Here is a 1,114,346-nt window from a genome sequence, read left to right on the forward strand (position 1 = left end):
TTATTTACCCCACTAAGTTTAGGATGGGTTGTTGTATGGGGATAGTTACTGAAACAGTGTTACTTTGTTACCCACTCTAGGAGATACCATGAGGGATACAAAGAAATGGGATTTTTTTAAAGGTTATAAATTAATTTTTGAAAGACACACATGAAAAGATGAAATAACTACATAGCAGAAAGTTAGTGCCGTTTAAGAGTTATAAAATAGGGGTTTTAAAAAGAAACTTATATTTTTAATTGCTGTATAAATATGTTAATATTGTATGTACTCTCAGGGAAAGGGGCAGAGAAGACTTCAAGAAGGAAGTGAAATTTGATCAATTGTATTAGATTTCTCTATTCCTTTCCTTCTCCAATTCTCACTATTGCTCATTCAAAACCATAAATGTTCTTCAATCCTGTCCCACCAACTCAGACTTTCCTGTCATCAGAAGATTTTGCTTTGTAATCTGAAATTTAAATTGGGGGAAGGTAACCAGTTCAACTTCCTTCTCTACCTCCTACAATTTTCCCTCTGCTTTCCCCCATCCCGTCCCTACTACCCCTTTGGTGAGAGATTGAGTTATTGGCCACATCCCTTCTTCTAGGATATTGCTTATTAATAAACTCATCTCTCTTCCCATCCTGCAATCTCCCTTTGCATAGGAAGTGCTTTTCCTTACATTTTACAAGATGTTCAAGCTTTCTCATCCTACAAACTCCTCTCAAAACACTATGTCCCTTTTTAAATGCTAATATAGAAATGCTATATAGAGCTCTTTTCTACTTCATTTCATTGCCTATTATTTCAAATGAATGGGTGGCATTCAGTGTCTTGGCTTCCCTGCCTTGTATTCATTTGTGAACCTTTTCATGAATGTAGCTTCTGCTCACACCACTCCCCTAAAACTATTTTCTTTACTAACATCTGTGATCTCCTAATTGCCAAATCCAATAGAATGTTTCTGCCAGTATCTTTTTTTTTCAATTATTTTATTGAGGTCATAATGGTTTATAACTGTGCAAATTTCAGGTGTACATTATTATATATCAGTTTCTCTATAGACTGTATCGTGCTCACCACCAATAGTCTAATTTTTATCCATCATCATACATATGTGCCCTTTTACCCCTTTCATCCACCCCTCACCCCTTTCCCCTCTGGTAACCACTAGTCTGTTCTCTTTATCTGTGTGTTTGTTTACCTTTGACATATGAATGAAGTCATATGGTGTTTGTCTTTCTCTGTCTGGCTTATTTTGCTTAACATCATACCCTCAAGGGCCATCTATGTTGTTGCAAATGGGACAATTTTGTCTTTTTTCATCACTGAGTAGTATTCCATTGTGTATATGTATACCACATCTTCTTTATCCATTCATCAGTCTGTGGGTACCTGGGTTTCTTCCATGTCTTGCCTGTTGTGAATAGTGCTGCAATGAACTTAGGAGTGCATAAATCTCTTTGAATTGTTGATTTCAAGTTCTTTGGATAAATACCCGGTAGTGGGATAGCTGGATTGTATCGTATTTCTATTTTTAATTTTTTTGAGAAATCTCTATACTGTTTTCCATAGTGGCTGCACCAGTTTGCATTCCCACCAGCAGTGTATGAGGGTTCCCTTTTCTCCGTATCCTCTCCAACATTTGTTATTTTTTGTCTTGGTAATTATAGCCATTCTAACAGGTGTAAGGTGATGTCTCATTGTAGTTTTGACTTGCATTTCCCTAATAATTAGTGATGTTGAGCATCTTTTCATGTGCCTGTTGCCCATCTGTATATCTTCTTTGGAAAGATGTCTATTCATATCCTTGGCCCATTTTTTGATCAGGTTGTTTGTTTTCTTGTTGTTGAGTTGTTGGAGTTCTTTATATATTTTGGAAATTAATCCCCTGTTGGATATATGATTTGCAAGTATTTTCTCCCAGTTGGTGTTTCTTTTTTTTAGTTTTGTTCATGGTTTCATTTGCCTTGCAGATGCTTTTTAGTCTGGTGTAGTCCCATGTGTTTATATTTTCTTTTGTTTCCCTTGCCTGAGTAGACATGGTATTCAAAAAGATGCTGCTAAGACCGATATCAAAGAGTGTACTGCCCATGTTTTCTTCTAGGAATTTTATGGTTTCAGGTCCTAGATTCAAGTCTTTAAACCATTTTGAATAAATTTTGTATGGCATAAGACAATGGTCTACTTTCATTCTTTTGCATGTGACTTTCTAGTTTTCCCAACACCATACATTGAAGAGACTTTCTTTTCTCCATTGTATGTTCTTGGCTCCTTTGTCGAAGATTAACTGTCCCTAGATGTGTGGTTTTATTTCTGGGCTCTCTGTTATATTCCATTGATCTGTGTGTTTGTTTTTGTACCAGTACCATGCTGTTTTGATTACTATAGCTTTGCAGTATATTTTGAAGTCAGGGATTGTGATGCCTCTAGCTTTGTTCTGTTTTCTCAGTTGCTTTGGCTATTCAGGATCTTTTGTTGTTCCATATAAATTTTAGGATTCTTTGTTCTATTTCCATGAAGAATGTCATTGGGATTCTGATTGGGATTGCATTGAATCTGTAGATTGCTTTAGGTAATCTGGACATCGTAACTATGTTTATTCTTCTAATCCATGAGCCATGGAATATCGTTCCATTTCTTTGTGTCCTCTTCAATTTATTTCAATAATGTCTTATAGTTTTCAGTGTATAGGTCTTTCATCTCCTTAGTTAAATTTATTCCAGATATTTTATTCTTTTTGTTGTGATTGTAAATGGGATTGTATTCTTGAGTTCTCTTTCTGCTAGCTCGTTATTAGTGTATAGAAATGCAACTGATTTTTGTAAGCTGATTTTGTACCCTGCAACTTTGCTGTAGTTGTTGAGTACTTCTGACAGTTTTCCAATGGATTCTTTAGGGTTTTCTATATATAGAATCATGTCATCTGCAAATAGTACGAGTTTCACTTCTTCCTTTCCAAGTTGGATTCCTTTTATTTCTTTTTCTTGCCTAATTGCCTTGGCCAAAACCTCCAGTACTATGTTGAATAGGAGTGGCAAGAGTGGGCACCCTTGTCTTGTTCCTGTTCTCAGAAGGATGGCTTTCAGTTTTTCACCGTTAGGTATGATGTTGGCTGTGGGCCTGTCATATATGGCCTTTATTATGTTGAAGTACTTTCCTTCTATATCCATTTTATCGAGAGAGTTTTTATCACAAATGGATGTTGGATCTTGTCAAATGCTGTCTCTGCATCTATTGAGATGATCATGTGATTTTTATTCCTCATTTTGTTAATGTGGTGTATCAGATTGATTGATTTGCGGATGTTGAACTATCCCTGCATCCCTGGTATATATCCCACTTGATCATGGTATATGATCCTTTTAATGTATTGCTATAATTTGGTTTGCCAATATCTGATTGAGGATTTTTGCATCTATGTTTATCAATGATATCAGCCTGTAATTTTCCTTCTTTGTGTTGTCCTTGTCTGCTTTGGTATCAGGGTAATGTTGGCCTCATAGAATGAGTTAGGAAGTGTTCCATCTTCTTCAATTTTTTCGAATAGTTTGAGGATAGGTATTAAATCTTCTTGAATATTAGGTAGAATTCTCCAGAGAAGCCATCTGGTCCTGGACTTTTGTTTTTTGGGAGGTTTTTGATTACCGTTTCAATGTCTCTACTTGTGATTGGTCTATTCAGATTCTCTATTTCTTCTTTATTTTTTTATTTATTTTATTTTTCCTTTTTCTCCCCAAAACCCCCTGGTACATAGTTGTATATTTTTAGTTGTGGGTCATTCTAGTTGTGGCATGTGGGATGCCGTCTCAGCATGGCTTGATGAGTGGTACCATGTCCCCTCCCAGGATCTGAACTGGCGAAACCCTGGGGAGCCAAAATGGAGCACGCGAACTTAACCACTCGGCCACAGGGCCCGCCCCTCTATTTCTTCTTGATTCAGTTTTGGGAGGTTGTATAAGTCTAAGAATTTATCCATTTCTTCTAGGTTATCCAATTTGTTGGCATATAGCTTTCCATAATATTCTCTTATAATCCTTTGTATTTCTGTGGTATCCATTGTAATTTCTCCTCTTTCATTTTTAATTTTATTTATTTGAGCCTTCTGAAATTGACCAACCCTTAGCCAGGTTTGGAAAGTACTCAGCTATTATTTCTTTGAACAAGCTCTCTGCTCCTTTATTCCTCTCTTCTCCCTCTGGAATACATATAATTCTTATGTTGCTTTTTCTAATTGAGTCAGATATTTCTTGAAGAATTTCTTCATTTTTTAAAATCTTAGTTCTCTCTCCTCTTCCACCTGAAGCATTTAGAGATTTCTGTCCTCTCATTTACTAATTCTGAAAAAAAAAATGGTTATGGTGGCAGGGATGGTGACTATGTATGGGATCCACAGATTAGATTTCTCCTTACCAAGGCCTCGCTGGCTAATGCTACTGCTGAGTGCCTGGTCCACCAACAGCAGAGACTGACCTGAAAACTCAGCCACTAACTGGGTCGGTGTCTGCATTCCCTTAGGGGGACAGTCAGCTGACTGGTAGTGGGTTGATTTTATTGACCATGATGGAGTGGGCAGAAATTCATCCCCACTGAAATAGACAGATATTTTGGTTATGGGTTTGTGTTCCCTGCTCTTAAAGCTTCTGCCAGCAACACCAACTATGAACTCACAGAAATCCTTATCCACCTTCATGCCATTCCACACAGCCTTGATCCTGATCAAGGAACTCATTTCACAGCAAAGGAAATGCACCAATGAATTTATGTCCATGGAATTAACTGAACTTGCCGTATACCTCACAACCTGGAAGTGGCTGGCCTAATAGAAAATAGAATTGCTTACTGAAGATGAAGTTATACCACCAGCTGGGAGACAACGCTCTGAAAGAAGGGAGTTCTATTTCACAGGGTGCCATATAGGCTTTGAAGCAGAGACTGGTATGGTATTATTTCCCCCATAGCCAGATGCATGGATCTGGGAACAGGGGTGGTTCCTCTTACTATTACACGTCACAATTCATTTGTAGAATCTTTGCTTCTTGTCCTGGCAACTTTGAGGTTTCCTGGGATGGAGGGCTTAGCCCTGATGAGAGGAATGCTTTCATCAGAGGACTTAGCAGTTGTTCCCTTGAATTTGAAGAGAAGATTGCCACCTGGCTATTTTGGGCTCTTTATATCGCTGAACCAACATGCCAAAAATAAGGAGTTGCTCTACTGGCTGGAGTGATTGATCCCAATTACCAAAAGGAAACTGAGTAGCTGCTACACATTGAAGGCAAGGAGGACTATGTGGCAAGGGAATTCTCTGTGGTGCCCTTTGCTAGTTTCATGACCAATGACAAAGGTTAATGGAAAACTCTAACAATTGAAAAAAGGCAGGATGATTGAAGACTCACTCTTTTGCAGGAAGGTTTGGGTCACTCTACCAGATAAAGAAGTCACCTGAGAGCAAGGGAATATGCAATAGGTCAAGGAAGGTGGGAGGCCATGGATATCAGCTATGGCCCGTGGCCAGCTACTGAAACAAGGACTGTAGCAGTTCCCCGTATTTTCTCTTTGCCACTTATATGTCTATGTGTGTGTGTTGTTTCTTTCTCTTTTTTCCCACTTTTATGTTATGTAAGTTGGTGGTGCTTAACCTTACAAGATAGTCTCTAGGTAAGAAAATATTCAGTGAGACTGTGGTGGAATGTGAGGAGTAATTAATATAGCCAGCAGTGCACAGAGTAACAGTTGGGACTGGCATCTCCTTATTTTGGTGAAGCCTGAGAATTTCTTCACTTGTAGGAAGAATAGCAATACCTTGTTAGATGGAAATATAGAGTTGTGTCATTGCTGTCCCGGGCTCAAAGGTGTGCAGAGGAGTGAATGCAGTAGCCAAAGGGGTGTACTGTTCCAATTGTCAATTCACTGTCTCTTAGCTCTAAATCCACTTATTACTCATCTGTGATAATGGAGCTGAGCCCGTTGAGAATTTCTCCTTTATAGTGAATATGATGTTCTGGAGGAGCACGGCAGGAAGAAGGGGCTGCTCTTCCTTTCTGGCGTGCTCCTCCCCTATGTCTCCTGCTGTGTGTGTGTGTGTGTGTGTGTGTGTATGCATGAGTGCTCACGTGTTTTCTGCAGTGCCCAGTGGCTGGCAGCACAGGGCACCTCCTTTTGGGTGGCTTCATAGCAGAGGGTCACCATGAATGGCTGCCCCAGGCAACCTGCCTCCAGCAGCTTTGCAGAGGAGTGCACATGGAGGGCACCTTCCCCAGCACACTCCTTGGGCGTCGCCATCATGGAGTGCTGCTGGCAGGGCACCTCCCTCTGGACCAATTTCCCCACATCCTCTCAGGTGGTTTTTCAGTGAGTTCTGAGGCGTGCCTCCTCTCTGAGGAGAGTTTTCCCCTGCACTCCAGAGAGCGGCTTTCCAGTAATTCCACTGAGACAATACGTCAATGAACTTCTCTCCCGTCCAGTGACCCCTGCTGCACCCTCCCCAACAATGTCTGGACCTCACTCAGCCTGGGGAGGGATGGCTTCTTCCTCCCAGGAGGTGGTGGCTGCTCCTGGTACCTGCTGTTCCTCTGTTCTTCAGAGTTCTCTTTCTCTCTCCCTAGCAAATTCCCACTTCACTCTAATTCCTTGTTCAAATTACTATGTGATTTCTGTCTCCTGACCGGCCTTTGACTGGTACCCTCTCCACAGAAACCAGATGGTATTAAATGGGGAGATTCTTGGTCACAGTCATTTAAATTGTTCAGATGATGCCTCTGGATTCCAGGGCAAGTCCTCTTCCCTCTCAGAGAGATGGACAAGGGCTTGGAGCCCCTTCTCACACCTCCCCTAATTCTGAGGGCTTCCGTGGGAGACTTCCACTGAGGGCTAGGAGATGGAAGGAGTACCTCCTTCTGACCCACCCTGGCAGCTGGGGCGGCCCGGGCAATGCGCAGACCCAGCATGCGTGTAGAAGCCGGACAGCAAGGGGCTCGTCATCTCTGTTTCGAAAACCCTGGATTCTTCTGGCTCTAGGCAGCTTCTCCTTGCTCCTTGTAATGAGTACAAGGAAACGGAAAGATTCAGGCAACAGGATTTCTTGTAACCCTGCCAAGAAAGGAGATGAATCAAAAGAGAAACAAGCATGTTAGAGGCAGGCTGCTGTGGAAATACTCTTGTTGGGTGAGTTACGAAAGCGCTTACAGATTAAGAAGCCTGAATAGCACAGTGGTTACCAGCCTGCGCTTTGCATTTCTGTTGCTTGTCAGCCTGATAAATGCATATTATACAAGGAACAGAATAATTAAAATTACAAATAAGAAAATACACTTATAAACCAATAAAATCAAAAATGAGGGAGAAAAATTGAGGCTAAAATAAGAGAAACCAAATACAAGGAATAAAAATAAAATAATGCATAAAACGGGTTAAAAAACAAGACCAGAAGCTCAGAAATTAAAAAGTCTAACTAGGGGGCCGGCTCGGTGGCCGAGTGGTTAAGTTCACGCGCTCTGCTGCGGCGGCCCAGGGTTTGGATCCTGGGCGCAGACATGGCACTGCTCGTCAGGCTACGTTAGGTGGCGTCGTCCCACATCCCACAACTAGAAGGACGTGCAACTAAGATATACAACTGTGTACGGGGTGGGGGGGGGGGGGGTATTGGGGAGATAAAGCAGAAAAAAAAAAGATTGGCAACAGTTGTTAGCCCAGGTGCCAATCTTTAAAAAAAAAAAGTCTAACTAGGGAAATGAGATAGGAGAATTAAAATTTTAGATGTTAAAATCAGAAGCTGAGAATTTCAAGGATATAGTTGTGAATAAAGCTAAAGTAGAGAAAGGAAACAAAAATGTTTTAAAGTGAAAACAATGGAGGGAAAAATTAAATGGAATATAAAGAGTAAGCCAGGTAGCTGAAACAGCTTATTTTAAAGGAAAATTAAAACAAAACTCAAAGGAATATAACTTCTCAAGGATGTTATAGGAATATAACATTCTCTAAGCATTAAACATTTAGAGAATGAAATAAACTATAAATATAGAAAATAAGTGATGAACAATTTAAAACATGAGAAGAGCAAACATTTTTTTAAAAAGCAAATTACTCGCTTTTTAAGAGACACCTGGCTTTGTTGTTATTTTCCAGATGCTCAAGCAGCCACAGATTCCAGGAGATTGCCTCTGTAGCTTTGATTCCCAAGGTCAGCTTCTTGGTAAAGCAGCCCTCCGGGTTCCTTTAGGCCAGAAGCTGAAGGTAACAAGCAGTTCAGAGTGTGGTGCCTCCTCCAATGAAGGCTCTTGGCTTCTGTGTCTGTGTGGCTTTTAATTCAATACCTCGAAGAGCTGGTCATGGCAACAGGCTGGAAAGATGCACATCCCGGCTTGGCCGGTCCTGTTGTCTGCCTCAGCTCTCTGAGCAGTCCTGTGGACGTGCCCTTCACCAATTGCCTGGAAGCCCAGCAGTCACTTTACAAACACAGTGCCTGCCTCCACAGCTCTCAGTGCTGAGTCATTATGGACCTGCCTTCTCTTCACCTTGCTGGCTGCAGCTCAGACAATCATACAGTTTCGTAATATTTCTGGCCTCCGGTAGAAAGCAAATCAGTGGTTTTCAAACTTTTTGGCCACCACCCACAGGAAGAAATACATTTCACAGTGTGACTCTGTACAGACATATGTGCATATACCTGTATGACTAAAAAAGAAGTGTTACAAAATAAGTACCCTCTGTAAGGTCATACACTGTTATTTTCTATTCTTTTATATGCTGTATTACAGAACCGTCTCAGGTGGAAGCCAGATCAATGGTTTTCAAAAACACTCTGCTTCCATTCGCACCAAGAAATACATTTTACATTTGACCTAACGCACATGTATATGTATGCATCTGTATAATTAAAAGAAAAGTTTTAGAAGACAATACTCTTTCTCCACATAATGCACCTTTAAACTTTCTATTCTATTGTATTATAGTTTGCTGATGGCTGCTGAGTAATATGTAGCTATATTTGCATCTCCAAGCTTCCTACCCAGCAGACTCAATGAGTATGGAGAACCACAGCAAGGACAGTGCCCACAGGATGGTAGATTCAACGAATGTCTTGTCGTGACAACGCCCTGTACTGCTCCCTGGTGCTGAGCTAATCTACATGCTGTGTCCTTATTCCTCCAATATTTGTCAGGTGTGAATACTTCTACGTGAATGACACACTCTCAGTCTCTAAGGTGTTTACAGTAGGGGATGGGGAGCCGAGATGCTGGTAAAGAGAGCTCCAGGAGAGTTTCTAGAAGGTGTTATTGAATTGAGAGTATCAGTTGGACATAAATTTTTTGAAAATGACAGAAAACTCAACACAAATATGCTTAAATAAAAAATTAAATTTATTTACATAATTGAATGTCCTGGAGAGATTTGTACAAGTTCAGGCTCAGCTCGATCCAGCACTCAATGACATTCTAAGATCTCTCTCTCATATCTGCTTCCCCGTGACAGCTCCACTTCCAGGGTGATTCTTCTTGTGGTAGCAAATATGGCGTTAGCAGCCTCAAACTCTAAAGTACCATGAGCTGGGGGGAAGAGTTTGTATCCCTGCATAGAGTCGTGTTCCCATCCTGGAACCAATTAATTCAGGGATGGGAACAGGATATGCTAGTAGGTTTAAGACAGTCAGGGCCTACCCCTGGAGCTGTGTATAGAGCTAATCCCCAATAAACCATATGGTTAAGAGTGGAGGGATTGATTTTTCAAAGAAAATATGGGGAACTGTGACCTGAAATGTGGGAAAATGGAAGCTGGGCTGCCAGTGGCAGGTATTTACTCCCCTGAGCTTCGAAGCCAGTGTGGAGACAGGGAAAGACTTGTGGTAGGAAGGCTCCTCAACAGAAGGGGCAGCACTCGACGTGCAAGGAGCGGCACGAGGGAACTGGAGCCACCTTACGTCACCTGATGTGGCCAGAGCTTCAGGACACACATGGAGGAGCTGTGAGAGGTGAGACTGAAGCCAACAGGGCAGACTGCCGGCTCTGAGTCCAGGCCCGGAATGAGGACTAAATCTCGCCGCAGGTCAGAGTTCAGAGAGAGGTTCTGAGTGAAACGAGTACTTTATGAGACTCATTTTGCGTCGAGGGCAGAATGATCAGAGAGAGGCAATCCTGCAAGACCATGCTCGCCCAGGCAGGAGTAATGAGAGCCCACCAGGGGAGCCGCGAGCGTGAGCGTGGAGAGAGGCGGGGAGTCGATCCAAAAGCTCTGCGCTCCTGTCTCTCAACACCCCGTGAGACGAACCTTCCATTCTGGTGACTTATGCAAAGGAGGAACAGAGCCTTCAATATTTAATTGGCTTCAAACAAAGATTAAATAATTCCTGAAAGCTTTACTTTTCAAAAGGGAAGAAACTACCTGTTGGGGGGAAAAAAATAAGCCAATTATTATGGAACTCTTTATACAAGTCTATCCCATCAAATGGTTAAATTACTGTGCGTTAAATGAGATGGAATGAAGACATTTCTTACTCGCCAGACAGCTCCGGAGGCCTCCCTGGGACCCCTGGTCAGAGCTTCTCTCCTCCTATCCCACAGAGCCTGGCCTCCAACTGTCTTGTGTTAGCGCGACATATGTGCGTCTTTCTCACCCACTGGATTATGAGCGGAGGACAGAAAACTCTTCACATAGACTGAAATAACTCCTCTTTCCCTCCCTTTCTCAAGCACCTATGTGGATCCAAGCACCATGACAGGTGCTGGAGATATGGTGATGAATCCCAGCTAGACCCGAACCCAATAAGGCTCCAGTCTAGTGTGGAAAGTGAGAGGTTGCACAAACACTGGGAGAGACACCTATACAGAATACAGTGGGAGGAGAGGTCAGCTCCACGTGGGGAGATCAGGAAACACTTCATCAGAGGCAACACGTAACACGAGTATTGAAAGACTGGGAGCCAGAAGGTGGGCAGGAGGAAGGAAAGGCATTGGGTGGGAAGCAATTCCCGGGCAGGAAGATGTTTTAATACGGGGCTGTAAGACCTTCGACCTCATGGGTGGCTACAGAAATACGTAGCCATTTCTTTAGAGCACTTTCAGAGCCCCTCCTTGCCCACCCTGGGACAGAGTCACCCCAGAGACGAGCCTTTCATATGTTCTTATGTAATTCTTGCTACAGTGCTGTACAATAAAAACCATAGGAGGAAACCCAGTTTTACAGAAAATGGAGGTTTAGCAAGGTGCTTGAGAAGCACACAGCTGGGAAGGGAGTAGAAGGTGGGCCTGTGAGATGTGCTGGCTTACAGGCCTTTTGGTCCACCAGAGCATACAGCTACTACCTGGTCTCTGCTTGCAACAACTCTGTTCTTTGGGAGTTGAATCAGATTGGAAAACTAGGTCTCCCTTTTCTGCCCTTTGCTTGAAGAATCAGCCCATTATAGATATAGACAGAATGAACTACACACACACACACTTGCAATAGGGATGGTTCATCTAAGGTGAAAGATATCTGGTGGTAAGGATATAGGTTTATTATTACTAAAACAAGTCAAAAAAGATTCATTTCTCTCTACATTAGAGCCACTTACAATTATATTGAGAACAAGGAGTAATCTTGTAGAAATTGAAAAACTGATACTTAATTTATTTTGATGTTTTTCTTTAAAAAATAATTCTTAGCAGAAGAAGTTTTTAATATTCTTAGAACCCCATAAAGCATTGCTTTATTCATATGACTTCCATGCTTAACAAATTTCAGTGACACACTGCAAACATCACCAAGTCCACACCTTCAACTTGCAATTCAAAGTCGGCAATGATTTCACCACCACCTATGTTTCTAGTTTTATTTCAAAGCTCTCTCATCCCCGCCTTGTAGCGCTCCTCCTTTTTGTCCAAGCTCACTTCTCTCTACTTACCTTTAGCTTTGGTCCTGCCTCCTCAGTGGAACCTGTTGCTATTGACAATACTGTTTATGCTGAAAGTACTTGACAGAAATCCAAAGACTTTTCTGAGGACTAAAGTCCTGATTTGGCACATTGTGGGAACCAATCTCTTACCAGTGAACTGTCTATGGTCTCTCACCCTGTGAGTGAGCCTGGCTAGAGTTGCCTCTCCTTCTAGATCTCTTATTTGATGCAGAATGGATAGCTCTAGTCTCACAGAGGGCTAAGCTGGATGAACCATGTGGCAACTGTCAAACCCACGTGTTGTTACTACCTCAAAGAAGGACAACAAGAAGTGATAGTGAAAATGTAGGGCCAAAAAAAAAAAAAAAAAAAAAAAATCAAGGTAACTCTGTCAACATCTTGTTTCATTGTCTCTTACTAAAAATGCCAGGTCAGATGCTCATATCTCTCTTGAAATCCAGGGCAGGAGAGAGGCAGACATGTGGGTCCAAGAGGTGGGAGGATGTAGTTGTGACACTAGGAAAAGAGGAAGCTGAAAACCAGAGCAGAACACTGTAAAGAAAGGGTCAGGCTGTGCATCAGCCAAAAATACAAAAGAGTGTTTGTATTTTAGCAACATTTTGCTAAAATTCCACTGCATCCCTGTAAAAAAGAGATGAAACAAGCACTGGGTCAAAGTCACAAATACCAGGGAGAACAGTGTTATCCAAATTATCAGCTTTCTCTTACCCTACAGGGAAGCCTTGGCTGGAGAACCATCGCCTGAATAATATACTTATCAACTTTTAATTGGCACAAACAATAAGGCTTGGCTCTGAACTCTGTACCATTTTTTACTCTTGCACTATTACCATTTTCTTAACTTTTATGACTTAATAAGTCCTGATATCTGGAAGTAGAAAGTATCCAGCTTACACATCTTCTTCAATATTGCTTTGACTATTCTTGGCATTTTGTATTTCCACATATAATTTTAGAATCACCACAAAAAATTAGTAAAGCCCTATATATTGGGAAATTTTAAAAATCTGAATAAATGAGGAAGAAAGGATGGCTCTTCCTTACAGTACAGTTCCTAATTCTAGAGAAAATAAATATAGAATAAATGATGAAAATAGAAAAAACCCCAGGCATTTGACAAATACCACAGTAACAATTGTTGTAGCAAGAATTATCAATGGAAGCTAAAATTAATGGCTATGATGAGAAACAGGATATTTGCCTATTAAAAAATATCTCCCCGCAACATTCTTAATAATTATAAAGGGGAAATAGCAACTTTACAATGGAGAAACCTGAGACATCATCTGCATTAGTCAGGGTTTTCCAGAGAAACAAAACCTATAGGATCTGTCTATCTATGTATCTGTCTATCTATCTCTCTCTCTCTCTCTCTGTGTATCATCTATCTATCTATAGAGAGATTAATTTTAAGGAATTGGCTCATGTGATTGTGGGGGCTAGCAAGGCTGAAATCTGTAGGGCAAGGTGGCAGGCTAGAAATTCAGATAAGAGGTGATGTTACAGTGTGAGTGTGAAATCTGCAGGGCAGACCAGCAGGCGGGAAAGTCAGACAGGGTTTCTATGTTGCAGTCTTCGGGAAGAGTTGCTATGCTGTTGTAGTCTTGAGGAAGGACTGCTTCTTTCTCAGGAAACCTCAGTCTTTGCTCTTAAGGCTTTCAACTGATTGGATGAGGCCCACCCACAATATGGAGGGTAGTCTGCTTTATTCAAAGTCTACTTTGATTGTCAACATTATCATATTTAAAAAATATATTCACAGCAATAGCTAGACTGGTGTTTGCCAAACAACTGGGCACCACCGTCTAGCCAACTTGATACATAAAATTAACTATGACACTACCTTAATATAGTCATCAAATTTAACATCACAGGTAGTGAAATATATGGACACCTTATACCCCCTGATATGATAATGCACTTAAAAGAGTACAACATCACTTTAATGCCCTAAATTTAAAGATTTTATTATTTTTTTTTCCTTTTTCTCCCCAAAGCCCGCCAGTACATAGTTGTATGTTCTTCGTTGTGGGTCCTTCTAGTTGTGGCATGTGGGACGCTGCCTCAGCGTGGTCTGATGAGCAGTGCCATGTCCGCACCCAGGATCCGAACCAACGAAACACTGGGCCGCCTGCAGCGGAGTGCGCGAACTTAACCACTCGGCCACGGGGCCAGCCCCATTAATGCCCTAAATTTAAACTTGACAATCACTGAGTTCATTCAGCTCTAATGCTGGATATAAGGTCAATATACAAAAATCAATTGTACTTCTATATACTTATACCAAAAAGGTAGAAAATTAAATTGAAAAAAAAATCATTTATAGTAGTTCCAAACAAACCCATCAAATACCTAGGAATAGATGTAAAAAAATATGTAGAAGACCTCTACATGGAAAACTTCAAATTGTATCCATGAGTTGAAAGACTTGATATTGTTAAGACGTCAGTTGTCCCCAAACCAATCCATAGAATCAATGCAATCTCAATAGAAATCCAAGAATGTTTTATTAAATAAGGAAAATGACACTCTGATTCTAAAATTATATGTGGAAATACAACATGCCAAGAATAGTCAAAGCAATATTGAAGAAGATGTGTAAGCTGGATACTTTCTACTTCCAGATATCAAGACTTATTAAGTCATAAAAGTTAAGAAAATGGTAATAGTGCAAGAGTAAAAAATGGTACAGAGTTCACAGTCAAGAAACAATTCACTATATATGGTACCCTGATCTACCACCAAAGTACTACTCTAATTCAGTGGAGAAAGGGTGGTATTTACAATAAAAGGTGCTGTGTCCACTGGATTTCCTTAAGGGGAAAAAAAAGAATCTAGACCCCTACCTCACATGATATTTCAAAACCATTTTGAGATGTTCCTATACCCAAACATGGAAAGGAGAAAAAAAAAATTAAGCTTCTAGAAGAAAACATAAGAGATGACTTTGGGTTAGGTAAGAGTTCTCAAATAGGACACAAATTATATGATGCATGAAATATTGATTAGTTGGAATTAAAATTACTAAAATTAAGAACTTTTAGTTATCAAAATATACCATTAAGACAGTGAAAAGGCAAACCACGCACTGCAAAATATATAGCAAAGAACTTGAATCTAGACTGTATAAGTACTTCCCATAAATAAGAAAAAACATGACAACCCAATGAAAAGAAATGGGCAAAATCTTTGAACAGGCATGTCACAAAAAAGGATACGCAAATGGTCATCAAACATGGAAAGGTGCTCAACATCATTATTCATCAAGGAAATAAATCTAAAACCATAATAATATGTCACTATATAGCTAGCAAAAGGGTTCAATTTATAAGGACTGACAATAGCAAGCATTGGTAAGTATGTAAAGCAACTGGAGTTCTCAGTTATTGCTGGTAGGAGTGTAAACTGGCGCAACTATCTTGAAAAACTGTTTGGCAATATTTAGTAAGGCCAAAGACCAGTGTGTCCTGTAACTCAGCAACTCTACTCCTTGCCGTATACTCAACAGAAAGGAGCACTATGTCCATCAAAATACATATATGCAAAAATGTTCCTAACAGCTGTATTCATAGTAGTCCTAAACTGGAAACAACCCAAAAGGCCAACATTGGAACTGGTAATTCTAAAGCAAAGTGATACTATTCAGCAATGAAAAAGGAACTACTGCCATCTGTGTCAACAAGGACGAATCTGACAAACATGATTTTGACCGAAAGAAAACAGACAAAAAAAGGACATACCATATAATTCTATTCATATGAAATTTTAAAAAGGCAAAACAAATCTACATTGACGATGTCAGAAAGTGGTTACCCCTGACAGGAAGATTGACTAAGAGAGCATAAGTGAGCCTTCGGGGGTGCTGGAAATGTACTCCGTTGTGATCTTGGCAGCAGTTACATGGGTGTACAGATATATATATATAATCTTATCAATCTATATACAAAGAATTTGTGTACTTTATTGAATAAAAATACCTCAGTAAAAATCAGTGACAAAAAAAAGACTACGTAAGACATTCTTTAGGAAGGAGAATGAGGTCGGGGGAAATTGCTCTACAGGTTATCAAGACTTATGATGATTAAGACTATGTGTTATCAGTGCAGGGACAGACAATTTGGTTAGAATGGAACAGAATACAGAGAAGAGAAATAAATCCTCACATATATGGAAATTTGCTTGCAGACCACTGGAGAAGAGTGAATTCTCCAGGAAATGATGCTGGGACTGTTGGTATCTGTACAAAACGAAAGTGATGTCCACCTCACTTTAAACAAAAATATAAACCCTTTACTTCCACATGAAAGGCAAAAACTTTGAAAATTTTAAGAATGAAATATAGGAAAGTCATTATTGATTAAAAGCAGTGGAAGATTTATTAAATAAGGTATAAGAAGCTCTAATCATATAAGAAAAGATAGAAAACATGACTACATTGAAATTAAAAACTTCTGTTCATTGAAAGACATCACAGAGAAAAAGAAGACAAGCCTCAAATCAGAAGAAGATATTTGCAACACATACAATCTACCAAACATGGTAGCTAGAATATATCAAGAATTCTTTAAAAGAAAAAAGAAAAGGTAAAGTCACCCAGCAGAAAAGTGGACAAAGATGCAGAGCCATTTCACAGACGAGGTAATACTAATGAAGAAGAGAAGAATGCTAAATCTCATAAGGAATCAGGGGAACGCAAGACAAGATCACAATGAGATACAATTTTCATGTGCCAGAGGGGCAAAACTTAGTCTGAAAATACCAAGTCAAGTGTTAACAAGGATGTGGACAACCACCATTAGAAATATAAAGGGTCCAACCACTTTGGAAAACAATCTGGAAATATCATACACGTGAATGATCTGATTCTATAGCCCAGCAATTTTATTCCTAGGTGTATACTCTGTATAAAAATTCTTGAACACATGTACTGAAAGAACGTTCCAAGAATGTTCATAAAAGTATTGTACATATTAGCAACAAACTGAAAACCTGAAAGAAGCATGGAAAAAAATAAATTATGGTATATTCACACAATGGCATTATACAATAATAAAAGTAAACTAGAGTTATATGCAATGAAAATGAGTAAAATCTTGGAGAAAAAGCAAGTTTCAGAAGACAATACACAATGTTATAATAATCTTATAATGCTTATTACTATGCAAAACTAAATTATGGATTATTTATCGATATATCTGTATGTAATAAAATTATTTAGAAAGCAAGAGAATGGCAAATAGAAAATGCAAGACAATAGAAGGGACACTCGGGTAGCTTGAAGGCTAGTGGTAATATTCTCCTTAGGTTTGCTTCATAATTTGCGTATTTGTCACCTATTATTTGGTATGTATCAAATGTTACATGTACTATAAATATGACATAATAGAATATGATGACTATTCTAATAGAAATTGCTACCAGAACAGTTAAATTTCTGCCAGGAAGTACATGGTGACTTAGGGCGGAGACTCGAAACAGACCCTGTGGCTTCTGATCTGACTTTCCCACTTACTAGCCGAATGATCTTGGGAAAGTTACTGAAGTGCACTGTGCCTCAGTTTGCACATCTGTAAAAGGGAGATGATGAAAGAACCTATGTATTTATTGGGGTTATTGTGAGGATTAAATGCATTTATATATGTAAAACACTTGAAGAGTGCCTGGTTTGTGGCAAGCCATGTGTCTACTCTTATCTTCATCTTATCTTCATCATCCTGAGGGCCAGATATACAACCTCACTTAGTCTCAGTTATTTGCACAGTGGAATAACAGGATTATTGTGAAATTAATATATACACAAGTGACATTGTTCAAAGCTCCCAGTGGATATTCAGTAGATAAAATATAATTGGAAAGATTGTGATTCAGTCTCATAGATTTCCTACATTTGGTTTTGAAATTAAAGAACTAGTCACAAGGTAAAGAACTAAAGATGCTAATTCTTGAGATGATTTATGCAGTGGGCAAAGAGATTCTTTTAGGTGTAATTAGACATGGCATATACTAGCTTTTTCCTAACATCCTTGTTGGGATTCTGTTTGAAATCCTGTTATAAAGCCTTTCTTGATATTTTATGAAATAATACTTTGTGATTATAACAAAAATTTTGAAAATGTGGGAAAATCTATAATCTATCCATTCAGAAATAAGCACTCTTCTCATTTTAACGTAGTGTCTTCTAGCCCTTTTCCTATGCTTTAAAAAATGGAATTGAGATGATACAATTAAATAGATATGTGGAACAGTAGACAATGAAAGAAAGGAACTCCATGTTCAAGAAAATAATGATTATGGTCCCTTGTAGAATCAACCATTGGCAGCTAACTCACCTTTACTCACTTTATGCCGTCTTGCCCTCTCTGTAACCAGGAGGTAATCGGACACCAGGCGCTGGCCAGGTGGCGTCTCAGGAATCTGGGGTGCTCCACCTGCGGACACCTTTTCCCAAGAGTTCTCCTTTCCCCTCACATTCTGGTAGAGATGAAACCATTTTGGATCTGCTTCATGGAAACAAAAGGAGGGTTGTTTTTTGGTTTATTTTGTTTTTAAGATAAATGTATGCTTAGTTTTTACAGACCCTCAGTAACCACCAGTTGGATTCCAGCAGCTTTAGGAAGCTGTCAAGTTTAAGGCAGGCCATAACACATCTCATTTTGGCCTCGCTTTTGTAGTTGAACCAAAGAAGTCAGAGCCCAAGCTGCCTTTCCGCCTTTATGCATATGGTATAGCATTTGTCAATATTAAATTTAATTTGTGCTAAGAGCAGCCACTAACAGCGAGAACACAAAGCTTGCTGAACTTCAGTTCATCTGTGTGTTCAGTACAGCCAGCATTAGCAAACCTAATGAATTCAGCAACATTATTCCTCCTAAATCTAGGTCAGCTTTGTTGATTAAAAACATTATAGGTTTAAGGACTGACCCTTGAAAAACCACTTAAAATTTAACTATTTCATCAACTATTCTGTCTCCTGTACTTCTTAAATGGAAGAATATACACCAATTACCAGCCAAATGGGTCAACATTAAGAGGTCGTCATCAACAACAGACATTTATTGAGTGCCTACTGTGTGCAAGGCACTGTACTGGGCATGGGGCTACAGAGACAAAGAATGGTCCCTGCTCTCCAAGAGCTTACACTCTAATTAGACTAACAGGACACGCACATGAAAAGACAAAGGACAGGTCAAGGTAGCATGTAAATAAGGGCACTGAGAAGAAACAAATAAGATTGTAGCCTATTTTTGCATTTCTTCAGTGGCTCAATACGTTGAGTACGTGGGGACGAGTGAGCTAGAACAGAGGGATTACTCCTATTCATTTTTAAGCCTTGTAGACACTCTCTCACGTCTGTTCATTCCAAATTACCTTCTGGCAAGTGCTAGAACCTAGGCAACTGGTTCACTTTCCCCCTAAGGTCTTAGTATTATAGCTGTCTTTGAGGTGGCCTTTTGATAGCATGACCCACTGTCCCAGTTCGCCCTGGACCATCCTGGTTTTAGTGCAGAAAGTCCATGGAACTCCTCCCCCGGCCCTGGGGAACCTGGATGGTGCTTCTGAAGGACTTTGTCCTGTAGCCGGATGAAGTCTTCCCACCTATTATGGTCATTGCTGTGGCAGGACCCACTCCAAATCAGTTCCCCAGGTAGGTCTTTAGCTTAAAAACCCACAAGGAAGACCTTAACAGCCCCAAAGACTGCTGGTTTCACAGCATACTGTGGACAAAAGAAGACAATCAGGAGAGAGTGACAGCAAAAGATGGAATGAGGTTCAAGAGAAAAGCAATGAGGATGGAAGAAATGAAGTAGCGTCAGGTGTGAAATCTGTAGGCATGTTAACATCACCCCCTAACACTGCAGGGGCAGAGAATAGGAACATAGAGCCTTCTCTCAGAGTAGGTCTTTTGAACAATCTCAATCTTCACCCCAGTGGAATCCAGGGTATACTTCTGAAGTGAAGTCATTCCTACATATGGAAAAATATTTGGGGAGGTCTCAAATAGGTACATACGTGCTTAAATAACAGTCTTAATCCTAAGAGAATTTCAGCGTTTTCCTTCCACCTTTACCTAGCATTCATTTAGCTTCCAAATCAATAATTGTAATCTTTGAAGGGGAGGGTTTTATTTCAAAACGAGGTTGTATCCTTCCATTTTCAGTAATGGAGAAAACTTCAGAAAACAAAGGGAATCTGTTCCGAGAGGTGTTGTTTGAATCTGATACGCATATCTGGTAGTATCCTAAAGATTCCACGAGACCACACACGAATTTCTCTTATAGGTACAGCACTTTGTTTTCTTTCATTTATTTTTTGAAGAAAAGCTCTAACTCTGACATCTTAGGAACTGGGAGGTTCCTGAATCGCTCTGGTTTTATGTCTAGCCCTTGGGAGCACATACCAGGGTTAGTGAAGCACACGGACTTAGTTACCAAACACCCATTAACCGTAATGGAAATCACACGGCGAAGTCCCCACACAGCACACTGAATATTTACCTCCTAATGTTCTTTTAATGTATGCTTTCTTGGGTGAATATTTACTGTAGAATATTAAATGTAAGATTCCTCTTTTTATGGGCCATTTGAAGTGATTGATTTTGTTTGTGAATTCCTGTATCTTTGCCCATAATGGCTATCTATTGTAATGGCCTCTGCCAAATGTTCTTGCATTGAAATAACAGACGCCATGGATCGGCCAGCTGTGGCTTTGTATTACTGTGGTCTTAAAACCTAGGAGGAAGCTGATGACACAGCTGGGGAGAGAAGAAAAAGGTATGTGACATAATGAGTATGACTTAGGCTTCAAATACGATCGGATATTGAAATCATTGAGGTCTGTAAACAGGGTTTTGTAGTCATCTTTTATATCAGAGTTGATGATTAATGGTGTTAAGACTGATAGTCATGAAATGATAGTGGCAAGATAAGAATTCAATTGCCCACAACCAGGTCTATCGGCACAATCTATCAGAATTCTAGGCATTTTCTTTAAATACTATAATAAAACCACTGCCTAAGTGATAATTTCTTACACTTATTTACACCATATTTTAAAAAATATAAACTCACATACTCACATATCCTAGCTACATGTAGATTTAAAGTATTTCCCAGTGAAGCCAGGAATTTCAGAATTCGGTTGCTTTTCACTCTTTTGAGTATTTGAGAGGGAGAAGTTACAAAAAAGATGGAGCTATCATATGGTCTTTTTTCTTTTTGTAAAAAAACCCCTAAAAAACAAAAACCGTAAACCCTGAAGATAACACAAACACTTGAGATATCATTAGATTAGGTAATAGAGTTACATCTTTGCATGTCCCAAGTATGCCTTTGCATATTTCCATAGAAATAAAACTTATTAAAGGAGCTACTTACATCAGAGCAACATGATCTCTTCAAGTGATGGTTAAGGTGGCCTATAAATCAATTCTATAAAATTCATACCTTTTCCGTACATTCATAAAGTAATGAGTGTTCAGAGTCCATGATGCAGAAGAGATTGTACTGGAATAAAATTCTATAGTCTTTTTAAAAACTATGAGAAAATTTAAATAACGCATTCTAGTATGTTTTGGACAGACATTTCACTTGTACTGGCATTTAACAGCTCAAGCCATACCATGATAATACCATCTTTGTTTTTGCTACATAAATATCTGGATTATGCTTGCATCTCAACAACAGTACTCCATATAATTTACAGTACCAGTTAGTGCAAGGGAATGGAATCTTAGCACTAATTAGGGAAAAGGAAAAGAAGTGGTCGTGTGAGAAACCTTCTCTAATTACAAACCAGGTCATGTTCTGTAAAACAGTGTCAGTCTCCATACGTAATATTTGCTGGTGCCTCCAAAGTTGACATTAGAAAAACTAATGCCTCCTAAGCCATGTGTAAGGAAAACACTGGTATATTTTTTAAAGACTATTTTTGAACATTACTTGCTTAAATGAAAATCTTTCATACTAACTGATCTTGGCTCTGAATAGAATAAGTCCTTCATAGTCCTCCAGACCAGAGAATGGCAGTGAATATAATGTTAGATTTGCAGTGAGTGAATCTGAACAGTTCATCGGATCAGTGAGTCACAGGATAGGAAATCTTCTTGTATTCTCACAGATTCACAGAAGGGCAGTTCCTTGCTCTTGTAGCCAGGAATACCATGGGAGTTCTCTCTCTCTTTTGCTTTTTTTTGGTGCAAGAAGGACCAGAGAAGCAGGTGTAGATTTTAGCCCCTGGAGACCAGGGAGGAAGTGTGTTTTTAACCCCAAGAGGGAGATAGGTAGTATGGGGAGTATAAAAGGCCCCCTAAAATAAGGCTCCTGCTGCTGTGGGAGCTGCGGTTCCAAGGGCAGAGCCTTAAATGGGTCCACAAGAGGCTGATAGGATTTTAGATTTGGAATAAAACTTAAGAGATTGTCTGGTACAGTGACACATTCTATGGAAGAGGAAGCAAGGGCTTACGTGAAATGCCCGACATCAATTATTACTAAAAAAAACTGCCTTTACATTTCTCTTGTTAGTCTCTTTTTGTTTTAATGACACAGGTTTTGGTTTTCAGTTTTGTCATTTGGAGCATTTCCGCACATTGGAAAATGTCATAGTTATTCCTGAAGCCTAAGGGTTCAAATAACGCAACACAACATTTCCAAGCCAAATACCAACTGCATGCTAACAATGAGCATTGTGAGCACAGGAACTCATCAACCCGGTTCTAGACCTTGTCCAACCATCACTCAGGATTAAAGAGGCAGGAAGAATAAATTACCACATAATCATAATCTATAAAAATACTGGCCTAGCGTACACTACAAAACTCTCAATAAATAAATATTGGGCATTTGCTTTATGAAAGTCAGTGGAGATGTGCTCTTCAGAAATCATGTCCATACTTTCAGGCTGCTTTTTACAAATCACACACACAGATTCCAACAGATGACAAAGTTTACAGAACAGGTTAGGATACAACTTGATAGAAAAAAGTCTGTTGATGTGTTATTTCTATAAAGGAATACAACTATTACATTGTTGAGTTGCTCATATTTCAGTCTTGAAGGCAATACTTAAAAAGATCCAAAATGTTTTTAGCCATGGCAGCATCACTGAAATGAGTGTTCTGTTCCTAAGATAAGCCCTTTTGAAAGGGACAGCACTCATTAGGATGTACTAATTCTAGAGTTTTCCCTTACAAACCAATTGCACTGCTTTGTCGTTACGTTTCGTAGGCATCTGTACACAGTACTTCTTGAGGAGTGAAGCTATTCTTGCTACCAGTTCTGTTCTTCTTTCGTGTCTGGTGGCTCAGGAAGTTCGGGCCCCTGGTGTCTGAAATGGCAGGTACATAGGATTTTGGTCTGGCACGCTCATTCCTCAGAACACAGGTTTATTCTCAGGATGATTTATAGGAAGCGATTCTGGTTTCCAGTCTGGTTGAAAAAAGTGAATATTGAATGTCCGTGCCCAGTTCTTAAAGACTCGCTTCTCTGTGATAAAGCGGTGATGACTACCCTTCCGTCCTCGCTCATGGGAGAGGTACATTGTACATTCATCAGGTCCAAAAGGCTCATAATAGTGATAAGGTACTGAAGGATGATTGCGATCCCTGTAGGGGGGAAAATGGGATAACTGATTAAAGCAAAAAAAAAAAATTCCTTTGATGGAGACAGGACGCTACCTTTAATAAGCTGACAAGCACCAATCATGTTTCAAGTTAAAAGAATTTCAACAAATGGTTTTTATGATGTATAAGCAAGTGGAGAGGTTTTGAGGTTGTGAAATGCATGCATCATTATCAAACAGAGAGATTAAAGTGTGCTGAAGGACATCCAGGCTTTGGGGATTTAGAAACGACATGTTACTAAGACCCAACTACAGTTCTGACTTTCAGTCTGGCCCCATACAATCTATGCAGCACAAGCAGCTACAAAGATATTTACAAAACAAAAAATATTTACAAAAACAAAAGATATGTAGCACAAGCAGCTATAAAGATATTTGTAAAACAGATCATTGTCCTTCCCCATCCCAACCCCCAAATCCTCCAGAGACTTCCAGTTACACTAAGAGCACGGCCTCCAGGCTGTTATGTGATCTGGCTCCTCTCCAGAGCCTTCTCATCACCCACTGGGCCTTGTCTGCTATGCTCCAGCTGTGCTGGCCTTTCTGGTCATAAGCCCCACCAAGCTTGTCCCTCCCTTGAGGCCTCTGCCCTTGAGAGCAGCTGCCTGGCTGGAACTCTCCCACCAGTTCACTCCTTCTTACTGCTGGGGATTGACCCAAAGGTGTCCTCCTGGGAGAGGCCTTACCCGACACCCCCTTGCACTCACATTTATCTTCTCTATAGCATTAATCCCTCAAATGCTGCTGTTGTTGACTTGCTCATGGTCTGTTTACGAGGACAGGCCTTTGTCTCGTTTCTAGGAGGTGCTAATAATTTTGAGTTTCTGTTGTTGAGAGAAATTTATACAGAGTTAGCAGCTAAACAGCAAGCCTCTAAAGAGAATTTCTCCTCCAAATATGCAAAGCTGACGATCCTGGTTTGACGCCATGGGAGAAAGACAGCAGGCACCATTTTTCTCTCGTTGCTCTAGATAGCAGATGTACTACCATCTAAATCCAGAAATTCCAAACCCTCCATCACTGCGGTGTAGCCTCACAGTCTCAACATTGTCCTGTCTCTGTATCTCTGTCTCAGATGAGAAACACTGGCTCATTTCTTCAGGTAGGGTACACAGGATTACCACATGAGGGTGGGTGGGTGCCCTTGCAGGGTTACTAAAATATTTAACCCCCAAAGAGCCCTGATCTCAGACTGGTTTCCACTCCAGGTCAGTCCACCCTACCTCTTGTGTCTTGAAGTCTAAATAAGATTAGTCAGGATATCCTAGAATAAACCCTCCTATCTTGAGCTACACTCACCAACCCACCTTGTTGCAGAGACTGTGCTCTTCTTAGCTCTTCTCTTAAAAGGCCCAGGTGTCCCAGCTCCTTGCGAACCCCCTTTCAGCGCCTGATGCCCTGGGGTCCCCCCTCTGGTCACTTGGGCTCTACTCTCAGTACAGTGACTTGGTTACGGATGCTCATCTTGCTAGACACCTATTCATTTTCCTCAGAGGAGATCAATAAACAAATGGCTTTTAGCGTAGCAACTTTACGGGGGTCAGGGATCAAAGTCTTTTATCAAGAGGGGTGTCTAGTTTGTGGCTCGGACAACAATAAACCTTTGAGCTGCCTCTCCTCTGAGGTTAAAGTTCTTCCAGGAAGAGAGATTTATTTTTGTCATGCGGCATTTAAACATTCCTCATCCTGGGTTGGATGCTGTGCTGAATTAATACTTTGCATCTCTATTCTGTCTGCCTCGGAAGTATCTCTATGTTCTATAGTGAAATGCCAGATCCTGTGCTGTCTAGTTATTACAGATTTCACTTATTTACTTACCCTAGAAGTTGGAATACCCTTAAAATTTTAATAGAAAGTGTTTTCAACACAGAAAATGCATGCTAAGAAAAATTCAAGTTGGAACTGACGACTATGAAAAAAAAAATAAACAAAAAGAAACAGAAAACTTGTGAGACAAATCTCCTCAGATTCATATGCCATAATTTGGGGAAATTGGCCACATTTATGCTGCTATGGTATACTTGGGGTTAAGCTTTTATTCCAGTTTCAATCAGGTTTTAAATCTGACTCATCTAGGTTTTAGACATATTATTGGCATGAATCTGACTAAAGAAACAATTAGGTTTCTAAAAATACCGTGAGATTGATTTGGCATCTAGGAATAGAGGGAAATTGGAAACCAGCTAAAGGATGCTATAGGATCAATTTCCTTATTGAGGAAGACCATCCCTTTGAATGAAAACTTATCTGGTTCCATATTGATCACCTAAAGGGAGAATTAAATTTACACATCTGGTTATTATGATTTCAAAGGTGTCCAAATAAGTGGAGGTTGTTTCCACGCTTTAAGACTCTGTCCAAATGGCAGAAAAGTGCTCTGCGGGACTTGAGAAGGCAGAGCCAAGCAGCTGCAGGAAGAGCCCTCCTGGCTGTAGGCCTGCCATCGGCCATGACCCATGGCTCCCTTCAGAAAGCCCTTCCCAGTTCAAGGGTGAGGTTCTGTTGGGCTTTTCTCAAACCTGATGTTCTAAAGGCTGCCGTAGCTTTTTCTTCCTCCACCTGATCCAAATGAAAACAACAATAAATATCAGCAGAATTTCTACATCAGAGACTACTATTGTAAAAGGGAGGATTCTGGCACCCAGGTTCCTGTGTGGGGCCAGGGGAAGCCGAGGGCGTGAAGGTGTGGGGGACGGGGGCATGATAATCATAGAACCAGTTCCCTAAGTGGCTACAGCCCGTCATCAGCACTTCAAGGGCCAGGACGGGAACAAATCCGGCAAAATAATGTGGAGAAGCATTTTTTTTCTTTAGAGGAAGCAGGTGGGGAGATTGGAAAAAAAGAACATTTAGCGCACACGGGGAGCTTTAAAGAAACATCATTGCCTGTGTTCCACCTCCACAGCTTCTGGTTTAATTGATTTGGAGAGGGTCCCAGGCATGGGTAGTTTAAAAAGTGCCTTAGGTTTGAGTATCAAAATAAATAATGGCAGTATTGGATTATAAAACCCATAAAATAAAATAAATATCCATGACTCCATGATGATTTCAATAAATAACCGAATAAATAAATAAATGAGGAGAAGAAACAGCATTTCCTTATAGAAGTTTCCAAATTATAAATCTAGAAAGAATGAGGGACTAGAAAATCAGCATTAGTGCAGCCCAGTAATTGTTGCAGGCAAGATGCACCAGTCAATGGAACATCGGTGGGGAAAAAGAGGGGGAGAAATTGGTTATCTGCATAAAGTATCTCCCCTAAGATATTTATTAATGACAAAGGGAAAAATAGTAACTTTACAATAAGTAAACCCAGCAGACCCCAGCTTAACCAGAGATCAAGGTTAATATCACCAGTAATAAGACATTGTGACAGCAGGTAGCCCTTGATGTGAGATGCTAGAAGAGCTTACGGCTTCTGTGGGCTCCTTCCCAGTCATGCATAACCTCAACCTAATCATGAGAAAATAGCTCTCCAATCCAAAGTGAGGGACATCCTACAATAATGACCAGAATTCTTGAGACGTGTCAAGGTCATGAAAGATACAGAAAGATGTGGAACTGTCACAGGGGGAGGAGACTAAGGAGACACGACAAGGAAATGCAAAGGGGACCTGGACTGGGTCCTGGAGGAGATAAAGGATATGAGCAGGACAACTGGTGAAATCTGAATAAGGGCTATAGTTTTGTTAAGACTTGTACGGTGTTAATTTCTTAGCTTTAATAACTGGACTCTAATCATGCAGAATGTTCACATAGGGGAAGCTGGGTGAAGGGTATGCAGGAGCTCTATACTATTTGTGCAATTTTTTCTGTAAGACTAAAATGATTTCAAAACAAAAAGTTAAAAAATATAATAATGTTTAAAAGCTCCTTAGGGGATTCTAATTTGCAGCCAGGTTTGAGTCAGCTGATTTAGTTAAGTACCCGCTGAGTCTAGGTGCTTAACTTCTATGATGTCCTCTCCATCTCCTTCAGGTGCTTAAGGTAAGTTCCTCGCTCCCAGTTGATAGGTGAGAATCCGGCGCCCAGGGGCAGAGTCCAGCTGGGCTTTAAGCACACAGCCTCTCTCATGGGGCACCTAAGCTGCTGGCTTGACCCTTTCAGCCCGAAGGACAGTGCCCAGCACTCCACACAGACTAATTTATTTAATCCTCCTAACACCCCTCTAAGGCAGGTACTATTACCCCCTTTTACAGATGAGAAAACTCATGCATAGAGAATGAATAAGTTTCAGGGCCCACATTTCAAACAAAGCTGTACTCCTAAGAGTGAGGCTCTGTGATTTGGAAAAACTCCTGTCCCACCAGGTGGGTTTCTGTACTAATGGCAGCCCAGGTTCCCACTGGGATTGGTGCACACAACTGGGAGCAACTTAGTCCTTGCTATGTTCCCCCAAGCACCTATCTACAGAGGTGCCCCGTGCATGGTGGCTGCTCTGAGCAGCTGGTCGGGGTGCTCAGCAGAGGCTTCCAGACCATTTACAGCTCTGCTCCCTAATATTAATGGCAGGAGGAGTTTGTGATGTTTCATTTTTGAATCATCTAAAGCTAAGCTGTACAATTAGAAAGAAATCTTATAACATTAACAAGCCAGGGAGGATATTTCCATTTCTTGGTATGATCCAGGTTGACTTGCTCACTGGGTTTGGGGCTGGACGATCTATAAGGCTGCAAATGGCCCAAGGAAAGAATGGACACTCTCTCTAGAGTGCTCAGACACTCTCTCCAAACACACTTCTATTCTTGTATGGTACCTGGCATCCAGTAGCTAGTCAGGAAATGTTTGAGGAGTCGAGTTGAATTAATAGCTCTTAAGTCTCTGGGCTGTTCTGAAATTGGCTTGTACCGGGGGCATCTGGGGACACTATGTAGCAATCAGAAGAAAATGTTCCTACACAGGCCTTCCTAAACATCTGCCTCAGGCCTAGGAGACCCACTGACCCACCTTCATTCTGCTACCTTGATTTCTTGTCCTTAGAGCCTCTTCTGGAAGGAAACTGCTGCACACCTTGGAAGCTGGTGGAATAATACTTGTATATCTGGGGCTCATGGAGCACAAGAACCTGCAGCTGTCCACCCTTCATGAGGCAAAGAGCCAAGTGAGTCACCTGGACCCCACCCCCACCCCTACAGCTCAGGCACCTCAGTCGGTGCCCTAACATCTCATAATACATTAATGGTACCCACAGGAGGGAGGAGGAAGGTAATAAAAACACCCGGTGACAGGTAAGAGTTGGTCAAATTATGGCAAAGATGGAAGAAACAATACGCATCTAGGAAGAAATACAACAATATATTTTAAGTCTACATCATAAAATGTGAAGCACATGGATGCATTACCATTCCTCACCCGTCCTCTGCAAGCGTCTGATTCTACACGGTGGCCTGTCGCCAAGTAGGAACATTCCCCGTTAACGCTGGCAGCTTTATTAATGTTCACCAGCTAATAATTCTAGCAGAATCAACTCTCCGATATTCACGATACCTTTGAGATGTCCTTCACATTATGGATGAGATATTAATTTAGTTCCATGACAGTGATCACTCTGCGTCATCACTCAGTTAATTAATACTCAAGAAATGATGGGTAACAGAGAGCTGTAAACTTAGTAAAGTGTTAAGTATGACCAGAAATAAGATTATTAGGTAGATTTTAAATGCTTGGCCCATTATTATCACAAATAATTTACAATGGAAAATGAGATTAAAAATACTCACCGTAACTTAGTTTGGAAAGCAATGATAACATATCTTTTCACTGCAATTTACAGTCCATCCAGAGAGAATAGGTTTGGCTTCCTACATGGATATGGCATGATTTAAGGGTTTACTGTCCCCATAATGATATATTTTGATGGTATCTCGGGTGCACCATGGCATTAATTTTCTCCAGCTTTCTGAACACTGATGAGCCTGGAGTCTGGTGATGGAAGCAGGATGGAGACTGACACCTGAGCACCTCTTTGAGGACCCGAAGCTGGCCCCAGGTGAGAATGAAACAGGTGGCCACTACCGACTTCTGAGGACCCTTGAAATCTGAATTTGCCATTTGCACTTAAACTTCTCATTCACCTGGCACCTTTAGTCTTAAGATGAGTTTAGAATCAGTCTCTTAAACACCACTAAGAAAGGATGGGTTTTTATTTATTCATTGAATCAATCAATATTGAATACATACCATGTGTCAGTCACAATGACAAGTGCTAAAGACACAAATTTGGGTTCAGCATGATCGCTCCTATTAAGGAGCCTAGAGGAAAATGAAGGATATGGACAGATCAGTCAGTGAGGTGGGGCAGGGGTGCAGGTGGCCGAGGGTCCAGTGGGGCACAGGTAGGGTATGACACAGACAGGGAGTCAGGGAAAGCTTGGAGGAGGACGGCCTGCTGCCATCTGCAACAGTGATTAGGACTGACTTATGAATTGCTTTTTCATCCTCTGGGGCGGACACTGTTTGTAAGAGTCAGCTGACTCTAAGAGGGTTTGCCATGTTCAGTCTATTTTGGTATGGGTGAGGCTTCTGTGAGCCTCTAGGAGGCAAGGGCTGTGTTCTATTCTTTGAACTCTTCCAAATTCTTGGTACCTTTCAAGGCAAATCTCAAGCACGTAGGATAATAACAATAATAATAATAATTTTATATATCTTACAGTATGATATGAATGTGTTAGTAATCTTAACAATAATCTTTCCGGAACACTAACTGTGTGCTGGGCACTGTGTCAGACACTTTACATCCATGATCTCATTTAATCCTCACCATGACCTGATGGTCTTATTATTATTTTCTTATCCTCATTTTGCAGAAGAAGAAAGCAAGGCTCAAGGTCATCCAGTTAGGAGCTGGGCCTGGGGTTCAGCCAACATGGAAATGAAGATTAAGGGAACTTGGGAATGAGTCTATGCTTCTCCTGGTCTTGCTCTTTTTACCCTTCTTAAATAGGCATTAGGGGTGAGCACGATGCTCTCTCCACCCTCACCCTCCCCACCGGACGACACCCAGCACACTTCTCCATTTGTTCGGACAGGACGCTGGGCACAGGGATGCTTTTGAAGAGTTCTTGTTGAAAGCATCTCATGAGAACAACTATCAAACCTTTGGGCTGGTGGCTGAGGAACAGAAACCCAGAGCCGGTGGCAACATTTGGTGCATTGACAATACCTTGACTTCCTTCTTAGTATCATCCCATAAATTGTTTCCAGCCTACGTACATGAAGTTGTGATGAACTAACTCTGAGTAAGAGAAGTGACAGGTTAACTTGCCTTTCATTTGTTTTCCATAATAAATGGAATATTTCCTTGAACACTCTAAGTCATTAACATTTCAATTTATTCATGCTTTTCTCTCTGGCGTCCTAATGGCAACGTTACATAATTGTATCTGCCGCGGAACCATCAACTTTGACAGCTCTTTGCACTCCTGTAAATGCTACTCCCTCTGCCTTTGTTAGCCTGTTGGTTTGAGGGGGCAGTTTGCGTTTTTACATCATCCTTCCTACTTTTTGCACATCATTTGTTATACAGGGAAACAAGGCCAGTGAATTAAGTGATGAGGAACTGGGTGAGGACCTAAGCTACCTCTTGCCACATATGAGGCGCTGTTCCGTGCACTTTACATGTATTAACTTATTTAATCCACCTACCACCCTATGAGGCAGTGTCTATTATTATCATCACAGCACTTCTCGTGACGAGGAAGCTGAGACAGAGAGACTGAGCAACTTGCTCAAGGTCACGCTGGGTTAGTAAGAGGCCAGGCCGGGCTTCGAACCTGGGCAGTCCGGCTCCAGACTCCACACCCTTCCTCACTACCTTATGTCACCACTGAAGTGAGTGAGTCCAGGCAGATGTGAAAGGCCTGCTCTGCCCACACCCTTCCTTCTCCTCTGTGACCTGACTCTTAGGTATAAACTAGCACTGCTGCTGCAGGGGGTCTTTGGGTTAAAAAGGTGGAAGGAAAGTGGCAGTGTGCTAGTGGCATGATTAAGTTCTCTTTATCGTCCTTGTATCAAACGTGCACATTGTAGATTTTGCCTAAAGGCCCATGGGCTTCGAGAAATTGTTAGGTTTAAAACACGTGAAGGTATAAGCAAGTATAAATTTTAATGAGCGAGTTTAAAATGCCCCCTACCCCAGGTTTTACCATTTTGAAGATGAGGATTGAGGCCGTGTGTGGGTCATCAGACATTCCTGAAAACTAGGGCACTTTCTAAATTTAGTGGCATTACTACTTTAAATTACAGGTGAATTTTCAATCGGACTACTACAAATCAGGCCCTAAACATTTCTCAGGGCATCTTTTGGTACACTCCAAACTCTGCCTGGGCACCTGGCAAGAGGAACTTAAGGTAGCCACAGATGTGTGTGTGTTCCCCTTAAAGTGATACATCAAAATAATTATGCCTATGCTTTCGGCCTCAGAAGCACAAACCAAGGCTACTGACATGGCGAGGGAAAGAGGCTCAGAGGAATATTTTAATTTTAGAAAACAGGCCTTCCTGTCAAAGGAATTGCCCTCTTTAATTCATTAAAAATTACCACATTCCTTTCAGATGAGAATAAAACTAGTATTTCTTAATGCTTGTTCATCATTAATATTATGCCAATTATTGCATTACTTTGGTTGATAAATATTCAGAGGATAAATGAAGCCCACAAGATGGATTAATTCTCCAGCAGTACAAACAAAAACTTTCAATATTTTATATCACATAATTAAATGCTGTTTGTTTTTTCTAGAACCAGAACTTGGGACATGTTAATTAATTGCTTCAAGAAGACAGTTAGACGTGTTGTGGGTGATATTTGGAATCAGATATTTATAAACCCTGCACAACACTGCTGATGAATTATACTTGCAGAATAAATCCTACCTGCAGAAGTCTGGGGGCACCATACCGTAAACGTTGATCCTGTCACAGAGCTCCAGCGCAATGGTCATTGTGAACCAGCCAGTGCTGAGCCAAGTGTTGGAGATCTTCCTGGAAGGAACCACAATTAAGTCTGCAAGCTGGACAAGTAATCATCATACCCACTACCATCTTAAATCCTTTCTGGAGCAAGGCTGACTAGGATCACTCTCTCTCTCTCTCCATTTGGTAAATGGCTAGAACTTTACCAGATAGAAATCTCTTACCAACAACGCCATATTCCAGGGTACAACGATAAATGACATTGATGCGCCACCATGCTGGAGTTGTGACACTAAAGGATGCTCAAGGGACTCCTACATCATTGAAGATGATGATCAGTGTTTCGATGTTTAAGTGGATATTACCACAACTCAACTCCTTGCAAGATGACAATCCCCGTGTGACAGCTCTTTACTGACTACAATACTTGACTAGGTAGAAATACTCCTTGTTCCCCAAGCAGGCTAGATAATGAAGAGCTTATTAAATATGATGTGTTTATCTATTGATCGACCCATCGATCAAACAATCCCAGGGTAAAAGCTTGCCTTCAGTTAGACTAAGTTACACAAACATCTCTCCTTAGAAGGAGTAGATTCATTTGGGAAGGAGCTAATGACCAGAGGAAAAGGGCCACAGGAATGCTTACATTTAACTGAGCATTTTCTTTATTTTACCTCAGAACAAAACCCTCTGAAAATTTTTATTAGAAGATCAAAAGCTGACAAAATTTAAGGAATGAATCTGTGCATTCTAATATTCAGTCATTTGCCCACTCAACACATCTGTCCTGAGCTCCACCCAGGTGCCAGGCCTCAGGATGACTGTGGGGACACAATATGAGGTCTAACTTGACCCTGTGAGAACGACTTGGTCTCCAGGCCATGCCTCTGTGGAAATTAATTTCAATTCTTCGGGGAGTTGCGCTCTTACGTTTTTTTTTTTTCCAGTGCTTATGGCATGCCTCATTAGCCAGTTTCAAACACCTTATCCCCAAGGTCAGACTGTCTGAATCTGCCCGGCCATAGCACCACGTGTGACATGAATAAGAGAGACGCAGAAAAGCTTCTCTGCTTGCACTGTGTTGCGCCCCTCTTTGAGAAGGAAGACTGTTTGTTCAGCAGTTTGCATAATTTCCATTTCACATAAAGGACAATAACAAAAAAAGGCATTTTAAGGAGTCCTTTGTTTTGTCAAGCACCTGACAAGAATGGGTGACTGAGTGATTCCTGAGTGATGGCTTCAACTTTCTATTTCTCAATGCCTTTACTCACTTTTGTTTTCCATTCCATTGTATCCTGACCCAGTAATATCCCAGGAAGTACATCTAAAAGCTCCTGAAGATGGGAATAACATGGGTTTGTATCTTACCTGTTTCTATCACTAACCAGCTGAGTGACCTGAGGCAGGTGACTGCTGGTCTCTGAGCCTTGATTTCCTCCCTAGAAAGCAGGCATGTGAAGCTCTGTCTTCCTGGGCTATTCTGAGGACTAAGTGAGAGAACACCGTAAAGAGTATCTAGTCTGGTGTGTTGCTACATGGAGGAGATCCCTTCCTCCTCTCTTGGTTGCTAGGCTGGAGCAAATGAAGTAAATAATTTGGCCATTCCTTTCAGTGCTTTTAGGCACCAGGCAGAAACTGATACCCTTCCAACACTGTGCTCCTGGACTCGGGTGTAGTAGCCATCTTTAGCAGTCAGGGCAGCAATTACAAAATTCTGCAGCCTCCAGCCTACATAAGTGTTAACAATCCCCCTTCTTTCTCACCAGGGCTATATAATCATTAGACCTATGAGACTGAAGGAGGTGGGTTGGAACAGAGCTGACTGGGTGGGGCAGGGGAAAGGGAGAGGGAGGAAGGGCCTTAGGTTAGAGCTTGCCTTCACCCATGGGGCTGTGACAACGAAATGGCGAGTTGTTCTAGACTTCACTGGGTGAGTGAATAACTGGGAGGATGTGGAGCCCAAGAAGAGAATGGCAACTCACTTCTATTCCAAGATTCCCGATCTGGGGCTCATGCTGGGTCCCTATGCTTTTAGAGTTGTTGGAAACACTAAGAGGGCTTTTCCCAGTGGCAGAAACTCCCCATAATTTTAGCTTTCTTCTGTGTGATGTACTGGAGATCACAAGCCACAGCCTGAAACACAGCAGGATGTGGCTCCACAGAAAAGAGTTTCATGGATAAAAACGGGGAGAATACAAAATGGAGGGCTAAAGAAACTAAAGTGAAGAGTTCTTTAAAGTGCCACTTAAAAGTCCCCAGACTTCTTAAATTATAGCCTTTTGGGATCACGTGCTATAGAAATGCAACTGCTTTGCGGTGTCTTTCTAGAAAGATTTGAACTCTTTTTCCAACAAAGGAATATCTAATGTTTTTACACTTAATCAGCTGTAATGAAGGAATATGAAGAGCTGTCATGTGCTTATTAGGGAAAATTATCAGATATTCTTTTATATGATGAAGTAACACACTGAGCTGGTAATTCTATAGTGCACACTAAATTACAATTAAGGGCCTTTCTGCTCCACCAGAATCTCATTTATAATCTCTATGGAAATAATCTTCTCGCAGTTATTTCATTTATGCTTCCTTTATCTAATTATTATAATATTGGTTCTGACTCATATTTTCCTAATGTACCCTTATTCAATTATAAAGTTATTTTCAAGTACAGTTACTTTCTAATATCAGAGAATACCACTTGGCCATCTATGTCATTTGTCATGGTTCTTACTTGCAGATTGTTCCTGAGCCATTTTTTCTCCACTTTCAAGTAGAGTGAAACTTCTATAAATCAAAATCTATTGAATTATCCTATTTCTTCGAAATCTTAGCCTGAAATGAATTTCCTGATCATGAGATGTGCAAAATTAGTTATTCCTTACTTTGTATGTCTTCAATATGTGCTACTGGTTGGGTTTCAAGAAAAACATGCATAGAAGAAATACTATTGGACCCTAAATGTTTTGCGTTTTAATTTACAGAAATACTTTTGTTCTGAAGGGCTGTTTATGACTTGGTTCTTTTAACTTGGGTAGGCTGCAGGTTAAGAATATGGACACATAGGAACATTGAGTCAATACAATATTAGCTTCTTTAAGATGGTTTCCTAAAGGTAAAAGACACAAAGATTCTAGAAGTGACAACATACTTTGGCAAGCTACAAAACCAGAAGTGTGGTTCCCCTGACTGGGGACTCTGTGGATCCTTGCAGATGGATGTCTACACATGAGAGGCCCAGTAACCGATCCACGAAGATTTCACTCCCTGCTTACCAGCTGGGCTCACCAGGGAGACGGACTTATTGAGCGGAAACTTTTCACTGGTCAGAACTTAATGAATTTAGTGAATGGGATATGTCTTGATGTGAGATTGTTTCCCAAAGATCTAAATGACCAAAGGGTGGAATGACTAGCCTCCAAGTGATCAACTTAAAGTAATCCCTAAACAAGATCCAGACCACTGCGTAATTATCCTAACTAGCGAACACTGTGGCCGTGTTTCAGGAATTCTTAAATTTAGCAAACAACCATTAAACCGAAAAGAGAGAAGTGTTTTCTGTTGGAGAGAGTGTTTCTACTTATTTTGAATTTTCCAACCAGGCAAAAATGAAACTGTAAATAACTCCCTTCATTCTGCTTCCCTTATAAAACGCTCTTTTGGTTAAATAATTCTCTCTCAATTGTGGTTTTTAAAGGGCAAAACATGACTGGATTTCATGGCAGCTTTGGGATGACAACCAGGATCTCCTGGCTGGGCTAACCATGTGGTCCCCTGGGCCTCTAGGGAATGAGGCCACAGTGCCAGCAGCCAGCTCCCCCTCTCCTCATGTCATCCACCAGATACCATGCCCACTCCTCCCTGAACCAGGCCTCAAATGGCCACAAGGTTTCCAGGATTTAAAAAGAAAGCTCTGCAGAGAATTTGGGAACACTGGGCTTTGGTCTTTAAGACTCTGTTTTCTAATAAGGAGCTGCCTTAGCTAGACAAACAATGGATTTAGTACTTTATATTATATTGTAAAATAATTATATATATTATATCATATTTAGGACAGGTCTCCTTGTCCCGCATGTCACAGCACCATTTTTCTTCCCCTCACATGACCTCAGCACATTGGCCACCACTTGGTGAACGTGTGCCTGCCCTGTAACACTTTATATTCTGGGAGGCAGGGTTTAGAGCTGCCTTATTTTGGCTGTATCCCCAGTGCCAGGTGCACCGAAGTAGCAGGCACTCATTAAATACCAGTTGACTAAGAATTTGCCTTTGAAAGGGAAAAATAAACCCATACACTTCTTCTTGGGTACTGTTCACAGGAGTGAAATGAAATGCACTACAGTTATCATCTTGCACTGATTACCAGTAAGCCAGCAGTTCCGTGGCCTCTTCCTCCTGGGTCGGGATTGAGCCCTGAATTATCCACATAATTGTCTCAGGGCTTCATTTCACTTTGCCATATAAATTCAGCTGGAGGAGCCCAGTCTCCAGCAGGATCCTACAGATGAGCTCCATCAGTGGCACAAGCAGAGGGGCCACAACAAAAACCCTTAGCAAAAGCTTTGCTTTTGGTGAATCAGCTAGCAACGACTTTTCCTCCCCCGCCACCCTCCCCCTGCCCTCTCCCCCTCCCCGCCCGGTCTCTGTACCTGTCTTTGCCAGTCTCCCGCTTGAAGAGCTCGTCGAACTGCAGCATCTTGTGGCGCGTGATCATGAAGGCCTTCAGGCGGGGCAGCACCTGGCTCAGGAGCTGCAGGTTGTTGTAGACCTGGCCCTTGCCGTCGCGCCGCATGTAGCTGCTGGGACCCCAGAAGATGAACACGGTACCCTGGCTCACGTTGAGCAGGTCGTGGCGGTTGCGGAGGATCCTCTGGATGCTGGAATGCGCGATGACTCTCAGGCTGGTGCGATTGCCCACATCGCGCCCGTAGCCGCGCGTGGGGGCGTCATTCATGCGGATGACGCACTCGGTCTGGTCAATCTGAGGGCCTTGCCCGCTGCGCAGCAGATGCCCCGAGCTTGTCACCAGGGCACAGTCCCTGCAGTGCATTTTCAGGGGCTGGAAGGCAGGCGGAGAAGGACACTGTGAGCAGGACCCCTCACTTGGCACCGGCAGGTTGCTTCCTTGCCTTAGATGGCTGCCCATCTCCCCTCTCCCTGTCGCATGCCAGAATATGTTCCTTCTGCTATTAGCTCATCAGCCCTTACATTCTCTTCCAAATTGATATAAGGGAGCCTTGGACAAGAAGGAACTGGAGCTAGCACTGACCTTCAAACACTGGGCTCAGGGCCTTACTGATGCTAAATAACTAAATCGTCATATGAACCCAGCAAGGTTGCTGTTACCTCATTTTACAGATGAGGATACTCAGGCTCAGAGACGTGAAGAAAGTTGCCCAAGGATGCATAACTAGCAAGGAGTGAAGTCATGCCTTCAAACCCACTTCTTTCTGAATCCAAAGTTATCCCCAGGTTGAAGAAAAGACTACACTACAATTTGCTGTGACACTAATTTTGATGTTTTTAACTCACCTTATTGAAAGTTAAGCATTTATCAATATTCTTGAATGCTGTACAAATACGTTTATTCTAAATAAACATTGTCTAAGAATCACAGGGGAAAGACGTGCAGATTATAACTCCGCAGGTGCCATAATTTGGAAATGACAATTAGGATAGTTTCTTCCATTTTAAGGGTAGAGGGAGAGAAATTGAGCTGGTTCATCTTCAAAAATGTGAAGAAAACCTCAAGCTCAGAGGCACAGACATGTGCCCTGTGGAAGCCTGGCCGCGTAGCGCCCACCAGGGACAACTCCAGTGACAATGCTCATTTCAGTGCCCTGAACCAATGATTGCTTTCTGAACACCTACATTCTAACAAATTAGACATTCTCCTGTTCATGTTTAATGAGAATCTCTCTCAGTTGCTGTTTGAAGATAATGTAATTAGGGCCTGAGGCCAAGGCCAGCAAGTGCACAAGAAAATGACAATCAAGAATGTTCTGGAGGGAAGCTGCACTGTTAGATTCCCCTGGTGCCTCTGCCCTTCTTCCCTATTAACTTTGAACAGGACACACTGGCTCCCTGTATGGTCGGTCACAGGAAATCGGATCCACTTTAGGGCTGCATATATTCAGTCTTGTGTTTATTCTGGGAGTTTCCTGAGCCATAGCTCTGTCTTCAGAAGCAGACAGAGAACACCTGAGGGCAACCACCTTCCCTCTTGCATGGTGGCCAAGGGTACCAGCTCCAGGGTGTGACAGGGTGGTCCAGCCTTGTGTCCACCGCCTTTTAGCTATGGGACCTGGGCAAGTCACCAACGTTCATGTCTGTTTTCTCATCTCTAACTGAGGATAATGACTGCCCCATTCTTTGGTAGAATGAAAATAATTAAGATACACTGAGTATTAGATTGAGCCATTTGAAACTGCCAATATTTGACCCACAAAAATAACAATTGCATGGGGTTGAACCAATCCTTAGCACAGGTCCTGGCACACGATCATTGAATGAATGATAGCTGCTATTGGGATTATCAGCCTGTGGAGGGCGCTTCAGGTACTCACTAAGGCAGCACTGATCCCTTTAGGTTGATAACTGACACACGGGCTTGTGAAATGGCCATTCTACCATTGGAAATTCTTGTGATTCATTCAACACCCAGTTACTCTTAGGTGAGAGCCACTGTGTTAGGCAGTAGGAATGCAAATGGAATGGAAAAACAGAACGCCTCAATGTTTATGCTTTAGTGAGGGACATGGGGTCAGTAAAGGAGTGCAAGAGAGTGTGACAGGATGAGGAGGCTGGCTGTGCTAAAGTGTTAGTAAAAGGGGCTGTTTAGAACACAGCAAGGCTGGGGCATAAGGAAAGAGTGGTCACTGAAGCTGATATTTATTGGATGCTCTCTATATGGCAGGCACTGTTCTGAGCTTTTTATATAATTGCACTAATTCTTCAAATAATCCCATCAAAAAGATACTCTGGGATCACCCCTATTTTACCAATGAGAATATTGAGGGATAGAAAAGTAATGAACTCACTCAAGACCATACAGTTAGGAAGTGGCAGAGTTGGAATTTGAACCCAAGAAATGTGACTGCAGAGCCCATGGGCTCAACCACTGTGGATTGCAGGGCAGTGGAAAAAATACAATAAATGCCATGGGATGTTTCCTTAACTCATTGCCTACCTCCTTTCCTCTCCCAGAAACTCAGTGATGCTATTTCTTAATCAGCAGTGTTGTTACTGCTCTCAGGACACTGGGCTTGGTGGATGCAGTAAAGTGGCAAAGGTCTTCTAGCCAATACCTCCATTCCTCAGGCCCATTCACAGTAGACTCACCTAATCAGAGCCTTAAGTTAATGGTGGTGCGGTGTGGTTAAGACCAAACCTTCCTTTTGAGGAAGAGCCACAGTATAGATGCCCAGAAAGTGGCCTCCATTCCTCTCAGAAAACTGCTGTATCCTGGAGTAGGGAGCCCTTCTGAATCCACTAGCTGAACTGCTGGGGATGAGGGCAATTTAATAGGCCAAAGGATGGAGGAAACACTTCATTTTCCTTCTCCTTTTTTATGTGCACATCCCATAAATAAAGGATGGAAAGGGAAAGTTCAACAATGCTCTATTCAATGACAGAATTCCTATTATGTGTCAGGCACTGGACTTGGTGCTGTAGATAAAACACAGATAAGACCCTGTCCTTCTCCTCAAGGGGCATGCAGTCTGGGGCAAGTGCGACCCCAGACAAACAACCACAGGGCCGTGCAGTAAGTACTATAATACAATGAGGCACAAGGGCCGTGGGACCAAAGAGAAGGGGACATTTGAGCCTGTCTAGAAGAGCTAGAGAGGTCCAAGGACAGCCAGCTAAGGATTATGCAATGGAAACCAACAGACGAGACAATTTTTAAAAAGGGAGTGGTCAACGGTGTCATAAGACAGAATAGGACAAGTGAAACCAGACTTGGAAAGTGTTCTTTGGATTAGGTGACCTCAGCCAAAATAGTCTCAGTTGAACAGAGGTGACAGAGTTTGATGGCTGTTGGACATGAAGAAGTGGAGGCCAAAGTTCGGCTGCTAAAGGCCGATGGAGGGTGGATGGTGGAGGAGGGCAGACCACAGGATGGACTCTGACACTTGGGGTGACTGACTGACCCTGTTTCTTAGGGATTGTTTGGGTTTTAGCATAGAAAGTCGTGAATCCTGGGAAACCTCTACTTGTGGAGAAGCCCATTAAAAAAATTCCTACAAAGGTGACAGGACCATCTGCACGTTACTCAGTGATGATTAGGGTTGAAGACCCAGAGTCTAAAGCAGACTTTATCACCAATCAGGTACTTGACTTTCTCACCAGGAAAAGAAAGAGGGATCAACTAGGTACTTGTAGCCAGATGACATTCATTCGTTGATTTGTTTAGAAGACATTTACCGAGCTCTTATTACACCCCTGAGGTACTCTGTAATTCAATACACTTGATTAATAAGGTCACTTTGTAAGATTTTGTTCCACTGGACCCGAAGGCCATCGGATCCTGCTTTTTCTCATCAGACTCACTTAGAATTATCATCCTGAGTTTTCTAGTGTGATTTATAATTTCAAGATATCGTGCTCATTTTTACTGGGGAAAACATTCTTAAGAAAGGTCCCAGCATCTCTTCCCACCATAATTAATTATCCTGCTGCAATTCCCAGAGCACAGGCTGGTTGACAGGTGAAACTCGTAGCATCTTATGGAGATTCCAAGGCCTTCTCTCTCTCTCTCTCTCTTTCTCCTGTGCCCATGTGAAGCCAGCTGAAGACCCTTTCAGGGAAGGCCAAGGTTCCTGACTGTGCCTCACTGACCCTCTGTGATTACTGGTCCCCACCAGAACACGCTGGGGTCCACCCAGTGCCCGAAACTCCCCCTCCTGATTCCTGCCCGCCTGCCTTAGCTCTGAGGTATTGATCACCTCGGGCACCAATACCCACTCTCTGAGTTGTGCAGATGCACCAAACAATGCAAAAAAGATTGAAGTCTGAATTATGCCTTAAGTGCCTTCTGGTAAGTGGTGCCAATAAAATGACAATAGCTGTTCTAAACATAATGTTACACTTCCCGCAGCTGAGAAGAGCATGTACCCAAGGCTGAATCACTTCCAAAGAAGGAAATGAAGTCTGTTTTCTGCATTTGGAGGGCCTAATGATGTCTTGGGAGCCAGAATGACTAAAAATTATACAAACTGTGTGACCCTGCTTCTCGGGATGTGTTCCAGTCCTCTGAGAGAGCCACGTTCCTCCACATCTCAGGACCATTATAATCCTTAGTGGCTTAATGATATGGGTGGAAATATTCATGCTTTGGCGAGTTCAGATTCCTGATGCAGTATTTACATCTTCTTCCCTTAAGCACTCAGATGCTGGGTCGATGAATCACTCAGTGGAGCTCCGGAAGGTGAACTTGTGGCTCTGCTAGCCAGCCTAGGAGATAAAACTCGGCCGAGGACACAGGAGGGGAGGCAGCTCCCAGCAAACTCACTGCCTAGTGAGCCCTTCTCTCTGACTTCGTCCTGACAGGATTCAGCCTCCCTGATTCTTGGGGATGTTTTCCTTAAATCCCATTTGGTGAGGTGTTCCATCCTTTGGCAGGAAACATGGATGCCCATATTAGGTCACTCCAATCTTGGCAATCTCTCTTGCTTCCTGACCCATAAAAAGCACTCAATTAATACTGAATAGATGGATGGATTGATCAATGAGTGAATGAAACTCAACTCCCTGCCTTCTCTGTCCTCTGAGAAAACCTGCCTCCTGGGACATGGAAAGAAGACATAGTGTGGTGCCCTAACCAACAATTTGCCTGCAGCTCTCAGCCCTTCTACTACCGCTGCCATAGAGGGAAGAAGGGGGAGGGCACTGTGGAAGCCTCCGTCTGCAGAGAAGGAGGCTGTGACCATTTGCCTCAGGGCAGCCACTCAGCCCAGGGAGCCATAATGGCCAGAGCTCAGGGCATGGCTTGGAATTAATGGCTGGCTGGGAAAATGGCCCAGGACACAGTAAGGACCATTAAGCCCAGCCAGTTATTAATCCCCAGTAAGAGCTTGATGCCAAGGTCATTAGAGCTGTTGTGAGGTGAAAAATGCCCAGGAAAATCTACAGTGCACAGAGGACTTACCCGTTCTCCAGGCCACTGATGCTCAGAGCTGCAGGCCAGGCCCCAAGAGCGTGATATACAGAAGCCTGGGGGAGGCAGGTGGGCTGGCTCTCTAGAGGGGGTGTGCGCACACACAGACATGTGCACACACGTGGAGCTCACCATTTTATTTTTGCTGTCACTTTTGCTTTTGGATAATGTATAAACATTTGTCATCATCCCAGGACCTAGGACAGTGTCTGCAACTTACTGGGAGCTCAAGAATGTTTTATAATATTTTGGAAGGTGTGAATGAGTCTCTCTTTCCACCACTACCCCCCCCCCCCCCAGGAAAAAAACCCAAAACCAGATAATAGGAAAGAATGACAACTTTCAGCACAACTTATTCCTTTGGGCTGCGGCGACAGGAGCAATCCCTGCTTGAGAAAGCAGACTCAGGAATGAAGGTCTGATTTCTGTCACAGCCCAAAGTGTAAGAGAAGAAGAAATTCTCCCTGTGACTCAGCGGATGCATCCTGAGCTTTTAAGAGAACAGACCAGGCCAAGTGAAATTAAACTTGACACCTAAAACACTCAGTGATGTCCTTGCAAATATTTGCAGCATGGCCATCTCAGGCTTCACTTTTAAAAAGTCTGATTTATTTGGCAGAAGGAAAGGTACCTCTGAGCATAATGTCCATTAAGCTCAGTAATGAGACCAGTCTTGCTCTGGGAGCTGCCTGTTGATCTGGAGCAAACATAAGAAATATTAAATGGTTTCAGGTGTTTCGAAAAATCTCTGCACTTTCCAATCTGATGTTTCCCTATAATTATGGGGCTTTTATTAGCTGTCAATCTCAGTTCAGCCTGACACTGGGTATAAGTCACTCTGACTATTTAATGTGATTCACTAGGAAAATGCTACTCTTCCAAGCTGCCCCTCTCACTCTTATTCAATGATAAGCTCACCCTCCAGCCTTCACTTCCAAGAAGTCCTTCTCTCTCCCAACGTCGCCTTCCATGAATTCCATCTACTGGCTGGCTAAGGATGAAAAAACTCCACAGGCAGGAGGCAGTACTGAGCAGTGTTTAAAATACAGCCTTTGGAGTCGTAGGCTTTGAATCTGCTTCTTTTACTCATCAGGTGGATAATTTTGGCCAAAGTGGTATAGATTTTCTGAGCCCCAATTCTTTCATCTGTAATCTGAATATCATAAAGCCAATCTCAAAGAGAAGTTTTGCCATCTCAATTAATGGTGCACCTTCCACCCAATTACTCAAGACAAAATTCAAGGATCATTCATGACACCTCTCTTTCTCTACCCCCTGCAACTCACGCAATCCCATTGGATCTATCCCCTTACATATATACCAGACCTACCACTTCTCACCATCCCTGCTGCTACCACCTTCGTCTAAGCCACTATCGTCTCTCTTTAGCTCCTGCTGCACACTCTTACCTCTTAACTTGACTTCCCTCATTCTCTCCCTCCTCTGCATTCCTATCTCCACGAAGCTGCTGGGGTGACCTTTAATATGTAAATCAGATCATGGCACTCATTTTCTAAATCCTCCAGTGGGTTCCTACTGCACCAGAAATGAGAACCCAGACTCTAAATCACACTCTTTGCCGTGGTCCTCAAGATCTGCAGTTTCTGTCCTTGTCTATCTCTCCAGAATCATCTTGGGCAGAACTCTCCGTGATTGCATTGCTATTTCTCCACTGCCTGCTGTCTAATGTGATTTCTGTTTGCTATCCCCACCCTGCCCCGCCAACCATTCTGCTCTTGATCTCTGCATTCGGCTCCTTCAGTCTTCAGGTGTTTCCTCAAACTGCCTCCCCAGGGAGGCCTTCCTTAACTACTCATCTCCACTGCCCTCCTTTCTCATCTCCTGTCATTCTCTCCATTATCCAGGTTTAATTTTTTGAACTCATGTATCACCACCTAAAATAATCTTAATTACTGCTTGTGTGTTCACATGTTTATTGTCTCTCTTCCTTACTAGAATGTAAGCTCCATTGTCTTGTTCACACTGTATCTTCAGCACCATGAACAGTTCCTAGCACGAAGAAGAAATGCAGCAAATATTTTTGAGTGAATTGTTGAATCATAAGTAGGTGGCACTTACCACAGTGCCTGGCACATCAAGAGTGTGAAATAGATGTGCTTCAGTCTTTAAGTATCACCATTCTGCTAGTAACCAGTTCCTGATCTTTTTTGTCTGCATAAAGCATGGTATTTGGAATCTCCTGCATATGTCATAACCCCCTTCAGCATAGGTGACCTTCAAAGTGAGGTCTAGGAAATCCCACTAGTTTTTATTTTTTTATTTAATTGCATTCCATTTTTTAAATGTCTTATTGATATATAATTTACATGCCATAAAATTCACCCATTTAAAACATAAATTCAATGATTCTTAGCATATGTACAGAATTGTGCAACTATCATTGTGAATCTAATTTGAGAACATTTCCATCTTCCTGAAAAGAAACCTCATGACCATATATATGTCCTTTCCCATACCCAGCCCTAGGCAACCTCTAATATATGTTTTTGTCTCTACAGATTCGTCTTTTCAGAACATTTCACATAAATGGAATCATATAATATATAGTCCTTTATGACTGGCTTTTTTTTTTGGTGGGGAAGACTGGCCCTCAGCTAACAACTGTTGCTGATCTTTCTCTTTTTGCTTGAGGAAGACTGTTGCTGAGCTAACATCCATGGCAGTCTTCCTCTGTTTGGTATGTAGGATGCCACCACAGCATAGCCTGATGAGTGGTGTGTAGGTCTGCACTCAGGATCCAAACCCCTGAATCCCAGGCCACTAAAGCAGAGCACACAAACTTAAGCACTATGCCCCCAGGCCAACCTATGTCTGTCTTTTTTCACTGAGAATAATAATTTAGAGGTTCACCTATGTTGGAGCATGAATCAGCACTGTCTTCCTTTCTATTGCTATAACATCCCCTTGTATGGATATATCAAATTTTCTTCATCCATTCACCAGTTTGGTTTCTATGAACAATATATTATGAACATTCTTATACAAATCTTTTTGTGGACATTTGTTTTAATTTCTCTTGGGTGGATACCTAGAAGTGGAATTGTTGGGTCATATGGCAATTTTATGTTTAACATTTTGAGAAATTTTCAAACTGCTTTCTAAAGTGGCTGCACCATTTTACACTCCCACCTGTAAAGTATAACAATTCCAGTTTCTCTATATCCTTGTCAGCACTGGTTATTGTCTCTCTGTTGGATTATAACCATTCAAATGCGTGAGAGGAAGTATCTCATTGTGCTTTTGTTTTTCACTTTCCTAAAGAATAATGATGTTGAGCATCTTTTCATGGGCTTATTTATGACATCAGTTTTTAGGTTTCTAATTCCATCTATTACATTCCACCTCCATCTCAAGTGAATCACACAAAAGGTAGGTGATTCTACTGAACTCCGCGTCAGCATTGTGTTGACTTCTGCTGGAGTCTTGTATGTGCAGGACCCACTAGCAGGAGGAGGGTGGATGGACTACATGCGTGGAGAATAGAGAGAAAGAGGGGCCATTTAATCAACACCCTTAAGTCAGGAGAGGTAAACGCAAAGTAAAATAAGGTGAGTGGTGGCTGAGACATATTTTTATATTTAAACCATATTTTGTAAAAATAGAACTACCATGTGACCAAGCAATCCAGTTCCTGAATATATATCCAAAGGAAATGAAATCAGTATTTTGGAAAGATACCAGCACTCCCACGTTCGGTGCAGCCTTATTCACAATAGCCAAGATATGGAAACAACCTAAGTGTCCACTGACAGATGAATGGATAAAGAAATTGTGCCATACGTACAATGGAATAGCATCCAGCCATAAAAAAGAAGGAAATTCTGACATTTATGACAACCCGGATGAACCTGGAGGGCATTATTCAAAGTGAAATAAGCCAGATAGAAAAAGACAAGTACTGTATGACCTCACTTATATGTAGAATCTAAGAAAAAAGAAGTCAAATTAATAGAAAGAGAGAGTAGAATGGTGGCTGCTGGGGGCCGAGAGTGGGGGAAATGGGCAGATGTTGGTCCAAGGGCACAAAGATGAATAAGTTCTGGGATCTAACGTACAGCACGTGACTTTAGTCTTGAAATTGTATACTTGAAATTCACTGAGAGAGTAGATCTTAAACATTCTCATCACACACACAAAAGGTAATATCGTGAGGTGATAGATGTGTTAATTAACCTGATTGTGGTAATCCCTTCACAGTGTATATGTATATCAAATCATCACATTAGACACTTTAAATATACACAATTTGGTTTGTTGCCTATATATCATTAAAGGTGGGAAAGAAAAAAAATCCCAGATTTTGATAATTAAAGGAAGAAAACTCACTTTACTGAGTCATATTATATTGAAATTAGTTTCATTGAACTATAGAATAGCATCGCTGGCAGGAATCTCAGACGTTATCTAGGCCAGGAATTCTGAGAGTATGGTTCCCAGACCAGTAGCAACAACAAAATCTAGGAACTTTCCAGAAGTTCAGATTCTCAGGCCCCACCCTGGACCTACTCAGTCAGATGCTCTGAGGTTGCGCCCAGCAATCTGTGTTTGAACAAGTTCTCCAGGTGATTCTGACCCATCCTCGAGGTTGAGAGCCCCCGGATCTGGCCGGCGCCCTCATTTTACAGAGGAAGCAGCTGAGATTCAGGAGGTTATGTGATTTACTCAAGATTAAATGCCCTTAGCATTTAATGCCTTAGCAGCACCTGAGATGAATCCTAGGTCTCCTCACTCCTAAAAATCTAAGAAAATCCACCTATGTCCATAGACTGTTCAAAGTCGCTGGGCACTCACCGAAAAGGAATCATGAATTAATAAGGCACCTAAGATGAAATGTAAAAATGGAAGTGGTGGTGGAGACAGATGAGTAAGAAAACACCTCCCTTATTTGATGTGCCGCCCTCGGCGGGGCTGCGTGCCTCTGCACCATCTGCCTGCTTGTTTGGAATAAGCGACGAGGAATAGCTAGGTAGTCTCTAAACCCCCAACTCCAGAGATGCCGAAGGTCTCTGGGCATGGCTGGGATTCCTCCTGCCCCAGAAGTTGGGGCTCTGGGACTTCTCTCCAGCCAGAAGAGCCCCTCAGAAGTGTGGCCAGTCAGGACTCTCCTGTCTGTTGTAGGTTAAATTGTGTCTCTTTCTTACCCCACGGCACCCCTCCCCCCGCTCCCTGGCCAAATATATGTTGAAATCCTAAACCCGAGGACCTGTAAATGTGACCTTATTTGGACAAAGGATTTTTGCAGATGTAATTAAGTTGTAAGTCAAGATGAAGTCATACTGGGTTAGAACAGGTCCTACATCCAATCACTGGTGTCCTTCTAAGAAGAGACACAGAGACACAGGGACACACAGGGAGAACACGATGGGATGATGGAGGCAGGGATTGGAGTGATGCATCCACTGGCCAAGGAGCACTGAGAGTTGTTGGAAACCATCAGAAGCTGGAAGATGCAAGGTAGGATTCATCCTTAGAGCTTTTGGAGGGAGCAGAGCCCTGCCAGAATCTTGATTTCAGACTTCTAGCCTCCAGAACTGTGAGAGAATAAATTTCTGTCGTTTTAAGACATCCAGTTTGGGGTAATTTGTTCTGGCAGCTCTGGGAAACAAACACGCTGCCACCTACAAGATCTTTATTCTCTGCCTCACATCCTCCCCCGGTCCCCCCCGACCCCGGCCCCCTCACCGCCCATGCTCCTTCCAGGCTTGGAACTTTCATCCTTACGCTTCATTCTCCGCACAGCTGCCAGGATGAGATTTTAAAGCATAAAGCACGCCGCTCCCCTAACCTGTTTGAAGAATAAGATCCAAATTCTTTAGCTAGGCAGAGTCTTGCCTGCCTTAGGGCCCTCAACTCATTTCACTCTCCATTCTCCAGCCCCTGCCCATCTCTTTCCTCCCTCTGGGAGACATCAGACATTCCTTCTCTGTCTCTGGCCTTTGCTTCCCCAGGTGTTCACATGCTTGGCTCCTTCTCGTGTCTCAGATGTCAGCTTAAAAGTCCCCTCGTCCAGGGGGCCCTCCCTGACTGCCCTAATCAGAAGAGGCTTCCTCTACTTATTATATGACAAAGATATTAACCACTAATAACCCTGACAAAATGTCCAACTAATGTGACAGGTGCTGTTCTAAGCACAATACCTACATCATGTAACTTAACCCTGAAAACAACCTTGAGAGGCTGGTTCTACCATAGTCCTTATTTTATCAGATGAGGAAGTTGCACAAATTAATCGCCTGTCAGGATCCTGTTTATTTCATCCGGTACTTACCACAATCTCTAATGATTTACATTTTTTATGTCTTTATTGTCAGCCCCCATCACTAAAATGTGAGTGCCGTGAGGGGAGCAATCAGGACCAGGACGTATGCATGGCATACAGCAGGAGCTCAAGAGGTGCTTGAAGAAGTCTCTCAATGCCTCTCGCCCTGACTTTCTTGGCAATAGTGGGTTATTTTTCTCTCTCTGAAAGGGGCGTGGATGAGTTGTCAGTGAGATGAGCCATTTCTAGAGTCGGTTTCTTCTCTGGAACCCTAGGATGACGGTTGATGTCAGGCACCGGCTCACCGCACAGCCTTCAAATGACCCGATGTGATTTCCTTCAAAGGTCACTCCTATACAATTACTTCTCAGAGGGCCTGCGCTGATGAAAACAATAGGAAGCTGTGTTTTCCTGAGGGTGAGGTGATCGTTCATGGTGCCGGGCAAAACCCGTTCCACAAAGCTGCCTTCTTTGGCTTCTGCTACTTTTGAAAGGGCCTTAAGATACACCCTGCGTGGCCCAGATCTGGGAGGTAACTGCTAACTGATGGTCAAAGGCGAGAGAATTAGAAGTTGGGAGTTCCACATCTAGCTGAACTGAATGGGGCAAAATGCTAAGATTTCAGCTGACCAAATGAGAAAAAAATCTAATTGAACAGAATATTAAATTTGTAGCAGGAAACTGGAAGGAGCGCTGGCGTGGGAGTCAGACTTGGGTTCAAATCTTGGTTCCGTCGTTTATTGGGAGGGACTTCCCTACTCTAAGCCTCAGTTTTCTCATCTGCAAAATGGCCACGTGATTCAGAGTCAGGTGTCGCTATTACTAGTATCATGGCTTAATTATTACTGACACAAAAATAAGGTTCCTGAATAACCTGCTACCCCCTCGGCTCATGTGTCCAGGCACTCACTGAGCCTGCTGACTCAGCCTCCCGTGTCTTCCGAATTTGATCGTTTCTCTCCACCTGTGCGTCGCTTCCTCCGACCCCACCCCTGGTTCAACTCTCCATCTTCACGGGACCACTGCTGAGCCTCATAGCCAGTCTTCCCACATCCACTTCTATTCTCCACCAGCCAGATGGCCTTTGTAAAATGCACATCTAATTAGGGCTTGCTTTTTCTTAGTATCTCTAAATATTAGGGATCCCAATCTTAAAATCCCCTAGTATCTTCCTGTTGCTTTGAGGATGAGGTATGTTCTTCCAGTGGCTTACCAGCTCTGATAGCTTGCCAAGTCCTTCTGTATCCCTCACCCTCTTGTGGCTCTCTATACTCCAGTCACACTGACTTTGACTTTGTAGCTCCTTGTGGCTCCAAGTGGGACTGTTCATAAGGCTTAGCCTCAGGGCCTTTGCACATGCTTTCCCTGGAACCCAAGTTTCCTCAATTATAAACCAGAACAATAATACCTAACATGCAGAGTTATCTTGTGGCTTAACTGAGATAATAACAACATTCAAAGTTTCCTTCCGCGGTCTTCTCTCTCCATTTTATGGCTTTTGTAACTCTTTTGCCACTCATTCAAAGCATCACTTCCTCAGAGAAACTTCCCTTAAATCCAAGACTAGCTTAGCTCTGTTTTTCCCTTTATAATTCTTATCATATCTGCAATCATTGATGCAGTGTCTGTCTTCCCCACAAAATGGCAAGGTTCTTAAGAATTGGGTTCATGTTTATATTGGGTTTAGGTTACCATAATTTCCCCAGGGCCTGATATATAGTTGGGGTGCTCACTAAATATTTGCTGCACAAGTAACTAAATTAGTTCATGCAGGTGAGAGGATCATTCTAGAACCACAGCCTCACCCAGACTTTCTCTTTGGATTTCATTTCCATTTGATATGCCTGAGCATAGACCAAGAGACAAACCGACCCAAATACTTTTTTTTTTTGAGGAAGATTAGCCCTGAGCTAACATCTGCTGCCAATCCTCCTCTTTTTGCTGAGGAAGATTGGCCCTGAGCTAACATCTGTGCCCATCTTCCTCTACTGTATATGTGCGACACCTGCCACAGCATGGCTTGACAAGTGGTGCACAGGTCTGCATCCGGGATCTGAACCAGTGAACCCCAAGCCGCCAAAGCGGAACATGTGAACTTAACCGCTGCACCACCAGGCCAGCCCCCAAAATACAATTTTTAATGTGGTGCAAATACTCACTCTTCTCATGAAGACTAGCAGTACAAACCAAACTGATTACACTGTAACCTGACTTCTATTCACTTTATATTCTAAGCATAGGGGAGTTTCTGGAATGAGTCATTATTTGAGGTTCTGGACACTGACTACTGCCAAGTTGCAAATAACCAGATTGTGTCAGTGTTGACACTCCGGTTCTCAAGCTGATGGTTTGTTTAGTGAACTGCCTACTTTAGGGGCTCAGAGGGGGAAAGAATGGTCATCAGCAGCGTGGATAACAACTCAGCACCCCGGCTGGAAATACATGAGTAAACAAAATCATAATTTTTCACTTTGCCAAGCTCAGTAAACACCATCATGATGAGCTACTAGCGAGGCAGCCATTAGTTAAAGAAATAAAGCACAAGGCTAGGAACAGGACTATTGATGCAGGCACAGTCTACCCATTTGCTGACCGTTGGTGGACATGCGCCATGATCAACACACTGGGGAGGTACTTTGCCACCTGCTTTAATTTGCTAATCATGATGCATCCTCTGGGCCACATGACGACTTACTTCGTAGTACTGAAAAATCACATTTTCTTCTTTTCCCTTTTCATTTGCTCAACACATAGTTATTAAGTACCTACTGTCTGTGTAATGGAACCTCTTGGGCAGGCTTCTCAGTACACAACTGCTCCTCTGGCTCTACCCAGACTCAGAGAGAGGTTGTAAAATCCAAGGAAGCAGATTCCTGGCAGGAGAGACAGAGGCATCCCAACTCCTTCGAGAAGCCTGGGAGTGGATGAGGCAGATAGGATTGACAGCTTGAGAGGGTTTCAGTTAGTTCTTTTTTTGAGAGGGGGGTCTTTTTTTTAAAGAAATGGGGACGATTTTTACCCAATCTTCTTCTTTCCTTAATACTCTGCTTTTGGCTTCCTCCATACACGTTAATCTTTCTTCAGATTATGCTTAGGTGTATGAGTAGATCATAGCTCCTCGGAGACTTTCCGGATCCCGAGGCATGGCTTCAGCCATCCACTCCACGGAGATGGCTCCCATATTTAAGCTCGTGCTCCATCTGTACCTGGATTCCAACTCCCCAGAGTCCTGTGGGTTGTTTTTATTTCCATCGATGGTGCCGACAAAAAAAATTAAAAACCAGGTCCCGTGGGTATCAAAATAATGACAATGATAGCTACCAATTTTTCCAGAGAAACTTTTTATACTATTATTATTGTCTCAGTTAATCTTGAAGTAAACCAGCAAGTTATGTATTACCACCCTGGTCTGTATTTGAGGAAACAGAGGTTCAAGGTTAAATTGCTCAAGGTCATATAGTTTCTAAGGCACAGGCTGCGTTGGGAGTGGGGTCAATCCCACTCCCAACTGTGTGCATGCTCTGTCCACCATAACAGGCAAAACAGAGTTGAGTAGAAGGATTGCAAAGAAAAGAAGATTTGAAGAGTCTTGAAAGACGAAAGAAAATCTACAGAAAGGAGGGACTAGTAGATAAAAAGAATGGCAGGAAAACATAGAAAGCATTGGAAAACACAGATATTTTGAGGCTTTGAGATGATACAGTGATTGTAAAAATTCTTAGGGGGCCAGAAAGATTAAAGAGGAAATTTAGCGGAACAGCCTAGAATTCTAGAGGCATTCATTCAGTGCAGGAACAGACATTTCCACACCACTCACAAGCCATCAGTAGACAAAACACTGGTTTATAATAAGTGACATCCATAATGGGGATCCCAAGTCATCAAGAAAAGCTTAAATTAAGTTAAGCTTTGTTCACTTAGGTAGGAAAGTATAAAATCAATTTGGAACCTTCAAAAATAATTTAGACAAATATGATTTGGTGCTAAAAGGGACTGTGCTTATATTATTTTAAGCCTCACTTGCTCTTAAAACTCATTCCTCAACCATGCTTCAAAATGAGGTGCTAGATTACTTGAAAAAGTTATTGCTGAAGGGTAAATAAGCTTTTATTTCCTCACTCAGGTGTGATAGATTTTCCACCAAAATTTATCCTTCCCTTCCATAGTGTGGTCAATAGACGCAAATGGCTGCTCAGTCAGAGCAACATTTCTTGTCTCCACGCCTCTAGAGGGAGCCATGTGTCGCCCAATGGAATTGGAGCAAAAGTCATTGGAGAATTTAAGAAGCAGGTGCCTTTTCCACTCTCTTTGCCCTTCTGATGGCACAGTGAACTTGGAAGCCACATGTCAAACATGGCAGAGCCAAAGAATGGAAGGAGACCAAGTCCCTGAATCCTTACTTGGCTGAGAGATATTAGGAACTCCCATTGGTTTGACTATGTGAGCAAGAAAAAACCTGTCATTCTTGAGCCATTATCCATTTTATGGATCTGCTTATGAAGCAGGCAGTGTAACTGCAATTCTCATATCGGCAGCCTGGAAAGCTTCTTTTTGTCCACTTGTTTTACTAAGTGGCTAGAGTGCAGGAACCATGTTTTCTGTCTAAAGTACAGTTCTGATCATATCACTTCAGTTCAAAGAGCTCCCATAACGTCCTGTTACTGGCAGAGGGAAGTCTACATTTCTAAACGTGACCCTTCATATCTTATTTTTTACTGATCCATTTCAAGAACCCTAAACTCTCCCCAACTGGACCACTGCTCATTTATCCAAATGTGCCATATTCTCATCTTTGCCCACACAGTAGCCTCTTTCTGGAATGCATTCCCAGGCTCCCTTGACTCCAGTCACTGAAAGTCAACCCATCATTCATGGTCCTGTTAAGACCATTTGACAAACGAAGTTGTCCTTGGTTCCGATTGCTTGGATTCACATCCCATCACTTTCCAACTCTTGACCATGGGCGAATTTCTCAACTTCCCTGTGCTTTAGTTTCCTCATGTATAAAACAATGGCAATGAGAGAACCTACCTCATAAGGCTGTGGGGGTTCAATGAGCTAATCCACAAGGAGCCTCAGCCTGCTCCTTTGCCACCAGCATATCCCATTTCACACTGCAAATCATTTGTTTACCAGTCTTGACCTCTCATGTGTCACCTCCTTTGGAGGCAGAGTCCCACACTGTTCCACAAAGTGGCTTCAATACAGACGATGCCTACTAAATGTTGGTTGAATGAAGAAATATATGAATTTCTAAAGCTATCGGAATTGGATTTCATCCTTCCATTCACTCATGATTTGCTCAGAGGACTGTGATGTTTTCCTTCAGCTTCAGTTATAATCAGAGAATGACAAGGCCTTTTTTAATGTCCTAAACTTCTGAAGAGGCTCTGATCACTTTTCTGACCTCGGATGAAATTGTCCACCCTTGATGTTGGGCACCTGATTTACCAGGAAGTTTTGTTTTGGGTTTGAAGGCTTGAGACTTAGTGAGCAGAGGCAGACACATCTGTCTTTTATGCTTGTTCCTGGACATGCCTGAGGTGTCCAAGTGCCCAGAGCTTGTCTTAACAGGCCACAGGAGGGTTAAATAATTTGAGACTGGAAGGACTAAATATCCTTCAGAGCTGACAGTGCAGGACGCCAAGGCAGGGGTCACTGAAGGAAGGCATTGGTAAATACACAGCCTGACAGGCCGTATTCCCTGCTGGTCTGGCCTGGCTCATTTGCAGCTGCACTCAGGGCTGGTGTGGTGTTTGTTTCAAAAATAAGACACTCTTAGGAGGGATGCCAGGACTATAAATCAGTCTTCAAATGCAGAAGGACATGTCTCTCTAGAACATTATTGGTGTTTAAAAATATCAAAACAGTGAAACTCCCCCACTCCTTAAATGATATTTGGTGTTGAATTATTCTACCTCCTAATGGACTTTTTCCATTAGATGGCACGTAGGAGCCTCACCCTCAGCACATCTAAAGCTGAACTCATCTTCGCTCTCCCCAGCCTGCCGCTCTTCCTCTCATGCAGGGAAGATGCTAGTCCCACACACATGCGCGAGCCCCAAACCTGGGAGTCATACCCAACCCCTCCCTTGCCTTCTCCACCTCAGCCAATCACTAAGTCTTGTTATCCTTCATCCTCAGTTTCTCTCAACTCTGTTCACTTCTCTCCATTCCTACTGTGCACACCTCAGCTCAGCCCTCCGCCATCTGTCACCTAAATTACTGCAACTCTATTACAACTGTGGTTTATTTGCCAGCATCCCTTGTTGGACTATAAATGCTTTGGGGATGCTGTCATATCCACAGAGCTTAGCCTAGTGTCTGACACACAGCAGATGCTCAATAAACGGTCACTCATCTCAAGCTCATGCTTCCAGTCATAGGGAGAGGCCAATGGGAAACCGAAGTAGACCTTGACCCCGCTCCCCAAGTGCAGGTCCTCTGAGACTGGGTCAGACGCCCCATGTATGAAGGAACCTGAGCACATTCCCATCTATCTTCAGTACAAAGGACAAGACTTACTTTTGTTGTAAGTGATTAGAGGTCAGCGACTATCTCTTTTGGGATTAATTACATTATAGAGCTGTGAAAGGACCCAGAAGCACTGTGCAGTGGGAGCTGGCACCGTTTTGCTCTCCTCGATGTCATTAGCACTTGTTACTGTCTGTCTTTGGAGTGGAGGTGAAGGAACTCCTTGTCAGCACCGCTCCTCCTAAACTCCTTCCATCACCTGAGGGAACATTCATACTGGAGCAATCGGTTCTTAGGCAGCTGATGACCCAAACCACTGTGCTCCTGCCAGCGACCTTTGCCTGCCTTGCTCTTGATCACTTAGGGGTGGCCTTAGAGCAAAGACCAGACTCCAAGAGTGTGTTCCACAGCACAGCACTTGGATCTAACACATTCCTGTTCATTCATTCATTCAAAATACATTTCTAGTCGTTTACTATGTTCCAGGTACCATTCTACATGCTAAAGATACAAGCGGAGCTAACCAGACATCATCTCTGCCATCATGGAGGCTACAGACAAACCGAGAAGACAGATAGTAAACCCACAAATGAGTAAAACATGTGCAATGGTTGACACCTGCGTCCCCTCTCTGCTGACTTTGGAGAGCCCTGGACATAATGCTGTTCCTTGCTGCATGGAGCCAGGGCTCTATTTCCTCCACCTGGAGAGTCACTAAGGTTACCCTCTGGACCCCTCTTAATGACACCTTCACAAGCCAGTACCAAGGTTGGAATGAGGCCTCTGAATCCACAGCTCCACACAAAGGCAGGCCAGCCAGGACGCATGCGTGGGCCCTTTAGAAAGCAATCTTAAATGCATTAGGCCATGCTGTGCCTTATATGGAGACAGCAGGATTGGTGAGAACGAGGAGGAAATCAACAGGAAAGGAGCTTTGGCTGATCCGGGGTGCTCACAGGGTCTGAGCAGGAAGGTGTCCTCCCCTGGCTGAGAGGTCAGGAGTCTCTCCGTCATATTTTCCAGGGCACTTCTTCCCACAAAAATGGTGGCAAATAAGTCAAAGGTGGCATGACATTTATAAGAAAGAAAGAGCAGTCTGGGAGGTGAAGGAAATCACCCAAGGTCACACAGTGTGTCAGTGCCAACGCCAGGACTAGCATTCAGATTAAAACTTCCAGCTCACTCCCCTTCCCATTATACAATGCTGCCTCTTAAGAGCAAATCTTGGGGGATAATATTCTTTCCTGAAAACAGTTTGACAAGTGCTGGCCTCCCTATGGAAACGAGCTCTGTGACAGAAGACTGAGCTGAGGCCAAGTGGTCTTGGCAGGTGGGGGCTCTGCAGTTGGAAAGGACGAGACTGCCTGTGGGGTGAAGGGCAGCAGGCAGGAGGGAGGCCTGGGGTGGGGCCGGTGATCTTGGCACAAAGGCAGACCTGTGAACTGGCTGACCTCAGCGTTCCTTTTGGCCCCTTCTCCCTCCTCTCTTCCTTGTATCCCTCTGTTTGATGGCCCCGCTCCTCGCCCGACCACATAATCAGCGCACTCATGCTGCCTGCCTCTTTCTTGACCACCCAAGGATCTCACTCTGGCTGCAGAAGCATCCCACTTCAGACCTTCCTTAACCACATTTCCTGATTGAAATCCATCTAGGCATGGCCCTTTTTTTCCAAAACTATTCAAAGTATCCAGAGAAAGCTGATTTTCATAAAGTAAATTGTGTTCAGGTATAAGAATGGTTTAATTGTAATCTCTTCATTTCCTTAAGCCAAAGGAGTGACTGTGGTGGAATATCACGCATTTTAGCATCCTTGGAGTGGATGTCTGTCTGTGTGTGTGTGTGTGTGTGTGTGTGTGAGAGAGAGAGAGAGAGAGAGAGAGAGAGACAGACAGACAGACAGAAACAGAGAGCTTTCAGAATTGATGGGGATTTTCCATCACTTTTCAATGCCTATGATGTTTACTTACACCTAGGACAAACGGGATCCACAGAAGGCAAGCTAGGGACCAGAGGGATACATAAGTTAGAAGGGGCAGAGGGCCTGGGAGATGACCTGACTAGTGTTCGGGTGACATGGACAGGCGGGTCACTGCAACAGAGTTGGGGGATAGGAAGCTTCTCTGAATCCCTGCCCTGGGCAGCTGGGGGGCTGTGCTCCATGGACTGTGATGCTCTTTGTGTGCTCCATGACAGCAGACAGGGCAGCTGCTGGAATAGCTGTCCATGTGGTGCCTCCTCCTGCCTGTGAGGGCCCTGGACTTCATAGACAAAGATCACATCCTGGCTCAGATTCCACAGGCAGGTCACTGCCCTCTTTTCTCTGCAGAGTTTCTGGGCCTCCTATGCCAGTCTTTTCTGAAATCAGCAGAATCAGACTCGGTCAGCGAGCTCTTCCTTGGCCTTTCAGAGGGGAGAAGCTCTCCCAATCAACATTGAGGCACCTACCATCTGAGGTCCTGAGGCTGGGGGAGTCACGGACTTCACAGCTCCCTCCTGGGAGAACGCTACTTCCTGTTCTTGACCTTCCATACATTCCACAGTGTTCCGCACCAGGAGTGAGGCTCTGACTGCTTGGGGGCATCAACATGAATCCATTCATTCACTCATTCGTTCATTCATCCCTCAGGCATTTCCTGAGTGTCGGCTCTTGCCAGGGACCAATGTGAGGTCCTGGGAAGTCAATGGAAAGTAAAACAGCTGCCATCTCTGCCTTCACGGAATGTACGGTTTAGTGGGGAAAACAGATGTTAATCAAATAATTGCACAAATACATAACTGCAAACTGTAATAAATGCCAGGAAAGAAAAGCACAGAGTGTTGTGAGAATATTTCTGGGAAAAGCTGCTCGTCCAGTCTGGTGTTGGGGTGTCAGACTCATGATGTGGTCCTGGCTTATGAGAAGCCCCCCAGCTCCCAAGCTGTCATGAACCAAGCAATCTTTTCTGTCACTGCCTCGGGCTGGGCTATAGCTTGTGCCTGGGCTCTCACAGAACCATCGCCTGACAGGGACCCCCTTTACCCATATGGGCTGTGTTTCACCAGCATTCACACAGGACACCTGCCTATGGCACCCACGTTACTTCCCTTTTAAAAGCCATTCCACTTGCTTCTTAGCTGATGCTCCTCCAGTTGTCTCTGCAACGGCACCATCCTGCTGGAGCCCGGTGCTTAGCCTCTCACTCCTCTGCTTTCACTGTGTGAACACAGCATACTAAAATGCAGCAGGTACGGAAAAAACGCCAACTGGTAATTCTAACTTTCAAGGCTCCTGCCTCCTTCCCTGCCGTGATTTCTAAGCCTGCCCCAGATTTCAGGTCCGCTTTTATGGAATTTCCTCCTAGACCTGTGCCATCCCACAATTCAGAATGGCTCTGGCTTCTGTTACTCAGTGCTGCTATGTCAGTGCAAACCTCTGGTTACTTCCGTGCCTCTCAGGGGGAGCCTGTGCTGGAAGGGCTTAACTGTCGTTTGTCAGCGCATCAGCTCTGCCTGGCTCTGGTGGCCCTTGACACAGATTCGCTCCTTGATCAAACTCTAGCAAGCTCCTCTGAGCCTTCTTCCCAACCAGGCCTGTCAATCTTGGCCTGTAAAGATTTGAACAAACCCTAACAATTTCTAACAGCTCAAGGCTGCATTCCTAGGATGACCTTAGCGCCCCTTAAAGTGCCTGCCTGGGAAAGCTCAGGGCTGCCAAAGAGTTTATGGTTTGTTCCAGCTGACACCTGAAGGGAGGGCCCATCCCTAGTCTCTGTGTGGGGCTAAGAGCCTGACTTCCCCGAGCCTATGGTTTCACGCGCCCCCACTCCCCTCTCTGCTTTTTGCTGGTTTCACTCCTCTGACTCGGTTGAGCTCAGCCCACTCCGCTCCCTCTGCCCTCCTTCTCCCTTTAAGAGGCCCAGTCACCTCTGTACAAATCAGAGTTGAGACCAATTCACATTAGACTCTTTTCCCTATTATTTCCCTGTTTAATCAGTATACTACTGACTCAAATCTATCCTCACCACTGGAACTAGCGTCGGGCTTTGTTGGTCTTTGACACCCTGAAGGTGAGACTGGCCCACTGTCACCTTGTGCAGAGCTGCACCTAGAAATGTCAAAGTACTTTTAGTTAGTTACCTGGAAAAATGAGTTTCTGTTTTATGGAGGAGAAACTCCCAGTGTATTCGTTTGCTGGGGCTGCTGTAACAAAATACCAGACCTAGTGGCCTAAACAACCGAAATTTATTTTCTCACAGTTCTGGAAGCTGGCAGTCCAAGATCAAGATGGCGGCAGGTTTGGTTTCTTCTGAGGTCTCTCTCCTTGGCTTGCAGATGGCCACTTTCTCACTGTGTCCTCACATGGTGATCCTTACATCTGTGTTGTCTGTGTCCTAAACTCCTCTTCTTATAAGGACACCAGATATACTGGATAGGACCCACCCTAAAGACCTAATTTTAACTTAATTACTTCTTTAAAGGCCCTCTCCTCTAACAAAGTCATATTCTGAGGGAACGGGGATTAGGACTCCAATATACAAATTTTGGGGGGACACAATTCAACTCTTAACACCCAATTTGCCCCGAAATCTTTATTCAAAGAGAACACAGATATTAGAGGAAGAAAAATGGAAAGGTCTGAGATGTCTTCTTTCCTCAAGGGCCGATCCAGAGGTAGGAGCCACTTTCAGACGTGAGGACAAGATGGGAAGTGAAATCTAACTACTGAAAAATCTAAGCTTTTGTATATTTATTTTCCCCAATGGACGTAACTGGGTCTGAATTTTTAAGGTAAAATATCAAACAAGCCCAATTTCATGACTATTGGTTTTCCGGGTCCACGGTGTGACCACGCTGGGGCAGAAGAGGCGAAAGCTCCTTCTCTGAGTTTCGTGTAAACTAATGACCGAATCATGAATCTAGCTTGGATTGCTTCAAGCCACAAGTCTGGTAAGTAGCCTGAATTTCTGGCATAAGCATTCATTTGAAGAACACGTGGAATCTAATCCTGTCGTGGGCAAATACTGCATCCCATTAGCTTCCTTGGCCTGTATATTTTAGGGGTACAAACTTTACATGAGGAATCAAAACTTTTCATGAAACATTTCTTGGTTCTGGAAAAATAAAATTTCAACCCAAGCCTGTGTCCAATGGAGAGGGGAACGCGCTGTCTGTACATCTCTCAGGAGCTCAGGGTTCCTAGGAGAGGCGCGGTTACATTACGAAGCAAGGCTTCTGCTTCAGTGAGCGTTTGCAACCAATTTAATTTTCTGTTTTTATGGAATTGATGGCAAGTGAAAGCTTTCATTAGAGTAATTAAAATACCACTCTCCTCAGAAGAGAGAAATGAGGCATGCTGGGCTTCGAGGAACTGGCCACGTCCCAAATGGCACTTACCTAAGTGTGCATTTAGTTGGCTGGAAAAAAAAATTCAAAAAAGACAAACAGGGGCGCAGCACAGACTACTGAATGGCATGACAGCGTCTGTGGATGAAAGGCATTTCTGTTCTTCTTAGGAGGTCTGATTACACGGTTCTCAAATTTCCCCTTAAGCCTCCTGAGATGAGTGTGAGGTGCAACCTTGTAAATTGTCAGCACATATAAAGTTAAGATTTAGAGAGTGGTTTCCACTGTGCATCCTATAAAACGTGTCCCATGAGGAAGATTAGTATCAATCACAGGCTTATTGGAGAGGGAGATGGGATCCAATGATAACCTGGCACTATCAACTAGAGTAATGGTCTAAGAAGAAAAAGCAATCAGAGAGGAGAAAGGAATATCCAGAGAGAAAGACAGAAGGAGAAAATCAGAGTGCAATGTATCATATTGATGAACACGAGCTGTTACCCAGGACAAAGCCTCATGTGAACAAGGCGAGTTCTCAAACAATGGATATTGCCTCCTGCTTAGCTTAAGGAGAATGTGAGGAGATTTACACGTCTCACCCAGCAGCCTGACTCTGGGCACAGCAGCACCCAGAGGGAATGAAGTCAATACCATCATTTGCTAATTTCAGAGGCTTCTAAAGGAGGAACTGGCATTCTGGTTCACAGATAATTTCGTCTTGGAAAAGATAAAAGCCACATACTCCAGCCCCAGACAGTTTGGTTTGTTGGATTATGGTAGACGTATTCAAGTTGTTGTTACTCCTCAGGACGTGAGTGGATGAGCAGGGAATACAGGAAAGGTTTGACTATGTTTTTATTATTTTATTTTATTTTATTTTGAGGAAGATTAGCCCTTAGCTAACATCTGCCACCAATCCTCCCCTTTTGCTGAGGAAGATTGACCCTAAGCTAACATCTGTGCCCATCTTCCTCTGCTTTATATGTGGGACGCCTGCCACAGCATGGCTTGATGAGCATTACGTAGGTCCACGCCCAGGATCCGAACTGGCAACCCCCGGGCTGCCTAAGCAGAGCATGAGAACTTAACTGCTGTGCCACCAGGCCAGCCTGGCTACATTTTTAAAAGGAGGCTGGTTTGACTACTTTTTAAAAAAGACTGACTTGAAGTTTTTCATGTCCTGGAATTCTTTGGCAGTCCTCTCATCAAGAGGTGCGGTCTAATTCTCCTTGCCTAGTGCCTTACCTCCCATGAACTGGATGCACTGGAAAGTGTCCTTGCGGGACTCCTCAGGCTAAATTAGCAACAGTGCCATGGCTTCTGCCTGGCTCGCTGTCTTGGGTGCTTGACCCTGGAACCTGTAGCCATGCTGTGAGGAAGCCCAGGCAACATGAAGAGGCCATTTATAGGTGTTCTAGCCAACAGCCAGCATCTTCCCCCAGAGACGTGAGGGAGACTTCGGTGATTCCAGCCCAGTCTCCGACGGCTGAGAGAAGTGCTAGGGGCAGAGTCCTGGCTGCATCTAGCCAACCCTCAGAACTGAGAGACAATAATAATAAGTGATTCTTGTGGTTTTATACCAAGTTTGGGGTGTTCATTACTGATCCTTTCAGGAAGAGGCATGGCTTAAACACCACCACCCACTCTTTCCCAAGCTATAGATTTGTGGTGAGAAGGAAGTTGAAAATACTTAGGAGCCACCTCATCAGTGCAAACCACAGCCTCAAATACCTCCTAGAACCACCTTCTAGGTGCTTTAAAAATACCAATGAGGGGCCAGCCCAGTGGCGCAGCGGTTAAGTGCTCATGTTCCACTTAGGTGGCCCAGGGTTCACCAGTTCGGATCCTGGGTGCAGACATGGCAGCGCTTGGCAAAGCCATGCTGTGGTAGGCGTCCCACATATAAAGTGGAGGAAGATGGGCATGGATGTTAGCTCAGGGCCAGTCTTCCTCAGCAAAAAGAGGAGGATTGGCAGCAGTTAGCTCAGGGCTAATCTCCCCCCCCCCCAAAAAAAACAACAAACCAATGGAACACGAGAATCCCTCCAAAGCACACCTGTCATCTTTGCACAACTCCCAAGGAGTCTCCTCAGCTGAAAATGCACCTCCAATTTTACAGTTCAAAGTTATTACTGAAGCCTTTGCTCAATGTGTTTAGCACAATTAAAGTTTTCTTCATGATCAAAATAACCTGGAGAATTGGCTCAATTCTCTGCAGTCTTTTGACAGACTAAAGGCAGTCTGAAGGGTTTTCCTGTCGAATAGGGTGTGGGTCTTTTTGCTAAACTCTTGTGTTGGCAACACAGCCTGATGTCTGTGGTCTGATTCCAAGACCTCTGAGTGTTCAGGGCAGTTTAAAGTATACGACAGGAATTTGGAGGAGGGAAGTGAAACATGAGGCACTCCTCCATTCCCGTAACTGTGAGCAAAACGGCAATTTTTAAATGTGACAAGCACATTCTTCTAAACATGTGCCAGGGCTGCAGACACATCCAAGGTGGATTTTCTAGCAAAAGGAGCTGACCTCCTTGCAACTGGGCAAGAACTTTCAAGAATCCTTCTGCTACTCAGATCGTTGTGAACAAAGGACTCAGGTGTGACTTTTCGATCGGGCCAGACTAGTTATAAAGTCTGTGCAGAAGTTCCTCCAGGGCAGGCTTCAGAACCAACATGGAGCAGAGAAGGAGACGGTGCTCCCGACAGTGTGCGGCACTTGCTGCCGGAATTGCCTGCATGAACCGATTTCGGTTCTCCGCGCACTTGTAGCTGTGAAGACGCCACCTCACTCGGTGAGCCCTCATGGGGTTGAGCATCCTGCACCGCAAAACGAGGAGAACACAGTGGAAAAGCAAACCTGGCTGGGCCGGTCCTCACACATGGAAGTGCTTTCTCCTGACCAACGTCACCTGTGCTCTGAGGCACTTCTTTGGTGACAACAAAAGACTTTGCCCCTAATGCTTCACTCACCTGGCAGGAAGGGGCCCTCCTTCTCCTATCTGGAGAAAGTATGTGGTTTTCACTGTTCCATGCCACCGAGCTGTGGGGGAGTATGAACACTTCTGCCTGTAACAAATTACATTTGGGAAGATTCAGGTGTATTCTCCCCTGCCCTGTCACCTAGAGGATGTGATTTCTTTACAATGGAGCAGTTTAGGCAGGGAGGGCACTTTTTCCTTTCCAGAAGCTCAAGAGAATTGATGTGGTCTCACTGCTTCCTGGGGGCTTCAAGGGATTAATGGGCCGAGGGGCTGGGTGGAGGCCCCCTGCTCCTTTGCAGCCCGTTTCTGGCTCCCTGGGGAAATGTCATGTTCTACCCTTATGTCATTTCCCTGCTGGATGGGATGGTTTGCGGCATTTTTCTTCTGGCAGGTCAATGAGAACAAAGACAGTAGAGCATCGTAATGGACTAATAACAATAATGGCAACATTTTTGAATGCTTCTGAGCCCCCTGATGTGCCTTATTGAGCTCACTTAATCCTCAAAACTTATGGCAGCTACTTTAGCTCTTCCCAGTTACAGATCCGAAAGCCGAAGCTTTAAAGAGGCAAAATTACTTTCCCAAAGATGCTAAGAGAGTGGCAGATGCGGGGTTTGAACTGAGGCCTGATTCCCAGAGCCCCAAAACACATGGTACATGCCTTGGCCTCTTGGGTGTGATTAAGGTCAAGGGCTTTGGAGCCAGAGTCCCGGCTGATCTGCCTCCTCCTCACTGTGTGTTGTGCACAAATGGCTTTTCCTCTCTGAGCCTCCATTCTCCCATCTGCAAACGTGCATGTAACAGCTCTCTGGAAACCTATCGCTTGGGTGTGTTGTGAGGAATATAAATGTTTGTGCCTGGCACAGTGCCTCGTGTGTGGCAAGCACTTCGTAGCTGGCTGCTGCTATTAGGATTCTGAATTCCTGAGTGTTGTTAGGATTCTTCACTGTTGATGGGAAGTTTAATTATGATCTACAATGTGACTAGACCTGGCAGGAGAGAACAGACAAATTCCTGATGGCAAGAGGAGGAGGGCACACCAGAGGTTTTACCAAGGGGTGGCTCTTTCTGGAACTCTCCTTGATCACTTCTTCTTTCTGTATTCTCTGCACCCCTGATAGAGTCTTCTTATTCTTATTCCCTTATTATGTGATGGAAGAGAACCTTGGAATTCAGAATGAAACAAAAACTGCTCAGTGCTGCCGGGGGATCCCTGGTGAGGTGTCACATGGATTTCAATGGACAAGGGGCACCGAGGTGACGGGTAGGAGAGAGCTCAGATAGAACTTGAATCAAGTCTTTGGCTTTACAGAAGAAGAAACCAAGGCAGGGACTGCCTGAGCCCTTGCCTGTGGCCACCCTGAGACTCAGGAAGAGCCAGGTCCAGAGTTCTTCCCACTCTGCCATATTATTTCTCCTTACAGCTAATCCCTGCCATGGGGCTGCCACATTTTGAAGAAGCCTTGTTTTTAATATTTAATACCAGATCCTTACCTCACACTTATTTCTTTCCCTACTATTGAGATTTATACAATCCCATGTAGGAACTTTCAAAAATATAGAGTAAATTATCTCTTTTCCTCCTGGTAAATAAGGATACAATCCAAGGGTTGCAGCATTTCAAAATCAGAAAGTTCCTAATTTAAAAATATAAAAGAAAGATACAAACCCCAGAATTTCAGCTTCCCTGAGTCCGTATTCCCTCCTGATCCAGTCATGTGGAGCTGAGCAGTAGCTCTGATGGGTAGAAACGGCATTTGGTCCTGTGACTTTGACCCTCCCCAGGCCAGCCTCACACATTTATAACTCCTTCCTGTCTCCTGGAGGCATCATCTGTATTTGCGCTTGCTAAAACCATACCAATTGGACAGCTACCAGCTCTGTCCTCCAGTGAACAGAGAATCAGACCCTGTCTTTTTACTATCTTATGGAAACATCCGCTGTTCTGCTTCATTGATATTCTGATGCTGAAGGAAACAGAAATGGACGTCACGTACTTAAAGAACAGCTCTCTCTACAAGTGCCGCCAGTGTTGCTGCTTGGGAAGGAGCGGGGAGCTTCTAGACCCCATTTTCTTTTTGCCTTTTCCTAGTTTTCGCGTCTGTAGCACACGGCTTGGACCAGGCTCGCTCCCTCACGCTCACCAACTCTGAGACTGTACCAGACGGCCCAGTCTCTTTTTTGTTTTTCGAATGATCATGCCCAGACTGTGTCACGTAATGTCTCACTCACACCAGTGCTAATTCTCCTTCCATTTGAATTGCTCACGCCAGTCAGAAAGAAGAGGTCTCAATAATGAGGCTTACCACATTGTTTCTGAAACAATTATGAGTAGATCACATCCATTCAATTCAAAACGAAACATTTAAGAAGTTGTTGATCGTAATTTCTGTGCAATGTCCCAGCCCCCTTTTGTAGATGTAGGACAGTTTAAAGGCTTGAGAACCGTGTTATTTTCTCCAATATGAAATAATTTGGAAAAGAAAATGATATAATTTAAAAGAGTGTCTGTCCCGATGAGTTTTTCTGAGTGAAAAGACTGACAGACAAAGAGGCCAAAGGCGGTGTTAAATACCAGGACGAAAGCAGCTGTGAAGCCTGGCCTCAAAGCCCTGCGCCTTCCTGACTGGCAGCAAATGACCCTGATCCAATCACTTAGCCTACAGAGCCTTTATTTGGGGGAAAAATGTTTGGGTGAAAAATCACCGTTGTGTACTTTGAGGCAGAGGCGTTTCCTCTGCTGTAGTCACTCCAAGAAGCACTTGATGGTGATCAAGGTCAATCTTCTTTCCTCTTGGAGAGGAGGAGGAGGAAAAGGAAGTAGAGGGATGGCAGAAGGAAGAGGAGGAACAGAAGGAGGAGGTGGGGAAGGAGGCTGAACTTGGCTGGAGCCGAAGCTGAGCCCCTGCCTTTCAGTGAAGCAGGGACTGGAGGCCCGGCTCTGTGGAGACAGTCTTACAGGCCTACAAGCTCCTCCGTAAATAGGCCCCCAGGCCTCTCCAGCCCACCTCTCCCTTTTTCCACCTTATATTCTAAGCTCCATCCATCTGCCTGTTAAGCTCTGTCTTGCCTCTGGGGCTTTGTATATGCTGGTCCCTCTGCCTTAAATTTACGTCCTTTCAACCTGGCTCACTCCTGCTTGTTCTTGAGGCTTTCCGCCATTTTCACTCACACTTCAATCACTTTAGTACTGTCCACATTGTATAATTTTGCTTGCTCGTTGGTCTGTCTCTCTCCCTAGGCTGTGAGCTCCTTGTGGGTACAAATAGTGAGCACACAGCACACAGTGAGTTTTCAATAAACTTTTGTGGAGTGAATAAGAGAATAAAGACTGTGCATATGCACGAGAAAATTGGTAAATGGAAATGTACTGATTGAGGAAATATGGGTTAGTGAAAGAATTATCTTGCCCTGGAGATCTGAAGTCTAAACCCAGCTTTGTCATTAAGGAGCAACGCAATATGAGGGAGGTCACTCAAATCTCTAAACCTTAGTTTCCTATGCTGTAAAATAAAGATTTAAAAATTCCACTTGTTTCACTTCACAAATCATTTTGAGGAAAATGTGATAATTTTTGCACAAGGCCGTGTTTCTCAGAAAATTCCATTCTGGTTATTTCCAGGTAGCTGACGTCCAGGTCCCAGAGGCCTTCTCTGCATAAAGATCCATCAGGTCCCACGGGCAAGGAAGGAGGTCAGCTGGTTCGGGGGCCCAGAGGGGATGAGGAAGCATGTATGTAAATTTGAGTCTGTGTCCCTGCTCTCTCCATGACCCATTGGCTCACCCAGTAAGGCTCTACCAACCTGGGCCAGCAGTGGGTTTCAGAAGCTTCCAGTCAACTTAGTCGAGCACACGTTCCATTTTACAACACCTTCTGAGAAAGCAGTGGTTAAAGTCACAAAATTCATTGTTTGGATCATTCCAAGGCTTTTTTGGGGGAAAAGTCTGCCTCCCTCCATCCTTTATTCATAACTTTCAGAAAATCTACACAAAATCTGCTATTGCCTTCTACTAATTGCCTGTAAGTCACCCATGTGTGAAGTTCCACATGCCTATCTGCAGGCATAAAGTTGAAGGGCCCCACATATTCAGAGGCCCTGATCTGATATTCAGAGGAATCCTGTCATTTGACCAATGGAACGGGAATAGATTGGAAGTAAGCGGTGCATAACAGATCATGGAATTTAAAACCCAGCCTCCATATCCAAGCTCCTGACAAGGTTAGGGGATTAGATGGCTGCAACCACGTCAAATATGAAGTAGAAAATACTCTCCCCTCCCCTTGAATCTCAGAAGGTGGTAAACATTTTATAATGGTTCCCTCTGTAAGAGCACAATACTTGCTTTCATTGATCAGCCTGGGGTCTAAGTAAGTGGAAGGGATAGTTAAACATGGTCCCAAGAACGATGGGCAATGATCCTTTACTTATGACTTTATCCACAATTTGGCTTGACAATTGATGGGAAATGAAGTGTGATCAATTTCAGCTGACTGTACATCGTTTCCCATTGACTGACCTGCCAAATCACTGATTGAATAATTAGTTAAAGTTCAGTTTGAGCAGCCATTTTGCACAGCCTTCTCCAAGACAAGTCCTAATGGCATCTCAGAAAGACCAGCCTGCTGCCACAAACTGGAACATTAATTGTGTCTCCTTTCACTTAAGGTATGTTGATGAAAATAAATGCTAATAGTCCCTAAAAGATGAGTGGCAGCTAGGAGTGGGGCTGTGAGGCAAGGCACTTAGTGAAATACGATGCAGATTAGGGAGTAGAGGTGGCCTCTCCTCACAGAGGAGGGAGATGTATCCAGATGCAAACAGAACCCCAGGAGAAAACAAGTCACAACTCCACTCTGGTTCAAAGAGGATGCTTCTGAGTGACTGATGAAGGCAAGCAGCTACAGTTTGGTGAGAAAGTTGCTGGTAAAGGCAATTACGTAAACAAGAAATAACAATGAACCTCCTCCCACCCCCAAAAACCAAAAACCACCTGGCCCTGTGCCTAGAACATAGTGACTGCTCAAGAAATATGAGCTCCTTTCTTCCTTGGCAATTCTAATTTCACAAAAGGGGCTGAATGGCTTTTAATATCACCCTTTGTCCAAGTGGTATTAATATGAAGTACACACAGAATCATAGAGGAGCCTCTGGAAACAAGGACTCTGACTTGATACTGACACGGATGCTGTCTTGGGGTTCTTGGAGCTGTAGATCTGGGTTTGAGTACTTCCTCAAAGAGTACATGAGTTGGGTGACCCGCCGGCTGGTTCCGCTTGCTTACAATGCACCTACAGGATTGTGGGGCCATCCTTGCCTTATGTTCTCCTGTGCACACACTGCTCTCTCTGCCTAGGATGCCCTCCACATCAGCCCAGACAACTGCAAATCTTTCGTGACATAATGCAAGATGCAAGGCCTCCTCTAGGGGGAGTTTCTTGAACTTGACTTTCCCACCCTTAAGAGGTTTTCATTGCCCTTGCCTCATAGATACCATAGTAACTCTCAAATATGTCTACGGGAACACCACATGGAGCTGATGCTGGTTTTATTATCTGTCTCCACCACCCAACTGTGAGATTTATGGGGAGAGGAGCAGTTTTTTCTTCATTTCTATATGCCCTTCCCTCATACCGCTTCTGGATCCCCTAGAGCATAGCCTGTTCATGAAAAGCACTCAATAAGTGCTTATGAATGAATGAATATATCCTAAGATGATAGAAAACTCTTCTAACTTGCCTATAATCTTCTGGAACTTTTGCTAAAAGCATCTAGACCAGCCTCTTATAAAAGCTCCACTGGCCCACAAGGGCCAGTGGCTCCCTGACCAAGAGGAGGTCAGTTCAATTAATTAGGACTTGCCCTTCCAGCCTTCCCCTCAGTACAGAAGGGTTTCCATAAAACAGAAAACGTAACAAAGCTTTTAATCAGAAATTTAAATTATTTCATCACATTGTGCACTCCTTCCTCTACCGTCCCTAGTTTTAACTGGCATTCAGAAGCAACACCTCCTCCCACACCCAGGTTGGGGGCAGCCCAACAGCTGGTTCATATTGGTGCTTTTCCTGTCTCCTTTCCAGAGCAAGTACTCATCTGGAGCTCCTGCGTCTTCCATACCCATCTTGACAACTGGTTGCTGAGGTTCTGCAAAGTCTATACTGCTATAGGATGGATATTAATCAACTGAGGATGCTTCTGGCCACAAAGAGATGGTTTAAGTTTATCTAAGGCTCAAAACACTCCTAAACATTACTTCTGCAGAGAGGGCATCTTGCTTTCCCTTCCTGCAGACTTCCATACCTCTCTACTGCCTAGTGATGCAATTCTCTCCAAAGTTCCAGAAGTTTCTGCTCACTTTGGTCTGCGCAGTGTGGTAGGTAAAGTCTCAGGCTCCAGCATTACCAGGTCTGGGGTAAATGGCAGCTCCACGCTTGCCAGCTCTGGGACCCTGGACAAATCACTTAGCTTCTTCGTGCCTCTCTTTTCTCATCTGTAAAACGGTGATAATAATATCACCTCTTTCAAAAAATAATGGTGACGATTAATGGTGATAACGTATATAAAGCACTTGGATCAATATCTTGTATATGATAAGCACTTCTCATATACACAGTTAACACATTATCATTTTCACTGTATTACAAAATGAAAAAAGATAATCTATACAAAATAATTGTTAGATACTACATATACAAAATATAAAAATAAAATTATTTTATATATGAAATGAAAATAAAATATTATTATTAAATATGAAATAAAAACAAAACAAGTTCATCTAGTCTAAGGTCCAGTTATGTGAGCTACAAATGGGGGTGTGCTCTCAGGGACAGTCATTCCCAAACAAAAATAACTGTGCTACGTCCCTGGAGAATATCTCTAGTGGTTTTCTGTGCCCTGACAGCGAATCTGTACTCTGTTACTCTAGGGGTTAACATGATGCCACCTCCACTTTTGCGTCCCTAAGTCTCCACTCCTGTCTGAATGTGTAGGTGACCTTGTACAGACTAGAGAGGCCAGGAGAAAGAAAATAAAAATATTTCTCCGTCTCTTAATTCTGCTGGGGGAGTCAGTGCTTCCCACGTGAAAGCTCTCATGAGCTCTAATTACTATTGTCCTACTGAGTGCCACGCATGAGTTACTGCTCCAGTCTTGGCAGACCTTGGAAAAAAGCCAAAGCTTTTCCCAGCAAGGAGTAACCTACCAGCCAGAAAGTGCTAGGGCATTCTGTCCCCTGCTTTAAAGACGTCAATAGCAGTAGCCTCAGACTTCAAGGAAAATTATCAAAGCTTCTTATCTATGCTGAAACATCAGGGGAGGAAGATATTTCTGCCTCTTGAGGGTCCTCAACATCTGAACGACATGCAGATTTCTTTGGAAAGATAGAGGCATCTCAACTTTCCTTTCAAACATCATTTTCAGAACTGGTGAATTGAATCAATTTGTCTCCAAGTTGCAGTTGCTTTTAGAAATAGTCTAAGAATTTCCACTTCCAAACTAATTAGAGCATGATCTTTGACATATTTAAGGAGAGGAGTGGCCGGGTGTTTAGTCCAGAATGCCCAGGTGTCCTGGAGCCACAGGTTCCGATGACTGTCACCCATGGGGCCTCCTCGATGGAAACGACCGGCCACACTTTTAGATGGACTGTGTCACAGGCTGAGAGAGAGTGCTCTAAGGAAGGAAGGAAACACTGCCCAGAGCACAGCTGCCAAGGACCACTTATTGGAGGTGTGAACCCCAATGGTCTCGATTGTATCTGGCCGGGTTCCTATTGTACATCGTAGACCACCTCTCCTGTCACCAAATACATTTTATCGAGCACTGATTGTGCGCCAGGCCCTGTGCATGTGCCTGGATAAGACACACACAGTGAAGCTCCCTGTCTACAGTGCTGTCACTTCACGGATGGTCACTGGTAAAAACACCCAAGGACTCTGTTTCAAGGACTCTCAGAGCAAACATTTTTTGTGCTCTCAGTGTGGCTCTTGCCACCAGGCAAACAACCCCTTCAATTCAATTTTTCTAGCTCCAGTCTAGGAATTAGAAAGAACAGCAAATGGGAAGGGATCAAGGTCATTCTATTAAAAAAAAATAAAGTATTTTACTATTTTCCATAAAAGAGGAAATTGGCAATTTATCGTAAGAAAATACTCTAAGACTAGTAAGAAACTTGAAGACACCTCAATTTTCACAGTGATAGAATTGTGATTTCCTCAGGGGGAAAAAGATCACCTACAACAGGGTAGGAGGTGAGACAAAGAGTGAGGAGAGAAATACAGCCCCTGAGGGAGATAAATCCAGGCAGGCAGATCAGCTTCCTGTCACATGGGGAGGACAGGAAGATGGTATTTTTCCACACTGTGTCACACTTAATGTCGCTCGTCTAACTCAGCCTTTGGCCCTCTTTCATGTCCTCGCTGGATCCCTCCCCTCCCCCTAATTTCTTTATTTCCCTGCTCTCCCAGCACCAAAGTCTTGCAATCCCTCTGGCAACCCAGAGGTACCTCTGACCCTCTCCCCAGTGTCTCATGTTTATGGTGAAATTGGATTGTTCCGGAAAATGCAGCTTGCAAGGTTCTTGAACCCACCATCCAAAATTCTCTTCCCTTCTCCTCTTACCTCATAAATTTCCATTCTCATTCATCAAACTCGACTTCCAACCAAACTCCCACTGGGTCCAGCTGCTACTTTCAGCTAAGTCCAAATGGGAAAACATGAGACTGAATAAATTCATTTTTTTGTAGTGGGCTTTTCCAGAAAGTCTGGTGGAAAACTACCCAGGAGATGTCTTGGGTTTTTTCTTTTTTTCTCCTCCCAGCAACTTTAAAATCATTCCAGGCAAGGTGCTGGTGTTTGAAGTGCTAGTTTTTGCTGTTGTTGGGGAAAGACTGATTTTTGGCTGCTTTTATGGCAACTCCAAGAAAAATTGCTCAAATAGTGGGTGCTAGCCCAAGTAGGAATCCCTGTGTGGCTACAGATAAATAGCAAAATTTAGTTTCATATGTGTCTTTGTCTCAGCTTGAAACAGTGCGAGAATGGCTCACAGTCTCTCTCCTGTAGCTTAGATTCTGGTGCTGACAGCCGGGTCAAAGACCTCTCTTTGTGGTGATGAAACTATAGATCATAACAGCATTTAGCAAGATAACAGCTGTTAGCTGATATCTTTTTTATCAAGTGCCTGGATTTGATAAAAATCCAGATACTATGCTGAGAGTTCTACCTGCATTCTCTTAATATTTCTAAATTTCATGAGGTAGCTGGCGTTATCCCATTTTATACATAAACCAAGACTCAAAGAAGTTAAGTCATTTGCCCAAGGTCAATGCTAATAGTTGACACATCTGTCTGACTCTGAAGTGCCTTCTTTGAATCTTCTCACGTGCATCTCCTAATTCTCTCCTCCCATGATGTCCCCTTACACAGAAACACGAAGCTTTGCTGCTACCCAAGGAAAGCTCTTCTGTGTGAAGTGAGTTTTAGCTGGCAAAGTTACTTAGTGTTGACTGTCCCAGCACCTGTGAACCACTGGCTGGGCATTAAGTTGATCTCATTTCCAGGTGCTGAGAGACATTTTTAGTGTATAAAAATCAACCTTTCCATCAAAGTAGTGCTACTTTAAAAATACAGAATTCCACTCGACTCCCATAAGACTAAACACACAATAATAAAAAAAGAAAGAAGTGTCCAAAGAAAATGTCTGTCCTAGACATCCATCACTAGTCAGCTATCTGTGAAGCTTGGGTGCCCTTTGAGCTGTAAAGATCAGCTGCCTTCCCTCAGGCGGCTGTGGGGCCAAAAGTCAGCCACAAAACCTTCCTGAAAGCCTGAAGGAGGTGAGGAATGAATCCATCTGTCTTATATAAAGATTACAAGTTAAAAGTCAATTCTCATGTCCTTACAGAGCTTACATCTACTTTCTGGCATTCACATATCTGGAACTTTTAATTAACCAAACTATTTTCCTATATTCAATTATTCATAAAAGCACAAAAGAGTGGAGAATCGGAAATGAAGAATATTCTCCAGGTTTTTTTTTTTTTTTAAAACAACTTCCTGGATATGTGTGGGGGATCCAAACACAGTTATTCTCACTCCCCAAACTTTTCCACCTATAGTAGAATGTAAGTCCTGAGAGAACAGGAACCTGGACGATCTTGTTGAAGGCTTTGTCCTCAAGGCCTAGAAGAGTTCCAGACACAAGTAGATGCACCATAAGTATTTATTAAATGAATGAATGCACACACAAATGGACAGCATCTTACAGCAGCTGGGGCTTGTAGCTCTGAGGCCTGCATGCAACTTCAGAGAGTGTTATGTTCCACTCGCTGATTTATGAAAGCAGGAGAAAGTTTTCAGATAAGCCAGAGTTCATCAGAAAGTTGAATTAAGCAGTTCAGTTGTGGCGGAGTGATAACTGTAATGGTCCCAGCTCTTTCTGCTTCTTGATATCACATCCTTCGGCAGTGCCCTCCACACTGACTTCAGGCTTGGTCAGCTGACCAATGGGATAAGCAAACATGTTGCACACAAAGACTTGAAAAGTGCTGTGCACTGGGTCTTGTCCTCTTGTTATTCTTGAGACCTGCCATTGAGTGAACAAGTCTGGTCTAGCCTGCTGGACAATGAGAGAGTCTAGGCCCAAGCTCTTTGGTGCCCAGATAACAGCTGAACAACCAGATACATGACTAAGGCTATCTGGGACCAGCTGGCACCCATCTGACCAGCCAGTGACCATAAAAGCATGAGCTAGATCAACAGAGATTAAGACGAGCCCATCCCAGCCCAGAAGAGCCACTCAATACAATTGTGAGATGAATAAATGAATATTGTTTTAAGCTATTAATTTTTGGGGTGGTTTGTTTTGCAGCAATATGTAACTGATAAATGTTTCCCAAATTAGCCGATCATAGGACTACTTGGAGCATTGGTTAAAAACTGTATATTCCTGGGGCCAGCCCAGTGGCCTAGTGGTTAAGTTTGTGTGCTTCACTTCAGGGACCCGGGGTTCGTGGGTTCAGATCCTGGGCATGGACCTATGCACTGCTCCTCAGGCCATGCTGTGGTGGCGTCCCATATACAAAATGGAGGAGGATGGGCATCAATGTTAGCTCAGGGCTAGTATTCCTCGGCAAAAAGAGGAAGATTGGCAACGGATGTTGGCTTAGGGCCAATCTTCCTCACACACAAAAAACAGAAAACAAACTACATATTCCTACATTATAGCAATTCCTCAAAAAATTAAACATAGAATTACCGTGCAATCCAGCAATTCCACTTCCAGATATATACCCAAAAGAACTGAAAATGGAGACTCGAACAGATATTTGCACCCCAGTGTCAATAGCAGCATTATTCTCAATAGGTAAAAGGTGAAATGATACCCAAAAAGACACCAAAATGTCTATTGATGGGTGAATGGACAAAATGTGATATATACATGCAATGGAATATATTCAGCGTTAAAAAAGAATGAAATTCTGATATGCTATGACATGTATGAGCCTTGAAAACATGCTAAGTGAAACAATCAAGATACAAAAGGACAAATATTGTATGACAATATGATTTCACTTATATGAGGTCCTTAGAATAAGCAAATTCCTCGAGACAGAGAGTAGGATGGTGGTTACCAGGAGCCGGGGAAAGTGAGAACGAGGAGTTATTGTCGAATGGGTACAGAGTTCAATTTGGGATGATGATAAAGTTCTTGATATGAATAGTCATGTTGGTTGTACAACAGTGTGAATGTACTTAATGACACTGAATTGTCCACTAAGAAATGGTTAAAATAGCAAATTTCATGATATGTAAATTTTACCACAATAAAGAAAAAACCCCTACAACATTCCTGAACCCCACCTCAGACCTACTCAGTCACCATCTCCAGGGCAGGAGCGGATTTGTGCTAGACCATCCCAATCCCAAACTGTTTTAATGTATAATTCAGAAGACCATAATTGCACACTAGATCGGAATTAAAGTAAGTCTCTTCCTCTTTGCGAACCAGGGCAATATCTGGAAAAGTCACAGGACATTGGCTTTGTTTGAAGGATCAAGTTCAATATCTAAATCACACATTATTATGGAAAAACACGAGATTTCAGATAAAACACTACAAGGGAGCGGCTGGCCCCGTGGCCGAGTGGTTAAGTTCGCGCGCTCCGCTGCAGGCGGCCCAGTGTTTCGTTGGTTCGAATCCTGGGTGCGGACATGGCACTGCTCGTCAGACCACGCTGAGGCAGCGTCCCACATGCCACAACTAGAAGAACCCACAACGAAGAATACACAACTATGTACCGGGGGGCTTTGGGGAGAAAAAGGAAAAAATAAAATCTTTAAAAAAAAAAAAAACAAAAAAAACACTACAAGGGAACTCTCTTACTATCCTAGAGTCCAAAGCTGGCAAAGCTGCCTGTCTTGCATTTGTTTAGGCATCAAGGGGAAATACTACATTGAATCCAAAACGTAATTCTAACCTTTTTATTTTCCTACAATATTGGAACAAGAGTAAATTCAATCACTCTGTCTGAAAAGAGCCAGCTGTGAGTTTACTTCCCTTTCATAGTCACAAGATCTAAGTAATAATGAAAAAACGTTGCATGGAAATGATTCTAAAATAATTTCCATTCCAGGTATGAAAACACTGCTTCTCTTCTGTAAGAGGCTGACTGTTATTTACGCAAGATAGAACCTTCAAATAGTATCCTCAGGTAGGTAATTCGCACGGCAGAATCTATTCCACATTCTGCAGTGTATAATTACAAAAGAGAGCTTCATCTTCAAACATTTCACACATGTTAGTCACAGAACTTTTAATGCCTCTGATTTTTGATGGATTGCTCAATGATGGCTCAAAGTCTCTGGGGAATTTTAAAACTCTAAACTTCAAAAATTTAAGTTTTCATAACGAGAAAAAAAAATCCCAATATGTAAGTCATATGTAAAGGAAACTAGATTTTCTTTTCCTGTGAATAATGCCCTTCCTTCTGCTCAGCACATAACGTAATTCATCTATTTGTGCATAGTCCTTGAAGAGTGTCATGGGATCTGGAATCAGAAAACTCTGTTCCGTTACACAATGTAAGTGTCCTAAACACTTTTTTTCCTTAAAAATATCATTTATAGAGTGTTCCTTTTCTAGATACAACCCAAAATCATTAGTTTCAGATGTAACTTGTATTATAAATAATCTAATTTTATTTCTTTTCTACAAAACGAAAGAAAAGATTGAATTGACCTATACTTACTATCACATTCAATGAGCGGTAATTTAACTGCCTGAATAGTCTTTAAGAGGGACCTACTAATAAAAGTTCTAGAAAAGCTTCACTCCACATGGCAGAGTCTTTTATAACATAGTACTGTTTGGTTGGAAACTTTCTGTAGAAGATTTTCAGGTCATTTTGAGCCAAAGCTACCTACTCTGTTGCTGCCACGCTCCATGTTTCATGCAAAACTACTGCCTCTGGACCCCTCACCATCTTGTCATGTTCCTTCATGCCTCTGTGCTGTGTTCACAATTGTCTCCTTCCTGAGTATTCCTTTATTCTTTCTCGAAACTAGGAGTTATTGCCTTTACGAAAACATACAAACTCTGTGAATCTCCTACATGTGAGAACTGATCCTTTATCACTTAGTTTGACTGCCCAAGTTGCTACTCACTTACAGGGTTATTTTTCTCTTTTGTTTCAAAGGCATTGATTGTGAAACAAACAAAAAATGGATTTGTTTTGTAATTTGCACTACGTGAGACCTCGAGTCTTCCCTTTGAGCTTTACCCAGCACACTGAACCATCTATTCTTCTACAGGGGCTCACGTGACGTTCCTGAAACTGACCCTTCTGGGAACTCTTCTTGTTAAAATATAACACATCTTGGTACAAATCCTGGAAGATTACTCTGATGCATTAAAGTGCCACTTTCTCCCCCTGTCATCTCTGATGATCTAATCTGCTCAAGTGTTGTAATTTGATTTCCACCTCACACCTTTACTCATTCTTTTCTCACTTGGAATTCTATGGAGACACTAACACTGGAATAGGGAAAAGACAAAATGTGCTGGCTGCCTATATTTTCCAGAGCACCTCCTGACAGTGCCATCCTCGTTCTAACTGTACATGCTGGAAGGAGTTGCACAGCCTTTTCATCAATTTAAGCCTTCTGGCCTCAGCTCTGCAAATATGCACATCAGGAGGATCCCTAACACTTGTGCAGAATGGTTAAAATCTTGTTTCACACCTGAAGCAACAGCCATTAATGTAGGTGCAAGCCACCTAGCCTGCCTTTGCCTCTCATTGATGCTGCAGGTTGTGGTAACTGGGCAGGGTAGGATGGCAACCACAAAACAACCCAACAATAGAAGTTGACAATGTGCATGTTCAAAACATTATGTAGGCATTAGATTGTGAGTGTTTCTGTGGGCAAGGAGCATGTCTCACACACATTTGTCACCTGAAAGCTATGTGCAATGTCTGGTGCAGAGAAGGCACTTACAGCTCCTCTGCTGAGCAGGGGATGAGATGTGACCACCGCCTCACATGTACACAGAGACTACACACTTTGATCGAAAGGAGTCCCCATAAATATAGGAGAGGCCGCCTGGTATGGGGTCCACCAGTTAGCTGTGCAACTTTGCACAAGTCGCTTAACCTCTGCAAGTGTCAGTCTCTTCTGTAAATGGGAGGGATGGGCAGTCATGCCCATCAGCTCTATAATAAGACCACACTTGTGGAAGATCTTTGTAAAGGATGAAGGTGCCCATGGAGCTGCCACGTGATCAAGTCACATTGAGCAAGAGCAGAACTTTCAAAGACAGTGATGTCTAGTGGTCTATCTCTTCTACTTATCCATTCAAAACACACTTATTCCGCTCCTCCTGGACTCTGCTAGTTGCTGAGAATGAAATGGTGAACCCAAAGAGACACGCTCCCTTCCTTCATAGAGCTGAGGAGGCTCATAGATGACAGAGACATAAATTTAATAAACACACAAATAAATGTCCAATAGCAATGGTGGTAAGTACCATACAAAGGAATTCAACTCTAGCACAGAGAGAAAGCAGAGAAAAGAGGGCGAGAAGAAGAGAGGGAGAAATAGCAATTTGAAGAGTGCAGGTAACCTGGCTGTCAGTGCGAATGTGGCCCATATAACTCTGACGTAGGGCCTATGGATCTGCTCTTTCCTCACCCTGTCCCAGTTCCCCCTGCCTCTCAAGGCCATGGTGAAGGGGACACCTAGTGTTTAAAGATGCCACATTTTGGGGGCTGGCCTGGTGGCATAGTGGTTAAGTTCACATGCTCCACTTAGGCAGCCTGGGGTTCGCAGGTTTGGATCCTGAGCGTGGTCCTACACATCACTCATCAAGCCATGCTGTGGTGGCATCCCACATACAAAATAGAGGAAGATCACCACAGATGTTAGCTCAGCAACAATCTTCCTCAAGCAAAAAGAGGAGGATTGGCAACAGATGTTAGCTTAGGGCCAATCTTTCTCACCAAAAAAAAAAAGAAAGAAAGAAAGAAAGAAAGAAAGAAAGAAAGAAAGAAAATGCCACGTTTTATGTAATACAGACCTAAGTGCAAGCTGACTACTTAATCTGGTGCTCAACCCAAGATCTGTACCAACGGCAGGTCGTTTACAAATTGGTGGATAGTTCTGACCATATGCAATTTTCCCTAAAGCTGACTTTAGAGCAAACTCCAGTCTTGAAGTGCACTAAAAAGTTTGGGGCTTGGCCTTGGGTGGACAGCCAAGCTTCTCTGGTCTCTAGTCTGAGCATAAGCCCACATGATCCAGGGGCCAAGACCTTTCTAATAATGTCTTCTGGAATTTGGGCCAAGAGTCTAGCAAAAAACAAAGTGAGACTTTGCTGCCTTTGGGTGATTATTGCCCTGTTCGTGTTTTTCTCTTAGCATTGCAAGAAATGACTGCTGTGGTCTGGGACAGTGTGAGGATATTCCTGAATCCCCTCCCATTGGTGGCCCATAAATAGCATCTCAAGGTCATTCAAATTATCTAAAATTTTATGCACAAGTTACCCAAAATGGAGGTGATAAGTGTGTGCTTATGGTTTGCAATACATGTCATTCACACGATGTGAATAGAGAAAGCTCTGAGAAATTTTGGGGAATCCGTTGCCTACCCCAGGTCATGTCTTTCTGAATATAGCTGTGAATGTTTTAGTCACAAAAAATTCTCACCTTAAACTGAGTAAAACAAAGCCATTTTGGAAAGAGAGCCAATGACCAAATTAATTATTTTATGGAGCTGTCTTGTTTGATTAAGTTGTTGTACCACATTTTAAAACTCATTAACAGGAGCTATCAAGCCATTTTGTAAGTGACTTTTTTCTAACATCTTTACATTTAGTGGCTTGGAAGGCTTTTGGTGTCAATCAAAATAGATGACAATGCTGAATCATTGGCTTCATGACATAATTCAACAGTGGGCGAAGTCAGCTGTCTCTGTGAAATATGACCTTGCCTCCTACTTTCTCCGATAAGAAAAAAAACATTTATAATGACATTGTGGTTGTGTGTATATTTCTATGTTATTTTATAATAAGTTTGTTTAATCTTAAAGAAATTCCCTCCAAAATTAGGTGAAAAGGGGGAACATTTAAAAACAAGTCCTTTACCTCCCCTTCTCCTTTTCAACCAAAGCTTCCTTAAATAGATTCTATGTTAGGAAGCTCCAGTGGAGAGAAATTCACAATTGAAAACAGAAGGAATATGGCTTTACTGGGGTAGCTTAATGAAAGGAAGAGGAGACAGTTGGATAAATCCGCACAAAAGAGGTGAACTGCGAGCATTTTCCAAAGCCGAAAGCTAAACATAACACAGTAGAGAATTCACTGCTTAGATACAAGGAGCAGAGCCTGGTGGAGAGAGGCTTTGCAAATTTCTCCAGTAATTACAATTTCCTTAAACAGAAATCTCAGAGATTTACCATTGTGGGTAAAGGCATTATTTCTAGTAATACAGGAAAATTATAAATAGAATTAAACTCCCATGTGACCAAAGGCTAGTGCAGCAATAATCTCTATTTCTCACCAAATGTGTTCAGAAAGCTACAGTGAAACCTAACACTGAAACATAAGAGAGGTGGTACTGTCGATGGGTACTAAGAATGCTCAATAAATTAGGTTAATAAAGTGTTCATTAATTTAATAAACATTGGTTGAGCCCTTGCTATTTTCCAAATTTTGCACTGAGGGGAGGGATGACAAAGAAAAACTACAATACAGTCCAGGCCTTTGAGGCTCATGAAGTGGCTGAGTAAACAGAAATGGAAAGATGTAATTACTGTGCATCCCAGAGATAGAGAAAATACTACAAAATTTGAGGATGGAGCAATTAATGCAAGAGAGCTCCCCAAAGCATCATGGTGGTGTGATGTTTGAGGTGTTTCTTAAAGTATGAGTAGGAACTCCCCAGCGAGAGAGAAGGGAGCACAGCACACAGAAACATTTTAAAGAACAGGGACAGGCTGAGGTATCCAGGTTCCAAGTGAGTGGATGGGTTAGGTGGGAGATGAGGCCAGAATGGCAAGTTAGTTTCCAGGCTAAGGAGTTGGGTCTTTATCCTATAGACAAGAGGCAGCAAATTGGAAGGTAGCTCAGGGGGACTAGAGAGGGCATCCTTGCCTAAAAGCATGCAAATTCAGATGTAAGGTTCACTCTTGGGCAAACACACAGGAACCATCCATAGGCCCAGCAAGCAAAGAAGAGCTAGTAGCAGTTTTATTTTATTATTTAAAATAGAGGGTGGTGGGACCAGGACTACACTTTAGAAAGGCAATTGGCTGCGGTGAAGAGAAAGAATTGGCGGGGGGAGTATTTGGAGGCAGGAAGGACCCTTAGAAGGCTCTCCAGCGCTTTAGGAAAAAGATGACGAGGATCTATGTCAGGCTGGTAGCAGCAGGGATGGAGATGGACAGAGTTAGAAGGTATAGTTGAAAGACACAGAGTCATTCATTCATTCAAGAAATATTCTTTTCAGTGCCAGGCACGAGGGTTACAGTACCAGGCAGGGAAGACTCGAGCTATGTGTCTTCACCACAGACTTACGTATGAGCACCTGGGTGTGGGAAACGAAGGAGAAGGTGCTAAGGATTACCTTTGGGATGTGCTTTTTGGAACTAGCCTCTTACATAGACTATAGAAATTTCTGATTTCCTCTTCATTATGGGAAACTGATGAAAAATTTGGAATATTTCCTTATTTTTCTGCCAAAAAAGAAATTCACTCTATATATTCATCTGTTTTTGTTAGAAAACAAAAATTAAGGAGGCCATAAAATGTTAAATAAGTTTGAGGGGCTGGCCCCGTGGCCGAGTGGTTAAGTTCGCACACTCCGCTTTGGCGGCCCAGGGTTTGGATCCTGGGCATGGACATGGTACCGCTCATCAGGCCACATTGAGGCGGTATCCCACATGCCACAACTAGAAGGACCCACAGCTAAAATATACAACTATGTACTGGTGGGATTGGGGGAGAAAAAAGCAGGGGAAAAAAAAAGATCGGCAACAGTTGCTAGGTCAGGTGCCAATCTTTAAAAAAAAAAATTAAATAAGTTTGAGACTTCAGGAACAGGCACAGGTGTGCGTGTTGGGGGAGGAGTGCTGGGAGGGCTTAAGGGGATGAGTTAGGTTTTCAGCGTGTCAATTTGAGATGCCTGTAAAGCATCCAGGTGAAAATATAGAGTAGACAGCTAGATCTATGGGCTGGGAGCTCATGAGATGGAGCTGAGCTGGAGAAACACTTTGGACACTCACCAGAGAAGGTATGGAAATTGACCTCAAAGAACTGAAAAACCTGCCCGGGAGAAAGAGTAGAAGTAGCAAAAGAGAAGCCTGGAGTAGGCAACTCAGGGATTAAGATAAAGATGGGAAGAGGACTGCTGATGGAAACTGAATCAAAAGTGACCTGGGGATTCAGGATAAAATGGCAATAAAAACTTGATTATTTTCAGATAATGCTCAGTGGGTGTGTGTTTAAACAATTCTATGCCTTAGCTTCCAAATGTAGGTATTTGTTCGTTTGCACATAATGATACATAACTGTGTTGAGCCCTAAAATTCACCCTTTAATTGACATATAGCTTCAAATTTACATTTTCTTTAGAATAATCTTATATTTGCCTCCTGCAAGCCAACAATCTTTGCAATATGTTTGCTACAGAATAAAGTTCCTTTCGTATTTTGTTTAGTCAATTGGTAGATCCATAGAGTGCTGTTTATCTTCCATCTGTCCCTTCAGATCCACTCTCCACTCTCCTCCTCTCTGCCCTGGGAGGCCGATTTTTGTGGATTGATCAACAGGCTCTATTTCATCTGGCTTTCAGCTGGGTTTAGCTAACGAGAGGCACCGCGGCAGCAGGGAGGGTGAGAGGAGAGAGGTTGGGGTTTCCACCCCCACTCCCCCCTCCCCTCTTCCCTCCTTGGGTGGTCTATATCCCTCTACTGAAGGCCACGGTTCCCTTCAGAGAGCCCTTGCTATACAATACCCTCTACGGGTTCCTGTACCACTCCCTCTCTTGGTCCCTTCAGGCCTAGAGACGGTAAGAGGCTCCCCGCCATTTACAAACCCCAAGACGTTGCAGTATCCCTTCAAGGCTTTCCCCAGACCCTGGCAGAGGCTTCACAGTCCCACGGAGTTAATTAGTAGTCCCTTTATTCAATTATCAAATGACCCAGTTTGAGTGTGCTATCTGGTTTCTACTGCCAGGAACAGGTTAGCTCATAAAACAATTTGGCAATTGTCAGTGATCTATTTTTCCATTGGTTCCTACATAAACGGGGAGTGCACGAGAAGATTAGGTGGGAGAGGAAGCAGGAATGAATCCTGGAAGGCATGAGCTGCCTCCTTTTAGAGTCTGGCTGTCTGCACAGAGCCTTGGAGCCGGCACCAACGTTATTCCTCTGGGGCATTTCTACTCAACCACTTTGAAATGAGCAACAGAGAGAGCAGAAGGCTGAGAAGATCCACATTTCACCCTGACGGAACTGACAGACGGGGTGATGAAACCTCACGTGCCTGGATTTTCAGGTAACTGCTGTTTGAGTTCATGGTCAGAACCATCAATTCTGTGGTAGAGAAGATCCATAAATCAGGTTGCCATACCATGAGCAATGCCTGCAGTTGCAAAGAAGATGTTCTTATAATATTTTGAGCCACTGTGCAAAGAAACTAAGGTTGCAGGGCAAAGAATCTTCAAAAGTATAAAAGAATATCCTTCTGGTGGAGGCTGGGGATGGGGTAGAGACTCTCAGCATACATGCACGGGTGTGTAATGCAGCCTGACACCTTCTCTATCTGGACACCACCCTACAGCAAACGAAGAGGGGAACAGTCAAAAGAAAACCTCAATTTTTAACAAAACTTCAAGAGAGATTCTAACGTATTTTTGATATTTCCTAAAAGCAATGAGTTCTCCCAGGAGGAGGTAGAGAGAGGCTGAGGGGAAATCTTAAGATCTCAGTGGTAGGAGCCCAGCCTGGAGAGATCTCAGGAAATGCCAAAAACATTCCTTTCCTGAAAGTGAGAGATGCGCCTTGAGGGGCAGAAGCTGGGCCCTCTGCTGGCCGGTGTGTGCAGAGACAGGTCACTTTCCACCCCAACAGAACCACAGTGAGCTCAATGAAAAGGAGGAAGCAAGGCCAAATGAAGATTCAGACAGACAAGGCACATTTTTTGAAGACATTCTATCTTTGTAGAAGCACTGAGAAGAAGAGAACCTTTGCATTGCGAAGCTGTGCTGGACAGGAATGCTAACCCCAAGAAAACTCAATAAAATACCTGGTCTAGGAAAATGGAAATCATTCAGTGAAGAATAATAAAAAAGAAGTGATCACATCATCTATACAAAGATACTCTAAGATAAAAGGCAAAATGGAACAACATTTTGGAGCTAAGTACATCCTTCCATAAAAAACTACCACAGGGCAGATCAAAGTTGTGAACAAATGTTTTGCTATGAATTTGGAGGGGGAAAAAACTCCAAAACGAAGCGATCACCTGGATCAAAGAACATAATAATGCAGAAATGCAAGAATTCAGGGAAAACACAGTAGAATAGTAGAAGCGGGTAAGATACGAACTGACAGAACTTAGGAAAGATGTACAAGAAAAAAAATGGAAGAGTTAAAGAAATGAAAGCAAGAAGGAGCACAAGAGTGAACAGGCACTAGGGAAAACACGGTGGATTCAGAAAGGGTAGGAATGAGAAAGTTAATACAAGGAAATAGAAATAAAGAAAGACCCAGAATGACCAATGAGACATGTCCCAGTAAAGTTACTGGGCTTAAAAAATAAAGAAAAAAATCTTTCGGGCAGACAGGTGAAAAGATCATGCCAATTTTATATGGAGAAAAAAGTCAAGCTAGCCTCATATTTTTATACAACAACACTGAATACAAGATATAATACATTCAAGATGCTCAACCAAAGAAGGTTTGAGATAAGGACTGTGTATACAGGCAAACTCGTCTTCAAGTACAAAGGCCACAAGCAGCAACTTGAAGATGCAAAAACTGGAGGAATATTATTTTGCTGATACCTTTTTGTGGAAACTAGTAAAGGACAAAATTTAGTCAATCAAGAAGTTTGGGGAAAAGATTGGAGAAGGCAATATATTTGACAATGCCACTAAAACTAGAAGAAATGTGGGTTGGAGTGGCAGATATAGTACAACTGAGAAATTGGGACGAAAGAGGGAGAGAGATCAGAAGGAAGAACAAACGTGGTTAATGTCTTATGCAAGAGCTGGAAGTCAAAGGATTTCATTTAAAGTTGACAAGTCAAGAAACAAAGACCTCAACATACTTACCTATATCAAGGTAAGTACCAAGAAGGATAATACTGACTAAAATTGATACGCTGGAGGAGAGATGAGAGAAGGGGAGAAAATATACTAAATGTTTAATGTTCAGTTATAGCTAATAAGAATAAACAATAACAGAGGACTGAAAGGAATTGACAATTAAAGATAACCATAGAAAAAAACCCACAAATCTTCCAGTAAGGCACATACACACACAAAACGTCACAAAGAAAACAAAGTGAAGAAAACTGATCATCGAGTGAACACTTTAATTTAAAAAAATTAGTGAGAGTACATAGTATAAGATAAAGTGACAGAACTAATACAAAGCTTATCTAACTGAGCCAAAATTACCTACTAAATGAAAATGAATTTCAGATGTGATATTTAGTATACAAGAGATACATCTAAAATAAAATGAAAAAGTAAAAAAAAAAAAAAAACGTAAAAAGTGAAAAAAAGTCAAAAATTGGCAGAATCCTATCAGGCAAGAGCAAACACAAACAAAGCGGCAGTCAGGACCTTAACAGAGCTCAATGGCAGACAGTACTGAACCTAACAGTAGATGGCAATTACTACATACCAGGTATTATTGTAAGCGCTTTGTCTGTGCTGACTTCTGTAATCCTCCTTCAAAAGCAATGAGATAGTTACCATTATGTCCATTTTTTTTAGATCAAGAAACTGGGGCACAAAGACACATAGCTAGTAAGTGTGACAGTCAGAATTTAAACCTAGTCAATCCAGAATTTGTGATCTTAGTGACAATATTTCCTGCTTATCCTGGCAAAAAAACATTAAATGAGACAAAAAGAACGTTAAAGGATACAATTCATGATGCAGAATATAACAGTTACAAACTGTATATGCATCAAAAAAAGTAGTATCAAGATTGACAGAGCAAACTTAAAAGGGACATTTACAAGGAGAAATAAGCAGAAAAACTGTAGGAGAGGGAACTTTAATTTTTTAACAGCTATATTGAGATATAATTCACATACCATACATTTCACCCGTTTAAAGTGTAAACTTGGTGGCTTTAGTATATTGACAGAGTTGTGCATCCATCACCACAATCAATTTTAGAATATTTTCATCACTCCAAAAATGAACTCTGCACCCATTAGCTATCATTGTGGAGACCTACATATAATTTTTTCTTTCTTTTAAAAATATTTTATTTATTTTTAATAAAAATTGTATGTATGTAAGGTCTACAAAATGATGATTTGATACACATATACATAGTGTAATAATTGCTACAGTCAAGCTAATTAACATATCATCTCACATAGTCACTATTTTTTATATGTGATGAGAACACCTGAAATATACTCTCAGCATATTTCCAGTATTCAACACAATATCATTAACTATAGTCACCATGCTGCACATTAGATCTATAGACTTATTTGTCCTGCAAAATGACAACTTTGTACCCATTGATCAACATCTCCCCATATTCCTCGCCTCTGCAGCCCCTGAACCACCATTTTACTCTGCTTCTATAAATTTGGATTTGCTTTTTTAAGATTCCATCATGCAGTATTTGTCTTTCTGTGCCTGGCTTATTTCACTTAGCATAATATCCTCCAGGTTCATTCATGCCTCTGTAAATCACAGGATTTCCTTCTTTTTTGAGGCCATATAATATTTCATTGTATATATATATCTCTCTCTATATATACACACACACCACATTTTCTTCAACCATTTGGTTGATTCCATGTTTTGGCTATTGCAAATAATGCTGCAATGAACATGGGAGTGCAGATACCTCTTTGAGATATTGATTTCATTCCCTTTGGATATATACCCAGAAGTGGGCTGGCTGGATCATGTGGTAGTTCTACTTTTAATTTTTTGAAGAACCTCCATACTGTTTTCCACAGTGGCTGCACCAATTTACATTCCCACCAACAGCATATAAGGTTTCCCTTTACTTCACATCCTTGCCAACACTTGTTATCTTTTGTCTTTTTGGTAACAGCCATTCTAACAGGTGTAGGGTGATGTCTTACTGAGGTTTGATTTGCATTTCTCTGATGATTAGTGAAGTTGAGCCTTTTTTCATATACTTGTTGGTCATTTGTATGTCTTCTTTGGGGAAATGTCTATTCAGGTCCTTTGCCCATTTTTTAATGGAGTTATTTGTTATCTTGCCATTGAGTTGTTTGAATTCCTTATATATTTTGGATATTAACCCCCTATCAGATGTATGGTTTGCAAATATTTTCTCCCATTCTGTAGGTTGTTTCTTCACGCTGTTGATTGTTTCCTTTGCTGTGCAGAAGCTTTTTAGTTGGATAGAATCCTATATCTATTTTTGCCTTTGTTGCCTGTGCTTTTGGGGTCATATCCAAAAAATCATTGCCCAGACCAATATCAAGAAGATTTTTCCCGGGTCTGGCCCTGTGGCTGAGCGGTTAACTTCATACACTCTGCTTCAGCAGCCCAGGGTTTTGCTGGTTCGGATCCTGGGTGGGGACATGGCATCACTCATCAAGCCATGCTGAGGTGGTATCCCACATGCCACAACTAGAAGGACCTACAACTAAAATAAACAACTATGTACTGAGGGACTTTGGGAGAAAAAGGAAAAATAAAAAAAAATCTTAAAAAAAAATGAAGGTTTTTCCCTATATGTTTTCTTCTAGCAGTTTTACAGTTTCAGGTCTTACACCTAAAGAACAGATAGCTGTATAATGATTTTAACACTTTCAAAGCCTTGACATAGAAGGAAAATCTCCAAGTTCTTCTGATGAAATCAGCATACCAAACCTCAAAAAAGAATAAAAGCAAGGGAAAACTATAGACATCTCACTTCTGAATAGTGATGCAAAAATCCTAAATAAATTATTAGCAAGTAATTTAAAAAACCGTTTCAGAACCCAATACACACATCTGGAAAAACTGCATTAAATATAAATATAAAGCTCCATAAACTATTATAAAGCCCATACCTATTTAAAAACTATCTGGGTCAAGAATTCAAATATCACCAGCACCCTGGAAGCCCTTCAGGTAACTTTGCTCAGTCATCCCTCTCTCTCTTTTAAAGGTAACTACTATCCCAAGTTTTATGATAATCATTTCCTTATTTTTTTATATGTTTATCAAGTAAGTATGCATCCTAAATACTGTAGTTTAGTTTTGCCCACTTTTGAACTTTCTAGAGACATACCTAATTTCATTGCACTTCACTTTATTGTGCTTCGCAAATATTACATTCTTTACAAGACCCTCCACTCGCTGAAGAATCAGATGATGGTTAGCATATTTTAGCAATCAAGAATTTTTTAATTAAGGTATGTATATTGTTTTTTAGACATAATGCTATTGCACACCATACTACAGTATAGTGTAGACATAACTTTTATATGCACTGAGAAACCACTTTATTGCAAAATACGCTATATTGTAGTGGTCTGGAATCGAACTTGCAATATCGCCAAGGTATGCTGTACAAATGAAATCATGCAGTATATATTCTTTTATGTCTGGATTTTTTTGGAGGTGAGGACTCAAAGTTGTGTTTGTGAGATTTATTCACTTTGCTGAATATGTTTGTAATATTAATATTCCATTAATATATTTAACATATGAAAGTACTCAATTTTTCTATTATTCTGTTAATGAACTTGTAGATGGTTTCCAATTGTTGAAAGTTATAGATAGTGTTTCTCTAAACATTCTTGCCCTGCAGAATTAAAAGTCATTATGACCAAGTGGAATTTATCGCAGGAAAGCAAAGATGGTTCAGTATTGGGAAATATATAGATACAATCATTCCAATGGGTCAAAAGGGAAAATAATATGAAAATCTCAATAGATACAGAAGAATATTTGAAAGATCCAAATGCACTCTTGATCAACACTCAATAAAACTGTAATCAAGGGTTAGTTGCTTAACACAAGATAATGTACCTACCTCTGTGCTAAAGCCAGTGTCACTCTTAATAGAGAAACACTAGAAGTATCCTCACAAGCAAAGGATAGCAAGTATTAACATTATTATTTAACAATATATCAGACTTATAATCTCATAAAAGTAGCATGAGAAAAAAATGAGAGGTATAAAAATTGCACAGGAGAAGGAATGATAAGATTAGATAACTAAAAACCTATGTTAGCAGTAAAGAAATGCAGTAATGTGTCAGCTTAAAAACTAACACACAGAAATCAATAGCCTTCATACAGGACTCCATTTACTATAGCAACAAAAATAATAAAATCCCTATGAATAAATTTATCAAGAAAGTTTTCAGGCTTCTATTAAGGGTAAAAAGCCTCTAAAACAATCATAAAGAATATAAAAGAAGACTTCAAAGAATGAAAAGGCATACTACATGTTTTGATATGAAGATTCAAAATCATAAAAATGTCAATATTCCATAATGTATAATTTTATAAATTCAAATCTTATAAAAACACCAACATGGTTTTCTCCTGTAACCAGATAAGCTGATTTTAAATTTTATAAACTAGAATTGTCAACAAATAGGAGGAGAGCTAGCTTCACTAGAAATTAAAATAGTCGATAAAGCTTTAGTAATTAAAGCAGTCGGGCTCTGGCGGGTAATAAGGCAAATGAATAAATCCAGTCAGCAAATAAAGCATCAGAGAAAATTACTAGACAATCTCACTCATGACCATAGTTGTAAAAATCCTGAATAAAATATTAGCAAACTGAATCTAGTAACACACACGCACACACACACACACATACATTCTCATAAACACACCTCATGATCAAATGGAGTTTATTTCAGGAATACAAAGTTGGTTTAATATTCAAATATTAATTAATATAATTTACCTTATTGACAATATAGAAGAGAAATATTATTGATATGATCATCTCAGTAGATCAACATTCATCCATGTCCAAAACGTTTAGCAAATTAGATATAGGAGAGAAGCTCTTTAATCTGATAAATGCTATCTACAAAAACAACAAAACAAAATAACTTTCAACAAACCTCATATCTAATAATGACTTGCTGACACCTTTCTGAACTTGAGAATGAGACAAGAATGACTGCTATTACCATTTTAATTCAACATCATTCTGGAAGTCCTAAACAGTGCAATAAAGAAAGAAGAAATAAGAGTAGTTTTGCAAGGAACTGAAATTTTCTTTGTTTACAGGTGATGTGATTGTTTATGTAGCAAATCCAAAAGAATTCAGAGATGAGTTATTAGAATGAAAATGAACAAACTCGCTATGTGCAACACATTATTCTCAAAGAGAGTGTTGAGTGAAAACCATTCTCAAAGGAATACTTACTGTATTATTCCATTTATATAACGTTCAAGAAACTGACAAAACTAATAGAATTTAGTGACACATACATGAGTGATTAAATTATGAATAAAAGCAAGGAAACAAATATTATAAAAGTCAGAAAAGTTACCTCTGAGGGGGAGCTTCTGGGTCCATGGGAGAGAGAGTAGTGTGATATAAGGTTGGATAGGGGTCATTAAAAATTCTGGGTTTTATCCTAAGGGCAATGGAGTCATTGAACAGTTTTGAGTAGAAAATACTATTGATCTGGCATTTTTCAAGAGGACAACTCTGAACAATTGTGGGTTGTGGAAGAACAGAATTGGAAACAGGGACACCAGATAGGAGGTCACTGTAGTGTTCAGCTGAGTAATGCAGGTGACTTGGATTAAGGGATTGTATGAATTTTCTATTGCTGCTGTAACAGATTACCACAAACATAGGGGCTCAGAACAACGCAATTTGTTATTTTACATTCTGTCAGTCAGAAGTCTGATGTAGGTCTCACTGGGGTAAAATCGAAGTGTCAGCAGGGCTGTGTTCTCTCCTTTATGCTGTAAAAAGAATCCATTTCCTTGCCTTTTCCAGCTTCTAAATGCTATATACATTCCTTGGCTGGGGCCCCTCACCTCCATCTTCAGAAACAGCCACATTGCATCTCTCTCACCATTCTTTTGTAGCCGCATCTCCCTTTGACTCTGACTTCAGCTGGGAAAGGTTTTGTCCTATTAAGGACTCATGATTAGGTTGGGTTTGCCTGGATAATACAGGATAATCTCCCTGTCTCGAGGTCCCTAACCTTAATCCTATCTGGAAAGTCCCTTTTCGTAAAGTAAGGTAACGAATTCTAAGGTAACATAGTCACAGGTTCCGGGGAGTAGGATATCTTTAGGACCTATTAAGACATCTTTGTGGGCTTTTATTTTGCCTATCACAGAGGTAGATGTGGAGATGGAGAGAAAAGGACACAATCAAAGTATTCATCTGCCTTTGATAAGCAGTTTGGATGCCTCTGAATTAGATCCCCAACCCATTTTCTATATGATGATCATCAAAATAGGCCATCCTCTAATTAAGATACCCCACTCTTTAATTCAGGCCTGTCTTGAATTTGTTTCTTAGTCCCCATCTTGCTCAGTCCTACTTATTATCTCTTCTCAAGGTCAAGGACATTCAGACTAACTCAAGTCTTTGGTTAGGCACAATTTTATGATGGTTTTGTAGGCAGAACTGTATCTGCTCTAATAAGAATGGTTGTAAATGAATAGCAATCTGATTAGCCAGAGCATTCACTGTGTGATCTTAGCCTATTATCAAAAAAGCATTGGCTGGTCATGTTAAATTTGACTTATTTTCTAGCTGGAAAAAAATGTATGGCTATTTGAGCCTTTAGCCAGATTCTATAAGATGATAAGTAATTAGACAAATTCTAGCTGATGGGCAAAATCTCTCTGTCCCAATCCCCCTTTAGTCCCTCCTTAACTCTGTCTGTTCCCAGTCATCCTACCAACTCCCTTCTTCTCTATTCTCATCAGATCTTCCAAAAATGTCCCTAATAATCCTTTGTACAAATTTCCCACAGGTTGGATGAGACATATTTCAAGAATTGTGCTTTGAGAAGACAATTCTATCTCTACACCCATATGAAGTATAATATAAACAACTCTACAAAAAAAAGTCAATGTTCATCTATTCTTTTCAAAGCCCTTGGTAAACAGTAAGGAATTATAAATCTCCCTCCACTTTTGGAGTCAATAGGATATACTAACGAGTGGAAAACAACAGCCATATTTCTCTTTCTTTCAGACTAGGAAAAAAGAGGCTGATTAAAATGCAAGATGGATATGCAGTATTTTGGTTTAAAAGATCAAATTAACACCATCTCTGTGTTATACTCTTTATTTTTTATACTTTTCTCAAAATAGGCATGCATGTGCGTGTGTGCGTTTGTGTGTGTGTATATGAGAGAGAGAGAGAGAGAGAGAGAGAGAGAACTCATTCACAGATACAAGAATGCTTTACCCCTAGATATCAATCAATTCCAGTACTCAACATTACCCTATGCCTTTAGGTCTTTCAGTTACTATTGATAATAAAAATACTTCACCAATTTGCTTTGAATTTTCCACTCTAAGACCCGCACTGCATAAACAGGTCTTTGTTAAAATGGAAGTAGGCGGCACTGTCACACACAGTGATGGAGCTTTGGATCTATAATTGCACCTCGTTCAAGTCCTCTTGACTTTCCACCGGAAGTCTCTAAACTTGCTGCGAGCTGCTTGACATCTGATCTGTGACCATCCGGGCTGCCTTTCCCAGGCTCTTCTCTTCACTGTGTCTTTACACTTCTGGGGGCAGCGATGTGACTAGAAATGAACACTGCTTTCAGACACAACCAGCAAGGAGCTCTGAATTTTTTTATCATGTTTTCTTCAACCTTCTTCCTCAACCTTCTCTCTTCGTTATCCCATCTGTCTCTGAGGCTATGTACACTTTCAGTTGTTTCAGCATCTTTTTCAGAGATTACCAAATAATGATTTTTTTTAAATCAGCCAGCTGTCTATCTGACTGATTGTTCAATATTTCTTTTATTTTGGACAGTTAGCCCTCACCAGTTACTTTTTACATTAATCAATTCATTCATGCGCCCAACAAAAACATTATTTAGCACTTCCTGTGAACCAGTCTTTGTTCTAGGAACATGAAATTCAATGATTGGTAAAAATAAGCTCCATTCCTACTATAGCTTATAGTCTGATAGAAGAGGAGAGTATTGTTGGTGAAATAACTCTGCAGAAAATGTAAAATTATACCTGCAAGAAACACCCTAGAAGTACAAGTTACTATGAGGCTGCGTGATGGGGCAGTCAAGGGACTTCTCTGAAGAAGTTACATTTGACCCGAGATTTGAAAGATACCCAAGTATTGACGAAGGGAAGAGAGGATTGGTACATTCAAGGGAGTAGGAACAGCCAGGGAGTGGGAGCAGCGTAGGCAAACATTCTCTGGTGGCAAGAAGAATGGAATGTTTGAGAAACTGATATGAGGCCAGAGTGGCTGATGCACAGAGAGCAAGAGAGGTGGGATGGCAGGTGATGCTGGAGAAGCAGGCAGGGGGTAGTCAATGGAGGTTTCTTATAGGCCCTATGAAGAATTTGTTCCTTATCCCCAAACAAGGAAAACTACTGCAGGGTTTATCCAGTGGAGGGTGACATCATTCAGTTTTCATGTCCCTCTATCTTATTTATTTCTATTCCAAGGACATGTGTGTGCTATGAATAAAATCTGCAAATAGGATAACTTACAGGTATTCAAAAAGATTTAATGAACTTTGAGTTTGAAATACAAATATTCTTAACAGAATTCACATTCTAGTCCCTCTGAAAGTGCTTTAGGGGCAACGCCCAGGCAGCTACTTGGGTGACTGCTGTTGGAAATACTCACATAATATGTATTTAAAAGAGTGACATTGGGGGCCAGCCCGGTGGCTTAGTGGTTAAGTTTGCACACTCCGCTTTGGTGGCCTGGTGTGTGCGGGTTCAGATCCCAGGTGTGGACCTACAACACAGCTCATCAAGCTGTTCTGTGGCAGTGACCCACATACAAAATAGAGGAAAATTGGCACAGATATTAGCTCAGTGACAATCTTCCTCAAGCAAAACGAGGAGGATTGGCAGTAGACGTCAGCTCAGGGGCAATCTTCTTCACCTAAATAAATAAATAAATAAATAAATAAATAAAAGCGGTGTATTGATGGCCTTGCCTTTTCACTACTTTTTGAGCAAATGAAGAGGGCTTAGTATGTATGCTTTGGTCTCAGAGAGGCTGCAGAGCACACAAGCGCTCCTGTACTCATTTCTGCTCAGGTGCCTTTCTCTTCTTATCAGTCTCTAAAGAAGAATAAACTGCTTCTGTTGTAACACTTCTTGTGATCTCACTGTAAAGGCTTTCAAAGAGGATGGAATAGTCCCTGAAAATGCCCCACTTTGGGCAGCGTTCCAGCTGGGTACCCTGGGAGAGAAGGGCAGTAGTTGCTCATGAGCAGATGAAATCTTAATGAAGAATGTGGAACATAGCAAGTGACTAAGAATGTGACAATCCATAAAGCTGTTCTGAGGAATCTGATGAGCAGCCAGCTTTGAAGGGCAGTTGATCCTCAAAAAACTCAGTAGAAATAAGAGCTTCAAGCGCCAGGAGGCTGGCCCTCAACTTCTGCAGGAAATTTACAATCCAGCCTTCCCCGGCGCTGTCCATTTTGCGCTTCAAAAAGCATCAGCCACATTTGGACAAGGCCCTAGCTTGCCCTTCATCTCCCTAAGCATCTGTCCATTTCTAAGCAAACTAGGCCATGATTCCTTATGTTCTACTGTGCCCACAGGCCAGAACAGAAGGTGCAGACAAGGAAGCCGAAAGCAAGGAACACTTCCAGAAGCATCAAAGGGTTAAATGCAAAAAGCAAACCATAAGAAAAGAGAGAAAAATATAGATAAAATTATGCTGCCATGATAGATTTAAAAAAGGCAAAATATATATTGTATTTACATTAAAACACCAAGAAAATAAGAATGAATATATACAGGCTTTGAGTCTCTATACATTAACTAAATATGGATCTCTCCACTCGTGTCCTCCAAGACATATGAAGATCAACCATGAGAGCAAATAAAGCCACCCATGCCCCTGTCTACAGCATAACTAGGAGACAGAGAATGCTACAAACCTCAATTTACCCAGAAGTAGGGAAAGAAAAACCTGGAATCTGCAGAGCCAGCGCTGAAGCCCTTGCTGAAGCTGAGAGCCAGCTGGAGAACGCTTGGGGAAGAGGAGAAGGCAGCAGGGCCTAGCAGTGGCAGAGCACAGATAAAATCATTCTCAGTAAGGAAATGTCACAATCCAAGAGGTCTATGACCTGGTGGATCAGAACACCATGACTGGGGACACGAGGGTCCATCAGAAAAGAAGGAGAAGGCACACTCCTCTGCCCCCTAACAAAAGGTGCCATCTATTGTAAAGAAAGTGCACTTCACTATGTCAACGAAGATGGCGCTCTTCAACCAAGAAACCTAGTGAGCTCCCCGAAACAGTACTGCTAGCTACACAGAATCACCCGTTATTGCTGGTCCAGGAAAATACAAGACAATTCAAACAGCAGATAACATCCCCACAAAGTCACTATAAGACCTTGGAAAATGAAAATCAATATTTCAGTAGATGAACATTCTTCCCTCCCAAAACCTACAAAGCAGAAGAAAACTAACACAAGCCCCCACCCCCGCAATTGAATTAAATGTCCGTAAAAAAGCAATTACATATATTTAAAAAAACGCTTCTAATCAGAAACTCAAAAGCAGAGAACAGAAATGGACAACTTTTAAAGAGACAACATGAAGCAAGAATTGAATGACGTAGGAAACACTGGGGACTCCATGACAAGGGTGAGAAGAGGTTCTCAGCACCTTAGCCAAGTGATCGTAGTTTAACACGCTCACCAATAATGGAGCAAAAGGATATTATGAGACTCCAGATATGACGTAATAGGAGTACACAATATCACCTATACAGAATTCTTTCCAAAAACATTTAACCTGAATCTAATCATGAAGAAATAATCAGACAAATCTAGAACATGGGAAATTCTCAAAGACAACTGGCTTGGACTCTTCAAAAATGTCAGCGACACGAGAAAAAGAAAAAGAGGAGGGTATTCTAGATAAAAGGATACTAGCGACATAAATAAACGCAATGTCTGATCTCTTGTAAATCCTGATTTGGAAAAAACTCATCAGCTATAAAGAATTTTTGGAATAAACGGGCAAATTTAAATATGATCTGTATATCAGAAGATATTATTGTATCGATGTAAAATTTATTATGCTGTGATAATTGTATTGTGATCTTGTAGGACAATATCATTTTTCTTAGTAGATATCAGCTGGCTGAAGCATTTAGGGATGAAGTATCATGTCTAGTATTAACTTTCAAATGGATCAGCAAAATCTGTGGATGGATGGATGGATGGATGGATGAATGCATGCATGCATGGATGGCTAGAGTTCAAGATACAACAAATAGGTCAAAATGTTAATAATTAATGAATATAGTTGTACTAGGTTAAATAGTTCCCCCAAATTCACGTCTACTGAGAACCTTAGAATGTGACCTTGTTTGGAAATGGGGTCGTTGTAGATATAATTAGTTAAATTAAGATGAGGTCAACCTGGATTAAGGTGGTCCTTAAAACTAATGTGATGGCTGTCCTTATAAGAAGAGAAGAGACACAGAGAGACACACGAGGAAGAAGCCCATGACAACAGAGGCAGAGATTAGAGTGACACAGGCCAAGGAATGGCAAGGACTGCTAGCAATCACCAGAAGTTAGGAAGAGGCAAAGAAGAATTCTTCCCCACAGACTTTGGAGGGAGCCTGGCCCCGGTGATACTTGATTTCAGAGTTCTAGCCTCCAGAACTGTGAGAGAATAAGTTTCTGTTGTGTAAGTCACCAAGCTTGTGCTAATTTCTTGAGGCAGCCCTGGGAAATTAATATGGTAGGCAGGGGTAGAAAATGGTTCAGTGAAAATACTTACAATTTTTCTGTAGATTTGAAATACGTTAAAATCGCGAGATGGGAAAAAATAAAAATAAATAAAATAAACATTAAAAAACTATACGCTTTGGGGCCGGCCCAGTGGCACAGCAGTTAAGTGTGCATGTTCCACTTCAGCGGCCCGGGGTTCGCCGGTTCAGATCCCGGGTGCGGACCTGGCACAGCTTGGCAAGCCATGCTGTGGCAGGCATCCCACATAGAAAGTAGAGGAAGATGGGCACGGATGTTAGTACAGGGCCAGTCTTCCTCAGCAAAAAGAGGAGGATTGGCAGCAGTTAGCTCAGGGCTAATCTTCCTCAAAAAAAAAAAAAAAACAACAAAAAAAACCTATATGCTTAGTAAAAAATGAAGGAAATGTACCAATCAACTGCAGTAATCTCCCCAATAGTAATAAGGAGTCCCTAGACCCCGGGTGACCTCGGAAAAGCTCCCACTTTAAAAAGTTCACTTAACCATCTCTCTCCCTCCTCCCCAAATCTTTGCTCAGGGTTGTTTATGACTTTGGTTATAGTGCAAAACTGCCAGATGTTCAGAACTGGGAAGACAGTTGGGAGTTATAGTCTATGTCATGGAAATGCAGTAGACTTTCAGTAGAAGTGAGTACAGGGAAGGTTCTGGAAAGAGAATAAAGGGATAAAACAGATCCTCTATTCACAGGAGTGATAGACAATATCATATAACAAGTCAAAATATGAACAAAGTCAATATTGGGCCTGGACTGAGACGAGACAAGGAAACAAAGAAGGCGCTGACTTCACACAGAAGGGGATGTTCCAAGGGAGGAGGAAGGAGGTTGGAAATGGTCACTCAGCTTTCTGGAGTCTAAGAAAGTAATTTAGCTTGTGAACTTGGAACTGGTCTTCCCGGGTCTGAATTCACATTACCTCTCATTGTCTCTGTGACTTTAGAAAGATGGGACTAATAATGGTACTCTTATAGGGTTGTTGTGAGAAATGAATCTGCAAAGTACTTAGAACAGTTCTTGCAACACACCACTATACACGTTTAAGCTGTACTTTTTTCTTGGATCTTGTGCCTAGGTTAGGTACGTGGCTTTCCCCACTGGTCTCGAACTGTGGTAGGCACAGAAGCAGTGACTTTAACAGAGTTTAACTCTGAAATTTTGGAATCATCATGCCCAGTGTTTCCCAGTGGGGAAGAATTCTACTAACAGTAGGACCACTGATAATTTTTATTTTCTCCTTTGTAGTTTTGGTTATTCTCCAAATTTTCTACAATAAGGCAGTGCTAATTTGATAATCAGAAAATATTAAAGAAGGGAAACAGAAAATAACTAGCCACGTCCCTCTTACTCTTCATCTTCCTGCTGGAAAATGAAGGTGGTGGAGATAGAGGTGGGGAGGAAAGATTATTCCTTTTGTTTTAAACAATAAGAACATCAGCCAAGCTATTATAAAAAAGATAGACAATAACAAGTGTTGACAAGGATGTGGAGAAAAGGGAACCCTTGTGCACTGTTAGTAGGACAGTAATTTGATGCAGCCACTGGAGAAAACGTATGGAGATTCCTCAAAAAATTAAAAATAGAACTACCATATCATCCAGCAATTTCACTACTGGGTATTTATCCAAAGAAAATGAAAACACCAACTTGAAAAGATATGTGCACCCCCATGTCCACTGCAGAATTATTTACTATAGCTAAGATATGGAAACAACCTAAGTGTCCATGAGTGGATGAATGGGTAAAGAAAACGTGGTGTATATATACAACAGAATATTATTCAGCCACAAAAAAGAAGGAAATCTTGCTATTTGTGACAACATGGATGGACCTTGAGGGCCTTATGCTAAGTGAGATAAGTCAGATGGAGAAAGGAAAATACCATGTGAATTCACTTATATGTGAAATCTTAAAAAACAAACAAACAAACAACAAAACCCAAGTTTATGGATACACAGAACAAACCAGGGGTTGCCAGAAGCAAGTGGGGAGTGAAGGGGGGGTGAAATGGATTAGGGGGTTAAAACTACAAGCTTCTAACTGTAAAATAAATGTCATAGGGATGTAATGTACAACATGGTGACTATAGTTAATAATACTGCATTGCATATTTTAAAGTTGTTAAGAGAATAGATCTTAAAACTTTTCATCACAAGAAAACAAAGTTTTGTAACTATGTATGATGACGGCTGTTAACTAGACTCATTGTGGTGATGATTTCACAATATATATAAATATCTAATCATTATGCTATACACTTGAAACAAATATAATGTTATATGTCAATTACACCTAAATAAAAAAATAATAAAGAACATCAGCCAAGAGGCAGAAGTGCTCAGCCCCTGCCCTGGCCTTGCCCCGCCCAGGCAGCCGACACCGGCTGGCTGCTCAGTAAGTTGGGGGAGACTTAGTGGAAAACGAGAGAAAAACCAAAAAAAAAAGAAAAAAGGGAGAAAGACTCAGATGCCTTCAGTGAATTATCCTGATGAAAATACAGAAATTCAAACAGGAAAGCAAAAGGACCTTAACAAGTTTGGATGTTTATTTAATGTACATTTATGGACTTCATTATAAAAAAGCATTGATTAGCAATAACTTACTTCCAAACAAAACCTGATGTGTACAACAGTTAAAAATAAAATTGGTAAACACTCAGCAGTCATCCCATTGTCCCAGGTTTCAGGATTCCAGCTTCCTAAGTACTTTTTCATAATTTACTCCATTTTGAAAAGGGCACAATGACTGCGGAGCATGGTAGAAAAATGTTACTAAAAAATATAAATATATACAGAATCTGACCTAACCGCTACCATATTGATTGCTGAATTTATCTGCATCTCTATGTAGACAAATCCCTGCTTGACACATGTGAGGGTCACAGATTCTTAGAGGAGGAGAGGGCCCAGAGAGTACATCTGATTCAGCCTTACGTGCAGAGTGGGCGTTACAATACGCAACATAAATAACAGGTAGACCTCAGACGAGGTTTCCAAACTTCCGCCTGTGCCGCCCTCATCTTACCCAAATCTGTGAGGATAAAAAGAGCTACCACTTAGCAACGTCTGTGTGCTAGGAACTGTGCTGGGTTTTTTTGTTTGTGTGTTTAAATCATAGCATCTGCTTTTTCCCCTTTGTGCCACTAACCATAACGGTAACACCATTTTGCTAATGTGCTCATTTGCTCGCTGTCCAGCTCTCCCCTGGACTGTAAGTTCTTTGAGGGCAGAAATCATGGCGACTTTGCTCACTGCTGTATCCCTGATCCCTTCTATGTAGCCTGGAACTCATCAAGTATTTGTTAAATTAATGAACACAGCTTTTGATTCTTCTCCCCATTTTAACACTGCAGGAAATTAAAGGTCAATGGGGTGTTTCCTCAAAGATGGTAAATGTCAGAAGCAAAATTCAGACCCAGGTTTATTTGGCCACAGACGCCATGATTGTCCTACCAAGCTTCCTGGTGACCCAATTAGTTGGAAGAAAACCTATTAATTAAGCAGTTTCAAATTAATAGCATGAGTTACCTTCAATTCCTGCTCCCTCTTCCCAAAGCTAATAAAGTGTGAGTTTCAAACCTGAGTTTTAATTTTCTACAAGATGGTGCTAATGCCACCTCTGGGCCTTGCTTTCATAACGTTTTACATTATACATTTCAGTGTTTAGATATGCTCACCATCCCTAATCATCCCTATGATGGCGTTTACCCCGATCACAACCATACAGCACAGTTTAAACCAATAGGGGGCTAGGGCCTGCCCATTCTGGCTCTCAGAACCAATTGTTAATTTTCAGGGAGTTGGCAAACCGGATGCTAAGCACAGTCATTATTAAAAATTAAACTTACAATGAAATAAATTATATGAAAAACAAAGGAAATTTCAGTGGAGAAAGGATAGTCTTTTCAACAAAGGGTGCTGGAACAATTGGACATCCATGTGTAAAAAAATGAACCTTGACTTAAAATCTCACACCACGTAAAACATTAATTCAAAATGGATCATGGATTTAGATGTATAATGTAAAACTTTAAAACTTTTATAAGAAAACATTAGAAAACCCTTCAGGATCTAAACCTATGTGACTAGTTCTTAGACATGACACTAAAGGCATAATTCATAAAAGAAAACATGATAAATTGGGTCTCAACAAAATTTAAAATTTTTGTGCTGCAAAAGACTCTTTTAAGAGGATGAGAAGACAAGTTACAGACTGGGAGAAAAAAAACTTGTAACACACATATCTGACAAAGTTCTTATTTCTAGAATATACAAAGAACTCTCAAAATTCAACAGTAAAGAAACAAACAATCCAATTAGAAAATGGGCAGATGATACAAAGAGACATTTCACCAAGAAGGTGATATGGGTGACAAATAAGCACATGAGAAGATGTCCAAGACCATTAGGCATTGAGTGATGCAAATTAAAATCACAGTGAGCTATCAGTACTCAATTATAAAAATAGCTAAAATGAAAAATAGTAACGAAACAAAATGCTGTCAAGTATGTAGAGAAGCTTGATCTCTCATACCTGCTGGTGGGAAAGTCAAATAATACAGCCACTTTAGAAAATAATTTTGAAGTTTCTTGCATTTATCTTATGACCAAGCAATCACACTCTTGGACTTATCCCAGAAAAATGAAAAATTACATTCACATAAAAACATGTACATAAATGTTTATGGCAGCTCTAGCCATAAGAGCAAAAACTGGAAAGATCCAGATATCCACCAGTGGGTGAATGGTTAAACAAACTCTGGTACAGCCACGCAATGGAATACTGCTCAGAGCTACAAAGGGATGATACAAGCAACACTGTAGAAAAACTCCAGGGAGTTATGATTAGTGTAAAACACTCCGTCTCAAAAGTTTATATGCTGTATGCTTCTATATTTATAACATGAAAATAATAAAACTACAGAGATGGAGAACAGATTAATGGTTGTCAGGAGACAAGGAAGGGGTGGTGACAATATAAAGAGAAAGTTCCTTTGTGGTGATGGGACATTTCTGTATCTTGAATGTGCTGGTGGTTACACAAATCTATACATGAGATAAAACTGCACATGTGATACATGTACACACACACACCCCCCACAAATGAATCCATATAAAAGTGGTGATAACTGATTAAGGTCTTTGGTCCGGTAGTATCATACCAGTTTCAACTTCCTGTCTGTGACGTTGTACTGCAGTTATATAAGATGTCAGCATGGGGGAAGCTGGGTGAAAGGGATGTGGGACTCTGTGTACTATTTTTGTAACTTCCTATGTATCCATAATTCGATCAAAACAAAAAGTAAACAAAACAAAACTAGAAAATGAATACTCAAAACATCACTTTCTGTTTTACTATGTTTTACTATTATCCATGCCATGAGGTTATTTACATTATCTATACGTTGGATATATTAGACTGCTCAGACTGCAATAACAAATCCCATAGACTTGAGTGACTTAAGCAGCATAAATTTATTTCACTCAGTTCTAGAGGCTGGGAAGTCCAAGATCACGGTGCTGGGCAGATTTGGCTCCTGATGAGAGCTTTTTCCTGGCTTATAGATGACAGCCTTCTAGCTGTAGCTGTGTTCTCACACGTTGAGGAGATAGCAAGCTCTGATTTCTCTTCCTCTTCTTATAAGAACACCAATCTCATCATGGGGGACCCACCCTCTTGACTTCATCTAAACCTAACTGCCTCCCCCAGGCCCCACTTTCAAATACTATCACATTAGAGGTGAGGGATTCAATATATGAATTTTAGGGGGGACACAAATTCAGTCCATAACAGTGGAAATGTTATATAAGGTCTGATACGGGGCCTCTCTTCCCTCCTCCTGGAAACCAGCCATATGGGAGTATTTATATCACGGAAATAAGCCTTCACTACAAACCAGAACCTGGTTTATTGAACTGTTGATAAGAAAGTAACAGAAAATTTTAATATGGCAGATTAAACTTAAAATTGTGTTGTGTGTGTAGCCATTACATTGTGAACAGCATAAAATGAGAAAAATAGTCTTCGATTACTTGAAAACTATTGTTTGGTTCAGCAAAGAAGTTGCTCGCGTTATTGAAGAGTGAGTAAAGTTCCAGCATAGGTCTTTTTTTGTTTCATTTTCATCTTACTCATTAAGTATCCAAAAATATCAACGACATTCATGTTGGAACTATACTCATTGATTAATCTCAACCACAGTTTGACTGAAAACACAAGAATTTTGCAAAAAGCAACAAAAGCATTCTGCAAGAACCAATTCTCTTATGGAATTTACAAAGAAGAGTATTGTATATTTTACCATTATCTGTAAATTATGTGCTGCCTTTATTTAATAAAATTCATAATAAACTTAAGCTTGTATGGTTTTGCATCACTTAACGATGAGGATACATTCTGAGCAATGCGTGTTTAGGCAATTTCATTGTCCTGCAAACATGCTAGAATGTACTTACAAAACCTAGATGGTGTAGTCTACTACACACCTAGGCTATACGCTCCTAATCTTATGGGACCATCATTGTACATGAAGCCTGTCATTGACGGAAGTGTCTTGTGTGACATGTGACCACATATATGCACATTTTTAAAGAGAGCTGATGTTTAAACATTCATCAGCAGAGCACTGGTTTAAACCCAGTCTTCTCTTTTTGTTCCTACTTCAGTGGGGGACAAATCACCACTCCTCTTTAAAGCGGTGATGTCGGTTAATTGTGTTGCCTCTGGCCTTTACCTTTTGCAGATGCCCTGTTTCAGGGAGACTGATTTGACTCTCTATATGTTCAGATTTGTGTATTCAGAGTCAATGACCTATTTCAACTGCAAACCCTTTTGACTTTACAGGAAAACGCTCTTGTTTCTCCCATGAAGAGAAGATAACAGTGGGCTGGGTCAGTTCCACTTCGCTTTTAGATTTGACTGCAAGTTTATAAGCTTTCTAATCGTTTTCCCATTGCTTTTGGTATAACAAAACCAGAAAGCAAGATTTCTTTATGGCAGGTGGTTCAGGAGACTGGTCAGATTGGGTCTTTGCTTACTAAGCGTTTTACACTCACTGTCCCTTTGCTGTGGCCATGTAGTGGTCAAAGGTCAAACTTCCCAACTGACTTGCTGTGTGGTTTCACGTGTGGTTACAGATTTTTGGGCTGAGTGCTTCTCTTTATTCTTTCACCCCAATTCCAGTGCTCAGCACCTCCCCTCCTTTTGAGGTTCAGTCAGTTATCTCCTTCCTTGTCTTTTCTTCCCTAATCCATTCACTACGGAAAAAATATATCCCTTTCTCTGAATTCCCCCTCAGTGCTGCCAAATCTTTCTTCTGACATCAGTCCTACCTCTCCCTAACATTGCTGTTACACATGTCTGTGGTTTATGCCAGGTGTTACTATTATCTCCTAGAGGGCAGAGCTGTTTCATAGCTTATCTCTAAATTCAACCACAGTGACTAGTTTAATGCCTGTCCATAGTAAGGGCTTAAAAAAACAGGTTCAGTGGAATGAGTGGGTTATATGTTACCAAATGAATAAGTTAATTTATCTCTCTCTGTCTCAGTTTTCTTACCTGTAAGTTGGGAATAATAATAAAGAGATTACGTCTTAGAGAGGTACTGTAAAAAATAGAGCTAAAGTATATAAAATGATTAGCACAGTGCCTGACTAATGGTGGCTGTTCAATAAATGGTGTGTGTGTACTTGTAATACATATAATATACACATAATATAAATGTGATATGTATAATTACCATTGTTAGCACTACCGTCATCATATTACTACTCATATTCACTATCATCATCATATTACTACATATTACATATAAAGTATGTTTATGAATTCTCTGGTGCAGTATAGTGTAAGACCATGGGCCTATGAGTCAGGAGTCCGAAGATGCAAGCTTTCATCTCAGTTCTGCCCACTGTTCATTGTCTTGGGCTAGTCAACCTCTCAGAGCTTCAGTTCCCTCATCTGCAAAACGTGTATGGACGGGGAGAAGACTGAGCTTCTTTGAAGCTCTAATGTCTATAACCCCCCGATGCCATTTGACAACCCCCTTGGGCTGAGCAGGGCTCCCAGTGACAGGCAGCACCCGGCCTTTGATAACTTCGTCTCTCTAAAACCATTGACTCTCCCTCAGCAATGGGCTAAGTACCCTTTGGCAAGGCTGTCTCAGTGATGTATTAGTGGGTGCAAAGATGCCCAGCCATTCCACTTGTTAACTTTACTGGCTGGAGAAAAATTATTTCCTTTTCCAGTCTGTGACCACAGTGAGCATTTGGAAGTTGTAGGGAAAAAAAATCAATGCCAAAGAGTTCCGGAGGTGATGTGTCTAATGGTTTTTCTCTTGGCAAGTCACCGTGGGAGGGATGCCTCTTCTCTTGGTGACACTGCTCCAAGACGTCCTCCCTGCAGACCTCATATTACACAGGGCTGATGACCTCAATTACAGAAGCAGGAACACCGAAGCCCAGAATAACAGAGTATCACAGCTGGGAGAGGCCTGTCTAGTCCAAGCTTTCGATTTTACACATGAGAAAACTGGAGCTTAGAGGGGCCAAAGCAGGTAGTTAACGGAAGAGCTGGGTCTAGGAAGCACACCTCCCGGAGTCCTGGCTTACAGCTTCTGCTTCCACTCTAGTCTCACACACTGTGGACCAGCATCACGGCCGGCAAGGAGCATCTCTGATGGCAAAAGTGAGCCCCAAACAGGCAATGTTCAGAATATTGTCCTCTCCCTTGCCCTTCAATTCTCAAATAAAGTCTGATAGACCATTGGAGAGAGCTGAAGTTGGCTTTGGAAAAAACTAATTCAAATTCTTAACTTCCATGAGAATAGCAAAGATTTTTGTCTTTAACGTATGTACCATCCCATCCTGGATGTGATTAATCAGAACGGTAAGCAACTGATGCCTCAGAGGCCCTTTTCTTTTTATAGCTTAGCTCAGACCTGGCAACACACCTGAGTGTGGGTTACAGGAAACAGTGGTTATGTTTCTGAAATGTGTCTGTCTGGACTCAGATGGCAGCTGCTAGACCATGAGCTCCTGGAGAGGAGTGCAGCCTCAGGACCAAGCTGGAACAGGCCTGGCACTTGGAAGAAATTCAAAATGTTGGTTGGATGAGTCCAGAAAGTGTCACTCATGCTGATGACCATAGTGTCACAGAATATTCAATAGAATGTGAAATGGCTCAGTAATAACCACCCTTTAAGAAATGAAGACAAGGTTCATATCAAGTGGCTTAAGCCTAAGGAAGCTTAAGGTTCTTGATATGCTTTTGGAGTACATATACTTTATCATATCCACTACAGTGGGAGGAGTTATGTGGGAGGAAGTAAAGTCACGTGAGAAGTATATTCTTGTTTATATTCTGACATTTCAATAGTGTAAGTGCATATTCTTATGTCAATAGTTCTCTCCCTCCCTTTTTCCTCTTTAAGAAGATGACGTGCAGGATGACCTGGAGTCTCTAACACTGAAATATGGTGCCATTCTGGAATTCTACAGCCTTGGGGCTTGGTGTGAGATGTAGTGGTCTCATTCAATCTCTCTCTCTCGGTAACTGGAAGGTTTTCTTTCTTTGGAGGGATGTTGGTTCTGAGGAGAGAAAACAAAGAGCTGACTGCCAAGGTGGGGTGAGCTTAAGAGAGTTAGAAAGTCTCCTGTGGCAGAAATGGTGTAAGTCCCACTTCGTGTCATCTTGCTGGCCTCACACCATCCAACTGCCATAGTATTAGGTTGGGATCATGTGACTGGGTTATGATCAACGAACTGCGGGAGGAAGTGTCACGAGGAGCTTCCAAACCTGGCCCTACAGACACTTGTAGCAAACTTTTAGCTCTCTGCTTCCTTGACACAGTAACTTTACAGGCTACAAGACAGAAGAGGGCCATCTGATTTATTTTGGACTTTGAGTGACTGCAGGATAAACCCTTAGTGTGTGGAACAATTTACTCTTTGGGGTTATCTGTTACTGAAGCATAGCCTACCCTATCCTGACTTTTCTTCTGATTTATCAAACCCATTTCACCTGAAGGGGACAAGGCAGGGAGGATGCAGAACAGGAGACTTCTGCAAGATTAAAAATTTTCCATTTGTCTAGAGATCCTCTCCTGCTATCCTTCTTGGGAATATGAATGTGTCCACACAGGATAGAGGGATATGAGGGGAATTTATACGCGTGCCCAAATTTTCTCTTCTGCTTTAACACTTTCCAAAGTCCTAGTTTTCCCTAATTCTTCCTTTTGTTGTGTCAGTGTGTACTAAAAAAACTCTTTTAAGATACAAGATAAAACTTTTAAGGTAAATTAAATACTTCAGATGAACTTTCAACATTTTTCTAACTTTTTAATAATCATGATTTAATTTAAACTTTAACAATTCATCATTTAAAGTTGCATACTTAGTTTAAAGGGCTTAATTTCTACTTGTTTCCTCCTATGTAACAGAGGAAAATTTTTTCAAAAGCTGTAAGATATCATTTTTAGGCCAGAATTATTTATATTATGATTGACTTTGATGCATAAAATATATTCATCCTAAACACTGGTCAATGTCTAGTGAAAAAAAAAAAGGTAATTCATGAATTCTGGACCTGGCAGCATTTTTGTTCTCAAAGTTAATCTGTTGCAAATAAATAAATTATTGTTATGAATTTGAATTGTTGCCCATGCAGTTTAGAATCATAGAAGACTGAGTAAATAAAAATGTGTTTGAGTTTAGATAGGTATCTTTTATAAGCCTAGTATTTCACAAGAGGAAATTGAACTTGGCTAATACTTCCATATACTAAAATTATATAATTCATATCTACTTAAATTAATTTTGTAATCTGGTTGGACGCCAACCTATCCATTCAGGTAGAGGCACATCCATTTGAAAATAGGTAAGTTGCATGTACAAAAAATGTATGTGTGTTTATCCTTATATACAGAGAATGCATCATTAAATTTAGACATACAAACATAAATCCAAAATCACTTAAATTCTTAGGTAAAGTCACTTAAAGTGCTAAACTAAACAACTCAAACTTTTTATCATCTACAGACCCTTATGGCATACTCTTGTGAAAAATTTCACAAGGCAGTTTAGGTTGGAGGCATTTTTCTTCTTTGACTCTTCCCAATACAGCTTTGTATCAGCATGTTCAATAAAGCAAGTAACACTTCCACTTGATTGCTTGAAACCATTCTTGACCCTCATTTCATTCTAGTTGGAGGTAATTACTTGCTGCTAATGCAAAGTGCTAAAGACAGTCCTAAATTGTGTTGAATTATTATGTAGATTGGGAATCAGACCTCACCAATTCTTCTCTTAAAACAGTACCATAACTTTAATCTCTTCTTTGTCAAATTCAAAAGTCAATCTATTTTTCTGAGTGAAAACTTCTAACTTAAAATAAGATATTGGTCCTGGACCTAGTGAAGAAAACGGGTGAGTTTGCGTTAGAATGAAGTCAGGAATGACTACATCGATAATGGTGGAGGTGAAGTATAAACTTTCAAGATCTATATACATCAGAATTGTGAAATGTAGCTTTGACTCTCTTTTTCCACATCTGGTGAACTGAAAACGCAAGCTTTCGTTTAGACAATCCAACTAGAACCCTAAAATTTAGCTGCAGTCACAGGATAATTTTGTTGTTTTATCTGAGTCTAGATGGAAACTCTGAATATTAACTCATTGAAATTCAGATCAATCATTTCTGTACACTAAGAACTCATTTCTGGATTAATAGTATTTACGGTAAAATGGAGTAGGGTTTCTTTTAGCCTCATTCCTGGAATCAATAAAAAACAACAGTAAAAGTAAATGATTTCACAACCATTTTTCCACTCAAAGGAAAAATTATGCTCATATCACAGTGAGGGGGAGAGAATGCATGGCTTCTATTAAGAATAATGCAGGTTGGGATGTGAGGTTCAGTTGCTGGGAAGGAAGTTAGTTGCCACAGGCCTGGAGAACTGGAGGGAAATTTACTAAGAAGTTCTTCCTAAATCAAGTGTTACCACGCAAAAATGGGGTTCTCCTACCTGATGCACATAAACAAGCCAATACATTACAGCATCAGTTTTTGGGAAAAGAATTCAGCTTTATTCTCCAAGACTGATCTGCAGAGAGACAGGGGTGTGTGCCCTCAGATCCGTCTTCCCATTTCAGGATTTGGGGTGAAATTTAAGAAGTTAAGGAGATCAGGCTGGCATGTGGAAACGCTGGTGGGACAGGTTTTGATTGGTGGGCTTCAAGCACTTATGGCAAGGTTCTAAACATTTATGCTGAGGTTCTAAACATTTATGGAGAGGTGGGGAAGGAATTTTAACACTGATCTGCCTGAATGACAGGCCCCTCGCTTCTGATAAGAGTCCGACTTTTAAGTCCCGGTTATGTCTTGGTTCTTTGTTTTCGTGGGGAGGAGAATCTCTGATTCTGCAGTCATTTCAGGTCAAGATTTCTTCTTCTGTGCGTGCTTTGGCTACATGACTTTGAAAATTTTCTGAAAGACAATTCTTTTCTCTTTTCTGAGGAAGATTGGCCCTGACCTACCATCTGTGCCAATCTTCCTCTATTTTGTGTGGGATGTGGCCACAGCATGGCGTGATGAGCAGTGCTAGGTCCATGCCCGGGATCTGAACCTGCGAACCCTGGGCCGCTGAAGTGGAGCACATGAACTTAACCACTATGCCACCCGGCCAGCACCCTGAAAGACAATCCTAAATCACTGTGTTGATCAGATGGGATCAGTTGAACTGGTCCGAGGGCCTGCAGTTACACAAGGAGTTTATTGTTTTACTCTCTCCTTCATGAGAAGGTAAAGCACAGGGTCACCATATATTTCTTAAAAGGGTCAATTAAACATCTTCCAAAAATTAAGAAGATGGCAAATATAATAATGTAAGCTTAAACATACAGGGCTGTGTATTAGTTATTTTTTCACAGGGTAGAAAATTTAAGTCTACAAAATGTAGAAAATATCACACTTGGAAACTTAGGAACAGAGGGGGTGATTAATGACCTTGGTTCATCCCAGGAGGGCTGGCCCCAAGCACATTTTTTACCACATTTCTACTTTCCATTTTCTAAAATTATGCTTCTGGTCTAATCAAAATACTATTTTGACACAGCCATTTTAATCTTCCTTTTTTTCTCCCACAAAATCACCTTAGGCATCACAAATCCATTTTATTGGAAATCATAATGTTGTACTTAAAGAACAACTCAGCATTAACCCCAGGCCCCCTGGACACCTTTTATCAGGTTTAGATGAGTCCTAGAATCTTAGAAAGCGAGAAGGGGCTCGGGGAGCGAGGAGGGTTATACAGCCACTCACCATGTATGGCCCACCCCAAAGCCATTTTACCCAGTGGCTCTGGCATTGCCCTGGCACTTCTGCTGAGTCAGGATAGAATACAGAGTCAGTCCCCATCTCCCAAGAGAACCCCTCCAGTCTGGACCCACGCTGGCAAGTGTCCCCAAGACAGCAGAGGCACCGTCCGCCTTGAGCTTCCAGGCCTCTTAAATTTCAACAGATGGTCAGATGTTCGCCTAAGTTGGTTTTACTCAATTTGCTCAGCTTCAAATGTAAAGAAGATACAGTTTTTCCTTAAGTGAGTTCTGGGGAGAAAAAGCTATTAACTGCAGATCCAAAACAAATGCTGGGGAAGAAAAACTGGTGGAGGGAAGCAGAGAGCAGTTTCCGCGGAAGAGTAATGTCATTAGGCTGGATGCTAAAATTGCAAACTCCCTCTCGTGTTAACCTTAAAGCCTGCCCTTCATCAAGGAAGCTGCTTTACAGGCAATAGGCTAGCTTATTTCAACAAATGAATTCTTTTGGAAGGATGGTTCTTCAGATTGCAATTCACTCATTCATTCATTTGCTTAGCAACGAATATATACCGAATACCAACTGTATGCCAGGCTCTGTTCAAGGCACTGGGGGTAGTACTAGGAGCAAATGGGCAAGAATCTCTGCCTTCCTGTGGCTCACATTCTTGGCGGTGGGGAGGGGGCGCAGAATAAATAATTAGGGGGATCAGGAAGGGAGATTGAGAGGGTGCAATCCAATTTATTCTCGGTACCCTAAATGCCTTTTTATACTCATCCTCCTTAGGCCTATGATAAAACAAAAGTTATTTACCAAACAAAACTTTCTCTTTTTCATGTTCTATCATCATAGATATTATACTTTTAGCTCCAGATCATCTTGACCTATAAACTATTAGCTGTGGAAGAGACACAATAGCCACGTATTTCTCTCTTTTGAAAAATGAAAGCAATTCCAAAGGAATTATTGCCAGTGTTCTCAGACAGAACCAGGACATGTCTACCTCTGGATTTCTGGCACCGACATCAGGGGATGCACTTCTGTGTCCTACTAGGATGAAAACTATTGCCTTGGGCAACCTCATGGTGAGAGAAGGAGCATGGGGGACACACAGCCTACTCTCTTTGATCCATCTACACTCAGACCCTTGTGCTCATCAGCACGTGGCCACTGAATAAATTACCTGCTGGGTCCCCACAACCCTCCTGCACCCTATGTTTGCAAACTCACACCGGACTTTTGTTAAAGAATGCAATATGCAGGTATTGTTGGACTCCAAAGAAATCCCACACCATCTGAAATGTGTACTAACCGAATCTTGGTTACTATCACGCCTTCATATTTTAGAAGTTTCCATGAATAGGATGTAACATCTTGTCACAATACTGAATTAAAAGCATGAATTAGGGGGCTGGCCCCATAGTTGAGTGGTTAAGTTCATGTGTTCTGCTTTGGCGACCCAGGGTTTTGCTGGTTCAGATCCTGGGCACAGACATGGCACTGCTCATCAAGCCATGCTGAGGCAGCGTCCCACATGCCACAACTAGAAGGACCTACAACTAGAATATACAACTATGTACTGGGGTGCTTTGGGGAGGAGAAGAAGAAAAGATGATTGGCAACAGATGTTAGCTCAAGATTGGCACTGGAGCTAAGATCTGTTGCTAATCTTTAAAAAAAATGTGAATTGTATATTGAGATATTGGGAAAAAGAAAGATTCCAGTTAAACTTTCATGTTATTTGTATCTCTGATTGTTCATAGATGGAATGTGACAGCTTCCTCCCCAACTGCTATGAAGAGTTGTGGTGTTGGGGGAAACTGGTTGCTCTTGGAAATGCTTCAGGACCGATGCTGTGTGGCAGAAGTCAGTGCAGCTGGGTCTCACCCTGCAGGGCGTGTAAAGGTGGTTTGGAGGATGCTGTCTGCTCAGGAACCCTTTTAACTCGGTGAAAAATGAGGTTTTAGTGCATTGTCTTGGCACCTTAATTTTCAACCTCCCTCTTTTATATAATTATTTTTTATGACCCAGAACAGAGAGATCAGTATCTGTAGTCAAGGTATCTGGGTTCTTTGCAGTTCAGCTACTGATTAGCTGACCAACCTTCAGCCACAAGGAGATTAACAATGCATGCTGCCTGGGCTCTGTGATGGCAGCCCCGTACAGTGCTTGACACTGTGGACCCTGGAACCAAACTATCAGGATTTGAATCCTCCGTTGACCCCTTTGAAAATCGGGCGAGTAAACTAACCAGTCTTTAACTTAGTTTCTTCATCTGTAAAATGGAAATAGTAGGACCTATCTCAGGTTGTAATAAGGAGCAAATGAATTAACATCTCTAATATGCTTAGGGTAGTATAGGGCAGATTAATATCTCAGTAGCGCAAAGTTGTGGCTAGAGGAAGGAGGCATTGTGAGAAATAAGTGGCACTGGCTGGTCAAGCTCTCTGTAGGTGACAATTTCCACTCTTACTGTTGTTACCACTTTTGGGTAGAAATAAAAGAGTTGTTCTTTATGGAATTTCTGATGGCTCAAATTAGCCCTTTAGAGGGCTAACTCTCCAGATTGTGTGTATCTGCGACAAATCCAGTGCAAACTGGCTGTTGTGGATTTTGAGTCAAGTTCTGTCTTGACTTAGGTTGGGGAGAGGTGCTCCAGATGTCCATGGAGGTGGAAGGTGAGAGGAGAGGAGGGGTCTGCCTCACTCATCATCCCACCTGCCCAGAAGCCTGTGGATGCCCTCACCAATTTCAGAACTCTTGTCTGGGAGTCCAGGTTGCTCTGATTCGGTCCGGGAGAGAGAAGGGTCCAAGAACAACCAGTGAAGTTAGATCCTGAAGGGATCTCAGACAATGCCGGGTCCAGAGTTGGCCAAGATCCAGACGTGCTGCTGCGCCGAGAGCTCCAGGAGGGCAGCACCACGTCTGTCCTGTGCACTTGAGCACTCTGTGCCCACACAGTGCCTGGCACACACAGGGCTAAATGAATGTCCCTACAGACCAAACGAAGACACCCAAAAACTTGTGACTGTTAGCAGGTGTTTCTCCAGACGCCCTTAGTCTCTGATGTCAGGACAATCACCTGCTCCAGTTATTCGGGAGAGTAATCCGATGGGTGCAGTTTGACTAGTTTAGCTACCATGAGTGCACTTCCCAATCCTAAGAGAACACTGGCCTGTCAGGTGACAGATGCATGAGAATGAATGGTAGAGAAAAAGTGAGTGCTAAGTCAAGTAAATAACAGAAATAGTCAAAAACAATTCAAGACATGTTTCTTGCTAAAGTGGCTGGCTCTTACGTCTAAATTGTTCTCATACTACAGGTTAGAAGAAAAAGGCCAATTTTGGACGTTCTTCCACATTCACTTGAGGAGGGGAAACCTAGAAGCACATGTGAGAAAACAAGCAAACAAGCAATCCTTTTAAGGAAAGCCCCCAAGGAGAAGGGTATGGAAATACTCCCTCTGGAATCTCCGTATGGGGCCTTTTGAGACTTCTGTCTCACTCACGTGGGTACAGCGGCTCCTACCTCATAGGCTCGTTCATCTCTTCACCCACATAACTAGTTTCTTCAGAACGGACTCTGAGCAGCCCTGCCCCTTCTAACACCGCTCATTTGGGGAGTCCTGGACTTGGAGTTGGCAAGTATGTTAGTTTCCTGGGTGTGCCATAACAAATCATCATCAACTTGGTAGCTTAAAACAAGCGAAATATATTCTTTCACAATTCTGCAGGTTAGAAGGCTGAAATCAAGTTGTCAGCAGGCTCCCTCCAAAGACCCTAGAGGGGGACTCATTCCTTGCTTCTTCCAGCTTCTGATGGCTCCAGGTGCTCTTGACTTGTGGCAGCATCACTCCAATCGCTGCCCCCATCTTCATTTGGCCTTCTCCTCTTTGTGTGTGTGTCTTCAACTCTTCTGTCTTCCATAAGGACACTTGTCACTGAATTCTGGGCTCACCTATGTCATACAGGATGATTTCATCTCAAGATCCTTACCATTTATATCTGCAATGACTCTCTCCAAAATAAAGTCACATTCACAGGTTCTAAGTATTAGGAAGTGGGTGTATCTTTTGGAGAGCCACCATTTAACCCACTGTAGCAAGTGAAGACAATAACCAGTTCTCTTAATTCAATTTGTGGGGTTCAAGCAGAACTCTGTGCACTACCTCACATGAAAAGTCCACGATGACACTGCCTATTATGTTGACAATAACATGAACTCCTCAGCATGGGAAGTTACATGATAATGCAAACAGCTGAGCACAACATTGGCTATTTCAGAATGCACAAAGGTAGTATTTAGGAGGCTGATGTGATAGCAAGAAATTACAAAACGTCTCACCCATTATCCAAGTCCACAGAGTTGTCAATCCTGACATCTGGTCACGGCAGCCACATCTTCTATATTTGGTCTCCAGCTGTTACTTACTAGAGCTGGGCCCAGTAATGACAATTTTTGTTTAATACCCACAATTAAAATGCTAATTTTGTGAGGCTCCAAACAAAAGTTTTCAGTGAATCTATACAAGCATAACTAAGCCACAGCCACCCAGTGAAGCCAGCTGTGATTGTCAGTCCTCTGATTTCTGTGTTTGGGTTTTATTTTCATTATGAACCCACGAAGACAGATGGCAGAAAGGTGAAGGGCCAGAGAAGGCAAACTGGTGCCCTCCACAGCTTGTCACTCAGCTTGGCATGAGAGGGAAAGGGGTTTGTAGACGGCCACAGGGTGTGGATGTTACTTATCGTTACTGTCATCAAAGATGAGATGAGGCAGAGAAGAGAGGCAGTGTCGGGCACAGCAGACCTTTTCCAACTGGACCAAAGACCAGATTTTAGTCCTCAGTCTACCACTCACTATGTGACCTGAGAAAGTTACTTTACTTCTCCAGGCCTCAAGGGTCATAGTCCTGAGGAAACCAGATTACATCATTCCTAAGGTCCCTTCCATTTAATAAATGCTTTAACTAGCCTGCCATGAAAATGCAGACTAAAGTGTGCGTGTGTGTGTGTGTGTGTGTGCGCATGTGTGTCAGCTAACATTAATTATTTGAAATGTACAAGCACCACACTAGCGCTCCATTATGTCAGCGTTACTTCTAACACCCTCAGGGCCAAATAGTTACAATAACACTAACAACAACTAGCATTTACTGAGCACTTATTTCATGCCAGGAACAGCAGACCCTTTATCCAAGGTTTCAGTTACCTGCAGTCAGCCTTGGTCCGGAAGCAGAAGATCCTTCTTATGTATCTGTGAAAAGGTCAATGGTAGCCTAACCCCATGTCCCAATGCCTATGTCATTCACTCGCTTCATCTCATCACGTGGATCTTTGATCATCTCACACCATCTCGAGAAGACAGGTGAGTACACTACAGTAAGATATTTTGAGAGAGACAACATTCACATAACTTTCATTACAGTAATTGTTATAATTGTTCTATTTTACTATTAGTTATTGTTGTTAACCTCTTACTGTGCCTAATTTATAAATTAAACTTTATCATAGGTGTGTATGTACAGGAAAAAACATAGTATATACAGGGTTCGGTACTATCCACAGTTTCAGGCATTCACCAGGGGTCTTGGAATAACCCCCATGGGTAAGGGTGGACTGCTATATTATACTAATGTATTTGACTCATTACCCGAATTCTGTCCTCTTCAACGTCTTGTCATCACAGCCACATCTATATGTTGTCTCCAACTGCTACTTAAACTAGAGCTGTGGCCAGTAATGATAATTTTAATTTAATACTCATAATTAAAATGCTAATTTTGTTAAATGTCTCAAATACAAGTTTTGTGTGAAACTATACATGCATAACTAAGCCACAACACAGTGAAGCCACCTGTAGCTGCCTATGATATTGTGATTTTAATAAGAAATCTCTATTTGGTCTTCTCTGGCACAGAGCTCCTAAATTCCTCAGAATTTCCTAAGTGATGGGAGTGAGCAAGATGTCTTTTGTTGTGTCAATCAAGTGACTTTTGGACCTAAAGGTGGGAGCTGGTTGCTTGTAGAGTCAACCATGTGATTAGGGAGTTGGGACTTTCAGTCCTACGTCCTGACCTACGGGGAGGAGAGAGGGCCTGGAGGTTGAGTTCAATCACCAGTGGCCGATGATTTAATCAATCACACCTCTGTACTGAGGCCTCCATAAAAACCCAAAAGGATGGAGTTCAGAATGCTTCTGGATTGAGCACATGCAGCTTTGGGGAGAGTGGCGCTCTCCGGGAAGGCATGGAAGCTCCGTGCCCTTTCACCACACCTTGCCCTATGCATCTCTTCCATCTGGTTGCTCCTGAGTTACATCCTTTTATAATAAACTGGTGATCTAGTAAGTAAAATGTTTCTCTGAGTTTTGTGAGCAACTCTAGCAAATTAATCAACCCAAGGCGAGGGTCATTGGAACCTCCAATCTATAGCCAGAGGGTCAGAAGCAGAGGTGACAACCTAAGTTTGTGACTGGTGCCTAAAGCAGGGGTTTAGGGGTATGGTCTTGTGGGACTGAGCCCTTAACCTGTGGGATCTGATGTTCTCTCCAGGTAGATAGTGTCAGAGTTGAGCTGAACTGTAGGACACACCGCTGGTGTTGGAGGATTGCTTGTTGCTGGATTTATGAGGCAACCCATCCCCCATCCCATGGATCAGAGTTGGTTCCAGAGCAACTTTTAGTGCCAGTCTGTCTTATGATTTCTGAGTTTTACATGCATTTGTATGTAAATAATTAAATAATCATCACAACTACCCCATGAGGGAGGTACTCTGATTATTCCCATTTTACAGATAAGGAAATTGAGGCCTGGAGAGGTTAGGAAACTTATCTAAAGCCATCAGCTGGTAGGTGGCAATCATGACTCAACCCCTGGAGTCTTACTTTCACTGGAATGTAAGTTCTAGGAAGGTTGCAGCCAGTCTGCTTGTTTGCTCCTGTCTCTCCAGTACCAAGTGCAGGGCCTGGCTCACAGCAGGTTATCAGTAAATACTTGTAGAATGAATGAAGGTCTAACTCATATTCCTCACTCTTCACCACTATGCTGTGTATATCACATCATCAACCCTCCCAGAGACCTTGTAATTGGTGACAAGGGAGACCCCACTAGTGAGCATAGGTAGATTAAAACAATTCCTTCTATTTCTGTTCCCAAAAAACTAACTGAAACCAATTCACTTTTGTTGACTATGGGCCCCCTCCTTCTGCACAAAGGATGATGGGTTCTAGGGTATTTGTGTCAGTGATGCCAGGTGGATAAGCCTGTTTCCCTTGGCCTTAGTTCTGGCAACCACATTCCCATTGACAGTGGATCCTGATTTTGCTCTGGACAAGCTTGCTGGCTGATGAATTGTGTGGGCGACCACTTCTTGTGGGAGCTATGATTAGTTTTCATCATGCCTCCACCTTTTGACCACAAATAGTGTTGTTTCACTTTCCTATCACCAGAACTGGCTCCTTGTTAATGCGTTTCCAGCTCTAACAGAAGAGAAATGAGAAGGGAGATGGCGTGAGTGTCCCAACGGCACTCAACCCGCTAATGCTAATGCTGAGTAGGGCAATCCATCCCATTCGAGTTGACAGAGCATTCCCGAGACAAAACAGAGGCTGTGGCTGAAGCCAGAAGGGCCCAAAGTGCAGCCACCTCAGGGACACCAGTGTGCGAAGGAGCCCTCCTAGAGAAAAGGTTTGTTGCAAACTGAAAACATTCAGCTCTGTGGAATCCAAGAGGGTTGATTGTTTAGTAAATATTTCATCGAGAACATTAGCTGTGGAATTTGGACGCTTAAGTAATGCAGATAATTAAATGTAAATAATTAAAAATTAATAATGTTTGAAATGTTAAGCGTAATGAGATGGGTGATATATCAGTAGTAAGGGGTTCACGCATCCTGAATATCTGCGAGCCACCTTCAGGGCTGAGTCACAGCAGAAACGGCCTGCGTCAATTCCTGGTTGTTCCGGGGAGTCAACCCTGCACTCCAGCCTGGTCAAAGGCATCATCCGCAGACATCTTCTGGTAGAATCTACCGTAGTGCAGATATATTTACAAAGGAACCACACAGAGCAGCTATGGGGGTGCGTGGAAAGGGGAGCGGGGGCGGTTCTGTAAGTATATTGCCAGTCAGGAGGAAGGAGCAACAAAACAAAGGTGAATCCACATTGGTTTAGGGAATTATGGAACGGAAATAAGCTCTCTAGAGAGTTGTTCCATTTAGTCTCTTCTCTTGCTCCTGCTTCCTCATCTTCAGTCATTTCCTTTTTCCTTCCCAGTAGCTACTTCTCTTCAGTCTAAAAATAATGTGTTCAAGTGTTTCTCGTTGTACAAAGAGAATTCTCTCAACATGTCTCCTTGTAAAAGCCACGCTCCTCTCTCCTTTCTTTCCTCATTAACCTGTGGAGCACACTGCCTCCCTCACTCTCTGCAACCCCCTTCCCTGTGTGGCAGCCTGGCTCTGCCCCCTCCACATCACACAAAAACTGTTCTTAGCAAAGTTGCCAGTGCTGTACTGTCGATAAATTCAATGACCTCTCAGGACCTCTCCACAGCATCTTATACTCGTGATTCTGAAATCCTCTCCTCCTTTGGTTTCAGCTCTAACATTTTCTCCTGATGCTTCATCTACTTCTCTGATGACCAATATTTAGTTGCCTGCCCTTAAATGTGAGCTTTTCCCCTAAGTTCTTTTCTTCTCTACACAAGGGCCTGCAAACAAAAATCCAACAGGAACATAAACGTGTGAAATGGATGGGAGATGAAGGGGCATGAGACAGCAGAGAGTGGTGGAGCCTGTGGCAAATGCATAATGAATACCTTAGTCCTAAACGCATTCAAACTGGAAAACAGTCAGTTTTGATCTCTTCAGAGGCCTTACTGAGAGCAATGAACCATAAGCATAAATATTCTTGGTCAGGTAGGTTAGAGGTAAAAAGAAGCATGGTTCTTTCATGTGCTCCTCTAGCAATGATGGGACTGACATCAGTATCGAGTAGAGGTTCATGCTGGTTTTACATTGGTTTTTCTCATCATCTTAATGTCTGGCGCCAACAAGTAACAGCAGCTGAGCACAAAGCGCACTAGCTAGCTGAATGCATTTATTTCTCGTTCTTGGAAGTTTGCATGGCCCTGTCTTGGAAGTGCCTTTTGGGTGTTCATCTTAATTAATGCATTTTGCTCCTTCCTCTACAACCAAGTAGACTCAATGCTTCCTTACACCACCTTCCATCAAGCTATCAATCATTTTCTTTAAAAAAAATTATTGGGAATCTAACGTGGTTTTCAACTATGTTGATAATTTAATAAGATTATTGTTATTTTTGTTAATGTTCTGGTTACAAACTTATGGGTTTTGAGTGATCTGCCTCATTTCTATTGCCCCCATAAGTCTTATAATTTTTAGAGTGTGATTTTGCAAAACTTAGATCTTTCATAAAAACCTGTATAGTCAAACATCAAAAACAACAATCAAAAAGAAACAACAAGCAAAAACAAAATCCACCTGCAGGGCCAGTTTAGGACCTCTGCTCTGCAGCCCGTCCTGGAGTGAGCCATGCTCCCTTTTGGCTTCTATCACCACTGCTATGTTGCTGATCCTCAGACCTGTATGCCCCAGCCCAGAGCACTCTCTGGAGAGGTAGATGATATTCAGTTATCTATAAAATATCTCAACATGCCATCTCCAAGGAACTGTCCAAAATGAGCCTTTTCAAGCTCCCCTTTCCATACCACCAACACACACACAAACACACACACGTGCATACACAGGCCCTGCTTCTCTTCTTGTCTCCTAATTCGAATTGTGACTTTAGAGTCAGTTTTGAGTCTCTACTCTCTCTTACCTTCCACCTTCAGTGGGTCACACAGTCCTATTGATTCTCACTGAAATAGCTTTTAAAGCTGACCGTTCTGCATCTAATTCTGTTGTCACTTCCCTCGTTGAAGATCTCATCTTTTGCCTGAATAAATCCCCAACCTTGAACTGTTTCTCCGACTCCACCCCTTCTTTGTGCCAATGTGTCCTGCACACTGAGGTTTCGGACAGACTCTGGGGGAGACAATAAGGTTAATTGATGAGAGATGAATTCGGCTGTTCTCAACCTTCCAGTCTGGTCAGAGCCAGCCTGAGCTCCTCAGGGACTTTACTGAGGGGAATGAGTTATGTAGATAAATGTTATTGGTCAGGTGGATCAGAGGAGAAAAAAGTCAGGCCATCCTGAGACTCATCTAGATTCATTCCATCTGATGACTATCAATAGTGAATGAGACTGAGTTTCTGAGCATCTGGCACTTAGAAGGTGGATGGTAGATATTTGCTGCATGAAAGATGGAACACGCTACACTGGTTCCCTAGGAGCCTGGAAACTCCCTGCCAATTTCCCTCACACTGGTCTGATCTCGGATTTTGTCTTAAAATCCTTCTATCAACAAAAAGAAAGGGGGAGCTATTGGTATTTAGTCAGAAGATGTTTATTCTCCTCCCTGCAATAATAAACACTAGATTGACTTTGGGAGATCTCCTGTTTCTTGGAGGTGCTGAGGAACTGATGATGGCATATGGGAATGACCTTGTAAACAAGGCGACACTTTCTTTTCTACTCTTTTGCCTTTTCTTCTAGTCATGTCTCAAAGGAAGCTCTTTGAGTCTGAACGTGTTCAAGCATTAGTCTTTTATGCTTAATAAATAAGTTAGAAATTATTCGCCTACTTCTATAATTTTTAAATCTCTAAATCTCTATTTTAAATGGTTATTTAGAGCAAATTTTTCTACTTCAAATTCATTCGGTAACTTCCATTTGCTTGGTTGTGCATAAGATCCTCATCTGGTATTTAAGGCTCTTCATATTAGGGCCCTACCTACCTATCCACCTTCAGCCCTCAAGTCACTACGTAAGGACTGGCTAGAGGCCACTTGGGCCTATGCAGCTTTCTGAACATATCCTGTTTATGTCTTTTTCCTGCTTTGGCTAAGTTTTTTTCCTCTTTCTGGAATGTCTTCACCTTTGGCTTCTTCCATCATCCTTTTAGGCCCAGATTAATTTTTTCCTCCTTCATGAAGACTTTCCTAATCCCCTTTCCCTTAAAAATTGGATATGAAGCCTCTTTCTTCTAAATCCTAAATTGCATAGGAATTCAAACAATAATTATATCAGTAGGGGATATTACTTAGCCCTTCTAATAACTTGATTATTGTGTCATTTTAGATTGTAGTTCTCTGTTTTTTGATTTATTATCTATGTTAATTTCTTGACGCTGACCATGATGTCTTAATCAATTCTGCATCTCATGGGACAACCAAATGGCATCTCCAATTCTTGGATATGGTTCCCTGTCTCCTTTGCCAGTTCCTCTTCTATAGAACCATTATTTTGGATCTCTTCAGGGTTCCATCCTGATTTCGTCTAATTTCATGTGTTTCTCACATTGTCTATTTCCATGGCTTTAAATAATATTTGCCTACTAACAACTTACAAATATGCATCTTCAGTTTCAATTTTTCATTTGGACTTCAAATCCATATATCTAAGACTCAAGATGTACAAGTGAATTCTTAAATTTCTCTAAATCTAGGAAGGAGGAGAAGGAAAGTGAGGAATCATAAAAAAAAAGGAGTTTAGTAGGGATTTTTTTAAGAAGGGGAAGACTTTTCCAGCATTTCCCAGAATTGCACACTCGTAAAAGGGCCTTGGAATCGTCCTGTCTGTGTCCTCCTTTGTAGGTGAGAACTCACATCGTCTGGTACAAAGTCCAGTGTTCTTTCCACTAGGTCATCACATAACCTCTGCTATGGACCTTAGAAAAATCTTTAGTATCTAAGATTCATTATCAATAGTTCAACGATTAATGCAATTTCAAAAAAATGATTATAAAACTGAACATAAATCTCCCAGATTTACTCCATTTGGGTAACCTCATAAATACTGTTACCTTATAATAATGTTCTTTAAATTAAGGGTTGTCCCCAAAAAGGGAACCACTCCATAGAAAGGATTCCCACTCCCTCAGACTCCAATAGCACATGCACATAATGTCTCAAAGAAAGAACATTCTTCAGTGAAACTTGCCTGTGAACTTTTCTCCAAGGAAAAGGCTCATTCACAAGGAGAAACGAGCCATTATTTTTGGTGTGTACCTTTTCCTTGCTACATTTTAGATTATGAACAATCAAACAAATTGCAAGTTTGGTTCTTACTTCAATCAGAAGATAGATCAGTTGCTTCTAATAAAAGACATTTACTTTAAAGAGCTGTGTACCAACAAAATAAAGAAAGTGATAGACGGGAATGCTATTTATAGTACATATGACAAAGGCCTAATATCTTAATCATATAATGAGCTTCAAGTGAATGTAATAATACCATGACCCCTGGAAAATAGTCAAAGAACAAGTTACAAAAGGAAATAATTCAATGAGCAAACAAATATGTGCAAAATTTTCAACCAAACTAGAGGTGTCTTTATTGCCTGTACTTTTTCTTCTGAAAAAATTAAGAATGTTTTATCCCTCTATAACCTTTCTGCTACACTAGAGAAAAGTTCTGAGTGCTTGGGAAGTCAGGCGGGAGCCAATTCCTGGTTCTTTCCCTTACTAACAAATGACTGCTCAGAGTCTCAGCTTCGTCTGGTGAGAAAATCGGTACAATACCTCAAAGAGCTATTGTCAATAATACCCGAGATGTTATACACAGGGTCTGGCACAGAATCCATGCTTAATAAGTGTTAGCTCATGTGAGTAGGACTTAATTTTGTTCACGCCTGTATTTCCAGGGGCTAGAAAGTGTCTGGACTTTTCAGGCCTTTAATAATAATAATTCTTGAATTAAATTGCATCAAAACGCTTTGAATTACCACCTTGCCATAGGTCATTTATACAAATCTCCAGGGTTTTGTTATAAAAGCTAGAGCCAAAAGTCTTTAGTTTTTGTGCTTTTACAATTCAATTGTTTGACATCTGGGCAATTTCCCTCTTACAAAAAAAAAAAAGAAAAGAAAAAAGAATTAACCAAGGAATTTGAATTATAATAACGAACTAATACAACACCAATTTCATTCCCAAATTATGAACATTACCTCTAGTTATTTAGCACTTCACAGCAGAATTGACTTGCCAAACTACACCTTTACATATACATATTTATTCAATTCAACAAGAGTACGCAATGCCACGTTCACTGAATATTGCCGCTAGTGATTTGTGCCTAAATAATAACTCCTGAATAGAGCTCACTGTTTTACAGGTCTTTGGTGGGATTTTTTAAAAATGAATTCTGCTCATGAGATGATATTAAAAAGGGAAAAACCCATAATCTGATTTTTCCCCTTCTCTGGACGTTGTACTAGTTTCCTTTTATTAATCTAAGCATAAAATTACTTTGACATACTGTTATTTATTATTTATTTCCCACATATTTCAAAAAAAGGATTTAGAGTAATCCATTTTAAGATGCTATTAGTGTCTTCAATATTTGGTTCCCTGGAAACAGCTGTAAAATTGAATATATTTAGCTAGCTCAGGAAAACGTACTATAGAACCAATTTTTCCTGCGACAAATAAATAAAACTGCTTATTACATGCCCACGTACTTATCATGTTAAACTAATTTCTATTAGATCAGCAATTAAGCAAAGTAAAACCTGACTTATGAAACAATCAATAGCAGAATGAAATGAAAGTAATTACAGTCTAACTTGTGAATACTGTATGTAGCCTTAAAATATTACCTACAGACTCATAATATAATTGATTAGCTCAAAATTTCAAAATCATGGCTGAAGACCCCACAGAGACTTTCTAAAGGGGGCTGTCTTTCTTCTTTTCTTTCTTTTCTTCAGGATTGTTTCAGAAAAACTGACTCTCGAAGGCTCCCCTCTTAGGCTGCTAATAGCTACCAAAACGGTCACGGTACCCCGGCTTCCACCACTTCTCACCTCGTCAGGTTTTAGCATGCAGGCCTTATTCTCAACCCAATTACCTGGGTGAAGCAGGAACTTCACAGCTGTCACAAAACACCTATACCATTTTAGACAGGCATTGCTATCAATAACAAAAAACGGGGATTTTATCGCAGACAATATGTAAAATTGCACCTCACTGACAAAACCACTGCGGAACCTGGGTGATAATATTATCATAGTAATTACCATATGTCTTACATCAAATGCAACTCCAGACTCCAGTTTTATTATCACTCGGGTTTTCTAGAAGAAGATAGGAAGGAGCTGTCATGGTTAGACAGATAGTTTGTCCTCTATTCAACTGCCAGCTCCACTCTGAAACACAGCCTTTCTATTCTACTGAAGGAAATACAATTATAACTCCATTTGCATCGAGAACAAGAGAAGCCCTGGGTTAATTACAGGTAAGGTTCTGTTTACATTCCCTGGGGCCAGTCACAGCAGATTCCATTTCTGAGGTGAAAAAAGCTGCTGGAGTTCGAACTAAATCCACACATTTTTATTCCACTCTTGAAATTCTATGTGGCCAAAGGGAGCCTGTCACTCAAAGATCTTTCAAACATAACCTCAGAAACCTCCATTTTCCAGAGTCTGAACGTAAAGTAAGTTCAGAACCCAAAGCCTAAATGAAAGAAAAGAAAGATGGAGGTTTGAGGCCACCCATGTGAAGATCAGGAAAAAGAGGGGGTAGAAATAGGTTTACTATTAGTGTTATTCAATCATTTGCTTAAAAATGAAAGATGAATGAGTACTAACAGGAGAGAGCCTGGATGCCAATAGACTAAGAGGACGATTTACTGACAAGAGACTGGATTTCTAAAAAACAACTTTCTTCATCTGTAAGGCTTCTTGACCTCTTCTTTTCTGGCTTTCGGACACTGTTTTGACTGAGGAAAGGCTGGCTGTACCACCTTAGCTGATGTCAACTATGTATCTCTGGGCTTCTGAGTTCACGGAAAAGAATTATTTCTCCTGATTTAGATTCAGCTTTCCAAAAATATGGACACAGCAGCTCTAATGCCATTTATGTTCTTGCCAAGGTAATCGCAGACTGTTAGCTGTTGGGTTGCAATTTGATAATGTTCTGAATTCTGTATATTCTAGACATCTAAAGCCAGCTTCTTCTCAGTCATTTATCCATCATCTCTTTCTATTTTATTTTGCTCATTCTTGTCACTATCTGATGTATTTTTTTTACGTATTTGTTTATTTTCAGCTTCACTCTCCCTCCCCTCCCCCACCACATGCACATAAGAATGCCAGCTCCCTGAAAGCAGGGCTCCTTATTGGGAGCCTAGAACAATACCAGACATGTAACAGGTACTTAGTCATTATGTTAAATGAAAGAATAAACTGCTATAATCATTTAAGAAGATCTGAATGTTGGCTCTGGAAGTTGCCATTGCCAGAGCTCCATCTATACATAAGTGATCTAGATATTAAAGGGGAGCAAAATTTGTCACTCCCAAATAGGCCACTTTGGAATGTTGATTGTTTTGTGCTGAAGGCAATCAAGACCCAGTGGACTCAAGAAAAGCTTCTACCTCTCCCTTAACTACCTAAAAGAATGTAGATAGAGGGCCTGGTCCAGGAAGAGGGCTATCGCCAGAGATAAGTACAAAGAGTATGGGCTAGATGTGGTACGCTGGGGGGAGCCCGGCAGGGCCTGTTTGTCCAAACTCCTCCCTGTGTCCTGTTGTCTCTGCACAGCATGACAAATATTTGTTTACCAAACATTTTTGAATTGTCTTCCTTACCTTTGAAGCTCCAGACCTCTACCCCCTTCCCCTTAGCTCAATTGCCTGACTGTTTTCGAACTCTCATGTCTATGTGAGGCTCTTGTACATATGAAATTAATTTTTTTCTCCTGTTAATCTGTCTTATGTCAATTTAATTACTAGACCAGCCAAAAGAACCTAGAAAAGTAGGGGAAAATTCTTCCCAATATGGGGGATGCTTTCTTTATAGATCATTTCTGTAGAAGTAAAATTTTAAGATTCCATTTAAGAAATGAAATGGAAAACAATTCTAGCTTGTCAGCCTTAGATTCTTCTGAAGAAAAAACAAGTTACCTCTAAAGAGTTGTAATGCATGCACAGTTTCCAGAAGAACAAATCACAGAGAAAAATGAGGGATGACTCTAATTTCGTTTCACGTAAATTAGGGGAAGAAAGAAGTGGGGACTGAAAATAGTTCCGATGGGAACGAGAAAGTAAAGAAGTATTACCCCTTCTAGTGAGGAAGGTGAGCATGCCACCCCTTTGCAAGGAGTATGTCTTACAAATGGAATTCCTTACTTCAACCTAAAGAAGTAATTTTTTTTCTTTTGTGACTATGCTAAATCGAAAAACAAAACAAAAGTCTAGTATGTCAGCCAAGAGGCATGAGAGTAGTTCATGAATGCAAGAGAGATTGCCGTGGAAACAGCCTTGCAAGCTGGGCTGCAAGGTATTTACTAGGTTCAGGTTTCTCACTCTAATGGGGACAAACCAAAATCCTTTCACATGCAACGACAAGGGAGATTTCATAATAGCACTGCTTTCAACTTTGGTGAGATTCTCAACTCCTCTTAGAACCTCAACAAGACTCTAATTTGGGTTTAGTGAACTTCCTCTCTAATTTCCATCAGCAGGTGAACCCACTTACCCACTTTCCTAAAGTCTCTCCTTAACTCTACCCCACTTACTCTTAGCAGATGGGAAAACTGAAGTCATGTAAATTCCCTGACTTCTCCTGCCACACCCATGAATATATCTACTTCCACGTGTAGGCTAATTTCCTTACCTCTAGTCTGATAGAAAAGTATTCTCCCCCATCAAAGGCTTCTTCATGCTGTCCACCCCACCCATGCCCTCTCACCAATCCTGGGCATCTCTTAACAACAATCCACTTCCTTTCCCATACCAACAAACTCTCTTCTAGTAACTACTCTTCACGGCCAACAAACATAAAAATCTCTCCCATCATTTGGGAAAAACTCTTTCCTTGACCTAATGTTAGCTATCACCTAAGTGACTATTTACCTAAGTGAATATTTACCTCTACTTCCTCATTCTTAAGTTATTCAGTGATTCATTGAAATCCAGCTTCTATCCCAACTCACTAAGGTCAACAGTCACTTCCTAATTCCTAGATCCAATTACTCAGGTTTCATTTTAAATTTTCTTTTTTTGGTACTCTCTTCATCTTGAGACTCTTGGCATCTCTGATGTCACTCTCTCCTAAATCTCTGCTTACTTTCCTAATGTGGTTTTCCTTTTACTTATTCTTCTTCTATATGCCCCTTAAATGTTATTTCTTTCTTGGGCCTTGTCCTTAGTCTTGTTTACCTTTTACAGATGACCAAGTGATTTAATCCATTTCAGTAGCTCCAATTGCCACCTGGAAGATGCTAATGACTTGAAAAAAGTCTTTCTCTAGTCAATATCTCTCTTTGGAACCCTCAATATATGTGTCTGATAGATTCCAAATGATAGAATAATGTCACACCAACATATGGGAAACTGAATCATCATCTACCAAGCAAAAGTCTACTACATGTAAACTTTAAAAGGCTATAAAATAATATAAATATAACTGATTTTATTATTAAATATCATATACCTAAATCCCTCTGCCAGGCTTGCTAAGATGGCAGAAGCTACTAAAATGAAGAAAAGGAACAATCAATTTCAATAATTTCAATGCATATATATTGCATTACTCACAAAATATGTTTAGAGGCTAAAATTTGGGTAAATCAAAGTATCAGTGTATTAGTTATCTATTGCTGAATAACAATATTACTACAAATTAATGGCTTAAGATAATACATATTTGTTTCCTCAGTTTCTGTAGATCAGGAGTCTGACATGACTTTGCTAAACTCTCTGCTTGGGGTCTCATAAGGCTGCAATCAAATGCTTTGCAGGGGTTGTGGTCTCATCAGAGGTTTGACTGGGGGAGATCCACTACTAAACCCACTCTGGTTGTTGGCAGAATTTAGTTCTTTGTAGTTTCTTGCTGGCTGTTAGCAGAAGCTGCCCTCAGCTTCTGGAAGCTTTTAGCAGTTTCTTTCTAATTGGGGACCCTCAACAGGACCACTAACTTCCTCAAAACCATCAAGGGCAGGAGAAACTCCAGTAAGATGAGAGCTACTATTTTGTGTTATCACATACATGTAATCATCAACATCCCATCACCTTTGTCGTATTGTATTGGTTAGAAGCAAGTCACAGTTCCCATCTACAGTGAAGAGGAGGAGTTGACAGAAAGATGTGGCCATAAAGAAGCAGGGATCATGGGGGCCACCTTAAGAGTCTCCTGCCATAATCAATATATATATATTTTTCCTTTATATAGGTATCATAAATACCTTAATTTTTGACTGACCTTAAAGTGTCTCCTCTCTAGTTAGTTAACAAATACACAGAGATTAAAGAGTGGGCTACTAACAATGCTTATTAATGGATCTGTTTTAAAGAATCTATTCTCTAACTTAGAAGCTTAGATTTTCAGATTTTAGGTTTTTTTCAAAGAATCCACACAAAGTAACGGGGAACTACAATAAATATGAAGAGAAAACTTTATAGATTTGCCATTCATTTCAGCATCCTTCTCGCAAATAGCCCGCTGGAGAATAAGGTAATAAATTCACTTGAGTTTTCCTCTTTCCCCTCCATCTGCTATGGGGAAGAAGAGGGTGGGGAAAACGGAACTGCACAAATAAACCATCAAAAGTTTTCACCACGTCAGTTTACAATCGTTAACATAGCCCCTAGAAAAATACAGGTTATTCACAAAACTGCTGTTTAAAAACCGTATTACCCCTTCGATAATTCTACCCACTGGGGTGGACGTGCTAGTGACCAGTGCTTCACTTCAAATCCTGATCTTGTCACCTACTGGCTTTGTGGACTTTAGCAACTTACTTAATCTGTCTTTAATTCTTTTGCCTTATCATCTTGTAAAATCAAGTTAGCAATAACGTCTAACTCACACTATCGTTATGAGGATAGTTTATATGCTTTAATCATTTAGAACAGTGTCTAGCATACAGTATACACTCTTTAGGTATTATTTAAATAAGTAAATTTACCACCTGGTGCTAGAGCCCACGATAGGCATCAGGCCCTGAGGATACACAGATGACAGGCCTGAATCTTGCCCTTAAGATGCACACAAGGGAGACAGATGCTTTAACAATATAGTGTGAGTATGGACAGGGAACAGAACCGAAAGAGCCTTGCGAGTGATTAATTGACTCTGGGCAGGGAGGGGTGGAAGGGGAGTGGAAATGGCAAGAGGCTGCATCCTGAGGAGCAAAGATGACAAATTCTGAGGCTAGGCAAGAGTAGTCATGCACTTTTCCAAAATAAGTCACCTTTCTCACTATAGCTATCCAGCTAAGTACCTGACCCTTACTAGTTGGGGTAGACTCACCTATCTGATTTAGGTGAAATGCCATGGAAACTACAAGCAAAACTGGTTCAAAACAACTCTAAAACCTAGGTAAGGCAATGGAACGAATGTGCTGTATTTATTGCTGTGAAATTGGAAAAAAAGTCCCTACTGAATTACAGTATATTAAGGACTTGATATGACACAGTTGATATGGCACAAATAATCACAGGCATTTCCTTTTATTAAAAGTCATACTTCCAAAAGCATAATTTTGGGATAGCATACTGCAATGAATATAGCCATAATACATCACATCACATTAAAAATCAATGAACGATGAAAATACAAGTACAGTATTCAAAACAATTCAGATTAGGATAAAGCTGTCGACCTTTATGTTCTATTCTTTGGTCTTAGTGAAGAAAAGAGAGAGAGAAACAACAGAGCTGGTAGTAAAATGTGAGACTGTATTTCACCCTAGTTGGTGCTGGACGTCCCACAATATAAATTACTGAATAACAGCAAAGTAATACGTGGGTGCTCCCTCCCAACTGTGTGCTCCCAGATAGTCCCCATTAAACTTCATTTTCCTCCAATAAATCACACATTGAAAAGATCACCACTTTCCACTTTGAACCCCAAATTAGGCCCTACAACATATGGTTAATCTTCTGGAAAGCAGCATTAATACTGGCATACACAATTATACTGGAATCACAAATAAATGACTTTAACAGATTTACCAATAACCTTTATGGATAAACTCATCAATCAAATTTAAATGCTCGAATAATGCAATAATGCCACTTAGCCAAGCATAAAGAGAATGGATACATTTCACTGTTGCCAAGAGTACTCAAATGCAATGGAGATCGTGAGGGATTCTACAGTTAAGGGAAAGAAGATCTCAAGTCCCATTAAAACAAATGGGACAAGTGCAAAGAAAAAATCTTGAAGGCTCAATTGAAATCCTAACTCTACTAAAACACAAATCGAATGTGCTATTGTCTCCTGTTTATTTACTTATTTCCCCCTAAGGCTATTTTTTCTTACCATGCATCTCATCTTTTTTGTAAGATATCACAATTGGGCCTTTATTAAATCCTTGTCCCTTTACCAGTAGTGATAAAGGAAAAATAATCCATACTTCACTTTCAATGTCTCCTGTTACTAAAATTGCGGAGATCACAGCTGCTTTACTTTTTCCATCTGCTTATCACCTCTCTGCCCTCCAATGCAGCAGTATTTACAGTGGTGAGAAACTGAAACAGACATAGCCAATACGTAAGGAAAGAGATAAACAACAGTACCTTCCTAAAATGTATTTTATACATTCATTAATATTTTACTAGTATTTCTAAAACTAAGGGAAAGTAAAAGCAATCCACTGTTAAAAATAAAAAAGCCAAATATAAAATTATGTATTCGGTGTTATTTGAAGGTATTAAAATTCAAATAATTTAAAAATATCAAAAAAAGACAAATGACAAATTGGGAAAATATTTGCAAGACACGATAGACATGAAATACGTGTTTATAATATAAAATAAATCTTTACAAAGCAATTTCAAACAAGACCAAAATCCCAATTTGAAAATGGACAGTTCACAAAAGAAATAAAGAGGTCAATAAATATAGGAGAAGATGTTGGACTGCACTATTAGTGAAAACCTCCTAGTAAAAATGACCTACCATTTTTACCCAATGACTGGGTAAATATTTCATTTCCTCCTAGTAAATTGGAGAAATATTAGTAATACTGATAAAGGTCTGAGGAATCCACCTTTCTTGTACATTCCTAGTTGAGATCATACATTCTCATTCTCACAACCTTTCTTTTGGTGGTCTGAAATAGATATCAAAAATGACCCAATAATTCTTGTTCTAGAAATTTATCTCAAAGAGCGATTAAGTTAAGCACAAGAATACATGTACCAAGAGCTTCACAGAAGCATTATTTCAGAGAGTAGAAAACTAGAAACCACCTACAGACCCTCAGACAGGGGGTTGGCTGCATAATTTCTACAACACCCATGCATCCATTGAAAAGAATTATCTGCATCCATTAAAAAGAATGTTTTTCTACATTTTTAGATATGGAAAGATCTGCCTGAAATTCAATTAAAAAAGCAGGGCATGATATAGAGAATGACCTCTTACATAAATTAGTGATAATTTCTGTGCAGCTATGAATAAAGAGATGACTGGGTAGTCACTGATAGATTAACAATGGTTGCCTCTGGGTGATAGGATATTTTTTTCTCTATTGCTTGAATTTTCTGAATAAGCATGCTACTTTAATTTTAGAAAAATACTTATATGCAAAGAGAAAAGTGATTATCACTTGATAGCAGGGTTACGTGATTTCTTTCTTCTTTAGAGTCTTTGATATTTTCTAAGTTTTCTACTATTACTTTGCTTTATTTCTATAAGGAAAAAAGTAAAATAGCAAGCAAGAAAGAAAAGAGCCATGGAATCGCTGGTGCCTGCTTCCCGGATCCTACCAGGCAGACCCATTTGTTCAGTTTTCTCACAAATGTGTTAACTGTAGTGGGAAGCACTGAGGTGTCAGTGTTCTGCTGACCTGGCCGGGTTTCAGTAACCAGGGAGCCCATAAAAGCTGCATGTGGGTTGGAAGTCCTCGTTTCAGTGTTGCTGGCTGATGGATTAAAATGTGTCAAAGTTCCAGCCATCTCTTCTAGAGAGTTTTGTCACTAGTTACCTTTTAAAATATTCTCTCTCTAAAGTTGACTAAAGCAAAATGTGCAGAGTCTTTGAAATGGCAATTTGTATCTCCCACAGGCTCAAGGAATGGAAGAAATGTTTCCATTTATTAGCGGAAATCTTGAAAAAAATTAGAACCTAGATTTTTAATGGTATATTTGTTTTCAAAACACATAACTGATGATGGAATGTATCATGTAGGACACACAGACCTCTTTATTGCCTTTCTTCTTTAGGCAGCAAATGTTTGGCTTGGGTGACTGTCCCTAATGATGGAGGCTTTAAACCTCCTGAATGCATTTCCATGAGATGCTCTGTCACTTGAAATTTTAAAGCAAAGGACAGATTGCTCTTATTCTGAACTAACTTGACTATAGTATTGACTGAAGGCAGAAAAATGGACTCTGCTCTGGTCTGTCCAGCCCTATGATCTTCAAGGATATGTTAGTCTGATGGCAAAGATAAATATGTCTTTGGCTTTGAATTGACAAATCTAAATAGATTGCTGGAATCTTTAAGGAAATCAGGCCAGCCAGAATTACTTAGTCTTTTTAGTTTAAAAAAAGTGAAAAAAATCTAATTACTGCTCATGGGACTGTACTGATCAGGAATGTTTGGACCCAAAAGACTGCACATCTCTTAACTCTTCGAGATCTCTTGGAGCTTCTTGGTTCTCTTAGCTGAAACTGCCCTTGGTTTGAAACCCTGGATGTTTAGGCTAATAGAACTGCTGATGCTTCAGTCATTGTTGAACACCAGGGGTCGAGTGGCGAAGAAGTTTGGCATGTATGTGACAGTATGTGAGGAAGCTAAAGAAACATGTTTGAACTAGTCCAACAGTAAAGCTGACATTCCAGAGAAACAGAGAAATGCAAAAATGCTGGTTATAAACATTTTACGAAAAGGACAGTGTATTAAATGCTTTGGTATTCTCCATCAAGTCTAACAAACTGGTGACACAAAGTTTGATCACAATGATATGTGTGGATACATGCAACCACTCAACAAATATTTGTGTGTCCCTACATAAAAGCAACTGTGGTTGGGATATCAAGATGCTTGAGATGGACCTGCTATCATGCAACATGATGTGAATGAACCTTCCCAAAGAGAAACATTACTTCTAGATACTTAGGTAGGGGAGCACCCCTTTGATGTTCTGCTGTTCACTTCTCACAGTTGGAATTGGAGCGGAAGGGCTTAGTGGAGAACAAAAGCAAGGCCACTGAACAGACCCTGGTTTGTGGGCTTTGAAGATATAAATAATAGTTCTTTTATCTGAAGAAAGTCTTTAATTCAGGCCCTAACTCGCCCACACTTATACGCTTATTTCAGATATTCATCTACACATACATACACACACACAAATAAGACAACACAGCAGAAACCTGTCTCTCCCACTCTTAGGTACCACAGCAGTGCTGAATTTCCCCTACCCTGCTCTAATGCTCATTTTAGTGCTATAATATTGTGTTTATTTGACCATGTTTTCAATAGGACTTTGATGGATTTGCAAAAGCCCAAGAAAACAACATGCAGAATCTTTTCACTGGAATGGCACACTAATTTTTGAGGTGTTGAGCTGATACATTCTAATTTCTGTGAACACCTGTATGGTATTTACTAGATGTAATATGGGGTGGTCATATCTTGGGATCATTCTTTTCCTAACAAACTTAATTATGTCAATTGTTCTGCTGCAAATCTACGAAATCTTCTTCAGTGGGGCTAGTGATGGAACTGGGTCATCCTTTTATTCATCTCTAGTTGACAAACAAGTATCTCCTACATGAGCTGTTTCAAATTCTGTCCTGTGGCTACAAGTCTCTGACTTCCATCCCTGATCCTCCACTCACTGTTTCTTTTTTTTTTAATAGGTAATATTATTTAATTTTTTAAAATAAACTTTTCGTCTTGAAATAATTGTAGATTCATAGGTAGTTATACGACATAATACAGAGAGATCTTGTATGCCTTTGTGAAATATCTTCCAAATTGTAACATCTTGAAAAACTATAGTACAATATCACAACCAGGGTAGTGACATTGATACAGTCAATGTGCAAAACATTTTCATCACCACAGGGAACCCTCATGTTGCGCTTTCGTAGCCACATTGACTTCCCTTTCCTTCCTCTCAATCCCTTTTCCCTAACCTCCTGGAAGCCGTTGGCCTGTTCTCCATTTCTTTAATTTTGTCATTTCAAGAATATTATATAAATAGAACCATTCAGTAGGTTACCTTTTAAGACTGACTTTTTTCAGTCAGCATAATTCCCTGTAGATTCACACAAGTTGTATCAATAGTTTGCTCCCTTTATTGCTGAGCAGTATCCCATGGATATGCCACATTTGTTTATCCACTCACCCACTGAAGGACATCTGACTCATTTCCAGTTTTTGGCTATTACGAATAAAGCTGCTATGAACATTTTTGTACAGGTTTTTGTGTGAACATAACTTTTCACTTCTCCTGGATAAATTACCAAGAGTGTTGCCAGATGATACAACAAGTTTTTTGAGAAACTACTGAACTTTTTGCTGTGGCAAGCACAACAAAGTGGCTGGACCATTTTATATCCCTACCAGCAATGTGTGACTGACTCAGTTACTCTGTATTTTTGCCAGCATTTGGTGCTGTCACTAATTTTTATTGAGCCATTCTGGTAGGTATGCTCATTGTGGTTTTAATTTGCATTCAAGTAATGACTAATGATGTTGACCATCTTTTCATGTACTTATTTGCCATATGTATATCTTCTTCAGTGAAATGTCTGCTCATATCTTTGCCCATTTCCTAACTGGATAGTTTGTTTTTGTTTTTTACTGCTGATTTTTGATGGTTCTTTATCTATCCTAGATACTTATCCTTTGTTGGATATGTGGTTTGCAAATATTTTCTCCCAAATTGTATCTTATTTTTTATTTCTCTTAACAGGGTCTTTGTCAAGGAGAAGTTTTTAATTTTGATGAGGTACAACTTATCAATTTTTTCTTTTATGGATCCTGCTTTTGGTGTCAAGTCTAGGAAACTCTGCCTAGTCGTAGATCCTGAAGATTTTCTCCCAATGTTCTTTTCTAGAAGTTTTCTATTTTTTTCTATTTCACTTTAAGTCTATGATGCGTTTTGAGTTACTGATTTATAAGGTGTGAGGTCTAAGTCAAAGTTCACACTGTTTTGCCTATGGATGTCCAATTCCTCCAGGACCATTTATTGAAAATGCCATCCTTCCTTCAATGAATAGCTTTTGCACCTTTGTTGAAAATCAGTTGGGGGTATTTGTGTGGGTCTATTTCTGGGCTCTCTGTTCTCTACCAGTGACCTATGTGACTGTCCCTCCAGCAATACCATACTATTGTGACTACTATAGCTACACAGTAGGCGTCACTCTGAAGTAGAGTGATTACTCTGTTTATTCCTCTTTTTCAAGGTTGTTTCAGCTATTCTAGGGTCTACGTCTTTCATACAAATTTTAGAATAAGCTTGTCTATGACTACAAAAAAATCTTGCTAGGGTTTTGGTGGGAATTGCATTAAATGTACAGATCAATCTGGGGAAAACTTTGTTGCATCTTTCAATCCACGAACAGAGTATGTCTTTCCATTTATTTAAATCTTCTTTGATTTCTTGCATCAATAGTTTGTACTCGTCAGCATATAGATTCTGCATATGTTTTTGTTAAGTCTATACTAAGTATTTCATGGACTTTTGAGTGACTGTACATGGTTTTGAGTTTCTAATTTGATTTCCACATGTTCATTGTGAGTATACAGAAATGCAATGGATTTTTGCATGTTGGTCTTTTATACTGTGACTATACTGGATTCACTTATTAGTTCTAACAGGGTTTTTTTTTTGGGTAGATTCTTTGGAACTATGGAATTATGTAGACAATCATGTCATTTGCAAATAGAGATAGTTTTATTTCTTCCTTTCTAATACATGTGCTTTTAGAATTTCTTTTTCTTGCCTAATTTTAATGGCTGGAACTTACGGTACTATACTTAATAACAGCGGTACTAAACAGCCTTTCCTTGTTCCTCATTCTATTAAGAATGATGTTAGCTGTAGATTTTTTTGTAGGTATTCTTTATTAAGTTGAGTAAATTTCCCTCTGCTCTTAGTTTGGTGAGAGTTTGATCATGAATGGCTGTAGGATTTTGCTACTTTCCTTTATCAATCAATATGATCATATTCTTTTTCATTTAAACTTTTGATTGATTTTCAAGTGGTGAATTAGTTTTATACAGCCAGAGATTTCCTTCTGTGGAACTTTTAAGTTATTAATTTAATTTCATTAATGGTTATGAAACTACTCAGGTTGAGGCTTGGCAGTATGTGGTTTTCATGTATCAGTCTATCCTAATGTGTCAAATTTATGAGTGTAAAGCAGCATAGCATTCATTATTACTATTTTAACGGAGGCAGAATTTGTGCTGATATCCCTGTTTTATTCCTGATCTTGGTGATTTGCATGTTCTCTTTTTATGCCTTTGCCAGCCTTGCTAGAGGTTTATCAATTTTATTGATTTTTCTGAAGAATCAGCTCTTTGTTTCATTGATTTTCTCTGTTGTTTTCTTGTTTTCAGTTTCTCACTCTTCCTAACACTGAAGATCAAGTCTCCAAGTCAGGAAAAGAGGAGCTCTTATTCTCTCTCATTTTTCTTTGGAGTTCTTGGCGTCCCCCCATCTTTTCTTCTTTCCTTCTGTGTCAGAGGAAGGCTCCTTCTTCCTCCTTTCAAAGGCTAAACTCTCTTCCCAGTTTGTTTCAGTTTTCTCCTCTGAGGTCATGCCACTTTCAGTAACTTTGCTTTCTCTCTCATCTTCAAGCTTTTCCTTAGCCCAGAAGTTTGTTCCCACCTCCATTCTGCCCTAAATAAAGTCCATCAGGCATAATTCCCCTTAAACTATTGCATCTCTTCACCATCAAATTTCTCAAGCAGGTAGTCCTACATTCTCTGCCACTAGCACTTTATTTCCCATTCCTTCTGGATGCTCCCTATTCTCATGACTTCACCCCAACCGTGTCTAGTTTATTTCTGATTCTGCTTATTGGCTTCTACTTCTACTTCTTTTTACTTCACTAAACTTTCACTAAACGATGGTTTCTACTGCCCTACCCAGCTCTCACTCTCTATTCCTCTTTCTATCTTATGTCTTCTGTTTTCCTGTGGCTTCTGCCTACTGCCTGCCTGCCACCTGGTGTCTGTGGGCTTTGGCATGACTTTATTATTTGTGTTCTGTAGTCAAACTCTTCAAGAGAGTATCTGATTGACTGGCCAGTCACTCTCCAGTACAAATTGCCTGATCGGCCACACCTATTTTGTAAGATTAGCCCACAGGCTGACATTGGGCTGGTGACTGTTTCCTGATCCAATCAGTTGTGGCCAACACAGCGAGGTAATGTGCATACAAAGCATGGTAACTATGCATAAGATACTTCTTAGAAGGGAGCTGGAGGCAGGGGTCCATGAAGCTCTCAGAGTAAAGCACAATTTAAAATTCCAGACTGAGTATACTTATGTTACCATAAGTAGGGTTAGTTTGGGGTTCTGGCCATTTTAGTAAAGGAGATAAGTAGACTATTCAATGGTTACATTACATCTGAACTGGTAGGTTTTTTAAAAAGCCTAAAAATCAATACTTTTAATTTAAATTTCTTCACAGTTTCTGTGGCACGTGAGTCTGAAACTCACCAAAGATTATCAATCTTACGGCTGTTTTCCCTTAAGATGTTAAAGAACAATGAGATTGATTCATAGAAAGTCACTGAATTGACAGCAGCTGAGATTTTTAAATTTCTAAGTTTTGTTATTCCTTTGTAGAAGGCAAGATTAAAAATTTAAGTAGTATTTCACAAGGCCAGAGATACAGAGCTGACTAGAGAAGGTATTCTAAGATACTTGAGTCTCCTTTCCTGGACATGACATACAGATACTTTCCTTTCCCCTTTTTCTCCTAATTTACATGTGAAATATAGTCATGACCAGAAAGATGAATGCAGCATGTCAGAACGTGATACAGGACATTATTTCTCACTGCCTATTTTTCTACAAATATTTCCATCTTCAAGCTTCAGCACAGCTTTCCACCTTATTTAATGCCATATTTATGGTGTTTTCTCTGATTTTTATTAGCAGTCCTCAGTGAAACTGGTTATGGCCCTTTCTCTTGGACTGTGCTAAAAATTTCATTCTTTAACACCACAGTTCTCATTTTCACTCTAGTTTCAACTCCCTAATTATGAAGTTATTTTAGGGTGAAAGTATTCTGAGTTTGCCAAGATAATAATGAAGAAAGGTCAGAAGTTTATTTTATAAAAACGTAACTAAGAGCTCTTGGTTTCATCTTTGGTCATTTAGCTCAGTTCAGCCCATGTTTCCTCAGTGCTTATACTCTGTTAGGCACTGGGGACGTTAAGATGAATTAATAGAGGTTCTAAAATCAAAGACCTTGCAGCCTAGCAGATGAGACAGTGGATATAACGTTCATTTATGCTCAATGCAACCACTGGTAAACTTTCTCTGGATGACAGAGGAAAGGTACCTTGTCCTTTCGGGGGAGAGAGAGAGGGAGTCAGAGACAAGTTTTCAGACAAGAAGATGACTGAGTCATGCCTTGAGAAATGAATAGAAACTCATTAAGAGAAGATGGTGGTGATTTGTAGGGTGTGAGGGGCAATCCAGCAGTGGGAATAAATAATGTAAACAATTGGTACCTGTGAAAAACTACAAGCTATTGAGTACCTCTGGAGATAACACGGCTGGTTGGGAGTAGAGGATCTGAGAGGCAAGCAGACGAGATGGGAGGGCCTGTCCAAGCTGTGCTTAGGGCTTCCACCCAATGCCCAGGGCACTGAGGAAGCTTGGAGGCCATTTAAGTTGAGAGAACCATGGCCACATTTGTTCTTTAGAAGGATTGCTTAGTCAGCTGCATGGAAGATGAATTTGAAGGGGTAAAACCAGAGGCAGGGAAACCAGTTCAGAAAGTTCGGTATCCATGACTCAAGAGAAAGATAATGAAGGCCTGAGAAACAAGGCAGTAAAAAGAGTAGAGATATTCACCTGAGGAAATCAAAAGGTAGGATTTTAATACTATTTTACAATACCTTAATGACGTTCCAGTAAACCTAACCTGTGAATACAAAGAAATGGAGAGGAAAACAAGAAGTGGGCAGGATAGACTCCTTATGATTCTTCAGTTATAGAGGCCACTTCAAGTCAAATTTCATTTTAAATTTATGTGTGTGTGTCTGTGTGTGTCATAGATACAGTCCACATAACATAGTTATGTGTGCTGCCGTCCAGCTAAAGAGAGTGCCCATGAAGGTCCCAAGTACCAAAATTTGGCAAACACCAAAGTAGCAAGAAGGATAAGGAGCGTCTAGCACTTGGTGCTGGCCTCATTCTTCTCACTCTCCTCTTTAATACTGAGTATGTGGCAAAAATGGCCTGCATATTTAGAAATGTCTTATTGAGCTCTCTTCTTTTCCTCATTTTCAAATTGCATTAGAAGCCAGAAAAGAGATTTCAGGCACTTCATCAATTTAACTCTTGTCTATGTCTCTAACTTTTAGAATGAAGATAATTTCTATCCAACGCATCAAATTTCTTTTTAAAAAAATAACTTTCTATATGCTATCTGGATAATAGCTTATCTATTAAAAAATAAGCCCCAAATTTAAATTATGTATAACCTCATTAACCAGAGGCAACTGGAATGTGTGTGTAGGATGGCAGTTTAATTTTTCCAAATAATTGACTCACACTGTACATATTTGTTAGTGATCCTGGTTCCATTATAGATCATAAACAAATACAGGATATTTGGACCCTGCTGTCAATATTTAGCCTAATTTTTCCTAGCTTGATTTTTAGCAACATTCAATGTTAGGAGCAAATCTGTTTTTGTCTATCATAAATTTTACTCTATGCTTTTTATCGTCCTTTTAGCTTTATTTTCTGTTGATTCTTTATACCAGTCAAGTTCACTATAAATTGAAGAAAAAAATCTTCTTTGTTTTTATGTATATGCAAAGTGCAATAGTAAAGCCCATGCATAAGGTCTTGGTTCTAGGCAGGGTCAAATAACGAAGTCAGAATTTCATTTTCCAAATCAAGACTTGTATAGTTGAAGGAAGTTGGACTCAGAGCCTTGTCCACTTGACTTTCCACCACCCTGAAGGAGTTCCTGGGGAGACTCCACACTTAATCTAGGAGGAATTAACTATGGAGAAGGATAGTGATTCTACTTAGGATTTGCAGGGTTTTTTTTGTTTGTTCATTATAATTAGTTATCAATGTACTTTGTTAAGGTCTATACTAAGTTTTTAGTGGCATTTAACACAACAAAGCTTAATTTACAGGGAAACTATGCTAACATTTTTGCTTACACAAACCTAAGAAAAAACTCATTGTTTGGACCATGGAGCTGTAGCTAAGGTAACAAACATTAAGATATATCCTAATCGCAAGAAGAATACCTAAAAGGAAAGAAAAAGCCTCAAATTTTATATTGACAAATATAACCCTATTTTTTACAAAGCCAGTGACACACCAGCTAGATTTTAACTGGAGCATTAAAAGAGAAACATGGAAAAGTTTACTCAAGCCCTGTGGTTTCGCCTTACTGAGCATTGAAGATTGCTTCAAAATTCCATCTTTAATAATTTCATCCATTTTCTAGTGAACACCAAAATCTTGATGTTTAAAGAAACTCTGATTTTTCCATTCACTGAAAAATAAAATTTAGAAGAAGATCACAAGTGGAAGAGAAAATTTCTGGATCGTGAAGTTTTCAGCTCCAGCCCTAAGACCAATGTATGACATTTGAATGGAGCATAAAGAGTTTGCGTGTGTTTTTTTTGAAGGAAGTATAGAGAAAACAAGAAGGTTGAGAGTCTCCTTGGCAATGCAGGATTGTTCTTAAGATGCTGAACAGAGATGGGTTGTTAGAGACAACGAAAAGCAGCTGAGTAAGGTGGCTGAGTCACTTCTCTCCTTGATGTGTCGTCTGTCCCAGCCTCCCATCTGCAACCTCTGTGTCTCAGGAGCACTTACTTAGAATACAGGTACAGGAAATTTTGTTTTAAATCGAAATTTGAATTCCCTTCTGGTTCAAAGGCAAAAAGATACTTTCCTCCTAAAAACTACGAATGCAGCCAAATCAATGGGAGATGTATTCTACGTGAATCCTTCAAGAATTTTTTTTTAATGCAGATCAATCTTGCCTTCATTTTGGTAGGAAACATGTTTTCTCTTTGCCTTCCAAATTCTCAAATACACAAAATGATTATTATTACCACCAAAGAATTTTTATAAACGTGTTAAAATCGTAGCAAATGTCTATACCAGCCTCAAGTCTTCCCTCAGTGAACATATGTGCTTGCTTGCTTGTCTCCCATCTTCTAACAGCAAGTGCAGTTTTTAATTAAAGATGAATGTAGCTCAGTAGTCTGTGCTCTCCTGGTGCACAGGGGATCTTACTACTAATGGGGTTAGCTTTATTAAAGCCTGGTTTTAATCATCTAGGATTCCAGTGGGCACTAAATTTGAATTATGCTATTCTTTTTCTTTTTGGCCTTGACTAATTATTTAAATATCCTATTTACCTAATGCGTAATCAGAGGAACACATTTTATAGTCACAAGGATTCCGAAAGATGTAAATCACCACTATCTGTATCTTTCTCTACATCAACATAAACATCTCTAATTTTATAGAGGTTGATGTTAATATTGATAATATGCATCCAGTTCAGGGTATTAGTGCACGTGTCTTCAAACTCACATTGATAGCAACCTAAGTAAAGATATCATTAAGAGCCTATGATCCTCAATGTACTATGTTTTAAAGTTGATATTAAAATTTTTAACTAGGTATCAAACTAATTCTTTAAAATTAAGATGTCCAGGTCTCAAAAGTACAGGCAAAAACAAAACCTCTGATCCACGTCTCAATAAAAACGTTTGGTTGACTTCTTTGGGCAATCAGTTTAGACAGCTAAAACACTCTCCTCTGAAATTACTGTATTTACTTAGCTTTTTTTTCCCCCAAAGATTAAAAAAATTATACATCTTTAACCATCGCAATTGTGACACTGCATATCACCACCCGCATGTTTTAATTCCATGATTGCATATATTTACACAAATTATATAATAAGATGCAATTACAATAATTACAGAGGAATAGGCAACAATTGAAAAAAATTACAAATTCCCACTAAAATAACACTACATGATATGAAAATCATCAGACAAACCAACAAAAGGAAAGAAACAGTTTTAAGATAAATAATACAGCAGTAAACAATCCAGCGAAACGCCTCGGTCTTGGTGAACAGAAGCATGGTACGCTGGGAAATGTGAGGCTTAAGCTTTAAGGGTAAATCTCTTTTTTCTCTGAGTTTGTTTCCCAGTCCTACAATGTGAATGTTTAACATCTTGACTTTCCTGAACACATTAAGACCAGAGAATCTTTTTCCTTGGTGATATCTTATTGTTGCTTCAAAGAAAAGAGGAAGAATAATTACTAAATTAATAAAACATGAGAACACTATAGACATTCTATGGAATTTTAATTAGGAAAGAGCAAGTCCGGCTGTGATTTTCTTGCCCTTTTCTCTATAAGTTGTTTCCAAGTGTACATCTCATTTTCAAGGATTTACAGTCTAAGAATATTGTTTGTCCAACTCATTTTCCTTTTCGAAAAGAATATTCATGAGACAAATTATGCAACTGATGCATTTGAGCTCTCTACAAATTGTCCTCTAGTGTATTTTCTTTGCATCCCCATTTCTCACTTTGTTTTCTATTTCAGACAAATATCCTTAATATAACTTGGCAAGGTTGCCTCTTTGGTTTCTTTTGCAGAGATTTTATTAGAGTTGAGACTGTGTCTTGCCAGCATACGACAGTGAAAAATTAACATTCTGATGTACCAGAATTCTTCACAAAGGAGCTTAGATTTGTCCTTCAATCTAGCTTATTCATAATTTCTATATGTCCTAGGCTTATTCACCTCACTATATTTTATGTAATATTTCAATAACAACCCTTCAAGATGATTTTTTATATCAATAAAATCCCCATTTTACATACAAAGAAACTGAGGCTGTGAGAACTTAAGTACAGAGATGAGTGTCAGAGATAGAAAGCAGTTAAGCCAGGACTTGAATTCTGGCCTATCTTTAGTGTTTACGTAAGCATTTGCTGACGGCTGACGCTATGCCAGATATGAGTTTATGAGGATACACAGATGAGCCCAGCATGGTGGCTGCCCTTGAAGCACTTAATGTCTTATCAGTTAGAGAGACACAAACATCAATAATTTCAATATAAAATGGAAAGTGCTGAGAGAGAGGCCTGGAGAGATTTTACTATGAAACAGTTTTCTTAAGGCAATCGATGCCTTACGTATTTTACTGTACAAAAGCATGATTTTCATAAACACGGTGGTGATGATTTAAAGTAGGGATAAATCAGATTCTTTAAAAAATGAAACATAGAATTTCAGAAAATAAAATTTCAGTTTCTTAGAGCATCAGAGACTTGCATAAAATTATAAATACATTGATTCACTGATTAATCATTACTGGAGTGATTCGTTTATTCATTCGTTAAGAAATGATCATTGAATACTTGCTCTGGGCCAGGTACTGCAACAGGCTTTGAGGATGCAAGTATGAACAAGAAAGACAAGAATCCTGCCATTCTGGAGCTTGCAAACTGTCAAAACGACCCGACAGAGCGTGTTAGGTGCTGTGTGGAGGGAAGCGGAAGCTGTGTGGGAGCACACAGGGAAAGCTCTAACCCCAGCGTTCTGGAGGAAGCGAGGTCTCAACTGAGATTACAAAGTAGCCAAGCGAAGAAGAGGGGTAAGACCCCAGTGGTCCAAGGCAATCTGTTGTGTAAAAGCCTCAAGAAAGGCAAAAATAAGACCTGAGAGAAATTTAGCCTGCTTGGAGCCAGCGGCAGGAAGGGAAAACAAGGAGAGGCGAGTGATAGGGAACAGCACCAGAAGGGAACTGTACTGGGTTTTAGGCTAATTGTGCATACAGGAAATGGACCCTTCCACAGGCTCTGCAGGTGGTCCTGCATGCTGGAAATACCTCGTGTGTCACCCTCACAGAACTATAATGCATTACATTAATGTATAGTGTTCCTAGTTAATAGGATATATGAAAATAACCACAAAAATATAAAGGAGGGGAACGGCATGGTCTTGGGACGAAAACTAAGGTGAGCTAAGGCCTGGATGTTCCTTAGCTGGAATCTACAAAGTGAAGTAGCATTAAAGTCTAAGTTGAAACATCTGTTCTGATGGACCAGATATGAGATCTCTCTCCTGATGCTTAAAAAGAACAAACTCTCATGTAAATGAAGCACAGAGTAACCAGGAATAGGATACATGGAGTGGACCCTTGGGCGGGGGTTGGAGGACTTTGAGCTCAGGACAAAGAGTGACATCATGTGGGGAAGCTGTTTGATGGTAAATGAAAGGGCAGCCCAGAGGCTGGCAATGTAAGAGATTGCAGAGAAGGGCTTTCTCTCACCAGTGTAGTTGCAGCCAGTGAAAATCAACTAAATGTCTTGTCATCATTGTCCCACAGAAAGGACGCTTGTCTTGAATGTGGTGGCTTTTATGAGTTGGTTTGGGCTATTAGCAAATCTGACAGTCTGCTGCCTCAATAGCTCTTTCTGTCCCTTGCTGCCACCAAAGATAGTTGGGCATGTTCAGAGACAATAGGAATGTGGAGTTCCCAGAGGATAGACTAGTATGCAGGGTCAAGAACTATAACTGAATCCTGTAATCCATGTTAAGGATTTTATCCTAAGAACAACAGAAACCAAACAAACGGGTAGAGAAGTGAATGAGAGTTGAGTTTTAGAAAGATCCTTCTGGTGGTAATGGATTAAAGGGGGCAAAAGAATGGAGGACCACAGGAAGACTAGTTAGAATCATGCTGAGGGAGTCAGTGGAGGAATGATAGTGGCCTCTTCTAGATGGGCAAGAGTGGGGATCAGAAAGTGGGTAGCTTCAGGAGATACAAGAGGTGATCAGTATGTGTAGCATTTGAGATGGAAGAATCCAAGGATGATACCTAGACATACAATTTTGCAAACTGGTTTAACATTGATTAATACAAAATAGAAATAAGAAACACTGGTACAGGCCCAGGTATGGGGTGCAGGAGAAGGCTGAGATGATGAGTTTTATTTTGAACATCTTGAATTAGGGTACCTGGGGGGCATTCAAGGTAATGCATCTAGAGAGGAGTTGGACATGCACATCTTCAGCTCAGGAGAGAGACCTGGGGTGGAGAGACAGACAGATGTCCTGCATTTATCATGCATACTTCTGAGCAAAAAGAGACAAGTTCAAGATCCAAATACATAACACCTTACTACTTCAGAGAACTTTCTGTTTTTGCTTCACTTTATCAATCAGAAGTGTCTTCATAAAATTCTTGTCAATCCTTTACTCAACAATCAAAAAACTATGGGAGACATACTATATTTAATGATAATATTCCTCTACAATTCAATACTTCAAATGGCATTAATTCTCTTTTCCCATCTTGTACAGACTTTCAAGAATAATTATCTGATCAGGAAGTTCAAAAGTTCACATTTTATTTTAACTGCCTTTCTCAGTTTAAAATCTTACTTCACCTTTTGCAACAGTCATGAACGACTCCGCCACTTTATTTCCCCCACGGAGGAAATGATTCCTGAGGAGTGCTGCCAACGAAAACCAGTGTGAGAAACCTTAATGAGAGTGGAGTGGTTTTATTCTAGAAGCTCTTGGAAAGCCCACTTTTTAGGGGGTGTGTCACTTTTCTTGTCATATTCTCCATCTCAAAAAGGCTTTTAACTTTGCTATGTTACTGCCCAGTGGAAAGGAATTTTGGCAGGCAATTTTTTCTACATTAGCTTAGAATTTTTTGTTGCTAGATAACAGCTTAAGTATCATTTGCTGCTGTTCGGTGAAGAAAAAGAGAAAGAAAGGACTCATTATGGCTTTTTCTCTCCCCAAATGATGAATACATTTAAGGAAAGAGCGTTTTGCTTCCTTTCAAAGAGTTGGGTCGAGGGAACTTTCTGAATACTTACGAGAACAGGTAGTTTGCAACGACACTACAGAAGGCAGCTTTCTGGATCTTACTACCAGCTAAATGTCACTCTGCTCTAAGGAGGATTGCAGCAAACGAGAAATGAATATGTCGGTCATTTTCCCCAAAGCTTCCCGCATACATCAAACAAACCGAAACATGCCGGAGCACATTTGTTGGGAAGATTTTCTTGATAATCTTGTTAATCCACACATGAACCCAATTTGCAAAACCGACTTCAGAAACTTAAAAAACTGACTTAAGAAACTAAGGTTCTATTCTAAGAAAATAACTTTTCAGTAAAGCATGGATGTTTTGTCTTTATAACTGGAAAAACTATTTTTATTCATTATCAAACCACACAACTTTTAGTTTTCCATAGAACTCAAAAAAAAGATCCCTTCCCCTAATCACAGTGTGAACAGCGCCCTGAGAGTTAACAAATACACTTGTTAATGAAAGAATGGGCATGGTTTCTGATTTGGACGTAGGCACGCTGTAGAGAAATTTACTCCATTTGTACTCCCGTCTACACCTTCCATCTCTATGTAAATCCGGTAGTGAGGATGTCAGAGCAGCCTGACCAACGTGGCAGGGGATGCCCACCGCCGTTAACCTGGCATTAGTTAGAACTGCTGCACAGTTTGGTTCCAAGACAATCAAAACGAAATGGCTAAGCTAAAAGGGGTCTATTCTTTCCAGGCTCAGGAAATGCCCCATAGCTCCGATTCCTCTAAGTGATTATTTCTCCACTTCAACCTGGGGGAAAATCTCTACCCCTATGTGAGAGAGAAACATGATTTGCTGCCTAAAAATAGACACAGAGCTTTACATTTTTTTTTCACTTTTGACAAAGTTTAACATATAGAGAAAGATGCATAAATAATAAGTGTATAGCTCCACGAATTTTCACAAAGTGAGCACACCCATGTCAACAGCGCCCAGATCAAGAATGAGAACACTATCGGCACCCAGAAGCCCTTCCTCTGCTTCCATTCACAGCTCCCCAAAAGGATAAACACTAACCTGTCTTCTTACAACATAGGTTCATTTAGCCTATTTCTGCACCTTATTTAAACGGAAGCTTATAGTTTATATCTTTGCGAATGGCTTTTTTCATCAACATTAGGTTTGAGGGATTCATCCATATTGTGTGGTTTTGTAGTTTATTCATTCTTGCTGCCATATGGTATTCCATTTTGGACATATCACAACTTATCTGTTCAAATACTGATGGATATTGGGATTATTAAAAACAGTGTTGCTATGAAATTCTTGTGCATGTCTTTTAATGGATCTATTGATGACTGCCACAGCACTCTATAACTGTGAATTTGAATCCCTTCCGTTTCTTCTTCCCAGCCAAGACTCCAATATAATCTTCTCTTTGTAGAGACCAGATCTCTTAATGACCTTAAGAACAGGTGTAGTAAACTTTTGCTCTTTTTACCATCTGGCATTTATTCATCCTTCTTCCAAGAAAATTACCCTCTGCTTATTCACAACCCGTGTATCCAGGTGGGACTCCTCCTCCTGTTTTATTCCCTTATTTTATTTTTTACTTGTGTGAAGAAAATTTGCCTTGAGCTAACATCCATTGCCAATCCTCCTTTTTTTTGCTTGAGGAAGATTAGTCCTGAGTTAACACATGCCAATCTTCCTCTACTTTGTATGTGGGATGCCTCCACAGCATGGCTGATGAGTAGAGTAGGTCCACACCTGGGATCTGAACCTGTGAACCCTGGGCCACTAAAGCAGAGCCCAGGGAAATTTAACCACTAGGGCATGCGGCTGGCCCCCTGTTTTGTTTTATTTTTGTAACAGATTTTTTGAGATGTAACTCATATACCATAGAATTCACCCACCTAAAGTGCACCATTCAATGGTTTTTAGTATATTCAGTTATGTGAAACCATCGCCACAATCAACTTTAGAACATTTTCATCACCTGAAAAAGAAATCCCATGCCCTTTAGCTATGACCCTCGTACCTACCAATTCCCTCCCCCTGGTCCCAGCCCTAAGAAATCACTTCCTGTTTCTTTGGTGTGCCTATTGTGGACATTACATAGAAATGGAATTATATAATAGGTGGTCTTTGGTGACTGGCTTCTGTAACTTAGCATGATGGTTTCATGGTTCATCCATATTGTAGTAGGTATCCGTATCCCATTCTTTTTACAGCTGAATAATTTTCAATTGTACGGATATGCCACATGTTGTTTATTCATTCATCAGTTGACAGACATTTAGGTTGTTTCAACCTTTTGGCTGTTATGAATAATATTGCTATAAACATTTGTGTATGAGTGTTTTTATAGCTAGATATTTTCATTATATCATTATATACCTAGGAATGGAACTACTGAGATATAGGGTAACTCTATGTGTAACCATTTGAGGAAGTGATAAGACTCTGTTCCAAAGTGGTAGCACCATTTGCATTCCTACCAGCAGTGTATAAAAGTTCCAATTTTTTCACATCCTTGTCAACACTTATTATCATCTGTCTTTTTGACTATAGCCATCCTAGGGTGTGTCTTGTGATTTTGATTTACATTTCTCTGATGGCTAACGATGTTGGGAATCTTTCCATGTGCTTATTGTCCATTTCTGTATCTTTGGAGATATGTCTATCCAGATCCTTTGCTCATTTTAAAACTGAGTTATTTGTCATTTTTATTATTCAGTCATAAGAGTTCTTTATATATTCTGGATATGTCTCATCAGATATATAAATTGCAAATCTTTTCTCTCATTCTGTGGGATATCTTTCCATTTTCTTTATAGTGTCCTTTGAAACACAGAAAATTTTAATTTCGATGAAGACCAATATATTTTTTCCTTCGTTGCTTATGCTTTTGGTGTCATACCTAAGAATTCATTGCCAAATCCAGGGTCATGCAGATTTACTCCTAAGTTTTCTTCTAAGAGTTTTATGGCTTTATATTTACTTACATCTTACATTTAGCTCTTTGATTCATTTTAATTTTTTAGCAAGTGTAAAGTAAGGGTCCAATTTAACTCTTTTAGAAATGCAATTATCCAGTTATGCCAGCATCATTTGTTGAAAAGATTATTCTTTCCCCATTGAATGGTCTTTGTACCCTTGTTAAAATCAGTTGACCAAAGATGCATCAGTTTAATTTTGGACTCTTAATTCTACTCCATTGATCCATATGGCCATCCCTATGCCAGTAACACACTGGCTTGATTACTCTCACTTTATAGTAAGTTTTGAACTGGGTAAGTTTTGAAATTTGAAAGGCTCCAACTTTGTTCTTCTTTTTTAGGATTGTTTTGGCTATTCTGAGTCTTTTGCAATTCCATATAAATTTTAGGATTAACTAGTCAATTTGTACAAAGAAGCGAGCTGGGATTCCAAAGGGATTGCATTGAATGTGAAGATCAATTTGGGGAGTGTTGCCAACTTAATATTAAGTCATCTGATCCATGAACATGGGATATTTTTCCATTTATTTAGATCTTTAAAAATTTTTTTCAATAATGTTTTTCAGTTTTCAGAGTATAAGTTTTACATTTCTTTTGTTAAATCTATTGCTAAATTATTCTTTTTGATGCAATTGTAAATGAAATTATTTTCTCCATTTCATTTTGGATTGTTTATTGCAATTGTATAGAAATACAATTGATTTTTGTATATTGATCTTTTAGTGTGCATCCTTGCTGAACTTGTTTATTACTTCTAACAGTTTTTAATGTATTCCTTAGGAGTTTCGTTGTAGATCACATGTCCTATCCTTTTTTTTTAAGAAACATAACCACAATTAAGAGGGAACCAGTTAATTTCAATGTATCATCTTCTAACAATTTTCTGGAGATGAGAAGGTAACATCCCCTGACCCTAAGAGACAATCTGCAAAGAAATTCAAGGAAGAGGGGATGCATTCCACTTTCTCAGTTGACTGTACAATTGGGCTGGAAAAAAAAATCGTGTGTAACATTTTGCAATTAGAAATAGGTTATTCCATTTCATATAGCCACCTAAAGAGCATACTGAAGAGACATTAACAATCAGCTTTATAATAAGGTGAGAAAGCAAAATTCAAATTGATAAAGATACTCTGGAAACTCTCTAAAAGAATAAATAGGACTTTATTTGCTACATTAGGCAAAAGATCAGGAAAGTGTTATCCAGTTCATAAGACCAATGCAATGGAGTTTCTCTGCAGGAGACAAATCCATTCAGAGCCAGCACAAATCATTTCTCATTCAATAGGTCTTATACTCCCAAAGTGCCCTGTTCACTTGTTTCTTGTTATTTCTCAGCAGTTTCTGAATGTACCATAATTTATCCTCATGTTTCCCGGATACAGTGTTTGACGACTCGTAATAAAAGCACTAAAATGATACCATAGTAGACTATGAGGACATATATCACCACAGCCTGGCCTGAATTCTTCCACATGAAAACCTAGGTTTTAACCACGCTCACAGTGAAGAGCCCTACCCTACTGTAAAAGGAATTAAACCCAGCCCTCTGCTGAGGTGATCTCAGTGCTGTCCCCTCGTGGCAGATGCTAAGAGAGGACATAGGTAGATATCAGCAGGAGCAACCAGGCTCCTTTCCGCCGTAGTTGGGAAAGATCCTTGAAGGCTGACCAGTGCGCTGTGATATACAGTAAGGCCTTTTATTCTACTCAAAGGACATTGAGGACTAAGGAAGTAAAATGATTCACATGAATACACAGTTCTTTATGTCCTGGAAGTACTTTGTGGCCCTCTTGTTGATGTATATAAATATATCAATTATTTATTTTCATCAGAAGATGTTGGAATTAATGAACCATGAACACTTACTGCAACTATTCCATTTCCTCAGCCTCTGTGTTCTAAAGCAAAACATTTTCCCATTCAAGGCTACCGAGGAATTTTATAAAATCTTTATTTCAGAACCACACTAACATCGAATGAGGCTAATAATGTGCTGACTGTACACATCATGATGTTTCCTAAAACACTGATGTGCTGAGCAAATACTAATCCGTAAGTCTGTTCACAATTCATTATCTGGATTAATTATATATTCAGATAATTCTCAACAAACCAGTGTTATTAAACTATGGAAAATATTCACTAGCAATAAATGAATGTAAATGTGATTTTTCAATTACCGAGAAATAAGAAACATATATTTAAGAAAAGTTATTCCTACTTGCAAAGAATAAAAATGAAATACAGGAAAAGATAATGATTTTTATCAGTTTGTTCACTTTTGAAATTAGATTGACCATATTCTTGCTTTCATTTTGTTCATCATTAGCACGTTCAACTGCTTTGACCAGGTATCAAGGGAATTTTTTTAAATCCTAGAAAAAACACAAATAATTGGCTCTTCTTTATAGGAGGTTTGATAAATTTTTTCTTTTGCAAAAGTATATTTTAATTCTGGGCTAATACCAAATGTTTCTTTGAGAAATGAATACTTCCACTATATTGCGACCTACACAATCTTTAAAAGTTGTAGTTAGGAATGAATATATGATGCTGGCTATTACTTACGATTGTGGTGGAAACACCAAACCATAATCGTATAATTTCACATCTCAAACAAGTTTGAATACATATCCCCTTCCAACCCACTTTTATCACATCTACCACTTGCAGAATACTTAGTGGCATTTTATTTATTTTTAATATTTTAGATGATTGAAGTTTTTAAAAAACTGAGACATAATTCACATTGTGTAAGAGTAAGGTGTACAACATGTTGATTTGATACATTTATATACTGCAATATGGTTACCACTGTAACGTTAGCTAACACATTCATCACATCATAGTTATTTCCTTTGTGGTGAGAATATATAAGATCCAGTCTCTTAGCAACTTGGAAGTATATAATACAGTATTGTTGATTATAATCATAATGCTGTGCATTAGAGCTCCAGAACTGATTCCCCTTCTAACTGTAAGCTTGTGCCCTTTGACCAATATCTCCCCATTACCCCACCCTCCAGCCCCTGGTAACCACCATTGTATTCTCTGTTTCTACAAATTCAACTTTTTTAGATTCCAAATATAAGTGAGATCATACAGTATTTATCTTTCTCTGTCTGACTTATTTCACTTAGCATAATGCCCTCAAGGTCCATCCATGTTGTTGCAAATGGCAGGATTTCCCTCTTTCTCATGGTTGAATAGTATTTCATTGTGTGTATATATCTTGGCTACTGTGAACAATGTTGCAAGGAACGTGGGAGTGCAGATATCTTTTCAATATCCTTTTGTCACTGCCTTTGGATATATACCCTGAAGTGGGATTGTGGATCATACAGTAGTTCTATTTTTAACTTCTTGAGGAATCTCCATACTGTTTACCATAGTGGCTGAAGCAGTTTACACTCCCACCAACAGTGCAGCATAAGGATTCCCTTTTCTCCACATCCTCACCAACACTTGTTATTTCTTCTTGGTTTTTTTTTTTTTTTGATAAAAGCTATTCTAAAAGATGTAAAGTGATATCTCATTGTGTTTTGATTCAAATTTTCCTGATGATTAGTGATGTTGAGCATCTTTTCATGTACCTGTTGGCCATCTGGATGTCTTCCTTGGAAAAATATCTATTCAGCTCCTCTGCTCATTTTTAAATTGGATTGTTTGTTTTTTTGTTATTGAGTTGTATGAGTTCTTTATATATTTTGAATATGAACCCTTTATCAGACATATGGTTTGAAAATATTTTCTCCCATTTTGTAGGTTGCCTTTTTATTTTGTTGATTTTCTTTTGTTGTGCAGAAGCTTTTTAGTTTGGTGTAGTCCCACTTGTTGATTTTTGCTTTTGTTGCTTGTGTTTTTGGTGTCATATCCAAAAATTCATTAAAAAGACCAATGTCAAGGAGATTTTCCCTATATTTTATTCTAGGAGTTTTATGGTTTCAGGTCTTACGTTTAAGTTTAAGTCTTTAATCCATGTTGAGTTAATTATTATGAATGATGTAAGATAAGGGTCCAGTTTAAATTTTCTGCATGTGGTTATCCAGTTTTCTCAACCCTATTTATTGAAGAAACTGTCCTTTCCCTATTGAGTATTCTTGGCCACTTATCAAATATTAGTTGACCACAAATATGTAGATTTATTTCTGTGCTGTTGATTCTGTTCCATTGGTCTATGCATCTATTTTTATGTCAGTACCATACTGTTTGGATTGCTATAGCTTTGTAATATAGTTTAAAATCAGGAAGTGTGATGCCTCCAGTTTTGTTCTTCTCTCTCAGAATTGCTTTGGGTATTCAGGATCTTGCTCCACACAAATTTTAGAGTTTTTCTATTTTTTGTGAAAATGCCATTAGAATTTTGACAGGGGTTGCATTGAATCTATAGATGGCTTTGGGTAATATGGACATTTTAACAATATTAATTCTTCTGATCCATGAACATAGGATATATTTCCATTTGTTTGTGTCTCCTTCAGTTTCTTTCATCAAAGTCTTATAGTTTTCACTCACTTCCTTGGTTAAACTTATTCCTAAGTATTTCATTGTTTTTGATGCTATTGTGAATGGGATTGTTTTTCTTTTTTTTTTCCCCCCACATATTTCATTGTTAGTGTATGGAAACACAACTGATTTCTGTATGCTGATTTTATATCCTGCAACTTTACTGAATTCTTTGATTAGTTCTACCATTTCGAAGAGTTTGGATTAATTATTGGAATATGACCATCTTCACTCATGAAATTGCACTGCTGAGAGAGAATACTGTGAAAGGTAAGGGTTTTTTCCTATTGAGTGTAGCCTCAATCACCAAGTGACAAATGACAACGGGGTGCCTATAAAGTCCATAGGGAAGGCCCATTGGGCACAGTTGGATACAAAGTTTCCTTGTCTGAAGCTCCCCCCTGCCTTTTAAGTGCTCCAAACTCCCATGTCACCTGATATCATTAACAACACTTGGCTGATTTTTGTCATAACTCTGCACATGAAACTCCTTAGGATCCCAAACGCTGCTGCCACAGGGGTGGTGGCCAGGCAGGGGGTGTACACTCTGTGCCCTGGAATGGGCCTGTTCAGATTGACAGGTCAGTTACCAAGAGACCTCATTCATGTGGCTCCAAAGTAGATTCAAGCAAACCTCAAAAAGCTATGTGATGATTCAGTTTTTGTTTCAGCTTCCAGGAAGGTCAAGGGGGAAACTTTGGGGATTTGATGGATTTTAGAAATGCAAATCGTACGAAAAATGATAGTTTCTTATACAGAGGCTTTCCCTGACAGCCTTGTCTTGAACCTATTTCAATGGTAAGGAAAAAAGTCTAAAATCCTCCCACCCATGACTGATTGAAAAAGGTTTGCATCTGTGTGCCGTGACCACATTTCAGGGTTAAAGAAAACATGAATTAACTAGCATCTTCTATTAAAGGCCAATATTTCCTGAGTGCTGGGTATTTCACTGAAGGAGTAACGGTTATTATCTTATTATTATCTTATTAAATCCTCCCAATAACCCAACGAGGTAGATACTGTTCCTCCTTACATATTATAGAGGGAACTCAGGCTCAAAAATAATTAATTGCCCCCAATCACAGTCAATGAATGGCAGATCTATAATTGAAATCTGGTGTCTGTCTCCAAAGACACTGCCTTTAAGCATTTTGCTATAATTGTCCTTTTCTGGTGACTTTGCCTTCCTTTAGCTCACCTCTTCTCACCTTTTATGCCACTTTATGTCTCAACGTGCCGTCACATGATTTCACCTTTCTCTGGGAAGAAGGACGGAATCTAAGTCTGTTCAAGCATCTGTCTGTCTGTCCATCCTTCTCTCTCTCCTTTCTTTCTCTGTTAACAAACTTTTACTAAACACTCTGCCAAGCTATTTTCTGAGTTCTGAGTCTCCAAAGCTCACGCAGTCCTTAAGGGCAGAATCTACTTTTTTTCATTGTGATATTCCCTGTCTTGCCAAGACTATGGGTATAAATTAAAGAGTGAATACGTGAATGATACGCAGAATAAAATCCTGCTCTCTAGGAACCTCACATGCTTAGGGCTAAAGCAAATGAATCTGGACATTCTAGCAAATGATACTTGCTGGTGAAAATAAACAAGTTGTGGTGGATGATGGACACGTGTTGGCTCATTTTGAGGAACAGCCTATGAAGCAGCTAGAGGCACCCACTACTCCACTGCATATTTAATCCTCCTCCCTTTCTTTGCACAGCTGAAGAGATTGAGGTGCAAAAACTTTAAATGAGAAGTTTAATTACGTATGCTGGGGTTACCATGTGTACTTTATGTTCGTTCATTTGTTTGTTACTTAAAGAACTCCAGATATAGGAAAGTTGATCTTTTTCTTCTTTCCTAAATTTCCTCTATGTCAGCTACAGGTGACCCTCTTACCTTAAAAAACATGGAATTTTGTGGTGGTGCTGAAGGGTCTTCTGTTTTCCCACCTCAGACATTCAATGTTTTATTTAGGAGTGAGATTAATTTGAGTGGAATATTTAAAATACATTCAGATCTTTCTTGAAAAGAAGGGGAAATCTGAGAAACTGCTTTTGCTCTATTCATAAAGATGAGTATCAGAAACCAGATTTATCCTCGCTGTTTACAAGTGATGGTGACCGCCTTCCAGGGCAAGTGGAAAATCACTGTGGCTGAAGAAAACAAACATGGCTCTCTCTACTTAAGATCTATCTTATGGTTTTGCTGCTTATTGCAAAATGCAATCTTTTGAAACAACAGCAAGAAACAAAGAAGCCCTAAATAGCAATAGCAGCAATAAAAGAAGCACAGCCTTTTTCTCTGTCCCTAGTAACACCCTCACGGGAGTACTTTTATTCGAGACTGTCATGTACGAGCTGTGAAATCAAGCTTCCTGCAAGTGTGAGCTCTGAGAGACCTGAGAAATTTTACAACCTTTTAACTACTTACTCAATAGTGTACAAAGCAGACCTATTCTTAGTCTATATAAACCATAAAGATGCTCAGTTGCACAGGTATCTTTGCAGGACCTTTGAAAATAATAGATCATGATTCTTTTCCATGACCATTGATAATCATTGTCCATGCTAGTCTTAAGCACATAAGAACATGTGACACCTGGTGTGGCTAGTGACTATCTACATAAAATAACTTGCATAGAATTGAGAATCCACAAATAAACTCTTATATTGATGGTCAATTTATTTTTAACAAGGGTGTCAAGGCAGTTGAATGGGAGAAACAATAATCTTTTCAACAAATAATGCTGGGACAACTGGATATCCACATGCAAGAGAAGCTGGACCCCTGTCACATCACATACACAATTAATTAAAACTGGATCACAGACCTAAATCTAAGAGCTAAAACTATAAAGCTCTTAGAAAAAAATGTAGGAGCAAATATTCATGATCTTGAATTAGGTGATAGTTTCTTAAATATGACACCAAAAACACAAATGGTGAAAGAAAACAATTGATAAATTAGCATTATAAAAAATAAAAACTATCTCTAATTTGGTTAATGCAAATAAAAGCTATAATTAGATACTACTTCAGATCCGCTAGGATGGCTAGAATAAAAAAGGACTGATGATAACAAGTGTTGACAAGGATGTGGATAAATTTGAACCCTCATACATTGCTGGTGGGATAGTAAAATGGTGCAGCCTCTGGAAAACTGGCAGTTCCTCAAAAGGTTAAACCTCAGATTACCATAGGATCCAGCAATTCCAGTCCTAAGTGTGTAACCAGGAAAAATGAAAACATGTGTTCACTCAAAAATTTGTACTCTAATGTTCATTATTCATTATTTTTAATAGCCAAAAAGAGGAAAAAGCCAAATATCAATGAACTGATGAATGGATCAATAAAATGTGATATATCCATACAAAGGAATATTATTCAGCAACAAAGAAGAAAGAAATTTTGATACATGAATGAAGCTTCAAAAATTATGCTAAGTGAAAGGAGCCAGTCACAAAGGGCCAAATACTAAATGATTTCATTTATATGAAGTGTCCTGAATAGGTAATCCATAGAGATAGAATGTCTCTGGGGGAGCATGGGGGAGAGGAGCAGGAGGAGAAGTGAGTATGAGGTCTTTTAGGAGTGATGAAAATGTTCTAAGAGTAGATTGTGGTGAGGATTGCACAACTCTATGAATATGCTAAAAACGAATGAATCGTATACTTTAAAAGGGTGAATTATATATGAATAAAACTGTTATTAAAAATCTAACTAGATCAAGAAACATTCATTGAACATTTGCTTTATTGTCTGTTTTTTCTAAGTATAGTGGGAGCTCCAAGTTAGGGTTCTATTGCATCTCCCAAGGCACCTAGCCGAGAGATCAGAAATAAAAATTACGTCACCAAGAATCTTTGGACAGCCAAATTGAAAGCATCTAAGAATGTGAGCCAGGCAAGGAATCAGAAAGGCCATCCACCTATCTGTTCCTACCAAAAAAGTGCTTTCTATGTATACTGCAGTCAAATGAGATAAAGAAAAATTAACACAATAAGAAAGTGGGGGTAAAAACAACAGAGGAGTCTTCCCTTATCTGATTTAAATCCAAAGTTAGAAACCCAATTGCGGATTTTCTTGCGGGTTCTTTGGTTTAGGGGAAAGTTGCCCTTCAAGTTCTTCCTCAGTTGTTCCAGTTGAGATTTTTATTCCATTCACTGGGCTAGATCTTTTTTTTCTTTTTTTAACTCTATGCTTTAGATGAAATCTCTTGCCGTGTTTGATGACCATTTAAATCAATTACTGATGCTGTTCTATTCCAACACTACTAAAAATGACTAATTCTTTTTTCATATGGTTGGGACACTGTGCTAAAAGAATTGCTAAACAAAAATATTTTCATTTTCCACAAATAGAAATCTGCATAATGGGGAGTTTTATTGTTAAAAATATGCATGATGAATTATTGTATTTTTAAAACATATTGGATGACATGAGAACTCAGACTTTTATTTGGAAAGATTTGTTTTATTTGCTGCCAACCTCTCTATAGAATCCTCCACTTTCCTACTTGTGAATATCTTTTAATTACGCTTAAATTGATACATATGGTGTGATCTCTTCCATGTAAAAATAATGTACATAGAAAAAAGACCTTAAGAAAACACTCCAAAATTTTTACAATGGTTATGCTATCTCTAGCCTGGAGATTTTTATTTTATTCTTCTACTTTTCTATATTTCTAAATTAACCATAATAACCATATATTAATTTTAAAGTACAATATTTTAAAATTTGCCACTGATACAAGCACTTAGATAACAAATTCCTTAAAAAAGCTGGATAAAAAGTTTAAAAATCTTTTTAGTTAAGTGAATTAATAATAAAGTAAAGGAACTGCAAAGAAGCTGAAAATGAAATCAGAGTGCAAATCTAGCGTGATGAGTGGGCACTGAGACGGTCACTGCCCCAGGGGTCACTGCTGATCCTTTCACCTAGTGCCTTGGATTTCAACAGCGATGTGGAGGGACAGGAGGCACAGCCTTGAGCCTGAGCAAGGAAGGGAGACCCTGGAAGGCTAACCTTCAAGGAAAGAGTGAAATAGAAAAAGAAAATCTACCCAACACAGGGAAAGTACAAGAAAACTTGTCTGTTCTGTCTTTGGCTCTGGGTGAAAGGGCTAAAACAATCTTCCTCGAGAATTCATAAAAATCACGTAGATTTGTGGTTTGCCTTCCCACTACTGGCATATACACCGAAGGTCAGACTTATTTGAGAGCATGAGTTCTTAGCTGGTACGACCCCCAGGAGCTTGGCAGAAACAAAGGCAAGCTTTCTTTGGAGAAATGCATTTTCAACATAGGTCACTAAAGATTCCCACAGATATAACTCAGATGAACGTGGAGTCATGATAAATATACACATCCACACAAACTTAAACAAAACACATAAATAAATAAGTTCCCTTGAATTAAATCAACACAAAAAGAAACAACATACTTAGATCTCCAAGATTCAAGATATCGAAGTTATCAGATACAGAAATAAAACGTATGTAGGAAAGAAGACACTATGAAAAATAATCAGGAATATTTAGAAAAAAAATCGAGAAATGACTTGGGAAAAAATACTTGGTGGATAGGTTAAGTAACAGATGAGAAACAGATGAATAAAGAATTAACAAATGGAAAAAAATCAGAAGAAATTACCCAGAATGCACCATAGTGAGACAAATAAAACATTATGAAGAGATAGAAAGAAGGAGAGACAATATACAGACATGCACTGCATAACAACATTTCAGTTGACAGACTGCATATAAGACAGTGGTCCCATAAGATCAGTACCATATAGCTTAGGTGTGTAAGAGGCTATACCATCTAGGTTTGTGTAAGTACACTCTATGACGTTGGCACAATGATGAAATTGCCCAATGACGCATTTCTCAGAACGTATGCCCGTTGTTAAGCAATGCATGACTGTAGTTAGAGAGAGAATGGTTTAGATTACCTAAAACGTGATGACAATTAGCCTGATGGTAAACAGCTCAATATCAACAATGAGAGGGAAAAAACACAGGAATTAGGTCTTCAAAATATTGAGAGGGAAAACAATTGATGATCTGGAATTGAGTTCTCTTTGAAGAATACACATAAAATAAAGATATTTTCAGGTTAACTAAAACTGTGTTTACCTTCAACAGAACTTCATCAGCAGAACATCTAAAAAAATTTATTTCAGGAAGAAGCATAGTGGAAATCTAAATTGCAAGAAGGAACAATGAGCAAAGAAATTGGTGATTTGCAGTTAAATCTACATAAACACTGACTATCCGAAACAACAAAAATAAAAAAGCTAATATCCAATATTTTAGGCTTAAAAAAAGAACAAAAGTACCTCAATACAGGCATAACTTATTTTATTGCATTTCTCTTTATTGTGCTTCGTAGGTATTGTGTGGAGGGCAAGACCCTCCACCAGCAAAAAGATCACAACTTGCTCAAGACTTGGATGATGGTTAGCATTTTCTAGCAATAAAGTATTTTTTAATTAAAGTATGTACATTTTTTTGGATGTAATGTTATGGAACACTTAGTAGACTACAGTATAGTGTAAACATAACTTTTATATGCACTGGGAAAATGAAAAATTTGTGTGACTTGCTTTATTGCATTATTCACTTCATTGCTGTGGTCGGGAATCCAACCCACAATACCTCTGACATATGCCTGTGCAACAGCATGGAAGATTAGTGTCTAGGTTGACCAGAGTTAGTGTTCTAAGGTCCTTGAATTATCTGGAAGGAAGATAAAGATATTAATTAACTTAAGACTATGGTAAATACGCATGTTAAAATTTCAAGAATGACATTAAAAGAATAGAAATCAAGAGTTTAATTTCCAAACTCATATAGGTTAAAAAATGAAATAATGGGGACTGAAAACAGCCTTGAAACTCTGTCAATCCAGAGGAAGGGGGAAAATGGGAGGGAAAAAAAAGCATAAAAAAGAAACAAATACAATGTTTAAATGAGATTAAAAAAGATCAACCCTCCAATATATTGACAATATATAGCAAAAAATCACAATAAATGTAAATGAATTAAGCTTAACTCTTAAAAGACAATAATCGTGAGTTTAGACTGAAAAGTCCAACTATGTGCTATTAGTATAGGACATACACAATACATTACTCTTAATATCAGATGAATGGGGCTCCTGATCTGGGCCTTATATTTCAGAATCTTGCTACTCAAAATGTGGTTCCTAGACCAATAGCAGCAGCATCATGAGGTACCTGTTAGAAATGCAGATTCTCATTTCTATATAAGTCCTATAAGGAGGACTGCTGAAGAGGCGCAGTGGATCACAAACAAGCACACAAATTATATTAAAGACATACTGACGTGTCTGCCATTCTGTCACAGCATCATCCACAACTGTAAACATCCATTCTCGTCTAACAGCATTCAGGCCCCAGAAAAAGTGCTTCTCCACATTTGTTTCCCTCTATCCTTAAAACAAAAGGCCACCGTGTTCAAATGCCATGAAGATTCATGAGTTGTACTGTTGCTAGGATGGAGCTGGTCACTGCTTGAGAGTGTGTATTGGGCGAGGGGAGTAGAATAAGAATTGAAGATTGTGAAAAATAGAGCATAGGAAAAAGAATCTCGGGGGTGTGGGGAATCTTAAAAAAACAAATAGAAAATCTTCTAAGAGGTAGTCTGCCTACATTTAAAAAAATTGGACATAATGCAAATCAGAAGACTTCTGTCAAGCATTACCCACATAAAATTCTCAAGCATGATACTACACATTTTTTATTGAATGAAGATTTAATTATTGAGCAAACAATAAAGTGACCAAGAGAATTATTCTGATAAAATCCATAACTTCAATAGTTCAGATGAAACCTTTGAAATTTGAAAATCTTTTCTAAATAAAGACATAATTATTGATTAAAGCAATTAGGATGTATGTGGGCCTCCATTTGTACTCTTGCTTCAGGTTCTGCAAATTTTAGGGGCAGGTCTGGGGTCTGGACATACATAAAATGGAAGTACACAGCAAGACTGAAAATTACAGGCTGGAAAAAGATAGAAAAGGCAAATGCTAACCAAAGGAAATCTTAATGGCTATTTTAATAACAGCAAAACAAAAACAAAACAGGCTTAAAATCATATGTACTTTTTAAAAAACATATCCTCACATTTAGGTTTAAAAAGTAGAGAATGCAATGAAAAAATTGGCAGAAATAAACTGAAATTATATCTTACACCAAAGTGGTAGGATTTGGAAACATTTCTCCTCTCCTATTTTTCAAAATGTTTACATTATTTTTAGACAAAGAAATACAAGTGCAGTTAATGGCTTCTCTTCTCCTCTTTATATGTTTTTACTTTTATTTATATTTTTTTGCATGGAAGTGGGAATAGCTAGGGGTAGGGTGGCTTCCACAGTCTTGAGGCGATGGGAGCTGGAGACTCAGGCACTGTCATGGGAATGGAAAAGGAGGGAAAACGGAGGGTGGTACTTCAAAAAACGGACAAGAATGCTGATGTTCATTGCACCATTATTCCCAATGCCCAAAAGGTAGAAACAACCAAGTGTCCATCAAAAGATGAGTGGATCTACAAAAGGTGGTATATCTATACAATGAAATATTATTAAGCCATAAAAAGGAACAAAGTTCTGATACATGCTAGAACATGGATGAGCCTTGAAAACACTATGCTAAGTGAAACATCAGACATAAAGGGACAAATACTGAATGACTCTACTTTATGAAATATCTAGAATAGGCAAATTCATTGAAAAATTTTGGAAATAGTGATTATGGTTGACATCACTGTGAAAGTAGTTAATGCCACTGAATTGTACACTTAAGAATGCTTAAAATGTCAAATTTTATGCTATGTATGTGTCATCATAATAAAAACACTGTAAAAACTGGATGGGAAGAATTCAGTGTGACTTCAGTCTAGAGGATGAATGAGAGAGCTCAGGCAACAAAACAAAGAACTGATAGAGAGCTTGTTGGCAAAGCTCTCATGTTCCCTTTACTTGGAAGCCACCGACCAAGATGTATAAAATATATCTCTTGCCAGTTGGCCGTCATGGGAAAAGCAGGCCCTGATGTCTCTAATGACAGAATGATTCCACCCAAGGACTGGAAGAATAACAGGGAGTTCTGAGATTATGCCAAAGTCAAGAAATAACATTTATCACACATTTGAAAAATGTAAAAAATAAAGAGTAGCTCAAGAGATATCATCAAGCACAAAAAAAAAGTCAAGAAGAACAGTCACAGAATGAAATAGGTTGGGTTAGAATAAGATAAAGGAGTTAAAATGTTTTATAAAACTAGAAGATGAAAAAGAAATACAGAAAAGTTTGCTAATTGAGAAGAAGGCGATAATTATAATGATTTGCACTGTAAAATTTCTTTTTAGGAAAGACAGTTATGTCAAATTAAACCTGTACTAGATAGAGACAGGGAATGAAATCCCAGAGTGGAAGCCTAGAAAATAAATGCAGCTGTGAGTCATACGTCTGGAAATCTTCAGTGACTATGAAGACGGCGATCATTTTTAACGTGTGCTGGAAGCCTATATGAGTTTGCCATTGGCTATGCCCCCAAAATAGCTACTGATGGGTTGGAGGGAATTTAGAGAAAAGTGACCAGAAGGATTAAGGGGCTACTGGGAATGATTCACAAATTGAAAAATTCTGGAACACACTCTTTAGCTGAGCAAATGATCGAGGAATGAAAGGGAGGGAAGGAAGCATTGTTGCAATTGAAAAGTTCGGCGGTGGGGCGTGGGGGTGCTGTAAACAGGAAGAAAAGGGTGTTTTGAGCTGGGAGAAGATGTATGCATTAGTAAGTGGAGAATTTAACACAAATATCAAGACTTACTTCCTATTTCAACTCTAATTGGAATATATTTTGCTATTTTGAATATTTAAGCTACTAAAGAAGATAAATGTTTAGAACTAGAATCTAAAAGTATAGCTCATGTACTCCTTTATACCACTGATCACATCATACTGATAAAACAATATACTCATAGATCCCACATACCCAACATATATGAATAAAAAATGGGAAGGAAGTACATTAAAATGTCACATATGCACACATCTGATATGTATAAAAAATCTATAAGGAAATACATTAAATTATTAACCATAATTATGTCTTGGCATTAGATTTATGAATAACTGTTATTTTCTTCCTTTTACCTTTTGCCATTTCGAGAAGACCATGAGTACACAGTCGCGGGTTGCTTGAAAGATGGGAGTGCATTCTGAGAAATACATCATTGGGCGATTTCACTGTTGTGCGAACATCATAGAGTATACTTACACAAACCTAGATCGTATAGCCTACTACACACCTAGGCTACAAGGCACTAATCTTATGAAACCACTGTTATACATGCGGTCTGTCCTTGACTGAAACGTTGTTATCTGGCACATGACTGTATAAGCATTTACAACTGGGTGGGGTGTTAAGTTTGTTTTTCAGAACTAACACTGGCTCTCTTCTCTCTTACTTCTTTTTCAACATGCTGTAGTGGGGATGATGCTGAGGAAGCTTTTCCCAGATAGAAGGTATTCCATGCTCTCAAATATGGTTATGGGCACAGATTGCACAAAATACTACGGAGTTTTGGTGTTCACAGGTTGGCAGAATACCCTGGAAGGTACATAAAATAAAGTCTGGCCCCTTTCCATCCTTCAAAACTTCTAAAGGCTAAGACACCATCAGCATGCTCTGCGGTCCCATTAAGAATGGCCCTTTATCAAACAGCACATCAAATCACATTCAAATGTAATAATGTCAAAAAACTGTGACCCCTTCATAGACACTGCAGGGTCCATGAAAAGCTACCCTTACTTGCCTTTCCTGAACCCAGTCAGCATTTCATGTCTGAGCAGCCAGAAAGAGAGCCCTTCTGATAACATGGAAGAAGCAACTGGTGTTACTTCTCTCTGGTCCTTATTTTCGGTCCTGGGTCCAGTTAGCTCATCTTTACAATTCATTACAGCAGGCTCATTCAGTCAGGATACTCTGTGCCCTATGACAGCTTTCTCCGACTTCTATTTCTGAACCTTTGGATTAAAACCGCATAACATTTCAAACTGAGCCAAAAAACCACACAGAGTTGTTAATAAGCGTAATGGGCATAACTCTTCAGGGGATTAGTGCTGGCCAGAGCATCAAGGCCAAGCTGCGTTCGGTCTGGCTGTGGCATCAGTAGTAGGGAACACACACAAATTTCTACAATCCCCCTTCCCATTTCCACATTCTGGAATACAAGCAGAATGGCTTTACTTCCTGCACGCTGATTGTTCAAAGCTTAAAACAAGCAGAATAAAAATGAAATGAACCAGCTTTATGATTTGCAGTACAGAGTGGAAGCAGCTACCACTTCAGGTAATGCAAGACAACTGAGAAAGCCCTGACAGCAGCCTGGCAGGTGTGACATTGCCGAGTAACTCCAAATATGGGCCCCATAAAACCAGAGTTCATTCAGATATACATTGTTTTGTTCCCAAGCAAATGCTTTTGAATGAGTTAGGAATCAGACTCCCTCTTGACAAGTTTCACATTACTTTATGGCCAATTTCCTTCCAATGCAAGGGAAACAGAAACTTTACTTTTCTTAGAAGTTGCTAACAAACTTAAGTGATTTAAAAGAATGATAATTGCTCTGTCTATAACTCTGGGAAAGGAAAGAAAAGGAAACCACTCGCCACCTCGTACTTCCAACAGATCTATACCTGGTAAGATTTATTATCCAACAAAGTCCCCCTTGACAAGGTTATTCTAGAATAAAGTCGCCCCCAGTAGAACTGTTACACAATAAAGTCTCTTTCAGCATATTTATTCACACCCCACGGCTCTGCTGCAGGTGGAGGGTTTAATTCCTGTCGTTGCCAGTAAGCATGATAGTCTCCACAAACAGCTTGCTTCTGCCTTAACCATAACACCATTGATTTGCTCAAGTCAGTGTGTGGTATCCAGACGCACAGCAAGGTTCAGAATTAGACAAAGTTGAAGCGCCATCTGGGATTATCTTCAAACTCTCTTCGCTAAGTACTGAGAGGCAATCTTGAACCACAAACCTTCTGCTGTTTGAGGCTGCATTCAGACTGCCTGCACCAACGCAGCGGGATGGGCGGTCAAAGAAACTTAGGGCAGACAGACAGCTTAGATCTCTATGCTCTGGCCACTGGTGTCACACACTCAGATCATATCAACAGTCTGCTAACTGGTCCCTCTTCCTACAACCTAGGACTGCTGTGACTTTGCCACTTTGAAGTCGTGGTGACCCACTGAAATACATATCTGTTGGAGTTACTCATCTAATTTACCCTTTAAAACTTCCTCAAAACTTTTAGGATAAAATCAAATCTCTGTAGCATGTAAATATTTCTACACAAATCTGCACTGTAATTTCACATCTGTTTAGCTGCCTCTCTCAACAGATGTAAGTTTTGTGGAGTCAGGGATCATACCTTATTCACTGTTGGCTCCTGGGTCCTGAACACAATGCCAAGTGTATGGTGGGTACAGAATACTACTTGATGAATGAGGCAATGAATGAATCTAGTTGAATTTTCTCTTCTACAGACTAGCTCAGGCCTAGAAGTTACATGATTTGCCAAAGAGCTCACAACAAGTACAAAGCTTGGGCATGTCCCTCTGCCTCCCATGACAACATACTGTCCTCAGATATGGGCATTCATGTATCTCAACATCTGGTCTACTACTCGGGAAAGGTCAACAGATGCCACACTATATTTAAAGGGGAACCAGATTAAAGATGTGAATGCCACTTACGTGCAGTCCTTCTTATCATTTCTGTCCCCTACTTATCATTTCTGTCATTCCTATGATGAGTAAGTCTGTTAGACAGGCTTGTTCCAACCTCTTACTATTACATCTAATTACAACAGGACTCTGTTCACCTAACATTCAACAAACATTTACTGAGTTTCAACATGCATGACTTTCAGGCTCTGGAGAGACCAGGATGGATAAGCTATGTTCCTGGCTTCAAGAAGGTAAGTCTAGTCAGGGAGACAAACACGCAGACAAATAATCGCAATATTGTATGATTAGTTGCATGTACAAAATACAGAGAATATTTCAGCACTTACCAAGGTATAGCAATTAGAATATGTATTTCCCCCACTGTGATTTTCCTCTGGGGAGGGACTAGATCCTTTTCTCATTCCCTCTCCTGTGTCTAACACAGAGTAGTACTCGCCAATGTGTAATTGATTGACCATACATAGCTGGCCTAAGAGAATGTGGGATCGACTCTGCACAGAGGTTGTATCTGGGAAAACTTTAGAAAGGAGATGCTTGAGCTGGATCTTAGTGAATGATTAGTTCTCTACCTGGTGGATAAAAGGAGAAAGGGTATTCCTTGCTGGAGGAAAGGCAGGGAAGTGTGAAACAGCAAGCTGTATTCCCAGGGTGTAGGGAGCCTGGGCTGCTGGGAGCTGTGGGAGGTGAGGTTGGAGAAGTAGGCCTCACAGACGCTGTGGGGCCTTGCAAGCCTCCCTAAGGAGTCTGAGCTTGATCCTCCAGGCAATGGGAAGCCATTGGAGGCAAGCAAGCAACATGAGCAGATCTGTAAATTAGAAACACAATAATGCAGTTCAGTCAGTGAAGTCCCATATGTGCAATTAATTTCCAGAATATGCTTTCTTACAAAAAAATGTTTTAACAATGCATTTCAGTCTGCCAAAGTATCCTCAGACTCTGTGAGGTTCCCAGGAACACTATGGATGCCTCCTTAGCCATTAAAAGAGAACATAATAAAAAACTTTCCTTCTCATACTGAGCTACAACAACTATCAAGGTCAATTGTCCCCTGCTATAGGTAAAATGGTTCTTTTTTGTCTAAGGTAGTTCTATCCCAGAGTACTACACCTCAGAACTTAGTAAGAGCCAATGGTTACTTGCAAAATGGCAGTTCTTCAAACTCTTGGTTAACTGAGTCTCCTGATGATGTTTTCTCCCCCACTGTGGAGAAGGTAATTCAGCTAAACGAGTGGTCTGCTCATGACATTTTCTGCAAATAATTAAACACGACACTCGTTTTGGCTTGGTTTACTTTTTAAAGGCAAAATCCACTCTGATTTGCAAATTGTTCCAATTACCTTGGTACCATGCATTTCATACAGCCCTTAGAGTGCCCATTGCTAAGTCAGCGGTTGGTGGAAGCTCTTTGTAACTATCCAGAGGCATATTCTCATATTCATCTCAGAATAATAAGATGTTTAAATATTTATTTCTTTCCAATAACTGGGTAGGCCTAGGCTCTTCATTTTAATAAATTCTGTTCAAATAACGTTGAATCACTGCTTGGAATATATTGGCACTGAATTTCCCTGATGGTAATGATACTCACATTGGAGATGCACATTTTAGCCCAGCTCTGCCACTAACCTGTGACTTCGGGCAAATCACACGACCACTTGTGAATTCCCTTTGATAATTTTTAAGTTTTGCTCCTAGCTCTAAAATTCTGAGTATGTTTTAAGAGATCTGATTAGTACAAGAACATAGAAATAAAATAGTTACAGAACTACAAATTGAGGCCGGCGAAATTGATATTTATGACGTGTAGCTATTCCTTTTCAGTGACTCCAAATGGTCAGAAACTCTTGAGGCAGGTTTATTTTAGAAGAAATTTAAAATCTTTATATAAGTATACTCATTTATTCAACAAATATTTATTGAATACTCATTATATACTGTACATTATGTTAAAGGTTGAGAATATAATGACAAAAAAGAGAAAAAAATCCCCAGTCTCCAGGAGCTGACTGTCAAGCAGGGAAGGCAGACAATTTTAGACAAGAAATAACAATAAACCGGAATAAGTATTATCATGGGACCCTGGCTATGAAGATAACACGTACAGCACACATCTAACCTGGGCTACAAGTTAGGGAAGGCTTCTCTATGATATGCTGTCTAAACTGAGAATATGTGTGCCTGAGACTTTTATTTGGGAACTATATTGAACAGAACATGCAATAAAAATATTATATGTCCCAGGCCCAGACTAAGAGTTTAAGATTAAAAAAGCTTGTGAAGAAGAATCTGAGTACATCTCATAAATGTCCTCACTCCCAAGTTTTTGTCAATTATTTGAACATACATTTACTGACTCCCAAAGGAATTCTCTTGAATCAGGTTCACAAAGCATGGGTAATAATATTATTATTTAAGAAACAACCATCCTTTGTCTTTTTATACTTAAGATCCTTCACAGCTGCTCAGAGTGTGTAACAGGTGTATAAGAGGTTTTGGAATGATTTGTTGATTAATGAGGAGTCTTAACTTTTCAAACCCTTTTCTCTTCTTTAATCTCCCTTTATCCCAGCAACAGGACAGGAATTACATTGCACCACCACTCGACCCTAGAGATTATGGAAAGTCCACGCTATGACAGATGTCATGTTTCCAGGACAGATCTGACTGCAAATATTCTGTCTTATGGCCAACACAATTATATTCAAATTCATCGTCCCGCCAGTTACGAGACCTGATTTGGAAACTCTGGTCACCATATGTTACAGAGACAGTTGCACAGGGTAATGGGGTTAGCTCCCTTCAAGGGTCCAGGACACCCCGTGCCACGTCAAAGGAAAATCACGAAGAGGTCGAATACTGTGAATGTAAAATCAGTACACTTTGAAGGTGTTTTGATATCCAAGTTGTTCACTAATTATTCATGGCATGTAGTATATATAATATATATACACACACATATATATTAAAAAGAGCTAATATGTAATGGAATTTTAGTTTGAAATTTTTATAACTTCTAAGATAATAATAATATTTAACTTAGCCTACAGATGGGAAAGATCACAGAAATTGTCTCCTTTTTAGTGTCAGTGCCTTGATTTACTGTTTCCTGGTTTCACATTGGTATTCAGCACTTGCTTTATTATTTAACCTTTCTTGCGTCTTTGTCTTTTTCTCTGTGATTAGATCAAAGGATCTTTGAGGGTAGCAACTGTGTTCTTCCATCAGAATACCCATTTTGGCAACCATAAAGCCTTCAGTGAATACTTACTAAGGGCTACGAGTAGTTCAAAAACCCAGAAATAAATTAGCTATGGAACTACGCATCGTGATGATTAAAAGTGTTTCAAATGATGATTCTCAAACTTGAACGTGCACAAGAATTGTGAGGGAAGCCTGTTAAAATGTAGATTCCTAAATGTCATTCCCAAAGAGCCTTATGTTTCAAATCATTTCCCATTATTATTATTAGGAGGAGCAGCAGTGAACCACCTTTAGGGAAGATGAGCCACACCAGGGCGTTGTGACTGCAGTGACCATCTTGTTGAGAAAGGACTTGACATAAGGTGAAGTAGCTCTGTCCTTCCCACTCCCCGCCACGGCCACACACCTTGCTTTCTTCTTTCCTTCAGTAAACACTTATTGTGTGCCCACTAAGTGCCACATTGTGTTCTAGGGCCTGGAGTTAAACTGGTCAACAAGACAAACAAATACTTTGCTATGACAGCGCTTAGATTCTACCTTGGGGGAGGGCAGACAATAGACAAGTAAACTTTAAGATTATTTCACATATTGTTAAAGATTATAAGGAACACAAAACAGGCTGATATGATAGAGAATGACTGTTGAGGAGAGGACTATTTAAAGCGTGTGGTCCACAAGAAGATGACGTGATCTGAGGAAAGAATAACCAGAAGGAATCAACCATGCAAAAGATCTTGGGCAAGAGCTTTCTAGGCAGAGGGAAGAGCAAGTACAAAGGTCCTGAGGCAGAATGAGTGATCAAGGATCAGCAAGGAGGCCAGAATGGCTGGAACCTGAGGGAGAGCCAGGTCAGACTCATCTACCAGGTACGGTCTGGGTTTTGGCACGGAGGTCTCTTGGGATTACTCCTGTGGGAAACTGAAGAAATACTCTTGGCTCTCAGAATTAAGGAAAGATAAATAGTTAATAAATGTTATATGAATACTTCTCCTGTTAAAGGCAACCATGTTATTGCAGCTCCTCACCCATAAAAAGGAGTTCATTTCATGATTCCTTTTGGTTGATGCTTTGTGATAACAGGGTGTCATCATCATTGGCAGATCACATCTTGCGATACTTAGCACTGAAAATCAGTGCACTTGGAACTTCTTTGAGACCCAAATTATTTATCATTCGTGTGACGCATCAAATATTATAAAATGAGGTCTAATAAATGGTGTAAACTTCTATTTGGGAATTTATATGCTTCTCCAAAGGAAGAAAACTTACGTTATAATTTCAAAGTAAGTTATATGGCATATGCCCTTTTTTCTGGTTTTGAATTATTTTTCAACTCTTGCATTAACTCCAACTGGATATCTACCAATTAATAGTAACAGTACTATTACCTCTAAGCAGTTTTATTTTGTCTGAATGACTGAGTACTTACGGAAGGAAAGAACCAAGGACAAGCATGTTACTAGTATGTGTAAAATCCATTCCTAAAGCCTACTAGTGAAGCGAGGAGATGGCAGCTCAGCCTCAGACCCCACTGATCAGGGCTCTTTCATAAGCCATCTCAGAAAAGGGCAGCCCAGGTGACAAGTGGGCTTTCTGTGATAAGGGCTCCTGTCCACTGAAAATGGGAATCGGCTCAGTTTCATTTCACAGGGTCCACCAGATGGCAAATGTCTTTATCTACACGGACCAGATCCAGACTGGAAAGAGAATGGTGCTTCCATGCCCCCCTTCTGCTCTGCTAGGAGACTTGGAGCTTTCCTCTGAGGGTTCCTTGATTTAGTGTGGGTTTCAGTTTGGTTATAGATTATGCTGCAGTTCTAAATGCAGAAGGTTTCCCACAGCCATGAAAATCAGCTTCTTTCCATGTGTCTGGCCGATCTGGTTAGAAATCAATGACTTCCAAAAACAGGGACCAGGAAAGTAATGGCAAGATACAGACACAGCAGGTGTGGTGACACTTGTGTAACAAGATGGAAATGAATCGGCCAAACATTTGTGGGAAAAGGTCTGGGGAAAGGGACTGGGAATGAAGAGAAAGAATCCATGGAACAGAAAATGAAATGCCTTCATTATCACAAGAAACTCCAAGTAGCCTTCACTTAGTTATACTGGAATTACAATTTCAGCTCACATCGTTTGTGAAAGGAAGTAGGGAATCTGACCATGGAAAGTGATATTTTAAGCTTCAACACATATTGCTCATCACTGCCTTGACTTGCAGCATGTCTTTCAACAAAAGCACATGGTGATTTAATCTCAACAGTAATTCAGTCTGCAGCCATATGAGACAAGAGTATTGTTGCAGACAGGCTGTAATTTGTGAAATTCAGGTGCTGGGGATTAGGACCACCTGTTGAATTTAATCTTGGAGTTATAATGTTAATGCCATCATGTAACTGAACATAAACACTACATATTTATCAGACTTTGAGACCTCCAGCCATGGAGATGTGAACATTTTCCTAAACGGTATCAGTAACTCTCTCCAGATTCTGTAAATCAATGGCAAATAAAAAGTCTGCTGGAATTCTGATTCAATATGCAGCAGCGTATGGCTTGGTGGTCATCACATTCAGCACATCCTATAATTTTTCTAAGGCCTGATGTGAGAGTGAAAAAAACGAAGCAATCAGAGTATCATCTGGCAACATAATAAGAATAGAAAAGCTTTCATTTCTTACCCTCCCCTGTGTTAACTGGAAAAAAAATTCCTAGTAATGTTCTAACAAATGATTTCCACCTCCGCTTAAGCGAGACGACAGGAAGATCCCAGACAAACCTAATTAAACAGCAACTTTTGAAGAAGACAAACATTTCACACAGGCACCTTCAGGTGGCCGTCAGAAATGGAACTCTGCCCAGCTAAATAGTAGGAATAAAGATACTGTGAGCAGAAGTTTACATTCGGTTCATGGGGACAGTTGGAATAATGCCTAGAGAGGAGGCATAGATTTTAAGATCTGCATTTGGTCCTTTGCTTGGGCTGGGTAAACTCTGTTGAACCCTTTGGGTATGGAATTTTGTGAGATGTTGGTTTTCTATGAAAGAGTTTCATTAGTATTAATTATTTGCAAAGATCTTCCTTTATAGTCCTCTGCTAAGAATTCCAAGGACATTCACACATATTTCTCATTCACATAACACTTCAGTTTATAAAACCCTTTTACTACAGATTATCTCAATTTCTCATAAGGAGTTTCAACACTCCTTCCAAAAAAAGAGCTGATCTTCATTTTAATGAAATGAGGCTCTGATACACTGAAAATGGAATCCAATACATTTGTGTGAATAAACAGTTTTGAAAACAAACATGAGGACATCATTTCTCCTTAGGCTGTCAATATTCTTAGCCCGTGTCTGTTCAGCAGGAGAACACAGGAGGGGAATTATTAGGAATATCTTCCCAGAGGCAGATCAAAACTTGCAGCAAATTTACCTTTTGACATCCCTATTAATCAAAGCTTCACAAGTACTAGATAGCCATTTCTATTACACAGTGGCCATGAAAATCCACTGAGCTCAATAGATTCATCATATACCAGTTACACCTAAACACTACATCCATCCCTAGTCAGAAGCTGATGCCTCAACTTTTCCAGGACTCCAGCCCTTATCGGCTGCTTGCACATGCAGATACAAAGTATGTAATCAATCAACAACCTAGAAAACCCAAGCTGTAATTGTAACAGCGATGGCCCTCTCTATTTTTGATTTTAAGAGTTGGTAGACTTAAGAGCCCCCTGCCCATCACTTCATAATGAAATCTCTCCCTCTTTTCTGTTTCCCTGAATTCTTCCCAGTGTAAGTTCTATCTTTTCAAAGAAACTTTCCTTGATCCTCCCAGAGCAGTGATCTTTCTCATCTCTGCACCCCAAGAATACTGTTTATACGTAGCACTTCCTATACATACATCTATCGGTCTATCGGTCTATCTATCTATCTATCTATCTATCATCTATCCGTTCATTCACATTTCATAGGACGTTATTTTTTTCCCCACAGGCATTCAAAGATCCCTAAAGCCTCCGTCCTGCCTTAGATTCTTCTGTACCCTCCAAAGTCCTTAGCATTATGCACTGCACAAGTGAGTGGATATATTTTGATTACCACTTAAAAAAAAGTTCGACTTTTTCTAACACAGTAAAAGCAATCTTTTCACACAAAAGGAACACCTGCTAAATATTACTTTGGTTCACAGCTATAATCTAGTAACGTAAAACGCAGAATAGTTGAGTGGTTTCAAGAAATCCTCCAGCTTTATAGAGCAGATACAGAGTGGGATTGTGTTTTAATAAAAATATATTAGCAGCTTCAAATAATAGGGAATACATTTAAACTGTATTAAAATATCTTTTCAGAAATCGGGAAACTTGATTAGGATTTTCCCAGAGGCTTCACACACTGAAACCAGAGATTTATTATTCCAGGGAAAGGAGGCTCAATTTAAAAAAATTCACCTTATTAATTATTAGCCAAGCCATACGGCGGCTTCCTGGAAGGCAGGGGAAAACAGGCCCTCAACGAGGAGTTTCAAGCCACTGGAAGCTGAGTTTGTCCCTCAAGCCTTCCGCGCCTGCCTGGGCATCCCTCTCCAGGGCTGTGCTAATTCTGCCCCGAGCAATCCGAAGAAGAGATCAGAAGGGACTCTGAGCCTGAGCGGTGGCCGCGGACTGGTTGCTGCTCACGCTCCGGTTCGCTGCGGGAGGAACGCTCGGGCTGGTACCCGCGCCATGCCCGGTCTCCTCCCATCAGGGCACGACTTGGAGGCCAAACCCGAGGCTTCGGGAACCCAGCACCCACCAGCAGCTGCAGTTCTGGGGACCAGAGGATTCTAGTTCCAGGGCCGGTTCCTGTTAGGAAATTAGGCTTTGGGATCCACTCATCTCATCTCTATTCCCTGAAAAACTTTGCATCTTTCTCCAAATTGGAATTCATACCAAGAAAGAACTATCCCATCCCACCCCAGCGAGTCCACTCCCACTTCCAGCCTCCGAATGGCACCTACTCACGGCGCCCCCCAGCCCCGGGAAAGGGGGCGGGCTCAGGTGTGCGGGATCCCTAGGCTGGGTGGCGTGCGGGCTGGCGAGAGAGCTGTCACCTTGTGATCCGCCACGCCAAGGTATCCATCCAGGGGTCGCGGTACCGCGGGGACCCCGGGGCGCGATGAGGGGCTGCTCCTCGCCGACGGCTGCGCGCTGCCGGTCGCGGTTGCCTGATGCTGCTGCTGCGGGGGCCGCTCCTTCTGGCCGCCGAGGCTGCTGTACACGAGCAACAAGCTGGTGCACATGGTGGTGAGCGCTAAACACACTGCCAGACCATGGCGCTGCGGGCGGGCGGGAGAGAACAGAGAAAAGCCGCTGAGGGCCGACCCCGGAGGAGCGCGCCCGGCGGGGACACCAGTGAGACGGTCACACGGGCGGGGGGCTCCGGGATGGATGGCCTGGGTCCTAGCCCCAGCCGCGCGCAGCCAGGGCAGAGGAGGCACAGTCCCCGCGCGTACGGCAGTGGATACTCCCGGCGCGTAGCTGCTCTCGGCCGACGCCACCTCCCAGATCTCTCGGCAGAGGGCAAGTGGTGCGTCGTCGCGCCCAGCCACCGGAGGGAGAGCGCGCCCAGGGGTGGGCTCGCACTTTGGGGAGGGGACCTTTTTTCTCAGCTGGAATCTCTAGCCGTTGCACCCTCTCCTTTCTGGACCCCTGGGGCTCTACCTCGGCAATCCTTGCAAGTTTGAAATCCGACAAGGACACCAAGAAAGTCTGCAAAGGTCCTCCCTCCCCGCCCCTCTTAGTTTTTGCCAGGGTGTTGCTTTGGGGCATCCCCCACCCCGAGCAAGGCGCCCACCCTTCCGCCGCTTCTCCAGCTCTCGGCTGGATGGCCCCTCGCCCCAGGAGCCGAGGCAACCCGAGTTCCCATCCTGGCTCTGGGATTCCGAGCCAGGCAGAACCGGGGACTCGGGAGGGGACGCGGAGCAGGTGGAAAGTTGTCCCTTTGTAACAGGCGACCTGGCGGCGCAGGGTTAGGAGCCCCTTGAGCTCTCGCCTGCACCCCGGGGGCGCTGCGCCCGGGGGTCCCCGCTCTGCCCAGAGGAGTTGCAACAAATGACTCACCATCAGGGTCTTCATTTTGGGCACCTCTTTTGTGCGGAATCCTCAGGCACACGCGTCCGGGGCCACTTTTTCTTGGAGGGTTTCCATGGCGGGCGAAGGGGCGGGGGCGGCTCTGATTTTCGCCCGGCTGCCAGCGGCGGCTGAGTGGGTCGGGGAGCCGCGGGACCCGGGAAGCGCCGCTGTTGCAGAGATTAGAGACAGAATTAAAACTGAGCCGGACCCTCGTAGTCTCTCAGTGATCTACACAACTGCCGCCTGCCGCCGCCTGCTGGGTCCTAAAGCTCTCTGCATCCCCGTCTCCCGCCCCCAAATAATCATCTTTGCTGCCGAGTGGAATTTCTGGGGCGAGAGAGTTAACCGTGCAGTATACTCACCTCTTGGTCCGAGGGCTTATTTATCTTTTATGAAGTCCTCAAGCAAAAAGGAAAGAGAACGCAACTGGATTCCGAACACAAGAGCCATTTGAAAATCTGCAAACTAAATTTTCTGTCTTGTAATTTTGATAAAAACTCATCAACAGTCCAAATGTCAAAGGCTCTATTTATGGCATTTGCATTCATGTTCATGGCATGGGGAAATCAGTCGCGAAATAATTTTTTCAAGAAAGTTATTATTTCAGTTTTCCAGTTGTAAGCTTTCTAATATTCTCTTCCTCCTTCGTTTTACTTTTTAAATCCAGTTATTCTCATGCAATCTTTGTATCATAATTTTGATTTAAATTATTTCGCTTACTACTTGTTTTAAATATTATAATTTATACTTCTATCTGAACTTTGAGGCTCCTAGTCTTCATCTAAATGATTTTAAAAACCTTAAGAACATTCAACACAACATATCCACATGTTTAACTGGACCTGTAGATTATTTCTAATTTAAATGAAAGATTTCAGGCTGCTGGAGATTAAACTGCTTACTGCTTGTTTTGTAAGAATCCTAAAGCTTTTGGTGCTCTCATGGTGTTGGTCCACTGCACTGAGGGTACATAATGTCACATTCAGAAGTTCAATTAAAATAAAAAAATAGTTATTGTTTTTTGTTGGGAAATTCACATCAATAGCCAGTTTTAAGGATACCCTCCCCCCTATGATGAATTACAAATGGCATTTGTTAAATGTCTAATTTGGTTAAAAAGACTTCTTGTGAAATTGCTTAGTGAGAATAGTTGTCTTAATGTATTACTTAACACCTCACCTGTAGCAGTGTAATGTTAAAGATTACATTAAGATGGAAATGATCAGCGGGCCAACTGAACCATGGGCACAATAAGAGCTTTCTCAAGGCCAAAAAAGGCATTACAATCCTTTTTTAATCTTCACTAATCCATTGCTAGATTGATGATACAACAGGAACTATTTTTAACTTCTGAGGCATCCTTCCATACTTAGTGTTAAGAAAGTTAAAATTATTGGTGCAACAGTGACTATCAATGCAATGTGTTTGGGGGAAGGCGAGAAACACACCGGATTTAGCCTTTCAAGGAAAAACAAAAAAATTCAAAACACTGTCCAACATTGCCAGCCTTGAAGCTATTTATTCAGTTTGTGCTTTAGGCATGAATAGTACCAGTTGTTAGGGCAGGAAGAGCAGCAGCCAGAGGAAAATCTTATCGGGTCTTGGCAATTCTTGATTGTATGCTTGCACTTGACACTCAATTTGGGGAAACAAAGGACCGGATTGATGAATCACTGCAAGCAGATGATCTGTGTTTCTCCAGGGCTCCTTCTGAGATGCTACTAGACAGACCGCCTACATTTTTTCAGAATGGTTCCCCTTCCATCTAGCAAGTTGCCCAGTGAGTGCTAAAACACTTCTAATATATTTTGCCATGCCAAACAGCCATTGCAGTTATGATTTAAGCTCGTGGCGGCACGGTGGACATCTGTTACGTGGTATGGCTGACCAAATTCATTAAACTTATGCTTTTTTCCCCTCCTGGGATAGCAGTCAGCTAGTTGCTAAATCAGCTTATGAGATGGCCAGGGTAAATCTAAAAATGTAATTCTGAACTTGATTTGAATAATTTCAAGATCTCCGGCTTTCAACTATTTGATTAGATTGAGGTGATGGTTTTAGGCCTGGGAGCCAAATGGACAAGATGGGGTGGGGGAAGGGCAGGTAAAACAAGTAACATAAGTTAAAATCCTTGTGCTGTTCAATTCAGTGATCATTTAATGATCACCGGCGATCTGGTGGTTCTATATTAGGGAACGCAGAGATGATAAGACACGGATCCTCTGCTCTAAGAGCTCACAACCTAGTGTGTGTATGCTTGCACACACGCATGTGAAGTGTGTGAGATAAGGCTGCAAGCAGGCTATAAAAGATAGAGCACTAGAGATTCAACATCTATTTATCAAGTGCCTACCATGTTAATCGCCTACTCTGCTGAGCACCTACCATGTGCCAGACATTGGGGATATCTGGATGCATAGACCACAGGCTGCCCTGAAGGATTCAGTCTATTCCCAGATAAGTGCTATGAACCTTCATGCTACAAAGAACTAGGAAACAATCAAAATACTTGATTTGTTTCTCAACTTCTGCCTGCTTGCTTATTTAAGATCTTAGGGGTTTGATATTATAAGGTTATCCACCTATACTTAGGAAGCTTTATGCACACCTTAAGTTAATAGTTTGGATAGCCAGAAAGAGCAGAAAGTAGGCAGCCTTCGCAGAGACTTGATTGACTTAGAGACAAGTAGACAAGTCAATAAAGCTTTTTTAGTTCATCTAACTTGTCCAGTTCAATACAAAGTGAGTCGGGGAATCACAATTTGCTTTTCAAAATCCAGGTAGCTGAGATGGATTTCTCACCATTTAAAATTTTGCCACATTTCTGCCTCTGGTGCCATCACATCCAATCAAATAGATTTCTATTTTTGAAAAAGGAAAGGAAAGGAAAAGAAATTGAGTGTTCCACAATGTAGGTTATGTGAGAATTTATGAAACAAGGCATGTTACAGGCTGAGGAGGGCGGAGGTGGAATCCAAAGCTCAGGGGGCGTGCCACCTGTGCACACAGCCACCAAGGCACCACAAAGCCGCCGAAGGAGGCAGAGGGACAGGCTGCTGGAAACCCAGGGCCCTGCCTGTGATTCCTAAGTGACCTCCCAATTCAGAAAGAAATGTGTCCAACATTTCAAAGATGGATGAGAAGCAGACCATAAGATCATGTAAACTCCATCGGAGACACAACCACTTTCCACCTTGTGATCCTAAAGCAAAAGAGAAAAAAGTACTGCTAAATGCTACACAAGCAAAAAGCTTAATAATGGCAGAAAGTTCTAGAACAAATGTGATCCTTGTCCATTGTGTGTCCTTCTCCATTTGTGTTCCACGGTTTATTTAATTCTACTTCAGCGGCCATGTCTAGTGGGCTAGTCAGTTGAGAACAAGTTCCTGGAGTCAGGCTGCCAGGACCCAGCTTCTGACTCTCCCACTTACCAGCTCTGTGGCCTTGAGTAGGTTACTTAGCTGTACCTTTGTTTCCACATTTGTAAAATGGCAATCATGAGAGCACTTGCCTCAAAGTCTTGCTGTGAAGATTAAATGAGATACTACAAGTGAAGTGTCGAGAGGAGTACTGACAGATTGTTAACTATTATTAATAGTATTTTATGATTATGATTAATAAACTGGGTTTGAAGGTAAAAGGCCAAGGTTTGGCCTGTATGACCAAGAGCTGCATGACCTTGAGCAAGGGACTTAAAAAATATTAAGCAGACTCTTAATTTGTCTGTAAAATGGATATAAGGAAGCCCGTTCCACAAATTGTTAGGAGGCTTATTTCGATATTGTGTACGTGACTGCTTTGTAAACTGTGAAGTTCTGCACAAGCTACGGTAATAGTAACTCATTCATTCACTAAACAAATGTCAATGGAGCATTTACTATGTGCCAGGCTCTGTTCTAGGCCCTGGGGATGTGACCGAGACACACAAGGACTCTGCCCACGAGACTTATCTTCAAGCCAGGGCAACAAGCCAATATAACAGAATGTCAGGCACCAGGAAAAAAGCAGGGTGAAGCAGTTAGAGATCGGGTGGGGGCATATGTGCTGTTTTAACTAAGATGGTGACATCTGAGCAGAGATTTGAATAAAGTGAGAGAATGAGCCATGAGGCTGTCTGGAGGAAGGGTATTCCAGGCAAAGGGAACAGCATGTGCAAAGGCCGTTAGGTAAGAGCTTGACTGGTATGTTGAAGAGACAGCAGGGAGGTTGGTGTGGCTAGAGTGGAGGGAGGAAGCGGGAATGTGGTAAGGGAAGAGAGCAGAGAGGTAGTTCAGGACCAGCTCATCTAGGGCCTCAGAGGCCATGAAAACACCAGTGTGAGGGAAATTCATGGGAGGGTTTAAAGCAGAGGCAGCCATGGGTCCTCAATGTTTTGGGACAATCACCTGGCTGCTGGGCTGAGAACAGCTTTCGGGGGAGCAAGAGTGGAGGCAGGGAGGCCACTGAAGAAGCTATTACATTCTCAGGGGTGGAAGGAGGTCATAGTGCTGTTAAGAGAAGTGACTGGTTTCAGGATTTGCTGATTATTGGGTGTGACATATGAGAAGAAGAAAGGAGGCAGCTGGGAGAATGGAGCTATTATTTCTGAGATGGGGAACGCTGTGGGGAAAGCAAGTTTGCGGGGCTGAGAATGGGCAATCTAAATTTAGATGTACTCAACATGAGATGTCCCGGGAAGTCAGAGTTCAGGCCTGTTGTTGGGCTTAGAGACATGAATTGGGCATCATGGTTCATGAAAGGATGGGGTCACCGTGGGATGAGCCCAGACACAGGAGAAAAGAGGTCACAGGCTCGAGCCTGGGAGTTCCAAATTTCAGATGCCAGGAATAGGAGGCATCATTATTACAATGATAATACAGAAAAACAATAAATGACTATCTGAACATGATTTGATTTAGGTGGTTGATTATTTTCATTTTGAATGGATTTTCCATTCCAGGGCAGTTAGTCATTTATGTCCTCAAAGCACTTTTCAAATTCTATTATTGTACCAAGTATATTCATTTATGTATTTATTGTTCATCCTTCCTTCTAGATCATAAATTTTCTAGAACTTGGACTATGTCCTATTACTGCTTGTATCCTCCAAGCCTGGCACATAACTGAGGGTGGCAATATTAATCACTAACATTGATCTAGTCCTTACTTGGTTCCAACACTTCTCCAACAGTTTTATATATATTAGCTCCTAAAATCCCCACAACAACCCCATGAGGTAGGTACTATTACTGTCCTCATTTCATAAATGGGTTGTTTCCAGTTTGGGGCTCTTATGAATAAAGTTACTAAGAACATTCTTGCCTTTTTGTAGATGTATGGTTTCATTTTTTCTTGTGTGAATACTTCAGAGTAGAATGGTTGGGTAAAATGTTAATGGTATGGTTAACTTTAAAAGAAATTGTCAAACTATTTTCCACAGTGGTTGTACCATTTTTTATTCCCACCAGCAGTGAATGAGAGTTCTAGTTGCTCCACATCCTTGTCAGCACTTGGTGTGGTCAATCTTTTTAATGTCTCTCACTTCTGTACAGTTTGCAAGAAGTTAGAAATCTTTGCTTTGCACCCAGGATCCTTCCTGTGTGTCCACCATTCCCTCATCTCCTGACCCTACACAGGAACCCTTCACACTAGCCGTAAGAGCTGTCCTTTGAAGTTGCAGTATTTGAGGTCAGTCAGTTGAGTCCTTCGACAAGCCCCTCTGTGTCCCACTCCTTCACATCTTAGCTTGTGTCCATCCACCAGCATCTGCCACTTTCTGACCCTGCAGTGGGACAGAGAGGCCCCTTCTTTCTGCTGCCATAGCTAGGTTAAGAGCACAAGCTTGGACTCACACAGGCCAGAGTTGGCCCAGCCTCTCACACTTAACTCTTGTGTGACAGAACAAGCCACCGATTGCTCTTCTCCGTTTCCTCATCTGTAACGGGCGGATAGTAAAACCTTTCTAACAGAGCGGTTGTGTTGAGAAAATATACTAATGTATGTAGTGTTCGCTACCGTTCTGATTATACAGATGGATCAAACAAAAGATATGTTTTTCATAGGGGACGGCCTGTTTGGTATAAAGAGAGGCACATTCACTCTCAAATATTTATTGGGTTTATAATAAAAATAAATGTTAAGATGCATTGTATGCCTGCTGTCAGGCATTGTGTAATTATAGGCAGTGGCTTATTTAATTGGTAATGATGTCATCTCCAATTTACCAAAAGAGAAACTAAGATTTAGAGATGTGAGGCCATTTGTCCAAGGTCACGTGGCTAGAAAGTGACAGAACCAAGACTTGACCAGATCTGTCTGGCTGCAGAACCTTGCCTCCCAACCTCCACATTCCACACTCCACAGCTTTCTAGATGCCCTTACTCCAGGCCACTCCCTCCGTGAGATGCTGGAGACTCCAAGAGGAGTAAGCACAGTCCTCACTGCAGGAGACAAACCAGTGAGCAGACAATTATAACCTAACGTGCTAAGTGTAAAAGTTGAGTTATAAATGAAAAATGAGAAGGGGCACAGAAGAGGGACATATGGCTATGTGAGAGTGGTTCAGGTACTATTTTTGGCAAAGGGGAAATGCTCAATTGGTTTTAAAGAATCACTAGAAACAGTCCAGGAGAAGGCCATTGTCCTGAAGCAGAGAAAACAGCATAAGCAAAGCCATGGAAACTCTTGGTAGGTTCTGGGAACAGACAAGGAGTTTTTGAGTGAGGCAGAGAGTTGTTAGAACCAGGGTGGTTCTGTACAGCTGTGCAGTGCACACGAATGCACACCTAAGTGGGCATCAGTCATCATAGAGATTGCAGATTTGTATTTTTTTTGGTCAATTTCCTTAAAAATAACCATCAAGCATCTTCCTCTACAGATATCATAATCTGACAACAATTTTCCACTAGATAGAAGTGAAGTGTTGTAAGTAACAGAAGCCTTTTAAGATTTGCGCAATAGTACTGTTTGGGCTAGGAGTAGACTGGTTAGAATTTCTTCCTAGGTGGATGTCTCCAGAGACAGTGAGGATAGATTTATGAGGAGAAAGACTGGAACCAGAGAAAGCTGCTAGGAGACTGTTGTGGAAAGGCAGGTGAGACATAAAGGCTTCAGCCAGAGCCATGTTGGTTGGGATGGATTCAAGAAATTCTTAGGCACGTATTACGTTATAATGACTAAAGTGGATCCAACCCTAACTCTGCAGAAGAGGATTTATAAATACAAAGCAGTGCTTTTCCCATGCAAAATAGTGTGTATAATTCTGGCCACATTTCAAAATGATGTAAAATAATAAAAATGGCTTACATCTTGTCTTAGTTTGGGTTCTCTCGAAAGTGTACCCCGGGATAAGGATCCATGTGCAAGTATTTCGTTGGCAGGTGAAGAAAACCCCACTGGGGCAAGTAGGGAAGTGACACAGAGGGAAAGCAGCCAATAAATGGTGTGTTATCAAACAAGTTACTGCTGGAGGCCCCAAAAGCTTAATCCTGCAGGGGAAATTCTGGCAGCCAGTGCACAACTCCGGCCTCGGTTATTCCACCCGAGGGCAGAAGGAGTCGTGGTATTTGTTTGGTTGAGGGCTGCTCTGGGCTGGGGTGGGGGCTGCTGATTCCCTGGCACAGATGGTCTGCTGCACAGGTGGCAAAGCAGGCGGGCTCTGGAGGCTGGAAACACCCCCGGGGAGACTCGCAGGTGCTGTAGCTGTAAGTCCGCAGTTCGCACTGAAGTGGCAAAGGCAGGGCATACGGGTGGGGCACCCACAGCATCTGCCACACGCGGAAATTGCTGTTTAGAGTTTTCAAAGGATTCAAATTCCTTATGTCATTTGAACCTCCCAATAACCTTGTGTGTGATTTCTGACCGAGGGTGGGCATCTCTTATTCGTGGTCAGTTCCTCCTGCCTCCACAGCTCCTATTCCAAATAGAGACATCTCCTGTCAAGGTCCCTCCCCTTTTCCTCACTAGTGATTTGTGTCCATCTCTGTCTCCTGATTCTAGATTGTGAGCAGCTGAATTTACAAGTTTCGTGTTACTCACCTTTGTCTTCTCAGAGCCTGGCAAACAGCAGGTGCTTCGTAAATGTGACTGAGTGGATGGATGAATGATTGTTGTCATCACTGGTTTCACTTTGTTAAAATTGGGACTGAGAGCGCTGGGCAGCTTACCCAAAGTCACACGACCAGTTAGCAGAGACAGGACTTGCCCTCGGCTCTTCTACCTTCCTCTCGAGAAATCTCGCAGCCACAACACAGCTCAGCAAAGGTGGACATAGCAAATCTTCGTTGGAGATTCATAAACTCCACAGACCTCTGAAGTTTGGGGTATTTGAGGGCAGGCTTACAACTATGAAGGAAGGCCAGGGAACTTCAGTAGAGGGAGATTGGCACATTAGGAATTGATTTTTGTTTTATTATTTATAATATTACAAAGTAAAATGGGGAATGATAAATAGGGGCCCACATTGTGACTCCATAAAGGAAAACTTAATTTTCCTCCAAATATGAGCAATAAAGGATCCTCCCTGCAGAACCCAATGGAACAGTCTGGAAGCTGAGTGAAGATGTGCACAAAGCTCCCTGTGCTCCCGGCTAACCCAGGAAGTCACGGATGACAGCGACATGGAGGAAGGCGGGCCTTGTGATTCTGTCAGTGCAGCAGACAACATAAAGGGCAGCAGCTGCAAGAGGGGAAGCCAGTTAGAGAGTTTCCAAAATGCATTTAAAAGTGCATCTGGAGCGTCCTTGCGCTATTGCTGCTAATGTAAAAGGCATGATTGATTTGTACGCATGCTTCTCTTCCCACGCTAATTTATATCATTCTTGCGTCTTCTTCCTTTCGTTTGGAAGTGTTGCATATGCTGTTTAAAATAGCTGATTTTATTTAAGCAGCATTGAAATGTGAAACTTTTAAAAAGTCAACAGTTAAAAAAATAAAAGTCAACGTGAACATTGCCTCCTCATTAAAAAACCTGAATTTGTGACTTTCAAATTTTTTTTTATCTGTGGAACCTACACTTCACCTCTGCGTCAAGTTAAGGGTATAGGCTGTCCTGTTGACTACATCTGTGTTTGGGTCCCAACTCTACTTCTTAGAGACCATGACCGTGAACCAGTTACGAAACCTCTCTAAGCCCCAGTTGTCACATGCCTCCACGGACCATGGTAATACCGCCCCACTCAGAGGGGCCATTTCAAGGATTAAATGAGATAATGATGAGCATATCTAATATATACGTAGCATTTTCTAAGTACTTAAACCTCATGACAACCCTGTCAGTCATGTACTCTTACTATGTCCCTTTTACAGATGAGGAAACTGAGGCATAGATAGGCAAAGTATCCTGCCCAAGACCACAGAGTTACCAAGTGGTGGCATCAATATTGGAATCCGCACACATAATGACTTCAAAAAGCTCCCCAAACTCTGGCAATTATTATTCTTGCTAAAATAAAATCTTACCTAGAAGCTCGCTTTATGACTTAAAATTGGAGCTGTTCTGGTTCATGTAGAAGTGGGAAGTCCAGATTTTTTCGTCCTCCCTGAGACAGCCAAGGAGGCACTTCTGTGGAAAAACGAGCATGACTTGGAAACCACTGGCCTTCCTAATGCTGGCAGAGAAAAACAAACATTAATAAAAAATGAGAACAAGCCGATGGATCCCTACACATGTTCTGCTTGTAGTACCTTATATGTCTTACTGGATACTTCAGAAGAAACTACCTCTCCTGTCATTCCTCCAATAAAAGCTGCATCTCCTAAGATGACAGACAAGACGAGAGCCATGACAACAGGTTTTGGGGCCTGTTTTTATGAGATTCAAACATGAGTATGTCAATGGCACACCCAGATGATTTTGCACTAAAATTTGTACTTAAGTAACAACTTAAATTGTTTGAAAAATGTTTATTCATTTGTGCATTCATTCACTCAGCAAATATTGATAGAATACAAATTATGTATCAGACATGGTTCTGGTATTTAGGGATTGCTGGTCGGGCTCAAGATACTGAAGCAGAAACCCAGCTACATACACTTACACCTCCTCCCCCAAAATCATCTCACTTGACCCCAGCAGGTGTCCCTGCCTGCCCATCCCCTCTGGTGTGCAGTCCTGATGACCCTTCTCTGTACACCCTCTCAATCCAGACACTGGCGTCCTTTCCCACATAGCCTTCTATGGTCTAAGCGCTTGTAGCTTCTCTTCCCCTCGAGGCATGGGTTATTTCACTCTCTATTTTCAGAACCTCCCTTCCACTTCCTTTCAACCAGAGCTAACTTCTCATGTGAATTTATTTCCCTTTTCAAGTCAGATAGAAGGCAGGGATCTCCTCCTTCATGATGTCTCTGAAGGCACAGGGCTGCCATAGCGCAGAACCTGCAAGATTATCATGAAGCTTAACCTTTGTAGCTCTTTCAAAACGTGGCACAGGCTCTGGCACATAGGAAGCCCCCAGCTACACGTGATTTTCCCTCCTCTTTAAAATACGGTAGCCAAAATGATATACTGTGAGATCGCTTACAATTTATGCATTGTTATATATCAAGGGCTTAAATATATGGAGGTCATTTCTTCCTTTTGTAAGTTATCATCAAATAGAATTTATGAACCCTCAGATTCATGGGGTTGGGATGAATGCTATAAAATTGGGGCAATAAAGCTCCATTCCACACTTTTGCTCAGAACTTTTTTCACGCACATTTTTGTAGCCAATAATGATACTTGGCAGTCGTAAACACTTCTTTTCAACTCGGACATTGGCTACTATGGTTGGCATTGTTTCATGCTTACGTTAACTAGTCTTATGTACCAATGAGTTGAGTTTTAATTTTCCCTATATAAATTCTGTGCCTGGATTTATATATGTCATAAGTGGAAAGGCTAACTGAAAAGTGATGAGATTGAAATCTAAGTGACTTGACATGCAGAGGCTACTAGGACTAATTAATTAATTAATTGCTTCACCTATTAAACAATGATCGAGAGCCTATGCTGTGACATGCAGTGTGCAAGATGCAGATAACGCAAAGATGAAGAGGTTTCTCAGGAATCTCACAGTCTTGCAGCAGAGACAGTCCTATGAAGCATTGCAGTGTGGTGTCTAGAAAGTGCAATAATAGCAGCACGTCTATGGTATGGTGGTAGCAAGAAAGCAGGAGCAATCAACTCACCATGTTTTAAAATATGGGCTTTATTATTATTTCGGTATGATGAGGAGATCGGGAGATGATTGCCATTGAAAGACAGTTTACCATACTCAGAGATCTCAAGAGGAGAGGGCATGCCATACCACAGGGGGAAGCACCAGTGTTGGTCTGGAGCAGGGAGAGGAGGGGACGTCAGCAAGAGCCTTTCTTGTGGTTTAGCAAGTCAGAGTAAGCAAGTTTAGGATAGGCTAGTTGAATGATTTCAGTGGGTTCTGGGGCATAGGGGCTGTCCCCTGACCTTGGGGTGATTAGGGCAGGTGGATGACAGCTGATAAAGAAGACAGTTGAAAGTATGGGTTCTGGATTACTTAGTTTGCATGTGAAAGACATACTCCTAGGCTAGTTGTTTGTTATCTCTAGGAATTAGCCGATCCTTGGAGTGGTGGACCCTTCAGAGTCGGCAAGGCCCCGGATATCAGACATCAAAATATATAAAATAGAAAACATGATTAACACAACCATGAATTACATCCTGGGCAGCCAGGAGAACAGGCCTGAACCAAGAGAAGAGCCTTCTGGGCAGAAGGTTCAGTTTCTGTGTATGCCCAGGGAAATGGAAGAACATGTTTGTATTTCAATATGTTTGGAGTCTGGAGTGAGGAAGCAACATGAGCAGTAGGGCTGGGCAGGATGGCATAGGCAGGAGCCAGTTCAGGAAATAAATTAGCCTGGCTAAGGAATTGGACTTTATTTGAAAGGTAGTGAGGAATAACTGAAGGGTTTTAGATAGGAGGGTGACAGTGATTTCAGTTTACTTCTGTTTGGTGAAAATTTATGCTCCTAAATCTATGTTACTTAAAAATTAATGAGGTTTCACATTTCATCTTTGCAAGATAAACAACATGATATGTTTAGTACTTTCAATGGTTATGTAAAAAATGTTTACTCTTTCTCTCTTATGGATTATAAATCCTTGGTATTCTCTTTCCAGCACCCTCCAGGCAGGTAGGTAGTGTACCAGAGAGTACAGAGTGATAAGGCAGTAGCTGGAGGACCAGTGTCCTGGTTATTCCATTAGTTGAGTCACCGAACTTCTCCAAAGAGAGGCCCAGTGGTTAAGATCATCCACTGGAGCCAGACAGTGTGATTCCTGTCTCCGCCATTTACTGTGTGGCCTTGGGCAAGTTATTTAAGTTCTGTCTCAGTTTCCTCATATGTAAAATGGGAATAATAAGAATGCCTCTACCATAGGGTTGATAAGAGGATTTGGATTTAGTTGCTCCACCCATCATGCCCCTGCCAGCACCAGCTCTGTGCAAACCACTGCCTTATGCAGTATTATGATGGTCTATGCAGTGTTGGACCAAAGAAGGTACATCATAGCAGAATAAAGGACAGTGGGATGATGCTTATGGAAATTGTTGGTACTATCATATTCCTCAACCTTCCTCCACTTGAGCTATGCTTCTCAAGTGGAGGAATGGAATATTGAAGACTATTGCTCTTGGTTGAAGCCAATGTCTTGTAAAGTTAGTGTGATATCCTATAGGTTGCCATAAATTTGAAATCAGTACATGGCCTGTTTTCCTCCTCCTCCTCTCATGACCAAGATACAGACATCTGGGAACCAATAGCTAGAGGGGAGTGGTGCCTTGCATGATTACATCTACTGCCTCCTAGTAACATTTGTGCTTCCTGTTGTTATGACTCTAGGTTCTACTCCTACTAGGAGATACAATAATTATTCCTGTGAATTGGAAGCTGCAAATGCTGCCTTGCCCTTTGAAGTTCTTCATGCCACTAGGCACCCACTCAAAAAGAGGTTGTAGTTCAGCTGAGCTGGTTGACTCTGAGTAGGAAGGCAAAATAGGGTTGCTGCTACCCAGTGAGAGTAGGGAGAAGTAAAGATGGAAAAAATAGATGTTGAATGGAATCTTAATGGAAGACTGTCACAACTCCACAGAGGCAAGTCTGCCAAAAGCTCAAATCCCTCAAGAATAAAAGTCTACATCAATGAACTGGACAAAGAACCCCAACAAATGAGTTGATGGTTCAAAGCAAAATAACACAGCATGTGTAGCCTTGAGCTGTATTTCTTTCCTTGCTATTCTGTAAAGATGATAGACAGATATGTGGATTAATGGATACATGCATGTGTACATGTATACATACATATTTATGTACATACACAGTAAAACCTCACCATAACGTGAAAATTGGAGCCGAAAACTTAAGAAAAAAAGTTTGTGCCATTATGAGGTTAGTAACAAACAATATTTAGAGTTGGTCTTTCAGTTACTCTGTAAAAGAAAAGGAAATGCCTTCAATTATTAGTTATGCAGGAAATAGACCAACTGTTACAAACAGAATATGTCCTATGCACAGACCTAGGACAGTTTCTAACAATTACAAGGCAGTCACTCTCTAATTTAACCTTTCTCCTAGCCCCTCTCAAGAAGATGAGAGTTTTAGCCCAGCCCAATTTTGCAATAGGAGCTGAGTGGAGGACAAGAGTCGATCAAATCACATTATATTACGTTGGCATAGTCTTCCTGTTGTGGGGGAGAGTGTGAGTACCTTCTTGGTTTGATACGATTTCATTATTTTACCTGATATATGTGTTCCTTGAATTAAGTCTTGAAAATTATAGAAATAAATTTTCTAGTTTCTTTGCTGCCCAGAATCCATTCTCCTTGGTTTTCTTTTAGGAAATTACCTCTCTTCCATTTGGGTCATTTAGATGGCATTCTCAGTCAAGAGGCCCTGCCCTTCTTAACCCATGAGAGAGTTCATGACCGGGCACACATGACCGGGCAGACAATTGGGCTTTCCCTCCAAGGACTTGAGAACTTGAGCAGAATGATACAAAGATGGAAAAAAATCTGGTTGAAGTGGATTCATATCCATGGTGGCAGCGCTCACGGTGGACTTCTTCCACCAGAATCTCTGGAGCTGTTCTGGTTCTTGCCCCTTCTGAGCCTGGTTCTTCTGATAGTCCTTCCATCTTTGAACCATTGTATATCTTTCCAACAAATTCATTTTGTCTTGTGTTAATCAGAGACTTGTAAGTTAATAACCCTGTCAAATAGAAAAGCTTTTAAAGCAGTTAGGAAGGGAAAAGACAGTTACTCTTGACATAGGGAAGATATGAGCAACATGATGATGGTTTCAAAGAGCATGATGAGTCTGGATAACCTCAAGTAGCTCAGAACAAAGTGTCAGTACAAAATTATTCTTGAAGGGGTTTTTATCCTTGCCTGGTGATTCCCACTATGTGGGCTATGGAGCTCTAGGGTATTTTACAGTCTCAGAAACAAAGTCTGTAAGAATCCATATGTAACCAAACCTTATCTGTAGATTGAATGAAAATCCATGGAACTACTATCGTGTTATATTCTGTGAAAAAATTTAAAATATGAGAGGCCTTACCATTGGAATGGTAGGGAACAACTGGTCTAAGCCAGCTGTCCTCAACTGTAGAGTGATTAACACTCCTGTCTATCATGGTGCAATTAGATACTAATATTAGTCGAAGTGTCAAGGTTTATAGGTGCATTGCTCCTTTTATAAATTAGAGCAGATTCAAGGCTGTCTTTCTATAAATCCATCTCGTCTACTTGCATTCTGGTTTGTTTTCTTGAATGGGAGAGAATGGAGTGGAATTCTAACGGCTGCTTCAAGATCTGTACACAAATCATTGTCTGTTCTGTCTCAGTCACAGAGCATGTGAGCCACTGGTACTGATGAGACATTGATGATTACAGAGGTGATGGATTGTTTTGGTGTTTGTGAGTTGTGGTTCCATCGTTACTTCCTTTTTATCTTTCATTTTACCCATGCGTATATTTGTTATTTATTTTGGAAAAATTCAAACACACAAAAGTTAACAGAATAGTACAACAAATTTCTGTATTCCCTTCACCCAGATTTCCCAATTGTTAACATTTTACTGCATTTACTCTATCTCCTCTCATCTCTCTTGTATGTATATAACAACCATTCATGTCTGTGGTATGCACAGAATGCACAGAAACTTGCAAAGAATGCATGCCTGAGTCTGGTCATGAGGAAACAGGGTGGACCCAGACTGTGCATTTAATTGTGCTCTTTAGTCTTCTTCAATGTGGAGGAGTTCTTCAAGCTTTCTCGGTCTTTCACATCCATGACAGTTTTAAACAATGCAGCATTTCATTCTGTAGAACAGTATTGAACAATGCATGAACCACGTGTATATTTTGAAATTTTCTAGGAGCCTTGTTAGAAAAAAATGAAAGGAAACAGCTGAAATTAATAGTAATAATATATTTACCTAATCCATTGTGTTCAAAATGTGATCATTTAAAAATGTAATCAGTATACAATTATATATTTGCATTCTTTTTTTCATGCAAAGTCTTTAAAATCCAGTGCATATACAGTGCATCTTGATTAGGACTGGTCACATTTCAAGTGTTTAGTAGCCGTGTATGGCCAGGTGGCTCTCACACTGGACGGTGCAGTGTTAGCACATCCCTTAGTCTGGGTCCATTTAGTGTTTCCCCATGACCAGCGAGGGCAGGCATTCTTTGTATGAATGAAGTTGTGCTCTTCGTAGTTCATCACATGAGAAGGCGTACACGGTTGACCTGACTCACCACTGTTGATGTTAATTGTGGTCACTTGGTCACCATGCTGTCTGTCTCCCAGGTTTCTCTACTGCACAGTTACCATTTTTTCCTTTTGTAATTGATAAGCATTTGTCCTGTTCCTCCTCAAACTATCACCCATCAGCCTTTACTTCCAAGACAACTTCTGCCTAAATCAACTTCTGCCTAAATCAACTTCTACCAGGTGGTATTTTCTATTTCTATCATTCCTTATACACTTATTAATTGGCTTTCTATTGTAAGGAACAACTTTTCCTTCTTTCTTACTCATTCATTCATATCTGTGTGGACTCATGAATTTTTAGTTTATTCGATAGTAGACTTTAGTCTGTTACTATCAGTGTTTGTTTTCTTGCTTATAATGTCCCAGATGTGAGCCATGGAAGCCTCTACAAGCTGGCTCCTCTGTCCCTTGATGTATCTTTGTCATTCTTTGAGCGTTCCTTAAATTTTGGTTGAATAAGATATTCTGGGTTTGTCTCATATTTTCCCTGTCTCACCATTGGAATCAGTTATTGCCCCAAGAAGCCCTGGTTCATTCTACTCTAGGATAGTATTTAGAGAACAAGATTTCCATGTGTGATGTATTTATTTTCCCTGGGTCAGTGGACAGAGCTAAGATATATATAGATGCGTACGCATACATATATTTATATACACATACACCAATGTTTATTTATATATCTATTGAAAAAACCATGAGTTCACACTGATGCCTCAATTCTAATTCAACACTTTAGAGTTCTTTATAGTCTTTTTTATATTTTCAATCTGTTCTCTGACAGTGAGACACCTGGACCCCATTATTTTGAGGATATTGATTTATTTGTTCAGTCCCACTGCATGTCCCCAATCTTGAGATCATGCTGCCTGTCTCTTTGGTCCTCAGGCCCATTGCAGCTTCCTTGGCTTGCTCCTGCCTTCTTGGTCCCACAGCCACCTCCTCCTCACCACTGCCACCTCGGACCCCCAGCCTGTAGCTACCTCCTTGGCCCTGCTGCCTTTCAGCCCTGCTCCTTCCTTAGCCCCATTCATGCCTCTGTCTCCAAGACAAAGGGAAGGGCACGGAGGAGAGGGAAAAGCAAGAAGGAATCCTTCTTTCTATATATTAAGAAGTCAAGCATAGACTGAGAGTTTTGGGAGCATGACAGATTAGATATTTTGAAAAGCTCTTCCACTGACAAATGCCTAGTTGATGGATTAATTAAAATTAAAAGCCAGAAAGCTTTAAATACATTACTAAATGTGAAAGAAAGGGAGACAAATTTTCAAAGGCCAGTAATCCTCAACAACACCAGAAGAAATAAAGTAAAAAATTATAGTAATTAGGAGCTGAAACCAGAGTGGTAAGTGGGCACAGAAAGCTGGGCTGTCCTGGGTGGGGGAATGGAGAGAAATGCAGTTCCCTATAAGGTAGAACTTTGAGAACTGATGCCACATACAGGAATGAGGAACAAAAGGCCTGAGGCCTATGCACTGAGGGCAGCTGAAAGGGGCAATCCCACATGTGTTTGGGACACTATAGGGAGACACGCCCTCATTTAAAAGGCAGACTGGAAATTGACAGTGAAACTGGCCAATCTCTGACAAGTAGAAAAATAAAAGTATCTTCTGAGGATTTGCTACCATAGGCCTCCCCACGTGCCCAGGCAAATATCAAGCCAAGAGATTAAATTAAACTAGTTCTGGCATATGAAGCTTTTGCAAATCTTCCTTGAAGAAGACCTTCTTAAACCTAAGCTACTTAAATTTCCCAAGATTAAGTTCAGGAAATATGAGCTCATGATTAAAAACAAACAAACACACAAACTTCGCAAACATATGAGAAAAGAAGCCACCATGTTTGAAAATCAGCAGAAACAACCAACCAAAGATTTGGATTCAAGAAACTAGAGATTTGGATTTTACAAAACAGAATACAACATACCCATGTGTGAAATATCAAAGAAATGAAAAATAAAGCAAAGAACAAGAGTCTATAAAAAACAGAAACATTTAGGGAAAAAAATATAATTATTGAAATTATGAACAAATCAGAGGCATCCAGAACTCTGATGTACCACTGGTAAGAGGGTAGATTTGTACACATATTTGGGAAAACCAGTTGGGTCTGTTAAAAGCAACTATACAGCAAACCCTGTGATCTGGCAGCTCCCCTCTTAAGTACACAGCCAGCAGGTGGTGCGTCTGTGCACCAAAAACATGTCCTGGAATGTTTATGGCAGCACTGTTTGTAATAGCTCCTGACTGGAAACTCCCCACATGGCCACCAACAACGCAGTATAATGATAAATAAATTATGGTATATTCATACAGTGGAGAACTATATAGTAATGAGAACAAACTACAGCTGCACACACCAATATATACGAATCCCACAGACATCATATTGTGTGAAAGAAGTCACACACAAAGAGAATATACTTATGATTCCTTTAGATGAAGTTCAAAACCAGATAAAACTAATTTATGCCATAGAAGTCAAGGTAATAATTACCTTTGGGGGCTAGTGACTGAAAGTGAGCAGGAAGGGATCTGAGGAGTTGATCATGTTCCATGTTTTTGATCTGGGTGCAGGTTACACAAAAGTGTTCTGTTTATGAAACTTAACATGTTGCACATTTAGGATATGTAAGTGTACTCTTCTGAATGTATATTATACTTTAATAAAAAGTTTAAATATAAAAAATAATTCTAGGGCCAGCCCAGTGAGGTAGTGGTTAAGTACGCACACTCTGCTTCAGTTGACCAGGGTTTGCAGGTTCGGATCCCAGGCTCAGACCTAGCACCGCTTGTCAAGAGACCCTGTGGTGGAATCCCACATAAAATAAAGGAAGATTGACACAGATGTTAACTTAGTGGCAATCTTCCTCAAGCAAAAAGAGGAAGATTACCAACGGATGTTAGCTCAGGGCCAGTCTTCATCATACACACACAAAAATAGTAATTCTAGCTTCAGAGATAGTGAGTACTACATCACAATTTATTTATTCATTTAAAAAATATATTTATGCACCTGTTCTTTTAGTTACTGAGAATACAGTGGTAAACAAGAAAGATCTTGCCCTTAGAGAGCTTATATTCTCCTAGTGGAGAGAGAAAATAAATTAAAAATCCGATAAATACATTATAAAATCTCAGGGAATGATAAATACAGTGAAGAAGAAATTAAGAAAATGCAATGAAGAGCGTAAAGGAATAGATAACGTTGACTGGGGGCCCTCAGGGAAGTCCTCCCTACGGAGATGGGAACAGAGCAGAAGATGGAAGAAGTGGCAGCAAACCATGTGAAGATTTGGGAAGGTGCAAAGGCCCTGAAGTAGGAAGAACCTTAGGGTTCTGGTGGAAAAAGTCAAAACTCCCCTTAACAATAAAGATGGTCAGTATTTAGCTATCTTTTTTTTCTCTTGAAATGAGATGTTTAGCCGGTTATATGTACATATGGTTTCTGACAAATATTTGTAATAGTCTTTGCTTTGCATCTCTACAAAATGTGGGGAGTGGGGTTTGGTCAACAATAGGTGGGTTCTTGCATCTAAATGATCTTTGTCCTGTATGTTGCAGTGGGACGCCATTGAGAGCAATTTTCTTGGCCATGAGAAGTCACTGAAGGGAATTAAGTAAAGGGATGACATGAGGAAATTTGTATTCTGGAAGGATTGTTCCAGCCACAATATGGAGGATCCAGAGGAAATAAAACACAGCCGGAGAATGTGTGACATAGGGAGAGCACAAGAGGGAGCCATTTTAGAATTGATAGCACAGAGCAAAAACAGCAACCTAAAGTAGTCTAAGTAGTAAAAGCACACTGTGACTGGCTTATTTCAGATCCTCATGGCATGTGTGATGCCTCTGGAAGGGTTAAGTGTTAGAGGTGTCTTTCCCTCGGGCTATGAGCTACTGCTAATGAGAGATTGTGCTGAAGGCACTAGTTTCCCAACTTAGTTTTCATTTAGTTGAGTGTGTTTTTACTTAAAGTGTACGGAGGGCTTGTTTTCTATTTTTTTGTTTCTAACTTGTATTTGAATCACCTTTGGGATCCAAACCAATTTAGTAATTCATTTCCAAATTCTTATAAATATTGAATAAAATGCTGGTTGACACCTTTTTGATTGCATCCTCTGCATCAAGCAAGAAAATATGTTGCTGAATTATTTAGATAATCCACTAAGAAAACAGACCAGTCTTAATGAACATTGCTTCTCTTCTTTATTCTAAATCAACCTGGGTCCAGGGAAGAAAGACTTCCCTCCTGTTTCCTATTCTCATGGTGTCTTCCCCCAGGAGGCTCAGGCAGAGAGGAAAGAAAGATTAGTCTTGGCTTCCCCACCACCTCCACCACCAGTGGCTTTTAATCTGCAGTGATGTGGTGAGAGAAAAGTGTCTGTTACTCTTCAATGTGAGTGATATTGATTTCTCTCCACTGAGTAAGTCCAGTTGGCCAGGCATACAAGAGATTTTCTTTCCTATGTGGACATCAGCTCTGGACCTCACCCTGGACCTGCCATGGACACTCACAGGTGCTGTTGTAGGCCCTCTGCATATATAAAGAGAAAGCGCTCTTTTGTGCCACCAGGTTAATTAAGAAGCACTTGTTGAGGGCCTACACATGTACTGGTTGGGCTTTTTAAGGAACCGATTCGTCCATATTACCTTTGATAATTGGATTTATCACAAGAATGCACAGGACAGTGGATTATCATATTTTCAGTCTGTGAAAGAGACAGCTACCTGCCTCCCAGTGTCTTTCTCTCTTTTCTGTTGTTATAGAGCCCCCACTCAATCCTACCAAATTTTAGTGGGGCAGATAGCTAGAGCCAACTCAGCCAAAGGCAACATTTCCAGCTCTTCTGGCAACTAGCTATGACCCTATGACCAAGTTCTCCCAAAAGAGGACAAGTAGAAGGGAAATATGCAACTTCCATGCCACTCTCCTTAAAGGAATTTACTTGCATTCTGTGTGCTCCCTTGTTGCTTCCTCACAGGCTGAAAATGGACATTGTGATGCTAAGATAGTTTTGATGATATGATCAGGACCACTCCCTAGCAGATGGCAGAACCCCTAAAGTTCAGAAGGCAGGGAGTTTGACATGTATGATTTCCTGCAAAGTTGATTTAAGTAGAGATCTCCACTCTAGAACATGACACAATATGTTCAACAATATGAAGGGTATTAGCACACGCAAATCATTGCCAGACTTCCAAAGAATAGTTTTGCAGTACGTTGAAGAGCATCAGTAATCTCCTTCTGAAGATTCCACTCACCCTGACTTTCCCGCTTCTTCCTTTCAGAGGGTGAGACAGGGCCAAAGCACTCAGCCAGGGCTGTCCTAACACACAGCGGGACAAGGTGGAGATGATGAAAGAGTCCATTGCTCAAAAGATACATATCTGTTGTGAATGTCTGAAACTGTTCACTAGAAATTCATCCCCTTGGTTTAAGGGAATGTTTTCTGATCCAAAATGAAACTATCTCTGGAATGTCAAGAACTGTGGGGAGTCTGAAATTTTGTTCACTCACAAGCTAACAAGTTAGCCTGACACAATTTCATATACGCTGGCAGGAGACATGAGACTCCTGGGTCAGAGACAAAAGACTTTATTATTGATGGCTTAGCAGGCTGCATGAGATTCATGTTCACATTAGTTCCCTTTGCCCCTAATCCCACAGGGGACCTAGGTGATGCTGTGCACACAGTGAGTTAGCATCACAGCTGAGGAAACCCTTATTTTTGAAAGGGTGATGCTAGTAAACCTGCCCAACATTGGGGTAATGTCTAGAAGGAGACATTATCTTTATTCTCCTGGGTCAGGAAACAAATGTGCTTTCTGTCCTGGAGAGAGATTATTTCTATCTTCAAGGCTGTCTGTTATACAAACATCCTTGAGAAGATAGTCTAGAACAAAAGCTGATAGAAGACATGCAGAAACACCATGGAAAATTTTCAATTAACGTGTGAGCAAAAGAGTATTAAGCCCTTGAAACTTTACACAGATGACCAAGTGTATCTAAGGACACTCTCTAAGGCTGGGCATCTGAAATGATTCTCCAACAAAAGAAAGGCAAGCACAATACATAGCTTCCAGGGTCTCAGTGGCCTGTTACAAGGAATGACACATCTGGATAAAATACTAAACTGGAGACCCTGGAGTAAGAATAAAGATGTCTCCTTCACATATAGTCATGATAGCTTAAGGATTGGGTTACATTCTGAAAGATACATCATTAGGTGATTTCATAATTGTGTAAACATCATGGGGTATACTTACACAAACCTAGATGTTATAGCCTACTACTCACCTAGGCTATATGATACTAATCTTATGGGACTACCTTCCATTATTGACCAAAGCATCATTATGTGGTGCATGACTGTACTGAACTTAGTTCGCTTAGCTACCTCTGCCTGGAGCACTATTCCCTTCCCCTCTGCAAGGATAGTTCCTTCACTTTTTCCTTTAAGACTGCTGAGGCATCTCCTCTTCTGAAAACCTGCCCTGAGCCCTTGCCTCCAACTCAGATAGGGGTTATACATCTGTGTTGCCACAGCATCCCATGCTTACTTCCCTCTGCAATAGCATTTGCCACACTATATCACAGCTTTATGCATATTGATAAGTTTCCCTTAATCAATCGTAACCTTCCTGCGGGCAAAACCTGCATATCTCTTAAACTCTCTGATTTGCAATGAAAGTTTGAAGAACTGAACTGAATCGGGGAGAATGTCAGTACCTAGATTTGACCTTGCATCTCTACCTGTCTTTAAATTCAACGTAAATTGTAAATTCAAACTAGATCATAGTTTCCTGCAGGCCTTTGAATTCTTTGATATTTCCCTAAGAGCGGCACTTCATAATAGGAGGAAAACAAATTAGATTCGATCCTCTCTTTTGGTAACTGTAGAGACTAAATGGACAAGAAATCAGTCAAGGTTAGGTTAGATGTCAAACCAGGCTGGACAATTGTTCTGGATTCCAAGAAGTCAACTATACAACTCAATCTTGGAAGCAGTAGTACTCAGAATGACTTTACAGTTGTGTGTTAGTCAGGGTACAAGCTAAGCTGCTAGAACGGACAGATTCTAAAACATACTAGCTCGTGTACCAGTCCAGAGTTAGAGGGGAGATGGACAAGTGTGAGTAGTCAGTTTTCTCTAAAGACCAGAATTCCTTTTTAGTGGGTGTGTCACTTACAGTTGATTTTTCATCTTATCTCTTACTGTTTGGGATCTGGGAGCAGTCAGGTTTTCTCGTCTTGCAAGACCCCACATTTTTAGGCTCTCTGTTCACCTCATCTCTGCTTGAAATTGCCCAAGTTTTTCCTGAGGTATTATTTGTCTTGTAATATTGCCAAATGCGGCCAATAATAACAAACATAAAATTGAGTTTCTGTTCCTAGCTCTCCCTCTAAAGATGCCTGCTCAGTAGACATGTGATCTGCCTCCCTTGTTACCTCAGGAGATGGTTTTACCAAATGTGTTACATGGCCCTCCATCTCTCCATCTCTAGATAGCAGTCTTCTCAACACCTCACTGCTAGACCAATGCCATATATTATAGTTTTTGATTTGTTTTTGTTTTGTTATTTGATGACAGCTCACTTCTTCTGTTCTCTCTGTATGTATGAGTCAGGGAAAGGGAGTGTGGTAGAATGTATTATTGTTCCCAATTATTTGCTATCCCTTTCTGTGAAGGGATTATGGTTCCCTGCCCTGTTTTAGTAAGACTTGGCCATGTGACTTGCTTTGAGCAATGAAATGAGGACAGAAGTGTTGTGTGCCACTTCTGAACAGGAAGCTTTAAAGTCTTCATGTGGTTCCACCACCTTTCTTGCCTCTGCCATGAAAACAACAGCACTTCAGATAGGGGCTGCTTCTTCACCTTGAGTTCCTGGAAGGAAGACACATAAGGCAGAGATACAGCCAATCCACAACTACATCTAATGAGGGGACATCTAATGGTGTTCTAAGGCACTGACATTTTGTAGTTGTTCATTTTCACGGCTTAATTTAGTGAGAGCTAACTGATACAGCTAGACTATACTGCAGTAATAAATAAATCCTCAAATCTTAGAGGCTTAACATAAAAGAGTTTGATGCTCTCAGTTAGGGTGGGGTGGGAGTAGCTCCGTTTTCTTTGGGATGCAGCCTCCTTTTAGGCATCGCTAAGTAAACTGTCATGAACAACCATGGCTTTGAACTTATCTGAACAATTTCTCTTTGTATCACATATAACCAAATCCACTGAGATGGAACTTCATAAAGATATGAAATATTATTTTTATTTTCTTGTACTTCAAATCCTCTTAGCTTGTTTATATAGTTTGATTCTTGCCATTTTGAGATTTTTTTTTTGATCTTGGATATACCATGCTTTAATCATTAAAAAGGATTAATTTGGTTGCTCTAAAATGAATTCCATTCTATTTCCAAAATTCAGTATTCTTTTGAACTTATTCCAGAAGCTGCAAAGGAGTATTGGTCTCATGACGTAGACAGCTTCTTGGGCCTCTGCGATCTCATGTGAGGGGGAAGGTTGAGACTCAGTATTCTACCTTCTTGCTCTCAATCTCAAACCTCACACAGAATTTCTAAATGTGCCGAAGTGACCTGCTTATTTCTCTCTTATCGAAAGATGGTGATTAAAATTAGCTCAGTGCTGAAGCTCTAAAAGCCTTTGAACAGATTTCAGCTGCTCAGTCTATCTATGATTAGGATATGTTCATTTAGGTGTTCCAACTCTTTTAAAAACTCGTCAGTAAATTTCCAAGCCTCTTGTCTAACACAACTGACCGATTGCCTATCCGGCTCCCAGCCCTCCAGGAATCTAAAATCATTTCTCTGACATTCTCATTGACTAATTGGACTTTGATTGGTGTCAGCTGCTGCCAACTGTGATAAAACTGTTTTCAGTAAGCCTCGACATTCTGAAGGTGACATTAGGTCACTTCCTCACACTTATAAATAGGAAAGTTTTAGAATTGAGAGGGGAGTTGATGCTATGGATAATATTTCACTTAACAAACCTAAATTAAGAACTGATTTTGTGCCAGGTACTGTTAAAAACTTGCTCTCTCTTCCAAATTCCCACTGAAAAGAGCAAATTAATGTAATTGGAAATTGGAAAAGACGGTGAGTCCAGACCGAGGGAAGTGCTGTCCGGCTTTGGATCGCCTGGTGGGAGGAAGAGCCCCTGTGTGAGTAAAGAAGAAGAGATGCAGTGGAAGTCCACACAGCCTCTCACTTATCCAGCAGGGGTATGTGATGTGACAGAACAGTGCCACCAGGTCACTACTAGCATCCCCCCTTATAGATGCAGAGAAGGATGCCCTCATAGTATGCTCACTGAGTGTGTAATTGGCTTAGATGATAAGTTAAGTTGTGCAGCCTCCTAATGAAGGCAGTTGTGCCAGATAGAGAAGGGAAGTAAGAGCCCCAGATAATTTCTAGCTGCCACGACACATGTGGAAAAGACCCACTGGCACGGGAATGAGGTTCCCTGAAGGGACAGGCCTGGGGCTGTAGCTTTCTGCAGTTTCCCCAGGGGGCAGCCAGACTTCTAATCTTGCAAAGTAAAACTACAATAAATCTAAATCTTGTCCTTTCTATTTGTGTAGAGCCCATATTCCCTGAGGTGGAACCTGCCTGAACTCTTCTGCTGGGCAAATATATCTGTCCCTCTGCAGAATGGGCAAATGGAGAAAACTCACTGGATATATGAGAAGAAGCAGCAGCTCAAAAGACGGAGGGCACACCGATGAACCAGGGCAAATGTCCTTTAAGTGACGGGAAGAAGGAAAACTCTCAGATAATCTCTTACTTGTGTTTTAATAAGAGTCCATTGCATCTGTGACACAAAAGCAGGCATCTTGAGAAAGTAAGAGTGTAGAAGTCAAAAATATTTCCCAGAGATGAAGAACATCAACTCTGAACTCATGCAATGAAGGAAACAGAGAGTGAATTGAATGCAGGAGAAAACGGAATTAATGAATGAGAAGTGAGCTTAATAAAGTCCTAAGAAACCAGGGGAAAGGATAAAAGAATGGAAACAATGAGAGAAAAGAGACATGGGACGTGACCTAGGTGAGCTGATATGACAGAACCGAAATACCTGTAGGAGAGGATATAATAGATGGAGGGAAGTAACAATTGAAGAAATAGTAAAAGAAAAAAATTTTTAAGTGGAGGAAAAACTTGAACCTTAGAGCTGAAATAATTAAAGTAATACTTCAGGGCAAAGTTTTTTTAATTCAATGATTTCTCAGTGCAACAAAACAGATTCATTATAAGGGAAAATAATCTAGTTGTCATCAGAATTCTTTTTAAAATGAACAAGGGCAGAAAACAATGGGGCATGATCAGCACAATTTTGAGGGTCAAAATATTGTGTTCCAGGAATCCTAGCCTTAGCCACATTAGCCTTCATGTGGGAGGATGGGGGAAAACAATCTCCACTGCACAAGGCTTCAGCAAGCACACTGTTAGTGTACCTTTCCTGAAAAAATTATTGAAGAAGTGCTCCAGTGAACCAAGAAATTAATCATAATAAAAAATTTAGAAATCAGGAAGATTTATAAAAGAAAATGTAGTGAAAGATGGAACCAGTGAAATAGCATTAAATTTAGATTACTATTGCTAATGTAGTTATGAAACTTACTGCAAATGTCAAAAATGAAGAGAAAGAGAAGATACCTAATGTCAAAATGTATTAAAAAGATTGGGATCTAAAATCCTAGGTCATTTCAATAAAAACTGAATGGTAAGGGGGGTGGGGTGAGATTTCAAATTTTACAGGAAGGAGTACGCTGTTTCGTGCTTGATGTTGATAGAAATACATGTCTTCATATGAGTCTTTATAAAGTTTTAAAGATGAACCCCAATGTGGCAGGTTAAAACCCTTTTGTTTTTAGCAGTTGAAATACTCCTCTCTCCCATCCACACACCCACACAGCCAAATATAAAGAAGGTAACAGTGTAGTCTGCTCTGGTTGAGACAGAGCAGCAGACCCAGAGCTCTAACCCTTGGGATTGCCCTTCACATACATGAGGGTTCTGAGGCCGCGTAACAAAATCCTGGAGCTCATAGAACAAAACTGAAAAACCATGATACTAGTAGATAAAAATAAATAAAACTTCCATTTCAGTTAATCACAAGTTTTGCCAAGTGCTATGAATGGGGTTACAAGTGAACCATGACACCATGATCTTCTCTGACTGTGGGGTGGCTGAGCAGGCCTGGGGCTGCTGGGGTCCCATAGCCTTTGACCTGGAGCTGCCTCATCCAGGGCTCCTTGAAGCATGGACGGTCTCATTATGTGCCCCTCGGGCCCCACAGGCTGGCAATGTGTCTTCCCTCCTTTGCACTCTGCTCCACCACACTGTGCAGAGCGCAGGCAAGGAGTACTTCCACCACCTGGATATCTCTTTCAGCAGCTGGAGTTAACAAGATGTTGTTGGAGGAATACTGCACTGGCCCCAGGTGAGGTTGGTCCGATGTGGGGGCTTCCAGGTGGGTACAGCTCCCCATTTTTCCATACTTCTGAAACTTCTGTTCGTTGGTGGCACAGTGCCTCTTTAGTGACAACTTAGCTAACTTCAGGATGGCCTCTCTAAGAACATACACTCATTCTGAAAATTAGGGCATTACCATTATTTTGAAATACTTAATATGAAAAATTTCAAAGGATTCAAAATCTATTAACGTTATCACAAGAAGTTTCAATATTACTTATTAGATAAAAGAAAAGGAAGAGCTTAGTTTCTTTAAATATAATTTAAACATGTACATTTTTGCGTAATTGTAAAAATGCTTTAAATTTTTTATCATCAACCTGTGCAAACAAAGTTTCTCTTTGATGGTGTCTGCAAAGAATTTTAAAATATCATCATGAAAAATTCTTCACTAGGAACTTTGTGTAGTTACTTCAAGCATAAAATTTGATATAAATAGAGTATGGAAGCAAGCTCATTTTTATTAATCGTCTTGAGAATGTTTTATTGGGAAGATTTATACAAATTCAATATTTAACGTGTTCTTCAATTTTACTTTTTTACGATTTTATGTTTTAATCATAATTTTATTATATAAAGAAAATATATTTTGCACCAAGCCCTATGGAGAGTCCTCATATTTTCTCCAGTTTACTGCTCGTGCAACAAAGTATTATTTTCCATGTGTGTGTGCCATAATGTAAAAGAGGTGGGGAAGCACTGTCTTAGGGAAACAAATATGCAGAGAAGGTTTATTAATAACAAAAATAAAGGAGACTAAAATAAGTCCACTTGAACCTTGGCCAACATGTATTAAGTGAAGGGGGAAAATTATGAAAAACTATGTGTGGTTTATTTTCACTTTTGCAAAGTAAAAATATTAAAAATACTACTAGTGGTTATCTGTGGCTCACCGTGATTCCTGTTCCCTTCTGGTTCTTGTTCCTTTTCAACCTGAACATGCAGGTACAGTGGAAGCAGCCATATTGATACTCCACTGAACATGAGCATGGCCCTGTCCGTGGCTGATTGGATCAGGATGGGTTCTTTAAGGAATGCTATTCCCTTCCCAGGACCTTTGGGATTGTGACCAAGAATGTCCAGTCTCAGTCTGGCTGCTCACTTGAATAGAGGAGATTCAAACCAGGAGATGTTGGTACTTGCCATTTTCTGCCACAGGGTGAAGGAACAGAGTGAAGAGTGAAGAGAACAGATGTTTCCAATGCCCTGCCATGTTCGTCTATTTCCAACACTTGGCTGCATTCCTTCTTGTGAGTTCGGGGAGACATCCTATTATCTTTACTGCAAATTCCCCCTTTTGCATTAATTTCTTGAATTAGGTTTGCTTTGGTCCCATTTAATGAATACATTATCTATATATTAATTCATAGGGAAAGATGAAAGACAGGAACATCCACATTAAAATATTAGAAGCTTAACTCTGGATGGTAGACATGGATGAATTTTATTTTTCACTTAGCAAAACTTTTCCAAGAAGCATGTATTGCTCTTATGAAAAGAAAAAAAAATTAAAGAACATGTTTATCTAGGGGATAAGAAGTTGAGTAATTATGTTTAAGTCTAATTTTTACGTTTAAGCTCCTACTTTTGATCCTTATTATACCTGACATAAAAAGGAAGACTTGTCGAATAATTCTGAAAAGACTGGTCTTTATTATTATGACTATAATACCAAAATAAAAATCTAGCTATATAGTCTCTAAATACATATAAAAGTAATTATATTTTCAATTTGCTTGCTAAGGGAGGAACTTACAAACTTTTTATTGGTATATAAGTTGTACTCCATTTAGAAAAATATTTTATAAAGAGAAGGATATTTGCCCTCAATTTTTTTTTAAAGGCAAAGTGAACCACAGAAAAATTAACATATTCCCAATCCTGACCCTCATAGTGGTCTTCCACTCCCTGCAATGTCTGTAACATCAACTAAGTGAGAAGTTTGACCAATGTTATATCCTAGGCGGATGGTGGAAGATAAAGAAACATATTTGATTTTGGGAGCTGCCCACTGGCTAGTGGATTAATAGGAAAATGTGTTTTTAATGAAGCACAGAAGAAAAAAAGACTCAAAGTCTCTAATCTCAGACTGCTTTCAAAATATCGTGAAAATCTGAGCCACGGAAACCTTAGTTTTAATGTTAAGATTCTAAGGGGGCGGGAGTGAGAACTTCTTTCTGAATTGTCTCTTTCTGAGGGAGAATAAAACACTCAACACATTAATAATTTGGCAAAGTTAGCCATCTGACTCAAAAAGCTGAAATGCTAAAATAATTCATCCTGAAAACTGTGTGCTTTTGTGTTTAGCACAGATGGGCTCACCTGTGTGAATTTCTGTTCTTATTTAACGTTGTCGTCTTTAAGATGAGAAATGGGAGGCTGACATTTCCTGATACATTTTCATTGGCAAGTCTTGAGCAAAAATAATCACTAGCATGATTTGTTTGATGACAATACAATGGGGTAAAATAAATGATGACGGCCCTTGGCACCTGTACTTTGGGTGAGAAAGGAAGAGTTTGCCCTAGCAGAGAGGAGAAATATTTGATTAAAATAAAAAGCTGTTGGATGAGACAATGTTCAAATGTATGGATAACTCTGTTTTCTTCTTCAATACTTAACCCTAAAGGTTGCTTAGATCTTGTTCTTGAGTCTGACACAGACCTCAGCCCATCCCCAAATGTAGGACCCAGTGGCTTTGAATTTCAGTGTCAGTGCTTTCTGAGCCCAACCAAAGGTCATTTAGGGCTGACACTAATTCATTTCTCAGATTGCCTCATCAGGGGGAATCCAGACTTTGGATTCAGGTGACCTGATCTGAATCCCAGTTCATAGCAGCGAGACTTTTGAAAGGTAATCTAATCTCACTGAAAATTGTTTTTTTCCTTCGTAGACGGGGTTAATAATACTCACCTCCCAAGTGCTTAGGGAGATTGTGTGATGAAAGTACCTGCCGCATTCCCTGACATAACACACACTCTCACAAAATATTTCCGCCCTTTATCTATATTACATCTAGAGATTTCATTTCAGCTCTAACCTTGTCTGCCTTGAAAACCTTCCACTACACAGCCTCCTTATCTTTTATGAATATGCTTTGTTCATTGCACCTGTATTCACATTTGTTCAGGATCACTTAGATATTTGCTATTTGAAGATTTTCTAGAATATTCTTCCAGGGACTCCTTCCTTTGTCCAAAGACTGAGATGCCATTCGTTGTAAGAATCCGGGGACTATCAAGTTAACAACTTGGAAATATGATTCACATCTGAGACTTAAACTATGAAACTCTCATGAAGTGGGGATTGGTTGTCCTTGTCTCATGTGGTTGTTGTGAGAACTGAATGAGATCATGTATAAAGCCCTTATCATGATGCCTAAACGTGGCTATGTGATGATGTGGATCGTGTGGGATAGGCCTGAGTGTGCCAGCCAGAACCATAACTTATAAGCAGTAATTATGTTGCAATTCTTTTCCAATTAGAGATTAGAGTATAGCTCTAGGATGGAGATTGCAAATAGGGGTTGACTCCTTCGCCCACGTGCTCTCTGGTATTCTGGGTTGAGAAGGATCCTGAAGCCGAATCTGAGCTAGGTGGGAAAAAGTGCCATGACTGATGGGAGGTTTCGGCTGTGGGAGCAGAGTAAGTGATGGATGACAGTTATTTAGCATTCTCCTTCCAGGTCAGTTTTTCTCCTTGTTTTTTGACTGCCACCTGCTTAGGTGGAGCAAAAGATTCCTTGATTCATCTATCTTACCCATTCCCACTTTCTAATGTAAAAAAATATACTCTATGGTAATAAAAAAATTGGAGGAGAATAAAAAAATGAATACTATACTCAAACTCTTTCCTGTTAGTTCTTGAAAAATTATAGGCCCTCCAAAAAGCCATTACCAGTTTTAGAGTTATTAACCCATAAAAACTTGGAGTAAAAATAATGAAGCTAAATTAATAGTAATTAAAAAGAAGCATAGCACCTGTTGAAAACCCTGGTCAATCAAGACACCACTAATAATATTCTAACAACAAGCTTCATTCACCTAAACAAGGGGAATACTAAGTATGCGTATGTCCACACAGGAGAAGGTTTCCAGTGTTGCCAAGCCTTGACAAGTGGTCAGATTTAATAGAATCCTAAGTTAGAGGCTCTATAAATTCTGGTTAGACACTAATTTTAGTTGAATGTGACAAAGATTACTAATGGCCCCCAGTATCCCTGAATGGATACTGCGCATGATAATTGCATGTATTCGTAGGGTGTGTGGAGATTAAGTGAGATGCTGAATGGAACACAGAGGATATTGGCTGGCACATAGCACAAGCACAGAAAATGTTAGTATTGGTCCATGAAATCCTAGGAGTTCTAGTGAGATGCTGCTCACTCCTTAAATTCTTTTCTATCTTTTATGTGAGCCCCACTACACCATTTGAATGTACTTCCTTTCATTTAAGGCCTTGATTCATGTTTGAAGAAAAGCATATTGCCTTGGGAAGACTGACATTTTATTGCTTTATATGTTTAGCATATTTATAAGTGCCTGTATTAAGTTATTATAAGTGACTCTGTGGGAAAGGGGGTCACTAAGATGAATGTCGTGGTCCCTGACTCCAAGGAACTGTCAGTCTCTCTGGGACATGTGTGGCTGCCTGGATTAATCTGATGACTTCTGTGATCTGGCCCAACCCACCTTTCCAAATAAATTTCCTATCACAGCTTGTTATACTGTGTCCACAGTGAATCATCGTGTTTCCTAAGCAATCCTTATAATTTCCGAACTCTGTGTCTTGTCACATTCTGTTTCTTCTAACTTTGATGCCCATCATCGCTTTTAGAAGAAATAGGTCAACTGTAGCCTCACCTGTGAAATCTTCCTTTATTATCACAGTTTGAAAGTGAGACTTCCTTCTTTGAATAGAATATTTTTGGTGAATGAATTGATGTATGGATGAGTAAATAATTTTGTATCTTACTCTAGTCCTAGGATGTGGGTAAAAGCATGTCTTAGTCATGCTGGTGAGTCTGCAGAAGAAGAAGGCAAGAGATTCTGAGGCGGACGTCAGAGGTTTGGCACTAAATGCATAGACACAGCAAGCTGTACTATGTACTGTGATATTCAAGGACACCAACTCTGGCATCAAATCCCAGTTCTACTACTCTGTCTTATGGCCTCAAGCAAGTTACTCAGTTTTCTCACCTGTAAAATGGAGCTAACAATAGCACCTACGTCACAGGGGCGTGAAGATTATTAATGAGATAATAATTATTAAGCTCTTGACATGATAAGAACTTGGCACATGGTAGGAATTCGATAAACATTAATCATTATCATTTGCTATTTTGTGAGCTTCTCATTGTCTATGTACCTATAAGACTAGACTCAATGCTGGTCTTGACTCTACCTCTTTTTTTTCTTTTTTTTAAAGATTGGCCCTGAGCTAACATCTGTTGCCAATTTTTTTTTCCTTCTTCTTCTTCACCCCAAAGCCCCCCCAGTATGTAGTTGTATATTCTAGTTGTAGGTCCTTCTAGTCTGCTATGTGGGATGCCGCCTCAGCATGGCTTGATGAGCGGTGCTAGGTCTGCACCCAGGATCTGAAGCAGCAAAACCCTGGGCCCCAAAAGTGGAGCGCATGAACTTAACCACTCGGCCATGGGGATGGCCCTGACTCTGGCTCTTCAGATCCATTTTCTTGACAGATAAACATTTTAATTTCTTATGTAAATATAAAACTGGAGACCATCAGGAGACTATCTGGAGCATCAGGAAATGTGGTTTGTGGAACTTATCTGTTTCAGATAAGCCAGTTCTTCAGTTGGAATAGTCCCTACTCTATTCTCTTTCAACTTCACATCTACTGCATTTGATGATCATCTCCTCTTATTAGCTGGCAATAGTTGAAACCAATTAAAGCGCAATTAATAAATGACACCTCCGGTGTAGAATGATGTTGGCTTGTGCCAGAGGTGTTCAGAGGCAAGCTACCCAGCAGGCCTGTCAGGTTGTCAGAATAAGCTGGAAATCCATTTAAAGGTTCTTTGCAAACAGCTGAAATGCTGTCCTCTGAGTGTCACCAATAAAGCACAAAAAGCATGCCAAAGAGCATCTTGATGTGGTGCTGTCTACAGCAAGTTTCCCTGATCCAGGACAAATACATCATTTATGTGATATTTTATGTGTGTATATGTGTGTTAAGTAATGCACGCCATCCACTGTGACAGGAAATTGGGATGATATAATTTGGAAAGAAAAGTACAGATGAGAAGATTAGAGCCTTACCTGCAACACTGCAAAGGATGTAACACAGCATTTGAGGTCAATCAGAGTTTCTTTCAAATCATTTTTCATGAGATCTTTAAGCTACACTTCATTTGCGGTCTCACAGTTTCCACTCGGACTGGTAGGTTGGACGGTGGTTGGGTAAATCCCTCACAAAATAGAACTGAGAAACATTTGAACCAGGGATGAGACATGACGGGAAGCAACATCACGGGGGAGAGGAGCTAGAGAAAGAAATGGCATTTAGGAAAGTAGGACAGCCACAGTGGTTATCTACCCCAGGTTTTTCAGGAGAGTTCCAGTTTATACCTGCGTTCAGGCATCTTATCTATTTAGTGCCCCTTTTCACTCTCATGTTCTCTGTTTATGCAGTAAATTATGTATCCACCGGAGTTAAAACTGAAATGCTCAATTTCACTCTCATAAGCCAGGAGAAAGTAGCGTGGGCCAAAATCTGCTACTGGCTGCTGAAGTTCCAATTTGTCTAATAGGGATTTAGAAGGAAAAGCAAGAGGCTGCATGCTGAAAAGCCTGAGCACATTCACTTGGTTACTTCGGTAATAAAGATGACACATCTGGGGCTGGCAAGATAATCAAGTGTGTTAGTAGCGGATGCAAATTTGGTCCCCTGGGGAATTGATAATCCGTTCACCTGGGATCTCCTTCTGTTCACCTTGTGGCAGAGATGTTGCCTCATTTTTCAAGGTTGTTGAAGTGAGAGAACATAGACAAATGTTATGGCTGCTTATGAAACCAAGATTTCATTGAAGGAGGTGGGCTGGAGGGAGGTATGGTCAAAGGGATGATTCTAGTCCGAGGGCTGGAACTTGTTGCCTTGGAAACAGTCTCTCTCTCCTCCGAAAGCAGAGCCCACCTGGGCACTCATCTCCTTGGGTCCCTGCATGTCTACGCATGAGGGGCCCACTGCCACCTGGGAGAGCAGAATTTAGCTGTGTCTCCCTTTGGCAGCACATATAATAAGAACGGAAGGATATTAGCATGACTCTCATGCAAGCAGGTTATTGATCTATTCCAATTTTTTGAAGCCAAGTGTTATGACTTTTATTCATTATTGTACTGGAGGCTCTAGCCATTGGAGTAAGGCAAGAAAAAGAAATAAAAGTTGTCCTGATTGGAAAGAAAGAAACAAAATTGATTTTTCAGAGATGACATGAAAATTGTCTGAATAGAAAACCTGATTTATGTACATGTGCATACACACACATTAGGAGAGTTTAACAAGATTGCTAGATGTAAGATCATTTTTTAAAAGCTAATTACATAGCCATCCAATAGCTAACAATATTTATAAAGTATTAATTTAAGTAAAATACACTTTAAAATAGAAATAAAAATATGATACCGAGGAATAAATTTAACAAAAGATGTCTGTTTTTTATGTAGAAAAGCAGACAATTTAACTGAAAGACATTAAAGAAGACCTAGAGAAATGGAGACATGACATCTTCCTAGACAAGCTGGTCAGGTCTTCCATAGTTGCTTTGTTAAAATGTCAATTGAATTCTTGATGAAACTTGATAGATGGCATCTAAAGTGTATGCGAAAGAGGAAAAGGCAAACAAACAGCTAAGGACAGCTTGAAAAAAGAAAACTGTGGGGGAAGTTGACCTATCAGCCATAAAAATTTCTTGTAAAGCTTCATGTTAGCACAACTCATGGGTTCATAAAGAGATCACCTAAACAGAATAGAGCCGGAAACAGACTCACCCATATATAGAAGCCTGGCATATTCAGAGCTCGCATTGCAGTCCAAGGGGGAACACGGGACTATGCAATCAGTGGGGTTGGGACGATTGGCTATCTCTGTGGAAACAAACAAAATTGGATCTCTGTCTCATATTCTAAACAAGTCTAGCTCAAATGAATTAAAAGTTTAAAAATGAGAAGAAATCTATAAAGCTCCTAAATGAGAATATAGGGTAAAATTTTACCTCAAGTAGGGACATATTTTTAAACAATTCTCACAAAATATACACCATAAATGAAAAGCAATAAATGTGGTCATGTTAACATAAAAATTTTACGTTTATCAGACGACAAAAAGAAAATCTGAAAGAAAAATGGTCAAAAATGAAAAAGACATTTCACAGAACAAGAACCCCTAATAATAGTAAGTACATGATGAATACACTCAACCTAATTGGTAACCAGGGAAATTCAAATTAAAACTACAATGAATTAGTGTCTTACACCCGTCAGACTGGCAAAGTTGGACAACACTAGTCTCAATGAGAATGTGAGACACTTAGACCTTGAAGCGTAAATTGGTACAACCACTTTGAAAATTATTTGCCATTATTTTTTAAACTTGCAGAAAATGTATCATTACTTAGTAATTTTATTCTTAGGCCTATCCTGTGGAGACATTCTCATGTACAGAATGTATAAAAATATTCACACTGTGTTTACACAAACGTCCATCCAAATATCTATAGAGAGGAGAATGGGTCACTGATTTGCATGCTAGACAGTTGTGAAGATGATTGAATGCAACTGCTTGCTTCAGCATGGATGAGAATCAAAAACATAATGTGGAGTGAAGAAAGAAAACCACAAAAGAATACCCAGATTACGATTCCACTTAATAAAGTTCAAATGTCCAAAAATGAGTAGCATATATTTCTAGGTTATATGCATATATAATAAAACTATTTTTAAAAGCCGTAATCTTTGGTGGGGAGGGAGAGAAATAAGAAAAACTAATGGGGAAGGATATGAGGGCCTTTGCCAGAATTAGTAATTTTCTATTTCTTAAACTGGCTGTGGGCGCATGAATATTCACTTAATCATTCTTTGTTCCTTAGCTATTCACCAGACATACTTTTTTGAATGTATGAAATATTTCTTGAAAAATAAATTTTTAAAAAGCTTCCAGCTGGCCGCAAATGCCCATCAACTGATGCAGGCAGTCCAATTATTTCCTTATTTACAGCTGGATTTATACTTTTAACTTTGGCTCATCCCTGAACAAATTTACCGAACATGGTCTGGTGATTAGATTAGCAGCCCTCCATAACATTGTAGCCAATCCCAACCTCAGCATATGCATAACACAACTTTAATGACCCAGAACAACATATTTAGTCCTCGAGTATAGGCAGATTCCCCATTAGCAATTGCAGTGGAAATCCCCCAGTATGTAATTTCTATTAGTGTCTTTATTATGAAGTTCCATCGCTGCCTGCTGGGGGCTATCCCAGGAACCAGATTTGATGATCCCAACAAATGTTACTTCCTCAGTGAAGCCTTTCCTAATGCCTGAAGGCAGGATTTGTTACTCCCTTCTGCTCATCCAAATAGCATTTCCTTGCTTGCAAAATGGAGAGTACCGACTTATACCTTATAGGTTGCCACAAGGAATAAACAAGATGATGCATTTAGATCTCACAGCAAGCACTCAGCAAATATTAGCTATGCTTATGTTTGTGTTTCTATTTGTATTTCTATTTATAATCTTCTTATGACTTTATTGGAATGCATGGCACAATGTGACATGCACCAGCTAATTATGTATAGCTTTGTGTCCCTCCATCGTTTATAAACCCATTGAGAGTGGGAAGTGCATGTCTTCTCATCTATGTGTCCCTGGTGCCTAGCATTGTTTCTGGTGTGTAGTAGGCAAGCAATACCTATTTCTTGAATTTAGTTATAATTGTTTCTGTGGTTTCAAATTCTTCTTTTAAAAATTTAGGACTTCCAGACCTATTTCAGGCTCTAGTCTCCTGAAAGCCTCTGAAATTTGTGTCCCAACTCTGTGCCTAGGGGATGTCAGTTGTATTTGCGTTTGTCCCTCGCTGGCTGTAATTAGTGCTTTGGCAGGACTGTGGCAGGGCTCCTATAAACACTTCCTAAGAGAATGAGAAGTGTCCACTGTTGGTTGGGCAGTTTGCTATTATGGGAAAAAATTTCTTAAAAACACTGTTCATTACCACCTGGCTTGGTCAGAAACTGTAGGACCCAAATATGAATAAAACCCTCTTTTCCTAAGTCAAATTGGTCTCTTGAAAAGATCTATTTTAGAAAGAAGGCAAAGAACTCAGCATTATTCGTCATGAAGCTGTAATAGTTTTCTTAGGTGAATATAATTTTCTGCTGAATATAATCCAATGAACATTTAGAGCTGGGTCCTGATTCACTGGCTGTAGACTTTGCTATCCCATATGGAGCAATCTGAGAAGTGATAGTGACATGACACACGGTGAGGTGAGAGACAGAGAATACAGATATTTAAGACACACAGCTAGTCCGTTCCTCCAAAGACCTTAGATTCTAATCTTGATCTGTGACTAATTCTAGTTGTATAGTCATACACTAAAAGTGTTTAAGAACTTCTCTGTTTGAGAGGCAAAATAGTGTGATGTCAAGTGTAATGTATATCACTGTGAAATTTTATTGGGAATTTTGTTTAATTAGTAAGCATATAAACATATTTGGTCAGAGGGTTTATAAAGATATAATTATGTGGTTACACGTACTTGGAAATAATTTGTGTTATATTAATAGAAATAGAATATACTAAATTAGTGGATTTAGGGGAATAGATTTTTAGATAACAAGCTATTTTAAGGCACTATCAAGACTGAGAGGAGTCTGTGAGGAGCTACATTTTTGTGACCATAGCAATGGTGAGAGCTAAGGACAGCAGTCTCACAAAGTGGGTCAGAAATCTTGGATAAGAACGAAGTTGGCAAGCATTCCTCTTGGTGGTCCAGGTACTGACTCCCTCTTCGTCTCAAGATACTAGGATGAGCAAAACTCCATGCAAAAGAAGTAAGAGGTCATCAAGGAAGAGCAGAAAGAATCTTGTCCCGCAGCCCTTGGAGTAGGGGTTGGAGTAAAGCAATGGTTGGAGTAGATGAAAAAGTGTGAGATCAAGTGAGCAAGGGTTTTCATGATAAATAAAAGATGTGCAAGCTTTCGCTCTCAAGAGCCTGGGATGCTCAGCTTTTACCAGTCATTTCGTCCTTTGGAGTGGCCATGATGTGGGTCAATAAACCAAGGTTCAGAAACCAGTGCTACCTCCCTTGTCCTGTCACATTAGTTGCAGGGAAGGAAACCATAGATGCAGCAGATAGGGGAGCCCACATAGTAGAAAGAGTGTGACTTTGGAGTCAGGAAACCCTTTCTTTAAGTCCAGCCTTTGCCACTCACAGGACCTGAGAGCTTCTGTAAGCAACTTAGTATTTCTGAGCCTGTTTCCTATTTTTCATAAAATGGGATGGAAGCAGTTCTTCTTAAGTGTACTTTTATTGGTTTTTGTTTTGAATGTTAGTTAAGGATTAGAGATTACATCTATCGAGCTCTCGGTACATTTGCAGGTGCTTCAAATTCTCCTTTACTGCTGAACATTGATTGACGGTAGCTCCACTCAGGCCTGTGCTGGAATCTGGGAAAGATGAATGAGACACCGTTTTGTTTCTTTTGTTTTTCTTCAAAGAACTTACCATCTGGTAGAGAAGACAGGTAGACAAGTGTGGAAACCATTTTAAAAGAAGGAGTGGAAGAAACTGCTAGATGCCTTCTAGCATCTATTTGTTCTTCTTTGTTACAAATAAGAACCTCAAATTTTTGTTGGGATCATTGCCGTTCAGCTAAAGTACTATCTTACAAACTCCATCTTACAGGTAGGTGTATCTTTGCAATGAAGTTACAGCCCATGGGAGATAAGCAGAAGTTATGCGTGCAACATCTGGGATGTTTCCTGAAGGAAAGGGATATTCCTTTATTGTCTCATTTTCTTTCTGTGCTGTCTGGAATGTGGTAGCTGGAGCTTGAGCAGCCATCCTGACATGCGGTGGAGGTCACGCAGGGAGAGAACAGTGCAGCACTCAAGCAGATCTGTCACTGAGTCTAGATCCCCGGTGATCAGGAGCCCAGCCTCCAGCTTTGTTTGGGCTTCTCATCTTCAAGTTTCCTCTACATGAGAGAAGAATAAACACATCTTTTGTTTAGGCCACTGCTCTTTTGAGTTTTCTGCAACTTGCAGCCTAACTTAATTGAATTAGTGCAATGTGATACATTGAGGGACACTAAGGAGGGACTGATGACTTTTTTTATGTGGGGACCAGGAAGGGCTTCTCATAGGAGGTGATGGTTAAGCAGGTTGGGAGGATGAGCAGGGGGCTGCCACCTGGTATGAGGCCCAGATGATAGGAGTTTGATACTGTGTCTATTTGTAGATATTGTTGGCATTACCTAGACAAGCTTATTAGAAGGAGGGTTTGAGAGCTCTTATATAAATTTATCTGCCATTTCCAAAATAAGAGAGGGCTGGAGAGTTTCACTGCGAGGCTGAAACAGCTAGATGGGTATTTTTTAATTTACTCATGTGCGTGGGTGTGCGTGTGTTATGTTGCATCGGAAATGCTAACAGTTGTTTTTTCCTCATAGTTCCTTTTGTTTCTTCACCTTTTCCCATGTTTTAACAAACTAAACTAGTCTGTGTTCACTGGCTCAGAAGAAGAAAGTGGCTACGTAGAGCAGAGAAAAGGGAATTATTTTCTTCATTTTTGAGTTTCAAAGCACAGACTCTGAGAAGAGTGTCAGGCTGTCCAATGAAGACTGGAAAAAAATTCTGTCACTAGAGATAGGAAATAGTCAGACAAGAAGCACCAAAGAGTCCCTAAGAAAGAAATTCTGTGTTCCTTGCTCTCTGAGACCAGCCCCAGGCCAGGAGGTGAGGCTACTGGAAAACCCAGATGGGTTTGCGGGATCTGAAAGGAGAGGGTCTCTTAGCCCCTTCCTAGGTAGAGTCCTGGGTAAGTGACAAGGCTCCAGAAGAGAAATGAGTGTGTTGTGTCTGGACAGAAGGGACTTTAGATCCTCAGAATTCTCCTGAATTCCAGTAGGGCATGGGAGCTGCAAAATGATTCCTGTGTGTCCAGGAGTGGCCCAGAAGTAGCAGAGAGAGAGCGAGACACTAAACCCAAAGAAGTTTAAGGGAGTAGGAGGAATGATTCAGAGGCTACTAGAGGGCATAAAATCTCTGGTGTAAGCATGGAAAGATGACTGTGAGGATGCAGTGCCAACCCCCCAACACCTTGACGCTGTGTAAGGCCCTAGACGTTAGGTGTGATGGATGACCCCTCCATAGAAAAATGGAGCTGAGTCCCACACAGCTAATCTGGTGAAGGGCAGCTCAATTCAGTTATAGAAAAATAAAGAAAATGATTGTTCTTGCAGACCTGAGTATGAGGCTAGGGATTAGGATCGCTGCGTATTCATTCATTCAACCATAATTAACTGAATGCCTACGAAGTGGCTGGCACTGCTCTAGGCATGTGGGATACTGCAGCTAACAAAACCAGTGGAATTCCTGCCCTGGTGTAGCTTACATACTAGTTAGGGAGACAGGCGATATATAGAAAACACACAAATGTTGTTATGTTATTCAGTTAGGTAGTCATGAGGATTAGATAGAAAAATAAAGCAGGATCAAGAATAACTTACCTGTACTAGAAGGTGAATATTCATACATCAATGAGGAGTCTGAATAGAACTCCTTCTCTTATTACCAATCATGTTGTGTGGTGTATTGATCTTGTGTAACTGATGAGAGCACACAATCATTGGTCACTCTCAAGGTGGGGGATGCCAACATGATGATGAACTAGGGAAACTGTCTATCACACTTTCCAAAGATCAGGCCCAGGTTGAAGCCGAGTACCAGATTTTGGCTAAAGCCCGGGGCAGAAGCTGAACGTTCGCGCAAGCCTCATATATTGTCTCTTTTAACCCTTTCACCCACCTCACTGGGTAAATATCTGTACTCAGTGTTATAGATGAAAGCACTGACCCTTAGAGAGGTTAGTTAACTGGGCCAAGGTTACACCACAATTCAAGTCCGTTACTATGAATTCAAGGCCCTCAATCGGCACTAAACTGGGTAAAACACTTCAGTAGTTTCCATGGGCTGCACCCATGGACTCTTTCTAGCTTTGCCACCAATTTAGGGGTTTCAAACAGAAGGACAGGCCTGAGAAAGCCTCTGTACCCTAGAGGACTCTCTCTCGGCCCGGTAAGTCTCAGAAAGTCATAGCACTGCCATTCAGGAGGGAGGGTGGAGTGGCAGAGGAGGGGCAGAAATGGTTTACACTGAGGCTCAGAAGTCTAGATTCTTCTACAGAAAACCTCCGTGGATTAGATTAATCTCTAATCAATCTGCAGCCCTTGGCAGAGACATATGTTCCTAAACCAGAGGATTAGGAAATTTGAAGGGAATGTGGGGGTCATCTAGTCTCATCCTCCCCTGACCTATGAGTTTTCTCAATAGGATGTCTGACTTGGAGACAACTCACCTCTTTTTTCTTCCCGTCTCTTGTTGTAACAGAGAAGTTCTAACCTAACTGAGCAAAATGCCTGAGTTCAAAAACGTCTTTCTGTTCTAGAGGTGAGCAAAGGTACTGACCAGAGACCAGCCCTGAGCTGTCTGAAAGGGACATCTAAGGACAAAACTCAAGGGTCTCTGCCCAAATTCCAGTACACTCACTGAGAACAGCAGAAGAAAATCAGAGCTGATTGTATCATAGTGGGGCCCATGGATCTCAATTTCACGGCCTTCCTTAATATAGATATCAATGATTTGGCAGAGTTATTGGCCAATTGACTCACAGAATAAGCATTAATAAAAGAATTCAACCTGAACAATGTGCTGCTTTATGGCTAGTACACGTAGGCTCACCTGTATGAATTTACTGTGCTTATTTAATATCCTCTTTAAGATGAAAAATGATGCCAGCTCAGTGTTAATAGCATCTTTTGATACTGAGAAAGTGTTCCTGTGGATTGAATGGCAGTCGCTCCTTCCTCAGATAGAGATTGAAGACTTTACCTTGAATGACTTGCACTGGTGATGGCATCCCGTGCAAACACCAGCCACGGAGCACACGCTGATGGAACAGTGCGTTACTGCAGGTGCCTTGACTCTGCGGGCTCACTGGTCAAGGATGTCCTCTTTCAGAGAGCCTTTGTCAGTTGCCATAAAGCTAGTATAAAGGAAACTGCGAACTCACTCATATTTCAATTTATAGGTTAGCTCTTGAGATATCCTTCATCGGATGTCATATTTTGCTTTTTCATTATTCTCTATCTTACTACTCTTTGAGTCTTAAAATCCTATCATCAGGAAAAATGATAGATTTATGGAGACACTTTGGGTATGAAATTATTCGAAGTTCCCTTAGAGATCCTGAAAGTGATGGAAAAAACGCTATGGAAATACTTCAGGAAATACGGAGAGTACAATTCATTGATCTTTTCTGGGGCTCAGGTTCCCTGCCTATAAACATAGCGGGAGTCTGAAAGTAACTTCTAGCCCTAATAGCTCAAAAGTCTATTATTTCTCCCTTGCTTTTAGGAACGGATTCTTATAAAAGTCTTCCTATTCGGGCACACAGGACTTTATTTCTCATTATTTTCTGTACAAGATAGTGTAAATTGAGTAAGGTGTTAGGCAGAAAATAACATTGGATTAGGACTCAGGAAACCAGTTTTGGTCAATGAAAGCTGCATGGCCTTGAGTAAATCCCTTAACTTCTCTAAATTTTGGTTCATTCATTTATAAAATGAAAGAGCTGGATTAAACTCTATGATTTCTTTTTTAGTCCTAAAAATTTAAGTCTCGTAGACCATTGGGGTTTTGTAATATGCAATAGGTTATAAAAACAAATGATAATATATAATTGTTATTTTTACTTCTTTCTAATAAGATCAAATTTCTTTAAATAGAGAGAGCTAGCCTGTTGGGGTCTTATGTTATGGAGTTGGGGTGGAACACTGGAGAAACCAAAGCTTTTTGCACCATGGACCCCTGAGAGGCCGTGAATGTATTTTCAGAGATCTGCAAGTTCCTAAGTCTGAGAAACATTGGTGTGGAGATACTAAACTGACAGTACCTAGAATTGGAAGTGGGTGGGTGGTAGGAGGGCGTATTGGCCAGGGTCTTGGCAGCAAATAGAAGGACATTTAAATTGGGTCATTTGAGGAAGAGTTTACTAAACAGAGTCCAAAGGTAGACAGGGTTCAGGCAAACCATAAAGGGAAGTGCAGTGTCCAGACACCATTAACACCCCTAAGTTAGCAAAAGGGGAGAAAGGAGGGATCCCCAGAAGAGAAACAGAGAAGAAACTGTGACCTTCAGCTGAGACACACAGCCAGCCCACAGGAGGGGCTGGGAGAATACCCCAACTTCACCCTCCCTCCCACTTTCATTCTCCTGCGAGTCTCCACATTCACTGAACTCGGCAGGGCGTGGGAGGCCACTGATGTAGCCAGACAGATCTGCCTCTGGGGGACAGAGAACACTATGGCAAGGCGGGGAGATGGATCTGTGGAAGGAAAATGAAGACAACCAACACAGCAGGTAGAGAAAAGAGATGGTCAAGTCCTTTTAAAAGAATGACTTAAATGTTGAGCACCATCTATACTGAAGGCAGGCTTTACTTAATGTGACTCTATTTCATCAAGTCCTGTAAATTAACATGCTTCTGTGTTTCCTCTCTCCTTACGGACACATGAGAGGCTCAACAAAGAGGTGTTGATTTGATTAGATGGATGCTTAATAATGCTCTAAATTTGGAGGTAAAATCTAGAGGAACACGATAATTTCTCAAAATTCACTTTCCCCTACAAATTGAGAGAAAGAGAAATAAAAATATTCTGGATTTGGGGTTAAGAGGAAATGAAATAAACAGAAAGGATGTCAGGATTTTATTTTAATAATTAACTATTATTAAGGATGCCATTTTGTTTTACAATGCCATTTCGAGGTTACTGTCTGAATCTGGTCTTTCAAACAAGCCTTTGAGCTCTTTTTTTACTCCACTTTATAGATGAAGAGAATGAGGCCCGAGGAGGTTGAGCAATTTGCCCAAGGTCACAGTGCTAGTAAATAGCGCTGATTCCAATGATGATTCCATCACACTGCTCATGACTTTAAAAAGACATAATGCAAGATTCCCTAGGATGCGGGGGAGGGGACGTTAGACTACCAATTTATTCATCTCCTACCTTTTCTTTTTGTAAGTGGAAAATATGACAATTTTATTTGCAACCTAATGGACGATTTTTTTGAGCGAATGGAATTTAAATGATATCATCAATCACCTAGCCAGATGATGTATGGCTTCAGGAAACATAATTAAAAGAGTTAAAGCAGTTAAGCATATATTTTATTTCTCTTTTGCATTTTTAACAGAACCAGAATACAGTACATTCACCAACACCTGTTTGTTATTTGCAAAATACTATATTTAACTTGGTCTTTTCTTTAATTAAGCGAGATTTCATGTCAAATTCAGATTCTGCAGATGGACTGTTTAGAAATAAAACGTCAAATTTCTGTTCACACATCTAATTTCTTTTTGACCTCAGAGAATTCCCCAAATCTAATGAAACTGCTAGGTAGAAGAACCAGGGGGGTCTGGCTCTTCTCAGGCCGTTTTCTTCCTCTTTATGTATTTTTATGGTATCTATCTTGCAATTACTAGACGGTAGTCTCAGGGATACCCATCTGTCATGCCTAATTAGGAAGGATAAATGGGTCTTCAGCAAATATTTCATTAAAAGTGAGATTTCCAAGTAATAGAAAAATATTGCACCCAAGCTATAAAGGTAAGTACCTTACAAAAATATCAAGGAGAAATAGGGGAAATGAATAATATACTATATTATCCCAAGTTTAATTAGATTCATAGAATGTTAATATGAGAAGAGAGCCCACAGGGAAAGTGGCTGGGAGGCAGAGAACTAAACATCCATTTAAATAAATATGCTTCATTTAATACTCACAACATCACTAGAAAGTTGGGATAATTATTGTCATTTTATGTACAAGGAAATGGGGCTCAGAGAAGCTTTGTAATTTGCCCAATATCACACAGCTAGGAAATGGCAAAGCCAGGATTCAAACCTGGGTTTATTTGGATCCATTGCCCAAACTCATACCAATGAGTCAGTTACATTAATAAGACCAGAACCAGATTTTCTGACTCGTGGTCCAGTGCTCTTCCAACTTACTGTGATGCCTCCAACCTCGGATGGACCTGGACCCTGAGAATGAAGCCTGAGGCTCTGACTGTTTTTTTTTTCCCCTCCTAGTAATTGTCCCATATCCTCATAACATCACAGATAAGAACATTTATTTATGTTTAATGTCACCCATTGAACATGTATCAAGGAGGAAGAGCTAAAGAGATATCCACATCTAGTCTCTCTTCTTTATTATAATTAACTTGTTTCTTATAATACTCACAGTTTATCAAGGACTGCAGTGGTTTAGTAAATACTGTATAAAGTCATGTATCTGAATGGGTATCATTGGATTTGGGAGCTGGAAGAGTCATTGGAGATGATGAAATCTTTCCTCCTATATTACCATATGGAAATTAAGTCCCAGAGAACTTCAAGGACTGATCAAAAGTCATCCATTTACATCAAGTTCTGTAATGGCAGGCCCTCCAGAACCAGTTCAACTGATCCCGTCTTATCAACAAAGTAATTAAGAAATTGTCTTTCAGAAAATTTGCAAAGTCACATAGCCAGAGCATGCGCAGAAGAGGAAATCTTGATTTGAAATGACCGAGGAACCAAAGATTCTCCTCCCCATGGAGCCAAAGGACTGGAACGTGACCAGAACTTAAAAGTCGGACTCTTATCAGAAGCCAGGGGTCGGTCATTCAGGAAGGTCCAGAGTTAACATTCCTTCCCCGCCTCTTCATAAATCTTTAGAATCTTACCATGAATGCTGAAGCGCATCAATCAAAATTTGTCCCACCAGCGTTCCCGAGTGCCGTCTGTTCTTGCTAACCTGTTAAATTTTGCCCCAAATCCTGAATTGGGGAGACAGATCTGAGGGCACAAGCTCTCTGTCTTCCTGCATATTGTTGCAGAACAAAGCTGAATTCTTTCCCCCAAAGCTGATGCCATAAGTAATTGGCTTGTTTATGCCCACTGGGTGGGAGAATCCTATTTTGTGCAGTAACAGTTCTAGAACCTAGGTCTTCTGATCTCCAGGAAAATGTGTTGCCCCTCACATCAGTTTGTTCCAGAAACAACAGCAACAAAAGGATATAAAAAATAACCTCAAGGCATGGTCTGCTGAAGCAACAAACCTCAAGGAAAATAGAAAAGAGTCCTATTGGGGCCGGCCCTGTGGCCGAGTGGTTAAGTTCGCACGATCCACTTTGGTGGCCCAGGGTTTCGCCGGCTTGGATCCTGGGTGCGGACATAGCTCATCAGGCCGTGCTAAGGTGGTGTCCCACATAGCACAACCAGAGGCACTCACAACTAGAATATACAACTATGTACTGGGAGGCTTTGGGGAGAAGAAGCAGCAAAAATAAAAAAGGATGGGAAGTGCTCCCACCTTAAAAAAAAAAAAAGAGTCCTATCTAGGTAAAAAGAACAAATGACATTCAGGAAGGAAAAATCAGAGTGGCCTCAAAGTTTGCAGATACTGAAACAATACATTTAGTGGTCTGAAAAGAGAGAATAAAAGGTAACCCAAGAATTTTTATTAAGCCAAGTTGTTTATTAATAGAAATAAGAGAAATATATTTTCAAACATTTGAGCCATAATTGATAAAGAAGTCAAGCCAACCATGAGAATCAATTGAAGAGCCCTGGCATTAGCAGAAGAGACTAATAAACTACGAGAATCAAGGTTGCAGACCAAAATGTAAATATTGTTATACTTGACAAAGGAAAGGTAATAATACAATTGATAAAACCCAAAATGGGTGGTGGGGTGAGGTTGGAGAGGAACGAGGAAAAGTGTGTGTGAACAAACGTCTTCAACTTTCATATTGGAGACTCATTGTTAAATGAAGTGGGAACACGTGCATTTTATATAGTTCCAGAAGCAACACCAGACGAGCTAAAAGCAGATCAGAAATGAAAATTTACAAAACAAAATAAACCCCAAATACAGACCATCTAGCCAAAGATTGAAAAGGCATGAAAATGTGCATGATTTTCTGATCTCATTTATGTAAAAAATCAATGCATATAAAAATGTTTATACACCTTCACCCACCCACCCACACCACCCACTCATAATGATGACGTTTGGATTGAAATGGGAAGGAAAGGGGAAAACTATAACTTTTTACCGTTAGTATTTTTTTCTACAGTACGTAAGTATTCACTTGATAACATATAAACCTGATCAAATACTTTCACCATTAAACAAATAAATGAAAGATGAACCCCTAGTAGAGATTACCTTAAAATTTTAGCAACGATTCAGACCAAAAAAATACTGGGAGATGTGATTTATTACCTACCATACAACTGACTATTAAAATGCTGTCACCTCAATGTCCCAGACAACTGAGTTGTATGTTAGAATACAAGTCAGGCTACTGCTGCTGCTGCCATCATAGGCTTGAAGTCACTAGCACTTTCCTACACCCAGATTGGGTCAACACAGTTCTATTAAATTGTGTGAGAACCCAAATTTCATATTCAATCCAGTTGTTTTGGCCCATTTACATAGGAAATTATTTTGATAAAAATTAGAATTTTTATTATCTGATAAATAGCGCAAGCAGAACTTTCTGTTCTTTCTCTCTTCAGGTAAGCAGAGTGAGTTAGGAAGAGAATTTGTCAAAAAGCAGGTAGTTAATTCCCCACATTTTAGGAAGGATGCTATTATGCATAACACCTAATCTCATCAAGAACGCTTTTTAGCCCCCTTCCAGTTTCATCTTTGGTGTATGACCTTGCAGCTAGCACTACATATATTTTAACAAAATTTATATTTCCATTTTTCTGAATATATGAAAAGAAATTCTTTTTACAATATGAACCACATTTTCAACTTTACTGGCGTGTTGCAGTTGAGCACCCATGAAAACATTAAGCCTGAAGTACTGAAGGACAACAAGTAACTTATTTTTTGTGCGTGAAAAAAGTCTAATTCTCTATGAAATGCTATTTTTCTCCAAGACAATTTACTGAGAGTAGAAGTTTAGTAACCACTCCTTGATAATGATATTGTTGTGTTATTATGATTTTATAAATTATTAATATACAATCTGGTTGTCCATAATGCAGAGAAAGTTGTGTGCTTTGGTATGTCTTTGAGTTAGGGGGTGTGTGTGTGTATGTTTGCAGTCACAATAACTTGGGACTGACAAAACATACTAAAGATGATCCTCGCACGCTCACCGTTTTACGTCCCCCTCAGGCTATCACATTGTGTGAGAACTCAAACTTCATATTCAATCCAGTTGTGTTGGCTCATCTACATAGGAAATTATCTTGATAAAAATTAGAGCCTGCATTAGAGCCAAGAAGGCAAGAATTCACATGAAGGTACAGAGCTGAGAGATAGTTTTGTTGTCAAATCAGCTCCCCCGGGGTTCAATCATTTATTCAACAAGTATTTATTAAGAATCTAATATGTGTCAGGCAGAACTAGGCACTGAGGATACGGCAGAGAAAAAAGTTATGATTTCAATGTCTTAGGGAATGTTTGCAGATTGGTTTCCCCAGGGAGCAGACTCTGAACTGGAGATTTATTGGGTTGTGTTTTGGATTCAATGAGTGGGGAAGGGAAGGGCAGGAAGAAGGAATGGACAGAGGGAGAGCGGGCTGTACATAATTTCAGTAGGTCGTAATCATTTTATGCTCACTGCCCAAATCCCTTTTCTCTGGAACTCCTTGTTCCTGAGATTCCTATCTTTCTCCTTTCAGGGCCTTGGCTAACCAGCCAAGCCATTGCTGTTATCCATGAGTCCACTTATACTCCTACCTTGAGCCACTTCTCTTTCAATACCAATTGGATGAGCCAGAAAAATGCCCAAAGCTCTTGCCCATTGGGAGGATTTCCACTCATTACTGATTATCAAGGACTGACAACCTCGAGTAAGGTTGTGTTGCTACCACTGTTCATTTTCAGCTTTCATTCCCATACTAAACTGACCTACCCATGAACCAAGCTTGGAGGTCTTTTCCTCATCCGTTAGTGGGTCATGAGGGATCTCCCAGGGGCCCTACCTGTTGAAGTGCAGGTGAGAGAGAAGTGCTGGTGCAGAAACAGTGGTGGATGACATGTGGATCTGTCCTACCTCCCCTGGTAGCTTGTTCGTGCACTCCAGAATTGCTCATACTGAATCTTGGCTGTACCACTTCCAATTTAAGATGGATTGCTGCTGGGCCCATCCACTTTTATGACTAGGTGAATCTGACAGAACTCAGGTCATGATGGACAGTTCTGGCTGCACGGGCATTTGATGTCAGGTGGTCTGTCTCTTCCCCAAAGCTCTAGGGCCAGACTGCAAATATGTATTACTGTCTGTTCAAGTGACTACAACTGTTTCTGATCCTCTTTTCTGATAGGGATGGAAAAGAATTCATTTGCCAGATCAATAGCTGAGTAGCATGAATTTGAGGTTGTGTTAATCCGCTCTAGCACAGATAATACATCTAACGTAGCAGCTGCAACTCGGGCTCTTACTTTCTGAGTTTGCGATAGCATACCACCATCCTCCAGGATCCATCTGTTTCTTTATAGGGGCCAAACTTATGAATTAAATGCCATTATGATGGGAATCACCATCCCTACCTCCTTTAGATGTAATAGTAGCACTAATTTCTGCCATTCTCTTTGAAATAGTAGCACTAATTTTTGACATTACTTTTGATTTCCTATCTTAGCTTAGAGTGTGATGCAATTTCAAAGACTCCCACTTGGACTTCCTCACTATGAGAGCTCTTGCCCCACAGGCCAAGCGCTCTCTGTGTCACAACCACTAGGTATGTTCAGACTAATTATACTTTGGGGACTTGGGAAATGAATACTGTATGGGTCCATGGACTCAGTGGACCCACTGTGACCTGAACTTGGTCAAGGGCTACATTTACTGCCTGGCTCTTCTACATCCTCATACTAATGGGGGACCATGATGTAACCTCCTGGTGTCAATGACAATTCAAACTCAGTGTCTAAGAGTCCTCTCAATGTTGACTAATCTTCCTTCTTCAGTGTACAGCTACTCAAGTAATTGGCTACAGGCTCTTTTGGGGGAATAATTATTAAGTACACTTGCGTGGTGTTAGGCCCTTCTTCCCAGGGCCTGCCATCTCTTTCAGTCGATGAATGCTGGGTCTGAAACCTGGCTCAGGCCTGGAAACTGGGCAAAGAATTGTGACCTTGCATTGGGATGACTGCCCTCTTCCTTGATTCTCATCTTTGCAAAGTATCACTTCATCTATCCTTGATATCTTTTGACTATATATATTGAATAGTACCCTTGTTGGCTGACCATTTATCCTCCACTCCCCGACCCAGGGATGCCACATATGATTAACCATCTACATAATCCTCTGTACTTCAGGCCCTTTGCCTGTACTTCTGACTCTGTCACTCACCATAATTGCCTTCTGACATGTGGCCTTTAATATTTCACGGTCTTATCACCCACCTGCTATTTGTGAGTTCAATACTATAAGAGAATCTCCAACTCTCAGCTCTATCTTGCAGAGGAGAGCCACCACTGAACTTTTTAGTGATACTGGCACCCATCTCACCAGGTCCTTCTTTATTACTTTGGGAATTGGCGTATCATTTGGGCCCTCCCATGGAACATAGTTCTCTAATTGGTTTTTCAGCCTTGTATAGTATATCCACTTTATCATGGCTCCCTTCTCTGAGTCTTTTATTCTTTTTTTTATTATGATTTACCATCTGTCATAGTTATTCTAGCTCATTTTGTGTGGGTCATTATTTTTACCACGCTTCTAGGTGTTATCTTAGTAGCATGTTCACATTATCTTCCAAAGTCCTTGTCAGGATGTTAAATCTTATATCCTGGGAAAGTGCTCCCTAATTGACATACTTTTCCTTACCAAACATTATGTTCAAATCCCTGATCAAGCATCCTCAGAATCCAGTCCCATGTGTATTATCCCAGCCCCTGCCATCTTAGCTAGTAACTCTTTTGGAGAATACCCCTTTCCTCTTTATCAAGTCCAGCATGTCCCTAGCTGGGTTATGTCTTGACTTTTCCCTAGTTGTTTGTCTAGTGAGCAGGAGAGGATGTGGGGACACAGCTGGAGGGGAACACAGTTTTGTCTTGTCACGGAGAGGCCCCTCCATTATCCTCTCACAAAGGATGGGTGCTAGTTCTTAGTAGACTGGGCTGCCTCTGCAGACTCAGTGTTCAGGGGAATCGGTATTCAATATTTTCAGGAGCATCAACCCAGATGTTCCTATCCCATGTATCAGGGTCACATTCTATTGGGTTTTTTTTTTAGTTTTATTGAGGTCATAATAGTTTATAACATTGTGAAATTTCAATTGTACATTATTATTTGTCACTCACCATATAAACATGTCCCTTTACCCCTTGTGACCACCTCCCAACCCCTTTCCACTCTGGTCACCACTAAACTGTTTTCTTTGTCCATATGTTTGTTTATCTTCCACGTATGAGTGAAATCACATGGGGTTTGTCTTTCTCTGTCGAGCTCATTTCACTTAACATAATACCATCAAAGTCCGTCTTTGTTGTTGCGAATGGAATAATTTTGTCTTTTTTATGGTTGAGTAGTATTCCATTGTACATATACCATAACTTTTTATCCGATCATCAGTTGATGAGCACTTGGGTTGCTTCTACTTCTTGGCTATAGTGAATAGTGCTTCAATGAACATAGGGGTGCATAAGTCTCTTCGAATTGTTGAGTATTTGGATAAATACTCAGTAGTGGGATAGCTGGGTCATATGGTATTTCTATTTTTAGTTTTTTGAGGAATCTCCATACTGTTTTCCATAGTGGCTGCACTGTTTGCATTATCACCAGCAGTGTATGAGGGCTCCCTTTTCTCCACATTCTCTCCAACATTTGTTATTTTTTGTCCTCATGATTATAGCCATTCTAATGGGTGTAAGGTGACAGCTTAGTATAGTTTTGATTTGCATTTTCCTGATGATTAGAGATATTGAACATCTTTTCATGTGCATATTGACCAACTGTATATATTCTTTGGAAAAATGTCTATTCATATTCTCTTCTCAGTTTTTTATTGGGATATTTTGTTGTTGTTGTTGTTGACTTGCATGGGTTCTTTATATATTTTGGAGATTAACCCCTTGTGAGATATGTGATTTGCAAATACTTTCTCCCAGTTGGTGGGTTATATTTTCATTTTGTTCCTGGTTTCCTGGTTTCTTTTGCCTTGTAGAAGCTCTTTAGTCTGATCAAGTCCCACTTGTTTATTTTTTCTTTTGTTTCCCTTGTCCAAGTAGACACGGTATTTGAAAAAATCCTTCTAAGACCGATATCAGAGAGCATATTGCCTATATTTCCTTCTGAGAGTTTTATGGTTTCGCATCTTACCTTCAAGTCTTTAATCCATTTTGAGTTAATTTTTGTGTACGGCAAAAGATAATGGTCTACTTTCATTCCTTTGCATGTGGCTGTCCAGTTTCCCCAACATCATTTATTGAAGAGACTTTCCTTTCTCCATTTTATGTTCTTAGCTCCTTTGTTGAAGATTAGCTCTCTGTAGATGTGTGGTTCTATTTTTGGGCTTTCAATTCAATTCCACTGATCTGTGTGTCTATTTTGTACCAGTACCATGCCTTTTTGATTATTATTGCTTTGTAGTATATTTTGAAGTCAGTGATTTTGATGCCTCTAGCTTTGCTCTTTTTTCTCAGGATTGCTTTAGCTATTCAGGGTCTTTTGTTGCCCCATATGAATTTTAAGATTCTTTGTTCTATTTCCATTAAGAATGTCATTGGGATTCTGATTGGGATTGCATTGAATCTGTAGATTGCTTTGGGTAGCATGGACATTTTAACTATATTTATTCTTCCGATACATGTGCATGGAATATCTTTCCATTTCTTTATGTCATCATCAGTCTCTTTCAATAATATCTTATAGTTTTTATTGTATAGGCCTTTCACCTCCTTGGTTAAATTTATCCCTAGATATTTTATTCTTTTTGTTGTGATTATAAATGGGATTGTATTCTTGAGTTCTCTTTCTATTAGTTCATTACTAGAGTGTAGAGATACAACTGATTTTTGTAAGTTAATTTTGTACCCTGCAACTTTGCTGTAGTTTTTGATTATTTCTAATAGTTTTGCAATGAATTCTTTGGGATTTTCTATATATAAAATCATGTCATCTGCAAACAGTGAGAGTTTCACTTCTTCATTATCTATTTGGATTTCTTTTATTTCTTTTTCTTGCCTAATTGCTCTGGCCAAAACCTCCAGTACTATGTTGAATAAGAGTGGTAAGAGTCAGCATCCTTGTCTTGTTCCTGTTCTAGAGGTAAAGCTTTCAGTTTTTCCCCAGTGAGTATGAGGTTGGCTGTGAATTTTTCATATATACCCTTTATTATGTTGAGATACTTTCCTTCTATACCCATTTTATTGAGAATTTTTATCATAAATAGAAGTTGGATCTTGTCAAATGCTTTCTCAATATCTGTTGAGATGATCATGTGGTTTTTATTCCTCATTTTGTTAATGTGGTGTATGACATTGATTGATTTGCTGATGTTGAACCATCCCTGTGTCCCTGGTATAAATCCCACTTGATCATGGTGCATGATTTTTTTAATGTACTGCTGTATTTGATTTGCCAATATTTTGTTGAGAATTTTTGCATCTGTGTTCATCAGCGATATTGGCCTGTAATTTCCTTCTTTGTGTTGTCCTTGTCTGGCTTTGAGATCAGGGTGATGCTGGCCTCATAAAGTATGTTAGGAAATTTTCCATCTTCTTCAATTTTTTGGAATAGTTTTAGAAGGATAGATGTTAAATCTTCTTTGAATATTTAGTGGAATTCTTCAGAGAAGCCATCTGGTCTTGGACTTTTACTTTGGGGGAGTTTTTTGATTACGATTCAATGTCTTTTCTGTGATTGGTCTATTCAGATTCTCTATTTCTTCTTGATTCAATTTTGGGAGGTTGTATGAGTCTAAGGATTTATCCATTTCTTCTAGATTGTCCAATTTGTTGGCATATAGTTTTTCATAGTATTCTTTTATAATTCTTTATATTTCTGTGTATCCTTTGTAACTTCTCCTCTTTCACTTCTAATTTTACTTATTTGAGCCTTCTCTCTTTTTTTCTTGGTGAGGCTGTCTAAAGGTTTGTCAATTTTGTTAATCTTCTCAAAGAACCAACTCTTTGTTTCATTGATCCTTTCTACTGTTTTTTGTTGTTGTTGTTTCAATTTCATTTATTTCTGCTCTAATTTTTATAATTTCTGCTGACTTTGAGCTTTGTTTTTTCTTCTTTTTCTAATTCTGTTAGGTGTAGTTTAAGATCGCTTTTTTGAGATTTTTCTTGTTTGTTAAAGTGGGGCCTGTATTGCTATGAATTTCCCTCTTAGGACTGCTTTTGCTGCATTCCATATGAGTTGGTATGATGTATTTTCATTTTCATTTGTCTCTAGATATTTTTGATTTATCCTTTAATTTCTTAATGATCCATTGGTTATTCAATAGCATGTCATTTATTCTCCACATATTTGTGACTTCCCCAGCTTATTTCTTGTAGCTGGTCTCTAGTTTCGTAGCATTATGATTGGAAAACACACTTGATGTGATTTCAATCTTCTTAAATTTATTGAGGCTTGGCTTGTTTCCTGACATATGGTCTCTCCTTGAGAATGTTCTATGCATACTTGAGAAGAATGTATATTTTGCTGTCTTTGGATAGAGTTGTTCTATATATATCTATTAAGTCCATCTGGTCTAGATTTTCATTTAAATCCACTATTTCCTTGTTGATTTTCTGTCTCAATGATCTATCCTTTGATATAAGTGGGGTGTTAAGGCCCCCAGTATTATTGTGTTGTTGTTAATATCTCCTTTTAGGTTTGTTTTATAGTTGCTTTTTGTACTTCAGTGCTCCTGTGTTGGGTGCATCTATTTATAAGTGTTATGTCTTCTTGGTAGAGTGCCCCTTTTATCATTATCTACTGCCCCTTTGTCTCTCATTGTCTTTATCTTGAAGTCTACTTTGTCTGATATAAGTATTGCAACATCTGCTTTCTTTTGTTTGCCATTAGCTTAGAGTATTGTCTTCCATCCCTTCACTTTAGGCTGTGTTTGTCTTTAGAGCTGAGATGTGTTTCCTGGAGGCAGTGTATTGTTGGGTCTTGTTTTTTAATCCATCCCACCACTCTGTGTCTTTTCATTGGAGTATTCAGTCTCTTTACATTTAGAGTGATTATTGATATATGAGGGCTTAATGCTGCCATTTTATCACTCATTTTCTGATTATCCTGTAATTCCCTTGTTTCTTGTCTCATGTATTTCAGACTACCAATTCAGTTTGGTAGTTCTCTATGATGGTTTTCTCAGTTTTTTCTTTATTTATCATTTGTGTCTCTGTTCTGATTGTTTAGTGGTTACCTTCAGGTTTGTATAAAAAATCTTGTAGATGAGATGTTCTATTTTCTGATAGCCTCTTATTTCCTTAGTCTAAGCTGATTCCATCCATTTCCTCTTCCCCTTCTAAGTTGTTGTTGTGACAACTTATCTCATCTTGTGTTGTGAGTTTGTGTTTAAAATGATGAGATTATATTTATTTTTGATGTTTTTCTTCCCCTTATCTTTAATGCTATAATTAAGTGTTTGCTAACCTGTTCTGACAGAGAGCTGCAATTTTCTGATTTTGTCTGCCTATTTATCTCCTTGCTCAATGCTTTGTAAACCCTTTCTTTTTTTTTTTCAGGTATGAGGGCTTCTTGTTCATATCTTGTAGCAGGGTATCTTATGGTGATGAACTCCTCAGCTTTTGTTTATCTGGGAAAGTTTTTATTTCCCCATCTTATCTGAAGGATATTTTCACTGAATAGAGTATTCTTGGCTGAAAGTTTTTGTCTTCCAGAATTTTGAATATATAATTTCACTCTCTCCTAGCCTGTAAGTTTTTGTTTTTTTAAATATTCCCCTGCCCTGGCACTCCTCTTTTTTTTAATGTATACTTTTTGGTGAGGAAGATTGGCCATGGGATAACATCTGTCGACAACCTTCCTCTTTCCCCACCCCCCCCAAAGCCCCAGCACATAGTTGTATATCCTAGTTGCAAGTCATTTTAGCTCTTCTATATGTGATGCCACCACAGCATGGCTTAATGAGCAGTGCATAGGTCTGCCCAGGATCTGAACCAGCTAACCCTGGGCTGCCACAGCACAACACATGAACTTAACCTATCAGCCACGGGACTGGCCTGCACCTGTAACGTTTCTGATGAGAAATTCACTGAAAGCCTGATAGTGGTTCCTTTGTAAGTTATTTTCTTCTGCCTTGCTTCCCTTAACATTCTTTCTTTGTTATTGACTTTTGCCAGTTTACTACTATATGCCTTGGAGAACGTCTTTTTACGCTGATATAATTAGGAGTTATATTACCTTCTTTTACTTGTATTTCCAGCTCCTTCCCCAGATTTGGGAAGTTCTCAGCTATTATTCCTTTGAACAAGCTTTCTGCTCCATTCTCCCACACTTCTCCCTCTGGAATACCTATAATCCTTATGCTGCATTTCTTAATTGAGTCAGATATTTCTCAGAGAATTTCTTCATTTTTATTTCGTCTTAGTTCTCTCTCTTCCTCCTTCTGAAGCATTTCTATATTTCTGTCCTCTAGACTGCTAATTCTGTCCTCCATAATATCAGCTCTGTTATTCAGAGACTCCAGGTTTTTTTTAATCCCATCTATTGTATTTTTCACCTCCAACATTTCTGATTGGTTTTTCTTTATAGTTTCAATCTCTTTTGTGAAGAATTTCCTCTATTCATTAATTTTGTTCCTGAACTTTGTTCATTGAACTGTCTATCTGTATTTTCTTGCAACTCAATGAGGTCATTTTTGTGATAACTATTTTGAATTCTCTGTCATTTAGATTGTACATTTCTGTGCCTTCAGTGTTGATTTATGGGTGCTTGTCATTTTCCTTCAGTCTAGAATATTAATATATTTCTTCACACTATGTGATGGCATGTCTTCACATAGAGACAGTATCTCATTGCAGATTCCACCTTCTGCCACTGTGGGGGGTTAGGAGCTTCATATTCTGGATCTGCTGCAATTTTTCACAGCTGTGCCTGTCCTTTGGAATCTATGCTGATTGGGCCCATCTGCAATTGCCTGCTTCCTCACAGTTGCTGCTTTTCTAATATATGTGCAGTCACTCTGGCTGATTGGCTGAACTGGAGCACTGGGCAGCAGGAGGAGCACTTTCTTTCATGTGTGCCATCCCATCTCACTCTGCCCTCACTATCTGCTCTTCCTAGGGTGCTGGTTTGATGATGACACCCCAGCAAGAGCTTAGCCATCTCTGTGTGGGGCTTTTCCATGGGCTGTGAGGGAATTTGGAGAGTTAAGGTATTCCCATGGAGAGCCATCCCTCCCTTCTCTTTTTTCAGAGTCTTGCCCAGTGCCACAACCTGGGTTTGCTACCATTGGAAGAGGGAGAGGTGATCCCCTTACCTCTTTCCACTTCCTCCTGGGGAGCCCAGTACCTTCACCTTCAGAAGTATGGCTGTGTGGGTCTCTCAGACATCTTTTGTGTTGTGTGAATGTCCTCTGTTTATGAATGTCCTTTTCATTGTATCTTAGTGGGGAGATTCTAAGGGAAGATCTCACTCTGCCGTGATGCTGACGTCACTCCGGCTCACATTCTTTATCAACCAGGCTCCTGAGTTTGGCATAGCAGACCTTCTTTTGTTTGGAATTTGACTTTATTTGGAACTCTGCTACCCTTTCAATGAAGTCCTGGGTTTGGTCCTTTGCTTTCTCTGCCCTCCCACTGCAGAAGGTGAGAGCATCTTTACATGCTTTCAAAGAAGTGTCCTGGTTTTCACACTTAGCTTTTATTTGATATGTAAGCACTCCTAACTTCTTTTTCTTTTTCCAGAGGTCAATGGGCTTAGCAATAGCCACCCAATCTCATTGTACTTATAAGTACTATTTTCCATATATCTCAAAATATGACCAGCAAATGTGTTCCCTTCTACCGGTGTACCTTCTCAATTTACCAATGGTGAAACTTTTCAACATTGCACTGTGTGTCAGAGACTTTCTGTGCTCTACTTGCCACCAGCGAGTGGGTTCTCATTGCCAGCAAGCAGCAAGTAAGTCAGCTCCAAAATCCCACCCCAGCACCTGATTTCTCCACTCACTCCTAGTACCAACTGTTTCAGGTTTGGCTCTTGGGAAGCAGACTCTGAGATGGAGATTAATATGCACAATGTTTATTGGAGAGAGTTTTCAACTGTAGGAAGATGCCCAACTGGACAGAGAAAGAAGTTGAAGTGGGATACAGCCTCAGTGGATGTTGAGCTGACCCTAATGGGAGTTCCAAATCTGGAATAAACCTTCAGAGTTGTCCTGACTTGAGGTGAAGGGGCTGCACCTTCATATCAGTCGTGGGATACTTGCTGTTCCAGAAAGGGTCTGTGACGTGGGGCAAGGTGACTTTCTGCAGCCAAGCCTGTCCTTGTTGAAGCTGAAAGCTAAGAGCTTTCTGTGGGCAGCACTCTCCACTAGGGGGAGAAGTTCCTTTCTTCCTGAAGAGGAATCTGGATGGTGGTGCAACAGTTTCAAACTACAGTCTTAATAACGACAATCACCATTTCCCAGGGCTTTGTCTGTGCCAAGCATTGTGCTATGTGCATTATTGACATTATTTCATCTAATTTTCTTGAGTCCTATGGGATAAATACCATGGTTTTTTCCATTTTAAAATGAGAAAACTGAGGCTTGTAGAGGGTAAGCACCTTTTCTGAGGTGGTGGCTGGTAAGCAAAGGAGCTGGAATTTGAACTTAATCACTTGCGTTGAGGCACCTACATCTGGCCATCCTCATAATCTGAGTTAAAGGCATCCATGCATCAAAACACAGCCCAGCTGAATGGACTGGTGGCAGGTTGTTTGTTGCTATTCTATCCTCTTGGCTGGATATTCTCCATTCTTACTCCAGCATGCCGTTTGTCTATACTACACTTTTGTGCAAATTAGAGAAAGGTACTGTTCCCCACCTTTGGTGAGTGTCACAATTCCTTGGGCACATCGCTTTCCCAGCTAATAGCACCTTTTGGTGTAGAATAAAACATCATTTTCTTCAGGGACCTCAGATCTACTCCAGGGCACAAAGCTTGGCAAGCCAGACTCAGGCTGGATTTTTAGCCCCAACTTGTCCCCTTGGATCAATACCAGCGTTCATGGCATTTTGCCATACAAATGGTTTCAAGTGCTGCTCTCAAATACAGTTGGCTCCTAAATCCCCATTTTCAGCCTTCATCAGTGCCCTGAGCTTTGTGTGTGTTTAATCCATGAGCCACTAGATATCCTCATTTGTAATTCCTCCAAAAACTTAAAATTGACACTTAAAACTTGAAAACTTTGAAAGCATAATTCCTCATTTTCCTCCTCCATCCATACAAAAATCTGTTTTTTCTTCTATATTTTCTAACTTTGTCATTGGCACCGCCATCTCTCAGTTCCCCAGGTTTGAAACAAGAACTCAGTTAACATTTATTATGCACCTAGGATGTGTCTGACCCTGTGCTGATGAACAAGACAAGCAAGGTCTTTCTCCTCATTGAGTTTATGACCTGCTGAGAGAGACAGACAAAACCTAGTAAGCAGATATGTAAAATAAGCCCTGATTGAGATTGCCATTATGAAAAATATTAGCAGGGTGATGTGAAAGACATTAACTGGGGAAGGGTTTTATTTACTTTATTTATTGCTAAGGAAGATTCACCCTGAGCTAAAATCTATGCCAATCTTCCTCTATTTTTTAGTATGTGGGCCACTAGCACAGTAGGCTGCTAACAGAGTGGTATAGGTCTGCACCAGGGAAGAGAAGCCAGGCCGTTGAAGCGGAGTGTGCTGAACTTAACCACTAGGCCACCAAGGCTGGCCCATGGTTTTATTTTTAATAAGATGGTCAAGGAATGCTTCACTCTTGTATCCTGCACAACCCAGGTCTATGGCTTGTGTTTCCTAACCAGTTCATAAACCAGCCTCCTTTCTTCTGGTTCCCCTGTATGTTCTTGCATTTAGGACATCATGTTTCCTTGCCATAATTCCATGCATCCCAGCCACTGCTATGCCACTGTCATGGTCTTTTTCCATTCCAGCCTCCATATAAAGTCACAGATTTGACTACGTCATTGCCTTCCTTAAAATATGACCATTTCTTCTCTTCTTCTTGAGTATAAAACTCAAGTTTCCAGGCATGGAATACTAGACATTCCTACCTTGGATCCTGCCAGTGTCTCTAGACTCTCTCCCATAATTCCCTGTGGACATCCTGCCTTCTAGCCATATTGAATCACTTACAGTTCCCTTACCATGCACTCATCTGCCTCTGTTCCATGTATAGCTGTTTTTCTTGGAACACCTCACCACCTCCCCCAGAGCATATCAGCATGCTTGGTGTTTTAAGGATTGTGATTGACTCACTTCCTCCAAATCTTTCTTTGAGAATTGTCAGCTGTACCCTCATGATGGCACATTTCTGTGTCACACTTACTATCCTCCAGAAAATGTGGCTTGCTGGTTTTATTTATTTAATTTTCTCTTGCTCACATGTCAGTTTAAAACACTCTTGGTCAGGTTACTGAGTCTTCTTCCAAACATATTCTTCCCAGTTTTTGTAATATGTATTTCGTCTCTTGCCAGAAGTTACATCCAACATACCTATACACCTAACACCCTACGTAGTGCTATATGACTTGATATGCTCCTCTCTCTTCCAGAGACAGAAATTTTTATTGGGAAAAGGGATTAAAATGTCATGTAGACCCCAATGTCCTTCTCTTTCCTAATTTTAAACTCTCCAGGGATAAAATCCAGGTTTCTTTTGATTGTTTCATTGGCTTTGGGGCTCTTCTCATTACATCCAGTACTTATTAACTTATTCAAATATCATGTATTGAACACTTTAGTGGTTCTGAGCACACCTATGAAGTCAAACATATGTTGGTCCAATCCTATTCCACCACTTACCAACTCTTGGGCAAGTCATTTAAACTCTCTGAGTGCCAACGTCTTTATCTGGAAAGTGGGAATGAAGCCATTTTCATGTTACAATAATAATAATAATAATATTTATTCATTTACTGAGTACCTACTTTGTGCCAACATATGCTAACCTCATTACACATCTTGTTGCTAATTTTCAGTTATCCTGCAAGTGGATCTTACTAGCCTCTGTTTTATAGATGAGGAGGCTGAGGCTCCCAGATTAGAGGGCTTTTCCAGGATTACTCAGCTGAAAAGTGGTGGTCTAGGTCGATGTCCGTGTTACTACAAATCATGAACTCTTGCTGGTCCTTTGGCTGCTGAAAGAGAATTTATCTCACGACTTCATACGTCTCCCTTCTTTGGTGTTAGTAGGGATTCTGCTTCCAAATTTTCACTCCATAAACAGTCTCTTATACTTATTATAGCTCTAGTCATTTTATTTTCCCCTTATTTCAACTTTATTAAATTTGTTGAACTTGCCAATAGTTCAGGTGATTTTTTTGATAGCTTTTTTGTTTTATCTGACTAAATACGTACCTACTTACTGAAAAAAAAAGACAAAAAAGAATAGGGATGGGAATAAAGAACCCTCCAATTCCTACCTCCCAGGTCATTATTAGTGTTTGATTTTTATTTCTTTCTCCACATTTGTAATATTTTTTATTGCTCAACTCCTGGATAATTTATTCTATCTTATCTAAGAACCCATCATCCTAGCAATATAAAGCAATATAGAAGGCGGTCTGTAAGTCTTCTCATCTTAATTTGATCAGTTTGCATTTTTAACGCCCATAATTGGTGACCACATAAATAGGAAGTCAAACAAAATTCTTACCTTGAAAGCAAATGCCATAATTCCCTGAGGCCATTGGAGTCTTTGGAACACACAACTCCTCCTAAAAATGGCTGTCTTATTGGAGCCCTGGTTATATAAAGATCACTGGTTATAGATAAAAATTTTAACCTTGCTTGTTAGTCATCTCAATCTTCATGATCTCTTGACAATCTTCTAAAATATTGGTAGTAACTTACATGGATTAGAGCCAGCTGAATTGCCAAACTCTATTGATTTCAGGAAAAACAGCTACTCGTAGACCTTACTTTGACAAAGCTATATGCATCTTTAATATACAAGGGACTCACATAAATCTTTAAGAAAATGAACACTGCTCAATAGAAAAATGAGTATATAAACACATTTTATAAAAGAAGAAATATAAACAACAATAAAATATTCTAGTCAGCTCCCATTAGTAATCAAATAAATATAAATTTTAAAAAGACTATTATTAGTTATTAGAATATTAAAGATTTTAAAAATTGCTAAAAGTTAAAGCTGATGAGTATATGGTGAAATGAACTCATGCTGGCAGTGGAAAGCAATTTGGAAATATGTATTGAAAACTTTATTCTTCATATTCTTTGATGCAAAATCTCCCTTCCAAGCCAGCCCTGATGGCCTAGTGGTTAAAGTTCAAGTCTCTCGCTGCTTTGGCAGCCCAGGTTCGCTTCCTGGTCATGGAACCACACCGCCTTTCTGTCGGCCTGTCTGTCGGTAGCCGTGCTGTGGGAGCAGCTCACATAGAAGAACTAGAAGGACTTATGACTAGGATATACAACCATGCACCGGGGCTTTGAGAAGGAAAAACAGAAAACAAAGAGGAAGATTCCTAACAGATGTTAGCTCGGGACAAATCTTTTCCTACAAAGAAAAAAAAATCTCCCTTCCAGAATCTGGTGTAAGGAAATACCGATGTAATTTAGACAGACAAAAATACAAACAAAAACGTTTATTATAGTGTCATATAATAAAAAGAAAAAAGGGAGAATAGCTTCAAATGGGGCTCTGGTTAAGTAAAATATGTATATTTTTATAATGAAATACTATTTTGGCTATTAAAATTACGTTTATGAAGAATTTTTAATGACACAGAAAGATGATAATACTACAATATTTTATTAAAAAGAATACAAAATTGCATATTTAGATGCTAGCTGCATGAAAATATTCGTATAAAATACTGGAAGTAAATATATCTGATTAAAAGTTAACAGAGGTTATTTCCGTAGATTATTTCTAGGTGGCACGGTTATTGGCTGATTTTTAACTGATGTCTTCCAACTTCTTACATTATGCTTTCTTTCAAATCCTCAGTAGTAAAATAATAAACATTTTTTGTAAAGCAGTATACCAGAGCATTATTCATAGTATTTATAACCACTTACAAGTTATTTTGGTCATATTGAACTTCTCGGAAAAATTGTCCTGATTTTGTTTCCTTCCTGTCCTTGTCTGAGATGAGGGACTGGAGTAGCAGGTCATCAATGAGCCATGACATTTACAGTCCTCAGAGTTCCTGCTCCTCCTGCTCTTGAAAGATCCCCAAATCCCAGTCTGCTCTTATTATTGCCCTCAGGACTGGGGTCGTCTTGCGATCCTAAGGAACTGTGCACTTTCCCTCCTGCTACTCTGCTAAGCAGGAAGAGTAGACTCTGTTTTCACCTGGAGGCTACCAACTCTTAGCTACAAATCAAAGTAATTGGCTGGAGTTGGTCAAAAATACAGAGAGGGCACATTCCTCAGAGATAAGAAAATGATGAGTTGGTCCCGTCTGTACTCATCTTCCTACCCTTTTGTTCTTGGTCTCTAACATTACATCCTTGATGACTTATGGGTTTCTGAAATGAGGAGAGTTGAATGAAGTCTGAGTTTTATCTGGCTCAAATCAGAACACTAGATTATAGAAATATTCAAGAGACATTAATAATCAAGATGAATTGTGCTTTTGAGTGGTTGCTATCAAGACAGCTAAGAAAATACTCAATTCCTGAGACTGTCAACTAAACCAAAATACAAGGACACAGACAGCGTGGTGCTGTGCAATCAGGGTGTGCTGGATATTTCCCATCATTTGCTATTTTATATTGATGGTGGGCAGCAATACTGCCCTTGTTCATTCCATAGCCGAGAAGATAATGATAAAAATACCCAACACTCAGTGATATTTTTTACAAAGTGCGCTCACATACACTGTCTCATTTAAGAGAGGAAGTCAGTATGGTAAAATGGAAGGAATTCTGGCTTTGGATTCAGACAGACCTGGACTTAAGTTCCACCTCTGCCATTTACTGCTTGTGAGATCTGTCTGCAAATTTGCAAATAATGCTTACTTTGCAGTTTTGATATGAAAATTATCAAGTACCAGGTTTGCTCATTTTTTTAATTCATTATTCAAAAGGCACTGTTTGTTCAACCTCAGTAATCAAAGAAATATGAATTAAAACAATATGCAGTATATAGGGAACCAAATTAGACATTATTCCTCTTTACATAGAACTTATAGTCTAGTGGGTTTAGATAACCATTAATCAAATAATAACAAATAAATTAAAAATTGCCACTGCAATAAATGCTATAAAGGATAGTTTCCTGATCCTACTCAAGTAAAAGCTTGTGCTTAAGCTGGGGTCTGAAGGATGTGCATGAGTTTCCCAGGGAAAGATGGGAAAGAGGAGCATTCTAGAAGAGGAACTAGGATGTGAAATGGCTGGGAAGTGTGGCAAGTAAGTGGCACAGACAGAGAACAAGGGACAGGGTGACAGGTGTGACTGGAAAGGTGAGTGAGGGCCACACTGTGATGGACTTTTGAATCACTGAGTTTGATTTTATCCCCAAAGCAATGGGACACCATAGGGGAACATGATCATATTTCATGTTGAAAATCATAAAAACTAGATGAGAGAGGGCCCAGAGAAGCTGTAGTTAGATCAGTTAAGAGACTAACATAGCAGTTCAGGAGAGAGACCATGGTAGCTTTGACTGGGTTGGTGATGATGGGAAATACAGAGAAGTGGATGAAATCCAGAGATGTTTAGGAGACAGAATACAACTTCGTTACGGAATGAATGTGTATACCAACACGAATATCTACAAAGCCTACTCGGTTTCTGGATTCATAAATCAAAGTCATAAAAACAAGATTGACCGGCAAACATCAGGAGTTCCTTATCTGGACAAGTGGAGTCTGAGGTATCTTTAAGAGAACCAAAAGGAGAATTATATAGGCAGTTGGCACACGATCAGCTTTTAACAAAATGACATGTATTATTCATCATATTATGTAAAGATTTTGTACTCACAACATTACAAGAAACTGCCTATACACTGTCCTATGGACCAATACTTCCCGTACTGGTCAGGGTTCCTATTGTAGACAACTGACTCCACTCTAGCTCCTTGTAGCAGGGCAGTATTTATTAAAGAAAACAGGTTAACAAAAAATAAAATCTATAATAGACCCAGAGGACTAGCTTTGGATACTATATAATGATGAACAACACAGACAAGGGCAACATGACTCAGGACAAATATTCACCCCAAACCCTAGACTGTTTGGCACCTATTAAGCTTAAGGACAGGACCCCAGAACTCTGGCATCATCAGGAGAACAGACATCTCTGTCTATTGCCACCAGAAAAGCTGATATCGCCATGAGCATTGATTTGCCACCACACCTTGCTCACTTCTGCATCCAAACTTGGGGAGACTTCGTGTGATGGGTGTGAAGTAGATAATATGCCAACAGCTAGCTGCAAAAGAATATTGAAATCTAGTTCAGGAGAGGAGGTTAGGAGATGGCTGGATGGGTTTTGAGTGAGCCAACTTATAGTATCTGCCAGGCTTCCTTTTCGGCCCTTTTACCTTCAAGCACATCTCTCTTCCCAGCATCAGACTTCCAAACAATAGCCTGCTTCTGCCTGGATAGCACAGCAGTGGCTCACACAAGCAACCCACGCTCACCCTACCTCCAAGAGATGAAAAGGGTGGACAGAGGCAGAGGCAGCTTTTTGACTATCAAATATCTATTTTTCTCCTCTTCCTTTCTAAGCCTGATTTTGTCTGAGCTAACGGACCCAGTTTTAAAAAAATCACCATTTCTCAGGCTCTCTTGCAGATAAGGTGGGCCATGTGACACAGTTCTGAGCAGTGAAATGTGAATAAAATTGTGGGGTGGAAACTGGGGAATCTTTTAAAAAGGTGGGGACAGATACTGACCTGTTCCAATTTGTCTTAGAGCTTCCTTTTCCTTCCTGCCTGAAATGTAGAGGGGCTGGCAGATGCTTTGTGGCCATCTTGTGACCACCCCATGAGAAAAAGGCCCAGATAATCACAGCAGCCTCAGTCAAGACTATAAAAGCCTCTACCCCAGGTTGGGGTGCTCTTCCAGGCTTCCTCTTACATAAGAGGAGAGTCTGCTCCTACTTCCGTAAGCCATTGTCCTCTGCAGTTTTCTATTACAAGCAACCAAATCCACATTTCTAACCAATAGAGCTTCCATTTGGGCTCTCATATCCCTTCTTGTCCCTTCAAATCCATTTTCTACACCATAGACAAATGATCCTTTAAAATGAACTTGATTATAGAATTTTCTTATCCAAAACCATTTCCCGTACTTGGAGAAACAATCTTTACATGATTTGGCCTCTGCCAACTCTCCAACTCCATCTTGAGAGACTTACCCTCTCTTTCACCAGGCTCTGGACACGCCAACTTTCCCGTCAAAGGCATTCTCAAATGCCTCCCCTTGGCAGAAGTGATCTCCCTCTGTCCTTGCCTCCTATGCATCCATTAGGTCTCAGCTTTAAATATTCTTTCCCCAACAGGCCTACTCTGACCTCACGATTTAACGTAAGCCTCCCCTGTTAATTTCTCTTGCTATTTCATGTTATTTTTCTTCCATAGCTCTTATATCAAATTGTATTTACATACAAGTTTATTTCTTTACTATGTTTCCCTCATTAAATCATAAACTCCATGAGGGCAAGGCCTTTATCTGCATTGTTCATACACTGAGCCCAGATCCTTGCACACAGTAAATGTTTAATAAATATTGGTTGAATGTTAAATGAATTAATCTATCAGACTCTGCCGTAGTGGACATGTTTGAGCAATCAAATCACAGAGTCAAATAGACTATGGGATTTTATTTAATAAAGGACCTTAGTTATCAACAGCCAAACACAAAGCTGGACATCAGAGAAATTAAATGAGTTTTGCAAGGGTCAAGCACTCCCTTGCCCCAAATGCTAAAAAGTTCTAGAATTAGCTAACTCACTTGTTGAGTAACTTTTATTCATTCAGTCATTTGACAAACATTTCTTGGGTGTTTATTATGTGCCAGGCTGTATGCTAGGAGGGAGGTGTTAGAGATGAAAACCACGTCCTGCCCTGGAAGAGTACATACATAATTCGATGTGGAGACAAGTGTCTCTGCAGAAGTAAGTGCAACATCCTCTGGGACCACAAAGTTGGGGCATCTAACCCATCCGAGGAGCCTAAGAGAAGCCTTCAACGAAATGATGACCTGTGCGTGAAGTCTTGAAAATAAACTGGAGTCCTACAGGCTGATGGACACGGAGGGGGACATTTCATCTGGAAGGAACAGCACATACAAAGACATGAACATTGAAACAGAAAGGCAAGAGCAAAGTGGGGGATTCATGAGAGACACCATCGACTCCTGACATTCGGTCAATATGGTAGGGAACTCTCTAGATCTGGCCTGCCAGGCCTCTCCTTATTGTAGAACGTACTGTGCTGTGTTGTGAGTTCTCATTTACTTCTCTGTCTCCCACACTAGACAGCACATAGAGCTATGTGATGAATACGCACTAAATGGATATTTTAGTTTGGGCAAAGACTGGATCGTGGAAGGCATGAGCAGGGGAGTGACGTCACTGAAATTTTATTTTTGACAGATTACCATTGTCTTGGGAATTGGGTGCGTGGGCAGGGGGAGGGCTGATTGAGAGGGGCGAAAAATGAAGGCAGCGCAAGTGCTAGAAGGGTACTGAAGTAGAGAAACTGTTTTGCAGATCCACTTTATACTTAAAGTAAAATCCTTTCTGGTAAACACCTTAAAAGATAATTAGCATTGAAAAAAAAACCTTGAAGTGGGTAACTATGAGCCAGCTGTATCCCATACATCGTGTATAATGTCAACCCAAAGCCTCATAAGGACTTCTTTAATGTGATATTAGAGTATAATAAACAATCTTGCCCTCTCCTATGGTTTGCCTTTGATTCCTAGGCCATCTCCCCTCTTTCTCTCCTCTTCATCAGCAAACTTCTCGAAAAAAAGTCATCTGTTTTCTAAACTCAGCCCATTCTCAAACAATGGCCAATTGTGCTTTCCCTGCTTTTCTAAAACTTCTCACATTGCCTGAATGGTTCATTATGTTGATAGCTCTTGGGCTTCTAATACATTTTTTCTCTTCCTGCCTCCATCTTCATCCTGGCTCGACAATTGACTTGCTATAGTGAACTGCCTCTTAAATGCTAAAATTTTCTTCCTTTCTCTTACCAGTCAACATAGAACAATGTGATTGTCATTCACGTCCTAACCAGTACATTTGACTTTCAAATCAATATTCCCTAGCTTCTACTTCTTTCAAATGAGTGTATCATAGATCCCTCAAACTCAATATATCCAAATGTGAATGCGTTTTCTCCCTCCTCCCCATAAAGCCTTTTCTCCCCCCATATTCTTTGTCTTAGCTAATGAAATCATCATATACTCAATTAGCCAATGTGTATACCTCAGAGTAATTCCTGATTCCTCTTTTCCTGTCTCACACACTCCCCAAAATCCAATTAACTACCAAGTCTGATTCATTCTTTTTGTAAAATAACTTTTAGACTGTGGTGTAATGAGTAGAATTGTCCAAAAGTGACGCTGGAAGCTCACCCTCACTGTTTGAACAATGAGCAGCTGGATAGAGATTCTTCTCCCTGAGGGAGGGGCTGCACCCAAGCTCCGCTTCCCATGGGTCAAGAGGTTTCCTCCTTCCAGCAAGGTTAACCACATCATCTCATGGGCCAGAGCTTTCTAGGTTCTGAAGTACTCCTGTTCAATTCCCACACTCCTGGTACCTCAAATTCCATCTTTTGCTAGGCAGCCTATGTATTCCTCCAGTGGCAAGGCTGTTTTCTCAAGCTTGTTCTATAAGAAGAGCCATTGCTGAGTGGGGGGGCATCTTTCCACTGGAACGTAGACCCAAAATGCATGTCCAGCAGAGCTTAGGCCCAGCATGGCCCTCTGTGGAATAATGTTAGGGTCCAGAGATCCTCACTTTTTCTTGACTTCTTGATCCAACTTACAAGTTATCTTCTCCCCCAATAAATCCTATTCCTAAACCCTTGCCATATGCCCTTGTAAAATATGTCCCAAACCATCTGCGTATCAAGAGGTAAGCCACAAGGCACTTACCTCAACTGGAATGTCACGGTTCCTCTCTATCCTAAAGCAATACCTTTTGCTAAAATCCTTGTTACCTCTCAACTAGATTACTACCTGCTAACTGAACTGCTCAATCTTGCCCGTATTCATTTCACCCTTCACACACTGTCTGAGGGTGAATTTAAAATGAAAATCTGATTACCTACTCTCCCTTTTAAATCTTCAGTAGCAACATAGGGCTGATAATTGTGTTTTTCTTTTAAAGGGAAAAAATTCTTTTTGACTTCTAGCATTGACTTAAATTATTTATTATAATATTAACAAAATCTATAGACGCATAAGATTACATATAACAACTCTTTTTTATCATAGAAAATATAGAAATCTAAATCCAAAAATAAATATACAATTAAAGATAAACAAATCTGTAAAACCAATAAAATTCTAATTAACAACATTAATTTAATGTGAAAGATTAATAGCAGAAACATAAAGCTAAATCTTTCTATATTTCTATGTTCTATCTTTAATTTTTTTCTATACCTTAAATTTAAAAATACTAAGGAGGGCAATACTGTTTACTTAAGAACGCTGCACATAACAATATTAAGTAACCACAGTTTTGTTTGCTATTTTAGGATACTCAGACCACCTACTTATTCTAATTCTGCCTGTGGTATAATCATCAAATGCCAACTTTAATGAGCTGTCCCTTGGTCTCTATGAACCTATATTGGTAACTTGAAGATAAGGTTACCATTATGACACATTTAAACCTGCACTAAATGATTACCTAATCCAATTATTACTGGACTTGTGAATGGAAAAATAATATTTGCAGATATTTTTTGTTTCTTGTAGTTGTTGAAAAAATATTCACGGCTGCAACACAAAGCCAGTGGAAAGATGTCAGTAAAAATGAGAAGTGACTTAGGGATGGAATGGTGGCGTAGTGGTTAAATTTGTGCACTCTGCTTCAGCGGCCCAGGGTTTGTTGCTATGGATCCTGCACATGGATCTACACACCACTCAACAAGCTGTGCTGTGGTGGTGTCCCACATATAAAGTAAAGGAAGATTGGCACAGATGTTAGCTCAACGGCAATGTTCCTCAAACAAAAAGAGGAAGATTGGCAACAGATGTTAGCTCAGGGCATTCTCCTCACCCAGAAAAACCCCACTAAAAACAGGAAGTGACTCATTCAGATCGTTCTGAAATGACTGGACCATAAATTGAATTTTCTATTGTTTTTTCCATTTTGTCCAAAATTTGGAAGAAAGCCTATTCAAACTAAAACAAAATCTCCTTTGCACAGTGCCCTATGATGCTATTTGGCCTTTATTTGACATAAACTAAGCACTGACAATAAATCTGTCTCTGATCATTTGTTATAAATCAGAATCACTTAAAGGGGACATCATTCCTTTGTGCAATGTTTTCATGATCTCACGTCAGAGTCTTAATTTATTGCCTAACTTAAGAAACAAAACTCATTTTCTAGGAAATGTGTTTTATTTCAATTATCAATGAGAAAGAAATATTTTTTCATGATAACTGGTAAAATAATTCAACACGAATACAACAAATTCAGTGTAGGAAAATTGTCATTCTTCCCAGGATATGTCGATGTAACCTCATACAATTGAATACACTAACACATTAAAAGTGCAAAACTGTCACTTTAGGTCAGCATTGCAAACTGGTGGTGCTGTGTTTTGTTTGGACTGCACAGAGTTCTTTCTTTAAAAGTCAGACTTGAATACTTCTTTAAGTGAGGCAAGCAATCTCTAATAGACCATGGGCCCTACCACTCTGGACTGGTTTATAGCCAGTGTGATCATTTATTTGCAAAATGGAATCTACTGAGTATTCAACTTCCACATTGGATCCAAGGTGACAATGTAATCATGGGCAAACAAATATGGCAGTAATCAAATGATCCAGAATATATCTGTATTCATTTTAGGACTTTTGTGTGTTTGCTTTTGTTTTATTTCGTTTACATTCTCATCAAAATGAAAAAAAAAAAGCTTTTCTGGGAGAACTTTCGCATCCCAAGAGTGCGCCCTCGCTTCCTCCACCCCAAGAGACCATCGCCTCCAGTTTGAGAAACACTGGCATATAGGATAAAACCAAATTCCTTAACTGAGTGTTTATGCTATTTTAGCACCAGCTTAATTGTTCAGCAGATCTTCCCTCCTCTGCTATCATATACTCTATATTCCAGCCACATCAATTACTTCTCTTTCCTTAACCATTCCTTGAATGATAATGTCTTGATGCCTACACACATTTTCTTCCTTCTGCCTGGAATGCCCATTCCACCTTATTAGCTGACCAATTCCCATTCATCCCTCAAGACTGTTTGTGACCCAGTTGAAGTGTCCTCTCCTTGGAGAAGGCTTTTCATGCTCTCCATGATCAAGTGAGTTGCTTCCTGTTCTCTGCTCTCCATAGCACTATTTTTAAAAACCTGTCATTGTAGCACCGATCCTTTGATATCCTAGTGAGCTCTTTGTGAGTCACTCATTAAGTCATTTACTCCATTTCCTTCCATAAGAGATGGGAGCTGCGTCATCACCATTCTTCTGAGGACTGGAGATATAAGAGGATTTTTCCAGTACAAATACAGATAAGAATAAATGAAGTGAAAGAAGAGTAAATGTCAAACAATGAAGAAGACTGGGATGAAGAGATCCAAGACTCTTCCAAACACAAAGAAAGAGTATACAATTTGGAGTTACAAACTTTCAGTTGAATTCCCCATTTCTGGAAAATTATCTACCATTGTCTTTTCAAATATTGCTCCCATTCCATGCTGTCTCTCCTCCCCTTCTTAGAATCTGATGCATCAAACAGTCTCACAATATCTTCTATGTATTTCACCTTTTCTCTTCTATATTCTGCATTTTGTTTCTTTGTGTTACATTCTGTACAATATCTTCCGACCTGTCTTTCAGTTCACCAATTCTCTCTTTTGCTGGGTTTAATGTGGTTTAAATATAACAGCTCAGTTTTTAATTTGTTATTGTCATTTAAGTTTTAGAAGTTCTGTTTAGTTCTTCTTCAAATCTGCTATGTAATTTTTTATAGTTTCTTATTACTTGTAGATATTTTACAGCATGGTTTTTTATTTCTTTAAACATGGTAAGTAAAATGTCTTATTTTATTGTCTATGTCTGATAATTCAAGAATATCAACTTTTTGTAAGCAGTGAAGATACTCTTGTTTACTCATGTTTCCTTACTGTTCTGTACTTGGAATTATATTTTTAAAAATTGGAGGCCTAAGATAAAGATACTTTTCTCTTAAGAGGATTTTTGTTGGCCTCTGCCAGGTGCTTGAGGAAATGCTAGTCTTGGACAACAGTACTCAAAGTTGAAGCTTCAAGTTGCCATGAACTTGGGCTGCAAGTCCAGAAAGATTTGGTTTACTTCTGGTTCACTTTTGAGACTATAGCCCTTTGGGGTCCATCTTAATATGGAGGGGTTGTTAGACTCCTGAGATGGGGCAGGTCCTGGGGTTTTATTTTCTGCCCTCTTCTTTCAAGGCCATCGGAACCACAACTTAGTTTTCCAGCTGTTTCTTCCAATTAGGCAAGTGTGCTCAGGGCAAAAGCAGCTTTGGGTGCTGGGCTTACTTCTCTGGATCCTCAGGATCCCCTAGACTGTGGCCAGTCATTCCTGGGGTCTTGTTAGTTCTTACACACTTTTAAGAAGATGCTTTTTATATTTATTCCCCACTCTTTGTTGTCTTGAGTGAGAGAGTTAATTCAAATTACTTAAATTGCCATCATTAGGAGAAACTTCTGGATAGTGGCCTCACTACACAACTTCTCTGAGCTCTAAGTTTGATCATCTCCAGCACCTAGAGCAGGGCAAGACACATGGTTGGTGCTGAACAAACGTTTGCTGTTGGAAGAATCTATAGAACAAGGGCAGCAACGTCTAACTTAAAGAACTGTATTAAGGAAAAAATGAGACAAGACATGTAAAAATACAAATTCAAGGTATTGTTGGTTGCATCCAGAGAGGTTTAGTGACTTTTCCAAGGTCCCAAAGCCGAGTGTGGGAAGAGCCAGAAGTGGAAACCAGAATTTCTGATTCGTACTCCAGGGTTCTATGAGAAATGATGCTTCGATGAATAATTGTGTTATAGTCTTAGGCAGATCTTCCTGAGAGTGATGGAGCTCATTGCCAATGGCCTCCTGTCAGGACAAAACTGTTTCAGTGCCACATGACTGCTTCTCAGGATCTCTCTGGTTGCACATAAATTGACCGTCTCAATTCACAGTCTGGTGATACTGCATTGCATGCACACTCCGGTTAAGGAACAAACCAAATAAATGGAATATGCATAGCACTGTGAAAAAAGGAAAAAGAGGACAAGAATTTGGGAGAAAGGCAGTTTTTCTCTCGCTATTGTCTCTCCCTTTAAATTGAGCCTAGATCTGTGTTGAATCTGGCTGAGGCTACATAGTGGAATGCGAAAACAGGTTTGTTGTTGTAGCTTGAAACTTTAATCTATTCATCTTGTGCTTCGCTCATTAAGCATGGCTTAGCTGACATCCGCTCAGTTCAACCTCCCTCACAAAGTCTTTACTGAGGGCCTGCAATGCTTATTGTGCTAGGGGGTCTGAGGTCAGGAACATTAGTAAGACACACACAACCTTCTTTCAAAGATACTGTAATGGGTGTAGACAGACACAGGAACACAATTATTATGTCCCAAAGCACTTCACTATTGGTGTCTCCAAAGAATTATTTCTTTGGGATCAGAGTGTGGGGGTATTTCTGCAGGTGAGTTTTTCCAACAGTTTTGGTCATAGATTATGCATTATATCTTCAATCCACTGAAAGTTAACACCAGAGTAAACTCTGATCTCTGTATTAGCCTTCAATTGAACTCAAATGGTGCTGACTACAGACATACTTGCTATTTCTAAGAGCACACGTGTTTCCTTCAGCTGCGTGTCCTTCAGTTGAGAGTCCGTTCTATTTCCCCAGACCTGAATTTCTCCAACTGCCAGGAGGAGTGTTCCTAGTTCAAAATTCAGCCTTACAGAGAAGCTGGAGACTATGCAAATCTTCTGAAAAATCTGTTTCTTGCCAAATTATTCATTCACTTTTACAAATTCAAAAACTGGGATAAGTTTCAGGGAAAAAAAAAAAGAGGAAGAAATCTGATCAGATAAGCTTCCATGCTTCCTAGCTTTTGGGCACTAATTCCCTCTGAACTGATCCAGCTTTCACCATCTAATATTTCTGGATAAAGAATAGACAGTTTCTTGATTTACCGGTCAGGTAATGATGGGGAACGTGTATGCGTGTGTGTGTGTGTGTGTGTGTGTGTGTGTGTGTGTGTGTGTGTGGATTGTGAGGGTTATGGGAAAGACTGGGAATAAAACCTATCTTGAACAAAAATAATGCATATCCAAAGTGGATCTGGCATTTGACACTGAGCAGGATGAATTTTCTGCACAGTATTTGATATAAGTGTAAAAGGGAGGGAGGGGAATGGTGCTGTGTCAGCACGTGGATTGCAAATACAATAAAGATGGTATCTGAAACTCAGACAGGGAGACAGGAAACAGTTTAAAACACTCTGTGTAGGAAAAGAAAAGGCAGGGATAGTTGTTTCAGTGGACAAAAAGGAATGTGAACCAGAAAAGGAAGGAAGGGAGGGGGAAGGGGGAGGGAGGATTGGAAGGAAGGAGACAGAGAGAAAGGGGAGGGGAAAAGAGAGAAAGCACAGAGGGCCATTCTAGAAAGCCTTGGTCCATTCCTTAAAATGCTGTGAAACTGAAGACTGTGTCTTTTGAGAACCTTCCTCTTAAAGGCTTTTCTTTTGTCATACCCTTCATTTACTCAGTCACCAGGTCCCTTCTAGGATCCTGACTTTTCCTGTGAAGAAGGAAAGTTTTAACTTAGACCAGTTGAAGTGGTAAAATGAATTTTATAGAGAACATGGTAAAATACCGCGTTAATAGTAGAAATGTGGGATCCGGGGAGAGACATTTTGGGGAAGGAGAGTCTTCCTGGGAAACTTCAGATGCATCTCCCAGGTAACCACGAGCATCTCGCACCCAGGGCAGTTCTGAGAACAACAGAAACAACCCGAGGTCTGAAAGAGGTGGAGAGAAATACTGAGAGAAGCTGTGAGAAGTAGGTATAAGTAACAGAATATTCACTCATGGAGGTATATTTTCAGAAAGTCAGGAGGCTGGTCTCCAGCTGGCCTGGTAATGATCAGAGCAGACAAGACAGGAAATAAGTATCTGTTACCCCCGAGGTGCCATGTGTCTTGCCATCTGTTTTTAAATGGTTTGTCTCAGTTCTAACAATAGCCATATGAGGTAGCTCCTACTGCACCCATTTTACAGGTGAGAAAATGAAGGCCCTGAAAGATTTAGAAATTTGCTTAAAGTAAAACTGATATCTAATTGCCATGAGTATTAATAAAGACGGTTATCAATTTTTGAGAGCTTATCATGTGCTAGGCACTGGGTTAAGCACTTTGCAAATATTATCCACTTTAATCTTTGTAATGACCTTTTGAAACAGGTATTAATTCCCCCAAATTACAGGAGAAGAAAATAACACGCAACTGGTAAGTGACAAAGATTGAATTTGACCCAGTTGTGTCTGACTCCAGACCTCACATGTGCGTGGTTTTCATCACGGACCCCACACTGCGATCCTCGTTGAGTGCTCCTGCTGAGTGCTCCTGCTGTGGGCATGCTCCCCTGGCAGTTGCTAATTTCCAGACCCCACTCTTTACAGTGACTCTTCTGTCGCCCTTAATTCTCTATGTGATGCTCCTACACCCTGACCTTGATCCCCCCTTTCCCAAGAAAGAAAGAAAAAGACGTGATCTGCAGTACACACTGTTCTGTACTCAACCAAATCTTTAAAACAACTCTGCAAAGTAGCCATTTTTATCACTACTTTACAGGTGAGGAAACTGAGGCTTGGGTGTTCAGCTGACTTGCCGAAGGTCGCTCAGCTAGAAAGTGATGGAGTTGGAATTTAGAATTAAATCTGTCTAACTCTGAGGCCTGTGTCCTTCCACTTCCCTGTGGGCCCCTCGAACATGTTCTGGAGAGTAATCCTGTGCTCACAGTGGGGCAGCGGATTAGAATTCTAACAAAGTGCTTTCTAATCATTTTACTGTCAGAGGCCTCCACTTTACTTAGTACCAAACTCCAATTTTTCTGGTGTGAAAGGAGGCCTTTGCAAAATAGAAAAAGTGCTTTTATTTCAGAGAGAGCCCTAGGAATAAAAAAAAAGGGATCTGCAAAGAAAAGCAGTAGGGGAGATAGCTAATACCACTAGTTTCGTTCTCACGAGGGAAAAAGAGACATTGGAGAAAAGATCTATTGCGTGAACTTGCAAACAAGAAGTAGGGTCAGAAGTGCTGTGGTGGAAGGACTGTGGAGGAAGTAGCCACTAGAATAATAGCCTTGATTGCAAGCCAGTGGTAATTAGGGTTGTGGGCCCGAAATGAGGAAAGAAGATGGAGTTCCTGCCATCAGTTCCCACATGACAGTTTTTTTATAATATGAAAAAATTATTTAATTTTCCTTCCATGTTGTCCTTTTGAATCCTCATGCTAATAAAATCAGTTACAGCGGAAATATCAGCAGCAAGAAATAGAAAACACTAATAGCAAGCATTTTTTCAAATGCCCACAAGAAGCAGCTAGGAAATCAACATCTAATTGCCAGGCATGTTTTATAGCTTTTCTCTTTGCCGTAGACCAGAGCTTATCTTTCTTACGGAGAATTTACAAGTTTCCTGATGCATCTGCTGAAGATAGCCGGGATCCAGCACAAGAAAGAGGCCTGCTGCATGCGTGCCTGGATCAATAAGAAGAAATAGGAAAGCAAGAGGAGCTTGAGCCAGTGGCGAGGTGGAGTAAGGCACTCAGGAGAAAAGAACGGGAGAGGGTCACTTCCCCTTGGTTACCCTCACTGTACCCTGCACTTCCAGTTCTTAATAGTCACTAACATTATTTGTTTAATATCTGTCTCCCCTGATAAACTAAAAAGCTCTGTGAGGTGGGGACTGTATCACTCAATCTCTGTGTAAGGCGTAGAAGGGTGGTGAAGAATTGGGCCCTGGAGCTGGCATTATTGCGTTCACATCCTCCCTTCAATACCCGTTAGCTTTGGAGCCTTGGGAAGGTTCAGTTTCCTGAGCCACGTAGAAGGGGAGAGAGTCCTCCCTCCCTCCCAGGGCTGTTTGAAAAACGACTTGATTTCATGTTTGTTACAACAGTGACTGGTACTGATACAAAGTAGATCAACTTTTGCTGCCATAATTATTCTTCACAGCTGCATCCCCAGCACCTAGCTAGGATAGTGCTCACACAGAGTAGCTTTTTTTAAAAAAAGGGTGAATGGATAAATAAGTGAATCAAATTTTATTTCTTTTTCCTTTTGGAAAGAAATATTTTCCTTAAGTGAATAAGAAGTCCAAATTTTCTAAACTACATTCATTTTGTTCCAAATGCTAAAATGAAATCAGGATAAATGCCCAAAGTGGCACATTGATTTTTTGTTGATGTAGCCACACTCCTGATGGTCTCAATAATATATATAACTTCTGGAGGAAGACGGGCATGGATGTTAGCTCAGGGCCAGTCTTCCTCAGCAAAAAGAGGAGGATTGGCAGTAGTTAGCTCAGGGCTAATCTTCCTTAAAGAAAAAAATATATATACATAACTTCTGTTTCATGATGGTTTACAAGGCAGTTGTGTCTGTGAAAGGCAATTCACATCCACCCTCGAATATGTTTTGGTTCTTTAGCTTTACCTCCAAATGGAATCAATGCAGACCCACTGGGAATTCTATAGAACAAAGAGCTTCTCTGTTTAGAACTTCCTTTGAAGCCAGTTTATTATTCTTATCGTGAATTTTAATATCTTTATCCATTTTCTCTTTCCCTCTTTCCTTAAAGTTACATTCCAAAAGGGTATGAAGGCTCTGAAGGATATAGCTGACCAAGGGGTGAATAATTCTTCCCTGATGGTAGTTAGTGCTGCAGATGGCTGAGCTGAGACTGGTGTTTACTCAGGGAAGTGGCATCATTTTATGGTTGGTATAATTGGAGATGAGGCTGAGAAATTTGGAATAATCTAGTATTTCTCTGTTCTTTCAGGATGGGCTCAAACACTTCCAAACGGCCTTAATAATCTTCGTTGAGCGGCTTTCTATTCAATGGACATTCTTTTAAAACTTTCTCTTCTCCTGCATTGAGACATCCTGAAGAGATGAAACAGAGTTATCTAGAGGAGCTGCCTGATGTCCATAATCTCTCTGAATCCAGACAACATAAACATTCTTGGTTATCTGCAGCACCAATGTCACCTCCATTGTGTGTGTCCCAGAACTGTGACTTCTTGCCCTTTTGGAAGGATGCTGTCAAAAAGCTTACAACAGGAAAAAATTTTGAAGAGTAAGCCTAATAATGAAAAATCAGGAATGGCATCCAAGATGAGGGTCCAGGCACAACCTCAAGTCAATCATGTGAGAGAATGGGGTTCATTTCAATATTTCAATGATTACTAATTTAGTATTTGGCTTCCTTTATTATTTATCTTAAATAATCGAAGTTAAACTTTAAATGTGTCCTTTTTAAATTTTTTTAAATTAAACTTTTTATTTTGAAATAATTGTAGACTCACATACAGTTGTAAGAAATAATATAGAGAGACCCTGTGTATCCTTTACCCAGTTTCCCCCAGTGAGCATCTCCTAAAACTCTAATACAATGTCATAACCAGGATGTTGGTATTGATGGATACAAGACATGGATCCATCACAAGGATCTTACCCTTCCTTGTCATAGCCACACCTACTTCCTCCTTTCTCCTTCATCTCTAACCCCTGGCAATCCCCAATCTTTTCACCATTTCTATAATTTCCTTATTTCAAGAACAGTGTGTAACTAGAGTCATACAGTAGATCCTTTATTTTTATCTTTAGGAGAAAGACTGTTGTGGCTGATGATGGGAATAAAAATTAAAATTTAAGATTTTTGCCTGGTGCTACTACTAACGGGTGCTGTGATCTCAGGAAAGTCACCTGACCTCATCCAGAAAATGAGAGAGTTAGATCTGGGGATCCAAAGGTCCCTTCCAATTCAAAATTGTTATGAATTCATGATTCAAAGGCTGTCGCATCTGAACTGCAACAAGAGGAGGGCAGAGCCATGGCTATGGGGATGAGAGCTGAGGTTCCAGGCTTCTCTCAGAGACAGTTTCCAGCAATGTTCTCATCTTTCCTAGCAGAGGGTCACTGCTGGATGCTCTCCTGCCGTGTAAAATCTCCCTTCATTTGCAGTTAGAGGAAGCAGTAGATTATTAGGGGATTTTTCTCCCTGCTCTTTCGTTAAGTAGGGTTATAGCAGCTCTGAAACTCACCTAAATAGGAAAAGCGTAACACCTTTATTTGAAACTCCATTTCCTCTTATTCTCCCTGTTTCCCACTGAAAGGACACTGGGGTGAGCCACCATAGAGGGGCATCTCCTTGCAATTAGGAGTCCACAGGCCAAGCAGACCCCAGGGCTGAAGCCGATGGGAGGGTAGGCTGTTTGACACTATTGCTTTGAATGCAAGTTGTGGTGGGATCAGGGCCGGTTTTGTAGTCCGACCTGTGCAGTTGTACAGGGCTCATGCCCCGAAGTCTGCTGTCACTGTCTTGAGATTCTTAATAATTTTATCTTTGAACTTATATTTTATAAGTACAGTCCAATAGGATGGTGGAGAAGTGTGTGAGCAGAGGAGGCATAGGCAATATGCGTGTTCGCCACTGTTTTTGCCACCTCATCTACATATGCCCTTTCCAGTGCCTCATGAGCATAGAATTCTGGTGATACACACTGTGTGGGAGCTCAGTGAGACTCAAATCCAGCATAAGGTAACCGTGGTACATCTACCACTGAGTAAACAGGGGTAGTGACAGCCCTGAGAGGCTGTGCTTTCCATTCTAACCAGAACGTGCTTTGACTGCAGAAAGAAGGCAATGATTTCTAAGAAACAGGAACGACCAAGGAATGTTATCATATCCTTTCTCACCTGTGTTGCTTCCCTGAAACTCATGCTGAAAATGACGTAAAGGGAAGGTTCCTATAATTCCTATTCCTTCTGGTCCTTTCTTACTCATCAGTCAGTTGAGGGTGGAATGTGCATGTACCAAGAAGAGAAATAAAAGGAGTTGGGTTAGTTTTGTGCAGTGTTCCCAGTGTTCTGGTAAGAACGAAATCTATGAGCTATGAAATATGATTTATGTAATTTTGGTAATTCTGCATATCAATTCAATGCTCTAATATTTGCATTTAAAATAGACATTGTACAATATAAACAGCAAAATTCATGATAATTTTTAATTAAATTTTTTTACTTAGAACAACATTAGATAAAAAAGAAATTCATGGCAAGTCTAGAGACAGACCACAGAGGAAAGGAAAAGCTTTATATCTTGGTACCTTTAATGACACTTTCCTCCTTTTTTGTATAAGGGGCCCCACAGTTTTATTTTGCGCTGGGCCCGCAAATGAAGTAGCCAGCCCTGAAGGGTGGTGGTGGGGAGATGCTGAGCACACGTAAATGAGGAGAAGCCTCGTCCCTGCCCTGGTTGAATTTTTGGTTTAAAGAAAGCGAAATTAACTCAGCTACCCTAAAAACATTTTTGTCTTGTTCCCCTTTGTTTTGTTTGGGAAGGGTGTAGGGTACTGATGGAACTGAAGGAACAGCTGAGAAAACAAATTCAGAAAAAGCAGAAATCAGGAGATTTCCAGGAATCCAGGTACAGGAACCAAAGGACAGTCTTACGGGTATCGCGGCTGGAGTGAATCTGTTCCAACTGGTTGTCCATGCTGGTGAGCTCCAGTCAGCAATCTCAGCCTGGAGGGGAGCTGCGTTGGCCCACCTTGGCTTGTCATGTGGCTAGAAGAGGGCAGATCTCCTTCACTGCTAGTACTCCAGGATTGCACACAATGGGGAAGTAGTCATTCCTCAGATAGAAATTGGGGTGCTGTGCCACAGGAAGGGAGAATGCAAGCTGAGTTGCAAAATCACCAAATGCCCATTGCACGTGAGAGAGACATTCTGAAAAGCCTACCGAATGTCTGTGCCCCCAAAGTATTTGACTGAGTTTTTGTGCACACTGAAGCCTTGACTTCGAAGCCTTGAACTCCTTGACTGGAGTTTATAATCTAGGAGGACTAGGATGACAGCTAAAGGATTATTAAAGATTATGGGATGATAATGAATATGCATTTTTCAACACATCAACATTTGCAAATATACACACAAAGGACACACTGTTGGATCCGGATCCTGATGTCCCCATCCTTTCCTCTGAGTAGCTGATGGAAAGCTATAACCAGTGTCTGCCTTATTCATTTTTCAAACATCACCGTATTAGGCTCCATCTCTCTGGTATGGGTAACTCTTCTTTCAGATTCTGTGGGTCCTTTTCTATATTCCACATAGTGGTTGAAAGAATGGGTTCTTGAAACCCAGCTGTCTGGATTCAAAGTTGACTCCACCACTCATAGCTGTGTAAGCTTGGGCATATTACATAACCTTCCTGTTCCCTTCCGTAAAATGAAAATAATCCCCATCCCAACTGGGGTAGGTGCTTAATTAATGCTAAGCTCTTACTACCACCACCACTACTACTACCACCATATCTGAGTCTGCTTTGTGATGTCACCTTTTTTGGTCACACTCACTAAGTTCTAAGGAATTCTAGCCCCTCCTCCCTTCTCTCCATTGTCTAGATTTACAGTGCTGTTCATGAGAATCATCTGCAGTGATGGAAATGTTTTATATTTGTGCTGTCCAAAGAGTAGCCGCTAGTCACAAGTGGCTCTTGATCTCTTGAAATGTGGCTATTGTGACTGAGGACTTGAATTTTTAATTTTATTTCATCTAAATTAATTGAAATTCAAGTTTAAATAACCACATGTGGCTAGTGACTACATAGTGGGCAGTGCAAGTCTAGAGAAAGGAACTTTGATTGGATAAAGGACACCATAGAGTCCTCTAGTCACACACAGGGGGATTTCTCTGATAGGAAAATAACTGAGTTGGAGGAGAGAAGAGAGTTAAAGTTCTCTTTTCTTCTGTCTTTTCCTCTCTTTTGTTCTTCTTCCTTCCATCTCATATAGAATTGATGTTAAGGGACCCTTGGGTTATGAACCTCATCATCATTTGAGGAGTCAAAGGTGGGTCTCAAGGTGAAAATGGGAGCAAGTAGAACTCTCAGCCTTTGGCTTTGACCTTAGTCGGAAAAGTTAAAGTTTCCTTGCACGTCTCACACATACCAACTCAGTTCACCAGTGTCGGAGACCTGAAAGAAAACGAGTAAAAGCCTAGCTAGTGACAAGGAATTTGCATGTTTCTAAGTTCTCTCTTGGGCCTCTCTATCCATTAGAAGCTTAGTTGGGGGCCAAGATTCTGGTACTTCAGATCTTGGCATGAAACTTTTGAGGGCTATCAACCTTTAAAACAACCTATTTATGGCTTGGATCTTGGTTCGCTTTAAGTACAATCTTTAGGAATAATGTTGCTAAGTTTTCTTTATCCATAAGACTTTGCAAAATGCTGGCCACCTGATTTTCATCAAGATAGTACATGAAAATAATATCAAGAAGTATATATTTTTGTCCTCAGCATTTCCTTGAAGATGAGTGACATATTCCTTAGACCGTTGGAGGCATCCACACTACCTTGAAAAGAATGAGAATTGTTGCATCATAAATGAAAGAGGAAAAGGAGTCAAGTTGAGAGTTTTTAAAATTTCCTCAATAGGCTATTGGAATCCACAGCAGAAATAAGTATTGAAAGGTGGAACTTTTGAGCGAGAAGAGATTAAGAAAGGAGAAGCTTTGAGAGTCACAAGGACAGTCTTTAAGCATGCAGAACCTGAAGATTAGGCCAGAATATCATCCTGGAAAGGGAAGCAAAAAGATCCAGATGATCTTGCTCCTGGGGGCTTGAAATGAGGATCACTGAGACTTGGAGGGAAGTAGAAAGTGGAATGGACTGTGGGCATAGAGAAGGAGCCGGGGGAGGCCCCCCACCTAAGGGAAACAAAGTGAGGGGAAAGGAGTCAGCAACAAAGATCGCTGACTCCCAGTGCAGTGGGATCTCATGGAAGCCAGACCCATCCTGCAGACCATCCTCCAGCATTCTGGAAGGTACTTCCCCTCATCTGTGCTAGGAATACACATTAACCCTTCATGTTGTCCCTGATGTCTGGTTGGGCCCTTTTAGGAATGGCTTCTAGCACACCTGTCCTTGGTGGGTTGTCCAACAGAACAAGTGAGGCTTTGCTGAATCCCATCTGAACTCTTCCAAGTGGACAATCCTCCATTTTTCAACACTTCTGGCACACTCACAAGCCCCCTTAATCAAATGATGAAGATCTTTGATTCTTTAGGCATGTCAGCAGTGCAGAAGGGAACATGGGTGGGCTGCATAGTGAAGCAACCCCTCCCAGTTATGTAGGGAATGCTTCACTGTCTTACTCTGCTTGGAGCTAAAGTTCGGTCTCTTTACAATCTGGATTCTTTAGGTCCTCTTTCTGGGTTTTGTCTTCCCGGTTATACTACAGTATAGAAGATATCATTTTGAACTTTACTGATAGCAAGGTAGCTTTGTGATTTTCTCCCTTTGGGGCAAAAGCATGGGCTCCATGTAGTAGTATTAAACATTCAACTCTGGTTCCAGTGTTTAACAGGGTATTCCCAAGCTCCAGTACCAATACTGATAATCTTGACGGCATGTTCAATTCAATTCAATTCAATACACCAAGCAAGTATTGAGCACCACCTCTAATCCAGACACCGTGGTACTTACTGGTGACATAAAGTTGAATAAGAAATGGTTATTGGTGCTCATAGTCTGGATACAGCTTAGTTCTGTGTAACTTCTTAGAGATGATGCTATTCATCTAGTATATACCTGTTGCCAGTGTCGGGCAACTGGTAAACACCGAGACATTCCAATAAATGAGCTTTGCGTTTTTTTCTATCGTGGCTGCAAACTATTACTGACTCATTCAGTGACTAATGTGTCCCTTAAAAAGGTAAAAGAAGGTATTCGGTGATTCCGCCTACTCCAGCCTGTCTGTTTGCTATTTCTTACCTTTGTTACTCAAACTTCTCAGCCCTAAAATTCTTTCCCACTCCATTACTCCCTCACTGTTCCACATCCCTGGCTCCAAGACTGGCTCCTGTTTGCTCTCAAACTGAATTCTTGTTTGCTTGGTTGTTTCCATTTAGCTCTTGAGGACAGCTGCTTGAGGGTGGCTGAGTGGGTAGCTGGAAGGTGTCCAGCTCCATGTGGCTTGTGATAATTTAGAAGGTTTTGTGACTTTCATTTGTTTCCCATTCTGGATTGAAAAATTTGGAAATTTGACTGCTGAGTGGGATAGAAAGGTAGCAGGTGGGTGAGGCTGAAAGAATGGGACCATGTGCATCATTCCTGCCACCTGTTAGGCTGAGAAATTTATTCCTTTCTCTTTTGTGCTTTGTCCCCACCATCCGCCAAATTATGTTAGGTCTCTTTGGTTACAAGTAACAGGAGCTAACTTGACCTCACTTAAGTAAAATACACATTTATTTTAAGGCTATGGGGCTCTTTCACAGAACCCAAGAACAGATGGACCTCAGGAAGGATCTGGAATGAGCACCTGGAAAGTCTTTGGCTTGCTCCCTTTTTCATTCCTTATTTCTGCTTCTTATGATTTACTGTCTGTCGATCTATCTGTCTGTCTCTCCATTTCTTTACAGACCCTCTTTCTAGGTTTCTCATCCAACAAGTGGAATGTGGCCACCCCACAGTTCCATTCACCTGCAGAGACGGACTAATACTTCTCAGTTCCAGTTCTGCCTTTAAATCTGATTGGTAAGTTTTGGTCTGGTGCTTATCCTTGATCCAATAAATCATGATAAGTGGGGTGGAGACACATAGTATAAAGTTGATGGAAAGATCTTGTGAACCAAGAGACAATTCCCAAATAAGTCTAGACAACTGGGAATATGGGCAGACTTGCTGTGTACCCATCTCTCTAGAGACATGCTTTATCATACACTTTTTTCCTTCTAGATCCTTCCAGTTCATTATTTATATACTTTTGCCATAAGAAAGATGTGATCACTGTAATTTTTCAAGGCTGTACCTCTGCATCCAGGTCAGATTCATATCGTGGCAGGCACTGTAATTCCAGTGGCTATGCACCTCTACATATTAACACCTTGGTCTCTAACTTCTCAAATAGTGGGTTTGTCATTAAGATGCTGAGACCTGAGTGTCTCTCTCTGCCCAAATAACAGCTGAGCATCCAATGACATCAGTAAAGGAGCAACAGCTTTTCAGATTTCTTGGGTCCTCAGTTCTCCTCCTACTCACCAAGAAAGAGCATGGTGATATGTGGAAGGTCAGAGTCCTTGAGTTAAAGCCTAGACTCTGCTGATCACCCACACAACAGTGTGATCGTTACCTCAGTTTCCTCATCATAGTATAATAATGTCCACCTCATTATCCAATTCAGGGGTTTATTAGGTGCCTACTGTGTCAAGCATTGTGCCAGGCTTGTGAGACAGAGGCTCTGCCCTCATATATTTTACAGTGTAATTTGAAGACCTTCATTAAGGAGAAAAAACATATTTTAATTATCATGAAATATATATTTTATAATTATCATAAAATATTTGGGACCTAGAAGGAACTATAAAGAATTATATAGTGAACACTTGTGTATTCATGATCAACTTAAGAAATAAAATATTCCCGTGGCAGTTGAAGTGCCTGTGAACTCCTTCCTGAATACCTATCCTTCCTTTTCCTCTGAAGTAACCACTTTCCTTAATTTAGCAGTTATCATTATCATGCACTTCTTTATATATTTACATTATGGGTTGAATTGTATCCCCCCAAATATGTTTAAGTCCTAAGCCACAGAGCCCGTGAATGTGACCTTGCTTGGAAGTAGGGTCTTTGCACACTATCAAGTTAAAAAGAGGTCGTTAGAGTGAGCCCTGATCTAATATAACCGTGTCTTTATGAAAAGGGGAAATTTGGACACAGAAACCGACAAGTACACAGGGTTAACATGTGAAGATGAAGGCAGAGATCAGGATGATGCATCCACAAGTGGAACGATAAAGATTGCCTACAAACCACCAGAAGCTATGAGTGAGGCTTGGAACAGATTCTTTCTCCCAGCCCTTAGAAGGAACTAACCCTGCCTACCCTTTGAGCTCAGATTTGTAGCTTCTAGACTGTGACACAAATTTTTGTTGTTTGTGCCGTCCAGTTTGTGAAATTTGTTACAGCAGCAAGAGCAGACTAATACAACTTACTATATCATATAGGTTCCCTAAAGAAGTAATAATTTGGTTTAGACATTTGTGACCTTTATATAAACTATATCATGCTGCAGATAGTCTTCTATGATTGACTTTTTCTCTCAGAATATGTTTATGAGATTCTTCCATTGGTACATGTAGCTTTAATGTCTCCATTTTTACTGTTGCATGGTAGTCCATTTTATGAATATACTTAAGTCGATACAATTTAATTACCCATTTTCCTGATGATGTACCTTACAAATAATACTGCTGTGTACATTCTCATCAGTATCTCCTTGTGCACTTATGAAATAGTATCTCTGGGGTTTATATCTAGGAGCTGAATTTCCATGTTATTACCTTTTGTGCAAATTTTCACTCCTACCAGTGGTGTTAAAAAGTTCTTGTTGCTGTACAATGTCACTAATACACGATATCGTCTGACTTACAGGTTGTTTTCAATCTGGTCAATGTGCCTGGAGCAGATATTTGGGGATGCATAAGAGAGATTCAAACTAACTTGAGTGGTGTGGTAGAGAAGGCTCCCTTCAGGAAGTACCATCTCAACTGAGCCTTGAGGCATAAATGGGCATCAGCCAGGTGAAGGGAGAACGGGAAGGGTGGTGGGGGTAAAGGGAGCAGAAAGTATAAATATGAGAATAAATACAGCACAGTTGAGCAGGAGGACAAGACTGCACATCCACGAATGCTAATATAGCCCTTTGATGATGATTCAGGTCGACTCTCTTCCTGGAGGAATGGCAATGAACAAAACATCTTTTTAAGCTCAGTTAATGACTCCAAGGCTAGGCCATATGCCTTGAAGATTGAATGAAGAAATATTGTTTTCTCAATATGGATTTATATCAGAGTTCAAAAACTAGGACCAGTGGGCTGACTTAAAGCCTCAAAAGTATTTTGTTTGAATGTCACAGTAATTGTTATATTTCATGACTTTAGTCTTTGTTGTGATGGTTAATTTTACACGTCAATTTGACTGGCCATGGGGAGTCCAGATTAGACATTATTTCTGGGTGTATCTGTGAGGGCGTCTCTGGATGAGACTAGTATTTTAACTGGTGGACTCAGTAAAGTAGGTTACACTCCCCAGTGTGGGTGAGCATCATCCAATCCATTGAGGGCCTGAATAGAACAAAAGGCTGAGGGAGGACGAATTCTCTCCTTTTTGCTTCCTGCCTGCCTGCTTGAGTTTAGACATCTCATCTCATCTTCCCCAGCCCTTAGATTAAGATTTAAACTATCAGTAACCCTGGTGCTCAGGCCTTTCGACTTGGACTAAATTACACCACCGACTTCCCTCTGTCTCCAGCTTGCAGACGGCAGATCATGGAACTTCTCAACATGAGCCAATTCCTCATAACAAATTTACAAATATAGGTAAATGTGTATATATATATATATATACACACACACACACATATATGGAAATATATATACATACATAAATTTATATATACATGTATATACACACATATAAGAAAATATATACACATATCCTACTGGTTCTGTTTCTCTGGAGAACACTGATTAATACAGTAGTGAACAACATTAAATGAATTCAGTCCTCAACATTCTCTACTGTCTTGTACCTAGACCACTTACCTGATTTCTTATCTCCCTGACCTCTGAAGTTATTTAAGTTTGAGACTCCTAGTTAAGACTATACTGGTGTGCATAGGGACAAATAACCTACCTTTGGGATAAACTGCCTAATTAACAGAGGCTCTAGTCAAAGTCACTGGTAGGACTGCAATTCCAGTGATGGGCTACAGGGAAGAAAACTCAGTTGGAGGATCCAGGATCACCCTTGCCCTGGGACTGGACCCGTATTCTATTCTCACCTGGCAAGTTAAGAAGCTGGGAAGGCTAACAGCATCACTCTCCATCTGGCTTACATAAATGGCTGCTTCTCAAGACTGCAGAAATCTCATTTGGAATATGGTGTTTGTGTGTGGGGGGAGGATCTGGGAGTGAGAAGGGTGGGGTTTTCCTGGAGAAGATGGAGATTTCTACTGAGAGATTTTAGAAATAAGGCCTTAGGCGGAAGAGCTTGCTATCATGTTGGAAAGGAGGCCTGGTAAGTAGCAGGGAACTATCCATGAGGGCTCCCTTCATTCTGAGGTTCAAGAAAGTCCAATTAGGTAGAACCTGCTGTTCTTTTCTAGGCTTGTAACTCCTTTCTGAAACTGCACTAGCCTTCCATTAAGTTTTCAATGTCTGATGCATCGGCAGATGCATTTGGGGAGACTGAGAGGTCAGAGAGCAGGGAAAGAGGGTGCTAATTCATCTTCTCTTAGACTCTAGCAGGAAGGGGCATCAGGCCCATTCACTGTGCTACAGCTCAGACTTACAATATCTTTGGGAGTTCAGAAGACAGGAGCATGGGGAATCTTGAAGGGCAGAAAAGGAATAGTACATAGTAGAAGAACAGATCTGAAAGGACACTAAACCCACATGCTATGGGTTAGTCTTACCTTGTTTCTCAACCTGGTTGCAAATTAGAACCACCTGGGAGCTTAAATGATCCCAGTATCACACAGCAGCCCAGAACTATTATAAATCAGAATCTCTGGGAAGGGAGGGTCCAGTCATCAGTGTTTTAAAAAAACTTCTTAGGTGATACCAATGTTCAGCCAAGATTGAGAACATTGGGTTAGAGGGTGCTGCCTTCTGAAAGGCATTGGGGGTGGGAGGGGGGGGGGGCATGGCACAGCTGTCTTACATTTAGTCTCAATGACAAAATAAAGTGTATTTGAATAGAATTTCACCATCTCAGGGCTTCTATGTTGGTGTTAGAGTGATTTATTAGTGGAAACAACAGCAAAATGGGTGGCATTGGGATGGGAAAGAGAGAAATGTTTTTAGAAATAAAATGGTTTGATATTTTTATCTTTTCTTGTGAAAACTTTCAAAATATTGCAAACTTTGCCAAAACAAGGTTGGATTCACCGTATTTTATCTCTTGTAGCAATTCTAATTCCTGGCATCAAAACGCCCTTCTGCACCACCCCCTGGTTCATAGATCCCAAAGAGGTTGCATATTCCATCTCCGAAATTCATTCTGCCTTGAACTTCCAACATGTTTCTGCTCTGAGGACATTCAGGAGGAAATGCTTAGAAAAAGCCCTGCAGGGCGCCTGTCCTAACGATGCAGTTTTAAAGAACACCCCAGACCACTTGTGGGGAAGCACTAACCTCCCTCCTGCGTTCTGTTTTCTCTCCTGATCGCCACGCTTTCTGCAGTCCTCTGGTTTGGTTTCCAAGGCAGAATTTATGATAGGTTCCTGCCTGAGGAACAATTGCATTTTATCCAACAGTCTTGTTGGGTTTCAATTTCTCACCAGGAGAACCAAGTAATATTTTCCCACAGTTTTTCCCAATATGTTCATCTTTATTTTGTTCCATGTTCTCCCTTAAGATGGCACAGAGAAGGGAGGGAGGCGAACTTGTGAGCCCTTGGCAAGCAGGTCGCAAGTGCAGATCTTTTTCCTCCTTTTTCTAAAGTAGGAAGCAGAAACTTGAGCTGTGTTTGTGTGTGTATGAACATGTGCACGTGTGTGTGTGTGTGTGTGTGTGTGTGTGTGTACTTGAGTCCTGTGGGCTGTGGGAATAGGGAAGAAAATGGATCTTCTCCTCTGGCTTCAAATAGTGGCCAAAAGGGAGCTCAGGTTTATCTCATAGACACTGCTTGCTTGAGTTTCATGACACTCACGTCGCATTGGCATATCAATCTCTGATCTTCTGTTCAGCTAATCATTTCACCTGGCAAGCAGTTGTTTCACGTGGATAAGGGCCTATGTCTGGGATTTAGAGGCTATAATTGAAAGCCCTGGAAGTTTGCTTTCAAAGCCTCATTTTTAACCAGAGGATGCCAATTGCCTTTCATTACTAGATTGCATCGCCTTTTATGTGAACTCAGTTGAGTGGGTTTTCAAAACCAACCTCATGTTCTTCCCCCATCTGTTCTCAAATGTTTTATTCAATATTTGTTTCTCATCAAAATTTGGGTATCACTTCCCACATCTTCACATACCTGAGGCTAGTTTGCTTTTCAATTAAATGCCCCTGCTTGGCCATCCTTCTCCTCTGCACTACAATTGTTCATGTCTCCCCTTTCCATATCAGGCCTAAAACAGACTCCACAGGTGTTGTCAAATTTAGCATATTTTTCTTTCAGCTCTGGATGAAGACAGTGGCTCTGTGGTGTCTGATATGAGTCTATGGGCTAAATCGATAATGAGCCTGTCGAGACAAATAGACCAGCAATTGTTCTAGCCAGGCCAAAGGAGGCCAGCAAAATGCCACTTGCAGACTCAGTGGCGAACCAGCTGGGAGAGCAGAGGCAGTGCCGGATTAACGAAATCACATGGGCTTAGCTTGCACCAGGAACTAAAGCAGCTTTGGGAAAGGCATATGGCAAAAAATAAGCCAAAGTTAATCGCAAAGTCAGGTGTCCAACAAAGCAGCATCTGCTTGGAAGGGGAAGCGCATCAGCCCCTGCACAGTGGCTTCTCTCCTGCTCCAGTCAAGCAGGGGGTCTATGAGGAGTGGGATTAGCAGGCAACAAACCACAGCGTTGCTGCTGCCAGGGTGGCGGTGGCGCTCTAGCCCACATGGGCCTGGGGCCTGAGGCCCACCAAGCACTTGCCCAAGGCAGCCAGCTGTGGATCTGGTTATCGGCAGCAGCTGAGAGCAGCTCGGTGCTGGTTCCCCCCTCTCTTTTTCTTTCCTACTCATAAAACAGCCACCACCGTGCTCTATTGTTTCCTACCAATTCTTCCTGCACTGCCGGTTATCAGCAATAGTCTGTGCGCTCAAGTGCATGACCTCACTTAAAGAGCTTTGGCAGAATGTCAGCGTCAGGTTTTTCTCTCTGCCTTTAATAATGGCATCCCTTTTGGTTACTTGATTCTGAATCTGTCATAATTGCCACAAAGAGCTTCTATGTCCAGGACCTTGTAACACATTCTCCTCCCAAAGAGACAGGAAGAGGCCAGAGAGGTACAGACCGTCATAGGCTGGCTGCCTTGCCTAGAATTGTTTTCCTGTTTGTTACAGATGATGACCATGGTTTTAGCCTTGGGCAGTTCTCCTGCTTGAAATCCGCTTGCATTTTCTGAAGGGTAGTCCATGGAATATTATGGGATGTAAATGAATGTCACTTAAGGAAATAGCTGTCCCAGTCACCTAAATCTGAGAAACACTGGGTTTTACAAAGTTTTCCTGTTCTACGAAGTTTCTGTATTGTAGAGAGGCTCAACATTTTGGAGATGCTGATATGCCTTGTGGATGTAGACAGTAGATAGGGTTGGCAAAATTTCCCAATATTTTTAGCTTCAGAACCATTTTTTGGAAGAGTATTTGTTATGAGCTGAATTGTTTCATTCCCAATTTATATATTGACGTTCTCTCTTCCTGAGGGCTGCTGTAACAAAAATACCATAGACTGGGCAGCTTAAACAAGATTTATTTCTCACAATTTTTGAGTCTGGGAAGTCCAAGCTCAAGGTGTGGGCAGATTCAGTGTCTAGTGAGGGCCCATTTCCTACTTTATAGATGGTCATCTTCTCACTATGTCCTCAAATGGTGGAAGGGGCAAGGGAGCTCTCTGGGGTCTTTTATAAGGGCGCTACTCCCATTCATGAGGGCTCCACCCTCATGACTTAATCACCTTCCAAAGCCCCCACCTCCAAATACCAGCGCATTGGGGAAGAGGTTTCAACACACGAATTATGGGGGGGGGGACACAAACATTCAGTCTATAGCCAGCCCTCATTTGCGGTACCTCAGAATGTGAGCTTACCTGGAAATAGGGTCATTGCAGTTGCAATCAGTTTAAGATGAGATCATACTGGAGTAGGCTGGGCGCCCAATTCAATATGACTGGTGTCCTCATAAAAGGGGAAGATTGGGACTCAGAGACAGACACGTACAGAGGGAGAATGCCATGTGGATATTGGAGTTATGCTGCCACAAGCCAAGGAACTACCAGAAGCTAGGAGAGAGGCCTAGGAAAAATTCTTCCCTTATTGCCTTCAGAGGGAGTATGGCCCCAACGACACCTCAATGTTGGACTTCCAGTTTCCAGAACCGTGAGAGAATAGTATCAGTTGTTTAAACCGCTCCATTTGTGGTACTTTATTATGGCAGCCCCAGGAAACTAATATAGTGTTCAGGAGAATACTGTTCTGAAGAACTTATTTTGAAAAATGCTGCTTAACAGGCTTACCAGAATAGCAATTATAGCCATCTAAGAGCATATTTGCAGAAGTTTAAGATTTTAAGAAGTTTAAGCCTCAATTTAAGATATTCTATAGATTTGTGTGTAGAGTTAATTCTGACTGCATTGATGTTATTTCATATTTAAAAGAAAAATCTTGGTCAACCATAGGAGATATCTTGTAAAGCAAATGGATGCTTTGTCCTCTTACATCCCCCAAATCCTCAGATTATAAAACCAGGTTCATTACTTAAGCTGATGGTCATCTTTCTGCCTTGCCCGAAGAACTGCCTTTAATTAGACGGGTGGTCAAAGCGTCCCCGGAGGTACACTAGCTTTCTTTATCATGTTCCCTTATCCCGCTGGCTGGAATGAAAATGGAACGTGCTACAGTGGCTGTCCGTGAGCTGCTGATGCAGCTCTTTTGTTGAAGGGATTTCTAACGTTGCCTAGTGAAACCCAAATTTGGGGGTTTCGTGGACCAGTAACTTTTAAGAATTAATTTGGGGACTGACATAGGTTTGTAAATTTTTTATTTTGTCAAGTAAAGATATTCAAACAACAACAAATGATAAAATGAAAAAGAATCAACAACCACAATGTGCCAGTGATGTCATTTAAACTTATTATTTTGCCAAGTAAGAATATTTAAATATACCCAAAAAAATACCCAAAGCAAAACCATCTATAACAAACATGTACTACTGATACTGCTTATAAAAGGAAAGGATATTTCTCAAACCCCAAAAAGGTAAGAAAAATAAAATGTCGTAATGATACCAGGGGGTTATGAGTTTTGAGTGCTATGTGCCAGGCATATTCTAAATGCTCCATATGCGTGAGCTCAATTAATCCTCACAAAAAATTGTAAGGTTGAACCTACTACCTTCCTTTTATAAGATGGGAAACTGAGGCACTGGGTTTAAAGTTGCCTTGGGTTATGTGCTGGAAGGTGGTGAGGCTGGGAGCTGAATCCAGAAGTCTGGCTGTAGGGTGTGATGTCGTGATCTTAAACATCATCAGATCTTGCATCTCTAACAAGGTCCTTTCCAAAAAAGAAGCCTCAGCAAATTGAGTGTGTGGGGATATTTTTATTCTGTTTTATCCCGTGTTGCTGCAGACCTGTGATAACGTCATCACAGAGCAGTCTGGGCTGGCATTTGAGAAGCCCTAGACAGCTGCTTGAGGCTGTGCGCCAGCGAGGGACCCAGAGGGGAAATGGACTGTGCTGCTTGTGGAGGGAATTCCTAAGGTAGAGTGGGGAAAGGGCTCATTTTCCTTTAATCAGTCATCTGCGTTTCGCGGTAGGGTTTGAGCAACCTTATCAAAGGTAAGTACGAATCCATCATTTCAGCTGACATTTTGAAAATACTGCAGGGTGGCAGAAAGTTAATGTATCAAAAGTCATTAAAGGTTTAACACAACCAAACCAAAACTAATATACTTTAAACTTCACTTCAAAGTCTGGGCTGTGAGTCAATGCTGAGCTTGTGGGGGAAGGGGCAGTTTGTGCATGCGTGTGTGTGTGATAGGATTTGGATTCTACAGCCAAGAAGCTTGTGAAAACACACCACATAAGCCACTCAAAAGGGAATAACATCAAGTACTTAGCCTTCTGTTTCTGGAAATGACCACACAGGTATAGCTTTTCCAAGTGAAAAGCTTCTCAGGGTAGCATGATTTACCGAAAGTAGCACGTATAAACATGGTTCAAATTCCAGCTTTCATTCTTTGCTGTGTGATCTTGGAAAAGTCGCTTAGCCCTCCTGAGTCTATTTCATTTGTAAAATGGGAAGAATAAATCTATCATATAGTTTTTGAATGAGGATTAGGCTAATTCCTGTCCATTGGTTAACATTATTACTGACCAAAGAGAATCTTATTTTTAAACAAATATTTATACAGTGTTCATATTGCCAAACCCTGTTCTAAGTTATTCTACAAGTAGTCATAATAACCCCATGAGGGTAGGCATAATTATGATTTCCATTTTACAGTTGGGAAAAATGAGACATAAAGAGGTTAAGTAGCTTGCTCAAGGTCACCCTGCATGGTCTGGCCCAAGGCCAACCCTCTTGCCTCATTTTCTCTTACACCCCCCCACTCACCACCCTGCAGCTACACTGGCCTGCCTCCTGTTCTGCAGTGTCAGAAGGAGGGCTCCAAACCCAGGCATTCTGGTGCCGGAGACAATGCTCCTCGTCACTATTCTGTAATGTCCTGATAACTGACATTGAAATACTTTCAATTTTAAGTACTTATTTGTCAACTATACTTGAAAGATGTGCTTTACCAGAATCAGAAACAAAGGAATCGTTGCCTATGAACAGCATGTATATAGAATTAGCAGCGGCTGTGCACTGCTAAGTGCGTAGAGATTGTACAGTGTGGATTTTCTTCACCACCACTTTCTTCACACTAGGGGTTCGCACTAGTGTGGGGGCATCAGCTTCCCGGATGGCTCCTGTTCCTCTCTTGTCTCTTCCCACTTACCCTCTGAGTTTCTTCCGGCCTGACTGCCCTCTCCTAGGCCCCCAAGCTTCTGCCCTGGCCCTCACTGGGTGCAGGGCCTCTCAAACTCTTGCATGGGCCTCCTGCCTTTAATGACATCAGTGTGAGCTGCCACCCCAGCTGCTTCCCTTGTTCCGGGCAGCTTCCTCTCTGGACTCCTTTCCCTACCCTGCTCAGGCTCCCACTGGTACCCAGTCCTCTCACAATCCTCACAGGCTTTGCTTTCTTATTCTCAAGAGAAATAGAGACCAGTGCACACAAGCTCCTGAGTCGGCCTTGTCCCCACCACATCTGCCTGTGCACGGCAGTGTGCAAACGGGTCCTTCCTTCTCTCCAAAGCTTCACTGTACTTGTGCGTCTGATCTCATTCTTTAGTCTGCAGGGCCTTTCTTTGTCCATGATTCTTCCTCTTTCTCTCCTGCGTCTTCCTTTTTGTCAAGTTTTCCCCGTCTCAAAACAAATCCTGTCTCAACTCTGCAATGCCATCAGGCTCCTGCCCGTTCTCCCTTCCTTCGTTGCACATCTTGAAAGAGAGTTTGTACATGCTGGCTGTCTCTCCCTTCTCTTGTGCAATCCACTTCTCAACTCCTGCAGTCTATTTGGCTTCTTTCCACAACACTTGACCGAATTGCTCTCACGGTGGTCATCAATGGTCTGTTAATTGTTGAATCCAATAGCATCTTCTCAGTCATTGCACTTGACCTCTCAGGGAGACCCTGCGTGGTCTGGCCCAAGGCCAACTCTCTTGCCTCATTTTCTGTTACACCCCCTTGCTCATCACACTGAAGCTACACGGGCCTGCCTATTGTTCTGCAGACAGCCAGCAGTGCTATTTCATTGCCTTTGCACGTGCCGGTGCCTTTGCCTCTAGAACACTATTCTCCCAGATATTTGCATGGCTCTCTCCTTATCTTCATTCAGATCCCTGTGTAGCTGTCACTTCTTAAAGAAGCCCTCCCTGTTACCTAAAATAGCACCCTTCCCTCATCACTTTTAATCCCCTTGCCAGTTTTAGATTTTTTCAAAGTGTGTATCACTACCTACCTGCTCCTTATTCATCTTCCCCAGAATACAGTTCCATGACGGCAGGGACTAGTCCTTTTTTTTTTGCAAGTTTATTTTTAGCACCTATGGTAGTGCCTGGCACATAGCAGATGTTCTATCAATGTTGGGTTGAACGAACAAATTTGAACGTCCCTCATCTCTTGGCTTCTGTGATGCCATGCTTTCTGGTTCTCCTATTGCCTCCCTGACCATGACTTCTCTCACTCTCACTTGATCTTCTTCACCCACCTCAGACACTAGAGTTTTGTCCTTGGCCCCTTTTCTTCCCTGCTATATATCCTGCTCTTGGGTGATGTCATCCATTTTGGTGACTTTATCCCTTATTTCCATGGTGATGTCTCCCAGGCCTGTATCTCCTGGAACTTTCTACCAAGAGGCAGATCCATATTTCCAAGAGCCCATTGTACACCTCCACCCAGAGGTACCTCACACCTAACATGGTCAAATAGAGGGATCATTATCCTCCCTCTAGATTTCTTTGTTCCATGTCTCAACTGATGGTACTGCTACCTACTCTGTTGCCTAAGCTTAAACCCTTCCTACTTTTCTCTTCCATTTCCAAGTTCTGGTGTGCCTACTTTAGAGGAAGTCCATTTCTTTTGCCATGCTTGAGGCCAGGCCCTCATCATCTCTTGCCTGGATTATTCCAACCGTGTGCTGTATGGTCTCCCTACATCCAGCCTCTCCTATCTCCAAGCCAATATATCTACATGAACTGCTGCCAGAATTCTTTTTCTGAAAGAATTTGATCACTACTTTCCTCCTTGAAGAATCTCGATGGATACCCATTGCCTTGGGATTAAAATCCAAACTTCCTAGTATGACCCACAGGTCCTCATGACTGGTTCTAAGGAACTTCGAATCAATTCTGAGAGAACAAAGGATTTAATGTGAGCTGTAGCATGGGAGCACCTTTCCTTCTGGGCAAGAAGAAGAAAACCCAGGTGGACGTATGTCTCATACCACAGCCAAGCTCAGGTCGGGCAGGAACAGCCAAAGGCTTCTCAGTATGAGATGGGAGTTGGGTAGGAGAGTTAACCTAGGGAGCAAATCCAACACTGTGCCAACTGGCAAAATATCCTACGCTTCAAAGATATGGAACTTTTCCTCAGGAAGATTAATGAATATCTTTTTGAAGTGTGCTTACTTTACAGGTAATAATGATAATATTTACCATTTACTGTATACTAGCATCACTCTAAACACTTTATATGTATTAATTCATTTAATCATTAAACAAGCTTAGGTAGATACTATGATTCTCCCCATTTCACAGATGAAGAAACTGAGGCACAGAAAGGTTGAGTCACTGAAGGTCTTATGGACAGAAGTGGAACTGGGACTCAAACTCAGGTAAGTGACCTCAGTATTAGTAATGAAGTCAGGGGAACTGCAGATCTCCTTGAGAAGGAGATCAAATTGGCATTGGGGGAACCGTGCTCCTTCCTTCTTTCTCTGGGGACCTCAATGACTGGGCTGATAAGTATGCCATGAATGACTGAGGCAGGAACACATAGGAGGAAGTTTTATGGGGAGGAGCTTAGATTTTGTGAACAATAGTTTGGGTGATTGAACAGAGATATGAAGAAGTGCTATGGAGAAGAAAGGATGGGAGAGAGAGAAAGAGAATGAGAATTAGAGACGAATGAGAGTCTTTTGTGGCCTTCTTCCTGTTAGGCACTGAAAATCTAGAAAATTCTTGTTTGATGCAAGTATATAACTCAATTGATTAGAATATGGCCTTTAATTTCTCCTTTGCTGGCTCTGCTATCCCTCCAACAGGCCACAAGCTACTGCATCTTTAGGAGCATTTGGTCAGGTGAAGTAGATGGACAGAGTAGCCCAAAAGAAGGACTGATTAATCCCCTCTTGTGCTTTTTGGTGGAGAAGGGACTGAAGGTACTGGTATTTTGAAGGAATTAAACTTGGATCCTGGAGACACCAATGATCAGGGCAGCAGTTCAGATGATCCAGAGCTCCTGGGCAATAGTACTCAACTTATTATTGCCCCAGGTTGGCGTTCCAGGACAAAGCAAGGGCTGCCACAACCAGATGCACATGCTTCAACCACATCGAAAGACTCATTGCTGACTCATCAACCAGGACCTCCCCAGTATCTGGGAGATGTGTCTGTCAATGTGCTGCTCTGTCTCAAATAACCTTCTTTCTCCTCCCTTTTCCTCCACTCTTGTCACTTCCTTCAGTTCCTTCCCCTTTCAATGGAAGTCTTAAAGATCTCGAAGATGTGAGGTATATTTCTATTATCATATAAAGCACACTAAATTATGATTTTCTCACTACACTAAGCTCCTTTAAGAGCACACTTTGAATTCTCTTCTTGGTACTCCCATCAAGAAGCACAGAGCACATGGTAGGTGCTTAATAAATGTTTGATGAATATATAAATGAATGAATACCTGTAAAACATTTCACGGTGCTGCAGCTGTTGCTGCTGTCACTCCTTATGCATCTCAGTGGATTTTTTTTTTTTTTTTTTGCATTGGCGCTCTGATCCCACTAAGTAAACAATCCCCTTTCCTCTTGGGAGATTCCAAGGGTGTCATTTGTTATATGGCAATCCTTATGACATGTGAATAACCCTTTATCCATTGTGCTTTCTGTTTTTTAGTTAAAAAAAGAAAACTGCTGCGTCTTACAATCCTCCTCTGATAGAAAATTACACCAAAAAGACTAATTCTTGATAATGATTATGGACAATTTCACAGAAGGATTTATTTTACGCTGGCTACTTTGCCGGACACTGTCAACATATGTTCTCATTTAATTCTTAGAGTAATCCCCACTTGAAAAAGCATCATTTTCCATTTTAAAATGAAGCTACTGAGGCTTAGAGAAGTTGAATGACTTGCCGAGACCATCTTACTAATAGATGGAGAAGTCAGAATTCAAAACCAGATTCATCTGAATCCAAAACTCTGTGCAGAAGGCCCTCTGACTGCTGTGTGGAGGATGGATCTGAGGGCAACAGGTCCAGAGCTGGAGAGGCGCTTGCCATATGAACACATGGCTGTGATTCCTGTGGGAGGTGGCTAGGACTTTAGCTGGAGTGACAGTGATAAGAACAGAGAGAAGCAGAGAGATTGAAAACATATTTAGGACACAAAATTTGAGAAATGTGATTGATTAGATGTAGGAGATTAGGTGGGGGAAGACTTGCTGGTGATGTTCTGGTTCCTGGTTGGTTGCCTGGGCATATGGAGACATCATTCACTGAGTAGGAAATGTTAGCAAGGGAACAGGGATTGGTAAGAAGATAATGTAATTCATTTGAGGGGTGTTGAGTGTTGTGTATTTGGGGGTTCCAAGCAGACTTCTTGAAGACTTTCATATATATGAGTCTGAAATTCAGAGGGAATGCCTTGCATCTTTTATATAGTTGTTTGTGTTCTGTGATCATTTGATTTAAAGCTCTTTTTAGTTACCAAAAGTTTTCCACTTAATAGTCAGCGGAAGTCAAGAGAGTGCCTATTAGTGAATTAGTGCCTCTTAGGGAAACCTGTTCCATATTATCGTGTTAAATGCTTGGGAAAGGTTTTCCCCTTTATTGCATATTTCCATTGCCTGAGATCATTCTACATCCTTAAATTTGTTGTGTTGAATTTTTCTAGTTGTCAGGAAACAAATAGCTGATTGTGTCAGCTCTACTTCTATGTCTCAAACTTCTTTTGGTTGTCAGATGAGCCAGCCACCTCTGTGAGTTATCGCCAAGTGTCTCTTTGAAAATACATTAGAATCATATGTACTTTTTCTTCCATACCATTTTAAAAGAATTTACTATTTTTAAAAGAATGACTATTTTTCCCTTTAGTTAAGCATTTGGCCCTTCAATATAGCCTTGCTTATAATCCCTGGCACAAATGAAAATACCATAATTAAATAAATCCTGGGAGTCTGAGCTCAGACTATCTCACCAAGGAGACTGCCAAATGCTCTGAGATAACAGGGAATACAGGATGCCAGCAAGTGATAAAAAGCATTATCTCATTGAACAAAGGAAAGAGTACATGCAAGGCAAAATGGGCTGACTACAGATCTCTTCCCCTTAAACTGGGTGTCCACTACAGCTTGCTCGATATTGTAGACTGTTGCAATAAATTTTGGCCTCCCAGCATCTGAATACCCTTTATATGTTTGTGAACCACTTTCCACCCTCAAATTATAAACAGCTAGATCCTACTCAAGAAACTGAAAATGATTTTCTCCTAGACCCTTGAATTTATGGTGTAGGAACAGGATCCAGACCCCGGGAATGAGAGCTAGTCAACCAGACATGCAGCTCGATGCTTGTGACTTGGAGAGGCAGACACTGTGTGGACTCCACTCTGCTGAGAGGGGCAGCAGCAACAACTAGTTTTCAGAGACTGCAGAATGTGGTCTGGGGCCAGAACGCAGTGCCCACTATCCGTGGGTTGGTAGGACATGTCACGGAAGCTATGTCCAGCTCTTGTGGCAGTGGTATCTTCATCAGACCAGTTCTATGGTATGTGATTTTGGATATTGCTTTTGTCTGCAAATCCTCCACTCCTGGCCCTCCTAGAGATTTTGTAAGCTACCCAATGCCCTTTTATTAAATCCATTTTATGCTCACATTAGCCAGGCCTGTTGTCTATTGCCTGCAGCTGATTGACGCATCCCATTCTCATGTAATATATTAAATTTTAAGGATTCCCAACACTGTTTTCCTATGGCTTAGCTCTCTTGGAATGTCTTTAGAATGAATTTCGCTTTGCCTTGTATTATAGTTATAAATATACTTTTTAAACCAGATTTTTGGGAAGCAGAGACTATATCTTAATCATCTTTGTATCCTTCTGCTAATGACCATCTCAAATGCCTTGCACAGACTAAAAATTATTTATAAAATTGACTCGAGCAGGTTGTAAATACACCAGACCTTTATAGCTGCAAGGAAACAACACGGGCTAAGTCCACCTCTTAGAGTGGCCTGGGGAACTCTGAAAAACACCAGAGAGAATAGTCGAAGGGTATCCTTGCCTGGTCATGACTTAGGCAGTGAGTTGCTCCCTATAAGGCTGCCTGTTAATAGGTTCAGGCCATTGATCAGTAATAGCCAGAGTGATGGCGGTAATCCCTTCTCTAAGAATCTCCCATCAGAGTCTGTATTGAGCTAATAAGAGTCTGCATCTCAAAGCCTCATGGGTCTTCTTGTGAGTTGCTGTAGTGGACCCAATGCAATCCCTCTTTTCAGCAGGGAGGAGAGAAGCTTCTTTCCCTATTAAAAAAAAAAGTAGTCCCTATAATCAGCAGCACGTGTTCTAGATTATAGCCTTTATTTCTCAGGCTCTTGCTTTACTTTTATGGGTATGAAAGAAAACCCTATGTGAAGTTGAATCTGTTTATTATATACACATGACTACCAGCCTAATTTTTTCATAAGGTTATTAGACACACACATAATATGGTCCCTGCAGTCACATTTCACTGCTATTTGGCATGACTCTAGCGTGCAAACCTTTACTAAGATGTGCTCATCAAACCTGAAATTGACCATCGATGTAGCTCATTTTAGCATGAAGATGAATTGAACTTCTTTCCCTTTTGCCCTATATCTGTGAAGCTAATTACAGGCATACCTCAGAGATATTGCAAGTTCGATTCCAGACCACTGTAATAAAGCGAATATTGCAATAAAGTGAGTCATGAATTTTTTGGTTTCCCAGTGCATATAAAAGTTATGTTTATGCTATATTGTAGTCTATTAAGTGTGCAATAACATTATGTCTAAAAAAACAATGTACATACTTTAATTAAAAAATACTTTATTGCTAAAAATTGCTAACCATCATCTGAGCCTTCAGCAAATCATAATCTTTTTGCTAGTGGAGGACCTTGCCTCAATGTTGATGGCTGCTGACTCATCAGGGTGGTGGCTGCTGAAGGTTGGAGTGGCTGTAGAAATGTCTTAAAATAAGACAACAATGGAATTTGCCACATCGATTGACTCTTCCTTTCACGAATGATATGCCTGTAGCATGCAATGCTGTTTGATAGCATTTTATCCATGGTAGAACTTCTTTTGAAATTGGAGTCAATCTTCTCACACCATGCCTCTGCTTTATCAACTAAGTTTATGTCATATTCTGAATCCTTTGTTGTTATTTTAACAGTCTTCGCAGCATCTTCACCAGGATTAGATTCCATCTCAAGAGACCAATTTCTCTGACCACCCATAAGAAACAACTCTTCATCCATTATAGTTTTCTCATGAGACCGCAGCAATTCAGCTGCATCTTCAGGCTCACTTCTAATTGTGGTTCTCTTTCTATTTCCACCACATCTGCAGTTCCTTCCACCACTGGAACCCGTCAAAGCCATCCATGAGGGTTGGAATCAACTTCTTCCAAGCTCCTGTTCATGTTAATATTTTGACCTTTTCCTGTGAATCGTAAATGTTCTTACTGGCATCTAGAACTGTGAATCCTTTCCGGAAAGTTTTTGATTTACATTGCTCAGATCCATGAGAGGAATCACTATCTATTGCAGCTATAGCTTTACAAAATGTATTTCTTAAATAGTAATACTTGGAAGTCAAAGTTACTCCTTGGTTCATGGGCTACAGAATGCATGTTGTCCTGGCAGGCATAAAAGCTGTACTAATGTTGTTGTTTATCTCCATTGGAGCTCTTGGGTAACTAGGTGCATTGCCAATGAGCAGTAATACTTTGAAAGGAGTTGTTTCCTTCTGAGCAGTAGGTCTCAACAGTGGATTTAAAATATTCAGTCAACCATGTTTTAAAAAGATATGCTATCATTCAGGTCTGTGGTTCCATTAACAGAGCACAGGCAGAGTAGCTTTAGCAGAATTCTTAAGGGCCCTGGGATTTTTGGAACGGTAAATGAGCGCTGGTTTCAACTTAAAGTCACCAGCTGCATTCACCCCTAACAAGGGAGTCAGCCTGTCATTTGAAGGCTTGAAGCCAGGCATTGGCTTCTCCTCTCCAGCTATGAAGGTCCTAGATGGCATCTTCTTTCAAAATGAGGTTGTTTAGCCTACATTGAAAATCTGTTATTTAGCGTAGCCGCCTTCATTAATTACCTTAGCTAGGTCTTCTGGGTAACTTGCTGCAGCTTCTGCATCAGCACTTGCTGCTTCCCTTTGTACTTTTATGTTATGGAGACGGCTTCTTTCCTTAAACCTCATGAACCAACCTCTGCTAGCTTCCAACTATTCTTCTGCAGCTTCCTCACCTCTCTCAGCCTTCACAGAACTGAAGACAGTGAGGGCCTGGGTCTAGATTCAGCTTTGACTTAAGGGAATGTTGTGGCTGGTTTGATCTTCTGTCCAGACCGCTGAAACTTTCTCCATATCAGCAATAAGGCTGTTTCATGTTCTAGGCCTCTGTGTCTTCACTAGAGTGGCACTTTTAATTTCCCTCAAGAACTTTTCCTTTGCGTTCACAACTTGGCTAACTGTTTGGCACGTTAGGCCTAGCTTTCAGCCCATCTCGGTTTTCAACATGCCTCCTCACTAAAGTCGCTCATTTCTAGCTTTTGATTCAAAGAGAGACACTTGCGACTCTTCCTTTCACTTGAACACTTAGAGGCCATTGTAGGGTTATTAACTGGCTTAATTTCAATATTGTTGTTTATCAGAGAATAGGGAGAGGAGGAGAGGTAGGGGGAAAGGCTGGGCACTGGAGCAGTCAGAACAAATAACATTTATCCATTTAAATTTGCTGTCTTACAGGGGCACAGTTCGTGGTGCCCCAAAACAATTACAATAGTAACATTAAAGATCACTGATCACAGGTCACCATAACAAATATAATAATAATGAAAAAGTCTGAAATATTGTGCAAGTTACCAAAATATGACACAGAGACCCGAAGTAAGCAAATGCTATTGGAAAAATGGCGCTGATAGACTTGCAGAGTTGCCACAAACATTCAATTGTAAAAAATGCAATGACTGCAAGGCACAAGAAAGTGAAGCACAATAAAATGAGGTATGCCAGTCTCGTTATCATCACATATTTGCTTTGCAGTTTCAGTTCTGGTCTTGATCCCTTTCCTATATTGTGGTCTTAAAGAAGCATGTGAATTCCATTCGTACCCCTCCTCTTACCTGTATGTTATGACATAATGCCAAAAGGCGTTATATAATATACTTGCCCTATACTCTAAAGAGAATGTCATTTCTTTTGGTTGAGAGAGGTCTTTCAAAGGATTACCAGAGTAGAGTATCTTATAAGCCACACATTCACATTTATCCTAAAAAACTATAAAAACAGGGGCCGGCGGTTAAGTTTGCACATTCCGCTTCAGCAGCCTGGGGTTCGCCAGTTTGGATCCTGGGTGCAGACATGACACCACTTGTCAAGCCATGTTGTGGCAGGTGTCCCACATATGAAAAAGTGGAGAAAGATGGGCATGGATGTTAGCTCAGGGCAAGTCTTCCTCAGCAAAAAGAGGAGGATTGGCAGCAGATGTTAGCTCAGGGCTAATCTTCTTCAACAAACAAACAAACAAAAAAACTATAAAAACTATTCTAGTTGCTCTCTCTCTCTCATAGCCTAATTGTTAAGTTTGAATTTGCCTTTATCTAGCTAGGGTCTTAAGTATGGGGCTTAAGAGTATAGCATAGCGTAGTAATTAAAAGTAAAGCCTCTGATATCAGGCCCCAGGGGATCAAATCCTAGCTCTTCCATTTAATAGTTTTGTACTATTAAAATAACCATAGCTTGACTCCTCATATTAAGAATGTGATAACCTGCCTCAGTGTTGTTGTAAGGGATAAGTTATTTTTTTTAAGGTGCACATCATTACATTTCAATTTCTGTGTAGATTACATAATGTTCACCACCCAGCGACTGATTACCATCTGTCGCCATACACACGTGCCCTTTTATGTGAAGAGAGTTAGAGTATGGTTCTAATGAGACTTCAACAAATGTAAGCTATTATTGTCAAATTTCCTTTTATTTATCTAATTTGGAACTGCAAAGACAAGGCCATTCCTTAGTGCTTCTAAAACTACAACCTTTGGAATTCGAAAGGAGCCAAAAATGGAATCATGACGTTTTAGACATTTTAAACTTGGAAGAGGACTTCGCTATTAGATGCTCTCATTTTATGCCTGAGAAGGAAACCCTGTTGCCCAAGGTCTCAGAATACTTAGGGGTTTCAAACCCAATAAGGCCCATATTTTGAGTAGCAGTAGGACTATCTGGAAGACAGTTGGCTCTTCTCTGACTGTAAGATTCTATTAATTTAGAGGACACACCCAAGTACAAAAATTTAGTCTACAAGGAAGCAGTATGTAGAAATAGACAAAAGTAGACTATTTTTAATAATGCTTACAAAGTAAAATTCTTAGCTAAGAGAATAAATTAAATGTTCGTATAACTGAATTTCGTAGGTAACTAACACTTTACTTTCTTAGATCTCACTGGACAGAATGAACATCTTATTCTATTCTCTTGCCAACTCACACGTTATCAGTGAATTCTCCTAACAGCTTTTTGGGGGACTTAGGGGAGTTTTTTTCTAACGTAATTCTCTACAACATTAACATTTAACAGTAAGGTCGTGATGTGATGAATGCACAAGGCCTTTTAGAAATCTACAAAGTACTTTTTCTTTACTTCAGACTCCTTGTAAAACAGTGATGTCTCATGGGGCTTCTTGAGGATTAAGAAATGTGCATTAGGTACAATGACTGGGATAGAGACTACTCAAAAAGTGTCTTTCCCACCCCTCTGCCCTATACACACACATATTCCCCTTTCCCAGTGGGCCACTTGCCGTTGGTGCAGAAGCATATGAGCATCCATAATGTCAAGGGACTTCATTGTCCCCAAATTTCTTAAAGCCAATTATCAACTGGAAATAAATATTTCTTTTAAAAAATATACATTCATTTTTTAACTAACACTTCAATCTGAAGAGTTTATTAATCTTATCATTCAGGTCTCAGGTCAAATGTCATCCCCTAAGAGAGGCCTTCCCGTTTTTACTGTCTCACTCTCTCAGGCTAGAAGGTAAATTCCAGAAGGGTGTACAGTATCTTGTTTAATATTGTATCTCTGTGTATTAGAACTCTGCCTGGCACACAAGTCTCTCAGTAAAACCACATTTGTTTGATTGAATGAATAAATGAAGGCCTTGATAAGTAAGTTTGATTTTATTCTGAGTACACCATAAGGGCAATCGAAGAATTTTGTGCAGCAGGATAACATGACCAGATTTACAGTTTAGAAAGACACTCTGGCAGCATTGTGTTCTTACCATTAGCAACCAGAAAATCAACTTTGCTTTTGGACTGAAATTGAGAATACTAGCAAATGTCATTTGAGGCAAAGAAAGCTATGAGACTTGAAGAAATCAGTGACTAGAAGAAGAAGAAAAAGAAAAAGAAAGAAACTTGAAAAGAAAATGTTTGTGGAAACCAAATGCCTAGGAAAATTAACTCCAGGCATCTGAACAGGTACCTCTCAGAGAGATGGAGTGACTCAGAGAGGCAGCGAAGCTTAAATAGACTAAAAGGATTCCCCAGCAGGAGCTCTGGGTTATGAAATGTTCGACCTCTAGAGAGTAAGTTGAGCCCTTCCAATGGTATTTTCAGAGTTGCTCTACTGTCTTCTCACCTACAGCTTTCATGATATGTTGTGCTGATACATGGACTCAATGGTCCAGGACTCTGCCTGTATCTCAGGAACTCTGTTTAGCCCTCCTGGGTCATACAGAAGCACCAAGCAAGCTGCTGGTGGGACTGAGTGTGGGGCTGCTGACGATCTGAGGTGACTTTCTGTGTCTTTCAATGTAATAGTGGTGGCTGTGGACCACAGCAAAGAGAAACAGGGCCTCTTAGAATGCTGGATCCAATTCGAGAATCCTGGGTGGTGAAAAGAAGAGGTCACATAATTAACTCTGACTTGATGGAAGGAGAATGGTGTCATGAATCACACAAACAGTAGATAATTTTAAAATTACGTATAAAACTGGGCTTTGGAATGGACTGAAGGACTTTTTTGGCAGAGGATTTATGTCTTATTTGCTTTGCTTAAGCTAATAGTAAAATGCGTTTGCATTCCATCTGCATTTGAAAGATGTTTGGCAGCAGGTGGTTTGGATGGAAGGAGAGTGGGAGAAAAGGAAGGAAAAGCATAGGAGGAGAGAAACAGCCTGGAAGCATGCTGGCTGGCTAGGAAGTCAGGCTGGGCAAGTGAAAACTTGCCAACTGGACCCACATGGTGCAAAACCTTTGAGTGCACAATGAAGAATGAACTATCTAATTGACTGATATAATTAAAAGCACCAGGCCTGATAAAATCAACATGCAATAAATGTTTGTTGAATGAATAAAAAGAATTTTTCTCTGATTTTGAAGAAATAACATTTCATTGGAAATATGCAAAAGTTTTATTCAATGCTGTTTAATTTTTATTAGGTGGCGTCTTGGTAAGAAGGCACAGAAATGCTCTTCCTTTTTCTTCATCAGCCTGACCCCGGAATAATAGTATCAAAAGTTTTTAGGCCTTGGGTATCAAAGCAGCTGTTGCAACCAGAGCCTATATGTCAGCTTGAACTGTGGTACCAATGCTATTTTTGAGAAGCAATGTGTGATTGGCTTTTTTTTTTTTTTTTAAAGATTGGCATCTGAGCTAACAACTGTTACCAATCCTTTTTTTTTATTCTTCTCCCCAGAGCCCCCCAGTATATAGTTGTACATTCTAGTTGTGAGCACCTCTGGTTGTGTCGATTGGCTTTTGGGTTTATGTTTTTAAAAGACTGGAGGATTCATTACTTTAATCTGGGGGCTGCTTTTGACACCTGTCAATACAACATGTGCACACTTGGTCACTACTGATGAAACTAGAAACCTGATGTGCTATGCTACTTCTTAGGGTCAGAGCAACTCTCAGCTGGCCCTATCAGAGGAGGGTGCTATGGCCAACCCCCAGGAGAGCCTGAGGCAGCAGGACACTCGGCCAGGCCAATCTGCTGCTCTCGTACCAGTTGGGACCCACCAAAGATGCGATTCAGTTCTCAGAGTATCTGTGGCTATCAGAACAATGCCCACCAGCAGGTCACTCCACATGCTGCCTGGAGTGGTAAGAAACTTGAAGCCTTAATTTCTTCATTGGCAAGGATCCTCCATTCTCTTTTCCCCTGGATCTCAGCAGAAACAAGACATTAAAGTTTGCTGGTGTTTATATCCAGCTGGTGTGTATCTGTAACTCCATCTAAATAGACTAATCTCGAAGAGAATCTACTTTACATCCCCATCATCAGACTACCTAGGCATCTGTTCTAAGATACGACATCTCCAATATCTCACATATGCTATATGTAAGTGTACAGGCTCTGTGTGTCATGGCAGTAGAGCACGACACAAACAGGTGGAGACATGCAGGGAATAATTCTGACCAGACACCACCCGCGCCCCCCAGGGATGTCCAGGCAATTCCTAAAATTGTCATCTGGCAGCCACATCAACGGGCATTTTAAAGAACTCAATTTAGAACACCTATTGTCATAGATTATTCTTATTCACTGCTTCCAAATTGCTAACATAGTACAAAAAGAAAACCAAAACCCAGGCTGCTCTGTGACATTTGTCAATGTTCTTTTATGGCAAAGAATGCTGGCTGGTGTCTCTCATTGCTAATAAAACAAGGGCTGTGTATATATTGGTAATTCCATTTGGTTGCGTATAACACAAGTTTGACCTCAGTGGTTTAACAGAAAAGGGTTTATTTTTCTTAACGTACTGAATTTTGGAGGTAGATATTCTAGTGCTGTAGGGTGGTTCCATGATGGCTTCAAGGACCCAGGCTTCACCTGCCACTGCTTTGACATCTACTGCTTAACTTTCTTTCTTATGCTCACAAGACAGCTTTTTCTCCTCTAGACATCACATCCAATTTGAGGAAGAGACAGGGGTGGGATAAGAGAGGGTAGATAAAAGGCAAAAGAGATAATGCTAGATGAGTCTGTCCCTTTTTATCAGGAAAGCAATAATTTTTCTAAAATCTTAACTAAGTAGATTGCTACTTCCACATCTTTGGTTAAAAGAAGACCCAACAACCACTCTTAACAGCAAAGGATGTTGGGAAACTTGAGTATTTTTTTGCTGTTTCAAACAAATTCAGGGTTCTTTTGGTAAGAAATATGGGGCATATTTTATCAATAAGGACATTGGTTAGACAACTTGTGTTTACCTCAAGCTATAACATGTGGGATACAATTTTTTTCTAAATCCATTAAAATATTTTGGTACTCCAAATGATTCATCAGAGAAGTTATTCTGGGCTTGTAATATAAGAAGCAAACAGATAACCAGATTCTGACAATCTTTTGCTGGAGCAGTGATGGTGTGCAAGTGAGACTTGGATCTCAAGGGCCTTGTTTATTTTTCTCCCCTACTGGACTGTCAGCTGTGGGGAGTGGCAGGGAAGGCAGAAGGGAGCACAGGGTGTATATTTTTCTCCTTCACTGTCTTTCTCCCCCAAGCATCTAATGCATCATATATATTAAGTGCTTCAAAGAGCTTGTTTACTGATGAGTGGATGTGTGAGTAAGAGTCAGTAGGTCCAGGATTTGGCACCGTCACTGATCAGCTATAAGATGTTGAGTATGTGGGGCCAGCTCCGTGCCCGAGTGGTTAAGTTCGCGCTCTTGGCTGCGGCGGCCCAGGGTTCGGATCCTGGGCGCGGACATGGCACCGCTCATCAGGCCATGTTGAGGCAGCATCCCACATCCCACAACTAGAAGGAACTGCAACTAAGATATACAACTATGTACAGGGGGGATTTGGGGAGATAAAGCAGGAAAAAAAAATTGGCAACAGTTGTTAGCCCAGGTGCCAATCCTTAAAAAAAAAGGAAGATTGGCAACAGTTGTTAGCCCAGGTGCCAATCTTTAAAAAAAAACAAAAAAGATGTTGAGTATGTGACTTGACCATTCCGTGTCTGCTTTTTCTCATCTCTGATGTGGTGACATTACATGTGCAAAAGTGCCTCATGGGGCTGTAGAGAAGGTCAAATGAGATAACACATGATGGACATTTCTTAAGCGGTGTGGGTATTCATAATTCAGAGTGCTTTCTGTTCCAGTGTCCCTCTTGCCTAGCGCTCCTAATCACCCTGCTCCACCTGTCCTGTGAGAGAGTGAGAACAACCACCACTGTGCCCACTTTTGATAGATTAAGAAATTTGGGCTAGGATGGCTTACCGCTGGTCTAAGCTCAAATAAATTATGAGTGGTGAAGCTTGATGTTTAGGTTTGGAAAAAACCAGTATGCAATAAGCTTTCCTTATTTATAACCTACTTTTTCCCAAAAAGGATTTAAGGAGGTAGAGGATTGTTATCTCTTTAATCTGGTTACTCTGAGAAACACATACATTCAAGAGATTACAGATAGCATAATAAATAAGGTACCATTTAGCCTCCTGAAGAAAAGATTGAAAGCCCTCATGAAGGGTTTTCAAGAATATAAGGGACCCAAGGATATGGAACAAAAGGAGTTGAAGCTTGACAAAATTAGGATATTATTAAATAGTGAGGGTTTAAAACTCTAAAATGTGTTAATAAGGTTACCTTCTCCAGGGGTATTTAAAAATAAGATTCTCATCTTGGGAGGTGGTTTAAGTGCCGTACACTAAGAACAGACCATGTGGTCGGCCTCCTTCAGTGTGCCTTTGAGTCCTATAATCTCTAAACTCTTAGAATTCATTATCACTTCTGCTTATTTACTTCAAAATAACAACTGACACTTCGCAATTTACAAAGTGCTTTCACACATAGCCTCTCATTTAATTCTCACAACAACCTTCTCATATATTATGCACATTTTCCAGAAGAAGTCAGTCACAAAACTGAAATTTGAACCAAGTTCTTAACCTAAATTTGATGCTCTTTTTTGAACATCTCATCTACCTCCCACTTCCACGTGGTCATGCTGTGGCAGGAGAACTGGTGAATTCACTGGCTTTTGCCCCAAACCAGCTGCTTCTCCTACAGTCCTGATCTTGGTTGATGGAACCGCTGTCTACCCAGTTATCTGAGTCTGAGACCTAGGACTCAAACTAGACTATTTACTCTTTTTCTCTCCCAATTCTGCTCAATCAAATCCTGTCGATTTTAGTTCCTAAAAATATCTCAAAAATTTGTCTTCTCTCCACCCCAGCATGACCTTTTTAAACGCATCACCACCATTTATCTGATTATGAAAGCAGTTTTCTTCCTAGATTTTCTCCTTTCAGCATCGCTTCACTAACTTCAACCTGGGACCAGGGCGAAGAACTTTAAGTAGGAGAGTAGAATGGGGAGACCCCCATGGAAATCCCTGGCCTAAAGCCCTTCAAAAGCTCCCTCTCTCTACTGTGGTGCTTCCTAGATTTCAGCCATGTTCACAGTCCTTTCAGATTGTTGCCGTATGTCTTCTCCCACTGAAAGTGATCTATGGTGTGCTGTTGGAAAGAGTACCTTGACATGCAGAATATTCGGTTTAGAAGAATCCATATGATGAACCCATATCACGCGCTCTTTCCAACCTCCCAGATTTGTGAGAGAAATTTCAGCTCTTCAAGTTCTGAAACACTCACTCAAGAACACTGGGCCTGAGGACACTGGGTCCAGGCAGGATAGAGCACCAGAGCAATAATTATTTTAGTCCATTCAAGGCAGTAATATCTGTGAAATCGTGAGTTTGATATGCTAGCTGTTTTTTCCCAGTATACATTAATATATATAAATAACCATTAAAATTTTTAAAAAGCTTCTGTATTACCTAAAATCATCTCCTTAGTCCAGTGATAAACCTAATATAAGTTTGGAAACTTCTCAGTATGAAATAAATGACTCTTTATGATTTGGCCTCTATTACACTCTAGCCTTATGCATAGGGTGATTGTAGGGTGGCCACACAATTTATCATCCAAAGAAGGAGACTTTGGAGTGTGAAGTGATAGACACACTTAACTTAGTTGGAACAAAAGGTATAAAACTACAGCATCTCAGGAAAATCTGGGCATATGGTTACCCTATTTACCTGCTTATTCTTTAATTTCCACATTATGCACTTGAGCAATACTCAAGTATTTTCAGGGTTTTGTACCCACCATATGATTTCAATCCTCTGAGTTTTTGTCTCAATCTGTTCTTTTAGCCTGAAAATGGCTTCTCATTTTTCTTCTCTCTTTGTTTATCCATGTATAATTGACATACAATGTCCTATTAGCTTTAGGTGTACATCATACTGATTCGATGTTTATATACGGTAAGAAATGATGACCGTGACAGGTCTAGTTACCATCTGTCACCATACAAAGTTATTACAACATTATTGACTATATTCCCTATGCTGTTCCTCTTACTTTTCTTCTGATACCTAACTCTTGATGCCACATCTTCTGTGTACTTGAAAAAGTAGGTTATTAAGTCCCTAATGCCATCTCCTCCAGCCCCATGAACAGCCTGGTTCGTTAATCATTGTGCAATAATTAATTAATTGGTTAACCAAAGAGTGATTGCATGCCCATTAGATGACCAATGCTTGTCTGTGCTTCCGTTATGTGTTAGATGTGGTCATATGTACCACGGATAAAATGATGATAAAGTGTCTTGTTTGGGGGCTCGAGTGAGTCAGACAAAGCTTAAATTACATCAGCTCCGTAACTGTAACAGTCAGGTCCCTGACAAAGCTGTGCCCAGAAGCTGAGGGAGCATAGGGGAGTGGTAACTAATCCCTCATGGGAGTGGTGATGGCGTGTCAATGAAGGCTTCTGTTCTGTTTCATGAAGGTTTTCTTCAGTAAGGGTTACTTGACATGGATGATCTGATCATGCAATGATGAATTTCACAGGGAAAGAGCAAGGGCCTTTTTTATTGGGTTCTTTGACCTCATTTTTCTTTTTTTTTTTTTAAAGATTTTATTTTTTTCCTTTTTCTCCCCAAAGCCCCCCAGTACATAGTTGTATATTCTTCGTTGTGGGTCCTTCTAGTTGTGGCATGTGGGACGCTGCCTCAGCGTGGTTTGATGAGCAGTGCCATGTCCACGCCCAGGATTCAAACCAACGAAACACTGGGCTGCCTGCAGCGGAGTGCGCGAACTTAACCACTCGGCCACGGGGCCAGCCCCCATTTTTCTTTTTTTTTGTGAGAAAGATTGGACCTGAGCTAACATCTCTTGCCAATCTTTCTCTTTTTGCTTGAGGAGGATTGTTGCTGAGCTAACGTCTGTGCCAATCTTCTTCTATTTTATGTGGGATGCTGCCACAGCGTGGCTTGAAGACTGATGCTAGGTCTGCACCCGGGATGTGGAGCACGCGAACTTAACCACTACACCACTGGGCTGGCCTCATGTTTTAATGAAGCTGTGAGAGTGTTACAATTCTGTGCACACCTTTAGGGATTCAGCCCTGTCTCTCTTCAACACTGCACCCTTCTACTCCCCAATCCTCAATGCCGGGAATAGAGATAATTGAGTAGAGCAGGCTGGGAGGTAATTTAATTGATTTCTGCCGTGCTAGAAAAAAACACAAGTAGGAACCAATGGAGTGGAAGAAATCTGAGCTTAAGAGGCAACAAGAGGGAGAGAGAGAGAGACAGAGATAAGTTGTGATGACACCAAGGTTTCAGCCTGATGACCTGATGATGGTTAAGAGTATTAAGAGTTAGGGAATCATAGAAGAAGGAGGAGGAAGCTACAATGGAGCTTTATCCTATTTTCTATAGGATATAATTTTTAACAAGAGCTAATCTTTCTAACTGTAAATGACAATTGCCTTCTGTCCAATGTTTTCACATTTTCTTCAGGTTCCAAACAAAATGAATATGGCTAAACATGTCCTAGTACTACCTAAACGTACTTGGTACAGAGTAATTTTAAACAATGATTAGAAAGACAGTGCAATTCCAGTCCGTGTGCAGCTCCAGTCGAGCTCTGTCAATTGTTAGTTCATGATTTCCAACAACTCATTAGTGTTTTTTAATGTCTCTATAGACACATGTTTAAAAAACGACAGACATTAAAACTGTGGTGGCTGCTAACCAGTATTTGGCATGCTATCCTTGACCGGCTAGGTGGGATGTGCATCCTTAAAATGTTCTTTTAACAATCCCAGTGTTGGTTACTTAAAATAAACCTTGTCACAGTTGCATACAGTGCAAAGATCATGTCTAACAAAAGTGTTTCAGTTTGGAATAATTAGTAAAATGTCTGAACTGTGGGCCCTTTCAAAACAATTATAAACATCATTATGCTTACTCTGTATTGTGTCAGAAATTATGCCAACCAACGTGTTGCTGGACAGCTGTCCCGATCTAACACAGTAAGGAAAAATTATTTATAGCTATTAAGTTGAAGTATCAGCATAAGCATTATAAGCATTTAGATGATCACAAAGTTTGCATGGAAATGGGTGCTTCCAAAGTGTTTGAAAGCTTTGTTAAATCTTGCTTATACATTTTATTGTTCCGGCAGAACACCAGTTTTATCTCCATTAGTACAAAATTAAATCGCAGGGCATTTTCAATTTAATTTTATTGATTTCATTGTCAACAAATACGTCCTGGGGATCCGCTTTATACCTAGGACTCTCCTAGGTCTAAGAGATGCGGCATGAACTATAAATCCCAAGTTCCTAACCTCTCGGAGCTTTCATTTATTTTGGTGTGTGGGGCTGGTGAGATAGAAGATTTATTGTAATAACACATTTTTATATCACTAAGTACTACAAACACACTAAACAGGGAGTTGGAATAGGGAGAGCCCAGGGGAATGGGAGCTACTTCAGTTAGAGTATTAGGGAAGATAAATCTGAGTTTATGTTACTAGATCTAAGATCTTAACGATCACAGGAAGACAGTCAAACTCATATGTGGGAGGAATGGGATGCCAGACAGAGAGGAGAAAATGTGCAAAGACCTTGAGACGTGATAGGAAATGATGCGGTCAAGGAGCAGAAAGAAGGCCTGCGTGGCTAGAATATAGAGGGAGGAGGAGATGAGGTCAGCAGGAGATTAAGCCTTCCCTGATGTCTTTACAATGGAAAGACAGTGGCGGGCGATGTGATTGAATGTAAACATTGAGCTAAGTCTGGCTGTGGTGTGGAGCATGGAATTTAGGAGACATAAAGGAAACAGAAAAACAATCAGGAGATGATGCCTTAGTCTAACCCAGAGCTAACGGAAGCTTTAGAAGCTGGAGATGGTGAGAAGCGCGTAGGTTGGGATGTACGGTGACAATCAGGCCCACAGTTCCTGCTGCAGGACTAAATGAAGGATATGTTGAAAAGAGAAAAATTAAAGATGGCAATTTTGGAGTTTTAGTTTGAACAACTTCCTGGATGTTGGTGCCATTTACTGAGTTGGGGAACACCGGGTAAAGAGCAGGTTTGGGGGATAAAATCAAGAGCTTAGTTTTAGATGTATTAAGTTTGGGTAGCTTTTTAGACCTCCAAATAGAGATGTCCCATAGGTAGTCATACATGTATGTCTGTAGCTCATGGCAGGGTCAGGATTGGAGACGTAGATTTGGAAATCACAAGAATAGTGAAGGTGGGGGGTCAGTAGGTTGATCATTCCTGTAGGGTCAGAAGAGAGTTGGACTGGGAGGACCAGAGTAGGAGAGCTGGAAGGGTGGAAGGAGTATTCAGAGAGTGGGATGAATTGAGAGGTTGCATTTGTTATTGGTGAAAATGGTGCCTAAATTAGGACCATGGGCTGGAGGTGCTAAAGTAGAGGGCAGAGTATAGAATGTCAGGGAATAGTGGTTGGTCCTCCCTGGGAATGTGGAAGTCACCTAGAATGAATGCAGGAACAGAGGTGGAGAGGAAGTCAGAGGCTTGGATGCTACAGCTGCCATGATTGAGGAGTAGGGCCCTTGATGTTGGTGTAGATGGCTGCAACCAGGAAGGAGGGTGGTACCAAATTTTGGTGACTTGCACTCTAAAGGTTCTGGGATAAAGGAGGATAATCAGTTTGAGAGCAGCAAGGTGGAGCAAGCAGGACATATCCTCCCCCTATTCCTGAGATATGAGTGGAGGGGAGACAGGAGGTGGGGAAACCGCCTTTGGGAGAGGTGCCAGGAAAGCAATATTCTCAAGGGGAATCCTACTTCCAGTTAGAGTATCGCAGTCCTCTGGGGGACTTGTTAAAACACAGACTTCTAGGCCCTGTCCCTAGAGTTTCTGATTCTGTAGGACTGGGATACCTGAAAATCTGCATTCCTGACACATTCCCAGGTGATGCTGATGCTGCTGGTCTACAGACCACAGTCTGAGAACCACTGAGTTAAAGCCAGAGAGTGAGGTCAAGTTTCCGAGAAGAGGTTAAGGGATGGGGAGATTGCTGATAAAGACTCAACACCAGAGGGTAACATGGAAACCAGAGAGGTGAGCCGTCCTGGGATTAGTCTTTGTTTTCTATAGAAGGAGAGTAATCAGTGTATCTTCCTGGTTTGAGTCACCAGCCAACTCCTCACTTCTATCCCTTAAGGTGGTGTGTAGACCTAGAGGTCAAGGGCTCCTCAGGGGCAGCTCAGCATCCGGGGCAGCTCAGCATCCGGGGCAGCTCAACATCCGGGGCAGCTCAACATCCGGGGCAGCTCTGCGAGAGCAGAGGCAGTGAAGGGGCATCTTACCAGGAGTAGGAGAAAATGTGACCTCCAGACCACTGCCCTCTCCCCTGCAAGGAGGGACTGACTTAGTAGGAGGACAAAGCTGGTTGACGAGTGCCAGGCAGTTGAGGTCGTGCGGCTCCGGGTATTGGCTCAGCTAGAGCTTTGAGCCATTTAAAACCTAGTTAGCTCAAAAGACATCAAGCACCTCTTTTGCATAATTAACAGTGGCAGGCACTCTGTGGCAGGGCAGGCTTTGCCACTAGGACCTCAAAATCCTGGAGGTGCAGGGAGGAGAGGAGCCTGTTCAATCAGGACTCTTTCTGTTGCCAATCACTGGGGTGAATGTTTTCAGGTACAACTGGATCTAGGTGCTCGAACCTTGTCATTTGGAATCTCTCTCTTTCAAAGATCTCAGCTGTGTTGGCTTCATTTCCAGAAAGGCTCTCTGTTTCTGGTGGCAATTAGCCACCCCACACTTGCATCTTACTGTTCAGAAAAGCCAGTGGAAAGAAACTTTCTCTTTCCCAATAGTCCCTCATAAACTGGGGTGACATACCAATCCTTGCGCTGATCACCGTGGCCCGTGGGACAGAGCTCTGGTTTGACCTGTCTTATGTCATATGCTCATCTCCAGAAAAGGAGGTGATGCATGGGGTTCTCCATCAGTTCCATCTGAGCCATGTGCACTGGAAGTGGAGGAAATTGGTTTCCTGAAGGAAAATTAAGATATGTTATGATAAAGATACTAATAACAATGTTTATTGAGTACTTACTCTTCACAAGGCATGGTGTTGAGTGTTTTACATGCATTAGCTCATTTAATTTTCACAAAGCCTGAGGAGAACAGTACTGTTATTATTATCAGGGTACTGAGGCATTGAGAGGTTAAGTCATCCCCTAGGTTTAAATGGCTTGTGAGTGGCAGGGCAGGACCTGGAGTGGATACTGGACAAGAAGCAAGGACACAGCGCAGTGTGAGGACAGGGGACTGGAAGGGAGGTTCTGACCGAGGAGCCCAGGGAGAGCCACCTGGAGGCAGATGGAAGGAACGGGGCCCACAAGTGAGGCAGGACAGTGGCAGGTGCCCATGAGGGGAGGCACATTCTCAGTGCAGGGGCGGGCAGCATAAACAGTGACACATCATGCCGGAAAGCAAGGCTTTCCAGAGAGCAAAGACAGTGTCGAAAACGAAGTGCAATCCAACTCAGAAAACTTCAAATAAGTGACGATGGACTTAATGAGGCTTTACTGCCCTAGGCTGTTGCTGTCATGATCACTTACTCCGTCTGCAAACATCTTAAAGCTGAGGTGGCACAAACGTTAAAGGAGAGGGAATTTGGGTCACGTGGCTTATTGGTACCTCACTGACATGTTTGTGCAAATAATCATACATTTCCCATCTGCTTTCCTATTTCACTTCATGAATCTGGATCGTTTGTTTGCAGATCCAGCCCCCTTTCCCATAGGAAGAGCTGTGCATAATTATACTGAACTTGAGTGGGAAACATGTGATTATGAATCCAACTTCAGCCGTGAGAATGTTCATTTTGTTATCACACACAACGCTTTGAAGTAAGGTGATGGGAATGAGGAATTGCCAGGAAAATTTCAGCAATTGTGAAACTCCTGGAACCAAGCACTCTTTCCTTTGCTCGCGTCCAGATGGAAACCCTTGGTGAAAGAGTCTCCAGGAGCACATCATAATGGGTGAGATCAGGCCAACCCGATGGATTTCTACTGCCCTTGAGAGGATGCCTTCCTCTCCTCTGCGTAGGTTTCCCCTTCCTTATTTGCCTTCAATTGATCATAACAGCTGCAATAAAACCCGCTTCACCTTAATAAAAATGAATCAGAGAGGCTGATTCTCTATATTCCAACCTCTCTTGCCCGAGTGCTGATTATTGATCTGAAAACACGCTATGCTTTAGCCTGGCCACGTTTCGCTTTATTTTCTCCCTTCGAGTTCCAGCCACAGCCACCATTGCCTGCAATGGAATTGCCCTAGCAGAACGGTATCATAGTGACAGGTCAGAAAATCTACCTTGGGTCAACAGTTTGTCATAAGGAAAATTGCAGAGGCCCAAGTGTGTTCACTGAACAGTCGGCAGCTCATGCTTTTCACCCCGCTCTAGCGGATGCGTCGGGCTTGCTGACTCTCATCGATAAATTCAATTTCTTCAGAATAGCCGATAATTACGGAATCGAACAATTGATTTTGTGTAACCACATAACCAAAGCTGATGTGGCTGCCACTGCTGCAGAAATGACAGTGGTTGCCGCTGAATGGCAGGCACCTCTAAAGAACTGGTTATGGAAGGCAAAACTCAAAAGCTTCTCCTTCTTCTTTCCCGATGAGCCGTGTTGCCAGGTCCTCATTGTGAAGTGAGAAGTAGATATCTTGGAAGTGATAGCAAGATAATTCCAGGGCGGCGGCTGCCTTTACTTTCATTTCAGGATTTCCGTCCTCTTCAAACCACGAAGTTTATAGGTTGATGAGGTCATTTTGCCAAGGGCAAGAACCTCAGAGCTGTTCCGAGATGGGAACATCAAGCTGTGTGTTCGGCCTCTCATTTTATTGTGAACAATAAACCTTGTAATATTCCGTTCCATTTGACGGAGGGTTATTGAGTGTCCCCAGGTCTCAAGCTCTCTGCGAGGGGCTGCAGGCCGGTGTGATTTGTATGCACCTTGTTTCCGTTTGCGTTTGAAAGTGCCACGGGGATGTTTCCTGGGGCAGGCATTTCACTGTCAGCCAGATTTCTGCTCAACTCCACGGCTGTCGTGGTGTGTTATTGTGTCACCTACGCTGTCACACAAACCACAGACGTAGGGGAGCAACTTAAATGGTTGAAATTGCAGGTGCCATAACCTGCAAGCAGGGCAGATGTGAGTGGCTCTGCAGAGGTGGGCTGGCCTGCACTTTCCACTGCTGGGCAGGCTCAGTGAAAATATCACGGAGTGAGATCTGGCCTGGTAATCCCATGCAAATGCATGATAATTGAAGAACATTTAGAAATTGTAGATATTATACAAAAGAAAAAGAAAGATGAAAACTGTTCATATCACAGGATAATCACTGTTAAGATCATTGCTACTTTATATTTACTCTGTACACACACACTCACACTTACAAAAATGCAGGTGTATTATTTTGTAGACTATTTTTCTCCCAATATAAAGATACTGTCAAGGTGCCCAGTGGTGTATCGGTTAGGTTCGCGTGCTCCACTTGGGCGGCCTGGGTTGGCGGGTTCAGATCCTGGGTGTGGACATGCCCACTGCCCATCAAGCCATGCTGTGGCAGGCATCCCACATATAGAGTAGAGGAAGATGGGCATGGATGTTAGCTCAGGGCCAATCTTCCACAGCAAAAAGAGGGGGATTGGTGGTAGATGTTAGCTTAGGGCTAATCTTCCTAAAAAAAAAATACTGTGAATGTATGTTCATTTATTCCAAGTTTTTTCATTAAGTACCTATTATGTGCCAGGCACTGTTCTGGGCATGGAGATTTGTGAGCAAGTGAGACAAATTCCAGATTTCATGGAGGACTCTTTACAGTGGGAGTGTAAAGAGAACAGAAAATAAATAAATGAGAAAATATGATGAAAACATCACAGGCTGTTGTTATGGATGGAGGTTGGGGCTGGTTTTGTTTGGATGGGCAGAGGGGGCTGCCTTTAGAAAATGGCATTAACCAGTGAATGGAATGACGAAAGGAACGGGCCATGGGATGATTGCAGAGATACTAGCTAGTGCAAGGGCTTACAGAGGGACCAGCTTGGCAGGCTGCAGGAACAAGGAGAAGGCCCTCATAGCTCAAGCAGATGAAGGAAGGAAAGATGAGTATGAGATGGGGATAGGAAGGGAGGCAGGGACCGCCAGCTCTTTTCTACATAGTTTTTCTATGTGCGATCGAAGCCATTGGAGGGTATTAAAGAGAGGAGTAACGTGAACTGATTTGTATTGAAACAAGCAAATGAAGAAAGAACCTCTAGCTGCTGTGTGAGAATGGATTGGAGGGGAGGAGTGTAACTAGGGATGCGACTAAGGAGGTCATTAAAGTGGGGCCAGAGAAAGATGAAAATGACTTGAACCCAGGAGTTCAAGCCATTACCCTAGAAAAAGTTTATTCCTATCATCTAGGGGTATTAACTTATTCTGAAGGTAGCTAAGGGATGTCAGAATCTAGCAATAGGCCCTTGGGAGGAAAAAACCCATGAGAATCTTAGGATATTTAATCGGGGACAAGAAAACTCTTTATTCTTGAGTGGCACTTGCAGGGTAACATCAGAAGAAGAGAGGGAGAGATGAAATGTGAGCAGAAAACAAGGGAGAAAAAAAGGAAAGTGCCAAGGGGAGAAATTAGAGAAACAGATACCAAGTGGTTGGAGTGGGGATGCCATTAAATATTTTCAATCATTGGCACCTGTGCCAAAAGTCATCTCCCTCCTCCAGCCTTGTGTTATTAGTAAAATTAGCTAATTGTGAGGAATTTGCAAAGAAGGATGGAGTCCAGTGGGTTATTCACAGCTATAAGCACTCAATTATCTGAACTGTGGTGGAGTCTTATTAAAATATGAAAATAAGCAGCACAGGGTCTTGGGCAGGAGCAGGTATGCAGAGTAACAAGATGTCATCTCAAAATCACTTTCCTGATAATTACACATAAAGGGCTTGGTCTAGGCTCTCTTTCACGCAGTTAACTCCCGATGGGAGCCAATTACAAGTAGAGAACCCGACATTCATGCTGTCTCATGGCTTCTTTCCACACTCTTTCTTCTAATCACTTCCTTTATCTGTTCTCGTAAGTTGTTGGCTAGTATCCCTCTCCACAGTGGATGCACGAGAAAGAGAGAGAGAAAGAATATGAGAGTGAGAGATCTACAATTTAAGTGACTACCTCTTCACTCAAACAAATGTCTTCCAGGCGGGGACTGTGTGGAAATCTTGTTTTGGCTGAAATATCTGGGCAGTAATTGGGAAAGCCTCACATTCACAGAATAATTGCTTAATGTAAGGAAGAACAGGAGTTGTGGAAAGACCAGCCCTTTGGTGCCAGATAGATAATGATTTGAATCCTGGGTCTGACAGCTGTTGTGTGACCTTGTCAATTTATGTGACCTCTCATGGGACCTTGATTTTGTCGCCTGCAAAATGGAGGCGGGATTACCTATCTTGCGGGGCATTGTGAAGAATATATATGATCATTGTGAAAATTGCCTCACACCCAAAAGTCACTTTCTGCCTTCACGGCTTTATATCAGTTGGGCTATACCCCACTCTAGCGTTCCTTCCTTGAAGCCTCTTTCCATGTGGACACATCTACATATGTAGACACCAAAACTCTTCCTTGCCTCTCTCTTAGTTGTCACCTGGCCTTCTGTCCACTAGTCCTGCTGCCACTCTTTGGTGGATGAAGCTTTGTGATTTCAAGCAGTTAGCTCATTGGGCGACTGTTTGGATCTGTCAACTTGTCTATGGACCACGTAGTATGTAAATAATGACACCTCTTAAGATATTTTTAATCTTTCATCTTGATGTATGGTATTATGCTTCACATTTGTCCTTTGAGAAAGGAGAAGGAAACTAATAGCTTCTTCATGTGACAGGGTAATTACACACCAAGAGCTACATTAGCACCAAGATTTTTGCTGCGATGTCTTACTAAAGGACAGACTTGTTGAAAATCCCAGCCCTCTTCCTGATGGTGCTAAGAGATGGTAGATGCACTTTTTTGTTGTTGTTTTGCTGACAATCATTTGTCCTGAGCTAACATCTGTGCCAGTCTTCCTCTATTTTTTTTGTTTTTTGTATGTGGGTCACCACCACAGCATAGCCTCTGACGAGCCATGTAAGCACATGCCTGGGATCTGAACCCACGCTGCTGAAGCAGAGCATGCCAAACTTAACCACTAGGCCATGGGACCAGCCCTAGATGCACTTTTATTTAGACTTAAATGCTGGATCATCAGGGAAAGCTGTTGCTGACCCGGCCCGTTTCTGAAGTGCCTAGAAGTAGAGTCAGGAGGAAATGCCTCGTTCTCAACACAAGGCTCAGCAATGGCGGTTTGATTGGCATTTGGAGATGAATTCATGCACCATGTGCCCAGAAAGTCACACAGCTAGAGGAGGAGATTCGATTCACGGTCTTGGTTCTATTTCCTTGTTTCTTCTTGGTGTAATCTGATCTTCAGTGAAAAGATTCTTAGCCTGCTCCACAGTAGCTGAGAAGTAGGTTGGCTGTAAAACACTCCACAAGAAGGACCCATCCAGGTCAATTGGATGAAGCAGTGGAGTGTAATAACAGCTAACATTTATTCAGCAGTACTATGTGTCAAGCACTTTACTTGCATGAATCCTCTCAATGAACCTGTGAGGTAGGCACTCTTAGTTTCCCCATTTCATAGATGAGAAACCGACGTATCAAATGGTTGAGTAATTTCTCCAGGTTTACATGGAGGCTGACTTGAAATTGAACCTAGCAGCCTACCTCCAAACTCTGTGCCTTTAGCCACAGGGCTATGTTGCCTGGTGTAGACTCAGACAGTAGAAGCCCAATAGACTCAGAGTCTGGAGATCTGGGCCTGAGGGCTGCCATGGGCTTGCTGTGTGCCCACAGGGAAATCCCTTACATTCTGTGACGTTTAGTTCTAAGGATGATAATACTGCTTTCCCAATCTCAGAGGACAAATAACTCTACAATTTATTAAGAATATACTAGGTTCCAGGCGTCTTACATACATTTTAAATATTCCTTTAAAGGTAGGAACTTCCTGAAAGGTAGGAATGATTATCTCCGGTTTGCGGCTAACGTTTCTAAATAACACGCCCAAGACCTGTTAGCCCAAAGCTCTCTGGATGCAGTCTGCACTCTTTCTAGGGTATGTAAATTTAAAGTTCAAACCTGAATACAAGACCTTGAAACTGACTGGGTCACGCTAGTCTGCATACACTCACTGTCCCTCTTGACCAGCCTGCCTGCTGCTCCGTGTCCGTCTCACCGTGCCTGGCCCTTCACCTTGCCTCTTCTCTTGTACCATTTAGTGGTTGCTCACTACATGCCAGAAACTAGGCAATGTGCCTTCCCTCCCTTTAATTCTCAAAATAACTCTATAAAGTAGGATTTTAGTGCTATTTTCTAGGTTGTTCTCCTGCGAATACAGAAAGGAAGGAACAACGTGAACAAGAAGTAGCATTTTATCGAACAGTTACTGTGCTCAGCAGTGTCCTGAGAATTTTATGTAGACGCTACCAGTCTTCCCTTTGTATAGACGAGAAACCGGAGGTCCAGGGAGATTCATACTAAGCCCGAGTCAGGCAGTCTGACTCCAGATCCGATAGTCTTAGTTAGCCACATGTCATCCTCACGGTGCCTCTTTGAGGTAGATAATTTAATTCTTGGTTACCAGTGAGGCAACTGAAGCTCAGAGACACTAAGCTGACTTAGGACACATACCTATCATGTGTCAGAGGTGTCGTTCGAACCTGGGTTCCCTGGCTTGTAAAGGCCATAATTTTTGTATTGCACCACGTTGCTTCACTTACTTGTCTTTCAGTCACTGAGGCCAGCGTTGTTTCCAGAATTTCAGTTTGAAAACCACTCTGTGACACTTGGAGCCCCATTTCAATAAATCCTCAGAGTGTGACCCTAAGAGCCAGATGGCATTCCTTGGCCTTAGCACCATAATCAGCTCTATAACTCTCTATAACTTTGGAGGCAAAGGAAACTGCAAGATAAAGTAGCCCAGTGAGAATCAGACTGAAATTGAGCAGTAAGAGGCAGGACCCCTATTCCATTAGTACAAATGGTCCCCAAGACCTGTGTTATGCCTTAAATGAGGCATGGTCACCAATGACTGTGTGAGAGAGACTCTGACACATCCGTGAACAGATGAGCTCTTCCTGCTGCCAAGGAGACTTACCTCATCCTACGATGTCTCAAACAAAATACCTTTCTGAATTGATTATCTACCCCAAAACTTAGGGGCTTAAAACTACTATTTTATTTGGCTCACAGTTCTATTGGTCATTTTGGCAGTCTCAGTTAGGTGGTCTTCTGATCTGCATGGGACTTGCCTATTTTTAATTGGCCCCTTAAAATGTCTGCAGCCTCACCCAGGAGGGCTGGCACCCCTGGGGCCCTTCTCCACGGAGAAGTCTCTCATCCTCCAAATGGCTAGCCAAGCTTGTTCACATGGAGGTGGAAGGGTCCCCGGCATGAGAGCATAAGGTAGAAGGTCACCGGAGGCCTAGGCTGGAAACTTGCACAATGGCATTTCTGATATATTTTGATCATGAAAACAGGTTATAAAGTGAACTAGTGCTCACAGGGCAAGGAAGGAGATTCCACTTCTTGGTAGGAGAAGCTTCAACGACCACATGGCCATGTTTGCAATCTATCATACTTTCCATATTTGCTTCCTTCCATGTAGAAATTGGTTTTTTCTGCTCATCAGTTACCACAAATCTGGTCCATTTTAGGGATATGTTCCTGAGCTAACATCCTCTGCCAATCTTCCTCTTTTTGTATGTGAGCTGCCTCCATGGCATGGCCACTGACAGACAAGTGGTGTAGGTCTGTGCTGGGGAACTGAACTGGGGCCATCAAAGCTGAGCACACCAGACTTAACCACTGGGCCACTGGGGCTGGCTCTCAGGGACTCATTCTTACTTGAAGCCTTCCCAGTTACACAGACCATTTCTATTCCCTTTTGGCTATGGTAAATAATTTAAATCATAATGATATATTATCTTTTATAGTTCCTTAAATTGAATTATTTTGTTTGAAGTGAATATTGCTGCTCCTGCCTCCAGCTTTCTTCTCGCTGCCATTTACCTTATAGAGCTTTGTCCTTCCCTTTATTTTCAATGTTTCTGCATCATTTTATTTGAAGTATGTCTCTTGTAAATAGCACACACTGGGATTTGAGTTTCTTACCCAGTCTTAGAATCTTTTACTGGGAAATCTGATGCATTGGATTTATTATCTGTTCCTAGATTGTTTTTCTCTGTTCCCTTTGCTTTTTTCTCAGGAGTTTTGAAGTCATGTATCTCCTCTCTTTCGCTCTACGAATTAACTTTATGTTTTCTTACATACATTTAATCTCTATACACCTCCCTAGTCTAAACAAGACATTAGACGTGCTTTTACAACTCGTCTAGCTTCTCCCATGCCTTATTGAAATAGCTTGAGATTTTAGTTTTAGATAGATATTCATCCCCATTAGCCCTATATTCTCCTTAGAAGCCAATTCTTTAAATTTATCTTAATTTTCACCATACATTTATATGCAACATTAAGGAAAATTGATAAATGTAGACAAAAAAATTTTGCATATGGTACACTACTCAAAGTTAAAATTCCTATGGTTGGGAAATTTGCTATTTTAATATATTTTTCTTTGCATGTTTTGTCATTAATTTTATCAAGATATAGTTCACAAATAATAAAATTCACCAATTTTAAGTACAGTGCAATGAGCTTTGACAAATATAAATAGTTGTGTAACCACAACCAAAATCAATCTATAGAACATTTCCATCATGCCTGAAAGTTCCTTAGAAATGCTTTGCAGTCAGTCCTCTCCATCCAACCTCCACCTCCATATGGCACCTCTATGAGAAACCAAACTACCAAAAATGCATGGGCCTAATTCTGGACTTTATTCTGTTCCAATACCACACTACCTTGCTTAATCAGATAATATATATCCTCCAACTTTGTGTCTGGCCCCTGAAGTCTCTGTTCCATTAGCTTAGCAGTCAAACAATGATTGGATAGAGATTTCCTTAAACTCTTGGAACCAAGAAAGATTCCAGCCTTTGCTGAGGGACTCTATGTTTGTATGTTGGCACACCTTCAACACTTAGCCAGGCAGTTTACAACTCTGCCCTAGCCTTCACGTCCTGCTCTCACAGAGCCTCAAGGTCACCAGGAGATGAGCTCTCAGGGGCTTCTCAGGTCTTTCCTCAGCACACACAAATCCCTGAGCATGCACAGGGACTTCAAATTCCCATGAAAATGTTAGAGCTTTTCAATGCACTTACAGACAGCTCATTTCCTAGCCTTTCCTCTCAAGCTTTTTGGTTATTCTATTGTTTGCCCCAACTGTACCTTAGACGGCAGCAACTGAAACATTAGCCTGTAAATGTTTTCAACAAATGTACCCTGAGAAGCAGCTTTAGCACTGGACCAGGTGATAAAGAAAACACTTTGAGCCTGTCTTCCAAAGAGTCACCAGATAAATCAGAATAAGTAATTACAAGTCTTTGCAAATGAGGTCCCTCTGCTCCCTCTGGGATGGGGAATGAAGGCTGTTCCTTTCATGGCTACTGCTGAGCTGAGAAGCAGGGGCTGGGACTGGGGTAAGTTAAAATGTCACAAAGTTCTCTATTCTTACTGAGAATCAGCTATTTTTCTTGAATAAGTGCTCTTCAGATTACTACAAGCCTTCAGTTAATTTCCAGACTTCTGAAAAAGTTGATTCTGAAACTTTTTGCCAGTTTGTTCCTTGCTTTTATGGAGGGATGGAATTTGGATTTCCTGATGCCGCCATTTTTGCTGATGTCACTCCTCCAATTGATTTTTCTTTGGCTAGCGAGTTGTATGTTCCTGACTCTTTATAGGCCTCCTAATTTTTTATTAGAGCTTAGACATTGCGAATTTTATAATGTTGGGTGCAGGATTTTGCTGTATTCCTTTAAATATTATTGGGCTTTGTTCTGGGATGTAGTTAAATTACTTGGGATAAGTTTGATTCTTTCAAGGCTTACTTTTAAGCTTTGTGAAGGCGGGTCCAGAGCAGTCTTTAATCAGGGGCTATCTTGGCTCTCCTCCTGAGGTAACACCCTCCTGAGAACTCTTCCCAATGCCCTCTGTGTTAGGTGGGGTTTCCACTCTGGCTGGTTCGAACACAGACTCTCCCCAGCCCGGTGGGATCTCCAGGGAGTATTGCATCTACTCCCTTCCAGGGTTTCCTGTCTATATTTGGGAAATGCTTTCACACGCACATGCAGATTAGACAAAGACTTGAGTACCTTTCTGCAGATCCCTAGAATTGTATCTTTGAGCAGCTCCCTCGTCTCTGGTATTCTGCCCCATAAATTCTTGCCATTTGACATCTCTGAGTTATGAAATATTTCTCCTCAACTCAGCAAAACTGCTGCGATATTTGGCTTCTCCCTCCCTCCACGGAGGCCTGGAAATTCACCCCAAGCAGCAAACTGGGAAAATGGCAGGACTCAACTTGTTCTTTTTCTAATTTCAGGCAGCACTATCCTGTACTGCCTGTGACTGAAAACCAATGTTTCATATATTTTGGCAGGTTTTCCAGTTGTTTAAAGTAGGATTGTAATGCAGTCCCTGATCAAGGACAGAAGCAGAAGCATTCTAACACCTTAATTAATATAGATATAAACAGCTCTTTGTCGTTCTGGCCCTCTGGTCACCATTTTTTCTCACATCCCATGCTTTTCTTCTGCTTGGATTCATTTTTATTTTGCAGAAGTCTATTCTGGCAGAAGAGGTTCTTGGGTGGTATGTTTTCTGAACCTACCCGTGTATAAAACTACCTCCCTTCATTTCTTGGCTTGGCAAACAAATCTATGTTCAAAGTAGGTATAGCTTAAAGGCATTGCTCTATTGTTTTCCAGAATCGAAAGTTTCATATAAGATTTCTGATACCAACTTGTTGATAGTTTTTTTTTATTTCTTTAGAAGCATTTAGAATTTTATGTTTTTCCTGGCATTCAGCAATGCATGTGTGTCATGAAACAAAACTCAATTGCTTTGATGGGCGGAAGATACAAGAAGATGTTTAAAAAACCTGGCATTATAGAAAAAAACTATCAAAAACAGCTTTTCTCCCACAGATCTTTATGAGCCCCTAGTGATGCTTAGGCTCTCTCTGATGCCTCAGGCCTGCGTTCTTCCCCAGAATTCCTGTCTGCATCCTCGCTACTTTGAACTTCCTCATCCAGTCTGCCAATGGCACTTGCCTACTTTTGTAGGATTTTGTGTCCTGTGAACCAGGCCTGTGTTACTTGTTTAGTTAACAGTCATTTCTGGTATACATAGAAACATAGTCTGAAAGTTTTATTCTCCTTATAAAAAATTAAGCTCAGAAACTTATCTGCTATAATTTACAGGTTTTTACAGTTCAGTCTACAAATATTCTGAAATGAGATATATCAACTTTGCAGCTGGGTCTAAAAGAAAAATGTTTGAGGTAGAAACCCAAGTTCCAACTGAGGATGACATACACTTACGGGTAAATGTTATAGCCTATGAAAATTAATTCGAGGTTTAAATAGGCACAAAAGAATGATATTAGAGGTGATAATGTGTTAAGGAAGGCATTGCAATGCCCATTTTCATTTTGTGAATTGTTCTCAAATTATGTAACGTCATTAAAACTGAAGCCAGCCTATGGAAGGCCACAGCTGTTGATAAAAAGCAGTTGAAACACCTTTGCTTTTGTGTTTGTGTGTTTAACCTAGTATGTCGGCTGTTATACAGCATAAGAAATGGCTATCCCCTTCCAAAACATTCAGCAGAAAAGAGGAAAAAAAGACAGGCTATGATGTGAGGTAGATACTTTTCATAAGAATATGGTTTCTGAAATGCAAGTTTCAATATCATTCTGCTGTAGTGTATTCTGACAGACAGTTGACAGACACAGGGAAGGTGAGAAGAGGTAAGTTACCTTTTCCTGGGATTTCACATTTCACATTTGGATACTTTGATCAACATTTACTGGTGTTCCTCTCTATGGCTGCAGCATAAACTATTTTCAATGCCAAATATGTGTCGTTATGGCTGAAATAGTTTATTAGGGGTTTTGTTTCCTAGGGGGCTCTCGAGAAGTTGCAGAGTTTACCTGTATATTCTGGAGGGGGAGAAAAATGCAAAAAGAGGTTGGAAGAATAAAATAGAAGAAAATACGAGAGAATACACATTTAGGAGTTAACCTTAGAAAACGGTAAAATTACCTCCAAATTTCTGGTGTCAGTTTTGGTGTCTTCTCTATGCTCCCCCAAGCAGGTATGTGGACCCCCTGAAGAGTGTTTCTAGTGGGCCCGGGAATAGCGGATCAGAATACTGATGGATGGGGCTTCTACTGGATCAAAGAAGCTTAGACCTGGGCTTACGCAATGCATCATTGTTTGGGACTCTAACTTTCTTGTGCTTTGAAATGAGGATAGAAGAAAGCGACAATGGTAGGATATTAGTTTCCAGCAGCTCTTGCCCATATTGAAAGACTGGTAGAAAAAGAGAGCTCTTTTGAAAAGAAATGTTTTTTAAATTAAAAAAAAAGGATGGAATAGAAACAGAATATGCTGGAGGTGATGCAGAGAAAAAGTGAAGGTCCCAGATTTAGACAGAGCATACTGTGCAATGTAGAAAGCCCACTTGGGAGTGAAGATATTAAAAATATCTTCAAGAAACCACAGAGATATATTTGGACAAGGCAGGAATCCTGCACAACATGGATTCCTTATAACAAATGCCTGGTTAGAGCCGGTGTGAATTCCTGCCACCGCCTGTGGTAGAAATGAAGTGCCTGCATGGTCTGAGTTGTGCCAAATGAAAACTGTGGTGGCAATCAATCTAGTTGACGAAGAAACTTTGGACAAGCCAGATTCAGAGAAGTTTTGATTTTTCAAAAAGGAAGAAAAGCAAAGAGTCAAGAATTTCTATCTTGGGAGAAAGAATTTAGGATAGCAGAAATGATTAATCCCACAAATGTCGGCTGGTTACATTCAAATTGGCACTTTGGTACATTGCTGGTGACAATTGTAAACTAGTGTGATTCTCTTGAAAGCAATATGGCAACACGAAGCAAGAACTGTAGAGACAGTCATAGTCCTTAACCCAGGAATCTCACCCTGGGGAATGTGTCCTAAGGAAGCAATTCCACAGAATCAAAACATCTATATGCAAGAAAATGTTCATTGTAACAGCTTTATAATAACAACTATAACAACAAAAATGTCTCTGAGAAACGATATACATATAACATAATTGCGAAATGGTTCAGTAAATTATGGAACATTAAGTCTATAGAATATTATTCAGCCATGAAAATTATAATTATGAAGATCATGAATAACGAGGAAAAATGTTTACACTATAGTGTTAAGAGAAAAAAGTGGAATTAAAACACCTTGTACATGATGATTGCATCTGTTTAAAAATGTGCATGTGAGTGGAAAGAAAATGTGCAAAACAATACAGCTACATTAGTTTGGTGGACTTATGGATGATTTATTTTCTTTTTTGAAATTGTGTTTAATAAATGATAAGTATATTTAAATAAAATGCAGTGAAAATAGAACTGGTCAAGGGGGATAAAAATAGTAAATAATGGAGTAAAACTGGCAAAGAGGATATAAAAGGCAAGCTATCTGACAGTTATGGAAATTCTGTTGCTTTGGTTTGGCAGACAAAAATCACAGTAAGTATAAAAGGTGTGAATTACATTTTATAATAAAAATGGTCATACATGTGATGTGAGTCCAATGGAGCTGTTGTAAGCCTTGGTGTTGTACACAGTTTTCTTTCCATGATCATCAGTCACAGAAATGGAGGGTAAGCAGCATTGACTGAACTGCCAGCTTATTAGAAACAGATTTGCTGACTGCCAATTCCCCATTGCCAGTTACTACCACCACTGCCCATTCCCACCAAAATGTGTTTAATATATACAAGTGAATATGTTATATGTATGTTTCCTTGTGTCTGTATGTGTGTCTGTGTTTGCTTCTAATTTTTAAAAATTATGGACTATTTTTTATACACACGAAAAATGTATGGAACTTCTAAGTGCCACTTACTCAGTAATTGTGAAGTGAACCCTTGTCTAACCACCATCTAGACTGGGACCTGGAATGTTGCTAGCGGCTTAGGGACTCCTGGTCATGACCCCTTCTCTCACCCACCAGTGGTAGCCACGACAGAAAGCACTACCTTGATTTTTGGGGATAAACATTCTCTGGTTTTGCTTGCTTTTTCTCATGCATCCTAGGTGCACAGAATTATATTAGTCTTAATTCTTGGTTCATGGCACACTGTTATGATTGGTCTATGCATAAACTACCATTTTCATTCCATTTCATAATAATATGATGAAACATACGAAATCATCACCTAATGCAAGAACTAGGACATTGCCACTAATTACAGCAGCTTCCTACTTGCTCCTCAACTATCCCATTCCACTGCCTCCTTCCCAGAGGTACCCAGCATCCCGTATTATCCCTCTCTTGCTCTTTGTGAAATAGTTTTTACATCTGCATTTGTATCTTCAGACAATACGTATTTAATTTGGTCTGGTTTTGAATTTACACAGAGGGAATTATACAACATGTATTCTTCAGTGACTTGATTCTTTCACTAAAATTATCTTCATAAGATTCATCTCTGTTGATGTGTCTATCTCTAGTTTATTTTCACTTCTAAATAGCATTTGATAGTATGAATATACCACAATTTATGTATTCACTTAATGTTGATAGGCATTTGTGTTTCCCATTTTTAAAATTATGAAGAGTAGTGCTATGAACAATTTTGAAGACATCTCTGCATGCACACAAAGAAGAGATTCTCTAGGTTATATTCTGAATGTACATTTCACAGGGTGCTGAAATCAATACTCAACCAAAATTGAAGCCAAACATAAGTGCCATCCTAATAGAATCAATTCTATTATACAAGAATGAAACCTGAAATTTTGCATAAAATTATAATTATCATAATTTAAATATTAAAATTTTTGGTGATAAAATTTTAAACATTTGAAATGGCACGCTAATTTCTCAGTGCTGTCGATCACTATCAGTTTTGTTAGCAACACTACGGTCACCCTATTGCATTTTTGCATTAGGCACTTTGAATTAGGGTTAGGTGACAAATAAGGTACCATTTCTCCCATTCTGCCACTATAGGGCTCTCTGATGGGAAAGTTGGCACCAATTATTATTACGCATTTTTTTCTTTCTAGTGGTAGTGGGCTATTGTAAAGACTTAGCTTCACTTCTACTGAAGAACTTAAAAATTTGATCTATGGTGATGATGGGATTTTACTGAAGCAAGCTAAAAGCTTTGGATATTGCTTGAAGAAGATCATGTCTGACTACTTTCTGAAGTAGATTTAAGGCTTATTTCCTCACATATGTATTTTTTATTTTTAACATTTTTACCTTTAATACTTCCTATACCCATCAAATTGAGAAAAAACATTTTAATTGGATTTAGAAATGAGGCAACACAGTAATGTGACTAGCTTTCAGGATGAAAACAAAATGAGTCATGGAAATTTCCATCTGCATCTCAACTTTCACTGCATGTACAATAATTTCAAATTCTTCTTTTGAGTAGAATGATGGGAGAATTTATTTCAGCAGGTGTCAGGTAAGAAATACTTACATTTTCAAGGCACATGAGTTTGATTTGTTCTTCAGCAGTTTACGCAAATAAATTATTTTGTTGTGTGTGAGACCATTCTGCTTTATTGATATTGTTCACTGCAATATATGGTATTCAAGCTTTTGTTGTTTCTTTTGTTAACATGTAGTAGCTACTTTTCTGACTATTCAAGAACATCTTGCGTAAGTACAATACAAGGGTGTTCCAAAATCTTTTGTGCGTCATGTTGGTTGACTTTGGTTGGAGAAGAATGATGTAAGTGGTTCAACATATTCTGTTTATGACCAGCATTTTCGTAGCATTAATGTTGCAGATTAAACACACCACTGGAAGGTGTGAACAAAATGTCACATGTGCATGATTTCTAAACACTCACAGTCCTTGCCATATGGCTTCATCATTAATGACAAATACATCACACCTGTATTCATTGATTTTTCCCGAAGTTAAGCAACATGATTAATGGAATTCATGCAATGGACATGTGTAGACTTTGGATCCGACAACTATAGGAAATACTTTCAATTCAAACACATGCAAAATTTGAATATTTTCTGGTTCATAAAACAAATCTCAACAAGTATCTAAGGATTTGAATCACATATACATATCCTCTGACCACAATTTAATTAACATAGAAATCAATAATTTAAATAATATATATTTGGAAATTTAGAAATATACATTTGTAAAGTAAAAAAAAGTGCATCAAAAAAGAAATCACTTTGGAAACTGGAAAACATTTTGAACTGAACATTTCATTTGAATAGTGAAAATGCTGCATAGCAAATAGTGTGGAATTCAACAAAAGCTGAAGGAAAATGTATAGCCTTCTAGCATAAAAATGCTGACGTTTGAAAAGTAGGAAAACCAAAAAAAAATCAATAAAATAATTATGCAAGTTAGAATTAGAAAACAAGAGTGAAATAAACTCAAAGAAAAATAAAAGAAATAAAAATAAATATGAGTGACAATTAGTGAATACAATTAAAATTTATAATATAGAGAATTTAAAAAGACAAACTGTTCTTTGAAAAGACTAATTGAAAAAACTGTGGGTGAGAGTGAAGAAGCAAAAAAAAAAAAAGACAAACTATGCGAAGAATGTAAATATGTAGCAGCTGCAGATGTAAAAAAGATAAAAAATTACTAATTTATAGGCAGTTTCACAGAAATAAATTAGAAAATATAGATGAAATAGGTTATATTCTATTAAAATATGACACAATATAAAAATGTAAATATAATAGATTGTGTTTTATGATAGGTTGTATTCACCTTTCCAATTCAAGAAGAAACAGGAAAACTGATAGAGCTATAAACATTAAAGAAATTGAATTAGTAGTCAAAATTCTTTCCGCATTGCAAACTCAAGGACCAGATAGCTTCACTGGCAAGTTTCATCAAGCATTCAAGGAAAAGATACTCCAGTCCTAAACAAACAATTCAAGAGGTATGAAAAAGAAGGAATGCCCCCAAACTTGCTTTATGAGACTAGCTTAATCTTGATACTAAGAATTGAAAAGGATCATTCAAGAAAGGAAAAAAACAACAATATATAAGACAGATAATAATACATTATGGCCACTTTGGGTTTAATCCAAGAATCTAAGATTGATTTAGTGTTAGAAAAATTAACAAATGTAATTTATCTCATCATAAGATAAGATGAAAAAACTCACAATTATCTCCATAGATGCAGAAAAATTATTTGACAAGAATGAACGTCTATTTATGATTAAAACGCTAAGCAAACTAGGGAAGTTTCTTAACCCATGAAAGTGTTTACAACAATTTTGTTAAGCCTCATGTTTAAAGGGAAATGTTGAAGTTTTTGCATTTGAAATCAGTAAAAGCCAGGCTTGCATCTTCCCTTCCTTTAGCATTTGTTGGAGTTGCTATCCAGGACAATAAGACAAGAAAAAGAAATAAAAATATTATAAAGAAACTCAGCTGTCATTTTTTTAACTATGATAATGAGTATTATTAGAATTTATATTATTTTACACCATCTATAATTTTTTATCGGTTATTAAGACTCATCATTATTTTCAACTAAGAAAGAAAAAAATGATGCCAATTAAATTCTGACACTTCATTACCTATAGTCCTGCATACTGCACAAGTTAGTCTTTATTTGTACAGAGGTACTTGTCATTTTCTCCAGTCTTCCCAGAGTTTAGAGAAGTTCTGCCTTCAGTTTTATTGTTTGATGTACAATAATTATTTTGCACTTATTGCAGTAACAACCTACCGCACGACTTCATCTACTTGTGGACATTTTCCTTTCTTTTCTTTCTGGATAGCACTTGGTTATTTTTTTGCAAGTAAATATGGTATTTTGATTATTCCTCCCATAATGAATATTTACTACATTAAAATCTAGGTTATGCTCTGTTGCTCTGTTTCTGTGCCTTTTTGTGTACTTGATAACTTTTCTTTCCAAGGCTTAATAATAATGTAATTGTTTTAAAGAGATTTTAATTGACAGCTACATTTAGCACATGTGATGCTAACTACATGCACAATTCAATTGAAATGGTGACCAAGTTCACTCATTCAAGGCGATGATGCCTACTATCTAGAAAATAGTGATTATAAATTAAATTATAAGATTCATTGCACTCAGAGATGTTAACGTGTATTTAAAGATACACTTTAGAATTGCTTAAATATAAGACAATTTAACAGATGTGCAGGATACAAGATGAATATAGAAAGAGTGCATTTCTTTACCAGCAATAGAGAGAATACCCAGTTAGTTGGGTTGGAGTTGCTGGGTTTTTGCCCTATTTATGGCAATATACAGTGGAGGAAAGTACACTATAGGAAATTTTACCCAACCTCCCTGCTCCTCTTCCATTCTAGGTGCTTTCCCGTCCCCTTCCCACCCCAACATGCACACTGGGAGCCAACTACCTTCTGTTTCCCCAGGTTTTTTTTGCATTGCTTTTGCAATGTTTTGGCACCATGAATCTTTGTATGGCTTCTGGACCTCTCCAGGATTGGACTTGGAGAACGGAATCATATCTGGGTACGTTTTCCATCTAATAGAAAGATACAGTTTAGATTCTTCTAAACCTCTTTGAATCTCTCATATTTAACATATGCATATTTTTTTTCTTTTAAGAAACAAGAATGTGAGAGAGATTTAAGTCATTCAACGTTTCTATAGAGCAGGGAAAAAAATCACCATATGATTCCTTTCTCTGTTTTGCCATTCATCATCTTCATACATCTATATCCAAATAAGTACTTTTTACCAAACCTTGTAATTTAGAACCGTTAATTTAAATAAACGAGCACAGTGTTTGTTATTGGAGCTAACTCTCAAAGATCTGATAAAAGCTTTTGAGTGTACTAAGTAATTAGAGTGATGGATCTTACATGTATTTTCTTTAGTTGTGTCAATTCTTTGTGACATCTCAAGTCTAAAGAGAATTTGTGGAGAAAAGACACCCTTTTTTTTAAACTACTTTATACTCAATCCTTTCAGAACGCTTCCAAGAGTTGATCAGTCAATTTTAACTTGCACTAAATAAACCCTAATGATAAACACTTTATGATTAGCAAATCTTTTATGATTTCTATTTTTGGTAGCTGGCAATTTTCTAAAATATAGCGCCACCAAAAGATTACCTGCCTAATGTGACAGGTAAGAAACCTGTTTTCAGACATGTGAATGCTCATCTTTTCACTCCCTCTCCAATTACTCCTGCAGCCATTGTAGTCACTCTCCCTGGATGATTCCTCTGATTTCATCAGGTAATGTGCCTCTTTTCGTTAATCACACAATATGACTTTCTTATCTGCCCTACCTATGCTGTGCTTTTTTTTTTTTCCATCTTCACCATTGTGTTGTGAGTAAAGGAGCAAAATAAGATACATTTACTTATTGCATTGGAAGAAAATGATTGTCAAAATAATACCATCTTACTCCATATATCTCTTTCCCAAGTGACACAGCTGACTCCTTTATTTACAACAACAAATGTTCACTTTTGGGAATGTTGCAAAGCCAATATAGTCAGGAAAGAGAAGAAGAAGTGTCATTCAGTTTTCATCATCAACAATCAAGTTATAGCTAAAGTCTTACTACAAAATTTGTATTACCAATATATGAAAGATGGGAACACCTGGACAATTTAATAGAGTTTTGGGGATGGATACAATTGTGTTAATATGTTGACTATTTTTTTCTTTTTACAAAAATTATTGGGACTAATAAACTATAAACCACTCTCACATTACTTTTACGTTTGTTTCCTTTAGTCTATTTTGTGAGCAGGCTTATTGTGGAGGAGAAGAATTCTGTCCTGGGTGTCTATTTTGTCCTGTAACCTTTGGCAAGTTGTTTTCCTGATCTGTATACCTAGAAAGGTGGCAGAATTCTCTAGAGTTATCTAACATTTACCGCTTCCTGAATACATCTAAGTTCTTCATTATTTATAACAGTACTTTATAATAATGTCGAGCAGAAGCTAAGAGTGTGGGCTCTGGACTCAGTAATTAGCTACATTTTTGTGCAAGTTACTTTCTCTGTCTCAGTCTCAGTTTCCTCATCTGTAAAGTGGCAGTAAGAAATGTACTTACCCCATAGAGGTTAAATGAGAAAATGTATATATTCCTATAATACAGAGACAGGATGAAAGTAAACACTCAATAAATGTTAGCTTTAATTGTTACTAACATCAGGAAAAATGAGCAGAGGGAGTGGATGTGTTGTTAATAGTGGTCATGGTATAAGGGAAAGAACTTGATCTGTACCACATTTGATATCACAAACCATGTTGTTGAAAAGGCTTCCTTTGTTCTTAATAAAAAACAAAAATTTACTCTAATTTGTAGAAGATCCTCAAAAGAACATAGAGCTGAAAAGACTTGGACAAAATTACAATGCTAACCCATTGGCTGTAAAAATTATTTCCTTCTTCTGAAGAGAAGGAAATAAAAGCTAATGCAATGAATGGAAGTGAAATAAAATAACCTTGAAAATGATGACTAACTGATGAATAGATGATTAGAAAACTCTTTAAAAATGAAAAGTGACCTAAATCAAAGCTTCTGGTTAATATTTGAGTAGTTAAGAAATAGTAGATGTCTTATAAAAGAATTTTCAGCCTTATAATGAAACCCTAAAGCAAACAAACAAAGCCAAACAAGTCAGGAGATGCTCCATTGTATACGGTGGGTAAGTTAAAATCTCTTAACCATTTCCCCATCTATCTTCATCAATGTAACTTCCCACAGTAACACAATCCAGTGCATCAGACAGAATAGGTGAGCCCAGACGCGAGGAGGATGTGACATATCCAGAAATGTCAAGCAATAAGGGGAAGACATTCACTTTATTACCAGGAGCATTGCAGACTGGGGGTTAACAATCCCATAACCTCTGACTGATGTATCTTTCATCTGATGAAAAAGCTCCACAAATTTAACATGATAAAAGATAAATCAGAGCTCTTGAAAAAACCATTAAGTCTTAAGTGTTAATTTCCTTAGTGAAATCTTCGCTCCATCACCTTGTTGTATATGAATCATGGTATTAAAGTCAGAAAGAAGTGCTCAGAGACATTGAGGGCTCAGCTTTATGTCTCCCAGCCTAGGTCAAGTCCTTAAACTTCTAGTAAGATCTACCAATATGTAAGAGCCTATTTAGAAGGTCTAAAAAAAGGAAGGGAAGGTCGTGGGGGCGATATCTGAACAAATAAAAAATGAAGACATATTTCACAGGGATCTCATTGACTTTTAGAAATACTTTGAACAACAGCCATGGCCACTGGGGTGCTGTAATGACATGCCCCATTATAAAATGTAACACTAAGTAAACGTAGGAGTGGAAATTTAACAATTGAACATTTAATGGCTGCAATTATGGCAAAAGAATAATGAACCTATTAGACAGGAGAGCTGGCAATTACTCTACAGCTTATTGGAATACAGCTGTGAAAAAGTAATACAGCAGCATGCTTAAGAATGGTTATTAAAAGAGGATAATGCATTCTGTTTACACTGACAGAGCAATTTTTCTTTTGAAATGAAATGGGCCTTTTTGGCTATCAGACATATGAACTCAGATATGATGAATCCTCGTCTTTAAAGGTAATGCATTTTCAGATATGCCTCTCTGCTGTAAATGATGCCTCCACTAAGATCGTAAGGGCGAGATATTTTTGGTGGAAGAAATGGAAGAAGACGTCAAAATGGACTTATAAACACTAAATAAATCACCTGGAGAAAAGTGGGCTAAATTTTAAATGATCCAAATCGCTGCGACAAATGAAACAGCTACAAGTTTAAAGATAAGGGTTGTCAGGAGAAGGTGTTCAGAACAATTACATATGTGATCTATGAAATCATCATTTTGGTGTCCAGGAGTGACTGATGTGTCCCATTAAATTTCCAAACGTATACTCTTCTAAGTACAACTTCTATGGGCCTCTCCACTTTCAGATCTACCCTTCCCAATGTAGTTCTCAGCCAAACTCCAGGCTGGCTGAAAACAACACTCTAGACAAAGGATCAGGCACTGAGGCGTAGAAGTGTCAGGGAAGTGTCCTACCTAAGTGCCTTTGACAGAACGCAGAGGGGGCTCAGCCCCTCAAGACCTCGACACCTGCCTGGAGACTGGTTTTGGAGGGGAAGACGCATTCTTGTAACAAGGCATCATTTCTGGCCATTTTCAAGGTAGATTGGAGGTACACAAAATAGAAGTCTCAACTTCACAGAATGCTGGAAATTCAGAGATCCTTGGGGGAAGTCCTCTGGTCTATTGCTCTGCCTGCTGGCAGGACCATATTTAAGCCATCTAAAACAGATGGAGACAATCTTCCATTTTGTTTCTCATTGAGGAAGATTCAGTGTTTATGATGAGAACAATTGTGTACCTCCCTCTCTGGTGAAAGTCTGCTTGAAACTCAAGCTTGGATCTCTTTTCCTATTCCCCTCTTAGAATTTCATAAGACAAGATTAAAGCATGGTGACCAGAACTTGAACCTCAACGTCCCTAGGGAACTGTGGTGTACAGATGCCTCACCCACTCTAGTATGCCTTTTGTAACAACCGGTCACACATCCGGAGCTTCAAGTCAGCTGTGCTCAGTACGCCTTAGATAATAAGCTTATGCACAAAGGGCTGTTTGTAATGGTGTATTCTGTCTGGTCTAGGACCATTTTGATGTCTGACACATGTAAAAAGAACAAAGTAAATTATCTTTTGATCAAGAAGGAAGTTGCTTAATGCAGAGAATGAATGTGAAGCTATAAAACAACAAAATATTTTTATAGTTTTAGGGTCACAGACCTGTTTTGAGGATCTAATAGAATCTGCTGGCAAAATGCACATACATACTAGTTTTGCATGAAATTTCAGAGCTAGAAATCTAGTAGGAAGTTTGCAACTTATCCACATCGAGACTTATGTATAAGAAGGGAGGAGTATCAACTCTGCAGCCCTTTATCCAGATAAATCTTATGCAACCATCAGTTATCAATCATTTGATTTAATGAGGCCAATGATAGTGGTGAAATTAAATCCATGTAATTTTAAAAAATGATTATAGCTAACTGGTTTTCTAGGCTTCATACCAAGTCAGATTCTAACAGGTTTGGATTTCACCCTCTCTTTCTTCCTATATTTATACTAGTGGAGGATCAATGGAGAATAAATGTCATCCAGTGGGTGGACAAAGAAAGAGGATTTTCAATGACCAGGTCGTGAGTAATGAAAGTTGACTGTTAGTCTCAAGATAGGGAAGAGATGAAATATTACAGGATGGTTTTGTCCATTTTTTCTACGAACTGTGGCTTTACCTCTGAACCAAACTTCTCCCCATCCAAGTTCAAGATGATGGGAAGGAGTGAGAACCCCTTCCTTCAGGGGGGCCAATCAAAATGGGCTGAAAAGGCCAGTCCCTTTGTGGAGTTGCCACGGTGGACTCCAGTGTCTCGCCTGCCTGGCTCTAAACTCAGTAGCCGCCCTCCTGCCCACACACCTTGGTCCTTTGTGCAGTTTTCTCCTTGGACACTGGATCTGGCCTCAAAATCAAAATAATGCTTATCTGTCTGCTTTCTTAACTTGGTTTACTCTCAGGTTTTGTTCCCTAAAAACAGTTGTTGGGGTTTCCTCAAGTTAACTCCTCTTTTTGGTTTGCAGCTCCCCAACTAGTTTCCACCTCCCAGACTCTGCAACTCCGAGAGAGGGCCTGAGAGTGGTCCTGATCTTGTGCTTGCTGAACCCACTACGCTCTGCCACCTCTGGGTACAGGCAACGGAAGAAGGGGAAAGAGAGCGGTTATTAAGCTGGAGCAGGTGGAGGGGAGGCAGGGGAGGGTACTTGGTTGGCATGTGCACAAGAGTGTTCAACTTTAAACTTCTGGCTTCTCTCATCTGATCACATAGACAAGGCAGAAAGAAGTTACAAACACAGGTTGGAAAGATGGCATCTTTATTACAATTTTAGGCTTGTGCACCATTTCAGATCACAGGGCCTATTGTGCAGAGAAATAATTCTTTAAAAATATCATAATTATCTTATAAATAGTGCAATTACATTTCTTTATATGTGTATTAAAATTGTCAATTTATTAAATGAAAACATTTAGCATATGTATCCTCATTTGCCATTTTTTTATTTTCATATACTCAGAGCCTCAAAAACAAATTAAAAGAAGAGGAAATATCCCAGACCCCTATCTGTTTCTGAGAAGCCCTGGGAAAAGAAAGGAGAAGGGAAGGAGGGGACAAGAAAAATGGGAAAAGAGAAAACAAAGGATGGAACTTCCAGTTTAGGTGCAGAGGAGATTTAGTCGATCTTCCCTCATAATCCCCCTGCCATTCCCTCCAACTCTCCCCACAAAAATGGAAACACTCCTTTCCTTCTTGCTCTCTGTTGCCTGATTGTGTACTGATGAATATAAGCAAATTAAAATACACAGAGGACATGGTGTGGCTTCCGTGAGAATATCCTAAAGAGTTTTATTAGATGCTAAAGTACGAAGTGCCAAAATTCCCTGATTCTGTGACTTTGTGCAGTAGAGTCTCCATAAACGTTTCTCATACTGAATTCGAGTGAGTAAGTTTTGAGACTGGTGCATTTTTAAGTTCCTCTGCAAATGTCTGTAGCAAATCAATCAATAGCTACAGGTATCCCCACGGATCAATTGGGTAGTGAATTGGCGTCCATTCACTCATGACTTAGCTGGTCAACCCTGTGCATTATATGCACAAAAGAAATGTTTGACTATTTAAAAGACCTGAATTTCTAGCCCAAGCTCCGTCTTGAACTAGCTGCGTGATCTTGAGTAACTCATTTTACCCTTCTGAGCTGTTTCCCTCTCTAAAAATAAAGGCATTGAATTATGACAGTTTGAGAGACGTTTTCCACATCTAAATATAGATGATTCTGCGATTTTAATTATTGTTCAGTATGATGCTGTTTATGCTATATGACACAAAAACTCAATCCTGTTTATTTTGTTGTTTGAGTTCACTGTATCAACATTTCTAAAGGAAATTAATATTTCTATCCATGCATACAACTCTGGAGCCCTTGTTTTTCTGAATACATCAGCAGCTTATTTTCACTTGGCCCGTCAATGCAGAGGCAACAGGAACTTGGTCTGAGGCACAATTGAAGAGGTAAGGCTTGTGATGATTAAGGAACTTATACAGATTTCTTAACAGAACCTGGTCCTTTCCTAGATTGCCGTGATGAGATTTTTGCAAGTCTGCCGCCAGCCTTAGCCTACCTCTGGAGATTATGATTACATGTTTAGACACATTTTATCATATCACTGTGGGAGCTGGTTGAAAGCACCAACCAACTGTGCTTTCTTGCTCCAGAATTTTCAACCATGCAGTAATGGCACAAGCTATTTTCTTTAGGAAGCACATTTTGCTGATTAGAAAATACAGAAATAAAGCTAAAGTCTGCCAAACAAGGAGCTCAGAAAGGTAATTAAAAAGAAAGAGGAAATTATGCTGCAACAAGGTATCTTTATGAAGGTATACTCTCCGCAGCTAATATCTAGGCAAATATTTTGGATTTTGAATTGGCTCATAAATGCAGCTATGAGCAGAATGATAGTACAATAATTGTCAGAGAATACAAATATTGTTTAAAGAATAAATGTAGCTCTTTCTTAACAAGTAGAGAAGCTTAGGTGATTATTGACAGAAAAATTTAAAAAACAGTGAGAGAAAATTTTCAGAAGAAACCCTTCCATCCTGTGCCACTCTAGGTAAACTGTGTGTTACAGAAAAGAGAAGCAGAGAAGCTTGCTTTGTTAGTACGCAGCATCATCTTTTCACTATTTTCTTTGCTAGCATTCAGTGTTCATGGTGAAGACAGTGGCTGTGTTTCGTCTTTAGCAGATTTGGGGAAAAGAACATATTTCTTTTACAAATACAGTATAAAAATTCCTGCACTAGGAGTAGCTCAAATCTAACAAATTGATGCAAAGTCTTTATTTTTTTCTCATTTACTCTCCCTGTAGCATATCGCCGCATATATCACTACTGGTTTATTAATAATATTTAATGATAATTATGTTAGCGACTTTAATGAAGTATTTTAATTCTCTTTCCCAATTAAATCAATTCCCTTGTGCTAAAAAGAAATCATTAATAACTCCATATTGACTCACAAAATTTCCCAGGTATTTTAAGGCTGAATTTTCAGGTTTCCACAGTGAGGTGGTAAATAAATAAGGCCTTTGCATGGAACAGATCAAACCCTTTCATTTCAGCTTCTGCATATGGCATTTTTGTGATCAGTCACAGGGAAAGGAAGAGCAAGCTTCTGAGAAGGGGCTGAGGATTTGCACTTTCATTTGCCAATTTCAGCAAGAGTCATCTTCAGTAATATACAAGTGAGATTGAGATTGTACTTTTTTCTTAGTTTCTTTTCAAATATTTTAATAAATCCTGTTCCTCTTTTACTGTTTTCCTTTGTTTTAATATATAGCACAGTCTATTGTATTTATAAAGATACTGCTCATTAAATAAAGGCCTAAGTCTCGTTGGGTTAATCAATCAATGTTTCCTTCTTACTCATGGCACAGTCCAATGTGGGTCATGCGGCAATCCTGCATGGCTCTCCTCCAAGCCATGACTTGGAGACCAGGCTATTTCCATCTTGCAACTCAGGAATCTCAGAATCCTTTGCTTCCAGCCTCTTGGCTGGAAGAGAGAAAGAGTGTGTATGTAGAAGGCACATCCACTCTTATCTGCCTCCCATTAGAAAGGATGAAGACTTCCTTTAATTTTCCACCAGCAGGAGTTAGTCACATGACCCCATCTAGCCACATGAGGGGAGAGAAATACAATGAAGCATATGGATACTTTATGAGTACCAGCACTCTCAGCCATATCTTAAGAAAAATTATAATTATTTCTATTGGGAAGAAGGAAAAGCAAAATTCAAGGTGTAGCTAAACAAAGCAAACAAATTACACTTTCTTCCAAGAGTGTGGAGGGCCTTGTGGATTAATCAGTTCTAGACATTCATAATGTCAATAATTCTGACATTAGTAATGCTGGGTATTTTCACTTTGGAAAGCACTTTTACAATACAGCATCCTCAGAATCTTTTATAGTTTTCTGACATAAAATAGTTGCTCAATAAATAGTTATTGAACCTAAGAATGCATGGCAATTCAATTCAATCCTTGTCTGCCATCACTGGCTGGCTGATGAGACCACTGGTAATGATGTAACTTTGGTCACAGACTCCTTTGCCACCGTCTATAAAGATCATTGAGAAGTAAATGAGCACAGTCTCCTCGTTCCTCCTTTGGCTCTGCCCAGCCAGCTGGAGTGTGTGGAACTGCTCCGAATCTGTTCTCTAGGGAGAAGAAAAAGACATACAATTGTAGCCTCATTCTCCCTCCTTTTATTTTTTCTTAAATAGTTTTCCTGGTATTGATTAGAGTGAACTGTTAATGGCTGTTACAGATAAACCCCAACAACTTTGAAGTATCTTGTCACTGAAGGTTAGTCCTTACTCATGGCATCCAGTGCAGGTGCTCTGGGTCAGGCAGGCTCTTTTGCAAGTTATGCTACAGCAACCAAGACTCCTTCCATCTTGAGGCTCTGCTGCCTTCCACTTGTGCCTCCCAGGTTACCCTGCAGGGTCATCTCCATTCAAGTCAGCTGGAGGGGGAATGTGCCGTAGAAGCTCTTAATTGGAAAGTTTTATAATAGGTTTTTTTTTATAAGCCTAGAAGTTATGTACTCATTTCCACCTATATGGCACTGGCTGAAATTCAGTCCAATGACCATATCCAGCTGCAATGGAAATTGGGAAATGTTTTTGAGCTATCCTTCTAGAAGGTGAAAAACAGACTGCCTCTGTCACAATAGTCAACACAGATTAAATAGACATGGTATTCATAAACTAGATGTGAATTCCCAGAAAATATAAGATACTTATATTAACGTGACTTGAAAATTTTACCCACACTGTACACAAATACATATTTTATCTATTAGCTGTTCACTCTTTCATAAGCTGCCACCCAATTTAGTGATACAACACCATAGAAGCCTTCTTATATGATATTATCATTATCAGTATTTGGTTGGTTACTTGAAAAAGCTTAGTAGGCAGGAAATCACAAAAAATAGATTCATAAATACATTAAGAATTTTAACTTAAAACATACAAATATACATTGTTTTGCCTAGCTTTTACTACAAATGCAGATTTTCATTTGTGTATGGATGTATTGATTAAAGTTCATCTTATTTTTCTTGTGTAAAACTATATCCGTTATTTGTTTCCGACAATTTTCAGTTTCGATTTTCTCAAAAAGGAGCAATTTTCCAACTTCCTCTATCTCTTACAGGTGTCTCTCCCCCACCTAATTTGGTAGTCATCTTTAAAATGATTTGTCTTTACCAAGATTTTCCAAGACACTCATTTTTTTTATTTTATGGCGAAATGCGTCAAAAAATCAAAATATATATTTACAATTTAAAAATATGCCTACTGTTACCAGACCAAACGTGGGTCCCTTCTTGGAAGTTAAATCAAACTGCACCAGAAGTAGTTGTTTCACAAAGTAGATTTTTTATTTACAGCATGCATCAAAGAAAGATGGGGACCATAGGGAATAATTTTACAAAGCTATGGCTGCCCAAACATGGGGAGGTGGGTATCTATGTGGGGTAATAGATGAATTTTCAAAGGGGAAGTTTCATCATCTCATGAGGGGTGGGCATAAGCTTGCATACACTTGGTTTACATACACCACATGACCTAAAAATGGCTGCTTTGCCCCTCCCAGAAGAGGGGGATTTGGGATGTTAATGAGGACATGTTACTTTAGTACAACTCTTGGCCTGTCTGTGCAGGTGCCAGTCTTGTGGTTGTGGTCTGGGCTGACCTGGTCCAGTTCAGCACTGCTGGGTCCATGGCCATTGTCACTTACAGCTTCTTCCTGGAATATAGCTGAAAACCACATAAGCTCAAGGCTCTGAGGTGTTAGATAAAGGAACACCTGCACCTTGCAAGAAGGCAAGAGAATTAGGTCAAACATAAAAGTTAACTTTCTAAGCAGGGCAAGAGAAGCTGGTTAGGGTTCATGTCTGGTGACACTAGCGCTCAGCTTTAGACATGGAATATTGCTTGTATTCTAGAAGCCCTGCTGTGTGCCCCTTCCCAACACACTACTCACTCTTCTCTTCCTTCGGGGGAAGCTCTATCTTGAATTTTACGTTAACCATTTCCTTAGTTTCTTATATTATTTTCCTAGGTGTGTATATACTCCTAAAAATATGTGTTGTTTTATTTTGCTCTTTTTTGCACTTTATATATATGTAATCATACAGAATATCAATGATTTTTCATTCAAAACCATATTTTTGAAAACCATCCATGTTAATGTATGCTTCTGTTGTTCACTCATTTTTTTAAATTGAGGTATGTTTGATATATAACATTATGTACGTTTAAGGTGTATAACTTGCTGATTTGATACATTTATATTGCAATGTGATGGCCATTGTAGCATTAGCTAACACCTCTGTCACGTCACCTAATTAGGATTTCTTCTAGTGTTGGGAACAATTAAGATTTAGCCTCTTAGTCAGTTTGATGTTTATGATACAGTTTTGTGGTCTATGATCACTGCACTGTGTATTAGGTCTCCATGACATTTATCCACTAGTTGCAAGTATGTACTCTTAAATAACATCTTTCCCATTCCCCCATCCCCAGGTGCTGGTAACCACCATTTTACTCTCTGCTTTTATGAGCTCAGTTTTTTTCCACATGTGAGAGATTGTGGTACTTGTCTTTCTCTGTCTGACTTATCTCACTCACCATATTATTCACTCATTTTAACTGCTGTATATAATTCCACATTTTGAGTGTGTCACAATTTATCCTTTCTAATGTTGCTGGAGAGTGTGCTGTTTCTAGATTTTGCTCCTATGAACATTCTTTACATGTCTCCTCACATGTATATACAAAATTTCCATTGGCTATGTCTAGGAATGAAAATACGGGTCATAGGTAATGCACATGTCCAAATTCACTATGAAATGCCAGTTTTCCAAAAAGCCTGTACCAATTTGCAATCCCGCCGGCTGTATATGAGAGTTCTCATTGTTCCACACCATCATCAGCACTTGATATTTTCCTACTGTTTATTTAGTACACTCATCCCTTGTTGGATAAATGCGGTAAGCATCTTTTTACCAGAATTTGGATTCTCGTGCCTCTCTTTGTTGTGTCTTTTAGTGAACAAGAGTTTAAAAAACTTACACGTAATAAACGTATTGTGTTTTAATTTACAAATTGAGTTTTTATGTCTTGTTTAAGAAATCTTTACTATTCCTGGGTCACAAGGAATGCTCCTATACTCTGTTACAAAAATTCTTTAATTTTCCTTTCACATGTAAGTATTTAAACTCTCTGGAACTGATTTTTGTGTCTGGCTTGAGGTAAGGGTCCAATTTCATTTTTTGCTCAGTGAAGAACCAATTGTCCCAGTGCCTTTTATTAAATAATCTGTCATTGTCCCACTAATGTGCAATACCAATTTTATCATATATCATGTTTCCATATTAAATGGGTTTGTTTCTAGAACTTTGCTGTTCTATTGGGTTATCTACCCCTGAGACAATACAAGCTGATAATTGCTATAGTTTTACGAATTTTTTCTTAATATCTTCAGGGGAACTTTCCCTAATTTCCCTTTGTGGAAAACAAGCAACTTTATGCTATTGAGTCCTCTTATCCACTATCATGGTACAGTTCTTGTCTCTTGATGTCTATTATTTACATATTTATTTACATACTTTAATACCTTTCAGAAAGAGTTTATAATTTTATCCTTGAAAGTCTTTTAGATGTTTTCTTACATTTACCATTGGACAGTATATATATTTCTTGATATTATAAGTGTATATTTAGTGTTATATTTTCTAATTAATTTTTGCTGATGTGAAGAAATGATAAACATATTACTTTAATGACCTAGTAGGATCTTTTGGGTTGTTTATCTACACAAAATCATAATTGTCAAATAATGATAATTTTGTTTCTTGCTTTGTTAAAATTCATCAAATGCTTTTCCGGTAGTGTTGAGATGATTGTATCATTTTTTCTTTCTTATCTGTCAACGTAGTGAATTACATTTATTGAGTTTTCAATGTTAAGCCAATCTTGAATTTCTAGGATAAAAGCAACTTAGTCATGAAAATATGATCTAACCATGTCTGAATTTGCTTGGCTATTAATTTGGCACTTCTATATTTGTGTTCATAAGAAACATTGGACTGTAACTTTTTCCTTTTGTACTATCACTGTCAGATTTTGGTATTCAGTTGAGTCAGCCTTAAAAAAAAGGGAATTCACTTTTTTTCCCTCTCCTCTGGGAATTGTATGTATAAGATTAAAATGATTTGTCTCTTGAATATTTGATAGAAATGCCAATAAAACCAGCAAAAAACAAATTAAATTCTGGTTTGGTTTCACAGGGTTACGTGACAAATCAGTTCTCTTATTTATTTGTAAGTCAGCTTTGGTAGGTTATAGTTGCCTAGGAATTTGCTACCTCATCTCAGTTTTCAGATGAAGTTGATCATAATATTCTCATTTTATTTCTTAATCGTCACTCTATGTATAGTTACACCACCTGTTGTCTTTTTAAAATTATTCACTTGTGACTTTTTTCTCTGATCATTCTTCCCATAGTTTTGCCTATTTTGAAGAAACTTATCCTTCTTAAAGGATTTTGAATATTTGATTTGTTCACTCTTGATAGTAGCTTTCCCTCCCTTTATTTCATTGATTTCTACTCTTATCCCTAGTATTTCCTTCCTTCTGCCATTTTAAAGTTTACTTGATGTCCTGTTTAAGGTTTACTTGGTGTCAACGAACTAAATAGGTTGAATACTTCATTAATTTTCACACACAGAATGAAAATAAAAAAGAAGAGCAAAAGTCTGAGGATTGAGCCATGGGGCACTTCAGTGTTCATAGGCTAGGCAGGTGTGGAGGAACAGACAAAAATGATGGAAAAGAAGGGGCTGGCCCCGTGGCTGAGTGGTTAAGTCTGTGCGCTCCACTGCAGGCGGCCCAGTGTTTCGTTGGTTCGAATCCTGGGCACGGACATGGCACTGCTCATCAAACCACGCTGAGGCAGCGTCCCACATGCTGCAAATAGAAGGACCCACAACGAAGAATATACAACTATGTACTGGGGGGCTTTGGGGAGAAAAAGGAAAAAATAAAATTAAAAAAAAAATGATGGAAAAGAAGAAAGAACCTAGTGAAATGGGAAATAAACCCAGAGAGAGTGATCTCCTGAAAGCCAAGGGAAGAAAGGTTTTCAAGGAGCAGGGACTGATTAACTGTGTCAAATGTCGCTGAATAGCCAAGTAAGACAGAGACTAAGAATTGAATGAACCCAAAGACTCTCAAAACTGTATATCTTGATTGCTGGGAGCAGAAGTCTATGCATGGGTGGTAGCATTCATACAGCTTTGATGTACTAGCTGCTCGAAGTCAAGGCAGTGGGGTCCTGTCTTTGCCATCAAGGAGCCAAGGGGAAGGGAGTCTGATAAGAACGTTCAAGCTCTCTTCTCGCTAACCTTGCTGCCCATCCACTTTCACTCTGATGAGGCTGCCCCCACTGTCAGGTAGGCTCCTGCAGGTGTCTGTAAAAAGAGTGGGGCAAGAGTCCTTGTGTCCTCAGAGTTCTGGTCCAGAATCCAAAGCCCTCCCTCAGCCTCCCAGGATGGAGCTCGCAGCACCAAGCTCTCATTGCCAACTCCTCCCCTTCCCCTGCTGGACTCCTGCCCACACTTCTTGTGGCAGGAAGGAACGGGGCTTTTTTCTTTGCCTACATTGTATTCTTTTACTCCTTTTCCACTCTCAATAGTAAAAAGAGGTATTTTCCTCTACACTGGTGGAGAAGCACATGGTGAACGCTGAGCTAAAGAAGTTTGGAAAGTGTTTAACGTTTGACAATGAGTGATCCATCATGTTTGGCCTGTAAGAAAGGTGAATTCCCCACCTGACTCTTCCCTCCCACACATGCGCACACACGCAAACTGGCTGTTGACTCTGGCTTGGAGGAAGATGGCTACAATAGATAGGCCTTTAGGGAGAGTAAAGCATAACAGTCGAATGAAGGAGCCATCTTATTGGAAGCTTTGGGAACATCAGCACAAAAAGTCCTCAGTTCTAACTGTCACAACTGTCCCTCGAAGGTTAGAGGACTCAAGATAACTGAACCAGAGCAAAGTGGAATTGGGGGAAGAACCGCCCTTAGAACTGGGTAAGCGGGGCCTCTGCCCTGCATCCTGCACTTTAGGGGACCCAACTCTGGCCCTTCTCTGTCCGTGCCCCTCCTTCTGGGGGCAAAGGAACAAGCTCACTGGGAATGTACATCTCCTCCCACCCCAACTTCTAGGCCACATTCTGGGTACCCATGATCTCAAAGTCCATTACTAAGGCTTATGCAGAATTCTTCCCTGAATCTGTCCTCCCAAGAGGGGACCTTACTTCAGATAAACACTCCCCTATGCCCTGAGTGTGGCCATTGGGGGGGTGACTGTAGCAGTGGCGGGTATGATGGAGCTTGGCAAGTAGACAGAAGTGTCCAGATGTGTTTCAACACCCCACAGTGGGATGGAATTAGAGGTGGGAAGAGTGGGCAGTGTTTTGCTCTGGGTCCTTTAGATGTTAGGGATGGAGTGCAGGGGGTGGAAGGACTCTCTTAAGGCTGGTGTGTGTATAAAATAATGTCGCAAAATGATGCATGTGTATGTAAAATAAAGGTCATAACAAATAAGCGCAATAGGTGTTTTTTTTGGTAAGGCACAGCATCTTGCTGCACCCCTTCCCAACACAGGGCCCCAGCAGGACCCTGTCTGCCTTATCCACAGGGTGGTCTTGCTCATCAGGCTGGCTTCCTCATTCCGCTGCAATTTCCCTCCAAATGTAAAGCCACTTCCCTCCCTAGGCTGTGTGCCTTCCCACCTCCCTGTGTTTCTTTTGTCCTGTTGCTGAGCTGAAGTGTGCCATCTCACCAGCTCTTTTCTTCTCTGCAGATAGTAAAACCCTACTTGTCTTTCCAGGTCTAACACAAAGCCCAACCATGGGGATTTCTGATCATCGGTTTCTCTTTCAGTCTCTCCCAGTAGCATTTGAGCCCCTGAGGTCAGGGAGCATATCTGATTCATCTTTGTTTCTCCAGGCCTCCTCCAGGATCCTGCACACCCAGGCATTCACTGAATGTGTTTAGGATAAATGAATAAATTCTCTCTGATTCTTATAGCATATGTATCTAGCACGATGGGTTCAGTCTTGGATGACATATTGAAAATATCAGCAGGAGGGCTGCTTCTCCTCTGTAGAGTCTGTCTTACCAACTGATTTAAAATTCTAAAAAGGAGACTGTAGTTATCTTTCTATGAATCTTTCAGAGTAACTAGCATGGTTGTGAGATCACAGTTGGTTCCTGATAATATCTTGTTAAGTTGCTCAGAGAAGAAAGGATGGGAAGGAAATGATTCAGGATGAAAATGGACACGGGTACTTCTAAAACTATGGTAAAGGATGTCCTGTGTCAGCAGAGGTATTTTGGTAAGGGGGAAGGCAGGGAAAAATTGAAGATTAGAAATTATCTCAAGATCTTGCAGTAAGAATTCTAGTTCTATTTTTTCTTCCCTATCACCGTCCTTATTTTTAGGATTCAAAGTGATCTTTGAGGTGATCTCCACTGTCACTACACCCTTCCCTCTTAGTACAGGCTGTCACACTGCTTGACAGTTGCATATTTCCATCTAGTTTATACAACTTGCAAATATCTTCCTAAATATCATTCTGTCTTGAAAAAATAATGCGAGCAGTTTTGACTCTGTATCATCCCCTAGGCCAATAATAGAGCTTTAAAACCCTCCTCCTAATTCACATTGGTCTTTGGAATAATTTTTCTGAACATTAGCACAGCAGTGAATTAATTTCATTATGGCTTTAATTAAATTTTTTTGAAAAAACCATAATCACAGATAATACGTTTGAGATGGCTGAAGAGTCTCTATCAAGCCAAAAGCTCCACTACGATTAGGCAATATATCAGGACAACACCTTTTCTCACCATTCAAGTCAAATAAAAATGAAGAATAGAGAATGAGGCGGCTGCTGAGACAAGGAAATCCCCTGCACTCATGGCCCTTTCACAACAGTGGGGAGGGCCAGGGCTGAGCTTGAGGAAGCCGGAAACAGATGGCGTGCAAAGCAGAGCTGGTAGGGAGTGAGTGATTGGATGGGCATGCATTTTTTAGTCAGAAAGAACTGGGTGCAAATTCCACTTACCAGACCTCGGGCAGCTTAACCTCTCTGAGCCTCAATTTCTTTACGTTTTATTAAACGATAAGTGAAACCAAGACTAATGGGCAATATTTGGGGTAGCAGTAGATCTCAATTGGTTGCAGTAAATAGGCTCAGTCTTGAAAGAAATTTAATAAGGAAACAAAGCTACACTCCTATGATTAAAACAAAGTTAAAATATCACCAAACACACAAATGAAGTAATAATTACATATGCACCAAGAATGGGACCAACAGAACTTGTAAAAGGAAAAAGTATGTCGGCTTTTAACTGTCACACACAAAAACTTTACAGAGATATGACATATGAATTAAATCTTGGAGAACAAATTTGAAACCCCAGGAGAAGATTTTGGCCATAGACAGAGTAAAAATTCTTATTACTCCAGAGGGCTCAATGGGTAGAAATATTAGAGAGGAAGACTGGGTCACTGGAAGACACATCTAACCACCAGAAAGGACAAGAATAAAGTAGGCTGTTTGGGGGGCTAGTGACTCGCCATACCGGAAGTAATCACAGAAAAGCTGCACTGGAGGCAGTATAGCATGATGGGTAAGCACACCTTCTGGAGACAGATTGCCTGGGTTGAAATCCTGGCCCCGCCTCTTACAAGCTGTGCGTTTTGTGCCTCATTGTAAAATGGAGATGCCTACTCAGTGTAAAAACAATACTTACCTCACATGGATATTGTGAGGATTAAATAATTAGCAAATGTAAAGCACATTACTGCTAGGTAAGTTTCAGATATTATTAGTGGTAGTATTTCCTGGGAGGGTTGTTGCAGAAGGAGTTCGTGCTTTGGAGGAGTTTGGTTGGACAATCAATAAGGCATCAGGGTCCTCTGAGATCCCACGATCCTATGTTTCTTTATTCCCTGTCTTTAATGGATGAAAATTGCCAATCATCTGAGCACTGGCTGAGGAATTTTTGAATAACAAAACAACAAAAAGCCACATATCTCTTTTTAAAAAAAAGTTTGACCATCGTTTTTTAAATAGTAATGAATAGCATATTTTAATAGTTTAAATTTAAATAATTTAATATTTAATAAGTATTATTTATTTAATATTTAATATTAATATTTAAATAATTTAATACTTAATAAATATTAATTAATATTTAATATTTTAAATGGTAATAAACAGCATAATCATTTTATAACTCCCAAAAGAAAACGCCTCCCCCTAAACCAGCACTTGGGCACCTGGGAGCATCAGGGATAGAGGTGGAAAGGGGAGGGAGTGGGAATCAAAATCAAATTCCTTTCAGAAGAGACCAGTTGATAATTATGACTTTATGGAGTGTTGCATACAAAAATGAAGGATGGCTGCTTTTGCCATGGGGAATACATCCCTTTGCCGTCAATATTGAGCTTTGTCAGGGGTCAGGATGGCAGCCTCAATGGGCGTCCTCACCTTGAGCTAATGCAATAATCCCCAATATATTGCAAACAGCTTCCTCACTGCTCTTACTACCTTAGTCTTCCCTGTCGCTGATTCGTTTGTGTACTGCTGGTGAGCGTTCCTTCTAAAATGCTAATTCACCCGTGCCTACCACCTCTCAAGGGCTTCCCACACGTCTTCAGTTTGACACTATACTCTTAGTCTAATGACTCATCATCACGGCTCCACCCAGAGGTACTGGATCAGAGTCTGCAGCCGGACCCAGAGGTTAAGAAACTCAACCGGACTGTCCACCCACATTTGGTCTGGCTGCCACCACAGAGCAGTCTGTTTTCATTACAATTTAAACGGAGTGATGCTTGGCCCCAGCCCTCACGTCCACCTCCCCATCAACAGCAGCAGCAGCGGCAACAACACTTAACAAAGCTCTGATGGAGGCAAATAGCCCGAGACGGCTTAACCCTCTTCTCCGGCACTGTCTTCAGCTGAACCAGAGATATGATTCACGGCAGCAAACCTGAAATTGGAACTCTTGACAGATTAATTCCATAACAAAAATCAATCATGGCACTTGTTGCCGGCATACATAATATTTTGAGTTTCCTGTTTAGCACCACCGAGAAGCAGACCTCCTTGACCTTGACTACACTAAGCGAATGCACCGACACACGAATGTAATCAGCCGATCACTGCGTGCACCATCACCCCCGGTCTGCTTAACGCGGAGCAGCACTGAGCTCTCGTTTCTTGTGGCGCCTCCTAACCTAACCAAATTGCCATCCTTACTCCTAGCAAGAATGTTTCTTCCACAAAAACAGTAGCTGTAGCAACATCCTGAGAAGGTCTTGTTTTTCGACTGGTCACCCCAGGCGATGAATCAGCTGATTTGCCCGCTAGCTTTTCCCTGAGCAAATATCTGCTAGCCCAGAAAAAAAAAAGCTCACACTGGAAATCCCAGTTTGACCGCAGATTAAACATCCTCCGGTTCAGAAAACACCCTGCTCACTCCGCGGACCAAAGAGGCTGAACAGAAGGGGAAACAGGCACAGGCGGGGGCTGAGCCCAGCCCTGGGGAAGGAACCAGCAAACTGCGGAGGCTGGAGCCCTGGCGTGATGAGGTGGATGCAGTGGAAAGAAGAAAAGTAACTTTGTACGATTAAAGTTGGGGGACTAGATTACTCCTGGTAATGTGTCTTACATTTGAGGCAGAAGAACCCTCTGGAAAAGGGCTAGTAACTTTTCTACCTGAATTGCTCAACGTAGTATAGCCCAAGATGGGTGCAGACTTCTGCTGTCGGTGCCCTTTGAGAGAGGAAGCTTCTAAGTAGCCTGGAAGGAACTTCACTGGTCCCAGAAACCAGGACAGCTCTTGCTGATCTGCCTCCGTTGATTATTTACAGATAAAACAAGTGATATTTGGGCTGCTCAGGAAGAATAGCTAATGTGACCACCCTCCCCAGTGAGCAATGCCTGTAGAGAAGCCTCGTGTCTCATGTCCCATCAGAAGTGCCCCTGCCTGAATACTTCAATTAGACAGTGAGGGCTAGGGGACACATCTGGGCTTAGATACCTGCGTGCCAAATGGAGATGTCTCTTTTTCAAAGCTCTTAATTTACCATTTTATAAAATGATCCTGTGGCAAAAGGAAAGAGCTAATTAAGCATTTCATTATCTGACTGATATAACAAAGCACAGAGTGACAGTGAAAAAAACATCAGCATTGGGAAACATCTGTCCCATTCTAACACTGAGCATTGCACAGCCTAGGACAGCCTCTGCAGACAGAGGTTTTTAAAAATTGAAATAGAAGAATCTTCAAATAGCATGCAATAGAAATACCTCTGGGGAATAAACTTCAGGTAAAGTTTGCTCTTCAAACCTGTACATAGAGTTTACTGTTCTTAGAAATGATAGCGCACCCTCTGTACATAGGACTTCATGTTCAAGCTGGCAGTGATTTAATGAATACAAGGAAATTAAACTGGAGTTTACTGTGTATTGTCTGTCTCATGCTCGAGGGTTTCTAAAGTGTCTGACGAACAAGCAATGAAAATGCTGAGAGGTCAGGGACGGTGGGCAGTGGTAGGCGTCTGCTCTTATCTCAGTAGCTTGCAGATTGCCTGAAATATCTCCATGGTTGCTGGAGGAATGTTGACTGCTGATGTGCTAGCTGTCCCTGCAGTCGTTTGAACAGGCAATGAGATCTGGGATTCTCTCTAGTTAGTGGAATTTAAGAGAGAAGCCATTCGCAGACTCTTCCGTCTATAGTTATAACCAGTATGCACGTCGGGCCATGCGTGTGTCCTGGGCATGTGATGCCCAAATACAGACCACTCGAAAGCACATAAGCAAATAAAGCACTCAGCTCAATTATTTTTATTATAAAATTAATAGATGACTGGCGTCGAAATACAGAAAACACAGATAAGCAAAAAGAAGAAATAAAGCAATTTACGATCTCAGCCTGGCGAGAGTGAACTGGCACAATGCTTGGTACATAGTAGGCACTTCAGTAATATTTGTTAAATACCTATTTCTTTCCAGTCTTTTTAAATGCAAATATGTACGTTGTTTACATAAAAATCGGATCACATTGTACCTGCTTTTGTGAAACCTGATCGTAAAAATTTTAGTACTAGATCATAAATAGCTTTCCAATCAGTAGATAGTCTACCCGTTCACATGACTGCTTGCTCTTACATTTGGGTACACATCTGAGTAAAACTTGGACATTCAATAATATTCTCATTCTTTCATCCATTCAATAAACGTTTTTTGAACACTTCCTATGTGCAAGACCCTATTCTAGACACTTGGACTTCATCAAGGGCGAGACAAAATTCCGCCTTAAATTGTGTTGAGGGGGACAGACAACCAATGAGGCTGTTCTAATAACTGAATCTTTGAAGATGAGAAGCACTGTGCCAGAGAATAAAGCTGGAGAAAGGGATGGAGACTATCAGGGAGGAGTAGACATTTTAAAAGATGAAATGACACATTGTCTTGAAGGAGGAGAAGAATTTAGTCACCTAGATATTTTGGGAAAAGTGTTTCTGGCAGAAGAAACAGCCAGTGCAACAGCCCTAAGGTGGGAATACAACTGGCATGTTCAAGGACCAGCCAGGCGGCTGGAGCAGGTACAGCAGAAGCAGAGTAGTAAGACATGGTTTGCAGAAGCAAAGAGGGAAGATGAAGAGTTTGGGCTTTTTCTCATGGGAGGCCCTGGAGTGTTTTACCAGAGGAGTGACGCAGTCTGACTTCTATTTTCACAGGTCTGCCTGAGTGCTGTGTTAAGAATAGAATGTCGGGGCAAAGGTGGGAGAGGAGAATAGTTAGGAGGCTCCTGCGGTGAAGCATGCAACAGTGATAATGGCCGCCCACAGGGCAAGATAGTGAAGGTGCTAAGAAGCTCAAGTCTAGGTGGATTTTGAAGGTAGTGTCAACAGTATGTGCTGATGGACGGGGGGTAGGGTGCAGGGGAAGAGAAGTGTGAAAAGTAACTCAAGGTGTTGGTGCTAAGTAACTGGAAGGGGTGAGCTGCCTGGTGCTAAGATGGGAAGACTGTGGGTGGAGCAGATTTCAGCAGGCAGAGCTCAGGATTCAGCTCGGGGCATGCTAAGTTGGAGGTGTCTCTTAAATATCCAATTGGAGATGCTGAAGATGCAGTTGGGTTTAAGAGCTTGGAATTCAGGGAGAGTGTGGGAAATATGAGTCTGGGCTGGAGATATAATTTTGGGAGTCACAGACATAAAGATAGCCTTAAAGTCGAGGGACTGGATGAAATCACTTATGTATAAGAGTGAAAACATAAAAGAATCAAAAGTGCTGAGGCATTCCAACATTACCATATCTGCTAGGAGAAGATGAGGGACTAGTGACAGAGATTGACAGGAGCAGCCAGTGAAGGGAAGAAAACCACCTGTGTGGGTCCTAGAAGCCAGGTAAAGAACGTGTGTTAAGGAGGAAGGCGTGATTAACTGTGTCAGCTGCTGCTAACCAGATCACTGCTACTAGTCAAGATAGTGCCTTCTGGAAGCACATCTGGGAGATGTGCTCTTGCAAACCTGCAGCTCAGCAAGTGTGGCGTGGACTTACTCCCCACCCATCCCCTTTTCCAAGAGACTTGGGCAGGCCCAACCTGCGGAACTGTACATGGCAACCCTCACTACTGATGGGTAAGATAAAGACCAAGAACGGATCACTGAATATAGCAACATGGATGCCATGAATGACTTTGACAGGAGGAGTAATGAGTAAGGGAGGAATGGTGGTCACAAAAACATGAATGTTAAGGGTTTTAAGAGAGCATGAGAACAGAGGAATTGGAGACAGGAATCTTCTCTTTGGGGAAGATTTGCTGCAAAGAGGAGCAGAGAAGTGAGACAGTAGCTAGTGGGGGCCATGGGGTCAAGCAAAATGGAAGAAATAGGAGTATATTTGTGTGCTAACGGGAGCGATGCACAGCATCATGCTTTCCAACCTTGACCACTCAGGGGCTTTCTTGTTGTCTTTTTACATTCACTCTTGCATCCTACAGTCTTTCCTCTAAATATCCCAAGTGTGATCCTCTTAAATCATAAACCAAATAGCGTCATGTCCCCTTCTCATCACACCTAAAATAAAATCCCAAGTGCTTACCATGACCTGTACCATCCTGCCTGGCTAACTCTCCTCCCTCATTCCTTCCACTCATCCCCTCAAGGATGCAGCCCCAGCCCCACTGGCCGCCTTGTTCTTCCTCCAACACGCCACCCATTCTCCCTGCTCAGGGCTTTGCACTTGCTGTTCCTTCTACCTGGAACTCTCTTCCCCATATTTTTGCATGCCTTGCTTCCACACTTCACTCCGGTCTCTACCCAAACGTCACTTCCTCAGTTCTTGCCTGACCAGCTTATGATCTCCCTGTCGCTCTCAATCTCTTTACTGTGCTCTTTTTTTTTTTTTTAATAGCACCAACTACTACGTGACTTTATGTAATTCCTTACTACTCTCTGTCTCCCGTCTAAAATGCAAGTTCTGTGAAAATAGGGAATTTGTCTCATTTTATTTAAGTTTAACCCCAGCCGGTACAATAATGTCTGGCACACAGCAGGAACTCAGTAAGTATATTTTAAATAAATGAACAATTGAAAGTAAGCAATTAATGCTATGAACGTTTTCATGATTTATAACAGATGGGCAATTAAGGGTCATGGATTTGAGTTCTGTTGGCCTTTACAGATGAGGCAAGAGGAGCTCCAGTGTGTGCGTTTGTTTGCAGCATACGCATGTGCCCTAAAGATATTCTATCCCAAGGCAAAGGACTTTGTGTTCAACCTAATCACATTGTTTAGGATTTTAACTTAAGGGAAAAATTTGGTAGAAAATAAAATCAGAAATGTTGTCTATTATAGTAGAAAGGACACTGGACACTGAATCAGAAGGCCTGGATTCAAGTCTCTGTTACTTGCCAGTGCTGTGTGACTTTCTGTAAGTCACTATGTGCCTCTGTACCTTGGTCTCTCATTTTAAATTTGTGAGAAATAATACCTCATGTGCTTCTGTTACCTCATTGCTTGAGGGCCAAATGAGATATTTGGGATAGTGCTAAACAAATGCGCATAAATATTTTCTCTAGATAAAAAGAGTGTTTGAAGCTAATTCACGAGGGTGGGGGAGAGAGCACAGAGAGTTCTGTGGCAGCGTATGCACCATCTGGCTCTTTAAATTGTGCCCCTCAGGAAGAAAAATGAGATTGCTGTCGAGACTGCAGTAAAGAATCATTTCAAAAGTGATATTTTCCAAGTCTAATAAGTCTGTGATCAAACAATCAGGTTCTGGGGTAAAGGCCACTACTTTCCACCAACTGACCTGGAAGCATGTACCATATATTTAATGTCAAGAGTGTGCAGGCATAAGCAGTTTCTGCCTGTGAAGAATGGAAAATAAAATCGGGTAGTGTAAGAGACTAGACACCCTGTCTAGCTGGGAACTGAAAGAGAAACGTGCCTCCAAAAACCTCCACGATGCGCCCCCTGGCAAATGCCAGCGCATCCCTGGAGTACCCAGGGGTGGTGTTTTCAAGGCAGCATTTGTGTGTGTTTTTGCAAGAGGAGAGGAGTTCCTGAAAGATGTGCAAGCCAGGAACGGCGGGGGAGTGGGAACAGCTCGGGGCTCTCTTTTATTTGATTTCTCCATCCTGGCAGCATTTTCTTTCTGCTCTTACCTGCTCCAGGCCCCTCTTCTACCACCCCCTTCCTCTGCTTACTCATGATCCTGCCCCCACTACCTCAGTCTATGCATGTCCCACTAGGATCACCCTGAATCAGTGTCAGTCTATTCGCAGTGGCCCAGATAACTAAAACAGCCTCTCAGGTTCCCAGTTCCAAATATTTATAAAGAAATCTCATTGGCTCAGCTCACCTAAACGTTTTGAGCCTGGCCATGTAAATTGTGGGTCACTGGTCTCTTTATGTTGGAATGCCCTTAAGAGAGTTGCCCACCTCTGGGCTACAGCTGTGGCCAGAGTGAGGTCAAGTGGTCCAGAGCATGGCCCATGCCTCTCAGGCCCAATGACAGAGACTGTGGGCTTGGGCAGACTCCTTGAGAAGGGGTTGGGTGGCACAGGCATTTTAAATGACACCTTGTTTGGAGGAGGGCATGTTATGTGTGTGAGCCGTCCCCGTATCTCTTTTAGAATCATTGTTTGCTCAAAAAGTGGAAGGCTGTTACTCGAAGAGCCTGGTTCAGTAGCTTGCCAGATCTCCCACTGGAGACCTTTATTCTCTTTTCATCTTGTCTATCACTTAAAATATTTTATGTCGACCTTTTATTAATTTTTAATTAATAACAAACTGGTCTCTGATGTGCCAAAAAGGGGCCTAGACACTAAGTCCATTTGAGCTGTAACAGCTGTTTCACTATACATACTTTTAGTATAGTGGGCGCGGCTGCCTATGTGTAAACTCCCATGGTGTGGTACAACCTGGGATCCTACTGAGATGCCCCCTCCTTTGACGCCTACCCACCTGACCCTGCTTCACTTCTCCAGGAGGTTCTTCCTGGTTCCCAGCAGTGAGAACTGGACATCAGGCCCTGACAGGTTCCCAGGAACATCCTTTTGGCTGCATAAACCCAAAAAGCGTTCAATACAAATGAGAAAATGCTTTAATCTTTTCACCTGTCAAATTGAAAATAGAGGCTTTTTTGGTCAGATGGAAGAGATCAGGGCTCTCTGTTCCAACCGTCAATGTCCCTGATACCATCTTTCTGGAAATCTGACTCTTTGTGTCATTGGCTTAGAATTTTGGATTGAAAAATGCCCTTCCTCTTGGCATTTAGCTATCGGCGCTGCCTAAGGGTGCAGCTGGTCCAGGAGTTAGACAATTACATGGTCTCCTGAGAGGTTTTCTCAGAACAAGAGTGGGGCTTGGAACTCTTCTATCAGCTTCACCCCAGGATGTGAAATACAGTGAAGCCCTCATGCCCTACCCCCCATTACAGCCAGAGGATCCAGTCTTTGGGGGCTGTCTTGAAGTGGGGGCTCCTATGGCTTTTTTTGTCATGTCCAGTGACCAGCCAGTTGCCACTTATTAAAAAGAAGAATGAGGAGCTCTGGCTGTGCTCAATTAATGGGGCTGATTGTGTAAGGTTGCTGTGACTCCCATTCATTCCTCAATTTCTGAACTGTCACAAAGTTCAGAAGTCACACAGATAGACTTCTGGTGGGCTGATAGCATTTTCATGTTAGAGAGAGTCATCAGAGTGAGATGGAGTTTGATGCCACACCCAGGCAGTCTGACTACCACAAAGGGAATCTTAGAGAGCCTGAAGCTAGAGTCTCCAAGGCAGAGTCTGACCAGGAAGTCCAAATGAAGACAATAATTATGAGGATGATAACATGAGTCAGCCCCATAGATACTGGGGACGTTAAGTGATCTGGCTAGGGTCACATATGTGGTAAATGGCCCCAGTACTGGAGAGACAGGTTTCCATGACCCTTAAGGATAAATACGCTGATGTTCGAGAATTTCACATATGCATAGATTAGTTCACTCTCAGTTTCTCCAGCCCAGTTGCCTTTCTGACTAACTTTTAAAAGGAAGAATATTGACCTGGACTCTAGATATGTAGGGGCTAAAAGTATCCCACCCCACTTTCCATCTTGAATCACTTTATGTTTGTCAACAGTGCATATTGGGGGGTTTGGAAGAGAGAGACAATAGCAAGAATTGCCCCAGAAGGCTGACCTGTGCCGGTAAAGTAAATCTTTTCAGAAGAGGGACACTGGCAAAAGAACACACATGTCTTGTAGGAAGCGTGGCATTGGGGGTTCTGAGACTGGGTTGCCACGTACAGTTGGGCAGTTTGGCACTGCAAAATGAGCCTGCCCTAAATGAGACTTGGAAGTATTAAATAACGTGCCCAGGTCATAGGGCTAGTAAGTGACAAAGCTCCTAGCACAGTGCCTGGAAAATAGTGGGCCATCAGTAAATAGTTACCCAGTAATGAAAGACCCAATCCAAATCCGACTTTCCATTCCAAAGGCAGTGTAGTTTCCATTTGGATGGTCTGCTCCCATCTTAAACATCTTTCATAACTTAGCACTGAGAGAAAAGTTGTTCTTAATTTTACATTGTTATCTCTGAAACAGAAACATCATGTTTTGATATTGAATAATGACATGAGGGCATTGCTAGGAGGAAGATGGGAGGAGCCTAGTCATTCTGACCATCCTTCTTGTCATGGGTAAACAGCAGGCCACAGTTGGCCTTCCTTTGTGTTTGGCAACAGACTACTATGCGAGTCTAAAATTAGTTTCAATAAATACTGAAGAAAAGAATCCCACTTGAGATGATTATGTGGCCGTGAATATGATATGCAGACCGAGGTGACAGTCTCCTCTGCTGTGAAGAGCAGCGTGATCAGATGGGGATACACAATGACTCAGACCTGAGTGGGACCATCAGGGAAGCTAATTCAGGACTGCCTCATGTTTTAAAGAAAATGATCACTGTGGAATATCACTGTAATGCGACCTGCCACAAGTTAGAATTCAGCATAAAGCTAATAACCTGTCCAAGGATGTTTTCTTAATCAAGTAGCATAAGATAACTTGTCCTCTAGTAAAGCAGACCCATAGAATGGTGGAGACAGCCCTGGATGAGGACTCCACTTAGTATTTCACAGGGGAAAAAGAACCTTATTAAAGGTCTGTCTTGGATTTAAAAATCTGAGAAGTTTTCTCTCTCCTTCTCTCTCCCCATCCCACTCCTCTCCCTCTTGTCCCTCTTGTTCTCTTTCTTGAGCTCACTGGATCAGTGATGTTTGTAAACTCCACCAAATCTCTCACCCACTATAGCTGTTCGGTAAAGCTTTCTCTAATGCAACTCTTGGTGCAAGAAATGGAGCCATGGTGCTTAGTTTAAACATTCTAAAATAACTTCTCCCCCTGGATTGGTCCAGAAGCAATCTCTCTTGTCATCATCCTATTAATCAACAGAGTAAATTTTAATTATTTTTTCTCATGAGTGCAAGCAAATGCTTTGCTGCCTGCTTGTCTTCTGGGCTGCCTATGGATGTTGGGAATTGAGGTAGGGAAAACTGGTGGAGAGAATATGGAGGGGCAGGGGCAGAGGGTGCCAGAGAAATGGCTGGGATCTATGTTTCTGTGTCCCGGGGCCAGAACTGACTCATTAAACCATGTAGATATGCAAGAGGCCATTGTACCTCTGAAGTGACCTGTTTGTCCTTGAGGGTGAGGGCAGGGCTCACTCCTGTCCCTCTTCTGTCTCATTCCATCTTCCTTTCATTATGGTATCACATACCCAACAGTAGAACAGTAGCAGCACATGGATGGGGGCCGGGAGCAAGTGATGCACCATTCATAGCAGCCTCATACACGTGAAGGAACTCATCACAGAGAGCCAGTGTTCTGGCCAGGACTAGAATTAGGAGATTTGCAACTTCTTGGGCCTTAGCATCCCTCTTCTTCAAAATGGAAAATTGGTCTAAAATGCTAAAGGAACTCCAAGGTCTTACTAGCTCTGCAAAAACTTGTTGAGCCTAAAGGATGATTTTAATAATTCTGTTCACCTAATGCCCATCACAAGCACATTACCTCTTATTTTCCCTTGGATGTGTTTGTTGTCTTAAGGGCCTCCCTAAGTTTTAGCACCTTAAAATGGAATAAGGGTTTTCACATATCACATTTGAATGGTGTCTCTGTCATACAAAATCACTCATTTCTCTCAGAGGAATACTATGCAAAAGAATTCCTTCATTAGTTTAGGTTGTGGTTGTATGGGGTGGGTTGTGAAGAAGGTGAAAGGTGATAGAGGATGAGAAGGGTTATAAAAAATTCTTAATTGGAGCAGAAAACAATGTTTCTGGGAAGAGACTTATTTCAAAAGATTGTCACTGTTTTTAACAGTTTAGTAAATTTTCTAAAATGCGGACTCCAAAATGATGACTCAATAGCCATGCTCAAGCAGTCTTTTGTAAATGAACTTGGGAGCTAGGTGAAAACTAGACTCCCCTGGGAACCGGGCAGAAGTACCCTTATTAACCCGGCAGCTTGAGGGCAATGCGTTTTCAACCATGTCCCACATTAATAGGTCATGTGGAAAAAATGTCATCCTAGTTAGAGACAGTTATATAGTTTAAAGAACAAATCCTGAAGCTCAGAGATCACCCATGGGGCATAAGGTCAGTGGATAGAATACCAATCTAGAGAACCTTACAAATCTGGAGAAAATTACCTTCAGCTGCATGAAAAGCATGATGAATTTCAAGAAATATCATTGTTATTTTTAGAATTCGATGACTAACACCCTACTTAACCTTGAGATGCTGACATTACAGGAGCCACGGTGTGGTCCAGCATTGGCAAATAGAATGATAAAGCTGCTTTGTCAGAGATAGATTTCTGTGAGGGCTATTATGTCACTCTGATATTAAAATTAGAAAAGAAAAATACATGTAGGCGGGTAAGCAAACCAAGCCTTGTATTTTGATCTGAGAGAGATTGAAAGACATTTTATAAGGCAAAGAATTACTCTCAGTTCCTTTCGTTTGAATGAATTCTCCTCCTCCTACACTTTCAAAGGCTATTTTGGGTGTTGATTATAAGTTTAAGAAAACTTTTTAGTGACATGGTTTTTACTTGATAAGACTGACGTCTGCAATCATCTTTTTTCCCTTTGGATTTTGCTTCTGAGGTGTTTGTATGGCCTTTCAGCTTAGGTTTTATGAACTTTTACAATAAAATCTGTCCTGGAACCACAAGAAGACCTGCCACCTCCAGCTGGGAGTGAGTGGGTCTCTGGTCTTGCTCAGGATGGTAGTACCAGCTTAGAGCTCGCATTTGGAGTCAGTACCAGGAGAGCTCTCACGTAGTATAGAGACCATCAAGGAAGGTATTATAGTTGGAAATTACTTAGTTGAGGCTGCAGTGACTTGGAATTTTAGGCTGTTAATATCTCTAGGTGCTTATTCCTCCTCTTCCTCTCTCTTCCATGAATGAGCAACACAAGAACCGGCAATGCATCTGCTGCCCACATGGAATTAATTTCCTGTTAATTTCCCAGGTCCTTTGAAGACACCTCTTCTCTCCCTTTCTAGCTCTTCCCAAGTCCTCAATTTCAAACTGTGGAAATCAGAGAGACGATTTGAGGTGTTCAGGGTCATTTCCAAGGATAGGAAAAGTGACTATCCAGCAGGATAAAGGAGACCAAAAGATAAAGAGTATAGACCCAGGAGACAGTGGAAAAAACCAAAATTAAACAGAGGCTGGCTTGAGGCAAGAGGAAGCAGGACATTTAGTCATGAAAATGGAAAGAAATCTGTAACAGAATTTTTATATTAGGGATAGTTTCCGGATGTGAAGTCCATGTGTTTGGTAAACACTGCATTACATCATCATTACTCCCCAGAGCTGTCACCAGAAACCTTTAGGGAATGAAACACTGCTTTTACATAATTGTCATTTACTTAATCTTTTGTGGTTTTGGTGGTAGTAAAATATATATAATATAGAATTTGACATTTTAATCATTCTTATGGTGCAATTCAATTCCGTGGCATTAATTACACACACAGTGTTGTACAACTATAGCCATGTCTATTTCCAAAAACATTTCATCACTCTAAGCAGAAGCTCTGTCATCATTAAGCAATAACTCATCATTCTCCCTCTCTTCCACCCCCATCCCTGGTAACCTCTAATCTACTTTCTGCCTCTATGAATTTGCGTATTCTAGATATTTCATGTAAGTGAAATTATGTAACATCTATCCTTTTGTGTCTGGCTTATTTCACTGACCATAATGTTTTTAAGGTTCACTCATATGGTAGCATGTCCCAGAAGTTAATTATTTTTTATGGCTGAATAATATTCCATTGTATGTATATACTATATTTTGTTCATCCATTCATCTGTGATGAGCACTTGGGCTGTTTCCACCTCTTGGCTGTTGTGAATAATGCACAATTACCTAGTCTTTTAAAACTTACAATCACCATTTGCTGAAAAGTAGTTCTTCCCTGAAGGTTAATTCTTTAGGGGACAGTTTTAAAATATCTTTGCTAGGGAAAAGAATTCCCAGATCCACCTTGGATGCTTAGTATGGTGAGAACCACATTCTTGCCTTGAATAGCAAGTCAGCAAAATCACTCCCCACCTTATCCTAGTTCCATCATCATGAACTAAGGGATATCACAGCAATATCACTGTCCAAGGAACCCAAATGAAGCTGAATGGTAAACAATGCCCAGAATCATGTCCAAAAATAGAAGAGAAGGGAGATTCTAAGAGAAGAGCCAGTGGCTGAGTTAGTAGCTGAGAGTTAACTGGGTGACCTATGTGGTTTCAGAGCCAAAGGTAATGAGCCAATCAGAGATTCCTACAGGAGACAGACCAGTCTACGTAAAGCAGGAAGGAATTTAAGATGGAGAATTGATTGCTTTCAAAACAGTCAGAAGGACTGATGGAGTGGGTACCGGGTGGGCACTAGAAGGCTCTCAAAACCATTCTTCGCTGACCCCTAGGAGAGCTACCATCTGAAACCATCACTGGAGCTAAGAATTCAAGAATGTGCTCTTGTATCTGTGATCCAGGGTTCTGGAACCTGGAATCATTGCAGTTGAAGTTGCTTCTGCCTTGGCTGCCTCCATGGCAACTGTCTTGCAACACCTAGAAAGTTGGAAAATGGACTCTGGATAATATCTGCAGAAATGCCTCACACTCTACAGCCTTGCTTGCCAGCAGAAGCAGCAAAAATGGGCAGGAAAACATTCTATCTTACTTTCACCTAAGTTCAGTTTGCTCTCATCTTGTGAGCATTTGCTTTGTAACATAGTAGAACAAACTTAGATAACATTGCACTTTTCCCCCCAAATTCATCTCATGGGCACCAAAGACAATTTAGGCTGAACCAAAGTCATGCATCCCCTGACATGATTTTCTTTCTTTTTCAGGTAGGATCAAAATAGAGATAGATTGTCTAGGGTTATTCGCTGGAATTTGAAGTTGGTTAGGAAAGGAAGTTGAAAATTCGGAAGGAGATCTCATTATTTTGTAAATTTTTTAAATTACAATTTTACAGATGGTGATCAAAAATAGCATTTCCATAGTAGTGAGTTTCAGATGAGTGCCTGGGTTTGTGCTAACAGAGAGAGCTCCAGACTTGGAGAGTGGTTTCTCCTGGGGAAAAGGGTGGAGTTACCACTATAGAGGACCCTGACAGGTCAATCAGAGCACTGCAAGCTCTGGAATGACTCTGGAAGTTTCTGAGGAAGAGGTTCTAATTTGGGAGCTCTGAACACAGAGCCACTTCCTAAAAGGATGAAATTTGTCCCATTTTCCTCAAGTGTCAAAAGGTCTTGGAAGTATCCATTCTACCCAACTTTCTCAAAGGATGTTGAAAAGACCAGGTGAAGTAAGAGCTTTAAGAGTACTTTGTAAAAAACTATCAAAAGCTATCCATATGGAAGGTATTGTTATTGTCCTTCTTTTGAGCTCAATAAAGTGCCTTATACTGCAGAATACTCTATGTAGGTAGATGTTCAAGAAATTGCAGTTGAGTTAATTACCCATATTCATTGTTCTATGTGTCAAGACGTTATGCCAGGGCTCGGGAGACAGAGGAGGTAGTTCCTGTCCTTGAAGAACTCCTAATCCACAAGGCTCATAAGCAGTATGTCTACTAGATACATAAACAGATCAATTCAATGCCGAGTGGAAAGAGCAGTAACTCTTTCCTGGGTACTCTGGGTACTGTGGAAGCGTGGAAGCAAGTGCCTAATTTGGCCTACGGGACCTAAGAAAGGCTTGCTAGAGGAGGGGAGATGGAGAGAATTCTTATTTCAGTAAGGTCTGTTCAGAGAGAAATAAAAATGTTTATAGGTCACATTAAAAACTGCTTTAAAATAGGCAATGTGTGCGTTGCACCAAAACAAGTTTTGGTGATTCTACCTGTCACTGAAAGATTTCTCATTTTGAATACAATTTTAGAAACTGCATCTAACATGTTTCACAGTATCTAGTTGTAGCTAGCATCTTTGCAGAAATTTTATAGAAGTCGAGATCTCGTAGTGGGGTAATGAGACTGAGAGATTAGGAGAGTGTGAAGAATTCGCATCCAGATTCAGCCACAGAACAAGGATGGCAAAGGCAGCCTCCAGAGGGGATTCCTGGGCGTAAAGAAAGCAGGTGGAGGGGAGCTGGCTCGGGTAAGGACAGGTGGAAGTGCCCTGGAAAGTTTGTGAGTCTCAGCAAGAAATGGAAGGGGGATAGATGCAAGATTCCATGTGAATCATGAACTTTTCTTCTCTATTGCCTATTTATAAAACAGTCTCACTGCAACACTTCCGGGAAGGGAGAGGTTGGTTGTGTGTGTATGTGTGTGTGTGTGGGCCCGTGTGCATGCATGGGTGTGTGGTGGAAAAGCTACTTCCTGGGCTTCCTTCCTTGGGGACCTCTGCTAGAGTTTCACTGATTGGTGAGTTTGGAGAAGGAGCTGGGCAGGTATGACTTAGCACTTCCTCTCTCTTCGGGAGCTGGCTGCTCACAGGAAGTGGTACACAATGTGCTCTGCTGCTCTGTGTCGGTAGTTGTGCAGGGCCCTAATGGAGGGGGAAGAGCCTCTGGTGTTCAGTGCAGCCCACGATTCTTTGACTTTCATCTTTGAACTTCAGTCTCTCCTAGGGAATTTCATAAGGGAAGATGGCTTAAGTTCAAATATGTTGCAGTCTTTTCTTTTAGGTTGTCATGTAATCTTTAAGAGACTTTAGATTGTCATGTAATCTCACTGCAGAACCACTAATGAGCTAAATCAGACACTGTGGCTGGACATGACTTAAGTTGGGGAACCAAATGCAGAATGAATTTTCAGCCTTGAGTATAGAATGACTTTGTCCTGTCTTGTCCTATTCTGACAGGTTTCAGAGTCTTCTAGGGGCAAAATCCAAACTGCCCAGTAGTGGTTCGTAAAGGACGATTTCTTCCCTCAAGGGAATAGCCACACCCCTGATCGACTCTTAGTTTAGGAATAACTGACGAGAAACTCATTTCCCCAGCTTCAGGTTTCCATATGAAGAAACCTCAAATAATTGGTGCCTTTGGAGACATCGAGTTCACAATGTTCAGTTCCTCCCTCTCCCTGGGGTCTTTGGAGGCGGTTGGTTGTTGGCAGGAAGTATAAATTATGTTCTGCTTTCTCCTCCCTCCCAGGAGAAGCCTATGGTTGTTCAGCGTTTCCAATGATTGTGGGTGGGTAAGTCCGCTTAAACCCGGGCAAATTATTACCAGGCCCACTTGGCCAGTAGACCTGAGTCACCAGTCTCCAATATCAGCTTTCATCAATAAGCTGTCTGACTTTTGGGTCTCTCTCTTTATTGGTTCTAAACTTGGCTCTCTTTATTGATTTTGAACTTGGGTGGGGAAGGGAGAGGAGTGTTAAGGATTAACCCTCTCAAACCCTTACACGTGAGAGTTGGGAAGCTTTTCTTGACTCCTTTAGCCCATGCTGTATCAGCGGTGTACAAATGCCACATCTGAATGGCTGACTTTGTCAAGGATGCAGCCCTCCCCTGGGAGTCATCTCCCCAGCCCAAACTGGTGATGTCACTCACTTGGGAAGAGCTTTTGTAGTGCATTTGCTTTTCAAATGGATTATTAGTCAGACAACTTTTGACATGATATTCACATAAATTCCAGGGTTTCACATAACTTAATTTCACCATAGTGTCCCATGTAAAGAAGCACAATCCAGAAACAAAAAAATCACTAACAAATACTGTGGTTTCAATTTGCTTCTCCTGAAGGACAGTGAAAGGGATCCAATTCAAAACACAGAAGTACTTACTCAAAAACCCTGTTTGTTCCTCTCCAATTTTTTTCCCACTCCGTTGCTTCCTGAGCCTTGTGCTCAAAACTTTGCTAGAATCTCGTCACCATTATCCTAATTGCTTTTGTGTTTTCTCCCTCCTACCCCTATTCTTATTTCTTTACATAAAAATTGACCTAGTTTTTTTCTTTACTCTACCTGCTTACGGGATTCTTCAGAATAAGTGAGACCTCAGTGTCACTATGAATTTTTTTATATCCAAGGGTGGTTTTTGAGCATAGAAAGAAATTGGTTTTATTTATAGTTACCTAGGTTTTAAACTAATATTTGTTTATTAAAATCAGTCATAATTTGAAAATCTGGCTTTATTTCAGCTTAAATTTAACTGGAAAATCTCGTTATTCTGTTTACTAATTTAGTAATTTTGGCATAAAATGAAAACAGCTTGTTAATGCCAATGAACTCAAGTTCACAGACTAAATTCCCTGTGACTGTTGCCAACTGGACCACTCCATCCTTCATTTCCTGTTCTTCAAAATCCAATCCTAAATGAGCCCTTGAAGTCATTTCTTTGCCCACTGGCCTGATGTTCAGCTTTGTCAGTAGTGGGCATGGAGAGACACTGCCACAGGAAGGGGCTTTTCTTCCCAGTTCTGGTGGGTTCCTTTTGAAAGGCCCCTGTGACATGTGCAGCTTCTCCAAGTGTTCATCTACTGAGGCATGAGTGGCTTCTCCAAAGTCTGAAGCTTTCAGTGTAGATGAAAGGACCTTTTCCACCCCCAGGTCCTGCAGTGTGGAGGTGTCGCCAGCACCCGCTGCCTGCAGTATGCAGCAGTCAGCAGGAGCGACAGCCAGCACCTTCCCCCAGAACCCCCTCTGGAGGTTTCATAGCAGCATGCCTCTGACAAGATGCTTCCATAACCAGCTTTCCCTGGCATCTTAGAGAGTGGATTTCTGGAAAGTTCCAGAGGGTCGATTTCCAGAAAGTTCCACCACTAGAGCACCATAGTGACTTCTCTGCCATCCAGTGAGCCTTCTCCAGCAAGGTCTGGGTCTCAACCCTGGGTAGGCCTCTTCCTGTGTGCTCTGTCTCACCCTAAGGGTACAACTGCTTCTTATATTTGCAATTCTTATATTCTTTATGGTTCTCTTTACTTCTTACAAACAGTAGGAATTATTACTCCAATTCCCTGTTATAGGTAATAACTTTTTATAGTAAACTGTCCCTGCAATAATTGCTATATCACTTCTATTTCTGTCTCTTTTCTTTTTTCTTTTTTTTTGAGGAAGATTAGCCCTGAGCCAACATCTGCCGCCAATCCTCCTCTTTTTGCCGAGGAAGACTGGCCCCTAGCCAACATCTGCATCCATCTTCCTCTACTTTATATGTGGGATGCCTACCACAGCATGGCTTGGCAAGCCATGCCATGTCCGCACTTGGGATCCGAACTGGAGGACCCCGGGCCACCAAAGCGGAACGTGCAAGCTTGACTGCTGCACCACCGGGCCAGCCCCCCTTCTGTCTCTTGATTAGACCCTGACTGATACATATCCTTTAAATAAGCAGTCTCATTTACAGATCTAATTTATTAAATATGCTTAGACTTTTAAACTTCACATATGTACTTAATACATCTAATTTTCTCTTGAAGCATTTAAAATGCCTGAAAGGGAAATCTTAAAGTCCTAACAAGGAAAATCTTTCCAAATACTAAAGCATTCTTTATGAATCTAATAGTTAATCTCATAAAATACAAAATTTCAAATTCACCTGAGCTTTCCAACTTGTTTACACACAGTCAAATTCTTGCAGTTTTCAATATAAATGATAAGTCAATTACTGATTTAAATTTAGCATCAGAAGGCTAATATTTCAGATTCCATATGTCAAGGTATCTTAAGCACTATGGTCACTTTAAATAAAGAATATAAATTAGCTTGAACTTAGCACCACAGTGTTTATACTATAGATTCGAGTTGCTTATTCATTTCTGTACTTATTTCCACATATTTCCAGGGTTGAAAAGACACTTACCCAACTATGGGACAGTTTTATCTCTGGTTAGCTAAGGTTATTGGATCAGTAATTCATATTCATGTTACACTCACCATCTCAGAGTAATTCATACCCATGTTACACTCACCATCTCAGAGTAATTCATACCCATGTTACACTCACCATCTCAGAGTAATTCATACTCATGTTACACTCACCATCTCGTAGGCTATGGTGATAGTATTACTTATCGGTCAAGATTTTGAGACTACGGGGGAGATATGGAGATTCCATTCATCCAAGTCATTATTTCTGAAGCATATATGGATATGTGTACTCCTTTTTAAAAACTAGTCCCTATGTCAACAGGAGACCCAAAGGTCACATCTTTCCTAATTCTTTCATGTGATCTGAGTAATTAGGAATCAATCCTATATTTTCACTTAGATTTCAGTTAACTTCTTTCAATTCTTAATTGAGTTCTGAAGTTCTTTAGCAACTACTCACAATGCTGAAATCATTTGAAAGCCATTTGGTTAGATTGTGCATTTCCACTAATATTTTTGTATAGTTCTTGGGGCCTCAACTCTAAAAAGTACTGTTAATGACGCCTTGAAGCTAGCACAGAAAGCTAGAATCCTTCCATTTGAGAAATAGGTAGTGGGTGTGAGGGGGGCAGAGTGTGTGAAAGTGCTTCCTGCCACTTCCATTACACCTGTGTTTTTGAAGTCAGACTGTGGGACACAGTGGGTAGGTGGACAGGCCACATGATGACTGAGGGTTTAAATTTGGTCATTATTGCCTTTTGTGCTATATAATCTGTTTACGTTTTACCCTAAGGGCAAGACTGCTTCTTCTATGTGCTATTCCTATATGCTTTATCGTCCTCCTTACTTGGTTTCCTAAGTCACACTAGTCTTGGGGATAATTAAGAGCTTCTGTATTTGGCTTGGAGCCCCTCAAGTATGTTACCAAGACTCAAAACCTGGCCTCATCCCTTTCCCATAAGCCCAGAGGAACTTACACATCTTTGCTTTTTTAAACTACCATTTACTGAGCACTCTATTTTCCAGGCTCTGTGATAGGTACATTATATAAATTGTCTAGTGGATTCTCACCATGAGATAGGTATTTTTCACATTTTGATAGATGAAGAAACACACTCTCTCTCTCTCTCTCTCTCTCTCTCACACACACACACACACACACGCGCGCACACACAGAATGCCTGCATTGTGCCAGGCACTCTGTTGGGTGCTAGGGATAGAATGGTGAGCCAACAGTAGCCCCTGCCCTCTTGGAGTTTACAGTCGACCGTGTGGAGGAGAGGAGTAAAATATCACTTAGATGTGGATAGAATCCCACACGGTAATCAATATAGAACCCGACCAAGGACTGGGGGCAGGGCAAGGAAGGCTTCCCTGAGGAAATGACATTGTAACTCAACTCCAGTGTGTTTGATGCAAAGCCCTTCAAAGCCCCAATTAGTTGAAAACCGCTGAAAGCATGTAAATTTTAGGTTCCAATAGACCTGCATGCAAATCCCAGCTCTTATTTTTTACTACCTGTGTTAATCTATCTAAGCTTCAGTTTCCCCATTTGTAAAGTGGCGATGGTGATGATGATGACCTCGCAAGGTAAGCATTACATGAGATTATATACGTCAGCATTTAGCACAGTGTCTGGCATCTAGATTTTAGTTTCTTTTCTGTTCCTCTCACCTTTGTCCAATTTTGTCCTTTATCTTTATTGGGCAGTGTTAACTCTGATGCCCAAGAGCCTTGGCTATTGGTTTCACAGTCCCCTTCATTTTGGAAAGAGCATGGAACCTTCATACAAATAGGAATCCTAGAGGCATGTTCTCACGCCCAAACTCCCTAAAGTGGATATGCAGATTAGGTGCCCACCTCACAAACAAAAGATCCATTCTTTATGAGACAAAAACCCCACACAATGAGTCAAAAATTAAAAAATAGACAAACAGAAAAGCTTATCTTTCACAGCATCCTTCCCAGTTAGGCAGCTTTCCTCAGCCTGATTCCCTGGGGGTTTACCTTTCTTAGGGGAATTAGAGACCTGTGCTCTTTGCCATTGGTTGTGCAGCTCCCTCTGCTTGCAGTGCAGGTGGAGGCAACCTTGCTGAGCCTGCCAGCCCAGGACGCAATTACTGCCAACTGCAGTGGGATATTTTGTGTGAGAGAATGCCCTGTTACAGAACGCACAGAGGGAAGCAAAATGCTGATTATTTAATTTGCATTGTTTTTCCATGAATCCAAAGAAACTCCCTTCTGCCAGGAGCAGGGAGGCAAAATGATTAAGACAGAACAGCCCGAACAGAATAGAATAAACCTAGTTGCTTAAAAGAAAAGGGAGAGGAGGAGCTCATAGAAGCAGAGGCAGTCATAAAAAACAATGTTATTTAAATAATACTATATCTCTCCTGCCTTATCATTCTGATTACATTCAACTAATCTACAAAATTGAAAGGTAATGAGCAGTATTTCCTTAAAGCACATTAAATAATAGTGTCAAAATGCAAATTTATTCATTAAGTATAGATGAGTGTGTTAAATATTCATGAATTGTTGCTCACAGTATGTAATTAATCCCATGGTCTTTGTGTCCAAAACACTGAGAAGATAAAGGGTTGCACCATCACTGTTATAAAATGATATTATTACCCAAAATACCCCACAGGGCAAAGGTCAGGCACCTAGTGGACCCCAAACTGGAATTTCATTTTATCAATACATTATATTGTGTTTTAATAGGAACATGACTATCAGATGAGACAAGATTTATTTTGCCAACTCCTGCTGTCTGATAATCTAGGTGGGAAATAAATATTTCAGGCTTGAAGAAGTTCTTGCTTAGCCTGAATATACTAAATCTGAGATTCTCTTTTGTTTTTGATCTTTTGATGATTTATAAAATATTTTATAAAAGTCCCCTTCTTAAGCAGAAAATATAATGTTCTTACTTCCTTCTCTACTTTTTTTCTTTAGAATAATTTTTTCACTTGAGGTAGAGCACCTTGGTTTTAGAATCTCTTGAAAATACAGCCCATCTTCTCTCTATGGCGCCACTTATCTAGGGCCACATGGAGTTTGAAAATCATTTCTCTCCCTAAGTGGCTAATATATCTTTGTAGGGTCTGGAAACTTAAAGCCATGCATTCATCCTGTTCCTTATTTACTTTTTAGGTTACTTGTATCATTGTTTATTTTGATTCACAAGTGCTATTGTTGATTCCTGGGGAAACTGACAGGTGCAAAGTAGCAAATGAAAAAACATTCAGATTTTGACCTAAAGTCGAAGAAGCTGTAAGCTTTATTCCTCTTTGTATATCTAAGTTTATTAATAAACTTTGTGGTGTTTGGAAGTTTTAAATCCAGGAATAAGATTTTTCCAATTCTGTGACTTATAGAGAATGAACTAGATACACATGATGCCTTTTATGTAAAATTATATGAATGTACCTTTATGTCTGTGTGTACATTGGATTCTTGATCTCAATTCTTCACTCTCCAAATATTATAACTTTACGATCCTACCTTTTGCCATGTGATTTTTGCAATACATCTCCCGAGAGTGGCCAGAGTGTATTTCTCCGCTCCATTGATATGGGACTTAGCCACATAACTTGTTTTGTCCAAGCAAATGTTGGCAGAAGTGAAGGTGAACCAGCTCAAAGCCAAGGCTTTAAGAGGCACCGTGCACTTGCCCTCATTCTCTTATCCTTCTGTCATTCACCATGAGAAGAACATGCCCCAGGGAGCTGCTAATACAAGAAGCGTGAAAGGCAGCACAGCCAGCCCTGATCCTAGCCAAGCCCAGCCTAGATCAGCTGAACCCCAGGCAAACCCTAGCCTACCTGCAGACTTGTGAGGGTAAACACAAATGTTACAATAGGCCACTGGGGTTTGGAGTGTGTGTGTTTGTTGTGGTAAATATACACAACATAAAATTTACTGTTTTAACCATTTTAAATGTACAACACTGTGTCATTAAGTATGTTCACATTGTTGAGCGGTCATCACCACCCATGCGTCTTTAGAACTTTTTCATCTTCCCCAACTGGAACTCTGTATCCACTGAACACTTACTACCCATTTCCTCCTCATGCCAGCCCTTGGAAACCACCATTCTACTTCCTCTGTCTATGAATTTGACTACTCTGAGAACCTTGGATAGGAAGAATCATACATTACTTGCCCCCTTTGGCTGGCTTATTTCACTTAGCCTAATATCTTCAAAGTTCATCAGTCTTGTAACATTTGTCAAAATTTGCTTCCTTTTTAAGGCTGCATAATAATCCATTGTACGTATATACCCCATTTTGTTTACCCATTTGTCTCTTAATGCATACTTGGATTGCTTCCGTCCTTTGGCTGTTGTGAATAAAGCTGCTATGAACACGGTATATAAATCTCTATTCAAGTCTTTCTTCCTTCTTTTACTTCTTTTGGGTATATGCACAGAAGCGGAATTGCTGGATCATATGGTAATAACATGTTTAATTTTTTTGAGGAATCTCCAGACTGTTTTCCACAGCTGCTGGACTATTTTACCTTCCCACTAGCAATGTGCAAGGCTTCCAATTTCACCACATCCTCACTAAAACTTGTTATTTTCAGGGTTTTTTTTTTTTGCAATAGCTGTCTTACTGGATGTGAAGCAGTATCTCACCTTGGTTTTGATTTACATTTCCATATTGCATTTCTCTGATGACTAATGATGTTGAGCATCTTCTCATGTGCTTATTGGCCATTCGTATGTATGTCTTCTTTGGAGAAATGTCTATCCAAGTCTCTTTTTAATGCAGCAGTTGCTGATTAATACAATATATATTAGCACGAGAACAATATGCATAAAAAAGGTATAGTGGTTGTTACTTGTAGAAACTCCAGTAAGTTTTATTTTCTCTTTTATACTTTTTTGTACTATTTGAATATCTTTAAAGTAATTATGAATCACTTGTTTTTGTTTCTTCTAGATTTATTATAGTTTAACTCTTACATTCAGGACTGTGATTCATAAAAAATAGAAAGAGAAATCACAGAGTAGGAAAAAACACTTGCAGACCATACATCCAACAAAGGACCTGTATCTAGAACATATAAAAGACTCCCACAGCTTAGTCATAAGTGTACAAACAAGAATTAATAAATGGGCCAAATATTTGAGTAGACTTTTCATCAAATAAAATATATAAATGTTAATAAGAACACAAAAAGATGATCAACATCGTTCATTATCAGGGAAGTACAAATCAAAATCCACAATGAGATATCACCACACACCCAACAGAATGGCCATAATCAACAATACCGACAATATCAAGTGGCAGAGAAGATGAGAAAAAATCAGACCCCTCATTCATTTCTGGTTGGAATACAAAAAGAGGCAGCTACCTGCAGAACATTTAGCAGTTCCCCAAATAGTTAAACACAAACTCACCATATTCCCCAACAATTCCACTCCTAGAAGTTTACCCAAGAGAAATGAAATCATACGTTCACACATCAAGCTGTATGTGACCTATCATAGCACCAAAACTCATCAATAGCCCTAAACTGGAAAAAATCCAAATGTCCATCAACTGATCACGGGAATAAAATGTGGTTCATCCATGCAAAGCAATGCTACTTTATAATAGATAGAAGCAAAACATTGTCGCATAATAAAGCATGAGTGAATCCCAAAAATATATGCTAAGCAAAAGAAGCCAGATGCAAAAGACTACATATCACATGACAATTTATATGAAACATCCAGAAAAGGCAAATGTGTAGAGGCAGAACATAGATCAGAAGTTGACCGGAGTGAGAGCAGGAGTTGACATCCAACTGACACTGGAGAAACTTGTTAGGCTGCTGGGAATGTTCTAAAACTGGATTGTGGCGATGCACAACTTGTTAATTTACTAGGACTCACTGAACTCCACATTTAAAATTGGTGAATTTTATAGTGTGTAAATTATATCTAAAGAAAGCTATCAAAAATAACTAGCAAAAGGTAGAGCTTGTTGAGGTACAGCAAAACAAGTTTGGTGATACGTTGATAATTGCTGAAGTTTGGTGATGCGTAATGCAGGTTCATTTCATGATTTCTTTTACCTTTGTGTGTATTTGAAATTTCTCATTAAAAAACCTTCTTAAAAGTTTTTCATTTATTGTGTAGGATGAAAGAAAAACTACAGAAAACAAGGCTGGTTTGCTCTCAGGTAAAGGACAATTTCATAGGAAGGTTGAGACAGATACAAAAATGGCTCTAGTATAAATGTAGAGAAGCCCTAGAAATGTGTTTGAAAACAGAAGGATGGAAGAGAAAAGGTTTCACAGTGGACAAGATGTTTGAGTTGCATCTTGATGAGAGGATGGCTTTGATGTCAGCCTGGGATTGATGTGAAAATAGGAGTGTGAGAAGTTTGAGGATGCAAAGACGGCAGAGTAAATCTTAACTGGATAGTGTGATGTTTAGGGATACTGGGAGAGATTATTTCATACACTCATTATGTATTTCTTTCTTTTTCTTTTTCCCCCAGATTTATTGAGGTATAATCAACAAGTAAAAATTGTATATATTTAAGGTGTACCATGTGATTATTTGATATGCTTATACATTGTGAAATGACAACCACAATCAAGTAATGAGCACATCCATTACCTCACATAGTTACCTTTTTTTGGTGATGAGAACACTTAAGATCTACTTTTTTGGCAAATTTCATTCATTCACTATGTATTTCTTTTTTCCCCGAGCTTTATTGAGTTATAGTTGACAAAAAGTTTATATATTTAAGGTGTACAACGTGATGTTTTGATAAATGTATACATTTTAAAATGATTATCACAATCATTAGTTAAACCACAATCGTTACCACATTAATCATTAATTACACATTTCCATCAACTCACATAGTTATCCTTTGTGTATGTGTTGTGAGAATACTTAAGGTCGACTCTCTTGGCAAATTGCAAGTATACAATACAGTATTATTAACTATAGTTACCATGCTGTACATTAGGTCTCCAGAATGTATTCAAGCTAAAACTGAAAGTTTGTACCTTTTGACCATCTCCCTGTTTCCCCCACCCCTGTCTCTTGACAACCATTCTTCTACTCTCTGTTTCCATGAGTTTGAACTTTTCAGATTTTACCTGTAAGTCAGATCATGCAGCATTGGTCTTTTTGTGTCTGGTTTATTTCACCAGTAATGTCCTCTAGGTTCATCCATGTTGTTGCAAATGGTAGACATCAAGGCTAAATAATATTCCTTTGTATATATGCTCCACATTCTCCTTATCCATTTACCTGTCAATGGACACTTACGTTGTCTCCATATCCTGGCTATTGTGTTCAATGCTTCGGTGGACAAGGGAATGCAGATATCTCTTCGGGATAGTGATTCTGTTTCCTCTAGATACACACCCAAAGCAGGATTTCTACTTGAATAGCTCCATTTTTAATTATTTGAAGAAACTTCATGCTATCTCTCATAATGGCTGTACCAATTTACATTCCTACCACCAGTGCATAAGATTTTCCCCTTTTTCACATCCTTACCAACATCTGTCATCTTTTCACTTTTTGAAAATAGCCATTCCAACAGGTATAGGGTGATGTCTCACTGTGGCTCCGATTTGTACCCCCTGACAATCAGTGATGCCAAGCACCCCTTCATATACCTGTTGGCCATATGTGGGTCTTCTTTGGAAAAATGTCTATTAGGGTCATTTGCCCATTTTTTAATTGGATTATTTGGGTTTTTTTCCTATTGAGTTGTATGAGTTCCCTACACATACTGGATACTAACCCCCCATCCGATATATGGTTCGCAAATACCACCCCCGCCCCCAACACACACACATACATTCTATAGATTGCCTCTTCATTTTGTCACCTGTTTCCTTTGCTGTGCAGAAACTTTTTAGTTTGGTGTAGTCCCACTTGTTTATTTTACTTTTGTTGCCTGTGCTTTTGGTGTCATATAAAAAAAAAATCATTGTTAGGACCAATGTCATGAAGCTTTTCACATGTGTTTCCTTGTAGGAGTTTTATGGTTTCAGGTCTTATGTTTAAGTCTTTAATCGATTTTGAGTTGATTTTTGTGTATGATGTGAGATAAGTCTCCAATTTCACTTTTTTCAATGTGCCTATCTGGTTTTCTAAACACCATTTATTGGAGAGACTTTTTCCCACTGTGTATTCTTGGCGCCTTTGTCAAAGATTAATTGACTGTATATATGCGTCATTTTTATAATCAAATAATACATTTATATTAATTAATTTAATTAATTAATTATTTAGACCAGAGGTGGTAAACAGGTGGTTCCAAGTCTGTTATTTGAGATCAGAGTCATCTTTTGAATGGCCCACATAGAAAGTTTAAAATTAAAGAAATTTCACAAACAATTTAAATATAAGGAAATTTCATAGATTTCTGGCTTCTCTTGGGAAACCTTACGAAGAAGCCCAAGTAACACTGGGCCTACCTTCCATTATGTCAGTATTAGCTCAGGGCTGAATACTGGCTGCTGACCATTTTCCCTCCCACCCACATCACTTATCATGGTAGCTCCATTTGAATTTGTGACTCCTGGGCAAAACAGAGATGTGTAGGAACTTGGGACATTTAACTTATCAAGTCCCCACATTCCAAGTGTGGCAACGTGGAGTATTGGAAAGTGTCTAAGATTTGAATAGAACCCTGTGGTCAAATCATGATTCTATCTTGGTCTCTTGGTGACCTTGATTACATATCTCAACTCACCAAAGTCTCTGCTCTCTCTCTCTTTTTTTTTTTGAGGAAGATTAACCCTGAGCTAACATCTGCCTCCAATCCTCCTCTTTTTGCTGAGGAAGATTGTCACTGAGCTAATGTCCATGCCCATCTTCCTCTACTTTATATGTGGGACGCCTGACACAGCATGACTTGACAAGCGGTGTGAAGGTCCACGCCCAGGATGTGAACCAGCGAACTCTGGGCCGCCAAAGCGGAATGCGGGAACTTAACCACTGTGCTGCTGGGCTGGCCCCTCTGCTCTCTTATTTATAAAGTGGAGTTTCCCATATTACAGGGTTATTGTGAGGATTACATGAGGTAATATATGAAAATGCCTGGATGAGCACCTGGCAAAAAGAAGCCCCTACATACATGAGTTGCCTTCTCCTTCCTCCGTCCCAGACTCTGTGTTTAACAAGGACAACAGCAGCAGCAGCGATGATAACTTGCATCTTTTGAGTGCTTGTTACATGCTACATACTATGTTAAATACTTTACAATCACTATCTCTGGACTCCTTATTTCCAGTAGAGCCTGGGGCACTCTTCCTTTGGATATCCTTGTGGCTATGTCCGGGCCTCCTTCAGATTTTTTGATTAAAAGTCATCTTGTCAATGAGACCTATGCTGTGTCCCCTTTAATTTATTTTTTTCTCTCTGTATTTCACTTTGGACAGCTTCTATTGCTATGTCTTCAAGTTCACTAGTTTTTTCTTCTTCAATTATCTGCTGTTAATTTAATCCAGTGCTTTTAAATCCCACATATTGTGGTTTTCATGTCTAGAAATTTGGTATGAATCTTTTATATATCTTTCACATCTTAACTTTTTTGAACATATGGAAAACAGTTAAAATAATTGTTTTAATATCTTTGCTAATTCTAAATCTGTAAATTCTGAGTTTGTTTTAATTGATTGATTTTTTTTCTGATTTTTCTTCATATTTTCCTGCTTCTTTGCATTCCTACGAATTTTTGTTGAATGCTAGATATTGTCGATTTTACTTTGTTGGGTAATGGATGTCTTTGTATTTCTATGAATATTCTTGAACTTTATTTCAGGACACAGTTAAGTTATTAGGGTTTAGTTTAATCCTTTTAGGTCTTGCTCTTAAAGTTTGCTAGGTGGGATCAGAACGGTATTAAAGCTAGGGCTAATTATTCCCTACTACTCAATCAAGAACTTTCTGGGTACTATACTCAGTGCCCTATAAATGGTGAAATTTTCCAGTTTTACTAACAAGAATGGACACTATTCATAGCTCTGTGTGAACTCTGGCAATTGTTTCCCTAATTCTTTTAGGTGGTTAATTCCCTCGTCTCAATGTGTGTGCATCATCTGAAGACTCTAGGGGGACCCTCTGTGAATCTCTGAATGCATTCTCTCTTTGTGCATCTTTCTCCTGTCTGGTACTGTGTGCTGCCAGCGCTGGTGGCCTTGGTCTCTCTAGAATCTCACTTTTCTCTTCTCTGAGCAGGGTGCCCATTAGACTTTGCTTGGGTTCCCCCTGAGACATGGCCTGGAAACTCTTTCACGTAGTAAGCTGGAGCGATCATAAGGTTCACCTCATTTGTTTCCCATTTCTTGGAGATTGCTGTTCTTTGTTGCCTGGTGTTCAGTATCTCGAAAACAAAGCTTTTCTGTATTTAATTTACTTTTTGGTTTGTTTAAGCCAAAAGGGTAAATCCAGCCTTTCCCTGTTATGGCCAGAAGAGGAACTCTTTAATTTTTTTCTTTAAATATTAAAAAAGTACATTCTTATGTATCTATCACAAGATAACTATATGCAAAAAAAAAAAAAGACAAAAGAAAGTAAACCATTATCTTACACTATACACAAAAATTAACTCAAAGTGGATTAAAGACTCAAATGTAAGACCTGAAACCATGAAATTCCTAGAATAAAACATAGGCAGCATGCTCTTTGACATCAGTCTTTACAATATTTTTCTGAATATTATGTCTCCTCAGGCAAAGGAAACAAAAGAAAAAATAAACAAATGGGACTACAGCAAGCTAAAAAGTTTCTGCACAGCAAAGGAAACCATCCACAAAATGAAAAGACAACCTAACAACTGGGAGAAGATATTTGCAAACCATACATCTGATAGGAGGTTAATATCCAAAATATATAAAGAACTCATACAACTCAACAACAACAAAAAACCAAACAACCAAATTAAAAAATGGGCAGAGGATCTGAACAGATATTTCTCTAAAGAAAATATATGGATGGCCAACAGGCACATGAAAAGATATTCAACACCACTAATTATTAGGGGAATGCAAATCAAAACTACAATGAAATATCACTTCATGCCCATCAGAATGGTTATCACTAAAAAAAAAAAAAACAAGGAATAACAAGTGTTGGAGAGGATGTGGAGAAAAGGGAACCGTCATACACTGCTCATGGGAAAGCAAACTGGTGCAGCCACTATGAAAACAGTATGGAGAGTCCTCAGAAAATTAAGAATAGAACTACCATATGATCCAGCTATTCCATTTCTGGGTATTTATCCAAAGAACATGAAAACAGGGGGCCAGCCTGGTGGTGCAGTGGTTAAGTTCACACATTCTGCTTCGGTGGCCTGGGGTTCACCAGTTTGGATCCCAGGTGCAGACCTATGCACCGCTTATCAAGCCATGCTGTGGCAGGTGTCCCACATATGAAATAGAGGAAGATGGGCATGTTAGCTCAAGGCCAATCTTCCTTAGCAAAAAAAAAAAGAAGAGGATTGGTGGCAGATGTTAGTTCAGGGATAATCTTCATCAAAAAAAAAGGAATGTGAGGGGCTGGCCCCGTGGCCGAGTGGTTAAGTTCGCGTGCTGCGTTGCAGGCGGCCCAGTGTTTCGTTGGTTCGAATCCTGGGCGTGGATATGGCACCGCTCATCAAACCACGCTGAGGCAGCATCCCACATGCCACAACTAGAAGGACCCACAACAAAGAATATACAACTATGTACTGGGGGGCTTTGGGGAGAAAAAAGGAAAAAATAAAAATCTAAAAAAAAAAAAAAGGAATGTGAAAACACTAATTCAAAAAGATATATGCACCCCTATGTTCATTGTAGCATTATTCACAGTAGCCAAGGTTTGGAAACAACCTAAGTGCCCATCAATGGATGAATGGATAAAGAAGATGTGGTATATATATATGCAATGGAATAGTTCTCAACCATAATAAAAGATGAAATCTTGCTATTTGTAACAACACGGATGTGTTGTGTAACAACACAACTTGAGGGCACTATGCTAAGCAAAATAAATCAGACAGTGAAAGCCAAATACGCTATGATTTCACTCATATGTGGAAGACAAAACAGAAAACAACACAGAAACAGATAGACACAGAGAACAGATTGCTGTTTACCAGAAGGGAAGAGGGGAGTGGGAATGGTGAAGGGGGTAAAAGGGCATGTGTGTGTGGTGATGGATGGTAATTAGACTTTGGGTGGTGAACATGATGTAGTCTACACAGAAATTGAAATATAATGATGTACACATGAAATTTACATAATGTTATTAACCAATGTTACCTCACTAAAAAATTAATTTAAAAAGTTCTTATGTATGTATCACAAGAAAGTTCAGAGGGTTTAAATTTATTTCTGTCACTTATTGATGAGGGAAAGCCACTTTTGGTACATGTGCTGGCCAATATGGTTTGATTGTTTTATGATAAATTTAAGAATTTGGAACCAGAAACCACATGAAAACATGGAACTAATCATCCTCTCTGTAAATAGCACACCATCGGCAACAAAAAGTAAGATAAAGAATGTTTTTTTTCCCTTGTGAGTGTCTGGAGGTGGAGGGAGCCGGAAAACGTCTGGACATAATTGGAATTGCTAGAAAGCAGGACCAGAGACAGGCAAGTTGAATTTCAGGGCATCTTTTATCATTGTCACTCAAATTATTAATGAGACAGAAGAATACATTGTGTAAAGCGTTAGAATAAGATGGTGTCATTGTGAAGGGCATCTCTTTGAGGTGTCATGTAGACGGAAATGAATAGTGATGGCATTGATTCTTCCCTCTGGAGTCGTGAGACCATAGATGCCCAGAGTGATAAACAAAACGCTTCACTAAGCAAGGAGAGCTGCATCTGTGTGGTCCTCGGTGGGGAAGCTGAGCTTGGGTTGTTCAATAGAACATCGTATGGGCTATGAACTGGACTGGCGGCTGTGGCACCTGGAACTTCCTCAGATAGTTGGGTGTGGAGATGAGGGTGAGGAAGCAGGTGGGAAGGGACATCTGTCTGCCTAATTATCACTGGGTGACTCAAGGACATTTCTAGTATTTTTAAAATGATCCCAGATTATTTGCTTATCTTCAACATGATACCTATGCCCACAAGTTTGTGTCTTAAATTCTGCTTTCATAATGCAAATTGAAGTGGATATTATCAACTGTCACCAAAATGAAGGCTTTGGTCTGAACAACTCAGTTTGGTTGTATCTCTTAGATCTAATTGGCCAGGTAATTCTTTTGGTTTCTTCATATCATATGTAAATAATTCTCATATGGGAGAGTGGAGGGTAATAACAGTATTAGCAGATAACACTTATTTGACTCGCTATAGGCCAAGTTCTTTATATGCATCAACTCATTTAATCGAGTCAATAGCTACGGAAATTAGGTATTTTAGCATTCGTAGACGAAGCTTAGAGAGATTATGTAACTTGCCCAAAGTTATACACTTTATGAAGTGGTGAATTTGAAAGCCTCAGATTCCTCCTCTGACAATGTGGGTGTTTATTGGATTCCCTTGAGTTGTCGTTAGTGCTAAATGAGATAAAGTGTGAAAAGTTCTTAGCAACCTGCCTAGCACAAGCAAGCACCCGACACATGAGAGATAGGCACCAGCTTCATTATCGGCAGTGTTTTGCTCCAGGCCAGACATGAAGTAAGTTGGAGCCAGGATGTGAAAGCCATGTCTTCTGATTCCAGAGCCTAAGATTTTAACCACAGCTCTCCTGCCTGTAATTTAAAAAGTACTAGAATCTATTTCATAACAGGCTTTGATGTGGTTAGAGGCATGGCTTCAATGGCTGGCAGGAAGATCTGACAACAGGAAAGTTTAAAAGAAAAAAGCAAGATAGAATCATAGAAGAGGGGATCCATGGTTTCTAGAGGAGCCGGCTTTTTCATGAAAGGCTCACCAGAAGTTTTCCTGCCTACTCAAAACCTGAGGTAGGGGCCTGGCCCTGTGGTCGAGTGGTTAAAGTTCCATGCACTCCACTTCGGCCGCCTGGGTTCGTGGGTTCAAATCCCAGGTGGGGACCTACTCCATTGGCCAGCCACGCTGTAGAGGTGTCCCACGTACAAAAAAATAGAGGAAGATTGGCACAAATGTTAGCTCAGGGCTAATCTTCCTCAAGCAAAAAAAAGAGGAGGATTGGCAATGGATGTTAGCTCAGGGTGAGTCTTCATCAGAAAAAAAGAAAAGGGAAAAAAAACCTGAGGCAAGATGGTGTGCTAAGAACAGACCAGTAGATGACTTGCCAACCAAAGAGGAATGCACTGGATGACATCAGAAATTCTTATGTATATCAGTCAAATTGGAAACGTGAAATGATCTGCTGCAGCAGTAGTCTGCCATAACCACTAACTGGTTAGCTCAATGAGTAGCTAATATGACCAGCAAGACTAAGAAGAGAGAGGTACCCAGCAAGGTCATAGACCTTATGATCATGTGGCTAGGCAAGGGTGAGGTTCCTCAAAGCTTCCTGGTGGGTTCAAGGAGCACAGGACAAAAAAAAAAATGGAGAATAAAAGAAAAACAATCCTGAAAAAATAAAGCATCAAGCCTAGAGATCAGTTTGGTGGGGGGAGGGGGATGCAGCAGTGGTAACAAGAGCAGTAATGGGTGTAGCTGTTGTCCTCTAACTCTGGTCCTTTAATCAGAGCCAGCTAGCCCGAGTGCATGCAAAAGTTGATAATGGAGGATGCTGCTACTTGAGGAATTACCTGAGCATCCTCTCCCCTTTACCTGACCACCTTTTACTCCCTGCTACTGGATCCTGTATTCTGCAGTTTTCCTTGGCTTCTCCATCTCTTCCCCAGTCTCTTTTCACTTTGCTTACCTATTTAGCATTATTCTCAGCCGAATGCAATTCCCATCCTCTTTGCTGCTTCACCCATCTCTCACTTATTGCAAGTGTCCTTGTGGTCACACAGCGGTAAGAATTCGCAGACCCAGGCAAGGCCAAGCCTCTAAAGCAGAAGCACCAACAATTGAAGGGATCAGAAGCCCTCAGGATGCCCTGGAGCCCAAGTTGTGGAGGACTGGGCTGTTGAAACAAGTTTGCACTAAAGTTCTAGCTTGATTCTCCTCTGTCCTTCCCTCTCGACCTTATTCTCCCTGATGAGTTGTAAAGAGCTTAGGCTTTGCAGTCAGCCAGACCTAGAACAAAATCCTGCTTTGTTGCTTGTTCGCAATATGACCTCGGGCAACTTACTTACCTTCTCTGAACCTCACTTTTTTCATTTGTAAAGGGAAAATAATGATAGCACTTACCTCACAGAACTGATGTGAGGATTAAGACAGAGAGCTCTGAAGTCTTCGCTCTTGAGAGAAGAGACACTCTTTAATTCTTGCTCCTTTTAATTTTACCTATTAATGTTCCCTCCCTTCCTGCCACCCCATCACCTGTCTTTCCCATCCCTTGCTTCTGTCAACTCTCTTCTTCCTCCTGATCTTCCTTTCTACATGTTCAAATGCTATAAAAAAAATTCCTTGCGTTCTTCTTAAAAAAATGTGTTTTATTGTTAAATAAATAGACATATAAAAAAGAGCAAGAAACATGAGTGTACAGTTTAATAAACTATGCCTGCTTTGGTGCCATAGCCATGAGAGTGAAGCTGTGTCTCTACTGCCACAGGTTCTGGCAGCAATGGAAGCACCCAGAACGTAGATCCATCAACCAAGTCAAGAGAATTGCAGGAGAGAGGGAACCTTTGAAGAGTTCCAGTAAGAGAGTCAGCCGGTTAACATCCTCCAAGCCTTCACATCCCCCACCCAAATAAGAACAGCTTTATTTCCTTGCCCTTCTTCCCTTCACATACCCAAACCCAAGACTCCAGTGGGGAGCCAAACAGCAGAGCCAATGGGAGAGGAGGCTAACAGGAGAACAGAGAGTATAAGGGTCTAGCCTGAAGCCAGGAAGAGGTGGGGGAGGGGAGAAGACTTGGTCGCTAAATCATATTCAGAATATTCACTGTTACATGGGACAAAATATTTTCATTTCTGAATTTAGGCTTGTTTTTAATGACTTAAGTGGCCAGGTGATGGTATATTACTTGAAAGTGACCAGAAAATCTGAGTCTTTACCCTGGGGCAAAGGAAAATAACCTCTACTCAAAGTTTAAGGGGACTATAGGAGGCACAAAGTTGTGTGTTACTTATAATCTTAAATTGCTTGTTCAACATATTGGTTACTTCTATGTCACCAGGAATGGTGGTGACAGACACAATGGAAGAAAATCAAGGAGCCTCAATGCTCTGTAAATTGCGAGGAGCTACCTAAAGCCAAAGGATGACAAAAATGCAGAGACACAGTTGGGAATAGTCAGATGGTTTGAACTTTATAAAAGAAGGAATTTTCCCTAAGTGGCTCCTCACTGTGGTCTTAGGATTGCGTATGTTTCTATCCTTCTACTTTCTTTGGATTTATTTTGATCTTCATTTTCTACCTTCTTGAGATGGAGGCTTAGTTCATAGCTTTTTAGCCTTCTTTCCTAATCTGTACATTTAAATAATACATTTCCCCCTGTGGATATCTTTAGCTGGATCGCATAAGTCTTAAGAAGTCATATCATCATTATGATTTAGTTCAAAATATTTTCTAATTTGCTTTGAAACTTTCCTCTTTGACCCATGGGTTATTTGGAAGGATATATATTGTTTAATTTCCAAATACTTGGTAATTCTCTAGCTATCTTTTTTATTTATGGCATTATTCCACTCTGACAAGATAATCCTTGGTACAGTTTCAATACTTTGAAATGTTTAGAGACTTACATCATGGTTTATTATATGCTCAATTTTGGAAAATCATCCATGTGTGCTTAAAAAGAATGTGTATTCTGTTATTTTTGGGTACATTATTCTACATATTTTATGATAATTTTGTTATTTATATGAATCAAAAGTTCTAGATTTTTGCTGAGTTTTTAATTGCTTTTTCTTTCAGTTACTGAACATAGTTTATTTAAATCTCCCAGTATGGTTGTGGATTTGTCCACTTCTCATTCTATTTGTCAATTTTTGCTGTGCATATTTTGAGGCTCTGTTGCTAGATGGATACAAATTTGAAATTAGGTGAATATAAACTGTATCTGTCTGGTGGACTGACCATTTTATTGTGATGTGTTCTCCTGTGTCTCTAGTGATGCTTTTTACATTCAAGTCTACTTTGAGGTTGGTCCAGATACATCAACTTTCTTTGATTGGTGTTTGTACTGTATGCCTGTTTTTGTCTTTTTATGTCCAACTATTCTGTGTACTTATATTTAAGTTGTATCTTTCATATACAGCATATTTTTCCTATGTTATTATTTATCAATTAGTTCATTCAATTTATTTACTGATATATTGAATTTTAAACCTACTATCTTACTATTCAGACTGAATTTGTCCTATTTGTTCTATATTCCTTCACCTGTACTTTATTGCCCTCTTTTGGATTAAGTATTCTTGTCATATTTTCTATTTCTATTAGCTTGTTAGTTATATAATCTTTTATTTTTGTGGTTACCTCAAGATTGTGATTCATCTTTGACTTATTAAAGTTGAATATAAATTTGTACTTTTATCATTTCCTGGACAATATGAGATATTTAGATTTTTTTTTTGAGGAAGATTTGCCCTGAGCTAACATCTGTTGCCAATCTTCCTCTTTTTTTGCTTGAGGAAGATTGTCCCTGAGCTAACATCTGTGCTAATATTGCTCTATTTTTTTTTTTTTTTGAGGAAGATTAGCCCTGAGCTAACTGCTGCCAGTCCTCCTCTTTTCGCTGAGGAAGACTGGCCCTGAGCTAACATCTGTGCCCATCTTCCTCTACTTTATATGTGGGACGCCTGCCACAGCATGGCTTGCCAAGGTGTGCCATGTCCGCACCTGGGATCTGAACCAGTGAACCCTGGGCTGCCAAAGTGGAACGTGTGCACTTAACTGCTATGCCACCAAGCCAGCCCCCTCTATTTTTTGCATGTAGGACTCTGCCACAGCATGGCTTGATGAGCTGTGTGTAGGTCAGCACCCAGGATCTGAACAACCCTGAGCTGCTGCAACAGAGTGTGTAAACTTAACCACTATGCCACTGGGCCGGCCCTAGAAAAATTTAACTCTATTTATCCTTTCCATGCTTATTAGTTATTGTGTCATATATTTCTATTTAACAAATATTTCATATTCCATAAATAGATCATTATTATTGTTTTATGACATCAATATTAATTTACTTACATATTTATCCTTTCTATTGTTCTTCATTACTTCCTATGTTTCTGTGTTTCTATTTGAGATAAGTTTCTATCTTCTGTCTTAAATCCTTTCATATTTATTTCAGCCCAGGTTTACTGATAACAAATTCATTTGTGTGAAAATGTCTTTGTTTTTACTTCATTACTGGTTATAAAATTTAAGGTTAACAATTTTGAAGACAGCATTAAATTATCTTCTAGGTTCATTATGTCTATTGAGAAGCCATCTGTCAGCATTAGTTTTGCTTTTTTGAAATTAATGTGCCTTTTCTTCCTCTGGCTGCTTTGAAGATTTTTCTCTTTGTTTTTTTTCCCAGTTATATTATGATGTGATTAAACACTTGATGTGTTGCTTTCTTTGTTTTCATCCTTCTTGGGGTTCAAAGTACTTCTTGAATCTGTGACTTGATGTCTTTTTTGTTTTGGAAAATTTCTTGGCCATTTATCTTCAAATATTCTCTTCCCCTTCGGGGACTTAAATTACACGTATGTTAATCTTTTTCTTGTGGCTCAACGTGTATATTTACTGCTGACCTATCTTCCAATTCACTAGTCCTCTCTTCAGCTATGTCTAGTCGGATATTGAAGCCATCTATTAAGTCTTTTTGAAGTTTTCTGTTGTAGAATTTCTATTTGATATTTTAGTTATCTGTTGAAGTGTTCACCTTGCCATATTTTTCCTTGAATATATTAGACACAGTTATTTTGTTTTATAGATCATAACTCTAATATTTTACTTCCCATGGGTTCATTTTCATTGTTTGCTATATCCCTTATGGATCTCTTCTGCTGGTTTGTCTAATAGATTTTTATTTTTTAAAAAATTTGGATTTTGCATTAGAAAAAATATAGAAATAATTTGACTCTGGGTCACATTATTTTTCTTCAGAGAGGGTTTATTTTTTTCTGGCAGGAGAGGGCAAATCACTTTAATTCAATCTGAGGTTGAGATTAGAATCTGGTTTCATATGGGCTGGTCTATTTCTTGTCAGCCTTTCTTCTAGGGAGTAATCCTTCAGGGGTCTCAACTGAAAGCCTTAGATGTTTACCATAGCCCTCTTTTTGGTGGACCTTGAAGTTGAATTTTTTACTCCCAAGCTCCATTAGGCTGATAAAAAATTTGCTTAGCTTCTCAGCCTTTCAGAGGCTGCCTATAAATCAGCAAATGCTTTGAAGGGAAAAGCAGAGCTAAATGTCATTCTTATCTCTTTGTACTTCCCTACTCTAAGGATCTTGGTTCCTCATATCCTTGCTTCCTTGATGGTTTCCTGAGGTTTTCCAAAAGGTTTTTTTGATTCATATTTTACCCAGCTTTTCTTTTTGTTCTTGCCAGTAAAATTTAGTCTAGTACAAGTTAGCATGCTATCATTGGAATCAGAACCTCTTATCATGCTTTTCAAATTGTAATTTTCAAGGTACATATTTATCTCTGCTGCTAGGTGGTAAACTCCTAGAACACAGATTTATTTACTTCTCTCCCTACATGTAATATATACTCGTATTTACTGACTGACTGAATTAATGAATTTTTAATTGGGAGTATCCCAACTTAAAAAAATGTTAAACTTCTTTTCAGCAAGAGTTCAAATTTCCCATAAAAATGCTATTGAAGAGTGATTGTGATAAATGAATATAGACTTAGAAAAGTGAACCAGCTAAACTACATCAAAGTTTTAAAATAACGTCAAAAAAGTCAGACACAGAAATTCTGAAAAACTTTAGCTCTCCAGGATTTACTCATTCTACACAAAATAGGTGTTCTGCTAGTGACACTTTGATCCAACGTCCTCTTGTTGTTAGAGTTCAGAAGCCTTAGGCCTCAAAGTGCTACCCCGATTTTGATCCAAAACCATAAGCAGGTTTTGAACCGTTGCAGAAAAGAGGTCTAATTTCTAGAGTCCAGCAGCAGCTATGGCACAAGAGGAACCATAAATGCATAAAACAAAGGCCCAGGGAGGGGCAAACAACTGATAAATATGTTGCTGAAAATGTCTGTCCACTTCCTTCTTCCCTTTCTTCAATTACTTGCCATAATAATATTTACGTCTTCTTTCATAGTCTTTTGAATTACAGTTTCTGTTATTGTTATTAATTTAAGAAATATTTTTAGTGTTTACCACGGGCTAAATACCATGCAAGTGCTAGGGCTGGGTGGATGCAGACAAGGATATGAAAAGTATTAAATAGAACCTTTGTCCCCCAAATGGAGTAGCCAGATGTGTGCGTGTGTATGTGTGTGTGTGTGGTGATATATATGATGAAGAGAGTAGACAGACTAGACAGGATGAAACCAGAGCCAGCTTCCAAATTCCAGACTGAAACCTTATAGTGGAAAATATATGTTTATTGAATGAACAAATGGATTTCAAGAAGATTGTTGAAGTGTAGTTCTGACTTTCACAGAAAGTGCTTAGGTCTGAAGCACTTGTAACTTAAGACACAGGAAGATGATAAGTTAGGTTCACAGGATTTGGCAAAGCTTACTTCAAAATAAAAGCACCTCTGAATTTTTGCCTATTTTTGTCAACGTAAAAAGAGATTCTAGGGGCTGGTGCCGTGGCACAGTGGTTAAGTCCAGTGTGCTCTGCTTTGGCAGCCCAGGTGCACAAGTTTGGATCCCTGGGCAGCCATGCTGTGGTGGCGTCCCACATACAAAATAGAGGAAGATTGTCACAGATGTTATCTCAGGGAGAATCGTCCTTAAGGAAGAAAAAAAAAAGAGAGAGAGAGAGATTCTAAGATTCCAACAGATAGGAGTGTTTGGGAACTCAGAGTCCCTAAAACAGGATTTTCATCAATCAGAATCCTGGTAAACCTGAGCCAGGAGAGAGTCTGAGTGCTTTAAATTGAGTGGTTTGAAGCCAGTTGAGTGGATTATTTGGTGTGGCGGATCCACAGACACAATGCCTGATTTATCCAAGATGGGCTCAACCAAATCCTTCATTTTACCAGAGAAGAATGATATGGCAAACACTTCTCTTTCAACTCATTAGTGAAATATTTCTAACAACATTTAAAGTGAGGAGTACAATATTTTGATAATTGAGGTAATATTTCATATAATTAATATTTCTTTGTCCGGTAGTTGTTTGTTGAGTACATACATGTTACCAAGTTCTTGGGGAATCATGAAGGAAAAATACTGACTATATTATTTTGAATAGTTTTGAATGTCACTAATAGAAAACCCCCAAATAATAGGCCATACTGGGCTAGTATGTTGTCTATTTCCAAGTAATTTCCACCATCCATATTTTCGCAGTCCAAGTTGGCACTCACAATCCCAAGAAAAAGTAGAAGGGACAAAGGATGAGCTTCAGCTGTCCAGTTTTGAAAAACTTAATTATTATTATTTTGGTTCACATTCAAAAAGTTCACTTTTTGTGTACAGTTTTGAGTTTTAATTCAGATGTAGATTTGGGTAACCACCACCATAAATAGGATACAGAACAATTCTATCAGTCCCCAAAATTCTTTCATGCTGCTCATTTGCAGCCAACGCCCCCAACAAACCCAACCTCTGGCAATCTCTGATCTGTTCTGCATCCCCATGGTTTTGCCTTTTAAAACTTATCAGATAAATGGAGTCAAACAATATGTAACTTTTTGTGCTGGCTTCTTTCACGTAGTATAATGCATTTGAGATTCATCCATATTGTGTAAATGATAGTTTATTTCTTTTTGTTGTAGAGTAATATTTCATTGTAAGGATGTACCACAATTAATCTTTTCACTTACTGAAAGACATTTTGGCCGTTTCCAGTTTGGGGTGATTATAAATAATGTCAATGTAAATATTCATGTACAGGTTTTTGTTCAGAACATAAGTTTTTTTTTTGTTTAAATGTATAGGAGTGAGATATGCTGGGTCATAGGGTAAGTGTATGCTTAACATTATAAGAAACTGCTCAACTGTTTCCAGTGTAGCTGTACTATTTTGCATTCTTTTCTACAACACATGAGCATTTAAGCTGCTACACATCCTCACCAGCATTTAATATTGTGATCTCTTGCCGTTTTTTGTTGCTTTGCTTTTGTTTTTTCATTTACTGGATTTTTTAAGCCATTCTAACAGGTATGTAGGTGGTGGTATTTCAATGTGGTTTTAATTTTCGTTTCCCTAGTGACTAATGATGTTGACCATCATCTCAAATGCTTATTTTAATCCATATATTTTTGTTGGAGAAATGTCTGATGGTTAATTTTATATGTGAACTTGGCTAGGCCACAGTACCCAGATGTTTGGTCAAACAGATTTACTGTGAAGATATTTTTTAGATAAGATTAACATTTAAATCAGTGCATTTTGAGTAAAGCAGATTACCCTCTATAATGTAGGTGGGCCTCATCCAATCAGTTGAAGGCCTTAAGAAAAACACTGACCTCCCCTGGAACTCTGACTAATACACCATCCAACTCTTTTGCTTACTTTTACATTGAGTTTTTGGTTTCTCATTATTAAGTTTTGAGAAGTCTTTATATATTCTTGTTATGGACCAAATGTTTGTGCCCAAATTTTGTATTTTGAAGCCCTAAATCAATGTGATGGTACTAGGAGGTGGGGTTTTTGGGAGGTAATTAGGTTTAGATGATATTATGGAGGTGGGGTTCTCATGATGGGATTAATGCCCTTATGAGAAGAAACCAGAGAACCCTGCCATTTTCTCTCTCTCAGTCTGTCTGTCTGTCTGTCTCTCTTTCTCTTCCTCCACTAGGTGAGGACACTGTCAGAGATAGTCATCTGCAAGCCAGGAAGAGAGTTCTCACCAGAAACTGAACTGACGAGCACCTTGATCTTTGACTTCCCATCCTTCAGAATTGAGAAATAAATGTCTGTTGGTTAAGCCACACAGTCTATGGTATTTTATTGCAGCAGCCTAAGCTGAGACATTCCTGGGTAAAAATCTTTTGTTAGTATGTGATATGCAAATATTTGTCCCAAACTGTGGCTCATTTTTGGTTCCCTTAAGAGTGTTTTTCTCATAAGAAAAGTTTTCAATTGTTATGAAGTCCAATTTTTCAATTTTTTCTTTTGTGGGTTGTGCGTTTGGTGTTATGTATGAGAGCTCTTTGCTCAAACCAAGGTCATGAAGATTTTCTCATAAGAGTTTTGTAGGTTTAAGTCTATGACACATTTTGAATTAACTTTTGTTTTGTTTGAAGAATAGATCTAAGCTCTTTGTTTTCTTATGCATAAGAATGTCTGATTGTTCCACACTTTGTTGAGACGACTCTTCTTTTTTTATCACATTGCCTTCGCACCTTTGACAAATCTTAGTTGAAGAATTTTATATGTTTATTTCTAGACTCTCAATTCTCTTTCACTGATCTGTTTCTATCCTTTCACCACACTGTTTTGATTATTGTAGCTCTATAGTAAGTCTTAAAATTGGGTAAAGCGAGGCTTCCAACTTTGTTCTCTTTTAAAAGCATTTTGATTGTTTTAGTTCCCTTGCCTTTCCATAAAATGTTAGACTCTATAAATTTATTTCCATAAAATGTCTGTATCTATAAAAAATAGTCCTGCTAGGATTTTTATTTATGTTTCTTTAAATATATAAACGTTTTTGAAAGTGTAGTTTGGAACAAAGGGCAACCAGTGCCTTTGTGGCAAGACATACAGGAATGTGAGAGACACCTGAGGAATTGTGTCTTCAAAACTCATACTTAAGTATTTCTCTCTTATTTTTGTAGATATCATAAATTTGTAAATGTTTCTTTCTTCAGCTTCTAATTGTTCATTATCAATATATATAAATACAACTGGTTGTTGTATATTGATCTCCTTTTCTACAACATTTCTAAGATTCCTAATTAATTCTAAAAATTTCTTTGTAGATTTGTTGGGATTGTCTATGTAAACAACTCTGTCATCTAGGAATATGGAGAGTTTTATTTTTCTATTCCCATCTTTTACTTTTTATTTCCTTTTCTTGCCTTATCACATTGACTAGGACTTCCAGTACAATGATGAATAGCAATGGTGAAAGCAGCTATCCTTGCTTTGTTACTAAACATAGGAGAAAAGCATTCAGTCTTTCACCATTCAATGTGATGTTAGGTTGTAGGTTTTTGTAGATGCTCTTTTTATTTTATTTTATTTTATCGTTATTTATTTTTTTTTGTGGAAGATCAGCCCTAACATCTACTGCCAATCCTCATCTTTTTGGTGAGGAAGATTGGCCCTGAGCTAACATCTGTGCCCATCTTCCTCTCTTTCATATGTAGGACACCTGCCACAGCATGGCTTGATAAGTGGTGCATAGGTCCACACCTGGGATCTGAACCAGTGAAACCCGGGCCACCAAAGCAGTGTGCATTCTCTTAACCACTGCACCACCTGGCCAGCCCCTAGATGCTCTTTTTATACACAGATTGAAAGGATCCTTTTCTCCATCTCCTTCCTTTCCGTGATTTCTGTCACATACTGTGACTTCCAGGGGCACCCTTTTCTGGTGCTCTTTCTATAAATTGAGGCCTTTAGCCTCCCTGGATTGTCCTATACTTTCCCCAACTGGGTTCACATTGAAGTGGAGAATTCAAAGAAAAGAGCTTTCAGTGCCACTCCTGCTACTGCCACCACTGCTATCGGGATGCAGCCTCGTTATTGTTCCATCCTGCCGGAGCTTGCCTTTCTGGACCTCTGGTTGGAGAGAGAGAGAAAAATTTTTTTTGGAAGTTTTTCTATCCATGCGTGATGCACTTTTCTAGGATTTAGGATACCTAGAGTGTAATCCAGGAGATATGAGAGGAAAAAAACAAACAAGCAGAGAATTCACTGGTATACAGAATATGTTACATGTCACGTGAGATCTTCTTCAAATTTGTGTTTCCATCCCCAGTCTGCCTGCTATTATTTACTTTTCAGAGTTCTCAGATAGTTCCTTCATATTTTTTGACTAGAGATTTTAGCCATAATCCATGGGAAATATGGTAGATTGTGCGCACTCCTTCCTAAATGGAACCAGAAAACTGCCAATTATCTCTTAAGAAAGTTCCAACCTCAAGCTTACAGAAAACTCATGCTTACATCTCATAGATCGGAACTTAATAATATGACCATGCCCACCTGCAAAGGTGCATGACCATATGTCCAGCCAAAAAGTAGAGGCCCTGTCACTGTGGAAGAATGGAAAAATAGATATTAGGGAATGGCTGGCAGTTTCTGCAGCACTATCCTTACCTACAAAAATCTTAAAAGGTCTAATTGGGGAGAAGGGCATGTAAAACATGTTACATTATTATGTTGTAAGTGCTATGAGAGAGATTTGTCCTTATGAGCATTGTTTCCACACTGGAAACTTTGAAATCAAGGGCTCTCCAATGGTAATCATGTAGATCCCAAAACCCTTGTAATATTTTTAAAAACTTCACAAAAGTCATATGCGTAACTTCGATTAGTTTTCAAAAGTTAATGAAACATTACATTTCTTTCCTTTGGGTTAGAATTCTGTCAACTCAATTAGTAATTCTAGTTTTTTTCACCCTGACCAGAAGTTGAGAATAGATGTAAAATTTCTAAGTTATTAAAAATGTAAAACAAATTACTTTTCACTTAATAAGTGCAGTACAGTAGACAGTATCTTTCAAAACATGGAGTCTCCATGTTGTTGGTGGATTTTTATTAGTCTAGATTCTTTGATATAAAATAACAAAATAGCAAAAATCGAATTGTTTTTAGACAAACAAAAGAAAAAAGGAGCATTTATTGGCTTATGTAATTGGGAAGAATGTACTGCAATAGTCATCTTTCACAAGTTTTTTGAGGGTTCAAAAGTATCACTAGCTAGCTTTTTGTTTCTTCACTTCTATGCATCATGCGCATTTTTCTCACTGAAAGGAAGAGAGCTATTGGCTAGGTAAGCTGCTAGCATACCCTCATAGCAACATCACTGGGATCAGCCAGTTCCTTTCGCTGAGAATCCATACCGCAACCATAGGAAAGGGACCTGGTTGTCCTTGCTTGGGATAGATACCCACTCAAAACTAATCACCATGGTCAAGATGACTGGTACAATATCCTGGATTATAGGATCCATTTTGGATTATAGACCCACCCTCATAATCATGATTTGTTATTGGATGAAGAGAGAGGGAAAAGAAAAGGATGTGTTGGAAAAAGAAAAATAACAGCCACCCAGTATTAATAAGGAGTGGAATAAGAGTGCGTATATATATTATACCTGAGGCTGTTTTCTTATCTTTTCTTTTGGTTGGGTGTCTTATTTTTTATTCACTTCCATGCCTATATCATCCACCAAGTTTTTCCTTTGAGAAAGATCATGATCAAGAAGTTCCTGAAATTACTTATAGAATATTCTTAACTTTCTTCTTTCTGTCAAGAGTTCTGAATTGTCACTTTGTGTCCCCAAGTCAGGAATATTTTCTATCATTAGAGCCAGAAAGGAAATCTCAACTTCTTTTTAGCCATAGGTGGTGTAGATCTGAAAGCTCTTTATTTTATTTTCCCTCTATCCCTTTGCCACATTCCAGCTGTGATAGAGATAACCTAGCACCAGGCTTGAGTGTTAGTTTGAAATATTATGGTTTCCTACTACTTTAAAAAATGTCCCAAACTATTTTTACTTAAACTTTCACCTGTCACTTACTAAATATTTATTAAATGAATAACCTGATAAACATTGCTCATTCAAATACCAAATATTAAAGATATTTTTCTCTTTTTTTTGAGATCTTGGAATTTCTCTTCTATACATTTAACATCTATGATGTATGTTTCACCCTAATTTAGAATGTGATTTCAGCTTTTCCTTGTTTTTCTAGCCTGTGGCTCATGCATTCTTGGAAACAGTATTCCTGACATCACATCAATTTTAAAAACTTGGATGCATTTCTCGCTGTTTCTGTCCTCTTCCCATCGTCTCAGAACCTGTCCAGTGCCAGTGTGTCTGGGATTCTCAGTTCCCAATGTGTTTGTTCCTGATTGGAAGCCAAATCACAAACATCATGTGCATTGAAACAGGTTTTACTCCCTTGATTCTCGATAATGACTGAATTAATACTCCTTCATTCATACCTACTCATTTCGCTATGCATCCTTTTACCACAATGACCTTCAATCTAAATATGTAATATTCTTTTCTCCATTCATTTGTACATTTGTAAACAAGACAAAGTCTTAAAGGTTTTTCCCCTCTTTGATCTTGGTTTTCCTTACAAAGGCGACTCCATGGGCTTATTCCTAGCTGGATTCATTCTCTCAAGCAATATGCCTTAATTATTACAACTTTGTGTATTTGGTTCAGTTTGGTCTATAATCAATTTTGACATAGGAAAATGTGGAAATTTTGGTAATTAACATTGAGATGGGAAACTGAGGCATCTCCCCTTTTTTAGTGACTACTTAGAATTCACATGTCTTCCCTCAGATTTATGTGTTACTTTTATGTGGAGGGTTTTTACCTATTCTGGGTAGAGATGGAGAGGTAGGTAGCCTATAGGTAGCCCACAAATGATCCTGCCTATTGGTATTCATGGCCTTTTCTTTGAAGAACATGCTTCTAACCCATAGTACGCCTCAACGTTGAGGGGTTGTTGTGTCTGTGATTAGATTACAAGAGATTATAACTTTTATGTTGCTACCCAACTCTGTCCTATGGTAACTTCAATGAAGCAAGCTGCCACGTTGTGAACTGCCCTGTGGAGAGACTCACATGGCAAGGAACTAAAAGCAACCTCCAGCTGACAGCCGTCGAGGAACTGAATCTAGCCAACAACCACATGAGCTTGGAAGTGGATCCTTCTCCAGGTGAGCTTTCAGTTGAGATGTCTATCCTGGTCAATGCCTTGGTTGCAGCTTTGTAAGAGACCCTAAACAAAAGGACCTAGATAAGCCATGCCTGCATTCCTGACCCATAGAAATGGCAATGTAATAAGTATTTTTTGTTTTAAGCAACAAAGTTTGCGGTAATTTGTTACACAGCAATAGATAACTGATAGAGATGATCTTTGAGCTTTTATGATATTCTGTACATGTTTCTATCATGGTACTTATCACAACTTATTCTCTATTATACAGAGGACTCCCACACTTGTATGTTTTCGCTAGACCTCTCTCATGAGTTTCATATGTAAAACTTCATTTCAATGTTCTATACACACCTCAAACTTACCATATCTAAAACTAATTCATCTCCAATTGCTTCTTCTACTATCTTGCTTATCATATATAGTAGTATCAACATCTGCCTAATTGTTCAAGCTGCAAACTTGTGAATTATCCTTGATTTCTTTCCCCTCTTTATGATCCTTTTAAACAGCAATCAGATATACTCCTTTGTTTAAAACCTTCCTGCACTTTCCATGCATTGCTCTTAAAGTAGAGTTAAAATTCGTTATGACAGCCTGTAAGACTTGAGTGATCTGACCTCTGATTAAATTGCTTGTCTATCACTAACCACCACCTTCTACCTCTCACCTTTGTGGTTTTCCGCCAATCAGCCATAAAACTTCTTTTAGGTTCTTGAACCTGTTATGCTTTCTCTCTTCGTCGTGCCTTTCTGCATGATACTGTTCCTTGTCCAGACTCATTGTCTTCACACCCTGTGTTCAATTTCCTTCCACTCATCTTCTTAATCTTACCTTAAATATACTTTCACCAGGAAGCCTGTCTTGATAATCCCCTTGCCCAACCTCTTGCCTGTGTTAGAATCTCTTCTGTCATCACCCCCAAAGCACCTGCATTTTTTCTGTCTTAGCACTTATCCCATTGTTTGTGAATGCCTATTAACTTGTCTGTATCTTTCATTACACTGTAAATTCCATAAAGGCAGGACCTATGTTAAATTTTTTCACCGAGTTCCTTATGCCTAGTAGAGTGTTCCATTTTAATTTATATTTCCTGTTCACTGTGATGTTGAGCATCTTTTCATGTGCTTATTGGCCATTCGTATATCTTCCCCTGTGAAGAATATGTTCAAATTGTTTGCCCATTTTAAATTGAAATGTTTGTCCTTTTATTACTGAGTTTTAAGAGTTCTTTATATATTCAGGATACGAGTCCTTTGTCAGCTATATGCATTGCAAATATTTTCTCTTGTTTGTGGGTTGTATTTTTGTTTTCTTAATGGTGTCTTTCAAAAAGAAATTTTTAATTTGATGGAATTCCATTTATTAATATTTTTCTTCTATGATTTTTTCACTTTGTATTCTAGGAAATCATTGTCTAACCCAAAATCATGAAGATTTTGTATTTTATTTTCCTCTAGAATTTTTATTGTTTTATCTTGTACACTTAGATCAATCAGCCATTTCAGGTTAATTTTTCTGTAAGGTGTTAGATAAGAGTTGAGATTCTTTTTTTTTTTTTTTTTTAATTTAGCTATGCAGTTGTTTCAGCACCATATGTTGAAAAGACTATTCTTTTTCCATTGAATTACTTTGGCCTCTCCGTGAAATCAATTGACCAAATATATGTGATCTTTTTCTGAACTCAATGACCATAGCTCATGAGATCACCTGGGTAGCCCTTCCAGTTGAATATATAATGGAGAGGAAGAATCATTAGGAAAGAGTATGAGATTTCAGCAGAGAAGATCATTAATTTATGATCTAACAACTAGCTCTCTCCTCTCCCTTTACCCTTATTCTCCACCCAGGGTAACTCACTTACCACACAGGAAAGTAATTTTTCCTGGAATAGGTCACTTCCAGGAAGACAGAAGTAGGTTATTTAGGTCATGAAAGCCATTTAATCACATAAAAGAGTGTGAATCCTTTATTAGATTTTCTTAAGTTGTAGACCACAGGTGGAAGTCAAGACAGGTGCATATTATGATTTCTGCTTTCCCAGTCTATTTCTTAGACCTGCTTACATCTCCAATTAGATGCATATACCTATCTTCACATTAGAAAATTTTCATTCAAGCTCAGTAGATAAGTATAGATGAAACTGTCATAAGAAAAGCATAATCAGGGTAATTCACATTCATGGTAACTCCAAAAGCTGGGAGTGAATGCATATCAAGAATAATAACACAAGACTAATTGATCTGCATAGATAAAAGGGATAAAATGGATCCATATTTACACCTTCATTGGCTCTACATTCTATGCTATTTGAATTCACAGCTTACTTTGAAATATCTTTGAAAGGTGCTGTTTGTTCAATAAATACATTTAAAAATAGTACCAGAGCCTTGACTGAACCCTGGGGTCCCCTAGCAGATTCCAGAGAAGACAGAAGAGTTAGCATTTCACTATACCATAGACATTTTCATTTTGTTTTTCAAAAATAACCCCTACACTTTCAAATAAACATTTCTCTTCTTCTACAAGATACTGCTGTCAGGAAATCTCATCTTGCGTTAGATGAAAGCATCTTTATGTGTTGGTGGCTGTCTCCTATATTAACCATTTCTGGAAGGCATTGCTCATAGAAGTTCAAGATGCACTTCCTGAGATCCAGCATGTGCTGTGTCATCCTGAGAGTTTGAATCACCCTGTAGATATATGCGAACATTACTTGCATCTATAATGTAATGACAATTTTTATATCTGAATCATTTCTTTATACTTCTTATACTTCTGTATATGAAATTTTTATTTGCATCATTCTTGTGGCCATTACCTTATTGTGTGCCATTTTATAGTTGTTTGGAATTTTGATTTATTTTTCTAACTCTTTAGTAAACTCCATAAAGGTAAATACTGCAGCTCACCCTTCTCTGTATTCTCCAAAGCCCTAATGAAGTACCATGAATTTGGTTGTATTCAATGCATGTTTGTTGAAATGATATTTTTGTATAGATATTAATAAAGACCAGGACTAATTCCATAGTTATATACTAATCATATTATCAAGCTTTCACTCTAGTTACATTGCCAAGAACACAATTAAGCTCATGCCCTATCCAATTCTCAGTAATGAGAAGACAGGTTTGACAGTGTTGGATGATTAAAACGCTTAGTGTTCAATTAGCCTTCTTGGATTAAGTCTAGTAAAGGAAAAGGCAGATAATTTAAAGTTGTATTATGAAGAATATTATTTTACAAAAACCTTAAGAGGGCGATTTAGAAAGGGCATTGATTGCTCAAAACTTAAAATATCCAAGGCATCATTTTGAAACTACAAGGACCAGATAAAAAGATTATAAATATACTGAGAGTGCTACACACCAGAAAACTGAAAAATGCAGCAATACTCGATGTGAAGAATTAATTTAATCCAGCAGAAATGGGAAAAGGTGGACAATATAAATGACTCCTAAATCTACATGACATCCATTATCATAAATTATCAACATGAGGAATGTTATGATACTAAATGTAATTTTCTTGAGTCATTACATTTCAAATACATAGCACAATAGCAAGTATACAAAAATAAGATGTACGAAATGCGAACAAATTTCTCCTACTGGGAAGCAAAGGAATTAGAGCACTTTGTGAAGCATCATGAGAATGAAGTCAGTGATAAGCAGTTGTAGAGCTGGGGGCGGGTGGTGGCGGTGTGTGTGCGTAACTACCAGCAATTGAACGTACTCCCAGAATTCGAGAACCAACTCTAAACACGACTTTGGTGAAATTTGCCATCATCAGAAATAACTTGTTTTAAGAGATGGCTTCTGAATATACTGCTGCTAAGGCAAGGCGCTCCCAAAACTCAACCATTTTAGGCATATTTTTTCAGAGTTTCAGTGCCAAATCTTGCTTTCCCATGTGGACTTGCGTCTTATTTCACAGAACATGTGATTTGCAGGGAACTTTGGGGGACCATTGAGTCCAACTTTCTATCTAATCACGTGAAACACTGACCAAGTGAGTGGCCTGCTTCGTCTGCAAATATTTCACACAAATGCACTCATTATAAAATCCACACTCTACTTTTGGACTCTTCTGAATGTCCTGAGATAAAATCTGAAATTTCATTCATTGGCTCTGGTTCTGTCCAATGGAGTCACAGAGCTTAAAACTAACTTCACATTTGCATTAATGCCTTTTAAATGCTTGAATTCGGTTCTCCTTAAAAGATCCTATAAAGCTGGCTGATGTTTTCAATCCTTGGTGCAAGGAGACTTCCAGTCCCTCATCATCTTGGTCATTCCTAACCTGTTCCCTCTTTTTTGAATGAATTCTCATTTGTCTGTATCTTTAAAGTGTTGTTGCAATAGAAAAATGGAAAAAAATATCAGAAGAACTAATTCATGAAAGAAGAAATATAAATTGCCAATAAATATGCAATATTAAACAAAAATGTTTAATTTCCATAGTAATCAATTAACTGCTAATTAAAGCAAGATAACCCTTTTGCACACATAAAATTGGCAAAGATTGGGAAAAAATAACACCAATTTTTGGCAAGAGTGTAGGGAAGCAGGCACCATCATACAATAAAAGAAAAAAAATCTGACAAGTGTTCTAAAATTCATGGACAAACGTTTATTACATAGAGAAAAGTGACAATAGAGGAATGGTTAAACAGATTATGGCATAGTGTAGCTACTGAAAACATTTTAGGATGATAGTGACATTGGGAAAATGTTTGCAATTTCTTATTAAGGAGGAAAAGCAGGCTATATAAAAGCAAATTTCATGTATATAAATATGTATAATTTTAACAGTATCTACAGAAAAGTACTGAATGAATACTGAGCAGTGTGATAATGGGTATCACGCCTTTCTATCTTTTCAATGTTTCTGACAATGAAAATATGCTACTTGTCAAATCAGAAATGGATAAAAACAACCTTTAACAACACTTCCAGAAGTGTTCTTGTTAATTCCAACCTTGATACTTGTTCTTAGATGCCTCATCTATGCATTTTAGGTCACAGTGACCCTTTAAATTGCTACTTTTCACACTAGAGTGTTCTAAAACCTCCCAATATTTTTCCTGAGTACTGCCGTGAAGCCATGCTCCTCTTTTTTGAATCTAAGTGCCCGGCTTTGCATTTGTTCCCGTCAAATTTCATTTACTTTCATTGAACCCATATGTTGTGCTGTTGAATGTTTTGGGGTTTTTTTTTCTTCTTCTTCTTCTATTGTTCCATATTGAAGAGCCACCCACAGCTCTGCATGATCTACAGATGGATTTGCATGACATTAATGTCCTGATCCAACATTAATGCCCTCTTATCCATCAAAGATTGCAGAGTATGCCCTTTTTTTCTAGAGATGAAACCCATTATAATCTGCACCAACAAAAGATGTGTTGGACAAGCTATTTTAATTTGTAGTAAAACTGTCACTGAAGATGGAAGCCCATTCTACGTAAATTTCATTGTCCGTGTTATACTTTGTGGGAAATTTAGGCATTTGGAGGAAAATTATTTTGGAAGATTTTGTAGATATTTTAGTGATTTCATAAGCATGGAAAATATGTATTTGAAAGGTTTTACCAATGACAGATGCAAGAACTCTTAACAATGCTTGGTGTAAGATGCTGCTCGTGTATGCTGTACACTTGTGTTATTCAAGAATTTTAGCCATCGGCTTAGGGATAGTAAGAACCTCAATTTATCCCTGTAAAGCACCTTAAGATATTATCATCACCAGTTATAACTGTTAGAAAGAAATTCAAACCTATGTCATTTACCAGCCAGGTGCTATAGTTTCTTGTCCTTAAAAGGAATTTCACATTGATTACGAAGAAGGTAAACATTGGTAGATTCTCTTCTCTAATTGTTTTGTTGTTAGAGTCTCAACTAATCTCTCTCAATGGACAAACTAAGAAAATTTATACGCTAACATGAAAAGCATTTTTCCCAAGACAGCAAATAGTTTCCTATTAGGTGAGAAAGAAGTATAGGATATGAAATACTGTTAGCATTAAGGGAATTTCTGTATATTTTAAAGCAAATAATGTCAAGGAGTGGAAAGTACTGGGAAAGAAAGAGAAATGTTGGGAGCTGAAGAGAAAGAAAGACTACTCTTTCTAGACATCATTCTGCCTTGGATATTGAGTATATTGAATCTCTCTCTTCTGCCACTGCCGCCCTATTTTTTTTCCCCTTTAATGACAAATCCTCTCTCGTTTTGTTCACATCTCCTCACGTGTCTTGTTATAAAAGTAAACCAAACTGAAATATACAGTAGCCCTTTGCCACTTAGTAAGCTTTATTCTAAGGCATGGTGCCTATAAATAAAACAATGTGATGCCAGAAACAAAAAAGAAAAAAAACACCTCACCAAATGCACAACTGTGCATTTACAGTCTCTTCTATAAATGATGAAGATTACAGGTTTTTAAAGTGAATGAGAGAGTACAGCAAAAATTGTGTGAACTCAGAAAAATGAGTGAAGCATATAGAAATGGGTATTTGCTCAGGAGCAATGACAACAAAGTTAAACACAAGGAAATTAGTACTTTGTAGGTTCTGTAAGAAGCAACCATGAAATGCCCTGGTTCTGGTCCCGTTGGAGTTTCTTAGAAGAAACTGTTCACTATGTAGGCAAATATATGAATTTAGCAGTTGGCTATTTATTCTTCAAGATGTTCTTCACTTTTATGAAAGTGAGCTTTTATATTTCTGCAGTCTCCAAGGCATGAACAAAAGGAGACATATCTTTGGAGAAAGAAGAACTTTTTACTCCATAAACAAATTGTGCCTGTGCTGACAAGGAAAAAAAAGTAGAGAACTTAAAAAAAAAAAACAAATTGAGGTTTTCTGCAATGTGATGATGCCCAAGGACAGTTCTGATCCGATGCCATAGCAATTTACATGGAATTTTACTCTAGTGGTTTCTCTAAGGTTCAGCAAAAACAAGAGAAAGAACAATATGCTATTTCTAAGACACGGGAACCATTTTCAGAGCCTAGTGAATGTAGTTTGAAAATTCTCCTCTTCTAACTATCATATGAGTGGCCTGTAAAGAAAAAAAAAACCTTTCACTCTTGCATGGTGATTGAGTCTCATGGGGCATTTGGAGATCTGATTTACCTTCCAGAAGAGTATGTGGGCTCAAAGATCATTTGCAGCGCAGAGATGAGTGTGAAACCAAAGGGTAACATTTCTCCAACCAGTGCAGGTGGATTAGTTCACTAACCCAGGCAGCTGAATTGGTTTGAGGATGAGGACACTTAGGCTCTCAGGATAATTCAGTAACCGGTCCTGACAGTTACAGGAGGCTAACTCCATACTCAACAGCTCTTAGGTGGACCGTGGCTTCATCATCTTTAATAATAAAAGAAGTAAGAAAATGACTTTTACATTCCTTAACTAGTCCTAGAATTTCATGATAGTGCAACATGACCCAGTATTAGCAGCAAATGGAGATAATAGAGACTATCAACAGTTACTGGGATATTCCTTCCATTTTATGAATATTATACACTTCACTGAGGGGGTTTCTCTGATCAGGAGTAGAATCAACACTAATTGGAACCCTTGGTTTCCAGGAATCAACTCTTCTGGTAAATCATTTATGCATCTTTCCAGCTACTGTTCTGTGCTTAAAAAAAAAATGTAGTGGAAAAGTATGAAAGAAGGAGACAAGAGATAAGAATTTAAGTTTCAGTAAGGCCATTAGTCTGTTTTATAGTCACGGGCGAGTCACTTCACCTCTATAGTCTATTTCCTCAACTCCAAGATGCAAGAGTTGGAGTGGCTGGTCTCTAAAGCCCCTTGCAGCTCTAAAAGTCCAGACGACTTACAAAGGCGAGCGGTGGCTCCTTCAGTCACTGGATCTATGTACACTATTAAAATGATGAGGTCTTGCCTTTTAAAATCTCAGTTAAGGGAAAAGCATTTTTTCCCTCACAGCCCTGGGGCTGTAAATCATATTGTTGTGTTAAAGACACGCAAATAACTGACACTGGACAACATAGTTAGTTTGCATTTGACATGCCACATTGAACACTAGATGGGTATGTAGTAAACAAAAAAAGAATTAAGCCATCTGATTATATTTTCTTGTGTATTAAAATTAAACTGAGCTTATAATTAATATCCAGTTAACACCGCCAGGTGAAGTACTTTAGTGTTGTCTTTTTTCTAAGGAAATAATGAGTGATTCTCTTCTGATGGCTTTATACTTCTGGAAAGGTCAGCAAGTCTCCAATTCAGACTCTTGCTCCCACATCAGCGGATTCATTCCAAATCCTCAAAGAGCAATCTCCTTATATAATTTTCTTTTTTCAGAATGGTCACACTTCTGTAGCCATATAATAAAAATCATGCAAATCTGAGTTTGCTTACGCTAAAGACAGTCTTATTTCAATCGGGTGCCCGATGTTCATTCATTCAGTGTGAATGAAGCTTGATGCGATGTTTTTCAATGTGACTTGAGCTGAGCTGCAGTCGGCAGAGCCTACGATACAGATTGCTGTGCTTACAGGTCTGATTTGCGACAACTGTGGCGTCTAATTGTGTTCTCAGTTCTAGATTTAGCAGCTTCTCTAGCTTTATTATTCTGGCCATTGAGTATGATTTTACGTACTAGTAGCAATCAGTACACTTAATTTGGATTTTTGCTTTTTTTAAATCAAGATTCAAAATGTAACCCAACAAATTTCAGATGAAGTCTAAAATAGATTTTCTGTGAGTCATACACATTAGTGAAAAATATAGAATTGCATGTATGTCTTTCTACACACACACACAAATTGACTCTTTGTTCATATATACAAACAACCCCTCAAGTTGGTTTTTCTTGACAGGTTTGATAGCAACATAAAATCATGTATTCTAAAGGTTTCTTATTTGCGTTACCATCATAACAATATAAATCATTGTGGTTTCTCACTAGGTTAACTTAGAAGGGATTTAAACATTCATTTTAAAACTCTTTTGAAATTTTCCTGCTTTTTTTCTAGGATTCTGTAGAATTAAAAATAATATGCACTCTGTTATTCTTAGCTTGCTTGTTTTAATACAGATTTTAGCAAATTGTGGCCATTGTCCATAGTCCATCTGCTTAGAGCCTTGGATGGTACTGAAATATTTTAATTTTTACAGACGTTAATTAACTTCTGGGATACATACACATCAATGATGAGTGAGTTCACTTAAATTTCCTGATGTTTAAGTGCTGGATGACATCTCTTTCAGTTGACTAGAACCTGTGGAACTGACCAGACGTTTGCATGACAAAGTACTCTCCTTGAATTGCTTTTTTGCCATGTTCTTCTCTGTCAATAAATCTTAGATGGAAAATTTCTCCTCAACATGGGAAAAATTAGACTGTGTATTTCCACTAGAATTAGGAAGCTTAAGGTAAAGAAGAATAGGAAATGGAAGCCGAGAAAATTAAGACTATAGACAAAAATAAATCATGAGATTCTATCAAAATGCTGATTACACTGGAAATTATTATCCAGTTAGGTCTCCAAACTGAGAACAGTGTTTTTTGTTTCCAACTTTTAGAAAAAAAGAGACAAGATACAACAATAAAAAAATAGACAGTTGCGGGGGCCAGCCCTGTGGTGTAATGGTTAAGTCTGGTGAGCTCTGCATCTGTAGCCTGGGTTCACAGGTTTGGATCCTGGGCGTGGACCTACACCACTCATCGAGCCATGTTGTGGCAACAACCCACATACGAAATAGAGGAAGATTGGCATAGATGTTAGCCCAGGGCTAATCTTCCTCAAGCAAAAAAGAGGAAGATTGGCAGTGGATGTTGGCTCAGGGTGAATCTTCCTCATCAAAAAAAAAAAAAGAGTTGGCATTCAGTTAAGGAAAAAAAGGGAAGGAAGAGGAGGGGAGGAGAGAGGAGACAGGAGGCCACCTTCTCTCCTCCAAAGGAAACACTACCTGTTCTACACACACCTGCTGCCCTAGAGTGAGGGATACAGGGCATTGGAAAGTCTCTTTCATCAGAGAAAGCTAGAGTGAGGCAGGAGGGCAAGGAAGTTTTCAAAAGTTTCTCATTAGTAAGGGCTAAGACAAATCGAGTTGGTCCTTCATTACCAGAAAACTAAATAAATTAAATTATGTGATATCCTGCAGCCTTCTGATAACTAATGGCTCCTTTTTGTTTAAAAGCAGAAATTCTCTATCACAACAGGGGAGAAAAACAGTCTGTATTACAATAGTAACATTTGTATCTGTTTATTTTTCTTTGAGTGGGCATTTCTATCCATCATTAGCTAGAAAAAACTAACATACATAGAACTGAAAATCACATAAGGAAACAAAAAAAGAATAACAACATTAACAATTCCAACAATGGAAGTGGTGCTTGCTAATTTTTATGGATCTGAGTCCTGGGTATCAAAATGGCAGAAGAGCAGGAAAGAGACTTGCCCAAATGTCCCATTTTAATGATAATTCATCACAGGAATTAGCACTGGGAAGGACTTGCAAAATGCTCCTGAAGTGGAATGCATCATCACTTCCAGCTTCCAAAACATTTTTTAAATTAATCCTGGCTTTTGTCTTTTGGATTATTTGCAAGAATGTTTTTGGTCTTTCAGCTCTTTTCTCGGCAAATCGACCTTCGAATATTTAATGAGCAACGAGTATATGGAGAACAGAGTCATCTCAAGATGGGAACAGGAAACTGTATTTCTTTGCTTTCATTCCCTCCTGTTGCCTCTGCTTCCTCATCTTTTCCTCACCGAAATAGAGTCATTAAAAGAAAAAAATCAAAAGTACCTATGTTCACAGAGGTCCTAGTCTATGGCCAAGACCATCCTTGTGATACTTTTTGCATAATCCTGATATGGTATATTGTATTTGGTACTGAAATCAATTAGCTACTACTCTACATAAATGCTATTCTATACAAATATTAGCAAGGGGAGCAATCTGGAATATATCAGAGGAATTAACAAATTACAGATTATCTGCCAAGGAGATGTCAGAATGCATAGGCAATAGCCCAGTGGGGTGGTCATGGGCATTGCATGGGACAGCATATGTGACAGGGCTCTGAATGACAAAGCACTTTGGACATTAAGGTCATTATTATTGTTGTTATTATGGTACAACAACTGATACACTGTGGGGAAAATAAACCCTAAGAAGGCAAAAGTTCTGGTCAGATTTAATACAAGGAAGCATTTCTTCTCCATGTCTAACAGTTGGCACTTAGAAATGGTAATGTAATGTAAGGAGAGACATCTTGGGCCTATAAAATAGAAATTGGAATATACAAATATATATTATGAAGTATGGTAGGATACAAATTGATGTAAAAATATGCTTTGTTTTCCCTGTTTTGTGATTTTAAAAGCATACAGTTTTGTTTTGTTGGATGTTGAAGCAGAGTTAGTAAATCCTTTTGGTTATGTTTTAAGAATGTTTTCACAGTATATGTTATTACAGTGTTGATATCTTACATGTTAAATAGCTTCTGAAATACTTAGGACTCAACCAAAAATAACTAAACATTAATATAGATCATTCTAGTAACATGTTTAGTTATATTGTTTGGGGTAGTAAGAATGGAGTGGTGAGAGTGGAAATTCATCAAGATTTGCTAGTTGGCCCATTTTGAATTAAGTGTTTGAGATAGTCAACTAATCTTGATGGGTATGATGTCCATGACATCATCATTGTTAATTAGGAAATGGCCTGAGGCTTTAGCTGTAGGAGGTACTGTAGGAAGACAGTATGTCAGGAAGAGATTCTCCCCTGCCCTCAGACTAACTAGTAACTGCAGTAATATGCTTGTACCCAGAGAGCATTTCTTGGGTCAGTGTTCGACGATCAACCATTCTTCAAGATGGTGGAGCTGCTCAGGTTCAAGAGACTATAGAGTCAAAAACTGCCTCATGAGGCCAAATCCCATGGCTTTTGGAAGTTACTTACTTTTCAAGAATTCTGGGCAGCTATCTTGAAGGATAATCTTCCCATTTCTTAGGTCACTGCTGTCATGTTACTGGCCTTCATTTCAATTCCAGTTAAATTATAAAGTGCAGTATGTAATGTTGAACCTTCAGAAAGAACACAATGAGCACAACCACCCTCCACGGAATCCCAAGTTCAAATGACAGGCAGAGTCACCATTCATATCTGAGGATGTACAGAAACTTGAACATCATTGTTGTTGTCTTTATCATCACCGTCGTCATCATTCGCATCACTGTTGCAGCATCATGATTACATCAAGTGGTATGGCAAGATCAGAAAAACCAACATCAGGACACTGTCCAGTTCGGGTGTGTAAATATTATCCTGTGTTTCTTGGCCCATTTAGCAAACACTTTCTTTTCAGTGATAAACCTATGCCCCCCGTATGGGGCATGTTCATGAAGAAAATATTCATCACACTCATCTCTTCCTTGTTCATAGTAATGATAGGGGACTTTTCTATACCCTTCTGTCCTAGAAAAAAAAAAGAAAAGAGAAAGATTGAGATGAAGAATGAAGCATTCATTTACAAGAATCCATTATGTGCCCAGTAAATGCATTTACTTGCAAACCCATGCATGATTCTTGTCCATGAACTCAGTTAAAAGCTATTATGTATAAAAGCTTTTAAGAAGATGTACCAGGTCCTTAGTGCTTTAATAAATCAAATAAAATTTATATATCACACCAGTTACATTCAAACTTATAGCTATCCTCTGAAGGAGGAAATGGTATATAATGGAAGCAAACTTTGGATAACCTGATGCGCCTGCAGAACACAAAGAAGCTTGGTGATTTTTCAGAGTAAGATATTTGGTTCATCTGTGCTCCATTATGCTTATAGTTCTGGTAGAAATATTTGATCATAAAGATTGTGGCTTAGTTACCATTTTGACAATGTGATTACAGCAGTCTCTGACTTATATTGTGCCAATTGTTGGTAGGAAAATATATTACATTACCTTGATGAAGCATGAGGGTTTGTTTTATTAAATAATTAGAAATATCCCACCAGCAAGGATATACTGTGGATAAACACACCCCTTTTAAATAAGGATCTGGCAGATTACTCACTTATTAGTGAAATACAATTTCCAGGAATTCTTGTTAAGCTGTCAGCTTCTCTGAGGCTTCAGGACATTTGTCCTTCATAATCAAATATAACCATTGAGTAGAAGCCATCTATCAAGCCATTAGAACTGGAGCGATGACAAACTTGCTTTGCAAATTAAATAACCGCTAAGCTTGTTCTGTATTTCCAAGCCACACGTCCCTGATACGCCACTGATTAAGGGAAAAATGCTCCTTCTGACATTTCACATTAAACTGTGGTAAATATTTTTCTTTTTATCACCCCTAAAAGTCACAACTTGATGCACTGACAATAAAATGTCATGTCAGCAAAGAACACTGGGAAATAATTGTTGCTTTCTCTCTTTCTCATATTTATGGTATTAAAATCAATTGTGATATTTTGACAAGGTATCAGAATTGGAGACGCATAAAAATAATTTCTTGCGATCTCACCTGCAGTAGGTGTCATTTATCATCCCGTAGACGTGAATGCTGTAACAGGCATCCATGGCCAGAATGAAGGTGAACCATCCTGTGCTGAGATAAGAGCCAGACTGGACTCTGGGGGGAAGGGGGTGGGGGTGGACAAAAACAAACAACAACAACAAACAAAACAGAAAACATGCAGAGAGCAACAATAAAGTGTGGTGAGAAACGAGCGACCTTTTATCAAAAACATAGCACTTGTTATCAGGAAAAAGCATTAAGAAACTTGACAGTCTCTCAAAGTACACACTTATTTTGAATTATCTCTGAATAATTTATAGGCATGCTCTCACTCTTACTACCTTAAGCCTAGAAGCTATGTTGCATGGAAGAGAAGCCATATGGCAAATAACTGAAGTCAAATAATCCTGCTCCCTTTGGGCGAAAAATAATTTATTTAATTTTCCATAAGACACAAGCTACTGCTGTATATCAGAAGACAGGTTTTCTAAAAGTTGCTTGGAGCCTTGATGGGAACTGAATGAGAATGGTGCTATCTTGTTTTTCTGGACATATCACTCTCTCTAAGGCCTGTTGGGTTTCTAAGTTCAAATTGGATGTAGTGTAGGTGAATGACTTGGTCTATGAAAGCATCTGGAAAGCTTCCCTTCACTGCTTTCCAGGCGTTGTGAGACAAGACTTTTCCTTTGTAAGACCCATGTTACCAACCTCATCAACCTGTTTTTATTGAACACCTACTATGTGTCAATTGCTGTAGATGCTGGGGATACAGCAGTTATCAAAACCACCGAAGCTTCAGTCTTCATGGAGGCCAGAGGATTGAATTTGGAGGTGGATCTGTTATAAATGTTGGCCAGGGAAGGCCTCTTTGATAATGGTAGCAAAGATCTGAAAAAAAATGGGAGGGGGTGGGAAGAAGCCATGTGGACATTCGTGGGAAAGACCGTCTCATGTGTGCAGTCTTTCGACCCCCGTCTTGGCCACGTTAAGAATGGACCTTGGGCCTGAAAAACTTCCTTAACAAGAGCTAAGGAGCCCTCACAGCCTGTTCCAGGCTTGTTGCCTGGGTGGGAACATCCTTCCCTTTTTCAGACTCAATGTGTGCTCCTTTGCTTTGCTTAATGATATATGTATCATATGGCACCTGGCTAGCCCCACTACTCTATCTGTCCCCTGCAAAGACAGGTTGAGGTCTTTTGTTCTGTGTCACAAGAGGGTTGCATGCAGGCCAGTGGCTCTGAATCAGCTGCCAAGAAGGACCCAATGGCCATTGGGGACCAACACGCACTATTGGAGCTGATCTTTCTCTGTCGCTTCTCTGTGTGGGTAAAGTATTGTTCCATCCACTGCTTGACTGTGTTGTGTTTTCCTTGGCAATTCTGATAGTAAGACACAGTGGGCAGCAGGAAGAGGAAATAATAATGGAAAAAGCACAGTATGGAAGTGTGCTTGGTATGTTTAAGGAAAGGATGGGAAGCGTAGTAACTGAAGGGGGAGAGTGGCTGCTCTAGTCAGATGCAGTGCTCATTGGAGGGGTCTGCCAAGTTCCAAATGGCTCAAGGAAATGTTTGATGAAAAGCTGCATCTCCATGCTTGTCTTTAGCCAAGGGGACTCAATCCATCCAAAACAGATGACTGCTTGTCTCTTTAAAACTCTCCCATGGGAGCATTTGGGTCACCCCAGATTGTTTGGCAATTGTGTAGTACCACTTCTAAAAAAACCTAAATTTCCGACTTTGCATCTAGACTTCTTGGCATACTGAAGCACAGGCAGCTCTTCTCCTACAAACTGACACTTAGTCACTGATAACCACTCTCTGGGTATAGCCCTCCAGCCAGTAGCTGCTCCCTACTGATGCCCAATATTGTTGATGCAGTCTCCAGTACCAAGCCATCAGTCTGCTATAATTAGGACTATGAATCCTTTGATTCTTCCTTTTTTTTTTTAAGCAGGCTCTGCTTAGTATCAAATTACTTACAGCAGACAAGCATTTCAGGAGCAACATAAACTCACAGTGGGGATTGATAACTAGATATTTTAATCTTTATTTTCATTCACTTTGGGTGATTTGCAAGGAGAACCAAACCCGTCTTATGTATATCCATCCCCTCTGCTTACTTCTCACTGAATCTGAAATGCCACAATGAAAGAAGACTTCCTTTGTATCTCCTGGTGTGTCTCCTAAGTGGAAAATATTCCAGAAACACGATCACATTGAGTTACACGCACTTTCCTGTGTGATAGAACTAATAGCAGACGCGTGGGTTAGGAATGGGTGCCAAATGGATAGGAAGATGTACCACAGGGACATGAAATACACTAATGAGCAACTTTGCTGATTGCACAACTTCACTTGCAGTCAATCCTGTTCTGGGGTCTGAGCAGGAGCAGCCACGATGGGAACTGCTGACAGCACCATCGGATTAGAAAGTCCTTATATGAAAATTGGGGGAGATCAGAAAAGGCAAGAGTCTTGACTAAAAGCTATGAACCCAGAAATTTTTTCTATATGCTGGATTCTTCTGGTTATTATTCCTACTGAATTGTATACCCCTTTTTCTTTGCCTTCTCATTACACTTTTTCTACATTTTTTTCCTCTCTATCCTTTTTCATTACTAGTCAGACCCCAAACCAGTAGAGATCACTAAAAATTTGTCTACACTTGATGAGAAAAAACAGGTCTCACATTCACCCATTTATTCACTTTTTCGTTTATTTGGATCCTATTATGTGTCACTGACTATGTGAGAAGCTGATGATGAATATTTTCTTAAAGAGCACACGGTCTAGTGGGGGAGGCACGCATGTTAAAACCATTAATCCAATATTACAGGGCAATAAAGCACAAGCTCTTGTGTTTTGGAGTCAGTATCCAAGTGCCGTGCAGAATTGACAGGATACCTGACTTCACATTCCAGCTCTGCCACTACTCGAATATGAGCCTTTGGACAACTTATTTGGCCTCTTTGGGTCATCTTAGCTTCCTTGGCTCTAAAATGAGATGGTTGAACTAACTTAAATCTAAAGTTTCTTCCAATTTTATTTTTATTTATTTTTTTTAAAGATTGCACCTGAGCTAACAACTGTTGCCAATCTTTTTTTTTTCTCCTTTTTCTGCTTTATCTCCCCAAACTCCCTCATACATAGTTGTATATCTTAGTTACAGGTCCTTCTAGTTGTCGGATGTGGGACACTGCCTCAACGTGGCCTGACGAGCTGTGCTGTGTCCACACCCAGGATCCAAACCCTGGGCCACCGCAGCGAAGCGTGCGAACTTAACCACCCGGCCATGGAGCAGGCCCCTCTTCCAATTTTAAAATCAAATGATTCTTTGTTCATCACCCTGAATAGTCAATCTGTTTTAACCTTTAGCCATTCAACAATAGCACGCTCCATGCACGTTGGATATGTACTTAACAAACATACTAATCAGTCAGATCACATTTAATGCCCAATTGTGTGCTGGGCATGCCACTAAATGTCTGGGGTGAATGTAAAGAGGGCGCACAGTTTTTACCCTGCAATCATAGTGGCTATAGTCACTAAACTTTTGTGGGGAGGAGCTCCATGTCTTCCTCCTTCACACTGCTGCTCATGGAAGGTGCTAGAATGGCTGTCCAAGACCGAGGACTCAACTGGACCATAGTATTGAGTGAGAGAAAAAAATAAATCTAAATTAGGGAAAATTGTTTTTCTTCCTATGTGTTTTTCTAGGGGTGAGTCCATCCACAGGGTTGCTAACTGTCAAGGACCAAGGTAATATTATAGCTCCAGGATAAAGGAGGGGGATTGTTGGTATGACATATGGACCCCTTCTCTGCAGAACAAGCTCCCCCGGCTCATCTGGTCCAACCTAGATAGTCATTTCTGAGAGTTCAGCGGCAACAGAACCCTCCGAGGATAAATAGAAGACAATTGTCAAAGTGGCTCCTTTGCATATCTATCTTCTCTTTACCACAGGAAGATAGGGTCAGGAATTTCAGGGTTTGGCATCTGGTCAAAGATCTTTCCATCTCACCACAAAACAAGGAAATTTTACCACCTTTCTTATACTTGATTATGTTTAAGCCCAGCCTGATTTGTTCTGTTTCTGGATAGACAGATCATAACAACCAGCTCAAAAGCTCTTCGAGCAAGTTGTGCTGCATTTGATTCAGATTGGGGAGGCTCAAACTGCCCAAGTGCCCTGTCTACAAACAGCACTTAGTTAGACAGCTGCATTTTCTTTCCCTGGTGTCTCTGATATTCTTGGAATGTGAAATCGCGTGAGGTTTCCTACCCACAGGACACACTGGGGCTGGCAAAGTGGTTTCTTCTGAAAACACTCAGAGCCAATGTCCATACAATGATGCTTGAGGTGGAATAATGGCAACTGCTAGATTAATCCAAGAATTCTTCCAAATAAATGCCCTTGTGACCTGGGTCCCTAAGGGAACTCACTGGCCTGGATGGTGCTGGCTCTGGGAATTCTTGTAGCCGCACTATTTCCAAACTCTCCTGCTGTGAGAACATACTAGAAATGAGGAAATATAAATTACATCCAAGTAAACTTTCTGAGGTTCAATAAAAACAAGAACAGAAAGAGTGGAGCTGACATACATGAAACTGTTTATGCTTTTTTTCAGCTTGGAGAGACCTAGAGATAACTATTAGATGCCTTAAAAAATTCTAAAAGGGTCTTCTCTGGGGCCAAATATTGTCTTGTAATTTGTCACTCATGCATGCGGCACTAACTATGTACCAGCTGGCTATCGGCCATGGCACTTCTTATACCTTCCACATTTGGGGATCGATAAAAACAATTACTGTCATCTACAAATAAACAATCAAGATTCCCATAGGGGTGATAAGAGAATTTAAGGCCCTAGTTCAGTACAATAGGAAATCTTAAATTAATGCGGCAGAATAATGAGCCATGCAGGGGAAAATAAAGGCAGGAATGTTAAAAGGAAGCTATCAATCAGTTGTTTCCACTGGCCAAGCTTTGCATCCCACTGCTCCTTGGTAATCAAGATATTTACCACTGGAAACTACTTAAATTTGCTTGTTCATCTCTTGGAAAAATGATGCTGTCAACACCTTGATGTAGCACATGCTTGAAGGCATATCATTTAAAATATGAGCTTTCATGTAGTTTATTACTGATAAAATATAAGCTACCTTGCCTCTTGATGTTTACCTCTGTTCCTTGATGTCTAAAGGCCATCACACGCCCACAGAGATTTGTTGTCTGTCAAGCTATCCTTATTTTTACCAATCTCAATATTTTTTGGCCGTCAGCATCCTTCATTTGCCTGTACCCCTGCTTCTGAGCATATTATGAAGCATTTTTCTCCTATTACCTGGCAAGCTGGAACTTTCTAGTGAGTGACATTTCCCTTTTGGATAATTTTAGGGGAAGAACTGAAGAAACTGAAATGGTTACTCTTCAGAAAAAAAGTGGATTACATTGAATTTACTATCTAATCACAGGATGCTCTGCTAATTATTGAACATCATTAGCTTAATTGCTTGGGTTCTGAACTCAAGAAGCTTATACTTTGATGAGGAAAATAATCGCACTTTCTCTATATTAGGGCTTCTCAGTCTTGGCACTATTGACATTTTAGATGAGATAATTCTTTGTTGTGGGGAGCTGTCCTATGCAGTAAGTTCTCTTTCACATTTCACCAGTTTCCCTTCTGTTCCAAGTTCACCCATGCCCTAAGAGAGCAGTAGATTTCTCAATTCCCTAATGCCTATTCTTGGCTCTACTCTTACATCCTCTGCCCTGAGGATGTCACTGACCCTAAAAATCCAGGTTCTCCTTATCTATAGTTCCCATTCCACCTGCTCACTATCCCACTGACTTTCCTCATCCAGCCAAGCATCTCCCTTCTTTCTCCTTCACAAGTCTATCTGAAACCATTCAGGTTTGGCCAATACGGAACCATTATCTCACCTTTTAATAAAGCCCTAGGAATTAGCCAATGTATTTGGCCTTCACCCAAAGGGCAAGTCCTGGCCTGCAATGGAGAAAGGTGCAATGGGAAAGGAAAAAAAGTGTCAAGTGGGAACGAGGACGAGGAGTCCAGTAGCCTCAGTGTCTGTGGCTGCCTCCTCTTCATAGAAGGGCTTCTTTTGGGGCCTTTGGCTCAAATATCGCAGCCTAAATTCTACTGTTTCTTACTCATTTCTTTCATGAACTGAAGAAAACAAGGCCTGGGGCACTCCAAACTAACATTTCAAAAGCGTAATAATCATTTATCAAAGCCCGAAGGAGATCAAGACCCTCCGAACAATGGAGGTTTATTGGAGAGCAAAGTATTGGCAGCAGTTTCTGAAACCTGCTATACTCAAGAGTAAAAAGGGAGTTTAAAAAAAGAGTTAATCAATACTTTATGTCTTGTTTTAACACTATTGGACCTCAGTTCTCTCATCAATATACTACACTGGCAGCATAAATAAAAATAGCAAAGTAAGTTTCCATATACCTTCCTAGGGAGAAGGAATACCTGAGAGAATACAGATTATTCAATTAAAAACATTCTTTCCCCCATTTTTTTTAAAAGTACATGGATAATGAAAGAATGCATTTAAACAAAGAGACTGGGCAAGAAAAACAGCTGATGATTATCAGTAGCAGCTTGGGATTCCATCTAATATTGTGAACCAGTCTAATGGAAGCAGAGCTCAAAGTGTGGAACCAATTTCCGCTGTCCCCAAGTCATATATTTTTGTATATCATTCGATAGTCAGGAGCTATGGAAATACTCTGGAGTTTGCCCATTATATTAACACTGTACATTTGTATGATCTGTCCATGGGACATGCCCCGCAAAGATTTAGGAAGCAACAACTTCCTGCAAATCAGGCAATAGACCTCTCAATCTTGGCTTGAATCATTTGCAAATGGACATAAACTTTTCAAATGGATAAAAACATCATACTGCGGTTGGTGACTCTTAAGAGAATGCACCAAATAAACAGAATCCAGGCCTGGAAAATGATGAAAAATGTGCCACGCATGAATGGAGACAGTAGTGAATCTTAGAGGAAGGCTATACCACCATCCTGATCAGCTAACGTCAAATGCCTGCACTAATCAGTAGGCACTTGGACTGTGAACATAACAAATAGTTTTCCTGCCATGCAATCAACAGGACTCTTCAACTAGTGATGAATGTAATGAAATTGTACAAAAGGAACATAATAAGAAATGTCTGTGTTCTTTTCAAAATGTACATTTAAAAGTAAAATGGTACAGCTCCCAAAGGTATGATTTATGGCTTCTGTAGAAATAGAAGATACCACTCACAAAAATTACTTTGTTCATTCATCTCAGAAATTAAAAGGTTATTTTGCTCCTACCCTTGGGCTTTACAGCCCCTTCAGTTGGAAATGTTGGTTTCTGGGATATCGTTCACTTTCTTAAATGAACAATGAGAACCTCAGGGATGGCAGGGATGGATGGTGGGGATCTCTCTGTCCACTTCATTAAGGCAGGACTGCTTCCTTAACCACTTGGTATTGACTGACTTGCATCCCCTCCAAATTCATATGTTTGAGCCCTAACCCCCAACATGATGTTGTTCAGAGATGGGGCCTTTGGGAGGTAAGTAGCTTTACATGAGATCGTGAGGGTGGGGCCCTCACGATGGGATTAATGCCTTTATAAGAAGAGGAAGAGACACCAGAGTTCTGTCTCTTTCCACCACATGAGGACACAGCGAGAAGGCTACAAGCCAGGAAGACAGTTCTCACCAGAAACTGACCATACTAGTACCCTGATCTTGGAGTTTCAGCTTCTAGAACTGCGAGAAACTAAATATGTGTTGTTGAGCCACCCAGTCTATGGTATTTTGTTATGGCAGCCTGAGCAGACTAAGGCAGTTGGTGTCTCTCAAGGCCCTCCCCCAATAAACTTAAACTCCCCACTGTATTTTCCAGGACATCTCATCATGAATTCTTTCATTTAGTCATGTGAGTCCATTTATTGCTCCTTAGACACATCTCATACGTGCCATTCTCCATCTTTCTACTATTTTTACTTGTGTTTACTTTCCTTCTTCTTGAAATGCTGTCCCCCATGTCCTTTCTAGTTTCTAATCTTATCTACCAAGCTTTAATTCTGCTTACTCTTATCCATTCAAGAAAGATTTGTGGAGTACCCTGTAGATGTGGGGCACTGCACTAGCCATTGGAAATACCAAGTTGTCCCTGATGTCAATTCAGGGTCAAGTAGGGGAGACAGATACAATGACTGTTTTCAGAAACAGGGCTATCAGGGAGGTAATTCCCCTGCAAGTGCTAAGGGAATATGGAGGGTCAGCAATAGACACAGCTGCGGGAACTGGGGAAGGTAATTCCTTTGCAAAGAGGAGATAAGAGCTGAGCTGTGGATTGAGGCTAAATAAGAACACCAGGCAGAAAAAGGAGAAGGAAGAGAGCCTTTCAAGCAGAGGGAACGGCCTGTGCAGTCGTACTGATGTATGGGAATAATGGGAATACAGAATAGTTCTGATCTGTCCCGTAACCTGGAATGGACCTCAGAGCATCCTCAGTGTTTATTTCCATAATAGATTACTGCTTAGAGACAGGAGGCACAAGTAACACTGATTTATTTTTCTTCCTTACATTGTGTTTTGAAATATTAGGGATATCTTGATGTTCTTTATAGCTAGTTCTTCCAGATGATGGACATTTATGGATCTGGAGAAAAGTATCTAGGTGAAAATTGACAGAGTTATGTTTTTTCTTCCTCATTAAATTCCTCATTAATTCAGAATTGAGAACAAATGCAAACAATATATGACTAAGAATACAAGCAATTTTGAAATATGTGATGATAATGGATGTACCTGGTACACCCCAGTTCATCTGTGTTATAAACTCACTTACAAGTCACGAGCAAACTCATCTAATCTGCACTTACCACCAAGCAGGCAGCCTCAGTACACACCTGGAGGCTCTTGACCTGTTCCATTTAAAAGGGAAACAGTCTTTACATAAACATTTTATTTACCGAGTTTTTGCGATTAATGAAAATGAAAGTAGATACCATTGCTGCTTTAAGGATGTGAACCCTTTGAAGCATCTTTGAGATCTGGAAACGCTGAACTAAATGACCTCGAAAATAATGTTTCCTCTGTCTAGTGAAGCTTCTGGGAGAAGGGCTGATGCTATGTACGCTAACACCCAATCACTCTAACAGCCTAAGTGACTCTGCTGCCTTCTCTGGACCTCTAGTTTTCCTAAATGGCCCATAATGTTGAGGACATGAGGTTTTATGAACAGCCTATGTGGGTTCCAGTTCCAGACTATTTAAGCTACCCTACAGGCCCTTATCTCAACCTTCCTGTGTTAGATTGTATTGTTCATTACCTCCTGGACATGGCTTGCTTGTGGGTACAGTAACTTTCCTGTCTCATTGACTTTGGGCTTGGCCAAATGACTTGCTTTGACCAATGGAACATAAGTAGTAGTGAACATTGTGACCGCTCACAGTAGAGATTTTAAGAAGCATCACATGGTTCCCATTTCTTTTTTTTTTTTTTTGAGGAAGATTAGTCCTGAGCTAACTACTGCCAGTCCTCCTCTTTTTTGCTGAGGAAGCCTGGCCCTGAGCTAACATCATGCCCATCTTCCTCTACTTTATACGTGGGATGCCTACCACACCATGGCTTGCCAAGCGGTGCCATGTCTGCACCCGGGATCTGAACCGGCAAACCCCAGGCCGCTAAGAAGCAGAACGTGGAAACTTAACCGCTGTGCCACTGGGCCGGCCCCAGGAAGCATCACATGGTTCCCATTTTTACACTTCTTCCCTCCACCATGAGAACAATGCATCCCAGGTAGGGGGTACTCCTTCAGCTTGGGTCCTGGGATGAGGAAACCCATGTAGCAGACAGCCCAAAACTGGAGCCAAGTTCAGCTAACCCTAGCAGAGCTACAGCTGATCACAGATTTGTGAGTCGGAAATAAATGTTCTTGTGTGTCATTGAGGTTCAGGGTTATTTGTTATGCAACAAAAAGCTGACTAAATCAATTTTTTTGGTTAATAACAATAACTGCTATTATTTACGGAGAATTTATATGTACTAGACATTGTGCCAAGAGCTGTGTATTAATATCCCCATTATACAAATGAAGGTTCAGGGAGGTATAAAGTACTTGCCCAAGGACAGTCTGACACCTGAGAACTAAGGATCTTAACTTAGTTTTTTCTGGGTCATCATCCTTCTTAGTATTGCCCAAGGTGCCATGTCTGATAAAGCAGCCACCAAGGCCTTCAATACTTATTCGGGTTCTACTGTTAACCCTCTAGGAAATCTGAAACATGTCACTTCTCTTTGTGCCACTTTTTTTTTTTTGATGGCAGAATAAGAGGACTGGCGTAGGTAGGCTTAGGATCTTTCATCACTAAATTCTGTAATTGCACTTATAGAAACATAGTCCATGTCAGAGAGATTATAAATGTACAGCTGTATTTTTAGCACAGAATTACTCTCAGAACTTTCAAGATCTGTGTTTACAACTTCAGGATCTAAAACACTTCTTAGAATTTCAGCCATGGTCATGTTCAAACAATAGCTTTATGCCACTGATGCGGATATATGTGTCAACTTTAAAAGAACAAAGGGGTAAGTCCTGAAATAAAGATCAGGCTCCTGGATCTACTTCATTCCCCAGGCATGGCTTCCTTCCAGCCCTTAGGTTCTATAACCTTTTAATAAATTCTCTTCTTTGGTTTGTGTCAGGTGGTCAAGGAGTCTGTTCTTTGCAACCAAAGATTTGAAGTTGGATTGGTTGACCTCTCAGATCCTTTCTAACACAATGAGTCCATTAAATACTCTAGATATAATTAAAGACTTTGCCTCTAACTAATCCTTGACTCTTATTGACAATCGCTGCTTGATCTGACCTTAGTTTTATATTTAGGCTTAAAAATGTTGTTTCTTTCTAACTTACCCTTCAACTTATCTTGAAATCATGCCCTTCCTAAATTGACGTGGGTTTCAGTATTCTGAATGCTAATCACCTTCTCTACCTAAGGCATAGGTGGCTGTTCCGCTCCCTGCTAACCCGATAGAGGTAATTAAAGGAAGGTTTTGGCTTTCTCTTCTAGTTCTTTTATCAGCCATTCCCTCCGTATACACTTTCCTTAAGAATGAAGGGAAAAGACCCGAAAAGATTGTAATCAGGTCGGAGTATATCTAAGTAGATAAAATATCTGTCTTCCCCCGACTTTACCTCTTTAGGAAAGAAATGAAATGACTCACTTTCCCTTAGCTTTTTAACTTAACCTGAGCTTGCACTAAACCAAGCTTTTCCTACCGAATCAGACTCAAACTTGCTTCTGACAAAAATGCTTTCTGAGCCCCTATTTCTCTTTCAAAATAAAAATTTACATTTAAAAATAACTTTTACACAACTAAAACTTTTAACAAAGGTTAAAGCAGAGATTTGAGGTGGGTCCACCCCAGTGAGGGAGACTGCCCATCCAAACTTGTTGCTAAGGTCTCCAGTACCACTGGGACAATCATCATTAAACCAGCCTCAGCTGGTGCCTGGGCAACCAGCTACACCTAAAAGTGAAACTGAAAAAACAGAAAGCAGCTCTGACCTTCTTCTGGTTAAGAAAGACTAATTTTGCTGCCACTTCCTTCCTATCTGAAGATATTATCGCTTTTCTGACCAAGTTACATGGTTCAATAAGTCCTGAAATAAATTATTTCAAGGGGAATATTTATTTTTAGTAGGAAAAGCTAAGCTGTATCCCCATTTCCCCCATCTATTAAAACTGTATTTATATGGCTCACTAAAGAAGGATAATTCAATTAGAAAAGGGCAGAAACAACGGACATATAGGGCTTTAGGCACGGAGAATTTTATTCTCTAACTTAGAGAAGGAGGTTTTACTTGTCATTTTTCTGATAGGTTGACATTCATGACTATCTTAGACACAAGACCTTTACCAATTAATGAGCTATCGTCAGTGTATCAAAGCAGGCACTAGCTCACTACCAGCAAACTCCTAAAAGGGGAGTCTGTCTGCTTCAGCAGAACACCTGAAGTCAAATGGCTTGGTGATGGAATCGTCCATGAAACAGTCAGAGCTAATGGAGTCTCACCTATTAAACCAGCTATTTGCCCACTAAGGTAGAATGCTAGCCCAATTTAATTTTGCCCAAGAATTTCAGTCCTAAAAAATCCCATTTTTCTCTCTGTTCTTGAGATGGAATGAGTTTGAAAGGAGAAAATTCTTCCTTTGAAGTCTATCCAGGTTTTCCAATTGAGCTAGATTCCTTGCTTAGTGAAGTGAAGAATTCTTTTCATGGAAGTGATGTCTCTCCCATAGTGTTGCTACGCAGCTCGGCTGACAATCTGTAGGGAAAGGATTGGGATTTTGCTTAGAGTAAATCTGTACCTGGGAAGAAGTCCTTCTGTGTACATTCTCCCAGTTCCAGAACTTCTCCAGTACCAGAACCTGCAGAAACTTGTAGAACCAGGGCATCCCCTCCCTTTTCATAATAATTTATTCTGCCCACATCAGGAAAAAAAATCAGGAATATCCAAAAATGTAAAGAAGAGAGATGAATTTTGGCACTTTTGTTTAAGAACCATCTCTCCAATCAGAGAAAAGATCACCACAATAATTCCCTTCTCCAATCAGAAGAGATAACTTTCATGTGTCTCTGGAATTCTTCAAGCCAGGAATTTTGTTGATCCAGAGTAGCCAAAATGCTATAAAGAGGGAACTAGAACAGAGAGCTAAAGCAATATGTCCCAGAAAATGCCAGGAAGAAATACAGAGTAGAACATAGAAAACGTCGCTTATTTGAGAGCATCTGATTGAAATGTGAGAACGCTATCTCCACAGATTTTCCTACATTGCAACAGTCACAGAATGTCAGAAATCTCTACACTCAGCTATAAAAATGAGAAGGACTCAGGAAAACAGTTGAGGACATCTTCCACCTGGCATATTTGCTTTCGCCAGTTGGTGATAACACTTTATGCTTATGTTTCTGACTAAAGCGGCTGCAAAGAAGTGACCAGAAGCTAACTGAACTCTGAAAGCTGTTGGATAGCAGCAGTAGATGGATAGAATTACTCCTATTTTTGGAGCCCACTTACTGGATTCCCTCTGTTTCTCTTCCCTTCCCATTACCTCTGCTTAGTCTTAAGGGTCTACAATCACGCCAAGAGGATGAAGAGAACTACTTATTTGCTTTCTGTAGAGGGGAAACATGAAGCACAAAACTTTGTGAGAGCCTCACCCCGAAATAAGAAATTGGGCTGAAGGTAGCTGTCTTCCTTCCTCGTGAACTAGACAAAGGGAAATGGTGAGCGATGCTGACCATTGGGTTCTCACCAGTTCCCTTCTCATCATCAATGCGCTTCACCAATCCTTGTGCTCCTAGAGCTGAATATTCCAGACACCTCCACTATTTTGTCACTCCAGAAAAACCCTTTACTGTCATCAGGGACCAAAATTTCTTAAAGGTTGTGAGTCCACAATCCAATTCCTTCTCTTGGGGAAATTCTTTCTCCTTATTTTAACCATCAATGCCACAGTACCTGACTCCACTCTCTACCCGTTGGAGCCTTGGCCTCCACTTCCCAGTTGTAGCCCTGATTCCATGCTCCTGAGAGGCACTGTTTCCAGTCCTTTCCACCCTTTCCCAAGCTCCATTTCCCACTACTGCTACTGACAATGGGTTCTGATTTTATTGTCCTGGGGATATAGTCTGAGTATTGGTACTTATTAAAAATGAAAAACAAAAAAAGCCATCCTAGGTGATTACAGTGTGGTGTGTGCGGCCAGGGTTGAAAATCACCACTATAAACGGTAGTTAGGTTGGAGGATTCTATTAGAAGTTGACTTCCACTTTATCATGAATTAAATTAGCTTTCGAGGATTGGCTTGAGAATCTCACCACTATTTTAAAATTTGTTTCTTTAGGAAAATGTGTCCCAATTTATAAATAGCTGACTTGCAAACTGACTGGAAACTTGCCATTGGAGGGATGCTGGTCGGCAAAGATGTCCCATCATAAATAACTATGTCTGGCACATAGTAGGCACTCAATTTGTCCAACTTAGTTGAATAATTTTTGGAATGTAAGCTGTTCCTAAGTAGGAAATTGCCAACATTTTTCCCCCAGGAATTTTAAACAGTTTGCCAATGTTTTCTCATGGTGGTGTAACAGGGAGACTTACTCAGATGTCTAAGGATAGATAGCACATGTCAGGGATACAAGCCAAATCACCACTCAAAATTTGGTAAGCCTCATATGCACCCCTTGTAGCCATTTACCTCCAGTATCAGGTTTTTTCCTTCCAGTTTTATTGAGATATTAATGACATATACGTAAGTTTAAGGTGCATAATATGATGAATAGATACATACTATTCATACTGCAAAAATAAGACCACAATAAGGTTAGTTAACATCTCCATCCCTTCACATTATTACAATTTGTGTGTGTGTGTGTGTGAATGTGTGTGTGGTGACAATATTTAAGATCTACTCCCTTAACAGTTTTCAAGTACATAATACAGTATTGTTAATTACAGTCACCATGCTGTGCGTTAGATCCCCAGATCTTATTTATCTTACAGCTGAGACAGAATCAGGTTTTAAATTCTTTTTTTAAGTCTGTTGACCCATAGCTCAGCCAGAATTCCAATTTCATCTATCAAGATTGAAATGTGCTCTGTACTTTTTATAAATAACAAATCACAGCAGAGGGCTGGCCACATGTGGTGTGCCAATGAAAAGAGAATAACCTAAGATGGGGCTCCAAAAGGTGGGAAGATATGTTTTTGTAATTTATTGTATCCACGGTAGATATATCAACATCAAGCGGCATATTCACTGTTAAATCCCTGAAATCACGAGGTAAAATAAGAATTTAACTAAATTAATTTCAGTTTCTTGAATTTTCACTGCAAAACAAACTCTCAGAAAATTAAGAGCGTCGTTCGTACCTTCCTGAAGTTGTAAAGCACATCCTTAAGGGAATCTAGTGTCAATTAATGTCTGAGGCCATTCTACAGACACAGGCAAGACTCCTTCCTCCCAGCTTTTGGCTGCCATCATGCACGTCTTTTACTGCTGTGGGCTCCAGTTTCACAATCAACAAAGTCCAGAAAGTGACATTTGCATACTGGCCTCTCGTAGGAAAGCTTCTTGGGTCTACTTGTCAGCACAAAATTCTTTCAACTATGTTCAGCCTTAGAAGTGCCATTTTATTTTTTGGAAGACCATTTTCAAGTTTTTAAATGGCTGGCCTCGCCACTTCTTTGAGCAACCCTGACTATAAAATCATTTCCCATTCACATTGGGCTGGGCCTGTGGCAGTCTTCCACGACTAGCACACTGTTAATAGGACTAATGTATTTGGGATGGTGCCTGTGTCTTGACTTATTGAGAAGGCTTTTGAAAATCCAAGCTTGCAAACTGCAAGCCCAAGCTGCTGATTTGCACATTGTAAGAGAAGAAAAACTAAGTGCTCACACTGTGGTGCTGTGAATACTGTCTCCTTCTGCTCGTGGTTCAGGAATTAATGGTGATATTAATGCAGCCAAGGGACACATCAGATGGTAGATGGCTACAGCTCCTGAATTACTTTGTTCAATTAATTTTTTTTTTTGCATGATGGTACCATCATTCTCCAGGATATGTGTGTCAGCTTTGACTTTGCCCTCTTCCTAACCCTTGATGCCCCATTAGTTACTAAGTCCTGTTCGTTCTTTGCTCATGTTGTCTCTCACATCTGTTTGTTTCTTTGCATCCCACTACTACTTTAAAACCCTAGGAAACAAGACGGCTTCAGTGACAACCTCAGATTAGTACATCCAACCATTGTGGTACATCTATGAAGTCTATGCTCATCTTCAACAAAGGGGAATAAGGTAGTGGCTGAGCTGATGGCCCCAGTGGCAGGAACCCAGTCCCAGGGAGCCATAATCAACACCTAAGATATCTCTTCACAATCTTGGCATTTTCTTTAAAATCACAAGAATAAGAAGTGAGGAAGGGAGTAAAATTTTAAAAGAAGGAAATCACTCAAACATTGCTGTGGAGAAAGATATGTTTTCCTATCTCCCTACCCTGTAATTTTCTCTAGTCACAGGTGACTTTAACGTGGAAACAGCCTCGGTGTATTTCCCGGGGAGGTGTTGGAACTGAAAAAGTGCAAGCTGGTTAGACACAAAATCAATATTCTTTGATTCAGTCTCAGCTCTTCACCATGGCACTTTCCCCCATCATCTCTTTCAAGAAGGCAATGCAACAGGAAAATCAGATTTTTCTCTAATCAAGTGTAAGGAATGATTTTTAGCTTTGTGATAATCAGAGAGTTCAAAGGACTCAGTGTTGGTTAAAATATTACAGCCATTCAAATCCTGATTTCGTATTGCAACATACCACCCAAATCTTCTTTTGATTATTATTTTTTCCCTTTGTCCACCACTACAGAAGTAGCAGTACGTAATCAGCGTGTTCAGCACAGGTTCAGCACTGTTAGGTGAAAGGGCTTTCGATGGATGAATGGGTGAATTAGTTTCTCCCAACTGTTCATCTAGACAAATGTGCTTTTTTTCGAAAAGAGGGGTGGGGCATGTAGGGGAGGGAACTACTTTTCTATTGATAGCCATTATTTTCCTCTAACGTACATGTTTCTTTTTTTGGCATTCCTCACATTACAGAGGATAACCCGGGGATTTGTAATCTTAGCAGTTTCTTTTTGTCTTTAAAGAAATACATCCAGGATTTGGTTAAAGAATTGTATCATGTGCAATTTGTGTTTTAGACAAAGGTACATTATTTTTATTTTTAGATTACCAACCATATAAAGATACAAACAGACAAAACTGGTAACTTATTAGCTTATTTAGAAAAAATCATTTTGAATGTTGAATTCCCTTTAATATGTTGAAATATCTGAGACTATTACTATTCTTTGAGAGTAGTGGGAGAAAGGGAGCTGAAATTTCAGTTTCAGTGCTAAGAAATATACCAACTAATGAAGAATAAAAAACATATATTTAGCTTTAGCTAACCTAAGGAGTTATTTTATATCTATTTTAAAAGACCTGGAAAAAAGGATTCATTTATGCCTCACATTTTAGAATCACACGGGTTGCATGAAAACAGGGAAGACAACACATGTGCACATATATCACAAACACCATGCAGTTATTCAACAAACACCGAGCACAGGAAGGTGCTTGCTGTGAGCCTGGCCCTGTGCAGCTAAGGTATTTTGCCTTTTAATGTTGAGTAATCCCTGTATCAGAAAGGAAAACATATAAACATCTTTGTGTGTTTTTATGCTCAAGCCCTTAGAAGATCAATGAAGTGTTTTGTCTATAATAATATGGCATCTCTCAATAAAGGGTTCTGTGGCTTGGGGAGGAATTGTTCTCAAAAGTGGCCTTAACACCCCACTTCTCCCCCTACAGACCATAAATGTCCAACATAGTCCCAACAATGCTTCAAAGAAAGTGTTTTACAAACCGGATTGATACTGTCAGACCTTCTTCTTGGGATTCTAGACCCCACAATTCACCAGCTCATTTTCCTCCCTCCCTCCAGGCCTTCATTCCTGTCACCTCACTTTGTTCCCAGCATCCGGAACAAAACACTCACTGAGAAGTTTGACTCTCCTGTCTGGGATTCTATCACTTCCTGCCGCCCTGACCTGACTTTGATGCGCCCCTGTTCTGTGGAGAACTGGAGTGACAAGAGCAAGGAGGTATTGCTTCTGAGCAGAGTGGGCTGTCCGAACTGTCCCCTCTCTGGAGCAAAGGGCAATCATGTTTACTCACAGTGAGGAAACATGGAGATGCCTGAAACCTCCTCAGTAAAGAAAATAGAGCTAACAGGGGGATCCCATTACCAGCTCAGTGACAACCAGTTAGCACTGCATTTGGGTTTATCTTTCTTTTGGCTATTTTATAGAAAATAGTTCAAATTAAGAAATAAAATCCTATGATAATTCCCATGCTGAATAAATTGTTCCAGAGCCCAGAAAAATATGGAACATTCCCCAATTCATACTACCCATCTAGCATCACACTTATATGGAAACCCAGGAAAGAGCCAGAAGAGGGGAGGGATGAAAAATGACAGGACAAGTCTGTTTATAATTATATACTCAAAAATCCTCGATTAAAACCCAACCAACTGATCTTAGCATTAAAATAAATAGCCATACTCTATGGCCAAGCAGGTTCTATTGCAGGAGTGCAAAGATGATTTAATATAAGGAAAACTATTAACATAGCACTTCTCAAGTGTGTTAGACTGGACCCTAAGTCAGCAAGATACAAACAGGTATTATACAAGAGAAGGAGGAACCGGTAATGGCTGGAAACGGTGGGCTTAACAAAGTTAATTGAATTTCTTTTTTTTTTTCAGTTTTATTGAGATGTAATTGACATACAGCACTATATATGTTTAATGTATACAGCATGATGACTTGGTTTACATATATTGTGAAATGATTACCATGATAAGTTTAGTTAACATCCATCATCTCATATAGACACAAAAAAAGTAAAAGTGGTTTTTTCTTGTGACAAGAAGTTTTAGGATGTACTGTCTCAGCAACTTTCAAGTATACCACACAGCAGTATGGTATGTGGAGATATATATATATATATATTTTTTTTTTTTTTTAACTGAATTTCTTGACTGCCGGATTTCTCAGCATCTTTCATATGATAATGAGCGAATGAATCTCTGAGAAGAGAATATGCTGTGCCGCATTTCCCCAAGTTATTTGACCAGATGACAATCTCCTCCCCTCCCTCAATTTTTTTTTTTTATGGACCAGACTGTGGAGAAAGTGTTCTTGGGAAAACATTTTTGGTGGATCTTACATTAACTTAATTCATTGTTATCAGTCATTTAAGGAAACACCGTACCATTTATTCAACAGATGCCAGAAAGAATTTGACAAAATTCAATATGCAATCCCAGGAAAATCATTTTAGTCTATGACTAAAAGGATATCTCCTTGACATAATAAGGAATACCTCTCTTAAATTAAGGGCCCGCATTATAAGTAACAGCAAAATGCTAGAAGGTATGTGTCATTCAAATCAGGAACAAGAAAAATGTGTATGCTGTTATCTTCTTTTCTTTGAGGAAATTTTAGTAAATGGAACAAGACATGAAATGTTAAAGATGAGAAGAAACCGAGATCTTATACCTACATGAAATAATTGTTTAAAAATTGCAGAAGGAAGCTAAAAACTATTTGGTTGTTTTTTGTTTTTTTGTTTTTTGTTTTTTGAGGATGATTAGCCCTGAGCTAACATCCGTGCCCATCTTCCTCTACTTTATATGTGGGACACCTACCACAGCATGGCTTGCCAAGTGGTGCCATGTCCCCACCGGGAATCCGAACTGGCGAACCCAGGGCCATCAAAGTGGAACGTGGGTGCTTAACCGCTATGCCACCGGGCCAGCCTCACTAAAACCTATTTGAATAAGAGAGTTTGATAAAATGACTAAATACAAAATATATATTTTTAAACTAATAGTTTGTTTTCCCTTATAATCAGAACTGGTAGGTAGAAAATACAGTGTACTGAAATAATCTTAAAGTTCATAATAACGCAAAAAATACTAAAGAATAATCTTAACAAAAATTTATGGGACTTTCAGGACAGGACTACCAATTTCACTGACTGGGAGACTGAAGGCTGCAGATAGGCCCATTCTTCCCAAATGAATAAGTCTGAATGCAATTCTCATCAAAATTCCACTGGTGCAAAAATAATCACAAAGGTAAAACACATTGATGAAGTGGCCTTTAAAAACATCGGTAACATACGGAATGCAAAAGGTTAATGCGTAATGTAAAAATTGCTCTTTAAAAATGATTGAAAAAAGGCAAACACTGAAGAAAATGGGCCCAGGTGCACGCACTCACGCATTTCCAGCTCAGGGACTGCGGCCCTCTCTCTGACAAATGCTCCTTCCTCATGAGCTCCCTCCAGCTCCCCTGCATCAACGTCAAATGCCCCTCCATTCACCCTAGTCCTCTCACCCAGCTCCATTTTTCTCCACAGCACTCATCACCACCTGACATAGTGGAAATTTGTTTATTTATTGTCTTTCTCCTCCCATTCACCTGTAAATTCCATGAGCGTCATTTATTTGGTTAATCTCTGTTTTCCCAAGATCTAGAGTAATACTTGTTATATAGTAGGGGCTCAATAAATATTTATTGATTGAATGAATAAATACCATTTAATCTCCTCTAATTACTCAAGAATTTCCTAAATTCATTGGGCACTTAGACTCCTTCATTTTACACCTGGCTGTCTTTTTCATACATATCAGCATGTTCATGCCTTAGGTTCGTGTGCTTAGGGCCACCTCATTGGCTTACGATGGACTTGCTATTTTGTAATGAAATTGTACTTTCGATGAAGCAGGGCACTAAAGCTTTGGGTAAAAACCACATTTTAATCGGAAGCTGTCACAAGCCTATGAAAATTCCCATTTGTGTTGACTGATTGGCTCATCTCAGTGTATCAGAAGATTCTCATAAAAAAAGTAATTTAAGAGGAACTGTCACCTAGAGCAGGCTGGCTGCCAAGGGTAATTAGACAAACGCTAAGCTTGGTTGGGGTATTCATGGGACCATATAAGGTATAGGGCTCCTGAGTCAGAATCAGAGCTGTAGGTCATGGCTGTGCAGCTTGTCCTCTATACAAGGGCACAGGGCCAGGAGGGAGCCTCGGGGCACATGGGGTCTGACTCCAGTCTTTGTTCAGCTTGCCGAGACTTATATCTTGATTCTGGCTGCATCAGCCCAGAGAAAGGGATGGCTTTCAGTAATCTCTCACCGAGAGGGAGCATGTTTTTCTATTGTAACAAAGGCTAGGGATATGATAGCACTGGGCCTGATCGTAACGGAGACCTTCCTTAGAAAATTAACCACTAGTTCAGAAGGCAGAGGAAAAGGGAAATCATCGCAGATTCCACAGCTAGGACATTTTTTGCCAGTGTAGGGAAAAAGAAAGGTCCTGGGAAGACCCACAACTAATTAGAAGTTAGGAGAGCAAAATGCCTCATTTTAATAAATCTCAGTAAGTTTACTAAATTCTTTTTTTCAAACAAAGAGACCAAAGTGAAAACAATCCTGGAAACATGACCTTAAAGAAAGACTCTGAATAAGTTGACACCCAAAATTAAGTTCAGCAAGACTGATAATAAGAAATGTTTAAGTACAGAAGTCCCATCTATCCTTGTATTCGTGAATTCATACGTTTAGTGAGATTCTTCCAAGTGCTAACAGGTTATGGGAAATACAAAGAGGACAGAGTTTAGGTGAGGAGACAGTACAATGTGTCAGGTGCTACAGTGGAGGTCCAAACAGATTGTTGGTAGTTCAGAAAACGAGATGACTGTCTTTTATCAGGAATGTTGGAGAAGGTGTTCTATAGAAGATGATATCTCTGGGTATTAAAATAGGAATAGAAGTTTGCTTGTTGGATAGACAGGGACAGAGCGTTCTTGACAGAAGGATCAGTATGTGATAAAAGGAGAAACTAAAATGTGACACATTCAGGGGATGATGAGGAGCTTCATATCATTATACCATAGAGTATATTTGATGGAGTGGCAGAAAATGGGGCCATGGAGGCGGATTTTGAAGTGTCAAACTTTGCTAAGTTTGTGTTTGGATGATATCTTTTAAGGTATGGAGAGCTAGCAGATGTTTTTTAGGAAATAATATGATTAGATTAAATAATATGATTAGGTTTTTATGATAATAAGCCTATGTGGATTGTGAACTGCATTTGGGAAATATTGGTGATAGAATGACAAAATAGGAGGCCCAGTTAAGACATAATGAAGAGGGAGACTAAGATGTGACAGAGGATCAGAGAGAAAAGAGACCAGAGCTAAGGAACATGCCCACAGAATAGTAAAATGGGTGCAAGAACATGCAGCCAAGAGTCAAACTGAAGTTATTTCCAATTTGGAAACTAGGTGGGATGATGATACTGTCATGGAAATGGAGACTCCAGAGGCCAAGTTACTTTACGGCATAAGACAATAGAGTCTGATTTGGATGTGTGAAATTTGAGATATCCCTGGGACCTCAGCTTGGGAAGTTCCAAGATGAATCTAGAATATGAGTTTGGACAAGTCATGTGTGGATAGAGATATCTTGAAATAATCAGATTACCAATTGCAGGAAAGGGAAAGAGATCAAGGAGAGAAGAGGAACAAGAATGGGTCTTTAAGGAACTCCAACATTTGATGTGTCGGCCGAAGGCAAGGGGTCAAAGAAAGAGATGGAGAAGACACTGTCAGAGATGTCATTTAGTGCATGATTCTTTGACACTCTGCTAGAGATTATATTTATATTCTCTCTCCTTCTCTCATAGAGAATATTTAAATTATGCATACTGTTCTTTTCATTAATTTTTAATAGAATAAAACTAATCTAGCAGCCAGATTAGATGCTTAATTATGAATTTCTAAGAGAGGGTAATATATCCAGTATTTCTGGAACACATCTGGTTACAGAGCCCATACCATCTGATGTTTCATAGAATATATTCTGGACAATATTACACTACATACTTTCGGTAATCTTGTGTTATGTAGGGAAGTTAAATTGACACATTCATTAGACTAAAGTACTTCTTATCTATTAAAAATGAAACACTGAATTGATCTGCTCTCATAATTCAAATATTCAACCATTCTTTGAAAGAATTGTAACTTTGCAAGGCCCAGCCAACTCTTTACGTAGCTCAGAGTGAGAGTCACAAAGATTTAAACATTTGAACCAAGAGTGTATGTTCATAGACTAACATCAAGTTTTCTTCTACATGCTTGAATTATCATTTCCCGTTTAATTTTTTCCCAAATTTACACTTATTATTAAAAAATATTTCATACATATGAAGGACTAGAGGTGACGTATTCATAGGTCCATAGAATAATAAGCCACCAAGTTAAAGAAATAGAGCGTTATAAATTCAGACTCTTGTCTTCAATTCCCTGTCTTCCTAGAAGGAGTAATAGTTATTTTAGTTTTTGGATTTATTACTCTATTTTTTCTTCAGTATAGTTTTACCATGCATGTATGTATCCACGAACAAGATATTATTTGGTTTTGTTTTTCAACTTTATATAAATGGCGTCATTTTGTATATATTCTTCTGTGACTCGTCTTTTTCATTCACTATTTTGTTTGTGAGAGTCATCTCTGTTAATGCTTGTGGCTGTAATTCATCTTTTTACTGCCACAGTAAAATCCGTTTATGCATACATAACAATTTATTTATCCATTCTTTTGTCAATGGATATTTGAAATGTTTCCAGTTTTCTTGTTCCTCTTGCAAACATTACCACTATGAACATTTACACTTGTACTAGTGTTTCTCGAGGGAAAAAAATCTAGGAGTAGAATTGTTAGGTAGAACGGTAAGCAAATATTCGACGACAGGATAATTCCACATTGTTTTCCAAGGGGCTGGGACCAATTTACACTCCTATCAATATAAGCACGTAAAAGCTCCTGCTGCTCTTTGTCCCCAGTGATACTATGTGTTTTCAGATCTTAAAATTTTTGCCAATCTGGTGCATGTAAAATGATTTTTAATTTTGGTTTGAATTGGCATTGCTCTGACTACTAATGAGGTTGAGAATATTTTCACATGTTTATCAGCTATTCACTTTTCTTCTTCTGTGAAATGCCTTTTCAGGTTATTGCTTATTTTTTTTCCAATAGGTTGTCTTTTTCTTACTGATTTTTTAGGAATCCTTTATGCTACTTCCATCCATATGTGTTATAATCATCTTCTCCCACTGTGGCCTATCTTTTTACTTCTCTTCTTTGAAAATTTTGACTTAAAATTAATCAGTTAGTTAAACTGACGAAATTTTAAAAAATAAAAATAAATACCTTAATTTATTAATAAAATTAATAAGAGTAATCAAAAGTATCAATCATTTCCTTTACAGTTTGTTCTTTGGGGGCTGTTTTTAAGATATCTATCCCTAGTGGGATATAAAATTTAAGATTCTTTAAAGAGCACATTTCTTTTGCTTGCCTTACAAATTAAAATCACAAATCTATTGTTATATTAACTTAACATTATTATACCAGCAACTTACAAGCAAAATGATTTAGGACGTCTCAGGTATACTTTTGTGCCTTTCCTCCTGCCATCTCCTTCTTGCTGCCCACTCACACATAACCTCCTCCTACGTGAGCGCATTCTCATACACACATGCACACACACACACACACACAAATGCGTACATCTGCATATCCCTCTTTTTCTCTCCCCATACTCATCTCCAGTTCTGCCTCCCCACTGAAGGGGGTGAACTGGCAACATCAGATTTTCACTTCAACTTGTTCCTATGTGCTTGCAAGATGCAATCCTTAACCAAGCTGTCTGTAGTTAGGGCTCTCTTTCATTCTTCTCCAATCCTTTCTCTTTTTTTCTTTCCTTTTTTAATCAGAAGACATTGACTTTTATTTATTTATGTTAAGTCTGTCTGTTGCATTTAATGTTCATTAATGAAAATGGCTGAATAGATCCATCCCAATGGATACTCCCTATCTCATACAGCTCAATCACTTCAGCCCAGCCTCACCACAACTCCCACACCGAAATGGTGCTTTATTTTGTAAATTTTGACCCATTATTACTCCCATGTTATGGTTTCTTCAGCACTCAAGAGAACATTTGATAGCTTTTTTTCTCTTTCTAGAAGCTCTGTGAACATCCTCCCTCTCTCATATGATGGCCTCACCTCTTACTTTGCAAAGCAGTTAGAGACTATTTAAAAGTCTCTGGAATTTCTTCCTCACTGTCTTCCCACCTCCTCTGAACTTTTCTGCATTTGTTATCTGTTTTCATCCATTTGGGTAGACAACACATGTCTCTCACCCCATCCAGGACTCAGTGTTTGGGTCTTGCCCCTGCCAACTTCTAGACTTTTCTCTTACTGCTTCAAAATCGGTCCTTTCCTGACGTTTTCTCCTCGGTATGTGATAGTCCTCTACCTCTCTCTCAACTAGTCGCTTTCAGCACTGCCTGTATTAATTGCTTTATTTCCACTCCATTTCTTCCCCATTCAAGGGCAAATTGGCTTCTCTTGTTCAGTCTCTAGGTCATGGACTCCAAACAGTTTTTCTTAGGAGATCTAGGTTTGAATCCTGGCTTGGCCACTGACTGATTGCTCCAGGCTTGGGAAGAAAGACAAAGAATCTCTCCCAGCCACAGCATCCTTGTACATGGGAATAATTATCCCTACCTTGTTAGGTTGTTGTGAGGATTAAATAAAACACAGCATTTAAAATTGAGCTTCATGCCAGCACGTGATAGGGGAGCTCTATGTGTAAATTCTCTCTTTTTTTTTTTATTATCTTTTAAGTTAATTGCTTCTTCTTTAATCTCCTCTTTCAACTTTAAAGAATAAATTCTTATTGCTTCTTGAGCTAATGATTGAAATATTTTTATCCCATAATTATCTCTTTTAACCAAGACCCAATGTCCTAATTCCCTTATTTATTAAAAATAACTATATATTTCCCTCAAATTACCTTACTCGGTTCATTTTATTCTTGTTACCTATCTAGTGAACACTAAAAAATAAGAAGCAAAAAGAACTGAAATTAGTGAACTTTAATGTGCTGTTTTCCTGAAAGAGAAGACTCTCTAGGTGACATCTTGGACTCAATACATTTCATTCATTTTGAAGATGACTAGTTCTAGGAAATTTTTCAGTGAAATGGGATTTGGAAAAATACATTAGATAAATGGCTTCTTAAGTTGTATTCTAATCTAATTATTAAAGCCAATCCACATTCATAAGTTGAAAGTTGGCAACAAAAATGTTGCTTTGATGCATTTATTATATGACAACCTTGACAAGTTTTAAAACGTCCCAGATGGATATCTTCAAGACTCATCACAGTGCAGTCTCAGCACCGTGAAATAGCCACAGAGGTGGAACAGATTTGCATACTAGAGGAGCCAGAGACTGGACTGCACTCAGATCCAGGACATTTTTGGAGGGGAAGCGGGCACAGAAAAATGAGTAGGGACCTTTTCTTATTTATTCTTGTACCTCTAACTCCCAGCAAAATGTATGTACTCAGAGTGGGTACCCAGAGAAGGTTGGACTCAATAAGGTGGGTAGGGTTGAAATATGACTCTTCATTCAAGACAAGTGAAGGTGATCTTATTTCTAGATTACTGTACCTTAAAAAATAACCTTTGCTCTCAAATAGATTTTCAATTCCTACCTATTTCTCTCTTCCCGCTAGATCAGTTGCAAAGAATAAACACATCACATAGGATATCAAACTTTATTTTTTGAAAATTATGTATTAATGATTATAACCTCATTGATACGCATCACTCATAATAAAACATGATCGAGAATGGAAGTATTTTTCCATATTTTCTAAGCAACATGCTTCCCATTTCTCACATACACACATATACACACCATGGGCTAAAAAATGGAGGGGGTAATGAAGCAACCAAGATCCGTTCCATCATAATTTCTTGGGTATTTCAGGTAATCTGTGCTTCTGGATTGAATTATACTTGGCTTTTCTTGTGTAGACATAGCACTAAGCTCATTTTCACCATGAAATGTTTACAATAGTTCCTTTACAATAAGTTCCTACTCTAAAACTCATCTTACCTAAACATTTCCGTTCTTCTATACATATGAGAATGATAAAAGATGATTTATTTTAATATGAACAGCTGATGAAAAATCAATGAGAAGTATTAATGGTATTTTTTCTATAACTCGTGGAAATCAACAAACCTAAAAATACCTGTAAGAAAAAAAGTAATGCAATGAAGCTACAACCATGAATAAAACAGAAGCAAATAATACTAACAAAGGTAGGTTAATTTTGAAAAATAAGTATTTCAATACTTATAAGTTTCATCAAGTATTTTTACTTTCCATGAAAAACACAGAAATACAGTGAGAATTAGTTAGATTTCACATAGGCAAGGATTTATTTTTTATGGACGTAAAGTAAGAAAGATACGGTAGACGTCCTAATTATTGAAGAAACGTCCTAATCAGTGCTCACTTAAGCATTTAGTAAAAAGAATCCTTCCAGTTTGGTCTAAAAGAGGCTTCCCATTTATTTTTAATTTTGTGAAGTGTTTCTGGCAGGAACGAGCACTGAGCTTCCGTGCTTGTCTAGAAGGCACACCTGAATCATGAGTATAGAAGAGATCAGTAGATGGATTAGTGGAGGTTTGAAAAGGCATTTTACTTTTTCCCATCATTGAATACAGTAGAGTAGATACAAAAAGTTTTTTGATCCAGAAAGACTGAAATAGGATTAGAATTCATATTTGTTCCCCAAGGCCTCACCATCAGTTTAAATTCTGAATCTGTAAGCAACATTTTGCAAAACATTTCTACTCGTCAGCTCGACTCCAGTCATTCCTTTGGTACCCTGGGGAAGCTCATCCTTCTGAAAGCCCTGGATGCTGTGGGGTGGGCAGAAGCGCATGAATGCATGTGATCCCTGCCCTCCTGGAGTCTGATTGGCACCCTGCTCATGAAGAATCTGCCATCTTGGTTGAGAAGGCATCTGTTACGTGCAGTTAAACTGAGCCTATATAACTGAAATCAGGGCCCAGGGGAGAGGAGGTTGCCAGAGAGTGAAGAGCATGAGTGAAGGCATTATTTTAGGAATGCCTCAGCAGAAAGAGCACAGACCCCAGGGCTCCAATCCCAGCTCTGATACTTATTAACAGTGTGAAATTTGAGCCCATCACTCAATCTCTTTGAGTCTCAGTTCCCTCATTAGCAAAGTGACAGTACAAAGACAGAAACCCTCTACTCACGAATAGTTTAGGTTTTCAACAGCTGTTCAGAAGTGCATTCAGTTGTTAAGTCCAAAGTAACCAATTTTTGAATTTCTTTCAAAATGACAGTCTAAGCTGGTCTTTCAAAGTCTAAAATCAGGAATATTTTATCTCCTTCTTATTGGTACATATTATTATGGGGGTGCCTTTCTTCAAAATAGAGTCCCTTTGCTCTTTGAAAATCTGAAGAGAAAGGTAAACAATCTCCCGCACAGCCTCCCACCACACATGGTGCCCACAGAGGTCAGGGGGAGCACTGGCAGCTCCAGTATCTGCACGCAGCCCCTGGCCCCCTTCTTCACCCGGTGCAGAGCCAAACAGTCTGTGAACCTATGGAACTATCCTCTGCACAGGGGAGCAGTTTTATGAGCAGCTATTTCCCCATGCTTCTCAAACCACGCTGGCCCACTCCTGAGTTAATGTAGGGTGGGTCTGAATCTCAGGTCACAAAATCAGATGTATAAAACATGTAACTTTCTTAATTTGTATTTTGAGCTTCCATTCGGCTTGATAGGGCAAAAGTGAAGTCCAGTGGTGTGTGTGTATGTGTGCCTGGTCTGTATGAGGGAGAACCTTCTGTTACTAGGTGGCTATAGCTTCCCACTAGAAAGTGACAGACGCTCACCACCGTCATCACCAGGACCCGGCACACAGTAAGAAAGCAACTTATAGTTATTGAATAAACAAACAGAAAATGACTTGAAATTAACGATTGCTCAAATTCGAATACCTAGGCTCTCTGCTGCTTTGTTAGAATTTCTCCCCACTCCCCAAAAGCTCTGAGCAGTAGGAGTGCCTTCGGCAGGCCTCCTATACTATCAAATGGGAAAACCAATGAGTAGAAAACTATCCTGCGTCTCTTTGCTTTATGCTTTCAGACTCAGACTAAACTATAGATTTTGTTTCCTTTGGTTAATTTCCTCAGAATTCTTTTAGGCTGGTAAATCTCTTTGAAAACACAGCAGTAGTTAGCAAGAAAGAAAAAAAAAACTTTAAAACCATCTCTTAAAATGAACTCAAGGATAATTATAAGCTCACAAGTATAAACATGTTCAGTCAAAATTGAATTCAGGTCTAAAGAGACTGACAAGAGCATCCCATGTATCTGTGTGTGCAGCCCCAGATTGCGACCAGCCAGGTGAACAATCCATTGATAGCAACAGTCATAACAAACGCTCTGGCATGTGAAATATGAGGAGGAGTCCTGGGCTGATGTTATTTCGTTTCGTTGTGACTTTAATGGAACTAATGATTCACTTCTTAGCAATCCCTATTTTACTACATGTTGCTTTATTTTCCAAAATGAGGTGCTAGGCTAAATTATTTAAATAAAAATTGGTGGCTGCCATATATGAGAAGCTTCGATAACAATACAAGTCAGATTTGTCTATATTGAATTTCTTGGAATCCGAAGTCAGAGTTTGCCCAAAAAGAAGTTTTTCACTTAATACGAAACAATACTTTATGTCTTTTTTCCCAGAGTTGTGACCACCCTCCCTTCCTAGGACACTTATTGAACAACTATTGTGCGCCAGGAATTGTGTTAAAAGCTGAGGCCAGCTCCCATAAGCAGGGTGTATGGTCTCTATCTCAGAGACTAATTGTCTAACTGCAGAGACAGGCATTGAACAAATAACTATAAGTTCATGTGATAAGTAAAATAAAAGAGGCATGCATAAGTTATTAAGGAGGTAGTAATTAATTCTGTTTGAGTGGCAAAGAAGAAACAAAAGCTAAAGCAGGGGGTCCTTGAAGAGTTTTCCAGGAGTCCTCTAGATCTCATGTTAACAAACAAGGCCCGCATTTCACGTATCTATGTGAATTAAAAAGATAAACTCTGAAGTTTCCAATGCAGGGGTTCTCAGCCTTTGTTGTGCAAGAGTCGCCTCGAGAGTTGTAAAAAATGGGGATGGGGAGAATACACAGATCGATTAATTCAGAATCCTTGGAGTGAGCCTCAGTCATTGGTACCTTAAAAAAATTTCCCCAGGTGATTCGAACTCTGTCAGCAGGCCTGAGAACAACTTTTCCATAGTCATCAACTACAGGACACCCTCTTTGACCAAAGCCAAGGGCACCATTATTTTGGGAAGAGGGTCAGAGATGGAGCAGAACTATATATATATAGATATATATATATATATATCTATATATATCCTTGAAGAGAAAATACAAGGAAAACATAAAGGTTTAAAATCCAGAACTTTGCTTTTGTAAGCCTAACTGCAGTCAATGTAAAAATCAAATCCAAAGTGGCCTGGTATATATAAATGGCATTTATTGATAGTTACTGGGCGCTGAGAACTACAAATCATATGTGACCTGAAGACTCATATGCTAAACACTTTGGGGTTACAAGTATTTGAAATGACTCCTGTCTCAGTGAAACTATCCTGAGTGGTTTCTGAAAATTTTAAGTATGAAATGGATTAAGTATAATATATATCACCCATTAAAAGTCTCCCCCTTTTTGAAAAATGGAAATAATGTGAATAAAATCTGCATCTTAGTTAATAATAATGTTATGCATAGATTTGGTCCATTAATCATGACAAATTAAAAATATTAATGCAAGCTGCTAATAATAGGGAAAACTGGGTGTGGGGTACGTGGAAACTCCCTCTGTGTTACAATCTTGGTAATATATTCCAAATCTAAAACTGTTCATAATTTTAATCTTCTTTTTCAAAAGTCCCTCCTTGTTTTTCAAAGTGATATACATCATTGAATGCCAACTTTCTCCTTCTGCATGAGGATTTGTTCTTCAGTTAAATTTCTATCTCTCTTCCCCTATAACCTAGTAAAATAGAATATCAACTCTGTTACTAAGCCAACCTTGTTTATGATAAAAATGACACCTGGTTGATAAATTGCATCCAAGCTGAGACAATTATAAACAACTGAAAGGAAGCCATAGCTAAAGCTAAAGGCTTACTCAAGTGGGGACTCCTAATGCATGGCCCTGTGAGGTCTTGGAAGCTATGCCTGTGAAGTTGTTATAGGAGATATCGGCTCCTGTGAGACATGAAGCTTCTCACCCAAGGTAGCTCTCACATCTGCCTGGCATGAGGCTCATCTCCTTACACTTGAGCTGTCACCTGGATGCCAAGAGAATAGCTTCTGGACAGCTATATGGATTCTGCAAAGTGTTCCTCAGTGAGGAAAGTCTGATGCTGCCTTGCTGGCAGGCTGTGATTCCTGTTCTAGAGTTTTCTGAGTAACCAAACTGCCAAGTGTGGCCTATGGGAGACCTGTGAGTCTGTTAGAGGAACACCACCTGACAGATATTGACTACCTGTGTCACGACCTCCTCAGAGAAGCTGTAGACAGATGAGAAATGGCATATTATACTTTCTTTCATACATCCAGACATATTTTCACACATCTATTAGAACGGTCACATAAATCAATTTAAGGATCAGTGGTAGTGCAGGTACTTGTTCAGGCTAATGATGTGGAAGTAGAGTGAATTCAAAGATGATCAAAGAAAAGAGATAAAGAGCCCAAAGGATCACCTTTATCTACGTATCATTATCTATCTATCTATCTATCCATCCATCCTTCTACCCATTTATCTATTTATCTATCATTATTCAGGTTTTCCTTTACGATAGGACAATATCAGGATACAGTTAAGAATAATTTAGTATGGAGTATAATTTGGTAAGACAGGTCCTCTGAAAAGCTACAAGTAACAAGAGGGCATTAGAGATCTTTTGTATCTTTGAAGGTCCTAAAAGTCAAGAAAGCTATTGAGGTAAGGGACAAACATGTTTATTTCTAAGAGGAGGGAATAACCTTAAAAAAATTAGGAAAATGTGGTTTTTCCCTCTTATTTTCTGTTTATCCATGAATAATAATTGCAAGTGGAAATCGTGGGGTATCATATTTATAATACTGACTGATGAGACTGCTAGCTCTCTAATTAAAAACAAAATTAGTTCTGGATGTGTAGAAATAGCTCCATTTTTTAATAGCTTCAATTTTATGTTAGTATTTTTTTCATTCTCTACATCTGACTGAAAAAATATATATATTTCCAAGAGCCACAACTAAAATCACATGGCCATATAGCTGGATTTCAGCAGCCACTGAAAGTTATCCCCCACCCCCTGTTCGGAGGCGTATCCAAAGCCAATCCAGGAGCTCCTTGAGGACGAACTGCAGAAGGGGCTGCATGAGGGGCCCCTCCACTCTGGGCTCTTTCTCATGCTAATCATGATGGGCTCTGTGTGAATCTGGGCAATTCTCAGATATTTCCACAGGTGAATGGGTGGCTTATTCTAAATTAGTAAATCTACTGCCATTGCCATCGCTGCACCTATGACCTACCACATCAGCATGCTTATTACTTATTATGCTTATTACGCTGTACTGAAACCATTTGTCTACAGGACTGTGTTTCCCACGAGACTCCAGGGTGAGTGCCTTGAGAGCAGACTGGGTCCCATTTATCTTTGATTCCCCAAGAAGCATCACAACTAGTAGGCGTTCGATGATTAATTGTTGGAATGAAAATAAACTTCTGGGGAAGTAGAGCAAACAGTCTTAGAGCAAGAGTCCTGGGAGGTGATTCTAAAACTCTGGACAGGATTTGGAACATTCTTTACCAAAGAAAGAAAACATGAAAGCAGTTTAGAAAGATGGTTGATAAAATATCTTTTTATTCTGCCAAATTCAGTTTCTTCGAAGTGTGCCCTGTTCAAGGCCATCAGAGCCTTCTGGGTCTCTTTGCTATCTTAGATGGATGTTTATTTCCAAATGTTCACCAGGCCAAGATTTTGTTATCTAATGTGGGCACTCAGAACTCTAGGTGGGCGCTAATAACCTTGTTGCTAATAACGATACCAAATTAAAAATTAACAATGCAATCACATAAAATTCCAGCGATAGCATCACACTTAGCTCTGCAAAACAACACAGTTCTTTACAGAATCTTCTTTTGCTTTTATACTGCACTTTGTCTGATAAGAACTTACCAACAAAGACATCATACCAATTACAATTTGTTATACAAAGGGCAGGAAAACTGATAAATGATTCATTGATTATTTTCTTTCAGAAATAATTCTTCCATTCTTGTCCTTAAGTTACATTTGGATAATAAATGGAGGCTTTAAGTGCTTTCCCAAGGAGGTATTTAGAAGAAATCATGTTGACAGTTTTAATTCTTAGTAACTTAGCAACTGTGAGTGAATAACCATTAAAAAAAAGGAGGACAAAACACAAAAAATATTTTGTATTCTTGGTGTGTGGAAATGAATGGTTCTTTTAAAAGTAGATCTGTTCTATCAAATGTTCTTTTGCTTCTCTGTAAAATTCTTCAATCCCCACCATTCTAGATTACGTAAGGTGCAACTTCCTCTCCTCTGTATCCCCAGATGGGTGTGCTAGTGGGTAAGATGTCACTTCCTTGAAAAGGTCAACACATGATAACTAATTTGCCCAAAGACAATGGCTGGGCAATAACAGAAATTTGGGTAGGGGGGATGTGAGCCAGTTCATGAGACCTTCAGTGAGTAGGAAGGAGTCACAAGAGGTCTGAGATGAGGAAGAGTGGAGGGTGATAGGGCAAGAGTCTCAGGGGGCCCCAAGGTTCTCTTTGATGCCTTCTCTTCCTTAAGGGAGTGAATGAGTGAGGAAGTTTTTGATCTTCGAATATGTACAAGAGACCCAGAGCTCTCTCCCTGTGTGTATACTGTGCTCCTCATCCATAACATGTGCCAAACTGATCTTTGTATGTTTTCTCAACCCTTTTCCCATTTGTGTATCCCCATCTCAATTAGCAGTGTCAGCAGTTACATAAGCCAGAAACATTTCTTCATCATCCCCGTCTCTTTGTTCTTCTTTAACTCTACATGTTATTGCTGGATTTTACTCCATAATGTTTCTCAAATTCATTCCCTCCATCTTCCTTCAGTTAGCACCTCCTCATCTTTGTTCTGGACAACTATAATCCCATCTTGACTGGTTTCTCTGCCTTCTGTCTTTTCTCCACTTACCTATCTCCTAATCTGCTGCCATAATGATTTTTCTGTCATGCACATCTGATTATATCATTCCCCTTGTTTAAAATACTTCAAGTGCTTGTCATCATCTAAACCAGAGAATAAAATCTAGTGTTTTTCACCTCACATTAAAAAACAAAAATGTTTACATTTTTGGCCTCATATCTGTAAGTTGACTCTCTAGTTGCATGGTATATTTGAGCCTGTTAGAATAACTTGCAGAACTCCTTACTGCACCATTTGTAAATTAAACAGAAATTTATCTTTTGGATAATAGATGCCAGGCACCTTTCTAGGTCCTGGGGATATAGATGTAGCATCTTTGCACATGCTCTTTTGGAACACTCAGCCGAGGTTTCCTTTAAAATTCTGCTCACATATCCCCTCCTCCGTGGCTCTTCAGTGACTCTCCTAGGCAGAGGCAGCCAGGCCATTTTCTGTGCCAGCAGAATTCACTGACCACACACAGAGCTCTGCTATGGCATGTCACAAATACGTGCTTTGGTGTCTCTTGTCCTCCCTAAACTCTAGGATTGAAGTCCTTGAAGACAGAGGCTGTGTCTCAGTCATCTTTGTATCCAGTGGTGAGGGTAGAGCCTGGCATGGAGTAGATGCCTGGCCAATGGATGAGTGACAATATGTGCCCATCATGTCTGTCCAGGAGAAATTTATTTCATGCACATTGGCCCTGTAATCTACAGAATATAGGCACATCACCAGAGGACCCTATATACACCTACTATCAAAGTAGTTCCCCAAATTTCTGGATCAAAATAAAACTCGTTTTGCTAAAAAATATAAACAAACGTAACTGGAAGGAAGGTTAACATGCTTATCTCAGGGTGGTGGGCTTCCAGAGGGAACCTGGGCACATGTCCTTCTCACTGCCTGAAATGTCCACCCCACCCCTTACTCACACACACACTCCCCGCCTAGTTAACGCTTACCAGTCCTTCATGTCTCAATTCATTTGTGTTTCTCCAGAAAACCTTCCCTGACCCTCCCTTTTCCTTAGATTAAGTGAAGTCCCCCTGTCATGTATTCTTTTAGCATCAAATATCTATGTTTTGTGAAGCCTTTAACCACCTTTACTTATATTTATTTGTATAATTATTTGATTCATTTCTATTTCCCCTTCCAAACCATAAGTTCAACAAGGACAGGCTCCATGTCTGTTATATAGATGATGCTCAAAACATATTTGTTGAATAATAAACAAATTAATGATCTAATTTAATCCTCACAATAATTATCCAAGGTAAACACTGTTATTATCTGCATCCTCCAGAGAAGATGGACACTAAATACAACTAAATAACCTGCCCAAGGTCCCACAGTCAAGGAGGAAACCCTGGGACAGTTACTGGATTTCTGCATCTGGCTTCCTGTATCACAGAGAACTAATCTAAATCTCTTTCAAAACTTTAAATAAATGAGCTCAGCTTTATTATTCACTGTTGAATGCCTAAGAAAATTATTAATTTTAAACATGACTTTAAAAAAATATGAGTGGATCCATAGAGGGTTTGTCTTTTTTGATCTCGTAGCTCTGATTGGAAATAAATCAGTATTAAGAGCGTTGCTGAAATCTCCACCGTGAAGATCCGTGTGGGTGCCTGGAGTCTGACAATAGAAAAGGTAAGCTTATTTTCTCCTCTAATACACGGTTCTTGAATAATTCCCATTGTGAGTTTGAAATAATTAAAAAAGTAATCTTATCTTTGCAATTTAGTGAAACATACCTGACAGCTGGGTATTGAAGAATTTATTGTTGCATTATTTCATAGCCTTCCTAAAATCCTAATCCTATTTCTCTTACAGAATGGGTATCGTCTTTCCTATTAAAAGGCACTGAGAAGTAATGGCAGATGAAATGTGGTCACACAGAGCAGTTGCTCAGAACCTCAGTAAAGCGTGGGTCTTGATCACACAGAGTTCTGCAGATCCCAGTAAATGGGGAGTAGAAACAGGCACATCTTCAATACAGATGTATCACATGGGTACAACTCAGCCACACTGAACACAGTGTCCAAGGCCACTTGCTGATCCTGCTTTTAGTTGCTATTGGATTCAGCCGGAGATGACTAAGGTGCATTCCCAGTGTGCGGGGTATTTAACGGAATACAAAATGGATTACAAGAATAGAACTGGAAGCCACTTTCTACTCCTCAGGGAGAAAGTAAGGACCTTCACCACCCCCACCTTTCCAAGTCTGATGTGAACACAAAGCTATATGCATGAAAGGATGTTGTTAATCAAGGAAGAACTGGTTCTAACTCATTAAGTATCTGAATGCCCAGTTTATCTGATGTTAGTGGGATCTTGCTAGTTTTCAAAGCTAATTTAAGCTGGCCTTAAAAACTAGCCAGTTTTTCTATTCCCCTTGTTCTAGATGGGTTTGCTGTACATTACTCAAGCAGTCACACAGTTAGTACTAGACTCTGAGTCGTCAGCTCCCCCACCTGACATGTTGCATCATATTAATGCTGGATGTCAGACGTGAATTATTTTAATGGCCCGTTTTATAAACTCCTGTCTGAATTCCTCCAAGAATTAACAGTTTTATTCTCTAACCACTTAATAAAATCTCTTTCCAGGTTGTCTCATTCAGAAGGTAACAGCGGAAAGCAGGGCAAGGCACATTTGTCCTGTGGACCAGGCAAATTCCTTTACACCAGGGCAATGGGCAGGGCTTCTGGTGGGCAGAGATGACTACATGTCAGGAAGCACGGGGTGAAGGGAAGATTCAGTTCAGAGTTATTTTTCTCACCCGGAAAAGCGCAAAATTATTGCAAACTACTTTAAAAGTGTTTGATTGTCATGTGAAATAGTTTAGCCATAATGAAAAATGCCAGAATAACAGAGAGATATTTGCAAATGGCATGAAATATTAGCCATATTACAGAGCAAAGTAGTGCTTTGCTGTGATGGAATGTGTTGGTACATTATTCATGCATTTTTGTTTTTATTCAGAGCTGTGTAGACACACATCTGCTTAAAGACATTAACTTTCCCATTCTGATTGAGTCATTGGGCAGAAGTAGGTTCATGTCATCATGGGTAGTGTATCAGTCAGAGTCTAGAAAAGAAACTGAAACCACACTAAATATTTCAAAGAAAGAAAATTTAACACTGGAACTGGTTACACAGATGATGGAAGATCTGAAAAGCCAATCAGGGGAAGATGAGGCATCCTGAAGATGGGCAACAGCAGGGAGCCACCAGTCCTAGGAAGTGGTATTTCCAGAAACCAGTACACTCAGGCTGGAACAAGTACCACTGTGAGTCTGCCTAGTAGAAGCTGGGGCCATGGAAGGAAGGGATGTCCAGTGGGAGTGGAGCCAGAGGAGACACAGCTTCTGCTGGAAACACCCCCTAAGGGCAGTGGGAGAAACGCCTTGACTTATCCCTCCTCCCTTCCTCCAGTCTTCTGCCAGTACCCTCTGAGGCCAAAATGACCCCGGAAGCTGCTTGTCAAGGGAACCTGAAAAATGGCATTTCCTTTGATTGACAGTAGAACAGCGGAAGGGAGGGAGATGCACCTAAGGACAAACAGGCAATGGCCAACCAGCACTTGTGTGCTGCCCTCCAGCATGCCATCCATGGCAAATAGCAAGCACCTTCCTTCTCTGCTGTAAGCTTTGCAACTTCATTGCTTCGTTTCCTTATATTTCGCAGTGACTTTTATTGACCTATTCCTTGTGTCCTGTGTTACACACCTATGCTGGAGTTTGCCCTGGTAGAAAAATAGAGATCTGGAGGGGATGTGTAAAGGGAGGGCACCAATGGGGAAGGCGTTGAAAACTTTATTTGGATATGACTTTGTTTAAAAAAAATCTGTGTGCAGTGCTGTATTATTATTTTTTTAAAGTATGTTTCTTTTGACAGACTACTTTTAAAAAAAAGTATTCATGAGTAAGGAGCACTTACTGGGTCCATCATTCATTTTTAGGATAGGTTTAGGGGCACACAGAGTAAGAAGAGAAATGGGCTCTAGGCTGAGATCTGCTTTAGCAAGGAGCAGAGTGGCTATGGGTAACCAAGGGAAAATGGGCAGAGTATGCTCCATCATTGCTGCTTCCTACCTCCATCCCCTTTAGGCTTGCCAGGGGCACCTAGCACCCTCCTCCTGTTCCTCGAGGCCTGAGTAGACCCTCACCTCTTGTGGGCATGCTTGCAGGGAGCTCATGCTATCACGAGCAGCAGTGGGACCTGTCTGTACCTTTTGGTGCCATGAGCCTGCCTCTCACCAATCCCAGGCTCCAGGCTTCGTCATCCACATGCCATCCATTTCTCTTGTCCCATTAGGACTCATTAGACCTGAGTCTCACTGCCTGAGGGCCAGGCTCTCTTTATAACCTCCATTCATCAAGAGCCCGTTATTTGTTCAGAATTGGACAAGACACTTTGCCTGGATTATTTCATTTAATCTTCATGGCAACCCCCAGTTTACAGGTGAAGAGTCAGATTTAGAGACTAATAATTTGCCCATCGTCACCCAACCAGTAAGTCATAGAAGTGAGATTTGAACTGGCTTCTGTGTTCAAGCATATACTCCGTTACAGCCCAGGGCCTATACAGAGCAGCAGGACTGCAGGCTGCTCCTCATGTATACCAGGCTGTCAGCATCTAAAGAACTTTGCCCTTTAACCAGGTATGTCAGAGCCACAGTCACACACTCAGAAGATGAAGAGAGCTGGATGGACAGTAACGCCTTCACGGGGACGCTGTACATGCTCACAGTGTACTGACCAGGACTCAAACAATATACTCTCCCAGCCCCTGGACTCTAGCTAGCCTTCCATCTCACATAGAGGATCGGTGTCAGGTAATCAAACCCATTTCTTTCCTTGTCTCTTCTCATTTAGGGGGCTGTATCTACTTCCTACAACTTATTTTGTACCATTTATCAAGACTAATATAAAATCATTCTAATAATAATCTGCCTGAACTGGCCTTCCTATCTGGTGCCTGCTGGAGCATAACAGAAATCTTTTCATTTCAGTTTTAAAGGATTGCTTCATCCAACCAACTGACTGCAAACTGACACACAGTCTAACCTAAAGGTTATGGATCAGCAGGTAAAAGCAGAAATTCTATTAGCTTTCAGACCTGGGGTTTATGCCATTCATTTTAAATGAAACCAAAAATACAGAAATGGGAAAAGTACCATGGGTAGATCCGTTTTTAAAAGCATCCACTTACCTATAACATAAGTGCCAAGAAGGCAGTAGTTTCTGTATTATTATATAGATACTTTTTATTCCTGTTCATTGACTTTGACAAAAACAGTAAATAGTATACAGGGAACAGACACATTTTGAAGAAATGTTAAAATGTTGATTAATGTAACATTAAGAAATGTAAAGTTGGATGGGTAAAGAAAGAGAAAAATTAAAATACCTTTGGTTCTTAATGAAACTGCACCAGGCTTATATAAATCTAAATTCCTTACCTTCACCTAGGCCTAAAATAATGGGCTAACTTGACAGAGCTTTGCAAATCCTAGCAATGAACATTATCATTTATTACCAGAATGAGTGATAATATGAGTAGCAGGGAGATATCGCATATTGGGAAGTGTCCAGAGAGTTTAGCAAGACAATATTTCTTTTTCACAATACAAAGATAAAACAGTCGTAAAACTGAGAGTTCATTTCATTCACTTGGAAGAGAAGGGCAGGCGGCTGTTCTGGTTCAACAGATTGCAACCCTCTCCTAGAGGAGCATAAGGGAGAAAGAACAAACACAAGAGGTAATATTCACTCCACAGTGCAAGAAGGTACATGGATTTAAAGTCCATCACAGTAATTAAATTTCAGTGTTGACATAGTGCATTTCAACATTCAGAGTTCTAAATATAGCTTATACAGAGCCTGCGGGCAAAATGCAATGCGCATGAATATTTATCTGTGTAGCGAAGATTCTTCCGCCACATGCTCAGAAGGGTTGAGATTAGGACAGAGCAGGACAGAGTCCACAGAATGTGAGGATAATCATTTCAAATAGTTGAAACGATCTCGTGGCCTTATCTGAGGCAGCGTTTTGCTAAACATTTTTGATTGCAGGATTGCAGAACCCCTTATACAAATGAAATCTAACTAGAAGCCAAATATTTGAAATAGATTGAAGTGGAGTAGATCGTTGATCTGTGAGGGGGCAGGGTGTTCCAGACCCTTGACTGCTCAATGCCACAGTAGGCTCTAAGACGCACAACCTAAAGCTACTATTTAAACCCATATATAAATAAAATTAGAATTCATTTGGTATTTGATTGATTTTAAGGTACTGACAGATGGTAGAAAACTGTGTATTTCAAAGGAAGTTCTTATGGAATTGGTTGATTATGATAGGGAAGAAGCAATAAGATTAGAAGAAGTATATGTCATTCACCTTCTGCCACTCTTCAGTAAGATATCATCTTTTTTCACATTATTCCCTTCAACATGGGGCTGGTCCTGGCGTGAGCTGTGCATCCACTCTATGTATGCCTCTATTGCCAGTCTGTCTAGCTCTGCCCTCAGAGATGGTGTCTGCATTTGGACTCTCCCTTTGCTGGAAGTGGCTGGGACTACAAGGTGCTGTTCTTCCTGTTATGCCTACCATGTTTCTCCAGCATGAGCTCAGATTTCCTCAAGCATAGTCATTGGTTTATCAGACAGGTTAGGTTAAGCATGCTGTGGTAACAAATAATCCCAAGTCCTCAGTGACTTATAATAACCTATTTCTGGCTAGTATTATGTGACCACAATGGGTTGGCTAGATGTCTTCTTCACTCTGGGACCCAGGCTAATGGATCCCTCATATTTGGGACATTGCTGGCCCTAAGACAGAGAAAGGCCATGTGGCAGTATATTCCATAAGGATTCTGAAAACTTTCCGTTGGAAGTGGAGCACATCACTTCTTCTCGCACGCCATTGGCCAGAAGAAGTCAACTGGCCAAGTTTGATATCAAAGAAGGGAGGATGTATCACCTTTCCATAAGGAAGAGCCCACAGAGAGGAGTGGCAATATTTTAAACAACCTACTACAACTAACTAATTGTTAAGGCTCTCCTCTTTCTTTGCCATTGAGAAAACTCAACAATCTCAGCTTTTTTCTTTTGTCACATAGTTTCAATGGAGGATACTATTGTTTCTCTAGAATTGCCATGACCCATGCCAATTTCCATTGAGAACCACAAGTAGGATTTCCTACTTTCGTATGGTCCTCTTTTAGAGCTTGTTTTTCCTTTTAGGATTGCCCACTAAATAATTTCATGCTTCAGGCTGCTGCTGGCTTTTAACATACTTGGAAAGCAGAGATACCTAACAAGTCCTGAACAAAATGATTTCTCCGCCTCAGTGCTGCTGACTCTCCCAGGAAGACGTTTCTATGGGATCCTATAATTATCAAATCATAGCTTTAAAAGCATACTTTCAGTACACATTAAGAGTGGCAGACATGATTTGCATCAAGACGAATGGCTTTGCATCACAGATGCTTATTAGTTGGTTCATGGATTGACTGACCCATAACATATTAATTCATTCATTTGTTCAGCATATACTGTGCACAAAGAAAGCACTGTGCCAAATTAAGTCCTATTCTCATGGAGTTTACAAATACAACCTAACCTGGGAGGGATAGCTGACATCACAAATGACATATTCAATATCTGATATCATCCCAACTGCTACATGATCCCAGCTCTACCATTTACTGACTAGACGACCTCCCTAGCTTCCATAATCCTCTCCATACTAAGATGGGGAGATTATAAGTAACTGCCTCATAAGTTTGTTGTAAATATTTCCTGAGATAATGAAAAGCACTAATTGTGCCTGGAGCAGAGCAAGTGCCCAATAAACATCAGTGCTGGGCCTCATCACAACGATGACCAGATTAAGTGTAAAAGGGGTAAGGAAGAGAATGTGGCTTTGCAGAATTTCATCTGAAAAAGATTTGGAGGTCTTCATTGAAGATGCTTACTACTGGTCAACAGTGTAATGTAGCTGTTTAAAAAGCTAAATCCAATTCAAGTAGTAGATGAAAAATGTCATATTGTAGCAAAATTAATTATACTTCAGTCTTTCCTGATCAAAACTCACCTAGAATATAGAAACGTGCTTTCTGATGTGAGGCACGTATTTCTGAAAATGGAGTACCAACTGTATGTGCACCACACACGGTTCTGAGAACACAGTCCCTGTAAAGATGAGTTCCTGGCATTATACGCTGTCAGGCACTCTTCCATTTTTGTTAAATCACTAGAAGTCACAATGTGCTGTAGCTTTAGTTTCTTCTAGGAATTTTCAGACAACTGTTAGTCAATCCTACAGGGATGTTTTGCAACGTCCTTCCGAATGTCAAAAGGACTTACACCAATCCCTAATTTCCTGCTGATCTTTACCGTCTGTTACTTTGACCTTTTCATCAAAGGTTCCTCAAGCTCCTGGAAATCCTGCGTGTTAACACCCAGTGTGATACGCGTCCTGTGTTTCTTTGCCTCAGTCTCAGCACTACCACTTGCATACATCTTATCTGCCATTATGGTTTAAAGCAGTTCACCAGAACTCAAAAATCCATGGCAAAAAGAGAGGCCCCTGAGGGGTGTACAACACATATTGCTGAGCGCTTTCAACTCAGTATGGTGCAGTGGAGTATTCACTGGCTGAAAATATTTGCCATATGGGGCACTAATGTTCCCTGCCTGAAAGCATATAGAGCAGTCTACCACACCAGATCGCACTGGTTGGAGGATGCTGGCCATTCTGTGAAGCTGAAAAATTAGCTGTGAATGGTATATTCTAATGAGTTGTTCTACAAATGCAGATATTTTCCTTTGGGGAAATGATTTCATATAAAAATAGTATTGTAAGGACCCAGCCAGCAAGGGGCAGTAAATGGAATGTGTTCCAATTTAGCAGGACTGTAAGAGCGACAAGGATAAGCTATTGTTTGCTTAGAGGATAACCAGGTGATGAGGTGTATAGGAAGCTTGGTTAGAGCAACCAGGAGCGTGAGCCTCCAAAAGAAAGCACAGTTCCCTTGGACGTGGCTTTCAAGCAAAATGGGAAGCCACTTGCTCTGTCCTGTTCCAGAGGGCACAATGAGGATCAAAAACTGGAAATTATAAGAAAGCACATTTTTGTCCAGCTTGAGAAAAGAGTTCCTAATATTTAATACTGTCCCCAAAAGGAATAGTTTGTATTCTGTGATAATGAGCTCCATGTCACTAGAGGTAGTAAACTTGGATGACCGTTTGTTAGAGACACTGTATATGGGACTCATTAACTGGGTAGTGTGGTGGTTTATAAACTATGGCCACAAATTGACAAACTGACATTCCTTCCATAGAGAGGTTGGGTCTATGTCCCCCTCCTTGAATCTGAGTGGGCTTGTCATCGCTTTAACTAACTAACGATGGTACAAGTGACATCATGTGACTTCCAAAGCTATGACCAGACAATGTCTGCCTTGTTTTCTTAGAAAGCTCACTTTTGAGAGGCTCTCTCTCAGGACCCAGCTGCTATGCTGTGAGAAGTCCACATCACGTGGAAAGACCACAAGTGGCAAGAAAAAATCCAATTAAATTTAAATTTCCATTATTATCTATTTTGTCAATTGAAGAATCAGAAATAAATTAAGTTCTACCAAAATTTAATATTCTACTTGACAATGGCATCATCATTCATCCATGTGTCAGAGAGTCAACATATTAAACATTCTCTTTCAGCATATTGTGACACACTCTGATTTGGGCAATCTAGTGAAATTAGTTTATACATTTATCATATTATTTAGGTTTTTTTTTCTGCCTTTTCTCTCCAAATCCCCACAGTACATAGTTGTGTATTTCCGTGTGGCATGTGGGACACCGCCTCAGCATGGCCTGATGGACGAGCAGTGCGATGTCCGCGCCTAGGATCTGAACTGGCGAAACCCTGGGCCGCTGAAGCAGAACATGCCAACCGAACCACTCGGCCATGGGGCCGGCCCCTACGTTTTTTAGTTGTGACTTATTAATTAGCCCTCTTAAAATGAACAAGGGGATTAAAGGGACTCCTGCAAAGAAACCACAGATTGACAAAAAATGCTAACAATGCAAAACATACCCACAACAAGAAACTGGCGAAGCTGACATTTCCCCCATCTAGGTCCAGCTTCTCTAGCTAGCCATAGTGCCAGGATAAAAACTGTGACCATCTGATCAGAACTAACTAAACAATGTAGAAATTATCCAGGAGATTATGTGAAACAGATTTACATCCCCTCTATTATTGCCCCTCACCCTGAGTTGTGCCTTGATATATTTATGATAATAGCACATATATGCATATTTGTAAATAATAGAAATAGAGGGTTGAAACCATGAAATTGCCAATGATCAATTATTTTTACCCACAAAGTATCAATTTCATGTGGTTCAACCTAATTTATCAAAATTAAATACTCAAAAATTACTTACCTTTAGAGTGAGTGCAATAAAAAATTGTATGTAGGGGCTGGCCCCATAGGGTAGTGGCTAAGTTTGTGAGTTGAATTTTGGCAGCCCGGGGTTCACGTTAGGATCCCAGGTGCAGACCTGCACACTGCTCATCAAGCCATGTTGTGGCAGCATCCCACATACAAAATGGAGGAAGATTGGCACAGATTTTAGCTCAGCAAAAATCTTCCTCAAGCAAAAAGAGGAAGATTGGCAACAGATGTTAGCTCAGGGCCAACTGATGCTTCCTCACCAAAAAAATGAAAAATAAATTGTATGTAGACTACCGGTTTATGGAATAAGACGTGGTAAGCATGGATTTACTAAGTGCACAAGAAACTGTTTACCATCGTTCTCTAATTGTATAAATCTCCTGGGTATACGTGAGCACTGACCCATGACATGTTACAAAATTGTTGCTTTCCTTGTCTGAGGGATAAATAATTTTATTGTAACACATGGACCCTTTTCAATTAGAGTGGTTCTTAGCACCCAGATACGTTATGAAGGACTGACTTGAATGACAATGATTATTCTCTGCCTGACTCCATTCAGCAGTGATCTAGCTAGAAAATCAACATTCCTTAGGAAGAAACAAGGCTTTAAAAAGAATGATCTTTATGGGAGCTGGTGGTTATAGAGAATTTTAGTGCCAATAAAAAGAAGATGAGGATTACTTGTTCCTTTGAGGCCGTGAGGTAATTAAAAAACAATATTTAGTGGCTTTTAGAACACCTATTTCCATGAAATCTCGGCACTAAACAATTCAGGGAAATCAGAATAGATAAATCACCTAAACAGATCAGAAGAAATAGATAGAACAACCGTAATTCTGTGCTACCTCCACCCCCTTCAGATTCACTAAATTACTTCAACCTCTTGGCACAAAATCCTGTAACGCTCCAAAGCATGTGTCTTGCTTTGGTGCTTGTCAAAATTAGTGTCTGGAAGACAGCATGGGGAATACTTTTCCATACAAGGGACGGTTCCCTTTTGAAGACTTCCTCCCAAATGGCTCAGGAAATCTACTCTCATTCTGCTCATGCCATATTAACTCTCTCCTATCAGCTAATATTTTGCGCTCAGTTTCACAGCACAATATCTAAAACTGGATTTATTCCTGAAAGTAAAAGGAGACCATGGGTTTGTTTCTTCATTTGTTCTTTCAGTCATTGATTCATTCAACAAGTTTCCAGTGGCTACCATGTGCTGGGCAGTGATGAAGGGGACACAGAAGAGTGGGACAATTTGCAGTCTGGGGTTAAGAGACCACGAAAAAATTAGAATTCCAAATACCAGGTGATTTTGTTTCCCTAAGATTACATGAAAATGTGAGAAAAATAAGACGAGTTGTTGAAAACTAATGTGTTCTGGCATTTTGTGTATTTCAGTAATTTACATTTAAAACTAGCTCCTTGAGAAGCTATCCCAAAGTTAAAATCATGGGACAGATCACCTGGAATGGGAAAGAGACAGAAATGGTGGGCTGAGTAAAAGGGAGAGGGAGCAGCCCATTTCCAAAGTCTCTGGGATACAGTATCGTGAACGGAGTTAACAGGGGACACGAACTTAGCAAAAGAATTTAGCCAATTTCGAGAGACTCCTACTGGCTAAAGATGGCATGACTTGAGCATCACTAAGGATAATAACTACAATGGATTGAAATACTTCAATAAATTTTAAATTCATATGTTCTTCATGATCTTAAAAAAATTAGTAGGTACTAATGAAGAATGCGAGGAAGCTAAGTCATTATTCTGAAAACTATTAATAAAAGAATCAAGAATTTACTCTACCTTTTCTATATTAACTGTACTACTGGTAACCTAAGAGTAGATAAGAGGAATTTTTTAATAGAAATATTACATCTAATAAATGAAGAATGCATGAGAAATAAGGATAACATCATGTCATAATCTAATGAATTAATGGATTTAGGTACGGAACACCAATGACTAACATCTCCAAAAGAGACAACTAGATATTAGGTACTTTCTATTAAGTAGACAATATCAGATACGTAGATGTCTAATCAAAAAATCAAATCTGAATATGATCAAATTTCTAGATCCAACTGCGAACCATAGGGAATAAGAGGACCAAAGAAGATATTAAACTACACTATGAGGATGCAATTAGCAAAAGCTAGAGTATGAGAAGCTATAGGACAAACAGCCAAGAACCTTCAACAAATGAGCTGCAAGAAAAAAAAAGAGGAGCAGAGAGCCTACATATTTTTAAAAGTCTTAAAGATATATCAATCATTTGCAATATATGGGCTTTATTTGGCTGTGATTTTTTAAAAAATATTATAAAGTATAAATATTTATGATGCTTATGAGATAATTGGAGATGTAAACACTGGATACTTGATGATATGGAGAAGTATGGTTAATTTTTTTGTGTGATATTGGTATTCTGGTCATATATAAAAACTGAGTTTTTATCTTTTAAAAGCACACTGAAATATTTAGAAATGAAATAATATAAATATTATGATCTTAGATTTGCCTTAAAATAATCCAGAGGGTGGGGTTGGGGAGATGAGGCTGACGGTGGAGACAGGGCAGGGCAGACCACTGAATTAATGTTTATTGGGCTGCTGATGGATATGTAAGCATCATTATGCTATTCTGTTTATATTTGCATGTGTCGGGAATTCTCCACAATAAAAAGCCAAAAGAAAAAAATTAGCGAACATATAAACTCACATACCCAAAAGACCAGCAAAAACTGACTAATTTAAGCTCTTTCAGATTTTCCAGTCAAGTTACCATACACCTACTGGTCTAGTTTTCTCAGAGCCAAAGCCATATTCACACGGAAGCATATGAATATATGTAAACACGATAGAAAATAGGAACTCTCTTTCAGTGCCTTTATATAGAATATATGTATGCCCACATGCACATGAATGTGTGCATGCATAGATATACACCCAGATGCATCTTTTTGATACTCTGCTTGACACTAGTTTTAGCTTTGTTGGAGAAGGCTGAGATCAAGCTGAAAACAAATAAACCAATATTTCAATTAGAAGTAAAACACATTTCAGATTACGTACCAGAAAAACGACCTTGGTGGCATGAGTAGATAGTGCATATAAAGGATGTCCATGAGAATGAGGCTGCAGATGCTGTGCCTCAAAGATTAAGGGAATTTTACACTATCAAATGTCTGTGTCTAGGTCAATTTCAGCCTGGAGAAAATGCACTAGATCTAGGAATTCACACTTCAGAGCAGCTCCAGGTTTCCAGGGGCTAATCTTTAAAACTGAATACACATAGAATCTTCTCGAATCCAACAAATCAAACAATAAAAAGATGGTTCACCTCCTTTTTGTATCAAAGGTCAAAGTGTCCATCTTAATACTACACGATGAAATGCTAGTACAGTGACATTAAAACAAAACAACACAAGCAAACAAAAAACTCCAAACTCTTGAAAAGTAACAAAGTCCAGATTATGATATAAGGGCCTCTTGTGTCCGATTGCTTACCACAACTAGCTGTTTACACAATGTAGAAACCCTTAAGGGCCCCTGCATTATTAGAGCAAATTAACACATTTCAAGAAAGTAGTGGATTATTGCAGATAAAGTGTTCTACCAACAGGGGTTTTATGGTTGGCAAATGTGATTATATATCCATTAGCATCCGCAAGGCAAACAAATGCATTCACAGTACCTCCAGGAAACACCTCGATGTGGATATTCTAATTTCCACCATTTCAAAAGGACAAAAGGATTTTTATTCAGGCGTAGCCAGATAATTTTAAAAAACTGAGTAGCAAACTAGGGCAAATTATTTCTGTAACTTAAACAATTATCAACTCCCCATCTGCTGTCTAAGGATAAATGGCAAAAAGAAGCATCTGTCATTTTTTTGAAATGTGGCAAATGTTGACCATCTACTTAATTACTCGACTGTGCTCACCCACTAAACATATTGAAATTTTATAGAAGAGAAACTTGGGAAAAGTGGTAAATACTCTCTTTTTCCATCTGAATGGAATAAGATCATAAAAAATGAGAAAGCTTCCCTCCCAGAACCGCTTGTTTATAAATCCAATTCTGTGGGCTCTGTCATTGCACTGAGGCACACTTGCAGTGTCCATTAGCACTAACAGGAGCAATTAGAGGAGAGCGCCTTGTTGCCTTGTGGGTGTCCATGCTAGGTATTCCCCCACTTTACTACAGCTTTGTTTCTGACAAATACTGGTGTGCTTGTAATGAACTTTAAGCAACAGCTGGAGGAAGACATGCCCAGTTTTCAAGGTCTGTGGGAAATGAATGTTTTTATGACATGATTTATAAATGATATTATATCTATGAAATTTTAATGCTTTAATTTTGGCCCACATGGCATGAATTAGTGAGCCAAGATACTATCAGGCCCCGTTTCCACAAGAGCAATTTCCACTAAAAGATTCAGAGGGCATAGCTCCTTCTAAAGGTTACCTTTCCAGCAGAAGGATGCAGTGGCGATGGAAACCTCACATGGCCTTTTCTGCAAAACAATTCCCTGGAGGAATCAAAAAACCACTCCATTCTATAGTCTTGCAATCAAAATCAGAGTAATGGCAAGATGAACATGTTTTGCTTGGATAACATTCAAAGAAGGCAAATTAGACAAACCAAAACAGATGAGAAAAGAGAAAAAAATCTAAAAGTATTTTCCTGCACAATTTCCTCTCCTTTTGTTTTTGTTGCCATCATATCTGAATAATTATGCAGCAAGTCAAAAAAAGGAAAAGAAGAAGTTCACATAAAGCCACGATCTTAATTTTTGAACCACAGAAATACAAATTTGTTTTTCTTTCCTTCTTTTTTCCTTTCTTTTTGCGGGGCGGGCGATGGTGGTGGTGGCTGCTGTTCAGTCAATCAACACTGCACGCACATGCCTGTACCAGCCATCAAGGGACTGGAGAAGCAATGTCAGAGCTGGTTTTGGTCTCACAGTCTAGGGAGGGAGGGGGGCAGTAACCATTACAGGGCAATCTGTAGAAGTGGATGATTACATTGTCTTCTGTCACAGAATCTACATAGTTCAGGGAGAAGGGAAATAAATCAAGGACATCTGTGGTGATCAGGAAAGGGTTCCATGAAGGAGATGAAGAGTTAAGGCTTGAACGGGGCATGGAAGACGATAGAATTTTGATAGCCACATGGGAGGCGGTACTCTAGGCAAGAGACCCTACTAGATGAGTCATGGAGCTTCCAGCCTCCAGATAATGCGTGTGTCTGGTAGTTTCCGAAGCATGTACATTATAGATGTGGATGACAGAGACAGACAGACAGAGAGAGAGAGAGAGAGACTGACGGGAATTAGTCGCACACACAAATCTACTCCTTCTGCTATGAGAACCCTCTCACAGTTCCTTGTGACTACTGCGGAAACGGTTAATCAGCCTTCCCAGAACTCATCCTTCTGCTATTTCTTCTAACATGTCATCTGTACATTCCAGAGTTATTATACAACTTTTATGAACCTAAGTCTACAAGACAGGCTCTAAGGTGTGACTGATGTCTCTTTCATACGCCAGAGAAATTTGCACAGCCTGTGTCTCAGGGGAATAATATTTCAGCTCTTCTTGGGGTGTTATTACCTGTTTGTGTCTGGCTTCCACGGCACTGGACTGCCAAGATTCCTGATCTAACTGCAGCAAGGGAAAAGCTATCATCAATTATGGATTGGGAACAAACAATTAACTTTGCAGGAAGTAATTCAAATGAAAGCCAAATTTCTTCTTGGATATTTTGCGACATCAAAACTTTGGTTTATCAGGAGATGCAAAAGGACTTCATTTTCCATAGAGTCCATGGGTTCCATTAAGCTCTGTCCCTTGGCTTTTCTCTGTGTTGCTGTAAGAATAAAAGCACCATCAAGAAGGGAAACATCCATTGCCAAATAGCTAATAATCCTGTTCCCCACTGCATCTGACTGTCTCCAGGGGAGAAGCACAGAAATTCTTTGATCAGAGTTGCCTAAGGTTTCCCTGGCTGGCCCTGACTATACTGGCCACCTGTTCCCTGTTTAGAGAAACCATCCTTCCCCCTCCAACCTTCTGTTCCTTGTCTCAAACTAACGATGATATATGGGGTGCTCTGTTCCTCCTAATTATGAAAATTGCTTTCCATTGGTTCCAAGATTTTTATTTGATATCTTCTCAGAATCTTGGCTAGCCTCTGTGCCTTGGAGTCCTTAAGTAAAATTAGATCTTAGAGCCCCCATATGGAGTCTGACACACAGCTTTTAACCAGGAGCTCTTATTTAAAAAAGGAAAGCTGATGCTTCAAAGAAAAGATGCCAGTTCTTTACCGTGTAGTGCACCACACTACCAAGGCCAGGCTTCCATGTTTCAAGAAAAATTCCAGACCCTGGTACGTGAACTCCATCATTGGTGAACACGTCATTGCTCACTTCCTCTTCCCTGTAGATTTCCATCAGTATGCTGCTCTTTCACGATTCCTTACCCACGTTTGTGGGGGCACTACCATCCTCTTAACTCCCCAAGTCAGAGACCTGAGAGTTATTCTTGATGCCTTCACCAGTCCCACATTTAGTTACCATCAAACTTCTCTCCTCAATATCTTCTAATCCAGTCTACCCCAATCCACCCACATTCTACTACTTTATTTTAGGCTCTTACGATTGCTCACTGGGATTATAACAAATAGGCAGCAATTCATTCTTAGTCCCACCTGCCTTCCTTGCTCCAGCCTTACTATCATTTGTGTCTACACACTGTGGTCTGAATGATTGCTCTGAAGTGCAAATCTGCTATTATTATCCCTTGCTTCAAACCCTTCAGTGGCTCTCCACTACCGTGAGTTGATGCACGAGCCCTTTGCCAATGACGCCTGAATGTCCTTACCCTTATTCTTCTAAGTAACTGATTTGTCCTTGGGAACACATCTCATAGATGTCTTTCATGTCCTTCTGCGTTTCTCTAAAATAACCTGTCTGTTTACTAGTCTGCCTCCATAAACTCCTTTTGGGGATGAGAGGATGCTCTGTCTGATTGGTCTATGAATCCTCAGCACAAATGATAGTGTCTGACAGAGCCTATGTTCTTAATATATGTTTGGTGAATAAATCAATGATGCAATTAATAAATAAAGTCTTTCCTCCTTCTGACTTGGCCACTAGGGGCATAAGAGGATATGTCACTAGTTTTCAGGTGCAGCTAGAAATCATGAGATGGAGAGCAAGCTCAATTGTTTTATTTTTACAATGAAACTGCTAGTGTCTTTGTGATGGATGTTGGAAAGAAATCTAAGATTGATTATCTTTTTTTTTTTTTCTGCTGAGGATGATTGGCCCTGAGTTAACATCTGTGCCAATCTTCCTCCAGTTTTTAGTATGTGGGCTGCCAGCACAGCATGACCTCTAACAGATGGATGTAGGTCCACGCCTGGGAATCGAACCTAGGCCACCAAAGTGGAGTGTGCTGAACTTAACCACTAGGCCACTGGGCCTGGCCCAAAAATGATTATCTTTTTGTTAGTAATTATAATGGATTTCCATTTCTTCTGCACATAAAGATAAAATTTTGTTATGGCTCAAACCAAGACATTTCATCACTGGCTTCTCCATGACAGCATGTTCTCCAAGTGAGAGTTTCTTCTCAACTGTAAAAATAAGTGTTTGGGCTGCTTCAAATTGTAATTCCATATTCACACTTTCTATTAAAGTAACAACTCAGCTATTCAGATACCTTTGACCAAAGAAGAGTCCAGATAGAATTTAGAAGATCAACTTCTTTGCCTTAGCATGTGGTTTGAGGAAGGCCACACATGCCATGGATCAGTGAAGCAAGAAGCTGCCGCCTTTCCTACTCGCTAAGTCAAATAAAATCAGAACTTCTGACAGAGGAGTGACAGATGTCAAAACCAGATCCCGCATCTCTACTTCTTCCATCCGCCACTGATGCTTCTTTCATCTACTCTGTTATCTTCTTCATCGATTTTATGGAAGAGAATTTAGAACCTCAGACACTTTCAGGGCTCTTCTTGGCTGGTTGACCTTTGAAGCTTGGGAAAGAAATATGTTCATGCCTCAAGTCCACTGCCTGAGACAGTTTCTGAGACTTGCACATTATTTTCAAAAGAAGAGACTACACACTCATGGATTTCAGCTTCATATAAGGAAGATCCTTCTTAAAACTGGAGCTACTGGCTGGTGGAATGGGCTGCCTCAGGAAGTAGAGAGCTTCCTGTGCCTGGAGATTTCAAAAAGAGGGAGATAATTACTGTTTAATTTGCTGGGGAGAGGACTCAGCCATGGGGAACAGGGGTGTAGAGTAGGCAGCAATAGAGAGGGCAGACCATATAAAATTCAAGTCTCTGAGATTCTATCAGCCTAATAGATTTGACTCAAATGGTGGTAAATTCTATCTATGTGCAGAGTTAGTTAATTGTCAAAGGCTGTAAAACGTCGTCTAGAAATAAGACTGATATGACTATCTCGTTTTTATGTAACCCTCTATTTTAGACACACAGATTAGATAAAAATTCATGATCATGAATTTGACACATCATCACTCAAAACTATGCCAGATACCAGGTCCTGTAAGTGCTTATTTAGAATAGTTTGGCTACAAATTATTTATCAGATTTTAAGTTTTGCACTGGGTGTTTCTACCCTTTCCCTTCCACTTTCCATGGATTATAAGCTCTACAAAGGCGTTTTTGCATTATTCACTGCAGTATTTTTAGTATATGGAACAGTACTTGATTCACAGTGGGTGTTCAGTTAATATTTATTGAATGATGAAGATTTTCTTACAAGATTGGACAAAAAACATAAAGGTATCTGTCTGGAGAAAATATTTTCCCTGGATCCTTCTTAACAGTATTTATATCTGGATAGGCAAATTATGAGTGTAGCTTTTTTCTTTATGCTTTTTCATTTTTAATAATTTGTCCAAAATGAGCTTTTATTACCAATATGATAGAAAAATAAAAGGAGAGGGAAAGGGAAGAAGATGCCACCTTAGTCATATTGTCACATGAATATGGGCAATCTCTATAAACACGGAATCAAGAGGATGGTTTTCCGTTTTCTCTGTGTAGATGAAGGACAAACAATGTGACCTAAGTCACATAGTCACACAAAGATCTGGGCAGAGAACAAGCTGAACCCTTAGGATCCCTGGATCAGGGCAGGGTCCAACCTTGAGTTGCCCTCTACTGCGCAATTCACATGCAGAGCCATGCTTCCTTGGAAATAAGAACAGTGCCTCCTGGTGTTTAAAATATATATGATGGATGCTGCTGCATGCCAATCAACGACAGGAATTGTAATGCTGAAGGAGGAGGCAAGGGGCACAATGACCTGTCAGAGGGCTCATATTGCCTTCGATGTTTCAACAAGTAACTGGATGCTTGCAAGAGGACCTAAAAGGCAGTTTCACTCACAGGGACTGGTAATCACTTTTAAAAAGTGCCTGTAGGAATAATCAGGTGTCTTGCATGCTCCCTGGATGAGACCCGGCCAAGTGACTTTTGAGGTTGTTTAGCATTGCCTGCAGCCAGAAGTACAGCTGAAGCCTATTTCCTCACAGTTCCCCCGGCAACATGCTTCTAATCTAGCTACATCGATCACTGAGAAAAGATTATCCACTTCTACAAAACATAGTTAACTTTCTGGGCTGTGGTCTAAGATCAGCAAAGCTTTTCTTAACTGATAAGACAAGCAATTTCATTTTCTTCTCTAACCAGTTTAAGGTAATAAGTCACTACCTAGAATTGTTCCAAATGGTATCTTCTTGTCTCTTTGCCAAGCTGTGAAACTAACAATACTTTTGACAAGCTGAAAAATTCCTTAGCTGCCTGCTGTCTCTGCAACAAATTTCCTTCATCAACTAATTCACTAATTTGGGACTTCTTGAGAACTCAGCTAATTTGTAAGAACAGGTGGCTCATTCCATAAGTGTTCAATAAAGATTCACACATGATTACACATACAGCCTTGCCTTAAAAACAAATGAAGAAATGTGTGTATTTATGGAGAAGCTAAAGAGACAGACAGATTCTTCAGCAGCTAACGGTGTGCATCTGGTGATTTCAAAAACTGGTGGAGGAAGGGAGTGGAGGCAGGTGACATAAGGATATAAAGTCCTCGTCACACAGATAATTAATTATTCTTGAGAAACTACCAAAAAGTGATGGATATGAAAGCAAATAAGCAAAAAACTACTAATCACAGCATCACTCTCATTTTTTCTCTATTCTTACGTTTACCTGGATTTGAGTTCATTGATTCATGCAGCAATTTTTGAGCACTTAATATCGCTTAGTACGTATGTTTCAGGCACTGCTCCAGTCACTTCAAAGTCAACTACCTTCTTTTTTTATAAAAAGAGGAAAAAGTGTGTTGTATGGCTAAGAAAATATCATTATCTTTTTAAAAACATGAATTAGATGCTGAGATATTACTGGAATAGGTAAGAAAAAAAATAATTCAGGTAAAAAGTTGTAAGCCAGTCAATCCACCAGTTGCTTGGGCATAAAAATATCAAAAAAAGAAAGAAAGAAAGAAAAGAATGACTATAACAATTCTGGCTAATGTTTTGTTGAATTTAAGGATTATTTTCCCATTGGGAAGAAACAACTTGCATTAAAAAAAAAAAACCCTGACACATGAGAACAATAGAAGCTACAAAGTAATGTTATTATTCTGTATTTTGATTAAAAGGGTAACAATTTCTGCTAAGAGAGTAACTACAAGAGAACATAGGAACTTTTCCCTCTTTTTTCTTAGTAAGAGAATTAAGAAAACCCATTGGATGTTGCATACATTATTACCTTATAAATCATCAGAACCAAATAGTATAAAGCCCAGTGAGTGCCACAATGGTTTTGAATTAACACATGCATAACAGGGTGAAAATGAATTCAGTCACTCTTTACGTATGGCAAACAAAGAGCACCAACTCACTTAGGCACAATGGACCTTTCTTTCCTATGAACAGTTCTTGCTCTCCTTTTTTATTCTTTTATCCAGAAAAAGAAATGTTTGCATTTATAAGATAGTAAATATTTCAAGTGCTCTGAAGGTTTAAAATAGAGGTTAATGGAGGTGAAGAATTCAACACAGTTCCCTGACAAAACGTGGTTTTCTAAAAGAAAGAGGATCCAGTTCTACAACCTGTGATAAATCATGGCTGTGAAAATCCTTCAACTGCTACAAGAATTACTGGCCTTTATAAATGTGTAAGTTAACTCTTTTAAAAGTAGATGGATACAGAAGTAACTCACATTTTTTGGTCCAAGAGATCAAAAGGGGCTCAGTCATTTATTCACTTTCATTAATTTTTCCACTTATTCTAAAACCATTTACTGAACATCTGACAAGAGCTGGTATCATGATAAATTCAAGGCACATGAAGGCAAACAGAATGTTACCATTAATGACTACAGCAAAGTTTCGTAAGTGCTAAGAGAAGCGCATGTGAATTGGAGAGGGGAGTCTAAACCAGATTTCCCAGGAGAGGTAGTGATAGATCTAAGGTTTGAAGAATAAGTAGGAGATAGCTCTAAGAAGAAGGGAATTGGGATATAGGAAGTTACCCCTGGGCAAAGTGAAGGCACAGAGTGGTAAAAACAAACATAATGTATTTGTGAAAATAAAAGTAGTTTGGTACAGCTGTAGAGGTGAGAAGGAGACAAGTAGGTAGGAGATAAGTTCAGGATGAGTTCAAGAAAATTCTCATCTGCTAACCAGAGTCTAGAAATAGTGGAGACACAACAAGAAAAAAGAATGAGAAAGATTGAAGATAGCTTAAGGGACTCTTGGGACACTAGAAGCAGACCAGTAAACATACTATGGGAGTATATATAACGTGTATATTATTCAGGAAAAGAGAGAGAAAAAGGGGCAGAGAGCTTATTCAAAGGAATAATGCCTGAAAGCTTCCCAAATTTGGGGAAGGAACCAGACATCCAGATCCAGGAACCTCAAAGGATTCCCAAAAAATGAATCTAAAGAAATCCACATCAACACACATTATAATCAAATTGTCAAAAGTCAAAGACAAAGAGAGAATTTTGAAGGCAGCAAGAGAAAAGCAACCTGTCATATACAAGGGAAACGGCATGAGACTACAAGCAGATTTTTCGTCAGACACCTTGCATGTTAGAAGTGTGTAGGATAAGCTATTCAAAGTGCTGAAAGGAAAAAACTGCTGACCAAGAACACCATAACTGGCAAAACTGTCCTTCAAAAATAAAGGAAAGATAGACTTTCCCAGACAAATAAAAGCTGAGGGAGTTCATCACTACTAGACCTGCCTTAGAAGAATTTTGCTAGAGAGACCTCTTCAAGTTGAAACAAAGGACATTAAACAGCAGCATGATAGCATAAGAAAGTATGAAACTCATTGGCAAAGGTAAATATATAGACAAATACAGAATTCTGTATTACTGTAATGATTGTGGGTAAATTAGTTTTCATTCTAGTATAAAAGTTAAAGACAAATATTAAAAATAACTATAAAATTATGTTAATAGATGCACAATATAAATAGATATAAAATATGATATTGATAACATATAATGTGGAGAGGGGAGAGGTAACAGTGCAGAGTTTTTGTATGCAAGTGAAGTCAAGTTGTTATTAGCTTAAAACAGTCTGTTACAACTATGAGATATTTTCTGTAAGCCCCATGGTAACCACAAAGAAAATACCTATAGAAGTTACACAATAGAAATAGTGGATGTGATGGTTAATTTATGTGTCAACTTGACTGATCTAAGGGATACCCAGAGAGCTGGTTAAATATTATTTTGGGGTGTGTCTGTGAGGGTCTTTCTGGGAAAGATTAGCATTTGAATTCATGGACTGAGTAAGGCAGATGGTTCTCCTCAATGTGAGTGAGCATTATCCAATCCATTGAGGGCTTGAATAAAACAGGAAGGGGGAGAAAGGTCGAAAGCACTCTCTGCTTGAGTGGTTGAGCTGGAACATTGATCTTCTCCTGCACTCAGCCCTCCTGGTTCTTAGGCCTTCAGACTCAGATTGGAATCTACACCATTTACTAGCCAGCTATCAGGCCTTCAGACTACACCACCAGCTTTCCTGGGTCTTCAGCTTGCAGATGGCAGATGTGGGGCTTCTCAGACTCCAGAATTGTGTGAGTCGATCCCTTATGAGAAATCTCCTTATATATATATTTTATTTTTTTACTTTTTTTCTATTAGTTCTGTTTCTCTGGAGAAGACTGACTAATACAGTGGGGAATCATTGAGAGATTTTAATCAGGGGTGTGATGTGATTGGATTTGCATTTTAGAGGAGGCCATACCAGAAGTAGAGATACTATGTCAGAGGTTATTATAAAAACTCAATGGAGAGATGATAAAGAAAAGGCAGTAGGAATGGAAAGAAGTGTACAGATATAAGGTAGAATAGATAAGATTTGATATAAAATTGAATGTGGAACGTAAGGAAGAAGAATCTTAGATAACTGAGATTCTGGCTTCAGGTCTGGATAGAAGCCTTGTCCATCACCAAGGATGACCATCCTCCTTGCCTATCCTTAGGAAAAGAAGACAAAGAGCAGTTTTGGAAGAAAAGAGAATATGTTCACTTTTGGACAGTTTGAGTTTTAGTTGCCTACGAGGGTATTGAAGTAGAGACATCTAGTAGATAACTGATATCTGGGTCTGGATCTCAGCAGACATAGGTTGAGAATATGAATATATAAGTGGTACCTGAAGCCATGGGCATGGATGTTGTCACCTAAGGATTAGATGTAGAATGAAATGGAGAGAACCAAGAAAAAAGTCATGGGCAGAATGATATTTCTAGATTAAGAAGAAGAAGATCCAGGGAAGGAGATGAAAAGAGAATAACCAGAATGGTGTCCCCCAAGGAAAGACAAGACAGCATTTTGATAAAGGGAAATGTTTCAAACGCCCCAGAAAGATTAATAAAAACAAAGAAAATGTCCATGTACTTTGGCAACATAGGATGTCATTGGTAAGTTTATTGGCATGGGTGAAAAAACAACTGTATCAGAGAAGGAAATGAGAATTTAGGGAGAAAGACATTGGAAGTAAACACCTCTTTTAAGTTGGTTAATATGAAGTATGGAAGAGTTTTATCATAGTAAACAGAGGAGGATATGGCATTGGAAAATAAAAAATAAGGAAAAAATAGATGGAATTAAGCAACTTCATAGGCTCATGGAGAAAAAAATCAACAGTACAGAGAAATAATTGAAGCTATGGAAGGAAGGAAAGAAGGAAGGAAGGAGGCAAGAAAGAAGGAAGGGAGAGAAAGAAGGAAGTAGGGAGGGAAGGAGAGAGGATGGTAAGACCAAGGCTTCTTAGTCTGAGGGCAGAAGAGCCAAAGCACAGGTGAAGAATTGTCTGTTATACATCAATTTTGAATCTTATTTCATAAAGCTTTCTATTTTATAAAGATATTTTTATAAAGACATTTCATAAAAGCTTAAATTTCATATTGATTTAAAATTGACATTATTAGCCCAACCAACACGAGTGCGCACTGTTCAGAAATGGCTGAATTAACTATTTAAATTAGATCCATTACTTCCATAGTTCAGAGCATGGCCCAGCCCTTCTTTCGCTCTGCTGCTCCGTTCCAGAAAAGGGAGTGGGTTCGCATCTAGTCTGAGAGAGAAAACGATCAGTGATTCAGACCTCCTAGACGTGGGCGAGACACCAAGTCACTTGATTCTTGAAGAGAAAAGCAGATATTAGAACTGATTTCCTTAATTTTATGAAAATCAAATCCAAGAACACAGAAGTTTCACGGCTAAAAAAAAAATCTCTGATGCTAATAGCACAAGTGATAAAATATGGGTCTAATCAAAATGAGTCAGTATTGAACACAGAGCCCTGCAGCACCCAATTACTCAGAGCTGCTTCTGGTGAGAAATATGGTATTGGGGGCATAACATAACCTGCAGCCATAAATAATACACAGGCTGAGAAGAAGCAGAAAGAAACTCCCTAAATGCTGTCCTGTATGATCTTAATTGTAGTCCTATTAGGAGAGTCATTATTTGGAGGTGTTTTTTTCAAGCAATCAGGTTTTGACACTCAGACTGCACTTCTCCCAAAGTCGACTTGCTAATAAAGTTGCATATGCAACCCATATTAACATGATTTTACCTTGAACGTGTCATTTTGATTTGTTGAGGAGTGTCGTTTTGATTTGCCTGGGCTAATTTTGCAGCAGAACAAACACAGAATTTTCTTTCATTGTCTCAGCTCGCACGAGGTTAATCCGGCAGCCGCTGTGCTGGGTTAAATAAGCGACTAGCCATACTCCTATTAATTTGTTTTGGCCAGGCTGAAATCCATTTTCAGACTGGAATACTGCCTCCTCCTTGTGTATACTGAACTCGTTTTGTACCAATACAAGAAAATACGTCTTGGATGGAAAATGTAACTTGAAAATAGAGAAACTGGTTATTTTTTTATCATATTGTTTTTGTTGCCTTCACTTCAAACAAGAGTATGTTTGGGCCACAGAGACAGTAGTACATGCCCGTTCACTCATCTCCCTAGAGAATGGTTCATCAACTGCTGAAAAAGCAGTTATTTTATTCTGCAAAACGCATATCAGATCCTTTGACAAGCGGCACTCATTAAGGTCCATTGTGTACGCTTGGGATGCATCCACAGACAAGCTATCCCCTGGGGAAGTTTAACCCACTTATTCTTCTCAATTTCCCTCTAGGTTTCTAGCTTCAACAAGAACAAAATAAATTAAATTAACAAAATCCATTTTGAAAATGAATCTTTTGTAGTGGGTTCCAGGAAGCGTTTAGTGCAGGAATGAAGACTGCTAGCCTTTCCACTCACACCCAAGATGACTTTGCTTTGATACGTGAATGAAGACACTCTTGGCAAACCTGGGATTTGAGGCAAGGGCTCATTAATGCACCTGCACACTAAGTGATGTACAGCATGTCAACGTTTTCACTGTGCCTTTCTATCGCCTTCTCTTTATAGTGTAGAAGCTCAGACTGCTATTGTTTGGTTGGGTAGAAACTGCCAGTGTAGGTGGGGCGTGGTTGTGTGTGTCGAAGTAGTTGTTAATCCATGCATTGGTTCAATATAGTTGGGCTCCTGTAGAGATTCAAAATTACAATGTGACTGCCCAGGGTCTGTAGACCACTCTCATGCTGGGATAGAGACGGTCTGCAAAGAGAGTGCCAGGAAGAAAGTACACACTTGATAAGGAAGTGGGCTTGGGCACACACTTTCCATAACATTTCAGTGGATGGACTTTGGTGTGTTAAATCAATGTGAAATACTTAACATAGAAATCAGTTCCATTACTGGAGAAAATGCGCAGGTGTCCTGGAATGAGTATCAGACTACAGTTGGAAGGGCAGGGTTCGAATCAAGCCTCTACCATGTACTTGTTGTCTGATCTTGGGCAAGTCATTGAACGTCTCGGAGCTTTACAAGTAGAGTGTGGTAACACCTGCTTCACAGGGTGTCTTACAGGACGGAATGTGGTAGTAGATAAGCAACCTCCGAATGCCCATGAGGAGTTAGCCGGGCATTCTGCCAGGCACTGGGGACACAAAATATTATGACATGATTCCTGTCTTGAGTTTAGAGTGTTTTCTTCCTTTCTTTAATTTCTAAGCCTCTTCTCCCATTGCCGTAAGACCTCAAGCAGCAATAATCTTATTTTTATTATACAGATGCAACAACCAAGGCACAGAGGTATATAATTATCTGCTTAGGTCAAATAAAACAGATACACAGTAAAGATCCTATGGTCCTGATACCCAGCTGACAATTCCAAGCTTAGGGAGGCAGGTCCTCTCTCATCACAGCCCACAAACTGATTACAAATTTACATACTCACCCTAGATGGACTGAAGAATTGTCAAGGTGAATAACTGAAGTGCATCCAGAAGACACACAGTAGGTCTTGGGACCACAGTATAAGGATCCACAAGAGCTTTCTATTTCCCGTAAGTATAGGGCTTATGATTTTGATTTGGGCTGTTTACAAGCTATCTTTGAAATACCAAAGGAATTAAAGCGGCAGTGTTATTAAGCACCTTCATATTTGGATATTATTGCATCTGGTGGAGTGGCTGCCTAGTGGTGCAGCTTTAAAATGTTTTATTGTGTAAAAGGAAAGAAAAAAGTGGCAGTTTATAACATTGTTTGGTTAGTTTTAGTACATCATTGGAAATAGTCTTTCATTTTGCTCGAGTTTTTCTAGTAAAATGTCATAAGTAAATAACAATTGGTACTCCCCCCTGTTTCTTTGATTATTGTTCTCTTGTTGGTACCTTACTTCGCCAGTCATATCAAAAGTAAGGGCATGATTGCTCCCATGAATGTGCGTAATTACAGCGTCTACACCAGCTTGCACAGTATATTAAACCTGGAATTGAAATTTCAATCGGATGTGTTATGGTACTGTGAAACATCAAAACCAAGAATAAAAGGGTCTCATAGCTTTAGAAAACATGTTTAATTTGATCCAGGCATCCCCTGAAAACAAAGAAAAAAATATCTCTTTTGCTTTCCACATATATAATAGGGAAATATTAATATCTTTTCCCTCTCTCTCTCTCTCTCTCCCCACTCCTTCCTTCTCACCCTGGTCCCCTCCCTCCCTCCTTCACTCCTTTCTTTTCTTCTTTTCTTCCATTCAACAACTGTTCATTGAGAGTCAGGTGACCAACTGTCTGGGATTTCCTGGGACAGAGTGGGTTCCAAGGATGTGAAATTTTCACTGTTACAATTGAAAATTTCCAAGCAAACTGGGATGAGTCAGTCACTGTAATTCACAGGCTACTTTGTGCCAGGACCTATTCCAGGTGCTGGACATTCAGCAATAAATAAAGCAGATCCCATCTCATGCAGTATACTTCCCAATGAAGAGAGGCAGAAATACTTCTGACGGCGCACATGAGAGCTAAGAAAAAGGAAAGAACAAGAGAGAGTGAAGGGTAAGGCCAGGAGAAGATTCTTACGTATTCAGGAGGGCCCAACCAAACCTTTCTGGTGAGGTGACACTCTAGCAGGTGTAAAGGAAATGAGGGAATGAGAGGCACTGTATCCCAGGGAAGAGAGCCCAGTAACCGGAAAGGCCCTGGGGCAGGAGTGTGTGGAATGGTCAGAGGAACAGCAAGGAGGCCAGTGTGGAATGAGAGAGGCTGGAGGAAGGAGATAGGGACCTGTTGGGACTTTGTAAAGAACTTGAGCTTGTACTCAGTCTGATGAGAAGACACTAGGGGGTTACTTACCTTTATAAGAGAGATTCGGGTTTCTGTGTAGAAAATAAACTATACGGAAAGAACTTAGAAGCAGGAAGACTAGTTAGGAAGTCCTTGCCATAGTCTCTCTATTATTGGGATGTTCTGAGGATAAATTCTCTCTACCTTCTAGTTGTTACGCCAGGGCCCTTTGAAAGCTACTGCACGTATCAAGCCGTGTCTGAGGAATGTATATTTCATGTCACTATTTTGGAGTAGCATCTGGGAGACACTTGCTGCTTGGAATTTGGCTGGGCTGCAAGGATCTAGACGGCACCTGCCATTCACTGTTACCTAATATCTACCATCCAAAGAAGTCACCTTTCCTTTAAAAATAAAATCTTCGTTAACCAAATATAAATACGTACTTGCCTGACTAGTTTCTAAGTGATATCAGAATACCAAACTGTCACTTAGAACAAGTGAAATCAAATAAAAATACAACAGTATTCCAAATAGAAACTCTTTCAAAAGAAAATCTGAACAAAAGGATTCTTTCTAGTCTTATGATAGAGATAATAGTTTTGAATTATATGAATGTGCTTTCTTCTCCTGCATCCCTGTGTGCACACCCTCTTATTGTCCAGAGGCATCCATTTGCCCCAGGGAGGATCAGGACTATTGGGGCAGGATTCAAAGGTAAGGGGAGAGTTGATATGCAGCTTTAGATATCCAGGTCTTGGGCCCAGGCAGCAAGACAATAGTTTTGAACAACTGGTTCTGCTGAAAATGAAAAGGATTTTCTCAAATCTGTTAGCTTCAATTAACACATCAAGAACCATGCCTGAAGCACAAATTGGGCATATTTGTGCTTTTTCTATGATGTAGAGAGGAGAGGTCAGCCCCATGGCTGAGCGGTTAAGTTCCCATGCTCCACTTTGGCAGCCCGGGGTTTGCCAGTTTGGATCCTGGACGTGGACCTAGCACCACTCATCAAGCCATGCTGTGGCAGGATCCCACAGAGGAACCAGGATGACTTACAACTAGGATACACAACTATGTACTGGAACTTGGGGAGAAAAAAATAAAAGAGGAATATTGGCAACAGATAGCTCAAGGCCAATCTTCCTTACCAAAAAAAAATAAAATAGAGAGGACCCCCCCCCCCCCTTTCTGCCACTTCAGCTGAGCTGTGAGGCTTCTTGTTCCGGGAAGTGGGATATGACTTAGAGGAAGCCTGCTCAAGAGAGGAAGAGAAAATGGAAGGGCCTCCTCTTTCTCTGAGAAATTCCTCTGTGAGAAGACGCAGGGAGAAAGTGGGGGGAATTGACAGAAAGACACGTGTCCTCATATCTCCTGGGGGAGGGGGCGGGTGTGCTCTGGGAGGTGACTGCAGAGGTGGCCCTGCCAAAGTGAAATGGTCTGTGTTTAGCTCTCCAGAATCTTCCTCAACTCATGCGTGGTGCAGAAGGTATCCAGAGCTTCCTCCTGTACTCAGGAAGACAGCAGAAAGAGGACAGCATGTCTGATAAGCTTTAAAGGGGGTGTGCCCTCAGCTGGAGTCATTTTGTTCCCAGCATGGCAAGTCCCCGTGAGAGCCCAGGGAAAAGCATAGACCTGGTCATTGAGATCAGAGGGGCCCTGTTCCTCTGGGGACCAGGATCGAGGGACTCCCTCTACCTCCATATACCTAGACACCAGTTTTGGGAACAGATTGGGAGAGCAGAAGAATTCTGAAAGGACCAAGAATTTTCCTGGAAAGGAGTCTTTTAAATGGAAAGAAAAGGCAGAAGCAAGACTGTCGAGTTGAAATTTTTCTACTACCCAGGAGGAAGACGAAAGCTCACGAAGATTAGGTCAGTTTCAGAAAAGTAAAGATGCCACATTCACGTTGCATATTTGAGCTGGTGCATCACCTTTTGGTCTCACCAGTTTGGTATCACTGGTGGGTCCACCACTAGTTTGGCATTTAATCCAACTCTGGCCTTGCTGTGAAGATCGATGACCTTTGCTGGAATATTATTTTGAATTAAGTACTCTGCAGGCAGAGTCCAGGTGGTATGGGGCCTGAAGCCTGTGTGATTGGTGAAAGTGACGGTCTTTAAGAAAAAATAAAATTACAAATATAACTTAGGTCTGAAAGTAAATATTTAGAATGAAAAATCACAACAAATTATCAGAGACTTGGATATTCAGTTTGTTTCCTCCTGTGATCTCTCTACCACCCACAGGGGCCCAGGCAAGTGAGGGGCCCAGATGCTCAAGCTTCATTAGCTTCACGTTACATCTCTGGTTCTCAGTTCATCCCAATGGGGTATCCTGTTTTTCTATAAGAACCGATGCCGCAAGATTTAGTCTGTGGTCTAAATAGAGGCAAACTAGCAGGACAGAAGGGGACAGCCTACTTCCTTCGTATGATTGTGCTCGCTGGAGAAAGGGGAACACAGTCAAGTTCATCCTTGCTGGAGAAAGGGGAATGTGGTCAAGTTCATCATATACTCACTCCCACCCCTCCTGTCTACTTCTCCTCCCTGGACTTGTGATGCTTAGTGGATCCTTCTTGTGGATAGTGGGAGAAATTATTACTACTCTCTATTCCTGCAGAAGGAATTAGGAACATTTACTGTTAGCCTAAGTATCTTTGGAGGGGCAGAAGGGAGACAGAAACTTGCTGAGCTCTCTCACAGGCGCTGTGCTAAGAACCCATCTATGGGCTCTATTTTCCTATGGAGAAAAACTTTTTGCTTCATATTTTTTCATGATAAAATCAAACAAAAACATACATTGAACAGTTAAACAGTACAGTTTTCTCCACTCGGTAAATTAAATAAGACAGTGTATGCGAAGTGCTCTGTAACTGCATGGTGCTAAATAAATGTAAAATATTTTTATTATTGTTATTATTGCGATTATTTCTCCTGCTTTGGGGCATGAAAGTTAAATTGGTTACTCAGTATGCCTAACTTCATCATGAGGGTGCTGCTGAGACTCTGAAATCCTAAGTATTTTTTTCTTTTGGGGAATCCTGGAGAAAATTCTATGGGAGAAAACAGCAACATTTTAAAGAAAGTACTGGAAGCCATCAGCATGACTGCTGAGATACCTCCTGATTCTCCAGACAAAAGAGATGTCAGGCACCTGCCTCTCCAAGTCCATCCCTTTGTCAGCACATGGAAAGTGATGCAGATTGTAAAAGAGATGGACCAACAAAGATGTAATTTCATCTCTGGCTCCAGGCCTACCTTCCTTTCCTCCTTTCCACAGGTCTTCTGCTCCCCTGGTTAGTGAGAGACTTGCCAAACGAGATTGAAAACTGATTGATTTCCCGTTTTGATACAGTTACATTGCTGGTTGTATTTTTCTTTAGCGGTGTGAGTTAAATATTTAATGGAATCTTAAGAGAAAAATTCTGTCTGTGTAATGTAAACATAGTGTTAGGTTGCCTGAAAGGGTCACATCTTGATTAAGCTGAATGTCAGGAGTATCGATAGGGCCTTCTCAGTATTCCAGAGACATGCCGCCAGTAAAAGCCCACATGGCATCGGCCCACTGAGTCTTTTATGCACAGCGCAAATGTATTGACGGTGAGAGAGCCGGTCCAGCACCACATGAGGCTTTGACCCCCTCATCTGCACGACTGATTAACAGTTTAGGTTCCCAAAAGTAGAATTCTAATTTGAGAATTCATCTCTCTGACCTTTCTTGTACAAATATTTGTACGTTCTATAATCCACAACAGATCCTGATCGTTTACTAAACAAACAAAGTTTTCCAAAGTTATCATAGCAACATATTTATTTTTACAAGGCAGAATTAAAGACAATGGGCAAATGTTGCAGTCCAGAGAATCTTGTCCCTAAACAATAAAATTAATTAAAGTGGTTCTCCAGCTAGGCCAGCTAGAGGATAGGAGGTGATGGACAGAGGCCTCAGGTCTGGATGTTTTAAAATAAAGTGATGGTCACCACCCATCAGGGATAATTGGAAAGTCTGCCCAGTTACCTCCTCATAATCCTGCATTGTTCCCGCTGTACCATCCCCATCACCACTGCATTAGTCCAAGCCCTGCTCATCCTTCCTTGGACCATATCAACAGTTTTTGTTTGCTTGTTTCCTTATCTACAGTTTCAGTCTCTAACATCCACATTGACACTTAATCTTCCACTTTTTTAAAGAGCTTTGTTATTATATAACTCACATATATTATTCACTCATTTAAAATATACAGTTCAGTCGTTTCTTAGTATATTTACTGAGTTGCGTATCAGTACCACAATCTAATTTTAGGACATTTTTATCAGCCCCCAAAGAAACCCTGCACCCACTAGCAGTCACTCCTCATTCCTGCCCCAGTTCCCTGCCCCAGTCCCAGGAAACAACTAACCACTCTACTTTCTGTCTCTATAGATTTGCCTATTCTGGACATTTCATGTAAGTGGATTTATACAATATGTGGCCTTTTGTGACTGACTTCTTTCACTTAGCATAATGTTTTCAAGGTTCATCCAAGTTATAGCATTTATCAGTACTTTCTATTACTGAATAATATTCTATTGCATGTTTATGCCATATATTTTTCTATCCATTCATCATGTGATGGGCATCTGGATGGTTTTCACTTTTTGGCTATTATGAATAATGCTGCTTTGAACATTCATGTACAAGTTTTTGTGTGAACATATGTTTTCATTTCTCTTAGAGTGCAATTACTAGATCATATGCAATTGTGTGTTTAACATTTTGAGGAACTATCAGACTTCCAGAGCAGGTGTACCATTTTACATCCGCAGCAGGAGTGTATGAGACTTCCGGTTTCTCAATCTTCGTCAACACTTACTATCATCTTTATGATTATAGTCATCCTAGTGGTTATGAAGGGGTATCTCATTGTGGTTTTGATTTGCATTACTCTGATGTCTAATGATGTTGAACATCTTTTCATGTTCATATTGGCCATTTGCATATCTTCTTTGGTGAAATGTCTATTTAAATCCTTCATCCATTTTTTAACTGGGTTATTTGTCTTTTTGTTATTGAGTTGTAATAATTCTTTGTATGTTCTAGGTAGAAGTCCATTATCAGATATACAATTTTAAAATATTTTCACCCATTTTTTTGTGGGTTGTCTTTTCTTTCTTGACAGTATCCTTTCAAGCATAAAAGCTATAAATTTTGATGTAGTCCAGTTTATCTATTTTTTTGATGTTGTAGCATAAGCTTCTGGTGTCAAATGTAAGAAACCTTTGCCTAATTCAAGATCGTGAAAATGTACTCCCATGTTTTCTTCTAGGAGTTTTATATCCTATATTTAAGTCTATGATCCCTTTTGTTAATTTTTGTGTATTGTGTGAGGTACGGTCCAGCTTCATTCTTTTCTTTATGGATATGCAGTTGAACTAAGACCATTTGTTGAAAGGGTGATCTTTCTTACATATAAATCTAAGGGTTTTGTTTCACTTCACACTCAAAATTCTTTATTAGTTCATATTACATGTGGTGGTGCTTTCTACACTTGGACTTCATGAACCAGTAAGGCAAAATAAACCATTCTGGGAGACTTATGTAGGGTTGCAAACTTTTTACTGTTATTCAGGAGAGGAAAAGGTAAAATAAGTAGTGCTTATACTTTCTCTACTTGATTTAACAAGAACATATTTTATATAGATGCACACACCAGGAAAGAAAATAACTCAGAAGTCAAGCATTTTAAGTGAATTCAGCTTTATTAAAAGCTCAGTGGATTGCCCTTCTTTTTTCATGATCTTGTGTACTGGGGGAATATTTGTCACAGGATGTCATTTGGCAAACACCATGGCTCCTCCTACCTAACAAGCGTCATCTTTTGTCATGTTCCTCCTGCACACCTTTATGCTTCAGCCATACTGAACAACATGACTTATTTTCTTACCTTTGCTTCAGGCTGGAACACCCTCACGCCCAGTCCCATTCTCCGAATGGAAGAAACATACGCGTAAACTCTGATACAATTTGAAGGTTATAATGGTGATACAAAGGCCACAGCAGGTAAGAATTAGTTTGCAGCCTATCTGACTTACATTTCTTGGGAAGGGAGTTAGAATGATTAATGAAATAACCTAAGTTAAATCTTAACTTCACTACTTATTAACCATAGACAAAACTTAACCTTTCTTAGACTCACTTATATCACCCATAGTTGGAGATACTAGTATCTGTCCCATAAGGTTACTGTGGGGGTCAAATGATTAAAAAATATTGGTCCCCCAGTGCAGAAGGTAGATGTGTAGCAGTTGATCAGTAAATGTTATTTGCCTCCCTCTCAGTCCTATATCAGTGGTTTGCAACTCTGACTACCTGTTAGAATCACCTGGGGAGTTAGAAAAAGTACATGTCCTGTTGGCAAGCTAAACCTAAAATTCATTTGGAAATTCAAGAGATCCAGAATAGTTGAAATACTCTTGAAAAAAGGAAAAAAAAAATTTGAAAGACTAGTACTTTTTTGTTTCAAAATTTACTCCATACATCTAGATCAACTGATTTTTGACAAGAATGTCAAGATGACTCAATGGAAGAAAATAGCTTTTTCCACAAGTAGTGCTGGGACAATTGGATATCTGCAAGGTAAAGAATGAGGTTGAACCTCTTCCTCACAGCATCACAGAAATTAACCAAAACTGGATCACAGACCTAAGTGCATAAATATTCCTTACCCTGCCTTAGGCAAAACCTTATTAGATACAACACCAAAAGCACAAATGACAAAAGAAATAATAGGCAAATTGGACTTCATCAAAATTAAAAACTTTTGTCCTTGAAAGGATACTGTCAAGAAAGTGAAAAGATAACCCACAGAAAATGGGAGAAAATATTTGCAAATTATATCCGATAAGGGACTTATCTCTAGACTGTGTGAAGAATTATTACAACTCAACAATAAAAAGACAAATTGCCGATTGGAAAAGGAGCAAGCGATTTGAAGAGACGTTCCTCGAAAGAAGATATGGGAGTGGCCAATATGCACATGAAAAGATGTTCAGCATCATTAAGCATCGGAGACATGCAAATCAAAACCACAATGAGACACCATTTTGTAAGAACTAGGATGACTGTCATCAGAAAGTTAGATAATAACAAGTGTTGACGAAGATAGAGAAACCAGAACTCCCGTATACTCCTGCTGGGGAAGAAAAATGGTGCCGCTGCTCTGGAAGTCCGACAGTTCCTCAAAATGTTAAACATACAATTGCATACGATCTAGTAATCTCCCCCTAAGAGAAATGAAAACATATGTTCACACAAAAACTTGTACATCAATGTTCAAAGCAGCATTATTCATAATAGCCAAAATGTGGAAACAACCCAAATGTCCATTAGTGAATTAATGAATAAATAATATCTATCTATCTATCTATCCATATCATGGAATATTTTTCAATCATAAAAAATAATGAAGTGCTGATACGACAGCACAGGTAAACCTTGCAAACATTATGCTGAGTGAAAGAATGCAGTCACAAGAGGTCACGTGTTATACGGTTCCCTTTATATGAAATATTTAGAATAGGCAAATCCATACAGACAGAAACTAGATGAGTGGTCTCCCAGGGCTGAGGGGGTAGGAATATTGAGGAGTGACTGTTAATGGCATAGTTTCTTTTTGGGGTGATAAAAATGTTCTAAAATTGATTGTGGTGATGGTTGCACAACTCTGAATATACTAAAAAACACTGAATTGTACACTTTAAATGGGTGAATTATGTGGTATGTGAATTATATATCTCAATTAAGCTGTTTAAAAAAAGCAATGGAGGCCGGCCCCATAGCTGAGTGGTTAAGTTCACACACTCCGCTTCGGTGGCCCAGGGTTTTGTCAGTTTGGATCCTGGGTGTGGACACAGCACTGCTCATCAGGCCACGCTGAGGCAGCGTCCCACATAACACAACTAGAAGGACCCACAACTAGAATATACAACTACATACTGGGGGGCTTTGGGGAGAAGAAGAAAAAATAATTAGATTGGCAACAGTTGTTAGCTCAGGTGCCAATCTTTAAAAAAAGAAAAAAGAGAGAAAAGAAACAAGCAGGCAAGCCAAAATAAAAGGGATTTTTAAAATAAAATAAAACAAAATAAAAAATAAAAAAACTATGCCCTAGTCCCAGAGTTTCTGATTCAGCTGTTCTGGCACCAGGCGCTTCAGAAAAAAACCCCAGCAGATCCCTGGTAATTCCAATGTGCTCTTCATCAACTTCTTCCTTCAATTTTCCTTACCCACGTACTTCAGACAAATTTATTCAATCTGCCACTCCTGCTCCCTCCTTTACATCTGCCACCTCCTCACTCTTTCTCCAATTGATCAACATCCTCACTCTACCTTATCCCCAAATCAGAACATGCCCCAGCTCCTCTGAACTAATCAGTATGTCTCACCTTCTTTGGATTTGGTTCCAATGTCATCTCCAGGAGACATTTAATGACCAAACCCACGTTACTTTGATGAGTTGGCACTTGCTGTGTTCTCCACATGAATTTGTTCATCTAAACTCATTAGAATCCCCAGTTTAGGTTTGCAGGCAGGAAGAAACCTTTAAGAGATGTACTTGCCCCCCACCACCTCATCATTTTACAGCTGATACAAATGAGGTCCAGAGAAACTAGAATTCAATTCCAAGTATTTGCCTACTTTGCATTTGTTGGCATTTTGTTTTTTAATCATTTCAAGTAATTCCTCATGTATTTGTTTTATCTGCCTGATTAGATTATAATCTTCTTGAAGATAGATAGTAACTTTATCCCATGTGAATTTCCCGTGCCTGTTAACAATAAAATATATGCTTACCCTAATGAACTGACATTTCTAGCATGTTCCTGAATTCTCAATTCTCTTATTTTATTATTCAAGGAAGGTTTTCCTTTTAAGGGCATTAGGCTATTTTATAAAAGGAAATAATCAACTAGTCTGTTTCCATTTCACAGAAGAGAAAGGATTTAACCCGCCTAAGGAGACATTTAGGTAACCCTGGGCCAATTACTCAACTTTCTGAACCTCAGTTTCTAACTGTAAAATGACAGAATATCTATCATGTACATTTTTCATGAGAGTACTAAATAAGTTAATGTTGATTTAATGTGTAAGGAGTGTTTGCATGTAGCATCTTCTCAGGAAATATTAGTTACTGTTATCATAGTCATTATGATTATTGGAAATATTTCTGGCCTGGAATTCGTTGCTAGCATCCTAAAGATTTTTACACAGTAGAATGTATTTTTGCTTCAGAGCACCGAAGCCGCCCTTCATTGGCCTGTTTCAGTTAATGCAGTTTCTCAGATAGCTAATTTTTATCCAATAAATATAAATCCTTAGAAAACTGTGCAACAAATGTTCAGAATACTAATTTCCATTTGCTCCTGCATCGAGCCACATGTCTAAAGGAACCGGCTTTATTAATCAAATGAACTTCTGTCTCCAGCGTTCAGAGAAGGAAGAGCCTGTGTCCCAGAGCACACTGCTTTCATCAAGCAACAACGTGCCCCAAGCCGAGTGTCCTCATTAGTTAAGTTCTACCATCAATTTTCATGTTGAAGTTTTGTTTTGAGGCTGAGTGAAGCTGGCTTAATTGGCTCCCCTCCCCCCCACCAGCAGAAGTTTTGGGGGAAGATGTATATCTTGAAATCTAATTACATATCTTAACTGTAACCTGAGAAGCTTAAAATTCACAGATGTACTTTATCTGTCAAATATGGAGACAGTTGGCAAACACAGGCCATAAAGGTGGAGATTTAGTACCAACTGCATGAATTGTGGCTGCTTTACTATGTTTATTACTTCACAGTTAATCACGGAGCTAACTCCCAGGAGTTTGGTATCTTTCTCCCTATGTTCTTCATGATGAGGAGGGAAGGAGAAAAGAATATTCTCTTTGTAACACATTTCCAATTGGAATACGGTGTTTGGTTCACAAAGCCTTGAATGAAACACTAACATTAAACATTTTAATCAATTCCTGAAATCTTTTTTAAAGCCAACAGACCAGGATATCACATTACTGTTCCTATTTGTATACAGTTCCTTTGGTACAGTAACTTCTCAGTAATTGTATGAATATGTGCACGCAATTAGGACAGATATTCAGAAACAGGATTGCTCAGCAAGCATTAAAAGCATATTTCTACACTGACTTGGCATTTTACCACCAAGAGCAATTACAGTGAAATAATTTTGTAATATGGAAGCTCTAATTATTGAGCAGAACATAGTTTCTTTGCTGAATATCAGAACTACAAAAGGTTTTACATGTATATAAGTCTCAAAAAAGATGCAATTACCAAAGATGAATAGAAACAGAGAAAAAAACAAAAGTGGTTCTAAGCGAATAAGAGCAGATGCTTTCTCCATCACCAGCCATCATCAGTGCTACCCAGGACAGCTTCTAGGAAACAAGCCTCCCAGTTCACAAGCAGTACCCAGTTGCCTGGAGCCATTAAGGGTCTGTTTCCTAAATAATTCTAGATACAAGTGTCACCAGGTTTTTAGATAAAAGGCCAGCATGATTCACCTAATCAGAAAATAACCTAATTATGGCACTGACCCAAGTTACCCTAGAAATCCTTGGCTGATAGGAAATTCTTCTATCCTTTTATTTCATGGTCTAAAATAAGCAGAACTAACATTTCACATTCCTCATCTCCCACTGTTCATATCTTTTGCTACTATTATACAAGTTTTACATGTTTCATTTTTAAAAGTGCAGAAATGCCAAAAATGAAAAACATAAATAAATTATGCACTAAACATACAAAGATCTAAAAAGAAACTTATGTGAAGTCAAATTAAAATGGTAATTGCTTAAAACCTTACAGTTTCTAGTCCTTTAAAAAAAGAGCTAGGTGTTTTTTTGAAACACTCTTGATAACCAATGTATCTTATCTTAGGAATGAAAAGATGTTTCAACATTAGAAAATCTATTACTGCATTACACAATATTACAAACTAAAGAATAAACAATCCATGGTAAACTCAATAGACGTTAAAATAGCACATAGTGAAATTTCACATTCATTTAAGTTTAACTCTTAGTAAATTAGAAATAAAAAGAGAATTTCCTAAACTTGATAATTATGTCTATCAAAAATCTATAGCAAGGATCAAACTTAACAATGAAACTTAACAACATTACCATTAGGATTAGAATAAGACAAAGATGCTTGCCATCACTACTCCTCTTTAAGGCTGTTAGGAGGTCTTAGTCAAAACACTAAGAAAAATAAAATGAGGTACATACTGAAAAGATAGAAACAAACTTGTGTTTTTGTGTAAATGAACTGTTTGTTTACATAAATAATCCATGAGAATCTATAGATTATTAGAATTAGCAATTGTTCAGCAAGGTGGCTAGATACAGGATCAACATAAAAATAATAGTAGGATTTCCACACACAAATAACTAATTCAAAAACAATATATAAAAGTACCTGATTTACAATAGCAACAAACTAAGATGTAGCTAAGAATACATCTAACAAATGTGTTGATCTTTGCAGAATAAATTACAAAGTTACTTTCCGATTGACATATAAGAACTGAATAGACAAAGAGGTCTACCAAGTTTATGAATAAGAAGACTCAAATTAATCCACGTATCAATGCAGTCACATTTAAATTTTCAACAGGCATTTTCCAAGAGACATTATAGCCAATCTTGAAATTCATTTGAAAGAGCAAAAGGTCAACAAGGGTTAAGACCATTTTGAAGAACAAAAAGGTAGAGGTGGTCTGACCTGTTGGACATCACAATTAGTAACAATACTGATATTACAACTAAAAATAATAGCAGCTGACTTTTGAGTATTTGTATGCCAGGCAAACCTTTTCATTCATTATGAGTTTGGTACGACTATTATCACCATTTTACAGATAAGAAAGAAACTGGGGCACAAAGAGATTAAGGGTCTTTCTCAAGGTGCCATGACTAGGCAACAGCAGACTTAGGATTCAAACCCAAGCAGTGTGGCTCCAGAGCCCCTGCCTAACCTATGCAATAAGGTCCCTACAGCTATGGTGATACCCCCAAGGTATCATGTTGACACAGATGGGAAAACAAACCACTAAAACAGAACATAGAACCCAGAAAATAACTCATGCATAGATGGAAACTTGTCATCAATCAATGACCAAAAAATGGAGCATTCAATAATGCTGCTGAGATTACTAGTTATCCATGTGGAAAAATAAAATAAAACTAGATCCCTTTATACTACATAAAAGTAATTCCAGCTAAACTAATTGTGAAAAGCAAAACCTTGAAAGTTTTTGTAAGAAAATATGGGAGAATGTCTTCAATATTTTGGAGGTAGAGAAGAATTTCTTATATAAGACATAAAAAGTCCAAACCACAAAGTCGTAAGTTGATAAATTTTACTGTATTAAAATTTAGTACTCCTATTCACAAAGCAACATTATAAACACAATGAATAGTCAAGCAACAGTCTGGGAAAGACATTTGCAATGTGTGTTAACAAGAAAAGATTGCTATCCTGAATATATAAAGAACTTTACAAATCAATAAGAAAACAACAACTCCCTGTTCCCCTAAAAAAGGCAATGGATCTGAATAAGCAATTTTCATAGAAGAATATCCGATTGGCCAACACACCTATTGAAAGACCCTTACCTTCCCCATTGTCAGGGAAATACAAAATAAAACCATGTGATACCACTTCATACCAATAGATTGACAGAAATCAGAGCATTATACGAAGTGTTGAGTTCAGAAAGAGTTCCTTTCATTCACCGATTGTGGGAGTTTCAACTGGCGCAACGTTTTATAGAATACTTTGGCAAAATCAAAGAGAATTGAAGAAACATACCCCCTTCACCCTGTAACTTTATTTCTAGACTAAGAAGCCCTCACCCGTGTGACAAAGAAATATGCAGAATAATGTTCATTGTCGGTAGCATTATTTGTAATAAGAAAAGACTATAAACAATCAATTGAAATGTTTCCCAAGAGAAAAATGAATAGCTAAATTGTTGTATTCTCATACAATGAAATGCTACACAGCTACATGTAAAAATATGGTTAAACATCAATAACAAGATAGATTAAAAAGGTTAGAGAATAATACTTTTAGTATTTATATAACTTGTATAATGTTTATACAAAATACAATATTTATATACAGCTTGAAACATGCACAATAATACCCTATAGTTTTATATTACTTAAGGGTATGTATATAGGGAGTCATAGTATAAAAACACCTAGTAAGCTGGTAAACCCCAATTCAGGGCAGCGGTTGCCTCCGGGGACAGACAGGCAGGAGCAGGAGCTTGGAAACAGGGAAAAGGACACAGGGACTTCAGCTGTATTTGAGATGTTTTGTTTTTACAATACAACAACAACATCAACAGCCCTTAAAGGCCTATGGCAAAATCCACAAATTTGATAGCGCTGGATGGTCGTTATTTGAATATTCATTATTTTGGTTCATTTATACCTCTCTTTCTATTTGAAATATTTTTTAATAAATAAAAACGAGGAAGCTATGTGTAAATCAAATTTTGATAACCAGAATCCTGTTTTCCCAGGAGGTTGTGATCACATGATAATTTCAGCGTTGCTTCTCTTCTCTTTTCTTCTAGCAGCCAACCAGCCCATGAATTAAGCAATATTTATGAAGTGCCTGCCATTCGTCAGGCGCAAAGCTAGGTTCTGACAATACAGTGGTGAGAAAGCCAACAATGGAGTATTTATATATTCTAGTGGGGTTACAAATGTGCATCTACAAACCATGATAAATGCCATGAAGAGAAGAAGTAGGGAGCTATGACAGAGTAACTAGGTGGAGGGAGGACATACCACGGCAGACACCGAGGCTTGGCTGCCTGAAACTTATTCACATCCCCCTTCTCCCCGCCTTCCTCTGCCGTAGAGGTTGGGAAGCTAATCAAGATTTTCCAGACTCCTTTGCATGTGGCACAGTTCTAACCAATTAGATATAGTTAGGAGTCTCTGGGGATGGTGGTCCTTCCTGAGTAAACAAGCGAAGCCTCTCTGGAAGAAAGCCTTTCTGCCCTCTTAATTCCACCCATGTTATTCGGCTTGAAGCACAGATGTGATGCCGAGGGTGGAGCAGGCATCTCGAGATGATGAAGATGGAAGCCGTATGCTGTCGGGGGTGGAGCAGAGGGATAGGCTCCTGTGTGCTTGATGACATGGCTGAGCTGTGGTACCAGCCCTGGGCTGTTGACTCTGAATTTCTTTTTAGTAGGTTATTAATATCTCCTGGCTTGAACTGCTATTAATAAGATTTCCTCTTATTTGCAACCAAAATCATTCCAAACAGATACCTTCTAGAAGAGGTGACTTTCACTTTGATAAAAAAAGCAACGAGAAGCAGTTAGCCATGCAGAAAGCAGGAGTGAGGTGGGGAGCTGAAGGGGAAACCAGACCAGCAGCGGAGGGGGCAGCAGGTGCTGGAGAGTTGGCGTGTTTGAGGGACTCAGTGAAGCCCACTGAGGCTGGAACTTGGCAATGGGGGTAGGACTGGTTTGCAACTGGCTGGGAAGCTAAATATGTGACTCTCTTTCTCAGGCTCTGGGTTAAGATCAGGGTACTTACTGCTCTGTAAACAAAGATAGAGTCAGTAGCACCCAGGGTAGCTGCTATTTTTAGACTCCTTCCTATAAAACAAAGAATTAACCCCTAATCCATCTACTTGGATATTTGCATGTTCATCTTTTAAAAGGGAAGTCCACCAAGTCCCCTTCTAGTCCAGAGGTACAGCTCTCTCTGCCCCTCCTCCACCGCCTAGGAAGGGAAAAAAATCAGCATTCACCAGTCCCCTGGACACGAAGTAAATTCCGATGGTAATGTAACCAGAGCCTAGCCAACCGTGTCTTAGGCCTTCCCTGTGCTACAAAGGTTTCTATTTTGTTCTGTATTTATCCGAATGGGAAGAGACAACATCATTGTTAAAGAGTCTGACTTGAACAACACAACAAAAATCTAGTTCCTCTAATCCTGTTCTCACTGAGCAGAAGGAAAGGGTTGGCTGATTTTCTAATGTGCTTCCTATTGGTCTATTTCCTGGATCCCGTGCTCTTGGCAAATGAAGGTTACTTTATAAGATAGTATTTACGGAGCACCTGGGCAGGCAGAGTGCCAGTTCAGGCAAGAAGCCCATGGCTTGGAAGAAAACGTCCCTTTTCATCTGGATAGTCTTAATCTGATGAGTATTCTGCAAATTTCCACTGGCTATTTTAGAATAGACTTGGATATTTATTATTAGTTTCTGGGCCTCTCCCTCCTCTTCCTCTTAGCTTTCTGCAGCTGAACTATAGCCATCTAATCCTTTTAATCTTTCATCCACGTTCTTTCCTCGGGCTCCTGAATTCATTCACTCCTGTTGCTATTCTCTGCACTTCTTCCAAATTGCCTGAGCTTCCTAGTAATGAGGTGGTGGGAACACAACGTGTGATGCCAGGTGCTGCTCAGCTAGAAGTGCCCACAGAGGAACTGTTATTCCGTGCCCTTCTGTGCAGGCAGCCTCAACCTGGACTTGCCTTCCATCCTGCCAGACTGCCTGGCTGGCCTGAATTTAATTTGCAGACCACTGTGCCCCCTGGGCCTACTTTGGCATCACTGCGCTCTGGCGTCTGCTTCCCAGAGAACAGCTCTGTGTTTGGATTCTCTTCCCCCCGGTGTATTCACTGCCTTGCTTCTTTCAAATGCCCACAAAGTTATTATTCCCAACCTACATACCTTAAGTCTCAAAGGTTGTTTGCATTTTATTTCTGTTGCCTGAGCTGTTCACAATACTTTCCAAATTGGAATCATTAGTGAATTCCAGAAACAAGCAGCTTCTTCCTCTTTTCCATCCAGGTCATGAATAAGGATGCTTAAATAAGAGTCAGACCCACAATTACAGCAACAGCGTATTAGGCGGCACATCTTCTTAACCCTCCTTCGCTGGTAATCCCTCCACCAGCAGCGGCACTCAGAACCCTCTTAGTTTACAGGAGTTTTTCAGCCAATTTAAAACTCACATACTCAACCTTCCAAATATTTATTCAGAATTTTGCTAGGTACTATGAGAGATTCCAAATTACGTAGGACACAGCCATTGTCCTTCAAAAGGCTTCTATCACTGTAGAGGGTAAAGGTCTTAAATATTTAATAAGCATCTTAAATGTGCCAAGCCCTGGTCAGTGCTGAGGTTTCAAACAGGAAAAGTATAGAGTCCCAGTGAGTTTCCACAGTAGCAGATAATGGCATATAATTAGAATACAATTAATTAAACACTATACAGTATAATTGCAATACAATAACCTTATTGTAAAAACAATAATGAAATGTACCCCTTGGATATAAGTCTTTCAGCCTCAGTTTCTTCATCTGTAAAATGGCATCAACCTTCTAAGTGGTAGTTAAGGTTTACATAAGATGAGGTATGGACAACACTTAGGGCGGTGTATGACACGAAGTCCCAAGAATGTTAGTATTAATAATAATAGCTGCAAGTATAATAATAAAATGGTTGTTAGTAGTATAGTAGCACTATTATCTCCCACATTCAATCTGATTGATGAAGGCTATCCGGAACACTGTGATAGGATAATTCAGAAACTTTTACTAGGTTCACTATAAAAGAATACTGTGATGGATGCCAATACTGTGATGGGCCAGAAGAGGAGACGGCTACGCAAGTGTTTACTGACCCTGCTGCACACAAGTAACTAGACCACAATTTGCGATGTAGTCCTCTGACTTAGGAGTGCCACAAAGTCCATAGGATGTAACTGACTTTTCTTCTCAGGACGGGGGGGAACTGATGTCATATTGTAGGTTCTTGTGTCACTCTGTGGCTTGCAGTCCTGTACTGCTTTGATTCAGAAACCCCAGATGCGTTTTCAAGATTGGAGAGTCTAAGAGATCAGGGGAAGCTGGGTGTGGATAAGACTTTCTGCTACCAAAACGAGGTCATCCCTGCCTAAGGCAATTGCAGACACTCCAGAGCAGTGGTTTGCACCTGCTGCTCCGTGACAAAGTTCTTACTGATCTGCAGCAGAACGAGGATGATAAGTACAATGGAGAGAGGAATTCCTGCAACAAAATATCCCTAATTTAAAGGACTGATACCGTGTTCTTTCTATTTTGTGGTTGTTAAAATGTCATCCCTTTCACAGAAAGATGCTCTAAAGATGTCTTATCCTGTATCTGGCCTCAAAATGTTCTAAGTTCCAAGGTGCTTGTTCCTGTGAGAAGTCATCTGATCTCACAGCTTTAAATACTAACAATACGCCAATAACTCCTAAATGTACATCTAGCAGCAAAACACTCCTCTGAGCTTCTAACTCATATATCTGTCTGCTTCGGATGTCTCACAGCCACCTTAAATTTAACAAGCCCAAAAAGGGACCCTTGACTCTCCCTGCCTCAATTTGTTCCTCTTTTGGTCTTTCGATCTCAGTAAATGGCATATTAACTGGCAAGCTGTGCAAGCCAGGAATATAGGCATCATCCTTGATACCTCTCTCTTTCTCCTCCATCTCCCTTGTTGATCAATGAGTCTCAGCAATTCTAGTTCCAGAATATTCTTCAGATCCAACTATTCACTGTCACCATGGCCATCACACTAGTCATATATATGCCACTGAAATTCTGTTCCAAATGCTCTCACTCCTTCTACTCCAGTCCATTCCCCAATAGCATCCAGAGGAATCTTCTAAAAACATAAATTCGGCTTAAAATTCTTCAGTGACTTTCCATTACCCTTAGCATAAAGTTCAAAATCCTTACCATGGCCTACAAGGCCCTGTATGGTATGAGACTTAAGTCCAAGCATCAATTTTAGAGAGGAAGAGTTCCCTGACCCTCTCTGTCCATATGAAATGTATTACATGCTCTCAGAGAACCATATTTATTTCCTTCATAGCACCTATCTCCATGTGAATTTTATATACATTACGGTAATTGATTAATAACTGTCTCCCCCAACAGACTATACGATACGATACTTGAAGATATAGATTGTATCCAGCTTTGTGTCCCACTGCATTCCCAGGGCATACTTTAGTAGCTGCAGGTAGATGTGCTCAATAAATCTTCACAAATTAATAAATGAAAAGAAAAGAATTTAAATGTCTTTACTCGGTAAAATAAAAAGGCAACCATCTTTCGAAAGACTCCAATTAAGAATTTTTTTTCCTGGTCTCTGAAATCCAAAGGTCTGAGTATTACTGCTGTGCAGTTGAAGACAATACACCAGCTTGGGCCTCTGGATATTACAATGGCCTTGGAAAACTCACAGGAGGTGCTAGTGGGGACCAGCTAATGTTGGACTGGTTCTCTGCTCTTTGGGATGGAGCAGTTTCTTTGCTCGAATTCTAGTTCTGGAGCTCTGGAGCTCTGGAACTCTGGGCATGGGCTCTAGAACTCTTAAGTAAATGCCAAAAGAGAAAAAAAGGAAAGGAACACAGTAACCATCTCAAGTTTAACCTTTGCATTTTAGAAGAATCTTTTGGTATATTTTATCTGATGTGCTGATAAAGTTTAAAGATAGAAACAGTTTTTTATGGTAAAACCTTGCCCATACACCAATCGGCTACACAATATCCCAATTCGTAATATGTGGACTACAAATTAGAAAAGCAAGATTCTAAGCCAGCCAATCAGATTTACGTTCCCAGCAGCAGCTTGTGTTATAGCACTTGGATTGTCCTAGCCAATAATTTATTGAGATCCAGATGCTCCCCGTCCTCCCTGAGTGAGTGGTTGTCAGGTATGCCCGTCCAAAAACAAGGCAGTTGGTACTTAACTATCGGTTCCCACCCTCGTCAAATGATCTCCAAAGAACATGAAATTGCTTGTCATCTTCGTCAAAATTACATACGAATGGAATATTTGCTATCTGTATAGTAATTAAAAACTCAATTAAAAGAAATTCTGAAATCATTATCAACTTTTTCAGGCATGAGTTTTTCTACTGAAAAGCAAGCTGTTTATAGCTTAGGCTTTTATCAGCATTCAGAAGATGGCTGAATTCCAAAATAGGCCCATGGAAAGGATCAGATCTGGACCAAGATGGAAGGATCCTAAAAGAGGACAACAGCAAGGTGCAGACAGTCACATTCTCTGTTAGGTATCAGTTCCTCTCATGCAAGCATGAGTGTGTGTAACTGCAATTCTCTAATTAGAATGTGTCATTTCATTAACATCGAGGACCACTGTCCCTAATGAATCTCTTCAAAATGAACAAACAAGAGGTAGCTTATCATTATGGCCCTCATTTATACTGTGCCTATCTACCAGATGAATGTTATTGGAAAAAATTAATTGCATTACAGTGGGTGCCACTGAAGTAAGCACATTTGGTTCTTAGGAAACAGTTACCCGAAGTGGCCGATCATATTAATCGACTGTACAGAGCAGGCGTCCGTCATGAGAACAAAGCAAGGATGTGTGCATGTCTGAAAAGAAAACTCCTGATTTTATAGCCATATAGCTGAGGCTGGATGAGAAAGCAGTCCCGGCCTCTGCCTGGAGCTAGTTAAACCAGGCAGTAACTTAAATCAGAGCATAAATTGTTAATACTAATAATTCCGTAGCAGCCTCCTTTTATTGAGAACTTACGTACTAGCAATGAGGCTAAGCCCTTTCAATTCATGACCACCCCTAATCCTCACAACAACCCCGTGAGATATGTCTGAGAGTTTGTAAGTGGTAATCAGGGAGCAAATCAATTTGACTCTAAAACCAGCACCCCAACCATAAACTTTACACTCTCAAACCCAACTCAATAGAGATGAGAGCCTGTGGGGTATTTTTATTATTAGCCCAGGCAACCTGTCAGCCTGGACATGGCCAGTATACCTGGGGTTAAGGCCTCTAGACAGAATACTGAGCCCAAGGAGCTCCTTTGGGCATTTTTGTGTTCTGTTCATTTGGAGATGTTTGGACATAACAGAAAGCACTATTTTTTAGGAGAAAATGGCTTAGCTTTTGCTTCTGTGATTGTAACACTATCCAGCAAACAATGGTAAAGACTGTCAAAAAAAAGAAGCACTGATTCAAATTTTCCTAACTTTCTGTTAAGATGGAGGGGTGACCAGGACTCCTAATCTATCGAGGTGACCTGTACCAGAATACGCCGTATCAGCAGCAGAAGCACTGTCCTTTACAGAGCTGCCTGTGGCCTTCTTCACTCAGGTATGACAATGGGGACATCTCAGAAAATCTGCACTGTCCTAATTGTTATTCCAGCCATGTGATTTTCATACCGTGTGCTTCACTTTCTGCAAAAGTACAGACTTAGGTGTGACTAGAGCAGAGTGTGCATATTGGTGGAGTGTGGGAAGGAAGGTTGAATGGAGGGCTGGGGTCTAATAAGGCAAGGCCCCAGAAAACCAGAGTGTCCAGCTAAAGGGCAAATGCTCCTGGGAAGGTTGACCCAGTTAGCTGGATATTGAATATTTATAGCTTTGAATGAAATAGTTTATAATACACTTGATACAGACAATTAATGGATATTTTAAGGGGAAGACAGTGTATGTTGGGGAGAATACAGCACTCCTGGAGAAAAGCTTGTGCATGGAGGTGGGAAAGGAGCAGCATAAGAACCAAGGATACTGAGGGAGATGCTTTAATGGCCGGTGGGAGAGCTGAAAATGATGGTGAGGGGCTTCTGAAGATGATCTCACTTGCTAAGTCACTGTGTTTGGTCCTTAGGGGAATGAATACATATTAATTGCTCTTGTCCTGAAGCCATGAACCATGGTCTACCTCTCCTTCTCCACTCTCCCATTCCTCTCCCTCCTTCCATCCATCCTTCCAGTGTCAGAGGTTCAAGAGTTTAAGTCCTTCCTGCTTAAGGCCAACCTTTCCTATGGATCCCATCCTCTCCACTTCTCCCACTTCTTTGGGAATATGCTACATCAATTTTTTTTTCTGTTTTATCATACTTTTCTACTTTTTCCCACTACTGGTACCTGCTCTTCAGCCTCCAACCTTACTTAAACTTCTCCATTCTTAAAATGACCTGCCCCTGACCCTGCGTTTCCTCCAGCTGCCATCGTATTCTTTGCGTTTCTCCCATCCAAAATCCTCCACCAAGAAGGACTCTGCCCTCACTCTCCCCACACTCACTCCTCAGCTGACCGCAGTTGAGTTTCTGCTGCCACCCCACAGTGAGACTGCTCTGATGAAGTTACCTAGAGTCCTGGCTTTCTAAATTTAAGGAGCTCTTTTTAAGTCCTCATACCGGATTTCATGGCATCGGTTTCACTTTGGATCCCACTGCTTATCCGAACCTCTATTCCTCTGGCCTCTGCGACATTACACTATATTGTGTCCCCTCATACCATTTTTTACTGTTCCCTCGAGGCGTCTTTCTTAACTTTCTCTTCTTTGGCCCACCCTCTGAAAGCTGGCCTTCCTGGGCTTCTGTCATTGACTCCCTTCTCTGAGGGTTTTAACTACCACGCTTATGACTGACAAATCTGAATTTCCTACCCAGACCTGTTGTTCGTAATCCAGGGCCATATATCCAATTGCCTCCTGGACACCTTCACTCGAATGTCTAAGGAAACCTTGAAATAAACATGGCAAAAAAATGAATATATGTCTTAACCCCTCTACCTGATCCTCTTTCAGTATTCTGTATATATATTGTACTACAAGTCACCTAATCAGTCAGACTATAAGCTTGTGGGTCATCCTCATCACTTCTCATAAAACTAAGCACCACACATTGCCTTTCTTCCCTATTTTTCAGATTTACCTTCCTTGTTCCATCCAACTCTCCCTGCCTGAATTCCCACTCTCACTATCTTTCACGTGGACTATGGCAACACCCTGCTCACTGTTCGCGACCCTCAAATCCATCTTCCATACTCCCCTAGAGTGACCCTGTTCTTCCTTGGCTTCATTGGGTTTCCATCACCAACGGGATAAAATCAGAACCTTTAACATAGTATATAGGCCTTCTGTAACCTGACCTCTCAAGACTCATCATTTGCTATTCTCTGCTTGACATTTTAGGCTCTAGGCAGATTGATCCCTTTACTGACTCAGAATACATCGTGTTATTTTTCATCTCAAGGCTATATTCATGCCATCCTCTCCTCCTAGGCTCCCTTCCTCTCCTCTCTCTACCTTCAGCTACTCTAAAACATAGTCAGGGATCCCAGGCTATGCTCCCCTGCACCTGGCATATCTCTGTCATTGAGATACCTCAATACATGAACATCCTCTGTTGTCCCCACATAATTATAAATCCTTAGGGGCAAAGATCAGTATTATTATTTTTCTGAATCCTCAGTCCCGTCTAAAGCCGTTCCTGGGACAAAGTAGGCACTGTTCTGATTTTTATTGAATGCAATAATAGAAACAAAATACTTGAATAGGACTTTAGATTTTTCAGATTACCTTCTCACATGTTATCTCCTTTAATTTTCATGGCAATTCTTCCCAGCTATTCAAAATGCATATTTTATTTCAGTTTATCCCACGTGGAAATTAATAACAGCTTTATCTGAGAACTACCTGAGAAACACAACACAGACACTTTTAGAACATAGCCCACCTTTATTTCACTATGAAACTGTGGTACACCCCCAAATTAGCTTCATGAGTCAAAAAACAAAGAACAAAAAAAAAGGTTTTTTTTTTAAATCCCCATTCAGCATGTAACTCTTATAATTTACTCCATTGATTCTCAGTTCTAGAATAAATGATTCACATTTTCCTATACTATTGTTAGTAACTGAACATTTTACTTACCTATTTCTATAACCTTTTGAGTAGAAGTTTTAATCCTTCTTTGGTCCAAAATTTCTAGTCCATATGGAGTTCCCAGTCTCATTTTGTATTTTTACCTGATTTTTAAAAAGCTTTTAGATGGCAGGTGAATGCACAAATTGGATTTTGTATGTAAAACCATTAAACTGAAATGCTGTTTGATTAGGGCCTCTTTTGCCCAGTAGAATGAAATAGTTATCAAATGCTGTTTTCGCTTGTGAAGCAAAGATAGTTGTTATAAAATCTACAGCCTGTTACCAATACCATTTAATGTTTTTTCTTTAAGACAAATAGCTTAACCTCTTGACCTAGAGAAAAAGTAGCCTTATAGCAGCAAACAAGTTCATGCTTTAAATTCACTTCAGAATTTTAATAATTTTTTGTCTAATATTTGAATTTACTTCCCTAAAAATAAGAGAAACCAAATTAATGTAGTTACTATTTCCCTAAGAAAGGGAAAAATATCATCCACATAAGATACTAATAAATTCATAGTTCTATGCTGTTTCCATTTCTAAGTTACTGCCCTACAGAAGAACCAGCAGTTTTTTGATAGATAGCAAGTATAGGATTCAGGATTCTTGTCCCAACATCTTTATTGGCAATGTGATCCTGACGGACAATATTCCTTTGCTTCACTTTACAAAAGCCATGAAAAGTAGAACCTGCCCATTACCAGAAGGCTACAGTTTGGACCTAAAAGAAATCCGGCTATTGTCTGATGATTATTGTCCTATAAAAGAAAACTATTAATTTCAGCCATGATACCAGAATTCCTCAGGCTTTGTTTGTACACAAGCATGAAGACAAGACCTCCAAATGCCAGAAAAGAGATTATCACAAAGGCTAGTAGATTTTCTTAAATGTATAAAAATAATAGTAAACACTTACATAGCACTTAGGTGCCAGACATGCTTCTAAGGACTTTACAGGTGGTAACTCATTTTGTCCTCCAATCATTCTGGGAACCTAAGATCAGAACCCATAGATCATGATCGCACCTCTACCCAATGCTACCTCCCACATGATCTATTGCCTTGGGGATGATTACTCTGTATTCCATGGAGATAATTTCATATTGAAGACTATCTTACTTCACGTTGAAAAATTGCTAATAAAGTCACAAAGTCTTAGCAAGTTAGAGGGACAAGGATCTGAGAAATTATTCAGTTTTAACCAAGACCTAAGGAAGCTACCTGAAGTGCCAGGTGTCACATATCTAGATGGCAGATTAGAAACAAGAATGTAGTATCCTGTCCTCTGTATAACTAACTTTCCATATTCCTTTTCTTATGTGGAAGCTGAGACATCCATATACTTAAAACATATTTCTTGATAACCTACACCATGCCAGCCATCATTTTAGACACTGGAGATGTGGTTAGGGACAGAGAAAATACCTACCTTCATGGAGTCATGCTATTCAATTCACTAAATAATCAAGGATTTATTGAGCACTGATTATGCACCGAGCTCCAAAGGAGGTTTGCAGAGGTGGTGATGGGTGGAGTGGGGGGAGGGAAGAGTACAAGAGATGGTCCCTGATCACCAAAGAGTTACATAAAAGACTAAGAAAAATATGAAAGATTCATAGGAAAATACAAAACAGCATACAGTTAAGAGCCCAGTTGTATAGTAGATGAATCCCAAGGGATTTCAGAGAAGGGGCGATCCAGAAAGAGAGAGGGATCTGGGTGTGTACATCATGGAGAAAGCAGAGAGCTAGTGATGGCTGCCTACCATGGAATGTGCAGCAGCCAGGTTTAGAAACATGGATGGACTTTAAAGGTATAGAGCTGAGTGAGTAAAGTCAGACGCAGATTAAATTCACCATAAGTCACTTATGTAAATCAAAATAAATGCACAACATATAATGATATAGTTATAACAATAACAGTAATAATTAACAATAATAATTAATTGGCAAAGATGTATGCAGTGAAAAAAGAGGCACATAAAACATAATGGAATGCCTGCCTATGCGGAGACGGGAAAGAGAATAGGCATAAATGTAAAAAAAATACATTAATGAATTGAATAATTAAAAAATAGGATCAAGGTCTCACAAGCCAATGATGAAAATGTTTTATGACATGATTACGTCAATTCTCTGCCATCGAGTCCAAGGAAAAAACTCAAAGAGGCCTGGGATAGGACACAGTGGAGCTTTGTAGGATGTATAGACCATATTCTGGCTGAGAAAGGAATGGAAAAGGTGATCTGAGTGAGGAGACAGCACCTGAGGGAAGAGACCATTATGCCTGAAGGGGAAGCTGCATGTGGAGGGAGTGGAGGAAATATGGGCAGATATACGACTTAGGTCTCTTAGGGGAAGCCTCAGAAGGCAGGCGAGGCCTCAGAGCTGATGTGGTAGAAAACCTGGACTGAAGGGGGTTTCCTGAGCGGGTAGGTGATTCAGAGAAAGAAGAGACTAAGGAAGGGGAGCCTGCCTATGTCTTCAGGAAGAAGACCCAGATGGTGAAGCATCTAGGAATTCAAGTTATGGACATTCAAATGTGTAAAGATGAGGACCTGAATCAGTGATGTCCATGGGAAAGAAAGGGAGATGAGGAAGGGACACACGTACACTGTGAGAAGACCATGAAATGCGATGAGAGGGGTTAGCTTGATTCTTTGTAGAGGACATTTTTGCAAATTTGCGTCAGAGTAGCCATGTTTCTTGAAAACAGTTAAGTGGGTCACTTGCTTAGCTTTCCTTAGTGGTAGATTAATTAGCCAGCTGTAACTCCCGGATCTCTATTTTTAAATAACGACTTGCATAAATCTCCGAAGACAAGAACTCACCACTAGTATACAGCATATTCTGGCAGCTGCAAGTTATTATGCCCAGTGGAAATTAAATATCTTTTAGGGAAATCATGCAAGATCTCGTGACAAATATGAAATTAACCCCTGCCACCTCTATGCCCAACTCATTTCTTCGCCTGCCTGCCATTGTAATAAGCAGAGTCTCTGGGGTCTTGAAATGACAGTAGAATTGGCAATATTTTAAAAAGGCATTATTCGTCTATGAGCATTAGTAGAACACAGAGTCTTTGTTCCTGGTTGAGGTAGAAGCTCTGGAAATTAAACATCAGTAAACACACACAATAGGCCCCTCCTAAAAAAACTATTAACCTGTGGTCAGACGGAGCTACTTATAACTCCAGGGATGTAAACAAACAAACAAACGAGCCGTTTTATTTATCATGTTAGGCATTTTATTTCCTTTGCTTAACACCCTCAATCTCTCACTTCTCTTCCCTTCTGACCAAACGCATTCTCATTCTGGTTCTTTATTATTTCTTTCTTTATTTACAAGCTCCAGGTTTCAGATAACATACGACTTTTCACTTACCCTTTTCACTGCCTATTTTTTTGTTTGGGTTCATGCAGTTTGTAGGAGATATGAAACCTTGGGTTCTCAGTCAGAGTGAAATCAGAACAAAAAGAAAGAATTGTAAGAGCTGGCTGTAGGTAACTCCAACAAAGCCGCATGAGGAAGGGTCCTGAGGCCTGGAGCAGCACCGGGTATTCAGGTGCCACGGATAAATGTGTGTTTATAAAATGACGGTCAATACACCGGACATAATTACCAAGCAAAGGACTTGATTTGTTTGACAATTTTCAATAAAAGGGAGAAGCAAGGGATGATTTGGGCAGGAAACCTGCCCCTGGGTGGGTGAAAATGGAATCCTCGAGTTTCCCAAGTTATTGTAAAGACTCCATAACAAATCCCTGATTTCCCACTTGAGAACCAACAATCCAGAATCCAGGAGAGGAAAAAGTAGTAATGCTTCCATATAGACAGTACAGTTTCGGGTCAGATGTGAAGCAGAGAAAATCAGTAAAGACCTGAAAAGAGAAACAGAGGTGATGGTCGTCACAGCCCCTCTCCTTGGAGGGGCCCATCACTCAAGCCCATCCCTGCAGAGTTGGAGTCCGCTGCTCCCTTATCAGTCTCTGCTTTGAGCCCTAGGCCTTCCTGTAACTTTTCCTATGCTCCAGGGTGTCTCTGACCCTCATAGGGAAGGCTGCAAGCTCCAGTGTTGCCAGGCAGAACTCTTTTCCTCTTTCATCTGAGTCCAGACATGGCTGCAAGCCTAGGCTTTCACCTTGACCCTTTCACCTCCTATGTCAAGAAGTTAACACGGTTCCTGCCTCCAGCTAATGGCTTCCAACATTGCAGAATGGGAGTCTGTCTTATCAATTATATGAACTTCAGTCTTCGGCATAAAGGTCATTATTGTGTTATGCACCTGGAATCACATTGTAATGAGGCAAATCACATTCTCTTACAGTCAATGAGGGGGAAAAAAAGCACACAAATGGAAATTACTCCTAAAATGACCTTGCTGGATTTCTACATCTGGCTAGCAGAGCCTGTTTCTATACATCAAGAAGCTGACATGGCAGCTTTGTCATACAAGCAGGCAGCCCAATCTCATGTTAGCAAACACGCTATTATGGAACATATGGCATAAGACCATTAATAGTGTGCATAGTTGATGAATTCCCAGTGTAGTACCCGTGACGTTTACTGATTCACTGCCACCCTGCCCCAGGCTGCTTCCAAACATGTCAGAAAAATAAAATGTTATCCGTATTTGCATTCAGAAGTGATTCCATATTTACACATGCTAATAAAAACAAAACTTGCTTTTTAAGGAAGGGGCAAGCTCCATAATCAATTTTCTGAGAGGCTCAAGTATTTGACATGTTCTACGTACATTGCATTCACTGGAATAGCAACTTGAAAAACACTGGTAGGCTGGCTCTGTGGCTTCTCATCTTTAGCTGGCCGACAGCAGAGGAGAGCCGGGGGTGCCTGCGCATCGCTCACTTCCTCTGCCTAAACAACTTGCCTTGGATTGTTTCTCTGTGACTGAACAAACATTTGATGAACCAGTGAATGAATTAGCTATGTGGATAGCCACGACCTGATGGTGCCCTACAACCTCTCTGCTCCTTTCATCAATAAGCATCTCCCTCTCCAGCTTCCTCAGCCCTGCTCTCATTACTGGAATACAGCATTTGGGGTCATTAAATAGGGCATGATGTCTGGCTCTGAAAATCACTGGTAACGTGATTTTCATGAACAAATCACTTAACCTCTATGAGCCTCAATTATCTCATCCATAAAAATGGGTGAGAGGCCGGCCCCATGGCCAAGTGGTTAAGTTCGCGCGCTTGGCTTTGGCTGCCCCGGGTTTCGCTGGTTCGGATCCTAGGCGCTGCCGTGGCACTGCTCGTCAGGCCATGTTGAGGCAGTGTCCCACATAGCTCAACCACAAGGACCTACAGCTAGAATATACAACTATGTACTGGGGGACTTTGAGGAGGAGAAGGAGGAAGAGGGGGAGGGGGAGGAGGAGGAGAAGAAGAAGAAAAGAAAAAGAAGATTGGCAACAGATGTTAGCTCAGGTGCCAATCTTTAAAAAAAAAAAGGTGAATTATAGCATTTGTCTTGTAAGGATTCTTTAAGGTGCAAGAGACAGAAATCCAATCAAACTATTTCAAGAGAAAAACAAAGAATAAGTTTATTGGCTCACATGGCTGGGAGGACAATTGGGCTATGTGACCAACTCACAGGATGGGGACCCGGGACTCAAATGCTAGGATCAAGACTCAAAGCCACCAGAACTTACTCTCTCCTCCATCTCTCAGCTCAGCTCAGCTCAGCTCGGCTTTACTCTCTCCTGTTACAGCCATACCTTCTTCACTTGGAACGAACTTGGTTACTTTTAACCCTAATTTCACATTCTCCTAGCATCGTGAACCTAGAGGAAAAGCTGTTTATTCTTCACTTACAAATCATATCCTTCTTTAGCATTCCAGGGGAGGCCTGAGACTGGCGCTGCTGGCTCACATGTTTATCTTAGGATGAGAAGTCTATGATGGACCAAGCAGGGATCGTGCCCACCTCTGTACCTAGGGTGAAAGGCAGGGGCTGGAGTGAGTTACCAGAAGAAGGCGGATCAAAATATTGTTGAGCAAATAAGGCAAGAATAAAAGCTGCCTGTCTCCTAACCTGTCTCACCAGGTTACTGTGAGGATCCGGGCACACACAGGTGTGCAGAACAATCTGAACAGCCATAGGTTAATATCATATGTAAATGGGCTTTGTAAACTGCCAAATGTCATACATGAGTCCTCGCAGAATAACTACCAATTCCATTTATTATTTCTCTCTCTGAGGGTGGAACCTGCTTAGGCCAGTATTAATGACAGCTGCAATGATAACAGTTAACATTTAAGAAGCTATTATTTCATGTCAGGAATTGCTTTTCTGAGCACCTTATATGTATGAACTATGAAATAGGCACTAATATTGTCCCCAGTTTTTACCTAAATAAACTATGCAAAGAGAGGTAAAGCAACCTGCCTAAAGTAACTCACCTAGCAGTGGAGTGAGAGTTTTGCCTTAGGGAGTCTGAGCCAGAGGTCACACTACCAATGAGCAGCCCTCAATATTTCTTGTATAGAAATATGGAGTATGGTTGAAAAGCAGCTAATATTTGACATGGGACTGTGTGGCTTTTCCTTGAGGCACTGAAAACGCCACGAGATTGGTAATTGTGTCTGTCTCACTCACAGTTGCATAAATATGCCACTCATAAGGTCTACATGTCTCGTATGAGAAGAGTAGAGATAATTAGGATTGGGCTAGGCTTTTATTTGAGTGCCTGAATATCATTCAAATAATATAGTGCTTTTGAAAATGAATATGCACATCCATTTTTCTGAAATTCAGAAAAGATGCATGATATTCAGGTGCCTAATAACTTGGCTGCTAGTTAATCAGGCTTGACACTTATATAGCACTTTACCTTTTCAAATCATTTTAGAATATGTTAGTTCATTAATCCCTACAACATCCCTGTGAGACAAGGAAGGTTCCTGAACTGCCCCTGATCTCCCCACCATCTGGTAGCTAAACAGTTGGTGGACTAGGGAAGAAAGAAAAGAATTGGACAAACCAAGCAAGGAATACACGCAACCAAGAATGACAGAGACATGGGCAGTGAATGTGAAAGGAACATCCTCTGAATTTGCAGAGGTTTGCCCTTGACACATAGGCTTAAACATGCCATATATACAATAATAATTACTCATCTCTGATTGGTTAAAATGTAAGAAAACAGCAACCAATCTGCATCTTCAACTTCAAATGCCTGTACACCAATCACTTGACCTTATCAATAGTCATTTCCATTGACTAAGACTTGCTTCTAATTGTCAATTTTCATAATATTTTATATGCATATTCCAAGTCCTGTTTACTGCCCCAAGTTCTGCTTTTCTCAAAAAGTATCTGCCTGATGTTAACATCTGGCATGGTTTGGCCATGTTCATTATAGATTCCTTCATGTTCTCTTGTATTTGATTAAAAGTTGCTTCCAGGGTACGATGTGATGCTGAGCTGATCCCACTAGTCACATGAACAAAGATGTTCTTGGCCATTGTTTTCACTCATACGCTGAGACTACCCCTTCTTCTCCTCAGGCATGAATGCTGATCACCACAGACAACCCAAAAAAGTGGAGAGAGAAAGGTACATGAGCAAGGTAATAGGGCTAAAACACCATCCTAGGATGCTTTGGAGCTACAAACAACATTTTCAAGATTAGTGAATGGCATCCCCATTAATAGAGTGGCCTAAAAATCAGACTGAATCCAGGTCAGCATATAGTACATATTTCTGGCTAGTAAAAACTCATCTTACTTCTAGCATCAGCTCATCCTTCTTTCTCAAGGTACCAAGGACTAAAGGGAAGGCAGTACAGGAAAATAGTTATGAGAACAAATTCTAGGACTAGGGAGACCTGAGTTCAAATTGATTGAAGTAATTACTAACTATGCGATCTTAGGCAAGTTGATCAATTTCTCTGAATATCAGTTTCCCAAAGTAATACCAGAACCTACCTCACAGAATTGTTACAGGGTCAAATAAGATAATTCACTCAGAAGCTTAGCACTGTGCCAGGGATATAGTGAATGCTCAGAAATAAATATCACTAACTGTCTTCAGGTTTCTTTGATATTGTCACATTCAATTTTAAGATATGATATTGAGGTTTCTTTAAAAAGATAAACCCAGGAATTTTAGATAATGATTGCCTGTGAAAGAGGAAAATGTTGTGGTCTGTATGAACTCATAATGATCTTTATCCACCCAGGCTAGGAACAGAAATGCTCTAAATCACCCAAAAGGTCAGGTACTTGCCAGCAGTTAGCAGACTAATATGCAGTGTTGACCCTGGGCAAAGTCAGGGAATAGACGATCTCTCTTTGGTGAGCCTGTTTTTCTGCTTGCACCCTCTTCCCTCTTCCTGAGATATTCTCCTCACTCTATTTTATTTGGGGCATTTGAGGCCCTTCCAGATTCCTTGGAAGTCCCAACAGGTAAATGACTGCTTTACCTACTCATGAGTACAACTCTGGCAGCTTAAGACTCTCAAGGAACTGATAGTAGCTTTTGTCCGTTTCCTATAACCACATTATTAACCTGGAAGATTTTTCAGCTCCTTTCCCTCCCTTCAAACAGCTACAGAGATAATCCATGATAAAGGGACTTGACAGTGCCTCTGCTTACCCTTTAGCATGGGACATGGCAAGGATGTTGGGGGTTGGGGGCAAGTGTTACCAAGTTCAGGGTTTAATTTGTGCTGCTACGGGAAAATGCGAGCAGACCTTTTTAGAATCAATCCACTAGGGGAAAATATCGAAGGAAGCATTCAAGCCACGGTGCTCAAGCAGAATGAACACTTATTTCACAGACACAATTACAACTGCCAGTGGAGAAAATTCTACCAAAACTATTTAATCTCTGAAATGGGCAATATGCTTGTCAGCCTCTTGGGCATTTCAACTTTGGTGCAATGGTTCATAGCAAATCTTCCCATGACTAAAACCCATCAGATTTATCAAGTGTCTCCATTCTCCCACAATAAAAGTCTTTTAAGTCTGTGAGGATGAGGCAAGCTTTGTGTGTACAATATATGCTCCTCTCTGTCACCAATGCAAAACCTGGGGATATGCTGGAGAAAGCAGCCTTGAAGAATGAGGATATTCATCTTGCTAGTGTTTCAGATGCTATTTCTCAGCTAATCTCCCCTACAAATCAAGAAGTCCAATTCAATTCAAGTCTAGTTCAAGCTTGTCTTTCAGAGTATCTAGTAATTCCTCAACAACATGGACTGTGTACTTGCTTTGTGCTTCGCTTTCCACCCATCCTCCTCTCAGCCCCATGAGTTCATTATGGCTGTGGAAAATATTAAGATTAAGACTAGAATTAGGAGTCAGAGAATTTGCTAGAACTAGCCATTTTTTTCCCTATCATGTCTATTAATGACTGCAACATCATAAACAATAAAGTTTAATTAGGAACTAAAGTGTCTACAGCAATTAAATATGAAGGAAGCATTCAAAAACGCAGCAGGAAGGATCATATTTTTAAAGCATTTAAATTGCAAATTATGTTATTGACAGAACTTTTAAAAGAAATTTTGTGTTTGGGGAGAAAAAAGAAAGACGTCTAAAGTGAAGTGTTGACACCATGGCATTTACAGACAAATAAATATTTAGGATGGATCAATTGGCAACCATGAGCATGTGCTCCAGGAAACATATAGAACTAATGGGAGCTGTCCTTAATTTCCACCTCGCTGAGTCAATGAGAAAAAACATCAACTTAAAGGATTCCAGAGTAATGACATGACTCATTAGTGTTAAGGCCACTTCAAATTAAAGAACTCATATTCAGTTACTGAGAGAAGAAAATCATTAATGAGTTTCATGCATGAATATTTGGGAAGGGCTGTAGCTCCTTCTCTAGGCATAAAGCTACCTGAAGTTGTAACCATGGACTTTAGGTTTCTGAGACCAGATTCTAAAAAATTTTGCCCCTGTTTGATTCTATAGGTCACTGCTTGATAAACAGTGCTGGGAATGGAAGCTGTGTGCCCACTAATCCAGTGAGAAGAGCTCAGAGTGTTGTAAACTATAGGGACAGGGTAAACGCTGGAGAGAAAGGAAAGTTCTATTATCACAGAAAGACACGCAAAGGAAACGGGAAGGCGAGGCTTCATTCCTCTAAGTCTGTGCTCTTCCAAAATACAATGGTAGCAACTTCAGAACACAACGTAAAGATGAAGACATGTCGGCTGTCTCTGCCTGAATGCTTTGAAGTACTGCACAGCTGCTGAATTTGTCATTGTTTTGGCATTTGCTGTTGAGCTTGGAGCTTGACAGTCTGCTTTAATCTTTAACTCCATCACATATTAGGCCCGGTCCAGAGAGGTGTCCATTTGAAGCCTCCAGTAATAAAAATTTTGTGTTTGAAGGAACAGTGTTGAATGAGTTGTCTTGTTCCTTGTAACAAGTAACATGAATAATAGTCTTATGGAAAATGAAATATCAGGTGTAAAGTCAAAGGAGAAGTCCAGAATGCAAAGACTACAAGGGGTTGGGAAGTTTGTAGACAGTGATGCTGTCTCCTGTACCAGCTATGAGAAAGACCTTAGATTAAAATTCTCTCTACAAGGTTGCCACACTGTCAAAACAACTGGGCATTTGTTAATCGCCTCATTGGATGACCTATACCCATAAGTCATTTCTAAGTAAGGAACAAAGGAGCAGAGGCTGATCTTTTTGGAATTCCTTTCTAATGGCCAGGAATTCTGGCGATTTTATTTTCTAGTACAATTACGTTTCCTTCTACTCTGTGTCTGAATTGCAAAGGAACAGAAGCATGGCATTCCTAGTTGAAGTTCTTCAAGTTGACAGTCTGGTAGTCTGATCTATTTTTATTTACTTTTAAATTTAAATTCAAAGCCAGTATTCATAAGTACCTTCACAATAATATGGCAGGCTTATGGGAAAGGCTCCCTGGATCCTCTGTTTATCTAAAGTTTGGCCTCCTCATTATGATCAATTAGTATTTCAGAGAGTTAATTTTTTTCTAAGATTGGAATAAATGTCACTTTCCAGAAAGTCATTTATATTGCTATTCATTTTCTTTTCAGTGCCTTGTTTATGACTAAAAAATGCACTGATGACTTCATAATGAGAGTATATTATGTAGAAATGGAAATATAATCTTTGAAAAGTAAGACTTTTTATGTGTTAGGTGACATTTCTCCTCAATTTCTTTTTCATGTGATTTTTTTTTCTTTTCTAAAGGGAAATATAAGTGTTAGGAGAGAACTGAAATATACATCAGGATTTTTTGATATATTTCTTGAACTACTATAAAATCTAAAGGGACTAGATGATTAAAGTCCTTCATTTTTAAAGAATTCTCTTTGAGAAATCCCAACTAAAGAAAAATTGTTTTTATTATTGTTTGTTTTGTTAAAGGGCATAGAATACGCCAGGTTTCATAAGAAACAAAATATTTATCTCTATTTCTCTAACGTTATACACAATATTTTGGATGTTTAAAAGCAATACTATTCATAATGTGAAAGATACCAATAAAGCCATTGACCATGAACATTTTGAGGTCATCTATTCATTTATTTCATAATTTATTCAATAAGTAAATGATGAGCATCTACTATATGTGATTACAGATGCTAAGTACTATGGCAAGCATGAACATGAATAACATAGTTTTTACCTTTAAGAAATTTATAATATAGTAGCAGAGAGAGAGACACTATCAGATACCCATGTACAGCAGAAGTTTCAAAATGCTATGGAATTTCTAGTTCAAGATAGCTCACTGAAGGTGCTGTTTTCCCTCACAAATGACTACTAACATGAACTTATAAGAAGCCATTATGAAAGCCATAGTAAGACTGGAAAACTGGGCATCCTAACAGCAGAGCACCACACTGATAGGAATCTGGGAAGACATAAAGAAGATAAGAATAGATTGACAGACTTTTCTGTTCCATGGTTAAAGCAGGTTAAAATACTTTTTGGTAGACCAATTCACCTGCTGAGAAGAAGTTTTTTAAAAAAGCAAAACAAACACAAAGATCCTCTGTTTAAAGATATACACAGCTGCAGAAATAATGAGGACTAGAGAGGCTAAAATCACGGGAAGGGGAGACTCTTGGAAAGGTGCAATAATGATCTCCAGCTGCACTTTCCCTGGAAGCTTGTGCTGATTCTTGCGTGGGCAGGCTGGGAAACCCGGCTTTCAGCAGGCAGAGGGCCACTGTTGAGGGGAGAGAAATCAGCAGATATTTTGGCACGTAGATGAGAGGGAGTCATAAAATTGGATACTTGAGCCTCAACACAGAACTGATTCCTCCCTCAAAACATGCGCCAAATTTTAAAGGTGTACAAGATAGGAGGCTAAAAAGCTAAGTGACAACCTCTGAGAAGTCAAGTGGGAAATTCTGTAGTCTCCTGGTATTGACAACACAGACCTGCTAGGGCAAATGGACCTAGTGAATATAGCAGGCCCTTAACTGCCAGCACTGGAGGTCTCTGGACTAGAGACAGGGAAAACCAGAGATAGACAGAGTTTTAGTTAGTTTAATAAAAACTTCAATTCAGCCTAAAATTGGCTCATTCCTGAATGATTTAAGATAGCCTCTCGCTCTATCCACTTAACAGAGGAAAAGATAATCCTTTTATGATGCAAGGTCACAATATCTGGAGTCTCTTCAATATTTAGACTCAATGTTCTTTATTTATTAAAATCATTCTAGGCATGGCAACAGACAGGGCCTTGTGTCTGAAAACCAGGAGGGAAAAACAGGCAACAGAAACAGATTCATAGGTGATACAGATATTAGTGTGATAAGATAAGGACTATAAACTAACTCATTAATATGAACAACAAAAGAAAAGTGATAGAGAAAAAAAGATAAAATATCAGAGAATCTTACCAGGTAATAAGAATCTGAATCAGTCATTTTTACATGATATTTATATATATGTATATATGTGTATGAATTATATCTAAACATTACATTCTACACATGCCATATATATGTAAAGTACATGTATACACATACACATACATATAGACATAGATATTCATATATATCTGATTTATTACAGAGATTTGTCCTTGCGCAACTGCGACAGCTGGTTAACAATTCACTGTAGAGTGAATGTCTCTGTGTCTTATACTGGAGTTTCATGTCTAGGGGGTAAGCATTTGAGAAAGGAAGATGGATATAAAACTCAGGACAGTGAGAAAAAACTGGAATCTAACAGAAGGAGCTGGAACACATGAGGATGGACTAAAAACCCCATGCCAGTCTCTCGCTGCCCCTAACTTTGATGGCAATTGTCAGGCACAAGAAGTTCTTACCCTTCATTGCACAGTTGAACACACACTTGGCTGAGGATTCAGAGAAGCTGAAAGAGGAGCAGTAGCTGAAGCCCTGGCTGCTGCGCAACACCAATAAGTGAACCAACAGATCAGTGACAACCTGCATGAGCTGCAACAGCATCTGAGGTCACTGCATGGCCTTCCAAGTGCAAATCAATGACTACTGCTTCAATTCTACCTTCCAGATCAAACACATAATGTCTTTTGTGGCCCACTTGAACTCAAAACATGAAAGGAAGAGATTTCTTGGAAACATAGTTCAGCCTAGGCTATTGGACATAATAAAAAGCCATTAAAGAATCTATATAAAGAATTGGATGGGGGTTCCCGACACAAAAGGTGTCCTATCTTAAAATAAGAACTAAATTAATGCATATAACACCAAACTGGACAGAGCTGAGGAAAAAAACAGTGAACTCAAAGACACTCCATGAGAAGAGATCCAAATGGAAGCACAGAGAAATAAAAGAACGGGTAAGGGGCAAGAATAGAGCAAAAGAGAAGTAGTACAACATATATGTAGTTGATATATCAGAGAGAGAAGAGAGAATTGAAAAGAAACAATATTTGAAGAGATAATGGCAATTTTCCGAACTGAAGAAAAACATCAATTCACAGATTCAAAATGCTCAGTAAACTACAAGCAGAACAGATACTATTAAAAATCATTAAAGCGGGGCTGGCCCCATGGCCGAGTGGTTAAGTTCGCACACTCCGCTGCAGGCGGCCCAGTGTTTCATTGGTTCGAATCCTGGGCGCGGACATGGCACTGCTCATCAAACCACGCTGAGGCAGCGTCCCACATGCCACAACTAAAAGGACCCACAACAAAGAATATACAACTATGTACCAGGGGGCTTTGGGGAGGAAAAGGAAAAAAATAAAAAAATCTTAAAAAAAAAAATCATTAAAGCACATCATTTAAAAAACTGATTTTAAAAAAGAGATAAATAAAATAAATCTTAAAAGTAGCCAGAGCGAAAAAAAATGACTATCATCAAAGGAATACCAATGAGAAGATTTCTGACTTCTCAGTAGAAATGATATGAGCCAGAAGAGGTCATGATGTCTTTTATTTTCAGAAAAGTGATGAAAATAACAGTCAACCTAGCACTCTACACCCAGTGAAAGTGTACCTCAAAAATAAAGGGGAAATGGGGGCTGGCCTGGTGGTGACATGGTTAACTTCGTACACTCTGCTTCGGTAGCCCAAGTTCACTGGTTCAGATCCTGGGCATAGACCCACGCAGTGCCTATTAAGCCATGTTGTTGTAGGTGTTACACATATAAAGTAGAGGAAGATGGGCACAGATGTTAGCTCAGGGCCAATCTTCCTCAGCAAAAAGAGGAGGACTGGTGGTGGATATTAGCTCAGGGCTAATCTTCCTCAAAATGAATAAATAAATAAATAATAAAGGGGAAATGAAAACATTAACAGAAAAACAAAAATTAAGGTAATTCATTGTCAGTAGGATTGCACTAAAGGAAATATTAAAGGAAGTGTTCAGGCAAAAGGAGTATGATCACAGAGGAAAATACAGAAATGGAGGAAGAAATTAGGTGTAAGACAAAGGTAAACGTGTGGGCAAATATAACTGAGTATAGACGGCACAAAACAACAATGACTATGTCTGGAGAATTTAAAATATTGTAGAATTAAGATGCTTGACAACAATAATACAAAAGGGATAAATGAAATTAAAGTTTTCTAGGGTTCTATCACTATTATGGAAAAGGTAAAAATAATCACTTGTATTAGGCTGCAATAAGTCATGGATGAATATTTTGATCTCTTAACCATTCAAAAAATTGTTTAAAAATGTAAAATTGATAAGATAATAGATAGAAAAAATTGGACAACAAAAGTCACATGATTAATCCAAAAGAAGGCAAAAAAATCAAAAGGTATAAAAAACCTATTAGATGGGCCAAACAGTAAACAATTAATAAAAAGGTGGATGTAATATATAAATACATTAACTATAAATGGACAAAGTAGTTCAAGTAAAAGGTTAATATTTTCAGGCTAGATTTTAAAAAATTCTGTGTGCTTACAACAGTAAGGAGGTACCATGTAAATACTAACTAAAGAGAACTGGTATAGCTATACTGACCTCAGCTAAAATAACCATAACACAAAAAGCATTACTAGAGATAAATTAGGTCATATAATAATAAGGTACCAGTCCACCAGGAAGATACAACAATTATAAGTCTAAATGCATCCAATATATTTTTTAAAAAAAGAACTTAGCAATTCTCTGGAATCTATAAGCCAGACATAAAAAAGAGACTCAAAAGTAAGTGAAATTTTTCAGAAGAACCCCAACTAACTACAAGATCAGAAGTAGTAATGAAGACCGGAAGTAGTAGACTGTGGGTGGCTGGTCAGGTAATTTTTATCGTGGGGTGTGTGTGTGTGTGTGTGTATGTGTGTCTGTGTGTGTGTGTGTGTCTACTATTCCAGTTGGCTCTTAGAGCAACCAACTCTTACGTTTGCTTCTAGGACTGAGTGCCAAGGACAGCTTCATAGAGGGGGAATTCTGAGAAGCGCCTCCAAGATGAAGGCTCTGAACTATCTTTAAAGAGGGGCCCATCTAGAATGCATCTCTCTTCCCTTGCCTCGTCTCTGGAATCAAGGCTCCTATTATTAGATCCTGTATTTGCTGCTAGGTCAATAGGGATTCTCAGTTGTGCTGAGTAAATAAGATGTCGCTGCCAATACTTTTCAATCAAGATCCTCAGATACAAATATGAGCAAACACGCATGAATCACTAAACATCTGAGAGAAGCTCCATCACGAAAAAAGATTCACTGACTCCACAGAGGAAGCAACCACTAAGGAAACAGAAGCTAACAAAGCACGCAAGAAAAGAAGTATGTATATGTGTATATACACACACATCTTTTTAAAATCTCATACATATTTTAAAAATATATTATCCATGATAAAAGTAACTGGCTGCTATGAAAAATAAATGAGTTAGAGTTCTTGGAAATTAAAAAACAGAATTACCATAAACTTAATAAATCAGCAGAATAGTTGAAAATTGAATAATGAACAAGAAGATCAACATGAGGGTTTCTTCTACAAAACAGCACAAATGACAGAGCTGAAGAGTTGGAAAGAAGTGATGACTCATGGAGAACGAAAGCTCATACTGAGAATTAATAATGATTAATGAAACAACTAGATACTCTGTATGATTGTGGAGCTGCGCTAATACAATAGTCACAAGCTACATGTGGCTATTTAAATTTACATTTAAATTATTTAAAATGTAATAAAATTAAAAATCCGGTTCATCAACTTACTACCCATATTTCAAACCACGTGGTATCAAACCACATGTGATAGGTGGCTACAATTTTGGACAGTGCAGTGAGTAACGATTGCATTCAAAGGAACAAGAACTGACTGATGTCATTCTCTTCATCAGAAAATTTGGATGCACAGGTTGTAGAAGAAAGTCTTCAAAGTTCTGAGGGAACATGACTTTCAACCTAGAAGGTTATGTTTAAATTAGCCTGCAAATGCGAACACTAAGTTGACATTTCTAGATAGGAGTTCTCAGGATATATTGTCTCATCGCTTCTTTTTGAAGGGAATACTTGAGGATATGCTCCAGCAAAAACAAAAGAATCTGAAAAAGGATGACGATGCAAGATATAAGAAAAGATGGTTAATAATTTAACCAGAAAGCACATCAATATATCTAAAAACAGTTGGTAGTAAGACTGTGACACTTAAGGCAATTTCCAAGGATAATTCCAAAGAAAGCTTTCTTAAAAATAAAAAAACTGAATAATTAATTGCTGATCTTTTCAACAAAACAAAGGAAGGGGCAGGAAGCTGGAAGGAAATTGAAAAAGGATTAAGGGTCTAATTAAGGAGGGATAGTTTTGAAAAGTATTTAACGTCAACACAGAATTGGAAATTGTAAGTTTCCATAGTGTATTTAAACATAGATTTTGTGAGAAAAATGGAATGCATAATTACCAAAGGAAGAATGAAGAAAAACCCAATAAAACCAACTAAATACAGAAAAGGAGGAAAAATAAACCATCAGAATATAAGACTAAATATTTCAGTTATCATAATAAATGAGAATCAATTAAAATCTTATTTAAAATAGGAGCCACAGAGGCCACACAAAATAGTTTCAGCTGTGCTTTTTACTACAGTCAAACCTATATTAAAATGGCACAGAATGGTTGAACATAAAGTTCCGCTAATAAATCAAGACTGGCCCCAGCAATAGTAAATATGCTTGAATTTAAGATGAAAAGAATTAAAAATGATTATGTACTTAACAAATAACATCAAAAACACAAGGTAAACTTGTTAGAATTATATAAGGAGAAATAAACAAATTTACAACGATATTTGTACACTGCAATTAGATCTCTCTCAAAAAGAGACTATTTCATTTTCTGTGATATGAAACAGTCAGAAATAAATAGGAATGCACATTAGTTGATATTCAAAATTAGTACGTATTTTTAAATATACAAAGCTAGAACTTCATACTAATAAACGAAAATGACTTATTTTTAATACCCATAGGACATTTATAAAAACTGACTACACAAGGTCACAAAAAAACTCATACATCTTGAAAAGTAGAAATTACAGCCTCCATTTTCCGGCTAGAGTAAAAAAACAAGCACCTCCTTCCTGCAAAACAAAACAAAATGAAAAAAGAATAACCAGAAAACTCTCCAATTATAAATGTAAAAAAACTCTTACTTTTAATAAATTTTGACTTTAAGAGGAAATCAAAATTAAAATCAAAATATGTTTAGAAGTGAATAGCAGTGAATACCTATCAAAATGGGCTAACTCAAAGATAAAATTCAGTGAAAAAAATGTACCTTAAATGTAGAATAAATAAAATCTACAAAAAATTGACAAGTCTAATGAAAAATTATATGTTAGGTAAATGTGAAAAATAACTTTTTTATATGCCAAAAGTAAAACATTAAGAGCATACTTAAAAAGTCATATTCGCTAAAACAACAATACTATTAAACGCATGGATATAAACCTACCCAAAACATGTAAGGCCTGTATGAAAAAGAGATGATGTTTTACGATAAGACATAAAAGGAGCCTTAAATAAATGAAGCAATAAATCATATTTTGGGGCAGGAAGAGTCCTTCTAAAAGTGTTGATTCTCCCAATACAAATCTACATAGTAAGTAAAATTTCAATTAAAATCCCATGGTTATTAATCAATTTAAACAGATAACATTTATATCTGTTGTAACATTTATAACAAGAAAATGTCCAAGAATCTTAAACAAACTTTGAAATTAAACCATAATTAATTAGGATCTGTCTCAGTAGATAGCAAATTTAAAAACAAAATGATAAAAGGATTTAGAAAAAAAGACTGATTTGATTGTATATATTTTTTAAACTTCTATATTGAAAAAGCTATGATAAGCAAATTAAAAAGATAACTAGGAGGAAATGCCTATAGCATGCTTAATATACAATAGCTTAATGTTAGTTTCATACAGAGTTCTTTCAGAAGAATTATACAGACAGATGAGCCAATAGAAATCAGAATAAAGGACCATTCACAAGTAGAGAAGTACATGTGGCTGAGAAACACATGCAATGTTCGCCAATCTCACTAGTATAGGAGAATGAAAATTAAAATAAGAAGACTATATTTTGCCCATTAAATTGAGAATGTAAAAAAAGATTGATAGTATTTTTGAAAATGTGGTAAAAAGAGCAAGTTCAGACACCATCCAGGGACAGCTGTTTTTGAAGCAATCTGTCAGTGAGTGACTATCAAAATATAGAACGCACGTAACCCCTGACCTAGCCAACCTCCCTTCTAGAAATCTCTCCTATCAAAAGTCTCACATTTATACAAAAGTCACATATACTCAGTAATCGCAAAAAAAGTAGAGAGGATTTTTCAATTGCCAGTTATAGGAACCCAACTCAAATAGTTTAAGCAAAAAGTAAACACAAATGGAAAACCATATATCTATTCAAAGCAAACAATAAGAGAAAGAAGAAAGTATATATATGTATATCTATCCATACACATATGTGTATATTTATATGTAAATGTATGTACGTGTATCTATATGTAGATATTTCCAAGACATATGGTTAGATAACATTTACAAAATGACTCAAGCAGCAGAACAATGCTGAGCAAAATTCCATGTAATAAGAAACAGCAGCAGAAAGAATCAACACCACATAGGTGCGAGGTGTGTGCATGTGGGTGTCTATGAAGAGAAAAAGACCTAGACTCTTACTAGAAGTTACCTGCAGAGAGCAGCGTGGGTTTGAAGGAGAAATGGAGGCAGTCTTTTACATTTTTAAATTCTCTTTTCCATATTACTAAACGCCTCCCCTACAAAAATCATCATATTCAAGTAGGAGGTTATCCATTTAAAAACAATCCGTTAAAGAAGAAATGATGTTATGGTAGCACAGAGGAGGAAGAGACTAATGCCAGGAAATAATTCCGAATTTGGAGCCTAAGATACGGTCTCTGCCCTTTAGGACATTAAGGGAGATAAATATTTCTCAGATGGCCGTGACACACAGTGTGGAGGTCTGTAAGAGAAGCAAAAACAAATTGTAGGAGAAATCAGGAGAGAGCTATTACTTCAAATATGTTATCTAATAATTCATTTTCTTCTACCACTTAATGTTGAGAGGAAAATGCCATTCATTTGAAATCATTTATTCATATCCCTAAACTGAACGGCATATTGATTTTGATATTCATTTTCACTACATCAAGAGGCCTTTGATGTGAAGTCCTTTCGATTTTTAAGTGTTCTCGAATCACCCTCAATTGTACTGCCGCCCTCTGAACGTCGAAAAGGCACAGTCACACTAAAGAGACATGCTTTCCTGCTCAGTTGAGTTGAACTTAAAGAACATTCAGTGAAGCGCGGTTATGTGCCGAGTACTGTGCAAGGCTGGAGAGGGGAAGATGTCTTTGCTCTGCAGAATCTTCAAATCGATTGGGGAGAACAGAGGCACAAACGCTGGAGCTGTGCTCAGGGTATTGTGGGAGGAAAGGGGAGGGACACCGTGTAGAGGTGGGGATGGAGGGGACTGACCAAGGAATTCTGAGGAGGAGCTGGCATTCAGGATGACACTTGAACAATAGCAGGGTTTACCTGGAGAAGGAGGTGTGGAGGGCAAGTCCACAGCGTGAAACAACACAGCTGCCTGCATGGAGACGGAACCCACTCTTTCTGGATTGTAAATGGCAAGAGTGCATGAGGAAAGAGGGTGGAGGTGAGGGCAAAGCGGGGGACCAAGGTCAGACTCTGGAGGGCTTGGAGTGCAGAGTGAAAGAATTTAAGTTTTATTTGGGCAGGAGTCGAAGGGTTTTAAGTCGCAGAGTTAGATTTACTTTATAAGTGGATCATGCTGGTGTAGGATAAGCGAGGCGGGCAGAGACACCTGTTGGGAAACATTGGTAAAGATCCTGCTGTCTTGAACTAGAGCCATAACAGCAGGTAGGAGAAGTGGAGAGATGTTCGAGAAACTCTATCAAGAAAGGAAATTTACCCTACTTGAGTTGCAAGGATTAAATGAGTTCATATACACAAAGGTCTTGGACCAGCGTGTGGCATATAGTAAACACTATATAACCGTCTAGTATTACTCTTCTTGGATCCACTATGTTGTCTCTGCTCCTTTATACTTTCTGCTCCTACTTCTTGGACCATTGTTCCTCTAGTGTCCCTGTCTCTGGTCCCACCCCTCAGTCTGTTGCGCCTATCACAACACATTGGGATGTTATATGTGCTCTCTCTTTGGCTGCAGGCTGCTAGATGGCAGGGTCTGTCTCGTTTGTATTGCCCCTCTCAGCACCCAACATACTACCTTGCACAAGGATCTCGAGATATTTTTGGTGAAGGGTAGGAACCAAAGCCTGCAATATCTTACACATAACGTTTTTAGCTCAAAATCATGCTTCCAAATGCAAATAAATTAAATTCAGTATAAACACCCATTCTAAAGTTTCTGTCCAGAGCTCCTAGCATGCTGTGAGTTAAATCACGTCCTACATATTTATGCTGTGAACTCTTATTCTAACATGGAAAATCTATGCCATCCAAGCCTTTGGTTTTATTGTCAGCAGATGACACTTCAGGATGGCCCACCATGTTTTAACTGTGCCCTGGAGAGTTGGGGTCAGCCCTCAGAAAACACACATACTCTCCCCCACTTTCAGGCTGATATTCAAAGGGCCGAGAGACTCCCTTCCTCCTAGTGGTAGGTACAATAATGGCCCCATAAAGATGTCCCCGTCCTAATCCCTGAAAACTTACCTGGCAAAGGAGACTTTGCAATTGTGATTAAATTAAGGATCTTGAGATGGAGAGATTATCCTGGATTATTCAGGCCCAATGTAATCACAAGTGTTCTTATAAGAGAAAAAGGGAGATAGGACTGTCAGAAAAGGAGATGTGACAATGGAAGCAGAGATCAGAGTGGTACGGGGCCAGGAGCCAAGGATTGTGGACAGCCTTGCATTCCTTGATGGAAAAGGCAAGGAAAAGATTCTCCCTTAGAGCTTCTAGAGTGTCACTAAGCATGGCTCCTCATTCTTTTTATGATTCTCACCAAGATCCTCCTGTAGGATCAGCCCAAACAACCCCAATATTGTAAATTCCCATCCATTCTTAACGTGTCAGTCGATTTGACCCAAGCCAGTTCTCTGAATTCCAGCCAATATTTTTGGAAGCATTCTTTGAATGCACATTGGATAGCAACTACACTCATCGCCCCCCATCCCTTTTCCTTTATCTTCCATTTTGTGTTCCCTTGTTCATTTGCCTGGTTGTTTTTTCTTAGACTGCACTGAGTGATAAAAGATGCTTCTTTAGACCACCAGCATTCAAATAATTTCACACTATATCAACAACTGAAGAATAACTCTGTTGGTCTTTCCAGAATAAATAACCTCATTCTTATTTCTTCATGAGCTTAAAAATGACAAGCTGTTCGATTCTTAGATTCTTATATTGGGAACTTTTCAGACCTAGAAAATTCTGTCCTACTCAGTAAAGTATTTATTCGAAATATATATTGTCCTTACTAAGTTGACGCTCTATGCTCACCACCTGGTTTATCCTGGCAATTTCAGTATATTTTTATATGACACAAAAAGCACTTTCTTACTTGTTCCTAAATGATATATGTGCTCAGTGTCTCAGACATCGTTATCAATTTTCAACTTTTCATTAACGTATAAGTGACACTGTTCCAGAATCTGTAAAATTTTAGAGCATAAAATGGGCAGAATGAAAGGAGGCCATGGGGTATGTGCTACCAGATGTGCACCTAGAAATCTGGGCTCCAGCTCAGCCCTTCCTTGGTGTCTGCTGTGAGGACCTCCTGCCTCTCTCATGACCCTTTCTAGAGCCTCTTCTAGAGGCCTTTATAAGCAACATGTGTTCTCCTAGGAGACTTCTGGATGTCCTGTGTCAGCAATACAGGAGCCCCAGTGACAAACTTCAAACATGATCCACCCTTCCCCAGTCTTCCTGCAGAGACTTGGGGTTGTTTTGTCCACAGACATTAGAGTGCTGACACTTTTCTGCCATTACATCTCCATTGTGCTAGGCCAAATCTCTCTAAGGCAAGTTTACTAGTCAAGATGAAGTGGAAGGAGTCAATAAACACATGAAAAGATGCTCAAGGTCATTAACCAAAGGAAAGTCCAAACCAAAACCACAGTGACATACTACTTCACACCCACTAGGATGGCTATAGTCAAAAGGACAGATAATAACAAGTATTGGTGAGGATGCAGAAAAATAGGAATCCTCATACACTGCAAGCTGGAAGTAAAATGATGTCACTGCTTTGAAAAACAGTCAAGCACTTCCTCAAAGTCTACCTATAGAGTTACCATACGAGCCAGCAATTCCAGTCCTTGTACATACACAAGAGAAATGAAAACTCATGTCCACACAAAAAGTTATACATGAATGTTCAGAGCAGCATCATTCATTACAGCCAAAAAGGAGAAATAACCCAAATATTTATTGGCTGATGAATGGATAAATAAAATGTGGTATATCCATGGTATATTATTCAGCCATAAAAAGAACTTAAGTACTTTTTACAGGCTACAACATGGATGAACCTTGAAAACATTAGGCTAAGTAAAATAAGTTAGTCACAAAGGACCACATATTGTACTATTCCATTTATATAGAATATTCCAAATAGACAAATCCATGGAGATAGAAAGTGGATGAGTGGTTTCCTAGGGCTTGTGGGGGTTGGGGAGTTGAGGGGTGACTGCTAAGGGGTGTGGGATTTTATTTTGGGGTGATGAAAATGTGCTAAAATTGATTATGGTGATAATTGTTTAACTCCAAATATACCAAAAGCCATTGAATTGTACACTTTAAATAAGAAAATTATATGGCATGTAAATTATATCTTAATAAAGCTATTTTTTAATAAAATAAATGAAATGAATGAATCTTTCCCACCAAGTTATTTCCTGAGCTGTGCCACCAGTAGCCTAACCCATATGACCTCCTCCAGCCACCTCTCCCTCCAGCTCCACCTCGTCTTTACTTAGGACTGACAGGATCAAAACCAGCAGCCACTCCTGAGAGACACAGCCCCGGACTGGCTAGAATTTTCTGTTTTGTTTTGTTTGTGAAATAATGAACAGCAAAGGCATTTGCTTAATCCTGCTTGCTTCTCCTAAAAACTCCTCCCAGGGCCCAACGGCATGTCATTTTTCATTTTCTCCAAAGGGCCGTTCACCTTAAATATTTATGTCTGGTCTCTTCCATGCATGCTCCAAGGCTCTGCTCTAGTGCATCAACATTCATACATACATACTTCTGCTGAGTTCCGGTAGTTTCTCCAGGGCCTGCCGTTCACAGAAAGGTGACAGCTGATTGCCTTTATGACATGATCTGAATGTTGTCGCCTGATCCAAGCCTCCTTAGCCAAACTTTCTGCAGCCTCCTCTTTTCACAGCTAATTTACCTGCCTTGGACCTGAAACCTCCGTTATTAGTCCATCCTTCGGAATAAGACACCGATGTCCTCCTTGAACTATAAATGCACCTTGGAAAGGAAAGCATATTGATATACTCCCACATATGTCCCCCAATACAATAGCTGCTCAATAATATTCTTAAAGAATGGGTTGGGAAGGTCTGGGCATGGGGCACAATCTAGGGAGGGCTTTGCGGTATTGACAGCCTCAGCACTGGGAAGACGCACAGAGCCAGGGAAAGGCTCCAGGCAACGGAATTCTGTTTATGTGGGTCACTGAAAGAGAGAAAGGGACCATTAAAGGAAAGATGAGGTTTTAGTGCAAGAGATCTCTCACTTAATTCACAATTTTGCCTGCGATGGACCCAGGCTCCTTCCTTCCCGGATGCAAGCCTTCTTTCTTTATTCCATCTTAATGCAGTATCACTTTACTACTATTGAATTTCTGGCATATTTCAGTGGTAGTAGAAGTAGTTGCTCTCTCCCCTTGGATAAGCAACAGCTCGTAAAGATTTACAAGAGCCCCAAGATTCAACACGGTGCAGGGTACTGCCTAATGCAAGCAGAAAACCATCCTGATCTCTTGGGCTCCATTTCCAAGGGCCTCAGCAACCCTCTGGAGTTTATTAGCATATGATGTATCAAATGAAACCCGTGTTTCATATACAGCACATTATTAAATAATGATTATGTCTCAAGGTAGGAGCTGACCATATGTCACTTTTTTCTCTGCTGTTAAATAAGGAGATTGCCCTCAGCGGCTATTGACAAGTACAAATGGCCAAACGAACACTGTGCCTGGCACTGAAAGTAAGTGGTGCCTGTTTCTCCCATGCACATGCTGCTCCACATGTCTATTTTAGAATTATTTCTGATTGTTAAGATTAGCAAAGGTGAAAGATTCATGATAGTGCAGCCTAAGGCCCTCTATTCCGAGCTCTATTTGCAGTGCGTTTAACATACAGTGCTGCATTTCAAGCAAAGTGCAGCCAGAGAGACTACCTCTGCTTCTCCAGGGAGGTAGAGGTGATTCTACCTGTAAATTGGTGGAAGTTCTTGCCTCTTTGGAAATAAAATTCTCAAGTTAGGCTGACTGAGTGTTGCCAATTTGGGCCCCAGTCTGGGTTTTACCTGGATCTATTTATAAAGTGGAGAACGATCACTCCCTGTGGTGTCAATAAATGATGATGCAGGACAAGCTCTAGGTTGATTGTATGTCTAAATGTTATCTGAAATATTACTGAGTTTTTCAATAATAGTTTTGGCTGCCCATTTCTTGCTTAATTATGCTAATTAGCACATCGCTACTGAAAATAATAATGCTTATACTAGGTACCAGAAAATATTTAGCTGCATTACCTGATAGAGAGTTGTTTCCTGTTTGGCAGGACTATGATATAAAAATACCCACCTTCTCATTGGCCATGTTGAGTTTCGTATATGAAATTACAAGGTAGGAGAGAAGGACTAGAAGCTTCTGAGTTCTCTATCATTGAACAAGGGCACACCTGAAGTACGCCAGAAGAAGATGACAGTGGGTGTGATCCTATTAAAATGCTTCCATACATCAGAACATCTTTCTACAGTCTAATTCTTTTTAAAATATCAATAATAATAGATAGTACTACTTAATAGTTAGAGAAGCTCAAGTTACAAATAACATAACTCTAGAAATGGTAAAATCTCACTGTAATATGATCTCTTATGCCTCTGGACCACAAGTTATGTTAGGTTCTTTCAAATCTAAGACTCCATACAGTGCAGGTCCAAAATACCACAGTGGTACCCTCTAACACAAGCATCTAAAGGTTCTTTAAACACCCATTGTTGGGTTTCCTAAGCTACCTGTATGTTTGATCTGCATTTACCTTCCTGTATACTTTTAAAAACAGGTTCCTTTCTTGTAGTATGAATGCATAATTCTTTACACTAAATATTGAAGCCATGTTGAATAATCATTCATTTATTCCCCTAAACATTTATTCAATATTGTAGTGGGTTGAATTGTGGCCCTCCAAAAATATATCCACCTGGAGTCTCAAAATGTGACCTTATATGGAGTAAGGGCCTTTGCAGATGTAATTAAGGCACCATTGGATGGCTTTTCCTTTGGCAAATCCTTCTTGCTGATAGTGTTTGGTGAACAGTTATTGTTTCCGCCCCACTTCTTTGAGTTCTTTTGCTGGCTTCATTTATTTTAGTGTATAGAGCTTAAAGCATACTTAACTTTCAGGTTCTGTTTCACGTTACCTGGTCAAGAACTATCATTTATATCTACACTGGGATACGGATTCAAATATTTTAGCTGAAAATGTATGTTTTTTCACATATCATATAATATTCCTACATTCTGTCATGTATTTTAGAAGTATTACAATACCGTTCACTCTGTTTTTCATATGGTAACTTCTATTTTCTTGTATCATGGTGGAAATAACACTAGTTCATGATAAAACAGACCTAGGTTTGGAGATACTGTTGTCTTACGCAAGTTATCTAATCACTACTAGCCTCTGTTTCTTATGTACAATGGTGTTATGGCTTGAACTGTGAACTCCTAAAATTCGTATGTTGAAGTTCTAACCTCCATTACTTCAGAACGTGACCTTATTTTGAGACAGGGTCTTTATAGGGGTAATCAAGTTACAATGAGGTCATTAGGAGCCCCTCACAATCCTTAGAAGGAGCCAACCCTGTCATCACCTTGATTTTGGACTTGTGGCCTCCAGAACTGTGAGGCAATAAATTTCTGTCGTTTAAGCCTCCCACTTTGTGGAAATTTGTTATGGCAGCCCTAGAAAACTAATACAAATGGCAATAATAATACTTACCTTAGAATATTACGTGAGGGGATTAAATAACGGGGCAGACATTGCTGGTCACTTTCCCAAAGCCCACCACCTTTTCTTCCCTGCTAACAGAGCTCTGATTTTTCTTTAAGTATCAGGAGGGGAATCCCTTGATCTCAAAAATGCGGATGCAGTCCCTGGAGTAGGGTGAGCATGTGACACAGCTATGGCTAACGAGATGTGAGGGGAAACTGCTGGGGGTTCTAAACAAGATATTGCTCCCTATAAGAGAGTCACAGGTGGAGAGACACTGCCTTTTGTCACCCTTTGTCTCAGGCTTGGACGTGCCTTGTGGGAGGATGTAATGGTTGATGCTGTCACAGCTGTCTCAGAGGTGGGAACATTGGGGAGGCCAAAAGCATCACAGAGACACTGAACTAATCAGGATCTCTGATTTCACTGACTGACTGAATCAGTTCCAGTGACTGCCTATATCCAGACTGCTTGTTACATGAGAAAAGGAAACTTCTACTGCTTATGCAGTCTTAGCCAGGGATTCTCGTACTGAACTGAACCCACGAGGCCCCTATTTCACAGTGTGCACCCATTAAATACTGGTTCCCTCTCCCTTTTGTTCTCATGTCGAAGCTTCTGTAGCTTTGTGCCACTTTCTTCCTTTTGAGGCTTACTCAGACAGGCTGCCTTGATATCCTGCTTCTCTACCTTTGGTTTCACTAATTTGGGAAAACGACATTTAGCTTATTCATAAGTATGTTTTATTCTTTTCTTTTCTCTCCCTGACCTCATAAAATTTGCTTCCTTCAGTCAATTTTCCCCAAACTGACCTCCTCTCCTGCTGTTTCAGCTCAACAAAATGACTTAATCTTCTCTGGTGTTTGTTTTTGTGTGCCTTGGAGTATAATCTCCTGGGATAATGACCTTGCCTTTTAAATCATGTGTCCTATAAAGCCTCACGTATGCGTTTGGGGATTTGCGGATTATAGATGGAACACGACCAGGGCTTTGGTGAGTGTCTGCGTAGAGAATGGATGGGAAAGAGGCAAGAGTCATTGAGCAGGTTCTGGCCTTTTCCACCAGGAGGTCAGTGGTTTAATTTGGCTCAAGGTAACAGCAAGCAAAACTCCAAATGAGAAACGTCTTGTAGGAGGAGGCAGAGGGGAGAGAGGAAAAAGATAAGAGTGCATTTCAAATGAATTTCCATTTAATATGTTACTGCTGATACTGGAACAAAGGTAAAAGAGAAAAATATGTGTCTTCCTCCTCCTCCTGGAGTCCTTCCCTCACCCCGTTAGGAGTAAACAGCATGTATTATTCCAGAAAAGGTTTATGATTACATAAAATTATAGATAAGTTTAATGATACAGCCTTTTTATTTTGTACAAATGAGTTCACTGTAAATATGATTCTGCAAACTCTTCTTTTACTTCAAAATATGTCTTGGATATTTTTCCACATCTACGTACATTCCACAAATGCCTGAGTAAAAAGTGAAGTTACTTTCCAAAAATTATCCTTCAGAAAAGGATAATTATCTTTGGGTCCTTGCAAAGTTTTTCTTCATTACTTAATTTTGAACAAAAGATTATTGTTTGGGAAAGACGCATCAGCCTGAAACAACCTCAATTGACAGTAGTTTTGGATGCTTATTGAGGTTATCTGTTGGAATTGATTAAAAGGGGGCAAAGAAATTTATCAAAGATTAATCTTTACTCGTGGGGGTAAGATCTCAAAATTTCAAGCTTGAGATTGCATAAACAAGCCTTTCAAAGATCATTTAATAAGCAAGACAATAAGTAGCTATGTTGTGAAATCCTACATATACCACTATAGAATGACTGGTAATAAAACCATTTTCCTAAAGTTGTATGAATGGGTACTTGTAGTTTATGATAAAATTTCCAGTGGAAGCACTGTATGTGGGCCAATAAATGCTGCATCTCAAGAAACAGATGGAAATAGTCAAATGTACACTGAAAAATATGCGTTAGATGACTTGGAACGGAGCTCCAGTTTGTTAAACTGGTGTTAAAGATGCCTGTGAAATATCTGAATAATACTGAACCAAGAAATGCAAAAAGTGGAAATAATTCCAAAGTAATATGTTATATGATATGTGATCTTAAATGTGAATATGTAACTAGATTAATAAATATAAGTAGACATTTGATAACTTTATTGATAATTCTAAAGACATGTACATTTAAGTTGGCCAAAGTCTTTTTAAAAAATCTTCACATTGGAGAATATGAGATTGCTTTATATTCTAGGTGACTTTCTACAAGAGAGTAATGGAAGATCTACATCATTCTTAAGGGCTGCCTAGTATTCCATAATAGAGACGGACCATGGATTATTTTGCCAGGTGTCTATTGATGACCATTTATATTCTATGTTCTGTAATTACAAACAAGGTTGCAATGAATTTCCGCAGATGTATCTTTATGCACTATTGCAAGTATGTCTGTGGAATAAATTCCTCCGAGAGTAATTTCTGGGTCAATTTATATCATAGTTGAATAGAATTTTCTATTCCTTCTTTATTTTCTCTCTTGCTCACCAAGAGGGAGTTCTATCACTGTAGTGCATTTAAGTTACTCTATAAGTGGTGGTCAAAATCGGCAAGGGAAATGTTTATTTACCTTATGTACTTTCACTCTGAAATCCTTAGAGTCCCTTCCCCCCAACGAAAGCCCAGGACACGACAGGATGTGTGAGGACCTAATAGAACTGAGAAACTGGTAGCTACACATCTTGGGGATTATTCAAAAGAGAAAAACACCAGCTGGGTAGAGAGAGACTCATGGAAAGAAGAGGTGAGAGAGAGCATAGAAAAGGAGATTAGAGCAGAGGCTCCCCAATTTTCATCTGAGCTGAACTCTGTAGTCTGATAAGACCCAATGGGAAGAGCAAACACATCCTCTAGGCTCCGTGTCTACTTTATTTCTGGTCATGGGACTCTGCTTTCACACTCTACCAGATATTATGAGCATTTACTAAGAGGTGGTAATAAATATTGCCAAATTGCCTGCCAAAAGAGCTATTTTAAAATATACTTCTACCAAGAGCTTTCCCCCACATTCTTACCAATGTTTCCTATCATCAAACTCTATAATTATTGCTAATTACTGAAAAATGATACCTCAGTGGTATTTCTTTAGTGACACATAAGTTTAAGCACTTTTCATGGTCATTGACCAATTGTGTCTTTTGCTTTGCCCATTTTGTTTTCGCTCATTTCTATTTTTCTTATTGATAGGTAAAGACCTTATTATATATGAAGGAAATTAACTGTTCATCTGTCAAATGGGACAAATTATTCCTCTATTTACTTTTTTATGTTGTTTAATTAGTTGACATTGCTCTAAAGGAGTGTTATATTGTTATGTGATCAAATTTACCAATTACTTGTCTTACATCGTCTGTTGTGAAGTGTTGTTATATTTTAAGGCTGGCTGGTTGATGTATCAGAACACGGAAAAGTAGCCAGAGTCTCATTCTAGCCACTTACCAGCGAAGTGACCTTGGACAACTTTAATAAGTTTCTTCCTCTACAAAGAGGAGACTCTATCTTCTTAGTGTTCTCTGTTTTGCTCTGCTGTCTCGAGAATTGAATGAGGTAAAGTTTATCAAAGGTCCTTGACCCCACACAGTCTACATGAATGGCAAAGTAGTTTAAATCTGCAAATGGAGGATAAATGTGAAGAACTTTTAAAAGTTAAATTTCCCTAAAATAAACCTGTGAACTAGGAAAAAGTAAAGCAATTTGTGGGATCAACTAAATAGACTTCAAATAAGGCTAAGGGAGGTTTTGTAAAAACCTCTTTCTCCTATTGGTCAAAACTCCCCGTAAACCATCCCAGACACTAAGCTATCACGTCATCTTAATGACGCTCACATTTAGAGAGTTCCTCCAGTGGCTTGTCAGTAGTGAAGACTGGTGGTTAGAAAAAAGCCTAACCACTCAATCTTCTCTCCAAGGGGTTCTAACAAACTGAGAACAGAAAGAATGAGCCAACTGGTGATCGCAATAGAGCATCTGCTTTATTGATGATAAAAGGCGTTGGGGAATGTGGAAGGACCTCCTATCACCTTTTGTCAGGACCACATGCCTCTGACCCGGCCACCGGGTACAAGCAGAAATGCAGAGACTCGGGGGGCAGAGCCAGAAATAGGTCCGTTGTGGCCTGTTTACTGCGTGTAGTCACAGGGGCAAGGCCCTTGGAGTGGGACAAACTGGTGTACAGGGCATGAGAGAGCTCAGTCATAGGGGCCTTGGGTGGGTTTGTGTTGTGGTCTTGCCCTTGATCCACAGGGTCAAAGACATTCAGGCTCTCCACATTGTTCCCTTTCAGATGAAGCCCTCCTTTGTGGAGAGTGAGGACACTGAGAGAGAGGAAGAAGTGTCCTTCTCTTCAATACCACCCACATAGAGGTGCTGAGTGGAACTCCCTTATCTTCTCCTGGAAACAGGAAGAAGGAGAGAGAGGGGGTCAGTATTTATCTCCTAAGATTATGGGCTTTGATGCAGACAGTCTTAGTTTTAAATCTGCCAACATTAGCTGGTCCCCGTTAGGCAAGTTACCTAAACTATTTGAGCTCTAGCTGCCTCTTCCCTAAAATGGAACATGAATACTTATGGGCGGGGCTAGGTGGGAGAATTAGAGACCACATGTGTGAGGCACTTAGCAGAGTAAGTGGAGAAGACCATGAACTCAATAAACGTTGGTTTTCTTTCAGTATCCCCCTAAATCTTTTCTAAGGGCCAGACTTAGTTTTGCTCCTGCTCCTCAGTGAAGGTGAACAAGCACAGATCAACTTTTCATCCTTTGTTTGGCTTCATGTTTTTCTTTTTGGTGAGGAAGATTGGCCCTGAGCTAACATCTGTGGCATAATCCTCTATTTTGTATGTGGGATGCTACCACAGCATGGCTTGATGAGCAGTGTGTGGGTCTGCACCCGGGATCTGAACCAGTGAACCCCAGGCTGCCGAAGCAGGGAGTGCAAACCCAACCACTACACCACCAGGCTGGCTCCCTAGCTTCGTGTTTTTAAGCTAAATAACACTATTTCCTTTATCCTCTTTCACCTGGGCCCAATTTCCCAGTGGTGGACATTACTGTGGCCCTCTTCAGAACCCTCCACTAGTCCTTTTCATTTCTCTTAATTTGAGAAGCAACAGACTGGGCAATGGGCTCCACTACTCAAGACCAAGAAGCTCCAACAGGTGCAGGCGCACCAGGCTTTCTCCCTCTGGGACCCCCGAAGCTGCCCACAGCTACACCACACTCCCAGACAGGAACCGGAGAGTCTCTTCCTTTGAATTTATGTGGTGTCAGTGACTCTTCATCTCCCGCCGCTCCAGATATTGTAGCTCCTCCTTCCTCAGAGAATGCTGAATTAGGATTATTAATACTCGTGACCAGGTGTCCTGAAGAAAGCAAGCCATCTGGTACCTTTGGCTAGGCTTCAAATTATGATTTTTAAAAGCGAATCCCCCCAAATAACTTAAAAGTAAAATAACTAATACCAAACTTTTCGCTTTCTTCACCCTTCTGAAGAAAGCAGATGGCAGAACAGCCCCAGCCTTGAAGAAAGCTCCTACCCAAGGCCACGGAGCAGTCAGCCTGAGAGGGCAGCGACTTCAGGATGCAGACATATGGAGAGGTCATTTGTTTCTCATTTACCCAACAGATAAGAATATGGAAATAGTCTCAGTCCATTTGCTTGATGGGCCTCCTAAGCCAGTAATAAACAAATCAATACAATTAGTTTTGGCTCATCATCATTAAGGAACCTGCACTGCTGGGACACGATTTAATTATATCTCTTGTTCCACAGGAAAGGAAACCTCTCGAGATGGGTGGCTTCTCTTGGGGCTGTAGCAAAGCGGTAGTGGGTGAGGAGGCTCAGAGGCAGTGTCTGTTCGACTCCCTGGGAACCGTGTGCATGGGTAAGGCACAGCAGCCGGCCGTCCAGGATTACTCTAAGCACTCCTGCTACAAGTTCTTGGGAATTCGTTTGAGCAAATCTGCATTCTGTACAGAGCTCAGAAATATAACAATGCTAACAAATTGAAACAATGAATAAAGATTAAAATGAGGATGTCTAATCCAGAACTGAGATCAAACCCAAAGCCAGAATGCCTGGTGTGGGTCTTCCGCGCCCTTCTGTGATTGTGACGGAGTTACAGAACTGCCTTCTGCCTCAGCTTTCCACCTAAGGCACTTTGTGACTAACAAGCTGCTAATACTCCGTAAATGAGAGCTATGGACTCAGTGTTGTTTGTACAAAGCACTCTTTAGTCTACAATTGGTGCTCAGTGGACTTACAGCTTTGAATAGCACCTGTCTACATCTCAGGTGGATTGTTTCATGTGGATGGAGGAGCCATTTCAAATCTTCTTCATTTCCTTCCCTCACCTCCAAGTGGAACTCATCCCTAAACCAAATCTAAAGAGATGATTGACCAGTTGGGATAATTGCAATTTTGCCTTGGAAGTGATCTTTGAAAAATCAGTACAGCCAACATCCTAAATTTCAAATTAGGAAACCAAGGCCCAGAGTAAACTGATTTGCTCAGGTTACCCAGCTTGATGAGGACAACTTGGAACTTGAATCTAAAATTCAGTTGGAGGGTTCCTTCTGCTATACCAGCCTAACAAGTCCATATTTCTAAAGTTTTCAGTTAAGAGAGACCCCAATGTAATTATTATTTCAACTTGTAGCTCTTTCCCACTGAGTTCCACAGAGATCATCAATGGAGAAAACTGATTTCTCTAAGGTCATGAGCTCCTGATTTATAGGAACTAGTAATCAACTAAATATATATTTTTGGAGTTGACTTTATCTCTCTTTCCTTCGCAAAGTACGGCGAGATACATATTGATTTAAAAATCTATGTTTACATATACGGAAGGGTTCTACAACTGGATATTACAGCTTGGAAGTGAGTTACCTAGGAGAGCCTCCTGACCTTTATCAGACTGTGACATAAGTGAGAAATAATTTTTTATTAAGCCAGAAAAATATAGGACTGATTGTTATAGTATTTAGCATGACTTACTCTGATCAATACATGAGACTTTTCACACCATTGTTTGAGATTACAAAGGCAGCCGTAGCATACCTTCCAATGAGAACAAAAGATGAAATTCTCTCCTTAAGGATCTGACTAATTCATATGCAACAATATTATAAATATACTGTTATTTTCAGTAATCTTCTCTAATAATAGTAAAATTAACTCTATTATTCTATTTTTAATAATAGTAAAAAGCTCTGTTAAGTAAGTACCTGGTACACACACAGTACACATTCTGTGATGGTGAGTTTTATGTATCAACTTGATTGGGCCATGGGGTGTCCAGATATTTGGTCAAACATTATTCTAGGTATATTGTGAGGGTGTTTCTGGATAAGATTAGTATTTGAATTGGTAGTCTGAGTAAATCCAGTTGCCCTCCCTAATGTGGGTGGGCCCCATCCAATCAGTTGAAGGCATGAATAGAAAAAAATGGCTGACCCTCCCATGAGTAAGAGGGAATTACCTCCTGTCTGACTGCATTGAGCTTGGACGTTGGTTTTTTGCTGCCTTCAGTCTAAATACCAGCTCTTCTTGAGTCTCAAGACTGCAGGCCTTGGGACTGGAACCACACCATCTGGTGTCCTGTGTCTCCAGTTTGCTGAATGCAGATACAAGGACTTGTCAGCATCCATAATCATGTGAACCAACTCCTTACAGTAAATCTCTCTCTCTCTCTGTGTATATATATATATTAGTTCTGTTTCTCTGAAGAATTCTGACTAATACACACTCAATGAAAGTTTGTAAATGAACAAACTAATTAGAAAACTTAACTCAAGTGGCTTAAATGACCTGATAAGACCAAAATTTCCTTCAAGGAAGAACAGCAACTTTACCTCAAAGTAGGATTCCCCCAGTACAATGTCAGAAATGCGATTACTAGATATTTAAGGTGATACGGATTCTAGAAAGCATAGGATGTTGTCAAGATATCAAGATATCATTTAGCCCTCAAAATGGATAAGATATGTACTAGGAAAATGGCACCAGGAATGTGCTCAGAAATCCTGCTACCAAGATTGAGTCAAGTTTCTGATAAGACATCGACATATTTTCATGGGTATTCCACTATTTGAAAAACTTCATAGAGTTGCAGAGATTTACAGAGATATGGACATAGCAGGATCTTATTCAGGGCCTGGGCAGAGATGATAACGAAGCTCTGATGGGAAAGGGGAACAGATCTGGAGGCGTGGGATATCTACATGAACCTGCTCGTGTCCTCTGAGGAAATGGCCCTGCACGTATACAACATTTTCAGAGGGTGGAGAGTCCTGATAAGTTTGTGGATATCAGTTTGAAAAATTTCGGAATGATTGAATATGATTGAATTCAGCACCTCTTCTTTAATACACACGCTGAATGACAAAGTGGGCCAAATAAATAAATCAAAACATGTTAAACATGGTTTAAGATCAGATTACTGTACAATAAAAAGATAGAAATTATACCCAATGTTTGCACTGTCTTTTACTCCAAAGAGCTGAAAATACACCTATATCTGTTACCTCATTTAAAAGCAGAGAGACAGGCATTGACTTTGCACAGTCCAGGAAGGCTCACATTTGAGAAGAAAATTTCAAAATAACAGGGCACATTGAGAAATAGTTAATCAAAATCAGGAATCAGCACTTTTGAGATCTCAATGCAAAATCAAGAGCAAAGGGTAAGCTTGAGCAGAAAGACCAAAGACAAAAAGGTTATAGCTGTAGTTTTTGTGTCTTTCTTTCATACTAAGATCACATTTCTACCTCTGGTACCCTCTAAATTCCCTTGCCTTACAAGTCCCACTCCAAAGCTTATTATTCAGTGTTATCCCCTCCTCAGTGTCTCTAGGCTTGTTGTGCCTCTAGGCTATGTCTTTTGGACTTTGCCATCTCCACACGGCAGTGTCTACCTCTCCAGCCACTTATAGTAGCATAAGTAGTTTTATAATAGATATTCTTCACTCTCAAAGACCACATTCAATTTTGAAAGTTTGCTGAATGATATAAGCAATTGAAAAAAAGAATCTAAAATTGAACTCGATAGGGAGTAAAATGATATATAGAAGTAGGTCTAATGGTACTTTAAAAACAAGTCAATAAAAGTAAGAAGGTGTTAACTCCCTGTTGCATATCCCCCCATGCATCCCCTTGCAGGCCCAGCCCCCAGGATGAAGTAAGAGTGTAGGGTTAGAAATGACTTAGACTGCCCCAGTCCCAGGGCACGAGGAGATGACCTCTCCTTTCAGCTAGTTGGTAGAACAGGTGATAAAACGTGGCTTATGAATGACATCACTGACATTACCCTGCAACAGAACTGTAGTACCTCAAACATGTCAAACCCATGTGCTTCCTTGTCATATATTTACTTAATCCCCCAATTGAATCCATCCAGATTTCTGCTCAGTACTTCCCTCAGGGTGGCTTATCCTGTAGGCTGGGGAGTCCTATATCACGACCTACTTCTGTGCCCAAGTTAGGTTTTCACATCTACTTCTTTGTATTACGATGATGTTACAACATGGCAGGAGTGGTTTGGTTTCCCAAGACATTTTGAATGGCGTGGGTGGGGTTCATTGCTGGTGATACGTTACTCTTAGTCAGTTTTCTTTCAAGCATGGGAAAACCACGTTCAGCTTTTATTATCACATAATCAGATATTTAGATTTCAATAATAGACGATATTTTTTCTTTTTAATTTTAACGATGCTCATATTTTTAGGTTTGTATTTTTGTTTCTTTTCCATGTAAGCTTATTTTTCTATCTGAAGCCTACTTATTCTAAAGCATCATTACATCTACTATGTTATTTTATTTTATTTACCATTAATTATGTGTTTTATTTATTTGGTGTAAAGACCTCAATAATTCTGTAGGCCTATAGAAAACCAATAAGATTATCTGTTCATTAACTCACTGGGCCTCCAGTCCATTCTTAGAGGGCAATGTGTTAACTCATCTGCAGGGAAAGAGCAAAGGTCGCAGAGTGAGGAAACCTAACTAGCCACAGTTCAAGTTACTTAATTTGTCCGAAGCTTAGCTTACTCATGTAGAGTAGGAATAATAATACACACTGCAAATACCATGGGATAGCTGTGTACATCAAACTGTATTCATACCAGGACATTAAATTGGAAGTTTTGGCTGAACACTCAGCTCTCATAGATACAGATACCAATGTGATTTATGAGACAGACCAGCCTACAGGATTTGAAAAGGAGACAACTAAAACCAATACATGGTCTTAAGCAAGTTGGCCTCACAGAATATAAGAGATTTTGAGAGAGGAAAGAGTTTGAGAGAGAATTTCTTTGGCAAGAGCTATGTTGTGTGGTCCCTTTCTCAAAGGGGTGCTTGACCCTTCACATCTAATCAAGTGAAAGAGACTTTTACAGGACCACATGGAATCTTGGTATCTGTCCCCTGAAGCTGGAGGTCTGTGGTGAACTGGCATCTAACTTCCAGTGGCAACAATGGCCCTGAGAAGTGTCTCCCAGACTTTCCTGGGACAAAAGTTGTGTGTGTGTGCCTTAGATTAAACATAGACCATGAAAACAAGGGAATCAGAATGAGGTTGTGTTAGCTACACTCTGTTCCATAGGGGCTTTGAGATGGGAAAACTCATGAAACAGAAGCTGGGAGTGGGCCCTCCCACCCTCCATTCCTCACGGCTATGGGAGGAGTAGAAACCAGTCAGAGGAAAATGCATCATCACCTATATCAAGAGAACTGTGTGGTGAAATGTTCTCAGCATTGAGGGTGGGAGGGGGGATTCCAAAGAACCCATGGAACTGTTCCATGAGAGAAAGAGTTTTAACATAGGCCAGGCCCAGAGGGCATGAGGCCAGTTTACAGCAGAACTGGCCATGTAAGAGCTTGCCTCTCCTCCTTACCTCTTGCTCCAACTCTAAATGGTCTATAAATAGCAGCTAGCTAGTGTAGAGAGGAGGAAGAAAGGAAAAAAACCCAAATGCATTACTATTGCACATTTCCAAATGCACGCATTCCAGTGTGGACCCTCTGGGAGGACAGACAGTAGCCGTAATTTTGAATGAAGTTGGGAGGTTTCACAATTACATGGGACTGGACATTTAAAGTACCAAATTCTGACGTATTTTGTTACTTAAAGTGACCAGAATATTTTTATTACCTCAGAGGTATCAGAGAAGCCATGGGAATACCCAAGGTGAGTTTTCATCCAGGAGCAGAGGAAAAACTGAGTATATCTTAAAGACAGGTGACAAAATAACTTTATCATTACATTCCACAAGTTGTTTGTGTTAAATGTACTTGAGATACACACACAGACACACAATACAAACACAGATACTATATAATATTATGCTAAAAACTGAAGCGTCTATAGAGGCCACAATATAAAACAGGGAGGAATTTCCAAGGCCAACCCATCATATGCAGATTTTCAAAAAAAAGTCCCTGAATCCTGGAATTTAATCCCCACTTTGAGAATCGAAGAAGATCTAGAGTATGGTACAAGGGAGAATCATATGAAGGAATTCCACCAGAAAGTGCTTGCTTTGCGATTGAATCGCCACCTCCCACTTCTATCCCAAGCACAGTGAGGGGTCTGCAAAAAGACTACTGGGAGATCTGCGGACTGTTTCCGGGTCAGGAGATAGAGAAGACTAATGCCTAACTAACCCCTGACTAACCAGCCCACCCTCCCAGAGTCAGGGCAGGGATGTGAATGTTTCCCACGGAGTAGATGTGAACCGTATAGGAGAGAGAGCAGGAGTAGGATTTTCTAACATCACCCCTAAGGACTCTGCCTAGAAGCCTCACACTTAGGATATGTACCCTCCAGCTCCCAAGGGCTGAGAGAAGAGCCTCCAGAGACCATCTAGATGAGAACAGAGATACATGCTTAGGATAAGTGTCCTCAGAAGAAGAGGCCAGTGGGGAATCTCTGGAAGGTTCATGAAAGCTTGCTCAACCAGCTGATCAGCTTGAACCATCTGCCAGGCTCAGAGGTCTAACAGCTAGGTAAGAACTAGTGAGGCTAAAGTACCATTTCTTTAACTTTCCTCCCATCTCTTTGCATCCCTGAGTTGAGAGGATCTGAAACACAAGCTGTAAAGTGAGGAAAGAAGGGAGCAAAGGAGAGAGTAGAGAAAGAGCCTAAGCCATGATCCCCTGCCTGACTGCAGGGCTTCCCTAGGAGAGGGGAGAAGACAATGTTAACTCAGGTTCAGAGTTCTGATTATTTCATGGAAATTACAGTTACTGAATTGAGACTGTATTTGTGACTTCAAGGCATTTTAGGACTGTTTTACCCATGAGTGAGCAGAGGAATTACGGAGCTTACTAGAATTTTCATCCAGGAGCAGAGAAAGGGAATCCCTCACTAAAAAAATTTAAAGGGATGGTAAAAGACAAAAGTTGCATTTGACTGTATAATGGCCAACAGTAATGTACCACACTGCTGGAACAGCCCTGGCACATAGTTGGTACTCAACAAATATTTAATGAATAAATGAATAACATGCTAGTTTCATATACATATATATACACACACACACAAACACACACACAAACACACCTACTTGCAACTCTGGAAACTAAAGTTTCCTATAGAAATACTTCTAATTAAGACATTGTTATAATAATTATTAATGGTAGTAGTATCCAATTACCTGCAATCTTGATAAGCAAGGTTCGCAATGGGAAGCATTCATCCATTCATTCACTAATTTAGATAACAAATGTTGACTAAACAACTACTTTATTCCAGGCATCATGATGGCCACTGGAGATAGCACAATGATGTAGCTCCTGTCTTCACAGATCTTACTCTTCAAAGGGGGAAGACAGATAAGCAAATAAACAATGGCTTCTAGAAAGTCTGAAATTTTGACTGGGAAGCAAGAGAATAGAGAAGAAAGATGATCACAAAAAAGTCCATGCATGGGCTTTGCCTGTGCTTGCTGACTTCTAGACAGCCAGCAGCCAGCATAAAGGAGAGCATGGGCTTGGGGAATAGTAGTACCAGCAAGAATTTGAAAGGGCAGAGGCTTCCAAACAGGCATTTTGCTCTCTTCACAAATTCATGCAGCACTGGTTCTGGAACCAGAAGCCAGGTTGTGTTACAGAATCATGGACAACTGGTGAATGCTAGAATGGAGGATTCGTGTGAGGGGGTGGGCAAAGGGCCAGAATACCCTGTAAATTGTCTTACATTGTCTTGCTTGCATCCATGCAGTCATTCATTCAACAAATATTTATTAACTGTTGGCTCTGAGCCAGCCCATATTGGCTCTGGGATGTGGGCTCTGGAAAACTGTCCATTGGAAGCCCACCCTGGTCTTCCTGTTCCTTAGTTACCCATTCCTGCCAAGGCTTCTTGTTCTACTCCTCTCTTGGATAGACAGTAGCATAGTTGAGCAGTTAAGAACAGTGGCTTGGAATGGACCCTATCTGGTTCTTGTCTAGGTAACTTAGCTCAAGTCATTCAATTTCTCTGAACCTCAGTTTCCTCATGGGTAAAAATGCTATAGTAAAATTATTTCCTTGGAGGGTTGTTGGGTAGATTAACTGAAACAATGCATGTGAAGGAATTGGCACAGTTCCTTGCACGTAGGAAGCCCTGGATAAAGTTAGTTATTTATCATTATTGTTCTCTTCTTTTCTTTTCTGCCCTGCTCCCTGGGAAATGGGGCACTTTATTCAACTCAGCAAATGATGTAGTGTTTAAAATATTCCTACTTTGTGAAGTCACTTAATATTGGTATGTAGAGTATCTCCTTTTTTCTCCTCTTAATCAGTGTTATTGTTAACATTTCAGAAGCAACACAGTGATTAAGACTCCAGAAGGAGTCAAATCTCAGGGGCTCATAACCTTTGAGAAAATGAAAGAGCTCTTGGGCTAAAATTCCGAATGCTGGCTCTTACTGCAAAGGTGAGTTTTGTGTGTGTGTGTGTGAAGAAAATTTGATAAAATTCTCTCTGACAAATTTCTGAGTCATTGGAGCATGAAAAAAGGTGTTTCTCATCACTTGAAAGAAATTCTGGGTGCCTTTTTCAGTACATGAATATCTCAATAAGCAGCTTGATTTTAAAATGTCAAACTTGCCACAGAACTTGGTTCTTGGGTAGGACAAATGCCTTTGATTTGTTTGAAGAAATTTGATTTTGAAATAGCCAAGTGATTAGTTGTCGAGACTGAGGCTTTGAAGTCACAGAGTATGGATTTCTATTATAGGCCCTTGCAGAGCCCCAGATATTTGCATGTAAAATATTTCTAGAACTTTTGCATATGCTTAGATATTAAAATAAGCATGCTTAATGCATTTATAATGCATTGTCGCATACACAATGCACTTTAAAATGCTACCCAATGAGGAAATATCATCTTGTTGTTTAACCTTAATCAAATAGAAGACTGAACACACAGGGCTGATGAACCATGATTGCTGAAGTCCTAAATGCACAGTTGTATTTAATTCTGTAGATTGTGCATTTGGGATACTGTTAAGTAACAGCTCTTATGAGATCTCCATTTGAAAGAGACTCAGGAATGTGGAGCTGAACCAAAGAGAGTCAAGAATCATTCAGGCATAAAAATAGAAGGCTAAAAAGGACCTTGAAAGGTTATAACATCCAATTCCTACCTCACGTTACAGACTTGTGGGATGTTACGCGGGGAGAGACCTGGGGTAGATCACCTACTCTAAACCATTCATTTTACAAAATCAGGAAATTGGGGTCCAAATTAGAGTTTGTTAAAATGTTATTTATGCTTTTCTTTTAGATTTTCAGAAGAGAAAATTCTACAACTTCCTCTAGCAACATATTCTCGTGCTTAATCATCAGGAAATTGTAACTACTTTAATTTCCTCCATTTAGGCCTATTTTCTTGATGTGTGTGGATTTAAAAACAGTATACCATACGTCTCTGTGACTAATGCTAGAACACGACACTATGACAAAATGTTAGAAATTGGAAGTAATTAATCCAAAGATGAGAAAACTCACAGGGGACCTAACGAGAGTTTTTCAATCGATTCACAGTTACGGTACGATGCTGCAGGATCAGAAGGTTAAGAGCAAGGGTTTGGAGTAGATGGTCTGAATTTTAGCTCTGTCCCTTCTAAACTGGCTAAATTACTCATCTTCTCGAAGTCTTTATTTCTTCATGGATAATAGCAATGGATACTAATAGAGTAAAGCTAGAAGAAAGGACTCAGAACATTGTCTAACCCATTTAAACATTCAGTATACGGCATTTTGACAGTGGTTGATATTATTGCTATATACCATATTTGCAAGGTAATAAAAAAAGAAGAGTGATTACCAGGTATCATCACCTCTATCATCTCTAACAAATGTTGTTTTAAGCTATATACAAACATAAGAATTTATTGCTATGAACAGAGTTTGAAGGACTAATATTTGCAGGGGTGAAGGGACTTCTAAAGCTGATTACTGAAGGATCTTTTTCTTCTTTCTTCCTCAGAATCACTAAGTATGACAGCATCTAGAGGTACTATGCATCCCTCGCAGAGGAGTGGACTCTGTGACATTTTGGTATCTTTCAAATCCATGATATTCTGACTTGTGTCTATCTAACATCTTTGAATTCCATCCTATAGTCTTAGTTTTATGCAGCATTAATTCATGTCTACACTTAAAGGAAAATGAAGAGCAGATATAGAAAGCTACATGTGCAAGGTTTGCGTCCAATCTCAAGATCCAGTTATAAGAAATAGCTATTACTTTAATCTTTTCTTTTTTTCAGAAATGCAGAAAATAAGTCCTGCTTGTTATCACCGGAGATTCTAATTTATCTGGGTAAAATGAGTTCTAAATCATTATTGATAGTGGTAACTCTTATGCAAATCTATTTCAGATCAGTAGTTGAATGTTAATTTGTACCATAAGGAAAAGCAAATCCTCTAAGTTCTCAATCTCACTATTTAATACAAATTGATGTCACAACATGAACGGTATAGAAAAAAAATCTTTTTCTATTATTTCCATTTGTTAGTTTCACACATTTAACTACAATTGTGGGAACTGTCAATTTTGTTGCTTTTATTAACCAACAGCAAGACAACTTCACTACTTTCAGGTCAGTATGTGTTAGAGAAGGTCATCAAGAAGACGTGGCCGTGACCACCAGTTGACCCACGGGCTGAACCTGGGTAATTGGAGGCTCTTCACCCGCTCCTGTCCTTGGAATGTGTGTTCCTCTTGTCTTTCTGCTCCCAGAAGCTGCCACAGGAATACAGCCTTGAGATAGTAATGTAGAGATGGGTCTATCTGGACTGGGAAGGTGACTGAACCCAGTTAAAGCCTCTATATAAACTTTTAAGATTCTGAAGGGCAAATGTGGAGATCTACATCTCGTGGCCACCCAAGGCAAGCGTCATAAGTAAGGTCCCTTTCTTATTGAACCTGCCACCTCCCAATCTGCAGGGGTCTGCCCTTTTCTTCAGTCTCTCCCTGCCCTCTGCATATGGTGGCTGATTTCAGATTACACCTGGGAAGCTCCTGAGGCTGCAAAACAACAGTATGTTATACAAAAAAATGTGAATTTCGGGGCCAGCCTCGTGGGGTAGTGGTTAAGTTCTCGTGCTCTGCTTTGGAGGCCCAGGGTTGACGGGTTTGGATCCTGGGTGCAGACCTACACATCACTCATCAAGCCATGCTGTGTTGGCATCCCACGTGAAAAATAGAGGAGGATTGGCACAGATGTTAGCTCAGCGATAATCTTCCTTAAGCAAAAAGAGGAAGATTAGTAACAGATGTTAGCTCAGTGTCAACCTTCCTCACCAAAAAGAAAGTGAACTTTTTACAGGTAGATGGACCAGTAAAGGGATAAATTTGGATAATAAGGGATTGACACACACATACAGGGGAGTCCTTACAGGCCAAGAAGAAACCAGTGATGAGTAGCAGAATCTTGTTTGACTGTATGAGGCTTCGTGAGGTTTGGGGAAAAGGGAAGAATGTTGACTTTGTCTGTCTCTATGTTCCAATGATCCCTGCCTCCTAGAAAAAAAAATTACTTCCTGGAGTGAGCTCTTCCAGTGATGTGAAGATATATGTGGAGTGGACAGTATTTCTGTTCTGCTATATGTCTCCAGAATACCGCTTTAAGTATGTTGATACTGTGCTAGGGAGGTATTATGAATTAATGAACTAGAGTAAGGGCTACAGCCACAAATCTGACCACAGGAGAAGAAGGTCAATCAGAGAAAAAAATTTAAAGCCACATGACTGGAAAACATAATGGTACTAGGAATATCCTGATTTTAGAATAGGAAAACATGTCATTTTCTCTTGTGAGTAGTAAAAGCCCATTCTCCGAACAGTACGTAGAGATACTGGGCCTGTATGGCAAGCAATCTGAATTCCCTGAGGAATTGAAATCTCCCTAGAAATTACCTACAGTAGATCAATCAGAACAGAAAAGCCTGGATACAGCAAACATAGGACAAGCATTGGCTCAGGCTGGGAGTCACAGAACTTCCTTAGAAAATAAAGAAGAAGAAGAAAATAGAAAAGGATGATTGCAAAAGCTCAGGACAGGAGGTCTACTATCCAGTAAAGGAACTTCCCTGCCCCAAATGAAATAACCTTTGATACCATGACACAATAAAGATGGCATCTGTGAAGTAAGTACGATAGCCCCAGGCCTGACTCGGCCAGCAGAGACTTAAAGATCACGATGTAGGCTGAAGGGAAATTAGTCCAAGACCAGGCAAACAGAATAGAATCAGACGAGCTTAGGAGATGAAACACACAGGACTGCACATATTCTCGAGACCTAGATGGGGGTAGGAATGAGAGATCATCATCCACATAAGATGCAGGGCCTGTGGGCAAAAGAAGCTTATAGTTCCCTTTTCACCACTCCTCCCTACCTCCCCTTCCAAAGAGGACCGTGCTATGGATTAGTCTAGTTCCAAGACATTTTCCTTGGTCACAGGCCTACAGGTTTCACCACACTGAAAAATAGTGATCAAGGACAGAGCCCATGGAAGAGTGATACCTTTGGAACAAGGTATGGAGTAAAATGATCAGAGACCTCATCTCTCGTGTTCACCGCTTTGTCTCCAGTACTTATAAGAGTGCCTGACACATGATAGCTCCTCAGTCTGTGTTGGGTGGATGAATGAGTGAATGAGGCAGTGAGTGGAGGCTGGAGGGTGCTTTCCTGCTTCGTGTGACTCTTACCCTGAGAATGCCTGGAGTGAAGGCCCCAGAAGGCTGGGAGAGGCAGACCAAGCCAGCTGTGTCCTGGTCTGGGACAAACGTGCTCAGGATCTCTTGGTCTTGAAGTGCTTTTTTCCCCTGACAAATGTGCTTTTCCTGAGCCAGCCATCCCTTCCTACTAGATGGGTGAGGTGTCAAAGACCAGGCTTCAGTGTAGGCTTAGGGTAGAAGGAACAAAGGAAGCTGCCTGACCTAATTTGTTCCAGGCCCCACTTTATACTAAGACCAACCTACCCAAAAGGAGTTCTCCTGTTCAGCCAGGCTCACAGAGGACTGCACGAGGGCATGGGGCCAGGACCTCAGCCAAGGTGCACCTGGCCCTGACCTTGTGTTCTCAGGGCAGCACGGGACCACTTGAGGGCAGGATTGGAAAATCTAGATTATGGGTCATGATTCCATGTCTGTGTATGTCTCTTTAAACATAAAATATACAATTCACCAAAAACTTGCTGGATTAAAACATAAGAATGTGGTCTGCTCTCGGCATGTCCAGGGATAAATATTTTGGGGTACTTTGTATGTTTTAAAGTTATTTCTCCTTTTTCTCTTTGTTGTTGATGAGAAATTGAGGGAAAGACAGGACAACAGAGCAAAGAGGGAACAAAGACACTACAGGTGTCTCCAGGGAAGCATCTTGAGACACAAGTCAGAGAGAAAAGACGATCCTAGATCATAGCTTCCAGGAGAATATTTCTCTCCTGGGTCCGCAGAGAGACAGAAGCCAAGGCAGGAGCAGAGGCTGAAGGAGACACTAACTGTAGACGAGAAATCCCCTCCCAATGGATGATTGGAAAATGTCCTAAAAACTGCTTGTTGTGAAGGGATATTCAAGCTACTCGTACACAACACAAATAGATCTGAGGGCAGCCAAAGGTCTAGGGTTGACTAGCTGTTCATTTTCAAACAGGGGAACACAATTTTCAGTTTAGGGTTTTAATGGCAGCTTGTGCCTCATACCATAGAGTCCCGCACCCAAATTCTTCCTCCTCTGACGAGAAAGAAATTTGTGCAAAGCACAAGCATATTGTTCAGAGTTGAATGGTCCTCAGTCCTCAAAATCATACCTAAGGTCACACATCTCAACGGAAATGATCCTATCTCATCAAGGAAAGTGATCATTGGTCTCATTTAAGCCCACATATGTCTGAATCAGAATCAGAATCACTTAAACGTGATTTATGTAGTAAATTTTCTCACTTTCTTTTTTCAATACTTATTGGCATAAGTTCCCCAGTAATAAACAATACAAATTTACACTAGAACAGAGGTCTGCAAACTACTGCATGTGGGTCACATTCAACCAGTGGTCTGTTTTTGTATGAGCTAAGGATGTTTTTTACATTTGTAACGGGTTGTAAAAAATAAAGAGGAATATGCACTAGAGATCACATGTGACCTGCAAGGTGAAAATATTTGCTATCTGATCCTTCACAGAAAAAGCTATCTAAATCCTGCAATGGAAGATTGTTTATTTTCTTCCATCTAAAATTATGAACAATGAAGTTAGGAGAAACCATGATGTCAGTTTGGTTTGCTTTAAGATTTACAAAGATTCTGTGAAACAACAGAATTTGTCCCCCAAAGAGGGAAATCTTAAGGACACTTATAAATTACAAAATGACCTGTTATTATATAATATTTGTTATATTTAAATTACTGATATATTTATAACATTTGTTATATTTAAATCGTTGACTAAAATGCACTTAGACCTCATTGCCTTATCTTGCAAATGCTCCTGAAAAATCGTCTCATTGATAGGTCAAATATATAAAAGCCCTAAATTTCCACTAATTCCAATGACTATAGGTACCACTTACTGTGTTCTTACCAGAGTAAATGCTTCACACAAAATATCTCATTGACTCTTCAAAACCACCCCATGAGGTAGACAGCATCTTCCCCATTTTGTCCCAAGGGATTAATAGCATGTCCATGGCCTCATGGTTGGTAAGTGATGCGACAAGGATTTGAACTCAGCTCTAGCAGACTGCAGAGCCCGAACATGCAAACTTTACACTAAACTGTAGGATCCCTTGAAGAGAGACAGGATATTTTATTTTTCACTCTTTTTACAAATATTGCACAACCTGCAAGCGGGAAGCTGCAGCATTGCCTGCTGGGTGAAACCTGCCCACGTCAGCATTCTCAGCTTCCTCTCTACACACACACACACACACACACGGACACGGCCATCCTGCCCAGAACACAAAAGTACCTTTTCTGAAGGATTAAGAATCCATAAAAGGAAAGCATCTCTTGTCCTTTCATTGTGACTTAAAAAGCTGAGGTTAGGGGTGCTTATTTTCATTTGGGCCTATTTAAAGGGAGAACCTTTGAAAAATGATAATTTTAGTTGAGTATGTGTATTGTGTTCCTTATTTTTGCCTAAGTAGTGCAGCCCTTCAAGAGGGGTAACTAAAATAAGGTGCAATCCCTCAGGATACCACGGTGCCTTTGCTCTCATACGTCTTCTCCCTCTCCTTTCTTTCTCCTTCTGCCTTCCCTTGATGACTCCACTTTTGCCGCTAAATACAAAAGAAAGGAGTTAGAAAATACCTTTTAGGCTGGAACAAAAGGGAAGGGGAGCTGGTTGCATCTTTTCGTGTGAACCCTCTAACAGCTCCAGCTCTGACTCGACCCTCAGCTCCAGGCCTGTGTCTCTAGCTGCTAAGGGAGTTATTTTTACGCGGAAGTTGTGCTGACACATCAAAAAATAACAACAGCAAACTGGACTTACCTTCACTAGAATCCATTTCTTTATCTAGCCGTATTGCTGTCCACAACAAGATTATTTCCCAGACATAGAGTTTCACAATAATCTCTTATCTCCCTTTCACCTTTGCCCCTGTCTCATCACCAGGCCACAATGACCCTAGCCGCCTATGGTTCTCCTACATTTTCATTACTTCTCTTCCCATACTAGCTGGCTCTTCGCCTGACACCTGGATTATGTCCAAGTTCTTCTAATTTGTTTCCCTGCCTTGAGACCCTTCCCCTTCACATCCTGTTGCAGCATAATAAAGCTCTCAAAACTCAGAGACTTAAAGTGACAACTACTGTTTATCTGCTTGCGGTTCTGCAATGTGGGTAGGGCTCAGTGGCAATGGCTTGTCTCCACTCCACATGCATCAGCTGGAGCAGCTTGACTTGGGGCTGCAGGAATCAAGCTGGCATTACCGATACATCTGGTGACTCTGCTGGGGAGGCTGAACCAGCTGGGGCTGCCTGGGGCTATTTCATCTGTGCTCTTTCATCCCCCTGGGCCTCTGTCTACCTGGCCTCTCTCTCTAGCAGGCCAGGGAAGTTTGATTTTTTCATATGGTAGTTCAGGGTTCCAGGAGAGCAAAAATGGAAACTGCAATGGCTCTTAGGGCCTAGGCACAGAAGTCACACTGTGTCACTTTTGCCTTATCCTGGTCAAAGCAATTCACAAGCGTAGCTCAGATTCAGCAGGAGGGGATAGACTCTACATCTTGACGGGAAAAGCGACAAAATAACATTGCAAAAGGGCATGCAGGATGGGAAGGATTTTTATGTGACCATCACGAAATAAAATTCATAGTCTAGTACTTATGTTTCTACACGAAATGGATTCCAGTCTACTCAAAAATAGAATGGTCAGCCTTGTGAAAAGTGAATTTTCCATCTATAAATATATTCAAGGACAGATTGGGTGGTATAGGGATAGGATCTAAGCCAACTCTAAAAGTCTACCTTTCCAATAGCATTGCAAATCTATAGGAAAGAGAAAGATGATTCAATAAATCAAGAAAAGTATGAATATAATCAACCATTTATTTGTGGTGAAAAATCATTTTATATTCTAACTGCACACTATAGACCACAAAAGTTTTCAAATGGTTCACCTTAGACTTGTCATCTCTTGGAACGGTTTCTACCCATGGAAGCAAACACCCATATCTCACTTTGTGAGCACAATTTCTTATATCAGAGTTCTCACTTCTTTTGTCAGACTATACATTCCGGCTAGCGTCATCTTGTCTCCAGAAGTTACTGCTGTGTAACCACTTCATTTATCAGTCCTACTCCATTCCTCACTCCTGCCACCTCTTTTCTCCCACTAGATGAGCTTGTTTCTATTTCACAAAGACAACCAGCTGTTAGTCCTGAATGCCTTCAACTTTCTGCTCCCCACACACAAAGCTATGCATCCTTACATTTTCCCCTCTTTATTATCCCCACCCTAGCTCCAGGCTTTGAAAACAAGAAGCCCCTCCTATCCAAGGTTCACCCATCCATCCACCTCTTCTCTGAGTTCCATTCTCCCTCCCCTTCTCAGTAAAATTACACCATCAGTTCATCCCTCTTTTTCCTATATCTTCAATTTGTCATCCCCTGAGAATCACTCATTTTCCTCCATCATACAAAATATTCATCTTTAACCTATCTGGAATAAACTTCCTAATCCCAGCCCCGACTCTGACTGTGAGCTCCTTTTTTCTCCAGCTTTCATAGCCAAGCTTCAAAAGTAGTCTCAACTTGCTGTCTTCACATACTCATCAAAACCACAGCCAACATCTACTGAGGACTTGTAAGGATACTGGTATTATTCTATTCATTTTAACCATTTGAACTCATTTACTCCTAACAAGCTTGAGACAGTTCTAGTTTTACTCTCATTTTGTAGAAGATGAGAGCGAGGCAGAGAGAGAGAGAAAGATTTAGTGACCTTTCCACAGTCAACATCTTGCAAATGGCAGAGTTTGAGTTTGAACTTGGGTGGTCCAGCTCCAGAGCCTGTGCACTCACTTGCCAGACTTTATGACTCAACCCTTCACTCTATTCAGTCCACCACAGCCTGGCTTCTGGCTTCATCACATCTCTGAAACTGCTCTCACAAAGGTCACTAAGGCCAGGCTAGTCGCCAATTTCAATTGACACCTATTGGCACTCATCTAAGGTGGCTGACAGATTATTCATGAAGAGGAATGAGAAGGGAAACTGAAAAGAAAGAAAGGAGGCAGAGACTTCCCGTCTCTTGTTCAGGTGGGAAGGCATAGTGTGGAAAACTTTGCCCTTGTCCAGCACGGCTGAGCACAAGAAAATGAATCTTTTCCGCCACCCATATATGCCTTCTGTATTTTAGACCAAATTTCTACATGGAAACATGTTAAATGTTAGCCAATTCAAATCGCAAACTCACAAATAAGGGCAAGTGCTCAATTATACTTGCAAGTGACCCCACAAGTCGAGTGCTTACCTCGTTAAAGACCAATTTTACTAGGGCCATTGAACACTCTTACTCACTAACACCTGCACAGAACATGGGCCTGCAAAGCCCTTTGGCTATTAGAAGTATTTTATAAAACTTAGTCTTTTAACAATGGGTCAATAGCACTGGCACGTGAAATTATTGAAAAATCCCCATTGTTAAAAAAAAATGACTTTAATCCTATTTAAGTTAGAAAACAGAACTTATACATCCTTAAAAAAGCTATTTAGAAAAATACAATGACAACAAAAGTTTCAAAATTGGTGCCAGAAGATGAAAGGATGTAAAAGAAAGGGCCAATAGTTCATTCTCAGATATTTGAATGTTTTTCATTTTTATCTCATTTAGATAATCCACAAATTTTTATTGAATGCCTGGCACATGCCTGTTGCAATACTATGTGTGGAGAGAGATTTAAGAGGAAACAGAGGCCTACTCTCTTTGGCTTTAAATGTTACTGCTCAATATATGTGCAAACTGGAAGAACATTTGTTCATTCTTGAGGCATATGCCGATTGCCCATGATGTCACTGCCTTTAAGGGTCCCACTTTCAAGGAGCTTATAGATTATTGGGGAAGAAAAACAAGAACACCACGAACAATAATACAAAGTAGAAAAAACATTTTTTAAACACTTAAAACAACAATAAGGGCTGGCCCCATGGCCAAGTGGTTAAGTTCCCACTCTGCTTTGGCGGCCCAGGGTTTTGCTGGTTTGGATCCTAGGCGCGGACACGGCACTGCTCATCACACCATCTGAGGTGGTGTCCCACATAGCACAACCAGAAGGACTTGCAGCTATAATATACAACTATGTACTGGGGGGCTTTGGGAGAAGAAGAGGAAAAAAAAGATTGGCAACAGATGTTAGCTCACATGCCAATAAAAAAAAACAATAAGCATGCAGTAGCATTCGATAAACATTTGCTAAATAAACAGTAAGTGCTATAACACAGGTTAACATTAAGTGTTGCAGACATTAGAAGGAGGAAATCAGTGGGTGTTGTATGAAGACAGTATCTGAACTGGACCTGAAAGACATTCAAACTACCATTGACAGCATGGAGAAGGACATCCCAGGGCAAAGCCTTGGAGGCAGGAAAACACAAAAGATATGTGACCAGTTGCTTTTGCCAGAATTGGGAGTTAAATAGGAACAGAGGTCAACCAAGGAGTTAGTATTTTGGTCAATAGGTGACAAGGAACCAGCAACATTATTGAGGAGAGATAGGACAGGATTAGGCAGTCACATCTAATGATGTGTTTTGACTTAGGAAGGTGAATCAGCAATGGGGTATTAACATAGATTGAAGGGGTGAGATTCTGAGAGGGAGGGAGACCAAGTTGTGTTTGTCTTTGTATCAACAATCTGCACAAGGCTTGGCCATCAGTAAGCACAGTGGACATCTGTTATCTGCTTTCAGCATCTGGCCCCTGCTTCTGGTAAAAGCACCTGAGGAAAATCACCCCTGCCCAGTACTCAGCCCAGTGTGCGTGGAGCTGATCCTTGCTCCAGTAGAGAACAGACCACCCAGGCAGGACCTTAGGCTCAGCCATGGGTTTTTGGGATGGAAATGTGATCCAGTTTGGATTAAAGAGATCAGGCCTTGAGTTTTTGTCTCCACTCTTGGGGAAGAAAAGCCCTTGATTTTTTTTTCACCTATTGGATTTGGGGAAGCATGAGGGAAAAAATCTGTTTGAAAATAGACAACACAGTAAAAAGTATATTTAATGTTTATGATACAATAACTTCCTTATTTTTTAAGCCATTTTCAGCTGGAATTTTCTTCTAACTTGCAAATGAGAAGGATCCTGCGTGATACAATAAGAGCTTTATTTGATGAATAAACATGAGAATGAGTGATTGGTTTTTAAGCAGAAATAGAATAGATCTAGTGAGAGAAGAGACCAGTCTTTGGTTAGCCAATCTACCATGTCATTTCCCATCTCCAGATGCCAACAGTCAATTTGTCTCACTTGGAATCTCTTTCACCCACAAGCTCTGATTTGTTTCCACCCAACAAGATTACAATCTACATTTCTATGGAGTCAGTCACAGAGAGACATGGTACTAGGCACACAGTATCAATGCAATAAATCTTTTGATGGATTTCTCGCAGAACCTAAGCTTCAGAGAGAAAATAAGCCATGAAGGAGCCTGTTTCAAAAAAAAGTATAATATCACTGTAAGTAAAAAGTCATTAATACTAGAAATGCCACTCAGCTGGCCCTAATAACCTCCACTGGGCAAATGCTGGAGAAGCAAAGAGGGCCATTTTCATGTGTGCTCACCTGAAGAAACGGCTCCATTAATACAAAACAGAAAAAGATCAAATATTTTTCATCAGAACATTTCAAACTTTTTTCATTCTAGGAGCTTATTACAAAGTGGTCACAACCGCTCAGTATTCCCAGGGTTGTATTACATTGCCAAGGCTTTGGCTGCTCTGAAATAAAGTAACCGCTCTCCTCTGCCTTACCTATCATTAAATTGGTGGGCTTTATACATCATTCATAAGGCTCCTGGTGTTATTTATTGTGAATTTCTCTGGCTCAAGTCACATTTGATCAACATACTGAGAAACAAGTGTTCCAGCCACTAAACAAAACTTTTATAAGAAGAGAAATGATTTGAAACATGTTCTGGATTCTGCTTACCTTAATACAGTTAACTGGATTAGCTGCCAGGGATATGTCTCCTTGAGAATTATTTGATAAATTTGTGACTCTTTTCCCCAGGGTTCTGAATTGAATTCATTCAATATTTACTGAGCGCCTACACTATGCAAGACACTGTGCTAAATCCTGGGGCAATCTGATGTTTTATACTATTAGATATCACCCCTCAAGTCCATAAGAAAGTAACAAAAATATAAATGATGAAGACATGAAGGGGGAAATGGGAGGAGGTGTGTTGTGTTAGGGTGGCAATAAATAGTCAAAGAAAAAGAAGTTTTTCAACAGAAATGTTTTATTAGAGAAAAAAAATATTTTTGACTAACCCCCAGACTAAATCATTGCAACACATAACCAGAAAAATTTAAAAGAAACAGATGCAATAATTGTCTCCTGCATTAATAACATTCTTTTACTACCTAGTTAATAATATTGTAATAATCAATAGATTACCCTTTTGTGAGGTTTCCCCTTTTACACTATGAAGGTAGAAAAAGCAAGTGCTTCCCCATCAGCAGATACAGTGGGCAAAGAAAGACTATTATTTTTCCCTTGTGTGATGTCAGAGTATCTCTCTTCCTCCCTCCCTCCCTCTCTTTCTCCTTCCTTCCTTCTTTTCTCTATTTGATAAATATTTACCGAAAACCACTAAAAAGTTAAGGAGAAATTTCCACAGTTTTGCTATTGTCAAATTATTTTGATTAGCAATCCCTTCTAATAATTAACCACACTGGCCTATCACACTCTGAACTGGAATTCCATAGTCCCTCAACCTAATTTGGGATGGTAGTAGTCTAGATCCTCAAGTATTACAATCAAAGACAAAATCTTTTGGTAAAAAATGGGTAAAGGAGAGGAATAGAATCATCTAAAACACCCATTTATCACCACTTTTAGAGGGATGAGTGAAGGTAGTCACCTTGAGAGTTTACGTCATTTCATGAAGTGTAGGGCTGATATATTCAATGATGAGAAGCTGACAAATTTGGGGCCAGATATCCTCCAATATATTCACAAACAAAAATTACAACATTGTCCCTTTGCAGTGTGTTCTATTTAGTAAGATTCAAGCCTAAAGGGTTTTTTTTTTTTGTCTCTTACTGTATGAATCCAGAAAGCTAACATCAGCAATGTGCACCACATACCTATTTAAATCACAGGCATTAAAGTATTAGAGGTAAAGGCTTTATCTAGTTGCTAACCAATACTTCAGAGGGGGTCTTTGCTGCCTACCACTTACATTTTTTCAATATTTTATGAACCCAAGACCTTTCACAAATGGGCAAACTGAGCTAAACACATCCTCACTCACTCTGCCTGCTACTGTAGAACTGAAAGTAATAAGGGAAAGAAGGCAAGAAGGAAGGGAGGGAGGGATAGGGGGACAGAGAGAGGGAGGAAGAATTGATTGATTCTGGTATATATAACACCATAATTTTGGCAAAAAGAATTTCAGGTGATGTCAGCATCATGGCCAAGCGAGTTGTTCCTTTTGTCTCTCTCCTCTAAGTTACAACTAAACAGACATTCATTAACCAACAGGGGATCCCCTACACAACACAATAGGATGCCCGAGAGATCCATGCAGCTATACCTCTGAAGGTGGGTGGACTGGATCCCCAGGAAGCAGTGGAACTAGGTGAGTAGGCCTCTCTCCCTCCCCAGAAGCAGCAATCCAGGTTGTGGATCTTCACACAGAGGGAGCATGACTGCAAGTGGGAGTGGGGGCAGCCTGGCCTGCATACAAACACTTTTGGAGTGATAGCCCACAGGAGGACCTACCTACTGAGGTGGGCCCGCCCATGCAAACACTCCCCACTGAGTGGCAGGGGGCTCAGCCTCTTTGAAGGCACCCCATCCACCAAATGCAACAGCTCAGCCAGACCCATCCATGAGCACAGCAGGCCCACCTGTGTGAGCACAACATGCTGAGTGGCTGTGGTCAGCCCACACAAACACAGACTGGCCTGCCTGGCACAACTATTAGCAGATTGGGCAGAATCAGAAAACATAGCTTCTGCACCCCCCAGCCCCAGTGGTGGCAGGTGGAATATGCCACCAGATACTACCACAGATGTGCCAACAGAGGATCAATTCATCAAACGCCATAAAGAACTTCAGTAACACTGCAGAACAGAAGAAAAATGACAAGTCTTCAGAAATCAATCCTAAAGCTACAGAATATGATACTCTAAATGACAGAGAATTCAAAATAGTGGTCATAAAGAAATTCAATGAGTTACAAGAAAACACAGAAAGACAATTCAATGAACTCAGGAATAAAATTAATGAACAGAAGGAATACTTCACCAAAGAGACTGAAGCCCTTACAAAAAACTATACAGAAATTCTGGATATGAAGAAAACAACTAATGAGATAAAAAATAATGTAGAAGCCAGAAAAAATAGGGTAGACCTTATGGAGGACAGAATTAGTGAATTAGAAGATAGAAATATAGAAATGCTTCAGGTGGAAGAGAAGAGAGAACGAAGATTTTTTTAAAAATGAAGAAATTCTGAGAAATTAATCTGACTCAAATAAGAAGAGTAACAACGATAATAGGTATTCCAGAGGGAGAAGCGAAGGAGAAAGGAGCAGAGCGCTTGTTCAAAGAAAGAATAGCTGAGAACTTCCCAAACCTGGGGAAGGAACTGGGCTTACAAGCACATGAAGCCAATAGAACTCCTAATTACATCAATGCGAAAAGACCTTCTCCCAGGCATATAACATTACAACTGTCAAAAGTCAATGACAAAGAAAATTTCAGACAAAAAGAGAAGGAAACAGAATGCCAGCGCGAGCTTGCATATACATAAATACTGATATTTAGCATTTCGATGCAAGCTACTCCCTAGTGGAGTTACATTAAAAGCAAATGACCTTTGCTGAACACTGCTGTAGACTTTTAGCCAATTGATATAATCAAAATTTCATTTTATTTTATTTCATTTTATTTTAATTTATATGTTACCTCTTTCTAAAATTATTTCAGGGATCAGTTCAATCACGACATGTTTAAGAGCCTGTATTAAATTCAAGGAACACTTTTTACAATCAATTTTCCCTAATTAAAAGGGAGAAAAAAATTGGAGAACAGGGACATGAATAGAGAATTAATTGCCTGCTAGCACACTATTTAGATGACCACTAACAACAAGTTTATCTATTTTAAATTTCTTTTTCTCTTATGAGTGACAGTCCATAGTTTTATATCTCACTTTTTTCTCCATAACTTTACTGCAGACATTTACTCAGATTAATATATATCTTTCTACTTTTCTTTCAATGCCCATTTAATAGTCCACTGTATGACAACAGTGTGCTTTATTTTACCAATCTCCTATTGTTGGGTATTTAGGTTATTTCCACTGGGCCTTTTTCTACAGATGTTTGTAGGGCTGAGTAAAGCCTGGCAGGGAGATTTTCATATTCTCTTTCTGTTCTTTAATTCTGTGGGATACAGCCCTTCTCACAAAGGCTGTTTACCCACCTCCTACAAGAACTTTTCAGTTCATGGCCACAAGCTACACTGTTGTGCAGCATGTTAAAGAAAATGACTTCTGTCTAAATTATTTGATGAGATCATCTTACTCCAGGCACCAACATTAAAAACCCCAAAAAAGCACAAGAATGAGAGGTTTCATTATTACGGAAAGATGTCTACCTTTTTTGTTTAACTATTTGATTTCTTTTTTGAGTAACTTTGATCATTTAAATGTCAATTTTCCAAATCCTTGACACTTTCAGGCCTCAAAGGTTTACATTTGAACAATCACAATATTCCTAGCAAAGTTCCAACAACAGAAAACTTCCCGCTGATATTAATCTTCATAGTCAAGTAGTTTTTAGATCCTAATTATTGTTAAACAACATTGTAAAACTAATTATTGCCAAACAACATTGTAAAACTAAAATGAAATGTTAAAGCTAAATCTGAATACATTTTACCAAATTCCATTTCTTCATACACACACAATAATTTTATATACTTTTAATCAGAATTGTTTCTTGGAGCCCTAGATCACAAAATTTTACATTACCAATTAGTCTTCCTGTATATAAACCCACATAGATTTTTTACAATTGACTAAAAGTGTCTCAGTTGTTGAGTACTTGGGCTGATTTTCACTGTTCACTAATATAAAAAATTCTGCAATGAACATCTTAGCTTTTTTTATTCTTCTAAATGATTTCCTTAGGCTAAATTCCCAGAAGTGTAAATATAGTATCAAAGAATACGGACACTTTTGTGTGTTGCCAAAATGCTTTTCAAAGCAATTACATGCTACCAATAGGATAGGAATCCAGCCATTTCACCAATGTTGTACCAACAGTGACTATTACACTTTGAAAATGATTTCTAATTTGACAGTCGTCAAATGGAAACTGCCCATGGTTTTTAATCTATGTGTTTCTGTGGGTCACTCTCTCAAGAACTCTAGGGAGCTATGAGCAAAATTCTCCTGGGCATTGTGCATGAAGCGGTAGTCAGAAGAAGCAGGTTCATAAGTAAAATGGGTCACTCCAGAGTAATTTCAGTTCATTGAGACATCTCTCCTCTTCTAAATAAAAGATGATCTAGGGAGTTGATACAAGTTTGTATCTCCTTATATCTGAGACTGTGTCATCATCACAATGATTTAATCCAACTATTTGAAACTGAAGGTCAGTTTTTCTAGAGACTAACAATATTCAACCCAGATTTATTTGATATGAGGGCTATTACAAACCCTGACAGGGAGAAACGTTTATAACGACACAATTTATTTTTATATGAGCATCTTTTATACCATGAGTCATAAAACATTTTACAGTGATACATAAGCTAATGGTCCTTGCAGAATGCTGATTTTTCAATGTTTATTTAACTGGTGATGAAATATTAGTTGTTTCATTTTCTGGCAGGTAACAGCCAACTTTCCAGCAACTATGTTAAAGAAAATAATCCCAAGTGTTTAAAAGAGACGCTAGACCCAGAACATCACGATTTACCCTCTCCCAGCGCCTCACACAGCACCAAGGAGATGCAGCACTGCGGTGAAAGGAAGGAGAGGAAAAGAATTAGGGAAAAAACAACAACCACCCTCACCAACAGGGAAAATCTGTCAACCAAGTGATAGATTTCCCTAGAAGAAGTGAACAACACTCTCCTGTCTTTTCCCAGTAAATGTGCAACTCCTCAGCTGCTCCCAGTGAATGGCTGCTGTGATATTTAAATGATAAAGTAAGACGATCTGAAGTTCACCATATCAAATACAGTAAGGACTCCCCAAGGAACAAGAAAGAAGAATCAATGTCTGTACTTTTGGATGCTTTAGACCTGGGGTATTATTTTCATAAATTAAATTTATAACTGGCTGGCTTGCTTTCTTTTGCTTTTTCATTGAAGTCAAAACATCGTAACTCCCCATTGAGAGGATACTGACAGTTTTCAGATAGACTTCTTGGCTTTCTCTTTTCTTCTCGTCCCAGTCCCTCAGCTTAGTGAGAAACTCTGGGAAATGCTTCCAAGGAAATAAAGCGTAGGTAAGGTTCTTCTAAAACCACATAGAAGTGACTCAGCCTGTCAAAGGTCAAGCCTTTTATTCTAAAGGACACAAGTTCAAAATCTAGAATCAGGAGAAAGTCTCACTAGGTTGTAGGGCAAATGACTCGATATCTAAAATGCAGAAAATTCAAGGTTTGATTGTTATTCACTCAAGGGTTATTCAAGTCCTTTGCTAACATACAGCTCATTCATTCTTCCTCTTTCTCCTCAAATTCCATGCTCTCTACTCTTTTATGGTTGGAAGGGAGGCAAAAGGGTCCCAATCAGACATTTGTTTTTCCAATTTATAGAATGCTTGATTTTAAAATAATGTTTGAAGCTTTGATAAGATCAGACAATCGCAAATGTGATTTTTGGCAAAGTTGATGTCAAGAACAAAGAGACTTTTGGGAGATGAAATAGTGGAAAGAATGCTTCTCAGTTAGATGGGGCTGAGTTCAAATCTCAGCTTTGAAACTAGCTGTGTAAACCTGGACAAGTCACTTATCCTCTTTAACTCCCAGCTTCTCTGTCTATAAAATGGAATGAAGAGCTACTTCATACAGTAATTCCAATGATTAAATACGATGATAATTTAAGGATTCTAGTATGATGCCTGTCCAGTGCAATGCCTGGCATACAGCAGGCAATGAATAAATGGCCACTTATTCTGCTATTGCTGTTGCCAGGGGTTTAAATTATTACCTCATCCCTTTTCATTCTTCCCTGGGAACAGATGACAACACTCAACTAGAATTCACACAGCAGGGGCTGGTGGCAAATTTGTTAGCAAGGTGGGTGAGTTCTCTTCCTCTTCCTCCCAGGACACTTACCGCAAAGCTTAGTGAACCGAGTAATTAACAATGAAGGCTATGACCGCTTCACGGGTCATGATCAACATCACCCACAATGACAAATATTTATTGAGCTTTTCAAGGATCAGTTGGATAGAGATAAAACATATTTGTAGGAACCAGAGGTTGTGGTTTAAAAAAAGACCTTTCCATATTGATTAATAAGATGGCTTCCTGGAAATATACATAAAATAAATAAGTCTTTTGAAATTGTTTCAACAATGTATGACAGAAAATGAACTAAGGCATGATTCAGAAAAACTGGAAGGTCTTAAGGAAAAAGTTTAGACTTGAAGTGGTGCTCAGTCAAGGTACACAGTGCTGAAGGGGTGATTTAGAAAGGTATGGGCAGGGTGTAGAGAAACCGTGGTGGATAATGCTGTCCCCTAGGCCTGGTAACAGTGTGGGGTGGGAGGAACAGGAGGAAAGGGAGTGGTCGCTGGAACACAGAGGCAGAAACAATGTGTAGAGAGCTCCCGAAAGGAACTGTGCCTTTCAGCAGAGCAATGGAGCCAGACTGGGATGACCTTGCAGTGAGGGAGCTGGGAGAATAAACACTCCAACCTCACTCTCCTCCCTCCCTCTAAACTCCTGCTAGTGCTCCTAAACCTAACCAGAGGCCAGAGAGCAAGGGGCCATTGGCTGCAATCCATGTGGGTCAACCTCCCAGGGTGGAGAACAAGGTGAATGGCATAGAGTGGGCCTGGAAGGGCAAATGTAGGATCTTCAGTCTATTCATAGATCCAGGCAAGATTAAGCCAAGTCCTAAGGTGGGGAAGCTCCTAGACCAAGGACCTTTCAAAGCATCTTGCTTACATCTTGCTTACTTTTGTAACCCTGGTGTCCAACAATTGCCTAGCTCAGAGTAAGCACTCAACAAATATTTGTTTTAGAAAGGGCAGTATTGCTTGGGTATTCACTTTAGTGTTGGATTTTTTAAGAAGAACATTTTCAATTTGCTACTAAACCAATCGAAAGCTTGTCTCTGCAGAGTCCCAGAGAAATATGAAAATAGACAAAGTGACAAAAGTTGGCATGTGAAGTCAAAACTGTCTTATCTCCAATGAGCTGTGCAAGACAGCTCTGCACATGAATGCATTCCACAAAAAGTTTGGCTTCCTCACAGCAAGTTAAAGTTTAAATCCTATATTAATGCTATTGACTGACATAAATGGAGCCCCCACAATTTACCTAAAGCCGTAGTGCTTTTAGGTTAATGTTCGGAGGAGCAAATTTAAAGAAGAGCACAAAACGAAATAATTCTGTGAATTTCAAAGTTAAGCCTCCACTATTAAATTTTTTAAAACTTTCTATGATTTTTCCTATTAAAATTCTCTGAAGTATTTTTAGTTTTGATCAGAAGATGTTAAAAGAATTGCACTGCGATTAAACTTCCTAAACCTTAGCCAAAATTTCTACAAAACTTGACTAAATATAAAACATTAGGAACTGTTCAAGCAGGACAAGAGACATCTGGCCACAAGTCACACATTAGGATGTCATTGAGGTCAGTGTATTTCAAACAGTAAGCAATATACTTCACATAGTAACCTAGCACATACTCAGATATCCACTGGGTCACAATGTAAAATGTTTTTCTTAAGGTAGACAGTGGTCAAACATTTTGAAATATGCTGCCCTAAATGTCAGTGTGGCATTTGCTCTGCTTAAAACATGCCTTAATGTATGATATTTAAACAGTCTATTGATACGTACATATCCTCTATTTATCCATCTAAGACAAATACTATCTTTCTATGTGCCTTGCATGCTGATAAGTTGTATTCTTTTCTAGTCTATTTCTTTTTCAAAAAATGCTGACTGCCACCCACTAAATTAATTTCAAGACCCACTAATGGGAAGAGACCTGCAGTTTTAAAAGGCTTGATTTGGCTTGATTTATATATAAGTGCCAACTGCAGACAATAAGAAAGCCCAAGGGAGCCGAAAAAAGAAACAATGAGGACTGAATAAACTAAAGAGAAAAACAACAGAGTAATTTATCCAGGGACCTATGGAGATAGCTGGGTCCAATTTATATGAAGAGTTGGGAGAGAGAGCAGGAAACTGCCTATTAATTCACTCACGCTCACACATTTGTGTTTTTCCATTAATTCAACCACTCATTCTACAAACTTTGAGTTCCTGCTCCGTGTTATGTCCTGAAGATAGAGGGATAAAAGACAGAGCACTTACGCTCTCCAGAAGTTCACCATCTGGGAAGATGGAGGCAAGTATGGAGATAGTTGCTATATGGATGACAACAGGTGCTCTAGGTGTACATGGTGCTGAGGAAGCAGGAGGCCGGGCAGCCAGCCTGACTGGGAGAGTCAGGTGCACTGCCCAGAGGAGGCCATGCTAAAGACATGCTGAGTACCTCCAAGAACCGCCCAGTTTGCCTTTTCAGGGCTACAGTCAAGGTGACCTGGGTCTGAATCCTTATTCTGCCTTTGACTACCTGTCTGACCTTGAACAACCTTCTGAGCCTCTCCTTCTTTAAATTGAAATCCATTGAAATCCATTTTCCATCTATAAAATGGAAGAGTAATAACACCCACTTTGTAGGGTTGTGGTAAGGATTGAGCAGGATGATGTACAACCAGGAGTCCAACACATGCTCACTGCTGTTATCACTATCACTGTCAACATCAAGGTCATCTTTCTTTCCCCCTGAAAGCTGGTGGCAAGAGGTCCCTTGAAAAATGGTGAAAAATAAGATTAGAATGATTAGGCTTTCTGAGGCTGGGTCTCCCTGAACTTGTAACAAGCACGACAGATGTCCACACGGAGACAGAGACCAGGGCCTGAGGTCTTCAGAGAAGAAGGAAGTGGAACAAAGACTCCAGCAGGAAGCACTGTGGCTCCAGAGTGTCTCTTCCTGAAATTTTAATACTGTTATCTGAAGTGTTTAATTGTGTCATTTTAAATATTTTGATGCTTTTGAGTCTTAAGGGCACAGGGTATAATTACTTAGAGATGAAATATAAAATAAGGAGTGAAGAGCTATCAAACTCCAAAGTCTGCCATGGGCAACCACCAGGGGAGAAACTACTTAAATATAAAACACAGCTTATTAAAGTTGGACTGAGATTCAAATGATAACTGATCGCTGATTACTATGTGTTTTGCATAGCTAGAGGATTCTATGGAAGGCACGAACTACCAGCAAGTACGGAGTATCATAAAGAACAATTGTATAGGTGAGAAGAAAATAGCAGAGCCACATTAGATAGCACAATGACCAATCTTGACTGCCAAGGTTCACTTTCCACTTCCAGCGTTCCCAAGTTGGATCTTTTTGCACTATGAACTTACTTCAATAAATAAGACATTCAAACAAAATGATTACAAACATTATTCCTACTTGCCTGACTCAAAGCCCACAGAAGCCTAACCTGACCCCTGTAAAATCTGCTAGAATTCCTTCTCTTACCCATTCATCCAAAATGCTTAAACAAAATCAGAAATTCTGTTTCCCACCTAGTCATTGGATCTGAAACTGAATTCATCCACATTATCAGGCTAAATGTTTCCATTGAGAATGATTTCAGTGATGTGAAGAAGAAAATAAATGCTCTTTAAAAGACTCTATCTCTATTCATTAAATGAAATAAAGATAATAGGATGCTGGTTTGGGTTATAATCTTGCTACTTCTTAGAGCAATTGCTAATGCAAATGAAGAATGATGACGTCGGGCCCATTTAGCAATTGTCTTTGAGGGCAATGCCAACTCCTGGAAGCCCAGAGATGAAACTTCAGATGCAATAGTGAGACTTGGTTCTGCAGTGTCTCCTTCATTTGCTAGAATCAAAGGTTGCCTTGTTTCTTGATAGAGGGAGCCAGAGGACCAATGAGCAAAGGGAAAGAAATGAGAAAGAGACTTCTCAGTGAATAGTGGGCAAAGAACTTAGCAAAATTTATCCTTGAGACTTTTCCAAGTCATGCGATTTCTAACAAAATGACCTACCAGAAGTTTCCTTTTTGTCTCAAGTAGTTTGCTTAAAACATCATGGCACAAAGACAAACAACCCAATTAAGAAATGGGCAAAATATTTGACATGTCGTCAAAGAAGATATACAAATGGCCGAAAAGTACATGAAAAGATATTCAATCTCATTAGTCATTATGGAAATGCAAACCAAAACCATAGTGAGATGCCACCTCACATAGATGAGGATGGCTATTAAAGAGAAAAAAGAAAAATAACAACTGTTAGCAAGGATATAGAGAAACTGGAACCCTCATACACTGCTAGTAGAAATGTAAAATGATGCAGTCACTGTAGAAAACAGTTTGGAAATTATTCAGTAAGTTAAATACAGAATCATCATATGACCCAGCAATTCCACTTACAAGTATATACTCAAAAGAACTGAGAGCTGGTGTTCAGACAAAGACTCGCACAAGAATGTTCATAGCAGCACTATTCACGATAGCCAAAAGGTGGAAACAACTCAAATGTCCATCGACGGATGAATGGATAAACAAAATGTGGTATATCTACACAATGGAACGTTATTCAGCCTTAAAAGGAATGAAGTAATGAAACATGCTAAAATATGGATAAACCTTGAACACATACATGCTAAGTGAAAGAAGACAGACACAAAAGGCCACATATTGTATGATTCTTCTTATATGAAATATCCAGAGTAAAGCAAATTCATAAAGACAGAAAGACGATTAGCGAGTGATTGCCAGGGGCTGGGGAAGGGCGAAGAGGGAGAAACAGCTTACCAGGTATGGCTTTCCCTTTTGGGTGATGAAAATGGTCTGAAAGAAGATAGTAGTGATAACTGGACATTGTATTGGATACTTACTTAGGATGGCTAGGAGTAAGGAACTGAAGGAGATTAAAGAAGGGAGAAAATTATGGGAACAACCCCATGGCACTGCCAATATTAAAACACCTTATAGAAGTAGCCAGTTTTTCTATTTTAAAATAATCAATATGGACTACTATTTCTTGTAGTGGACGCTCAGAAAATAAAATGGACTTTGTATTCAACAAAGTTCACATTTTGTTGTCTGTATTTTTTTAAATGAGCATAGCCTACAATTTCTTCTCCCAATGTCGCCACTTTTCTCCCCTGCAACATGGAAACACTGCTCATTTTCTTCGCCACTCCCCTGGCAATTTTAACTGTTTTGTATAGCAACAGGGAGCAAGCATATTTACATACTCGTAATAAGCTACTCCCCCCAGCAGCCCAATCAATTCTGTTCTATCCCCATATTTCTCCATTAGACAGTGATGCCTTATTATGTAAGGACACAATTTTAATTTGTCAGTCCATCTTGAATCTAAGTTTAAAAACAAGGAGATGAAAGGAACCAAATTTCTCAAAACTGATGGCTTAGAGGTTGTTTCTGTACAGCCTAAACAGAGGTTTGTGCACACTCAGGGATATTACAGATATGCTAGGAGGTATATAAATCCCAGAAATAATACAGTACATCTTCCTGAATTGTCAGTTCACTCTGTGATAAGGGATCTAAGAACATTACTTTTATATTAAAACAGATACATTATGGAGCAAGATGCAAGATGCGCATGTATTTTCAAGATTATACAAGACTTAAAAGAAATTTCTCACCAGCTTCCAGACTCAGAAGGGGCAAGTTCATTCTCTTCTGCCTCTAGGAATCTGTAAAAGCACTTTGTGAACTGCAGGAGACCATAGAAAATCTGCAGCAATGTCGCACTGGGCATGCTGGCGGAAAAGTGTGAGGGTCCCATTTGACGCCACACAGAGAAGTCACAATTTTGTTGCAGAATTGTATTGTTCTTTAAAGTTAGTTCACAGGGGGTTTTTACAAATATAATTCATTCAATCCTCATGATGCCCCTGTGAGGTTGGCATTTTATACAGAAGTGTAAGGAAGTTCTGAATATTTAAGCAGTTTTCATGTGTAGGGATAGTAACAGTCTGTCTAAGAACCCAAGCTACCCTAAAAGGCAAAGCAAAATGCTGGGCTCAAAGAGGGATGGGGTACTGGTTCACAGTCAGTGTTAGAGAACCGTCATGCAACCATGTTCCTCCCCAGAGAGGAGGCCGAGAGTTCTCTTCTGGAGTAATTGAAATAAAGAGAGCAGTGGGCACAATGAAAAGTGGGGCTGAAACCCCCAAATCTGAATGGTGAGATCCTCAGTCTCCTAGCAACCAAGGTTATGTCCCCAGGTGATTGGGGTGTTTCTTGGAGAAATCAAGTGTCTCCTTAGAGTAACACTTACATACACTAGAGTACGAATCCTCCAAAAAAGCTGGCTCAGCAAAACCAAGCTACAGTGAACACAAAACCTCCATTCAACACACACTTTATGTCAGCCTTTATTCTTTGCTTTATTCTTAAATATAAATCAGCAGCAGAAGATTGCCATAAATTGAGGAAAGTTTCCAAAATGTACGTAAAAAATCAAAACAAACAGAAAAAAATGGTAAAAAGTAAGATGCATACATGATATGTGCAGGAAACAGAAGCAAATATAATGACATGATGTAAATAAGAAAAGATACAGCATCCATAAAATAAGAATGGTTGTTATGATAATAACAATGGGTTAATGATATAACAGGAATGTTATATAAATAAGAACAATGGGTAAAGACACAATCTGAAAATGCAATAGAACTCTTCAAAATGAAAAATTTAATAGCTGAATATTAAAAACCTAATAATTGGAACACACATTTAAGGAAATCTCCAGAAAGCAAAATAAAATAATAAAGCGATGAAAGTTGGAAAGAAAATAAACCAACAGAACAAATTTATAACTAATATAAAATTAGCAGAACTTCCAGAAAGAGAACTGAAAAAAATATATAGGAGGAAATATCAAAGAAATAATTCAAGAGAATATCCCAGAGCGTAAGAACAAATTGGAGTCTCCATACTCAAACTACTCTCTGAAGCCTAGCACAATTCACCCAAAAAAATTCACTTAAGCATAGCACATTGAAATATCATAACTCCAGTGATGAAGAAAAATTCTTAAAGTTTCTAATGAGAAAAATCAAGTCAGGCGCAAAGGAGCAAAAATCAAAGTAGTATCAGACCTCCCAACTAGAAAATAATGGAAAAATTCCTAGGGAAAGGATTTCCCAGCTAGATTCTATGTTTAACCAAACTATCAGTCCAGTATGTAGGGGCCGGCCCCATGGCTGAGTGGTTAAGTTTGTGTACTCTGCTTCGGCAGCTGGGAGTTTGGCAGTTTGGATCTTGGGTCCAGACCTACACACCGCTCATCAGGCAATGCTGTGGCAGCATCCCACGTAGAAGAACTAGAATGACCTGCAATTAGGATATACAACTATGTGCTGGGGTTTTTGGGAGAACAAAAACAAAGAGGAAGATTAGCAACAGATGTTAGCTCAGGGCCAATCTTCCTCACACACAAAAAAGGGGGTCTATGACCTGTCCTTAAAAAAATATCCAGTATGAGGGTAGAATAAAGACTCTTTTAGACAAAAATGCAAAAATTTATCTCTCTTATCCACTCTTTCTTAGGAAGCTTCTAGAAGATGTAATCCAGCAAAATGAGGGTATTAACTAAGAAGAGAAAGACAAGGATCCAGGAACCAAAAGTCCAACACAGATGTGATGCAGGGATCCTGTAATGACAGCTACACAAGAGGCCTAGAGGACAACCTGTCCGTGTGGCAATATATCTGAATATCAGGAGGAAAAAATTGACGTGCACATGGCAGTGTCGATGGACTGTTTAAAAAATTGTGCAAGTAAGAATACAAGGCAACTAATATCACTCAAAAAAAGTTTTTCAAGAAAAGAAACATAACCATAGCATATTTCTTGGCTTTGTAATGAATAATATTTATACAATTTTAAACGCTGAACTTTTGCATCGACTAAAATTATAAAGCTATACTGGAAGAATGGATAAAGATCATGTGTAGGGACATGAGAGAGGTAATTCTCAACTGCCATCACAGGAATTTCACAGAAAATGTCTAAAATTGAGACATCAGAGAAGTAGATGCATGTTGTTTAGAAACACGGATATATAAATAGCATCATCTAAAGAGGTGAGAAGTGATTGCCACTAGAGGTAAGAATGGGGGGGTGTGGGCTGGATAGGTCACTATTTTTAAACAGATTTTTAAGTACATGCATTCATTATTTTCATTAAAAAATTAATTTAAAAAAGAGCCCCATGTTGTCCAATAATAGAGAATTAAAGTAATTTTGGTATAACCAATACAATAAGATGCCACACAGTCATCAAACCCCAGATCACAAAATATCTGTATCCAAAAGAAAGAATGTTCTCGATGTATTCTTGGGGGGGAAATAAAAGCAGGTTACAACAGTGTTTATTGGATGATTTCATTTTTGTAACCACACAAACACACATACCCCACATGGTGTTTGTATATACTGTGTATACAAAAAAAAAGTGGTCCCTACGCTCAAACAACTTCCAGTCCAGTATGGAGGCACGTATAAGCTGATAGGCTTGATCTGATGTGTTTGTCAATAAGATGAGGGCTTCTCAAACGTGAGCATGCATCAGGATTACCCACATGGCTTGTGAACAAAGATTGCAGGGCCTCAGGCCAGAGGTTCTGATCGACAGGTCTGGGGCGAGGTCCAAGAATATACATTTCTAACATGTTCCCAGGAGATGCTCATGCTGCTGGTCTGGATGACACTTAACACCACCGAGATTGTTTTATGCAGGGTTCTCTGACATGCTTGGCCCAGCACAGGCATTAGAGAAGGCTTCTTGGAGGAGATGCTCCCAAGCCACATCCTGAATGGTTCTCAGTAGTCTCTGAAGTTCTCACCAAGGTGGAAAACCATTTCAACTGCTGACAAGGCTTAATGGAAATTTTGGATTTACCAGTGATAAGGTTGCACATACTAACTACAAACATCGCTTTTCCTTGCTTTGGACTAGAATGCTCTAGTCAGTACTGGTGATTTCAGACAAATCAGCGGTTCTGCTTGGCATTTTTATATGCCTTTGATTGACAAAATGGAGAAATAAAAAAATCATTGCTTAAGAATTGTAGTTTGATGGCAAATCTTCTGAGCTAGGCATGACTGGTCGGGGGAGAGGGACACAAGTAAGCTTGGGGTCCTTGATAACGAGAGGAAGGGAGTCCTGATTCAGGCTAACAAGCAGAGGACTGGCCAACTGGTTGAGAGAGAGGCAGGACCACTCTCTGTGTGACTCTGCCCACCGCTAGATACTGTCCCCTGTTCATTTCTTCAGAGCAGAGGGAGCAGTGGAAGTGGAGAAGGATGAACATTAGTGACTCTCTATCAGAGCTCAGACCCCATCTTATGCACTTGCTAGTCCCTGCAAGGGTAAGGACATCCCCAGGTGTTTAGGACGGTAAGGACTCATCAGGAAAACTAATCTCTGCTCACACATTGGCCAGCTAGTTTCTCCTCATTATTTTTTTCACATTTTATTTTTTTTTTCCTAAGGACAAAAATAAAGGAGACATATGATATAAAATCGAGCCAGTATAAAAGACCTCACACAGAATGTCATTTACTGAGCACTGACTGGGTTGAAGTCACTATGGTGAGCATTACCAAGGATAGAGAGATGACCCAGTTGTCTTCAGGTAACGTGAGCACTACCCTTGAACAAGCAGGTCATTAGTGGGAATACCCACCACCTATACTCAAAGTGAGGAAGTAGACGCTGAACAATGAAATATCATTGATTTAGGGACTCACAACCTGGGTTCTCATGGCCACTCTGTCACTCACTAGCTGTGTGACCTTGGGCAAGCCTCCTTTTCCTTATTTGTAATCAGGAGACCAAAGGATCCCCTCTCCTTACTTCATAGGGTGGATGTAGAAATCCAAGGACATCAAAATCAAGAAAATAGTTTGGAAAATAAAGGTCCTATACAAACGTATGGTAACAGTATTGCCATTTTTATCTGCCAGGGATTTTCAAAATTATCATTTTCCAGGTTAGAGCATACGGGGCTCTTCAGGAGCTGGTTCCTGAAGACTTCTCCAGTTTCACGACAGTGTTTCATGAACTTGCCTGTTGTTAACTGGACTGTGTGCCCAGCACGATGCATGGCCCAGAACTGGTACTGAGTAAAAAATCTTAAATAAATGGGTGAACAAATGTTGCAGAAGCTGTCTGGGAGGATTGGGGGACACATTTAGAGCATACAGGGAGTTTTCTTTCCTCCAGTCTCAGAAAAATGGATAAATTGAGAAAAAATCTTCTAATATCCCTTTATCTAACTCAAAGGGTCTTTAATCTGATCCGTATTTAGAGAGATGAATGCTAAGATGGGCTGCCATGCTAGTAGCTGTCAGCTGACTCACTGGGAAAGGAAAATCTCTGGGTGTGGATACAATGAAGTCTGTAGGTGGCCAAGTCTATCATAAAGTAAAAGTCAACTCTCCTTCTCTAGACAGGTGCCAACTTCTTTGTTCCAATTCTGTAAGAAGTAGGAAGTCAATTCCAATTACCCAAAATACTGGTCTGAACTACTCTAGTGAAAATATGTGTTGAGAAATAATTAGGAATGCTATTTTACATACTTCTGCAGTTGTTAAGATGCCAAATTACACCCATTATGGAGCCTCCTAGAGAGCAAGAGTAAATAGTACTTACCTAAAATCTAACTCTCTTGTCATCTTTCCTGGGTGGGAGCCTGACCTCTTTGCAATCCATAAGGCAAGATCAGAAGTCTATTTTCCCTCATAATATCTTCATTTTCAAATCATTTTGTTTCAAAATTCATAAGATAATTTTTGTAGCGCATCAGGCTATGCTTTAAAAATTTGACAAGGCCAAGAAAGCTGAACCACAGTCCCCCTCACACTTGAGACCAAGCTGTTGAAAATAGAAAGTAAGACCCTTTTTGGTGTAGGCATTCTTGGTGGAGGTCAGGTAGGGAAGGGGAAAGATGCCTAGGAATTACTGAGGGGAATGAGTTCCCTGCCCTGGTCAGAATTTCTAAGAAGTCCTGCCTTGTAGTCTGCAACAGAATCTTGCAGACAAGAGGCAGAGCCCTCCGAGTTCTGAGCTGGTGAACTGATAGAGTCGTCATTCTTTAAGGCCATGCTGTATCACACTGCCTTAGCCTGTCCTGGGAGTTGTTTGAATTAACAATGACAGGTCTGCCTTTGGCTTTGGTTTGGCCAAGACACTTGGATCTTATAATTAAAAAGTATAGCAGTAAATGTGCTGGAATAAAACCAAATTGGTGCTTTCAAGACTTCAGAAATGGAGATTTCAAAAAAGAGAAATCTTGAGTAATCGTATTTGTGAGACTATAGATGTCAGAGGAAGTTACAGAAAGCCAGTAATTTCCAGAGAAAAAAGAAAAGATCTTAAACACAGTAGGAGGCCATTTTGATCTTCCTCATCAGTCCCATGTGTGAAAAAATTAGAGTTGAATTCCTTAGGAGTCTGGTAAAAGAGGAATAGCCAAGTTGTTTCTACTCAAATTTTTGAGACTCAAATTTTTGAGACTCAAATCCTATTAAAGAAATACATATTTGGATGGGCAGTCACATTCTGTTGGTGAAAGTCAAACGAGAGGCCCTGAAAGGAGCATTGTCAAGATACCCGCTAAGTCAGGCCCCCTGCTGGGTGGTATGAGAAAAATGCCAGGGCCAGGCAGAGCACAGGTCAGGGAGTTCTCATCAGGTAACAGATCTCTTACAGGGAACAGATGGAAAAACCAGTGTGTTCTTGGTTGACTGAGCAAAAAGAAGAACCTAATACCTTTTCCCCTAGTCCATACCATGGCTCACTAAAGCCTGAGCTGAGTTATATCACAAAATGGACAGATTGCCTCTTGAACATGTATGGAGTAAAACCAATCTCATCAACCCCGAACTATGTCATGCTAATGAAAGCAAACGGTGATGTGGATATTCCAAAAGAGAGCAAAGTCAGAAAATCACTTATTTTTGATTATTGAGTATAGTGTTTTACGGGGGAGGTATACTTGATAGTTTGCCTTGTGTTTTGCTTGTGGAAATGTGAAAATTGGTGTGTAGCTTCTAAGTACACATCAACTGGTAGAGGAGACAATTGGGGTAGGAGGAATGAATCGGCTTGGAATGGAGTATTTCTATAGATAAATTCCAGGTGGCCAGATTTAGAGCTAACCAATCATTAGACCATAAAGGGGAATCGGCATCAACTCATTATGGAAGGGAAACTACAACTGAGATTACTTCACCTCTCCCAGAACGCACAATTAAAGGTCCTAGTCTGACTCTGAGGTTCTTCCTACTCAGTCACACGACTTGTACCATGCACCTGCATATGAGTACTGCAGCAGCAAAAAGGGGGTGACAGAAGGCTCTAATGAATTCATAAGTGAGACACCATCAAAGGATTGTTTAGAGAAATGAAAACACTTTGGAGATTGAGATGGCCATCAAGGGAAGCTTACCCTTCCAACATGTGCCCTCAGTGAACTTGGCCAAAAAAAGAACCATATTTGATGAAGAATAATGGCATTTGTCTCAATGCAAAATTTTTTAGCTTTTCACATCGTTTTTCTTGCTAATATTTTTTGGGTGCTCTCAGCACAGGACGGCTAAGTGTGTGGGCTCTGGAATCAAATCTGGGTTCGAATCCTGCCTCGAGCACATTTTCCCCCGTATAGTTCCTTCTCCTGCTAGCTCAGACAAGTAACATAATCTTTCTGAAGCTAACTTTCTTACTTGCAAAATAAAGACAATAATTGTACCTGCCTCATAGGGTTATTGAGATCAAATGAGATAATGTGTGTAATACATGGCTCAGGGCCTGGCATGCAGTAAGGATTCAACAGATGACATTTAGTATCATTAAAACAATAATTACAGATACACATATCTTTGTTCAATCTTTTGGGTTGAGCAAATCCACATTCTCTCATATTCTTTAAGGTTTGGCGTCCACGTTTCTTCTACTCAGTAGCTCCTGAAAAAAAGTACATCTTTTACCTTATTTTCTCTATCTAGTTACTGCCAGACAGGGACTCTCATGATAAAAAACAAGTTTAAAATTTCCATTTACTTTAAATAGTGAGTCATAAAATTAATCAATCATAGTATATGAGGCTATAATGTTCCTTGGTGGTTTGAAGGTAAAAATCTAAAACAGAATTTGATGAAGAACAGTAAGATTTTATCAAATACAACTCTATTTTCTAGAAGAGGAAAAAGATACACCTGTAGTGGGTATATTGGCCTTGGTATAGCCTCTGCTTTCATTTCCTGGTCCTGTTGCCTCCCCATGGGCAACAAGTCCCCGTCCTGACCCCATCATCTCAAACTTGAGATGTTGTAGTAACCAGTTACTAACTTTATCGGGCTCTTTGGCTACACCCCTTTTATAAAATATGAGGTTTTTTTGCCACAAAACTCACTTTTTGAAACTATAACTATCAGCGTGAGAAATTCTTCATCTGGCCTACAATGCTCTTTCTGATCTGGTGTTAACTGTGCTTCCAGGACATGTCCTCAATATTTTCCATTAAAAGAAAGTTCTACCAACACTTAACTCGTCCAGCACACTTCATAGCTTCATGCCTCTGTGTTTGTACTCAGACTGTCATATCTACCTGGGAAGTCCTTTCTCATCTTTCCTTCTAAAAAGTCCAGAATATCCTTTGTGAAACCAATCACATTTATATTCTACTGAGCACATTCTAGGTGTCAGGGATTGTTCTAAACATACAATATACAAACTAATTCGCTCTCCACTAAATCCTATGAGGTGGTATATTATCATTTCTATTTACAGAAGAGAAAATTGATGCACATAGAGATGAAGTAAAGGGTCCAAGGTCGCACTGCTGGTAAGTAGAAGCTACTTCTGATCAGTCAGAAGGAATTTTGTCCTCTTTTCTAGTATAGAGTCTTGTTTGTACCAGCATTTCAGTGCTTGTCACAGTCTGACGTGTTTTAGGCTCCTTTTCTCATTTACCTTTGGTTTCTCAGTGTCCAGCATGGTACTTTACGTTTCATTGGCACTTAACTAATGGTTACTAACTGCCTGAATCCAAATAAGAAAAAGGCAGCTCTGCTCTCGACAGATTTCCCTATCATTGTGTATGCTATTCAGTTGCAAAAATGGGTTAGTGGCAACTGAATAGAAATGAAAGTGGGTAGATGAGAGGACATAAAGAGCTTCAGAAATGGTGTACTTTTGTAAAAATACAGGCTTCAACCTACAGCAATAACCAAAAGCCTTCCACTCTTCTAATTCCTGAAGAGTTACTGAAGCGTCTGAGGAGAAATTGAAAACATAAAACAGAGCTTTCAAAGCCCCAAATCTTTTTAAACCAACTTTATTTTTCTTTCCTACAGTTAGGTTTTATTTTAAGTTATTCATATTAGGAAGAGTTAAGAGTTCCTTGAAGCATCTTAGTGTGGTTTTGAGAGTAACTCTTTTGCTACAACTCTTTACTGCACCATTTCTCCAGGACTCACTTCTCCCCTTGGCTGTCACAGGAAAACCAATGATCTGTGACGTTTCATACCCTCACCTGGACATCCTTATCTTGACCAACAGTTTAGGCAAGGAGTTACTATGGAAGAATTACTATGTTGCTTTGGAAAACCTTCAGACATTTCCAAAGACAACAATTCAGTATCCACTTCGGCCTTCAAGAACGGCATGTGGCAATGAGCAATTGGGTCCTCATTTCAAAGAAGAAAAAGTAAACTGTGGGACATTTAGCTCATCATACCATCGCTTTTCCGATTACCCAGTTAACATTTATTGAGCACAGTGTTGCAGATACATAAAGAATAAAACTGCCTCTTGCTCTCAAGAAAGCATACATTCTAGCAAATCAGGAGACATTTACTTAAATAGCAATGCCAGTCTATAATCTGGCTGGTACTCGAGTAACATGAGAGCCCAGAGGAAAGGAGGAACCACTCTGCCTACACTTGGGCATAGCAGGGAGAGTTGTGGAGGAGGTACCATTTCTGAGCTTCAAGGAAGCCCCAGATGTGGCCCGGTGGAGAGGTATGGAGAGGCAAGGCGGGAACCAGAATTATGGGTGGAATAAAAAGCATTCATGAGCATAAAGGCAAGAAGAGAAGCTTAAAATATTGTTTTGTTGGAGCATGGAGTGCTTAATGATGTAAAAGGAGGCAAGAGAGAGGAAGAGAGAAAATGGTAACAAGATTCTGTCCAACTTCATATAAGGAAGGCAGAGGCCATAGTTGCAAATCTCATACAAGAATGTTAAGAAGGAGCAAGGTAGTGGTTATAGGAATTAAATGCAATTAAATAATTTATTAGAAAGTTAGAATATGTTGTTTGATAGCATCTCATATCAGATGTTAGGATTATTTAAGGAAAATTGTAACGCCTTCCTAAATGGACCACAAGTCATCAGTATTTGGATAATTAGTATCAAGGTTTGGTTCAAAAATTTGGAAGATAAGTTATCTTAGACAAAGATAAGTTTAAATTAAGTCTTTGTCATACTTAGAATAGTCAGGTTTTTATATTTTGACATTTATTTTTTAAATAAAAGTTTATTGAGAACCTAATACTAACCAAGTAAATTCTTAGAATTGATTTTAAGAAATTGAGAGAATACAAAAAAGAAAAAAGTTCCAAGAGAAACAAAATAATCAATCTTGTTATTAATGTAAAATTATATGTATTTTTTATGTAATAAGTAATTCAGCAAGTTAAAAAAAAAGACTTCATTGGACACTAAGAGTAAATCAATGATATATTTCCCAGAGAACAGATTCAACTTGGAAAGCAGGAAACACATCTGATTGTGAGGACAATCAGACGAGAGAGAACATTACTGAACAGGGTTGCTGAGAGGCAGTGATATGACACCTGACAGAGCCACTCCGCTGGAGAATCCTGTGCTTCAGAGGAAGGGCTGTGAACCAGCCTCTCGAGAGACCTGAGGGGGCTGGAGCTGAGAAGCCAACCTCCCAGGATATGGTCCTCTCTTCTTTAGAAGGAGCTTTGCTTTCTCATTTGGTCTTAATTTTATAAAATATGTTTCCTCTGAGGATGTGAAGACTTAAGGAAAAAGTTAAACACAGAAATCAAGAGGAAGCTTTTGCTCATTTTGTGGAATTGCACTTTCTATTGGTGTGGGTGCACAGGGTCACACAGGATTATGAGTAAAAACGAGTTTTAAGAACCCTGTGTGGACAATAGTAAGAGTAGGTTGCCCAAGTGCAGAGTGAAGCCCACGCATGCTGAAACTCTCGTCAGAGCCAGAGTTCACTTCCCATCATGCCGCCTGAACTGGGGACTGGAGATAAAATTCCGAGAATATGCAATGGTTCCATCTCTAAAAATGGTGATGCCATAATCAATAGTTGTTGCTGTTTTTAAGATGGGGAAAATTTTTTAAATTAAAAAAATGCTCAAAAATGTTAAATATCATCTTAGACAAAAATAAATTTGGATTGTATATAATGTCTTTATGTGTCAGTTCCCCTATGTGTATGTGTGGAGGGGAATAATATTTTTCCTCATGAAGTTATTCTAAGGATTCAATGAAATAATGTAAGAAAGACAGTAGTCACAGTACAAAGCCAAGGATTCATTAAATGATTTTTTTTTAAAAAAGTCCCCTCACATTTATATACCCACTGTGGTTTTGATTAAGGGTTTATGTCCAATATTTAATGTATTAAATCATGGCTGATGCACCACAAACAGGTAAAACAGAAATGTGGACCCTGATTTCTTAATGTTACATAGTCCCTGTTAAATGAAAACTTGTGACTCAGGATACCTCAATATAACACTAGTTAATTCGTTCTAAAAGAAAGCAACATCCCTTTAGCTCACAAGCTGTAGCCTCAGCGACCAGCAGTTTCCCAAATGTGATATTCTGGTGGGCTTCCAGGTCCTTCAGGAATTACTGTCATGCTCAATCAATTGTCCTTTAATCGAGCTTAGCACTCAGTCTTATTTGATTATTAGCAGTCTGAGCTTAAGTGAGTTTAGAAAATTGTGTATTGACACAGAGAAAATTTGTCCTTTTTGCAGGCAAATGCTTTAATGCAAAAGGGATTGGATTACAAATTTCATTTGAAGGAGTTTTAAAAATGAGGAATGTGATTTAGGTTTTTGACTCCATATTGAGGAATTTTAGAAAAGGGCAAAGCACTGTGCAATAGGTCTGCTGCCAATTGGTATTCTCTATGATTCACAGATATTTAATCATCAATGGAAAATAATCTACCAACACAACTCTGAACACATGAAAACGAATATTATTTTGAAGTTAGACTGAAATACTGACCTGAATCCTACAGGAACTACTTTCTGAGAAAGGAAAAAACATTAATTTTAGGGTATTTATAGTTAAGTCTTTTTAGCCTTGGCTAAATAACATTATTCAAGGAGAGTATTTCCGGGGCCTCAGGATAAAGCACTTCCCATTTTTAGATTTATTCAATTATTTACCTAGCACTCAGGACAATCTTTACCTGTGATCTATCACTCAAACATGAGAACGTCAAACCTCTAAAATTTCCTTTAACTTTTGCTCTAGCAACTGAATAAGAACGTTCCTTACTTCTGAAAGAGGAAACATCAGATTTTCCTCACCATGTGACACATGCACGTGTTTCATAAATTTGTCTTCCATAATATGTATATATTTATTTAATCACTTGTTTTCTCCATATGCAAGTTAATAATAACAGTTATAATACCCTTCATTCTATATATATTCTCAAAATGCTTTCAGATTCATAATCTTACTTGATATTATCAATCAACTTTTTGATATATATTTTTTAATGTCCCTAACCTATATACTTTTTAAATATTGAATACACGAATTATCTCAACTTTATAGATAAAGAAAAGGAGATATTGAGAAACTAAGTGACTAAGAGTACTAAATATCAATTACCAAAATATAAAATGGCAATAAAAAGTCATCTTTCAGTGACAGCTCATATGATGCAGTTGTACATGTATACCAGCCAGTTACAGTGAATTTAATACAAAGACAATTTTGTTCACGTGACAATAAAAAAATGGTTTAACAAAACATTAGCTTCTCTTTCTACTGTATCCTGTAAATAGCTACCTCTTCTAAAATACTTTTTTATAATCTTGCTTTGCATTTATTTGTTAACATGTCTGCATCCCTTACTAGAAAAAGCACTTTCTACGTTACTCATTGTTGCAAGTTTTTTAGCACGTAGTAGATGTTCAATAAATGTTTCTTGCCAAAATAAATGAAATGCTGATTTGTCATATGATGTGAGTTGATTCCTTAGGATAGATGCTTGCATGTGGTTAACAGCCTGATAGACACAAGTGCTTCAAACATGACAGTTTCTAGTCATGAGATACCGTGCCTATGTTCACATGCATACAATGAATGGCAATAATGTTCTGAACATGCAAAAATGGGCTGCTCTCTGGCCAACATTTATTACCTCTGTCTCTGATCCCTGCCACCTTAGTTTCTGGGTACCCCGCCATGGTTTGCTTTTTGAGGTTGTTATCTGTGAGGAGTGAGCAAGTAGCAACACTTGTCACGTGATTTAAATAAGCATGCAGTAATCAATAAAAGCAATCAATAAGAATGGTAAAATAAATGAATGAATATATAGATAAAATTTAAAAATTTTAAAAACCTCTGTAATCGCCAGGTGATGTTATCACAATGAATAAGCCTCATCACGTCTCACCCCTAGCTGCTGTCATGAGCAGCTTGCAAAAATAATTGTCACATTGGTCTAAGGGCGCTGGATTTCATAAGGCAGCCAGTGTTCTTTCTCTGCATTTCGTCTGTTTAGGAACAACTGGCAGCAAGAGCCTGCCCTTGGGATTCAAAAGAAGTGACCCACGATTTGCAGTTCTGTAGGTGCCTGCTAACCATCAGATCACTTCCACAATCCCCATGGACTGCTGTCCATCTCCAGTTCAGCCAGCCATTGTAGTCACACTTGGTGGTGCAGACAGACAAGGAAAAGGAGGTTTGATGGAGAGTCAGAAGCAAGACCCCAAGCCAGGCACTCATTAAGATAGTCAAGCTTCCCAAATGGAAATAGTTTCATTGCTTGTTCTTTCTAACTATAAATATTTGTACATAGGTACCATGAAACAACTTCAGAAAATATAGAATACTATAACAAAGAAAGTAGAAGTCATGCATAATTCCACCACCCACGCTGTTAACTATTCTTCTGGACTTTAAGCCGTATTGCATACCCACATTACAAAATGCTACAGTTAGGGAAACCTGGAATAAGAGGGAGGATAAAATCTCTTTCCTTTTCTCTAGTAGAGTTAAAAAAAAAATAAGAAAAAATGAAAGCAAAACAAGAACAAAACCTAAGAAGGACACTCATTACTGGAAATCTAGAAGATACATAGGATAGAGAAAGCTTTCAAACGAAGGAAGAAAGGAAGTAATCAAATCAGTCTGTCTCAAAAAACCATGGCACCGAAAAGCATAAGGAGCATAGGTGGGAGCTCTGAGGAAGAACAAAGAGATACAGAGGGAACAGAGTGGGCAGGTACCAGGAAGAGAGAGGAGAGCAAATGGGGAGCACAACAGGCAGAGATAGCAGGGATGGCAAAAGGGTGTCACCACAAGGAGAAAAGCAAGATAAGGATGAAGATGCACCGCCACCAATATTTCACTCTCGGAGACCACCTGTGTAAGCTGGTGAACTGCTCGATTTCTTTGCTTTATTCTTGTTAAATAATAAAAAAATTTTAGATGATACAGATGAAAGAAAAAGACTTGCAGTTATATTCAATACCCCTAACTCAAAAAAGGTAAATCACTAAGCATTATAGAAGAGAAAAAAATCAATGAAGGCAACTTAGCTACATATTTCAGCCAGAAGTTTTTCAGTGTATAAAATATGGCATTTTAAAAGGAAGTCAGCTTCTTAGCCTATTCCCATGTCCTATTTCATGGGCAGCTTTTTCCACACAGAGGAGAACTGAGGTTACAAGAGATTTCTGGAAAAAATGGATTTGATAGACAATTGTATATGTCTATCATCGTATATGTGTGTGTGAGAGAGAGAAAGGAGAGAATTTATGACGTATCTGCCTCATGAAATGAAGAGCCACAAAAAGTCAACTAGGTTTGTCTTGAATGTTATTTTTCTTTTACCAAAATGCAATTTTCATTTTATTTGGCTCTATCTAGCTTCTGATTTAAAAAAATGTAAAAATCATCAAATTCTAGTGTTGGAGCTCTTCACCCACTTTAGTGCGAAGGAAAGAAAGCCTTAAAGACTGTGGGAAATGACTTACCCAAGCTTACCTAGTTAGTGACAACGTTGAGGCAAGCATATTCAGTGTTCACTGCTTTTGTTTCTGGGGTTTGCTAAGTCGCATTAGCTACAGATGACTCAGAACCTATTCTTCCAGGGGTAAGGTAAGTTAAGGGCCCTTATAAGATGGGAGACTGAGACAGCTAGCTGCCCTCAGCAGAAGAGCGGGATGTCAGGGCTGTGGTGCAGACACCTGCATGTCTGTCATCTCCATAAACCTTCAGCTAAGAGGATACTTCCCCAAAGAGAAGGTCTTCAAACTCAGGGTAAGGGGGATTGTGCTTAATTCTGCCAAGTTTTATAAGACTCCTATAAGAAGGAGGCTCAGAAAATATGACTTTTAAGTAATAAATCAGCTCCAGGCAGATTCCAGTAGTTGCAAGAAGGCTTTTGAGTATTTTCTCCAAGTGCTTACAAAATTGACATCCTCATCCACAAATATTTGTTGAGGATCTGATATAGACCGAATGCTCTGCACAGAGATGTAAGACAGCCTTGAGGGGCTTCCGATCTTGCCAATCTCGTTGGCCAGCCAGAACCGTACATAAAGGATAAGAAACAGCCAAAGAAGCCTGTACAAAGTGCAAGAAACAGGGCAGGAAAAATAAGTGCCTGAGGAATTTATAGGAGGGGGAGATAAACAGAGCTGTTAGAGACAGCTGCATGAAAGAGTTGACTCTTGAGCTGTGCCTGAACAGATTCACATGACAAGAATACAAAGGAAAGGGCATTTTAGCTGGAGAAAGAGGGCCAACAAAGATAGAACGCTGCGTGCATCAGGGGCTGATGAGCCAACTCATCTGGTTGGGCTGGAGAATATTTGTAAGGACTAGCTGGTGAGAAACTTGGAAAGAAGGTAGGGCAGAATTCTCAGGACAACAATGCCAGATGAAAGATGCTACAGAAATGAAGAGCCATCAACAATTTGTGGATAGGTGAATGAAATGCAAAAGTTATTTAGGACAATTAATCTAGTAGAAGTATAAAATGTGGATTGAAGGGCAAAAGACGAAGAACAGAGAGAATAGACGGAGAAAATTTTAATGGTCTAGACATGAGATAATGAGAACCTTGAAATAGAAATAAAGCACATAATCATATATTCAATCTTACGAAGCAAGAGATGGTGGACTGGGTGACGCAATCAGAGTGCGGTTTGGAAAGATGAGCCAAGTTTCAGACAGATTAAGTTGCACATAGAAAATACCTAATAGCTAACCTAATTTAAGAGACTAGTGTTTAGAAGTGATATCAGAGATGAAGATAACGTGTAACAGTGATGGTTGACACTATGGGAGTGAATGAGTCCTCTTGGGGAGGGAATGCTTCATTTATGCATAACATATGAGGAGAACAGAAGAAAAATAAAGACCAGTGACATAGCTTTTTGGAAGTACAGTAGCAACTGACCAAGTCTGCCAACTTCTACCTGGACTTCCTTGAACAGTCTCTGCTTCCTGATGACCCAAGACTGATGACAGTGGCCAAGGGTCTGGAAGGAATCCCATAGTCCATCATTCTGAAAGTGAAACCTAAGCAATTAGAAACCCTGGTGACTTGATCAATGCCTTCCAGAGCTCAAATGTCTCAAAACTCCATAGTGGAGAACATGCTGATTACATATTAAGGGCCCCTATGTTGTTTTCAAGATGATACATGTAATGACTTCTTTTTAAAGGAATGAAACATAAAAGTCTGAATGATTACCTAAATCACTAAAATATCAGTGGAGGAAAAGTTAGCTTGGAATTGTTCTCTTGCTATTATAATATGGATGTAAAATAATTCATAATAATAGCTAATATTTACTAATGCTTACCATGTGCCAGGTCCTAGCTATAAAATTTATAAATATTACTTAGTTTAATTCTAACAAAAGTACAGAAGGCAGATATTATTTCATCCTTACTTTACGCACGGGAAAACTGAAGCACAGAGAGCGAACACTTGGCCTAAGTCACACAGACAGGATGTGGGGGACAGTCCTGTGCTATAATCTATGCCAAAGAATCAACACCTACTCCCACCCATCATTATAACCCAAATCTGGGCAAACCTACTCTAACTTGAAAATAGAGTACAGCAAGCCTATAGTTATAGACAAAACACAGATGAGTCAAAACACACACACACACACTTGAGGAGGGGAACGGCTAATAGGTATTTTAACTCTATCAATGGCACAATCCAAGAAACCTTTTTATAAAGCTGCCCTTGGTAAGAACACACACTTCAAGTTCATTTAACAAAAAGGCATTAAGTTACAGTTTCTGATAGGACTGATGGTTACATTTCAGAACTCACAATAGAGATGGACCTCTATTTCACTAATGCCTCCACATACACTGTTTTGAGCAAAATATAGTCTGTTTACAAGAAGTGCAGAAACGTTGTTAAACTTAATTAGATGTAATTGTCACACTTTCATTAGCTATTAACATTATGTAAAGATAAACTAATGCATAATGAGTTCTTTCATTGTCACATAATTGTAATTTTAATGATTACATTATGACCATTATAATACAGTACATATTTTCAATTTTCCCATTAGTGGGCAATTATTTATAAGGTTTTCTATTGCAATATGTCCATAGAGACCATGTTATTAATGTCTTCATTTTCCTATAACGATGACCACAGTGTTGAAATCAATATGATGGCCACAGGGAGAATTGCAAAGTAACATGGAAAGAACAACAAAACGACAACCATTGAGTCAGCTCATTCAACACATGCCTGAGGAAATTTCAAGATGGAGAAAAATCACATTAACATTCTTCTCAGAAGTTCTAGTTTTTAAGGTTTCCTCAAGAATATTTTCCCTCATTTTTTTTGTGGCCTTAAGTCTCCAACTCTTTCCTAAGACAATTTCCATGGTATGAAATATTCAATAGCCTAACCTTTGAAAAATGTCTTAAACAGTTTTCACCATCCAGAGAACTAAATTAACATCACACAAAGCCATTTCTGGGAAATTTTTTGAATTGTTCAATCTCAAGGTTGGATGTCAAGAAGTAATAATGCTGATGAACCACATGATTCATTCCTAAAGATGATGAAGAGTGAGGGACATTTATTGGAACAAAGGTAAAGGACGATGTGACTGGACAGTGGTTATGGGTCCTATGCACTAATAACAATAACAACAATAACAGTAATAGCTAATAGACATTTTGCTTTTAACCACCACCTCTGAGAACTCCCAGATCCCCTCATTATTCTTTTTGTGACGACTGAGACTATTTCGTGGACTTGGAAAGATGTCCAGGAGTTTGCAAAGAGATTTACAAATGTAGCCTGCTAGACATCTGGCTTGGCTGGTTGTTACTTGTTCTGGAGGCCTCATATGGAGGCATCACAAACCCTTCAGGGCTTCCCCGTAGCTCGTGAAACCACATGTGTCTCCCCCAATGACACTGGGGCTGTCCCAATTATCTTTGAATCCCTGGCACCTTGCACTCTACAAGGTTTGTGGAAGAAATTAATGAACTAGTTATATTTAAAGCCAAAATAGCAGAGTACCTCATAGCTTATATTATCTAACTTGATGGCAAAACTAAACAGATGTTAACATGGCCCAGTGTACCTCCCTGAGTAAAGCTGCTTGTCAAAAAGTGTTCAATAAATGCATATTCATATGGTTTGGTGATAAGATTTGAATGTTTTATTTTTCAATTCAAATGGAGGAGAGTCAAGAATCCTGGCATATAATAGGTCACTGGTTCTTAAACACCAGTATGTGTAAGACACACCTGGGGAAGTAATTAAAATGCAGAGCCCCAGGTCTTATTCCCAGAGATGATGAATCCACAGGCCCGAGAGGCTATGTTTCTATCAAGTCCTTCCAGAAGATTCTGAAACAGGTGGTCCATGGAGTACATTTGAGAAGCACTGCAGCTAGTGCTCAGTTCAATGGTGGGGAAGCCACATGGACCAGTAAACACAGCTTTGGTCTAAGATTAAGAAGACCCTGTGATTGAAGGGTCCCTACAATAAGAGGTGTGGCCTTGAGAAAGTCACTAAATCTCCCTGGCCTTAGGTTTCCTCACTCACAACATGCGTGTGTTGGGCTCATTTTGGAGTTTCCTTACTGAGATCTCTGTACAAGGGGATCATGAAGTTGACAATAGTGATTCTTGAGCTATGCATAAAATTTTAAAAAGTCAAATAGGAATCATTTATTTATCCAATACAAAGTCTCATCGACACAGCCACTTTTTTGGTTTTCGGCTGGAACTATATCACTTCTTGTTATCAGAATTTCTGATGGAAGATATATTCATCTCAGATTTATAAAGACAGAGAAATGAATACTACTTAATAAATGTGTTTTTTTTGTAGATCACATCTTTCAAAGCATAAAGCCTGTGGGGTTAAAATTGCACAAAAGAATATTGGTATGAAAAATGTTGGGATGCAGTGGGGTAGAGATTTCTAAGTTCTGGTCCAACCCTAAGAGTTCTTGACCAGTGTTGCTTCTTAAATTAAGGAAGCAACAATTCCAAAGAGACTCATAACATCCACTCAACAGCTAGGTAGTGAGCATCACCTATGTGCCAGGTGCTATTCGAGGGGGCAGAGATACAGCACTGGGCAAAACACAGTCCTGCTCTCATGGTGCTTACAGTCTAGGGGAGGGGAAGACCAACAAGAGCAAGTGACATAAAGGACAATAGATTTTGGTAAGCAGATGGGGGGCAGATGAAGGATGTTGTCAAAGAAGTGCTGTTAATAAGGTGACATTTGAATCAAGACCTAAAGGAAATGAGGGAGAAAAATCATATAAGTCCCTGGGAGGACTCCAGACATATTGAGTTATAGAATACATACTTTTCAAAATAGGATGATTCATCTTCTATATTATCACAAGCCTTACTTAAGCTAACGTATTTATGAGCTCATGTTCTGGGCAGACTCCAGGCTAATAAAAAAGCACATGGTCATGATTTCTTAACTGGGTTATCGAGAGCACAGGTGAAATCTCTAGCCCACTGATTATCTGACATGAAGTAAGCCTGGACTTTGGCACAAAACTTATTTTGGCTGCTTTAAGAATGCATCTGTTTGCTGCACATCCTTGTGGTCAACATATTTTTAGTTCACTCTGGGATCTGTTCTCTGTTGGCAGGGCTTCTCGACTACTTTCATTTCCTACCTACTGACAGCCTGATGAGCATGATTTATAAATATTAAAAATAGGGAGGTGAGACTGGATGCAAAGAACCTGCCAACACATGCCAGAACCTCTGATGAGTTCCCAATAAAACCAGAGAATATATTCCAAATATCAGTGGAATCCTCACATCTAGGACAATGTCTGACACCTAGTCAGCATCCAGGGAAAATGTGCTCAAAGAACTAATGAAATGTTTGTAAAATCCTTGAATAACACCACACTTCTGTGCTGCCTATCTCAAACCAAAATAAACACTCTGCCTAAATAGAATAGCTTGACGTGAGTGTATGTGGGTGAGGGCATGTGGGTGTATGTTAGTAAACAGGATGTTTTCTATCCTTTACGAGAAAGCATGGCAGCTGCTCACTAAGTTCCTAATCGAGGAAGCTGCTAGTTTTACATCCTTGAAAGCCCCTATTTGCATAGACCCTATATAGAAGGCAGACGCTAGAAATGGAAACAGTATATGATCACCAAATATCACTTATGCTAGAAGGTTCTGCCTGTGGTTTGTGATTGTTGGAAATGTGGATGTGCTGACAACAAAATTAACTTCTCCAAAGAACTGAGAATTGCCTACTCTCATCATTCCTCTCACTATAATTTACATGACTTGACGAAATTAGACTGTTATTTTCATCGGGGTGATCTGCAAAATCATAAAATGATGTGTATTTTGGGAATGCCTAATTAACTCTCGTTAGTTCCACTGAGGTTTCAGCTACTAATATAAGCATTGCAAATCTCATGGAGGTGTTCACATCTAGTTTAGTAACCACAAAGATACTCAAAGGACTTGGAAGAAAAATCTCTTTAGAAATCAGGCTATAATGTAGATTCAAATCAAATGGTGAGCCTATGGGATAAAACCAGATAGACACTGATTTGCCAAAACTTTCCTTGCAGCAAATAGCAAGAAATAATTTTACAGTAGAAGGCAATATTAATAACCAAAACAACAGAATTATAGACTTATACACACAAAGTCCATCCCTATTCTCAGTTTTTATCACAAACATTAACTCATATTGATCAAGTTGTTCATCACAAAAGTTTGCTTTAACATAGAGTCAGCATCTGAAGTGAGAGCCATGTTTCCTAGACAATTGCCAGCACCTTGTGTCATACTTGTAAATAATGGGCTACTCCTATTGAGCACCATCTGTTTGATATAGAAAAATGTTCATCTTAATTAGGAAATTCTTCTTATTATTTAATATTTATTGAACACCCACAATGTGCTTGGCAGCAAAAACACCAGAAACATGCTCTCTGCCCACCAAGAATCCACCTGCTAAGGAAAATATGATGAACCAGTTGGGAAGTCATTTCTGTTTTTAACGTATTTTATGTAATTCTTTCCAGGTGACAGAGTTGCCAATGGTTCTGTCTTTGGAAGACAATTCTCTCCTAATTAAGGTGGAGTGGTGAGCTGTCAGATGGGTTATGAGTGAAGTAAAGAGATAAAGAGGAGATAAAGGGCAAATTAATTATGATTGCTGTGAAGAATAAGTGAAATTTGCTCCACTGATGGAAAAAAAATTAATGCACTCCTAAATATACGCAACTGTATTTGTTATGGACTGACAGATTAGGACTGCATAACATATTAGAAATATAGAATGTGTCGTGGAAAAGTCACCTTGAAAAAGCAACCATTCTTTGTTTTGCATTTATCTTCAGAGTTTTGCCCCTCCAAAATGATATAACTATGCTGTAGGATACTCATTTCATCACAAGGATATTAACATCTTAGCTGATAAAGATTTAATGGTCAAAGATCTACTATCAACTAGAAGAATTAAGACAGATTGACAACCTCCCCTAGAAGACTCCATCTATGACCTCTTCTCTTTTTCCCACACTCCAATCAACAAAAGATGAAGAAAATTGGACATGTTTAATATTCTGACCGTGTAGAGAAGCATTCTTGGGGAGAAAAAACAACCTATCATCACATCAAGAAACTGTTACATATATGCCTGTAATAGAGCCTTTGCATGAGTTATCATCACTAACTTTAATTACCCTTTTAGTGAAAATTATAAATTAAAAAATTGCTTTTGCTCCAATAACTGAATATCTCAAATATGGGGTTTTTTTTTTTTTTCAGATCTTGAATTCTAACTAATTCTCCACATGGGAAAAGTTTCCCCATCCACTTGTCAGTATCTCACAGGCTTCAGGTTTTGTTTTCTTTAGTTCTTTTACACTTTTCATTGAGTCATATGCTTTCCCCATTCCGCTTTCCTATAAGGAAAGAATACAACGAATGAAAAAGAACATGATGACTTTGGTTATAATGTTACTAGTTTCTGTCTTCAAGTTTTATTGTTTTTTACAAGTCAGCAATACCAATTGCCCCAATTATCCAATTGGAACATGGTGAGTCAGAAAATGGAATATTATCCAATATCTTAATTTTATGGATATGCTTCCCAGATAACCACCTCACCCAGATAATTCAGGCAAAAGAGCAATTACATATTAGTGGAGGTAATGCTGTGATGATGGCAATTGTCAAACAGTGCCAATATGAACTTTAAATGAATATAATTTGAAAGAAACACATGACAGAGGGATAATGACTAGCTCATATATTGTCAGGGTAATAAATACCTAATGAGCAAAATTGTAAAGCAAATAGTAGGTTGAACATATACTCCAATGTTGATTCTTGACTCAAAGTCAGAGAACAGAATGCTTTGTCTCTGTGTCTAGAATGATAAAGCATCACTTCCTCATAAGCTAATGAGCAGCACCATCTGGCACGATTACAGAGGAGCAAGATCTTAAGAAAGCGAGGAACAAAATGACAGAGCGGCAGTGGGATTTTCACAGAAGGTTAAAAAATTCTCACCATTAAAAATAACTTTACATGTTCACATAACACTACACCAATAGTATAAAGATTATAGAACCAAATGTTTTCAAAATAACTGAATATGATTCCTGATACCTTAGAATCTTTTTCTACCACAGTGGTTCTCCAAGTGTGATCCCAGGACCACCAACAACAGCACTTGTTAGACATATATACTCTGAGGCCTCGCCCAGAACCACCAACTTAGAAACTCTTGAGGTGGGCCCAGCAATCTGAGTTTTAACCAGCCCTCCAGGTGATTCTGATGTAGGCTCATGTTTGGGAACCACCACTCTACCAAACCAAGTAAGAATCAGTGATTTTTTTTTCTGTTTCTGCTGAATACCAAAGAAACTAGCTAATTTGGCCAATTCTGTTTAAACAACTGGTCCATGTACTGAAGAATAAAAATCAGTCAGCCCAGTTCCTTGAGTGACATGGTGACCTCTTTGACTAAGAGATCTGCCATCCTAGTATCCCTTTAAAGAACAATAGCAGGACAAATTGCCTTAAACGCCTAGCTTAATTGTAGAGCTTCTGAATATATGCATTTTCTTCCTTTTAAACTTCTTTGGTAGCCCCCCTCAGACAAGTTTTGCAAGTTTGCCTGAATCCTTTATTTATTTAATTGTTTTTCATCTCTCGGTCATTCGTTCAGCAAATAGTAAGTATCTACTATATGCCATGGTCTACTCTAGGTGCTCAGGATATATCAGTGAAGAAAACAGACAAGGATCCCTGCCCTCAGGGAACTTATATCCTAGTGGGAGAGAGAGACAAAAACGATAAATGATAAATGAGTACATTATATAGAATGTTAGAAAGGAAACAGTGCTATGGGAAAAAAGGAAAAGCAGAACAAAGTAAGGAGCACTGGGAATGCTGGTTATGGGAAGTGGGGATTTCAGTTTTCAGTAGTATCATGGTAGACTCATTGAGTGGTGACAAATGAGCAAGGGCTTGAAGGAGATGGTGGAACTGATCACGTAGTAGATGCGGAAGAAGGGTGATCCAGCAGAGAGCTAAAGTAAAGACATGAAACAGGAGGGTGCCTAGTGTGTCTGAGACACAACCTGGCAGTCTGTGTGGCTGGAACAGAGTGAGCACGGGGGAAGTTTAAGAAATAAAGGTCAGAGAGGAAACAGGGGGCCAGATCCCCTTGGAAGTCATTGTAAGTCATTGTAACAACTTGTGCTTTTACTCAAGGGAAATAGGGGACCATCCCAGGATTTTGAGTAAAAGACTGACATCATTTGAATTATGTCCAAATATTTTCATTAATTTTCCTCTGAGTCTATGTACAAATTCATCAACACTTATGCAGTGGGTTGGAAAACAGTGTTACCAATTTTTTTCCTTTATGTTCATCATGAAGTTATTTAAAAGTATTTTCATTAGACAATTCACTTTCTTTGTTATCAAAGAAGAAAATGTTTTCTAGGGGACAATTAGAACATACAGCTGGGTAGTGATCAGTTCTCCTTGCCTCAGGTCTTTCATTTTCTGCCTTCTGTGGTGGTGGTTGTATTTGCTTCCTAAGACCCAGGAGTATAATCTTGGGTTTGGGTGCTAGGGTTGTTTTCTCACAGACAAATGACAGCTAACAGAATTGTGAGCGAAGTCCTGGGAACCTACTTTGCCACTGAAGTGAAACTAAAATGGAAACCTGTATTTGAGGAATGGCTCTGTCAGTGACTTATTAAAAACCCAGTACCCAGTCACAAAATCCCGAGAGAAGGTAATAGATTTGCCAACCTTTGGGTAAGACACAGCAAGGGGTGGTCTCTCTGAGTAGAAGTGTGGAAACTTTTCTATCAAAATCCAATCCTAGAACTTGCCTCACTTGGCATTACTGTGACCCCTATACACTGAAGAAAAGTGTTTTGAAGTTAACAAGTATTTCAGTGAGTGGCAAGGGACTTCTAAACTTAAAAAAACCCTATCAGGTATTATATCTTTCATTCATTTACTCATTCATTTACTCACTCATTCATCAAATGTTTACTGAATACCTGTCAGAGTCAAACATTATATTAAGTGCAGGAAAACAAATAGATAAGAGCTGGCATTCCCTCAACGAGTTTAGGGACCACCTGGAGAGATTAGGCATAAATGGCAATAATGCATGGTAGAGAGTGATGATTTCTCTTAAAAAAAAGTCCAAACGCTATGGATTTTCAGAGGAAGAAATATGACTTATAATTAGAGATACTACAAAAGGCTTCTTGGAAGAGGCAACATTTGATTTAGTCATAAAAGATGCATTTGTGTGCACGGTGATGGACGAAGTGCAATTTAGGCAGAGGGAGCAATCTCCGCAAAGGTGTAGAGGCAGGACTATGTGAGTAGTCACCCACCTGAGAGGTAAAGAAGGCCTAAACCAGAGCGGCAGTAGTGGTAATGATAGAAGAAAGAAAGCGAGTTATTACTGAGGTTCTGGACCTGAAGTATCTGTGGGCCACTCAGCTGAAAGAAGTAGAGTGTAAACAACACATTTATTTGGTATTTTGCTGGCAAACCACCACTATGTTAAGTCTGAGAATAAAATGGAGATGGGCACAGACCTTAAGAAATGTATTGTCCAATGAGAGAAATGGACAAATAAACACAATAATGTCAGATAAGTCCGTCCATAGTTGGATTCTTGAGGACTTCTGGGCCCTTTGATTAATTGGCCAGAAACAGGGCATAGTCACAAAATTGGGATCCAACCACAAGCAAATTACCAAGGCAATTTGGGAAATAACTATTCTTCACTTATGTATTTCTCTGGTTCAAGGAACAATGAAACATTGTCTTGTCCTTTCTTTCAAACAATCTAAAATACCACACTTCAAAGTGTCATCTGCAGATTAACAGCATTCTCCTAGCCTGGGAGCTTGTTCAGAATGCAAATTCTCAGGCTCTACCCTAAATCACCTGAATTAGCAGGTGACTGTATGCACATTAAAGCTTGAAAAGTACTGTGGGATGGAGAGAGAGAGAAAGAGAGGAAAGAAAGAAAGAGAGAGAGAAAGCGAGAAAGCAAGCAAGAGAGAGAGAGAGAGCGAGAGCGAGAAAGAAAGAAAGACAGAAAGAAAGAAAGAAAGAAGGAAAGAAAGAAGGAAGGAAACAAGGAAAGAAAGAAAGAGAAAGAAAGAATGAAGAAAGAAAACTATTATACTGAGCTGGAGAACCCACTCTTTAGTAAGAAAAAAACCTGAGGAGAGAAGTCCATTTAGAAGGTCAATAATATCACATCTAATAAGAAATCTCTTATTTTTGTTTTCAGAGGAGCAACAATTGAATTCAATAAACATTTGTAGAGTTCCTATAACATCTCAAACATTGTGAAGGTTATTTTGAAATGGTTGCCCCTGGCTCACATTTCTTAAGGAAAAGTATATAAATATTCTTAATTTTCTTAATTTTGACATAAACTTGAAGAGTGACAGAGGCAGTAAAAAAGAAAAATCAAAAGAGAGGAGAAATCCAAATTATAGAAGGAGAGAAACAAATCGACTGAAGAGATAAATCCATGACTTCAAATCAACAAACAAATAGAAAAAGAAAAGAGGTTTAAAGCCTTTATAAAACTTAAAATTGTGGATATGTTCTAATGAGGTCTCTAATTTAGGCCTATTCATCTCTGAGTTTCACATCCTTTGTCACATCCAAAAGCCTTTGCGTTGAAGGAATGTTCAGTGTAAGCGTCTATTGGGACTTTCCATGCAGTATAATCTGGCTGTGTATCTAGCCATTCTGCCAAGTCATAGCTCAGGCCCAAAAGAACACTATTTCCCTAAGCAGACTGGTTGCAAATCCTGATTTCTACAACTAGTGATCTGCACAGCCTCCCTTTTTAAAATATAGTCATTGAATCCTAGATGCTTCTCTTGTTTTAATCCTAAACTAAATTGTCTTGTCAAATATATCCTAGTTTCACCCAGTGTGTGTGCGTGTGCATGTGTAGGTTTTTAAACACATGACAGGCTGGAACTGATATCTTGATAAATGGCAAAGGTCCCTGCTGTCCTCCCATTATTAAAATAGATTCTTCCCTCTTTTTTATTGAGTTTTTAATTTCTAACACATGTACTATAGAGGGGGCCTAATGGAGGTCACTGGATGCCATCATCAATATGGGAAAAAGGAAGTCCCCTGTTTCCCAATGCTTGTTAGCCTGAAAACAGCCCTTGCAATGCCTTATTATGCTTTTTGTCTCAGGAGTCCTCTGAGTCTGCCCATGACTGCTGTGTGAACTCATTGTTCCTGCCAAACACATCAGCTGGGGTGGGAACACTAATTCATTTTAACAGAGGTGTGTCAACGTTGCTCCTGAAAAAGTGCTGAGATGCTGTATTTGCAAAGACCATCTTCAAAAATAAAAAAAAGGAAAGTACTGTTTTTAATACTGTCTTGTCTTTCAATCCAAGAATTTTTCTTCTTTGCCTATTTTCTCTTGATCCAGGTTTTCTGGGGGTTAGTACCTATTTATCCAGGGTTAGAAATTACTAGACATCTTTAGAGTCAGCGTAGAGCAATAGCAGTTCTTTGGGTGAACGAGTCATGTTTCTGTGCCTCCTGGCTGACTCGCCCACTAGTACAGTTTTGGTTTTTTTTTAATTTTTTTTTTGCCCCGCCTCCTTGCTGCACTGCTTGCCTGCCTTGTGCCCCAACAGAAGGGACTCTGAGAGTTCCCAAATTCTCAGGGGAAAGGCTTGAAACTTCTTTTCACTCTAGAAACTACTAAAGGTTTGCAAACCTAAGGGATGTTAGCCAATTTAAACCCCAAAGTCCATACGCAGTGGCACAAGAAACATTCGACATGGCCAAGCTGAAATAGCAAAACCGGGGCTGCACTTAAAACCCACACCAGATGACAAAACTGTCTCCAACAGAAGGCAATGAGAAACAACACATCGCTGATTTCTTTTTCTCTCCTTAAGACTGAGTGGGAATAGACGGAGATTGCTGGCAAAGACGAGCCATGCAGCCATCTTGATATTTATGGATCAGTTTGCCATTATGACAGTTTTTTCTGAAAGTGACTTTTGTGTATCCTGTTTCCTAAATGATCCTTCAAAGAACTCCCTCCCTTCTCATTCTCTGCACCTCGGGCAGTAACGTCTTGAAACATTGATCTATTTGCTGCTTGCTTTCATTAATTTCATCCATCCCTGAAGGCGGAGCCACATTGGTGCCAGCTAATTAAGACCTATTTAGGGCAGCTCAGGGCCCTTTATCAGCCTTAAATTAGCTTTGTGCTTTTAATGGGGACTATAGGTTTCTCAATTATTGCTTAATTAAATAATGTGCCTACATTTGCCAAGGTATGTCTAAAGTGGGATGCAAGCTGCAACTGCCCACCTGCCCACAGGTAGGCAGAATATCTCACGCTAGCTCTCTGCTGCTTCTCCAGGGGAGTGAACATTTGTTTTGCATCTGTACATGGCCAGGCACATAATCACATTCTTTCAATGTTGAGTGTGGCACCATGTGCCACCATCAGCCCTACAGCACCTCTAGAGTATTTCAGCCTTAAGATGTATTAATGCAAATATGTAAATGTCAGCAGGCTAATATTATTTATGCATACCAATCATTCAAAGGGGAAAAAGAGATCCATTTTGGTCCAGATTATTTTGAATGTAAGACCTTTAATCCCAAAGGATTCTGGTTAGTTGAAGGTGGTTGTCTCCCAGAAAAATATTTGGTAAGTGAAAATATAAAGGTGACCACTGCCCAGTAGATCCAGAATTCCAGAGCAAACTGGGCCCCGGAAGATGGAGAGAGAAAGGGCAAGCAGTCTTCTCTTCCTCTTCTCTCAGACTTTCCCACAAGATCTCTCTTTCTAATTGACAAGCCTAATAATTTTAGTCAGTAACTGATAAGAAAGCAAACTAAATTTCACTTCATTTGAAAAAGTATCCCAATACGCTTATGAGTTGGCCTAAACTCATTCTAAGAAATTTAACAGTATTACATGTTTCCTTTACTACTTCATGTTTCCTCAATGAGGAATTCCTTAAAACAAAAGTAAAAACGACTGGAAAAATGAAAAATGCCTACCTTAACTGGGGAAGGAGCTTATATTTTTTAAAAAGGATTTTGCCAATTTCAAGAAGCAAGCTGAAAGATAAATTTTTTCTTTGAGGAGATCCATTGAATCATTTTCCTATCATGAACCACTTTAACTACTAAGGATTTTTTTTTTTAATTCTGTAAACTATGCATCACAACAGTGACAAAAATCTCTCCATTGAAATCTTGATGGCAAAAATGAGCACTTGCTAAAAATTTCTAATCAGTACAGCCAACCAGCCCAAAGAGGTTTACGACAAACGTCAAATTAAATGGATATCCCTTTTTCCTTACACCCTCACACCTGCAGTGTCAGCTACCACTTAACTTACTCCAATTTGCTTAGGAGAAAAATAAAATTTTGTTAGGATATAACGAGCACACACTTTGTGAGCGCGGATCCCCACGAGTGCTTGCCATTAAAAGGTCTTCTTTGTTGCAAAATAATCTCGAAATGTTTACAGTATTCATATTGCTTGCTGTGCTGTTACTCTAAGATTGTCGTGTGCATGTTGTGGAATAAAGCAAGTAAATAATTACATTGGTGTCACTAGGACGTGTGATTGTCAACATGGTAGAAAAAAGAAACGGATGTAAGATAGATGAGGTAAAATAAAAACCTGATAGCCTTGAATTTGAATTAGAAGTCTCAGTCTGAACTCATAATAATTTTATCTTTAAACAACACATTCAGCATATATTGTTTATATACTAACTCTGTCCAGTGAAAAAAACCAAGAAACAAAGACCAACCCAGAAGCAATGAGCGCCTATAGCGCCGAGATTATGCTCTCTTAAATACTAAAAGGACCAATGTTTTTGGAGAAATGTCTGAATCTAGGTTTGCATTAGGGCATCGACAAGAAGAGCTTGAAACATCCTTCATACCAGGAAGCAAAGAAGCTATCCAAGACTACTAAAGACATGTCAAAAGGACTCAAAAGCCAATTAATTAGAAGAGGTTGCCACAGCCCAAAAAAGGACAATTTGAGCATAACGATATAATTTTAACGAATTGAAATACTTTAAACATGTTTAAGTACATAAATTAATACATAAATATTGATAATAATAAACTTACTGGTCACTTTGGAAGGATGCTAGGGAACCAATGCATTAGAACTGAGAGATAAAGGATGTGTGCTATCTTCTATCTCATGGTAACCAAAAGGTCAATGAGGGCAACTTTCTCTTTACAAATTATATGAGCTAATAAATGAAAAAGAAATGATGAAATATCATTATTTTGCAACCTTTAATGAATTATTGGATCTAGACAATGATCATTAATGAGTGTTAGGTTAGCATAAAAAGAGAGAAAACTAGACAGTATTCCTCCAATAAAAGTACCACCTAATGGTCTTGGCAAAAAAAAAGTTGGACCTGAATCCGCTAAAGCCTCAATAGGGAAATAACAATGCAGAAGAAATACCACGGGGCTGCAATCAGCAATATCTGGATTGTGGAAAGCTCTATAGGACAAACCACTAGGTTTTTTCAATAAGGGAGATGGGGAGAAGAAAAGCTATAGGTTGAGAGAAATATAGGAGACATATCAATCAGTTTCAAGGTATAGACCTTATGCTAATCCTGATTTGAACAATGTATGGACCTTATGTTAATCCGATTCAAATTAACTCTTAAAAATATTAATGAGACCTTATTGGAGAAATCTGAAAACTCACTTTATAATGTCATTAAGGAAGTATTGCTGACTTTTCTGTAGGACAATGACATTGTGTTTATCTTTAAGAGTCTTTCTTTTAGAGATATATGCTGAAATATTTATGAATGAAATGATATGATGTCTGGGATTTACTTCAAATTATCTTTGGGGAAGGAGAAATGTTAGGGGTATAGATGAAAAAGAGACTGGCCATGAGTTAATAATTATTCCATCTGAGCAGTGGGTATATAGAGGTTCATGACACAATTAGTCTCTCTACTTCGTAAGTTTGACATTTTCCTTCATAAAAAGTTAAAAAATATTCTTGTTTGAACTTTGGCTATGAATACCAGGTCACTATGGGAAATCCTTAGATAATAAAATCCACACAGCTAAAGTTAGGATATAGATTTAAATCGCAGTGGAGACAGCAGTCTTTGAGCCCATTTTGGTCAACCTTTTGTCATCCATGCCATATTTTACCAAAACCATCTGTCCTGCTCATTTCTGAAACACTAGCATAATTGTCTTCTTTGGTTGCAGTACTCAGTGAAGCGACTGGACAGGAATAGACTCAGTGAAGAAAACAGCAAGAAAACATCATAAAATCATTTTAACTTTCTTTCTACTTTTATTTTGGTAACTCTACCAATTGAATGATGCTTGCAAATTAATTTAAGAGGTGAGCTTTTTCCCACTAGACAAACAGCTTCCTCATCACAGCCAGTAAGAAAATGAATCTCCCAAAGCTATTGTCTCTCAGTTCTTGTTGTACAATCACACATCTGTGACAGCCCTGCCTTACTGAATCCTCATACTGTTCATATCAAAAGCCAACATGGTATGAACGCGTAGGAACACAGGCATGCTAAGCTCTTCTCTGATACCCCAAAATGATTCCAGGGCTTATAGTTATGACTAAGGGACACCGCAAGGGCTAACTATGACTAATGCAAAACCAAATATATCTAATTAATTGCATTGCTCTGGGCTAATGAGACCAGAAATTTCCAAAGCCCCTTGAGAACGGTCATATTTATATAGAATGATGCTATATGTGAGAGTATTTCTTCGAAGCATGTACCTACTCCTTTTATCTCTACTGCCTGTCTCTTTGCACTGCTTAAGCTACACTAATTCAAATCTAACCATTAGGATTCCTCTTGCTAATTCTAACAGTGGAAAGGGCCAGTATTCTGCCTATTTTTGTCTTTCATTTCATTAGAAGCTGTGCATTTTTGGTGCTCAGAGTTAGAAAATGCTAAATTCAACCCACATTTTCAATAGGAGAGTTGGTCCAAATAAGATTTATAATGATTATCAGCATTCAAATTACACCCAGAGATATCAGAAACTCCCCCCAAACAAATACATACCCCCAAGTAGGTAAAAGTTTAGATTTGACAATAGTGAATACTAAAAAAGATACATTTTGAGGAAATCAGAAAGTTAATATTAGAATTATAGCCAACACTCAATTTAACCATGGCTATTACACATGTAAGCAAAATTTACAGATAACTCAAAACTTTAACAACGGTTTCAATATATTGCTTAGCAATTCTTTATTAGAACTAGATACGCGAATTAAGATTGAGTGACGCATAATTCCACTTCTCCATATACTGGCTATCGTTTTAAAGAGGAAGAAAAAACGGTGGGTCATAGAGTTATGTGAGAGATGAGGGGGATGAAGAGGGAGCAGAGAGAGGAAGCATGAGAAGAATAAGAAAGGAGCCCCCAAGAAAAGGAAGTGGGAAGGGTAGGTTATAGAATGCTGCAGAAAAAAACAAATGTAATGAAAAAATGTAAACTGTTTTTTGGATGATTGAATGAATGCTATGTATACCTCCTTCCACTCCAAGAATCTGCTGTTAATGATTTTAGGTAATGCATAATTTCAATATGATATTCTGCTTAACATGTTGGATTCCAAGTTATAGTGCTCACTACCATAGGGTCTATTTGCATGCAAGGAGCTATGAAAGCTTATTAGAAAATCAATAGCCTGTTGTGTTTGTGGTCTCAGGTAAATTTTTGCCACAACTTCCAAAGGAGTTTAGGTCTTAAAGTTCCTTAACATTTCTGTTTGGAAACAAAAACAAGTAGACTTCCGCTTTCAGCTAAAATCCAGTTTAATCAATAGCAAATTGAGCTGAATAAGAACAAATCTAAAGATATCTTGGGGAAGCATCCAGTGTTTTCTGAACCTCAAGCCAATCAAAATGGAGAGAACAGAAGCTAGTGTAAGTGGAATAAATGGGGCTTAGCTGCTGGCTCATCAAGTAATCATACCAGTCAAAAACATATAACAACCAGTTTGAAACTTAGCTCTGTTCATTTGAGGGGTGGCAAAAGGCCTCAGCAAAGATTCAGCATAAAGGACAACAAGGCTGCTTCTTAGAGGACTCACCTGTCTTTCCCAGTTTCCTTCTTAAAAACTCCATCACAGTGACTCATGCGCTTCTCTGTGGTCACGTAAATTTGGGCATTCGGATAGATGTCAACAGTCTTTTTCAACATGTTGTAAACGATGCCATTGCCATCTTTCCTCATATTGCGGAAAGGGCCCCAAATGACATAAATAGTAGTGTTTGCCTCCTTGAAGAAATAATCAGGGTTTTTTAGCAAAAGCGGAACGCTGGTGTGGGACACAACTCGAATCGTTGTCATGCGGCCAACATCTTCTTCATAACCCTTGGTGGGGGCATTGTTCATTCTCCAAATGCAGGAGCATTGGTCTATTTCATTCCCCACCTTCTGGCCAACCATCTGACCTGAGTTTGACACTATGGCACAGAGGTCACAGTCCAGTTGCAAAGGCTGGAAAACAGAAAGAGAGACAAGGCAAGGAGGAGAAATACGTAAATTAATAAGTTCTACCTATCCAAACAAGTTGCTCTGGGAAAACAAAAACTTCAGCTATTATGTGTCATTGCTGAGTGTGGGAATATCTGTGAAACATATATACCAATCCTACAGTAGCTGCCATAGGTTATCAAGCCAAGAGAACGTGTCCATTAAAAAGTGACTACAGATTGATAAGAAATCGTTTTACCTTTTATCCCCTGTTTTGGTTGAAAATTAAATGGAAAAACAGTCATTTGTTTTGCACTCTAAATAATGATTTTTCATTCAAAACCATAATCTCAAATGAAATAAGGAAATAGAGAAAGATTTGATCTCTTTAATAAGGATGGTGGCTAAAAAAGAAGAGCAAAAGGAACATATCCAGGTATCAATTCTGTATGTTACTTACATGTATGAATAGCTATGTACCAGTGGAAAAAAATATGAAGAATTCAACAAATGATGAGGTCGGTTCTGAAAAAGATTTTCAAAACCCAGAACTACTTAAGACAAGTCTCAGGCTAGAAAAATATTACAGAAACCTTTAAAAATTCCCTTGTGTCATCATGTTAACTGGCCTTTGTGTTTATGTTTATTCTAGAAGGATAAGGAAAGGCTTCCTTCAAGAACTCAGAGAAGGGAAGTATAGAGATGGTCTCTAGTGCTGGTCTAACTACCAGCCTCCCTGTTTTAATCAATGAGGTAACAGAAACTCACGGAGGTTAAGATCAGCCTTCAGGACTTGCAGACAACAGATTCAAGTTGCAGTGGTAAATTCAAATCTAGATCTTCTAATTCTAAACCCACTGCTCTTTCTAGTATTCCCTGCAGTCTTTCCTCCCAAGCAAACCAAATATATTTCTTTGCCCTTTCCCTCCTTCATGAGGAAAAGTCACTATCTTTCAAAACAGCGATAAAGGAGCAATGTTCTCTGTTGATATAAATATTTCTCATCTCCCTTCTATAGATTCCACATTTTGTGGAATTTGATCCTGTATTTTTACTGTGCTTATTGGTCAGTGGTCCTTCTCACACTGGATACTGTCTTTATTTTATTAGTTGTGTTGTACTTTGATTTATTGTTTAATTATGTCTGTCCACTAGACAGTAAGCTCTGGAAGAGAAGAATCAATGTCTTCTTCATTTTAACTCCACTCTCCAGAAGTCCCTGGAATACTATAGGAGCTCAATAAATTGTGGTTAAGTTAGAAAATGAAAGCAACTTAATTAAAATAATTTATTAGGAGCCTAAACACTGAACTTAATATTAAGAAAGAATTGGGCTTTTCCAATTCATCTAGAATTGTTGATTTAGATGACAAAGAGAAAAGCAATCCAGAAGAAACTTATCAACACATCAACAGGTTCAATCTTGGTAGGTAAATTGAGAGGCAGGATAATTACCACACAATCATAACAGACAATCTTTCCTCTCCATGGCCGGGACCCAAAGTAGTTTTTGAGCAACTACTAGGCATGTTCTCAGGGTTGGAGATTCAGCTGTGAAAATTTTAAACAAAAATTCCTGCCCTCATGGAACTTACATTCAACAAGGTGAGAAAGGCAATAAATAAATCAGCATAGGATATAGTATGTTAGATGGAGATAAGTGCTAAATGGGGAAAATTAAAGCAAGGAAAGGGGTTAGGATGTGTGTGTGTGTGCACGTGTGTGTACATATGTGTATGTGTGTGCACATGTGTGTGCACGTGTATGTGTGTGTATGTGTTTTGGTGGAGTGATCAGAAAAGGCCTCAGAAAAAAATGATATCTGAGGAAAGACCTGAGTAAAGTAAGAGGGCTGGCCACGGGCACTTGGGGAAAAAGCATTCCTGCATAGTAAAAGCAACAGCCACTGCAAATGCTCCAAGGTAGGAGGGGAACAACAGGGAGAGCAATGTGGCCTGGCAGACACTGAGGAGAGCAAGTAGGGACTAGGGCCAGAAAGATGACAAGGGAGACACCATGTGGGCCTTTTACTTTGGAGTTATTGGAGGGCTCTGAGCAGGGGCATGACTGACTTGAGTTATATTTTAACAGCTTTGGCTGCTGTGTAGAAAACTGACACAAGGAGGAAAGAGTAGATACTGGGAGAATAGGCTACTGCCACAATCCCAGCAAGAGAGGAGGTGGACTTGGACTAGGTATGGTAGCTGAGGAGGAGGCAACAAGCTGGTCACACACTGGATATATTCTGAGGGTAGAGCCTACTGGGTTGACCAGCAGATAGAATATAGGATCTGAGAGAAAGAGAGAAGTCGAGGATAATTTTAGACGTTTAGCCTAAGCAACTGAAAGACTGGAGCTGCCTTGAACTGAGAAGAAGGCTTCAGGAGGGGCAGGATCAGGGGAGGAAGATAGGAGATCATTCCCAGACCTGTTAGACTTGAGATGCCTTGGACACAGACTTCTGCAGCAAATATTATAACAAAACTCCTCAAACTGCTTTTAAAAACTTTTTTTCTGATTACTAAAGTATTACGGATTCATTGTGGGAAACTTGAAAAATAAAAAAAGAATAGATAAAAGAATAAAAACTCTATATTTTCATCGCTCAACAACTATTACAATATTTTGTTGCATTTTCCTCCCACTAAATATAATACTTTAGACAAGTTGAGAAATATCATTTATACAATTTGGCAACCTAGATTTTTCATTTAATTTCACATTATTAAACTTTTCCATGTCAGTAGATATTCCTCAGAGATATTTTTGATGCCTCCACAATATTCCATTGTATGGATATACCATAGTGTACCTATTTGCCTACTGCTGAGAATTTACTTATTATCTGACTTTTTTTGGATAATGAAAAATTACTTTGATGAACATTCTTGTGCTTCCCACTGTATTTGGCATACTAACAGTTATTACATTAATTTAACTTTACTTCTTTGATTTAGTTTTTATTGTGCACCTGTAAAATACGCTAGACGGACAACGATGTCTACGGATTTGAGGTGTCAAAATTAAGCATTTCAGAAAAACTTGATTTGTAGAGCCCACAAAGGTCGTTTATGAAGTGTCTTAAAACTCTGCTAGGGAAGGACTGTCCATCACTCCTGCTACAATAAGATTTCTGAACAGCAGGTGGTCAAGGCACCAGGTTAGAATAGGTCCACTCAAGGTGGCTGAGTATATTAGCGCACCTGGAAATGGGGTTCTATATGTTGGTGCCATAAGTGAAGACTTCACCAATGACCAAACGGAGGCTCAAAGGGATGCCTCTTGGGATCAGGCATTGGTCTAAGACCCTACCTCATGCCTCTAGGAGCCTAGTCTTCTGGAGCGATAAGGAAGAAGATAATATCCTTTCTGCCAGGTGATTTGCAGCAGGCCTGACATCCATTACACTTAGCTGAGTCTTCCAAACTCACTTAGAGTCATGCAAATCAATGCCTGATTTAAAGTGTGTCATATGGCACACTCCAACTTATCACCAAGATGCATATGGTGCGGGGGGGTTACATTCCATTTACTGTTCCAAGAAGTCGCTTCACTGTATAATACAAGCATTTTGGGTATATGGCCTCCACAAATTTTTTAAAAATCAAAAAGAAAAAGGAAAGATATAAAGAAAAAGCCTTGGATGTGTTCTAATCTACAAAATGCAGCAATTTGCATTGGATTTCCCCATCATTAGAGTGAATTGGGTAGTTCTGCTGTAACAAGGCTTAATTTAACTAGTAAGAATCAGCATACTGGTTCCACTTGACAATTGTAACCTCTGAAAGTGATCAGTTAAAACATCACAATCTGTTTCATGACTACATGTGGGGATGCTGCAGCTGTGAAGGCTATGAGGTCAGCAGCTGACTAATAACTTGAGGGCAAACACTGGGAACAACAGCCTCTTGTTTATGTAACAAATAAATCATTGGACAGAGTGCTACAAATGCAATGACTTCGGGGGTGGGTGATGATCTTTAAAGTGCCCCTTTCTTTTATACTGTTCACTTGGCCATATTGTCACCGTGGCCAGGGTTGTAGGAGACTTCCGCATATCTATACTGCTTGGTCACTGTCCTGCCTAGCTGTCTGACTTCCTGAATGAGGAGCTAGGAGACGTAGCTGCACATGGTGACAGCTCTATTACCACTTGGCTGCAGGAACCATCTTTACAGTATGATTGGAGCGCAGGGCTAGATGAATGGAACATTCCTCATCATAATCAGAAGCTTCAGGTAACCCGAAGAGCTTGCTAAGGCCCAAGGGACTCATTTATTCATTTGAAGGCACCTTCGAACTACAATGAGCTGTGATAAAAAGGAAGAAGTACCTAGGCTCGAATGGATGGTTTGACCCAAGAGCTGCTCTTATCTGGTTATCTCAGTTCCTTTTATTAGCTTTATCGCTGCATCTTGTGATCTCAACTTTGTTTGCTAAAATGTACTGCTGTTTCCTGAACTTGTTTATATTACTTGATTTGGGGCTCTTGCTTGAAAATTTATTCCATATGTCTCTACACACTCAGTTCTGCCTCAGTAAGCAGTTTGTAGATGGAGGCCTTGGGTTTTCCAAGAACTTTGGAAAGATTTATCCGGCTCTACTTCATCAAGCCCTATCTTAATTTTGAATTTTCCTTTTAAGTTGACTTGTCCCTATTTTTCGTTTCTTTTCACCAAAACAAACTTGACCCCTCCATCTTTTTCCTCATAAACTGAAAACATCATCTAGCCAAATGCTGTGGTTGGGCTCAGGCTGTGTCTGTAACGAGATCACCACAAATATTCAGCCAGCCCTGTCTGGGTGACTGCGTCCCTGTGAAAAGAAAGCCCACAAGTGTGAAACAGGTCCTTTTATTTGAAGTCTAAAATATTGATTTTTTTTTTCTGGTAACATCACTAAATTTGATTTGGGTCTTTTCTTCCCTCTGCAAAAGTATACTAACACTATACCTCTATAACTGGTTATAAACACTCAGCTTGGGGAAAGTTAAGAACTGGGTGACCTCTATTACACAACCAAGTAATTTTTACTTAGTACCTATTCTGTGCAAGGTACTGTAAAGGGTAAAAGAATTTTAGAATTCCAATCAGTGTGAGATTTAACCTCAGTACACAGCTCTGAGCCATGTGGGGGAAATCAACTAGCATCAATTCATATACTATTTTAAAGGCCTAAGGGATGGCCTTGAAATATATGTCTTTTCTCTGTTTAAATGAATCTTGAAATTTGCCTCCTTATATGAAAAAAGGACTTTATTTCTGTCTGGGGCACAGTGAAAGGATAAGAGAGGGAGTAAGGAAATAAACAGAGTGATAGAGATATGTAGGTACAGTGTAATACGTTTATTGATATGCACATGATTGAACACCTATCACGGGCCAGTCATCCTGTCCAGCACTTTATTACAAGATTCCACTCAATTCTCATAATAAATTCTTCAAAAGTTAGTTACTTTTTATTTCCCATTATAGAGTTGAGGAAATTGAGATGAACATGATGTCCAGTGGATACTAGATACCGTTCAGGTTTAAAAGAGGAGCGTATGTTATCTTTCATGATATGCACTCAAGAAGCTACTGAGAAGCGCGAGATACTAAAGAAATATTTATTATTAATTTGCACTATTCCTAATACACATATACGCAAACACCTCAAATCTCACCCAGTATTATGTTAAAATTATTTACAGTATTAAATTATAAATTATGCCAGCGCCCAAGAGTTTCACCACAATAGGACAAAATTTCTCAGTGGATGAAAGTCTCCTCAGGAATGCTAGCATTTGCATGTAAGTGGAATTAATCTCTCCTTTCTGGCAATGGTATTAGCAGGGTGTAAGAAATTACATGCAAATTGTTTTCTTAATATTTTTAGTTGGAAATACGGCTGAAATTTCAGTCTAAGATAAACTAATCATGACCCATTTATTAGCTTTAAAGTGGTCCTCCACATCTTCTTACTCAATTTGCTTTCCAAATTTTTTTTCACAACAGCAGTGAGTTGTGTTTCTTTCTGAAGCATTAAATGACTACAGTTTATGTCTGAAAAAAACAAAAAGGTCATGGCAGATGCTGTTTTGATAAGCTGGTCTCCGTGGCTGGAGGGAACACCTCCGCCCACTTGAAAGTCTCCTGGAGATGAATTCACTTTAGAAACAAACCCACAAGGGCTGCTTTCAAGTCCTTGAGAATCGAAGTTGCTCTAGACTGCCCAGCCTTTCTCTAACTCACGAATCACTCTCCCCTTTGTATTTGTGAAGATTCCAGGACCCCGGCTGACTGGGATACTACACTCACACTATCCTCATTTCATAGTCACGCTGATTTTTATTTTGTTATAAGCATGAGTATTTGGCACAAAAATGAATCTTGTTTGCAAAAATGCTGAAGAATGTAAGCACCAGGGAATCCAGAAGGTCCTATACTCTCATACTATGGGGATGGGTAGAAGGAAAATGTGGCTATTCTTGCTGTTTTTAATCAGCTTTATTTTCTTGTGTTTAAATATTATTTATGTAGACTCTTAGAACCAATTTACCATGACACATCCAATTAATCCTCGCCTGGTTAAAAAAAAAAAGGAAAAAAGACCAAAACTCACAGTTCATTCATTCTGATCGCCAAGTTTCACCTTTTGTTGAGTCGCAGTCACTTTTCTCTTCAATTAGTACACACAGGGTTAAAGAACTCTTCTGTTTCTCTGCTCTAAATTTACACACACATACACACGTGTGTGCGCATGCGCATGTGTGCACACGCACGGTTACCGGCATCCTGCTCATAAGACAGCTCACTCTTCTAGCCCCTTTTTCCATCCTGCTCCTTACCAACCACCCTAGAAAATTCTCCTTCTCTCTTCTTTGGGTAAGAATCTGACAAATTGCCCTATCTTTTTTGAATGATATATTGGGACAACTGCCAAGTACTTTACATTTTAATCAGTAAGAAGAATGAAATATTTAACCTTTTTTCTCAGTGAATAAGCTTATAGACAATAGAATAATTAAAATACGTGAATTAAAACTTGCAAAACAGTGTGATTTCTCCAGCAAAGAGAAATGGCCATGTACGAAAGGTCACCTGTCAACTAGTTCTAGTTATTAAATCTCTGCATTTATCACTAAGGTGGCTGCACAGAAAAGGAAGGTCAAGACATTAAATTATGAAACAGTCAGGATTAGAAAAGGTCACCAAAAACTCAAGTAAAATTTAACCAAACCTGCTAATTCTACACCCTAGAAGCAAGCAGAAACAGATGGGGATGAAACTGGATAGCACTAAGCCATCTCCACACTTTACCCCCACACTGAAAATGAATTTCTATTTGATGTCTTGAAGTGTAAAATGAAACTTGCTCATCTCAAATAAAAACAGGAACTTCAATAAATATTTCAGAATGGAAATCATGTTTGAATGGAACCAGCTTAAATTATTTAAAACATTGTTTTACACAACTCTAATGGCTGCTTTCATTTCAACCATAAGAATGCAATTTCAAATATTGGAGATGGGGCGCTCCTGGCACCTTAAATGCTTTACAGGACAATTAGCAACTCACCACTCACTAATTTACTACTTTAATGTTGAAACAAATGAGATCTTTGCTTTTCATCATCCAATTTGAATGAATTTGAACAAAGCAGGTTGAATAAGGCTCCGGAGACCCACTCTTCAGTTTGCTGTCACTATTCCTCTGCTCTTCCGGAACATCTTTAGAGTTTTAGTTTTAGAGGCTTCTACATGTATAATGACGCCATTGGGGAATAGGTTTCGCCTTTATTCTCCTTGATGTTCTTTTGAGGTCTTTCAAGTGAAAGGTACAAAAGAGGCATTAACAATCTGGCATTGTTTTTATTGCTTGACAAAGAAAAAAATGTATTTTAATTTTTCCCGTGTTTCAGGAATGATTAAGCAAGCTGTTTTCATCTACATTGAGTCACTTTCAGCAGACCTCTAACTGTGAGCAAAGAATTGTGAAGATTGTTCTAGAGAGAAATCAACACAGTTCAACCAAGCCAGCCTGTAAATGTACTTCTTTGCCCCTCCACAAACCAGCATCTTTCAGTTAATGCAGCTTTCAAAAGCAGTGTGTATCAATCACACGTCATGAGTAACAGCACATAAAAAGGCAGATTTGATAACCCACAGTTCGGCTCTGACTCTCTGTGGATTGGGGATATGGCATTTACCTGGATTCCTACCTGGTGGCATTACATCCAAGCATAAAACTTAATGTGGGGGTGCATAAAAATGTTAATGTCAAGAAATAATTCTAAAACAGGCAACATAAAGCTATGTTTCTCAGTTGCCATAGATGATGTGTTCTCTTTATTTGCAGGTTTCTTGAGGGAAATGGATCTGTTTAATCACGTAGGCATGCCAAAGAAAAGCAGCTTGCTTTCTCTGAACTGCAAGGCAAAAGATGGGTCTTCTCAAACCAAGAAAGATTTCTCTCCTATGGATGGGGATAACAAATGTCATTCATATTTCACTATCACTATTAAGTCATAACAAAATTTGACTAATTTTCTGGCCAACTTACCTCCAGATTATTGTCCTCCCCTTTTAGGGAAGTGAGATCAGGACCCAGTGCTAACATACCATCCAGGTATGTCACACAAAGAAAGTAAGAGGGAAAAGTGATTCATGCTAAGCTAGTAGTATCTTAACATGTCACTCAACTAGGGACATAGTTCTCCACTAGCTACACATCAAAATGACCAGGAGAGCTTTTAAAAAATTATAATGGCTGGACTCCACTCCCTGATCCTAGTCAAGAATCAGACAACTCTTGAAGATGGTGCTTGCACATGAGTATAATTTTTTAAGTTCCACACATGATTCCAATGGGCATCTAGGTTTGAGAAACATTGTCCTAGAGAAATTACCCGTAACAAAAGAGGAAATCATAAGGCCTAATCAAAGGAATGAAAAACCAAATGGTAAATTTGGACCCTGGGGCCCTAAGTGGGGAATATAGGGTAGCAAATCCTTCCAATTACTCCTCAAATATGACTAGATTGGTGAGCAACACCTACACGTGAAATCAGGCCTAGAAGTCAGAGGTCATGAAGAGCAAATGGAGATGATGTCAGACGTTTGCATGTTGTACCAAGCACGAGAACTTTTATTTCCCACAAAGTTACTGTTAATTATATAGCATTAGAGGTCTTCTTTATGTTCTGGCTAGAATTTGCTTTGGAAGCAAGGAAAATCATGTTACCTTATAAATTCTCTTGATTGTCATGTGGAATTTCTACCAGCAAGTAAATCTAGTGGTAAATTGAACATTCATTGACATTCATTCAATACAGGAGTTTTTTTTAAAGATTTTATTTTTTCCTTTTTCTCCCCAAAGCCCCCCGGTACCTAGCTGTATATTCTTAGTTGTGGGTCCCTTTAGTTGTGGCATGTGATGCCACCTCAGCAGGGCTTGATGAGCGGTACCATGTCTGCGCCCAGGACTCAAACCGACAAAACACTGGGCTGCCACGGCGGAGCGCACAAACCTAACCACTTGGCCATGGGGCTGGCCCCAGGTATTTTTTTTTAATCTTATTTTATTTTTAGGCTGGAGAATGCTTTAGTGGGTTTGTAGTTTAAGAGGAAGGGATTGGTGGAGATGGAGTGATTTCAAACATAAGAGAAGCTCCCACTAATAGAATGAGAACCCAGGGAAGAGAGGAGTCAATAATTTAAGAGTATAGTTGGGTAGGTAGCCTTTGAAAAGACAGAAACACTTCTTCCTCTGAGACAGGAAAAAAAATTAAGAATGAAAGGAGAAACAGATGACGTTACAAGAGAGGACTATAATCAGAATTCACTCCAGATTCCTTTATATTTCTGTAAAGCAAGTAAGGGTTAATGATTGAGAGATGGGTTACTTAGAAGTAAGGTTAACAGAGAGGAAAGAACTTTTGAGAAAGAGAATATTTTGAGCAAGAATCAAAAGGATTTCCAATTGTACAACAGCTGGAGTTTAAAAAGTATAGATTTTTGATAAAGCTACTCCAAGGTGATGCATTCTTTCTAGTACTGTTCAGGAGCACAGAGGCAGAACTGAAGAAAGACTCTAGCTAGCTTTGATGGAGGGCTGAAGATCGTGCCAAGTGCTATACTGAAAGTTGGAAGTTGAGAAATAATTATGGGCACTAGTAACATGGATCCCAAGCTGAAAGCAGAAAGAAATGGTGGCAAAATGACCAAATGGAAGAGATAAGGAAGCATGAATGTCTTAGTGGGGTTGTGTCCATTCACTGGAGACAGGGAGAGGTACGTTTGTATTGTATGTCCTGAGACTACGGTTATTTTCGGAATAAGGAGAAAACTGTGGCTTATGTAGACTTTGAAATAAGGGTCTATGATTCCAACTGGGGCAGGCTTCAGGAAAGAAGCTGTAGTATAAGTCATTCCTTCAGGTTTGGAAATGCAAAACCAAAGTACAGAGGATATTCAAATTCATTATTATTAAGATGTACCAGCATGAAGAATATCTGCTTCAGTATGAGAACTTACAAAATTCAGACCGACCTTTCCACAGCAGATAACTAAAAGAGATGGAAAATATATAAAAACCATCTCTATAAGACCATCCAAGACCCAACAAAATAGTGAGAAGTTACTAGCCTGGAGAAGTCTGCAACTCAGAGAGGTACACCAACACTAAGGGGCTGCTTTTGCCATGAAGGCATTTGTGGTTCTCGAAGAAGTAGGTGAGTTTCTCTTCTAGTAAATTCCTGGGCCTAGGAAGACAGAAATCAGAATCCAGAGCCCAGAAAAGGTAAATCAACATCTACTTTGGACTAGGACTCCTAACTTATATTCTAAGAATAAGTTTGAAATAAACCAGTCTTGAAAAATCTGTCATCCTCTTTCATGTCAACTGGTTGGTTCTGAAAACCTCAATTTTAGGAACTGGTATTATCTAGTCCTGAACTTGTAATGACCTTAGACACCTGGAAAAAGTAAAGAGAAATCTTCCCTGGATGAAGATAATATCATCCTAGGCCTCCAATCACTGCTATAAATAAATTTTCAAGTACAATGCCCAACATGCAATCTAAAAACCCAGCCACATGAGAGACAAAACATCATTAAAGAAAACCAACAGAAACAGTCCCAGAGGAACTCTACATATGGAATTACAGAGCACAGACTAAAACAGCTATGTTCACCATGCTCGGGGAGATAAAAGCCAAGAGGAAATGCTGGTGGGGAAATGAAAACTATAAAAAGTGACGGAGTATATGTGAAAAAGAACCACTTAGAATTTCTTGAACTAATAAATATAATACATGAAGAACCCAATGAATGTATTTAACAGCAAATTAGACAAAGCTAATGAGAATTAGTGAACTAGAAGATAGAAGCAACGGTTCATAATGAAACATGAGATTTTAAAAAAATATAGGATGAGACACAAAGAATACAGTAAGAAAGCCTAATATAAATTTGTTTCAAAAGCCAGAGGAGAGGAGAGAGAGTGGACAGAGGACAATGGCCGAGAGTTTTCCAGAATTCATGAGAACCCACAAATTCAAAAGCCTCAGCTGATGATTTGCAGGCAAAATGAAAAAAAAAAAATACATCCATATCTAAATGTATCATAGTGAAGCTTTGTAAAAACAAACAGGAAATTATGGAATTAAAATTATCGTAAAATAGCATATAATTTTGGAGGGAGTAAGTGGAGTTAATATATTTTAAGGTCTTTGCGTTGTGATGGGAAGAGAGTAAATGTGCCAAATAACACTATACTTTTATAAGTTTAGGATGCCTGCTGTTACTTCCAGGACAACAGGCCTCAAAATTCTGGTCTCAGGTCCCACTTGCACTCTTAAAAATTATTAAGGACTCCAGAGATCTTTTGTTAATGCGAGCTGAATATATATCAATATTTACCCTATTAGAAATTAAAAATGAAAAAATTTTAAAATATCCATTTATTCATTTAAAAATAATAATATGCCCTTTTCATGTTAAAATGACCTTTTTTTAATGAAAAGTAACTATATTTTCTACATAAATAGTGAAAAAAGTTGCATTATTTATATGACATTTTTGAAAATTTTTTTAATTGAAGACAGCTGGATTCTCATATCTGTTTCTGTTTCAATCCCTTCCAACATGTTGTTTTAGTTGAAGCAGATGAAGAAAATACAGCTTCACATAGCTATGCAGCAGGAAAAAAAGATACTTGGATATTTTTCTTTGAATCTATATCAAAATCTGACAAGTGGCAATTTCTTAAAGTTTATCTGCAATAAGGAATCTGAAACCATATTAATAAAAGTACATTAGAATCCATCCGTCCACCTTGCACTTTGCGTGTATCTTTAACTCACGCATGATATTGTAATACTACATATCAGTCATTGGAAAAATATTAGTCCAATGAGTCAAGCAGATATTCAAAATGTTGAAATTTTCCATTATACCATATATTTTAAACACATTCATTGATTTTACCACTGATCACAGCAAAAAAACTGTAAGTTTCAGGAAACCAGAAAGCTCATGGTGACACATAAGTTTTTCAAAATGCTAATTTCTACTTGCAAGCTCCGTTTTTGTCATTAGTAAAATAGGCTGCCTGTTATTTTCTTGAAGTGACAGCATACTTCACTCATTTTCAAGAAAATGTCCACCAAATACCTAAATCTGAATATTTATAGTTTGTCTGTTGGCTGCTATTTTAAGTAAAAATGATGTTCGATGAAACTTGCAATTCATATGAAATTTTTCAAAATAAAAAAGTAGGGGAAAAAATCAACGTAATTTGCAACATTAATAGTAAAATTAATTGATCATCTCAAAAGTAAAATCAGGTGATCATCTCAGTAGATGCAGAAAAAAATTTTGATAAAAAGACAACATCAACTAATGGTTAAGGTCAATGTTAAGGGAAAGTAGAAAGGAGCTTCCTTAATCTAATAAAATGTTTCTACAGAGCAAAAATTCCATAGCAAACATTGTACTTCATACTTAGTGGTAAAATGTTGGAAGCTGTTTCTTTGAAATTGGGAATAAAACAGTGATTTCCAGTATCACCCTATACAACATTGTACTGAGGTCTTAGCTAGTGCTGCAAGGCAGGAAAAAAAATGAAAGATTTAAGGACTGGAAAAGGAGAAACAAAAATATAATTACTCACAGATGACATTATGGTATAAAATAATCCACATGTAATTTGTCATAATTTTGATTAGAGTTAGTAGGATTGCTGGATACAAATCAGAATGCAAATGGATTGCATTTCAATACATCAGCAACAATGGAAATTTAAGAAAGCATATCACTTATAACTGCATCAAAATATAAAATACCTAAGAATAAATCCAATAAAAGATGTGCAAGACTTCTGTGGAGAAAATAACAAAACGGTATTGATAAACATTTAAAAGGCTCTACATAAAAGGAGAGATATAGCAGGTATATGGAATAGAAAACTTAACGAGGTAATGGTGTAAATTCTCCTCAGATTGATCAATAGATTCAAGATACTCTCAATCAAAATCCCAAAATGTCACAGGATTTCTTTTGTGGAACTTTATAAGCTGATTCTAACATTTATACGACAACGCAAAGGGCCAAGAAAGCGAAACCACCATAATGAGGAGCAAAATGGTACTGGCACAAGGACAGAAAGACAGACCCACGGAACACAGTGAAGAGCCCAGATAATTTATGAGGAAAGTGCAGAGCAGAGGAGTGGAGTAAAAAAATCAGGCTTTTAAAAAAGTGGGGCTAGAAGAACCGGATAATCTCATGGAAAAAAGTAAATCTAGACCCTTACATATATACAAAAATCAGTTCCAGGTGAATTGTAAAGCAGTATCTGAAAGACACAACAGCAAATCTTTACAAAGAAAACTTTCGCAATATCAGAGCAGGAAAAAATTTTCTTAAACAAGATGCAAAAGTACTAACAATAAAGGATAAGATTGATAAAATAAACTATACTAAATTTAAGAATGGCTGTCCTTCAAAAGACTACATTAAGAGAGTGAAATGGCAGGCCACGGAAATAGATGTGTCTCCCTCTTTGTGGGGGAGTGTGTGTGTGCGTGTGTGTATCCTAGAAAGAGTTATTACACAAAATATATAACAAATCCTTACAAATCAATAATAAAAGACAGCAGACAGCCAAAGCAATAGAAAGATGGGTAAAAGATTCAGTCATTACATAAAAGAAGAAATTCAAATGATAAATAAGCATCAGAAAATGTGCTTATCATTAGTAATCAGAAAAAAGCAAAGTAAAACAATGAGATATTATTGCATATCTATCAAGTTGCCTGAAACTAAAATGTTTGACAATACCAAGTGTTAAAAAGAATATATAGGGGCCGGCCAGTGGCATAATGATTGAATTCATGCGCTCTGCTTCGGCAGCCTGAGGTTTGCAGGTTCAGATCCCAGGTGTGGACCTAGCACCACTCGACAAGCCATGCTTTGGCAGCGTCCCACATAAAGCAGAGGAAGATTAGCACAGACGTTAGCTCAGCAACAATTTTCCTCAAGCAAAAAGAGGAAGATTGGCAACAGATGTTAGCTCAGGGCCAATCTTCCTCACATACACAAAAAAAGAATGTATAGTAACTGGAAGTCTCGTGCAATAACTGGTAAGAGTGTGAACTTTACATGAACACTTTTGAAACTGTGGCAATATGTGTATCCTAAGACCCAGGAATTCTATTCTCTGCTATATACCATATAAAAATGCATTCTTTTATGTACCAGGATTCATGTACAAAAATATTCAAAGCATCATTGTTTATAACACCCTCAAATTGCAAATGACACAAATTTTCATCAGCACACTTAGGCAAGGGAATACTATCCAGCCTTGAAAACATAAACAACACGAGTGAATCTTAAAAACGTTATGTTGAGCAAAAGCCAGATACAAAGGTACATATAGTAGAAGATTCTATTTATATAAAACTCTTAGTAAGCTAAGAGTAGGACGTTTTTTAACATGATAAGGAATATCATCCTGAAATCAAAATCAACATCAGTCAACAGTGTCCTACCAGAGAAGCATTGACATATTGTATCATAAGATGGTAGTCAAGTGTCCTTCAAAAACAGTGTTATGTGGACAAATATGTTGGGAAATGTCACATACATTCTCCATCTCTCAGAGACTATCAACGCATATTAAATACTAAAGGGTATGAAAAGTCACTCACTAAAGAAATCTATCCCATCTTGCTTAATTCAGAGTTTCCTAAAATTATTTGGAAACCTCACCCTCTTTTTTTTTTTGTAGGAGACCAATTAACATCTTATGGGATAATGGTTTGGAACACAGTTTGGAAACTCTGCACTAGATATAGTCTTGTTAGGGCTGGGAACAAGACATGAGTGCATGCTGATTCCATAATTATTTCACATTGTTCTGGAAGTTCTACTCAACGTAATATCTGAAGCCCAGAGGCAGGGTGGGAGTAGGTATTAATAGTGAAGCAGAGGAGGAAAAAATCATCATTATTTGCGGATGATGTGACAGTACTCCTTGCAAACACAACAAACCAGAGAAAAATTATTAGAACTAACAGGAAGATTAAAAACTGGCAGCCAGCTACAGCACAGATATACAAAATTACCAACAGTATGTCAGCAAAAAAAAGAACTATGATAGAAAGAAATCTAAAGTACAATAGCAACCAAAGTGCAAAATACCTGGGGGAAAAACTGAGTAAGAAATTTGTGAATACTCTTAAGAAAACAGAGTGCCTTATATAACAATGAACCGCAACAGAGTTTCAGTCCAGATATTGAAATATAAGCAGTTTTTAAGAGAAAAAAAATATTTAAATTTCTACATCCAGACTAGATATTGGCTGAATTTTATATCAGGTCCAAGACCTTATAATCTGCTATTGGACAAGTTAACCCCTTTGAGTTATAGGAATCCGATATTAAGATTTAAACAGTATTTATACTTGCTTTGCAGCCTCTCTTTCCTTTATTGCTATGGTAATTATAGTTTGAAATCCCTTTCTTGTTTGAATAATTATTTTTAAACTATTTTAAATCTTCTTCTAGATATCATGGGTTATTGACCCAGTAAATGAAATTACTGAGCCCGCAGTATTTTAAAGCTTTAATGAAGTGGCTTTCTAAAATGTTCAGTCCCTGTGACCATGTAAAGCATAGCAATTAGCTAAAACTGAAAATTACCACCCTTCCAGTACCCGAGATTGCAGAAACTAGACCAACTAAAGACTCCACTCAGGCTTCAGAAGATCAAAAGATAACAATAAACAAATAATTATTCACAGGATGAATGAACCAAAATGCTTTATTGAAAACTATGGTGCATACTGGCCACAGTTTAAAGAGCAGATTTCGGAGTTCCTTAGTATCTTCTCCAAAATCTATGAAATGGAACTTTAGAACTCTCCATGGGATCATTTCGATAAAGAGCAATTTGGGCATCTCTCAAGCCCTGAATATAGTAGCAACTTTACTTGTCTTAAAGCTGAAAAAAAAGTAAGGCCCTTAAGTTAAACCAGATCAATAGCCACAAAATGTTAAAGCATAGCCAATCCAAAACGTAAACAAACTTTTATTTTTGTTTCATTTACAAAATAGGTTTACTGACAGGCCATAAAGAGAACGGGTTTCCTCCTTTCCTGAAAAGAAAAAAATCTGAACCTTTCAAGAATCCTGGCTATGTGCTGCCCTGAGACACAGATTTCCAGTTTCCCTGCCTCACGCCTGGTCTCAGATCTGTAGTGTATATCGGAAACACAGGGCCTACTTAACAGGCTAATGAATCATGTATGAATTAATTATTGACTGGCCTGACCATATACATAAATAAATAACCTTTTGGTACCACAGAATTCATATGGGGGGTGGAGCAGAGAGGGGGAGCTGTGGAAAGCCAAACAATTTTTCTAGTTCTAATTTTTATGAAAATATTTCTCGTGTGTATGTGTGTGTGTATGTGTGTGTAACTGCTGTAAACAAACAAGTACTAATTTTAGGCAAAGTATAGGTAACACTTCAAAAAATGGGACTCATTCCAGGGGCCGACCCAGTGGTGCAGTGGTTAAGTTTGCACATTCTGCTTCAGCAGCCCTGGGTTTGTCGATTCCGATCCCAGGTACAGACCTACACATGGCTTGTCAAGCTGTGCTGTGGCAGGCATCCCACATATAAAGTAGAGGAAGATGGGCACGGTTGTTAGGTCAGGGCCAGTCTTCCTCAGCAAAAAAGAGGAGGATTGGCAGCAGATGTTAGCTCAGGGCTAATCTTCCTCAAACAAAACAAAACAAACAAATAAATCTGTGACTACAACTAGGATATACAACTACATGATGGGGCTTTGGGGAGAGAGAAAATTTAAAAAAAATGGGGACTCACCGCAAATAAATGTTTATTTTTTGGTTAGAGGGAACAGGAAGTTTATCATACCTGGTCATATCATTTCTGTACCTTTTTGGTTCGAAAAGCGTATATGTGCCCATTAGCCATATTTTGCAATATGGACTAAACAATGAAGACATATTTTAAAATAAAAGCTATTAATACCAGGACTTTGAAAGTTTAAAAATAAATATAAAGTATAAAGTATAAAAACAAATAATTGTTTAGGGTCATTTCAATACCACTGACTTTTAACATTTCATCATTTCCACATCCATCTCACCTGAAAGAACTTAAGGTCTTTTAAGAAAATAATAATAGAACCAGTTTCTAGCACTAGAGTAAAACATAAATAAGCATTGGTTTTTGTCATCAGACTTGCATTCAAGTCCCTCTCTGCCTTTCTAGCTGTGTGCTTTTGCATAGATTTCTTAACTCTCTGTTTCTTAACTTTTGCAACTCATTTATTAGTTACTCATGAGCAACCTCTGTATGTGTCCCATGGCAGCCTGAGTATAATTCAACACTACTGCTCATTCCCACAGAAGAAAGGCCACCCCACAGAGTAGCGGTGGGTACTGTCAACTTAGCTGAAAATGGCTTGGGGAGCTGGAAGGGGGCCCTCCCCTCCCAGATCTTCATTTCTTCCAAGCGACACACGTTAGACTGTATTTCTCTCCATTTCTCTACAAAGCAGTGTATTTCTCCTGGTTCTTAGAGGAACCAGGAGAACTCATAACTATCACTCACTCAGCCCCCTACAGACCAGGGTCCATCTTCCCTTCTTAGGGGTTGGTAGAGGTGTATCAATAACAAATCGCATGTTAATAAGCAAAAGCACACACACACATTTTACGAGGAGAAATAAGGTTTTTTTTATTTTCTGCATCGCAGCATGTGAGGATTCCCTTCAGGACCTGTAAAATTATTTTGTTTTGGCTTTAGCTCTTTGTTATTTTTCTTAGAAGATGTTAGAAATAAAGTTAAATATGTTTCAGAAGCATCATACACGTGTTACTTTCATTTTTTTCTCCACACAAGCCTGCTTGGTGGAAAAACACTACTTAGAACACATCAGGAGGTACAATGTCAGATGCAGTGTAGGGCTACACTGAGCGAAGGCTTCCGTGTGGGTCAGATCATGAATGCAGAGTATGAATTGTGGAAAAAATCACTCCTCCATCTCATGAAGACAGTAATTTCTCAGATCTAAGTTCTCCTACTGCCCCACGGAGGAAATCTACGTGATAATCGTGATCCTTTCTTAAGGCCGCTCTGCAAGCTTCAAAACACGACCAAGGCCAGACAAATCCACTGCTGGTTATCTGTCTCCTCTGAGTGACAGTAAGACAGCTCCGAATCAAACACAGCATTGGACTCTGTTTTTCAGAAAGAAAAGGATGTAAGATTACACTAAAAATTTTAAAAGAAAATTAATTTCAAAATAGATTTCCTGGTTGTGTGTTAGGAAGACTATACTCAAAAAATAAAGGGCTTTTGTAGTCCTTTTTGGAAAACTAGTAAGGTTTTATGCAGAGGATGGATAAGCACAGATGGCAGTAAAGTGTATAATGTATGCAAAGGGGAATGGTTCCAGGCTGATATTTTTTCGCTGGAAAAGTTTCTAATACTTCCACATTAATAAAGGGCCATTATCTAGAAATTGAAGCTGCTAGGTCCAAACACCATAGGACATGTAGTTATGCTATGAATGTGTTCTTGCAATTATCCAGCTGCAAGTTAAATGCAGTGTAGCCTATGTCTTCCCAAGCTGAGTTTTGACTTTTATTTCTAGCCAATTGACCTGTGCTCTGATTTTTGACTGCAATATTAGGTGGATCAACAAAAATACCCTGGATGAATGAGACGACATTGCCACCAAACCCTGAGTCCCAACTCTCAAGCTGGAAGTCTAACCTCTAATTTACTCTAGTCCCAGGCTGATTAGACCCATTATTTAATGAAGTCTCTGTTGGTTGTCTGTCTATCAAGTTATTTGCATTCATGGAAAGAAAGTGATAAGCCAAATGCTAATTATCCATTTTTCTAAAATAAAAGGTCCATGCTAAGAATAACAATGAGTTATTAAAATAGCACTTTTCATCTGACATAATACATCTTAACAAGCTCTTTAAATCCAGGGGTTTTCATTGCTGGACATCTTATCTAATAAAAAGGAAGATGTTTACGTTCTATCTGTTCAGACTTTGCTAGCACTGGGCAACAGCTTTGGAATTTGAATGCTGTTGGGAATAATGAGATAAGATGGCGAAATCCAGTCTTTAAAAACAGATTATTTTTAAAAAACCTACACTTGATGTATTGATTTATATCATCGTTGGTCCAATTACCTGGGTCTAAAATAGTGGTTCTCAACTGGGAGTGATTTTGTCCCCTGGGGGACATTTGGAAATATCTGGAGATATTTCTGGTTGTTACGGTTGGAGGGGTACTACTGACATTTAGTGGGTAGGAGCCAAGGATGCTGCTAAAGATCCTTCAGTGAACTGCAAGGCCCCCCACAACAAAGATGTATCCAGCCTGAATTGTCAGTAGTGCTGAAGCTGAGAAGCTCAGGTCCAAAAGAACTCAAGGAATTCTAGTAAATAATTAGGCAGTAGGTCCAATGAAATTAGGCTACCTAAGTGCTATGAATTTAATCTTTTCTGTGTTTCAAGTTTTATTGATTTTTCACAACAGTTTATCTTCTTAGAATAATACTAGGTGTACTAAATGTAGGTGAGGCCCTAATTTCATAAGACCCCACATTTGCACCTCAGTCTTGTGCGAGATTAAGTAAAACTTATCCCTCTGATGAAAACTGGATGGAGAAAAATATGTACTGGTGGAAAAATAGGAATGAATAAAAAGAGAAATCTAGAGAAAATACGAAGAGATAGGGATGGTTGGATGAAAGTGAGTAAAGTCAATTCCAGTGTTATGGGTCAAAAAAATACAGACATACATAGTCATGTGCTGCATAATGATGTTTCAGTCAATGAATGACTGTTTATGATGAAGGTCCCATAAGATGAGTACCATACAGCCTAGATGTGTAGTAGGTTATAGCATGTAGGTTCATGTAAGTACACTCTGGTGTTCGCACAACGACAAAATCACCTAACCATGCAATTCTCAGAATGTATCTCCATTGTTAAGCCACACTTGACTATATATATGTGTTCCTAATAGCTTTGCAACTTGTTTCTCAACAATGTGCAATCCTGCAAAAAGTCTTGTTAGCTAATGAATTTATCTTCTACTAATCTTATCAGCATTACCTGCCCACATAACCTACCTTCACTCATATACAATCACCCAACTGGGATAATCTCCATCCACTGTTAGATGCTCACAGCACACACTCACACTTGAGGCCTTTCACAAACAGGGGCCACCTTAGCTCAAGAGCCAAAATGACAGTCACCATCATAGCAACATACTGATCACTTAAAAAAAGTTAATAGACATTTTGATAATTGGGAGTAAAGTGATTTGGGGAGCATAAATAATGCACCATTTTGTTTTCTGTATGAAATCGTGGTATTAAATTTCCAACATAAAGTCCTAAGTCATTTTTAACCACAAAACAACTTACAGGTTCAACCTCTTTTAGTCTTCCTAGACGAAAAGTCAAGAGAAAACAGTTTATTTTCTAGACAGGTTTCTGTTTCCTTGGCGCATGAACTTCTGGCACTAGAGAGCTGTGAGGAACACAGTGGTTTGGGGTTGGCAAGCTCAGAGCATTTCAGTTCCCAGCAGCCAGGCTCCTCTGAGGCCTGCCAAAGCCACAAAGCAACACTTAGTCTTCAGAGCCAAAAGCCCTTGGGAGGGAACCATCACCCGTGCAAAAACCCAATATATGCTCCACTAGCTAAAACGTTGATTACCAGTAGCAGAATCTTTAATAAATCTTAGCTAAGTTTCGGAACTTCAAGGATATTAGTGTTATACAAGTCTAGTAGTCAATGAAGTATCAATAACCTAAGCGCCAGAGAGCAGCAGACAACTCTATTAGTTAACACCAGAGTCCCTATCATTGACTCAGATTTAATTCAATAAATGCTTTTCCAAAGTTAAAAAAAAAAAAAATCCTTGGAGGTTAATAATAGATGCAGATTAAAGATAATAATAGATACAGAAAGAATCATGAACATGTTTTTATATGGAACAACTTATCTAAAATTCATATATACCCAATGAAGAAATATTTGTTAGAATATGAGTTGGCTCCACTAAACAAAACGAAACACAGAAATAAAAACAGCATGCAACCAACATAAATAATAAATGCTTTCTATAAATAAGTGAGCACAGGGAAATCTGTCAAAACCCATTAGAACAAGAGTCATACACAAGTGAGCTTGTGTGTAAAGGCTGGGTTAAAGGTCAGTATGATACAAAGACAGGAAGTGGGAGCAGATCGTCGATGGGGAAAAAGCAGATATCCAGCTGCTTTAAATTGTTGGCTATTGTGAAAGGTAAGTTACATACGTTCTTAACAAATGGTACCAAAAAGCTAGGCTGAGTGTATAAACAGTATTCTGTAAAAGCAGAAGATGAAGTCTTCTAGAAGACAAATGCATTGGGATGGTTGGCACTTAATCTTATTTTTTGTTGTATTCTCAAAATTTGATCATTTTTTCATTTCCTCTTTAACAGATAACTTGTGTTCAACACAAAAATCTTCCAGAAGAAAGAAATTAAAATATGTTTAATATGAGCCATAATTTCTTAATAGAAAACTTTTTTTAAGAGGATGAATTAAAGTGATCTCAAAGGTTAAATCTAATGAAGTATGTCTAAGATATACAGTTACCAATTGAAAACATATTTGTGGAATTAGCATCCAAAATAAACAAAGAGATCTTAAGCTCTGGAACCCGCATCTTATACTCTTGCAAGGCACATAGGTCCATAAAATAACTGAATCAAAACATAAATCTCACAGAGCAAGACCCTGCCCTCTGGCGTTCCTTGGTAGAAGAAACCTTAAGGAGACTGCTTCCTTACTTCTGCCAACCCCAAACCAACACGGTTCCCAGTGCATGTAGAACAAACTACAAGCCCTTCATGTGGCTTAAGGTACCCTAGACGCTGGCCCTCTCAGTCATAGTCCGCCTGCAAACAATTTCTCTAAGTTCTTGACCATGCCATGTTCTTGCCTCAGTCTCCAGACTGGGAACATTCTGTTCCTTTTTTCCTGGAATATGTTACCCTCCACAATCCCTCCCATTTTTGCAGGTACCTTCTCATCAAGCTAGACCCTGAGTAAATGTCAGCTTCTCTAAGAAGTCTTTTCGTCACCACCCACTCAAGCTCAAGGTAAATCCTCCCCATTAGGCGCATTCATAACACACAGTGTTGCACCCTCAGAGATAGTTATCATAATTATAATTGTGTACTTCTTAACCCATTTACCCATTCATTGTCAGTCTCTCCCACTAGACCCTAAGTTTGTTGGAGGAAGAGAACATTCTGTCTGCCACTGTATCAACAACAACAGCAAGTTGCCTGGCCCAAAGCAGGTGTTAAATATTTTTGAATGCGTAAAAGCAGATTCAGATGCACTGTAAATATCACACTGGTTAAGACTTATCTGTGATGTTTACTGATAGAGTGGTTTTAGCACCATTACCCAACATCAATGTTAAATAGGGTCCAACTTTATTTGCACAGCATCTTACATTTTTCAGAGCATAAATGTGAATTCTGAGGAATCTCCAAGAATGTGGAGACCTCTGGTACCATTATGACATACAGTTTACCAACTTCCTATTGAACTAGGAAACAGTATAAAATATACTCAGCATGGTCAGTGCCTAAACCACGCAAATCAATGTCTGTGCGTACATGACCACATGTCAAAGCACACCTGTGAGCGGATTCCTAGTCAGGGGCCCTGCTGGACAGACTGTCCTGATATAGACCTGTGAGGATTTAGGCCCTGAGTTCTTTCTTCTCCTGAACTTTTGAAAAATTGCTTTCTTAACCTATCTTTTACTTTAACATCCAAGAGGTCTAATAGGAAATTTCAGATAAAGTACCATATTGAGTTAGAGAGATTGAATCTAAAATAGACTTGAATTTGCAGTAAAAAGGTTATGATAGCTGGGGAAGCCAGGATCACAGGATCTTTCTTGTTTAAGCGGGCCAGTCCAAACAGGTACAACGGAAAAATGGAAAAGGGTTTGAAAAAAGGAAAATAAACGATAAACATACAGTAGGATTATTTATCTACATACAAGATTGTAGAACCATTTTTACCCTCCACATTTAATTAAGAAAAGGGCAGATTTTAAGTATTATTGCAAAAGGGTATAAGGTGTAGTTTTCAACTGCAATCCTAATGATTATTGAATAATTTCATGGTAAGTTTTATAAAAGCAAAGAATTTGTTTTGTTCCCTGTATAACTCCAGCTTCGAAAATAGTGTCTGACATCTATAGGCAGTCAGTAAATATTTGTTGAATGCATAATAACAATAATAGCAAGTTCTATTAACACTTTGTCAAATATTGTGCTAAACAGCACACAGATAATATACCAATTAACCATCACATCAAACTTAGGAGGAAGATTTATCATTACCATTTTATAAATGAGTTAGCAAAATCCAAACAATTTCTCCAGGAGCAGAGAGCAAAGCCAGCATTCCCGTCCAGGACTAGTTGACTTCAAAGCCTGATTCCCTGACCTCCACACTACAGAGGCTCCCCGGACACGCAGAATTGTATGGAGGAGAAATGCGACCACATTTAAAAGGATATGCAGGAAAAAATCAGAACGTAAGATGAAGCACAGCGAGAACTGGAGAACAGGGTCTATTTCCGTGCAGTCAGTTCACTGAAGCTGCAAGTACAATGCCATAGGATGTGATGGAGGTGGCTAAAGGCAGTCCAGGGGTGACAAAGAGAGTGGGGGGAAAATAGATAGCAAATAAATAAAGAGCTGATTCCTTTGCATGGTAACAACTATACCTCTAGCCGCAACATTGCCAGTGCTGTCAGGAGAACCTTACAGAAATGAGGCTGACCCTGTTTTTCAAAAGAGCAATAATGAAAAAATAAAGTCCTGTGGTGCTTCTCCTCTATCGGCCCTGTTTATAAATTCATAGCACAGCATGGAGGTTATTAAAATCCCATATGTGAGAACCACACACAGCACAAGGAGATATGAATTGGTGTTCCACGGAGATAATGCTATCTAATGGGCAAAACAAGTAGTAGGGTTTCATTTTCACTCTGAGTACATTTGAAAAGGGCTCAGCATGTCTACTGCGTGTGGATAGCTGACAGTCCGAAGACAGTTTCTCCTTTCCCTTCCTCTGGATTAATAAGTGGGATATAAAGAACAGGCATGTTATCTGCCCAAGTCTGGATATTCCCATGACATTTTTCTTTGCTTGCAACTATTTGAAATAGAGTGGATTAAAAGCTTCTCCACTTGCCGTGGCACAGAAGGGAAGCAGAGCAAACTTCCCCTGCCCCCTACATAGTATCAGTGGCCCAGGAGACCAATAAGAAGTCAGGACTTCTGGTCCAGAGTCCACTGGAGACTCACCCCAAGGCCCAGTGCAGGCTGGCTTACACTTCGTTGTGGTTGGGTTGGTTTGTTCACCGGGCTTTTTTTCTTTTTTGGTCAGAAAAGACTTCTGAATGTCCTATTAGGGAAAATCAAATATGAGTAATAGTAGCAAATGCTGTTCTATGTGATCTGTCAATGAGATTAGAAAGCAGCATCTCAGGTCAAAAAGCCAATATTAAGAATATCCTATGACCTTAATCAGCAGAAAACCTTGTATTTGAAATTTCCTCAGTAACTTAGTGCTTGAATTTAATTAGGACAAAATAATAGCTATTTTTAATTCATTTACTCCAAAATCCAACCTTCAAAAGAAGGTAAATTTGTGGTCATACACCTGGACCAGGGGGCAGCCTAGTGGCATAGTGATTAAGTCTGCACGCTCTGCTTTAGTGGCCTGGGTTCATGGATTCAGATCCAGCGCACAGACCTACACACCATTTGTCAAACCATGCCCTGGTGGCATCCCACACACACACAAAAATAATAGAGGAAGACTGGCACAGATGTTAGATCAGTGACAATCTTCCTCAAGAAAAAAGAGGAAAGTTGGCAACAAATGTTAGCTCAGGGCCAATCTTCCTCACCAAAAAAACAAACAAAAGAAACACTTGGACTAGGGTATGGGCAGAAAACACTACTCTAAGAGCCAAGTTTAAAAATCCAGCTAGAACACAAAATAATTCTACAACCTTCCAAGCAACCAAAACCCAAAAGCTTCTGAACAAAATCTAAACCAAAGGTCTGAAATGTATGGAAAGAGGGATAACAAAGGTAGGAAATTAACTAAAATGTGAGGGCTTTCTGAGTTGAACATCATTCATTCATTCAGCAAATATGTAATGAGCATCTGCACTGTCTCATGCTCTGGGGGATTCCACAGGGAAGACAGACAAAGTCCCTGTCCTTGTGAAGCTTATATTTAGTGCTGACAGGGAAAGCAGAAGAGCATCACCCACAGTCCTGGAGTCACATTGGTTAAAGAAAATTAAATGGCTTGGCTGTTGAGCGAAATTTCCCTCAAGGAAACCTTGAGTGCCAATGAAAAACTCATCACTGGGTTGGTGGTTTGAACTGAGGAACAACAACCTTGTGAGCCATGGGTCAGATGATCATCTCCACCCTGGGTGGGGAGAGGACCAGAAAAGCCTAGCTAAGAGCGAGAAGAATGCAGCAAGATGAAAGGCCATTCTGGGGAGAAATGGAGGCTGGAGAGAGCTCCAGTGTGGGAGAGTGAAAATGTTGGGTCCAGAAGGCAAGAATATCCTTACATGTAACTTTGATATCAAACCTCCTAGGTCTCTTAGGAATCTCTACTGACCTATGTTAATCATCTACCTGCCACATCTGAAAAGACGAGATGTTCTTGTGCATCCCCTTCAGGAGAATTTAGGGTAACACCCCTCTTTCAGGAATCCTCTGCATAGTCTTGATGAATACTCTCTCTCTGGTTATCCGGAGGTAAGAACATAGAAAGCAGGAAGGAATAAAAACCTCAAGGCGGGCACTGAGGAGGCCTGGGTTCTAGGTTCATCTCTAACACCCCTAGTTACAAGATTTTGGGCAAATCACTTTCTCTCTCTCTGTTATTATCTCATATGTCAATTGCAGAGAATAGCACCTACTCTGTCCAAACTCAGGGTTGTCAGGAGAATAAAAACAAAATGGATTTTAAGAAATAAGGAAGAGATACATTTGGAAAGCTTACAGCTAGTTTTCACAATTCACTTTGGCCTGATTTGAGCTTCTTGGCTGAGAGAAATAAAAAAATAACATCCACAATAATGGTAATCGCTACAATTTATTGAATGCTTAATGCTTGTACCAGGCACATATCTCATTCAGTCCTTACAGGAACTCTGTGGGGTTCCTATGATTATTGCCCACATATTACAAATGAGGAAGCTGAGGCCCTGAGAAGTTAAATGCTTTGTGAAAATTCACAAATCTGGTAAATCAAACTCAAACCCATCTGACCCCAAAGCCTAAAGTTAAACCACTAAGCTGTTCTGGTTCTTACTCATCTCTCAAGATTCACTTCAGTTCACATCAGTACAATTCAATTCAATTCAATCCACAAACATTTTTTAAAAATATGTAGGCTTTCAGAATTCAGATAGCTTACACATTTGCAGAAAATGATATACACATACCCTTGCTAGAAGTTCCCAATTTAGCCATGAATGAAGAATGCAGGGGAAGCCAGGTGACTGTACAGGGAAGGAACTCGTGTCACAGGTCTTGGCACTCACCATTTTGTTCCCCAGCACAGCACTAAGCTGCTCTAGACACTCTCCAGGGTTGGAGGGTCCTGCCAGAGTTGGGAAAAAAATTCTTCCCATCTTATTCTTAATGCTTACACTAATTTTTGCAGCTCTTTTTAAGCTTCTGGTTCATGAGCCAAACTTGTCATCAGTGTAAGCTCATCCTCATCCATGGAGAGAAAACAGAGTCAGTTCCCAAAATACCTTTGCCTCCAGCTTTCTGGAAATCCCATCTTCCTGATTGCTCAGGATACTTCTAGGTATTAGAGGCGTTTAAAACAAATACAAAAAATGATCCAATTCTCCAAGGTAATTATAGTAATAATCACAAACATTTATAGAGTGCTTACATTTATGCCAGACACTGTTTTAAGTAATTATTCATTTAATTCTCAAAGCAGCACTATGACATACATACAGTCACGCGCCGCATGATGACATTTGGTCAACGACTCATGGCATATGCAAGGGTGGTCCCATAAAATTGGTAAAATACAGCCTAGGTGTGTAGTAGGCTATACCATCTAGGTTTGTATAAGTACACTGTATGATGCTCACACAACAAAATTGCCTAGCGACGCCTTTCTCAGAACGTATCCGCATCATTAAGTAACACGTGACTGGATTGCTGTTACCTGGGTTTTACACTGCAGAAACTAAGACACAAAGAGTTTAAGTGATTTGTTCAGATTTGTTCAGATGTTAAGCAGGGATTTAAATGCAGTAGTCTGTCTCGAGGGCCGTCTTTAGCTACATCATGCTGCCCCTAACGGGGAGAAAAAAGATCTGAGACAATATCATTAGCTGGTATATTTATTTCCATAATAACTAATAGAAGAGAATGCTAATGGAGTTTAAAGCAAGTTTACTAGGCGGAGGAGGATTCATGAATACAGAACTGGAACCCAAGAAAAGTCCCTGTTTGTAATGTTTGCCCACCTTTTTCATCCAGAAGGCACCTATGAATTTTTTTCTCTTGAGGTTTTTTTTTTTTTAAAGATTTTATTTTTCCTTTTTTCTCCCCAAAGCCCCCCAGTACATAATTGTATATTCTTCGTTGTGGGTCCTAGTTGTGGCATGTGGGACGCTGCCTCAGCGTGGTTTGACGAGCAGCGCCATGTCCGCGCCCAGGATTCGAACCAACGAAACACTGGGCCGCCTGCAGCGGAGAGCGCGAACTTAACCACTCGGCCACGGGGCCAGCCCCTCTCTTGAGGTTTTTTTTAAAAAACACATTTTTAATAAGGTACAACATGTATACAGTAAGAAAACAAAATGCTATTCTGACTTGTGTCATTATAGTTTAATTTTACCTGTTTTGGAGTTTATAAATGGAATTGCATGGTATGCATTCTTGGTGTCTGGCTTTTTTTTCTCATCATCACATCTGCGAGACTCATCTATGTTGTTGCATACGACAGTGGTTCATTCATTATTTCATTATATGAATATCTGACATAATTTTTCCATTTCACTGTTGCTAGACAAAAGGTTATTTTCAATTTCATGAATATTATTGTAAATTTCCTTTCCTGCAAAAGGTACCCATTTGTGTTACATGTCCAGGAATGGAATTACCAAGTCATAGGAGATGTATATTCTCATTATCTTTTTGTTATTGATTTATAGCCTAATTCCACTGTGATCAGAGGAAATACTACATGTGATTTCATTCTATTGAATGCTTTAAAGACTTACTTTATTGACTAGTATGTAATCAATTTTATTAAATGTTTTGTGTTTACTTGAAAAGAATGTGTATTCTGCAGCTTTTGGGTGCAGAGTTCCATATATGTCATTTAGGTCAAGTTTTTTAACTGTTGTTCAAATCTACTATATTCTTACTCAATTTTTTTTCCTAATGCTAACAATTAAAGAGAGAGAGATCTATTAAAATCTTCAACTGTGATTGTCAGATTGTCTACTTCTTAGTTTTATCAGTTTTTGTTTTAAATATCTGTGTTATTAAGTACCTACCTTTTCAGATTATTGGCTATTCCTGTCAAATTGCCCATTTTATTACTATGACATGGCCTCTTTCATTTTTAGTATGACTTCTTGCCTTAAAATCTTAATGTCTAAGATCGGTATAGCTACACCATTTCCCTTTTGATTAGTATGTGTGTATTTTTTCATTCTTTTATTTTAAACCTTCCTGTATCTTGATATTTCAGTGTGTCTATTCAAGTAATATAAAATTATTTTTGTATAGTTGAGCAATATATCTTTTAATGGGAATATTTAGACCATTTATATTTAATATAACTATGGATCTATCTGGATTTAAATCTACCACATTCTTCCTAGTTTCCTATTTCCATTTGCTTCTGTTCCTATATTTTTTCTTGTCTTTTTAAAAATCAAGTTTTAAAAATTTTTTCCATTTCTTCTCTATTAGTTTCTTACATCTACATTCTTGTATTATTCTTTTTAGTTGTTACCCTAGGAATTACATTATTCATACTTGACTTATCAGAGTATAATATAATTTAGTATTTTCACCAATTTCGAAACATTGCAAGGACCTTACAACACTTTAACACTTTTCTCTGCTCCAGCAGTTTTGGCTATTATTGTCACATGTATTAATTTCACTAGACATTACTTTTCTTTTTCACAATGTTCATCCACATTTGCCTTCATATTAACCTTTTCTCTTGCTCTGTGTTCTTTCTTCCATTTCTGTACTTCTCTATAGGATCATTTTCTCTTGCCCAAATAGCTTCATTTAATATTTTAGTGTGAGAGGGGCTGGCTGGTGGCATAGTGGTTAAGTTTGTGCATTCCACTTCGGCAGCCTGGGTTGCGCAGGCTCAGATTCCGGACACAGACCTACTCACCGTTCTTTGGGCCACGCTGTGGCAGGGTCCTACATATAAAGTAGACAAAGATTGGCACAGATGTTAGCTAGGGGCTAAATCTTTCTCAACTAAAAAAAAATTAGTGTGTGTCTGCTATCAACAAATTCTTTGTTTTTGTTTGTCTGCAAATATTTTCATTTCCTCCTTACTTGGAAGGATATTTTCACTTACTATAGAACTAGGTGGGCAGCCTAGTTACTATTTTCTTTCAGCACTTTGAAGACACCATTTCACTGAGTTCTGGATTCTAATATTTCTGTTGATAAGGCAGCTTCAGTCTTACTATTGTTCCTTTGAAGGTTTTTTTGGGAGGCAGCCTTCTAGGTTTTTTTTCTTTGTCTTAGGTTTCAGTAGCTTCATTCTGACATGCCTAAGTATGGCTTTATTTGTATATGACGCTTAGGGTTCATGGAGCTTCATGAAGTTGTATCTTGCGGTCTTTATCAGTTTTGAAAAATTCTTGGCCAAAACAATTTGAAATGTTACTTCCATCACATTTCTTTCTCTCTCTAACTTCTGGGACTCCAAGTATATATGTGCTATAGAAATGTTTTTCCAAGTATTTGTGATGAATGTTTTTTCCTTTTACTTATAAACCCCTAGAGACTAATACTGTCATAAAATACATTAAAGATTTTGTGACAATGTCAATTGCTATGAATATTTATAAATACTCTATCTTTACTTATTCATCATGTCAAGGACCCAGTACTAAACATGGTCTCAGGATCAGACTTTGAGAAGCAGTATGTCAGATTTCTTCTCTGGCTCTCATATGTCTGTTATGTTCTTTATCTTTCAGCCTTTTCTTCTCCGTGTTTCAATTTGTTACGTTTTACTAACATCTTCAGCTTTACTAATCTTCTCTTTACTATGTGTGATGTGCTATTAAATCCTTCTCTTGCTTTCTTATTTTATGTTTTTCAATTCTTGGATTTCCATTTGATCCTCACCTGTAGATTTCAGTTGTGAAATAATCAATTTGTATGTCTATTTTCTCAAACATATTAATCATAGCTATTTTAAAATCTTTCTGATAATCTCAATATATCAAGAACTTGTAGTCTATTTCAATTTTATCTTGAAATTCAGTTATTTGCTCCTGTTTCCTGAGATGCCTGGTAATTTTCTATTGACTACTGGACACTTTAAGTAAAACAATTATTTATGTTATCTTCCTCCAGAGACAATTTCACTTTCTTCTGGAAGACAGAGCATAGACACACTATCTTGATCCAGTAGAGAATGGTCTATTTCCAGTTTCCTTTCTGTTAGAGTCCAGCTCTTCTGAGTCTCAGCTGAGAGTCTGCCATGCTTACCAGGGCCCTTCCTCCTCAGGGGGCTCTGAACTACAATTTCTGTCTCTTTAGTTCTATGGGAATGCTTAAGTTCCTGCTTAGACTTTTGGCCTCAACTGCTGCAATCTTCTTGGCTTCTCAGTGTCTCACTCTGCCTGTGCACAGTGTGGAAGTCCACAAATTCCTCAGAGGAAGTTGAGAGAAGTATGCTGGCTCGGAGAGCTCTGATTCCCTTTTCTCTGGGATGTTGGTCCTTCATATCATGGCTGTCTTAGTATTCCTGAACATGAATTTCTGTCCCCCAATTCCTTGAAACGCCTGTAAGATCTAGGCCACTACTTTCTATTTGGCCTTTATGCCCCTTTGATGTATTGCAAATGCATCCACAGAAAAAAGCCACAGAGAGGGTCTTGATCCCTTCAGTGCATTTCTTTTTTTCAGTTGTGTCGACCTATGAAATTCTGGCCCCTTTAGGTACACTCTGATGCCTTCAAGCAGTAATTAATCCAGCTTCTTAAGGCAAGAGTTACTCTAATATGAGCTACCCCATCATGTCTACAAGCAGTGTGTTCTTGTGAGGATTAGATAATGTAGAAAAATAGCTAAAAGTAGTCAATAATAGTAAATATTCACTAATATTATTCTTCCTACATACTAGCGAATGTTTAGTTCAGGGGCACCTTTTATTGTAATGTTCCTGGGAATCCTTACTCCCAACTCCCAGCTCCCAGCTCTATTTATTCCAACACTTGCCCCTGGCATTGCAAGTGCACAGAGATTGCCTTTGTGTTTCATGGTCTTACGTGCCAGATTTTCCTGGTGTCTAATAATCTTTTGTCACTAGACTAACAGTCCTGTAAAGGAGTGGTTGGGTTTTTTTTTTAACAGCCTGACCTATTTTCAAACAAAATCTTATAGATCCCTAATAAATGGATCCATGGCTGCCTATTTGGCTCCCTCTCATCTCAATCCTCCCTGTGATTGATAGATAGATAGATAGATAGGTAGGTAGGTAGATAGGTAGATAACAGGTAAATGAGAGAGAGAGAGAGAAACACTGCTGAGTTATATAGTCTTGGACCCCAAAAGCTCTGGGGAACACAGTTTAAAAACTACTACCATAGGGATAATTTCTGGGCACTGCAGCTCTTAGAACAAAATTATCCTTAAACATTAATTCCATAATTTAGAAAACAGTGCTCAGGATTTTAGCCCCTTCTAGTACCACTATAGAAAGCCTTAGCATGGCTCAACCAAAATTTCTGGTGATTTTTGTTATCACTCCACCTCTTTAGTGCTCACCAGAATTCAAGTTATCATTCTATTTCCTCCATACTGCGCTGAAGAGACATCATGCCTTGAGTGCCAAGCCTGTTTATCATCCAGAATAGACAAGCATCAGATGACACAGCAGAGTTTTCTCACACAATCAAAGAGAACTCTGACTGAGGATGGTCTAAATGTCAATCTCAGACTCTTCCTTGCTAGAAGAAAACTACACAGAAGCATGTAGCATGAAAGCACTAGAAAGGAAAAAGGAAAGAAAAAAGATGAACATCCAAACACGTTATATAGAAAGGTAAATCTCCTAGGTCCCATGTGGTATTTCTTGGACACAATGTCACATTCAAAGAAATAGAGTTGAACAAATACGCTAATTTAAGAACAATTTTTTTTTTTTTTGAGGAAGATTAGCCCTGAGCTAACTACTGCCAATCCTCCTCTTTTTGCTGAGGAAGCCTGGCCCTGAGCTAACATCTGTGCCCATCTTCCTCTACTTTATACTTGGGATGCCTACCACAGCATGGCATGCTAAGTGGTGCCATGTCCGCACCCGGGATCCAAACCGGCGAATCCCGGGCTGCCAAGAAGTGGAAGGTGTGAACTTAACCGCTGTAGCACCAGGCCGACCCTAAGAAAATTCTAATGTTTACTTTGGTCTCTCAAAAATAAATGGATAGATGATTGATAGATAGATAGATAGATAGATATCTAATTCATAATCCAACCTTCCTCCCCCTTTTAAATAAAACTTTAAATTGTAATGTGCAACTTAAAATATGTAGAAATCATAAGTGCACAGCTTAATGGATTATTTCAAATTGTTCAGGGGTATGCTATCACCACCAAAAGTCGTGAAATAGAAGGTTATGATGAGCTCAGAAACCCCCTCATGCCCTTTCCCAACACTACCCTCTCTCTGTGCCCAAAGGGCAACACTATCCCAAACATAGATTAGCTTGGTCTGCTTTTGGATTTTATATAAATGAAATCATACAGTATGTAGCTTTTAACACCTGATTTCTTTTATTATCCTTGTGAGACTCGCACACATTTTATTTTTTTTAGTGCTTATGAATAAAGTTGCCATAAACACTTATGTGCATGATGCTCAGTGCTCATATATACTCACTTTGTTTGAATATATACCTAGAAGTAGAATTGCTAGGTTATAGGATATGCCTATGTTCAATTTTAATAGATAGTGATAAACAGTTTACCACAGGGGTTGTATTAATTATACTCACACCAGCAGTGTAGAAGAGTTCCAATTCCTGCATCTCCTTGCCAACACTTTGGTTTGTCAGTCATTTTTGGTTTGGCCATTCTGGTAATATTTTTTTGTGGATTTAATTTGCATTACCCTGAATAGTAATGAGGCTGACTATCCTTTCACTTATTTGTTGTCCATTTCACCATCCTCTTTTGTGAGGTGCCTGTTCAAGTTTCTTGTCCAGTTTAAGATCAATTCTTGAAAGTCTCCTTCGTCCCTTCTCCTCTTCTCTTGGGAGCCTCTCCCTCACTCCCAGCCCAAGTGGCTAATCTGAGACACTCCTTGCCCCCTCGTCTCCTTCCACTTATTTTTCTTAACATAGATGGATGTTGCCTAGTGCCATATTTTTCTCCTTATCTCTTGGCTTCTTCTACTACTCAGATTCCCCCCAACAAAGGAGAGCCAGAGATGCAGCCGGCAGGAATCCTCCCCATTCCTCCCTGCTGCTACTTTCTACCATCTTTCTGTTTCTGCATCACCCAAAGCCTGGGAAACTTCTCTTTAGAAGTTTCTTGTAAGTTCTGTGAGTTTTGATGTTTTTTTTAATTCCCTTTCATGACTCTAGCACTCTTCTATGTCATGTTGGGCACCTGGCACAGACTGACTTCTGCAGATGGGCAAGGAAAGAAAGGACACGTACAGGAGACCACTCTAAGGTCTCAGATGTCAAATTTGACCATTTGCCAGGAGAAGCCTGTTTTTCTGGGAGATGAGCCACACATTACAAAGAGAATGAGGTGCCTACCAGCTTTCCTAATCTTCCTCCAGGGCAGGCTCATTTCTTAGTAACCTCAAACCAAAAGCCGTTATCAGATTCTCAGTCTTTCTTCACCATGAAAAACCACTTGGCCACAGTTTGACAGGCACAGATGGTACCACCAGCTGCAAGTTCTTCAGTTCTTGTTGACTCTAAACTGCCCTTAGTCTTAATCTCTTTGCAGTTTGCTCAGTTGGATGGGAGATGGAGCCAAACTTCTAATCTGGGAATAAAATTCACAGTGGGAGATTTAGCAGGGTCTGGTGAAGGGTGAGATGGGGTTAAGGATATTGGCAAGATGCTTGGGAACAAAGCCCTGGAAAGGAAATGTATAGATGGTCAAAATGAATTAGAAATTGTTTAAACAATGAATCAGGACCCACAAAGGGAAGAGGCACAAGGAGAGGATAATATTCTTAGGTCTGATAATAATTTTTCTGCTGGTTTGAAAATGGAACCAGGTCTTTATACCGTGAAAGTTATGCAGCAAGTAAAGAATGAGGGAAATAAAAGGAAAGACCATTTCAGGGAAGTGCTGTCTGCATGGTTAGAATAGACTTAAATGACCATTCTTATTGTGTGAAGTGCCATCAACAGTGTGGGACGATCTTTCATACTACAGAAAACACTAAAAAAGCAACTCTAACAGTCATCTGCAAATATTCTGGGTCCTGTATAAAATAAATAAGCATCACACATTCCCTGCAAGAGAGTCTATCCAAAGATCTGTCAACCAGGCTGCACGGAAAGCTGGAAAAGACTGATCATGTATCTTATTGCTAGGGACAATGCTATCAGGTCTGACATCTTCCTCTCATCCTCCCAAGGTAAGAACCTATGAATCCATATCCAACCTCTTTTTGCTCTTTGTTTTTCATATCCAACTACTACCAATTACCAAGACGATCAGTCTAAGGGTAGGGAAGTGAGCCAAGAGGCCTGGAGTAAGCCCTTTTCATGTCAAACATGGTTATACGGTAAAATCTGGTCTTAATGGGTAAAAGTGGAAAGATGGTGCCATCCATTCAGTCAGAGGAGTGAGCAGTACCAAAAGGCTTGTCTGGGGGCACTATCTTCTTGTCCTAAGGAATGGCAATATGCCACTGTGCACCTGCAACTCCTGGACAGAGGTGGGCACTCAGGGGACAGTTCAGTTACATAATAGCAATGATTTCTTTGAGTTTTTGCCATGTCCTGGACATGATACTAAGAGATTTCCATACATTTTATTAGCAAATCCTCACAACAATTCTTTCAGATTGGTTCTATTATTAACTTTCTCTTTTATCTGGGACTTAGAGAGCTTAAAGAATGAAATGATGTCCCCCAGTGGTGAGTGGCATGTCTATAAAAACCCTTGGGATACTCAACAATGTGGCTTTCTCTACTCCATGCTTCAGATGTCCTAGAAAAGACCCCAATTTTTAATTTCTCAGCATGGCCTGGACACATTTAATTTAGTACTTTCTTCCTATTCAAGATTTCTTTGAGCTATTTCTTCTGAAGTACTCTGATCTTCACTTTTCTTCCTGAATATAGTCTGACTGCACTCAGGTGAGTTTTCATCTGTTTCATTTCTTTTGGATGAATATGAATAGGGGAAGTCTATTTTGTTTTGCTAGTTTTACCATTTTTCAAAAAAAAAAATCTTGTAATAATAAAATGTAACCCAAAATTTAAAAAAGGAATATAATACTGGTAGAGTTTGCTAATGTATGTATGTTTATTGTAATACCCAGAGCAACCACTAAGAATACTATACAAAGTGATATACTCAAAACACTATAAATAAATAAATATGGAATCCTAAAAACGTTCATGTGACCCACAGGAAGATAAGAAAAAGAAATAGAGGAATGAGAAACTGGGGAAACAAACAGAAAAAAAATAATAAAATGGCAGACTTAAGCCATAGCATAGCAATAACTACCTTACATGTAAATGGTCTAAAAACACCAATTAAAAGTCAGAGACTTTTGCAGTGATAAAAACTATAATATGCTGTCTATAAGAAGAGATACATGCAGCAACTTGGATGAATCTCGAGGGAATTATGCTGAGTCTAAAAAGCCTATCTCAAAAGGTTACACACGATATGATTCCATTTATACAACATTCTTGAAATGATAAAATTATAGATATAGAAAACAGATTAGTGGTTGCCAGGAGTAAGGAAAGGGAGAAAAGGAAGGAGGTGGCTCTGGCTATGAAAGGGGAGCACAAGAGATCCTAGGGATGGAAGTGTTCTGTATCTTGGCTGTGGTATTGGTTGTGCAAACCTACATGTGATAAAATTGCATAGAAGTAAACACACACACACAAGTGCATGTAAAAACTAGTGAAATATGAATAAGCTCAGTGGATTGTATTAATGTCAACTTTCCGGTTGTGATATTAAACTATATTTCTGCAAGATGTTACCATTGGAGAAAACTGGGTGAAGGATATACAGGATCTCTCTGTATTATTTCTTACAACTGATGTGAATTTACAGTTATCTCAAAATTAAACGTTTTTGAAAAATGAAGGAGGAAATATGCACTGAGAAGGAAATCTCCCCTCTACTTCTGCCCCTCAATCCCCCCATTCTCTGCCCCAGGAGTAACCACTGTGGCTATTTTCTTACATATCCTTCCAGAGATAATTTGCAGTTTCTCCACATATAAATATGTATGAATGCACACACACATATAGATTTATAGTTTTTACACAAATTTTAACTCCACACACACTTTTCTCTCCACATTGCTTTACCAATTTATCTTTGAGCTTTTAGTAGCAATAGAATTTCTTGTTTTAATGGCTGCCAGTATTCCAGGATTCTCCAGTTCTCCTGGCGAGCAGGCACTCGGACATGGACATTACACGGTCCCTCTCCCTTTTCCCTTCACGTACTACCTCCCCGCATCTCTGTGGAATTTGCAATCTCTCAAACAGACACTTTAAACAGAGTAGCAGGTATAAATTAACAAATTTTGCTATGAAAACCAAGTAAGGGAAAATGAAAAGCTGGCCACTTCCTAATGCCTTTTGCAGAAAACCACAACAGAAGGTATTTTTTGATTATTTTGTTTTTATAAACAAATCACAGCTCAGCTCTTGCACTGGGACATTAGCTCACTTCTGCCAACGAGTCAACAAAGTGCTGACTGAATTGAATATGCATGTGTGTGTGTCTGTGCATGTGTGTATCAATATTAGCGTAAAATTAAAGTACAGTAGGTGAATGACAAGCCATGACAGATCCACAAATGTTTTAAAATTGTTCCCACGTCATTTTTAGATGTATATCTCCAGTGTCTACTGAGTGCTTGATACATATTTGTTGAGCAAATTTGAATGAATAAATGAGAATTCCTGTTCATGTCAATGGATTTTCTTACAACATCTTTGTCTACATGTCAGATGTCTATTTCATTAGTGTTGCATGTGCCTGTGATTATGAAAGTTTAATAAAAGCTAGGTGATGAAGCTTTTCTTTGGCTTTCCTTCTTCAGGTAAATATTCTGTAGCCCTTGCAATATTCCATTATGTGCAAGCTCTGCCTTATCCCTAACCATTATGACTCTGCACAGCAGGACTGTTTGAGAGTTTGATCTATTCCACCAGGTGAAGCAAACAAATTAGACAGAGCCCCACAGCTGCTTGATATAGGATGTCCTCATGTTTTTGCTCCCGTTTTTAATACACCCAAGCATCACATTTATTTTTTCAACAGCTGCTGCACATTGAGTAGACTTCTTAATTAGCTAATGTTTGGAAAGCCCTTTGAAGATAAAAAGCCCTATATAAGTGCTAAGTGTTATTATTACCTTGACAAAAGACTTCTTTTTTTACCTCGGCTCACTGCAGAATGTGTGAGCTTTCCTTCTCTCTAACCAGCAGTAGTCAAACCATAGGCTACATAAATCACAGGAGAAAGAGCTAAGAAATTCAGCTGTGGGCCCCTGCACACAGGCAGTTGGGCCCCCTGGAATGTTCCTTCAGGTCTTAACGTAATCTTCACCAGGCACCAGAAGAAAAGAATGCTGGGAATGGGAAGTGGTGAGGAAACACCTAGGATGCTTTTGGGGGAATGAAAACATTTACAGGACCCTCTTTCTTGAAAGGGCTTTTTGAATGTCAAATCTAAATTTGTTTGTCTTCACTTGATTTTGGAAAACAAAGCAAACATTTAGCTATCACATATTGCATCATTGCAAATAGATACCCATGGTCTAGAGAGGAAAAATGACTTGCCTGAAACAAATAAATGCATGAGTTGCCTTCTCCCCTTCCTCATTACAGAGAGGCAAGATACTAAAGAAAATCCACTAAAATAAATGGCAAATGGTAAAGAAAGCCCCCACAGTTCAATGCTCACACTGTACCCCCGTCTCCCCACACTCACCTTTGCTTATCAAAAACATGACTTTGAAGGGTGAATAAGATGGAGCTTCTGTCCTTGAGAATCTTCCATTTTACTTTTAATAAAACAATAGTAATAACTTCCATTGCCACCTATTTACCAGGCCCCATGCTATGTGCCTTACATATGTTTCTTATTTATTTCCCACGACAACCCTGAAAGGTAGTTATTATTACAATCTCCATCTTGCAGGTGAGCAAATGGGCTCAGTGAGTCTGAGTGACACGCCCCAGGCTCTCAAGCAGGTAGTGGAGTCATTATTTGAACCCAGGTTTGCCTGACCACAAACCTGAGCTCTTTCAACAAATGATAGCACTCCAAAGTCACAGTCATTAGAGCCTCAAGAGTGGTACGAAGTCAGTGTAGTGTCATTCCTGTTACAATTTTTCCGTATGGAAAGGTCGAGGAGGCAAGCAGCATGCCCGGCTGGTCTCATCAGGGAAGTCATTGGGAAAATGACTTTGCTGGCTTTTGTGAGGAAGTGGCTTTGCTACATCCATCAAAGTGTGAGAACTCACACTCTCAGATCACCACCTCCTGGATTAGGATTTGATGTTCTTCCCATTTCAGAATTTATTCAAGAGATAGGAGGTGAAAATAATGGGAGAAGACGAACTGAAAAAACAAACACCCATGCCATGGAAATTAGCTCTGGCCTTTGGTGATAATTTAAGTAAATTATGATTATTATTTTGAAAACAAGTGAATTATGTTACATCAGTTTTTCCTATTGACATTGAAGTTTCAGATCTGAGCTCCTGGAAAGATAGGACAATGGTGGCAGTAGGGGGAAGGAACTTAGAGGAAAAGGAATTGGGAATGGATGAAATAATAAATTCTACCAAGATCCAAAATTGGAAATTTTTCCATTAAAATCCCCAAAGTTTTAGGCAAGTTCTATCGAGCAGCTTTAGTACCGTCTGCCCATGCAGAGCTCTTAATCAGTCTGCTTCTCCTATCACTTGAAAGCTGCTATCTCTTCTTCCTGGTGCCAAAGTACAGTTATGGAACAAGGACACACTCGACAGGCTCACATGCGAAGACAAAAACACTTTTTTGGTGTCCTCCCTAAATGATACTAGGAGCAGAAAACACTATCTGTTATTACACAGCTCTAGGGCTGAAACACTTGTAAAGGTAGAAATCCATACTCCAGATCAACCTCGAAGAAATCTCTTGGAACTGGGGACAATTCATAGCTCCCTACTGCAAAGCTTCTAGAAGCAGAGGGACTGAGCTGCTCAGTGGCGCAAGCTTGTTTGTGGCTAATATATTAGATAAATTATTCAAGAACGACATCCTTGTGAGCCCTGTAATTACTGCCAAGTAAGTGAGCTTGTTGACCTACAAAATGTGGATCAAAGACTAAATCTGCATTTCACACAAGATTCATTCCAGGCTCTAGAAACTGCGTTGGCCAAGCTGCTGACTTAAAATCCAAAACATGAAGCACAAAATATTGTCACTCAGAAGTTATAACGCAAGGAAGATGGAAAGGTTCCAACACCAGAGAAGGAGAATCTTAGACTCACCTCTGCCAACAAATGACATCAAAATCCTTCACAGTTTGACCCAATCACCCTTTCCAAATAGACCTTCTGTTATTATCTTTCAGGTCTCCAAGCTTCCTCTAACCTGAACCACTTGCTGCTCCATCTCCTTTCTGTCCTGTGTTTCTCACCTCCACTTGTTAATTCCTACTATCACTTTTCTTTCTAGAATGCCTTTCCACCCCAATTCCCCATTTCCAGATCCTTCCCCTTGTTCAATGTCTATCTCGTATGTCACTTCCTCAGGGAAGCCTTTGTCTCAGGGACAAGTACAGCACTTCTGCTTCATTTCTCATATGGAAACAACCACTTTTCCCTGTATAGTGTGGCCGTTTAAAGGATATATTTTGGTAATGGCTTTATTAGCCTGGAATCTCTTCCAGAGTGAGATCCATATGTTTCAGATTAAATTCTTTTTGGCTCTCAGTCCAGCACTTTGAAAAGTAGTGGACATTAAGTAAATATTTATCTAATAACAATTTACTTAACATTCCTTACATTTATTATCACTTATTCCCAGATACTGTTCTAAGTACTGGGAATATGCTATGAATAAAGTGAACTAGCATTTCTGACCTAACAGAATTCACATTCTAAAGCATTGGACAGACAATAAACAAAATAAGTAAGTCGTGTAGAATAGTAGGAGACTGTAAGTGCAAATAGGAAAAACAAAGCAGAGAAGGAAGATAAAATGGGTGGTGGAAATTTTAGATTGGATGGATGGATGGGTGGATGGGTGGTTGGGTGGATGGATGGATGGGTGGATGGTTGGATAGGTGGCTGCTGAGTGGGTGGATGGGTGGGTGGATGACTGAATGGATGGATGGATGCCAAGATGAATGGATTCATTATATTGTAACAAAATCTGGCTTTATCAGTGGGAAAATAAACTTCCCCAAAACACTTTCTATTCTCTATATAAATCAGTTTCTGGGACCAAAAAAGTGATGGTTCATTTCATCCACTATACTTTTGGAAAAATAGAGGAGAGAAAATCTGATTTCTCAATTTATTGCTATATTGACTTCAAAGGCCCTGAACAAGTCACTTTGGGTGACCTTGTGAAAGATATTTTAATGCCTATGAGTTTATGAAGAAACAGTTTCTTTGGGTCAGAAAGAGCAGGCTTTAGTCTGGGAATCTCCTATAAAAGAAATGATCTTGTGAAATGAGAACTAACCATTGAAGATGGAAATTATAGGCAAAAGTTTAGAAGGAAAAAGGAAGATTTTTACATTGAAAAGCAGACAAGTTACCTGTTTAATGCTAATTTAATCAAGCCTGGAATGAAGACGGTTTTCACAAAGCAATTAGGATCTGATATCTTCAGACCCACACTGGTCAGTTCCTGAGTCACAAGTGAGTTCATTAAGCTTATTATTACTAATTTACTGATTGTTATTTGCAAAATAGAATGGTGAGAAGCATTTCATGGTGTCATCACTCTAGAGAAGGAGTACCTAGTCTAACAGGGTGGCCACATTTCTCGTGCTTGGTTTCTGCTTCATTGTCACCAGGAAGAACAGGAACAGGCATTATATTCTCACATTATTTCACAAATTGATTTCAATTCTAGGCAAAACATCTTTTTGTGGCTAAAACTACTTCAGAGTCAGTGAAAAACACTTAGTGAATAGGCACATCTTTTCAGTGTTCCAAGCTAGCTCTTTGAAAAGAGAAAGCAGCATAGCCATTCAAGGGCATTTGCATTTTCCTCATGATGTTCAAGGCTCACAATACCCGGATTTGGAATTTTCCACCTATTGTAGAGATAGTATTGCCTAATATCTAACGTGGTCTCTGAACATTTCTACTCCAGTCTCAGCCTCTACTGTAAGTCACGCACACTTATCTGTTTCCTGTCTCTCCTTCATTCCTATTTTCTGAGATTCTAAGAGAGAGGCAGATAGAATGGAGGCTGTATGTGCTATGGGGAGCTGGGGGAGAGAGGAGGTCAATGATGACCGCGTCAGTGAAATGGTTTAATGCACTGACTCAGGATCAGATTGTCCAAGTTCAACTCCTAGCTCCACAAAATTACTAACTGTGTGACTTTGGGCAATGTAGTTAATTTCTCTGTGCCACAGTTTTTTCTTTGGTAATATAAAGATACTGCAGTAGATTGCCACGGCAGTTAATTAAGTTACAACGGTAAACAGCTCACAGATAGTAAATGCCTGGTGCATAGTGAGCCCCATGTAAGTATTTATTGTTAGCTGTTCTTCCTGCAAGTGGAAGAGGAAAAAAAAAAAGAGATTCTTCTGTGGCCAAGGTCTCCGCTTGCTCTGGCTAGGATTCAAGGTGATGTCTGGGCATGTTGACAAATTAGGGGGCAGGCCCCTTGAAGTGCGTGCCTCTAAGAGATAGAAGAGCTTTCTGGGAAGTTATTCTTCCCAAGGGCTGAACCCCACAATTTGGACCCGGTAACAAAGCCTTGGTCTTGGTAGAGAGAAGAGTTATTCTATTTACATCTGATCTGGCTCCAAGCTAGTCTTATAAGTCAAATAGAGTTATTTGGTTCTGGGGAGATAATGAGCTATACTGAAAAGGAAAGAGATATTTTACTAAAAATTCTGTCAAACACTGGAGACCAGACAGCACGGTGCTGGGACTCTCTCTAAAAAGAGTGTAAGACACTGACGGGGACAGAGAGGCGCTGTCCTCCACGTCAGCAGAGCAGCAGCTGGCAGGAGGGCAGGAGAGGGGCACAAGCCGTTTAGTGGTCACAGACTGCCCAAAGGGCACTTAGCTAAAGAAGGGCTGAAACTATTGATTTCCAAGCACTGACAGTGTGACTGAAATCACCTTGACATGCTTCCCGTTCAGAGAGCTCTCTATAGCAGAAGCAGAGGCCCTTTCCCTTGGGGTTTTACAGTAACAACAAAACCTTCACTGAACTTTTGCCACATTCAAAATTTAGTACCTGCTTCTGCCTGGAAACTTCTCCCCTACTCTCCTATAATCCTACCATCCTTTGCTCTTAGTTACATTTATTTCCTTTGCCCACAAGGATTCAGATAAATATCCTCACTTCCTGTTCCCATAGTGCACTGTGCTTACCACAGAGTATGGTTTCTTTCCTGCCTTCTGCCCCATTCCTAGAAGATCCTTGAGGGCAAAGCTATGTCCTTTTCACCATATAGGTCAGTGCCTGAAACATTTGTAGGTCCTTAATGTATATTTACTTAAAGGATAAATGAAAAGAGAAAGCAATAATGATTGAATTCATACTATGAAATGAGAATTTTACGTATAGTTTACTCTTTAGTTAACAAGCATAATTACATAAATAATGACCCATACGTTTCTGGTATCAACCCCCATGTCCTTCTAGGGAATTAGCCAGGTGTCACTCAGAGAATGTTCTTTCTGGCGTAGTTTATATCTTCTCCTGCCTTTCTTTGTCTCGATTTTGCAGTCCTACTGTTTCTCTGCCTCGGAGTCCTGCACTGCCACTTCCTAACACTGAGCTGCTAGAACGGTCACTTCCTTATGGCAGAATTTTTAATACTTACTATAAAGACTTCTCAGTCTCTCTTATACAATAGAGATTTCATTAACTGTATTTCTAGGGAACTTTATTTATTCCAATTTTCCCTGAAAAGTGCTACCTTCCAAATCTTATGCTTAGCAGCATTGCTATTTCTACGCAATCATTTTCTGTTTTCAGCACTTAGATTTTCTGCCAGACCAGAAAGATCTGAGGCAGTTTTTACCCAGAAGAAAAGGTGATCTCTTGATTGATTTTAAGTTATGACATCAGTGGCACCTTAATGCTTTCTGGGTGGGAACATTCTTTTTAATCATTTTATATCCGCAATCAGAGAGAAGAACACAAACCACATACGGAAGGACCTAGAACTTCTCAGTGAAGTAAGATGTTCAAAATGGGAGAAAGATCATGGTCCATGGCAATCATTTTGCAACCTGTATCCTTATATTTATTCTTATTCTTATCATTTGCTTCTTTTGGTAAGTAGATAATCCATGAGGAAAAAACCTACAATTTTTTCAACAAATTCAAATTTGTTGATGTTTCAACAAATTCAGAAATCAACTAGAACTGACTACACATTTTTTGCACTTAAGATCAACTTTCAAACGTCTAACAATATAAATAGGAGATACTTCATTTTAGAAGCTAAATTAAAAGTCATGGAAAAAGAATTTGGAGGGGTCAATCAGGTTAGGTTTTAAAAAGAAGATCATGGACTTGAACTCACAGATTTCTTGCCTGTTTTCTTGAAAGCAAAAAAAGGTGCATTGGACAAAATTAAGCTGATTTAAAATTGAATTTTCATGCACAGATTGATTTATAAAGAAAACATAGCATAAAGGTAAGGAACTCTGAAATGGATTATGAGTCATCTTAGAAAACAAGAATTCTAGAAGTTAATTTTGAAAATAGGGAAACCATCCAATGTGAACAGAGAAATGGGAGGGACTCAGTCTGAAGTAACAAAGCAATAGGTTTTTCTGATGCTGGCAATTCTGTAATTTCACACCTAACACATATATTTTTCCAGGGATTGTGGATAATACAAGGACTTGAGGGTGAGAGTAAAGAAGAGAGAGAAAGTGGAAGATTGTATTTATAGATGCATATATCCACGCAGTTGACACAAGAACGATAACCACGAATTAAACTAATGAACCTAATCTTCAGAAAATTCAGACAGTGTAAATGGCTCTGTTAGTTTATCAATTTTCAGAACATGGAAAAAGACTATGCTTGTCTTTATTTTGAAGGAATTCTAGGCCACTTTTACATATATACTCAAAGCTCTTGTGAATTCTCTTTTGAAAATATCTTAATTATGTGGATGACATTGATTTTTCACTGGCACAAACCTCTAAGCCACAGACTCTTAGGTCCCAGAATTATTTCAGATATCACAGAAAATTCCATTCACTCTAGTGCCGAGACAAAAATAATAGCTTTATCTTCAGCAAGCATGGAAAGGAATTTAACTTTTGAAGAGTTTTTAAAGGGAGAAGTTTGTCTTAATAATTCTGTACAAAGTCTCCTTGATCCATCAGGAGGTCAAGAGTTATTCATCGCCATACTCTATTCACCTATGTGCCAAAATATCCAATATCTGTCTTAGATTTTTAAATGGGCCTCGTACTCACTGAGTTTCACAATGTATTTCTACCCAGAGAAATATTTGGTACCGTTATTGTCAGAAAATAAAAATCTAGAAAAAGAAGGCTTAAGTGACAAAGATTTTTGAGAATTTTTCAAGTGTATTAAAATATTCTTCCTTCATTTTTACAGAGGGAAAATTAATCTAAATTGATCTAAGAACTTTATATTTTCAAACATTTAGTTTAAAAATAGCACAGTAGCCAAGAGGTAGAAGGAATCCAAATGTCCATCAACAGATTAATGGATAAACAAAAATGTGGTCTCTATATACACTGGAATATTATTCCACCTTAAAAAGGAAGGAAATCCTGTCACATGCGACACATGGATGAATGTGGAAGACACTATGTTAAGTGAAATAAGCGATTCACAAAAAGCAAATATTGTATGATTCTACTTATATGAGATATATAAAGTCAAATTTGTAGAAACAGAAAGTTGAATGGTGGTTACCAGGGGCTGAGGGAGGGGAGAATGGAGAGTTGTGGTTTAATTGGTGTAGAGTTTCCATTTTGCAAGACAAAAAATTTCTGGAGATCTGTTGCACAATAATGTGAATATACTTAACAATACTGAACTGTACACTTAAAAGCGGTTAAAATTGTAAATTTTATGTTAACATATTTTTTAACACAATTAAAAAAAATAACCTAAGGTATGTTTCTGACTCATTTACATTTAGTCCATCACTCATTTGCAGAGAAATAAGAGGGCCATGAAACCCTTGCCATCAGTTTTAATTAGCCTCTAGCTCTTTTTTCTTAGACACAAAATCTCCTATTTTGACAGGATTAAATGAATAGGAGTAGATGAAAGGAAAGGTTTAAATTTTCCCTGAAATTGAGACACTGACTCCCAGAAGGCCAATGAAGTTCTAAACTAGAAATGTACACTTGACAATCACTATTAATAACTAAGATATAGCATCAGGCAAATTCCCCAACCTACTTATTATGTATGAACACAAGCAATTATGCCTTTGCACAACACACATACCATATACTGCAGTGCATGGAATCAAATTAATGCAAAATATAATCCAGCATGGATAATTGATAACCGGGATATTGATTAGCTACCAGAATTATTTCCTCTCAACACTTCATATTTTCATTATTAAGCAAGGAAATAGACAGGTATATTTATTACTTAAACTATTGAAAGAAATAGCTGGGGTAGATTATATTTGAAATAGGAGCTCAAATGTGTTCATTCTCAAGACAGCAGCTGTCACTAAGTTATACAGCTTAGTGTTGGGCTACAGGAACTGGCAAAATGAACAAAACATAGTCTTTGCTCTTAGGGATCTTATCGCAAAACAGGGAAGATGGCCAGGCCTCTCTATAATTAGAATGTAAAGAGAACAATATGACAGCTATAAACAAAGAGCTATAGGAATGCAAAAGAGAGAGAGAAAAATAGACTGAAGTCGTAGAATTATAGTTATTTCGACTCAGCTTAAAGACATCAGAGAAAAAAAATCTACCTCCCAAGAGCATCCATTCCATTTTGGGGCGTTCTGGTTCATTAAAAGTTCTTACTTAGGTAGAATTAAAGTATATCTCCCTTTAGCGTACAATTATTTGGAGGAGTAACACACTGTCTCTCCTCTTTCATCTACATGGTAACTCTTATTAAGTATTAGTAATTAGTTCATTCATTTATTTAAACATTCATCAAAGTGCCTGTGGAAAATCCAAGTGGCGTTGACTTAGTATTTGGATATGAGAATCTGGAAGACGGGAGAAAGAGAGGTCTCAGCTAAAAACATATATTTGGGAGTCATCCACTAAGTCATTCGTGATTTCTCAATCCTTTCTTCTCTTTCAACAATCCAAGTCTAATCGTTCATCCATCCTCGTTGATTTACTTTCAAATTAGCTCTCTAATCTTTCCCACAGTCACTATCACCTCTTATTTTGATGGCCCCAAATTGTCTCCCCATATCCAGTTTCACATACTTCCAAACCATTCTCCACATGCAGTCAGATTTGTCCTTATTCTATGAGTTTGCTATGTCTGCTGTAACAAAGTCCCACAAATTGAGTGGCTTAAACAACACAAACTTATTGTCTTACAGTTCTGGAGGCTAGAAGTCTGAGACCAAGGTATTGATTTCAAGATGAGATCAAGCCATGCTCCCTCTGAAGGCCCTAGAAAAGAATCTGCTCCAGGCCTCTCTCCTAATTTCTGATAGTTCCTTGGTTTGTGACAGCATAGCTCCAATCTTCACAAGGTATTCTCCCTGTATACATGTCTATCCCTTCACTTGGCATTTTTAAAAATAAGGACACTAGTCATATTGGAGTAGTGGCTCATCGTACTCCAACATGACATCATCTTAACTAATTACATCTGTAATGACCCTATTTCCAAATAAAGTCACATTCTGCAGTACTAGGGTTAGGATTTCAATATATGAACTGGGGTGGGGGGCACAATTCAACCCATATCACCTATAAAATGTAAATATGATCCCGTCATTTCCCCTTCAAACAATTTAATGGCTCCCCACTGCCTCCAAGGTAAAGTCCAAAATGTCTTCACATGGTTTCCTAAATTCTTCATAATCTGGCTCATAGGTTCTCTCTTGTTTTATCTCTTACAACTCTCCTTCTCCCCATACCCCTCCCAGATATCATCAACAACAAATGTAAAATTATAATAGCAAGATGTGTTTTCATAACATGGTGCCATAAGAGTCTAAGGGTGGATTTGCCCTAATCAGGGAGATCAGATGCTTTCTCAAAGAACTGATGATTTATCTGAGAAGTGAAATATCTGAAGGGTAGGTAGGTGAAGAAGGGAGAGAAGAGGATCCCAGAAAGAAGAAACAGTTTCTTCTCCATGCTTAAAAGATGGAGTGAAGGAAGGGGAGGAGAGCAAGTTGTGAGATGAGGCTAGAGAGGCAGGAGGGCCAGCCCTGTGGGCCATATCCATGAGGAAGACACATGTTACCATTGACAGTCTTACCCAGGGAAATATGGTCATAAAATCTGCACTTCAAAAACACCACCCTGGTAACTGTAGAGAACTGTGGAGAACAGAATGGAAGAGGCAAATGTGGATATGAGAAGCCCAGTTAGAGGCTATTGGAGCAGTCCAGGCAAGACATGATGGTGTCCTCTTGCTTGGAAACAGTCTATCTCTATATGGGTTCTAGATATAGTAGAAGATAAAAACTGAGACCTTGCAAATGGATTGGATATGAGGAATAAGGAAGAAGGGGACATCAGGGATGACTTCTAGAATTCGGGTTTGGGCACATGGAAGGCCTATAGTGCCATTCATTAAAATTGGAAAGAGTGGAAAAGGTTAATGAGTCGTGCTTGTACGTGTTGGGCCTGAAGAGTCTTTGAGGTATCTTGAAGGAAATGCGTGAGCACTTGGGGGTTTAGCGGCTTTGCCTGAGGTGGATATATAATTTCATTAATCTCCACCACGTAGGTTGTAATTGAAGCCACAAGCATCAATAAGTCAGAACTGAGAAGAAGAGTAGCTAAGACTGAGCTTGGATTCCAACATTTAAATACTAGACAGGAGAACAGAAACCAGTAAAGGAGACAAAAAGATCATTTCATGTCACAGACAATGAAGGGAAAAAAATGTTTCAAAAAAAAGAAGTGGTAAACACTGATGAATATTGCCAGAGATTCAGTTAAGAAAAAGACAAGGAGTGCAGACCCCGTGGCCCAGCGGTTAAGTTCGCGCGCTCTGCTTCGGCGGCCCGGGGTTTCACTGGTTTGGATCCTGGGCGCAGACACGGCACCGCTCGTCAGGCCATGCTGAGGTGGTGTCTCACATAGCACAGCCAGAGGCGCTCACAACTACAGTATACAACTATGTACTAGGGGGCTGAGGGGAGAAGAAGGGAAAATAAATAAATAAAATCTTTTTTTAAAGAAAAAGACAAGAAAAATGAGGAAGAAAAAGAGGAAGAAGGGAAAGGAAGAGAAGGGGGAGAGAAGGAGGAGGGAGTGGAAGAAGAAGGAAAAGACGAAGAATGAAAAACCTTGCTTATCATTACTTTTCTCCTGCCCAAGCTAAACATCCGATGCCTCTTACCTATTTTAGGCATTTCATGACATTTTCCCATTTCCAAGTCCTTTGTCTGGAGGCATTCCAGCAAGACAATATTTTCCTTGAACACGACACTGAACACTTTTGTTAATTATTACCTTTTCCCTGCTGGTCACTTGCTGGGCATGGGGAAGAAGAAATGATCAGTCAGAGTAGAAGCTTATCTCAAAGAGCTTTAAGTCTAACAGAAATGTGGAGGCACACTCACATATAAGTAAATATAGTGCAAAGTGCCAAGAAAGAGTTTGTTATTAACATTCAAAAGAGAAGGTAATTATTTTCATTAAGTTTTTATAGAAAAGGAAACATTTGAGTTGAGTCCAGTAGGGTGGATAGAATTTAGACACTGAAGAGATGGTAAGGAAAGATCTTCCAGCTAGAAAAAACAAATAAAGGCAGCAAGGAAGGAAACCAGAAGACTGGTGCTGTGAGTGTGAAGGGGAAGCATGATTAGGGAAAGAGGTTGGAAAACCATTTGGTGGAGGGCTGTGAGTATTAGGCTGAAGATTTTAGACTTTTTCCTATTGACAGGAAGGGTTTGCTAAATATTGTTCATGATTCTCATTTGTGTTTCACTCTGGTCCCCAGACGTGCCATCTTGTCTCCCTTGAGTTACCTATTGTGGATACATGTCTTTAGACCGAGCTTAGGACTTTCTCTCAAGCACAATTCTTTCCTTCCTTCCTTCCTTCTTTCCTTATTTAGTTATTGTCAGTACAATGCCTATATTTAGATCTCAATATGGTTTCACTGAAAGTACTGACCTGAGGAGAGTAGCTTGATGGCTATTGTAACAGCTCTTATTCAATTATACTCAGGCATAGATTATCACTATGGTTTAGCATTAGGACTAGGAGATTCAAGAAACAGTGATAGAATTCGAATGCCTTTTGCTCTATTTTTTTGTTCATGATACTCCTTTAAGTTTCAATGAACTTTCATCATCATCTCCCTCACCTACTTTGTATCTATACCTTCCTTATCCACTCCAGCTCTCCCTATGTCTTTCATTGTTTTACTTATCTTCACAGCACTTAACAACATCCAACATACTATATTTTACTTCCTTGTGTTATTTTTTGTCTCTCTTCCCTGTTCGCCACTAGAAAGTAAGCTCCACTAGGCAAAATGTCTTTATTGTTCACTGTTATGAGCTTAGAACAGGATTCAACACATGGAAGGCACTCAGTGTTATTGAATGCATCCCTTAACTTGTTTTGGTGTTTATATCTGGAGCTTATCAAAAGCATTCTAAACAGATAGCCTTGCTTCTTAGAAGACAACAGGCAGCATCAAGGGTCCAGTAAAAAAAAAGGCGATGAAAAGCGGACTCAAGAAATATGCAGGAGGTAGAATCCAAATGATTTGACAATTCAATAAATGTTTGGAAAATGAGAGACAAGGAACTCAAAGATGATTCAGGTTTTCAGATTGAGTGAGTAGGAAAAGTAGGAGCTACTGGCAAGAACAGAAACAGGAATACTAGCAAAGGAACAGGTTTGGAAATTAATGTTCTAGAAACTGATTAACAATATAAGTATCAGTGCCTGTAAAATATCACCTTGCTCCATAATATACTATTTTTAAAAAGCAGAGAAACGTGATAAATCCTTGCATTCCAAACAACCTTCTTTAAGCCAATGATATACACATACAAGATGACACCATATGGAAAGGCAAGACAGAAAGAGGCAGAACAAAGAAATTCTGACTTTGATGGATTAAACCCTTGACTTGATAAATGGTTCATGCAGATCAGTAACGGGAAGTCCCACGTGCCAACACAAAGAGCCAAAAATAATCTTGTAGTTTAAGGAGTGAATGAATGATACGGCACTCTGAGTTTGGAAAAGCCTCAGCTGCGATCATGAAATATGTATCAAAAGAGTTGGTTCTCTGGTGATACGTCAAGTTTCCTCTCTGCCTGTGGGGGAAGCTATTTTTTCTGATACAGAGTGGGCCAAATTCAGATTATAGATTCTACGTTTTATAATTCATCTAGCCTAAATTGCTGCAAACCAAGCGAAATCCAGAATACACTTTTTCTGGGTGGGTGGGGAAGGTGGCAGTCTATAAAAGGAAAGGAGCTGGCAGACTGATCCTCTTTATCACAAAGGGAAATCACAATGCATACCTCAAAGTGGAGGAGAAAAAGATCATATATCAGAAAAAGGACTGAAAGGAAATACATTTAAATGGAAACGTTCTTTGGAACATGCACAATTTCTACTTTATTTCTTTACAATGAATATATATTATTCTACAATTAGAAAAAAATAAATAAAAGGTTTCTTTAGAAGAATCATCACTGATCCAAAGCTGCTAGGCGATAAGCTCATGGGTCATTTTAAAGAAATTCTGACAGCATGGTATCTCCGAGAGAGAAAATTAATTCTGGGGGGGGGATTTTTTATATCAATCCAAATCTCTTTGAATTTAAGCAAAAAAGAATCCACCTGATTGTTCTGGAAACAACCAACACATGTGCCATACTAATCACCCTGATGAGACGCTAAATATATTCAATTCAATTCAATTCACAGGTACGTCTTCAATTCTGTTTTAGTCAATAAAGTCAGCCTCTGCATCCAAAAATTTTTCAAATAGTTTAGTATTTGTTACCCCTTAAATTTTCTCTTCTTATCTCCATAAGAGTTTACCCAAACAGTTTTGTTTTGCTTTGCTTTGTTTTGAAGGACCAGAATAAAAAAGAAAAACGGCAGAATGCAAGGGATAAATAATCAACGTGACAGCTAAATACAGATAAATGTAAATTGTCAATACTGGCTACACTCTCCAAACCAACATTCACAGAAGTTCTGGAGAAATAAGGGCAAAGCAGAATTCCCATACACCCGTCCACACAGGGTCACATCTCACCAAATTCCATAAAATCGCACATACCCAAGCCTGAGTTGATTTTAAAAACCAACCAACCAATCAATCAACAAAAACTTCTAAATACAGCACACCCTCAGCATTTAATGATTTAAGATGCATCATTTGGATCTACGAGAATTAAGCCAAAAGTCCACTATATCAAATATACACACAAAGACCTATTGTGAGACAGGTGCTATTCTAGCTATTGAGGATGAGTTGTTAACAGAGCAACAGGTCCCTTCTTTCGCGCAGTTGACAAGGCAGAAGTGGGAGGCCAACAGAAAGAACAAGCCATACTCAAATCTAAGATAAGCTCTAAGACCACTGTACAGGACAGGCAGCAGCCAGGCAGGGAGGCAGGGTGGTCGCGGCCTCAGGGCTCTGGCCTGGGGCTGGTGGCCAAGCAGGGCCTGGTACTCATTAGTACTCACTGGGGCAGCCACTGTGAGTCTGTGGCAACAGCAGCAGCAGGAGCAGGACGGCCACCAGATGGACCACAGTTTCAGCAGTGCTTCTGCAGCCATAGCCCCTATCAAGGTGGGAGATGCCATCTTGGCGTTGGTGCTATTTGAAGGGAGCCTGGGAACAAGGTGAACCTGGCAGACCTGTACAAGGGCAAGAGGGATCTCTCTACCCTGGGATGTCCCAAGACCATGTGCTGGGTTTGTGGACCAGGCTGGGATGTGAAGGCCAAGGGGGTTCTAAGTCCGTGTCTGAGTGTCAGTGTCTTTGTGACTGGTGAGCGGGAACAAGCCCACAATATGGAAGGCAAAGTTCAGCTCCTGCCTAACACCCTTGGGTCCTTGGGAAGGAGACAGATTTATTACTAGATGACTCATTGTAACTACTCTTTGGAGATGAATGACTCAAGAGTTTCTCCATGGTGGTAGACAATGGCATGGTGAAGGGCCCGAATGAGGAGCCTAATGATGCAGGCCTCACATGCAGCCTGGCCCCCAACATCATATCTCAGATCTGAGGCCACACCCAGATGTCCTCCTAATCTTTACTGTCTTACCTGCTCAGCCCTGACTAGGGAGGCCCAGCCCCAAATCAGATGGGACCACCCAATTGGAACCTTGGCCAAATTTCTGCAATAAGGACTCCAGTTCAAAACAATGAAACTGGATAGGGCAACTTAATAGTCACCGGAGCACAGGGGCCAATGTGAGTTATCGTCCCAGAAGGGAAGGCCTCTCTGAGGAAGCGACAAGAGAACTGAGACTTTTCAGACAAGAATGGCCAGCCATATGAAGACCATGGCCTGAAGAGTGTCCAGGTAGAGGAAACAGCAAGCAACCCCATGGCAGAACCACGTGTGGCATGCTCTGGGAATAGAAGGAGGCAAGTGTGGCTGGGGGAGAGATGTAAGCAGGGTTCCTTATCAGCCATGATAAGGAGCTTGGCATTTATTCTGTTTGCAGTGAAAGGCCAATAGAGATTTTAAGGAGAGGAGCCAAGTAATCTGATTCATATTTTTAAAAGATCTCTTTGGAAGCTTTGGAGAATGGATGATGGAGCTGGTGGCTGGGAGATGAGAGTGGAAGCAGGAGACCAGTCCAGGTGAATGTTGATGGCGTCTTGGTTTGGAGAGTAACAGGGAAAATCAAGAGAAGTAGACAAGTTTGGAGATATAACCGGCTGGCATGCCGATAGATGGTATGTGGAGGAAGGCAGGCAGGTAAATCTCTAGGATGCTTTTTAGGTTTTTGGCTTGAGAAACTGAGTAGATGGCAGTGCCACTTACTGAAATGGGGAAGAATGGAGAAGAACAGGTGTGAAGAGAAAACTCTACTTTGAACATGTGCCTAATGAGGTAACTATTAGACAGCCACGTGGGAGTGTCAAGCAGGCAATGGGATATACAAGTTAGGAACTCATGGTAGGTGTCAGGGGGAAGGGATAAAGTTATACAAGAGAATTGCAAGCAATGGAATTGGATAAGATCACCAGGGAATAAAACATAGACAGAGAAGAAAAGAGGACCCAGGCTTAAGCTTTTTAGTACTCCAGCAATTGGAAATCAGCCAGAGGTGAAAAAGCTAACAAAGTCTGAAAACAGCCAACAAGGTAGAGGGAAAAACAGGAGACGGGCACAGCTCTGAGCTCATCACTGTCAGTTCACTGACTCCTACAGGGCCAGTAGCATTCATGCTGTTAGAAGAAAGAAGAAATCAACCAGGTCAGACAGTGAAGCGAAGTCAGCCATGGAGACTGACTGGACAACTGTGTAGACAGCACTGATGTCACGAGTGATGTCCACAAGAGCATTCAGTGTTAAAAAAATAGCTTATTGGTTAAACAGAAACTACAATTACTTTTGAATTATATTAAGTCAAAAAAGGAAATAAAATAATCAACGGCAATATTCAAATAGCATGACAACAGTATTTCTCAACCATATTTTCATTATCATCCCTCTAAGGAGCCTGTTTAGATAATTTTTTCCTAATTATATTCTCACCCCCATGAAATTTAATACCACAGATAGACTGTATATTATCTATGTACTGTGGCCCTTTGGATGGCCACAAATCATTATAGTGTCAAAGAACTTCTGCTCCACTCGAACCTCGCAGAATCAATTGTCACCCCCCCATGGACGCAACATCATTCTGGTTGAGAATGCACACATTATAATTATAACCTGCTGTTAAAGTTGTATTTGGGAAATTGTAGAATGACCGTAAAACTTATCATACAACTGACATATTTTTGAAGAGGAAAAAGGGTGTTATTGATAATTCTATGGGGGCAGTAGGCACACAGGAAAATGTCCTAGGCAAATGGGATGTCCCCATTTATCATGAACTATGGAAAAAAAAGTATAAAGATAAAATTGGGGGCTGGCACCTTGGCCGAGTGGTTAAGTTCGCGTGCTTCGCTGCAGGCAGCCCAGTGTTTCGTTGGTTCGAATCCTGGGCAGGGACATGGCACTGCTCATCAAACCATGCTGAGGCAGCGTCCCACATGCCACAACCAGAAGGACCCACAACGAAGAATATACAACTATGTACCAGGGGGCTTTGGGGAGAGAAAGGAAAAAAATAAAATCTTAAAAAAAAAAAGTATAAAGATAAAATTGGTAATAAATCAATTATAAAATGGACAAATAAATATAAGAGCTGGTTTGTTAGGAAAACGAACAAAATAGGTAAACATGGAAACCTAAGAAAGACAGAAAAAAAAGAGAAAACACAAAGCAAATTAGAATTTATCAAAATAATATAAAAGCATAGATATAATGGATTTAAAATGTATCATAGAACATTATATGCACTTTATACTAAGAAACTTGAATATCTAGATAAAAAGGGAATTTTCTGGGAATGTATGAATTTTTTAAATGGACTCAAGAAGGACTTAAAAACAGTAGAGGTAATCATGAAAGAAATTGAAAATGTTATCAATGAAATATTTCCAAAGAGAAATTTAAGACAGACATTTCTTTGGGAAAAAATTCTTTGAAATCTTCAAAAAAACCTAATGATATGCTACATAATCTGTTCCCAAGCTGAACAAAAAGAAAGTTAGCCAATTTATTTTATAAAACTAGCATAAATCTAATGCCAAAGCTTGACAGTTAATACACAGAAGGAAAACTATAGCCCGATCTCACATGTGAATACAGACATGCCCACCCAAAAGAAATTCTAGCAAATTAATCTATCATCACGAGCTGATTAGCATTCATGATCCAGGGCAAGCTCTGTTTTACTTCTCAACACTAAGTTACACTCTGAACTTTCATATTTAGTTTAACACTCTTCTTAGTCACATGAGCAAGGAGTTAGAGAAGAATGTGATGCTGCAAATCCTTAGAACTATAAAAGTGAAAAATGTGTCAGAAAATTGAGATGTGGTGTTTAAAATAGTATGATCATATATCAGAATAATAATGCTGGGGAAAGCTCCAGCAACCTAGTGTTTGCCTCACAACTGTCAGCCCCTATATTAGTGTAAGTACTAAAAGACTTTATGACAATCATATTTCATGTTTTCGATGAGATAAAACAATACTTTTAATCCATTACCATAATTTTAATCCATGTCACAGAGTTGGTATAATAGAAAGCTTATCTAAGAAGCTGGAAAACGTGTTTATTTTCCACCTGTCTTGGTTTAAAAACCTAAGACATGATTCACACATTTACCCATCTTATTGATGATTCTTTTATTAGACTATTAATTGCACTTGAGCCAAAGAAATCTGATTCAAACTAATGCTTTTAAAATGTGTCACTCAAAGGACATTTTCATGTTTTTTCTTAATCTTATTAACTCTCAGTAGTCACACCTTAAAAAATTGAAGCTCAAATATCCCTTTTGAATTCAGTACTTGGCAAATTTTGTGAGAGAGATGGAAGAATTCAACACATTCATCTATTTTAAACTTGTTCAAATTTCTGGACTTTGAAATGGACTAGTTTTTTTCCTTCAAATTTTTATTTTGAAAAAATTTAAACCAACAAAAAAGTTACATGAATAAAGAAATGAACATGCATATCTTCTGCTCCTCGAATGACCAGTTGTTGACATCTTATCACACATAATTTATCTCTTTAGCCATCTGTCATCCATCTCTATATATTTCTACATATACATATTTTTGCTAAACTATTAGAAAATACATTGCAGACCTCATGACCTTCCAGCATATTTCTTTTAAGTATAGTGATGGTCCCTTATATAACCACAATATATTTACCAAATTGAGGAATTTTAATAGTGAAACAACGCTATCTAATATATAGCCCATTTTCAAATTTTGCTAATCAACATTATAATATAAATCCTGTTTATTGGTTTTCAACTTTTATAATTAAGCTATATGCAAAACTTGGAAACTTTAAATATGGCTATAGAACAGAACAGAACATTAGCTGCCTTGACAATGCCAAAGGGGAGAGAAGAGTTGGGAGCTAGCATGCTCATCTTGGTGGAGAGACGAGAGAGGCTGTCTAAAGAGGATGGAACAAAAAATAGAAGTTTAAGGTTAGTATTTAAAATTAAAAAGAGAACTAACCATGAGCAAAATACTAACATAACCATCGAGCTTTCCTTTCCCTTGGGAAGGGAAGGAAAAAAGGTAGGAGGAAAAGATGAGCTCAGGCCTCCTTCTTTACAGAGGGGCGTCCATAAATAACGTCTAAGGTTGATAAATCAAGGAAACATAAGACAAGGCAGGATGGTTCTATCTCAAAATATTAACCTAGATGCTCTTTGTGCATTTCCCTCCAGATCTTTTGTCTCATGTGTACTCCAAGAGGTAGTCTTCTCCTTCCACACGTACTCCTGGTCCACACTACAGGGCAAAACAAAGATTCAAAGAGCCAGGCTAAGAGGTTGGCAGGGCTTTTCTTCTTGGAGAGGCCGAATAAGACTGGACGTGGAGACTAGTGTGAGAGAAGGAAGGGGCCACACAGTGAAAGGACCGGGAAGACATCCTGGAAGGACAGAAAGGGAACCAGCTGGCACAGAGGTCTGGAAAGCAATGCAGAAGGGACTGGGAAGATGAGCTGTCCTCCCCACCCCGTGCCAATTAGTCCCCCTGGACAGTAGCTCAGGTGTTCAGTAATCACAGATGCTTATAAGACCCTCACCTGAAAAAGGGTAAGAGGAACACGTGCCCTGGACCAGGCTGAATCTAGACTGACCCTGCAGGGAACTTACCACAAGAGCACAGTGGAGGATGCATCACTGCTGGCACCTGGATTACCTAAGGCTATAGAGGAGCTATTGAAAGAACTGAATTTTTTTAAAAATTAAGGCTCTGGAGAATAAGACTGGAAAAGAACAGAAGCAGCATGGGATCTGCTGCTTTTTATTCCAACTCTCCTGCACTATAGGTTCTCTACTATGTACCTTCATTACTTTTCTAAAAATTTTAAAGAGAAGATTAAGAGCCTGGCCCCATGGCCCAGTGGTTAAAGTTCCACGCCCTCCATTTCGGTGGCCCAGGTTCATGGGTTCAGATCCCCAGCCATGGACCTACTCCACTCACCAGCCATGTTGTGGCGGCATCACACATACGAAATAGAGGAAGATTGGCACAGATGTTAGTTCAGGGCTAATCTTCCTCAAGCAAAAAAATAAGAGGAGGATTGGCAATGGATGTCAGCCAAAGGTGAATCTTCCCCAGCCAAAAAAAAAAAGAGAGAGAGAGAAGATTAAAACTAATGGCTTTTGTTACTGAATACCTACTATGAGCCATGTACTGTGTTAAGTACTTTAAATACATTTTCTTACTAATTCTTAAAAACAATTAAGTATTGCATATGTAAAGTTAGGGGCTCAACATTGATCGAATGAATGGATGACTAAATGAATGCATAGTCCATGTCTACAGTTGTGCTTGCATAAATGAACAAATGCTGCATGAAAAGTTTCACAGAATTTCAGGACTGCAATCTTGTCCACCAACTGCCTCATCACATATATCACCATTCTGCCTGGATTACACAAAATTGGAATCAGCTTTTTCAGTTTTGTTTTTGGGGAAAGAAAAAAAAGGGAAAATCTATCATACAATAATAATTTCAGTTTCTGTAGCCTCACTCTGTCTTGGAAGTTCTCAGCCTCCAGTGGTTTGGAGGAGAGCAGGCTCTTCCTGGCTCGGAAAACCATAAATTAGGGTGAATAAATGGAGACTTGGCATGGCACTTCTGAAAGATTGCCAACCTCTGCTCAGCTGCCTTTTCCACATCAACTCTCATGTGCAAAGGAAATCAGAAGGTGCAAGCTGCTGGGAAAGATGCTTCCATGTTCTGAAATGTACACAAGTCACAGGTGGTCTCTCACACTAAATTAGACTTTCAGGGTAAATCAATAGGGTCAGAAAGTGTACCAGATAATAAAACCACTGACTAGACCGTCAGTGCTAAATAATAAGTTATCTCTGTCTGTAACAGGGTGTAGAAAGTTAGAAAATAAATAACAGATGCCATTTTTCAAATGCATTCAGCATGGGCTATTCTAATTTGTAGGGCTCTCTAAGAATAAAACATCATTCATGGTAAACATTTGTTTTCGGAGCTTCTAGTTGATAGGCTTCTAAGAAAAACAGGAAGAAAGTTATCTTATTTTGCAAGTTCTGCCACAGTTTGCAGAGATAATATTAAAATTAAACCTTGTCGGTAGATCTGTAAAGTTCCTTTTTCTTTATTAAGTTCCTAAGATGAAAATCAAGCACAAGTCATAATAACTAATATTTGTTAAACACCATGTACCAGATACCATACTAGGCACTTTACATACATTACTTCATTTACTCCTAAGAATACCTTCTGAGATAAGATGTACTTATAAGGCCCCATTTTGTTGGTATGGTTAAGCAACTTGTCCAAGATCACTGTATTCATCTGGATTTTCCAGAGAAACAGAACCAATAAAATGGATGGATAGATAGGTAGATGATAGACAGATAGATAGATAGGCAGATAGATAGATAGATAGATAGACAGACAGACAGATAGATCCAGCTGGGTAGATCTGGTGGTATAGTTCCAGTCTGAGTCTGCTGGCCTAAGAACCAAGAGAGCTGATGGTATAAGTTCCAGTTTGAGTCCATGTCCAAAAGCAGGAGAAGACCAATGTTCCAGCTTGAAGACAGTCATGCAGAGAGAAAGAATTCTTTATTACTCAGCCTTTTATTCTATTTAGTCCTTCAACAGATTGGATGAGGCCCACCAACATCAGGGAGGGCAATCTGCTTTACTCAGTCTACTGATTCAAACGTTTCATCTATAAACATCCTACAGCCTACACTCTACCCAGAAATAACATTTAACCAAGTATCTTGGCATCCTATGGTCCAGTCAAGCTGACACGTAAGATTCACCATCATAATCACAGAGCTAAGAAGTGCCAGGGCAAAGGCTTGAATCCAGGCAGACTCCTTCCAGAGCCCCGGTTTCGAACCACTATGATAGACCTTTCTCAGGAGGTAAAAGTTCAGCAAACCCTATTATAAGTAGTCAAGTTCATCAGGGGTAGCAGCATAGGAATTAGATTGTTGTTGGGGTTCACCAGGATCTAAGTAGCTTAGATACCACCAATTCCTGGCTAGGCAACCATATCATATTATAGTATCATTCTGTTCTATTCTATTCTATTCTGTTCTATTCTATTGTAATATATATGACAAAGTTAAAAATATAATTATTCTCACACAAAAGACATAAGGAGTATGTGCCAAAGATATATTAAAATCATTAATAAGGAATCAGCAAGACAATAAAGCTGATTGAAAAGAGAACACAAGAAACTGACAGGTAGGCAGGTAGGCAGGTAGATGGATGGAGGGGTGGATGCGAAAAAGATTGCCAGGATAACATTTCTAAGACATAGATCCAAAACCGCCTACTGGTCTAGCGAGCAATGAAATCCAAACATCTGGGGTTATCTTCTCTACCGTGAGAAATCATTTGCTTCTCTATTGAACAGTAGTGATTTGCATCTTACCAGTTCTCTACACAGTAACATCAACTTTATAAAGTCTGGACTGTAGTCAATGGTAAATAATAAGCCAAACTAAATTATATTGTCCAACAGAGTCAGGAAACTCTTTGGAGGGCATGTTAGGTAACGCTTTGGTATGACAGAGAAAGAATACGCAGTCCCCTTTTTACCTCATTGCCAAATTTTAGATGCTCTTTCTTAAATAATAATAATGTATGAACAGATAACATTTTAACCAAAACTCTCTCTGCATATAGGTAGAAAGAAAACTCCATAATGACTATGATAATAGTAATTCCTTGAGTGCTTATTGAACTCTTACAATGAGCCAGGTACTATGCTAACCTACCTTTGGGACAGGTGTGCCGAGTGTAGGAAGCCCCTGAGGAACTACCGAGCACGGTGATTCAGAGCATTGGCCTTGGACCCTGGCAGATCTCCATCTGAAGCCTGACTTTTCACCTCCTATCTATGACCTTGGGAAATTTACCTACCTGATGCAAGCTTAATTTCTCTTTTCTGTACAATGGGGAATGAAAAGCAGTATCCACCTTCTAGGGCTATTGTGAGGACGTAATATTCATGAATCTACTCTGAGTCAAGAAGAAAGCTGACGGGGCAGGCCCCATGGCCTAGTGGTTAAGTTCTCTCACTCCACTTAGGCAGCCCAGGGTTTCACTGGTTTGGATTCTGGGCATGGACTGAGCACTGCTCATCAAGCCATGCTGAGGCGGTGTCCCACATAGCACAACCAGAAGGACGTACAACTAGAATATACAACTATATACTGGGGAGCTTTGTGGAAAAGAAGAAAAATAAATTAAAAAAAAAAAAAAAGGCTGGGAACAGATGTTAGCTCAGGTGCCAATGTTTAAAAAAAAAAATGAAGAAGAAGAAGAAAGATTACATAGTCCCTGAACTCATAGTCTAGAGTCAAAAGAAAAACAGTTGACACAAAATAATACTATCTGCCAGGTGACGGTAAGCAGTATAGAGAAAATGAAAGCAAGGTGAGGGGGAGGGTAGCAGGAGGAAGTGATGACAGCGGGGAGTTGATATCTTGTAGGAGGTTGTCAGGGGGAACTTGTGCTTAGGAAGTTAAAAAAGTGCCTCAAAGGAAGCAAGAGAGAAAGTCAGGAGGACAACTGGGAGAAAACTGTTCTAGGCAAAATATGAACTAGGGATAAGGCCCTGGGGCAGGACAATTAATTTGATCAGGAATAGCAAGGACGTCAATGTGGATGGGACGGAGGAAGCAAGGCAGAGGGTGGGAGGAAATACTTTTGAAGATGGGGCTGGGAAGTGGATACTACTGAGAAGTGGGGTGGGGCAAGGATCCCATAAGGATACTGGTTTTTACTTTGAGTAAGATGGGACATGATTGAAGAGTTTTGAGCATCATAACGACAGGATTTGCCTTCAACTGAAAGGAGCACACAGAAGAGATAACGTATGTAAAAGTCTTAGCATTACACTTAATAAATGTTACTGTGTTATTATTTTTATCATTAGAAATAGTATTCCAAGGTAGAGATGCTACCCTGCTAGGATTTTCATGGACCTTGCTGTTAACGTCTTCTCTGTGGGTGTAAGTTATGCCAATACCTACCAGGCTTGTTTGCCCACTGCCCCTACTCTCCTTTCCTGTCATCCACTCTCTTGTCTCCTTTCCCCTCGCTCTCCCCTTTCCTCTCTACACTCTGTCCCCTCTCTATGTTCCTGTCCTCTAGCCTGACCTTCTCCCATCTTCTGTACTATTTCATTCTCCTGCTTTTACTCTGAGGAAAAGAGATTCAAAAAGACTTTTCTTGAGGTTAGTCAGCAAGCATGAAAATGGGATGGGTGAAGAGGCCAGCAGTGGCAGTGTCTCATCATCACCCTTGGAGAGGGAAGCTAAGCCCGGGAGGGTGACAGGGCCAGCTTGCCCTGCCCACTGTTACCCACACAGGGGAAGGAGGGCTAGCCTGCTGCCAGCACAGCGGCAGTGGGCTAGGGGTTCAGCGGAATTGGTTGTGATTAATCGGCTGTTCCCATTTAAACCAGAGCCAAGGAGCCTGAGAGGATGACAGACAGGTAGGACTGGATGGGGCGTGATGAAGGCCAGAGCCAGGTGTAGTGTGTGACTGAGGAAGGCACTGAAAAAGACTAGAGGGACCCCAGCAAGGGAATGGAGAAACACTAGAGTTTGCCTCCTCCTACTTCACAATGTTTATAGCTCTCACCTGCACTGAGTATGTGAGAAACAGAGCGACGGAAACCACAAGAGAACAATACTCCCTCAGCCCTCGTACACCAGCATGGAATTCATTTTTTATGTACATTTTCTCATTTAAATCTCACAACAATTTTGTAAAGTAGGGCATATTATTCCAGATTTGGCAGTTTTCAAAATTCTTGATCTTTCTTCTATGCTATACTCCTCTCCAGGGTTAGAAAGAAATTAGCTAAGTGTGGTGGAAGTGGTATTCACTGAGTACCTAGTTACTCTTGCAGGCATTGGAGACACAGTTGTCTGAATAAAATGGACAAAATGCAGGTCCTTATGGAGCTCACACTTCAGTAGTGGAGACAACAATAAACCAGATCAGTAAGTAAATTAGGAAGTGTGTCAGATACTAGTAATAGCTAGGGCAAAAAAAATCATGCTGGAAAAGAGAATATGAAACGCAGAAGACAGCAGTGGCTGGCAAGGGGGAACCAGGGAAAGTCTCCTTAGAAGCATAAGGTGACAGACTCCTCTTAGACCACATGACTCTGTAAATCAAAATCCCCTTTTGTCAACATAGGCTTTCCCGTCTTCCCAGAGTAGCTAGAGTGAATATTGTGTCCGTTCCTGCCCTCTAACAGTATCCCTGGCTTCTTCTCATTGTTCAGGTCTCAGATGACATCTCAGGAAGGCCAGCCTTGGCTACTCAAAGCTGGTTTCCTCATCCCGTACCTGCCAGTCATAACTCTAGTATAATATCATGTCTGTTTCTTTCACAATGCTTTCGACAATTCGTAATTTAATTGCATATTATAGGCACGTTTTTCTCCCCCATCATTTATATTAGGAGTTCCAGGAGGCCCTGGATAAGGTCTGGTCCCACACCTGCCCCACGTCCAATGCTTAGCTCAGTGCCTGACATCTAGGAGGCACCACAATTCTTTGATGAATAAATGAATGAATATGCCAGTTGAAGCAATTCTCATAGGTTGCCTTAATTCCTCTGTAAAAATCTGCCTTACAATCACTTTTCACTAGTCCATTTATATTCTGTAATGCAAGGGAATCCTGCTATTCCATGGCATTAACACACTATCAAGTTTTTAAGAAAATAAAAGGCAAATAATCTCAAAGCCCTTCAAAGCCAGAAGGACATGTTTGGTCCTCACTGCTCCTCTGGACTCTGTAGGGTTCTGCTTTCGATGTTGAGGAAAAGAAACGAGAAGGAAGATAGGAATTTGTTCTGACCTTGAGGACAGGGGAAGCTGCCCAAATACCAGCACTTGACAGGCCACGGTTCCTCAGAGTTTCTCTAGCTGTTCACCCTGGCTGCATGCCTGGTTTCTGTCTGGTTTGGACCACTTTCCCAAGCTTTCGAGGATACAGATTCAGCTCCCATGGAACTCAGAGCACACACTGATCTCACTTTCTTTCTATTTTCATTTTTCCCTCCAGACGGCAGAACAAACTGATCAAAGCACAGGTTTTACAAAAGAAGTTCTTTCTCTGAAAGAGTGGCAGGGCTGAAGATGTCCATTTTACTTTTGTTGCTAAGTATCTAAAAAGGAAAGCTTCCCCACTCAGATGATAAAGCACACACATTCATCTTTCAGTTCTGAAGATATTTCATTTGTCTATCAAGAAGCAGAGAAAGACAGCTTAGAGAAACTCATTTAGGAAAAAAATCTAACAGGATAATCAAATTAATGACTAAAATGCCTTTTGGCTACAAGGGGATTATTCAGCATAAGGAAGGATGAAATACATGCACGTCATCTGTGACCTTGCCTTGGTCATTACGAGATCAGACATACAAAATGCATTGAAAAAGCTCCTTAAACCTAAGATGTTAATGGGTAGGCACACAAGCCAGTTCTGGACTCTCAGAGATTCTGGGAGCCTCACACCCTGAGTCTCCTCCAATCTTCGCCCCCAGCTGCTGAGGGAAATCTTACTCCCAAACACAAAGCCATGTGCAGCATTTCAGCGTTTTAATTTTCTCAGCTTGTTATAAAAACTAGACCATTTTGCCACTGGCAGAAAAAAGAAGTGTGTGGATTATATTACAAATATTTCAAGTTCATCCTTTGGCGGAACTTGATTCTTCCAGGGGGATTAGTTGCTGCCGAGGCTGGGCTGTCAGAGGCTGTCTTAAGTCCTTCTCCCTGGTCCTGGCCAGGCAGGGACCAAGGCCTTTAAATTCCTCAATGATTCCTCTCCCGGGATGGCTGTGCCCCTTCGTGAGAGACAAGTTGACTGCTCTAGGCCCAGACTGGCTTGTGGGGAGCACTCTCCTGCACTACAAACGTATAAGAAGTGAGATTGGCCATAGTGACAATGATCTCCAATCCATCCTACTCTGTCCTTGTCACCCCCCAAAGGCTTCCCAATCTGAAGGGCACATATAGTATCACCATCAGCTCCATGTTGGGAAAATACTCCTATTTCTGGGCCTCTGTGCACAATTTCCAGGGCTTTGGGCCAACAGCTGTTCCCTCTTCACTTCTGTACAGACAAAAAAAATGAAGGTCACCCTCTGGGTCACTTGGCAGCCCCACAAATGCACTCTGAGGGATGACAGTAATGACAAAAACTAATATTTGCAAAGTGCTTTGCAGTTACCAAGGGGTTTCATGTATGTTGCCCAGAATTCTCACAATAGCATGGCGAGGTAATTATTGTCCTTATCTGCATTGGCCCCTCCCTGTACTTTGAATCCCTGAAGTGAGCTCCCAGTTCAGGGCATATTTTCTTGCTGTTTCCTCAGCCAACAGCACTCTTCTTTCAGATATCTGCATGGCACTCTCCCTCACTTCCTCGAGGGTTCTACTGAATGTCACCTTATCACAGAATCCTTCCTTGAACGCCCCCTAAGGCACGTCCTGGACTCCAGCTCCCTTACTTGCATCAATTTTCCTTCACAGCACTTATCACCTATATATCACATACTTACATAGTTACATAGTTACATACTTACATAGTTACATATTTTTTTGTTGTTTCTTGGTCTCTTGTCACTAGATTAGAGCAATCTTGTTCACTGCTTCATCCCAGGTGCTTAGAATAGTGCCTGACACATAATAGGCAGTCAATAAGCAATTGTTGAATGAATGAAAGAATGAATGAATGATTGAGGCTCATTCTCCAGTGGATCGAGCTCTATGTGAGTGGGACATCAAGAGAGAAAATGTTTGACTCACTGTATTAGTTTCCTATTGCTGCCATAACAAATTATCACAAACTCAGTGGCTGAAAACAACACCAACACCAATTCATTGTCTTGCAGTTACAGAAGTCAGAAGTCCAAAATGGGCCCCTGGGCTAAAAACAAAGTATCGGCAGGGCTGCGTTCCTTCTGGAGGATCTAGGGGAGAATGGTTTTCTTGCTTTTTCCAGATTCCATAAGTGGCCCACATTCCCTGTCTCACGGTCTCTTCTTCCAGATTCACGCCATCTTCAAAATCAGCAGCAGTAATAAGCTAACATACTCACAAGTTCTGGGAGTTAGGACAGGGACATGTTTGGGGCCATTATTCTGCCTTCCACACTCCAGGTCACTCAGTTAGTAAATAGCAGAACTGAGACTATAGTTCAGGCTAGGACTTCCAAACCAACGGCTGACTCATCAGAAAGAAGGAAAAGGAAAACTGAGCATGATTCTGATAACAGCATCACTCCAATAGCAGATAGGCGGCAGTGGCCTGGGAACCATTCCAGCCTCTTCAGTGTCTGCTCATCTTGATTCCATTCTAGGTGGATATCCTGGCAGATAATCCTAGATGACTGTCGTGACCATAGACTTAATCTCTTCATCTGTTGACAAACAAGATATGGACTTGGAGCCAATTCTTTGAGTCAGAATCACAGGCAGGAATGCTCTAGAGTAGAGTTTCTCAACCTCAGCACTATTGAACTTTAGGCCAGATAATTCTTTTTCGGGGGTGAGAGTGAGGGCTGTGCTGTGCATTGTAGGATATTTAGCATCAGCATCATCCCTAGGCTCCAACCACACCACCTCCCTCCCAGTTATGACAACTAAGATGTCTGGCAGATATTCATAAATGTCCCATGGAGTAGGGGAGGGGATGCGAAATCCACCCAGTTAAGAACCACTGCCCTAGAGGAAACAGACCTGACTGCCACAGGCTCGGAGGGGGGAGGCGGGGGGGGGGGGGCAGGGAAGTCAAGGCTCCAGATGCATCAAGTGTCCAGGACTCTGGAATTATAGGTGTCTTTGTCTTTATCTACATTAGACCCATCACTTACAAAACAGGATTCTGGCTGAAATACATTTGGCTGCACCGAGCATAAAGTGTTTCCCCATACCGCTGGCAAAACATAATTAACCAAATGACAATGGCTTTCACATACACATTGATTCCTGTAATTTCAAGTCTCTGTTACTAGATAACTCAACAGCAGAATTATATTTATCAGCAAAAGCCTTCTCTCCTGGTAGATTTTTTGTTAAATATATTAATCCTAGAAAAGTAATACTTTCCCTCAGCTTTGCAAATCAGTCCACCTGTACAAACGCTAATAGCCACCACATCATTTCCAGTGTGCTGCTTCTCCATTAGCTGTGCAGCTCCCCCATGCAGGACAGCTGTGAGCTCTTCTGATCATAGGTGCACCGTAGTCAGAGGCTGGTCCACGGAGGTCCACGTGGCTCAAGGGCTGCAGGAGAAAGCCTTGCAGTGCTTGTGCAACTCCAGCACCTTGTCTGGACATGCACCACTCCACACAGCCCCCTGAAAATGTCACTCCAGGCCAGAAACAACAAGAGGGTGACTATCACCCCGTCCCCAGTACTGGAGGTAGATCCCCATTCGATGTGACCAAGTTATGCTATGAAAGTACATAGGAAGTATCACAAAGCCAAAGTGTCTCAAAGCCCCTAAGATTCTCTCCAGGCTCATGAGTGCTGTTTATGTCAGGGCTTCTCAAGCACACAAACAAACCACTGGAAATCTTGTTACAATGCAGATTTGGATTCAGTAGTCTGGGCTGGGCCCTGGGATTCCACATTTCTAACTAGTACCCAAGTGATGGTGGCCTACAGACCACCCTCTAGGTATTAAATCCTAGACAACCTGCCTTTAAACCCCTCACCCCTGAGACAGCTCAAAAAGGCCTCATTCCAAGCAGAGAGTATCCCCAAGCAGAAGCCACTGGTACACTAGTTCCACCTCACACACAAAGAGAAGTTTGTTTGCTGCCTCAGTTACTCTGGATTCCAAACCCAGTGGGAGAGATAATTTCCCGACTTATTTCTCTACCAGTGTAATTGCACGGTAGCTCCTGCCATTTGTTAGCATGCACATCTGGCAGCTCTCTTGCCTCCGGGCCAGCAGGCTCTAGACTCTAGAGTCCTGCAGAGCCTGGGAAAGCATCCAGTTGCTGACACAGCAGCCAGAGGGTGCTTGGGGACTGCAGGAATGACAGTATTCTGTGACCAAGGGGGTTCAGCCTGGCTTGTGCTTAAGCAACAGGAGGGAACAGGAGTCAGGAGATCAGAGGCTGGCCTCCGCATGGGACCATCATCCCTCCAGCTGCAGGGAGATTTGAATAACTGGGGCTGAGAGGCAAATGCAGAGGTCCTCTTTGGCCTGTGAAGTGAGCCTGCCAGTCTCCACTCTGGCAGCACATTAACTCTTCTGCAGGAAGCCCTGGCTACTTGCTAATGCAGCTGCTGTTCACGAACACACTGCAGACCAGACCAAATGGGGAGGAAGCACAACTAAGAAATCTCTTTGGTATTGGCGGGGTGGGGTGGATTTCTGCTTAGATTCAGGAGATGCGGTTCCCAAACCAGCTCTCTATCTTGCCTGCATCACCCAATCAGCCTCGCTCTTTGACCTTGACCAAGTCACTTACCTTTCCCCTGCCTCACATTTTTCTCATCAGACAAATGGGAATGAAAGGAGCCTCTCTTCCCAGAGGTGCTGGGCAGTGCAGTGTCATGAATCGGGCCTTGAGCCAGGGTGAGATGATGTCATAACAGCCCTCGCCACTCACAGCTGCCTTATTTTGGGCAAATGACTTAAACTTGTAGTGACTTAGTTTCCTCATCTATATAACGGGATTAATACCACAATGATTATCCCACAAATTTCTAATGGAGAACAAATTACAATGTGACTGTGGTACAAACTGCCCAGTGGATGGAGATTCCATCATTGATGCCCAATGGGATTCAAGAGCCTTGTTTATACCCCAAAGATTCACTCCTGTTTGGAACTGGAGATCTCTGAACTGTCTTGGGATTCATCTATACTGTAAATTTAAGGGCATTCCATGACAATCATTAGGGAAAAACAAGAAATATTCTGTGCCTTGCTATACTAAGAAATACAATACTAAGAAACATGTTTTAGATCAAAATTCTGTTATTCCAACAAATAATTGAAATGACGCCAAAAAATTTAAGATAACTGAGCTCTGCCTGGCTTCCCTCACGCAAAGGCAATCCACCCCGTGTTCTTCTGGGTAAGCTAATGGCACTCTGAGGAAATCCACAGTGAGAAATCGCAGCTTCCTCCCTGCCTTCTCAGCCTGCCCTAGCATTTTAATCCTAGGCAGGCAGGCTTTGAGAGTGTGCCCCTGCCCTCCAGACTTGCTTATTACCCTTCCCCGAAATAGGAGTCCTGATTAAAATCCATGCAGCCCGTTCAGCTGTGGCACTGCTGGCTGAGCCCAAACTGGAAAAATTGAAAATATCAAGTAAGAAGAGAAAAACAATTTTACATGGCTCTTTTGGATCAATAAAATTAATAATGTTTATCAGAAATAAGTTATCCTTCTTTGAGCATGCTTAGAGATATGTGGTCAGTCAATCTAGCCTGGGGGAATACAGCTTTTATTATAAAAGATATTCATTCATTTAACAAACATTCCTTGAGTGTCTATTACGCTATGCCTTGTATGGTAATTGGAAAACATAAATTGGAAAAGGAGGTATTAAAAGTCTCAATTAATTATTTGCTTGGTCTTTATTGAGGTAGACATCAGGCAGTTCTATTCCCAAAGATCTTTTAAAGCAAGTAGGTACAGACATTTTATCAAATAGTGAAAAATGTCGAGTGTTCTGAACCAAACTAACAAAGTCAGTGGAGGATTGAATGGTATCAACCCAAGCATTTTGAAAGAGTTGGAGTAATATTATGAATATGTGTAACTCCTGGGCGTGCATTAGAACCACCCGTGAAGCTTTCTAAAAGAACCTGTGATATTTGTGACCCAGCCTAACCTCTAAAAAGCCTAGCATCTCAAAGCCTGGTCCAGGACCAGAAGCATCAGCATTACTTACCTGGGAACACATTACAAATGCAAACTCTTGAAGCCGATCTCAGAGCTACTAGGTTCGAAACCCTGGGCTGGGGCCCAGCAAATGGAGTTTTACCTAATCCTTCAGGTGAATCTCATGCATGTTAAAATTGAAAATCACTTCTCTAAGTTATACTTTCCTGGGATTCAGGTGTGCTTGTAAAAGAAGTCAACTTGTCATTGGATTATTGCATACTATTGTGGCTCCCACAAAAGGAAGATATAAGTGGAGAAGTCCCAGGGGAGGATAATTAACATAATCATGGAGATAGAATCACATCCCTATGCATTCAGACTAAAGAGATACATAACATAACAAGTTTAGAAAATCATAAGTGGTATAGATTAGATAAGTGTGGATTTGGTTGGCCAATGCCAGAACACTATAAAGCAATAACAACAAAGAGAAGCTTGAAAGAAGAAATCTTTAGAATAAGTAAAAGCAAGGACTGCCTTGTCCAGTGAGTAAGAAATGCATGTAATTCTACCATGTGAAATCATCTTTGAAGGTAAGAGACAGTATCTTGTTAAATTTATTCATCAAGAGTCAGTAATGCCTAATGGGTACAGGTTCAGATTTTAGATCAGATTTCTTGGACTCTTCTAGCCCATAGCTCCATGATCTTGAGCAAATTAATTAACCTCTCTGTGCCTCAGTATTCTAATCTATAAAATGGAAATAGTACCTACGCTATAGCATTGTTGTAAATAACAAATGTGTTCATATACGTAAAATGCCAGTAAGCACTTGATAAATGTTAACTGCCATAATCATCATCATATCTTCTTTTTGTCTCCCACTGCATCTGATCCATCATTTAAGTATTTGTTGACTTAAATTGAAAGATATTTATAAAAGTCTTAGGAATTTTAATATATAGAGAGAGACAGGGAATGAAAAGAAAGATGGGTAAACAAGGACAGCTAGATTCATTGGGGAGTGAGGCAGAAAGATAATTGTTCTCATTGACTTTGATTAATAAAAAATTTTCAATGAAGGTTAAGATAAATTGATGGATATCAAAACCATAATTGGCAATTATGAGAACTTAATGATATTCGAACTGAATTATAGAGATAAATATAGAATCTTAAGATTAGAAAGGATCTTGGCAAGCACCTATTCCAAACCAATAGAAGTATATACAGGTTTCTCCCACTATCTAAAAGTTCATTTTTATGCCACTTTGTTTTTATGAGAGACCTGTATTAGTACCTGTTTTTGCTAACCAAAAGAAATCCCAAAAGGACTTTCACTTTTACAAAAAAGGGCTAAAAGAGCCTTCAGCGTTTGTTTTGCAACAAGCCGTTAAAGAGGCCAAGCAGTCGAGCATACTGTCATATTTCGAGTCTTCCACATCAGCCACATCAGCCACATCAGCCACAGCAGATGAGGAACGTCGACATTCGTCGACATGGAGGCAGGCATAGAAGAAGGGGTAGACGTTAGTGACCTGCCTGCCCTGATGGATTCAGACAATGATGACGTGTGAATCCACGACCCTCTTCCTCTCTCTCCTACACCCCAACCTCCGACGACTCAGCCTCACACACCATCACCACCACCACCACCACCTCTCAGCCTTCCACTGTGCTGTCTTCCCAATTCTGGTTAGTGACACTACACTGTACAGACATTATTTCTACTTTATATAGGCTGTGTATTTATCGTGTCATTCCTGCTTTTACTATATGTTAGTGTTATTTTAGGTTTATGTGTTATTTGGTATGATCTGTTAGGTTATTTTTTGGGTCTGGGAGCGCTCAAAAAATTTTCCCCTATAAATTCATGGTAACTGCATTTTGCTTTATGACATTTCAGCTTACAAAAGGTTTCATAGGAACGCTCTCCTTTCAGATAGTGGAGGGCACCTGTATATGACTGCATCCTTGTGAGTCTGGGTACAAATACCTCCAGTCACTGAGACCTCATTATTTGACAAGATAGCACATTCCAATTTTGAACAGTTTTAATACCCAGAAAATTATTACTTCTGTTGAGCTCAAATCTGCCTTTATACCTTCCAGTCACTGGTCCTCCTCCCTGTGATTTTTATGAAATGCAAATTTTGCTGAGCATTCCCACCCCTTGAACACACTGTAACTGATGAGAGCCACATCTCTGGACAAAAGTGAGCTCAGTTTCTCTGTTAGAGTTGAAATAAATACTACACTGAAATTCACATGTGAAAATATTTTTGAATTTCCCCCTCAGTTGAGGCACCACTACTGGCAGGAAGGAAATGAATGAAAGGAACATGAGGTGCAAAGAGGTCCTACCTTTGAGGAGCTTACGGTTATATAGAGGGAGTCAGCTCTGCACACAGGTAATGGCAGCAAATGGTTATAAATGCTCTGGTAGAAATAGGTAGAGGCTATACTAGGAACACAAGCACACCAAGAGGAAGAAGGTAATCAGAAAGGCCTGGGGCCAGCCCCATGGCCAAGTGGTTAAGTTCGTGTGCTTCGCTTTGGCAGCCCAGGGTTTTGCTGATTTGGATCCTGGGTGCAGACCTAGCACCGCTCTTCAAGCCATGCCTAGGCAGCTTTCCACAAAGCACAACCAGAAGGACCTACAACTAGAATATACAACTATGTACTCGGGAGCTTGGGGAGAAGAAGAAAAAAAAAAAGAAGAAGATTGGCAACAGATGTTAGCTCAGATGTAATCTACAAAAAAAACAAAAGGCCTGGAAGGTGAGGCAGTTCACTAGGTAAAAGAGGGGAGGGGCATGCATTTGAAAATCCAGAAAAGTAAGAAACATAATGTGTATTTTGGAATTCAAAGTGATTAAGAATGGCCAAAGCACTGAGCACCATGGGGAAGGGATGCAATGAGAAATGAGCCAAGAGAGGTGGGCAGCTGTCAGAGTCTGTAGACCAAATGGTCTTAAGGACTATACATGGATTGATTCACAACACAGGCTCTCACCTTGTAACTACCTTATCAACTGCCTAAAGGAAAGCCATGAGCCCTGAAACACTCAGAACAGCCTATGCACGGTGAAATCCTGACTCATCACGGCCTTATTCTGTCCAAGGAAGTGGGATTAACTCTGTTCTATAGAAGGCAACTTGGAGCTCAGAGAAGTTAAGAACCTGATCTCAATCTGAACACTATGGGGACCAACACTGGAAAATCAATCTCAAGATTTGCCAACCCCCAACTTTTCTAAATGTCTCTGTGTCCCTTTCATGAATTAGAAAAGGAGAAAAAGGAAATGACTGGATAAAGAAAGTACACCCCATCTCACGGCTTCAGTGGAGAGGAATTGATAGGATGCAGACTCCAGTTGTTGGCAGATTACTGATGAAGCCCTCAGAAGGGCAATCTAGCAGGTTCAGCTCCCACAAGATGACTGAATCAAATGCCATGTTTTCCCTTGGGGGATTTCCAATGTCATTAACCCGGGTAAGCTCCATTAAAAACACTGAGTTGGTGGAAGATACCCTGCCCACACTGATACACTGCCAAGAATTAACTCTGGATAAGGAAAACTGTGAGTACAAGGAAATTTGTAACACTAATGACTTTAACAAATCTGAGCTGATTAACAGGATGCCATCAACTGAAACCCTTGTGTTCCGATCAATCTTCCAGGAAACCTCATGAAAGCACACTTGAGGGAGAAAAATCCGTGAGCTATTCTAGGCAGGTTTCTCCATAAAAAGAGAGGAATAATTGGGAAAAACACAATACACTGACAAGCAGGGTGATTACTAGCTAGTAATTCTTAAGTTACCACTCTTTTTGGTAAATAAATGTCTGCATTTACATTTATTGCCCATAAAAGGAGTCTCGACACTTTCAAACAACAGCCCACCTAAGATACATACTCATCAGAGTAAACTCACCAGGGTTATTAACCAGGGTAAACTCTATTAAAAACCCTAACCAAGTGGAGGTGTGTGTGGCCGGGTTGGGGGTGGGGGGTGACGCAAATATGGTGATGGGATATTTTCATGGTAGGACCATTAGTAGAATGAGAACTTCCAAGCCACTGGTGAAACAAGTGATTGATCAAATGAGAACTTGATGGCAAACTATCCAGTATTTAAATAGATAAGTTGCAGAACACTTAGGAAATGATGCGAATGAAGTAGCGTTTCAGCAGGAAAGAGAGAGCAAAGGTTCTATCAATCGTTACTTAGAGCGTTGAAGGATTAAGGAAGTATTTGGATGCCTGCACATCCACTGAGCAACTGCAAACAGGAACGCATCTGGATGTAGCCCTGTGGGCATTTGTTTGCCTGATTGATTTTCCATTAAAATGGAAAAGCTGTAGAAAACATCTACACCTTTCTCAGTCCTTTTTCACTACTCATTAACAAGCAATCTTTCTTTATGACATCAAACTACATGTGTTCATCTCCCCACACTGGTCGGGTGAAACCACTGCAAATCTGAGTGACTAAACATTCAATGAGCATCTTAACACGGTCTTACTCAAAAAGAATGGCCAATAGTCTCATATCATCATCATAGCTATGATAGATTACCGGCCATTGTATTCAGTATCCATTTTTACCTTCTTCTGTGCTCTTCTTCCAACCTGCAGAGCAAAGGCCAGAAAACTAACAACTGCATTTCCCAGACTTCCTTGCCACTAGGGTCCTGGATGCCATTTAGATTCTGCCAAAGGAATGCTCTCCTGCAAGATTTGAAATGCAGGTGGAGATGGGGCTCGATCTTCCTGTAGCAATGGTGGCTGAAGAGGGGCCTTGGTCATTGTGAGTTTTTGCAACGTTTTCACTGACTAGATGCCAGATTTGCGCTGTGGAAAGACTGTGACACTCTCAGGAGCTTCCTGCAGTTATCTGACCTTGAGTAAATTGCTTAACTTCTCTGTCCCTTGGATTACTCATTTGTAAATAGTGGGATGATAACAGTACCCATTGAATAGAGTTGCTTTGAAGACTAAGAGAGTGTCTGGAAAGGAGGTGTTAGGTGTTACTTCTGCTGCACATAAACCACTTAGAAGAATGTCTGGCAGTAAGAGGTAGCCAAGATGATGATGATGATGATTCGAGACAAACAGGATAGAGCTGGCAAAGGAAGAGATTTGATGGCAGAAGACAAAGGATAGCTGTGTGGCATTTAGCAAATTACTCCACGCCTGGGCTTCATTTGTTTAATCTTCTCAATTGAAAGTGGAGGATATAATCAAGTTCACAATTTATTTATTAATTGGGATAATATGTCTATAAACTTTATAAAGCATAATGATGAACAATGTTCATCATTATTAGTTACCATAAAAAGCGCTGAGAGGGTTCATGGGAGGGGGCTGTGACTTCTGAGGAGAATCAGTGGAAGCACCATGGAGGACATGGCCTTTGGACTGGACTTTGCGGAATAGGTAGATTTCTACATGTAGAGAGAAGCTTGCCAGTTTGAACTAAGGCATGGAGGTGAAAAATTGAAGAGCCAATATTGAATACATCCTTGTTCTTCTAATATATTTTTCTAGCAGTTATACCACATAAGCTTTGAGAAAGAGTTGAGAGAAGGAATCCTAAATGGAACCTCCTAATTGGCTTTCTGCATACTTAACATCACTTACAGAGAAGACGACTTATGGGGCCAGGATGCATGGAAAAGAGAAAGCTCATGGGCATGATTATGTAGCCTCAGAATTTAAGATCCATTCTTCTGCATTCAAAGCAAAAAAGAAAAAAGAAGCTTCCTGCTAGCAGAAAATGTCAAGGTGGCTCAGATGGTGAATATTATTGTTGCCATGTTTCCTGTGTTTTTGTCAGCGTAAGAATTTTTAACACAGCCATACCACTCACTGAAGAGATAAATGACCTCATGTGAGGTGACTCCAGTCTCAACCTGTAAGTGGGGATAATAACAACAGTCTGAGAAAGGGTTATGCAAAGGAAAGGAAAATTATAATGACCATGCTTATTTCAAGAGGCGAATCAGCAAACTGACCACAGAGCCATGCATTAAACAAATAAATAAGTTCTGAAGATGATGAGGGCAATTGGAGTCAGCTCATATTCATGTGACTTCCACAAATATCAAAGACAAATCTGCCTCTTTGAAGTGGATGTTCAAAAAAGAAACACCAGGGTATTTGGCTTGTAGCTCAACACCTGAAACTCTGCCTCATTTTCATCCTCAGTGGATTTCTGACAAACGATGTCAATTTCCCCCTAATTTAAAATCAAGAGAATACATTACCATATTTCACTAGTTCTTTAATTTGGGAAAGTCAACATTTTTACTCTGAGAGGCGGTCCTGAGCACATCCTGTCTGCAAGCTCACGTTATTTCAAGAAGACAGGGTTAAAAAGCTCAGCGCAGCCAGGGATGAAACACAGTTATCAACCATTCTGCTTCTGAAACACAGCTTAAGTAACTCATAAAACAGCACTGTTTCTTTTGAAAAATGTAAGGAGAGAAATATGAGGTCAATTCATCAGCAAGATAGCAGGAATAGTATTATTGTGGTTGTTAGCCCTACCAGTACAATAGAGCAAAAAATCAGGAGGGGAACTTCGCTTTGTCCTCAGTCCAGATGTGGACTGCAACAAGATAATTGACCTATAGCAGCTCATACCAGAAAGTAAAAATCACAACTCTTATACTTGTCATCCATGAATTTCCCCAACTCAACAAAAGCAATCAAGACTAAACCACATATAAGAGATATAGGCAGTTGAACACCGAGCAAAGGAATCAGGGCCAGGATGGTGGAGAATAATGTGTCAGTGCACTGGATGATCTTTTTCTGCCCTTGATCATATAACTAAAACCTGGAGCTGTAGAGTCCAGATTCAAGATTCAGCCCTGCCAATTTGAGCAAGTGTGACTTGGAGTGAATTGTATAACCTGTCCTAGCTTCAATGCCCTCATCCACAATATGAGAGAATAATTTTACATAACTCATAGAGTATATGTGAGAAATGTTCAAATTTAATGATTCATTAAAAGAATTGTACACTGTTATGGTTAATTTTATGTGTCATCTTGGCTGGGCTATGATGCCCAGGTATTTGGTCAAATATTATTCTGGATGTGTCTGTGAAGTTGTTTTCTGGATGTAATTAACATTTAAATTGGACTTTGAGTAAAGCAGATTACCCTCCATAATGTGTGTGGGCCTTATCCAATCAGTTGAAGGGCTAACAGAACAAAGACTAACCTCTCTGAGCAAAAGGAAATTCTGTCAGCAGACTGCCTTTGGACTCAGATGACAACTCTTCCTTAAGTCTCAAGTATGCTGGCCTACCCCATCATATTTGGACTCACCAGGCCTCCACAATCACATATGCCAATTCCTTAAAATAAATCTCTCTCCGTATATACATACATCCTGTTGGTTCTGTTTCTCTAGAGAACCCTGACTAATAAATTCACCACAAGAAAAAGAAATTAATTGGTAAAAGTGGTTCAAAACAAGAAAGTACTGTCTTGATAAGTTTCCAGAGAAAAATCATACAGTCATTTCAATAGATGCCCCAAAAAGCATTTGATAAAATTCAACACATATAGACACGATTTTAGAAAAATAATTTTAAAAGCAATTGGATTCTTCTTTAACACAGTAAAGAAAACTAAGTTGGTTCAATTTTATACAGAGTGACTAGGAACCCTCTTTGTAAAAATCTCTTTAGAAGCTCTTGTTTACAATTGTTCTATAAGCTCTAGAAGCAATAGACATTGAAAAGAAGTGAGAAAAAGATCAATTAAAGACACTGAGATTGCACACTGAACAATCCAAAGGAAACTTCGAAAACTTAACTAGACCTCATAAAAGAGTTTAGCATAGCAAACACACACAAATATGTAAAAATTAATAGCATTTCTGCATATCCAAAATAAACAGCTATAAATATAATTTTAAAAGCTTAAATTCAAGACAGGAAAAATAAAATATATCCATGAATAAATTTGCCAAACATTTATTGAGCTCCTAATAGATGCTAAATGAATTTTGCTTAAAATGTATGTACATGCTCTTTTTCAGCAAATTATATAAAAATTATTCATACAGATAATATATTCTTAACAGAAAGAGCAATTGTTATAAAAGTGTCTGTTTTCACCAAGTTAACATATAATGCAATTTCAATAAATAGTTCACTAGTGTTGGTAGATGAAATTATTTTTGGCAGATATTACCCTCTCCACACTCACCCCCTAGGAGGAGCACACTTCCTACTCCATTGATGGTGGACTTGGCCATGTAACTTGCCTTGGCCTCATGGTGGGTGAAGGGTACTTTCCTGCCCCTTCATTTTGGGTGTGGCTCTCTGACTTGCTTTTGGTCAATGGGATGTTAGAAGATGTAAAGCCAGCAGAAGCTTGCAATGTGCTTTCAAAGTTGGGCTTAATCTCTTATGCTTTTGCCTTCACCATGAGAAGAATATGCCCCCGGTGGCCCAATGGTCATCAGCAGAGAAAGACACAAGAAACAGACACGGACTCAATCTGCAGCTTTGGAGCTAAGCCCAGCTGGCCCCACGGGATGGGCTGTACCCCAGCTGACCCAAAGAAGAGTGAACAAGAAGAAATGATTGTCATTTAAACCATCGTGTTTTGGGGACATTTGTTACACAGCACTGTTATGCAAATAGTTGTCTGATGCAACAAAGACTTTCCATTTTGTTCAACAAAATGATATAGAGGTGAATTTACAAATATTCTGAAATTAAAAGGTGAGCAAAGAGGAAGCAAATCTAATCCCACAAGTAATAATAATTTAAAAAATATTATTTACAAAACATGTAAATGTTAACCAATGAACCAAAATAATGAGCACAAAAATAGAGCTAATCAAAAATGCATATATATTTATATATGAAATGGGCTCCCCAAAACAAAGGTAAAGAAAGGATTATAGAATAACGTGATGATAAATGGTTAGCAATGTAAAAAACATACACCAACTTTTATATATACCTCAATTACAACTTCATAAATATATTTGCATACAGAGAAAAACTAAATAGAAAACGAATGCATAACAGGATATTCAAATGAAACTACTTATGGCTCAAGGGTTTTGGGAGAAACAGCAAAGAGCAGAAAAATATAACATAGGTGCACAGTGCTTCCACATACTAAAACTAGGGCCAAAGTTACTTATTCAGGACATTTTGAAATTATCAAAATGCTTCAGTTGGCATTTGCCCATTTCTAGCATATGTAAGAAATGTGGAAGAGGCATTTTTTGAGGAGGAAAGTAGAGCACCTCCTTATCCCCAAGTACAGTGAGATGTACTTACTCTGTGGAAGTGTTAGCTATTATTATAAGAGGTGGTATATGTGGTGGTTAAGAGTAGAGACTCTGGAGCCAGGGTTCAAATCTCAGTAACTCCACATAGAGACGACGTAACCTTGGGCGAGTTACTTAATCTTTCCGTGCCTCTGTTTCCTCATCCGCAAAATGGAATGATGGTAATACCTACTTATTAGAACTGTTATGAGGTTTAAATAAATTAGTATGTGTAAAGCATTTAGAACAGTGTCTGGCACACAGTAAATACTATGTATGTTGGCTTATTATCATTATTATGATTATTACTATGTTATTGTTACCATCTTCTGGGAACACGCTGAAAACATTGTCCTGTAAGCTTTGGGAAGGATAATGAAACACAGCTAAGTGTCCTCAATCCAATAAATATTATTGAACCTTATTAGAAAGAGTATTGGCAAAATACAATACCATATGGAACCACCAAAAAGTTATTTACTTTGTACCTTTCCTTCCTAAGAATTCCACAAATAACTTACACTGGCAAAAAGTGGGTTACATTACAATAGAAGAAACTGCTGAAGTGCATGAGCACAGCTAAGAGGAATTGAAAAGCTCACGCTGACTTTCACATGTGTTCTTGGGAGAATCTCTGAAGGACCTGTTTTACATAAGCTTTTTAAGGACAAGGCAGGAATTATTTCCAGAATACTAACTTTTTTTCCCAAAAGTATTTATTGTATTCAGTATAGAAAATTAAAACAATGATGTATTCACAATGCATTTGTCTCACACATCCTTTCCCTATGCGGCTGCACTATGATATATATTTCAAATATTTTCAACCACCTCCTTCTGTGGTCTTCCCCATTGCAGTTAATGGTACTTCCAACCTTCTAGATACACAGGTCAAAAACCTAAAGCCATTTTTTAATATAAACTTTTTATCTTAGAACAGTTATAGATTACAGAAAACTTGAGAAGACAACACAGAGAATTCCCATAGACCCCACATCCAGTTTCCCCAAAATCTTATATTAGTTACCAAATATTAGTTATATTGTTACCAAAATCTTATATTAGTATAACACATGTGGTATAATTAATAAACCAATATTAGTAAGTTCTTATTAACTAAAGTCCATGCTTTGTTGAGATTTCCTTAGTTTTTACCTAATAGCCTTTTTCTCTTCCAAAATCTCACGTAGGACACCATCTAGCAGTTAGTAGTCACGTCTCCTTAGGATCCCTTGGCTGTGGCAGTTTCTCAGAACTTCCTTGTCTTGGGTGACCTTGACAGTTTTGAGGAGTACTGGTCAGGTATTTAACAGACTGTCCCTCAATCTGGGTTTGTCTGGTGTTTTCCTCATGATTAGACAGGGGTTATGGATTTGGGGGAAGAAGACCACAGAGGCAAAGTGCCATTGTCATCACATACCGAGGGTACATCCTGCCAACATGATTTGTCACTGTTGATGTTGACCTTGATCGCCTGGCTGAGGTAGCATTTATCAGGTGTCTCTACTGTAAAATTACTATTTTTCCCCTTTTCATATTGTGCTTTTGGGAAGGAAGTCACTATAAGCAACCCACACTTAAGGAGTGAGAGAATACTCACTTTTATTTTTCCTCCCCAAAGCCCCAGTACATGGTTGTATATTCTAGTTGTACATCTTTCTAGTTCTTCTATGTGAGCCTCTGCCACAGCATGGCTACAGACAGACCAGTGGTGTGGTTCTGTGCAGGAAATCCAGGCCACCGAAGTGTAGCACGCCAAACTTTAACCACTAGGCCTTCAGGGCTGGGTCAAGAGCACTCACTTTTGTTTTGTTTTGTTTTTTGAGGAAGATTAGCCCTGAGCTAACAGCTGCCACCAATCCTCCTCTCTTTGCTGAGAAGAACTGGCCCTGAGCTCACATCTGTGCCCATCTTCCTCTACTTTATATGTGGGACGCATGCCACAGCATGGCCTGCCAAGTGGTACATAGGTCCACACCTGGGATCAAGCTGGTGAACCCCGGGCTGCCAAAGAAGAACTGTGAACTTAAGCACTGCGCCACTGGGCCGGCCCCAAGAGTACTCACTTTTACCAGTACTCCAAACAATATATTTATCTAGCTATTTTAAATTCTATTTTTTGATGATGGAAACAGTTCTGGATTGTTTTACAGACAAATACTGCTTAAAAGACAAAGTACTTAATTCTAGTATGTTTTTTTGTGTGTGTGGTAATAAATGCAATACATGCTCATTGTTGGAAAACATGTTTAAGAAAAAGGTCACCTATAATTTACCACCCAGACATAGACCACTACACTTACTATTTTGAGGTGTTGTCTCCAAACCTTCTTGCTATGTCTACATTAGAGAATTGAAATAATCCTCTACACATACTACTCTATCTGACTTATTACCATTTAACATATGAAAACTGGTCTGTACTTTTAGGCAACAAGTGTTTTCTTCTTTACAATTCCAGAGCCTAGCATAGTGCCCAGCACACAGTGGATTCAGCAGGTGTGAGCCAGTGATGACCCTTCATAGACCATGTAATGGAATTTGCTGACCAAGGCAATCCCAGTCTCTCCCTTTGCCCTTGCAGGACAACTAAAGTCACTAGCATAGAATCACCAATTTGAGGCCTTCAAAAATTAGTTACATCAGTAAAATGGTATGTAGTCTGTAAGGACTAAAAGAGATGTTGGCATGTGAAGTTCTTAAGCACACAGGTCCACAATCCCTTACCCTAATCCTTTGGAGCAGGCACATTTTGGAATTCAGAGTTCTTCCATTGAGGAGGACAACAAGCAAGTGTACAGTATATTACATATTATGAAACATCACAACGGGATATAGGGAAACACACTGTAATCAAATAGTAATATTTTTATAGCAAAACCTGAGTAATCACAATAAATAGAGTGCTTCCTCGTGTTTTATCATTTTTAATGGTGCATTTAAGAACGCCTCATGTCTGGGTTGTGGGAACACCCTCCAGAGAGATTCAGTCCCCTTAGCCCGTTTGTCACTAGCTGGGGATCAAATTTTTGGTTGATTTCTCAGCTTGCAGGGTTCCTAGAAAACGCAAGCAGTAAAACTCAAACTGTAAGACCAGCAGGGTATAGGTCTAGCACTCTGAATGTCCAGGTTTTTGTTATCCAAAGGCCAAAGCTATAAATAAGCTTCTTTATCTGTGACAGTTTTCCTGGGTTCTTTCCTAGCCTACCCTTTCTCCAGGGCAGAGCTGGTGAAGGCCCAGCTTTAGGTAAGCATTTCCATGCGTGGCAGGGTTGTGGTGGGGCTTACTCTCTGCCTTCGCTGGACCCAGGCCTCACCTTCTATCTTGTAGGGGGGATATTACCCATCCTCAGTTATTGGTCCTGATAAACCCCCAGGAAATCACACCGTCAGCTTTCATGCTTACCTCTCTTTCCATTCCTTCTCAGTTTCTTGTGCCTGAAGATTTCCCTTCTTTCTGGCAAGGCCAGCTGGGCATCAAATAAAATACCCTATTTTATCCAGCAGGTCCTCGTGTTACAGCAGGAGAACTGTCAGGTTATCTTACACCACCATCTTGCCAGACCAGAACTCTTAATTTCATTTTCATTTTAAATTGACAATCTATTTATTAAATACTTAATTTCTATTAGCCAGATTACTCAAGTAACCAGACATACCGTTTCCCGAGGCTTGTGGAATAACATTTGATATAAGAGCTATACAGTTACTTTTGAAATAAAAATTCTTTAATGAATATTTTTCTTTTGTAAGTAAGCCTTTCAGGCTTCCTCTGGAAACTGAGAAATCACAATTTGATGCCATCTACTTGGTGACAAATTATCTCCCAGACATTGAATACAATTGTTTAATTGAAATTACATGAATGTTCACTATGTTTAATGGCAATGGAGTAAGTCTGTTCTGCTGAAACATCAATGCCCTCCAGGTGCTGTTGTCCCAGGATACTTGCAACCAAGTCTATCTCATCCTCTTACTTGGTAAACCCCAATTTTAGTTTTTCCTTAAAGTGGGGTTCGCTGCCGATCCCCAGCACATTGTCTGGAACTAAGCAAGCACTTGCAAATAACTGGTGATTGACTGATATGCACAGTTAATCCTAACTGCCACTTGATGAATGGTTTTTGTGCCAGTCACTCTGTCAGGCTCTTAGCTGGAACTTGAGAGAAGCTGAACAAAACTCTTACCATTGGGGCTCTTCTTCGGTCATCGTTTTTAATTTTCAAGGTGCTCTTTGTGAGATGCTCTGTTTTGTTTTTCTTTGCTTGTCACAAATGAGGTAATTTGATATTTGAATTTCTAACAAGCCCCTTTCACGTCTTAACTGGCAGTTGGCAAATGGGCATTTTTTTACCTAAGTTTCTATAATGAATAAAATTCCCTTATATCTTCCTGGGGAACCAATTACTCCATTGAAAACTAGGATAATTATGAATCTTTCATCAATAACAGATGTGATTTGTAAAGTGAAAATCAATCTCTTTTGACTGATGATGCTTCATAGCAATAAAGAAGATTTCATCTGAATAATTACAAAAAACTATATGATTTATCAGTTGAGTAAGACCAGAAACTGAGTAAGTAATCAGTCTTGTCTAGTCATTTTATGGCTTTATAACCTTGGGAAATTGTGACCCTCATTTTCCTCCCTCAAAAGGACATGCATCTCTGTGGACACCTGAGCCAACTGATGGACTGTCAGATGTGTCTTCTTATGCTCGGCCTCACAGGTTTGAAGTATGGCTTTGGAAGATAGCTCCTCTCATCCCCCAGGTAGCACGTTGTTTAAAGATGAGTTTCAGAAGATTTGGCTTTTGTAAAATAACTACAATGTATCATGTATGTATCAGCTAGGGCTCTTTTTTTTGTTTGTTTGAGGAAGATTAGCCCTGAGCTAACATCTGCAACCAATCCTCCTCTTTTTGCTGAGGAAGACTGGCCCTGAGCTAACATGTGTGCCCATCTTCCTCTACTTTATACTTGGGATGCCTGCCACAGCATGGCTTGACCAGCAGTGCATAGGTCCACACCCGGGATCGGAACTGACAAACCCCGGGCCACCAAAGCAGAACATGTGAACTTAACTGCTACATCACCGGGCCAGCCCCAGCCAGGACTCTTTTGGTTGCAAGTGACCAAAACAAAGTTCAAACCAGCAGACATGAAAAAGAGGGATTTATTGGCTTATATACCCAAACCACGGGAGAGGGTAGACCAGCTTCAGGACCGGGTGGTCTCAGCACTAGAGTACTGTCCAGGCCCTCAAGTGAGCTCTGCAACTGGCTTCTGCTTCTCTCAGTATCTTGTTCTCATTCTCTCCAGGGAACACAGCCACTGACACCCAGAGAATCACATTGCAACAGCGCTACTACCAAAGAAAAGAAGGTCTTTCCCCATGCAGAAAAACAATAAAATCTGGGAAGAGTTCAGAATGGCTCATCTTGGGCCATGTGTCCACCTCTTGGCCAGTCACTTAATTGGCTAATTACTAGCCTGAATTTTCTGCTCATCCCTGTGGTCAGAAGAGAAATGGTTATTTCTGTAATAAAGGGGTAGTGGAGAGTAGGACAAGCACAAGAAGCACTATATACACCTAACTGGCTAATTATAAACATTAACCATTTTATATGTAATATAGTATATGTATATATAGTGTATATATATTTAAGAAATTTCTCTATTTAAGAAAGTATAAACTGTTCTGTGAGCATGTATGTGTATATCACAGGCATGTATGTACATATGTATTTTCTGTATATTTGTATATATTGGTTCATGAATATGGATGGAGGTATATATATGAATTACTGTTTTGCAAGTCTGAGTGTGATTTTTTCCTTTCCAGGGATCCCATTCACATTCATAGGTCATAATTACCCAATGGATGCATTTTCTATCTTCTACACCCTAGAGTAAGTCACATTCCAGGTGAATTGGCCTACTTACTACCCCCAACTGGCTGATTTCTTCCTCTGGAAAGTCCAAGAATCATGCAGGCCGATGGCAGTGCCTCAAGGGCACCTTGGGCATGGGGTGCCATGTCCGTGTCAGGGGTACACAGAGGGGAAGCACTATTAGAAGTGACCCCATAGGTCGTTTTTGGGGCAGTAAGACCAAGGCCAGAGCACTCCAAGACTGGGTAACTTAAACAAAATGAGGAGCTGAGTAGATGAGAACTAACGCTGCTGGAACCAGAGAGAAGGAAGACACGGAGGAGCGGACTATGAGGCCATGGTGATCACAGTGCAGACTTAAGGAGTTGACTGTGACTTCCAGTGTAGTGCCCTTGGCCCACAAGGAGTGGCTGGAGCTGAAGGAAAATGGACAGTGTATCCTCTGAAGTCTTGGTTTTGCTCTTTCCCCTAACTCTACTTTCCCTTCTCTCTCTATCCCATCCAATCCTTCTCCTATGCACTCTCTCCTCTCCCACACAAGCTTTCCAGAGTTATTCCAACCCACAGGGATGTCTGTCCCTGTCATTTGGCTCTCGAGCAGGCATTGCCTTGAGATACAGCCAGGGTTTGGGAGCTGAGAAACATAATCTCTTCTCCACTCTATAAATATGTGCCCTCATACTTAGGAAAAAGATAAATTATCTTAAAAATGATGACTCCAATATGCGCATGCCAAATAAGTAATCTTTATTATACGTTAATTTAGTTCTTTCCTTTTCTATAACAATTCAATAGTTGAAATTTCTTTTGCTTTACGATTACACAAATGTGACTATTCAGATTTTAATTAACAATTAAATTGATCAGTTTCAAACTTTTGGAACATATATTTGCATATAATTGCTCTCAATATACTCATGTAAAATCCAAAGGCTATATTCCCAAATATAGAAAACCTATTCATGTCAGCTTTAGTTACATGTGAACATTTATTTGAATGTGTGGAGTGAACGCTTTTATTGCCAAGAAAGTCAGTTCTGCTCCTTAATTGTTGCTATAACTACTATTCGGGAAATTTCTATTGCAACATCAATATGTTATGCACATCTTTAAATAGGCTAGTGTGGCCTGTCTGTCACAGCAACTGATCCTAAGTATTCTTATTTAGTATACTTGAGGCATTAAAACATTCTCATTTTTTAGAGAGGCATATTTCGGCCTCATTAAATTGTTAAGCAAATCAATATGCAGTCCTACAATTTGATTGCTATGTTCTAGAAATCCTGTGTTTAGCACATTTTTAGGCACCATTTAAAAGGGTTCTCTTCCTCAAATACCAGAAATCCTCTGCAGCTCTAGCATGTTAGGATTCTCTTATCAGATCCGAGGGGGACATCTGTCACCCCCACTGACCCCCAGGAGGATCTGGCTGTGGCATCCTATTGATCACCAGAGCTTGATTCTCTTATCTAGTAGTTAATGCAAATCAGTTACAGGCTGCTTGCTCTGAGCAATGTCTTCACACCAGGTCACCCAACAAAAAAGACAACACAATGACTGCTCCCATGGTCTGGAAACCACAAGCAGAATCTAGCCTGGAATTCGTTTCCTTCTCTTTCCTCAAAATCTGCCATGATCTCAACAGAGAGAAACAATGATTACCTTGAACCAACCACTATGGTCCCTTAGTCTTTTATACCTTCCCTAGCTCTACAATCAATCAATTTAAAATGAATCATTGATTTGGTTTAAGGAGAAAGCAGAGCTCACAGGATATTGCCAAGTATAGACATGTCTTTTTCTTCAAAACATATATGGGTGTCACATGCTTTTTTACTATGTCCAAGGTCAAAAGATAATAGAGTAACTCTGCCATAACGCTATAGGTGGGGTGCCCCAAATTCAATCCTATTAAAATGAAAAAGTGCATTATTAACACAGTAATGACATGAGAAGGCAAGTCTGAGCAGCTACTGGGTCAGGAATTAAAGGGGAGCAGGATGCAGGGAGAGAATAGGGCCCGTTGCAAAATCTAAATCACTCCTGGTCCAAGCTTTGGTTGGGCGCTAACTCCTGGTTGTTGTCAGCTCAAACATAAATATTGATGAGGAATTCTGGTTCTGTGGCCAGCAGAGACTTCAGAATTTCATCCAGTTAGTGGGTGCTCATTTTGCTTCCCTGCTTCGTAAGACTTCCCTTCCCCTAAAGATAAGAACTGTAGTGTGAACTGGTTAAGAAAGGGAAGCAGACAGGACAAAGGACAGCCAGTCACCACTGTGAGTATACACTAAGTCTTCAACCTAATTCTGCTTCCTCTACCCCCACCTTGTCTTAGACAGTAGAGGAGAGACATTCTTTCTTGCAAACACTTCCACTCATAAAATCTTTGCCTAGTGGCAGCAATGTCTGGTCCAGCTGAAGCGTCGGGCAATAAAACCGTTGTCAGCAGTGATCACGTTTGCAGACACTCTAGGTCTGGAATTCTTTGCTGGCATGTCTACATGTTTAAAAAGTTCTTGGAAGTCTGGTGGTTTCGAGAAAGTATGTTGTTTCTTCTGAGAAACTGAGAAAACCTCAAGGACCAAGATCTTAAAATAAATATATCAGCTTGGTGACCACTTAACTCAGCTTGGCCATGGCTATTGTCCTCAGCTCGGCCATGGCTATTGTCCTTTCTTCGGATTAGAATAGAGTGAATAGGGACATAGGAGCACGTGGCTACCTTTAAAGCAAGGTTTGAGAGTCATCATTGAAGCTATTTGCCCCAGAACATCAAATCTACCACCTATCATTTTAGCTACATTACTTTGGCTCTTGAAGACTTTTTCTTCCTGAGTCTTATCTAACGCAACTGTCTCTGGAAAGGATTGCACCCGAAGCCATCATTTGGTGATGACCAATGCACAGAGCATTTGGGATAAGAATGGAGCCCCAAAATGGTGGGTAGGGAGGACTTTAAGAAGGAAAGAGGAAATCAATGAAGAAGGAGGTAGAGAGCCATCAAATTTTGCTTTCCTCCCAATTTAGCCTAGAACTGAGTTTGGAGGAAAACCTGTCATTCTCTTTGGGTGTTATGATGTTGTTTTTCAACTTCCATGCAAAATTTTTGCTCATCATCTGCACTCACATTACCACATGGGGCCTCTCTATCATGCCTAAACTAGGGAAATAAGTTACCTGTATATCTGCTAGTCTTTGCATAAAATTGCCTATTTTAAATATTTCTACTTTGTTTCAGATAGCTTAATGCCCCATGGCTTCTTTTTGGTTATTTCTTGCTGCTAAATTAGGAGAAATGTTTGGTGTGATTCCTGGTCAATAAATATCCTACCTGGGCTGAGAATATATTTTTAATTTTTTATTATGAAATAGACACACAGAAAAGTACACACAACATGAAAGTGTACTTAATAAATATTTAAAATGTGAACACCCATGTAACTTCCAACTGGATCAAGAGACAGGATATTACTGATATTCCAGAAACACACACTGATCACAAACCACACATTTCTCTCAGAAGTAACAACTCTTCTCACTTATATGATGGTAATTTTCTTGCCTTTTTTTTTTCCTTTTTAGTTTTACCTCCTATATATGTCCCTAAGTGACATCATTTAGTTTTGCCTCTCCTTGTGACCTATAAATGGAATCACACTGTGCATATTCTTTTATTCTTGCATCTTTTGCTCAAAATTATGTTTGTGTAAGGTTCATCCATGTGGTCACATATAGCTGCAGTTTCTTCATTATCATTGCTGTATGGTATTCCAGTGTATGCAGTACCATTTTAATCCATTCTCCTACTGATAGACATTTGGGTTGCTTCCAGGTGCTAGCTGCTGTGAACAAGGCTGCCATATATGCTGTCCATGCCTCCCAGTGCATGTGCTCATGACTGACTCTACTGAATATACTGATGGCTGGAAATGCTGGGGATTAGGGTATGCACATCTTCAACTTCACTCGGTAACAGGAAGCTGCTTTTTCCTAAGTGATTGTTCTAATTTATATACCCCGTACTAGTGCATAAGAGTTCCTGTTGGCCCACATCCTCTCCAACACTGGTACTCTTAGATTCTTAATTTTTTGCTACTTTGGTATTTAGTGTGTGATGATACCTCTTTGTGCTTTTTTTTCTTCTCATTGTGGTTTCAATTTGCAAAACCCTGATATCTAACGAGATCGGGAACTCCTTCATATGTTTAATGCCCTGAGTCCATATTCTTTAAAATTTAAATCAGTCTGGTACTCTGGACTTTAGGATTTTGGTATTATTCATACTAAGCACTTTATCTCATAGCTGATAATTATACAGGAAGCAAAAGAAACTCATTCATTGAACATCAGTTTGGAACTGGGCACCTCATGCACTTTGTCCTATTTAATCCTTGTAATATCTTTGCTAGTTGATGTTGTTGTCCTTATTTTTTAAGTGTCAGAACTGGCACCAAGCCATGCCCCTGTGCCTCGAAAGCCTAAAAATTCTTTACGGCGATCATGCTTCCCCCAAGAAATATCCTCTGCAGGAGCAAGATCATGACCAACATCCCTCTGTAGAGTCATTGTAGTAAAAGCTCTCCCAAAAGAACTTCCAAGGTGGCCTGGTTAATATGACTAATTAGATAACTGCATCTTTAGATCAGTTTTTCCCTTAACACTCCTAAATCCATCCATTAATATTTAAACCAGTGAAAGGGTCTTTGATATTTGGTGGGATTTCCCTCATGAGAGTAAGTGGTGAGACACTTCAGCCACATGTTTATTTTTTCTGCCTGTGATAGGCACTTGTGAAATGATTAACACAGTCCAGTGGAGTTACAGAATACTCAATGACAGCCAGAAATAAAAGTAACAAGAGACAAGAGTAAGACAAACTAATCTCTAAGAGATATATTTTTATATAGATAATCAACTTATTAGGACATGCAACAACTTCAAACAACGGACAGTTTAAAAAAATTAATTTAAAACCAATTAAAGGATAAACATCAAGCAAGGCTTCTAAGAATTTATATGTTATTAATGCTGCCTTTTTCTTTTTACTATAAAGGTCTAATAAAAAGCCTGTAAATCCTGCAGATACAGAAATAATTTTCAAAGAATCAAATTAACTAGAAGCAATGACTCAGGTATGATATTATCTACAAAAGGGGATGAACTGAGCCTGCTTTCGACGTCCCTCCCTTGATGCTAAGAATAACTCTCAGAACAGGAGTAGCATTCTGTGCGTGACTCTCCTCTCTAGCGTCTTTACAAAATGACCTTTCAATGGGATCTCATCCAAAACTCTTCCCAGTGATGTAGACACACTGGTGACCTGTACCTTTGTTACCAACAACTTCAAACAGGACATTGCATCTATGAATATTAACCTCACGTTCATCCCACTCCATTGAAATGAATAGTGACAACAATTTTAGTAACCACTTCTCTACGCTTCACACATTTTGTGAGGTTCATTTTTTTTTTACTTCCCTCCCTGATACAAATCCTGGCTTGCAAAAGTGCTAGCACAGTGTTCACTTTCTAGCTGTTGATATTCCTCCATCCTCTCCCGTACCACCAATTGGCTACAAAGATTTAGAGGTTCAGTGATTATAGGATTTAAATTATTTTAACCCCTTTAAATTTGGAAACTCTTTAAATCCCATTATCTCTGCAGCCACTGAGAATTTTAAAATCAGCTTGGCCTTTTCTAGCTCCAGGTCTAGGGATTACAGAGTTTTAAAGAGTATAAATGCTTTTCTGCAGCTCTACAAAGAGCTGTCCCCAACCAGTTGACCTCCAGAAATTAAAGCCAGCCAGTTCTCCAGCTGGTAACTGCTGATCAGAGATTCTAAATGGAAAGATATGTATGTTATGCCACAAACCACCAGGAAAACAGGTAATTGCTTCCTCAACTCCACATGAAGCCAGTGAATCAGAAGATTTGATGTAGGAGGGGCAGCAGACTTTAGACATGTGTCAGTAAATGTCTAAGAATGAGAAAACAGAAAATGTCAGGGACCCAAAGAGGCTCCCTGGGGTAGAAAGAGTAATTCAATGATTGGAAGCCATCTCGATCCTAAAGAAAAGCTGTTACCATGGATACCCTCAAATCCTAGGTAACCCTCTGAGGTCTTACCTCTTGCGTCCTCACATTTATGTATCCATAGTGAGTTCGAAGGGGCCTCCTGTATGTGTAGGCGAATGGTATCCACTTTGTACCAGGTTGTCCAAAGCAGTTTAGTAGCAATGGGAAATTCACTTCATTTACAAGGCGCACGACCAGCAGGAAGAGGAACGCTGCTATGAAGCTCACTGCAATCACAGACTTTCTCTACAAAACATCAAAAAAAAGAATGAATGACTTTCAACGAAAAGCAGCCACAAAGGGAGGTTCCTTTATTCCTCTCTCTCTTTCTTTCAAAGGGATCAAAGGACTCTGTCTTTAGTATATTTCACTTGGAGACAGAAAATAATCATTTGGTGACCAAGTTGCCTTAGTGTGCTCGGCTTCCAAGAACAAGAAGAGCCTTCTTGGATTATCTTTCTACCCCATCCCTAGCCTTCCCTATACCTCCCTATCTTCCTTGAAAACTCATATTCAGTTTTCAAAATACAAATCAGACATTCTCACTATAGGAAGCCCTTCCTAACTGCTCAATTTCCTCCCCACCATCATCCCTTCACCCCCAACCTATCTACCCTAATAGAGGTAAGAAGTCCCACCAATCCCATACCTTGAGGGCCCTTTTATTGTTGTACACTGATGTTGGTATAATTATTTATGTGACTTTTCCTCCATGTAATTGTGAGTCCTAGAGAACTGGGATGTACTATGTCCTCCTGATCTCTGTATCCCAGGTCCTTCATGCAGTACCTTACATACTGTAGGCACCCACCAAACCCTTGAGGCACTTGAGTGAATAAATGGATGTTTTGCATTCTTGTAGACAAAGTCTCATCATTAATCATTATTCTGTTTCTTTATCTAGCACCTTCTACAGGCAGGAACCATTGCTTAAGCTATAGGATATACAAAAGTAAGCTTCAAAAAGCTAACGACAAGAGTAGGGGAAAAATCCACGCCAAGCAGAATAAGAACATCTCCCTAAATACGTTGTCATGGAACAAGAGCAGGAGCAACTGCCTCCGACTGGGGTCAGGGAAGCAGACATGTATTTGAGATTGAGCTTGATGAAATGCTTGAGTTTTAATTGATAGAGATGTAGGAGCAGAGCTTTCTAGGTAGAGAGAACAGGACAAAGAGGCAAGAAAACATGGGATATTTATAGCCACATAGCACTTTGTCTTACTGGGGCACAGAGAAGGAGAAAAAGCTGGAAACACAAATGATAACTTTGTGTTGAACTGCCTCAGATACCAAGCCAAGAAGTCTACTCAATTTGCTAGGTGATGGAAGACCAAAGGAGATTTTTGTTGGTTTGTTTATTTTATTTTTAAAAGGTGACTGTTACAATCAAACATCAGTGTTTAAGATGCTTTAGATTGGGGGACAGCCCAGCGGGATAATGGTTAAATTCACGTGTCCAGCTTCAGCGGTCCAGGGTTTGCAGCTTTAGATCCCAGGCATGGACCTATGAACCACTCATCAAGCCAGGCTAAGGCAGCATCCCACATACAAAATAGAGGAAGATTGGCACAGATGTTAGCTGAGTAACAATCTTCCTCAAGCAAAAGGAGGAAGATTGGCAACAGATGTTAGCTCAGGGCCAATCTTCCTCACCAAAAAAAAAAAAAAAAAAGGATGCTTTGGATCAAGGAGAAACTGAAGATAGGCAGCAAGTAGTAAGGAGGCTACTCAAAATTGGCTAGGACAGAGGTAATGAGGGGTGGAAACTAGAGCAGTGGCAGGGAGCACAAAAAGGTGGAAAAACACATGAGAACTCAACTGAGGTGAAGGAAGAGAAATTGACTACTGATTGAACTGAAGTAGCAGATGGAAAATTCAGAGAAGCCTGAGATTCTGAGTCGAGGTAACTACAGTAATACTGGTCATATCAGAAGAAAACAGAGTCGTCGGAGCAGAAGCTGATTTAAGAGAAGGAGAAGATAAAGCCCTTGGCTTTCTTAGTCTTAGATTTCAGAGACTGGTGGGTCATCTGGGTGGAGCAGTCAGGTGGAAGCTCAAGTCTCCAGCAAGGAGAAAGAGCAGAGCTGAGGGCATGTGTCAAAAACAGCTCTGTCTTGAAGTCTAGGGTGAAGACACAATGAAACATCCCTCCGTGAAGGTGAGCTGGGCCCTGCTTCTTCTTCAAACTTAGAAAAGCCAAAGGGCTTGCTGGGAATGACTGAATGTTTGCTGCTGTTGTGTTTTTAGCTTACCACTTCCTGGTGGACTCAGCTTCTTTTTTGCTCTTTACAGAACATACCAAAAGCCCAAACACCCCAAAGCCATCCCGTATCCTCCCTGGACCCACAGTCACAGTCTCCGTAAGAGCAGTAGAACTAGCCCACAGAAGTCAGACACACCCAAAGGCGGTCCTCGCTCACGTTCAGCTCCTGTAATTTGTAAAAGCCCCATCCCTCTGTCTAGCCAACCTAATTTTCCAATCACTTGAAAGTCCCTTGAGTTCTGCCTCCTCAAAAACCCTTATCTCACCACCAGCTACCACAGCCTTACCTCATTTAACCTTCTAATCATGAAAAACTGCTTTAATCTGCTCCTCGGTGGAATCATTATGTCCACAACATTGCAATGTGTCAAGGTAACAGCTTAAACGCGGTGATGGATCTTACAAGTTTAAAGGGACATAGACCAGAACAGATGGCTAAATAAAAGCAAAGAGGCCAGTCACCCATTAAGTAAACAGGTAAGAACATGTTTTATCGCCATCCGGTAGCTTGTTGCAAAACAGCAGCTTGCTTTGAAGGAGACCCAGATGGGACTTGTGCCTTTGTATATCCCCGAGCTCAGCATGGCTCTCTGCTTCTCTTGGTTGCCGCATTGCATTGCATGGCTGGGGGGTTGGGGACAAAGGCATGGAGGGCCTTTCTGAATTCCTGATTGTGCGTAGCAACACATACATAATGTATACATGAGAGGAAAATAAATCAACCATTTTGAGAGAAACTTCAAAATGCAATGAAATCACAAGCCTGCTCCCTAGCAATCCATGTCTGCCTCTCATGTTCCATCAAAGCGAACCGAGTAATGAGCTGAGAGAGGAGGAGGGGAGCAAACGGAGAGAGGGAGCCAATGCCTCTCCCTGGTGCTCCATCCGAATCAGATGCTGCAGTGGGTAGGGTGTTCCGTCCACGGCTCAGGCTGCCAGCCCAGTTTCTGTTGCACTCCCCAGACCTGATTCTTTGCCTTTCTTCATGCTTCCATATTCTTGTTTAACACGAAAGCATTCTCACAGTGCTGGTATAAAACCACCCTGAAATTTTACCAGAAAAGGTGTAACTTGAAACGTTCTGTGCTCCAGGTGGCAAGGACAACAGGACTCAATGTGCATGTGCATTCTTCTAGTACAGGAGTCCCCACTTATCCGCAACGTTGCATTCTCTGGTGTCAGTTACCCACGGTCAACCACGGTCTGAAAATACTAAATGGAAAACTCCAGAAATAAAAAATTCATAAGTTTCAAATTGTACGTTCTCAGTAGCATGATGAAATCTCATGCCATCCCTCTCCCTCCCCCCAGGGACGTGAATCATCTCTTTGTCCAGCGGATCCACATGTATGCACTATCTGCCTATTAGTCATTTAGTAGCCACCACAGTCAGTCAGTAGCCATCTCAGTCATCAGATCGACTGTTGTGATATCTTGTGCTTGTGTTAAAGCCACCCTTATTTTGGCACCCAAAGTGCCATTAATCTCTTACTGTGCCTAATTTATACGTTATCATAGGTATGTCTTGGAAAATATCCCCCCCAAATATGGGGGACTACCATAGTCACTCCTGCCAGATCACGACCTTGAGCATCAGCAATTACAATGAAAACAATGGATAGGCTTTTTGAAATCTACACACATCAGATTGCCCTGAGAATGTGCGTGTGTCTTGGTGGTAGGGATGTGGGAGTAGGGAAGTAGCAAAATACTGGCATGCGTGACATAAATGAACGTATTCACTTCTTCAAGTCACAATCTCTCACTGAGTCCACACTCTGTACAGACTTGGTGAAGTGCTGAAAACCAGAAATTTTACGGAAAAGACAGACCATGCTTCCAAAAAGTCACAATTTAGTGCACCTAGCAAGTAAACAGAAAATATAGTACCACCGGCCAAGTGATAGCAAGTGAGGTAATGGAGGTATGCGCAGGGCACTGTGGCAGCCCCGGGAGAGTGAGGGAGGGATGCGGTGGGACACTTCAGGGAATGCTTGTTTGAGGAGGTAGTATTCAAATGGAATTCTGAAGAATGAGGAGTTGAACAAGTGGAGAAGGGAAGGGCATTCCAGGCAGAGGGAACAACATAGACTAATGTATAGAAGTTTGAAAGGCATTAATTTGGTCAGAAACCTTCAAGTCATTTGGTAAGAAGAGTACAGAGACTATATGTGGTGGGAGATGATGCTAGGGACATCGACAGGTTTCAAATCACAGAACAAAAAATAGTAAACCAAATATATTCAGTCAGATGTAATTATCTCTCCCATCTACCTTACATTAGGATAATGAAAGGATAAATGCACAAAAGTGCTATGTTTTATAATTTCAAAATATTCTTCATTTTCCAATCAAGTGAAAATGTATCAATCACTTCATTTTATTTGAAATTGCCAGTTAACACACCACAATGCCTGATTTCCAGTAGTTTCGCTTAAGTTTATTCCATCAGTGGCTTCTTGTGGTAACGGTTTTGAGTCCATCAACACCCCACAAATTAGAAGACTCCACCTGTTTACACGTGTTCTATGTCTAACAATTTGTTAATGGAAGTGATCACTGCTGCCTTTATTGAAGTAATCAGAACGTCCTCTATGTCTGATGACCAACAGTTAGAGAAGAGAAACAACAGTGGGTGCTTGTCAAGTTTACAATCTATAAGGTTCAGCTTGACAAACTTTTCATACTGCAAAAAACAGGCATAAATTTAATCTCATTCCTCTAAGATCAGAAGCATGAACATTAAATGATATAATGGGTGGGAAATGTAGAGCACAGTTTCAGGCACATAGTCAACACTCAAAAATGGAAGATGTTATTATTACGATATAACTACTAGTTATCAGGGCCTTCTTGGACATTAGCCAGTTGCTAGGCATTGGCCAGCCCATGTGAATGCATGACAAGATCTTAGAGAAATCTTTTTCTCAAATATTCCAAGCAGCTGCATACCCCTGAACTATTTAGTGCAACTTATCCATACAAGCTCTGAGAGAATGTCACTGTGCCCAAATAGATCTGAAGAATTGCTTTAGGGAAAGCTTTTTCCTTCTTTGTTCTTCATTTTGGGCAAGTCTGAAGGGGCCTCTAACAGCTGAGACATTTAGAATTTAATCCCCTCTGTGCTGCAAAAATATGCATCACAAATGTGGCATTCCAGTTGCTCGCTCTTTAGAGTTGGAATATCATTTATCAGACTTATCGCACAAATACCTATTTCAAAATAAAACCCACAGAGAACTCATGATTTAGGGAGAAAGCAATCGCAGACTTGGACCTAGCAAATTTGCAAGCTATATTAACATTTGTATGTTTTTATTCTTTCTACCACAGAATTAGTCTTTAACCACAAAGTCTTTACATTTTGATTTAGTCAGTTGCTAGATTTTTTGTTTCTTCCTCATAAATGATAAACAACAGCATAAAAGTGCATTATTTAATTTAAATAGTATTATTCAATGACTGAAGTAGTCACATAGGATGGCAAAATGGTTTACATTTTTGTCATATGCTGTCACTTATCCAATAATAAATGAAATACAGGGTCAATTGTATTATTTATATCAGTACTCAGTCACCTCACACATTGATGAGTCCCTACCCATTGACTATTTGTGACCTTATCAAATACAAATTCTGCTCCTATATAAGAAGTTGTGTTATCAATGTAATTCTACCTTGTGTCATTGGCCAAGCTCCAAATCTGCTTCTCCCAGAATGCAGTAAAGCTTCCTCCCATTTGCACAAGGATGAATTAGCAAAGCTCAGAGTATATAGATAAAATCTTCATTTGTTTTATTTTATCTGTTGAATCAACAAGCTGGATCCTGCTTATTAAACTATAGTGAACTCTAGGGGAAAATCTCACTCATTCATTATGGAGGTAAGAAAAGGAGGGTAATAAAAAGTTGGGCAGTTCTAGATGAGTGCAGTCCATACACGACCTTCTCAAGGGCAGGCTTTACACAGCCTAGCTGACGATAGAATCATTGAGGTCATCAGGTAGAGAGTCGTGAATGTCAAGCCAAGGTCGACACGGGAGAACGAGCAGCATTTCAGAATCTAGGAGGCTTGTGAAGAAAATGCAATAAAGTAAAAAATAATACCTATTTTGAGAGTAGTCTTTGAAGAGGGCAGAGGGAGTGGAGCTAGAGAGGCAGGAAGAGATCTGATTATGGAAGGTCTTGTATATCATGGCAAAGAGTCTGGACTTACACTGTAGAATCCAAACAAGAGGTGCAAGCATGAGATAGAGAGGATCAGAGTTGATTTTGGAAAGCTCACTCTGCAGGTGGTGTGGTCAATGGATGGGAATGCGGGAAAGATCCTTTTGGGAAAGACAAGGACAAGAGCAATGGAGGACCACTTCATCAAATACCACTAATGAACATAAATTCTCACTATGAAAACTGCAAGTATTACTTTCAGAGACTGACTTTTCTTCTCCCAGTAGGGGCCCTGGGAATAAGGTCCAGATACAGTGTATATGTATGAATAATCACCATAGTCTAATAGAAGATAATATCTAATTAGTGTTATCAGTAGGAGAAATACTTCTGTAATCCCCATTTTCCAGACAAAGAAATAGAGATATAGAGAGGTTGAGTGACTTGCTCAAGGTCACAAAGCAAGGAAATGGTAAAGACAGATACTGAACTCAGATATCTTGACTCCACAGCCTATGTTCTAGTGTATGAATTAACTAAGTGGTTAATTGTTACTCAAACCAATGGTAATACTCGTATAGGACTGGCTCAGAAGTTTTAAAAACTGGTACTAGCCCTAAGTAGATTTTGTAATACACTTTGTCAATAAACAAAATACTTAATTCATATGGAAAATTAAGAGGCTGATCTGAAGTATGGTAATTATATTTACTTCATAATCAGTAATTTGTGGGCAAATTTAATTCTGGCTTTATTCCCAGTTTTAAAAAGACAACTACAGGGTCCCATTGGTTAGCACTAAGGGAAAAGAAAGCAATTATTCTTCCACTTCTGCTAGAGAATATTAGGTGTCCCTTGTCAATCAAGAGTATGGAGTCTTATTGCAGGCAGTTTGTGGAACCAGCATAAAACAGGTCTGTCTGCCTTTCTCAGCTTCACAGTTCCATCATTTTTCTAATCAATAAAATGCAGTGAAACAGCAAAATATTGATGATATCATTTAAAAAATTAAGTATAATTTAAATTTAAAGCAAACAATTTACAAGTATAAATATGGAGACCTACTTTAAAAATCTGGAGCCCACATCAACATGTCATCATCAGACACATGTGTAGCCTAATAAGAATTACAAATCCAATAAACAAAAACCAAGGCCATAGAGTCCTCCTGGGTACCATTGTCATAAATTATTCTGGGCAAAAACTAGTCCTGGGGGAGAATTATAGGTAGTAAAAATTTCTTCAGGGATTTTTTTCCCAAAAGAGACTTCCCATAGCTACAAACACTATAGAGAATTTTAGGTTAACACAAGCACTATGAATTTGTCAGATAACATGATGAAAGGTCACAATGGACTTTCTAACACTTATTTTAAAACCATGAGGAAAAATGTCAATTAGTTTTTAATATGCCCACACATTTTTCTTATTTTATTTGAGGAGGGGATTTCAGTTTTCTGCCCTGATTTGATTTTCAAACTGCTACCATATCAAAGGAAAACAATCATGGCTACAGCCACTGAGTTTGCGCCATTTTGTAAAATTATGTACAACCAGTTTTATCTCATTTGGTCTCTTCATCTTTATCATATTGCTTCAGCACATGTCCTTTCACATAGCAAAAAGGAAATCAAAGTTCTTTAGAAACACACCATAGAGCTGAAGATTAATTTGGAGTGTGTAGAATGACGGGTCCAGAAAGCAAAGTCTCTGGTGTCACTGTACAGACAGACACAGAGAAACTTAATCCAGAGGGCTGGTTCTCATGATGAGAACATCAGAGACCGGGGACCATTGTCCTCTCCCTGTGCCCCTATTCTCTGGTGGGAAGAGAGGTGCTAACTAACCAGGGGCAATGAAGGTAATTAGGGCATCAGCCGCTTTCGTTTTATTCTCAGCCACCTTACAGCCTTCACTGGCCTTATTTGGTTTCTCAAACATCTGCTTGGCATCTTTCACTTTTAAAGAGATGCATTTGTCTCTTAGAATCCAATTCTTAGTTTTGAGGTGTTCAGGACACAGAAGTGGAGCAAGGATAAATTCTGGTGGTCCTAGTGTCATTAGGGAGGGGGTCCTGCCCAGGGACATCATGATAATGATGAGAATGACAATGATGATGACCCCAACTGGGACCTCTTATTTTTCAGTGAATCTAGGTAATGTTACACTGAACAGCATGTTCCTTTCTAAGCACATTCAGACCTATCATCTCACATGATACTCCCTATGACCAGTAAAGAAAGAACGGAAGTTTGGATGCTTGAAAGTCTCACCTCCCATCTCTCCCTTCAGGTTGGACTTCTCACCATTCTCCAAAGCCCCCCGGCTGCCCAGTTCCTGTGACGTTGTCCAGGCTGCTCCTCACTGGCGCCCTGCTGTTTTCTACCATCCCTATCTCTACAAGTTCAAATGCAACTCAGCTGAAATGGTGTTTTCTCCCTAAAGCCATCTGTTCCTCCTCGCTTAGGTCCATGGCTGGGGTGGGGTGGGGTGGGGTGGGTGGAGAAGGAAGATAGAGGAAAGAAGTAAGGAGGAGGGCGGAGGGAAGGAAAGATTCCCCTATAACTTTGGCTTTAAAACTTTCTTGAGGACATGAACAAAGTCTGGGAAATCTCTCTCATACGGGCAGCACCAAGCACAGTGTGTGGAATTTAGAAGATATTCAGTAAATATTTGTAGAAGAAGTGAAACAATAAAGGAGACAAAGAAAGAAGGATGGAGGAATTAAAATTTATTCTTTTCTAAATATAAGTGGTAAATTACCCGAAAAATTTCAGATTAGGATGATTAGAGAAAATATGTTTTTCTCTAAGGGGAAAAGCCCACAAATTATTCTTTTCTTTTTTTCCTATAAATTCACCTCACTTGGAGATTTCTGTGTAGATTCAATGTGGGTGTAGTGGGAGGTGGGGCAAGAGGATTAGGATAGGGAATATAATGTGAAGTGAGAAAAAGTGGAGCATCTGTTGAACTGGACTTTTTGCTGAGAATTGCTTTGAAGTTCCTGATAGAACTTGCAGATCTGAATGGTAGTAAAACAGATTACAGCAACATCCTTTATGTGGCATAGAATGAAAAGACTTATAGAATTCATATTTTTTAGAAAACCAACTCTTGTCTGAGGATAACACTTAAAGCTAGAATCTCAGGTCAGGGAATGAGAAGTGGGTAACAAAAGGATATCCTGTCCTTTTAATAAGGACAATGGCCCATTTTCTGAGGTGAGGGACTCGCAACAGTTTGTTGTGTGCTCAGCAAGTAATGTGTCCAGTACTTTAACAGGGATGAAAACAGATTCCCAGGGCTGGCCTGGTGGCATAGTGGTTAAGTTTGCACACTTTGCTTCAAAGGCCCAGGGTTCACAGGTTTGGATCCTGGGCATGAACCTACACACCGCTCATCAAGCCATATTGTGGCAGCAGCCCACATACAAAATAGAGGAGATTGGCACAGATGCTATCTTGGGGCTAATCTTCCCCACAAAAAAAAAAAAAAAAGATTCCTGTCAGCAGACTATCTGTAGGCTCAGGGTGGTCCAGTTACACTAAATGAGACAATATGTGTAACCTCGGGCAAATTGCTTAACTTCTTTGTGCCTCTGTTTCCTTACCTGAAATTGGAGGAACAACAGTATGGACCTAATATGATCATTGAAGGTTTGGGTGAGTTACTACATGTAAAGAACCCTTAACGCACCACCTGGCAGAGAGAAAGTGCCCAGGACATGTTAGCTTTTACTGTTACAGTATTTCACCAGATCTAAGATACCATCAATGCTAGTCTCACCCTTACTCTAAATACGATAAGAAAGAAAAACAAGATGGGGAATCTAATAATAGACCTCTGAACGAAGCTAAGACACCAAAATGTGATTGCCTTAAAGTTAGAATATTCCAGAAATAAAGCTGCCATTCAGAAAGGCACAGCACGAAGAGAGAAAGGAAAAATAACTTCGTCTGAGAATTTGGACCACAAGCAGGTACTCATGCAGGCTTTTGATACAAGTTCACATGACCAGTGTGATTCGAGAAAAAACTCAGTAAATAATTCATTTCAAAGTGGTCTCAGGTTGGTAGTGTCCCCAGGTAACCATCTGAAACAACACAAATCCTATCTGGAAGAAGTCACCTTTGTTGCAGGCTGACAGCGACTGCACGGTGGTATCGAGTCAAAGTCACATCTCACTCTCAGATAGGTGAAAAAACAGGAAAACAGTTTAAAATCAATGAACGACGGTGGTATTGTCATCACAGTCGTCATCATCATTATCCTAGGGAACAAAGAGAATCCTGAATGGGGCCTGGACTGTTTTAAACACCTATCCCTCACCCTATACCCTAAAAGAGGCATAATCACGGGTCCATAAAGAAAGGATGGCAAAGAATCCTGGAGTTGCCCAGGACTTTGGAATTCACCAATGTGAAAATCCTTGGGATTTTTTTCTTCTAGTCAAGTTCATAGGAGTAAAAAACAAAACAAAACAAAATGAAAACCACCATCTCTTTTTGAACATGGTTAACTTCACACACACATGCATATTGCACCCTATCACCATGCACAGATATCAACTGTGGCCCCTCCCAGCATCTCTCTAAGGAATAGACACCATCCTCTTGTAGGTCAAAGTTGAACGTTGGCAGAGGAATGCATACATATTACAGTCTTTTGCTGAGCACAAGTAGAGTTTTGCCAGAGTACAGGTCTCATGGTGATAATAAATAGTATTACACCAAGAACACTCGAATTTCTAAGTAAGACAATTTTCCTATCAATTCTGGATTTAATATTGCATTGACAGTAATTTGAATCGCTTGTGCAACATAAAGCATATTAGTTTATTACTTATAGTCTCCTGTGCTAGAATAGTAAAGGCAGAGAGAGCTCCACTGTGAAGCAGAAGCCCAGAAGTTCATGCGCAAAGGCTGCTGTCACAGGTCTTTGATATATTTTTTTCTCATAACCAGATCAGTCAATGCCACATTTCCAACAGCCTACTACCCACCTCTATTGGGATGTCCCAGAGGCAAATCAAATTCAGTATCCAAATCTAAACCAACGACATCCTCCCTCCCCAATCCTCTCTTCCTCACCTACACTGTCCCTCTGAGTAGCTACCACTAAAGGTTCTTTGGAGCGCCAATAATTAAAACCTCAGCTCTACTTAGTAGCTATATGACCTTGGACAGCTTAATTTTATTTGTCCCTGTTGTTCATCGATAAAATCATATAGAGTTATCATGAAAATTAAATAACGAGATAATACAGAATGGACGTAGCTTAGTGCCCAGCACATAGCAGGCAACAATGATCATTAATTTCCTTCTTTTCTCCACATACCAGGTCCCCTAAACAAACTATTCTTCTTTCATGGAATGTCTTCCTCTTTCCTTTCTCTGTCAAGAAAACTGCTACTTATTCTTCAAGCTGAAATCCAAATGTCCTTTCCTCTGTGAAATGGTCCTGACCCTTCAAGAAGATTTTAGAGCACTTTGTTCTGAAGCATACCACACATCAGGTGGTAATTATTTGATTACCAATCAACCTTCATCATTCAACCAAATTCAGCAAACACACGGCATACCATGCCATCACATTCTCCCCAGACAGACATTGTTAATCAACCACAGAACCATTTCCCCTTGAGTCAGGAGCACCTTCAGAATCCTTTCAATGCAATACTCCAAGCAGTAGTGGTAGTACTCAAAGATGCAACCTGGTATATCTACCTCTCTAGCACAATATAGGTAGCAGCTTAAGGCCAGAGGCTATGCCTTGATAAATCTATAATCCGTGTAATCACAGGTAAGACTGTTATCCTCTCTAGGTCTCAATTTCCATCTGTACGATGGAAAGCTTTTAGGATCCAAGGTTCTCAAATCTAATGACGAGCCAAGGACCTTGCTTGGCCAGAGCTGGTGTCACTAGAAGGAAAGTTTGCAGCACAGCTCTGTACGTGGCTCCCACTCTGTGTCCAGGCCCATTTCTTATTACAGAGTTAGGCATGCCTTCAGACACTCACAGATTGAACCTAGTGTCTGTGTAATTGAAATAGAAATGGGGAGAGAATTTGTGATCTTTCAACCTGGTAGATAGCAGCTGCCACTTACCAAAGCCTCCCTGATTGCAGCTATTTTGCACCTGCTGAGAAAAACTTTGCAGCAAAAAAGCTTATTTCCTTTTTAACCCATGTCTGAAAGGAAGCTTCCAGAGGATCAGGTTCAGTCTCCCATATGTGTACGGACAATGGGTTAACACACCTGGTCAAACCCCTTGCACCAAGCCCTGGCACTCACGATAGGAAGTTTAAATGTCCACTGAGTTAGTTTGTTGAAAACCTGAAACCAAAGCAGAGAGTCTGAAAATTTTCATTTCTATGCATATTTCTTAAAATAAGAAAAAAAGTCTGTTTTGTATATTATATGTGACTGCATAAAGATGAAGATTTCTCTGGAGATTATTAGTTGGTTCTATAAACCAAATATTCAGATTTATTCAGTACGCTTTATCATAAAAATATACGCAAAGGTAGTGCCAGGGGAAGAATTACCAATAAATAGTTGTGAGGAAACAAAGGCCATTTTCCCAAATTTAGAAACAGATTCAGTTGATGGGAGGTAAGCTTGTGCTAGATCTTTATATTTTAACTAAAATCTCAGCTCTGGTGCCCAAGACCCAACCAAGATAGGTATTCCTTTGCAGAAGTAGGTCCCAATGAGTGAACTTTCACAACCCCGAAAGGGCTTCCCCCACGGCCCACAGAATCCCCCCCTGCATATCTCCGTTCACTCTTGCAATGACTGCATTAACTTCTCTCCTTGCTAGACGTAAGCTCTTGAAAAGCAGAAGTTCCTCCGTCTTGTTTATCAATACTTCCCCATTGGCAAAAGCAGCCAAGCCAGAAGCCTCACGTACACAAACCCGGAAAACACCTGAGTATTCTGGGGAGAGTTTTGGGGCCCTGAGCAGGCAGTGCACCAGTCATCTCTAACAAGGGCAAGGCCACCTTCACACCGTTGTTTATTCTCGAGCACCTACCTGCCAATTCCTAAGATGATGCTTAGGAAACACACAATTCCTGTTCCCTTAAAAACAATCCTTGCCAAATTTGTTCGGTAATTTCCCAAAGCACAAAATTGGCTTAGCATATTTTGACATTTTCCTGCATTTTGTTATTTTCAGGCGATATTTTGCAAATCGGGCTTTGCTCCTGATTTTAACAAAGCCTTTTCTTCCTGAGCAAAATAGATGAGCAGTTCAGCAAGACAGGGCAGCTTTTATCTGCAAAAAAATCTGCCTTTCAGCAGAGCAGACAATACGAGCAAAACAGAGGCAAGCACATGCAATATTTTCTGTATGTGAATTGTGATGCTTCTCTCCTGTGGGATGTGCAAGTGGCAAGATAGTTTATTCCCATGTGGCACTGATAGCAGGTCCTGAATACTTCTGAATATATCACTTTTATTGCCTTTTATATTGAATTACTGTGAAAGAAAAAATACTTTTGTGAGAATTCAAAATCCAAATACCTTAGGAGCTTTTAGAATCCACCTCCAGGACATAAAGAAAAGCTTAAGAAAACAAATAATTCTGTTCTGCTAAGAGATAGCAGATACTATTCCCACTGAGAGAGGGCTCCTTCACAGAAAGGGAGACGTTATCAAATATTTATGCTGACTTTCAAGGAAGAACGGTACGTGTTCTATTTGGGGATCAGGCACCCTGAACCCTGTCGCTGCTGGTTTAGAACTCGCCATGTAATGGACACAATTTGCCTCGGGATGCTTTGACCTGTAACATTTCAGCACTGCAAGCTCCTTCTGGGATTTGGTTTAAGATGCTTCCTAATGGTCTATTTCACTAGAAATCTCAGCTCTCCCTTGTCCATCAGTCATAAAGATTCTTGTTCAATACATATCATTTCTTGGTTTTTCAGATAAATTTTTAGTGGATTTCCTCTGCTTTCCATGCAATCAAGAACTCCACGAACCAAGATAAGTTGTTTCGACCACTTTAATTCCAGGCTTGTCATTTTCTATTTAGGTGAGAGGAAGTTGTCTGTACCGTAAGATAAAGTCCAAGAGGCTTAGCATGATACAAAAGCCCTTTACGATCTGTCCTCTGATGTCCAGCCTCTCTCTCAGCCTCTCCAAGCGCATACTTCATATGTTAGCTCTAGTAAGCATCTCGTGTTTCTTGGAAGGCTCCATGCTTTTTGATGGCTTCATACACTGGCAAATTCCTTCTATCCAAAATTTCAGTTAAAGAAAAGAAAACTGACAAGAGAAAAACAAAAAGAAATCTGTCTTCAGACTCTGAAAAACTTCACGTCCTCTCAGATACTCACCCTAGCCTTTCTGCTGTCTCCTCAGGAAATTAGTTCCTAGATTCTTGGGGAGGTCATAGCCAGAGAGTAGGTAGATAGAGAGAGAGATGCAAAACAAATATAAAACAAAGTTGTACTGGCTCATTCATGTTATAATTGTAGTACCATTAATTGAGCACCTACTATGCGTGTGGAATGGTGCTTGAACCTTCATATATGTTTCCTCTAATATTTACAACTGCAATGCACATAAATACTCTTATCCCCATTTTATAGTTGGTCATAGGTGATAACTGATTTGCCCAGGATAATAGCTAAGTATTGATATCAAGATGCAAACCAGACTGCCTAAAAATCTAGTGATCTTTCCACTATACATAGAGGATATTTTATCTCATGGCCCTGTATTTATTTAGTTATATGTCTGTCTATTCCAATAAATGATAATGCCTTGAAGGAAAGGACCACATCTTGGATCCCCCAGTCCTAGAAACTTTCTTTGGTACATACGTGCTCAAAAACTTTTAGTGAATCAATAAATTAAATGAGTACAATACTTTGCCTCTGCGCTTTTCAGGTGAAAAAGATAGTTATCGCAAGTGGAAATCAACATGCTTGTATATTTCTTGATGTTTTGTTTGAATCATTTTCAAGAGGGAATATAGTCAAAACAAAAGATGACTTGGAGATAGACCATATTCTAATCTCAGCTCCACAATGGACAAATCAGTTCCTATCTACAGATTTCTAGAATGCAAAATGGAGATTATAAGAGCCCCTTCCTCACATATTAATGAAGCTTAATTCTGATAAAACCTATAAAATGCCCTTCCTTCATAAACACCAAAGTCCCATACAAACGTTGAAGGAGTTGATAGTCAACTGCAGAGGATGATTTTCCTCAAAGACCATTTATTTTAAAATTTTACTTTTTGAGCAAGAAAGATGAGGACTGAAGATATTTGACATTTTCTGCAAATCAACACACATTTATTGAGCGCCTATACCATGCTTATACAGGGTCTGAGTTCAGTCTGTTCTCTTAAAACAAGAAAGTTGATGGCGGCGGAAGATACGAAGGAGAAAAATTGGTACGTATTCACTATAAAATAATTAATGTCCTTCTTTCACATTAGGGTTGAAATTCTACAAGGGCAGGAGCTCCATCTGTTTTTGTTGTCCCTACATCATCCTAGCATAATGTCTGGTATACAGGTGGTGCTCAACAAACATTTGCTGAATACACATTCATGGGTCATTGTTTAGTAATATACTATTATGGACATTTGCGTTTCTAAGATAAGGCAGAATCTGGAAATAGAGGGTAAAAGGAAGGAGAGAAGTGAATTTATATATATGAAAAGCAACATGAATTTTCAGATTGAAAACTGACAATAAGAGGGGACAAGAAGAAGAATAAAAGAAAATAAGTCCAGGAAAGTAGGAGCGAGCAGGACCTCAGTCGGGAGACCAAAGAGACTCCCTTAGAAAGAAAACACCTGAACATGTACCATCTAGTGATGTTACAGTGCTCAGAGATTGTCTTGCATGAAAATGTATTTTCTCCCTCCCACCTAACACACACACAGACACACACACACACATTTCTCCCAAGAAATTGGCTTTGATCTCCAAGTTTTATTCTCTTTCCTCTAATTCCTCCTCTCTGGAACCTACCCTACAGAGCTAACAACGGACGCTAAAGAAATCTGGGCTCCCTCCTAGACGAGCAAACTTTACCTCTCTAATCTGGGAACCTCTCATCTGGAAAATGAGGACAGTAATCTACTACTTCTCATAGTAACAGTGAGGACTGAAAAAAGTAATATACCTTTTGTGTCTGGCACACTGAGTGCTCAGTAACTGTCTATCCCATTCCATACTCCTTATCCTCTGTCTATCCATCCTCCATCATGAGAGAAACAATTTCTAACTACTGAGACTTAGTTCAGCAGAGGTGGGAACACACACAGACACACACAAACACTCACAGACTCAAAGACCTCACCTTTTACCAAATGCAATACTGCCGAAGTCCAACATCTCCAAAGGATAATACACTTGGCAGAACATTCTGAGAGTTTTTAACTACAAAGGCCCATGCTAGTAGCACCTTAAAATACAACCTTTGGGTCTCTTTAGTTTGAAAAATCTTCAAGAAGCTCTTTGATATCAAAGAACATACCTACTTTCGGGAGCTTTAAACTATAATTGCTCAGGCTCCCTGGTGGGGAAAAAAAATAAAGTCTCATAAAGAAAAAGAAAAAGAAAACATCTCAATAAAGGCTTCCAGAGGAAAAAATCTCCGGCTGGTTTGCAAACAACCAGTTTGACAGCGCTCTCCCTCTTCGTAGCACGGAGTGGGGAAGCTGCTGGGAAGAACCAGCTTAGAACAGGAGGAACAAGGAGACGGTCACAGTGCTCCACGACCTGACCAGTTTTTGACAAGTTGTACATTTTCCCCTCCTCATCACAAATTATGGAAATTTGACTTATTTTGCCTTCTAACAGGTGAACCAAACGTGTAAAATAAATAGAATCTTCCTAGGATCTTCCACTTTCTTAGAATAATAGACAAGTGCATTAACTTCACATAAATTATATGCCTAAGTACACCAACCAACAACATGCTACCATAGACCCATCTCTGCTTCCCTGAAGTGGATTGAAACTTGACCTTCAAAGCCCTTGAAATGGAAAAAAAATCTTCCTCTTCTCTGACATTTCTGAGTGTCTTTTCTGCTTGACTGCCTTTTACCACCTGGAAATAACAGTGAAAGCACTGTAGACGAAACCTGCTCTAAACACTGACAAATAACAGGAAAGGCAGACAGGTTTATTCCGGGCAGGTTAAAGCTAATCTAATCAAATCTAATTCTCTCTCTTTCTGTGAGCCTACCTCTCTGTTCCATGTATTTTTTGATTAGAGGTGCAATATGATAGTCCTCTGCTGGACTGCAGTTAAACAACACCCAGGTTTACATTCTCCCTACACACAACTCCGAGGAAAGAACAGATTTTAAAGGTTTCTTTTAAAAAAAAAAAACACGGTCTCACACTAAAGTTAAGTTCTAAGAAGATCTACGGGAAACTTTTTCTCCATGTTTTTTGACTCCAAAAATGTATGGATTGGCTCTATTTTAAGTGATAATTGAATACACCTAAGAGAAAAGTGTTCTTTGGTCCTGGGTTTCGGAGATTTAAGAAAAAGAGCTCTTTGGAAATACTGACTAATGGCAGTAGAGACATTACATGTATTTCAATACTGAATAATGGGAACAATGAGACTGGTGGCTGAAGAATAGTGAAGAATTCAGTCAGCAAGGTACAAAGAGCTATTTTCTTTCCATTGAACAAATCTACAGTCCCTTGTCAAAAATAGAGCTCCCTTAGTGAGTATAAAGTGAGGCGAAATGCCCCCTAAACGGTTGCGCATAAATGGCCAGTTTGCCTTTATGTGAAAAGTTTTCATTGACTGCTAATCATCCCATTTCTCCTACTCTTTAATTATGATATAAACGCATGTCCACATATACACACACATTCACGTCCCTCCCTCACACAAACACACACTCATACCCCTCCCTCACACATACACACTCACACCCCTCCCTCACACACACACTCATGCCCCCCCACACACTCACATCCCTCCTCACACACACTTACCCCTCCACACACACACACTCACACCCCTCCCTCACACATACAAACACTCATGCCCCTCCTTCACACACACACACACTCACACCCCTCCCTCAAACACACACTCATGCCCCTCCCTCACACACACACTCACATCCCTCCTCACACACATACACTCACGCCCCTCACTCACACACACGCACTCACATCCCTCCTCACAACACTCACACCCCTCCCTCACACACACACACTCATGCCCCTCCCTCACACATACACACACTCATGCCCCTCCCTCCCTCACACACCCACACTCACACTTCTCTCTCATACACATACACTCACACACTTATACCCCTCCCTCACACACATATGCACACGCTGACTTCTACTTATAATATACCAGTTGTTAGGCAACACTACTGTATCGTGTTTTAAAGTTTTATATTTAGAAATAGAAAGAATTTTACTGATGGTCTTAGAAGAAGAGGAAAGACCACCACTTTGCTTTATTTTCAAATTAACATTAGTATATGACCTTCACAGAAAAGACTAGGAAACCTTCCACAATGTGTTGGGATTTCGACAAGACATTTAATGTTTCTTATATTGAATTTGAGAATGATATGAAGATGGACAGCTGCAGAAAAAAGTTCAGCAGTTTCTTACAAAACTAAGCATACTCTTACCATATGATCCAGCAATCATGCTCCTTGGTATTTACCCAAAGGAGCTGAGAACTTACACCCACACAAAACCTGCATGTGGATGTTTATAGCAGCTTATTTATAATTGCTAAAACCTGGAAGCAACCAACATGCCCTTCAGTAGGTGAGTGGATAAATAAACTGTTGTACATTCAGACAATGGAATATCCAGCACGAAAAAGAAATGAGCTATCAAGCCATGAAAAGACAGGAAGGAACCTTAAATACATATTACTAAGTGAAAGAAGCCAATCTGAAAAGGCTACATACTGTATGAGTCCAGCTGTATGACATTCTGGAAAAGGCAAAACAATAAAGACAGTAAAAAGATCAGTGGTTGCCAGGAGTTAGGCGGAAGGGAGCAATGAATGGGTCAGGAACAGAGGATTTTCAGGGCAGTGAAACTACTCCGTGTGTGACTATAATGGTGGCTACATGTCATTATAAATTTGTCCAAACCCATAGAATGTACAACACCAAGAGTGAAGCCTAATGTAAACTATGGACTCTGTGTGATAATGATGTGTCAAGATAGGTTCGTCAGTTGTAACAAATGTACCATTCTGGTGAGGGATGTCGATAGTGGGGGAGGTTATGCATGTATGGGCCCAGAGAGTACATCTCTGTACCTTCAGCTCAATTTTGCTGTGAACCAAAAACCGCTCTACAAAAAAAAATGTCTATTAAAAAGAAAGCAAAGAGTGGCAGCTGTGATCAAGAGGAAAGACACCTGCCCTGGGTATCATTTGGCCTTGGTTCTAGTCTGGGTGTTTCCACTAACCAGCCATGTGGCCGTGGGCTCTTTTGGATTCAGTTTCTTTATATGTAAAATCAGTACAGAGGATGAATAGATTTAATATTTTCTAAAGTTACGTCTAGCAACATGTGGAAATTCGTGTAGGCCTATGATCTCAGAAGAGGGCTCAATGATGGATCAGTGCCACCCTAGGGATAAAAAAGGATCCTAACAGCATCTACCACAGTATCCATAGTTTTCTTTTACCAACTTTGTTGATCGAATCTGCAAAGATATAATACTGTGGCAGCAACATCATTGACAAAATCAGCTTTTGAAAAACTCTCAAGAAGGTAGAAAGATGGGTAAAAATCATTATGATTAGATTTTACAATGATAAACAGAATAGGTCACAAATTCAGTTTTTTTAAAAAAGCCTCTGGGGCTGGCCTGGTGGCACAGGGGTTGAGTTCGCACGTTCTGCTTCAGCGGCCTAGGGTTCGCTGGTTCGGATCCTGGGTGCGGACATAGCACCGCTTTGCAAGCTGTGCTGTGGTGGGCGTCCCACATGTAAAGTAGAGGAAGATGGGCACGGATATTGGCTCAGGGCCAGTCTTCCTCAGCAAAAAAAGAGGAGGATTGGCAGCAGATGTTAGCTCAGGGCTGATCCTCCTCCTCCTCAAAAAAAAAAAAGCCTTTGCCCCAATCAAAGATGGGTGGGAAGGTTTCCTTGACATCACTTGAAGGAAAAAAGAGCTGAGGTTTTCATTGACCAGGAAGTTCAAAATGATTGACACAGCTGCTAAAGAAAATAATTAATTGAGGGAAATAGGGATTAATCTGGAGCAGAGAAAACTTGAGGAGTGATTAAGTATCAAAATAGTTGCATGGAAGAAGGAGTTGGCATATTCTCTTTTGAGCAGAAGATAGGACTAGATCCACCAAGGCACAAGTTCACGGAGGTGGATTTTGACTTCATATAAATAATAACTTTTGTTTCCCATATCAGAAAATTTTTCTAGGGTATTTAATACGTCCCAGGTATAATCAAGAGGTAGGACTATAGAGACAGGCAAAGACTTATGCTCGAGCGGCTCATGTCCAGTAATAAACAGGCTGCTTTGAGAAGAAGTGAACACTCCAAAGGAAGAAGTAGTCACGCAAAGGCTGGCTGACGATTTTCAGAAGGATGGATGATTTGTTAAGTTAAACTTCTTTTTTTAAATGTCCGTCAACAGGTGTGAATGGATAAAGAAGATGGGATATATATACACACACAATGGAATATTATTCAGTCATGAAAAAGAAGGAAATCCTGCCATTTGGGACAACACGGATGAGACTAGAGGACATTATGCTAAGTTACATAAGCCAGACAGAGGAAGACAAGTACTGATCTCACTTATACGTGGAATCTAAAAAGAGAAAAAAGAAAAGTCAGACTCAGAAACAGAGAGTAGAATGGTGGTTACCAGGGCCTGGGGGTGGGCGAAATGGAGAGACGCTCATCAAATGGTACAGCCTTCAGTTATAAGATGAATAAAGTCTGAGGAGCTAATATACTCCATGGGGACTATAGTTAATAATATTATGTGTACACTTGAAATTTGCTAAAGGAGTAGATCTTAAGCATTCTCACCACACACAGAAAAAAATGGTAGCTATGTGAGGTGACGGATGTGTTAATTAACCTGATTGTAGTAATAATTTCACAATGTATGTGCATATCAAACCATCACGTTGTACACTTTAAATATATACAATTTTATTTGTCAATTATACCTCAATAAAGTTGAAGGGGAAAAAAACCTCTTCTCAACTCTAATTGCAGGCTACTGGTTCAAGGGTGACAAGCCATTTCCCAAAAAATGAGCCGATCTGACTTAATGGTACCTATATACCAAGTGCCAGGACTTGAGTCACAGGAGAACTTAAATAAAAAAGGAGGACTCATGGTTACCAAGTCATTCACTCTGTCAACAAACATTTCGTAAAGGTCTCCTCATACCTGCTCTGTGCAGGTCTGCCTTTGTAATGTCAAAAGCTTACTGATTTTTCACGAGCATTCCTCAGCAGCCAGGTCTATCAGTGCAGAATCTCCCACTATACCAAAGCCACCATTTCTAACAAAATAATTTTAAATTGGGATCAAGAATGCTTTAATTCCCCCTGAGATGGGGCACTAACAACCGCCCATTTTCAATGTTGCCGTCAGGATATTAAGTTCCCGAGAAGGTTCTCTATTCAGTACTGGTTCGAGGGATGTTTTATGACAAGCTGCAACGAATACAAATCCCAAGAATTATCTTGGAGGCTTTTCAAAATAGTACTGTAAGATTTCCTCTGTGAGACTGCTAAGTCTTGTGGCTATAAATCTCCCCCAATAACACTGCTTATTCATTTTAAGGCCGTAAGCCCAGAGAGATTAATGAGATGCGTTGTCCACTAGTCAAGAGAAGAACACAAGATCTATCCTATCTTATTTCATCTTCTGGTTTAATCATTATAAGTGTTATATAATGTGACATTCACACATTATTGAAGACGTTCAAGGAACAAATTGCATATCACTAATCAGCAGATCATTTTTCATTTTCATTTCTTGCAGACTCTAAAATTAATGATGCCCTCCCTTTTCTATTAAATCTTTTTTTTGAAGTTATATTAAATAAGAAATTTAACATGGGAACAATAAGTATTTCTTTTTTGTATTTTTCTTCTTTTGCAATTTCAATGCTTTTCCCCATGCTAACGAACCCCAGCAATGTTAGAAAAAAGGCTTAAGGAATGGCAACTGATTTTCTTCTGGTTCATTACATTTCTGACAAGCAACTTGCTCCTTCAGGATCCAAAATATTCTTTTCCCACTTGATTCTTTCATGTCTGTTATTCCTCTTTAAGTTGGTGGTTGCAACACATTTGGATGCTATTTCCAATCTGCTAATTGGGTCAGGGGAGTATCCGGATGGACAGGGGCAGCAAGGCCATGATGAACTCACCGGGCTCCATGCTCTCTGCCAGGATTGGCTCCAGCAGCATCCTCTCTGACAGGGCTGCAGAGGTGCCCCCTCGGCTGGGGCAGCTGATGGAGGTGGGCACTCTGCAGCAGGCACTGCAGCCACAGTCAGCTGGGGAATACAGGCTGGTCCAACCATCCTGATCTGCAGCCCCTCCATGATTTTAACGAAGGGGATTTTAATGAAGTAAGAAATTCTTTCAATATGTCATTGTAAAATATTGAAGAAGCCTCATCAAAAAGAAACACAGGATTCTCTGAAATTTAAGCTTTTAGTAAGCCCCAGAAACCCTTTTTATTTTAAAGCATGACAGTCAATTAGAACATCCATCTCTTTCTTTCCCGCTCAAAACAAGCCAGTCTCCCAAGGTTATCATTCTCCGTCCTCCCCAGCACCGTCTTCCTTAATTATTTAAGCATTACTTCATCCTGGCATTTCTGAGTCAGAGATTTCAAATTTTAGCCATGGATGGATAAACTGTTTCTGCTTTGGCACAACAGTTTGGTAAATAAGTCAGGCTGGGCATTCTGTACAATCTCCTCCACCTCCATTTTATTCGCACACAGCGGTCCACCTCCCAAAGGCCGCCTTCCTATGAGGAACACACAGGAGCTGATCTATCACCGAAGGTCAGAAAAGATGCAGCAATGTTTGGGGCAGCCTCTAGGATGCTGCTATTAGGAAACAGGTTGCCAACTGCACATATTGCGGTCTTAGGAGAATGTGAGGTAGCCACTCAATGGGAGGGGAAGAAAACTCATCAAATTTGAATTTGGAACAAAACGACCTAGGTTCTGGTCCTGGACCTGCTACTCACTGCCTGTGTCACCCCTCTGAGCCTCAGTTTTCTTTGCTGTCAGATAATAACATCTGCTTCAAAGAGCAGCTATAGAAATACACCCACATACCCAAAGAAGCAGCATTCTTAGCTGTGGGCAAAGGAAAATTGGAAATAACGTAAATATCTACCAGAAAGTGAAGTGGCTAAAAAAACAATGGGATATTCATTCCATGGGCATGTAGCAGTTTAAAAGAATGAGACAGAGCTGTATGATTTATTATGGAATGATCTCTAAGACACATCATGAGTTAAAAAAGCAAAACAAGGGGCTGGCCCCATGGCCGAGTGGTTAAGTTCACGCGTTTCGCTGCAGGCGGCCCAGTGTTTCGTTGGTTCGAATTCTGGACACAGTCATGGCACTGCTCATGAAACCACGCTGAGGCAGCGTCCCACATGCCACAACTAGAAGGACCCACAATGAAGAATATACAACTATGTACCGGGGGGCTTTGGGGAGAAAAAGGAAAAAAATAAAATCTTTAAAAAAAAAAAGCAAAACAAAAAACCCTAGTAGTAGAAATTATGTATAGCATGCTATCAGCATAAAAAAATACAAAGTAATACTGTGCTTTTTTATAGGTTTATCTGTGTGTAAATGAATAGAAAAAAGTATTGGATATACAGACACTATTAATGATGGTTAACCCCGTGGAAGGGAGCAGGCAACTGGAACCAGAAGTGCTGCTCAGAGGGAATTTTTACTCTTATCTGTAATATGCTACTTTTCTTGTAAAAAAAATGTATTTCTTGTGAGCTTTTACTATTAACTGTGTCCAGGCCAAACCTCACAGGTCCAGGCCATTTTCCCCACGGACAAGGAGGGCAAAGCAACTCATTCGTTCCTCAGCTCTGCTCTCTGACCACCACCAGCTTAGAGAAAGGACCCAGCTGAAGGCGGGGCTTCCTTCCATTGGTACCTCACTGTGCAAGCACCAAAAAGTGGATGTGGTGGACCCAAGCCTGGGCCTCAACAGGCCTTCAGGAAATGCCTTTTGATTAAACGCCCTGTTGATTACTAGGCTCAAAGTACATCGAAACTTCTTTTTGGATTCTTTCTACCAAGGCTTCATCGGGTCTAATTTAATGGCGTTGATTTAAGCCAGTGTTTCCCAACCACTTTTTTTGCACACACACTCCCCTAAAAGGGCAATTTCTTTTCCTAATCACCCCATTCATGAATTTTGCCTTCCTGGGGTGCTATCACCCCTGTTGAGAATGCATGATTTAAGCAAATCGTTCTCTACAATGTACCAGGTACTGCTTAAAGTATTGTACCTGAATTAACATATTTAATCATCAAAAACAGATGAGAAATCAGAGACACAGAGAAGCTAAGTATTGACGAGAGTTTGCACAGTAATAAGTGTCAGAGCTGGGATCTGAAACCAGACAGTCTGACTTCCATCTGTGCTCACGCTGCCTCTCAGAGAAAATGCGCCCAAAAACACTCGAGGGAAATCTCTTGCCTCACAGAGAGATCAATGGAATTTATCCCGAATGAAACTGTCACCTTTCCCTCGTGTTTGCAGCAAACGGAGGTGGAGATTAGAGGTAACACACCAGAGTGTAAGGAACACAAGGTGCTGTAAACACAGGTTTTAGGAACACAAGTGGGAGGAAAAACACACCTGTTTTTACTGGAGTTCATGGCACTTAAAAACACAGCTTCTTGGACAAGATGAGAACATACGTAGCACGAGACATTGCTTTGGCAGGTGAAGACTGGTTCCACACGCCACACACAAAAATCAGAGTTTTGAAGCCCACACCTTCATACACCAACAAGCAAAGAACAGCATGTTCATTTTCCTGCTCCCTGCAGGGGAGCCTGAGCCTGTAGTTATCTTTCCAACCTCATCGCCCAGGGCTCCCCGAACAGTGCTCTCCTCCCTGGCTTGGGCCACTGCCTGTCTCTCACATTCCCAGAGGCTTGCTCACACAGCTCTGCACATGGAATGTCCTTCTCTCCATGTCACCCAAGTCCACCCTGCTTTTGAGGGTCTGCCTCAAATCCAATGTCCTGCCATCCTCAGACAAGCCCACATCCTACCCCCTCCTTGGAGACCCCCTGCCCACCCAGTCAGATCTGATTTCTCCCTCATCTGAGCTTCTGTCGCCTTTACTGAGTGCACTGCTCATCTGCAGCTCTTGATGGTTCCCTGCTGGACCTCTGTTCCCTGGTGGGGAGGACTGACTAGGACTTACACTTCTAGGTACTTTCCCCAAAGCCCAACAAATAGTGACAGCATGTTTAGAGGATGAGGGTCAGCTATTTAGAATGTGCTGATTAAAACATCTATATGGGTGAGGGGAGAGGAATTGTTTCGGTCACTCTGAAAGCAGAAATTGGACCACAGGACTTGAAAAAACATTATCATTAGGCACCAGCCTGGTGACATAGTGGTTAAATTTGTGTGCTCTGCTTCAGTGGCCTGGGGTTCGCAGGTTCAGATCCTGGGCATGGACCTAAACGCTGCTCATCAAGCCATGCTGTGGAGGTGTCTCACATACACAATAGAGGAAGATTGGCACAAATATGAGCTCAGGGACAATCTTCTTCAAGCAAAAAGAGGAAGACTGGCAACAGATGTTAGCTTAGGGCCCATCTCTCTCACCAAAAAAGAAAAAGAAAAAGAAAAATTATCATTGGATATGAGATTGGAGAGGATAAAATAATCAACATTTCAGCTCCAGGCTTCCACAGTGATTTTGCACCTTCCTTTTCCCCAAAGCTTCTAGACATGGCTTAGGCCCACAGGCTAAAAAGGTAGCAGATAAAAATCCTGGTAAGCAGAGGAGCCTGCCCCATCAGTCGAACTGTGAATCAATATCTCCCCAACAGAGAGTGGGAGATGTCATTTCCCGTGCTGCCCCTATGGGGGGCAGGGGAGTGTAGGCAATATGGGCACTGCTCCCAAGGTAGGCTGTTTGCTAACGCCAGCTCCACTGCTCACGAGCTGTGTGGCCTTGGACAAGTCACTTAACAACTCTATGCCTCAATTTCTTCATCTGTAAAATAAGGTTAATAACATATTCCCACCTCAAAGGTTGTGGTAACAATTAAATGTGACACACTTGTTAGAGTGTTGTTCCCTAAACTATTGTTTACAAAAGTGAAACAATCACTTTTTTATTACATTGATGCGAAATAACCAACAACCATTCCATAGATAAGAGAAATACGGTGAGTTTTACTTGAGCCAGAGTGAGGATTATAACCCGGGCAAGCCTTAGAAAGCATTCTGGAGAACCATGGGTTTCAACACAGTCTTATATCTTTCTAGAACAGAGAACATACATTAAACACACCCAGGATACATTTTCATGAAAGTTTCAAAGAGGTATTCAGTTGCAAATTAGCAGGTCAACGTGACCCTGATGTCAGGAAAGGGACTAATCCAGGCCTTACCAATAGGGTGTTGCCAATAGGGATAGGAGGGGAAGTATGTGTTCTCGTTTAAGGGAGTGCATTCTTTACTTTAATGTTTAAAGTTGATGTACAATGTACGTTTGTATGGGGTTTTTTAAGATTTTATTTTTCCTTTTTCTCCCCAAAGCCCCCCAATACATAGTTGTGTATTTTTAGTTATGGGTGCCTCTGGTTGTGCTATGTGGGACGCCACCTCAGCACAGCCTGATGAGCGGTGCCATGTCCGTGCCCAGGATCTGAACCAGCGAAACCCTGGGCCTCTGCAGCAGAGCACGAGAACTTAACCACTCAGCCACTGGGCCAGCCTATAATGTATGTTTGATAGGCAGTAAGTCAGGCTTTTTAGTTCAAGCCAAGACAGTTTTAAACCTGAATAATTATCCCATATATCTCAATATGTGAAAATCTCTTGTCAATTACATTATAAAAAGTAGAGATAATCAGGAAAGAAGAAACGAGCATATGTTCTTTAAATCTGTATAATGTGGAAAAAGAACAAACACCCAATGACCAACTTTGAACAAAGCTTCAACTCCTCGGGCCTCTGTGCACGTTTCTCACATGACAGTCACCAAGCAGGCTGGCTTTTCTACTGCCTGCAATTTGGGCTAGAGATGACCGAGTCGCTCTTTAATTAACCTGCTGCTACCAGGTGATCCTAAATAAACTATTCATCCTCTAAACAGATGAGCTTCTCACTCCTACTAAAATGAACCCAAAGCCATTGCTGTTAGCTTAGGGGTGGAGAGAGGCTTCCGTTTAACGTGACCACATAGCTCCATTTCTGATGGGATTTATACACCATCCGAAACTCTGCTAGTGTCAACCAAAGGCAGAAAAATAACCTACAACAGACAGAAGGCAAACTTATAAATAACTTCAACTGCCATTATTCTCTTAACTGAGCAAATTGTCTCCATAATGATGCTGGATGCGGCTATGACTGAAGGTACAAATAGACTCATGCTTTGATCGTTTGTGCAAAGTAAGAAATTACTTCACCGAAAGCACTTTCCACAACCAAGGACGCGTGAGCAGTTTCTCCTCAAGGCGCACACTATTTTCTAAAGTTCCCACTGCCTCTTGCTTCCTCTCTGGCCCTGAAAGCAGGGAAGGCTGAGCTTGTTCTGGTTTAATAACTTCTCTCTCTCTTTTTTTTTTTTTCTTATTGATTTCTTCCTGCAATCATCTCTAGCAACATTAGAAGACCAGAATTCAGAGCAGGTTGAAGTAGATACACTTTTTAGTGTAAATTATTTCACTTCACTGGGGTTTCTTGTAGGGCATTTTAAATGGCGTGTATCTTGCTGGGTCTTTTATAAACCATCTCCAAACCTATTTTCCAGAGACAATGCAAGTGAAAAGGAGCCGTGTGACTTTCAATTAAGTGACAAGGTCTTCAGGTTCCAATTGTCCCCCTTTCCTAGTACATTCACAATCAAGGCAGCAGTCCCAGGGCTCCGGCCACAGCACTTCCTGCCCCCACCCAATCTTGATTTTGCAATTCCCAGATGCTTTGGTTGAGTGGTCGTGAGGTCAGAGGAAGACAGGCTGCTGCATCTCATTCCACCCACAAGAGGTGGTGTGCAGCCCAAGTTTAAGGCCAGGGACCAACACAAACCTCCCTCTTGGGACTCCCATGGACCCAGGAGCATGGGAAAAAAGGGGGAGGCCTGGCCCCCTCTTCCCTCTCACTTGATTTTCCGTGGCTGGGGATAAGGGAGTGGTTGGAGAAGGCTGCGACTCTTCAGACACATTGCTCTAGGGAGGCTGAAAAAATCAGACTAAGCTGATGGCCGCTGCCTTCTAGCAGAAGGCTCCCTGCGATATCTTGTGTCGGGCGGTCTAGTTCAGTGTGTCCATCCTGGCTCTCCATCTATCTCACTCTCCCTGTCTGTCTGTATCACTCAGGCTGTGTGTGTGTGTGTTTGTGCATCTGCCTGTCTCTCCCACTGGGTTTGTGACCTTCATCTCTTTCTCTCTCTGTGTTTCACTCTGAGCATATCTTCCTGTCTCTTTCTCTCTGTTCTGTCTCTGGCTCTCTGCTTATTGGTCCATGCCTCTCTCGTGGTTGTTCAGTCAGTCAGGCTGCATTAGGACTTTCGTGGGCTCAATATACTTTGCCCTCATGGGCTCCATCATAAAAAAATATTATAACATATTTTATGACTGCATTGGTATAGAGGCAAATATAATCAGGATGGATCCATTATTGTATATTCATTGTTATTATTATATTCATTTTTTTCTACTGATTAAAAGAAATTAAAACATTTTTGTAGACTCCTAAAGTTATGGTAGGCCTGAGGTACTGTGCCTTGCTGTAAGTCTCTCTCCTTCTCTCTCCACACACACAATTGTGCACACACACACACACACACACACATACCCTACACCCTTCCAACCAGGGGACTGGCTCTGTCTTCCCAGCCTAGAAAAGCCCAGGCTGGATCATCTAGTCTACTTCTATTCTAAGCTTTGGGGCTAATGTTCTCTTGTTTCTGCACATTCTTTTACTTCTCACGGGTGAGGGTGGTAACACTTGTGCTGATGCTGGAATGTTAAGATCTAAGCTTCTGGTGAGAGCTCTGGGACAGAAGTAAGCTCAGCGTGTACTCTTGCCTGCTTCAGTTCTAGGGTAGACACAAGGTGTTCTCCACGTGGCCAGGTCTAGTCCACCAGACATCCGCCTTGGAGATGCAGCTGATGCCCGGGGGTGAGTCCTTGGGGCAGGACTCACATGTCATTTCCTTGCCTTGTTTCCTGCCTCTTTTACCAGGAGAGCTAGCTGGGGGAAGGCAGCAGGATGGGTGGCCATCCACGTCCTCATCCACAAACACGTACTGGCACCCCACAGTGACCGGACTCACGTCTGCCATCATTTCTCTGAGGACGTCTTGGCATCTCACTCATAATAAAGCTTCATCTGTCTGCTCAGGGGGCTAGCAGGACAATGCCACTGGTGTGGGTCAGGAGCAACTGGATTTGATCACCTCAGCCTGTGAAGACTGAGAAACCTTACGTGAGAACCCTTAATAATCATTTGCCTCCAAACCTAACCATCATCCACACTCTCTCCACAGGAGAGAGTTTTCGGGTTTGATATTTGGTTCTTTAACTTGTTTCTATAATAGTCCTAATTAAAAAGTCCCCCCCAAATCCCTAAGCTTTTTGCTATCTCCCTGGGAAATAGAATAAAATGAAATTGATTTTCTTCTTTATCAGCAAAGCTTACAAATTGAAGGCACAAATCCCAGGAAGTCAGCACATTAAATTTATCTTAATGCTACTAATTGGGGAAAAAAATGAGCTTTTTTGCTTGTTAAAGTTTTGAAAAACAACTAACTCCCACTTGCTTCAATCATACTTCCCTATCTATTTCTACCGCCCCCAGTAGAATAGAAAATATGTCCAAAGTGCTCTTTTAAAAAGATTTCTCACTTTGGGAAGGATTATTTGACCATTTTTGGCCCCAAACCCTTCCTTTTTGCCAGTTTTGGCTTACAATAATATCTCCTTCCTATCTGCTTTCCTTTGCTGATAGATTTCCCTCTCTGATCTGTTGGTATTACCTATACACATTTACCTTCTAATTTCCTTCCGGTGTCAGAGACCTGTCAACAATTCACCTTATATAAGACTAGAGGAAAAACTTAAAATTATAAATCTAATAATGGTAATACTCTAAAGCATAAATTTCTGTCCTTTCAATATCCTATGCATATCTAACTCAGTGCTCTGACATTTCCATTGGTTTGAACCAATCTTGAAATTCTCACCTTCCAACAAGCAAGGACACAGAAAGGATGAATGACAAAGAGATCAGGATCCTAATCACATATTCATGAAGGTTCCCTTTTGCATGGTCACATGAAGTCTATAAGTTAGGTTCAACATGTGAAATTTCCAAACAATTTGAATCCCAACATCTGAAGAAAAGACATTACCTATTTACTCATTAGCAAGCTTCGATCATGCTCATTAAGAGAGGTTCCCCTTAGGGGGTTACAAACAAAAGAAATTCAACGAAAACACCAAGGCTAGTGCCTGTATTTCTATTTCCCTCCTCCTCCCCACCCAAGCATCACTGAAGAAACATGGGGAACATAGGAAGAATGGCTCTTTTGCACAGGAGAAGAATGTGACCACGTAAAGTCATGTCAACAAGGGTTGCATTAACATTTCAAACCCAAACTTAAGGCAGGAGATCAAAAGAGGTAGGACGTGGAGAAGCACAGTTGTACCAACCAGGCCAGACTTTCTTTTTCTTCTTGGAGATCCGGGTCCTGATCCCTCGCGCCTTCCCCTAAGCTGATGGGATAAAGGACACTGAATGGCCTCCTGTCCCTGCTCAGGCCTATGGAACACTTCAGTGAGCTCTACTGCAGACTGCCTGGATGTGTTTGAGTTTGTTTACATACAAAAGCTCTATTATAGGGGCCGGCCCCATGGCCAAGTGGGTAGGTTCTCGTGCTCCGCTTCGGCGGGCCAGGGTTTCGCCTGTTCGGATCCTGGGTGCGGGGACATGGCACCGCTCATAAGGCCACACTGAGGCAGCATCCCACATAGCACAACCAGAGGCACTCACAACTAGAATATACAACTACGTACTGGGGGTGCTTTCAGGAGAAGAAGAAAAAGAAAAGAAGATTGGCAACAGATGTTAGCTCAGGTGCCAATTTTTTTTTTTTAAAAAAGGCTCTATTATAGTATATATAAATCAATAGAAAAATAAAAATTATTAATTCAGCTGGTAAAGTAGCACAACGAAACTCAACGTTGAGTTAGGAAAAGAAAATGGTGTTTCCTCTTTTCAAGGAAAAGACAAATTTCCAGTATTATGTAACATCAGCAAATAATATCATAGAAAAAAACAACGCTAGCGGCTAGCTCAGGGGTCTTACCACAGTGTGCTAGGAGCTCTGGGTAGTGTGGAGCTCAGGGGTCACTGCGGGGCAAGAGGGAAACCCCTGAAGGGAAGTGCCCCATCTACAGCTTCTCACAGTGGGTCCTCCATAAGATACCGTGGCAAGAATGATTCCAGTGCTTTAGAAAAATAGTTCAAAAAATGGAGATAATTCCTCTGACTTAAGAAAAATCATAATAAAGCTTTTCCCCGAGAAATGGGCATTTGCGCCATTTAAAAAGACTTTTTCCAGATGTTATAGCAGCACTGTTGATAAAGCTAAAACTGGAAATGACCTAAATATCCAATAATCAAGTATCAGCGTATACTGAGTATAGAGTTTTAGGCAATATTAAAAATGATAATGTAGTTTTAAACATTTTGGCCTGGAAAAATGTTCACAATAATCTTGGAGGGTTTAGAACAGGTACAAAAGATTAAGCATGGCATAATCTTATTTTATAATGTCTATATGTTTATCATGTATGAAATTATATATATATATAAAATATAAATACACATATGAATATGTATATATGTCCACAAGCTCTTGCCCCCTCCTCCTCTCCCTCTGCCCTGAAATCCATAATGAAAGCTTAATACAACCAGCCTCTCAAGGCAGGACAAAAGAAAGGAAGAAACTGAACAGAGAAAGCCAGAGCTCCTTCAGGAGGCAGGAGGAGAGAAACATACGTAATATAATTTTTGTCTCCTCACCCAAGGCGATTATATATTGTTTCTAATCACTTCAGGTGACTTGAGGGCATGGATTTTGGAATCAAAAAGACTTAAATGCGTCCTACCTTTTCCATTTCCATTTTCCATGTGTCCTGCTTTCTCCGTTACACTTTTCTTACCTTTCTCATTACTGTCTGAAGGTATTTCTGCTTCTCTGTTGTCATCGATTAAGCCAATCTGGGTAGAAATGTCCACCACAGCTCCTGGCACCTGGTATGTCCTCAATATATGGTCCCTTACTCTCTTTGCTTACTGTCAATTGTGCCTAAAAACGTGTTAATGGTCTTAAGTAATAAAGAATCTAGGCCACATGACTTAACATTTTCCTTGAAAACTCCTTAACAGGCAGTATAATTGAGAAACAAAGTGAGGTTTGAGGGCTTCCCAAGGACCAAACATTTGGAAATGAGAACAAGATGCTGAATAAACCCAAACCACAGCCAGTTTGTAGTCATTATTCTCTGGACCGGGCTCCAGAGTGCTGGGGAAACACTCCGGCACTGACTGTGGGCCAGGTTTCACTTCCAGCACTTTCCGCAGTGCTCTTGGCGCCGCTTGAATTCCCATCTGTGTGTCTCTGTGCCCTGTGCGCGCAGTGTGCAGATGAGGGGCGTGGAGACACTGAGGCAGCAGCTGGCACCAACCCCGCAGGCTGCAGGCAGCTGCCCCCGCCAGTCTCATGGCTGAAAAGCGGCCGGGTTGCAGGCTGAGGCCTCCCTCAGCCTGGAACCGAATGAGAATGTGTTTTACAGCCTTCATTCTCCCCTTTACTACATTAACACAGAAAATAAACTCATAATTAAGTGTGCTTTTGTTTCATGCTGTTTTTCCTAAGGCCTCTATGAGAGAAAATTTGCAGACTCAAGAGAAAAATCCATATTGATTTCTAGGCAATGTCTTAGGGTAATAATATTTTCAATTAAAAGGAAAAAAGCTCGCATTAAGGTGTCTTCACACAAATATCAGTTAGTGGCTCTGCCAGTTACGATCCATGTGGCTTTGGACAAGCTATTAAAGCTGTCTGTGCGTTAGCTTCCCTAACTGTAAAATGGGGTAATAATAGTAATTACTCAAAGGGTTATTAGGACATTAAAGCATCAAAAATGCTTAGAATAGTGCATGGCACTAAGTGAGCACTAGGTAAGTGTTTGATTGATAAATACATACACACATACGTATCATTGGGCCCAAGGAACAGATTTAAGTAAGGAGAAAGCAGGCAATATTCAGTGAGCCTCTACTCTGTGTTAAGTAATTTCACATATTATCTCTTCTGTCTTTATGACTAACTCATAAACAGGTGTCATCGATCCCATTTTACAAGAAGAAAACAAAGGCTCAAATAGAATAAAGTGACTTGTCCAAATTTACAGTGCTAGCAAGTGACTGAGCTGGAATTTGAACAGAGGTCAATCTGAGGCCAAATCTTTGTACCACATCATGCACTTAATATTAATAATGGTGATAACAGCTATGCCTAATTTCACTCTCAATTCCATACTCATTATTTCACTTAATTCTTACAAGAGCCCTTTGTGATAGTACACAGGAGCAGCCCCTGCCTGCCTGTGGTGCGTCCAACTCAATCTTCCATCTCTGGGGGCAGCAAGCAGAGGCTTGCCAATAGAATTTCATGGTCCTCGCCCCTGACTGAAACAGTTACAAAGTTGGCTCCCAAAATGGCATGCTAGGTATTCATTTACCAAAACTAACAAATGCTGAAAGAACCATACAAGAAATATAATCCATCAACCAGGACAGAAAAGGATGCAGTAGTTCCAAGATGACAAGAGGACATTTGAGAGCAGCAGTCTCCAGCATTTCTTTACTCCATTAGTAATATATTTTTAAGAACATATCCCCAATTTACTCACATAAAAAGTAGACATATACAACTGATGAAATAAGACAAACATAAACAAGCGTTCTAAAATTTTTTCCAACTTTCTCCTTTGGCATCACTGACTCAGAATATAACAAATGGTAGGGTGGAAGAAGGAAGAGATAGAAGAGAGGAAAAAAGGAGAAATGGAGGCAAGAGGAGGAGTGAAGGGGGAGGAAAGGAATAGAAAAGAGAATGACAGATGAAAGAAAGAGCAGGGGGCAGAAGAGAAGGGGTAAAGGGAGAGGCAAGAAAGAGAGGAGAGGAGACAGAAAAAAATGTCTATTGAGCACCCACTTTCTCACAAAGCCTTTATGGTAGGAAAACATTCAGAACTCCTCCAGTTGAATAACCTATATGTCTACCCAGTTTCTGAAATTGCCTCTGTGAAGAAGATCTCTATTAAGTTTTGGAAACTTTCTTCCTGTTTCACTTTTGGATCCCGAGGAGCCCCAGGTGAGGCTCCCAAGGTCAGCGTGCCTGGTGCAGGAGTCACAGCTGTGCTCCGGCTGTAAAAAGCAGGGAGACCACCGGAGGCGATGGCCTCCATGGACTCCACTGCTGCCTCAGACAGCCACTGGCAGACATTACTCCACAGCTGAACCCAGCAGTCAAAAGTGTTGCACTCACTTGGTTACGGCCACTACCTGCTCTGACAAGCCGTCAAGAACACCAGTCATGTCTTCCGCTCTAAAGGCTCCTCCCTTCTGTTTCTTGAATAACAACCCCCGTCCCTGAAGCTCTGGAGGCCTGTTGGATAGTGTGAGTTGATTGATAACAATGGTGTCTTCTAGCAGAAGATTCCACCCATCAGGATCACAGATGGAGAGATGACTTGTGGTAATTTTCTGACCAAAGAAGACGGGGCTCAGGCATCCAGGCCGTATTCAGCAGAGAATCTTTGCCAGTTGAATTCACAGAGGAGACTTTTCACAGCCATAAGCTTTTACTTGAGTTGTTATCAGAGTTTTCCATCACTGACTGTTTAAGAAAATATGAAAGGCTCCACACAGACTCCTGCCTTACAATTGCAGTTCCCCAGCCAAGTACGTGCACTGAAATGCAGTCTGGGGCAGTGCGCTGGTGATGTCTGCTATCTGCTTCCTCAGGTGTGCAAAAACTCCTCCCTCGGGCCCAGTTGGCCTCCTTAGCCAGCAACGGTGACAAGAGGAGTAGGATAAAGTGTTATCAAAACTCTGCTGACTTTGAGGGGGTGGAGTGTCACATAATTGGGCTATAGAATGGATTATCCATTCTGGTCTTTGTACTCACTGCTTAGAAAATTCCAAATGTTCTTATTGCCTGAGAGAAAGCACAGTGCGAAGAATGAAACCACTGGAGTAAAACCCACCTAATTTTAAATCCTGCCTTTGCCGTAAATATATTAGCTGTGTGACTTCTAGCAAGTTACTTGGCTTCTCTAAACCTTGGTTTCCTTGCCATTAAAGTAAGAGAACCCTTACCTTGAACAATGAGTTTAATAAGATCAGGGAGGTGTGGCAGCCAAATTTACTAAAAATTCCTTTTAAATTGTATTGTTCTTCCTTTATTTTTTCATTCCTTCTGCTTTCCAGCAGGTAGGCAAATTCTATCATTCTTCGTGTTGGGGATGGACGAGTCAAAAAGGTGATTAGATATCAAAGGCTCTTCTTGTCTTACGTAAACACTATAGCCCGCAGAAAAAAGAACGCCCAGCAATCGTTAGAAAACATGATGTTGAAAGATACCATTTCAAACAGCAACTGAAGACACAAAGACCTAAATTAGTAGAGATCTGGATATATAAAGCTATAGATAAAAAAACCTCAATATTATAAAATTATAAAGATGACAATTCTCCCCTAAATCTATACATTTAATGTAATACAATAAAAATATTGGAAATTTCCAAGTCAATTATAAAATTTCTGCAGAAGAGCAAAAGGCCAAGAATGGCCAAGACATTCCTGATGAACAAAGCACAGGGGTGGGGAGGGGGGAAGAGACTTGCCCAAAGCTGAGGAGCACTAGAAAGGGCCTCTGATAGACTTGGTAAGACTTTCCTTCCAAACTGGGTGGTAGCTCCACGAGTTTGCATCATATGATTCTTCACACGTGTTGCATGTTATATAGTATATTCTTTCATACATACAAAATATTTTTAAGTAATTTAATGGATTTGTGGGATCCAGTGAAGACCAATAAGATGTTAAGAGAGGTATGATGGGAGTTATTATGAAAGAAGAATTCTTCACATTCTGCGAAGCTACCCAAATCCAGCTGTCACTCTCCTTCTGGAAGATGTAGTATGCAAAAATAAAACCTGGAATCACTTTAGCCATTTTCCCCCCACAAAGGAATAGGTCTTAGGATAACGTCATACCACAGTCAACACAATATAGAAAAAGGATGAAACTAGTACCTTGATGACACTGTTAAACTGCTGAATCAAACCAATCCTGAAGCTTGATTCACCTGTGGACCACTCAGATATATAAGTCAGTAAATCTTCTGTCGTTTAAAATACATACATAGTGGACAGGGTAATTTTCTTAAATACTAAAAATAAATCAACTAAGAAGAAAACAAAACAAGAGAACTTAATGCTAGATATACTCAAGAAGAGGGAGGAAAAAGACTTCCAGGGTAAAGAGAGAAAGAGACATGAGGGGAAAAAAGATACACATCCCCATCTCCAGCAGTGAAGACTCGAGTATTGTCCAGGAAAGACCTCAGGATGGTTCCTCAGCGCTGTCTGCGACAAGACGCAACTGGTCAAGAGCGGACAAATGAGCAATGACCAGAACTTTGGCACAGTGCTAACAGGTGGGGATAGAGCCCCAAGAAAGGGCAGGGTTACATTTGCTGCCACCTGTCAGGGATGGGGGCTTTAAAATTAGAATTTAATATTTCAAAAAATAAAACGTGTTATTTCTTGCATATCTGAGTTGGTGGACCAAGATCCAAATCTGCTACATTGGCAAGGCCCCAAAATAGAATTTCCCAAGTAAGCTTCAGAAAACACTACTCTCGGTGAAGACAGGTTTCATGTGCATCTAGGTTTAGGAAAGGTTGTATGCTACAACCTACTCTTATTGATTCACACGCACCTTAGAATATTAAAGATCTGCAATGAATGCTTCCCTGAATGCATTTGAGCAACAAATCTTTCTAGAGGAACATCTATCACAAGCCGAGAAACTAGAATTGCACTAAACATTTCGGAAAACACCATCTCCATATATTACAGGAAGTCACTTCAGTCTACAGGATGCCATGTCATGATCCCCTCACTCAGTATTACAAAGCAGGACTACAGGCTCCACTGTGGTTTCGGAGAGTGACATTTTTCCATCTCCTAGTGAAGCAACAGCCTTCCGCCAGGCTTGAATTCACCACAAGATGAAGTTCAACATTCCCCAACTGTTGGTGAAAGTCTCTCCCAGTAACGTAAATCACACGAGTTTGTCAAGAAAACAGTAAGAGAGCACCCTGGCAAAGCACCCCGTCTCCACCTCCATCGCCTTCACATGCCTATGTTTGCATTTACTGTCTCCTTCAGAGATTAGAAATCAGACAGAGAGGACTGGAGCTAGCATTTTTTAAAAAATATCAGAATAATATTAGAATTTAATAAGTTCTGACTATAGAACTGCTGACATTCTTTTATTGATTGAAGAAGTCTGGGCCACAGAAATAGCTTTAACTCGTGTTCCACTCAAGGTTATGAATTGCTTACTTGTGGATTCCTGATGTGGAATGATGAGTAAGGGGAGAAGAGGCTCATCAGAGATACAGTTGAGCAAAGTGGAATGCTCGAAGTACTGGAGGATGGGAGAGACTGGGCTGACAAGTCCATGAAAGGCTATCCCATCCTTGCCCCGAGCCACTGTGCTGTTAAAAGATTTACAAAGACAGATTTCACAGCTGGGTCCTCCAACCTCACTGCACAGTAGGTGTGTTTTTAACAGGAGTAAATTAGAATCTTTATAAACACTCTAAAAATTTAATAGTGAGTTGGAATAGGTTCAAATTCTAGTATTAAGTTGGAGAATTAAGAAAAAACTTGCTTATGTATACGCACACATACACACCCACAAGTGCACACATATGTAATCTATGCATAGTTTAAAGAAGTGTTTCATTATTGACAGATGACAACGAAGTAAAATTCTCTTTATGAATACGTCTTACAAAAATTAAAAAGGAAAATACTAAAATATTAACTACGTCTGACCTTGGATGTTAGGATTACGGCTGGTCTTTTCTTCCTTTTAGTTTTATGTAGGCTCCAAAGTTTCTGTAACAAATGGCACTCTCACTCCTGAGCCAAATAACCTGCTCCCACTGAATGACGCAGTGGGATGCCAACGGCTTTGGAAATGGCCAGAGGTTTTTCACCATAGACCTTCACAGTGTATAAAGCACAGGAGTGACAGGAGGACTGTGTGCGTGGGAGGTAAACTTCCAGGAACGTCATTCCAGCAGATGAACACAGCTGAATGTACTCATATATCTTAAGCGTATGTTTAGATTGTTTCCAATTGTTCCCTATGGTAAATAAGGCCGTGATGTAAATCTTTGCTCAAATTTTAGCTTTTTCTTTTTTAGGATAAATTTCCAAAAGTAAGGTTAACGAATCGATGAGTATTAATATCTTAGGCTGTCAATGCATGCTGCATATTGCTTTCCAGATTGATGGATCAGGAAATATTTACACCAGGAATGTACAAAAAGGTCTATCTTAACATGCTAGATCTCAGTATTAAAAATTTTACTTAACTTTTACCAATTTGACAAACAGAAATGGTGTCTCAGGAGTTTCAGTTTCATCTTCTTTAATTACCAGGAAGGTTATGCATTTTCCTGTAAGTTTATTTGCGACTTGTAGTTCCTCTTTTCTGAATTGTGAGTTCTTCCTCTCAATTTCATTATCTATTCATGTTTGGAGTTTTTTCCTTCAAATTATATATAACCTTCTTACATTTAAGTTATTAACTTTTTGTCAAATATGTGTTGTGAATATTTTTCTAGTTCTCTTCTAATTTTTTATGTGATAAATGTTATCTGGTTTTTTTCCTATTTTTCTTTGCTTTGAAACCTTCAAAATCCTTCTCTATTCAGAAATCAATATTCACCAAATTTCCTTAGAGTTTTTTAAGATTTTTTTCATTTAAATTCTTATCGATGGAGATGTCTATTTCTATCATGATATGAAATGAAACTACAACTTGATGTTTCCCCAAATATCTAATTTTCTCAACATTCTTTTACTGGCAATACCTTCTTTATTATATATATTAAATATATTCTTTATCCTATATAGAAGGATGTATGTCTTTTATAATAGAAAAAATGCTAAAATTTTTTTACGTTTATAAATGAAATGAGCATTTTGTCACTGGAAGGACTATAAGTGAATTTCTGAGCACTTTAACTGGCCATTCCTTCCCCCACACTTACCCTCTTATCTATTATGTAAATACTGATCTATCCATCAAGTTGCCCAAAGTATAGCCTTCTGATCCCATTTTACACCGGTCCTCCCTGTTATCCTTCCCCTCCCTGCAGTGCCCACCAGTCCACAGTGCTGGCATGCACTCAAAGAGCGATACTGAGGTGGAAAAGCTACTCACGGTTCTAGTACAGATGTTATGAAAGAACAAAGGACTACAGACAGACAAAGCAGCCCGAGGATCCAATGCCAATTCTGGCCCTAATGACCTTGGACAAGTCAATGAACCTCCTAGGACCTTGGACATCTCATCTGTAAAATGAAGGAGTTTAACCATTACAGGATGCAGTTTGGAAGTTTACAGGCCAATTGTGCAGACGCATTTAGTCTGGCTTACATGGTGTTTTAATTTTTTTTTTTTAATATAATAAGTAGGGTAAAGCATTCTGTTTTGAAAAGCCCCTATTATCATACAGGTAGTTTCACTCAAGTTCCCTACCTGGCCTCAGAAGAGGTCTAAACGATCCCTAAAGTCCCTCCCAACTTTATAAATTTATCTGATCCATCAGAAATCCACATCGTGTATCTTCAAAATACACTGGCATCTGACTGCTTCTAACCACCTCCACTGCTACCAGCCTGCTCCAAGCCACAGGCATCTCTTCCCAGCATTATTGCCACGGCCTCCTCGGGGTCTCCATGCTTCCACCTGAGCTCTTCTCTGGCCTTTTCCCAGTAGAAGCAGTCAGAGTAGTCTTTTTAAAGCATAAGTCATCATTCAAATGTCACCTGATCAGGGACACCTACTCTGACCACCCTGTTTTAAATAGCAATCCCTTTTCCCGTACTCTTTATCCCCTTACTCGGCTCTATTTTCCACACAAGACTGTCCCCTTCTCACATACTGTGTAATGTGCTTCTATGCCGTGGGGTTTGTTTCTGTCTGTTTCAACCCACTAGAGTGTAAGACCACTGAGGCCAGGCATGGGCATCTGTCTTATTTAGTGACTGCTACAGACCAGTGCCTGGAATAGAGCCTAGCACAGAGGCGGTGTTCAACAAATAATTGTGAATAATTATGAATTTATGAATAATTTCTCTCTCTCTCCCAGAATAAGTTCTTCTGGTTCCAACAAGTAACATCAGTTAAGAGTCGTTTCAAATGGAGACAGGATCCTCTCTCCTAACCTCTCCCATTACAGCAAACCCCCTTACACCCACTCCACAGCTTGCAAAACTCTCAGCAAGGAAGTCACTTGCCAAATCAACGAGAGTGGGGAGACTTTTCTGTGATAAGCAGGCCGGTCATTTGTTAAAGGTGACCCACACAGAGGTGAGTTCGAACAGGAGGGAGACTTCTTTTCCATAGCCATCAAGCAAGGAATCAATATTAGGATCAATTTATAAAACAAACAAGGCAGCCAGTGCCCAAAAAGCAGCTTGGCAATGCTCATATGAAATAGGTGTCGACGAAAATAATCCATAACCAATCTATAAATGAAAATTTGGGTGAGTTTATTCTGAGCTTAAATCTTAGGATTATAACCTGGGAGAGTCTTTCCACAAAGGAACAGAGCACTCCAAAGAAGTGGGGGTACACAGGGTGGTTATATACCCTTAAAGAGGGTGTTTCACATATGATTGAAATGTCCCTCCCACAATAGTCACAAGATTGCCCTGTCAGCACAGCGCTTTATGGACACAGCAGGTAGTGGGTCTGCTATCTCGGTGGGCATAGCAGGAGGCAAGTCTATTGTCTCAAGCTGGGCAGTCACAGGTGAGCGCAGCAATCAGTTTCTAGCCTAAGGAAAGATGCTTTATCCTTAAGGAGACGCCAACGTTGGGAGGGGAAGGGAAGTTGCACCTTTATCTCAAGGGCCTTTTGCTCTTGCCATAGGGAATCTCTAAAGCAGGTATACAATGCACGCTCAACAGCCTCGGTCAGGCCCTTTTGGAAAGACAAGGTCAGGCCGAATTAGGTTTATACCAAATGGCTTCCTTATATACTCCAATATATCCTATTGCTTGCCATTTTTATTTGTCATTGGTCAAAGTTACACAGTGTCATCCACGTTCTTTGAGCCCATCATCCCTTGGGGCCACCTCCAGGTATGTCTGCTGAATTCAAACACACTGCCAATAAAATCTTTTGTTTCTCAAGAGTAATACATTCTCTTTCCAAGACTTGAAAAGGTCAAACCCCCAAAACCTGAGCTGCTTGCAACGACTTTCAGATAAATCTCTTTCAAGTATGGACTGAATGAGGACATGCTCCCCTCGCAAAGGCGACCACTTGCATTGAGAGGGACATGGGAGTCCTGGTCATCCCCCCTTCCCTCCCTCTCCCTATCTTTCCTCAGCTGAGGGCGTGGCTCAAGTCTGGTCAGGGGATTTTCAATTTCACAGACCAACGCGATCTAGAAATGAAGAAATAAGGAGAGACGGGAGGAACCATTCTAAGGTTGCCAAGTTTTTACTGTGTCAAGCAAATGCCATCTTTCTAAAAAGACCTCCTCAGCAGGCTATTTTGAGGCACTCACAGGAAATAATAGGCACATAATCTCAAAACAAGTTTACTAATTTCAACTGTATGAAACGTTTGTTCTTTTCTCACAGTATGAGCTGTAGGTCAGGAAAACTTTCTCAGGATCCAGCATTTGGGGAGCACTGATGTCAACGCCTCTGAATCCTTTATCTGGAATGATGAAACCCTGGAGTGATTCTGACCTTGTGGAGGATGGCTATGACCCTAACTTGATGCTTTTACATAAGAGTGAAAGAGAGGGACTCGGCCTCGCTGGGTTTCAGGCACACGTACACTTGGGGTCCCCTCTAAGTCACAGCACTCTAGAGCAGTCAGAGTCTGGGAGAGAAGACAGGGCTCATCAGCAAGGTCCTGGATTTTGGAGGATGTATTCATATTGGACATGACACAGGCCAGAGTCTTTACAGAACTCAGTGTGGGGACCTGGAAATGGCCACCCCAAGATATGTCTCTTTGGCTTGAGGATTATTTGAGGCTGGTTTCTTTGCAGACAGGAAAGCAACTGAAAAGTAGAATTTACTTACCCTTTGTAAGAGACATTTACATTGTAAAGGAACTGTCCATCTGTAAAGATATCTCTAGAAACTCTTAATCAATACCAAAGGCAAGGACTTAAATCTGCATTTGTTTATTGTGCTTGTCTGGTAACCTCCTGTAACTGACTTCCCTCCCTCTCCCAACATTGGCATTTCCTTCAGGATTAAGCATCTTTCCTTAGGCTAGGACCTGATTGCTGCGCTCACCTGTGACCACCCAGCTCAAGACAACAGACTTGCCTCCTACTGTGTCCATCAAACGCTGTGCAGACAGGGCAATCTTGTGACTATTGTGGGAGGGACACTTCAATCATATATGAAACACCCTCTTTGGGGGTATATAACCACTCTGTGCACCCCACTTCTTCGGTGCCCTTTCTTCCTTCGGGAAGAAAGGCCCCAGGCCATGGTCCTCATAAAGCTTTGTTTAATTTTCTCTTGCTATTCTGTCTCATGTGAATTTAATTCGTTCTCCAGCCAGATGAACATTTAGGTAGAGGAAAAGTCTTCCTCCCCTACATCAGTAACCAGCTTTCCCTTTTTCCATTCCTTTCAGAATATTCCAAAAGCTTTTGCTGATCAGCAAACAGCACTCGGCAAGTAACCAAATACATGTGGCCTTATACTAAGAGGGCCACGGTAGGATAGTCAATCCCATTATAACTGGGCAGCCACCAAAGAAAACTTTAAAGCAGACGGCACACACCAGTGGTGCACAAGCTGAATATGGCAGCCAAATATTTTTTGAGGGGCTGGAGAGGCACCAAAGAGTATATATAATATTACATACATTTATATACATACATACACACACACACACACATTAGATGCTTACTTTAAAAACTGAGGCATTTACTTAAGACTCTGGATTTCTGACTTCTCTTGAAAAATCTAAAAATTTGAAAACAATGGGCCCTCATTCCAGTGTGGCCACAGTGCCTAGAGCTGTGTCCTCCTCCCTGGGCTGAGTCATGCCATCACCAGCCTGGGGTTGCAAGCATCTGTGTTGATGACCCCTGGTTTAGCGTATGGAAGGTTATTGACACTCCATGTAATCCCTAAAAGGATTGAAAGAGGCTTAGAAGTGATAGACAATGAGGAGAAAGAGGAGACAGAAGAAACAATGTGATGAAGTCAGGAATAGGGTCATGACCCACAGCGTCTGCCACACAATTCTATTCACTTAGCAGAAGATAGGCTGCAAATTTGGTTCCCAGCTTCTTCACAGCTGACCACGGCTTAGAGTCTGAGCCCAAAACAAAGTCAAATTTTCTTCCTTCAGTGAAATACAATCTTACTAAAGTAATAACAGGAAATCCCATGAAGCAATTAAACATGGGACAGCAAACAAGGCGACAAAATGTGTGGCGTTGGTGCCACAGTGATCTGGGTGGTCCCTGGGGGGCGAGAGGGCTGACAAAGGAGCCCTCAGTTGGGCCTCAGATGACAGGAACATCACCATTCGATAGAGCACACCAGGCTGTATAAAGGAAAGCACAATCGCATCAAAACAACAAGTGAAAAGGGTGTCCAACTCATTCAGCCATTAGGTATTGCCCTTAATTTCCAGCAGCTCTACTTTTCTTCCTGAAGTATTTTATTTGGGTTGCTGTCAAACCATGGGAAACACGAAGCTAGTTAAAAATGAAATGCCTCTTAGAGTTTAGTGCATAAGTACCTCAGGTTTGAGAATCTGAGACCCAATTCCTTTCTCTCTCTTCAAATCAAGATCACACGTGCACGGCTTTACCGACTTGTTTGGTGTGGGGGCTGAAGGAAAGGCCAACTACCACCAGGCAGGGCCCTGAAAGGAAAGGGTCCCCCATTCAGAGTGGCAGTCACTGACCTCCAGGCTCCGGCACCCCAGCCCAATGTATTGCTTTTACTTTTTCTCTCTCTCTCTCTTAAATCTGCATCAAGCATCCCTGAGACAAATGCTGGCAACTACTCGACAATCCCACCTCTACTTCTGCATGTCGCTGATGTAGAGTTTTGTGTGGCCTGAGTGAAATTAATGGCAAATCCATTTGGCAAAGCAAAACAAATCCTGAATTAACAAACAGCACCACTACCACTGCTCGGTTTTTTAGTGGAGAAAGATATATTCGTGCATTTTCCTCAGTTCAATATCTTTTCTGTATCAAAATGAGGAACAAAGAGCTCACCACATCAATAATGGAATTTCAAGCAGCTGTGGGGATAAGACTACAATTTTCTTCCCCACGAAAATGGAGATCTGTGAGTTCTACAGGGAATGGACTCTTTCCAGACGAATCAATTAAAAAATTATAAAGCATTTTGGTCGCTGAGTCAGATGGACATGAGAACATTGCGTACTTCCTCCCTTCCTCTCTATACTGGGGAAAACAGAAAATTGAAATCTTTTTTCATGAGATATTGATTACATCCTCATATCAAAGCAGCCACAGTCATTACAGAGTCTGCAAGTATGTCTGTAAGAAACCCTATCTGGGGAGGATTTACAGAATATTGGCTGCTTTCGATTCACAAAGAGCTGATTTTAAACCTAGGGTCTCAGTAGCCATGAATTCATTTCATTTGCACATCACACATAGTCAGAGCAAAGCCATTCCTTGGGCTTCTGACCGTTAGCAATTTTACAGAGGTGATAATTAAGATAATACTGTACTTTCTTCAGAAAATACGTATTTTTTTTTCAAATCTGAGAATTATGAAGGTCAGATTCCTATTCAGCTCAGTCCTGACATATTTTCTTTCAGAATCTTTATCTCCTTTTCAGCTGGGCCCTGAAGAAAAACTGGTAAAAGAACAGTCATGGGAACGCAGGTGCTCTTCTCTAGCACAGAGAAGGAAAGAGGGAAGCAGAGGGGACAATACAGCGAGGAATGCAGCTCTGCCCCATCCGACTTTGGACAGTTGCAGGACACAGCTTGGGCGGGATGATGGGAAGGGAGGGGACAGATCTTGCTTACTTAAGATCTTGCTAGGGAGACCTAGCAAGATCTTAAGTAAAACAGACTAGTGACCAAGTCCAGGAGGTCAGTAGGAGCCGGAAGAAGGAGGCAGACAGTTCTGGAGTTCCATCAAGTAAGGGGTCAGGATCAAGAGGTAGGGCCTTGAGGAGCCATACTGGAGAAGGTAACTCGGACTAAGGGACCAGAGTCAAAGAGGTCAGGATGTAGGACAGAGGTCTCAACCAGGCAGTATCTGCTGCTGCCCCACAATAGTTCTGGGCTGGAAGGAGAATTGGAACTCCCTAGAGAGACATGGGACTCAGAGCCAAGGTTGGGAAGCTGGTTGGAGTAGAGGGGCATTGCTGGCATTACCAGCTCCCGGCCCAGTTCTTTCACCATTCACCATGCTGTCCCTCAAGGAGACCAGAGCCTGGCCCTGGATGGGACACAATCCAAAGAAAATGCTTCCCTGGGCCATATGTGACTAGTCCTAAAGAGCAACTGTGCCTGAGATTGTGGACAGCCACAGAACCTAACCTACAGCTGGAGAGACAAAGGAGATGAGAGGTCAGATGGTTCTCACCATTTTGGATCGTTTCTGCCCCAAGTGGGACAAAGGGAGAGCAGCTAGTGGCTAGTATACCCACAGGGAGCGTAGTCACAGGAAGTTCAAAGGGGTGCCTAGAATCAAGACGGAGCAGAGAAGCGAGAACTGGAGATGGTACCTCCTGAGCCAGTTGTTAGACAGGCTCTAAGAGCAACTGCTGCTCTTTTATCCCTGGAGACCTAGTCTCATCCTCTAGGCTTTAGAGGGCCTTGCCTTTGTAGGCAGCAGGCCACATCTGTTGCCTCAAGAGCCTGTGCTCCACGTGTGCTGAGAAGTACAAGCAAATCTAGTCTAAGCCAGGAATGCAGGGTCTAGTCCCAACAAAACAGAGGCTTTAGGCTCTACTTCCTCCAAGACAACTTTCTTCGAGACCCAACATCTTTCTGGAGAAAGGGCAGGAGTCCTGGCAGTAGGGATTTGAAAGGATCTACAGACTTACCTGATAGAGCCATCTTGATACTGAGGAAGAGCTCTCCTGGGAAATAGAGCCCCAGGTCCCAGGAAACGAAAGTGCTCATCTCTGTCTCCGCGCCTGCCCTCTCTGTCATTTTGTTCTGCATAGCTAGGAGAGGGTTTCCCGGAGAGAAGATGCCCGATAACACAGATGAATGAATGAATGGATTCCACAACATCTAATTTTCTACCACTGGCTATTTGCAGTTGGTGAAGTGACCCCTGAAAGTTGCAATTTCTTTCTCTGAAAAATTGGAGAATTTGACCATAACCCATAAAAGCTTGAAGAACTCGAAATACGGCCCATTTGCTTAGAACCTCAAGCGTGGTTTTTCTAACTATGATCCTCAGACAATCTACCTGTGAAACCGCAGATTCCTAGGCCCTAACCAGACCTACTGCCCCAAAATCGTTGGAGGGGGATGGCAGTGAGCACAAGAATCCGAAGCTTTCACAAACACTTACACATACCATAATATGAGAAACACTGAGACTTCCATTTATGGAAAAATACTTCATTCTAGGCCCCAAGTTTGAGACTTCATCCACACTTTCATTTAATCCTCATAATTACCCTATGAGGCGACTATTATCCTCCTCATTTTATGATCAAGGAAACTGACTGGACCGAGGTCACACAGCCAATAAGTGGCTGAGCTAGGATGGAACCCAGGTCTGCCTAACTCCAAAATCCTTGCTCTTACACACTGGAATGAGTTCAATGAGCACCAGCCACAGAACCCATAATAAATAGAATGATCTTTGTCTCATTTTCTCTTACTTTAATTCTGATGAAAGGATATGCTTGTGGTGAAGAACTGAGAGGAAACACAGTTGCATTTGTGGGCACTTATGTTTTCACAGGCTATCAACGTGGGGAGCTGCAGGGACAGGAAAACACAGGGAGGAAGGAAAACAGCAACAGGGATGAGTCTGAGCCCTGAATGTTTGTGCATTGAAGTGAAATGTTACAAGTGAAATTCCTCGCCTTGATTTAAAATGGTTAGCAATGCTGGGTTATTATCCTGTAACATGCTTAGAACATGACATTGTAACAATATCACCACCCCACATAAGCATCATGACCTGCCTACTGGTGACCTTGATGGCCAGTGCAGCCACAATGGTCTCTAAAACTTGAATTGTGCCCAAAAAACATCTGTCACTGAAAGCTGTCATGTCAATTTTGAATTGTGCTTTAATCACACTAGCCAAAATGGCTTTTTTTCCTTCAAAGCAGTAGTCAAAGTTAAATGCTGTATCAGCATTTCTGGAGCAAAATGGCACTGAGTTTTATCTTTTGGATGCTGTAAACAGTCTCTTGATGTTCCTGAAAGAGCTAACTGGCTTCATATAATGAGGACTAGGTAATTTATTTTTTGTAATCCAGACGGATAAAGACAACCCCTTTAAAGCACCACTATGTTATCAAGGAAAACACATCTCTAGGTAATATAACCTAGTAGAAAAAGCACTGGAGTTACAGCCAAGAGGGTGGTTTCATCATGGGGTATGGTTTCATCAATAATCAGTTCGACGTTTCTAGGGCCAAAAAAGACTTCTCTATCTTGTTTCAATCACCTGTCACAATATCTACCGCTATTATTTCAGAGGGGTTCAATGAGGATCTATTAGTTCAATAAATAAGAAACGGCTTGGAGCACATGAGTTGTTATTCTAACATGATGTATAAGGATCACATCTGAACAAGACCAGGTCTAGGTTTGGATCCTAGGTGCTCCTGGCACCCTCCCCCAGCTCCTCATGAGCTACGCCACTGCAAACTATTCCACATACTGTCTCAAAGGACAGATTTAAGTAAGTGATTCCTGAAAAGTACTTTGAGCAACTCACAGAAAGAGACATTTGAAGCACAAATTATTATTTTTATAGAAGATATTACAAGAGTAGGGCAGCAGTTACTACAATTACCATTCAGTGAAGAATCTATTTAAGTGCATATGGCAGACGTGCTTGGTGAACCAAAGTATTTTCATGTGTCTTAAAGCTTTAAACTAATAACACCTATCTAGTTACTGAAGATAATTTGATGGCTATAATATCTATAGATAGATAGGTTCATTATAACAAATGAATTCAGTGCGGTATGAAGAAAAATTGAAGCTACTACTATTATGCTGATGTGGCTGCCTGGAGCTAACCCCAACTCCCTCCTGACACATTCTCTGCCTGTTCTAATAGAATTCCAGACCATTCTTAAGTAAGTTTCCTCATCTGTAAAATGAGGGAGACAGAGGCAATCTCTGTGGTTCCTTCTAGCTCCAGGAGTATGCAATGGTTTCCGTACGTTGCACAAAATAACAATGGTATTTCACTGGTATGACACTGCAAGATGTCACTGAGGCACAAAGCAAATCAACAGATAAAAGATAGAACAAGAGTACTTCCCGGGCCCACGAGAAGGGTGACCCTGACTTTGGTTTAATGAGAGACGCTAACATCTCAGCAGAAAGAATATGTCAACTGCCGAGGAGGAACATTAGAGAACCGAGATGCTCAGAGCGGGGAAATGTGTTTACTCAGCAGTGTCCTAAAGAATGAGACACTGGAGCTGAGAAACGAAACCAATTCCATTACCAGAAAGGTAACTGCTATTATGAGGCCTGAGTACTGTGTCACTTTCCCAGAGTTTCAGTATTACACGCCTAAGTGATCTCCTTTCCTTACTGATTCCATGCTCATGGAGCTACCTTCTGATTAACAACTCAGTTTCCCAGTAAGCTCAGTAAGAGAATGGGGGTTGGGGACAGAAGAGGTGACAAGAGGGCACAGAGAGCCCTTGATAGGGGGATTTGAGATTTGTGACAAGAGATTTTCATATTGAGGTACATGGGGTAACTATTTGGGTTCAAAACTGTTCCAGCTTATGGCCTATCAAACATACACTGTACACCTGCGTTAACCATTAAAGCAAAGGATGCACTCGCAAGACAAGAATGCATACTTCCGGGGCTGGCCCCGTGGCCGAATGGTTAAGTTCGCGCACTCCGCTGCAGGCGGCCCAGTGTTTCGTTAGTTCGAATCCTGGGCGCAGACATGGCACTGCTCATCGGACCACGCTGAGGCGGCGTCCCACATGCCACAACTAGAAGAACCCACAATGAAGAATACACAACTATGTCCCGGGGGGCTTTGGGGAGAAAAAGGAAAAAATAAAATCTTTAAAAAAAAAAAAAAAGAATGCATACTTCCCCTCCTATGCCCCTACTGGTAACACTCTTGGTCCTCCCCCATATCAGTCCCTTTCCTGACATCAGGGTCATGTTGACCTGCTAATTTACAGCTAAATACCTCTTCGAAACTTTGAAAATGTATCCTAGGTGTGTTTAACATATGTTCTTTGTTCTAAAAAGATATAAGACTGTACTGAAAACCATGCTTCTCTAGAACACTAAGGCCTTCCTAGGTTATAATCCTCTCTGATTCAAGTAAAACTCACCTCATTTCTCTTATCTATAGAATAGCTATTGGTTATTTCGCATCGACATTTGTTACCTGTATAAAAAGGATATCGCCTAAGTTAATTCTGATTTATAGATCGGTTATGACAACAGCAGCATATAATGTTTATCGAACACTTGCTATGCACCAAGCACTGTGCTAACGGCTTTACACACACAAATCCATTTAATCAACAAAGAATCTTACAAGGAAGTTCCCACGCTAATATGAGGAAACTGAAGCTGAGAGAGATTAAGTAACTTACCCAAGGTTACGCAGTTAAGAGTGCAGAGCACTCGGGCCATAACCTCTGTATAGTTCTTCCAATTTAGTTTTCACAAGGCAGAGACTGAAGGCAGAGACTGAACTGTGTGATCTGAAGAAAACCATTTTCTAAACTCACAGGATTGAAGATCAGATCTGGAACATGGCGACTCAGCTAACATGCTGCTCCTGAGAGCCTTTGCCTGAGGCCATAGATGCGGCCTTCAGATCACCACACAACCCGGGACCCAGTGAGTGTCAGGTAGAAGGAAGTGCTTCCTCCTCTAGGACAGGACACAAAGGCAACATCACTCCAAGAGGCTGGGGAATACCTCCTGTGAATGTTCCCTAAAATTTTGAAAAGGAAGTAGGAAATGTTCAGGAGCACCCCTTTCTAATATCGAGGGACAGATGACATCTTGAAGGATGAGGAAGCCTGCTCCCCACTCCCCACAACCCACCCCTGGAAGAAGGTCTAATTACTGCCTGTTGTAAGTCCCATAACAACGTTTTTCACATCTGCCGATGTGTTTCTATTTCCACTGCCATCTCCCTCACCCCAGATCTCCTCACCTCCTGCCTCCTGACTGCAACGGCCTGGAGCTGCCTTCCTCGGTTCAGCCTTCACCACCTCTACCTCATTCTATACAACGTGGCCAGACCAGTCTCTTGAATGTTGTTTTTGTCACACCCCAACTTAGTTAATCTAAATTGATAACAAGTTGATTGCTTAGATGATCCAAATATCAACATCAAAGAAGAGGCATTAAAACTGACAAACCAACACTCTTCTCTTACAGCCCTTTGTATATCGCTCTTTTACTCCCATGAGTATTATATAAAGGTTCCCATATATTTAGAAATCTAAATTTCCATAAAAACTGAACCCAATAATACATAGTTACAGCAGCATGGCATGGAATTAGCATGGTGCTCTGGTGTCAGGCAGAGCTAGGTTAGAGTCTTGGTCCCACCAACCTGGGCAAATCTGGGCAAAACATCACAATGAGTCTGTTTCCCCAGGTATGAGGATAATGAGGGTATATTCCTTACCGGATTTCTGTGATGATGAGGGGGTGGTTGGTAAGGGGTGCTGAGCACATTTTTTTGGCACATGGTAAGTGCTCAATAAATGCTAGCTGTCATCATGTCATCATTATTACAGTAATATGGGTTAGTGGTTAAGAGCTCAGACACTGGAGTCATAAACACATGGTTTGGGTAAATGAAAATTGTGAGGCAAGGGCTTCTATAAATTTTACCCTGTCTCTTTCCCATGTGAAAAACATTCCTCTGTAAAACTATTTTTTAAACCACTGGAGGTTCTCCGTCCCAGACATTCTTGAAATGTGGTTCAGCAATTGGCAGAATAAAGATATAGGAAAGAACAGGCAAATATTGCTCAGAACAGTAGTTAAGTTTTCAAACATCTTTAATCAACAAATATTTCTTGAGTCTTTATTATTATTAGACCCAAAGATGAATGACATAGTCCTGCGCTCAGAGAACTCATGTCCTAGTTCCCGTTAGAGGTCATTTTTGCTGGGACCCGGCGACGTGGTTGCTCCTGTTGTGTAGCACCTGCTCCTTGCCTGGCCCTATGCTAGGCCCTTTGTACACAGTATTCCATTGGTCCTCCGGGCTATTTCTTGAGAGCAGCACTACTTCATTTTTCTTATGAAGAAACAGAGAGAGGTTGGATGGCTTGTCCAAGGTCACACAGCAGGTGGGTGATAAGGCAGGACTTGGACCAAGGTCTGGCTGACTCCACCACACAGGTGCTCACCACTGGGCTTGTGTCTCCTGATTGTCCAGACATCACCAATACTCAATTTTCATCACATAGCAACTGAGATGCAGACAACAGAAGCTTGCATATAAAAAATTTACCTAATTGGCAAAAATGTGGAATAACGTGAATGCCTATCAATAAAAGAATGATTGAATAAATTGTGGCATATCCAATCCAATAAAAAATGATTGAATAAGTTATGGTGTATCTAAACCGTATTATGCAGCCATGAAAAGACAGACACATGCATTAACCTGAATGGATGTTCATGGCATATTGTTAAGTGAAAAAAAAAAAAGAAATCCTTTAAAAAAAAAAGATTGTTAAATGAAAAAATGAGCCCAAGGGGAATAAGAGAGAGATGGACACATTAAATTTAATCTGTCTGTACCTAATTTTCTTTAGGCCTGCCCTGATTTACCTGCAAACTAAGATACTCTTCAGTAGAAACTGTACCTCGTGAAACATCGGTGAAGGAGTATAGGAAAGCAGTGAAGTGCACAAGCTTTGCAGTCAGATCCAGGTTCATACCCCATCTCTGTGACTTACTACCTATGACCCGCTACTTATCTCTAAACCTCAGTTTCCTCGACTACAAAGTGATGATAATAAGACCCCACCTCATAGGGAGGATGTCCCAATTGAATGAGATGATGTGAGCAATGTGCCGAGCACAGTCCCTGACACATAGCAAGCCCTCAGTAAGTCGTGGCTATTACTTTAACTACTATCTAATTGCTTTAGAAATCAGCCTTTGCTAAAAACAGAAATCCTTCTGCAGATTGACATTTAAAGGGCCACCTCACAAAGAATACGCGAAGGGTTCCAGGAAGGTACATGTGAGAGCGTGGGCCGATGAATAAACATTTGATATTCTGTTCCAACGTCTTCCCATTTCAACATTTTCTGATGAGGCAGCCACATGGTCCTCTCTAGCTGCTCAGCTTCCCTCCTACATTTTCAAACCAGGACCATTTCAAAGGTGAAGCATGGTCCCCAAGCCTTCCTGCTTGCCATGGTCACAGGCCACCCACAGGTCTTCAGGTTCTAAGGCCCTGAGGTAATTAGCTTGATGAACACAGCCTACTTATTGCATCCTTCAGTTGGAAAAAGAGAAAAAAGCAAAATGGGAGCAAGAGACTGAGAAAGGAGGTCAGACAGCCCAGTTTCTACTCACTCTCTGGAGTGCCATCATAGGCTCCAGAGCAACTATATGAATGAAGAAGAAAATTTTAAATTTTGGAAAGAGATTCCCAGATTTTTGGACAGCCTCAGCTGCTCTGTAAACCAGAGTAAATAAATACAAGCTTACCAAGTGTGAAAATGCTGGGGCTGGCCCCATAGGGTAGTGGTTAAGTTTGGCACGCTCTGCTTCAGTGGCATGGGTTTTTGGGTTTGGATCCCAGGTGCAGACCTACACCACTTGTCAGCCATGCTGTGGTGGTGACCCAAATACAAACTAGAGGAAGACTGGTATGTATGTTAGCTCAGGGGGAATCTTCCTCAGCAAAAAAAAAAAGAGTGAAAATGCTACCACCCAAATTTAATTAAATTCAGCTTAACAGTGTGTTTACTCAGCACTAGTATTTATGTACTAATAGACAGAGGAATTATCATCAATACTATATAGGTCAGGGCACCCATTTTGCTTATAATTTCCCCACTGCAATCTGTGGAGTGCTGGTTGCTTTTAACCTATTTAAAAGGAGCCATTAGTACTAAATTATGGACTTATCCAAGAGAGAAGGGCTTAATTTTTTTTAGAGAAGGATGATGGTGGTGATGGTGGTGACCATAATGGCTAAGATTTCTTGAGCACTGGCTAGGTACCAGGCCCTATGCTGAGGGCTTTACCCAACAATGCATGTGATAGATATCATCACCTGAAACAGACTAGAAGACGTTAAGTAGCCATTCCCAGGCAGTGATGAGCCAGGATTTAGACTCAGGCAGTCTCTCCTCCGAGCCCACGCTCTTACCCTTACATTATCTTCCATTTACGTCTGTAAAGTCCTTAGTCCTTACTGCATCCAGAATTTGATTTCCTCTGCCATTAGAAGGTTCCATTGCTGCAGCTGCTTCTGATTTTTTTGTAAGTAAATGGTAACCTAGAGCATTTCATTCTAACTTATTTAATTTTTTCATCTCCTAAAAGAAATCATGGTCATTTCAGCTGAGTGTCATAATTCCATATTCTTTCAGAACACGCAGACATCTTTTATTTTCCTGAATGAGGTTTTGTTTATAGCATACAAGATAGGAAAACAGGACTGAAAAGGCAGGGAGAATATAAATTTTCTCATAGAAACAAGACATTCCCACCACATTTGAAAGAGTTTAGAGTTCTTTAATGCCTTCCCTTCACTAGAAAATTTCGGAGGAAGTAAATTTCAAGGGTCCCAAGTTTGTCCAAAACAACTCGTTGGTTCTTTTAGGAGTGCGGTGTAAACTGGTGATCTCTTTTTCTTCAATCACATTATGCATCCTGCAGTGGGGAGAGTCTGAACACTTCATTTGGGTTCACTGTATTTTCTTATTGCCAGATCTTTATTTCCTGCTAGACTACAAGCCCCTTGTGGGCTGAAGCCACATCTCAAATGCCATGCACACCCAGCCCTCCCACAGGACCTTCTATATGACAGGCAGTCAAAAGAAGTTTAATTAAGTCAGAGATCATTTGTTTCTTAAGCAAGCTCCAAACCTCTGAGAAGTCCATCCTCTAGACTGCATAACTACCTCCAATATTCCTTCATCCCAGGGGAGCCTTCAAGCGACAATAAAATCGATTTCCTTCCCCAGCAGCCTAAAGCCCTGATGGCTCTGGAATTATCCTCTGGATATAAACCCATCCACGCTAAAGGTGCCCATTTCTTTAAAGAGCTCAGGAAGTAAGGGCCTGAAGAAGCAATCTTTGAGGAGAATATTTGGCATCCAATTTAAAGATTATGCAATTTTGTAAAGAGGTACACTGTACTTTATAAACTGAATCGTGTCATACCTAGAAAGTGCTTACTAAATATTTACTGAATAAATGTCTTCTTCCCAAAAAAAATTAAACTTAACACCTCATCTTATTTTACAATTGAATTTCACTATAAAAGTTGGAGATGGGTTTATGATGAAGAACCGTTTAGATTACATGCGAATCATTTTAATTAAGGGCCACTTCTAGTTTGAGAACGTACCAGTTATGCTAGACAATTTAAACATGAAAAAGCCACTGCAATATGCTCATTGCCTTTAGCGGGGACACAAAAGCTTAAAGGTCACAGCAGTTTTCCTGTGCATGAAGGGGGCCTGAACACCAGTGTCTGAGTCAGATGGAGGCCAAATGGGCAGGGCTGCCAGCCAGAGCAGCTCCGCGTTCATCTGCTTTATCGAGAAGGACTCTCTATAAGGTTCCATTTAATGAAAGGAAAAGCACCCAGAGTGCAAAGCTACTGGACAGAAAATAAAATAACATCATTAGGCTCCTATCACACTCTTTCTTTCCAGTATCATTCAGCAGAATAACCTATCATTCTTTCTCAGCTTATATGGACTGTGACTCCAGGCCCATTTTAGAAGCTACTGGCTTTCATTAGTGTAGAGTGGGTGTAGGCCAAAAACCCAGGGACAGGGCGGGAGCAGAGACTCAGTGAAAGAGTAAATGGGCAGAGACTTACCGGAACACACATGGCAGGACGAGGAGCTGTATTGCGGAAGAGCACAGCTAAAGACACTTGAAAGTTTTTTTAACTAAATCGGGTACTATCAAAAGGGTCCATGGGGTTAGTTGAAAAGCTAGCTGCCTGGACTCCATCCCACATTTACTAAATCAGAATCTCCAGGAGTGGGGAGGGACCAGGACAACTATATATTTAACAGATCCCTTCACCTCATTCTGATGAACACACAAGCTTCAGAACCACTATTATAAGCCACATCAGTGTCCTGGTGTGAATTCTTGGCAATGTAATTCCTATAAAAAGAATTTCTTTAAATTAAGAAATATCAAGACATTTTGATTGGCGATAATAAAACCATATTCATGTAGTATAGGTATTAAAATACCTTCCAATATCCAAGAAAATGAACTGTCATTTTTAAAAATTTGAGGTTTAAACCATATGCTCAGAAACCTTCTTTAGAAACACGACATTATGAGGCAATGCCTGCCTGTAATAGTTCTATACTTGCAACAGATAAGAAAATTCCCTGTCTTGCTCATAATAGCTGGCTGCTTTTGACAACTGTCAAATTTTCTCATTGCTAAGATTTGGAGATTCATCAAAACCAATTGCCAGCCAGACATCTGGTTTTGTAAATTTCTTTAGAAATAGAATCAGTAGCCCTGAATATGGACAAGATATTCAAAGTATTGTGAATGCCTCAGATTACTTTGATTTTAACTTTTGTGACTGGGGTATTTTTCCCACTCCTGCGAAATCACTATTCAGTGTGTCCTGTTTATAACTTAACAGCACTTGTTTTCTCATCTCCTGGCGATTAAAAAAAAAAATCCCAAGTAATTTTATGCTCTCAGAACTTTATGATGTACTCCAAACCATTTCATTGGCGATATCTGCTGCCATCCTCTGAACTCATAATAAATACCAGAAGAGGAGATATTTTTAAACCTTACTCAAAAAAAAATCTAACCTCCCCATATGTTATCCTCCAAATTTTAATTTTTTAAATTGGCTTATATTTTATTTTTGGTTGATACAATTTAAACTCCTGGAAGCAGCAGGATTCCACTTATGAAACTACTTTAACATACACCTACCCTGTTGGAAAGCAGCTTGTTCTGGAACTTTCCTTTTTCTCCATCACTACGCTTTGCACCCATAATGGAGGTCTCTTGCTGCCTCTGAGTCTCATTGTCTTTATGTTATGATCAATGAATATTTCAAACAGCTAGCCGTCTCTTACACGAAGATTGTCTTTAAAAATTACCACAATTTTAAAAAGTGAATGGATTTTCAATCTATTCAACAATGGCTGTTCCAAAGAAATAGAACTGGAAAGAAGGAGGGAAGAACATTACTTTCTTCTCTTTTTTTTTAAATTACAAAGGTAATTTAACATTTGTTATAACAAGTCAAATGTACACAAAGTAGAAATATATTTTTAAACTATTTGAAAGTGCCTTAATTTTTACTTTTAAAATATTAGATAGTTTCAATTTGCTAAGTTTTATATAATACCAAATTTTTTCCAGACTAGTTAAATAAGTTAGACTTGAGACCCCTTTTTAGCTTTTCTTAATTGTATTTGTGTGCATGTTTACCACTGAGAGGGGTTTTTTTTTTAACTCTCCAATTCTATTTTTGCCCTGTATCATTATACTTTGTTTTTTCTTTTTTATAGAAGTTCTCATAGAAATAAATGTATTTGATTTCTATTTTATTTTCCTTATATCATTATTTTCCTGACTTTTATATATTGCCTTTTGCTTTTTTTAAATTATCGTGGTAGGAAGACTCAACATAAGATCTATCCGCTCAACAATGTTTTAAGGGTACAATACGGTATCGTTAACCATAGACACAATGTCATACAGCTGATCTCTTGAACATCCTGCATAACAGAAACATTACACCGGTTGAATAGCAGCTACGCATTTCCCCCTCCCCACTACTATCTTTTGCTTTTGTCCTTTTCTTTCCACCTTTTTAGTTTCCAATTATTGTTCTGGTATCGATAGCCTATCCTGCCATACAAGAGAAAAAAGATCAAGTCTTTAGCATAAACACACACAGCTTCCTAGTAGGAACCAGTCTTTCAACCAGGGGTTGCAAACTCAAACTCTTTCAGGGAGCAGGGGGCAATAGAGCAGTGAAACGGGCAGAGTATAGACATTAAGGAGCAATGGGGACTGTGGCAAACTGCACTGGAAAGCCACTTAATTGCAGTTGAATTTAAATTTGTACCAACCAAATAGAATACATACAGAGACCGAATTCAGCTTTACAAGGCCAGTTTGCAACCTCTGCAAGATTTCATTCCCAATCTCATTTTATCCCTCTCCAGACAGGAAGTTCAATTGACTCTTGTTTATTTGCACCAATGGAAAAGGACCATAGCATAGATAAAACAAAAAAGCAGATAATCCCAAATCTGCAAAGAGATGGCCTTGGTATGCACTGCTTTTCCTACAAAGCCTATCATTTAACTAAAATTTGTTCAAGCTAACCTTGTATTAAAAATAGTGTGTACTCCTCCCAAGCACAAACAATGCGTGGGTCTAAGGGTGGAGGAGGGTGATGAAATTGACACGGGGATATAGGCACCATCATAGTGCAAAAACAGCTTAATGTAAAATTCAGGATGGTTTTAAGGCTAGAAATTCACAGGCAGATTGTGGCCAAAACTAGACTCCCAATGTCTATGGGTCATCACTGAATTTAGCCTTTGCAGATGGTTGAATCTGGTAAAATAAAAGCCAATTATAGTCTCTCCCCTACCATTTTACCATTGTCAGGAGGGAATAATTTCTCACAAAAACAGCCTTTGAAGTTTCATCCAATGTAAACTCTGCCCATTGCTAACCAAAAATGGAAACAAAACAAGAGGAGGAGAATTGTCATTTTCTCCTATCACAAAAGAGAGACTTCTAACAAACTGAACAGGGGAGAAAAATAAAAAATTCGGCATGAGGCAGCTTTGCCATCCTGATGAAGGCTGAGTCCCTAATTCCACAGCAGTTTCCTTAATGGCAGCTAAGCACACCAATATCAAGCTTAACACTCGCTTTCTTCTTAGAGCATCAGAGTACTATTCTCCTCTGATCCACTTATGCCTACAGATAGTAACTGCCCTAAGAACAGAGGAAAATCACATTCTAGACAGAGTATCTTTAGTATCTCTATAGCATTTTATGGTTTCAAGATTTCCTATGATTGTTTGCATGATTCCTTCCATCTGCAAAAGCAGAGAAATAAAGCCATTTGTCAAGGTCACAGGGAAAATTAACAGAATGAGAATCCAAACTTACAGCCCCTTCCAGACCATTACTTCATTCACAGAGGGCTTCTACCTCATTTACCACTATTTCCCTCTTAACTGCTGATTGGACATTGAGGGGCTCTGAGAATCCTTTGAAGCAGCCCAAGATCTGTGCTGCACACACCATCATTCCACAGAACCCCACTGGAAGATGCGAGTCAGTGCACAGGGAACTGATTGTACCCCAACAACCCATGCCATCTGCCAGAATCCTGGAAACTAAGACAGTCAGAGTGCTCTGCAAAGAGCGGGCCTCTTGTGCTAATAGAGTAAACGGCGCCTGGTTTGCCTGCCTTACAGTGTTTTCAGCCAAGTTTATAGCTGTATGTCAGCATGGTGATCCACGTTAATGTAATTCCATCAATAATTTTCCATGGAGGGTATGCTCCAATGAAGCCCATCTGAAATAAGAAACAGTAAAAGATTCTGTAATTTGACCAACTTTGACATAAATTCTAGCAGCGTCACGCAAATACTAAGAAGTCTGACGCTTGACAACATTTTCAAGATCTACTGTGTTGACACAATCAATCTCCTTCTGCCACGCTCTCAAAAAAGCTTTGATTCTGTGTCATTCAGTTCATGCGAAGCTTTAATAGGACAAGGTTTCACATTTTAAATGAGCTCCTCCATCTTCGTGCAAGCCAAAAGATATCATTGACAGTATTTTCAGTTCAGGGCTTCAGGAAACTCAGCAAACACTCATTTCTACTTTGTTCTTGAGAAAAGGAATAGGGCATGTTCTTTGTTACCAATTTACTGAAGAAAGAATGATGCAGAAGGAAGTTTAAGTTAGAAATACCTCTCAATGTAGGAACCCAAGGCTCCTGGGGTATTTTTAAGACAAAATTACACTTTTCTCTATATTTCCTTCAGATTTCTATCTTGGGGTACGTGTGTGTGTGTGTACGTGTGTGTGTGTGTCTATATTTTTGTTCCATATGAAAATACTGACTGATAATATTTCAGTACACTGAGACAGAGCACTTCCAATACCATAAAGCAGGCAGCACAATACAGAAGTGGTAAAATTCTATTTTATATCCTCACTTTCTCTGCTTCCTCCCACTAGCATTCCACCATCAAAAAGAGAATCCGATCGATCAGCTCATGACAGTAGACAGTGATTTAATTTCTGACACATGGCAATAAGGTAGACTTCATCAGCGATCTTTGATCCATGAGAGATTGCCTTATGATCCCCCACTCTACAAACCTCATTTAAATTGAATGCTATCACAGAAAAGCTTACCAATTAAATCAAGATGTCTTAATATTACAGAAAAGAGATTCTTAAATGCAATAACAGCATTTCTCAGCTGTGTTTACAGCCTTGGACATTGCTATTTAAATACCCCCAGGGATACAAATTCCAGGAAGAATTTTACTTTGCACAGTTTCAGTTCATTGGCTTTAACTGCACATCTCTCTCAACACCAATGGCATTCAGGAATGAGAGCCTGATTCCTGGTTCAAGAAATTAAGAAACGGGACCATGCTCAAGGGAACTGGGTCAGATTATTAGAAACATCACCTATATTTTTTCCAGACTAGTTAAATAATACATACAAACCCTTTCAAACATACACATGAAAATAGCTCCCATTTGACAACCACATTCAAGGACTTGGCTAAGCACAGCACACATATTCTCCTAGTGATTGCTACAAAACCCTCCAGCGGGGTGTTTGTTTCATATCACGGTGGTAAACACTGTGGTTCAGAGAAGTTAAGCAGATGACCTCGAGTGAGACCTATAAGCCTGGATTCAAATCCCTTCTGACACTAAAGCCAGTGTCCATGTAACTACCATACTACAGTGCCACCCATCCCATGAGCCTTCTCTACAGGACTATGTGCAGCAGTCACAGAAGCTGCTGCACCACGTACAGGACCAGATGAGCCACTCTAACCTTGGCCCCTGGCTCTCCATGGTCAATTTAGCATCACTAAATTCCTCCCATTTGGTTTTTCTGGGTTTTGTTGCCCCCACATGATAACTCTCCCCACCATCAAAAAAAATAACAAATGAAAAGCACTTAAACCACACTGCAGACCAATTTGAAATTTGGACACATTTGCCTTCAGGTAGTGAGGAGAGTAGTTTTAATCATATTTGGGTCAATAAATTCATTCATCAGGACCTTTATCTAGTATTTTTTCTGAGTGAGGCACTATCTAGGTGCCTAGGCAACAGAGTCCTCCTTATCTAGGAGCCGACAGGTTTACAAGTGGAGTTTTGAGGTAGAGATTGAGAGAGGAAGAAAGGAGAGCAAGGGATTGAAGAATGCATTGAAGGAAGCAAGAGTGACGGACTGGAGCCAGAGAGAAACTTGTGAACAATTCTAGAAGTATGAGAAGAACCACGACAGAAGTCTAGGCAAGATTATGGGTCTCAAGACAGATTTTCCAGAGTTCATTATGGGTCCAGAAACCTAAAGGGTAAGAGTTCCCTAAGCAGGGAAGAAAGAGACAGGACACTCCAGGCAGAGGAAAGAGAGTGGACAAAGGCATGGACATATAGAAGACCACAGCATGATCAGAGAACATAGAGGAATTCAGAGCTATGAGAGAGAAGGCTAGAAAGGGAGGTTGAGGCAAGAATTTAACAGGACTACATTAGCTGTACAGAGTTCAGACTATTCTCCAGGCAGTGAAGAGTCACTGCAGATGTGTCAACAAAGGACTGGCAGGAAGACGTTCATGGTTTTCAAAAATAATTTTGGCAGAAATACAGACAAAGGATTAGAGGAGAAATTGGGTATGGAGAAGCTTTCTATTGTAATATTCAGGAAGGAGATCATTGAAATCTGAAGTAAAACAGTGGGGTTGGAAAGGAAGGAACATAAATAGACTAGGACTGGTGACGTGGGGATGAAAATAGGAGAATTTGGTAATTATGGTAGGTGGTTTCGTCAAGACCAAAGGAGTGGAACAGATTGGTAAGCATAGAAGAGGTGAGAAAGAAGGGAGAAAAGAAGTTCAATGTTAGATGTGTGAAACTCATGCTGCCAAGATGTCTATGTAAAGATTTGTCATAGGCAGGTTGAAATTCAGGGTGGAGCTCAGAAGAAAAGTCAAGGCAGTAAACGCAGATTTGAAATTTCATTAAATTTCGCAACTAGTTGATTATTGGTGACTTCCATTGTTCTCTGAGAGACCAATTTCTGCAGGGAGGTTGAGTAAAGCCAGAAAACGCGAAGTCCAGGAGTGGATGGAGAGTATCTTACATTATAAGCATATTATTTCCAGCTATTTCATATGTGTACTTGCTATTCCTTTCAAGGAATAGAAACTCCTTAGGGCAGGCACCATGGCAGACCTCCCTTGTATGCCTCACAGCCACGTTGCAGGTGCTAATAAACAGTTGCGGAATTGAAGAACTGTGGTTGGATGAGAGCAGTTAGATAAGAAAAGCTTTTTCCAGACAGCCCTTGGAAGTGTACTTGGAAGCCCCCGAGATTGCAGACAACAGCTCTTTTTCTTTCACCTCTGCAAATGAAATTCAGGTTTTCTCCTGGCTGATGGCCTCTGCTTATTTTCCATGGATTAACGCTTCCAAGTGAGCAGGAATTGACTTGCCAAGTAGTCTAATTCACTTGGCTGGTGTGTCTCACTTAAAAAGCCATTAACGAGTCAGACTAAAGAGGTGAGGAATGTCCAATTAAGGCACTTGCTGCAGTGTCCAAATGCCTAGCAGCTGTGCCCTCCTCACACCACTGGCCTACGATGAAAATAAGATTTCAACAATTCTTTAATAACAAAGCCAAAACTTTGTCTGGAAGCCACTGAGGCCTGACAAGGGTGGGGTAGAAATTATAAACCATCCTCTCCTGGATATCTGTTTTTAAGCCTTGAAAGAAACTTCTATGAATTAAGCTATGATTCCTTAAATGTGACACTCAAAGCACAAATGACAAAAGAAAAAATAAACTGGACTTCATCAAAATTAAAAATTTTGAGCTTTAGATGATACCATCAAGGAAGTGAGAAGACAATCCACAGAATGGGAGAAAATACTTGCATACCGTATATCTGATAAGGGACTTGTATACAGAATATATAAAGCACTCTTATGGCTCAACAACAAAAAGACAAACAACTCAGTTTTTAAAATGGGCAAAGGATTTGAAAAGGTCTTTCTCCAAAGAAGATATACAAATGGTTAATAAATGAAAAGGTACTCAACCTTATTAATCACCCAAGAAATGCAAATCAAAACCATGAGATAGCACTTATAGCACTGAGACGGCTAAAATCAAAAAGATGGGTAATAACAAATGTTGGCAAGGATGTGGTGAAATTGTGTTGCTCACATGTTTCTGGTAGGATGGTAGAATGACGTAGCCACTTTTGAAAATAGTTTGGTGGTTAAATGTATAGTCACCATATGATCAACACTTCCACTCCTAGGTATATATGCAAAAACCTGTACGCAAATGTCCATGGCAACATTACTCAGAGTAGCCAAAAAAGTGAATGGAAGTGAGGAATGGATAAACAAAAGGTGGTAAATTCATAGAATGGAACATATTTGGCAATAAAAAGAATGAAGTATTGACACAAGCCACAACAGGGATGAACCTCAAAAATATGCTAAGTGAAGGATCTTTTTGGACACCATGTCTTCTCAGACAAGGGAAACAATAGAAAGAATAAACAAATAGGGCTTCATCAGACTAAAGAGCTTCCTCAAGGCAAGGGAAAACAGGATTGAAACAAAAAAACAACCCACCAATTGGGAAAAAATATTTGCAAGTCATATATCTTACAAAGGGTTAATCTCCATAATATATAAAGAACTCACACAACTCAACAACAAAAAATCAAACAACCCAATCAAAAAATGGGCAGGGGACATGAACAGACATTTCTCCAAAGAAGATATATGGATGGCCAATAGGCACATGAAAAGATGCTCATCATAACTGATCATCAGGGAAATGCAAATCAAAACTACATTAAGATATCACCTTACATCCCTGAGAATGGCAAAAATAACCAAAACAAAAAGCAGCAAATGTTGGAGAGGTTGTGGAGAAAAAGGAACCCTCATACACTGCTGGTGGGAATGCAAACTGGTACAGCCACTATGGAAAACAGTATGGAGATTTCTCAAAAAATTAAAAATAGAAATACCATATGACCCAACCATCCCACTACTGGGTATCTATCCAAAGAACTTGAAATCAGCAATTCCAAAAGTCCCATGCACCCCTATGTTCATTGCAGCATTATTTACAATAGCCAAGATGTGGAAGCAACCTAAGTGCCCATCAACTGATGACTGGATAAAGAAGATATGGTATATACACACAATGGAATACTACTCAGCCATAAAAAAGGATAAATCATCCTATTCACAACAACATGGATGGACCTTGAGGGTATTATGTTAAGTGAAATAAGCCAGATAGAGAAAGACAATCTCTGTACGACTCCACTCATATGTGGAAGTTAAACATGTAGACAAGGACAACAGATTAGTGGTTACCAGGGGAGAGGAGGGCTGGGGGGTCAGCACAAAGGGTGAGGTGGTGCACCTACAACATGACTGACAAACAATAATGTACAACTGAAATTTCACAAGGTTGTAAACTATCATAATCTCAATAAAAAGTTAAAAACAAATGCTAAGTGAAAGAAGCCAGTCACAAAAGGCCACATATTGTATGATTCCATTTACCAGAAATGCCCAGAATAGGCAACTCAGTAGAGACTAAAGTAGATTAGTAGTTTCCCAGGGCTGGCAGAGAGGGAACAGGAAGTGACTGCTAATAAGTACTTGTTTTGGGGGCGCTGAAGAAACGAAGAAACTAGGTAGTAGAAATGGTTCCTTAACTCTGAGTATACTGAAAACCACTGAATTGTATACTTCAAAAGGGTGAATTTTATGGTAAGTGAATTATATCTCAATAAAACTATTACTAAAAAAGGAAAGAAAAAAACTTGTGAACACATACATCTCTCAGGGTCACCCCCTCAAGTAAGAACATAAACAGTTTCCATCCAGGAAGTCAGAAGTGAAATTTATTAGTGTTGGATCTTAGTGACTCCCGCTCACTAAGCTGCCATGGGTGGGAGAGTTTGTCAGTCTTCCTAATGTGTCATCCTCTTTCCATCTTTGTCTTTGTGAACAAACAAAGGAGAAGGAGGGAAGAGCGAAGGGGGAAAGCAGAGCACAGGGAGAAAGAGGGAGAAAGGACAGAAGGAAAGAGGGGAGGCAAATGGGGGGGAGGAGAGATGAGAGGAGAGGACCAGAGAAGAGAGGAAACCAGCCTTTGGTTCCAGGAGAGCAGCACTGGAAAACACACGCTTCATATAGGTAGTCCCAATTATGGATCTTCAACCAAAAACAAAGAAAAATAAAATATTTCTGGGTTTAGGATAATAGCCATTGAATTCCATTCCCCTCCTTTAAAAATTAAGGGGCAGGGGCTTGATTAAAGAAAAGCATTAGCTAAGCAAAGAGCTTCAAATGGGGATTGCCAGACTTGAAACCCATTTCCCTAATTCCAAGGAAGCTAATTGCTCTTTGTTCCTTAGCTTCGATCCAGAGAGAGGTTAGCTGTTAGAACTGCATGCCGAGGGAGACAGTGACATTAAAAAGGCTATAAAGGAGAACAAAAACAGTCTCAGCTTTGATATTCAAACACATTTTCCAAGGGTTTTTAAAAGAGGAAAGAAAGAATGTTTTCTTTAATGAGAAAGTTCAAAGCCAGGAGCCGGCGATTGTGGAAGCCTCTTTTGAATGAAAGGAAAAGGTGGGAGGATAACAACAGCTATCATTTGCTGGACAGTTGTGTACACCAGGCACTGTACACGTAAGATCTTTCATCCCCATAAAAGCCCTGCAAGATAAGAGCCATCATCTCCGTTTAAAGAAAAGAAACCTTGCTTCCCAATTCCCACCACCCAGGTCCTGTATTTAAAGGTATTAGAGAATTTCAGCTTATACTAAATAGAACTACTTTCACGTTTAGAGCAGCTCTGTCCAATAGGAATGTAATGTGAGCCATATAGGTAATCTTAAATTTTCTAGTAGACACATTAAAAAATGAAAAAAAGCAAAGGGAATTTTTTCAATAATACATTCCATTCAACTCAATATGTCCAAAATATTATGATTTCAACATGTAATCAACATGAAAATTTTTAAGCCACTTGATGCTCTGTTTTTTAAAAATTTTTTACCAAGCTTGGGAAGTCCAATCTGTACTTTACTCTTGCAGAACATCTCAATTCAGACTAGCCATTTTTCAAGTATTCAATAGCAACACATGGCTAGGAGCTACCTTTTTGGTCAGTGAAGCTCTATAGGACTCTACAAATTTAACATTATGACATGCATTATCTTAATTAACATTCACAATAACGCTCAGACATATTTTGTAAGTAAATAATCTGAGACCCAAGAAGTTAAGTGGTCCAACTAAGTCACATAAACTAGCATCACTTTTTTTCAATAAGAAGGAGAAGGGTTGAATAAATAAATAAAAAATCACGTAGCTCTTTGGTGCAAACCAAGTCTGAACCCAGTTATGCTTTTAGGATTGGTGCTCTTTCAAAAGCGCTTTACAATTTGAGGTTTTCCAGCTATCTCAGTTAAACTTGGATGTAAAAGGAGGGGGAAAAAAATGAGTATTTAGGTAGGCTAAACTGCCAGAACAAAAACTCAAAATTAAATGACTCAAGGACAATAGTTTATTTGCAAATGTTCCCGTTCAGTGTGTATGTGTGCATGTGCATGCGTGTGTGTGCGTGTGCAGGCATGTGTTAGTGGTGGTGGTGGAGGGTTTATTCTGTTCAACAGTTATTCAGGGACTCAAGCTGAGGGCAACTCACCTGACAGGCTTGCAAGGTCTGGACAGCCCATCCCAGCTGTCTTGAAAGGAAAGACTAGCACAGAGGAGGACTTGTGGAAAGTTGATGGCCAAGCCTAGAAGTGGCACACATCACTTCCACTCACATTCCATTGGTGAACACTCAGTCGTGGTCGCACTTAACTATAAAGAAGTCTGGGAAATAGATGGAAGGTGGTCAAACTAAAGAAGGACAGGAGAATGGATCTGGGTAGCCAGCCAGTATTAGCGTTCAACATGGCCAACTAGATACAGTTCTGCCAGGAACTGAGATAGAATGACAACAGCGAGTAAAACAAGCCAGCAACTGTGTATAGGCCTGAAAGAGGAAGAGGGGAAGCATTTTTAAGCACCTTTTATGTAAACACTGTGCTAAGTATTTTACGTAAGTTCTCCCAATTAATCTCCACAAAAATCCAATGAGATGGGTATCATTGTCTCAATTTTCCAAAGAAAAAACTAACACTAGTCGAGGTTAAATAAGTTGCCCAAGAACAAACAGATAATAATTGTCAGACAGAGCGCTCTCACAATCTAAAGCTCTTTGCAGTATCACACACCAATAACAAAGCACTAACAGTGAAAAAACATAGCTACCACTTATAGGATGCCTGGACTACAAGGCATTATGCAATGTATCATACATATGTTATCTTATTTAATCTGCCTAGCAAATCTAAAGACAAGAATTTACTTCCCAATTTATATTTAGGGAAACTAAGACCCAGAGAGATTAAATAACTTTTCCAAAGTCATGAAGCTAAGCTAGTAATAGTTCCTAGATTTGAACTGTCAGGAAGGGGAAAATTCTTTCCTTGGCTTCTCGGTTCTTTTGGCTGGCAGAAAAATTAAAATGACATAAGACAGACTAACAGGAGAAAATCAAATTTAATTCCATATGTACAGGATACCCATATAAATATAAGAGATTTCAAAGACAGGCCAAATGAGGTATATATGTCAGTCTAGACTAAGGAGAAGGGGGCAAGAGTCTGGGATTTCAAAGGGAAAGAAGGCAATTCACAGGAAGAATGAAAAGAGTAAATGTTTGATAAGCAAATGTTTGCTGGGCCATCCAGAAACAATGGGACACAGAGAGGACTTTGATCAAATAGGCCTTGCTGGGTTCCTCCCTGTCTACCACACCTAATTCATGTTATACTGTAGCTATCTATAGTGATATCTCCTTCTTCAAACAAGTCCTCTATCCAAACTCTTTTAGGCAGTTCAGGGGAAGGTCAAAGGTTCTTCCTAAGTCTTTTGGGCCTTGACTGTTTCCAGTTTGAAATAATCTGCATGCCAGGGTGGCGCATATTGGTGTGACTCATTCTGAACCCCTCCAGAACCCTCCTCTGACTCCAAAGTGTATATACTCTTCCCCAAAATTAATTTATCAATGGCTACCTTAATAGGGAAAGAGAGAAATGAGGCAGAGGATAAAACCTTGTGCCTCAGAGGTGGAAATAAAGATTAGGTAGGTAAAAAGGGAAGAGAATCCAGAAGGAAAAGATTAACGTGCTAGTAGAGGAATCTTCTATTAGCACAGGGTCTTCTTTGCATTTCCTCTCAGCCCTGCGTCAGATTTGATAGCAAAGTTCTGTTTGGAAGTTGATGTTTCCTTCTGGAAGAATTCAAGTCTCCTGTCTCCACATCCTTCCCTCCTCCCCCATGGAAGAAGAGCATTGCTATTGACAGGTCAAATTCAAGGATGCTGAGTTGGGCCACATATTTGGAAACTGGGAAATTAGAAGGGAGAGCATCATTCGGCAAACTGCTCCTTCTTCTATGTATTCTCTCCATGTGACCAGAGTGATAATAATGCTGGACCATTACCTTCGGATTCTTCCTTCTATGGGGCCAACCTGAGAGCCCCAGGAGACAGCTGGTGGCCCAGGCAAGTTCTGCCAACACCCTTGGGGCTGGGTCTCCTTGCTCTCGTGCTTATTTCTTGCTAATGGCCCTTACATTTTCTTAAACAGTAAAAATTCAAAATATTGGAGCAGGCTGAGTGGGAAGGTAAGGCTGGTTATATACAGTGCCGCAGATTGAGAAAGGTTTTAAATTCTTTGATATAAAGCCTGGACCAAAATATCCCTAGACGTGTCAGTATGTGTACAATCCAGCACGTGTACACCTGCTATTTCTTGCCTTTGGAAAACATTCTATCTCTCACTGATTTCAATTCTTCCACCTGAAAAAATTCTACCCATCCTTTATAGTTGAAGTCCAATGTCATCACTTTAATGAAAGGCTTTCCTCCCTCCTCTGCATAGTTGGTTCCTTCCCCCTCTGAGCTCTCAGAGGTCTTTGTTTATTGTCTACAGAGGCAATGGCCTTGCATTACAATTAGCTATGGCTTATAATTCATCTCCTCAGCTAAATTGTTGAGCTCCTGGCTACAGAATGCCATTGCATGTCCATGCCGAGCACTGGGACTGGCAGGGGACAGACCTTCATCAAATGTCTGTGGATGAACTGAGAAATGCAGCTTCAAAATGCTCTGAGATGGCCTGTTTGGTGTTTGGTATTTCAAGAGGTTCAGCTTCTCGTGACTGAAGATTGACTCATGCTGTGGGCATCCTCTTGTGCATTTTTCATTCACCATAATGGCCTCTTCTTATCATGCATTTTATTGATCTGTCTGAGCACTGAAATTTATTATTTATTAGATTTCTGTAATAGCTTTGCTCTAAAAAGCACAGTGTGATATGCAGAGAACTCCAAGGAAACAACAATGAAGATCAGAACAAGGAAAGCAGAGGGTGGAAAATGGAGGAAATGTAGAAGCCACAGACTAGGAAGGAATGGCAAGGGAAAGCCATTGACCTCAGAAGAGTGGCAGCCAGGTCAGGCTCCTGGGATCCCCTTGCCAGTCCTGGTCTCAGCCCAGCCCCTGTCCATATCTATGTTTGTTTGACAGTCTGGCAGGAAAAATAGTACAGGAAAGCACTTTGAAAGGTTAAAAGCATCCTTCAAATGCAAAGTAATATTATTCCATTATCATTAATCAACATCAACATAATTCATTCAAGAACAGGAAGTGTTTCATATTCAGGCAAGTGAGGAGGAAAGTCTTGAGTATCTACCTTCCCCTACTAGACTATAAGCTCTTCTAAAGCCAGGACCATACCATGTTCATTTTTGCACACGGTACCCAACCCAGCATTCCCATCTCCAGGAAAATATTCATTTTGTCAGAAGTCCTGGTGGGTGATTGGATGTTAAATGCCCTCTAAATAACTTCCTTCCAATTTATTCTGACTTCTCGTGGGAAATGTCCCTAAGAGAAGAAAATTGGTTTTCTTTCCTCCATTTACATTGATTACCTGATAAATTCTGAGCCTATGGCACCCATTTAACTTCTACCATATTTCTGGAATATCAGGAGCGGGTTGATATAGATAAGTGTTTATTGCAAATCTTTCAGCTTTGTTGACTGGCCCCTTCAATGAGCCTAAAGGCACAGTGGAAATGGGTCCCCGCCTCCCTCCACTGGCACTGAAAATAAGATTCTCCTCAGAATAAGAATGCCTGAAGTGATTCACTGACTGGGCACCCCTCCTCAGATGCCATCAGTTTGACTCTTCCTCACCGTGCTTCAGCCGCACTGTGCTCAACCCAGTAAATTCCAAGCCTGGCAGGTGGCCCATCCCTCAGCACACTCCTAAAGCCAACCGCGAGCTCTCTGAAGGCAGGAGACAGGTTTTATTAGTCTGGGGATTCCTAACACGGTATCAAGGACTCTGTTCACTGAATGTTAACTAAATGAGAAACCTGCTAGTATTTTAAAGAAATTATTGACAAGATCAAAATGACTAGTTTACATCTGTTTAATTAACAGTTTTTATGCAACAGCTGAGCTTCCTATCTAAAAAATTATGGCAGAACCTTGATTATGCAAACAACACATTATATGGGCAATTGCATTTACATGCAAAAACAAGTAAGGAGTTATAAATTTTTGAAATATTCTTCCATTATTCGAAGTGTTGCACAATCAGGTTGAGATTACAGTCTTGTTTACAACAATACACAAGTCGTGCGGCTTCAGCCACATCAAAATCATTTCACCTCTCCAAGCCTCAGTTTGCCCATTTGTAAACTGGGGATACTAGAGATAAAGAACGGATTTTGAAGGTTTCTGTGAGGATTAGAAGAAAGTATAGCAATACAGTCCCTGACACATAGTAGGTCCTCACGTAGTAAAGATAATTATTTATTTATTTATATTATTATTCTTTAAGATAGACATCTTACCAATAATAATTAGAGCAAACCCTTACGCAGCACTTTACCCTCATTTAACCCACATAGCACCCTATGCAGTGGTGTTATGGGTTGAATTGTGTCCCCTCCAAAATTCATATGTTAAAATTCTAAACCTCAGAGAATGTGACCTTATTTGGAAATAGGGTCACTGCAGATGTATTAGTTAAATTAAGATGAACTCATATTGGAGTGGGAGAGGCTTTAAATCCAATATGATTGGTGCCCTTATAAAAAGGGGAAATTTGGATACAGACATGCACAAAGGGATAACAGCATGTGAAGATGAAGGCAGAGATCAAGAAGGCCAAAGATTGCCAGCAAGCCACCAAAAGCCTTCAGAAGGAAACGCCCTACTAGCAGCTTGATCTAGGGCTTGATCTAGCCTCCAGCGCTGGGACATAACAAATTTCTGTTGTCTAAGCCACTTAGTTTGTGGTATTTTTTACAGCAGCCCCAGCAAACTAATACAGGTGAGTATTCTTATGATCTCCATTTTAAAGATAGGGGAACTGAGGCACAAGAATTTATCTATTACACCAAGTGGGAGACACCTATTTACTACTATTCTAGGAAAATAACCCTGGCTTTCCGAGGCATCCAAGGCAGGTGAGTTCTAGTGCTTGTTCACACGTGTGAGTCTGGGTGCTGAAAATGTGGGGCTAACCATTTTTCTGTTTTGAACAATGGCTCTGAACAGTTGTTGCTTTTCTCTTGAGAGCCAGAGACTGTCAGCTGACAGACTGACTCTTCACCAGCCCCTGCAGAGATACCCAAGGGTCAGGCCCTGCTACCCTGGGCTTAACCACTAGCATCTCTGCAGAAACTGAAGCCCCCCTTTCTTGGTTCTGACTAGAGGTGGGCTGTATTTGGGGGGCGAGGGTTTAGCATCTGATTATCTAAGTAGGGCCTTCCAGGGTGTTCTTGGGAAGGAAGCTTTTAAATGTAAATGTGATTGATTTGCTATTATTGCTTATATTCCTCATCTTCCATGGGCCCTCTGGGAAGAAGAAAAACATATCTACTCATTCTTGATAAATTGATCCTAGAAACCCTGGTTAAAAAACCGAGACTGTCTATTCAATTCTTTCAAAGCAACAACAAAGTGTTTCTCATGGCTGCCTCTGTTTACTATGAAAGGGTTTTGAAGATTGAATGTTCCTGGAATTGCTACACAGACAAACTCAGGTGTCGAGCCAGTTTATAGAATAACAGCAGGAGATGCTAGTCAAGAGGATCAGCTGAAGATACGAAGCACACAGGCTTCGGTGAGAGACAGGCTTCTGCCTTCCTGCGGATCTGAGTGGGTCTGCAAAGCACAGGGCTCCAAAATGCTTCCTGCTGGCCTGGGAGAGACCCTGAAATCCCACTGGGAGAGAGTCAGTCCTTTGGGTAATTCCTCAGCATGGCGTTAAAATGCAAATATCTATTCCTCCAAGTTGAAATTTCTCCGGAAGTACACCTCAGCTAACAGTGAAGACCAGGAGGTGGGGTCTCAGATCCTCAGGGGGAAACAGAGCAGTTGAGGAGGATACAGAGGAATTTGGGAGGAAAAGGAGCAGAAAAGGCCCTGGAGAGAGATGGAAGGTCAGAGAGCTGTCTCCCGCCCTGGGAACAAGCCGCCAGGAGGCAGAGTGGGGTAGTGAAGGAGGGCACGGGCTCAGGCACCACCAGTTCTGGGTTTGTCACTCTCCCTCCCAAGCCTTTTATGTTCTCGCGCAAATTATTTAACCTCTCAACCTACATTTTCTCATCTATTTAATAAAAATAATAATACCAGAGGGTAGTACTTCTTAGACATTTTTTAAATTATAGTCCCCATAAGGAGCTTTTTTGTTTTTATTTATTTTTTTTGGTACCTGAGCTAACATCTGTTGCCAATCTTCTTTTGTTCATCTTCTTCTTCTCCCCAAAGCTCCTCAGTACATAGTTGTATATTCTAGTTGTGGGTCCTTCTAGTTGTGGCATGTGGCACGTCACCTCAGCATGGCTTGATGAGCAGTGCCATGTCTGTGCCCGGGATCCGAACGCGCGAAACCCTGGTCTGCCAAAGCAGAGCACGCGAGCTTAACCACTCGGACACAGGGGTGGCCCCATAAGGAGCTTTTTTAGACATATTTTTTCTAATTGCTCCCCCATTAAATTTTAACGCCACAGATATGCTGTATATCTGCTTATATGTTGTATGTATAACTGTGCTTTACATTTGAACAAAGTAAGATTATTTGTTCCCAAGAATCCTTTTTGCCCTTGGCAGAGATACTGCCCTGCTGGGAATGAATGCTTGCGTCCCCCAGAAATTCATACACTGAGTCTCGACTATGATGATATTTGGAGGTAGGGCCTTTGGGAGCCTCATGCTGGGATTAGCGTCTTTACAGGAAGACGAAGAGAGCTAGCCTTTTTGTTCTGGGCTCTCTGCCATGTGAGGATACACAGAAGAGAGTGCTTACCACACACCAGATCCTGGACTTCCTAGCCTCTGAAACTGTGAGAAATAAATGTTTATTGTTCAAACCACCCAGTCTATGGTAATTTGTTACGGCAGCCCAAGCTGACCAAGCCACACCCCACCGATAACACATACCATACAGGGTGGTGGTTATGGAGTAAATGATACACTGTAGATGAAGTTCTTAGCACAACGCTTGGCAGTAGGGGTGACACTCAAAATATTTAACAATAGACTCCACACTGGCACCAACCCATCAAGCATGGGCACTGTCCATTTAGAACAGATAAGTGCTCTAAACAACTGGTCATCCATAGTAGTCCATAGCCCTTGTAGACTAAATTACAGGTCACCCATTATACACCCACATCTCGCCTTGACCTCATGGATGGTTGATGCCCTTCCCAACTCCTCACTTGGGGCTTGCTTGTGTACTTGCTTTGGCCAATGGATATTAGATTACTCTCAACTAAAACTCTGAAGTCTGTTTATAATGTTGCAGCTAATCCACATCTCATGCATCCTATACCTATGCAGGTGAATTTTTAGAACGGAAAGTCAGTCTTTATTTGTAACTCTCTTAATTTTTATCATATTAGATACCACCAAATCTAACTAAGTGGATTCTTCCAGTGCTAACATTGTATGAATTAGTAGTAGTAGTCGTGGTTTTAGTTATAATAGTTCCAATGTTTATATTATTAGTGTTGTAAAGGAATTCGGGAGGAAGTGAAAGAAGGAAGGAAGCAGGAGGGATGGGTGTAGTGTAGCATCAGCAAACAGGGATTGAGCATTGACTATAAAGAAAGCACTGTAACAACCCTACGAGGCAGGCACTTCTCAGGTGCAGGTGTCTCAGAGGCTTGGTGAGGTTAAGTACAGGCTCCAAAATCCATGGTTCCTGAGTGGTAAAACCAGGAATTGCTCTGGCTCAAAGCCCAGGCCTGTGAGCTCCTATAACAGACAGATTCTCCCAGTGTCACGCTGACAGGCCACTCATCTGGGTCTATCTCTGCTTGGCTAGTTCCTGTAAACCTCTCAGGTCTTGCATTATCACTCAAGTCAAGAATTCATCATTGCTCAATCACAGGTCTTATCTAGTTGCTTCTTCCAAGGCACACGTCACTCCGATGGAAGAGGGACAACAGTCACCCAGCACTGGGTAGCAGGGACCTGTTGGTGTAGTATTTATTCACAGTTCAACTATAGACCTACTATCGTGAGGAAGAGGGATGTGAGTAGGACACATGGAGGGCCTAAGAGAAAGGAGCTCCTCTGGTCAGACGAACTACACAAAGGAACCCCCTCTGGGAGGGTCAGCTGGAAAAAGGGCCCTTTCTCCCAGATGGCCAGGGCAAACGCTTGGTCCCACCTGAGGATGAGTGGAATGTAGGCTGGGATTCAGAGTCCACTCATGCCCTCTCAGGCAAGGGCCTTGGTTCAGATCCAACTTGCCCAACTGCACCCCGCCATGGAGTGGGGTGAATGGACCTCCCTGTAGATCACACAGTACCACTCTCACCACCACTAGTTTAAGCCTACTGATAATACAGAAATATCCTCAGAGGCCACCTGCTATGGTCTGAATGTTTGTTTCCCATCAAAACTCATATGTTGAAATCCTAATGCCCAATGTGACAGTATTAGAAGCTGGGGGCTTTGGCGGTAATTAGGTCTTGGGAGCACAGCCCTCATGAATGGGATATTGCCTTTATAAAAGAGGCTCCAGAGAGATCCCTTGCCCCTTCCACCACATGAGGACACAGCAAGAAAGCACGGACTATGAACCAGGAGAATGGCGTCACCAGAACATGAACATGCTAGCACCTTGATCTTGGACTTGCCAGCCTCCAGAACTGTGAGAAATAAATTTTTGTTGTTTATCAGCCACCCAGTCTGTAGTATTTTGTTATAACAGCCTAATGGACTAAGACATCACCATATGATGGATAAACACTATCAACTTTGGGAAAGCACACCTCCTTGAACTACATTAGTCATAGATAGTCATCTTTCCAATGTTGCTGGTTACTGACGCTTCTCTCTGTTCAGTGTAGACCACTATAGATAAAAGAATTCTGAGCATGCTTTCTTGTAAAGTACTACACTGTACTGTGCTAAAGAGCAGAATTCTGGTACCAGACTTCCCAGATCAAAGCCTGGCCCTGTTCTGTACAAATCATATGACCTTGGATAAGTTAGTTTCTCCCTTAAAAAAGGGAAATAGTAATAGTACCTACCTCTGAGTGTTGTTGTCAAGATTCAATTAGTGGTTTCAACTATCTATCATTACTTAACAACCCATCCAATTATTAATGGCTTAAAACAACAACCATTTTAGAAATGGAATTACCATATAAGCCAGCAATACCACTTCTGGAGTATACCCAAAAGAATTGAAAGCAAGGTCTTGAACTGATATTTATACACCCATGTTCATAGCAGCATTATTCACAATAGCCAAAAGGTAGAAGAACCCCAATGTCTAACAGATGAATGGACAAACAGAAAATGGCATGTACATACAATGGAATATTATTCAGCCTTAAAAAGGAAAGAAATTCTAACTCATGCTACAACATGGATGAACCTTGGGGGACATTATGATGAGTGAAATAAGCCAGTCACAAAAGCACAAATGCTGCATGATTTCACTTATCTGAGGTATCTAGAGTAGTTAAACTCATAGAAACGGAAGTTAGAATGTAGTTGCCAGGGGCTGGTGGGAAAGGGAAACGGGGAGTTGTGGTTCAATTGTACAGAGCTTCAGTATTGCAAGATGAGAAAGTTCGGCAGATTGGTTGTATAGCACTATGAATACACTTAACATTACTGAAATGGACACTTAAAAATGGTTAAGATGGCCAATTTATGTTATGTGTATTTTGCCACAGTTAAAAATAAAAAAATAATGAAAATTAAAATCATTAAAAACCATTTTCTTGATTCACAATTCTGTGGAAGACCAATTTGGGCTGGGCCTTGCCTGCAGTCTGGTGACTCAACTGGACCTGGGTTGTTCAAGATGGCCTCTGTGATGGTTAATTTTATGTGTCAATTTGACTGGGCCAGGGGATGTCCAGACATTCGGTAACCATTATTCTGGGTGTGTCTGTGAGGGCGTTTCTGGATGAGATTAACATGTAAATAAGTAGACTGAGTAAAGCAGCTTGCCCTCCCCAATGTGGGTGGGCCTCATCCAACTCATCAAAGGCCTAAGTAGAACAAAAAGGCTGAGTAAGAGATAATTCACTCTCTCTGACTGTATTTGAGCTGGGACATGGGTCTTCTCCTGCCTTTGGACTCAGACTGGAACTCCACCATCAGCTCTCCTGGGTCTCCAGCTTGCCAACTGCAGATCCTGGGATTTTTTAGTCTCCATAACTGAGCAAGTCAATTCCTTATAATAAATATCTTTATAAGTCTAGATCTAGATATATCCTATTGGTTCTGTTTCTCTGGAGAATGCAGAATAATACAGCCTCACTCACGTATCAAGGGGTTGGTGCTAGCTCTTGGGTGAACCTCCCACTCTACATGGTCTTTTATCCTAGCCCTGTGTTCTAAGGGGGTGAGAGAAGAAGTAGTGCGGCCTCTTGAGGCCCTGGCTTGCAAGTTGCAAAACATCACTTCCACCATAGTCACTCTATCAAAGAAAGTCACAAAGTTATCCTAGATTCAAAGAGAAGGAAAATAGATGCCCTTCATGGAGTAGGGAGGGGTAGACATCAAATTTACATTGCAAACGTGCATGCAAAAGCAATGAAGGGATTATTCAATGATCTTCACAAAGAAACTATCACTCATGGTAATTGGAGTAAAGCACTAAAGACAGTGCCTGGCATACAGCAAGCACTCGATAAAGGGCAGTCATTGTTTTGTTGTTGTTGTTACAATTCTTTGAATTCCAGAAATGATTGCCAAGTGACAAACTGGAGTTGATTTTGATATCTTTCCAATATATTCCTCCTGATCAAAGAGATAAGGAAAAGCCATCAGTTACTAACAGGCATCTCTATCTCATAGTCTCTATATATCTAAATATATAAGATATATATTATATATCTATATTAAATATAGATATATGGGACTTTCTATATCTAAAGTCTTTGAAAAAAAAAAGGCAAACCAAAAACTAAAATACGATGTTTAATAATGCCAATTTCACACTTTTTCTACAAACTGATATAATTCAGTGGTTTACCTAATCATAATTGCATAAAATGAAATTATTTCAAAAAATTACTTGGACTCTAGTATATTGCCAAAGGATCCTAAAAGCTCAGCTAATAAAATAAAAGAAAATTTGAAAATAATGTTGATCTTTCACCATGAACAATGTTTAAGTATTTTTGCATCCTTCCTTTATTTCATTTTATTAAAGCTCCGTAATTGCAATGTTTGAAGATAGTAATAACAGAGCGAACACAGGTAATGAACTCGATGCAGAAGAAACCAAACACAATAGGAGGATATGGTTTCAAACTGTTCTTAGGCAATTGTTCCAACTTCTCATCTTAACTCTCATATGTACTCCTTAAGGTTTGAGGAGAGGTCACTGTTGAAATGTCATTGAATTTTCATTAGAAAAAGAAAAAGGAATAATGTGGCTTTTGTTTCTCTGTCCTGTTGTACTGGGTCCTATTATCGTTACAAACAAGAGTATGAGGAAGTGGAGCTTCTAAGCCACCTCATCCATAAGCAAGTACTAGCCCTTTGGTGACCTACTAAGCTAAGATCTTCTCTTTCCAAATCTTTTGAGGATAATATTTGAAAAGGTTTTCCTTTATACTTTAACACTAAAAGAAAAAAGCCACTGGCCCTTGATCTCTGTCACAAAGAGGCCCTCTGCTCTGCCCTACTCGGTGCCGGGAGAACGGGGTGCACCATTGGACTGTAATATCTAATGCATGCATTGACATTTAATAATGTGTTTTACTGCTCTGCCCTTTCCACACATGGAATGGCAACTGGAGGCCATGGTGCATCTCTCTCAGGCCAGCCCCAACCCCCTCCAGAGCCAGGAAATGCTAATGCCCTCGAAGGAGCAACAGTCACATGGAATCACCCACCTCCAGAAATTAAAAAGTGCTCCTGGAGAGTATCATTCCCTGCCCAACTAGGCCCTGGGGAGATAAGCAAAGACCAACCACACAAGAACAAGCACAGGCTAGCTCTTCAGAGCTTACTGTAGCAAAGGAGTCAGCCACCATCACTCGTGCTTTGGTAGAGACTCAAAGACAGGCAGAAGAAGGGAAAGCTTCACAGCGGGAAAAAGAGAAGGTGTCAGGTGTGCCCTCATTGGAGGCTGTTGGCATGGGGAAGCTGGAGGTGAGCTAACTAGAAATGGGACATCCTATGTGACTGGTTAGGGGAGATTATCTTGTTGGTCCTAAGATGGAAGAATAAGGGAGGTTGTCAGTCATTAATCAAGTCCTGCCATTTGGGGCCAATTGCTATAGAAGTTATTGTTCAGCTTCCTGGATTGTTACCAGATATAAGCCTGACTTCCAAAAGTCTAACTTATAGCAGGTAGGCTGCCTGGGCTGTTACAGTAGCTAAGGCCAGGTTGCCGCAGGTCATGAGTCAAAGTTCTCTTTTTATATATGGTCAGGCACACTGTCCATCTGTATATTCAGTTTCTCTGCCCTAAATGAAACCAGGGCAGGCGCAGCGAGCACTAGCTGGGTGAGTCTAGTTTGAATCTGATAAAACCTGTCTGAAGGCAGCTCCCTTTCCCAAGCTGCCTTATTCTTCGTTCAGATGTCTATCAACATGTATCATCCAAGAATGATCATCAACGCCCAGGGCTCGTTCCCTGACTGGTGTGAGCATCTCCAGGCAGAAACTACTGTTTATGTTGCTTCATCTCAAACTGACAAACTAATATACAGCAAACAATTTGAATCTAAACTTACTCTCAGCTAAAATAAAAAGGGTTACACATTTTACGTTTCCTTAAGAGAAAGCACCTCTCATTTACAGAGATAACGTTTTTCCTCTGAGTAAATCAAGTGGGACCTCTGAGGAATGGATAAGTAAAAAATAATTTGCAAGACTGACACAACAGTTCCTTCAGAGCTCCGAGACCCACTTCCTACAGGGTTTTAAAATGTGCTGCTAAGGTTTGACCAAGAGCACAGAGCAGACAAGGAAATGCGGTGGATTAAGTGGGACATCAAGTAGAGCAGAAACGCATTTGAAAGAGGGCTTCATATGCATTCGCTCCAAACTGACCTGTCGTGCTAGGGTTACCAGACCACCTATGAATTAACCTGGTTAAGACAGGTATTTAAGGAAAAGAATTGGATTCGTGCCATAAACCTCTCAGGTTAATGCAAGACAGAGAAGAGCAAGAATTAAGAGGAATTGTGTGAGAGAGCGCTCCACTGGAGTCGGAAGCTCGATCTTACAGGAGTCATGATTTGATTCACAGTATTACTGAAACCACAAGGCTTTGCTTAAAATTTGGCATTCTTGAACTACAATGTTCTTAAAAATTCCTAAGTGGTAGGCAAACCTCAATGTGACGGTCTATTTCCAACGTTTCAATTGGAAAATCCATCCTTGTCTAGAGCAAATGTAGTTTGCTACAATAGGCATCTTTCTGCCTTGACGCCCTAACTTTAATTCTCTTGGGCCTGAAGCATAATCGTAGCTGATTGGTGTTTAGCTCCAGATACACACTTTGTTAACAAAGTAATGAAGTTAAATGTTCCACAAATGAGTACTTGCAGGTTTTAGATTTTCTTTGCCCCTGAACGTAGATTCTAGAAACCACATCCCTTACGAAGCAGCTCAGCACAATATTTTCCAAGGTTTCCACATAGTCACAGATGCAAATCTCTTGTAGCACCTTGGATAAATACCGTATGGTCACATGAGAGTAAATAATACTAGAAACACCCTAGCTACTTAGTAGATGCTGATGATTATTGTAATTGAACTTTTAAAAAGTGTAACAAGAAAGTTTTGGAATTTTCTTCCATAGAGATTGTTAAAATATAGATCAGAAACTCACCCAGTCAATATCAGGGTGACAAACTAAATTGCTACTTAAAGTTTATTCCAGTAAATGGGATTTAAATATTGATATGTGCATTGTGCATGACACGATGACACATTTGCATTTACTTAGAATAAAAATTCTAAATATCTTCTACAATTGTAATTGATTTCTCAAATATTTACTAAGTGCTGGCTCTGTGCTAGGTACCAAGTTGGTGATGAAGATACAAAGATGGGTAAATACAGTCCCTGCCCTCAGCACTTCACTATCTAGTGAGAAATTAAGCGGACAAAGGAGCAAACAACTAGTTTTAACACTAGGTGATAAACAGCACAAAAGAGATTGATCTTGAAGTTCTCGGGCATCCCAAATGAAAAGGCAATTAATTCTTCCAGGAGGGAACTGGGAAGGCTGACATTCAGCCCCGGCACTGCTACCATACTGGATGTTTACACCCAGCATCCGTTTTGATTGATCAAGACCATAGCACTCCTGAATGTGGAGGAAGGACGCAATGGAAAGAAGGGCATTCCATGTACAGAATTAAAAGAAAATAGGGATACACTTCTTGAATTTACCTGTCAGCTTGCGCCACCAACTGACATTTTCAGCTGCATCTGGTTTTGACTTCCACTGTAAACTCAAATCACTTTTGGGAAAACAAAAACAAAAAACACCTGTATTTTAAGTGATGAAGAAATATTTTTCTTTTTTAATCAGAAAAGTTGGTTAAACCCAACCCAGGAACTGGAATTATTTCCAGTTGTTGGGATTCAGTAAAATTCCACTTGTCAATAACAAGATGCTTAATAACTATATTTGCAATTATTTTTCATTGAATGCAACCCCCTAGAATAAAAGAGAAGTCATTCTAACTAGACCAAGGGAAACCACGTAGGCTCCCTTGAGGGTAAACAGGCCCCTGCACTAGGACATCTGCCCTGGGTTGGCACTAAGTACTGAGCCAAACATGGATCACAGATGCACTTTAGGCAACAAAACAAAGTGAACTCTTTTTCAGAAGAAACACACAGTATTAAGCCAAATTTCAATATTTCTCACCCTCCACTATCTGCCAGACAACAGGAAAACCCAGAGCGTGGTGTTTTATACCCACAGTCTGGGTGCAATTGATTTACTTTCATTGAAATCATTCATCTATCTGCGCTGAAAACATAAATGTCAAAGCAGCCATAATATATCTGCACCAAGAAAGTCATCGGCTATGCTTCCACACCACATAGAGAGAGAGGATTGTGTTAACCTGCAGGAGGATTAAATACAAACATAACGTTGAAAGAAAACACTTGGGAGCATTTGGGGTGACTAGTGTTTGGGTGGGTGGAGTGGGGTAGAATGAGGCAGCAAGTAAGTAATAACTGCGGTCCTCAGACGAGTAGAGGAAGAGAAAGTGGCTCTTAAAATAAAATGGCTCTTTGCAAACCTTAAATCTTTGGTTTCCATACAAGACCCATTGCCCTCTCATCCCAATTTGTCATCATTTTCTTTCATTGTGCAGTTCATAGATGCATGCAACTTATTAAACTATTTACTTCACTTTTCCACAAGCTATTATCTAAGTAATATTATTTCCTTACAAAATAAGAGAGCATTAACTACGCTCTCTAAATTCAGTGAAGCATATGGCAGGGTAGAAACTGCCTCCAGAATAAGTAGTGACATAGGCAATGCTACCTTTGGTGGCCTTAAATGCTATTGGTATGTATGGGGGGGGCTTCTTTCCCTTCTTTAATGGGTCTGTTCCCCCCTCCATGTCTGTACCAGCTCTTTCTTGCCTCCTTCAGCGGCTAATCTCAGGAAAGGAACTGCTGATGGACTCTCTCAGACTAATACACACATCACTTAAAACGCATAATGCATTCTTCACAGGGGACCAAGCCTTAAGCTAAAGTAACAAGTTTCTAATTATGAGATTTCTGGTATCCACATACAGGAATGGGGCCTGGGGAGGGGTTGTTCTTTGGATAGAAGGCATACAATTCAAATATCAAATTAAATCTCATTTTGGCAAACTAAGAGGCTCTTTAAAGTCTTCAGGCATTACGGATTTTGATTGTATTGAATAGATCTTGAAATAAGGAAGGCTTTGCCTCACAGATTAGCAGGTAGGTGCTCTGCTTCTCAGTAGACAAAAAGCAAAAGAGGGCTTCAGAAGAGCATCCTGAGTATCACTGTGTCACATGTGCCTGATGCACAAATCAGGAAACAGCCACCTGCTTAGGCAGCTCTGGTCCTGTACTGCCAGATGGACTTCCACACAGTCTGAAATAAGCCTGGGTCCTCTGCTGTCATCAGACACCCACAATATCAACTAAATCTCCAGTGGATCACAACTCCAGGCCGGACCTCTCTTTTCATAAGAGACTCACATACCTTCCAGAGTCACTGGGTGAGAAAACAGTGTATTTTAATATGAGACAAAGGCTATCTTGTCGGGCAGAACTTTTTATCAGGCTGATTTAGGGGAAATCTTTCTATCAGCCTAGGCCCTTTGTCGTTTTGAAGATTTACAGAGAATCTTATAAGTACCGAAATCAATCTCCAGCACCAGAAATCTTTCGTTTCATAAAACTTAGAGGAATTCGTTATAACCTGTTTGTGTTCAACAGAGAATCAATGTACTATTATTTAATAGAAGAGACTGAGATACCTCACCCGGAGGACAGGCGACTTGATGTCCAGATTATGTAAACCATTCACCTGGAGGAAGGCAATGTTGATCCCAGCACTATGGCTCTGTAAGTCTTTCTTTACTCCATCTAAGGGAAGAATGTGCCTTCTATCCCTTTGCCTATTTGTTCAACAAATATTTAATGAGCACTTACTTTGAGTCAGTGCCATGATCTAGGCTGGCAACACATAGTTGACCAGAATACACTTCTTGTCCTCAGACTTAGTAGGGAAATGAGATGAATGTTCTAAAGGAAGCCAAAAGATGAAAAAGCAACATTTTGTTGCTGAAAAAGGGAATAAATCTCTACAGAGAAGGTAGCCTTGGAGTAAAATCTTGAAGGTAAAATAGAAGTTCACCACGCAAAGCCAGGGATGAGGAAAGGGCATTACGAGCAGAATGATCATCGGGTTCAAAGGCAGGGAGGTATGGAAGAGCAGAGTGGTCAAGAAATGTTGGTCAGTGTGAGGGGAGCATTATATGATGGCTGGAGGTTGCATGTAAAGCTGGACAGGTGTGTTTCTAGAATGGATCAAGGATGGCTTTGAGATTTTGACAAAAATTCTGGATCCTCTACACACAAAATTTTGCACACAAATTCAGAGAGTTCACCAATTTTCTGACTGTAATTTGCGGACCCAGGTTTAAGAATTCCTAGAGCTAGAGAGGTTTCAGCCAGAATTTTTAGATATTCAAATTCTTTTGAAAGAAATCACCCTGGCATCAATAAGCAAGACAGACTGGAAAGGTGAATTAGGAGACTCAGGATGACAGAAAGCTGTTCCAATATTCCAGAAAAGACCATTGCACAGGTTCTTAACTGTATTGACCAACTGCAAGATAGTAACATGGCTTTAGATCAGCCCTGGCCTGGCCTGGCTGCTTCCAAAAGCACATTTCAAATGTCTAATTTTTCAACACTTAGAGAGAGAGCTTTCACTGAAGCCCAAAATGGAAAAAAACACATGGATGAAGAGAAAATTTAAGAATCCTTCTCTTCAAGAGGGTGGCCACCCAGCAACAGAACAATCATTCCGCTATTCATCATCCACATGACAGAGCCAAAAACAAGTTCTTTCAACACAAACCTCAAGCCAAGAGCTGGATAATAAAATTTTGAATGGAGTCTGAAACAGCAGAGATCTTCCTTGAGTCAAAGTATTTTTATTTTAATAATGTTTACACCAATAATCTCTACACGAGTTAGATTGAGAAATCTATCATTCATTATAAGGAACAAACAGAAACAAAGCCTATCCCAAAGTTTACATTCAGGTCTGATGAGAAATGCATATTATACTTTCTTCCTCTCTTGTTTTGAGTTGCTAAGCACATGAAATAAAAGGAAAGAAGGAGAGCAGGCAAAAACAGGGTAAGAGATCTTGTTGCTGAATCACTTAAGCAAGTGACTATGACCAAATGATGGATGGAAGATGATCTGAATGACATACAACAAAACATATTTTCAGGGAGCGGTAGCGGAGGGAAGCTATGAAGCCCAGGAAGAGGCTAGACCTGGTGAGAACCACAGTTGGTCCCACAGTATTTTAAGGTCTCTAATTTCAAATGGCTGCCCTCAGTACAGCCAAATCCATGTCACGGTGGTAGCACATGACCATAACAGCTTCATTATAGGTTATTAGATAGTTGGCCCCAGGACACATGGTTGGAACTAGAACTCAGATCCTTTGGACTTTTCCCAAGTCCAGGGCTCTCTGTACCATAAAGCAAGAATTCATGATGCAGTATGACTTTGTAGTTGTAAGGTTTCTTGGGAAATTAATTAAATTATGTTCTATGACTATGATCCACAAGCCTTTAAAATTTCTTTTCATTGGGGGTTCCAAAACCAAAAGAGATTCTTCCATCTATATTCTTCTATATTCCTCTTCTACCCCACACCTATCACTTCTATCTTCCCACTAGAAGCAATCTTGGAACTTTCGATTTACAAAGGGCTCCTGCCTCATGCCCAGGAGGATCCCTAGCTCTGGCTGCACCAATCAGTCCAAAGCCAGCCTGGCCATTGGGTGGGAATAAACTGCTCAACAGCCTCGTGCCTCAACTAAGGGCAGGAGACTGCCCATGTGACAAGTGCTACCTATGAACATAGACTATGCACCTGTCAAGGCTGGGATGGTTTTCACCAGGAAGCATTTGCAGTATTTCTGAAAGTGCAAATGTCACAATCAGGAATCTGAAGTTCTTGCTCTTGTAAATATCTCTGAGAAGACCCCAATAACACCATGGCCTGCTCCCAGCTTCAGGCATCTGCATCAGCTATTTCCATGGTCCAAACCTCAGAATCTACCCCAACAGCTTCACCAAATTAACTCTCACTGTTCCTCCAGGACCTGGCTTAAATCCTGCTCCTTCCAGGGGGAAGTCCTTGCCCCATCCCAAGTCAGAATTAGGTCATCCTACGATGTGCTCTCCCAGTGCTTTCCCCTAAATTATAAAGACCTGATTACTTGTTTATATCCAGCAGTAGGTTATAAGGTCTGTGAAGGCCTGAGTAGTCCCATTACCTGGCACATAGTAGGCATTCAAATATTTACTATATGGAATGAATGACTCAATTGATCACATGTGCAGACATAAGATACCTTAAAAATGAACTAAACTGCTAGCACACTTTTACTCTGTATAAAATGCATATTTTTAAAGAACAACTGTAAACAATGAGTATTTACTTTTATGATAAGGATGCCCGCAATACTAATTTTTTCTGTCTCTAATGTGTCTCCTAAAAAATACAAAATTAGGATAGACAGTTCTTCAAGAAATTATCTATAATCACACTATTCAGTTGCAGGGCAAAAACGAGAAGTTTTACCCTCTCCTCATTTGTTCTGACAAATTTACCAGATTATTAAGTGAGATGTGATGAAATTCAGACCACAGAACTCTCAAAAAATTGAGAAAATTATGAGCAAAGAGAAATTAATTCAGAAAAAATTTCTACTCTAGCACAGTTTGCCATTATGGCAATATGCTTACAAATAAGAACAATAAGCCTCCACTTCATTCACTGACAGGTACTTTCTCCAGAACAACCACTATGAGTCACAAGAATGACTCACGGTTGGGACACACAGCAACTTGGGAATCCAGAGCAAGATCCAGAACCACTCTCACCTCTAGAAATCCAACTCTTCAATCTCAACTTGCTTAACACAAGAATTATAATTTAGTTAGAGGAGGCCAAGTCTATGTGTCAAATGGGTCATTTTCTACCATGGAATTTTATTCAGTTACAGACAGAAAATTGCACGTTATCATATAATGTCACTTCATATGTCATTATGACACATTCACCACATCCAATCCCACAGCTGGCTTATGCCACTTACAACACGCACTTAGCAACTTACGGTCAAAGCCCAACCTCCCTTTCACTATTCAAGGTCTCTTGAAGTCTTCAAGGAAAACCCCCACATAGTGCTTCCAGAGAGAGCTTATTTCTGTGCATAGGGGAAAGCTGAACTAGAAGACCCAGTTGGCCCCCAGCACCCGCTTAGATGCAGAGACAGCCTAGGAGAAAGCACTAGGCAGAGGTCTCGCATGTATGAGCCCAGAGATTTGCATCTGGGCCCACTCTCCATTTGCCACAGGATCACACAGTTCTTCGAAAACATTTCATGAATTCCCAATACTTCAGGCTTCACTGGGTTTTCAAGGATGATGAAAAGAACAAAGTGCCAAATTTATGTGGGGGGCGAGGGAGTAGCTAAGAAGGCAGAAGAAAGGAAGCCAATTGTTCAATCTTAACAACAAACAGACAGCTGAAGGCAGAGCAGGATTAGCCACACACTGTGTGAGCATTTGTCAGTCATGATGTGCCAGGAACCAAACTGCACATGCGAAATAGTCCATCTCACTGAATCAGCCCAAGTAACTTCCAGGGCGGGAATTAACATATCCGTTTTACAAAGGAAGAACCAAGTCTCAGAAAGGTCAAATCACAAAGCTGGTGTCTCAGTTCCTCTGCTTACTTACTACGTGACCTGGGGCAACATGCTACATAAAATCTCAAGGCACAGGTTCCTTAGCCATGAAATGGGAACAATAATATTATCTACACCATAGCATTGTCGTAAGGATTAAATTAAAAATGCATGCAAATCCCTTTGTGTCTGATATGGTAAATGACTAACAAATACAAGGAGCAGAAGTAATTGTTATCTATACTCAAAATAATAACAACAATTATTATGGTAGTAGTGATAACAAATACAACAACATTACTATGAAGTGGCAGAACTAAGATTCAAACACACATCCTTCTGATTCTAAATCCTTTGGTCTTAATGCTTATATCTGCAATACACTACTTAGCTAATTCATGAATGGATGGATTGAGGAGGAGGAGGGATGGAGGGAGAAAGGAGTCACGGAGGGAAGAGGGAAGGGAAGAGAGGGAGAAGGCAGGGGAAGAATAAGTAGATAAATATTTGGTAAATACTAATACTATGTATATATATTATATGCAATTTTTCTGCCAAAAATGGTGGACAGCTTTTCTTTCCCGCAAAGAGACAATATGCACACGCTGCATTAGTTCTATCGGTTGGGTATTTCATAGGATATATTGTTTTCCTCACCACAGTACCTCTAGCCCCAAGCACAGAATCTGACATGCAGAGAGTACTCAATAAATAGTTGTTGGTGGAGTTTGCCCTCAAAGGAGATTTTGATGAGAATAGAGGTACAGCTATTCAAGCCTCCGAGGACTCTGAACGGGACAGCAGGTGCCTCCTTCTGGAAAGGCTGCAGGTCCGCCGCGCCTAAGACGGCCTCCTGGGCCAGGTCGGGCAGGCAGAGCAACATCTAGCCTCAACCTGAGGAGGTCTCTTCAAATTTACATTTGCGAAGTGAGGAGTTCAAGTTACAAAGGAGCTGAGAAGCAGTCATCCTTGGTTGGAGTGAGGACGCACCATTTATACTAAAAATAAAAAACTCAGAAGTTCTGGGATGTAGGAATAATGATTTTGCTGGATATAGGACAATAATTTAGAGTGTCTCATCATGATAGAGATGAAATATTTGACTCACAAAGCTTTTTCAACCTCCTTCTGGACTATGATTAAAAGGAAAATCTACTTCTAAAAATGAAAAGGATCTAGGATCAAAATTTAATTTTTCTTCTCCTTGAGAAAAACACACAAGAACACAAGACAAAGGAATTGAGCATTTCTTAAAATTTTCTGTCAATAAAGGAAAGTTATTCAAGAAGCAGAGAGAGGTTTAAGCTTTTCCACAGGGAGTTAAAGGGTACTGTTATGATTTCAAAACTTATATGTTAAAAGACCTTTGAATTGATAGATTTAATCGTGTATGAAATTAAAATGAGGTGTTATCTTAAAAGGCTGAATTTATTTGAGTACAATTCAAGCATTTTAATATATGCCCAAGGCTGACTGTTTATCAGAGTTGGCATTTTTAAAATAACAAGGGATAATGCTAATACTTCTTCCTAACAAGATTTGTAATTTATGTAGCAGGAACAACTTCATGTGCCGGTGATTTGTCCTCCTGCAACTGTAATTGATGACAATGCACTAATTTTTACACATCACAGAAATTAAACCTAGCTTTCCTGTGCATTATTGACCTTTACTGTACCCAAAGTAGCTCCAAAGAAACAAATTGCACTGCACTAAAGCTTCCTATTTCCTCTCCACATTGGCTTCCAGTCAATGGTTGCCCGAAACTGCTAATCAGTGAATAAAGTTTTGTCTTTAGAAGATGCTGTTCACATTTGATGTAGGGAAGAAAAGAAAAACAGCTTAAAAGTGGTCATTCTACCCATATATTATTAAATTTGTCCTTCATAGATGCAAAGTAGATGTGGTCTCCTTCACAGGAAGTTTACTGAGGTCAGGGAATCCAAGACACAATTGGTGTGAGTCCATAGAACCAGATGATCCTGGAGATTTATTCAACAACAAATATTTCTTGGGCACCTCTGAGAGCCCAGCACTATTCTAGCACAGGGGTTGCACTGGTGCACACTTGAGACAAAAGTCCTAGACCATGTGAGGCTCACAGTCTCTTAGAGGAAGATATGCAAATACATACGTGTGTGCGTGTGCATGTGTGATTTCAGATGGTGATAGGGAAAAAGAAAAAAAAAAAGAAAGAGGGAGAAAGAGACAAAGCAGAAGTTGTAATTTGAGCAAAAACCTCAGAGAGGTGAAAGTAAAGTGTGCAAGTATCTGGAGGAAAAGGGTTTCCTCCCCTTGCAGAAGGAACAGCAACTGCAAAGACTCTGCGATGGAGAATGTGCTTGAGGGGCTCCAAGGAGACCAGTATGCCTGAGGCAGGGGAGGAAAGTGAGAGAGTAGGAGATGAGGTCAGGGATGAAAGAAAACTTGCTGGTAGTTGAACCCACCACCTAGCCTCTTTAAATCCCTTTGGGTTCACAATAAAAATCTGTGAGGTCTCTATAAACCTTCAGAGCCTGGCAATCCCACAGTCTCCAGAAAGCACTATTGTCAGCAAGCACTTCTCCATATCCATCTCCTGAAGCTTCCTCTCAGTGGGTCCCTTTCTGCCCTCTGGAGTGCCAGAGAGAGAAATCGAATCCAGCTTCCTAAGACAGCCCAAGCAAGCAGCATCCAAGACCGTCACCAACTCATACTGTTCTCCAAGACAAGTGTCTATTTCCTTCAACCTTCCCTTCAGAATACTGCAATTGACAGTCTTCTCACTGCCCTGACACTCTTCCCTGAAAACCCTCCAAGCTTTGAGTGGGGAATTCAGAACTTCATGCAGAAAGGAACATTTATAGCTGTAAATATGGAGTGAACAGAACTAGGTAGGACCTCCCTCAGCCTAGACCAGTGGTTCTCAAACTTGGCTGCACATGAGGATCATTTGGGGAGGAGAGAAGGAGAGTTAAAAATCCCAATGCCTAAGCTGCATTCCACACCAATTAAATCAGATTCCATAGTGGCCCAGTCATCAGCATTTTTAACTTCCCAGGATTTCTAATGTGCAACTCTGGATGCCTTATTCCTATTGCTTAAACTAACTTCTGGCAGACACATCACATGGTATGTGACACTAGTTTTTTTAAGTCCCCAGGTTTGTCTGCACACTGAGCTTAAGCCACATGTCTTCTGTCCACTATAGTTGCAATTTTTCCTTGAAGCAAGTATAAATCATCATATTTCTTCTTATTAACTTTAAAGAATTAGATTTAGTCAATCATTTTAGTCTACTGAGTTCCCTCTGAATTCTGCTTCTTACTCCAACTTAGGTCATCCACAAATTCAATCAACATCTCCTTATTGATGTCAGAGATATAAACATTAGCTAGGTCAGAATGAAGGCTCATCCCATAAAATTCTACTAGAGACCCCTTCCAGGCTATGTTCATGCTAGCCTTCTATACCACGATATCTACTGTTCATGACAACCCTGCAATACAGATATTATTATGTTGAATTTGAAGGTGAAGAAACAGTGATTCAGAGAAGTGAAGTGACTGGCTGGGATCACACAGGTTAAGTGACAGGGCCAAGAATTGAAGATAGGTCTATGTCTGATTTCAGGCCTCACACTCTCTTCATTATCTGCTTCTCATGATTATTTAACTAGCAACTCACTCAACTGTCTTATTCCCCAGTACCCACTGGTTCAAAGTTATCATGAGAACTTTTCTCTTTTATCTTGATAAAACTTAAACTAACTACATCGATCTTATTTCTCTAATACTCATTCAACAGACATTTATTGAACACCTTTGTTGAAGGCACTGAAAATATTGAGAACTCAGCAATGAAGAAAATACATCAAAAATTCCTTCTTTCATGAAGCTTAGATTGTTATAGCAGCCACAGAAGGAAATGAAATGAACATATCATAACTTAGTGAACCCTTCATGACTCCTAATTATCACAACTTGCTGTATGAGTACTCAGAAATCATCCTTTTGTGATGTATTCCAGAACCTTTCCCAGAATTTATATTGCAACAATTTTAAGAACATCTCATGTGCTTTAAAAAAAAAAAAAAAAAAGCATAGTACTGTTAAAAAGAAAAAAAAAATCAACTGAATAAATTTTAAGATCTTGTTGGCTTTATTCAACAATTCATAAATCAGGCAGCATCCAATCTAGTAGATAAAAAGGAGCTCTGAAGAGCTATACAAGGCAAGAGATTTTTATAGGCAGAAGGGAGCAGGAATAAGGAATTTGTACTAGGCCAAAAAAAGTGGATTGGTTATTGAAAGGTTACTTTCCTTATAGAGGATGGTATGGGTTCATCAGGCAGATTACCTAACTAATGCCAATCAGATTTAAGATTCCATTTCTGGGAAAGCCGAAACTATAATCGTCTTAGTTTGGTGACGTGCAGCTTAGCATAAGCAACTCCATTTTCTGCCTGTTGTCTTGTTTTTAACAGTGCTTTTAAATATATGAGAAGTGAGAAAATCTGAAAATTCGGTTGCATCATGAGAAGCTATTTCTCTAGACCGGTGTTATCTAACAGAACTTTCAGCAATGATAGAAATGTTCTATATCTGTGCTGTCCAATATGGTAGTCACCAGACCCTTGTGGCTCTTGCACACTTAAAAGGTGGCGAATGTGAATGAGGAAATAAATTGTTCATTTTATTTAATTTTAATTAATTAAAAGTCACATATGACTAGTGGCTGCCATGTTGGGCCACACAGTTCCAGAGGAATCTAGGTTATGAAATGACTACCTCTCATGGGAGAGAGAAAAAAACTACAAACTCACACTTTATGTCCTTTCATCACTGCTTTTTCTTGGGTGTCTCTCAATTACATTTAATTGTTTTCTCCCAAAATAATCCTGAGAGGCAAGCAGTCCATTAAGACATTCATAAAAAGTAGGCACTCACTTAAGACCTAAAACAAATTAGGTAGTGGTCATACATTGAACTACTGTGCTTTGTCTCTGCAAACACATCTCTTTCGTGTGATTTTTACAGTTAGGAACATGTGCCTGAATTGTTGCCTGCCATCCCTTCATCAGCTGGTGGTGGCCACCAGAGGTCGATGAGTTCATCTGCTCGGTCATGCCTAGGGAAGGCAGACTCCTAAACTGATTTCTGAGGCAGAATAAACACCTGCCACTATTCACCTCCCTAAAAGACTGTGGGTTTATTTGTTGCTTTAATGTGCATGTGACATCACAAGGTCTCTGACAAATGCTCAGCTGGCCTGTGATTCTACTAGGAATAAGTAGAGAAAAAGGAGTATGTTCTTAATAAGGCAGAAACTGACTAAGGTACATTTGGTTGCAGCATTCATTGCTTTCAGGTCAGATATTTCTCAGCATAATAATACTGAGAAACAAAACCAAAGTGAAACTTTATTGTAATTAACACAAGCTACTGAAACATCCCCCAAATCATATTTTAGTAGCTTAAAAAACAATCAAGAGTTATTTCTTGTTCAAATCACATCACTGTCTCTTGTGGGCTGATGAGGAGCTCCATTCCATGTAGTGTTTCAGGGACTCAGCATGCTTCCATTTTGTGGCTCCACCACTCCACTGCATAATCTGTAACTAATCATTGGATAACAGAAGAGAAAAAACATGGAGGATGATGCAGGAGAATTTTAGGAGCCAGGTTCTGAAGTGCCATATGTCATTCCCACCAAACCCCATTGGCCAGAATTGAACCTGATGGCACTACCCAGCAAGGGGGAGTGAGATACGCAATTCCAGCTGTGTGCCCAGGAGGAAAAGGAACAGGGGTTCAGTGAACGCACAGCACTGTCTTTGCCACTATCGCTAATTTGGATTATTTGGAAAATAGTCCAGCCTGAATTAATGAAGTCATTCATTTACTCATTCAGTTATTCATTTCAAGCATATGCAGTAGATTTAACTATTTACAAATTTTTCCAGCACAGAATGGGCTAGACTTTACTGTATGAGTTTTCTTTCTCCCTTCCTGTGTCTTAAACCCACCAGTGGCACCCACGTCTACAATCTAGCTTAGCAAGTAACTAATCAAATAGTGCAAACAGAAAATTCATGACCAAGAAAGTGGCCCTTATTTCACTAGACTGATGAGCTTCCTTATAACAACCCTCCAACATTTCATGATTAATCCCCAAAGAATGTGCATTTTTTATCAGGCACCTGCATTTCAAAGTGGTCTGAAAAAATATCCTCTTTTCATGGAAATCACTTTCACCCTCAGAAAAAAATCCAATTGTTGAATTTCTTCAATATTACATGGTAGACATAAAAATAAGTCTCAATGCTCCCTAAATATCTGGAGGTTCAGGTTGAATAATCAAATCCTCCTCCTCGTTATCATCGTTACCAAAATTGCCCATTAATATAAAATTTAAAGAGGGTGCTTTTTTCCCCAGGAAACTAAGGCCTCAAACTCCTCTTCATGATCCAGCACCCACCCACGAATTTAAACTCTAAACCATCAGGAAGTATTTTTCAAATGATCAAAAAAGAGAAGCTGCCAAAATAAGCCTCTTGATTAAAAATCAACATGATTACTGCAAATAGAGGCTGGGGGCCTAGCCTGTCAAGCCCTTCGAGAATGCTGCTTCTGGGACAAATACGGTCCAGAAAACACCAATTTAATTTCAGCAAAATGAGATTGTCTGGAAGCATTTCACTACATTTAACATAGGGGAGCAGTTTCTGAAAATGAGGCTTAGATTTTTGGATATAACAATTAGGATGCTGTCTAAGGAACAAGACCCAAAGTGTAATTATTGCTAAACAGAATGTTTTGCTGAGGGTGGAAGTGAAGCCTTTAACAGGGCTGCATGAGCCCAGATGGACAGAAAAGGTATGGCTGAAATGTTGTTTTAATATCTACTAGATGTGTTTGAACAAGAAAGTCTGGCAAGTGTGGGTTGTTATGGAGTAAACTGTGTCCTCTCAAAATTCACATGGTGAGGTCCCAACCCCAATGTGACCATATTTGGAAATGGAGCCTTTAATTAAGGTTACAGGAGGTCATAAGGGCAAAGCCCTAATCTACTAGGACTGGTGTCCTTATAAGAGAAGGAAGAGACACCAGGACTGCACACTCACAGAGCAAAGGCCATGTGAGGACACAGGGAAAAGGCAGCCATCGGCAAGCCAAGGACAGAGTCCTCACCAGAAACCAGCCTTGCTGGCGCCTTGATCTCAGACTTCCAGCCTCTAGAACTGTGAGAAATAACTTCCGTTGTTTTAGCCACCCAGTCTGTGTTATTCCCTTATGGCAGCCCTGGTGGACCCACACAAGGATGACTACAGGAAGCCTCTGCCCACATTACTACAGATGCCCAGGTGACAGATAACAAACTCAGTTCAATACAGATAAGGTCCAAGTCACAAATCTCAGAACAAAGGGCAACATCAGGAAATGTTTGCTAAATGTAAGTGTACTATCTCTTCAGCACACCAGTCAGAGAAAGGGCATTTATGGTTCACGTGAGGAAAAAACCGAAAAACCTAGGGTACCTGCAGCTCTCAGACACAAATATAGCCTGGCCAAGAAAGCTGCCAAGCCACTACATTGTTGAAGTTTAGAAAATGCAGTCCTGATTGCGAGCGGGGCTGCTCTGGGCATTGACTAAACCAGATGGAGAATGGAGGCTGGCTTGTCGGAGCCCCTGGGGACAAGGTTATCTTAATAGCGCTGCTTGAATACAACCTGGGGGCAGCAATTCTCTAGGGAGAGTGGGACTCAGTAGGCAAGGATGTCCCAGGGGCTACACAGGCTGAAATCAGATCGGTAGCTCTGACTGCAAGTCTGCTCCTAAGTAAAGAATAACTGATGAATATAACAAATCATTTCAGGCATGGAAAATGCTAACAAATGCCAAGTGATTCTTGAACAACTTTTAAACAATTTTAACAATTTATTTTGGCCTCTAATGACTTTATTCATCTTGGGGAACTTCAAGATTCCAGGTGAGGAAGCAGATCTTAGCTCCCCACAAGAAACATCACCATTTCTTCTGCTACCTTCTCCCCTAAAGATGCCTAGCTAAGTTAAGGCAGGCCAGCTGCTAGCCCACATGACACCTGTGTGAGTACTAGGAAAAGGTTCCTCCCTGGGGATGCAGCCCTGCAACAGGCGCAAGGCTTGGCAAGGAAAGCACAGGCTGGCCATCAGCCCCCCGCACTTGGCCCCTTGGCCCAGCACGCTTGAGCAGGATGCAATTGGCACAATCGTATGAGATGCTCTGATGTAAAAGACAGAGTTTGTGAAGCCTGATGAGCCACTGTGCTCACGACAGTAAGAAGTCCATGCTTTTATCACAGCACAAGTTCAATGGCTGCAAGAAGCACTCCAAGTGCAATGGACCGGAGGTGGAAGCAGCCATTATAATGGGCACGACATCACAAACCTACTCTCAAGACAATGCACTGTAGCAATTTACCAAGTGAATGCTAGAGTATCAGCCCGGAAAAATTTGAGAAGTCTTTGAAAATAGCAGAATCAAATAATAAAACTCCCGAGAAAGCACCAGCACGTAAGCAAAACGAGCCACTAAACACAAAAGCTTTGAGAAGTACAAAAGATAAAGTCGTCTCTAAAGATGAAGCACAGAAGCCTTCTGGAGACCAATGAAACTCGAAACCGAGCCGAGAAGAATTAAGGAAAACACCAGAGAGAGAGAAAGAGAGAAACACCATAAAATCCTTCTCAGCACTAATTGTCTCCAGAGAAATGTGGGGGGGAAGATGCCTATAGAATACAGGTAAATCCACTGGAAGAAAGTATTTAATGTGGAAAACATTCATGATGTATATTACTCCAAGTACAATGTGGCTGGAAAACGGCAGAGGCAGGCGTTAAAAAAAAAGGTAAAGCAACAACTACTTTGGAGACCCCATCATCATAACGGAAAGAGAATCCTGCTGCATAGAACAGAGGCACTCAGACCCCAGCCAAGGATGAGTCAGAGACAAGTGGACTCACCCACCCTTCCTTTCCTGACTCACATAAGATGGACTCGTACTTGGGCCCACTCTCAGCCTTTTTAGGTTTGCCTCAGTGGCTTGACATTAAAATGTCCCCTGAACACCACCCTCAGAAGCTGGACTGAAAGCCCTTGGATTCCATCTAGAGAGGCAATTCCATTCTAAGAGCCAGACTCTGGAAGGTCTGGAAGGTTCCAATAAGTGGTGACCTACTAGAATCTAATCTTTTCATAGATGAATCCTTCAACCAAATGTCTTGTTGGTAATCATGATCTTTTGCTGCATGTGACGTAATAGTGGCTAAATCTGTATGATACCTGCTATGGTCTGAATGTTTGTGTCCCCACAAAATTCATATGTTGAAATCCTAACCCCCAGAGATGACAATATGAGAAGGCTGAGTCTTTGGGAGGAGCTTAAGTTATGAGGGTGGAGCCCTCATGAATGGGAATAGTGCTCATATAAAAGAGGCTCCAGAGAGAGCCCTCACCTTCTGTGACATGAGGATACAGTGAGAAGTCTGTGACCCTGAAGAGCACCCTCATCCAACCATACTGGCACCCTGATCTGGGACTTCCAGCCTTCAGAACTGTAAGAAATAAATTTCTGTTGTATATAAGCTACCCAGTCTGTGATATTTTGTTACAGCAGCCCAAACGGACTAAGACAACATCTCATCATTTGCAAAGCACTTTCATTTAGAAATCATTGTCTTAATGAGCATCTGGACAGCCTGCATGTTGCAGCACCATCCCAAAAGCTGCCCACATCTTTGGGGCCTAGAGATGCTCTCTGAGGCTTCTTTCTTTGGGAATTCTTAAGAAATGTCAAAAGAATGAAAAATAAACAACATATTGCTTCCTCAAGAGAAGCTAGCTCTGCTCCACGATATATTGTCAAATGCTGCTAATTTAGGGGAATGAAAAGTACTAAATCTGTCACATAAAGAAAGACATGTAAACCTGTGCAAGGTGAATGGAGTTGTTCTGCTGGAAGTAACCATTTAAGTATGAGTTTAGTGGCCCAGCAGAAATATCTCTACCGTTACGATTGTTGCTAATAACCATCACCACTTATTGAGTGCCTTCTAAACGCCAGCATTTTGCTAACTGTGAGCATTAGTGCTACTCCTTACACATCTCTGAAAGGTACCAATGTATTTAGTTTTGCTCACAAATATTAAGTCATCTAACTAAAGTACCTACATCTGGAAAGTGGCAGGGTCAGGATTCAAATCCAGAAATAACTTCTTTGCCCAAACTCCTTCTACCACCCCGCTGCCTCCCACAGCCTAGAGGAGAATTAAAAGCTACTAGCCCTCAGCTGCCTCAGACTGACAACAGACAGGCGTGATTATAGTCCTCCTGAAAGGTGGGTTTATTTCTGTGCTGCTCCCCTCACTTCAAAGGATTCCTTCACCGTGGGTGCATGGACTGCACCACGTAAGACCTCACAGGATTATTTTATGGTCTCATTTTTCTGTTTCTTGAAATATGAATTTCTAGGGTCCAAAGACCATGTCTTACATTTTGTTACATCTTTCTCAGTAGCTAGCACCAAGTCACAACACAAAAGGAGCTCAAGAAATATTATTTGAATGAATGAATGACGTTCTAAAGAGAGAAGCAATGTAAGAACCGAATTGGGAGAACATAATGGCACTGGCTGGGGTGAGAAACATAAAGGCAACTTCATTCAATTCCAAGATGGAAAATAATCCTGACATTCGCTGTTTGGGGATCCATGGTCTAATCTCCTTTAATGTCCCTAGTGCTTAATCTGTCAGTCACCACACACAGATTTAGTACTTACTGCCAGGTATTCATTCTCAATTCTTTGAAGCATAAAATTGGCAGCATGGGATAATATAGCTGTGGAAATGCTTTTGGTTTCTTTGGGAGAAAAGAATATATGCACTTTCATTATTTCTCAATCCTGTTGTAGATTTCCTTCCTCCCTGACAACATAAAAGTAGCCGCACAATTCCCATTCATAAATGCACACTAACTTTCCCTCAGAGGATGCCAAATGGGACTGAACAAGATGCCCTTTTGAAAGGGGGCTCAGGCGTCCAGCTGGCACATCACTGGGATCGCTCCCTTCCCTTGTCCTCGCTGTCATATCTACCCGTCTTTTGGCTCTGAGGTCAGTCTTCTGTAGGGCATGATGAGTCAGGGACTGACCTGTACTTTGGAGAACACTGAGCAGGGAGGGAGGTAGACGGGGAAGTGTAGTGCCCTGCCCACCATTAGGAAGGCAAAAGAGGAGAAGACCGTGGACCACTGAGTGTACAACAGGCCCTTACTTCTAAAGCAGACATTCTCCACAGTGTTGACATGGCAGAACATTTGGCAGACATGGAGCTCTTCACTCAGGTAGAATACCACTGGAATACTGACATAATACACTTAAAATCATTGCATAAGTGCTTTGGGCCAATCAGATCCAAGCTGGCCACTCCTTCCCTCAGCACACATTTAATGAGTGCTAATTCTGTGTCAAGGATTGTGCTAGAGGATTAGGAATATAAAGACAAGGAAGAGATCTTGCTTGCCCTCAAGGGCCCCACAGGCCAGGAAACAAATGATGAAGGGAGTAACAGCAGTCGTGGGAAGTTGGAAAATTGCTAACATTTACTGAGAGCTCACCATGTGCCCAGCATTATCCTAACTGCATTCACACATCTCAATTCATCTAAGTCTGCATAAGAACCTTATGAGGTAAGGTACTAATATTATGTAAGGTTCCAAGGCTATTGCTACTCTGACGGAGTGCTATGGGAATCCAAAGAAATCTCCCTTACTATCTCTCACTCAGTTTTCTTAAGAGACTACCAATAGCAGTTACCAAAGGGCTAAGACAAGATTATGGGAGTACAACTTAAATTGAGAAAGTTTTATCAAGTAAATCCCCCCGCACCCCATAGAAAAAGACTGCTATTGCCTGATTTTAGCATTAAGACACACATCCTGCGATGCGGAATATTCTGAGTACTGAACATTTGGGAAACACTGCTCCTAGATACCCAGGCCAACAACCCCTCCCACACACACCCCTCATCCCACATCCACAGTGGAATAAAATAGACTCCTTCCACCATCACAGCCCTCCCGGAGCATCCAGGTCCACGCTACTCCTCTCTGCAAACAGACATGAGGGTGTTTAAAGACCAGATTAAAAGGGCAGTTCTCAATTCCAATTCTTCCACTTTAGAATTCAGAGTAATTCTAGCAGGTAAGAGGACCAAGTTTTAGTCTATAATGCAGAATAAATGGTGAAAATATATGATAGAGAAAAAGTATTTCCAAGAATTCCTACACTTAAGAACACGGTTTCCATCTAAACCAACATGCTAAAGTCAAATCATTTTTATTTATCATTAAATATTTACTACTTATATTTTCTTATCACTCTTTGTCTTTTATTCATAACTTATTTATTTATTCATTTTTTGCTGGGAAAGATTCGCCTTTAGCTAACATCTGTTGCCAATCTTCCTTTCTTTCTTTTTTATTCCTCCCCAAAGCCCCAGTACATAGTTGTAAGTCCTTCTAGTTCTTCTATGTGAGCTGCCACCACAGCATGGCTACTGACAGATGAGTGGTGTGATTCTATGACTGGGAACCAAACCCAGGCTGCTGAAGCTAAGTGCACCAAACCTTAATCACTAGGCCATTGAGGCTGGCTCTCACTTTTTGGCATTCAAATGTGGACTTTCTTGTACTTTTCCTTGACAGTTTCACACATAAAATACCTTTTCCCCTCATTTGCCTGTAATCCTCTGGAGGGCAAAGTCTGTAACATCGGTTCTAAATCCCAATGTGCATCAGAATCACCTGGGGAGCCTGTAAAACTGACGGACCCCAGCCCAAAGCCCAAAGGTTTTATTTAATTGACATTGAGTAGTTTTTAAAGCTCTCTAGAGCTTTGGTCTAGTTCTCACATGAGGCTGCTCATTGGAATCACCTGGTGAACTTTACAAACCAGTGATGCATAGGTCCTTCTGCAGAGACTCTGATTTAATTGATCTGAGTGCTGTCTTCATTGATCTGTGTCCATCACTGATCTGAATGTATCCTTCATTGATCTGAGTGCCTTCTTCATTGATCTGAGAGCCACCTCCATTGATCTGAGAGCTGCTTTCATTGATCTGAGGGTGTCCTTCATTGATCTGAGTGCCGCTTCCATTGATCTGAGTGCCGCTTCCATTGATCTGAGTGCAGCCTCCATTGATCTGAGTGTGTCCTTCATTTATCTCAGTGTATCATTCATTTATCTGAGTACTGCCTCCATTGCTCTGTGTGAAGCTTTTATTGATATGTGTGAAGCTTTATTGATCTGAGTGAAATTTTCATTGATCTGAGTGCCACCTGGGTCTCAAGATTTTTCTAACGTGCTCCGGGTGACTCTATTTTGAAGCTATGATTGAGAATGACCTTATATTTCTTTGGCATCTACCCTGAGACCTAGCCCAGTACTTGCACATGGTGGACTGTCTTTAAGTTTTTCAATATATAATAACAATTTCATTTAAAATATTCTAAACTCTGATTCTACGACTTCCCACAAATTAATCAGAATCAATAAAGTTTAATTAAATGTTGAAAGTTACCATACTTGGATCCCTATAAAGCTGCAGACCTGATTATCTCAGGAAGTATTTCCTTCCTTGACAGGCAATTTCTTCACAATTAAGATGAACCAAAGAACATTCAGATCTCCATATTTAACACCAACAGCCCAAAGGCCACATCAATATACACCTAATAAATCAGTACTCAAAAATGCAATGCTCTAAGCCACATACAAATGACTTGCCTGTGTTTTTTAAGACTCTAGGCAGATTTTTCACTGAAAAAAAATTGATCTCAACATCTAAGACTGACTGGTTTCAACAGCATAAAATAGGCCATCTCTGCAGACACTTCACACTTCCCTCCTGTCATTTCATAGTCTAAGTATCACCTCTACTTCCCTTTCCAACAACTCACCATACACAATCATCAGTTCCTGCTACAGGATTTCATGAGAGCCCTGACAGGAAGCGGCTGAGGAGAAGGACTTGGGGTAGAGGCAGGTGTGCTCTTCACTCTCACTTGACACTCAGCTTTATAAAAGCAAAGCTTTGGACTTAACCCATATCTGTATCCACTCCAAGACCTTGCAGAGGCCTTACACAAAGAAGGTTCACAATAGGCACCTGTGTTGAACTTCTGTAAAGCTTTGGAGCTAACTGTATATGTATGTATATACGTAAACACACACAAACACACACCCACACACACACGATCGACCACACCTCCTTAAAGGACCCCCTTAGAAGCATCAGTGCTTTTCCCCAGCTCTCTGGGTAAAGGACATTGCCTTTGAGTTAAACTCAAAGTCAAAGGTGTGCGCCTGGCTTTGTCTCCCTGTGTGTCATCCTTCTATTGTAGCCAGAAAATTCCCCTGATTTGCCCTCTGTGTCCCTCAGGGTTATTTCTAACATCTAGTCACTTTACCCAGAAGTACTGAGTGAGTTAATTACTTTTGCTTTAATGAGGATTCCATTATTTTACCAAGTCAATGCTCCCAGAGCTTTGGGATAGTTAAATTTTACAAATGCATTTGCCAATATATTTTGCGCATGCTGAATGCTGTGTACATGGGGGTTATTAGTAATTATAAACTGGAAATTGCCACTCTGCATCCAAGGACAGATTCTTGCCCTTTAGCATGCCTTCCTGTTAGAATCTCAAACGATCCTATCCAAGGTACTTCTTGGCCTCCTCTCTACTGTGGCTTCTGATTTCCTCTCCTTTGTCTATCTTTTCACTCTTATTCTTTTAATTGAGGAGCTCCACAGAAATATAGTTTATTCTTTGTTGTCTTCCCTTTTTTGGACAGCTATTTTTCTCCCTACCACCTACAGCCAGGCTTCCTAAATAGAGAAACCATTACTCTTCTCCACACATAAGAGAACTACAAACAATGGTCAACAGTGCCAACTGGCCATACGAACACCTATAAATTCAGTTTCTGTCTCAATGAGGATTTCTCTTTTGCTCTCAGGTCCTCAGTCTCAACACAAGGATCTAATAATCTGGGTCTTTTTTTCATGTTGCACACTCTCACATTTTCAAAGGCCACTCTGGCTGGGGTAGAATAGGAGAAGCCTAAAAATTCAAGCATGGATGACATTTTTATGACACATTCCATGGCCCTGCTAAGTTCCGGGTCTCAAAATTAACATTGAGCACTTGACTGTGCGCCGGTACTGAGTATTTTACGTGTATTATTATCTCATCATCTTAACAACCTGGCGTATTCTTAACCCTATTTTAAAAGGTGCCATCCATTTTCACCTGGACTACTGACATCATCTCCTTTCTTGTCTCCCCATGTTCATGTTCTCAATAGTGCAGTCAAAGGATAAAGTGGTTTGTCTGAAAACACTAAATAGATCACATCACTGCCTCCCACATCACTCTCTTTCCTTCCCCCGTTTCTCTCCTTAGAAACATTAATACTTTCCTATTGCCCTTAGAGTGAAGGACAAAATCCTTAACATGACTGTGCACTGGCCCCTACAAACCCCCCAGCTTCATCTCATAACCCCCATCGCCTGAGTGCTCAGTACTGCAGGTAAACTGCCCGCAGCATGCTCCGTGCCCCCTCCTCAGAGCCTCTGTCTGAAAACCACCTCTCAGTCTCATTCCTCCTCCACCCAGTTATTCCCAACGATTCTTTCAGCTTAAGAGTCACGTGTTCAGGGAAGCCTTGCCTCACCTCCCAAAGTTCCTATGCTCTTTTGTAGCACTAAGACCGTATCCTCTACAGCCCTTAGCATGACTGGAATTTGGCAACTTTGATTCAAGCCTGCAAGATTTAGCCTGGTGGCCTTCAAAGTATGGTTCTGGGACCAGTAATGTCAGCATCATCTGGGGACCTGCTAGAAATGCAAATTCTGGGCCCCCACCTCAGCACTACTAAATCAGAAACCTGAGGGTGGGTGCAGTTATCTGTGTTCACAAGCTCTGCAGGCAATTCTGATGCATGCTAAAATTTTAGAAGCAATGCAGACTGTAAGCTCCAAGAGGAAGTTTGTGGATCATCACACTATTGCACCATATTTGATGAACGAATGAACAAATGAATGGGGATGAAAAACTTAAGACTCTAAAAGATTAAATAACTTATTCAAAACCGAAGATCCAGCAAGTAACAGAATCAAGAAGTATGGTTCTTTATCACCATATTTGCAACCTTTTTTCTTCTTATTTCCATGGAATACCAAGGAAAAACTAAGAAATATTGTTTACTTGTATTTACACTGAATAAGACCTGGACAAGCTTCTCAAATTTCTCTTCCCCTGACACATTTTTCTATACCCCCTCACTTATATGGATGCTGATAAAAAGATGTTACTAATGAACACACAGAAAGGGTACCTAAGAGTTTCTAAGAAACTTACTTTGGGATTCTAAAGGCCATAAGCAGGATGAGATGAAGTGAAACAGAAAGTCACTGTAACAGGGTAAATGAATATAACTGACATTTAGAAAATAACAATGTACTACATAAAAACTAATATGAGGCTAATAAATAACTTGGAAATTATCAAGTTAGATACACACAACTTTCACTTATCTCTAAAATTTATATGACAGATATAAAATTCCCCAATTTATTATTGTTAGAAGTCAATTATCAGTTTCCTTGTACCTGTGCACACACACAGACACACATACATACACTCAGGCTTTTCTAACAACCTAATTAGTAGGTAATCTTACTTAGGTAAGCACAACTATTGATCTTTCATCTCTCATTGTAATGATTTCAGATCACAAATCAGTAACTTTAAAATTTTATTTTTATAGTAATAAAAAATGCGTATAAAGTTAAACTCAATACAAATTTCATCACTTTTAAAAATTTTAAGGTAAATAAGTGAAAGTTTCCTCCCTAGCTCTGTCAACTCCATTTCCCCAGAAGAATCACTTTTAACCCTTTGGGGGCTATCTCTCACGATGTCTTTCTAAACATATGGAGACATGTCTCTATCTCTACACACAAATGCATGTGTCTACATACAAATATATGTTTATATACAGACATATAAACCCACATTTATTCACAGTTTTTGAATAATAAAAAAGGAACACACTAGCTATGTTGGGATACACTTTGTTTTTGCATTACTATGCTATGGACAGAGGAACTCTGTGAGGATATTTATTATTGATAGTGTTCAAATGTCAAAGATGCAAGAGCCCTCTTCTTTTCTATCATTAAAAACATTGCATCTAATTAGAGACCCAGTTCAGCTGGGACCTCAAAGCACTTATTTCAAGGGACAAAGATGAATAAGACCAGAAAATGAGAAACAAAGTCTCTTAGGAGAAGGCTTGGAAGCAATGTTTCATCCCAAGAGTGCTTCGGGTCACCCCACCGTGCTGTCTCCTAACCACCACTGAGAGACTGCACTCTCTACTCCTAGTCCACACGTCAAACTCCAAAAATCTTAGATTCCTAGCTCTGGAACCAACCATCACTTCCACACACACATACCCTTCCTTTGTTTTAAGAATCTGGTTTCAAACTTACGTGTGTTGTTACATTTCCTATAATAATTGTTGTATTTTTCAGAAAATATCAATAACATTTAAACCAAAGACTAGTTCAACTTAAAGCCATCAAATAATATTCAACTCATAAAAGAGCTTGTCATAAGGATATAAACAAAGTATGATAACTACAATCCAATCAGAAAACAGAAATCTAGGCAATGTAGCCCTATTCATTGCTTCCATGTGCAGGAAACCATGAGCTGATTTAAGCACAGACAGTGATTTATTAGAAGGACACAGGAGTGTCTCGCAGATTTCTTTATTAGAAGAATACAAGGGTCTGCAAGAGACCCCAGAGGCATGGAGGAGCTGAGTCTTGGGAACTTACTGGAACTGAGGACTGAGATGCTCCAGGGAAGATTGGGAGTCCTTCCTCTCTGTTGCTTGTCTCTGCTTCTCTCCCCTGATTCTTCTCTGTCTGCAGACCAGCTTTCTCAGTTTCCCTGTTTACATGAAAATGGCCACACCCAAAAGACACACTGGGGATCTGGTAGAAGCAATTACAAAGTCCCAGATGCAGGGGCTTGTTAGCATTGCTTAGTATAGAAGCCCAACCCTGGTGCAATCAGTCACTGCTGAAACGTTGTATACATATACATATTGTATACATATACAGTTGTATACATACACACATGTACACACATGTATGTATACAAACACATATGTATATAATTATACACATACAAAAATGGCTTCCCCCATAGTCACCATATGGATAGTCGGGTAGAGGAATTACCAGGAAAGGCAACACTGCTAAGTTCAGGAGATAATCCACTACAAATTTAGTGCAAATTTTATTTTGTCCAGCCACAGTTTTCTATTTGAATACACAAACAAGCTCTCATTTAATCAAGAGTTTTAACTCTCCCAGTTGGGATGGCTGTAAATCTTAACTTCCCAATTCCTTCAGGACAAATGGCACACATAAATTAGAAAAATGAAGATTGCCAGACCAGAAAATGTAAAGCTTCTAAGGGTTTTAATTCAAATATGAACTACTAAGTGCATTCCATATTATGTGGAAAAAGTTATGAAGCATCTTATTTTAATTAATTGAGCACTGAAACTGTTGCTGAAATGTTTAAGCATGAAATCCAAGAACACTGCACAGAATTTCCTTCAAGTCAAATTAGAATATGGCCACAGGACCCAATTCTGAAAGAGTCATGATAAATCATAGCCATTTAGAATGCACTGGATCTTACTCTCATGTAAATAATACATTAGCACCTTCAAAGGTCAGGTACCTGGAGCACATACCACTCAGGAAAAAATCATACAATATTGTACAACACTATCTTGGTGACTTGATTATATGACATCATAGCCCTTCGGTGACAGCTACCAATTTCTTAATTAAAGTTATTACTTTTTCATCAAAAATAGCTTTTACAAAACAGAAATACAGTTCTACTATTCATCAACTCAAAAGGAATTTTTTTTTAAGAAAGTGGCAAGTGATCTCTCGCTGGGGAGATTTGTCTCCATTACGAAGCCCGCTACATAATTCAGCAGTCTGGGCCAGCATCAATCCTGCAGAGGCACAGCATCTGTCTTCAACTCTAGCCTTTATGATTCAGAACTTCTACTTGGGTTATATTAGGAGTAAATGTGGCAATCTCCACAACCAGGCACACCCCTCTGCCTCGTGGCGGTTCCAATAACTGCAGAATGACCCTAATGAACATCTGGGACCACATGAAACTTAAATCCACTGAAGGAAAGATAGGACTTTGAGCCATGGACACAAAGTTTGCTCCTTCACAGAGCTAAGCTCTTCTAAACTTCCCTGACACGGCCACATCCTGGCTTCCTTCTCCACACTCCCCCTTCATCAGCCCCTCACTCTTGCCAGGACCTGCCCTTAATTCCCTGCTCTTCACACTCAGTGCATTCTCCCTCAGCCTCACACAGAGTTTCAACTTCCATCTAGTTACTAATTGGCTCAGATCTGTCTCCTAAGTTCTAGAAGCAGAACTCCACCTACAGATGAAAATCTGCACCTGGTTCTCTCACAAGGCACCTCGAATTCAACATATCTAAAATCTAAGCCACTCTCTCCTGATCCTCGCAAATAAATCTGTTCCTCCTCCTGTGCTCCCTTCATCAGTCAATAGCACCACTATGTTCTTCAGGGCCCAAGCCAGAGAGGTTGAGTGAGTCCTCTCTTTCCCTCACTGTTCATGTATAATTGGTCACCAAAGCCTGTTACTTCTATCACCTAACTATATCTCCAGTCTATACACTTCTCTCCATGCCTACAGCCACGACCTTAGATCAGATGCTGGTATTTTCCACCTAGATTGCTGCAACAACATCCTAGTGTTTCCAAGCCTCCAGTCTTGCCAACTCCTAATCATTCCCCACGCTGCTACCATAGTGATTGTCCAAAGGTGTAAACCTGTTCATGTCACTCACCTGAATAAAACTTTACAACTGCCCTCCACTGCTCTTAATGTAAAGACAAAACTCGGTAACAGTCGTTCCAATCAGGGCCAATTTTACCTCCCGCCCACCAAGGGACATTTGGCAACATCTGGAGACATTTTTGGTTGTCACAACTTGGGGGTTGCCACTGGCCTCTAGGACAGAGACCAGAGATGCTGGTAAACATCCTAAAATGCACAGGACAGCCCCCATCCCCACCCCAACAAAGAATGATCTGGCCCACAATGTCAATAGTGCTCAGATTGAGAAACCCAAAAGGCATAGAAGACTCTGCCTAAACTTTCTACCTTCTTGTGATTTCCTACCTTCTACATCCCCCACCCCCAACCTAACCTCCACGAGCCAAATTAAACTTCTTCTCAAAGATATGTGTTCTTACTCTCCTGTAGGTCTTCCTACACACTCTTCATTCAGCCTAGAATACTGTGCATAGTGTTCAGCCTGCTTGCTTCATCCAGCTACTTCAAAGTCACCCTTAAGGTTTCAGCTCCGATGTCACTTACCCTGGGAAAACTTCCCTGCCCCCAGGAATTACGTGTCCCCTCTGCCCAATCAGCTCCCTGTCCTTCCACTTTATAATAATTACATGATAATAGTACTATCACATTCCTGTTCTACACATGAGGAAACACATGGACAGCAGCATTCTGTCCCAACAAATTACAGAAACTTCTGATTTTCCCTGAGGGGGAATTACCCTAGAATCTGAGCTTCTGAGCTTTAGGGCCCTGCTACAACCTTTCTCCCTCTTACCAACCTCATTTAAGGATTGCCCTGTCCCCCACCCCACACTCATCTCAGAGTCGCTAATCCTGGAAGTTTATACTCAAACCAAGTGCATGCCTGTTCCTGGCCTCCCTACCGGAACTCAACCCGTGATATAATTCCTCCGGTCCACCAGTTCTCAAATTGAGGTCCACAGATCTTGGGGGAGACAAGGGAATCCCTGGGACCCCTTTAGGGGACTACAAGGGCAAAACCATTTTTGTCATAATACTAAGGTGTATTTGCCTTTTTCACTTTGTTGACATTGGCCCCAAAGATAGAAAACCCATGGCAGGTAAAAGGGCTAGCGCCTGAGCATGAATTCAGGCAGTGACACCAAACTGTGCTAGCAGTCACTGTGTTCCTCAAGGCTATGCATTCACCATAAAATAAACAGTGGTTTCAATTATGAGATTTCTTAATGGAGCAGAAAGAATTATTAATTTTGTTAAGCCTTGAGTACCATCCTTTTAATATTCTGCACGATGAAATGGGAAAAATGCACATGGCACTTCTACATACGTAGAGTGGTTGTCTACATATGTCTACAGGGTTGTCACAAGGAAAAGCATTTGTGCAGCTGTTTGAGTTGTGAGCTCAACCAGCCGCTTTTTTCATTAAACAGACTTTTTAGTTGAAGAGAAAACTAACAAAGTATGATTAGTTTGCACAGTAAGGCTTGGTTATTTGGCAGACATGTTCTTGAAAATGAATGAAGTGATCCTATCACTTCAAGAAAACAGCTAACAGTATTTAATGCCAAAGACAAAAATCTAGTTTTCAAATGAAAATTAGGATTTCATAAAACATGTACCTGCCCCCAGGAGTTTGACAGCTTCCCAGTACTTAGAGACTTTTCTGATGAGATATTTAAGTGGTGATGCTAAGGAATGTAATTTTTAGCTATTGTGTAATGAAATGTGTCAATATTTGAAAGATCTGCATTAACTCAGTGAACTAATATTTTCAAATGACCAACACAAGATGTTCTAAAATCATGCATGGGTAGAAATCCGTTCAAAGTGCAAGCTAGACCAATGGATTTTAACGTAACAGAGTATGAAAAGTTCATTGATTCGGTTTTGGATTTCACACTGCAACTCATCTTTAAGAAACTACCATTTGGAGTTTTGCTGTAGTAACAAAGCGGTATGTCCACAATGATCTGAAAAGGCTGTTCAAATACTCCTCCCTTTTCCAACTACATATCTGTGTAAGGCTGAATTTTCTTCAACCAACACAACATATTGCAACAGATTGAATGCAGAAGCAGATATGAGAATCCAGCTGTCTTCTAGGAAGGCAGACAGAGAGATTTGCAAAAAAATTTTTAATGCTACCATTTTCACTAATGTTTTGTATTTTGGAAAATATAATTATTTCTCATAAATGTATGCTATTTGCTCTAACATGTAATGAGTTTATTATTATTACTTTTAAATGAATTAATATTTTTAAATCTTCCCAGTTTTAATTTCTAATACTATAAATATCAATAGACACAACTCACATAAACAAAAGTTTTTCGAGATGCTCAATACTTTTTAAGAGTATAAACGGGGAACTGGCCCCGTGGCCAAGTGGTTAAGTTCACACGCTCTGCTTTGGCAGACCAGGGTTTCACCAGTTTGGATCCTGGGCGCAGACATGGCACTGCTCATCAGGCCATGCTGAGGTGGCGTCCCACGTAGCACAACCAGAAGGACCTACAACTAGAATATACAACTACATACTGGGGGGCTTTGGGGAGAAGAATAAAAACAAAAAGATTGGCAACAGATGTTAGCTCAGGTGCCAATCTCTAAAAAAAAAAAAAAGAGTATAAAGGGGCCCTAAGACACAAGGTTGGAGAGGCACTGAGCTATAAAACCATCTTCCTTGCATCTAGTTCTTTAAGATCCTACTCAGTAACTCAGATTACTTCTCTTCCAAAAGTCTTCCCTGGTTTACACCCAAACAACTCTAATCACTTTTTTATTCTGTAGTCCCTCACTGTACATGTAACATGGTTCAGATCTTTATCCTGCTATAAGCCAGTTTGAGTACACAGGACCTGTGACCGTGACCCAGCTAGTTCACTTATTAGTGTGACCTTGGGAAAGCTCCTTTCTCTGAGCCTCAGTATCCTCAATTGCAAAACAGAGAATCATAGTGCCTACTTCATCAGGGCTGTTGGGGGGATATATGCGTCCCCCTAAAATTCATATGTTGAAGCCCTAAGCCCCAGTGTGGCTGTGTTTGGAGTAAGGAAGTAATTAAAATTAAATGTAGTCATGAAGGTGGGGCCCTCATCCAACAGGATTAGGGTCCTTCTTAGAAGAAGAGACACCAAAAAGCTGCTTATGTCTCTCTCTGCCAAGTGAGGATACAGCAAGAAGGCAGCTGTCTGCAAGCCAGAAGGAGGGTCCTAACTAGAGACCACATCAGCCAGACCTTCTCTTGGACTTCCAGCCTCCAGAACGGGAGAAAATAAATTTCTGCTGTTTAAGCCACTCAACCTATGGTACATTGTTACGGCAGCCTGAGCAGACTCAGACGAAAGGTTAATGAGATGGGATGTGTAAATCACTCAGCACAGTCTTAGTATATAATAAGCACAATAAATATTCCCTGCTATTATTATTATTCAGCAAATATTTATTTAGTATCTACTACAGTTACTAAGGTTCCTGCCATCATGGAGTTTATAGTCTGGGGAAGATGGGAGGGGAATCAAAAAATATACAACTACAGCTGTGTTAAATGTTGCGGAGGAAGGCAAGGAAGTTAAGAGAATACAGAAAAGGGAGCCCTAGTGTATACTGGAAGGGAAGTAGACACCAAAGAAGGCATCTTTGAGAAAGCGACATTTATCACCAAAGGATGAAGAGAAATCTTCCAAATTAGACTCCTAAAGAGAAGAGACTATGTCCTTCCTTTGTGAACTTTGTGCTGAGTGGAAGAATCTGCTACTTTCATTATTAGACTTTTTTTTCTATCTAATTTAAGCTACACTCAGAAGCTCAAAGGCTTGTTTCTAGTTTTTTATGTGACACTCCTAAACTTAATGTTTATTCTGGCTTTTATATGAATATCCTAAGCTTAGTGTTTGTTGAGAATTACTAAGAGAAGTAGAATTACCTTCTGGGGAAATTGACAAATGACTTTTACAGGCAAAAAAAGCAAGAGATAACAGGATCAATAAACAAAAGCCCCCAGTTTCCCAATTTGCCCAACTAATGCTACAATCAGGAAGAATTTAATGCATAAGGTCAGACTCTTCAGAAAAGTAAAGACCAGTAGGTGAGAATGAGGACACACGGGAGTCTATGAAAGCGGATTCCAGTCTCACTGTTAGGTGATTTTTCCTGATCAAAGAGCAAAAGCAACGAAAAGCTTTGAAAAATGATCCGCGGTGCTGGAAGTATGTAGCTGCGAATATTCCAGTTAAGGCAGTATATTTTAATCACCTGGACTCAGAAACAAAACATTTTCTTACCAAAACCCAGGACCCAGCGATAAGGAGATAACAGAAGGATGAAAAGCAGCTAGGTCTTCCCATTGGCAGAGACACCGGAAGGGACCTCTGAGGCTGTGTGTTGAGATGATAAAATATTAATGTGGGTCTCTCTTTAACTTTCCTTTCAGCATTCCCACAGATGTTCTGTGAGAGCAGAACTCTTGAAAGATTCTTTTTCCAAGTCAAGTTGAGTGCAGGCTCTTGATAAACTGTGCAACGTCAATAGTTTAGTGAAAGGAACCTCGACCTGGGTGCCACAAGGTGTGGTACAAATGTTAGTTCCTGACTATGGGCCAGATTTTTCACGTATCTGTGCCCAAGATTCTCCATCTTTCACATGAGGATAACGGCCTTTGAAGAAAAATAGTTCATAGGTAAAAGTGCTCTGACGTTTTAGAAATAACAAAGTATTAACACAGTCAATGCAACCCCAATTTTAGAGCAGCATCATATTAGTTTCTTTAATTATATGATGTTTAGCACTAGAATTTAATATAGATAGATCTAGGGGAACTCTTCCATTATTGAGATCTAGAAGATGTTTGAAATTGTCCAAGACAGTGGCCAAGGCAAGCAATTACTCAGGTCTTCTTAGTCTCCCCTCATTAGTGTGTTTCTCCAAGGGCCCCTGCACTGTCCTTAAGTCCTATGAACAGCCCTGCTCCTTTACTTTCAGAAAATGACCTCACCTCCATCGTCAGTGAGAGCGAGCCACCAATTTAGACTATCCTCAATTTTCCAACTTCCCTCCTGAACCCTTCCTCAACGTTCAAGCGAGTTCGCACATACCCCCACCATTTCCTCCCTCCCTCCCATCTCTAAAGAAAAAGCATCGTTCACCCAGTTCAGCCTAATCTCCCACCTGTGCCTGCATCTCAACCCCTCTACCACCCCAGGGACCTCAGCTACTCCTTCTCTCCTTTCTCTTCAACCTCTTAGTCCCAAAGGCCTCTTCCTCTATAAGTATTACATGCTCAAGGCTTGTCCAAATTAAGAAAAGAAAAAAAAAAAAAAACCATGAACCCATGCTCCACCTCTAGCTAGGATTTTTCTCTACATCCAGTCCACTTTCTGCATGGTCAAGATTTTCGAAAGAGTAGTCCACAATAGTGTTTCTCAAACTTTAATGTGTAAACAGATCAACAGAGGAGCAAAGTAAAATGCAGATTCTGATTCAGTAAGACTGGGGCAGGGCCAGACATTACAAATTTCTAGCAAGTTCCCAGGTAACACTGATGCTGCTGGTCTGCAGGCCACACTTTGAGAAGTAAGTTTCTATATCTAATTGCATTTCTGTTATTTCTGCTACCAGAACCAACATCAATTTTTAAATGGGCTTCTGGGGATGGGAAACTGCCTGATTTCATTCACGTATGTCCTTTCAGTAAGAGCACCTTTCTTCTGGGCACCTCGAATAAATATAGCGCATCCTTATTTACTCTTTTTCTATATCCGTAAGAACAATGCCAAACAGCATATCAGTCCCAGAGTTTGGACTGGATGGCTAACAAGCCCTATCTCGTGAAGACCTCTGTGTGTAAACAAACACGCTGAACAGCAAATAAAGTTTTTAACAAATGATGGAACAGATTATTTTACAAATCTGATCAACAAGCCCTTGTGGGCCACAGGCAAGAAGCATTTCTGTGGATTTTAGCTGAAATTTGTAAGAAATTACAGAAGTAATTTTATTTGAGTTTGTTTGCGGGGCTTTTTATGCTGTTTTGTTTGCTTGGCTTGCCTTCTTTTATTTTTCAAAATAATGTATGCTAAAATCCTTCCAACAGCTGAGCATATGTCCCAAAGCCTGCAAAGAAGGAACTAGCAACCATTTCAAAGCAGTGAGAAGTCACTCAGCTGAAAGCTTGGTGTCCTGGGTACTCTTCTAACAATTCTGCATTGCTCTGCGAACATCTTTTCTTCCCATCTCTGAGGCTGACTCTCATCCTCCTCTGCCCTTTAAGCTATTAGTGTAGACAGCAGATAATGCAGTCCTTGAGTCCTATCACTATCATAGAACACTCCTGGACAAACAACCATAAATTACTACATTGTGAAATGTTGTGTCATACACTATATTACTTTTGTTGCAGTAATTACAAATTAGACACAATGAGTTGTCTTAAAATGAAGATTGTTAAGCTCTACCCCAAAAGAAAGAAGGTTCTCGTAAGGAAAGGAGCATCAGATGAACTTTCCTTTATCTTCCACAACTGAGCTCAAAATTCACATTCCATTGTGAGCCAAGGACTAGAAACTCATGCCTCCAGCCAGGCTCAGGGTCAGGTTCTCACAATGTCAGTCCCTGTTTGATAGCCTTCAAGGGTCCCTTCAAGCCTTGACATGATACCCAAACTCCTCAGCATGGACCATAAGACCCTTCGCAAGCTCAGCTGGACCTGGGCCCCATAGGTCGCTGCTGCTGTTTCACTCTCCACTTGCACTGCTTGCGCCTCCCCCAAGAGCCTTTCCTTCCCCACCTCCACGTGGGGGGGCAGGGGGGGAGGACGAATCTAACTGCAAATTAAGCTATCATTCCCATTTGAAAGTAAGGAATTTCAAACTGTAGACTATTTTTTGTTGTTGTTAGATTCACATTTTGCAGGCTTCTGATCTCTGATTAGTCATTCTATTCACTGCTCATCATAAGGAGTATTTGTCTCAGATTTAAAAAGTCAAGTTCACCAATCACAATGACCAAAGTGATCTTGAGTCCATTATTTTTCACTCCACTGTCTGTTGGACTGTTGGCTTCAGCCTAGATCAAAGAGGGAACACCAAGAAGCCAAGGGTGACTGCATAGAGAAATGGAAATAAAAGAGGTAGGAAGGTCCTACCTGCCCATGGCTGGTCTCTGGGTCTCTGGAAGCTGTGGACTTACTCCAGGGGTGATGGTGATACACACAGGCAAAGGATACAAGTCACTTTACTACTGGCCCCATCCACTCTTCTGGAGAGATTGGCTCCGGACCTGCTGCCGACCAGAAGCCAGTGTCTTGTAAGACCCCAGGCCATCTGAGTGCTTAAAAGACTGGGTCAATGAACGATCAGTTTCCCACAGACGAAAATCCCTTAGCAGACCTCACAATTCTAATCCTACATAAGCTAATTCCTTCTTACTCCCAAATGCACAGTAATAACCACTTTTGCCCTTACTTACAAAGTACATGCAGATTATTTCTGAATCTACTGCTATCTACTCATAAGCTGTTAATTACTACTCATTTCCGAAAACAAATCAGATCCTGAGTTCCACATTCTCCACGAGCCAAGCGTCAGACTGATTTTAAGGAGAAAAAAAAAACCCCTAAGGTATATAGGTCTCTATGCCCAAAGTTCAGAGGATGCAGGGAGCTCGAGGCAACCCCTGGGATGGATCCAGTGACTGGAAGTCAACTACTGCAGACCTGCAGACACTGCCAGGAGTGGATCTCTGTACACACACAGTTGCTCACTGCTGTTTTCTCTGAGGGGAGATGTGTGTGTGTGTGTGCATGTAGGTGCATGCATGTGTGTGTAGGGTGGGGAAACTGACAAGTTCCCCAATCCTTCCAGCAGGATTACCAAGCAGTCCAGAGGACATACTTTGTTGCCTTTTGTAGTAAACATGGCTGCCCAAATTCAGTGGTTTATATAATGTCCAAGGTTATTTTTAGTCTCCAGTAGCACAATTTACAGAAAAGTAATGCTTAGATCCAGTAAATAATTTATCTGGAGGTTGAAAATTTATTGAATCCATCCCGTTGGTTAACTGCAATGCACATACACACTGAGAGTAAACTATACGTATATATCATAGCCTAACCTTTACTTTATTCCCAGGCCTCACAATGGAATATCAAGTAAGCAATTACAGAACTACAGGATGTCAAACAACCGGGGTATTTTGGCTAAAGAAGCTGGGACTCTGAAGTGTGATACATTCATCTACTGTGTGTCATATTGAAGCCAGTAATTTGTTTCAGTGCCATTTAGAATTCAAGGCTACTCTGCAGAAAAGCATCCAAAACATTAGGAAGACGATCAGAAGGAAAACTGTAATTTCTTAGGAACTTGTGTCGGAACTAAAACTTTAACAATAGCAGGAGGTTAAAATGGCACAATTTGAGTTTTTAAAAAAAAAACGCAGGCTTGAAGAAGTGGGAGGGATGGAAGGAAGGGATAGATATGCAGTTTCCTTGGAAACTAAATGTGATATTATTGCAGCAATAAGCCTCAGGAACCATTGTTTAGAGGGTGAAAATACTGCTCATCTGCTTAAAACTGGACAAGCGTAATTTAGAACCTAAATAATTGTGATCTCTACGAGAATCCTCGGGGAACTCTAAAGGCTGCTGTAGAGTGGAAGTGCCATGTACAAGCTCATAAATCTACAGAGGAACACTCGACGGCCCTCTACCCACCCCCCAGGAGGTTGCAGAAAGCAGACGACCGCAGCAATGAGTTACAGGTACAATTTCCAGGGCATTGATATAAACAGGCGCCAGCAGGCAATGCTCTCTCCAGCCTTCCTGGGTCCTTGCTCACGGCCTTGAGAGTACACCACAATCCTAGACAAGCAGGTTCACAGGGAGACGGAGCATCATTCCTCGCCACTCCACCACTCCCTCGCTCTCTGAGCTTGGACACCCCACTAAGCTCACTGGGCCTCATCGGAAAAACAGAGAAAAGACCACTTTCTTCTCAGGGTTACTATATGAATTAAATGAAAGAGGAAAAGCCCCAGAACAATGCCTCACACATGGTAGGGGGCTCATACAAGTTAATGATCTTTCTCTTCCCAATGGTCAATGGTTTATTTTGACCTGTGTGCTTCTTTCCACTATGGACATTCCCATATGAACAAAGAAGTAGTTTTTGTATGAGAATCCGTGGCAGGAGGTCTTCATAGAGAAACTCATAGGGTGTGGCATCTGGTCAAGTCAGAGCTGGGCCACATAGGCCCTCTCTGTCATTCTGACACTTAACAATCAATCCTGTTGATGACACAAAGACAGCTGGGGGCAGAGGATTATGCATGGGTGAGGCTCTGAGTTGAATCTAGAATGTCTGAAGGAGAACTGAGGATAAGAACATCCCTCCATGAGGACAGGGACCAGGCCTGGTCTGTCCACCTTTATGTCCCTATGCCAACGCAGCACCTGGAACACAGTAGGTGCTCCATAAAGCATTGGTAGATTGGATGCTAAGGGCAGCAGGACATGCCAGGAGCCTGTGGGCAAGGCCATCGGGGATTAGGAGCCAGGTGTAGGGTTCAGAATGAGAGCACCAATTAAGACCATGGACAAGGCAAAAAGTGTTTCCTTCCATGACATGCATTTAACAAACATTTATTGAGCGCCTACCATGTCCCAGGCACTGGTGTAAGTGCTTCAGAACAAAACAGACAAATAAAGAAAAGGCCTCCTCTCCTGAGCTGACATTCAGTTATGCTACAGTAAAATGGTTTCTCTGTCTGTCTCCTCCCCTCATCTGTGCGCTTCTCCAGGCAAGGCCTGTGTCTTGTCATCTCTGATTCCTCAGAGCTGGCTACAGTGTCTGTGGGCACACAGGAAGGACACAGTGTTTTTGTGACTGAACTCAAAGTCAGGCATCGAGAGAAACAGAAACACAGAACAACACTGACAGGGTTAGGAAGGAGAACAGGCCTAGATTTGAGTCTCAGCTCTACCACTAACTAGACTGGCGACCGCAGGCAAGTCACTTTATCCCTCTGATCCTGTTTCCTCATCTGTGAAGTGCAGATAATGGTAGTATATAGCTCACAAGGGTGTGGTGAGAGTTAAAAGACATGCTGCCTTTAAAGCAATTTGTACAGAGGAGGGCACTTGGTGGCCAGGAAGTGGTACCCGCTGCTCTCAGACCATGATCGTGATCATTATCGTCATTATTCCTCATTAAGGTCAGGAGCACGGCAGTGCTCAGCTGGAGAGTGTGAGCAGAAAATTGGAGCAAATCCTCACCTGCAAAACTTCTAACTCAAAATAAGACAGTTTGAGACATAAGAATTGTCCCCCACTGATAACCACGTCTAAAGGAGACCCCACCTGGCCAGCACAATCCATTTTGTGAGACAAAACATCTTCTGATCAGCCACAAAAACCTCTAGGGGGTAAGCCCTCATTTCCAGCCCAATTCCAAATGGCATCAGTTCCCACTGATGGTCCTCATTAGTTGGTTTGCTCCCAGTGACCATTCTCAAAGGGTCACACTCATCTTTGTACTTCTAGTTTTAGTCCTGGGCAAACTTGGGAGAGCTGGAACCCTCTGGGCTGGCCGGACATTTCCTAACTCATTTCTCAGAGCAATACTTCGGTGGAGATGCTTTTGGCTCTCATAAGGAATGATCATAAAACACAGTTAATGACTGGAAATGAGCTAAAGGAAGAAAATTATGGAAGAAGGTATAAATAGTTAATTAAAGTGGGCTACTTGGATGGGCTGAGAGTAGAGAGGGAGATGAGAAACGGCAAGGAGAAACAAGAAACTAAACACACAAACCTGTAGGTATAATTTTATATGGATGCACACATAGGACCACATACTGATGTATATGTATGGCAATGAATTGAGTTTCAATAACATACATAACATGTTCAATAACATATATACATACATATAGTCAGTACTTGTCTCCACCCTCCCAAAACATATATATAACATAGTTAATTATACATATATCTGAAATACATATGCACATATAGTTATTACTTGTCTCTACTCACCTCAAAAAAAGCTATTTCTGAAATGTGGTATAGAAACCTTCCACAGCAACAAAAAAGACAGACATTAAGGCTCCAGTCTTGTATGCTGACCATTTTTTTAAGTAAATAATAATGTAATAATATATCAATGAACAAACAAACTGGAGAAATAAGCTTAAATTGTACAAAATGTCCTCCAGACAAGTCTAAAACAGTAGAGATAAGCCAGCGTACATAAGTCTCCTAAATTCTCGTTATATTACCACAAGGTTGACAGTAACTACTTCATTGTCATTCCTTTCTATTCTTCTCCATAGCCATATATTGAACAGAGCCCCACACAGACAGCATTAGGGATGCATTACACATGGCAGCATCTGCACACTCTAGAATAGTCCTCATGTCTAGCCTTAGACACCATTACCATAAATACAGACTCCATTTCTCAAACGACAATTTTGCTTATAGGAAAATAAGTGGCAAGTCAAAATTCAAATGACTGAAGTTGTTTTAGGTAATTCATAGGTTGTAAAAACTAATGAGAAGTAAAAAAAATTATGAGGGTATTACAACTCTCCCATTAAAATGAAAATCTATGTTCTAACTTTATGCTCTTCAAATACCATACCAGACTGAAGCATTGAGCAATATATTAAGGGTTCTGTTCCTCAAAAATTACTTTGTTTATGAGGAGTGATAACGTTACCTACTAATTTTCAGAAATACTTGACTAGTTACCCTTTTAAACCAGAATCATCTCCAATTCTTCATGACCATCAAAGTTTATTTTTAGTTAGCAATTCATTTGAGTGACTAAAATGAAAATAATTGCCAAAAAGGCCAGAGGTCACTATATGTACACACACATACACACTTCAAGTGCAACAAGGTAAACTGAAAGCAGATAGATAATCATAGCTCTAAAAAGAAAAACCCTATGACGTCATCATTATGAACAGTTTTATGGATAGCACTAAAAGACTTAGCACATGTATGAGAAGTGATCATGCAACAAGACTCAATCAGCCAGATACCAGTTTCATGCTGCAGAAAATGCTGTCTAGACTCATTTGCAAAAATGGCACCGTTGTTACTATTATTCTCTCTTAAGAGTGGCTGCCCAGTACAGAGAGGGCATTGTCATTTGGGGGCCGACTGGACAAACGATTGTCAATAATCAGATGCCCTGACTGATCTCTTAAATAACCGTGGAGCAATTCTAAGGAACACGAATAATGCAAGTGATAAGCATAGCTCACTGAAGGAAAAATGCTTATTCCATTTCAGTCCTCAAACCCAGGGCACAGAGAAAACAAACAGGCAGAGTGAGTTCGATACTGGATCTCAAATTCCTATCAGTAGGGTTTGCTGGTAACACAAGGTGAGACTCAGCCACATCATGAGAGAGACTCAGCCACCCTTGCAGGTATGAGAAACAAGCTTTCTCATTCGAATTTCTGAGTGTTCGTGTTCTGTCATAGCATTAAAATAATCATGCAAATCTGCCTCCAGCTGGTCTCTGATTTGCATTCATTTTTTTCTGTTTGAAATGATTTCTATGTACTTGTACTAAATTCTAAATTCCAATCTTAACATTCAGTCTTGGAAGAACAGACATTTACAATATTTGAACTAAATCTACAATATTAATAGCTAGCAATTATTAACATTATAAGTACGTGGATGACACCAAACCTGGTTAACAAGCAAACGATCTGCCTGCATGCTGTTCACAGAATTGAGCACTAACCATATTTTTTTTGGCTAATGTAAAAAGTAGCCAGCTACCATGGATCTTACCTCCTTAACACACGATGATAAAGCACATAAAATATTACATGTTGATTAAATATAAGAAGACAAGGAATGAATCTTCACAAACCTTATGTAATTGAAAAAAATAGAGCACTCTCCATTCTGTAGTTGTATTTAATTTTAATGATTTGCTTAAGAACAGTGGGAAAATTTACACTGTGAAAGTCCTTACTTATGCAAAGATCATTCAAGTAAAAACCCAGGAGCCATCAGCAGGTAGCACATACTCTTCAAGGAGAAGCAGAGTAGAAGCAACCAAAATTTTCCTTCTAGAAAAGTCTGACAAGATTAGAGTCAGTTCCTGGATTCCACTTCCAATAAATCTAACCCAGGCCTGAATAAATTCAGTCTGACATCAAACTTCAATTAACGCTAACTAACAACAGCAACAGTAATAATGGTACTATATTTTTAGCACAAACTTCATCTAACACCTTTGTGGGGAAACTTAAGCATCAGTTCTATTCTGCAAAAGAAATCCATGAAATAGAAGTTATCTTCATTTTTAAAATGAGGAAACTTGGACTCTGAGAAGTAACATGATGAATGTCGCCCAAGTAATACGTGATAACTCGAACTGAAAATGCAGATCTACTAATAATACACTCACTCAACAAATAGCTTTCTGAACACCTACTACGTGCTGAATACGGTTCCCCAGCTAGACACCTGGGATCTTCAGTGAACAAGACATAGGCCCGGCTCTCACAGAGCCTGTATTAAGGTGTTTATTACCACTGGACAAATAATAAATAAACAAAATAAACAGAATTACAGGTTATGAAACATGCTATGAAGAAAAATAAATAAGGGTATGGGAAAAATGGAATGTGAAATGAATGGAAGGGTTTCATTCTTATATAAGCTGGTCCAGAACTGATTGTCTAATAAGGCAAAAATTTGTAGACTTGAAGGAAAGTGAAGAAATCATACAAATATCTCATTTAAAAAAAATGCTTCAGGCAGAGGAAACAAGGCAGTGGCCCAGAGTTAGGAGCAAGCTTGGCCAAATGAGAATCAGCAAGGAAGAAGTTAGAGCCGGAGCAGAGGGATCAAGGGGCAACTAAGTCAGAGATGAGGTGAGAGAGATCAAGGTTGGGGAAACCATGTCATGAGGGCCTTGTAGGACACTATGAAGTCTTTGGCTTTGACTTTGAAAGAGAAGAGTTCTCAGCAAAGAAGGGAGGGACCTGTTGCATTTCTATACACTAATAATGAACTATCAGAAAGAGAAATTAAGAAAACAATCCAATTTACAATTGCATCAAAAAGAATAAAATACTTAAGAATAAATTTAACCAAAGAGGCGAAAGACCTATACACTGAAAACTATGAGACATTAACAAAAGAAATTGAAGAAGACACAATAAATGGAAAGATACACCATGCTCATAAATTGGAAGATTTAATATTGTTAAAATGTCCATCCTACTCAAAGCAATCTACAGATTCAGTGCAATCCCTATTAAAATTCCAATGTCATTTTTCACAGAAATAGAACCAACAATCCTAAAATTTGTATGGAATGACAAAAGACCCTGAATAGCCAAAGCAACCCTGAGAAAGAAGAACAAAGGTGGAGTCATCATGCTCCCTGATTTCAAACTATATTACAAAGCTATAATAATTAAAACAGTATGGTATTGGCATAAAAACAGACAGGTCAAAGGAACAGAATAGAGAGCAAAGAAATAAACCCACACACATATGGTCAGTTAACTTATGACAAAGGAGCCAAGAATATACAATGGGGAAAGGACAGTCTCTTCAATAAATGGTGCTGGAAAGACTGGTCACGTGCAGAAGAATGAAACTGGACTACTATCTTACACCAAACACAAAAATTAACTCAAAGTGGATTAAAGAGTTGAATGTAAGATCTGAAACCATAAATCTCCTAGAAGAAAAGATAGGTCGTAAGCTCCTTGACATTGGTCTTGGCATTGATTTTTTGGATCTGACACCAGAAGCAGAGGCAAAAAAGCAAAAATCAGCAAGTGGGACTATATCAAATAAAAAGCTTCTGCATAGCAAAGGAAACTATCAGCGAAATGAAAAGGCAACATACTGAATGACAGACAATATTTGCAAATCATATATCTGATAAAGGCCTACTATCCAAAATATATAAAGAACCCATACAACTCAATAGCCAAAAAAAATCTGATTAAAAAATGGGCAGAGGATCAGAGTAAATATTTTTCCAAAAAAGACATACAGATGGTCAAGAGGTACAAGAACAGATGCTCATCATGATTAATCATCAGGGAAATGCAAATCAAAACCACAATGAGATATCACTTCACATCTGTTAGAATGGCTATTATCAAAAAGACAAGAAATAACAAGTGTTGGTGAGGATGTGGAGAAAAGGGAACACTGTGCACTGTTGCTGGGAATGTAAATTGGTGCAGCCACTATGGAAAACAGTATGGAAGTTCCTCAAAAAACTAAAAGTAAAACTACCATATGATGCAGCAATTTTACTTCTGAGAATTTACCTGAAAAAATGAAAACAATAATTGAAAAAGATATATGCACCCCATATTCATTGCAGCATTATTTACAATACCGAAGACATTGAAACAGCTTAAGTGTTCATTGATGGATGAATGGATAAGAAAACATAGAATATATATATACAGTGGATTATCACTCAGCCATAAAAAAGAATGAAATCTTGCCATTTGCTTTACGACAACATGGATGGACCTTGAGGGCATATGCTAAGTGAAATAAGTCAGAGAAAGATAAATATTGTATGATCTCACTCATACGTAGAATTAAAAAAAAAAAACAAACACAATTGAGCTCTGAGTTCATAGATATATCAAGCAGACTGGTGGTTGCCAGAGGTGAGGGAGTAGGGGGTGGGCAAAGTGTATGAAAGGGGTCAAAATGTACAAACTTCCAGTTATAAAATAAACAAGTCATGGAGATGTAATGTACAGCACAGTGACTATAGTTAATAATACTTTATCGCATATTTGAAAGTTGCTAAGACAGTAAATCCTAAAAGTTTTCATCACAAGAAAAAAAATTGTAACTATGTGAAGTGAAGAATGTTAGCTGGACTTATTATGGTGATTATTTTGCAATATATACAAATATCAAATCATTACGTTATATATCTGAAACTAATATAATATTATCGGTCAGTTATACCTCAATTAAAAAAGAAGAAGAAGAGAAGGACCTGAGTTACATTTTAAAGGATCACCATGATTGCTGTGCTGGGAGAAAACGCACGGAACAAGGGCAGATGCCATGAGACCAGTTAGGAGACTGTAGCAACAATCCAGGCAACAGGTGATGGCGGCTTGGACCAGACGTTAACAATAGAGGTGGTGAGAATAGACGGCTTCTAAATCGATGGATCCATTTGAAAGGATTCAATATTTAAATACAGGGTGTGAAAGACAGAAAGCAGTGAAGAATAACTCCAAGGATTCTAACCTTAGCAAATGGAAGCACAGGGGGCCATTTACTGAGAAAAAGCCTACAGAAAATCAACTAGACATTAAGGTCCATGCTCTCTCAAAATCATCACAAAGCTCCTTCACAAAGTACACTATGTATCAAAATTAGTTTGGAATTCACTTTAGACCCACCATGAGTGTCCAGTCCTGTCCACCAGGCTGGGACACCTCCACATGGAGAGGGGAGGTTCTGGTACCACAGAGAAGAAGAACAAGGGCTGAAGGGCGAGCCCACGGAGCTAAGGCAGAAAATGGACAACAGAACCAGGAGAGATGGCTGAAGGAGCAAAACCTGCACAGGAAAAGTGGATACACAGGGAGGAAATGGCCAAGAGAAGCTGAAGGGGGCTGTCGCAGACAGGGCATAGGGAAATGACGGCCACACGAGTCTAATGGGTGAGGGTTAAATCTGCATTGCCCAGGAGGATCTTCCCTCACGTGGCCCTTGGAACTTAAGAAAGGTCTCCTGCATCCAATTCAGTCAGCACAGTCCTGCTTTGAACTGATTTACAGGTGCCTCTTCTTCAGATATTTGAATGAAAGCTCCCAAAGCTCATTCTCCTTCTTTCTCTCTGTCAATTTCCGTCTGTCCTCGCTCTCTACCTGCTCTCTCATTTTAATTAAAACTATTGACCTTGACCAGTATTTTTCAAACTTAGTTGTGTACTAGGGAGTCTTTTAGAAATACAGATTCCCATTCATTTCAGCATTTCTCACAATAGCCAAGACATGGAAGCAACCCTAAATGGATGAATGGGTAAAGAAGATGTGGTATCTATGTACAACGGAATGCTTCTCAGCCATAAAAAAAGATGAAATCTTGCCATTTGAAACAATATGGATGGACCTTGAGGGTATTATGCTAAGTGAAATAAATCAGATGGAGAAACAATTACTGTATGATTTCACTCATATGTGGAAGATAAACAAACAAACAAATACATAGATATGGAGAACAGATGGGTGATTACCTGAGGGGAAGGGGGTGAGAGGAGGGTGAAAGGGGTAAAGAGGTATGTGTATAGTGATGGATGGCAACTAGACTTTTGGTGGTGAACACTATGCAGTCTATACAGAAGTCAAAATATAAATGATGTACACCGGAAATTTATATAATGTTATAACCTATGTGACCTCAATAAAAATTTTTTAATCAAAAATAAATACTTCAAAAATTACATTTGAAAAATACAGATTCCTAGGCCCACAACAGATATAGTGAATTAGACTCAGTATATCTAATATCTAATCCCCATGGTTTCTCAATAAACATCAAGGACAATTACGACTTGGAACTTGAACATGGTCTTGTTTCTTCTCTCTCCATACTATCAGGGCCCCTGAGATGGTCCAACATCTGCTGAGTTTCTCCAATTTTCTTTCGAGGAATCAAAGGTAGAATATGCTCCTGAAAAATTACTCATGCCCTTGGGTCTAGGGACCTCATGACATCCAAGTCCAAAGTCCAACACAAGACCTTTCTTTCTAAAATGCCTTTCCCCAGTGGGGAGGCCAGATATTTCCTGCTTCTTCACACTCTTTATTCTCCTGTGTAGTGACTTCTGATTCTTTAATTAATGTTTAATCTTCCTGCGTTTGTGCCTTGAGGCAGAGCCTGTGAAGGGCACAGAGTTCAAAATCATGGCCTTATCACATTCCACAGGTGTAACATTAAATAATCAGGACAATCAAAACCAAAAACCGAAACCCTACTCAAATTGCCAGAACGTTGGGTCCAGTTTGCGCAGGCCTTCTCTGCCGAATCTGTAATTTTCTTTTTATTCTCCTACTGTTACACTGGTAGATGACTGTTCCTGCTCCCTCCTTCCCGGGGAGGGCCTGTATTCTGTGAGAAAATTGCTCCATCACTCAAGAGTGATGAAATCAGTGGAGCAACACTGGGGGAGAAATGATTACTGAAGGCCCGTGAGGGGAAGCCCACAGAGCCTGTATTAACCATCGCTCCCTCAGTCCACAGCGAGCTGAAAGAAAAAGGAAGGGCGACTGGCAGCTGCTACGGTATCTTAGGGAATCATCTGACAGCTTATTTATTAAGTGCATTTTAATATTAATTCTCCTTTGCATCATAGCTGACCTTCAAAAAAATTTACTGAGTCTCAAGAACACAAAGCACAATGGCCGAGGGTAGGCAGGGATGGGAAGGAAGCTGTAACTCAACTGCCTTCCACTGCGCGGTTACAGACAATATGGGTTTTGATGAAATACTATGTCAGGTAGCTGATCTTTGAATATAGAGCCTAAAACACAGAGAAATTAGAACCAAATTATTTTGGGATCCAAATTATTTTTCTTTCTGCACATTTAGCAGAAGAATGCAAATCACAGAAGAGCACAACAACGTAAAGAAATGTTATGCTCCTTCTCAAACATGTCCTGGGTCCAAAATACATTCTGCCCTCTCCAGTCCTACAAAATGAGAACTAGATGCAGAATAGTGACCCTCCAACACCCAGGACACACACAATACATTCATCCCCTATGTTTACTAAGGCAAAACATGGATCAAAAAGCTCTCCAAAAGAGGCTTCCATGTAACTCTTTTTTTTTTTTTAAAGATTTTATTTTTTCCTTTTTCTCCCCAAAGACCCTCCGGTACATAGTTGTATATTCTTCGTTGTGGGTCCTTCTAGTTGTGGCATGTGGGACACCGCCTCAGCGTGGTTTGATGAGCAGGGCCATGTCCGCACCCAGGATTCGAACCAATGAAACACTGAGCCTCCTGCAGCGGAGCGCGCGAACTTAACCACCCGGCCACGGGGCCAGCCCCCATTAACTCTTTTTTAAAAATTCTGGTAAAATACACATAACATGAAATTTACCACCTTGACCATTTTTAAGTGTACAGTTCAGTGATACTAAATACATTCACATTGTTGTACAAACATCACCACGTCCATCTCCAAAACTCTTTTCATCTTGCAAAACTGAATCTCTGTCCCCATTAAACAATAACTCCTCATACCCCCATATTTAACTCAATCAGAAAATTCTTCCAATCAGAACCCCCTTTCTTTAAATATTTTGATCAAGGTTTCATACTTACAGAGGGTAAAATTATTATCTTTTTGTATGATTTAACTCATATTTAAGCCCATTTTATACATTATGCTCAGGAAAGAACTGAGATTTTGTTCCAGAAAGTCATTTTTAATCCTCAAGTATCTACGTGTCAATGCTGATGGATGTTATGGATTGAACATTCGTGTTCTCCAAAAATTCATGCATTGAAATCTAATCAAACTCGCAATGTGATGATGGAGCCCTCAAGAATTGGATTAGAGCTCTCATAAGAAAAGGCCAAAGAGCTCTCCCTCTTTCCTCCATGAGGATATGAAGAGTTGGCAGTGTGTAAATTGGAAGAGAATCCTCTCCAGAACCTGTCCACACCGGCACCCTGATCTTGGACTTCCAGCCTCCAGAACTATGAGAAATAAATTTCTATTGTTTATAAGCCACCCAGGTCATGGTGCTTAATTACAGCCGCCCAGACTAAAACAAGGGTGACGAATCAACACAGATAGCTAATTTGAGTTGGAAGTCGCAGACATCTTTGTTTATTGACTCTCTCTGAATCAGTTTATATCATTTATTAGGATTAGAGCTGTTGTCACAAGGATCTGGGAGATGACTACTCATAAAACCACATTTTAATCCCTTTAAAGCACTAGGAAAAATGACTACCTAGGACTTCATCAAAAAGACAGTGCTTGCCACCTCCCAGAAGTGAGCATCCTTTAAGTCAAACAGACTTTTCGCTGTGACACTGAGCAGGTGCGGTACTGAGACCGGCTGGGTGGTGGGCGTTAGTCGTCATCTAGCAGCAACTTTGCAAGAGGGCGCGAGCGCTCTCAGGAGCATTTGCAGCCCCAGCACAAGATGAAGCTCCATGTCAGTCTTTCTTGGTTCTGAGTCATTAGTTTCAGGGCGGGAAGGCATTAGAAAACCTTTCAAGCCACAAACCACATATCTTAGGTAGATGGCTAATTAGAATTCACCCTAAACTGTGATAGAATTAACAGACATTAAATAATCATTATTTATAATTGGGGAATCAAGTTACCCAAGAGAAAAAAGGCAAAGCTCAGATTGCCTTGGTTAATGTTTAAATTGCAAAAATAAAAGGATAAGTAGTTCCCCAAATGACCGATAACTTATGTTCCCAAAGTTACTAACTTAGAGAGTATTTTTTCTGGGGAAGCAATAGTAAAATTGTGATTGGGATCATCATTCTTTTTTTGTTTTAAGTAATTTTCCCTCTACCTTTCTTTTCTTTTTCCTAAAGATTGGCACCTGAGCTAACATCTCTTGCCAATCTTCTTCTTTTCTTCTTCTTCTTCTCCCCAAAGCCCCCCAATACATAGTTGTATATTCTAGTTGTAGGTCCCTCTGATTGTGCTATGTGGGACGCTGCCTCAGCATGGCCTGATGAGCAGTGCTAGGTCCGTGCCAGGATCCAAACTTGCAAAACCCTGGGCCGCCAAAGCAGAGGGCGCCAACTTAACCACTCGGCCATGGGTGTGGGGCCAGCTCCCAGATCTTCATTCTTAAAAGAGCACAGAAAAATGATTTCATTCACATGTAGCCAAAGTACAGGACCAACAGTCTGTCCTGAGCTCTGGAACAGTAGCCAAGGGATAATGCCGCTTAGAGGGGAAAAAGAAATGCTCTTCCTTATTTTCATGGTAAAGCATGGATATATGGGAAGACTTTTAAAGAAAACAAAAGTCTTTGATTTCTTTGCTTCCCCCTTTCTGTGGCAATTTCTCATCTTCTGGTGCTTCTCTTACAAGGCCCATGATACTCTCAAACTATCTCTATTTCACTTCTCTCCCATCTGGGTCCCCATCCAGGCCAGGCCAGAATCCCTCTGGGCAGCGGACCCCAAGGGATTCAAAGAAAATGGATCAAACCAAGAAATGGATGCAAGAAGACTGTATGTTGTCTATTTGGCTCTAAAGTAATAGCTTTGCAATATTTACCCTCAAAAAGGCAAAGACATGTAAATAAAACATGAAAATATATTCTCATTAGATGGGCTAAAAATATTGAGAAACCCTCCCGCCCCCTCCAATAGCAATGCTGTCTCTCCCACCCAGGTTCTGAGCTGATTGAGACATAAGGTGAAAGAATTGGTAGAGGGAGAACGAAAATGTCACTCATTCTAGGTTGGAGCATGTGGTTCCATGGGCTCCCTGGTACTGTGCCCAGAATGACCTCGGCAGTCGCAGGTATACCAGTAGGTGAAGGTGTGGAGGAGCAAAGGAGACCTGCTGCTCTGTGGGCAGCTCACTCCAAGGACGGAAGGGAGGAGGAAGGAGCTGCACCACGGGGAGGCTGACAGATCAGGTAAGTCACTCTCTGGGCCAGGAGGGGAACTCAGTAGGGCCCCACCCAGCTAAAGGAAACTTCTGGACTCAGGCATAGAGTAGGCTTTTAATAGACGGTAGCTAATAAAGAAAAACATGGCAGCTTTACAGACATAGGAGTGATCCCAAAGTTTGAAAATATTCTGTTTTTATTATGTATCCCTTAAGTATACTATTAAAGGCATTTTTGTTTATCTAGGATTCCTACGCATTGGTTCCAGTTAGATATTCTTAGCTCAGCCAGCAGTCACTTGGCTTGTTACTCAATTCTCAAATTTGATACACTTCTAAAAAATTAATATATCAGCAGTTTTTACATACAATATTCAAATTGCCTATTTACATCAAGCCCATAAAAATAGGGTGTGGCGCAAACAGGAATTGCTATCATAATCTAGTGATTGAAAGAGTAGGGGTAAATAAGTAAATTAGGAAGGAGAAAGGAAGAGGTTACTCAATGCCAAGGCGGATTTTGTGGAATCAGAATGAAAAAAATGTATTTGATTGAAAAATGTGAGCATCTATCTCCAAGCCTTTTTTTTTTTTTCAAATGCAGATAGTAGTAATAAACTGCACTGCTGGAGAGAGGGAACAAAATGTTTGAAAAAGAAATTATTTCAAAGGTCTCTCTTAAGCCTTGGATTCTGTAAGGCCTGGTGCACTCCTGGCCCATTTACCTCTTCACTCACCGGGGTTTGGCACAGGAGACACATCTGGGGTGCTGAGAAGAAGCCGTGAGTGTGGTCTGCCCGGTACAGGGGTTAGCTTTGTTTCTGTTGCAGACAAGCTAGTTTAGTTTACAAATGGAGTTTAGATACACTCAGAACTGTGAATAAGTAGTGGGCGGGGGGTCTGGGGAAGGCAGACACAAACCACAGTAGCTCATTTCCTTTTATTGATCTGAGCACAAAGCATTGCAGTTGCATCAGAGGAATGAAAATCCTTGGTTCACAGCAGAATGGTCTGGTGCAATCTGGAAAGATGTTGTCATGGTCTCTCAGGAGTAAATAATATGAATTTTTAAACATTCCCTAGGAATAATTTACATGATTTCAAGTGTTCTAAAGCATCAGGATACAGTATTTCTTACAGTAGAGGGAGCAGCCAAATATTTGGGGAAAGTACAAAGATGGAACTCTACATTGGTAGGCATGTATTTTCAAGGAATAAGTATTTCTTTTGCTTGTTCTCAACCGACATTTATTCACTGAGGTTAATGTGCATGTGTGTTTTGGGGAGAGTGCTATCCCAAATAATAATACTATATAGAAACAGGCTAGGGTCTCCCACTTACACACTGGCCATACTTGCAACTTCTACCTCCCACCTCCTCTTGGCATTTCTCTAGTGGAGCTACTGATGTTATTGTTGTTTTCAGTGTTCTGCATTAAATTTAACAAATAACTTTGCCTAAGTAATTATAGAATGTTCTAATTAATTTTATGCTTAGTACAGACATCCTAAAAATCACAGATAAGCACAAAGGAAAAAAAACCAGAGCTAATCGCTGTTTATATTTTTGTGAATGTCTTTCTAATATTTTGTTTTTATACAATATACATATATAATAAAATTATATATAATTTATATATATGTTTTATATACATAAAATATAAAATTATATATGGTGTATAAAGTATATATATGTTTTCTGGTCTGCCCTTTTCTTTTACATAGCAATAGATCATGAAGATTTTTTCCCTATCAATAATATGTTCCTATGATGTATTCGTAATAGTATCTGTGCGTTCCATTGTATGGAAGTCTCATTATTTACTTAATCTGCTCTTGCTGGACATTCAGGTTTCTGATTTTTCTCTATTGTAAAAAGTGACATCGTGACCATTTTTACACATTCATCTTTATGCATATCTTTGATTTCCTCCTTTGTATAGTTCTTAGTGGTGTTTTTGCTGGATCAATGTTATGCTTTTTTTAAAAAACTTTGGACATCTATAACCAAGGTGCCCTCCAGAGAGGCTGAAACCACTTTACACTGCCTTGGAGCTTTTTGGAAGTGCTTATTTTTCCATACCGTCTCACACTGGATAATCTCATTCTTGTTCAAAGACCCCAACAACTGGAGCATTCTGCCATGAACCTTAACAACGTTAAAATTGGTGAAATACATTTGGACGGATTAAGGCTCAGGGTAGGTGAAACATAACGATTTTTAACTTTGGCAACTTGCAAGGCTTGTACTGGGTCATAAGACTGGTTTTATATTCTGGAGTCACCTTTTGACTGTGTGAGAGCAACAAGTAAATACTAGATGAATTGTATACATTATCTCGAATTTTCACAAAAATCCTAAAAGGTAAAAATTACTGTATTTCATCAAATCTTAAAATACCACTGAATTTAAGACATACTATTATTTTATATACCACCAAGAAAGAAAAAAACACTGCCAACTGAACTATAACTTGTCATTCACTGTAAGACACATCCAAGTTTTAGAGACATTAAAATGTGAAGGAAAACAAATGTCTTGGAGTCTTATAGTTAGTCATTTTTTATTCAAAGAAACTGAGGCTCAAAAAGAGAGACTTGTCCAAGATCACACACACAGAAATGTCAAAGTCAGGGTTCAACTCATCCATTTTACAGGTGCAGCGACTATAGAAAAGAGTAGGCAGGTTCCTCAAAAAATGAAAACTAGAAACAGCATAGGATCAAGCAATACCACTACTGAGTATTTATTCAAAAAAAATGAACTTCATAAAAAATGAAACCTCAAAGAGACATCTGCATCCTCATGTTCACTCCAGCATGATTCACGATAGCCAAGATATGGAAACAACCTAAGTGTCCATCAACAAATGAATGGATAAAGAATATGGAGAAAAATACACACAAGAATATTATTCAACCATAAAAAGGAAGGAAGTCCTGCCATTTGTGATAATATGGGCGGACCTCAGGACATTACGGTAAGTTAAATAAGTCAGACAGAGGAAGACAAATACTGTATGATCTCATTTATATGCGAAATCTAAAAAAAAACCAAATGAACTCATAGATACAGAGAGCAGATTGGTGGTTGCTAGAGGCAGTGGGGGAAGGGGGAGCAAAATAAGTGAAGATAATCAAAAGATACAAACCTTCAGTTATAAGATAACTAAGTCTGGGATGTAATGTACAGCATGGTGACTACTGTTAACAATACTGCGTTGTATATTTGACAGCTGCTAATAGAGTGAATCTTAAAAGTTCTCATCACAAGAAAAAAAATTTGTAACTAAGTTGTTGGTGTTGGATGTTAACTAAACTTATTGTGGTAATTATTTCTAGGTATATACATATATCAAATCAATATGTTGTACACCTAAAGCTAATATGTTATGTGTCAATTATATCTCAATTTAAAAAAATCCATTTGGATCCAAAATGCACACCCTCCCAACTGTAGCATGCGGCCCAGGGTACACTATAATTTTTTAGGTGGATGATTTATTTCCAAGCATCCAGCATCGCATATCTGTTGATCACTGCAGATTCAGCCTTGTGCTCAGCCCTTGGGAGAACGAGATACTACGAAATCAGGGCTCCTCCCTCAACGATGTTTCAATTGATTTGATGACTCAAAGAGAAAGATACATAAACTTTAAGAACACTTTTTTTAAAGCATAAAACTGAGTGCTGAAATATGCAGCACAGACTAAGATGCTATAGGTTTTTAGAACAGAGTGGAGTCAGTTCTGAGGTGGTCAAAGAAAGCTTGATGAAAAAGGGGAAAAGCGAGATGCAAGGAAGGCACCCTAGGTGTGTTAGGATTCTGTAGCCAGAGAGGGAATCTGGAATAATAAACTGAGCACCTACGAGGCTCATGCTGGACTTCGCTCACCTGTTCAGAACATGTCACATGCTCTCCTGCCTGCGCTAAACACATGCTATTCCCCTGCCTGGACCAGGCTTTCCCCAGCTCCAGACCTGATTACCTTCTCTTTGTCTTTCACATTGACCTTCAATATCACATCCTCTGTGAAGTCTTAAGTGATCCCCAGACCTGGCTGGATCCCCCTGCTAAATGCTCCCACAACACTTAATCTTCTCTTAAATACTTTGCACCCCTGTAATTATTTACTTCAAAGTTTATAACTGTTTACAGTTATACAGCCATTAGACCTGGGCATTACACCATGGCAGGGACTGTCCAGTCTGTTTCCCACCCTACCTCTAGGACCAGCACATCACAGGAACTCCAGAAGTTGACTTCTGGTTATCGTGACAGCGTTCACAAGCCTCATCTCATTTAGTCCTCACTACAACATTGTAAGGTAGGTACCATCATTTCCCCCAACCACCACGTGAAAACACTGAGGCTGGAAGAGGTCAATTAACTTACCCATGTCCCATAACAGAGAAGACAAACTCCAGCCGGACATGCCTGACACCAAAGCCATGTTGTGAACCATCAGGCCATCCCCACCTCCTGCTCGTAAGTGACAGCATGGAGGCAGGAATCAAAGGGCATTTCATGGTACAGAGAGACTGACCTGGCTGCTGGGGACAATGCACATGCAGCAGATTCACATCAAACATTTATTGAGGACCTGCCATCTGCCAGGCAGTGGGCTGGGTGCCTTTGACATGGGTTATCTTCTTTATTCTCACAATCACCCCAGGGTTTGGATTTATTACCTCTACTGCACAATGGAGAAATAGAGATTCTAAGTAACACGCCCACACACGCTGCTGGTGAGCAGCAAGGCCAATGTGGTACGCTCTAAGTTTAGACAACAATGTACCCACAAGGGATTTTAGAGGATTTGGGAGCAACAATTTTTGAAAACATTTTTTTCCTGGCCCTGTTCCCCAAGTTAAGTGCTGACTGTCTTTAGTCAATTGACATTGGCAACTATCAATTTCCAGCAACTATTTCTGACCAAGTCTGATCTTCACTTAAGGGGTTTTGATGAAAACTTGATAACATTTAACTGAAACACTAACGGGCACCGCTAAAATTAAATAGCATTTAGAAAAGGCAAACCAATAGAAATGCACAGACTCAGCATTAGGCATTATGCTAAACTGGCATCTATACAGACTGGGTCCAAAGCAAGGGGTGGCCTTTCAAGGCAAATTATGTGGCTCATTGCTGGGGCAAGCCAGAGTTGGAAGAACCAAATTACGGATCTGCTCCTCAGTAAAAGTGAATTTGACACCTCTTTCCTCAGGAGACTGGGAATTATCTTCCCAACATGACTTTAGAACATCAATGTCAGCCCATCTGCTATGCAAATTTAGGTCTCAGTACAGTATACAAAGCATCTTTCTGCTGTGGCCATTAGCAGAGAGGAAAACCTCCAAAGGTCCCATTGTTAAATGAAGACCCACAGCATCTGTGCTGTCCTCTAGGGAACCTGTCATTTGTGCTGCAGCTCTTGGTGAAGGGTAGAGGCAAGGGGGCCGGGAAGCAGAGTGATAGAGTGTCAGAAGACCTAGAAGCTGGTGCTCACTAGCTTTGTGACCTTGGTCAGATTGAAACATCCCACGGGCGCAAAGAATTTGAAGGTCTGTTAGTTCACTTTACCGATGTTTGAATCCCTTTAATAACATCACTGCTAAGCATAGATTCCGTTTACGCTTTGCACACGAGTGATGGAGAGATCATTCCTTGCCTTCCGTCTCCAGTGCTCTAAAACTTCTGAGACCCTCGGAGAGGGACTCGTGACCCAAGTGTTGAAAGTTGGAGAGAACCTGAGGTCTGAAAGGCAACTGGCTCTTAACAATACCAGAGAGCAGGAAGAGGTCACCACCTCATCCCATGGAAAGAGCCATCAATTATTAATTGAGGTTAAGTGGTCACATAAGGTTCCAAAAAACAAAAAGTAAAAGAGGAGTCCTTGATGTAAGTGGTTTGCCTGTAGAGTGAAAAGAAATCTCTTAAAATATCGAAACCATGTTTTCTGCATACAAGGTTTTACCATAAAGAAAAAAGATATTTAAAGTGTATAGTCTACATTTAACAAAGAAAATAAATTGATTATATTGGCAATGCTGCTCTTACTGTGGTTGTGGACTGATGAAGGCCCACAGATTGTTAGCAGACTCCAAGGAGATAAGAGATTGCACTAGAACACGAATCAGCTTTATCACTAAACACACTGTCGCTTCAGTTGACTCTGTGTGTGTGTGTGTGTGCGTATGTGTGTGTGTGTGCACACCAAGACTTTCTCAATGAAGGAAGCAGTGAGCTGATTTACATTCTGGTGCAAGCCCCTTCTCTTGGCCCAACAGTAATAAGTCGTTCACAGACCAGCTACTTTGTGGAGCACTGTTGGAGAGTAAGTACAACTCCCCAAAACCACCAAGAGCAGGCATGTCCACTGTCTTATTCAGAAACTGACACTCTGTCTCACCTGGACTATGGAGAGACTTCTAGCAGCTCCCCCTGGCTTTAAACTACTCTGACACACCCAAGCCAGCTTCCACACTGCTGCTGCAGGAATTTTTCTGAAACATCTCTAGACACCCCCTCCCCTGCTTAAAATCACCTGACAGCTCCCCAGTGCCTCCTGCACTAGCTTCAACCTCTTGAGTTTAATCCCCAACCCTCCTCCACCACCCCTCAACCCCTGGGATTACTAGTCACTCCCTGAACGCGTTACATACTTCCATCCCTCTGTGCTTTAACTCACATTGTTTCCTCCACGAGAAATACTCTTTCCCTTCTATCCACCAATAAACCTTATTCATCCTTCAATAGCCAGTACAGAGAATACCTCCTCTGAAAGTCTCAACAACTATCCCAGAAAGAACTACATATTCAGACTCTCTTTGGAAGTCAGTTTAGTGCCATAATTAACAGGGCAGGCTCTGGAACTCGACTCACAACTCCTATCTGTATAACCTTGAGGAAGTTAGTTAACCTCTCTATGCCTCAGCTTGCCCATCTGTAAAATGGGAACAGTAACAGTACTTCCCTCACAGGGTGGATGTGAAGATTAAACTAGCTAATCCAGGGAAGGCTTTTAACACAGTGCCTGGCATCTAGGAATTATTCCATATATTATTGTGTTCACAAAATACTTGTTTTCATCTCTCTGATATGATATTATATTATACTAATTATTTTGATGTCTGTTTTCTCCAACATATTTTAAGCTTTTAAAAGGTAGACTTTTAGTGCGTCTCATTTATCTTTTCATCTCTGAATCTAGCACAGTGTCTGGCACAAGGAAGGAAATAAAATGTTTGTTCAATAAAGGCAGAAGGATAGAGATGGGTGAAGCCAGAAACAGCCTATCCATGGCTCAGAAGGCAGTTCAGAAAAGGACTCCAGGCCTAAAAACCACAAACTACCTCATCAAAACTACAGAAAGAGCCACCACCTTTGGTTCAGACTCTTCTGTTTTCCATCCCCTGGAAAGTGTCTGTGCTTTCCCACGTCCACTCTTGTTCCCGGAAAGCGGGAAAGGAAACTGCCTCCCTGTCCAGCATCACCCATCCCTGCTTGAACCCCACAGGAGCCTGACACGGTGCGGAGGACCCCACACTTGCAGCAAAGGGCCTTGGGAGGGTCCCCGGCTCAGCCACTGGCCAGCTTCGTGATCTTGGGCAAACTCCGAACCATCACCACGTCCTCATCCATAAACTGTGGATACCATTTCCACCCGGTTGTTAAGGAGAATAAGCAAGTAACACCGGAGTGTGTAGTTTGTATAATAAAGAACTAGGTAAATATCAAGAGCTATTATTAGATAACAGTAAAAGCTACTAATTACCAGGTACCTACTCACTGACAGGCACTGAGCTAAGTGCTTTGTGTGTTATCTTATTTGATCCTTATAAGCAATGTGCTAGCTACTATTATCCTTGCATTAATGAAGCTTCCTGTAAGCAAGAGGGGCTCATTCAGCCTGGATTAAGTTTAAGAAAAGAAGAAGAAGGAGTGGGGAATGTTTTTGTGCTGTTGTTTTTTTTTAAGAAACTGGGTTTTCTCAAAGAACTAATTCATCCCCAAGCATCCAGCCCAGGCTGGGCAGGGCGTAGGGGCCACCGCAGAGACTGCAGCAGCAGACAGAGATGAACCTGCTCTCCAGCCTGCAGACAGAAAGGTGCCTCAGTGCCAAGGCTCCTTGTCTCTGGGCTTCAAATTCCTGGGCTAGAGAAGTCACCTGGCCTGACTCAACCAGCTGCTACGGCCAGGGCGCAGCCCCACACTGCACAGACACCCACCACTGCTGAGAAAGAGGACTGTTTAGTAAGCCAGCAAGACACCATTAAGGGAGTGCACTATGTTCCCATTTTACAGGTGAAGACTCTGACCTTAGAACTCATATGTCCCCAAGGTCTTGTGGTTTGTAATTAGTGGAGCCAGGTCTCCACCCAAGTTTGTGGTCTTAAAGCAAGAACTCTGAAACTCCCCACCACACTGCCTAGTTCCCGAGAAAACGGGTCCAGGAAATTGCCTCATAAATATTTCCACTAAGTCGTCAAAAATAAACAAGGATTCCTTCTTGGTTACCTTCATAGGCCGGCTGCTGAGTGCTTATAAGCCAGCCTCTGCAGCCACACTGCTAAAATTTGAATCCTGCCTCCTCCAATTATTAGCTACGTGACTTTGAACAGGTTGCTTAACTTCTTTGAGCCTCTTTGCGGGTTACTGTGAGGATTAAGTGAGTTCATTCACATAAAAGACTTAAAACTATGTCTGGAGCAAAAGACCAGCATAAATAGCAGACACGATACTGAAGAGCAGAAAAATTGGAGGAATCACACTAACTTATTTCAAAACTTACAATAAAGCTACAGTAATCAAAACAGCCCGGGATTGACGAAAGAATAGACACAGAGATCAATGGAACAGAATAGGGAGCCCCGAAACTGATCCACACAAATAGAGTCAAGTGACCTTTGACAAAGGAGCAAAGACAATTCAATAGAGAAAGAATAGTCTTTTCAACAAATGGCGCTGGAACAACTGGACATCCATACACACACAAAAAGAAACTAAACACAGACCTTACATCTCTCACAAAAATGAACTCAAAATGGATCACAGACCTAAATGTAAAATGCTATCAAATGCTGTAAAATGCTATAAAAAAGAAAACCAAAACTTTTAGAAGAGAACAAAGGAGAAAATCTAGGTTACTTTGGGTTTGGAGATGAGCTTTTAGAGACAACACCAAAAGCATGATCGAAGTTGGACGTTATTAAAATTAAAAACTTCTGCTCTGCAAAAGACGCTGTTAAAAGAAAGAAAAGATAAGCCCCAGAATTTTGCAGATACTTGCAAACACACATCTGACAAAGGACTTATATCCAAAGAACTCATTAAACTCAACAATAAGGCAGCCCAATTAAAAACGGACAAAAGATCTGAGCAGAGGTCCACCAAAGAAGACATATAGATGGCAAACGAGCAAATGAAAAAAGGTTTAACATTATTTGTCATTAGGGAATTGCAAAAATAAAACAACTAAGAGATACCACAGCATACTTCTTAGAATAATTAAAATCCAAAACAAAATTGACAATGCCAATTCCTGGAAAGGCAAAAAGAGCAACAGGAACTCATTCTTTGCTGGTAGGAATGCAAAATGGTACAGCCAATTTGGAAGACAGTTTGGAAATTTCTTACAAATCTAAATATAGTTTAGCATATAATCCAGCAATCACACTCCTAGGTATTTACCCAACTGATTTCGAAACTATGTCCACACAAAAATCTGCATGCAAATGTTATAGCAGTTTTATTCATAATCACTAAAACTTGGAAGCAACCAAGATGTCCTTAAATAGGTGAAGGATAAACAAACTGGAGTATGTCCAGATGACGGAACATTATTCAGTAACAAAAGGAAATGAGCTATCAAGCCATGAAAAGACTTGAATACATCTTAAACACACATTGCTAAGTGAAAGAAGCCAATCTGAAAAGGCTATGTACTAAATTATTACAATGACATGACATTCTGGAAAAGGCAAAACTATAGAGACAGTTATAAAAAAATCAGTGGTTGCCAGAGACTGGGGAAGGAGTAAACAAGTGAACAGGTGAAGCTCAGAGAATTGTTAGGGCGACGCAGCCATTCTCTACGACACTGTAATGGTGGATATGTGACACTATGCATTTGCCAAACCCACTGAAATTTAAAGCATAAAGAGTGAACCTTAATATATGTAAACTTAAAAAAAATCATTTAGAAGGTCAGGGGAATCCCAGGATGAAATGCAGAATGCGACAAAACAATCTAACTGTATTACAAATGTACGAAGCAACCTCACCAAAGGGAGTGAAGGAAAATAGGTGCCACCTCAGTAACTGGAGAGGAGGAGTCTGCAAAACTAAAGGCAAAAGAAGTCGTACATAAACGCTGTACTCTAGTGGATGAAGCTACTTTCCACGGGGGTGTGGGTTAACAATTCTAATACTGCTATCCATGTACACCGGAACTGAACAATTAGGTAAATATATGGCAGATGGTGGGAGCCCAGTTTATCGCTGTTCGAGTAGGAGATTACAGACAAGCAAGGGAGGAGGCTAGAACAGTCCGTGTGGTAATGTATCCGAGTTGGACGCCTTACTACGATCTCATGTTTAGCTTAATACAGATACACATGGCTACATACAGAGATAGTTATAGATTAATATACACATGTACATTTCTCTGCTCTGTCAGCTGAGAGGGCCCTTAAGCAACAGCGACCCTGTAGCAACAGGCACATCTAGGGCCCAGATCTTGCTTTCAATACCATCCTCCAATAAAAAGAGCCAGGGCTCCTTGGAGAAATGACGACTCCAGGACTACAGCAGGAGAGGTATGAGATGAGCCTGGAGTATCTTGTAATGCCAAAAAATAAAGTAGTCAAAACAACAACAGCAAAAACTCACAATGATGGTGGCATGTCAGGGGACACACGAGCCAACGGAAAGAGCTCCCCGGAGGCCAAAGCTGGAACAATTTTAGCAACTGAATAAAGTAATATTTTATTATAACATAAAGTATAAAATAAACCTCCATGAATCCATACTGATATAAATAAATAATTGAATAAATAAAAAAATACATGGGTGAGAAGAGACAAATTTCCTGTGCAGAAAATTGCAAAGAATTTGTATAGAAACTCTGCACTCCTGAGTGTGGGCTGCACATAGCAACTCTCCTCCAAGAGGATGGCACGAATACAAGGGGTACTAACTTCACAGGGAAGAAACCTGCCAGAGCCACTTCAGCTAGGTGAGAAAGGGCAACATCAAGCATGATAAGTCATGTTGACATACGTGCCCTTGATATGACATGATGAGAATGGCACTTGCTCTCTGTGGTCTTCCTCTCAAAAATTCCATAACCTCGTCTAATCCTGAGAAAACCTCAGACGAATTCCAATAGAGGGACCTTCTACAAAACACCTGACCAGTACTCCTCAAAACTGTCAAGGTCATAAAAAAACAAGGAAAGTCTGAGGAACTGCCACCGCCGGAGGACCTTAAGGAGACGATTACTAATGGAATGTGGTATCCTGGATGGCACCCTGGAACGGAAAAAGGACATTAGGTCAAAACGACAAGAAATCTGAACAAAGTATGGACTTTAGGTAGTAATAATGTATCAATATTGGTTCACTACTTGTATCAAATGCGCCATACTAACGTAAGATCTTAATAATAGGGAAAAGTGGGTATAGGGTATATGGGAACTCTTTGCACTTTCTTCACAGTTTTTCTGTAAATCTTAAAATGTTCTAAAACACAAAGTTTAATAAAGTTCATTAAAACAAACAAAAATAAACTCCACCTGGAACATAGAGATGCTATCTAATTATTAGCTAATAATGATGGTGGTAGTAGGCTTCATGGATCCAGGGGAAAAAAATATTTGTTAAGTGAGTCATTTATGTTCTTCCTGGGCAAATTTAGATTCATATGCCCAGAAAATCATCTGTCACTGTGCTGGTCACCAAGCAACAACCACTCCCAAACCCTGTACCCAACAGAACCGCACTACCAGTAGCGTAGGGACTAACGCTGGCGACTTTCTAGGGGGGAAGTGCCCCCCATTCCCACTAATAAAGGGCAGTCACCTCACACATCCTCGAGGCTGTCAAAAAAAAGAATGGTGGAAATGTCAAGATTTCAATAAAGAGACGCTTTGTGATCAGAAGGAATTTCTGACCAAGGGTCAAGGAATTGACCCCACACAGTGGCTTCCAGATGACCTAGAAACCCCAGAAGTCATAATGGTGGTTTTGTTAAACAGTAGCACAGTCTGATGTATTGAGTGAGTGAAAAATGGCTGTATTTCCCTTCCTTGAGGTCTTAAATCCTCTCTAAGTGGAAAATCTCCTGTCAGGTTGACCCACACCAACCATGGGCACTAGTCAGCCCTTCTCAAAAGAAACAGGATCAACACAGAGGATCGAGTCCTCATTTCCACCTTAGCGCTGCAGCTACATTTAAACCAAGCACGTGGGCAAAGGAGAAGAGCAGACTGGATGTACAGCACTTCAAAGGAGGAGGATGCTCTTGTAAGTGTAAAAAAGCCCCAGGTTACAATTAATGAAACACAAATAAGCAGGGACTGTGCTTAATTTACAACAGGAGTTTCCAGACGCTAATCTTCCCCACGCCTGGCTGGGCTGGAGAGTGTCGTTATGTTCATAACACACCTTGAAAGTGGAAGCTGAGACACAAAGTAGCATCTTAAATGCAGTGGCTTCTGGGGACTTCAACTAAGAAACCACCAGGGTTAGTCCTGGGTACCATTGCTTTAAGAGTGACGAGAGTGCCCTCTGGTGGGTGACAGAGGGCCCTGCACGCAGGGTATAAACCGGCGCCCAGCACCTCGTTGAGCAGCTCAGGCAGGTTCAGGTCCTGTAGTCGGGTCCTGCTCTCTGTTTTCTCCTTTTCATAATCTTGGCGGAGTTCCAAGAGAATTGTCCACCCACTAGTACAAGAAAATTCCTGGGGGAAATGAAGAGACCCATTTTCCGGTGGATTGGGCCAGGTTAATCTTCCCTCCTCTCCCCATCGGTCTGCAGGGGTTTAGAGTTCATCCTTGACCCTGAAAACACCACCGCAACCGCAGAGAACAGAGCCGACATCTCTTTGCCACTAACAAAGGCCAAGCCAACTCGTCAGCCAGTAGGAGAGGTGGTAAAGGACACACCCACATGGAAAAAGCTGCCCATTTCCAAAGGGCCCCCCTTCGGACAAACACTGACAAGGAGAAGATTTCTTGATTTTAACAGACCTTTCTCTGAAACCCAGCAGCCCAGGGCATCATCCCAGACAGAGGAAAATGAGAAGTGAGGGGTCTCAGTGTCAGTGGCCTGATATAGAATGTGGCTGTCCCCGTCTAGATCACCTCATTAGAAGGCAAAATAAGTCGCTCAAAGAAAGCCATGTTTATTGTTTTAAACAAAATATAGTTTTTGTTTAAAAGTTAGCCACACAGGACAAGCTATAGCAACAACAAAACACAGAAAAGCCCGACTTGAGGGAGTCAGAAGTGGACACCCTAGCCTGGACTCATTCTATGCTTACTGAAGTGAATGAGGAATATGCCTGATTGAAATGCCCTCCCCAAACAGGTTTGTTAGCTGGATGCCACCATTTGGTCTAATTTGCACCCAAGGGCAGGGGAGGCCCTGAGCTGGGAGCAGCTCTAGGGGGTGGTGCATCTCCCCGGGGGCTCCCACGTTCTCTCTAGCCAGCCCAGAGGTGTACAGGGGCCCTGGGGAAGCAGCAATGGGCGCCTGGCTTATTGAGGTTATTCTGGCAGCAAAAAGGGAAGCGTAAGTGAGGAGAACATTACCAGAGTCCTACAAGAACAGGCAACTTCCTGACATGCAAATAGGCAATGGGCGCAAGAAGAAAGATCCGCCATAGAATTCCCAGAAATGCAAGTTAAAGCTATGATGTTACCTCATTTTCCACCTATCAGACTGGCAGAATGAAAAAGAATGACGAGACATCCATTACTGAAGATAATCTACAGGAGAGACACCAGAAACCACTACACAGGGGAGTCTGAAAATGTTCTCCCAGCTCTGGAGACCAGACGCATCTAACAGCTCAAAAAAAATGTGCCGACCTCAAGACCCAGCAGTCCCTTCCAGGGATTCTAAAGGAAAACCTGGACAACCTTTTCCAATACGAAGATCCCTTTCTCAAAAGTTTATGAAGGACCACATACAGGACTTAAACTTTTGGTCTCAGATAAATAAGAAAAGGGAGACATAATTCAACAGCCAAAATGCATCCAAGAATTAGGGAAAGTGTTGACGGCAACTCCAGACCTTTTCTCCACTTTCCCAGTGGCCGTGGTCTTTGGCTGATCCCATGATTGGAAACCTCTGCCCAAAGCTCAGAATAATTTGTCATGTTTCCAGCTAGTATCACGAGTTCAGAGTCATACACAGTCATTTTTATTTCCATTTTAAACGTTTCCGGTCTGCTGGGGTCTTTTGTTTCTGCCAGAGGCCACGGTCAGCATCCTCAGTGTGTGTCCTCCTTGGCACAGGCTGGTTGAAGCCTCAGGCTCAGGCTCGGGAAATACATAGATGCTTCACTCTCAGTATTCCCAAAGGCTTGTGGGCATTTCAGAAGCTAAGAGCCCCTCCTCACCGAGCACAAGGCTTTATAAACATCCCTGACGCTTTCGTTCAGAGGAGCTCCACAAACTGTGACGTACAGAGTCACATTCCTCATCGCACTTGGTGCGACATGTGTAGAAGCTGTTTTTCTGTGATAAATATTTCCTCCGCATCTTAAATAACCAGACAGTAATGAGCCATTGTTAAGGCAATGGCTGTTGGGCCCTTCCAGAACAGATCAGCCACATCCTTGGAAAAGCAAAAAGCTAGAAGCCCAAGTAAACACTTAAGACATGACAACGACAAAAAGACGTGAATAATAATTGCCTTCAAAAATATGATCTTCCTGGGAAACTTTATTTACACAGTCAGCCATTTTTTGCTCTTTCTCTGGCTCTCAAAGAGGATTTCATCCCTTTCACAATTTTTCACTCAGAAAAGACTAACGAATCCACAGTGGGAAGGGAAATGTTGTTCATTAATGAGGTGGAGAATGCCTCATAAATCATTACAAATGTAAGTTTCTGCCGTGAGTAGCCAAGCGGGAAGAGCACGAGAGCGGGAGTCAGGGAACCTGGGTTCTTGTGACCTCGAACCTCAAGAACAGGCTCTGCCATCTCAGGGCTCAGTTGCCTTTCTGAGTTTGGGATTCATTCTCTGTAAAGAAATGTCTAAGCTCCTGTCTACGATCCTTCGGAAGGTGAACACGGGATAGCAGATGTGGCAGGGCTACCAGCCTTCCACCACATTCCCTCAGCCTTTATTCTTTCACCGCCCATGGGCCTGACCTCCAACCCAGTCCCTGCATCCCTGCCCGAGGCTCTCCGGCCAGCAGATCCTTCACCATGGCTCAGGCGGGAAAACTCCAAGGTGCCTGTGCTACGCTATGTTCCAGACTTTCCGGGGGGATTGAGCTCCGGTTGTCCACAAGGATGGCTAGCTGCATAACACACCCTTTGTGGACGTCCTGCCTCCTCTGTCTCACTCCTCCCTTCTCACCGGTGTTTCCTGGGATCACCTCCCACATAAATACATGCCCTGGAATCCTCGTCCCAGGTGCTGCTTCTGTGAGAACCCAGACTAGGACGGGAGTTATATGCCTTTCTATCAGAGTCTAAATCTTTGCAAGTGGCCTGTCCTCATATGGTCGATCCTTCCTTGTGATGTAGGAAGTAGGCAGTTTTCTCCAGGGCTGACTGAGTGCAAACTTCTGAACATGACACAGCTTGGCTTTCCTATCTCCCCTCTGTCACCTCGAGGCAGTTCTGAGGGCTCCTCTTGAATCCCAGCATCCTCACAAAGGACTCCCCAACAAAGGCAGAGAGCAGTGATCTAAATGCATCTCCCCTCCATGTCAGAACTTAGGGCCGCTATCCCACCTCCTCACTTCCCTGCTTCCTCTCTGATGGGGACTACCTGTGTGTTACTGCACGCTTAGAAAGGGGCTCAGATGCCAGAAATGTCAGGTCGCAAAGCAGGCCGAGTGGGAGCTGTGGCTGAAGATTCGAGGCCTAGCCATTCCTCTTCAGAGTCCAAGAGGTTGAAACGTCAGGGTTACAGCCTGGAATATAACAATGCTCCCAAAGGCCCAGCTCCACCGAGACGTGGACAAGCCCTGGCTTGGCAGATACAGGCTCAACTGCAGCCAAGAAATGCTGCAGCAGCCACCTCTGGGTCCCAGCCTGCTGCACACACAGGCCACATGAGACCATCACTGGAGAAACCTTTGCACCCAGTCTGAGGTGCTGTCATCGTCCTGATAAAACAGAAGTGGGAACGGAGCAGTGCGTGTCCAGTTTACCCATCTCTGTACTCTGCGCCTGCCAGGGCTTCCCAGCACCCCACCGCTGGACCCTGCTCAAGCGGCACTGCCTTCCACAGCAGGTTGCAAGAAACTGGTGCTATGCACAGAAAATCTTAGATCACACACAGAAAGACGTGATGAAGGGAGAATATGCTAGAACTTGCAGGAAATTCCAGGACAGGAGATGTGAATGATAAAAAGGAAAAGGCAATTAGAAGAGAACAGAGTCTGCCTCAACTGAGACATGACAAAACCTCCCCACGTGGATTTCACGTCATCCAAAAAGAGGTAGCGGGATTCGTCACTTCTGCCTTTACTGCCACCTTCAAAGAGGGGAGTAGGCAGGAACAAACGAGAAAAGGTGAGAGAGGGAAGTCGAGGTCAACTTGAAAGATTTGTGCCTTCCACACCAGGGCACTCAACTAAGTCCAGGCCACCAGGTGACTGGCGAAGAGGCCCTTGCAGGACCTTGAAGAGTCTCTTAGATTGGGACTGAAAATGGGATCTTCAGTGCTAGAAGACCTTAGAGTCACCCAGCCCAGTCTCCTCGCCCTGTGGAGGAGGAAGCTCATTCCAGACACGTGCAGGCTTCTCCTGCGTCACAGTGAAGCCCCCTTCCCCTAAGCGGGACTCTTTCTAGCACCCCTGCATGAGAGCAGAAAGCAGGCATCTTCAGGCTCTAGGGAGGGCCCTGAATTTCAGAATCTCATCGGATCATCCAGGAAATGTCACCCAGCATGCAAAACAACTCCTGAGGACCCTCCTTTGCTTACAGGTCTGCTCAGAGACTAACAGGAAAGGCCAGACCCCCAGGGAATACACCCCTTTCCACTGCACTAGAGAGGAAGCTTGATTACGAGCCTTTTCCGTTAAATGTCTGGACAGGGCAGAAAGAGGCCAGCCATGACCTGCTCCTCACGGCACTTCACTGACTGGCTTGTGAAGGCAAAATCCTGCGTGTTTGTCTTTGAAACAAAAATGACTTGACGAAAACGATTCAGGGCCTAGGACCCCAGAAAAGCAAAAAGCATCATCTACAATATCGTGGCCATTTAGAGAGTGATTGCCAGGCACCACAGGCTGTGCTCCAAGTTTATGTGAATAACCTGATCGGATTCTTGCTACAACATAGGGAGGCAGGCACGGCTATCCCGGTTTCACAGATGAAGAAGCTGAGGCTTAGAAAAGGAAACTGGCTATGGTTACACAACTAGCAAAAGGGAGAATCCGGGGATGAAAGTCTGCCTGGTTCCAAGACTTTGCCATCCTACCTCCCAAATAAACACATCTTTTTATACATTTTGTTAATCCCCGCCTTGGAACAGAACAAATTTAAAGTGGTGATTTATGAATAAATGGAAAAGCTGTATTAGAAAGGGCCTGGGGGATTAGAGAGGGTTTATGAGACAGAGGACAAGTTCTGGCTTGGCTGCCACTAGGCCCCTGGGGACAGGAGACATGCTACGGAAGAGAAAGAATGACACACTTTCCTGCGGCTCAGTGGAAAGCCAGCGTCAGCAGCCTTAAAACACACACAGGCCGAGGGCTGCCCGAGAACATGTACTTTGCAAAAGAGAGCAATGCAATTTCCCCGCGTCTCTTTAAACACTGTGGGCGAGTCTGAATCCTCTCTGAGGGAAGGGAGGGGAGCAAACAACAAGGAGAAAGAAAGAAAGATGTTGTGGAAGAAATTTAAACAGATTTGCCCTAAAGTGAGAAACCTGTTTGCCCAAAAGGGAGAAAAAGAATGAAATGTGAAAATGAAACCCCAAAAAGAAGAGAACTCCTCGTGCCCCTTACAACCCTCCCATCTCTCAATTCTTAGACCCTTCTCACCGACCGTGATAAGCCATTGAGAGTTTTGCAACCCAAGCTTTGTTACATACCAAAGAAATGCCTTTTAGGGAAAAGGAAACTTCAGGGAAATAAAAATTCCCCTTACCAGCCTCTTGAGGATATGACGCATGCATCTGAAGGGCTCAAGTGAGGACGCAGATGCACGGGGAGCCCTGTGCAGCCCACTCTGTGCAGTCCCAGATACCTACAGGGCTTACCTTCCTGGAAGCACACCGTGGGGTTTGTTCCACCCATTTATAAATGTAGTGAGCATATTCCACAGTGACGTGAGAGGCCAACATGGACACTCATGGTCCTTTCTCGGCTTGAAAGTAACTTTACTACAAGGCGGAATGTACTCACGAAGACAGGTATAGACAACAAGATTCCAAAGAGAGGGACCCTTCTGAGGAGGGAAGGGCTGTGATTAGAAAAGACTTTCTAGAAGAAATGGTACTTAGAGAGTTAGACTCTGAAGGGTGTAGAGAGATGACAGATCAAGACTAAGGGCTGAGAAAGAGTGAACAGATGCGAGGAAAGAGCACAGAATCGACTCCGAGCACAGGCGGGAGATGAAACAGAATGCTCAGTCAGTCATTCAACCGATCCGTGAACATTCACTGAGCTACTTGCTAGACAGTGTTGTGGGTGCTTGGGAGACAGCACAAACAAACAAACACCCCAGTCTCACGGAGCGGACGTTCTAGTTGAGGGAAGACAGACAGTAAACAAATAAGGAAGTAAATGGTACTGGATCTCAGGAGATGTAGGACTGTAAAGAAAATCCAAGTGCGGAGGAGACCGAATGCTGGGGAAGGGGGAGGTGCGGGGGCTGCTCAGTTGGTCCAAGAGCACAGACGGCCTGGGACATAGGTTAAGGCATTTGAACTTGATTTCACAGCCACTGAAAAGGTAAAGGAGCTTTTCTGACACAACGCCTGTAAAAGGCTTGGTAGTAAAAATGAGTGATCAGTAGGAGTCAGCTATGGGTGGTGGTGGTCCATTCGCGATGAGTTTGAGAATACTCAATTTGCACAGCACATGGGCTCGTTAGACACAGCACAGGATGGAGAGAGGCATGCAGAAGAGACACCAAGGAAGAGATGGGAAAGTGCATTTCGCTGAACACGGGTCTTGCTAGACACTTTCCAAGAAGTTCTCCCGGGAAAGAAACATGGGAATGAGGCACGCAGTGACCCTGCCCCGCCCGGCAGCATCTGAAAGCTTCTGAGCTGTCCTGTGGTGAACCCAACAATAAAACTGTGTGTGATTCTATCTAAATGAGCATTCTGCACTCTTTCCTGACCAATTAACTTTTTTAGGGGTTGAGAAGAGGCAGAATACCTATTAAAACCTGGCAGGACAAACTTTGTGAAACCCCGCTCAAGAGGGAAAGTAATAAAACCCCGTGAAGTGGAAGGAGAGGATGGATTTGCCAAGGAGGGAGAAGCAGCTGAGTGATGGGCCATGGCAGCCACTTGACTGGAGGCGGACAGGAGCGGAGGGAGAAGGGGGCAGGGGAGGAGACATCAAAGTCAGAGAGGACAGGAGGCGCCGAGATGCCACTGACACAGAATCCTCAAGACGATCTCAATCAAAAGTTGAGACACCTCTGGGAAGGTGCAGTAAATCCCAACTCACTTGTGAAAACCACCCATCTGACAGGCATGAAAACAAGGCGTTAGGAAAGGGATAATCTTCCTTATAAAAAGGGAGAAGCTACCGCTTTCGGCAGCAGCATCCTCGAGCACCCCTGCCATCACTCCTGAAGCAACAGAGGAGGACCGCCAATTTTGAAGAAGAAAAGGAGAGAGTGTTGTGCAGAATTAAGCCTGTTTAATCAGGCTGGTAACGTAAAGAACATCTTCAATCATTGATCTTCAAAAGCACGTCTTGTCTACTCATGCAGACATGTATAATTCAATCATCTCGTTTCCTCAACTGCTTTGCAGGTTGTCTGTATTTATTAAATTATCACAATGTTTCAAAAAGCAAAGAGCTAAAAAGCTGTTTATGTTTATTTGCCAAGTTGTCTTAGAGGACCCAAATTACCAATGTCACCTGCTAATCACAAAGCAAATTTTTAAATTAATCACTTGTAAGTCCACATAAAAGAAAAAAAACTAGACTAATACATAAATTTCTTTTCTGATCCCTCTATTCAGAAAAAGCAGAAGATGACTTATAATACAATTTAAATTCATATTTATCTAATTTTTCAACACATAGAGAATTTACTCTCTAGCTCATAAATGCCATCAATTCTGTGATGCCATTACAACAGCACTGATGCAGATATATCTATTTAAACAGCCATGTTGTCCTGAATCAGAATTGATTTTCAAATCAGTAATTATTACCGTAGTTTAAAAAGAACAATACACCTGAATAGTATTTTGACCCCGAGGTATTCAACAGACGTGCTTCTCAAACAGTAACGTGGGGAGCTTGTCAGGCTGCAGACTCAGACTGAGTAGGTCTGAGGTGGGTCCTGGGATTCCACATTTCTAACAAGCTCCCCAGTGATGCCCGTGCTACTGGTACATACCCCATTCTTTGAGTAGCAAAGCAACAGACCATCTTCCAAGGCTGAGGCTTAAGGGGAGGCAGCATGGTTTGATAAATTAAGCTGGGTCAAAGCGACTGAGTTGTTTTTTCAGTTTGCCTGGTGATTCCTGCTGGATCTTCTGGAAAAGCATTGCCACCCCTTCTGTCTGGGAAGACTTGGAAATTTGGGTTCTAAAATCATAGTGCAAAATGTGGAAGAACAAATGCAAAGGGGAAACACGAAATTGTAATAATAGTGTAGTGTCGGCGCAAGGCTCTTTACTTTGAGCTGTTAAGAACAATAAAGAGAGAGATTCTTATGTTAGACTGGGTTAAAATTCAGGATTTGGATTTTTAGAAATACCCAGCTGATTCTTAGAACTGCATAAGTTCTAAACAAGCTACTGAAAGATGAGCATTCTTCTCATTTTGCAATAAAGGAATTGGAAACTCAGAAGATGCCCAAGTCCATCCAACTCATAAAAGAACTAAGAATTGAAACCCAGGAGGTCCTCTGACACCGAGAAAGGAGCTCTTTCCTCTAAATTACACAACTTGCCAAGAGATCCTGACACTATTGCTGGTAACCAATGTTTGAGAAAATCACTGACGTCAAATTTTCAAGAAGTAAAGATACCAGGAACTATAGACTAGTTGCTTAACAAAACTGGGGGCGGGGAGGGAAAGAGGAGTGTTGCACTTATTAAAGGAAGTGGTGAGCATTCGGAGCAGCACAGGCTCACTATCTGGATGGAATGAAGGCTCCACCAGGACAGAAGGATCTGCCCTGGCTATTTTCTTCACTGCTGAGTGCAAGCTCCTGGAGCAGTGCCTAGACCACAATAGGTACTTAATAACTCTTTGTTGAACAATTGAACAAATGAAGGAACCAGAAGCAGGCCAACACACTCTAACATTTATTGAGCTCCTAGGGGCCAAGTATTATGGATGTAAAAATAAGTAAGATATAGTTCCTGACAACAGGTGGTTAACATCTGTCCTCTGAGTACTTTAGAAAGAAAGTTATGGTTTCTTGCTTACGTGACGTTTGACGTTCTTGCTCGTCCTTCATCCAGCCCTTTCCTTGGCCTCTGAACAGACATTAGTGACCTTTCTCTTTCCATCAGGGCCAAGCAGCACAGCTCCCACCCTCTCATTCTGTGCCCAGGAGCCTCCTGTTGTCCCAGAGCCCATGTTTATTAATAGAGTATCAAGGTGAAGTGAGAAAAACACGGGCTCTGGAGTTTTAAAAACCTGGTTCATTTAGGGAGCCCTTCCACGTGCGGGCCACTGCACATTATTGGCATCAATCATTTAGTCCTCACAGCAGCTGGGTGAGGTGGCATTATACCATTTCAGGGATGAGGAGACTGAGGCCCAGAAAGGCGGTGACTTGCCCAAGGTCAGCCATCTAGGAAGAGGCCGAGAGGACCTAAACCCTGGGCAGTCTGGCTGTGGGGCCCATTCTCCTAACCGTGGCTTCAAGCCACCTCTCAAAGTGAAGGCCTTGATGACCACACTGGCAGATTCCCAGTCTCCATCTCAAGCCCATATTTGGTGCCTTAGACTGTGTGGCAATGATCCCACCTGCCTGGAGAGGAAAGAGAATCTTTATTTCTTTTCAAACAAAGGCTCGATGCTGCTATTAGATAACAATTTTTCTCCCATAAAGTTCTTATCTCAACATGGGAGTGATCTGAAGAGTAATGTATTGAATTGTTTGAAAAATGTTTATGGATTCTCCGACATGAGGAGGCAAGAAAAACAGGCCATATAGTGTGCAGTATTATATTGCAACAGAACCACTCGATTTACTTTCCCTTCCAATTTTAAGTCCTCTTTCTGGATATAAACTTTTTTTTGGAGGAGGGTGAGGAAGATTGTCCCTGAGCTAACATCTGTGCCAATCTTCCTCTACTTTGTATGTGGGATGCCACCACAGCATGGCGTGATGAGTGGTGTGTAGGTCCTTGCCTGGGATACAGACCTGCAAACCCCGGGCCATGGGAGTGGAGCGCACAAACTTACCTTCTAGACCACCAGCCAGCCCCTGGATATAAACCTTTATCAGAGGGGACTACTTGAAGAAAAACGGGTGCTGTAAACCTATCGCACACCATGACCTGAGCACCTCCATTTCAAACATGCATACGGACAGATGGACAGCCACACACATACAGACACACACACACACACACTCGTACACCACATAACTTGCTCAGGAGTCTGGATTGGGTCCTGAGTGAGCACCTTTGTGATCCCCTAACAAGACTTTGACAAATGAGTTTGCTAAGGGGCCTGTCAAACAGCTGGAGAGTAACTGCATGTTCTATAAGCACTGGAAACATTCTCTTCTTTTTTTTTCTTGTGAGGAAGATTAGCCCCTAACTAATATGTGTTGCCAGTCTTCCTCTTTTTTTCCTTGAGGAAGATTAGCCCTGAGCTAACATCTGTGCCAGTCTTCCTCTACTTTGTATGCGGGATGTCTCCACAGCACGGCTGATGAGTGGAGTACGTCCATGCCCAGGAACTGAACCTGCAAACCTGGGCCGCCAAAGTGGAGCACACAGAACTTTAACCACTCAGCCATGGGGCGGCCCCAACATTCTCCTCTCTTTCAGGACAGTAGACAACTTAGTGGCAGGATTACTTTTTAAATAAATCCAAAGTTAGTTTTAAACCCTTTCCTGCCAAGATCCATGTCATTAAATGCACACACAGGTTCCTTCCCACCAGCCAGAAAGCCCATCATAAGGGTAAACAGGATAAGTTCACTTTTCCTAAAAACTGGATTAAAAAAAAAACCCACTATATCACTAGCTTAGGCATCTAACTTCCTTGTGATAAGAAAATAACCCCTCCTTTACCCTCCCTCTGCTCTGGCTGCAGGCCAACAATTTCAAACAGAGCAAAGCCAACGAAATCAAGGACCTGCTGCCCCAGCTCCAGTCCTCCTTGTGAACTGACCGCTGCGACTCGTGGCAGCGTGGTCCTCAGCAGATGCAAAATTTACAAGAAAACGACTCAGGTCTTCAAGACAGTGAAGAGCGGCCTCTCGCAGCAGGTTCTGCCCATGGTGCCACCTCTGCGCATTGCACCAGGATAAACAAAGCCTGTGTCTCTGGAAGACATCTTGGAGCAGAGCCAACTACCCTTTCTAGATACCCAGCTACGTTTACATTGTCATGTGAAAGAGAAGCAAACTCTGTTTGTCTTAAGCCACCACGTTTTTAAATCTCGTCGTTCCAATAGCTTAGCCTCCTCCTTAACCAATTCACTCATCCTGGATGCCTGTCCCAACAAAGAGGGAATTTCTCTGCCCTTCCCAACATCCCCTCCCATCTCCATTCTTTGCCTGCTGGGGTACCTGCCTACTGTTGGGGGTCCTCTTCCTGAGTAACAGTATTCATTCTCTGAGGCTCGGTGCTCCCCTGCCCTCCCCTCTAAGGAATCCTTCACCAACAGACCCCTTTCTCAGAGGTCCTGTTGCCCTTTTGATCTGAAAGCCTGGCACTTGATCAGGTACTGCGTGGAAAGCCCTCTAATTGTTTCCCAGGTGTATTCCTTCATCCCTTCGTGGGAGGGCAAGGCAAAAACCTGAGACGCTGCAAGACAGGAAGGAATATATCCTTAAGTTATGGTGGTCGTGAAGAGACTGAGGCACATGCGAAAACACCTCGCATAACGAAGATACTCAATTTGGCTTGTTCTTTTCATTTCCAGACAGGAGGGGCTGGACATGTTATTTATTTCCCCCAAAACTTGAAATATAACAGGGATTTTAATAAATGCTTTAAATCACAAAAATCCCCAAGTGTTTTTTTAGGCTTTTTTGCCACAAGCCAACATAATACTGACCATCCACGTAAAAGGCAAGCTTTAGTGTTTCACACTTTAAAAAAAAAAAAAAAAAAAAACGCATGCTATCTTTTGTTGGATCTTGACTCCTCTCCTCTGACCTGGATTCTCTAGGAGTTCAAGGGACTTGAGCACGAGCCTCCCAGGGGCCATAGGGGACTAGGAGGTGTGATTTGCTTCGGGGGTTGGCTGGAAGGAATATTGGACACTCTCAGTCCAGCGTGCCAGTAGCCATGGCCACCCCTCAGCCCGTCCCGAGGTAGATGGACATCCAAGTTCACTTCTCCCCTGGGCCACAGACAAGAGGAACTCTCTCTAATCCAGGAAGAGGACAGCTCTTAGAACTTGTTTCCACTGCAGAAATCCTCTATGCAGGGTGTCTCAACCCAGCATTATAAAATCAACCATGCGGCCAATAAAAAATGTGCTTTGGGTCTGCCACAAAGGAGACTGGCAGCTCCCTGGTGCCAGCTCAGTAGATGGAGCTGCCTGGGACATCCCAGCCTGGGGCACTGAAACCAGGTCTCCAGGCTACAACAAAACATCCTCCACCCATCTGTTTCATGCAGAGTAACTCAAGTCATTAATTATTTCAAGAAATATTTACTGAGTATCTACTAAAAGCAAGTCACCAGTATACAATGAGAAACAAGACACAGCCTCGAGGTTTTTATATTTCTGTAAGACGCAGAAATAAACAGGTAATTTCAGTATAATCTGATAAACACTATGCTAAAGGAAGAGTAAGGAGTGGCTAGAAATGAGGACAGAAAGGTAAGCAGGGGATCATCTGATTACCAGGGACCTGGATGGGCCTAAGCTCCATCAGAGTCCAGGTAGATGTTGGAGTCACCCATTTTTTTGCTCCTTAGCTGGCAAAAGAAAGGTCATCCTTCCTTCAGGGGCAGCAGAAAGCGAAAGGGGCAGGAATCGCCCACCTTGTAAATGCCAAGTAGGCAGAATGCAAAACTTCTCTCTGCTCAAGACATCTTGATATCTGCTTCCACAGAGCATCAGCTGAACCCCTTTCACAATCAAAATCAATAAGAGGCGAGACAAGAGACAGGCAGGGGAAGCAGCGCTTCCGCAGTCAGAAAACCAAAATTACACCAATTATATTGTTCAAGAGCCTAGATTTCATGGTGAGAGGCCCGGTATGCATAAACCAATGATTGACAGATACATCTAACCTGAGCAGTGAGCAAAACACAGAGAGGTAAAGAGGTTCTGTAGTTTTGAGGTGGGGTGTTCATGAAGACAGGTGAGGATTCAGATCTTATTCACAGGCTGTTACCATTCTGTTCTGCTTTCTACATCCTCTGTCTCTGGGAAAGAGACATGCACGGCATTTCAGAGCTCAGATCTTAGAGATCATCTAGGCAGCCCCTCATTTTACAGGTGAAAAAATCTGAGGTTCAGAAAAGCTAAGTGCCTTGTCGTGCCGGTTGGTGACAAAACTAGAATTAGAACTCGGGCCCTGAACTCAGTCGAGCACTTTCCCACTGATGCACCTTGAACCCAGAAACCTGGCCCCAGACAGGCACTTATTTGGGAAGGATTATGATCTGCTTAGAGACCTTGTTCCTTTAATACTCCTCTCTCTCTGAGAAGCTTTGTCACCAGGACATAGCTATCAGGACACAAGCTACAGCCGTTTAAAAGCTCTCAACCTGGCTTCCTAGAGGGACGAAGCCAAGGAGCAGCTCTGCAAATAGAAAAAGAAGGTATGTCACCATGTGAGTGTTTCCTCCAGGAAATAGTTATGTATGTGTGGGAGTGTGTGTGTACGTGTTTTTACGTGTATATGTATCTGTGTAAATGTGACAGTGCTGTATACGTACATACGTGTGTCTGCGTTGTGAATGTGTGTCTGTGTATGTGAAGGTCTTGTTTGTGGATTTGTGTGTATATGTCTTTGTCCGTTCAGGCTGCTATAACAGAATACCACAGTCTGGGGGGCTTATAAACAACAGAATTTGTTTTTCACAATCCTGGAGGCTGGGAGTCTAAGATCTAGGCACCAGCTGATTCAGCATCTGGTGGGAGCGGCTCCCTGGTTCGCAGACGAGCCATCTTCTTGCTGGGTCCTCACATGGTGGAAGGTACGAGGGAGCTCTCTGGAGTCATTTACAAGGGCACTAATCCCATTCAGGAGGGCTCCACCCTCAGGAATTAATCACCTTCCAAACGTTCCACCTCCAAGTGCCATCACGTTGGGTGTTGGGATTTAACATACAAATTTTGGGGGGGAACACAAACATTCAGTCAGTAGCAATATGTGTATATACGTTTATGTGTGTTTGTGTGTGTCTGATTGTGTATAGATACAGGTGTATATATTTTTTTAACTCTACCTTATATTCATGGGGGAAATAAGGAAGAAAATGCAAATAAGAATCTTATTATAGAATAAGATTTAATAAGAAACAAACTGCTTTTGGCTGCCATTACAGAGCTATGCATCTGTCTCACTAGAGAACTCCTGGGGGTTCACTTGCCTGGCAGTCCTTTTTAGTGTCTGGTAGATGGAAAAAGTCACTCTCCTGAAGTTCTAAAGAGCAAATGGAAGCCTGAAGAAACGTGTATAAGAAGCTATGGTTAGGATGGCTTTTATTAAAAAGACAAAAGATAACAAATGTTGGTGATGAGGTGAAGAGGGAACATTTGTATGCTGTTGGCGAGAATGCAAATTGGTACAGCCATATGGAAAATTGTATGGTAGTTCCCCCCAAAATTAAAAATTGAACTACCATCAGATCCTGCAATCCCACTCCTGGGTATATATCTGAAGGAAGTGAAAGCAGTATCTCAAAGAGATACCTGTACCCTCATGCTCACTGCAGCTTATTCCCACCAGCCAAGATATGTAAACAACCTAAGTATCGTCAACAGAGGACAAAGAAGATGTGTTCTATACACAATGGGATACTATTCAGCCATGAGAAGGAAGGAAATCCTGCCATTTGCAACACAGGGATGGACCTCAAGGGCATTATGCTAAGTGAGATAAGCCAGACACGGAAAGACGAACACTGTAGAATATCACTTATAATATGTGAAATCTAAAAAAACTGAACTTGTTAAAACAGAGAGTAGAATGGTGGTTACCAGAGCCTGGGGGGGGGGTGGGTGAGATTAGGGAGATGTTGTTGAAGGGTACAAACTTGCAACCAGCAGACAGATAAGTTCTGGAGATCTAATGCACAACATAGTGCTTAGAGTCAACAATACTGTATTATAAACTTCAAAGTTGGTAACAAACTAGATCTCAATTGCTCTCAACACAAAAAAGAGATAATTATGGGACATGATAAAGGTGTTAGCTAACACTACTATAGTAATCATATTGCAATATATGTTTAATTTCTTATTTTTTTATTTTTATTTTTTTTGGTAAGGAAGATTGGTCCTGAGCTAACACTTGTTGCCAGTCTTCCTATTTTGGCTTGAGGAAGATTGTCACTGAGCTAACATCTGTGCCAATCTTCTTCTATTTTGTATGTAGGATGCCACCACAGCATGGCTTGATGAGCGGTACGTTGGTCCGCACCCAGGATCAGAACCCCCAAACCCTGGGGCTGCTGAAGCAGAGCGTGTGAACTTAACCACTATGCCACTGGGCCGGCCCTCATATTGCAATATATAAATGTACCAAACTAACACACTGTACTCCTCAAACGTATACGGTGCTATAGGTCAATTATGTCAGTTTTTTAAAACTTCATTGAACTGTAAAAAGAAGAAAGCAATGTCATACCAAGTTGACAAATACACAGGAAGTCTCACTCCTCTCCATTTTACAGAGAAATCACACAAACACTTGTTGGGATGAGCAGAGACACTCTATTTGAAAGGCTGCTTGGATCTGCATATAATGGCCAATTTGAGAAGGTGCTCATGAAGAGGTCAGAGCTGTTGGGATGCGGGCACCAGACCCCAGCGTCCAGCTCTGGCCCTGGGCTCACGCTGCCTTCTTCAAACATTGGTCTTGAGTCATGCATCTGTTTGAACTGCCTGACTGGCCCCGCCATGATCAGGCCAGCAATCTCAATATTGTCCTTGGGGAGCACCTCACTCTATGTCCTCAGGAAGAAACATGCAGGAGGACACATCACTCCAGGACACTCGGCTCTGTCACCCCACTAAAGGACTAAGGCGTTGTCCCCTCCACCAGCCCTTCTGAAAATGATGTTACCTTTTCTCATATTTAAGAAAAGGTGCCATCTTTTCAATCCGCATTTTGTGACATCCTGAGTCTGTAGTCCTCTTCACTAGACTGTAAGATCTGCGACAGCAAGAATCATGCATTTTTTTCTCCATGACTCCAGGACCTGTCAACGGAGCATGGTATATTTTTAAGTGAATGGAAATACCACCTAATGTATGTCTGAATGTCATAGAGACTGAAGTTTCACCACAAAACAATAAAGATTTGTTCTTAAGGTGATGCAATGGCATTTGGAGCACAAAACAATAAAGATTTGTTCTTAAGGTGATGCAATGGCATTTGGAGCACAAAACAATAAAGTTTGTTCTTAAGGTGATGCAATGGCATTTAGAGCAAGGCTCCTAAGTCACTTGAGCCAAGCCAGTGGCTTAACAAGGAATGCCTGGGTCAAGGACATGGGGAAGGCCTTCTCAAGGCACCAGTGAATGCAGAGCCACAAGCAGCTGAAAGCAGGAAAAGCACATTCAAATAGACATTTCCTGCTGAACCAGACAAGCATCTTGGCTTTGGGTAAGGAACTGAATCCCTTAGAAGGATTCCCAGCCTAGAGAATCACTGTCTTGAGACCGTGGTGACCCACAATTTCCCTTGCGGAGACAAGGCCTCAACTTAACAAGGAAGGAAGCCAGTAACGCCTTCTGCTCAAATACTGAAGACTATACATAAAGGATTATTAAATCGAAATCTTCTGAACTGATGGAGGTTTGAGGAGGGTGATTCTGTTCTACTAGAAGTTTCTACTTTGAATAAAATGTCCAGAGCTTTCATGGCATTTGTTTGGGTCCTATCTCTACCCAGGTCATGTTTCCTTTTTGTTTTTTTTTTTAAAGATTGGCACCTGAGCTAACAACTGTTGCCAATCTCTTTTTTTTTCCCTGCTCTATCTCCGCAAATCCTCCTGGTACATAGTTGTATACCTTAGTTGCAGGTCCTTCCAGTTGTGGCATGTGGGATGCCGCCTCAACGTGGCCTGATGAGCGGTGCCATGTCCGCACCCGGGATCCGAACCTGCAAAACCCTGGACCGCCACAGGGGAGTGCGTGAACTTAACCACTCGGCCACGGGGCCGGCCCCAGGTCATGCTTTCTTGACCATCATCACCTGGATCACCTGCCTCCTAGAAACGTGTTTCTACCAACACACCTTGAATGTGGAGCATGCTTATTTAGAACAAGTTAAAGAAAGTCTTCCCATCTGCAGGCAATTGGCCATTGGATCCCAAGAATTAACCCAAACAACAGTTCTATACAGCAGCTAACAGTTGGGGGTGCCAAAAAAAGGGGTCAAGAATCTCTGCAAACACTCAGGCTTCCCAGACAGACATAAGAGCAAGGACCTACTCTGGAGAGTTCTCTGCCACTGGCAGCCACTTAGCCTCACAGTTACTCCTCTCTGCATAAACAGGCAGCATTGCAGTGCAGGAGGCGCAGCAGAGGACTGAAAACAGTACGGGCTCTGAGCCGACAAACCTCACTTTCCATCCCTCCTCTCTCTCTCCTCGGCCGTATAATCTTTAGCAAGTTACTGAACCAATCTGAGTTTTGGCTTTCTAATCAAAACAGTAAGCTAAAAATATCAGCTTCATAAGCTATTATAGAGATTGAACGAGATGCTGCTTTTCAAGTACCTAGTGCTGATTCTGAGGGAGGATAAATGATGGCTAGGATCATTACTAGGATTTGTATGAGAACTGCCATTTCTGAGGCCCACAGACTAGGTAGACTTTGGGGAAAAAAAATCTCACCAAAGGGTTAGCGACAAAGAGTGCAATTCCGAATCATCCTGACCAAAGGAATGAAAAGAAAGAAATAACTTCCCCAAAATTTCAGGCCTTTTCTAAGCAACAATAAGGTTCCTGGAATTGGCACGCACAAAAGATGGTGCATAATTTTGGGGTCAGATGCCTCCCCAGCTCTGATGCTTAATCAACTGTGAAGGCTATTTATTACAAAGCATCTTCTGGCGCTTGCTCATCTAAAAGCAGTATTTTATACACACTCACTCACTCACTCACACACACACACACACACACATACACTTTGGTGACAGTCTCCTTGGGGATTTTTTTTTCTCCTATAAAAACCAAGTAGGATGGAATTAGCTTAGGGATCTCTACACAGAATCACAGAAGACACCACTTAATGAGATTAAAATTGAGTTTGTCAAAGACGACTAGATGATATATTATAGACTGCAAATTTAGCACTAATTTCAAAACCCTCGCACATTAGCAAGTCCTAAAATGCGTTTATTTGTAAGCTGTACATCAAGGAACAAAGAGTCTATTGACAACAAAGCTATTTTGGAGAAAGTTTTCCTCCTGACAGAAATAAATGCGTTTAAAACAGCTATTGACCAGGCTCCTGCCATTTAGTAAACCCTCTGAATTTGGTTTCTGGAAGTGCATTTATAAATGGCCTGTAGCTGTCTCTTTTTATCAGCTATTTACAATGAAGGATATAAACTTCTAAAATAAAGCACCTGTGTTAAAAACTCTGCCATGAGCCTGTTAGTGATAGGCAGGGCTGCTTCCCAGGCCTGGATAGAGGTTTCTGGAAGACCACACACGAGCAGACACAAAAGGCCTGAGCTCGTCAGGCCCCCATCCTGAGCAGAAAAGCTTGGGGTGCGTGCTCGAATCCCAGATTCAGGGGCACAACTCGGACACACCTGAGCCTTTCAAGAGCACTGCTGTGGGGCGCCTTTGCCACAACACAGCTAGGGACACATGTGACCCCTGGAATCGATCATGTGTGCCTGAGATCAGAGCAGAGCCCCATGGTGGAAACCTGTGCTGGGCGGGAGAGCAATCGCCTTCCCACCTTCTGTCTGTGTGCTGGGCTGGGCCTGCAGACAGAGCTCCCTGGAAGGAGGAATTCTGTCTTGGGTGGCAGGCAGGCCTCCCACCCACGGGTGCCCTCGCTTGATGATCAGTTCACAACACGGTACAATTAGACAGGATATTTGATAGCCATTAAAATGCACAGTCAAAAGAACATAGGTTTGTGACACCAGCCCCAAGTCAGACGAATTTTGACTCTGGCCTTTATTAGCTTTATTAGATCGGATAAAATTTCTCAGCCTTCATTTCCTCAACTGAAAAACAGGGGCAATAACGCCACCTCCCCAGTGTGCTGCAGTAAACGAGCTAATTTATACAAAAACACCCAATTTACTTCTGTCCTATCAGTAGATACTCAATATTTAGTTCATTTTTAAACAAGTTATGTGACAACATGGAAAATACTTATATATTAAGTTTAAAAAGCAAAACATTAACACAAACATGGCCTTGTGCAATTGAGGGAACAAATATACAAAACCACGTAGCCAGAAAGGCACTGGAACCTTAGCCATTCCGCCTTTGCGTGGAGGGGCTATGAGTTTTTTCTCCTTTTCTAAATTTTCTTTTAAGAAGAAAATACTACTTCTATAATGGCAAAATTTTACGGTTTCAGTAAAAGGCAGTTATAAAACCTGAACGTTCTTGAAAGAGACGGTTTGTCTGAAGATGGTTGGTTTTTGGGCCACGGATACAGATGAGAGCCATTCTCGGGGCAGCTGGTGAAGCATTATGACAGCAGGAGTGCAGCTGCTCCTCCTCTTGGTCAGGGGACACAGACAGGAGTCCACGGAGCATCCCAGAGAAGGTTAAACAGAAGTCACTGTTGCTGGTTGCACCCACTAATAAAAACGAAGCCGAGCAGCTAGCAGCTAGTGGGCTTCTCCAGATACAGGAGACAGAACGTGCCCTGTCTGGGTATCCTCCTGACAGCCTCCTTGGAATGGGGCCCTTCTCAACAACTGGAAGCCACTCGAGAAGCCATGGCTCAGGCACTGCCTTTGGGAATGTGGGAGGCTGCTAGCCCCACGGAATTGCAGGTGTCCCCAACCCCAACGCACGCTGATTGGAGCCTGTGGCAGCAGGAAACCACAATGGGAAGCCAGCCTCTTGGATTCTGGACACACCAGCTGCCCAAAGCCACTGCCCAATAAGACACCCTTTAACGACAGCTTCTTGCTGTTGTTGGGCTCTGGTGGAGAAGGAACGTCTCACCACCAAGGCACTTTTTATGAGACTCTGAGGCCTGAGGTGACCAGCCCTACCTGGGTTCTGGCCAATCCCACTAATAAAATCAGATAAGCTCAGCAAAGTTCCATCATCAAATGGAAATGATACATCCAAGATCAAGCCAGGTGGGACCCGAAGAGATCAGTAGACTCCATGAGCAGGTGGCCACCCTGCCAGAGGGAAGAGGGCATCCCATAGAGGATGGCCTGGTCCTGCCCCTAGCCACCTGGGGCCACCTTTGGAAGAGGTTCCAGCTGAAGGCCTCGTTTACCAATGGTTCTACACAATTGAAGCTGATGGAGTCCACTCGGCTGCCACGGCTGTCCACCACATGGAGGGCCACCTCTTAATGAAACTGGAGGAAGACACTCCACGTCCTGGAGGCAGGACAATATCCTTGCCCCACTAAAGCCATTTAGACACTCAAGGGGAAAAAAGAGAGAGGACAGTTCCCCCTCCGCTCCCCCACAGCAAAAGGGAAACATAGCTCTGCAACCCATGTTGGGGAATCCTGAGCTTGGAGGGGGTGGAGGACCAAGAAGTCGTCTGATTAGGCTCCACCTGAGGAATCCTGGTCTCAGTACACCCAACCACTGTTTTCCCCTTTTCCCTCTGGAATGTTCTGCCCAGGAATGGTTTGTGGTCTGTGCAGCAGTAGGTACCCCCAACACTCTAATTTGGAAGTCATGCTGCCCCAGGGTGCTTAGCTCCTCTGGGACCCGCAGAGAAGGGGGAGGGGGTCATAAAACGCCACAATACCAGAATCTCCTGGTAGCATCAGGAACTCCCAACTCCCCTACACAGGTGGGTATGTTACAGGACATGGAAAGTTCGTACAGGATGTCACCTCATTGCCTGGATTGAATGAAAGGGCCAAAAGGACTGAGTCAAAGAGCAAGGGATGGGTTCCTGCAGAGGTGGTGGTCCTGGGTTAAGACAGACAGCTGGGTGGTCATCCCTGGACACTCCACACTTCAAGGGACAGGACAGGAACATCTCCCACCTCAGGAGGTCTGGGGGAGGGGGAGAGGGGGACACTGACCTCTCTCCCTGCCAAGACCCGCGGTGAAGCCAGGATTAATAACACCCTCATCAAGATCAGTACCACTGCAGCAAAGGGAGCTGAGCTGGAACAGCGCTGGATCTGCCACCCAAGACTCAGATCCCTTTTGCCTTGGCCTCCATTTTGGCAGCCTGGCTGATACATAATGACACAGGACTTCCTCAGGCTATCAGTGGATCCACCCACCCAGTGACCCCACTGATACAAGTTCGGGTGCAGGATCGCTCCAGTGTCCTCTGCTTTAACGTCACCTACAACATGATTAGAAAGGATCCCCCCATGGGATCAGGTGTTGCCGACTCATACTGGCACTTTGGGAGGAGGCAAATGTGTAATCTTTCTCTTTAAGCCACGGCTGGCAAGAACTGGCACAGACAAGGTATAACTGGATTAGTCAGCGATAGAACAAGCGCATCCTGGTGGGGTCACGTGCTCCCCTGGGATATGTGTTTGTGGACCTCATTGGGCAAGGGAATGCCTTTCCCTTGGAGAAGAGTTTTGCTGTCTCAGGGTCCTAGGACCACTGTCCATGTGGATAACTGTATGGAGGGTTGGAGGGTCCCCACTCTGCTGGCTCATCAGAGGGTGGCAGGTGACACCTTTCCCAAGGGGAAGACTGACAACTGGTTCCATTCAACTGTCCAAATTTTAATACAAGGATAGCATATAGGCCCTAGAAAAGATGCTCTCTTTAACCATGCAGAAATGGCTAACTCCACCATCCAGCCCATTCAGGACCAACAGGACTCACTGAAGTCACTAGCCAAGGTGGTGATGGATGAGTGCATGTCCCTTGATTACCTGCTGGCAGAACAGGGCAGAATCTGTGTCATAGCCAACACCTCTTGCTGTGTGGACATAACAATTCAGGAAAGGTCAAGACCCAGCTGGAGAAAATCCACACTCAAGTGGGATGGTGATTGTCTGTAAACCCTCAGTACCCATTTGACTCATTCTTTGACCTTTTTAGCTAGTGAAACCCCAACATCTGGGGCTCCTGGCTGACAGCCACACTCCAGAGAGGCCTGATCATCCTTCCTGAAAGGTCCTGTCCGTGGCCCTGACCACAAGCTGTCTCAATAGGGCAGGGAGGCTCTGTGAGGCTGGAGTCACTCATGGACCACACAGGACATCCTCCGCCTCCATATTCGGGGTAGCCTTTGGGCTTATCAGGTGGGACATGCTTTGTTGGTTTGTTTGTTTTTCCTGGCATCCCAATGAAGGCTGGGGGTGAACTGTTGGGGAAACAGCCATCACATGACCTGCTGCCTCTCCCCAGGATTACCAATGTGTGTCCTGGGCCTGGAACATTCCCTCATATAGAGGCCAGGTGCCGAGCTGCCACTTGGCCCCAGATTCTTCTTCCTTATTAGGAGAAATCACTCCCTGTTCTGGGTAGGCAGTGAATTACCTTGTATTGCTTAAGCGTGTGTGTCATATGGCACCTTGCCAGCCCCAATAGCTTATCTGCCCCTCGCCTTCTCTTTGGGGAGGAAACGGGTTCTTTGCCTGCAGAGGGGTACGAGCAGTCCATCCCCTTGTGTCAACTATCAGGAGGGACCCACTGTCTTTGGGAGACGGGAACACACTACAGTCGATGATCTTGCTGTGTCTCTTCTTTCTGTGAGTAAAGCGCTGTTCCACCCAGCACTTCGTGTATGGAGTCCTCCTTGGGGACTGGAGCCCACAGGTGATACAGTGGGCTGAGGTCTGTGGCTCCTACTTCTGGCATTTGGCATTGCTATGACCTTTGTCGTCCTCCAGGGAATTCTCACCTGGGACTGGCGGCTGGATCTTCCTGCTTGACACATAACATAACGTCAGGTCACAACAATTGCTATATGGAAGCACGAAGCAGGCTAAGGCAAAAGAGAGATGTGAGAAGAATGCAGAAGATGAAGTTGAGTCATGTAGAGCTTAAAGGTGAGATAAAGACTTTGATGGGTTCTAGTGTGATGAGTACAGTTGAAGGGTGTGCAAAGGGTCACCTACCTTGCATGGACAGCCTCCAGGCACACATGCCGTGGCTCCTAGCACCAACAGGAGGCTGCCTCCCGGAATGGGCAGTCAGCCCTTTCAGCATCTTGCCATCTCAGACAACAGATGCCACTGACACATTACCAGGTGCCCTTGTAGAATCTTTATTCCAACCTTTTGATGCTACTGAAAATAATACTAATATCTTCCGCAGCATTATGGTGAGGAATAAATGAGATAATCCACATAAAATATTAAAAATAGTGCATGCCATAAGCACATAATAAATGTTTATGATTTCATCACACAGTAAAATATAAGAATAGAAAAGCCCATTTAACACATTAAGTTTATTGTAAATAAAGACAGAACTTTGACTTTATTTCCATTTCAGATTTGCAATAAAGTCTACACTTGGTGTAACATAGTTCTTGCTATCCTCCCTTTAGTTACTGTCTTGGTCAGTTCAGGCTGCTATAACAAAAATACTGTACACTGGGTGGTTTAAATAAACATTTATTTCTCACAGTTCTGGAGGTTGGGAAGTCCAAGATCAAGGCGCTGCAGATCCACTGTCTGGCTTGTAGATAGCCCCCTTCTCGATGTATCCTCACATGGCCAAGAGAGAAAGACAGAGAGACACAGAGAGAAAAAGAGACAGAGACAGACAGACAAAGAGAGAGAGACAGACAGACAGACAGAGGGAGAGAGAAAAAGAAAGAGAGAGACAGAGAGAGAGACAGAGGGGAAGCAAGATCTCTGATGTCTCTCCTTACAAGGTCACTAATCCCACCCTACGGGTTCCACCTTCAAGATCTAATGACTTTCCAAAAGCACCATCTCCACATATCATCACATTGGATATTAGGGTTTCCACATATGAATTTGGGGGGAGGAAGCATGAACATGTAGTCCATAATGGTTACCATGTACCCCTTCACCACCATCTGTTATAAGAGAGGAGGAAATTCATATTTTTCAGCCAAAGCAGACACAGCACCACTCTGCTGTCAATAACATCTTACTAATGGCCTGGGACCCCCATGGTAGATTTTCCTGTTGATTAAAAGCCCAAGCCCCAGGGGCAGTCAGTCCTCCCCATGCTTTTGGGCTCCTGTGACACCAGCTTCCTCATTTACACAGCCACTCAAATCTTTGAGGACATGCATTTCACATAATCCATTGCAATGAGCACATAAAACTCTTAAAGATGATTCCAGAAATCTATTTCCTACCTCAAACTTCCCTTTTAAAAACATCACTGCGGAACTGAGAAATTTTGAATTTTGTTGTAATCATTTTCTCGTGTGCCTTGTAACTGGGTCTGGGAAGTAAAGGATCTAGTTTACTGAAGGCGTGAAGGTCACGTGCCTCCTGGACTCAAGAAGGCAGAGATAAGACATCTACCAAAGATCCTGGCTGGAGCTGTTTAGAACTACCATTTGAATTTCCACTATAGGTAGCTAATACGTACACTCTTGTTTAATTCTTAACATGGCAAGGTAGATATTATTATCTCCGTTTTACAGACAAGTTAATGGAAATACAGAGCAGTGACATCATTTGACATCATTTGCTCAGAGTAAAGGTAGAGCCGGGTCTCAAATTTATGCTTCTGACTCCAAGGTTCACACTCCTTCTTCTGTTGGATGCTGCTTCCCGGAGCAAGTCAGAGAACAGTATCCTTCACATGAGTAAGGAGATGCTCACTTGATTCAGAAAAAAATAATGTACTTCATCATGAAATGTATTCACTTATGTCTGCAAGAGGCACTCATTCTTCACCAAGGGAAAAAAAAGAAAGAAAGACAGACAGACTTTACCCTTAAGGGCATCACTTACCAAGTTTCATGGTTAGTAATTAATTCCATTTGAAACAGGGGCCTAAGGTTAATGAGTGAGTGAGACAAAGAGGGAAAGAAATGTAGAGAAGAGGCATTAAAAGGCACTAAAGAGATGGAAGGGCATGGAGAGAAAGAATATTAAGAAAATAGAAGACTTTTTGTGTTCCATTTCTCTTGAAATATTAGAAGTAACTTCCTTATCTGCAAGACTCTGGAGACAGACCTCTGAAAACATCTTTCAAGGCAAAGGAATGAGGCCCTGTACTATTTGGGGGGTTTCTATATTAACCTAAGTCTTACAAGTCCAATAAGATTTCCAGACAGAATCCCAGGGGACCTCACTGTCTCCAACCCCAGCAGGAAGATTTACACTAACTGAATACGGCTTTTCAACAGGGCCCGCTCACTTGGCTCCATCTATCTCAATAGGATTGTAACATAGCAACTGGAGTAAAAGGAGGAGCCCAGGGTCGTGGGTGTCAGTAAATACTTTAGCATGGACACAGTGGCATATCCTGACTGGTATTTACAAATGTATCAGGATGAAGTAGATCTTGGTGTTAAAGAGAAAGCAGAGAAACTAAAATGTATCATCCCCAGGTGCACAAAAGCTGAAAAGATGCCAGAAGCAGTCAACAACAAAGATTTTGAACCCCGCTACAAAAGAGTCTGCTGTCTACTGATGGGAAACACATGCCTTGTTGTACAGAGAAACCCACTTCTGAACTCCCACGTGTATTCTAGGTACTAAAGTAAGACAACAAAGGATGCTTTATGGCTCTTTCCAGATGGACCACAGGGTCTTGCACTGCGAGTTGAAAGGGGTTCAATGTGAATCTGAGTCCCAAATGACCATTCACACTCTAATCACAAGCTGTCAGTGTTTCATCATCCTGCTGTATCGTACGTAAACATTTCCAAGTCCTCAGACCCTACCTAAGTCAGGAAGACCTTGGTGGGATACAGTGCAGACACAGTGAAAACACAGCCAAAACCACAATGAGACACCTGTGTCATCCAGCAGAGGGGGAGGCCCAGGGAAGGAAGTAGGATTGAACTAGACACTGAATGGTTATATAACTTAGCACACCTTCTACATCACACCTTCAAGGAGACATGAAATACACCATCTAGTGAGAAACAAAGCCCATTTGGTATGTTTTACGTTGTCAGTGTCACTATCTCCATCTCACATTTGGCCATTGTTCCTTGCAATTGTCTGGAAGTTAAATACATCTTTCTAGGGGTTCTAAGTAAACGCGACACAGCCAGAAAAGAGCAGGGCTTCCAGAAGGATCCTGTCTCACGTACATTTCAACTATAAAGTGTTCCAAATTTGCTAAGAGCAGGTCAGGTAAATGAAAACCCCAGATACACACACAATTCTTTTGAATCGTTAAATTCAAACTCTTTCCCTCAGCAGATCTTTCACCAGTATGTGCCAGTTTGGCCATACTGGTTGTGAGTAATTGGGCCACCAGGACCCTCCCTGTGACCCAGCAGCTAAACAATGAATAGCTAGGGAAGCAGAGCCAGGTCCAGGGAGATGGCCGGCCAGCACTCTTCTGAGTGGCTCGGTTCCTGCCCCATCCACAGGCATGAGTTCCTGTCTAGTGTTATAACCACCTCTAAGAGCTGAACTAGTTGTTGATTTACTTCACAAAGATTACCTGAGTTCTTGTATGAGTTACACATTGTGCAGCTGTGCGGAAACAAGAAGGACAGAGTCCCTGATCTGGATTCCCAGACTGAAGGGCACAGAGAAACAATTAAACCGACAATTTTGGCCCGGTATCATGGTCAGAACAGTGAAGAGAAGCCTGGAGCACTATGGGAACACTTAAGCTAAACTGAGACAGAGTCAGCCAAGGCAAAGCAAGGGAGGGTGGTCCTGTGAGGCACAGAGTACAGTTTGGCTGGTGAGTAGGGAGCGGGAACTGGTGGGGAGAAGAGCAAGAGATGAAGCTGGAAGGGCCAGCAGAAGCCAGAGAACTTGGCTCCTTGTAGGCCACATAAAGAAACATGGACTTGATCCTGGGAGCAGGGACTTTGTGTTCCACAGAGTTCACATTGGCTGGTCTCTGTACTGAAGACAATGGCCTAGAGGAGAGCAAGACCAGAGGCAACGAGGAAGGAAGTGGGGCAACTGAGGCAGACACAGATGGGAAGATGACAGTGTCCTGAGCTAGGGCAGAAGCAGAGAGTATGGAAAGAGAGAACAGATGCAAAAGGATTTAGAAACAGAAATGACAGAGCCCAGGTATTGACTAGATGTGGGGGATGCAAGAGAGAAGCATCAAGGACATTATCGCCTAGGTACCTGACCTGGAGAAGTGGATGGACGTCAGCACCACTCCCTAAGATTTGAAGACAGAACAGAACAGAAACAAACACAGGAGGAGGAAGAGTTCAGAGTCCCACTGAGGACATGCGAAGCTTTGAGCTACCTGCAGGGCAACCCAGTGCAGCTGAGTTAATAATGTCAGGAGAGGGGTAGGGGCAGAAGACACAAACTTGTATGTCATCAGTCTAAAGATGGTAAATGAAGCCATAAGCACGGATGGGATCACCCAAGGAGAGTGTAAAGCGAGAAGGGGAGGGAAGAAGGCTGAGGTCAGAACTGTGAGATCCCTCACATTAAGGGCTGGCCGGCCAAAGGCACCTTCTGAGGGGTCCCAGAGAAAGTCCAGACGATGGTGAAGATGAGGCAAAGCACCAGCCAGCAGCCACCTGGCGATCAATGGTCTCAGTGCCTAAAACCTGAATGGGATCTGATTAGTGGGTCCAGGACCACAAAGGCAGGGGGAGAGAAGAGAAGAGAGAGGAAATCCCCAGGGGAAAAATTAAACTCACTTGACCTTTAGCTCTAAGAACAGGTTACAGCAGACAGAAAACTGGATGGCTACTTCCTGGTCAAACAGGTGGAGAGGGGCTGTCCTAGAGAAACGTAATGCGAGCCATGAATGTAAGCCACATTCGTAATGTTAAATCTTCTAGTAGTTACATTAAAAAAGTAAAAATAAACAGATGAAATTCATTTTAATATCATACTTTAACCTAACATATCAAAATATTATCATTCACTAAGTAATCAATATAAAACATTAATAAGATATTTACGGTCTTTTTGTTGATAGTAAGTCTTTGAAATCCCGTGTGTGTCTTACTCTTACAGCATATCATATTTGGACTAGCCATGTTTCAAGTGTTCAACAGCCATAGGCAGCTAGGGGCTACTATATTGGAGAATGCCTGTTTATGGTTCATACACAAACACTTTACCTTTCCCCAAATTTTATTTAAACAAAGAAAAACCCTGAAGAAGTTTATGGCCAACAGGAGCTCTCTGAAAGGCCTAGGTAGCAATCAAGATATTAAAAACAGATCAAGGAAAAGGGGAACAATTAAGGAGCCTTTTGAACAATGTCACAAAAGGGAAAGAAGTTGGGGACAGGCTGACCTCGTGCTCATTGCTCAACAGTACAGCAAGTGACAGCTGCTGTGATATGAAGATCAGAGCTGGCTCCCTGTTAGGAATAAGTCAATACAGCTTTTTAATACACAGTAGGTAGAGTGCCACATGTCACCTTCCAGGGGCATGCTACATTACGCAAGGTCAGGTGCAAGAGGATTGCAATTTACCAGTGAAGACAGGCCCCCTCCTTGGCCCAGTCAATGCCATCTAAAAAGATTTCTATCTGGAACTTCTCAAAACCTTTTAGTCATCTCTTCACATCACCTTGAAATGTGCGTGTGATTTCCTAATGATGGGGACACTGACAGGACTCAGCTCCCCGGCTCTCTACCTCCATCTCATCATCAGGGAGCCGGGCTCCCCAAGGAGGAAGGGCAGACAGGAGATAAATCGAAGTGCCCAGCTCAGGATTTCCTGGCACTCAGTAATCACAGTCAGGAGCATAGCTCAATTTTGCTGCCCTCACTTCTCCAGCTTTTGAGACCTCACAGCTGCGCCTAAAACCAAAAGTGTTCTTTTTCTCTTTGGATAACTCCAAAAGTTGTTAGTTAGAAACTCTCACCCCTGAGAGAGAAAAAGGGTGAAATGTTGACACCTAAACCTAGGAAATGGGAACAGACTCCTACTACCCTCCAGCCTTGTCCCCCACATGTCCTTACCTTCCTCACCTCCTAGTTTATACTTTGGTAATACCACGCAGCTGGTGTACTCTCTCGCTCTCTCTCTCTCTCTCTCTCTCTCTCTCTCTCTCACACGCACACACACATATACACACCCCTAAGAGGAGAGGCAGAATAGTAGTTGTGTAGTCAGTGGACTAGACTTTGAAGACAAATCCAAATCTCACTGCCAACATTTGCTGGTTGTGTGACCTTGGGCAAATGACTTGACCTCTTTGAGTGAGTTTCCTTATCTGAAAAATGAGGGGAATAACCATGCCAACCTCAGAGAGACAGGTGAGGATTAAAATGAGTTGATGTAATGAAATAAGTGTATTAGAAATTAAAGATTAAAATGGGTCTGGAACATGCTAAGAGGTATATAAGCGATGCCCATCATCTATTACACAGCTATTGGGTGTTCCAAAAGTGGTAGCTATGATTATTATTATTAAAACCCCTACTCCTTCCTTCAAAGCTTACCTCAGCTCTTACCTCATTCTGCTGGCTTTTCGTGTCAGTGCCATTCTACCAACCCTCTACATGCCACACACAAAAGCACACACACACTCACTCAGATTCAATGCCCTTCCTGGGCAGTCGGTGGCTCCCACCCTTCTCATTCTTAACTCAGTGGTACTATATAGTAACTATCTGTTTATCTGTTTGTCACTTTCCCTACAGCACTGCTTCTTTTTTTTTTTTTTTAAGATTTTATTTTTTCCTTTTTCTCCCCAAAGCCCCCCGGTACATAGTTGTATATTCTTCATTGTGGGTCCTTCTAGTTGTGGTATGTGGGACACTGCCTCAGCATGGTTTGATGAGCAGCGCCATGTCCGTGTCCAGGATTCGAACCAACGAAACACTGGGCCGCTTGCAGCAGAGCGCACGAACTTAACCACTCGGCCACGGGGCCAGCCCCTAGTACAGCACTGCTTCTTAAATATTCGTATAAAGATAAATCAACTGGGGATCTTGTTAAAATGCAGCTTTTGATTCAGGAGATCCAGGATGGGGCCTGAGCTTCTGCATTTCTAACGAATTTCCAGCTGATGAAGATACTGCTCGTCCGTGCACCACGCTCTAACGAGACCTGCTGTGGTCCACAGGCTCCTCCAGAGCAAAGGTTGGAGCTGTTTGCTCTCAGTGTCTCCTGCCCTCATCTCAGTCCTTGGCTCATGGCGGTTGCTCAACAAATTCTGGCTGAACTGACTGGAGATGATGCCACCTGTTCCTGGAGCTCAGGCACCTCTTTTGTGGCTCACCCACACATTCTGGATGTTTGGGGCACTTTGGAGTCAAGTGACTATTCTCAAGCATATTCACCCCACACTAAACTCACCCGAAAAGCTGCACTGTGCTAAGTCGGTGAGCAAGTCCAAGGGGTGAAAACACTATATGCAAGGTCGCCGTCTCTCATGGGAGGGTAACCAAACGTGTGCACATATTCAGAGCCAGAGAAAGGGGCTCTCAAGGAGTCACTGGGCTCACCCTGAGCAATTCTCAGTGAACAGCTCAGTACTTCCCACAGTGCGGAGTGGGCAGGCCTTCATCGACTCGGGAGAGAGCCAGCCATTCACCTGTCCACCGAGCCATGTCCTAGCACACACAGGGACGCAGGCAACTTGCGCTGACTGATATTTGGGAGGGTGTCAGGAAAACAAAGACTTTGTTGATGTTACAAAATCATACTGTTCTTTAACTATCTCTGGAGAGGAAGCACGGGGGAGAGGAGAGCACACCCTATCCAGAACCAGAAGTCCTGGATGTAAAGCCCAGCTTTCGTTTATATATTTACTGAGCTCTTACTGTGCACAAGGCATGGTACCAGGTTCTAACAAAATGCGAAGTTCTCTGCCCTCATGGCACCACCCCCTCACGCAGGAAGGCAGATGATACACTTACAAGCAATATATACATATACATGCAATATACTGAAAGCATGCTAAGCACCCAGATGGTAAAATACAGCAGGACGAGAGGACAGGGAGTGTCAGGGTGGGCAGGGGGAGAGGGAAGGCAGCTTTGAGGAGGGAAACTTTGAGCAGAGACATGAAAGAAGGAAGGCATGCAGGTGCCTGAAGGAAGAATGTTCCAGGCACGTTTCAGAAACAGCAAGAGGGGCAGTGTGGCTGGAGCAGAGTGGCTGAGGCAGGAGAGGAGAGGAGGTCAGAAACGCAAGGCCAAGAAGGCTGGACAGTAGGGCCTGGAACCCATGGAAAGAGATTTAGATCTTTTTTTCTGAGTAAGGTATAAACCCCCTGGTGGGCTCGTGTGCAGGGGAGCGGTGTGATCTGACCCACATTCTTAAAGGCCTCTGGCTGCTGTGTGAAGAACAGACAGTGGGGAGGCAAGGGTAGATGCAGGGAGACCAGATGAGAGGTTTCACCATCAGTGGTCCAGCAGGGAGAGGATGCTGGCAGAGATCCCACCAGGACTTGCTAATGGACTGGATGAAAGAATACAGGGTGAGGCCTTGGTGTGGCCCCAGTACTTGGTGTGGTAAGCAGAAAAACAGCCCCCAAAGATATCCACACCCTAATCTCCAAAACCTGTGAATATATAATCTTCCATGGCAAAAGGGACTTGTAGATGCAATTAAATTAAGGATCTTGAGATGGAGAGATTATCCTGGATTATCTGGGTAGGCCAATGTAATCTCGAAGATCCTTCCAAGAGAAAGATGGAGGCAGGAGTGTCAGAGTCAGAGAAGGAGATGTGACGACATAAGCAGAGGTCAGAGCGATGCAGGGCCCGGAGCCATGGAATACAAGCAGCCTCTACAAGCTGGAAAAGGCACGGAAATGGAAGGAATGCAGCCCTGCCAAGCCATGTTAGACTTCCGAGCCCCAGAACTGTGAAATATAAATGTGTCCTTTAAGTTGGTGGCAATCTGTTACAGCACCAACGGGACACTAATACACCTGAGTTCACTGTGATGCATTTATTGAGACAGAGAGCACTGGAGAGGGAGCAGGAAACTGGAGCTCTGTTGGGTGATGCTGCATGTGAGGTGACCTTTATCCATCTGAGTGGAGGCACCAAGTAGGTAGACGATAACAGAGCCTGCAGCTCAGAGGAAGACTGGAACTTCATTCGACCTTGAGCAAGTCCCTTAGTTTCTCTGAGTTTCAGTGTCTTCTGTAAAATAGCAGTTAAATCTTCTTTATCTACCTCGAGGATCAAACGAGACATTTTATCCAAGTGCTCAAAGTGTGCCACTAATCTAAGGCACTTATTATTCCTATAAATCAGCCTTTACCCAAAAGGCAATGGGGGTCATTTTTTTGGAGACTTTTAAAAGTCTTTTGTCTCCACAAAGCTCTTCATATTCCATCAAGCTCCAGCGCACACAGAGAGCGGCCCTTGGGGCAATAGATGGCCACAGTTCTCAAGGAAACACAAGATCACCCTGGGCATCCTCGATTAACAGATCTGTGAGGAAAATTCCACCCTCAACACTCTCCCCACTAGCCACTCTCCCAGAGTCCAGCCACGCGGACTGTGATAACTCGTATCCAACAGCCAAGGGATGGGGATGGGCATTCTATTTCCTGCTAAATGATTAATGAGTTTGCAAGGGCCTTCGAGTCACAGAAGTCCAAGCTCCCACCAAATGCAGGATCCATTCGTTCATTCATTGCATGACCATTCGCTGAGCACTGGCTGAGGCCAGGCCCTGTGCTAGGATCGCTAGGTGGAGTGGAACACAGACAGGCTGGTGCTCAAGGAAGCTATTCCTCCTACAACCTCCAGCCGCCCATGAGGGAGGCATTCGCTCTTCACGAGGCTCTGGAGTCCTACGGACTCATCACTTTGAGGGTGCCCTTGGACCCATTCCCAAGCCTATTTGAACCTCAGTTCGATCATCTATAAAATAGGGATTATAATCCCTGGAAAGCATTTAGCATATTATTTGGTACTCACTAAGGGCTCAATAACTGGCTGCCTTAATTGTTACAGTTATATCGTTCAAGGATAAATTTTTTTTAATACATAGCCTAAAATATGTCTCCCTGAACTATCCAGTGTGACGGAGTAAGTAAGTAATAGCCCTCCTGCTCCAGACAAGCTTAAAATATCGGAAGGCAGATTTTATCACTCCTCTTCATCTCTCTTCCAGGGCAAATACACCCAATCCCTTTACCATCCCTCACAGAACCCACCTCCCAGAACTCCTTTCACACTTGGTGCTTGTTCTTCTGTGTGTTGTTCGGCCGCAGCCCTCTTCAAATATGGCTCTCAGCGGAACACAGCGGTCTGACCAATGTCAAGTAGAAGGAACTGTTATAGAGTAAATATGTAGCATTAAAGGACTTACTCACTGCTTCAATTACTCACGAGCAATCCCAAACATCGGCGACATGTTCTAGTGTGAAATTTCACTGATGCACAAATCTGGACCTTCCACATGATGCAGCTAGTGCTTGGAGAGCTACTGAGGTTCCAGGGGCCCTGCATCTTTCCAGCAATAAAACTTGGAGATTTTCCCCTTGTCCTTAGGTGCAATACTGCCTGTGACATGATTACAAACTCAGGTTCCTTGTGAAAACTTGCCTTCGATAAGGAGAAGATACTTCAGCAAAATTGTATTCACATAAAAGACTCTGGGGGCCGGCTCCGTGGCCGAGTGGTTAAGTTCGCGCGCTCGGCTGTGGTGGCCCAGGGTTCAGATCCTGGGTGCGGACATGGCACCACTCCTCAGGCCACATTGAGGCGGCGTCCCACATCCCACAACTAGAAGGACCTGCAACTAATATATGCAACTGTGTACTGGAGGGTTTGGGAAGATAAAGCAGGGGAAAAAAAACACAAAGCTTGGCAACAGTTGTTAGCTCAGGTGCCAATCTTAGAGAAAAAAAAAAAAAAAGACTCTGCCCAGGAAACATATGATCCCTAACAGAAACATGATTTGGGACAAACAAGGATCCATATAAATATTTCCATATTCACAAGTTTGAGGTTGGCGATGGCCTCTAACTGTATCTTTCACAAATGTCATATAGCCTCTGTATACATATCAATAGAGAATAAGGATGCTCTAGGTCTCCTGCACATGAAATGGGCAGTGTAGGGGGAACAGAACTGAATTAAGAGACAGGTTCCTGAGTTCCGGACGCAGCTCTGCCAGACACCGCCCGACCTTGGGAAATTGCCACGCTTCTGGGTCTTAATTTCCCTGCATACAAAATGAGAGGTTGCATTAAGTCAGGGATTCTTAACCTGCTGACCAGGGACAGGCAGGTGAGGGGAGATGCTCATCCACTGAAGTTTTAAGGATGTGGATATGCACATTTTTAGAGTAAAAGAACCATGGCATTTATCAAATTCTAGGTATTTTGGTAACTACCTTATATAACAATATCCATAATAACTGCTAATACTTAAAAACTTACTATGTGCTTCATAAATATTATTTTACTGAATCATAATATTCCTATGAAGTAGGTATTATTATCACACCATTTTATTGATACAAGATTTAGAAAGATCAGGTAACTTGCTTGAAGTCACCCAGCATGGAAACAGCAGAGGCAAGATTGCCACACAGGTCTGTACCCATAAAGCCGCTCGTATCCACTATCCTACACTGCCTCCCCATCAGCTCAGTAACTAGGTAACCAGACTAGTTAGTTATCACACCACAGTGTGGAATTGTTTTTAATTTGCCCATTTTCAGGCTATCACTTTCTCAAATCTCAGCAGCAGTTGGGAGAGACTGTTCATTCAAATTAGGAGGCCCAGAGGCCAGACCCGTGTGAGTGACCCTGCCACTAACAAAGCTGCTCGTTCCAAGAGCGCATACTGCAGCAAAGACAAAACTAGAAAAAGGCAGTTGGTCACACTTAGAAATAAGCCACATTTTTTAATTTATGCTAATACTATTGCTGTTTGCATCACCTTCAAAAAGAAGTAAGATCTGAGTGAACTGTAAAGACTCAGATGAAAGAAAACGCTACGGGTAAAATTCCATTTCTTATTAAGTTTTTACACTCAAATGCATAAATTATCTTGTCAAAGTGTTTCTGCTTAGGCAGCAAAGTTTCCTTGGATCACCTTTCCATTCTTGGGAAATGTTAGATGAACTTAACTTCTCCTGTTCCTTCGTACCCTCAAACTAAACTAGAGGATAATTGACTTTCCATGAATGAACATGCTTGGAGGCTTGTAAGTACAATCAGAAGACAGGCCTAAAGCAGAACAGTAACACAAGTCTATGAATAACTGCACGCTCAGAAAAAATATTTTTACTTTAGTAACAGAAATTTACTCTGGCTAGTTTAAACAAAAAGTGGGGAGAGGAGACTTTTTAGAGGAATGCTATAATGGAATCCATGGCTAAAACACATGCTGGAAAGGTCTAGAACCAGGGCCCGCAGTGGGAGGAGGACTCAGGAATCCCTTCTTCCTCTCTGACTTCACCTTAAGTTCTTTCTGTGGGTTTGCTTCCTTCCTCCGTGTCTGCGCCTGAGGCCACGTGACAGAACATGTCGGAGGTTCTTCACTTTGCAGGTCCTCTGTTCCAGCCACCAGGAGAGACACTAACTTCTCTTTCTCAATTCTAATACCCCAAGAAATCAAATAGGAAAAATCCCTGGATCAGTCAGCTGTGGTTGTGACACAGAGTAGCCTAACACAACATGGCTGCTTCCATGATAACCATAGAGATAGAGTAACGGAGAAGAAACTTCCAGAATGGGGAGGGGGCTAACAGAGGGGTAGTCACGCTACAGGCAAATACAATAACATGTTCCCTACACATCCTTCCTGAGGTAGACACTTAAGTGATCAGAAAGCTCCTAGCTCATAAAGAGCCCAAGGTCCTCAAAACGTGGCCCAAACGCTCTCATGACCTAGCCCTGTTCTATCCTCCCCTCCCCAGGGCACACTCAACCCTCCTGCACTGAGTTTTAGTCATTGCTTTTTCTTTCTGTCTCTACAGTGACAGAAGCTCCTCCCCACCTTGGCAGTCTCCCACACTCTCCCTTGTCCCTCCCATCTAGCTACCTCCGGCTCAGCCTATCTTCTACTTGACTTCCTCATGACCCCCAGACTAGACCAGAGCACCGATCATGACTGCAATAAAAGGGCTGTGTAGCTTTTTAGTTGATTTTATTCTTGCTTCTCATACTCTGAACTGAATGAGGGCAGAGCCTCTCTCCTGTTTGATTCTCGTTCTGTAGTGCTCGGTACGGTGCCCTGCAATAGTAAATACTCAAAAAATATTTAATGCATATTTTCAAGTGACAAAATGAGCAAGTGAACCAGGCCAGATCCTAAACTTTCAAATTTCATGGTCTCCAAAAGGTAGGAGTGGTCTAGAATAAAATAAAGTATTTCTCACACCTCATTTTCCGACTCAGAACACTTATATAGACAGGAACCAATTGGCAGGTGACGGCTGGCAAGGCCAACTCCAAAGGCATAAGGGACGCTTTGGTACACCAAGGCAACCCTGAAAACAAAGTCAAACCGCAGTCCACCAGGAAGCACAATTCCTGCCCTCGAAGGAGCCAAGTACATGTTCCCATCCTCAATGCTTTTTTAAAAAAATGGGCTATTAGCCAATCATCTGAAAACCAGAAATCCCCAAACATCAAGTTTCTTTTCAAGCAAAAATCAAAAGATACATTACCAACTGATCACTGCTTAAGACCCACAGCCCCTGTTAAATGTAAATGACTCCTTCTGTGGTTTTCATAGTAAGTATGGCTTTAGAACACAATTGGCATGGAGTAAATTTAAATTCTTTCCCTTCTAACCGATATTGAAAAAGAATTACAGCTACCCCAAATCAGTCATGAATCTTTGGACGCAAGGGGTAGGTCCCCAGTTTACTTACAGACATACTGAAATATACTGACACACAGAAAATATATGGAAACCAAGCCTAAGCTCCAAGGGCCAAGTTTCCACCATGAAGTGCCTGGAAATATATCCTGAAACATTATACACCTAACAAGTGATCCTATAGCAGGAGCCTCATTTATTTTTTTCCTTGAAAAAACAAAACCCAATTCCAAAGGGTAGAGAACAAATAATGAACTGTGTCACTATTTTCAGGGAAGACAAAGCTGCCACGTCAATTACCTGCTATTGTGGGGATGGACGCTTCTCCATCTCAGCACACTTTGGTCTGTCTTTAGGATACCTCCTCTACTAATCAAGCCTTAGATTAAAGAAAGGAAAACTACCATTTACATACACTCCTCAATCTGTCCCTTTCTACGCTAGTTCTTCCCACGTACGTCTTTTCCTCAGCTGCATAAATACTGTCTCGTAAAAGTAATAGAGAGTCTTTAATTACCCACCCTCTGTTTTAGTAAGATTTATATTTTCTAATGAGGAAAAAAAATATGTTCATTGCAGAAGCTGTGAAACTAGAAAAAATCAGAAAGGAGAAAATAAGCGCCTCTTACTCCATCACTCAGAGGTTTAGTCCACTGCTCTGGGCCTGGTGCAGGGCAGATGGTCCCTGTTCCAGGAAGGGAATAGATAACCAACCACAAAAGTAACGAATTTCACTTTGATAAATGCTACTAAGAAAAAGTGCAGGATAGGAGGCTATGAAAACTATAATGAAATCCCTTACTCTAGTTAATATTTTGGTGCCCATGCTTCCTACATTTTTTCAGAGCAATTGTTAAATATACACACATTTTATCCACCTGGGATCAGATAATGCACACTGCTTGAGGAGAGAAATTTCATTTGTCATTTCCAAAGCCAACGTCCACAGACACAGGAGTCGTCTGTCTTAGAATTTCCCTCAGAAATCCCAGGAAATAACAGTGGCAAGACAGCCATCATTGAGTTACAAATGGCCACAGATGAAACCAAGGAATTATGTTTTCTAGATCTCTCTGAAGCAGTCAAAAGCAGGCCATTGTTGAGAGCTAGATGAGGTCATCACATCTTCACAAAGATACAATCAAACATATGTGAGAACACATTCCAGATTCTTCTTTCTACCAGGGTCTTACAAATTTGTCAGAACTGCTCACCCACCTTTACTTTGTCACAGAGTTCTAGGTTTGCAGATAAGATCCCACAACAATGTCATTTGGGAACTGCTCCACCTGAACTGCCCTTTAAGACCTAGATAAATCTTAAAGATGGGCTGGGGACCCACTCAACTCCATGCTCGATAGAAACACAAATCTCTCACTAAGATTTCTGCAAATCTCTGGGTGAGGCTATGTTCTTATGGTCCAACTCTGCCCATAGGATTTTATTTCCATACCTGCTCTCTCTGTTTCACTCCACGCTAATCTAGACACAAAATCTCAATAGCTTCCTCAGTTTCCACAAAATAAACCACTCAAAAACCATTTGAGAGTAAAGATAGAGTTACTAAAGATTAGCATGTCACAGAAGCTAGATAGCACAGCACACAGCAAACTGAATTAAAAGTTCACATTGGACATTACAGTTCCTAATATCTCTAGGGTTTGCTTATCGGCCTTTTAGAACACACAGCATCCAGTCTTTCACCATCTTTAGATTCTCTCTCTCTTCCCTCTCTTGTCTCTACTCCTCTATTTTCTTCTCCACCTCTGCCCAGGGCTGAACAAAATACAAATTCCTTTCACTTTCTCATATTCAAAAGATTAACCATCTCTTTTGGTGGCTTGGGCTCCCACACACTAATGTTTTCAGTGTTTCACCATCTACTCCAAAGGACTTATCGTGATATTTTCCCAAACAAAGGCAGTTTCCTCTCTAAGGGAAAGTTTGATACCAGCTTCTACGATTATAACATTTTCCCCTTTTTATATTGGGCTTATAGGGACCAAAGATCATGATGCAGCGGCCTTGTTACTCCAAGACCACCCACTGGTGGGCACCTGCAATCTGTCTACACAGCCTGTTCCTTCAAGACTCAGCTTTACCTCCTTGGACTCTCAGGTCTAGAGGGGCCCTTAGAAATCGTCTAATGCAACTTTTTCACTGTACAACAGCACGGTGAGCTGATTTTCCCAAATCCAGAGCACAAACAGTGGCAAGCCTGCATTTTCCCAGGTTCCTATCTCTCCAGGACACTGTTGTTTATAAGGCTTACTCACACACACTTCTGGGCTCACAGTGATAGGATTAATCCAGGCAATTCGAAAACGAAAGTTTCAAGTTTATTGTTGAAATACATTTAGGTACTGGCTTCTACCTCCTTTATAAAGGAGGCAAAGTCTTCTAATTCACAATAAGTGATATCATTCAAATTCCCCTGGGAGTATCGATATCCAGGTTTACATTCACATTAAGGTGTGTAAGGTGTAGGTAACTGAGATCAGATTCTTTCCTGAGAGCAAGATTCCAGGGGAGGAGAGGATGTGGAGAATATGAGAGGGCTAAAGGAATGAAAAGGAATGATAACTCTACCTTTGGGAAGAAGAAGGTAGAGAAAAAGCAACTGAGCATGGCCAGCCCTGTTGCTTTCCATCCAGATATCCACAAACAAATTACACTTCAATGATAATTCTCAGCTCACCCTGATGTTTTCATAGTCTGTCTTAGAATTTTAAAAATGAATGTGTAATTTAGTATACTTTCACATGGCCATCTTTTTCCAGTGGAAATTTACCTTAATAATTTTTTAGTGGAGGAAACCCCAGAAGTAAGAGCAATGTGATCCCCTTCTAAACCTATGTTTGAAAGAACACACTCCCAGTCTTATTCCCAGCTAGGATTTGCCTCCCAGTCAGCTCCTACACGTCGGGGGAAATTTCCCAGCTCAGTTTTCAGGGAGGAATGACTTCACCCAAAGTGTGTCTCAATTCCTGGGCTCTGCGTGGTGCCCCGGCAGGCAGGCACTGCCAGGAGAAAGCCATGCAGATGCAGCCTCAGCCTCTCCCTGCTCAGCCTGAGACGGGCCTGCCAGGCCAGAGAGGAATCTGGGTTCTCCAAAATGCTGCAGCAAGACAGTCAGGCATGGAGCAGGACATGCTGCCCAGTGAACAGGAACCACTGAAGACCTTAGGAAGGTGAAGACAGGACTTGGCTTATTCTTTGAGTGGAACATTCCAGAGAGACTTATAGAAAGCTCTAGACATTGAGTTCCTTTGACCAATTATGTCACAGCTCTTAAAAATAAATGACAAATGCCCAGCCCTTGGGTTTCATGCCTTCCCATCTCAGCTTCATTTACAGGAGGCTTTGGTTTTCTGCACAGAAACACAATGCCACTCTAGTTCTAGAATTCTCCTGTTACTCCTAATGGGGAGGGAGCAGTGAGAGTGTAACCAGATGGAAAGTCAGCAAAAAATTCTATTCACTCTTTTGTATTCAGCCAACTTCTCTTTACACTGACGGAAGTCATACATATAAGTCACCAACGTAAACCATAACAGCAATGAGGCCTAGGTACCGCTGTTCTCTTCCCATATTCAAGACTCCAAGCTATGCGTGATTCCTCCCAGGAGCGCAAAGGCTGCACCAGACCTGTCAGAGAAACTATAAACCATCTAATTAAATCATATGAAAAGAGAGTCAATGAAACCCCTCATAGTGTGGCAGCTTTCTGATTAGCTGTCACACTGCTGTGGACTAAGAAACCCCAAAGGAAAATGCTCCTTTTATTAGATACCAAATTTTTCATTTTCTTCAGACATTCAACACACACACATGTCTACAGACTTGAGAACTCATTGTGTTGATACTTCTTTTTCAAAATGACATAGTTTTGCAAATACCTAACCCGCTATGCCTAATCATTTTCTTTTCTTTTTTTTTGTTTTTCGAGGAAGATCAGCCCTGAGCTAACTACTACCAATCCTCCTCTTTTTGCTGAGGAACACTGGCTCTGAGCTAACATCCATGCCCATCTTCCTCTACTTTATACGTGGGACGCCTACCACAGCATGGTGTTTGCCAAGCGGTGCCATGTCCTCATCCAGGATCCAAACCAGCAAACCCTGGGCCGCCTGAGAAGCCAAACATGCGAACTTAACCACTGCACCACTGGGCCGGCCCCCTAACCATTTTCCTTTCCTCCCTCCTAGGATCTTTATTTCATTGAAAAGATTTAAATTCCCCATAATATATTTCAGAGACTCTCTGTACCAAGGCTCAGAAGGCTGGATGGATAGAGACGCACCTCTGCTAAGGACACCTTTCTGACCATGAGCAATTCTGCACAGTTACCTTGTTTCGTCATTAACAGTCTTGTAAGGTTTCAATGATGAGCAAAGAGAACTTGGCTAAACATTGTTCCATCCATAAATTGGGTTGAATTTCCATCTCTATTCATAATGGAGAGGGCCTTCATTTGGAGGTGAGAACATCTTAAACAAGAAACATGGTGCCTCATGAAGCGGTTCCTTGCTATGAGCCCTCAAAGGGCCTCAAGGGGTCCAAAAATCTCCTCAAATTGCAAGCAAAACTATGCTATGTATTCTGTGGATCTTTATGAAAAAAGAGTCTGTAGCTTTCCATAAAATTAGGAAGCTTGAGGTGCACAGGCAGTCACTGTTTACTGAAGAAGTGAATAAATGAACTCAGGGAGAATAGTTTCAGACCACTGCCAGTCCTGACTTTCCCTGATCAAGTTCTCCTTTGGAAGCACTTTAAAGAAGACGATGGAAAGAAAATTGGAGATACTGGGCCATTACCACACGTCTAAGAGTAGCGTCAGATTATGTCACTGTCTTGTCCCCCAACTCTTACCAAACATTACTTTACTCTTCATAATTCTCAACTCAGAGAGCCAAACAGATAACTGAAATCGTAGCTCTTTTTCACACTTTTGAAAATCACTTTAAGCATACGGGATCTGTAGCCCAGATGCCATGAGATGGAAACGTCTCCAGACGGAATGCCAGAATGTGAGCTCCAAGGCATAAGGGAGCAAATGGACAAAGACAGAACACTGGGGTGCAGAAGGAAGGACAAGGGGAGAAAAGAATCTAGACCTGACATAGAAGCTTCCGATCTTCTCCACATTGTATCTTCCTGTGACTCTACGCACACGAGCTGCCTACTCTGATCCACTCACAGGGCAAGATTTAAACATGGGGGGCGGTGCTGGGGAGTGGGACAAGAGGAAAAAGGGGCTCAGCCACAAAAAGGTGCATACTGACTAATACGGAAGGAACTGGGGGCAGGAGCAAACGGGAGGAAGCCTCTGCATACCAAGAATAATGAGAAAAAAGGATAATACCACATACACGAACATTTAAACAGCAAGGAGATAATCCAGAGAGAGCAGAGTAGTGGGCAAAAACACTCGCTAGTAGAATCACTCTGGGCTTGAGTGCTGGCTGTGCCTCCTGACTGTGACCTGGCAAGTTACTGAACCCCTCAGACCCTCCGTTTCCTCTCAGTGAAATGAGGATAAAAATAAGATGGATATCATTGTATTATTGATTATTGGGAGACAAAATGAGAAAGCATTTAAAGAATAATGTATTTGGTGAATACTTAATTATCAACAGATGCTTGGCTCTCCTCAGCCATTGTACTCATGGGATGAGTCAGAGAAGAAGCTAGTCAGGAAGAGGGGCCGAGTCCACTTGGACTTGACGAAGGGCCTGCACTACAGCTGCAACCAACAACGAAAGCTCCCTCCCTGACCAACTAAATCTGCCCAGTTGGTGAAGACGCGGACAGAGGCCCGGGTTGCTCTCCATAAACTCATGACTGGGGCGTATGTGACGACTATCCTTTGGGCTCATGGGAAGGGAAAAACAGAAGTTAATTTCCCAGGAAGACAGCAAAGAATTGTCTTTAGGCTCTTTAGAGTGTACAAATCTTGGGCAAAGGGAAATGGATGTGTGTGTGCCCATTTCCAAGTGAAGGTTGCCTCGCACCCATTTCCCACGACAAGGGCAGTGAGCCTGGGGGAGGGGAGACCGGGCTCAGGAAGCGCTCCCACTTTATTTATTGATCACTTCAGCACACTGATTTCAGTCATTATTCTTGTCCCTGGCTTTTGTTGTTTTTGTTAATAAGTCTACTCTCTCCCGTCCAAAAATTAACATTCCTCCTATTTGAATGATGGATTTTTCTGTTTGCTTAATTCAAAAAGAAAACAAAAAGTATTTTGCTGCTGTTGCTCCACCTCGCCCCACCTAGTGACGTGACTATGTCGGCTCATGAGGAAGCTGGCTGCATCATCCAATTCTCGCACAGGGCCCCGCAGGCCATCCACAGAATCACACGAGGACACACTCATCCAAAGCACGAGGCACACAACTGAGGTCAAAGCACAGATCGAGACTCACTCAGAGAGCTCAATGTCCGAGAAGCACAGGGCAGCAGGGAAATGGCAGAGTTTCCAAGGAAGACTGGCGCTGAGCTAACATCCATGCCCATCTTCTTCTACTTTATATGTGGGATACCTGTCACAGAATGGCTTAACAAGTGGGGCGTAGGTCCGCACCCAGGATCCAAACAGGTGAACCCCGTGTCACTGAAGCAGAACTTGCGAACTTAACCACTGCTCCACCAGGCTGGCCCCCACAGAAGACTTCTAATATAACACATCTGAAATTATGCCTTGCCATCTCAAGAGACTGCAGGGCCCTCAAGAACGTGGACAATGTTGCTTTCTCCCAGGTAGTTTTGCCTTAATAATTAAACTTTACTTATTGCAATTAATGATGGGGAGTTCAATCTCTGTTACTGAAAAAACCAAACTATAGAAAATGTCTACAATGCAATTATGTCAGTTATGATAAATCCAAGTGCATAAAGCAGGAAACCCAACTTAAACTGGCTTAGAGAACAAAAAAAATTTATTAGTTCATGTAAGAAAAAGTCCTGCAGTTGGACAGACTTCAGAGATGGTTTGATCAGTGCTCCAGCTCAGTCTCTCTGTAATTCTTTCACCTCTGCCCTCTTCCTTATGTCTGCTTCATTCTTAGGCTGGCTTTGCTCATGGGAGCAAAATGCATGCAACGGCTCCAGGCCTTATATGGGCAGCCCAGACCATTCCAAGCAAGAGAAATTTTCTCTTCCTCCAGCCATCAAACAAAAGTCCTGGGCTTCACACTCATTTGACCAATTTAGGTCACATGCCCAGCACTGAACTCATCAACAAAGACAGGGAAAACACTATGAACTAACTAAGTAAGCCCTGGGTGAGGTCTGCCACCACTCCTCAAGGACGATGGTATTTGGAAGATGAGTTCATGACAGTCAGGGTCCATCTCTTCCAAACAAAGTGGCTGCTGTTGAATGAGGTATAAGATGATTCCCAAAAGAATTATCTAGGTGCTGCGACGAAAAGAGAAGCTGAATGCTAGTCAAGTAACCAACAAATGTCAACCACAGCAACTCTATTACTTTGATGATCGGCAATTATAAACACATTAAAATAATTTGCATTTAATTTCGTATGTAGAGAGGTGGTAAAATGCTTGGGAAAAGTTTATTTATTTAAATAGATCCAACATTCCCTTTGTTCATATGAATCTTTTGCTTAACCATTGCCACCTTCGAAATTAGCACCAGTGTAGACTTCGACCAAACTCTCCATCAGCCTGGTCACAAATCCCAAACTAGCAAGAGCCAGCTGCGTTAGCAACATCTTCCTGATTGCATTCTCCCCGCTCATTTTTTACTTTCATCAGCCATGTTTTCCTTCCAGTGAACTCCCCAGCATCACTGTGAATTCAAGATGCCCTGGAGGGAGGCAACACAGCGGAACGATTAATATCACAAGCAACGGGAAGACCCGGCTTAGTATTAGCTGTCTCTTATCAGCTTGGAAATCCCAGACAAATTACTGAAGTTCTAAATTTCCTCACCTGTAAGTGAGGACAATAACAGCATCTTGCTCATAAAGTGAAAATTAAATACAGTACACATAAAGCACTTAGTACACATCCCAGAACACAGCAAATCTTCAACCCAGATTAGCTCTTTTAGCTCTTTTATTAATAAGAATTTAAATTAAAGTTAATGTTAGGGCTCTGAGACAGTTTTTAATCTGACAAATAAGTTGATTAATTAAAAGAAAAAATTCCCACTTGCAACCATCATCATAACAACATATGACTGAACATCATAACAATAAGAACACATGATTTATTGACCACTTCCTATGTTCCAGGCACTTGGATAGGTGTTTTATATAGATGAATTCTAAAGGACAAGTGTTATTGTTGTTATTTGACAGAAGAGGCAAGTAAAGCTCAAAGAGATTAAGAAACTTGTCTAATGCCACAGAGCTGGTGAGCAGCAGAGCAAATACCTGAACACAGGCCACTCTGACCCCAAGGCTCATACTCTTTCCAAGTTGCCTGACAATTCTATTTTCTCCACCAAGTGAAGGATTGTCTCATAAAAGAAAGCTAATATTCCCAGTTTAAAAAAAGAAGAGAGGAAGAAAATTGTTCAAGGCAATATTTGTACAATAATTTTAGGAAATGTAATAGCCAGATGATAATGGCACTAGCAATCCAGGATGTATTTTATGGGGCTATTAATATATGCCTCAAGTGGTCAAAGGCTTCGCCACTCACTTGAGGCAAGCAGTAACGGCCCATAAAACTTGTCTTGTCGTGTCTTAATGCCATATTATATCATCACACTTGTAATGAAAAGCTCTTAAAGCTCAGTGTTATCAGAAGAGAAGAAGGAGTGGCGATTAAACAAGCTACCGAGTGAGGAGGAAGTGTGGAAAAGTGGAAAGTGCCCTGAGTTAGGACCTGGGCCTCCCTGCTGTACCCCTGTGTGCACATCTCAACTCTCAAGCCCTCGGCATCTCCCTCTGTAAACTAAGGCTCCTGAGGACAAGCTAAGACTCCTTCCAGCTCCCACAGTCCATGGTTCTAAAGAGAATTTCATTCATTTCATCGGCAACAACTCACAGAACCCAAATTAGACACCAAGAACACCCTGTGCCAGGAGCTGAGGACTCAGCACTCAAAAAGGCAGAAGTTCTGTCTCTGATGCTGGATTTCAGAGGTGAATGATGCTGGGAGCTGAAATACTGCCCCACTTTGTAACTTTCTCTTCTTACATGTCACTAAAATGTGCAAGCAAATGTAACAAAACCTCGATAATGGTTGAATCTGGGTGATGGTGCTGGGAGGGGTGGTTGTTTGCACTATTCTCTCTACTTTTCTGATGTTTGAAATTTTTCATCATAAAAATTTAAGATGGAGAGATGAGAAAAGCTTCAGGGAGACTTCTGCTTCTAATAACAACCTAGTAGGTATGCCAGATAAGCCTTCCCATCAAAGACAAGCAGGAAAGATAGATAAAACGTTTATTAAACGCTAAAAACATCCAAAAGCCAACAAGATTGTATGTGTAGGGGGTGGGAGGGAGGGGGCACGGGAGGAAGAATCACGTGAGGATGAAGGGAAGGAAGTCCAGATGGCATCTTGGACCTGTTTCCCCTCTGCGGATGCTTTGAGGAGCCAGGCGATAGAGATTTTGTGTTCTGCCGAGACTGGGGGGAACAGACCTGCGCAAACCATTTGTTTTGGGTTGGGGTTTCCAAAGAGCTGCACCTTAGCAGGAAGGGAGAACAGAAAGGCGCTTGCAGGGGACTATGGCTTATCTTCAAACCCTGAAACTTCAATCTCTGAAACTGAAATACAGGGTTTCTAGAGCGCTAATGTTCCAGGAACATGCAGAAGCAAATGCAAATCTCTTCTAAAGTTGGATAACGTTGACTTCAAATTATATTTGTAAACAACTGTGCAAATATAATGTCTCAGACACAATAAAAAATGACAAGCACACAGGGGACGGCCCTGTGGCCTAGTGGTTAAGTTCAGCGTGCTCCACTTCAGCATCCCAGGTTTGGTTCCCAGGCACAGACATACACCACTCATCAGTGGCCATGCTGAGGTGGCGACCCACATCCAACATAGAGGAAGATTGGCACAGATGTCAGCTCAGGGTGAATCTTCCTCAGCAAAAATAAAATAAAATAAAATAAGCACATAAGGAGATAAGATATAAGTAAAAACCAGCAGAAACAGCAGAAATAGAAATAGACCCACAGGGCTCCAGATTTGGAATCATCTGAAACAGACTTTTTTGTTAAAAGTTTTACTCCATGTAGGAAGATAAAATTACAAAGTGGAGAATTTCAACAGAGAATGGTGTGGCGGGCTGAATGGTGACCCCCAAAAAGACATGTTCATGTCTTAATCCCTGGGACATGTGAATACTAAGTTATGTGGCAAAGGAGTGACTATTATCTTATTTGGTAAAAGATCTGGCTACATGACAGTTCCTTTTGATAGGAGGGGCTTCTCCTGGATTATCCAGGCGAACCCTAAATTTAATCACCTGTATCCTTATAAGAGAGTAGCAGAGGAAGTTTTAAGACAGACGCACAAAGAAGAAGGCAATGTGAAGATGGAGCAGAGAGAAATGTGGTCACAAGACAAATAATACCAAAAGCCACCAGGAGCTGGAAGAGGCAAGGAATGGATTGTTCCCTCAAGCCTCCAGAGGCGGGGTAGCCTTCTGACACCTTGATTTCAGACTTACACACTCCAGAACCACGAGAGGATAAATTTCTGCTGTTTTATATCATCCAGTTTTTAGTAATTTAGGAAATGAATACAAATGGGAGACTCAAAAAAAGAAAGAACCAAATGGAAAGTTTAGACCTAAAAAAAAATTAACTAAAACTAATAACTTAATGAATGAATTTAACTTTAGAAGAATAGACACAGCTGAACTAGGAATTAGAAGGCAGAAGAAAACAATGAGAGTGAAGCACTCAGAGACAGACCAAGACACATTACAGGATGTGGTGAGAAGGTGTAATGCATAAGTAATTGTAGCTCAAGAAGGAGAGGAGAGGGGATGGTGCGAAGCAATAGAGCTGAGAACTTTCCAAAACTGAAGAATGATATCTGACCTTAGAAGGAGCTAAAACAAAATTAACAACAAGAAAACTTCATCTAGGCACGTTATAAAACTGCTGGAAACTACAAAGAAAAAAACTTAAAATCGATCAAAGGGGGAAAAAAGGAACAAGAATTAGACTTTCCTCTAACTTATCAACAGAAACAAGGGAAGCCAGGAGCAAGAAAATATCTTTAAAGCGTTGAAAGAACAAAATTGACAGCCTAGAATTCTATGCCTAGAGAAAATATCCTAAGAATGATGGTGAAATAAAGACATTTCAGACAAACAAAAACTGAAAGAATTTGTCACCAGCAGACCCACAATAAAGGAAATACTAAAGGATATTTGTTCTTCAGCCAAAAAGAAAGTGATCCCAGATGAAAATCAATGACACAAGAATAAACAAAGAACAAAGAACAGAACGAATATATAAGTAAATCAGAATAAATAATGACTATGTAAAACAATACTAATATCTTGGGCATTTGAAATGTATAGAAGTAAAATACACAACAACAATGACATATAAGTCAAGAAAGACATAAATGACATTAAAGTGCTCTAAGCCTAAATCAAGAATGCATACTAAAATCTCTAATTTAACCATCAAAATAATAGCAAAAGAATGTAAAACTTCCAAGCTAATAGAGAGAAAAAGTGAAATGATAAACAAACTCAATTCAAAAAAAGAAAGGAAAAGAGAAAAATTAGGAACACGGAACAAGCAGAACTAAAAGAAGCACTTAATTTGATAGTAAACTTCAAGCCAACTAAGTGTGGAAGGACATTTCAAAGTAAATGAACTAAATGCTCCAATTAAAAGATGAAAGTTGTCAAACCCAACAATACGCTGTATACAAGAGATACATCTAAAACATAAGGATATAGAAATGTGGGAACTAAAAGGATTAAGAAAAAAATACATACTAAGCAAGTACTAACCAAAAGAAAGCTGGTGTGGCTTTGTTAACGCCAGACAAAGTAGATCTTAAGGCAAAAAACTCTTATTAGGTGTACAGCAGGTCACTGTGTAATTCAAAATGTTCAGCTCACCAGGAAGATACAAGCACTCCCAATTTCTATGCATGTAATAACAGTTCCAAAATAAATAAAGGCAAAATTGAGAGAATTACAAGACGAAAAAGACATCTACAATCATAGTATGGAATTTGAACATACTTCTCTCAGAAACCTATAGAATAATAAGACAAAAGAAATAAGTAATGATCTGGAAAATATGAAGAATATAAAAAGCAAACTTGACAAAATAAACCAATAGAATATTGCATCCAACAACTACAGAATACACATTATTTTCAAGCACACAGAAAACATGTCCAAAAATGGGCCATATGCTATGAAACCAAACAAATCTCAACACATTTTAAACTACTGAAATCAGAATATATTCTCTGTTTACAATGCAATGAAGCTAAAAATTAATAACAAAATGACAGACAGAAAATCTCTAGCAGAAATTAGAAAACAGTCAACTGAATGATAATAAAACGATTTCATATAAAATTGTGGGATGCAACAAAAACAATATTTAAGGGAAATTTACTATTTAAATACAATATTACAATAGGACTAAAGCTGAGTATCAGTAAACTAAGCACCCCATTTCAAGAAATCATTTTGAAAAATCAACAGAAAACAATAATAAAAATAAATTTAAACCAAAAAAGTAGAAGAAAGGAAGTGGACAGAGATAGGGGCAGAAATGAGTGAAGAAAAAACAAATACACAACACAAAGGATCGACCCAGGGAAATGTTGAAAAGATTAACAAAACTGATAGACCCTTAGAATGATCGGAAAAAGCAATGTTAGAAATAAAAATGGGAACATCTCTACAGACCATACAGATATTAAATACATGAGGACATTATAAAATAAATTTATGCCCATCAACTTGAAAATGTAGACGAAAAGGGGCAAAGTTCTAGAAAAATACATCTCACCAAAACTGACACAAAAAGAAATTTTAAAAAATCTGCAAATCTGGATAGTTTTAAACTATTAAAAAAATCGTAATGCATAATTTGAAACTTTACCACAAAAAAACCACCAGATCCTGATGGCTTCACAAGGGAATGCTACCAGAAATATAAAGAAGAAACAATCTGTTCGTACCCAAACACCTTCAGAGAACAGAAAAAGAGGAAACATTTCCTAACTTTAAGCACAACCTTGATAACTGAAACCTGACTTGGCCTTCCCGAGAAGAAAACTTCAGGGCTTCCTCACTCATGAACATACAGTTTTGTAAAAAGCCTAAGCAAAATCTTAATAAACCAAATATAGCAATACATAAAAAGATTAATTCCTCTTGACCCAATAGGGCTTATTCTAGAAACACATGGTTGTTTAACACTTTTTTAAAATGGTATTCCCCATGTTATTAACAGAATTAAGGAGAAATGTCAATAATGATTTTAACTTATGCAAGAGTAGCTTAGGTAAAATTTAATAGCCATTGAAGATTAAAAACTCAAAATAGAAATAGAAATAAAATTCCTTAAAAATATTTCTTTAAAAAAAAAGGCTACTGCAAATCCAACACATAATGATGAAATGTTGAAAACTTTCTTTTTTAAATCAACATCTATATTAAAGGTTCTAGCCAGTATGGTCAGGTAAGAAAAAGATATAAAAATAAAATCATTAGAAAAGAAGAAATAGAAGTGTCATTTTTAACAGATAATATGATTGTGGATGTAGAAGTCCAAAAATATCAACAGAAAAATGAAATAAATGAATGAGTTTAGCAAGATTGCTGAATAAAAAGATCAATAAACATGAACTGCATTTTTGCATACCAGCTATAAATAAAATAAAAATTTAAAAAGTAACTTTTATAACATCAAAAATACTCAAGATACTTAGAAATAATTGCCTAAAAATAACTCTCCAAAAGATGTGAAAGATCTCTAGGTAGAAAACAATAGAATATTATTGAGAGAGTTTAAAGGCAATAACAGTTGGAGCTATATGTCATATCCATAGGTTGGAAGGATTCAATTTGTAAAAATGCTAGTTCTTCTCAAACAAATCTACAGAGTTAATGGAGTCTTAAAAAACAAACAAACACAAAATGGGCATAGAAGGAAACTACCTCAACATAATAAAGGCCATATACGACAAACCCATAGCCAACATCATACTCAATGGGCAAAAACTGAACGCCATCCCCCTGAGAACAGGAACGAGACAAGGATGCCCTCTATCACCACTCTTATTTAACATAGTACTGGAGGTCCTGGCCAGAGCAATCAGGCAAGAAAAAGGAATAAAAGGAATCCAAATAGGGAGGGAAGAAGTGAAACTCTCGATGTTTGCAGACGACATGATCTTATATATAGAAAACCCCAAAGAATCCATTGGAAAACTGTTAGAAGTAATCAACAACTACAGCAAAGTTGCAGGGTATAAAATCAATTTGCATAAATCAGTAGCATTTCTATACTCCAGTAATGAACCAACAGAAAAAGAACTCAAGAATACAATACCATTCACAATCGCAACAAAAAGAATAAAATACCTTGGGGTAAATTTAACTAAGGAAGTGAAGGACCTATATAATGAAAATTACAAGGCCTTTCTGAGAGAAGTGGATGACGACATAAGGAGATGGAAAGACATTCCATGTACATAGATTGGAAGAATAAACATAGTTAAAATGTCCATTCTACCTAAAGCATTCTACAGATTCAATGCCATCCCAATCAGAATCCCAATGACATTCTTTACAGAATTAGAACAAAGAATCCTAAAATTCATATGGGGCAACAAAAGACCCCGAATTTCTAAAGCAATCCTGAGAAAAAAGAACAAAACGGGACTTCACAATCCCTGACTTCAAAACATACTACAAAGCTACAGTAATCAAAACAGCATGGTACTGGTACAAAAACAGGTGCACAGATCAATGGAATAGAATTGAAAGCCCAGAAATAAAACCACACATCTATGGACAGCTTATCTTTGACAAAGGAGCTGAGGGCATACAATGGAGAAAAGAAAGTCTTTTCAACAAATGGTGCTGGGAAAACTGGAAAGCCACATGTAAAAGAATGAAAATTGACCATTCTTTTTCACCATTCACCAAAATAAACTCAAAATGGATCAAAGACCTAAAGGTGAGACCTGAAACCATAAGGCTTCTGGAAGAAAACGTAGGCAGTACACTCTTTGACATCAGTATTAAAAGGATCTTTTCGGACACCATGCCTTCTCAGAGAAGGGAAACAATAGAAAGAATAAACAAATGGGACTTCATCAGATTAAAGAGCTTCTTCAAGGCAAATGAAAACAGGATTGAAACAAAAAAACAACCCACTAACTGGGAAAAAATATTTGCAAGTCATATATCTGACAAAGGCTTAATATCCTTAATATATAAAGAACTCTCGCAACTCAACCACAAAACATCAAACAACCCAATCAAAAAATGGGCTGGAGACATGAACAGACATTTCTCCAAAGAAGATATACTGATGGCCAATAGGCACATGAAAAGATGCTCATCATCGCTGATCATCAGGGAAATGCAAATCAAAACTACACTAAGATATCACCTTACACCCGTTAGAATGACAAAAATATCTAAAACTAATAGCAGCAAATGTTGGAGAAGTTGCGGAGAAAAAGGAACCCTCATACACTGCTGGTGGGAATGCAAACTGGTGCAGCCACTATGGAAAACAGTATGGAGATTCCTCAAAAAACTAAACATAGAACTACCATACGATCCAGCCATCCCACTACTGGATATTTATCCAAAGAGCCTGAAGTCAGCAATCCCAAAAGTCCTGTGCACCCCAATGTTTATTGCAGCACTGTTTACAATAGCCAAGACGTGGAAGCAACCTAAGTGCCCATCAACAGAAGAATGGATAAAGAAGATGTGGTACATATATACAATGGAATACTACTCAGCTGCAAAACAGAACAAAATCATTCCATTTGCAATAACATGGATGGACCTTGAGAGAATTATGTTAAGTGAAATAAGCCAGCGAGAGAAAGATAATCTGTGTATGACTCCACTCATATGAGGAATTTAAAACTATGGACCAAGAACAGTTTAGTGGATACCAGGGGAAAGGTGGGGTGGGGGGTGGGCACAAAGGGTGAAGTGGTGCACCTACAACATGACTGACAAACATTAACGTACAATTGAAATTTCACAAGATTGTAACCTATCAATAACTCAACTAAAAAATAACAATAAAAAAACAAACAAAAACTTCACTAAAGCATAATTTGCATACAATCAAATACACATATTTTTAGGATATGGTTTGATGACCTCTGCAATCATCACCCCAACCAGTGCCCATAGGTTCCTGTGCAGGTCACCCCCTACAATCTCCTCCGCCCTCTACTGCAGTCAACACGGATTTGATTTTTTGTCATTCTAGAGTAGTTGTGGTTGTTATAAAACTTGTTATAAATGGAATCACACAGCACGTATTCTTTTGTGTCTGGCTTCTTTTGTTCAACATAACGTTTTTGAGATTCATCCAAGTTGTTGGAGTATCAGTAGTTCATTTCTTTTCATTGCTTAGTAGTTTCACATTATATAAACATATTGATTCTTTCCAGTTTGAAGCAATTATAAATAAATTGCTATAAATATTCACATACAACTCTTTCTTTTTGTGGACAGATGATTTCATTTCTCTTGGATAAATACGTAGGAGCGAAGTTTCTGGGGATTCAATGCAGTCTTAAAAACCACAAATAAAATTTCACAGTTTTTATGGAATTTGATAAGCTAATCCTACAATTTAAAAGGAAATATAAGGGCTAGAATAGTCCTAAAGAAGAACAATAAGGTGGAAGGGCTGGCCATGTCAGAAATAAAAATTTATTGTAAAACTTATTATAAAAACACTACAGTTTGGTGTTGGTATAAAAATAGTCAAACAGATCAATGGATATTAACAAAAGGGCCAGAATTAGAACCAAATATTTATGAACACTTGGTATATGTCAAAGGTGCCTCTGCTGACCAAGAGTGGAAGGACAGTCCTTTTAATGAACAGTGCCAGGAAAACTGGATATCATAACAGGGGGAAAACTGATACTTTATTTCACATCATACAGAAAAATAAATCCTAAATCGTTTTTAGATCTAAATTTGAAAGGCAAATAATATACTTCCTATAAGTTAAATTACTAAAACATTTTCAAAAAATCAGGGTGATGAAAGGCTTCTCAAGGAAAGATTTTAAAAGTCATTCATTATAAAATAAAAGAGTAACAAACTGAGCTGTATTAAAATTGCTTTGTTCATCAAAAGACACTAGTAAAAGAATAAAAAAGCAAGCCAAACAGTGGCAGAAGATATCTGCAACACATATTATTGGAAAATACATAATCTATTAATGTGTAGATTATATATAAAGAATTCCCACCAAGGAAAAAGACAAGTAACCTAATTTTTAAAAATACGAAAAAGACTAGGACAGACAGTTCACACAAGAGGACACTGAAATAGCCAACAAACAGCTGAAAAGATGTTCCACCTCATTCTCAATGAGGGAAATGCAAATTAAAACCACAAAGAGATACCACTGAACACCTACCCAAATGGCAAGAAATGAACAGTCTGACAATACCAACTGTCATCAAGGATATGGAGCCCCAGGAACTCCAGGACACTTCTCATGGGAGAGCAATTTGAAATAATCATTTTGGAAAACAGTTTGGTATTATCTACTGCCAGGAATAATTGTGAACAACTTTGAACAGGGAAGGAAAAAAGAGTACTGAGCGGCTAGTCTAGTGCACGCTTCTGCATTATCCTATCTTTCATTGTCTTTTAATTATTCTCCAAGTTGTAGAAAACTGATAATAATACAAATGCTTCTTGTCTATAGAAATGCAAATGAATTGCGTCTGGTGGAAGGCAATGGGTCACCGCCTTGTGGACGGACTCGTTCTACATCTACTTGTAAACTCCCTTCAGCATCTCTTACTGCCTATATACGTGTGGTTCTTTCAATTCTCCTTTGAACCAATTGTAACATGGTATTGCTTCCCTCGTTAATTAATGAGCTAAACAAAATCTTTGACACATGTTCATTTTATATTTGTAGGAGAATAGTGATTTCACTTTTTTAAAAAATTATCCATTAGTGCCTCTCTGGCTGAAGATCCATCTATCCTGTGCCCCAGCAATTCCCCTCCTAGGTACACAGCCAACAGAAATGCGTGCGTCTGTGCCCCAAGAGACATGTGCAAGAATGTTCATAACATTGTTATTTACAATAGCTAAAAACTAGAAACACCCCAAAGATCCATCATTAGTCGAGTGCATACATTGTGGTAGAGTCAGATAATAAAATACAGCAAGTCAAATGAATGAATGACAGCTAGCTACACACCGTAACTGGGATGAACTTCAGAAGCATAATGTTGGGAAAAAAGAAGCCAAACATGTAACGATACTTTATGATTCTATGTGCAGTTCAAAACAGATACAAAACTAAACCATAGCATTTAGAAATATATGCTTAGGCGGCAAAACTTACTGTAATAATTTTGCTTTTCTTTATAAAGTCAGGACAGTGATCTCCTTGTGGGGAGTGAGAGAAGGTAAGGACCAGGTGGGAGAGGAGCACTCCTGGGACACCTGCACGGTTCTGTCCTCACCTCGGCATCATCGGTAACAATCGTAACATATTCCCTTTATGATAAATCATTGGGCCATTTAATTGTTCTGTGTACTCTTCTCAATGGCATTATCTTTCAAAGTAAAGAAAACATTAAAAAAAATTCATGGAGTGAAGGACCCAATAGCCAATTAAAGACAAAAGCTATAGTATTCACTGTATTGTCCGACAAGCAAGTTTTCCACATTAATATTCCAAGTCATTAAAGAAATGGCCTTCAGAGACTATTTTCTAATCCTCCAAAGCAGTAAAATAAATGCAATAAGCTGCTGAAAAGACAGGAAGCCGAACAGCCCGGCGCCAGTACTGTTTCTTTCTTAAGATGCTTGCCAGGTTCACAAACTGAGTATTTTCAGCCAAAAGTTAAAGTTGAAGCTTTATCCTGCTTCTCTGAAAACAGAAAATTAGCTGCCATTCAAAAGAAATTAACACCTGCACCTGCCTCATTTCAGGAGAAAATTGTTTCTTTCTGTCTCCCCCATAACTTGATACACTTCCACAAGCATCAGGCAGCACGGTGACAGCCCCTTTGTCATCAGCATAGGTAAACGTTGCCTAGGCAACCAAGCCCTCCACCAGCAGTGCCAGCTCCTCCAGTCTCTGTCTGGGCTGAGTTCACTAGGCAGAGCTGGCACCATCCCCACACGTGAGGGCATGAAATGTTAGAAAATTCAACAGAAAACCCTGGGCAGTTCCTGCTTTGATTCATTTGTCAGTGTTAGAAGGGCATGTCTGAAGGCGCTATGGCAAAGGCTGTGCCACAATCACAAGACATCCAATTTCACTGAGCCTGGAGGGGAGAAAAAGATTGGAGATGGAGGGAGGGAAGGGGGGAGGATTGAGAGAAGAGGAAGGAAAGTGTATAAACACCTCTTACGCTGTCTGCCCCACTCTTCTAACACTCAACACGGGAATGCTAACTCCTTTCTTCTCAGAATGAAAATAATAATAGTTACCACTTTTTTGAACCCTTGTCATGTGCCAAGCACTTTACATCAAATATGTCATTAAATCTCCTTCACAATAGTCCTTACAAGTAGGCAGATTTGTCTTCATCTTCCAGGAGGAAACTGAAGTTCAGAGAAGTCAAGCGCTGTGTCCAAGATCACCCGCAGTGAGAAGTCTGACCACTGCCCGGAGGAAACTGTCATCCTCCCATGCCGGCAATGAACTACCCAGTCTTCCTAAAAGGCAACTAATTAACCAGTCTGCCTAGAACTACCCAGCTTTGAAATGACATACAAAGTTGCCATGAATGATACAAAAAAACAAAAGTAGAGTACAAGTAGTAAATAAAATTTCTTACCCTAGAGACAATTTAAACAATAAACATTATTTATACAAAGTACATAGTCTTACTTCATATTGTTCCTGACAACAAACAGTGGAGGAGACATGATTACCACGTCCAGTCGGGAGACAAGAAAACAAAGGTTCAGAAAGGTGTGCTGCCTGCCCCAAATCCCAGGGCTGCAAATGGCAGAGTGGGGACCCCACTGACTCCAGAGTCCCCAGGCATCTCAGGTACTAATAACGACCACTGAGTGTGCACATCACGTCCCTTTAACAGGTATCCACGTGACCAGGGACCACATGGATACTTGTAACTTATGGGGAAGCCCTCAATAAATGGTAGCTATCATCATCATCCCTAATACCTTGGGATATAAATTCACACTCCTTAACCTAGCATACAAAGTTCATGAGGATTTGGTCCCCACCCACCTCCCCAACGTCATCTCCGACACGTCAGCCAGGGTCAAATGCTTGCAGCTCACCCTGACCATGACCTCCCTCACCTCCACGCTTTCATGCATCCCATGCACCGTTCCCTCCGTCTGGGACGCTTTTTCGAACTTCTCCATCTGGGTAACTCCCCTGAGGTTCCTAGACTCCTCTTCACTTTGTCAGCTGCTTTCTTGGAGCCCCTGTGGCTGATGCCCGCCTCGGTCAGAGCCCAGGTGCCCTGTGGCAACTACACTCAGATCTGCGTCCTTACTCCTTCCACCTCCGAGCTCTGCCGTCTTGCTGGCCTCTGCCTCTTCACGAAAGTTCTCTGGAAAACCGAGCGATGTACCTCTGGCAGTCTCAGGCTCTAGCCACAGGCCATGGAGGGATGATTTTCGCCAACATGATGGAAATCCTCTTCTATCTTTCTATATTTCCCTTTATAGCAATCCATGAACGGCTGAAAAAGCAGCTTCTTGTAAAACAGTCCATGAAACTGTAGGTGGTAATTAAGTGTCGCCAGTCTGCAGAGCACCGCATGCAGAGAAGCAGTGCTGAGGGACCATCCCTTCACATGCAGTGGGGCTTTCTTTTTCTTTTTTTTCCGGTGAAGTTGTACAAAACAAATGTGTTACAGCATTTCCACCTTATTCTTGTTGATCTTTAGGCTACGATTTTTCACCACGGTAAGGAGGTGCAATTCTTGCCGTACCTTCAAATCTTCCCCACTGCTCTCCTACCTAGTCAGGAAACTGTATGTATCAGACACAGCCCAACAAGCAAAGCTCAGATCCAAAGAATTCAACAAAGATGAGTCAAACCGCCTGTCTCTAACGACAGGCCCAAGGGAAAAGAAGGTGGAGTCCCTTGCTTTAAGAACATGGGGCACGGGAAGCTGGAGCGCGTCCATGAAGGAGTGCAAGCTTGAGGCTGGCTGGCTGGGTTTGAACCCTGCTCTGCCGCTCACCCCTGAGTGACCTTGGACAACTCACCTAGGCAGGACCAGCTATATAACTCGCAGGACCCTGTGCAAAATAAAAACATGAGGACCTTTGTTCAAAATCATGAAGAACTTTTAGACAGCAATTGTAGAACATTCATTCAAGCGGGGGGCCCTTCTAAGCGTGGGGTCTTGTGATCACACAGGTCGCATGCCAAGAAGCCATCCCTTCACCTTGCATCTCTGCTTCTCAGTTTCCTCCTCTGTAAAATGGACACAAGAACAGCACTCATCTCACAGGGTTGTTGTGAGGATCAGATTAGAAACCCCCACAAAAAACGATTATAAGAGCACCTGGTACATAACAAAAAAGGTTGGCTTTCGCTATTATGATTGTTTTGAAAGTCAAGGGATGAAACAGAATAACTAAAGCATTCATATTCAATTACAAACTATTATTTTACAAGGGATTAGCCACAAGGTCCTTTAAATAGCAAACTTCCTTACTTAATTCTGATTGAGTTTACAGAAGACTGATGCCTGTACTACTTACTTAAAAAGAAAAAAAAAAGTATCAGGCAAAACAAAGTACATCTCTAACCAGAGAGACAAGCCCAAGACAGAAAGATAGGCTTCAGACAAGATGGCCCAAGAGACGTTTTCATTTCAGGTCTACAGGAAAGGAGATCTCTTTCTCTGTTCCTACCTATGTGTTTACAATCTGGCCTGCCTGTAGGACAGCTGATGTCAAGGGCAGGGCTGGAGTTAAGAATGTGGGTCTTGGAGTCAGTCAGAACTGATTTACACTCCTGGCCCTAGATCCACTAATTCTTTCACTTAACTTCTCTAAACCCTTAATTTCTAAGCACTTAACTTCTCTAAACTCGCACTTCCCCATTAACATACAAACTCACAGGGGGCTCACGAAACAGAGTCCCAGAGGTGTTGAAGCTTAACTGACATACACACATCTGGCGCGGGGCTTGAGGGTGTGCGCTTAGCACTGCTCATGAAACGGCCGCCTCAAGGGCAATAATATGGAACTGCCCCCAATCAGGACTGGGACACAGTACACATTTAACAGGCGATGGGTCAGAAGCGCCTCACTCCCCCCAAACCACAGTTTAAGATTACAAATATTAACTGTTCATCCACATCAGAAAGACCCTGAACTGTGCCATCAATGATCTAAGGGCTCAAATGATTACTTCTAAATTCAGGACTGCTCTGGCTAAATGAAAATTCCAACACCTATATTAATAGCTTTATCTGCCAAGAATATTTTACTTTTATTAGCACTTTCCAAAAAATTGATAAATTTGCTTATATCCAAATTTTACAGATTTTACAGATGCCACATTCTCATTAAAGTGTGGTCACACAACTGTGGGCTGGAGCCATAGGAGACCCCAGGCCAGCTCCCTGATCTCAAGGAACACGTGCCTTAGCTGTGACTGACTGCACCACACCCCGGGAGAGAAATGGCACTGCCATGTTTTAACTTACAGGCTTCTGGTAGAGATTATCCTGTGCAGTCATAATCAGAATAAATAACTTCCAAATACAAAGACAATAACCAGAGCCAATGCAAGGACTCCAAACACTCTAAAAAGTCAATAAGACAACAGGATATTCTACTGCCCAGACCAATGGCTCCACCACATAAATGTCTGGTGCTTAAAATGTCTCAAAGTGTTCCATTACTCAAAATGTTCCAAAGGTGTTCTTTGGACAAGGTCAAGTCCAAACTGCTTTGGCTAATCTCCCACCAGCCCCCTTAGTCCAGTCTAATCTCCAGCCATACAGAACTACCCACCGTTCCCCTACAAATGTCCTGTTTCAGGTCCAGGGACTGAAAAGATCTTTGAGTAGCTAGAACAGAGAGAGGAAGGTTGAGTGCCTTAGAGGAGACTGGAGAGGGAGGTGAGAGCAGGTCACGCAGGCCCGTGGAGTCAGGATAAAAGTCAGGATAAAAGGATTGTAATTTATTCCAAATGAAACAGAAGCCATTGACCAGTTAAGCAAGGGAATGAGATCATCTTGTATGCATTTTTCTTGAGATATAATTAACAAATAACATTATATTAGTTTCAGGCATACAACATAAGGACTTGATATATGTATATATTACAAAATGATCATCACAATAAGTCTAGTTAACATTCGTCACCACATATAGTTACAATTTTCTTTCTTGTGATGGGAACTTTTAAGATCTACTTTCTTAACAACTTTCAAATATACAGTATAGTACTAATCACTGCAGTCACCATGCTAGACATTACATACCCAAGAATTATTTATTTTATAACTGAAAGTTTGTACATTTCGACCCCCTTCACTAATTTCACCCATCCTTCCCGCTGCCCCTCCACCTCTGGCAACCACCAATCTGTTCTCTGTATCTGTAAGTTCAGTTTTTGGTTTATTTTATTTTATTTTATTTAGATTCCACATGTAAGGCATTTGTCTTTCTCTATCTGACTTATTTCACTTAGCATAATGCCCTCAAGGTCCATCCATGTTGTTGCAAATGGCTAGCAGGATTTCCTTCATTTTTGTGGCTGAATAATCTCCATCATATATATATATATATATATATATATATATATCACATTTTCTTTACCCATTCATCCATCAATAGACACTTAGGTTGTTTCTGTGTTTGTCGCTATTATGAATAATGCTGCAAAGAACACGGGGGTGCAGATATCTTTTCAATATCATGTTTTCATTTCCTTTGGATAAATACCCAGAAGTGGGAGTGCTGGACCATATGATAGATCTAGTTTTAACTTTTTGAGGAACCTCCATACTGTTTTCCATAGTGGCTGCACCAATTTACTCTCCCACCAACAGTGCACAAGAGTTCCCTTTTCTCCACATCCTCCCCAACATTTGCTATTTCTTGTCTTTTTGATAACAGCCATTAGGAGAGGTGTGAGGTTGGAATCCCATTGGGGCTTTGATTTGCATTTCTCCGATGATTAGTGATGTCGAGCACATTTTCAGGTACCTGTTGGCCATGTGTATGTCTTCTTTGAAAAAAATGCCTATTCAGATCCTCTGCCCATTTTTTAATCCAATGGTTTGGTTTTTTGCTATTGAGTTGTATGAGTTCTTTACATATTTTATATATTAACCCCTTATCAGAGATACGATTTGCAAACATTTCCTCCCAGAATATGACCAGTTAGGCAAGGGAATGAGATAATCTTATATATACATTTTTTAAAGTACCTTCTGGCTGCTGTGTCAAGAGCTGAGTCCAGAATGGTGAGTGAAGAGGAGACTGGGGTAGAGAGACCAGGAGGTGGATACGGCACAGCCATCCCAACTAGTCAGCCTGAAAAAGCTCATGCTCATCCATCAAGATTCCGTTCAAGCATCTGCTCATCAGGGAAATGAATCCCACTAGGTATGACCTCAGCTAAACAGGTTAGGGAAAATGCCCTAAGCGTAAACTACCTTCAAAGTTCTTCAAATCAAAAAAAATGTTCTTAGAATTCCTTGATTTTTTTATATTCAGTCTAACTCAGATCAAAATTATTTCCATAAGCTTCTTCAAAGTGTAGTTATGATTATAGTTCATCTCCATAGTCCTATATGATTCTCTCCTCCTCAGAGGTAGGATTAAAAGGGTTAAAAGCAGGGCATTTTGAGTTAGACAGAGCTGAATTTAGGTCCCTGGCTCCACTACTTACCTGAGAGAATTACTTAACTTCCCTTAGCCTGTTTCTCAGTCTGTAAAATGGGAATACATTCACCTCAAACAAATTCTTTGAAGTTTTACCCACTTAATGTAAGATGTTGGCTCAGTGCCTGCCACATAGTAGATGCTCAATAAATAATAGCTGCTGTAAGGACACTACTATTGTCCTTCCAAGGCAGGGTTCAAAGACAGTCATTATATAATGACCCATGGGGCAGAACTACCTAGCATCCTCCTCAAGAGCAATACTACCAACTGAATATAAAAGTCAGCTCTACCAAACAGAGCCTAAAGTCTGCAATGTGTCACCTACATGACCCAAATTTAAGACTCCTTTCATTAAATGGAAAGTTGAACAACCTGAACAACTAATAACTTATTTGTATAAAATGTTTAGTTTTATTTTATTGTTGGCTCATCCCCATTTGGTAGTTTTAAAAAAACCAAGCTCTGCCATAAACAAGCACACTACGTCTTTGGCACATTTTAATTTCCAGGGTTCTGTTTGAAATTCTGCCTATGCAATCATTGTAGCAAAATCATAATTGGGACAACTAATTTCCAGACACAAAGGACAATGACCAGAGTCAATCCAAGGAGTCTGAGTGCTCTCAGAGATAGTAGGACAATAGAACATTGTTTTCCCTGACTCAATACCTCCACTGCATTTAATGATCTGTTTAAAACCATCAGCGTTTTCCCATTTCCAGAGCACAAAGTCTGCACTCCTTGGCAGGACTTACACCATTCTTCACGATCTGACCCCAACCATACGTCTCCACCAGCTCCCAAAACCAGCTCGGCGACAGCCGTCCACAACTTTTCACTCTTCCCCAAAATGACCTCTTCCTTTATTCCAGTACATCTTTGCACGTGCTATTCTTTTGGCTTGAAATTAATTCATTCAATTATTCATTTGTTTGTTGACTGCACCATGCTAGATGCCAGATACAGAGTAATAATCATGATCCCTGCTCGTTCAGTCTTTTGACTGACAGGCAAACAAACAAATATGCATATATTCATATATTCAGAAGTGCTAGGCACACAAGAAACAGGGAAGCACAATAGGGAATATCAGGAAGAGATATATTTCTTTGGCATAATCAGCAGAGGCCTGTCTGAGGCAGTAAACTTTAATTTGGGACATGACAAGTGGGAAGAAATAGGCTCAAAAAGAAGGTGGGGGCAAGGTATGGCTGAGAGGGGAACAGCATCTCAAAGGCTCTGAAGCCGGAAGGAACCTGGCGTGGTCAAGAAGGGGATGGAATGAAAATGAGCAGTCGACCAAGGTGCAGATGATTTCTCAGGAATAAGCAGCAGCAAGATCAAGAGCATTGTGAGCCACGGAAGGAGGCTAGATTTTGTCCCAAGTGAAATGGAAACCTACCAAAACGTTTAGACAGAGAACTGCCAGAATCTGATTTCCTTTGTAAAGGTCACTCTGGCTGCCCTGTGGAGTTATGGAGGGGACTGGCGATGAAGACGAGGGCAGTCAAGAGGGGAACTGCCCGCAGCCTCACCCAGTCAGAAGAGTGGGCTCACACTCAAGTACAAAGGCCGTCTCCACAAGGAAACTAATTCTTCAAAGGTATTTAAAAAAAAAAAAAAAACCCTCATAGAAGTTTTCTTAATCCAGTTTACCTCAAGTCAAAAACCAAGCAATCTTTTTTATTTTAATAAGCTCCTTTGAAGTAAGTTGAACTCACATTGGAATGGATTTCAAAAGTCCTAAGTGATTCTCTGCACTAGGAGGTAAACCACCAAAGGGGCAAAACAAAACAGAGTTTGTGGGCACACGCATGTTTGTTACATACACAGACGCCAGAGCCAAAATGCGTGAGTTCAAATCTCACCACTGCCAAAAATAGTTTGGTGACCTTGACCACTCTGTGCCTCAGTTTCTGTATCTGGAAAATAGGGATTAAATGAGTTAATAAATGTAAAGTGCTGAGAATAGTGCCTGGGACTGACTGCATACAGTAAATGTTAGCTAATAACAGTAATCATTATAAAAATAATATGGTCCCACAAATTTTCTACTCGCTAGCCACGGGACCTTGGGCAAAGAACTTGAGCTTTCTCGAAGCCTCAGGGCTCCTCACAGGTAAAACAGATATGATAATAGGATTTTTCTAACAGGACTGTTGAATATTAAAGGCAATCATGTGTATGCCTTAAATACAGTACGTACCATAAAGTTAGTGCCAGAAAATGTTTCATGATGTTATTCTACCATTACAGTTATTATTATTGTGGGCAAGTCACAAATAGGTTCATCCATGTGTGACTATAGGAATATATCCTATTACATGTATTTCACTTCGACCAAACTCCTGGGTTCAAAGCCTCCTTGCTGACCTGCGCAGCCTGGGGGACATCACAGAGCCTCGCTAAGCCGCCATTTCCTCATCTGTATGGGAACCTATAATCACACCTACCTTATGAGCTGGTAAGGATTAAATGAGATAAATGCAAAAATAAAAAGCCCCAACACAGGGTCTGTAAGCACTCAGCAAACATAAGCTATTGCTACTATTAATATTATCTTTCATACAGACCCTAATTTCCCTTAGAAGGGCTTAAATCTTCACCCTCCCTCTTATCTCCATTCCCTCTGCCCTCCTGTCCCCACAGAACCTGGATTTTCTCTGGGTGCTTGATAATAAACTTCCCCTTCACAGTCTCTATTTGCTGAATGAAGATCAGAGGGAAAAAGGGTCAAACACAGACCCCCTAACCCATCAAATGTAGAGAACATATGGTGAATTTCAGCGGTTCTGACACAGAACCTAGAGTGGCATAGGACTTGCATGTCACTTCTTTAAATAAGGTTTTGATCTCAAGGGTCAAAGGTGGGTAGGAGGGAAACAAGCCTTCCTTTACCCACAAGTCAGCAATCACAGGCAGGAACCTGCCAGGGTTAAACCGCACGGCGGAATTCAACACGCACCAAACCAGCCAAGGAACAATTAACGAAGTGACACAAACCAGGGCAGGAGAGAGAGATTCTCTGACTCCCGACTGGGGGAATGAGGGAAAATAAACAAGGTGGCAGCAGGAGGTGCAGTGGCTCAGGTACTCGCTGCTCCTGGGGAAGGAATTTTCTCCTAGAAACATGGGGAAAGGAAGGACAACAAGTCGAGAAAGTCAGCAATTAAAGAGCAAACACGAATAGTAGGAAAGTCAGCCTCCAGGGAGTGGCAAAGGTGTGGTGTGCGGGGTGACATCCACCGGCTGTCATGAATGCCACACCAATGATTTTATACCAGGCACAGAAATGCGTCCCATTTCCCAGAGAATTCCTAGTGGGAAGGCTTACATCCTGGGACTCTGCATGAGGGCTTTATCTACCTGGTATAGAGTTCTAGAAGGCTTCCCTTCCAGAGAGCTGACATTATGGTTCCCTAGACACACTAGCTACTGATTCCCCATAACACCTGTATTGGGGAGGGGCCCAGAGGCCAGACATGAAAGGGGGAAATCAGCAAAATGGGCTGCATAACAAATAAGGGCACAAAAACAGAGAGCCAAGAGAAAGCAAAAGGGAAATCTTTAGAGATTTATTTTCTTCTTTATGCCAATATGAGCCTATAAGAAGAGATTAAATCAGTGGTTTCCAATGCCTTTTGTTACTTATTAAAATCCCAAACAAGGCTATGAATCATCAACATGAAAAAAAAAAGGCTATCATCTTTCACCAGTCTTCGCTCTCCCCGTTCCTAATCCTTAAATAATGACTTTTTAAATATGAGACTAACTAAGCCAATAATTAAGATATCGAACTCTAGCACTAACGCATTAACTTTCCTGACCAAAGCCAGTACAATTTGACTGCAGAAGCTGTTTCCTGCACCCCCATGTCTCCTTGCTAGAAAGCAGAGAAACAGGGGGCAGCAAAGTGAAAAAGGTTTGACACCCAATCAGCAGGAACCAAATTCCTGGTTTATAAATTATCATAAACTGTTTTTAAATTGATCTGAAAGAAACTGAGTTTCCAGAAACACAGGAAGGATGCCACCGGCACGGGTTCATTTCAGCCCCAGCCCCTTGCTGCTGGGCACAGAGACCCATGCAATTCCATATTCATGGTGGCCTGAGCTGCATGGCATGTAGAGTCTTGGGGTTTAATGAGAACAACGGGGGCAGAAATCAAATGATTACAATGCCTAAAAAGCTGATTAGAAGTCAACTGACTTAAATTTCTCAATGGACTTACATTTCTAGTAAGTTTCTGTCGGGGCATGCATGGGTTTGAAGACTTTCTTGACTCAACAACCATTTGCTGAGCAGGATGTAGAATGGCAGGGCTACACAGAGTGTGGTCCACAGATGGCCATCATCAGCATCACCTGGGGGCTTGTTAGAAACGCAGATTCTTGGGCTCCACCCCAGACCTACAGAATCATAAACTCTGGGGGTGGGGCTTAGCAACCTCTGATGTAGCAAGTCCGTCAGGGGGTCCTGGTGCAGTTCAAATTGGGAAGCACTGTAGTCAGCATATCTGCTAAAAGCAACAGACTTAGGGATCAGGCTTTGGAGTGGTTTTGGGGAGTGACTTATCCTCTCGAAGCTTCAGTCTCCTCTTCCACACAGAGTCCTTGGCTCCACACTCTGTCCATATCCCTGACATTCACGGTGTGAGGCCTCAGGGCTAGTGTTGGCCACATGTGAGAGAACTCGCACCACCCCTGACCAGGCTCTTACAGTCTACTGAAAGAACTTAACAGTCCAGCACAGGGGCTGGCACGCTTTCTCTGTGAAGAGAGAGTTAGTAAATATTTAAGGCTTTGCAGACCATACAGTTCACATGTCATCTTCTCAACTCTCCTGCTGTAGCATGAAAGCAGATATAGGCACTGGGAAATGAATAAGCATGGCTGTGTTCCAATAAAACTTTATTTACAGACACTGATATTTGAATTTCATACATTTTCAGTCGTCAGGAAATCTTATTCCTCTTTTGAGTTTTTTTCAATCATTTAAAAATGCCAAAGCCGTTCTTACTCATGGGCTATCCATATACACAGGTGATGACGGGGCAGGGGGTGCAATTCGGCCCAAGGGCTGTCGTTTGTGAACCCTGGTCTATTGCTCTTGCATTAGCAAAGTTGTTAAGTTATATGAGGCAGAGTTTCCTCCTCTGTCAGATGAAAGTAATAACGCCCATCCTGAAATCTTATCTCACAACATCTGACAGGCTGTCTGCTGGAGAGAAGGACTCAGCAAACACCACCTACGGTCATTGTTATAAGGAAATGTTCATCTTATGAGAAAATGCTAACACTCTATGATCCAGGAAGATTAAGTGGAGCAGGAAGTGTAGGCAAAACAGAGCTTCAGGTTCACAAACTCATTTGCTCTAAGCGCCATTGGACATCCATCTATTAGGATATTGCTGAATTTATGGAGGCACAACAAGCAGTGAAAAAAGCAGAAAACTGTACAAAGGAACCCCAACCACCTTATTCTCTTGACTTAAAAGAAGACATGTGGCTTGTTCTGGATGTCTAAATTGCTGCCATATGGCCCTCCTGGAGCAAAGGAATGACTCAAACAAAAGTGTGTAAAGTCTGTCTCTGACCTCAAAGCCTCAGGGAGTTCCTGCCACCACACTGAGACCAAAGCAGCACTCCCTCGGGAGAACCCACAGCTGCTCAACACCTGGGGGTCAGACAGGCTCAGGATATGGGAAAACCTAGGACTCCATTTTCAGATGAAATATCAAGGGCTCGTCAAAGGCTCCAGTGTGTCCCCGGGTTGGGTGCTCCTTCCGTGCTCATCATTTCCTTTTGTTTGGTTGCCAAGAGTCTGACCAACAGGGGTGTCCTCTCCTCTGACCACCCCCCCCATCCCCCTCGCAAGGAGGCAATCCTTCCCCCACCCCCTACACTGCTCTCCTTGCCTCCAAGTTTAGCGGTCCCTTCCGATGGTGAGGATGACTACCTGGATGGACATGCCGTCCAATACAGTAGCCACTACTCACATTTGGCTGTTAAGCACTTGAGAAATGGCTGGTGTGACTGAGAAACCACATTTTTCACTTTGTTTTATTTTATTTAATTAACATTTGAAAACTGATACTCGATTCAACTCTTGGAAAACTTAAGCATCTTTGGAGCAACTTGAATGTGTGAATCTACTTTTTTTGACTGTAAATTTTATAAAATCTAAATACAGATCAAGTATTTCTGATGAAAATTTAGCATCTGAATGGAAATATGCTGTAACGGCAAAATATACACTGAATTTTGAAGGCTTATGCAAAAAGAATATAAATATCTCATTAATAATTTTTATATTGATTACATGTTGAAATGAAAATGTTTTGGAGTGAGTTAAATAAAATATGGTATTAAAGTAAATTCTGCCTGCTCCTTTTTGCTTTTTTTAAAATATGGCTCTTAGAAAATGTGAAATTGCAAAAGTGGCCCACATTGTATTTCTACTGGACAGCACTGCTGCAGAGCGTTAAATAAAGGTTTTATTGTCATGACTGATACTCATCACAAAGCTTGAATCAGATGCAGTGTCAGGCGGTCCAGCTCTGAACTCTGCCCCCCACAGTCCCCTTACTGCCCACAACTCAGAGAACAGCCCTTGGCTCCTGGCTACCATTTTCCCTGATTGATAAGGCAAACCCTTCATAAATAGAGACCTTCACTTCTCTTTCTTTCGAGTCCAGCACATCGTTGGGGCCAAGAACCTAAACAACGATCCCAGGAAGGGCAGCCCTGCTCTCCGCAGGTGTGTCCCACTTGTCCCAAGGAGGGGAATCGTCCCAAGACAGACATTTGCTCAGTCCAGTCCTTAAAACCTAAGATGAGCTCCATGTGCACATTTTAATCCCACATGATGACTCCCTTTTACTGCAGGACATGCACATTTTATTTCTAATTCTCCTGCGATCACAATCTTAGAGCACGAGGCAAACAGAGTTTTCAAACCAACCAAAGGAGCTTTTCTTTTGTGTCTGGTAAACCCACAGCTAATAAATTCACTAGGAAACAAAATAGCCTTTGAAATTAGAGAGAAGTCCCTTCCAGAAGAGGATTGTATGTGCAAGAGATTTCAAATCTCAGTCAATACTAAGATATGATTGAATGAATGTGGGTGCGTACTTCTCTTTCTATATTTATATCTACTCTGTATATACAGAGACACACACATTGTTTTTACACACACACTAGCATGACTCAAGCACAAGGCCCTCTCTTTTCCTGGCCCCTGAGTGGTCTCTGTAGGAGTTAACTTTCCCCACTCTCCAAGTACCAGATGTTGTGAGCCCCCACCCCTCCACACCACACAGGAAATGAGAGCGAGGCCTGGAGAAACGGGGTGTGGGGCAAAGGGTCCCTCTGAGAACATCAGCTACCCTGGGGCTGCTGTTTATTGAAGTCTCTGGATCCCTAGGCCAAGCTCTGACTTAGCGACTTTAAATCAGTTTAAAATCAGAAGCAGAGCCCACTCTGCATCCGTGAGCTGAGGAAGAGAGAGAACAATGGTAAAAGCACAGATAATCCTTCACCTCACTTGAGCCCTTTCCTGTAACTACCTTCCTGCAGACAAACCTTGACGGAGCAGCTAAGGAGGGGAATGAACCCCTTTGGGGGTTTGCTCCTCTCCCTTTCCCGGCGCTGGCGGAGGTGCTAATTGGCAGTAAAATGCGTAAAAGGTGTACAGCAGAATGGCTGGGGATGGACAGGGCCTGGATAATCCAAACACCGAATAACAGGCTGTTAATAACGGGGAGCCAGCCGCAGCTTTCTGTAATGGGATCCTGGTAGCACTTGTAAATCTACTCTCTCCAAATAGAAAAATGCCTTCCTCCACTTTTCCCTGAAACCGGGAAACAGAAAAGAACTCATCCAACTCCCAGCCCTCAGCAGAGTGTGTGTTAAATCCTTGCAAACAGAGAGAAAGTTCCCTCCTGGGGAGGAGATTTCATGACTTTCATAACGTTCCCCATCTACTGGAAAGCTTCGTCCTCAAATTTAAGCCCTTCTTTCTCTCACCAGTTCCCAAGACAGGTTTCCTTGACTCAAGCTGTTATCTAATTATTAATAATGCTAATAATAGTTTTACCACATGTGTACAGTGCATTCTGCTCTGCAAAGTGCACTCATAAGCATCCTCTCTTTTGGACTCCAACGGCACCCAGGGGGATCCAGGTTGGGGAGCCTGAAGCTTATACAATTTGTGAGTCTCTTTAAGAAAATGAATATAAAATTATAAATACAAAAATGCCAGGATCTCTTCCCAGAGCCTGGGAGGGGCCCTGAAGCTTGGCCTAATGGTAAATCCAACTTTGTAGCATCTTTCTCCTTTACCCACCCCCAGAGGGACATGTGGGTTTCTCTAGCGAGGGGGCAGGGAGACATGTGACTTGCCCAGGGTCAAAGGGCTATTCAGTGTTAGAGGAAGAATTAGAAACTTCTTTATCTCCCCAGTCTCTGTGGCCCCTCTATATCCTCTAGTTCCTCTGTCACAAAGGAAACTCTGAGGAAGGAAGAAATAAAAATAAAGCAGGTCAAAGTGATCCCCGCCAGGCGGGTGTTAGGAAGCTGTATAGACTGAGTATTGCCTGGTTAGAAGATGGTGAAATAAATTCAAAACCCCTATAAACATTCACTTAATTGGCACCGAAGGTAAAAGACACATTACATAAGCACGCAGAGCCAGGGTGAACTCCACCTTCACCACCCACTAACCACAGGACCTGGGACAAGTTACTTAGCTTCTCTGAACCTCAGTATGTTCACCTGTAATACAAGTGTACATGAGATGATGTATATAAAACACTTAGCACAGAACCCAGCCTGAGCACTCGAGGTGTTCAACAGACAGCAACTATTACTGTTGTGTTATCAATTCATCCAAAGAGTACTGCTTTCACATAAACCACTCATTCCCCGAAGTGTGCAAATGGAAGCTGCAAAAGCTTCTGCTCAGGCACCCTAAGACTGAAAATTACACCAGGCAGCTACTGAGATTTCAGCAGTTCAGGGCAGCAGAAAGAAATGTCATAGCAGATTTTTAGACAAAGTGCCTTGTCTGCTCTCCTTGCTGGGGTTATCTTAGAGTTTCAGATTTATAACCTGTGTACCTGTGAAGTCTCTGTGGCTCTCCAGTCTCAGCGAAGCCATATTATTTTCAAATGCTTTCAGACCTCATAGTTTGAGAACCACAAATTGTGGTTGTGGATGTCAGTTTTTTGTTTGGTTTTTTGCTTTTGCTTTGTTGTTCCCATTAACCTGGGGAACCAAACTGATCATAATAAAAGATAAGCCACACCCATGCTTTCCTTCTTTCCTCCTTCCGTCTTCTTCTCCCTTCCCCCTCCCTCCTGATTTAAAATTGGCTCCAGATTTTATATGAGAAGCGGTAACAGATCCACAAGAAACAAACCGAGAAGAAACTTAAGGAGCAAACTGATCAACTCTAATGCTTGCTATATATTAGAGTGAAAAATTTAGGCTTTATCCATGAAGAATTCAGCTGTGTATAGAGAAGGACAGGTTAGGCCCATGTCTATAACTGGCATCTCTAAAAAATAAAAATAACATCATTTACACATTTAACAAACATTTAGGGGACACTTTACTAGGCTAGTTCTTATGGATACCAAGTTGAATAAGATAAGGCCTTTTCTGTCCCCGAGACTCAACTAGGTAACTACCAACACCCCCATACCTCCAGGTAGACCTTTCAAAATACTTTGCATACTTTGAATTACTAGTTTAATTACTTACCTTCCAAGTGAGTCTGTAATCTTACTTAAAGCAAGAACAATATTCATTTACAGATGCTTAGTGAACACCAGCTGATTGACCCACGGAAGGCCTCTGCTCTTTATGAGTTCATAGTCAAACAAAGAGTCGGGCATGTAAAGAGCTAATTGACAGGACAGGATAACACCTGCTACCACAGTGACAAGCACTACGACCATGGGAGCACAGAGGAAGCTGCTGAAGCAGGGCAAGGCTTGACCAGAGCTGTGATACTGTGCTAGGAGTTGAAAGATAAGGAGAACTTTTGTCAGTGGAGGAAAAGTGATAGCAGAGGGAATTTCCTGCAGAGAAAACACATGTACAATAACAATTCATAGCTAATAATTATCAAGGACTTACTGTATGGCAGGTTCTGTTCTATTAGTTCTAGAAACTACTTCATGTATTCCTCATAGCCTTAAGCAGGAGGCACTATTGTTGCTCCCATTTCACAGATGGGGAGACTACAGCTTAGAGATCTCAAGACTGGCACAGGTTGGTCTGACATCAGAGCCCAGGCGCTCAATCCCTACGCTACACCACAAAGGCACAGAGCTGTGAAAGGAGGTGCTATGTCTACAGACTTCGGTAAGTTCAGATAAGTGTCTGCACCACAGCTAAGGGAGTAGGAGGTGGTGAGACCAGACATGTGGGCAGGGGCCAGATTCTGAAGGAACTCGAATGCCAAGCTAAACAGTTGGGTTTATCCCACAGGGGTTGGGGAGCCAAGACAAGCATTTAAGCCTACAAATGGCTTGATCAGCACTGCACTTCAGCACAATACTCTGAGAGCGAGGTGGAAGATGGGCAAGATTGCAAGGAGCCGGAAGGAAAGGAGGCTATTTCAAAATACAGACCAAATACTAGGCTCTGGAAAGGCGAAGGGAGTTAGGATAGAGAGTCATGGGCAGATCTGAGAGATTTTCTTGAGATAGAATTGATGCAATATGGTGAAGGATTAGGTGTAGGGCAGAGGGAAGAAGAACAAATGAGAAGACACCAAGTTCATAACTTGATATCAACCTTCATCCAAGTTCCCGTCAATCAAGATAAATGTTCTACAACGAGAGGTGACTGGTGGAGAAGATGACAATAGCTTTGTCATGCACCTATTGTGATACTGTCTAATTACTTCACATTCATAAGTCTCATCAACCTGGCAAAACCATAACCTTCTCCAAGGCAGAAACGACTCACAAGTGTCTTGTGTCTCCATGTCCACTCAGGGTCCACTTCAGGGCTGGATGCAAAAAAACCTGAACACAACTCACCAAATATTTGTTAAGTATCGAAGGTGTACAAGATACTGTGCTTAAAAAGTACTGGCCGACCAAAGGCACAAGTCATAAAAGAAAATATGAAAAGGTTTATTACATAAAATTTTAAGGTAGCTATAGTTTGCAAAAGAAGAAAAACAAATGGCTAATATAAATTTAAAAGCTTACTTCACTAGTAATCAAATAAATATACATTAAATATCTTTCTTGTCTATCAAATTTTAAAGACTTTTAAAACACCCCATGGAAAGAGACTGATCCTGACTTGATTGTTCACAATGGCACAGCTACCAGGAGAGCATCGCAAGAAATGAGCCTACTAAGACTTGAGGTTGTTTTTACTGCAGTATATCTAGCCTGTCCTCTCTAATGTGTAGATAGTCTCATTTAACCCCCAGAATAATCCATTGAGGAATGCGTGGTCACCCCCATTTCAGAAACCGGGGCAGTGAAATCAAGAAACTTACCTGTGGTTATACAATTAGTAGGTGGTGGAGCCATAATTAAAACCCACATATTTCTAGCTTCAAAGCCCATGCCATGTGGAGTATGTATTCCACAATTAGATGATTATTGAGGTAATCATCATTCTCTTATGAGAGCCAGCTCTATGCATGAGCACCAGCCCTCACCATGCACAATACCTTGAGGGGATAGCTCTGTATGCCCCCAAAGACCACCCTTCACTGCTATGGCATGGGCTTCTCCTCCTAGCTAGTGAGAGATTCCCTCTATTAAGGTCCATAGTGTAGGAAATAATGATGCTTTAATCAACCTCTCTGCATCTCAGCTTTTTCATATGTAAAAATGGATAATAAAATCTACCTCAAAAATCCGTTAAGAACATTAGTTTTTGCTCACAGAATAAAGGTGACACTACCTCAAAAGTTATCTTTCTAAAACAGAAGCTCCATCGCAGAAAATCCTATTCGGTCTCCAAAACCCAGCTCCAACATCATAAGTGGAAGCCTGCCTTGATTACCTGATGAGTGGGTTCCTTCTCTCTCCCTCTGCACCTTATGCACATTATGTCTTCCACAGACCTCTGCTCTTCTTCACATTGTACATAAACATTCATTGACTTTGCTATCCCCCTTACTATACTGTAAGCCACTGGAGAAGGGAGTCAATAGTTTACATATCTTGTGATGCCAAAACCAAGTCCAGGGCTGGCACAGGGTGGACAATGTTTCCTTTAAAAAACAAAAAGGCCATCATTTTACCCTCCCAAAACCCTGCCAGACAATTATTATAATTTTATGCATTCTATACCTAGGGCAAATTGAGTTTCAAGTTGCAGTAACTATCTAAAATCATACACCGGAGATCAAGCTTGCTCCGAATCCAGGTCTCTGGACTCTCCACTCCACCAGGTATGGCCTTTCAAAGACAAGGGGTAGAGGCCCACCGCAGGCCATCTAGGCCATCAATGCACAAAGGTACTCTGTTTCTCAAAGGTGGGAAGGACTCTGAACGGTATTTGGACATCTGAAAAAGTCACCCCCTGGGGAAGTACAGGGAACAGCATTAAAGTATAAGGAAGGTTGGCAGATCTGGGTCTAAATACAGGTTCTCTGTCCTTAACCCTGTAGCCTTGGGCAAATCTCTCAAACTCAGAAAACTCAGCTTCCTTATCTGTAAAATGGGGTTTTAAACAATGATGCTCACCTGGCAGGGTTTGTTCTAAGAATAAAAGCTATAATATATGAAACAGGCTGAAGATACAATAAGGATTAATTAAACTGTAGTTATTATTATATGTCAGAAAAAAATGGCGCGTATTAAATGCCAACACCACGAAGTATTTTTCATACTCTATGTTCTTTCATCCTCACAGCAAGCCTGGGGAGTAGGTGCTATTATTCTGATCTTATATTGAGGAACCTGAGACTCAGAAACATTTAAGTCACTTGTCCAAGGTCAGGCAGGTAGCAGTTGGTGGAGCCTGCATTCAGACCAAGGTCTTTCTGAGTGCAAAGCCTTTGCTCTCTGCAGTTTACCTGCCTGCATCCCAAATTAGTTCCAGTGGAAGAAAAATAGGGAGCACGCAGATATGCCCTAAATGTCTGAGGTCAGTGTGAGGTGCTGGAAAGGAAAGGTTGACCAGACTCATGTGTAGCTTGGGATGTGTATTAAGAATGCTTGGAACACGTGCAAGGTGAGGCAGGCAAGAAACCAAATGGGAAGAAGACAGCCAACAATAAATGTCATGCTCCTCAACTTTCCTTTCAGCTAATAATACAATAAATAGTAGAGATGACTCTTCATATTTCAGTTCTTGTGCTCAGACTATCCAAGGGAAAAATTCCATAGTGTACCCACCTTATCTTGCTACCGTTTGTTAGGTCTCAGAAAATAGCCGGAAATCAGAGGAAGTTCAGGAAAGTCACAGGAAATACCTCATCTCCTTTACTCTAAGAAATGGAAACAAACTCTACCAGGTTAGGCTCTTATTTGCATCATTCACACCAAGACATGTTGGAAGAGGATTCAGGTAACTAGTACAGCAGTAGATGGCTTCAAATCACCCTACAGAGAAACAAACACTATTTCACAATAACACAACAAAAAAATTGTTTTCTGGTGTTTTCCTCTGTCACACACAGCTCCCCCACGCTTGGAACAAATAGGCCTTTGCATTCTCCAGTCAAGGCCCCGGAAACCTTCATGCTGTGGATATTTTTGATCGAAGCAGTCAGGAGTCAGGTTAGACGCGGGTAGAAACAGTAGTGCAGAAAAACGAAAAAATAAACAAACAAAAACCTCTTCCCCTGGGATGAAAAGTTCTCAAGTGAGGCACTCACACCAAGTCCTGGTGCCACAAGACTGTGAACCCAGAAAGATACTCAGTCCAGGCTAAGAACCCAGACTTGGAGAAAGAAAACTCAACAAAGAAGGGGTGGCCGAGCAGACTCTGATAGGGAGTAAAATCATTATGTCTTTTCAAATTTCTGAGCAAAAAGAGGGTCCAAGATTCTCTACTAATAAATACATTCTCCTGTGAACTTTTCCAAAGTAGAGCTAATAGCACCTAGAGCTAGCAGATCTCATAGAAAACTCATTCCTGAGGGACTACCTGTAAACTCAGAAGTTTCTCTCTTCACATGGCCAAATGTTCGGTAGACCCCCGCTCTGCTCACTCTCACCCCCATTCAAAGTGCTATCCCGCTCATCACCAATAACCCATGCCCAGCCACTCCTCCTCTCTCTGTGGCCCCCGAAAGGCCTCAGGCAACGGAGCCGCAGGACCCGCGGGAGCACCCCTCCCCTCCTCGCCATCCCCTTTATTCGGCACACAGCCCTGCTCTCCCCTGGAGCCAACAGTCTGCAGCTCCTTCGATGCAGGCGCGATCAAGCAGGAATGGTGGGAAGAGAAGCTATGCCAGCTGCATGTTTCAGAATCTCCCTCCATATGCATTTGCCAAAGGAACAAAAAGAAAATCAACGCCAGGAAAAGACAACTGAGATGAGGATGCGGTGGGACCGCGGCTGACTCCGTGCCTTTTAGCAGCAAGGGGCTGGCCAACCACGCGTCCGAGCCACAGATCCGAGTCGTTACCTTCAGGATGCAGGCCATGGCGCTTCGCCGGCCCTCCTGCCACCGAGCAGCGGGCGCGCCTGGGTCAGGGGCAGTCCCGGCGACAGGCTGGAGGCTGGTACCGCGGCAGGACAGCTCCAGCCCACATTCCCGCAGATCCAAATAAGGGGACCGCGGTGTGAGCTGCGCGGGCACAGGCCCCGCCCCCCGCGCCGCGGCCCCGCCCCCGGCCCCGGCCACTGGCTGGCGGCCCGCGAGGCCCCGCCCCCGGGTCACGTGCCGTCCCGGCGGCCTCCCTTCGGTGCTCGCTACTTTTTCTTTTTTCCTTTTTTTCTTTGAATGTTCTGTCGTTCAACGTATACAAAGTCTGCTCAGCAGCAGGCAGCGACCTGGGTCCCGCTAGGGAGAGAAAGCGGCCTTTTTTTCTCCTTGATTCGGTCTCCTCTAGCAGATCAGAGAACTTGCAGACATTTCACACTTTTAAAAAAGTTAAATGGGTTTGGAATCACCCCTCCATAGGCTTGGGCACATCAAAGGATTCTTCAAAAGTAGCAAACGAAATTCTCTCTGGGCTGTTTAATGATAGAGCCTTCGCTCTGCTTAAAAACTCTGTGATGGGCTTATCTAAAATTAATAATTTGCTTTTAATAAGAAAGCATAATTACTTATCGACGAAAGATGCCATGAACCTTACACTGTGTGTAATATATTTTGTGTATGTACACATGCACACACATATATATACGTATATATAGGTATAGGTAATATATATAATTCATTGCTCTTTCCTCTTTAAGCTTGTGTGTTTATGAAAAACGTGTATATGCGTAAATATACAGTAAACAATATGTGTATATATGAAAATACAGTATCTTCTCATATTCATGATTGTATATGTACATAAATTGTGCGTGTGTGCCCATGCACAGGACTTTACTCATCCCTCTACAAGTTTAGAATTTGAATGAACTTTGGTGCAACTTGGATAACAAGGTTAGACTAAACCTTCCAGTTAGACTTGGAAATGTAGAGAGGCCGTTTTTCACCATCCATCCGAAACTGATGCTAAAACAAAGGGTGATACAGCGGCTCTCCCTAAGGAGGCAGGTGGTGTGGGAGAAAATCCATTTGGGGTCCTCTCCACCCCAACTCAGCAGGCCCTTTTTAAGTGAAAATCAACAAGGAAGGCCCAGTGCCCAAGGAAGAACTAGCTAAGAGAAGCAGAGTTATTTCTATAAGGAAAGTAACATCACACACATAGTGGAAGAAGGGAGAGAGCATTTTGTGTATATATACAGATTTCTGCCACTTGGTCTGGCAGAGAAATTTTAAAACCAGGCCCGAAATATTTACCCAAAAGAGGTTTCACTTGCTACAAGCCCTGTCTAGTTTGCCTACATGGAATCAGAAAAAGCACTGTGGGCTGCTGGTGGCTGTGATGTCATGAGATTGGCTCCAAACCACAAAGCAGAAACCAGACTTTCAAGGGATTTGGTGTTGTCTTTATGGGAACATTCAGAATCCCGAGAGAGCAGGAAGAACCCCAAGAAAAGTGTTGCAGAGGCTGAGACTGGACGAACTGCCTGCTCCCAAGAGAGGTTCCTCTTTCGGTCTCCCTGAGGGACACACCCTGCCTCCCTCTCCTTCCTCCAGCCTCTGCTTTGAGATCTGCTATATTTTCAGTAAGAAGTCCTTGACCAGGACTGTATATTTTAAACCACTGCTTTAGCTCATAGTCTTGGTGAGCCAGGAAAACTCAATATTTCATCCACTTATTAATTCAACAAACCTTTCCTGAGCTACTACTAGAAGAATAAATCTTTTCTGAGCTACCACTAACTGGAGGAAAAAACCTTTATTGAGGTACTACAGGACCTGTAGGGGACGAGTGGGAAAGATAAGAGATAGGTGATAATATAACGTGGTAAGGTCCTTAACCAAAGTGAGAGCAAAGCTCTAAGGAGAAAGGTACTGGGCTTCACAAAGTGGCAGGTGGGAGGGCAAGGGTGGACAGCGCACATCATTCTCTCTCCAGAAAGTCTGCGGGTCTGATAGACAACACAGCAGACACTAGTGAGCAACCTGGATGAGGACTTCCTTGTGGGGTGACCTTGGTCAAGGTTCTTAACCTCTCTTTAATCTTAGCTTATAGAATAGTATCTATCCTCGTGAGAATTAAATGAGATAATGTTCATCAATGCACTCACCTCAATTCCTGGCTCTATGAACACTCTCAAAATGGTAGCTCTTTATCTAAAGGAAAAAAAGCCTTTTGAATAAAGGTAGCTTGAGGCAGAGGATGAAGAGGATGATTGCCATTCATCTTGGATGTCTCAGAAAGATAAACACTGGTGAGGCAAATATTTTGCATCTTGTGACTTGGGCATGCCATAGCGAGGGCTTTACCAGCTCGATCTGTCTTGAGCATAGCCTTGTCAATTAAATTCTCTCCCATCCATGTCTACACTTCCCAAAATGTTATTTTTTTTATTAGCATCCACAAGTTATGCCTAAATACAGATAGGAATAGATGCATATTTATAATAACCTAAATACAAGCAATAGATTCTAGAATAAATCTGGACCAGAAGTTTTACAAAACAATGTTAACAATCACTGCTTCAGATGGATAGCAGTTGGATGGAAATAAAAACAGGTTCTGAACCTATTAGGGAATGGAGTTGCAGCCAGATTTGTGGGAGGGTAGGATAAAGGGTATGGCCAGGATTTTTTTTGTTTTAAAACTGGCCAAACTACAGGAATAGCTTAGTCTAGCCCATAGATGTAGCATAAGTTTCCAAGTCTCAAGTTATATGACTTCAAGCCAAAAGCCTGTTTCCAAAAATAATAATGACAAAATGGAGGCACCTTGCAATTAAATGCAATATCCCATTTGATCCTTGCAACATCTCTATGGATATTGTCATCCCCAGTTGGTAAGTGGGAGAACAAGGATTTGAACCCAGGTAGTTTGACTTCTGGGTCTGCCATCTTACCTACAACATTCAGTTGCCCAGTATGTTGGGAGCCCTACCATTTGGCACCATTCAGATTTAGTCTGTTCTCTTAGGTTTGGTAGTCAGAAAACCTAGGGCAAATATATATCCTCCCCAGGATATGTACTAGGATACAAAACCTAGGGCAAGTATATAAGTATGTGGAAGATAGATACACCCCCTCTATCTAAATGTAGAGGATAAGTACACTCACCATGTATCTATCAACCTTCAGCCACTGGATCCTACTTTACCAAAGACATTGCACATCCCATCCAGTCTTCACATACAACCAAGCTGTTACCACCTTCTACCGTGAGAATCATCTCCCACCAAAGACAATCACTGCCATATCTAGCGCTTGCTTCCCTTCAATGCAAGATCCTTGGGTACCGGCCCTGTCACAACATCAGCCTCCCTGGGGTCCTCATGGCTCCAATTGGTCCATCTTTTCTCTCCATGTCTTAAGGCTGAGACCTCATGAGTTACGACAAGTCATAGGCTAAAATATCCTATTTAAGTTCAGTTTTGTTTCATTGTAAACAGTCCCATTACCAAGTAATTCTCAGAGTTACAACATATCGTTTCCTGATAGAAATAGAATTAAAATGCAGACTCCCATAACTTTTCCAATTTCATCTTGTGCACATATTAATTTAATCTATTTATATTCAACACAGAATCATTTATTAAGGTTTTAATTGAATCTCAACTTTTCCCATCCAAAGATTTTAAATGAATTCCAGATACCATAAAATTCTCCTTGTCATCTACTCCACAAATTATGCTTCCATGGGAGACTGTGACTGGAAGATCCATTATACAATGGGAATGGGAATGCCATTTTTTTACATTCTGAGCCAAAATAGGAAACGATTTTTTTTCTATAAACCATTACACTGTTGCAATTTTGACCCAGGAACCTTTTCATATCCTAAAGAACATGTCTATCTGTCGTTGTCCACGTGTGTGTCTGTATCTATGTCTGTGTTCAAGTATGTCTGTGGCTGTGACCTTTTAGGTGGATATTTATGAGAATATATTGCATGTGGGTTAAGCTAAATTTCCCTCCATTTCGGATAGTAGATTATTCCAAATGTCATCCGTTTTGCATTCCCAAGACTTGAGCTTACTGCCTTGTCAAAGCTTTACACACTTCTAACGCAGAATTCATCATTATCCCTGACTATACTGATACTTATCTGGGATGGACGCCAAAACAAGTTATGCATGATTTAAAATTGCATTTTTAAAATATTATATAGTTTCTCATTCTCCCTTAATGTTTTCCCTTAGCTTCATCTCAGCTGTACCCTTCCTATTGGAAGTTCTCATCTTTTCTCAAAAGACGCTTTTTTTCAAATGAACCAAAAAAGAAAAAAATTAGATATCTGTTTTTAATTAAAAGAGAAAAAATCTGAAACTAATGTTCTTTACCTAATTTTCATTACCTAGAAGAATGTAAGATTTAACCAGATTTGATTTTCTTAAAGAATTCTCCCTCTAAGATTTTTTTAAAACATAATCAATTTAAAGTAAAAATGGCTGGAAGCACTGGCATGTAGTTTGAATTTGGTTTGTATTGGATTTCTCCAAGGCTATTGAAGGCTCCGTTATTAATTGAGTCTGATATTTCTTAACCACATTCCCCAGAGTTTGTTTACTTTTTATTGTGAGGTTCTTCCCATGCGTGTTTCTCTACTCTTCTTAGATTTCATCTCTTACTGAGGCTTGGTGACATGCTGCCTTAAAATATTAGAGTGGAAATTCGGTATTTGAAATGCATCCACGGGGGATCTAATGGGAACATCCACGGGGGGGGGGTGGGGGGAGGTTGAACAGTTGGCCTCCTTCTGCAGTTTGCTGTGCCTGAACCATTTTTTCTCTAATGAGCTGGCCCTCACAAACCCTCTGCAGAGAGCTAGGATTTTTCGCTAATTCTTTGTGTCAATACAAACCCTCACTTTTGTATCTATGTCTGAGCTGTTGTAGGAAGGGTAGGAGAAGAACAATGTTATGCAATCCAGAGAAGAAAGGTCCAAGGAGAAGTCATCTAAATGCACTCTCAGAGAAGCCTCCAGACACAAGGTATTGTTTTGTGTCCATTGACATCAAAATCTGTGAGAGCTGCTCATGGCACACCTGTGTGAGGTTAGGATGGACAACCTGAGAGAGTCCAGGGCTGTATCCCATCCAGAAAAGCCGTTCCTACTTTTCAAGAGCAACAAGTATAAAGCAACAGCGGGCTTAGGAATCCAAAAAGTTTTGTTCATTTGTTGATTTAACACACATTTCCAAGCCCAGGCGATGTGTTTAGGAAGCAGAGACGGTTTGGCTTCTTCCTATATTCAAAACCTTCGATGGTTCCTCTTTATCGCCAGAGCTTGGTATATTTATAGGCCGGCCAACATTCCTTTCCACCATTATTGCCTGTTATTCTCTGACACTAGGAGTCGACAAATTTGTCAGTAAAGGTCTATGTAGTAAATATTTTAGACTGTGTGGGCCATTCAGTCTCTACTGCAAACTACTGACCTCTGCCACTACAGCACAAAGGCAGCCATAGACGTAAACAAATGGAGAGTGGCTGTGCGCCAACAGAACCTTATTTATGGACACTGAAATTTCAATTTCATATAATTTTCAATGTTATGAAATATTATTCTTCTCTGGTTGTTTTTTTCTCCAACATTTCATCTAAAAATGTACAATCTCGTCTTGGTTCCGCAGATGCACAAACACAGCCTGCAGGGTAGATTTGGCCCAACAGTGGTTTGCCATCCCCTGTCCTGACCTTTGCACTTTTCATTCAGCCAGATTTTGCCATCCTTTAAGCCCAGATCACATCCCATTTGGCCTGGATGTCTTTTCTCAGACCACTCCAGTCTATTGTAGTTTCCTCTACTTGAATTCCATCGATTACCGGAAAATTTGCAAAATTCTTTGGCAATTAATCTCATCCTATCTCGTGGCATTTCTTCTAGCATTAACTTTTATTACCTACATCCCTATTTTGCCCTATTTTTGGTCTTACTTCCTAAATAAATCACAAGCTTCCTGGCTTATTTTTTCTTTTGCATCCTTCACCTCCCTCTGCCCCAAGCAAGGAAATGCAGCAACTCTGAAGGGGAAATTAAAAATGCCAGATGAGAAGGTGTTAGCAACCCCAAATTTATAAAATTGAAAATCAGATTGTCTTACCCTTTTGGACACTACTCAAGGATTGTGAGAAGAGAATTTTGGATGTATTATTAATCCCCCCATCACACATGACATTCTCAGATCATCTCAGATCTCTCTGTAAGGTGTGTGTCAGATCACCTTAGTCCTTTTCATTTTTCAATCAGCTGAGTGATTACTTGATTGAGACGGATGGTGGAGTCCATATTTAGTGACAAGAGTGGCCTGTAATTACCCCTGTGGGTGTTCTCAGTTGATTGAGAAATCACTGATGCTTTTCTTCTAAGTGGAAGCTGCCTTATTTCCATCAGGATTTAAAAAAAAACATCACTGTGCAGAATATTTTTTAATCTGTCTTAGTGCTTTGTTTAGCTGATATTTATTCTCATTAAAAATGACTCACTGACTAATGATTTTTTGATTTTTTTGTCAAATCATTCGACTTTATCTTTATTTTCATTAAAATGAGAGGAATAGGCTCTTATAAATAAATCTGTTTTGTCTAGTACATGAAGAGATCTGGATTTTCAAAGGTATCAAATATTTAAATAACTGAGTTTGTAGTTTTTACTGACACCTTTGTAATTAAGAAAAAGTAAGAAGTCACATACTAAGTAACAGCATATTCCAAATGAGATTAGTCTTCCCTCCGAGTGGTGAATTCAGCAGTATTTAGGACAAGCACTGCATGATTTGAACACTAGAAAAATGAAATGTCATTCCCTTCACCTTTCATCAGCTTACATTTTAAAGGAGTTACTCACAGCTTTCTGCATTTTTGAATTGCAATAAAAATTTGCCATTTAAAAATAGGTGAAAAATAGTAAACCTCCTCTCTCCCGATAAACCAGCCTCTCTGTGTTTTCAACAAAATTATGTCTGTTAGCACAGCCATTGGATGAACCCAAAATCAAAAAACAAATAAGACTACATTTGTCTAAACATACAAAATTGTTTAGTATATATGTCCTGCTCTTTTCTTTGACCTGTTTTTCTTTTTTCACTATTTCTGGTCTTCCCATCACCCCATGTTACCTCTTCCTTCCTATACCCTTTTTCCCCTGGGAAAGCTCAGCTTAAATTTAACAAGAAAATTAAAGACCAAGGCAGATATTTTACCTTGAGAAAGTAATATTTTGGCTCAAATATTTGTCTGAATAAAATGCAGACACTCAAAACAACTGATAAAATTTGTGAAGGGCCTGAAATTTTACCCTACATGCAAACTAAGAAATTATCTGCACATTTTTATGGCTGTTGGCTAAGCCTTAAGACGCTGGGGCCAGAGATACAGGACTATTTATTATTTACAGTCATGGGACTATTTATCACCCACAGGCAGAATATCAGCATTTGCACCCATTCCTCAAGCCCCAGTTCCCACCACATAACTTGAAGAAAACCACATCCCTGCACCCACTGCGGGTTGTGTTTAGTAGACGAACTCTGAGCTTAAACTGTTATAATGAGCAATAAGCATGCTGGCCTTTTGCTCCTGAGGGAAACTCTTTCTTTCTTCCAAGACTGGTAGCTCTACAAACATCCTTGAAAAGATAATCCAGAACAAGGCATTCTCTACCTCCATTTGCAAGATATACAGAAAGTTAAGAGGCCAAATGAGAATTGTCTCCTACAAAGAATTCCATTCTCTGGACGTGCCGTTAGGAATTCTGACTGATGTGGTACTCTGTACCTATTTTCAACAAATTTAGGTAACTGGAAAAGCATATGAGGCATTCGGTAGTGTTTGTTGAATGAATGTGAACTGCCTCAAACAATTTTTTGGAAAGCGGAGTTTGTAAAAATAATATCGATAATAAATAATTGTAAAATATACACAGGTTCAAAATATTTATTTCTCCTCCAGCCGCAGACCATATTCCATCAAGATGCTCTATGCTTTAAATTAAATATTTACCCATTGACTTCAAAAATGTTTTTTATTTAATTTTCTTTCTGTTTTCTTCTGCTACACATATACACACACACGTATGCACGCGTGCATGCACGCACACTTCTGATCTTTCTCTTGGCCAGTGATTACATAAAATATTACTAAAGTTTTAGCTATGTAGAGAATGGTGATGAATTACTGATGAGTAACCAATGCTCTGTTAAACATTCAAGGTGCTCATATAACAAACAGGTTTTTTTTTCCTTCTAAATTACACTTCTTTTTTTTTCCTTCTTATTTTCAAGCAACCCAAATATTCACATGCCAAACCCTAGAAGGAATTAGAGAACATAAGTGTAGGGGGCCCTTTGTTTGCACAATTGCTCCATCTATTTTTGAATGATATGAAGCTGTCACACAGACCTGGCTGCTGCACAAATGTTAATGACGTCTGAGGTGGGCATCTGAATTAACCCTGTTTTCAAGCAAGACAGTGCTAACTTAATCCATCTCGGAAAGGAGAGGACCCATCGTATTTGAAAAGGAAATTTTACAACATTCTTTGGGAACCCTCAGCTCCAGTACTTCTAATCTTTCCCAAATCCTCCTTTATGAGAAACCCGACATTCTCCTTGCAACAAATTAAAGCTCTTCCCTCACACAGAACTCTGACCTCCCAGTCTCTTTCTGGTCCCGCATTCCTCTTAGACTCTCCACACTCCCGCTCCAGCATCCACGTGTGTCTGCTTGTTCAGTGCACTGGGGCCTGAAATGTGTGTCTGGCATGGAGCCTGTGGTGAGAGACATAAAATAAACACTTTCCACTTCCCCTCAATGGTAAACTTCCTCCTCTTCTCAGGCGTCTCTTGTCTGCAACCGGGAGATGGGAGTGACATCACTAAACATGTAATGTGCGGCGTGCTGTGGGGTCAGCCGAAGGGTAATTTTTAGGAAGCATGCGTATTCATGAGGCAAATCAGTGTTGGCGTTGAGCAGGGACACTTAGCAAAATGATGCATTTGGGATGGCATTTCTGCAGGGTAGCGACCCTGACGCCTCGTGCACCAGCCCAGCCATGCTAACAGTCAGCACACAAGTGACTCCTTCATGGATTAGGAATAGCAAAATAATGAGATTTAACCAAGAGTTTATCTTGAATGAAAGCAAAGACATGCTGTCAAGTTAAATACTTCTGGAGTCCTGCAAAGCCTTCTTTCAGCTCTGCACCTCAGGGTGGACATGCTCAGTTATCATTCACGTTCAGGATGTTTTAAGGCTAAAACCCACGCTGACCCTAGAAATAAGCAATGCTCCTTCTCCTAATCCAAAATGTGCATGTGTTAGGTGGGAGAAGGTGGCAGTTAAGAACAGAATGTGGAAGAATAAAAACACAAATACAAAACGATATCTCTCTAAAACCATCACCCAGCCTGAGCATGAGATAAGACTTATGGACAATCTACTAAATGACTTTAACTCTACGCGGTTTTTATCCCACTCCTCACCCCCACTTTTCCTTCCACCTCTGCATTTTTTTCACATGGTATTCCTCCACTTGGGTGGTCTTCCCTTTCCTCTTCAGCAGTCAAAATTTAATTTATCTTTAAATGCCTAATTCAAAGGCTACAATCTATATGTTGACCATCCTAACAGGACATATTTGTTCAAAAAATTCATGGAGCCCTGAAGAAGACAGGCACAGCTCCCGGCCTTACAGCTCTGGCAGCATCAATTCCTCCTCCAAACTCCAGTGGCCTTCGCTCTAACCCTGATTCACTTGGCAGTTAGGACATTCTTCTATGTATGGTGAGTTTTGTTGATGGATCTCTTTGATAGGCCTGTTTAGAGATTTTGCCATCCTTAGAGACCCTGAGAAGGATGTCAGACCACAGAGCAGATCTCCAGACACATCAAAATTTAATTACGGCAATGGTGGAATAGGGCCAAATAAATAAACTGTGCTTTCAATAAAATGATCTAAGAGTCATATAGAAAACTCTTTTGCTTCAGTTCTTGTGGTTAAAAAATGTTTCTGAATGTGCTTGTCTGCTTTATAAGAGCAGTATTGCAAAATAACGAATATTTCTTTAAAGGCTGATATTTCCCAGGGTCATTCTTAGCAAAAATAGTTTTCACTAAGCAGAACTATAGATGGACATAGGCTGGGAAGTTGGGCTTAATAAATACTGATCCAAAACCATGCTCAGGAACTCAAAAAATTCCTTTCATTGGTTACTATCTTAGCATTGCTTCTTTTTCATCAAAGTGCAAGGGGAAAAATTCAATTATCTGAAGTTTCCAGCTAGTTGAGTTCCCATGTAAATTATTCCCATAGTCCTTAGTCTATTGGGTTACAGCTGGGCAAATCAACTGTGGAGCGATGCTCTCTGATCATCTGCCTGTGGTGTGGCGGGTTATCTCTCACGATATTTAATCAGTAACCGCAAATTACCCGTATTTTGAACAAATGAGTATTTAACAATTTAATAAAGGACTCTGTCAACATGAGCTTTAACAACATAATCCAACCAAATGAAACATCAAACAAACACAATTATAATTACATGATGTCCTGGTTAGGTCTCTCATTGTTTCCTGGGTACGTGGCTTGTGTGCGAGTAAGTCACAGGTCCTTGTGGGAAGGGGCTGCGTCTGCTCTTTCTTTGATTCCTTGGAAAGGCCTAGTATGATGCAAGATGTGTAATCAAGCCCTGACTGAAAAATGTTAAGGTGTCCCCTCCCTTAATATCTAATTCATCATAGAAACCCTACTAACATGCAAACTAACTATAAGGAAGTCCAACAAAGCACATGCTTGTTTTTCTTATGGAAATTACCTTGATGTTTTAAATATGTATATACGTACGTATATTATATATAACATATATAAGAAGAAGAAATATAAATACATACATACATATGCATACACACACACAAACACACACACACACATATATACACACATACATTATCAACTTCTTGCTCACCTCAAATTGTTTCTTTTTTGGTGCCCCTATTTTGCCAGTGCTTTTAGATATGTACAGTTTGCCTATTGGATAATCAAGCATTGCATATAATAAAACCACATTGGGAAAAATAAACACAAGAAAAGACTTTGCACGGAGACCTGGGCAGAATTCAACAGCTGGTTCTGACCCCTAGGTAACTTGTCTTAAAGGAAGTATTCCATTAAGCTATCAATCTACTATTGAATGGCCACACCAGACCATTTGTCCTAGAAAATAGAATTTCTTGGATGATGTGGTTTTCCTAAGATACTTGGAAACAACACGCCCTCTTAATATTCTTGCCCGAGTCAATGAAATTTGAAGAAGTTGAAAAGTTTTCACAATCCATATCATTTTACTGTTGCGTGAATGCACTTAGAATTAAAGATGCCTAAGAAAGAAAAAAAAAGCAACTCAGAATCCATTGTCATAAAATTTACTTCTCCTGTCAGAAGAGAACAGCTTCGACTCCAGTTTCATATCCAAAGTATCCACGTGTGTTATGGTTCCCCTCAAGCCGATACAATTCGTTTACCAGCAAATTTCAAAGTTGGAGTGAACTTTTTACAGCACTCTCCTTGCGACTCCTGGTTTTCAAAGCTGGTGTCACTATTTGTTATGTTTTTTAAAGCAAATGTCTCCTATTCAAATTCTTATGCATCCTCTAAACTGTGTTTCTCATCATGGTTGTGTGCAAATACACTGAGTTTAAAAACAAATATGATTTTGAAAGACGCTGTGTTGCTCTAACAAAGGGAACATTGTCCATCTTCCCTGACAGCCTCTCTCTAATTAAAGAGGCCATGAGGCTCTGCAGAATGCGGGCTCCTTAAACATGCCCAGCACCCTCTGTCTTCACAGCACACACAGTGGAGACAACAATTTGTAGCTTACAATTTCTCCTTCCTAGAAGAAAATTTAATAACGTCCCAGAAGGGAAAAGGAAACAAAATTTCCTGATGGAGCATACATTTCTTCTTTTAAAATACCAGTGGCTGGGAGATTTGGTTAGAAAAAGGGCTCCCTTTACCAGCAACTCTGAGCTGTCAGTGTGTAGTCAGCCTGGTTTTTTGTTGTTTTTTTTAACAGCGGCTTTTCACTTATTTTATCCATACTCATAAAGCATCTTTGACATTCTGTTTTCCCAAATCTGGCTCTGCAAAAACACAAAAGCTGAGAGATCGTTTCATGACTAGAAATGGCAATGTCAACTTCCTCACTTTCTAAGTGTCATCTTAAGACAGACATTTTGCGCAAACAACCAAAGATGTGCTGGTCCACACCAACCCTTGTCTGTTTGCAGCCATAATGTTCCACATGCTCACAAAGGGAAATTTTTCTCTATTTTTCTAAGCTTACTCTCAGTCTTTGCCTAGTGAAGCTCATGTCTACAGCGCCTCACATGGGCACACATATCTATACACCTTTACAAAAAGAATGTAATAATATCTAACATAACAGCATGCTGCTTCTAATTTCTTTCCATTTCTTTATGAGAACTGTTTATTCAGTTAGAGATAAATCATTACGTATTATAAATTAGGGCAAAAGTAACAGCAATAGAAATAGTCTATATTCATGCTTTAAAGCTTCCAAAATAGTCCATTCCTATCCTTTCATTTGACCTTCACAACAAGCCAGTGGATCAAACAGCTGGTAAATGTTAAGGAGAGATACAAAGTCCAACTCCCATGCTCTAAACCAGAGATTCACAAAATTTTTCTGTAAAGGGCCAGATAGTAAATATTTTAGGCTTTGTGAGCCATATGGCCTCTGTCGCAACTAATCAACTCTGCCATTATAGTGCAAAAGGAACCACAGGAAATATATCAATGAAGGAATATGACTGTGTTCCAATAAAACTTTATTTGCAAAAATAGGCAATGAGGTGCTAGCCCCGTGGCTGAGTGGTTAAAGTTCTGCACTCTGCTTTGCTGGCCTGGGTTCGTAGGTTCAGATCCCAGGCACAGACATACTCTACTCATCAGCCATGCTGTAGAGGCATCCCATATACAAAATAGAGGAGAACTGGCATGGATGTTAACTCAAAGCTAATCTTCCTCAAGCAAAAAAAAAAGAAAATAGGCATTGGGCTGGATGTCTGGCAAGCTGTAATTTGCTAGCTTCTGCTCTATACCACTATGCTTTAAAGTCTTGAGAAGGTAAAAGTCACAAGACACTTACAGGCTAAAAATATTGGTCTTCAAGGGAAAGAGAGATTACAGTTGAGCTATCAAAAAAGGCTTTATGGCAGAAGAAGACTTTAGCAGGGCCAGAAATATTGGTTAGATCTAAATATGGGCACCAGAGGCTTGGGTGATTCATACGAAGAGGACAATGTGAGCAAAACCCTGCTGACTGAGTGTGGAGTGGGGTATGTACAGGAGGAGGAAGTAGTTCAGTGTGACTGAGACACACATATGTGAAGAGGACCAGTGAGATAGCAAAGGCAGAATTTTCCTTAGATAAAAGTATCTTAAACTAAAAGGTAAAATCTCATTTCACAAAAAAATTGGAAACCATTACATGTTGTGAATAGAGGGGTAGCAGGAGAGAGGAAATACTTATTCATTCTTCCTCATGATGATCAGAGAAATTTGCATCAGAGGACCTAAGAACTGAGCTGGGTCCTAATGAGTGAGGATACATTTCCAGTCGTAGTGAACTGATCTGACACAAAAGGACCCCAATGAAAGATGAACTTGTACCCACTAGACTAGGGAAGTGATAAGACAGCCTGCCATCTCCCTGCACCATGAGTGGAAAAAAGTCAACTGTAGGAATCAGAATCTGTGTGGTGTATTCAAATTATTTGCTAGCGATCTGTTAGTCAGGGATTCAGGTTGAGCTTGACCAGATGGTTCTTCTGCTCCACTTAGGCTGGAGTCATTTGTTCGCCTGCATTCAGCTCATGGGTCAACTGGGCTGAGTGAGGCTGAAGGTCCAAGAAATCTCCACTCACGTGTTTGATTGCTGTGGTGCTTCTCCACTTGGCCTCTCCCTCCATAAGTAGATCGTGTGGGCTTCTTCACATCACGGTGGTGGCAAGGTAGTCAGGCTTCTAACGTGACGATTGGCCTCTAAAAGGGAGAATTCCAAGTAGTGAAGGTGAAAGTTGGGACTTTCTTAAGGCCCAGTCACGGAAGTTACACGGTTTCACTTCTACCACATTCTACTAGTCAAAGCTGGTCATGGGGCAGCTCAGCTGAGGGGAAGGGGAAATAAACTCCACCTCTTGATGGCAGAATGGCAAGAACACATGGTAGAAGAGCTTGTGGGAGGGGAGCTGTTGCTGTGTTCTTCTCTGGAAACACAATCTACCATAGAAGTTTAACACAAAAATAGGCCGGGACCTACGAAACCTCTAGGGAGCTCGCAGAGGGAAACTCAAAACCACCACCATGACCCAGGCCTGCGAGAATCACATGGAAAACAAACGCTGCTAAAAGTGAACTTGTGATCAAAAATGACAAACCACATAGGGAAACAGGATGTAGACACACAAGAGAGTGGAATTAGCACAGCGTGACCTGGGATAAAGGAAGAAAACGAAGGAGACAGAAATAAATACACTTAAAATGTGCAAAGAGCTAAAGGCAGAAGCAGAAGACATAAGGCAAGAACTGGACAGTATAAACAGCAAGCATGTTTGAAAAGTATTAAATTGAAATTTTAACAGTGAAAAATACATTCATTGAAATAAAAATCTTCAACAGGTGAAAAACAAATTAATGAAATGGAAGATAGACCTAAGGAAATTATTCTAGCATAAGTGTAGCACAAAGAGCTATAAGTATTGAAAATGTGAAATATGAAAGGGCTATTAGGAAACTAGAAAGTTAGAATAAGAAAGTCTAACATATATCTAATAGGAATTCCAGGAGGGAAGATTGGAGAGGATGAAGAACCCATATCCAAAGAGATCACGGCTGAGAAGTTTCCTGAATTGAAGAAAGAAGTAAGTTGTCAGATTTATGGATCACTGCAAATCTCAAGCAGGAAAAATAAAAACAAGTCCACAAGAATGCACTTCTTAGTGAAAATGCACAATATCCATAACAAAAAGTAATCTTCAAAGCTACTGGAGGAGGAAAGCAAGAACCATTAGCAATTGGACTGAGTTCTCCTCAGCAGAGAAAGGTAAATAATAGAATAATATACTTATGGGCTGGCCCCATGGCCAAGTGGCTAAGTTTGCGCACTCTGCTTTGGTGGCCCAGGGTTTGGCTGGTTCAGATCCTGGGCGCAGACATAGTGCCACATGTCAGGCCACACTGAGGCAGCGTCCCACACACCACAACTAGAAGGACCCACAAGTAAAACATACAACTATGTACTATGGGGAGGGCTTGGGGATAAAAAGCAGAAAAAAAAAAAAAAAAGAAGGATATACTTAAAGCATGAGGGAAAAGAACCATCACCCAAAAATTTGTGTGGTACTGTACTATCATTCATGATGAGGGCAAAATAGCTCTTGCTATGAAAAACAGAAATCATCGAGTCAGATTGTTTTTTGTTACTCACCTTTTTTCAACATATTTTATGTACAATCAAGTGCATCCGTTTTAAGAGTACAGTCATGCACCGCATAACAATGTTTCAGTCAACGACAGACCGCATACACAATGGTGGTCCCATAAGATTAACACCATATAGCCTAGGTATGTAGGAGGCAATACCACCTAGGTTTGTGTAAGTATACTCTGTGACGTTTGCACAATGGCCAAATCACCTAACAACACATTACTTAAACTATATCCTCATCATTAAGTGACACATGGTTGTATAGTGTGATGAATTTTAACAAATATTGCCTTGTAACCACTACCACAAGCAAGGTACAGAGCATTTCTCTCATCTTGAAAGGTTTCCTTGTGCCCCTTCCCAGCTAATTCTTCCACCCCACTCTTGCCCCCTAGCAACCACTAATCTGCTTTCTGTCATTATAAACTAGACTCATTTTCTTCTAGAGTTTTTTTAATGGAATTATACTGCATGTAATTGTTGTGTCTGGTTTCTTTCACTCAACTTAATGCATTTGAGATTCATCCATGTCATGTCTATCATGAGTTCATTCCTTTTTATTGCTGAGTAATATTCCATTGTACAGAATAGGAAACTGATGCTTCCACATTAATTTCAGGCAAAAGAAAATTTAAGTCAGAAAGTACTATTAAGGTTAAAGAAGGACTTTACATAATGATAAAAAGCAAATTACACCAAGATAGTAAAATAAATATGAATTTCAATGATCCTAACAAAATAACCACAAAGCATTAAAGTAAAAACTGACAAAATTATGAGGAGCAATTTAAAAATCTACCATCACAATATAATCTTTAAAAGACACTTGTCCCAGCAATAGATAGACCAAGCAGTCAAAAGTGAGTAAGGATACAGAAGATAGAGAAGAGGGGTGTTGAAACTCACAATGAGCTGGTCAGCGGAAGCTTCCCTGAGAGAGTCATCCGTTAGTCCAAGGGCCTCACGCTTACACGGCAAAGGATCATCACATAGCTCCACCGGAAATGGGTTAAAACGCTCTTAGCTGTTTTGTAGGACATTGGTGACCAGGCTTCTGGGGAAGATTTAAAAACAGAAGTAGGATGCCTTTTTCTTCTCCATGAAATAAAGACCAAAATAACAACAGTCATAAATAACATTAACTGAGCACTCAACATGAATTAGGCAATATGCTAAACACTGTGCGTGCATTATGCCTTTTGCTTCTTGCACCAACTTTTGAGTTCATGGAAGAGGAAACTGAAACTCAAAGAGGGGGCTAGTGAGTAGCAACATAAGGACTTGAACTTGTGTCTAACTCTAGAATCAACACTTAACACTACCAGACCATATTGTGTCAGCCTAAAACCGAGAGTTCAAACTCCCACCACTAACTGCCACTTCTTCTGACAGCAGCGCACATTCCTGACCCGCATCCCTACTAAACCAAAGACCAGTTCATTCTTATTCAAACTGTGGAGCAAAGACTCAGCTGGACTATTTCTCACGTAAAACATTCCATCTGCAGAGAAGCAAGACAGGCTTATTTTTTTTAAACAGTCCGCCTGGGGCTGGCCGTGGGTTGGAAGTGAGAGGCAGCAGGGTGCCAGGGTCGTGGCTGACAATGAAACGCTGGAGATCAGTGCTGGGGAATGACATGCAGACACAGCACATCAAAGCAGCAAGGAGCAGCCTGAAAACAGCCCCAGCTCCCCGCTGCCGGAGGTGGGGTGCTGTAGTGGTCCTTGCTTAACCACTATCTGATTGCCCATAACCATAAAAGTCAGTGCATTGCACTGCATTTGCATGGATCTTTGCTTCCTGTGACCTCAACTCTTACCTCACCTCCAGATCATCTTGCAATAAATAAATAAATATTTTAATGCAAGACACACACAAGGGCTCATGGATTTTAGAAAGCTGTAAAAACTTGAACCTGAATGAATCCCACATGTTTGTGTTACCTCATCTAAACTTAGGTTTATGAAATCAGCACTTTCCATAGTCTGAATTATGTCTTACACAAAAGAATAGAAAGAAATAACTCATTGGTATTCTGCAGAGAACTTGTTTTCTGCAGAAAGACTATGAGGAGATAGAGCATTGAGGGGAACTAAATAAAAAACCTTGGAAGATAAACATTACCTTAGCTGTTGCCAAACCCTGCGTAGGTTGGCCACCTAGAATGAGGTCTGGCATGTGGTTGGTGCTAAATAAATGTTTGGTGACAACAGTGAATAATTATAATACTTTAGAGGGCTTGGAGCAAAACTACTGTTGAATTAAGTGAAATGAGTGCTATACTGTGTTTACATGAGCTAAAAAAAGGAAGAGATGAGCAGTTGTTAAGTGAATTTAATCAAACTGGATCACCAACTGCCTAGGTTCAAATCCCCATTCTTCTGTGTGACCTTGGGCATATTACTTAACTTCTCTGTGGCTCAGTCTCCTTTGTGAAATAGGGGCTATAGAGTTATCTCCTTCTAGAGTTTCTGTGAGGATTACATTGAATTATATGTGTAGGCATGTGGCAGAGTGCCCAGCATGCAGTGGGCATTTGGTGAACGTTAGCTGTTGTCTTTATTGTTATTTCTTTAGGTCACTTCCTCTACTGTTTTACCTTTGTGAACAAAATGTAATCATGACAACTTCAAAGAGACTTTTTAACTAGAGGGTTCTAAACACTTAAACCCAAAACTCCACAACAAAGCTGACTTTCTTTCCATGGTTAATGTGATGGTGAGTGTGGCCGTGTTATATAAACAGTGAACCTTTATTCTTTCTTCTCTTCACAAGACACTTGCCCTTAATGGAAACAGAAAACTGACCTCCTAATTAACATTTTCAGAAATATGGCCCTATGATGCACCAATTTTAGTCAAAATAGATAAGTGTATAAGAAATGCTCTCATAGGCTGTGAACTAAAAACAGCTGTGGCTTCAGTATTAGAAGGACCAGAAAGTAGGTTTTTATGAAGGAAGAACGTGTCTGCCTGTTCTCAGTCACTGTAGCTCAGGGCATTGGCACAGTGCCTGGCATACACGGAGTTCCTGGTAAGAGAACATGGATGAGAGTGCCTAGTTGATTCTTCTCGGTGATACCATGTTGCCCTTTTGACTTCATCCTCCAAAGATTAGGTGGTGTCGTGAAAAGAACCTAAGTCAGTCAGACATCTATTCAAATCCCCAACCTCTTACTAGACTGTGATTTTCAGCAAGAGAATCTTTCTAAACTAAGCCACAGTTTTCCATTTGTAAATGGGGCAGACTTTGTAGGATTGCTGTAAGAATTGGAGATAACAAACGTAAAAATTTCCTGGACCTAACAGCACTCAATAAATGGTACTCATTCTTACATAGATTTCCCAAAGGTTTTATCATCCATGAATTCATCTAAGCTTTAGTTGATTCTATTTAAATCAGCCAATACTTCCTCTTCCTCACATTTTTCCATCCCTGTGTGTGAATGCAGAATAGCGTAGCATAATGAGCTTACATTATGGAAACTGACAGATCTGGGTTCAGAGCCATCTCTGACACATAGGAAGAGGTCTTACTCCAAGGGAGGCAAAGACAGAAGAAAGAACCTGACATCATTTATTAGCTCAGTGACCTTAGACAAGCAAGGACTCAAGGTCTCTCAGCCTCAATTTTTTAAGTGGGAAAAGAATAATAATAACCCTAGGGTTGTTAGGAAGATTAAATAAGGGCTGAGTTAGGGCTTTGTTTTATCTGATCACCTCCCACAGATAATCAAGTGTAGTGAGCCTCTAGAAGGTAACCAATAATGGGGGATGAAAAATGATTGAATGAATAAATGAAGGAGAAGGAAAGAGAACAGAAAGAGGGAAGGAAAAAGGGAGAAATGAGAGAAGGAGGGAAGAAGGAAGGAAGGAAGAAAGAAGGGGGGAAAGAGAAGGAAGGGAGGAAGGCAGGTGGGAGGAAGAGAGGAGGGGATGGAGGGAACAATGTACCCCACACTTATTCCAGGACATAAGTACCTTACAGGGAACTTTTGCTTTTAAGACAAAGGGCAGTGAAATCTTGAGGGCAAATCCTGAAGGAAGCCATTTGTAAAACTTAGCCCTTCCTATAAGCCTGTCATCTCACCCCTTCCAGACCTCATTAAGCACCTAGAATACCTTGGAAAAGTACCAAAAACCAAATCATGAAAAATGGGAGAAAAAGTTCCCAAGGTAAAAGCATTGTTTTTTATCTTCCCAAGCATCTGTTCCTTCATGCTGAAATATTTCATGGAAACATATTTCATGTACTTCAAATAATTAACTGAAACAAATATTAAACAAATAACAGAGTAGAAAATAACAAACCTCTTCTGACTTCTCTGCCATTGTTCTAAGCCTTCAATAAGATAGAAACATGCTCATACTCCAATTGCCAACAAAATTAAGAATGCATTACCAGTTTTATTAGAAAGAATTATTTGGAAGGAAATACTCTTTGAGTTTCTTTTTTTAACCATAGAAGAGCAAAACACACAGTTAGCATTGTTTGTTCTTTAATAAAAAGAGCAAAAAGAAGCTATTGAAATCAATTAAACCTTTTTTTATATGAAGGAAACATCCCAAATGCAGGGAAAATAGTCTATTTTGAGCAGTCATAGTTTTCATTTTTCCTTAAATGTATCAGACATAGATTTCACAGCTCATAATTAATTCCCAGTGCCCACATCACCATTAATTTTTAATCAAAGCAGAGCTGCTGTGAGCGCTACTGCTATTTCACCAAGGTTAGTGGGGGGTTGTTTCCAGGCTCAGAAACCTTATTTGTTCTGCACAACAGAGGCTGATTTCTAAAAGGATGGCCAGATGCACCCTGTGATCCCAGCTAATTACCTACAGGTGATGGGGACCAAACTCTGTGTTTTGACTCAAAAAAAAAAATCCAGTTTCACAGATAATTACACATTTACACAGGCTAGGGATTTGGAGTTTTATATTCTTGGCAGTGTTAGACTGAAGAGGTATATCGTGTTGAAAAGTATTTCCTCTATATGTATGAAGGGAATTCTCCGCAATCAATTTACCAAGCTTATGCTCATAAATGGATGTTTACAGGAGCTCCCCAGAAAGCACAGTAACATGGCGCCAGGGAGCAAACGTGATACAAGTTCACAGAACTTTTCTGACGTGAAATCACCAGACGAGGAAATGATTTCAATGTGGGTTTGGGAAGGCCCCAGGCAAGCTATTCTCCAATTCAACATCAAACAACGCAAGGCAAAACCGAAGGAGTACTCCCTTTCAAACCAAGTAGGTATTCAAAGTAAAAACAAGTACTATCAACTTAACAGAAACCCCACTGCAAGGAAATTCATTTTCCTTAGGTTTAATATCTTTGCATAAAAGACATACAACTTGGTCATTTAGATTTAGATAACTATGTATAAGTAAAATTCAAAACAATTTCTTTGTGGAAAACAATGTCGTGCTTATAAAAATCTAATATCTAATAAGAAGAGATTAAGTCTGTCTGACTCAACCAAATATAAATAAAAGCCAAACTGTTTTAACATATTTTATGAGATTTATATACATATACACACCTACATATCTTAAAGATATATGTTCTTTAAAATATTTGTAAAATATATAAAGCTATACATATATATACTTTATCTTAAATATATACTGAAATAAACATTTTAAACAGCTTAAAATATTTTTAAACATCTTGGCTTCTATACACACAACAGATTTTTCTAAGATAAAAGTTTTAGTGGCACTCGTGAAAATTTCAATTTTTTATTTTTTATTCTCTGTATTTTCTAAATTCTTAAGATGAAGATGTATTCTTATAATTTAAATTTTTTTTTTAGTATTTCCAGCCTGAAAAGTTTTAAGCTTATTAACCCCCTCATACGCCAAATTTGAGATGTGTTGTAAACTGAAGGAAGCCGGTTCCCAATAAGCTACAGAAGTAAAATTAGTTTCATCATGTAACTATCCCTTCCACTATCAATCCCTCCGTAATGTAGCAGCAAATATTCAGTAAATGACTTTAAGTGCTTATATACAATGGACACACCTTTCCAAGGACTCCAGGAGCAGATCTAGCTGAGCAACTCCGGCCCAATAAAAACATCACAGATGAGATTTAATGTGGACCACTCTATGGAATTGCATGGTTCTAAATTGAGTGTAGAATTCAATACAACTTCAATATAACTGCAACTTCAAATAACATTGATTGCAAAGCTGTGTAAGTCCAGGTTTAATTAAATGAAATGCCCAGTCCTGACCTACCACTTTCAACTGACCCTCCAAGACCATTAGCTCCCTCCCTCCAACACCAGTAGCCCCCCACCATTTCCGATAGCTGGGTCACTCAATGCATGGGTATGTAAGCCATTAGAGAGTTCCCTGCTCTCCCCTGTTTGTGTCCTTCCCTTCATTCAGTAAGAGGCATTTGAAATGCCGCAAGGAGAATTAGTATTGTTAAAGCAGGAACACGATGGAAAGAGAGGCATAACTTTTCAATTTATCTGTATCCTTTATCTGACTGCCCTTTTTCTTAAGAAATGCCCCATCAGTGACTCTCTGTTCTTTGCTATTAAAATTGCTGAACTATAAGATGGGATAAAACCATGGGCTGAGTACTAGCTGTATGCCAAAGGACTCGGCAAGGGGTTAGGGTTTCTGAATATCATTAGCAGCAATAATAACAAACACTTGTTGAGTACTTTACTAAATGCCAGGCAGAGTGTTACTTCTTTTAAGGCACAGCAACCCTGTGAAGATGGCACAATTATTATCTCCATTTTACAGATGCCATTTGAAAGTGGTCTGGGGAGAAAACATTGTTGGATTGCTCAACATCCATCCTCACTGTCCTCTTTCTAATAGTTCTCCATTGTATTCAGCCTGCACTTCAGGAAAAGCTCCTGATGCATCTAAAGATAAGCCCATCCCCCTGACACAGTAATTGGTTCCAGGCCTATGACAATAAGCACATGGCATTTCTTCAAACATGATTGCTTCAGGAATAGGAATATGATACAATTTGGGCCAATGAGACACAACAGGAAGTTGACTTGGGGTTCCTGAAAAATATTCTCCTAATAAAAGACAGCCCTTGTACGAGATGCCCACTCTGTCTTTGATCATGGTGATTTGCAGACACACAGCTTGGAACTACAAGAAGTTTCTGACATGGTATCAGGATGATTTTTAGCAGCAAATAAGTTACCTAATTAAGACTGGCTTACAAATTAGGAAAATTTGCTGTTTCATGAACAGAAGCCTAAAGATAGGTAGGTAGGGAGCTTTGAGGTAATTTTGTGGCTAAGCAATGTCCTGAAAAGAACCACATTTTTTCTACCTTTCTTCTCCATGCTTAGCATGCTGACTTGATATTTGTCCCCTTGTGATGGCTGCCATGGTTCTGGGTTTCACAGGGAGATTCCCTATTTCTCATTGGCCATGGTTGCATCACATGCCCATGACTAAACCAATCTCTGGCAAGAAGAATAGAATTACCATGTTTAGTTTGACTAATTAATATTTCCCTTGAGGCTGTGGAGGATCAAATTTCCCTGATTATATAGAAAGATAAGTGCTTGACAAAATCTGAGCTTTCCCAGAAAAGAAAAAAGGCTGGTGTTGCGGAAGACAATGTGCATGCATAGTCACCAAGGGGGACACCAGTCTGGTGACAAAACAGACAGAGGAAAGCACATGGACTTCAAGAGAGAGGGAAATGTGGAGAACAAAGAGACAGAGTCACTGGACTAAGCCAACCCTGAAGGCCATCCTACCTTGAATGTCTAGTTACATCAGTACATTTCCTTATTGTTTAAGCTTGTCAGAGTCAGTTACGTCAATACATTTCCTTATTTTTCAAGTTTGTCAGTGTCAGATATCCCATTACTGCAGCCCAAAGTGCCCCAACTAGTGCAGCAGGGGAGGCAGAGTTCAAACCTAGGTCTCTCTGAACCACATCTGACTACTGACTCTATAGCTGAGATCTCAACCCCTATGTCCACTATGTCCCCAGAACCTACAGGAGAAAGGAGATAGTGGCCGCCTGACTTGACCCACTTAATTTCCAGTACCCTACCCAATTCTCCCCTTCAAGCTACAGCAAGGAATGAAGGCCAGCAGTCAGCTGAGGGTACGAACTTCAGACGCTTGTCCTTTAGGTCTGGATCTTGCTCCAGTCTCCTTCATTGGCTCTTTCTCTTTGCCATCTCACTCTTCCCATGTTTCCTCATGTTTCCTGGTATCATCTGTACCCAAGTCAGGCTTTAGTTTTGGGAAGTCTAAAATAAAATAATCAAGTAGTGATAAGAAAATCAAGAAAAATACAGCAGAGGGATTTGGTGGAAAGGAAGACACCAAACCATTTTGTCATGTCACTGGGGAAAATTTGAGAAGGTCTTGATGTTAGTAGGCTATGGTGAGAAAAAATAAAAGTGATGCGATCATATTTTATTCAATCCATTCAGCCAATATATACTGAACACTTGTCCCATAGCAGACACTTTACTAAGCTCTGGGAATACAACAATGAGCAAAACTGACAGTCTTGGCCTTTTTGGAGCTTGAGATCCTGTCTGGGAGCAGACATTGATAAAATAATCACACAAATACATATAAATATAACCGGCATGAAGGAGAGGTATATGGGGTGCAGTTTAAAAGAGAAGTTACTGCAAGATGCAGTGGGATGTGGGCTGAAAGCAGCAGAAGACAAACATGATTTTAATCACCTTGCAAGGGGAAGAATCTCCAAGTAGTGTAACCAGCCTGCTGGAGTACGATCTAGTGCGTCACACTTGTCCCTGCTTTGTACATTAGATATGCATTAAAAGAAAACTACTAACTTATAATAAACCAGCTAGATAATCTGAGTAGATTCACATGTTGATCTAGCTCTCTTATGTAAGTACTAAAAGCCTCCACTCCTATATAGTTAGAAAACATTACAATGACTGGGGAATCTGAAATCTTCTAGATTGAAAGTGGGACTCTCATCCTCACATGGCTGGGGAAATTGTCAGCAATCTCATTGGGGAGAAAACTGAGATTTTCACTTTGTTTTGTTTTTAATGTATTACAAAATTTCAGACAAAAAAGCTATAAAAATAATAGAGTGAAGACTTGTATACTCATTATTCAACTTCGGAAATAAAACATTTCCAATATAATTTAAAGTTTAAAGTACCTCTCCCTCTAGTCACATTTCGTTTCCCAATACCCAGAGGTAACAATTATCCTAAATATGATGATTATCATCACCATGAGTTTTTTTATATTTACTGTGTAAATGTATGTATCCCTAAATACTACTCTCATTTGCTATCATTCTATCCTTTATATTAATACAATCATATTGTATATATTCTACTGCAACTTGCTTTTTCTGTTCATTCTTATATATGTGTGATCCATTTATGTGAATGTATATAGATCCAGTCTGTTACTTTTTGCTGCTATATAATATTCCAATATTTTCATTCATTCTTCTGATGATGAAAATTTAACACATTTTGATTTGAATGCTTATATCCACAGCATAGTATGTTTCTCCTCTGAAAACAACTGAATTTTAACTTTATTTCTTCAAATTTGTTTCAAAAACATTCTATGGGTTTTTGCATGATGTCACACAGAATGAGCACTCAATTGGTGTGTCAGAGGTCTAGCACTGAACTCTCTATGCTTCATATGTTGCATGTATGTGGATATTTGGTCTGAGTATCACGGGAAAGTGAATCTGGGGAGAACATCTCTAAAATGATTTTCTCTTACCAACCTTAAATATTTTTTTCTTTGCTACCACTGAAGTTATAATAGCATGCAAGCGTGATTACCGTGTGGACTCAGGAGAGAAAATGTTAGAAGCCTTTGTTCCTATGAGGATATAAAGACATGTCAGAAAAGGCTATCATTATTTGAATTCATGATGCATCTTTCTTCTAAAACTATTTTGAAACTATATAATTGAATTTATCCTGAAAGCACCCCTGAGAAATGGAGGTGCTCTTAGCCCTATTTAATAAGTGACACCGAAGTTTGTTGAATCACCCCAGATTACACGGACTGGCTTTCATTCTTCTTCAAAAGGACATATACTCAACTGAGCTGTCTCATCATTGATAGACTAGTTAAAGCCCACATTATTTTAAGTTCCAGCACTAGAAAAGCTATTTCAGCAACTGAGTCAACAAAGGCTCCACACCCCCTGGGACAGTTTTATCAGTTATGGTCCATTTGGCTGGTAGTAAAAGGAACCCAATGGTCTAACAATAGGAAAATTTATTATCTCAGAAAGGAAGAAGTCTAAAGGTAGTTAGTTGATTCAGTGGCTTATTATTGTCATCAAAGATGCAGGTTCTTTCCAACTCTGCTGTGCTTTTTTCAGTATCAGCATTATCCTCAGGCTGATAGCAAAATGGCTGCAGCCATTCCAGGCATCACGTCCAGATACAACAACACTCAGAGGAATAGAAAAATATATCTTCTCATAATTCTCCCTCTCAGAAATATTCCTCAGAACCCCTCTCCCACTCTCAACCAGCAGATTTTGCCTTTAGTTTCATTGGCCAGAACTGAGTCACATGTCCATCACTGAACCAAATATTAGCAAAAGAAGTGAGACTGATATTTTGGCCAATCAGGCCCACACCTAGAGCTGGGTTTGGGTCAGCTTCTCCTGAAATACATGACTACAAGGAGGAGGAGGAGATACCCCAACAAAATCAAGGTTCTGATAGAAAGGGAGAAGAGGAAAAGATCCAGGCTAGGCAACCATCAGTGTCCATTAGAGTCAGTTCTCTCAAACCCCTGTCTATACACTAAGGATGGAATTCAAATACCAAGGAAGTGAATTCCAGCTCTGCTTTAGCCCCATGAAAGATTTTTATAAATTCCAGATCCAACCCTGAAAAAACCACTATACCTCAAGCCCCTAAATCTTATTGACTTCTGATTCACAGCTGCCACAGTCTGAATGTTTGTGTCTCTCCAAAATTCATATGTTGAAAACCTAATGCCCAATGTGATTCACAGCTGCCACAGTCTGAATGTTTGTGTCTCTCCAAAATTCATATGTTGAAAACCTAATGCCCAATGTAATGATGCTGGGAAGTGGGGCCTTTGTGAAGTAATTGGTGCCCTTATAAAAGTAGCTGAAGAGAGTTCCCTACCCTCTTCCACCACGCGAGGACACAGAGAGAGGGCACCATCTATGAACCAGAAAGCAAGCCCTCACTGACACCGAATCTGTTGGCACCTTGATCTTGGACTCCCCAGCCTCAAGAGCTGTGAGAAGTAAATTTCTGTTTGTAAGCCACCCGGTCTCTCATATTTTGTTATAACAGCCCAAACAGCTAAGACAATAGCTTTAGTTAACAGCAAAAGTAGTCATCAGTATTTGGTTATTGATGGTGCAAAACAAAGATGCATCTGGGCCTGGATATTAGAGTTGATTAACACTAAGAATGAGAGTTTAATGTCCACTGTAGCTACAACCCGATTTAGGGACTTAAGTATATTAAATCTGATGTTAAATGGCAGACTAATACTCAACATTTTCTTGAGGAACTTTCTAATGTTCAATGTAAATTTTAAAGTATATGGCATTAAGTTAAATTACCGGAAACACTTTCCTTCATTCTCTTCCCTCTTATCCCCCAAGTATGAGCTGCTTAGTTTCCAGACCACCCTGGAAAAATAAGTCGGACTTCAAGTAGGTATTTTAGATTAACTTGAACGTTAGCTATGTTTTTTGAGTGACAGCTGTAGTATTTGCCAAATGCTATAGATAGAACACATTCAAACACTCTCTAGGGAATTCCCTGATCCAACAGTTTGCATATATGCTTTTTTTCAAATTCACATGTTCTAAAAAATAAGTGGATTTTAAAATGCTGCCAATATACCTGAAGGTGCCAGTCAAATTTAGATAAAAATTTAAAAGATTGCCTCAATTTGAGGAAGGCAACTATCAAAAATAAGAAAGCACCCAGAAAAAAATCTAATGATGAGGTTCTTGGCAGTTACCCTGCAAAATCTTCTCAGTTGCTTCTGGTGTTAGATTTAGATGTCTGTTAACTAAACTACAAGTCAGGTCTTTAAATTATAAGAGGCCTCCAAAACTTCAGAAGTTTTCCAATAAAAGGGAACTTCTGATGTCCATGTGAGTTTTCCATCAATTTCTTCTAAGCCTGTGAGGAGCTTCTGTGAGCCTCAGCTAGAGGCAATGTGCTATGACACCTGTTGCCAGGTTTCATGAATTCTTTGAAGTTTATTTGAAAGTACACATGGTGTCCTCACACTGCATTAGCTCAGCTCAAAGATAGTTCAGCTTTCACCCGTAAACAACTTAAATATGTATTTCTTTCAAATAAAAGTTTACTCTCAAGAATTCAAAAGTGTTTTTGATGTATATAGGTAGAAATATCTTTGGACTTCAAGAAATGAAGCCTGTAGATTTCATCAATGTCCATGAAAGTCGAGTCAGTCCTGGTGGTCTAGTGGTTAAGATTCAGCACTCTCACCTCTGCAGCCCAGGTTTGTTTCCCGGTGAGGGAACCACATCATCCACCTGTCGGTTGTCATACTACAGAGGATGCGTGTTGCTGTGATGCTGAAAGCTATGCCACCAGGATTTCAAATACCAGCAGGGTCACCCCAAAGTGGACAGGTTTCAGCGGAGCTTCCAGGCTAGGACAGGCTAGGAAGAGGGACGTGGCCACCCACTTCCAAAAAATTGGCCGTGAAAACCCTGTGAATAGCAGTGGAGCATTGTCTGATACAGCACTAGAAGGTGAGAGGATGGCACCAAAAGACCCGGCAGCGTTCTGCTCTACTGTCCACAGGGTTGCTAAGAGTCGGGATCCACTTCGTATCATTAACAACAAACATGAAAATTGACTGTTTGAAAGCCGTCAATTTGCCTTCTTCTGGAACATTTGCAAAAGCGATGCCTGGCTGGAGAAAGCCAAGTGAAGTACTAGATTATGCTCTAGCAGGTTAAGGAAGAATGCCAATAACCCCAAAGCCTGGAATATGATCTTAAGCCATTTTACTGGTTAACACCCAGGATGTGTTTTGCACTCAACCATTTTTCTGCATTTTTCTCCCACCACACACCTTTCCAAAACTCAATTCTGTGCCTTCAGCAGCAGACAGTGGTAAGAGAAAAGTACATCACAGAGTCTTCATAACAGTCACCAATGGAAGAGGAAGGCTGGCATGCAAAGCGCTTACTGAGATGAGAGAGGAATCAGGAGGCAAGAGGGAGGCTGCCTGGAATCTGGAACCTCTTGCCTCTCTCCCGTTTCCTCAGCTGCCATCCATTCTCTCATCTTCTATTATCTTTTTTTCCCTCCTTTTTTTCTCCTCTTCCTTCCCGTTCTCCAGTCTCTGAAACACAGAAAAATACCTTTAAAATAAATGTCATGCAGTTAAAAGAAAAGATAATAAATATATCTATTAAAGTGCTTGCAGTCTGTTCTCCCTTCCACGCCCCCACGCACATCCCCCCATGTTCTAAGGGAAAGCCCTTCTTCGAAGAGCAGCTGGTTGTCTCTCCCCATCTCCACCCCCACCACCTCCTGGGGAGCACAGAGTTGCCTATGGGTCACTAGATTTCACATGTAGAGATCAAAGCACTTGTTAGAAAGAACTGAAAAAAAGGGCAGGATTAAAGAAGACCTTGAAAAGGAGGAGGAGGCCATGGAAGACAAGTGGCCCCATCTGGCTGGGCTTGGCAGTCAATGCCAGGTTGAGAGCTGAGTGCAAGGGGCGTGGAGGGGTTTGGGAGTATGGGAGATTACGAGCTCTGTGGGCACCGGAACCCTGTCTACTCTAGAAGCACGCCCAGCACACAGGAGACATTTAACAGGTATTATTGAATTAATTAATTAAGAACAAGAGGAATGAAGAAACCATTTTAAGTATAGCCAGAGTTACAACTTAGATCTCCATGCATATTTTCTAAGAGTCTCCAATAAAGATTTGAATTGCTTTTAAATACTTTTGTTTGAAGGGTGGGAGTTCTTTCTGTGAGACTCCAGGCCCTGGCTTTTATTCCGGTTATGCACACCCCTTGTCATCCACAATGTCGTGAGGCTGAGAAGCTGCAGAGCTCGGGTTAGGATTAGGTTTGCGACTGCTGTGGACGAGCATCTCAATAACAGGATACATTTGCTTTTCATGTGTAAAGATATCTCCCCAAGAAAACCACAGAATTCTTACCACGTTAACGTATTATCTGAGAAGGGTAATAGTGCCAAATGCTTTATTTTGCAAGTGAAGCAGTGGGATGAAGGTAAAAATGGGTGAAATGCATTTATACTTTCAAGAATAGTAGTTGAACATCTGCTGGGTGCTAGGCATCGTGCTGGGTGCGATGTAGGATACGGAAATATAGCTAGGGCAAAGGAAAATCAGAAATTATGATTTAAATTAGGGGCATGGTAAGTGCATTTCTATCCTTATGAAGATATAAGTCAACAACTATATGAGGAGGTCCCTTTATAAAATTAGGGACGGGCTGGCTGGAGTTTTCTACTTAGTAATCTCACTGAAGTCTCTCAGTATGGGCGTGGTGCGACCCTCCTTCTAGGAATGTCAACTCCGCTGTTTTTGGAAATTTCTCTTTCCCTGATTCCACACATGTGAAGGTTCTGATGAGGGCTGCATGTGATAGAACCCCACTCTTCTGGCCACAGTTCATGAGTCCCAAGATGAGCATGTGACCCAGACCAGGCAGAGACGCTGCCCGAGGCTTTGTTTCCCACTAAGTGAAAGAAATTAATAAAAAATAAATTTGGGGGGGCATTTTTTAACACATCCATTACCTCACATATTTACTTTCTTCTTTTGTTGAGAACATTGTTCTACCCTTTTAGCAAATTTCAGTTACACAAATACAGTGTTGTCAACTATAGTTGACATGTTAGCCTTAAGATCCTCAGAACTTATTCATCTTATAAGTTAGAGTTTGTACCCTTTTACCAGCCTCACTCTACTCCCCTCACTCCCCCGCCCTTAGCAACCACTTTTCTACTCTATGAGTTTGCCCATTTTTTTTTAGATTCCATATAAGTACTACCATGCAGTATTTGTCTTTCTCCTTCTGGCTTATTTCACTTAGCATAATGCCCTCCAGGTTCATCCATGTTGTTGCAAATGACAAGACTTTCTTCTTTATTATGAATGAATAACATTCCATTGTCTACATATACCACATTTTCTTGATCCATTCATCCACTGATGGACATTTAGGTTATTTCCATGTCTTGGCTATTGTGAATAATGCTGCAATGAACACAGGAGTGCAAGTATCTCTTCAAAATAAAGGTTTCATTTCCTTTGGATGTGTACCCAGAAGTAGGAGTCCTGGGTCATGTGATAGTTCTGTTTTTAATTTCTTGAGGAACCTCCATACTGTTTTCCATAGTGGTTGTACCAATTTACATTCTAACCAATAGTGTACAAGGGCTCCCTTTTCTCCACGTCCTCGCCAACATTTGTTATCTAGTGTGAAAGAGAAAAGGCAAGAGATAGACAGGAAGAGAGGCATGGCTGAGCAAGAGTCCCTGGCTCCAGCGTGCCTGTGCTCAGACACACCACTTTCTCAGGCAGACAACTGAACCAATAGATTCCCAGTTTTAACTAAACTAGCTTGAGCGGGGATTTCATCACTAGCAATCAAAATATTTCTAACTAATATACTTAATTAATTTAAAGTGGTTTGTATAAATATGCAAGGGACTTAGTTAAACCAAGGAATTATTTTATGAGTTTTATCAAAATAGGCTTTGGGAACCAAAGACCGGTTAAAACCTCAAGTTTACCACCCACTAGGTTAGTAACCTAGGATTACTGTCCTTGCACTGTGGTTTCAACACCGCATGTATAAAGCAATAACGATATATACTTCCCAAGGTCGTCCTGAGGAGCAAATGAAATAGTGTACATTAAACACTGTAAGCGTAGTCCACTCCATGAAAGGTGGTCCTTGCTACAGACCCACTGTGACAAAACAGATTTGAAGAAACAAGAATTATAGACATGCTGCTGCTCTCCTGGAAGAATGCAGCCTGGAGCAATTAAAGGAGTATTGGGGCATTCCTCAGTCAGAAGGGGAGAGAATTATGTCTGTGTCAAGTGAGCTCATGGAAATTATTCAGAGCAAACCCAGCAGAATTATTTTGTCACAAGACACTACAGATAAAAGACCTGAAAGAGCACACAGAATACGTCCTAATGGAGTTCATGAAAAATCACTTGGTGACATGAGAAAGTGAAAGAAATTACACTTCTAGAAGTCATTAACCCTTCCCTGATAATTCCTGGGTTTCTCCAGCGGCCTCAGCATATAAATGGGACATCTTGATTAGACTCTTTGTAGATTATTAATGTCTATGCATAGTCAATAATCAGAGAAGTTGCACCATTAGATTACTGGGGAGCTTTAAAAATAATCTTAACTATTGATTTATGCAAAGGGCTCTGGCAAACTGTCTCAGATGAAGAATCTGGGGCTCATGCTGCCTGTGTAATTCTCGGTCGCATGTGAATTCAACGTCACACTCTTCAGACTGATGATCCACTTTTCAAAATTTGGTAAGTGGTTCAGGCTTTGCAGTAGTTACAGAGGCAGCACCACAATGTGTGACCAAAATGTCAAAGATCATCGGGGACATCTCAAATTATTGCCAACTGAAAACTATAAGACTGATGATAAACAAAACTTTAAAAATGCCAACTTTTAACCCCCAGAAGTCAAATACTCCACAGAAGTTGGAAAATGAGCAAGTAGACCTTTCTCCCCAACACTCATTCCCCCTCACTCCTGCCACGTGAAACAAAAAAAGACACCTTCAAACATTGGAAAGTGTCTCCAACCACAATGCAGCTGTCATCTTCTATGCGACGCCCTCCCTGAGGCTCCACCCCTGCTCTCACCTCCCAGGCAGAGGAAATCATTTCCTGCGTGGGGCTCTACAGCACGTTGTTCAACACATACTAGCATGGTCCTTACCATATTGTATCACAGCTGCTGAAATAAGTGTTTGTTTCCCACTCATGACTCCAGGTGAAGCCCTGAGCCTTATTCATTCTTGTTCCTTGAATCCTAGAACTCAGGCTCAATGAACATTTGCTGAATACTGGATTTTCTTCTTCCCGGAATGACACCTAGCCCTGCTGAGAAGTTGAGTATTGATCCCCGAGTATTTTAAAAGAGCTCCACCTTCCTGAGGACCTTCAGAGAAGTATTCTTTGTCCTTATGCATGTCACTATTGAAGATACCCAATAAGAAGCCAGTGAAGTTTTTTTTTCTAAGATTGGCACCTGAGCTAACATCTGTTGCCAATCTTCTTTTCTTCTTCTTCTTCTCCCCAAAGACCCCCAGTACATAGTTATATATTCTAGTTGTAGGTCCTTCCGGCTCTGCTATGTGGGACACCACCTCAGCATGGCTTGATGAGTGGAGCTAGGTCCGAGCCAAGGATCTGAATCTGTGAAACCCTGGGCCGCCGAATCAGAGTGCACAAGCTTAACCACTGGCCATGGGGCGGGCCCCAAAGCCAGAGAAGTTTTTAAGGTCATTGAGCCCCTCCAAGCTGCACAGAAGCCAAATCATTTAACTTAAAAAACTAGTGAGCCGGTTGAGGTGACAGCCATGGAAGATGGTCCAAGGTGGGGAAAAGATGGCTTTGCAGAGGGAAAGTAGAATGTAGCTCTCAAGGCTGCTGGTTACGGAGGTTGGGTGGGGTTGCAGGCTACTTCAAATCTGGATCATTGCACTAGGACAGTCATCTGATTCAACTCAGCGTAGGGAATGGGATTTGTTTACACAGATCCTAGAGCATTAAGAAATTTTTGCAAAACTGAAATTTTCAGATTGGTCTTGAAGGTTCCACATATTTCATTATCCTGCAGCATTGAGAATCGCATCAGATAAAGGTTTGAGGACAGGTTTTCTTTTAAGGCCACAGCAGGATAAAACGTACTGTAAGCTACTTTTGAAGAAAAGAATTAACAAAAGAAAGATATTTGCTTTCTATTCAGAAGGACTATTTAGCAAACACAAAAGCTGTGATAAAATCAGGATTTCAAGAACAGTGATTCCTGGAGAACCACCAGAATGATCTGAGCCTCACTCCATACCTTTGGAATCATAATCCCAAAAGTGGGATTCTGAAGCAGGTGGGGCCTGGGGTTTGAAATCACTGTTCTGGAATAATACTGTACTGCTTTCTTGTTTGGAAAATGTACTGAAAGAAAAACGGAAAGCTTACGAAAGAAGCTTGAAAAGCTGACCTCTGTATGTTTTAGGGAACAGTTCTCTAATTTTGGCATCATTTGGGGCCCTAATAATGCATAGTCCCAGGACCAGCCCCTCCTCAAAAATCTGCATTACAACAAACCTCTCAAGTGATTCTGGTCCTAGACTCCCATTTTAAAAACATTTCTTATAGACTCATTTTAGTAAGACGGATGTGGGTCTTGTTAAGCAAAACGCTTTGTATTGTAAGAAGACAATGAGAGTTGAAGCAATAATATTGAACATATATAATACGGTTTCCTGTGCTATCTGTTGATTTATTGCTGATGACAAGAAATGGGTCATTATAGTCAATCAATTATCTGTCAGCTATTAGCTTTGTGTTCCAAAGTTGAGCAAGTCATGGTCTAAGGGCATCTTTTGGCCCATGAGCTAATTTCTGGATGAAGGATTAGAGAGTCATGCCACGATAGCAAAATTCTTGTGGATAATAAGCAGTGCCGTTTTCCCACTGACACTCTTCTTCTATTCAACAGAGTAGGTAATTTAATTTGTATGGAGATATATTCTTTCCAAGGGACTTAAATATGTTTCAAATGTCCATTTTTAAAGTGGCCCATAAATATTTAATACATCCTAAATTGGTCTTCATGCCAAAAGTTTGCTCACATCTGGTGAATCTGTGCTGATCACTGGACACCAAGGGGTTAATGAAGCACAACGACCGAGTCTTACAATACTGCAAGGCACTGGGAGGAGTTCTGCACATATATCCTCTCATTTGCTCCTCGTACCAACCCTATGAGGTAGACACTAATAATATTACTAGTACTAGTAATAGATACTAACAATATTCCTATTTTATATATAAGGAAAATGAGACTTAGAGAATCAAGAAACTTGAATACAGTCATTTGGCCAGTAAGTGCTGGAATCAAGATTTGAACTCAGGTCTGTCAGACTCCAGACTCACATGTCTCAAGAACTAAAGGCACATCCAGGCCCAGCTGTTTCTCCAAAATGGACTATGAATGGGGAAATAGTCACATTTGATTGTATAAAGTTTAAACTAAGGCGCAGGAAAGTTGCTGCTCCCTTTCTGGATGGGGAGAGAGTGTTAGAAAGCAATTGGCTTCCATCTTGTTGTAATCTGATCGTGAGGATGCTCAGCAGGCCGCAGGTCAGAAGGGCTCTCAAGTCTAGCCTTCAGCCCGAGGGCTGCCATTGTGAGCCTCTTCATAGAGCATCGTGTGCTTGTCTAATGGAAAAGCTCACACCTAAGTACAGAAGCGCCTTGTTTAATTTTTAATGTATTGCTTCAAGTAGTTTTCTGTAATAACTATTAGGAAAAGATATCAAACCATCTGGGAGTCATATGGAACTTTCGCTGGTTGAGAAGAAGTGGACATTTGTGAAACTCTCAGAGGCAAGCAATGGGAGGCCCTTAACTCTAAGCTATCAGGCCAACCAATGCCATCTCCTGGCAGAGCCAGTAAATTTTAGACTGTGAAATCACAGAGGACGATTGTCAGTTGTGAATACAAAATGCTAACTGGAAAGTACTTCTCTGGCAACCCCAGCTCCCAGAACATGGTCAGAAACTAGAAAACAAAGACAAAAGACTTCCGAAAAGGCGAAAGAGAGATCAAAGCCCGTGTGTTTTGCTCATACAAAATAGCTCTGCTCTTGCTTAAATCTCACTGATTCGTATTTAGTAAACAACTTTAGCAAAGTTGGTAATCAGCAATAAGTGGAGCAGATGCTTGTGGTCAGCACATTAATAGACCCAATAGCCGCTGATAGCCTGGCAGAGGGAAATTGCTTTTTAATCTATTTTTTAAAATGAAAAAATTGAAAGTCCCTACAGGGTGACAGTCAAAGAGGGCGAGGGCTCTGAGTCCCGTCAGCCTCGTGGTCACAAGGAGGGCACCGCACTGCAGCCCGCTGGTTTCCATTGTCTTGCTATTGGCCATTTAAGTCAGGAGGCTACAAGAAAATCGTTCAATGGTATTTCACTTACTGTTGTAAAGGCAGGCAAGGATAGAAGCATTTGAGAAAGAGGCACGGGTAGGATGGAGACTTTTCATTTTCTCTTTTAGTCTTTGAAAGATATTGTATGAGTCTGCTTGGGCTGCCCACAGAACACTACAGGCTGGGGGGCTTCAACAAGAGAAATTTATTTTCTCATCGTTCTGGGGGCTGGAGTCCAAGATCAAGGTGCCGGCAGAATTGGCTCCTGGTGAGACCTCTCTTTCTGGCTGGCAGATGGCTGCCTTCTAGCTGTGTCCTCACATGGCCTTCCCTCTGTGCATGCGCACTCCTGGTGTCCCTTCCTCTTCTTATAAAGACAGCGGTCCTATTGGGTTAGGGCCCCACTCTTACTACCTCATTTAACCTTAATTATCTCCTTAAAAGCCCTATCTACAGTCACAGTGGGAGTTAGGGCTTCAACATATGGATTTTAGGGGCAACACAATTCAGTCCATAACACATGTGAATAAAACTCTTATTCAAAAATTAAATACATTTAAAAGTAAAAAAAGCAACTATGACCCTGCCACCCTCCCCTTCCCAATCAGTCGAGTGGCTGCTGTGTGCTAGGAATATGATAAGGCTCCGGAAGAAGATGAACCACAATAGAGGGAACACACAATAGAGTAGAAAAGAACAACCAAATGTTTCAATACGTACTTGAATTTCCTGGAAAAGGAACATTTTCTAACGACGTTTCTAAGATGCTGCTGTACACCGTCTATCAAATCCTCTCCTTTCCTTCCGTCCTCGCTCTCTTTTTCTCTTCTCTCTCTTTTCCCCTCTCAATTCTTCCTCTCCTCTTATTTCTTGCTTATATTTTCAGTGACAGTTTTGTGAAATCATTCATTAGATGGTTCCTAATTAGAGTCTCGCATTCAAGAAGGAGCCTGGAAACTACTGAAAGTTTCAATTCAGTCTTGCTCATTAAAGAGAATTCAGAATTCAGTGGAAATGCTGCATTTACCTCCCTCTCTTGCTTAGGGTGGAGGGTAGCAGGGATTCTGGTTCCCACTTGAGACTTGCTTTCCCTCCTTTTCCCTTTCTCTGATTTCTAGCTGCCTAACTCTTCAGCCCTCTGTCTTACCCATACAAATGTATCCGGGAAGGTATGATTCTAGAAAAAGACTGGAGAAATGCCACTCTAGTTTGACACTTTGTCGTGAAGACAATTCCAAGAAATCAAGGCAAGTGGTGACAACTGAAGGCAGCAGCTGCAAAGTGCCGTGTTCCTGACTACAAAATGCCTCGCTCGCCGTTGTAATGAGATTCTCATTCATCGGCAGTTGAGGGCAGTTGCTGAACAGGCCTAGACATTTCAAGGAAATACTTAAGAGGAATATTTTTCATCTTTGATTTGTGAGTTAAGGTTCCTGTTTTAAATTTGTTTTGCCAGACTTCTGAAGCACACAAGGGAGGGCGTAATCTCTGTTCTGCTACAATAAACCTGCCTGCGCATGAGACAACCCGGGATGGGTTATAAATATCCTATAATTTGCTGAAAGTACTGAAGCACAGCTTTATATCAGATTTTTCTTATTCTTCTTCTTCAAACCTCCTGGCAGTTCTCTTATCAAGATTCGACAGCAGTAGGCCCATAGCTCAGTTGCCTATTTATGCTTTAGTACAAAACTGAGAAAACATTTCATTGCTATAGATAACTTTCTAAAAGTTAGATCCCTTTTTAGTGTGGAAAGTTCAAGCTTTGCCTGCTTAAAATTGTCTGTTAAGCAGTCACTGTGGAAATTACATTTACTGGGGAGGGAAGACAAGACTGAAATGGAGAGCAGATGCCATCCAAATGGTCTTTGAAGTAAATTTTATAATTGAGGCACTGAAATTAATGGCCATAAAATTGACATGAGCAAGCCCCGGCCGATGACCAGCTGTAGGGCCAGCACACCTCCATACTGACCCGCTCCATCTTTCCTATTCTAATAACAGCTCTCACAAGTACAGACTTTCAATCCTGTCAAAATGTCCTGTGCTGACAGGAAGCTCACTGGGATGAAAATTGCCACAAATTGACACCCTATTCCCAATATGCACTCTGGCATCATCGTGTTCCTAATCTGTTTAAATTTCTAAAGGTCTGGCTGAAAGATAGGCATGCTTTTTAAAAGATCCCAATCAACACAATATTCTTGAGAGCTTAACTTTAGTGGCATGAAAAATTTTGTGGTTTGAAGGCTATTTCAACCAGAGATGCTTATCTTGCAGAATTCCCATGGTTCTAAAATATACACTGTGCGGGATGCCTAGAGTTCACTGCAGCGGGGGCAGCTGTCCATGTCAACGCCGAAATGCTTATTTTGCTACTTCACTATTCCAAGGATAGCGTGTGCCTCATCTTAATAGATGGCATCGGAGGTGGGTGGCATCTTAGAACCGCAGAGCCAAGAGGTCATCTATGTAGTGATTTTAAATCACAGCTTTTCAGCTGGTTCCAGGCTAGATGCAGAGCTTGTTAAAATCACACTGTCACAGGTCCTGCCCTGGGAGACCCTGAGGTGGGCCTTAGGAATTTGGAGCTTTTAAGGCTCTTTAGGTGATTAGAGTGTACAGTCAGGATTGGGAACCACGGCTGTAAATCCAATCCCTCATCCAATAGAGACAATTCTGTTCTATCATCATTTATTTTTTCAAATGACACCCTAAAAGTTCCTGAGCTTATGGGTTTGAGACCACTGAAAACATACACATTGATAAATAGGACATTAACAAAAGCCATAACAATAGAAAAACACTAGCATGGTTTTAAAAATGTTAAATCCTCAAAAAGTAGGTATAGTCAATATAAGACTTAACCTTAGAAGAAAAGATGAAGTTAGTTCAACGGAAAAAATTACAAAGATTGGGAAGAACTACACAACAAGTACTGTAAGTGGGAATGACATGGTCAAAAGGAGCCGAGGAGAAGGTGAGGTGTGTCCATGCTGGATGCTGCACTGCGCCCCCCGTGGCTTGCTGTGTTCAACAGGGTGAGGGCATTTTGCCACCCTTGCTTAATGGTGCAAAACATCACAGGGCTAATGAGAGCTGTAAGTGATCCAGCACAACGTCGATATCACACTGATAGCATTCCGCCGGTGGCCACTGAAGTCACGTCTAGAAACACGTGTCATGGCAGAACAGACAATCTTCTGAACAACATTTCTACCAAGTGTTTATTTTGCTTCTACTTAAACGCTTGTGCCTGAGGTAGCTTACTCCATTTTTGGAGAGCTCTAATAATTAAAAGCTCTTCTGTATGTTGAGCCAAACTTTGTCTTTCTGTAGTGCCCACCCATTTATCCAAGTCCAATTGTGCTACCACAGGACAGAGAACTTTTCAGGTATTTGGAAATGTGATCTTAATTGCTCTCCATCTTCTCTTTACCAGGTTAAGCATGCCCCAGTTTTTCACATGCTCCTCAAATGGTATTGCTTAGCGTTCTCTGACCACTTAGCCTACCTCCCTTTAAGATGCCCAGGGTTTTCACATCCAGACTTGATCATAATACTCCAGATTTGGCTGATCAATGTAGACATGATTGAGATGATTAGCTCCCTGGAGCTAGACACTGTATTCCTATGGATGCAGAGCAAGTAGAATAGGCTTTGAGCAGTCAAATCACATCACTGGCTTGTATTGTACTTGCAGTCTCCCACACCCTTACCTAGAGAGTATATCTTAACCCTCAGGGCACACCCTTGCCCTTGGCCACAGGACCCTTACACAAGGCCTCTGTGGCTACCTGGTCATGGGCTGAGGGAGTTCTCTCTGGCCTCACTTTTCCAGGTCCCTCCTCACACCTCCCTAGGCAGCAGCTATCTGTGATTCTGGACTATCCCTTGAAAATTGTATCACTCGTATCACACGCCATTTTAGACAAGTTATCTGATTTTGGACAGACATGCCCTTGGAAATATCTACATCTTCCTCACATCCAGGAGGGGTCATGCCCCTGAACTGAACCCAGGCCTCCCCCTTACATCCTACTAGACCCTGGGTTCCCATTCTGTCCACAAAAGGAACAGAGATAACCCCAAGGCCCTAAGCGTGTGTTTAGCATGAACTTCTGTTAAATCATGTCTCCCTAGGCACATTTGTGGAGGTGGTTTTTGGTACATAAATGTTGATTAATACATTTATCCTTATACAACTTTACGCTGTTAGATTCGTCTATCATGCTGTAGTCCCTATGGTCCTGGACTATTATCCAATACATTTGTTGCGTTCCCAGATCTATATCCCCTGCCAATATGACTGGTGTGGCAGCAGTAGCCTTTTCCAAGGCATTAAGAAAACTGTTCAAAAGCAAAGATCAATGAGAAATCCTTGTGGGTATGACCCTAGAAACCTCTCCATATGACAGTGGATTCATTAAATCACACATTTTTTGTATTGTGCTTCAATAACATATGTATATATATATTATGTAGCTGACTCAAAAAATAAACTTACAATTAAATAAATCATACTATAAACAAAGGTCCTGGAAAAACAAGGAGAGCCTGAGAAACTGTCACAGACTAAGACTAAGGAAACGTGACAATTAAACACAACATGGGCTCCTGGGCAGGAAAAGGACGTTGGTGGAAAACCTGGTGAAATCCAAATAAAGTCTGTATGTTATCTAATAGGATTATACCAACGTTCATTTCTTCATTTTGATCAATGTCCATTGTTATATAACATATTAACGTTAGGGGAAGCTGGGTGAAGGGTGTATGGAAACTTTCTGTACTATCTTGCAACTCTTCTGTAAATCTAAAATTGTTTCAAAATAAAAAATTTTTAAAGTTTAAATTAAAAGTTTTTTGAAAAACCAATAAAGACTCAAAACTTGTCACTTCCTAATTTTACTATATTTTACTCCTATCTATGGTCTTGTGGTTATTTACTTCTATGGCATCTATATGCATACATTGGTTATTTTCCTCCAAACAGCTAGTTGTTAAACACCAGCACACCACACTCAAAGACCTTCCTTACTAATTAGTACAATGGCAATAGTCTGCTCATGCCCTTGACTATGGTAACCGTTTTCTTATCAACTGATTACTATGGGAGAATCTCATCGTCTGCATTACTTGTAAAATATGGCGCCGTGGCGTGATGACGGAGCTTTGGATCTTCTTGTCTGCATTTTCTGTATGTCTGCATTTTCTCTGAAGCAATCAGGGTCTTCTGAAACCTGTAATTTGAGGAGCATTTTAAATACTAAAATCAGAAGAATCACTTTCTTCTAATAGTCTGAACTAAAAATGGATTCCCCTATTGTGCAAAAACATTACACCATTAACTGGTCTCCCTGGAAACAATCACTCAAGACCATACTACCTGATCACTTTCTGCCCTGTATGCTCTGGGCTACAATCCTACCCACCTAATCGTCACATGGTCAAGACCAAATTTCCCATCTTGACCACAGAGTTGCGGCGACCTACCATGCAAATGCTGTTCTGAAATCAGATACATTACAGTATCAGTCTACAGTAGTCTCTTACTAACTAGCCTAATTACCCCTTTAAAAGAATTAGGCTGATCCAATGCAATTTTTTCTTGATAAACTCCATACTCATATATCACCTTCTTCTAAAAAGTATGTGAGGTGACTCCCCTGTATATTAGTTTGATTGCAAACTGTCTGAAATCCAGACAAATGTAAGAGAACTGCAGGAAATTGCCCCCTAATTGCCAGACTCCTACACTACACTCAGGAAAATACAATCACAAGGCTTGCTTCAGAATTGCTTCTATTTACCTTCATTTTAATCGAAAGCAAGTAATTAAGAAATTTTCTCTCCGGAAGACTTCTAATAAGCAAATTTCCATTATCCTTAACCACATAGTGTGAGCTGACTTTTCTTTTCTTAACGAATCCTGTAATGTGGACATAGACATGCATTGATCCAGCCATGGCTGAGCAGAGCTGAGCCCCATGAAGACAAGAATCAAGGGCCCTCCTCCCTCACTACACAGATTAATAAGTGCAGGATATAGACTTTATAGTCCAAAAGTCAAAAAGGACAAGAAAATCCGTATCTCTCTCTAGCCCAAGGGACAATATATTATTTACGTTTTTAATGTAACCATGTTCTACTGACCCAGCTGAAAATGTGGCAAATTGCACAATGACTTGAACAGCGGATTTTACAAATGGTAACAGATACTATTTATTGTGCCAAACATTCTAATATGCACTTTAAATAAACTATCTCATCTAAAATAATGAGGATTATTATCCCTTTTTCATGGATGAGGAAATTGAGATTAGGGGTGTAAACTCGTCCTAGATGATTGGGGTGGTAAGTGGTCAAGCTGGGATTTGAACCCAGAACTCTTGGTGCCAAAGTCTTCATTCCATCCCTATGCCTCTCTCTTCGGATCTAGATTTATCTGAACTGCTGAACAGCAAAAATGACAAACTCACTTTTCTACAGTGAAAGCCAAATGAAGTAGTTCCCACATGCTATTAGTAAAATCTTTCTAGAACACACCTCAATACACGTAAATGTAGAGATTCATAAATTATGTACCTATGGTGCTGCAATAGCATAATGTGTACATTATAAAATCTACAAAAGTAGGAAAATTGTAAAATTCTATAAAAATTTAAATATATTCTAATATTTTCTTCTCCCAACTCAGTGGGTCATCTTTTACACCCCTGAAATCTATGCACCCCACTCTGACATAGAGGTTACCCTTTCCCAAATTTAATTAATTATATACTATCTTGGTAAATTCTTATGCATAACTTGCACTAGTATTTTTACATGTGGACTTATTATTCCTAATATAATTAATATTAGGCAACACTGGCTACTTTTCAACTTTAGGTGACATAAAAGGAGCATGACTCTTGGAGAGGATCAAGGGGTCAGAGTCAAGCCTAAATCTAGTCCTATCCCAAGGCTGAAACATGACCTGTCCCTTCACAACAGCCTCCACGGCCACATTCCACCATCTGTGCAAGAGTGGGAGCAGCATCACTAACCAACGGAGTGCTGAAGATTAAAAAACGTTATAAATCATAGAGCTCCTGGCGGCAATCAAAGTGCTTTACTAATATTTCCCAACTCAGATCCATCCTCTGTTTTGTGGACTGACAGTAGATTTTTACTAAATGACTGAAACGTGGAGAGTTCAGGCAAAACCTTTTGCAAGTGAAAGTTTCGTTTTTCATGATAACCATTTATACTGTTGCTAGGATGCTCTATGTTTAGTTAGAACATAATGCAGATTGTACTTTCCCACCTTAAATTCCCAGCACATGGAAGGAGAGTTTTCCAGAAGAATAAGCCCACTATTAGTGGCATAATTCACCATGGAATAAGGGTCCAGTTGGGGCAACTATACCTCAGAGTGAGCCCTGGATGAATGGCTGCCCTTATGGTGGTCCAGTTAAATATTCTTTCTCATCATTTGAATTCAGTGGTTGCAAACTGTGTTCAGTGGAGTTCAATAATGGTGCCTGCCATGGGGTGCAGGTTGAGAGGAAGAAACGCAGGAGACCAGCAGGGGGCGTCCTGGGCCCCCTTCTCTAGCCAGAGCAGTTCTGTTCTGATCTGTTTTATATACCCGGGATGCTTAAAGGATTCCATTTAAACAAAAGGATCTGTTAAAAAAATTAACCAAAGCCATAACACATTTGCAAAATTTTAATTTTATCTCTGTAAGTAAAATATATAAGCTTCCTACTGTTCATTTTTAAAACTTGGGGCAAGAATGTGAGGCAAAAATCAGATTTGATAAAACTCCAAGGGCAAAGAATAATGTAAAAAATTCAGCAAATTAATAATTTTATAACTTCCACATATGCTCCAAGTTGAGATACAGGGTACTTGGATCACCCAAAGTTGGAATTTCAGACTTAATCCCCGCTGAGGATGACCTCAATGACAGAGTCACTCAGCCTGGCACACTTCTGAGTCTTTATTCAGACGTAGCTAGAGGATTGATAAGGTATGTGCTGAGGTTTTGAACTCTGAATCACTGATTATCAATCTTTGTGGGTGCTTCGGGAGCAAAATCAAGATAGACGAAACTTCTAGTGTGTGGGTGGGGATGGGGGCATTATAGGAATTAAAACACACTGATAGAGCCAGTGTCCCTGCTTTGAAGGATTTTTCTGCAAAATACGTTGGTAGAGAAGTGTCATTTTCAGTGGAGTGTAACATTTGAGCCTGTCAGTACTGACAGTCTGCTCAACGCCGGCCTTGTTAGCTGATTGCTATAGGCAAGACGATGAACAGCGTCCCAGGTGGTCGTAACAAACCTGTGACTACAAGCGCAGACAGAATGCCACAAACTTGGGGAAACAGAAATTGCTTTGTCTCAGTCTCTCAAATCATTCTAGTGCCTATGCTCCAGACGGAACGCCTTACTTACTTGGTCAACCTTGCCCCAGCCAATCCTACGGTTAAATAATCCACAATAGGAAACATCCCCTCCAGACAGACAAATCTATTCCCAGCACATCCTCACTCCCAAACCATTGTCCTTGTTCAAATTCACTCCTGAAATGCCTCCCTGCTTCTATCCAAATCATCTTCATTCTTCAAGAACTGAATCAAATGTTCCCTGCTCTTTAACCAGCTCTGCATAATTTCTCTATTCTCCAAATACATTCTTTTATTCAATAACCATTTACTGAGCACCTACTATGTGTCAAGCACAGTTGTAGTTGCTGTGGACACAATGGAGAGCAAGACACACAAGTCCCCGCCCTTACTGAGCTTAAAATTCTAGTGGGGAAGACCAAGGTGACTCAAAAAATACATATACACATATATACACACACAGAGATACATGCACACACACAGATGCACACACACATATATATTTATATGTACACTTAAATATTGTGACTTCAGGAAATAGTGCTATGAGGAAATAGAAAGCAAGATAAGGGAGTCTCTAATATCCACTGTCTGTGCCACTCACTTTTGATATAACACCTTGTATTCTGATTTAACTTTCAATCTGTGACTGTTTTGTGAAAGTCTTAAGGGAGAGATGTACTTACTGCCTTTGCAGCCTCCACAATGTCTACTTCAGATCTTGCAACAGATGTTCAATAAATATTCGGTGAATTCCTTGATTAAATGAAATCCATTTGCCAGCATCACAGAGAGATTTTGACTTGATGCTGACTAATGGGCTGGCTTAGGCCCCACAAAAAGACGACGAGCTTTGGGAATGGTTTGCAGCTGTCATAATGACAGATGCTAATTTAAGTCACAGATATTTTGTTCTGAAATATGCATAGGTTCCATCTATGCAGTAGTTATTGTAACTATACTGCAATGGTTCTTAAGATGTAATGCGCATATTTTCCCCATTTTCTGGAATAGTCTGTATCTACATCTTTTCAAAATAAGGTTTGTAACTACTTAATTACATTGATAACTTTTATTTATATTTAAGAATTTTCATATAAGTAAATCCACAAATCACGGGGAAAAAAATAACACTGAGTGACACAGCATCTGGAGGTGCTCCTTGTCTGTAACGCCTTCAGTTTCCTTACATAACCAAAATCTGAAATGCTTGTTCTTTACACCATTCTTTGCTCTATGAATAAGTTATGTTTTATAGTAAGTCAATCTGTTAAATATTTTTGAGTGTCCACAGCCACAAGACTGTCCTGGGTGAAGGATGTAGAAATGCAGGCAATGATGAAATTCTGACTTGCCCTGGGGTGTAGTGACCAGCCAGATACTTATTGTACTAATTTTCTTATCAGTCGCTTTCATTCCTTTCTATCTCATTATAATTCAGAAAGCAGAGCACCTTAGCAGGATGACCTTCATCTTGTGGTTGTGGTAAACAGAATGTGTATTCTGGAGTCACACAACTGGGGATTCAAATCTTAATTCTGCCACTCACTTGCAGGTGACCTTGGTGAAGGTGCCCATCTCTCTGACTCTGTTTCCTCATTGTAAAATGGACATGATAATAACCACCTCTTACAGCTGTGGTGAGGATTGAGCGAGATAAGATGCATGTTAAATGCCTTGTGCATAAGAGGCTGTCAATATATTGCCACAATTTTTATCATTATTTCTCACTTGTAATCACCTTGTGCTAAGCAGTGAAATAGAAATACAAATAAGACACCTTTCAAGACTTCAAGAAACTCCTAGTCTAGGTAGGGAGACAGAAACATATAAGTGGATAATGCCAGCGAGTGAATGAACAAAAAGTAATGAATGCAGTGACGGAGAGATGCCAGGGTGGTGCGAGAGTGTGGAGGAACAGTATTTAACTTGCGAGGTGGTATGAAGGCTTCCTAATGCATATCACATAGGAGACCTTAAAGGATAAATGGAAGTTCAGCAATGGAGATAATGGAAGAGTAATCCAGGTCCAGGGAACAGCATCAGTAAAAGTATGGAAGCAACACATAACAGTACGTGCGGGGAGCTACAAGCCATTTATGTTGCTGTCCACAACGTCCAAGGCAGAGAGTGATGATCATGGAGAGGTGAGGCCGGGGAGATAAGCAGGAAACAGCTTATGGTGGTATGTCAAGGTAAGGATCTTGAACTTCACCCCGTAGAAAATTGATAAAAAAATGCAACTAGAGATTTACATAAACAATTGACACAGTTATATCTGAATAAAATATATCACACTGGTGGCTATGTAGAAAAGGGATTGGATGAAGATGTCAGGAAGTGGAGAGACACTTAAATCAGATCCTGAATGAGGGCATGGCTGTAGGGATGGATTCAAGAATCCAGAGGTAATGAGCTAGGGCTTGATGGAGGGAGGAAGGAGCCAAGGAGAACTCACAGGTTTCTACCTAAGTGACTGAAATGGAATAAGTTTAGAAGATTCAAGGAAATTGTAAGGCCCCAATGGGGGTTGACTCATCTATCCTCTAGGGTCCTGAGATACCCCACCATTATGGCAGGGGTTGGCTTGGAGAGTGAGAGTGACAGCTAGAGACTTTTGCGAATCAGTCAGAATGACATCCAGGCTCCATGAGCAACAGTCTCTGGTACACTGCAGTACATCATGGTGGTGTCAGCCTCTCAAAAGTATGAGTTTTACACAATGGTAGATGCATGCTCATGTGAAGTGACAATGGGGTGCCTGGGAAACACTAACACACCTGTGGTTTGCACAATGTGTGAGAATAGTAGCCCCACTGAAAGGGCTGGAGGGACAGTCTTGTACTCGGGGGAGAGTCAGGCAGCCGAGACCTATAGGAACACAGCACCGTGTGGAGAGTTTAAGGATTAGGGGGTTTGTGAGGAGTGGCACAGGATTTTCCCTCACCCTGGACCTATCAATTCCCATTCCACCTTCAGTGGTGCCAATATTAAGTGCTCTCTAATTTATTATCCCTTCGCCTCTCAAGAGAGCAGCTATTAACTATTCTGACTTCCGCAGCCACGTGCTCCTCTTCACCGATGCAGTGATCAATGCCCATAATATATCTTTTTCCTGAGAAGTTTCAAGCACCTCAGAACTCATCACGGTGGATGAGCAGCTTAAACTGTTTGCTGCTTGGAGCCTCGATGTGGTCAAGATAGTGAGCGTCAAGGGTCTGCAGTCATGATTGATTCTCCTGATGGGGCCAGGTGCAATGGCGCCGGACCCTCAGGGATGCATCTTACTGCTATTTAACAGTCGCCTGAAGAAGGGGTTACTCAGTGCATCTGACCTCAGTTTGACCTGGTCAAACAAGACCAGCCTGGCTCAGTTTTTCTAAGGATTTCCATTACTTTGCAGTGTTGCAAACAGACTCATTAAAAGTTCTGAATTTGTGACTTTAAAATCCATTCTCACTGAGGATGTATATGAATGCTCTGATTTAGCTAATAAAATATTTAGAGGGAGAGATACCTGTAGATGCCATCAAGAGTTTATGTAATTGGATGGAGGAGTTCTTCTACCTTAGAATATATGTAAATTCGAAGCCAATACTATATATCTGTAAAAACACTGAGTTCTTTTTATCCTCTTAGGGCTGGAAATGCTGCCCTTTTTTGGTCTTCTAACAAGACCAACACTAACAAACGTGTACTGGAACGTGTTACTGGAATATGGAGGTTACGGAACGCATGAGTGGTACGGGAGCGAAAAGCCGGTGCCGGCTATTTATTAAGTCCTACCTTCAACTAGACTGGGGAAGTGAATGTGTTCACAGCGACACTTTTAAGAAAACTCTTTGCAGATAGAACATAAAAAGACAGAGACAAATCTGACGTTTTGACTGCTCTTCTGACCCCCGTCTTGGTTGTTTCAGGAAAATAAAGAATTACCTATAGGTACAAAACTAAGAGACATCTTAATATGTATTCAGGCACCTGTGAACTCCCCAGTTGGTGAAATTATTTTGACAAAGAGTGGCCTCACCAACCTTGTAAGAGTGTCAATGGAAAGTGCACCAGCATGGACAGCAGGCTGTGTATGGTATGGCCATGCAAATTGCAGGAGCAAAGAGATTGCTTGCTTTGTAGGAAGGCTGGGTTGGCACAGAATACACTTTCCATGGGTATATTTTCTGGCTGCTGTTTCGAATCAATTTTAGGGCAAAACTGGGTGCAGCTGGAGGTAGGAAATGGAGAACATTTGTATCAAGGACACAGTCACTTCTCGGTAGAAAATAAGAGAGACAACACACAGTTTATTTAAACAGAATGACTCAACTTGGGTTCTATGAACAAGGATTTGACAGAACCTGTGCTAAGCACATTTGCAAACAGAGGACTAAACTGCTTGCCTTTTGCTTTTGTCTTTTAGAGTTGAGATTTTGCTTTTCAAATGCTCAAGGCACCCCCTGTGTCTGAATGCGTTTGTGAATGCTCATAACCAATTGAGGATATGTTGACATTTAATTTCAATAACATTTGCAAGATTAGTTTTGGCTTTTCCACTGTTGTGTGCATTGCAAAGAGCTTTATATCTTCCCACAATAATCATGCTTATGTCTACAGGCTACAGATTCAGCATGAACTTCGGCAACCTACAAACCCTACAGACTTGAGAAGTCCCATTCAGAACTAAGCGTCCATGGCCTTTCAATTGGGGCATAGAAAAGTGACAGGTATCCAGTGATCCCACCTTGGCCAACCAAACATGGCTGGGTTGGAAATGTTATATAATTGTGGTAGTTATGGAATGAAGCATCAGTTTTCTCTCCCTCTCTAGAGACAAATTTATTTATTGATGTTGAAGGCCTACCTTTTTAAAATACAAAGGGTCGATCGGCCTTTATCATATTTAAATTTAATTAAACTCAACAACATTTATTAGCTATATCCTGCCTGCTGAGCAAAGTACAAGGTACAAAGTACACACTAATGAGTTGGACTAAAATAGTACACCAAGATGACGACTCATGGGACACTATAGTGCGTGAGAAAGAAACACTGCACATGGTATTAAAAATAGAATGCCAAATAAGATTTTAGTTCTAAAAATTTGTTTTTTGATGTGTGTGTAAGGAAAATACTAAATACAATTTAACAGCTGTTTGCCTGATTATGCAGTGATCCATCTTGAAGAAACAGTGTCCTGTGCCCAAGATCATCAGGGAATTTTGGAAGAGATCCCTTGCTGCCAGTGGCAGGATGTCCATGTTGATCAGAGGCAGCATTCACCATCAGAAACACTGAACTGTCTCTGCTAAACTAGCTTTTGGCTGGTCTCTGTATGCCAGTGGTCTTCAAATTTTCTCGCTCGTGTGTCCCCAAAAATAAGTACGAAAAACTAGAAACCCTTTTACATAGTCTTAGACCATTGTATAAATGTTTCAATATTAGTCTAAATAGTTGTTAAGATATAATTTCCAGCATATTGTAAATGTTCACATTTATAAATATCAAGTGTTTCATTATGTTTTTAAATAAATACTAAGTAATACAGTGTTTGATACCCACCATCATCTATTTAAAAGATACACCAACATACCCTTTGACGGCTGAACACTTTTTCTTTCTGTGAAGTTTTTCCAGTCTACTTTCCTCACGTAATTTTATCCTGATGTAATATTGTATTATGCTTGAAAATATTTTATTGATCACCCTATTTCTCTGCTCCAAATATATTTCTAAACTGAAAGTTATAAGAGAAAAATTATTTTTTTGTAAACATGATGCTCTAAGTGTTAAATTATTTTTCTGTATTGTGTTATTCTTAAAATTATTAGTTGTATATGGTAGATTAAAGCAATATAACTGCATTTCCAATTTTGAAAAGTAATTATTGGACAAAATAAGTGGAATGTTTTTGGGAATATATCTTAATGCAATAGATTTTTTCTCAATTAATTCACATAAGCTTGGATGAATATTATTTAATGCTGAAATGAAACAAGACTCTACATCAGTTCAATTCTATTTATCTTTTAATGCATTTAAGTGCTGAGAAATCATTCAATGGAAATGAACAGACTTCTGTTATAACAGTGTTACACAACTGTGAGTGTGAGGAAGATTGTTGCTGAGCTAACATCTATGCCAATCTTCCTGTATTTTATGCAGGATGCCTGCCACAGTGTGGCTTGCCGAACAGCGCTAGGTCAATGCCTGGGATCCAAATCTGTGAACCCTAGGCTGCTGAAGCAGAGGGTGCAAACTCAACCATTACACCACTGGGCCAGCCTTAGTGTTACTCAATTTCTGATCTCTCGAGTTAGATGACAAAAATCACACAGTGATCTATCATCAGAAATTATTTTTCATGATCTCTCATCTGACAATTCAAAGGGCTTCTCTTTAATTTTGTTGATAACAGGGAATTGGAAACAGTCTGACTTGCCAAAGGGCATGTTATGGAGGCTTTAGAGTGATTCATTCTTTAGTTTCTGGGCACTCTAGCTAATCATAAAAGCTTCACAGAGACTTATCAAGTGACCGTGAGTTATTAATTAAACTCAGTATAGTCTTTCTCTTAGAGGCCACCTGTTTATGAATTTAAAATTAGGTGAAACTGGAATTTGTACATTTTAGGCTTTTTTCCCATTGCCTGTGAACAAAGACCCTATCTCTTGTCAAACGTTCATTTATTAAAACATATCAAAGCAACTTTAACAGAGTATGGCAAATAGATAAAAACACTTGATATTCATTTATAGGGATATATTACCATTTTCATTTCATAGTTGAAGATTATCAAGTTTATGTTTATAATTATGAATCTGACAGAGCTAGAATCAATTCATCAATATATATATTTTGTTTTTTGAGGAAGATTAGCCCTGAGCTAACTGCTGCCAATCCTCCTCTTTTTGCTGAGGAAGACTGGCCCCAAACTAACATCCGCGCCCATGTTTCTCTACTTTATATGTGGGACGCCTACCACAGCATGGCTTGCCAAGTGGTGCCATGTCCGCACCCGGGATCCGAACCAGTGAACCCCGGGCGGAGGAAGCAGAATGTGCGCACTTAATCGCTGTGCCGCTGGGCCGACCCCCAACATCAATATTTGAGCATGCCACATTGATTCTATTTAAGTGAAGCTGATTTTCTAAAGTCCAGTGCATTACATGCTAGATTGTGTGGGGGATCAGAATGGGCCACCCCACAATGTGTCTCTTTGGCTTGATTATTTTTAAGGGCAAGAGACTCTGAAATAAACTTTGACCTTCCCCCTAACTGCCTAAAAGAATTTAAGATAAAAGTCCTGTCCCCTGGATAGGCCATCACCATAGATAACTCTGAGTATCGGTAGACGATGAGGGTCCTTGCTAAGCACATTCTCATCAAAGTTCTGTCTACCAAATGTTTGCTTTTCCATCTCCATGTGAATTGCCTTCCTCCCCTTTGAAGTTCCAAACCACTACCCCAACATCCTCCTTTGTCTTTAGCTGAAGATGGTATTTAAGGTGGCAGGCTTTGGCCATTCTGGTGAGTTGTGAGTTTTCTGGGGTTTCTCCCATGTACACATGTTATTAAATTTGGCTTTATTTCCTCCTGTTATTCCATCTCATGCCAACTTAATTCTAAGACCAGTCAGAAGGACCTAGAATTGTCTTTCTCCCCTACAATTGCATTTGAGGAACATTTTGTTCTATACTTAGAAATAAATATCAAGAAGTAGTAAGGTCTTGGCTTAAAAGTGAATATGGGTGTAGTAATGATTGTTGTTAAGCACATTCTTTACAATAGGAGTCACACATATTCTGGTTAAATTAATCTATATTGTATAAGGAGACATTAGAAATAAAATAAATTTGCAGAAAAGAGGTTGAAGGATGACAGTAGAAGCCTTGCTCCCAAGTCAAAAAAAAAAATGGATTTAAAATATCCAATTACTTTTTGGTAAAAAGTCACGAAATTATTTCTCCTACAGTTCTAAAGAAACATTTAAGAAACATTTGTTTCATTTTCACAAAAATGCAATGTTGATCTGTTGAAAGTAAATGTGGACATTTATACTTTCCCCTCTTTGAAATCACGCAAAATATTCAACCAAGTAAAAGCATTCACTTGCTCTTTTTTCATTATTGAAAATGTTGAATATGCCAAGCTGATGTGTTTCATAATCAATTAATATTTCCCAGCATCCTTGTTACAAATCTTAACTATCTTAAGATAAATTGGTATGGTTATGTGTATGTCAGGGTCCAGTCAAGAAAACAAAAACCACAGGAGGCATTTTAACATAAAATTTACTACAGGCAATTGATTTCCCAGATGGTGGGAGGCTGAATGGGCAAAAGGGGTCACCAAGGTTACTCTAAAATACTAGAGTAGGAGCAGCTGCTATCTAGGGAAGAGGTTGGAATTATCAGAGCCCAGAAGTTGAGTGAAAGAGTCCCACAGAGCTGGGGCTCAGACCTCTGAGAAGGAGCCCGACCCAGCTGCTGCTAATGTTCTGAGAACATGCCCAGAGGCTGGTTCTGAGAGCACCAGAGGAGACTGGAGACCAGAACCAGCTGCTGCTGTCAGACGCAGGCCACTGAAGGGGTGATACTGAGAGGAACAAGAGAAGAGAAAGTCCCTTCTTCCATCCTTGCAGTCTCCCTCTGTTCTCCCTATTGGCAGACCCTTACAGGAAGCCAGCAGCAAAGGAGAAAGTTTACAGAGTTCAACCCAGCCCCACTGAGGAGTATACAGAAGCAGAGATTTGCAGCTGAGAGGTAAGGCCGTCATAATCGGTTCAGCATAAGGCTGAGTGAACCTTGAGCTTGTCACCTAGATGATGGTGGCTGCCTCGCCCACTAGAAGGTGGGCACCCGTTTGCCTTTTCCTCACTCTTGCATCCCAATGCCTGGAACAATGTCTAGCACATAGTAGGCACACAGTAAATATTTGTTGAGACAATAAACGAATGAATGCAATTCAGACTTGGATCTCTCTGATTGCAAAGCCCATGATATTAATTGTTTTTACTATCGCTGCAACAGCATCTGCCTTTGAGGGGGAATGAACCAAAGAGAATCTCTTTCTACTGTGGGGGATTGGAATTGGCCACCCCAAGATGTGTCTCTTTGGCTTGAGGATTATTTTGGGCTGGTTACTTTTAAAAACTGCAGACATGAGAGAAATTCTGATAAGTAGAAATTATCCTTTGTAAGAGACATTTACATTTGTAAAGGAAATCTCCATCTGTAAAGGTATCTCCCTCTCTGTACCAGGAAGAAGGGGGGATGACCTTATCTCTAGAAAGTCTTATGAATGCAGAAGGCAAGGACTTAAATCTGCATTAGAACCTTACTCTTGTTTACTGTGCTTTTCTGGTAATCTCCCATAACTGACTCCCTCCACCCCCAACATCTTCCTTTGTCTTTAGCTGAGGATGGTATTTAAGGTGAGAGCTTCCACCATTTTGGTGAGTTGTTCAGTTTGCCTGAGTCTCTCCCATGTATACATGTTATAAAGCTTTGTTTAATTTTCTCCTGTTATTCTGTCTCATTCAATTTAATTTGTTCTCTGGCCAGAAGGACCTAGGGTGGGTAGAGGAAATGTCTTCCTCCCCTACACTACTTTACAGGTTTGCCTGTAAGTGGCCTTGGCAGCCTATTTTATTAGTGTCTTCAATACCACTAGAGAGAATTGGAAAGAACTGATATAACATCAGCGGTGACTAATGACTTCCAATTTGCCTCTTTCCACAATATAAAACAGAATTTTACCTGATGACCAAGTTGACATAAAATCTTCACACACAGAAACAGTCCAGGTTTTCTTCTGTGCTAAACTGGAACTATAAACAAATAGAAGTGATAACTGTTATAAGAATCTCAAGAATGTTTCAGACATGCTTTTTTCCAAAAGACAGCAATCTACATATATCATTCTCTATTAAAACCTATAAAAACGTAAATGACCTCAGTGCCAGATAAGTTGTTGTAAATGAGTTAGAACAACATATGGCCATGGGTTCACACCTTGCTCTTGAGAATGCGTCACTCTGTACGCTCTCTGTCTGCCCTGAGCCACACACCACAGCACAATAGGCAGTCTCTGCTCTTCAAAGCCTGGAGACATCAGTGCCACTCTCATTTGCATTTCTAAAAAAAGAAAGAAGAAGAGGAAGCTTTTCAATTAAAAAAAAAAACTAATTTCACACGACCCTAGACAATCCATTGGGATACACCCATTCCGGCTGCAAGCAGGTAGGCATTTAGACTTTTTTCCACCACCCTAATGGGCTTAAATAGCCTTTCTCAATGGTGTCAGACACATGGCAAAATACCAAGCCCCGTGCCTGCAAGAGGAGTAAGCAGGTCGCTATGACCTTGGGCCACCTTTCACCCAACACAGAGACTTCAAGTTATGTTACTTTCAGAGGCAGCTGGGTTTCTGTCCTATGAGGCTGAGTGAAACTGAGTAGAACTTCTTTAGAAACTTGTGCCTGGCCTTAAAACCTGTTCTGGTGTCTCTCATATCACCTTGAAGTTCAAGGCCGCGTGATGATGTTGTAGATTTCTGTGGCTCCTTTCAGCAAAAGTTAAGTATTAGTCAGTTTTGGTTTTGAGTGTCATTTACTCATTCATTGTATTTTCTGGAAGGAAAAGCTGGTTTTTCTTGATGCCTGGATTGGAGGTAGATGGAGTTTCTCCCTCCTCCCTCACTCGTGGGTCTGTCTGATTGCATTCCCTGTCTGATTCAGGTGAACGGGGCACTGGGTTATTTTACATTCAGTCACATACTTATAGTGGATTTTATGACAGGTGTGGTATTAAAGCCAGAGTTTCACTTGGAGAGATGAACTGTGGGCATCTGAGTTAGAAAAGCTTAGGCAGAGGTTATTTATGTGCCCAAGGAGTAATGTTAGAACAATATGTGGCTTTAGACATGGGAGTGTCTCCTCCTCCTTGTCTCCTGGAGCCACGGAGCCAGGCAATTTTTATCATTAGCCTCCCACTCCCACATATACCTGTTCTGTTTTGTCACTTCTTTCTTCTCTCTGGTCTATGACTCTTTCTTCTTCTTTTTTTTTTCTTGCTTTGTTCTGCTCTGTATGAGCTTTGTTGATTTGCACTTAACCCTATTAATGTTATCAGGATTTAAAAGGTTGTGGATCCCCAGGTCAAGGCAATCTTTAAATCGTGGTCTGGTTTTCTACATACCTCCAAGGCTGGTAATCATAAGTGATAAAGGAATTCTACCATAGAATCTTACCCATGGGATTGATGCTAATATCTCTTTTACACAGAGCTGTAAAGTGACTATCAAGGTGGCTTTCCTTTAGATTAGCAGTTCTCAAAGTGCAGTCTAAGGAACCCTGGGGATCATTGAAATGCTTTCAGGGAGTCTGTGAGGTCAGGATTTTTAAAAAAATACTACTAAGATGTTATTGGTCTTTTTTAGTGTCATTCTCTTACAAGAGTACAGTGGAGTTTTCCAGAGGCTGCAGGATGAGTGATATCACAACAGACTGAACACAGAAGGAGATATGGGAATCCAGCTGTCTTACATTAAAGAAATTTGCAAAATGTAGAGCAATGCCATTATTCTCACTAATGTTTTTTATCGTGGAAAATACAGTTAGTTTTCACAAAAAATAAGTTATTTCTGTTAACATGTAATGGGTTTATTAGGTTTAAGTTTATTATTATTGTTTTTAAATGAAGTAATAGATAAGCATTTTAAAATATTTATCAATAGAGCTAATCCACATAAACAAACAAACAAAAAAGCTCTTTGGGGTCCTCAATAATTTTTAGAAGTATAAAGAGTTTGGGGACCAAAAAGTTTGAGAACCACTGTGTCAGATTACAGCCTGAGAAGACAAGTATGTGTCTTCATTTTAGAGTAACTTCCGTAAAGGACAGACTTTGTGGGAGTTTTAATAGGTCAAAATAAATCCTGAAAGTTTGAACTCCAAATTATATTGGGAATCTACCACCCTCATCGCCTGGACTCTAGGCTCATCATCTAGTAGACTCTAGCCTACTTCTACTGGAGATATTTTCTCCAAATGCGTGTCATTGCATGCACTTGTACCCCACTACAATTCCTTCTTGATATTGCAACCAGGATGACTCTTTAAAAATGAACATCTGATCATGTCTCCCACTGGCCCAACCTTTCATTGACTTCCCATCACATCAAGAATAAACCTATGAACAACCTAAAAGATCTCATATGATCTGGTCCTGTCAGTCTCAGTCTTCTCTCCAAACACTCCTTGCTAGTCACATCACCCGTCTTGCACTTCCTGGGATAAGCCTGGTTTGTTCTTGTCTCAGGGCCTTTGCCCATGCTGTTCACTCTGCTTGGCATGTCCCTCCTTCAGATGTCTGCATGGCTTCATTTACCCCTTTGTCACCTCCTCCGAGTTCTCGTAAAATAGTGCCCCATTCCCATGCCACCCCATCTGCTTTATCCCTTTATCCCTTTTTATTTCCTTGTTAGCAGTTCACAACCTGACATTATATTATATATCCTTTGTGTATTGTCAGTCTCTCCCACTAGAGAGAACCTCTACGAGGGCAGAGACTTTGACTGTCCTACTTATCACAGTGTATCCAGTGCCTAGAACAGTGCGTGGTACTGAGTAGACACTCAATAAATATTTCTTGGTTAAGTGAGATCTAAATGTCCCATATCTTTGTAGCTATGTATTAACTCAACATATGCTGTGTTCTTAGCTATATACCAGGTAACAGGATATGGGGATGAATAAAACACAGCCCCAAACCTAGAATGGCATCAGTCTTAGAAGAGAGGTACAGGTAAGGTGTATGAGAGAGAAATGCAAAGAAGAAAAGGATTAACTACTACTGGGGATTCAACGAAACCTTCATGATGGAAGGAATAGATGCAAGTGTCCAGCAGGGCTGATTTCAACTTCATCTCATTTGGGTTTTGCAAAATAATCTTTTCACTTTGTCATAGTTCTAGCTGCAACCATTCAAGGCTTTTGTCTTAAAACAACCAGTAGACCCTCTGGTTTACTCCTGCCACCAAGAGTCAGTTTTTGAATAGGCAACAGAAGCAAAGTGAGGGAGCTAATTTTTCCCCCCCAAAAAAAAAAGGAAAAGAAGAAGAAGAAAAAAGCACACAATGAGCAGTGACTACTCTGGCCCCTTGCTGTTGAGGAGGTTTCTAGGCGTTTGGTCCCAGACACTTAGCCCAGCTGGTTTTTACCTTGGAAACAAAAAAAAAATGACTAAATTTCAAATGCTCTGATCTGGTGTCAAGAAGACCCACAAAATCCAATCAAGATTTTATAAGAATCTTATAAAAAGCATCAGATTATTGTACTGTGAAAATTCCCAGGAGCACAAAAAGAAACAAAATTAAATATGTCAATGCACATTGCCCACCTCCACAGTGTTGCTAGAATGAGAAGCAAGAATTTAAAAGATTAACAAAGAGAGGGACCTAGAGTCAGAAGAGAGAGAAAAAGGGAGAAGGAGAGAGAGAGAGGGATGGAGGGAAGGAGGGAGGGAGAGAGATAACGAAGGGTATTGTCTCTACTGAGACTTCTTAGTGTTCGAAAAGAATAGAAGTTTTTGCAATAAATAGTCTTAAAAATCACATAAATCCATGTCACTCTTAGATGTTAGATGACTTTTTGCTATCATTTATCTCGGGACAAAGGTGAGGTGGGTCTAGTGCATCAACGGTGTTCCATAATGGTGAGTTTCAGTGACTCTCCCTTTGCCCAGTTTGTACAGATTTTCCAGACTGCATCCAAATCTGCCCACGCCAGGCACAACCTTGATCTTTATTTCCAAGCCCTGTTGAATAGGACATTTGAAAACTAGTAATATCTCATCACACCTCATACATTACTATCTCCATCATCAATTCTATCCCTGCAGTAGGGTCTGGTCCTGGACTACAAAATCCCACCTCATTGGAAATTAATTATAACCAAACATTCTTGTGAGCAAACACTAGATCATATTTAAACACTAGGTGACTCATCCATGGGTACTACTGTTCTCTCCGAAATCTCACATATTGCAATTCAAAAATTTTGCACACCAAGTGGCCATCCTTTGATTGTTGGCTTAGTCAGGGAGATCCATCATTTCTCTTCATCCCTGCCCAAAGCACTGGTTTATCCAGGGACCTCAGTGATGACACCAAGGACCCAGGTTCCTGTTCCATGTTTCCACTCTCCTGTCCACAGACTTGACTTCTTCCTACAGCTGGTTCCCTTCTGGATGTAGGATGGTTGGTGGTAGCAATCACTATCCCATGCTGTTCTGCTCATGTTCAGCAGGAGAGAGCGTCATTTCCAGAAGTTGCCTGAAGTGTAATAATATTCTTTCCCAGAAGGCTCTGGAAAATTCTTTATTGAGTCTTATTGCCCTGAATTGGCTTCACACCTAGTTATCTGGAACCCACAACTCTGGAAAGGAGGATGGGCTCTCCCTGACCAGGGGTCAGCTCCCAACCCTCATGGCTGGTGTACAAAGGAGAGTAAAATTGGAGTGACAACCACTGTGTCCACAGCAGACTAGGGAGTGTGTTGTCTTACAACAGTTCAAGGCCACATAGGAATTTCTTTTATAGTTCTGGATATCTAACTGTAATTCTCTCTAGCTCTGCAAAGCATAACTTGTGATTGGTGATAACTCATACTGCAGATCTGTAAACCCTCCTCCCCTCCCCCCACAGCTTATTTAATTGTTTTATTTGTAGCTGTTTGTCTGGATTCATTTGTCTCTATCTAAACTCCCTTTACTTGCCATAACTAAGTGAGAAGATATTCTCCTGTTCTTGTCTCAGAAAAGAGAAGTCATATCTTCATTCAACCTTAAGTCTACATGGAAGAAGGCATTAATTAATGCTCTGAAGTTGTCCAGCTCCTGGAGGGACCCTGACAGGTGTGAATGTTGATTCCTCACCCTTCCGGCTGACGAATCTTCATCAACCATGGAGCATCTGGAGGGTCATGAAATTACTCCAGGGGGTTAATGCACTTTGTTGCTTTGATGCTGAAACTGCTGTCATTTTTTTTTCTATCACATCATTAAAAAATGGCAATTCACACTTCATGTTATCCTGTTTGTATAGATGAGCATTTCAATGGATAATTTGCCACATGGATCTATTTGGTTCATCCAAATACTTTAAAGCCCCTAAAGATGCTGAGGGAGAGTTGGACCCAAAAGCATGTCCTGGGAGACCTGAGATGGCGTAAGCATCCTAAGAGAAATCCTCTGGCAAGATTCAGACCTCCTTTAGGAGGCCGCTCCTCCAGGCACATTCGGGAATTGCCTGCATGCACACAGATCCTTCCAACAGATATAAACAAACAAATATGGCATGATTCTCAGTGGGCTTCAAGTCAAAGAGGAGACATTCTCCATGTTGCTGGAATGTTCCACTTAGGCCTTTGCTGCTGTCTTCCTTTGGTGAAGGATGATCAATTCTTTCTGATCCAAATCAACAATCCTCACCCTCACATGGATAGGGAATTGTATATAAGCTGTTCTCCTGCTGTCCTTTTTCTCATGCTAGGGACAACTAGTTTAAAACTCAATAAAAATTCTCTCTTATCTTGCACATTATCAGCATCCTCTTTTACTCAGAAAAAGGGAGAAAATGTTTACTTATACCCCCCAGCCATGGCTTCATCATGAAAAAAAGCTCTTCTTTATAGACATTTTATTCTTATAGGTCTTCAAAATACAGATTTTAGAGGATTGCTTTTTGGACATTCTTTGATCCAAAAATTTGTTCAAGACACTGCAAACATCTCATGTGACTGAGTACCAGACCATGTTATTAAATATCAAAGGAATTGGCGATGTGAACATCTCGGCGAGATCTCACGTACAGCAGCTGGAAAGTACAGGATCTTGAGTGAGCCCTGATGCAGCCCTGGGGAAGATCCTAAATGATGGCTTTGTACTACACAAAGCCACAAACCGAAAGAAGTTAGGAAACATTTGCTTGTCATCCAGATCTCCTTTAAAGTTTAACGGCCCGAATTCCATCAAATGCAGCTGCTTGCCTATTTCAAGTTCAAGGCTCATTAATAAAAACAGAAAAAAGAAGTCCTTCTTAGGACCTAATCAGGAGCTGTGGAGAATTTTTTTTTTTACGTCAATGCCACTATTCAAGATCATGGCAGTCAGTCAGGATTTCTGTTTGCTGGCAAATTAGTTAAAAATGAGGTAACCAAAGTTTCTGCACCATCAGCTGAAGTTACCACTTGCAAAACTTAGCCAAAAGGAGGATTAAAAGACATATGCACAAGAGCTAGGGACATTTTCCAAGAAGAGACAGTAAATTCCAAAGACAGGAGCATCACTCAGTATCATCGCACAGCATCAGTTTTATCTATCGATGACAGATGTCCAAGTTGGCTTGAAATTGGAAAAGCCAATAGCTTTCCAAACTTATTTAGAAAATAGACAAAAAATTGCATACATCTTGTTACTAAGCACAACCTACCTTATACCCTTATCTATCAAACTGAAATATCCCTCAATTTTAAACATTTTGAGAGTGGAAATTTGCCTCTGAGTTTGCCATTGGGGCCAACTCACCATTTTCTCGCTCACTTAACTTCAAAAGAGAGAACCTCATCGTGGCCCCATTGCATCTGCATCTCTGGCCTGAACAGAGACCTATTCTGAAGCTCAGGAAGGCTCTAGGCCCTGGTGATTTGGACAAAGAGAAAAAAATTACAATGACTTATTGCCAAAACCTGCCTTCACCCCTAGTTTGGTTAAAAAGGCCTCGCTTACAGAGTCTCTGTGGAACATCTACTGGCAGTTCTGTGATGAACACAAAAGTCGAAGATGTCCACCTGGATTGCTAACTCATATTCTGAAAACAGGAGAGGAGAAAAGGGACCTGCTTACAACTAGAAGTCTAAGAGAAGTCTGGGGATTCAGTCACATTCTTCCTCTGTAACCCAGGGTACTTTGTACCTTCTGTAGAGAAGCCGCTGGGCAGTTGACACACTGGTTAGACTCCACACAGAGTCCAGAGCTGACTGTAAAGCCCAGCTCCTCCACACAGTAGCCACAGGAGCTAGAGAAATTACTTACCCTTTCTATGCCTCAGTTTCCTCACCTGTGAAATAGGAATACTACTACTACCAACCTCAGAGGGCTGTTGTGAGGATTAAATTAACTTCTATACGTAAAGTGCTTAGGATAATGCTTAGCAGTTAAAATCAAAATATGTAATAATATTATAATACATTCAACAATTCATATATATGAAATATGTATTTCAACAATATATGATGAAAGCTGAATAAAATTAAATAAATTTTACAGTAAATAGTATATAACATATATAATAAAAAGCTAAATAGAATTATCCTATTCTCTGAAATCACTTGAAAAATAAAGGTACACTTCAAGTCATAGAATGTACACACGGATTATAAAGGAACCCCAACGTAGAAAACACACAAAACTTCACAAAAAGTCTGATGCAGAGCTTATAGCCGGTAGCAGTAAGGTTACAAAGCCATGTGAGTAAGAGGAGATTTTTTAATGATCCAGATGCATCCAATGAAAGATGAGCTGATCCTTTTTTTTCAATCCCATATAGTATTGAGCAGAGTCATTAAATAATTTTATTAACCTCACAGTTTAATGTAATAGGTATTCAATAAACATTAATCATTGTGAATAATTATGATAGTGAGAGCTCCCTCACAAACAAACTAATAAAACTTCCCTACTAACAGCTAACATTTGATAAGGTCTTTACAAAGCACTTCCCATATATTATTTTGATACAGCCTCACAGCAACCCTATGGGGAGAAGATTGTTTTTCTTTTTGTCTTTTTTTTTTTTTTTGAGGGAGGATAGCTCTGAACTAACATCCGCTGCCAATCCTCCTCTTTTTGCTAAGGAAGACTGGCCCTGAGCTAACACCCATGCCCATCTTCCTCTACTTTGTATGTGGGACTCCTGCCACAGCATGGCTTGCCAAGCAGTGCCATGTCCACACCCAGAATCCGAACTGGCGAACCCCGGGCTGCCAAAGTGGAACATGTGAACTTAACCGCTATGCCACTGGGCTGGCTCCTGAGAATATTGTTTTTCTTCTTCTTAGATGGGAAAACTGACTCAGGATGGTTGAATGACTTGCTGGAGGTTACATAGCTTGTAAGTAGGAGACATGACTCTCAAACTCAAGTTCATGTTTTCTACACTCTAGAGAAGGACCAAGGCACGTTCCCCACTGACTACAGTCAGACAGTCATAATTGTTGAATGAATGTTGGTGATGCTGATGTGGATGCCAGTAGGTGGAGCTGGAGCTGCCCCTTAAGATACCTACCCAACACTTCTTTTCTTTCTTTCCTGCCTCTGTGTTTCTTCAAAGTTACCGTTGCAGCTGTCTCACTATCAGAACAAAGCAATGCTCAGAGGGAATAAACCTGGGGGGGCTAAGTCATTCTTTCTTACAGTTCCTTCTGGTCTCTCTAACTTTGTCTTGTGTGAGTCTATGGTTATTAAAAGCAACAGCAAGCAGTATGATAACATAGTTTATTTACCAAATTTAACTCAAAATTACTTTGGACTACTTTAAAAAAGTAAATTCACTTTCAATGAACGAAAATTTGCTACAAATCAGGGTTATTCAATATAGAAGGGAATTCTCAAAAAGGGGTTCCAGAAAATTTTGATCAAAGGTACATTATTAATACAAGAGCCAGGTTCTGCTTCTGTCTGGTGTGTGAAGAACTAGAAGGAGCATCACTCCCACCCTAACAGTGAGAGGTGAAGCGGCAGGGTAACATAGTTGCCTAAATTCCAAGTAGAGACAAGCCCCTCCAAGGAGAGCGGGACACAGACTGGCTGCCCTGTAGCAGAGCATGGGAGAAAGAGGCACTGGCCACCATGCAACTGGGTAAGCAGAAATCAAGTTGTTAAAGGCCAAGCATGGGCTGATGTGACAGGAAAGGGCTCCCAGGAGCGCCAGAAACAAGAGGAGTTTGCACTTCCGGCAGGCTCATCATTCTGAACCACAAGGAAGAGTGGGGGCAGATGAGACGCTGGACAGACTTGGCTTCGGCAGTGCAGGTATGCAAAAGGGGATCAGCCCTCTCTGAAGGCAAAAACCTTAAGCCAGGTCCCAAGTCCCTTCCCAGGTCCTTTCTGCCACAAGAGCAAAAGCTTTAAGCCAATGGGGGAGGAAGCAAACTCTGTTGCCCTCCAGGTCACATGTAAATTACCTATTGCTGCTGGAGAAGAGTTAGGAGAAAAAAAGCCCTCTGCTCCTGGAAAGAAGCAGGAAAAGTCCCAAGCACATGATCCCACAACTACACCATGGGGTTTCCTACCACTGGGGAGAGACAGGGACTCTTTTCCACCCAAGATGCACCAGGAACACAAGATGGCTTGGCTGCCAAGAAGAGAGGGGGCAGAAACATTGAGAAAGCCCCACCCCAGAGGCCCAGGCACGGAGGGCATAGCTGGAGCCGAGCACAGACAAGACAAGAGAACAGTGGAAACAGGGAAGCCAGTTGGAACGTTACTGCAGTAATCCAGGGAAAAGAAATGATGGTGGCTTGAGGCAAGATTGTAGTGATGGCAGTGGTAAGAAATTGGCAGATTTAGATCGATTCTGAAGGTACAGCTACTATTTCTTGATGGCTTGGATGTAGGGTAGGAGTAAGGTGTCACAAATCTTTGTCTTTGCCCCAGACAATCCCAGTTTAAAGCCTGTTGTCCAGGAGTAATTGGTAATAGCACTTCCTTTCACTCTGAAAGTATCCTGATTTACACAATAAACTATATGGACTCCCTAAGTTTAAAAGACAGAGAGGGGTCAAGGACACCTCCGTGTATTTGGACTGAGGAACTGAAAGGATGAAGTTCCCCTGAGACTGGGAAGTCTTCAGGTGGTACAGGTTTGGGAAGGATGGTCAGGAGCTCAGTTTTGGAGATGCTGAATTGAAGATGTCCATGAGACATCCAAGTGGAGATATTAAGTAGGCAATTTGCTGTTCAAATCTGTAGTTTGGGAGAACATAATGTAGGCTGGAGACATAAATTTAGGAGTCCTCAGTATATAGATTGTACTTAAAGCAATTAGACTGAATGAGATTACCATGGGAGTGAATGTACATAGAGAAGAAAATAGGATCGTGGGCTGAGCCCTGGAATACTCCAACTCAGCAAGGAGACTGAGAAGTCTCAACCACTAAGATATGGAAAAAACTGGGAGAATGTCATGCCCTGAAAATCAAGTGAAGAGAGTTAAAGTCCATTTTTTTAATACCACATACTTCTAATTTTACAGTAGGTCATATTGACCTTCCTCCAAATTAAGCTGTTAGTTAGCTTTAAAAAATTTACAAGTATCTGGAAGAAGTGTTCACTTATTATGCAAGTTCCGAGATGCGCTGAGAGATAACATGATATGTGTACCAGGTGAAGAGACTTGGGACTTAGTTCAAACTCTAATGTTAACTTGCTCTGTACCTTTAAGTCAGTTGTAGTCCAGTTGTGTTTCAATTCCCTCATTTGCTAAATTTTTTAGTCCTTCATGCACTCAGCAAGCATTTATTGAGTGCCTACTATGTGCAATGCCCAAGTGGGATCAATTCTACATCACCTAATTATTCAGATAGATGTGATAGTGTATGTGCTTTGGGAAGTGCACGGTGCAAATCTGCTACATGTTACATACAATTTTGCTGACTATTCTTTTCCAAAGACTCTTCAAATCTAAGATATGCTATGATCACATCCCTTAGATACCTTTGATGCAGTGCTATCCAGAAGTAGAAGAATGACCCAGGACCTTCTCTCAACAAGCACTCATTCGTTCTCACGTGTTGAGTGTCCAGTGGGTGCCAAGCCCTGCCCTACTCTGGCAATACAAAGATGAATAAGATACAAACCCTGCCCTCAAGAGGCTCATAAACTGATAGAAAGATAGTCAAGTGAACAAATGTATACAAAGCAATGGGCTCTTCCTAAAACTTTTCTCAGTCATCACTCCTGACTAAGCAATGGTCAGATCTAGTTAAGAAACCACAGATAGTAAAGCTTCTTTATTCTTACTGACAAATTTAAAATATTTTAATAAATTGCATACTTGAGAGGGAAACTGTTCACTTTCCATCGATTTAGAATAGTTAAAGAAATCAAAATGCTTTAAAACCCTCCTGGAAACAAGTTGATTTCCTGACAACAACTATTATCTTCAACGTCTCTTGACTAAAGGGTGAATCACCACGTCCAGGCAAAATAATGCAGAAGAAAGTTGGAAATAAAGTGACAACAAAATTAAAGTATTAAAGCTCCAAAGATTGACATCCTGACAGCTATTTCCAAGGGCATTCACCCCTCTAAAATAGAGCCAAAAATACTTTAGAATCTCTTAGGGATTATCCGAAATTCTGCAGACCAGCTCTTTCGGTAGCTTGACCCTCCTGGGTAACAAATCAAATATTTTGCTGATTCACAGTAAGATTCCATCAGAATTGACAACCTCAACGATGAGAAAGGAAATGAATGAAAGTGCCCTGAAGGGGAAGAAATTGCATCTTTTCATTGTCTTACTCATAAGCAATTACTTTGTTATTGAGAAAGCAAAATCACATGAAAATTGGAAAGAGACAAACGTGTGCCTTTCTAAGGACAACGATGGCAAGAGGGGATGAAGAAATTTTGGGGGAATGAATTAAAGTGAAAAGTCCAAAATGTAAAGGAAAAATGACTTCAAAAAGTATTCAGCTAAATTTATAACCACAACATTTTTATAATCACCAAAAGGCTTACTATGAGAGTTTTCCTTTAAAGACAATGGCCCTCACTATCTTATAAAAGAAAGAGATGGTTATTTCTGCAGAACGCTAAACAATCTTAGTTTTCAACAACCACAGAGGGTTTAGTTATGTTTATGATGGTGGCCTTTAAGGCAAACTACTTGACTGCCTTATTTAAATAAAGATCTATTTAGAAAAAAGTTCTTCTGAGTCTACACTTACCATTCCACTCTTACCATTACAGTTTGTTAAACTGGTGGCTGCTTGGTGTTCACCAAGTTTCTCTCATCTATCAGATTGGGGGTGTTGATTTAATACGAATTTAAGAAGAAAAATTGCATATTTCCTTTGAAAAATCCAATACATGTCATATTCAAACAATGAAACTCAAAATTGATTTATAAGGCCAACCTATATAATTTTCAAATGTGTGGACAGGCCTCAAGGAATGAGATTGCTTTCGCCTGATAAGCATAGTGCAGATGAGGTCTCCATTAAGAACATTTTTCACCCTTTAGAAAATTTTAAATGACAGTCTAATAATAGTTAACTTTCAAACATAAAACCTTAGCGCTGCCACTAGCCAAATAAAATGTACAGTTAATGTGTCACAGGAAATGCTAACCCTTTTCACATCCAATGTCCCTTTTATCCAAACAATAACAAAAAAATTACAAAAGTAGGCAATCTTTATCTCCCACATCTAGCAGTATTGCTGTAATAGGCAATGTGATGAAAATGTTTGAGGACCAAAGAAATTGCTAAACCTTACTGGAAGTGCTTCTGCCATGGCTCAGGACCCTGTGAGGTCTTCCAGGCAAAATCCACTCATGCCAGTGCACATGGCCAATATGACAGGGAAGAGAATGGAATTTCAGAGATGCCAGGGTGCTCATCTGCCATGTCGCCCCCACTAGCCTCTCATGATACCAAGGATTCCTCCCCACAATGGGCCTGTTCAAAGTAAAACATGAAACTTGGCAGGAATAAATCAAGAGGTTATTAACCCTAGCTAGTTTGTGACTAGGTGTTAGTAGCCGTCTCTTTGGAAAGAAAAGGATATATACACCTCATAGGGTTGTTGTGAGTTTAAGAGAATCAATATGTGAAAAATATTTAGAAGAGTATCTGAAGATTCTATATAACCAATCAACTATGTACATAAATATACATTACAATAATAGTTATGACTATTGAATAGAAAGCTACTCCATGGTCCATAGAATGTGAATAAGGAAGAAACTCAAAGCACTGTGAAGCTCTCTGCCCCTAGCCAGACTAGGGGGAAGGTTTAAATGTGTTATAATTTGTGGAGAGTTTATAAAAGAATAAATTATACTTTATAACATTCTAAGTTGGCAATAATGACCACGATGATACTCCTAGCCCTCTCTCTCCTACGGCTGTTAACATTTACAGACGTCACCTGAAGCTCTTGTGTGCCAGTTTTAGTATAAATACCTTAGAATAGTATTTCTTTACATTATTTGAGGGGGTTGTTTCAAGAGGCAACCCCAGTGTATCTATACTCGCCCGTATCCATTCCAGGGGACCGTTGCCATACACACCATGTGGAAGGACACATCATGCAAAACATGTAGAAGTAGAAAATCAAAGCCACCCAAGACTTTCCCAGGTTAAAAAATGACAGACCTGGGGCCGGCCCGGTGGTGTAGTGGTTAAGTTCACATGCTCCACTTCAGTGGACCAGGGTTTGTAGGTTCGGATCCCAGGTGCCACTCATCAGGCCACACTGTGGCAGGCATCCCACATAAAATAGAGGAAGATTGGCACTGATGTTAGCTCAGCAACAATCTTCCTCAAGCAAAATGAGGAAGATTGACACAGAAGTTAGCTCAGAGCCAGTCTTTCTCACCAAAAAGGAAATTTAAAAAGTGACAGACCGGTAACTGGAGAAAAAAAGGCATTTCAACTCTCTTCATTTTAAAATAATTCAAATATTTTGAATGCATTAGTGTATGGAATCTTCTATCTAGTGAGCCAAAGCTGAATCTTCTGGATAACTTTAAAATATGCAAAAAAAATTATTCAATGAGTAATCAGTTCCAGACAACTCTATACCCAGCACATTTTTAATACAAGTCAAAAACAACAAAACGCTCAGCATTACTTCCTATCAGAAAAACTTTTGGGTGGCTCTATAACATGAAATCTGCATCTGGTGAGGTTTTTGTACCCTAATATGAACGCATTTAACACAAAAGAAAAGACCAATGCATAAAAGATTTCATGGCTTCATTTAGCACAAATATTATTTTAACATGGGTCTTCAAATTGAAGGTGATCTTTTGCCAACTTGGCAGAGTAGACAGCAAAGACTTCAGCCAGGTTGCATCTTTTTTTTTTAATTGAGGTATAATTGACACATTACATTAGTTTCAGGCATAAAACATAATGATTCAACATTTGTATATATTGTGAAATGATCACTCCAATAAGTCTAGTTAACATCTGTCATCACACAGTTAACACATTTCTTTTCTTTTCTTTTTTTTTTTTGCTGAGGAAGATTTGCCCTCAGCTAAGATCTGTTGCCAGTCTTCCTCTTTTCGCTTGAGGAAGATTGTCACTGAGCTAACATCTGTGCCAATCTTCTTCTATTTTATGTGGGACGCTGACACAGCATGTCTTGACAAGCAGTTCTAGGTCCACGCCCAGGATCCGAAGCTGTGAACCTTGGGCCACCTAAGCAGAGTACACAAACTTAACCGTCACACGACTGGGCTGGCCCCACAAATTATTTTTTCTTGTGGTGAGAACTTTAAGATCTGCTTTCTTAGCAACTTTCAAATATACAGTACAGTATGATTAACTGTAGTCATCAAACTGTACATTGCCTCCCCAGGACTTATCTATTTTATAACTGAAAGTTTGTATCTTTTGACCACTTTTGCCCATTTCGCCCACCCCCACCTCTGCCAACCACCAATCTGTTCTCTGTACCTATGGGTTCATTTTTTCTTTTTTCTTTTCTTCTTTTTAGGTTCCACATATAAGTGAGATCATAAGGTGCTTGTCTTTCTCTGTCTGACTTATTTCACTTAGCATAATACGCTTAAGGTCCATCCATGTTGTTGCAAATGGAAAGATTTCCTTCTTTTCAGCCAGGTTGCATCTTGATTACACTGTCATGTTGAAAATCCAAGAAAAGCCAAAGATTTGACAGCCCTCAAAATATTCCATCTGGCCATGTTCCCCAAAACATTAGAAGATTAGCTGACACTACCTGTCGACTGGAACCCTCTTTAGTTTGAAGACTGCCATATACCCTGACTTTTCACCTTTTTTCAAGGCCCATTTCATCTATTAACTCAAGCCTTTGTAGCAAAGGCCTTGCTTACTAATTCATTAGAAGAAGAAGAAGAAAGTAACACCTGAGACAAACATCCTTAATGGCATAAATAATGAAATGTCATTTTGAAAGTTGCCTGAGAAAGTTGTATATTTTAATATAACTATACTGATATTTCTTATAGATGTGGCCCGCCCCCAAACCAGAAATTTCAGAGACCAATAAGAATGTTAACATTATAGCTAAAGCCACAACAAACCAAGTTCACAGACCATAAGAGTCTGACAATTAATAAAAGTGAACTTACAGAGGTCCCTGAATGTACAATTCCCCTTGTTCTAAGCAGAGACATAGTTTTGAAAGAAACTAAAACAAAGAATTACTGAAAGAAATTAAATCACACTGGTCAATATATAAGGTCCAATTACATAAATAGGGATGTAAACTGTTACATTCCTAGTTACATAAATGGGATAAATGGGGAGTGGAGTGGGCCTCCCATTTTCTTTTGTGCAAATTTAAATCCAATTCCTAACTCCTAAGCATATGCAGCCTACACTGGGCTAGTGTGCATTGTTTCATCTACTCTCTCTCTGTCTTTGTGTCTCTCATTGTCTGTGTGTGTGTCTCCTTCCCTCCTCTCCCACTCTCAATCTCTTTCTCTCTTTTCAAAAATATGGTCTGAATTAGTCAGAACTAACTTGTCTAGTGATTCCTGGGCAGTCTGTATGAGACGCAGTTTTCAGGAAGGAAATCAGCTATAAATTTGAGTTTGGAGAAGGGGGGATTTTAAATAACCATGACCATTAATTCTGAGGTAGATGATTCTTCAAGTGGAAAACCACCCAGGAACTCCCCCTTATCAAGTTAAGTTTGTTTCCCCAATTCACCCGCCCTCTTACATACAGCCCTTCTTCCAACTAAAACAAGGACTTGGTTGCTTGCTAAGTCATAGTCTGGTAGTATATGAGTATACGAAGTGTGAAGATAAAAATCAGAATGAACGTTTTATCAAAAACAGTCTTGTGTACGCTCAGGAATGTTTGTTCCCAGTCACACTGGGTGGTGGTGCAATTGTGCCTCTGCTACAGATATTTGTGAAACTCCTTCGTAATTCTCTTTTGTGATTGCAGCATATCAATATCGCTAGTTTGAAGTGAATCTTCAAACTTGAAGGGTGTGTTTTATTTTTGAAATTTGTTCAAAGTCATTTAGAGCTAAATTTAGTGATTGAAATGGGGTAAATATTATTTGAGGTCAAAAGAAAATATAAAGTTCTAGCCAAGATATGTTATTCATCCTCTACTCCTTTCAGTGTCTAATATTCTGCCCAGCACATGCTCAAGAAATGCTAGTCAGAATGGATAATAAGTTTCATCATATGGGTCATAAACTCGTTCTGAAGACCACTCTGAGAGCTTCAGAATAACCACAGAGGCTCTCTAGGTGTCCACTTTGAGTGAAATAGCACTAATTTTAGAGTGTTTTTAAAAATCTCTTACTTTGTAGCCTCATTCCTAATACGTATCCATTGATTGGGTCTGGCCATTGGCAAGAAGTTGATTTATCCAACCTAACTTCTGTTCAGATATCCTGACACTCCTGTTAACGACTGAAACAAACAGACTGATCTCTGATTTCCATTTTGGTGTAGAGCAAAGGTAGGCAAACTTTTTCTGAAAAGGACTAGATGGTCAATATTTAGTCTTCGTGGGCCAAGTAGTAAATTGAGGATATTATGTATTATTGATGAAATTCAAAATACAATAATTGAGTACAATTTTTTATAATACAAATCTACTAATGACAAGGATGAAAATCTTTTTTGGAGGGCAATATTTCTCTTAATTGGGGTCATAGTTAATGCTTCCTACCATAAATTGATTGCAAATGTTCATTTGTAACAACTGTCCTTAGCTTTGGGGCTGTACGAAAACAGGTGTTGGGCTGGATGTGGCCCAAGGACTATGGTTTGCCAATCCTTGGTCTAGTGGCCGCAGTGAGTCACCATTAAGTACAAGGGTTGATTTAGCTCTCCAAGGAGACATGGAAGGAACCTGCTATGGTCTGAATATCTGTGTCCCTCCAAAAATCATATGTCGAAATCCTAATCCCCAAAGGTGATGGTATTTAAGTAGGTGGGGCCTTGGGGAGGTGATTAGGTCATGAGAGTGAAGCCCTCAATAATGGAATTAGTGTCCTTATAGATGAGACCCCACGGAGCTCCCTAGCCCCTTCGGCCATATGAGGATACAAAGAGAAGTCTGTGGCCTGGAAGAGGGGCCTCATCCGACCATGCTGGCACCCTAATCTGGGACTTTCAGCCTCCAGAACTGTGATTAGTAAGTTTCTGTTGTTTATAAGCTACCCAGTCTGTGGCATTTTGTTAGAGCGGCCTGAAGGGACTAAGACAAACCAGTCTGCATTTAATCTTATTAAGAACCAGAACCATTTTCCTGGCAGCCCAGTACCCTTGGCTGTTTCTGAGCCCATCTCCTCAGTGTCCTAGGGTGGAGAGGGACCGAGGGGGAGGTTAACATCTAGGAAGCAACTGGTTCTGAATACGGTCTTTAGATTTACTATATTTCATCGGTTCAAAGACATCAAGTTCTTTCACACTTTAATATCTCTGAAGTCAGGTTGGGCCTTACAATCAATGATTTAATTTAATTGGCAAAGTTTTTTTCTTTCTTAGTGCAAATAAAACAATGGGGAGACTTATAATGGATCTTAGCTTCTAGGAAATATGGTAATACTTCTCATTCAAACCTGCAGTTCAGCTCCCTCTCGCGTCTCTTCACCCCTGTCTGAGTAACTGCCTTCCTTATTACAGCTTATGTCCTGCTTCCTTCTGTTGCCACAGAAATGGTCTCTTTTGGAAATCTTGTTCCCAGTGAAGGCCTTGGATGAACATCAAGAAGCTGTCAATTTTGGGTTACTTGGTAGCTAAGTGTGATATGGCTTTGTTTAGGGGTGGACTTTCCCGTAAAATTAGAGTTTACTTAAAAAAAAAATTAAATCCTTTTTTCCAAATGACAGGAGGAAGAGAATTCTTGAAGGTTAGCGCATCCAGTTTACAATCTCTCCCTTCTGGATTAGCTTCCCCGGAGGGAGGGGGGAGGCAGCCTGCCTCTCAAATTGGCACAGAGCCTGGTTCCCTTGACAACTGCCTCTCCAAATCTGACACCAGGCGCCACCTGGTGTCCGCATCAAGCAGGCACAACAAATAGGCATCCCATTGAAGTTGGAACGTAATGAATAGAACCAGGAAGTCAGGCTCTGGCCAGGTGAGGGGTGACAACATCTGTATCTGCTTTACCACACACAATATGAAGACCATATATGAGGGAGCACAATGTAACAGAACTAATTTTTTTAAAAAACAAAAACAGTTACTGTGAAAGGGCATCAGAATAGAAGTTAGATGTCCTTGGTATTTATTCCAGTTTTGCCACTAATCAGCAGATTGTCATGTGGCAGGCACTTTAGTAGGTATTGAGCCTAGCATTGTGCAAATGCTCTACATAGATTATTTCATTCAAACCTCACACTAACCTATGAGGTAGACATTTAAGATTTCATTGGGAAACTAAACTCAAGGAGGATAAATAGCTTGCCCAAGGTCACACAGCTGATAAGTGGAGGAGCTGAAATACAAATTTTCACTTGGTATTGTGCCTGCTACACAGTGGGCACTTAATTAATATTTGTTTAATGAAGAAAACCCATATCTGCAGGATGCCAGTGTCACCACTCATAATCACTACACATACTGCCATTGCTTCCATGCTCTAAAACAAGTTAGCCCACGGCTGGGATGTCTGCCTCTCCTTTCTAGCACTGGTGTAATATTCTGGGAAGCAGCATCTGAGGCAGAACTCAGGGGGTTTAACACCGTGGAAGACCCAATCCTCTTAGTCAAGGGACATGAAGGCAGAACGCAAGAGAACAGGGAGCAGGACAAACGTCATCATTGGTCCGACCAAGGACTAAAATCCTCGTTATTGGTACTGAAAGTGTTTGTTCATAGGCAAGGCTACCCTGAAGTTCTTAGAAAAGTTTGCTACCAATCTGCTTTTTGTGATCTCCTGGCCTCACTGAAAATCAAATGATTTTCCGGTAAAAGACAGGGTTCCCAGAGTTATTCCCACCACTCTGTGGCTGTCTGAACTCTCCAACTTTGTGCAAATGCCAAGAATTGCATCACATCGCTGCACAACAGCCTCACCATTCCTGCAGCCCTCCCAGCCATCCATCTCCCCAGCCCCACTCACAGATGGGGCTCGAGCCAGAGATGAATCACAAACACAAGGAAAGAAAAATGTATAAACATATGGAGGAAATAAAACTCTCCTAGAAGGTGGCAGAATTTATTTTCACTCTCCAGGAGCTGTCCTCCAGACTTGAGAACGTCCACCTTCTTGAAAAAGCATCTGGAGGTCAAGAATTACTTTCATCTGGCAAACTCATGAACTGTGATTCCAATATTACATATCTATTTTCTTACCTAAGACTTTTGAGAGCACTAGAGGAAGAGCACTTTCTCTCATCTTTAGGGGAACCCATAAAGAAAATAATAATAATAATTTGAATCCCAGGAAAGCTTTGGAGTAAATGAGATCACGTCTATGAAAATTATCTGTAACCTGGAAAATACTGAGAGTGTGTCAGAGGAAAAAAGGAGAAAACCCTAAATATAGTATTAGCAAATCTTATTGAACCATGTATGTGTGTATGTAAAAAGGTAAATAGATATATATAGGTAGATAGACCATCATGATCCATTAATTACTCAAGAAGTTGAAGGACGGTGTAACAATAGAAAATCTCTTAGCATAATTTGCCATGTTATCAATTAAAATGAGAAAAAACAAATGACTATTTCAATAAATGAAGAAAAGAAAATCTGATAGAATTCTATAATCCATTCATTATCTTAAAAAAATTCTTAGCAAACTAGGAATAGAAGAAAAATTTCTTAACATGATAAAGAATATATATCAAAATCTAGAGCAAACATTATACTCACTATCATTAGAAGCATTCATTTAAAATCAGAAACTAGACAAAAACACTACTACCATTTCTATTCAACATTTCACTAGAGGTCTAAGCCAGTACAGCAAGACAAGAAAGAGAAATAAAAGAATTGTAAAGTAAGAAATAAAATACATTATTTTCAGACAATGTGGTCTACAGCTAAATTATTTAAAATTAGCAAATCATTACTAATTTATAATAAATTTTCCTGCAAATTTTCAGAAAATAACATCAATATATAAAATATATATAATACAAAATATATAAAAGTTTGCAGGTTATAAGATCAATATATATATCACTTGCATTTCTAAACACCATCAACAAAAAATGTATTTTTAAAAGATGTCATTTGTAATACAAGCAAAAATATATATTTATATATACAAATATTATATATTTATATATATTATACATGATTATATCACATGTATATCATATGTACACCATATCTTATATATCTCACATCATATATATATATATATTTATTTATATATGTCATATATATGAAAATGAGAAATAAATCCAAACCAAAGATGCAGAGACCTTTATGGAGAAAGGTTTTAAAAATACTAAAAGATATCACAGATACCCCAAATAAATGGAGAGAGACCCAATCTTCATGGATAAGAAGATTCAATATTATAAAGCTGTCAATTTTCCTAAAATTAATTAATCCAATGTTATTTCAACTAAGAATCCAGAAGTCTTCGTGGATTTGACAACCTGATTGTAAAATGTACATGGGAGAACAAAGACCAAAAATGACTGAAAATTTTGAAGAAGAAATACGAGATTGAGGGATTTGTCCTACTTAACATCAATATTTATTATCCATCTGTGGGAATTAAGACAGCAGGATACTGGCCAGAGATAAAGACCAACGGAACAAAAGAGAAACCCTGAGACTGACCCACACATACACAGAAACTAATATAGGACATACATAGTATCATAGGTCATTAGGTAAAGGATAAACCATTAAATAAATCATGCTAAAACAAGTGATTTTTCTACGTGGAGAAAAATGAAAGTATACCTCTACCTCACACTGTAAACAAAAATGAATTCTTGATGATTAAAAACTTGAATTTGAAAACTAAACTTTTAAAAAAGTTAGAATATATTGACCATGGATATTTGTGATTCTCACACAAAACACAAAAATCACAAACCATGAAGGAAAATATTAATGAACTCAAAAGTACTAAAATTTGCATTTGCAGTTAATTACATACCATAAAATTGCAAAGACAGACTAGGCAATGTATTTGCAATGCATACAACTACACAAGTGTGGTGCCCATAAAACCATACTAGTAAAAGACTCATGCAAATTGATAAGGAAAAAGACAAACAATCCAAATGAAAAATGAGCAAATGATATGAACAGCAGTTCTTAGAAAAGGAAACCCAATGGCCAATTACACTATGGAAAGCAGCTTATGTATGAACAGATATGGAGCAACTGGAGTGCGAATCCACTGTGGGTGGATCTGTAAGTCAGCAGGGCCCCTTGGAGAGCCACTGCTGTTTCTAGTGAACTTGAAGGTGGACTCATGCTTCACCCGGCAATTTCACCCCAGGTGTAGACCTAGTAAATTGAAGAAACACATAGCCTACACTCAGCAATCCTCCCCTTAGTTATGTATACATACCCCAAAGAAACTCTTACACATGTGCACCAGGATGCATGTATCCACAGGTTCATAGCAGCACTGTTTTTAACAGCCCAAACTTGAAAACCACTCAAATTTCAAGAGGAATATAGGTAAACTTTACCTTCCTGCAGCACTATGAACAAACCTCCCAAACATAATTGTGAAGAATTAGTCTTACCCAAGGAGATGCCTGGCCTTTGCCCTTAGCCTTGCCGTGGTTGACTGACCATGTGGCTGACCTCTAGTCTGCAGCCTCTCCAGAGGTAAAGTGGATACTTAGTGGCCCAAACCCCCACCATGAGGTTATCCCAATTATCCCAATTTTGCAATGATTTTCAGGGAAAGAAGGAAGCTACATACATGCATACATTCAGTATAATACCATTTATAAAAAGTCCCCAAACAGGCAAAACAATGAAGACCCTGCATCTCTTAGTGCAGGTTGTGCACTGCACAATTTCAAGGAGCACTTTCCCTTTGGCCTTTGTAACAGAGCCTCCCAGGACTCATGCTAGCTGCTCAAGTGGACAAGGAAGTATGATAACCAACATTTTTAGTAACAGTATAAAGCTTGCATGAAAATGATAATCCCAAAGTCTAGGACACCAGTTACCTCTTTGGTGGGGAAAGAAATCAAGAAGGCATACACACGGGACTTCAGCTACAGCTGTAATATTTTATTTCTTAGGCTGGGTGATGGGTGCACGGGTGTTCTTTATATTATTCTCTATGCATTTTCATATGCATGAAATATTTCACTTTTTAAGACCCTGTATTTCAGGGACAAAAGGAAGAAAATAACCCAGAGAGGGAAAAACAGGTCAGAGATAGACCTATAAGGGGAAAACGAGCAGAACACAACATCAGTAAAGTCCAAAGGGGAATTTTAAATAGGACACAATGTTCGCAGCGCTGCAAGAAGCTGAGGATGATAAGAACTGATTTGTGGATTTTGCAATTAGATCATTTTGACCTTTCAAAGAGCAGTCTCAACAGAGCAGTGAGGGTGAAATCAGATTGCTTGAGGTGGAGGAGAGAGTAGGAAGTGATGAAGTGGAAACAAGAGTGTTGATGCCACTCTCTGGAAGTCCAGCGGTGAAAGAAAGGAGGTGGAACAGGAACTGCAGCTGCAGAGGGTCGTGGTTAAAGCTGAGGGTCTGCTGTAGACTGCTTCGTCCCCATGGGAGGCTGGTTGAAACCCAGCCTCCGACGTGATGGTATCAGGGGTGATTAGGTCATGAGGATGGAACCCTCATGAAGGGAATCAGTGTCCTTATAGAAGAGACTCCAGAGCGCTTCCTTATCCCCTTTCACAAAACAAAAGGAGGCCATCTAGGAACCAGGAAGTGGTCTCACCAGACACCAAACGTGCCAGTGCCATGATCTTGGACTTCCCAGCCTCTAGAACTGTGAGAAATAAGTATCTGTCATTTATAAGCCACCCAGTCTATGGTATTCTTTTATAGCAGCCTGAATGGACTAAGATGGTCTTTTTTGTTTTGTTTTATTCTCAAGGAAGGAGATTTGTAAGGTGATAGTAGAAAAGGACAAATTAAAGATTGGAAAGAAAAAATATAATTTCACTGTCATTCTTTGGGAATATTTACTCTCTTTCCTCATGTACATTCTAGAAGACTAGGTATAGTGGTTGCAAGTGATTTAAAGTGTTCTTATGAAGGTTTTAAGTTACAAAAAACATCACTTGTAAGTTTGGAAATGAGTGCACTTTTCTATCTGACACATGATATGAAGGATGGTTGGTTTCCATGCAAACATTTTTAACTCGTACAGAGTAAGCAATAAGCTAAAATCTGTGAATCTACCTTACTCCCCGCAAATATTCTGACCAGTTGACAAAATAGTCATAAGATAAAATTAGGGATAAAAAGACTTTAAAATCTTTACCTGGAATGATGGTGCTTGAGTAAAAACAGGGATAAAGGGTTAGGGACAACACGATTGACATTTTTGTTGAAAATCTTCTGAAGGGGCCTCAAGTCACTTTTTTGTTCAAGGCCAGGACTGAGGCAAGAACTGGGTATGTCAGGGCTCCCTCCAAGTTTATGTTTGTACCCACTGGTTTCATGGAGGCTGAGCACCTTCTGAGGAAAAGCACCTGACCTCTGTCCACAGCTGTGGCAAGCACTGGGCACGCAGGGGCGCTGGGGCTGAGGCACTGAGGGGAAGCGCAAAGTCCCCCGGAGGGGACTGCTCCTTTGGGAAGGAGTCTGGCATGGCATGTAACGAAACAAAAGGGGGGGAGGGTCTGGATGCAGGATGGTCCCTGGCAGGTCCACTACGCGGGTGGGGAGATTGTTGGTACGTGAGCTGTTTCATGAAACCCTGTAACGCTCCTGGATCCAAGTGACTCAGTTCTCTGAGGCCCCAACACACACACACACACACTCACACTCTCTCATATACACACCCATACGCTCACACTCACAACAATCACATCATAGAGGACAGGAGCTGCCTCCCTCTCACCACACTTAAGACTCGGCATAACTGGGGCCAGGATGAAAGACTTGCATTTACCCTCCACGTCAGCGCTGGCACAGCTCCCTGAAAGTGGCTGGCAACGGTACTGCAGTAACCTGGAAGTGGCTTGGCCAGCAAGGCTTGCAGCAAGTAGCTGCCGAGGCTGGTGGTGGTCCTGGCCCTAGTAAGAGTTGGGGACTCCCCTATATACTAGGGGGAAAGGATGAGTGGGTGGGGCAGGACTTTGCACAGTGGAGGCGAGGCATGGAACTGACAAGATTTGGTAATTAATATTAATACAAGCTCATTTTTACACAGGCAGCTAAGGCTTGGGTTCATTTGAGCTACACATCTACACTTGGAGCAATTACAGCTTCCTTTCTCTTGAATCCTGTGAATCAGGAGCTATTCTTACTAACTCTCATTAAGGTCATTTTTCGCTCACAAATGGAAGGAACACCGTGAGCTGCTATTGCTCAGAAGGCCACAAAATTTCTTCAAAGTAAAAATTCTTTCTCATTCTGTAGAGATTCTTGCTTTCTATGTGAATTTCACAGTCCTGCCCAGTCTTTCTCAAGTTATTTTTGTCTAGCTTTTGTTGATTCTGGTACAAACACCAATGTTGGCTTAGCTGGAGAGCGTCATCCCTCCGGCGCCCAAGCCCTGGCCTCTCACTGACCTCTTGGCTCCGCCCCCCAGCAGGGCACTGTGGCTGGTGACCCAGGCTTCTGGTCCCCACCTACCTGAGAATGATGAGCCTAAATGGCTCAAAACATCACTCAACTAATTGTGTAGCCTTAGCCTGATCCTCTAAATATCCAGCCACAGGCCTCCAAAATCCAGGCCGGGCGGAGAAACCACAGGAAAGAGGGAGTTCCCTATCCCCAAACAGGGGTGAGGGGAGAGCTAAGCTGCCCTCAGGCTGAGGCGAGGACTCCAGCATCTGCTCTCCAACTCCTGGGAAACTTACAGGGCTGCCTTTTCCCTCAAAGGAATAAAAACGGGGAGAGGGAGCCACAGGATGGCAGGGAAGCAAACCAAAACTAGCCGGTCTGTCAGCCAAACGCACAGGAAGCAAAGACAGGAGAAATGGAAGAAGAGGGTTTTCCCTCCGCAGCAGTGAAAAGAGTAGAAAGAGTGAATGCTGGCAGAAGCAGGAAGCAGGGAGGGAAGTGAGGGGAGAGTGAAAGGGAAAGAGGGCAGAGAGCAAGGAGGGGAGAGAGCCCAGTCAGTGTGACCATCTTTATACAAGGGACATCCAGAAATCTAATATAAAAGAAAAGACTATCCATAACAACTTTATCAAAGAATCAACATGGCGGACCCACTTCTTCCATACATATCTACTATAGCAGTCTCTGCGGCAACTGCAGACTTGTGTAGAAAGCAGGACTATCCAGCATCATGCATTTCACAGGTTCCCATCTAACACACGATGTAAAACTTCCATGCTCATGGAAGGCACAGAGTTGTACAGAAGAAAATGTAGGGCAGCAAGTGACCTATGGAGTCTGATGACACCACAGGTTTTCTATTGAGAACCCAGGATCCCACCAGCAGCTGGTCTAGAATGGTTACCTGATAACATATATTACCTGATTTTAAACTTAAATTGTCCTCGTGCTTCCATATTTAAATAAATAATATACTGCTTTGGTCATTAAAAGTTAGCAAATGAATATTCTGGATTGGGATGGAACAGAATACTATCTGGATCAAATACGTTTCTTTTCAATCAAATGATTTTTGTTTTTCAGCTGTATGATTCCCTCCTGGAGTCAGAAGCCAAATCCATGTCCTCTTAGAAACCATGGGCAGAGTCTGCCACACAAGGGAAACAGGCCTGATGTTGGGGAACACCTGGCCACCAGGGGCAAGCAGATGCCTTTCCATTTCTACTCTGTCTTGTTCTAGGTTCCTAGAACCTGTCCTTTGACTCATCTGCTGAACTCTCTGACCCTTCTTTTTCAGCAGCCGCCTCTTACGATCCCATTTCCAACTCCAGTCTTCACTGCTGACCTTCATTGGAGGGTTCCCTACCTCACCTTTTCCACAGCCATTTTCCTTCAGCAGCTGCTGCTTGGCTGTCTTCTTCCCTGGTGTACACAACACCTATAGGCTCCCCTGACGATGGCTGTGCTCTAGACGAGCTGATCAATAAAAGGCGTACCAGTAAATTATAGAACCTGTGTTGTCCCCAACACGAATTTTGAACATTTTCCTTCATGCTCTTTAGGAATCCCAAGAGGTCCCCTGAAATTATACAAATCAAGTGTCTTATGCCTATAGAGCCCAGTAGGTAACATAAATGGCTGAAGCAAATGGGTAGGGAGGCACCAGGACATGGTGGGGACAGAGGCACACTAGAGAGCACAAGCCCCATCTCAGGAAGGTACAGCCAAAACTCAGCTTGAACCCATTGTTGCCATGTGGTAACAAACTAGAGCCCAGTCATTCCAGATCCTTTGACTTTTTCAGAAATCTCCTAATTTTTTTTATGCTGACAACAAATTTAACATTAAAAACATATATACTGTATGAACTAACAGCATGAAGGACAAAAGAAACACATCGGTGACCCAAATTTGTGACGTGATTTGCTGGTTAATAATAGAAGTGTCAATAGGTCATTGATTTGTGAATCTGTGATGGACGGGAGCAGTCAGATAATGACTGCGGGCCACATCACGACTCTCCAGCTTCCATCACATTATGATGAGCAGCACAGAGAAATGAATCCTAGATGGAAGCTATACAGTATTATTTGCCTCTCTCCTCCTGGTTAGGCAGAAAAGAAAAGAGAAGAAAAATCAACGATGTATTTTAGGGGTACCTCAATCAGGCTATGTAACCATGACCTGAATTCTGGTTCCAAAGTAACAGGCAGCCCCAGAGAAACTAAACTTGTGTCTCTGGACCAGGAAGGTTTTGTGGGTGTCAAAACCTTTTGGGGGAGGGAGGATTCGAAGTGAAGACTCTATGAACTAAAGCCTAGCCTTTGATTTTCTAGCGATTAAGAGACTCAAAGAGTGAGACTTAACACAAATGTGACAGGATGAATTATGCTTTCCTTTTTATATGGACCAGGGACCATGTGCCTTTCCCAAATGATTCCTATCAGCTTTGACCCCAACAAAATCTCCCTTATGACCTTAATTCACCACTTCCCAACCAGTGTGCTTAGGCTCAGATAATATGAATAAGCTTGCTGGAACTCTAATCCTCTGAGCCCCAGACTGTTGGGTGGGCATATGGCAGCTGGAGACCCTGAGCCTGTCACCTCTGACCACAAGCAGCCTAACCTGTTTATCCTAATGTAATATAAAAACACTATTTTTGATATGCTACAATGAAGAAAGGATTAGAAAGCACAGCTAAGGCATCCGTCCGCAGGGTTCTTTAAGGATGGGTTTGCCTTGGATGTGGCCTTCACCTCTGTCGTGGATGTACTGCTCAAATCTCCTCCTCAAGAACTGAAGTACGTGTTTCTCTACCTGTTGGGAGTGTTGGCAGCTGATGGCTCTCAGCTGAGTCCCTCAACCGGGCTGCCCTCTGCTGAGGAGAACCACATGGCTCAACATCGCTGCCCTCCTCAAGGACAGCTTGCAAGCAACGACTATTCAATGATGGGGGATGGGATTGAAGTCCTGGCTCCCTCTCCCCAGTTCCAGTTCAGTTTGAAGGGCCACCCAAGCTCCAGAACTCCTGTAAGTTCAAATGAGGCTTCTGTTTTAATGCATTGCAGTTTAATTTCCCTTTCTGTGCAATCCTGCCTTCTTCTCTTGCTGTAGGCGCTGGTCCCAGGAGCACACCCAACAAGCCCTGCATGCAAATCTCCATCTCAGAGTCGGCCCCCCAGAACTGACTTGCAACAACCTCTAATCAATCTCTCTTTCCCATGAAAGTCACCCCCTCTGGAAACATGTAGAAACATAACTGAGCATAGCCTTGCTATGTCAGATGAATCTCATTTCAACGTCCATTTCCCACATAGGTTACTAAGGTCTTAATCCTTCAAGTCCTTTCTCTCAAGTAGGTCATGAGGTCTGTCTGTTTTCACTGTACTGGACTTTTTCAGTGAGGTTTAGAAAATAAGTTTTACACAGTGAGGACTAGAAGAAAATCCAGATGAAGTAAAGTAACACTTCCCATTCCAACACCCTCCCTCCATCTCTAGCCAACCACAAGCACCAGATGTTGTTGTCCAGGGGTAGACTCAGGATTGGGTCATCCATGCTAGCATCCTTACTGAGATAATAATTACAATAATAATAACCATTACTAACATCAATCATATGCTTGCCATGTTATAAGCGCCACATTAAAAGGTTTTTTTAAATATATTTTCTTTAAGTTTTCCAACAAACCCAATGCAGAAAGTTTATCAGTAGCTTTTTCTATAGACCAATAAAGAGAGGAGAGTCAGATTGCCTGAGGCCACATCATTCTGGAGCTAGGACTACATGCAGGATCTTTCTCCCTTCAAAGCCTAACCATACTCCTCTGCACCAACCCTCCCTATCCTCTATTCTTCCCACCTCCCCAGTTCATAGTTCACTTCAGAGGGAAAGCTCCATGAGGGCAAGGATTTTTGTTCTCCACTGGGTCTCAGTGCCCCCAATAGTGGCTGGCATGTGGCAGATATGCAATTAGTTTTTTGTTTGCTTGTCTGAATGAACGAATGAGTGAGATCCAGTGACACCATGCTGCCAGAGTAGACTCGGCCATCAAAGAATGCTGAGGAATATGTCTGAGCTCATTTGTTTGAGCAAGCAGCTGCTGCTAGCCCATACAGTGTGTGCAAACTAGAAAAGCAGCCCCTTTCTCAAGACACTTAGATCCACCTATCAGAAAACTATCCTACTATACAGACTTGTCAGAACAAGACACTTTACTGCCACCTGCCCCCCAAATAATAACTGCACAGATCTATGATGTCTATGACGTGGATAATGTCCTCTTCAATGTGGTGCTTTGTGCACCAGACAACCTGCAAAGCCACATGTGGCCACCCTGCCTACGACTGGCTGGGCCTAGTTTATGCTTTTGTCTCACTAGGAACTGGCGTCAGATTTGTCTTATTTTCTGACAGTGGGACTCTAACCCACATTTGTTTTTAATTCCTCTCTCAGCTACCTTTTGTCAACTTTGAGAAAATGGCCAAAGTCTCAGAAAATTTGCTGGATGATATCTCAGTATTTCCCGGGCTCCCCACTCTGGAAGGTTCATGCTTTCGGAGACCTCTCTTATCATCCTTTGATGGAGAGCTACTTTCAAGAGCTGTATAATTTCCTGACATTCTTCTTTGCTTGTTGAAGACAGATTCTCTTGAGAGAGCACAGTATCTTAAGTACTTTAAAAACACTGTGAATGCCATCGCCTCCCTTTGGAATCAGGCTTTCTTTCTCATCAGTAATCTTCCCCTCTGACCTGCTTTTTACAGCCTGTTTTACTCCTTTTGTCCCAGACAGATGAAACAACTGGTCTGGAAAAGGTCAAATTCAGCATGCCAAAATAGAATATATTTCTACATTTCCAAAGAAAAGAAAGGCAAATTGAAACTAACATTAAGCAATCTTTCTCTGAGGTTCTTGAGGAAGAGGCACTAGAAATGTGAAGTCGTGAATAGTCTTGATCAGGGATACCCAGATGCCAATATATAAACTGAGTGAGCATTTTATTTTCTACACAGTTCTTTGCAAACAAAGGCCAGGATAAACAACAAAACAAAAGGAACCTAACAGGCCACCCTGCTGTTATAAGATGTAATAAAACCAAGGCAAACCTGACAGGAACCAAAAATCTAGCTGGCCTCATTCCCAAGATACTGAAGTGAACATGATTGGGGTGTATAAATAGGTCACGGTAACAAATACCAACTTTACTTTGATGATCAGTTTAGCCTATTCACCATGGCACCTAAACTAAATCCTCACACCCCAGGCAAACCTAGGTTGTTCCCACACTTGAGAACCCATTGCATCTTATTTGTTCTTCTTTTGGAGTATTTAATATGTTGTATAGAATTTTCAGCTCACTCATCCATCTTTTCCCATTGGATTGGGGTTCCTTGAGGCAAGAACCATGTCTTACACATTTTTATATTCCCAGTGATGAGTATAATGCCTAGCACATCATGGGTGTCCACAATGCTTTGTGGGAGTCAATTGGATGTTGCTATGGACTGAATGTTTATGTCCAAGCAAAATCAATATGTTGAAGCCTTAATCCTCGGTGTGATGGTATTTGGAGGTGGGGGCCTTTGGGAGGTAATCAGGTTTGGACAAGGTCATGAGAACAGAGACCCCATGATGGGATTGGTGTCCTTATAAGGGAATGAAAAAATTAGAGCTCTCTTTCTCTACCACATGAGGATATAGCAAGAAGGCAGCCATCTGCAAAGCAGGAAGAGGGCCCTGCCCAGAACCCAACCATGCTGGCACTCTGATTTCAGACTTCCAGCCTCCAGAACTGTGAAAAATAAATGTTTGTTGTTTAAACCACCCTGTCTGGGTATTTAGCCTGAGCTAAGACAGATGTTTTTCCATTGGCTCAGAAGAATTAGACATCGTTCTTTATTATGAAATCTTGCTTCTGTTCAGTAAAGGAAGAGGTGTCATTAGTGGCATCCGGAAGGCTCAAAGGACAATGTCTGTAACAAAGTGCTTTCCCCCCCACAGTGTTATTAGTACATTGATTTCCTTTCATTTCTTCTGAATTTGCTGAAATCTATGCATTTCTCAGAAATCTTTGCATATTGTCCTATTGTGTATAATGACTCAAGCAATGAAATACAGGTGCCTGGAGGGAATCTGTGACCCTCTCAATACTTGGCATGAAGCAAATGAATAGAATTTCCCTAACTACAATACCAGGAAGATGTTTAATGGTGCTGCACAGCAAGTGCCATGTGCTATACAAATGGGGGCTCTCAGAAAGAGACCCTGCCCACCAAAGAACTTCTAAAATCCTTCTCTGGCATTCCACCACATTCAAGGATAATCCAGCAGAGGGATTACAGTGCCCACTGCAGAGAATAACTATTCTGTGAAAAGAATGCGGTTTCCAGAACATTCTAGTACAGAACATTGTGGTCAATATGGTAGCAAGCATCACAGGTAACATTTGAGAGCACTTACTACATGCCAGGCACTTTACTAGGGACTTGATAAGCATTCCTCCTTGCAGTTACCCAGTGAAGAAAGCACTCTTAGAATCCCCATTTTATAGAGAAGGAAATTGAGATTCATTAAACAGGTTAGTAATTTACCTAAGGACTCATGGAAAGTAAGAGGAAAGTCAGCCTTGAACCTTAGTTTGTCTGCTGGAACTCTGTACTTTGAGCAAGTGCATAGCAGAAGTTAAGTGTGATAAACAATACCAAAGCTCACCAGTGTATTTGGGTTCTCCTCTCCTTCTGAACATGTGGGTGGATTACATGACCCCACCCACTTAAGTTAGTCTTGATCTACTTTGGCCAAGGAAACAACATAATATACTTCATGGCAGAAGCACCTAAGATCCAGAGTACAATTCCCCTCTTCTCCTGCCACAGGAAAGCCTGAAGCCCATGTTGAGATGGCAGCATCATCTAATGCCCACTTCACATATGGGACCAAGGATGATGATAAAAAAGGAGGATCTCCTAGGGGGCCAAGCCAAAGGCTGTGGAAATTGATGGACTGGGAGACTCTCTTAGGGATCAGAATGGAGCTCAATTAGGAATACTCTCCACCTCCAAGCTAGGAAACCATCATATGCCAGTGATTTTTCAAAATTGCTCCAGACCAGTAACTGCTATGTGTCTCCCACTCTTCCTTACAGAATGTGAACATTTGTTGAAGTTATCCTGTCCCTGCTCCATTGGGAGGGCAAATGGGGAGGGGCAGATGACTTGGCTTTTTAGTTCACAATGTTTCGTGGAAATTTGGGGTTCTCTCTTTTGTAGGATGTTATTGTCTGAATATTTGTGTGCCCCCAAAGTTCATATGTTAAAATCCTAGCTCCCAAAGTGATGGTATTAGGAGGTGGGGCCTTTGGGAGATGATTAGGTCATGAAGACAGAACCCTCATGAATGCGATTAGTGCCCTTATAAAAGAGGCCTAAGAAAGCTCCCTTTCTTACTTTGTAAGGACACAGCAAAAGGATGCCATCTATGAACCAGGAAATGGGCTCTCACCAGACACCAAATCTGCCTGCATCTTGATTTTGGACTTTCCAACCACCAGAACTATGAGAAATAAATTTTTGTTGTTTATATGCTACTCAGTCTCTAATATTTTATTACAGCAGCCTGAACAGACTAAGACATGGGGTAGGGAACATATTCTGCATGTAGGGAAAAAAAGTGAACTTAATATTTGGTTACCAAATTATCGTAGGCATTACAGGTACTCCTCAGTATTTCTCTTCTCCTCTTCTTCTGGGAATACCAGAGGATTGTCCTTCCCTGTCTGTTAAAGTTAGGCATAGCCAATGGCTTGCTTTGGCCAATGGAATATGAGCAAAAATGATGTGTCACTTCTGGGCAGATGCATTTAAGATCCAGGGCCTGATCATCTATGCTTACTTCCCCTGTCACAGCAAACCCTGAAACCTAGTGGTGAGATGGCAATGTTGTGAGATGGTAAAGCTTCCATCAGCCTAGGCTTCTGGATGACCACTGATGAACACTGTCCCCTGCCAACACAAATTAGACGTGTAGTGTTAGAAAAAAGAACCTTTGCTGTTTTAAATACAGAGAGTTTGAGTGTTGTTTGTTACCACAGCATAACCTAGCCTATCCTGATAGTACCCTAAAACTTACGAAAGCCCTGAAATTAGAAACTAATACCCCAGCTCAGACTGGACAGCATGAGAGAAGAGCAGTGGGAGAAACCTAGAAGAGAGCCTAAAATGAATCTGAACTCTTCCTTTAGCCAAATTAAACAGCATCTGCTCCTTAGTGAGGAAGAGATGAAATAGACCCAATGGAGTTCGTTGTAAATGCACATGTATAGTAAAAGATACACAGTTTGCAGAGTCACTCATTTGCAAAAACCAAAAAACCCCCAAAACTTTATTCATCTTCCAAAAGAACTGAATTAAAGATCCCTCTAGGGACCTGCAGAGAGGACAACCAGGTAAGGAACGTGTGGAATAGCAGTATTTCCCAGAAGGTGGTTTGTGAACACGTTACATCAGAATCGCCAGAATCCTTGTCAAAAATCCAAATCCTTAGGCCCTACCACTGAAACTCACTGCTTTAGCAAATTCTGTTTTAAGGAGCCTTATTTCCGTCTGGGTATGCTACATAATATGCTTTCACTTTTCCTAAAGTTATGTAACTCCTAATGCAGTAATCCCATAATCCCTTAAGTCAATAAATGTTTAAGACCAGTAACAATTCCTTAGGAGTTAATGCCCAAGCTAATACTAAAAAGTGAATTATAATCATCTGGCCTCTGAGCAGACATTCTTGGTGGACTTGGAATAAGGAAAAACCCATAAATACCATTGAAATCAGTATTTGACATATCCTTGGTATTATTGTCAAGAATGTTAAGCACCAACCATGTTCTTAATTTTAACCATTATTCTTGGTGTTAGGTATACAAAGATGACGGTCTCATCTCTCAAGGAATTCCTCAGGCACATAAACAAACCAATAGAGTCAACTGTCATTATCTGCCCTTGTTAAGCTCTATAAAGTCACCACAAATGCTGAATTAGTGAATACTGAGCCATTACCCCTGGGAAATACAGGGTTAGGTTCCTGTCACAATATTGTCACAATATTTTTGTCATCTGATAAATACATAACCTTGTTTTATGTGTGCTTCTGTTTAAAGACAACTTATTTAATATATTGCTGATTAATTAACATTGAACTCACGGCCAGCAGTGCTGTAGCAGAGCCCAGATAACACATGCGTTTTCTCCATAAGGCACATCGCAGCCTTCTTGCACTTAGGAACACCACACAGCACTTCAGAACTATGCTTGGTGGGTGCATTTTAAACAGCAAAATAATCAACAAAAAGCACAAAAATGTGAAAAATGTGCATGAAACAGACCACAGAAAGGACACCTGTTCACAGTATGAGAGCTGAAACAAGGAGGCATAGCATCACCTATTTGACCTAAGCTGGGAACATGCACAATGAGTGGCTCAAACTTTTTGCTTCTGTGGGTGTGTCCGAGTGCCCACGAAAGTGCCCACAAGTATTGATTTGGGGGTTACAGATACATTTTAGTTACCAAGGAAATTCACAAATACGGAATTGTGACTAATGAGGATCGACTGTATAAACATCCATAACGTGCAAGTGCTGCAGTGGAAGCACAGACAAGGTACAATGGAAACTCAGAGGATGGAAAGAAGATTTTGGTGGGTGAGAATAGAGAGAGGCAGAACAGCCATCAGAGAGGAAGTCATGCTTAAGCAAAGACGTGGAAAGGGAACAGGAATTTGACTGATAGGTAAAAAAGAAGAGAGTATGCCAGGAAGAGGGAAACGTGTGTGGAAAGAACATGAGGCTGAACAGACTGGCCGGCGACCATCCTGAAAGGCCTTGTGTGCCATGCTAAGGAGGTGAGATTTTTTCCTCTGTAAATAACAAAGTGATATCCTGGTGAATTGAGTAGACCCTCTCAATGCGCATTTCCCTTCTATTTGCCATATTGCTACCCCACTGCCAAGTACAAGGAGAGTGTAAATGATTATCCTCAGAATAGTGATTGTTTGTCCTATCCCTTTTATAATTTCTCCTACTTTAATTTCATTTCCTAAGCATGGCCTGCCTGCATGCTTCACATTATGATTTATTCACTGAGTAATTTCACATTTAGGAGACAGTGTTTTGATTAGATGAGAATCCAAGACATGGAACATGACATGAATCAATATCTGTCTAATCCTCGGATAACTACAATTCAATCAAATAAAACCAGGCAGAGTGGCTATGATGTCTCTCGCACATCAGCAGCATGCTTTTGACTAAGCAGGGGAAAATACTATCAAGGAGTGAGTTTCTGTGTATCTGGAGAAGGCGAACCAATTCAAAGACTGGACAAATTAACCAGCCTGCCAACTGAGTGGATCCACATTACCGGGGGCCCTGTGGTTGTTGGTGTTGTTTTAAGTGCCTGGAGTCCTTTCATTGCTTTGCTAGCCTTAGACAGTGCTCAGGTTGGCCTGCCCTTCATTCATCAAATGGAATTGCCAGTTACCCAGGCGACCAGATGTGATCACCAGGCAGCAGTCCAGGGCACTATCATCCACCATCTCCTTTATTACTATAATCCCTTAATTGTCCTTCCTTATTCTAGTGTCTCTTTCCCATCCATTCTCCACACTCCTGCTAGAGTGACCTTTTTAAAGTGGTAAAGCTTTCCAGTTGGAAATCTTCAAAGACTCCTTAATATGGTTTCAAGGCCCAGCTCTCTCAGGTTTCCCTTAACTCTCTCATGACTCTCATCCTCACGCTCAATGTTTGAGCTAGTAGCTAAATAGGTCACTATTTAACATTTGGCTTCCAAACTATGATTTGTCCTGCCTCAGGACATTTGCACATGCTGCTCCCTCAGCCCAGAACATTATTCCTCACCATAAATTCCTACTTATTTATTATGTCTCACCTTAGACATCACCTCTTCCGGAAAGCTTTCCCTGACCACCCCATCACTCCTCCTGCCCTACTGGGGCTCCCATCATTCTCTGTATTCTTCCCTAACAATGCACAGATCATCCTGTATTATTCCTTCCCATTTACTTGGCTATCTTTCCCCTTTAGACTGTGTGCTTCACCAGAGCAGAGACTGTGTTCTATTCTCCCTTGTATTTCAAGAGCCAACATAATGCCAACACTGTGTTCATAAATGTCTCTTGAATGTTTGAGTAAATGAATGTGACTGAATCAACATGGTTTCTTCCTCTGAGGAGACAGGAAGCAGGATTGAGAATCTGAAAAAACGGGCTCGAGTTCCACTTCCACCAGTTCCTGGTGTGTGATCCTGGGCAAGTCAGTTATTCTTTCTGACACCCATTTCTTATCCGCAAAATAGGGAAGACAATAATACCTTTCCACAGAATTGTTGTGATGGTTGATTAAAACATGCATAAATAGGCACTCTAAACTGTGATTTATTAAATACATGTTAGTTACTACATATATAGAAAATATACAATTTTATTGTTCAGAAGGTTAATTTTTTTAACCACTGATTTCATTTAAAAAGAGAGTTTAATTTGCTGCTGTGGGTGCAATTTCATCCTATAAATGAAAATCACTGTACTGTGTCTAGATTAGGATATTAGGACTCTCATGAAATGCAGCAGGAAATTGGAAATGTTCTAAAAAAAATAAAAGGCTAAATAGAGGGAGGCTCTTGCAATTCGAAGCTTCCAGCATTCACTGAAAAAGACTAAGAAATACACTACGCAAAAATAAAAACAAAAACTTCTATACAGTATAAAATAACAGAAATATGGCCCACGATAACTTTATTTGCTGACACTAAAACAATAATTTATAGCTAACCCATTTTCTGTGTGTTCAAGTGGAAAACTGGACATTGCAGATAATCTTGGGACATGCAGACGATGGATATTCTACTCTTCAGCTCATTCAACCACACAGAACTCTCATCTTGCTTCTCCATGGGCCCTGAGCAGAAAGCTTCATGGGCAATAGCTCAGCCTCACTCAATGACCAGGAGTTAATGGACAGTCACGCTCATCTGAAAACTGACACGGAGTATTTCTCACTATTGGCTCTCAGACTATTTCCAAATCTATGTCTTTTTCAATTTCTAGATCAGTAATTATTTTTAAAGATTGGGGAAGTGGCTGGTTTATTAGCATATCACCTACCAGTGAAACCCAATATGGAACAACCTAGTTGTTCAAATAAAACAGGGACCTATTCAAAACAATTCCTGCCCCCAGACCTCGAACGTAAATAAAAGTCACGTCAGCAGGTGGATTTTCCTGTTGCTGTTTTTACTAAATTGCAAAGATAAAGGCTGACAGTCTAGAAAGTATTTCCCCAATTGTTTCCTCTGAGCTCTGATAATGAGGTGGCAGGCCCTCGGCTCCCCCGTCTTTGTGATGTTTACCTCTGCATATCCATGCTGCATCGTCTCTCCTTGTCTATTTGGCCCTGTGCTCTCAGAGGAGAAACCGTCCTTCTTCCTCAAAGCACCTCTCTGCTACTCTGTTTCTCTATATACTAGGCAGGAAAAAGATAGTCAATAAACTCATTGATTAATTGACCTAATCCCACGCTAATACTTCCCTGTGTAGCATCTTCAGTAACTACATCGACCCCTTATTTGATACCCTGAAACATGCCCAAGCTTTCCCTACCTCAAAACAAACCAAAAAGCACCAGTCAGCCAATTCATTTCAACAAATACTTACTTAGTGCTTAGATATGGCAGAAGAACCATGAAGGCACCATGGAGAGGACAAAAGAAATAAGAAAGTCTCTTCCCCAAAGGACCTTCTGGCCTGGCCCAGGAGGGGAGACTCATACATGGTGAGATGCTGGCTTCAAGAACCCAGCTCTTCTGCAGACCTGTGTGAACTGCTTGCCCCTCCAAACCTGTTTCTTCATCTATAAAACAGGAGTGACAATGGTGCAAACCTCAGGGGATGATTGTAGGCTGATCGCATTAATGAACGTGAAGTACTTACAACAGTGTGGCTCAGAGTAAGTGTCAGACAAGTGTTTTAAAAAATAACAAATTGAATACATATAATATGGTAAAAAATCTCTTATCCCTACCATTACCGAATGATTTGCTGAATTAAATAGATGTTCTATGATCCTTATGTAAAACATACTAAACGTGGTGGAGAGACACTGAAGGATTTTTAAGCAGGAATCTGACATGATATAATTTGTATTAAAAATAAAAATAAAAGCTAACAAGCTGAGTAATAAGTATCTTACTGTTTCTTCAGAAAACATAAATAAAATCTTCCTATCATCTACCCACCTATCTATCTGTCTATCTATCTGTCTGTCTATCTATCTGTCTATCTATCTGTCTGTCTATCTATCTATCTATCTGTCTGTCTATCTATCTGTCTATCTATCTGTCTATCTATCTGTCTGTCTATCTATCTGTCTGTCTATCTATCTGTCTATCTATCTGTCTATCTGTCTATCTATCTATCTATCTATCTATCTATCTATCTATCTATCTATCACCTGTGTTTGTATAGGACTGTGCATACTAGCAGATGGGTGAGGAAGAAGACAAGTCAGGCTGTCAATAGACTACTCAGGGGGGTGGGTAAGAAGAGAGATGACTAGATTTGTTTTTATCCATGTCTGTATAATATTGTTTCATTTGATAAAACACAATTACTGTTTTAATTTGAAAAATATCAAAAGAAAAAAATGGTTTTGAAAAGATGAGTCTACAATGTGGAGAACAGATCACCAGGTGGTGAGGGTGGAAACTGAGAGGTCAGATAGCTTTTGGCGACAAAGCAAGAGTTCATGGTGGCCTGGACAAGGGTTGGAAGCAATGGCAATGGAGAAGAGTGGACAGGTTTGGGTATATTTTGGAGCTAGAGATAATGTATTGAATGTCGGGGGTGGGGGAATAGTGAATGCAAGAATGGAATAAAAAATGACTCAAGGGGCTGGCCCAGTGGCGTAGTGGTTAAGTTCATACACTCTGCTTTGGCAGCCAGGGGTTCACAGGTTTGGAAGCCAGGCGCGGACCTACACACTGCTCATCAAGCCATGTTGTGGTGGCGTCCCATATACAAAATAGAGGAAGCCTAGCACAGATATTAGCTAAGGGACAATCTTCCTCACCAAAAAAAGAAGAATCAAAGGTTTTTGGTTTGAGCATTTGGGCAAGTGATGGTATCATTTCATGAAAGGTGAGACTGGGGAAGGAACAGGTTTGGGGAGAGGTGCCAATAAATGCAAATGCTCTGTTTTGTAAATATTAGGTTCAAAAGGCCTTTTGACATCCACATGGAGATGGCTTTCCCTCCGGACTGTATTATTTGGGAAGTGAATAGAAGGTAAACTCCCCTATATAAACATCAGCATTAAAAAGGAACAACCCTGCCTCACCTAAGATACTGCTTTCCTACTGACCGAGTTGCTCTGGCCCAAGGGAACAGAGCACAGAAGTAGCTAGTTTTCTATCCCAAGATCTGTTCTCTCCTTCTCCCTATGTAATAGAACCTTTGATTTTTAATTGGGCACACGGCCAAGGGAATAAAGACTACATTTCTCATCGTCCTTTGCAGCTAGATGCGGCAAAATTGCAGCGAGCTCACACCAGAGAGCTATAAAAACAGTGCTGTCTGGCAATTTCAGAAAAAAACACATTAAACTATTGGTGGCGTGTGCTTTTTGGCACCTTCTTCCTGTATCCCTTTCTCTATCCTGCTACTGGAGATGGATGTGAGTACTGGAGCTTCAACAGCCACCTTGGACTATGAGGCTGAGGTCTACACCATAGGGATTACAGAGAAGAGAGTTGGAAGAAGCCAGGGTCCCTCATGACTTGAAGAAATCAGCATACTAACCTCAGAAAACCTTCTTCTTGACTTCTTTTATGAAAGGACAAATTAAAATTCTATCATGTTTATGCCACTATTATCTTAACTGTTTTGTCATATACTGTCATCAAATCTACTTCTGTCTGACAAAGTGCAGAAAGAAGGTACTATTATTTACAGGATTTGATACCCTCAGACTTCCTTATGCTTCTTTTCCTGACCCTCATAGTAGCAACTTTTCTATTCATAATTGAAATTGGCTATAATTTTCTTCTTTTACTATTTTTTTCAGGTTTAAGTACTAAAACTACACTGGACTTACAAAATGAATTGGGTTTACAAAATAAATTTGGGCACTTTCTATGTTCTTCTATGTCTGGAACAGTTTAAAAACACTGGAATAATCTGTTCCTTAAAATTTAGGTGAAATTCAGCTGAGAAACTTTGTGATTCTTCTGTCCTTTTTAAACAGTTGATCTTTAGTCATATTTCCAGTATCTGCTATAGGCACTGGTCTATTCAACTTTTCCACTTCCTCTTATGCCAACTTTGATCATTTGTATTTGACTAGGAAAACATCTATTTTCTCCAGGTTTTCAAATTTATTGACAAAAGTTGCACATAGTATTCTCTATCGTATCTGTGGTCTCTTTTGTATCTCCAGGGAGGCCTCCTTCCTTATTTCTAAAAACTGTTCTCCCTTCCTCGTCTTCCCTCATATTGAAGTCTCTGTTCCAGTTCCTTGGCTTCATTGTGTCCTTTCTCATGCATTTCTTCAGGTGGGGTGTAGCCTCTCCTCTCTCCGGACCTGTGAATCAGATGTCAGCTCTGCATTAAATCCTTAGGTTTTAGTCCTTTTCTCTAACTCATTTTACTGCTTCAAATACTGCTGGAGTTCAAAGCCAGTCTGATTCTTTTGCCTTTGTAACCACCTTTTTCCTTCTGCCTGGAGTTGTGAGGTTTTTCTTTATCCTGGAATTCAGGAATTTTACTAGGATTTGCCTAGAGAAGTCATTTCTCCTCAGTCTTTCCTGGAACATGGAATACACTTTCAATCTGTAGGCAGGCCTTTCTTCAGCTCGCTCATCCCTCTGCTTCTTTTTCTTTAGTTGGAGTTCCTATAATTCCTATGTTTAGTTCTTCATAGATCTTTCCTCCATGTCTGCTCTCTGTTGCATCATGATTTCCACCTCTTGAAAGTTTGCTCTGCGTCTTGATAAATTTCATCTTTCAGATCAGTACACAGTTCCTGACTGCAACAATGCTTTTTCTTCATATACTGAACATTTTCATTTATAAATCATGTTTTTAGTTCCAGACAGTCTGTTTTGTTCTCTCCTTGTGTATCCTAAAGTGCTCTTTTCATTGTTTTATTCAAGGTATCCTTTATCTTCCCCAGCAGCTACATTTCAATAGAAGTCCTTTCCAAGAGTCATGCTCAGTCTTCCTCTCTCTATCTGGGCCCCTGCCTTGTTATTTTCCTTGGCCTGTTTATCGGGGCTCAGATGGGGCTGGGGCCCCTTACATGGCCAAAGCCCTGAAAATGGAAGAAGACACACAGGTCTCTGCCCTTTGGGGCGGGCACTATAGCAGCAGGCAGGCTGTCAGGCCCCATCTGTCATCTCTTCACCCAGCTTCCTCCCATTTGCTCATTTTCTGGAATAGAGGGGACTCAGCCCACCTGTTTGGCTGCTGCTCAACTCCTCGGGGTCCAGGGAAACTGTGTGCTCTGAGCAACTTTCCCCTGAGACGGACCCAGAGCAAACATGTTCCTGCACCAGCAGCCTCACACTCACCCTCAGCGCCTTCTTCTGGGAGCCCCAGTGGCTACTTGCCTCAGAAATGGACAGATTGGAGTGGAAACAGAGAGGAATAAGGTCATATTGAAGCCACCATCTTCCCACAATTCCCTCTGTGTGTGTAGGTGAGTGAGTGTTTTTTGTTTTGTGTTTGTGTGTGTGTATGGCAAAATGGGTGAGTGTGTTTTAACTAACATTTATGGTGTGCTTACTAGATATACTGGGTTGAATAGCGTTCTCCCGAAAATCACGTCCACCTGTGAATGTGACTTATTTGGAAATAGGGTCTTTGCAGGTATAATTAGTTATATTAAGATAAGGTCATACTAAATTAAGGTGGGTTCTAAATTCAATGACCTTTGTCTTTCTAAGAGGGCCATGTGAAGTCACAGACAGACACATAAGGAGAACAACGTGTAATGACAGAGACAGAGATTGAAGTGATGTGTCTACAAACCAAGGAACACCAAGGATTGCCAGCAACCACCAGATGCTAAGAGGTAAGGATTGTCTCTTCCCTAGAGCCTTCAGAGGGAGCACGGTTCTCCTGACACCTTAATTTCTGACTTCTAGCCTCCAAAACTGTCAGAAAACAAATCATTGTAGTTTTAAGCCACCCAGCTTGTAGCAATTTGTTAGAGCAGCCCTGGGAAACTAACATGCTAGGTTTCAGATGCAGCATGAGGAACTTTCACTTTATTATCTCATTTAATTCTCACGTCAGTCCTATGAGGTAATGCTCTTATTACTATTCCCATTGTATAGACTAGCAGGCCAAGGCATGAAGAGTTTTAGCCTCTATCCCATGGTCAAACCACTAGTAAGTGATGGAGCCTGGACTCAAACCTAAGCAGGCTGGTTCTTAATCACTGTTCTCCATATCTCCCAGTGCCTCAGGAATTTAAACACCCTTCACATGGTTGCTGCTGTAGGCAGACACACTGAAATACAGCTTGATGGTGTGGTTGTGAGGACTTGGCTCACTAGCAAGAAAGGATCTTCAGTGAGCACCTTTCCACACCAGGGTGAAGAAGCCGGGATGCGTATGATCAGAAGTGACCCAGTAGCTCCTTCATCACTGAGTGTGAGACACTGAGAGGAAGAGCAACCAGCGTCTAATGGTGCTCATGGTCTGATTACTGTCCTTTGCAGGAAAAACGCTCCTTCTGACATATGTTTTCACTGGTTCTACTACACTAAATTGTTTTCTTTTGTAACTGTGATGCAGTGATTACTTGACAAAGTTAGAGAAACTAAATTGTGTGGCACAAATCCAGACTGATGCAGTTTCTAAGGTGACAACAATGCACCCTCGCAGAAGGGTATCCCTCCTTTCTGCCCCCATAACACCCTGTGTCTGTGGCTGCCATTGTATCCTCTGCACTGCATTACAGTTTTCTGTTTATCTGTCTGTGTCCCTGTGTCCCTAAGGAAGGTAAGCTCCTTAGGGGTCAAGATGATGTTTCACTCATGAATCTACAACCAGCCCATGCGCAAATGGCTATGGTTGTATGTTATCTCGTATTCTTTCACAGTTCCTTCTTTGGAAGATGGTTCATTTCCTCAGTTAAACCATACATCTCGAGTGAAGAAGAATTTTGATTAAGCTGGGCTCATCTGAAGTAAGGACAGCCTGAGAGGGAAGCAGAAGGCATTCTGAGTGGACACCACAGCATTGATACACTGTACGAGACTAGACGAAGACAGCATGAGTATGAATCAGGTAAGAGTGACTAGCACTGGGATCAGTGTGACCGGAATTAGCGCCTGTGTTAGAAGATGAGGAAACAGCAAGGCTGCCCTTAATGTCTAAGAAAGCAGAGAGAACCTATTTTCCACATGTTGTGATTTCAGCAATTTCAGCAAGGGCCTTCTGATTGTAGCAAATGCCTCCTCAATCCCATTGATGCCTAAAATGAAAGCTTTTTAAATTATAAAGCTTCTTAAATTACAAAGGGGATTGGCAAAAAGAGCACAATAATTCTTTTAAGTCATTGTATCTTAATGGCTATGAATTTACACATCCTTTGCTTAGAACACAAAATATAGAGATGAAAGAACATTAGGATTTGGGATGGAAAATGGGAGACTCAATGGCAGAAGAAGAATAAAAAAATATGTATACTAATTTCACCATTTTTCCTCGAGTCTTGCCCTAGAAATGAGGCTGGGGGTATATGGGATGAAGTCTTTAAAACCATTTATTCCCTAGAAAGCTGTACTTTATTTACATATTGGAAAATTTGCTTTATTAATTCATTAGAGCTCCCTTTACCAATATTCTCCTACACCCTAGGAAAAGGAGGCAAATACCCCAGAGCAAGAGTCATTGAAAGTGAACAAGTATTTTATTTCTATCACAAAGAGTAAGGACGCATACTTAAGTGATTTCTACTTTTTCTCAACTGCTTTTGATCTTACATTAGATTTGCTAGGAGGCTTTAAAAAAAAAAAAAGGCACTTCAAGGACAAACAAGTTCCAATCTAATTATTATTTCTTTTGACAATACTTATTAAAAACTGGAAAGACAGAGATGCTGTCAATTTCTCATTTTGGTTGACCTTGCCATTTTCTAATGACATCAGCAGGAACAAGGTATATGTCTGCCAAAGGTAATATTATTTTTGCAAGAGCACATGTTGGAGAAATTAACTATCTAGTGATTTACAGTTTTTTATCTTCATATCACAAAACCAAGGAAAAGAATAGAGAATAATATTCACCAAATATATTTTCATTTAAAGTCCATTCTGGCATTCTCACTATTAAGTATTCTAAAAAGACAAAGGTTTTTGTTAACAAACTAATAATAATCCTTTTAATAATAAGACCGGGACGACTAGTAATACAAACAGTGTTCACTATAATAAGTCTATGTGCCAAGCACAGTGACACATTCTTTTATATTCATTTTTTAAAAATTTAATTCTCACGAAAAGCCCAAGTCTGTCTAAATTCCAAACCTTGTCCTCTATTTTAAACACTGTGCTTTTGTTAGTCAGAGCTGGGTTGGAGCAGAGTCTCTGCTATTTACTGGTTGTGTATGACAAGGGAGTTTCATCACTTCTCTGTTTTTCCTCATCTAAAAAGCAGGAGAAGTCATAGAACTTTCTCCATAGGTGTGATGGTTAGTTTTACGTGTCAACTTGACTGGGCCACAGGGTGCCCAGATATTTGGTCAAACATTATTCTGGGTGTGTCTGGGAGGGTGTTTCTGGATAAAATTAACATTTGAATTGGTAGCCTGTGTAAAGCAGATTGCTCTACATAATGTGGGTGGGTCTCACCCCAACCAGTTGAAGACCTGAACAGAACAAAAAAGCTGACCCTCCTCTAAGAGAGAATTCCTCCTGCCTGGCTGCCTCTGAACTGGGATATTGGCTTTTTTCCTGCCTTCAGACTCCAATTGAAACATTGGTTCTCCAGCTGACTCACCCTGCTGATCTTAATGCTTGTCAGCCTCCTTAATCAAGTGAGCCAATTCCTTATAATCTCTCTCAATAGATAGACAGATAAATAGATAGATAGGTAGATAGATAGATAGATAGATAGATAGACAGACAGATAGAGATATGGACATAGACACAGGCACAGACATAGATATAGATACAGATATAAATATAAGATACATATATATATATCTTATTGGTTACATTTCTCTGGAGAACCTTGACTAATACAAAAGGAGTAAGGTTAAATGAGGCAATGAAATAAAGTATCTACTGAGTGCAGTGCCTAGTAGCACAACTATAGTAGCACAAACTATTATGCAACTGCCTCTCTCATAATAGTCATAACACATGAAGTGTTTTAGCCTTTTTATTAAGTGAAAATATCCCAGGGTTGTTCTCTTGGACTCAAAACACAGAACAAATACAATAGTATTGAACATCCTTGCTTATCATTCATTTCATGTGCCTTTGTTGGTTGTATTATTTGTTTTAAAGAAACTACAGATTGGATGATTTTAAGATCTATCTTGGGTTAGTTATTAAATCAATGCTATCAAAGTTAGCTTATTACAGTGTCAGGAATTTAGAAGCCAACTAACTGTTTTTTCTTGACTTTTCTCATGTATAGACATTTTAGGTCTTTCATCTTTTAAAGCTGTATTTTTCTGAAAGAAAGAGAGCCTCTGAGAAAAATAGCAGTTCAATAAATAAGCTATTCAATCAATACAGTGATACTAACCTATATCATAAGAGTGACAGGAGAATTACTGTCTATAAAATATTCTTGTGAAAGGTTTGCAATCAGGGCATACAGAGAGAACGTGATGTACGTTGTTTTAAATGACCTATTCCTCAAATGAATCTTCCAAGTAAAAATAGAAGAGTAGATATAGGATTCCTCACAAGAGCAATGTACAAATTGGATATGGTAAATTCCCTTCCGAGCCTCAATCTAGTTCACTATTCATTCCACACTTACTTTGTGCCAGGCACTGTGCTTGGTCCTAGACATATAAAGGGGAGTGAGACACACTCTCTGCCCTCAAATCACAGTCCAGGTTACATTCAATGTAAAGAGTTTAATGAGGATATGAGGAAGAATTGGTCAGCTCAGCCTGGGAGATAAGGAGAGAGTAGAGAACAATATGGTCACGATGATGGAGAGAAAAGGAGACGAAGAAGGATGAGGGGTCTTAGGGAGAGGACAAGCACATTCAAAAGACAGCAAAGCATGGAAAGAGCAGGATGTGTGGGCAGCAGACGGAGCCTTCTCAGGACTCAGGGGATGGGGGGGAGGAGCACAGACGCGGTAGACGGTGCTCAGGCTGTGGAGGGTCTTCAATGTTACACACAGGAATTTATTTAGGTCACATAAATCATTTGTATTAATCCAGCACAATGGTATAAAGTACTTTGGTAGCGCCTCATTGCTAAGAACAAAAGACGCTTCTGTCTCCTTTCAAGTTCACTAGCCTATTAGTGCTAGACTCTGCACCACATAATTTGCTACATTGTGGTCTTCTAGCAGAATCGACTTGATAACAGTCCTTTATTGTTTGAATAAAAAGAACTAGAAATGGAGAAAGAAAAAAAGAGAATTGAGGAAGGAATACAGTTTGATATTTGGTCTTTTCTCCATTTTGCCGTTTCCCTGATGGTGGAGGGGAGTGTGAGAAAGGTGAAGATGTCCCCCTTGCCTCCCTCTCACACCCTGGAGAAAGCTGGAAGTCCCAGGAGAACCACCAGTCAGGGCTTGAGGATCACTCTAGGATGTGGGGCAAGGGCCTGTTTCTTGCCTGGAGTTGCTGAGAGCTGGCTGATTTTAGAGCTGAGGCAAAGCACGCAGGGTATTCTGTGGCCACAAGAAGAAACACGTTATCATGCTCCTTGGTGCTAAGGATTTTGCAGGAGTTTGGAGAGATGTCAGGCTGCCTGCAGCAGCTGCCCACCAAGCCAGAAAACACACACCTGAGAGGGCATATGGTATACTCTCCTGAAGGGGGGCTGAAGGGAGATGGGAGCATCCTCCTCTGGGGCTTCCGCTGGCCTGGAGCTGGGTGAGGGGAGCAGGGATGAGAGGGCACATCACCCTTCTAAGACCAATGGAATGATGGGGAGCCTACTTCCTGCTGTAGCCAAGTGGAGATATGATCTCCAGACATGAGCAATTCTATACGTCAACAGAGTCTGATGGAGAAGCAAAATTAGCCAAGAGAAAGGGGCTCACCTCCTTATCTTCAAGGTGTGGACAGCTGCCCAAGGGGACTGCTCTCTCTCCCTACCCCACCCACATTTATGCCCTGAGGGGCACAAGCACATGGGACAGGAAGGAAAAAGATGGAGGGAGAGGAGGCCACATCATTTGGTGTCTTTCTCTGACCCTACTCAGAAGGCAGGGATAGAAAATTTACCTGAGATGAGACTAAGATCTTAACAGCAAGCTTAGACTCCCAATCACTGTGCTGGGACTGAGATATAATTAACTGAGAAGTCTGTTCTCTTTCCCTTTTCTTCTCCCACCTAGTAACCTGGGTTTCTGAATTGCAACCAGGAGTCATGATTAACATGAAAAGAGGTACTTGGAAGTGGGTGTTGCAAATGACAGACCCTAAGGTGTGGGATTGGCTCAGTCAACGAGAGCTGTGGGCAGGGAGGCCTCAGCTTGGCTCCAGCTGGGAAGTTGGCATTCCTGTAATACAATAGGAAAGCTACTTACTAAACCTGCTGGTTAAACTGTCACCTATTGTATCTTAGGGTCTCAAACATGCCACTTGAGGTTTGTCTTGACCATTGCTAGTGGCTAGTGGGGATTTGGGGCTGGAGCTTCTTCTGTGGGTCAGGGCAGATGCCCCTCAAAACAGGCCCTGTGCAACAGAATAATAAGCAACTGATTAGGACAAGAAATTTTTTCTTTTCTCCCCAAAGCCCCAGTACATAGTTGTATATTCTAGATGTAAGTCCTTCTAGTTCTATGTGAGCTGCCACCACGGTATGGTTACTGACAGACGAGTGGTGTGGTTCTGTGCCTGGGAACCGAACCTGGGACACAGAAGTGGAGCACACTGCATTTAACCACTAGGCCATCAAGGCTGGCTCAGGAGAAGAGATTTTTAAAATTTAACATGGTGGCAATACATTTGGATCATTTTTGTATTGTGTAACTGTGTTTGGGACTATGCCTTTACATGGTGCTCATTTTAGTCACCCTGTGTCACTAGGTAATGCAGTTGAGCTGCTTTGAGATGGTAAGACTGAATGAACGATTTCACTGAGGAATGAAATCTCAGCCTAGTGCATATGGTGGCCACAAGATAAACTTCATCTCCAGACTTAATCCATCTCAGAAACTTCTAGGGGCAACTTTGAGAGACATTCATAAAGGAACTTGGGCCTAGACTGCCCTATTATTAGCTCTCAATTGTTACAGTCACAGAAATGGCTAAAGGAGTCCTGCAAAAGGAACAAATGGGACTTAGCTAGTGTGCTGGTAATCCCTCCCAGGCGAGAGCCACAATCACACTGCAGGTTGACCATTACTAGGGCTGTTAAGTCCACTAGATTAATAGGATAAAACCCCCAAAATGGGGAAGTGCTAATCCTACACCCCCAAGTTGCTGCGCTTTGAAGGGGGAGATGTCTGCTGCTGTGATCTGGTCAACTTTAAGGGCATTATACTGACCACTGTACTACTGGGCAGAGTCACTTTGCTAATTAAACAGCACAGGATGCATATGTTGGGCCACTCCTCTTCTCTTCTCTTTCACAGGCCTGGTGTGATAAGAATGCTATAGGGGCCCTAAAAAGCTTTCATCATCTCTTTCTCTTTTTCCAGATTTTTTTCTCTAACAGAAGCAGGCCTGGAACTACTACCTTGTTGAGAAAAACTGGAGACAAGCAACCCTAGGCATTAAGGGAGATCTGCTTGTCTGTCTGCTCTCTCTGCTCTCCTCTCTCTTCTATCATAGGTGCCTCTGCCGCTTCACTCCCACTGGAGTGTGAGTTTTGGAAAGCATCATTCCTGAGAGCCTTTTGGCCTGCTTTTGTATTATGTCATTTGGGCCCGTCTGGCTTCAGTTAAAAATATTTCCACAAACCTGGGGTTATTTATGGAGGTTTGAGGTCAAACTCCAGCTTTGCCTTGCTTCTTTGTTTGTTTGTGTGTGTGTGTATGTGTGTGTGTCTGTGTGTGTGTGTGTGTGTGTGTGTGTGTGTATACATTCTCTTGGGGATCTTTTTGGAGGAGTTACTGGTCAAGAGCAGGATTAAGCTTGTGGTGGTTTTAAAGAATGCTGTAAATTCTTGGACACTCCTCCCTTCAAAAGATGGAGACTAATTCCCCTCTCTTTGATTGTGCATTGGACATAGTGACTTGCTTCTAATGAATAGAATATGCCAGAAGTGATGGTTTGTGACTTCTGATACAGAGTCATAAAATGCATGTCACTGCCACCTTGCTTTCATGGATTGCCCATTCTGGAGGAGGTCAGACATCAGGTCATGAGGCCACTCAAGCAGCCTGTGGACAGGCTCACATGGGAAGGAACTGAAGCCTCCCACCAGCAACCAGCATCAACTTGCCAGCCCTGTGAGGGAACTGCCTTGTAAAGAGACTCTCCAGCCCCAGTCAAGCCTTCACACGAATGTGGCTCTGGCCAACATCTTGACTGCAGCCTCATGAGAGACCCTGAGCCAGAACTGCCTAGCTAAGCCACTCCTGAATTCCTAACCCACAGAAATTGTGATGATAATAAATGTTTAATATTGTTTAAGCTACTACATATTGGGCAATTTGTTACACAGCAATAGATAACTAATGGTGATTTTAGTACTTGAAATGATATGATATGATGCTCTAAGATAAACCTAAAATGTGGGAGAGGTTTTGGAACCAAGAAGCAAGAGGAAGCTGACAAGACTTTGAGGAAAGTGTTGATGGCCTTCGAGGAGCCTACTGGTGAAGCCTTACAGGAAAGTAAGAAAAATGTTATTGGAAATTAGAGAAGAGAAACCCGTGTTACATAGTGGCAGAAAGATTAGCGACACTGTTACCTGCAGTTACATGGCAAGGAGAAAATGTACTAATGAAGTGGATTATCTAGCTAAGGTGATTTCCAAGAAAAGTGTTGATGGTGCCACCTGGTTTTTTTTGAACTGATTATAATCAAATGTGAGAGAAGAGAGATAAGCTAAAGAAAAGACTATTAAACATAAAGGATCCAGGATTTGCTGGTTTTCAAAATTCCCAACCTCTCCAGATGGCCAACCATGCTAAAATTAAGAAGTGGTCTTATATAGAGAGCAAACCCAGGGCACTATCAGAAAAATTTGTAAAAATGAAGCTGAGGAAGTACCTGTAAAACCCTTTGATTAGATTTCAGAAAAATGTATAGAGGTGCCCCAGAGAACTTTCAGTTGAGAAATAAAGCTTCTAAGAAGCTTAGAGTCTCTTCTCTCAGCAGTCTCATCAGAAGCCCAAATAGAGAAGGGCATATCTCAAAAATATTCATGGGTGTGGCTTTTGTCTAATGGCAAGAACCCTCAATAAGAGTCATAGGAAACCCACAAGTTTTAAAGAGAATTTCATGGCAGAAATACCATGAGCTTGGAATGAAAGGAACAGTGTGGTACAAAATGAAAAAAGATGTTTGGGTTCCCAAACTTCTACAGGCAGGAAGCAGGCTTATAAGACTACTCAACAACAAGCATTGCCTACCCTTCATAAAAGGGGAAGGATGACTCAGAAGGTGAAGCCAAGAGATCTGGGTGCAAGGCCAAAAGGTATGGAGGATTATTCCTAGGCTTTGATTCCCAGTCAAGAAACTACCAACTAGTGCTCTGCTATATCATGGAATTTCTATGGACCTGAGGCTCTTGTAAGCCTCCTGTTTTTACCCTTTTTGAATAGTAGTATCTATAGCACTTATCCAATGTCTGTCCTACCATTGTGCGTTGAGTATTTGTGGGGCAAATGACTCGTCTCTTTTGTTAATAGGTCTTCAGGTCAACAGAAACCGTATTTGAGCAAGTGTGCTTAAGGAAGACTAGAGGAGCCTCATCCACACCTGAATCTAATATAGATGCCATGATCCTAGACTTTAAGCTGATGCTGTAAAGGATAAGACTTTGTGTGGAGAATCTTGGGAATGACTGAGCATATGTTGCAAATGTGAAGAATGTAAATAATTTTTGGCTAGAGGGCAAGCTATGATGCAAATTCTAGAATACTCCTCTCTTCAAAATGTAAAACCTAACTCCCCTCCCTTTCTATGTGGGCTGGGCTTAGTGACCCACTTCTCATCAACAGAATATGGCAAAAGAGATAAAGTATGACTTCTACTACATACCGGGGTAATTTGTTACACAGCAATAGATAATGAATCCCCTTAATGAATAGAGCACTCCCCAATTAGTGTCCTAATGCTATTCCTAAATACTCTGTAAATAAAAATGAGAATCTGGTATAATTGAAATCACCACATTTTACAATGAATAGTCTCTCCCTTCATTTGGGACAACTCATAAATGATCCATCCTCTGTAAATTCTTCATTTCTTCTCTCTATGCCCACAATTTTAGTGTTGAGATTGTTTCTATATTTGGCACCCAGACTAATATGAAGTCTTCTTGAGAATTTCTAAATGACCATAGTAACTTGCATATAGTAGGTAATTAAAATTGTTTATTACCCTCCAAAATGAAATCCAGAACAGATATTACACATTTTTAAATTTTAAATAAATAACATAAGAATGACTTTTATATAGCAGATATGCCATAAATATTGCTTGCAAAACTGACTGATTGACTAAACATGATTTACAGAAGAAATGTTAAAAAGAATAAAGAATGTAAGAATAGAGAGTTTTGTTCAACTGGGTAAAGCTAGCACTAAAGCCAAGAGCTGGATCAGTGTGAAAAAAAATTAGCAAGATGTTATTGAACATTTCCAAAAAGACACGATACCATAATGTAGGAGTAATGAGGACAACTGACAAAAGGAGCGAAATATATGGCTTGAAAGGAATTCAGAGAAAAATGAATTCTCTTTTTTCTCTTCATTTCCAATCTTATTGCTTAAAAAAAAAGCTCAATCACATCTTTTTTCCTAGTTAAAAAAAAATGTATATTATACGATTTTGAGTTAGAAGATAGAAAATTTTCCATAAAAGAGGTTATTTATCTCCTTAATAAGTTAAAAATATGAATAATAATCCCTTACAGTGGATGGTGCTTTATAAATCACATGGGAGTTTTCACATGTTATCTATTTTGCAACAATCCTATGAAGTAGGCATAGCAGGAGTTTTTTCAATTGCAGATAAGGTAATTAAAGTTCAGAGAGGTTAAAGGATTGGCCTAAAGTCACACATAAGCTAAGTGGCAGAGCCAATACTTAAACCCAGTCTTCTGACTCCAAACCCAGCACTTGCTCACTACATCACAATGAAAAACTGAGTTAAATACATGGGAAAGTCAATTCAGTTTATCAGTGAATGAATGATCTGCAAGCACAGCAGTATTTCCCAGGAAACCAGAGCCATAAAAGCTTCACCTGGAACAAACTGCCCAATTTCAGAAATACAGGCCACATAAAAACCATACCCTACCTGAAACTAGGAAGGAAACCTCAGAGCACTGCTGAACGATAGGCCAGTCTCACAGGGTGTCTTCCTTTGACTTGATGAAGAGGAGTACTTTCAGTCATCATTACTGTACTGACTCATTTTCTCATCTAATAGATGTTGACTATGGGCATAAAAAGAGAAAGTTATTCTTTAACAAGTTTATCCCATGTTTAAAACTTTTTTCAACTTTTTCAATGACTATAACTTTGAATCAGCATAACCCCTATATTGAAAATCTATCACTTTTAGTTAAAAAAAAACCCACATGCACATTGTATTGAAAATTACGCAAGCATATGTCATAAGTTGAATATGTGATCACCAAAAGAATGATTTTAGTGATGTGGGATAAATCATAAAGGGTGATAAACATAAGCCAGGGGGAATCATAAGAGGGATTCCAGAGGAAGGAAATAGGATATTGAAGGCAAAGCGTAGGAATGACAAGATCATAGGTAGAAGATAAACATCAAATGAACTTAGGTGGAGCAGAAAGGGGCTTGTGAGACCGCAAAATAAAATGCGTTTTTTAGACTACTTGGTTAAGGATTTTAGATACTATCAAGCACTTGGAAATACCTGATCCAAAGAGCTAATGAAAATGATTAGAAGACTTATCTGGCAGCTATTGATAGGATGAATGTACATTTAGGAAATCCAAGAGTATAGTAATAAAGTCCTGTAAAGACATTGAAAATCAAAGAAATATGTTTTTATTTTTATTTATTTATTTATTTTTGAGGAAGATTAGCCCTGAGCTAACATCCACCACAAATCCTCCTCTTTTTGCTGTGGAAGATTGGCCCTGAGCTAACATCTGTGCCAATCTTTCTCTATGTTACATGTGGGATGCCTGCCACAGCAGGACTTGATAAGGGGTCTGTAGGTCTGCTCGTGGGATCCGAACTGGTGAACCACGGCAGCTGAAACAGGCACATGAACTTAACTGCTACACCACCAGGCTGGCCCCAAGAAATATAAATTTTAAATAAGAGCTGGAGGGAAGAAATGGAGTGATGTGGTAGCCACCATTTTAATCAAGGATCAAACTTTATAACACTAACAGCAGGACATTCTGACATAGTGTACCTTCTGATATGATGTGAAACATACTCCAGTATTACTTGGGAAGAAATCTTCTCAAAATGCTTATACTGAATCTAAAGAAGTTAGATTATAGAAAATATAAAGACAAAGAAGTTAAATCTCAGTAGGAGCAAACAATTTAGACAAATCCAGAATGTGGGATAGTCTATAATCATCATGGAAACAGCATGAAAGAAGGAGTTGGAGAACTTGTTCCAAAGTCCAAAATGACAAAAATTAAATGCAATGTATGCATTCTATTGGATTCATGTTTTTTAAAAAGCTATAAAAATGTATTTTAGGACTCGGAGAAATTTGCATGCAGACTAGATATCAGATGATTTGGAGAGGAGCTGAAGAAGAACTTAGAAATTACATGGTATCACATATTCACTTTACAGAAGAGGAGACTAAGGCCCAGGGAGTTTACAAGCAACTTGTCCAAAATTATGCAGATAATTCAGCATAGATCAACTTTAAATTCAGATTTTCTCTTTCCTAGTACAATTTTCTTTGCACAAATAGAGACAGATGCTATTTGTATAAATAATGCCTATTGTAGGAGAAAACAAAAGTAACTAACCATATAGGAAATAAGGAAAGCAATGGTGCTTCTTGGATGTCTTTTACAATGGGGTTTATTACTTTTCTGGATGAAGGGCTAACTTGTTCTCCCCTTAGTGAGAAGCATCTCCAGCCCCAATCTTTTTTGCAGTCCTTGTATTGCTCACTGCCTTTTCAATCCTTTAGAATTAAATTAAAAGACTTCTTTTTCCCTACCAGTCCAAGAATTAAGCCACAAAAGAAAGCACGGCAGAAAGCACAAAGGATTCTATCTTGTTCCTCTTAATTTTAAAATTGTATGCTGCCTCCCAGAGAAATACAAGTGTAATGAAATGCTGGAACAAGAACAAAGATGTACAATAACCCACAGCCTACAACTTTTGTGATTTGGGTCCATTATTGTCTCTATCTCCCTCCACAGCTGATATTCAGTTCTTTTCAGTACTGAGAGAAGGATGGTCATTTGCAGATGAATACATTCCCACAATACAATACTTACCCAAACAGAGGTAGGCAAAAAAACCCAAAAAAACCCTACCACAATTAACAAAATTCTCTTTCGTGTTATAAAAGAGCTGACTAGAGCTGTGGCTATGCTTGTTTGTTAGTTACTGGCTGGTATTTTTGTTTACTTGCTTGCTTGTTTTGAAAGAGAGAGAAAGCTTTTGTTCTTCCATTTATTTAGAAAATAATTGTTAGAAATACATACATATGATCAATTCTCATTTATGCACTAAAATGACAAGAATTGACAAAATTCAGTGATATTCCACAACAAAAGAAGTTTTTCATTTCAATACACTTTTTGGCCAAATATTTTATTTTTAAAACAAAATTAGCTTTAAAAAAGTATCCAAACATATTGATTTTAGTTTATGTGCTCTGCTAGATACTCCCTAGTCAATAATATTGGCATTTCTGAAAGGTGACCTAGAGAAACAGAAAAGAGAAAACAAAAAGCCTGAATAACATACAAGTTTTATAACCAACTCTCAGAAGGGTTAGTCATAGATCTGCAAATATTTAAACTTCTCATTTGTCTCAGAAGTCTGTCCTCTGATCTAACCTCTCATGTTATGATTGAGTCCAAGGTATAAAGACTAATTAATATGTCAAGTCAAATCATAGTTGTCCTCAGTTTTATTATTGAGATGAAAAATATCAATTATCAAATAGCCATAGAGGAACACTGGGTGACAGAATTAAAATATAGTAAAGTCTCATTATTCTGGAGAAAGAGGAAGTTTAGGTATAAAGTCGAGACCTAGCTAGACGTAACTGATTTGACGTAATAATGAAAAAGATAGTGATGCTTTATGATCTCCTGGAACCCAAGAAGAATTTTCATAAAGCAAAATGCAGATGGGGTCCTGAGGCACAAGAACTGAATAAGCAAGAACATTATAAAATAATCACACCCAATTCCACTTTTGTGTTCCAACAAAAAATGGTATCCTTGATGATGAGAAGGACATGGAAGCTTTGAAGATGTTAAGGAAGGACTGTCTCTGCATATCTCTGCACTTCCTCTCTCCAGAGTGAAAATCCAAGAAAGGGGAACCATATCTGTTTTACTCATTTTATTCTCAAAGCCTAATTTATTGTCTGAAGAATGGGTGGCACTCAATACATACTGGTCGAACAAAAAAATGAAGAGAAGGGCACATTTAAGAATATTCCTAACATCTAAAGCAAAAGAAAATTGTAGAAAAAAGGGAGACGTGATAAAGACTTTGTTAAGAAACCAGAAATAAATCCACAGAGAAGTAATAATAGAAGAATTTTTTAATTGACGTGATTCTGCAGATCTAACAAAGCTTACCAGGGGGCCAGCCCAGTACTGCAGTGGTTAAGTTTGCATGCTCCACTTCAGCAGCCCAGAGTTTGTGGGCTCGGATCCTGGGGGTGGACCTACACAGCGCTCATCAAGCCACGCTGTGGGGGCTTCCCATGTACAAAATAGAGGAAGATTGGCACAGATGGTTAGCTCAGAAACAATCTTCCTCACCAAAAAAAAAAAAAAAAAAAGTTACCATGTACCAGGTAACTATTGAAAAAAGACCACAGTCTACACATGATTCAATGACATTTTAAACTTCAAAGATAAAGAAAGAAATCCCACAAGCATTTAGAAAACTAAAATAAAAAATTTAAAAAAAAGTGACCTAAAATATTTCCACAAAAGTAATATCAACAGACAACAGTCTTCACCAAATAGCATTCACCAAACTTTGAGAGAAAAAGATTATGTAATATACAACCAAATTGCTGTTTGTGTACAAAGAGAAAGGTATTTTCAGTTATACAAAGATTCAGAACATATACCCCTAAAGTTACCTTCTTGAAGATATTTACTTGAAAGTTTAGTTAAGGGGTTGAGAGGAAGATTAAAATAAAGAAATCAAGATTGAGAGACTATGAAAAGACTACAGAGAACATTGAAAGCATTTGAATATATATTGTCTAAATTGTTGTTGAAAATATGATAGTAAAGCATAAAAAAGTCTAAAGTAATGAAGTAATGATTTAGAGAACAAATGTAAAAATAAAATTGTTGTATAACATTGATAATACATACACACATAATAGAAATAACAATAATGTGAATCTAAAATAGTACGTTATAAAGTAAGGAAGTCGATAGAATATTGCTAATATATTGGCCAATAAGAGAACCTAAAGACATTTCAAAAAGCAAAAACTAAATGAATCATATTCTCAAACAAGTATACAATAAATCCAGAAATAATTCTTTTAGTTCAAAAATTTGAAACACTTAGAAATATTAAAATACCAGGGCTGGCCCTGTGGCATGGTGGTTAGGTCCGGCATGCTCTGCTTTGGCAGCCTGGGTTTGCAGGTTAGGATCCTGGCGCAGACCGACACCATTTGTCAGCCATGCTGTGATAGTGACCCACATATAAAGTTGTGGAAGCTGACACAGATGTCAGCTCAGGGCTAATCTTCCTCGGAAAAAAAAAAAAAAAAGAAATACTAAAATACCATCACAAAGCAAGGATGGTTCAACCATTAGGAATTTACTCAAATATTTTCCATACTAATAAGTCAAAGAAGAAAAACCATATAGGTGGGGATGGTTCCCCACATTCTTTCTTCCTGTAGCAGACATTCAATTCTTTGCCACAGAAGAGGTCAGCCACGAGGTTGGGTGAAGACCTTACAGAATGGCAGACAACCTCCATGTCTCAGACTTCTTCCTACTTCTTGATTGCCTGTCCTTGAAATTACTAGTTAAGCTTGATACTGGGCAAGATCTCGATTCATGTGAGTCTGACTTGATGACTTAGTCCTTTGTGTTATATTAGATTACAGATTAGGATTTGATGTCAAGATAGCTGCCTATCCATTTGTGTAAAGTGGTGAAAGCTTTGAGGCAAATTACAGATAAATCTTACTAATGAAATTGGAGGAATTCAGAATTTGTAGGAAATAGACTTGGACCTCAGGCGAATGGCTAAATAGATCATCAGGCAGAAAGTAACAAGTAGCCACCAGAACCAGTTTAAGCTTTAATGGATCAATGGCAATATACCTCAGTGAAAATGTTTTTGCAAGCCAATCAGTAGGAACCGCTTGCTTCTGAAAGTCATCTAGTCAGGAACAGACTCATTCTAATAAACCATCTCCGAGTGCCAAGCAATTAACAGTCTCACCCAAGAAACCATGCTTCTACAGATGATGCCAGCTCATTGACACTTCCCAAAGTTCATCAGTCCCTGAACTCCAAGCTTCCCCAAAAACTCTATATGAGATCAGTGGTCTGCTCTATTCAGAGTCCTGTGTCTGACCAGCATAGCTCTCACATCATAAGCAAGAAATTCAGCTTTCTCTTTTCATTCAGGTTTTATTGCTGGCATCCTCATCATTTAACATTACTTGAGGTCCCCTCAAGAACATTTTGAAGACCCTCACTTGGCAGCATTCCAGGGGACCCTTGAACCAACAGGAATACTCACTGGGCCCCTTGTTCCCAAACTGTTTTGCCATCTGCTGTCTGGTGAGTCAACAATGATCTGAGCTCTAATTTCATTAAGCTCTTGTTGTTTAATTTTCTCATTTTAGGATTTGTAACCAGATTTGAATAAAGGAATTAGGACTATGTCTTTGTATAACATAATTAGACCTTTTGCTGTAAAGATATATCATTTGATAAATATTTGTCATTTTCCTGCTGATTTTTCCACTCCTTGATTTTTTCTTTCTTTCTTTCTTTTCTTTTCTTTTGGAGTTTGTTTCTCTATATGTACAGGGGTCTTGTTTCATGTTTTTGTTTTGTCCTAGATTGTCTTGCTACTTGTTAAGTGTATAAGGGAGTGTTTGATAGCAAATGAGTGGAGATATAGGCCTGATAGGTCTCCAGTACAATGCAAGCAGACCCTGACTACTAACGATGGAGGTCCAGAACCAACTAAATAATTTGTGAGCCCAGAGAAAAAGTTTAAAAATTATTAAGAATTTCAAGATAGCAACAGCAGAAAATTAAAGCAAATGCAAGGTCCCTCTAAGCATGGGTCCTTGTGGGACTGCCCAGGTCTCACACCCATGAAGCTAGTCTTGTGGAGGTCCTTTAGATTGGCAATCAATTTGTGAAACAATGATTGGTCAATATTTTCATTGGATTCTCTTCAAAACCTGTCTTCTTCATTTGTGAAAGTAGATCACTTTGTTTAGTCCATATTCTGGGGTCTATGATAGTCAGGTTGTCAACAGTTCAGCCTCTTTCTAGCCTCTTCTTGGTTGGAGAACTTGAGACAACATTCAAAAGTATACAATTGGACTAATCATAATGCCTTCCTTTCTTGTTTGTAATGGATTTGTCTGTATCAGTGGCTCTCAATTGGGATGATTTTGCCCCCCAGGGGACATCCGGCAATGTCTGGATGCATTTTGATTGTCACAACTCGGATACTGTAGGTCAAGGCCAGGGATGCTGCTAAACATTCTACAATGCACAGGATAGTCCCACACAACAAAGAATTATCTGGAGAATCAATAACAGTGGTAAAGCTCTGGACAATCCCTGCTGGTCTTTCCTGCAGCTTTGGCTGAATGAGGACCAAAAAAAGGGACGGAGAATAAATAATTTCCAAGCTTTCAGGAAAAGATTGATTGTTCTGTAGCCATGGAGGCATATAGCCAATCACGGACAACCCCTTGATTTTGGAATTCAGCCACTCAGAAATAGATTCACTCCAATAAATCTGCCTCTGAGTGCCAATCAGTCAACAGCAACCTTATCAAAGTCACCAGACTTCTACAGATGATGTCAATTCATTTACACCTGTGAAAGTCCACCAATCCCTGAACTCTATGATTCAAACAACCCTATATGAGATCAGCAGTCAGCCCTACTCAGACTGTCTGACCAGCAAAGCTCTCTCTAATTATTGTAAGCCATCAATTCAGCTTTGCCTTTTTATTCCACATATTAAATAATGCTCTCACCATCCTTTGACAACATCCATGTCCTCATGGTATGCTCCTTATGACCACTTGAACGACGAAGAAAAAAACCTCGTCTGGTTTATAGATGATTCTGCATAATAATGCTGGCACTAACAAAAGGTAGACTGCTGAATAGTACATGCCCAACTGGGAATGTTCTGGAAGCACAGTGGTGAAGGGAGATCCTTCCAGTGAGCTAAAACTTTGAGTAGTATGTTTATTATCCACTTAATCCAGATTAAGAAATTGCCATACATACAGATCCTCACTGATTCATGGGCAGTGCCTAATTGTTTGGTTTTATTGTCAGGGACTTGGAAAGAATAGGATTGAAGATTAACAATAAGGAAGTCTGGGAAAGAGATAAATGAATGGACCTTTATTTTTTTTATTTTTGTTTTGTGAGGAAGATTAGCCCTGAGCTAACATCTGCTGCCAATACTCCTCTTTTTGCTGAGGAAGACTGGCCGTGAGCTAACATCTGTGCCCATCTTCCTCTATTTTATGTGGGACGCCTGCCACAGCATGGCTTGATAAGCAGTGCATGGGTACACACCTTGGATCTGAACCAGGAAACCGCAGGGCCGTCAAAGTGGAATGTGCAAACAACCTCTGAGCTACCAGGCTTGGCCCCCCTACGTGCTTTTCTTACAATATGACCTTGACACTTTTCCCATCAAACGATGGGTCTATGTCCCCTCCTTTCAAACTTGGGAAGGCTTTGTGACTGCTTTGATGAGCTAAGTGCAACAAAAGTGATACAATTTGACTTCACAAGCTAAATCATAAAAATGACATACACTCTCAACTTGTCCTGTTAGGACAAAGGCCTGTTAGGCCTTTGGAGCCCTCAGCAACCAGGTAAGAGGGCTGAGGCCACTAGGCTGTGAGAAAGCCCAGGCCATAAGGAGAAATCATGCGTAGATTTACCAACCAACAGCCAGCATCAAAGGCTGGACATGTGAGTGAAGACACATCCAGATGACTCCATTCCCCAACCATCAAGACACTCTCAGGCTTTAAGTTTTCCTAGATGAGGCCCCAGACATTGAGGAGTAGAGAAAGGCCATATCTGTTATCTTTATAGCAGTGATCTATCTATCTAAAATAGCTTGTGATCTATCTAAATTCCTGATCCACAGGACCCATCAGTATAATAAAATGTTTTATACCATTAAGTTCAGGGTGGTTTATTATGCAGTAATAGACAATAGAACAACATTTGAAATCTGGAGGTGGAGATTTCCATACAAAAAAATCTAAAACATGCGGCCTTGACTTTGGAACCAGGCAAAAGCTGGATGGCTTTGAGGAGAGTGTTAGTAGGAGACTAAAGGGCTTTGAAGAGGCTTTTAACAAGTGCTCGAAGTAAGGAAGGAAAATAGTAAGGGAAATGCTACTGGAATACGGAGGAAAGGGAAATCTTTTTACGTAGTGTTGGAAAGCGTGGTAGCATAGAAAATAGAAAATGTATGTGAAAAATTTAATGATATAGCTAAGGAGATTTCCAGGCAGAATTTTAAAAGTACCACCTGGTTTCTTCTCTCTGTCTATGATAAAATATGGAAGGAGGGAAATGAGTTAAAGAATAAGCTGATATATGTAAAGGATCTAGGGCTCACTAGGTTCAAAAATAAAACTCCCTCTCACCCCTAGTAAGTTCCAAGCAAAGGTCAAATCCAGAGTAGGGTTGAGAGACCTTTGTTAAGACCTCAGAAAAATCCCAGGCCATATCTCACAGAATCTTTCAACAGAGAAAAGGCTTCTAAAGATCTTAAGGGCTTCCAAAAATCTTACAGGCTTTTCTCATAACAATCTCACAGGACCCCAAAGGAGAAAAGCGGTTATCTCAAAATGATTTGTTTGTGGCTTTTATCTGAAGAAGCAGATTATATATTGATACACAAAAGCCCACAATGTTTTTAAAAGAATTTACCAGCTTTGATCAAAAGAGAAACAGACAGTGAGAAATAAAGAGGTGTTTGAACTACTATGAGCAGATGTAGGCTAAGTTTACTCAGGTGCAAACACAGAAAACTTCTTATGGCAATGGAAGGATGACTCAAAAGGCAGAGAGAATGGGGCCATGACTCCAGGGGCAGAGCCAAGAGTCATGGAAAACAAATTCCAGGAAGAGGGCTGAGATCTATTCAAGGAACCGGGACGTGTGCCTGGCTGGGATTCAGAATAGCTATGGACCAGCGACTGCTGTGTACCTTCTGTTTTCCTCCTTATCTATAAAGAGTTCTCCTATGTCTATCCCACCATCACATGTTAAGCATATAGAGGAGATATAATCGCACTAATTTACAGATCTCCAGAGGGAACAGTACTCAAGGAACCACATCCAAGGAGCCTCATCTACACCCCAAGCAAGATCCATGACTTTGAGCTGATGTTGTAATGAGATAAGATTTGAGGAGATCCTAAGGGAGAGGATGAGCAAATGTTACATGTGAGAGGGATGTGAATTGTGACCAGAAAGTGGCCAAGGATGGATCTATTGTTTATCATGGGTAAAATGACACACAAGTGTGAAATTCATAATTCACATTAAGTTCAATTGGTTCCTTAATATATCAGTTGTGTTGGAATAACTTTACATGTTTAAACGAGGCATTGCATCAGAATTGACTACTTGAAGGAACAATTAGTAGTTTGACAAACAACCTGATCAAAAAATGGGCAGAGGATATGAATGACATTTCTCCAAATAAGATATACAGATGGCCAACAGGCACATGAAACAATGTTCAACATCACTAATTATTAGAGAAGAGCAAATCAAAACTGCAATGGGATATCACCTTACACATGTCAGAATGGCTATAATTACCTAGACAAAAAATAGCAAATGTTGGAGAGGTTGTGGGGAAAAGGGAACCCTCATACACTGCTGGTGGGAATGCAAACTGGTGTAGCCACTGTGGAAAACAGTATGGAAATTTTTCAAAAAATTAAAAATAGGAATACTATATGATCCAGCTATCCCACTACTGGGTATTTATCCAAAGAACTTGAAATCAACAATCCAAAGAAATTTATGCACCCCTATGTTTATTGCAGCATTATTCACAACAGCCAAGATGTGGAAGCAAACCAAGTGCCCTTCTACAGATGAATAGATAAAGAAGATGTGGTATATATATATACAGTAGAATACTACTCAGCCATAAAAAAAAACAAAATCATCCCATTTGCAACAACATGGATGGACCTTGAAGGTATGATGTTAAGCAAGATAAGCCAGACAGAGAAAGACAAATACTGCATGATTTCACTCATATGTGGAAGATAAACACACGGATAAGGAGAAGAGATTAATGGTTACCAGAGGGGAAAGAGACTGGGGAGTGGGTGAAAGGGGTAAAAGGGCATGTATGTATGGTGATGGATAAAATTTAGACTACCAGTAGTGAGCACAATGTGGTCTATACAGAAATTGATAAATAATGTACACTTGAAATTACACAATTTCATAAACTTTTATGATTTCAATAAAATAACTGAAAAAAAGAGAAAGAACAGTTAGTAGTTTGAAGATTGATTGCTTAGCATGAAATTAGAGCAAAGAAAGGATTTATGCATGGGACAGAGTCTGATGAAATCTGATGAAAAGTTCCTCCCCATAGCAGAGAAAGACTCCAGAGAACTTGATGCTCATGTAATTCAGATTCAACTAAACTCTAGAAAAAGTGCACAATTGCTAACATGTTTCTGAAAAGCCTGCTTTTTAATATACTGTGTATATCCTTTTGATAAAGTTTTAAAATATGTATTAAAATCACTGATTAAGCAACAATCAAGTAAAATAATTGTTCTCCAAGGACCTAAGAGATAATATGTAGTATTCATAATACGTTGGTTTGATTAGTTTAAATTTCAAAATAATCAGCCTTATTTTCCTTAATGCTTTGCACCAAGTACAATCCATAGTGACACTTCGTATTTTATGAATTGGTATATAAATAAATAAATAAATGAGATTTACTGATAAAAAAATATATAAATCATGACAATTCACTCTTATCTAAAACTCAAGCCATTCCACTACAACACTCTTTAGTCCTCATTGCCACTCCTCCTTATTAATGAAGATTTTAGAATTTTATTCACATTCTTTATCTGCTCTAACTTTTGCATTCTTCATAACAACATCAACATGGACAACTCATATAATGGCCTAGTCATAAAATTGCTGGCCTTTTCTTTTAAGGTATGCTTTTTGTTGTTGTTGCTGTTTGGTGAGGAAGATTGGCCCTGAGCTAACATCTGTTGCCAATCTTCCTTTTTCAAATTTTCTCTCCCCAAAGCCCCAGTACATAGTTGTATATCCTAGTTGTAAGTTATTCTAGTTCTTCCATGTGGGATGCCACCACAGCATGGTTTGATAAGCAGCGTGTAGGTCCATGCCCAGGATCTGAACCGGCAAAGCAGAGCATGTGAAATTAACCACTCGGCCACAAGCCCAGCTCCAATTGCTGGACTCTGAACTGCAGTCACCTTAACTCTATTTCCAGGCTCTAGTGTGGATCTTGTCTTCAATACAACTTTTCCACCTCAGATATATTAAACTTCTATATTGCACTCTCTGACCACGACTTCCTAACCTGCAGATCTCTCAGACCTTTGCTTCTGCTTCACCTAGTCTTTGGCCACAGAGAAATTCAGTCCCGTTCTCTCCCAGCCCCATCCTTTCCTGACCTTTCTTCCTTCTAACCTGGCCTACACACCAGTGTCAATCATTTCATCAACAGCTCTATTTGTTTATATACTACAATATGATCAAAAAGTCACAATATTGATTTCAAAAACAAGATTAATATGGTTTTGCTTATCTGATACAAAAGAAACACATGTGCATTGGGCAAATATTTCTAAAGCAAAGAAAATGAAAAAGAAAATTAAAATCACCATTAACCACATTAGAAAGAAAATTTTAAGCATTAACCTTTTAAGGTATGTACCTTAGCAATTATTTCTATTCATATATATGCACACACATATTTTTAAAAATATAGATTAGACTATATATAGACTATATATATTGTTTTCTTAAAAGCATGTGGCATGATTTTTTAAAATTCAAATGCTACTCTATAAATAAGATTAATTTTTTTACAAAACTATTATTTTTGAGAATGTCATATTACAAATACCTTTAATACAGAGATTTAGGTTATAACTAGGGTATAATTTATGTAGCAGAGATCTTTATAAACGTTACGGCCAAAACTACTATAATCTCACATTGGTTCATGTCACCCTTTAAAATTCTAATTGTGATTACATTCCTCTCTTGATTAAATATTGCTATATGTAGAGGTCATCTCTTGTTCTAAACATGTTCTGGCAGTTAGAATTTGTCAGAATTTTAAAACAGAAAAGTCTATGTTCTTTTCAGTATTGCCATTTTCTCCAAATGGAACATAATATCACCAGAAATCTCTGTATACTAATTTTCACGGGGACATATTTTCTTTTCATTATCACTACATTCTCATTTTAAAATACACATTACTATTTAAAAAAGAAAAATCTCTGCCCTAATAAAGCCATTTCAAAACCCTCTCTCCCCACCTTATTTAGGTAGGTACAAAAAGCATACAATAAAACTAATTTAGATTAAAGAGAAGAAGGGAGGAATCAAAAAAACCAAGCTACCTTACAAGAGTTGAAAATAAATGGTAGAATATTTTTAGACACTGGTTTTTCTCTTTAAAGTACAAGAGAACACAAGGCCAGTAGTTTTCAAATATTTTTAGGAGCATTTTTTTTTTTTAAAGAACTGGGTTTTTTTTTTTTTTTTTTTTAAGATTTTATTATTTCCTTTTTCTCCCCAAAGCCCCCCGGTACACAGTTGTATATTATTCGTTGTGGGTTCTTCTAGTTGTGGCATGTGGGACGCCGCCTCAGCGTGGTCTGATGAGCAGTGCCATGTCCGCGCCCAGGATTCGAACCAATGAAACACTGGGCTGCCTGCAGCAGAGCGCGCGAACTTAACTACTCGGCCACGGGGCCAGCCCCTAGGAGCATTTAATTTGCAAAAGGAAATGTTTGTACAATACCAACACATAAAACACATGAAGCGGGCTGCTTCAGCCCACGCCCAAGCGAGCAGTTGAAGCCCTGGCTGGCCTCTGCTTCACCCTGTGGTGACCCTTGAACCACAACTACCAGGGCTCTGGGGAGCAGGTATTGAAGAAAAATGTGTGATTAAACACTTATCAGTGACATAGTATCAGCAACAGATGAGTCTCAGCAACTATTAAAGAATATGAATATATTGTTCTGCTTTTATTTTTTAATGTTCAAATTTTAATATACAGTAGTTCTATTTTTAATTTTTTAAGGAACTTCCATGCTGTTTTCCATAGTGGTCGCACCATTCTACATTCTCACCAACAGTGTATAAGGGTTCAAATTTCTCCACATCCTTGCCAACATTTATCTTTTTTTTTTTAATAATAGCCACCCTAACAGGTATGAGGTAATATCACATTGTGGTTTTAATCCAGAGATCCCACTTCTGGGTATATATCCAAAAGACTTGAAATCAGGATCCTGAACAGATATCTGCACCCCTACATTCACTGCAGCACTATATACAGTATCCAAGATATGGAAACAACCCAAATGTCCATTGACAACAAACAGATAAAGAAAATGTGGTATATGCATATAATGTAATATTATTTTGCCTTAACAAAGAAGGAAATCCTGCCACTTGTGACAACATGGATGAACTCAGAGGACATTATGCTAAGTGAAATAAGCCAGTCACAGAAGGAGAAATATTGCATGATTCCAACTACATGGGAATCCAAAATAGTCAAACTCACAGAAGCAGAGACTAGAATGGTGACTGCCAGGGGTTGGGAGGAGGGAGGATTGGGCAATTGTTTTTCAATGGATATAAAGATTCAGTTATGCAAGATGAGTAAGTCCTAGAAATCTGCTGTACAACATAGTTAGCAGTATGGTATTGTGCACTTTAAGATATAAGACGATGGATGTCATGTTAAAAGTTCTTATCAAAAAACAACATTTTTTGGAGGTGATGGATATGTTTAGTATACCTTGGCTGTGGTGATGGTATCACAGGTGGATGTATATGTCCAATCTCCTCAGGATGTACACATTAAATATGTGAATTTTTTTGCATATCAATTATACCTCAATAAAACCAAAAAAATCAATATAAAGGATTTTTACAATACAATTTTGTTTTCATGTACATGAATATGTGTTACTCCTGTATTTTTAGGAAGAACTTAACTTTTCAAAAAAAGTTTTACAATAGAACCCTGTTTATCAACAAATGAATAGCTCAAAGTTTCTATAAATTTTTATCACTTCCTTTCACTCTCAAATGTTTCCTGACTCGGATAATAAGTTTGCACTTTATGGTTAAGAAATTTGAAGTGTTGACACCTTCAGTTGATCTTTTATACAAGCCAAAACATTATGAATTGAAAAAATAAGAGTGCTGAAGTATCTGATGAGCTCAGAGCAAAAGCAAATTACACTAAACTGTCAATTCTATTTTTTAAAATAAACTGTTGTGTTAGTTCCAGTTTTCTGGGAAGCAGATGCCAATATGACATTAAATGTGGGAGGATTTTATAAGGGAATACTGTGAGAGAAAATGGGAGGGATCTGGAGATGGCTGGGAGAGTTGTCAGATTGCGATGGAAGTCTAACTCCGAGTGAAGGGGAGAAGAAGGAAGTTGCATAGAAGAGACCTAGGCTGTGACTGGAGAGTTGTTGGCATATCTCACGGCCACCTCAAATGTGTAAATATCTCAGTCCAAACATCTCCACAAGCACTATCTTTTTGCCACCATTCAGAGTATTTTTCTACCACAATCGTCAAATCAGCTGCCTATGATTCTTTTCAATGTTTCACCAAATTTAGATGCTGCAAAACTGCCTTCTAAATTTTACTCATTCCTGGCATAATATAAATTCATCCAGTTAAAAGTTCCTACAAGTTGAATTCTACACAGCAGAATTAGAGAATCTGGAAATCAAAGCTCATACAGGGACTTGTCCTTATTTAATTTGTTCAGTACTTCCCTTGCTTGTGAGGATAAAGTTCAACATCTTCTATGGTACATCGTGTGATTTAATAATTGCACTTTTCCAAAAGTTTCAGAAACTGGAGGTTTGGGTTCTCCATTCACTGAATACTTTGATTAAAGATCTCAAACTGATTTTGAATAAATGGAACGAAAATTTGAAGGACCAGTTTCCAAAATAGTCCCATACGATTGTGGTCGCTCAGGTTGATTCACAATAGTTCTTTAAAGGTTCAAACATTTCTAAAGTTTGACTGATGATGGGTAAAGAGAGAAAGTGTATACTTTCTGAAGTATGTTTAATAATTCAACATACACTTCATTGTAAAAACTTTGTAAGTTAATTGCCCTCTGAAAACATGTATGTCTACATTTTGACAACCAAAGCTTCTACTTAGATTGGTAGAATATGAGAGCTCTGTTTGGATGCAATTGCACTTTATGTGTATTTCACAACCAATTCCTAGCATATTTGTATTCCATGAAATAGACAAAAAAGTGAACCATCACTGGAATTAATTTAACTGGTTTTACATTCGAATCATTTGATGACATTAATATAAAACTGGCAACATTTGGCTATTTGTGAAGTTCTGCTAATGAAGCTAACATGTTCACATTCTTTAATAGTTTCTCACTTATCTGTCTCCAACACTATACACTGATAAAATTAACTATCACTTCACTTTTCATATCTACGCATGAAAATAAAAGAAAAAAAATTACTTTGGAAAAATCATGTTTTGATCTAGATGCAAAAATCATGCTTTCTAGGGTAATGTATAAATGCACATTCTGAAAGTGTAGGTGTAAAATCATCAACTTTGGATACAATATTCTTCAAATAACTACTCACTTTTGAAATAGATGATACTGCTTCTTCAGCAGATTTGGGTCTCTTGGTTTTCAAGTGACCAGACATGGCCCCCATGTGGGTTACAATACTGACAAACATTTTGTGCAAAATACAATCTGCTCGTCATCAATTTCTTTGAGAAAAGAAATTCTGTACTTAATTCTTTATTAAATAAAGCATGCACTTTCTTTATATCATTACTGCTGAAAGAGTGCATTGGAAAACGCAATCTGTTAATCAAACTATAAAGTAATTTCCTTATACCATAAATGACAGTAGTGAAAAGTGTTTTCAGTATATCCTATGTGCTCTAGAACAGGACTGTTCAGCCTCTATTTTCTGCACATATTTCATGCACACCCAACCAATAATTTCCCATGTTTCTCACTGATTCTGATCCTGGTGGCTTTAACTGATCTTGCATGTTATCCCACAAGCCACATCACAAATGGCTGCAACACCAGGCGCTGTTAGGGGCATCATCACTGAATACTTCTACCACCACCCGTGGTCAGAAAGAGTTACAATAGCTATTCCTGGCCTACAGGTAAAAATATTTAACCATGTGTTGAAATGCTTCATTTTATCAGTGAGCACCATTATGTTGTCTTTGAAAGGGAGGTATTGGTTTGCAGCACCTGGAAGGGTCAAAACCTGGATTCAAGTTATCTCTGGTCATCTTTCAGATTTCACCATGTATCAAAGTGAGAAATCTGTTAACTACACATACATCTCAAACACTACTAGAAAAGACCATGGCAGTAGCTGGAGGTGAAAAGTGGAGATCTACTGTCACTGATCAGGTTGCCCATGAAGCAGAGATGGAGACTGGTACACAGGAAGTTTATATGTTCTTGGCATCAAAACACATGCAAAAGAAGTAGAATTGGGGGGCCACCCCCGTGGCCGACTGGTTAAGTTCATGCACTCTGCTGCGGTAGCCCAGCCTTTCGCCAGTTCGGATCCTGGGCACAGACATGACACTGCTCATCAGGCCAAGCTGAGGCGGCATCCCACATAGCACAACCAGAGGCACTCACAACTAGAATATACAACTGTATACTGGAGAGCTTTGGGGAGAAAAAGGAAAAATAAAATCTTAGGAAAAAAAAAAAAGAAGTAGAATTAGGCAGAGGGAGAATTGAGGAGCAATACAGTCACAAGAAAGGCCCTGGCTGATTCCATGAGGAGCTCTGGAGGTGGGATGGCTCATGATTCTCCAAAATTGGGAGAGGACAGGACTTTCTATCCCTGTATTTATCAGTCACTGGATGTTGTATCTAATGTGGGATCACATTTATCATTCATTGCCAAGGTGGCTCTCTGAGGACAAGTCTTGGAATTAAGTTAACAGATTTTATATTTTAAGCATTTAGAGAGGACTTCGGTTGAGAGCTGTCAGCTGCCAACCACTCCCAGCAGCTACAAAGAAATGGGCGCTTCAGTCTTTGGAGGAATCGGGGCAGCATACCTCAGCATCTACTACTTCTCCAAACACATCTCAGCTTATCTTAATGAAACTATCCATAAAAATTCCTCATTAAAAATGAAAAACCCTGGGGCCGGCCCGGTGGCACAGCAGTTAAGTGCACATGCTCTGCTTCAGCGGCCCGGGGTTCACTGGTTTGGATCCCGGGTGAGGACATGGCATCGCTTGGCAAAAGCCATGCCGTGGTGGGCATCCCCAGCAAAAAGAGGAGGATTGGCAGCAGATGTTAGCTCAGGGCCAATCTTCCTAAAAAAAAAAAAACAAAGAAAAATCTGGAACAATGCTAAACTGGACAGGGGTCCAGCATGGCTGGCACGATTCAGCACTGTCCTCGATAAACTGGCATATATGAGCAAGTCCTACCACTCTCTCCTGGTTCTGCTCTTTTTGGAGAACCTTTGACCACTTTTTGATCTCTATCATCCAGTCTCTCCCTCTCCCTATCTCTTAAATGTTTGTCTTCCCCTAAGGATCCAATCTTTGTCACCTTCTCTTGTTACTTCATGTTCAGGTCAATCTTGTCCATATCCATGCCTTCCTTCATTCAAAAAATGTTTGAGTGGATTTTATGTAACAAATACTGTGCCAATTTCTGGAGATATTTTAAAAAGTAAGATCTCATCTATGTTGCTGCGTAGAGGTAAACACATAACTCTACAGGAATATATAAAAGCTTCATCAGGGAGCACAAAATCCAAATCATATAAAGGAGTTTAGGGTCAGGGAAGACTTTCTGCCTTAAGAGAGCAAGAGAAGAATAGGAATTAGTGGGTGAAGAGCAGGAGGGAAGGTTTTCCAGGAAGAGGGAGCAGCATGGCACAGTCAAGCAGGGGCAAATATTTCAGCACGGATGAGGTTCACAGGGATGAAATAGTGAGAGATGTGTCTAAACAAGGGACATATAAGAGTTTGGGACTTATCTTGAAGGCCAAGGTGAGGCTCAAAAAGATTTTCAGTGGAATGGTATCATCAGATTACATTTTGGAAAATCAAACTGGCAACAGCGTGGAAAATGGTTTGGATTGGACAAGATATAATAATTGAAGAATCCAGGAAGAAAATATGGGGGCCTATTCTAAACCGGTTCAAGCAATGTTGGAGAAAAGAGGACTAATTTGGAAGACACTACAAAGAGACATAGTATATGGGAAAACTGGATATGGGGGTGAAGAAAATGGAAGAGTTATGGATGACTCTAAGGTTTCTCACTAGGATAACTGGCTAGGTGGCAGTGCCACTCGCTAGGAAGCAAAATAATACAGAAGAGTAAAAAGTTCAGGAGTGAGAGCAGGTGAGTACAATTTTGTTGCATCTTAAGTGCTTGTGAGCCATCCAAGAGATGATGTATAACTGGCAGTTGCACATATATGACTGGAGTTCAGAAAAGTGGGCTGGAGAGATACATTCTGGGAGGTCAGTACAATATAGGTGATGGAAGACATGCAAGGAGATAAGACTAACCCAAAAAAGTCTAGAGAGTGAGAAGAGAAAGATAAATTAATCCTAGGGGGACAACAAAATTTATAGAGTGAGTCAAGGAAGAAAAGCCTATCAGAGAGATAAGAAACATCTGGAAAGTGAAATACCGTGGAAACCAAGAGACTCACTTTGAAGGGGCTGATTTGAAGAAGATGGGAGTGATCAAAAGAAATCCAATGAGGTATTAAGTTTTATAATAGAAGAATTAAGAAGTGTCCATTGATTTTACAATGAAGGGAGCATTAAAAATCATGACAAGGGCAGTCTCAGTGGTGGTGCAGACACCAGACCGCAGTCAATGAGGAATGAGTTGAAGAGGAGACAGTGTAAGCATGAATATAAGACACACTTCCAGGGATACAGAAAGGAGAAGGGGTAGGAGATTAAAAGAAATGTAGGGTTGAGATAGGTAGGATTTGTTGTTGCTTTTGAGATGAAGGAGACTCGAATATGCTTATGTGCCGATGTTGGGGCCCAGGGCACGCCACTCTAAAATATCCCACACTGGCATATTGATTATTGTGAGTTAAAGTTACTTGTTTTGACTTAAATTTTTGACCCTCACCTCTCTGTTCCCCCTGAAAGCAGGAAATACGTCCTCATGTGAACGGTGCCCTTCCACACCAGGAGACAGAGGCATGCTTATCACCAGAGCCAGGGAATTCAGGGCTGAGAGGCCTGTATAAACAAACTTTGTTACTTTTCCTAATTTACTGCCTCAAGTCTAAAAACTGTTTAAATTCCTAATTACATATCCCAAACCTAAGTTTCTTTGTCCTGTCATTTCTTTACAAATTTATTGTTTCTTTGTGTGAAAAGATATATAAACTGCCTGCTTTGTTCACTTGGAAAGCATCAGGTTTATGATCTCCAATACATACTATTAAATTGTTTTTTCTCCTATTAATCTGATCTTGTATTAATTTTATTAGTCCAGCCATAAGAACTCAAGAGTGGTATAGGGGGAAATTTCCCTCTCTCCAACACTGAGAAACAGCCAGAAAAGAGATAAAGGTTGAAGACACACGAGAGGAAAATAATCCTTGGAATAAGGTCACTAAGAAGAAAGAAGAGGACAAATTTGAGAGGAATATCCTTAAACAGGAAGGTTATGGGGAGGTTAAAAAAACAAAAGGTAAGGATGGGTGCTATTATGGATTGAGATGTGTTCCTAAAAATACATATGTTCGAGTCCTACACCCTTGTTCCTGTGAATGTGGCATTATTTGGAAATAGGGTCTTTACAGATGTAATCAAGTTAAAATGAGGTCATACTGGATTAGGGGGCCCTAATCCAATGACTGATGTTCTTATAAAATGATCCAAATTTGGTCATAGACACACAGACACAGAGGGGAGAAGACTATGTGAACATGGAGATTATTTTAACAAAATACAATATTTTGGTTTGGAAATAAGTTTAGCTACAGAATTTTTATGTTTGATTGAGGCTAGGTAACATGCAATATTTGGTTTTAAGTCTCTGTTCAACCAGTGTTGCTGACCAACAGAATGATTGCTTGAGACCAAATGACCAAGACTCACTAGCTTCACTTCTTTTACTCCCTGTCCTGGAAAACAAGGAGTTGTGGATCATAATGTGATTTAGGCATCATGTTACTGATACCTATTTCTCAGGTACTGACAGTGATTGAAAAATTTGTTCTAGTGAATAGTTTAATCTCCTCTGTAAAATCTTATTGATTTCCATTGTAAATTATTTTGTCCAATGTCTTTCATTCTCTCTACCTAGATGATCAGATGTTCAAAAATAATAAAGTTGAAATTAATAACGTTTTACTCTAGTCTGTCTTCAATATTGTTTAGTCAATTGCTTCATTCTCTTCAAATGATTTGTTATGCAAATGAAAGAATCTGAGAAGTCACAAGTTGGATTCTGACCTCTTAAATTAACTTCATTTAAATAGCTTCAACTACAGGAAAGAGCAGACCTTCTTGCTTTTGGGGCAAAAAGAATCACAATTTGAAATGTCATTTGCCTCAGGCAGGCACATCACACTGAGTTGTATTTAAACATAGCTTAAAGCCAGCTTCACACTGAATTATAATAGAAAGTCACTGAAGTCATCTCTTTTCATCTGTAGTAGAGAAAGGAAAAGAATTTTTGTATGACTTATAGGAACAATGGTTCATATATACATAACAGTCCACTAGGTTTACCATATTATATAATGACAGTTTTTCTCTGAAAAATCTAAAAACATATAAGCTATCCAATAATTTATATAATTTGGTATAATATTGGTATATATATGAATTAATGTGATAAAAATATACATATGAAAAACTAGTTCAGTAGCTATTTCTGCTAGCAGCAATGAAGATTTGTAGTTAATGATTATCTAAGGGATATAAAACAAAAGCTTTGTGAAGTCTAGAAGCATAAATCTGTGAAATCGATTGAAGCCATCTAGACAAAATAGTTTTAAAAAGAGGATCTCTCCTATTTTAGGTAGATCCAGCTAAAGAGCCACAAAACATACCCAGGTTAGGTCAGTAATATTTTCTCAACGCAAATTCTTTATACACATATATTATTTTAAATTATTTGCTAAATATTTGTTAGTCCAAAAAGGAAATCAAGAATACAAATAGAGACAACTTAGAAAATAACAAGAATGCATTAAATTAAAAATTATGATTGCAGCCTAAGTGATACCCAAAGGAAAATGTATAACCTTAAATATTTTCAGTCAACTGAAGAGATAACAAAAGAATAAAAATTAATAATCAGGAAGCTATTTTTAAAAACTGAGGAAAATAGAATAATATTAATAAAAGCAGACATCAAATTATTAGTGAAAGTGGGCCTGGCCCCATGGCCGAGTGGTTAAGTTCACGCGCTCCACTGCAGGCGGCCCAGTGTTTCGTTAGTTCAAATCCTGGGCACGGACATGGCACTGCTCATCAAACCACGCTGAGGCAGCGTCCCACATGCCACAACTAGAAGAACCCACAACGAAGAATACACAACTATGTACTGAGGGGCTTTGGGGAGAAAAAGGAAAAAATAAAATCTTTTAAAAAAAATTAGTGAAAGAAAATAGTAGGACTTTTTTAGGCTCCAGCCATACCGATCTCTTTCAGTTTCCTTTTTCTGCCCTTTTAGGGAATTTTCCTAAAGTTTCCTCAACCTAGAATGATATCTGTCTCTTCTTTTCACCTAAGGAACAGTTAATAGTTCTTTAGAGATCTCAGTTTAAACATTAGCTCTTCAGAGAGGTTTCCTTGACACCCATATGGGTTAACTCCTCATAGATGCATCCATACACCCTAGCCCTTAATACACTTATGATTACTTGTTCACTGCCCATCTCCCTCACCAGATTATAGAGTCCACAAGGGTGGGTACCATATCTGACCATTTCACCACTGAACCTCTAGTGCCCAAAATAGTGATCTTCACATAATGTGGCCTGAAACATCTGTGTTGAATGAGTGCATGAGTGAATGAATGGAAGAAGTAGTCTAGGGGGAAAATACAACTAAATATACAATTTTCCAGAAATTTGAATCCAAAAGTAAAAAAGAACCACAAATACACAAAATTAAAAATGGGAATAGGAAAGAACAGATGCTAAGGAGACTTTATAAGCTGTCAGAGAACACTGTGTAAGCCTATGCAAACATTTTAAAGTCTCAATTAAATCAATAATTTCCTGGAAATATACAAATGATAAAAAAATGACCAAGGAAAAAATAATCCAACAGCCAGGGAAAAATTTTAAAGTTTTTCAAATATAATCTCTATAAAGGTTTCCTGAAATTTACAAAGAACAAATATAAGTTTGTAAAGCCAGCATAATCTAACTTTTTCATTTTTTTATTTTTAATTTTTTTTTTCCTGAGGAAGATTTGCCCTGAGCTAACATCTATTGCCAATATTCCTCTTTTTGTATGTGAGCTGCCATCACAGCGTGGCCACTGACAGACAAGTGGTGTAGGTCCATGCCCAGGAACTGAACCTGGGCCACCAAAGCGGAATGTGCTGAACTTAACCACTAGGCCACCAGGGCTGGCCTGTAATCTAGCTTTATAAACTAGATACAACAACAAGAATTAGTGTTATTTAGTTGAAAAGAAGAGGCAGATGGTACAAAAAATACAGTGATTGATTAGCAAACCACTGTCAATTATCAACATAGCAGTAAAAATATTAAGTGGCATTCTATCAACACAACTATAAGAAAATATTAAAAAAATAATGTTCCCTGACCAAGTAGGATTTATCTCAGAAAGGCAAAAAAGGTAGAAGATTTAAGAAATATAGTAATATAATATCAATAGGCCAAAGGAGAAAAACCATATGATGATATCAATAGACACACAGAAAAGGACATTTGATCAAATCTAGTATATATTCCTAACAAAAATATTTCGTTAAATAGGAATAGCTAAAGTCATACTTAGCAGTAAAACAGAACAAGAGGAGAGGATGGCGTAGAGAGGTCTTACCATCCATGTCATGTCCAACCAACTAGTACTGCCTGCCTAAAGTACTAGTGAAGAAGAATTTTAAGTTCCTTCCAGGCTCAGCAGGAAACAGTGCCATGACCAATCCACATGGGAGTCAAGGAAACCTGTCTGAATAAGTAATGTTTAAACTGAGATTGTGAAAGAATTAGTGTTATTTAGTTGAAAAGAAGAGGCAGATGGATTCCAAGTTGAGGAAACAGCTTATGAAAATACCCTGAGACAGAAGAAAGGAAACTAAAAGAGACTAGAATGCCTGAAGCATAAAAAAGTCCTCCCTGGTGCACCAAGACAATTCCTTTAAAGTCAGTAGGAAGGCAAGGAAGACCACTAGTAACAATTACTTAACACAGACTTGAGATTTCAAGCCAGTACAATAAATAAGGCAGGAAACCAAAATATGATATATAACTATTATACACAGAGTCAAAATTATTTCAGATGATACTGTTCCAACTAAAAATGGAAGAGAAAAAACTGAAAAAGAGGGTTCAGTAAGATATGTGGTAACAAAATAAGGATGAAAAATTCAAGAGTTTTCCTGTATGCCTGCAATAACCAATTAGAAAACATAATGGAAGAGTCAGTGTCAACATGGTGGCATAGGACTCTGATCTCACCTTCTCCCAGGGACACAACAAATTTACAACTACTCTTGGAACAATTACCCCTGAGAGAGAAATGAAAACTGGATAAAAAGAACCCCAACAACAAGGGACAGTGCTGACTGAGGTGGAAGAGGTAGAAATTCCTTTCTGGAGAGAAAAAGCCACCTTCTAGCCATGGTGCCTCATGGCCAATCAGGAAAAATCTTAAGGTATGAAGCCTTTCCTGGAGGAGCAGGGTACCTGAGTGGGGGAGCGTCACCACAATAAGCATCCTTCAGACTCAGGACAACTGAGACCAGTGTCATAATATCTGGCTTTGCTGGCTATTAACAACAATAGGAATAGCCCCAGGAAAGCTATTGGATTTAAGTGGAAAAAAACCTTGCTCTTAAAGGGCCTACGCATAAATTCACCCATCTTGGAAAGCAACCTAAAATCACCAGAAAGAAAGGTGCACAGTCCTTTGGTGAAAAGAAACTCACTTGATAGGCTCTGGGTGCAACTTGGTGAGAGGTGAGACCTCCCCAGACTGGGACCACCTCTCCAGGGACTGAGACATTGGGGGCAACCATTATTGTGACCAATTACAGACATGCTGACACAGACACTGGCAGACACCATTGGAGTTCTTCCTCTGGCCTGTTAGCACAGGAACTGCCCCACCCCCTAGAGCACTGATTTAATCCAGCTCAGCGGGGCAAGTAGACAGCCCTAGGGACTGACCGCACTCAACAGCAAGCCCTCAGACAAACCTTTGGGCCCACAAAGGCAGGGTGCCCATGCAGCACGGCCCACCTCTGCAGCCAGGCCAGTAGGGCTGCCTCTGAAGGGCAGTGCATGCATGAGGGACAGGCCTGCATTGGTGGAGGGTGTGGGGCCTCTGCAGTGGGGCAAATGGGTCTGCTGCAGTAAGTGGTGGGGTGTGCATGGTGCAGGACTGTGTTGACAGGGTGTGTGGCCCTGCAGGCAGTAGGGCTTGTCAGCTGCAGCAGACTTGTGCTTATCAAACAGCCACATAAGGGATCAGCCCCAGCTTCCAAAGCCTGAAATAATTGGGTGCTCCCATGCCTGGGGTCGGCCCCACTCAGTTACACTCCTGAGAGAGCTGATAACAGTCCTGCAGCCCAGAGGCCTACAGCAATTGTAAGCCCCTCATCTTAGCAACCAGCCATGCAAGGGGCCTACTCACTTAACAGAAAAACTGTAACAGGAATGTGCTATAGGACCTTGCAGACATCTGGGCTAGGGCTCCCCATGCCTGATAAAGTGATTGAAGGTCCACAGCAGCCATATCCAGCTGAGTATTACAAGCAGCCAGCCAGGGAGACAGCCTAGCCTCCCTGGGCACCTGCAGCAACAGCAACCCTGCCACAACAGAAGGACACACCTAGCCCAAACAAGGGACACTCCTGGAACATTTGGAACAAGTGACCAGAGGGAAGCACACCTCTTGTCCTCATAAGGCATCTCTTAAATAAGCCCACCTCTCCAAGATCTGGAGACATAGCTGACCCACCTAATACATGGATATAAGCACAGAGAAGGAGGAAAAATGAAGAGACAAAGGAATATGTTCCAAATAGGGAACACGATAAATCCTCAGAGAAAGAACTGAACAAAACAAAGATAAACAATCTACCTGACAAAGAGTAAAAACTAATAGTCATAAGGATGCTCACTGATGTTGGGAGAAGAGTGGATGAACTCAGTGAGAACTTCAATAAGGAATTGGAAAATTAAAAAAAAATAAAGGAACCAATCAGAAATGAAGAATACAATACTGGAAAAAGAGAGACTCGATAGCACAGTAGATGATACAGAAGAACAGATCAGTGAGCTGGATCAAAGAACTAGAGGAAATCACCCAAGCTGAACAGATAATGAATTAAAAAGAATGAGGACAGTCTAAGAGAACTCTGGGACAACATCAAACACACTAACATCCATATTATACGATGTCAGAAGGAGGAGAGAGACAAAGGGGCAGAGAATCTATTTGAAGAAATAATAGCTGAAAACTTTCCTAACTGAAGGAAGGAAACAGACATCCAGGTACAGGAAGCACAGAGAGCACCAAATAAGACAAACCCAAAGAAGCCCACACAAGACACATCATTATTAAAATGTCAGGAGTTAAAGATAAAGAGAGAATCTTAAAAACTGCAAGAGAAAGACAACAAGTTACATACAAAGGAAACCCCATAAGGCTATCAGCTGACTCCTCAGCAGAAATCTTACAGGCTAGAAGAAAGTGGCATCCTATATTTAATGTGCTGAAAGGAAAAAACCTACAGCCAAGAATACTCTACCCAGCAAGGTTATCATTCAGAATGGAAGGAGAGATAAAGAGTTTTCCAGGCAGGCAAAGCTCGAGGTGTTTATCACCAAGAAACCAGCCTTATAAGAAACATAAAAGGGACTTACTTAAGTAGAAAAGAGAAAACCACAAATAGGAATAAGAAAATTATTTTTAAAAATTCAATAAAATCACTGGTAAAGGCAAATATACAGTAAAAGTAGCAGATCAACCACCTATGAAGTTAATATGAAGGTCAAAAGACAAAATACTAAAATTATCTATTTCCATGACAAGAGGGTAACAGATACACACACACCAAAAAAGAAGTTAGGATACGAAATCAAAAATATAAAATGTGGGAGGAGAGGAAAAGAGTAGAGCTTTTAGCAAGAGGCCAAACTTAAGAGACCATCAACTTAGTACAGATTGTTATATATGTCAGTTTTTATATATGACCCTCATGGTAATCACAAACCAGAACTCTATAATAAATACACAAAAAATTAAGATAAATATACACACAGATAATACTAAAGAAAGCCATCAAACCACAAGGGAAGTTAGCAAGAGAAGGAGAAAGGAACAGGGAAGAACTACTAAAACACCCAGAAAAAAAGTAATAAAGTACCAATAAGTACACTGTTATCAATAGCCACTTTAAATGTCAATGGACTAAATGCTCCAATCAAAGGGTATAAGTTGGCCAAATGGATAAAAATTACAAGACCCGTATACATGCTGCATAGAAGAGACACACTTCAGACCTAAAGGCACTCATAAATTGAAAGTGAAGGGATAGAAAAAGATACTCCATGCAAATGGCAATGAAAAGAAAGCTGGGGTAGCAATACCTATATCAGACAAAATAGACTTTAAAAGAAAAACTTTATCAAGAGACAAAGAAGGGGACTACATAATGATAAAGGAAGCAATCCAACAAGAAGATATAATACTTGTAAAAATATTTATACACCCAACATATAAGCACCTAAATATTTAAAGCAATTATTAACAGACATAAAAGGAGAAATAGACAGCAACACAATGATAGTAGGTGACTTTAATACTCCACTTAAACCAATGGATAGATCATCTAAACAGAAGATCAATAAGGGAAGATTGACCTTAAATGACACATTAGACTATTCCATCCCAAAACTACAGAATATACATTCTTTTCGAATACACATGGAACATTCTCCAAGACTGGTCACATATTAGGCCACAAAACAACTCTCAATAAATTTAAAACTAAAATAATACCAAGCATCTTTTCTGACCACAACAGTATGAAACTAAAAATCAACTACAGGAAGAAAATCGGAAAAACCACACACGTGAAGATTAAACAAAATGCTACTGAACAATGATTGGGTCAATGAATAAATCAAAGGAGAAATCAAAAAATGCCTGGAGACAAATGAAAATGAAAATATAACATGCCAAAATTTATGGGATACAGCAAAAGTGGTTCTAAGATGGAAGCTTATAGCAATACCGGCCTACTTCAGCAAACAAGAATAGTCTCAAATAAACAATCCTACAGAGCACCTAAAGGAACCAGAAAAAGAAGAACAAACAAAGCCCAAAATCAGTAGAAGGAAGGAAACAATAAAAGTCACAGTAGAAATAAATGGTATAGAGACTAAAAGAACAACAGAAAAAATCAATCAAATGAAGAGCTGCTCCTTTGGAAAGATAAACATAATTGACAAACATCTAGCTAGATTCATCAAGAAAAAAAGAGAATGCTCAAATAAATAAAATCAGAGATGAAAGGAGAAATTACAACACCTCAGAAATACAAAAGATTATAAGAGAATATTACGAAAAGCTATATCCAACAAATTGGATAACCCAGAAGAAATGGATACATTCTTAAAATCATACAACATTCCAAAACTGAATCAAGAAGAAACAGAGGGGCCAGACCCATGGCCAAGTGGTACAGTTTGTGCACTCTGCTTTGGCAGCCCAGGGTTTCACCAGTTCAGAACCTGGGCATGGACATGGCACCACTCATCAGGTCATGCTGAGGTGGCATCCCTCATGCCACAGTTAGAGGGACCCACAACAGAAAATATACAACTATGTATTGGGGGGCTTTGGGGAGAAAAAGGAAAAATAAAATCTTAAAAAAAAAAGGAATAGAGAATTAAAATACACCACTCACCAGGAAGGAGACCAAAACAATAATCAAAAACTTCCAAAAAAAAAAAAAGTCCAGGACCACACAGCTTCCCTGGTGAATTCTACCAAACATTCAAAGAAGACTTAATATTGATACTTTTCCAACTCTTTGAAAATATTCAGGAGGAAGGGAAGCTTCCAAACTCATGCTACAAAGCCAACATTACCCTGATACCAAAACCAGACAAGGACAACCCAAAAAGAAAATTACGGGGGCAGGCCCCATTGTGGAGTGGTTAAGTTCACATGCTCTGCTTCAGCAACCAGGGGTTTGCTGGTTCAGATCCTGCACACAGGCCTACACACCACTTATCAAGCCATGCTGTGGCAGCACCCCACATAGAACTAGAATGACCTACAACTATGTAATGGGGCTTTGGCAGAGGGGGGTGGGGAAAAGAGGAATATTGGCAACAGATGTTAGCACAGGACCAATGTTCTTCACTGAAAAGCATACTTTAAAAAAAAAAGAACATCATAGGCCAATATCACTGAAGAACATCAATGCAAAAATCCTCAGTTAAATACCGGCAAACTGAATACAATATATTACAGGATGATACACCATGATCAAGTGAGATTTATTCCAGGGGTGCAGGGGTGGTTCAACATCCACAAATCAATCAACATGATACACCACATTAACAAAAGGAGAATAAAAATCACATGATCACCTCAATAGATGAAGAGAAAGCATTTGACAGGAAACAGCATCCATTTATGATAAAAACTCTGAATAAAATGGGATAGATGGAAAGTACCTCAACATAATAAAGGTCATATATAACAAACCCACAGCTAATACCATTCTCAATGGAGAAAAACTGAAAGCTATCCCTCTAAGCACAGGAACCAGACAAGGATGCCCACTTTCACCACTCTTATTTAATATAGTATTGGAAGTCTTACCCGGAGCTTCAGGAAAGAAAAAGAAATAAAAGGGATCCAAATTGGAAAAGAAGAAGTGAACCTGTCACTATTTGCAGATGACATGATTTATATATAGAAAACCCTAAAGAATCTACTAAAAAACTTTTAGAAATGATAAATAAATACAGTTAAGTCACAGGATACAAGATCAACATAAAAAATCAGTTGCATTTCTATACACTAACAATGAAGTAGCAGAAAGAGAAATTAAGAATATAATACCATTCACAATTGTAACAAGTAGACTAAATTACCTAGGAATAAACTTAACCAAAGAGGTGAAAGATCTGTACACTGAAAACTATAAAACATTGTTGAAAGAAATTGAAGAAGACATAAAGGAAAGATATTCTGTGCTCTTGGATTGGAAGAATTAATATAGCTGAAATTTCCACGCTTCCTAAAGCAATCTACAGAGTCAATGCAATCCCTATCAAAGTTCAAAGGTTATTCACAGAAATAGAACAAAGAATCCTAAAGTTTATATGGAACAACAAAAGACCCTGAAAAGCCAAAGGAATTCTGAGAAAAAAGAACAAAGCTGGAGATATCACACTCCCTGATTTCAAAATATACGACAAAGCTATAACAACCAAAGCAGCATGGTACTGGCACAAAAACAGACACAGAGATCAATGGAACAAAATTGAGAGCCCAGAAATAAACCCAGACATCTATGGACAGCTAAATTCTGACAAGGGAGCCAAGAACATATAATGGAGAAAGGAAAGTCTCTATAATCAATGATGTTGGGGAAACTGGAGAGCCACAGGCAAAAGAATGCAAGTAGGCCATTACCTTTCACCATACACAAAAATTAACTCAAAATGGATGAAAGACTTGTATGTAAGACCTGAAACCATGAAACTTCTAGAAGAAAACCTAGGCAGTATGCTCTTCTCATTCGGTCTTAGCAGCATATTTTCAAGTACTACGTCTGACCAGTCAAGGGAAACAGTTGAACAAATAAACAAATAGGACTACATCAAACTAAAAAGCTTCAGCACAGCAAAGGAAACCATCAACAAAATGAAAAGATAACCTAGCAATTGGGAGAAGATATCTGCAAAACATATATCTAATACAGGGTTAATGTTAAAAATAAATAAAGAACTCATACATCTCAACAACAAAAAAACTAACATCCCAATTTAAAAAATTGGCAAAAGATCTGAACAGACATTCTCCAAAGAAGATATACAGATGACCAAAAGACACATGAAAAGATCTTCAACATCCTTAACTATCAGTGAAATGCAAATCAAAACTACAATGAGATATCACCGCACTCCCATCAGAATGGCTATAATTAACAAGTCAGGAAAAAAACAACTGTTGGAGAGGATGTGGAGAGAAGGGAACCCTCACACACTGCTGGTGGGAGTGCAAACTAGTGCAGCCACTATGGAAAACAGTATGGAGATTCCTCAAAAACTTAAGAATAGAACAACCATATGATCCAGCTATTCCACTGCTGGGTATTTATCCAAAGAACATGAAAACATGAATGCGTAAAGATATATGCACCCCTGTGTTCATTTCAGCATTATTCACAATAGTCAAGACTTGGAAGCAATCTAGGTGCCCCTCAAGGGACAAATGGATAAAGAATATGTGGTATATATACACAATAGAATACTACTTAGCCAAAAAAAGGATGAAATCTTGCCACTTGTGACAACTTGGATGGACTTTGAGGGCATCATCCTAAGGAAAATAAGTAGGAGGGAGAAAGTCAAATACCACATGATCTCACTCATAAGTAGAAGATAAAAACAACAACAAACAAGTACATAGAGACAGAGATTGGATTTGTGGTTACCAGAGGGGAAGGGAGGAAGTAGGAGGGCGAAAGGAATGATTAGGCACATGTGTTTGGTGATGGATAGTCTTTGAATGGCAAACACGATGTAGTCTACACAGAAATCAAAATATAATGATGCACACATAAAATTTATTTAATATTATAAACCAGTGTTACCACAACAAAAAAGAATTAAAAAAACAAAAGCTTTTATTCAAGGCTAAATAAATAAATAAACAGTTGTCTTGATTGTTGAATACTGATATTTTACAACTTACTGTGTGCTTCTCCATAATATAAATTCATATAAAATGCTAAAAATATAATTTTATAATTCATATAAAATTCACATAAAGACATTTGTACTTTACATTCTTTGTAAATAAATGAACAATTTATTAAAAAAAAGAGAGAATATAATGGAAATATCCCATTCAGAATAAAAACTAAAAATATAAAATTCATAGGGATAAATGTATTATGAAATTATGAAGGTCTTATATGCAGAATACAATGAAATTTTATTGAGTGACCTAAAAAGGAGACTTGAATAAATGAATGGCTATTTCAAGTTTCTAGATGAAATGACTCAATATTAAAACGATGTTTATTCTCCCTACATTAATTCATGTATCAAGTGCAATTCCTATCAAATATAGGAGAACTTGATCACATTATAAAACAATTTTAAAATATTAATCATAGAAACAGGAGAAACTTGAACTACCAATTATTAAAAATGTCACAAAATTAGAAAGCTTTTTTGTGAGATATTGACCAGAAAATACACAAATAGATGAATCTAATGGAATAGGAAGTCCAGAAACATTCATTCATGAGACCCATACATAAAGTACATGATAAAGGCAGTGTCTTATTGATGAAAGGATAACAAAGGTTAATTTGTTGGAAATAAAATTAGATATCTACTTCATGCAAAACCAAAAATTAATTCCAAAAGCATTGAAAATAACTATGTGAAATGAAAACATATCAAATCTAGGAGGCCATATAGATTAATAGTCATATAATCTTGAGACGTGGGGAATGGATTCTCTACGCTTAAAAAAAGAAATGCTACAGAGAACACAGATCAAACTTCAGAACATCTTAACAATTCCAAATATCTCAAAAGATTTTTAAAAATGAAACAACTTTGAAATTTTATAATATACGACTAACAAAAAATATACTTCCTTACAAGTCAGTTTAAAAAATAAAAAGACAAATACCCCAACAAAAAAAGGGAAGGGTATGAGTAGGCAATTCACAAAATAATAAATTCCAATTGTCAATAAACATATGAAAAATACTGTCTTGCTGTAACTCAAATTAATGCCAAAAAAAGAGAAATTTGATAGGGAATATCAAATTGGCGAAGTATTAAAAAAATTTTAATGCCAAGAGTTGGTTCAACGTCTGTGTGACAGGAACCTTCATATGCTGCTAATAGGAATACATATTGGTAAAACCTTTGTGAAGGCTGTGGTAGGCAGAATAACGGCCCTCCAAAATACCCACGTCTCAATCTCCACAACCTGTGAACATGTAACCTTCCATGTCAGAGAGGACTTGGGAGGTGTGATTAAGTTAAGGATCTTGAGATGGGGAGATTATCCTGGATTATCTGTGTGGGCTCAACGTAATCACAAGGATCCTTATAAGGGAAAGATGAAGGTGGTTGAGTCAGAGTCAGAGAAGATAGGATGATGGAGGAAGCAGAGGTCAGAGAGAAAGAAAAAGATTTGAAGATGCTATATCGTTGGCTTTGAAGATGGAAGAAGGGGCCACAAGCCAAAGAATGTGGATGGCTTCTAGAAGCTAGAAAAGGCAAAGAAACAGATTCTCCCCTAAGCCTCCAGTAGGAACGCAGCCCTGCACACACGTTGAATTTAGGACTTTTGACATCCAGAACTATAAGATAATACATTTTCCTTGTTTTAAACCAAGTTTGTTGTAATTTGTTACAGCAGCAATAGGAAACTTATACAAGAGTAATTGGATAACTTTAAAATTATACCCACTCTAGGACAGCAATTCAACTTCTGGGAACTGTTCCTAAAGAAGCTATCAGAGAGAATACAAATAGCTAATTAAAAGTACATTCACTGCAGCATTTTTTTATAGTAGTAAAAAGTTGGAAACTACTTATGTGTTAAAACAAGGGACCTTATTAAATGATCCTATATCCTCAACAAAAAACACAACACAGCAGTCACAAATCAGCTGCTGGAAAAACATCCAGAGAAGTGGGAACATTACCATGATAAGTCCTTTTTTAAGACAGTTTACAAAACTACATTATTTCATGTCAATCTCAGGCTATCAATAGTAATGCTATTGGCTAGGAATGCCTGGAACACTCACCTGGGCCTATACTTTTTGTGGTGAGCCCACAGCCGTTTCCCTGACTGGGACTTGTGCTAGTGGTTCTTATTATGACTGCAAGATGCACCTCAGCAACCACCATCAGGGAACTTTGAAAAGACAAAGTTTATTACTCATAGGTCTTGGAGGGTGTATAGCACGCCCGAGGGCCACACAGGGCCATTGTGGGCAGAGAGAGGCAGAAAGCGCAGAACTGGGGCTCTGTTTTTATTGGGGGCTGAGGGTAAGGTGCCTAGGGTTTCAAGGGTTTAGTCTTTATTGGCAAATTCAAAACATAAGAGCAAGAATTAGGGTGCAGGAAAGGAAAAGAGGGGTCACTCAGTGGTCAGTTATCTAGGTTAACAAGGGCTTTCTAAAAGGGGAACTTCTTGGGTGGAGGCAGCCTGGTTCCTTATCTAGTTCTTTAGCTAGTAGATGTGTCATACAGCTGGCAATAAGTTTATTGGAGATTGATGTCTTTGAAATGGATGCCTGGGAAATCAAAAGCTTAAAGTCACGTACTTACATTACAATCAAAAAAGCTTATTGTCAGGCACTTACACTACACGTCAATAGCACAATACCAATTTTTTAAAAGATCTGATTATTTTCAAAACGTTTACGGTTATCTCTGGGTGGCAGAATTACAGGTGATTTTCCGTTACTTTACACTTTGATAGAGACTAATTTCATACTCAACAAGAGTTATAAATGTATAAAATAAATAATTATATACATACCTACTTGCCAAAAAGACCATATGCAATATAATTATATTCATAAATATTAGTATCAGTTATTATACACTGTAAAATAGCCCCAAGGTATTATATAATTGTGTTTTCCTCCACGATAAACAATCCCAGCCTCTCTAATCATTGTAGACTTGTTTATATTAGCTCCACCTGTGTAAGCAGAACCTTCCAGTGACAGTTGGCTGTTCTCCACCTACTACTCCTTAATCTCATTTCCAATTTTAGGAAACATGTAAATCATGAAAGTTAACTGAGAACAGCAAACAACCAAGTTTGTTAAGTCACTAGCCTTAACATTATATATGATAAGTTATCTGGCCTCTGACTATTTTAAAGTACACCAGCTTTATAAGCTGCTCGCCTTTTTCTCCTTTGATACTCAAAGACCTTTTTACTTCATGTTTGTGTTTTGGATATGTCAGACTATCATCAGTTAAATGAGAAATATATATATATATAATATAATTACATATATTTAAAACCTTATCAGAACTTGAAACCAAAAGGAGAATGATGATAAATTAAAGAATGAAAATGTAAACCACACACTTCCTTTGACTTACTGAATTCTAAATCCCTTTCTATAGGATACAACGCTCGAACTGAAGATTCATGTATTGAAATAGAACAGAATGGTAAAACAATAGTTCAAATAGAGGGGTAATGCTTTAAAAGACATTTTAACACTTAAAATCAATTGTATTACTGACACAGAAACATAAAGGCTATAAAAAATGTTCTGAGTCCCAAAGTAATTCTCGGTAACTGTCAATATTTCCAAGTTATTCAGTTTCATTGCAAAAAAGTACTTGGATAATGTTGTCTAAGCTTGTTACAGAAATGTCTTTATTAAATTATTAATAAATATCATACCCTTTTCTTATAGGGGATGAAAGAGAATGGAATAATAGGAGAAATATCCATTAAAAAGTTTGGGATTTTTATAAAACTCTAGCCAAAAACACCGTCCATTACACTTTTAAAAAGTAAATATTATGGCATATGAATTATATCTAAAAAAAATTGCTCATTATACTATTTAGTGTCCATTATCAATAGGAGCCACATGAAAGCGGCTTATAAAAGATCTGGAAACTTTAATTTCTGACAATCTAAGAATGCAGGAATAATGTTAGGATAACTTAGAGAAATACATCAATAATTTGTCCCTTAGATTTTTCTCTTTTAAATAATTAGCTCTCAATTGACTACTGGTTAAATCTTAGATCCCAATAATTCCATGTTTGAATTCTCTAATATGCTGATTCCTTATGGTAAATGCTTGATATAAGACACAGAATGAGGGGGTGATGTCAGAAAGATGGTAGAATAGGAAGCATAAGACTCTCCTTCCCCAACGGAGACATCAAATTAACAATAATACACAGACCAATTCCCTTTATGAGAAATCCAGAAACCAGTTAAGAGCCTCCTGCCCCAAAGGCAAGTGTGAAAGCAGCTGCTTTGAGGTCAATAGGAAAATTCATGGCACTCACTCTCCAGAGCCCCTCCCCCAGCACAGCATGATTTGGAGGAAACTCCCAACTCCCAGATTCTCTTGGTGGAGGGAAAAAATTGGAGCATGTGTCCAACATTCTAGCTTTTCAGGGGACTGCCCAAGGGACTGGTTTCTGTCTGGTCCGACTCAGAGAGCACACTTCCAATCCCAGTTTATGAGGTCAGCATTACCATGATACCAAAGCCAAACAAAGACAAGAAAATAAAACCATAGACCAATATCCCTGATGAATATAGATGCAAAACTCCTCAACAAAATACTAGCAAACTGGATCCAAAGCACATTAAAAGGACTAGACACCATGACCAAGTGGAATTTATCCCTGGGATACAAGGATGGTTCAACATACAAAAATCAATCAATGTTGGGGCTGGCCCTGTGGCCGAGTGGTAAAGTTCAAGTGCTCTGCTTCGGTAGCCCAGGCTTTTGCCAGTTCAGATCCTGGGCGCAGACATGGCACCGCGCATCAGGCCACAATGAGGAAGCATCCCACATAGCACAACCAGAGGCACTCACAACTAGAATATACAACTATGTACTAGGGGGCTTTGGGGAGAAGAAGAAGAAGCAAAAAAAAAAATGATTGGCAATAGTTGTTAGCTCAGGTGCCAATCTTTAGAAAAAGAAAAATCAATTAATGTAAGTCCCCACAATAACAGAACAAAGGAGAGAAAATCACAGAATCATCTCAAAAGATGAAGAGAAAGTATTTAGAAAGATTCAACACCATTTCATGATTAAAAAAAAAATACTCAATAAACTAGGAATGCAAGGAAATTACCTCCACATAATACAGACTGTATATGACCAGCCCACGGTTAACATCATACTCAGTGGCAAAAAACTAAAAGCATTTCCTCTAAGATCAGGAACAAGGCAAGAATGCTTGCTATCGTCACTACTGTTCAACATAGTACCATAATCCTAGCTAGAACAAATAGGAAAGAAAAAGAAAGAAAAGGCATCAAAATTGGAAAGGAAGAAGTAAAATGATATCTACCTGCAGATGACATAATCTTATATGTAGAAAACGCTAAAGATTCCACACAAAAAAGTCAGAAATAATAAACAAATTCAGTGAAGTTGCAGGATACAAAATCAACACGCAAACTCACTTGCGTTTCTATATATTAACAATGAATAATCCAAAAAGGAAATTAAGAAAACAAATCTATTTATGATAGCATCAAAAAGAATAAATACCATTTATTGAAGAAACTTTTCTTTCTCTACTGTATGTTCTTGGCTCCTTTGTCGAAGATTAGCTGTCCAAGGATGTGTGGTTTTATTTATGAGCTCTCAATTCTGTTCCATTGATAAAAAAGGGAACACTCATACACTGCCGGTGGGAATGCAAACTGGTGCAGCCACTATGGAAAACGGTATAGAGATTTCTCAAGAAATTAAAAATATAAATACCATATGATCCCATATGGTCCCATATAAATACCCAATACTTCTGGGTATTTATCCAAAGAACAAGAAAACACTAATTCAAAAAGATATATACACCCCTATGTTCATTGCAGCATTATTCACAATAGCCAAGACTTGGAAGCAACCCAAGTGCCCATCAATGGGTGAATGGATAAAGAAGATGTGGTATACACATACAATGGAACACCACCCAGCCATAAAAAAAAGACAAAATCGTGCCATTTGCCACAACATGGATGGACCTTGAGGGTATTATGCTAAGCTAAATAAGTCAGTCAGGGAAAGACAAATATTGTATGATTTCACTCATATGTGGAAGATAAACAAAAACATAGATAAGGAATACGGATTGGTGGTTATCAGAGGGGAAAGGGGTGGGGGGAGTGTGAAAGGGATAAAGGGGCATACAGGTATGGTGACATAAAAACTAGACTATTGGTGGTAAATACAATGCATTCTATACAAAAGCTGAAATATAATAACATACACCTGAAATTTACATGATGTTATAAACCAATGTGAGCCCAATAAAATAATTTAAAAAAAGAATGAACTACTTAGGAATAAACTTAAGGAGGTGAAAGACTTCTACGATGAAAACTATACAACACTGCTGAAAGAAACTAAAGATGGCATAAATAAATGAAAAAAATATCTTGTGTTCATGGATTTGGAGGACTTATTTAATATTGTTAAAATGTCCATGGTACCAGAAGCAATCTACAGATTCAATGCAATCACTATCAAAATACCAATGCCATTTTTTTTACAGAAATAGAAAAAATAATCATAAAATTCATATAGAACCACAAAGTACCTTGAACAGCCAAAACAATCTTGAGAAAGAAGAATAAAGCTGGAGGCTTCACATTTTCTGACTTCAAAACATATTACAATGTTACAGTACTCAAAACAGTATGGTACTGGAATAAAGACAGAAATACAGATGAATGGAACAGATAGAGAGCCCAGAAATAAACCCTGCATATATGGTCCAACAATCTTCAACAGAGTGCTAGGACTACACAATGGGGAAGGATAGTTTCTTCAAGAGATGGTGTTGGGAAAACTGGATATCCCCACACACAAACAAAGATTGAACCCTTATCTTATACTACACACAAAAATCATCTCAAAATAGATCAAAGACTTAAATCTAAGACCTGAAACTATAAAACTCCTAGAAAAAAATATAAAGGAACAACTTTGAAACATTATTATTTTAATTTTTTTTTTTTTTTTTTGCTGAGGAAGATTCGCCCTGAGCTAACATCCAAGCCAACTGTCCTCTATTTTTTAGCATGTGGGCCACCAGCACAGCGTGGCTGCTAATAGAACAGTGTAGGACCACACTGGGAACCAAACCCAGGCCACCAAAGCGGAGCATGCTGAACTTAAGCACTAGCCCACCATGGCTGGCCTTAAAACATTGGTCTTGACAATTATTTCTTGGATTTGACAGTAAAAGCATAGGCAACAAAAGCAAAAACAGATAATTGCAACTACATCAAAATTGAAAGCTTCTGTGCAGGAAAGGAAACAGTCAACAGAGTAAAAAGGCACACTACACAATGAAAATATCTGCGAACCATATATCTGATAAGTTTACATTCAAAATACATATGTTACATTAACACAACAAAATAACAAAAAACCAAATAACCTGATTAAAAAATGGGGCAAAGATGGGACCGGCTTGGTGGCATAGTGGTTAAGTTTGCACGCTCCGCTTCAGCAGCCCAGGGTTCATGGGTTTGGATCCTGGGCATGGACCTACACACAGCTCATTAAGCCATGCTGTGGCTGGCTACCCACACACAGAATAGATGAAGATTGGCACAGATGTTAGCTCAGGGACAATCTTCCTCAAGCAAAAAGAGAAAGATTTGCAACAGATGTTGGCTCAGGGCCAATCTTCCTCATCGCCCCCCCCCCCACCAAAAAGAGAGGGAGAAAGGACTTGAACAGACATTTCTCTAAAGAAGGCATAAAAATGGCCAACAGGTATATGAAAAGATGCTCAACATCACTAATTATCAGGAATATGCAAGACAAAACTACGACGGGATATCATCTCACACCTGTTAGGATGGGAATTATCAAAACAACAGAAAACAACAAATGCTAGCAAAGATGTGGAGAGACTGAAACACTTATATGATGTTGGGAATGTAAAATGGTGCAGCCATTATAGAAAACACTATAGAGGTTCCTCAAAAAATTAAAAATAGAACTCTCATGTGATCTAGCAATCCTGGGTATTTATCCAAAAGAACTGAAAACAAGATCTTGAGATATTTACACTCCTATATCCATTGCTGCATTATCCACAATAGCCAAGAGGTAGAAACAACCTAACTGTCTATCAGCAAATTAACAGATAAATATATTGCGGTATATACATACAATGGAATATTATTCAGTCTTAGAAAAGAAGGCTGAATCCTGCAATGTGTGACAACACGGATGAACGTTGAGGACATTGTGCTAAGTGAAATAAGCCAGTCACAGAAGGACAAATACTACATGATTCCACTTAAATGACATGTGAGCTAAAGTAGTCAAATTCATAGAACCAGAAAGTAAGATGGTGGTTGCCAGGGCCTGTGGGAAGGGGGAAGGGGAGTTGATTGTTCGATGGGCATGGAGTTTTAGTCATGCAAGATGAAAAAGTTCTAGACATCTGCTGTACAACAATTGGCATATAATCAACAACACTATATTGTACACTTAAAAGTTTGTTAAGAGAGTAGATTTCATATTAAGTGTTTTTCTTTAAACCACAACTAAAAATAAACAAAAAGACAGAGAAGTGGCAGAGGTAACATTCTGTTGCAGAAGAGGGAAGTTAAGAACCTTATAGTCTCATCGAGTGAAAGGCCACATGATTTCCACACAGAAAAGAGAAGTGTGGATTTTAATGTACTTTTGATGATACCTTCTATTAGATATGTTCCTCTGAAAGAGCCTTATGTAACATGACAGAAGAATGACAGATAAGAGTCTGTTAGCAGTCCTCAGGTCTTCATAATCCCAGAATACCTATCGTGTTAAACTTTTAAGTACAAATTAGAGGGATTAGACATGAGACTTGGTTTTTAAAGGTTAAAAATGTCATATATGTGCTTATATCCTTCTGTAAGTAATCATATTTCTAGTATGCTTAATATATATAAACCATCTGTATGTTTATTTCAAGATTTTCATTGTAATACTAGATATTTTGTGGTGTCTGCCTCCTCCAGCCACAAATGACTAGCCTGAGAGATAGACATAGTCCCAAGGACAACTCACATATAAGTTGGCCAGGGATCTATGATGTAAAATAGCCTAGCTCAAGAATTTGAGTTAAAAATTGACTTTAAAAATTTGAGTGGATGCCACGAAGTAGAGGGTCTGACCAACGGTGGCTCTGTGCAAGCCAAAGTTCTGAGGGAGAATTATGAGTCTAAGTGATTCTGGAACGTTGTCTCAATTCATGAATAGATGAGAAAAATTCAGTTTGCCATGTATTTTAAGATACCCTTTAAAACTCACATGGAGCTATTAAATATACATTTAAAGCATCATATAAAATATATATGTACTTTCATTCTGCCTTTAGAAATACACACTACTCCTACCCATACTTCAAAGTTAGGAAATCTCTCTTCTCTCAATTCTGGTTTTACTTTTTATCTTCCTTTAAATATGTAAATCAATATTCAAGATGAATGGTATTGGGAATGGCAAAGTCTGGCAAAAGGGCTAATATAAACTTTACAGTGTAGATAGAATTTTTACAAAAAATAATTTTATAATAATTATGTAGAAGTAATTCTATGGATCTCCCATCGACCCCTGCTGATGTATTTCTTCCCAATACTCTCAGGGCAGCTTTTACTTCACTTTCTAAAATCACAGGTTCTCCCTCAAAGGCATCTGTCATCCTTTTGTCTCTTCTGTACAGATCTTCAGTGTGCTGTTTTCACCTTAACCTTTATTTTCTCCTGATCAGATAATGTGCTTCCCTGCTGGTCATTCAGCATTCCTAATCTGGGTTTAAATTTCCCTTTGATTTCTTGAATCTTCCGGAAGAAACCTCTTGTTCTCCCTTTGTTGTTGTTTTCTTCTGTGTCTTTGCATTGGCCATTATAATAGTTCTCTTTATCTCTGTGACAGTCACTGAAAAACTGCATTCAGGATTCTAACCTTACTTTTGTCACCTTTTACTTTGGCTTCTTGCCTGTCCTTAACAATTTTTAGTGTTTCATTTGTCATCCATCTCGATTTTTCTTTTCTTTGTACTTCAGGTATTGTCTTTTCACATTCTTCCTTAGTAGTATTTCCGGTTTCAGTCCATAGTTCTGGTTCTCAGTCAATTAAGTTGAACAATGTAAATCTGTTTTTTACGTGGACTTTAAATTCATCGGAATGCTTTGCCAAGGAGCGCAGTAACTCTAGGACCATTGCTCTAATCTCCCATGCAAGTAAAGTCATGCTCAAAGTGCTGCAACAAAGGCTGTTACCTCATATGGAGCAGAAATGCCTGATGTCCACCCCAGACTTTGAAAAGAAAGAGGCACACGATCTAATTGAAATTATCCACCAATTACTGCAGTGCTCCAAAGAATGTCAGAAGAAGGTTAGTCTATGTTTTGTAGACCAGAGTAAAGCCTTTGACTGCATGGATCATGGAAAGCTGTGGGCTGCTCCGAAAGAACTGGGCGTGCCTCAGCACTTGATTGTCCTGATGCATAACCTGTATGGTGGACAAGAAGCCACTGTCAGCACAGGATATGGAGAGACAGATGGTTTCCTACAGGCAAAGGTGTCAGACGAGGGTGCATTTTATCTCCCTGTTTAATCTGTACGCAGAATTTATCATATGAAAAACTGGGCTAGACTCAGATGAAGGAGGAGAGAAAACTGGTGGAAGAAATATCAACAATCTAAGATATGTAGATGACACCATCTTACTGGCAGAAAGCAGCAGTAACTTGAAACAACTTCCGAAGAAAGTGCCAAAGCAGGACTGCATTTGAACATCAAGAAGACAAAAATCATCACTATAGAAGAACTACACAACTTTAACATAGATAATGAAGACATTCAAATTGTCAAAGACTTTGTTTACCTTGGTTCAGTCATCAGTTTAAAGGGAGACTGCAGCCAAGAAATCAGGAGAAGACTGAGACTCACAAGGGCAGCAATGAAAGAATTAGGAGAGACCACGAAGTGTAAGGAAGTGTCATAAGAGACCATGGCAAGACTATCCACATCCTCATATTCCCAATTATTAGGAATGGGTGCAAAAGCTGAACTATGAAGAAGGATGATGGAAAAAAATTGATTCATTTGAAATATGGTGTTAGAGGAGAGCTCTACGGATACCCTGCACTGCCAGAAAGACGAACAAGTAGGTCCTAGAGCAAATTAAGCCTGAACTATTGCTGGAGGCAAAAATGATAGAACTGAGCCTGTCCCGCTTTGGGCACATCATGAGAAGGCAGGATTCTTTGAAAAAGACATAATGCTGGGAAAAGTAGAAGACAGCAAGAGAAGAGGAAGACCAAATACGAGATGGATCGACTCCATAAAGGAAGCCATAGGCATGAGTCTACAGAAGCTGAGTAGGACTGTTGAGTACAGAACACTGAAGACATCACTCATTCATAGGGTTGCCAGGAGTCAGAGCTGACTTGATAGCACATAACAAGAATTACGTAGAAACTGTACAATTCAGTCCATCAAAAGGACATTCTTATCTACTGACATTTGTTTTACAGTTCACTGAGATTGTACACAAACACATTGCTCACCTAGGACTTTACTGTAGAACTCATCTCTGGTGAAACTGCTTAGCAGGCCCAGCTTGTCCTTGGCACCTCTCAGTTTCCAGTACCATCATGCTACATCCTTTGTACTTCCCGATCCTTAAGCCATTGCTCTAGGATTTTCCTGATATGCTTCCCCTTTAACAAAATGTAGCTGTATTGGGCCCAGCCAGATTACAGGTTTAAGCATCAAATACAAACAAATTTACTTAAAGGATTAATAAGTGGTAATGGTTTCAAGTGTAAGCCTTCCAGATAACAGCTAGGCCTGAAATGCCCTAACCTAAAGGAACAATTGAGTAGGAATTTCAGGCAGCACTTGGAACCTATATAGCTTTTGGCTTACTCACAAGACATAGAGGTCAACATGCAATCTACGTGTAGGTTATTCAATCTCAAGTACTGAAAAGAATAGTAAGATATTTACTTGAAACTCACAACTTCTCAATCACTAGTATATAATGTATGGAACATTTTTCTTTAAATCAGGACATTTAGGAAAGCTGTTGAACACATTTTCAGTGCAAGTAGATTTCTAATGATTTTATTGACAGCTTTCCATGAACATGAGATGTGTAAGCAACAGTCTGGCACAGATGCTACAGTTATACAAAAGTCTGAAGGCAGTGGAGCACAGAGACAAAGGACATCGACTATGGACTCAGCCTTGGATCAAATCACTGCTACTCACCAGCTGTATGAGCTCTGGCAAGTGTTTTAACAAATCTAAACCTCAGCTTCTTCAACCATAAAATGGAGATAATAGTAGAGAATTATGAGGATTAAATGAGAAAATTCATATTAAGCATTTGTCTAGTACAGTCTAAGTACATAAGAACTCAATATATGCTAGCAATTTATTGCTAATCATAGACTGTCTACTAAATATGTTTTTGATGTTTATCATTAGTAAGCGCTATAATTTAAAAAAAAACTTTTAAAGAACTAATGTAGCACCAATTTTAACTTATGCTCTGCTTATTATATTCAAAATGAAAATGACTTCATTGTTTTTTTCTGATTACAAAAAATATATACTCACTGACATTCAAATCATAAAGAAAATTATAAAGGAAAAATGTATACATGTAGAGATATATATTCTTATTACTTTAATAACACTTCTTTCCAAAAGCAGGATTAATCTACTATCTATGTACTTCTGTTTTTTGAATATAATTGTAGAGCTCTTATTTCATGACTTCTATTCATAAGCTAGCCATAAAAATGGAAAGGTAGCTCTTTCTTTTTAGAGAAGCAGGAGAGGGTAGACGTGAAACCCCTAATACCATCCTGCCTGGGTTCAAACCCCAGTTTTGCCACTTACTAGACATACCATCTTGGGCAAGTCACTTAAGCTCTGCATCTCAGCTTCCTTATCTGTGAAGCAGAGTTGTTTTAAGGATTAAAGGAGTTATGTAAAGTACTTTAGACAGTGCCTGGTACATAGTAAGCAGTACATAGGAGTTTATTATTATATATGGTCATATGACTATACCTATGATATATTGTTATATAAATAAAAAGCAGCTCAAGGAACCAGCTACATACAATATTATCCCATTTGTATAAAGAGAACAAAGTATATATCTATTTATATATATAAACATAAAATATTTGAAAGGCTATCCATAAAGCTTCTGTGATTATCTCACAGAGGAATTTTCACTGGCTCTATAATGTTTCAATTTTTTACAATCTTTATATATAGTATTACTAAGAAATCAATAAAAATAGTTCAATTTAAAAATGTATTTTTTGAGGTGGAGAAAATAAGAGAAAGAAAGTAGAATAAAACAACAAAATTCTTGGTTTCCAAAAAGATGACGGGGGATCTCGTCAAGATGGTGGCATAGGCAGACACTGAACTCACCTCCTCTCACAAACACGACCAGGTTACAACTATTGGAAATATCACCCCAGAGAGAAAACTGAAAACTGGATAAAAAGAACTCCCACAACAAGGGACAGTCCTGACTGAGGCGGAAAAGGCAGAAATTCCTTCTGGAGAGAAAAAAGCCACCTTTGCGAGCCATGGAGCTTCACAACTGGCCGGGCAGGAGCCACCCTAAAGTATGCAGCCCTCCCTGGAAAAGTGGGGACCTTAGTGGGGGCCCTTTAGCAATATAAGCATCCTTCAGACTCAGCACAAGGGAGACAAGTGTCCTACTATCTGGCGTCGCTGGCTATTAACTGCAATGGGGAATGTCCCCAGAAAAACTATCAGAGGAAAGCTGAAAAAACCTGGATCTTAAAGGTTCCACACACAGGTTCACCCATCTCAAAGAGCAACCTAAAGTCACCAAAAAGACAGCTGCACAGTCCTTTGGTGAAAAGAGACTCACCTGGTAGGCTCTGGATGCATCTCGATGAGAGGTGAGACCTCTCCAGAGACTGAGACTTTGGTGGCAGCCATTGTTGTGACCTAGTACAGGCGTGCTGACACAGAGGCTGGCACACACCACTGAAGTTCTTCCCCTGGCCTGATAGCCCAGGGTTCTGCCACACCCACTAGAGCACAGATTTCATCCAGTTCAGCCAGGGCAGGAAGCCCACCCTAGAGACCAGCCCCACCCAGCAGCAAGCCCTCAGACTACTTGTCGGCCTGCATAGACTGGGTGCCTTGATCCTCTACAGGCAGGGGAGTGTGTCCACCTCTGGGGAGAAGGGCCTATGTGAGAACCAGGTGAACTGTGGGGGGCATTGGTGGAGAGGTGGGGGCCTCTGTAGTTGGGCAACTGGGTATGCTCCAGGGGGTCAGGAAGTGTGCACAGACCAGGGATGTGTTGACAGTGTGTGTGGACCTGTGGGGGGTGGGGCTTATCAGCAGAAGACCTGTGCTTCACAATCAGCCACAAAGAAGATTGACCCCACCTTCCAAAGCCTGAAACAACTAGGTGCTCCCATGCATAGGGCCAGCCCCACTCAGCTGCAACCCTAAGACAGTTGACCTGAGCCTAGCAACCAGCTACACTGGGTACATACTCAATTAACAGGAAAACTGCAACAGAAGTGTGCTATTAGATGTTGCAGCCAGAGGTGATAGGGCTCCTGAAGCCCAATTTACAAACAGCCGCCAGGGAGGGAAAGACTAGACTTCCTGGGTACCTGCAGTAAGAGCAACCCTGCCACAGCAGAAAGACACAAGTAGCCCAAACAGGGGTCACTCTTGGATCATTTGGACTGGTAACGAGAGGGAAGCACACTGCTGAGCTTCAAAAGACATCTCTTACATAAGGCCACTTCTCTAAGCTCAGGAGACATAGCTGACTCACCTAATACATAGATATAAGCACAGAGAAAGAGGCATAATGAGGAGGCAAAGGAATACATTCTAAGCAAGAGAACAGGACAAAACCTAAGAAAAAGAACTAAATGAAACAGAAATAAGCAATTTACCTGACAAAGAGTTCAAACAAAAACTTATAGGGATGCTTAATGATATTAGGAGAAGACTGGATGAACAGAGTGAGAACGTCAACAAATAATTGGAAAATATAAAAAAGAACCAATCATAAATGAATAATACAATACTGGAAATGAGAAATTCACTAGAGGGACTCAATAGCAGAGTAGATGATACAGAAGAATGGATCAGTGAGGTGGAAGAAAGACTAGAGGAAAACAAGTAGAACAAATAAAAAAGAATTAGACAGAATGAGAACAGTCTAAGGGAACTCTGGGACAATATCAAGTGCACTAACATTCGTATTATAGGTGTCCCAGAAGGAGAAGAGAAAGACAAAGGGGCAGAGAATTTATTTGAAGAAATAATAGCTGAAAACTTTCCTAACCTAAGGAAGGAAACAGACATCCAAGTACAGGAAACACAGAGAGCACCAAACAAGATGAACACCAAGAGGCCACACCAAGACACATTATAATTAAAATGTCCCAAATTAAAGATAAAGAGACAATCCTAAAAGTGGCAAGAGAAAGGCAACAAGTGACATACAAAGGAAAGTCCATAAGGCTATCGGCGGACTTCTCAGCTGAAACCCTACAGGCTAGAAGACAGTGGTGTGACTTATTTAAAGTGCTGAAAGGAAAAAACCTACAGCCAAGAATACTATATACAGTAAGGTTATCATTCAGAATGGAAGGAGAGATAAAGAGCTTCCCAAACAAGCAAAAATTAAAGGAGTTTATCACCAAGACACTAGTTCTACAAGAAATGCTGAAGTGACTTATTTAAGTGGAAAAGAGAAGACCACAAACAGGGATAAGAAAATTATCAAAAAAAAAAAAAAAAAGGCAACAAAATCACTGGTAAAGGCAAAAATACAGTGAAGGTAGCAGATCAACCACCTATGAAGATGATATATAGGTTAAAAGACAAAACTGCTGAAATTACCTATTACAATGATAAGAGGGTAATGGATAGACATGCACAAATCCAGAGATTAGATATGATTTCAAAAACATAAAATGTGGGAGGAGGGGATTAAAAGGGAAGAGCTTTTAGAAAAAGGTCAATCTAAAGAGAATATCAACTCAATATAGATTGCTATACACGTAGAATATTACATAGAAACCTCATGGTAATCACAAACCAGAAACCTATAATAAGCAAACAAATAAATAAGAGGAAAGAAATCAAATATATTAGTAAAGAAAGCCATGAAACCACAAGGGAAGAGAGCAAGAGAAGAAGAAAGGAACAGCAAAGAATTACTAAAACACCCAGAAAAAAAACTAACAGAAAGATGACAACAGTTAATTAGGTTTTCATGCTATCCCAGGAAAAGAGAGTTTGGAGTTTATAAAATTAAATGCAATATTAGTGGAATTGTATTAAAGTATACCCAAAGTCATAATTTCCCCTTACTAAAAAGACATCATTCATGTGATTTAAAGAAAAATACGAAAAAGGAAAAAGAAAACATTTAAGTACCTTTAAAATTGCTAATAAATACACCCAAGGTTTAACAGAAATCTAACAGAAAGGTGGCTACAGCATAAACTACTAAACAATGATAAAAACGATCATATTTCTCCTTTATTTTACTGTGGCAAGGATGCCATATCGAGTTTGAGGTACCTTTAACGCCCATATTGTATATACTTTGCCTAGTTTATAGAAGGAATAATCCCTACAAAATTTAAAACTCTAAAACAAAGTTTCCAAATTTTATTTAATATCGTATGACATCTTTTTTGAGAATTAATACAGTGGCTATTGGTGGGTTACTTAACCTACTAAGCCTTAGTGCCCTCAACTATGAATCAGGGAAACTATCCTATGAGGATTGAATGAGAACATACAGAACATGAGACCAATAGTACTTGAAATTTTTCAATCTCACTATCATCTCTTTGTTTATATGATAGCCTAAAAAGAATAAACAATCTAATTATTAATATCATTTTGTCTAATGTATAGACTGTGCTTTGAGTACTTGATAAACATACATACCAGCTTGAGCTGAATTCCTAGGAATTTAAAAATATTATATCTTAGCTCCCACACATGCCATTATTGTCCAATATATATTCTCAAATGTCACTCATTACATATAATATCCCACATTTCTGACATATGCTGATGACAGATCTCCACCTATTGTGATGTCATCCAGTTCTTTATGGTAATATTTCATATGATACTTTTTCTGGCTACAGTTGAAACGGATCTTCCTGTTTGTGGAGTGAAGCCTACCACATTATCAAAATATGTAGCCAAAGGACTACAGAATGCCTTCCTATGATTTTATTTCTATATTGTTGCCTTAAGGAGCAATGAGAAAGTCTTCTAAATTGTGTCATAAGACTTCTTGTCCAAGAAGCAACATATTCTGCAATCTCATTGATAAAATTGCTAAAAGACCATCCTTGCAGTTTTTGGGTCAGTGGGGATATCACTGCTATGAACCTAAGATTTATAGAACACTGGCAAAAATTCTGAGGTACATGGACTTGGATGGCTTTGACGTACTACTCACAGATTATATTGCATTTGTGGAAAAATCAGGATACCGTTTCGAACTAAATTTTAATCTTGAATTTACTGAAATATGTGTGAATATAATTCTGTACTGGGTTTTCGTCAGAAAAAGTAATCCTGACTTTGTGGAATTGCTTCTCAAGAAGACAAAAGACTATATTCAAGACAGAAGCTGTAACCTGGCACTGATATGGAGGTAAGAATCTCAAATATTTTCACCATAAAAGGAGAAAATTTCTCTTTAGGAGATTATACCATTACTTTTTTGTTAAATGAATATGCATAGTGGCTATATATGAATGAGGAATCCTAATTTGACTGCTCATTTATTTATTCACTCCTTCATTCCTTGATTACTTATTCAATAAATTTTTACCTATATGTACATTATGTACCAATAAATTACTACTGGTTCTGCTCCGTAAAGCTTACATGTTAGTGCTCAAGGTAATACATTAGACAATTTAAATTTTTCTAACTAGACAAAGACATTGTTTTGTGTAACACTGTGATATCTTTTTTGAGAATACTGAGAATGTATATTTATGGTATGTATATAAATTGACTTTCAAAGTATAATTCAGAATATACACACATATTCACTTAGCAATATTAAACATAATAATTCCCTATTTGCATGTTAAATATTGATAAATTTGACTCCAAATTCTTCAGAATCGAGTTAAATACCTGATTCAGCTGAGGCTACAGGGCTAGAATCAAGATGTCAGCAGGGCTGGTTCCTTCCAGAGGCTCTAGGGGGGTTTCTGTTTCCTTGCCTTTGCCAACTTCTGGAGGCCACTTGCATTCCTTGGTGCATGGACTCTTTCTCCACCTTCAAAGCCAGCATTGTAGAGTCATATCTCCTTCACTGTCTCTGCTTCTATCTTTCTCTGATATTTATTATAAGGACTGTAGTAACTACATTGGGCCCACCCTGGATAATCTCCCATCTCAAGATTCTTATCTTAATTATATCTACAAAATCTCTTCTGTCATACTGAGGGACATTATTCAGCCTACCACAATGGTCATGCGACAAACCTATCAAGATGATTACAAGAGACCTACAAAGTCAGTTTAGACTTTGCATATGAGTTTGCATTGCCTAAGGGATATCCAGGTAGAGATGTGCAGTAGGTGGCTAGACAGTGTCATCTTGATGTCTCTCTTTCTCTTACATTCCACATCTCATCAGTCGGGATATCTGCTGGTTCTACTTTCAAACCATATACAGAATTTGACCACTTCCACTGTTAATCACCCTCTACCAAGCTAAGTGATTTCCCTCCTTATGTCCCATAACAAATTGTCAACAAAGGCAAGATCCTGTTTGCTTTTCTACTCAAAATCTCCAGTGGCTCCTCTATTCCATTTAGAGTAAAAGATGAATTTCTTACAGCGATCTACAAGGCTCTACATGATGCAGCGTCCCATTACCTATGTCCTCATTTCCTACTACTCCCCACTCTTTTCACTCTTTCAGCCACACTTACTCCTCCTTCACTATCTCCTGCTTTAGGGTCCTTAAGTATCCAAATGCCTAACTTCTTCTTTATCCAAACATCACCATTCAGTAATGTCCTCTCCTGTTGTCCTGTTTAAAATTGGAAAATGCCCTCATTTTCCAAAAACCCCCTGGCATTTCCATTTTCCTTATCTGCTCTACTTTTTCTTTTTCCTAGAGCAATTATCAAACCTTGTAGCATATTATAAAATTTGCTTATTTGCTACGTTCATTCTGTACTATCAGTTACCCCTCACTACAATATAAGCAAGAAAGTAGACATCTTTGTTTTGTTCACTCAAGTATCCCAAGTACCTAAAACAGTGCTTGGCGTAATAGTATGCTTTCAACAAATGTTTGTTGAATAAATTAATAGACAGAAGTTGAGGTTTCACTTATAGGTAAAATTGCCCGAGAACAATTAGTTAAATGAAAATTAGTCAAAAGGCCACATCTACTTTACTTAGATGTTGATGGAAGAGGAAGAAGAACCAGTGGAAGAGGGTTGAGAAGAAATAGTCAAAGAAGTAGATGCATAACTTGGAGAGAATGGTCCCATTAAGTCAAGGGAAAACCATGGCTTCAAGAAAGTCAACTGTGTTTAAATATCAGAGATAAAATTATTATGGAGAAACAGCTATTGAATCTGGCAGCTAGAAACCAAAGGAGAAATCGTAGAAAAAATTTAGAAATAATTATTATAGCTACAAAACTGAATCATTCTCTGCCTGTCTATATGGAAATATGTCCCATTTCATAAGTGTATATAACAGGTTTTCAGATACAGAGGGTTCAGTTCATTAACCTTACATTTAAAAACTGATTCTTGCTTTGCCTGCCTCACTTCATCCATATAAGTACTGTTCTAATTAACTGTCAGTACAGATTAAGAAAATTTTGGTTTACCGTAACATGCTCTTTAAACATGAGGATTAATCATATGTCATTTGGGTACAGATTAGACTTTTAAATCTCATTTTAAACCAATTTGAGTTTTATTTATATTTTCAACATTTTTTGGTCCAAAATATCTTCTAAAAGTAATGTCAATCTTAGTATCTTAAAATCAACCATATCTCTAAATCTTAACAAGGGCCACTTGAGGTATTTTTTTGTCCTCTAAATCCACTGAATTTCCCATACTTATAAGACTCTTAAGTCGAATATCTTCTTAAGTTTTATCAAGATGAATAAATTAGACTTTTGGAAAATTTAAATGATTGCACTTCACTAAAATCTTGTTAGGCCCAGAAGCTGCAAGTTTAAGTTAAGAAGCTGTAAGTTTAAGGAATATATATAGTCACATGCCACATAATGACATTTTGGTCAACAACGGACTGCATATGGGATGGTGGTCCCATAAGATTAGTACCACGTAGCCTAGGTGTGTAGGAGGCTGTACCATCTAGGTTTTGTAAGTACACTCTATGATGTACGCACAAGGATGAAATTGCCTAATGATGCACTTCTCAGAATGGATCTCCATCATTAAGTGATGCATGACTGCACAGAAATATCTTTTGAGGATAATAGTAAAAAAAAATCAATTAAAAAATATTTGAGGGGCTGGCCCCGTGGCCGAGTGGTTAAGTTCATGGGCTCCGCTTCAGTGGCCCAGGGTTTTGCTGGTTTGCATCCTGGGCGTGGACATGGCACTGCTCATCAGGCCATGCTGAGGCAGTGTCCCACATGCCACAGCTAGAAGCCACAACTAAAATATACCACTATGTACTGGGGGGATTTGGGAAGAAAAAAGCAGGAAAAAAAAAAAAAGATTAGCAACAGTTGTTAGCTCAGGTGCCAATCTTTAAAAAAAAAAGTTAAAAAGGAAAAGATATATTTGAGTATCTACTTATGGGCCAAGTGTTGTTCTAGGCATTTAGGGATATAATAGTGGACTAAACAGACAAAATTACTGCCCTTGTAAAGCTTAAATTTTTATAGTTTGTCTTGCTCATTCATTTATTTTGAAGATGAGAAAATGAAAGATTAGAGACATTAAGCAAGCTGTCTAAAATGATAAGGGCTTAATGGAGGTATGTACAAAGTGCTATGAGGAGTAAGAGGAAAGTCAGATAATCAAAGAATACTTCATAAAAGAAATTAGGAGGGCTGGCTCAGTGGCATAGCAGATTGTGTGCTCTGCTTCTGTGGCCCGGAGTTCACCGGTTTGGATCCCTGGCGCAGACGTACATACTGCTTATCAAGCCATGCTGTGGCAGGCATTCCACATATAAAGTAGAGGAAGATGGGCACAGATGTTAGCTCAGGGCCAATCTTCCTCTGCAAAAAGAGGAGGATTGGCAGCGGATGTTAGCTCAGGGCCAATCTTCCTCAAAAAAAAGAAAGAAAAGAAAAGGGCTTGTTAGGGTCTTATACAATGAGCAAGACTTGCCCCAGAATTGAAAAGGGACGGGAAGAACATATACAAATTGAGGGAACGTGAAAGAGTCTGATGAAGTGATTTGGGAAAATGAACACCAATAAGCAGGATAGGGAATACAGAAGAAGTAGTTTAGGAGTTCAATTTTGGATATGTGTTAGAAGTATTTGTGAAAAAGATAAGACGTCCAGGACAATATTGATCTGGAGATGATTCCAGGAAAGGGTATATACATTTATATGAAGAACTTGAAAGGATACATACAGTACCACTGGCAGGGTTATGACAAAAATCCACTCCTTCATGTCTAAAATACTACTATGCACTACACCACACTATTTTTTTTTATCACAAAATCTTGACATTTCAGAGCTCAATGAAGCTTTGGAGATAAACTAATTGGTCTAGCGATTTTCAAACTGTTATGTTTTAGAGCTCCTGACAAGGGAATCACCACAGGGGAGGTCTCTACAACTCCCAAATACACTTCAAGGAGAGAACGTATGTAATACAAAACATTCATTTGATATAGCTAGTTCAGGTATAACACTCCTCCAATGTTAGTTTCTGTTTGTAAATGAAACATTCTTTCCAATTTTTAATCGGCAAAAACCTAGTAATCCTTCAAGTCTTAGCTCCAGAATAACATACAGGCAATGTTTCGGTTCCTGGGTGCAGAACCACATCACTTGTCTGTCAGTAGCCATGCTGTGGCAGTGGCTCACGTAGAAGAACTAGAAGGACTTACAACTATGATATACAACCATGCACTGGGGCTTTGGGGAAAAAAAAGAAGAAAAAAAGAGGAAGATTGGCAACAGACGTTAGCTCAGACCAAATCTTTCCCTGCAAAAAAAACCCACAAAAAACAAAAACAGCAACTTTCCACACATTGTAAATCTTTTTTTGTTTGTTTTTACAAATGTAAAGGGGTTTAAATGTGTAGTAGGAGTTTCCTTTTCTTTCTTTTTTTTGTGAGGAAAATTGGCTCCAAGCTAACATCTGTTGCCAATCTTCCTCTTTTTGCTTGAGGAAGAGGGCTCCTGAGCTAAAATCTGTGCCAATCTTCCTCTTTTTGTGTTTGGGATGCTGCCACAGCATGGCTTAATGAGTGGCATAGGTCCATGACTGGGATCTGAACCTGTGAACCCCAGGCCACCAAAGCAGAGCATGACGAACTTAACCACTGTGTCACCAGGCAGGCTCAGAGTTTCATTTTTTAACCTTTAGTTTCGTCTAGATTCATAAAGTGGAAAACTCTTTTTAAGATATATTATATATAAAGGTAAAGTTATATTAAAAGTTATTTAAGACATTTAATATTTAAGATTAATATTATTTTCCCATTACTGTTCAGACAAAATGTTTACCACCTTTCTTAATTCTATATTCAATGAGGTTTTGTTTGTTTAATTCACAGAACTTTCACACCAGTATACTGCCCAAGCCCATTAAGTGGCATCACACCTTTACTTTACGTAGCTCAGACGAGGCAATCCAATATCTTAAAAATACTCCTGCAATATGGAATCTTAGAAAGAGAAAAAAACCCTATCAACGTTGTGTTAACAATACTGCTCTACCCTTTAAGAGTGAAAATAATGTTTGATCACACACTGGTAGACATCCAAGAAGATGCCAAAACATGTTTAGCGCTATGTTCCAGAGTGCTTTCTGTCATTTCAGTCATGGAAATAGAGGTAAGCAAAATATTGTTCTTTGGGTTTGGGCTCAAATATTGATCAATTTTAAGATAAAACTGTGAGGCAAGAATGAAGTTAATTTTTAATCTTTGGATTACATCCAGTGAAAACTAGTCATTGAGTACGTGCTTATACATTAAAAATAGGTGAAATCCAAATTATCTTAACATTAGTCCTTTATTTTATAATTTTATGTCTTCTAAATTTGAAAGAATGTTAAAAGTCTATAGTTTACTTTAGTAGTTATTAAGTAGATGTATGTTGTTATTATATTCTAATTACATAGTAACCTGTGTTTATTAGGATTTCTAAGTCTTAAAAACACAATAAATTAAAAATTTAACAGGTTTCTTTTCCAATAGAATATTTTTAAATGAGAGTTACATTTTTCCTCACAAATACAATCACATACCAAGCAAGAAACGATTTTTTTTTTTGATGAAGATTAGCTCTGAGCTAACATCCACCATGAATCCTCCTCTTTTTGCTGAGGAAGACTGACCCTGAGCTAACATCTGTGCCCATCTTCCTCTATTTTATATTTGAGATGCCTGTCACAGAATGGCTTGGTAAGCGGTGCGTGGGTCTGCCTCCAGGATCAGAACCGGCAAACCCCGGGCCACTGAAGCAGAGCACACGAACTTTGCTACACCACCGGCTGGCCCTGCAAGAAACAGATTTTTATTTTCAAAATCGCAAAACAATTTTAAGCATAAAAATATACATAAAGACAAAATATTTGTTCAATTGACAATATCTATCCCTCAGAAACGTGGAGGGCTTCTTCTTGATCCAGTTTCTGGAATAAACTAGGTTTAGAGAAAAAAATCAACCATATGGAGGGCATGTTCACCCTGTCAAAATGAACTGCAAGTTTCAGCATCAAATTGTGTCATGTCGACTACAAGCAAAAAATAAGTGTGCTTAAGGGAAAGAAAGCTACCCCTACAAATTTAAACCAGTCAAATCCCCAAGGAATCTAGCAGTTTCCCTTAAAGTACGACTTCAGAAATAAACTCCTATCAAGATAAAACTCTGCTGCGTTTTTTTTTTTAAACCTCAACAATGCATATCAATCAATCATGCCTGCGCCAACTGTAAGGAAAGCAAATTGGTCAAATTATTTTGGCTACCAATTTGTAAAACAAAAAAATATTAAAAATTTTGCATCTTCAGTAATTTGCTTGTCCTTCTCCAGTGTTAGTCCTGCACAATTTTTATAGGACATTCTCAACCAGTTCCCTGAAAGCTATTCCTGAGGTACAATCATAATAGAAAAGTACTAGTATAGAGTGAGTTGATCAAAATCACCTGCCTGAGTAGCAAAAAATTTACAGGTGGGTTCCAGTCAATTGCAGTTTAATAAGCTAAAGTAAAGTAGCATCAAGCAAGAAGGTGAAGGATGGCATAAAAACCAGCTTAAACAACACTTTAAATGCACCTGCTTTACATTCCACACTTCCCAGTAGTTTCCTCTATTGTAGTTCATAAATTTTATTGTAAATATATATTTAGATATCTTACCTCTAGAACACGGTCCTGTGATCCCAAAGACCATGTCTATTTTGTGTACGCTACTAATTATCCCAAGTACCGAGCTCAAGACTGAGCATATAGTAGATATTCTTTAAATAGCTGTTTACCAAATAATGAAAAATTATATATCATTTAAGTAAAAGTGTCATGTAGTCTACAAGAACATAGGTTCTGCTGGAAAAGTATCTCTGTAATACAGCAATGTCTTTTACTCCTAAGTCAACCTAATAACATGTGGCTTCTAGAGTTAAATCTTTAAAAGGGTATCTTAACTGGGGCCAGCCCGGTGACATAGTGGTTAACTTCACACACTCCACTTCCGCAGCCCAGGGTTCCTAGGTTTGGATCCCAAGTGCAGACCACACACTGCTCATCAAGCCATGCTGTAGCCGTGTCTCACATACAAAAAAATAGAGGAAAATTGGCACAGATGTTAGCTCAGGGACAATCTTTCTCAAAAAAAAAAAAAAAAAAGAGTATCTTAAATAAAACTTAAAAAGTTATCTTTTCATATAGACAGGCCTCCTGTCAAGTTTTCTCGTGGCTCTGCACTATAAAATTTTACTCTGCAATGGTTAGAATCACCTGGGGGAAGTTTTAGGATTTACGTTGTCTGTGCCCAACCCCAGACCAATTGAATCAGAACTTCTGGAGTGGGACCTCAGCAGCGGTAATTTTTAAAGTTCCCTACATAATTCTAGTGTATAGCCAAGATGACAACAGCACTCTAGAAGGAGAAGCTAAAAAAATCAGTGTTTGATTTGTCTAAAATTAAAAACATACAGATTCATAGTTGTAAGAAATAAAGTTTTGTGTCTTTAGACATATTTAAATTATGGATCATTGTGAGAATAAAATGGGAATAAAAATACTTGCCTCAGGTGAAAATGCTTTGGAAAAAAATATAAGGGTTATATAAATTTAAGATCTATTTTCTGAATTTAAATATAAAGCAAAAATGCTAATTTGGACTAATCTAATGATTAATATTACCAAATTAAAATATTTCCCTTTTCTTCAGACGCAGCTAAGTTTAGGAAGATGTCCAATTATTTCGAATTGGTTGGACTACATTCCATCAACAAGATACAAAGATCCATGTGAACTATTACATCTTTGCAGAATAACCATCAGGGCTCAACTATTGACCAACAATATGCTCCCAAATGGAATATTTTCACTTCTAATTCCTGTTCGTCTACAGAACTATCTGAATTTAGAAAGCTAATATGCGTCTTTTTCCTGAATTCTTTAAGGATGCTCACCATTGGGTAGTTTACAAGTTAATAAACTATTAACTTCATGCAAATTTTACTGCATTGAAATATATTTTCACATGACATCCTAAATGAATCACTTTCAAATCAACATACGGCTCTGCCCACTACCTTTCTAAACAGTAGAACAAATCATACGCGCCTGTTTATATTTTAGATTTACCCTTTTTATCTGTTCTTAATAGCTGTTTTTGTCTGAGAGCATTCTTGTTATTGTGAAAATTTTGGTCATATTAATGTTCTGAACTCTGACCCCTTATTATTAGTACATTCTAAGCTAGGTAAATATTATTTTATATTGTATATCCATATTAACAAATATTTATTGAGTTTGTTTGCAAATAAAATATTGTGCTTGGTAGTAGAGAAAAATCAAGGAAATTAAGATGTGATCCATTCCTTGAGAACAATTTACAATTCCGTAGCAGCCATAGTCACCAAAAATACAAGGTGAAGAATTAGTCAACAAAAGGGTGGGGGTTGGGAATAGGATGTCAGAAATGGATTATATTGGCAATAATTAGCCTTAAATCACAATATGGAGCTTTGGTGTTTGGTATGTCATACCTCTAAATACTAGCCCAGTAGTAAATTTAACTAAGATATAATTGACATATAACATTACATTTGTTTCAGGTGTATAACAATTCTATGTATACATATATACATATATATATATATATATATATATATATAGTGAAATGATCACTACAATAAGTCTATTTAACATCCATCACCATAGACAGGTACAAATTTTTTTTCTTGTAATGAAAACTTTTTTACTCTCTTAGCAACTTTCAAATACAAAATACAGTATTATTAACTGCAGTCACCATGCTGTACATTACATCCCCAGGACTTATTCATTTTACAACTGGAAGTTTGTACCTTTTGTCCTCCTTCACTCATTTTGCCCACCCTCAAATTACATGCATTTTGATACAAAGAAAGAACAATTGTGATGCAAAATTACATCACAATGAAAATATTATCAGTTAAATCTGTATGTTCTTTAGTTACAAAGAAATTTACCTTTCAAAACATAAAATTTATTCTATGACAATTTTTTAGCTCTTTTCTTTTTGAATATCTGGGGTACTAGAGTTTATAAGCATACGGTGAAACTGTTGCAACACAAAAATGATAACTGGGAGACAATTCTCTATGGGTCTCTCATGTTTCTGTCTGTCTTACGAGAAGAGGCACTGACTACCTTATTCCAGAGTATCTTTTTAAGGATGTATGTACAGTGAGCAGCCTTGGAAGACAGCATGTCTCCATCTGAGTAGAGGAAAGCTTTGCTCAATGTCTACCATAATAAAGGTAATGTCCTCCTCTGGGGAAAAGGTCTGGCAGATTTGCTTGAAGCTCATTATAAAAGATTGGAGTTTCCCAAGCTTGGAGCTCCTCAACTGTAACACAAATCCACTGTGTGCACATCCACCTGGACCATTTAGTGTCTTAGAGGAAGTGGGTATGTGGAACCAACATAAACATGAAGCTCATGCTGCATGCTGTGCCATTAGTCATAAAGTTCTTTGTTTCTGACCCAGGAGTCTTTTGTCTTATGATAGCAAACATGAAACTGTGGCAAGCTAAACTACTAGTTTGCAAGTAAGGGAAACATCTCAGACCTTTCCCAGTTCCTGACAATGAGAATCTGTTTCCCAGCTCATCACTGTATTTTAGGATCCATTTTAGTAGATTACAGCAGATAGAAGCCATTTTCACTGTCTCTGTTCAACTGTTTCACAATTGCCATCTGGAGACTATCAAAACTTTGACAATTCATATGAAAAGGGTATTCATTCTGGTCCTATATTAAGATAAACAACTGTGTGATTTAAGTATCTAAAAAAACAGAATGGAAATAGCAAAGTAGTAATATAACTAGATCACTTGCTTTTCTTCCTTCTACTTTCAATCCCATGAGGTACAAACGCATTATAGGATTGAATTATAGAAATGTTTATAAACACTTAATTAAACTACATTTAATTATAATTGAGCATATTTTAGGCTTATGAATAAGTATACAGGAAGTTCATACTACAAGCAATATATTAACATTTTAATATTTTTTTTACAGTAGCACATAAGATAGTTATATGTTTTGGTTGAAAATATGTGTTAATATGAAGAAAGTAAAAAAAAACTACCCTTACTCTAGCTTTTATAAAGAAACACTAGATCACAGATTCAGATGATTTGTCTGGTAAAATATTTCAGCAAATCTTTTTACATCTATTCTCTAATTTCCATCCTTTTCTTCCTTCCACTTCTTACATCTTCAAATAGAAGAGAGCTTAATGAATTTAGTCTAGTCATCACTTTTATTATACATGGCTCATTCCCAAGCTAGAGAGTGGTCAACAAGCAGCATCTAAATTTCTGGAACTTCTTCCTACTGAAATTCTTACTGCTTCCATATTTCTCAAAATGGTTGATGGCATCACTCCCTAGAATCATGTTTAACTCTTCCCTTCTGTATTGGTTTGCTAGGGCTGCCATAAAAAAGTAATACAAGTTGGGTGGCTTAAAACAGTACAAACGTATTGTCTCAGTTCTGGAGCCTAGAAGTCCAAAATTAAGGTGTGAGCAGAGCAATGCTCCCTCTGAAACCTATAGGGGAATCCTCCCTCGCCTCTTTCTTGCTTCTGGTGGTTTTCCAGCAATCTTTGGCATTCCTTGACTTGAAGATGTATCACTCCAAACCTCTGTCTTCACATGGTGTTCTCTCTGTGTGTTCATGTCTTCATATGGCAAGCTTCTTATAAGGACACCAGCCATATTGGATTAGGGGCCCACCCTGCTCCCATATGACCTCATCTTAACTAATTGCATTTGAAATTGTCCTATTTCCAGATAAGGTCACACTCTGAGGTGCAGGGGGTTAGGACTTCACATACCTTTTTGAGGGGGACACAATTCAACCCATAACACCTTCCCTCACTAAAAAATTGGATAAGTCACTAAATCTGGTTAAATCAGTCACTAATCTCCTTAGTATCTTTCAAATCAATGTCTTCTCTCCCCTACCAGCCATTCCACCCTCTCCATTCTCCTCCTCTCCTCACACACACACACACACACATCTGTTGCCTTCTCATTGTTCCTACCTTTTATCATCAACTCTCTACTGCACTACTGAAATAGTCTCTTAAGCTATCTGGTTTCCTTGACTCTGGTTTCAACCACCCATCCCAAACCATTCATGAAACCACCCAGATGATCTTTCCAAAATGAAAATCTAATCACATTATCCCTCCACTACCACCACCACCCTCTAACAACAAACACACCTTAAAACTCTTCAGTGGTCTACAGGAGAAATTGGTACAAAACACCTAGCTTTATCTCTTTACCACTCTCGTATGCACTCTATCCTCCAGCTAAACCAAAGTGCTTACTGTTTCACATCTCTTTGCTTTTACACATGCTGATCCTTCTATATAAAATATTCTTCCCTTCCTGAACACTTGACATATTTTACTATCCTCTAAACTCCCTTGACCCACAAGGAATTGTACATTTTTTTGTGTCACTATCCTTCTTAATATATTCCTCTATTATAGTACTTATCACATGGTGTTCCAACCCTAAAATATGTGTTTTCTTCTTTACTACACCTGAAAGGTATGCCTCAAGGTGACATCTTTTGTACTCCTAGCACCTAGTATGTTGCCTGTTCCATGTTGTCTGTTGTAAATATTACTGAATTTGATTTTTTTGTGTAGTTTTTAAAGAGTGAGATCTATTCTGGGGCCAGCCCCATGGCCTACTGGTTAAGTTCGCATACTCTGCTTTGGTGGCTCAGGGTTTTGCCAGTTTGGATCCTGGGCACAGACATGGCACCACTCATCAAGCCATGCTGAGGCAGCATCCCACATAGCACAACCAGAAGGATCTACAACTAGAATATACAACTATGTACTGGGGACTTTGGGGAGAAGAAGAAAAAAAAAAGAGAGCGAGAAGATTGGCAACAGATGTTAGCTCAGGTGCCAATCTTTAAAAAAAAAAAAAAGGGTGAGACCTATTCTAAAGCTTTTGCTTCAAGGGAAAGATTTAAAAATATGCTACGAGAGAAGTTAAGCTAAAAAAGCAGCTAAAAAATAATTTAGAACAAAAGGAAAAAAAAAATCACTGCTTTATCAGAATAGCTGAAATTTAAAATTTTAAAAATGCATTACTCACTAATACCTACTAGAATGGCTAAAATTTTTTTTAAAAAACTGACAATACCAAGTGCTACAGAACATATGGGACAACTGGAACTCTCATACATGGCTGATGGGAATGCAAAACAGTATAGCCACTCTAGAAAAAGACTGGTAGCTTCTTATGAAGTTACACATACATTTATAATATAATGTAGCCATTTCACTACTTTTTGACCTAGATAAATTAAAACTTAACACTCACACAAAAATCTACACACAAATATTCATAACAGCTTTATTCATAACTGCCAAAAACTGGAAACCCAATGTCCTTGACTGTGTGAATGGATAAATGGTGGTACATATAAACAATGGAAAACTAGTCAACAGCAAAAAGGCACAATAACATGGATAAATTCTAAAATGCACTTTTCTGAGTAAAAGAAACCAGTCTCAAAAGCTTACATGCTATATGATTCCATTTGTTGGACATTCTGAAAAAAACAACAGGGGAGGAATACTTAATCATTCCCAGTGATTGCTGGGTTAAAGTTAGGGGTCAGAGGATTTAACTACAAAGGGACAGTACTAAGGGAATCATCTGGGGGTGATGGAACTATTCTGTATCCTGATTGTGGTAGTGGTTCTATGAATCCATAAATGTGCTAAAACTCATAAAACTGTACACCAACAAAGAGTTAATTTTACTGTATGTAAATTTAAAAATAAACAAATACATTACTTCCCTAGGCATGAGGATAAGCTGCCCTTTTCCTCTACTGCCGCATATCTTACCCCTAGATCAAAAAAAGACTACTTTACGTGAGGAGAAAAGCGAAACAGACTAAGAGAATGGCTTTGAGGTGGAAATAAAAGGAGTTTGCTAAAACATTATGGACATTTACCTTAAAAGGCTGGATTATGAGATAATGGTCTATAATTTTAGAGAAAGGCAAAGGCGAAGAGGTAGTGAAGAGAAGAGCAAATAGACCTTAAAATTAAAGAATGGATTGTCTCTCTAGTATTCACCTCTATTATACAGTACCATGACACAATAATTATATCTTCATCTGATTTGCTTTTTTGTATGTTTCTGCTACACATGAAATGATTGAAGAAAAAGTAATTTAATTTTAAGAAGAGATAAACCTATTTTTATTTCAGTATTCCAAATCTAAAATAAAAGGGATTAATCAGTTGGCTGCAGTTTTTGCATCAAAAGCTCTAAATGATAAAAAAAATTTCTTAAAAGTCTGATGGAATCTAATACTGGGGGTTAAATCTAAAAGGAAGTTAATACATTTGAGGAAATGATACTCGGCATATTTAATACTTTGCACCTGTCTCTGCTTGCCCGTTTTTCTTCTACTGCCTGCTCCCCTTCTGCTTTTTATTGCTTCCTCCCTTTTCTTTCCTGCCCTCCCAAACAATATGCCATGCCCTCTTCTCCTAAGTGCCTTCTAGAAATTTGCTGCAAGCCTAAATAATCTAACTGCTTTTGGAAATGACCACATAAAATATAATTCATTTCAAAGGCTGTGAATTAAAACATGGAAAATGGTCAAATTCAAATACTGTGGTACTCTCTTTCTAAAACATGACATAGGGAATATAAGTAGTCTAAAAGAACATTTAATATATATCAAATGTAAATACTAATACTAGTCTACATTTACTTTTCCAAAAAAGGACGTCATTCAAATTATAACTTTTTCCAATATATCTGGCTACTAACATGTATTTAGAATGCTGAGTTTAATAAAGTCAAAAGTATTAATATTAAATTTTGTAAAATAAAATATGCATATATTACCCAAAAAAGGGCCCTAACCAGTCTGTGAATAATTTCTTTTGGCTAAGTTTCTATGAATACTGTGGCTTATTGAATACATACCCTGAGTTCCAGATACTTAGTGCTCCAAGAAAAGAATAACTTTCCTATCTTAGGTCTTTGGTCTGAAATTATATGAATAAGTCATGTACTGTGATGGAATTTTAGAAATAAGGTGTTTGAGAAGACGACAGCTTTTTACAGTTACTGAACAACTGATGGTCTTCCATTTTCTTTTGTCCACTTATGAAACAAGAATGACCTTTGGGTAAACTCTGAAATGGTGGTGTAAGCCACACGTCGACGGAAAAACGGTTCTATAAAATGCTCCCTTGTGAACTAACAACGGAGGCAAACAAATCAATATTACCTTTCTGCTGCCTTGGTTACCACCTCAAAAAGATGGCCAAAAATGAGAACTTGGAAAGGAGAGGTTGGTGAGCAGAAAACTGAATGCCTGGCTCTTTGGAAAACTGAAAGGATCGGTGATGGTGACGCCCCTTTCAGAAGTACTCTGTGCATTACAAAATGTCTAGTTGTTTCTTTTCATGCGTTAGGACTATACTGAATGGCATTAAAAAACTTTAAAATTCCTAATATCATTCTAATGAACTGCAGAAGCATCCTATGTTGGAGTTTGAGGGTACTAATTAAGAAACTGACTCATAGGGTATTATTGCTTCAGAATAGAATATAAAGAAAAACTCACATAAGTTCCCAGGCCTAAAAGGAAAGGTTTTTTTAACTAAAGTATTTACAATAACATTTTAAACCATACCTTTTAAGTATATATAAACTTAAGACGTAATAAAATCAATTTTCATAAATGAGAAATGTGTCACATTAGACTTTTTCCTAACATAAAAATCAGTCCTTTAAATAGATCTCATTTAAGTTATAACAACAAATATTTTCTTACATAGAATATATAGATGATAACTCTGAGGTTAACATAATGTAATTTTCAATTAAAATATAAAATTTAGCAAATTTTATTTTCTTTTGCCTTTGGGAAAAATGAATTCTAGTTTCCTCATATTAAGATATATTATTTCATTAGTACAAGATGTGAATTGTTATTATTGTTCAGTCTCTCCTGAAACTTGTTCACTCTTGGGAAAATCTGCTTCATACTTCTTTTTGAGATTACTTAAATATGTTCGTAAACTGTCTGCATCCAATTGAGAGTTTCGAGCAGTTTGAACAAGCCTAGTAGCTAGATGGTACACAGCTCTCTGTCTTTCCATCTCAGGGGTACTCTTTTGGTTTTGCTGTTATTGAAAAAACATAGATAAAGATTAAAATATGAATACAATGATTTTTATTTTAAATTTTCAGCAATATTCTATCTCCTTTCATAGAAATAAGAATTCAAGGGTTAACCAATCCCTTTGGATAAGTCAGTTCCATCCAACTAGCAAAGAATATACCAGAAGAAATAAATATTATTTTGGAGAATAAAATTTATCATGAGTATTTACTGCTTTATGACAAAACCTTATATTCCTTGAAAATCACTCTTCAATGAAAAAATCTGCAATGTGCTAAATATGTCAAATTTCTCAACACAATACTAAAAAGTAATAGAAAATCCACCAGAGTTATGTGCTAGAAACACTGTCTCATTAAAAAGGTATGGGAAAACAGAACTTCTCATTGCTGTGGGGTATTCATAATTTAAAATGTCACCCAAGAGTACTACTCTACTGTCTCCTACTTTAATTCCCCAACAGATAAACTGGCAGGCAGAATGGTCATCAGTAAACTGCTTGTCTCTCAAGAGAGTTCACATATAGAAATTGCTAAAGCCTAAGAGAGAATACTGTCTGAGAGGTAAAATACATTTGTAAAATAAGCAACATAAATAGCTACTTGAAATTATGCCTCAATTCTTAACAAACTATACTTAGGATATCCAAGAAATAATGTTTAAAACGAGAATCTTCTAATACTTTGGAAAGCTTTTAGATATTCAGTCTCTGAACAGTACTTAAGTGTTGGGAGTATAGCTGGAAAATTTTTTATTCATCTCTGCCTGAGCTAGATAGGAGAATCAGCATTTTCAAACTTAATTGTTTATGGAAAGTCTTAGTGAGTTTTCCTTCACTAAGGGAAATATAATCCCTTCAACTCTTTCTCAACAGCAAGCAATTCCAGATACTTTTCTACTTTCATTATAGAAAAAATGAATATGATTCCATGACGTAGAATAAGATTATCATATATTCACCCAGCTATCTGATATATTGCTTGATCAATTATATCAGTTTATCATTTTAAAAAAAAGCTACTGAATATCTATTATCACCTATATTTTACCAGGCCACATACGTTTTGTATGGAGGAGTTTATTTCTATGGAGGATATAAAAATGTCTACCTAACATGATAATGGAACTCAAGAAGTTGAGTCTTACAGTACAAAAGACATGTTTATAAGTAAGTGATAAAGGTAATTATGAAAAGTCTCATAAGAGAAACATAAAATGCTTAGAGGAAGGAAAGCTCACTTTCAGATCAGGTCAAGAAAAGCTTAAATAGGACAGAGTACTTGGAATGAATCTTGATCGAGGGCATTCCAGATGGAGGAAACAGCTAGAGCAGACACATTAGAAAGCATGGTACACAATCAAGGTTAAAATGATGAAATGACAAGTAATTTCAATGTGGCAAAAATGTAGGTTATTATTAAATTGAGTAACATTATGTAAGGTTGGGGTAGTAAACAAAGGGAGATCATAAAGTAGTTAACAGTGTGTTTAAGAATCATCTGAAGACTGGTTAAAATGTCAATTCCTAAGCCACAGGACACCCTTAAAAATCTGCAATGGTACTCAGTATTCCAGGTGATTCTAATGTAGGTAATCCTAAGATTGCATTTTGAGAAATAATCATAGAAGACTTTTAACACTAAGCGAAGGTGTTCGACTCTTATTTGGTAAGAAACAACTAAAAGTTTCTGAGCAGGGAAACAACATGATAAGAGCTATGTTTTAGGAGATAATCTCATAGAAGTATGTAGGATGGATTGAAAAGAGAACCTACTGCAGAGTCCTAATGAGGGGTGATCAAGAAGAAGGATTCATAGACTCTAATGGGTCACTGGGAGATTAGAAAGCGAAGAGATGAGAAGATTTTTCAGAAGATAAATTTAATTTTGGACCTACTGAAGAGTGAAAACATAAATTAGGGTTTCAAGAACCCCTATGGTTTATGGAGAAAAATATATAGATTCAGAGTCAAAAAGAAATGAAAAGTAAAGGTGAGGAGTATAGAGTTCTAAACAAAGAAACGAGGGCAAAATCATAGGAACACTTCTATTTTGTAACTGGGATGATAACAAGCACCGGTGAAGAAAGGAAAGAAGGAGTAATCAAAGAAAGAGGAGAAAACACCTAGGAGAGGACAGTTACAGTAACCAAGAGGGGGAAGAATTATGAAAAGGGAAAGAAGGGTAGTGTCAAATATCAAGAGAGACTAGGGAAGATGAGAAGTGAAGGAAAGGCCATACGCTTTTATGATTAGCTGGTATTTAAGAGTGAAGTTTCAGTAAAGTGACAAGATCCAGTTTGCACATGGGAAATGGAAGAAGCAAGTATAGATTACTTTTGAGAAACTGGCAGTAGAAAGAAGAGAAATAGTTTGAGAAGTAAGGTAAAAAAGAAGGATTTCTTGGGAAAAACCTAAGCATATTCATTAAAAAAGAAAAGCCAGTGAAAAAAACACTAAGGATGCAAAGAGAAGAAAGGAAACTGACGAAGTAATATCTTAATGGAGGATGGAAAGAAAGTAGAAAATTTAACCTTAAATAGATTGAAAGGTAATCTCTTCCTCTGAGATAGGAGGGAAGAGAAAATACAAATTCCAAAGTAGAACTTTGAAGGAGGAAAGGTTCAAGGACTCATCAAGATGACCTCAAGTGTCTCAAAAAGTAAAAGAGGTGAAATTTCTATAGAGAGTGAGGGGATTGAGGGCTCAGGAAGAACAGAAGTGTTTTTGTTTGGTTTTTTTGTGAGGAAGACTGGCTCTGAAGAACTAGGTAATGAGAAGTTCTTCAGAAGAGCACTGCCAAAATCACTGACGAAGGGATTCAAGGGGGGTAATTAGGCAAGTGACGTCATAAAGACAGTCTAGGAGCTCAAAAGCTGAAGAAATGCAATAAAATATGAAGGCAGGTTAAGAAAGAATGAAAGACATAGGACACTGTTACCACTAAAGAACCTTTCATACTGCACCTGGCTTAGTTTACTGAACACACTGGATTCTTAAAACAATATAAAAACTGATGTAAAAAAATAAAAAAAGATTTCCAAATTTTGAGTCAACAGATGTGAATTCAGTATTGGATCTACTGCTTTTTAGCAAATCTCTTAACCTCTGTGAACCTCAGCTGTAAAAATGTAAGTAAAAATAATACCTATGTTATCTTTTAGTAGAAAAATCTAACTGCTTTATGAAGTATGAGGCTTATATATTAGAATAAATAGAAGAGCTTTGAAAACTATAAAAAGATATGAAAATGTACATCGTGATTATCTATTTTTAATGCTTACTTTATATACATTTATTTCCTTATCATAAAGTTAGTGTAGGAATAAGTATTCTAGGAACTAAACTGTTTAACCTTTGTCTTCTATCTTATTAGTTGATTTGCTGGGAAAGGTTATAACAGACCAAACCAAAAAAGTATTGAGAAGTAAAAAGGATCTTCCTTATTTAGGAATTAGGTTTTTATTTCAAATATTTTAATTATTATTAATTATTATATATTTAGATCCAAGGTCATAATAAACATATACACTAAAAGTATTTTCGGGAATTTGAAAAGCAATTCTTATTGCCAAAACTTTCTTACCAAGATTTGTCTGGTAATTTGAGTTGTGATTTCTTTGGCATCCAAGACAATTGATGGTGGGAGTGATGACACCTCTGCAGCTTTTAACCCTAAAATTACAACAATGGGGCTTCAATATCATTATTGCTGGTATAGTCATGTTTGTCTTAGGCAGTATTCATCTTGTCTTCACAGATTTAAACTTCCCTTCTCAGGCATTTCTGAACTACTTAATGATACCCAAAATTAAGTTTTCCAAAGTTCTGGATGACAATCTACCAATTATTAGATTTAATTACCTGTCCAAGACATATAAGACAAATTAGAATATCAATGACCTCAAGAAACCTCTCAGCAGGAAAACATGATAGGGAAAGGAAAAGAGGTAATTAGAAAATTGAATAATAGTAATAATATTGAAATTCCAACTATATATACAGTTGGTTATAGAAAGTCAAAGGATAAGTGGGTTCTGCAGGGGAAAAGTTTAGTTACAGAGATAATCTGACAGCTAAATATTCATCTATTTAGCAGATCAATGAGGGAGGAATTTCTCAGAAGATATAATGAATTCAAATTCAAATTCATGCAAATTTAAAGTACCAACTAGTATTCTTATGCTTTCAGAGTTTAATTTATTGTATAAATGCCATATAGGCTTTCTACTGTTTATACTGTGCTGACAGTTTATTGTATTTATTGCTTTAGAGGGAATGGAATCAAGACTGACTTTTATTTACGTGACGCTAATTGCTAGGCACTATGCTAGACAGTTTGTATTTGTTAATTCACTTAATCTTCACAAGCCCACATATATGGCTAATTATCCCCATTTAATAGACGAAATTGAGGCTTATAAAGATTAAATATCTGATACAAATTAAGTTATCCATCTGACTTCCCATTTCAAATAGTAAAACAAAGATACTTTTTTTTTCTCTCACAAGGGTCACATACATGGCTAAAATAATTTTTGGAACTTTACATGTATAGGTCAATTGAAAAATATCTGAATCCAAGAGACTTTACACGTCACATAATGATTTAGGTAGAAAATATCTAATCAAGTTTAGGAATAACATATGGTTTCGTAGTACATTCCATTTTAAGACTTTAAATTTAATTATCAAATTCCCTGAAGCTGAAGAAAACAAGCAAGGACCCTGTTACTGAAAGACGGTGTAAGAAATACACAATTTTTAATTCATTATATAATTTGCAAATACAAACTAAATTACACTTTTCTAAGACAGAAATGAACACTTCCAGGGCTTTCATGTGTTCTAAGTCTACGTAAGCCTACACAGTTACTGGTTAATATAAATTTAAAAATAAGCTTAGTATATATAAAATGTGAGTTTGACATAGAAAATATAGTCCTACAGCACATAAGCACTCAAAAGAATGAGAGGGAAAACTGCTTAGATTAACAGCCAAGTAAAGGGGAATACAAAGTTTATCTTATGAGAATGCGTGTGCTTCAGTGTATAGATATAATTTTTATATGCAATACCATAATTTTTTTCTTCTGTGAGTCCCTTAGAAAGTTTGTAAGTATACAAGATTGCTTCTTTGTTTCTTGAGGTGTTCTTTACATGTTGAACTTCAAAATGCATGTTTTCTACATTAGGATACAGGACATCTATATGGCATAGTTCCAGGAAATGTGTAGCAAACAGTGTAAATGCCTAGAATATATAATAATGAATATTAGTACTTTTTAAATAAACTAGATAATTCTATTTTAACGATTTAAACATAAAAGTTTAGTTTAGTTTTCCAAGTAGCTTGGCAAAAATGTAGGAGTGAAACTGATAATTGTGAGCCTAACAAGGTCAATTCATTTTTAAACGTTTTGAGAATTTATATTCAATGAAGGAAACATGGTTATACATACACATGTATGTTACATTATTGGAAAGAGAATAAATCCAAAAATTAAATCCTAAAAAACTCTGAAGATATTGGAAAGATGACGTTTACCAGAAATAAAGCTATTAACTGAGGTAAACATTTATTACAGAAGTAATCCACAAACAAAATCATAATACTTCCCTCAACTTTTGAAAAACTTTACTCTAAAGTAGCTTCCCTCCATATAAGCAGTTTTTTTTTTTTAAAGATTTTATTTTTTCCTTTTTCTCCCCAAAGCCCCCCAGTACATAGTTGTATATTTCTCGTTGTGGGTTCTTCTAGTTGTGGTATGTGGGACGCTGCCTCAGCGTGGTCTGACGAGCAATGCCATGTCCGCGCCCAGGATTCGAACCAACGAAACACTGGGCCGCCTGCAGCGGAGCGCGCGAACGTAACCACTCGGCCACGGGGCCAGCCCCATATAAGCAGTTTTTGAAAAGTGGAATCAATGTATTAGGTATTTGAAATTGCAAAGATTTTTAGTGTTTACATTTGCACTGTGTTTGGGTTAGGTACTTCTAGGGGAAAAAAATATTGGAAACACTGCATACGTCAATGATTCTCAAACTCTGGTAATCCCCTGGGGAGCTTGTCAAAGATACAAATTCTTGGGGGCTGGCCCGGTCACACAGCGGTTAAGTGTGCACATTCCGTTTCGGCAGCCTGGGGTTCTCTGGTTCAGATCCTGGGTGCAGACATGGCACCGCTTGGCATGCCATGCTGTGGTAGGCGTCCCACATATAAAGTGGAGGAAGATGGGCATGGATGTTAGCTTAGGGCCAGTCTTCCTCAGCAAAAAGAGGAGGATTGGCAGCAGTTAGCTCAGGGCTAATCTTCCTCAAAAAAAAAAAGATACAAATTCTTGGTGCTTATCTCCCCAAATTCTCAATCAGTGGCTTTAATGTGGGGCCCCAGGAAACTGTATTCTCCCTAAGTACTGTAGGTGATTTTGACGCAGGTGGTTCAAGTGACTTATGACCATGACAAATAAAAATGGCAAGCAATAGGATATATTGGAGTATATGAGGAAGCCATTTGGTATAAACCTAATTCGGCCTGACTTTTTATTTTTTCAAAAGGGCCTGACTGTGGCTATTGAGCACGCATTGCATTTCTGCTTAGACATTTCCTATGGCCAGAACAAAGGCCCTTGAGATAAAGGTGCAACTTCCCCCCACATTAGCATTTCCTTAGGGATAAGCATTTTTCCTTAGGCTAGGTACTGATTGCTGCACTCACCTCCCAGCTCACCTGTGACCACCCAGCTGGAGACAACAGACTGCCACCCTGCTGTGTTCACAGAGACAGAAGATCTACCTGCTATTTCCATCAATCGCTGTGCCGACAGAGCAGTCTCGCGACTATTGTAAAAGGGACATTTCAATCCTATGTGAAACATCCTCTTTGAGGGTATATAACCACCCTTATACCCCCACTTCTTTGGAGTGCTCTGTTCCTTTGTGGAAAGACTCTCCGGGGTTATAATCCTCAGATTTAAGCTCAGAATAAACTCACCCAAATTTTCATTTATAGATTGGATATGGATTATTTTCGTCGACAACCACTACCACATGCTTTCCTGCCCAGAGTTACTAAAGCAGTTAGAGATTTGAATAATTGGTTATGTTTTAAGACTTTACCAGTGAGAAAGTAAATGGGCAATTAGTGGAAAATTAAAATATTAAGACATTAAAAAATATATTTGACTGGCAAATGGCTATCAATTATGGAAGGGGAGTGACAAGAGAAGGAATAGTTTGCCATATGACAGAAAAATCTCAACTATCTACTCAACAAATCAAAAAGGGGTATAAAACAACCAAATTTACAAAGCCACAAGAAAATATTTAGAAATTCAGTAAACTATAGAGAAGCTTGGGACCATGTTCATAATAACCATAATGCCCTCAAAATTTATATATCAAACCAATCTATTATAGTAATTTTGTAAACTCTATTTCAGGTTAATTCAATTTAACAAATAATTATTCAGGACCTAAATATTGCAAGGATTATGCTAAGCGCTAAAGATACTATAACTATATTTTGACTAAGTTATTTATACTAGAAAAGGACATTGCTATGGACTGAGTGTTTACATCCTCCCCAGATTCAAATGTTGAAATCATAACTCCCAGGGTTCTGGTATTAGGAGGTAGGACCTTTGGGAGGTGATTAAGTTATGACAGTGGAACCCTCCTGAGTGGGATTAGCGCTATCATAAAAGAGACCCCACAGAGCTTCCTTGCCCTCTCTGTGAGGCTATGTCTACAACCTAGAAGAGGGTCCTCACCAGAATTCCACCATACTGGAACCCTGATCTCGGACTTTCGGCCTCCAGAACTGTGAGAAATAAATTTCTGTTGTTTATAAGTTACCCACTATGGTATTGTGTTATAGTAGTCCAAACTGACTAAGATAGATATTCAAAAGTACTACTAAAAGCAATATTCTCAGCTATTACAGAATACCTCAGAATTGGATACTGTATACTTAGGGTTCTCCCAAGAAACAGAACCAATAGGAGAGACATATATCTCCTATTATATATAGAAACAAACATATATAAATGAGATATAGAGAGGTATAGAGAATATATAGAACAGACAGATACATACAAAGAGATTTATTATAAGGAATTTGCTCATGCAGTTATGGAGGCTGACAAATTCCAAGATCTACAGTCAGCAAGCTATAAACCCAGGAGAGCTGATGGTATAGCTCCTGTCTAAACACCAGCAGGCTCAAGACGCTGAAAGAGCTGATGTTTCAGTTCAAGTCCCAAGGCAGGAAAGAAGTGATATACCAGATCAAAGGAAGTCAGGCAGGAGTAATTCCCTCTCACTCCCAGGAGGGTTAGCCTTTTTGTTCTACTGAGGACTTAAACTGGGCCCCACTCGAAGCTAGGAAAGCCAATCTGCTTTACTCATTCTAACAATTCAAATAGTAATTTCATCCAGAAACATCCTCACAGATGTATCAGAATAATGTTTGACCAAATGTCCGGGTACTCTGATGCCCAGTCAAGTTAAGACATCAAATTAACCATCACAAGTTCAACCCTTGTCAACTTGGCACCCATTACACATCTCTTAAAACCATACTTAATCTCCAAATAAAGACAACAACAAGGTCATAATTCTACCTAACATGATACAACCATCCTGGATACAATCAAGAATGTACTAATCTCTTTCCCAGAAGAGGACATAAACTCCTCGAGCGATGTTTACTCTTCTCCTTGATATCCTGTAACTCAAATACTATGATATAAAATTAATAATACTTAAACTATGATATAAAGTCAACACATCTTATGTTACATGATAAGGAAATAAGAGAAGAAAGAAAACAAAGATGTATACATACACAAAACATATTGATAACAAAATAAGGAAAAGATATACACTACTCTTGACAATTACAATCCTCATCTGTAACTGGTCACACGGTCACAGCTGGTATTTATAACTACCTTCTTCCACTAGCCATGTCATATTCCCTTTGCCTTCAGCAAGCATCTCAGTTGGTCGTGGTTCTTTACTTGGTAGAGTGACCCAAACCTTAATTCCTGAAGGGTCTGGGCCATTAGTAATCATGCCTGGATTGGGTTGCTGTAGTTTTCAACTGACCTTAATCTCAAGGCATGGTAATACTAAGAGACACCTTAAGGGATCTCCTGTATTCCAGATACAGTCTTCCTTGCCACCATTGTGGAGTAGTAATCTGATTTCCCCTTGGTAGCCAGGATCAATCACTACAGTCAGCATAGTAATCCCTTCTTTGCTTGTTGATTCAGAGGCATAAGAACCCAAAGTGGCTGGGTGGTAGTCTTAACTTCCAGTTTAATGGAATCATTATTGTGTCTCTTGGTGGATGCATTTCTCCCTTTGGAACTAAGAGCTCTAGGCCAGTAGAGCATAAGGTCATGGGAACAGGAAGCAAAAATTTTGCTAGTTGGTCACTAGAGGTAATAACCAGTGGTAGTGTGCTACCCCCATTTCCACTTCTTGATCCCTAGACCCATGAATCCTGGCTATGAGAGAAACAGTACCATATACTGAACACTAATACAGATTTATGGAGAACTTTGTCCCAGCCCTGCAAGATATTGCCATCTAACTGGCAGTGTAACTGAGTCTTCAAAAGGCCTTGACCATTCTATCAAGCGAGCTGCTTCAGGATGCTGGGAAACATGATAAGACCTGTGAATTCCATGAGCAGGGGCCAAAGCTGCACTTCATTTGCTATGAAGTGAATTGCTCAATCAGAAGCAATTCTGTATGGAATACCACAACGGTGGATAAAGCATTCTGTTAAGTTCATGGTTGGTAGTTTTGGCAGAAGCAATACATTCAGTAAAGGCAAATCTGTACCCAAAGTAAGTGTCTAGTCTAGTAAGAACAAATTGCTGCCCCTTTCATGATGGAAGAGGTCCAGTGTAGTCAACCTGCCACCAGGCAGCTGGTTGATCACCTCAGGGAATGGTGCCATATCAGAGGCTCAGTGTTGGTCTTTGCTGCTGAAAGACTGGGCACTCAGTGGTGGCTGTAGCCAGGTCAGCCATAGAAAGTGAGTGGAAATCTGTTGCTGAGCCCATGTATAACCTCCAACCATGCCACCACGGCCATTTTGTTCATGAGTTCATGGGGTGATGGTAGGGGTGGCTGGGGAGAGACGCCTACTGGCATCCACAGAACATTTCATCCTATCCACTTGATTATTAAAATCTTCCTCTGCTGAGGCCACCATTTGGTAAGTATTCACATGGAATACAAATACCTTCACATTTTTTGCCCACTCAAAGTGATTTATCCACATACCTCTTCCCCAAATTTCCTTATTACCAATTTTCCAATCATGTTCCCTCCAAGTCACAGTCAGACCACTCGCCAGAGCCCAGGAATTGGTATATAATAATCATACATCTGGCCATTTCTCCTTCTAAGCAAAATGAATAACTAGGTACATTGCTTGAAGTTCTGCCCACTCGGACAATTCCCCTCATCACTGTCCTTTGGGGATGTCCCAGAAAGGGGCTGTATTGCCACAGCTGTCCACTTTCAGGTGGTGCCTGAATATCATGCAAAACCATCCAGAAACCAGGCAATCCTTCCCTTCTTCTGTCAACTGATCCTACAGAATTCTCCATGAGGCCACAGGTGCAGGCTGAGAGAGAGTAGTGTAGCAGGAGTGGGGACCATGAGCATTTGGGCCATTTCTTCATGCAACTTACTAGTGCCTTCAGTGCCTGCTTGGACCCAATCATGTATATACCACTTCTGTTTGATGATGGAGTGCTGTCATGCACACCAACTTTATAGTTGGTGGGTCAGATAACACCCAGTTCATGATGTGCAGCTTAAGTCACATGGTAACGGTGGTCTACAGTTAATCATTCAGTCTCTACTAAGGCACAGTAGCACACCAAGAGCTGTTTCTCAAGGGAAGAGTAGTTATCCACAGAGGATAGCAGGGATTTTCTCCAAAATCCTAAAGCCCTGTGCTGCAATTCACCTACAGGCGCCTGCCAAGGGTTCCAAGCAGCATCTCTATCTGCCACTGCCACTTCGAGCACTATCGGATCTGCTTGATCATATGGCCTAGCCAGCAGAGCAGGTTGCATGGCTGAACCTGTTGCAGAGCCTTCTCTTTTTCTGGGCCCCACTCAGCCTAGCAGTTTTCAGGTCACTTGGTAAATGGGCTGGAGTAACCCATCTAAATGAGTAATATGTTGCCTCTAAAATCCAAAAAGACCCACTATGCATTTTGTCTCTTTTTGGTTGTAGGAGGAGCCAGATGTAACAACTTATCCTTCACCTTAGAGAGTATCTCAATACGCCCCACACCACTGGACCCTGAGAAATTTCACTGTGGTAGAAGGCCCCTGTACTTGTGTCAGATTTATTTCTCCCTCTGACACACAGATGTCTTACCAACAAGTCTAGAGCAGTTGCTACTTCTTGCTCACTAGGTGAATCAGCATAATGTTATCAATGTAACGGACCAGTGTGAAGGAAAGTGCTCAAGATCCTTGCAAACTAATTTAAGACATAGAACTACAGAGTTGATATATCCTTGAAGTTGGACAGTGAAGATGTACTGCTGTCCTTGCCAGCTCAAAGCAAACTGCTTCTGGTTGTCTTTATTGACAGGCAGGGAGAAAAAAGCATTGGCTAGATCAATTAGCTGCATACCAGGTACCAGGGATGTGTTAATTTGCTCAAGCAATGAAATCTCATCTGGTACAGCAGCTGCAATTGCAGTCACCACTCAGTTAAGGTTACAAAAATCCACTGTCATTCTCAAAGATTTACCTGTCTCCTATACCAGCCAAATAGGTGAGTTGAATGGGAATGTGGTGGGAATCAGCCTTGATGATTTTTCAAGGCCTTGATGGTGGCACTAATCTCTACAACCCTCCAGGAAGGCAGTATTGCTTCTGGTTTGCTATTTTCCTAGGTAGAAGTAGTTCTAGTGGCTTTGATTTGGTCTTTCCTACTGTAATAGTCCTCACTCCCCAAAGGTCAGGGAATCAACGTGAGGATTCTGCCAGCTTTTGAGTACATCTATCCCAATTATGCATGCTAGAACTGGAGAAACAATCACAGGATGGTTGGGGATCCACTGGGCCCACTGTGAGATGGACCTGAGCTAAAACTCCATTAATCACCTAACCTCCATAAGCCCCTCAGACTGGTGGACCAGAATGATGTTTTGGGTCTCCTGGAGTTAGAATCAGTTCAGAGCCAGCGTCCAGTAGTCCTCAAAAGTTCTGGTTATTTCCTTTTTCCAAATGCACACTTACTCTGGTAAAAGGCTGTAAGTCCCTTTGGAGAAGGGTGGGAGAAAGATTAACACATAAATTTTTGGCAGTGTGCCAGAGCCCTTCCTCAAGGGGACCTACCCTCCCTTTCATTCAAGAGGTTCTAGGTCTGTAAACTGGCTCAAGTCTAGAAATTCACTGAGGGACAGTGACTCTCTGTTTTTGTTTTTGTGGTTTTTTTTTTTTTGAGGAAGAGTAACCCTGAGCTAACTACTGCCAATTCTCCTCTTTTTGCTGAGGAATACTGGCCCTGAGCTAACATCCGTGCCCATCTTCCTCTACTTTATACGTGGGATGCCTACCACAGCATGGCTTTTGCCAAGCGGTGCCATATCCGCATCCGGGATCCGAGCCAGTGAACCCCAAACCCCGGACTGCCAAGAAGCAGAACGTGCGAACTTAACTGCTGCGCCACTGGGCCAGCCCATGTCATTCTCTGTTTTTATGATCTAGGCTAGATTTGTGTTCACTTGACCTAGAACTTTTCTGCTTACGCAGATCAAGTAAGAATTTAATAAGTTTCCTATCTATTTCACTTCTAGAAACACCATGATCAATTAGCCAACCCCAAAGTTCTGCCCAAGTGAAGACTATTCTGATTGATGCTTTGACTCTGCTGTCCATTTTGGTAACCATGTCCACCTTGCCTTTGTCGGTTGAGTGCCACTAGCTGACTCGTGCCACCACAAGATCCAGTTACTCCTATTGTATTTAGGTTTCCCAATTGAGTGACTGCAGTTTTCTCTGTAAGTTCTGGCCTACAGAGAAGAGTGATCACAGAGCTCTTCTAGGATGTTGGGGCTCTCTTCACAAATTTATTTCTCCAAGTCATGGTGAAAGGTATGTCTTCTGGACCCCATCAGGGTGGGAGAGTAGTTCTTAAATGACAAATCCATAATAACATTCCAATCTCTTTAATTCTTTGAATCCTTTCTTCTACATTAAACCAAGGCAAGTTCAGCATTTCCAACTTACTCACTGTGGGCTACTTTTTTTTTTTTTTTTTTTTCCTTTTTCTCCCCAAAGCCCCCCGGTACATAGTTGTGTATTCTTCGTTGTGGGTTCTTCTAGTTGTGGCATGTGGGACACTGCCTCAGCGTGGTCTGACGAGCAATGCCATGTCCGCGCCCAGGATTCGAACCAACGAAACACTGGGCCGCCTGCAGCGGAGCGCGCGAACTTAACCACTCGGCCACAGGGCCAGCCCCTGTGGGCTACTTTTTGGTTCAACCAAACATCTGACCTGCAACATTAAATGCAAAATCTCTGCTTAGTGAGTCCACATCAATAAATTTGGCCTGATCCAACTTCATGTTCCTTCCATCATTATCCTATATCCTTAATATCCAGTTCCACATGTTCCCCAGATTTCCAGCTGTATAAATTAGAAAACTCACGTAGTTCTTTTGAAGTATACTGTACCTCCTCATGGGCCACACTTTGTACTTCACCTTTAAAGGCTTCCTGGGACCTGAGTCTAGATATAGGTCTAGAAGCAAAAAAGAGTGGTAGAGATGGATCCTGAGGAGAATCAGCATTGTATTACATGGCAACTGTCTCAGGGCAGGCTATTACAGTTTCTTCAGGCAACACAGAGTTAATTCCTTCAGATGGGATGGGGAAGTCACTCCCACTGAGAGCAGAGAGGCCTCTTCCGCTGGCAAAGAAGGCTCACCAGAATCTAGAGGCTCAATGTCCCCAACTTCATCAGAGTCTTCTCACATATCCCCATTCCAATTTTCAGAACTCCATTCCTTCTCAAATCAGTGCTTTCACTTTAATAATAGAGTTGCTACTATATGGCTGGGAGTTCAACTTGCATTGTAATTCAGCCAGTCACAGGATGAGATTCTGGGTTTAATTTTCAGTAATCTCAGGTCTATGGCTACAAAAGATAAGAGTCTCCTTCAGGGCACACATCAAAGCTTTCAGGTAATTTACGCAGCGATTTGAATTCCAGAACTCATCCTTTTTCCCCACTTTTTGTCCAGTGACATTAGGAGCAACTAGCCCATCTCATTATATTCATTAGGTTGCCAAAAATATTTGAAAACATCATACACATAGTCATCCAGCTCTGTGCTGCTTATAAGTGGATAATTAAGAGTATCCAATGGTGAATGGTGATTTGTGTATTTCCATTGCCAGATCACACTATGGACTACCAGTGCTTTCTTTACTACTGGAAATAGAATCATTAGTATCTTTCAATCTAATTAGATTAGAGAGTCAATTCCAGAAACCCTAGAACAAATTTGACAATTTATCTTTAAAATTCTGTTCCTCTAGAACAACTCTTGATACAAAAGTCTGATTTAGGGTTCTCTAAAGAAAAAGAATTAATAGGATATGTGTATGTGTGTATGGGTGTGTGGGGTGTGTGTGTGTGTGTGTGTGTGTAGAGATTTAATATAAGGAATTGGCTCATGTGGTTATGGAGACTGACGAGTCCCCAAATCTGCAATCAGCAAGCTGGAGACCCAAGACAGCTGATGGTGTAGTTCCAGTCCAAGTCCAAAGGCCCGGGAACCAGGAGAGCCGATGGTGTAGTTCCAGTCCAAATGTTGGCAGCCTCAAGGCCCAGAAAGAGCTGATGTTTCAGTTTGAGTTCAAAGGCAGGAAAGAACTGATGTCCCAGATTGAAGGCAATCAGGCAGGAGGAGTCTCCTCTTACTCCCAGCAGGGTCAGCCTTTTAGTTTTACTCAGGACTTCAACTCGGCCCCACTCAAAACTGACTGGATGGGGCCCACCCACATTAGGGAGAGCAGTCTGCTTTACTCATTCTAACAATTCAAATACCAATCTCATCCAGAAACACCCTCACAGATAGACCCAGAATAATGTTTGACTAGATCTCTGGGTACTCCATAGCACAATCAAGTTGACATGTAAAATTAATCATCATAGACACTAATTAGCTTTTAAGCCTAACAAGTAATACATGCATCTTATTTATATGAGAAACTCTGCTCAACTGACATAGATTCAGAATTACAAAGACTAATGTTATCTATTAACATTACTTTTGATTTATCACATACTTTTCTTTAAGTATAAAATAAGATTTTTCTCATTCTATATAGTAAATCATTATGGACTCTCATTTAAGGTAAAGAACCTCATTTTAGGGATGTCTTAAGGTAATTTAAATATGAAAAATATTTTTATTTAAGTTTTTTCATATCTGTTCCTATACTTTCAGTGATCATCTAAAAAGATATTTTACAAATTAGCTTAATAATAGAGCAAAAATCATAGTTTGTTTTACATAGTTGATTGTGAAAAAACGTTTTCTTTAAAAGAATGAAATCTTAGGCAAGTAAAATAAATAATTCCATAAAGTGATCTCAGATGCCCAGTTCTACTTCATGTTGTGACAGCTCAGTCAATGTCATGACATGTGGAGACAATTATTGAAATGCTTTCATGTTTTGCTATTTAATTTGATCAAATCAAAGCCAAGTGACTAGTTTTGACTTTACGAGTATTTCTTGATTTCCTCCTTTCCTTGTCTACATCATGACTATCATACTAACTGCTCCTGCTTCTATCAGAAATGAAGTAACAAAAATATAAATGCTATGGTATGTTTTTATTACCTAAAATTGTTTAAAGAGATATTTGTAGGTGCCTGTAAAATCCAATCATGATAAATATATAAAGCATACATCAAAAAAAGACTCAAAATTAGTATACTTAAAATAGAGAAGAATACCTTTAAGCTCAGCAGATGTTCACAAACAGCATAACAAATACCAATACCTTCTTCTGTATTAGTACCTCTGCCAAGTTCATCAATTAATATGAGTGATTTGTCATTAGCATTATGTAGAATATAAGCTATCTGAAAAATATAATTTTAATATTATTCATTGTAACCAAACAGCTGTCACTATCATACAGAAAAATGAGGAGAAATCCAGTCTCTTTATTAGTTCATCTGAAATATATTTTTATAGAGAAATCCTGCTGAGCAGAAACTAACACATTGCTTTTCTTTCTAAAAATCTCATGACTAATGATTCCAATAGAACAGCTGATATGTATATAAATAGACATATGCATTTGTGTATGAGATAGAGTAAACAACCATTATCTAAAATATTAATGTTTTAGATACAGTGAAATGAAACAAAGCAATGAATTAAATGTTTAAATAAAGCACAAAGATAGTCATTTTCTTTGCCATAAATGACTAATCAATTGTTGACATAAAATACTCAAGACTATCTCTCAAATTTATTTTAACATCTCCACATCCAGTAAAAATGGAAAGAAAAATTAGGAAAAAGCATCCAAATCCATTGATTCCTGGTTAAACATATAAATTTAAATCCATGCCCAACAAAGACAAGACTTTAATTGACAGAAATGCTCCTTCTCCAGTGAAGATTATTAACTTAACAGAATTCCAGGGGCCGGCCCAGTGACATAGGGGTTTAGTTTGAGCACTCCACCTCGGTGGCCTGGGGTTCACAGGTCCAGATCCCAGGCACAGACCTATGCGCTGCTCATCAAGCCACCCTGTGGTGGTGTCCCATATACAAAATAGAGGAAGATTAGCACAGATGTTAGCTCAGGGCCAATCTTCCCCAGCAAAAACAGGAGGATTGGCAACAGACAATAGCTCAGGGCCAATCTTCCTCACCAAAAAAAAAGAAGAAGAAAATAGAGTTCCGCCCTTATTATGTCATGACACAATAGTAACCTTCAAGGCTATTTTACCTTACTATGGGACTAAGCTTCTTGAGAGCCAGTACCATTTAAAAGTACACCTCAAGCATGTAGTATATTGCTACATTCTCCCATAGATATGCAATACATACTAAATAATTATATAAATGTCATATGCTGTGGGCAAATAATTTTATTCCCACTCCATCTACAGAAAATTAGCAACTGTATAGTGATCCAATAATTCCTACATACTAAAAATAGCCCAAGAGCTATACTAAATTCCTTTAGCCCTTCGAGCCTACTTGATGTTTGCTCAGATCAGAAACAGGTGATGATACATACTTTGATACAGGAAGTGAAAATTCTATAAGAGCACAGAAGAGGATGATTTTTAAAAGTCTTCTAACACAGTGATCTTTTATCTTAAAATCAAGCCTAACAGGAACAATAGATACTATGCAAAATGGTCCTGAACAGGTCATCGTTTTCTGAAAAGTCTTTTATATGTTTCATATAAAAACATGAAAGCATGTTTTTATCATTCAATAACACCAGCTTTTTCTTTAAAACTGCAATTTTCAATAAAACATTCACTCCATTTCCACATATGACAGAAATTAGGAAGCTGTCTTTGACTGCCCTCTGGCTCTTGTAGAGGAATATAAGCACATCTACATGTTTCAGAATAAGAATACTTTTTTACATGATAATTGACTATTGGTGGAAGAATTTAATATGTTTTTAACGTAAGAAAGTTTAGTTTGGGTACCTCTTTCATTTCCTTCATAAATGTTGATGAATTTGTTTCTATATCATCATCAGTGCTGATTCTTGTAAAAATCTGTTCAGCAATTCTAAAGGAAGAATATTCTGCTGGAACATACGATCCTATAAAATATAAAGTCAAAGTAACCTGAAATGCTTTTATAAAATATAAGTACTAACGTTTTTGTACTTTCCATCAACTCAGATTATTTACTAGCCTCTCTAAGGATGATGTGCTAGAAAGATCACTGGATATGGAGTTAGAAGACATGGCCCCAGCTCTATCACTTGCTGTATAACTTTGGACAGCACTTAAACTCTCCCAGTCTCATCTTTCTCATATCTAAAATGGAAACACTTGCTCTACCTATTGTAAAAAGTTATTTGGGAATTCAAATCAGATAGTATATATTCAAATACATTAGAAAGATATGTTATAAACTTGATAAAAACTTTAAATAATATAGTTAGATGACAAAGAACATTCAAAATATGAAAATCTGAAAAAAATGCTTATGAACATAACATCTGAGCTTATGAAGCTCAAGTTGATAAAATCATTATAGAAGATATATTAGGCAATATCTATTAATAGAAATGTACAAAAATACCCACAATCAGAATGAAAGCAAAACATTTAATTAAAAAAAGGTGAATTTTCATCCACAAGATTATTTCTGCCCAAGAAGTTATCAGGCTAACTAATCTAAAATATTCATCTTTTGAAAACAAATCAATCTGATTAATGTACCTACTGCTATACAGAACAGGACATAAAAGGCATTCTAAAATCAAAGAAAATAAAAATCTACAAATAGTTGAATAGGGAAAGTTTCAAGTATACTGAACTCTGTATAGACAAAATGGTGAAATAATGGGAGCAAAGAAACAATTTCAGACTATTCCAGGATTTAAAACAAAGGTAAAGATGAAGAAGAGGATGCACCTCTGAGGAACAAGGACTAGCAGGAAAAGAAAGCAAAAGTCAGGATGACACTAATAAAAATAAAATTAATAATAATAACAATAGTTATTGTAACGATCTCCCCAGTTAAGAACTACTGCACTAGGATCAACCATCTCACCTCTGATTCACATAGTCCTCAGGGAAACCCAGTTTTCAGAGATAAGAGGCAAGTTGTGTCTCTACACCAAGAAATATGTGACACTGTTGGGCCAGTGACAGGCATTTATATGTGTGTGTCTGCAAACGTGTGTATAATATATCCATTGCTGTTGCCAAGGTATTGGTACCCCTTAAATTAAGTAAGGGAAATGTTTCTCTGCCCAATGTCATAGTTTTGGAAAAATCTTACATAGGTTATAAAAGGCAGCAGCTTATCCTACTTATTTCACTTTTTCTCACAATGAAGTTTGGTTTCGAATCTGAGAGAATTATACGATTCAGTTTAGGAATAATTGATACAACATTAATAGTTATAGTAAGAATGTTTCTACTTCTGTTATATCCCACAAATTTTTTACTACAATGCAATGCAAATTGGATGGAACTTAATAAATACCAAATAGTACAAGTTATGGTCTACATACTAGACACTACTACACTTTTTAGGTAAGAAAATCTACTCCAACTGCTTCTTGGGTTAATTAAGCAACTAGATCTAAAATATCAGGCACAAAACATTTTAAATGGGGAGCAGAATTGGTAACTATAAAGTAAAGCTATAACTTACCAATCTGGGCCATAATCTGACAAAGAGCAATCTGTTTTAAGTATGTGGATTTCCCACTCATATTTGGTCCAGTTATGATCAAAAAATTACTCCCTTCTGTAATATAAGTATTGTTGGCAACAGGTTTTTCCACAGATATTTTTTCAAGAATAGGATGCCATCCCTGTTTGATTGCTAAAGTATCAGTAAATTCTGGCCGAACTAAAAAAAATAGAATGGTTTTGAAAAATTAATATATTTATATTTAAAATTCTTGGGGTGTGCACATATTGTGTATACCTTAATGATCTCACGAGGGTCAATTTGGAACAATAACAGTAAGGTATTATTTTATCCCAAATCCTCTAAATTATCATTGACGCACTCTAATCACCATCACAACTTTTATTCACTTGCAGAGAAATCTAGGGTTTAGTTCTCTGTGATTCTCTTGGGCTCCAAAACAGTTCATAACATTTTCAGATATGTATAGATTAGAAAAAATCAAATAGCCATTAATAATACTTTTAAAATAATTAATTACCAGTACTCCAAAATTGCATGCTGACTTAATCCCCACCTTAAGGATTATTTCAAATTTGGCATACTTAGCTTTTCAAATGAGGTATGACTATACAGTAAAACCAAATAAAAAAATAACTTTATGTCCAAAATTTCACAGAAACTTTGTCTAAAAAAAAACTAGAGGATAGAAAAACCAGACACAAAAGATAATGTTAATTTATAGAAATAAAGAATGATCAGGTCTCTATGGATACTTCCTGAGGTGAAGGGAGGAGTAAAAAGGTGGGAGGACCAGCAAAAATTAAAATGCTACATGCCTCTAGATGAAACACATGGGTAACTTGAAAGCATTCATTATAAAATGTTGATTAGAAGAAAAATTTTAAACTATTTTAAAATCATTTTTAACAGCAAAAATTCATTATTTATAGGTTTAGAGTTTCAGGATGGTCCCTCTCAAATTAAATTGGAGCAACATCAAACTTTTAATAGTTGTAACTACTGCTGGAGCTGGCCTGGTGGCATAGTGGTTAAGTTCATGTGCTCCACTTTAGGGGTTGGCATTCGCAGGTTCGGATCCCAGGCATGGACCTACACACTGCTCATCAAGCCATGCTGTGGCAGCATCCCACATACAAAATAGAGGAAGACTGGCATAGATGTCAGTTCAGGGACAATCTTCTTCACCCACGCAAACAAAAAACTAATAAAAAAACAAACTACTATGAAAATAATTGATCCCTAAAATAAGGTTCTGACCCCAAAGGAGATATAAAAGATTGAAAAGCTTTGGTCTATAAAATACCAATTGAAAAAGTTAAAATTTCCATACTAAATATGGAAATATGAAAAAAAATCTTTGTAAGATAGTTATTTCTCATTATAAAAATAAATGAACATAATATTTGGAAACATTACAGCTGATTTTAACTAGAAATTTTAATGTTATTAATCCCACAATTATTCAACCTTAATTATTCACATACTAGTTCTGTAAATTTGCATACTGGAGTATGGTTATTGCTGATAAGTAGGATAAGAAATTTCAAGGGGCTAACTTGAAGTATTCATTTAACATTAGAAAATTACTTAACATTTATAATCAAGGCCTGTGTACAGACTTGGGATATGAAAATAAATGATATAATTCCTGATCTTGGGATGCTCACATCTAAGGAGCTAGTTTAGAAAATGCTCACTTTAGAGGCTCATTTCTCTTGTATCTATTAGTATTAGTATCATACTGCTTCTAATGAGTTTTCACATTTGAACTTTATAAATTTGGATCATTGTCATTTTCACCAAGGAGACAGCTCTGCAGTCTTTCTTATTTGGGGAACCTTTAAACTTTCTTGCAGTTTTTCCTTCTGATTTGTCAATTTCTCAGTACATAATTTTTTTACTTTTAAAAGAAAATTTTAAAGGTAATTTTACTTTCTCTATTTTGAGTCTTAGTCCAGGACCAAAGGCAAGAAACTATATTTCACATAAAAAATGTAAAATATTCATAATTGTTATATAAAATTGCTTGAATGGAATAAAAATTTCAGTATGTAACATATTTATTCCAAAGAAAGCAACTTACCATAGTCAGAAAGAGTGCAGGCATGAGCAAATGACAGTAGCATATCCAGCATCGACACAGTGTCAGATAGTTTATATAAGCAATGAATATGTTCATAAATCTCACTGAGCAGTTTGCACACTATCCTGAAAGTACATGTTTAGTATGACAAGTAATGATTTTTAAAGAGAAACATAGAGTGCAATTGTAAAACAATATTAAATTCAGTGCCTGAGCTAAAATAACACTCAAAGTTGAGTTGTACACTACAGATAAAGTCCATCGTTCTATTGTCTCATTTTAGAGATGAAATTGAAGTTCACACTCAAGGTCACAGCTACTTATTAGCAAATAATCTATCTTCTGGTGTGTTAACACCATGTTTATGAAATGACTGCTTTGATTAAATATTAATAAAATAAATTTTTTTATAAAATATTTGTATATGGGTCAAATCAAGCCTTCACTACACTTCAGCAGATCCCAGCTGCTAATAATTTTGTCTTTTAGCAGATGTTAAGTTCAACACAAAAGCTATTATTATTTTTCCCTCACTCATTCTCTCTCTCTCACAAACACACATATATCCTAACAACATAATTATTTAAGCTTTTATGTCTAGAGTTATCATATTGTGACATAATATAAAAGCTTTTCCTTTACAAGGATAAATATGTTCCCAAAACTTACGGTATCTTCTAATCTTTGTGGTCCATACCCTGAAATTGCTTTGAAAGCCCAACATTTCTCTTTATCATCTCAGCTCACCAACTCTGAGTGTTCTATTTCTTATTTCTAGCTGAACTGCTGCTGTTTCATGAACAGCAAAAGACTGGGCACTATTGTGATGTCGCTATGTAAGTATTAAGGCATGAGAAGTTGAGGTTACATACCATAGAAAAAGAATAAACGGAATGAAGCCCAAGATAAGCCCATGATGTACCAAGTTCTACATCATGGTGGAATGCATACTATAGAAGTATTAGTTATAATGGGGTTTTTTGCAATTAGATTTGCCCTGAATCTTCTGTGAGGTTCACTGATCCCAATCACAATGACAGACTAAAAGTTTTAACTGTTCTTCCAGGAAATGTTCTTTCATTACTAACACTCATAATTTTACATTTTTCTGCAATCAGACAAAAAGTCAATTAATGAAATTTATTATTGTGCCTCAAATTAAACCAATTTAATTCAATATTCAAAAATTTCAAATGTTCTTACATGTAAGTCATGTGATAGATTTCTCTCAAAGACTCTTGGCATCTTTCATTCATTTTAATTAAATCTGCTGATGTAAAGCTATAAGAATTTTTCACTTTAGAAATCTGCTGGGAAATTACAAAACAAATGTCAAGATATGTGTACCCTCCTATGAAGTAAAACACACAAATTTTAAAGAATAGAAATATAGGTATTTAGGTTAATCACTTTAATTTCTGAAATACAGTATCACAAAGTCCTGAATAATGTTAGTGAAAGAGAAAAGGAAGATCACTTCTAAGGTTAAAGCAGAATTTTTTACCCTGGTTCATCTGACATGACTATTTTTACAGGTCTTAAAATGGCCATATAGAAATGTTAAAACACAATATCTTATTACCAAGTAATATGCATGATAAATATCACTAATCCTCACTCCACCTCTGACCCTTGTCTTAACCCTTACCCCATATCTGAACCTCACTCAATCTAACCCCATTACTAAGTCTCCACCCATTTTTTACTTCATCCATCCTTCATTACTTGGTATACAGTATAGGTTTTAAAACTCTGAAAGTTAAATGGCATGTTTTTATCAAAAAGTACCACCTTGGAGCAGAGAAAGCAAAGATTAGGATGGGTTAGACTTTCCCAAACTGGTATATTGTGGAGGAGTTAATATGTACATAGGAAAAAATATTTCCCTGGTCCAACTGTTTGGCAATATTGGATTACAATGGTTAAGCGGATTTTTTTACTTCAGGACTTTTAAACCTTTAATAGGCAAATGTGTATTGAGAAGTACCTAACACAGGAGATGGCGCAGTATTTTCCAAATTTCTTTCATCTTTTAGACTTTATTTTCCTTTTTTACACATACCGAGCTTCCAGAACTGTGGGAAGCACTGTGCTTAATATTTCAAAAAAAAAAAAAAAGCTTCTAAATCACCCAGATTAGTATAGCTGTTAGGTGGGTGGTTAGGAATAGGAGAAGCAATACATATACAGAACATTCAGAAATTTGGCATGTAAAACTCAAGGAGTGCCTGAAGAATGTAAATGTAATTCTGTAAAATCAGAAACAATAATTTCCTAACCAAAACTCTAGAATGAACCTTAATAAACTCTGAAGGAAGCTGATCATCAGGTAGGGCTGTACAATCTGTAGTCATCTGGATGAAAAATCCTCGAGCAGAGCTAAAACTTGTTCTTAAAGGAAGACTATATTTTTCTGCAAGCTGCGATATCATTCCTAGTGACCAGAAATAAGAAAAACAAAAAGAAAACAAAAAAATTTCAATGAGAAAATCATGCTTTCTATTTTAAAAAATCACAAGATTTTTTTCTTGTTATTTTACATATAAATAGGAAGGTCTTGTTACTCTTTTAATCTCCACAGATTTAATTTTTCTCTTTTTTGTTAGTTTTTTGGTGAGCAAGAATGGTCCTGAGCTAACATCTGTTGCCCATCTTCCTCTTTTTGCTTGAGGAAGAGTGTCCCTGAGCTAACATCCAGGCCAATCTTCCTCTACTTTGTACCTGGAATGCCACCACAGCACAGCTTGACGAGCCATGTATACGTCCACACTCAGGATCTGAACCTGCAAACCCCACGCCACCAAAGCAGAGCATACAAGCTTAACCATTACGACACTGGACTGGCCCCTCTAAAGATTTTTAATGTCTAAAATATACGGTTAAGTATTCTTTTAAGAAAAAAAGATTGTAGTAGAAAGGTAGTCATTCTGATAGGTATTTTGAAAATAAAAGAAACTGTAAAAATTAAAATTAAAAAATAAAGCCAAGGGACCAGTGCCATGGCCTAGTGGTTAAGTTTGGCGTGCTCCACTTCAGTGGCCTCAGTTCACAGGTTTGGATCCTGGGCACGGACATACACCATTCGTCAGCCATGCTGTGGCAGTGACCCACATATAAAATAGAGGAAGACAGGCACAGATGTTAGCTCAGGGCTAACCTTCCTCAGCAAAACATAATAATAAAAGTAAAAAATAAATAAATAAATGAAGCCCATACTATTTTATACTCTCTGTATTAGGAATATCAGTTTGTTATTCATTCTACTTTTTTGAAAAGGAAGAAACAGATGATTCTTCGAAAACGAATCATCACAGAAATTATTGTAATCATTAATTCAGAATAAGAAATTCCCTCTACAAAACACATTTTAAAAATAAAATATTCAAAAAAGGAAATATATGACTCATTAGATAAAATTCCTGGAAAATCCAAATCTATCAACCTCAAATTGACCACAGAGTTCTCAATTTATATTTTTTACTTGATGAGCATTAACGCACTAAACAAATCTCAATTAGCACCAACGGCTACATTTTCCTTCATCATGGCCACATATATCTACTCAATTACCAACTCTTACCAATTCTTCCTCCATCTTTTGCATTTCTCTTTTCTCATATACACTGCTATCACCCTAAATAACACTGTTAACTTGTAATAGTTTAAAATGGTCTCCCTGTCTCCATTGTTCCACTCAAATTAATTCAACATATCTTCTTGATCAGTTTCACTACAGACAGCAAAAACATCTCAATGCCTCTTCATTCTCCTTGGGAAAAACCCAAACTCCTGGCCTTCAAAGACTAAATTCTGGATCCCAGTCTACATCTTTGATCTTATCTCTTACAAGTTCTGTAAGGGAAAACCTCTGTTCTATCCTAGCAAATTTTCTCACTCATGCTTTGAGGTTTCTTTGTGCCTTTGTGCTGAGGTTTATACCACTGCCAATGGGTGGAATTCCTTTCTAGGCTATTTTATCTACTAAAAACACTCCCATCCTCTCTGCCTCCACACCCAGTCCCTCCTGACCCCTCCAGCCTGCAACAGTTTTCTTCATATCTTATGTCCATATGAAATTATGTGATATATGTGATTGATATATATCAACATTGATATACATACACATGTGTGTGTCTTTGTGTCTTTATTGTCTGTCTCCCCTACTATAACATAAGCTCCACGAGGACAGGGACTTTGTCTTGATCACTACGTATTTTCAGTACCTAGAACAGTGTCCACATTTACTAGGAGCTCAATATTTGTTAAATGAATTACTGTACTGGCTCAAACGCCACCTCTACTAGACAAAAATGATCCCTCTCCCTCCAGTGAAACTCTTTAGTACTGATAGCCTGCATTTTTCATGTAATTTATACACAATGTTATATGAACATAACTATATTTAAGTTTGGAAAAAAGAACAGACATATTATAACACTCTGAGATCTTTATTTTTTTTTAAGTTTCTTTAAATGATAATATATGTTAACTTTATCTCGTTGTTTTTTCTTTTTGGTGAGGAAGTTTGTCCCTGAGCTAACATCTGTGCCAATCCACCTCTACTTTGTATGTGGGATGCCACCACAACATGGCTTGATGAGCAGTGTGTAGGTCTGCACCCGGGATTGGAACCCACGAACCCCAGGCCACCAAAGTGGAGTGCATGAACTTAACCACTATGCCACCAGGCCAGTCCAACTTTATCTGTTTTGCTAACAAAAAAATTTAAAATACACATGGCTAGTTATCACCAGCAAAAAAGCACAGAATGTCCTAAAAAAGTTTATTTCTAAAAACCAGAAAATATGTTCAAGTCATTAAATTACCTGCTATGTCATCCACAATCTCTGTATATGTTCTTCTAGCGATGTCAAGAAATTCATTTATGTTAGATCTCACTGCATAGCACTTCTGTGTCCTCATGTTCAAGCATCCTTTCATGTATCTTGCATCATCATTAATTACTGTTTTAATCTTTTCAAGGATAATTCCAAACCTAAAAAAGAAGATTATAGGCAATAAATCAAAGTTATTTTAATTCGTAATTCATCATAGTTATTGATAGGAAATAGCATATTTTCTTGAAATCATTGGTAAAAATTATTTTGAAAATACATAATTAAGCAATGTAAATTTACATAGGTTAGAACTGTGATGATGTCAATCATAAATTATTTTGTCAGCCAGGACTAGTTTCCTAAACCAACATGAGGCCATCAAGAAGAATTTTACAACTGCTAATAAACAGATACCTGAAGTTATACATACTGACTGTGCCTGTGAGTATAAAATATATCCTTGAAGACCTGTTATAAGAATGCTGGCTTCATGCTCATTGACTCAATAAACATTTTCTTATCCCATGTGTCAATCACTGTGTTAGGTGCAAGGATTCAAGGAAGGATTAACACATGGTCCTTGCCCTCAGGTGGGGTAAGGAGACTAAACACAGATGGTGAAACAGTGCAACAAGGACCTCACAATTAGCAGTGATTAGTGCAGTGATCACGAAACCAGAAGTCTGGAAACACCTATTTTTCTATACTTTCGTTTTATTCTGTTCTATATTTTATTTGTAATTAGTCTTTTTTTATTATTAACCTTAATTTGTGGCCTCATACAAGGTGTGAATCTTGAATCAATAAAATAACAGTTCTTAAGTACCACAAGACTTTTTGGCCAAGAACCAAGGTGCCACTGCTAAAAACAAATATTAAAATTAAACTGTATTTAGGTCTTATTCAGTATTCATATATACTATTTTTTGGTTACATTAGGCCCTTCATGATTTAACAAAAGAGAAGAATATATTTTTATATTTGCAAGTCTTTCCATGGAGAATGGCTAAAAAAGAAGTATTAAAATTGCATATGATTTCAATTTTTAATGCTATTTTAATTGTCCATTAACACAAATACTCAATGTGCTGTTACCCTATTTATTGGTATTTATAAGATGAAATGCATAATTATAAGTCTGAAATAGTTTAAAGCTTCTATTAACTAAGGCTCAAGTAATTGTTCTATAGAATACAATTAGAGTGCTTAAAATCAGTTATGCTCAGGAAGAAAGGAATAATCTGATATTTTATTAACAGTTGAGTGACAAAGACCTCTTATCTTCCAAGGAACCGTAGTAAGCTCTTAATAAAGGTGTGTCACAGTTCTTCAGAGCAATCTATTAAAGAATAAAATAAAGATAGTTAAGGATAATAAATTATGACATTATTCAAATATAGCCTTTTACATTTGTTTAATACTTTACAGTTTAGCAAGTGCTTTCTTGCCTCATCTTCTCATTTATATACTCATAAAAAGTATTTTAGGTATTTACGTGAGGACAGATGGTATCTTTCCCATTTTCCCAATAAAGAGCACATGGCTAGTAAGTGGCATCCAGTGCTTTACTATTATGACTTTTATTTTTCTTGTCTCTCAACTAACTGTTAACATTCAACTACTTATTAGAGATAGGTACTTAAATAGCTATCATTGTACATCTAGAGTACTCTACATATCATTCCAAAATTTGGATTAAATATACCTTTAAAAAGTGCTTTGTTATTTATAAATAGAGCAATTTCTCCATTCTTACATGGCAAAAGTAGGGATTTTATTTTGCTTAATGGAAACTATGAGTGGTCACTATTTGAATAAACATAAAAGAGGAGGAGAAAACGTAGTTAACCTGATTTTACCTCCTAGTTTAGTTTGCTATGAGACAATGGCAATAAGAACACTTTTTGCTTATGAATAGAAAAATATTTACATATTGATAAAAACTAGAAAATTCACAAAAACATAAAAACTTTTAAATCACTCATATTTCTACCACCCTTCCAAAGATAAATACTCTAAATATTATGGCATATTTCCTGTCACTTCTTTAAATCAAAGATTTTGTATCATTGTATGCTTTTTCTCCCCTGCTTAATACTATATCATAAGCATTAGAAACTTTCCACAGCAAAAAATAATGCATAATATTCCACTCTGTGGAGGGGGCTGGCCCAGTGGCATAGTGGTTAAGTTTGTACATTCCACTTTGGTGGACCAGGGTTTGAGAGTTGGGATCCCAGGTGCAGACCGACACACTGCTCATCAAGCCATGCTGTGGTAGCACCTCAAATATAAAATAGAGGAATACTGGCATGGATGTTAGCTCAGGGATGATCTTCATCAAGCAAAAAGAGGCAGATTGGCAACAGATATTAGCTCAGGGCCAATCTTCCTTAAAAAAAAAAAAAAATCCACCCTAAGGAAAATAGTCTCTTTCTCTAATTATTGGAGTTCTGTGCTACTTATAATTTCTCACTAATATAAATAAAGCTGCAATGACCATCAATGGGCATAAATTTTGATCAACATTTCTTACTAGTTCTTTCAGACAGATTTCTAGAAGTAGAATGATATAAATTGCAAAACTCTCCTATAAAGTATGTACAATTTGTACTCCTACCAGTTGTCTAAGAGGTTGCCTGTCTCACTGTTCTCTCATTAGCAGTAAGTTGCATCCATTAAGCAAAAAAACTGCTTTTTTAATAGATAAAAACTATGATTTTTAATTTGCATTTCTTTGACTAATGCTGAGGTTGAACATTTTTGTTGGATTTATTAATCACTTTGATTTCTCGTTTTGTGGTCATTTTCCATATTTCCACTGGCATTTCAGTATTTTCTTATGAAATTACACAAGTTTTATGATGTCAGAAATTAATATTTGTCTGTCATTTGTTATAAATTTTTACTTTCTTTGGCTTTTACCTTGCCTTTGACATATCAAAGTTTGATATTTGTGTTTCATCAAATCTATCAATTTAGGGGGAAGGTTTATTATACTTCTTTTATTCTAAAAAAGACAACACTTTTGCCAAATTGCTTTCATTGTATATATTTATTAGAATGAACTCTACAACAAAATTCTTCCACATTTTTCATGTTAAAAAGCAGTTCTTTTGTGTCACTTTAATTTAAAAAATGTTTTGCACAGGAGAGTATTTAAAAATTGAAGAGAAAATCACCCATTTGTAACCATCAGAGTAACAAGTACTTCAAGTGAGACTCATCAAGAAATACTAAAATCAATGGATGAAAGTTTGATGAGAAACAGGATATTTATACACTCTCAAAGTATCCCTCTACAGATTACTTATAACTTTACAGTGAAGAAATTGATCAGCACAACCAGAAGGACCTGCAACTAGAATACAGAACTATGTACTGGGGGACTGTGGGGAGAAGAAGGAAAAAAAAAAAGACTGGCAACAGATGTTAGCACTCGAACAGGGAAATGATATCATATGCCTACTGATGTGCTGTACTGAGAAAGATACAACATTGCTCATAGAGTATTACTGCCAAATACGCATAAACTGAAATTAATCATGAGAAAAAAAATCACACAAATTGAGGAATATCCTCTAAAACAACAGATCCTTACTCTTCGAGATGTCAATATCATGAAAGACAAAGAAAAACTGAGAAACTTTTCAGTTTAAAGGAATATGAAGAAATATAACATTAAACACAATGCGTGGTCCTGGACTAGACCCTGTATCAAGAAAAAATAAATCCATAAAGAACATCATTAAGACAACTGGAAAAATTTGAATATGGACTATACATTATATAATAGTATTATACCATGTTAAATATTCTGAATTTTATAATTATATTGTGGTTATGTAAGAGAACATGCTTATTCTTAGGAGATATATACTTTAGCATTTAGGTACTGCAACTTATTCTCAAACGATTCAGTAAGAGTAATAATAAGGATAATAACGTGTCTGTGTGCTGTGTGTATAAAGAGAAAGAATATGGGAATTCACTCATTCTTGCAACTTTCTCTAAGTCTTAAATTTCTTCAAAATAAAAAGTTAAAAAAAACTGATGCTAGACACGTTTTGGAAGACATACAAACATGTAAATTACCTTTAAAGGATCTACAAGTTCCAAGGTATGTTTTAGGTATATTAAATTTGTTATCTTTGATTCAGCTACATTAACCTATTAAGAAAAAAATACAAATGTGGAAACCATAAATATTTAATACAAGAATGGGTTTTCCTCTTAAAGATTTTATGCTTATCATATTCCGTACATTTTTACATATCAACCTAGCTAGGATGCCAGCCTAATCAATGGTTGGAAATTACTGCCCCATCATAGTAAGACTAATGCATTAGTCTCCTGAAAGTCTGACAATGAAAAGAGTTCACCTCATCGTATCCAAATTTCATTTCTATTTCAGCCCTTTGAGTACAGCTTAACCCACAGTAGTGACAGGAGATACAGTTCAATCCTGAGCAGCACCAAAAAACTAAGATGAATTGCAAAAGGCACAAAGGATATTTGTGGATAGATGCTATTTGAAAAGCTGCAACTGAATATCCCAGATAGTTACAGAATAACACAAATTTCCCTCATTGGTTCCTGTTTGTGCAAGTAAAACAATTTTCATAATTCCAGTGGTACAAATTAATTAGTTTTTCAAAATAAAGCAACATCAACATTCTAAATTTTATAAATAACCCTTTGATAAGTTAAATTGTACTATCTCTAGAGCCGAGCACTGGTACTAAACCTGGGGAAATGAGGATGATCTTTGGATGGAGTAATTTACCAATACTGACAAGGAGTTGTAGCATATTACAATTATGACATTATGTATTCCATATGGCACTGGTTCTTTTTGAAGCCCCCTAATCTATACCCCCATTGTACAATATCTGGACTGTTCTGTCACTATATGGGTCAATTTAGGAAAAACACCAAAATGAATGTTGTTAGCCCTAAAACAAATTATCTCATGCTCTCTTACAATGGATCTCTGAAACTAACTGGAAGATTAAAAATAAGTAAAATTCACCAAACAGAAGACAAGTATCATCGCTATTACCAAAGGAGAACATCTTCCAAAAATGGCCAAGATAATCTTGAAGAAGAACAAGGTGGAAGGACCAATTCTAACAAATACCAACGTATACTAAAGTTAAATTAAGACACTGTGGTATCTGCATAAGGGCAGACAGAGAGACCAATGGAACAGAATAAAGAGTCTAGAAATATACCCAGTCACATATGGACACTTGATTTATGACAAAGACTGACTGCAGAGGAGTGGGAAAAGGACAGTCTTTTCCATAAATGGTGCCAATACGATTATGAATCTATATAAGAAAAAAATGAAACGTGATCCCTTTCTCACACCACATCCAAATATCAATTTCAGGTGGACTGTAGATCTAAATAAGTAAAACAATAAAACATCTAGAATATAACAAAGAAGAATATCATCATTACCTTGGGTATTCTAACCAACTTTTATAAATTTCATAATTGATTATTTGGCATCCATTAATCACAGGGCCAAACGAATGGCCAAAGTTGTTTACATCTCCCCCATGGTCTGGCTTTAGCTGGTGCACAAAGACTATATTACAATCCCTCCAACCACAAACTCCAACATGTGTTTTGCTTCCTACCTAACAGGAGATGTTCCCACCTAACAACTTCCTGCTATTGTAGTAATAAAGGCTTTTGCAATGTTTTCCTTTCATTCCTTCCACCTCCTGACCAACTCTGGTTCTTCCCCATGATCCTTTGTGCTGTGCTCCTTACTCTCAGGAATTGTAAGTAATAAAAATCTTCTTTTAATGGCAGTAACCTCTCCATGTCATCACTCAGTCACTTTCACAAATTAAAATCCCATGGGTACAATCAAGACATTGGGGTAGGTAAAGACTGATTAAGCAGGATACAACAAACACTATAAAGGAAAAACGTAAACTACACTAAACTTAAATTAGGAATTTCTATTCATCAAAAGCCACCACTGACCCAGGAAAGGTTCTCCAAAAGCCAACTTTGAGAAACTAGAATTTGAAGGCAAATAATTTACTTGAAAAGTAATTCCAATAAGCACAGGCAAGGGAGTAGGAAAGTAAGAAGAGAGGTCAAGGACAGTAATACAGGATGCACTGATGATCAGGTTACCACTGCATGGTACTGTGGCTCAGTCCCGCTGGAGACCTCTCAGAGATGGTGTAGAGTAAGCTTTGGAAGCTATTTCCAAAGGTAAGGGAAACGGGGTATTTATTCATCAACTCCTATTCAGTATTGGTTAAGACCTATTGCTAGGGCAACAACTCCTGATTACTCTCTGGTCTCTCCTGTAGCCAGAGAAAGCCCTGAGGTACTGAGTTTCAGCTGCTTGCAGAAAGAAGCCTTCCCTGTACAAAAGCAAATGCTAAGGCGATGTGGGTGGCACACCAACAGAATCTATGCCACAATACTAAGTAAGAAAGCCAACTACACAGAGGAAAAAATTATTTGCAATACACAGAACCAACAAACGGCTTACATGAAAAGAAGCTCTACAAATAAAAAAGAAGATAATCCAATGGAAAAATGGGCAAGAGAGTTGAACAAGACTTTCACAAAAGAAGATATTCAAATGGTCAACATACAGATGAAAAGGTGTTCAATCTCATTAACAGGAAAACGCAAATTAAAATCACAATGAAATACCACTATCTACCAACCACTATGGCTAAAATTTTTAAACTGACTATAACAGGTTTTGGGGAAGAGCAATGGGAATTCTCATATACTGCTGATAGGAGTGTAAATCAGTACAACTGTTTTGAAAAATATTTTGGCAAACATTTTGTCATTATCTACTAAAGTTGGAGATATGCATACCCTATGACTCAGAAATTCCACTTCTAATTATGTACCAAATAAAATTATGTATACAATTGTAGTAAGAAACAGGTATAAAATTGTTTAGCAGTATTATTTTTAATTGTCAAAAAGTGTCAACAACTCAAAAGGCCAACAACAGTGAAATGAGTAACAGCATATTCATACAGTGGAATATTATACAGAAATGGAAACAAATGAGCTACAGCTACATGCAACAACACGATTAAATCTCACAAACATAATGTTGGCTAGAAGAAGTGAGGTATAAAAAATATACACTGAATGATTCCTGACATGTAAAGTATTAAAAAGAACAAGTAAAACTAAATTATAAAGAAAAACAAGAAAGTGATAACTAAAAAAGTGATTTCTTTTTGGAGGGAAGTAGAGAATAATGAATAGGACGGGGCAGAAGGGGAGCTTTTGAAGTACTGGCAATATCTATTTCTTTTCTTGTGTGATCATTACATGGATGTTCACTTTGGCAATGCCTGAAGACATTTTTGGTTGTTACAATCGGGGAAGATTCTACTGGCATCGAGTGGGTAGAAGTCAAGGTTGCTGCTGAACATCCTAGAATGCACAGGACAGTAAAAGAAGTATCCAGCCCCAAATGTCAATAATGCCAAGGTTGAGAAATCCTGCTGTAGAGGCGTTCTCCAACTACAGGCACACAGGCATTCTCCTAACTTCGTATATCACTGATGATTTCCTCCCTGTTTGTTCTTTCTCTGTCTCCCTCTCCAATCTCTCCCTACCTTGTTGGCTTTGAAGAAGGAAGCTACTATGAATCCTACAGTTGCAAGGAACTAAATGTTGCCAACACCACATGAGAGGAAAGGTAGATCCTTCCATAGTAGAGTACTCCAGATAAGTATACAGCCCTGGACGACACCTTAACTGCAGCTTGTGAGACTCTAAGCAGAGGACCAACCTAAGATGTACATAGACTCCTGATCCAAAGAAATCATGAGATAATTAATATGGTAGTTTTAAGCTGCTATGCCTGGTCATTTGTTATGCAGCAATAGAAAACTAATACAGAGTCTCTTTGCAGCTTGCTTCTTCAAAGCCAGCTAGAGAGAGAGTCTCTCCATAGAGAACTGGGAGACAATTCTCTACTGGCCTTTTGTATTTCTGCATTATCTTGTGAGCAGAGGCACTCACTTGCCTTTATGTTGGACAGTCTTTTCCAGAATGTTTATATAGTGAATAGCCTTGAAAACTATAGTTCCTCCTTCTAAAGCAAAGGGCAGGTTTACCTACAAGTCTTAGAAGATAAAGATTGTGTCTCCCTCCAGAATAGCAGGCAAGCATGCTTACTGCCCATTAAAAAAGATCCAGGTCCCCTAAGCTCAGCTATTTTCACCTGTAACACACGGCATGTGCAGGTGTCATGTGGCTCTCTTCACATCACCCTGTGGGAAATGGAGCTTGGGAACCAGCACAAGAAAATGCTGATACTCTGGCTACTGCTACTGTTGTGAGTACTGAAGTCCCTTCCTTCTGACCCAGGAGTCTTGTGACTTCTGCCAGCATCCATGAAACTGTGACAGGCTAACTTGTTAGCTTGCAAGTAGGGTAGAATATAAGATCCCTTACAGTTCTTGATAATAGTATACTGTAATTGCCTATTTTTTTACTCAAACCTCACATTGGACTTTAAATTTCTTTGGATAAGAGACTTACTTTTTATTGTATCCCTAGCACTTATCACAATGCTTGGTAAAAAAAATTACTTGTTGAATGAATTAAAGAAGGAGCCATGGACTACAGATACTCTATTTGGCAGTCTGAAATCAATTAAAAAAAAAAAAAAAAGTTATTCAAAATGAAGCAAAGAAACTTGAGTAAAAATTTGAAAAAATTTGTTTAATATCAAACTTTTCAAATGTTGAAAGAAATATTTTGGATCTTTCTTAATGCAATAAACAAACGTTCTTAATGCAATACATTAAATAGTAAGGTCATTAATATTGTATAGAAAGAAAAGACATTTAGGTTAATTAAAATAAGAAATTTAAGCTTTATTCTCAGTGAATATTTATGATCAGAAAACATGCATTTTCTAAAATCAGTATTCTTTTTTTGTTTTTGAGGAAGATTAGCCCCGAGCTAACATCTGCCACCAATCCTCTTCTTTTTGCTGAGGAAGACTGGCCCTGAGCTAACATCCGTTCCCATCTTTCTCTACTTTATATGTGGGATGCCTGCCACAGCATGGCTTGATAAGCAGTGCATAGGCCTGCACCTGGGATCTGAACCGGCGAACCCCGGGGCGCTGAAGCAGAATATGCGAACTTAACCGCTGCGCCACCAGGCCAACCCCTAAAATCAATATTGTTAAGGGAAAAGTACAAGAACTCATCTTAGGCAAACAATTTTACACCGGAAATTTTCAGAGAACATTTAGTTCATTCAGAAGTTTAAACAAATTATATAATTGAGCCAACAGAACATTTAGTTCATTCACAAGTTTTAGCAAATCATGCAATTTAACTAGCACAAGTCTGAACTAATTTAGTAAATATTGTGTTAAATTAAGAGATACATGTTTATATTAAGTGAAGAAAGAGGCTCATCTAAAATATATCTCCAGATGGTTAAGAAAACATCAACTGAGAAACAGTATAAGGAATATGGAATTCATGAATCACGTATGAAGTCAATATATTGCTTAAGTTTCCTTAAAAGTTAGTAAATCTCATCTGAAAAGTATTTTAAAAAGCCTCCACAAAGGACAGATGTGGTAGTTAGGAAAAAATTTACAGCTACGACTGATCTTCCCAAAACTAAAAAAGATGGGAAGTAACACTGACCCTTAAAAAGCTTATGGAGCTAGTTATAGATTGCCTTTTCTAGACAGGAAAAGAGATTCCAGATTCTCAGCTTACAGAATCACCTTAAACGTAGCCCAGAGGACTTCTCTAAAATCTGACAGTCAAATTGATTATAGAAGCTGGCTGGCTAGTTACAGATACTTCTCAGAGAGCTAGTTGGTCAAACTGATATTCCCTTCTTAAAATAATCAGAAATAGTCTAATGCAAAAACATGTGTATTACTAATTCCTATAGCTGGTGACACCAAAATACGAAGCTATATGACTATATAATACTATACATTACAGTTCACAACAAAGAGAAGGCTCTCAGGTATAATCTGATGATTAAATTCTTTCCAAAATAAAATTGAAACAAAGCCTTTACTTACATACTGTTAAGGGTTGAATTGTGTCCCTGAAAAAAAGATATGGTGAAGTCTAAACACTCAGTACCTCAAAATGTGATCTTATTTGGAAATAGGGTCATTACAGAGGTAATTAGTTAAGATGACGTCATACCGTAGTAGGACGAGCTCCTAATTCAATGACTGGTGTCATATAAAAGACAGCCATGTGAAGACACGACATACAGGGAGATTGCCACGTGACAAGGAAAGGAAAGATTTAAGTTATGCAGCAGCAAGTCAAGGAACACCAAAGATTACCAATAAACCACCAAAAGCTAGGAAGAGGCCAGAAAGGATTCCCCTACAGGTTTCAAAGGGAACATGGCCCTGCCAACATCTCGAGTTCAGACTGCTAGCTTCCAGAACTGTGAGACAATAAATTTCTGCTGTTTTAAGCCACACGGTGTGCCGTATTTTGTTTCATCAGCCCTAGTGAACTAATACACATACTAATTTTATCAGTATAGAGTAGACATTTCCTGTTCCTACACCACATTGCATTTTTCTGTGTAAAACATGTCACTCATAAGTAAAACTGCTCCTTAAGTTATTTAAATTATTTTTCATTTGGAAATATCATTCAAAGCAGTGGCATTTGGCAAAAGGTCATAAAAGCTAACTGTAATGCTTTGTGTGTCTATATTTATAATTGATGATTCATTTCTAAGTCTCTGAAAGTCCTAAGATATTCAACGGACCCCAAAACATTGGTCAACAAATAGAAAGTAAACAGTTAATGACACTAGCAACAGTGTATCCAAAACTAAATAATGCTCCATATATATTCAGAAATAATTTTGTTTTAATATGAACACTATGATTTAATATTAGTTATCAGGATCCAAACAAGAAGAGAGCATCTTTGGTGTGGGGAAAGTAAAGCCAGAACAGGGTGAGAACAGAGAGGTGGCACAGCACAGGAGGACACGGAGGGTGCCATATTGGAGGGCTACCCAGCACAGAGTACATGAGCCTGAACAAGGTCAAGAGGGTATCCAGGCAAGGGAAGGCGAGGCAGCAGGCATAGGTTTTGGATCCCAAGTAGGCTGAAGAAAGTCTCTGCATAAGAGGACAGCTTAATGCAGAGTATCAGAGCCTGAGAGAGTGAGAAGGATTTCTGCATAGGAAGACGGTTTAGTAGGGAGTACTGGAGCACAGGCAGAATGGGGTGGTATTGCATGAGGGAAGGAGTGGCAGTTGTCGGAGATTAGTCACATACAGGAGCATAGGTCAAACATGGTAATATATTAAGGATAATAGGAGCTAGGTTTCTCACTGTCAGAGAAGGGAATTAATAATACAGAAAGGGAGAAAACAAGCATGAACCCTGAAATGTTGGCTCGAAACTAGAGTTATTTGTGTGAACTCATGGTTTTCAATTGTATAGATGGATATAGAAATAAATACAGAGGTAAATATTTACATATTTATATATTTATTCATATACATATACTCATTCCCTAGCCATGAGAGGGCTTCAGAGCAATGGTACCACAATAGCAAAGAGTACACCTAGTGCCCAGATCTTGATTTCTAAATACCAAACCCCACTAAAAGGAACCAAGACTCCTGGGAGAAATGGTTGATTCAAAGGCTCGAGGAGGGAAAGTACAAGAAAAGCCTGGTTCATTTTCTTGAGCCAGAAAGTGATAAAGTGCTCAAAGAATGATGGGAGCATTTCCAAAGGACATAGACACCAAGTAGCAGGGGTTTGCACTGGCCAATCTGAGACAATTTCAGAGTCAAGATAAATATTGATAGTAAGGGATTATAACCAATTGAATAAAATATGAAACCATGAGTCCACAGAGATTAAATAGATAAACTGAAAGTTTGATAAGGAACAGGATATTTACACGGTCTCAAAGTACCTCCCCACAGAATACTTATTAATTACATAAGGAAAATAGTAATTTTACAGTGGAGAAGCCTGGTGGACACCACCTCAATCAAGTGCACAAAGTTAACATCATAATGGGACAAATCAAAATCGTGAGCCATCTGATAAATTACGAGAACACCTCATTTCTGTGATATTCCTGCCAAAGGTACATAATCTGAATCTAAGGATGAGGAAGCATCAGACAAACTCGAATTGAGGGAAAATAACAGCTGTAATTTCCAAGTGTTGAGGTCATGACTGAAGATAAAATAGACACAAAAACTAAAGGCAATCCTTGATTCTTAACTGAATCCTTTTTCTATAAAGGACGTTATCAGTAAAATTGGCTAAACTTGAGTGAGATTTCAAGATTAAATGTATTATCATTATTAATTTCTTTATTTTGAAGGTTTACTGTGGTTGAATAGGAGAATATCCTTGTTTTTAAGGAATACTAATATATGTGGGAGTGATAGAGCATCATGTCAACAACTTACTCTTAAAAGTTTCAGGAGGTAAGTCCTTTGTAATGTACTTGCAAATCTTCTGAAGGTTTGAGATTTTATTTAATTTTTATTTTCACCTTTGTAAAATGTTGAAATCAAAAGGTCTTACATGCTTCCAGAGAAGGGAAGGAAGAAAAAAGTCAGTCATATCCAAAATCGAGGAATCACAATGGTTTCAGCTTCTCAACAGGAAAATTAGAAGCCTACAAGACAGTGGAGGAATGCCTCCAAAATTCTGAAAGAAGATTACTTCTTGACTAGAATTCTATTTTCAGATAAACTATCAATAAATTATGAGGGAAAAATAAAATGTTTCAGACATGCAAACTCTCACTCTTTCTCAGAAATTTACTAAAGAACATGCTCCACGAAAAGGAGAGAGTAAGCCAAAACAGAGGAAGACTTGAGACACAAAAAACAGGAGCTCCAACATAGGAGAGACAAAGAATGATGTTGAAGAGAGGACTTGGAGTCACAGCTGCATACCAGAGAAAGAGAGACAAGCTGTCCAGACTGGAACAGGTCAGAAGTTATGGGAGAAATATCTTCCAGAGGTTTAAATTGATTATCTGTGGTGAATGAATATACTGAGAGGATATTTAGACAATTGTTGGAAATATCTATGTCTGAATTAGTGAAAGTACATAGTAAACCAAACAAATAGAAAAATGGTTATTAATTCTGGGGAAAAAAATACAGAAAATTGTGCAAGCTCAGCTCTGTGTAGCATGAACAGTCATAATTTTACTCTAACTAAAATTATGTTAATAATCCTTCTGGGTGATGGGAGGTAGGGAAGTGTCCGAGTTTATAAAAGAAGGGAAAGGAAAGAGAGCTAATCACACTCCCTGATTTCAAAATATACTACAAAGTTATAGTAACCAAAATAGCATGGTACTGGCACAAAAACAGACACATAGATCAATGGAACAGAATTGAGAGACCAGAAACAAACCCACACAACTATGGACAGCTAATTTTTGACAAGGGAGCCAAGAACACACAATGGAGAAAGGAAAGTCTCTTCAATAAATGGTGTTGGTAAAAGACAGTCACATGCAAAAGAATGAAAGTAGACCATTATCTTACACCACACACAAAAATTAACTCAAAATGGATTAAAGACCTGAATGTAAGATCTGAAACCATAAAACTCCTAGAAGAAAACATAGGCAGTAACTTTTTGACATTGGTCGCAGCAGCATCTTTTTGAATACCATGTCTCCCCAGGCAAGGGAAACAAAAGAAACAATAAACAAATGGGACTACATCAGACTAAAAAGCTTCTTCACAGCAAAGGAAAACATCAACGAAATGAAAAGACAATCTAACAATTAGGAGAAGATATCTGCAAATCATATATCCTATGAAGGGTTAATATCTAAAATATATAAAGAACTTATACAACTCAACAATGAAAAAAACTAACAACCCAATTAAAAAATGGACAAAGGATCTGAACAGACATTTTTCCAAAGAAGATATACAGATGGCCAACAGGCACAGGAAAAGATCTTCAACATCACTAATTATTAAGGAAATGCAAATCAAAACTACAATGAAATATCACCTCATGCCCATCAGAATGGCTATAATTAACAAGAGAAGAAATAACAAGTGCTGCAGAGGACGTGGAGAAAAGGGAACCCTCATAGACTGCTGGTGGGAATGCAAACTGGTACAGATGTTATGGAAAACAGTATGGAGATTCCTCAAAAAATTAAGAATAGAACTACTGTACGATCCAGCTATTCTACTTCTGAGTATTTATCCAAGGAACATAAGAACACTAATTCAAAAAGATATTTGCACCTCTATATTTATTGCAGCATCATTCACAATAGCTAAGACTTGGAAACAACCTAAGTGCCCAACAGATGAATGGATAAAGATGTGGTATATATATACAATGGAATACTACTCAGCTACAAAAAAAGATGAAATCTTGCCATTTGTGACAACATGGATGTACCTGGAAGGTATTATGCTAAGCGAAATAAGTCAGATGGAGAAAGCCAAACACTATATGACTTCACTCATAAGTGGAAGATAAGAACAAGAACAAACAAACACATAGATATGCAATTAGATCGGTGGTTACCAGAGGGGCAGGAGGGAGGAGGCGGGCAAAGGGAGTAAAAGGGCACATGTGTACAGTGATGAAGGATAATTACTCTTTGGGTGGTAAACATGAAGTAATCTACACAGAAATTGAAACATAATGATGTACAACTGAAATTTATATAATCTTATAAACCAGTATTACCTCAAAAAAAGAGAAAGAGTTAAATATTTATCCTTCTGGTACAGAATTAACATATATTGTCAGAGGATATCATTAAGGAAGTGAAAAGACAACCCAAATAACAGTAGAAAATATTTGCAAATCATATATCCAACTTACATCCAGAATATATAAAGAACTCTTACAACTCAATAATAAAAAGACAAATAACCCAAATAAAAATGGGCAAAGGACATGAATAAACATTTCTCCAAGGAAGATAGACAAATGGCCAAAAAGCACATGAAAAGACCTCAAAATTGTTAGTTATCATGGAAATGCACATAAAAACCAGGAGATACCACTTCACACCCACAAGGATGGCTAGAATCAAAAAGTCAGATAATAACAAGTGTTGACAAGGACTGGAGAAATTGGAACCCTCGTAGACTGCTGATGGGAATGTAAAATGACACAGTCACTTTGGAAAACAGTCTGGCAGTTCTTCAAACAATTAAACATAGAGTTATCATAAAACACAGTAATTCTACTCCTAGGTACATACTCAAGATAAATGAAAACTTACGTCCACACAAAAACTTGTACATGAATATTCATAGCAGAACTATTCATAAAAATCAAAAGTGGAAACAACTCAAATGTTCATCAACTGATGAACACTTAAACAAAATGTGCTATATCTATACAATGGAATATTATTTTCCAATAAGAAAAATCAAGTATTGTTATATGCTACAATATGAATTAACCTGAAAACATTATGCTAAGTGAAAAAAGTTAGTCACAAAAGACTACATATTGTATGCTTCCATTTATATGAAATGTCCAGAACAGGCAAATCTATAGGGACAGATGAAAGATTAGTAAATGCCAAGAACTTGGGGGAAGAGGGTTGGGAGGAATGGGAAGTGATTGCTAATGGGGACAGGGTTGCTTTTTGGGGTGATGAACATGTTCTAAAATTGACTGTAGTTATTGTTATAAAACTGTAAATACACTAAAAATGATGGAATTGAACACTTAAATGGGTGAAGTGTATGCTTTGTGAATTCTACCTCGATAGAACATATTAAGAAAACAATGAACTGTGAGATATATATAGAAGTAAAATAGGGGCCAGCACGTAGCCGAGCAGTTAAGTTCACACACTCCACTGCAGAGGCCCAGGGTTTCGCCAGTTCAGACCCTGGGTGCGGACAGGGCACCGCTCATCAAGCCATGCTGAGGTGGCGTCCCACATGCCACAACTAGAAGGACCCACAACTAAAGATATACAACTATGTACTGGGGGGCTTTGGGGGGAACAAACGAAAATAAAAAAAAAAAGAAGTAAAACACATGACAACAATACCACAAGGGAAGGGAAGGGAGGGATGACAGCATCCTACTGTAATGTCCTTTTCCCTTTATTTCAGCTTTACTGAGTTATAACTGACATAAAAAATTGTAAGATATTTAAAGTGTACATTGTGGTGATTTGATATACATATACATTGCAAAAGGAGTCTCCTCATCTAGTTAATTAACACATTCATCACCTCAAATATTTATCCTTTGTTGGTTGGTTTGTTTGTTTGATGAGAACTTTTAAGTTCTACTCTCTTACCAAATTTCAACTATATAATACAGGGTTATCAACTATAGCCGCGATGTTTTACATTAGACCCTCAGACCTTATTCATTTTATAGATGAACTTCGTGCCCTTTTACCAACTTTTCCCTATTTCTCCCAACTCCTAGCTCCTAGCAACCACTTTTCTACTCTCTGTTTTTATGAATTTGCTTTTTTTTTTTTAGGCTTTATATATAAGTGACAACATACAGTATTTATCTTTTTCTGTCCGTCCTATTTCACTGAGCATAATGCCCTCAAGTTCCACCCATGTTGTTGTAAATGGCAGGATTTCCTTCTTTCTCATGACTGCATAATATTTGATTGTATATATGTATATATATGTGGGTGTGGGTGGGTGTGTGTGTGTCACATTTTCTTGATCCATTCACCTATTGATGGAGATTTGTTGTTTCTGTATATTGGCTATTGTGAATAATGTTGCAATGAACATGGGAGTGCAGATATCTCTTCTGATATTCTGTTTTCATTTCCTTGGATATACACCTAGAAGTGGAATTGCTGGATCACATGGTAGTTCTATTTTTAATTTTTTGAGAAACCTCCATACTGTTTTCCATAGTGTTGTTAATGCTGTCGAGGCGATTCTGACTCCTAATGACCCTATATACAGCAGAGCAGCACCCTGCCAGGTCTTTCTGCATCATCCTCTCATCTTCCAGCATTGTATCAGACAATGTTCTGCTGATATTCATAGGGTTCTGATGACCAATTTTTTCAGAAATGGGTGGCCAGGTCCTTCTTCCTAGTCTGTCTTAGTCTGAAAGCTCTGCTGAAACCTGCCCGCCATGGGTGACCATGCTAGCATTTGAAATACTAGCTTTCAGCATCCCAGCAGCACACAGCCACCATAACATGACCACTGACAGATGGTCATGCTAACTAGGAAAAGAACCCAGGCCATGGCAGTGAGTGTTGAATCTTAACCACTAGACCACAGGGCTGGCTTTTCCATAGTGACTGCATTAATTTACATTCCCGCCAACAATGCACAAAGGTTCCTTTTCGTCACATCCTTGCCAACACTTTTTATCTCTTGTTTTTTTGATGACAGTCATTCTAAGAAGTGTGAGGTGCTATCTCACTGTGGTTTTGATTTGCATTTCCCTGATAATTAGTGACGTTGGGCCCCTTTTCATATGCCTCTTGGCCATCTGTATATGTTCTTTGGAAAAATGCTCATTTAATTCCTGTGACCATTTTTAATGGGATTGTGTGTTTTCTTGCCATTGAGTTGTATGAGTTCTTCATATATTTTGAATATTGACGCCTTATAAGATATAAGACTTGCAAATATTTTCTCCAATTCCATAGCTGCCTTATCATTTTGCTGATTGTTTCTTTTGTTGTGCAGAAGCTTTTTAGTTTGATGCAGTCTCACTTGTTTATTTTTGCTTTTGTTGCCCCTTCTGTAAGGTTCTTATATCGTATGTAAAGTGATGTAATATTATTTGAAGGTGGACTGAATTCAGCTAAAGATGTATTCTATAAACTCTAAAGCAACCATTAAAATAAAACAATCAGTTCTAGCTTATAAATCAACAAAAGAGATAAAATGGGATCATAAAAAATAATTAATCCAAAAGAAGGCAAAAACAAAGGGAAAAGGAAGCAAATAGATGAGATAAATAGAAATAAACGTAACATGATGGCACACTTAAATAGAAACATACCAATAAGCGTAAATGGAATAAACACCACAATTAAAAGTAAGATATTCTCTGATTTGTACATAAAAAAGCAAGACGTAAATATATGTTGTCTACAAGAAACCCAATTTAAATATAAAGACACAAATAAGTTAAAAGCATAAGTACAGTGGGGCCAGCCCCGGTGGCTTAGTGGTTAAGTTTGGCATTTCTTCGCTTCGGTGGCCTGGGTTCAGTTCCTGGGTGCAGACCTGCACCATGCATCTATCAGTGGCCATGCTGTGATGGCGGTTCACATATAAAAGATGTTAGCTTGCAGCAAATCTTCCTCAGCCAAAAAAAAAAGCATAAGGATGGTAAAAGTTATATGATGCTAACATATCAAAAGGAAGCTAGAGTGGCTATATTAATATTAAACACAAAAGATTTCAGATCAAAAATATTACTGGGGAAAAAAGAAGGTCAATTTATAATGATAAAGGGATCAATTCACCAAGAGCACCAATATTAAGTGATTATGTACCTAATACCAGAGCTCCAAAATACATTAGATGAAAACTGATAGAACTTCAAGGAAAAACAAACAAATCCACAATTATAGTTGGAGATATTAACATGTCTCTCTCAAGAATTGATGGAATAGAAAAAAAAAATAATGATATAGAAGACTTGAAGAACACTATCAATCAAATTGAATTAACTGACGTTTATGGAATACTCTATGCAAGAACAGCAAAATGCACATTGTTTTCAAGTACACATGGAACATTTACCAAGAGATCATTGGGCCATAAAATCAAGTGTCATTAAAATTAAAAGGATCCAGGGGCTGGCCCTGTGGCTGAATGGTTAAGTTCACGCACTCCACTTCAGCAGCCTGGGATTCATTGGTTCAGATCCTGGGTGTGGACCTACACACTGCTCATTAAGTCATACTGTGGCGGCATCCCACATAGAAGAGCTAGAATGACCTACAACTAGGATATACAAGTATGTACTGAGGCTTTGGGGAGAGGAAAAGAAAAAAAAAAGAGGAAGATTGGCAACAGATGCTAGCTCAGGGCCAATCTTCCTCACCAAAAAAAAAAAAAAGCAATTAAATTAAATTAAAAGGATCCATATCATATAACATATGTTCTCTGACCACTATGGGATTAAATCAGAAATCAATAACAGAAAGACATCTGGAAAGTTCCCAAATACTGGAAACTAAATAACACATTTCTACACAGCCCATACATCAAAGAAGAAATCAAAAAGGAAATTAGAAAGTACTTTTAACTTTTTTGAATGAAAAAGAAATCACAACATCAAAAATTGTGAAATATAGCTAAAGTACTACTGAATGCTTATATCAGAAAAGAAAAAAGGTCTCAAATCAATGCCCTCAGCTTCAACCTTCACAACCTCAAAAAATAACAGCAAACTAAGCATAGAGTAAGCAGAAGAAAGGAAATAAAATTGATACAAGCAGAAATCAACGAAATGAAGAAAAGGGAAAAAAAAGATAGAAAAATCAATGAAATCAAAAGCTGGTTTCTTGAGAAGACCAATAAAACTCATAACCTCTGGCCAGACTGACTAAGTATAAAGAATAATATTCAAGTTACCAATTTCAAGAATGAGAGAAGTACATTACCAAAAACCTTACAAATATACAAAGTATAATAAGAAGGATATTATGAACAACATCATGCCAAAAAATCGGACAAGTTCAGTGAAATGACAAATTCTTTGAAACACACAATCTACCAAAGCTCATTCAAGAAGAAACAGGTAACCTGAACAGTACCACATCTATTTAAGAAGTTGAATTTATAGTCAAAAATCTTCCTACAAAGAAAATTTTAATGCCTTTATTTGTGAATTCTAGCAAACATTTAAGGAAGAAATAATACCAGTTATAGACAAACTTTACCAGAAAACTGAAAAGGAAGGAATACTTCCAAACTCATTTTATGAAAGCACCTAATTTTTTTCCAGACATAAGTTGTTTTAGGTTACCTCCCACTTGTATATATTGAATTACAAGGTGTTTCAATTATTTAAGGAAATTTCTAGTTCTGTACCTGCTCAACAGCCAAAACTTTTCCAATGATATTTTTTTATAAATGAATCTTAAGAGTGTTATCTCCACAATATGGAAAGACTTCTAAAACACAGATTTGTCTTCAGTGGATTTGCAAGGTAATCAAATTTTAAATCAAATTTCACTGATGTATAAGACTTCTTTTCTTTTTAAGTATATGAGCAAAAATATACAAGTATTTCACTAAACATTTTTCAATTTCGGAAAAAAACTAACTTTTTTACAGGATGTGCCTATAAGCAGCATTTAAATTTGAAAAATATCCAAAGAGGCTGTTTTATTCTTAAAGGTTAAGCATATTTGAAAACTAATCAAACTTCACATAATGATCACTTTTAAGAAGCACATCTCATCTTTGGATCTAACATAATTTAGTTATCTAGTTATTTACTAAGCATATGTTATACAGTTTAAGTTTTTTGAAAATTATATATAAAGTCTTTAAGTAAATATTTAATTAATCAAAATATACCAATTCCACAACTGAGAAACTTTTAATTTTACTATAACATATAGGATAACACATGGTGGGGGAAGAATCCTTTAAAAAAGCATATGGGGCTGGCCCAGTATCATAGTGGTTAAGTTTGCACACTGTGCTTTGGTGGTCTGGGGTTCAGAGGTGTAGATCCCTAGCGCAGACTTACACACCACTCATCAAGCCATACTGTGGCGGCATCTCATATACAAAATAGAGGAAGATGGGCACAGATGTTAGCTCAGGGCTAATCTTCCTCAGCAAAAAGAGGAAAATTGGCAACACATGTTAGCTCAAGGCCAATCTTCGTCACAAAAAGAAAAAAAAAGGCATAAGAAATACTCCAGATATTAATAATGAAGTACCTTTCCAAAACATTTTGATATTTTCCAATTGTTACATCACTTTAAGACAAGTTATATCACATAATACATAATAATATAACATATGTATATACATAAACATACCGTGTCTTGCTTTGGGATTTGGATTAAAACAGAAAGAAGCTGCTCTGTATCAAGAAATCTTGATATAACTGAAACAAACAAAAAGTAAAAGCATTTAAACTTTATGTTACAGTTTAAAATATAGACTTTGTAAAATATTATCCTTGAATAATAAAATAGAACAATTCTACCTGCAAATATTACTTGTTTTAATTGTCTTTATCTATCTTACATGTTCCTGGAATAAAACAAATTTTAATAGTCTTTTCTTAATTTTGATTATTCACAATCCATCTTCAAAATTTGACAATGTTGATCACCCCCTTCCTCCTTGAAATTCTACTTCTCTGGCTTTTAGATATTGCTTATCATAATTTTCTTCTTACCCTTTTGATCTCTAACTTTTCTTCCTGATACTTAAAGAATTCTATGAGATTAGTTTAAAAGCACAGTTCAACCACTAACCATGTAACCTTCTGGAAGTTACCTAACTTCTCTTAACTTTACTTCTCATCTTTTAAATGTGGATAACATCTACGTCCTAGGTTTGTTGTGAAGATTAAGTAAAATAATACCTGTAAAGTAGCTTGCACATACCAGAGCTCAAAACTGTTATTCTTCTCAACTCATTTTCCTGCCTAAAGTATTCTATAAAAGAAAATTTATGAATAATTGTAATCTATCCCTTTTAAATATCCCTGGATGCTTTTTTTTTACCTTAACAATTTAAGATACAGATCTTTTAAGAGTACACTCATTTCCCCATACTTAAAATACAGTAAATGACAGTAACTTCTTCTTAATGACTCATGGTTATTATCACCATTGTAATGTATGACCTCAGAAGTTTTTGTGTAGACTTATTTATACTTTCACAAAGTAGCCCCAACTTATCTGTCAAAAAAAAAAAATTGTTACTTGCTTCTTATTCACACCAACAGGTATTTTTTGATAGTTTTCAGTTTGCCTACCTATAGAACTGTGCCCCTTTCTATTTTGCCACTTCTAGGGTAATTAATTATGTTAAAACTGTGTTTAAAAACATTAGAGTAAATAGGCTGAATACACTACTGTTAAACTGTTCAATATGACAGAATACTATTATGACATTTTACATGTGATTCCACTAGTCAGACTCTCTTAAGCCCTCAGTTAAACAGGCTTTTCTCTTTTTTAGTCTCTTTCTTCTTCCTTTCCCAAATCTATTATAGCAACCAGAATGTTTCTAAAATAAGTATTTCATCATATTACTCTGTTGGTGTAGAATCTTTAGCTCCCTACTGCCTGCAGGATAAAATCCAAATTTCTTACCATTATATAAAGGCCCTTCATAAGTTAACCCCAATCCTCATTTCCTGCCATTCCCCAAGGCTTCAAGTCATAAATAACCACTAGCCACGCCTTAAATACAGCAAGCTCTTTTATATCAATGTAAGTATAACCGCAGAAGCTTATGTTAACTTTACCTTCCCCAACTTCCCAGAAACACAAGTGCACCCTAGAAAGTAACGACTATTCAGGAGCACAGCCAACAACACTCATACCAGATCTTTATTCCAGCCACCACACCCAAAAAACATTTTTGTTACCCCATAAGCATCTTCATTACACGTTAAGATAAATTACAGACTGTCAAGATATAGAAAACAGAAATGTTTAACATTTGTAAATGCCAATTTAAAACTTTCAGTTATAAGAAATTATAAAACTTAAAGTATATCAAAATTAAAGTTTCAAGGAAAATCCATGTTTTCCATTAAAATCTCATCATATAAAACACTATAATCTTAGGAACAACAGAATACAATTTTCAACAGTAAATCTCTAAATTCAACAATAAATCAATAGTTTAACAAATATGAACACCCATTATGTTCTAGCCTCGTATGAGAATCATCCAAGAACATGCACTCACAGTACAATAAAATAAGTATCATAAGAAAACACTATAGGAAACATGTAGAAAAGATCCCTCACACAGACTTGCGAAGTCAAAGAGGCTTCCAGCAGAAGTGATATCTAAATTGGAATGGTAAAGCATGAACTGCAGGTAGCCAAAGAGAAGCTTGGAAGGAAGGTAAGGAGGAAAGGAGGAACGATTGTAGGCAAATACTACAGAGAGCAAAGGCCAGAACATGAGAGAGGACATGTTCAAGCAACTAAAAGAAGTTCAATTATACTACAAGGAAGAGTGGAAACTGAAGAGTTGCAAGAGATGCTGTGGGAGATGACAAAAAAAGAGCCATATAGAAGAGTTTGGATCTTATCCTACAAGTAATGAGAAGAGACTAAAGGATTTTATGCAAGTGGGTATGGAGTAGCCCTCCAAAGATGTCCACATCCTAATCCCTAGAACCTGCTAATATGTTACCTGGTAAAAGGGACTTTGAAGAGGGGATTAAATTAAGCATCTTGAAATGGAGAGATTATTCTGGATTAGTTTTTGGTCCCAAAGTAATCAGAAGGGTTCTTATAAGAGGAAGTCAGGAGGATCAGTCAGAGAGAGAAGATATAAGGACAAAAGCAGAGGTCAGAAAGTAGAGAAGATACTATACTGCTGGCTTTAAAGGTGGAGAACAGGACATGAGCCAAGGAATGCAAACGGCCTCTAGAAATGAAAAGGAAAGGGAACATTCACCTCTGGAGCCTCCAGAAGGAATGTGGACCTGCTAATACTGATTTTACCCCAGTAAAACTTATTTCTGATTTCCAGAACTATAAGGTAATAAATTCCTGTTGTATTAAGCCACTAAATTTGCGGTAATTTGTTACACCAGCAGCGGAAACTAATACAGACTGACACACTCAGATTTATATTTTCAAATGATCACTCAGTCTGCAATGTGGAGAAGAGACTGTAAATAGCAAGATCAGAGAGGGGAGACCAAATAGGAGGCTATTGCAATAAATCAGATTAGAGATAAATGGTAGCCTGGGCTGAAGCAGCAGCATTGGGAATAGAAGCCGATACATTCAAGACATATATAGGAAGGAGACTGCTGAATTTGATGATTGATTTCAGGGAAAGGAAGAGTCAAGAATGACTTCCAGGTATCTGGTTTGGTAAAGAGATTGGATGTAGAGCTATCCACTGATTTAGAAGGAAAGATGGCACGGTCTGGACACACTAAATTTGAGGTGACTGAGGAACATCTAACAAGGGCTCAGTAGGCAATAAGATATATGGGGCTGAAGGTCTGTAGAGCAATCTGGGCAGGAGACGCTAATTTGGAAGTCATGAATTTTGAAAGATAACTATAAAACCAGGAAGGTGGGTAAGTGATATAATAAGAATATACAGGGTAAAAAGGCATCCTAGGACATATGTTGAAGAGCCATAGGACTTAGGGAATAAGCAAAGGAAAAGAAGCCTATAAAAAAGACTCAGAAGTCCTTCCCTCTTACATTTGAAAGAAAAGACTCTAGGGTTTTTATCCTGTTATCTGATCAATGACGGAGCTTTCTAAGGACCTTCCAAGACAGTATACAATCCTACGGTCTATTTGGAAATCCATGTAGACAACATTTCAAGAGAGACAATCTGTAGGTTTTGACTGGATTTTCACATAAACTTTTCAAATAAATGAGTGATAGAGCTTGAAAAAAAAAAAAAAGAAGGAAATCCCAAAGAAGTAGGAAGAAAATCAGACGATTGTGTAGTCACAGAAGGAAAGAAAGGAAGTAATTCAATAAGGAGAGATATTTAGCAGCACCATATAAGTTGGAGTTCAAATAGGGAACTAATAAGTGTCCATTATATTTAACAACAGTGAGCCTATGGGTGACTGTTTTAGGCTGGGTTCTCCAGAAGCAGATCTTGAGATCAGGATTCATGTGCAAGTGATTAAGAAAGTGCTTCCAAGAGAAAGCAGTAAAGGAAAGAAGACGGACAGGGAAGGGGAAAAAGCCAAGCAAAAGTACAATTTCAGGTGAAGTCCTGTGGAAGGTAACATCAACTTATCCTGTAGAAGAATTCTGGACTTTAAGTTACCCTCAGGGTTTTGGCCAAATCAATGTGCTACAGCTGGGCTTTCATGCTCCCACACTAGTCAGTCACTTAGGGGCTGCAAGGCACTTCTGGCATGCTGCTTGAGAGCCAAGTGCTCTAAGAGCCTGAGGGCAGGCCTCCAAAGAGAGTCTAGGTGTGGGCCACTAGAAGCAAAACCACACAGAGCAGGGAAAGGAGCACAGAGAAAAATAAAAGACCCAAGAGAATCTGGACAGAGAACCAACAATATTTGCTACAGTGACCTTGACAAGAGCAGTCTCAGTGCAGTAGCAGGCAGGTAAACAAGACTGCAGCAGACTGAGGCATAGTGAAGAGAAGATAGTGAGTGCAGAAAATTTGTTTTTCAACAAGTTTAGCTATGAATAGAAGAGAGATAGGTGGTAACTGGAGAAGATGAAGTCCAGGGAGATTTTTCACAAAGATGGTAAAGACTTAAGGAAGAGACATACAGGAAAGATACAGGAGACAATCAAGTGTAAGGATGGGATCCAGAACAAAGGTGGAGGAATTAGCTATAAAGAGGAGCAGGAATACCACTTCCAGCTTAAACAAAGGGAAGGGAAAATGGATGAGTACAAGTGCATATTTAGTAGCAGAAAGTTTAAAAAGATGACAATGTTTGGAGTTTAACTAACACTACATGATTAAATAACTTTTCATATTCCTGAAACTTATTATGATATGAAATGCCAGGTACAAGTAGGCCAACAAAATGTTGCTGTGAACAAAAAAAAAGGGTACCAGTTAAAAACGGCCTCTTTGTACCATTCCCAAAGTCTCACTAAATACACAGGAATATATGGAAAAAAATGAATGGATTCAAAAATACTGGAAATGCAGAGTCACAGTCAATATAATGCCAGAATTTTGAAGGAATTATACGAATTAAAAGGTATTTGGAACTGGACTGAGTGAAACCTATTTAGGCTGTAAATGCCCTCTAGATTTTCCAGTACCACTTCAGTTTAAACTACCAGAACACCAGGTGGAGAGGTTAGGGGAGCTGGGGTGTGGAAGACAGCCCAAGCTGCTAGAAACCAGGAATTGGACTAGAAGTGGTGCATATAAACTGTCCTTCCACCTATAGATTTAAGAAGAAAATTACATTGCCATGCCAGTGAACAAACAGGCGCCAAGAGTAATTCTCTTACTTCATGTTATGGGTTAAATTGTGTCCCCCAAAAAGATATTTTGAAGTCCTAAACCCTGGAATATGAATGTGATCTTATTTGGAAATTGGATCTTTGCAGGTGTAATCAAGTGAAGATAAAATCATTAGAATGAGCCTTATCCAATATAACTGGTATCCTTATAAGAAGACACTGTATTTTTTAAATAATTAGTATTTACAAAATTAGATAATATTCATTTACCTGACTGAAGTCCAAAAAAGAGTTCCTCATCATGAAGTAGTTCTTGAACACAATCTAGTCTCATGTTAATGGTTTCAATATCAACTAGAGGTTCTAATATATTGGAACGAAGTCTTCGACTTCCTCCAGGAGTCTTAGTATAATTTAGGACACCAAAGAGTGTGTGATTATTCCTTTGAAAACACAGGTTAGAAAGATTTCATTAAGTATACAAAGGAAAACTCAAGAACACTGCAATTTAACTTTCTAAATAATCCTATAACAGACAGTAGTGCTTCTCAAACTTTAATCTGAGCACCAATCACACAGGGATTCTGATTCAGTAGGTCTAGGATAAGGCCTGAGAATCTACATTTCAAATAAGCTCCCAAGTATGCTGTCAGTCAATGAACCACACTTTGATTAACAAGGATCAACAGTATCTTTTGGCATTTAGTTAATGACTTTTTTTCATAGATCAGTTATAATATTCAGACTAATATAAAATGTTCTAGTCTATGGCATTCTGTCAATAATAGCAAGATATTAATAATATATCCTTAAGAGGGGGAAGAATTTTTACTTTGATAAAATGAGTATTTAATATAATCACTTTGTTCTAATTTAAGAAGTTAGAGAATTATAAGTAAAAGAGAGAGAGAAAGAAAATAATTTCAGATTAAAAAACAAACAACACAGGAATATATAGAGAATGACCAGGAAGGTTGCTTTAGTAAGGTTGCTTGAGAAAGACCTGTATATCTATTGGGCAGTTGAAGTAAGAAGGCATCCATGCGAAGACGATGACGGGATGGGGATGATGATGACAATAATGGTGAGAATAGCTAACATTTTTTGAACACTAAGCATGTGCCAGGCATTATTTAATTCTAACAACTACAGTATGAAGTAGATGCTATTACCAAACAATTTTACAAGGGAAGGAACAAAAGCATAAAGAAATTAAGTAACTTGTAAGGTTTCCAAATAAGTGAACAACAAGAAAAGAGTTACTAGTTAAAATTGAGCAGAACAGTAATTTAAGCCCAGGAAGTCGATCTGGGTCCAGAACTAGAAAGAAGATCAAGGTTGGTGGTGTTTTGCAAGTAAGGGTAAGAATGCAGGGAGATGGGGGACCGGCCCTGTTGTTGAGTGGTTAAGTGTGCACGTTCCGCTTCGGCGGCCCAGGGTTTTGCCGGTTCAGATCCTGGGCACGGACACGGCACCGCTCATCAAGCCGTGCTGAGACAGCATCCCACATGCCAGAACTAGAAGTACCCACAACTAAAAATATACAACTATGTACTGGGAGGTGTTGGGGAGCAAAAGGAAAAATAAAGTCTTTAAAAAAAAAAATGGAGGGAAATGAATAAAGAAGTTGATAGAGGACAGCAAAGAGAAGTCCTTTCAGGCCACGGTAAAGAGTCTGGATTCTATTTCTAAACGAAAGGGAGCCACTGGAAGACTTTAAGGAGGGAGAGTTCCAAAATCTGATTTCTGGTTTAAAAGGATCACACTTTGGCCACTAGGTCGAGAACAGACTAACTGTAAGAGGGTAAGAAGAAAGCAAAGAGACAAGTTAGGGACTATTTTAGTAATCAAGGCTAAATGATGAAGACATAGGTTAGGGTTGTAGCCTTGGAAATGGTAAGACATGATCCAGAATTAGTATGTCAACAGGATTTATGGATGGATTGAATCTGGGTTGAAAGAGGAGAGGAAACAAGAACGATTCAGTTTAAGTCCTTGAACTACCAGGTTTTTGGTATATCAATTTAAACAAATTTTTAGAGAATTACTCAAATCAAGTCCTGGTTGGGGAGTTTCATTGGAGGCACATTATAGGCACAATTTTTTTACTTTTGAGAATTTGGTTTCTGAAGAAACAAAGGAAGTGAGGAGCATACCCAAACCTGCCATTTGCTATAGAAATCAAGAAATGAAACAGTGTGCTCAACAGGTGGCAAGTCTATACAAGCATTACAGTGATTCAGATAGTTCAGTAGGTAGAATATCTATCTTTTAACCTGATATTCTTCAGTTCAAGTCTGTGAAAAGACTTCTCAATTTCTCCTTTTCAACTACAATATGAACTCCTGGAAGTCAAATATCCTATGATTTAATATACAGCAGTGAAGGATTGGGAAGACGGCAGCATAGGCAGACTCTGAAGTCACCTTCTCCCACGGACACAACCAATTTACAACCACTTATGGAACAATTACCCGAGAGAGAAAGGAAAACTGGATAAAAAGAGCCCCCACAACAAGGGACAGTCCTGAGTGAGGTGGAAGAGGCAGAAATTCCTTTCTGGAGAGAAAAAAGCCACCTTCACAAGCCACGGTGCTTCATGGCTGGCTGGGAGTAATCCTAAGGTATGCAGCCTTCCCTGAAAAAGTGGGAACCTGAGAGGGGAGTGTTACCGCTGTAAGCATCCTTTGTACTCACTACAACTGACACAAGTGTCATCATATCTGTCTTAGCTGGCTATTAACAACCACGGGGAGCACCCCCAGAAAAGCTATCAGACTTAAGGGGACAAAAAAAGCCAGCTCTTAAAGGGCCAACACAGAAATTCACCCATTTTGGAAAGCAACCAAAAATCACCAGAAAGAAAGGTGCACTGTTCTTTGGTGAAAAGAAACTCACCTGATAGGCTCTGGGTGCATCTCAGTAAGAGGTGAGACCTCTCCAGGGACTGAGACATTGGCAGCAGCCATTATTGTGACCTATAGTCACAATAGTAAAGGCATGTTGACACAGAGGCTGGCAGATGCCATTGGAGGTCTTCCCCTGGCCTGTTAGCCCAGGATCTGCCCCATCCACTAGAGCACTGATTTAATCCAGCTCAGCCAGGGCAGGCAGCCTGCCCTAGGGACTGGTCCCACCCAACAGTAAGCCCTCGGGCAACATGTGGGCTGCATAGGCTGGGTGTCTGGATCCTCAGCAGCCAGGTGAGTGGGACCACTTCTGCAGGGCAGGGCATCCATGAAGAGCAGGTAGAGTGTGTGGGGTGTTGGTGGAGTGTGTGGGTCCTCTGCGGTGGGGCAAATGGGTCCACTTCATGGGGTCAGAATGCGCACACAGGGCAGGACTGTGTTGATGGTGTGTATGGCCCTGTGGGCAATGGAACTTGTCAGCTGCAGAAGACTGGTGGTTCTCAAACAGCCACATAGGAGATCATCCCACCTTCCAAAGCCTAAACAATTGAGTGCTCCCATGCCTGGGGCCAGCCCCACTCAGGTGAAATCCTGAGAGAGCTGACAACAGCCTTGGGGCCAGAGGCCTACAACATTTGTTAAGCCCTGGAGTCTAGCAACCAGAGACGTAGGGGGCCTATTCACTTAACAGAAAAACTGCAAGAGGAATGTGCTATTAATGTCCCCAAGCCAAATTAAGTGACTAAAGGGTTCATAGCAGCCACATGCAGCAGAGAG

The 1,114,346-nt window shown here is 40.0% G+C and overlaps 4 protein-coding genes, 2 long non-coding RNA genes and 1 pseudogene across 24 annotated transcripts in view; 3 read left to right on the plus strand and 4 right to left on the minus strand.

Annotated features, from left to right (window-relative positions):
• Positions 1–9,323: 9,323 nt before the first annotated feature.
• Positions 9,324–176,646, minus strand: ST6GALNAC5 (ST6 N-acetylgalactosaminide alpha-2,6-sialyltransferase 5). 2 transcript variants are annotated; one of them, XR_011439360.1, is made up of 8 exons: positions 176,331–176,590; positions 175,322–175,546; positions 37,048–37,457; positions 32,360–32,467; positions 20,946–23,468; positions 20,365–20,621; positions 18,199–18,369; positions 9,324–10,359 (listed from the first exon to the last, which is right to left on the minus strand). XR_011439360.1 is itself a non-coding variant. In XM_014740031.3 (5 exons), the coding sequence occupies exons 1-5, from the start codon at positions 176,343–176,345 to the stop codon at positions 23,237–23,239; spliced, it is 990 nt and encodes a 329-aa protein (XP_014595517.3). In that variant the 5' UTR covers positions 176,346–176,646; the 3' UTR covers positions 18,387–23,236. The 2 variants fall into 2 exon arrangements, 1 of the variants encoding a protein (XP_014595517.3); XM_014740031.3 differs by lacking the exons at positions 9,324–10,359; positions 18,199–18,369 and having other exon boundaries at positions 18,387–23,468; positions 176,331–176,646.
• A 94,265-nt stretch (positions 176,647–270,911) lies between these two features.
• Positions 270,912–373,088, plus strand: LOC138924149 (uncharacterized). Of its 2 annotated transcripts, none has more exons than XR_011438877.1 (3): positions 270,912–271,034; positions 274,635–274,711; positions 372,960–373,088. It is a non-coding gene; the product is annotated as an uncharacterized lncRNA (long non-coding RNA). The 2 variants fall into 2 exon arrangements; XR_011438876.1 differs by having other exon boundaries at positions 270,948–271,112.
• Positions 373,089–388,237: 15,149 nt separating this feature from the next.
• ST6GALNAC3 (ST6 N-acetylgalactosaminide alpha-2,6-sialyltransferase 3) lies at positions 388,238–886,643 on the minus strand. 8 transcript variants are annotated; one of them, XM_070267475.1, is made up of 6 exons: positions 886,437–886,643; positions 667,486–667,680; positions 575,082–575,491; positions 511,572–511,706; positions 391,527–391,634; positions 388,238–390,473 (listed from the first exon to the last, which is right to left on the minus strand). In XM_070267475.1, exons 1-6 carry the CDS (start codon positions 886,452–886,454, stop codon positions 390,287–390,289), a joined length of 1,053 nt encoding a protein of 350 aa, XP_070123576.1. In that variant the 5' UTR covers positions 886,455–886,643; the 3' UTR covers positions 388,238–390,286. The 8 variants fall into 8 exon arrangements, 7 of the variants coding, with proteins under 7 accessions (XP_070123576.1, XP_023497601.1, XP_023497599.1 ...); XM_070267476.1 differs by having other exon boundaries at positions 390,325–390,468; XM_023641833.2 differs by lacking the exon at positions 511,572–511,706 and having other exon boundaries at positions 388,238–390,468.
• On the plus strand, positions 628,732–629,221 carry LOC111773620 (peroxiredoxin-5, mitochondrial pseudogene; annotated as a pseudogene).
• A 7,782-nt stretch (positions 886,644–894,425) lies between the features above and the next one.
• Positions 894,426–1,042,095, minus strand: LOC102150692 (uncharacterized). Of its 8 annotated transcripts, XR_011438882.1 has the most exons (10): positions 1,041,957–1,042,095; positions 993,283–993,421; positions 940,637–940,759; positions 940,382–940,452; positions 927,372–927,475; positions 925,750–925,866; positions 916,222–916,396; positions 915,115–915,387; positions 902,924–903,109; positions 894,426–900,573 (listed from the first exon to the last, which is right to left on the minus strand). It is a non-coding gene; the product is annotated as an uncharacterized lncRNA (long non-coding RNA). The 8 variants fall into 8 exon arrangements; XR_011438884.1 differs by lacking the exon at positions 925,750–925,866 and having other exon boundaries at positions 915,232–915,387; XR_002808274.2 differs by lacking the exon at positions 925,750–925,866 and having other exon boundaries at positions 902,924–903,112; positions 915,232–915,387.
• Positions 1,042,096–1,042,104: 9 nt separating this feature from the next.
• On the plus strand, positions 1,042,105–1,050,922 carry ASB17 (ankyrin repeat and SOCS box containing 17). The gene is made up of 3 exons (XM_001497338.6): positions 1,042,105–1,042,680; positions 1,047,795–1,048,074; positions 1,050,635–1,050,922. Exons 1-3 carry the CDS (start codon positions 1,042,280–1,042,282, stop codon positions 1,050,839–1,050,841), a joined length of 888 nt encoding a protein of 295 aa, XP_001497388.2. The 5' UTR covers positions 1,042,105–1,042,279; the 3' UTR covers positions 1,050,842–1,050,922.
• A 6,941-nt stretch (positions 1,050,923–1,057,863) lies between these two features.
• Positions 1,057,864–1,114,346, minus strand: part of MSH4 (mutS homolog 4) — an 83,059-nt gene continuing 26,576 nt past the window's right edge. For 2 of the 3 annotated variants that reach the window (XM_001918273.6, XM_023641838.2), the window contains exons 7-20: positions 1,110,931–1,111,103; positions 1,105,570–1,105,637; positions 1,088,617–1,088,691; positions 1,085,796–1,085,860; positions 1,084,510–1,084,679; positions 1,081,981–1,082,117; positions 1,080,887–1,080,990; positions 1,079,684–1,079,808; positions 1,077,595–1,077,795; positions 1,075,905–1,076,023; positions 1,074,174–1,074,302; positions 1,063,231–1,063,405; positions 1,061,739–1,061,827; positions 1,057,864–1,058,155 (exon numbers count right to left, since the gene is read on the minus strand). In XM_001918273.6, the coding sequence (XP_001918308.3) occupies positions 1,057,964–1,058,155; positions 1,061,739–1,061,827; positions 1,063,231–1,063,405; positions 1,074,174–1,074,302; positions 1,075,905–1,076,023; positions 1,077,595–1,077,795; positions 1,079,684–1,079,808; positions 1,080,887–1,080,990; positions 1,081,981–1,082,117; positions 1,084,510–1,084,679; positions 1,085,796–1,085,860; positions 1,088,617–1,088,691; positions 1,105,570–1,105,637; positions 1,110,931–1,111,103 (1,822 nt within the window). In that variant the 3' untranslated portion in view covers positions 1,057,864–1,057,963. The remainder of the gene's footprint in view (positions 1,058,156–1,061,738; positions 1,061,828–1,063,230; positions 1,063,406–1,074,173; positions 1,074,303–1,075,904; positions 1,076,024–1,077,594; positions 1,077,796–1,079,683; positions 1,079,809–1,080,886; positions 1,080,991–1,081,980; positions 1,082,118–1,084,509; positions 1,084,680–1,085,795; positions 1,085,861–1,088,616; positions 1,088,692–1,105,569; positions 1,105,638–1,110,930; positions 1,111,104–1,114,346) is intronic. The other variant, XM_023641839.2, reaches the window with a different exon arrangement.

This window comes from Equus caballus, chromosome 5 (genome assembly GCF_041296265.1).
Source record: "Equus caballus isolate H_3958 breed thoroughbred chromosome 5, TB-T2T, whole genome shotgun sequence".
NCBI lineage: Eukaryota > Metazoa > Chordata > Mammalia > Perissodactyla > Equidae > Equus > Equus caballus.

What these genes read in the sequence shown, in the direction of transcription:
- ST6GALNAC5 (XM_014740031.3), bottom strand. An exon ending in TTGGCGTGGCGGATCACAAG is followed by an intron (nt 37,458 to 175,321) that starts GTGACAGCTCTC and finishes CCTGCCTTCCAG; the next exon opens with CCCCTGAAAATGCACTGCAG. An exon ending in GTGCCCCCAGACTTCTGCAG is followed by an intron (nt 23,469 to 32,359) that starts GTAGGATTTATT and finishes TCCCCCCTACAG; the next exon opens with GGATCGCAATCATCCTTCAG.
- ST6GALNAC3 (XM_070267475.1), bottom strand. An exon ending in AAGGAAACTGGGAAAGACAG is followed by an intron (nt 511,707 to 575,081) that starts GTGAGTCCTCTA and finishes ATCTGCATTCAG; the next exon opens with CAAACTGGAGACACAGGACA. An exon ending in ATAAATGACACCTACTGCAG is followed by an intron (nt 390,474 to 391,526) that starts GTGAGATCGCAA and finishes TTTTTTTTCTAG; the next exon opens with GACAGAAGGGTATAGAAAAG.
- ASB17 (XM_001497338.6), top strand. Translation starts at nt 1,042,280, where the DNA reads ATGAGAAAGTCTTCTAAATTGTGTCATAAGACTTCTTGTCCAAGAAGC. An exon ending in AACCTGGCACTGATATGGAG is followed by an intron (nt 1,042,681 to 1,047,794) that starts GTAAGAATCTCA and finishes TTTAATTCACAG; the next exon opens with AACTTTCACACCAGTATACT. An exon ending in TTTCAGTCATGGAAATAGAG is followed by an intron (nt 1,048,075 to 1,050,634) that starts GTAAGCAAAATA and finishes CCTTTTCTTCAG; the next exon opens with ACGCAGCTAAGTTTAGGAAG.